This window comes from Bos taurus, chromosome 1 (assembly GCF_002263795.3).
Source record: "Bos taurus isolate L1 Dominette 01449 registration number 42190680 breed Hereford chromosome 1, ARS-UCD2.0, whole genome shotgun sequence".
Classification (NCBI taxonomy): Eukaryota; Metazoa; Chordata; class Mammalia; order Artiodactyla; family Bovidae; genus Bos; species Bos taurus.
The window spans coordinates 57,368,533-58,518,209 of record NC_037328.1 but is presented as its reverse complement, the minus strand read 5'-3'; the positions used below and the strand labels follow the sequence as shown (position 1 = coordinate 58,518,209).

Here is a 1,149,677-nt window from a genome sequence, read left to right as displayed (position 1 = left end):
GACCCTCTCCCAGGGTCACTGTTGGTGGCAACCTCAAGGATAATTAAAGCCAGATGTTGGTGGCTGTATTAAAGAGGAGATGTAATTTTTTTTGATGTTTGAATGGTTTATTTATTGCTTTCCAGGTGGTTACAGTGGTAAAGAATCCACCTACCAAGCAGGAAACCCGGATTTGATCCCTGGGTTGGGAAGATCCCCTGGAGTAGGAAATGGCAACCCACTACAGTATTCTTAAATGGGAAATCCCATGCATAGAGCAGCCTGGTGGGCTACAGTCCATGGGGTCACAAAGAGTCGGACAAGACTGAGCAACTAAGCATGCCTGTATTTACTAGGAATCAGGACGAGTCCCTGTCCATACCTAGCTCTCAACCTCAAATGCCTGTGCCTACTATGACATGGCTTCTAGCACAAGTCACTTCTCCCAAAGCCTCCACTCTACTCACCATACATACCATGCTCTAGAGTGCGAAAAAGGGAATTGCATGGCAAGGGCTTGTTCCTTCAAATCTTCGATAGAATTAATTGATAAAAAGCTATTGACTGTTGCAGATCCTAGTTCCAAAAAAGCTATAAATGACATTTCTAGAACTCTAGAACAATTGAGAAATACTGAATATGAAATGTTTATTAGAGCTAGTGTTACAAAATAATGAATGATGCAGATAAATTTATTGATATTTATTTATGGATAACACTTTTGGTTATGTTGGAAAATATCTTTATTAATAGAAAATTTGTGCTCAAGAATTTCGGAGGGAAGTGTCGTGATATCTACCACATGATTTCAAATGCTTCAAAAAAGATAGATGCCAGACAGTGGATGTGTCCCCTCAAATTCATGAATTGACACCTAATCCCCTTTCACCATGTGAAGATGCAGGGAGAAGAGGGCAGTCTGTGAGCAGGATGTGGGCTCTCATCAGACACAGAATCTGCTGTTGTCTTGAGCTTAAGCTTCCCAGACTCCACAACCCTGAGAAATAAATGTTTGTTGTTTAAGCCGCACAGTCCATGGTATTTTGTTATAGCAACTCAGATACTGAGACAATAGATAGATAGCAAAATAGCAAAATGGTAACAACATCAATGTGACAAGTATACCACTGTTCAGTGAGTCTTTTTCTGTACCTTTGGAAATAATCATAATGTAAAGTTGAGGAGGTTGACTTTTTTTTCCACAAAAAGTCAGATGTCAGGTGCTGAGTGTATTTTTAAACTAAGGCAATGGCACCCCACTTCAGTACTCTTGCCTGGAAAACCCCATGGACAGAGGAGCCTGTTAGGCTGCAATCCATGGGGTTGCTAAGTGCCGGACACGACTGAGCGACTTCAATTTCACTTTTCACTTTTCACTTTCATGCATTGGAGAAGGAAATGGCAATCCACTCCAGTGTTCTTGCCTGGAGAATCCCAGGGACGGGGGAGCCTGGTGGGCTGCCGTCAATGGGGTCGCACAGAGTCGGACACGACTGAAGTGACTTAGCATAGCATACATGCTAAGGGGCTTCCTTGGTGGCTCAGATGGTAAGGAATCTGTCTGCAATGCAGGAGACCAGGTTCAATCCCTGGAGATTGAATCTCCAGGAAGATTCCCTGGAGAAGGAAATGGCAACCCACTCCAGTTTTCTTGCCTGAAAAATCCCATGGACAGAGAAGCCTGGCAGGCTACAGTCCATGGGGTCATAAAGAGTTGGACATGACTGAGTGACTAACACTTTCACTTTTCACTTTTATACATGCTAAAGGAGAAATTACTTAATAAGATAATCAAGACAGAATAGGTCCTGATCCTTATCCTGCAAAACTGTGCATAAGCTGTGTTTTCCTTCAGTGCTGTACACAAGAACAGGCTGAAGAAAAAATGGCTGTCTATTCTTTGAACTAGAAGCCACACCAAGAATTCTTCTTTGGATTGAGAGAGTTTAATAGTGTCAGTATTTTTAATGGTACTTTAATGGTAAGCTGAATGTGATCAGTATACAAAGTATTTTTTAACTATTTAAATTTTTCTAAATTTTGAAATAATTTCACATAAAAGTTGCAAATATGTTACAATAACCTTTTCCCAAACCATTTGAGAGTCAACTATCAACTCAGAATACTTTGGTGAATATTTTATGTACAAGGACACTCTCCTAAACAGTCCCAATGTGACCAACAAAATTGAGAAATTAACATGGTATTACCACCTTCTAATTCTCACATGCCATTAAAATTCTACCGATTGTCCCAATAATGTCCTTTATGGCAAAAGAATCTAGTCCCAAATCATGTTACAATTAGTTGCCGTACCTCCTGTATGTAATATGTGCAATATTAAACCTGTCAATCTGTCCTCTGCACAGACCCCTCCTCATCCATCCCTCCCTAACACCCCTTGGCCAGCCATGGCAGTCACTGCATCCTTCACTGTCCCCACCCTGCTCTCGTCCTGAAACCCCTCACAGTGATGCCCCCACTAAATAGTTTAAACTATTTACAAAGGCTGAAAAGATGAAAATCATCTGACAAAGGAATGAAGTTGTGCTGAACGAATCACTATTTAGGTTTTAGACCCAATTTACAGTGGATGGTATTGTTTTTTAAAAAATGAAATGTATAAGAAAAAGAAGAGACGTGAATATCAAATTTCTGCAAAGGTAAAGATTAGCAAGATTTAATAAATAATATAGAAGATATCATAAAAGAAAGATTAACAGAGTCCATTAAAATGTAAAATTCCAAAGGTAAAAAAATAACATGTTTTTTAAAAGCTAAAAGCTTGGTATCTTTATGTGAATAGAAATTTATTAAACATTAAGACACACAACATGGATGAATCTCAAGAACATAATATTGAGTTAAAGAAGTGAGTCAGAAAATACAGTAAGATTCAGTTGATAACATTTCAAAACATCTAAAACCAAACAGTACACTGTAAATAAGTTAAGGACACAAATATAATAAAACTCTAAAAAGAAGCAAAAAGTGAGAAATAGTTTCCCTTTGAGAGGGGTTAGAATCAGGAAGTGCATAGGGAGCTTCAGACTGGCAGAGATATAAAAATGTTTGTTGTATAGTCATTCTGGTTACCTTACACATATATATGTGTGTGTGGGGGTGTGTATTCTATTATGTAATTGATCTTCAGTGGCCTCAGAATGCAACTTCTTGAAACGGGGCTTCGGTTCCTGGCCAGAGATTGCAGTCTGGGTGCCGTGATGAGAACACTGAATCCTAGCCACTAGACTAGTGGTCAATAACAAGGTCCTGGCTCTTCAGCCTTGCAAAAGAAGAATCCCCATAAAGAAGGAAAGTAGCAAAACAAGTCAAGTGTTAATTAGAAGGAAAAGAGTACAGTACGTGAGGATAGACACATGGGTGGGCTCGGAGAGTTGCACTCTCATGGTAGTTTGAATCACTTTTATGGGCATTTCTTCCAGGTTTCCTTTGGCCAATCTTTTTTTCTTTTTACAAATTTATTTATTTGCCTGTGCTGGGTCTTAGTTGCAGCATGCAGGATCTTTGTTGTGGTGGGATCCAAAGTGCATGGGCTCAGTAGTTGTAGCCTGTGGGCTCTCTAGTTATGGTGCATGGGCTTAGTGCCCCACAGCATGTGGGATCTTAATTCCCTGATCAGGGATTGAACCCATGTCCCCTGCATTGGAAGGTGGATTCTTAACCACTAGCCCATCAGGGAAGTCCTTGCCCAATCATTTTGATTTGCCTGGTTCAGAGTCCATATTTGGTATATATCAGTGTCCTCCCATATGTTCACATGCCTCTCTTAGCCAAGCTAGATTCTACCGAAGAGGCCTATGGGAAATTAGTATCACTTAGCATCACTCCCTTTTTGACTTCCAAGAAGTCTTTCTATGCCTGTGTGGTTGGGGAAGTCTCCTGACTTCAAGAATGAGAAATATATGGTTTCTTATCTTCTATCTGGCCAGGGCTCATCCTCCTCCCTCAATTGTCCTGTTATTTTTGTCTTGGAGAATCTACTCTGGTGGCAGGGGGGATCTACCTCCTGCCTCACAATTATTCTATCTAATCCATATTCAATAAAAGTAATTAAAAAAATAAGATCTTTCATAGGTAAAATGAACAAAGGGTATGAGTAAATGATTCCATTGGCCAGGCAGAACAAATGGCCGGCCCTGAAGTAAAAATTGTCTGGGTTCAAATTTTGGCTCCACCATGTATTAGCAACTCATCTAATCTTTTCTTATGTATGTTCTTATTGGATACACAGAGACAGTAACAGTACTATATTAACTTAGGCTGCCATAACAATATAGCCCAGACTGAGTGTTTTAAACAACAGAAATATATCTTCTCACAGTTCTGAAGGCTAAAAGTGCAAGGCCAAGGTCCCACTGAATTCAGTTTCTGATAAGGACTCTCTTCCTGGCTTTGTGGAAGTTCTCTTCAGATTGCATTAAAGCAGCCCTGACAGCCAGGAGATGGCCTGGCACTGATAGCCAGGTCACAATGTTCAGTCAGTTCAGTCGCTCAGTCGTGTCCAACTCTGCAACCCCATGGACTGCAGCACGCCAGGCCTCCCTGTCCATCACCAACTCCCAGAGTTTACCCAAACTCATGTCCATTGAGTCAGTGATGCCATCCAACCATCTCATCCTCTGTCATCCCCTTCTCCTCCTGCCCTCAATCTTTCCCAGCATCAGGGTCTTTTCCAAAGAGTCAGCTGTTTGTATCAGGTGGCCAAAGTATTGGAGTTTCACCTTCAACATCAGTCCCTCCAATGAACACCCAGGACTGATCTCCTTTAGGATGGACTGGTTGGATCTCCTTGCAGTCCAAGGGACTCTCAAGAGTCTTCTCCAACACCACAGTTCAAAAGCATCAATTCTTCGATGCTTAGCTTTCTTTATAGTCCAACTCTCACATCCATACATGACTACTGAAAAAACCAGAGCCTTGACTAGACGGACTTTTGTTGACCAAGTAATATCTCTGCTTTTTAATATGCTGTCTAGGTTGGTCATAACTTTCCTTCCAAGGAGTAAGCATCTTTTAATTTCACGGCTGCAGTCACCATCTGCAGTGATTTTGGAGCCCCAAAAAATAAAGTCAGTCACTGTTTCCACTGTTTCCCCATCTATTAGCCATGAGTGACAGGACCAGATGCCATGATCTTAGTTTTCTGAATGTTGAGCTGTAAGCCAACTTTTTCACTCTCCTCTTTTACTTTCATCAAGAGGCTCTTTAGTTCTTCTTCACTTTCTGCCATAAGGGTAGTGTCATCTGCATATCTGAGGTTATTGATATTTCTCCCAGCAATCTTGATTCTAGCTTGTGCTTCTTCTAGCCCAGTGTTTCTCATGATGTACTCTGCATATAAGTTAAATAAGCAGGGTGACAATACACAATGTTCTGTCAAACCTAAAAAATTTCATACAACACCAGGGTTAAACAAAGCCACTCTGTGACCATGGTGAATGAAAGTCACTCAGTCATGTCCAATTCTTTATGATCCCATGAACTGTATGTAGCTTGCCAGTCTCTTCTGCCCATGGAATTCTCCTGGCCAGAATATTGGAGTGGGTAGCTTTTCCTTCTCCAGAGGATCTTTCCAACCCAGGGATCAAACCCAGGTCTGCTGCACTGCGGGCAGATTCTTCACCATCTGAGCCACCAGGGAAATCCAAGAATACTGGAGTGGGTAGCCTATCCCTTCTCCAGAGGATCTTCCTGAACCAAGAATAAAATCAGGGTCTCTCGCATTGCAAGAGGATTCTTTACCAGCTGAGCTAACAGGGAAGCCCGTGGTAGAGCAAGACAAAATCAAGGCCATTCCATAGTCACGTCTGCATGCTTGGTTGTATCTGACTCTTTGTGACCCTATGGACTATAACCCACCAGGCTCCTCTGTCCATGGAATTCTCCAGGCAAGAATACTGGAGTTGGTTGTCATTTCCTTCTCCAGCAGACCTTCCCAACCCCCAGGGATTGAATCCAGGTCTCCTGCATTGCAGGCAGAGATTCTTTACCATCTGAGTAACTAGTGCCTCTTTAAAAAAATACTAAAAAGTACTCAGTTTCTCTCAGAATAAAAGAAATCACTCTGAAATATCATTTTCACCTGCTAGATTGACAAAGTACAAACATTTGATAACACATTCTGTTGACAAATCTGTTGGGCATACAGGAACTCTCATGGTGACAGTGTAAAGTAATATGACACTTCGGCGATAGCTGTAAAAAATCACAAAATGCAGATACAGCAATTCCATTTCTGGGCTTTTTCCTATGTATTTAATTGCATGCATGCAAAAAACATGCTGTTATTCACTGGAGAATTATTTGCATCATCAAAAATTGAAAATAAATGTTCTTCAGTGATGGCCTGGGTAAATAAACTATGCCCATCTACCTACTGGCATTCTAGGCTGAAAGTTTTTTTAAGAATGAGAGGAAGATTTCTATGTTATATACCTATCAACTATACTTTAATTTTAAAAAAAAAGAGTGAGAAGGAGTAACACGAACAAAAATGGCAGAGTAGGGAATTCTGAAAGTCTGACCTTTACAAAAGCAACAATTAAGCTGGCAAAAACGGTCAGGACCTACTTATTCAGAACTCTGGAATCCAACTGAAAGTTTACAATAGTCAGGGGAATGCTTAATTAAGAAAAAGCAGCTGAGTCTCAGTAAGAGAGCTTTGTGACATTTTCATTTACTCCTCAGGTACCACCCCCTGCTTCAGAATAACCCACATCCCTAGAACTGGTCCGTCCCTATTATTAGAGGAGTCGCACAGAACTTATTAAAGAAATGTGGGTTTTGTTTTGACCTGCCTTGGTGGCTCCTTGAAGGAACATCTCAAGGATTTGCCTTATTTCACCTAACTCAGAACTCTGCTAGGACTCTACCTAAACAGAGGGGAAGAGGGTAGGATTTATGGAAAACATTTGAAGGTAAATAGTGTAGTGTGTGTGTGTGTGTGTGTGCTCAGTCGTGTCTGACTTTTTGTGACCCCATGGACTGAGGCCTGTCAGTCTCTTCTGTCCATGGGATTTTCCGCACAAGAATACTGGAGAGGATTGCCATTTCCTTCTCCAGAGGGTTTTCCTGACCCAGGGATCAAACCCATGTCTCTTGCACTTCCTGCATTGGCAGGCAACTTCTTTACCACTGAGCCACCTGGGAAACTCTAAATAGAGTACTAGCCACTGCCATCTGGGACAAGAGAAAAGAGTTGAGGCAAACAATGGACAATCTGAGAAGTTTTGGAGGAAAGGCTAGGGAATAAGAGTTTTAAAACCTCTCACAAATTCCAGGGAACCTAGAAAGTCACACACACACACATTCAGAGCTTGGAGCATGCACTGCTGCTAAGTCACTTCAGTTGTGTCTGACTCTGTGTGACCCCATAGAAGGCAGCCCACCAAGCTCTGCCGTCTCTGGGATTCTCCAGGCAAGAACACTGGAGTGGGTTGCCATTTCCTTCTCCAATGCATGAAAGTGAAAAGTGAAAGTGAAGTTGCTCAGTCATGTCTGACTCTTTGCGACCCCATGGACTGCAGCCCACCAGGCTCCTCCGTCCATGGGATTTTCCAGGCAAGAGTACTGGAGTGGGTTGCCATTGCCTTCTCCTGGAGCATGCACAGAAAAGACCTAAGGCCCTAGGCTCTCACTGCAGGGCTGCACTTCTGTCTCTGCAGTGAGGGAAAGCTAAGGCATAGTTGTAAATTGCCTAGCCGAGTATTAAAGGCAGGCCCAAAACACACATGCCATCTGTCTGCAAAGACTGGGAAATTGTTTCCTTTTCTTTCTTTCTTTTTTCCCTGGAATTTAAGGAAATCTCTGTCCAACCTCTAACTGACCACTAAGCTAACAGAACAGAGATTTCATGGCCACATATGGTAAAGAATACACACTTTCAAAAATTAGTTCAACTTATGTTGTTCCTAGACAAGTCAAATTCATAGGGACAGAGAGTAGAATGGTGGTTTTAGGGAGAGAAGGCAAAATGGGGATCTTTTTTTTAATGGGTACAGTTTCAGTTTGGGAAGATGAAAAGTTCTGAAGGTGGATGGCAGAGATGTCTGCACAGCAATTTGAATGCACTTAATACCACTGAACTGTGTTATATGTATTTACTAAATAAAAAAATCAGTTCATAAAAGTCACCAAACAAACAACCAACAAGAACTAAAATAAGCAGCAACAACAATCTCTGGGGAGGGGACGATCTGATTTCCAGAGCTTCCACATTATAATAATGTACAAAATGTTCAGTTTTCAACAAAAAATTCCAGGACTTTTGTTAAGAAGAAACAAGAAAATATGGTCATATACAAGCAAAAATTAAGATAAACTAGTCTGTATGAAGCTCAAACACTGGACAGGCAAAACTTTAAATCAAACATTTTGTATATGCTCGAGGAGCTAAAGGACACCATATACAAAAATGGAAACCATGAGAACAATTTCTCACCAGAGAATATCAGTAAAGAAATCACAAAAGGAACCATGTAGGAAGTCCAGAGTTGAAAAGAACAGTAACTGAAATGAAAAATTTGCTACCAGATCCAATAACAGGAAGAAAAAAGAATCAGCAACCTTGAAGATAGTTCAATTGAGAATACACAGTTTAAGGAACAGAAAGAAAAAAAAAAATGAAGAAAAATGAACAGAAACTGAGAGACCTGTGTTGCACCATTAAATGTACCAACATGTACATAATGGAAATCCCAGAAAGAGAGAGGAAATAGAGAAAGGAATAAAAAGAACATTTGAGGAAATAATGACACAATGATAACATTCTTAAGTATTGACACAGAAAGATAAAAAAAAAAACTGTTGCTAAGTAAGAAAACCACAGTGTACAGTGCCAGAAATGTATGCTATGAATCTAATCATGAGGAAATACCTGACAAGATCAATTTGAACAACATTCTATAAAGTAACTTACTTAAAATATTCAGAAATGTCAAGCTCAGAAAAGCACAGAAAGACTGAAATATTGCCCAATCTAAAGAAGGCAAAAAACATAAATTAATTGAATGCAGAGGGTGACCTTGGACTGAGCTCTGAAGAAAAAAAAATCTTTTTTAAGTTTTTTGTTGTTATAAAGAACATCATTAGGACAACTGTAAAACTTTGAATATGGTCTGTAGATTAGATTATAGTATTGATATAACTATCAATGCTAATTTCCTGTTTTTGATAATTAGACTATGGTTAGGTAAGAAAGAATATGGTTAGGTAAGAAACAAGAATTCCAAAGAATAGCAAGGAGAGATAAGAAAGCCTTCCTCAGTGATCAGTGCAAAGAAATAGAGGAAAATAATAGAATGGGGAAGACTAGAGATCTCTTCAAGAAAATTAGAGATACCAAGGGAACATTTCATGCAAAGATGGGAACAATAAAGGACAGAAATGGTATGGACCTAACAGAAGCAGAAGATATTAAGAGGTGGCAAGAATACACAGAAGAACTGTACAAAAAAGATCTTCACAAACCAGATAATCTTGATGGTGTGATCACTGACCTAGAGCCAGACATCCTGGAATATGAAGTCAAGTGTGCCTTAGGAAACATCACTACGAACAAAGCTAGAGGAGGTGATGGAAATCCATTTGAGCTATTTCAAATCCTAAAAGATGATGCTGTGAAAGTGCTGCACTCAATATGCCAGCAAATCTGGAAAACACAGCAGTGGCCACAGGACTGGAAAAGGTCAGTTTTCATTCCAATCCCAAAGAAAGGCAATGCCAAAGAATGTTAAAACTGCCACACAATTGCATTCATCTCACGTGCTAGCAAAGTAATGCTCAAAATTCTCCAAGCCAGGCTTGAACAGTACATGAACCATGAACTTCCAGATGTTCAAGCTGGATTTAGGAAAGGCAAAGGAACCAGAGATCAAATTGCCAACATCTGCTGGATCAATAAAAAAGCACGAGAGTTCCAGAAAAACATCTATTTCTGCTTTATTGACTATGCCAAAGCCTTTGACTGTGTGGATCACAAGAAACTGTGGAAAATTCTTAAAGAGATGGGAATACCAGACCACCTGACATGCCTCTTAAGAAATTTGTATGCAGGTCAAGAAGCAACAGTTAGAACTGGACATGGAACAACAGACTGGTTCCAAATAGGGAAAGGCGTATGTCACAGCTGTATATTGTCACCTGCTAATTGAACTTATATGCAGAGTACACCATGCAAACTGCCAGGCTGGATGAAGCTCAAGCTGGAATCAAGATTGCCAGGAGAAATATCAATAACCTCAGATATGCAAATGACACCACCCTTATGGCAGAAATTGAAGAACTAAAGAGCCCTTTGATGAAAGTGAAAGAGGAGAGTGAAAAAGTCAGCTTAAAACTCAACATTCAGAAAACAAAGATCATGACATGTAGTCCTATCATTTCTAGATGGGGAAACAATGGAAACATTGAGAAACTTATTTTTTGGGTCTCCAAATTTACTGCAGATGGTGACTGCAGTTATGAAATTAAAAGACTCTTGCTCCTTGGAAGAAAAGCTATGACAAATCTAGACAGCATAGTAAAAAGCAGAGATATTACTTTGCCAGCAAAGGTCCATCTAGTAAAAGCTATGGTTTTTCCAGTAGTCATGTATGGATGTGAGAGTTGAACTATAAAGAAAGCTGAGCCCCGAAGAACTGATGCTTTTGAACTATGGTGTTGGAGAAGACTCTTGAGAGTTCCTTAGACTGCAAGGAGATCCAACCAGTCAATCCTAAAGGAAATCAGTCCTGAATATTCATTGGAAGGACTGATGCTGAAGCTGAGACTCCAATACTTTGGCCACCTGATGGGAAGAACTGACTCATTGGAAAAGACCTTGATGCTGGGAAAGATTGAGGGCAGGAGGAGAAGGGGACGACAGAGGATGAGATGGTTGGATGGCATCACCAACTCAATGGACATGAATTTGAGCAATCTCCAGGAGTTGATCAACCAGGGAAGCCTAGAGTGCTGCAGTCCATGGGGTCGCAAAGAGTCGGGCACGGCTGAGCGACTGTACTGAACTGAACTAGGTAAGAAAAGGTCTTTGTTTTAGGAAATATACTGATGAATATTTATTTAGGTTTAACTGATCTCCTGAAGAAGGAAATGGCAACCCACTTCAGTATTCTTGCCTAGGAAATCCCATGGCCTGAGGAGCCTGGCCATCTACAATCCATGGAGTCACGAAGAGTCAGACACGACTGCGTGACTAAACAGCAACAACTAGTGACTAAAGAACAGTGACTGAACAGCAACAGCTCCTGTATTTAGATTTCGATCATTTTCAAATGATTCAGGAAACAATTGTATGTAGAGAAAGAATCATGAAACAGAGAGATCATGGAAACGTTAATAATTGAAGAATCTGATCAAGGGTACGTGGGAAGCTTTTTACTATTCTTGAAGTTTTCCATATTTCAAATAATTAAAAACTATTATAACCAGTCAAAAATAAATGTGTAAAGGGAGTACATTCTGCATAGGTGTATTTTTTTTTCTGCAGTTGCATAAATGAAAACACAGGCTGGGCAGGGTTGAATTTAATTAGAGTTGATTTGAGTTGATTGTTACCAGGTGAGTATGCCAAAGCCAGAGAGGAGTAAGGGAGATGAGTGTGTATACAAGTGTATGGCAATAATGATTTTCCCTGGAATCCAACCTGGGTGAGAAGCAAAGTTTGAAGAGTGTGAAGCACATTGAAAAGTGTTGGGATTGCAAATTGATAAATCTAATTGTATTTGAAGGATTGCAGGTAACAGCTACAATTTTATAAGTTTTGTGTAAACAATAATGGGACAGAAAGAAGCTCATCCCATTTCTCATCTGGCAAAACTCATAGACATTTTGATAAGCAATCAATTTTTTAAAGAAAAAAATTGGAAGGTGATGAGTTGGATAGATAGGAACAGTCCTTGAAACAGATCGTGACAAGTTGCAGTAGAGGTAAAATTCTCTGATATGAGCACGACAGTGGGTGGCTGCCAAGAGTGGGTGGTAAGATCAAGGTGTAGAGGTCAAGGAACTAAAAAGCCAGGGAATAAACGTATAACCTTAGTGTATATTCAAATCACCAAGTGCTATGGTTTGAATGTGTCCCCCCCAAATTCATATGTTGAATCATAACCCCCCAAAGTGATGGTAATATTAAGGTGGCATCTTTAGGAAGTGCTTGGGTCTTCCTGAACACTAAAGGAACGTGTTCTTTAAAAAATTCTTTATACAATTTTGAAAATTGCTTTCACTTTATAATTATTACAAAACATTGGCTGTATTCCTGTGCATCCTTGAGCATCCAGGGTACACAGGCTCAGTAGCTGCAGAGTGTGGGCTTGCCCTGCAGCACATGGGACCTGTTTCCTGATTAGGGATTGAACCCACATCATCCCCTGCACTGGAAAGTGGATTCTTAACCACTGGACCACCAACAAAGTCCCTTCTTTTTTAAAACTAAGGATATTGTGTAGGAATACATATGGGGATGGTAAATATGCAAATAATATAAGTGGTTGATTAACAAAATTCAGAGTGATGTGTATCATTGTGGGAAGGAAGATGGCTACAACTGAGGAGAGGCACAGAGTTTCTATGGTCCTTGAATGCTGTTTCTTAATCTGAGTAATGTGTGTGCTCATTCACTAAGTCATGTCTGACTCTTTGTGACCTCATGGATGGGAGGCCTGCCAGGCTCCTCTATCCATGGAATTTTCCAGGCAAGAATACTGGAGCAAGTTGCCATTTCCTCCTCCAGAGTAATGAGTACATACATATTTATACTATTTAAAAAATTTTCCAAGTAAATATTGTATATTCTTCTGTATGCATGATACATTTCATAGTATTTTTAATAAAAATAAACAATTAAAAGCTATTCTATTTTTATTTAAATGATGCTCGTTAAATGTTGGATTGACAAAAATATTTTGACTTTGATTTGAATCATTTTTGTAAGATGCGAGTGACCTGAATGTATCTTTAGCCTAGTAGGAAAGACCTAAAAGCTAAAAAGAGGCTCAAAATAGGGAAAAGGGTAATATTTCCTTGGAGAATAGCATAAGATCCGCTGGACAGTACAACTTTAGAGACTGGCAAAATCTAAGGGTACATATGAAGAAGCAGCTTGTGTTAGAATAAAAAGAGGAGAGTAAGCTGAGAGAGCACCTATGTCATTTGCTAAAGGTATTGGGTTTCTAGATTTCATTTCATTAAACCATGAATTATTTAAATCCACTTTGAGTCAATTCCTGAAATGAGGTGACTTATATTATCTAATGGAGCACTATAATCTGTGGTGTTAAATCAGCACATCTAAATTTGACCTTTTTTGCCTTTTCATACTCTTTTGAAATATGGTGTTGGAGAAGACTCTTGAGAGTCCTTTGGACTGCAAGGAGATCAAACCAATCCTGGAGGAAATCAGTCCTGAATATTCATCGGAAGGACTGATGCTGAAGCTGAAACTCCAATACTTTGGCCACCCGATGCGAAGAACTGACTCATTGGAAAAGACCCTGATGCTGGGAAAGATCGAAGGTGGGAGGAGAAGGGGACGACAGAGAATGAGATGGTTGGATGGTATCACCGACCCAATGGATATGAGTTTGAGTAAACTCTGGGAGTTGGTGATGGACAGGGAGGCCTGTCGTGCTGCAGTCCATGGGGTTGCAAATAGTCGGACACGACTGAGCGACTGAACTGAAATTTGACCTGCCATCTCTCACACCCCTCTCCCATTCCTTTGCCCTAATGATATCTACCAATTTCACAATTTCAGCATTGCTACTTTAACTAGTAATGCTTTGCTTTCACAAAGATACAAGTAGATGTTTTCTAATAGACTACTGATAGTGTAATTAAATTCAGAGATCATTAAACATGTTGAGACAATGTTTTCCTTTATATAATACTTCTCCTGGAAATTAGACACAGGACTTCCCTTGAAGCTCAGTTGGTAAAGAATCTGCCTGCAATGCAGACCAGGATTCAGTTCTTGGGTTGGGAAGATCCCCCTGGAGAAGGAAATGGCAACCCACTCCAGTTCTTGCCTGGAGAATTCCATGGACAGAGGAGCCTGGAGGGCTACAGTCCATAGGGTCGCAAGAGTCAGACATGACTTAGCGACTAAACTACAACCACCACCAGAAATTATATTATCTATTTAATTGAATCCTCAGGCCACAGGAACACTAATTTTTAATCTCTAGTGAGATCATTAATAATTTAGCATGGAATTATTACAGTTTATGGATAAGTGTTAATTTTGCATATGAACGATACAAATTATGCTCATGGTGATTAGAACTCTAAATGTATATAAGCTGTAAAATACGTAGTAATTTTCATGTAGCTATGTTTGTTGGGGACAGAGAAGAGAATACTAGTATCAGTGAGGATCTTGCCTTGGATTACACAGAGGTGCATTTTAAAATAAGTCCATCCCCTGGGGAGCAGCATCTATATGTGTTTCAGATCCTAGAACATAAGAAGGTCATAGAAGAAAAATATGTGGACTCAAATTCTCAGTCCTCTCAAAATGAAGGCTACATGTGAAGAACTTTTAAAATATTTACTTATTTATTATTTGGCTATGTTGGGTCTTAGTTGTTGCCCATGGGATCTTCACTGCGCCATGCGGGATCTTTCACTGAGGAGCACGGATTCTCTAGTTGTGGCACACGGGCTCAGTAGTCATGGAGCATGGGCTTAGTTGTCCCGCGGTACGTGGGATCCTAGTTACCCCTCCAGGGATTGAACCCATGTCCTCTGCATTGCAAGGTGTATTCTTAACCACTGAACCAGCAGTCCATGTAGTTTTTCTTTTCCAGTGAAAATGCCTCAGCAAAAAATGCCTGACCATAGTCAACATGGCTGGAAAAAAAATGGTAGTTATTTCTACTCAGAGAGAATTTCTGTGGAAGAGGAAATTACCCAGAGAGAAGAAAGGGAAGGTGATGTGTTTGGTGCCATTCCCAAGAAGTTGAACCTGAGAAAGAGACTGCAGTACAAGTGACTTGCTGAGGGAGCACTGCTTAGGGAAAATTGTAACGGAAGCAGGAAAGGAGAGGTGAAGAAGTAGACACTCACGTGGGTGCAACTGAAGTTTATACTGATCCCACAGGGAGCTCTAGAGCAGGAATGTCATCACTGACTTGTGTCACTTTGAAGCAAGAGGATTGGCCTTTGATACCTTCATCTTAGCTTGGGACCACCAGGTGCGGGGTGGTGGAGAGCACCAGGTGTGGAGTGGTGGGGAGCACCGGGTGTGGGGTGGTGGGGAGCACTGGGTGTGGGGTGGTGGAGAGCACCGGGTGTGGAGTGGTGGGGAGCACCGGGTGTAGGGTGGTGGGGAGCACCGGCTGTGGGGTGGGGGGGAGCACCAGGTGAGGGGTGGTGGGAGCACAGACATAGAATGCTTCACCTTCTGGGCATTGCCATGTGTGGCAACGCCTATTTGTTGAGAGCAAGTTTCAGTACAAATGAGAACTGCTTATATTTCAAAGCTTAGAAAGAAATTTACATGTACATGCATTTAGTTAAACATCCTGTGAGAAATTAAGTCATCTAATATTGTGCTAACCTCAGATATGTGCTAACCTCAGATGACACCACCCTTATGGCATAAAGTGAAGAGGAACTAAAAACCCTCTTGATAAAAGTGAAAGAGGAAAGTGAAAAAGTTGGCTTAAAGTTCAACGTTCAGAAAACGAAGATCATGGCATCTGGTCCCATTACTTCATCGCAAATAGATGGGGAAACAGTGGCTGACTTTATTTTTGGGGGCTCCAAAATCACTGCAGATGGTGATTGCAACCATGAAATTAAAAGACGCTTACTCCTTGGAAGGAAAGTTATGACCAACCTAGATAGCATATTCAAAAGCAGAGACATTACTTTGCCAACAAAGGTCCGTCTAGTCAAGGCTATGGTTTTTCCAGTAGTCATGTATGGATGTGAGAGTTGGACTGTGAAGAAAGCTGAGTGCTGAAGAATTGATGCTTTTGAACTGTGGTGTTGGAGAAGACTCTTGAGAGTCCCTTGGACTGCAAGGAGATCCAACCAGTCCATTCTGAAGATCAGCCCTGGGATTTCTTTGGAAGGAATGATGCTAAAGCTGAAACTCCAGTACTTTGGCCACCTCATGTGAAGAGTTGACTCATTGGAAAGGACTCTGATGCTGGGAGGGATTGGGGGCAGGAGGAGAAGGGGACGACAGAGGATGAGATGGCTGGATGGCATCACCGACTCGATGGACGTGAGTCTGAGTGAACTCCGGGAGTTAGTGATGGACAGGGAGGCCTGGAGTGCTGCAATTCATGGGGTCACAAAGAGTTGGACATGACTGAGTGACTGAACTGAACTGAATATTGTTGTTACTGCTCAATCACTGAGTCGTGTCCAACTCTTTGCAGGCCCATGGACTGTAGCCCACCAGGCTCCTCTATCCATGGAATTTTCCAGGCAAGAATACTGGAGTGGGTTGCCATTTCCTTCTCCAGGGCATCTTCCCAACCCAGGGATCGAACTTATGTCTCTTGTGTCTGATGCATTGGCAGGCAGGTTCTTTACTGCTAGTGCCACCTGAGAAGCCAGTTATATAGCTGTAATTCAGAAATTCTTTTCCAAAAGAGCAAGCCCATCCTTTTTGTTTCTGTTGTGTTTACGGGCTAAGTTATTTTATTGAAGTGCAATTTTAAAATTTTCACTTCATAATATTTAAATGGATATTGCTTTTACTTCAATCCAAATTGCTGTAAAATCAAGGAGCGTGTTTCCCCTTCTGCCCAATATATAAACTCAATAGCCTGGGTTTCTGTTTGCAGTTTCTAGAGATTAATTTTCTCATGAACATACATTTTGAGAATATCATATAGGTGATTCTTGCTATGACATAGCCCCCCTCTTCATGGACAAACAATTGTAACTAAGTTATAATCTAATCAATGGAGGGTTCAGATAAGTTAGTCATTGAATTTGGGGTAAAATACAAGCAATGTGGCACATGCAAAATTTGCTTTGGGAAGCCGAAAGACACCTCAGATAGAAAGTAGCTGCAGAGGTACATGGTGCTATTTCTTACTTGAGTAACTCTGTAAATACCACAGATTTATTTATGTTCATCACAAAATTACTTCTTACCAGGCAGTAGTTTAACCAAAGTGATACCAAGAGATGCTGCTAGAAGAAAGAAACATATTTGAAATGGTTCTTGTCAGTTGATTCTATTAGGTAAGTCACATGATTCAAATGTCAATGTTTTATTATTCTTGATAGTCACTTGCTTAAGAGTTTTGCATTTGATAATGAATTTCTATATAGGATCAGGCCAACACTGGTCCCTTCAAAAGGATTCAGTAAGCACTGACATTTTAACAAGCGTTAAGAGAGTCTGGCTGTTCACTTATAAGCAGTGTTGCTGAAACTTCTGGTTTGAAGACTACCTTCATGATCTTGCTATATCTTCCTAATTGCCTGCATTTTTCTATACTTAATATTTTTCTTTAAAAATGACTCACTTCAAAAATTGTTTTTACTAGTTTGGCCTGCTCCCTTAACAAATCCTTGAAATCTTAGATATGAAATACATATTTGCCTCTATACATTAAAATGAATTAAAAAATAAATAAATAAAATGTATTATTATTCATCCGTCTCTCTCCAAAACCCATCTCATGGACACAGAAATAGTGCTGTGCTGTGCAATGCCCCTTCAAGGAAAGACTTGATGCCTAGCTGTCAGGACTGTAGTTAGCAGACAGCTGCCAGCTGTCAGCTCCTGCTTGGCTGTGTCTACAGGTGCCATATCACCTCAGGTCATATCCTTCCAGGGCAGCATGAACCGGACTGTAAGAGGGAGCGGGAGAGACATGGAGTACTAAGGCCTGGCTGTCTTAGTCTGATGCATGTCAACTCTGGCAATATTTGCTCCAGAATTTCCTCACTGGAGGGGCTAAGGCTATGCTAAGCCTGCTTTGTACTTTGATTTCTGCTATGCCCAATGTGGCTCTGCACCCACCCTTTCTTTATTCTAAGTAAGCAAATTGTACCTCCATCTCCATCTCAGCATCCATTTCCAAAGGACCCATACTGTGACACCATGCTTGAGAAAATACTGTCCTAAATTGTTTTTTTAGGATGATTGTTAAAAGGTCTTTATAAAGACTATGAAATAAAGCATGCAATTTAAAAATAAAATCCATGAATATGATTTTGTGTGACTGAACTATAACTTGACTTTTAATACAAGGTGTTCACGACTCAGTGCAATTTCAAGTCATCTAGTAAATGCTAGATGTACTACTTGGAAGCTATAACAGTATCAGAGTTGTTCAGATGATAGCAGAAAATCAAACTAAAAGTTATTGTAATGGATTAAAGGAAAAGGAATTTTGAATCTCAGGACAAGTACTATTTTTTCAAAAACATGAAACTAAATTATACTCTATCATTTTATTTAAAAATTAAGCCTGTGGAGAAAAAAGATTAAAATATGTCACAGGATTTTCACTCCCTTTTGAAATCTCCTGAATAAAAAGAAATGAGAAAAGAAATTGCAGTCCATTCAATAAAAACCTGAAACCACTAAATAGAATCCTGTTTGAAATCCGTGAGTTTAACAATGATTATTACTCCAATTTCATGATTTAGGAAAACTTTGTCCAAGTTCCAGACAGTTCTGAATCTAAATTAGTCAGAAACACATGAATCAGGAGAGCACTGTTTAAGGGCAATAACTATGGACATGTTAAAATATAAACGGTTCAGAAAAATCTTCAAGTAGAGATTGCAGTAGAACTGTTAATATTCAGAGGATATTTACTTAAATCTTCTGTTACCTTTCATATCTAAACATTGAATAAAAATACTTGTTGCCCCAAACTTGCCCCATGGTAAGAATCACCTGGGATGTTTGTTAAGTTAGCTCCTATCTTTCCCCCATGATTCTATAGATTATCCGCTGGATCATCGAAAAAGCCAAGTGAGTTCCAGAAAAACATTTACTTCTTCTTTATTGATTCCACCAAAGCCTTTGATTGTGTGGATCACAACAAACCATGGAAATTCTTAAGAGAGATGGGAATACCAGGCCACCTGGCCCGTCTCTTGAGAAATCTGTATGCATCAACAGTTAGAAATGGCCATGGAACAACAGACTGGTTCCAAATTGGAAAAGGAGTATGTCAAGGCTGTATATTGTCACCCTGCTTACTTAACTTATATGCAGAATACATCATATGAAATGCCAGGCTGGATGAAGCACAAGTTGGAATCAAGATGGCTGGGAGAATATCAATTATATTTGTAAATATACTCAAATATGCAGACGGGCATATTATACTGCCCATATACTTATGGGCAGAAAGCGAAAAACTAGAGAGTCTTGTGATGAAAGTGAAAGAAGACAGTGAAAAGTTGGCTTAAAGCTCAATATTCAGAAAATTAACATCGTGGCATCCGGTCCTATCACTTCATGGCAAATAGATGGGGAAGAAACGGAAACAGTGACTTTATTTTTGGGGGCTTCAAAATTACTGCAGATGGTGACTGCAGCCATGAAATTAAAAGATACTTGCTCCTTGGAAGAAAAACTATGACCAATCTAGACAGCATAGTAAAAATCAGAGACATTATATTGCTAGGTCCGTCTAGCCAAAGCTATGGTTTTCCAGTAGTCATGTGTGGATGTGAGAGTTGGACTATAAAGAAAGCTGAGCACCGAAGCACTGATGCTTTTGAAAGTTGGTGTTGGAGAAGACTCTTGAGAGTCCCTAGGACTGCAAGGAGATCCAACCAGTCAATCCTAAAGGAAATAAGTCCTGAATATTCATTAGAAGGACTGATGCTGAAACTCCAATACTTTGGCCAGCTGATGGAAAGAACTGACTCACTGGAAAAGACCCTGATGCTGGGAAAGATTAAATGCAGGAGAAGGGGACGAGAGAGGATGAGATGGTTGGATGGTATCACCGACTTGATGCACGAGTTTGAGTAAGCTCCGGGAAGCTTTATTTTCTCTGTGACACGGAGCAAATCAGCTAACCTCTCTGGACTTCTGGTTTCTCTTCTGTATTATGAGGGGGTTGGAAAATACGATCAAAACCCCCTTTCATTCAAGAAGCTGCTTTACCTTCAGAAGCACTAAACCCACATCAGCCTATTTATAAGCATAATTGGTGTGTGAACTATCTGCTTTTTAAAAAACATCTTTTTGAAGAGATTCTCTTTTAAACACTTTTTCCCGAGTATCCTGATTCTTTTACAGGGTGCTGCTTTATGTTGCAGAACAATGGCTTTTCAGTTACTGATTGAATGATCTTTTTTCCCCTGGGTTCTTAAGAGGCCTGAAGTAGTCGCTTAGAGTGCCCCACCTGAATCTCCTTGGCCATGGCTACCATTTCAGTGCCTACTAGCTGATCTCCCAATTGCTGGCACCTACATCTCTTTGCGGGCTTCCCAGGTGGCTCAGTGGTATAAAAGAATCCACCTGCCAATGCAGGAGACACAGCTGAGATGCAGGTTTGATGCCTGGATCAGGAAATGGCAACCCACTCCAGTATTCTTATCTGAAAAATTCCATGGACAGAGGAGCCTGGCAGGCTGCAGTCCATGGGGTCACATGCATATGAATCTCTTTGCAAAGGATTTTCTGTGGCCACCAGAACCTGATCTATTTATATGCATGTGTTGGTCACTGATTCTCCTTATCTTTGTGGGAACAGCCTTCAGTGGATGACTGACAGCAGCTTTCATCGTCGTTCAACTCATGCCCACTGAGTCAGTGATACCATCCAACCATCTTATCCTCTATTGTCCCCTTCTCCTCCTGCCCTAAATCTTTCCCAGCATCAGGGTCTTTTCCAATAAATTGCTGACTGCCCAATAGTGATGCTGAAAAGTACTCTAGCTTCCTTGCATCCCAGGTGGGATCAGTTCAGTTCAGTTCAGTTGCTCAGTCATGTCTGACTCTGTGACCCCATGAATTGCAGCAAACCAGGCCTCCCTGTCGGAGAAGGCATTGGCACCCCACTAAGTCCTATGGACGGAGGAGCCTGGTAGGCTGCAGTCCATGGGGTCTCTAAGAGTCGGACACGACTGAGCGACTTCACTTTCACTTTTCACTTTCATGCATTGGAGAAGGAAATGGCAACCCATTCCAGTGTTCTTGCCTGGAGAATCCCAGGGACGGGGGAGCCTGGTGGGCTGCCGTGTCAGGGTTCGCACAGAGTCAGACACGACTGAAGCGACTTAGCAGCAGCAGCAGGCCTCCCTGTCCATCACCAACTCCCAGAGTTCACCCAAACTCATGTCCATGGAGTCGGTGATGCCATCCAGCCATCTTATCCTCTGTCGTCCCCTTCTCCTCTTGCCTCCAATCCCTCCCAGCATCAGAATCTTTTCCAATGCGTCAACTCTTTGCATGAGGTGGCCAAAATATTGGAGTAAATCACTGCAGATGGTGATTGCAGCCATGAAATTAAAAGACGCTTACTCCTTGGAAGGAAAGTTACGACCAATCTAGATAGCATATTCAAAAGCAGAGACATTACTTTGCCAACAAAGGTCCGTCTAGTCAAGACTATGGTTTTTCCAGTGGTCATGTATGGATGTGAAAGTTGGACTGTGAAGAAAGTTGAGCGCCGAAGAACCGATGCTTTTGAACTGTGGTGTTGGAGAAGACTCTTGAGAGTCCCTTGGACTGCAAGGAGATCCAACCAGTCCATTCTAAGGGAGATCAGTCCTGGGTGTTCTTTGGAAGGAATGATGCTAATGAGGTGCATATTTTTCAGCTGTTCCCACAACTCCCCAGCAGGACTGTGCTCCAAAATTTGTTTGATTTGTTTGATAACACTTATTGGTCTTCTTCAATTCTGTCTTCATTCTCTATTCCCCTATTGGTACTTTCCTGGGAGCACATCCCAAATAGACTGCCTGCAATCAAAGACACATTTCAGTGTCAACTTCAAGGTAACTCAAACTAAAAGGGAGCCCTTAGAACAACTTCAGTGGAATTTTATCAGTTCCCTTCTTCATACTCTTATACTGTGGCAATACAGTAAAATGAATAATCTGAAAATACTGCATTAGTACCAAAGAAGACTAAAAATCGCCCAAACAATCTATAATCGATAAACTTTCCAGTTAATTTTTAAGGATTTCTCTGTATAAACTTGACACTCGATAGTAATGTAGAGTTGTTTATTTCACACTGCTTATTACTTTAGAAATTGTTAAAAATAGCCTTCAGTTCAGTCACTCAGTCACGTCCAACTCTTTGTAAGCCCATGTCAGGCTTCCTTCCCTGTCCATTACCAATTCCCGGAGCTTGCTCAAACTCAAGTCCATTGAGTTGGTGATGCCATTCAACCATCTCATTCTCTGTCGTCCCCTTCTCCCGACTTCAATCTTCCCCAGAATCAGGGTCTTTTCCAATGAATCAGTTCTTTAAATCAGCTGGCCAAACTACTGGATCTTCTGTTTCAGCATCAGTCCTTCCAATAAATATTCAGGATTGATTTCCTTTAGGACTGACTGGTTTGATCTCTGTGCTATCCAAGGGACTCTCAAGAGTCTTCTCCAACATCACAGTGCAAAAGCATCAACTGAAATAAAAATACTTAAGGAAGTAAAATGCCCTGTGAACATGCTACATTGGATCTTAATTAATTGGCCTTTCAAAATTATGAATTACAAAGCTTTAGTTCATTTTCCAAAAGTAGAGATGAGTACACTGATTTCCTTTCATTTATAAGTCTATTTTTAGAAACCATTCATTTTTTCAACTTAAAGTAATATTTTGAATGCTATGTGATTCCATGTACTACATTTTCCAATCACAGTGGTATATGATTATAGGACTTTATGCAGTCTGTAGTGAGGGCCCCAATTCAACTTCATGATCTTAAGAAGAAAGACAGAAATAAAAAACTTTAAAAGTTCACACTGAAAACAAGCCAAAATACAATGTGACACTTCTTTTTTAAAGCAGATCTGGCCACAGCCACAAAAAAAGAAAAAAATATTAATTTAAATCCACTTTTTATTCTTTCATAGATTTTAACAATTATACACAACTTTTAACATAAAGATAGTGAAACCTTAAGGATAAGGAGGCAATACACATGACCTCTTCGATTCACTCTTCAGGATGGAAAGTTCCAAAGGGTACAATGTGTGAGATTTAACACTGGAAAAATACATATGAAACTTGTTAACTGGCTCCACTTAGGACCAGACACAGCACAATAAATATAGAACTGAATCATTTTTTTAAAAGATTACTGTAATTTTGACACATTCTTACTAAAGAAACTGATCAGTGACCAATGTGAAATTCTACAACATACAGGTGGAGGGACACTTACAATGAGGCTCTGAGCGAAGTTTCTCTAGTAGCTTCACAGCCACACCCCAACGTTCTTAAAAAGGAGTAAGAATGTATACAGCAAATTCAGAACAACAAAAGACAAACTTGGTCAAACTTTCTTTGCCATATCATTCATTACTATCACAATCCTAGTTTGCTGGTAGATTTAAGGTAGGAACTGAAAGATTTTTATAATTCTTTTAATTTCCACTGGTCTTAGGTAGGGCCTCTAGGTAGGAGGCCACACTGGAAGCAAACCGATTAAGCAGCACCATTATGTCCACATCTCAACAAATCATTGCATAATTTTTATCTTCCAATACTCCGAAAAGTTAAAGAAGGATACTTATCCTGAATAGCAGGACATTGTAAGAAAATGCAATCTGTAAGGATTTAAACAAACAAAGCTGAATTCTCTATTGACTGCATCTTTCCTTAATAGACCAAAAGAAATACATTACTTAAAAATTTAAATAACAACATATTGAGGCGTAACATAAATAAATGCTATTACATTTCCGTTTGAGACTGTTGGACTTGTTCACATTCCCTTTCCTCTTCCCAAAGAGGAAGCAATGGCGCCAGCATGATTGGTCAGAAAGACTTCATGGGAAACTGATGTTTTTAGAGCTGTTTTGCAGTGTGCCTTATCATACAAATGCAGAAACTATTATTTTAAAACATATACTTAAAAGATAGGAAGAAATAATCTTTTTTTTTTTTTCACATAACCCAAATTCTATTATCTTGCACCTGCTGATTTTAGAATTAACTTCATTCCTATGAAAGAGAATTGGAACTGTTATGCTGCTACAGCTACAGATATTCTGGGAAATCTTTCGAGCCAGTGAATCATAAATCACATGAAAGAACAGTGTTTTCTACAATCAGGAACCTGGTTGTTCAAAAGCAAACATGCAAACATGTGACACATGTTATTATCTTGTAAAAACATAATGCCACTCTGGCCCCAAGAATCACCAAAGCCCAACTGGTCCTTAGAGGTGCAAACAGCCTTTAACCACTACAAAACATATTATCTGTGGCATTTTTCTCCCCATCACACTGCCACATGATTCTCAGAAGCTTAGCCTTCTAAGATGTTTGAGGAAAAAAAAGGTGTGATGTGAATCAAGTGCTCGTGATTGTTTTAAATGTAATTTTAAAAAGAATTGTCTAGTAATGTAGTAGAACAGTACTTGATATTGAATTTTTCCCAGTGAAATAAAATAGGCTTTAACAAGGTGATGTTAACCTAAGTTTGACCATCTGGCTCCTTTTTACCTTTTTAGAGGGCACTGATTTCATCTATTGTGCTGAGTCCCACAGATGTCTGCTTTAAAAACAGTATAGTTTTCAACAGTTTCCCATAAATGTTCTTGATTTATACTGGGGGAAGCAACACATAATCAAAACATTAATCATTCATGTTTTAAAAAAAGCAATTATTTCCTGTAAAGCAGTTACTTAGCAAAATGCTAAGCTGCAAGTAAAGTCATTTCACAAAGTACCTGTCAAAATGTATAGAAGTCTGGCCTTCCATTCCAAATCCACTGCAAAGAGAGTAACATGCAGCAGTCCTGTTTACAATTTAATAGTGATGAGGAAAGGGTAAACCTAGGACAAGGAGAGACGTCACATACACGTTTACAGTAGTGTAGCCATCGTGTATCAAATTTACTACATTCACCACTTCGGAGAAATGTTCAGGGGGGGCCCTTCAAACACTGGAACAAAGGAATGTTTGTTTTATATAAGACCTATCAAATAAATGGGGAAACAAATGATTACACACAGAGGCACTAGTCTCAAACCTGCACAGTAAAGAAGCAAAGGGTCCAAGATGAGAAATTTAGGAAAATATACACGTATGAGAGCTTGCTGAGGAAAAGGAGGAGAGAGATCACAGTTCTAATCTTCAAGGCTACGGAATGCATTCTGCATATCTTCAAGAAGTTGTGCATAGTCGGCCTTGATCTTCGCCTCACCATCTTTCACTGGATCCTGAAAAAAGACATTATAGAATTCAATTTACCTTTGGAAAATAATTTTTGTTAACACATAGTGAGTTATTTGTATTTACTGTATTTGAGCAGGAGGTTAAGTGAGATGCACTAGTAAAACACAAGGCAAGAGGCAGGATTATTATTTTTCCTTTAAGGGTAAAATGTATAAAGGAATAGTCTAACCATAAACAGAAGACAAAATTTCAGTTTTGTGTCCTGCCTGCTAACTGTGTTCAACAGCCAAAGGATTTACCCTTGACAATATGCAAAATACTAGGAAACTGAAACTATGCAGCAACGTGTATTAGATACATTCCTCTTTGTATATACATAGTTGGAATTAATTTAATCAAAACAAATTTACTATTCAGGGCCTGGCATTATCATGCTGGGACATGAAATAACCTCAAAATGCACCCTATTTAAAATCTGTATAGAAAGCAACTAAATTGAGTAAAATGTACAAAAGAGACTTTAAAGTGTTTAAGCCCTCTGACCCAATCATTCTACTTTTGAGAACATATATGAGGAAGATACACAAACCCAACTGCATTAACAAAGTTGTCCATATCAAAAACCTCCAAATGCATAAGAAAAGGAAAATATTCTTCAGCCACAAAATAGTGCTACAGAAAAATACCGAATGATACTAAAAAATAACACCTTATTTAGATACAATGTACCTGTAAACATAAAAATGATAGCACCTTTAGTTATACCACTCCCTGGTGGCAATAATAGACTACCAGAAGTCATCATTATTACATTATTGAGTATCTTTTTATCATTTTCCTATGAATGTGTAATTTTTTAAAAACAAAATTTGGATCAAATTACATGTGGAATTTCTTTGCAACCTGACTTTTTTCCCCACTCATTATACCATAACCATGTCCCTGTGTCTTTGGATGTTCCTTGAAAAAAGATGTATGATGTCAATGCCTTCATAATATTTTTGTTGTAAGGTACATGGCGCAATGTACTGCTGGCTCCGCCACTTTCGGATGACATTTAAGAAGTCTGATATGCAATCTTCTACATGTATCCATATCAAAATCTGATTATTTCCTTGGGTTATCAGTTTTGAAGTGGAAAGACAGGACTCAAACCACGTGGATATTTTAAAATCCTTGATACAGTGAGTATCTCTTTGTACAAATTTACTTTCAATCTTAACATACACATTCAAAGAATCCGTCTCAATATCTCAATAGGAGATTAGTAACTATACTTGGATATCATGATTTAGAAATAAATACAACTCGACTGATCAAGTATTTTAAAAACAATCTTACACATTTGAGTTTCCATCGATAATTTCACTTATCTATGTGGACTTCCCAAACAATGAGCCACTTAAAAGTAAAAATGATGTGTATAGTAGGATAATAAAAATAACCAGGCAGCAGAAATCATTTCAAGAAGGAGCATGGAGGTTAGACAGATAACAACAGGTACTTGAGGTAAGGTAACTGCTGCTTAGCAATGATTTTAGTTCTAAACTGCCTGGTGGTTAAGACAAAAGGGAAAACACGTCAGCATTTATTTTAGACATGACATACTATAATCTTTATCACTAGAATTCCTATTTGAACACAGCTTTGAGGTCTGCTTTGCTTTTACATAACCCGAGCATGTGTGAAAATGATAAATGCAAGTTTCACACACCAAGTTTGAGAACCAAATATTTCAAAAAATCAAAAAGAAACACTTCCTACTAAAAGAAGTTTATGGTACAAACAATATACCTTGAATTTCATGGAGGAAAGCTTATAGAGGATCTCCCCCATGTGCTCACGGATAATGGACCATGTGATTTTATTGTCACTCTGGGCAGTGGTTTCAACAGCTCTGCGGGCCATATCATAAAATGCAATCATGTTGGACAGCATCCCCACTGTCTTGTAGAATGGGCAGAACCTAGGATAAATGAAAGTCAAAATAATAAAACAGAAAATCGAAAGCAAGTTCATACTTTTTATTTCATCTGTGTAATACCAGAGCATTAGTTTCTTTATTCAGATATGCACACTACTTATATTTATGGCATGATACTTAAGGAATGAAAAAAAAAATAGTGGAAAAGATTAGTAACACTTAACCGGAGTTTTTGGAGATGTCTCCGGAATGTGGGGTGGATAGAGACATGGAGGCATATGCTTTCTTTAAGAGTGATGTTAATTTTCATTAACATCACAATAAAACAGTACTGCTACAATCTAATGACCCTCTGAGAGCGTGTTTGTGTACAGTGCAGTTAAAGCAGTAACCCAAATGGAAAATAACAAAGTTGTAAAGAGTCCCTTGTGATAGTTAGTTAAGGTTGAATAAATAATAGGAAAGCAGGGAACTGTAATTTCCTAGAGCTAATAAGCAGCCCCCTTCTCCACTAAAGTGTTCACTTGCATTTACACATACCTTTTAATAATAAAGACACACAAGAGTCAACTTGGATCACATGCATTCTAATAAAATTTCTAACACATTTAAACTTATTTGCATACACAATTTCATGTACACTCTCTTTTCATAGAATTTTCCCTTATGGACTTCTCTTTGTGTGCCTGGTTCCTAGAGTTTCTGCCTTACTGATTATATTGTCATATTTTCTGCTTGTCCTATATTCTGTTAATCTATTTGTTCCTACAGTCTTATATGGGACCAAATATGATTTGAGGGAGGAAAAGTTATAATCTATGATGAAAGGTTCAAATTATCCAAGTTTAAAAGAAATGGGAACTTTTTGGCCATGGTAGTGAAAGTGAAAGTTGCTCAGTCATGTCCAACTCTTTGTGGCACCATGGGCTGTATTGTCCATGGAATTCTCGAAGCCAGAGTATCGGAGTGGGTAGTCTTTCCCTTTTCCAGGGGATCTTCCCAACCCAGGGACCGAACCCAGGTCTCTCACATTCCAGGCGGATTATTTACCAGCTGAGCCACAAGGAAAGCCCTTGTAGTAGCAGAGATAAATAATGAAAAACAGAGAGCATTGGGTAGAAGTAATAGGGACTGGTGAGATGTCCAATAGTAGAAAGAAAAAAAACAGGACTCTTGGGAAACAGGGCACAAAAGTGTATTATTTTGGCAAAGAGTAGAAGAGGCATGGGCTATCACAACAGGTAGCGAGAAAAGCTTCTGAAAGAGGCAGTGATTCCTTGGGCTCCGTACACTAAACCATAATTTAATCTAAATTAAGCTGGTTCGATAATGAGTGAAAAAAGCTATAATCTGGAGAATGAGCCAAATCAATATAAGGGAACATACTGGATCATTAGATGTATGCTATAAAAATATAAAATAAACCTATACACTGAGTCTCAGTGTGTGTGTATGAGAAAAAAGGCAGGTGGGCGGTTTAACATACATGTAGGCAGTTCCTTCTTCAAAACTTGATAGAATATCCAAAGAAAATCAGGCCAGGTTACCTGTCATAAGGAGTATATCCATTTTGTTGAAGGAAATCATCTTTGATAAGTTTTGCTACCTCCAGAGTGATTTTATCTGTTTCTGCTAGAGAAGCCTAGAAAAGGAAAAAATATATTTTTAGAAACTAACTGCCACAATGTGGGACCAACTGTTGTAATTAATTAGTAAGCAGAAACCAAGTAATCAACACATGATCACCTATCATTAATAAATTCACCTCATAATTGCTTCCTGATTGATTTCCTTTGTTTTCGTTGCAAAAACTATTGATATAATATAAATGTAAGTGTAGTTCAGTAGGTTAAGCATGTTCACATTGCCGTGAAATGACTTCCAAAACTCTCCACCTTACAAATCTGAAACTATACCCATTAAACAACAACTCCTTTTCCTTCGTCCTCTGGACCCCTGGTAACCACCACTCTATTTTCTGTTTCTATGAATTTGACTACTTTAGATATATGTTATATCTAAGTAATTGTTGTTTTGTGACTCATTTATTAACATAATGGCCCCTCAAGGTTCATCACGTTGTAGCATGTGTTAGAATTTTCCTTCGAATATTTCATTGTATATGCAATATGTGAATGCATGCACGTGTGTTGGAAACCAGGACATCTCTGTTGCTTCTACCTTTTAGCACTTGTAAGTGCTGCTAAGATGTGTTTTTTTTTTTTTAAACACAGAAAAGAGAAATGCCTACCCAATCCTTAGCTGTTCTAGTTATCCTAACTCAGGCACCAGACGTGTGAGGGAAGAAACTTTCAGATGACTAGAGTCTCAGCCACCATATGACAGCAAAAACTATATGAGGGGACCCAAGAAAGACTGCCCAAGTAAGACCACCATCCCCAAAACCATGAGCAATAAAGCACTATTTAAGCCACTAAATGTCAAAATGGTTTGTTATTCAGTAACAGATAATCTATAAACAATAATCATCTTTCTATTTTCCACAATAGAAGCAGGCTACTGAAATATTTGCTGGATAAAGGAATAATCTACAATTTTATTAGTTTAAAAAATATTTAATAAATACTCATTTTCCCAGGCAAGAATCTGCCTATCCAAGGTTCTGTTTGTCCTTAAAAAGCTCCAGTGTGAACTTCCCTGGTGGTAGAGTGGACAGGAGTCTGCCTGCCAATGCAGGGGACACAGGTTTGATCCTTGGTCCAGGAAGGTTTGACATGCTGCAAAGCAACTAAGCCTGTGTGCCATAACTACTGAAGCCTGCACGCCTAGAGCCTGTGCTCTGCAACAAGAGAAGCCACTGCAACGGGAAGCCCTTGCACCGGAATGAAGACCCAGCGTAGCCCCAAAAAGGCTCCAGCGTAACTCACAGATCTGTTCTCCATGAGATCTTACAACTTACCTTTCCCACCAGCTGTACGATTTCTGCCAAGTCTTCTTCTTCCTGCAGAATCTCCTTAGCTTTGGTCCTCAGAGGGACGAACTCTGTGAAGTGTTTGTCGTAGTACTCATCCAAGGCACGCATGTACTTGCTGTAGCTGATCAGCCAATTGACAGAAGGGAAATGCTTACGTTGAGCTAGTTTCTTATCTAAGCCCCAGAACACCTGATTTAAGAACAAAACCAAAAACAAAACACAAAGATTTTTCTTAAGAACAACTTTTTTAAAGTATTGAAGCATATTTGTTTGTCCTAACTATGGAATTCTATACCGTTTTGGTCAAATTATTTATCTTTTAAGTATATACCAAATATAAATGAAATAGAATAAAACTTGCAAATGGAAAAATATTTCTTTTAGCTTCAATATGGATTGTTGTTGTTCAGTCACTAAGCTGTGTCTGACTCTGCAATCCCGTGGACTGCAGCACACTGGGCTTTCCTGTCCTTCACCATCTCCTGGAGTTTGCTCAAACTCATGTCCATTGAGTCAGTGATGCCATCCAACCATCTCTGTTGCCCCCTTCTCTTCCTATCCTCAATCCTTCCCAGCATCAGGGTCTTTTCCAATGAGTTGGCTCTTCTAGGAATCAAACTTTATCTGGATTTCCTTAACAGTTCGTCAAATCTGACCGCAAAAGATACTGACTCCTTTGAAGACTAGTATGGTGCAATATAAACAGATGAACCAGAAAATGCTAACTATGATAAGACATTTCACTTTAAAATTAAAACCTCTACGTGTTCTGAATAAATTCAGTTGTGGATCATTAAGGGCCAGTCCTCAGAGGTCTGACAGTCACTTTCAGTTCAGTTCACTTCAGTCGCTCAGTCGTGTCTGACTGTTTGCAACCCCATGGACTGCAGCACGCCAGGCCTGTCCGTCACCAACTCCTGGAATTTACTCAAACTCATGTCCACTGGGTCAGTAACACCATCCAACCATCTCATCCTCTGTTGTCCCCTCCTCCTCCTGCCTTCAATCTTTCCCAGCATCAGGGTCTTTTCAAATGAGTCAGTTGTTTGCATCAGCTGGCCAAAGTATTGGAGTTTCAGCTTCAGCATCAGTCCTTCCAATGAATATTCAGGACTGATTTCCTTTAGGATTGACTGGTTGGATCTCCTTGCAGTCCTAGGGATTCTCAAGAGTCTTCTCCAACACCACAGTTCAAAAGCATCAATTCTTCAGCACTAAGCTTTCTTTATAGTCCAACTCTCGCATCCATACATGACTACTGGGAAAACCATATCTTACACTAGACAGACCTTTGTTGGCAAAGTAATATCTCTGCTTTTTACTATGCTAGGTTGGTCACAGCTTTTCTTCCAAGGAGTAAGCGTCTTTTAATTTCATGGCTGCAGTCACAGTCTGCAGTGTCTCCAAACTAAAAAAAATAAAGCTTTTCACTGTTTCCCCATCTATTTGCTATAAAGTAATGGAACCAGATGCCATGATCTTAGTTTTCTGAATGTTGAGTTTTAAGCCAACTTTTTCACTCTCCTCTTTCACTTTCATCAAGAGTCTCTTTAGTTCTTCCCTTTCTGCCATAAGGGTGGTGTTATCTGCCTATCTGAGGTTACTGATATTTCTCCTGGGAATCTTGATTCCAGCTTGTGCTTCATCCAGCTCAGGGTCTCTTCATGATGTACTCTGCATATAATTTCAATAAGCAAGGTGACAATATACAGCCTTGACATACTCCTTTCCCGATTTGTAACCAGTCTGTTGGTCCATGTCCAGCTCTAACTGCTGCTTCTTGACCTGCACACAGATTTCTCAAGAGGCAGGTCAGGTGGTCCGGTATTCCCATCTCTCTCAGAATTTTCCACAGTTTGTGGTGATCCACATAGTCAAAGGCTTTGCATAGTCAATAAAGCAGAAATAGATATTTTTCTGGAACTTTCTTGCTTATTTGATGATCCAATGGATGTTGGCAATTTGATCTCTGCTTCCTCTGCCTTTTTAAAATCCAGTTTGAACATCTGGAAGTTCACAATTCACATACTTTTGAAGCCTGGCTTGGAGAATTTTGAGCATTACTTTACTAGCGTGTGAGATGAGTGCAATTGTGTGGCAGTTTGAACATTCTTTGGCACTGGGTTTCTTTGGGACTGGAATGAAAACCGACCTTTTCCAGTCCTGTGGGCACTGCTGAGTTTCCCAAATTTGCTGGCATACTGAGTGCAGCACTTTCACAGCATCATCTTTCAGGATTTGAAATAGCTCAACTGGAATTCCATCACCTCCTCTAGCTTTGTTCATGGTGATCCTTTCTAAGGCCCACTTGACTGTGAATTCTAGGATGTTTGGCTCTGGTGAGTGATCATACCATTGTGATTATCTGGTTCGTGAAGTTCTTTTTTGTACAGTTCTGTGTATTCTTGCCACCTCTTCTTAATATCTTCTGCTTCTGTTAGGCCCATACCATTTCTGTCCTTTATTGTGCCCATCTTTGCATGAAATGTTCCCTTGGTATCTCTAATTTTCTTGAAGAGACCTCTAGTCTTTTCTATTCTATTGTTTTCCTCTATTTCTTTACATTGATCACTGAGGAGGGCTTTCTTATCTCTCCTTGCTAGTCTTTGGAATTCTGCATTCAAATGGGTGTATCTTTCCTTTTCTCCTTTAATTTTCACATCTCTTCTTTTCACAGCTATTTTAAGGCCTCCTCAGACAGCCATTTTGCTTTTTTGCATTTCTTTTTCTTGGGGATGGTCTTGTCTCCTGTACAATGTCATGAACCTCCGTCCATAGTTCTTCAGGCACTCTATCAGATCTAATCTCTTGCATCTGTTTGTCACTTTCACTGTATAATTCATAAGGGATCTGATTTAGGTCATATCTTAATGGTCTAGTGCTTTTCCCTATTTTCTTCAATATAAGTCTGAATTTGGCAATAAGGAGTTCATGATCTGAGCCACAGTCAACTCCTGGTCTTGTTTTTGCTGACTGTATAGAGCTTCTCCATCTTTGGCTACAAAGACTATAATCAATCTGATTTCAGTATTGACCATCTGGTGATGTCCATGTGTGGAGTCTTCTCTTGTGTTGTTGGAAGAGGGTGTTTGCTATGACCATTGCATTCTCTTGGCAAAACTCTGTTAGCCTTTGCCCTGCCTCAATCTGTATTCCAAGGCCAAATTTGCCTGTTACTCCAGGTGTTTCTTGACTTCCTACTTTTGCATTCCAGTCCCCTATAATGAAAAGGACATCTTTTTGGGGTGTTAGTTTTAGAAGGTCTTGTAGGTCCTCGTAGAACCATTCAACTTCAGCTTCTTCAGCATTACTGGTAGGGGCATAGACTTGGATTACTGTGATACTGAATTGTTTGCCTTGGAAACAAACAGATCATTCTGTTGTTTTTGAGATTTCATCCAAGTACTGCACTTCAGACTCTTGTTGACTATGACAGCTACTCCATTTCTTCTAAGGGATTCTTGTCCACAGTTGTAGATATAATGGTCATCTGAATTAAATTCACCCATTTCAGTCCATTTTAGTTCACTGATTCCTAAATGTCGACATTCACTCTTGCCATCTCCTGTTTGACTACTCCCAATTTGCCTTGATTTACAGACCTAAGATTCCAGGTTCCTATGCAATATTGCTCTTTACAGCATTGGACTTTACTTCCATCACCAGTCACATTCACAACTGGGTGTTGTTTTTGCTTTGGCTGCGTCTCTTCATTCTTTTTGGAGTTATTTCTCCACTGATCTCCAGTGGCATATTGGGCACCTATCAACCTGGGGAGTTCATCTTTCAGTGTCCTATCCTTTTGCCTTTTCATACTGTTCATGGGGTTCTCAAGGCAAGAATACTGAAGTGACTTGCCATTCCTTTCTCCAGTGGACCACATTTTGTCAGAACACTCCACCATGACAGTCAATTTTCTGAGGCCAAAGATTCACATATATTTTAGGCATTTCTAATTTTGCTCCCCACTTCCCTGTTATTTAAAAATCAAAATTTTAGCAAATGTTAAAACCTTGAAAGTTGTAAATTTAGCCTCTTCCACTTCCTTTTACCTAATACTGACAGAAACATAGGTAAGTACTGTATTTTTCCCATATGAATAATACATGTGCTTATAAATATATCAAGGTCAAAAACAATTACAGCCCTGATTTAAATATGTCTTTCATTTAGGCTTACTTTCAATGGCTAAGTTGGCTAGCTATGCACCAGAATTCATGTCATGTTCCTGGGAAGCAGCAGCCTAGCCAGAAACTACACTTCCACTTTCCAGCTTTGGTTTCGTCTGGGTGTGGCTAACAGAATGAGCCACAAAGTTGAGCAATCAGTTCTGAACCCAAAGTTCAAAACGCAGGTGAACCTCCTCCAGTTGCCCTGTATCAGCCAAACGCAGAGCATTACCAGGCAAGTGGAGCCAAGGTGAATTGCTGGTGCTGATTTACTACTGAATGGAAAAGAGCCACCCTCTGATAGGATCACTTGCCTTGGACCAAACCACAAGGAGAAAAACTTCTGTGCGATTTTGCTATTATGCCCTTTTGGGCCCATTTGTTTCTATTCCTAGGGTTAGTCTAACTCAAAAGTTAGAGTGTAGTATTACTCTAACACTAATAAAAGTTTGCTACTTGGATGTATTACTACTTTAGACATTAAGTCTATTATAAATTCTAGGTAAAGAGCTAAAAACATATGGCATCAAAGAGTTTGAGTAGTAAGAATGTTGCTAAAAGTGACTTGACCCTTGCCTACTTTTCAATGACTAAATTGAATGCTTCACAATGATGCGGACAACCTTAGCACAGCCTAAGGGGTGGGGCAGGGCTCAGAAGTTGACTACACTAGGAAAAGACATACCTGAACAATACCAAGAGTAGCAGATGTAACTGGATCAGAAAAGTCACCACCAGGTGGAGAAACTCTAAAAACAGGAAAAAGTCATTAGAAACGCTTATGGAAAATAATTTTGTATATAAAAGCAATTTTAAAAAATACACGAATAAAATAAAAGCACTTCTTTGAAGTCAGTTTTAATGTAAATAACTTAAGAAATACAATCTTTGGAAAGAAAATCTTATATAAAAACCTTAAATAAAAACCAGTTTACTAAGTTGAAAGTTAAGAGTGACAACCGCTAAAACCTTCTAGTCTGAGAAACGAGACAGACATTTAATCATAACCTGTTTCATTTTTCTAATTAAAACAGATGAAGCAAGAAGGAAGGAAAAGGTCTGAGAACAAGGTATGGCTGTACGTGGGGACAGTGAATCTTCATATCTTTTTTATCGTGATAGGATCTTACCTTAACATGTCTATAATTTTCTAAATTGTTGCTAGGTAAGTCAAATCTATGAAACCAGCGCAAGTAGAGATGACCTAAACATGTGCATTCTAAAGAGCCCCTTGGGTGACTCCAGCACAACCTTGGTTAAGAAGCACTTCCCTCAGTGGGGCTAAACATTATCTCTTTAAAATAAAGTAACTTTTTTCTTATAATAAGTAAATAGTTTGGGTCCTTACGCTCCTACAATGCTGACACTCCCTTCCCTCTCAGGATTTCCAAGACACTTCACTCTGCCGGCTCGCTCATAGAAAGAGGCCAAACGGGCACCAAGATATGCAGGATATCCACTATCTGAAAAATGAAAAGAAAATTTTAAAAGCAAAGTTCTAGCCAACCCCCAAATCCTATCAGTCTTGCTTATACAATAAGCAATATAAAGAGTTACCTGCAGGCATTTCAGCCAAACGACCAGAGATTTCTCTAAGAGCCTCAGCCCATCGAGAGGTGGAGTCAGCCATCATACTGACATGATAGCCCATGTCACGGAAATATTCTGACAGTGTAATTCCTACATTGGGAAGAATATTACAAATTATAATTCTATAATATATAATCCTGACTTTTTTACCCTTAAGAAAACTTTAAAGCAGTAAGTTCCTAAGTTAAGACTGCTAGCTATTCAGTTTGTGGTTCTTTCGGGTACACAGCTGAATATACTGTCTAGCCTCCTCTGCATTTAGATTTGGCAAGTAACTGACCCTTATCTAATGGAATGTAGAGTCAAGTGTTTCTTCAGAAGGCAAGACACACATCATTCCATGCTACTCTTCCTTCTGGCTTACTGAGAGGGAGAGAACTCCCAGGATCTATGGAAAGTATGTGTTAAAATGAAAGAGCTCTTTTTAGCCTGGGTCCCAACCCCAAAATGATAGAATAAAAGAGAATGCCCTCATCATCTGAAATAAACATCTATTATATTCAACAATTATGTTTGGGTTTTTCATAGCCTAGTCTACCCTGATAAACATTTTTAAAAGTAGGAAAAGACTTTTCTCCCATTCTTTGTTAAGATAATTAAGTCTGAAATTAATTTACAATGCATTTTTTTCTATGTATCTCACATACATATGCACCAAAAATACCCTCAATTAATTAGCTTGTTTGGTTATTTTTCAAAAGTAGTAAATGTTATTAATGTGAGAAATAATATTATCTAGATCATTCTGCTGCATAGACTGGGTCCTCTCCTGTAAAATCACATTCAGTAACCAGTCAGAAGAAGCTGATACAGTACACAGAAAGCAGTCCTGGGTTCTAGTTCCCATACTGTCATTACTCTTAGTAAAGTAACCTCACTTCCCAGTGTGGTTTCTTCATCTGTTAAAATGCAATAACTCTTACCCCATCTAGCTGTACACATCAGATGATATGGTATCTATAAATGCCCTCTGAAAAATACAAAGTACTATACAACTGCAAGATATGAGAATTGTGTATTAGTTGCTATTGCTGCTGCTAAGTCTCTTCAGTCATGTCCGACTCTGTGCGACCCCATAGACAGCAGCCCACCAGGCTCCCCTGTCCCTGGGATTCTCCAGGCAAGAACACTGGAGTGGGTTGCCATTTCCTTCTCCAATGCATGAAAGTGAAAAGTGAAAGTGAAGGCGCTCAGTCATGTCCAACTCTTTGCGACCCCATGGACTGCAGCCCACCAGGCTCCTCCGTCCATGGGATTTTCCAGGCTAGAGTACTGGAGTGGGTTGCTACTGTCTTCTCTGATATTAGTTGCTACATCATAACAATTCCAAAATGTACTGCCTTAATTACTTTATTTTACCATTAAAGAAACAAAGGGTTATATAAATAAAATAGCTGCTGGAAAATTCAGAACTTTACTATTTATCATATTACATCTGTCAGAATAAAAAAATACTGACTTCCAAGGCTTCTAAAATATGGTTCAAGGAACAAAGTCTTTAAGTAGTATCATTATTAAGGCTTAAAAAAACACAGTAATTATCATGTATTTCAATCTGATGGTACAAGCATGCTATGCCTCTATGATGACATTCACTAATGCTTGCATATCTATATATATATTAAAAAATTTGACAAAAGAGACAGATACACAAGAGTAAACCTCAAAGAAGTCTGACAGACCACTTTCATAAACCTAAAGATATTAGTGCCTACGAATCAGACAAAATCAAAAGATAAGCAAACTAGGAAAATATCTGCTACTTACAAAAGAAGAAAGACTCATTTCAAAGAGCTTTACCAATTAGTATGATAAACTACTAACCAATACAAAAATGGACAGAAGGCAATTTTCAAATGGTTAACAGATTCGGGACAAATGCTAGCTCCCTGTAAGGAATACAGAATGAAGAGTCATCTAATAAAAACAGAGGGAACAAAATGTCAACTGTCAAATCTAGGTGTGGGGTACATAGGTACTCACTGCAGTATTCTTTTAACTTTTCTGTATAATAATTACCATAAAAAACTACTGGAAAAATGAGCATTGGTGAGTATGTGAAGAAACAGAATTTGTGTCCACTGTTATTCCTTTTGAAGAGCTATTAGAATCTAAAATCTATATTAACAGTTATATTCTCAGCAATTTTACTTCTAAGAGCTTAACCTGACAAAAATACAAAGAAACATGCACATAAAACATATGACGTAACAGTGATGTAAAAGTGTAAATAACATGCATAAGGATGTTTTATGGTGTGATGTTTGTGAGAGCAAAAAAACTATCAATGATCCAAGTGTTCACCAAAGGAATGCCAGTTAAATGGATTGTGATATATCCATACAAAGGGATACTGTGTAGTCAGTTAAAAGAAGGAGGTAGACTTCTTGCCTTAAAATAGTAGATGATTATGTCACTTTCTCCTTCTCAGAAGAGTAACCACCAAACAAGGAGAACAAGAAATACAGAAACACAAACTCCACTGTCAAAAACTAGGGGCCATGTTTAGCTTCAAAACAAAATCATGAGGAAAGCTAACTAAAAGAGATTAAAACAAAACAAACAACAATGAAAAAACAAGACACCAAGAATTCACCTAAGGCTGCACAGCCTCAGACTATGCTTCTGCAAATTAGAAAGTACATCCTGAAGAGCAAAATCAAGAGTCCTTTGTCTGGAACACAGTAAAAGGGGTACCGGGCTAGCAGCAGGGGTTCTATGGACCCAGTTTGGCCTCAAGGGGAAGTAGGGGGATGGGGAGAAATAAAATTCAGAAAGATACCCCTTTTCAGTAGGTAAAAAGTGAAATAAGCTGGGTAGAAGAGAAAGAATTCATTGTAAGTGGCCTTGTCGCTGTGGATTTTGCTGGTAGGACAGAAGTAAAATAAATTATATAATTTTATGCTATAACAAATTTCACTGATTACCAGGAAGAAGTCCTGCTACCTTGGATCACAGAAACAACCATCCCCTCCCATCTCCTGCAAAGATAAGTGATAGTAACAATAAACATCAGCATATGAACTAAACAAAAATAAAAGAATAAAAAGAAGAACACAGTACAAGAATTAATCTGCCAAGGAACAAATGAGAACTGAGATCACAATTAACTAATAAAAGAAAATCTTAATACTGCATCCTACCACAAAATAAAAATCTCAAGGAATATACAGGAAGATAAAAAGGTTGTTTCATGAGCCAGCAGAACTCAACAAAGAACTAGAACAACATAAAAGTTTCATCAGAAGCAATACAAAGGATAAACACTGATTATCCTGTGAAAAAAACAAGCAAATGGCTAAACGATAAGAATTAGAGATCAGACACGACTGAGTGACTTCACTTTCACTTTTCACTTTCATGCACTGGAGAAGGAAATGGCAACCCACTCCAGTGTTCTTGCCTGGAGAATCCCAGGGGCGGGGGAGCCTGGTGGGCTGCCATCTATGGGGTCGCACAGAGTCAGACATGACTGAAGCAACTTAGCAGCAGCAGCAGCAGAGAGGAAACAATACATATGGAAACAGATAAAGGAAATGCAATATGTTCCACTTGAAGGTAACCATAATGGAAGAGAAAAATTTCCAGAAACAATTCTCAAAATTTTTCCAAAGTGAAAGACATAGTCAGAGACTGTAAAGGTACACTATGTTTCAGGAAAAAATTAACAGAACTATCAATAGTGGGATATATTCCAATAAAATTATAACATATCAAAGTTAAAGAAGCATTCCTTTGGGTACAAGGAAAAATCACTTAAAAAAGGAAAAAAAGTAGGCCAGTGTCAGATCTCTCCTCAGCACAAGAAATGCTGACCAAAAAATGTTATATTCTGTCAAATTACTGTTAAAATTATAAGGCAGTAGAAAAAACCCAAACTTGCAAAGAAATAACAATTCAGAGAATATAGTTTCCATGAGCCTTTCTCGAAAAAACTTCCAAAAATCAAAATTTGTCCAATTGTAAAACAAATGGAAAAATTACAGTCAAGGGACCTCGCTGCCAGTGGAAACTGACTCCATTTTACTAGGTCTAAAGCTAATACAAACATTGTATCTATGGATACAGAACATAATGTGAATATTATAACTCCTGAATATGTAGAATTCAAAGTACCAAAAGCTGGGATGAAAATGGGAGCAAAGATGGAAATACATAAACATACTGATAATTAAAGTATTATAATTCAAAGCTGAAAATTCAAGTTATAGAGATACAGATACATCCAGGGACAGAGCAATGACAAAATATGAAAAAAAAAAAAAAAACCCAGAAATAGAAGATACTTCATTTTAAAGTCATTAAAAAGATTAAAGCAGTTCTATTAATTTCTTATGGAGCTTCCCAGGTAGCACAGTGGTAAAGAATCCACCTGCCAATGCAGGAAATGCAAGAGACCATGGGTTCGATCCCTGGGTCAGAAAGATCCCTGAAGTAGGATATGGCAACTCGCTCCAGCATTCTTGCCTAGAAAATTTCACGGACAGAGGAGCCTAGTGGGCTACACTCCACGGGATCACAGAGTCGGACATGACTGAGTGCACGCGCGTGCACACACACACACACACACACACATCAATGTCTTATATGGACAGAGTCTTAAGATATAATGATGAGTGCAATGTGGTGGTGGTGGTTTAATCACTAAGTCATGTCTGACTCTATGGACTGTGTAGCCTGCCAGGTTCTTCTGTCCATGGGATTTCCTGGGCAAGAATACTGGAGTGGATTGCCATTTCCTTCTCCAGGGGATCTGCCTGATCCAAGGATTGAACCTGAGTCTCCTGCTTAGCAGGCGGATTCTTTATCACTGAGCCACCCGGGAAGCCCAATATTTAAAAAAAAGAAAAAAGTTCTAGGAATATGGTTATATGTATGAAGATACTTTAGAATGAAAAGTTCTTTGGAAAAAAAATATTTTGGTGCTAGCTTTAAACTAGAGAACACATGTTACTCTCTTTCATTCCAATTCATACACTCACCAGTATAAATAGAGGCTTCTCTAGCAGCCACAGGCATATTGGATGTATTGGCTACCAATGCTGTTCTCTTCATAATTGACTCTACCTTACCATCGACTTCCATCGTGAGCTAGAGACAAACAATCTATTAGTGATTCCCCCAGTTTCGAAATAGAAATTTTTAGTTTCATTTTCACAACTTGTTTATATTTAATCCCCCTTATCATCTGTGTTCCCAAAGAAGTATTTCCCATCATTCCAACCTCTTCCCTCTATCCCACTGTGCTGTAAAGAAAACAGTCAGTATTTCCATTTCATAAAAAAAGTCCATTATTTTATGGAAATAGGAATATTATTATTACAGTAACCTAGTAGACCATTCAAAGTCTATATGACTTTCACACCAATAGATATTTTGCCTATTTTATCTTTCTCCCAATAATTGAAAATCACTAGACCACAAAAAGAAACTTTCAAGAGTTTTGACTGAAAAATTCAAATTCCCTTCCTTCGGTATACAAATTGAATCATAAATATAATTAGAAAATTCCTTAAAATATCTTTGATAAATAAGAGCATTGCTCCAGATCCAAAACAAAGCTTTATTAATTGCCAATGAAAGCTGATTAGTGGTATTTTCTCTAGACCAGTATTGGAAGCTTTATAGATACAGACCTCTGGGAAGTCCCGGAGGACTTCAGACATCTCGTTTCCTCTCTCACCACATCCTACGTAGATGATCACATCACTGTTGGAATACTTGGATAGAGACTGTGATATCACTGTCTTCCCACAGCCAAAGGCCCCAGGGATTGCAGTAGTTCCTCCCTGTACACATCTACACAAAGCAAACAAGTAAGGATTACTTTACTCGCTAATATACACCAATAAACAAAGTAGGTTAGAGACACAGGGGCTACCCTGGCGATTCAATGGCAAACAATCCCACAGACAGAGGAGCCTGGCAGGCTACGATCTCTGGGGTCACAGAGTCAGACACAACTTCAATGACTGAACAACAACAACAAAAGTGACACAGAAATACAAGTTAAAGAGAGCACTTTAAAATATTGTCATCTGTACATACACTTACAAAGACTGAGGTACTGACAGAGATATAACAACTGTTCCCCTATTTGCACCTAAAGTAGGATATGTTTTTTACAATAATTAATCATCTGTAATAGCTGGAAAGTGAAAGTATGTTCCATAAGGTACCTGGAGAAGAGGACTATGAAAATAAGATAAATAAAACAGTACTAAAGATACTCTGAATGCTTAAATAAAGCAGTTTATGAAAGGACAATATAAGAATTAAAGCTAAAAGAAAAATACAAACATTTTTGAAGGCTGTCTTCTGAGGTAAAAAATAAGACCTAAGAATTTCCTATTTTGTTATAGAGGTTAATAAGCAAGACTTTTGTTAAGGTGTTAAGGCAATGTACCTACTCAATAAGTACCTATGAAGTCCTTCCAAGGCAGTACAAACTATGCTTGGAGACGCTAAAGAGACAGCAGTGAAGAAGACAGGCATGTTCCTATATTCACAGAGCTCTCATTCCAGTAGGTAAACTGGTGACTCTGGTGGAGTCGGCTGGTGATCACAAACAATTTAGCAACCACTTTCAAACTTTCCCTAAAAAGTGGGAGTAGAGAGGGACATACTCTTAAGAGCAGAGGAGAGTGAATGTCACAAGTATGTGTGTATGTGAGCGAGTATGTGGGTCAGGTAGGAGGGTCTGGACAGAAGAAATGAGACATAATGCTAAGGGAAATTCCTTTGTAATAGTGTATTTCATCATAAAATTCACACAAACACTGAATCCTTAATAAGGATAACAGACTTTTCTCATATGAAACTGCTGCTACTGCTGCTAAGTCACTTCAGTCGTGTCCGACTCTGGGCGACCCCATAGACAGCACCCCACCAGGTTCTGCCGTCCCTGGGATTCTCCAGGCAAGAACACTGGAGTGGGTTGCCATTTCCTTCTCCAACGCATAAAAGTGAAACATGAAAGTGAAGTCGCTCAGTCATGTCCGACCCTTAGCAACCCCACGGACTGCAGCCCACCAGGCCCCTTCATCCATGGAATTCTCCAGGCAAGAGTACTGGAGTGGGGTGCCATTGCCTTCTCCACATATGAAACTAGTATGCATTAAAATGTTTTCCCACTGAAGCCTTTCAGTGACTCTGATAAACTAGAAAGGCAAGTCCATTCATCCTATGGCTTTGCATACTTCTTTCAAATCATCTTTAAGCCAGGGCGGGAAGGCAGGGCTGGGTGTGTCCCACGTTAGAAGTTCAACAATCCAATGTGAAAAGTGCTACCACAGAGCCCATTCAAGGTTTGTGGGAGTACACAGAAGGGGTACATAGTCTGACGCTGGGCTGGAGTGGGGTTTCTGACAGGAAAGTCTTTCTGACAGAAGCTAAGATCTGAAAGGAAATAGAAATCAGCCATATGTAGGGAAATAACATGCTATGCAGAAGGAACAGCATAACCAAAAGTTCAGGAGCAAGAGGGAGCCCTGCTTGAGGATTTAAAAGCCCATCGGGAAGCCTGGAGCATGGTCTGTAAGGAAGCAGTTGGACAGCAAGTGGCTGAGACAATACTAGAAGGTAAGCAGGAGCCAGGTCACAGGTGGCTTTGTATGGGGTTAAGGATTGTATGTTTGTCTTGAGAGCAGTAAAGAGCACTTCAAGCAAAACAGTGCAGGATCACATATGTGTTTTAGTTGGATCACTATCTAATATGGACAACCACTCGGAAAGAAGGCAAAACTGAATATGTGAAGTACAGTCATGGAGTAGGGATGAAAGATGCAGATAAAAAAATATTTAGGGAACAGAATAACAGCACTAGTTCATTAATAAGATGTGGGAGAGTAAAAACAATCCTTGAGAGAAGTCACAGATTTTAGAAGAGGGATTCACTGGATGTACAATTACTGAGAGAGGCAGCAAAGTTTCAAGAAAAGGAGTGGTGATTAAGATGATGATACAGGTTTAGAAATCAACATATATAGATGAACATTTAAGTCTTGAGAGTGGATGAAGTCATTCACAGAGGGTAAGATGTATAATGAGGAAAGAAAAGAGAAAAACTCTTAAGAAATAGCAAAATTAAGGCGAAGAAACCTGCAATGGAGAATAAGCAATACCTCCCTGTAGAAGAAGGTAAACGGAAAAGCAAAGGAGGTGGATGTTCAAGGAGGAAGGAGTAGAATGCAATATCCACATCAAATGTTGTAGGAATTAAGAAAATACTAACTTATTTATTGAGTTATCAATATGGGAGTGACTGACAATGTTAGTGAGAGTAGATTCACTGAGGAGTGGAACCATGGCCATAGTGGTACAGTGAATTAAAGTGGGAGAAGTGGAGACAACTTTTTTCAAGAAGTTTGGCTGTGAAGATAAGGAGAAAAGTAGTGGAAGGCAGAAAGAGAAGGGTAGAAAGCAGATCTCTTTTCATCACATGGGAGAAGAAAGGAAGGTCACCTAATGGAAGGTCTCTGAGGAGACATGAGGTGGGGTAAACACCAGAAAAAGGAAGAGGAACAAAGGATAAATGGGAACACGTGTTAACTGACAGAATTCCAAATCTGATGGCCCCTCAGTTCTTTGTGAAGGATCTGAGATGACCATTTGGTGAGAATAAAGGAGAAAGAAGAGCTGAAGATCTGAGGCAGGTGGAGAGGTTTGAAATAGTCACTGAGGAGAGCAGAAGAATGACAATTAGGGAAATGCAGAAGGATTATGCCACAGTGCTGAGATATCAACCTGCACTTATTTTTCTCAGCAGCCTGAGTGTAGATTTGGGAGAAGGAGATAGCCAGACTGATTCACAGTTGGTATTTTACCAGGTGGGTATGATAGAAGACAGAAGACAAAGAAACAAGAAAATGTAATATACTGACAAATAGTCATAGAAGTGATAGACTACTAAATTTAAACTGGATTCTAAAGGATATAGAAACAGGAGGTGCTGATTAAATAAGAAGAGTCAAAGTACTGAAGATCTTATGAGAGAGTAATAGAACAACACAGAGTAAGTTTAAAAGTAAGCAAGCTGAAGGGAGACATACAGGGGTTGGTGATCAGAAGTTAAAAGAGTTAATATCACTGCTTCAGTTTTTTCTGCAAATTAAAAGATGAAGTGATTTGTTAAAAGTAAAGGATAGTATGGTTATACCTAAAACTTAAAGAGAAAGGTTTTTAAGCAACTGAAGAAAATGGCAAAGAGCAGACTATAAAGTTAAGAAAGATTGCTGGATATAGCACAGAGAACCCAGGTGATTTTAGAAATCATCAATGTATAGTCACATCAATCTACTAATTATAGGATAACAAGAAAATTTCAGAAAGTTTTAGAAATAATGCTTTCCTTTTGCAACTGTGAAAAAATAAATTCTCTTCAATGGTCTGACTCTAAATAAGCACTGGCAAAAACATAAAACATATTTCTCTAGATAAAACCTATTTTAGGATTAGCACATAAAACCTTATCTATAAAGAAGTGAAACAGTAAGCACATATAAAAATATGAGGGCAAACTACGGGACACAGCTCAAACTCACGGAAAAAGGGCATCAAGGACTCTCTGGCCAGTCAACAGAGGATGATTAGCTGGCAACTTCTCAGTGACAGGCCGAACCTGACGTACAGGCCATACTTGGACCATGCTGAACTTCTCCTTTATACCTTCAAATTCAAGCTCCAACACGACATCCTATAGAAATACAGTGGAATTTTCAGAATACTATGAACATTTCTTCCTCTAAAGAAAAATTAATGCCAGACTTCTCCTAGGGGGGATTAGAGAGGTAGTATGTGGAAGTAGGGAGGGAGACTTACATCTTTTATTATAAATATATACCGTTCTGATTTTTTTTTAAACTAGGTACACTTATTACTATTTTAATGATTAAAAAAAAAAGTTTAGAAACTTTGGGGAAAGAAGTATTTCAAGTAATAGAGAAACAGTTAAATAAATTACATGAATATACACAGGAAAAATTCCTGAAGGATACAAAAGATATTCCTTGAACTGAGGGAGGGAAGAAATGAAAACTTTCATAATTTATTTTCCATTCTTTGTTTTTTTACTTTATTATAATCCTCTTGCACTGCTTTAATGAAAAATATTAATCTAATTAAGAATCCTAAAATATTTAATAAAGTTAAATATTTTAAATTATTTACAAAAGCAAAAAGATAATGAGTAACTTTTAACATGTGTAAATAGTGAGATGGTTTTAACTATTCACAAATGATCTCAAGGTCCAAAGACCTACAGAAATTTGTAACCTTGTTGATAAACATGAATCTGAATTGTCCACTTTAGGACTGTTCTTTAACATGTGGGTTAGTGATTCTCTAAGCTAGTGAGTAAGGACAGCTGAATGCCCAGAACCCCAATCTTAATTCTTTTGTTCTCTATTATGCCATAGAGCACAGATCTTATTCATGTGAGATGATCAGAAAATTGTTATCATCATATCTTATTGGGAAAAAGTTGTATACTACAATGACCTTCCCAATAAAGATTCTTCAAACCCACAAAGATTATCATGTATCTACTGTATTTGATATGATGTGATTATCAATAACAGCAAAGGACTAAGTTTTAAATGGTTCACTGAGAGTAAGAACTTACAATCCATTCTATGATTCATTATGTGAATAGAGACTGAAAATTAAGATCAAAGTCTTTTTTTTTTTTTAGATCAAAGTCTTTTCTATGCCTAAAGAATCAGGGGTTTGGGAACTTCCCTGGCAGTCCAGCGGTTAAGACTCCATGTTTCCACTGCAGGGAGCACAGGTTTCATCTCTGGTCAAGGAACTATGCTCCCCCATACCCCATGGTGTGACCAAAATAAAAAAAGAGAAAAGAATCGGGGGTTTAAATAATGTAGCATAAGTTAAGAAGGTAAGAAAATACTGTACTAGCTGTTTCTCTTCAAAAAGAAACAATATATTTTGCCTTTTGTATTCCTAAACTCAAGTTTTAAAGGAAAATATCTTAAATTATGAAAGTAACTTAAAACTTACATATTAAATATGAATTCTATAACTATTGAGAGTTCTACAGCTGGGTAACTGTATCAGTGGGGCCACTCATGCGAGTTAAAGTTTATATGATACTTACAGAGGTATCGTAATTTCCAGGTGGAGCGATGTAGGTGACAGTTCCTCTGTTTCGTGGAGGCAACATGATTTTGTGTTTGATGAGAGAGTTCTCATTGACAATTCCGTAAATATCTCCACCAGTGATGTGACTACCAACCTAGAGAACAAACATACTTGTTGCTTAATACTCAAAGAAATGTCAAGCCATTTAATGTTCAATAAACATCAAGGAAACGCCCCTTGCCATTATTTAACTCATTTGCCTTACTTATCAGTATAACGTATTTGTTCTATAATCCTTCTTGTGGAGCTTAAAAAAAAAAAACAAGTAAACTATGCTTCTGCGGTCCACTTTTATTTTGACGAAGAGTACAAAATAGTTCACTAAACACTCTTTTCACATTCTTTCACCAACTTTAGAAATTTTGATTACAAAGACATACCCGTAGGTTTTTGCAAGGTGTGAAATCCCATTTGACATCTCTGCTAAGAGCAGACACATTTACTCCTCTGGGAATGTAAATACTTTGAGTCTGACTGCTGATATCCGACAAAGGTCTTTGAATACCATCAAAAATGGCTCCCATAATGCCTGGACCAAGCTCAACTGAGAGGGGTTTACCAGTGCGAAGTACAGGGTCTCCAACAGACACACCAGCTGGGAACGGTGGTTGAGGAAAACTCACTATGAAATACCGGAGATAATATAAAATAAAGAAGTACCACAGCTTAACACGAAATGACATATAAGAAGCTAAACCTGAGATTTTCAAACTTATAGTCCACAGCATCGTGAGTGTTTCGGTAACTTTTTCATAGAGATCTACAACAAAAGATATATTTTATAATTCCATCTACTAAATAATCATGCTTAAACATTTTAATAAGTTTATGTGTCTAACAAGTGAGTAGCACTCTGAAACAAAAAGACACATAAATTGAAACAAAAAGACACAAAAATTGAAAGAAAAAAGAACATTTTAACTTCATTTTTAAATAATCTCAATTCTTGCAAAGGGGATTTATGTGCCTGTTGGGTAGTCTATAATTTCCAAACCTAGGAATCAGACTGAATACCCAATCCACATCATATGACACCTAGTTTTCATATGACACCTGGTTTTTAGCTTAGCAATTGCCAAAAACTCGGCTTCACAAAGATATGACATCATCGACAAGAATACAGTGCAGTCAGATAATGAAACTGTTTATTATCTCAAGCTACTAGTTCTCATGGTGTCTGAGAAGATGTTGAATATTCTTGTGTTTACCGCAAATCCTTAAAACATCCCAGGGCACCACATGAGTTTGCTGCAGCTGCCCAGAGTGCCTTGGGCACAGTTTGGGACCCACAGGCTAAAAATAGATTCAAAAGCCTCTCTATAATACATTGCTTCAACTATACTGATGAGGAATATCAGTTCCTTAAAAAGGATATTAGAATTAGAAAAAAAACTTAAACTCTTAAGACTGAGAAACAACCAAAAAAATTTTAAGACTTAACAATCATTAAGAGATTTATTAATAAGTGATGGTATATTCATATGCTGGAATTCTATGTAGCTGTAAAAAAGGACAGGTACTTTTATGAATGAAAGATCTCCAAAATATACTTTAATTTCCAATATTTGTTTATAAAAATATTTCAAGCCTATAGCAAAGTTGAAAGAATATTACAGTGATCTACCATACACACTGCATCTTATTTATCACATATCTATCCATCTTCCACAATACAAATATTTTTAAGTGAATAAAAGGTGTAGAACAGTACTTATACTATCTTCTGGGGAAAAAAAAGGAAATAAAAATACACATTTATAATGGTCCATATAAAAAACTAGAAGGATATATAGTAAGTGGAACTAACAAACTGGTTGCATGAATGCATGTCTGTTTTGAAACCTGGCCAAATACAGGATGACAAAAGTGGGGCAGGTTCTCACTAAACACACATTCTTTGTTTACTTTAAATCTTTAAACCATGTGAAAGACTAAATTCAAGATAAATCTAACAATAGAAAAAAATCCTTTTGATTAGTGATGATTTCATAGCTATGAAGACTTTTATTAAAAATTTCAGGTGATTTTGTTTAGAATTAGCACTCCAATACTGACATAGAGAGAAGAGGTCCTGTAAGCATATATTTCTGCATGGCAAAAAAGCTGTCCCAAATAAAACTTAATTAAGTAGTCAGAGAAGTAATGCATAAGAATAACAGCACTGAAATATTAACAGCAATGGAAGTTCAGGAGATAATACTGATTTCTCAAAATAAGAGCACTAATTTCTAGTACCTTTCAATAAATGTCTATCTATCAGCTTTCTTCAAAATACCAGCATTCCATGTTTCTGATATCACTAGTGGTGCTTTTACCTTGGCCAAAAATCTTTAAATTCTGACTTGTAGAAAATGGCCAGAAATTGAAGTAAAAAGGATACAAGTTTCTTCATACACCTGGATAGTAGCCATGTCGCCCTCTAATCGGATAATCTCTCCAACCAACTCGCTGTGGCCCACTCTCACCAGCTCGTACATGGCTGCGCCTGCCATGTCACAGGCGGTAACCACTGAAAGGAGCAGATGAGTGTTTTAATGACTCAAGACTCTGAACAGTTCCACAGAATTAAAATACCCAGTAAGTTTGTTAATACACTTCTCTCACATATTTATAGGAAACATAAAACACCTCCTATGGGACACACAGTCTCTCAAAAAGTACATTAAAAAAAAATTATACTTGATTTAAAACACTGTGTTTGTTTCACGTATATAACACGATTCAGATATATACATAATTTTTTCAGATTTTCTATAGATTATTATACATTGAGTATAATTCCATGTGCTGTACAGTAAATCACTGTTGCTTATCTATTTTATGTACAGTAGTTTGCATTTGTTAATCTCATACTCCTGATTTGTCCCTCCCTCCCTCTCCCCACTGATGACCATAAATTTGTTTTCTATGAGTGTCTGTTTCTACTTCATATACAGATTTATTTGTATTATTTTTTAGATTCCACATATAAGGGATATCACACAATATTTATCTTTGTCTGATTTTCTTCTAACATTCTCTAGGTTCACCCATGTTGCTGCAAAGGGCAATATTTCATTCTTTATATGGCTGAATAACATTCCTTTGTGTATATACACCACATCCTCTTAAGTTGATCATCTGCTGATGGACACTTAGGTTGCTTCTGGTTTTTGGCTGCTATAAATAGTTATGCTATGAACACTGGGGTACATGTATCTTTTTAAATTACAGTTTTCCTCTTTTCTGGATATATAGTCATGAATGGGACTGCTGAATCATATGTAGCTCTATTTTTTATTTTTAAGGAAACTTGTACTGTTTTCCATAGTAGTTACACCAATTTACATTCCCACCAACAGTGTAGGAGGGTTCTCTTTTCTCCACACCCTCTTCAGCATTTATAATTTGCAGACTTTTTCACGGCAGCCATTCTGACTGCTGTGAGAAGATACCCCACTGTGGTTTTGATTTGCATTTCTCTAATAATTAGTGATACTGAACATCTTTTCATGTACCTGTTGGCCATTTGTATGTCTTCTTTGGTAAGATGTCTATTTAGGTTTTCTGCCCATTTTTCTGATTGGATTGTTTTGGTTTTTCTATATTAAGTTACATTAGCTGTTTGTGTATTTTGTAGATTAACCCTCTGATAGTTACATCACTACAAATATTTTCTTCCATTTCTTTTTGTTTTGTTAATCAAAAAGACACATTTTTTAGCATATGCATAGATGGGATAAACAGAATAAAATTTTGTTAGGCTTTAGGCTAAGATTACTTGTTTACATGATACACATGAATACTATTTTCATTTTGAAGTTCTATATGACAAATATACATTGAACTCTTAACTAGTAGCACTGAGGCAAGTTTTCATCAGTCTAGGTTGCTATAATACAAGGAATGGTGGGTATTGGAAAAAATAATAATAAAAGACTAAAACTAACAATCATCAGCACGCTCTGTTTTCACGATTCTTCTGAGAAATATCACATAAAACAACAACTTTAGTTTCTAACTTTATACCAGTGGTTCTTGAAACTCTTCTGGGACAGATCTACCTAGAAAAACTCCATTTGCATTTGGGATCCCCAGGTGGTGCAGTGGTAAAAGTATCCGCCTGCAATGCGGAAAAAGACGCGAGAGATGCGGGTTTGATCCCTGGGTCAGGAAGAGCCCTTGGAGTAGGTTGGCAACACACTCCAGTATTTTGCCTGGAGAATCCCATGGACGGAGGAGCCTGGCAAGCTATAGTTCATGGGGTTACAAAGAGTCAGACAGAGCAGAACAACAAACAGGATATTTATAATCAGTCATGACCGCTGGGTGAAAGCCTCATTAAGAATTCCTATTTCTTATAAATCTATATTAGATTTTGCACTTATTATTTTGGATCATGTTGCCCAGCAAGCAAAAGTTACTTTTCTGGCAGGAGGGTAAGTTTGGATGTTTTCAGGTATGTATAGGAATAAGTCTATGGTGGTTTTTTTTTTTTAAACTGTATTATTATTTTATTAAGGAATCCATTTTTATTACTGTCACGAAGCCAGACAGAGTTAACAGTGACGAGTTCTGGAGGTAACAATACCCTACTCTGAACTTTCTAGTTACAACCAATGTCATCTCCCTAGAAGCTCAACTTTTCTATCTCTGCCTCTCCCTACCAGACTCCTAAGGTCTCAATTCCTGCCCTCCTATTCCTGGAAGATGCCAATGCTAACTGTGTAAGAGGTCTTTTCAGGAGAAGACGACTTTTGTCTTCCCAGAAGACAAAGCCTCTACTTTGCTCTATGAGGCAGATAGCAACCCCAAACCACAGACAGGTTGGGACCTGCGCAGGCCTCAATGGAGTAAGTCTATTTCAATATTTAGCCTTCAGATACAATTAATTAGAACTATGAATTAGGTAATATTCAAGTAGAAACTATTAGGGAATTAATATTTAACTTATATTAGAACAATGGAAATTTATTTCTTTTATCAATATTTACCTCTGTATCTATAAGAATAATTAAGAAGCATAGAAATGTGGGCTAAGTCACTCCAATTATGTCCGACTCTGTGACCCCATGGACTGTAGCCCACCAGGCCCCTCTGTCCATGGGATTCTCTAGGCAAGAATACTGGAGTGGCTTGTCATGCCCTCCTCCAGGGGATCTTCCCGACCCAGGGATCTAACCCACATCTCTGTGTCTCCTTCATCGGCAGGCACGGTCTTTACCACTAGTGCCGCCCGGGAGGCCCACACTGAGATACCACAGAGAACTAAAGTGTCGACAAATTTCAGAAAAATATTTTCACCTAAACTCTTCTGAGAGTGTTCTTTGCCTTTTCCCTAAAAGTTCCTACGTACAGTCTGTCTTCCTTAAAGGCTTTATGATCATCAAGGTGAAAAATTGTTTCTCTGAATGGTCAAGAGATTGAAAATAGTGAAATATATTATGTGCTAAAAATTCAAGCTCAAACACCAAGTTCTAAGCAGTAGAAGTTTACTAGGGAGAAATAAGCGGCCCAGTGACTGATAATCTTCACTTGTATTAACACCCCAAAGCACCATCACCTCTATTGTGATTAGAACATCAAAAAGACTACAACATGAGGTTTATAAAAAGACATGGAAAAGTGAATTTTCATGGCACTAAAGATTACAAATCAGTGAGTAGTTTTACCAACAGAAACTGAATCACATTTGCAGTGGAAATGTGGAATAACAAACTTAATACTAGGAGGAGATTTATTTATTACTTAAAATGCAATACTCCAAGCTGTGGGCAAAACAAACATAAACTGCTTTCCATTCTCATTATCATGTCATAAGACTATTTTGCTACAGGTAGCTAGTTACGTGATATCTGAATCATCACTCAGAAGGATTTATACATGCAAAGAGCCATGGTTGATATTTCCGAGAAATGTTCTAAAAGCAATGACTAAAATATAAATCACATTAATAGACATTTAGGTATCACAAAATAAAACCTATAAACTTTATAGCTTTTTAACTTCAGATTTAACAACAACAAAAAAATTTAAGACAGGTAACACTATCTATACATTTACATAGTAATTATTGAATTTAGATAATAAATGTTATAGTAACCCTTATGATGGAAGTATTGCCTCAGTCTTACAGCAGGTATGAAATCTTCTAAAGACAGAATTTACATAGGTGAAGAGAAACTTGTGTATTTCTGCCTAAAACATCTTGAAAAGATATTAACTGATATTAGGGATTTTTACTATTATGATTATTATGTATTACTCACCAGGTCCTGAGACCCCATGCACATAACCAAACGTGCTTTCTTTATCTTCATCACGTATTTTGGGGAGCTTGGAGAAATCCATCATGTTAATTTACCTATAATAAAAAAGAAATTAAGTTATAATTAGAAACTTTAAAGCAAAAGAACCAATATAGGTAGTGAACTCTGGTGTATAGTTGAGTTATTACCACTTCTTCAAAGTAAAATAGAATATAAAATTCTTAAGATTTGGTTAAAATTACCTCATTCTCGGATAGTCTACAGTTATTAAAACTGTAGTTTTATATAGTCTATAGTTATTAAAACTCAGAATTGTATCCCTACACAAGGTATTCCATAGAAAATATCCCACGGACTGTAACAAGGAAAGTGATGTCTTTCCAGTGGCTTTTCTAGCCCTGCAACATCTTGCCCTGCCATTTAGCTCTCTGACTTCCCCAACTACTCCTTACCTTTATCATGCTGCATAAACATGGAACTCTGTTATTACGCAAAACACACGCACATTCTGTCTCCGGGTCTTTGTACACACTATTCCCCTCGTCTGGAGTACTCTTCACCTGGATGTCAGCTCCTATACCTCCTGCAGGTCTTCACTCAAATATCCCACACTCTGAGAGGCCTTTTTGCCTATCTGCCCATCTATTTAAAATTGAAACATACCTCCCTCCTTCCCTACTTTATTTTTTACCATCTAACAAATTATATCTTATGTTTAAAAAAAAATGTTTAAACGTATAATCTATCTTTAAAATGTTTCTGTGATCATCCCTACCTCCCCCCACCCCTCGCCTTTAGCAGAACACAGAACAGTTTAGGAAATTTAGTTCAATTTATCTAGTTTAAGATGCACAACCTGAAAGACCCAAACAGTGTACTGAGTCCAAGTAGAAAACTAGTTACAGATCCCAGAGCACAAAGTTTCCTTGTAATTGCTGGTCTAACTTATTATAGACAATTTAATAAAGGAAATAAAATACAGGCAGAGATAAAAAGCTACATAATGTCTCCTAACAACCTTAAAGAAAAGGTCACAGATCAATAGATGATAAAGTACCAAATAATATGCATTTATTTACTAAAAGTTCAAAGATTAGCAAAGGAAAAGGAGGCTCGCAAAGGCATACCAGGTGGAGAAATAACAAGAACAAAAGAAGGGAAATAAAAATTTCAGGAGAGTTCATGGACCAGCCTGACTGCAATAAAAAACTGCACTGCAACAGTGAGAAATAAGGATTCAAAGGTGGAGATTAATTTGTGGGTCTAGAGATGAATGCCTAGTGGACTTTATCCTACAAACAACAGGGAACAACCAAAGATTGTTACGAGAAGAATGATGTTTAATCAATCTAACATTAAGAGGAGAGGGGAAGCAGGCATGGTGAGAAGTTAAAAAGCTCTGGAAATAGTATGGGTTGCGTCTATGTTTTACCAGAGCTGTCACCAGATCCTTGCTCAAAATCAACCAACCCCTCCCTTGAACAGGAACTAACATATCTTTAATCACAGGGTCTGGACACAAAGGAAGCTATAGGGAGAGAAAAACAAAAAACTGGATATCAAAAAACTGAAATCAAGATGGTGATGAATCTGATCTTCAAAAGACCCTAAATCTCTTTCTACAGTGATTTTTTTTTACTACATTGGTGTACAAAATGACACTCCTACCTGCAGCCATGAAGGGAAGTCACCGACCAAAAGCCAGAAAGGTGGTGGTGTCTGTTCCCAGGAAAACCTTGCCTTTTTCCCAGAAAACTAATGCATATACTTCCCCATGATTAGTCTTACTCCTCTCCCTATTATCTTTATTCCTTAAAAGCAAATCCTTCTTGCCATTAAGGGGACAATTTGACTACTGAACTAAGTTCCCACTTCTCCATTCTCTGGCCACTGAATAAAGATTGTGTTGCTTCCGTTCCGCTTTGGTTTCATTTTTTGGCTGCCGGAACATGAAAGGGGGGAAAAAAAAACCTTCCCCATGGAGGCAGAGGGCCTCAGGGGGCTACAGCATGAGCAGGGTACATACAACTTAATTTGGTAACAAATGGACTCAATTCATTAACTGTTTACCAAGCTCTTACCAAGGAAAAGGTACTGTGTTAAACTTAGGGAATAAAGATTGTGAATAAAAGGAGATTTCACTAGCTGTAAACAACTGTACCATAAAGCAAGACTACTTAAGTGTTCAAATGATAATACACAAGGAGCAGAGGAGAAACTGATTCAGTTGTGGGAAAAGTGTAAACCAATGGGGATGAGTTGGAGGAACCAGTAATTGGAAAGTAAGCTTCAAGGCTGAGTTGAGTCCAGAAAGAAAGAATACAGAATGAGAGGAAAATCAAACCCTGAGCCTCGGGGATTCATTCAGGCAGGGTAGACTAATGTTTTCCAGTCTTTCTGGAGCCACTGAAGGATCACTACAGAATCCTACATTTCTTGGAACATGATCTGTAATCCATTAACCAAGGTGGCTTTCCTGGTAGCTCAGCTGGTAAAGAATTCGCCTGCACTGCAGACCTGGGTTCGATCCCTGGGTTGGGAAGATCCCCTGGAGAAGGGAATGGCTATCCACTCCAGTATTCTGGCCCGGAGAATTCTATGGTCTGTATAGTCCATGGGGACGCAAAGAGTCAGACATGACTGAGTAACTTCCACTTTCAACCAAGATGGACCAAAGCAGAGACATTACTTTGCCGACAAAGGTTTGTCTAGTCAAAGTTACTGGTTTTTCTAGTAGTCATGTATGGATGTGAGAGTTGGACCATAGAGAAGGCTGAGCACCAAAGAATTGATGCTTTTGAACTGTGGTGTTGGAGAAGACTCTTGAGAGTCCCTTGGACAGCAAGGAGATCAACAGTCAATCCTAAAGGAAATCAATCCTGAATATTCATTGGAAGGACTGATGCTGAAGCTGAAACTCCAATACTTTGGCCACCTGATGCGAAGAACTGGAAGAGACCCTGATGCTGGGAAAGACTGAAGGCAGGAGGAGAAGGGGATGACAGAGGGCTAGATGGCTGGATGGTATCACCAACTCAATGGACATGAGTTTGAGCAAGCTCTGGGAGATGGTGAAGGACAGGGAAGCCTGCCGTGTTGCAGTCCATGGGGTTGCAAACAGTTAGACATGACAGAGCAAATGAACAAGAACAACAAACCAAGGTGTCAAGCAATTTGGGAGGGGAGTGTAACAGTAAAGTCATTAACAGTGGAATTCTGGTTTGATACTCTTGGTGCTTTCAGAAAGGGGATGGTGGACAGAGCTAACAGGGAAGAATTAAAGAGTGATTAAAGAAATAAGCAAGAGTAAAAACAAAGATCAAAACCACATGGCAATAAAGGAGACCTTCCAAGTGAGAAGGATATGAGCAAAGGGGCAAGATAAGTACCAATACCTTAAAGACGATAAAAGATGGTGATAGATAAGAGACTATCATCACTTTGGTCATTTATTGGCAAAGATGAAGTTAGTGCATAAGTCATTGGAAATCATGAAAAAATATTTATTATAGTCACATATGTCAGCATAAAAGAATCAAGGATTTTGGATTCTATAGGAAAGTTATATTGGAGGAAGGGAAGTTGAGGGAGGAAGTAAAGAAAAGGGGAAACTGGTTTGTTAGGATTTTCCAGCCTCCTAAAGATACAGAAGGGATTGTTGAGTAAGGAGGAATGGGACTGCAAAAGCCTAGAATTAAATTTTAAAAGACGGAAGTTTTTCTAGAAACTACTTAGATAAGAGAAAAACAAAGTTTAAAGATAAGCATTTATTTGGGAGATGGGTTAGGCAAAGGCTTTGAAGTAGTGAACAAGCAAAGGAAGTCAAATTTTAATCTACAGAACATCAAAGATTTTCAAAGTCAGAAGAGAAATTTATAACAATACAGTCTAACTTCTTCCTCAAATATGGTTATTTCCTATGATACATGGTCATCTGCCTTTTAAAGTGGAAATAGCATGAAATACTGAGTCACGCTTAGGAAAGATCCTAATTCTACCAGTGACACGCGGCAGGAGATCTTGGACAAATCAGAATCTCTTTGTATCTTCCCTTGACGTATCCCCTACCCTGGGCTTATGACTAAATTACAGTTTTGTAAAAAATGTTCCTTGTGAGATGTAAAATGCTTACAAAACTCTCATAAATAATACCTATTATTTAAAAAGGGCTTCAATTTTTAAAACACTATTCTATTTTTAAAAATCTTCTCTAAGAGAGTTGCTTTGTATCCAACCTAAATCTATTAACACTTTCTCATAACTTGTACCCTCTGGCCCTGTTTCTTCCAACTACTGTAGCCACACAGAGTATACTCCCTCTCCTAGGAAATTCTCTTTAGTGTCTTCAACTGTCCCTGAAAGGACAGCCTTTTTCAGCTCCTTCTCCCCTGAGGCTATACCCTGTTCTCAAGTATTTTACAATGTCAATGTTTCTTTTAAAACAGAACAAATAAAACTAAAAACTATATTCTAAATGTCATATGAGTAACTCTTCAAGAGTACCACTTTATCTATTCTGGTTGCTTCTTTTTATTGAGAAACAAAGACCAAGGCTTTGAGTCAGACAAATTGAGTTTGAAGTTAAAAACTGTGCCCTCAAGTAAATCAAATTCTTTCAACCTTTTGAGACTCATTTGTAAAATCTGCTGGGATTGCTGTGAAGCACCAAACAGTAAGCATAAGAGAAAATACTGATGACTACTAACTCTATTCTGTTAGTGTAAGTTAATATTGCCTAATTGAATTGTGAACTTCCAGATGTTCAAGCTCGTTTCAGAAAAGGCACAGGAACCACAGATCAAATTGCCAACATCTGCTGGATCATGGAAAAATCAAGAAACTTCCAGAAAAGCATCTATTTCTACTTACTGACTATGCCAAAGCCTTTGACTGTGTGGATCACAATAAACTGTGGAAAATTCTTCAAGAGATGGGAATACCAGACCACCTGATCTGCCTCTTGAGAAATCTGTATGCAGATCAGGAAGCAACAGTTAGAACTGGACATGGAACAACAGACTGGTTCCAAATAGGAAAAAGAGTTCGTCAAGGCTGTATATTGTCACCCTGTTTATTGAACTTCTATGCAGAGTACATCATGAGAAACGCTGGACTGGAAGAAACACAAGCTGGAATCAAGACTGCCAGGAGAAATATCAATAACCTCAGATATGCAGATGACACTACTGTTATGGCAGAAAGTGAAGAAGAACTAAAAAGCCTCTTGATGAAAGTGAAAGTGGAGAGTGAAAAAGTTGGCTTAAAGCTCAACATTCAGAAAACGAAGATCATGGCATCCGATCCTACCACTTCATGGGAAAGAGATGGGAAACAGTGGAAACAGTGTCAGACTTTATTTTTCTGGGCTCCAAAATCACTACAGATGGTGACTGCAGCCATGAAATTAAAAGACGCTTACTCCTTGGAAGGAAAGTTATGACCAACCTAGATAGCATATTCAAAAGCAGAGACATTACCTTGCCAACAAAGGTTCGTCTAGTCAAGGCTATGGTTTTTCCTGTGGTCATGTATGGATGAGAGAGTTGGACTGTGAAGAAGGCTGAGCGCCGAAGAATTGATGCTTTTGAACTGTGGTGATGGAGAAGACTCTGGAGAGTCCCTTGGACTGCAAGGAGATCCAACCAGTCCATTCTGAAGGAGATCAGCCCTGGGATTTCTTTGGAAGGAATGATGCTAAAGCTGGAACTCCAGTACTTTGGGCACCTCATGCAAAGAGTTGACTCATTGGAAAAGACTCTGATGCTGGGAGGGATTGGGGGCAAGAGGAGAAGGGGATGACAGAGGATGAGATGGCTGGATGGCATCAGTGACTCGATGGACGTGAGTCTCAGTGAACTCCGGGAGTTGGTGATGGACAGGGAGGCCTGGCGTGCTGTGATTCATGGGGTCGCAAAGAGTCGGACATGACTGAGCGACTGATCTGATCTGATCTGATATGCCAAGTGCAGATTACAGATTGAAAATACAATGGAGTAAGACACAATCTCTTCCCCAAGGAGTTTCTAGCCTGGTGGGATAAAAGCAAACATAGTTATATTAAGTTGACAAAGGTACTCTCATAGGAGCAACACAGAGAGATTTAGAAGTGTATAAAGCAGAGGATCTAACCTAAACTTGGGCAGGACAAGATGACTTAGAGGATAATAAACTGAAACTTGAAAGATGATTAAGGAGACATTAGAGCATACAGTAGAACTTTCTTACAGGTGCTTCAAATCTCCTAGGGGTCACGAAGGTGTTCTGAAATGTTTATGAGGCAATAATGGTATCTGTTCTGATTTTTAAAATATAGGTATTTACAACTTTTCCCTTTAAACAATGAGAACCTCGAAATGTATGAGCAGTCATTTGTGGAAATCAAATGAGTCTGTTCATGATTCAGCTGCCTTGTGGATTTATTACTCAGTTGGATAATTCTAGCCACCATAGGAAACTGATGATTCTCTAGTTTTCAACTTTAGTTTTAGGCATATGTTGTTTAATTTACGCCAAAGACAGCAGGCATTAAGAACACTGACATCAAACTAATAAGAAAATCAAGTCTTAGGTGATAATTCTATGTATTTTCTTAGGTACACTTTTTACCAGATCCACAAATTTGCATTCATCTGATTAATATTATATCAAATTAAGATGATCCTATTTTTAAACAAATCAGTGTTTACAACAGCCAAGATACGGAATCAACCTAAGTGCCCATTAATAGATGAATGGGTAAAGAAGGCAGCGTACGCATAAATAATTGAACATTGTTGTTTTTCAGTTGTTAAGTCCTGTCTGACTTTTGTGACCCCATGGACTGTAGCCTGCTAGGCTACTCTGTCCATGGGATTACCCTAGCAAGAATACTGGAGTGGTCTTGCCATTTCCTTTTCCAAGGGATGAACCTGCATCTCCTGCACTGGCAGGCAGATTCTCTACCACTGAGCTCCCTGGGAAGCCCTACCAGTTTCCTCAGCCATAAGAAAGAAGAAAATCTTGCCACTGAGCCTAGAGGATATTATTCTTAATGAAATAAGTCAGACTGAAAAAATACCAATACTGTCTGAGTTCTCAAATGTGTAACCTTAAAAACAAAGCAAATGAAGAAAGATTAATAAGACACATGTAGAGTCACGGATACAGACAGGTGGCTGCCTTATGCACCAGACTTCCTTCTAGACATCTGATTTAAGAGAACCCAAATATTTAAACAATGAGTAAGCTGAATAATTGGTCCCTGGATAACTGAAGTTTAAGACTCACACTTGAAGCACTACAATTTTTGGCTTGTTTTCTTGAAATGGAAAAAACAATACGAAAGTGGATTTAGAAAGCAGGGCCCATATGACAGTTCTCAGGTTAAGTCAAGCAATTAGTATAGAGTTCAGGTTTCCATACAACCGAAGTCTTAGTTTCTAAAAGGAACTTGCTCCTCCTCCTCCAACATAAACCTTAGATAGAGCCCAGCACCAGTAGTCACAGGGGAAAAGTCTAAGGTACTATTTGCTGATACTGGAAAATGTTTCCTTGCTCCAGAAGTTTCAGGCTCCAACCTCTTAACAGTTAAGCACTTGGAGAAACTTTCAAGGATTCAGTTCAGTTGCTCAGTCGTGTCCGACTCTTTGCGACCCCATGAATCGCAGCATGCCAGGCCTCCCTGTCTATCAACAACTCCCGGAGTTCACTCAAACTCACGTCCATCGAGTCGGTGATGCCATCCAGCCATCTCATCCTCTGTCATCCCCTTCTCCTCTTGCCCCCAATCCCTCCCAGCATCAGAGTCTTTTCCAATGAGTCAACTCTTGGCATGAGGTGGCCAAAGTACTGGAGTTTCAGCTTTAGCATCATTCCTTCCAAAGAAATCCCAGGGCTGATCTCCTTCAGAATGGACTGGTTGGATCTCCTTGCAGTCCAAGGGACTCTCAAGAGTCTTCTCCAACACCACAGTTCAAAAGCATCAATTCTTCGGCGCTCAGCCTTCTTCACAGTCCAACTCTCACATCCATACATGACTACTTGAAAAACCATAGCCTTGACTAGACGAACCTTTGTTGGCAAAGTAATGTCTCTGCTTTTCAATATGCTACCTAGGTTGGTCATAACTTTCCTTCCAAGGAGTAAGTGTCTTTTAATTTCATGGCTGCAATCACCATTTGCAGTGATTTTGGAGCCCCAAAAAATAAAGCCTGACACTGTTTCCACTGTTTGCCCATCTATCTGCCATGAAGAGATGGGATCAGATGCCATGATCTTAGTTTTCTGAATGTTGAGCTTTAAGCCAACTTTTTCACTCTCCTCTTTCACTCTCATCAAGAGGCTTTTTAGTTCCTCTTCATTTTCTGCCATAAGGGTGATGTCATCTGCATATCTGAGGTTATTGATACTTCTCCCGGCAATCTTGATTTCAGCTTGTGCTTCTTCCAGCCCAGTGTTTCTCATGATGTACTCTGCATATAAGTTAAATAAGCAGGGTGACAATATACAGCTTGATGTACTCCTTTTCCTGTTTGGAACTAGTCTGTTGCTCCATGTCCAGTTCTAACTGTTGCTTCCTGACCTGCATATAGGTTTTCCAAGAGGCTTAGTCCAAGGTAATAGACTCTCCTGAACATTAAAATTTGTAATTCTGCAGCTGATGTAAGGATACACATACATACAGATAGATAGAGACTATAATTCTAAAGCTTTTTCACCAAAGTACCCCAACTGCAGAAAAACAAGTAAACACTAAATAAATAAATATCCTCCCACCATTTCTCCAGAATCTTGACAGATAATAGGATATTACAGCAGTCAACTGTAATCGGGGAAATTCTTTGTATGCTCTTGTATATCCTCTTAATCCAAACAAGTTTTGCCCTCTCCTTCATGATATACATGTATGTTTTACAAGAAAAAGATAGAAGTACTTCCTTTCCACAAATAAAATAAAAATGATAAATTAGGCAGACATATTGACTTCATCACTGAATAGGGCAAAGCACATAGCAGTTTAATAAACATGGCCATATAACATACTAATTTGTATCCATTAATCACCCATCATTATTATCTATGAAAAGAGTGAAAATTAAAAACTCCACTAAAATCTGCTTCACTACTGAATGCTTATGTCTTTCTGTAAAAAAGCATGGGCTTTTAAAGACGTTTTAAGATAAAAATCTCCCAAAACAGTTCAACTTTGCCATAAGCAAACTATACTGCAAGTTAGATTATACTGTAAATTAATCTTATGCCAAATCACCATAAGATCCAAGCAATTATGATGCAATTTAATGCTACATCAAGTTTTATATGCTGTCATAACTCCTTTCTAATACAGTATGCAATTATTACTGTTGCTTTCAATTGTTTAAAAAATAAAAGTGTGATATTTACTTTAAAAACTGTTGCTTTCGTGAAAACAATGTGGTTATGTGCCTGCGCTCACAGAGAATAAACTCAATGATTATATTCTAAACAATGACTTTAGCTGTTGGACTCCTGTTTTAAGGATAAAAAGCAAATGCAATTAAAACCAATATTCTAATAGCCACAAACTGAAACAGTACCCCTCCCCCGTATTGGTGAAAGATTAAAAAAAAAAAGTCATGCTGTAGACAGGGAAAAATCCAGCTAGCACAGGCAACCATCCGACATAATGAGTCATCAGCCTCCCTCCTACACTGCAGAACACTGCAGTGGCAAATCACGACACCAGAGGCCCGTTCCCTTCCTTCTGTCTCACAAGATGCCTTACAAATTGCTGCTGGTTAATACACAACACTGAGTGACTTCATTATCCCAGAAATGGTTTTAGTACCAGTCTTGGATGATACAGGTACTGGGGGCAAGAGTGAAGTGTTATGTAAAAGATAATATCAAGGTTCCAAGGCAATATTTTATTTATATACAAAATCCTTCACTGATACTGGGGTACTTCATTAATAGTGTAACACTTAGAAAAATACATTCTACCCAACTGATTGAAGATTATTTCTTTTTGAAGATGAAGAAAAGCAAATACTTATTTTCATACACAGTCTATCTTCCTGGGACAAGGCATCAAGATCCTGTTTAATATTTTCATGCTTGCAGAACTGGTACAATTCCAGCTAATAATATTACCTTATATTTATATAGTACAAAAATTAATTTTGTGAAGCACCTTTCTATTCATTTTATTTAACCTACCTACTGAACAGTGCCATTAGAAAGGCTTATGTGGCAGGTTACTATTGCCACATTAGTTCCCCCTTTTTATCTTGTGATAGCAAAACCTTAAATATCAAGGTATTATTCCAGTATCCTTGGCAATGACTGGTTTGGAAACGAGCATGAAACAATGTTCTCACCAGTAAGAGGTAGGGCAAAGTCTACTGGGGACCTTCTGGGAATGATTTCTGATTTCTTTGTTCTTTTAAAAGACATAGGCCATGAGAAACACTTACTCCCTTGGAATATGGCAGCCCACTCTGGTCACCTGTATGGGATAGGCAGCCCTTTTCGGACCTTGAAGGAAGCAAATTTAAGCAGACAGTCCGCCTTGCTAAGAACGGCAAAACTAAAAGGCAGAGAGCATCTAGGTCCTTGTTTTCTTTCTTGGTCCACTAAATCTAACAACATAACAGAAAGGAGAGGGTTTCAAGAATAAATATTTTTATACGATATATACATTTCAATGTGCTATTTTTTAAAAAAATAGGCCAAAAGGTTAAGAATAAAGGCAAATATAAGGTCATTATGTAACTAGCTTATAAAAATTAGTGAGATGGATTACAGGAAATGTGCAGGCACAAGTGGGAATCAGAATAGAGAAGTACAGAATGATCACAGATGGCAAACTGGACTAACAGAATTGGGAACGAGTTCTTCCTACCACAGTGAAATCTTTTGAGTGCACAAACACATACATCCCTCCAATTACCAAAATACAACGAACCCTGTATAAGAAATAGAAACGGTAAAAGCTCCAGTGGACAAGTAGCTGGATGGAGAATTCAAAATGTATCCACTACATATGTTTATGGTTTGATGACAAGCTTATCCATAAACAACCTTTATAGCATTTCTAGAAATAATCACAGATTCCTTTCACTTCAAAATTTTACAAATAAAATTGGGCTGAGTGTGATATTCTGTATTAACCAGAATAACAGAATACTGTATTTAGTGTATAAGTTCTATGGTATGAATTTATAGGTTAGAATCCTATGACCAATGGTAAAACTGTCATACAAACAGATTGCCTGCCTTCAAGGAGTATATTTATCATTTTTTTTCCCCTCCCTTCCCTCCACATTGCACATCAGTAACTCAATTAAATGTTCTGAAATTAAAAACACATATAAACTACTACTTGTTATGCACATATCACACTCCAGACATTGTGCTAAAAAAGAAACACATTTCATTTAACCCTTAACAACAGTTGTAGGAGGCAGGTATTGTTTGATTAGGAAAACAGGTTTTGAGACTTCAGCAACCCACTCAAGATGAGAGCTACGGACTGGAGATTACTACCAAATAATTCAAAAGACCTTATTTTAGCCAGTAACTTTAACCTTTATTACCTTAAAAAAATAGGCTTCTCTGGTGGCTCAGTCGGTAAAGAATTTGCCTGCAATGCAGGAGACCTGGGTTCAATCCCTGGGTTGGGAAGATCCCCAGAGGAGGGCATGGCAACCCACTCCAGTATTCTTACCTGGAGAATCCCATGGACAGAGGAGCTTGGCAAGCTACAGACCATGGGGTCACACAGAGTTGGACACAACTGAATGACTAATTGGAGAAGGAAATGGCAACCCACGCCAGTATTCTTGCCTAGAGAATCCCATGGACAGAGGAGCCTGGTGGGCTGCTGTCCATGGGGTCGCACAGAGTCAGACACAACTGAAGCGACTTAGCATGCATTGGAGAAGGAAATGGCAACCCACTCCAGTATTCTTGGCTGGAGAATCCCAGGGACAGAGGCGCCTGGTGGGCTGCCATCTGTGGGGTTGCACAGAGTCGGACACGACTGAAGTGACTTAGCAGCAGCAGCAGCAGAGTGACTAATACTTTCACCTTAAAGAACAGCCTGGGATGCCTCTTTTCCATTATTAACGAACTCTATATTAGAATAGCAAAAGGGAGATGAAAAAGACATGACAGAACAGACCATTCATAAACTAAAGAGCAAGTAGAACAACCGAAAAGCAACTGTTCCTAGAATATCCATCTTCTAAAGAATAATGCATAATGCTATATTAAAGCCTAGGTTTATAACACAAACATAAATAACAGTAAAAAAAAAAAACTGCAAAGTAAATGGGCATATTTGGAAATAACAATACTAATGAAAACAGACCCAACACAATTTTGCTACAGGAAATAGTAGTAGAAAATTTCTGGTTAATCGGTTGTCATAAATTTGGAATAAAAAAGTTATCTAAACAATACCTGAGAAATTCCTCTTATTCTTATTTCTAAAATAAAACTTACTAAACAGTTAAAAGTTATAGTGAAGCTAACATTAATATCCCATAAGGCTTCTAAGTGAACTTTTAGAATATTTCTTGGTTTCAAGTTACAAAGAAAAAAACATCACTCATTTCATACCTTAACTTACCAAGAATGTAAACAGCTGAAAAGATAGCTAAATGATACAAACAGTAAAGAAAACAAGCATTTATTATGTCGTTGCTGTTGTTTAGTCATTAAATCGTGTTCGACTCTTTGGACCATAGCCCGCAGGCTCCTCTGTCCATGGGATTTCCAGGGCAAGAATGCTGGAGTGGGTTGCCATTTCCTTCTCCAGAGAATCTTCCCAACCTAGGGATCAAACTCTGGTCTCTTGCATTGGCAGGTGGGTTCTTTACCACTGAGACACCAGGGAAGCCCATTTATTATGTACTTTTCCTTTATTTCCAGAAGCAATATACTTATAGCTTAAAAAATACCTAAAGAAAATCCTCACAACTTGAATACTGTTGACCCTGATCTTATTTCCTCTCCATTTTTTTACATAACTATAATCAATACTATAATACAACTTTACATATTGTTAATAAGTATCATTTTAAACTGTGTAATATTCCATTAAATGTATACCACAGTTTAACAATCTTCTTTAAACTACAGTAGTCCACTTTTTGTTACTTGTATTTTTTACAGCTTCCCATTTTTTGCTATTTTTATTTTTTTCATTTTGCTAATATATGTTCATTCACAACTCACTGACTAGGTGAAGCCAAGGTAAGGCAACCAACTAAGGATCCATACTAATACTCTTAGGCTGCTGTCTCATAAGGGCAGTTCTTACACACACATTCTTGCCTAGAAGTAATACCATATTTCATCTAATCTAAGACACCATCAATTATAATATATTCAAGAACTACTAAAACCCTACATATTAAACTATGGCACATCAAAAACTGCAGGACAGACACTAATTTCAAAACTGTAAGATATGGGTGGGGGGAATATGTCCTAGGAATGATAATATATGGTATTAGAACTAAATTCGGAGAAGGCAATGGCACCCCACTCCAGTACTCTTGCCTGGAAAATCCCATGGATGGAGGAACCTGGTGGGCTGCAGTCCATGGAGTCTCTAAGAGTCGGACACCACTGAGCAACTTCACTTTCACTTCTCACTTTCATGCACTGGAGAAGGAAATGGCAACCCACTCCAGTGTTCTTGCCTGGAGAATCCCAGGGACGGGGAAGCCTGGTGGGCTGCCGTCTATGGGGTCGCACAGAGTCAGACACGACTGAAGCAACTTAGTAGCAGCAGCAGAACTAAATATAGCACAATAATGTTTATATATAAAGAGGTCAGACTTGCCAACCTTCATTGGAATAAAGACCTAAGAAATAGAAAAATAAGATCTCTATATGCTAGAAACAGTCTACAAGATTCTACACACTGCAAGTGAACTTTGTATAGTCTTACTGACTCAATTTATGTATAATTAAAAATTATAAAGTATATAAAGTGAAGTCGCTCAGTTGTGTCCAACTCTTTACTAAAAGTTATTACTAATATTTTCGACTACTGTAGATTTAAAGTGACAAATCATTAAAGAGCTACACTCTAAGAATAAACAGAAAATAGACAAGAAAAAAGAAAAAAAAAACGCAAAAAAGGGAAAAAGTAGACAAGACTTTATGAATTGTTAATGGCAATTAAAATGACCTACAACCATCAAAGGTCAACTTGGGTTTATTATTTTGTAAGAAATGTCGGAAGCAATTTGGCAATACGTAACAAGGCCTTTAAAAATGTTCAAACCTTTTTATTTGTAAACTGTACTTCTCGAAATATCTTTGCTATGTAGATAAGGATTTATCTATATGTGTGTGTTTGTTTATTTTTGGTGCTGCACTGCCTGGCTTATAGGATCTTAGTTTCCTGACCAGGGGCTGAAGCCAGGGCACTCAGCAGTGAGAGCGTGGCATCCTAACCAATGAACCACCAGGGAATTCCCTATGTGTTTAATACTACAAAAGTGAACGACTAGAACTACTTTTAAAATCCAATAATGATAAAAAATGAAGTATTAGTGTATTTCAAAGTCCTCCTTCCCAGAAGTATTTAATAATAATAATGAAATTTCTTGGGTTAAATGGTTTAAACTCCAAGCTCACAGTGCCAAGGGCTCTCCGTAGCAAACTCTTCTGAATGGATTCTTAACTTTTGTGGGTTCCGAGTACTGCGATGGCTCTTCAGGTTTTGGATAGATTTTCTCAGATACACTGCCTAAGAAGTGCCTTTAATTAATTTTTTTTTAATTCAAACAGTCTTGCATGACAACTATCCCTTTCAAAAGCAGTCAACCCAGAAATTTTATAACTACTTAAAAAAAAAAAAAACTATTGCTCAAAACACCTAGAAACTTCTCTTAAAAACTGCCTAAAATTATTGTGATACCAACTTTTCTGAATGTTAATGAGAAATTCCCTTGATTGCTCTGCCAAGAAAACATATCATAAGCAAGCCAAATATAAGCAATGCATGTGTTTGAGAATGACATACACAGGAGGAGTCAGCATCAGCAGTACTGCAATAAAAATGCTACTACACATGTGTTATGAAATCATGATTACATATTCAAATTGATCTGTCCTGGCATTTATTTCATGGGTGAGATGGAAGAAGATTTACAAACTATCCAAAGACTCATTAAAACTCAGTGTTTACAAGGAAGCAAGTAACTGGGCTTCCCTGGTGGCTCAGACGGTAAAGAATCTGCCTGCAATGTGGGAGACCTGGGTTTGATTCCTGGGTTGGGAAGATCCCTTGGAGGAGGGCATAGTATTAAATAGTAATACCAGGTAATCCTACTCCAGTATTCTTGCCTGGAGAATCCCATGGACAGAGGAGCCTGGCGGGCTAGAGTCGGACACAACAGACAGACTAAGCACATCACCCTAAATTGATTAACCTCCAACTTAAGAATTCATAAAATCTCTGCAATTAAAATATGACCGAAAGCATAAACTGAGGATAAAACAGGAAAAGAACCCGGCTTAATAGAGGTGAAAAAACATAGTCTGGATTTAAAGATACGATGGATGCTTTCAACAGTATGGTTTGCTAAGGAATTTACCTCCAGTTTCCCATGGTATGTGCCCCAGCCTTCAGTACTGCTCTTCTGAAGCACTTGCCACTGCTGTAATTAAAAATCTGTGAACAGAATTGTTCTTGGATCTCCCTACTGCCAGACCGGAAGTCTGAGGAAAACAGAGACCACGTCTCCTTTGTTCACTGAGTACCCCAGTTAGATAGTAAAGCACATAGAAGGCAATTACTAAATACTGTTCAGAGACAGTACTGGCAAAGGTGTGTGGGAAATAGCCACCCACATTCACTGAATGAAAAGTGATACATCTCCTTTAAAAGGCACTGCATACACATTTTGGCCTAATGCTCAATGGCCAAGGTTTTAAAAATCAGTATTTACCTGAGGCCAAAGCTGAAGCCAAATATCACCGTGACAGAACTAGAATGACTTTCTGATGTAAAAGAACAAAAATGTTTATTAAAAGTTTAAAATGTTACAGCTTTAGGTGGTTACTTTGTTTGATGCTATAAACTCTAGAACACCAAATAATTCTACAAAGAATAGATACAATTTTATCCCCACTATTTTGCCTGGCATTACTATTTAAAATTTTAGAAACAAATATGAGCTCAAAAAGGCTATACAACTACACACAGAAATGGACAACTGACTTGTGATGAAAGTGGAAAGGCAATTCAGTGGAGAAAGTATAGTTTTTTAACAAGTGGTGGTAAAACAAATCAATGTGTAAATGCAAAAACAGGATACTTCAAACCATACCTTGTGCCATAAGCAAAAATAAACTAAAAATGTATGGCAGATTGAAATGTAAAACCTTAAACTACTTCCTTTGTGACCTTGGATTAGGTAGATTTACTGGCTACAACACTGAAAGCAAAACCCATACAAGAACAAATTGGTAAATTGTATTTCATGAAAGTAACAAACGCCTGCTCTTCAAGAAAAGTTGTTAGAACTGAAAGACAAGTTACAGACTGGGAGAAAATATTTGCAAAGCATAAATCTGATAGAGGACTCATACCTAGGCCATAAAAAGAACTCCTAAAACTCAGTAAGAAAACTCACAATTAAAATGATGGGCAAAAGATCTGAAGATATACTGCACAAAGAAAATATATGAGCGGCAAATAAATACATGAAAATATGCTTAATACTAGGAAAATGCAAAGGAAATAACAACGAAATGCCATCTAGCAGGATGGCTAAAATTTTAAAAGACTGACCACAGGAAGTGTTGGTAAGGATGCAGAACTAGAACTTTCATGTACTGCTGCTAGGAATGTAAAATGTACAACCACTATGAAAAGCAATTTGGCAGTTTCTTACAGACCTAAGCATACACCTATCATATGACCTAGTCTTTCTATCCTTGGCATTTACCCATGAAAAATAAAAGCTCGTGAACAAACAAAGACTTTTACATGGAAGCTCATAGTCACTGTATTCACAATGGCCAGAAAGCAGAAACACAACCCAAATATCCATTAACAAGTGAAAGGATAAACAAATTACGGCATTTGTGTTATACACTGAATGTTGTTGTTGCTATTTAGTTGCTAAGTCGTGTCTGACTTTTTTCAGACCCCATGGACTGTAGCCCACCAGGCTCCTCAGTCCGTGGGATTTCCCAGGCAAGCCTGGATTGGGTTGCCACTCCCATCTCCAGGGTTTCTTCCTGTCCCTGACCAAATGCACGTCTCCTGTGTCTCCTGCACTGGCAGGTGGATTCTTTACCAGGTGATTCTTTCTGAATCACCTGTGAATACAGTGAACGTGCTGTGCTGTGTGCTTAGTCACTCAGTTGTGTCCAGCTCTTTGTGATCCCATGGTCTGCAGCCAGCCAGGCTCCTCTGTCCATGGGGATTCTCCAGAAAAGAATACTAGAGTGGGTTGCCATGCCTTCCTCCAGAGGATCTTCCCAACCAGGGATCAAACCCTGGTCTCCCGCATTGCAGGCAGATTCTTTACCAGTTGACCCAAGATGGAAGCCCAAGAATACTGGAGTGGGTAGCCTATCCCTTCTCCAGGGGACCTTCCTGATCCAGGAATTGAACCAGGGTCTCCTGCATTGCAGGCGGATTCTATACCAGCTTAACTACCAGGGAAGCCCAATACAGTGAATACTCAATAATTAAAAAAAAAAAATGAATCGGGCCTCCTTGGTGGCTCAGTGGTAAAGAATTCACCTGCCAATGCAGGAGACACCGGTTTGATTCCTGGTCCAGGAAGATCCTACATGCTGTGGAGCAACTAAGCCTGTGTGCCACAACTGCTGAGCCTGTGCTCTAGAGCCCAAGAGCCACAACTTCTGAAGCCTTCGCACCCAATAGCCTGTGCTGTGCAACGAGAGAAGCCACAGCAGAGAAGTCTGCCCAAAGCAACTAGAGAGAAGCCCTGGCTCTCCGCAACTAGAGAAAAGCTCATGCAGCGATGAAGACCCAGCACAGACCAAAAGAAAAAAAAAAAGAAATGAATCACTGAAGCCTATAAAACAGGCAGAACTAACCCACAGTGATAGAAAAGAGATCAGTGGTCCTTGTGGACAAGCAGCGGGGAGGTATGGAAGGGAGAGATCACCAACAGGCAGGAGGAAATTTCTTTTGAAGGTGATGAACATGTTCACTACACTGATTGTAGTGACAGTTTCATGGCTGTATACATATACCAAAATGTCAAACAGTACATTTGAAATACATGCAATTATGTCAATTATACCTCAGTAACACTTAAAAAAAAATAAAAGCACAAAGTATTGACAATATGACTCCTGTAAGGGCATAATGCTTACACAGAATACATTGTATTCACTTTTGTTTTTATTTGTTAGCTAACAGTAATTAAAGGCCATATGGCCTATACTAATAAGAGAACCTTAACCCTGGGAATATTGTAGATGGGACAGCTGGAAACAACCAAATGGGCTTTTGTCTGTTTTGAACCAACTTATGTGGCTCCTGATAAGGTTGTGTGGGTACTCACTTGTCCATTTGAGTTTAGCAAATCATGGGACTTTCCATAGTCCCTTAAGAACTCAGGAGTTTATTAGTCAGAAATGCCTCTAAAGTACTTACTCATTTATGTTTCAGATCAAAGCTTAATGACAGTATCTTTGGTGAGGATTTAGGAAAAGAATCCTATGTTGAACTATTAAGCCGTGAGGCATAGAAGGGTCTGTCTTCTAAAACTCAGGCTAAACTCTAGTATTTTGGATATCAAAGTTGCTATAATGCAATAACTCATTTGGAGAGTGAAAGTGGAGGGAGTTATCATCTGTTGTTTTATTCTACTCTGAGATAGAAATAATTTACAATAAAGTTTACAAAATCGTTTACAATAAAGAATTAATAGTCTGTTTATCTTCGCCTGTTTATAAGTGTTTCCCCCACTCTCCTTACCCAACAGTATCTTTGGGTGAGGATGAGATCATATTTAAAACACGCACAAATAACAATAGAAGGTACTATTAATCTATTCAAGCACTGTAGGTGTGCCAAGTTGGGACTTGAGCATCCTGTATCTTAAGTGTTTACTCTGGATCATACTAAAGAGTCTTGTGTCACTTAGCCTATTCCTTGGATTAATAAGACGTATTTTTCTCCTTCTTGAAACAAATGAAAGAGGACACTGAAGAGAAGCATGTTATATTCATAATAATCTGTGGATATTGTAACTCATCTTAATAAAGTCTCTCACTGCCTAAACCAAGGACTGGGACTTATAGAGTCCAGTTAGTCCATTTTTCACAAGAAAAGATACAGTTACTCTTACACTTAGCTAGTTATCACACTCTCAGTGTTCATATTAAATTGGCAATCTGATGCCCTAGGTTTTATTTGAGAGCTCTAACAAAATTGTTTTGGTACATAAAATCAGCAACTTTCACAATTATTAACAACTGTAGTATGCCTTTCTTTTAATAATTTACATTCAAACTTCAACTGATAGAATTTCAATGTATGAGACACATAAATAGCACTTTAAATTATATTTACAACACTTACCATTCTTCGAGAGTAACAAGTCACGACATTTGTCAGACCTTGTTCTCCTACTGACACTGTTATACTGATTAGATATGATGGTAACCTATGCCACTACATGATGGTAGGTCACATGTAATTCCGGGACGCTAAAAATGTTAAAGGCATTTAGCTATTCAGCTTCCCAAAGACTCAAGCTAAACGGCAGATTCTGGCCAAATACTGAAGACAAATCTGACCTTCAGAGCCTCCCTAAATGCAAGAATGATTTGGCAATACCCACCGAAATTCAAAATGTACATACTGTTTGACTTACCTCTTTAATTTTCAGGAAGTTACTTTATCTACTAACAAAATATCTATTACAGCACTATTTCTTACAGCAAAAAAAAAAAAAAGGAATGTCCATTAATATGGATAAAACAGTAAACATCACTTGTGGTAGTATGAGAGGTTGTAGTGTTAAGACAGTAATCTGGAAAAAGACTCTCTTTTTCTCCAGAGTTCTATTACTTATGAACTGTGTGACACTGATGGGCATTTAATCACTCAAGGTCTAAACTGCCTCATTTGTTAAATGAGGATTAAAACAATACCTAGTCTCCTAAGGTGGCTGTGAGCTTTGCATGACTTAATTGAAGAAAAGTGCCCAACTCAGGAGTAAATTATCAATAAATGTTACATAGGATGATGATGGTACTTTAGTACAACTGAGTACTAGAGGATTATTAAAAAGAATGAGGCATCTTTAACTGTTAACAATGTGGAAAAATCTCCAAGGTAATATTAAATGAAAAATGTAATGCCCAGAATAATATGATCAGATGCTACCTTTGTGAACAAAAAGAGTAAGGATGAAGAGGGAGAAAACGCACATATGTATGAATCTATAATTTTTACTGTATTTGTACATGTATCACCCATTCAACTTAATTAAAAATATTGATTGATTAGATGTGTGCTAAAACAACTAAGCCGGGGGTAAAATTACTATATAGATCTAATTAGATAAGCAAAGAGCATAGTAACTAAATAATAATGGCAAACATGCATATAGCTCTTATTATATACCAGTAATTCTAATCACTTTTCTTATTCATTTAATCCTCATAACGCTTAATGAAATAACTATACTCCTAATATCCTTATTGTAGAGCTAAGAAAATGCAATACAGGAAGATAAACTTCCCCAGGATTTGAGCCAGTCTGGCTTCAGTACCTACACACCTAACTTCCTTGCTAGCTGTACTGCCTCTCAATACTACTCTAAGATTACTTTCATTTATTTTTGGTTGCGTTGGGTCTTCGTTGCTGTGAGCAGGCTTTCCCTAGTTGCAGCAAGCTAGGGCTTGCTGTACACAGGCTTCTTACGGTGGTGGGTGGCTTCTCTTGTTGGGCAACACCGGCCTAGGGCGCTCGGGCTTCAGTAGTTGGGATTTGTGGCCTCCAGAGCACAGGCTCAATAGTTGTGGAGCATGGGCTTAGCTGATCCTCAGAATGTGGGAATTTTCCTGGACCACAGAGGATTGGCAGGCAGATTCTTATACACTGCACCACCAGCAAGTCCTAAAATTACTTTTTATTTATATATATCCCAACTCTTTCCAAAAAGAATTTGTACATTCCTCAAAAATGAAAAACAGAACTCCCATATGATCCAACAATTTCACCCTTGGCTTTTTTTTTTTTTGAAGAAAGTAAAAACATTGATTAGAAAAGATATATGCACCCCACTGTTCTTTGCAGTATTACTGATGATTGCCCAATTACAGAAGCAACCAAGTACCCATCAACAGATGCAAGGACAAAGATCATGTGGGATACACATACAATGGAATATTTCTCAGCGATAAAAAAGAATGAAATCTTGCTATTTGCAACAACATAGACATGGATGCTTTCAACATGTAACAAATCTCACTCTAAACCAGCTGCTGTTTTCTATTATGACTTTGAATGATATATTAATTTCAGACTCTCAAAAGGACTGAAATCAAGTACAAGATTAGTTATTAGTTAAAATTACTTTTAATTTTGCTTTACAGGCAACCTTGTTGGAAGCTTTCTTAAGGACAGTTAATCTTCTACCTAGTTTTTTTACTCACCAAAACCCAAATGTGGACTTCTCCTTATGCTGTCATATGATTACATCACATGACGGACTCCATACTTGTGCAATATGCTCTATTATCCCCAAAGAAGAAACCATTTCTGGAAGACTTAATAGTCACCCGAAAATAAAATTTGTAACCCTATCTTATAATGCCTATCACTTTCATATGCATTTTTTATGCACCTTCTTATTGGGTGCCCATGGGTTATCATATACAAAATTAAGGAGAGTTTATGGAATTATCAGTGTAATTTATACACTTTCCCCACAGATACTTAAGTAAATAAGACAAAAACAATTTCAGACAATTGACATTTCTGGCAATCCCAAACAGCGGGACTGCTGGATGGAAGAATATGTATTTTTAATATTAACAGATATTGCCTGACTGTTTACTAAAAAAAAAAAAATACTCACAAAACTCTGACAATTTACATCTCCACTAGCATTTTGAGAAAATCCTTTATCACACATCTCTGCTACCAGTAGGTTTACCGCTTAATTTTTACTAATCAGAAAAAAATTTCACTATTATAATTAATATATAATAATAATTAATATTAATAATAATATCATAATTACACTTTTTTCATAAGTTTGCAGAATGCTTCAATTTTTCTTGAAGTTCTGGTCATATGCTTTACCCATGTTTCTGTTGTGTGCACTTTTAACTCTTCAACTGTTATGCATATTTCAATTTTCTTAAATCTATCTTCTATTTTTGCCATTGAAATATTCATTTCTGTGTTCTCACATTCCTATGTTTACTTCCATGACTTTCAGATTACCTATATTGGTTTAAAAGATCATTACTACATTTAGATTGTAAATATAAAAAAAAAAATTTGGGAACTAACATTTTTAATATTTTAAATATTTAAGTTTTTAATCCATCTTGAAATTGGTTTCTGCATATGCTACAAAGTACTGGCTCAATTTAATTTCTTCCAGACAGATAAGCTGTGTCAGTTATACTTACTACTTATGCCCCTTTTCCCCCACTGGACTAAAATATCACCTTGCCATATACTAAATTCCTTTATATTCTGGGTTTACTTTTGCTTTTTAAAATTCTGCTGAACTTACAAAGGCCTAAAAGTATACCTTCACCTATAAACTTAAATAACATATTCATTATCTAGATAAGTTGAAACATTTTCACTTAAAGATATTCAAGTAACTAAGAAGAAATCATCATTTAAATGGCTCAATTCTCCATACCAAATTAAAAAATTTTTACTGCTCAAAGTAATTAACTGTAATTGGAGAAACTCAAAACATATAATAAATTTAAAATCTTTCTTAAAACTCTTAATCTATAGATAATTATTTATTTTGCTGAATTTTCATCATCTTTTTCACATATGTATATACAATCATTACTAGTTTCTGAATCATGCCCTTTCTTCATTTTTATAAATGTTTTCTAATGTAATCAGTCTTCTCTACTTTATTTTTAAATAAACACTTTAAGAATTAAATTAAGAAATAATTACAAACATAAAGTCTGGTTAGTTTTCATTGCTCAAGCACAGGTGGAGCTCTTCTGCAATATATCATGCATGGCATGTTGTTGATATAATTTTTTAAAATGTTTGTCAACAAAAGAACAATAGTTTCCACAAATAGTATTAAAATTCAAAATTGAAATTTTTTGTAGTAGCTAGTCGTAATATTAAGGGCTTGCCAAGTGGCTCAGTGGTAAAGAATCTGCCTGCTCACGCAGGGGATGCAGGAGATTGGGGTTTGATCCCTGGGTCAGGAAGATTCCCAGAAGAGGAAAGGGCAACCCACTCCAGTATTCTTGCCTGGAATATCCCATGGACACAGAAGCCTGGTGAGCTACAGTCCATGCATTCATAAAGAGTTGGACATGACTGAGCTGAGCGACTCAGCATGCACTTGCGGTCACAATACTGACACCAAGAAAACAGCAAAAAAAAATCATTAGGCTAAATCTCTAAATACTTATGAAATACTATCAATTTTTGAAAACTAACTGCAGTTGTGAAATTCATTAAATGGAGCTAACTATGAACAAATATAAAGGCAAGTTTAAAATAAATTAACCATTAGATAATTTTATTCACATAGTAACTAATTACAAACATGACTTTAATAGCTTCAGGTAACAAGATTTATTACAATGAAAATATACATCTATTTCAGCTGACTATAAATATACAAAAAAGATCTTCATGACTCAGATAATCACGATGGTGTGATCACTGACCTGGAGCCAGACATCCTGGAATGTGAAGTCAAGTGGGCCTTAGAAAGCATCACTAGGAACAAAGCTAGGGGAGGTGATGGAATACCAGTTGAGCTATTCCAAATCCTCAAAGAGGATGCTGTGAAAGTGCTGCACTCAATATGCCAGCAAATTTGGAAAACTCAGCAGTGGCCACAGGACTGGAAAAGGTCAGTTTTCATTCCAATCCCAAAGAAAGGCAATTTCAGAGAATGCTCAAACTACCACACAATTGCACTCATCTCACACGCTAATAAAGTAATGCTTAAAATTTTCCAAGCCAGGCTTCAGCAATATGTGAACCGTGAACTTCCTGATGTTCAAGCTGGTTTTAGAAAAGGCAGAGGAACCAGAGATAAAATTGCCAACATCTGCTGGATCATGGAAAAAGCAAGAAACTTCCAGAAAAACATCTATTTCTGCTTTATTGACTATGCCAAAGCCTTTGACTGTGTGGATCACAATAGACTGTGGAAAATTCTTCAAGAGATGGGAATACCAGACCACCTGACCTGTCTCTTGAGAAACCTGTATGCAGATCAGGAAGCAACAATTAGAACTGGACATGGAACAACAGACTAGTTCCAAATAGGAAAAGGAGTACGTCAAGACTGTATATTGTCACCCTGTTTATTTAACTTATATGCAGACTACATCATGAGAAACGCTGGACTGGAAGAAACACAAGCTGGAATCAAGATTGCCGGGAGAAATATCAATAACCTCAGATATGCAGATGACACCACCCTTATGGCAGAAAGTGAAGAGGAACTAAAAAGCCTCTTGAAGGTGAAAGTGGAGAGTGAAAAAGTTGGCTTAAAGCTCAACATTCAGAAAACAAAGATCATGGCATCCGGTCCCACCACTTCATGGGAAATAGATGGGGAAACAGTGGAAACAGTGTCAGACTTTATTTTTCTGGGCTCCAAAATCACTACAGATGGTGACTGCAGCCATGAAATTAAAAGACGCTTACTCCTTGGAAGGAAAGTTATGACCAACCTAGATAGCATATTCAAAAGCAGAGACATTACCTTGCCAACAAAGGTTCATCAAGTCAAGGCTATGGTTTTTCCAGTGGTCATGTATGGATATGAGAGTTGGACTGTGAAGAAGGCTGAGCGCTGAAGAATTGATGCTTTTGAACTGTGGTGTTGGAGAAGACTCTTGAGAGTCCCTTGGACTGCAAGGAGATCCAACCAGTCCATTCTGAAGGAGATCAGCCCTGGGATTTCTTTGGAAGGAATGATGCTGAAGCTGAAACTCCAGTACTTTGGCCACCTCATGCGAAGAGTCGACTCATTGGAAAAGACTCTGATGCTGGGAGGGATTGGGGGCAAGAGGAGAAGGGGACGACAGAGGATGAAATGGCTGGATGGCATCACTGACTCGATGGACGTGAGTCTGAGTGAACTCCGGGAGTTGGTGATGGACAGGGAGGCCTGGTGTGCTGTGATTCATGGGGTCGCAAAAAGTCGGACACGACTGAGCGACTGATCTGATCTGATCTGATAAATATACACACTATGTCTACGTGTTTACTATATATATGTAATATGTATATACTATATGATAAAAGAATACACTTATATAAACCAAAGTCACTTTCAGTTCATAGCAGGAAACAAAAACATAGTAGCTTTTAAAGTCTCTATGGAAAAATGTAAAATATAGTTACTCATCATAATTTATTTCACTATAATAGAAAACTTGACATTAAAGAGAATATTCAATAATCTCTTCATAAAATCTTTCCTTAGAAGAAATGAGTTATTTTTTTTAGGATTAAGGTGAAACATAAACTTATGCTAGCTACATTTCAATTACTATTTAATTTACTGATATTTTCCAATATAAAAATAGGATTAAAAAAATTTAGAATAAAGGACAGAAATTTAAAATATAAGCACAAACTCAAAAGTCCCTCCTGTACAGGTTGAGATAATTTTAATACATTTTTATAAGAATTTAGAAATAAATACCTCTTTAAACTGATTTCACATATTAATGATCACAACCTCTGGAAAATCTTTATACAGAAAATACTGTCATTGCAGTTGCCAAAATAATGGGCTTTATGTTGATATTTCTTAGCTTCTATTAATAAATCTGTTTTAGGGATTCCCTGGTGGTCCAGTGGTTAACAATTCACTTTGTAATGCAGGGACATGGGTTTGATCCCTGATCCAGGAAGATCCCACATGCTTCGAGGTAACTGTGCTTACGTGCCGCAGCTTCCGACGGTGGTATGTCTGGAGCCAGTGCTCTACAACATGAGAAACCACCACCACAAGTCTGCAACTAAAGAATAGCCCCATCTCACCACAATTAGAGAAAAACCCGCACAGCACGAAGACCCAGTGCAGCCAAAAAAAAAAAAAAAAGATAATTAAAGAAATAATAAAATGCTTTAGAATCTTTGCTAGAGGTACATTTTTCTTGCTATTAGTAATAGCCTTATTTCAAAGTTTACTCCTTTCTCCATATCCCAAACTTGTTGCCTAATTTTATAGGGTATCTAAAAGTCTCCTTTAGAAATTCAGTATGTACAAATTGTTATTGTTCAGTTGCTAAGTCGTATCCAACTCTTTGCAACCCCATGAACTGCAGCACACCAAGCTTCCCTGTCCTTCACTATCTCCCTGAGTTTGCTCAAATTCATGTCCATTGAGTCAGTGATGCCATACAAACATCTCATCCTCTGTTGCCCCCTTCTCCTCTTGCCCTCAATCTTTCCCAGCATGGGCTCCACAGGGGACGGCGACTAGATATCAGTAAAATTAATTTTTAAAATGTACAAAGTATCTACTAAGCCCTGTGCATTCATGATCTAATTTAACAGTATCTATAGCATAGATTCAGAGAAGGCGATGGCACCCCACTCCAGTACTCTAGCCTGGAGAATCCCATGGACAGAGGAGCCTGGTGGGCTGTAGTCCATGGGGTCGCTAGGAGTCAGACACGACTGAGCGACTTCACTTTCACTTCGCACTTTTATGCATTGGAGAAGGAAATGGCAACCCACTCCAGTGTTCTTGCCTGCAGAATCCCAAGGACAGCAGAGCCTGGTGTGCTGCCGTCTATGGGGTCGCACAGAGTCGGACACGACTGAAGTGACTTAGCAGCACAGCATAGATTTAAACATGAGGAAATTTAAGCTTAGATTAAGCAAACTGTCCAAGGTCACACAGCTTAAATATGTGGTAAGGCCAGAACTTGAACCCAGGTCTATACGATCAAGAAATCTATTCTTGTAAAGTTTGTACAATCTTGCTTCACATTTAAATACCACTTAGTTTTAAAAAAACTTTCACATAGATTATTTAGGGTTTCTCTAATTTGAAATCTTAATACCCTTGACAGAAAGGTCCTAAACATCAAACCCAAAGCCCCGAATCCCAACTTTTCTAAAAAGCATATAACTAAAGTGGCAGTGCTGAAGGATGATCTACTGACTTTTAGTCTAGCGCTATAGCACATGTAGCTTTCAGTGCCCCCTTTTACATTAAATACAACTCACCCCACTCTCCTTCCCTCCCATATCATCCAAACACATTACAAACATATATGCTGTGAAAATAAGTTGGTCACTATGTTAATAAAGACATATTATTATGTCTGAGGTTTATATCTATTCTACTGACCATGATTTTCATAGCTGCTATTGACAATTTATACTTGAAAGCTAGTATCTAGTGCGTTACCTTAGAAGGCATTATGATCTGCAGGAATTTTAAAACTAGTTCAATCTCCCTGTCCAGTTATCTCATACACAGTCAATAAACAATTCATTGAATGCCCATCTACTTCATCATCCAGGAGCTAAAGACCAAGAGTAGGGACACTGTCCTTGAATTCCTAGGAGTTTTATAGTTTATTAAGGTACAGCCTAACAAACAGTAATTAAAAACAATGTTCTGGAGGTGAAAATAGAAGAATGGAATATTGTGCAGTATTCTACAGAAGTGAGTGCCTAGCTCTGCCCACAGAGGAAGAAAGCATTCTTGGTGCTGGCCATAACCTATAAAGATAGTGACATATAAGCAAGACTTCAGAGTAAGCATACAAGAGCTGTTGGGGACTCAAACACAAGAACCCCTGTGTGCCATTTAATACTGAACTTCAGCACAGTTCTCTAACGAATGTTAAGATTTCTATATAGGGAATATCCTGGCAGTCCAGTAGTTAAGACTCATCCCTTTCACTGCCGAGGGCCTGGGTTTGATCCCTGATCAGGGAACTAGGAACTAAGATCCCTCAAGCCGTGAGGCACAGCCAAAAAAAAAAAGAGATTTCTACATATAATGCTCATTGACAGATAAAGTTGGTCTCAGAAATAGATTCCATGCCACACAGAGATCACTTGTTGGTGAAAACTGTACAATATCAAAACTCTTTTTCAAATTCAACTTTAATAGTAATTCAGTCACCAATTCCTGCTGCCAATCTTTCAGATTTCATTAGTGGTCTAAATGACTGCTTTAGTAAGTTTCCTAAAATCAGGGGAATTGTGAAGTAAAACTGCAAACTCATTCAATCTCTTTCACATTGACATTTTCTCCTCTAGGACTCAATGCTTTTTAGCCTGCTTTCTCTATCCCATTTTGGTCTCACCCAGACAGGACTGATTTGGACTTCAAAAATCCTTATTATTTGGTGAATTCGTTTTAATTGGTGAAATGTCACCTGGGCAATGAAGCAACACTGCTTATGTTTTTCTGTCCTCTAGAGATCAGGGAATCTCATTCTGGAGCAAATCAATAGATAAAAACTATGTATCAGTAGCAGACATCCTGAAACATAAACATCTCAACAGATTAGGTATATACCAATATAGATATATGCACAAAACACTAAAACTGTAAAGCATAATAGTGGTCTTCATTACTTAGAGAAAGCAAGAAAGATCTTAAGGTTATCTTATCTAGTAATGAGCATCAATAGTCTAGTTTCTCTATTTTTGAACTTAGCTTTAAAGTTTAACTGAGAAAATGATTTTTCAGATTAAGAAAAAGTGTAATTTAAATTTTAAAAATCAAATTTGTAATTTCTGTTAAGTCCTTTCAATTTAAAAGAAGGAAGGGACTTTCTGAGTTTGTAGTGTAAACAAGAGTTTAACCCCAAACAGAAAAACATTCTTCCATAAAGCACACTGTTTGGGGTCAAAACATTGGTTACTACATTACTACATTGGTTACTACCTGAAATGGGAGTACACTGGGTTGGGCAAAAACCTAAACAATCATTTCTGCATTTTCAGAAATCTGAAGACGTCACCTGGAGTTTTACAAACGGGAAAAGTAGGGATACAAATGCTACTTAATACTAATTTAGCATTAGTTAAGAAATTGATTGGGAGTAGCGATTAAGTAGGATTTTAGGGAGAAATGGCAAAAGGATGTCAAAGGCAAAAAATATGAAGTCAGCAATATTTAGACTTAACCTCCTAACCTTTAAGTTTACGGTCAAACGCACTGGTTTATTACCTTTCCAGCCCAATTTGTTTCTGATGAATTACTCCCTTCCAGGGAAGTCAGTTCTGCATAAGCTCGCCTGGGTCTCCTGCAGATCATGACATCGCAACACCATCTTTTAACGCCTCCTCATTCAATCTAAACTGTCGCATTAACAACACTGCCTGTTTTTGAAGCTAGTATAGCTTTACTCTTTCAAGTATCCTCTCCGTTTCTACACCATAAAATTGGAGAAGAGAAAAGTAAAAAGCCACCTTTTACCATTCCAGACCCATTCAAAAGTTGTGAACATCTCTCGCAGGGATGTCAGATAAAAACTAGAATTACTGAGAATGCACACTAGGAAGCAAGCTTTACAGTGACTGCAGTGAGAGAGTGTCTGCATCGCGACGTTCTCTCCTAAGCCTGTCTCACAGGAGCCGCCTCTGCCTCCGGGGTTTTTCCTATCTCCCGGTTCCCCACTCGGGAGCTGAAGGGGAAGACCTTACAAGGCCTCTGCCAAAGAACAGGCTTTGGGGATTGAGACCTGGAGACTACTGCAGACCCCAACTAATGTCTGAATTAACCCCACTACCCGAAGCCCCAAAGACTTGAATGGGGACCCATAATGGCCGCACTCACCCCCAGCCCCGGGAAAAGTGAACATCTCAACCCCTAAGTTGCAGGGGCGACCACAGTGGCGGGGATTGGACGAGGGGCGGGGGTCAAGATAAATGGAGAAACAAGAGCCTCGCCGGGGCAGGATGACAGCGGAAGAAAGCCTGGGACAGCAGAGGCCACAATTCACATTCTCTCTTCTTTTCCTCCTCCCTTCCCTTCTATCCCCACCAGCCGCCGGTTACCGGTCGCCGCTCACCTGCCGGGGCGCGAGGTGCAGAAACCGTACCGATCACCGACCCAGAGGCTCTGTCACTGCGGGAGGGAAGTCTTCAGCTGCAGAGGTGGGCGGGCGTAGGACGTCACGTGACCCCGAGCTCCGCCCTGTCAACCCCAGCCGGGCTGGCTGCATCTCCCGGGCTTGTATTTTAGCGGATCGTTTGAACATTAATTTCCTTGCGATTAGATTTTAGAAAGGAAAAAAAAATGTCCACAAAGATCAGGTTGTAAAGTGCAACGCCAAAACGCGTGGGTGGAACGGGTTAAAGTGCATTGCTAAGGAAGTGACGTTTATGCCGTGGCCTAGGGACCGGAAATAGCAATGGAGTTTCGTCCCCGTGGGGCCTGCCGGTAAAATCCCCAGGCTTAAAGGTTTGGGCAATCACGTGATATCGAAACTGAAAAGTGCTGGACGTAAGCCAAGTTATCTAGCCAATTGTTGACTACGTTTATTTGTCTTAAAAACACCTCATTACTTTCCACAGGCTTCTTTACATTTAGAGGAATAAGATTTATAAACTCTTTTTAGGAGACAGGTGCATTTAAAGGTCATACTGGAGACTACCAGCTGGGAAGACCAGAGTCAGGGAAGACTGAGCTTGTTAAAGTGCGTAGAGGAGAGAGGGAGGGGTGGAAAAATCCGGATTTTATCGCCAGGGCCTACCAAGCAAGCCTCACAAGTTGTCTCGTAAGGAAAGGGAGGAGAAAGATGACGCCAGAGGGTACAGCCCAGTAGAAAGATGGAGGTCCTGAAGTAGAGGGGGAAGGGTACGGGGAGGCCTGCAGTGCGGCTGCGCGAGGGGCGGCCGACGCGCCGGCGCGCAGAGGGGGCGGGGTGAAAGGTCGTAGCGCGGCGGCGGGTCTGGCTGGCGGCGGCGGCGGGCGGGCGGCGAGTTCCCCGTGTGCACGTGTGGAGAAGCTGCTGCACTAGCGCGGCGGCGGGAGGCACCTCCGCCCCCTCCGGAGACGCAGGGCCGCGCTAAACTCTCGCGGCCTCCGTCACCCGCTCAGCTTCTTGCCTTTGGCGAGGAGGCCGGCTTGTGGGGTTGAGTGGCCCGAGCTGAGGGCGCGGAGAGCTCAGGGCGGCGACTACAACGGCGTTGATATCGGCGGTAACAACGGCCTCAGCAGGCGGGGAAGATGAAAGGGTGAGGAAGGGCAGCGGGGCAGGCCCCGACCGGCGGGGGAGAAGGGCTGCGAAGGATGGATGAGACTCTGGGCGAAGACCCGACGGAGGGAGGTTTCTGGGCTTCTCTGCACACGGAGGGGGCGGAGGCTCGGCTCGGGCTGTTGGCGGGCTGAAGGGCCAGCGGAGGTAGGACCCAGGGAACCCAGGATTGGGGCCCGGAGGACGAGTGCGGGTTGATTGGAGAACAGCTGCTGAGTGGGGCGGCGGGGAAAAGCTGTCGTGAGGCTCCTGAGGCCTCCTGCTCCCCGGGAGCGAACGGCAGAGCCACCCGCGGCCGGGCACTCCAAGGGAGCGGTATGGTTGTCCTCTTCACATCCAGGTTCGACACTGAGAACTGTGGTCTTTGACACCTTTCGGGGTTATCCATACTTGGAAGCGGCGCAGAACCTTCTGGAGAGAGCAGGAATTGGAATAAAGAGCACGGATAGGAGTATTCAGAGCTAGTGACTCAACTGGATTTGGGTTGGGTCAGAGCGAGTGGAGGAGGGGAAGAGAGCGTGAGCACTGGAGACTTGGGGTGCCAAAATATTTAAGGAAGTGTTGCTGATCAATAGGTGGAGCTATTGCTCCAGCACTTTACTATTGCCCCTGGGCCGGGAGGGAGTCCTGGGTTTCTAGCAAGCTTTTTCTTAAGGTGTTTGGCACAGTTAATATTCTTTCACAGGTTACCTCTTGGACAAAATTAGGGATTATTTTGGTTCGACTATTTCCATTTGGATAAGATGTCACCTTACTGTTCAGTTACACACTGTTAAAGTATTAATTACATAATACGGTGTTTTAAAATATTGACGGGGTTAGCCCTTGCTTGCCTTTACCCTCCTTAGAGAAAGAAATGGAATCTTATCAGTGCTAAAAGCTTTCTGAGGTGGCTGAGTTTTTTCTGTTACAGCAAGTCAGTTAAAGAATTTTAACTATGTTTTGAGTTAGGGAAGGCTTTCAAACTGTTCGGCAGCCCTTTTGAAGATAGAGTAAAAGTCCATGTTGTAAGTAATCTCATACTGCCCAAGACAAGGATTTAAATACTACTTTAGTGTGTGTATGGGGCTTCCCCAATAGCTCAGCTGTTAAAGAATGCGCCTGCAATACAGGAGACACAAGAAACGCTGGTTCGATCCCTGGTTGGAGAAGGTCCCCTGAAGGAGGAAATGACAACCCACTCCAGTATGCTTGTAAAATTCCATGGACAGAGGAGCCTGGCGGATTGCAGTCAGTGGGGTTCGTAAAGAGTCCCGCGCGACTGAGAACACACGCACTTTTCTTGGTGTGTGTGTGTGTTTGAGGCTGCACGAGAGGTCCAAGAAAATTTAATACTATCTTTGTTGTTCAGTTGTTTAGTATTAAAGTTTAGAAAAAATGAAATTTTCGCAGTTCCTGTGTTATTTCGCATCAAGTTCTAAAGAGTTCCAATCAGGATACTAACTGGGGATATGGGAAGTATGTGCTGCACTTGAATCATGATCTAGAATGTTGGCTATTTTATATGTGATCCAGTATAACTTGGCAAGTTTTAACTGTTTCTTTCCTTGAGTATTAGTGCTTTCTCTTGTTTGTTTTTGTGTTCTCATTGGCACTCAATACTTACTTGCTTTTGTTAAAGTAATAAAAATGAGGCTGGAGAGTTTTTGGTATTGAGGTTGTGCATGAATTTATAAAGAAGGGCCTCCAAAAATTATTCTGGATGTTTATATCCAAACTCGTTTGGTCTAGCTCATTCTACCTAGGATGTAATGCCCTTCCTGTTACTAACTTGGCAATAGAAATGGGGTCAAACAGCAGTTAATATTCATAATCTACCGTCAGTTAATATACTCATGAGGCAGTTAAGAGTCCTTAAGTCGAGTTCCTATCACCTCTCACGATTGGAAGCTTAAAATCCTGTTTCTAATGGTAAACTTTTAACATGATTTCAGAGGAATAGACCTTTTACTTCTCAGGTGAACTAACTCCTACATAAGATGGAACTTTAGTTTTTTTCACTTGTTAGTCTTATTCTTCAGTTCAGGTCAGTTGCTCAGTCCTGTCTGACTCTTTGCGACCCCATGAATTGCAGCACACCAGGCCTCCCTGTCCATCACCAACTCCCAGAGTTCACTCAAACTCAAGGTCCATTGAGTCGGTGATGCCATCCAGCCATCTCATCCTCTCTCGTCCCCTTCTCCTCCTGTCCCCAATCCCTCCCAACATCAGAGTCCTGAACAAATGAAGACTAGATGTTATTTAAAAGATTTTTAAGGTCCTTAAGTTCAAAGATGTGTATTGCTGTGTGCAGTGTAGTCAGTGTTAATAGTTCTGCCTCTTGGGAATGAAACAGTGGTTCTGATTATGTGGTTTTTGTACGAAATTTTATTTGCTAAGTTTTTTTGGATACTGAGCTGACTGAACTGTAAGTCGGATAGAAATACCTAAAATTGAAACATGTAGAACTCCTAATTCTAAATCAATGTACTGTTTGAATACTTTACATTACCTATATTGTCTGTCATTTTGAAACTTTTAAAACTTAAGTATCCTACCTGGTTTGTTCTTCATATTCTTAGTTTATTAGTAGCAGTAGGACTTCTTATAGTATTGGCATGTATTTGCTTTTCCGCCAAACAAGATAGATTTCCAGTTGTTAATTACCGCGTGTGTTTATATGCATGGTCTAGAAATTTGAAGTGTATTACTTGAGATGTTACTTCCTTTGTACCAAGGTTGCTTGTTTTTATGAACCAGAGACTTTACTGGTTGAATTTGTGGGAGGTAAGCTGATTATTTTTATTTGTTCCTCTCTAGGGAGGATGATACTCAGGCAGGAAGGTTTTGTTCACAGCCCAGACTGAGATGGCAGTGTAATTAGTCAATACAATAGAAAGTAAAACTGAATCCATTTACCCTTAAACTGTAGCAAAGAGGTGTTAATTATAATAAAGATATCTAACTAGATGTGAATACCCGTGAACAAAGTAAAGATGATAGCAATAATAAAGTAAATAAAACAGTGTAGTTTACCAATTGAAGTGTTAAAATACAAAGATTCTGGGGACTTCCCTGGTGGTCCAGTGGATAAGACTACACATTCCCAATGCAGGCCGCCTGGGTTTGATCCCTGGTCAGAGCATTAGACGCCCCAAATCGCAGCCTTAGGTATTGGTTAAAGGGCTGTGTTGTTGTTCAGTTGCTAAACTGTGTCTGGTTCTTTGCACCCCATGGACTGTAGCCCACTAAGCTCCTCTGTCCATGGGGTTTCTCTGGAGTCGGTTGCCATTTCTTTCTCCAAGGGGATCTTCCCAACCCAGAGATCAAACTCCTGTATCTTGCGTTGGCAGGCAGATTCTTCACCACTGAGCCACCTGGAAAGCTCAGAGGTGTGTCCATACACTAAAAAAAAAAAAGAAAAAAATCATTGAACTGTAAAAAAAAAAATTGTGCTCCTTACAGAATGTGTTTTATACTGCAATAAAAAAAATGTTTAAGTTTTATTGCTGATTTTGTCAGGGAAAAAAAAAAAAAGCCAGTGAGGCAGAAGTATACATAATTCAGGAACTTTTGTAAACCTGAAATTCATACTCTTTGCTTTGTGAAGTCAATAATTTATGGGATGTTGAGTAAGATAATAAATTTTAACAAATACTTTGTAATGGTCCCTTGCTATGTCCAGACCAGTTCATATAAAATATAACCTACCTGTACCACAGTTTTAAAAAATCAATGTCCTAACAAAGATAAAGGAGATTAAAAGGAAAGTAGCTGCAATATGATATCTATTTTAAGATCCAGATGAACAGGTACAACACATCATAAATCATAAGATCATCTGTCTGTAAATATAAACTAAATTTATAAAGTATATCTACTACCAATATAGATGTGTGCATTGGTAAATAATGCTGTGTTACCATCAGTGTTATGATTTTTTCCCCCCAAGTTATGGACAGCTCCTGGTGAAGTTCTGAAAAAAACACAGAATAATCAAGAATTTGTGGATTAGAAAGGATTTTAAAGGCTACTTATATAAAGCATTATCTTTCAAAGCCAGTGCTTTTGCCTAACCAAACTAGTATCTATATTAAATTTCATTTTGCTCAATCCTCTTTTGGTCTGTAGAAATCCCTTTGACTCTTGGTTTTCTCTTCCAGGTATTAGCTATGTCTTCCAGCTTTGTGCCATCTGAGAAGATACACATTTTCAATTATTTAAATGGTGTCCTTTTTTCTTTTTTAGAAGTGCAGCCTACAGAACCATTAGAATACCAGTAGCAATCAATAGAAACGTCCTTTCCATCATAGAAATGAGAATCGTATGGATTATAGTTTAATAACTACAAAATTGTATAATTGTGCTATCATAAAACACTCCTTTCTTTTGAGCTGTTCTCTTCCGTCATCTCCTGGTCACGTTCATTCAGTGCCTGACTTATTAGCAAAATATCAGTCTTGTCCTGTCCAATACAGTAGTGACTAATTACAGTTTGCTGTAGAACAATTAAAATGTGTCTTGTGTTACTGAGGAACAGAATTAAAACGTCAGTTGTTGGACAGTTTTTGTGTTATGTTTCAAACAACTTGGATATGAGTCCAGCGTAAATTTTATGAAATGTAAGTACAGATAAAATATTTCCAAGGAAAAATTAGCATCTGAATTGAGATGTACCATTAGTGTTATGTACACTGGCTTACTATGAAAAATGATTTTTTTAATATCATTAATTTTATTTTGATTACATGTTTCAATAATTTCACCTATTTCTTTTTGCCTTGTTAATGTAGATACTAGGGAAAAATTTTTTTAACGGGGACCTGAACTCTGGACCTAAAAAATTTTAAATTATATATGTGACTTGAATTCTGTTTCTCTTGGGTGGTGCTGTGCTAGACCCTAGGGAGGGGGATGGAAACAGATAAATGTCTAAAATATGATCTTTTGCCTTTGAATCTAGAACTCAGATGGTAAATGTTTTAACTATGGGACAACAGATAGTGTGTGGCTGTTTATACCTTTGTGGTAACTGCTCCGTGTTTTAGATTAAAATGTTATAATCCAGTCATATCTTCCGAGTAAAGGAAGAGGGGTATGTATTTGCCTTGCCTGAGCTAGTGCAACCTATATTCTACCTTTTTTGGATAATTATTTTAGATTGGATAATTCACTGGAGAAGAATTCGTTGGATCAAAAAGTACTGCCATTTTTAAAGCTCTGATATTTGTTGCCACCTGACCTCCAGAAACATAGTAACAATTTATACTGCCAGCAGTGTATGAGAATGCCCTTCTTCAAGGGCTGATGAGAAAGAGGGAAACATTGCAGAAACCTCAGGGAAATGGAGGAAGAGGTTGTGGCTACCATTTCGTGGGTGGTGTAAATTACCTTTTTCTGGGATTGGTGACACAGCTGACCCTTTATAAATGATAGAAATAACAATTCCTTTTTGACAAGTTGGTTTTGAGGACACATATACCCTTAATTCTAGTTTTACTTTGCTGACTAGGTGATAAATGGCCTTTCTTCCTTTCTTATTGATTACTTGGTGAAGTTGGACAGTTCCCATTTTTCTGGCCATTTGTGTATCTTTGTGACTTAACTGTTACATAAACTTCCCAGTTTTTAATTTGGATTTAGATTGCTTTTTTGACTTCAAATTACAAAACATCAAACATAATATTCTTTAGAAAATGGGCTTGAGACATTTACGTTGGTAAATATTGTTTGTGTTGCCAATTTAGAACCCAGATCATTAGAAACATTTTTATATGCAGAGCTTGTTAAGCTCGGGTAGGCAAGGAAATGTTTTGTACTTAGAAGCATTTTAAACATTTCTTTTTTTCTCTTTCCAGAAAACTAAGATATGTTTAAAGATGTGTTTGGATTCTTTCCGCCAACCAGACTGTAGAGTTTATTATTCGTAGCATAATTTTTCTTTAAAAGGAGACTTACAATACAAAAAGCATTTGAACTAAAAGCAACCACATGTTGTAGTTCAGTGTGCCACCAATAACTGTTAGAGCTAACTAATTAGTCAGTCACTAACTAATAAGATTCTTAACTTCCGGGCCTTCATTTCTTTGTCTCTTTTGCAGTTTGTGTAATCTTTAGTTCCCCAACCAGGGATTGAACCCATTACCTAACCACTGGACTGCTAGGAAATTCTCTCATTTCTTTCTTTAAAGAGAACAGCTTGAACCTAAATAGGAAAGGCCAGAGATTCTTGTGCCAGTTCTAATCTGTTGATAGTGTCTTATCAGTATTACATATCTGTTGGTAGCTTTATGAGGTCTCACACTGTGGAGGAGGGAGTGATATCATTGATTATTAATGGCACATGTGTCATATGTTTGCCATTTCTGGTCTCTGTCAATTCTAGCTTTCTATGATACCAAGAAACAAAACTTTGGAATCATATTTGAATTATTCTCTTTTAAGCTGCTCTCATTTTTCTATTGTGTCTGCTTTTTGGAACCTGTTCTCCCATCTCTCCCCCTTGCCACTATTACCTTTTACAGTGGAGGCAGTTAAGGCAATGTGCCAGGCAATAAACCTCATCTAAAATAGTGTCCATGGTCTATTAATGTAACTATAAATACAGTATGAAACAGATACAGAGGTGAGCCAAGAAAGAAAGCAAATGGGTTCTGGGGTTTTTGAGTAGTTTTGTTTAACCAAAAAAAAAAAAAAAAGGGAGGTGGCAGAGACAAGGCTAAGCCAGTGGCCAAAGGTAGGCAATGAAGGGCTACTTTGAATTTTATTTGGTAGATTATGTGCAACTTTTTGTAAAGATTTTAAGTAGATAAGTAAAATGGTCAGATTTGTGTTTTAGGATTATTCTGACTGCATTGTGATGCTTTTGTCTCCTTAGCTGTAGACTTTTTCTCCTTATTAGGCTATTAAGATATGGGTTAAAATGATGGCCTGAACCATACTACCAAGAGAAAGGGTATAGGAACAGGTTATAAAGATACTTGGAAGGCAGAATCAACAGGGATTAAAATGGAATGTTAGAGTACATTTAAAGCTAGGTTTCTGTATTGGATGAATGATGAGTCTATGCATAGAGAACAGATTCCTATAGAGAATGATGAGTTCAGTTTTTGACGTGTTGAATTTGTGATTCCTGTTCAGTTCAGCTCAGTTGGCTCAGTCATGTCTGACTCTTTGCAACCCCATGGACTGCAGCACTCCAGGCTTTCCTGTCCATCACCAACTCCTAGAGCTTACTCAGAGTCATGTCCATTGAGTCGGTGATGCCACCCAACCATCTCATCTTCTGTCGTCCCCTTCTCCTCCTGCCTTCAATCATTCCCAGCATCAGGGTCTTTTCCAATGAGTCAGTTCTTCTTGATTCCTGTAGACATAGCTTTTATTTATTTCTGGTTGTGCTGGGTCTTTGTTGCTGTGTGAGGGCTTCTTCTAGTCGTGGCAAGCAGGGCTACTCTTCATTGCAGTGTAGGGGCTTCTCAACATGGTGCAGATAAGGCAATGGCACCCCGCTCCAGTACTCTTGCCTGGAAAATCCCCATGGACGGAGGAGCCTGATAGGCTCCAGTCCATGGGGTCGCACAGAGTCGGACACGACTGAAGCGACTTAGCAGCAGCAGCAGCAACATGGTGGCTTCTCTTGTGGGCCACAGGCTCTAGGCATGTGAACTTCAGTAGTTGGCAGCACACAGGCTCAGTAGTTCTGGCTCACGGGCTTAGTTGCTCTGCAGCATGCGAAATCTTCCTGGACCAGGGATTGAATTCATGTTCCCTGCGTTGGCAGGCAGATTCTTATACACTGTACCACTAGGGAAGTCCAAAACATCAGTATTTAGGTAGTAATAAGGGAAAAGCTCTAGTTAGGAAGGAGCTCGCCTAGTTGAACATACAGATAACCATGGAAAATTTTTTCAAGGAATAATCTTTTTCTTTTTACCGTATAACTTTGAATATATGTCCCTGTGTGTGTTTAGTGCTTCTAGTATGCAACCAATTAATTACTGAGATTTTTACACATCTAATATTTGTAGTCACACAGCTTGGAGAACTGATTCACCCACCGCTGCTGTTTTGATACCTGCTAAACCTCTAGAACAGTGACTCTCAACCAGGGGCCACTCCCATCCCACTCTGGACATCTGATAATGTCTGGAGACGTTTATAAGTCATCGCAGTAGGGGGGATGGTTATTGGCATCTAGTGGGTAGGGCTAGCAATGCTGCTAAGCATCCCACAGTGATCTGTGAAGCACCTCACAACAGGATTATTGAGCCCTAAATATCAGTAGGGCCAAAACTGAGAAACTGCTCCAAAATCTAGATGAGATGAGAGCTCATCGGTTTTACTAAGGTCTTGGAGATTCTTAGATACTCTAAAATTAAATTAGCAATTCTGTGAAGTAGTTGAGATTCTGCCCTAAGTCTTGTACAGGTTAGGTTCAAAAACAAATGGTTATAGCAGTGTGGAGGTTCTGTGCCTTGAAGAGTACAATGGTGATACAGTTCAAATGCGGTGGAAATCTCAGCAGGATGACCTCCAGAACAGTTGGTATTTAAGCTGTGCTTTCATAAATGCGGAGTGGGCTTACTTTTAGGTTCAAAGAATTTATACTTTAGAGGAATCACTCTTTCATGTAATTTACGTGAAGGCAAGAGTTTAGAACCAGATTACTGCTAGCTAAGAAAAAATTATCCTCTAAACCCCTTAAATTTTTTTATCAAAGGATCATGGACATACTTTGATCCTTGTTAGAAAACTTAAATTTTATGCAAAGCTGCTTTATCAGTACACCTTAGATAAGTGTTTTTAACCTTGAGAAGTAAAGATGACTCCTTTGAGGAAAGTCATACAGTGTAGCTAACTTTACACTATAATGACATTCATCGACATAGGCCTAATTCTGGCTTTATTGATAATTGGCTACAGGCATATCTGTCTGGGCTTCAGTTCTGTCATCTATAAAATGAAGGGGATTAGAGTCAGTGGCTTCTGAGGTCCCTTCCAGATCAAACCCTTCTTCATACTAGGTGACCAGTTAAAATGTTGTGCCAAGGTGCACTTAAATACCCATCTAAAGTATAAAGACTTTAAGCTTTCTCTGTACATCGTTTTCTCTTGTTGCTGTGTAACTTTAGCAGTCAGACTTTGTACAAAAAGACCCAGTTTTGTGTAGTCATACCTCCATCTTGTGGCCTTTCAGAATATTGCCACTAAATTTTGTTTTATAATTATGGCCATAATATTACCTTTAAAAGCTAGAAATATTTAAAGTGCTTATTATCTGATGTTGCTACTAAATGTTTTACACAGATTATTTCATTTTATCATAGCACTTGTTTTTTAAGCTAAGAGTAAAGATTTCCTACTACTGTATTCTAAGTGCACCGACCATATGAGATTTGTCTGAGTAACAGGCTCATCTTGTGGTGCTGCTCTATAAAATAGGAGGCAAGTAGCTGTGTTTTCCAGTTCTAAGGATTTGGTTCACATTTCTGTGGGTGCTTGTTGCAGTGTCAGTCTGCCCCCACCCCTTTAGATCCTTAGTCTCAAAACTTTGGTATGGAGATGTATTAAGAGTTTGTTATGGATTTGAAAAACAAAAAATGACATATCGTGTGAATACTTGAGCTGAGATAATAGTTTCTTTAATAACAGCTGTCTTCAGTTTTTTAGTTAGGGTTGCAAACTCTAGTGCCAACAGGAACCCAGGACCTGGCACCAAGCAGATAAGGTAATTGTGTTAAACAAGAAATGTAAGCTTTATGTAGAAAATCTCCTGGCTTAAAAATTAGCAGCCAACTTAATTAGGAAAAAACAAAAAACTATTGACTCAAACAGATGAGGCCACGTGGCTGATTTACCTTTTAGGCCAGGAATTTGGGCTTATCTACAGAGCAGAGGTCTTAAACTGATCCATTAAAAGTCGTTTACGTTGTTAAATTATATTGAAATTTTATCTGAAGTAAGTAGGTAATGTAGTGATTAAAAAACCCAGCTTTCAGAATTAGGCCAATTTGAGGTTGAGTCACAGTTCCTCAATACTAATTACGTCACATACACTGCTTCTCCAGATTAATCCCTAAACTCTCTTGAAGATTGTTTCTCAGGTATCTTTATGGGCTCCTGTTCTTTTGCTTCTGAAATTCAGGTGCCAGTACAGGAGACTCAGGAGATGTGGGTTCAGTCCCTGGGTTGGATAGATCCCCTGGAGGAGGAAATGGCAACTCGCTCCAGTTTTCTTGCTTGGAGAATTCCATGGACAGAGGAGCCTGGCGGGGTACAACCCATGGAGTCACAAGAAGTCAGACATGACTGAGCGACTAACACTTTCACTTTCTTTCACTTCTGGTAGTTTTTAGATTGTCTTCCCACTACAGACATTCTTGGTAATGGGATCTGTTCCCATAAATAGAAGATCTGCATTATACATCATTGATATTCCAGGAAACAGCTCTCAAAGTGATGTCTTAAAAAAGAAAATTCTTTCCTTAGGAGTTAGAATAATGTAAAAAATTCAGGTGCATTCTCTCTGCTAATTGTTTTTATCTACTTAACAACATTGCATCCAGTCACATTAGATAGCATTTGAATGGTCATATAAATATTTTTAATGATTATTCTTACCTTTAAAATACTTGACAGTATTATACAGAGGGCCAAGTGTAGTGTGTCATTATATATAAGGAACTTGAGCCTCGTTGGATCTGGTTCCTCACGGGGCAGCAGAGGGTCTTGGAACAGAGGGACCACGGTAGTTTCAATGTGGCAGGATGGGGAGGTTGTCTGGCCATGTAACCAGTTACACCAAAAACAGACTATGACAGGCTAGAGGTTGCTGAATTTAGATTAGGTCTTTACCAGAATGGAAGGTTCGCTCTTATCTACCTCTCATTTAGCTTCCCTTCTACAAAAACAGCTTGCTCCAGCTGGAAATACAGAAGTTTTAGTAGTCTGTTAAAAGTTTGAGCTTCTAGCCTCCTTTTGTTCTTTAAAATAGTAAAGAATAATTAGACATTGAGTGCTTTCTACTGAGTTTTAGTATCAGAAATAATGTCATTAGTAAGTAACTACAATACTGTTATACCTAATATAATATACCATATTATGATCTGACACCCAGTCTGTATTAGGCTTGTTCAAGTCAGATTCCATAAAGGTCCACATGTCCCAGTTGGCTGAAGTATCTCACCATCTTTTATAATCTGACAGTTCTTCCTCCTTTAAAAAAAAAAATTATTAGAATAGTTTTGGTTATGGTTTTAGATTTATATTTCTGAAGGTGATGCAGACCCATTTTCCCTGTATTCCCACTATCCCCAATTAATAACAACTTACATTAGTATGGTACATAGAAAGTGAAAAGACAAGCTATGAACTGAGAGAAAATAGTTGCAGATTATGTATGTGATAAAGGACTTATACCCAGAATATGTAAACAATCCTTATAACTCAGCAAGATAATTTTAAAATGGGATTTTTTTTTTTATGAACTAAAATAAAAACTCTAGGTTTATTCCAAGTCCTAGATCATGGGCAAAAGATTTAAATAGACATTTCACCAAAGAAGATGTACCAGTGGCTAATGACCAAATCAAAGGAAAAAAAAATTGCTTAGCATGATTAGAGAAATGCAAATCCAATGAGATTATCACTTTGTACCAGTAGAATAGCTATAAACAGAAAGGCAGTAAAAAAGCATTGATGAGGATGTGGAGAAATTGGAACCTTAATACACTACTAGAAGTAATGTAAATGGTGTGGCCACTTAGGGAAACAGTTTAACAAGGTGTTAGTTTTCCCTTACCACTGTAGCAAATGACCACAAACTTGGTGACTTAAACAGCACAGATGTATCATCTTAGTTCTTAAGATCAAAAGTCTGAAATGGGTTTCACTGTGTTAATATCAAGGTGTTGGTAGGTATAATGACTCCTGTCTACCTGGGACCTCAGCGTGTGACCTTATTTAGAAATAGGGTCTTTGCAAATGTAATTGAGATGGGGTCATACTCAATTAGGGTGGGGCCTGATGTCCTCATAAGAAGAGAGCCTACATACACACAGAAGATCATGTAAAGTAGAGGCAGACATAAAAACATCTGAGGCCACCAGAAGCTGCCAAAGGTGAGGAAAGATTCTGCTCCAGAGCCTAGAGGGCATGGCCCTACTGACACGCTGATTTTGGACTTCTGGCATCCAGAACTTTGAGAGAATACATTTCTATTGTTCTAAGCCACTGAGTTTGTGCAGTTCTAAGAAACTGATACAATAGATCTGTGTTTCTTCCAAAGGCCTAAGATAATGTTTTCTCGCCTTTTCAACTTCTGTGGACTACCTGTATGCCTTGGTTCATGGTTCATCTTCAAAGCCAGCAGCATAGCATCTTTAAATCTCTCTCGTCTCTGCTTGTCACATCTTCTCTGATTCCTAAATCTGTGTGATTACAGAGGGCCCAACCAGATAGTCCTGGTTAATTTACCTGTCTCAGGTTCTTACATCCGCAAAGTTGATTTTTCATATAAGATAACATATTAAAGGTTCCTGGGATTAGACAGCCTCTGGGTGTCATCTGCCTACCACAGGCAGTCACTTTAAAAAGTAAAACATATTTGCCATACGTACGACCTAGCAGTCCCACTTTTAGGTATCCACCAGAAAAAAGATGACATATATGTCTGCATACAGATTTGTATGCAGTATTCAGAGCAGCATTGTTTATAATAGCCATGAAGTAAATACAGTTAAAATCCCAGCAAGTGGTAAATGGATAAACAAAAATGTGATATATTCATACAATGAAATACTATTCAGCTACTGACAAACTGGAATATAGTTGAACCTCAGAAACATGCTGTGTGAAAGAAGTCTAGTTCAAAAGATCACGTTATATGAAATGTTCAGAAATGGTAAGTCTTGAGAAAGAAGGTGAATTTAGTGGCTGTCTTGGAGTAGGTAAGGGGATTTATCTCACTGTGCGTGAAAGATTTGAGGGGTATGACATGAATGCTCTAAAGCTAAATTGAGAGACTGGTTTAACAACTCTATATAAATAGTTTTTTGTTAGACTTTATTATACATTGAGTATTTAAGATACTTCACATCCTTACAGCAGGAAATTGTGTTTCCATATACCAGGCAACAAACTACTGAAAATTAACATTAAAACAAAATACCATTGGGATTCCCTGTTGGTTCAGTGACTAAGACTCTGTGCTCCTAATGCAAGGGGCCTGGGTTTGATCCCTGGTTAGGGAACTAGAGCCCGAATGCTGCAGCGAAGGTCATAGTTTCCACCCGCTACACAAGACACTGTGCGGCCAAAATGAATTTTTTTAAAAAAAAGCATTTACAGAAGCATCAAAAAAGTGAAATACTTAGGGACAAACCTGACCAAAGATGTAAAAAACCCACACACTGAAAACTACTAAACATTGCTGACAAGCGTGAAAAAAGGTCAGTAAATGGAGACATATACCCTGTGCGTGGGCAGGAAGACTCAATATTGTTAGGGTCACAACTCTATTATTAAAAATTAAAACCCTTGAATTGTACACTTAAAGTAGGTGAATTTTATACTATGTAAATCATACTTCAAGAAGGCTGTTAAAGAGAAAAACAAGAACAATGTACAGGGATTGGGTTCATACACCTAAATGTAATAAAACTTCTTGAAGAAAACAAAAATCTAAATGACCTTGGGTCAGACAAAGATTTGTTAGATATGACCCTGAAAAGTATGATCCACAGAATTTCTTCAAAATGTATACCTTCTGCTGTGTAAAAAACACTGCTAAGAAAATGAAAAAAGCCACAGCTGAGATAAATCTTCTGCAACACACATAACTTGCAAAGGACCTGTATTCATAGTAACTTAAATCTCAACATTTCAAACCCAGTTTTTTGAGTAATAGATCGCAACATCTCCTTTACCGTAGAAGATACATCAGTGGCAAAGAAGTACACGAAAAGATGTTCACCATTATTTAGGGATATGCAAATTAGAACCACAATGAAATGTCACTACCAATCTATTAGGGATAAATTTTAAAGGTTCATAGTGCCAAATGCTAATTTAAATGCAGAACTCTTGTATACTTAGCTAATAAGCCAGCACCCCTACTCCTACATATTTAGGAGAAAGAAAAACTTATATTCACACAAGAATCTGTACAGAAATTGTAGCAACTTTATAATCTCCCAAAACTAGAAACACCCAAATGCTCTTCAATAAAAGTATAAACTTGTACTCCACCTGTATAGGAATGAACTGTTGATGATAATAGTGTGGTGAATCTCAAAGGCATTATGCTGAGTGAAAGAAGCCATGCAAATGACTGTGTATTGTGATTCCGTTTATGTGATGACTCAGGCAAAACTATGGGGAACAAAACATAAATGGCTTCCTGGGAGTGGTGGTAGAGTGAAACTGCAAAAGATCATGTGGGAGACTTTTGGGGTGATAGAATCATTGTTTCTTGATGATCGAGTGGTAGTTTGGTGACTACATATTTTTCAAAGCTCAGAACCATATGCCTAAAGTTAATTTTCTATAGGGAATTGCTTGGCACCCTAGTGGTTAGAGCTTGGTGCTTTCACTCCTTTGGGCTCAGGTTCAATCTCTGGTTGGGGAACTAAGATCCTGTAAACTGTGCGATGTAACCAAAGGAAAAAAAAATAGAATTAAAAAAATTTTTATGTGAACTTTTTTTTTTTTAATCTAAGGAATTTTTTTTTTCCCTAAGCAAATTTATCCTCAAAAAGCCTGGAAAAATAAGGGAACAACTAATAGTTTATATAGATTAGGAAACTGCAAACTGATAGACTTGAATAGACTACAACAATACTTATATTAAATCTGAACAGACTGAATGCTCTCATTATCAGATTAAAGGAACAAGACTTAGGCATATGCTGTTCACAAGAAGATAAGGAACACAGAAGTTCAAAGAGTGGTAGAAAATACACTATGCAACATTGATTACAAGAAGGCAGTGTTTCTCTATTGATAAGCGAAGTAGACTGTAAGACGAGCAATATTACATCAAAAAGGTGGGCATTTGAAAATGATAAAAGGATTATTGATTCACCAACTCATAACAGTCCCAAATTAAGTGCTCTTAATAACATAACTTGAAAATAGAGCAAGAAGAAGTGAAACACTTCCAAACTGTCTTTGATGCCAGTCAAGATAAGAAAACCTATCAAAGATACTGTAAGGGTGGACAAGGCTGTGTCAGGGTAAGACTTACTGGTATATCATTTAAACTGACTTAAATGGGGGTGACAAAATAACTTTCAGCCAAGGATGGAAAGGCCACCAACTGAGGGCAAATTGCAGGTGAAGCAGATTTCCTGGGTAAGATCAGATATTTATTTTTGGATATGTTTAATTTGAAGTGTCTGCTAGAGATGCTTTTGCATATAGGAGTGAGTTCTAGGAAGAGACAGAAATTGGGTTGGCAGCATTAAATTCATAGGACTATATATGGATTGAAGTCACCAAGAAAAGGTAGGTAGAGAACACGAGGAATACGGACTCGATGTGCAAAGCCCTTATAAAATTGGTTCTGCTTCCTCTTCAACCCCAGCTTCCATGTTTATTACATAAAAGCATACTTTGTTTTACTATAGCAAACTGTGTGGGGTTTGGGGAATACATGATTTCTCTTTGTTGATGTTCTACTGTCTCCTTCAGTTTGGTCACTCAGTCATGTCTGATTCTTTGTGACCCCGGGGACTGCAGCACGCCAGGCTTCCCTGTCCATCACCAACTCCCGTAGCTTGCTTAAAGTTATGTCCATCAAGTCGGTGATACCATCCAGCCATCTCATCCTCTGTCATCCCTTTCTCCTCCGCCTTCAACCTTTCCCAGCACCAGGGTCTTTTCAAATGAGTCAGTTCTTTACGTCAGGTGGCCAAAGTATTGGAGCTTCAGCATTAGTCCTTGCAATGAATATTCAGGACTGATTTTCTTTAGATTGGATTGGTTAGATCTTGATGTCTAAGGGACTTTCAAGTGTATCTTCACGACCACGGTTCAAAAGCATCAATTCTTTGATGCCCAGCTTTCCTTATAGTCCAACTCTCACATCCGTACATGACTACTGGAAAAACCATAGCCTTGACTAGACAGACCTTTGTTGGCAAAATAAGGTCTCTGCTTTTTAATATGCCATCTAGGTTGGTCATAACTTTTCTTCTAAGGAGTAAGCGTCTTTTAATATCATGCCTGTAGTCACCATCTGCAGTGATTTTGGAGCCCAGAAAAATAAAGTCTCTTACTGTTTGCATTGTTTCCCCATCTATTTGCCATGAAGTGATGGGCCTGGATGCCATGATCTTAGTTTTTTTAATGTTGAGTTTTAAGCCAACTTTTCCGCTCTCCTCTTTCACTTTCATCAAGAGGCTGTTTAGTTCTTCTATGCTTCTGCCATAAGGGTGGTATCATCTGCATATCTGAGGTTATTGGTATTTCTCCCAGCAATCTTGATTCCAGCTTTTGCTTCATCCAGCCCAGCGTTTCTCATGATGTACTCTGCATATAAGTTAAATAAGCAGGGTGACAATATACAGCCTTGACGTACTCTTTTCCTGGTTTGGAACCAGTCTGTTCCATGTCCAGTTCTAACTATTGCTTCTTGACCTGCATACAGATTTCTCAGGAGGCAGGTCAGGACATCTGGTATTCCCATCTCTTTCAGAATTTTCCACAGTCTATTGTGATCCACACAGTCAAAGGCTTTGGCATAGTCAACAAAGCAGAAGTAGGTGTTTCTCTGGAACTCACCTGCTTTTTCTGTGATCCAGTGGGTGTTGGCAATTTAATCCCTGGTTCCTCTGCCTTTTCTAAATCCAGCTTGAACATCTGGAAGTTCATAGTTCACGTACTGTTGAAGCCTGGCTTGGAGAATTTTGAGCATTACTCTGCTAGCATGTGAGATGAGTGCAATTGTGTGGTAGTTTAAACATTCTTTGGCATTGCCTTTCTTTGGGACTGGAATGAAACTTGACCTTTTTCAGTCTTGTGGCCACTGCTGAAAGTGAAAGTGAAGTCGCTCAGTTGTGTCCAACCCTCAGCGACCCCATGGACTGCAGCCTTCAAGGCTCCTCCATCCATGGGATTTCCCAGGCAAGAGTACTGGAGTGGGGTGCCATTGCCTTCTCCAATGCATGAAATTGAAATGGAAAGTGAAGTCGCTCAGTTGTGTCCGACTCTTAGCGACCCCATGGACTGCAGCCCACTAGGCTCCTCTGTCCCTGGGATTCTCCAGGCAAGAATACTGGAGTGGGTTGCCATTTCCTTCTCCAATGCATGAAAGTGAAATGGAAAGTGAAGTCGCTCAGTCGTGTCCGACTCTTAGCGACCCCATGGACTGCAGCCTACCAGGCTCCTCCGTCCATGGTATTTTCCATGCAAGAGTACTGGAGTGGGGTGCCGTTGCGTTCTCCGTGGCCACTGCTGAGTTTCCCAAATTTGCTGATGTACTGAGTGCAGCACTTTCACAGCATCATCTTTCAGGATTTGAGATAGCTCAACTGGAATTCCATCACCTCCACTAGCTTTGCTCATAGTGATGCTTCCTAAGGCCCACTTGACTTTGCATTCCAGGATGTCTGGCTCTAGATGAGTGATCACACCATTGTGGTTCTCTAGGTCATGAAGATCTTTTCTGTATAGTTCCTCTGTGTATTCTTGCCACGTCTTCTTAATGTCTTTGCTTCTGTTAGGTCCATACCATTTATGTCGTTTATTTTTCCCATCTTTGCATGAAATGTTCCCTTGGTGTTTCTAATTTTCTTGAAGAGATCTCTAGTCTTTCCCATTCTTGTTTCCTATTCTGTTGTTTTCCGCTATTTTTTTGCATTGATTACTGAGGGAGGCTTTCTTATCTCTCCTTGCTCTTCTTTGGAACTCTGCATTCAAATGGGTATATCTTTCCTTTTCTCCTTTGCCTTTTGCTTCTCTTCTTTTCACAGCTATTTGTAAGGCCTCCTCAGACATCCATTTTGCCTTTTTGCATTTCTTTTTCTTGGGGATGCTCTTTATCCCTGCCTCCTATACAGTGTCACAAAGCTCTGTCCATAGTTCATCAGGCACTCTGTCTAACAGATCTAATCCCTTGAATCTATTTGTCACTTCCACTGTATAATCCTAAGAGATTTCAGTTAGGTCATACCTGAGTGGTCTAGCGCTTTCCCCTACTTCTTCAATTTAAGTCTGAATTTGGCAATAAGGAGTTCATGCTCTGAGCCACAGTCAGCTCCCAGTCTTGTTTTTGCTGACTGTATAGAGCTTCTCCATCTTTGGCTGCAAAGAGTGTAATCAGTCTGATTTCAGTATTGATCATCTGGTGATGCCCATGTGTAGAGTCTTCTCTTGTGTTGTTGGAAGAGCGTGTTTGCTATGACCAGCACATTCTCTTGGCAAAACTCTGTTAGCCTTTGGCCTGTTTCATTCTGTACTCCAAGGCCAAATTTGCCTGTTACTCAGGGTATTTCTTGACTCCCTTGTTTTTGCATTCCAGTCCTCTATGATGAAAAGGACATCTTTTTTGGATATTAGTTCTAGAAGGTGTTATAGGTCTTCACAGAACCGTTCAGCTTCTTCAACATTACTGGTTGGGTCACAGACTTGGATTACTGTGATGTCAAATTGTTTGCCTTGGAAATGAACAGATATTATTCTGTCTTTTTTTTTTTTTATTCTGTCGTTTTTGAGATTGCATAAGTACTGCTTTTGAGACTCTCTTGTTGACTGTGATGGCTACTCCATTTCTTCTAAGGGATTCTTGCCCATAGTAGTAGATATAGTGGTCATCTGAGTTAAATTCACCCATTCCAGTCCATTTTAGTTCACAGATTCCTAAAATGTGTATGTTCACTCTTGCCATCTTCTGTTTGACCACTTCCAGTTTGCCTTGATTCATGGACCTTACATTTCTGGTTTTGCTCTTTACAGCATCGGATTTGATTTCCATTACCATCCACAGCTGGGTGTTGTTTTTGCTTTGGCTCCATCTCTTCATTCTTTCTGGAATTATTTCTCCACTCTTCTCCAGTAGCATATTGGGCACCTACTGACCTGGGGAGTTTATGTTTCAGTATCCTATCTTTTTGCCTTTTCATACTGTTCATGGGGTTCTCAGGGCAAGATTACTGAAATGGTTTTGCCATTCCCTTCTCCAGTGGACCACTTTTTGTCAGAACTCTCCACCATGACACGTCTGTCTTGGGTGGCCCTACAGGGCATGGCTCAGAGTTTAATTGAGTTAGACAAGGCTGTGGTCCATGTCATCAGATTGGTTTTCTGTGATTGTGGTTTTCAGTCTGTCTGAGGTCTGATGGATAAAGATAAGAGGCTAGTGGAAGCTTCCTGATGGGAGAGACAGACTGAGAGGGTTACTGGGTCTTGTTCTGATGGGCAGAGCCATTCCCAGTAAATCTTCAGTCCAATTTTCTGTTGTTGGGAGGGCCTATATTCCCTCCTTGTTGTTTGACCTGAGGCCAAACTATGATGGAGGTAATGTGGATAATGGTGACCTGCTGGCACTGCCACACTCAGTGCCCCTCACCCTGCAGCAGGCCACCACCAACCCAGGCCTCCGCTGGAGACTAGCGGACACTGACTGGCAAGTCTGGGTCAGTCTCTTGTGGGATCACTGCTCATTTCTCCTGGGTCCTGGTGCACACAAGGTTCTGTTTGTGCCCTCCAAGACTGTGTTTCCCCAGTCTGGTGTTAAGTTCTAGCGGCTCTATAGTGGGGTGAATGATGACCTCCTTCAAGAGGGCTTATGCCATACCCAGGTCTGCTGCACCCAGAGCCCCTGCCCCTGCAGCAGGCCACTGCTGACCCGTACCTCCACAGAAGACACTCAAACCCTCAAAGGCAGGTCTTTCTCAGTCTCTGTGGAGTCTCCTGGTGCGCATACACAAGGTTTTGCTTAAGCCCTCCGAGTGTCTCTGGCGGGTATGGGATTTGATTGTAAATGCGATTCCCCCCCCTTCTACTGTCTTGCTGGGGCTTCTCGTTTGCCCTTGTACATGGATATATTTTGCAGTTCTTGCCCTCCCACAAAACAAACTTATGGTCATCCTCCATTACCTTTCCCAAGATCACTTCCATTCTAGTATTTTATATTTTATATACATATGCACCTGATGGGGAAAATTGACTCATTAGAAAAGACCCTGATGCTGGGAAAGATTGAAGGCAGGGGGAGAAGGGGATGACAGAGGATAAGATGGTTGGATGGTATCACCAACTCAGTGGACCTGAGTTTGAGCAAGCTCCAGGAGTTGGTGATGGACAGGGATTCCTGGCATGCTGCTGTCCATGGAGTGGCAAAGCGTCGGATGCACCTGAACAAAACTGATCTGATGTGTTTGCTATTACTATCACACTGTTTTTACATACCCGTATTTTCTACTAGATGTAAACTCCTTTGCATTCCAGGTGTTAGCACATAGATGCTGAAATATTTACTGAAATGGACCTGATTTATGTTTTAATAGATAACTTACTACATTCTTAAGAACTGTAGAAAATTTTAGATTCACAGATGGAATTCTTAAAAGCTCTATTTTTCTTCGATTGCAAAAAATTTTTAAAGCTACTAATTTTTGGATCTTATTTTTTCAGACTTTTAAAAGCTTTTTTGGTTGTTTACAGCCAAATAGTGTTCTAATTACTTGACATTTCTACATAGCTCTGTCTGTTTATGCCATTGATACTACACATTCTTTACTTAATTTATAAGTTGATACTACTATGATATATTTAGAATATCTACATCTTGGAATAATTTGGAACTAGTTGATCAGGATTACAGAAGTGTTCCATTTCAATCAGAATATCATGTTCAACAGAGTTAAATTGTATTTGAAGGTGAATTTTGCTGACAAAATTACATTTAATAGACATTTTGCGATTCTGTTTCTCCCATATGCTGACAGTCTGGTAATGATAAGAATTGATTATAAACAACACAGTCCTATTGTATAGCACATGTAACTATATCCTATCTCCTTGGATAAACATAATGGAAAAGAATATTTAAAAAAGAATGTATATGTGTGAGTCACTTTATTGTACAGCAGATATTGGTACAACATGGTAAATCAACTATACTTCAATTTAAAAAATCAAACTTGATTAATTTCTTTCTTAAACATTTGTTAGTGTGTATGTGCAGAGAGGAATATTGGAAGACTATACACCTAACTCATTTCTGTGGTGCTGGATTTAAATTAGGCAGGGAAAGATTAAGGTGTGTATTCCCTAATGATTCAGTTCAGTCGCTCAGTCGTGTCTGACTCTGCGACTCCATGAACTGTAGCACACCTGGCCTCCCTGTCCATCACCAACTCCCGGAGTCCACCCACATCCATGTCCATTGACTCAGTGATGCCATCCAACCATCTCATCCTGTCGTCCCCTTCTCCTCCTGCCCTCAATCTTTCCCAGCATCAGGGTCTTTTCCAATGAGTCCGCTCTTCGCATCAAGTGGCCACAGTATTGGAGTTTCAGCTTCAGCATCAGTCCCTCCAATGAATACCCAGGACTGATCTCCTTTAGGATGGACTGATTGGATCTCCTTGCAGTCCAGGGGACTCTCAAGAGTCTTCTCCAACACCACAGTTCAAAAGCATTAATTCTTCGGTGCTCAGCTGTCTTTATAGTCCAACTCTCACATCCATACATGACCACTGGAAAAACCAAAGCTTTGACTAGACGGACCTTTGTTGCTTTTTAATATTCTGTCTAGGTTGGTCATAACTTTCCTTCCAAGGAATTAAGTGTGTTTTAATTTCATGGCTGCAGTCACAATCTGCAGTGATTTTGGAGCCCAGAAAAATAAAGTCAGCCACTCTTTCCACTGTTTCCCCATCTATTTGCCATGAAGTGATGGGACCAGATGCCATGATCTTAGTTTTCTGAATGTTCAGCTTTAAGCCAATTTTTCACTCTCCTCTTTCACTTTCGTCAAAAGGCTCTTTAGTTCTTCACTTTCTGCCATAAGCATGGTGTTATCTGCATATATGAGGTTATTGATATTTCTCCTGGCATTCTTGATTCTAGCTCGTGCTTCCTCCAGCCCAGCGTTTGTCATGATGTACTCTGCATATAAGTTAAATTGTATTCTATATTATTCTTTTTTTAAAGGTTTATTTCTTTACTGCACTGAGTCTTTATTGCTGCATAGGGGCTTTTTCTAGTTGGACTGAACCAGGGCTTATCTAGTTGCAGTGCAGTGGCTTCTCTTGTTGGAGAGCATGGGCTTCATGGCACATGGGCTCAGAGTTGTGGCACCAGGCTTAGTTGCCCCAGGGCATGTGGAATCTTCTGGGACCAGGGATTGAACCTGTGCCCCCTGCATTGGCGGGTGGATTCTTCACCACTGGACCACTAAGGAAAGTTCTATGTTCAGTCATGACTGCCCACCCTGATGGAAACTTTTTTAGTAGTTACCTTTTATTAGTTTCAGTCTATCACACTGCACCACACCCACCTTTTTCTTCTGTATGAAATCACACAGTACCTGGTTATTATCTTTTAAAAAATTTATTTATAATCATGAAGCATGGTTCAATTCAGTTCAGTCGCTCAGTCATGTCCAGCCCTTTGCAACCGCACGGACTGCAGCACACCAGGCTTCCCTGTCTGTCACCATCTCCTGGAGCTTGCTCAAACTCATGTCCATCAAGTCAGTAATGCCATCCAACCATCTCATCCTCTGTTGTCCCCTTCTCTTGTCTTCAGTCTTTCCCAGCATCGGGGTCTTTTCTAATGAGTCAGTTCTTCCCAGCAGGTGGCCAAAGTATTGGAGCTTCAGCATCAGTCCTTCCAATGAATTTTCAGGACTGATTTCCTTTAGGATAGACTGGGTTGATCTTGCTGTCCAACGGACTCTCAAGAGTCTTCTCCAACCCCACAGTTTTAAAAGCATCAGTTCTTCGGTGCTCATCTCTCTTTATAGTCCAAGTCTCACATCCATATATGACTACTGGAAAAACTATAGCTTTGACTATATGGACCTTTGTTGGTAAAATAATGTCCCTACTTTTTAATACACTGTCTAAGTTTATCATAGTTTTTCTTCCAAGGAGTAAGTGTCTTTTAAATTCATGGCCGCAGTCACCATCTGCATGGTAATTACCTAGAAATTCTTAAACTCTAAAAACTCAAGTTCTTTAAAGTTGTTATCTAGAAGCTTGACTTCATGGATTCTGAAGTTTTCCTTCATTGTTGTCTACTATTAGAGTTCATAATGTGAATTTGCAATCACGTAAAATACAGAGACTGGCTTTTAAGAGCAATGGAGATTTTTCTTTTTGCTGTTCTGCACAGCATGCAGGATGTTAGTTCCCCAGCCAGGGATCAGACCTGTGCCCCCTGCAATGAAACTGTGGCGCCTTAACCATTGGACCACCAGGAAATTTCCCTGGAGTTGTTTTTAGTGTGTTCTAAATGTAATCAATATAACCTGTCTTATATTTAAAATAAATTACTGCACTCAGTCTGTAGTACAGTACTGCAGAGTAATATTTGGCTAAGTGAAATAAGCCAGATAAAGCCAAATACTGGATAGTATCACTTGTACGTGGACTCTTTAAAAAAGAAAAGTGTCATGCTGATACAAACTGTAGGAAAGTGATTGCCAGGTTGGTGAATGGGTACAAACTTTCAGCTATAAGGTGAATAACCTCAGAGAATCTAAAATATAGTTGATAACACTATCAGATCAGATCAGATCAGTCGCTCAGTCGTGTCCGACTCTTTGCGACCCCATGAATTGCAGCATGCCAGGCCTCCCTGTCCATCACCAACTCCCGGAGTTCACTGAGACTCAAGTCCATCGAGTCGGTGATGCCATCCAGCCATCTCATTCTCTCTCTTCCCCTTCTCCTCTTGCCCCCAATCCCTCCCAGCATCAGAGTCTTTTCCAGTGAGTCAACTCTTGGCATGAGGTACCCAAAGTACTGGAGTTTCAGCTTCAGCATCAGTCCTTCCAAAGAAATCACAGAGCTGATCTCCTTCAGAATGGACTGGTTGGATCTCCTTGCAGTCCAAGGGACTCTCCAGAGTCTTCTCCAACACCACAGTTCAAAAGCATCAATTCTTCGGCGCTCAGCCTTCTTCACAGTCCAACTCTCACATCCATACATGACCACAGGAAAAACCATAGCCTTTACTAGACGGACCTTTGTTGGCAAAGTAATGTCTCTGCTTTTGAATATGCTATCTAGGTGGGTCATAACTTTCCTTCCAAGGAGTAAGCGTCTTTCAATTTCATGGCTGCAGTCACCATCTGTAGTGATTTTGGAGCCCAGAAAAATAAAGTCTGACACTGTTTCCACTGTTTCCCCATCTATTTCCCATGAAGTGGTGGGACCGGATGCCATGATCTTCGTTTTCTGAATGTTGAGCTTTAAGCCAACTTTTTCACTCTCCACTTTCACTTTCATCAAGAGGCTTTTTAGTTCCTCTTCACTTTCTGCCATAAGGGTGGTGTCATCTGCATATCTGAGGTTATTGATATTTCTCCTGGCAGTCTTGATTCCAGCTTGTGTTTCTTCCAGTCCAGCGTTTCTCATGATGTACTCTGCATGTAAGTTAAATAAGCAGGGTGACAATATACAGCCTTGACGAACTCCTTTTCCTATTTGGAACCAGTCTGTTGTTCCATGTCCAGTTCTAATTGTTGCTTCCTGACCTGCATACAGATTTCTCAAGAGGCAGATCAGGTGGTGTGGTATTCCCATCTCTTGAAGAATTTCCCACAGTTTCTTGTGATCCACACAGTCAAAGGCTTTGGCATAGTCAATACAGCAGAAATAGATGTTTTTCTGGAACTCTCTTGCTTTTTCCATGATCCAGCGGATGTTGGCAATTTGATCTCTGGTTCCTCTGCCTTTTCTAAAACCAGCTTGCACATCAGGAAGTTCACGGTTCACATATTGCTGAAGCCTGGCTTGGAGAATTTTAAGCAACAGTAGAACTTAAATTTTCTCACCAAAATAAAAAGTTGATGTGTTAATTAACTAAATGAAAGGAATCCTTAAAAGAGTAGACTGTGTTTTTTACTGGAATGTCTGCATCTTAAAATTTTGTGTGGTTGCTAAGAAATTCAGTGTGCTTACATTTTAACACCTGCCAGATATACAAGTGTGGTCAGTCATAGTGAACAATAAAAATCGGTACCATAAAAATGAAATAATTGAGTTAGAAAGACTAATGTTCCAAATGAGCATAATGGTCTGTAATCAGGTTCTTTTTGTTATAATATTTCAGAGAATATTATTATCAAAATTATCTACAATTCTCAGCACAAACATGTTTGTATATGTTAACAAAAGTTGGGAAAAGATACACACATACATATATTCCCCCCCAGAAAATAATATATCAGTATTTTTCTGTGCTAGTAGTATAAATGTATCATGCGGTATTTAATTAACCAGTCCTCTTAACGGTGGACACTCAGATTTTTTTCTTTTCCTTTTTTTAAGTCATTATAAAAGTGCAATGGTTAACCTTTTTATTTAGTCATTTCTCCAACAGAGTTTTCAAAACCTCTTTGCATATGATGTAAATGATTAATTAAGGTGCACTGTTTGCATTTTCCTACTATTGACTAATGTCACTGTGATCTGGAACTAGCACCTAGCAGTAGACCTCCATCATTTTCTAGTTTGGTTGGTCCAGGATTGTTTTGTTTATTTTTGAATTCAATGTTTGATTTGACATTGTTTTCTGTAAATCTTTTTACCACCTACTATTAAGATTTTAGGTTTGTCTTGTCACTGTTGATCAATGTTTAGCTTGTGGTGCTGAGATTGACTTGAGCTCCTAAAAATTTCATTTGTTGACAGGTTGTGCTTCTCTGATAATTGAGTTGGCAAAAAATTCGCCTGCACTGTAGGAGACCAGACTCCAGTTCAATTCCTGTCTCAAGAAGATCCACTGGAGAAGGGATAGGCTACCCACTCCAGTATTCTTGGGCTTCCCTTGTGGCTCAGCTGGTAAAGAATCTGCCTGCCATGTGGGAGACCTGGGTTCGATCCCTGGGTTGGGAAAATCCCCTGGAGAATGGAATGGCTACACACTCCAGTATTCTGGCCTGGAGAATTCCATGGACTGTGTAGTCCATGGGGGTCTCAAAGAGTTGGACAAGATTGAGTGACTTTCACTTTCATTATAGGCAAAACAACTTTATTACTGTGAGTCCCAAAACTTTTAGTCTTTTTCCCATGAAACCAGTTGTTTTAGTTAAGTATAGTTTCTTAGCAGTGCTACTGTTTTTGATAAGTAAGGTTTTTTGTGTGTTTTGTGTTTTGGATAAGTAGTTTTCAGGCTGGGGTTTGTTTTGGTTGGTTGGTTTTGTTTTGCTTTCAAAATGTAGATTCCCGTGTTGCATTTCCAGAGATTCTGCTTCTGAACGTGTCTGTGTGTGGTGGGAGTTGGTGGGGATGGGGCAGGGGTGAGGCTCATGGTGGAAGTGGGTGGTTCCTGTAATCTGCATTTGATTACCACCCCGTCTGTGGTCCCTGTGTCAAGTGAATAGAATACCCATGATTTTTGCATGTTTTGATTATTTTCTTAGAGTAAATTCCTACAGTGGGGTTGCTTTGATGAAGGTGTTCTTTTTAGGCTTCTCAATACATAGTGCTAGATTGTCTTCCAGAGATATTGTGGGAGACACAATATCTATCTACGTGCTAACATCCCTGCCAGCAGAATATAAAAATCTTGCTACCCCTTTGCCAATTTGGTATCATAAATCTTTGTTGATCAGTCATAAGTATCTTTAAATTTCTCTGAAAATGTTGGCGTTTATGTAGATTATTATTCCGGCCTTCTTAGTAATTGTTGTGTATTGCATTTGTCTCTAAATGTATACACAATTGTATGAAAGCTAGGAGTTGTAATCTGGATGGAATGACAGGCAAAATCTACTTATAAATGGTGATGTTCATAGGTATATGAGGTTGCTATGAAAGGGTCGAATTTGTCAGTCATGTTAAAAAGACTTGGTACCCTTTTAATTTAATTTAATTTTATGTCCATCATAACCAACGAAGCTTATTATATTTTATTGAGTACATTTTGGTTTGTTCCAGTAGCCGGATCGAGCTGGGAGATGTGACACCACACAATATTAAACAGCTGAAGAGATTAAACCAGGTCATCTTTCCAGTCAGCTACAATGACAAGTTCTACAAGGATGTGTTGGAGGTTGGCGAACTAGCAAAACTTGGTAGGATATGCTTTTTCTTCTTCTTTTCATTTGTTTGTTCATGTTCTTGACACCTTGGTTTTAATTAGAGCAAAGAAAAGAGATAACTAATTTAATCTCATTGTTTTACAAGTGAGGAAGTGGGGGCAGTCCAGGTTCTGAGGCGAATCAAGATAAATACTTGAATTTTAGAAGGAAATGCTAAATATTTTTTCTTGTTTAGGCTGTGTCTGTGTTTCCAATATTTAGCTTTACTCAAAAGGGGTCTTAAATTCTTAAGAAGGTTTAGGATATTTTTGAGGCTATTGATATTTAAGAGTAGCTGATAAAATGTAATTAATTCTGATAGCAATTTAACTGCTATCTAAGGGAAGGGAAGATTCAGTAAAATATGTTACTGTGTCTGCTAAATCTTGTGTCTCTGTTTTCTGTGGCAGCCTACTTCAATGATATCGCAGTGGGTGCAGTGTGCTGTAGGGTGGATCATTCACAGAATCAGAAGCGACTTTACATCATGACACTAGGCTGTCTGGCACCATACCGAAGGCTAGGAATTGGTAACAATTACTTCTAATTTTTGTATTCTTCTTCAAAGACGCTTATTAACATAATTCAGTTGCAAGCCCTGTATAGATTTGTTACTAATACCCCTTTTCCTTTTTCTGTTTTCCTTCTTACTGGAAGGGTGTAAGATTGCTTTTCTGCTAGAAGTTTTAAACATAGTAGGTAGTGTAGAGAGAACAAAATTTTGGAAAATCAGACTGCCTGATGTTTACCTCAAATTCCTTTAGGACTCAAAAAGATGTTTAATTTAAAGATTGATTTTTATGAGATTACTTATTTGTTGTTTGTCTCATTAATAGGAACTAAAATGTTAAATCATGTCTTAAACATCTGTGAAAAAGATGGCACTTTTGACAACATCTATCTGTAAGTAAAGTCATACTTAATGATCGTATCTAAAGAATTTAATAAATTGGCAATAGAAATCTTTACTAGAAAAATTTAAATCTGGTCACTTACTGTCTTTTGGAAATACCATGGAAGTATTAACAATAGTTCTGAAGTTTGTTTTGTTTTAATAATAGATAAGGAACCTTTGATAAAACATTCTTGCTTTGCTTTATTACTTTGGGGTGGGAGTTCCTAAGTCACAGATGTAAAGCCCAGATTAAGTCTTCAGAATTTAAGAAATGAATAACATAAATATTACTTTTATCTTGTCATTTTGAGTTTTGTTCAGGGCTTTCAGTGACACGCTCTTTATTAGTAGAATTTAATAATCAAAATCAGAGGGTACTTAGCTGATTTGTACTTGAATCTTAAGAGTAAGGCGAAGATGGCAACTTTGGCTTCTTGTATTTTCATTGAAGCTTAGTTGGTTTACAGTAGTATTGTGCCAGCCTCTGCTGACAGCAAAGTGACTCAGTTACACACTTAAATTCTTTTTAATATTCTTTTCCATTATGGTTTATCATAGGATATTGGATATAGCTTCCAATATGGATTCTTTTATAATACAGATATTAAGATTATTCTCGTTTTCAACCAATTTGAAGCTATCTGTGGAGGATACATAAAAGCTGATGAAATCTTCATTTCTTTTTCCTGATACCCTTTTACATCTCAGGCATGTCCAGATCAGCAATGAGTCTGCAATTGACTTCTACAGAAAGTTTGGCTTTGAGATTATTGAGACAAAGAAGAACTACTATAAGAGGATAGAGCCCGCAGATGCTCACGTGTTGCAGAAAAACCTCAAGGTCCCTTCTGGCCAGAACGCAGATGTGCAAAAGACAGACAACTGAACAAATTACAGATGAACTTTCTTGCACTTGCTTGTCGCCAAATAAAAGAGAGGCCCATTGATTCCCCGCCCCCCCTTTCTTTTAAAACTTTCCTCCTTCCTTGTTCTTACTTTTCCTCCTTTCAAAACTTGCTTCCCTTTCCTCTAAAAGTTTTAAACTTTTAAGGACTTATTAATCATGTTTGGATTGTTTTAGTTTTCTTATTTTTGTGAGGTGGTTTGATTGTAGGAAGGAGAAGGTATAGATCGGTTTAGTTTCACAGTTAAGATATATATGGTCCCAAAAATTTGAGTGTCAATTTCCTTTTTTTTTTTAAATGTCCTGCTTTCACATTGAAGGGCAGAGCCTACAAAATATTGTATATTTCAAAGGACAAAAAGAAGCAGCAGCAATATCTTGTCCTCTAACTCTTAGACAAGTTTAGTGTGTTTGTGGTACTTTGGGTTTTTAAAGATTTTGTGGGATACTAATCCCTATACATTGCCTTCACTCCACCTTTTGTCCTTCTGAGTATTATCTCAGGAGTTGGGCCATTGTTATCCTTGTAAGAAATACTAAGCTTATTTTGTTCTGTTAAGCAGTTATTTCTTCCTTCCTTGCTGGTGGCTGAAGGTGGGTGGGACAGTTTGAATCAGTAGTATTAGACTTTGGTCTCAGTATGTGAGTTAAACTGCTTTTTGCTAATGAGTGGGCTGGTGCTTAGCAGGTTTGTTTTTCCTGCTGTTGATTGTTACTAGTGGCATTATCTTTTAGCATATGGGCTGGTGAGATTCATTTTTTTTTTTAATATCCCAGCTAGAGATATGGCCTTTAACTGACCTAAAGAGGTTTGTTGTGATCTGCTTTTTTTCCTGTTGTTTTTCTTCAGTAAACACACAGTAGTTGGTCAGACCTTAAATATGGAGTTTGTCCTTTATAGGTCAGTGCCCTTAAATAAACCTGAAGTAGGTATTGTCTCCTGGATATACAAAAAAATACCTAAACGGAAGCTTAGATGGATTTGTGGCACAATAAATGCATTTAATGTCAGCTAACGCAGACTGTTAGAAGTGTGGCCACTGAGCATTTGATTTTAGAGGAAAGAATATTTAGACAGTATTTTTGAGAATAACATAGCTGTGCTATGGCTTATCTGTTGGAGAACATCCCAGATTTGCTTACATTCTGTGCCTGTGATACTGAGTTTAAGGATTTGGGGGAGGGGGAATTGTTAAATACATTGCTTCTGTTCTTGGGAAAAGTAGAAGTCTAGAAGTGTTAATAACGTGAATGTCACTGTGACCTCCTGTACCAACAGGACTGGTTTATGCCAGATCATTTTCTGGCACTTAGGGAGTGGCTTTGACTGGTCAGTAACTTTCTGTAAGAAAATAGAAGACCTCTAAAATTTTCAGGCTTTCCTCCATAATTCCATCTCCAATATTTAAAATTTTCTACATTGCCAATACCAGTGGCCTAAGAAATGTTTTCATTAGACTTAAAACAATGCACAGAGCTTGAATTTTCTGTCATTTGACTTTAAAAAGAAGGTTGATTGATAACATTTATCCTCTTGTGTGAATTCTGGCATAAAAGTTTCATCTCTTCAAATACATTGAATGACAAAATTATTTTACACAATGTTTATGCACATCTTATAATCTTAAGTTCTTATTTGAGAATGTGAAAATGCAAGGTACAATAGACTTCAACCGTCTTAGTTGAGTGCCAAGAATAATATAGGAAAGGAAGATAGTTGATGAGTGAGTTCATAGAGTTCTAATCTTAAGATAGTAAAAATGTAGAAAGACCTTGCTGATTTCTTGGGTATCAGTTTCTTAAGCAGTCCAAATCTAAGCTTAGAAGAAAAGTTTAGCATTGAGCACCTTTACCTTCATGGATAAGCTTCAGCTTGCTCTTGCCAAGAGAAGAATGCTTGAGTTACAGAAGGCAAGATTAGTTTGAAGAATTCAGTCTTTTTGTAAACTTCAGATGTCAAAATAGATTTTGATATATAAATGAGTTTTGTGAGATGACACTGCCTCTATTTCTATAACCATTTCACCTGGACTATCTAATCAGTCCTATGAATGTATCCCTAAATGTGGTTAATGAAAACCGAATAGCTGCCTCATGACAATTAAGTACATATTATTTATGGAGGAAAAAATATTAAAATTTTGAATTGAGTGTGTAGGCTCCCTATCATTTTAGTGTTTCTTTCTCCACACTAGTCACTGACTTTAACCTAAATTGTGTTTGTAAAACGTGAATTGTCCTACATCAGACTTACATGAAATAATTCCATCCATTTATGGAGGAGGATGTAGAGGAGGTAGAAGCTAGGTACACTTTCATGTGCCTAGAAGTCAGTAAAGACTGAAATAATGTCCCATGTTGAGTTGGTTATTTTGAAATACGATAATTATCATTGAGGTAAAATAATTCTATTAACTAGAAGATCACAAGATGTACCCATCGTATTTTTGGGGGAAGATAGTTTTTTTCTGTGGGGCAAATAGGTAAAATTATATGGTAATTACGTTTAGGTTCTAAGGAAAAGAATCTGCAGAGAAATCTATGCAATATATAATTTGTCCAGATTAGTTTTCATTTGGGGAAAGAAGTTCTGAAATATCCCCAAAGCAGTTTACTTGTCAATTCGGAGTCCTCCAAAAATAGAACTAACTATTGGGAAACCGTGGAATGTGGGGTGGAAAAGAAAAGCTCCCTCAGTTTTTTGGAGGGAATAACTTTAAAAATACTTAAATAGCTAAGTTTACTTGGTGCGGTTAAGATTTAAACTTGTTGATTTTAACATTGCTGTTACATCTGAAATAAACTTATGTGATGTTCTGGTAGAAATCTGTGATGTCTGGTAAATGTCAAAGAAATGTAAATGCATTGTGTTGAATTCTGAGATCAGCAGCTATATGTAGTCATTGCCTACTGTTCCCCATACTGTTTTATGTACTTTTACGTTTCTTTAAGATCTAACTTTAATTAAAACAGGCCAAATGTAATCAAGGCCTCCTAATTCAGACCTTTTGGAACTTAATAGAAACACTATTCAGTATCTGCAGTTCAGTCCCAATGAGAGAAAACAGTAAGATCCAAAGGGCTGTCTTAATGCTGCTATATTTTGAATGCAATTGTTAAACACTAGACACTTTAGGCTGTGATTTAATTAGCAGTGTTCATCGACTAGAGATAACTTATATTCACATTTTTTTCTTTAAAAATGTGGCTTCAAACAATGAACATGCATCATCACCCACAGTTTCTGAGTCAGGAATCCAAGGGCAGCTTAGTTGAACGATTCTGGCTTAAGGTCTCATCGGGTTACAGTACTATCATCCAGGCCTGGAGAAGCTACTTTGGAGATGGCTGACTCACGTGGCTGTTGGAGGGATTCAGTTCCTTACTATGTGGGTGTCTCCACAGCACCTCCTGAATGACAGCTGGCAGCGGACTTGGCCCCAAAGCGAGTGATCCTGGAGAGTAAGCAGAAGCCATACTCTTACATGATTCTAACTTCTCTAGCTGTATAATTTGAACATTCCTGAGAAATTGAGTACTGTGATGATGAGTGGAAGTGGTGAGCCTTTAAGAACTTTTCAGATATAATAAGCCATATAGAAGAGAGTCCTGACTTGGACTTATCTACAATGCCATGCTATATATAGGAATTTAGTCCTAGTTCAAGATACAATCAAGTAACATAGCTGTATAGAGAAAGGCGTGAGTCAGATTCTTAAATGTAGGTGTAGTTACCTTGATGGGACGTGGAGAAACGTGAAGTCTGGGGCAGAAGTGCTCAACCTTTTCAGTTCTCTAAAGCAGTTTGATAAAAATCTAAAATCAGTCATTGGGAGCATAAAGTTAAAATGAATCAATCACTACCTAGAATTTAAATGTCAAAGACATACAGCCTGTTTTATATTAATTTGTGATGAAGCTTAAACCCAGCATTTGGGAAAATAGTCTATTGGGTGGGGATATTTGGTGTTAGTGAACTTTGAATTAGATATTCCTGATAAGCTGAAAACTTCCACATACCTGAACTTTATCCAAGTTTTTAATTCTTATTACTGTCTTCAAAAACTCAAGACATCCTTTTTAAAGGAATGTAAGTATAAATTAATTCTCCCCTTCCCTGGCAGCTCAGACCTTAAAGCATCTGCGTGCAAAGCAGGACACCCAGGTTTCATCCCTGGGTTGGGAAGATCCCTTGGAGAAGGAAGTGGCAACCCACTCCAGTACCTTGCCTGAAGAAATCCATGGACAGGAGCCTGGTGGCTACAGTCTATGGGGTTGCAAAGAGTTGGATACGACCGAGCAACTAGCACTTCCAATTTCAATTATAATTTAAATCACGTTACATTAAATAGCTGTAGCGTCAAGAAAATGACTAATGTTTTTGTTGCCTTGACCAAACTTCTGAGCCCATCTAGTTCATCTTTTAGAAACCATATTGGCAATATCAAAAATTCTCTGTAAAGATTTGAACAATCTTGAATCATGTTTGTCACTAGTAATCCATATACTAAAATGAAATAAAAACTATTGTACTAAAAATAGGTACTACAAGTAAAACTGCTTATGCAGGTGAAATTTGAATACACAACTTGAAATAATTAGTATTCAGAACAGTAAAATCTGGTAAGATGAGAACTTTATTATAGCAACCTAAAAGCTGCTATAAAACTTTCATGACTTTCTCCTTAACCATCTTCCATTGTGAGAAAGTTAGCTGCCTTTCATTGATGTCAGTTCAGTCGCTCGGTTGTGTCTGACTCTTTGCAACGCCATGGACTGCAGCACACCAGGCCTCCCTGTCCATCATCAAATCCCGGAGTTTACTTGGTGATGTCATCCAACCATCTCATCCTTTTTCGTCCCTTTCTCAATCTTCCCAGCATCAGGGTCTTTTCCAATGAGTCAGTTCTTCGCATCAGGTGGCCAAAGTATTGGAGTTTTGGCTTCAATATCAGTCCTTCCAATGAATATTCAGGACTGATTTCCTTTAGGATGGACTGCTTGGCTCTCCTTGCAGTCCAAGGGACTCTCAAGAGTCTTCTCTAACACCATAGTTCAAAAGCATCAGTTCTTAGGCACTCAGCTTTATGGTCCACTCTCACATCCATACGTGACTACTGGAAAAACCATAGCCTTGACTAGATGAACCTTTGTTGGCAAAGTAATGTCTCTGCTTTTTAATATGCTGTCTAGGTTGGTAATAACTTTTCTTCCAAGGAGTAAGCATCTTTTAATTTCATGGCTGCAGTCACCATCTGCAGTGATTTTAGAGCCCCAAAAGATAAAGTCTGCCACTGTTTCTCCATCTATTTGCCATGAAGTGATGGGACTGGATGCCATGATCTTAGTTTTCTGAATATTGAGCTTTAAGTCAACTTTTTCCCTCTCCTCTTTCACTTTCATCAAGAGGCTCTTTAGTTCCTCTTCGCTTTCTGCCATAAGGGTGTCATCTGCATATCTGAGGTAGCTCCTTGGACAAATTTAGAGCATGGTTCCTGGATTATTGCCAGTCCTTAAAATTATTTAAAAAAAAAAAAAAAATTCTTGTAACTTAAAAGGCTTATTACAGAGGCATGGTCAAAGAATGTACCCCCAATGTCTGAGGCCCTGACAGTACCACAGTGGAAAAGATAGGCATGGCCCTGCCCTGGTCATCTTAATAGCCCAAGTTATCTCAACAGTATTTCAATACAGAACCAACTAAGTTGAATAAAAGTGAGACACAAATATTAGGAACATACTATCAGCACTTGTCAACTAGATAATGAAATATTAACCCATTCACAGTTATCATAAAGGAGGGAGATTAGTGAAAGTTATATTTTATATAAAATATGATGGTCCTATGAAGCTTACTGTATAGGGCCTTCCCTGGTGGTCCAGTGGTTAATTCAGTGGGCATGGGTTCACTAAACACAAGTGAACCAGAAGAGATGGAAAAGACAAGGTAAACACTTAATAAAAGCAACATTGGAGTGGCTAATACCAAAGTAGATTTTGGAACAAAATATATTTCTAGGGGTAAAGAGGGATATTTATGATAAAGGAGTCTACCAAGAGAACAGAGTCTTCAATGAATATGAATCTAATAACAACTTCAGAATACATGAAGAAAAAACACACAAAACAGACAAGTTCACAACTAAAATTGGTGATTTGGGGGACTTCCCTGGTGGTCAAGTAGCTAAGACTCCAAGCTCCCACTGCAGGGGGCCTGGGTTTAATCTATCCCACATCCCACAGCTAAGACCCAGTGCAGCCAAATATTTAAAAAAAATTTTTTTTTGGTGATTTTGAACTATTGGTAAATGATATGACAGAGAATATTATAAAGAGGATCTATACTGTGCAAACTATGTCCTTTAACCTACACCAGAACATAACAAGAAATAAGTCTGGAAAACCTGCCCCGCCCCCCACCAATATTTGGAAATTAAACATTCTTCTAAATAACTTGGGTCTAAAAAAGGAATTGCAAGAAAAGTTAGAAAAAAAAAGGAAAACGAAAATATGTCAATGCTGTAGGATTAAAATGCTTAAAAGATAATTCATAGCACTAAATGTGTATATGAGTTCTTGTTTGCCATTATAGTTGATTTACAATACTTTGTTAGTTTCGGGTATGTGATAAAGTGTGTGTATATAAATATATATATTATTTTAGGTTGTTACAAGATATTGAATATAATTCCCTGTGCTATATGGTAAATCCTTGTTGTTTGTATATGAGATCTTGAATCAAAGATCTAAGCTTTTACCTTAAGAAACTAGAAAAAGAAGAGCCAACTAAAGTAAGTTGAAGGAAGGAAATAAAAAAGGGCAGAAACCCATAAAATTGAAAACAGTAGGAGAATTAAAACGAAAAGCTACTTCTTTGAAAAAATAAAATTGACAGAGCTCACCAAACTGGGTAAAAAACTGGATGCTTTATACTTAAGCTTGTGAAGAAGACAAGGATGACTCACCACTTCTGTATAGTACTGCTCTGAAAGCCCTTGCCAATCCAATGATGGTCCATTGATTAAGACTTCTGTGCTGCCAGTGGAGAGAATGTGGGTTTGATCCCTGGTTGGGAAGCTAAGATCCCACATGCCCTATGGGGCAGCCAAAATATAAAAACTGAATAAGCCTGCAATTTGGATAGAAAGAAAGAAAATTGTCATTTGTAGTTAATACAAAGTAGAAAGTGCTAATTATTAATAAAAATACTAGGACTAATAATGAGTGTAATAGGTCCACAGGATACAAATATCCATTGTATTTCCAGCTAATAAAATTAGAAATTTAAGTTCATAAATAACATTTACAATAGCATAAATATATGAGATATTTAGAGACAAGTTTAGCAAAATATATGCAAGACCTGTATACAGAAAGCTATAAAATACCCTCAGAAAAATTTAAAAGACCCAAATAAATGGAGAGAGAATACATTCATCCAAATATTAGTTACAATTTCTCTCCAAATTGAATTATAAATCCCACTCAGGATTTTAGCAAGCTTTTTCTACCCCTTAACTTGACAAGCTTAAGTCTATATGAAAATGCAAATGACCTAGAATAGTTAAATTTTTAAGAACAAAACAATTGGAGGACTTACACTACCTGACTTCAAGACTTAAAAAGCTGCAGTGATTAAAACAGTCTGGTATTGGTGTCAAGATCAACAAATAGATCAATGGAACAGAATAGAGTTCAGAAATAAGAACCACACATACGTTGATTTTGCCCAAGATTCAAAGACAACCAAGTGGAGGAAGGATGGTCTTTACAATTGGTGCTTGAAAAATTGGGATTCCTTGATGTAAAAATATAATCCATATTCTTCATACAAAAGGATTTTTTTTATCATACTTCTGAATATACAACAATTAAAGTCTGCTGTAGATCTAAATATAAAACATGAAATTGTAAAACTACTAGAAGAAAAATAGAAAAATCTGTTGAACTTGTGTTAGTCAAAGACTTCTTAGATATGACCCCATAAGCATGACTCAGACATAATTGATAGACTGGATTTTAAGAACAACTATTTGAAAAACACAGTTAAAAGAATGAAAAGACAATCCAGAACTGGGAGATTATATTGTATATCACATATCTGATAAAAGATATGTGTCCAGAATCCAGAACTCTTAAAACTCAATAAATAACAACCCAATAAAAATGGGCAAAAGATTAAAAAGCTTCACAAAAGATATACAAATGGTTAGTAAGTATATGAAAAATGCTCAATATCATTAGTTATTATGGAAATGCAAATTAAGGTCACAATGAAATACTACCTATTTTAATAATTAAAATTTTAAAAGATTTATTAAGTGTTGATATGGTACATTTCAGATCCCCAAATTGTACTAGTGAGAATATAAATTAGTATAGCTTTGGGAAATTATTTGGCAGGTTTTTTTTTTTTAAGGTACACTTAGCATCTAACTTGGCCATTCCTCTGGGTATTTACCCAGTTATTACCCAAGGAAAATGAAAGCAAATGTCCATATAAAGATTTGTCCACAACTGTTCTAGCATCTTTATTTGTAATAGTCAAAAACTGCAAACAGTCCAACTGTCCACCAACATGAATATACATGATATATCCATATAATGGAATACTACTTAGCAACAAAAGTTAATGGATTATTGATACACACAACGAGGTGGATTAATCTCCCCCTACCTATGCTGAATGAAAGAAGACACAGACAAAATTGAATATAAATAGATTCCATTTATATAAAATTCTAGAAAATGAAAAAAATGTATAGTGACAGCAGATCAGTGGTTGCCTGGAGAACAGGATGAGGGCAAGTGAATAAAGGGAAATGAAGGAGACAGGGCAGGACATACATGTTCAGTTTTGATTTTGGAGATGGTTTCACAGCTGCTTGCAAATGTCAAACTCTGTCATGTTGTACATTTCAAACGTTCAGTTTATTGAAGATCAATCATACCTCAAGAAAGCAATTTTGCTTGTTGCTTTTAAGGTACAGAATAGGTGAGAATATCTGCACAACATTTATCTGAGAACATTTATCCAGAACGTAAAAAACCTTTTACAACGCAATAATAAGACAGTGTTAGTGTTAGAGGCTCAGTCATGTCCGATTCTTTGCGACCCAATGGATGGAATTCTTCAGGCAAGAATACTGGAGTGGGTTGCCATTCCCTTCTCCAGGAGATCTTCCCCACCCAGGAATTAAAATAAACCTGCGTCTCCGGTGTCTCCTGCATTGCTGGTGGATTCTTCACTATCTGAGCCACCCACATCCTGCTTTTAAAATGGGCTAAAGAATTGAACATTTTACCAAAGATGATGTGCATATGTCCAATAAACATAGAACATATGCTCAACACCAGTAGTAATAAGAGAAGTGCAAGTTAAAATCATGAGAGACTACCTCATACTCACTATGTGGGCTAGAATGAAAAAGGCTGACTATATCAAGGGTTGGCGATGAGGAGGAGTACCTGGAATCCGCCTATATTTCTGCTGACAATGAGAAATACTACGACCGTTTTGGAAAACAATGGATGGTTCGCATATACCGTTGCCATTCATTTCTGAAAGCTTCTTAAAAGAAAATGCCAGCTTGGAGCCTCTCTCGCCGCTCGCCGCGCATCTGGAGCGGGGGTGGGGGTAGGGCGCAGCGGGAGCTCCCCAAGGGTCGGGGGCATCCTGGGATATAGGGCGCCCAGAGGTTGGAGAGAAGAGGGATGCGCGCAAGTCCCCCACCCCCCGACCCCGTTCTCGTGCCCCGCCCCGCCACCCGATTCTGGTGCCCCACCAAGCTCTGCACTCAACGGTCCCCCATAAGTAGGCACAGTCTGCGCAGTCCCCTACTGGGGGAGCAGGGAAGGGTTCAGTAAAGCAGAACTCAGAGACGCCCCCCTCCCTACGGATGTCGGCGCCCCTCTCTATAGTCATTCATCCCCAGGAACAGGAGAAAAAAGGGATGTCAGGAAATGAAACTGGGGATACAAGCAAGGGGCTTGTGAAGGATCTAAAGTATGTGGGTGAAAATCAGATTTACTTGAGCCCAGTAAACAATGGACTTGGCCTGGAGGCAAAGGGATCAGTGTCACTGGACCACCATATTTTATTATCAGTGTACGGGGCTTCCCTTGTGGCTCAGCTAGTCAAGAATCCGCCTGAAATGCGGGAGACCTGGATTTGATCCCTGAGTTGGGAAGATTCCCTGGAGAAGGGAAGGGCTACCCACTCCAGTATTCTAGCCTGGAGAATTCCATGGACTGTATAGTCCATGAGGTCCCAAAGAGTGGGACAGGACTGAGCAACTTAAAAAAAACAAAAACAAAAACACGGCACTATAAGCACATGGCAGCTAGCCTGAAATAGGAGTGGTGCCATTATTTGATGTCATCCTCTCATATGTAGAGCAATAAACCAACGTTGAATTGGCAAAGTCAACGAAAAGATCTATGATTGGGATTTGGGCTTCAGTCAGGAATGAGAATTAAATTAAAAAGCAAACATTTAGAACTTTTTGTTGTTGTGTTACTTTTTAATTTTTTTGAAGCATAGCTAATTTACAATGTTGCAGGTGTACAGCAAAGTGATTTGGGTTCTTTTCCACTATAGGTTATTACAAGATATTGAATATAGCTCCCTGTGGTATACAGTAGGTCCTTATTGTTTATTTGTAGCAGTTTGTATCTGTTAATCTCAAATTCCCAATTTATCCCTCTCCCCACATTTTATAAAACAGAAATTTCTGTTAACACTTCTACATTGTGCCAGAAAGGTATTCATGTGTATTCCAATGGTGATCCAAAGAAACTCTTAACGTCTGTTTTCTGAACAAACAAAACTATTTGTTACTTTACTTTAGACTCGATGCATTGTATTTTCTTAGAAAATCATACATACCCTAGAGATTATATTTATTACTGGAATAATTTTTAAACAGAATACATTATATTCTGATCACAATGGAAATTATTTCCTACAGCTGGACATACTAATGCTAAACAATTTCATGGAGGTGCTCTATTAGCATTACTATTAGGCTCTGAATCCTAGGGTCGTTCTTATCTGCAGCTTTGATTTGGGTGTGCTAAATGTATTCAGAGGCTAACTAGAAATTCATATGCTGAGATGCAAAAGTTAAAGAAAATTTCCAGACTGTTCACAGTGCCATAGTTTAGAAATAACACTAAAAGCCTTGTATTCGTTTCATCATAGCTTTTAAACTGCTGGTGCGGTTACTGTTTAACTTTACACCTTTTCCCAACACAAGTTCAGCTTCCTCTGTACACAGGCTCAAGTAATTCCCACCATGCCATGCCCCGTGTGCACCTTCTGGAAGTTACCTGGTCTAGTCCCCGGACGTCTAAGATCTGGGACATTTCCAAACCTGGAGGTGGAAGCGCTCCACTAGGTGGAGGACACCTGTTTCAGAAGAGGAGGGGTTATGAAATAGGAAGTGAAACCAGGAAGACGGAGTTGTGACCACGGTTCCAGGGCCCCAAATTCCCATCTTGGAATTAGCAGACCCTGGTCTCCATGCTATCACCCACGGCTCTGTACCTTCCAGATCTAGGTATCTAGGAACCCAAGCCGGAAGTTCCAAATCCATCCCCCAGTGCCACATACTCGCTTCCCCTAATTAGGAGCCCCCCAGGACCTTTCTTAACACGGTCATCTCCAGCTCGCAGGAAACCGCCTTTGGGGCAAATGAAAATGATAGATGATCGCAACCAACAAATTCGAGCAGCGTCAGGTCGGCAATGGTCTTCCAGTGAAATGGCACCCGGAGACGTCTGCATTCTTTTTTATTCTTCCTCACCTTCTATTACAGAGCTTCATCCCGCCTTCCTGCCCTCTAGGATAAGAGGATCTCTCTAATCGTTCTTGAAAGCCTTCCGTGTGCTCTTTCTTTCTAGTTTTTCCACTTTCAAACTCCTACAAAAGACGTGTAAAAGCAGAACAGAGAACAGGATACAAAGAAGTTTCTTCAAACACCTCTTTTGCTAGGTTCTCAAGGCGTCCCCTTTAAGGAACCAGGCCCACCTCTTTCCCATTCATCTACTGGCTTTCGGTCCTGCCCATCACTCTACCTTTAAGAATATTTCCTGTTCCTTCAACTCAACTTGCACACCTCCGCACCCACCCCCGGCCCTCCTCATTGGGCCGCCCGAGGCCCGTTCACTCTTTGGTTTTCCCTCCACCTTCTCCCGCCCCCTAGATAGCGCAACGGCGTATCGGGCTCTGATTGGCTATCACTGCGCCTCTCAGGGTTAGAATTGGTGAGCTCAGTGGAAGGGGCGGGACCGCGGGGCACCCAGGGTAGGCTGTTCGCTAGCCAAGCGGCGGCCGCGGGAGGGGCGGGGAGGGCCGGGGAGGGGCGGGGGGAGGGGGGCTGGGAAAGTTGAGGCCGCGCTGCCGCCGGGTCTCCGGCCTTGAGGGCTCGGGCTCGCAGTGGCGGCGGTGGCCGCTAGAAGAGGCGGCGGGGGCGGGGGGAGAGGAGGGCCTGGGCCCGCGCTCCCCCAGCCCCAGAGAAGCAGGCGGCGGCCGCGGACGGAGAGATTGGCCCGGGCGGTCGGACACCCCTGCGGAACCCGCTTGGGATCATGACCCAGGCTGGGGTCGCCGCTGCCGCCGCCGCCGCGGCCGAGACCACGCAGCCCGCGGGTGAGTGACTGAGGGAGGGGGCCGCTGACAGCCGGGGCGCGGGGCGGGGGCCGGGGCTGCGGGGGCGGCTCCGGGGGGCGGCTCCGGGCTCTGCTCCACCCACCCCTTCCCAGGTCCCGGAGGCTAGGGCTGCTCAGAGTGTGTCTTCTTCCTGGGGACCCCTGCTTGCGGAACCTGGGGGCCGCGAGCACGGAAGGCGCGCGCACCCCTCTTCTGCCCGACCTCTCGGCGCCCCGCGCCCTCTGGTGCCAGGCCCGTGGGGGGCTCGCGCTGCGCCCCGGCCCCCAGATGCGCGCGGGGCGAGAAGGGCTCCACGCTGCCCCGGGTGCATAAAGAACTGGGCATCCAGGTTCACACTGGATGGCCTTTGCCCGCCTCCTTCACCTTTTTCTGTCTCCTTCATTCCCTCTTCTTTCCTTGCCTTCTGAATTTCCTTCGGACCCAGTGGTCAGACTCATGTGACTTGCTTTTTAACTCTCACTTCTATGTAGTAGAGTTAGGCTTGCAGGTCTTTTTAGAAGCCTTTCTTTTCCGTTCTGAATTGGAGCGGTTCTCCCAAACTCACGGCCCCCTTCCCCCCACCCCACCGCCTCCCTGTTACATTGGAGTATGATCCTTCGGATTTATTAACTATAAACCTAAACATAAACCTATATGTATGATCCCAGCTATAGACTTTAAACTTCCGTTCTCATGCAATTTTTACTGCCAATAGTAGATATATTGACCTAACACCACACTAGACAATTGTGGTTAACTTAAGTTTGCATAAAAAAGGACAGTTGCTTACTTATGAACAAAGTACAGATTTCTTGAATAAACATTTCTGTGAGTAACATGGATTCTGAAGCATATTTGTACCTTTGCTTTTTCTTAAAAAAACCAAGCAAGCGAAAAAGCAAACCTGCTTTTTGAAGGATCAACAGGCTGGCACACACTCTAATCACCTTGACTTTTTACTCCTACACAGCACACATATTTAATATAGTACAGAGTAGCTATATGGGATACATTTATTGTTTCTCCTTTTTTAATGAAGTACTTTAAAAGTATTTGTTACAAAATAAGCAAAATACCTTGTAATCATTGCACTTCTGAAACCAGGAAAAGTACCTGGTCTCAGGAACAGTGTAAAGAAGAACTTACTCTCATATTTTGCTCTAATCTAAGCAGTATGAGTATTTTTATACACAGGTATTACATTCTCTATATATTTAAACGTTTTATAAAGTCCAGACAAGCCTGCAGCCCAGAACATTCCTTAGTATAAAAGCACCCCATTGTAGCGATTTAAGGGCAGCATAGGATTGAAATAATTACTTAAAATTCTTTTTTTTTTTTTTTAATGTTCCGTGTAGTATGTGGGATCCTAGTTCCCCAACCCCAACCAGGGGTCAGACTCATGCCCCTTGCATTGGATGTGTGGAGTCAACCACTGGACCGCCAGGGAAGTCCCTGGAATAATTACTTTCTAAGTTAGTTGTCTGTGGGACAACGTGGAAATAAAATTCTAAAGTTGCCGATGGTGCAGTCAGTGAAACAGTCAGGTAAGAGAAATTGATGGGCTTTTTTCAGAGTTTAGCATTGTCAACAAGAGAAAAGAAGCTCTAAGAAAACAGAACGTTTAACTCATTAGATAAGCTTCAACAGGCAGTCAGCTCGAAACTGTAGCTTATAAACAGGGACTGAATCAAACTTGGGTTTTTTTTTTTTTTTTTTTTAAGATTTATTTATTTATTTTATTTTTTAGCTGTGGTAGGTCTTCATTGCGCACAGACTTACTCTAGTTGTGGCTAGTGGGGGGCTACTCTTTGCTGGGGTGCCTGGGCTTCTCATTGTGGTGGCTTCTCTTGTTGCAGAGCGTGGGCTCTGAGGTGCGTGAACTTCCATAGCTGTGGTGCATTGGCTTAGTTCCTCCGAGGCATGTGGGGTCTTCCCAGACCAGAGATCAAACCTATGTTCCGTGCACTGGCAGGTGGATTCTTAACCCCTGGACCACCAGGGAAGCTTCCAACTTGGGTCTTAACCATATCTGTCATGCCTTACCTTTCTACCCTCTGACCCAGTGGTTCTCAGTCTGGACTGTATAGTAGAATCATTTTATGTGCTTTTACATTTTAATACCCAGGCTGCTTGTGTCAGAGATTCTCTTACTTTTGACATGGGGTGAACCTCAGCCATAGGTGTAGTCTTTAAAGGGCCCCAGGTGTTTCCACTTAGCATTAAGGGTTGAGAACTACTATGTGTCTAAAAAGTGTCCAATCTAATAAACTTGTAGGCTCTTCTAAATCAGGCCTGCACTCACTTGTCCAGCTTTCCCCCCACTGCTTCCCAACATGAGCCTCCTCGTGGTCCCACACATCAGCAGTTCAGATCCTGGCTTTTGTTAGTGATGTTGGTCTTTCTCAGCATAGGGATGCCCCCCTGAGCTCCCTCTCCAGTGACCGTAGTTCTGACTCTACTTTAATGAAGGTTTTCCTGGACAGCCCTCTCTAATTCTTTAGTGATTGGCTCCCTTTGAACTTTTCAGCCACATATTGATTAAGAGACTCCCTTTATGCTTATATCATCTGGTAGTTAAACTTCTTTTGTGTTTGTGTTTCATTATTCTTAAACTTGATGACAAGGAGTGTTTTATTGTTTGCTCTTCTACAGCAGTTTGCTTTGAGTCAGATTGATTTGCTTTGAAACCTCCCCAATGCAGCTTGCAGCCGTAGTTTCCGGTTTGATTCCATTCTGAATGTTTCTGTGTTGGTACCTTCCTCACACCTTAATTCACATCAGAATTCATGTATGTCAGTTTCTTCCATGTCTTTTCCTGACTTCTTCAGTAAGTTGATTTTTTCTCTTCTGTGGTCCCAATAACAGCTTGTACTTATTTCTCTGTTAACACCAATCACATTGCCCCTGAGTATGTGTTTATCCACCTTCTCTATGAGCCTGCTACCCCTGGAGCATCCACATTGAGGGCTCCAGAAGGTATAATTCACACTGTATTCTTGCATACCATTGCAACATGGTAGAGATAGAACCCCACCAACATAGCAACTGTGTTCTCTCATCTTTGTACTTTTGGGACCTAAAGTAGCACTAATTATTAGTAGGCATTCAAAAAATGTTTGTTAAATGAGTAAATGACTGTTGTGTTATGTATTATGTGAAGATAGCCATATGCATCTTTAGCATAGGTTGATTTGGCATTAATTGATTTCACCATTAAATATTCTTTATGTCCTATACTACTATTATGGATTTGTTAAGGATTAATGGAATTTAAGTAATTGTGGTTATGATGGATCCCTTAAACATATAATCTTCCTTCCAATATGCGTGGAGATATATACTTTGAGTCTTTGAACTCTGGAAGTTGACTCTTGTTATCCACAAAATATTTGTGTAATGCTAAAAGAAAAGCTGTTAACTGTCCAATTAGATAATTTTTCTTTTTCTCATTAAGTTTTCCATATGGGTACAATTGCACTACTTTAGAAGGCCAGATCTTTTAATTAGATCAGTAGGGGATGATAAGTTGTTCCTATTAATGTGCTAATACTGGGTTTTTAATTCAGTTCATGAAGTATTTATTGAGTGTTTACCATGTGCCCAATACTCTTAGGTATTAAAGAGAATATAAAAGTAGTAAATGGTCTGGACTCAGATCTTAAGACGTTTTTAGACTTATTGGGAGGATTGGGGAACATCGTATCAAATAAGGGACTGAACACAGTATTCATTAGCTAATTTAAAATATGTACTCAAAATTGATGTTGCAGTGATGAATACCATGGAAAATTAAGAGAAAGACCAGATATTCTTTCAATCGACATTTATCACCCCCATACTGAGTACTAATTGTTAAGGATACAAATGTGGAAGCTTTGGTTTCTACCATTTAGAAGTGTATAATCTACTGGGAATACCCAATAAAAATATAGAGTGTATTTCCTCTTAACACTTTGTGGAGTGACAGGTACAAAGGCATGGAAATGAGAGAGGGCTTTTCTTGATTAAGGAGCTGCAAGTAGATTGTTGTGGTGGAAAAGTGGTATGTTAAAGGGCATGGACTTTGAGTCAGACACGTGTGGTTTGCAAACTCTTCTTCCTGAGAGATCTGAGCCCTCACAGACCTTGTCTGTGTGATGTGGCAGTAGCGTGGTGACTTCGCTGCCAGTGTTAGTGAAAAGCGGTACCTCCAGGGTCAGTCAGTTCCCACCTGTGCTCCTTGTGACTTCCCTTTTGTCTATTAGCTGGCTGCACGAGGAGCCTCAGACAGTCTTCCCTCCAAATTAATGAAGCCATTATTGGGTCCCTTGGCAAAAACATTCTCCCTTTAGCTACTATAATTTCTTGAGCAGCAGATATCCATAGTGAAGGGGACAGGGAGAAGAAATTTGTAGTGTAACCATGAGAAAGTGAAAGTGAAGTCGCTCAATCATGTCCGACTCTTTTCGACCCCATGGACTGTAGCCCACCAGGCTCCTCCGTCCGTGGGATTCTCCAGGCAAGAATACTGGAGTGGGTTGCCATTTCATTCTCCAGGGGATCTTCCCGACCCAGGGATCGAACCCATCTCCTGCATTGCAGGCAGACGCTTTTAACCTATGAGCCACCAGGGAAGCCTGTAACCATGAGAGGTACCACTTCTACCTCTACTTCAGTTGCAGTATAAATTTCTGTTTGGTTGTGAGCAACAGAAATTGCTTTTGGCTAACTTAAGTGGAAAAGGGGGATTTATGGATAGATACTGGGTAAGCACACAGAAGTGGAAGGAAAGTCAAATAATGAAGCCTTGGGAAGACCAGAGGAAGCAGCTTCTAGGATCACATGGGCCTATGGGGCTAACTCAGCCTCAGCCAGTTGCCCTCCTTGCACTCCTGTTGGTCAGCCCCATGCCCATCCCAGGGGTGAACCCACTTTTAATAGTCATATCAGACCTCAGTAGCAAGACAGAGAAGCTCTCCAAAGGACAAGTGAGGTGGTATTGCCAGAAGGCCCCAAACAAGACATTTCCTACAGAGTTCATAGGATTTGGCCATGTGGAGGTCTTAATGTGTGAGCTTGATGTAAACAGTTTTTGGAATAAAAGCCAGATAACAGGGAGTTGAAGAGCAAATAGCAAGTGAGGAAGAAGGGACCCTGAGTATAAACTGCTTGTTCAAGGAGCCTGATGGTGAGGAGGGAGAAAAGAATAGGAATACCTAGAATCTGTGGCAAGGTCAGAAAGATAAAAAAGAATTTTAAAAACTTTTAAATGGGAAAGAATGAATGTATTTAATGTTAAAGCACTAGTAAAGAAGAAGAGATTAATAATATATGAAAGGTAAGATATATTTTTGTAACAAGATTGCTAAGAAGTGGGAGTGATAGAGTCCAGAATAAAGGTAGAAGATGAAATGTTAGCTGGAAATATTAGGGAAGGTTTTATAGAAGAAGACAGATTTCACTGGGCTTTAAAGAGTTAATCCGGTTTGGATAAGCAGAGTAAAACGGAGAGGTTATGCCAGTGGGAAAATAGTATAAACTTAGCAAAAAGTAAACTAACTGGTAAGGAGCACAGGGAAGAACCTATGTGAAGTGGGGAGGAGGGAAGAGTTGATGACGTGATCAAATGTATAACCCTGCTCCTCTGTGTGTTATACTAGGAGATGTGGATGAGCAAGCCTGGCCAGAAAAGACGGCAGTGTGAAGTAGGGTCAGGAAAGGCAGGACCCAAGAGTTTGGATTTGATGCAGTAGATATGGGGAAATGGTACTGTTGACTCTGGAGCAGGAGAGGCAGGCACATGATGGGTTGCAGTGCAACAGAGACATTGGAGTATAAAACCACTGAAGGATAGGGAAAGACTGGGAGCAAAAGACCGTTAAGTCCCAGACCTGTGTAAAACGGAGACTACTCTACGGCGGTAACAAACATTAGGAGATGAACATTGTAAACAAATTGATAGGATTCAGTGAGAAGATCTGAAGGTCATTTTGGGCTTTAAAGCAGGTTAAAATTTTGGTGGTGTTGATAAAATGGAGATTGGAAGTAGTTCTCTTAAGAGGCAAGGCCATTTTGACATGTTGCAAACAGACTCTGGTTTATTGCTTCGAAATAAATTGTTCTGAAGAGTGTTTTGCCTAACCAAAGATTTGGAATAAGAAGATCAGAATTGAAATGTTAGCTGTACTATAAAAACATAGCAGCTTTTATACAGAAAGAAATTGAAACTTTGTAGGGAAAAAGCAAATAGGAAAAAACATTCATCCTTGGAAGTCAAAATGAGAGAAAGACAGGATTCATGTTAGAGAAAGATGATGCATAATTGGAGAGAGGAAAACAGTGTGGGAGAGAGAATTTCAAGCAAAAGGAGAGGTCAACAACCTCATATCCTGCAGAGAGGAGAAGGCCTCTGGCTTGTTGAAAAATAGTCCCTGACCTCTAAGAAAGTAGTTTTGATGGGCAGGAGCAGTCAGAAGGCATACCACCATGGAGTTTAGAAGAGATTGGCCAGTGAAAGAAAGCTGAGTAGTTTCATAGAAATAGGAGGAGAGAAACAGAATGATAAATAGAAAAAGCAGTAAATGCTTGTTTAATATGAAGAAGCAAGAGAGAAATGGTTAAGGAGGGAATATAGTACTAAAGTTGAACTATTTCAAATCCTGGAAGATGATGCCGTGAAAGTGCTGCACTCAATATGCCAGCAAATTTGGAAAACTCAGCAATGGCCACAGGACTGGAAAAAGGTCAGTTTTCATTCCAATCCCAAAGAAAGGCAATGCCAAAGAATGCTCAAGCTACCACACAGTTGCACTCATCTCACACGCTAGTAAAGTAATGCTCAAAATTCTCCAAGCCAGGCTTCAACAATACATGAACTGTGAATTTCCAGATGTTCAAGCTGGTTTTAGAAAAGGCAGAGGAACCAGAGATCAAATTGGCAACATCCGCTGGATCATGGAAAAAGCAAGAGAGTTCCAGAAAAACATCTATTTCTGCTTTATTGACTATGCCAAAGCCTTTGACTGTGTGGATCACAATAGACTGTGGAAAATTCTTCAAGAGATGGGAATACCAGACCACCTGACCTGTCTCTTGAGAAACCTGTAGGCAGGTCAGGAAGCAACAGTTAGAACTGGACATGGAACAACAGATTGGTTCCAAATAGGAAAAGGAGTTCGTCAAGGTTGTATATTGTCACCCTGCTTATTGAACTTCTGTGCAGAGTACATCATGAGAAACGCTGGACTGGAAGAAGCACAAGCTGGAATCAAGATTGCCAGGAGAAATATCAGTAACCTCAGATATGCAGATGACACCACCCTTATGGCAGAAAGTGAAGAGGAACTAAAAAGCCTCTTGATGGAAGAGGAGAGTGAAAAAGTTGGCTTAAAGCTCAACATTCAGAAAACGAAGATCATGGCATCTGGTCCCATCACTTCATGGCAAATAGTTAGGGAAACAGTGGAAACAGTGTCAGACTTTATTTTTTTGGGCTCCAAAATCACTGCAGATGGTGACTGCAGCCATGAAATTAAAAGACGCTTACTCCTTGGAAGGAAAGTTATGACCAACCTAGATAGCATATTCAAAAGCAGAGACATTACTTTGCCAACAAAGGTCCGTGTAGTCAAGGCTATAGTTTTTCCAGTGGTCATATATGGATGTGAGAGTTGGACTGTGAAGAAAGCTAAGCACTGAAGAATTGATGCTTTTGAACTGTGGTGTTGGAGAAGACTCTTGAGAGTCCCTTGGACTGCAAGGAGATCCAACCGGTACATTCTAAAGGAGATCAGTCCTGGGTGTTCTTTGGAAGTACTGATGCTAAAGCTGAAACTCCAGTACTTTGGCCACCTCATGCTAAGAGTTGACTCATTAGAAAAGACTCTGATGCTGGGAGGGACTGGGGGCAGGAGGAGAAGGGGACGACAGAGGATGAGATGGCTGGATGGCATCACCGACTTGATGGATATGAGTTTGAGTGAACTCCGGGAGTTGGTGATGGACAGGGAGGCTTGGCGTGCTGCAATTCATGGGGTCGCAAAGAGTCGGACACAACTGAGCGACTGAACTGAGCTGAACTGAACTGAAGTGATACTACTAAAGAGGAAAGAAGTATAGAATCTCTCTCCACAGATGATGGAGTTAGCTTTAGGATGCTCTGGTAAGCTGAACGGACAGATGTGTAGATTGAGGTCTGTTACATAAATGTAGGATCTAGTTAATGAACTTGAACCAGATGACCTTTATCTTCCCAGTGAATTAGGGGGAAAATGGAAGAAAGGCAATTAAGGTGTCTTGATCTCTTGCTCTGTACCAGATTACTTTGCTTGATCCATTCCACGTGTTATCATGTAAACTCTTAACAGTTCTTTGAGGGATTTGTGATAATCTGCCAGTTTTAAATTGAGGGTGCTAAGACTTCAATGAATACTAATTTTTACATATTTAAATTTTTATTTCTTTGGCTTCGCTGGATCATAGTTGTGGCATGTGGTATCTTTAGTTGCAGCATACCAACTCTTAGTTGTGGCTTGTGGGATCCAGTTCCCTGACCAGGGATCGAACCGTGGCCCCCTGCATTGGGATCATGGAGTCTTACCCACTGGGCCACCAGGGAAGTCTTAAATTTTTCTCTCTCTTTTTTTTTTTTTGGCTGCACTACAAAGCACATGGGATCTTTGTTACCCCACCAGGGATCCAACCTGTGCCCCCTGCAGTGGAAGGATGAAGTCTTAACCACTGGACCAAGGAAGTCCCTTGAATACTTATTTTAAAAACCAAATAGCTAGTGAATGTCAACTTTGAGATATGATCCTTGGTCTGATATCAAAGGGTAGTCTCATTACCCTCTACCATTCATTCATTAACATGAGGTGAAAAGTACTGGGGCCTTGAGAGCATCTGTGTTACTGACTACAGTGGCTGTGTCTCAGAAGCATTTGAGGGGCTTTAAAAAGTTCCTGTACTTTATCCCTGTCACTCATTCCTTTATCAGCTTACTCCTTGATTATCCACTATATTATTCAGGGTTCTCCAGAAAAATAATAGGATGTATGTCACAAGATGAGTCTGGAGCATCATACAGTGCCAAAAAATAGGGAAGTACTACAAAGCAGGAAAGGAGGAAGGGGAAGGGCATGGAAAAAGAACACTGGAGTGCCCAATGGCCAAAGTTTGAACAGTTTGACCAACAAAATAGCTATAGCATTAAATTTTGACCCAAAGAATAAAATAAATATCCTGAGTTCATAATGATACAAGTAAATGATTGAATAAACAATTGAGAGAGAGGAGAGAAATCTCCTTCATAGAAGAATTCTGAAAAACGTGTATTTAGATATGTCTTCTCCAAGAGATGGAGATTTATTCCCCTCTCTTTGAGTTCGGACTCGACTTAGTAGTATTCACTTTCATAGAGACTATGAAGGGAAATATAGTAGCATTACTGTAACTACTTGAGTAGTGTTAACAAGAAATTTGAGGAGGACAATTGGTGGGGATGACTACTACTTTTACAACTTAAATTCTTCAGAATGATTTGAGTAGTCTAATATAAGGATGTTTTATTGTATAATGAAAAAAAAATCTGGTTAAGTAGCACCAAGAATAAGAAAAATGGGAGAAAAAGAACACATCCTTATTAGTGTTGAAAAGCTGGGAACGGTGTCATCTAAGGATCAGAAACATTGAGGACTTTATGAAAAATGAAAAGCACATAGGAGCAGTTTCATGATAAAAGCATACAGCATTGAGAAGTCTGCAAACCAGTATAGACTTGAAGGGGGAAAAGCTAGAAAAGTGAGTTTCCCAATACAATTCTGGAAAACTCCAAAGCGCAGAGACAGAAAAGTTGAGGTTGGTTGTCTTAGCCCATGTTGGTTGTTTTAACAACATACCGTAGACTGGATGACTTACGAACAACAGAAACATTTCTCACAGTGTTGGAGGCTGGGAGTCCAGATCAGGGTGCCAACGTGGTTGGATTCTGGTGAAGGCCTTTTTCCGGGTTCAGACTGCCTTCTTGCTGCAGCCTCACAAGGTGGAAGGGGCAAGCGAGTTCTCTGGGCCTTCTTTCATAAGGGCACCAGTCTCATTCTTCTAAAGGTTGCACCTCTTAATGACATCACCTTAGGGATTAGGAGGTCAACATATGAGTTGGGGTGGGGGGATGCAAATATTCAGATGATAATAGCGGTCAAAAGGTAATTACTAGATTTTGTAACTGTATTAGGACTAATTAGAATAGCTAATAACAATGTTTACTTCTGAACTAACCTACTAGAACTTATTTATATAAATTAGGTGTATCCCCATTGGGCTTGAGGGCCAGAGAGAGAATCAGGATTATATCTCAGAGAACTTCTAATTGCCACTGTGAAATGTGGTGCTCCTCGCTTCACAAGTTACCCACCTAGCTGCTCCCCTCCATCTCTGTATGACACTCTTGGCAGGCAGAACTCTCATTATCAGCATACATGTTCATGATGCAGAGAAGAGTGATATTCACACGTATTAAAGCAGTGGTTCTAAGAGGTGGATGACCATTAAAATCACCTAGGTCATTTTTTTAATTTAAAGGTGATTTCTACAGTGCATCCAGAGCTGAGAACCACTTTGCTGGGGAAACCAACTTTAGCAATCAGTTCAGTTAACTGAGACTCACTAAATATTTAAGGAAAATCAAGAGGGTGAAAGAGGGACACCAAACTGAACAAACAGAGGAATTGATTTTGGGGGAAACAAATTGAACATAATAGATAATATTTGTTGTTTTAAAACATCCTCAAAGATTTTAGGGAATATAGTTTCCATAAAATAGCAATGGGGCGCTATAAAAGAGAAATAAGAACAAGAAAGTTTTTGGAAGTTGAAAACATATTTTCTGTGATAAAAAAATTTAATAGCACATTGAACAGCAGCATGGTTGTAATAGATTGAATGAATTAATGAACTGGAAGATGAGACCTAAGGAATTCTTCTGAAATATGGTACAGAAGAACAAAGAAGAAAATTTTAAGTTGTTAGACATGAAATACATATCTAGAAGCAGAACTAACACCTTAAGCTAAAGTTCTGCACAATTTCAGTTAAGTCTTTGTCAGAGGGAAGATGGTAGACATTTGGTGGGTAAGAATTAATGTCACAACTTCTGTATTGATAGAAGAGACTATAGATACTGTTCTTTAATATGAAGAAAATATATTTAAATTCAGTACTAGTATATCTTAAGTTATCGATATGTGATTCCTCTGCTGTTGGCTTTATTCTCTAAGCTTTGCTTTTCTTTGTGTGTAAATTTCATCCTCAGACTGGCTTCCCTCTTTTGGAAGATGTCTGCAAGTGCAGTATTTGGAATCACATCCTTTTTCTTTATAGTGGAAGGAGTGAGAGTATAACTACCTGCTTCATCAAAGGAAAGTCCTGAGCTTTGCTTTGATTGGATCAGTTGGAGACCATTCGAGTCAGAAAAAAAAAGATTTGCCAAGACCTGCCAAGGCCTACTACTGAAGTGCAATGACTGGGCTGGGGAGGGGAACATACTTCAGTGAAAATTGAGGAAGTTCATGAAACGAACAGGAGAAAATGTATAACAAGTGTCCATACAGTATGTTTCTTAAAATTGTTAAGGGTATTTATGAATAGAATAGATATAAAAGGAAAGACGATATTGAGGAAAATGAAGAAAAACAAAAAATCAGCCAAGGAAAAGTAAAAAGATAGTGGAGGAGGGAAGAGAAAAAAGCAAAATATTGTAGCAATGCAATATATTCTCTCTCTCTTTTTAAAGGCTCTTGAATTATATAGAAACAAATCTTCAGATTTGTGTTATTTCAGACAAACAGGAACAAAATAATGCAGAAAAATTAAAATAATATAAACACATACACACTCCAGGCAAATGTTGAATGGAAGAAAATGCATAATAATTTGTTATCAGACAAAGTTTAATTCCACACAACGAACATTTAATTGAAAAATAATTGATAAAACTTTATATACCTAAGGAGCTAAAAATACATACTTTTCTCAAATACTCATCTAACACATAACAAAAATATGTCATGTAACAGGGCTACACAGGAAATCTCAAATTCTGAAAATTAAAAATTAGTTATTGCCAGTCATAATGCAAGGAAACAGACAGACATACAGACACACACACACACACACACACATACACACACTCTTAACAAAAGGAGAACCAAAAAAGAAGAAATATAACTCCTTGGAAAGCTTTTTACTTTAACTCAGTTTGAAGAGGGTATAAAAGTTGAAATTATAAGGAAGGAAAATTCCAGATAATAAAAACAAGCAAATTCTGGAAAAATAAATATAAATGATTCATAACATGTGAAATGATATTCAGCCTCACTAGTCCTCAAGGAGATGCAGGTTAAGCAATAATAATATTTTTTTGTTGCTTTGAATTTAAAAACTTAAAAGATGTTGATTGTAGCCTTTTTTTGGTGAGCATTGTTTTTAATAGCAAACCAAGTGAAACAAAATCCAGAAATAAAAAAGGAAGAAGGATAAAGAGTATTAATCAATGGGTAACAGCTAAATAAATGATAGCTCATCCATGCTACACAATGCTATGCAGGTATTAAAAAGAGTAAGTTAAATTAAAAAGATGTCCATAGTGTATTTCTAAATTAAAATAAAGCATATTTCAGAGTGACATAGAACATGATTAAATTTTTATAAAAAAATTATGTGCGTATGATAAGATATATATGTAAATGTACACCTGTAGAAAGAGCAAGAAAATTGATGTCAAATTGATTACCAGTTGGTAGAGGGTAGAATGAATAGGTTGTACTGGGGACTTTAATTTTCTTCCTTGGAAAAAGGGATGTGGTTAGAGGTAATTTTTTTTGTCTTTTTGTTTTTCAGTATAGCAAAGAGTCAGACCTGACTGAGCGACTAACACCTTATTTGGATAGCATTTTAAAAAATTATTTAAAATTTAACTGAAACTATATAAACTATTTAGGAATTAGTAACTTGAAAACACTACATATCAAAATTTACAGGCTATGGACAAAGTTGTACCTTGAGGAGATATTATAGTCTTCAATGCATTTATTAGAAAGATAAAAATTAGTTCATAATGCATACATGTGGCAAAAATTAAAATTGCATATGAAATATCCCATGTATCCTGTCTCCCATTTCCCTTGTGCAGTCCTTCCAGAGAAATTCTGTGCATCATTGACTAGCTGTGCATCATTTACATGTTCTTCTCTCCATCCCTAAGGATACATATATACAAGTTTATTTGTAAATACATACATACATTAATTAATTAATTTGCTAGGGCTGCCACAACAAAATACCTAGGCTGAAGGGCTTAAATAAGAAAAATTAATTTTCTTAAAGTTCCTGAGGCTCAAAGTCCAGAATCAAGGTATCAGCAGGTTTACCTTTTTCTGAAGCCTCTTCTTGGCTTGGAGGTGGTTGCTTTCCCACTGTGTCCTCACGTGGTCAACTCTATGTCTTTGTGGTCTGTGTTCTAATTTCCTTGTCTTGTGAGGACACCAGTCATCTTGGGTGAGGGTCTATCCTAACGACCCCATTTTAACTTAACTACCTCTTTCAAGGTCCTGTTTTCAAATACAGTCACATTCTGAAGTATTGGCCATTAGGACTTCAACATGTGAATTTGGGGGAGATACGATATAGCACATACAAATACATAAATTCATATATTTGACTATCAGTACATATAACTGCATTGTACAGGTGGAACTATTAGGTTGAACCACCTGAAACTGCAGTTTCTAGAGGCAGAAGGTATGAAATATGGGCAATTTCAGGTGGTTCTATATGATCCTGTGATATATTTAATCAGTTTTCTTTTGATGAGCCTTTCCTTGTCTTTTGCTACTTGAATATCCTTGAATGAATATCTGCCGGCACATACATGAATATACTTGTAGGTAAATTTCTAGGAGTTGTTGCATTAAAGAGTTATGTGTTTCTGTGAACCAGATGTGGGTCCATATTATGTCAGGAGGGAGTTGGTCTGGGCACTGAGCCACAGGCCTTCCAGACAGGACAAAGACACCTCAGCGAAAGAGATGGGAGCTGTAAGGACAGAGACAGAAGTTGGGGGGTGAGCAGAGTGCAAGAGATTGTGTGGTGAGAGGCATTATTCACAATAAAGGAACTGTACTGATGTATTCCCAGTGGATTGTTTTGTAACTAGAAATGACTAGACGATTTTTATTATGTAGTTATGACCAGTAAAGTCATGGCATCTGCCCTAATTTTTATCCAAGGAGTAGAATCACCCACCAACAGAGATTTGAACTGGGACAGGAAGGTGTTTTATACTGCTTGCATTTTATTTGTCCTTCTCATTTAGTTTAACAGTTACTAATATATGCGTAAGTATTTGCTTAGAGATGAATCACAAAGAGTCGGACACGACTGAGCAACTTGCACTCACTCACATAGGAAAAATATTTGGAATTGATATTACCAGATTGTTAAAAGTATAAGGGCATTGGTACTTTATATACATATATCTGTGCTGTTTAAAATTTTACAAAGAGCAAGAATTATTTTTTGCAACTGAATTAAAAAAAAAAACCCTGAAAGCATGAAGTTCTCTGAATTTAATTGTGATACAGTTTCTGAGCCAGAAGTTTTGTAGTTTTGTATGGGCAAGAGCAAGGAAATGGTCTAAAAAATGCCAAACTGTTTACAGTGGGTATTCCTGAAGAGTGCAGTTGTAGAGCTAAGTAACTTTTTCATTTAACTTTATATATTTCTAGACTCTTCAAAATGATTTTTAAAATAATACTGTATTGAATATTTGGAAACTGCTAAGAGAGTAGATGTTAAAAGTTCTCATCACAGGAAAAACATTTTGTGATTGTGTGTGGTGATGAATGTTAATTAGACTTGTAGTGAGCATCTTGTAATACAAATATCAAATCATTATGTTTATACCTGAAATTAATGTTATATGTCAATTATATCTCAATAATTATTTTTTTATACAAACAGGTTACAAGTGTAGCTTAAAAATAAAAAAATAAAAACTATGCTGAGCAAATTACTATACCCTTGGCTTATTTCTTTTTCTTGAAGTGTTGTTTCACTCAAGTGCACAGTGAAAGCAGGACTTCATTATTTCATATTCTTACATATGTCATAGCATCTCAAGGTGGGCATTTATGAAACCTCCATGACTGATGGCACACAGCATGATGTTGAGGAGGAAGGAGCCAACAAACATTGTTAAATTGTAATATTTCTTTTTTTTTGTAATATTTCTTTAATGGCAAAGGAAATTAGAATTTCTGATAACAGTTACACAAAGCAGAAGACAACACAGCACATTCATAAACAGCTCCTCAAGTTCCTACCGAGATGGAAAGCAGCTGCTGCAACCGCATGCATAGAAGGATTCTTTTGCACATGAAAACCACCTCTGTGCTATTTTTGTACTATTAATACAGATTTAAAGACTTAATGAGTTGAATCAGGTAGACCACGTAGGAATTTCTTAATCTAAAATGCTGGACGTGATAAATACAAATAATAGCTCATCTAGCAAAATACAGAGGGCAAAGATGCCTCAAAGCATGAATAAGATGATAGAATACATATATCCAAGATATTAAACATAAATGCTGTAACCATAGTTTTGAACGACATGGAAAAATGCCCACTTTAAGTGAAAAACAGAACAGAACATTGTCATGGCCTAACATTTTAATGGCTGTGACCCAAACCAGGACTTACGCTTAATTGTGTTGTAATTCCATGGATCATATTCAGTAGTATGAGTCATTTTGATTGGAGAGGACTATGGATTTATTATAGATCTCATATAAAGAAATAGAACATATTTTAAAACTGCATATCTATGTACCCACTTGTCCAGACATTTTAAGTAATTGTAAAATGTTTAGGAATGCATTCCATGGTAGCAGAACAGAAGCAAACACAGAGATTGAAAAGATTTTTCTCAACTCATGGACAAATAATGTTCATGCAGCGTGCCATAAAATATTTTCAATTAAGACACTTTAATTCCAGTTTGAAATTTTTGTGGTTAGAATTGGGTTTTTCTCTTCATCGTATCTAAAGACACAATTTAAATTAACTTTTACCACTAATTTGCTTCTCAGTGGGAAGAAAACACAACTTGCCACTGAACAGTTAAACTGAGTTTCTCTTAAATGCTGGTACTTGTTTGTGGTGGTTTCACATTTTTCCCATATTAGGAAAATTGGGGATGACTGGTAACTAAGTAGAATTTGAAGTCACCTGCTAAAAGAAAGCAGATGTACAAACTGCTGAAAAGGATGAATGGTAGAGAATTTCAGATTACCCAAAGAGACTTCTATTAACAGTTTCTTTTTTTTTTTAATTTTAAGATCTTGATTGAGATATAACTGACATACCATGAAGTTTACCATTTAAAATGTAATTTAGTGGTTTTTAGTATATTTATGGAGTTGTGCAACCATCACCATAGTCTAATTTTAGAACATTTTATCATCCCCCAAAGTCCGACCCCTTCTCTCCCTCCCACTCCACCATTAGCAGTCATTCTCCATCCTTTTTAGCCCCTGGCAACCACGAATATACTTTCTTTCTCTATGGATTTGCCTGTTATGGACATTTCCTATAAATGGAACATATGAAGGTCACAATATGTGACCTTTTGTGTCAGACTTCTTTCACTTAATATAATGTTTATAATATAAAGGATCACCCATGTTGTAGCATGTATCAGTACTTCATGCCCTTTTATTGTCAAATAATTTGTCATGCCCTTTTATTGACAAATATATTGTCAAATAATATTCCACTGTGTGGATATATCATGTTTTATTTATTTGTCATTTGGACATTTCTCTTGTTCCAACACTTTAGCTGTTAAGAACATTGCTGCTACAAACATGTACACATTTTTGAAAACACATGTACACATGTGTTTTCAGCTCTCTTTGATATATATATCTAGGTGGAATCGCTGGGTTATAGGCAACTCTGTGTTAACTGAGGAAGTGCCATACCGTTTTCCAAAGTGAGTACACCATTTTACATTCATACCAGCAACATATGAAATAAGTGTACACTTCTGAATGTATGCATTTTTTCCAGCTTTATTGAAGTATGATTGACAAAGCTATATGTAGTTAAGGTGTACATCAAACACCAGCCAAATAAATTCCAGCCATCAGCCAAATAAATAAGTAAATAAATATTTAAATAAATGAACTTCCCTCATAGATCAGTTGGTAAAGAATCTGCCTGCAATGCAGGAGACCTGGGTTCTCTTCCTGGGTCTGGAAGATCCCCTGGAGAAGGAAATGGCAATCCACTTCAGTATTCTTGCTTGGTAAATCCCGTGGACAGAGGATCCTGGTGGGCTACAGTCCACGGGGCCGCAAGAGTAGGACACGATTTAGCGACTAAACCACAATCACCAAGGTGTACAACATAGTGCTTTGATATTTGTATACATCGTGAAACGACTATCACAATCAAGCTAATTAACACATCTATCACCTCACATAGTTACTTTTTGTGGTGAGAACAATTAAGGTTTCTCTATTAGCAGATTTCAAATATACAGTACTTTATATTAACTACAGTCACTGTGCTGTACATTAGGTCTTCAGAACTTTTCATCTTTTAACTGCATGTTTGTACCCTTTCACCATTTTCCCCTAGCCCCTACCCCTGGTAACAAGAGTTTTACCCTCTCTTATTATGAGTTTGACCTTTTTAGTTTCCACCTAAAAGATCAGTATCAATAATCTCAGAAATATCAATAATCTCACATATGCAGATGACACCACCCTTACAGCAGAAAGCGAAGAAGAACTGAAGAGCCTCTTGATGAAAGTGAAAAAGGAGAGGGAAAATGTTAGCTTAAAGCTCAGCATTCAGAAAACAAAGATCATGGCATCCAGTCCCATCACTTCATGGCAAATAGATGGAGAAGCAGTGGAAACAGTGGCAGATTTTATATCTTTGGGCTCCAAAATTACTGCAGATCGTGACTGCAGCCATGAAATTAAAAGACGCTTACTCCTTGGAAGAAAAGTTATGACCAACCTAGACAGCATATTAAAAACAAGAGACATTACTTTGTCGACAAAGGTCCATCTAGTCAAGGCTATGGTTTTTCCAGTGGTCATGTATGGATGTGAGAGTTGGACTATAAAGAAAGCTGAGTGCCGAAGAATTGATGCTTTTGAACTGTGGTGTTGGAGAAGACTCTTGAGAGTCCCTTGGACTGCAAGGAGAGCCAGCCAGTCCATCCTAAAGGAAATCAGTCCTGAATATTCATTGGAAGGACTGATGCTGAAGCTGAAACTCCAATACTTTGGTCACCTCATGCAAAGAGCTGATTCACTTGAAAAGACCCTGATGCTGGGAAAGATTGAAGGTGGGAGGAGAAGGAGATGACAGAGGATGAGATGGTTGGATGGCGTCACTGACTCAATGGACATGAGTTTGAGGGGACTCCGGGAGTTGGTGATGGACAGGGAGGCCTGGTGTGCTGCAGTCCATGGGGTCTCAAAGAGTCAGACATAACTGAGTGACTGAACTGAGATCACTCTGTGTTTGCCTGTGTCTGGCTTATTTCATTTAGCATATTGGCCTTCAGACTGATCCATGTTGTTACAAGTATCAGGATTTCCTTTTTTTTAAGGCCAATTAACGTGTGTTTGTGGGAGGGGCTTTCCATATAGATGTGTGTGTCAGGCTTTCCTTATAGATGTGTGTGTCAGGCTTTCCTTATGTGTGTGTGTGTGTGTGTGTGTGTGTGTGTGTGTGTGTGTGTGTGTGTGTCGGGCTTACCAGGTGGCACCGTGGTAAAGAACCTACCTGCCAATGCTGCTGCTGCTGCTGCTGCTGCTAAGTCGCTTCAGTCATGTCCGACTCTGTGCGACCCCATAGACGGCAGCCCACCAGGCTCCCCCATCCCTGGGATTCTCCAGGCAAGAACACTGGAGTGGGTTGCCATTTCCTTCTCCAAAGCATGAAAGTGAAAAGTAAAAGTGAAGTCGCTCAGTCGTGCCCGACTCTTAGCGACCCCATGGACTGCAGCCTACCAGGCTCCTCCATCCGTGGGATTTTCCAGGCAAGAGTACTGGAGTGGGGTGCCATTGCCTTCTCCAACCTGCCAATGCAGGAGATGCAAATGATAAGATTTAGATCCCTGTGTTGGGAAGGTGACAAGATTTAGAACCCTGGGTTGGGAAGATTCCCTGGAATAGGTAATAGCAATCAACCCATTCCAGTATTCTTGCCTGGAAAATTCCATGGACAGAAGACCCTGGTGGGCTATAGTCTTGAGGTGTTGCAGAGAGTCAGACATGACCGAGCATGAGCATATATATATCACATATGATATATGAAATAATACATTCATATAGTACAGTATTTTCTGTACCCATTCACCTGTCAGTGGGCACATAGGTTGTTTCCGTATCTTTGCTACTGTGAATGATGTTGCAGTAAATTAGAGTATAGATATTTCTTCGAGATAGTGACTTATTTCCTTTGGATATACATTGAGAAGTGTGATTGCTGGAACATATGGTAGTTCTATTTTTAATTTTTTGAGGAACCTCTGTGCTGTTTTCCATAATGGCTGTACCAATTTATGTTTTCACCAATGGTGTCCAAGGATTCCCTTTTCTCACATGCTTGCCAAACCTTATCTTTTGACTTTTGATAACAGCCATTCTAACAGGTGTGAAGTAATACATCTTTGTGGTTTTGATTTGCATGTACCTGATGATTAATGATGTTGAGCATCTTTTCATACACTTATTGGTCATCTGTATGTCTTCTTTGGAATATATATCTTCTTCCTTGAATATAAATATATTTTTAAAAGAAACTTCAGGGGATTAAGTGGCAGTGACCTTGAAAGAGCCTTTTGAGATGCTGGTAATGTTCTATATATTGATCTAAGTGGTGGTTATATGTTTGTATCCTTATATAAAAATACATGAGGGATTTCCTGGTGGTCTAGTGCTTAGGATTCTGGGCTTTTGCTGCTGTGGCCTGGATTCAGTCCCTGGTTGGGAAACTGAGATCCTGCAAGCCACACAGCACAGTCAAAAAAAAAAAAGAGAGAGAGAAAATAAATAATAGGTGATTAGGGTGAACTTAAATTAGTGACTTATTGTATGTAAGTTATATATCAATAAAAAAGAAAAAAATCCTAACTGCGTTGTCCTTTTTTCCATTTTACTGTAGACTAGGGGACTTCATTTTACTTCATATCAGGGCTAGGCTAGTTTCTGTGGATTGCTCTTCAAGAACCACTGATCTTAAGATACAATCTGAACACATTCATTAGGTGTAAAATATTCCTTTATAGTCTGGTCCAGGTTCCCTTTCTGCCCCCCACCCCCCACAGTAGAATTCTCAGATCTCTGTGGTGAAAAAAAAAATGAGAACACTGGTTGCCTCTGTGGGAGTAGGGGAAGGGATTGGCAGGAAGGGTCATGAGAGAACTGTCTCTGATGATAATAATGCTCTGCGCCTAGATAGGGTTTGTGTCACACAGGTATATGCATTTGTCAAAACTCACTGATTGTTATACTAAAATTTGTGCATTTTACTAATATGTAAGCTTTTCTTCTTGGGGAAAAAAGTTACCTCATGGGGAAAAGAGATATGATTTGGGGACTTCCCTGGTGGCCCAGTGGTTAGAACTTCGCCTTCCAGTGCCGGGAGTGCAGGTTCAGCTCCTGATCAGTGAGGTGAGATCCCACAAGTGTCACAGTCAAAAAACCAGAATATAAACAACAGAGGCAGTGTTGTAACCAATTCAATAAAGACTTTACAAATGGTCCACATCAAAAAAAAAAAGAAAAAAGATGTGATTTTTGATGCAGGGGATCTGAAGGCCACACTTTGAGAACCACGAACTTTGACTAATTTCAGAAATAACTTTCTTACCATGAAAAATAATAATCCATAGATTACTAATGTAACATTTTGACAGTTTTCTTTAAAAATTCATGATACTTTAAGTATTTTAAAGGGTGTATTTGTATTTGGTTATATAAATATTGTATTAAAAATGCTGTTTCCTTATTAGTAGAGTAATAAGTGGACAAGGATTCATGACAATATTATATAGTTCTTTGTTCCAGTAAATGTTCTTTTTCAGTGTCAGGAATGCATTTTTAATATCAGGAGATACTGGACATGGAAGTAATTTTGCATTGAGTTAGGTTAATTGAGTTGGTTAAAATGTGCTTTGAGATGGATATTTATAGTGACATTTGGTAAGCTGGGTGATTTTGATTTGAGGCTGTATTCCTCTTTGAGTAAACTGCTGGCTTTCACCTCAGTGCAATATATTGATTGTGTCTACTTATGTGATAGGGCTCTATTGTCATTTGCTTTAAGATCCTAGATGTTTAAAAAAAAGTAACGCTTTTACTTCATGTATCTTAATTGTAACGTCAATCTGAAAAGTTTGAAAAAAGGACAACCTGAGGGGAACAACTGGAACAGTGATATTAATCACCAAATGCCAACGCATGTGGGTATGAGGCAAATCTGACCTTACTGGTTTATAGGTAAAATTATCTGGTCGACTCTCATACCACATCCCAAACAATCTCTCCTACAGTAAAGTATTGGTCAGCTCCCTGAATTTCACCAAAATAACTGCCTGTGCTTTCAAGATGTCCTGATAAGAACCACCTGGGGGCACGCATTAAATTTCAGGCTACTACCTTGGAGATCGGAATTCCTTCTTTTGAGACAGATTCAGTGCATCTGGGATGAGCTGAGAACCTATATTTTTAAACTGTTACCTTTGGATTAATAGGAATATTTAGGAAATACTGACCCATTCCAGTGTTCTTGCCTGGAGAATCCCAGGGGTGGGAACCTGGTGGGCTTCCGTCTGTGGGGTCGCACAAAATCAGACACAACTGAAGCGACTTAGCAGCAGCAGCCGTGAAAAAGAGTTTCTTTTGTACAAAAAAAAAAAAAGAGAAGAAAAGAAAAAGAAAAATCACAAAGAGACCTTTTTGGAAATATAGATTCCTGGGCCCTCCTTCAGTTCAGTTCAGTCACTCAGTTGTGTCTGACTCTTTGCAGCCCCATGAACTGCAGCACACCAGGCCTCCCTGTCCATCGCCAACTCCTGGAGTTCACTCAAACTCATGTCCATTGAGTCAGTGATGCCATCCAGCCTCTGTTGTCCTCTTCTCCTCCTGCCTTCAATCTTTCCCAGCATCAGGGTCTTTTCAAATAAGTCAGTTCTTTGCATTAGGTGGCCAAAGTATTGGAGTTTCAGCTTCAGCATCAGTCCTTCCAGTGAATATTCAGAACTGATTGCCTTTAGGATGTACTGGTTAGCTCTCCTTGCAGGTTAAAGGACTCTCAAGAGTCTTCTCCCAACACCGCAGTTCAAAAGCACCAATTCTGTGGTCCTTCTTAGCACTTCTCATTTGTCTAGGATGAAGCCCCCTCTTTTTTTGGTGGGGGGGTGAGGGTGGGGAGGGCATGCTGCAGGGTTTGTGGGATCTTAGTTCCTTGAGCAGGGATTGAACCCAGGCCCATGACGAGGAAAGTCCTACCTTCTGGACAATCAGGGAATTCTCCCCATGTTGACATTTTTTAAGAGCACATACAATGTGCAGATATGAGAGCTGTCTTCCTGATGCCTTTAGTGGAAGGTCCTTGAGTAAGTCTTCAGTCACTCTCACAAGAGAGAATGGGGAAGTAGGAGATTGAAGGAAAGATAATTTTAGAATTGAGGACAATTAGTGTAAAAGCTAGGCTGACAGCAAGTGACAGTAGCCATCATAAGAAAGGAGAGACTCACCTCCTGGAGCCTGTCCCATGGCTGCTGTGCTACCATTTTTGTGGGGGTGGAGCATGCATAACCCACTGGGAAGTGACTTTTGAAAGCAACTAGGTTCGTTAACTTTTAAGAGGTGGAGAGAATTCAGGATCACCCTGTAAGCCACGGAAAATCTGCCTGCCCACCCTAGGTTGCTAGTCCTCGTTTTATTCATGCTGCTAATGGAAACATATAAACATTCACTCATTTTTCTCTTGTGTAGTAAGAAGAAAACATAACTTATAGACCATCTTCTGGCAGAAGATGATAGATTTGGATCAGAAACGAGAGGCGTTGGAAGCCAGGAATCAAAAGTGAAGAGATTCTGCAAGCCCTTGGGTGAGAAAGGTGACAGGGATTGATTGATTTACTCACGTGTCCCGCATTATGTAATGTGAACTTGCTTTTAGGCTGATCTGGACTTTATAAATGTTAGGGAGAAAATGGAATAAATAAGCTGCCAGAAATAGATCTAGAGCACATGTTTCTCCTCAGGCTGATTCAGTCAGTACTTTTCTATCAGCACCTTGTCTGCATCTATTTCTACTTCTTTCCCAGGACTCTTCTCCCTCCTTTCTAGAGCTAAAGCCTTAACCAGAAATACATCATCAATATCCATTGTTGTTGTTGTTCAGTCACTAAGTCATGTCTGACTGTTTGTGACCCCATGGACTGCAGCAGGCCAGGCTTCCCTGTCCTTCACTGTCTCCTGGAGTTTGCTCAAACTCATGTCCATCGACTCCATGATGCTATCTGAACATCTCATCCTCTGTTGTCCCCTTCTCCTCTTGCCCTCAACCTTTCCCAGCATCAGGGCCTTTTCCAGTGAATCAGCTTTTCACATCATGTGGCCAAAATATTGGAGCTTCAGCATCAGTCCTTTCAATGAACATTCAGGGTTGATTTCTTTTAGGCTTGACTGGTTTGATCCCCTTGCTGTCCAAGAGACTCTCAAGAATCTTCTCCAGGACACAATTTGAAAGCATTAGTTATTTGACTTTCAGCCTTCTTTATGGTCCAACTCTCACATCTGTACATGACTACTGGAAAAACCATAGCTTTGACTAAACAGACTTTTCTCGGCAAAGTGATATCTCTGCTTTTAAATACACTGTCTAGGTTTGTCATAGCTTTTCTTCCAAGGAGCAAGCATCTTTTCATTTCAAGGCTGCAGTCACCATCTACAGTGATTTTGGAGCCCAAGAAAATAAAGTCTGTCACTGTTTCCACTTTTCCCCATGTATTTGCCATGCAATGATGGGACTGGATGCCATGATCTTAGTTTTCTGTATGTTGAGTTTTAAGCCAGCTTTTTCACTCTCCTCTTTTACCCCCATCAAGAGGTTCTTTAGGTCCTCTTTGCTATCTGCAATTAGAGTCATATCATCTGCATATGTGAGGTTATTGATATTTCTCCCAGCAGTCTTAATTCTAGCTTGTGATTCATTAGCCTGGCATTTTGCATGATGTACTCTGCGTAGAAGTTAAATAAGTAGGGTGAAAATATACAGCCTTGTCGTACTGTTTTCCCAGTTTGAACCGGTTGTTCCATATAAGGTTCTAACTGTTGCTTCTTGGTTCATGTATAACTTACTCAGGAGATAGGTAAAGTGGTCTGGCATTCCTATCTCTTTAAGAATTTTCTACAGTTTGTTGTGATCCACACAGTCAAGGGCTTTTGCATAGTCAATGAAGCAGAAGTAGATGTTTTTCTGGAATTCTCTTGCTTTTTCTATGATTCATCTGATGTTAGCAATTTGATCTCTGGTTCCCCTGCCTTTTCTAAATTCAGTTTGTGCATCTGGAAGCTCTTGGTTCACACACTGCTGAAGCCTAACTTGAAGTATTTTGAGCATTACCTTGCTAGCATGTGAAATGAGCGCAGTTGTACAGTAGTTTGAACATTGTTTGGCATTGCCCTTTTTTGGGATTGGAATGAAAGCTGAACCTTTTCCAGTTCTGTGGCCATTGCTGAGTTTTCCAAATTTGCTGGCATATTGAGTGCAATACTTTAACAGCATCATCTTTTAGGATTTGAAATACCTCAGCTGGAATTCTATCACCTCTGCTAGCTTCGTTCATAGTAATGCTTCCTAAGGCCCACTTGACTTCACACTCCAGGATGTCTGGCTCTAGGTGAGTGACCACATCATTGTGGTTGTCCAGGTCATTTATATCTGTGGCTAACATTGATTAAATCCTAACTACAACTAGGCACCATGCTGTTGTCCTTTCCTTATATTATTTCATCTTTTCTTTCTTGAAACAACCTAGTGATCTTGATACTGTGATTATGATCCACTTTCTAGATGAAATGTCTGAGTTTCCAAGAGGTTACACAACTTGCCCAGGACCTCACAACCAGGAAATGGCAGAACTAGATTGTAAACCCACACTGACTCCAATTTCTGCCTTCAGAGAGAAAATGGGACACTGCACCTGCAGCCTCTTGTAGTGCATCAGAACAGTAGCCCAGCTTGACAGGCCTCTTCTGAAAGATTGCCAATCCCTGGGATTTAGAGGCATTAAAGTTACTGCAAAATTCTTGAAAATCAGAAGAGAGAGGGAAATCACTTATAATATTCCTGGGCTTATATAATTGTGTTTAATATTGTAATATATTTGCTTTCAGGCTTTTTGAGTGTATTTCCATATAATATATGTATTCTTTAGTATCATAGTATTTTAAGTATTAATAGAATTTTCATACTCAAACTCAGATTTTAATGATTCTCAAGTGATAGTGTTTAAAACTTCTAGCAGTTTGAAATGAAAGAAGCCCAGCAAATGAGTAAGTGAATGGATGTTGCTTCCATATGTGGGATAGCATATATTGTGCACTTGTCACTTTTGGTTTTTCTGCATTCAGAGAGAATGGCCATTGATTTCAATTTTGTATCATGAGCAAAGAACATATTCTCCCAACTCAAGTATGTTTTACCTGTCTTTCCAGATCTTGCTCAAATCTGTACCCCTTTTAGGCTTTTCTTGATTTCCAAATCTGTAATGATCTTTCTCTTCTCCAGTGTTCTCAAGCACTTCCTGGCTATATCTCACATTTGACATTCACCATGTTCTCTACCTGCTGGTTATAATATTTTTTGTCCTATCTTCTTATACTTTTTTTCCTGTCCACAATACCTAATCCAGTGCTTTTTCATGATGTCATTTTTATTTTTTTAGCATCTTGGTATTCAAACCAAATTGCTATTAATCAGTTTCTCCCAGATACTAGAATGCCTTTAGACTGTCTGACATGTCTTTTCATGCCTTGTAGGTTCCTATCACTGTAACCATGCCAGAAATGACAGAGAATGAGACTCCTACAAAAAAGCAGCACAGGTATGAAGCCACAGTCCAAAAATAATAGAGTTTTGGCAGATAAGCAGAATTGGTCCCCACTTTTTGAAATAGGTAGTCCTTTAGGGAACTTTAATTTGGATGTCTAGAAAACCATTACTCTTCAAAAATAGCTGTGGATAAATATAAATAGATATATAGAAAGGGGTATATAGTTAAAATTTACCTGTCCTTTGAATTCTGCTAGCAGTATAAGTGGTAAAATGACTATCAGTAGTTAAAACAGTGTAATACCTAAATATACGCTAAATGTTTGTTTCTTCTGAGATTTTTACTTGCATTCAGTATTAGTCTTCGTGGTGGACGCAAAGCTCACTTAGACTGAAGTCAGTTTGAATAGACATTTTGTGACGTTACGAACCATTAATGCCATTATGCACATCAATATAACATTAGTTCTGGTTCCTTGTATAATACCTCCTTCAGAATTTCCGTCATTTTGGGCAATGTTTCTGCTTAGAATTGCATGACCAGTGGTTCCATTATTAAATATTACAATCATTGTTAGAGATTGGATAGCTATTAGAGAATGCTTATGTATTGAATAATGGTGTATATGGGAAAATTGGTGATTTTAGTAGATCACCTTTTGAGAAAAATGTAAGAATTTGGATAACCTAATTTACATAAATGCAAGAGATGTCTCAGATGCCAGTTGTTAGTGCCTGCCACACTTCCCTCCCTGGGGTCACAAGGCTCCTCTTTACTGTTTGTCTTCTTTACACAGTCACCTCTGCCCTTAGCCAGTGCCAGAGCAAACACTGGAAATCAGCTACAGTTGACCCTTGAACACAGTGGTGGTTAGGGTATAGCCAGACCTCTTATTCACAGTTCCTCCATATCCACGGTTCCATATCCTTGGATTCAACCAACTCTGGTTCCTATGGACTATAGAATTCACTATTGAAGAAAATCTCTGTATAAGTGAACAAGTCCCAGATCGTGTTGTTTAAGGGTCAACAGTACTTGGCATATCACTTTAGGAGTTGACTAGCTCCTTAATTAAATTTTTCAAATAGGTCAGTTTTCAATGACTGATTTGACTTTGGGGTAAGAGAAAATAGAGAATAGTAGTTACTTTCAGTAGTTGTGAATTCTGAATTTATACTGATGTATCTGCAGTCAGGTTTTTATACCATAATCTATTATTGAGAAAATTATCTTTAAAATGGCTTCTTATTGATATAACAAATACAAATTTTCATCAAATTATTTTTTATGGTTCTCAAAATATAAAGTAAAATGTTTTCCTATTATTTTCATGTTCTTATTATCTATATTTTTGTTTCAGAAAGAAAAACCGGGAGACACACAATGCAGGTAGAAACAATACTTGAAAATTTACTTGTTGGCATTTTTGGTATTCAAAATGAAATTATACTATAGCTGATTGTGTTTTCATGTTATGAGTACAGAATCATTATTCATTACATTCTAGGAAAGTGTTCTTTTATTGTTTGGGGTTTTGTTTTTCATTTTTTAAAATTGAAGTAAAGTTGATGTGCAATATTATATAAATTACAAGTGTATGACATAGTGACTCACAATTTTTAAAAGTTATACTCCAAGTATAGTCATTATAAAGTATTGGCTGTATTCCCTATGTTGTACCATATAGCTTATTTATTTTATATGTAATGATTTGTGCTGTATTGTTTTTAGTTGACAAAGTACTCCCTAAGTCTCATGAAGACTTATAGTCTATTTAGCTAATTTAAGGATTAGTATACCGCTGGAGCTAGTGTTTTAAGTGATTTCACCCGCTGAGGAATTCCAGGTATACTCCTTATGGAAAGAGTGAAGAGTATGTGTCTGCAGAAATTTTAGAGGAGGCTAGCTGCCTACAGGAGTTGGGAAGAAATGGCTGTAGATTTTAAAGGTACTTGAAATGTGACCAGTTTTAAATTAAGCTGTGGAATCCTCAATTATAAGAAGAAATATAGAAAAAAAAAACCTTTGCTTTTATCTTAAATATCAGAATTACAGGCCATAGCCAGGTAAACATTTATAGAAGTAATTGTGCATACATTGACAATTTGATATATTGTTTAACATTTTATTTTCCATCAGGGACTGTAGTCAGATGTAAAAATATATATTTAATTGTTTCTTTTACTCTATAAATAATATCTCCCTTTCCCTAAGGAAAGGAACCTGGGGAAACTTTATCTATGGAAAGAAGTGTTGAGCACTGACGGGACACTGCTGTTCCCCAGAACGGGAGTTCCCTGCATGTGAATTCCCTTTTGTCACTGTCGATAGAGTCTTAATGTTATTTTTGTTGTTGTTTTGTCTACACACATTAGAAAATATGTGCTTAGATAACAACAAATATTATTGTTAGAGCATTCAGAAGAATGGTGAGCTCTATTTTATTGCTCTGTGTGAGTTTTTTGTCCTATCAGCACATCTAAATTTTTTTTTTGCCTTATGAGCTAAATCTTTTTATTGGAATTAAATGTCACATGGGACAATAAGTATGTCCTGATAGTAATTTATTGAGAAAGTAAATCACTGTCATTGAGAGGGTGTTCTCACTGCTAGATTATGAGGCGAAAAATATATATTTGTGAAATAAGAACTACTTATGCTATATCTGAAAGGTCATCTTCTTAGAAGCACTGAAATCCTTCGTTAAAAGGAAGATTTTATAAAATTAACAAAATAGAAACCAATTTTTCTGTTTGCAGTATCTTACAGAAACTACTTAGATCATGTCTTGTATTTTCTTGCTCTTTCATACAGCTTTTCAAGTTGTAGCATGCACGCCTGGGACATTTCTCACAGGCTGTCAGTTGTCTAGCTCCTTAGATGGGGCACAGCACAGACACATAGAGAAAATAAGCCACTGCCTTTTCTCATCTATTTAAGTCACAACTAATAGCTATTTCTACTCCAAAAATGCCTTCTAGTCAGCCTAAAAGGTGTTTTAAGGTTCTTTAATATGCCTGGAAATGTCTAATTTGCTGTTTGCTATAAAGCAGCAGCTTTCTAGTAACATAACTAGTAGTAGGTTCTTGAAATTTAGTTATCATTAAAATCTCTAATAATTACTTGAAATATAATAATGACCTAAGAGTAGTACCGGAGAAGGCAATGGCACCCCACTCCAGTACTCTTGCCTAGAAAATCCCATGGACGGAGGAGCCTGGTGGGCTGCAGTCCATGGGATCACTAAGAGTCGGACACGGCTGAGCGACTTCACTTTCACTTTTCACTTTCATGCGTTGGAGAAGGAAATGGCGACCCACTCCAGTGTTCTTGCCTGGAGAATCCCAGGGACGGGGGAGCCTGGTGGGCTGCGTCTATGGGGTCGCACAGAGTCAGACACGACTGAAGCGACTTAGCAGCAGCAGCAAGAGTAATACAGTATTAGTAATTTGTTTTTGTAATTTGAATTTAATTATAACAGATCCCTTTATTTAAAATCCAAATAAAAGGTGATTAAAGGTGGAGAAAGCTCTTGGGGAGGTGGGGGAGAGGAAAAAAGAAAAAAAAGTATGGCTTGTATTGATTTTCATAACACTAGACTTAAGAATATGACATTCTTAGAAATCTTCTTATGGTTATTTGTATTCAGTAGACAGTTGGTTAAGACTTTCTTTGAGATTTCTTTACCTTTGGAGAATGAGGCACTTTGGCAGCAGTAGTGCAAGGTTTGATAAATGAATTTTTTCTCTATCTAGTGGAGAGGCATAGAAAGAAGAAAATCAATGCTGGGATAAACAGAATAGGAGAGCTGATCCCATGCTCTCCTGCACTGAAACAGGTAAGAAATCCTCTTATACTTTAACCAATTGCTTGTGATCAGATAATTCCCTAAGTTGTTTCTGTGTGCAGAATGATAATTTTTGTTCCCTGTCAAAAAATGTTTTTTTAGAGTTAATAATTGCCTCATTATTTTTCATTTGCTCAATTTTTTAATGTACATATCTCTAAATTCTTTCCACACCTCGCAGCAGTCTCTTACTATAATTTCTGCATGGTCAAATTGCCATGAAATTTCATTTTCCCTATTTTTCCTTTGAGACTTTACTTCTGGAACCCTCTACCCTTCTTTTTCAGTCTCAATTAGTTGGTCTCTTTGAAATCTTCTGCTTTTTGTTTTTGGCCAGGCGGCATGTGGGATCTTAGTTCCCTGACCAGGGACAGAACCCACGCCCTCTGTAGTGGAAGCACAGTCTTAGCCACTGGATCACAGAGGAAGTCCTCAACTCTTCTGTTTTTAATTTCAGCTCTCCTATTTTTAATTTCCACGTCTTTTTTCCTTATTGTCTCTTTTCCTTTTATATTTTTATGACGATGCAGTATTATCTCATCTTTGAGAATAATATATAGGGTTTTGGTTTTTAAAAATGTTTCTCCTTTGTTTTGATGTTTTGTCTTTCTTTTTGGAGACATCCCTTAAATGTTTAATGACACCTCAGCTGTTTTTTTCATATTTGAGAAGGAGGCGTTAAAAACTGATTGAACAGGCTTATCTTTTGGTGGTCCTAATGGTTTAGTGATTGATGATCTAGTGTTGCTGTAGTTGTTGTTATTGAATGGAAACATGCCAACATTTGTAGATTTTCTTCTTTTGGAATTAGCTATTAATTTTTAGTTTCTGGAGAAAGATCCTGCACCACCCTACCTAGTAGTGGGGATGGTGGGAAGAGGACTAGCTCATTGCCATTGTTCTGGGAGCTGGGGCAGGGAACGGGTGCTGGAGAATCTCATGCTTTAGGAAGCATTGTTTTACTTCCCCACCCACCATGTTTTCGCTTAGGAGCCTCATCTTATCCACTTCTGTGCCATGAAAGTATCTCTGAGGCTGAAATCCTTGGGTTCAAATTTCACAGCAAAGAAACTTGTCTCCTGTGGTTGGGGAGGAGTGGAAGTCATCCAGTTGCACAGGGTGTGTGTGGGGACTGGTTCTTATTACAAAAGAAGAACCTTTCTACCAGTCCCCTCATTTTTAACCCCGTGCCTCACCCCACCTTCCATGGTCACTGGAGCTTCCCAGTCCCAAACCATCCCAGACGTTTGTTGGGGAGGGCCAGATCAATTTGTTCACTTCTCAACACTGTTTCCCTCAGCAAGTTCTTATAATTCAGTTTCTTCTCATTCTTCCCTGCAAGGTGGTACCCAGTCTTGCCTAAACGTGTTTTTCAGTCTTCTTAAAAATATACTTTTTGTTTCCTTAACACAAAAGCAAACGTAGGGGCTGGCACTGTGTCTCCTGATTGCTTTTCTTTCCCCATATCTCAGTGTATAGTAACTGCTCAGTAAGCTTTGTTATTTGCCTAGTGAAATATTCCTCCTCTTGGCTTCTATTCCTATAAGTTTCTCTGAAAGGAAACCATAATCATTTCTTTCTTGGTGTCCTGGAGTGTGCAATGGAGGTCAGTATTGGTTTCTAGAAGTTGAATAAATTTAGACTTTCTTCACTTTTGCCTCATGTCCCCAGCCCCTGTCTGCAGTAGAGAACAGCAGGTGGGCATTATCAATTGCTTTTGTCTAAATTTTTGCTTTAAGAAAGGACATTATCTTAGTTTTAGTTTGATGTAGTCCACTTTGTTTATTTTTGCTATTGGTTCCCTTGCTTTAGGAGACAGATACAAAGAAATATTGCTACAATTTATGTCAAAGAATGTTCTGCCTGTGTTTTCTTCCAGGAGTGTTATGGTTTCCAGTCTTACATTTAAGTCTTTAATCCATTTTCAGTTTATTTTGTGTATGGCGTGAGAAAATTTCCAATTTTATTCTTTTGTGTGTAGCTGTCCAGTTTTCCCATGTACTGAAGAGATTGTCTTTTTTCCTCAAAGTATTCTTGGCTCCTTTGTCATAGATTAATTGACCATGAATGGATAGGTTTATTTCTGGGCTCTCTATTCTGTTCTTTGCTCTGTGTGTGTGTTAGGACAGTACCATGTTGTTTTGATTACTGCAGCTTTGTAATATAATTTGAAATAAAAGGAGCATGATACCTCCAACTTTGTTCTTTTTCAAGATTGTTTCCATACAAATATTGAAATTATTTGTTCTAGTTCTGTGAAAAATGCCATTGGTATTTTGATTTTGCATTGAATCTGTAGATTGCCTTGGGTAGTATGCTCATTTTAACAATATTAATCCTTTCAAACCATGAGTGCAGAAATCACTGGCCAATATCACTGATGAATGTAGATGCAAAAATTCTCAACAAAATGTGTGCAAGTCGAATTCAAAAGTACATTAAAAAATCATAAATAATGATCAAGAAGGGTTTATCCCTGTGATGCAAGAATGGTTCACTCTCTGCAGAGCAATCAATGTTTTATACCATATTAATAAAATGAAAAATAAAAATCATATGATCATCTCAATAGATGCAGGAAAAAGCTTTTGACAAAATTCAATATCCATTTATGATAAAAGCTCCCAACAAAGTGGGTATAGAGAAAACATACCTCAACATAATAAAGCCATATATGACAAGCCCACAGCTAACATACCCAGTGGTAAAAAGCTGCAAGCATTTCTTCAGGACAAGAATGCCCACTCTTGCCACTTTTACTCATCATAGTATTAGAAGTGCTAGTCACACCCCAGTATTCATTGCAACACTATTTACAATAGCCAGGACATAGAAGCAACCTAGATGCCCATCAACAGATGAATGGGTGTATATAGGTGGAATATTACTCAGCCATAAAAAAGGAATGAATTTAAGTCAGTTCTAGTGAGGTGGATGAACCTAGAGCCTGTTATACAGAGTGAAGTAAGTCAGAAAGAGAAAAACAAATATCATATATTAATGCATATAAATGGGATCTAGGAAAATGATACTGATGAACATATTTGCAGGGCAGGAATAGGGATGCAGACATCGAGAACTTGGGGACACATGGGGGAAGAGGAGGGTGGGATGAATTCAGAGAGTAGCATTGAAGCATTTCCATTACCATATGTAAAATAGTGGGAAGTTGCTTTATAACATGGGAAGCTCAACCTGGTGCTCTGTGACAACCTAGAGGGGTGGGATGGGATGGAGGGGTGTGAGGGAGGTTCAAGAAGGAGAGGACATATGTATACTTATGGCTGACTCATGTTGTATGGCAGAAACCAACACAACATTGTAAAGTAATTATCTTCCAATAGAAAAAAGTGCTAGCCACAGAAATCAGATAAGAAAAACAAAGAAAATGAATCTAAATTGGAAAGAAAGAAGTAAACTATTACTCTTTGCAGATGACATGGTATTCTTCATAGAAAATCCTAATGATGCCACCAGGAAACTACTAGAACTCATGAATGAATTTAGTAAAGTTGTATGATACATTTACAGGATACAAAATTAACATACAGAAATCTGTTGTGTTTCTATACACTAAGATCAAGCTATCTGAAAAAGAAATTAAGAAAACAGTCCCATTTACAGTTGCATCAAAAGCTATACAATACCAAGGAATAAATCTAACTAAGGAGGTAAAAACCTGTACTTGGAAAACTATAAGACACAGGTGGAAAAAATTAAAGATGACACAAATGGAAAGATATACCATGCTGAAGAATTCGAAGAATTAATATTGTTAAAATGACCATAATATCCAAAGTATGTTTTTAAAAATTAAAACATGCTTAAAAATCTTTTTATTGAAGTATAAAGTGAAAGTCGCTCAGTTGTGTCCGACTCTTTGCGACACCATGGACTATACAGTCCATGGAGTTCTCCAGGCCAGAATACTAGAGTGGGTTGCCTTCTCCAAGGGATCTTCACAACCAGGGATTGAACCCAGGTCTCCCGCATTGCAGGCGGATTCTTTACCAGCTGAGCCACAAGGGAAGACCAAGTATACTGGAGTGGGTAAGCTACCCTTTCTCCAGCGGATCTTCCCAACCCAGGAATCAAACCAGGGTTTCCTGCATTGCAGGCGGATTCTTTATCACCTGAGCTATCAGGGAAGTATTATTGAAGTATAGTTGGTTTATAATATTGTGCCAATCTCTATTGTATGGCAAAATGATTCAGTTATATGCATATATATATATATTTCTTTTTTAAAAATTCATTTGCACTATGGTTTATCCCAGGGATATCCCTGTGCTATACAGTGGGACCTTGTTTATGCGTTCTAAATATAATAGTTTGTATCTACAACCCCAGACTTCCAGTCCATCCCTTTCCCTCCCTATCTCCGCCTTGGCAACCATAAGTCTCACCTCAATGTCTGTGAGTCTCTTTCTGTTTTGTGGACAGGTTCATTTGTGCTGTGTTTTAGATTCCACATGTAAGTGATATCATATGGTATTTGTCTGTCTCTTTCTGACTTACTTCACTTAGTATGATAATCTCTAGTTGTACCCATGTAACATACTGTTTATAGTATCCTTCTATTTGAATTTTTAAGAAGATATGTGTGTGTACATATACATATATATAACATATACATATATATATATATAACATATACATATATATAACATATACATGTATTGGCGTGTAATATTTCTGGAAAGATACATAAGTAACTTGGTTGACTCTGGAAAGGGCTTTAGAGGGCTAAAGTCAAAAGGAATGTGCTTTTCATTATATATCTCTTATTTACATTTTTTGCGGTATGTATATATTATGTTTTCCATTTTAAAAATTTGAATAAAGAGTACAGGGACTTTGATGTAAAATACAACCTTTCTGTAAAAGCTTAGGAATGGAAGATACTAGGAGCATGGCACCAAAACTCAACCAAGTGCCATTGTTATCTCAACCTACTTTTTAGAGTAGTTTGTAGTTGTGGTTGACAGAGTAAAGGCTCACATTAAAATCTGAAGTTTTTGCACGGTCTTAAAGGCCCTCTCTGGCCGTCTCCTCCCACTGTTTCCCTGTATACTTGCCTTTTGTCTCATTCATCTCATTTGTCTAATTCTGTTCCTCCAACACGCCAAACTCAACCCTGCCTGGGGGCCTTAGTCCTTGCCAGTCCTGCTGCTTGAGCTTTCTTTCTCCAGATGTCCACAGGGCATGCTTTCTTACACTCCTTTCAAATTTTTGCTTAGACATCACCTCACAGAGAGCCTTCCTCAGCCTCCCTTTATGAAATATATTGTAGCAGAATGTCTAAGTCAGTTTGGATTGTTCTAAGAACATTACCATAGACCGAGTGACTTAAACAACAGAAATGTATTTCTTATAATTAAGGAGGCTGGGAGTCCCAGATCAAGATGGCAGCTGGTTTGGCTCCTGATGTGGGCTTTCTTCCTGGTTGTGTTCTCACATGGCAGAGACAGTGATCACCTCTCTCATGTTTATTCTTCTAAGGGCAGTGATCTCATCCATGAGAATAGACCCTCATGACCTAATTATCTTCCAAAGGCCCCGTCATTTCAGGGATTAGGGCCTCAACATGAATTATGGGGGGATACAAACATTCAGTCCACAGTACAGAGTAACCTCTGCCATCTCTGTGATTTCTTCTTTACCCTTCTTTACTATTACTTTTTTTTAATATCTTAGTCAATTATACCTCAATAAAGTTTAAAAAAATAAGGAATAACAACATAGTGCTTCTAATGAGTCCAAGAAATAATGCATTTGAAGTACTTAACATAGGACCAGACATATAGTAGCTACAAGTACCTAACACGAAGCACTTTTCTCTATACCCCATCGGGTTCTAAGAGTCTCTCTGTATAAAGCCTTTAACCTTACCACACCTTCAAAGTAGACACTTTGATTATCCCCATTTTACAAATGAACTGAGGTTTAGAAAGACTAAGTTACTTTCCCACGTTACAGAAATGCTAAGTGGAGGAGCTAAATATTCTAGTAAGAGAGGAACAATTGCTGCAGTTTACCCAAGGAAATACAGAATTCTGGAACAGAGAGGCCCATGAAAGAGTTCCTGGAGAAAGATGCATCTAAACTCAAACTGCAGCCTGGAGGGGGGTGACTTAATTAAGAGAGTAAAAGACGCTGCTTTATTTTTCTTCATAACACTTGTCACCACCTGATTTTATTTGTAAATATAAATATTTTTATATAATAATTCCTCATAAACAAGTAATATTCCTCAAGGTCAAGAACTTTGTCCTTTTTATTACATCCCCAGCACCTAGAACAGAGCCTCAATAAATACTTAATAAATAAAAGGTAAATAGTAGAAGTTTTTGAATACAGTGCCAGTTTTAAATTGTGAACTGCCTTATGATCCAGCAATCCCACTGCTGGGCATACACACTGAGGAAACCAGAAGGGAAGGAGACACGTGTACCCCAATGTTCATTGCAGCACTGTTTATAATAGCCAGGACATGGAAGCAACCTAGATGTCCATCAGCAGATGAATGGATAAGAAAGCCATGGTACATATACACAATGGAGTATTACTCAGCCATTAAAAAGAAAACATTTGAATCAGTTCTAATGAGGTGGATGAAACTGGAGCCTATTATACAGAGTGAAGTAAGCCAGAAGGAAAAACACCAATACAGTATAATAACGCATATATATGGAATTTAGAAAGATGGTAACAATAACCCTGTGTATGAGACAGCAAAAGAGACAGTGATGTATAGAACAGTCTTATGGACTCTATGGGAGAGGGAGAGGGTGGGAAGATTTAGGAGAATGGCATTGAAACATGTAAAATATCATGTATGAAACGAGATGCCAGTCCAGGTTCGATGCATGATACTGGATGCTTGGGGCTAGTGCACTGGGACGACCCAGAGGGATGGTATGGGGAGGGAGGAGGGAGGAGGGTTCAGGATGGGGAACGCATGTATACCTGTGGTGGATTCATTTTGATATTTGGCAAAACTGATACAATTATGTAAAGTTTAAAAATAAAATTAAAAAAAAAAAAGAATGTAAAAAAAAATAATAAATAAATTGTGCAAAGATACGTATCATACGTATCGGAAAAACCAAAGCTTTAACTTTCTTCTGGCAAGTTCTTAACCTCCAGCGAAACTTTTAAACGGTTGACTTTCTTTCACAGAGCAAGAATATGATCCTGGACCAAGCCTTTAAGTACATAACAGAATTGAAAAGGCAGAACGATGAACTCCTGCTTAACGGAGGAAACAATGAACAAGGTAAAGATTTGGGGATTCTTACTTTTCATTGTTTTTTCAGTGTTCAGGCCTTTGTGTCACAGTGCGACTTATGATACTGTATTAGGATACAGAAGGTTTTTTTGTCCCGAAACATTATTAAGACCATGTATTCAGTGGGTCTGTGAGAATAGTGTTGCAAATAAATTCAGCCTTTATTCAAGTTTATCTCTTCCCCTCTTCTTTGTAGGCATATCTCTTCCCCAGTTCTTACCTTGTAGGCACACACAATTTTTATTTTATACTCTTTTTGTACTTTCTGTTTGCTTAATTCATGAATAGTTCTGTTTCTCCTTTATTCTAAATGGATCTCCCAGCTAGGGAAAATCCCATAAGAGCATGTAAGGGGAGTCCTGCTCAGTGTAACTTAAAAACAGGTATATGCCTGTATCAACCCTCAACTATGAATTAACTCAAAGGCCAAAGCATTCAATTCATAATTGTGTGTACTGCATGCATTGTGTGACTTAGACTTCCTGGTCATTTAATAATATTAATTTTTAGAGGTGACTTTTTTAATGCTGTCAGATGAGTTCTGTTTTCCCACTTGCACTGAAGAGAAGGTTTCTTATGACAGCTGAAAAGAAATATACCCCAGGCAAATATAAAGCTCTGAGGGGTAGGGCAGTTTGAGCCATCTTTGATTTATGTCTCTGAGAATAGCAGAGAGAGAATCTCCTATGACAACTCAGTAGGTCACCTTGAAAGGAGAGAAACAAAGGCGGAATTTATTGAGGTGGAGATGATGCAAAGCAGTGATTATTGTAAGAAATGAGGAGGATACTGGAAAGCACATCTAGAAGGTCAGCGCTCCGAATTCTTGTTTACTTTTAAGTTAGATGACAGCTTACCCCACCCCCCTCAGCCAGCTGTCGTTTATGGTCCAGGTCCTGTTTTATGCTGCTGTCAGGCAATTAGATACATAATCAATGTTTGGTAACCAGTCAATGTTTGGCACCCACAAAAGGGATGATAAGGCTAGAGTGTTTCTAATGAGGGCTCCTCTGGTTTCATAGCCCAGTGTCTGAGGCCATCAAGTTACCTTAAGGAAAAGAGAAACTCAAGTGGCGTGGGATTCAAGAGGAGCTGAATAGCCAGACCAGGAGTTGGGGGGGCACCTGAGGCCCCTTAAGTCCGATTGTGTTGTCGTTTCTGTCATCATCCTTTCTGTGTGTGTGCCTCTGCTCTCCCTTCTTTTCTTGTCCCAAAAGCTTCCTCCACATGCTCACTGTCCATGACAGTCTCGCACAGTGACCACAGCAGTGGCCTTGGGGGTCAGGACCACCAGGGTGTGAGTCTTGGCTTCCTTTACTCAGCTCCAGGTCTCAGTCCCTCTACCTTAAAATGAGGATAATTGTAACATCTGTCTGGTCAACTTTAAACAAAGTATTTGTTTATTCTGAACCTGTTTTTTTACATCTAAAAGAAGTGATGACAAAGGTAGTTCCCATCTCATGTTCGTTATGAGAATTAAAAGAGATAACACAGGTAAAGCACTTAGAGTAAAGCCCAGAACATAGTAAGTGCTTGATAAATGTTATCTGTTGTTGTTACTATTTTTATTATTAGTAAATGAGACAGTGAATGCAAAGTACCAGGCATATAGTAAGTGTCCAGTAAGTGAGAACAATCATCTTTATTATTTAGTCCATGATAATTGTCCTTTAATTTCTGATGTCTGTAGCACATTGGCATCCTTCTTCTGTGTCTCCTGTTTAAATACCTGAGAAAGCAATTTGATAGTCTCAGCTCCTCCTTGTTGGAACAGAACTTTTTATTTCAGGCTACCATGTAGGGTATTGGCCTTGAGGATCAGCTGCCTTTGGCGGAGGGAGTGGTGAATACCTACCACTATGACAAGGCAGGTGGAGCTATGTAGGGTCACTGAGCATAAGTACCAACAGCCAAGCCTAACCCTTAGTAGGATCCATGAGTGAGGCTGTCTCTTTTAAAATGATTTAGGGCATCACAGACATCTTCGTGCCTCAGTAGAGAACATGGCCCTACCGAGGAGAGTGCAAGTTTCACTACTGATGCCTTCTTATCGCCCTCCCACCTTACTTCTTACATGTTCTACTTGGTCTCTGCTGTTTCAAAGCCATTTATAAAAGAGACTGTCTGGAGTTCCCTGGTTGCCTAGTGGTTAGGATTCTGAACTTCCCTGCCATGACATGGGTTCAGTCCCTAATCGGGGTACTGAGATTCCACAAGCTGGGTGGCAGGTGTGGTCGGTTGGGGGAGGGGGAAAAGACTGTTACCACCATAAGTAATGTTTGTTATTTTAACATTGAAATGCTACTATATTGATATTCAGTGTTATTTTCCTAGCATGTTTCCATGATAGCAGTATGTTTTTCCTTGCTTCACCTTTTCAGGTGCCCTATTTTGAATTCGGTAATTTTGAGATTTCTACATTATGAGTAATTTTTGACCTTTGAGTTGTTGATCTTTAAAGATATGTACCTTTAAAAGGATTGAGTAGACGTTTGAGATACCATTCTAAAAAGAAGAAAGAACTTATATTGTAAAAGAGCTGAAGATTTCAGTTGAGGTATTTAGGCTGCTAAAATTAGAATTCAGTAGCTCAGTATACAGCTCTTTCTTAAATTAATGTAAATACTGACATTTAGAGGTAATTTAAAAAGTTTTTTCTTTTTGATATTATAGCTGAAGAAATTAAAAAGCTACGTAAACAACTGGAAGAAATTCAAAAAGAAAACGGCCGATATATTGAATTACTAAAAGCAAATGACATATGTTTATATGACGACCCCACAATCCACTGGAAAGGAAATCTTAAAAATTCAAAGGTCTCTGTTGTTATTCCCAGTGACCAGGTTCAAAAAAATATCATTGTTTATTCCAATGGGAGTCAGCCTGGTGGAAACAGCCAGGGAACAGCTGTTCAGGGGATAACCTTTAATGTTGGTCATAATTTACAAAAGCAAACTGCCAATGTGGTGCCAGTGCAGAGGACTTGCAATCTTGTGACTCCTGTGTCTATTTCTGGAGTTTACCCTTCTGAAAACAAGCCATGGCATCAGACCACGGTTTCTGCATTGGCTGCCAACCAGCCTGTTCCTCTTTGTCTTCCTGCTGCTCTTTCTGCTCAAAACATTCTTGAGCTCTCCACCTCCGAAAGTGAGTCTAGTGTGCTTGGTCCCACCAGCAGCTCACTGGTCGCTGTTCCTGTTGGGCCTGAACCACCCCAGCATTGTTCATCGCACACGTGTCTAAATGATCAAAATTCTTCAGAAAATAAGAAGGGGCAAGAAAGCCCCCAAGTATTGAAGAAAACGGTCCCTTGTGCCACAAGCATCTCCTCCAGCTGCTCAGCAACTGCCACTCAAGGACAGCCTGGAAGCGAGTCCTGCCGGAGCACACAGGATCACAGAAGTGATCTTCAAACCACCCTGGTTGTTTCCGTCACCACCGCAGTCTGCTCCCAGCCTCCCAGACCTGCTGGTGATTCTTGTATGGCAAGCAGTAGCAAGGGTGCAGACTCCGCAAGTGTTACCATGGTGGTGGCCCCGTCTGTCCCTGGAGGAGGGATGATCACCATGCCTGTAAGCACCCTTTCTGCAAACCCTATGGACAGTGGTTGGACTCTTTCTTGTTCTTTGCCTTCTTCAGCTGTCAGTACTGCAGATTTGAAAAACATGAATAGCCTTACCCGAATTTCCTCAGCTGGAAACACACAGACAACGTGGACTACTTTGCAACTGGCGGGAAACACTATTCAGCCCTTAAGCCAGACACCGTCTTCTGCTGTGACCCCGGTATTAAATGAGTCTGGCACTAGCCCCACCACAGCCAACCACAGTAGATGTGTGGCTCCAGGCATCAGCTTGAATAATTCCTTTCCAGCAGAGGGGCAGCCAGTGGAGCAAGTAGTTGTAACCTTGCCTTCCTGTCCACCTTTACCTATGCAGCCACTGATCACCCAGCCACAAGTTAAGTCTCAGCCTCCAAAAAGTATCCTCCCATTGAATTCTGCCATGCAGGTGATTCAGATGGCTCAGCCAGTGGGGTCAGCTGTTAATGCAGCTCCTGCTAATCAGAATGTTATCATTCTTCAACCACCCAGCACCACCCCGTGCCCAACAGTGATGAGGGCAGAGGTTCCCAACCAAACGGTAGGTCAGCAGATAGTCATCATCCAGGCAGCTAACCAGAATACTTTGCCACTTCTCTCTGCTCCACCTCCCGGTTCTGTTCGACTCCCTGTCAATGGAGCCAGTGCTATCATAGGATCTAACAATTCAGTGCAAAATGTTTCCACCCCGCAGACTTTTGGAGGAAAGCACCTTGTCCACATATTACCACGACCTACATCTTTATCAGCGTCGAATTCCACACAAACTTTTTCTGTTACTGTATCCAGCCAACAGCAGCCTCAAACCATTTCTTTAAATGGACAGCTCTTTGCTTTGCAGCCTGTGATGTCTTCATCAGGAACTACAAATCAAACCCCTATGCAAATTATTCAGCCCACCACCAGCGAAGATCCAAATACCAATGTTGCCCTGAATACCTTTGGCGCTTTGGCCAGCCTCAATCAAAGCATATCACAGATGGCTGGGCAAAGCTGTGTACAGTTGTCTGTTAGCCAGCCAGTCCATCCTCAAACTGCTGCAAATAGTCAAATCACCCCAGCTAACTGTGTTTCATTAACAACTGTAGCACCTCCCATGACAACAGATAATTCAGCCACACTACCCAGTACTTACAACCTAGTGACTACTCCCTCAGTGAACACTGTGGCTTGTGTGCCTAACACGAAGGCAAAAAGGTTGAATAAGAAGCCGGGTGTCAAGAAACACTTAGCCACTAACAAGTCAGCCTGCTCCCTGAATGCAGTCAGAGATGTGGGCAAGTCAGATGGCCCCAGCACTGAAGGTTCCGCAGAGCCATCATGTAATGATGGACTTCTGGAAAGCCTCCCTGGTGTGTTACCATCTGCCATTGTGTCCCAGACAAATAGTGTAAGTGTTTCTGGTTCACATTCTTTGAATGTTCTGAATTCTGAATCAGTGATGCCTGAGTCTGTACCCAAATCTAAGTCAGCCGAAGAGTCTAGCCCACCCTCCCAAGAATCTGTAACAAGTGAACAATTTACAATGGCCCCAGCAAAATCCAAAGATTTTCTCCCCATTTCACAACGAGAGACATCTCAGGATACGCCACCGAGTAGTTTGGCATTGCCAGATGCTGCCAAATCCTGCACGTCAGCCAACGTGTTGATTTCCTCTGCGGATGATGCCCCCGTTTTGGTCTCTCAGGTTTCTCACTTGTCATCTACCACGAGCACTACAAGTACTGACTGTGTTTCTGAAGTGGGAGTCATTGCTGACCCTTGCAGGGTTCAGCAAGCGTCATCAGATACAGTACCAACCACAGGTCTCTTAAAGGGGCAGGGTTTAACTGCACTGCTCTCTGGTCTTGCTAAAGAAAAAGACCCTCAGAAATCATCTCTTTCAGTCCAGGTGGACCATCCTGACTTTTCTTCAGAAAATTCTAAAATAGTTGATTCAAATGTTGAGTTGCATCCCAAACAGGAGCTATTACTGATGAGCAGTGATGATAGAGACCCAGGACAGCCTCATTCGTGCATCCCTGACCAGGAGGTTATTAATGGTTCTTTGCTCACCAGTAGGCAGGCTGACTCTCCCATGTCGACCAGCTCTGGCAGTAGTCGTAGTTTCTCAGTTGCATCTATGCTTCCTGAAACAGCCAGAGAGGACGTCACCAGCAATGCAGCGACTAATACGTGTGACAGCTGCACCTTTGTGGAGCAAACTGATATAGTTGCTCTTGCAGCACGAGCTATTTTTGACCAGGAGAACCTTGAGAAGGGAAGAGCTGGTACTCAGGTACCAGCTGATATACGGGAAGTTCCTTCAAAGCCTTCTGAAGCATCCTCTTTAGAGGGAGACCAGCCTTTCAAAACACAGATATCTAAAGAGAGTGGTCCAGGACAGGCAGAAGCAACACCAAATGAATTTAATTCTCAGGATTCAATTGAAGCCACTGTGGATAGGCCCCTTGAAAAACCAAGTTGTTCTGTAGGAATGAAAACATCAAATGCCTCTTTACAGGTTTCGACTTCCCAGCCACCAAGCATCACCAGTTTAAGTGTGAATAATCTTATTCACCAGAGTACCCTCAGCCATCCTCTGGTCAGCTGCACTGGTTTATCCCAAACTTCAGAGCAAACAGCTGTTCCTACAACAGTGAATCTGACAGTTTCATCTGGTTCCTATGGCAATCAGCCTCCTGGACCATCCCTGATGACTGAATACTCCCAAGAACACCTAAATACTATGGCTGGTACTGTACCAAACACACCAATTCAAGAGCCGCTCTTAAAGCCAAGTCACGAAAGCCGTAAAGACTCTACTAAACGTGCTGTCCAGGATGACCTTTTACTGTCTTCAGCTAAACGTCAGAAGCATTGTCAGCCAGCCGCCCTCCGGCTTGAAGGTCTGTCCCTGATGAGCCGAACTCCAGACAGCATTTCCGATCAAACTCAAATGATGGTTGGTCAGATTCCTCCCAACTCTTCAAACTCAGTTGTGCCTATTAGCAACCCAGCACACGGGGACGGCCTTACTCGATTATTTCCGCCTAGTAACAACTTTGTGGTCCCCGCATTGAGGCAGACCGAGGTTCAGTGTGGTTCGCAGGCTTCCATTGCTGAACAGCAGCCAGCCCAGGCCGGCCAACATCTGCAGGCCCTGCAGCAACATGTTCCAGCTCAAGGGGTACCTCACCTGCATAGTAACCACGTCTACTTAAAGCAGCAGCAGCAAGCAGGGCAGTTGAGAGAGAGGCATCACTTGTATCAGCTGCAGCGTCACGTACCTCACGCAGAGAGTTCTGTCCACTCTCAGGCCCACAGCGTCCACCAACAGAGAACCCTGCAACAGGAAGTTCAGATGCAAAAAAAGAGGAATCTTGTTCAGGGCACTCAGGCCTCTCAGCTGTCTTTACAACCCAAGCATCATGGAACTGACCAATCCCGACCTAAGAGCGGTCAGCCGCACCCGCACCATCAGCAGATGCAGCAACAGATGCAGCAACATTTTGGAAGCTCCCAGGCAGAGAAGAGTTGTGAAAACCCTTCCACCAGCCGGAACCACCAGAACCACCTCAGTCAAGATATTCTGCACCAGCAGGAGGTGGGAAGCCGGCAGCAAGCTCCGGGGGTTTCTTCTGAACACGTATCTGGGCATAATCCAATGCAGAGGCTGTTGACATCAAGAGGCATAGAGCAGCAAATGGCATCCCAATCGAGTATTGTGACGAGACCTTCAGACATGACCTGTGCTCCACACAGGCCGGAGAGAAACAGAGTTTCAAGTTACTCTGCTGAGGCACTCATTGGAAAAACATCTTCTAATTCAGAGCAGAGAATGGGTATATCGATTCAGGGTTCCAGAGTTTCAGATCAGCTTGAAATGAGAAGCTACCTTGATGTTCCCAGAAACAAGAGTTTAGCCATTCATAATATGCAGGGTCGTGTGGACCATACTGCCTCAGATATCCGCCTTTCTGACTGTCAGACATTTAAACCAAGTGGAGCCAGTCAGCAGCCCCAGAATAATTTTGAAGTACAGTCTTCAAGAAATAATGAAATAGGTAACCCTGTATCATCTTTGAGGAGTATGCAGCCCCAAGCTTTTCGTATTAGTCAAAACCCTGGTCCACCACCAGTCGACCGCCAAAAGCGATTACCTTATCCACCAGTTCAGAGCATCCCAACAGGAAATGCTATCCCAACAAGGGACAATGAAAATACATGTCACCAAAGTTTCATGCAGAGTTTACTTGCCCCTCACCTGGGCGATCAGGTCATTGGAAGTCAGAGATCCCTCTCAGAACATCAGAGGAATACACAGTGTGGTCCCTCCTCTGCAGTTGAATATAACTGTCCCCCGAGCCATGAAAGTGTCCATATTAGAAGGGACAGTGAGAGTCAGAGTAGGGAGAGCTGTGACATGTCCCTGGGCGCAATTAACACCCGGAACAGCACCTTGAATATTCCGTTTTCAAGTTCTTCGTCTTCAGGAGATATTCAGGGTCGAAACACGAGTCCCAATGTTTCTGTACAGAAATCCAATCCCATGAGGATTACTGACAGTCATGGGACCAAGGGCCACATGAACCCTCCAGTCACAACCAACATGCATGGGGTTGCAAGGCCAGCTTTGCCGCATCCGTCTGCGTCTCACGGAAATGCTGACCAAGGGCCTCCTGTACGTCAAACCAGTTCTTCAGTTCCCCAGCGATCAAGGCATCCGTTGCCAGACAGCGGCGGTTCCAAAATTCGTCCACCTGAAAGGACTCGCTCCGGAAACCCAAGACATAGCAATGTCTTCGATCCAAGTCTTCCTCACCTTCCTCTGTCTACTGGCGGCAGTATGATTCTTGGACGCCAACAACCTGCTGCAGAAAAGAGAGGAAGTATTGTTCGTTTCATGCCAGATAGCCCACAAGTACCTAATGATAACTCAGTGCCTGACCAGCACACACTATCACAAAATTTTGGTTTTCCTTTTATCCCCGAGGGTGGCATGAACCCGCCAATAAACGCTAATGCTTCTTTCATTCCACAGGTTACTCAGCCTAGTGCCACTCGAACCCCAGCCCTCATCCCTGTGGATCCCCAAAATACTCTCCCCTCCTTCTATCCCCCATACTCTCCTGCTCATCCCACACTGTCCAATGATATTTCAATCCCCTATTTTCCTAATCAAATGTTCTCAAATCCCAGCACAGAGAAGGTAAACAGTGGAAGTTTGAATAACCGATTTGGATCAATTCTGTCTCCTCCCCGACCTGTTGGCTTTGCTCAACCGAGTTTTCCTCTTCTCCCCGACATGCCTCCAATGCACATGACCAACTCTCACTTATCCAATTTTAATATGACATCTTTGTTTCCAGAAATAGCTACAGCTCTTCCTGATGGCTCAGCGATGTCCCCTTTGCTTACGATAGCAAACTCCTCTGCCTCAGACTCTTCCAAACAGTCCTCCAACAGACCTGCCCACAACATAAGCCATATCTTAGGTCATGATTGCAGTTCAGCTGTTTAAATACCGATTGACTAAACATAAGTGTAACGAGTGAGATTACACATGTATTTGTATGTGTGTTCACACATACATGCACAGGAAGAGAGAGAGTGTGTGAGTGTATCTCCTTGTGTTTGTTTAATCAGTTGCCAGTTATCTTCTGAATGTAGGGAAGCCATGTCAGAGATGAGGCACATACTAGGTTGTCAAAAAAAATTTATCTTTCATTTTTAACTGCACGGTGTGCGCTTTAAATTGCCCAAGCAGACTGACATTTTCAGGCTTGATTTATAATCTGACATTCTCTAGATACTAATCGACTGGAAGGTGGGAGAAGTCATCCTGGTGTCATCACCTAGATTTTAAATTTGATTGTTGACAATTTGTAAAATAGATGATTGAGATAGTGGAGTTGCTCTCCAACAATACAGACATTTCAGTAGAACACAGTGGCTTGTAACCAAATGCTGGCCAAGTGTATTCTGGAACAGTCTCTTACCCATGGCAGGTGTTGAATTAATGTAGAATGAATGTCCGTGATTCAACTCAAGCAGTTAGCAAATAGGTGAGTTATTGAATCAAGCTTTATTCCCAAGGTTTGGTTTAGGTAGAAGCTTCTTCCTTAATTATAACAATTCATAAATTATCTGAATTCCATGTCTTGTTTTCCAAATTAGGGAACCGTCAGTTCAGTTTAGTTGCTCAGTTACATACGACTCTTTGCGACCCCATGAACTGCAGCACGCCAGGCCTCCCTGTCCATCACCAACTCCCGGAGTTTACTCAAGCTCACGTCCATTGAGTCAGTGATGCCATCCAACCATCTCATCCTCTTTTGTCCCCTTCTCCTCCTGCCCTCAATCTTTCCCAGCATCAGGGTCTTTTCAAATGAATCAGCTCTTTGCATCAGGTGGCCAAAGTATTGGAGTTTCAGCTTCAACATCAGTCCTTCCAATGAATATTCAGGACTGATTTCCTTCAGGATGGACTGGTTGGATCTCCTTGCAGTCCAAGGGACTCTCAAGAGTCTTCTCCAACACCACAGTTCAAAAGCGTCAATTCTTCTGCGCTCAGCTTTCTTTATAGTCCAGCTCTCACATCCATACATGACTACTGGAAGAACCATAGCCTTGACTAGATGGACCTTTGTTGAGAAAGTAATGTCTCTGCTTTTCAATATGCTGTCTAGATGGGTCATAACTTTCCTTCCAAGATGTAAGCTGCTTTTAATGCATGGCTGCAGTCACCATCTCCAGTGATTTTATCCTTTAATGTGCCAAGGTCCTGTAAAGCAAAGGTCTTCCTTAAACAAGTAGCCTTAAAAGTGGAAAGCTAAACAGCAGAGTACGTAGATGTTTTCCATTTTGTCCTTGCATTTTGCATCAGGCCATAAGGATGATAGCCAGTTGTATTGTGAGGTTTTGCATGTGTTCAGTTAAGGATTGTTTCACTCATTGAGTTTTGTTGTAGAATTCTCTCTTTGTTCTATTTGATCTTGAAATAGGTTCTTTGGTATTTGTTTAATCATTAGGGACTGATCACTTAATAGTGTGTTTGGAATCAACAGTTATTTGAGCCTTACTTTTCAAATATTTCTGAACAGAGTCTTAAGCTCTGTCAGTATTTTCACTTACTGGTATTTATATTCAAGATATGGCATTGTATATTGCATTATTACCCTTCATTGTAGACTTACAATGAGAGGATGAATTTGTTCATTGCTTTTCCTGATGGTAGATGTGAAATGGTGCTTCAAAAAATTGTCTTTTTATAAGTTCACGTGTGTGAGTGTGTGTGTACTTCGACATAGATTTTAAGGTATAAACTAGCTCTTTCAAAATAGGCCTGCGATCTGAAAATAGGAAATTGACACCTGAGACCTGCTGAAGAGTAGAACTTGATATAGAGTTGTTTTTAAAGCCCCACTGAAGTTAAGAATGAATTTTGAATTTTAAAGATATATATTCAAAATTCATGTATTGCATTTTGAAAACTTTATTAAAAGTTAAGAAAACAGTTGATGTGTACTCATATTTCAAGCCCATTGCTTGTTGTTATATTCTGCCAAAAATGGAATGGAGTGGGAGATATAAACTGTTCTGTCTGCTCTGTTAACAAAGTTAACCCACGGACCAGTGTTTTGGTTTTATTCTCATTTGGGAAAAAAAAAAAAAAGCCTCCTAATGCTTGGTTGGAGAAGGAAATGGCAACCCACTCCAGTGTTCTTGCCTGGGAAATCCCATGGACAGAGGGGCCTAGCGGGCTACAGTCCATGGGATCACAAGAGTCAGACAGGCCTGAGCGACTGAACACACACAGAAGGCTTGGTTAGAGCAGCTAACTCTAGTGAATACCTCTACTACAGCAAAAGGGTCTCAGCAAAAGGGTCATCTGTGCCTCTTTCGCTGTTCTTACCAAACTCCCCTGCTGCTGGCGGAGGCCGCCTCCTCGGCGCAAAAAATATACTGAAAGAAAATGTCTGTATTTTCTTCCTTCAGAATGGTCATGGGGAGAAATAGGAGAGCTTCATGAAAAAGTTACTTAAGAAAACAGGTAAACAGTTAAAACGTTTAATTGAGAAAAAATATGACATTTATAACTTATTTTAACTGAATTTTAAGCTTTAACATTCAAGTTTTTCCTTGTACTTGAAAGGTCTAATCTGCCAGTTTCAAGAACTGTTCTTAGAGTGTTCAGCTATTCATCCTCTCTCTCTCTTTCCTACCTTCTCTTCCTCTCTTTTCCCTCTGTGCACGCACGTGCACTCACACATACGCGCACACGCAGTGGCTGTTGAGTTCTGCAAAACTGGGGACTGTTAGGTAAAATCAGAACTAAGGTAACAGGCCAAGGAGAAGCTGAATTTGAACATTCAGTGGAAAGGCCTCAAGCCTGGTACTTGCAAGTATTTCTCTGTTGTCTCAATTGTATTTTTCTGCTCAGCTCTCTTCAGAGATAATATTTACATTCCTCAGAACTTTCATTCCAAGCGTACAACACTTTGATTCCAAATGAGTCTCTATCCCTAAGTAAGGCTTATTTGACCCTCTGAGGAAAAATGTGACCATCTGCAAATAATTTGGCCCCTGCTTCCATATAGCTTTAATTGTCTTACAGACAGATGCATACGTATGTGTTTATATACAAACTCAATTCTGAAAATGTTCAGAGCACAGTAATCTTACTTGATTTATAAGCATGATTATATGAGGTTTAAGCAGTATTAAGTATTTGATAATTAGAGCTACATGAATTGGGCAAGGAAATTTATCATTTAATATATAACAATATGGATTTTTTTTTTTGGCAAACATGGCAGAGAACATAGTTTTGGTTATAGTAAATTTAATGTTATTCGTGGCTTGCTAATATATGTCTACAGAATGTAAAATCATTTCTACAGATAAATTTGTAATCTAGAAATACACAAACATGTATGAAGCATAAGTGAATCATTGATTAAATAATTTCTCTCATAGTGTTATTGATCACCTGGAATCAATTTCAGGAAGATGTTGATTCCTCTAAACATTTAATACAGCAACTTCTGATAGGGTAAAAAATTTCATATTTCTTATCATGCAAAAATTTCTAATGTGTCAATCATGGATAAAAGATGTCATTTCTCTTTTTGGTACATAAAAGTTGTTTTGGGATATTTTATACTATTCCAGGAAGTTTGTTTTTGTTTTTATGTTAAGACCTTTGGGGTGTTCCAGCAATGGTACCCTTTTTCTAAGTAGAGAGTGTGCATTCCAGAGGGATCATGCAGTAAAGAGTGCGCATTCCAGAGTGATCATGCTTTATAAAACTTAATGTGTCAGAACTGTAGAAAGAGAAGAATGAGGAGGGAATCTTCAGGGTGAACTGCAATGAGGATTTGACTCATTTTAAAATTAGCCTTCTTAATATACAAATTATTTAAATATTTTAAAGATAATTCATTTGCCCTGCTCTTGCCTTCTAACATTAGCCATTTCATGGAGAGGCTGATATTTACACTCCAAAAAAGTGTGGAAATACATTTTAATGGGAGTGATGTTTTTAGAACTTGAGAAAAGATTATGACTCTTCTTAGCTGTATCCTTCCTTTGATGCAAAGTACCTAGGCTCTTATTTTCTTCTGTCTGCTCCATGTCAAGTGGCAGGGAACCCACTCATTCCTTAGCAGAATGATTACTCCTCTGCCTTGAAACATTTATTGGGCCCAGCGTCATTGGATCAGTGCATAATAGCGACTCATACTCCCAAATCAATGATTCCCAAAGACCTAGCTTTGGAAATCACTGTATTCTATTAAGGGGCAAAGAGAATTCCTCAAAACAAAAGTAATTCAAGATTAACTGAAAATATTTAACGTGCCATATAGTTTTGTTCCTTGTTTTGGAGAGCTTGTTTTTTTTCCCCCATGGAGGAGTAAAGAAAGGGCAAAGGTGGTACCAAAATCAGATGGCTTTGGGTTGATATCCTTAGGAACCTGGCAGTCATTGTTCTAATTCTGCTCTCTCCAAATCTGCATTTGTTGATCACCTATGGCTGTGTACTTCCAGAGGGCAGTAATAGTAAGTGATGGTTTTTGATACACTTATGCAAATTAAAGGCCAGAAATTAGTTCTTCTCTGATAACTTTTTGGCTGAATGAAACCATTTCTCCTTCCCCTGTGAGTTCAACAGGAGAGGGTCCTTTATTACTTAATCATATTCTCCCTGTATTCTACACTTCTGTGTGAGCCTAAGAGTGTTTCTACTAGAGTCTGTGGGGGTCATCAAGTTCAGATTGAGGTGTTCTGGGAAGAAGTGTTGAGGACCTTCTTAGACACAGAACTTCCAGTTGTGCCCACATGCCTCTCCCCGGAAACTGCACTTTACCTGCAACTGTGCCTCTGGTCCTAGGACCAGCCATTGGAACATACCGCTCACCCACTCCTCTGTTCCGGCAAAGGACCAGCCTGGTACACGCTGTGTAATCAAACACCTAGATGACAAATACAGCTGACGTTTCTCACTGTTGCCTTATCATTCTCTGAGCCATCTTTAATGCTGATCTTAGAAAAATTTACTAGTTAGATGCAAGACTCCTTTTAAACTCAGAGCTGGTATGTGGTGGCCATTCAATATTCTTATTTCTAGATTTGCACAAACCTTGTCAACTGTAGTCTTTTTCTGGTGCATGCATGTGTTCAGATGCTTCATAAACAGCCTACCCGGGTTGAAAATGTTGGGGATAATGTTGAAAGTGGTGTTATTTTGGATGACTACATAATCTGTCACTAGGAATTTCATGAGGCATAGGAGATAAGTCTTCATTTGTAATTTGACATTTAAAAAAATAATTCTTTTTTCCCCCTCAGTTGTTACGTACAGGTATACACCATACTATGTCATAGGAACTTAAAGTTTACTCCATGTCAATCCCCTCTTCACTTTTCTAGATCTCTATTCCCCCACCCCCTAAGTCTTAAAACCATTTTTTATCTGTGAGGTCACTGAGGCACTGGACTTGACTATATTGGTAACTTTTAGGGGGAATTGAACTGTTGATCTTCCAAAAGAAAGGGACCAGACAGTGTTGCTTAAAATGCTGCAGTTGTGTTACTGTGAAGAAAAGATTTGCTTCCACTTTCAACAGGAGATATATATATATATATATATATACACACACACACACACACACACGCATATACACATATATATTCATTTCAGTAAAAGTGGGTGGAGAAGTCTGAGCACATAGTTACCTTCACACATTATTTATAGATACACTGGGTGAGAAGCTTACTGTAGGGCAGTCACCAGAAAAAACCTAACTGTAGTGCTTTCAGTATATGTAATATTTGTATCTATTCCCATGCCAGCACTGTCTGCTGTGCACTGTGTCCTATTACTGTAAATCACCTGGTTTATAATTCTAATGGGAACTAATTTGTTTTGTAATGAATTCAGAGCAGATATGTATAATATGGCCAGGATTGTCCTACAGTTGTAAATAAGAATAGGTCCTGTTTATTTTGACATCTTTTTACAAATGCATTGTATTAGGGTGTGAATATTCTGAACCATGCTCTTGTTTAAAGTTTTGAAATTTTTATTGGTAAATGTAACATTTTAATGGTTGTAATAATTATTTGTATAGATATGAATATAGTATTTTATTTAAGAAAATAAACTTTGCATTTTTGCATTGTGAATTCTGTCTTTTCTGATCATTGCATGTACCACTTCAAACTTGGTATTAAAATGATTTGCCTTGCATGCTGAAGTTTTGTATTTGAGTAATCTTGAAATTTTGCCAAAATTTCCAAAAATGATATCATGGCACACAGCCCATGAGGATTGTATTTCTGATCAAAGAATCAGCCTCAAATCATAATTATGATCAGTGCTGTACTTTTGCAGTAAACTGTACACCTCTATACTCATGAAAAATAGGATTAGAATTTCAGGTCTGGAGAGAACTGAGAGGTGATTCAATTTAAATTCTCCTCCTTGTATGTTTATAGTGTCGGAAACAAGCACAAAATCACTTTGGGACAAGAATTAGGCCTTTCATTACAACTACCCATATCAACTTGTCACATCTCATAAGCATGAAGTTTGAGGGGAAAAAACATCACTGAGGAACTTGCACAGTATAAAACTGTGTACAGTTTAAATGCCTATAAATCAAACAATTTGTTCTTCGGGGATAGCCTACAGATGTGGTAAAAGTTATAAATTCAAGAAATGATAAACCTAAAGTTCAGGTGATGAATCCTTCCTAGGAAAGGAGGGAGGAGGAGAGTATTGAGAGTGGTACTTGTAAAGCATTGGTAGGGTTTATTGGATTGGAGAGCAGATACCCAGGTGTTCATCTCACACCTGACATGTTTGTCTTAGGAGTGAATAAAACATAGTCTAATACTAAAACAGGTAAAATAAGGACCTTCAATTCAATTCAGTCACTCAGTAGTGTCCGACTCTTTGCGACCCCATGAATTGCAGCACGCCAGGCCTCCCTGTCCATCACCAACTCCCGGAGTTCACTGAGACTCACGTCCATCGAGTCAGTGATGCCATCCAGCCATCTCATCCTCTGTCATCCCCTTCTCCTCCTGCCCCCAATCCCTCCCAGCATCAGAGTCTTTTCCAATGAGTCAACTCTTCGCATGAGGTGGCCAAAGTACTGGAGTTTCAGCTTTAGCATCATTCCTTCCAAAGAACATCTAGGGCTGATCTCCTTTAGATTGGACTGGTTGGATCTCCTTGCAGTCCAAGGGACTCTCAAGAGTCTTCTCCAACACCACAGTTCAAAAGCATCAATTCTTCGGCACTCAGCTTTCTTCACAGTCCAACTCTCACATCCATACATGACCACTGGAAAAACCATAGCCTTGACTAGACGAACCTTTGTTGGCAAAGTAATGCACACTTATTCCCACATGTCCTCTGGAAAACTAGTGCTCACAGTATTTCCTGGTTGAGCTTTTTGTGAGTTCAGGTTAAAGCTCAGTATTCTGATTATCAAGGGTTTAGCATTCTTTCTGCTGTTGCCCACTGTCACTCATTTCAGGTCATAGATTAATCACACATTTTGATTATACAAGGAGCCCTAATAAGCCATAAAGTGTATACAACCCATAATAGTGCAACCACTGGGCATAAATTCAATCTCCCTAAAATGAATGTGCAGATTATAATAGCTATATACTGTAACATTTTGTTAGCTTTCCAATCTAGTTCAATGTTTGGAGGAAGATTAGTAACAAATTTCTTTAAAAAGCTACCCAGGGAATTTTCACTTTTAGGTAAAATTTAATAGCAAGTGGCAGGTTCACAATCCCACTACACCAACTAGAACAAAGAGATAAATTAGAAAAATTATTTTTAATGTATTTTTTATTGAAATCCAGTTGAATTACAATGTTGTGTTAATTTCTGCCATGCATCAAAGTGACTCAGTTATATTGTGTGTGTGTGTGTATATATATGTATGTATATGTGTGTATACATTCTTTTCCATATTTTTCCATTATAGTTTATTACAGGATGTTGAATATACAATAGGACATTGTTGTTAGAAAAATTATCTTTTAAAAGATACTAAAACCCATCAATAGAGAGGACAAAATTCCTTTGACTAGATACATAGATCTGAACAAAACTCCAGAGAGAAAAAAAAGTCCTCCTTACTGTGAGATGAGATCTCGGGCCTCTCCTTATTCCCCTGGGGACATCGGATGAGTTTGGGTTGAAAAGGTAGTGTGAAAGTTCCCACAGTTTTATGAACTTTAAGAGAAAAATTCCTGCTCGATGAAGCAGTCTCACCATCTAGATGCTGAAAACCAGAAGAGAACTGTATCTCACTCCATCTAACTACAGCTGCATCTGAGCTCTCACTCAGCTCAACTCTGTTTAACAGAAGAAAAGTGTGATTCCTTTCTAGTGAAAAATAACACAACTTCAATCTCTGCAGTTCATTTATGTACAATATGCAGGAAATATATACAGTGTCCAATACAAAAAATATGACCAATAAGCAGAAGAAAAGGCAGATGCATGATAGAGAAAATCAGAAAACCCAAAAACTGATTTTTGGAAAAGATTAAAAAGCAAACAAAAGAGCTCCTAGAAAGACTGATCAGGAGAAAAAAAAAAAAAGAAAATATAAATTACCAATAAAATGAATGGAAAAGGGGACTTCACAAAAGAGCATACAAAAATTAAAATCATAAAACATTATTTACAACTTTATGACAACATTACTGGCATCTTAGATGAAATGGACACAATTCTTGAAAAATACAATTTGCCAAAATGAACGCAAGAAAAAAACAGAAAATCTTTGACACCTATACCTATTAGCCAAATTAAATCTGTAAGTAAAAAACCTTCCTACCATATATTATATAATTCCATTTCTATGAAATGTCCAGAATAGGCAAATCTGAAGAAACAGAAAGTGGCTTTGTGGTTGCCCAGGGTTGAGGAGTTTGGGAGAAAGTGGAAAGTGACTGCTAATGTCCATGGGGTTTTGTTGGGGGTGATGAAAATGTTCTAAAATTTTGGTGATGATTGCCCAACTCTGTGAATGCACTAAAAGCTGTTGAATCATACACTTTAAATGGGGGAATTCAATGATGTGTGAAGTACATCTTGACAGCTGTTTTTTTTTTTTTTAAAGGTATTCCCACAAAAAAACCTCAAGCCCAGCAGATTTTAGTGGGAAATTTCTCTAAATATTAAAGGAAGAAGTAACACCAATCTACCCAAATTCATGAGAAAGAGGGATTATTTCCAAACCTCTTTTAGGAAGTTAACATAACCAAATTGATACCAAGTCTGTCATAACATTATAATTATAATAAAAGGAAATTATAGCTCAATATCCCTAATAAACATAGGTGTAAAAATTCTAAACAAAATGTCAAATCGAATCTACTGATATAAGAAAAGAATAGCACATCATGACCAAATGAGGTTTATTTTTCAGGAGTGCAAAGTTGTTTTAACATTTTAAAGTCAATTTATACAGTTTGTTGTATTACTAGGATAAAAGAGATAAAATATGATAATTCAAACAGCTGATAAAATTCAGCATCCATTTATGTTGGTCAATCTCAACATCTGCTTTGACTTTTCCTTTTTCCTGTGAGAAATTAAGGAGATAATGCTAATTTCCTGCCTGCATAAGTTCAGAAGTCAGGTAGGTTGGTTATCTAATATAAATGTGTCACTTTATTTTTCAAGTAACTGCATAAACTACAGATTTGGGGATGACACAAAGATCCAGTTTTTAACTAAGTGTGTGCTGTATAGGTCTGGTCTGGGTGGTGTTTTCTTACATTGCTTTATCACAGGTTTGGAAAGAGACTGAAGCCTAATAGTAGTGGTGGAGAACTTACTGCTTCAGGGAACTTTCCTTCTGGGAACTCATTATTTAGTTCGGTTAAACCCCATTAAAAAAGTGCTGCTGACTGGCAAATGTGCAAATTCACATTATTATGTTTTGAAAGCCCAAGAGATAGCACATAGTATGGGAGAAGAAAATTGGTTAGTATGTCAGTGTTTCAAACCAAGTCATATTGCTTTTGGGGTTTTCTTTTGGTTTTTTTTGTTTGTTTGTTTTACTCCTGGACAAATTTAGAAACCTTTGTCCCCATTATTGTACCCCTAATTGAAGAATTATGATTTCCCAGTTCAATGCAGTCTAATTCCACTGCCTTACTTTGGTGAAATGACACCATTCCCATCATTAAAAAGCCACAAAATTAAAAGATGCTTGCTTCTTAGAAAAAAACCTATGACAAACCTAGACAACATATTAAAAAGCAGAGACATCACTCTGCTGACAAAGGTCCATATGGTTTTTCCAGTAGTCATGTATGGATTTGAGAGTTGGACCATAAAGAAGGCTGAGTGCTGAGGAATTGATGCTTCCAAACAATGGTGCTGGAGAAGCCTCTTGAGAGTCCCTTGGACAGCAAGGAGATCCAACCAGTCAATCCTAAAGGAAATCAACCCTGAATATTCATTGGAAGGACTGATGCTGAAGCTGAAGCTGAAACTGAAGCTCCAATATTTTGGCCACCTGATGTGAAGAGCCAACTCACTGGAAAGGACCTTGATGCTGGGAAAGATTGAAGACAGGAGGAGAGGACAACAGAGGATGAGATGGTTGGCTTTGCTGACTCAATGGACATGAGTCTGAGCAAATTCCGGGAGTTGGTGAAGGACAGGGAACCCTGGCATGCTGCAGTTCATGGGGTCGCAAAGAGTTGGACACGACTGACCGACTGAATACCACCACCACTCCCAGTCGCCAGGAGCAAAGACAGTTCAGCAGTCTTTGTTGATGGCAGTTGTAGATTCTGCCTGGTCTACTGGACCAGCATAGACCAGTTTCAGAGGCAACTTTGAAAGACTTTTTGACTCTTCACATTATTTAGAGTTTTTGAATGTGTTTTAGGAAGTTAAAAAGACCACTGTATTCTTGTGATTTCCCTTCACTCTTAATTTTGTTTCTGAACCAACAGGCTCCCAGTAGAGATGACAGCTTAGGCTGTATACTTTAGGCTATGTATACTTTAATTTAAAATGAAAATCTTTGGGTCTTCAGGGCTTTGCCAAATGTAGTCAGTGAATGTATAAGAAGAGCTTTGGTTCTTAACTGTACAAGCTTAGAAACTGAAGCGAGAGTCCAGTTTAGGGAGCCCAAATGATTCAAAGCTGCAGTTTTATCTTGGTTGGCTTTCCTAAAGCACAATGTGTTCAGTGTCACTCAGGTTTATATAACAAACATCTAAATTTCAGAAAAACTTTCTCCTTTTGTTAATATGTTCGGGGGTTATACAATTCCAGGCTGTGTTTTGCATATACAGACACAAATAAAAGCTACAATTTATCTTGCCTGTCTCTGTTCTTGTTACATAAACCACTTATTTCTATGTTTCAGTTTTATCCATCTGAGAAATGGGGATAATAGTAATAATGCAAACTTTACGGGGTTAGTGGTGGTAAGTGTTTCAGTATCAATGTATAGAATGTATATAAACCCTTGGCACAATGCCAATGACACGTTTGCTGTTTTAATAAATCAGTTCTGCCACTGGGCTTCCCTGGTGGCTCAGACGGTAAAGCGTCTGTCTGCAATGCAGGAGATCCGGGTTCTATCCCTGGGTTGGGAAGATCCCCTAGAGAAGGAAATGGCAGCCCACTCCAGTATACTTGCCTGGAAAATCCCATGGACGGCAGAGCCTGGTAGGCTACTGTCCATGGGGTCGCAAAGAGTTGGACACGACTGAGCGACTTCACTTCACTTCTGCCAACGTTAATATTGTAGAGGTTGGAGATGAAAATTGAGGGCAATAGTTTCCGATAGCAAGATCCCACTAAAAGGGCAAACCTCAGACCTCAGTCCCATGCTTGTCCTCCAGCAGGGAGGGGTTTTCGCAATTTCTAAGAATTAGGGAGATGGAGCTGTTTTTGTTTCTTCAAGGATGAATTAAAATGATCCCCACCTCAATCTTCTCTTTTTTTATGTCTCTGTCCTCTGCTGGGATTAAAACTGTGACTTCTGTTTTTCTTATGAAAAACTGAGGTTGTTGGTTCAAAGTATTTGTCTTATTTTTCTGATTTCTCCCCTTTCACTGGAGAGGACTCACTTTTCTCTTCCTCTGGGTATGACAGGCAGGTTGTGAGAGCCCAACAGTGTAACCTTCCTGCGAGTCCAAATTGACGTTTTCAAGTACTGCCCAGCTCGGCAGCCTCAGCTCAGAGGAGCCTAAGGGTCTCTTTCATTTTGCTTTCAGTCTTCCTGAAAACAAACTCACAACTGGACCACATCAAAAGTGCATCCATCCTCCTTTGGCTCAGTCCCCTTCTCTGACCATCTTTACAGAGTTCTCACTAAAACAGCATTCCCTAGGCTTTTCCCATCGTGTGTGTGCCACCAACACCACTGCCCGGTACTTCTCCAGAAGGTAAATGACTTTCTTTCCCTTCTGGTTTACTCTTAAACTTTGTTACTCAAAGAATCAGCTATCTTCCCCTCTGTGTCCCAATCAAGTCTTAATTTACCCTTTTGTTTAATGCCAGTTTCTTAGGGATGGGTCAGGCTGAAATCTCATTGGTCCCTTCCTCTTTCAGTTCAGTCGCTCAGTTGTGTCCGACTCCTCGCGACCCCATGAATTGCAGCATGCCAGGCCTCCCTGTCCATCACCAACTCCTGGAGTTCACCCAAACTCACATCCATCTAGTCAGTGATGCCATCCAGCCATCTCATCCTCTGTCGTCCCCTTCTCCTCCTGCCCCCAATCCCTCCCAGCGTCAGGGTCTTTTCCAATGAGTCAGCTCTTCGCATGAGGTGGCCAAAGTACTGGAGTTTCAGCTTCAGCATCAGTCCTTCCAATGAATACCCAGGACTGATCTCCTTTAGGATGGACTGGTTGGATCTCCTTGCAGTCCAAGGGACTCTCAAGAGTCTTCTCCAACACCACAGTTTAAAAGCATCAATTCTTCGGCACTTAGCTTTATTCACAGTCCAACTTTCACATCCATACATGACCACTGGAAAAACCATAGCCTTGACTAGAAGCTTCCCAGAAAACCCTTCTGCTTGAACCAGACCTTTGATCGAATCTCAGTTTGGTCTCTCAGGTTTACGTTTGCTTATTCTTGCCTCATCTCAGCTTTCCTTCTCCTTAATTCTTCATACACCTAGTTATTACATTGTTCTAGCACTTGAAAGTCAATTTGAAATTCTGACATAGTTGACACAATATTAGCAATAAGCTAATGTCTTCAAAGTAGTACGTTCCTGGGAGCTAGTCATAGCACCTTCTCTCTGACACTGAGCAGAGTGCCTCCAATTATTCTATTTCTCTGCTTGGTTGTGTGGTAGAATTGGCAGCCACAGATGGCGAGAACCTACACCTCCCTGCAGAGGTCCTCCTGGAAACCTATCAGGTATCTTTTTCTAGGAATTTGGTTTTGAGAGTTGTATCAGTAGTTTAGGGCCTACACGTCTGGGCATAAATATTGCTGATAAATATTTGGACTCTCTTTGGGTCTGCATTAGGCCATTCTCTTCTTGGAGCTCTTTGCCTGATTATAATGAACAAAGTATTTGTTTCATGCGTATCTCCTCTTTTGGAGCGTAGACCCATGATGGAAGAGACTGTGTTTAGTTCATTGCTGTGCTTGGTTCCTCCCAGTGCTTGGCCCAGATATTTCTTGACTTTTGACTGAAGCAGTGTTTCTGATTCTACATAAGTGAACAGAGAAGTGGTGAGAAGAAGATAAAGGGGAAATGGATGCCCTAAAAAGCAAGTGACTTGACAAGGTATCCCACACTGAGGGAGAAACAGGGTGGACCTCAGGCCTGAATTTGTTCTGTTCCTTGAAGAGGCCTGCCTAGATCCGGGTACTGAGCTTTGTGAAAGGCCCAGATAAGGAACACAAGAAAAATCATGAAACACAAATCAGCCTTTTTTTTTTTCCTGTGCTGGCAACATTAGAGCACCCTAAAGGGGAGGGCTTTTGAGTTAATTTGGATAATCTTCTCTTTAAAGGATTTAAAAGCTCTAATTCACAAAGAATGTAAAGAGTCAGAGGAAATTAGGGGCCCAGGAACCAGCCACAATGGGATTGTATGTTCTGACTTGAAAATATTGCAGTGTTTCAATTTCTTGTCTTCTGAGTCATAACTATAATGCTGGGATAAGAAATGGGACACCCAGACCATTAGCATGGCTGTAACTTGATATGACTTCAAAGCTATTGAAGTGGTTAGCTGTTTTTCATCTCCAGTGAAATGGATAAGCCTTAGATGACAGGGACTTCAAGGCAATGAAAAAGAGGTAGGAGTTAAAATTTTCAGTTCAGGGGAAATCATGAAAACTTCTAATCTACAGATATTTAGAAAGAGGGAAGAGTCCCTTACTACCGCCTTTCAGAAACTAATTGGCAAAGGCCGATCCACCACCCTAACCAAGCTTATTTGAATTCATGTGTGTTAAAGCCTAAGATTTAGCAGGTGATTAAGAGGAGAAGGGGATGACAGAGGATGAGATGGCTGGATGGCATCACTGACTCGATGGACGTGAGTCTGAGTGAACTCCGGGAGTTGGTGATGGACAGGGAGGCCTGGCGTGCTGCGATTCATGGGGTCGCAAAGAGTCGGACATGACTGAGCGACTGATCTGATCTGATCTGATCTGAACCTTATTGATGATGGTGCCTTAATATGGAGGAGACATTTGAACTTAGCCACACAAATATATCTTGTTCCCACTGAAACTGTTGGTAATTAGTCAAAGCCATTTCCCCTGCATTCCCTAATCAAGGTTGCTTTAAGACTCCCACGTCCTCCAAGCCGCACGTGGCCCAGACAATAAGAAACGTGTTTGCCTGAGACGTTTTCTGGGAACCTGGAGTCAGTGGCATCTAGCTCAGCTGAATTGGTTGAAACGAAGTGGGATCCCCGACCCTCCAACTGGGCATGCGCGGGTGTCTGCCTGTGCCCTTTGGGGTGTGCAGAGGCCCGTAGCCTAGTCACGCCTGCAGGAAAGATGTCGACACAGCTTTTCCCCATCACCTATCCATGTCTCGCCACGCTCCCTGCGCCCCAGCCCACCGTGCTTCGGCTTCTTTATTCCTCATCCCAGATATACCCCGCCTCGTGCCTTCGCGGAGGAGGAGCTGCAGTTTGTTCTGCCGGCTACTTGCATGGCTGCTATGTGGATAAACCCTGTCTTTGCTGCGAACCTCAGCGTCTCGGCGTTTTGGTTGCTGTACGTCGGGTAAAATGGACCTGGTTCCGTAACACCACCAAAGAGCGTTAAAAGCCAAAAAACAAAAAAGCGACTATAAGCTGGGCAAAATTATGGTAAACAAGGGCTTTACTTTACTTCGGGCAGACGCCGGTTCTATCTTTACTCGTAATGATCTTCGTTAGTTTCACCAGGAGACGCTCCCAGGCCTCCTCTGGGACCAGTTTTGTTACCTGCAGGCTGAACATCCCGGCTTTCTCTACGGATAAGGGTGGGGAGGGTCACGGGAAACGTCTGCACAGGGCATCCCCTGGACCGTGGTAGCAGTAACTGCTGGGGAGAGGACAAAGTCTAGGTTTTCTCTGAGATTCCCAGGGCAGAGCTGTCAGTAATGAGGTGTGACTTTGTGCACAGCCAGACTTTCCACTTGGCCCTAGCTTTGGTAGGGATTTTTCATCTGTGTTGCAGTCTTAAGGGCCGGCGACAGTGAAATGCAACTTTAAAAGGACAAGGAAGGGAGGGAGATGTTTGTTAACTCTGGACAGTTCCTCTGGAGGGGGAGAGGCCTCCCAGCCCCTTGAGGGCCTCCTGGGATTGAGGACAGATAACAGCACAGCTGGTTTCAATGAAGGGCCCGCATGGGTGAGAGATGCCATCCAAGCAGGGGAACCTGCCACCCTGCAGGATTCGAGAGGTGCATGTGAGGATCTTCTCTTTGCAGGCACTGCTCCTCCTGCTCTGCACAGCTCCATGAAGTGTCAGGTAGATGTGGCAGGTGAGGACCAGAGAGTTCCAGGACTTTGCACAAGGTCACACAGCAAGCAGGTGAACATATCTGGACTACAGTCTGACTCAAGACTTTTTCCGAGACCCAACAGGTCCTTCTATGAAGAATGTGTATCTTTGTTTTCCCCCTTTCCCCAAGTTTTAGACAGTCTCCTAGGAGGAGAAACATTTGGGTATTACTGTTCCCCTGACACATACATTTGTGACCCCACAGATCACTCTGGGGGCTGCCTGGAGCCACAGAAGAAGCAGCTGCCTCTGTCATTGCCCCAGGTGCTGACTCCATCTCAGCCATGGAAAGTCCCTTCCCCAGATAGACTCTGGTTTTCCACTGGTTACTCCTGCTGCTAAAATAAAACCAGGCTGATCCCTCTACCGCCCAGTGCTAACAGCTGGGGCCGCCTCCAGCCTTCGTCAGGGGTGTGAAGAGGCCATTTCTTATGGGCCGTTTTGCTCCTCTGGCTGCCACGTCTCTGCCCTCCAAGTGAACTGCTCTCATTACCCTGTGCCTCTGCCAAGATCCTCCTCACGGGCTGGCTGTCTCCCGTTACCCTCCTGTTGAACTCAGAGTTGCCTTCCCCTCATGTAAAGAGAGAAGTCCACGAGCACAGAATTTGCACAGGCCTGTGCTAAGCGTGGACGAGGGACCACTATGAATAACTCTGGCCACCCCCTCCACCCTGAGTTCCTATCAACCCAACCGACACAGTCAAACGCCTTTCTTGTATCTTCCTACCACTGCACAAATCAGCACAATAGAAAGAGCTAACAACAAATACATTTAGAATTGATATTTATAGGAGCAGGCTTGGTCTGGGTTTTCAGCCCTGCTGCAGAGAACAAAACTGAACCACAATATGTGAGCTTATAGCACTCGGCAGACACTGTCAGAAAACAATGCTGAAGAATACAGCAGCATAATCCATTCATTTCTACAGGGCCCCCTCTCCATTTCCATGGACATATTTCCCAGACAAGCTACCGAACAGGTTAAGTGTCCTACCATTTATTCACTCAGGCCACAGGGGTGCTTGAACAAACTTTGTTGTTCACATCCTGCCCCCACCTTTTTTGGATACGAAATCCTTTAGTGCATTAAAAATAAAAGAACTAAGTCAACTCAGCAAAGTTAAACAGGTTTGAAATTTGTTTTAGATGTTAGATTAATAGAACCATTTACTAGGTGGCCTTCATATGGCCTATGTGTTGAGTTCAGTTCAGTCACTCAGTCGTGTCCAAGTCTGCAACCCCATGGACTACAGCATGCCAGGTTCCTCTGTGCATGGGATTTTCCAGGCAAGAGAACTGGTGTGGGTTGCCATGCCCTCCTCTAAGGGATCTTCCAGACCCAGGGATTGAATCCATGTCTCTTATGTCTCCTGCAGGTGGTTCTTTGCCACTTGCACCATCTGGGAAGCTACCTGTGGCCTATAGAAGCCAACAATTTTTAAGAAATAAAGAATAACAGAAGACCAATTACAAATTTGGGAGCATTTTAGAAAAAAAGGTCACAATGCTTCATTGAAAGCATCTCTGTGTTCTTAAAATTAGGGTAAGTTTGCTATTTAAACTTCCAAAATGTGTTGTGAACATTATTTTAGAGAAAGAATAATATATTTTAAAAAGGGTGGCTGATCCATTTCCCTAATGAAAGATCGGGAAAGCAGAGGTGAGAAAGTAACTTCGGTTTCACAGGCAGACATACCTGTGTGCGTGTGTTTGCATGTACAAGTTATGATGGCATCCTAGGCCAGGTAACAGGGGAGTTTGGTCAAAATGGGACTTTCTGGGGGCAGAGCAGCCACCAGTGTGAGAGTGAGGGTGGGGGCTGTTGAACTTTTCAACACTGTCCTGGGGAGAGAATGTAAATCCAAGAGACAACTCCAAACTGGCTGAGCTCTCTGCAACTGGAGAGGAGGAGGGAGATGTGCTCATCCTGAGACTGGCCTCCGGAGAACCTAGGGGGGAAGGTTGGAGCCCTGATCTGCACGAAGCAGCAGAGGAGGGTCATGGTCGGTGGCACAGGAGCCTGAGAGCAGTGACCCTGATGAGAACACTTATGTCTTCCCCAAGGGTGATGTGGGCACAGGATGGAGCTATTTGAATTGGAGGTGCTTTTGCTTTTGCTAAATCTGTTCCAGGAACCCAAGTCTTTTGTGCGAGGCCCACTGGCCTGATGCTGATGTCACCAGTCTCCTAGTGCTGTCGGGCATTCCTCTTGTTCCTCCTGATGGTGGAAGAATTTCCCATTTCCCCGTCCATCTTGGAGCTGATCTGTGGAGAAACAGGGCCTTCGCAAGAAGGTAGAGCCTGAGTCATGGGGTCAACACACAACGGAGGGATGAAGACGCAGGGAACAGGGAAGCACCCACGCCTTGGTCCCAGAGACAGTTACCTGCCAAGGGTGTGTGACAACCTGGAGCCCAACCTGGAGTCCTCCTAATGCTGCTGGGAGCCTGAGGGAAGCGTACAGCATTCCTGCAGTGGAGGTGACCAGCTGGTGCTACAGAACGTCTATCCCAGTTGGGCAGGGCCTTGGAGCCACCCCTCTACCAGACTTCAGGGAATCACATCATCCCAGGACCTTGGAGAAGGAGGCTGGTGTTTGGGGATATCTAGAGCAGCGGATGTTACAGAGGTGCACAGCCTGGAGTTTCTGGGCAGGAAATCTGGGCTGCTGGCCTCTCTGGGCAGGGAGGCAGGTGGAGGGCAGAGTGTAGCATGGTTCTGCCATGGCTGGTGAGTCTCAGGTGAGGGTAGGAAGAGTCCCAAGGTGGTTGACTTCAATGCAGCTTGCCCACGTCTAGTTCAGAGTTGCAACAAAAGGGGATGGTGGGTGTTTCTGACTCTGGAGGGCTCATCTCTGTCCACAGCTGCAACTTCTCTTCTGCCTCCTTTTCTTGCAGGTTTGGGTCCCTCTTAGCGCCTCTCCTCCCTGTGGGAATGTGTACAGAGCTCACCCATCAGTGGGCGAGTGGAGCGTTTGGCAGTGGTGACTTTGCTGCAGTCCCTGTATTTTTCATGAAACAGCACCAAGAGCAGTGGCTCTCTCTCCCCAGCTCTCCATGCTGGAGGCTTAGAAGACAGGAATCTGGTCTCTCCGAACCAAATCTAGGTCATCATCTAGGGTTAACAAAACCTGAAACAAAACGGGCAAAAAAATGAGAGGAATGCACAGTTGCGTTAAGTCCCTGTTTTCTGACTCACAAGTGTACTTAATTGTTTTCATGTCTTCTGCAGTGCTGTGATCTTAATAGACACTTGTAATCCTGCAATTCATTTATTCAAGTATATATCAAGGGTCTATTAAGTGCTATTCTAGATGCTAGGGATACAGCTTAGGATAAAAGATAGACAAATGTCTACCCTGATGGAGCTTACATTTGAGAGAGGGCTTCAGACATGAAGCAAATGCATGAACAGAGGCTACTATGTTAGATAGCAGTATGTACTAAGGATAAAAATTAAACTGTGGAGGGAATATAGGGAGTATGGGATGGGATGAGGTAAAATTTTTTGGGGGTGGCTGGGGACATCATTACCACTTAGAAGGGGACATTCGAGTGGGGACCTAAAAGGAATAAAACTTTGTTGCAATAGAATATTGCTATAAGAATTGTTCCCCTACCCTCCATTTATAGTTCCCTCTACCATCACTCTCTCTGTGATGTAGAGGGAACTCTTAGCTCCAATTTTATTATCTCTCTCTCCCCAGAGAATGTGACGATTAAAGAAAGCCTTAAGGAAGAATGTTTATACAGACTGGTTAAACTTCCCAAACTGGCCACTAGGAGGCAGCCCCGCTCCGCTCTTCAGGTTCCTTGGCTGAGACTAAAGTAAGGGGTCAGAGTGAACCCAGGAGGCCCCTATTACTTGTTAAAAGAACTTGTGTGCAGGCACCATATACTTTTATTTTGGAAAAGTCAAAATTAAGATGGAAGTATGCTGGGAGTTGTCATCCTGGGTTGTTACAATATGCACAGCTTCAGGGAAGGTGTGTGGGCAAAAAACGAAGGGACTGCAGGAGAGATTTGGAAGAGACTGGTTAGAAAGGCAGCGAGAGGCCTGGCTGCTATCCTGAGCCACTCCAGGAATTTGGAAAATGTTTGTATTAATAAGGTATGTAGTGAGACTGGAGGAGAGGGAGGAATGTGAGTATGACACAAGAAGGAATAACCTAGTGTGGCTGAGATGGTAGCGAGTGCCACCAAAAGCGCTTCCTGGGGAAGCTGGGCATGTGAGTTCCAATCATCAGTGCAGTCCAAGCATTGTGCAACTGAAGAAAAATTATTTTATCACTGTGTCTTAAAGTATTGAAGAGTAAAAGAACAAAATGAAGATCTAACTAGAGGATACAATGTTTAAAAAAAAAGAGAGATAATCTGTACATTGAATCATAATGAAGACTTGGAAATTAAAAATAGGATGTAAGTAAGAGGGGAAGAGAAAAAAAAAGAATATAAGATGTAAAAAGAGAAACAAAGTTTTTATAAACTCACCAAGAATGAGAAAAACAGGGCAGTAGCAGAGAGGAAGTGCCAGATGTCATGGTCGTCAAAGAAATCCAGCAGGATGCACTCTCGGTTCTTCTCCCGGGACTCGGCTGGTGTTCCCTGAAAGGAGGTGAGGCAGGATGTGGGGGAGTAGTCCCACAGTTCAACTCCGTAGAGGACGGAGCATCCAGAAACCTATAGTCGCTACTAGATGCCTGGGTCACTACATTATTAGCTTCCAAGAAAACATACGTCCACACAAAAATGTGTCCACAGATGTTCATAGCAGAAGTGTTCATAAAAGCCAAAAAGTGGAAACCACCCAAATATTCATCCACTGAACATCTGCTAAAATGAGGCATGTTCATACAATGGAATGAAAAGTGAAAGTGCTACTCAGTGGTGTCTGACTATTTGCGACCCCATGGACTATATAGCTCACCAGGGTCCTCTGTCCCTGGAATTCTCCAAGCAAGAATACTGGAGTGGGTAGCCATTCCCTTCTCCAGGGGATTTTCTCGACCCAGGGATTGAACCCTGGTCTCCTACATTGCAGGCAGAATCTTTACTGTCTGAGTCATTATTCAGCAATAAAAACACATGATGTACTGATAAAATGTGATCTGTACAAGGGTGGACCTAGGAAACGTTACACAGAGAAGGCAGACTCAGACTGCGTATGATTCCATTTATGTGAAATGTCCAGGATAGGTAGATCTATAGAGACAAAAGACTAGTGGTTGCCTCAGGCCAAGGGGTTAGGGAGAAATGGGGATGGACTGCTAATGGATGTAGGATTTTTCCTGGGGTGATAAAAATGTTCTGACATGGATTGAGGTGGTTATGGTGATGGGGAGCTAAGACTTCCTCCCTGGTCTATGCCTCACATACATCACCAGTTTCCTAGGCCTCAGCTTTCCTATCTGTGAAATGGGTTTATATACACCTGCACCTGGGTATCTGTTTATGGATGATGACTATGATAAGGTGGCGACGACACACTAATCAAGCGTTCTGTACATATTAAGCATCCATTGGAACAGGATCGCAATCATAATACAACACACAGTGAAGATCACATTGGCAGTGGGGATACGGTTTCGTGTTTAAGAAGCGCCACCCCGGTAATAATGACATGGCATTTATTGAGTATTTATGTGTGGATATTTATATAAAACCAACCCCTTTTAAAAAAGCGTTCACATTAGAGAATATAAAACAGTTAAACAGCAATAAGCCCGTGAAGAGAGGGAGATAGGAAGGTCAGAAAAGCAAGATGGAGAGAGCACGTTGTCCAGGAGACAAACACTGTTCTCTTACCTCCCAGCTGCTGAGATTCTGGAAGAAAAAATACAGGGCGGCAGCCCACACTACAGCGGTGGCGACAATGCAGAAAAGCGGGATCAGGAGGATCTTCTCGGAGCTGCGAAGCTGTGGGTGAGAAGCAAATGCCGCCAGGCTGCATGCATCACCCGGTCACCTGAGGAGGGCCCGCGGCGCCCAGCCAGCAGCCACTCTTACCTTCATGATGATGTAAAAGGCCAGGTAGAGCAGCAGGTTGCAGATGAAGATGCCCAGCATGTAGGAAGCGAAGTCCCTGGGTCGGTAGATGAGTCCAAAGAGGGCGCTGAGCGCACAGAGGAATTGTTGTGTAGCCAGGAAGCTGGACTTTTGGCATTACCCACCCTTCCAGCCCCACCCCCATTTCTGGTGGGAGGGGAATTTAAAAAATCTTTTAACTTTCAATTTATTAAATCTCTTTCAGAACATTCATTTTAATGATTATAAAGTTCCTATCTGTGGATGTACCTAAACAGTACTCTCTGGCTGAAATGAGTTTTCTCTTTGTCCTTCAGTTGTTCACTATTATAAAAAACGGCAACAATGAATGCCTTTAGACATATCCTGCTTTTTTCTTTTTGCATTTAAGATGACTAGATGACTAGACATAGAATTGTCTCAATAATTGGTTTGACACATATTACCAATTTTTAGCTAGCTGTCTAAATACTGAAGTTTATTTGGTTGGGGTTTGGCCTTAATTTTGTTCCAAATTTCTACTCAGTTATAACAGAGATCTTTATTATGTGGGGCTTCCCTGGTGGCTCAGCTGGTAAAGAATGCCTGCAATGCAGGAGATAACAGAAATATTTATTATATAGCTCTTGCTTATCTTGTGATTTTGAAAGCTTGTTTTTAATACACACTCTGCACATGTATGACATATAGTTGGATTTCTGGCCTCTTCATTCTGATTCACTAATTTATAATTTTGAATCAGTGCCTCACCATGTTATTATTGTTTTATAGATTATCTAACATAGTTTGTCAGATGTGGTTTAGTCGCCAAGTTGTGTCCGACTCTTGTGACCCCATGGACTGTAGCCCGCCAGGCTCCTCTGTTCATGGGATTTTCCAGGCAAGTGTGTTGGAGTGGGTTGCCATTTCCTTCTCCAGGGGATCTTCCTGACCCAGGGATTGAACCAGGGTCTCCTGTACTGCAAGCAGATTCTTTACCAACTGAGCTACCAGGGACTTCCCAACGTAGGTTAGGCTAGCTTGCACTATCCAATATGGTAACCACATGTGGCTATTTAAATAATTGAAAGTGAATTTTCTCAGTCAGACTCCATTTCAAGTGCTCAAATAACCACAAGTGGCTAATACACTAAGCTTTATTCCAGAAAGTTCTGTTGGATAGTGTGGGGCTGTCGCTATACACTTCTGTGCTTGCTTTCTTCTGTTAATCCTTTGCAGAGACCTTTGAAAATTTTGTCTAACTAGGTAAATAAATTTCCGAATAAAACCCTATTAACTTAGTTCCAGTTTCTAAATTTGCACATTACCTTGAGAATTGATATCTTTACAATAGTTAATCTTCTCCCCCAGGGCATGGTATCTTTCTTCATTTAGCTAAGTTTTTGTCTATATCTCCTAATAAGGCAGTTAAATGTTTTGCAGAAAGATCCTACATATCTCTCAAAGTTTATTCCTAAGTATTTAAAGTGTAAAGCTGTTACTAACAGTTTTTGTTCACTTTTTAAAATATACTTTTTATTGAAGTATAGTTGATTTACAATGTTGCGCTAACTTCTGCTGTACAGCAAAGTGACTCAGTTATACACCGAGTGCATTACATACATGGATTCCACTGGATGCATCCATGTTGCTGCGGATGGTGTTATTTCATTTTTCAATGGATGAGTAGTATTCCATTGTATGTATGTACCACATCTTCTTTATCCATTTCTCTGCCAATGAACATTTAGATTGTTTCTATGTCTTGGCTATTGTGAGTAGTGCTTCTATGACTGTATAGGTGCCCATTTCTTTTTGAATTATAGTTTTCTCCAGATATATGCCCAGGGGTGGGATTACTGGATCATATGGTAATTCTATTTTCAGTTTTCTGAGGAACCTCCATACTGTTTTCCAGAGTGGCTGCACCAACTTACATTCCCACCAACAGTGTAGGAGGCTTCCCTTTTCTCCATACCCTCTTTAGCATTTGCTGTCTGTAGACTTTTTAATGATGGTCATTCTGACCAGTGTGAGGTGGTACCTCATTGTAGTTTGACTTGCATTTCTCGAACAATTAGTGATGTGGAGCATCTTTTCATGTGTCTGCTGGCCATCAGTATGTCTTCTTTGGAGAAGACTCTATTTAGGTCTTCTGCCCATTTTTCGATTGGGTTGTTTGTTTGTTTTTTATTATTGAGTTGTATAAGCTGGTTGTATATTTTGGAAATTAAGCCCTTGTTGGTCGCATTGTTCGCAAATATTTTCTCCCATTCCATTGGTTGTTTTGTTATGGTTTCCTTTGCTGTGCAAAATCTTGTAAGTCTGATTAGGCCCCATTTGTTTGTCTTTATTTTCATTTCTATTGCCTTGGGAGACTGACCTAAGAAACCATTGGTATGGTTTATATCAGAGAATGTTTTGCCTATAATCTCTTCCAAGAGTTTTATCAAGTCATATGTTGTGTTTAAGCCTTTAATATATTTTGGGTTTATTTTTTTGTATGGTGTAAGGGTGTGTACTAACTTGACTGATTTATACGTGGCTGTCCAGTTTTCCAAACACCACTTACTGAAGAGACTTTTTCCCATTGTATATTCTTGCCTCATCTGTGGAAGTTTAATTGACTATAGATATGTGAGTTTATTTCTTGGCTGTCTATTCTGTTCCATTGATTTGTATGTCTGTGTTGTGCCAATATCATGCTGTTTTAATTGCTGTAGTTTTGTAGTATTGTCTAAAGTCTTGGAGGGTTATGCCTCTTGCTTTCTTCTTTTTCTTCAGAATCATTTTGGCAATTCTGGGTCTTTTATGGTTCCATTTAATTTGAGGATTATTTGTTCTAGTTCTGTGAACAATATCATGGTAACTTGAAAGAGATTACATTAAATCTGTAGGTTGCCTTCGGTAGTATGACCACATTAACAACATAAATTCTCCCAATCCAACAGCATGGGATAGCTTTCCATTGATTGTTTAAAAAAATATCTTTTAAACTCATACCTAAATAAATATATAAAATATTTAGGAATAAACCTGACAAAACAGGTAAAACATTTATATGCTAAGAACTATAAAATATAATAAAGGAAATTAAAGGTGATTCAAAGAAATGTTTTTGTTCAATTTTTATTTCAACTGACTTTGTCCTATATGATATAGGAAATTTCCTCTTCTCACAATTTGAAATCTTCAGTATACTCTAAACTCTTGTATACTTTTCACACATATTCATCATTTATTAGCATTTTGCCACATTTGTTTTATTTTCTCATTCTCTCTCGGCGTATACATACATGTCTCCCTATATGAATATACATACACACCACTCTTGTTCTTCAAGGACTATATGGGACTGACTCAAGGTTGCTTCTGCTAAGTCGCTTCAGTCGTGTCCGACTCTGTGCGACCCCATAGACAGCAGCCCACCAGGCTCCCCCGTCCCTGGGATTCTCCAGGCAAGAACACTGGAGTGGGTTGCCATTTCCTTTTCCAATGCGTGAAAGTGAAAAGTGAAAGTGAAGGCGCTCAGTCGTGTCCGACTCTTCGCGACCCCATGGACTGCAGCCCACCAGGCTCCTCTGTCCATGGGATTTTGCAGGCAAGAGTACCAGAGTGGGGTTCCATTGCTTATGTTCAGTCATTCCATGACCTTTGTAATATCCATGGGAAACTGAGGATGGAGAGCCTTAGTGAGGAGGTACCGCCCCCTGCTGGGCAGTCACAGTACTAGTGTGTCGTTGTGCCTCATTTCCCCCAACCCTGCAGGCGCTGGTGTCCCACAGAGATCCTGCTAAGAAGAGAAAGGCCATACACCTTGTCTTGTGAGCAGACCTGGTTTGATTTTAGTTCTACAAGAGGCAGGGACAGGCCAGGTGATTCTGACCCTGTGGACAATGTCATCGGTTTTTTCATTATCGTATCTCCTACCAGCACCCTCCACCCTGTCTTACAAAGTCACCAGGACTGTAGGGTCTTCAGTAAAAGGGTGGCCAAGCAAACATCACAGGTGATCACGGCCAAGAATCACCCATCTCGACGTGTCCCTCAGTGAAGCACAGTCCTTCACAGGCATGACCTTCCCCAAGGTAACCCCTGGGGCAGCAACGTTGTGGGAAGTTTATTTTGGATGCACATGGCCCGTAAATAAGAATCAAATTCTCATGACTTGATTCTGGTTTTCCTGGGTTCCTTGATTATGGTTTTCAAGAATATACATTTTTAAGAATAATTTGGGACTTCCCTGGTGGTCTAGTGGCTGAGACTCTGTGCTCCCAATACAGGAGGTCTGGGTTTGATCCCTGGTCAGGAAACTAGATCCCACATGCTACAACTAAAGATCCCACATGTCACAACTAAGACCAACGCAGCCAAATAAATAAAAATAAATATTAAAAATTAAAAAAAAAAGAATAAGTTGCAAACACTAGATACATAAAATATAGCTAGCATAAACATACTTTTGCTGCACTGTTCTACTTTGAGGTAGGTCATTTGAGGAAACAAAGGGGCTTCCCAGGTGACTCGAGTGGTAAAGAACCTGCCTGGTAAAGACGTGAGAGACACGGATTTGATCCCTGGGTTGGGAAGATCCCCTGGAGGAGGGCATGACAGCCCACTACAGTATTCCTGCCTGGAGAATCCCATGGACAGAGGAGCCTGGCGGGCTACATAATCCATAAGTTGCAAAGAGTTGGACACGAGTGAGGCAACAGCACGCATACAGGAGGAAACGAAGCCAAGGTAATAATGAAGGAAAAGAAAAGGCAGAAGAATGATACATGCAGAGTAGGAAGACTGAGACCTGGAGGGAAAGAAAGAAACAGGAAAGAGACTTACACACACACACACACACACACACACACACACACACACCACCCCACTCCCCCTAGTAAGAAAGAGATGCCTGCTGGGTAGCATTATGGAAAGCTCTAAAAAAAGAGTTTAAAATGGTTGCATTTTTGACTGCTGGCATAGTTAATCTCTCTCTTTATAAATATGTGTGTATGTATGTATATGCATATATAGCTAATCTAATTTATCCACATAAATATAGCAAATTTGATGTTTGTCTTGTTGAACAAATGAGTTCCAGGCGTCGACATGTGGGACTCATTGCTTTAAGGTAGGCCACTGCTAGTACACAAGTGCATTTTTTGCAGGACGACAAATAGCTTTCTTTCAAGTCTCTAGAACAAGCACAGTCCCACACTCTCCTTAATTTCAGATTTCTTTGTAAAAATGACAGCCAAGGAAAGCTAAGCCACAGTGTTACAGAGAAGTTAGTAAAGAGAAAGACATGTTTTCCTAAGACTACTTACAAGGACCAGTTAACCAGGTTCCCCACGATGAGTAATACCATCCTGTCCTGGAAAGGAGGAGAGAAACCAGTGAGTGAAAGGCTGCGTGCACTACTTCTTACCATACATCAATTATGAGAAAACTGCTTTAGTGAAAACAGTTTTTCTATCGATATAGGAGAGCTGTGCCTATGAATGAACACTAATCCTCTGAAGCACTAAATGGCAAAGTCTCTGACTGCAAGCAGACATGACCTCCTCCCTGTAAATGAAGGCCTGGTAAGTAAAGCAGAAGTCTTGCTGTTTCCTTCCTCTTTTTAAAGGAGCTGGGCACCTGCGATTCTTTCCCTGGGTTGTGGTGACTAGTGGGACCTAAGGCAGCTCTTGAGACACAACTGGGATTTGTTTTATTACTCTGGCTCCAAGGAGGTCCCGAAGCTCCCAGTCTCCTGGTTTCTAGACACACATTTTGAATATGTTATTGACCGGAGACGTAGAAATACATTTTAGAGAGTGATACAATTGACATCACTGTGAGAAGCTGTTAGCACCTAAAATTGATCAAGAGCTCATAATTCATGATTGTTGTTATCATTCACACTTTGCCCCGTTTGGTTTTTGTTCCAACCTTGTGTATATTATAGGGCTGCCCTCATAGCCCAGTAGGTAAAGAATCCGCCTGCAATGCAGGAGACCCCAGTTCAATTCCTGGGTTGGGAAGATCCGCTGGAGAAGGAACAGACTATCCACTCCAGTTTTCTTGGGCTTCCTTTGTGGCTCAGCTGGTAAAGAATCTGCCAGCTATGTGGGAGACCTGGGTTTGATCCCTGGTTGGGAAGATTCCCTGGAGAAGGGAAAGGCTACCCACTCTAGTATTCTGGCCTGGAGAATTCCATGGACTGTATAGTCCATGGGGTTGCAAAGAGTCGGACATGACTGAGAGACTTTCACTTCACTATGTATATTATAAACTCAAGTGTATTACTATAAATTTTTTTAAATGATGTATCATGAACTTTTGAGTGAAGAAGAATTTTTTGGTGCAAATACTTTGCACCAAATACTTTCTCTGATTGTCTGAGCGATATATATATACTAGTGTCTGAGAAGATCATAGTACTTCAGAATATGGATCCAGATGATGTGATAATCACAAGTTCATGATACATCATTTTAAAAAATTCATAGTAATACACTTGAGTTTATAATTTTATATATTCTTTATATAAAAATCCTTCTGATTATAAACTATCAGCAGGAATTCAGTGAACACCTATGTGCCAGGCCCAAAGGGGATCACGGGTTCTGACCACAGGCCTGGGTAAAGGCTGGGGCAGTGGCTCAGAGGAGGGATGCAAGTTCTCTGGGGTCCCTGGCCAGCGAGCCAAGGCAGCTGAGACCAGCACCCTGATCCCTCTGCTCACTGTAGTAGCATGTAATGTATTGAAAACTATAAGGCAGAATATTTAACAGTGTATTTTTACCCAGAACCAATAACTATAAATTTGAAAAAAGCATTCCTACTCACTGTCAGAATCAAACAGTACACAAAAAGCAAACAAATGGAAACTCTAAAAAGTATAAGTTCCTGATGAAAGTGATTGGAATGACCGTATGACCCAGATGGCCTGGGACGGTCCAGGTGCCATCATTAATACTGCCTTCTATTCACAAATGAAATAATCATACTTCTTTGGATGATGCTTTTATAGGGACACTCTGTCTTGACCCTCCCTCCCTAGCAATCATCACTGTTTGACAGTTTTTTTTTTTTTTTTCTTTATAGATTAGCAATTTTTATGTAAAAAGGGTACCATTCCATCTTGTCTTTTAAGAGTGAGAAGAAAAGGAAGCAAGATGCCTCTTCCCTCACTAACTGGACCTCAGCCACCCTAGGCCATCTGGCCCCCTTGGTCTGGGGAGCCTTGAGTGACTGCCCGCCGCCCTGTTGTCTGGGAGAGGGCCAAGGGACACAGGGACACGCACGTACCATATACAGAGGCCGGCTGCGCTGCTGGATGCAGTCCGTGTAGAACACCACAGCGGCCCGCCGGAAAATTCCCCAATCTGCTGATGACACAATCACATGGTGAGAAGGCTTAGTCACTGGTAATACAGAACACTCCACTGTGGCCAGAGCTTTTGTGGCCAGGATGAAGATGTCCTCACCTCATAAAAGCCATGCTTTGCACCTAATAGGTCAGTAATAAATACTTGCTTTAAGAAATGCACCACCACCCCCACAGCCACCAGGGATTTCATGACAGGTGTGCCTCCTCCGTGTGACATCCCACAGAAAGGCAAGCAAGATGGACACGGGACAAGCACTCACAGATCACTCGGGCAGCTGGCCAACCCGCCTACGGTCTCCTGTGGCTGTTTCCCTCTGTTGATGGTTTACTCTAGTGCTGTTTTCTTTACAGCAGAGATGTGATGGGGCCTCTCAAAAGTCACCTTAAAACATCTGCTCTCTCTAGACCATGGGAAATCGTAGCTTGTGAAAATTCAAATTTGTATTTCTCAGTGTGGTTAAAAGTCAGTAAAAATTAAACCAGGGGATACTGGGGACTATTGAGCATGTCCAGAAAGGCTGAATGTGGATTGAAACAATAGTCAAAGGAACATAGATGGTAGAGAGAGAGGGGGGAGCTTTTTTTTATTTAATGCAATCCTTCAAAAGGATGGTATGAAACACAGTGAGTGTGCATGTCACAATTGTTATATAAACAGGACCAGAGCCCCAGGTGGGGCCGTCCTGTGAGCCATCTGCATGTAGATGTCACAGGCAAGGCTGGAGTCTGCCTGAAGTGAACATTTCAGTGAAGGTGGACCCCAGGTCTGTTGTGACTGCTGCTACTCTTCAAGGCCAACCCTGGGTTCGGCTGAAGCAGCTGGACTAGATACAGTCTGGGGGCATGGTGGTAGGGTAGGGGGATGTGCATGCACTAGCCCAGAGGAGGTGGGCTGGTTGGGGTGCATACCTGTCTCTGAGTCTCTCTCTGCACCCTCTTCCTACCAAATCCTGCCCAATTTGGAAGGCATGTTTAGAAAGCAGACTTGGCAGGTCAGCCAGGCAGGTTGTTTTGTTAAGAAAACAAGCTAGAAAACCCCGGGAAGGACAGCTGAACATTACCTGTGTCAGACACATCTGAATCAGTGGGAAGCAGAGAAATGAGAAAAACAAAAAAAGATTTGTAAGAAGGAAGCCAAACAGGTAAACTACTGATTGTTTTATTTTCCTCTAGAAATGGATGACTTTAGTTTTCTGATTACAAAAGAAATGTTTTCTCATAAAGAACACAGACTGCTGCTGCCTGTCTCACACGTTCAGAGCATGAGTCAGACTTTTCTCTCCCTGTGTCCTTTTGTGCAGACTGAACTGAACTGAACTGCAGCTTATAACCCTTCCTCTCTCTGTGGTCCTTTTGGGGAGGCAAGGGACACAACGGTGATTTGGGCAAGTAGCTCTGTCGTTTTCTGTCTGGGTTTCCCTGGTGGCTCAGATGGTAAAGAATCTGCCTGCAATGCAGGACACCCGATTTTGATCCCTGGGTCAGGAAGATCTCTGGGAGAAAGGAATGGCAGTCCACTCCAGTATTCTTGCCTGGGAAATCTAATGGACAGGGGAGCCTGGTGGGCTATAGTCCATGGGGTTGCAAAAAGTCGGACATGATTGAGTGACTAACAACACTATGCAATGCTCTGCCTCCTTGCTGCCACTGTTCCTGTGTCCACATTTATTTTCAGGTGAGGCTTGAGGGCCACAGGGAAAGGAGTCTGTGATTTGAGAAAGCAAAGGCAGTTGTCTGACCACTCTCCACTAACCCAACTTCCTGCCTCTGGACTAAATGTAGATGCAGTTGTCAAATGAAGTACCGAATTTTCCTTTTGACTCTGGTAAATCTGTAACTACTTGGGGGAAGACTCCCTAGGTACAGGAATTTAAAATCTTCAGATAAGCTATGTGAGGACTATCTTCCCTTTGCTTCTCCAGACCCACCTGCCATGTCTCTGTCCCTACCATGCCTGGGGAGGCTGACCATAGGGACCATGCAGTGGGTCCCCTTAATTCTGTTGGGTTTGGACAGTGAGAAGCCCCAGCAGGAGACTGCAGGGACAGAGAAAGGACAGTCAGCTCAGAGCACCATCTGCCTGGTGCCCGCCCTGTGAGGCTGCCTGTCAACCAAAGGACATTGATCCTTTCCTGCTGACTTGCTCTCCATGATGCCCTCCTTCCACATCTTGGTAACCACTTCCTCCATGTCTTTTTGGGCTTGTGGATAGTAAGCTTCTCTGCTCCTAACCCCAGGTTACTTTCATTCTTCTCTACCCCACTCCTATCCTATGGAGAATCCCTTTGTGAATAAATCATTTGTCTTTGGGCATGGCATCTTTTTCCTGTTGGGACCCTAACAAACTATTTTATGGTTATAACAGACTACATTAAATTCCTCCTTTTTAGAAAGGTATGGGGCAAAGGTGATATAAATATATTAAAAGCCCCTCTATCTATTAATGGTCATGACCATTACATGTATCAATATTCAGTTTTATTTTTCCGACTTGGAAAACCCAGAAAAATAGTGCTTAAATTATTTTCCTTTTGAGAGTTTAGTTTGTACAGTTTCATCCACTTCTGAGTATGGAGGATGGGACATGAACAGACAGCTGGACCAGATGTCCTACACAACTAGCTCATGACGCTTCCACTGGAGGAGTTGGAGGCACCCTGGCTATGTTAACACCAAGTGTTAATCTACTGAGCATGCCAAAAGGGAAAATTAAATTGCTAAAATGATAGATTGTTTTATTTTGTTGTCTAATCTTAAAGCTGGGCTTCTCTGGTGGCTCAGATGGTAAAGAATTCTTTACCCAGATGGTAAAGAATCTGCCTGCAATGCGGGAGACTGGGTTCGATCCCTGGGTTGGGAAGATCCCCTGGAGGAGGGCATGGCAATTCACTCCAGTATTCTTGCCTGGAGAATCCCCATGGACAGAGAAGCCTGGCAGGCTACAGTCCATGGGGTCGCAAAGAGTCAGACACGACTGAGCGACTAAGTACACAACAGTTTTAAAGCCAATTGTTATATAGAATTGCTCTTAGATGTGGGCAACAGGGGTGCCATATTTGAAAGGCCCTCATTCCTCAGTGAGTGAGGAGTCTGCAGAGCAAGGGGATTGCTCCTCCCAGGCCACATTCTGAATTCCTGGACCCAAGAATTCCCTGCCCTAATGGCCTTGAGTTTGCTCTCAGAACCTGCATAAACTTTTCCCCTGGTTTATTTTCCTGAGGGCAGTATGCACTTCTACAGGCAAGGAATGGCCAATTGGATGTTGGACAAGTGTGTCCATATGCATACCTGTGAGACCCCTTAAGATGCCGGACAGAGCCAGCAGTGGGAAGAAAAGAGTGGCAGGGGCTGGAGACCAGCTCTCCTGTACAGCTGTGTTCTGTTCTGTGTTCTAGGGTATTCTCCCATGCACCTGAGAATTTTAAATTTGAGCTTGTACCTTTTAGGTTGTAATAAAGGTGCATTTATCAGTTGTTGGTCTGCTTTCTTTCTTCCCCGTATATAACAGTGTTTTTAGTTTTCTTTATAACACAAACATTTTCATATGTATGGTGTATAGGCTTTTATTTACAGTCTTGCCTTGGCTCTGGAAATATTAGGGATGAGGCTCTATGTTTATATATGTTGGTTTTTCTTGAAATATACAAATGAATCTTTGGGTCTGACTTCCCAGACCTGAAAATGATGGGTGAAATTTAGATGCTCTAATATGACTTGTTTCCATGTATGCTGAATGACCAAGAGTAGCTCAGAAGCTGATTTCCACAGGGCACTAGGTGTTCTAACATGATCTATTCACAATGTTAGAGAACGTTAGGCAGGTATCCTGCCTCTGAGATTGGCAAGTTGATCTCTGAGAGTTCCAATCCCAGAATTTGAAAAGCATATATAAGTTTTTGATAGCCACTTAGCATGGTTAGAGAAATATTCTTTTTAAATACTACAGACTGAGAAATACTCTTTTCGGTGGAATTAGTGGTGTGACAATCATACTGTTCTGCAAACGCACTTTCAAAGCCTGGTGAATTGTAAAGCTTTTGAGACTTGGGAGTTAGAAGGATGCCTCAGCTCTGAGCTAGCTTAGTTTCTCAGTTGAAAACAGAACTAGTGATAATAAGTTGCTGAAATTTTATACAGGAGAGGAGGCTCTTAGAGAAAATATATGCTAATAAACACAATTCAGAGCACGTGTTCATGGTGACCAGTAACACTCCCATTTAGGATAAGCAGGACAATTATTTCTTGGGGGGGCATTAAATGGCATGTTTAGTATAGGGGAACAGGTGACTCACCTATCTTGAAACGACCCATGTAGTAGATCTGGGTGCTGAGGGCCAGAGAAGCCAGAATATGGATTGCAGAGAAGATGACCCAGAACCACATGTCATTCTTCCCAAACACCTGGAAGTAAAGATGGAAGTTACCATCATCTATTCTTTTCCCCAAAGAACTCACTAAAGTTGTTCCTTCTCTTGTGCATGCATACGTTGTCAAAAACCGAGCCATGTGTCTCTTTTGGATTTCCCCGTCCTCTGAGCTCTCAGGGATCTTACTACAGTCAGAGAAGGAGGAAGAATGGCTACTTGGCTGCGTGAAAAAGAAAGAAATGGAAAAGGGCAGCAGTGGGTAAGGCAGCTGAACAGCAGTCGAAGAGGCAGGCGGCCTACAGTTGGAGGCTGATGCTCTCCAAAGAACAGAAGGCAACTGACACTTGTCCACACGTGTTGGGGAAGTGGCTTCTGTTCCTTCAGGCCAGTCTCTGTCCCATTAGGGCCTATGTGTGTCTATTCCAGTTTTACCTGAGTCTGGTCCCAGCTGTATATTAACACTGTCCAGGGTCAGTTATACAGGGATCTGTTACATTATCAAAAATTCTAGCTAAATAACTAAAATGCCATGAATGGGCTAATGATGAGAGTGTGTCATGGGACAAGGATTATGGTTAATTAAACCTGTACACCTGAGGTCCAAAAAAAAAACCCAAACGTTAAAAAGCCTCCCAAGAGGGCTGCTGGCCGTGGGGAGGGACACACCACTCCGAGGACGGTGAGTGTGATGACCAGGGCAAAGGAGGCGTAGGCGGCGTAGGCGCTGGCGTTGATGTCCGGGTGGCGGGTCTGGTAGAGCTTCAGCATGCAGAGGCCAGCGATCATGTACATGAAGGAGGTGTCTGCGGAGGAGCCGAGATAGTCAGGATCCAGTAGGCGGCAGACTGATCTTCAGAGAACCCTGCCCTCCCGGCCTTGGAGTATTTGCTGCCCTCAGCCCGTGTGCTGACCTCCAGTGTACTAGCCTCCCCAGACACATTCGAGGCAAGCCCTACACACTCCACTTCTCACCCCCTCCAAGAGGGGGGCTCCTAGCTCACAGAAGAAAAGTATCAGATGATATGATGAATAACTGACTCGCAGGGGTGAATGTGTATATATGCCCCTGTGCAACAATAAAAGAACCTTTAACAGTGACAGGATAGTGTGACAATAAAGAAAGTCCCAGATGGATGCAGGAGGTCCTTCTCAGTGTCCTGAAACATAACCACATTGATTACTGCCCATGTACACAGCTTTCTAGCCTACGGACAGGAGACACCTAGAAATTACACATGGCTTAGCTGTATGAGGGTTGTGGTTGTTTAGTTGCTAAGTCACGTCCAGCTTTTTTGTGACCCCATAGACTGTAGCCTACCAGGCTCCTCTGTCTATGGATTTCCCAGGCAAGAATATTGGAGTGGTTGCCATTTCCTTCTCTAGCGGATCTTCCCCACCCAGGGATCAAACCCACGTCTCCTGCATTGCAGGCGGAATCTTTACCATCTGAGCCACCAGGGAAGCCCCAGGAGGGTTAGGGAACTGCAAATTAAAACAACAATGTAATGTCTCATGTTACTAAAAAATGTGGCAAACTGTAAGTATCTAACAATAACACAAATTAGTGATAAGGGGAAAGTGGGAACTCTCACTCAGCTAGTGGGAGTGCAAACTGATACTCTGAGGAGAAACTTGGTGCTTTTTTTGGTAAAATGGAAGATACATAAAGCAGGTGATCCCCAAATTCTAATTTTAGGTGTTCCAGGGAACCTTTCTCACATGTTCACAAAGACATATATATGAAGATATTCATTGCAAAATTGTCTGTACCTGACCTGCCTCTTGAGAAATCTGTATGCAGGTCAGGAAGCAACAGTTAGAACTGGACATGGACCAACAGACTGGTTCCAAATAGGAAAAGGAGTACGTCAAGGCTGTCTATTGTCACCCTGCTTCTTTAACTTATATGCAGAGTACATCATGAGAAACGCTGGGCTGGATGAAGCACAAGTTGGAATCAAGATTGCCAGGAGAAATATCAATAACTTCAGATATGCAGATGACACCACCCTTATGATAGAAAGTGAAGAAGAACTAAAGAGCCTCTTGATGAAATTTAAAGAGGAGAGTGAAAAAGTTGGCTTAAAGCTCAACATTCAGAAAACAAAGATCATGGCATCTGGTCCCATCACTTCATGGCAAAAAGATGGAGAAACAGTGGAAACAGTGGCTGACTTTATTTTCTTGGGCTCCAAAATCACTGCAGATGGTGACTGCAGCCATGAAATTAAAAGACGCTTGCTCTTTGGAAAAAAAGTTATGACCAACCTAGATAGCATATTCAAAAGCAGAGACATTACTTTGCCAACAAAGGTCTGTCTAGTCAAGGCTATGGTTTTTCCAGTAGTCATGTATGGATGTGAGAGTTGGACTATAAAGAAGGCTGAGCACCAAAGAATTGATGCTTTTGAACTGTGGCGTTGGAGAAGACTCTTGAGAATCTCTTGGACTGCAAGAAGATCCAACCAGTCCATACTAAAGGAAATCAATCCTGAGTGTTCATTGGAAGGACTGATGTTGAAGCTAAAATTCCTATACTTTGGCCACCTGGTGCGAAGAGCTGACTCATTTGAAAAGACCCTGATGCTGGGAAAGATTGAAGGTGGGAGGAGAAGGCCCGACAGAGGATGAGATGGTTCGATGGCATTACCAACTCAATGGGCATGAGTTTGAGTAAACTCTGGGAGTTGGTGATGGACAGGGAGGCCTGGCGTGCTGCAGTCCATGGGGTCCCAAAGAGTCAGACACAACTGGGCGACTGAACTGAACTGAAGTGAACTGAGCAAAATATTGGCAACCTTGAAGTGCTGTACAACAGAGAAATTGATAAATGTAGTATATTTTTATTACATAGTGACAGTTTTCAAAAATGAATGAACTGGATATCCTTGATTCATTACCAATAATTCTTGAAAACTTTGTTGAATGAAAAAAGGATGTAGAACACAGTGTGATAAATTAGTATTAATTTGTTATTCAAATTAAAATGAAGAACTATTCAAATGAAGAAAAATTATAAAAACGAACTAGAAGGATAATATAAAATTGATCATAGTTGTTGCTTCTGAGGAAGGAGAGAGTGGACAAGTTTGGAAAGCAGTTTGAAATAGGACCTCAACTTTACACATGTTGTATTTCTTTAACAAAGTAGATTAAGGCAAATATTTTAAAGTGTTGGCATTTTTTTCCTTCTGAGTGGTGAATGGTATTGTTCTCTATAGATTTCCTCTATTAAAAATGTCTTCTATTTTTAAAAAGTTAAAATATAACAGAGTATCTGTGGTGTTAACAGCTGGAGGCTAGAGCACAAACACAAAATAACTGTTTGCAAAATTCACATCCTCAAGTGTGGAGGATATTGTTAACTGCCTTCTTCCAGCATCAGCTATTCCTGCTCCATCCTAATAGCATGAAGATGCCAACTCAAATATCTCAGCTCCATTTCTGCTCAGAAATGCACACCTCACAGCCTGTTTGTTTAGGAAAGCTCACAGCACTTCTGGTTTCAGGGAAGCGTCTCCCTTGTCTAAAGGTAACTTCCCCTCCTTTGGCACGGGGATTGGTGTAGCAACCCTGGCCCAAACTAACCCACACACAGAAAGAATCTGAAGTGGACTCAGGGCTGTGTGAGCTATTGAGGAGTGAGGGGCTGTCATCTGGGGAGTCTGGGGAAAAGAACTCTCCTTGATTTCAAATGATGGCTTCCTGGAAGCCAGCTTGCTGCCTCCTCCAGACATCATGGTATGCAGATAGGAAGTAAAGACCCAATGTAGCTATTTTTGCCACCAGGAGGAAATACAGCCTGAGGAGAAGACTAACATGCAGTCTGGGTGCAGCCAAGGTGGGTGGTCACAGAGAAGGGGAAGCAGGGCCACCTCTGGACTTGTGCTGATAAATATACTTGTTATTTAATCCGATTTGAATTGGATTTTTTAAATTACTTTCAACCCAAAGCAAGCAAACTGCTAAATTAAGCCAAGCTACATTGAGGGAGGTTTCTAGATGCCCTGTTGGCAAATCTACCTGCCCTGCTGCCTGACACCTACCCCACTGCCTACCTGCAGACCTACCCATGAGATTGATACTCAGTGTTCAGCGCTTTCTAGTCGATAAAATGTGGTCAGGGAGGAAGAAATGATACAACGTGGGAAAATCACGCCCTGTGGCGAGGTACCCTCTGATCACTTCAGCACATGTAAATGTCATTTAATTCTTGCAAGCTCGACTTTGGCATTTTTGAGAGAGTCCCAGGATAAGACTCCTGTACCTCAGATCTGTGTAGCTGATGTAAATTGTGATTACCGAACTGGAAGTTGGAGTAATTGGGGCAGACGTGGTAACAAGCACTGAGCACCCCTTCCATCATCAGTGCAATGCCCATGGCATAGAAGAGACCGAAGTGTTTGGGAATCCCGTATTCCTGAAAAAGCAGGAAGCGTGGTCAGTGGGAAGATCCTCATTAGTGACTTTGCCGCAGAACCCGGCACCCGCGCTCTGGCCCTGTGTGGTCCCTTACACGTGATCCATCATCACACCAGATGTCCCTCCTACTTGCAGATCCTGTTTGGAACCATAACCCTTCCTAGCTCCCACCTCCCTACCTGCCCTGTACTCACCATGGCAAAGATGTCCTTGGCTTCCAGAGCTCTTCGATGGAGAATGTCCCGGTGCAAGACTATCAGCAGGAAGAGGCAGCCCAGGAGCACGTGGCCCAGGTTACTGAGAATGTTGTTGAAGGCACTAAGGAGATAGAGATAGCGAGGGAGTCAAGGCATCCGAGAGCTTCAGAGGCTGAACGAAGGCATGGAGGGGCGAGGGAAATCAGCACTGTTTTCCACCAATAACCTTTCCATGAGACTTCAGGACTGAAAATCATCAGAGAGCATCTTTGTCCTACCTCCGTATTAGGATGCTTTGCTTAGCCTGTGATAATGTGTCTACTTCCTCCCAGGGATGCCTGTTCAGCCTCCCTAACACCCAGTGATCCTCTCCTGTCCCGGTGGGCACTGGCAGAGTATGAATCCTAGGAAAGAGAGCTATTCTGCAGATGGGCAGCTGGGCCATTCAGCTAGTTGCGAGAGTGAATTCAAATACATGGACCCATGTTATACATCCATATTCAGCTCCGTAACTGTGAATTTCAGGATAAATGTCAACTGGTCACAGTCAGCAGATTTCTTTCAGAAAACTGAGTCTAGTTCATTCTGGATGAAAAAGCCAGGCTCCCAACTGCCAGGAAAATCCCTCTTTCCACTTCACCATGTGCTGGAGGATGGAGCACAACCTTAGGAGCAGCAGGTCCAGCTATGAGGCCCAAATCACTCACAGTTGAGGGAGCTTCTGCAAGTCCTTGCCTTTCTAACTAAGCCTTAATATCTTTATCTAAAAATGGGAGTAATGAGACTTCTCTTGTGATCCAGTGGTTAAGGCTCCACACTGCCAGTGCAGGGGGCATGGGTTTGATCCCGGGCCAGGGAGCTAAGATCCCAATGCTGTGCAGTGCAGCCAAGAAAATAATTTTTTTAAATGATAATAATAATTAAAAGTAATCTCCTTAAAAATAGCAATAAAACTACTAAATTTAAAAAAACAGTGGTAATAATAAGCGTATCTATCTTATGAGGTTGTTTAGTGGATTGAACGTATTTGCAGCTCATGCCCATAGACAAGGGTCATCACAGCTAGGGACCTGATATTTTCAAACACATCCCACCTTCTCCTTAGCAGATTATTCTTAGGGCTGTTTCCTGAGCTCCTCCCTGACCCACCCCCCTCATACAGGAGTGGGAGAGGAATACCTAGTCTCAAATCCTTGATTTCATTGCCCTTTACCCTTGATTAGGGCTTCCCTGGTGGCTCATATGGTAACAAATCTGCCTGCAGTGCAGAAGACACGGGTTCAATCCTGCGTGGGGAAGATCCCCTGGATAAAAAAATGGCAAGCTCACTCTAGTATTCTTGTCTGGGAAATTCCACGGACAGAGGAGCCTGGCGGGCTATAGTCCATGGGGTCCCAAAGAGTCAGACACGACTAAGCAACTATACTTACTTTTTGATTGAGGTAGTTTTCCACAATTGTTTCTAGTATTTTTTTTTAAATACACATTTCATACTACATTACACAAAAAGGCATCTCTCATTGCCTCATGGGCAACCACAGGACTGGGCTTACCTCAAGACTCCCAAGGGGTGAGCACAGAGGAAGTTGTAGAAGCAGATATCCTGGTTGCCAGTGACATTGACAACCTGTAAAAGCAAGAGCGAGAAGAGGAGACGCTGTCTGTCTCCATCCCCTGAGCCTGAAATCACAGAAAGCAGGCGACAGTGCTTGCAGTGATCAAGAGAAGAGGAGACGCTGTCTGTCTCCATCCCCTGAGCCTGAAATCACAGAAAGCAGGCGGCAGTGCTTGCAGTGATCAAGAGAAGAGGAGACACTGTCTGTCTCCATCCCCTGAGCCTGAAATCACAGAAAGCAGGCGACAGCGCTTGCAGTGATCAACTGTCAGAGATTGACAGTGTAACCAGTGCCCCTTCTCAGCAGGGCATGAGTCATTACCTCCAGCCTTTACACAGGTACAGACACATTTCATTTAAATGCTACCGTCTTGCTTTGAACTCAAATATTCTGTGTCCCTCATTAGGTGACCAGGCAGAATTCAACTGAAAACATTTCCTTTGTTCTTATTGTAAAAGGATTCTGAAAGGATGTTAACTCTGGGGCCTGCCTAGCAGGACTGTCACAGTACATCCTATTTTCTAGATGAATCTTGGGAGGGTAAAGAGCTGTCCCATCCTTTGTATTGAATTGATAACCACAGGGCAGGTGGACATAAGGAGATATGTGGTCAGTTTTCCATATTTATCACTATCATTAAGAACCCTCCTATACCACAGCTGTATCTTCCAACAGAGCCCCAAAGTATTCAGAGATTATTTAGAGTATAAATTATGGTGCTCAAACCTTATAAAGTCCTTGTCCTCATCATGTATTAAGTATGGAGTTGGTGAAATATTATTAAACTGTTGACTCTCTAATGTGGGTGTATATTGGAATCACAAAGAGTTTCATCAGTATTGATGCCTGATTCCACTCTGATCTAACTGCTGTGGGGTACAGCTTGGACACTGGTATCTTAAAAAATCTCACAGATGATTTGAACACACAACAAAGTTTGAGAGCCATTGTATTAGAAACACCTTTAGCCTGGTGCTATTCTAAATGGGCTTTTTCATGTATAATAGATCCTAGACAAGATCATTTATGTGTGGGGATTCTCAAGCTGTTTTAATTATTGTTTTTTTTTTTTTTTTAATTCTGATTGCCTTTACAAAATCTGTTTATTTATTTTTCATTGCAAAGGACCTTTGTTGCTACACAGGGGCTTTCTCTAGTTACAGCTAGTGGGGGCTACTCTCTATTTGCGGTGTGGGCTGCTCATTGGGGTGGCTTCCCTTGCTGTGGAGCATGGGCTTCAGAGCACAGGCTCAGAGGTTGTGGCACACAGGCTTAGTTATTCTGTGGCATGTGGGATCTTCCCAGACCAGGGATCAAACTCATGTCTCCTTCATTGGCAGGTGGATTCCTATCCACTGTGCCACTAGGAAAGTCCTTTGTTTGTTTATTATTTATTTTATATTTCCTTTTCTTTTAATATTTTATTAGTGAAGCTGTTCTTACTTTTACAAAAAATATTTACCCTCAATGACGGGACACCGGCTAAATTAGACATCAGGTTTCTTTGTTTTGGTCTGGAACTTTACCCATCATCCCACAATGATCAAAAGTTCAGACTGGTTAAACAATAGACATAGCTGACAGACACCAAGACTAAATGAGTGCAAGGTAATAATTTCAGACTGGTAGACAAAGTAATACAAGAGGTCTGTGATAAAACATTGGGGAACTAGATTTAAAGCTCAAAGACGACCCAATGGGGAAATCCTGTGGGAATCCGAATGAGAAATTAATTCTTGGACAGAGCTCTTTATACCTTTCTCTGTAAATTACAGCAAAGGTCTTTCTCTGCTCTGTGAAAGCTGGGATTTGGGGGTCTGAGGCCGCACTTACTGTTTGGTAGGTGATAACCAGCTGGATCACAGGCAGTGCATAAAACACAGCAATGGTAATGATGTTCCTATGCAGACAAAAGGAACCAGAAATGGTTATTTCCAAATTAACAATGGAATTTTTGCTTTTTAATTTTTTTAAAGTATCTTTCCACCCCATAACTGCCTGCTTAACTCACCAAAGTGATTAGACACTGATTACATGGTTCCTGTTTCTCCAAACTTCCTCTTATACAATCATTTGCATAACAGTGTAAATACTACTTCTGGTTTAAGGAAATTATCAATAAAGGCCTATCTCTTTAGGATATCATTAGATTAAAAATGATCAGAGAGCAGGTAATGGGTGATGGATCACACGAAGGGGATGTGGCTCTCTTAGCTACCTCTTAGTTCCAAAACACTGGTCCCACTATGCCGTGGAGTTCCACGTGACCCCCACTGGGTGGCTCTTGTTTCCCTCTAGCATCCGTGTCCAAGTAAAAGGTCATCCTTCCAGAGAAAAGAATGAGAGGAGCTGCCACAACTGTCTGTCAGGGGTTTCTGAGGGAAAAGAGGGACCCGGCCAGGCACCTCAGACTTTCTGCCTGGAAGGTGGTCCTGGAAGGACCACCACCTCTGTGTGGTCCATTTATCGCAGGTCTATTTATCATTGGCTGATGATATCATCTTCCCTCAGGGTGATTTCTAGCTACCGGGAGGTGCTCTAGGCATCTCATCCCAGAAATCACTGGCTCTCCCAAGGGTAAGTCCTGGTGAGAGAAGAGGGAATGGTTCCTATTTAACATGCCTCCTGGAAGATAGTTTTAGTATCTTCCTGGAAGAGGATTTAGTGTCTCCCTAAAAACACGGGATTCCACTACTGTTCTTATTTATACTTTGTATTTATTTCATTTAGGACTGGTTGCCTTTGATTGTGTTTTGTTTGTTTGTTTTTCCTATGCATTGTGACTTAAATCCTTTAAACACCTCTATGTGTGTCTCATTAAACACTGAAACCTGTGATTTGGTTCACTTATATGAATCACGTAAGTTCACTGTGGCTTTTACAAAGAAAATTTTAATTTTACTAAAGAGAGCCATAGTCCTTCTCATCATCTACTCACCAAAAATAAATCTTATACTTTTTGCTGACAATTCTTCGGTCCTTCCTGGACAGATCTGACAGGTAAAGGAACATCTGGGATGCCAAGTAAAAAGAGAATGCAAAACTGTACTTGGATGTCTTGCATAAAATACAAAGAAGAGCTTTACATATTTCAGTTTAATCCCTCATTAGGGATTAAAATGATTAAACAAGACTTTTCTCATAATTTTGCTTTTCCTAGGATGCCTTTAAAAATCCTAGTATTTCCCTTGGCTTTAGGGAAAGTGGCTGATGTGAGAAACCCAATGGGAATCTTGAATACTTCTTAAATTTCAAGAATTGGTTTCCCAGTTTTCAGAGATGCCCACTGTGTGATTCTTGAATTACAGAGTTGAAACCATACCATTCACCTTCATGTCGCTTACTGGGTACAACATAGTCTGATACATATGAATCAGAAAGAAATGAGCTTTTACTCCTGAAGCATTTTATGTCTGGAACCAGGGCGTTTTTCCAAGTACACCCTTCAGTGAAATCTTTTCTTGCACCTGGTTGGAACCCTTCCTCATCTTTGTCCATAATCAGCCACCTCAGACCCATGAACATTTTAGTGCTCTGTTCTCTTTACTACTGTCACTTTTTCCCTCCAGAAAGGAGTGTTAATTAACTGAGTATTGCTTTTAGTAGCTAGTTAAGCTTTATCTAAAAAGCCCCCTGTGAAATTTGACTCCCCCTGAAGAAAAAAAAAATATATATATATATATATAAAGGCAATTGAGGCATTGTTGAAGTTGTATTTGACTCCTGAACTTTCTGTCCTCTGGAGGGTGTGGCCAGGCAGAGAGAGGTACCTTGGTGCGGATGATGTTCTTATCGCTCTCAATGTCTGGCATGGTGTCAAAGTCACTTTCCTCCACGGAGCTGTCAGTGTCTGACTGGCATGGCTGTCTACCATCAGAGGAGGATATTTGCCTGCCAGGACTGGAGCTTGACTCATCTGAAACAGAGGAGACTCTTCTGCCTTCCCAAGCTGAGAAGAACCCATGGAACCCATCTCGCTCTCTCTCTGCAAAACACAGTGCTGACTCATTCTTGGACACGTTGTGTGGGTAAAAACCAACTCCTTACCCACAACACATGCTCTCTCAATTCTTCCTCAATGGACTTCTGACTCTCCTATTTTTACATTTAAATCACCTATTTCTAGGGCTGAATACAAAATATAAAGGCATCTTCTGTGTTAACTCTTTGGATGCAAAGATAATGTGCTTATATTTCATGTTTCATACTTTGAAATATGAACATAAATATATAAACATACACATGCATGTACTTATGTATAGCATCTACCACATGTATATGTAAGCACCTACATATCCGGCAGCTATACATTTCTCATGGATAAGGTATCTGTACACTGAAATCCCCCACATGCCGTATCTGTGATTATATAATGAAAACCACATTTCAGGAAGAATCCTTGTGTTCCTGTGAATGTTTCTGAGAGCAGATGGGAATTTGTGCAGCTTAATGAGCACATGAGCCAAGCCTACCTTCCACTTTTATTTCTTCTGTTCAGATGGTTAAAGAAAAAAAACAAAACCCTGTTCTTGCAGAGCCAGAAATAAGTCTCCGGCGCTGAGCCCACATGCTTCTCAAAGTTACAGAAGAACAGGGCAGGAATACAAGATTCCCAGCCCCGCTATACTGACAGCTTAAAGCACACCATTCATAGACCTGTAAGCATCATGGAAGTGTGTGGAAGCCTCAGTGCCCTCCAATGCTAGCAGGACAGAGATCAGAATTCTGTCCCCTTCAGGCCACTTAAGCAGCCTGGGGGTTGCCGTGTGAGTGACTGGTGGCAGTGAGCAGGTTCAGTTATGAAGTTAGCCCAAATGGAGGATTGCTAGGCTTCGGTCATGTTCACCTGCTGCACAGCCTCATCTTCTGAGCGCCCTTACTCCTCTGAAACCTGAGAATGAAACAATGGGTCAACTGATGTTGGGCTCCCTGACATCAGACTCTTGACGCATTTTCCACACCCTAAACTCAGTCTGGGTATGAAAAAAAACCCACAGGAGTTGACAGCAATGGTCCCAGAAAATTCTGCTTGAATGTGGCTAGCAGACTCAAGAAACAGATCAATAGAACCAGAAAAAAAGCTGGAAGGAAACTTCCAGATCACCCAGTCAATTAATCTTATATGATGACCACCTTGCCCACTTTCACAGTTATTAGTGGCTGGAGGGTCACTTGTATCCTATTCTTGGGAGAATCAGGAGACACTTCCATGAATGGACTCATTGTAAAAATACCTATTGCCCCGTAATTGCTCCCTTCAGGGGTACTGGCAGCAATGGGATTTGACACCGACATATTTCCAGAGCCTGTTAAAAAGAAAAACAAAGAGGCAAACACTTGTGTCTAGTTGCTAGAATGAAAGGACATGACTTTAAATAGTTTGATTTTCTTTTCACTCTAATATAAGGAGTCTGCAGGGCAATTTTATGGTCTGCAGGCCAAATCTAGCTCGCCACCCGTTCCTGCATGACCCTTAAACTAGAAATGGTTTAAAATTTTTTAAATGGTTGGAGGAAAATCAGAAGAGCAATACTATTTTATGACAGGTGAAATTTTAGATTTTAAGTGTACATAAAGCTCTATCAGAACACAACCACTCATTTGAGTCTGGCTATGGCTACTTTTGGCTATCAAGGCAAGGAGAAGCAGTTGTGACAGAGACTCCATGGCCTGCAGAGCCTGAAATATTTACTATTTGGCACTTTCCAGAAAAAAAAAAATGTTGCTGATTCCTGCCTAACAGTACTGCAGAATCATAAGGAGTGTGGGTCCTGGAATCACTGTGAGAAAGGTCACCCCTGAACATAAACACCAGAAATAAACTTCTGTGATTAAGGCACTGTAATTCAGAGGTTTATTTGTCACAGCCATTAGCAGTACCCTAACTGTAGGCAGGATTAGCCCTGACAGGAAAGAAATTACTGCACTCCTTGGAACAAACAATAGTGACTACAGGAGCTATGTACAGGAATATGGGTTATTTGGGGCATAACACAGAGATGGAATGGACTTCCCTGGTGGCTCAGACAGTAAAGGATCCACCTGCAATGCAGGAAACCTGGGTTCGATCCCTGGGTCAGGAAGATTCCCTTGGAGAAGGGAATGGCAACCCATTCCAGTATGCTTGCCTGGGAAATCCCATGGACAGAGGGCCCTGGCAGGCTGCCGTCCATGGGGTCACAAAGAGTTGGACACGACTGAGCGATGAACACTTTCACTTTTTTTCAGAGATATAATAGGCGTGTCTGTTGCCGAATGGCTGTTGGCAGTGAGAGAAAAATATTTCTAAGATGGTACTCCTCAAACTATTCCAGTGAGGTTTGGAAAGCCCCAGAGAAAGCTGCCTCCTAAGCTTCTCACTGGTTATTGGGAAAGATGCTCTCCCGTTGAGTTTGTCCACTTCTGAGAATTAGGAGGAGCTGAACAAAGAGAACACAGACAAGGACGCAGGCATCTAGGCAGTTTCTCTGACTCTGACTTAGTGCCACAATATTTCTGGGAGCCACCGTCATCTGTGAAGACACCTGAGAATATTTCTCTGCTGTCTTCCTAAGCTTTGTCAGGGTCTGGGATGTTGTCAGGCTGCTGGGAATTCCATCATGTGTCTTCTTCCTGAGAGGTGAGATTGCTTGGATCACACTAGGGGTGAAGAAGTCTGTGAGTTAACTAGTCAGTGTCTTGTACTCTTGCAGAAAATCTATTTTCAGTGAAGACATGTAAGATAGTCTATATCCTCATTGCAAATATATTTCCATTTCTTCTTTGAAAATATCATCGGTATTCTTTACATTAATGCTACAGTATGCAACACACGTAAAAGAACCAAAAGCCTCAGACAATTCATTTGTTTGTCACAATTAGCTCTTTTCATCCAGCTTTCAAACTTCATTCCCACTGGTGGACAGTAAAAACATTCATAGTTTGGGGAGCCAATCTGTAGGCTTCATCATGTTTTCACTCTTTGTGGGCCTATTCCTTTCCTCCATGGAGAAAAATAATTAAATCTTAAGTTCAAAACATTTAGCCAGTGATGAGGAACAAATCAATAGCCTTGGAGACTCAATTTCCTCCCTCCTTTTGGTAGCCTAGCCAAGAGCCAGCTCAGTTGGACAGCAAGGCCTCTGGCTAATGCAACATTCCTGGCAGGCAAAGCTATTCCCAGGGCTCTCACAATGGACTTTGGCATTGTTCCTAGGCTTGGAGACTCCTTGATATAGTTCTTACTATTTAGAGAGAGTAGATGTTCCTTGGCTTTTCTTGGGCTTACCCATAAATATGTAACATGGTATCAACACCATCTGTGCTTTTCATCCAACTTCAAGGCAAAGAAACAGGTTACTTTCAGACTCTTAAGAGTGAGAGATTAAATCTTTTGAGCACAGTCAGAGTATTATGGGAAGATGCCATGTACAGTTTGACCGACTCTCCTTGGCCAAGGACAGCTTTGGCTGTAGTTTGGGCAGAGCGCTTTGCTGCCGCCACTACTGAGGGTAACAAGTAGTATTACCACTATTACCACCACTGCTGGTGCTGCTCCTCAGGCTTCTATACTGTTGCTGCGCTTGCTGCTGCTATGACTTCTGTCACTACTGCTGCCTGACGTAGAGCGTCTGACACAAAGTAGTAAGCTTTTGATAAACGTTAGGCAGCAGTGGTGACACTGGTGTGTGTCAGACACTCCTTTAAGTTCTTTCCAAGAATTCATTCTTTTAATTTTTCAATAACCTTGTGACATGGGTGCTATTACTATCACCATTTTAAAGATGACAAAAAGCAGGCACAGACAGATCAAGTCATTTGTCCAGAATCACTCACATAGTGGATAGATAATGGTTCATTGCACTGATCTCAGTTAAAATTTATCTTCTTAATTGAAAAAAAAAGGAAGGGATTTTCCTTTAACATTTGAATACCTGGCAGTGAGTGTGTTGCTTTTACAGTGCTCATTTTTCAAAAGAGACAAGGAGTTGAGGCGTATTTGCATTTCCACTCATATATTCAAAAAAGGTATCTAAGCACAATATTTGATTTTTAGTTGGGATGCTGCTGCTTGCCTGTAATTCCGTATAGTCTTCTTTCTATCAAGGTCATTCTGTGTGGGGCGGGGCGGGGGGCAGGCGACTCTCACAGAAACCACCATTCTGGTCTCTTCCTTAAGTGATGTAACCTTCACATTTCCCTTAGTAGCTTTCACATTTTTCCTCTTTTCAAGCCTAAATTCCCTTCTTTTAATCATTAACTTAGGTCCTTGTTTACAGTGTAATTTAAAAAAATATTACATGTGCAAATAGTGAAAATGATACTAAAATCATAAACCGCAGGATTTCAGGTCTTTTCTGTTCCCAGGAAGCCCTCTGGTATGGAAAATAGATGCGTGCGTAGGATAATGCTTGAGTTCCACTGTGGCGGGGGGTTAAAGTGGTCTGTGGGAGGCAAAAGGTTTTTGTGTGTGTGATCAAAAGAGGCAAAAAAAAAAAAAAAAAAAAAACGAAAACTAAAATCAAAGCAAGAGTGCAAACAAAATCACTGTTTTGTTAGGCAACAACTTCACTAAAAAGAAAAAGCCAGCTGTGTAGGTTTGTTCAGACTTGGATCGTTTCTGCACTCTACTCTGCCTCACAGCTGAGCAGGACCTGGTTTCAGTATAGTCCCCAGTCCCTTGCACTCCAAAGCAACCACAACACCAACAGTTCTATCATGGACAAGAGCATCAAGATTTTCATTTGCAGTACAATTGTTTCAAATCTGTGCATTTTTATATGCACAATTAAATAGGAGATTGGCCAACACGGGATTACAATATTCTGTTAACTTTTCTAATGTCTAGAAAGGCAAAAACCAAAGCACTGCCTCCCAAACTTCAAATGTGATCGATGCTCCCAGAAGGCAAGCCATATTTCTGTTTAACTGTATGGTATATAGAAAGCAGAATTAAACACAATATACCAGCTTATAGGACAGACTGAGATGTTCTGGCTGGGAATAAGCAAACATATAAAGTTGTGAATGAGCTCATCTTAATGAGGAAACTTGTTCTGGTATGTTTTTCTTTACACGTGAGCCCTTTGCCATCTGTCTGCTTTGCTAACTTAGAATAGGATAAGCTTGCCTGCCTGCCTTTTATATTAATTGCTCCATGTGAGGGGAAAAACTTCATTTCATTTTGAGCAGGCTTGACTCTTTCAGGGATTTCACATTTATAACTGTCCTGCCCGCTTCTGTCTCTAGCCTTAGAAGGTTGGAAGCTAAGAAGGAGTCAGAAATGATTGTCAATGAGCTGCTGTGAGGTTTCATTTTTATGCCAGTTGGATCCCTATTCCAGCTGGTGTCGTGTTGTATTAACATGTCAAAAGTTGAGGAGAAAATAAGGAAGGACACCCATCTTTTCAAGGGTGTAAAAGTAAAATTCCTCTAGAAGAAACAAACAGGCAAGCAAAATCAAGGAAATTTGGAAAAATCTATCAGCAAGTCAATACTAGAGCCTGAGACCCGTTACCACAGATTCTGAGGATGGCTTGTGCTCCCCGACTCCTCTGCACTCAGCACACTGCTTGTCTTCTCCCTTCCAGACCCTGCTCTCTGCTGGGAGGCTGATTCAGTAATAGCTCCGTCCAGGGAAGGATCTGATTGGTCATTTGGTTCCTCAGTCTACAGACTTGTCAGGTTTGTCCAGCTCTCCTACTTGAGAAAGTACCCTCCTCTTAGGCTGCACACAGCATCATGATGACAGCTCATGTGTCCCAGAGGCCTGCAAGTGATGCTTCATCTGTCTCTCTTTCGAGGTGGTAACTGAATTTCTGTGCAGGCTCTTTAACAGTGATGTGAAGTGTAGGGTTTCTCCACTGACAGAGTCCCTGAGTGAGAGAATGATAGTGGCTCGGGCGTGTCTGACTCTCTGTGACCCATGTACTGCAGCCTGCCAGGCTCCTTTGTCCCTGAAGGAAATGTTTCTAGAGCACGGAGGCTTGCCTGGTGCCCCTCAGATGACCAGAGAGACCCCTGTCTTAAGTGACAATGGAGAATACGAGGTCCATCCAGTCACACCAGAGTAATCACGCCCCTTCTCGCCCGAAGCTGCTCTTTATAAACACTATTTCCACTTCATCTGGGCCCCAGGGTCTTATCTCCTTCTTATTCCCATGAAGTATGAAAGAAATTCTGCTTTTTTAGTTCAGTTGGAGCCAGTGTCAACATTTTTCAAATAAGCTTACAAACTGCAGGATAAATCAATGAAAAACAAATGCAGGGGAGCTAACAGATTTTCCAAATGCAGCCGTCCTATTGTTACGTAATTAAGAGATGCCAACCGTTTGGCGAATTGTAGGGACCTGGCTCCATTTCCTCCACCTCAGGCACACCTAAGGTGAAAGCATCAGGCCCAGTTCCTCCGATGTCTAACTCCACATTGATTGAGGCAGCCAACAGGCCAAGTCTAGTGGGATCCCCTCTTTCAGACTCTGCTCCTAGCATTTTTTTCTAGGCTCTAGCCCCCAGGGCACTTCCTGTATCTCTGAGCTCAGTTAAACTTCATGTAGCCCCTGTGGGCACACTGATCCTGGCCCTTCTGTATCCTTGCTCTCTGTATCCTTGCTCTTCTCCAGAATTTCCTCCCCTGAATCTCTCACATTAGTCTACAGGTAAAATCCCTCACTTGCTTCTGTCTCTTGCTCCAGACTGGTTTCTCAGTGATCTGCTTCCTACGATTAAGAGTCACTAACTGGTTCTTTCCTAGGATGGAGATTGTCTTCTCTGCTCTTTTTTGCAGCACCTGAGTCTTGTCTCACCAGTGGTCATGTGCCGTCTTTCCCCATAGCCTCTCTGCATGACAAAGGTTCCTTTCGTGCATGAGTGCTCAGTCGCTTCAGTTGTGTCTGACTCTTTGTGACCCTATGAACTGTAGCCCACCAGACTCCACTGTCCATGGGATTCTCCAAACAAAAATACTGGAGTGGATTGCCATGCCTTCTCCAGGGGATCTTCCTGATCCAGGGATGGAAGCCATGTCTCTTGCATCAGCAGGCAGGTTCTTTACCTCTAGTGCCACCTGGGAAGCCCACAAGGTTCCTTTCTTCCTCCTAATTTCAAAGCCCTTTGGCATGAACATCTCTATTTTCTAACTAAGCTAGGATTTTGTTCCTGTATTCTCACCTGTGCCTGGCAGCCCACATTTTTAAGTCAGTGATTCTCAGTTGGGGGTAGGAGTAGGGGGAACATTTTGCCCCCAAGAGGACACTTGACAATGTCTGGGGATATTTTCTGTTGTCACAAGGTGGGAGTGTATTCCTGAATTCTAATAGATGGAGGTGAAGAATGTGGTTAAACATCCTACAATGTACAGGGCAGCTCCCAACAACAAAGAATCATCTGAATGTAGTGTCAACAATGTTGAGTTTGAGAAACCCTGATCCTAGAGAAGGATAACCTAACCCTAATTCTATAAGCAGGCTTGACTGATCTTAGGTAAATAGATTCCTTTGCAGTGACTGGTTTAGAAATGAGTGTATGATCCACTCTAGGCCAATGAAACATGAAAGACGCTTTTAGGTGCTTCTGAAAAAGTCCTTCCCTCTGGATGTTGTCAGTGAGGACCCACCTCACCACCAGCACTGGGGGAAAAGCAGAACCAGGGGAATGGCAGGCAAAAGGACCTGAGCCACTGGATTCAGTGAATCCTGAAGCCTACCTTTTTGCTCAACTTTCAGGGAGAGGAGACACTCTTTATTGTTTAAGTATGTTTGAGATAAACTTTGTTGTTACCTGTAGCCACCGGAATCCAACTGATGCATCTTTATTTATTTATTTTTTGGATCACTCTTTCATTTCTGCTTGCCATCTGAAGGGTACCTCTAGCTCTGAGCTAATTTTCAGAGCCTTCTTGATCTTGTCAACACTAAGTAACTCATGCTGATTTAGGCTTTTTAGAAAATAGGACACATAAAAGGTACCCAACTTCCAGTTATAAAATATAAGTCCTGGGGATGTACTGTAAACATGGTGACTAGAGTTAATAATAATGTATTGCATATTTGAAAGTTGCTAAAGAATTGATCTTAAAAATTCTCACCACAAGAAAAAACTGTGTGGTGATGGATCATCTTGGGCTTCCCTGGTAGCTCAGACGGTAAAGCGTCTGCCTTCAATGCAGGAGACCTGGGTTCGATCCCTGGGTTGGGAAGATCCCCTGGAGAAGGAAATGGCAACCCACTCCAGTACTCTTGCCTGGAAAATTCCATGGATGGAGGAGCCTGGTAGGCTACAGTCCATAGGATCGCAAAGGGTAGGACACCACTGAGCAACTTCACTGGTGGTGATGGATGTTAATTAGATTTCTATTGGTGATCATTTTGAGTCTATACAAGTATAGAATCATGTTGTACACCCAAAACTTATACAGTGTTACATGATTGGTTCTTACTAGCTCTGCTTTCTGTAGAAAGACTATAGATTAGACCACTCAGGGGGGATGGGAATCAACAGAGGATTTGGAAATAACAGAAGTCAGAGAGACAGAAGTACCAGATGGGATGTTATCTTTTACTTGACATCAGTTTGAATTGAAACCAGGGGTTTTTCTTACCATCACTGGAACCAAAGCTTCCATCAGTGGATTTTCTCCGAAACCTGCAGACAAGACATACACATGTTCCTAAGACAGCAAAAACCTCAGCATTTTACGTTTGTTCCCATAGACTTTGTTGCAGATTTCTCTGCTGGGATCTCAAATGGGCCTTTGGATGTACAGAAAACTCTGACACACTGCTGGTAGAATTGTAAAATGGACCAGTCACTTTGAGAAATCATTTGGCAGTTCCTCAAAAAGGTAAACCTAGAGATGCAATATGACCCAGCAATTCCACACCTAGGCACATACATGCCATTTATTTCCACGTTCATTTATCTTCAGATCATTCACATGCCATAAAATTCATCCTTTAATGTGCAGAATTCAACCAATTTTAGTATGTTCACAAAGTTGGGCAACCATCACTATTCTCTACGTTCAGAACATTTTCATCATCACCCAAAGAAATCTCAAACAATAGCAGTCACTTCCCATTTTCTATTCCTCCCTGCCCCGGGGAACCACTAATGTACTTTCTGCTGCTATAAAATTGCCTATTCTGGATATTTCATGTATAAATGGAATTATATTGTATGTGGTCTCTTTGGCTTCTCTCACTTAGCATAATGCTGTGTGGTAGCATGAATGAATACATGAGTCTTTTTTAAATGCTTAATTTTATTGGAGTACAGTTGATCACCAACTCGATGGACCTGAGTTTGAATGAACTCCGGGAGATAGTGATGGACAGGGAGGCCTGGCGTGCTGCGATTCATGGGGTCACAAGGAGTCGGACACGACTGAGCAACTCAACTGAACTGAACTGAACTGATAGTTGATTTATAATGTTGTACTAGTTTCAGATGTACAGCAAAGTGATTCAGTTATACATATACATACATTCATTTTTTTTTAGGTTCTTTTCTCATACAGATTATCACAAAACATTGAGTAGAGCTTCCTGTGTTATACAGCAGGTCCTTGTTGATTATCTATCTTATGTATAGTAGTATGGGTGTGTCCATCCCAAGCTCCTGATTTATCCCTCCACCCCATCTTTCCCCTTTTGTAACCAGAAATTTCTTTTTGATATCTGTAAGTCTGTTTCTGTTTTGTAAATGAGTTTCATTTATACCTTTTTTAAAAATGAATTCCACATAAGAGTGATATATAATATTTTTCTTTCTCTGTCTGACTTAGTATGATAATCTCTAGGTCCCTCCATGTTACTGCAAATGGCATTATTTTGTTCATTTTTGTGGCTGAGTAATATTCCATTATATATGTGTGTGTGTGTATGCATACACACACACACACGCACACACACATATACCATATCTTCTTTTTTCATCCCTCTGTTGATGGACACTTAGGTTGCTTCCGTGTCTTGGCTATTGTAAACAGTGCTACAATGAACATCAGGGTGCACATATCCTTTTAGATTATGATTTTCTCTGGATATATGCTGAGGAGTGAGATTGCTGGATCACATGGTAGTTCTATTTTTTCTTCTTTATTTTTTAAGCTATGAAAGTATGATAACACATTTATAAGAGACACCAAATATACAGAACAAAGTTACATATAGTTCCACTATATATTAGAATTATTTCTTAAAGTAGGTCAATTAAGATTTTTAGTTGGAGTTTCAACATCAAACTCTCAAAAATTAATAGAATGTATAGACAGAAATGTAAAAGGAAAAATCCCAGAGGGATGGTATGGGGAGGGAGGTGGGAGGGGGCTCAGGATGGGGAACGCATGTACACGCGTGGCAGATTCAAGCCAATGTACAGCAAAACCAATACAATATTGTAAAGTAATTAGCCTCCAATTAAAATAAATAAATTTATACTAAAAAAAGAGAAAAATATGGAACACTTCACGAATTTGCATGCCATCCTTGCGCAGGGGCCATGCTAATCTTCTCTGTATCGTTCCAATTTTAGTATATGTGTTGCCCAAGTGAGCACTGGTAGTTCTATTTTTAGTTTTTTTAAGGAACTTGCATACTGTTCTCCATGATGACTGTATCAATTTACATTCCCACCAACAGTGTAGGAGGGTTCCCCTTTCTCCAAACTGTCTTCAGCATTTCTTGTTTGTAAACTTAAAAAAAAAATATTCATTTGACTGCTTGGAGTCTTAGTTGCAGCACTCGGGGTCTTTTGCTGCAGTGCACAGACTCTCTAGCTGTGGTGAACGGGCTCAGTAATTGTGACGTGGGGGCACAGTTGCTCTTCAGCTCAATCAGGGATCAGACACACATCCAGGGTGTTTGATGCGTGTTTGATCCCTAGTTGCATTGTAGGGTGGATTCTTAACCACTGAAGCAGCAGGGAAATCCCTATTGTTTGTAAACTTTGATGATGGCCATTCTGACTGGTGTGTGTTGATATCTGTACGTAATTTTGATTTGCATTTCTCTGATAGTGATGTTGAGCATCTTTTCATGTGCTTTCTGGCCATCTCCATGCCTTCTTTGGAGAAATGTCTATTTAGATCTTCTGCCCATTTTTTTGATTGGTTTTTTTTTTTTTTTTGGACATAGAGCTGTTTGTATATTTTGAGGATTAATCCCTTTTTGGTCACTTCATTTGCAAATACTTTCTCCCATTCTTTGGGTTGTCTTTTTGTCTTGTTTAGGAATTCCTTTGCTGTGCAGAAGCTTTTAATTAGGCCCTGTTTATTTTTGTTTTTATTTTTATTCCTGTAAGAGGTGGATCAAAAATAGACTGCTATTTATGTTAAAGGATGGTCTGCTTATGTTTTTCCTGAGTTTTATAGTGTCCAGCTTTACATTTAGGTGTTTGATCCGTTGTAGTTTGTGTGTGTGTGTGTGTGTGTGTGTGTGCACAGTATTAGAGAATGTTCTAATTTCATTCTTTTACACGTAGCTGTCCAGTTTTCCCAGCACCACTCATTGAAAATACTTAAATCTTTTTATGGCTGGATAATCATAGCTATTGTGTGGATATACCAAGTTTATTTGTTTATACTTGATGTACACTTCGATTGTTTCCACATTTTAGCTATCATGAATAGCACTGCTATGAATATTTGTGTGCAATTTTTTGTGTGTGGATATATGTGTTAAATTCTCTTGGGTCTATATCTAGGAATGGAAGTGCTTGGTATGAGGTAACTTTTTTAAGCTGTTTTCCACTGCAGCTTGATAGCAGGAACTATTTTACATTCCCACTAGCAATGTAGAAGTTTCTAATTTCTCTGACATCATTATCAACTCTTGTTATTTTTCCAGTAAAATTTTTTATTGTAGCCATCCTAGTGGATATAATGTGATATCTCATTGTATTCTGACTTGCATTTCCCTGATGGCTAATGATGTTAAACATCTTTTCATATGCTTATTGGCCATTTATATATTTTCTTTGGAGAAACATCTACTTAATTTAAAAAGGCCCTTTTAAAATTAGGATATTTTTATTTTTATCATTGGGTTGGAAGGATTCTTAATATAGTCGTGGTTACTAGACTATTATGGATATATGATTTGCAAACATTTTTTTTACAATTTTTTGTGTTGTATTTTCACCTTCTTGATAATGTTCTTTAAAATAAAAAGTTTTAATTTTGATGAAATCCAACTTACCTATTTTTTCTTTTGTTACTTTTGCTTTGGGTATCATATCTAAGACATTATTACCTAATCCAAGGTCACAAAGATTCACTCCTGTATTTTCTTCTAAGAATTTTATAAATTTGACTCTTTTATTTAGATCTTTGTTCTATTTAGAGTTTACTTTTTTATATGTTCTCAGGTAGTGCTGAAGCTGAAACTCCAATACTTTGGCCACCTGATGCGAAAAACTGACTCATTTGAAAAGACCCTGATGCTGGGTAAGATTGAAGGCAGGAGGAGAAGGGGACGAGAGGATGAGATGGTTGGATTGGCATCACTGACTCGATGGACATGAGTTTAAGCAAGCTCTGGGAGTTGGCGATGGACAGGGAGGCCTGGTGTGCTGTAGTCCAAGGGGTCGTAAACTGAGCGACTGAACTGAACCGAACTGAGGTAGAGGTACAAGTTCATTCTTTTTCATGTGGAAGCCTAAGTGTCTCAGTATTATTTGTTGAAAAGAATATTCTTGTTTCATTGAATTGTCTTGGTATATCCTTGTCAAAAATCAATTGACCGTAAGTGTAAGGGTTTATTTCTGAACTTTCAATTTAGTTTCATTGATCTATATGTCTTATGTCAGTGCCAGAGGTTTTTTATTTTTAATATTTATTTATTTGACTGCACTGGTTCTTAGTTGCGACACCTGGGATGTTTTAGTTGTGGTGTGCGGACTCTTAGTTGAGGCATGTGGGATCTAGTTCCCTGACAAGAATCAAACCCAGGCCCCCTGCATTGGGAGTTCAGAGTCTTTGTTCTTTTTGTCATGATTGTTTTTCCTATTTGGGATCCCTTGCATTTCCATATGAATTTTAGGATCAGTTTATCAATTTTTGGAAGAAAGTCAGCTGGAACTTTCATAGGAATTGTGCTGAATTTGTAGATCAGTTAGAGGAATATTGCCACATCTTTTAGTTTATATCACTGCTATAACAAATTATCACAATATTGTGGTTTACAACAATACACATTTATTATTTTCAGTTCTGGATGTCAATTCTAAAATGAATCTTATGTGGCTAACATTAAGATATCAGCAGGGCTGTATTCCTTCTGAAAACCCCAAGGAAGAATCCATTTCTTTGCCTTTTCCAATGTCTAGAGGTAGCCTGCATTCCTTGAGGCATGGCTCCTTCCCTATCTTCATATATGTTACTCTAACCTGGCCTTTCCTCATCACATCTTCTACGTTGACTCTCTTGCCTTTCTCTTATAAGGACCCTTGTGATTACATTAGAATGTATAATTACATTATACATTACACAGATAATCTAGGATAATCATAATTTTATCATATCTGTAAAATCTCTTTTGACATGTAAAGAACATAGTAACAGGTTCTAAATATTAGAACAGGGACATCTTTTGGGGGCCACTATTCTGTCTACTATACCGTTTTAACAATATTAAGTCTTCTAATTCATGAGTACAGGATGTCTTTTTACATATTTAGATTTTCTTTAATTTCTTTCAAGGATGTTTGTAGGTTTCAATGTACAAGTCTTATATTTAATTTGTTAAATTCTTTTCTAACTGTTTTATTTTCTTTGATGCTATTGTAAATAGATCATTTTCCTGATTTCATGTTTGAATTGTATATTTGCTAGTGTATAGAAATACAATTGATTTCTGTATATTGATCTTGTATCCTATAATTTTGGTAAACTCAGGGTTTCTTTTTAGAGATAATGAAAGTTAGATAGTGGTGATGGTTGTGTAACTATGAATATACTAAAACCACTGAATTTTTAAAAAGGAGTAGATTTTATAGTCTATGAATTATATCTTAATAAACTCACTAATGTGTTTGTTCTCTAGCTGAAGTTTTTTTTTTAATTATTAATTGCTTGCCTCCTTATCTGTCTTCCCTTTGTACAATGTAAGTTCTATTAGAGCAGGGATCTAGACTGTCTTCTTCATCACTGAATCCCTAACCTTTGGGACAGGGCCTGGCACCCAGGAAAGGATAAGTAAATATTTGTTGAGTCATATCATTAAGGAGAGCAGTTACAATTGGGTCTGATGAGTCTAGGTGACAAATGAGGCTCTAGTGAAGTCCCTCTAAAAAAGAGCAAGTTTAGTGATATTAACTAGCAAGCAATTATACAAACTGATAAAAGATGATTGGGTTTGTATTAATTGGCTTTACCCACATTTGCCCTAGGTTTTGGAGCTGATAAAATTCTTTATTAGAGAAGTACAGTGATTTACAAAGCTAGTGTGAGGCAGGCAGTATATAATAAATAAAAGAAAAAGAGTAAATGAGAACTATTCTAGATTGGTTGAAAAATGGCTATACTTCATCTTGTATTCAGCCCATTCAATCAAAAATGGAGTCTGTATCTTCACCTCTTGCATCTGGACTGGGCTTATCACTTGATTTGACCAAGGACACCAAGGGGGAAGTGATATTGAGCCCCTTTAAAGCCTACACCTTAAGGAAGCCCTGCATTTTGTGCAATTTCTCTTGAAGATACAATAAACCAGGGCTTGACTGCTGGAGGATGAAGGGCAAAGTACACCTGAGGCCAGTCTGGAAGAGCCTGTGCTTCTCTAACCTGCCCAGTAATTTCACATTATGACCATCCCAGCTGAGATCTCTGAAATCTAGTGCATGTGTGCATGCTAAGTCACTCAGTCATGTCCGACTCTGTTCCAGCCTATTATGGACTGTAGACCGCCAGGCTTCTCTGTCCATGGGATTCTCCAGGCAAGAATACTGGAGTGGGTTGCCATGCCCTCGCCTCCAGGGGATCTTTCCGACCCAGGGATTGATTCCATATCTCTTTGTTCCTGCACTGCAGGCAGGTTCTTTACCACTAGCGCCACCTGGGAAGCCCCTAAGCCTAGTCCAGAGTCCAAATTAGCAGAATCATCCAGTTCACCCATAGATTTATGAGCAAATATAAATATGTATTGCTGTATGCCATTGGAGTTTTTATGGTTGATTTCTATGCAGTGTTATTGTGGTAACAGATAATTAATACAGGAATCAACAGAAGGACAAGTAATCAGTATTATGCAGTTTAAATTCAATGTCTGGCACAGTGACTGAGAGGACGGAATGAGAGACATGGATGCAGTCAGTGCTTGACTCAGAGTATCATTGCAGAGGCTCCATAAATACTTGTCAAATGAACTGTAGCTTGGAGGTGGGAGAGGGATGGAGTTGAGCCAAAAAAACATTTAAAAAAGAAAAAGAAAAAACAGAAAAAAGCATAAAAACACTTTGGATTCTGAGCTCCCTGAGGACAGGAGCCAGGTCTGTAATCAATGTTTTCACCCGCATCTCATAGTATGTGCTGCAAACACTACAGGTATTGGTAACAAGGAACAGGAGGCTCAGCAAGCAAATGGTATTCTGCTCCAGGACTGGCTTCGCTTGCTTCTGTAGAAAATTTTGTGATTTCTGCTCGGTTCAATGAAGGAAGCGTTCTGTTAGCATTTTCTCTCATTCCGTTTCCCTAGTTAGATGCCAAGTAGTTCTTATGTCTCCAGATCTCTATTTTCAGTTTGCCTGTATTTGGAAAGATTCTATGTCTGTGCAGCTGACTGTATAGCACAGTAATCTGGGGCAGCCAGAGGTTTCAATAGAGCCTTAGGCCGCAACTTTTAAAAACTGTGTTCACTTCAGCAGGCTGCATAACAGCTTTAGAGAGATTGATATCCAGTTATTAACTTAATTTTTCTGTCGGTTGTAGTGTTGATTATGTCTGCTAGGTAACTAAAGAGGTAAAATCCTGTTTTCTAAAATCTAAAACATCAGTGGTAGAGACAGTTGTCCTAAGAGAGGCAGAAAAGATGAACTTCTTTTTCCATGACACTAGAACTCATCTGAATCAAAGTTGGCAGCTTTTTGGACCCTTTTTCAACTGAATCCATGCTGGGGTGCCAGGCTTTGGATCTGGTCTCCTTAATCAGGACTACCCTTCCTCACATGCCCTGCCCACTCCAGTCCCATCTTGACCAGCTTGCTTTAAGAGCTAAGACTCTGGAGCCAGACTCAGTTCAGTTCAGTCGCTCAGTCATGTCCAACTCTTTGTGACCCCATGAATCCCAGTTCGACAGGCCTCCCTGTCCATCACCAACTCCTGGAGTCTGCCCAAACCCATGTCCATCGAGTCAGTGATGCCGTCCAACCATCTCATCCTCTGTCGTCCTCTTCTCCTCTTGCCCTCAATCTTTCCCAGCATCAGGGTCTTTTCCAATGAGTCAGCTCTTCACATCAAGTGGCCAAAGTATTGGAGTTTCAGCTTCAGCATCAGTCCTTCCAATGAACACCCAAGACTGATCTCCTTTAAGATGGACTGGTTGGATCTCCTTGCAGTCCAAGGGACTCTCAAGAGTCTTCTCCAGCACCACAGTTCAAAAGCATCAATTCTTCGGCGCTCAGCTTTCTTCACAGTCCAACTCTCACATCCATACATGACCACCAGAAAAACCGTAGCCTTGATTAGACAGACCTTTGTTGACAAAGTAATGTCTCTGCTTTTTAATATGCTATCTAGGTTGGTCATAACTTTCCTTCCAAGGAACAAGCATCTTTTAATTTCATGGCTACAATCACCATCTGCTGTGATTTTGGAGCCCAAGAAAATAAAAGTCAGCCACTGTTTCCACTGTTACCCCATCTATTTCCCATGAAGTGATGGGACCAGATGCCATGATCTTTGTTTTCTGAATGCTGAGCTTTAAGCTAACTTTTCACTCTCTTCTTTCACTTTCATCAAGAGGCTCTTTAGTTCCTCTTCACTTTCTGCCATAAGGGTGGTGTCATCTGCATATCTGAGGTTATTGATATTTCTCCCGGCAATCTTGATTCCAGCTTGTGCTTCTTCCAGCCCAGCATTTCTCATGATGTACTCTGCATATAAGTTAAATAAGCAGGTGACAATATACAGCCTTGACATAGTCCTTTTCCTATTTGGAACCAGTCTGTTGTTCCATGTCCAGTTCTAACTGTTGCTTCCTGACCTGCATACAGGTTTCTCAAGAGGCAGGTCAGGTGGTCTGGTAGTCCCATCTCTTTCAGAATTTTCCACAGTTTATTGTGATCCACACAGTCAAAGGCTTTGGCATAGTCAATAAAGCAGAAACAGATGTTTTTCTGTAACTCTCTTGCTTTTTTAATGATCTAGCCAGACTGCCTGGGTTCAAATCCCATCTCCTTCATTTAGTGGCTGTGAATTCTTGGTCAAATTACTTAACTTCTCAATACCTCAGTTTTCTTAACTGTCAAATAATAATAATAATACTAGTACTTACTGTTGTTGAGATTTAGATGAGATAATCTACTTAGAAGGCCCAGTGCAGTGCCTGGCATAGAGCAAGTATTTGTTCTATGTTAGTGGTTATGATCTAATCAATTAGTTGAGCTGATAACCAGTTAATATATATATATACTTTCCAGGTGTATTTGCCTGTAGACTGCTGTTTTTATTTTTAACATTTTTTATTTGAAAATATTTTTAGAGAAGCCATAAGAATGGACTATAGAATCCCCACATATTGTTACCTAGATTCACTTATTGTTAGCGTATTACTCCCTTTGCTTTACCATTCTTTGTCTCTGGGTACATGTGTGTGTTTTCATATATGTGTGTTAGTCACTCAGCCGTGTCCAACTCTTTGCGAGCCAATGGACTGTAGCCCGCCAGGCTCCTCTGTCCATGGGATTTTCCAGGCCAGAATACTGGAATGGGTTGCCATTTCCTTCTCCAGTTTTCATTTATATGTATATATAAATTTTGGCGGAACAATTTGAAAGTAAATTGCATATGTCATCAATTTTTATGCCTAAATACTTCCAAAGAATAAAGATAATCTCTTATATAATCACAGTGTAATTGTCAAATTCAATACACTTAACACTGATATGATATTCTTATCTTGTCTGTATTACAGTTGTGTCAATTGATCCAATAATGTCCTTTACAGCGTATTTTTCGTCTAGTAAAAGATCCGGTCTGAGATCGGGTATTGTCTTTAGTCATCACGTATCTTCAGTCTCAGTCAATCTGGAACATTTCCGTAGCTAATTTTTGTCTTTTGTGACACATTTTAATAGAATGTTCAACATTTTGAGTTTGTCTAGTTTTTTCCTCATGATTATAGTAAAAATGGGCATTTCTGGCTGGAATACTACACAAGTGAGGTTGTGTCCTTTTCAGAGTACCACACCTGGAAGTGTCCATCTTCCTGTTGGTCATATTAATATTCATCACCCTGTCAATCATCCAATTTCTCCTCTGTATGGTTAGTACTTATCCCTTACAACTTCCAAGCTTTTTGTGGGGAATCACTTTAAGGCCATGCAAATATCTTGATCCTCATCAGATTTTCCTCCTAGCTTTAGTATTCATTGATGATTCTTAACCTGATCTATGCAAAATACTGATTTTCCAATTCTGGGACTCTGTCCTTATTTACCAGTCAGTGTTTGGTGTTCTGCCCTAGGCAAGGGTCTTCCCTCCTATGTCAATATTTGCTAATGGCTCCTTTCCCTAATGTGGAAATGTTTTAGTAATTTTGTTGAATTCATTGAATGTATATATGCAAGTATTTAGGTCCTTCCTTCCCTCCCTCCTCTCCTCCCTCTCTTTTTTTCCTTCCTCTCTCCCTTGTTGATAAGGATTCATGAATTTCTGTTTTTCTCAATGGTTTGTAATTCACTATTCTCCTTAATAATTTTGGTGCTCAAATTGGCCCAGATATGGTCAATGGTTTTTGAAGTCAGTTTCTCAGTTGCACAGCTTCATAAAGGTCAAAGAGGGATTCATTTCAGAGGTAGGCCTGTATCACTGAGAAGTTGTATTGCTGTGGTAGCTGTGAGGTGTTTCTACAAATGAGGCTAATCTTTCCCAATAATCTGAAAACTCTACGTTGGCTTTGTTTACTTTAGATGCTCAAGAGGAGAGAGAACATTTGTTTATTGTACCTCCTGCCATTCCTTTGCAGTTGTTTCACAGAGACCAGGACACACTATGGAATTCTCAAGTTCAGGCTTGTTCAGAAATACAAGGAAAGACTGCAACTCTTTTTCACTGGGGGCGCCAAACTCTTGGGAAGGGAAATTTCCTTGGTCAAATTACAGCATGATTATCTCCTTTTTTCCGGTCAGGGAATATTTTGACTGTAAAATTGATGCTGTAACAGTAAAAAAGCACCTGGAATATAGTGTCACAGCATATGTATTACTCTTGGCACTTATTATACCACAAGATTTATTTTAGGCATTAATTCTACTTTTTGATGGAATGTTCAAAGCTGTTTCTAAATCTCCATGTTAGGTAAAACTGATTTCCTACATTCCATAAGATCTACACTGAGCACTTTCTGTTCTAAAAAATACCCAAGCTGCCTTTCTGTTGAAGTTTCACTAACTATGAAAATAGCTATCACTACCAACACTTACTCTGTGTAGGACATTGATATAAACACTGCAGTTATACTGATCTGTGAGGCAAATTATTGTCTCATTTTACAGATGAGGAAAGTGAAGTACAGAAACATTAAGTAACTTGCCCAAGATCACACAGTGGCTAAGGTAGAACTGAATCCAGTCAGTATGACTCTAAAGTCTAATGTGCTAACTGCTAAGCAGAGACAGGTGAAGGGGGTTGACATTTCTTTAAGCTCTTGACATACCTGATAAAATGAATGAATGCAACAAACAGGCATCCCAAGTAGAAGGAGAAGAAGATGAGGAAACTGAGAAGAATGGCTTTCACATAAACGGATCCTGAGGGAAGAGAAATCGCTCTGGTCAGGATGTCCTCAGGAGAAAAGAGGACCGTGTTTGGGACAGGACAGCTTAACAGGCCCATCTGCATCATACTAAGCCACTTCAGTCGTGTCTGACTCTGTGCGACCCCATAGACAGCAGCCCACCAGGCTCCGCCATCCCTGGGAGTCTCCAGGCAAGGATACTGGAGTGGGGTGCCATTGCCTTCTCTGCATCTGCATCATACCCATTCTTAAATTCTAAGATAATCCCGTTCAAAGCAGGGAAGCTATTGGAGGTCACCTAGTCATTGTCCATAAACGTCTGCCTTTCACAGTGATGACTTCCTCAGGGAAGCTGGGAGGGACTTCCTATACACAAAATCATAACTGACTTCCCTTTCTTTCTGTAAGGAATTTAACAAAATGCTTTGATTCTCTCTTCTATCTCTAAGATAAACGTTAGTTTTCTTATGATGTTTCTCTGAAAGGATGACATTAGCACTGAATGACATGATCTCCTTCCTGACAGGAATCTCTCCACTGAATGCTGGTACAAGGAGAAGAGGGCAGCAGAGCATGAGGTGGTTAGATAGCATCACTGACTCAATGGACATTAATCTGAGCAAACTCTAGGAGATGGTGAAGGACAGGGAAGCCTGGTGTGCTTCTGTCCATGGGGTCGCAAAGAGCTGGACACAACTTAGTGACTCAAAATAACAACCAAAACTGACCTTTACTGGAAGGAACAATGGTGACTTGAAGGTTCTTTGCACGTTGTAGATTCCAAGTCTGGTTTTCCTTTTCTGGTAAAAAAAAGAACAAAGCACAATGGGTCAGATACTATGTTCCTGGCCTCTCATCTGAACAGTTGTTTAAAAACTATCCAGGATGAATTCTTGTTGCTAAATTTTCTTTTAGCAAGAGCTATATGAAAACCAAACCACCAAACCTTCAAACCATCTAATACTCTTTGGTTAAAACTTTCCATTTGACCTTGGTTTGGGTGCACTTTGGTAGCACTAAGTGACTTAATTGAGAATGTAGCCTCATTTCTTAAATGAAGAAGTCTTGACCTTTCTGCTCATATCACATATGACTCAATATATCATGGAAATCTGAGGAAAACAGCTGCAAAAATAGAGAGCTCCTTCATCTTTTGGTTTGCATTTTTCTAGCCAGTGAGAATTTGTTTTTCTTATATAGCCATTAAAGGATTTGTAGTTTACAAAAACATTGGATGTTGGCAAAACTCTAGAGCTATGTAACTAAGAGATTAAAGAATATATGAGAAGGCCCAAGCGGGAGGGGATATATGTATACTTTTGGCTGATTCACATTGTTGTTTAGCAGAAACTAACACAACATTGTAAAGCAAATATATTCCAATAAAAATTAAAACAGTGCTTAAAAAAAGAATACATGAGAAGATTCACCTGAATACCAAGAGAACACTGTTACACTCAACAGTAAACCCTCTCCACGTTGGTCACATATGGCCCATCAGCTGTTGAGGGGTCCATGTTTTCCATCAACAGCCTTTTCTGTTGCCATGGTAATTAGTGGGTAGTTGCCCACAACCACTGTATTGTGCCTAAGAGCTTACACATTGGGTAAGTTGTCAATTGGGATAAGTTGCCCTACGTTGCTTACTTACTATCTTGAAAGATACAATTTTGGCAGTGGGAATTGAGAATTCTGACTTTTCCTGGGGAAATGATGACTACTGATAAATATAGGTGGCTCCATTACTGCTAGCTACCAAAATGATCTTAGAAAATGGACCTCAATTTGCTGTATTAAAATCATTATTTCATGTGTGTGTGCGCGTGCATGCACGTGTGTGTGTGTGTGTGTTAGTCACTCAGTCATGTCTGACTCTTTGCAACTCCATGGGCTATAGCCCACCAAGCTCCTCTATCTGTGGATTTCTCCAGACAAGAATATTGGAGTGGGTAGTCATTCCCTTCTCCAGGGAATCTTCCTGACTCAGGGATTGACCTGGGTCTCCTGCATTGCAGGGGAATTCTTTACCATCTGATCCACCAAGGAAGCCCCATTACTTCATAGTAGTAAATATTTGTTGAGTAAAGAGCCAACCTACCTCATATAGTCTGAGGAAGTACAAGACTTTGAAAAGATTCAAGGTGGTAAATGGCATTTTGAAGTATCAATAATGTCTTGAGATCTATTATTTTCTTCCCTTTATTTTTTTCTCAAGTACATCTCAGACTGCCTTGTCAAGCCACTGCTGATAACCCTGACTTACTTGGAACTAGAGATGGTTGAAAGGGATCAGAAGGGGCCAAAATGAACTTTTTGGTTCGTTTCCATTCCATTCCATTACGTTTTTCTTCATAGCCAATTATTCCTCACTGTTGCTTACCCTGGATGAAGAAAGATCCTCCACAGGCATAATCTTCAGGCTTTATCACAAACACCACAAAGAACTGCTCACCTGGAAAATCCTTCTTCTGCGTAAGACATAAAGATAGTGAGAAGAAGGGAGAAAATTCATGGTGGTGGGGGCAAAAAAGAAGGAAAGAGAAAAAAAGTAAAGTTCATCCCTCTCCCTAACTCCTTAGGAAGGACTCACACATTCCCATGATCTACTCCAGGTTATCCATAATAAAATAATTGTTATATCCAAGGAATTATGTAGATACACTCTTCTGATTTCAGTCTGTCTTGTGCCACTTGACTGCTTAGAATTGTATAAAATATATGTCAACAGCCTATGTTTAATAATTAATACTTACATATTAAATTCTTGAATAAACTTTATTTTTAGAGCTGTTGTAGCTTTTTATAGTGTTTTTATCTTAAAATTCATTGATAAATGACTTTCTGAAAAGTCATTCAGTCAGCAGACAAATAAATAATTTAGGTTAGGGAAGCAAATACTCAAGTTAGGAGACCTGAGTTATAGTCCTGGCTTTGACTTTCTCTGAGTGAGCTTCTCTGTGTCCCAGTTTGTTAACCATGAATGAAGCATGGTTGACAAGATAATCTTTAAGATCTAGTATATTTATACAATCTTGACTTTATATTATTCCCAAATTTCTGATGTTTAACCTACCCAGAAAATGGCCCAAGACTGAATCAGGAGTCCAGAGAGATGTACTAATTTGTTGCCAAATACATTCAGAGTAAGAAAATACTGATAAACTTCGTTCTTCATTAATTTACTGTCCAGATGGTGTAAAAATCTGAAATTATGCTTATTTTTTGTCCTTTTAAATTTGGGACTATATAATGCTGAGGTGCTAAGGAAAAAAAATACTAAAACAAGAACAGATATTTGAGGTATCAAATCTGAGACATTAAAAATTAAAGCCTAATAGAAATTTTTAGTTCTGATACTTAAATTATAATTAACCCCTTCTCATTCATGGCCTGCTATTCAATAAACAGTATCTCCTTACCTGAGAACACATCAAGTTGCAGGTACCTCAAGTAAATACCACTCTAAAGGCAGGAACAGAATCTCTTTGAAAATATGCTGACATGATGTGTATATATTTTTGCCATAAAATTATCACTGAAACAAAAATTTAATTATAATACCAAAAGGGCAAACTTCTACACAAATGTGGTTCATATACCTTTGAACTTTACCCATTCTGTCCAGAATTGAAGTCCTCTTTTGGTTACTGTCATTAGTACAAATTATCAAAATATGTGTCTTTTAAATTGAAATATACTATTTTCAGGTGTCTCAGTGGTAAAGAATCTGCCTGCCAATGCAGGAGACGCAGGAGATTCAGGTTTGATCCCTGGATTGGAAAGATCCCCTGGAGGAGGAAATGGCAACCCACTCTAGTATTCTTGCCTGGAGAATTCCATGGACAGAGGAGCCTGGTGGGCTGCAGTCCATAGGGTAGCAAAGAGTAAGCAACTGAGCATGCATGCAAACATAGCTGATTTGCAATATTGTTTCAGTAGAATATATTTAGTTGTTTTAAATTGATCAGATAAACTTTACGCTAAATTGGCACCCGCCCCCCGCATTGAGTAGACTGGCATCTTTCACCCTTACCTCTGTAAGCAGACACCTCTCCTGCTGCATCACAGGTTCCCAGGATTCCCCAAGGGGAACAGGGCACCTGGTAGAGCAGCATTATCCACCAGGTATAGCAATCTTTATTTTGAAATCAATCAGAAAAGCAAGAGATTCAGTGTACACAGTGAGCGGTAATCCTTGACGTTTCTCGAAATTCAGTGGGTGACCAAACTGGTCCAGTAGGAAACCTGACTATAAACTGTGCATTGTCACTGATGATGCCCACAGAAGTGATGTCTCACCTGTAGTGTGATGGCAGCTTTCTTAGTCATGGACTGGTAGACACCATTAAATTCCACATTGTGGTCAAGGTCATATACTGGGCACTGTCATGTGCATGGGGGATAAAAAGGAAGACATCACTAATGTCACATATACATACCACCCATACCACCTGGATCACAAAGGAGGGGGTCCTTACTGAGCCATAAACCATGAAGAGTTTCATCCCAGAGCAGTCAGGAAATAATTTTCCTAAAATTTGGTGCCTTGTCCTCTGAAGTCAAGGTCACTTAATATTAATATTAAAGAGAACATAAAAGATCTGTCTTAAAGTATATCACACCTTTCCAATATTTTACTAATACTTTATGAGACAGAAAGGGCCTAATGACACAACAAAAAATTCAAAACATAGAACAAGCAGTAGGTTCCTATTTTTCTTGTGCAGTTCACAACTTCGTCTTCCTTATTCTCTGTCACGATCCTCCTTCCCGCCCTCCCTTCCTTTGTTTATCTTGGTGAAGAGTCAACTTCTATCTCCCCAGATCAACGTCTATAAGCACACACTGTGCACTTGTGTGCATAAGATATAGCTTTTACTATTTAGCAGTCTTGTCAGCAGTACAAAGTAAGAGGATGAAATGGTGCTCACGCTCTCTCTCATTTATCCTAAGACAATATAAAACTCCATATTGGAAGGTTGACAAGTTATGAAACTCACCATGATATTCTGGACTGAGACAACAGAGCATGGATAAGCCAATGTAGACACGACTTTAATGATAACTGAGTCTACGTCTTCAGGAAATTTGTATAGGAAATACTGAGAATAAAAAAAAAGGATTTGTTAATGTTAAGAAATGTTTATAGTCACAAACTATTTTCTCATGAATAAGGTGGTTTCCTCTAATATGAGGCACAAAGTTCAGATGTAAATCTCAGTAAGCCTCCAGTAATTCAGCCAGCCATTCATCTCTTGCATATTGAGCAGATGCTCTGTGCAGGGCTCAGATACTAGGAATACAGCCATGAGCAGGACAAAGGAGCCATTTCATACAACATTGCTGTATTATTTTTTTATGATATTTATTTCTCAACTAAACTTTGCTACACTTCATTCCAATTTCAACTTAAGAAGGTCCCCCCACCCTTTGAATCAGAGATATGTGAAATGTAACAGGAAACAAAGTTTACCTCTATGTGGTCATTTTGAAATATGAAGCTCTTTCTTGAAAGGCAGACAAGCTTGTTCTTCAAGAATCTTAACCACCTTGCCATAGGTAAGAATTAGCACTACATCCACCTTTCCCCTAGACTTTTTTTTTTTTTTGGCCAAAGAATCTATTTCTTGGCTGGAACTCAGTGAGATGACATTTAGATTCAAAGACTAAGCCCTACATTTAGGCTCCTGAAATATGTTCACAATTTTGGGCAGGCTAAGATATCTTTAAAAGTATTTCTCAAATATCAGAATAAGGAAGCATTTATAATAGAGGTTATACTATTTACCTACTTAGATTATCAATTCACCAGAAAAATTTATTAACTCTAAATTTTAAGCATGTTGCTAATAATGAAGAAAGGGAACTTCTTCCAAGTAATTATAAATATAGTAACTGGTCGAGAAGCTTGACATGAAATACATGATTAAGACTTTGAGGAAAAACAGAGAAAGATGCCACAAAAAAAGAAAACTACAGGCCAATATTACTGATGAAAATAGATGCAATAATCTTTAATAAAATTCTAGCAAACAGAATCCAATAACATATTAAAAAGATCATACATCATGACCAAGTGGGCTTTATCCCAGGGATGCAAGGATTCTTCAATATCTGCAAATCAATCAATGTAATACACCACATTAACAAATTGAAAGATAAAAACCATATGATTATCTCAATAGATGCAGAGAAAGCCTTTGACAAAATTCAACATCCATTTATAATAAAAACCCTCCAGAAAGCAGGAATATAAGGAACATACCTCAATATAATAAAAGCTATATATGACAAACCCACAGCAAACATTGTCCTCAATGGTGAAAAATTGAAAGCATTTCCCCTAAAGTCAGGAACAAGACAAGGGTGCTCACTCTCACCACTACTGGAAGTTTTGGCAACAGCAATCAGAGCAGAAAAAGAAATAAAAGGAATCCAGATTGGAAAAGAAGTAAAACTCTCACTGTTTGCAGATGACATGATTCTCTACATAGAAAACCCTAAAGACTCTCCCAGAAAATTACTAGAACTAATCAATGAATATAGTAAAGTTGCAGGATTTAAAATTAACACACAGAAATCCCTTGCGTTCCTATACACTAACAATGAGAAAACAGAAAGAGAAATTAAGGAAACAATTCCATTCACCATTGCAATGAAAAGAATAAGATACTTAGGAATATATCTACCTAAAGAAACAAAAGACCTATATATAGAAAACTATAAAACACTGATGAAAGAAATCAGAGGACACAAATAGATAGAGGAATATACCATGTTCATGGATTGGAAGAATCAATATAATGAAAATGAGTATACTACCCAAAGCAATCTATAGATTCAATGCAATCCCTATCAAGCTACCAACGGTATTTTTCACAGAACTAGAACAAATAATTTCACAATTTGTATGGAAATACAAAAAACCTTGAATAGCCAAAGCAATCTTGAGAAAGAAGAATGGAACTGGAGGAATCAACCTGCCTGACTTCAGGCTATATTACAAAGCAACAGTCATCAAGACAGTATGGACTGGCACAAAGACAGAAATATAGATCAATGGAATAAAACAGAAAGCCCAGAGATAAATCCATGCACCTATGGACATCTTATCTTTGACAAAGGAGGCAAGAATATACAATGGAGAAAAGACAATCTCTTTAACAAGTGGTGCTGGGAAAACTGATCAACCACTTGTAAAAGAATGAAACTAGAACACTTTCTAACACCATACACAAAAATAAACTCAAAATGCATTAAAGATCTAAATGTAAGACCAGAAACTATAAAACTCCTATAGGAGAACATAGGCAAAACACTCTTTGGCATAAATAACAGCAGGATCCTCTATGACCCACCTCCCAAAGTAATGGAAATAAAAGCAAAAATAAACAAATGGGACCTAATTAAACTTAAAAGCTTTTGCACAACGAAGGAAACTATAAGCAAGGTGAAAAGACAGCCTTCAGAATGGGAGAAAATAATAGCAAACGAAGCAACTGACAAAGAATTAATCTCAAAAATATACAAGCAACTCCTACAGCTCAATTCCAGAAAAATAAATGACCCAATCAAAAAATGGGCCAAAGAACTAAACGACATTTCTTCAGAGAAGACATACAGATGGCTAACAAACACATGAAAAATGCTCAACATTACTCATTATCAGAGAAATGCAAATCAAAACCATGATGAGGTACCATCTCACGCCGGTCAGAATGGAAGCCATCCAAAAGTCTACAAGTAATAAATGCCAGAGAGGATGTGGAGAAAAGGGAACCCTCTTACATTTTTGGTGGGAATGCAAACTAGTACAGCCACTATGGAGAACAGTGTGGAGATTCCTTTAAAAACTGGAAATAGAACTGCCATACGACCCAGCAATCCCACTGCTGGGCATACACACCAAGGAAACCAGAATTGAAAGAGACACGTGTACCCCAATGTTCACCGCAGCACTGTTTATAATAGCCAGGACATGGAAGCAACCTAGATGTCCATCAGCAGATGAATGGATAAGAAAGCTGTGGTACATATACACAATGGAGTATTACTCAGGCATTAAAAATAATACATTTGAGTCAATTCTAATGAGGTGGATGAAACTGGAGCCTATTATACAGAGTGAAGTAAGTTAGAAAGAAAAACACCAGTACAGTATACTAACTCATATATATGGAATTTAGAAAGATGGTAACGATAACGTTATATGCGAGACAGCAAAAGAAACACAGATGTATAGAACAGTCTTTTGGACTCTGTGGGAGAAGGCGAGGGTGGGATGATTTGGGAGAATAGCATTGAAACATGTATATTATCATATGTGAAATAGATCGCCAGTCCAGGTTCGATGCATGAGACAGGGTGCTCAGGGCTGGTGCACTGGGATGACCCAGAGGGATGGGATGGGGAGGGAGGTGGTAGGGGAGTTCAGGATGGGGAACACATGTACACCCATGGCTCATTCATGTCAGTGTATGGCAAAAACCACTACAATATTGTAAAGTAAGTAGCCTCCATTAAAAGAAAAAAAGACTTTGAGGAAACCAAACAAAAAAGCCCCCATATCCAGCCATTAGTAAATATATCACTTTGAAGGAGTGGCAAACCCATTAAAACTTCATTTTGCATTCCCTCATCCTCTTTACTAATCTTATCCTGAGAACCAGAGCAATGAAAATAGAACTTTTCAACAATCCAAAACCTTCCAAGTGGGGAAAAATTATCTTAAGATTAAAGAGTGTCGTTAATGCTACTGTCTGGAAGTCTGTTCATTCCTTGTAGCAGATGGCAATGCTCTCAAGAACCCACTTCATTTTGCGCTTTTATTTTGGAGCTTGATTCAAATACATAGAATACAGGGCTCTTCGAAAGGTGAATACTCTGGAATTCCCAACATGTGCTCTTGGTTCTTAGGGAAACCATACTTTATTACCTCAAAAGCATTATTATGGCTACTATTAGCAGTAATGAAAATGAATGTCATATATATTCCTATATATTCTAGGAGTTAGTTTTGTGCAAGCTGTAGACCTCTGCTGAAGTCTTATCTATATGCCAAAGTATTACCAATCTTCTTTTTTTGTAAATTGCTTTAAATTTTATTTATTTAATTACTTGGCTGTGCTGGGTCTTTGTTGCTACATGCGGGCTTTCTCTGGTTGTGGCGAGTGGAGGCTACTCTCTAGCTGCAGCGTGTGGGCTTCTCACTGTGGTGACTTCTGTTGTGGAGCACGGGCTCTGGGGCATGAGGGCTTCAGCAGTTATGGCGCAGGAGGTTAGTTGCCCCGAGGCATGTGGAATCTTCCCGGACCAGGGATCAAACCCGTGTTCCCTGCATTGGCAGGCAGATTCTTAACCACTGGAAGAACCACCAGCGAAGTCCCACCAGTTTTCTTTATCTCTAAATTACCATAAATCCCAAGTAAATAAACCCTTTGCCTTGATAATGTACTTTTTCCAGAAAGAAGCAAATGACAAGGATCTAAAGCAATGCCTGGAATTGAGGCTAAAAATCACCTTCTTACGTCCTGATTACCTAACCAGTTTCTGTAACCTGCTTCTATCTATAGGAACAGAGGCAGGCAGTGATGATACAGATTGTCTGAGTCTAAATTCACCCAATAGTTTGGGTGAATTTAAAGGTACAGAAATTTTTTCCTACAGTTGAAGAAGATATAAAATATAGGCCAAAATGGGAACAGTTATGAGTAAAATAAGACCTTATAGGTGTCAAAGGATTTCTGTTTTGTTTCATGAGTTTTTCTAGGTATATTTTACTCTAGTTTGTAATTTATATACAAATTGTTTGGACTTTAGTGTTTAATAATTTTTTTTAATGGAAAGAAGCTGCAATATATAATCATCACTGGTTTTCAGTCTACAAAGTACATCACGACATTCAGGACTCTGGACTGGACTATTCGACTGTACTCTTTCTGCAGTTGAGGTGCAAGTTTTTCCCTTCCTATCTAGATACCTCCCACTGCACCTTGCAATTAGTGCTTTCAAACATTTTGTGAATCAAGTGACCGATACTTTGAGGTCAGTGGACTGTGGGTCTGTAGCCTCTTCTGTCACTGGGTGGCAGCATACATGCACGTGGAGACTGACTGATGGGGTGTGTGACTCTTAAAGGTGTGCGGGGGTCAGCTTTGGCAGGTTTGGGGAGCTGACTGTGCACATGGATTTCCAACTCTGTGCTCAGTGATGTCATGATGGCAGTCTGAAATCAGCCGGGGTGGAGGTATTTACACTGCAGAAATGGGCAAACTACGAAACAGGGCTTCTCTCTGAGAACTGGTTCACCAGCTCACAAGTGATTGTAATAGATTTACAACAGCATCTATACAATATGTTAATCTAGTATATCCAAGGCCACTTTTGACCAAAGTTGTATTGCAGCCTACTGAAAATTTACAAGAAACATCCGGACATTAAGTAAATCTGCTTTAAACTTGGCTATTGCATGAACCTTACTCTTTCAGAATCTATGAAAGGAAAAAGGAAAGTAGCTAGCAGTATCACTAGACAAGCAGCCTGAATCAGTCAAAGTTCTAATCTGTTTATTTGGTTTACAATGATGGCCTAGTGGAGAGCATAACCCAAGTATCTAAATCTTCTGATAATTTTTGTCAGCATACCTGTTCTTTCTTAATGATGGGAGAAATGAATTTTATCCATAACACTGTAGATATTAAAATCTCTCATTTTTGTTATATTTTCCAGATCAGTTGTTTACTTTTGTATCTGTTTAGTGGTGGCCTTCCACTCTCTGTCTCCCCATCCCCATCCTAATTATAAGGTCCATGCAGGCAGAAGTGGCACCTCTCTCCATCCTTCTATCCCTGGCACCTAATACAGCTTAACACTGTACCTGGTGTGCCTAGTTGGCCCACAATTTGATGAATGAAGGTTAAGCAAAGTAATATCTGTAAACATGTCATGCCTCCCATTTCATACCAGTTCCAGTGATAAGGTTAATAATGTGTCTAAAATCTCAGTTATAAGAACCACATTCCAAAAATACAAATATAGCTCAAATTGTAAAAGATTAAGGGCAACACCACATGCTAACTCAACTTGTTACCATGGTTTATTTGGGTAAGAATCATGATAACTTTGAAGCCTTCACTTACCTGAGGTTGAGAGGGGCTGGCAGTGAAGTGAAAGGCAACATTTGTCCTGAGAAATACAAGGAAAAGGGGGAAAAGTGAAAGAAAAGCAAAAGTTATTTCTTAAAAAAAATCTCAAACTAGATGCAAGAAAAGCCCTTCCCTTTGACAAAGCAGTTCTGTCTGGGCCCATAAAAGTGACAAAGTACACTGCATGGGAACTTGGTGGTTTCAGCTATCAAGAATGATCAAGGTGGGGAAGGGATCAATTTTATGTCTTTATTAAAAAAAACCCATAAAGTTATACCTATACAAGTAAGTACTTTGACTTTTATAGACACATTTGTCTTCAGATTCTCTTAAGATTTTACACTCAACTATAGGTTTTAGGTGTCAGAAGTGGGCTGAAAGAGAGAGGAAAAGAAGGCTTGAGGTTCTTTTGCATAATTCAGATAGAACTTAAAAATAATTTTGATGTATCTATGGCAACAGTTAGAACTGGACATGGAACAACAGACTGGTTCCAAATAGGAAAAGGAGTACGTCAAGGCTGTATATTGTCACCCTGCTTATTTAACTTATATGCAGAGTACATCATGAGAAACGCTGGACTGGAAGAAACACAAGCTGGAATCAAGATTGCTGGGAGAAATATCAATAACCTCAGATATGCAGATGACACCACCCTTATGGCAGAAAGTGAAGAGGAACTAAAAAGTCTATTGATGAAAGTGAAAGTGGAGAGTGCAAAAGTTGGCTTAAAGCTCAACATTCAGAAAATAAAGATCATGGCTTATGGTCCCATCACTTCATGGGAAATAGATGGGGAAACGGTGGAAACAGTGTCAGACTTTATTTTTCTGGGCTCCAAAATCACTGCAGATGGTGACTGCAGCCATGAAATTAAAAGATGCTTACTCCCTGGAAGGAAAGTTATGACCAACCTAGACAGCATATTCAAAAGCAGAGACATTACTTTGCCAACAAAGGTTCGTCTAGTCAAGGCTATGGTTTTTCCTGTGGTCATGTATGGATGTGAGAGTTGGACTGTGAAGAAGGCTGAGCACCGAAGAGTTGATGCTTTTGAACTGTGGTGTTGGAGAAGACTCTTCAGAGTCCCTTGGACTGCAAGGAGATCCAACCAGTCCATTCTGAAGGAGATCAGCCCTGGGATTTCTTTGGAAGGAATGATGCTAAAGCTGAAACTCCAGTACTTTGGCTACCTCATGCGAAGAGTTGACTCATTGGAAAAGATTCTGATGCTGGGAGGGATTGGGGGCAGGAGGAGAAGGGGATGACAGAGGATGAGATGGCTGGGTGGCATCACTGACTTGATGGACGTGAGTCTCAGTGAACTCCGGGAGTTGGTGATGGACAGGGAGGCCTGGCGTGCTGCGATTCATGGGGTCACAAAGAGTCAGACACGACTGAGCGACTGATCTTATCTAATCTGATGGCAAAAATATCACTTTTTAAAAAACATGATGAATAGATAATCACCAGGGGAGGGTCTCTAGGGAGAGGAGTATGCTCTTCCTGCCCCAAACACCCCACAGTTGTCTACATTTCCCTCCAAGATGGGTCTTCTTTGGGTTAGGCATTGCCTTCTAAGACCCTTCTTAAAATGCACATACCACCAAAAGAATATAATGAAGCTATTTTCTTTTCAATTATCAATTTTCTAGAAATTATTTTATTAGATATTTGCATCTTCTGTGAAAGACAGCAGTGATCCAGCTCTGAGGAGAGTGTGAGGAGGATGTGGGAAATATACATTTGTAGCATAGAGTGCTATTGGAAAGGACACGTGTGAACAGTTCAAGAGACTGGAAAATGCAAAAACAGAGTAGGTCTTCTCTGTAGTCACGCAAGGGCTGTTTGGGGCTTTTGTTCTTTCTGGTTCTTGTCTCATCTTTAATTGTGAGGATCACTCACACATACTCACTGTACTCTCAATGCCTGCATCAGGAGAATGGCATGATCCCAGCCCTTCAGTGTGACCTGCACTTCTGGAAACCTGAACTTCTGGGGCCCCTCCACAGCTTCATCCCCTGGCGCTCTCTAAAGAGTCTTGTTTTATCCACTCCTAATTTTTCCTTTTATAAAAATTAAACCGTTAAACATTTTTACTAAGGATTCCTTTAGAAAGGGCATGTCAGGACATCTGAAGCATGAAGTTTGTAATTGGAGGCGTTGTTTAGAAGTCACAGATTTTGAGCACTGTTTCTAAAGGTAATGACAAACAATTTAGGTCATTAGCAGACTAGACTTAGAATTTAGCAATAGATACAATTTATATATATATCCACTCTCAATAGAAATCATCACCAGAGTCAAGGGTTGGTTCTGCTGAAGCATGGTTAATAACACATGACCTTACGTCACGTAAAGAAACTGAAGTTGGTGTCAAATCCAGCTCTGTGTGTGCTCTGAGACTCCACAGCCAGAGTCAGAAACCACATGCTGTGCATGGCTCTCTGCAGCATGCATGGGGAATGTCATCTGCAGTTACCAGGGCAACACGGGCCCTCAGTTCTGTCTGTTACCAGGTCAGGGGAACGAAAAGGATGGTGGTTTTCTTGGCTGGCAACAGACAGGTTAAGATTTCCAGAAGCGAACAGTTTTCTTTGGCCAGAAATTTGTTTTTAAATTCTCCCCTGTCATTTGCATTCCAGTTAAGACATTGAATTGTGTGGACATGGATAGGGATTTTCTGTGTTTTTTTTTTCCCCCTTGTTCTTTCTGTTTTCTTTACTAGTACAAAACATATAAACTTTGAAAACATATTATTTTCCTTAAGACTATCCCATGTAATCTCCTCTTTCTCCTGGAGTCAACAGTGTGTGCAAAATAAACATGGTGCCTGTTGCAGATGAAAGGTTCTGCTTCCTTCCCCATCGGCCTCCAGCAGAGGTGGAGAAGGCTTATTTTAGCAGGGGTCATTAAACAACAGAACAAGTCTAATTGAGACACATGTACACCTTCAGTTTTAGAGAAGGAAGTGTATAATTTTTGACTTATTTGTTTGAAAAAATTAAACACAGGAAACAAATGTTTACCTAATAAATAAGAAAACCTAAAAACTAACTTTGTTTCCTCACTGGCTAGCTTGAGGAAGAGTGAAAGAGAAAAAGAGCAGAGGAGTCAAGAGAGATGGGAGAAGAGGGGAGAGGGGTCCATGGAGAAGGGAGAGAGAGAGAGAGAGCAGGAGGTAATGAAACAGGACAAGGAAAGGGAGATGGGGAGAAAGGATCAGTGGAAAGACAAAGCCAAAAGCTAAGTCATTTTTTAAGGTGAGTACAGAGAAGACTGTGAGATTCATATTCATCTTATTATATGACAGCAAGCCCCTAGCACAGAGCAGAGTGGGGATTCAAAACCCTCCCTTTGTTTGTCGAAGGAAATTACACTGGTTATTCACCTGGACTATGGACTTCAGAGTATCGTTTCCTGTTATCTCCTTCCTGCCATCTGTCATGAACTGACTTTGTTTACCACAAATCTCCCCACAGCCCTCCACCATCTGTAGCCCTCCACCTCATGGCTCTGGTCAGAGGATAAACTCCACGCATGTGCTAAATTCTGTCCTTTCTTCTCTTCTCTGGGACTTTGCTTCTACAAAAATCCAACTGTCCTATAAACTTTATTTGCCTTGCTTCTCCTTGGTTTATAAACATACTGTAGTCTCAACCATTTTCAACATAAATAACAAACAAATGCCCCCAACAAAGTTGTGCCCTTTCCCCTGGATTTCCCTCCTTCGACGTCATTCTGTATCGTCCCTCTCCTTCACAGACCAGCCTCATCACAGGGTGCTGTGCTCCCATCCCTCATTCACCCTTTCCTCTCCCCACTGCTGTCAGGGTTCTTTCCCTACCATCTCCCTGAGGTTGCCAGTCACCTCCTCTTGGCTAAATCCAGTGACTTAATCCCTAATGTTCTTTCCCTCTTTGTGACATTTGACACTGACTACCACACCTTCTGCCTTAGAACTTTGCCTCCCATGGGCTCTGTGACATCTGCTTTCCTGGGTTTTCTCTCATGCATCTGCCCATGCGGACTCAGCATCTTCTGAGAGTTCCTGTTTCTCAGAGCATCCCTTACATGAGGATCTGACCCACAGTCCTGTTTTTGATCTCATTTTCCTTAACCATATATATCTTCATTCATATATGTATAACCATATGTTATAATTGCCATAAAAATCTCATATATATGTATGTATGTATGTGTCTGCACACACACACACACACACACACACACACACACACATACACACAGTTGCTGCAACAATGCCAGAGAATCACAAGTCTCCACATTCAGCCCAGGGCTACTTCTAGAGCTCCACTCACTGAAGAGTGTTTCTCTGCTGGCTTCTGTACTTCACTGTCCCTCAAGGCATCTCAAACTCCATATATGATCAGAATGGAATGTAATCCTCTTTCCTTGACCCTTATCTGCCACGTCTGTCCATAAGCCTCATCTGACTTCTGATATCATTGTTGGAGTGATCTTGGATTCCCCTCCACAACTACCGCTCACTCTGTCTTACTGATTCTATTAGTATGAAGCACTGTCTTTGCTCAAGTAACATCCAATAAGAAAACAAACAAATAAACATGAAAAGCAATGTAAATCATTATGTACTCTACCCCAAATATCAAAGGGCGATTACATAGGATGACGCATAATAAAATGGTCTAAAAGCCTCTTCACTCATCCATTTCCTCAAAAATCTATTGCTATTTACAGCATAGTAGCTGTGCTAGCACACTGAAAACTCCCTCTCAAAACAGACTCAAGAGCCCACTTAGAAGGCTACAGGAGGGTTGAAGGATTCAAGTACTCATACAAGACTGTATTTTTTAAATTTAAATTTATTTTTTAATTGAAGGATAATTGCTTTGCAGAGTTTTGTTGTTTTTCGTCAAACATCAGCATGAATCAGTCGTAGGTATACATATGTCCCCTCCTTGTCTGATCATGCCACATGTAGTTTTTGGATTTGTAAATTGTCCCCATGTGTGTTATTTGACTCTTTTTCTCCATTACAACTTTGTTGCCGCCATAATATATTCAGGTCCTGATAACTTTTTTATTCCTCTCTATTCAGGTAAGTTTTCATTTGCCTATGTGCCTCTACCCCTGCCTCTCCAATTCGTCTTCCACATGGCTACTAAAATCATCTCAAAGATCAGATTCATTAGTGGCTTCCATAACCTGCAAGGTGAAGTCTAAACTCCTTGGTACAGAATAAAGATCTCAAAGAGCAAGGATGGGGTACTGCCTGCTTCTCCCCTTGTCTCCTGTAATTCTGCCTTGGGCACCACATGGCCCAGCCTTCCACGTGAAGCTTCTCTTTGGTGGGCGCTGTGTCGCTCAGCCCTCTCTCCTGAGCATTGTGCTGGTGTGCATTCGACACTCCGCTAGGTACTGCACTTCAAGTTCAGCATGAACTTATCATCTCTTCCTTCCCTCCTCAAAATTCTCATTTTCTCTTAGAGGCACTGCCATCTACAAGTTATATGGTCATCCTTGACTCTCCCATTTCCCTCACCCCAAATATTCAATCAAGCTTTGTCAACTTCACCTCCAAATTCTTCCAATCATCTCCATATTATTTATCTTGATCACAGCATCAGTCCTTTTAATTTCTCTGCCTCCAGTCTTGCCCCCTTCAAATCCATTCTCCACACACCTATGACAATTTAGACAACTGTCTAAATTTCTTAACGGCCCTTCCAAGCTCCTCCCACCCCAGGGTCAGGTGTCTGCCTGTTCCTGCAGCCTTCTGCTCTTCCCTGTCTGCAGCATCACACTCTGGCACACTGAACACCAGAGCAATGGTGTCTGGGAAAAGGAGTGAGGGAAAAATTGGTGTGTGTGTGTGTGTGTGTGCACGTGTGTGTGTGGAGACAGGTGCAGGAGAGTTAAGACAGCGAGGAGTAATGTTTTAAAGCATAATTTTATTTTTTAAGCTGGATTTAAATAAAGAAATGCTTCTTGGAATTGAGAAACATTTTTAGGTCAACAAAAATTCAGAAGGCAGTTTTAAAACAGAAAGTAGAAATAGCATGTTATAGTGGGAAGAACTCAGAACTGCAAGTCAGAGTCAAATCTAGTCTTGATGTTGCCCTTTCTCAGCTGTGTGAGTGTGTACAAATCACTTAACCTCTCTGGGCATCAGTTTGCTCATCTGTAAAAAATGAAATGAGTGAGTTCAATGCCCAAATGTCCTTCTATTCTTAAAATTTATAATTCGAGAAAAAAAATCCCAGGATATGTTTCATGTACCTTCTAGTCTGACACAGAAAAACATACAAGAGAAACTTCAATGTAAGGAAAGTTGAGTTAATTCTTCAGTGTTTCTCTCAATACCTAGAGTCCAGATGTCCCCAGACCTCAGCTCTTGCCTGATCCATCATTCTCTGGATTTCTGGGTTTCCAGCAATGCAGGATCCCTGGTTCTATCCCTGGGTCGGGAAGATCCCTTGGAGAAGGAAATGGCTAACCACTCCTGTATTCTTGTCTGGAGAATTCCATAGGCAGAGGAGCCTGGCAGGCTACCATCCATGGGGTTGCAAAGAGTTAGACACAACTGAATGACCTGGGACAATCCAGGGCCAGGGAGGAAGGGACACATAAATCTCAGTTCCATCTCTTCTCTGGCTTATTTTAGTCTCAGAGAAACTCTTGTAACTATGTACATTTTGAAACAGTCTTGAATGTTTGGTTGCTGAAGTCAAGTCACATTGTGAGAGGCAGAAACAAAAAACAATGTGAGAATAGATTCGCAGTTTCACTACATGTGAATCATTCATTAACACTCGCAGACTTGTGACCTTATGACTTCAGTTTCACAGAATCCAGTTCTCCAAAGCATCTAATTAGCCTTAGAGATACCAGCCCTAGGATTCAAGTACACTGCTACCAAGTGACAGTGACAGGTTAGACACACAGAGGCCAGTTAGTAGATGCAGGGCTTCTCTGAAGCTCAAAATGCCCTCTGTTCAAGCAATGTGTGCCACGTCCTTCAGATTATGAGCACGCATTCCCATACTGTTTAATATCACAAATAAATTTAAATATTAAAACAAGCACAAGAACCACATTTAGAAATTGCTTAAAGGTAGTTGTTCTCTAACTCTGGCTGCACGTTAGAATCACATGGAGAGTCTATTAAAAATATATACACTATAATGATCAAACTTCCCTCTTAGATACTGATATAATTGATATTTTTCTGCCTTTTTTGGGGGGTAGGTAGGTGGTTCTTTGCTCTTGAAATCATCACATCACTTTTTTTACTCTGCAGTTAATGGAGGGACTTGTAAAATGCTCTAACTACTTCTCCATCCTTCTGAACATTCATTAATCCATCTGTCCATCTATGTCCAGGTATATATACACCGTCACAGGGTACAGAGAAGACCAAGATAAATACCTGAGAAAATTGAAAGAGAGTTTTATAATAGAGCAGAACATTCTGATCAGAAAAATAAGCTGCAAAAATAAGTTTCTCTATAGCTAATAATGCGTTTTGCATTAAGGAATATCTCGTATAATATGATATACTATATCAACTTTCTTTTATTTAGTATCAGCATGATATTTCTTTTACTATCTTTTATTTACATTCATACATTCTTTTTTAAAGATTGTACTCTTGTAAGCAACATATAAATGGACTCACATATGCCAAGTAAGACTAATGGGATTTAGAAAACCCATCACATATGATATGTTGTTCATTTTCACTGGGTAAATATAAACATTAGTTCTCCTTCTGAGATTCTTCTGACTCTGTCCCAAAGTTCCAGTGAGAGGTCAGAGTTGTGATTGTTTTCTCAAGTAGTTTCTGGCCCTGAGGTCTCCTCATTTTTGCCTCAGAAAACCTATTCACTCCACTGAAATGGAGTCTGAACCTAAGCAGTGCTCAGACTTGTAGGCTCTAAGATCCTCAACCAGAAGAAGCCAGAGCCACAGAAGGATGGGTGATACCGGAGATGGCAACCAAAATCTTGCCAGTGTTTTCTTATTGATTTATAGAGGTTCTTTATGCATTCTGTATATGAGTCCTTTCTTACGTATGTTGGAAACATATGCTCCAGTCTATGGCTTGTCTTTCTGTTCTCTTAATGATACCTTTTGATGAGTACAAATGAAAATTTTAATATAAGCAGTTTGATGATATATTTTTAAAAGTTTCCTTAGAACACTGAAAAGGGAGGAAATGGTTTGAACCCTTGAGAACCCTTGAGCTTAGAGTAGGATGGGACAGGAAACTCCCTGAAGTTTTTGACCTTATTAAGGAATAACCTTAGCTTTTCTGTTTACCTTTTCACACAGATTTATGCAATATTTTACATGAGTAACCTCTGAGAGGGAACAGATGCTTTGGAGACAATGCCCTCCACTTTACTCCATGTCTAAGGTAAACAATTTGAGATGATGTATCCTGACTGATTTGGTTTCAAAAGACAGTAGTGCAAGGAGAAGGAGGAAGCAGTCATTAAGTTTTTTACACACAGGACAAAGCCACATAAAATATTATTTTCAGCCTGTATACATTCCTAACCAGAAAGAGAAAACTGGAATAGTAATAAGGACGAGAAAACCAGCTTAAGATCTTCCTTAAAACAAAACTAAAACTGCCTTCAGGAAGGTAGCACTGGTGAGGAACACAGAAGTACCCACCCTAGTGCTTGGACATCACTCTAGCTGGGATGGCAGACAGGAGGGGGTCTGCACAGACCCCCAGGAACGGATACGCCTGTCGGGTCCACCACTCTCCCCTCTGCCCCCCTGTTGCACAGATTAAGGCCCTGCTGCCCAGATGTGAGCAGGGGAGTTCCGAAGGTGCACAGACAATACGCCAAGTGGCTGACTTCCTTCTGGAGTGCTGATCTGGGAGGGAGGAAGCAGGGCCAAGCACGCACAGCACAGGAAGAGCAGACAGGCGAACACAGAAAGGCCACAAGGAGTCCTGCTTACTGCAGCTGGAAGTGCTTGAGCTTGGTAACCAGCAGTTTGTACTGGGCACCCAGGGGCGCCATGGATGCGACATCTACAAATATCAGTTGCTCCAGAGGTCCTGTTTCATTGGTTGCTTCGGAGGGGCAAAGGGTACGGCTCACTTCCTGGTAGTTGTAGCTCCTCTGGTATCTGCAGCAGCCAGGGGAGGGAAAACCAGAGAGAAGGAAAAGGACACTCAATGAACAAGCAGGGAAACAAACATTTCCTTTCAGTTCTCTCTGAATTTCTTTCCAGGTCCTTATATTTAAAACTTCATACTGGACCCACCGACAGTGATTTTTACAGCTAAAGTACTTGGCACAGAATTGTGTGACATTATAGCACAGATATGGGGACTGCTGAGGGCCGACCAGTTCACTTAGACTGTGTCTGCATCACATCACCCTCCTAATTCAATCAGAAAATTAATCAGATTTTGGAAGGGAAACTGTTCTGATAAAACAACCTGATTCCATTTTGCCACTCTTTAAGCCTTTGCTAAACAAATATAAAGAAAGCCCCAGAATCCGAGTCAAGGCATCAGAGTCAGTGTTTCAGTCCTCACATTCTTAGCCTCCAAGATGATCTCACACTGTGCTCTGTGCCCATGTCTGCATGCTTTCTGGTTTGTCCCTGCTAGTGCTCTAGTGTCCTATAGTGTCCCCTGCGAAAATAGAAACTCCATGAGGAAGAGACTTCATTGTTGTTTTCCACCACTGTATCCCCAGCATCGATCATTTAGTAATGCTCAATAAATATTATGGGATAAAGAAAGCACACTCGGTGAACACTGTGAAGAATGGGAGCTGTTACTCACTTAAGGTGACTGCAAGGCCTAGCCGTGTCCTCCATGGATGACCCACTAACCAACCAAGACATTCTTCAGGTGCTACAATTCTAGGTTCTTATCAGAGATTATCAAAGAGGAAAGAAGCTGGACAGAGCTGAACCGGTCAGGGCAGGTAGCATGTCACCTGTTTGCACTCAGCATGCATACTATGTCAACGAGTCGAACATCTGATTTCTCTAGGGAAAAGAGCAGTTGAAGTCTAGGATGTTGAAGGAAAACAAATGTAATGACACTGTCAAGGCAAGATCCACTTACAGTCCTTGGAAGAGCAGAGGAACTTGCCAGGACAGCACCTCTTTCTGCTGGCGAACCACGACCAGGACCGGGTAGTCGAGGTTTTCGGAGGAGCTGTTCACGTACACCCGCACGGCAGTCACCTACGAGCAGGGCAGAGACACAGCAAACACAGATCACACGTGCACAGACATGTACATCATAGCTGCCACCAGAAGCTCTGAAAAACTGCAGTTCCTACGTTTGCTTCTGACCATAACCCACTCCAGTATTCTTGTCTGGAGAATCCCATGGACAGAGGGGTCTGGCGGGCTACAGTCCATGGGGTCACAGACAGTTGGACATGACTGAGCGACTAACACTTTCACTTTTCACTTTCATAGATACTCCAAATATCCCAGCTGTCTTCTCATTGATATTGTAACCACAGTCAGTTTCAATACTGCTGCACAATCCCCAGGGGAGATTAGAAAACAAACTGATGCCTGGGTCCAACCCTCAAAATTTTGATTTAAGGCATTTTGGGTGAAGCCAAATTATGGAGGTGTCGAATGGCAGGCTGAGGAGTTTGAATTGGGCAGTCAACACAAGATTAGGAGAATAAGCCCAGAACAGAAAAAGAAAGATGTCAGTGTGCTTCTCTTCTTATCTGAATATAAATGGTAAATATACAAATATCTTTAAAAAGAAAAAAAGACCTACAAGTGCCTCAACTGCTTACAAACTTTAACTTTGGCTTGTAAAATCATTCTGTGCTTTCAACCAAATGTTATTATGTTTTGTTAAAGCCTAGCAGTGGCCACAGGACTGGAAAAGGTCGGTTTTCATTCCAATCCCAAAGAAAGGCAATGCCAAAGAATGCTCAAACTACCGCACAATTGCACTCATCTCACACGCTAGTAAAGTAATGCTCAAAATTCTTCAAGCCAGGCTTCAGCAATACATGAACCGTGAACTTCCAGATGTTCAAGCTGGTTTTAGAAAAGGCAGAGGAACCAGAGATCAAATTGCCAACATCCGCTGGATCATCGAAAAAGCAAGAGTTCCAGAAAAACATCTATTTCTGCTTGATTGACTATGCCAAAGCCTTTGACTGTGTGGATCACAATAAACTGTGGAAAATTCTGACAGAGATGGGAATACCAGACCACCTGACCTTCCTCTTGAGAAACCTATATGCAGGTCAGGAAGCAACAGTTAGAACTGGACATGGAACAACAGACTGGTTCCAAATAGGACAAGGAGTACGTCAAGGCTGTATACTGTCACCCTGCTTATTTAATTTATATGCAGAGTACATCATGAGAAACGCTGGGCTGGAAGAAACACAAGCTGGAATCAAGATTGCTGGGAGAAATATCAATAACCTCAGATATGCAGATGACACCACCCTTATGGCAGAAAGTGAAGAGGAACTAAAAAGCGTCTTGATGAAAGCAAAAGAGGAGAGTGAAAAAGTTGGCTTAAAGCTCAAATTCAGAAAACGAAGATCATGGCATCTGTTCCCATCACTTCATGGGAAATAGATGGGGAAACAGTGGAAACAGTGTCAGACTTTATTTTCTTGGGCTCCCAAATCACTGCAGATGGTGACTGCAGCCATGAAATTAAAAGACGCTTACTCCTTGGAAGGAAAGTTATGACCAACCTAGATAGCATATTCAAAAGCAGAGACATTACTTTGCCAACAAAGGTCCATCTAGTCAAGGCTGTGGTTTTTCCAGTAGTCATGTATGGATGTGAGAGTTGGACTGTGAAGAAAGCTGAGCGCCAAAGAATTGATGCTTTTGAACTGTGGTGCTGGAGAAGACTCTTGAGAGTCCCTTGGACTGCAAGGAGATCCAACCAGTCCCTTCTAAAGGAGATCAGTCCTGGGATTTCTTTGGAAGGAATGATGCTAAAGCTGAAACTCCAGTACTTTGGCCACCTGATGTGAAGAACTGACTCATTGGAAAAGACTGATGCTGGGAGGGATTGGGGGCAGGAGGAGAAGGGGACGACAGAGGATGAGATGGCTGGATGGCATCACCGACTTGGTGGACATAAGTTTGAGTGAACTCTGGGAGTTGGTGACAGACAGGGAGGCCTGGCGTGCTGCGATTCATGGGGTCGCAAAGAGTCGGACACGACTGAGCAACTGAACTGAACTGAACTGAGCAGATGGCCTGATGTTCCCCTAGCCACATATATGATACGGGCTGAAGAGTCTTCTCTTTGCCCTTATCCAAGGTTCAATCAATCCCTAAATGCTTTTTTAAACTAGCTGCTCCTTTGTTCCCTAGTGGTTCAGACAGTAAAGAATCTGCCTGCAATGGGGAAGACCTGAGTTCAATCCCTGGATGGGGAAGATTCCCTGGAGAAGGAAGTGGCAACCCACTCTAGTATTCTTGCCTGGGAAATCCCATGGACAGAGGAGCCTGGAGGGCTATATAGTCCATGGGATCGCAAAGAGTCAGACTAACACAAACAGAAGGATAGTTTTAAAAAACTATCATCGTTGTTTAAAAGATAGGACATTGTATGATGCCCCTGGATCTAGATGGTTCTAATGTTTTCACTTTTTATAATATTTATACTATAGACAGTAGAAAAAAGGCAAAGTAAGAAAAAGTTGATCTTTCATATGAGATGTTTTCTCCCTAATGTATTTAAGCCTTGAAAGTGAAAGTGAATTCTCTCAGTCGTGTCCGACTCTTTGCTACCCCATGGACTGTAGCCTACCAGGCTCCTCCGTGCATGGAATTCTCCAGGCAAGAGTACTGAAGTGGGTTGCCATTTCCTTCTCCCGGGGAACTTTCTGACCCAGGGATTGAACCCAGCTCTCCCGCATTGCAGGCACATGCTTTACCATCTGAGTCAGCAGTGAAGTCCATTTAAGCCTTAGTGTTCTCTTGAAAAGTAGGGGAAAGAAATGAAACAAGGAAGCCTTGCAGTGAAACCCTGAAGATCTATGACCTGTTCAAAATGGAAATTGAGAGCCAACAGGATATCATGGGTATCATAGATTATTACTATTTGGGTCTCATATATCATCCTTGATGAAGCCAGTTTTGCTTTTTAATGTTAACAACAGTCCAAGATTAATTTATTAATTAGATAAGAAAGCTTGCTCACAAAGGGAGTGTTTTCTTGTGCCCACATGCTACATGTTTCCATGGAAATTATGCTGCAGCTGATCACTGCCAACACCATGTCTCTAATGCAGACTTCTTTCCTAAGCTCTGGATGTTCCACAGGCACAGAGACAAACTGTCTGAGTGGAACCTGTCACTTCCTTCACTCCTAACTTTAATATCTTCTGAATTTCCTTGCTTTTTTTTGGAGGAGTGAGGGGGTTGCTGCATTGCAGCATGTGGAACTTCCCTGACCAGAAATCAAGCTCATGCCCCCTGCAGTGGATGTGCTGAGTCTTAAATACTGGACCATCAGGGAAATTCTGAATTTCCTTGCTTGTTAAATGAACCACACAGCCATTCTGAGCCTGAGTCATCCCTGATTCCTACTTCTGTAGCATTCTCCATCAGTAGGTCATCAAGTTCTACCACTTCTACCAACTTCATAGTGTCCATACCCAGATCCTCCCCTCTCCCATCCATGACACCCGCCTGGTCCAGTCCTTGACCCTCACTGATGGTGCCTTATCTAGCCTTCTTATCCCCAGGGCTATACCCCCTCAGATGCCAATTTCAGCTTGGCATTATCCTTGCTTACCAGGCCTTTAGTGGATCTGAGAATTTTCAGATTTACTTCCAAAAGAATGAGAACAGTATTTTTATGACAAGATAGAACCGAATAATGAATACTCATGTACTTATCACCCAGCTTTTGTTGTTACTGTTCAGTCACTGAGTTGTGTCTGACTCTTATCCAGCTTTAATAATTATTTTTAAAAGTATACCATTTAATTTTGTTTACACCTTTTCATTCCAATCCCAAAGAAAGGCAATGCCAAAGAATGTTCAGACTACCCCACAATTGCACTCATCTCACACGCTAGCAAAGTAATGCTCAAAATTCTCCAAGCCAGGCTTCAGCAATACTTGAACTGTGAACTTTCAGATGTTCAAGCTGTTTTTAGAAAACACTGTGTGGATCACAACAAACTGTGGAAAATTCTTAAAGATATGGGAATTTCAGACCACCTGACCTGTCTCCTGAGAAGTCTATATGCAGGTCAAGAAGCAACAGTTAGACCTGGACATGGAACAACTGACTGGTTCCAAATCTGGAAAGGAGTACGTCAAGGCTGTACATTGTCACCCTGCTTATTTAACTTATATGCAGAGTACATCATGAGAAATGCTGGGCTGGATGAAGCACAAGCTGGAATCAAGATTGCCAGGAGAAATATCAATAACCTCAGATATGCAGATGACACCACCCTTATGGCAGAAAATGAAGAAGAACTAAAGAGCCTCTTGATGAAAGTCAAAGAGGAGAGTGAAAAAATTGGCTTAAAACTCAATATTCAGAAAACTAAGATCATGGCATCTGGTCCCATCACTTCATGGCAAATAAATGGAGAAACAGTGGAAACAGTGAAATTTTATTTTTTGCGGCTCCAAATCTGCAGCCATGAAATTAAAAGACACTTGCTCCTTGGAAGAAAAGTTATGACCAACCTAGACAGCATATTAAAAAGCAGAGACATTACTTTGCCAACAAAGGTATGTCCGGTCAAAGCTATGGTTTTTCCAGTAGTCATGTATGAATGTGAGAGTTGGACTATAAAGAAAGCTGAATGCCAAAGAACTGATGCTTTTGAACTGTGGTGTTGGAGAAGACTCTTGAGAGTCCCTTGGACTACAAGGAGATCCAACCAGTCAATCCTAAAGGAAATCAGTCCTGAATATTCATTGGAAGGATTGATGCTGAAGCTGAAACTCCAATACTTTGGCCACCTGATATGAAGAACTGACTCACTTGAAAAGACCCTGATGCTGGTAAAGATTGAAGGCAGGAGGAGAAGGGGATCACAGAGGATGAGATGGTTGGATGGCATCACCAACTCAATGGACATGAGTTTGAGTAAGCTCCGGGAGTTGGTAATGGACAGAGAAGTTTGGTGTGCTGCAGTCCATGGGGTCACAAAGAGTGGGACATGACTGAATGACTGAACTGAACTCCATTTCCCATACACATCTTTTTTTTGATTATTTTAAATACCAAAGATGATACCATTTCATCTGTAAATATTTCAATCCATATGTCTAAGAGATAAGGCCTCCTCTTTTTAATATAACATATTACCATTATCATACTTAATAAAATTAATGATAATTTCAAAAATTATCCAATACCAACACAGGGATTCCCTAATAGCTCAGTTGGTAAAGAATCTGCCTGCAAAGCAGGAGACCCTGGTTCAATTCCTGGGTCTCGAAGATCCACTGGAGAAGGGACAGGGTACCCACTCCAGTATTCTTGGGCTTTCCTTGTGGCTCAGCTGGTAAAGAATCCGCCTGCAATGCAAGAGACCTGGGTTCAGTACCTGGGTTGGGAAAATCCCCTGGAGAAGGGAAAGGCTACCTACTCCAGTATTGAGGCCTGGAGAATTTCATGGACTGTAAAGTCCATGGGGTCACAAAGAGTTGGACATGATTAAGTGACTTCAGAAGAGCACAGTGTTTGAATTTCTTCATTTATTTAAAAATTGTCTTTTTCAGTATTAAAAAAATTTTGAGTACAAACAAGATCCATATATTTCATTTGGTTGATAAGTATTTTGAATCTCTTTTAATCTAAAGGCAACACTCCCCACCGCAACACTCTTTTGGCATTTATTTGTTGAAGAAAGCTGCTCACCAAGCAGTACAAACCTGATACACTCATACTCTGGATTTTGTTGGTTGCACCTTTTGGTGTCGTTAAACAGGTTCTTTTATCCCTTGTATTTTTTATAGGCTGGCAGTTAGGCTTGATTAGATTCATGTAACTTCATCTCTCAGTCTTCAACCTTGGAGTTTGAATTAGAGTCCAGAAAGTTTTCACCACTCCAGGTTGCTGAAGCCTGTGTTTTCTTCTAGTACTTTATGATATCATATTATTAATACTTAAATCTCTATCCTTTTGTGATTAACACTAGTATATGATATGAGGAATGATTTTAATTTTGTCTTTTTTTTTTTTCAATATGGCTCTCCAGTTATCCCAACACTACCTATTAACAAGTTCATCTTTTCTGCACTGATTTGAATCACTCAGGACTTTTCTTAATCACTGTCTTGTTCTCTAGTTTATTTGCCTGGTAGTCCCTCACATGCCTAATTCCTTGCTGTTTCTCAAAAGGGCTATGTCTCCGATATCTGCCCTTTTAATTTCTTTTTTTTTTAATTTAGTTGTTTTAATTGGAGGCTAATTACTTTACAATGGCCTTTTAATTTCATTCTTATCCCTAATGTCCTCTTTGGGCAAGTCTTCCTTGATATTTCTCTATCCCATCCAATAAACAGATGTCCCTCTCTTGGAGGGGGCTGTGTTGCCTTTGATTACCTCAATACAGCATGTTAATACCACTGTAAAATAATAGAAAAAAATGTGGCCTTTGCCCCCAGTTCCTGAAACAGATTTCCAAAAACCCTTGTAATTTCCTAAGTGATAAAGTCCTGGGTGTTCATTGGAAGGACTGATACTAAAGCTGAAACTACAATACTTTGGCCACCTCATGCGAAGAGCTGACTCATTGGAAAAGACCCTGATGCTGGGAGGGATTGAGGGCAGGAGGAGAAGGGGACGACAGAGGATGAGATGGCTGGATGGCATCACTGACTCGATGGACATGAGTTTGAGTGAACTCCGGGAGTTGGTGATGGACAGGGAGGCCTGGCGTGCTGTGCTTCATGGGGTCGCAAAGAGTCGGACACGACTTGAGCGACTGAACTGAACTGAACTGAAGAGCACTAGTAGCATCTTTTGTTCTAATATTTGGTCTTGTTTCTGGCTCCTGACAGAGCTCCTAAATCCCTTGGAATTTCCTAGGTGATAAGCGTTTCTTTCGTTCTAATGAAGAGATTCTAGGTGGGCTTCTGGATAACTTCAGAATGGGAGCTGGTTACCCAAAAGACCTAGCCATGATTAGAAGCTCGGAACTTTCAGCTCTGCCTCCATCATCCAGGAAGTGGAGGGGAATGGAGATTGAGTTAATAATTGGTCATTCCTATGGATGAAGCCTCCATAAAAATTCCTACGATACAGGTGTGGAGAATTTCCAGGTTGGTGAATGCATCCAATACCAGGAAGGTGGAGAACTCCAACTCCATGGGAACAGAAGCTTCTGTGCTCAGGACACTTCTGGACTTTATCCTATGCACCTCTTCCATATTGCTCATCTTAAATTAAAAGTGAAAGTGTTAATTGCTCAGTCATGTCTGACTCTTTGCGACCCTGTGGGCTGTAGCCTGCCAGGCTCCTCTGCCCTTGGGATTCTCCAGGCAAGAGTTCTGGAGTGGGTTGCCATTTCCTACTCCAGGGGATCCTTTTTATAATAAACAAGTAATCTAGTAAATTAACTGTATTTCTTCTGTGAGCTGCTTAGCAAATTAATCAAACCTGGTGGGGGAGGGGTGTCACAGCAACCTCTGATTAACAGCTGGTTGGTCAGCGCACGGGTAACAATCTAGACTTGTGATCGGCATCTGAAGTGGGAGGTGGGTGGTCTCGTGGGACTGAGCCCTTAACCTATGGGATCTGATGCAGACCTTAGGTAGATCCTGTCGGAACTGAAATGAATCATAGGACACACAGCTGCTTGATGTGTGTAAGATCCACACATCTGATGTTGGAAATATTGGGTGAATAGAAGAAAACAGAAGTTAGCTTTTCCTATAGACAACCCCAAATCATTTGTTTTTTAATGTAGTCAAATTGACTCCTTTCTTGGCCATTTCTCCCATAACTTTTTAAAATTGAGACATAGATCAGATCAGATCAGATCAGATCAGTCGCTCAGTCGTGTCTGACTCTTTGTGACCCCATGAATCACAGCACGCCAGGCCTCCCTGTCCATCACCAACTCCCGGAGTTCACTGAGACTCAGGTCCATCGAGTCAGTGATGCCATCCAGCCATCTCATCCTCTGTCGTCCCCTTCTCCTCCTGCCTCCAATTCCTCTCAGCATCAGAATCTTTTTCAATGAGTCAACTCTTCGCATCAGGTGGCCAAAGGACTGGAGTTTCAGCTTTAGCATCAGTCCTTGCAAAGAAATCCCAGGGCTGATCTCCTTCAGCATGGACTGGTTGGATCTCCTTGCAGTGCAAGGGACTCTCAAGAGTCTTCCCCAACACCACAGTTCCAAAGCATCAATTCTTCGACGCTCAGCCTTCTTCACAGTCCAACTCTCACATCCATACGTGACCATAGATAACACCACACAAATCACTCTTAAAAGTATAAAATTCAGTAGTTTTAGTGTATTCACAGAGCTCTGCAACTATCACCACTACCTAACTCCAGAATACTTTATTGCCCCAATAAAGAAGCCCCGTGCCCATTAGTAGTCACTCCTCATTCCCTCCTTCCCACAATGCCTCGTAACCAATAATTTAATTTCTGTCTCTGGGGATTTGCCTATTTCACGTAGGTGATTTCCTTTTCCATATATTATGAAATAATATGTATGCTTTCTTGTGTGTGGCTCATTTCAGTTAGCATAATGTTTTCAAGGTTCTTCCATGTTGCAGTATGTGTCTACGTGTCAATATTTCATTTCTGTCTATTGCTCAGTAATATTCCAATGGCACGAATAAAGCACATTTGTTTATTCTTCAGTTGATGGAAATTTTGGTTGTTTCTACTTTGGGGCTATGAACATCTGTAAAGAAGTTCTTGTGTAAACAAGTGTTTTCAGTTCTTTTGAGTGCATCCCTAAGAGTATAATTTCTGGGTGACATGGAAACCCTTAAAACATTTTACTTTTTTTTGTTTTTAATTTTTGACTGTACTGGGTCTTCATTGCTGCATGCGGGCTTTCTCTAGTTGCAGCGAGCCAGGGATACTCTGGCTGTGGTGCGTGGGCTTCTCACTGCAATGGCTTCTCTTGTTGTGGATCCCCGGCTCTAGGGCATGCAGGCTTCAGTAGTTGTCGCACTCAGGCTTAGTTGCCCCATAGCATACGGGATCCTCCAGGACTAGGAATCAAACCCATGTCCCCTGCATTGGCAAGAGGATTCTTAACCACTGGACCATCATGGAAGTCCTCCTATGTTTAACTTTTTGAGGAACTGCCAAACTGTCTTCCAAAGAGGTGCATCATTATACATTCTAGCAATTTACATAATCAGCAATGTAAAAGTTTCAACTTTCTCCACACCGTTGTCAACACTAACTACCGTCTGTCTTCTAGATAATACTTAATCTTAAAGGGTATGAAGTGGTATCTCACTGTGGATGTGGACCTCCCAATACTCAGTTGATTTAGCTTGCCTGCCTGACTCTTCTGGGAAGCTGAAAACATCATCTTTGGCATCTCTGGTGCTGGCACAATGAGTTAGCTTAGAAGCAGGCTCATTTTTCAGGTTCAAAAACCAACACCAGCATTACCCACAGCACATATGCTTAGAGCACACTTTTGCCTGGCTTAAATCTATAGAAGTCAGAACCAAGGTAAAAGCCTAAGGAAAGCTGTGAACAAGCCAGCTTTATCTTTAGCTTGTCTGCTTCCCTTTTCACTACCTAGGCTGCAGACTCCTCCTCCCTTCTTATGTACTTAATGCCAGAAGGATTTCCCTCCTTTGTTTTTCTCCAAACGTCACTCTAAGGCAGTAGTTCCCAAATTTTAGTGTGCTTTTTAGCATTCAAATCTCTCAAACCCAACACTCAACATTTCTGATTCAGCAGATCAGGAATAGAACTTTAAAATAATGTGTTTTAACAGAATGCAGGGAGATTCTGATGCACATGAATTGGAGCCCACACTTTGGGAAGTACTGTTCCAATGGAACCATCTAGTGGATGGCCCCATTTGTCAACACCTTGCCAGTTGCCCTTGTGGGCTTCCCTGATGGCTTGGTTGGTAAAGAATCCGCCCGCAATGAGGGAGACTTAGGTTCAATCCCTGGGTTGGGAAGACCCACTGGAGAAGGGAAAAGCTACCCATTCCAGTATTCTGGCCTGGAGAATTCCATGGATTGTATAGTCCATGGGGTTGCAAAGAGTTAGGCACAACTGAGTGGCTTTCACTATCACACTTTCACAAGGTGCACAATCATGAGATCACCAGTGTCACTAGCATGTCTGGAAGCTAGTGTGTCTGGTGGGGCCAGCTGGAAAGAGGTCTGCTTGAAGAGGAGCAGAGCAGATGAATTACTGCCATGGTTACTCTAATCCACTCTTTATCTCCACACTCTTTCATTCCTAGTCTGGCTCTCATAATCCACTTACCTTTTTATTTTTGAATAATGATCTTACTAATTATGATTTAAAAACCTCAGAAGAGACACAGATACAAAGAACAGACTTTTGGACTCGGTGGGAGAAGGCAAGGGTGGGACAATTTGAGAGAATAGCATTGAAACATGTATATTACCATATGTGAAATAGATTGCCAGTCCAAGTTTGATGCATGAAACAGGGCACTCAAAGTCAGTACACTGGGACAAGCCAGAGGGATGGGATGGGGAGGGAGGTGGGAGGGGTTTTGGGGATGGGGGACACATGTACACCTGTGGCTGATTCATGTCAATGTATGGCAAAAACCACCACAATATTGTAAAGTAATTAGCCTCCAATTAAAATAAATAAAATAAATAAATTTTGTTAATAAAGTAAAAAAAATTAAATTTTTAAAAAAGCCACTGTGTTGGCTTCCCCAATAGCTTAGTTGGTAAAGAATCTGCCTGCAATGTAGGAGACCCTCGTTCGATCCCTAGGTTGGGAAGATTCTCTGGAGAAGGGATAGACTACCCACTCCAGTACTCTGGCCGAGAGAATTCCCTGGACTGTGTAGTCCATGGGGTTGCAAAGAGTCAAACATGACTGAGTGACTTTCACTTTCACCTGTTTAGGCTTCGCTGGTGGCTCAGACGGTAAAGCGTCTGCCCGCAATGTGGGAGACCTGGGTTTGATTCCTGGGTTGGGAAGATACCCTGGAGAAGAAAATGGCAACCCACTCCAGTATTCTTGCCTGGAAAATTCCATGGACGGAGGAGCCTGGTAGGCTACAGTCCATGGGGTTGCAAAGAGTCAGACACGACTGAGCCACTTCGCTTATATTCAGTAGACACACAACACTGTAATTATCCTTCAATTAAAAATTAAAAAAAAAAAACCAAACCTCAGAGATACTGGCATAATAAATTGCAAAAAAATATATTAGAGTAAGAGGTAGAAAACACTGGGAAGTTTTTCAAGATGAGCAGATAATGTACCCCTCCCGCAGGAAAGGATTAAAAGTCCTGTTCAGATGTTGCTTTTCCAGAGGCCAATATTCAATTGAGAAAGTTAGATTATCTTTGCAGCAATGAAGCAAGCCATGTAAAGGCAAAACTAAATGAAGGTTTGAATTCATAACAGACTCTGATACCTTGTAAAAGACCACTCTTAAGACCCAAGATTTCCCCTTCTGTTGCTGCTTCCTGTTGTCATGACAACAAAAGCACTTTTATATATATAACTTGTTAACTATGTTTACTACAAGTAGGGAATTGCATTATAACTATGAGGGAAGAAGTATTGAAGTATTCCCATCTCTAATATATAGATCACAATTATGAAAGGTCTTAAAGTTTAGAGAGTCCCTTTTTAATCCTTTAGAACATGTCAGTAGGGAAAAGTTCAAAATTGCAAATAATGCAGCTCTGTTGCAGAAAGAGGGTAAAAGTGAGTTTAATTCAAGATCTAGTTTGGTTTTGCTAAAATAATGAGACTTTATTGGAACATGAGATTAAAAATTAGAAATTCAGTTCAGTTCAGTTCAGTTGCTCATGTCTGACTCTGCAACCCCATGAACCGTAGCACACCAGGTCTCCTTGTCCATCACCAACTCCTGGAGTCCACCCAAACCCATGTCCATTGAGTTGTGATGCCATCCAACCATCTCATCCTCTGCCATCCCGTTCTCCTCCTGCCCCCAATCTTTTCCAGCATCAAGGTCTTTTCAAATGAGTCATCAGGTGTCCAAAGTATTGGAGTTTCAGCTTCAACATCAGTCCTTCCAATGAACACCCAGGACTGATCACCTTTAGGATGGACTGGTTGGGTCTCCTTGCAGTCCACATGAGATAAAAATCAGAAATTACTGGTTTCCATTATTAGGGCTTCCCAGGTGGCACAGTGGTAAAGAATCCGCTTGCCAATGCAGCAGATGCAGGTTTGATCCCTGGATTGGGAAGATCCTCAGGAGGAGGAAATGGCAATCCGCTCCAGTATTCTTGCCTGGGAAATCCCATGGACGGAGGAACCTGGTGGACTACAGTTCATGGGGTTGCAAAGAATCGGACACTACCGAGCACACACACAATTATTAGGCATACCATTGTTTTATGATGTGATCTTGAAAAACTGATTCTACATGTAAAGTAGCTACAATAATATTCATTAATGGTTCCTCTTCCTCATGTTACAAACATCACAGAACAAATTTTTTACAAACAAATAGAAATGATTTGGTAACTGTTTTAATAACTTATGTTCATTGGGTGTATACTGTCCTTCTATCCCTACTTTATTCCTTCCTCCCTCTCTCCCTGCCTTCTCTGTTTCCATCCTTTCTTCCTACCTGCCCATGCTCCCTCCATCATTCATCAAACATTCACTAAATCAGGAGCTATGGGAGGTACTAAGGATATACTACAGGCAACCCTGTCCTTGTGTAGCTCATGATCTAGTCACAGAGACAGATGGTGTTATTATCAAAACCATAATGTGATGGTGTTATAGTAGCAACATGAGCGGTGCTGTGAGCACCCAGAGGACAAAGTGGCTACCCATGTGGAGGAGTTAGAGTGAAAAACACAGAAGCTAGTCAGTCACTTACCAAGTTATAGTGAAGTGGAGACTGTTCACATAGGTCCTGCTGTTGCCTGGCTGGTGCACATAACCTGGACTGATAGTGTTAGAGAAACTTACATCTGGGAAGGTACTCAGAAAGATCATCTAGTCCAAAGGTTCCATTTACAGAAGAGGAGCCAGAGACTATTTTTTTGGGCTCCAAAATCACTGCAGATGGTGACTGCAGCCATGAAATTAAAAGACACTTGGTCCTTGGAAGAAAAGTTATGACCAGCCTAGACAGCATATTAGAAAGCAGAGACATTACTTTGCCAACAAAGGTCTGTCTAGTCAAAGCTAAGATTTTTCCTGTAGTCATGTATGGATGTGAGAGTTGGACTATAAAGAAAGTTGAGCGCTGAAGAATTGATTCTTTTGAACTGTAGTGTTGGAGAAGACTCTTGAGAGTCCCTTGGACTGCAAGGAGATCCAACTAGTCCATCCTAAAGGAAATCATGCCTGAATACTCATTGGAAGGACTGATGCTGAAGGTGAAACTCCAATACTTTGCGAATAACTGACTCATTTGAAAAAACCCTGATGCTAGGAAAGATTGAAGGCAGGAGGAGAAGGGGACAACAGAGGTTGTATGGCATCACCAACTCCACGGATATGGGTTTGGGTGGACTCCGGCAGTTGGTGATGAACAGGGAGGCCTGGCGTGCTGCGTTTCACAGGGTCACAAAGAGTTGGACATGACTGAGCAACTGAACTGAACAGACAAAGCATCAGTATCTTGAATATATAAAGAAACCTGAAAACTCATAGAAAAACACAGTAACCCAGTGAAAAAAAATGGGTAAAGAATATAAACATCAACTGAAGAGAAGAATGACCAAAGAACATGTGGAAAGATGGGAATACTTTATACTCATCAGATAGGTAAAGACAAAGGTATGACAATACCACATTTCCAAGAATGGAGAAAAATAGGAACTCTTGTATATTGCTTATGAAAATGTTAGGTACAACCATATCAGAGAGCAAATTGGCAATATGTACTAAAGCTGACGATGGTTTCACATTACATTCCAGCATTTCCACTCCTAAATTTGTACACAAGGAAAACTCTTACATACGCACAAGGAGTCATCAACAAGAATGAAATGAACGAACTAGAATATGGATGAGTATGAAACACTAAAGGAGATAAATTAAGAGAAAGTTGCTGAAGGATACATACTGCATGAACCTATTTACAAAAACTTTGTAAATAAGCAAAACAGTATCTATCTAACTTGTCTGTCTATATTTCTGTCTGTCTTTAATAAAAATATTTATACATGGAAATAATAAACACCAAATTTAAGACCATTGTCTTAAAAAACTTGGAAAAATCTGAGACTTTACTCCATTTGCCACAGTTTCATCAATATGGATAGAAGACCCAGACTCCTGAGTCTTAGAGGAGTTAGAGGCAAGGACTTTATTAGTCTGGTCACAAGATGGGCAGAAAGCCTGCCTGACCTTTGTCCCATCTCTGTCTTCTGAGGTGTTCACTATATAAATGTCCTTGAAAGAATGGTATAGAAAACTTTCAGTCCTTGCTTTCTTGTAAGATGTGCATAGATCAAGAGACCTGTGAAAAATTACATCCCTATAATGGTTACTTTGAGGGATGAAGGAAGAGGATGGGCAGGGGTAAGTAGGGAATTCTGATCATCTTCTTGCTTCCTGAAGTTGTGGGTACATAAGTGTTTGTTATATTATTTTCTACTCTTGTTTATTGTATGAAGTATGTCAACACCATCATCATCATCAAGGAGCCTGGTGCACTAGCATTTGCATTTGCCTACTTCTGAGCAACAACTGTCACTTTTACATTTTATACAGGTTCTCTATTTTCGCTTTGGCTGCACGACTTGCAGAATCTTAGTTCCTCAACCAGGGATTGAACCCCAGCCCTGGCAGTGAAAGTGTTAGGTCCTAACCACTGCTGCTGCTGCGGCTAAGTCGCTTCAGTCGTGTCCGACTGTGTGACCCCAGAGACGGCAGCCCGCCAGGCTTCCCTGTCCCTGGGATTCTCCTAACCACTGGACCACCAGTATTCTCTGTATATTAAATTCTGTATACAGGTTCTTTGTTATTCAGGGATGTGGCAAACAGTCTCCAAACCTTACTCTCATTGCTCTCCTGACTCATTTTGCTATAGTCTGATCTTACTAGTGATTGACCTGCTTATATTAACTTCACTGATTACAGCCTCCCTCTCTCCCTCTCTCTCTCTCTTGACTGGCTGGAGAACCTTACATTATCTTTGGTCTGATTAACATGGCTCATTTCTGCATTGCTCTTCCCTGGAAAAGAAAAATGAAGATGAAGCCAGGACGGCACTGGACAGTAATGTGCCAGCCTAGAATTCTGTGTTATTATGTCTATGAATTTTCTAGGGCTGCCATAAGAAAGTATCACAAACTGGTTCTTAAAACAACAAAAATGTATTCTCTCACAGTTCCAGAGTGTAGATCTGAAATCAAGATGTCAGCCAGGCCATGCTCCCTCTGAGAGTCTGGTAGAATCCTTTCCTTTCTTGCCGCTTCCTGATTCTGGTGGTGATGGTCAACCCTTGAGGTTCCTCAGCTTGCAGCTGCATCAGTGCAGTCCCTGTCGCTGTCATCATGGTGTTCTGTCGGTGTGTGTGTTTCACATTCTGGCCTCCTCTCTGTGCACGTCTGGATCCAAAATCTCTCTCTTTTTATAAAGATTTCAGTCAAATTGAATTAGGACCCATCTTAATGACCTCATCTTAATCTAACTACATCTGCAAAGACCCTTCTTCCCAGTAAGATTACATTCACAGGTCCTGGGGGTTAGTCATTCAACATTATTTGGGGAGGAGGGCATAAATCAATCTGTAACATTAGATTTGTAGACTTTTTAAGTAGTGAAATCTCCAGGACTCCACACCTTTTCCTGACTAGCAGCTGATCTCCAACCTGTATCCCATGCCAAGAGCCTTCATGCTGAATGAAGACACGCTGCTGACAGAGTCCATTATGTGACTACTGAGTGAAAAGAGCTGCCCTGGAGAAAAGTGACCTTGCAATTCTGAATCCTTTTCTTATTAGAAGCTAGAAAATCCTAGTAAATGAAGCATTTCATCCATGAGTTTCATAACTCCTGCAGGGAACTGAGTTGCTTTAATCATACTTTTTTTTTTTTAAGATAAGCATTAAAGTGATTCCTATAATTATTGATGTGATTGTTTAAAATTCACTTTACCTGATGCAGCCTTAGAAAACCATCTTCTGTAAACCTCTGCTATCAGAAAGACACGTAGACCTGGATTTTATTTCTGGTATTACATCTACTATCTGAGGGACTTTGGACAAATCACTTAAATTCTCAGTTTCCTCAACTGTAGAATGGGAACAGTCATACCCAAACTATCCATCTCCCTAGACTATGGGAGATGGATGACCATGTTTTGTGACCTGCCGAGTATCAGGCAGAGTAGAAGCAGAGCTGCCCTACCCGGCTCTGGGTTGGGACGGTAGTTTCCCACTCTTGCACGTTCACCAGTTAATCAGCTGTTGACTGACAGTTTTCCATGTATGGAGATACACAAGCCCAACTACCCCGGCAGAGGAGAAGGCTGTGTAGTCCACCTCACATAGGATATTAATTTCCTTTCACAGTTTGGCTTCCAGCTTTCCTGGAGGAGCTCGTTCATCTCATCGAAAACAGCAGTTTACCCCTTGGAAACTATTTATTCCCTATTTTAGAGTCTCAGCATTTTGTATTCAGAGCACTTTCCTAAGAATCATGCTTTACAGACCTTGTCTCACCCATGTCATTATGCCGGCAATCATTTGGACAGAAATACATTTATATACTCTTTCCTCATTTGGCTTATGATTTAAACTTTATTTTAAACATTTAAATTCCAGTAAAAACATGAGAAAACAATGACGATAGGTATAATAATTGGCAGGCTAGAAATATAGAACAATACACAGTCTAGATTGTAGCTGCTTTAGGATGGACTTTGTTCATTCAGTAAATATTTGACTCCCCACCCTGTGCCAGGCATTGTTCCAGGCACAGAGGTACATTACTAAGCAGTGAGGACATAGCCTTTGCCCTCACTGAGATCACATGTTTGCACACGGAATCCCAATTCAACAAGCAAGTGTATTAACATTCAAGTCGCTGTGGAAGTGCATGGCACAGACTTTCTGGGAAATATCTTCCTAAAGGATGAATAGAAATTAACCAGAAAAATGCAGACAAAGCAAGAGAAATGTCCAAACAAAGGGAACACCACAGCACACACAAGGAAGAAAAGATAGGAAGGAGGGAAAGAGAAAGAGAGAAAGAGAAGGCAAGATGCAAGTCTGAAGGATTAGGGGAAAATTGGGTTTGCTGAAGTGTGAGGTCCTGAAAGGCCATGATGGTCCTGAAGAGTCTTAAAGTCACAATAGGGAAGTGGGAGCTTTACTCTAAGGACAATAGGAAGCCTTTGGGAGGTTTTAAGTGCCACCCCTTTGCAACGACCATCCCCGGATGCCCAGTGCTGCCTCTGTTGCTGCTGAACAGCTGCCTCCCTGCATCACTGGCTCCATATCAAAGTCTGAGGAAAGCAGGTCTGATAGGCATCACTGAGGCCACACGCCCAGGTCTGAGCCTGGTAGGTGTGGGAAAGGTGTGTTTGAGAAAGCAGATGCCTGCTGTTCTGCTTCCCTAGTGGAAAGAGCTCTATCTCCAGCAAGGACTCATGAAATGAGGACTTTCCCCCAAATATACAGGAATGGGGTTCAGATATTGGGTGGCCAAAATATGACCAAATTCCACTACGCTTGGAATCCCTTTCACATGCAGCACTGAGACTATTCCACATAACAATGTTCCATAGAACACATTTTGGGAAATTCTGTGATTTTTTTTTTTTTTTCCCACAAGAACTGGTGTCAAGTCTGGTATGTCCTGAAGACTCTTAATTCACCTTAATCTTGTCATTCAATATCATAAAACTTATGAACTGTATGAACTGTACTACCCAAGTTAGCACTCAATTACATCATATTTTCATATTTCATATTTGCTTATTGTTCCATGTATTTGTTTTATCTCTCTTTAAGGACTTTATCTGTGATGTATTTGGAATCAAGCATGTATTTGACACTTAGTTCCCTGGTGGCTCAGATGGTAAAGAATCTGCCTGCAATGCAAGAGATTCAGGTTCAGTCCCTGGGTCAGGAAGATCCCCGAGAGAAGGGAATGGCAACCCACTCCAGTATTCTTGCCTGGAGAATCACATGGAAAGAGGAGCCTGGCAGACTACAGTCCATGGGGTCTTAAAGAATCAGACACAACTGAGCGACTAACAACGCTAATACATACACCACAGTTATTGTTTTCATATGACTGCAGGTAGTCCAGCTAAGGTTGTGCTGCTACTAAGTCACTTCAGTCGTGTCCGACTCTGTGTGACCCCATAGACGGCAGCCCACCAGGCTCCCCCGTCCCTGGGATTCTCCAGGCAAGAACACTGGAGTGGGTTGCCATTTCCTTCTCCAATGCATGAATGTGAAAAGTGAAAGTGAAGTCGCTCAGTCGTGTCTGACTGTTAGCGACCCCATGGACCGCAGCCTACCAGGCTCCTCCTTCCATGGGATTTTCCAGGCAAGAGTACTGGAGTGGGGTGCCATTGCCTTCTCCGACAGCTAAGGTTGTAGCTCTTCACAAATCTTAAAAACACCCCAGGATGTCAGGGAAATGGCTGTTATTGATTCTTCAGCATTATTTCTACAGATATTCCTTTCTCTCCATTTGTTTTCTTCCTGTGAGACCCCTATTATGTTGATGTCATACTTGGGTCTTCCCTCCCAATTTCTGAATTTTTCTCTTTATTTTTTTCTCTTTAATTTTGATATCTCTTTAGGTAGATCCTCAGCTTTATTCTCCAGTTCTCTAATCCATCATTCACTCTAATGTTCAACCCACTGCTGAGGTCTTTGTGTAAACAACATTATTTTTTAAACCTGGGATGTCCAGTTGCTTCATCATTATAACTATAACCTGTTTCATTTGAAAAGTGCCCTCCTATTCATATCTCTTCCAGGATATTCACTTTGCTTATTATGATGCCTTATTCCTCATGTTCATTAATTCTGCTGCATCTGATAAGGGTTGATGTTTCTCATGTTAGTTCCCTCTGCAAATCTGTTGTTATTTTCTCCCATAAGCTCTGATTTTCTGAGGTATCATCCACCTAAGGTAGCAGTGAGAACCTCAGAAAAGAGAAGCTAAATGCAAAGGGAGTGAAGTGTGCCAGGGGACACTGGAAGGGTAGAGAGCCTAAGGTGACCACACCCATTATCACCCCTCCAGGTTCTTTGTTTCTCCCACCAATTTTACTTCTACCCCTCTCCCCCACCACTTCCCCACCATTCCTGCTCCCATCCTGACTTGCTGGCCTCTACCCTGAGAAGGCAGCAGTGGGGAAGCAGGGGCTGCTCAGAGTCAGCAGGTCAATAGGCATGGTGGTTACCCTGCTCCCCTCCAGCCTCCACAGACATCATCCCACAGGCCAGCATCCCCAGGTGGGTGCTGCTTGCTTCCTCCCTCCTGATGATGACAAGGCTGGAGAGGTGGCAGTCCACTGGGGCCAAACCATGGGAGGCAAGAAAGCACTATGCAAAAACTCTCCCCCATCCTGTTCCCTACCCATGGCCTCGTAAACTGTCGGCAGCCATTTGCCTCTCACGCCAAGAGCTGGCCATCTTCTGTCTCTCCAGGGCCTCTCACAGCCTTTGCATTAGCTCCTCCGTCCCACTTCCCTCCCTCAGGTTGAGGCATCTCCAGCCTGGGCTCCTGGGACAGAATCAGGGGTTTCTGTTGATTCACCAACCTCTCAGGCATCCGAGTATGCTCATCCTTATGTGTGATTCCTCTTTCCTCTTTATCTTTCCTTTGTCTCCCTATTCCCTACTTCTACTCCTTCTCCTATGAGGGGGTTAAAGAGGGAAAAATGATTATTTTTCTGATTTGAGGCAGAACACAAGAAGCTACTCCCTGGCTTTTATTTATGTGCTGAGTGATTGCACTGCAGGCATGCTTCTTCTAGAGCTGTTCTGGGGCCTAATTAATTAATGCTCTAAAGATGGAAAAGCACTATGAAACTGTGATAATTGTGAGACTTATGATCTGACACTTATCAGCTGTTTATTTCTGTAGTGGTATTCATTGCCAGACTGGTGCCATTTATAATTTTAAATACGTATGGTCAGGACATAAGTGTAACCTAAAGTAAACTGCTTCCTAAACAAGACAAAGCCAATCATCTGCAAACATCTTCCTCTTCAAAATCTTCAAAGAAAATTTCCCGAGACAAGCAGAAGACATCTCAGGGAAGACCATATTTAAGAGACAAAACTATTTCTAATTGTGGAGTGAACACTGTGGCAGAGATGATATATATATGACTTGAGTTCTACTCTGATGTTCAGATGAAACACTTCTCATTAAATGGGCAAAGACAGAAGCCCTTGCTAGCCTAGATCTCCTCCCTTCAGTCCCGATCACTTATGTCTGGGTCCATGTAGCTGTCTTCCAACAAACATCCTCACTAGAGACACCCCATGAGAACTTTAGTGGGGTTGATAGTGGCCCTAGTGATAAAGAATCCACCTGCCAATGCAGAGACAAAAGAGACATGGGTTTGGTCCCTGGGTCAGGAAGATCCTCTGGAGGAGGGCATGGCAATGCACTCCAGTATTCTTGCCTGGAGAATCCCATGGACAGAGGAGCCTGGTTGGCTACAATCCACGGGGTTGCAAAGAGGTGGACACGACTGAGAGACTTAGCACACACAGGGACAGAGGAGCCTGGCAGACTATAGTCCATGTGGTCACAAAAGAATAGGACATGACTTGGCAACTAAACAACAGCAACAGCAACCAAATGCCTTGCCTGTTTTAGAGGAACTTCCTCCCCTGTATCGCACTTGTGTGTTTGGTGGGAGGAAAGATTGCCTGTAGATGCCACAGAGGCCAGATACAGGACCCACGCTCAGATGGTTGGATGGTCTCACCCAGTACTTTCAATGGTGATTAAATGATACAAGATGAAGGGAGAGTTTAGCATTCACTGTCAGTAGTGACATCAGTAGGGACCGTGACAGCAGGGCCTAGGGGTGACCATGTCTAATGGCTGGGAAGGTGGTGGTGCCTAGGTGAGCATCCTGGCCACAACATTCCTGCTTCATGACTGTTGTTATTTCTACAGTGTATTCTCTCTTGGTCACTCTAGTGGGAGCTTAGGAACTCAGGCTGGGTGCACCCAATATCCGTCTAATAAATTCTTTTTCTGCTTATGTTGGTTAGTTGATTTCTGTTGATGTAGCCAAAAACCTTGCCTGACCCCACACCCTCTTTCCTTCTCTGTCTGCTTGACTCATACCCTGCAGCTAACTTGAACTTTACTATCCACGGATCACCCTAAACCACCTCTTCACACCCAGACTTCCCTCTGTTTGCCTCTCTCATTATCCCCCACATTTGTCCCTTTAATACCCAGATAAACACAGTCCTTCTCCTAGAAATCTTTAATTTCTTCACTCTGGTGAAGACAATATGGGGAGAGTTTGGGGACAAATACAGGATTCCTTTTTTGTAAGTATTAGAGAGGATCAAATAAAATGGTGAGCATTTACATGCTAATTTGGGAGGGAGCATAATATATACCACTGGTTAGGTAAATTAAAATAGTTGTGAGTCACTTCATCCACAAAAGGGCAGTTAGATCTAAAGGGACAGAGTAGTCAGTTATTCCTGTTTCCTATAGTTTATCTTCATAGCTTATTTCCGGACTCACTGGGGATCTGGAAATACCAGTTCTTGGGATTAACACTGCCTTAGGGTAACAGGTTAACTGCTTGGGTCTCCAAATTGCACTCTGTCTGTGCAAAGAAGGAACCCAGCATAAATGATGAGAAAGCACTAAAGAGATGAACATTGGTCCGCAGGGTGTCACGGTAGGATCATGGTTGGTGGGCGGATGTGGCTCTGTGAAACACTGAAGGAAATCTGTCAAATTCACAGCTGTACTTAGCGTCAACTCTGCTTGCCCGACTTACATAGGCAAAGAGATGTTTAGACAATCCTTAGAAGAAAAACAGAAATGAGAATCCTCTTGTTTCAATTTTCAGTAATTGTAAGGGAGTCAGACATCAAACTCTTAAACTGTATGATCAAACGACCTGACTGTGGAAGTATGACTATAGTTCTTAAAAACTGTGTATTGTTGTTGATAACCACAAAAGATGTGCTTTTGTGGGAGGCTTTAATAGCAATATCCCAAGGAAATGTCCTTAGGAACCCAAGTTATGTTCCTGGCTTTGCTTCAAACTAGTTACATAATTTGGACAAGTAATTTATTTTACCAGCTCAGTTTTCTCTCCTGTTAAGAGGAAGAGATTGGATAATTTATAAGGTCCTTTCAGCTCTTAAGTTTAAACTACAATTTTCACTTTCTTATGGTTTTGGGGGATATTTTATATTTCTTTTTGGAAAGGATAGAAAAAAGTCTCAAATGCAATCCCAATGATGCATTTCTGCAGCTAAGCAAACTTGACAAAGAAAATCTTGTTAGCATGAATAAAGGCAAAAACAGGACATGAAGTCAAGACAAATATACACTGAATGCCCAAATGATATATGTTCTTCATCCTCTACCACTGGTATTAATAAAATTCTATAGCAAAACCTTAAAAATTGAGAGACAGCTCTCCAGTGAATGAGAGGACCCATTATGGCTCTGAATCAGGAAAGAAGCAACAAGCGTATCTTCTGAAATGAAGGAGAAAGAATATTTTGCCAGTAGCAAAGCTTCAAAAAGCCAGAGGAGAGCAAGAACCTTGTTGGGCTGATAGTGTTCACAGAAGACTGGAAACACAAAAGGGATGGGAAAAAGCAGAGAGACATAAGATACATAAAGCAAAGGAGCAACAAGAGGCTGGAGGTGGTGGTAACAGAGAGGAAGGTTGGGAACAATAGTGAGGGCAATGAATCCTAAAAAACGAGTTGCTTCAAGCTCTTTGGTCCAAGATAGGCCATAAATATACACGTAAGACTGAAATCCTAGGGCAGTCTTTTCAACAATGGTGCTAGAACAATTGGATATCATATGCAAAACAAAAACCAAACAAAAATTCTAGACAGAGACCTTATACCTTTCACAAACACTTACTCCCGATGAATCACAAACCTAAATGTGAAATTCTCAACTATAAAACTTCCAGAAGATAAGATAGGAGAAAATCTAGGTGGATCTTAGATTTTATGACAACTTTTTAGATACAACACCAAAGGCATGATCCATGGGGAAAAATATTGATAAATGGTAATTTATTAAAGAATGATTGCTCTGTAAAAAATACTATTAAGAGAATAAGAAGATAAGCTCACAGACGAGGGGAAAATATTTGCAAGACTTGTGTCTGATAAAAGACTGCTGTCCAGAATCTACAAAGAACACTTAAAATTCAACAACAAGGAAACAAACAACCCAGTTTAAAAATGAACAAAAGATCTGAGAAGACGCCTCACCAAAGAATATATGCAGATGGAAAATAAGCATATGAAAAGATACTCAACTGCGTATGCCATTTGGAAGTTGCAAGTTAAAACAATAAGATATCATCCTACACCTATCAGAATGGCTGAAATCCAAAGCACTGACAACAGAAGATGCAGATAACGGTGTGGAACACAAACTCTCATTCATTCCTGCTGCTGCTGCTAAGTCGCTTCAGTCGTGTCCAACTCTGTGCGACCCCATAGACGGCAGCCCACCAGGATCCCCCCATCCCTGGGATTCTCTAGGCAAGAACACTGGAGTGGGTTGCCATTTCATTCCTGGTGGGAGTGCAAAGTGGTACAGCCACTTGGGAAGACAAGTTTGAGAGGTTTCTTTATAAAACTAAACATACTCTTACCATATGATCTAGAAATTAAGCTCTTGGGTAGTTACTCAAATGAGTTGAAAACTTGTGTCCATACAAAATCTGCACCCAAATGTTTACAGCAGCTTAACTCATAATTGCCAAAAATCGGAAGCAACCATGATGTCTTTAACAAATGAATGGATAAACAAACTACGGTACATCCAAACAATAGAATATTTAGTACTAAAAAGAAATAAGCTATCAGGTCATGAAAAGATATGCAGGATCCTTGAAAGCATATTGCTAAGTGAAAGAGGCAAGTCTGAAAAGGCTACATGCTGTATGATGTTAATTATGTGACGTTCTGGAAAAAGTGAAACTAAAAAGAGAGTAAAGAAAATCAGTGGTTGCTGGGGTCTGAGAGAAAGGAAGAAAGGAAGAGTAGATAGAGTACACAGGATTTTTGTGGGAGTGAAATTATTCTGTACAATCTACTGTAATGATGGATCTATGACATGATACATTTCTCAGCACCCACAGAACTGTATAACACCAAAAGTAAACCTAATGTAACCTATGGACTTTAATAAATAATTAAGGTCAATACAATATCAATATTACATTAATATCGGCTCATCATTAGTGTGCCATGCTAATGCAAGATATTAATAATAAGGGAAGCTGTGTGTGAGTAGAGAGAGAATATATGGGAACTCTCTGCATTTTCTGCTTAATTTTTCTATAAACCTAAAACTGCTTTGAAAAATAAAGATTAGTTAAAAATATATACATATAGGAGAACAGTGAGGAAGCTAACAAAGTTGAAAATCTTTTGCATCCCAGATTAGGCAGAAGGAGAGGTTAATTTTTATCTACACTCTTTACAGTATCAAGTTTAAGTTCCCAGGAGGCCAAAGGATGTTTTTACTCAGGACAACATGTTACTTGATGATGTTAGATTAATTTTGTCACCATTTTTGGAAAATAAGTATTTTATTCAAATACTTTAAAGTTTAACCAAAACATAGGTGATCTTAATTTTTAAATAGCCAATATTTCCATAATTATATACTGACCCCCCAACCATCCTTGGGATCAACTGTAGAAGGCTGGGTCCAAAATAAAGTTTCTTCAAAGTATGGGTTGACAGCTAACCCCTCAAGAGCTTTTCAGTGGTTCATGCGTGCAAAGTAGCTTCAGTCGTGTCTGACTCTGCGATTCCATGGACTATAACCCTCCAGGCTACTCTGTCCATGGGATTCTCCAGGAAAGAATACTGGAGTGGGTTGCCATGCCCTTCTCCAGAGAATCTTTCCAACCCAGGGACTGAACTCATGTCTCTTGTGGCTCCTGCATCATAGGCAGATTCTTTACCCCTGAGCCACCAGGGATAGAGAGAAAATGTCCCAGGCCTTGGGAACTGTGACCGGGAAGTGGATTTCTACCAGTTTCTTATCAGGAAAGAAAACTTATATGCAGCTTTCTCTGCACACATTTTCTCAGTATGACACCTTCAAGCCAGCCTCACTCTTCTTGTTCAACCAACTGAAAATTCCCTGTCAAATCTTGCAATAAAATTAATATCTGCATATAACTTCTTGCCAGTAGTAAAATCAATTTCTTTGGCTATTACTGTCACTTCAAATAAACTGAGGGGGTAAGGGGAATAAAAATTTGAACTAATTAGTACAGAAAATTAATTTTAATTGAGGCTATTATTAATAAAATTTACTATATAATTTCAATTTGCTACATAAGACTCAGCTTTGCTTTTTAGGAATGAAGTACTATCTTGTAACATGTAAATCAACTGCTTCTCCTATACAATTTTTACATACATTCTTAGAAACATTATATATAAAAGCCAAAGGATCTTAGGCTGAGGACTTAATGGAATATGATGCTCTTATTGCTTATCTTAGGTTTTGAGCAAAATATAAGTCCTTCAATTTTCTTTTGGTTTATATTACCAACTATGTACCAGAAAACCTCAAAGTTTCCATTTTCAAAATATTCAAAAGAAAAAAATCAACGTTTATAAATTTATTTTTATTTTAAGCAAAATAGAAAGGACTGTGAATGTATTATCTGGTAGCCCATGGTATATCTGATATTTTTCTTAACAAATAAACAGAAAGGGTGATGAGGCCCAATAGCTCATTAGATGTGCCTTTAAACCATTAATGGACCAACTTGATGTGTTGAGATGGAACTTCAGTCAGCTTCAGTGTTACACAATGCAGGAGGAGCTGGCTAACACACTCTGGGTTGCTGCATGGCAACGAGTAATAGTATCAACAAGGTGTGATTACTTCTGTTTGAAATGAAGAAAGAAATGCAACAAAGAGGTTTCATGGTATCTTCAGGTCAAGCTGACAGGAATGACCTAGGGGATATATCAAGTAACACATGGAAACCAAGTCAGGAAAGACAGAAAGGCAGAAAATCTTGACGAACTGTGTAAGAACCTAAAATACTCCCTCAGAAGACACCATCACAGCTGTAAAAATCTACCCCAAACCAAATAACAACTGAAAAACCAAACCCAAACCTAGAGGAAGCCTATCGATGTGGCACTCGGAAAGGAAAAAAAAGGAATTGATTGGAAAACAGGTTCAGCACATGCAGCAGAGGCAGAAGGAAAAAACAAAACTAAACCACTTCCAGCAGTGAGGAGCCCTATGGGAAACCCCTCAGAGCATACAAAAAAGAGAAGTTTTTTTGCTCTCCAGAAAGCAGGAATAGAAGGAACATACCTCAACATAATAAAAGCTATATATGACAAACCCACAGCAAACATTATCCTCAATGGTGAAAAATTGAAAGCATTTCCTCTAAAGTCAGGAACAAGACAAGGGTGCCCACTTTCACCATTACTATTCAACATAGTTTTGGAAGTTTTGGCCACAGCAATCAGAGCAGAAAAAGAAATAAAAGGAATCCAAATTGGAAAAGAAGAAGTAAAACTCTCACTATTTGCAGATGACATGATCCTCTACATAGAAAACCCTAAAGACTCCACCAGAAAATTACTAGAAATAATTAATGACTATAGTAAAGTTGCAGGATATAAAATCAACACACAGAAATCCCTTGCATTCCTATACACTAATAATGAGAAAACAGAAAGAGAAATTAAGGAAACAATTCCATTCACCATTGCAACGGAAAGAATAAAATACTTAGGAATATATCTACCTAAAGAAACTAAAGACCTATATATAGAAAACTATAAAACACTGGTGACAGAAATCAAAGAAGACACTAATAGATGGAGAAATATACCATGTTCATGGATTGGAAGAATCAATATAGTGAAAATGAGTATACTACCCAAAGCAATTTATAGATTCAATGCAATCCCTATCAAGCTACCAACTGTATTCTTCACAGAACTAGAACAAATAATTTCACAATTTGTATGGAAATACAAAAAACCTCGAATAGCCAAAGCGATCTTGAGAAAGAAGAATGGAACTGGAGGAATCAACCTACCTGATTTCAGGCTCTACTACAAAGCCACAGTTATCAAGACAGTATGGTACTGGCACAAAGACAGAAATATAGATCAATGGAATAAAATAGAAAGTCCAGAGATAAATCCACACACATATGGACACCTTATCTTTGACAAAGGAGGCAAGAACATGCAATGGATTAAGGACAATCTAACAAGTGGTGCTGGGAAATCTGGTCAACCACTTGTAAAAGAATGAAACTAGACCACTTTCTAACACCATACACAAAAATAAACTCAAAATGGATTAAAGATCTAAACATAAGACCAGAAACTATAAAACTCCTAGAGGAGAACATAGGCAAAACACTCTCTGACATACATCACAGCAGGATCCTCTATGACCCACCTCCCAGAATATTGGAAATAAAAACAAAAATAAACAAATGGGACCTAATTAACCTTAAAAGCTTCTGCACATCAAAGGAAACTATTAGCAAGGTGAAAAGACAGCCTTCAGAATGGGAGAAAATAATAGCAAATGAAGCAACTGACAAACAACTAATCTCAAAAATATACAAGCAACTCCTACAGCTCAACTCCAGAAAAATAAATGACCCAATCAAAAAATGGGCCAAAGAACTAAATAGACATTTCTCCAAAGAAGACATACAGATGGCTAACAAACACATGAAAAGATGCTCAACATCACTCATTATCAGAGAAATGCAAATCAAAACCACAATGAGGTACCATTTCACACCAGTCAGAATGGCTGCGATCCAAAAGTCTACAAGTAATAAATGCTGGAGAGGGTGTGGAGAAAAGGGAACCCTCTTACACTGTTGGTGGGAATGCAAACTAGTACAGCCACTATGGAGAACAGTGTGGAGATTCCTTAAAAAACTGGAAATAGAACTGCCTTATGATCCAGCAATCCCACTGCTGGGCATACACACTGAGGAAACCAGAAGGGAAAGAGATACGTGTACCCAATGTTCATCGCAGCACTGTTTATAATAGCTAGGACATGGAAGCAACCTAGATGTCCATCAGCAGATGAATGGATAAGAAAGCTGTGGTACATATACACAATGGAGTATTACTCAGCCATTAAAAAGAATACATTTGAATCAGTTCTAATGAGGTGGATGAAACTGGAGCCTATTATACAGAGTGAAGTAAGCCAGAAAGAAAAATACCAATACAGTATACTAACGCATATATATGGAATTTAGAAAGATGATAACAATAACCCTGTGTACGAGGCAGCAAAAGAGACACTGATGTATAGAACAGTCTTATGGACTCTGTGGGAGAGGGAGAGGGTGGGAAGATTTAGGAGAATGGCATTGAAACATGTAAAATATCATGTATGAAACGAGATGCCAGTCCAGGTTCGATGCACGATACTGGATGCTTGGGGCTAGTGCACTGGGACAACCCAGGGGGATGGTATGGGGAGGGAGGAGGGAGGAGGGTTCAGGATGGGGAACACATGTATACCTGTGGCGGATTCATTTTGATATTTGGCAAAACTAATATAATTTTGTAAAGTTTAAAAATAAAATTGTAGTTGGAAAAAAGAGAAGTTTTTTGGAAACAGTAATTTAAAGTTTCCATTTACTTGCTTTTACATGACAAAGAGAAATGATCTTTTTGGCAAGAAATTTCTAGTCTATAGTTAAAAAAAATCTGCAATCTCATACATGGTAAAAAAAAAAAAGTCAGAAAACAGAACCTTAGTTCTTGAATAAGGATCAGAACTGCAATCTTCTCTTATCAGTGGGAAAAATAAAGTTCAGGGAGGCAAGAGAATTTGCTGAAGGATCACATGTAGTTAAAGGGATAAAAACACATAAGGGTAGAACACACAAGGATAAAACACTGCCTCAGTCAGTGCTTCCCTTGCCTTGAGTAAAAGTAAAATATTATTTTTTACTTTTATTACAAAATGTTTATTGTATTTATTGTGAAATGTTTGGAAAGTACAGAGAAGAACATTAAAATTCTCCGTAACCTCACCACCCAAAGATAGTAGATAAACAACAAGGGCCCACTATATAGTACAGGGTACTACACTCAATATTTCATAATAACCTATGCTGGAAAAGAATCTGAAAAAGAACATACAGATCTATGTAAAACTGAATCACTTTGCTGTATACTTGAAACTAATACAATGTTGAAAAATTAATCATTCTTCAATTTAAAAATTCAGAGAGACAAAAAAAATATTCTGGCTCAGAAATGAAAAAATAAATGACATAAATCAATATTATCTTACTGTTCCTAATGAATTAATGAAACTAGACAATCATGATCATGTGGCTGTCATCACAAGAAGAGACTAGACATTATGTGTTGCCTGGTGGGAATATATACTGCTACCACCTCTGATGGCAGTCTTGCCAAAGAAGAAATAGAACATATTCTTCCATATCTGAACAGCCCTTCCCCTTTCTTTGTGCGTATCCAAGTTCTACTTATCTATTTTGACCTTTTCAAGCCTCATTTCCTCTGACAAAATTATCTGTAGGATGTATGACTTCTCTAAAGTCTTGTAGTCCTGGGACCAGTGCTGTCCAATAAAAATATGAGTCACATTTTGCTTTCAAATTTTCTAGAAGCTACAGTAAGAACATAAAAAGAAAGAGGTGAAGTTAATTTTACTGATGTATTTTATTTAACCGAATATATAAAAACCACATTAACAAATTGAAAAATAAAAACCATATGATTATCTCAATAGATGCAGAGAAAGCCTTTGACAAAATTCAACATCCATTTATGATAAAAACTCTCCAGAAAGCAGGAATAGAAGGAACATACCTCAACATAATAAAAGCTATATATGACAAACCCACTGCAAACATTATCCTCAATGGTGAAAAATTGAAAGCATTTCCTCTAAAGTCAGGAACAAGACAAGGGTGCCCACTTTCACCATTACTATTCAACATAGTTTTGGAAGTTTTGGCCACAGCAATCAGAGCAGAAAAAGAAATCAAAGGAATCCAAATTGGAAAAGAAGAAGTAAAACTCTCACTATTTGCAGATGACATGATCCTCTACATAGAAAACCCTAAAGAGTCCACCAGAAAATTACTAGAAATAATCAATGACTACAGTAAAGTTGCAGGATATAAAATCAACACACAGAAATCCCTTGCATTCCTATACACTAATAATGAGAAAACAGAAAGAGAAATTAAGGAAACAATTCCATTCACCATTGCAACGGAAAGAATAAAATACTTAGGAATATATCTACCTAAAGAAACTAAAGACCTATATATAGAAAACTATAAAACACTGGTGAAAGAAATCAAAGAGGACACTAATAGATGGAGAAATATACCATGTTCATGGATTGGAAGAATCAATATAGTGAAAATGAGTATACTACCCAAAGCAATTTATAGATTCAACGCAATCCCTATCAAGCTACCAACAGTATTCTTCACAGAGCTAGAACAAATAATTTCACAATTTGTATGGAAATACAAAAAACCTCGAATAGCCAAAGCGATCTTGAGAAAGAAGAATGGAACTGGAGGAATCAACCTACCTGACTTCAGGCTCTACTACAAAGCCACAGTTATCAAGACAGTATGGTACTGGCACAAAGACAGAAATATTGATCAATGGAATAAAATAGAAAGCCCAGAGATAAATCCACGCACATATGGACACCTTATCTTCGACAAAGGAGGCAAGAATATACAATGGATTAAAGACAATCTCTTTAACAAGTGGTGCTGGGAAATCTGGTCAACCACTTGTAAAAGAATGAAACTGGACCACTTTCTAACACCATACACAAAAATAAACTCAAAATGGATTAAAGATCTAAACGTAAGACCAGAAACTATAAAACTCCTAGAGGAGAACATAGGCAAAACACTCTCCGACATACATCACAGCAGAATCCTCTATGACCCACCTCCCAGAATATTGGAAATAAAAACAAAAATAAACAAATGGGACCTAATTAACCTTAAAAGCTTCTGCACATCAAAGGAAACTATTAGCAAGGTGAAAAGACAGCCTTCAGAATGGGAGAAAATAATAGCAAATGAAGCAACCGACAAACAACTAATCTCAAAAATATACAAGCAACTCCTACAGCTCAACTCCAGAAAAATAAACGACCCAATCAAAAAATGGGCCAAAGAACTAAATAGACATTTCTCCAAAAAAGACATACAGATGGCTAACAAACACATGAAAAGATGCTCAACATCACTCATTATCAGAGAAATGCAAATCAAAACCACTATGAGGTACCATTTCACACCAGTCAGAATGGCTGCGATCCAAAAGTCTACAAATAATAAATGCTGGAGAGGGTGTGGAGAAAAGGGAACCCTCTTACACTGTTGGTGGGAATGCAAACTAGTACAGCCACTATGGAGAACAGTGTGGAGATTCCTTAAAAAACTGGAAATAGAACTGCCTTATGATCCAGCAACCCCACTGCTGGGCATACACACTGAGGAAACCAGAAGGGAAAGAGACACGTGTACCCCAATGTTCATCGCAGCACTGTTTATAATAGCCAAGACATGGAAGCAACCTAGATGTCCATCAGCAGATGAATGGATAAGAAAGCAGTGGTACATATACACAATGGAGTATTACTCAGCCATTAAAAAGAATACATTTGAATCAGTTCTAACGAGGTGGATGAAACTGGAGCCTATTATACAGAGTGAAGTAAGCCAGAAGGAAAAACATAAATACAGTATTCTAACGCATATATATGGAATTTAGAAAGATGGTAACAATAACCCTGTGTACGAGACAGCAAAAGAGACACTGATGTATAGAACAGTCTTATGGACTCTGTGGGAGAGGGAGAGGGTGGGAAGATTTGGGAGAATGACATTGTAACATGTAAAATATCATGTAAGAAACTAGTTGCCAGTCCAGGTTCGATCCACGATACTGGATGCTTGGGGCTAGTGCACTGGGACGACCCAGAGGGATGGTATGGGGAGGGAGGAGGGAGGAGGGTTCAGGATGGGGAACACATGTATACCTGTGGTGGAGTCATTTTGATATTTGTCAAAACTAATACAATTATGTAAAGTTTAAAAATAAAATAAAATTAAAAAAAAAATAAAATAAAATAAAATATTAATGACACATTTTATGTTGTTTATTTCACACTGTCTTCAAAATCTGGTGTGTGTTCTACATAGCACATCTCATTTTATGACTAGTCACATTTCAAATGCTTGATAGTCACGTGTGGATAGTGGCTAACATATTGGACAGCACACACAGAATCCATTATGCAGTTTAGCAAACGACTATCAGGTCAAGGCAGGCAGAACATGGGTCCTCCATAAAATCAGACTCCTAACTGGAGTAATGTCAGCCTCTTAAACACCCTTATAACATGTCAATACTTTTTTTTTTTTTTTTTCAGAGCCACACAGGAAAAAAGTGAGAGAGAACTCTATAGACTGAATGCTTATGTACCCTCTCTCCTCAAATTCATCAGTTCAGTTTAGTTCAGTCGCTCAGTTGTGTCTGACTCTTTGCGACCCCATGAATGGCAGAAAGCCAGGCCTCCCTGTCCATCACCATCTCCCGAAGTTCACTCAGACTCACGTCCATCAAGTCAGTGATGCCATCCAGCTATCTCATCCTCTGTCGTCCCCTTCTCCTCCTGCCCCCAATCCCTCCCAGCATCAGTCTTTTCCAATGAGTCAATTCTTCACATGAGGTGGCCAAAGTACTGGAGTTTCAGCTTTAGCATCATTTCCTCCAAAGAAATCCCAGGGCTGATCTCCTTCAGAATGGACTGGTTGGATCTCCTTGCAGTCCAAGGGACTCTCAAGAGTCTTCTCCAATACCGCAGTTCAAAAGCATCAATTCTTCGGCGCTCAGCCTTCTTCACAGTCCAACTCTCACATCCATACATGACCACAGGAAAAACCATAGCCTTGACTAGACAGACTTTTGTTGGCAAAGTAATGTCTCTGCTTTTCAATATGCTATCTAGGTTGGTCATAACTTTCCTTCCAAGGAGTAAGCGTCTTTTAATTTCATGGCTGCAGTCACCATCTGCAGTGATTTTGGAGCCCAGAAAAATAAAGTCTGACACTGTTTCCACTGTTTCCCCATCTATTTCCCATGAAGTGATGGAACCATAAGCCATGATCTTTGTTTTCTGAATGTTGAGCTTTAAGCCAACTTTTTCACTCTCCACTTTCACTCTCATCAAGAGGCTTTTTAGTTCCTCTTCACTTTCTGCCATAAGGGTGGTGTCATCTGCATATCTGAGGTTATTTATATTTCTCCCGGCAATCTTAATTCCAGCTTGTGCTTCTTCCAGCCCAGCGTTTCTCATGATGTACTCTACATAGAAGTTAAATAAGCAGGGTGACAATATACAGCCTGGATGTACTCCTTTTCCTATTTGGAACCAGTCTGTTGTTCCATGTCCAGTTCTAACTGTTGCTCCCTGACTTGCATATAGGTTTCTCAAGAGGCAGGTCAGGTGGTCTGATATTCCCATCTCTTGAAGAATTTTCCACAGTTTATTGTGATCCACACAGTCAAAGGCTTTGGCATAGTCAATAAAGCAGAAATAGATCATTTTCTGGAACTCTCTTGCTTTTTCTATGATCCAGCGGATGTTGGCAATTTGGTCTCTGGTTCCTCTGCCTTTTCTAAAACCAGCTTGAACATCTGGAAGTTCACAGTTCACATATTGCTGAAGCCTGGCTTGGAGAATTTTGAGCATTACTTTACTAGCGTGTGAGATGAGTGCAATTGTGTGGTAGTTTGAGCATTCTTTGGCATTGCCTTTCTGTGGGATTGGAATGAAAACTGACCTTTTCCAGTCCTGTGGCCACTGCTGAGTTTTCCAAATTTGCTGGCATATTGAGTGCACCACTTTCACAGCATCATCTTTCAGGATTTGAAATAGCTCAACTGGAATTCCATCACCTCCACTAGCTTTGTTCATAGTGATGCTTTCTAAGGCCCATTTGACTTCACATTCCAGGATGTCTGGCTCTAGGTCAGTGATCACACCATCATGATTATCTGGGTCCTGAAGATCTTTTTTGTACAGTTCTTCTGTGTATTCTTGCCACCTCTTCTTAATATCTTCTGCTTCTGTTAGGTCCATACCATTTCTGTCCTTTATCGAGCCCATCTTTGCATGAAATGCTCTCTTGGTATCTCTAATTTTCTTGAAGAGATCTGTAGTCTTTCCATTCTATTGTTTTCCTCTATTTCTTTGCACTGATCGCTGAGGAAGGCTTTCTTATCTCTTCTTGCTATTCTTTGGAACTCTGCATTCAGATGTTTATATTTTTCCTTTTCGCCTTTGCTTTTCGCTTCTCTTATTTTCACAGCTATTTGTAAGGCCTCCCCAGACAGCCATTTTGCTTTTTTGTATTTATTTTCCATGGGGATGGTCTTGATCCCTGTCTCCTGTACAATGTCACGAACCTCATTTCATAGTTCATCAGGCACTCTATCTATCAGATCTAGGCCCTTAAATCTATTTCTCACTTCCACTGTATAATCATAAGGGATTTGATTTAGGTCATACCTGAATGGTCTAGTGGTTTTACCTACTTTCTTCAATTTAAGTCTGAATTTGGCAATAAGGAGTTCATGGTCTGAGCCACAGTCAGCTCCTGGTCTTGTTTTTGCTGACTGTATAGAGCTTCTCCATCTTTGGCTGCAAAGAATATAATCAATCTGATTTTGGTGTTGACCATCTGGTGATGTCCATGTTTAGAGTCTTCTCTTGTGTTGTTGGAAGAGGGTGTTTGCTATGACCAGTGCATTTTCTTGGCAAAACTCTATTAGTCTTTGCCCTGCTTCATTCCGTATTCCAAGGCCAAATTTGCCTGTTACTCAAGGTGTTTCTTGACTTCCTACTTTTGCATTCCAGTCCCCTATAATGAAAAGGACATCTTTTTTTGGGTGTCAGTTCTAAAAGGTCTTGTAGGTCTTCATAGAACTGTTCAACTTCAGCTTCTTCAGTTTCATCAGTTGAAGCCTAATCCCCAGGGTGAGAGAATTTGGAGGCAGGGCCTTTGGAAGGTAATTAGACCACGAGGTTAGCGTCCTTATGATGGGATTAGTGTCCTTATAAGAAAAGACAGGAGAGGGACTTTCCTGGTGGTCCAGTGGCTAAGATTCTATGCTCCCAAGGCATGGGGCCTGGGTTCAATCCCTGCTCAGGGAACTAGGTCCTCCATACTATTCCTAGAGATCCTGAGTGCTACATCTAAAACCCAGCAGAGCCAAATAAATAAATATTTTGGGGCTGGTGCACTGGGACGACCCAGAGGGAGGGTATGGGGAGGGAGGAGGGAGGAGGGTTCAGGATGGGGAACACAAGTATACCTGTGGCGGATTCATTTCGATATTTGGCAAAACTAATACAATATTGTAAAGTTTAAAAATAAAATAAAATTTAAAAAAAAATTAAAAAAGAGTAAGAGAGAAGAGACAGGAGAAAGCTTGTTTCTCTCTCTGCTCTCTGGGCTACGTGAGGACACATCTGTAAGTGCTGTTTACAAGCCCGGAAGCCAGCTCTCACCACATGCAAGTCTGCTAACACTTTGATCTTGGACTTCGCAGCCTTCAGAACTGTGAGAAATCAGTGTTTGTTTTCTAAGGCACAGTCTGTGGTACTCTAACAGTCCGTGCTGACTGAGACAGTAACCAGCCACCCCGATACTGTGCTAACGAGATGAATCTCTCTTTACATACAAACACCAGTCCAGTTCAGCAAGGAGGTGTGGGAGGACAGCAGAGCAGGCTTCTCTGCTGCAGGATATATAGAACACAGAGGGAGACAGACAAGATGGGGGGAGCTGAGGCATAAAGATTTTAAAGGCTTCTTTGTAAGTAGTAATATACATAGCTAAAAGTTAGTCCTGCGATGTCCTGATATATATTTCATTGTTCGTAAGAACTGGATAGGCTTTTTGGATCAGGATCTGAAAAGCTGCTATAACTGGTTCTAGATACTGCTAGATATTAATAAAGCCAAGCTTTGTTCCTTAGGCATAGAAACGTTTATGTCATTAAAAAATAAATGCCTCAGTTTAATAAACAAAGTATGTCCAGAGAAGCATTCCAAATTCAAAAATCTATAGCATGCGATGATTTCTGTTATTGAAACATAAGACCTCTTGTTGGGTGATGCTCAGACTTTTATTTAAGGGCTTCTTATCACCATCTGGCTCAAATAGAAATATCTTATTGTTGTCACCACCTGTCTCTACAAGAGATTCTCATGTCCTAATAAACCTTTTAAGCTCTATGTCCCAGTCAAACATATCCCTGGCAACTTTCTCAACAAGGTGATTTCCTTCTGGCTTGGCCCCACCCAGCCTCAGGTTATAGAACACCCTGACTGACGCAATGAAATCCTCGCCCCTTAAAGCGAGTCTCCAGACACTGCCCCTCCAGGGAACTGAAATGAACAATGATCTTGCCTAATCTGTACTTTAAATAGTTATTTTCATTATCCATTTTTTAAACCAGTCACTCCAGTTTTTCAGTGGTTTTTCTTTTAATGGCAACTGAATATTTACATTTCTTTGCCTGGAAGGCATGTAGGACTTTTCCTGGTGCTCGCTCAGCTGACTAGCTAGACACACTTGGCTGAATAGTTCTGGGAGACAGAGTTTGGTACGGGAGATGCAGTGGCTGACAGGAAAGATTAGCAACAAAGTCTCCCATGGCAGTTTCCTCTCTCCACCAAGGTCTAAACTTAGAATAGCCTTTCTCTTCCAAGATATAGGAAAAGTAATGGCAAACCTATCAGTGCCTTGACGAGATAAAGAAGATAAAATGAAACAAAAAATAGCCTTTTAATTTCTAAATCAATTTTTTTTTTCTTTTAGATGACACTTATCCACATTGCTTTAATTTCTTCTTCCTTTACTTACAGCGTTATAATCAGTATTTTCAGATATGTATTTATAAGAAATATCCAGTGTAATTTTAATAATGATTAGTCTTTTCTAAGTAAAAATCTTTGTGTCCACCAGCACAAATATAAACACTGTTCTATGTATTTCTTTCAATATTTTTCCTTTTTCCAATTAGAATATACCTACATCTAAACCAAACTCTTAGTTGTACTGAAGAGGAGTAGATGGGAAATGGCCTGTGCAGGAGAGACAGCCCTGACCAAGCCTTTGCTTGGGCTAAAGGAAAAAGGTCACGGCCAAGCTTCTGTTCTTGGGTTCATAGATCTTTATTTAACAGAGTTCTTCAGTGAGTGTGGAGTTGGTCATGAGGCAAAACTGCTTGATGTGAGACAGTAACAAAAATTTAGAGACTGAGGTCAGCATAGGGGGAGAGGGGTGGCCAAGAAAATGTAACAAGCCAGGGCCTGGAAAATAGTGCTACTATCTTGACATTTCTTCTGGTGGGGGAAGAGCTGGTCAATTGTTATGACAGCATTGCTTAGATTTCAGATTTTTAAAAAGGGTATATTTAAAATTTTATTTATTTAATTTTGACTGCACTAGGTCTTGGTTGCCGTGCGTAGGCTTTCTCTAGTTGAGGTGAGCAGGGGTTTCTTACTGTGGTATCTTCTCTTGTTGCAGAGAATGGGCTCCAGAGCTTGGTGTAGTAGTTATGGCATATGGGCTTCAGTGCCCCTTGGCATGTGGAGTCTTCCCAGACCAGGGATCAACCCATGTCCCCTGCATTGGCAGTCGCATTCTTAACCACTGGACCACCAGGGAATTCCTAGATTTAATCTATTACCTATTGATTCAATCTATCGCCTCAGTTCAATTCAGTTGCTCAGTTGTGCCTGATTCTTTCCGACCCCATGGACTGCAGCACACCAGGCCTCCGTGTCCATCACCAACTCCCAGAGTTTACTCAAACTCATGTCCATTGAGTCAGTGATGCCATCCAACCATCTCATCCTCTGTTATCCCCTTCTTCTCCCACCTTCAATCTTTCCCAGCATCAGAGTCTTTTCCAATGAGTCAGTTCTTCACATCAGGTGGCCAAAGTACTGGAGTTTCAGCTTCAGCATCAGTCCTTCCAATGAATATTCAGGACTGATTTCCTTTAGATCAGTTGGATCTAAAGGAACTGGTTGGATCTCCTTGTAGTCCAAGGGACTCTCAAGAGTCTTCTCCAGCACCACAGTTCAAAAGCATCAATTCTTTGGCGTACAGCTTTCTTTATAGTCCAATTCTCACATCCATACATGACTACTGGAAAAACCATAGCCTTGACTAGATGGACCTTTGTTGGCAAAGTAATGTCTCTGCTTTTTAATATGCTGTCTAGGTTGGTTGTAACTTTTCTTCCAAGGAGCAAGCGTCTTTTAATTTCATGGCTGCAGTCACCATCTACAGTGATTTTTGGAGCCCAAAAAATAAAGTCTGCCACCTACTTTCTGATTTAATCTATCACCTACTCTGCTATTCAGTTCCCTCATGCTATTCCAAACCTTCAGTAAAATTCTGCTATATTCAATGGATTCTGTTCATGGTATTAGAAGGAGGGGGTGCTGGTTTCCAAAATAGGGCAAAAGGGACCAAAGAAGAGAGGAAGCCACCCAGAGAAACAGAATAATGGTTTGAATGGCTAGATCAGAAAAATGCCATCTCTGGAGAAAGCATCTGGAATACTGGACTGGAGAGAGAGAAGGGCAATTTTCCAAAGTAAGTGGATTGAGGGCTCTACTGTCTTATTTGCACATTAAAGAGAAGTTTCAGAAGGCTGTAAGATTTGAGGACATCTGGTTCATATTATTCCATATTGGCATTAAAATAATTAAAATACTTGAGTCCCATGGTTCCCCACTGTATTTCCCAGACTAGTGAAATTTAAGGACTGTCAGCTTTTTATTGCATCATGCAAAGATATTTTTAAAACTAATTATCACCATTGTTTCACAGAATAAAGGGCATTTTAGCATACATAAAAGCAAAATAGGAAGAGCATAACCTCAGAACAATTTTTTAAAATTTTGTTTTTATTTGAAATGATCTCACAGTCAACCTACTAAAAAGCATATATTTTATTTAGTTGTAGCTTAAAGATTCCTTAAGTTTTTTTTTTACCTATTTATTCATTTTTTCAAAAACATTAGTAAACTGTTAGGTGCCAAGCACTGTGCTAGGTACTAGGGTGGAGAGAATGTAGCAATAGAGATACAGAAATGTATCAATATCTCATGGTTTTCTGGGAGAGTAAAGTAAGTGACCCTAACTGCAAACAGTGTGACTTGTGCTGTGGTAGAGGAACTCACTGAATACTATGGGCAAAAAGGTCGAAACAACAGCTAAAAAAAAAAGTCACTCTATCTCTAAGCGGAAGTGTAAGAACTATTAAAGCTTGATGTTAGATCTTACTCTGCATCAGTCATTTGAGTTTCCTTGCCAATGATTTAGAGGGAAACTGACAGTACACGCCAGAGACCATGGGATTATTTAGACTTTTATTTTTACTGAGCCAGTAACAGAGCTGGGAACATACTTCAGTGCAATGTCAGCTGATCAATACAGCACACCCAACCAGAAGAACTGGGTTAGGAGGAATGTAAGGAGTAAAAACTGCCACCTCCCCCTCTTGTCTACAGTGGAATGGCTCTGCACACAACCACTCTGCTCACTTTAGGATGTACAACCTGAAGGTCAGTGGGGGACAGGACAGGGTAAGAATATGGTGACATAGTCCACGGTGAAGACTAAGCTTAGGATCTGGTGCCAGACTGGAGATGGAGCACTTGCTCGGTACACACACTGGGGAAATGTCTGGGAGTGGTGATGGGCCCAGTGGTCCCTCTGGCTCAATACTACTCCAAGCTACCAGGTTTCTGAGTTTCTATCCTAAGTGAGAGTTAGGAAGGCACATCTTGGTATCTCAGTTTGGTTCTGAATTTCCTGAGGGAGTCGGGAATGCTGGCACAGCAAGGGATACATACACATTCATACAAATGTATACATACATACACACATTGATTCACAAACGTTTATGTGAAGAAGAACCGGAGGCAGGTACACTGGGGAGTTTTTCCGCTGTGCCTCAAAGGGTACTGTGTTAGAGGGGGGAAGCTAACTATGCATTTTCTCACATTGTGCAACCAGAGTATATGTGTCAAAGGGACAGATGCTGAAACAGTCTTTTCCTTTCCTTGTCTCACCTCAACTTTGGTCAGAAATAGGTCTAGAACTTGCACTCAATTATCCATCCTTATATAAACTCAAAACCTCCAGAGATCGGCTGAGGGCTTCAGCTCTGTATCTCTGGCCGGGTCTTCTGGCTTCTCTGAAGTACATGCGTGTGACGACGATACAGAATCGCAGGCAGTGGCTCTTGCACACACACAGAGGTTCTGCAGCTCTCGTCCATTCTCACACATTCCCATTTTAGATTCTGAGCAGCTCTCCCTCCCCAGGTGCTATGGAATAGAAGGGTCTGACAGAATCAACCAAAAGAGATGAGGTTCCTTCCCCACGGGAGCTTGGGAACAGAGGTGTGGTCATTTTTCTTCTCAGCTTTAAAAATTGTGACTTCCTAGAGAAGGGCCGGACAGGGGACCGAGACCCGCAGACGGTGCGGGGAACCGGCGCCCCTGCAAAGCCCAGTAATGCCCGCGACCAGGCCGGGGAGGCGCGAAGGGAGGCGGAGTTGTCCCCAGGCCGGTGGCAGAGGATGCGGCAGCTCGGGCAGTGACTGCTTTGAAGGAGAAAGGGAACGAGGGTTTCATGGTCCCCGAGGTCTCCCGAGGTCGACTCCTCGGAGACCCAGAGCAGCGGCGGGGCTCTGAGGTCGGGCAAGTTCCTGGGAGCGCGGGGAGCGAGTGTCTTACCTGGCCGGGCTGGCTGGTGTAGTTGAAGGAGTAGATGTTCTCGGTGGGGAGGCTCACCACCCCGCTGTAGATGCGATCGAACTGTGCGCCCCTGGCGGGGTTGCGGGGGTCGCGGCGCAGCGCTGGGGGTGGCGCAGGGCGCCCGGGTGCTACCAACGGCAGAAGCCAGGGCAGCGCGCAGAGCAGCGCCAGCCGCGTGCAACCGCGCATGGTGGGCACAGCGGCCCGGCCGCGGCCAAGCCCAGCGGCCCGGGGGGAGGGGGCGAACGCAGAGCCGGTCCTCCCAAAGCCCCCGGCGGCCCCCGCGCTGTTTTCAGCGCCGCGCTGGCGATGCCTCGCAAGCCCCGCCGACGAGTGCTGGCAACGCGCTGGCAAAAGGCTGATCAAATATTGATGCAGCCTCCTGGGGTCTCCACGGAAGGTCACAAGGCGGAGGTAGTGGGTGCGCAGCAAAGGGGAGCGACCGGGGGCTCCTGCCGCCTTCTAAGTCTGTTTGCTTCCCCCTTTCTCATTTCTGAGAATCTCTCACTTAGCCAACCAGAATTTCAACCGATCTCTTCCCCCTCAACCTCAAAAAGGAAAAAACAGCATTGGAGACATTAAAAGGAAATACCCACTAGTCTTGAAGAATCAAGACCAGCCATTGAGCAGGAAATTCAGTCCGTTTTAAATAAATATGCACCTTCCTGCAAGCGAAGGAACAGAAAGCCTGTCTCCAAAGAGGGTGCACGAGTTCGCATTTCCAGTCTGCTACCTGCAGAGAACTCCGGCTCCTCTGAGAGATGGTTATTAACTCTCAAGTCTCCCTTCTCGAACAGAATTCTCACTTCTCCCTTCCCAGTCACCTGCTTTATTTCCTTATCACCTCCTCCTAATCTCAAGGAGCCTCACGTCATCACTTTTTCTTTCCCTTGCCATACGTGAACATATGTAAATATGTACAGTCATAACAAAATAAATATGTTAAAAAACAACAACAACAACAATCTTAACGCTGCCTGAAGTCGAGTCCCGGAAGTTGTCAAGAAGACCCAGAACAACTGGGTTTGTGCAGAGGGCACACATTCTGCTCCAACTTAGGGTCTCCTTTGTCCCTGCAGTGACTCTCAGATCAGCAGAATCCCCAGGACTCTGTATTGTTTTTCAAGAGAGAAACCACAACCCCAAATCAAAAGGAAATACCCTTCAGGCAAAAATTAGGAGATTCAATTTAAACAATTGAAGAGGCAGGTCAAGAGTGGGTTGAAACCATCAGGATATTGTAAACTAATTATCCTCCAGTTAAAAATAAAGTAAAATTTAAAAAAAGAGTGGAGTGAGGTGAGGATCTCCAGCAAATCCTTTTAGAGCACCAGATAATCCCAGTTCAGGAGGACGCTGTTTCATTTCAGCTTCAAGTTATTTGTAAACTGGAGAAGAATATAATTGAGATCAACCAGAGGGGACATTAAAAAAAAAAAAAGCCACAAAGAAGAAAAAAGATCATATTCAAAGAGTTAAGATTGCAGATTAAAATCCCAGCAGTTACCATTCAATGGAAAGGGTTTCTCTCTCTTTTTTTAAACCTCATTGAATTTCTACAATTTATTAAAACATCAAAAAATGAGTGTAATACATTTGATATACAGTTGTGTGATGAGAAAACAATGCAGATGGAAGATTGATTTAGATGACTTCCTATTAAGACTTTAAAAACATTTTTTACTTTAAAAAATGTTTTTGAAAATATATGGGCACGAGGACAAAAGTGCTAATTCAAAGAAGAGTCTGGGGGATAAAGTTTAACATAGAACTGAGGTTCTTTTTTTTTTTTTTAGAAACATAATTTCAAGCAGAATTTGAGAGATGTGAAACTGCTGTATTTAAAATGTCTGTGTCTGTTTTTATAACTTTAAAAAGTTTCATAAACTTGGTGTTTGTAATTCCCTTTGAGATTAACTGGCCTGGTCAGTTTAAGCACTTTCTAGAGGTGTAGGATCATGGATATTTTACCCTGCTTATTTAACTTATATGCAGGGTACATCATGAGAAACGCTGGGCTGGGTGAAGCACAGGCTAGAATCAAGATTGCTGGGAGAAATATCAATAACCTCAGCTCAGGGATGGGGATCCTGGTGGGCTGCTGTCTATGGGGTCACACAGAGTCAGACACGGCTGAAGCAACTTAGCAGCAGCAGCAGCGTGCAAATGACACCACCTTATGGCTGAAAGAGAAGAAGAACTAAAGAGCCTCTTGATGAAAGTGAAAGAGGAGAATGAAAAAGTTGGCTTAAAACTCAATATTCAGAAAACAAAGATCATGGCATCTGGTCCCATCACTTCATGGGAAATAGATGGGGAAACAGTGGAAACAGTGTCAGACTTTGTTTTTTGGGGCTCCAAAGCCACTGCAGATGGTGACTGCAGTCATGAAATTAAAAGACACTTGCTCCTTGGAAGAAAATTTATGACCAACCTAGACAGCATATTAAAAAGCAGAGACATTACTTTGCCAACAACAATCTGTCTGGTCAAAGCTATGGTTTTTCCAGTAGTCATGTATGGATGTGAGAGTTGAACTATAAAAAAGCTGAGCGCCAAAGAATTGATGCTTTCGAACTGTGATGTTGGAGAAGACTCTTGAGAGTCCCTTGGACTACAAGGAGATCCAATCAGTCCATTCTAAAGGAAATCAGGCCTGAATATTCATTGGAAGGACTGATGCTGAAGCTGAAACCCCAATACTTTGGCCACCTGATGCAAAGAACTGACTCATTGGAAAAGACTCTGATGCTGGGAAAGATTGAAGGTGGGAGAAGAAGGGGATGACAGAGGATGAGATGGTTGGATGGCATCACCGACTCAATGGACATGAGTTTGAGTAAACTCTGGGAGTTAGTGATGGACAGGGAGGCCTGTCGTGCTGCCGTCGATGGGGTCGTAAAGAGTCGGACATGACTGAGTGACTGAACTGAACTGAGGATCATGGAGAATTGATGCTTTTGAACTGTGATGTTGAACTCAAACACTAAGAAAGATGGGGAATTGGCCCGTTTATAAGGTGGCCTCTTCTTTAGAGGGCTGTGAGCTGTGCTTAGGTGTTCAGTTGTGTCCAACTCTTTGTGACCCCGTGGACAATAACCTGCCAGGCTCCGCTGTCCATGGAATTCTCCAGGCAAAAATATTGGAGCGGGTTGCCATTTCTTCTCCCGGGGATCTTCCCAACCCAGGGATCAAACTCAGGTCTCCCGCATTGCGGGAGGATTCTTTACTGTCTGAGCCACCAGGGAAGCCCTCTTTAGAGGGCAAGTGTCTCATTACTAGAAAGATATTTCACATTTTAAATTGAAATGTGCTTCTCTTCACTGGTGTGAGGTCTGCTGTCTGGAGCCATAGGAATAAACCTAATCCTTCTTCCACATGACAGCCTTGTAGATATTTGAAGGGAAATATGACTCTTCAAGGCTTTATCCTAATTTTAAGTAATGAATTTAGAAGCAATTTGAACAGACCCTTTATCATACAGAGCCCAAAAGGTCTATTTTAAAGCCTTTATAGATGATATCTTTACCAGACAACTTCAGTGTTATACTGCAAATCAGCCTATGCTATCAGTTCAGTTCAGTTCAGTTCAGTCGCTCAGTCGCGTCCAACTCTTTGCGACCCCATGAATCGCAGCACGCCAGGCCTTCCTGTCCATCACCAACTCCCGGAGTTCACTCAAACTCACGTCCATCAAGTCGGTGATGCCATCCAGCTATCTTATCCTCTGTTGTCCCCTTTTCCTCCTGCCCCCAATCTCTCCCAGCATCAGAGTCTTTTCCAATGAGTCAACTCTTCGCATGACGTGGCCAAAGTATTGGAGTTTCAGCGTTAGCATCAGTCCTTCCAAAGAACACCCAGGACTGATATCCTTTAGAATGGACTGGTTGGATCTCCTTGCAGTCCAAGGGACTCTCAAGAGTCTATGACTGACTCCTAATTCAAGCCCCAATCCAATGAATGACCTTAGGTAATTAACCTCCCCAGTATCACAAGATTGCTCTAAGGATAAAAGGGAGGAAGAATATATTTGAAATTATGTTCAAAAATATAAAATGTTATACAACCAAATATTGCTATATGACAGTTAAAGTTCAATAGCTTAAAAATGAAGCATGGTAAATCAGCCAGATTTTAAAAATATCTACAATGCCGAGGTTTCACTGTGAGAGACTGAACATACAGACAATGGCCAGACCATATATGAAGAGACCTCTGACCCACAGCCTCTGCAACAGCCAGTCCAGGAAACCAAACCACAAACTCTGTACCAAATGGCCCAAAACAGTCAGGACTTGGTCAGTGACTGCCAACTTCTCCAAATTTAGCCCTGCTTCCAACTCAGGATCAATAAGAGGAAGCCAAATATGTTCCACAAACTGTAAAATGCACCTGACCCTAGCTTCTCCATGCCATCAAGATCCAATCAGAGCGTTGCTGAAGATGTCCTTTTTTCTGTATAAAGCTTTCCCACTTTCCTGTCTGCCTTTGAGTCTCCGCCAAACACAGGTGGTGGTTCACTATAGCAAGCTCTGAATAAACAACCTCTGTTTGTTTTCTTTGGGTGGTCTTTATTTCCACAGTTTTCCTTAAAGTTCCATTGGGATGTCTGCACCGCCTGTCACCACCAACTCCAGATTTCATGGAATGCTGCCCCTTGGGGCCAGTTATATTTGTTGACCTGGTGATTCAGCACTGGGTCTGAACTCTGCTCTTTGCTTTGAGTTCTTTGGCTATTGAGTTTCAGTTTGATACCTTAGTTTTGTTATTGGTTTCCATTTATTTGACATCTTTGGTGGACTCAGGCCATTCTTTTATTTTTTAATCCTTTTTTTATGCTCTCTTTTCTACTTCTGTTTTGTGTTGTGATAACTAGAAGTGCTGTTTGTCATAGAAGAGAATACAAGCATAGACCTTTTAAGCCTTTTGTTTAAGCTAGTCTCACAGACCAGTATGGTTCTCCCTGGACTGGCATCGGATTGGCATTCTTTTGGACTAAAGTCGCTTAGCCTAAACAAGACTATCCTTGTAGGGTTTTTATTATTGTTTTCTTTTTCTTTTTCTAATTCTGAGAGTTTGACTTTGATCCATAGAGAGCTTTCTTTCTGACTCTGCTGCACTTGCCTTGAGGTGTAGGTTGTTGGGTCTACATTTGGAAGCAGCTACCACCACAGTGGGGCTTCCCAGGTATCACTAGTGGTAGAGAACCTGCCTGCCAATGCAGGTAGACATAAGAGACACGTGTTTGATCCCTGGGTCGGGAAGATCCCCTGGAGGAGGGCAAGGCAACCCACTCCACTATTCTTGTCTGGAGAATCCTAGGGACACAGGAGCCTGACAGGCTACAGTCCATGGGGTCGCAAAGAGTCAAACACGACTAAGTGACTGAACACGCATGCACACCATCACACAGGGGCTCAAAGTGCACCAGCATCACTTTCAACTGACTGTTTCTAGGTCTTAAGGGGTCAGCTAAGTCTAATTCCTCTCTTTCTTCTAGAAAGACTCCTACTTTTTATGTGTCATATGTCTGCTCGTTATAGTTCTAATTCTTTTTTAAAAAATTACTCAATTAATTAAAAAATTTTTTGGACATGTGGCATGTGAGATCTTAGTTCCCCCACCAGGTTTCAAATCTGTGCCCTGTGCAGTGGAAGTGCAGAGTCTTACTTCCTGGACTTCCACAGAAGTCCCTACAGTTCTAATTCTTGCACCTGTGTTTCAAATGGCATAACTGCATGAAGGATGACCTGGGCCTTCAATGGCCACTGTGTGGATCACTGGGTTTAAATGAAATCTTTCATTAGAGAGGCACCTTAAAAAAGAAAATAAACTTCTCAGACTTAATGGAAAGCATTTTTTTTTAAACAGGTTTGCAGAAGCCTTGAAATAAAACTGTTAAAAACTGCTTCCCTAAAAGATTGTTTGGACAAAGCTAATTAACAAATTTGACAAGCAACCATGTAGACTCATTTCCATAGCAAGTCCTCCCCCTCCTTGTCTTCCAGTTGCCTTCCTATAGCCAGTTTCCCCATCTCCTCTTATCTTTCTACTCTCTTCTCTTCTGCACATGTGGCATGTGAGATCTCAGCTCCCCATCTTGTCCAGACCTCCTACCTTTTGTCAACAACTCTTCTAAAATCCCCAAATGCTAGTTACTTCTAAGAGTTCATCCTTCCCATAAGCTAGGTATACAGACAACAGTAAAATTTAACCTTGTACAGAGGGGGAATTAGCAACTATAGTGAAAAGTTTCCCTGAACCTAAGCAATACCAGCAAATATTCACGAAAGAATTTGGAATTCTTTGGGTGCATATGACCCAGGGTTACCTGACCTATATCAACTTGCACTCATGTTGATCAGAACCTTATGATGCTAAATTCTGGATTGCAAAACTGATTGGACTGATGTGGAGAGGGACCTACAGAATCCCTCTTTCCATGATAAACCTCAGGGTCAAAAAAAAGCCCATCAATTCACATCAAACTCTCCTAAAATCCATGCCTTAAACATTTCCAATAAAGGTTGATTGGACCATAGACCATAATTCAATCATCAACAAACAAAAGGATGAAACTAGAAAATATCTTCCCACAACACTATCTTCCTCCATCAAGTCCTGCCATCTTTGTTCAGTCTCTTCTTTGGAGTAAGCATAGCACACAAATGATAGGTATTTCAGACAACCCACAGATTCTTCGTTAACTACAACCCTTGAGTCTTTGACTGAAAAACATTCCTGCCTGCTCTGTGATACCACCCCTATATATTTACTATAGAGAGATATAGTTTGCAAGTGGAAGTGTAATATTAATGCCCACAAGAGGGACTATTTCTGGTTTCAGAGGCTTGCCTATTCATAATCAAGTTGTGTCTGCTCTGTATAAACCTTCCCTTCTCCACTATATTTCATGTGTACTCCAGATGAAGATCTTGACACTACCGGACTCCCTATGGGCTAAAATTTTCATGGAAATTGGGAATTGGCATAAGAAAAACAATTTCAATGAAATCTATTAAAGTCCAGATAGATCCTACCAAACTCTTTATCCAAACTTCCCCAAAAGAATCTGCCTACAATGCAGGAGCCGGGTTTGATCCCTGGGTCAGGAAGATCTCCTGGAGAAGGAAATGGCAATCCACTCCTGTATTCTCGCCTGGAGAATCCCATGGACAGAGGAGTCTGGTGGGCTACAGTCCATGGGGTCACAAAAAGTCAAACGCAACTAAGTGACTAACACACACACACAGAGCAAAGGAAAGCCTCAAATCTGTGGTTGAAGGCCTTATATCCAAAGGCCTTTTCATAACCTGCACTAACCCTTGTAACATTTCTGTCCTGCCAGTTAAGAAACCAAATGGACAAAGATATTGATTTGTTCAAGACTCAGGGATATCAATACAATTGTTATCCTTTCTTCCCCATTCAGTTCAGTTCAGTTCAGTCACTCAGTCCTGTCTGACTTTTTGCGACCCCATGGACTACAGCACACCAGGCCTCCCTGTCCATCACCAACTCCTGGCGCTTACTCAAACTCATGTCCAGCAAGTCTCTGATGCCATCCAACCATCTCATCCTCTGTTGTCCCCTTCTCCTCCTGCCTTCAATCTTTCCCAGCATCAGGGTCTTTTCAAATGAGTCAGTTCTTTGCATCAGGTAGCCAAAGTATTGGAGTTTCAGCTACAATATCAGTCCTTCCAATGAATATTCAGGCCTGATTTCCTTTAGGATTGACTGGTTGGATCTCCTTGCAGTCCAAGGGACTTACCTAACTTATATACTATGCTATCATCAGTTCTTCCCCACATTACCTGCTTCACTGCAGCAGACTGTTGCTCTGCCTTTCTCAGTATGTATTTTCTATACCAGGACAGTCAATATCTTTTTGCCTTCAACTGACTGGACAAGACTCAAATATGGGCAGCTAGGCTCCAGGGGTTCACTGATAACCCCTCTTTTTTTTTTTTTTTTTTTTTGGTTTGTAATCAGGAAGTAAAAGATTCAAATTGCCCTTGTGATTCAGTTCTGATAATAATATGTAGATGATCTTCTATTTTGTTCAGAGAAGCCTGTAAAAGGAATTTCATTTATTTGTTCTCAGCCTTAGTGGAATGGGCACATAAAGTTTCGAAAAAGATAAATTGCATTTTGCCAAAACATAGTCCGTTATTTAAGGCATGACCTAGTTAAGGAGGGAAAAACATTCTCTTGTGGTGGGATGAAGACTATCCCAAACCTGTCCTAGATTTGTCATAAAACTTCAATTGAGATGACATCTAAATATTTCAGCAAGTTTTCCTGAGATTGTGACATCTCTTTATGAAATGGCTGAGTCTTCAGTAAAAGCCACTGTCTTTCAGAAGCCCAAGGATTAAACAAGCCTTCTAGAATCTGAAGAAAGCTCTTCAATAGTCTGTTTCCCTGCTGCTGCTGCTGCTAAGTTGCTTCAGTCATGTCCGACTCTGTGCAACCCCATAGAAGGCAGCCCACCAGGCTCTCCCATCCCTGGGATTCTCCAGGCAAGAACACTGGAGTGGGTTGCCATTTCCTTCTCCAATGCATGAAAGTGAAAAGTGAAAGTGAAGTCGCTCAAGTCGTGTCTGACTCTTCACAACCCCAGGGACTGCAGCCCACTAGGCTCCTCCATCCATGGGATTTTCCAGGCAAGAGTACTGGAGTGGGTTGCCATCGCCTTCACCAGTCTGTTTCCCTAGACAGCCTGAAAAACAATAACAACAACAAACACTTTTGTCTATTTGTACATGAGTGTTCTAGACAAAACCCGGTGTTTTAAATGAACATCATGAGAACCATCAGACACCCACCGCTTACTCTCACTCCAGTTGCAAGGCTGATGCCCCTTGTCCTAGTGCAATGCTGCCACTGCAGAACTTGTTGATGCTCCTGCTGAATTCATTTGAGGCTCCATGCTTGACCTTACAGATCTACATGGCGTACAGACTTGACTAAGAATATACAATACTGATAAGTCAGTCACTTAACTTCTTATGAATTTCTGTTGCCTTCTCCCTCTCACATTACTTCTCCGTCTCTCATTAACTGTGCAACACCCTGAATTTTGCCACTCTTCTGCCCTGACCAGAAGAAGTGGAAACTCCAAATTGGCTTGCTTCAATTAGGGCCTTTCTGTACCTTGTTAAACTTTATTAGAGAGGATTCTCCCATTGAGAATCCTGATATAATATTTGTTGATGGGTCATACTTCAAAATAGAAACTGGAGATGATCACACTATCACTAATTTCAATCTATCAGCATAGTCCTCTACCTGAGAGAAAGCTAATCCAGATGACAGAATTTATAAACACTTATTATTAGAGATTGTCAACTAGCTGAGGACCAGAGAATAAACACATATACAGATAGCATGTATGCTTCTGGAGTGGTACATGATGTTTCAGAAACAAAAAGGATTTCTCACTTCTGCTAGAATCCCCATCAAAAGTGGACAACTAGTTAAAGAATTTTTAGATGTACTTCAATTTCCCAGTGAGATGGCTATTATAAGTTTGAAGCCCATGGTGTCAGAGATAAAAAGAGCAAATGGAAGTTAAAGGAGATGCTCTAGTAGATTGTTTTGCCAAACCAGCAGGCTTAACAAAGGTTATGATATTAACTAAACCCCCAGACCACCTGACCTTCCTCTTGAGAAATTTGTATGCAGGTCAGGAAGCAACAGTTAGAACTGGACATGGAAAAACAGACTGGTTCCAAATAGGAAAAGGAGTACGTCAAGGCTGTATATTGTCACTCTGCTTATTTAACTTATATGCAGAGTACATCATGAGAAACGCTGGGCTGGAAGAAGCACAAGCTGGAATCAAGATTGCCAGGAGAAATATCAATAACCTCAGATATGCAGATGACACCACCCTTATGGAAGAAAGTGAAGAGGAACTAAAAAGCCTCTTGATAAGAGTGAAAGAGGAGAGTGAAAAAGTTGGCTTAAAACTCAACATTCAGAAAACAAAGATCATGGCATCTGGTCCCATCACTTCATGGGAAATAGATGGGGAAACAGTGTCAGATTTTATTTTTTGGGCTCCAAAATCACTGCAGATGGTGACTGCAGCCATGAAATTAAAAGACGCTTACTCCTTGGAAGAAAAGTTATGACCAACCTAGATAGCATATTGAAAAGCAGAGACATTACTTTGCCAACAAAGGTCCGTCTAGTCAAGACTATGGTTTTTCCTGTGGTCATGTATGGGTGTGAGAGTTGGACTGTGAAGAAAGCTGAGTGCCGAAGAATTGATGCTTTTGAACTGTGGTGTTGGAGAAGACTCTTGAGAGTCCCTTGGACTGCAAGGAGATCCAACCAGTCCATTCTAAAGGAGATCAGCCCTGGGATTTCTTTGGAAGGAATGATGCTAAAGCTGAAATTCCAGTACTTTGGGCACCTCATGCGAAGAGTTGACTCATTGGAAAAGACTCTGATGCAGGGAGGGATTGGGGGCAGGAGGAGAAGGGGACGACAGAGGATGAGATGGCTGGATGGCATCACTGACTCGATGGACGTGAGTCTGGGTGAACTCTGGGAGTTGGTGATGGACAGGGAGGCCTGGCGTGCTGCGATTCATGGGGTTGCAACGAGTAGGACATGACTGAGTGACTGAACTGAACTGAACTGAAACCCCCAAAGATAAATCTCTGGACTGAATCAAAGAAGCCATGACCAAATATCCACATCAAAAACCCTGCCTATAATTTGGAAAAGGAAGAATGGAAGAAGTGTGATGCACCCTTCACTTAGATAACTGTTGGGACTCTCAAGATGGCCATTTGACTTCAAATATATATTAGCTGAATTTCTCCTTGACACTACTCATTCTGTTATGGTGAGGACAAAATACTTACTATTTTAAACCAACATTGGTGGGAAAACTTTAAAAACACAGCTGAGATTATTTTGGGGACATGTGCAACTTGTGAACAATATAATCCTGGAAAAACTGTAAAGGTGAAGCATGGCCAGGAACCCTATGAACACCTTCAGATGGATTTTATCCAGCTCCCGCTCTCCATGGGATTTATTTATTTTTAGGATGGGTTACAGCATTTCCTTGCTAAAAATCTTTGCTGAACATTCTTTGTAGTTCTAAAATGCTGCTTGATTTTGTGTTTCAAACTTGGGGAATACCAACTTTTATGTCAACTGACCAAGGCACACAATTTCATGAACCACTATGAAAGAACTTAATACGGTATCACACTTTCTTAAAAACTATACTATCCTTACCACCCACAGACTTCTGGGAAAGATCAAAAGGACCAATGAAATCCTTAAATTAAAGTTAGGAAAACTCTCAGAAATCCTTGAGCTCTCTTGGCCAAAGTTACTCCCACTAGCCCTTTTGTTCATATGTCTTAGACACACATTGGTTATATCCCTATGAACTATTAATAGGAAGGCACATACTTTTAGAAATTTCACCCCTGATATTAGATTCTTTTCTGCTGCATGCAGATGTGGCAAAATACTGCAAGGAAGTCACGTGCTCTACCCAGTCTTATGGTGAACTTGATAAGGTAGCTTCCCTTGACACTTCATAGATTGACTTTTTATGATCATCAACTAAGAAATTTCATCTATTGGAGGAGACACTGGAAAAAACCTCTCCTGAACCTCAATGGATGGGACCTTATTAGGTACTGTTAACAACTGTTGAAAAAACTTTCTAGGTCCAAGATGGAGTCACTCCTGCCAAGGGTGCCACATTAGTAAACCAAAACTTAGATAACTTTTTCATCTCTGTAAATGCTCCAGTTTACCAGAAATGTATATCTAGTCAGTCAATCCCTAAGTGCAAGCCAGCTCTTGGCCTTCTCACCCAAACATGGTCAACTGCATGGCCCCAGCTAACCATATTTTCTATTTTTCTGTTTTCTATAGCCAATAAAATCTTCCTTCCTTCTACTCCATTTTGTAGTTCTTCACAAGGAGACTGTCTACTTCATGAAGTGTTATGTATAGTTTGTTTGCATCACCTAAGTTGTCTTCTGTAATCATTTTTAAACAAAAAATATATTAGTGAAACTTCAGTAAGTCGATTTTTGACTTAACTTTTCACAGCTAAAGAAACAACTCAGAGTTCATGTAACTGGATGGCTACTCCAATAGGGAAGTTCAAGCTAAGGATTGTTACAAATCCTCTAGAAGCAACTGACCTTTGGAAATAGACATTTGACCCAAGACCTTTGGGATAAGCACATGGCCTTGGGAAAATGAACAAATACCAACCAAGACATTACACCAGGACCCTTGTCTAATTCTTGTTTTGTTTTTTACCTGTTTACTGATAATTATTTTCATTCTCTGTTACTATATAGATCACTGATGCTGTCTACCCATAGTGCTCCCTTCTTTCCTCCCCCCTTTATTATAATTGTTCAATTGGAACATATTCATATTCAGTAACACTCTACTTAGATTGTCCCAAATAGGACCCTCTGTCCTCAACCTTAATGACTGTTGGATACATCATTCATCATTAGACCTTCATGATGAAAATCTATAGGCTACTCTAGTCTCATCAAATGAGATCATAGAGAATTATAGCCAATGACTATTCCACTTGCACCTACATGGACAAATTACCTTACACCATTAACCTATGTCTCTGCTAGTTTCCCTTCTCCCAAAGAAATAACCAATTATTAAAATTTATTTATCAGTCCCCAGATAATTCTAAATTTGAATTCAACAGCCTTTGTAGGGTGATGGGCCAAATACTTGCCACTTGGAAGAGACTAGTAGAGATCTAAATATGTAAATTCTTGGTTTTGACTTTATGTTGTGATAAAGTCTTTTTTTTTTGGATTTCTGTGTGCCCCTTTAGGCTGCTACTTACTTTGCAGGCATAACACATGGTCTCGTTTGCCTCAGACCAAGACTTTATGCACTTTAATAATTGTATTCTAAGACTTGTTTATGGACCAAGACTTTAATTCTATAAACCACCAACAATGGAAATTCTGACATAGATACAAGCTACAAAAGGAGACCACCCTTGATTGTTCAGGTATTGTACCTGACTCATTGGAGAATTTGCTGACTCATTGTTTATCCTAACACTCAGAGTAGTCCTCTCAATGGAGAGAATTATACAAGTAGAAAAGACTATAAGGTGAATTTATCATTAACTTTGACAGAATTAACTAATATTTTGACATAAACTCTATAAGATATATAAATCACTCTCAACTCATTGACATGAGCAGTGGTGGACAAATCACATTTGCTCTAGATCTCGTTTGCTGTTCATGGTGGTATCTGTGACTGAATATTCAAACAGACAATGACCGGATGATATATAACAATAGAACTTGACCCACAATCTCTGTAGCAGTCAGTCCAGGAAGCCAAACCATAACCTCTGCAACAATCTGCCTAGAATTGTCATGATTTGGTCATGTCTGCCAGTTTCCTTATTTTTGCTCCTCACTACCAAGCAGAGATCTTTATGATTTACAGCCCAGGTTAGGTATTTCTGAGCTTCCCAGGTGGTGCAGTGGTAAAAGAATCTGCTTGCCAATGCAGGAAATGCAGAAGATGCAGTTTTGATTGCTGGGTCGGGAAGATCCCCTGGAGTAGGAAATGGCAACCCACACCAGTATTCTTGCCTGGAAAATTCCATGGACAGAGGAGCCTGGTGGGCTACAGTCCATGGACTCACAGAGTTGGACACAACTGAACACACAGTGCTCTTAGGCATTTCTACAGTTCAAAAATCAGAACATACAAAAAGTGATTCTTCTCAAGGTAGTACTGAAGAAGAATCTTCCCCATATTAAAAAAAAAAGTCATAAAGAATAGAAGCAGGTGTGGAAACAAAGACTATTTACATGAGAATAAACAGATGGCTCAGACGATTAAGCGTCTGCCTACAATGCGGGAGACCCAGCTTTGATCCCTGGGTCAGGAAGATCCCTTGGAGAAGGAAATGGCACCCCACTCCAGTATTCTTGCCTGGAAAATCCCATGGACGGAGGAGCTTGGTTGGCTACTGTCCATGGGGTCGCAAAGAGTCAGACACGACTGAGCAACTTCACTATCACTAAACAGACTATTAATTCAGCATATGGTATAGAAAGTATCATTTGCATTTGGCAGAGTCTCAAAGACAACAGGGAGTGAAAATGTTGATAGTGAAATACCGGGAAGACTTCAGAAATACTCTGATTATAATCTGGGATGCAGAAACTGGAGGTGGGCTAAGCAGAAGTGGGGCTTGTTATGGCTTGGGGAGTTTTCTGCCTCATATTTGGACCATCCAGAGAAAGCCAGATAAATAGCTTTCTTGAGTTATAATCGACACACAACAAACTTCACATATTTAAAGCATACATATCACCTATTTTATAGACAAAATATTTAGACTATTTACATTTAATGTAATAATGTATATCTATTAACTTGTTATTTTCTATCTCTTGTCTGTTATTTCTTTTTTTGCACTTTTCTGCCTACTTTTAGATTAATCAACTATTTTTATTATCTTTTATATCTTTTTATAGATACCATCTCTGTTAGCTATAATTCTTACTATTTTAGTGATAGCTTTAGCGTTTATAGCATACATCTTTAACTAATCACAGTCTACCTTCAAGTAATTTTATAACACATTGGGAATAGTATTAAGTGTCTTACAATAACATACTTCCTCTGACTTTTGTGTTATTGTTGCCATGCATTTTACTTATATATATATATTATAAACCTTACATTTTTATTTTACTTGTTTAAGTAGTCAATTATATATATTTTAAAAATATCATTTGTATATTTTTGGCTGCACTGAGTCTTCCTTGCTGCATGCGGGCTTTCTCAAGTAGTGGACTTCTCATTGTAGTGGCTTCTTTTGTGAAACAGAGACTCCAGGGCGGCAGGCTTCAGTAACTGCCGCATGCAGGCTCAGTACTTGTGGCACACAGGCTTGGTTGCTCAGAGGCCTGTGGGATCTTCCTGGACCAGAGATCAAACTCGAGTCCCCTGAATTGGCAAGCAGATTCTTAAGCGCTGGGAAGTCCAAAGTAGTCAATTATTTTTTAAAGCGATTTAAACAGTAAGAAAAATAATCTATATATTTACTCCTGTAGCTGTTTCCAGTGTAGATTTTCCATTTTCATTGTATAAATCCAGATTTGCATCTGGTATCATTTTCCTTCTGGGGAAGTATCTTTTCTTCCCTCACTTAAAAAATATATTTTTGACAGATATAGAATTCTAGGTTGACAGCTTTTTTAATACATTATAAGAATGTATTAATGTATTGTTTTCTTGCTTGCAATATTTCTAATGAGAAATATGTTGTTATCTTTATTTTTGTTTCTCTGTAATGTCTTCTCTCTGACTGCTTTTAAGATTTTTTTCTTTATCACTGGATTTGATTATTATGTACCTTGATGCAACGTTCTTTGTGTTTCAGATTTTGTTGAGTTTGGAAAGCAGGTTCATGGATAAAGATGCTGAGAGGTGGATTAAATTAGTGATGGGAACTTATGGACATTTTCTTCATATAGCTTCAGTGTTGTCAATGAAGTAGAGAGCAAAGTCACTGGCTGAGACTCAGGACAGAAGAGATGTTGGAGCATAAGAGGAAGTATAAAGTTGTCACTAGGAGGGTAGGAGAATTAATGGAGCAGAGAACTATAATATGGTCTTCAGTCATCTTTAAAGGGCCATTTAAAATTTGTGATCATGAATTTAAAGTCAGTATGGCTGAGTGTTTTTCACCTTCCAGTTTCACCTGCAAGGATATAGGCACTTAGTAAATACAGTGTTGAGTTAGCCAGGATTGTGGTTTTGCCAAGTTTACAGTAACTCAGAGAGGGGCAGGGAGTTGAAGATGTATGCGGGGGGATGATTATATTGATTGACCATTGAATATAACTACATCAAACTTCCTCAACCAGAGCAGAAGCTATTAGAAGGCAGTTCTCTGCATCGAGAAGGTGTTGAACATGTACTTGGTGACCCATGTACAGGTGTGTCTTTTCAGTTGAAAACCAAGAGCTAAAGGAGGTTGCATTATTGGAGCAAATTTACTCTGTTAACCAATGAAATGCTTTGTAAAGATCTTGATATGGGCCAAACAGCTTTTGCTTGTCTTCAGTTCAGTTCAGTTCAGTTGCTCAGTCATGTCCGACTCTTTGCGACCCCATGAATCGCAGCACGCCAGGTCTCCCTGTCCATCACCATCTCCCGGAGTTCACTCAAACTCACGTCCATCGAGTCGGTGATGCCATCCAGCCATCTCATCCTCTGTTGTCCCCTTTTCCTTCTGCCCCAAATCTTTCCCAGCATCAGAGTCTTTTCCAATGAGTCAACTCTTCACATGAGGTGGCCAAAGTACTGGAGTTTCAGCTTTAGCATCATTCCTTCCAAAGAAATCCCAGGGCTGATCTCCTTTAGGATGGACTGGTTGGATCTCCTTGCAGTCCAAGGGACTCTCAAGAGTCTTCTCCAACACCACAGTTCAAAAGCATCAATTCTTCGGCGCTCAGCTTTCTTCACAGTCCAACTCTCACATCCATACATGACCACGGGAAAAACCATAGCCTTGACTAGACAGACCTTTGTTGGCAAAATAATGTCTCTGCTTTTCAATATGCTATCTAGGTTGGTCATAACTTTCCTTCCAAGGAGTAAGTGTCTTTTAATTTCATGGCTGCAGTCACCATCTGCAGTGATTTTGGAGCCCAGAAAAATAAAGTCTGACACTGTTTCCACTGTTTCCCCATCTATTTCCCATGAAGTGATGAGACCAGATGCCATGATCTTTGTTTTCTGAATGTTGAGCTTTAAGCCAACTTTTTCACTCTCCTCTTTCACTCATCAAGAGGCTTTTTAGTTCCTCTTCACTTTCTGCCATAAGGGTGGTGTCATCTGCATATCTGAGGTTATTGATATTTCTCCCGGCAATCTTGATTCCAGCTTGTGCTTCTTCCAGCCCAGCGTTTCTCATGATGTACTCTGCATATAAGTTAAATAAGCAGAGTGACAATATACAGCCTTGACGTACTCCTTTTCCTATTTGGAACCAGTCTGTTGTTCCATGTCCAGTTCTAACTGTTGCTTCCTGACCTGCATATAGATTTCTCAAGAGGCAGGCAAAATGATAGGGAAAATTGAAAAGGCAAAATGATAGGATACTGAAAGAGAAACTCCCCAGGTCAGTAGGTGCCCAATATGCCACTGGAGATCTGTGGAGAAATAACTCCAGAAAGAATGAAGGGATGGAGCCAAAGCAAAAACAATACCCAGTTGTGGATGTGACTGGCGATAGAAGCAAGGTCCAATACTGTAAAGAGCAGTATTGCATAGGAACCTGGAATGTTAGGTCCATGAATCAAGGCAAATTGAAAGTGGTCAAACAGGAGATGGCAAGACTGAACGTCGACATTCTAGGAATCATCGAACTAAAATGGACTGGAATGGGTGAATTAAACTCAGTTGACCATTATATCTACTACTGCGGGCAGGAATCCCTCAGAAGAAATGGAGTAGCCGTCATGGTCAACAAGAGTCCGAAATGCAGTCCTTGGACGCAATCTCAAAAACGACAGAATGATCTCTGTTCGTTTCCAAGGCAAACCATTCAATATTACAGTAATCCAAGTCTATGCCCCAATCAGTAACGCTGAAGAAACTCAAGTTGGACGGTTCTATGAAGACCTACAAGACCTTTTAGAGCTAACACCCAAAAAAGATGTCCTTTGCTTGTCTTGGCTTCCCCCAATTAGGACAGCCTGACTTACATCAAGCTCTCACTACTCTCTGAACACCAGACATACTGGATTTCTTTCACTCCCTTGCACTTGCCACACACCTTTGCATATGTGGCTCCCCCCTGCAGGAATGCTTTACCCTTCCTTGGTAACTTATTCATCCTTGCTTTTCAGTCCTTCTAGTAATTCAAATAATCCTGTAAATTTAGTATCTAGTTAGTATGCCTAATGTTTAGCGCTTGTCACAGTTTTAATTTTATTTTTGTATTGTTGATAGCTGTTTCCTATTATACAGTAAGCTTCCTGAGGATAGAGACCCTGCCCTAATAGTCTCTGGCACACTGGTAGGTATTAAAAAACTTTTTGAATAAACACAAGTGAAAGCAAGTAAATATGATCTGTGAAGCCTGGTGTGGAGAGCTACATCTTTCTTTTCCAGAATTCACAAGAACCTGACTAATGCTATTACACGCCCATCCTCCAAAGCTTTGCCAGGAACTCTGCTCTGGGCACACCAGCCAACGCAGGACACAGAAAATCCTTTTAATCCCCTCAGTTAAGTTCAGTTGCTCAGTCGTGTTCGACTTTTTGAGATCCCCTAGTAATCTCCTGGGCTTCCCTTATAGCTCAGTCAGTAAAGAATCTGCCTGCAATGCAGGAGACCTGGGTTCAATTCCTAGGTCGGGAAGATCCCCTGGAGAAGGAAATGGCAACCCACTCCAGCATTATTGCCTGGAGAATCCCATGGACAGAGGAGCCTGGCTGGCTACAGTCCATGGGGGTCGCAAGAGTCGGACACGACTTAGCGACTTTACTACTACTAGTAAATCCTTGTGCCTCCCTGGTGGCTCAGAGGTTAAAGCGTCTGCCTGCAATGCGAGAGACCTGGGTTCGATCCCTGGGTTGGGAAAATCCCCTGGAGAAAATGCCAACCCACTCCAGTATTCTTTCCTGGAGAATCCCATGGACGGAGGAGCCAGGTGGGCTACAGTCCACGGGGTCGCAAAGAGTCGGACACGACTGAGCGACTTCACTTTCAGTAATCCCCTGCTGCTGCTGCTGCTGCTGCTAAGTCGCTTCGCTTCAGTCGTGTCCGACTCTGTGTGACCCCATAGACGGCAGCCCATCAGGCTCCACCGTCCCTGGGATTCTCCAGGCAAGAACGCTGGAGTGGGTTGCCATTTCCTTCTCCAATGCATGGAAGTGAAAAGTCAAAGTGAAGTCGCTCAGTCGTGTCCGACTCTTAGCCAGCCCATGGACTGCAGCCTACCAGTCTCCTCCGTCCATGGTCTTTTCCAGGCAAGTGTACTGGAGTGGGGTGCCATTGGCTTCTCCGAGCAATCCTCTAGTACAAGCCAAACTGAGAGGCGTCTGCGCACTGGCCTTGCCGGATATACGCAAGAGAATTGGGGTGGGGCTCCGGTAACCTAGGCAACATCCCGGAAGCCGCGAGCTGAGTTAACTTGTGGCGGGCCTGACGGTTCTGGAGCTTGAAAGTTTTTAGTGGTGGTGGAGGCAGCTATCGGGAAACGACAAGGCAGGTTGCAACGATGGGGCGGAGGCGTGCAGCCGCGGCCCCACGGAGTCTTAGGAACCCGGGCTACAGGGCGGGGCGAGTGGTGGTGGCGTCTTCCTGTTTCCTGGGGTTTCAGGCGTCTGGGTTGAGGATCCTTACTACAAAATGCACCTGCGACTCCATGTGTTTTGCGAGTGCGTGTGCCTGTTAGGATGCTGTCTGGGTGTGTTCGTGTCTAGCGCGCTACGTGTAGGAGCATCGTGAGTGTGCGCGTGCGCTTCGCTTTCGGTCACTTCTGCATAGAGCTAGAAATTGATGTGCCGTAATGTATTTTTCAAGGAATTTCCGATCACGCAGGAGAAAGATCAACTACCCAGAGTACTTGGGGACACGGCGGATCGTTTAAGTCGAAAGGGTTTCTCAGGAGGGTCCCCCTGAATGTGTTCTGAAGAGTGAGTGAGAGTTAACCCCGTGGAAAGGGAGTGCAAGTGGGACAGGTGTTCCAAGCTGAACATAAGGAGAGGCTGGGACTGTATGCGAAGACGAGAGCTTTGTTTTAGGATGTGTGGGAGATGTGAGAGGAGAAAAGACTGCAAGGAAAAGTCAGCCAGGCCACCCGGAGCGAGGAAAGGGCCTGAGTGCCAAGCTGAGTTGGATTCCTCTCTGCAGGGGAGAGCTGTTAAAATCTTTTGAGGCAGGAAGTGAAGTGTGGAGAGCTAAACTCTATCTGTATATCTGGGTAGGAATGATTGGAGGGATAGTGTTCGAAAAGAGGTCTTGTTTCCCTTTGATCAGTTTTCCACTAGCCAGAGTGGGTTGGCTAAATCCCATCATAATTGACCCTGCCTAAAACCTTTCAGTGTTTCTTGTACGTCTTTAGGATAGTGTTCAAATTGCTGTGGTGCTCAGGGCCATGTTCTGGCCTCTGCCTTTCTCTTTGTCCTCTTTCTAACCCTCTCAAATATTTGTTAGTCAAGTAGAACCTCTGGAACCCTTTGTAAATGCACTCCCCCGCCCCCAACCTGGAGCATTCTTTCCCCCATTTCTAACTTTTATTCATAGTTCTGCTCTCAGCTTAAACATTTTTAGGGGAGTTGGAGGAGGTGGCCTTTTCTCACTATTTACAGTAAGTTAGGTATTTCTTTGATACTGAATATCCTTCCAACATTAGCCTTTTATTGCAACTGCTCATTTAATTGTGGTCTGACACGCTAAGTTCTGTGAGGGTCCACAATTATTCTACTTCCTCTGTCTCTGTTGCCTGGCTCTTGGCAGGTGCTTTCAAAATACTTGTTGGAATAATAGATGGATGATGAAGTGGGTGAGAGAATGTGTGAAAGGAAAATCCGTTAGAAATAATGAGAACCTGTAAAATGCATTCATGGTAGAGATGAAGAAGAGGGGACATGAGAGAGATACTGGAGGGAAAGAATGAATAGATTCTGGTATATGATTGGCTTTGAGACAAGAAGGTGATGCTAAGGTTTTAAACTGGAGCAACTAGTAGGATGGTAATTCTGTAGTTCAGCATTATTCAGCAACATTTACTGACCAAGCCAGTTATATATCAAGAACTAGAGATTGGTAGGGAGCTGTATATTGGCCATACTGTATTTGAGATATTTGGGAGATGTGCGCAGAAGCCAGGTTAGAAACAAGCATTAGGGGTTTGAGGAAAGGTGTAACTCTGATTTGACACTCATTTTCACAGTGCATTTGTGTGCCCAGTGCACTGATAGGTTGGTGAGATCGCTGAGGGAAGATATGAACTCCACTTTGGTGATCTAGAAAGTATGCTCTATGACAACTGACACCATATTAAACTCATTTATTATTGTGTCTCCAGTGTCCAGCCAGAGCCTGGCATGTACAGACTCTCAAAAACAATTCTTGGACATAGAGAGAGGGTGTCTGATGGAAGGAAGAGAAGACTGGCATAGAACTGAGTGAAGATCCTTGATTACATAGAATGTGAGGAGGTCCTACAGAGCCTGTGAAGAAAAAGAGAAAAGAACAGGAGAGAAAGCAGGAGGAAGTGTGTCATGGAAGCTAAAAGAGGGGCAAGGTTCCAGGAGTGGGTGTCTGTAGAGATGGAAAGGGCCAGCGAAATAGGAAACCAATAGGCTAGAGAAATAGGGACCAATAATTTTAGCAACTAGGAAGCTATTAGTTTTTAGATTTTCTCCAAAGAAATGCAACCCAGATTTTCTATGCTAATTTTAATTAATTTCTATGTTAATTTTATTATTTGACTTGTTAGCCCTGTAAACCATTAGTCTATCTCTGTAGTTTCACATTTCAGCATGTGAACTACAGCTCCCTTATGATACCTGGTACCTGTAAGTGGCACAGAATCCCTTTCTTAGACCACAAAGTCTGATCCTTGGTCAATTATCGGTGATGTTCAAGAGAACACTTTTCAGCACATAAGTAGTTCCTGTGTTGTAAAAGTTTGAAGTGAACTGGAGCTTAGTAAATCCAAGTGCTGAAACAGGCTTCTCCTTCATGAAGTTGGTTGGTGAAGGGAAAGTCAGAGGTGGGACAGCAGCTTCGTTATACTGTGGTGAACTTAACCATTCACAGGCTGGATTTTAGAGTTGGCCAGTGCTTTCATTTTCTGTTGTTCGTTTTTCAGTTGCTCAGTCATATCTGATTCTTTACGACCCCATGGACTGCAGCATGCTAGGCTTCCCTGTCCTTCACTATCTCCCAGAGTTTGCTCAAACTCATGTCCATTGAATCGATGATGCCTTCCAACCATCTCATCCTCTGTTACCCACCTTCTCCTCCTGCCCTCAATCTTTCCCAGCATCAAGGTCTTTTCCAGTGAGTTGGCTCTTCACATCAGGTGGCTAAAATATTGGAGCTTCAGCATAGTCCTTCCAGTGAATATTCAGGGTTGATTTTCTTTCAGATTGACTGGTTTGATCTCTTTGCTCAAGAGTCTTTTCCAGCACCACAGTTTGAAAGCATCAATTCTTCAGTGCTCAGCTTTCTTTATGGTCCAACTGTTATATCCATACACGTTTATGTACATTTTCTGTGCTGTATAGCAAATTATCACAAGCTTAGTGGTTTAAAACAGCACACATATATTATCTCACAGTATCCATAGCTTAGCTGGGTACTGTGATTAAAGTGTTGGAGTCTGCATTCACATTTGGAGGCTCAACTTGGGAAAAATCTGCTCTAGGCTCATTTCCTTAGGTTGGCAGATTCATTTCTCTGGGGCTGTGTGAGTTCTCAGCTTCTGACCAACTTTCTGCTGGAGGCTGCCCACAGCTCTCGGAGTTCCTTGACACATGCCTTTTTCATTGAGTGTCACAGCATGGCAGTTTGCTTCTTCAGGGCCAGCAAGAGAGATTTCTTCTGTTCTATTTTCCTAGGAGAGACACTTTTATAACATAATATAATCACAGGATGACATGTCCACATTTGCCTTATTTTGTTGGATAAAACAAGTCACAGGGGGAAAAGCAAAACAGACTGAAATAGCTAGTCACAGGTCTTGCCCAAACTCATGGGGAAGGGATTGTAGAATGGACAATTCGTTGGGGCTTCCCAGGTGGTGCAGCGGTAAAGAATCTGCCCCCTAATTCAGGAACACAGGAGACGCGGGTTCAATCCCTGGGTCAGGAGGAGGAAACGGCAACCCACTTCAGTTTTCTTGCCTGGAAAATTCCATGGACAGAGGAGCCTGGCAGGCCACAGTCCACGGGGTTGCAAAGAGTTGGATATGACTAGCGACCAAGCATGCACACAACTCATTGGGAGTCATCTTAGAATGACCACAGCCTGCTTTGCTAGGCTAAATTGAAGTGGAAAAAAAAGGCAATAGTATATACTGTCTTAGTCCATTCAGACTGCTCTAACAAAATGTTGGCGACTGAGTAGCTTATAAATAACAGGAATTTATTTTGCATAGTTCTGGAGTCTGGGAAGTCCAAGATCAAGGTGTGAGAATGGTCATATTCTGGTGAGGGTCCTCTTCGTGATTCATAGCAAGCCCCTTCTTGCTGTATCCTCACAAGGTGTAAGGGACTAAGGATTTCTTTGGAGAACTTTTTTTTAGTTGCATAGACATTTATTAAGATACTTATTTGTTTATTTGCAGTAGGAATATTCTAGACTTTGGGACTATGCTCAAAGGTGATCCAAATATGTAATTCTGTGTATAACAAAACATATTTGAAATTTTCAAAGATAAACATGGAAATACAAGAGTAACTTATAGAAGTCTCTTTTCTAAGAGCACTAATCCCAGTCTTGAGGGCTCTGCCTCCCAAAGGCCCTACTTCCCAAAGGCCCCACCTCTTTACACCTTTAGGGGCTAGGATTCAACATATGAATCCTGGGGAAACACATCCAGACCATAGCATATACTACCTTCATTTGCCACTGTTGTTGTTTGTTACCTGAATATGGTTTCTTTGGATGTAACATTTTCTTATGCTAAAATTGTTTAACTGTTTGCTTTTATACAACTAACACTCAGGCATTTAATCTATTACTTATATTAATTTCTATATTTCTTTGCCTAAGAAAAGCTCTTATATTTAAATATGTTGTATCCAATGGTGACCATCAGAAGTCACCATTAGTGTACAATAGCTATGATAAAAAATACTCAATTTTTGATATTATATCGACAGCCTCACCATCTAAAGAAACAAGTATATGGACCCTTTGATTGCTCATAAACCTTTGTATACTTCAGATTCAGGGATGGTTTTTCAGAATTGATTCTGGTGGAATTTCAGTCTCTGAATAAATATAGTATTTTAAATAATATAACTTGAAATAAATTATTTTAAGAGTAACATAGGTTCATTGTAGAAAGCTTAGAAAATACGGAGCCAACCAGAGATAACTCAATTTTAGTAATGTTTTCTAAAAGGTACATCATTATAACTAGATCTGGTTGGGAAGATCCCCTGGAGAAGGAAATGGCAGCCCACTCCAGTATTCTTGCCTGGAAAATCCCATGGACCTCGGAGCTTGGTAGGTTACCGTCCATGGGGTCCCAAAGAGTCGGACACGACTGAGCGACTTCACTTTCACTTTTGAGTGTCAGCTCCCAGTTCTGTCCATTATTATGTGTGCCTTTGAGTAATATCTCAAAAGCCCTGCTTTTCTCGTTGGGGAAAGGGGGTTAATCATTGTTGCTGACATCATCATCATTAATCCTTAAATAGAACTCAGTATGTTCTAGGCAGGGGTTCTAAGCACCTTATGCATTTACTGCTACCGCTGCTGCTAAGTCGCTTCAGTCGTGTCCGACTCTTTGCGACCCCATAGACGGCAGCCCACCAGGCTCCCCCGTCCATGGGATTCTCCAGGCAAGAACACTGGAGTGGGTTGCCATTGCCGTCTCCAATGCATGAAAGTGAAAAGTGAAAGTGAAGTCGCTCAGTCACGTCCGACTCTTAGCGACCCCGTGGACTACAGCTTACCAGGCTCCTTCGCCCATGGGATTTTTCAGGCAAGAGTACTGGAGTGGGGTGCCATTGCCTTCTCCTATGCATTTACAGCTAGTGGCAAAGCTGGGATGTGAACCCACACAGTCTGGTTTTATACTATACTCTTAGCTACTGAGCTCTAGTGTATCTTAGGGCACTACTCTCATTGGGTTGTGGGATTAAATGTGAATTGTTTAGCACAGTTTAGTCACTCAGTTGTGTCTGACTCAGCTTCCCTGTCTATCACCAACTCCTGGAGCTTACTCAAACTCCTGTCCATTGAGTTGGTGATATCATCCAAGCATCTCATCCTCTGTTGTCTCCTTCTTCTCCTGCCTTCAATCTTTCCCAGCATCAGGGTCTTTTCCAATGAGTCAGTTCTTTGCATCAGGTGGCCAAAGTATTGGAGTTTCAGCTTCAGCATCAGCCCTAATGAATATTCAGGACTGATTTCCTTTAGGATTGACTGGTTTGATCTCCTTGCAGTCAAGTAAGTGCTTTATTAATAATGTATGTATATTAACATCATTGAGAATATGCTGTATGTGTTTCTGTATTCTAGTTTTCACACTGAACTTTCTATGTATTTCCCTACATTCTTCATAATATAATTTTAATGAGTACATAGTTCATCATATAGATTACTGACGTTTTGTGATTCCTCTTTGTTTTTGCTGAGTAAATTGAAGATCTCCGTGGCTAAAGAGTAAAATACATTAGAAACCATTTTTGAACAACTATTAGATGTTTTCCATATATTTTATAACAGCTTTATTGAGATATGTCACATACCATAAAATTTAGCCCTTTAAAATCTACAGCTTAAGTTTTTTTTAGTACATTGATAGGAGTTTTGAAACCTTCACAACTAATTCCAGGACATTTTCATCCCTACCAAAAGAAACCCCATATCCATTAGCAGTCACTCTATTTCCTTTCCCACCAGACCCTCCCAACCACCAGTCTATCATATGTCTCTATGGACTTGCTTATCCTGAACATTTCATGTAAATGGAATCATATAATATGTGACCTTTCGTCATATATTGGTTTCTTTCTCTTGCATAGCCAAGTTGTAGCATGTATCAGTAGTTCATGCCTTATTATTGCTAATTGATATTAAATAGTATGGATACACAATATTTTATTTATCCCTTCTTCAGTTAGTGGATATTTGGGATGTTTCCACTTTTTGTCTATTAATAATGTTGTTATATATACATACAAGTTTTTGTGTGGACATAAGTTTTCAGTTCTTTTGGGTATGTAGCTAGGAGTTAAATTGCTGAGTCATGTGATAACTGTCTTTTAACATTTTTTAGGAATTGCCAAACTATGATCCACAGTGGCTACATTTTACATTTTACATTCCCACTAGCGATATATGGGAATTGCAGTTTCTGCATATTCTTGTCAAAACTTGTTATTTACATCTTTTGATTGTAACTATCTTGGTGGTGTGAGGTAGTAAGTATCTCATGGTTTTGATTTGTATTTAATGACTGGTGATCTTAAACATCTTTGGGCATGTTTATTGGCCATCTGTAGTATGTTCTTTGGAGAATATCTAGTCAAATCCCTTAGCCATTTTAAAATTGGATTTTTTGTTGTTGAGTTTTGAGTTCTTTATGTATTCTGGATTAGTCGCTATAATTGTGTCCGACTCTTTGCAACCTCAGGAACTGAAACCAGTCAGGCTCCTCTGTCTGTGGGATTTCCTGGGCAAGAATATTGGAGTGGGTTGCCATTCCCTTCTCCAGGGGATCTTCCCAGTCCACAAGTTACTCATTATATGTATGATTTGCAAATGTTTTCTCCCATTCTTTTGGTTGTCTTTTCACTTTCTTGATTGTGTCCTTTGGAGCACAAAAGTTTTTGGTTTTGGTGGAGTCCAGTTTATTTTTTCTTTGGTTGCTTGTGTTTTTAGTGTCATTTCTGAGAAGCCATTGCTTCATCCAAGGTTTATGAAGATTTATGCTTATGTTAGGGCTTCCCTGGTGGCTCAGATGGTAAAGTGTCTACCCACAATGCGGGAGACTCGGGTTCGATCCCTGGGTTGGGAAGATCCTCTGGAGAAGGAAATGGCAACCCACTCCAGTACTCTTGCCTGGAGAATCCCATGGGCAGAGGAGCCTGGTAGGCTACAGTCTGTGGGGTCGCAAAGAGTCAGACACGACTGAGTGACTTTACTTTCACTTTCACTTTTCATGCTTATGTTATTTTTCTAGAAATTTTATACTTTTTGCTCTTACACTTAAGTCTGTGATTCATTTTAAGTTAGTTTTTATGCTTGTTGTGAGGTAGGCAGTCTTACTTCATTCTTTTTCATATAAATATCCAGTTGTCCTAGTACTATTAATTAAAAAGACTGTTCTTTTCCCATTGAATTGATTCTTGGCACTCTTGTTGAATATAAACTGACCATAGAGTATAGTTTTGTTTGGGTCTCTTGGTTCTGTTCCATTCCATACCTTTTAAAATGACATTTATGGCTCTGACATTTACTGTGTGACCTTCATAGTCAATTAACTCTTTGTCTCTTAGTTTTCTCATCTGTAAAATGAGAAAATACTTAATGGGATTAGTGTTAGGATTAAAGGCGATGATACATGTAAACACTTTAGAATACCCCCTAGCTTACAGAAAGGAGTCAGCAGCTAATTCCATCATTGTTGCCACCACCACTGTCAGCATCATCACCATGATCACTATCACTGTGATAACACTTGATGTTTTTCTCTAACTTGTATGTGATTCATCTCCTTTGCTGGATTGTACACTCTGAAAATAGATATCGTGTTTAAAGAGTGAATTGACGGGATATATGTATATATGTAGCTAATGCACTTCTTTGTGCAGCTTTGTAAAGCAACTGTACCCCATTTTTTTTTAAAAAGTGAATGTGGTTGCTAACAGTATGGGCCAACTCTGGAGAAATACTTGCATTTAGTCATCTTTATCACAGTAGACTAAATGATTTTTTAAAAAAGAGGTCTTTAAGAAAAATATTCGAGTCTGTGTTTTAGGATTATTTGGAGTAAGGGGGTCAGCTGAAAAGTTTTGTAATTTTTCAGGTGTGTAAAGAAGTTCTGGGATAGGAGTCATGTATATGTGTTGCTTTTTAAAATCGTGTGTGTGTTCTCCAATCCTAGTGTTCAGGCAGTGTGAGTCTTTTTCTAATTTTGTATAATGTTTAGTCTAGTGCCCTTAGCATTGCTATTTTAAGAGTGGCAAGCAACTGTTGGCAATTTTCAGATTCTAGCTTAGTATCAATAATGACACCCATTTAGTATTATGTGAAAAATGTACTAGAGATGGTATCATAACTCACTCATTCTCTAAAATTTAGCCACCTTTATTTTAAGGTAAATACACATGTGTCTAGTAGTGATTTTGAGTGTTAGATGCTTCAAAACGAACCCCAGCTATCTCTTGCTCTCTTTCTCCTACATTCATATTGTTCACGTGGAACCGACATTTCGTTTATTCGTTGAGAATTTGTGTAATGGGTGACAAAGCTTATGACTGTTGTTCTAAATCTCTGCTTTAGATCGTAACAGCTACATTCCTGGAGTTCTTTGTTAGTCACATATATTTAGTTTGTTATCATAGTCATCATATGATAACGTAACATATATGACTTTTATCATAGTTATCAGTGTCACCATTCTAATAACTGTGAAGGGAATGAGCCAAGTCTTTTGGTAGCCTGTTCCTTTCATTATGCTTAAATATGTCTTCTGATATTTTAAAATTTATTTTCCTAGATATAATTTTCCCTCTCTGGTGATGATTAATTATTAGTTTTTCATGTATTTAAAAAAATTGATATGATTATTACTCCTAGATGTCCTTTGTCCGAGTGAACCGTTATGGTCCCCGTGGAGGAGGAAGGAAAACACTGAAAGTAAAGAAGAAGACATCTGTGAAGCAAGAATGGGATGTAAGTCTAGGAAGAATAATATGCGGTTTTCCCTGGTGGCTCAGTTGGTAAAGAGTCTGCCTGCAGTGCGGGAGACGTGGGTTCTATCCCTGGGTTGGGAAGATCCCCTGGAGAAGGAAATGGCAATCCACTCCAGTATTCTTGCCTGGAGAATTCCATGGACAGAGGAGTCTGGTGGGCTGCAGTCCATGGGGTCACAAGAGTCAGACACAACTGAATGACTCACACACATAACATTACATGGAAGGAACAGACATGATGACATCACCCTAGGCCCTCAGGATGGTTCTCTGAATGGGGTTAGCATGCAATACAGTGGACTGTGTTTCTGGGCACGTGATAGCCTAGGTCTTAGAGGGAAGAGCAAATGCCTTTGGGGAGTTTTTAAAGAATACATATGTTGAGGCTATAACTTCCACCTCCTTTGAAGAACTGAAATCTTAAAGGAGTGGGGAGTGTGTTTTTTAAAAAGTCCCCCTGCCTCCACTTTGAGAAATCACTGCTTTAAGGCAACTCTTAGCTAACTTGTATCACTGTTTTAAGGCAACTCTAGTTAGCCTGAAGTGTGAAATTTTTTGGAACATATTTTAGATTTGCCCATAGCAACCTGTGATACCATAATCATAGGATTGATATTTTTGACTGAAAAAAGTGGGTAGTCCTTGCTCTATTATCAAATTGTTTTTTGTTCACTTCCAGAGACTGGTCAGTTTCAGTACAAAGGTTCTCATAAGATACAAGACAAGCCTCAGGTACCTGAGGCATGATCCCTGACTCCTATCCTGAGTACCATGTGGTTTTATCAAGGGGATTTTCTCTTTTGGAGCCTGGTTCTTTGATTTAGACATGAGACTTTAGGTGCCTTTACTTTCTGTTGTGGAGAGTGACTGGTCAGGGACTAGTATGCATCTTAGGGATTCTTTTGGAATTAGAATATTCTGGGTTGTAGCCAATCACTCTAGCCACATCTGCTGGGAAAACTGACAGCCTTAGCAAGTGGGAGAGATGGATTTCTCTTTGTTTAGATTGCTTTGTTGTCATCTGGTTGTAAAATAGTAGAAGGATGTGACTCTAAGGTAATGAAACTGATTTAAAAGAAAAAAATAGCATAGATAATGTAAAGCTGTCCCCTTCAGAGTGGTTACTTTGGGAAGTTCCAATCTGATATGCTGCTGTTGCTCAAAGTATAATTAAAAGCCATCATTTGAAATTACATTCAGAACCTTCCTCATTTACTTTGTATTATCTCTAGTGCTGAAAGAAACTTTGTTTTTTGAAGGTAGACTAAACTTGAAAGTAGTTATGGGTCTTTCGGTGTGAATGGTAAATGAGAGAGGAGAGATGAACTGAATAAAACTGTTGTGATGAAAATATTGAGACGTTTTCTGAAATAGCTTGTAAATTTGATTTAAAGGCAATTTCAGAAGAAAATACTGTTGATCCTTGAACAACATGGGGTTAAGGGCACTGACCCTGCGCACAGTTGGAAATCCACATCTAATGTTACAGTTGGCTGTCCAGATCTGTGGTTCTACATCCATGGATGCAACCAAATGCGGATCTTGTAGCACTTTAGTATGTATTTATTGAAAAAAAAATCCACGTTTATAAGTGGACCTGTATAGTTGAAACTCACATTGTTCACATATATATAATGGAATATTATTCAGCCATAAAAAAGGAATGAGTTTGAGTCATTTCTAGTGAGGTGGATGAACCTAGAGCCTGTTACATAGAGTGAAGTAAGAAAGAGAAAAACAAATACTGTATATTAACACATATATATAAAATCTAGAAAAATGGTACTGATGAACCCACTTGTAGGGCAGCAGTAGAGATGCAGACAGAGAATGGACTTGTGGACACAGTGGGGGAAGGAGAGGGTGGGACAAACTGAGAGAGGAGCATTGAAATATACGCATTACCACATGTAAAATAGACCGCCAGTGGGAAGTTGCTGTATGACAAAAGGAGCTCAGCCTGGTGCTCTGTGACAACCTAGAGAGGTAGGAGTGGGTGGGAGGTAGGTGGGAGGTTCAAGAGGAAGGGGACATATGTATTCCTGTGGCTGATTTATTTTGATAAATGGCAAAAACCAACAAAACATTGTAAAGCGATTATCTTCCAATTAAAAATAAAAAAAAAACCCTACACTGTTCAAGAGTCAACTGTAGTTTTAAGCAATAGTAGTATTAATGAAATTATATTTTCTCCCATAAAAATAATTCTAAGCATACCACTCAGTTCAGTTCAGTTCAGTTCAGTCGCTCAGTCATGTCCAATTCTTTGCGACCCCATGAATCGCAGCATGCCAGGCCTCCCTGTCTATCACCAACTCCCGGAGTTAACTCAAACTCATGTCAATCGAGTTGGTGATGCCATTCAACCATCTCATCTTCTGTCGTCCCCTTTTCCTCCTGCCCCCAATCCCTCCCAGCATCAGAGTCTTTTCCAATGAGTCAACTCTTCACATGAGGTGGCCAAAGTATTGGAGTTTCAGCTTTAGCATCAGTCCTTCCAATGAACACCCAGGACTGATCTCCTTTAGGATGGACTGGTTGGACTTCTTGCAGTCCAAGGGACTCTCAAGAGTCTTCTCCAACACCATAGTTCAAAAGCATCAATTCTTCGGTGCTCAGCTTTCTTCACAGTCAACTCTCACATCCATACATGACCACGGGAAAAACCATAGCCTTGACTAGATGGACCTTTGTTGGCAAAGTAATGTCTCTGCTTTTGAATATGCTATCTAGGTTGGTCATAACTTTCCTTCCAAGGAGTAAGCGCTTGAGTAAGCGTTTTTTAATTTCATGGCTGCAGTCACCATCTGCAGTGATTTTGGAGCCCAGAAAAACTGTGTCCACTGTTTCCCCATTTATTTGCCATGAAGTAATGGGACTGGATGCCATGATCTTCATTTTCTGAATGATGAGCTTTAAGCCAACTTTTTCACTCTCCTCTTTCACTTTCATCAAGAGGCTTTCACTATATACCTGAATTTTTATTACAGTTATTAAAAATAATTCTCATGATCTTATCATTGTACCTTGTATTTTGCTAAATCAATATAAAAGGATAATGGCTTTAGTATATAAAAGACTTGAGCTAAATATTACCTGTGGCCCAAAAGTAAGGTCTTAGAGTATATCAGAAGTTTTTCACTAGACCCAGTTCTCTATATTTCTCTTGGAATTAAAACTCTACGTTGCTTTGTTTCCTGCCTTACCAAACACAATGACTGAAGTCATTTTGGAAAGGGCCAGATTGTGGGGCTGCTACTTGGAGCTGTGCAGGCCGTGCACTGCACAATGCCAAGGGGCACTGTTTGCATGGCCTAGGATATTGATGGAGCCTCCTGGAATTGTGCAGTGTGGAAGCCCTGCCATGTTGTTTTGTTGCCTTTTTACCTGAATGACTGCTTTCATATTTTATGAAGTTATGTTGTTCATTTGCTAAATTGTGTCTGACTCTTTGCCACCCCATGGACTGCAGCATGCCAGGCCTCTCTGTCCTTTCATAACTTATGAAGTTACACAGTACCCTCAAAATTCATCTCTTGTTATGATAGGATCTATGCTGAAAGTGTTGGCATGTACACAAATTGAACCTCTCTTGAACACACTTTATCTTTTAGGAATCTTTAGTGTTGCCTCGTTCAATGGAATATAGTTTGAAAACTATAACTTTAGTTAAACTAACCCATTTTGAATTACATTCTGCCCTGTTTTATTTTTCGTTTTAATATGATGTGTGCCTGCTTGTTGAATTTAGTGCTTAATTTCTATGAAACACTTAATAGTCTGTTATTTTCTTTAAGACAACTAAAAGTAATCCAAGTTAATCTCTAAGTTGAGAATTTAATTCTCAAAGACTCTTTGGTCTCAGGACTTTGAATCTGTTTTCAGCCATTAAAATCCAGCATGTAGTACTATTTTGTAAGAAACCTTTTGCTTTTTAAGGAAAGTTCATCTTTTTTTTTTTTTTTTGCAGAACACTGTGACTGATCTGACAGTTCATCGGGCAACTCCTGAAGATCTGGTAAGTTTACTATGGAAAGTTAAGTCATTTGTTCAGTGTCTTACTTGATACTTGGTTTTTAACCCACAGAATAGAAAGCATCTTACAAGTTGTTCAGTTATTTTTAATCTTACTTATGTCTATATAAAATCAAAAAGTGTATGTCCTTGGCTTCCTTATTTTATGAATAATAATTATCATGTATTAGAATTTCATTAGATAGGTTCAGTTTACACTTTATATCTCTCTAAGTCCAATATTGTCCTGTCCACATTTATCATCTTTTCCTATCTGTAGATACACAAACATTATTCACCATTACTTCCACATGCAAACATACATAATAATTTATTCCTTGAATGTGCCATGTATATCTCCACATTTGAGCCCCAGGTCATGCTATTCTATTTATTTGGTATGGTTTCCCTACTTTCTTCTCCTTCTGTTCAAATCTTACTTTGCTTCTTTATCTTAGTTCAGGTTTTACTTTAAAAAAGTTTCTACTATAGATTTGTTATTTTTTAAACAGCTTTATTCAGATGTAATTCACATAACATAAAATCTGCTCTTTTAAAGTGTATGATTCATTGCTTTTTAGCATATTCACAGAGTGATGCAACCATCATCACTTTCTAATGTTGTAGTATTTTCATCACTCCCTCCCCAAAGTAACCCTTCACCCATTAATAGTCACTTTCTGAGCCATGCACCTCCAATCCCTGGCAACAATTAATATGTTTTGTCTATGGATTTGCCTATTCTGGGTATTTCATATGCATGCAGTATAGTATGTTTCCCTTTGTATCTGGCTTCTTTCTTTTAGCGTGATATTTTCAAGTTTCATCTATATTATAGCATGTATCAGTACTGTGTTCCTTCTTATTGCAAAATACTATTTCATTTATGGACATACCAGGTTTTATTTATCATCAGTTGTTGGACATTTGGGTTTTTTCATTTTTTTTTTTGACTGTTATAAATAATGCTGCTATGAATATGCATGTACTAGTTTTTGTGTGAACATGTACTTGTAGTCTCTTGAGTGTATACCTGAAAGTAGAATTCTGAGTCATATAATATTTCTATATTTAACTTTCTGAGGAAGTGCCAAACTATTTTCCAGAGTGGCTGTCCTGTTTACATTCTCATTAGCATGTATGGAGGTTCCATTTGTTCCACATCCCTTGCTGATATTTGTCATTATCGTCTTTGTGGTTTTAGTTCACCTAGAGGGTATACAGTGGAATCTCATTGTGGTTTCAGTTTGCATTTCCCTAATGACTGATGATGTTGAGTATCCTTTATATATACTTATTGACCATTTGTAGTATCTTCTGTGGAGAAATGCCTGTTCAAATCCCTTAGCTATTTAAAAATTGCCAGAGGAAATATGTGACAACTATGACTGGGCTTAGTGAAGAGAGGGACATAAAATATAAAATAAAAGTAAAATTGGATTATTTGTGTTTTTATTGAGTAATAGTTCTTTATATATTCTTGATATTTCTTATCAGATATATGATTTGCAAATGTTTTCTTCCATTCTGTTGGTTGTGTTTTTACTTTCTTGATGGTATCCTTTGAAACATAAAAGTTGTAAATTTTATGAAGTCCAGTTTATCTATTTTTTTAGTCACTTGTATGTTTAGGGTCATATCTAAGAAATCGTTGTCTAGCCATGGTTCACAGATATTTACTTCTGTGCTTTTGTTGAGGAGTTTTTAAGTTTTAGCTCTTATATTTCATCCATTTTGAGTTAATTTTTGTATAAGGTGTGAGGTAGGAGTCCAGCTTCATTCTTTTGCAAATGGATATCCAGTTGTCTAAGCACCTTTTATTACAAAGACTATTCTTTTCACACTGAATTGCCTTGGCACCCTTGTTGAAAGTCAGTTGTCTATAAATATGAGGGTTTATTTTGGATTCAAATTTATATTCCATAGATCTCTGTGTATCCTTATGCTAGTGCCGTACTCTCTTTGAATTTTGTAGCAAGTTTGAAGTCTTACTCTTTGAAGCTGCCCAACAGTTACTTTTACCTCTGAAGCGTTGTACTTACTAGCTACATAAGACATTGAGTATATGCCATCTAATGCATGGCATTTATGTCCAATCTTTCTGGGCATATTATTAATGTTTTTGATGGATAAAGGCCATATCTTATATGTCTTTGTGGGCCTAGGAATCTTAATCATAGTAGGTACTCATTAAATGTTTGTTGAGGATAATAATGATGCCCAACTGACTTAAAATTCTGTATTATGAAAAATTTCAAACTCATGTGAAAGTAGAGACAAAAATAAAAAGAACTACCATATACTGTTCACCTAGATATAATAGTTTTGAAAATTTTGCCATAGTTGTTTCATTTATCATACCCTTTACTTCTTCACTGAAGCGTTTTAAAGCAAAGCCCAGAGGACATGTTATTTTGTCTACTAGCTTGTTTTATTATTTTATTTTTTGGCCACACCCTGTGGCTTGAGGGATCTAAGTTCCCGACCAGGGACTGAACCTGGGCCACAACAGTGAAAGCCTGGAATCTGACCCACCAGGCCACCAGGGATTCTCTGGGTCTACTAGTTTTAGATACTTCTTTTTTAAAAAATCATTTTTGAAAATTTAGGAGTTGGTGAAAATTTTTATTGTGAATATAAGTTCTTTGCTCCTGAAACATTCTTTCATATATTTTTCTTCTATATAGATCCGTCGTCATGAAATACACAAATCAAAGAATCGAGCATTGGTCCACTGGGAGCTCCAAGAAAAAGCTTTGAAGAGGAGATGGAAGAAGCAGAAACCGGAAATTTCTAATCTTGAGAAGAGGAGATTGTCTATCATGAAGGAGGTAATGATAAACTCATTATCCATAGAATTAGAAAGCGAAGAAGAGGAAAGTAGGTGTCTCTCTTTCCCCTCATATCTATTGACGTTGGAGAGACTTTAATCATTATCATGTCCTTATACAGTGGTCTCCCTGGAGAAGGGAATGGCAACCCACTCCAGTATTCTTGCCTGGAAAATCCCATGGACAAAGGATCCTGGCAGGTTATAGTCCATGGGGTCACAAAGAGTTGGGCGTGATTTAATAACTGAGCATGCACACAGGCACACAATGATGTATAGGTGGTCTGTGGATAAAGGAGCAGAGTGAGGATTACAGTCTAATTTTATAGTTTAAATTCCTGCTCTATAGCTTACTAGCTGTATATTTGAAAGAATGTTTCAGGAACAAAGAACTTATAGTCACAGTCAAAATTTTCTTACTAGCTCACATGGTCACTAGCCGTGTGACCTTAAATTACTGACTTCTCAGCCTGAATTTCCTTATTTTAAACTGGAATAACACTACTTGCCTGATTGTATTATTATGAGATTTCAGTGATAAAATACTAATAAAGTGATTAGTATGGTCCTTGGCACATAATTAGTGCTATATATATATATTTAGGCTGCTCTAATTGTTTTTCTCGGTTCAACAGCCATGCTGTTAAATTATTTTGCGAAAAAAAAATGTGTGCTTGTCAGTTGCTTTTATTTGGTTTAATCTTTTGCCAGATGTAGGGTGTTTGAATAAGTAATCAGAGTGTGTAGGAATAAGCAATATGAAAAATAAGAAGAAACTACAGAAGAAAAATCTTTTTATTTGGGCTGAAATCATTGTAAAAGAAATGCCCTTTTTCTTCTTGTTCAGTGTTGGAGCTTATGACACTTGTCTGTCTGGGTGACCTACTGTAGCTTCAAGTCACATTCTATCTTTTGAGGAATTTGTTAGGCTTCCTAGTGAAATATGAACGTCTTGACTTTCTATAACATGAGAAGAATTATATCTCCTAAATAAATGTTTGCACAAGCTTGTAAAAAGAACAATGGATTGAGAGAGAATGATTCTTTAGAGGTATGTATCTTTTGGTGATCTTAGATAAGTCACATGCTTTTAAATATTATGTGGTAATTCTCCATGAAAGAGCTAAGAACACAGATCTGGCCAGGGGAAAGGGTGACTTTGAGTCACCCGAAAGTCACTTTGAGGTGACTCTGGGCTTTCGTTTCCCCTCCCTAGTGGTCCCTGCTCACGTCCCGAATCTCTTATACCTGGTAGTCGTGGTAGAATTAGGGGTGGAGGAGGAGTGGTCAGAGAGGGTGAGTGAAGTTTCTTTGCCTTCTCTCTGTAATGCTGCTTCCTCATATTCTCATGTAATGTTTCTCAACCCTGATTCTAATTTCCATTAAAAAAAAATTCCCATTCAAAAAACAGTATCTGGATCCAGAAACACTTACACTGGGATAGTCTGGTTCAGTGGATCTGGGATGTGGCCCTTCTTAGGTATTTTGTAGACTTTTGCTATGTAATTTTTAATATTTCTCTAGGGCTGAGAACCTCTGCTATTAGTGGGATTTAGACATTTCCATTTAACAACATATTTTGGAGGTTTTGCTGTGTTAGTATCTAGAAATCTACCTTTTCTTTTTGTTGGCAAGGTTGTATATGGATGTACCACAATGTATCTATCTAGTGCTTTATTGGTGGACATTTGGGATGTGTGTTAGAGTATGGTACAGCATCTGGGGAAAAAAGGCCCCGGGATATAGCGGTTTAAACAAAATAGAAATCTGTTCCTCTCATATGGAACAACTCAGAGGTACATGGTAGTTGGTAGTGAGCTCTCCAGTCCTTTATTACAGGGCATTCATGTCTGACTGCAGAGCGGTTGCTCCTGCTTCCTTGAGCTGTTTCCCAGGCAGCAGGAAGAGGGTAAGCTAGTACATGCTGCTCCTTTTATGGATCACCCAGAAGCTCTGGCTTCTCTCCATTTTCCAAAACTTCATCAAGTGACCATTCTCACCTATGAGGGTGGTTGGGAAATTAGCTGTGTACCTGGCTAACTTGGGAGTTTCCCTGTTAAGGAGAAAATGGAAAGAAAGGATATTGATGGATAAGTCTGTCACCCACAGATTATTTCCTGCCTTGTCATGGAAATAATGTAGTGAATATCCTTGAGTATGTTTTTGAGTACATGTGTAAATATATTTGGGGCTTCCCAGGTGGCTCTAGTGGGAAAGAACTCACCTGCCAATACAGGAGACATAAGAGATGTGGGTTTGATCCCTGGATCAGGAAGATCCCCTGGAGGAGGGCCTGGCAACCCACTCCAGTATTCTTGCCTGGAGAATCCCATGGACAGAGGAGCCTCGTAGGCTACTATGAGACCATAGGCTCTCATAGAGTTGGACATGACTGAAGCGACTTAGCCTTGCATGCATGCATAAATAGATTTGTAGGATAAATTCTTGAAAGTGGAATTGCTGAGTCAAAGGATACATACATCTGTTATTTCAATGTTGTTGTATTATGTCTAATAAGGGATGTCAGGGGATCAACTGAAGAGGCCTCCTAGGGCATATCCACCTGGGCGTTATCACGATGTGTTAGAGCTACCAGCACCCATCCCCAAGAAGCTGGGCTCCTAGATCAACCTAAATTAAGAGAAAAGCTCTTTGACCAGCGTAATCTTAGATTTCATTTGCTGTATGATACACCCATGCTGTGGGAATCAAGCAAGCAAGGGTCCAAACCCAAATCAGAGACAGCAAGGCTTTGATAAGGATTTTAATCATCCCAACAATATAGTAACTAACTTATAGTCTCCTTAAATTTTCCCAGTGCTGTCTGGTTTTTATTATCAGAGAACAAAACTGTTAGCATGAGAAGTTTCACATACTGTTTTTTAAGGGACTTTTATCTTTTGAAAATCCAAGATACGTTCTATTAATACCACTCATAAGTTTGGCTTTGTGCTCTGAAAACCCATCTGGAAAAGTAATATATACAGATGGGCCTGCAGAGATTGATTTTCATATCATAAGGGTGAGTTTTATCATAGAGAAGTGGTAAAGAAATCCAGAAAGAGGAAGAGAAAACCATTGCACTGACCTCTGGTCACTGAAGCCATCTGCCACCAGGAGCCTGTGCAGGGACCAGCAGGGAGAGGGCTTCAGGACCGTGGATTTACTGGAGACCTCACTATAATTAACATCAGGTCTTAAAACAACTTTTTAAATTGAAATATAGTTGATTTCTAATGCTGTGTTGGTGTCACGTGTACAGCAAAGTGATTGTTATGCGTGTATATGAACATTGGGGTGCATGTATCTTTTGGAATTAAGAGTTTTCATCTACTCTGGATATATGCCCAGGAGTGGGATTGCTGAATGATATGGTAGCTCTGTTTATAGTTTTTTAAGATTTTAGTCCCCAACCTTTTGGCACCAGGGACTGGTTTCATGGAAGACCATTTTTCCACAGACCAGGGGTGGGGGGACGGTTTCGAGATTATTCAAGAACATTATATTTATTGTGCACTTTATTTCTGTTATTATTGCATCGGCCCCACCTCAGATCACCAGGCATTAGATCCCAGAGGCTGGGGACCCCTGTTTTAAGGAACCTCCATACTGCTCTCCATAGTGGCTGCACCAGTTTACATTCCCACCAACAGTGGAGGAGGGTTCCCTTTTTTCCAGACCCTCTCCAGCATTTATTATTTGTAGACTTTTTGATGGTAGCTATTCTGACTGGTGTGAGGTGGTCCCTTGTAGTTTTATTTGCATTTCTCTAATAATTAGCAATGTTGAGCATATCAGGTCTTGATATGGTAAAGTTACTCCTCAACAATCTGCTTCTGACAATTTATATTTCTTTAATTTGATAGGAGGTCAGTGCCTTTTAAAAAAGTTAAAACAGTAAATTTTTAAAACGGCCATTAAGAAATATACCTTGTAAAATTTTTCTAGTGTAAGTGGTAGATTATAATGCTCCATGCATTTTCTTTCTTAAACTCTTATTGCATGTACTGCAAGATGGCTAACCAGGGATGGAAATTTAAGTTGTAACCATGTTCTCTAATATCCCGAGAGTTGTAGACAGATTTGCAGTGTGTTGCCAACCTTATGACACCGTGTGTGTTGGGGAAGTGGTTGTACTTCATTTACATATAAGGAAACTAAGTTTAAAGAGGTTGGATTTTGCTTGATATCTCTTGATAGGGCCTAGGATGCCAGTCTTCTGACTCCAAATGTGCTCTTTGCCTTATGCCATTCCAAAGCTTACTCTTTGTGGGAGGACAGATTCAGGACTTTATTCTTACCACCTTGAGCCAGCCAACCTGCTTGACTTTAGCAGGGGAAGTAGGGGAAAAAGAATGTGATTTGTTATTCTTCTTCATGTCAGAAAACAATAACCAAGGTCATATTATATACTTGTTTTCATGGTCCAGAGAAATTCTGGTAAGAGCATTTTTTCCCGAGATGTTTTCATTTGAATCAGTGTTGGGAACTGGTCAGTTTCCAATTTTGAAACTCGTTTCAACCCAAGCATGCCATCTGGTGCTGGTGGGTAGAGTTCACTTCTTTTACTCTATTCTGCATCCTTGCTTGTCAGTAGGAAAGTTCCTGAGTTGAAAGTACATGATCAGAGACCCTGCTGTAATGGTATTTTTTGAGTTCTCACTTTTCCAGGATAAAAACTGGAGGAGAATGGATACATGTATATGTGTGACTGAGTCCCTTTGCTGTCTACCTGAAACAACATTGTTAATCGGTTATACTCCAGTACAAAATAAAAAAAAATAAAAATGGTGTGTCTCAAAAAAAAAAAAAAAAAGCAAACCAGCTTGTTTACAAATGCAGAAGCATTGCTTTTTTGTTTGTTGCCCCCAAACTCACATCTTACACTGTGTTTTTTAAGTTGTGGGTCATGACCCATTAGTGGATTATGAAATCACTTTAGTGGTCGAAGCACCAAAGATTCACACATCTGAGTTTATGCCTCAAAGATTCATATGTTTACTGAGTTTTTCAACTGTGGATCACAACTTGTTTATGGATTATAAAATGGAGTTAGTGGGTTGCAACCATCATTTGAAAAATAGAAAATAAAAAGAAAGTATAAGAGTGGTTCTCAAAGAGTAAGGTTAAGCAAAACTTTTATTTTGGTGTATATTTACATTTACCTTTACATTTGTGTGTGGACTGGGTCATACTTTAATAATGTATTTCTTTGGGTTGAAGCCAAGCATTTAAAATCCACTCATTTTCTTCTCCAATTATTGTAGTGGCTCAGTGGTAAAGAATCTGCCTGCCAACGCAGGAGACGTGGGTTCGATCCCTGGGTGGGGAAGATCCTCTGGAATAGGATGTGGCAACTCACTCTAATGTTCTTGTCTGGGAAATCCCATGGACAGAGGAGCCTTGTGGGCTGCAGTCCATGGGTTCGCAGTCCGACAGGGCTGAGCGATTTCACTTAGTGACTAAACAACAACAAATTGTTGTAATAGCCCCATCTACTGGTACTTAACAATATTGCCACTGAGGATTTTAGATTATTTTTATACTCCTGAACAGGCTTTTCCTTTGTGATTTGTTGCGTATATATGTGTATATATATATTTTTCCTGAATAATAATGTTTATCATTAACACGTCTAGATTCTTTCTGATCAATACCAGCTGCAGGATGTATTGGAAAAATCTGATCATTTGATGGCTACAGCGAAAGGTCTGTTTGTTGATTTTCCTCGCAGGCGCACAGGTAAAGTATTCACATCAAACAAAAGTTTCTTTATCTTATTAACCACAGCTCACACCTGGCTATTTGAAAGAATTTAAAATCTTCCTTTAGGTATCATGTTATAGTAAACGTGAGTTGCTATTATTAAAGATTTTCATATGATGATTCACTTATGGCAGTGTAGAGTGCATGTGAAGTCAATTTAAATGAAACAAAATCATCATGGCTCATTTCCCTTCTGCAGGATTTCCGAATGTAACAATGGCTCCAGAGTCCTCTCAGAGTCCCACTGTGGTCAGTAAGGACCCTGTCACCCAGGCCATCCGTAGCGAATCTGTTATAGAGCCTCAGGTAATGTGCTTTGCTCACAGCCATAACGCTCATGCTAAAATTAAGTTGATGTAGATCGGTATTGTGGTAAACATTTCAAAAGCTTTAATACCGAAATACCGAGATGTGGTTGCTAGAAATATTCTTACTCAAGCATGTTGCCCTTTCGGTGAGTAATGCTCATACTAAACAAGATAGGACTGGAGAATAGTAGCTAACCTGTGCTGAATGATTACTTTGGAAGTAGTTACTATTATTATCCCCATTTAGCAGACGAAAAACAGACTCAGAAAAATTAAGTGACTTGTCCAAGCTTACACAGCTAGTTAGCATGAGAGACGGCACTCAAATCTAGGCTGTCTGGTGCCATAATATGATAGTCCATGGGGCCACAAAGAGTTGGACATGACTGAATGACTTAGCACGTATATATGCATGGGCTTCTCAGGTGGCTCAGAGGTAAAGAATCTGCCTGCCAGTGCAGGAGTCACGGGTTCAATCCTGGATTAGAAAGATCCCCTGAAGGAGGAAATGGCAACCCACTGCAGTATTCTTGCCTGGAAAGTCTCATGGATAGAGGAGCCTGTCGGTCTACAGTCCCATGAAGAGTTGGATATGACTGAGTGACTGAGCACGCACACACAGGACTCAGGACCTGTTTAATGCAATTTCCCAAGTTATTTATATCTTCTATGAAAAAAAAGAGAATCATCAGTTAGATGGATGATCCTAGGGAATTACAAAGTCCAGAATCATATAAGTGTACTGTTTGCTGCTTATAAAGGCAATTAAGTAGAACGTTGTACATATTTTTAATAGCTAAAGCCTATTAGCCATATCCCTAGCCAAAAGCCAGGAATATGTATGTATGTTTTGGCAGTTATTACAAAGTTAGCTTTCAGATGATCATGTGATGAGGGTGGGGAAGTAGCAAGAGTCAGAGTTAGAGAGAAAGGAAGGAGCTGGGTCATGAAGGGCCAATGAACCAGAGAGCGAGAGTAGAGCCGCTAAAGGATTTTAAGAAGAGCAGTGTTGCGGTGAAATTGATGGTAGTGTGGAAAATGGATTGGGGAGGGAGGGGCAAGACTGGTGAGAGGGTCTTGTTAAAAGACTCAGATTGGAATCTTGGTGAGAAGTGGTGACGACTGTTCCAAAGCAGTGGCAGTAGGGAAGGAGGTAAAGGGGAAGAGGGATAGATTTGAAAGCTTAAAAAGGGGTAGAATTGACAAGATTGGGTGACTGATTGGATGTGGTGGGTAAAGAAGAAGGATAATTTCCAGTCTGCTGGCTTGAGAATCTGAGTAGATGGTTATGCTGTTCATGGTCTTGATAATATGGTGGGAACAAGGTTTCTGGAAGAATGATAAGGGAGGCTTGCTGCTGCTGCTGCTAAGTTGCTTCAGTTGTATCCGACTCTATGCGACCCCATAGATGCCCACCAGGCTCCCCGTCCCCAGATTCTCCAGGCAAGAACACTGGAGTGGGTCACCATTTCCTTCTCCAATGCATGAAAGTGAAAAGTGAAAGTGAAGTCGCTCAGTTGTGTCCGACTCTTAGCAACCCCATGGACTGCAGCCTACCAGGCTCCTCCGTCCATGGGATTTTCCAGGCAAGAGTACTGGAGTGGGTTGCCATTCCCTTCTCCTAGGGGAGGCTTAGGAAAATGATAAATTTTAGACATGATGGGTATTTATGTGTAGGATGTTCTCCTCTAGATATCTTTTAGGCAGTTGGACATGAATGTTGAGGGCTCAAGAGACATCTGGGTGAAGATAGAGGTTTGGAAATTAACAACATTTGGCTTGTAATTGCACCTTGGAATTAGATGTAAACATCAAAAATGCGTCAAGTGAGAGGAGAATGACATTAAATAGAGGGGAAGGATAGAAAAAGAACCAATGAAAGAGATGGGGAAGGAATGGCTAAAAGAAGAAGAAAAACCAAGAAAATAATGGTATCACGGAAGTGAAAAAGAAAACTTTATAAATAAGATTTTGAAGGAAAGAAATGAGTTGCCATCGATATCTAATGAGTGAGAAGTAATGGAAGGCAAAGACAGAAATATCCATTTGATTTGAGAACAAGTGTGTTGATGTTTACCATGTAGAGAACAGTTTACACAGAGTGGCAGGGCAGAAGCAAAGTTGAAGGGTACAAATGGTGACTGAGAAGTGGGGGCAGATCTTTCAAAAAGTTTATGGCACAAAAAGGGAAGATAAATGGTAGGTCAAGGTCAGTACAGGGTCAGGATAAAATGGGAGAGACTTACATTTAAAGGTGGGTGAATTGAAGCTAGTAAGGAGAGGTTGAAAATGGAGAGAGAAGGGCAGTTGATGGACCAGAGGAGGTAAGAGGGTTTGGTTTCTAGACCACGTGTGGAGGGATTTGCCTTAGAAGGAAGGACCTCTCTTCTCTTAGGACAAAAAGAAATAAAAGATAAGGGTGTATGTAACCGGTCTGTGTTGTTTATTTAATTGTAAAAAGGCTCTTAACGAAGTAGATGATGATGAACAAGAAGGAACTGTTAACAGCCAGTCAGAAGAAAGTGAGAATGAGTTGGATAACTCTCTAAGCTCTCAGTCAAATGCAAATGCAGGAACGTAAGTATATATGGCGTAAATATCTACAGTGCTTCCTTTTTCCCCAAGGCCATCTCTCCCCTCCCCAGCTTTATTGAGGTATAATTGATAGATAATGTTGTATAAGTTTAAGGTGTGCAGCTTGTTGATTTGGTATACTTAAATACTGCAAAATGGCTACCATCATAGCTTTAAGTGATGGGTGGTTAATACCTCCATCACATCATATAATTACCATTTCTTCTTTGTGGTGAAAACATTTGAGATCTTCTCACTTAGTACCAGTCTGTAAGTCTGTTTTGTAAATAAGTTCATTTGTATCTTTTTTTTTTTTAGATTCCACATATAAGTGATACCATATGATGTTTGTTTTTCTCTGTCTGACTTACTTCACTTAGTCTGGATCTCTAGGTCCTTCTGTGTTGCTGCAGATAGCATTATTTTGTTCATATTTATGGCTGAGTAGTATTCTGTTGTGTATATATACCACATCTTTATCCATTTATCTATTGATGGACACTTATGGATTGCTTCCATGTCTTGGCTATTGTAAATAGTGCTGCAGTAAACATTGGGGTGCATGTATCTTTTTGAAGTATGATTTTCTTTGGATATCTGCCCAAGACTGAGATTGCTGGATCATCTGGTAGCTCTGTTTCTAGTTTTTCAAGGAATCACCATACTGTTCTCCGTAGTGGCTGTACACCCTCTCTAGCATTTATTGTAGACTTCTTGATGATGGTCATTCTCACTGGCCTGAGGTGATATCTCATTGTAGGTTGATTTGCATTTCTGTAATAATTAGCAGTGTTGAGCGTCTTTTCATCTGCTTTTTTCCATCTGTATACCTTCTTTGGAGAAGTCTCTATTTAGATCTTCTGCCGATTTTTTTGATTGGGTTGTTTGTTGCTTTGATATGTATCTGAGTGAGCTGTTTGTATATTTTGGAGAGTCACTTTATTTGCAGATATTTTCTCCCATTCTTTGGATAGTCTTTTCTTTTGTTTATGGCTTCCTTGCTGTGCAAAAGCTTTTGTGTTTAATTAGATTCTATTTGTTTATTTTTGTTTTGATTACTGTAGCTTTGTAATATTGTGTGAAGTCTGGGAGCCTTGTTCCTCCTGGTGTGTTCTTTTTCCTCAGGATTGCTTTGGCAATTCTGGGTCTTTTACGGTTTCGTATACATTTTAGTATTATTTGTTCTAGTTCTGTGAAAAATGTCACGGGTAGTTTGATAGGGATCACATTAAATCTATAGATTGCTTTAGGTATTATGGCAATTTTAACAATATTAATTCTTCCAATCCAAGAGCATGGGATATCTTTCCATTTCATGTGAGGTTGACTTCTCTACAGAGGTTGCAAATTCTAATGTCTACCAGCTGATCAGTCACAGTTCTTAGTGGGCTCTGCAGGCCCAGATCCTCCAACTTTTTAAAGGAAACCAGAGAATATAAAAACCTAATTTTTAAATTTTGGAAACTTTGAATGTAAAAAAATAAAAAAGAAAACCAAATTATGTGTGAAACAGTGTTGGAGCCAAACAAAGCACATTTTCTGCCTAGAGGCATCCCTCTGGTTGCAGTTTTCAACCTCTGCCGCTGGGACTTTTGAGAGCTGCAGTTCAAGGCACCACTAGGGGTGCCTTGTTGATCAGTTCCTGAGGACTTGATGCAGAAGCTCCAGAAGAGAAAAGTTGCAGGGCGCTTCTGAGATGCTTCACCGTCATTGTATATGTCTCGTCACGGCAAATGGCATATGCTCTTACTCAGTAATTTGCCTTATTTGACACTCTCATTATTTGGATATTTCCATGGTTTCTAAGAATATGAGAATTTGCAATCTTTTGTAAAACACTTTTTTTCTCTCTTTGTAGTCAACCAGAGTCATTTCTTCTTTGTGATCATTAAAACCTGGCCTTTGGTAAAACCCATATCAGCTTTCTGGATTAGCCTTCAGTATTTCTGTCAGGGATTGTGGAATCTTCAGGAAGACAGAGGCACTAAGACCAAGCAGAATTTTAAATGAGGTCTATGCGTGTTGCATTTGTTCAGCAGTATGAAGAGAGGACTCCTTTATTAAAAGTCCACTTAATTATTTCCCATCTTTCACTATTAACCATGGAAAAGTAAAGTGTGGGTGGGTTTTCATTTGGGAGGAGGTTTGCTCTGGGTCTGTGCAGCTTCAGAATTTAAATCTCTGCTGATTTGTTTAATCAAATGTGTACCTATAATAAATTCTTTAAACACTGCCCTCAACTCAAAACTGTCTCGACTACAGAGCTGTCTTATACTGATACAGAGCAGGTATAAAAGCACCTGTACTGGTGTCATCCAAAGGAAAAATACATAAGGAACTTTTTACTTTTCAGGAGGAAAGGCTAAGAAGCAGATGTCTCTGTGTGAAAAAGGGCTTTGTGAAGCTTCAACAGATCAGGACAGAGGCCCCCTGGGAGGGTAGGAGGAAACATGAAGGGGGCCCCTGCAGAATTCTTAGGTTAGCTGCCAGAACTCCAGAGGCCAGCTCTCACATAAACGCAGTGGGACTGTAAAAGTTACAGGCTCAGCAGCTTTATGATTTTCCACAGGGTCATGGGAGCTGTGTTACCTTTTTGTTTGGTTTCCTTAAAAGATGAATGGAGGCTTTCCGAAACTTGGGGTAGTCCTCAAAATCTTGAGGTAGAACCTATGGTGGTGAAAGGTTCATAGCCCAAGGAAAGAAAGTGAGAAAAAATGCAAATGTAAGTGCTGAGAAGAGACCAGGTGGCCAGGGCATAGCTGATCCATTCAATGATCTCAGAAAGGAAATTGATTCCAGAAATGTACATGAACAAGCCACTTTGTGGAATCTTGTAGATGATTTCTCCAGGCTTCCTGAGCTGGGGGCATTATAGTCACTATGAATGTTGATTCCCATTATCAAAATAGATAAGAAGACACCAGGGCTAAACTGTATGTCTGTGTACCACTCAGCAGGGTATTCAGCACAGTAAACGAGATAGTAGCCTTGGAGGAGTCCATTTCCCATGCAGAAGACAAAGCCTCTGAAAAGGAATACATATGGAAAAGGCCTCCCTGTAGTGAGCAGTGAGTAAGCAAATGCCCTACTGGTCTTGGAGGATCTCCTGCGGGGTGGGGGGTGGCTGTGGCTCTCTGTGAGGATAAGGGCACTGGTGGCAGAGGTACTAGGGAGTTCTCATTGATGTGAGCTGTCCTAGAGGCCACCGTTTTGATGCCAAGCTGATTTCGGTGTGTTATATTGATATTCTGCTACCTTTCTGAACCTTGGTCGAGTTAGTTTTAGCATTGGTTTTCTAGGGTTTTCCAGGTATCCTATCATGTCATCAGGCTTCCCTGGTGGCTCAGAGGTTAAAGCGTCTGCCTGGAATGCGGGAGACCCGGGTTCGATCCCAGGGTTGGGAAGATCCCCTGGAGAAGGAAATGGCAACCCACTCCAGTACTCCTGCCTGGAGAATCCCATGGACGGAGGAGCCTGATAGGCTACAGTCCATGGGGTCGCAAAGAGTCGGACAGGACTGAGCGACTTCACTTTCACTTATCATGTATCTGCAAGTAGATGTAGTTTTGTTTTCTGAGTCTTATATCACTAGCTTGTTTCTTTTGTATACTGCAGTAGCTAAGGGACAGTGGTAAATGATGGTGGAAATAGTGGGCATCTGGGCATCCTTGTTTTGCTCCTGATCTGTGAAAATGATACTTTTGTTTCCTCTTTGGTAAAGTGCTGGCTTCAGTACTCAGGTCTTTTTTTAAAACAAAAACAATGCTAGGGAAACATCTTTGAAATCCTGTTTTCTTGAATGTTTTTATCAGAAATGAGTGTTGAATTTTCTCAAAGACTAACATTTGTAGATAATCATATGTGTTTCCTAGTTAAATCTATTAGTATGGTTCTTTATATTATAAATGCCTTTTTGAAATATTCTTGAATTCCTGAAATAAATTCCACTTGGCATGTTTTTATTATTGTGGTATTGGATATTGTTTGTTAATATTTTATTTAATAGTATTCTTACATTAATATTCATAAATGATATTATCTATAATTTTAAAATACATTGTATCAGATTGAGGTGACAGTGTTATACTTGATTTTATAAGACACGTCTGTTGGAAAGTTTTCCAATTTTTTAAGTTCTGGAACAATTTATGTAGCATTGGGACTATCTGTACTTTGAGTGTTTGGTGGAATTCCCCTGTGAAAGTATTTGAGCCTGGTACTTTTTTTGTGGGGAAGTACCATAATAACTTTTGTTTCTTCTATGAAGATTGGATTATCTAAGCCTTCTATATCTGTTGATGTCAATTTTGATAAATTACATTTTCTCATAAAATTATCCATTTCATCTAGATTTATGAATGTATGTCCATTGAGGTGTGCAAATAATCTCTATACTTCTGGAAAATGTCTTTTGTTTTCTTAAGTAGAGCTATAATTTTTCTGATTTCTTCCTTATCAATTTTTGCTTTTATCTTTATTATAATCTTCTTTGTGCTTTTTTAAATAAGCTTTTTGAGTTGAGAATGTAATGCATTTATTTTCATTATTTTATTTTAATTGATAAGCATATTTAAGGTTCAGAATTTTTCCATGATCACTGCCTTAAATGTGTACTACACAACCGAATATGTGGTGTTTTATTATTTTAGAAATTAATTTGTTTATATTTGCTCTTTTACCTAAGAATTATTTAATAGTTTTTATTGTTTTTTTTTTTTTTTTCATTTTTAAGCTTCCAGATAGAAGAGTCTCTTGGTTTTCTTCTACAGTTGTTTTTATTTCTATTGCAGCCTGAGTGTGGTTTGTAATATTTCTACTTATGGAATTTAATGATGTTTTCTTTGTGACTGGAATCAATGATCAAATTTTTGTGAATGTCCATGTGTGTGTTTGAAAAGAAGGTATATTCTCTATTAATAAAGTATAAAGTTCTTTATGTATATCCATAAGATCTACCTTATTGATTATATTGTATATGTCTTCTATATCCTTACTTATTTTTGCCATTATCTTGTATTGAGAGTGGTGTTTTAAAGTCTCTCACTATTACTGTTTGTTTCTTTGCATTTGATGTTTAAATATATGTAATTCTGTTTGAAGTTAAATATCTCCATCCTTATAAATATGGTTATTTTTTGACACATGGATATCCATCTATATTATATCTTCATTGTGAATTATGGCTTTTAGCATTATAAATTGGCTAACAAGTCAAGTTAGTGTCCCTTGGTTTCAGTTGTACTTTGATAACGGGAACAAAACCTCTGCTTTTTTTCTTGTTTCTAATCTCCTGGATCATCTTTGCTTATTCTTTTAGTTTTTCTGAATTATTGTGTTCTAAATGTGTCTTTGTATTTAGCATAGAATTGGATCTTGCCTTGTTAGCCGATTTGAAAATCATTTTTTTTTAATTGGTGAAGTAGGCTTATAACATGTGTTGATATGATTGATATATTTGGTGTCAACTTTGTTATTACTTTATGATACTGAGTGTATTATACTTTATTTATAATTTTCCTTCTTCCTGTGAGATGACTTCTCTGTTCTTTTAAAAAGTTTCACTGGCATTTAGGAAGCTTGTAGTTTTGACTCTTGCTCGTTTCTTTATATCAGCTTTCTGTGGAGCCTTTAGTCCCGTGTTTTCTTATGTAAGCTGCACTGTCAGGTTTGCGATGGTGCTTTGACTTTCACCTGCCACCTGTGCAGCAGGTGGGTTATGCAGCATTCCCATTTCTTCCCTGCTTTTCTCTCCATCCTCATCCCCAGTTTTGAGCTGCATTTTTTCCCTTTAACGGAGCATAAAACATTTACATATTGTTTTTCCTCTTATATCTCTATTTTTGTTTTTGTTCTTGAGCTGTAATTAAATATATCAAATGCTCATCATCAGTCCCTTTATGATGTGTCCCTAGTTACCTCTTGGCTGATTCTCTCAGACAAAGCTTATGCCACAGGACTTGTGAATTCAATTTTCCTTGAGTTTTTGAAAGTTTAGAAGTTTTTATGGCTTTGATACTTGAAGGACATTTTGGCTGGATATAAAATCTATGGTTCCTATTTTGTTTCCTTAACATTCTTAAAAATGCTACTCCATTCTTGGTTTGCTTGGAATGGTTTTTTTGGGAAGTCTGATGCTAGGATAATTTTCTTGCCCTTGTAAATAATTTGGCATTTTTATCTAGTGACTTGATTTCTTTTATCTTTAAAATTTAAATTTTGCTAAACTATATTTTAGATTACATTTCCAGGTCAGTTTTTCCTTTTCCAACACAGTTGGCCCTTTCCTATATTTATATATGGGCCTTTCCTATATGTAGGGAATATGTATATATTCAGTTATTTTCTTTCTTTTTTGGCCTTAAAAGTTTTCTTTGATTATAGTTGTAGTTTTAAGTATTAGTTCTAAATCACTGTTTCATTTTTCTTTTTCAGAAACTCGCCTTATATACACAGAAGGTTTTTCCTGGTTTCCCTCTTTAGGCACTTTCTCTTTGACCTATTGTAGTCGTCTTAATCTTAATTTTATTCTTTTTGTTGTTTTTCTGTAATTCTTTAATGTTGCTTATTAAATCTTTGTTTAACAATTCTCCAATGGACACATTGTAATTTAACCTTTATTTCTGACATAGTTTTTCTTTGATTTCTTTCCTCAGTTTAATCAGTTCTTTTATTTCTTCCTGTTCTTTGTCCATTTCTGGTTTAGTTTTAGAATTTCTGATTAAAGAAATACTTTTTAAAGTATATTTAATTCTACTTAAAGTATTGTATTATGGTTTTCTTCTGCTTTATTCTACATGTTGGGGGCAGGAATTTCATTAGCTGAAATATTTCAGTTTCAGTTTTCTGGTTTGATGTACTGCCTTTGTTATACTGAACATTTTGTGGAGAGGATTGGGAGTTTGGGATGATTGTTCTCTCAGTTACAGTGATGCACAACTTCTTTAAAGCCTTTTTTTTTTTTTTTTTAAGGAAAAAAAAAAAGTATTGGTAGATTAAAGGTGGCTTCTCCAATATCGTGGCTCTGTTTTGTTTTGCAGGTCTTTTGCATCTTTTTCCCTTCAACACTCAGCCTCCAAAGTGCATCTTTTCCTTTTGTGTTAACTCTCTTCTCCTTAAGAAGTGATGCCTTCCCAAGACTGCCACCTTGGGTTCTGCACACTTCCTGGTCGGGTTATGATTGCCCAGTGTTGTGTTGTTTTTTTTTAAGCATTTGCATACTTAGAATGGACTTTTTCTTTCTACAGGTAGTTTTTGCCACCGTTAGGCTCTCAGCTCTCCTTTTCTCTTTGCGGTCATTTTGAGCTGCCCCCATTCTTTGCAAAGGTTTCCTGCAGGAGCTCAAGAAATAACTTTGTTGGAATTTGATACTTATTTTTATACTTATATTTGAAGTTAGTAGTATTCTCTCTCTTCCAGTAATATAGAAGGTTTGGGTTGTGTGCTGTTGTATTTGCTTTTCTGTTTCACTGTACAGTGTTTGGAGGATATGTAGAGTCATTTAAGTTTAGCTGGTCACCATTTTCTTCAGAATACCTGGAAATATGTATCATCTTTTAAGTACTTTTCTTTCAGAACCTAAATGTAACTAATCTTGTACAGAATAACTTTTATTCTTTACACTTGAAGTAAATAATTTTTTTCATTGAGTAGGTTAAGATTAGTTTTATCTGATTAGTTGTTTGAAAAGGCAGTTTCTAATTTATGAATACCTTATATCTCAAAATGTTACTTATTGACTGCTGAGCATGGGGTATTAATAGAAGATGAATTAGACTTGGAATCTGGGGACTAGGCCTTTGGTTACTTACTATTTAGATCATCTCTGGTCTTTATTTCCTCAGTTGTAAAATATGAGGAGGGTAGAAAATAAGACTTCTAAGGTGCCTTCTGGTCTGAAAATTTCTGTGAATTCTGTGAGTTCTTGTGAGCACAGAATTGATTTCTCATATGATAATATTATACATTATCAGTACATCTGTAACCCAGTCCTCAGAAATCTCTACTGAGTCATTGGTGTTTTTTGGGGTCAGCACATTCCAAGTGAGGAAGCAGTGGTTGTAAGCCTCTTACTTAACCCTCACCACTACCTTCCTTCCTCTGTAGACCTTTGTATTACAGGCTAGGGGGAGGAAGAGGTGATGTTGGAGGCATTCATCATGTGAAAAAAGGGAGAAAGAATTGAGAAGAAGAAATCCCAAGTGGCAGAAACCAAATGACAAGGAAAATTGCTCTTTCCAGTAGGCTTGGGTAGCTTCTTTTGGATGGGATGTAAATTAGAGATGCTAATATTCCTAAGTTGTCTCTGAAATAAAGTCATTAAAATACTGTTATAATTGATGCTGCCATAAAAGAGAATTGGTGCACTTGTCCTTCTCTCCAGAGCCTGCTTTCCTAACAGTGACTCCTAATTTGAGCGTCTTTTGCAATCTGAAGAGTAAGGATTTCTCAAATCAAGTCCTGGTTTCTTTTTGCGTAAGAGTTCTTCTCTCAATTTCTCTCTTTCCTCTTGTGTTTCAGCAAGAAGAAAAGCAGGCTGCATATTCATTGTGTGCGTGTGCACGTGTGGTCTCTTCAGTCTTGACTCTCTGTGACCCTGTGACCTAGCCTGCCAGACTCTCTGTCAATGGGGATTCTCCAGGCAGGAATACTGGAGTGGGTTTCCAAGCCCTCCTCCAGGGGATCTTCCCGACCCAGGGATCGAACCTGATCTCTTATGTCTCCCGTGTTGGCAGGCAGGTTCACCACTATCTCCACCTGCACGTTCAGTACTTTTCCTTGTAAACCTTGACAGATAAATATCCAGTTTCATTGCTTACAAATTCTGCTTCCCCACACAACTCAGCTTTTCTACTGCTTTATAGTAAGGATTGCCCTTTTCCCAGTTTCCAATAACATGTTCCTCGTTTTCTTCAGAATCCTCACCAGAAGCTCCTTTAATATTCATATTTCTACCAGCATTCTATTTATGATGATATGTTATTTTCTCAGATGATACAGGCTTCCTCTACCGTGCTTCTCACTTCCTCTTGAGTCTTAAATGGAAGAATCTTTAACATTCATATTTCTACCAATAATCTTTTTAAGGCAATCAGGTTTTTTCTGTTGTTGTTCAGAACTTCAGTTGCTGAGTCATGTCCAACTCTTTGCAACCCCATGGACTGTAGCACGCCAGGCTCCTCTGTCCTCCACTATCTCCCAGAGTTTGCTCAGGTTCGTGAGTCAGTGATACGATCCATGGAAAGGAGGCTTTTTCTATCGTTCACCTAAAAATTATTCTAGCCTTTATTCATTATCCAGTTCCAAAGCTACTTTCATATTTTTAGGTATTTGTTACATCAGCACCCCATATCTAGATACCAGAATCTGTATTAATTTTCTGGGGCTGTGGTAACAAATTTCTACAAACTTGGTGGCTTCAAACAGCAGATATTTATTCTCTCACAGTTCTAGGGGCCAGAAATCCTAAATCAGTTTCACTAGACTAAAGTGACGATGTTGGTATTGCCACGTTCCCTCTGGGTGCTCTAAGCGAGAATCCATTCCTTACCTCTTTCAGCTTCTGGTGGCTGAAGGTGTTCTTTGCTTGTGTCCATGTCACTCCAGTCTCTGCCTCCACCTTCATGTCACCTTCTCTGCTTGTGTGCATCAAAATCTCCCTCTGCTTCCCTCTTAAAAGATGCATATGATTGCATTCAGGGCCCACTTGGAGAATCCAGAATCATCTTGCCATCTCAGGATCCTTAGCTTTATCACACCTTCTTAGTGTGATAAGGTAACAAAGCAAAGTCCCTTAGCAAAGTCCCTTCTTAGTCAGATAAGGTAACATTCACAAGTTCCAGGGATTAAGTTATGCGTGTCTTTTTAGAGGGCCGTTCTTAAGCCTACCATAGATAGTATTGGATTATTATTTTGTTGTTGCTGTTTGATACAACCTGATTCTTAAAAGTATAAACATTAGGAGACAGTAATGGAATTCAAACTGGTTTGGATTTTCCCAAGTTGTACAGAAATCTCATTATGATACTTTTCTTAGGATTTGTCCTGAAAGTTGTATTTAGACCTAACTTATACTATGCGATGCAGGAGACCCAGGTTCAATCCCTGGGTTGGGAAGATCCCCTGGAGAAGGAAATGGCAACCCACTCCAGTGTTCTTGCCTGGAGAATCCCATGGACAGAGGAGCCTAGCGGGCTACAGTCCATGGGGTCCAAGAGTTGGACAGGACTTAGTGACTAAACCACCACCACCTATACTGTGTCGCAGTAGGAGTCTTCTTGATGCTTTGATGACTAGCCATAATGTGCTTGGACCACATTACAGGCCTTTTGTTAATTAAACTTTGTAGCAGCTAGTGTTCAATGTGCTGTCCACAGGTTGCTTGAAAGCAGCTCCACTAGGTTGAGGTTTTTGGAGTCACTTCCTCTGTTGTTTTAAATAAGACTTCCTCTGTTGTTTTCTCATAACAGTTTCATTGATTTATAGTTCATATACCATACAATCTACCCATTAAAGTATAATATTAACAGAATTTGAGATTTTTTTTAGTATATTCATTGAATTGTGTGACCCATAGTCAGTTTCAGAACATTTTCATTACCCTCAAAAGAAGCCCCACACTCTTTAATAATCAGATCCCATTTTCTCCCAAACCTTTCAGCCCAATCTAATCTATTAAATGAATATGTGTGTGTGTGTGTTTTTTAAATCTCTGTAGATTTGCCTATTCTGGACATTTTTTATGTAGAATCATGCAAAATGTGATCTTTTGTGTCTGGTGTCTGTCACATGTTTTCAAGATTCATCCATATTTGTAGTGTGTTAGCACTTTATTTTTTTTTTTTTACCACTGAATAATGTTCTTTTGTGTGAACAGAACACATTTTACTTATTCATTCATCAGCTGGTAGACATTTGGGTTGTTTCTACTTTTAGCACCTGCCCCTTTTAAATATTAGCCCAATTGGGAAATAGGCAAACGAATCAGACAACTAGAGATTGAAAAATCGGCTTTATCACTGATAAAGATGATTACAGCAAAAGGCGGCCCTTTCTCACTCCCTGTACTGCAGCTCTTCTCATTCCTTCTTCCCGCCTCCCTGACACACACGGGCAGAATCTGCTCCCGTCACTTTACTTCAGTGATGAGCAGAGACTGTGCTTGGAGAACCAGCTCCTTCATCAAAACCATGTGCTTTCTCTAGAGAAAGAGAGGGGAGAATGGAGCCCATAGCACAAAACTTCAGAAAGGGCAGATCACTCTTGTTTTGGGAGCCATCCTAGCTAGGAAACCGGAAGGGAGATGAACAGTACCTTCTAACACCAAGATTGGCATTTTAGTTCTTACCTTGTAAATTAAAGCAAAACATATTTCTCTTTGATTACGAATTATTAAATGTTTCTTCACATCAAACATGTAAACAGTTGAACAAGTTAAATGATAGTACTTACTAATTCTAACATAACTTGTTGTCCTGTAATTTATAGGTTTCTCCACCAAATAAAGGAAGAAAATTCTGAGTTAATTAATAAACTATGGACTGATATTCAGCAGAAAGTAGCAACACAGTCACAAATGACAGCCTCTTCAGGAACTCCATCATCTGCTTCTCCATCAGGAGAACAAAAAGGTTTGGTTCCCCCACTCTATTATTTCTCCCAGAGTAGTAGCTTACTTTCTTTCTTAAACCCGGTAATTTTTTTAAGGAATGTTACTTGGTTTTTACTGTCTTAGCCTGATTGGTAAATACTGATTGACCTGTTGATTGAAATGCTTAGAAATATTTTTATTGTTCACTTGAGATTCTTTTGGAATTGTAGCTGCTTTGAATGCTACCAATGCTGTTAAGAGAATCCATACAAGGCTTCAACCTGAAGAATCTACTGAGACTCTAGACTCAAGCTATGTTGTGGGACAGGTGCTAAACTCAAGGAAGCAAAAACAGCTGCTAAATAAAGGTTCAGTCTCTTAATTGACAAAATGGGTTATTATGACTCAGGGAACTCAAACGGGGGCTCTGTATCAACCTACAGAGGGGTGGGATGGGGAGGTTATACACATTTAAAATAAATAAATAAAATAAATTCTCTGTTTTGGAAGCATAAAAAAACAAAACAAAACAACTATGTAACTTGATATAGCTATCTTAGCTTCTTAGTACATGTCTCTCAAACTCATCCAGTCAGATGCTGCAGAGTAAGAGGTTGTTGAATGGTAGCCATTTACTGCCTCCTTTTATTCCATGTAACTCTAGAAGGATGGTTCTCACTCATTTATTATAGATAGTATAAATCTGGTTTAAACAGTATAGATTCTTTATGAGAAAATGATGATACCTTCTGTAAAAAATACCTTTTATAAATTGTGAGCAACAGTCAGACATTTTTGTAGTTTAATTTTTCCTGGTCTTAATGTAGAATGACTTCTGTCATTATCAGTGAAAAGAAAACCAGATTCACGTGCTCCTTCCAAACAGAAAAGTAGCATGTTATCAGCCAGCACAGCCTCCACAGACTTACCAAGTAGCAGTAACCCCAGCCTGGATGTCCTCAAACACATGATACATGAAGTGGAACATGAAATAGAAGAGTACGAGCGGTGGACAGGTCGCGAGGTCCAGGGACTCCAGAACAGCCAGGGTCTCACCGGCTTCACCCTGTCCCTCGTGAGCTCACTCTGTCGCCTGGTTCGGTACCTTAAAGAGGTAAGGTTGTTAGTCTACGCTTCTACTAGACTGATGGCAGAATTGGGTAGGTTTTTCCCCTCTGCACTTAAATTATTGCATTCTCCAAATAAAATATTTTCAATTTGAGTAGCTTTGTTTAAAATGCCTCAGCTTTGGATTATCTGTTGGCAAGGTTTTGCCTCTTAATTTTCCTCTACACCCTGATAAAGATATGCCAGATAAGTGGTGTTGATTTTAGTTTGGTAATAGGTAATAATTAAGTGATAATTAGGTCAGTCTGCTATAAATAAAATTATATCTTGCACTAATAGTTAATATTACTGTTTGGCAGTTATAGATTAAACTACTAATCATGTCCTCATTCTACTGCTTTTCTCTGCTTGCTAGACCCACTTCAGTTCAGTTTGGTGAGTGGTATACTTGTGATCTGTAGACACAGATCAGGAAAATTCTTTTCTGATTCCTCCAGCTCCATTTTTCTTTCTCAAGATTGCTTTGGCTAGGGACTTTCTTCATGGTCCAGTGGTTTAGAATCTGCCTGGCAATGCAGGGGACGTGAATTAGATCCCTGGTTGGGAAACTAAGTTCCCACATGTCGCAGAGCAACTGAGCCTGTGTGCTGCAGCTACTGAGACTGTGCACTCTGGAGCCTGTATGCCACAGCTGGAGAGGGCACTGCAATGCAAGATCCCTGTGTTGCAATGAAGACCCTGCATGCTGCAACTAAGACCCGATGCAGCCAAATATGTTTTAAAAGAGATTGCTTTGGCTATTTGGGGACTTTTGTGTTTCTATACAGATTTTAAGATTTTTTTTGTCTTAGATTTACAAAAGAATGACATTGGTAACTTGATAGAAACTACGTTAAATCTGTAGATTACTTTGGGTAGTATAGTCATTTTGACAATACTGATTCTTCCAATCCAAGAACATGGTATATCTTTCTGTTTGTGTCATTTTCAATTTCTTTTATCAGTGACTTATGGTTTATATAGGTCTTTTGTCTCCTTAGGTAGGTTTATTCCTAGGTGTTTTCCTCTTTTTGATGTGATAGTAAATGGAATAGTTTCCTTAATTTCTTTTTTTTTATAGTAAGTGTACAGAAATGTATTAATTTTATATAACACAACTTTACAAAATGTATTGATGAGCTCTAGTAGTTTTCTACTAGCATCTTTAGGATTTTCTATGTATAGTAGTAATATTAGTCACTCAGTTGTGTCTAACTCTTTGTGACTCCATGGACTGTAGCCTGTCAGGCTCCTCTGTCCATGGAATTCTCCAGGCAAGAATACTGGAGTGGGTTGCCATTCCTTTCTCCAAGCATCTTTAGGATTTTCTGTGTATAATATCACATAATCTGCAAATCTCACAGTTTTACTTCCTTTTATCCAATTTGGATTTTGTTTATTTCTTTTTCTTCTCTAATAACCATGGCTAGGACTTCCAAAACTATGTTGCATAAAAGTGACGAGAGTGGACATCTTTGTCTTGTTCCTGATCTTAGAGGAAATTCTTTCAGCTTTTCACTGTTGAGTATGATGTTAGCTGTGGGTTTGCATATATGGCCTTTAATATGTTGAGGTAGGATTCCCTCTGTGCTTTCTTTCTGAAGAGTTTTTATCATAAATGGATGTTGGATTTTGACAAAAGCTCTTTCTGCATCTATTGAGATGATCATGGTTTTTATTTTTCAGTTTGTTAACATGGTATCTCATGAGGATTGATTTGCAGATATTGAAAAATCCTTGCATCCCTGGGATAAATCCCACTTGCTAATGGCGTGTGATTATTTTAACATATTGTTGGATTCAGTTTGCTAGTATTTTGTGGAATATTTTTGTGTCTGTGTTCATCAGTGATATTGGCCTGTAATTTTCTTTTTTGTTGGATCTTTGTCTGGTTTTGGTATCAGGGTGATGGTGGCCTCATAGAATGAGTTTGGGAGTGTTCCTTCCTCAGCAGATTTTGAAATAATTTCAGAAATATAGGTGTTAACGCTTCTCTAATGTTTGATAGAATTCACCTGTGAAGCCATCAGGTCCTGGGCTTTTGTTTGTTGTAAGTTTTTAATTCAGATGTTGTATACTAAATACAACTAAGTGTCCCAGAGGTCTCTTAAACTGTCACTTCTTTTCATTCTTTTTTCATTATTCTCTTCCATGGCAGTTCTTTCCACCATTCTTCCAGCTCACTTATCTGTTCTGCCTCATTTATTCTGCAATAATTTCTTCTAGTATATTTTTTGTCTCAGTTATTATATTGTTCATCTCTGTTTATTCTTTATATCTTCTAACTCTCTGTTAAATATTTCATGTATCTTCTCAGTCATGCCTCCATTCTGTTTCTGAGATCTTAGATCATCTTTACTAACATTACTCTGAATTCTTTTTCAGGTAGATTGCCTAGCTCCATTTCACTTAGCTGTTCTTCTGGGGCTTTATCTTATTCCTTTGTCTGGAACATAATCCTGTGCTGTTTCATTTTGTTTAACTTTCCGTGTTTGTGTTCCCATGGGGTTCTTGTTTATAGTTTCTCTTCTGGTGTCTACCTCCTAGTGGATGAGGCTTTTCTCAGAGGTTTGTGCAGGTTTCTTGGTGGGAGGGACTGGTGCCTGCCACTGGTGGGTGGAGCCGAGTCTTGTACCTCTGGTGGGCCAGGCTGTGTCAAAGTGTGTGTTTAGAGATGGCTGTAGACTCAGGAAGACTTTAGGCAGCCTGTTTGCTGGTGGGTGGGGCCGTGTTCCTGCCGCATTGGTTGTTTGGCCTGAGACATCCCACCACTGGCGCCTTTGGACTGTTGGGTGAAGCTAGGTCTTGGCATCAAAGTGGGGGCATCCAGGACAGCTCACGCCAGTGAATACCCAGTACCTCCACAACCAACGTCCTTGTTTCTACGGTGAGCCACAGCCACCATCTGCCTCCCTGAGAGACCCTCCAAGACCAGCAAGTAGGTCTGGCACAGGCTCCTATGAAGTCACTGCCTTTTCCCCTGGGTCCTGGTATGCATACTTAGCCTGTGCCTTCCAAAAGTGAAATTTCTGTTTTTCCCAGTTCTGTGCAGTTCCAGTGATCAAGCTCCACTGGCTTTCAAAGCCAAATACTCTGGGGGCTCCTCCTCCTGATGCCAGACTGGGGAGCCTGATGTCAGATTCTGAACTCTCCTGTGGGAGAACTTCTGTGATATAGTTATTTTCCAGTTTGTGGGCTGCCCACCCAGAGTTGATGGATTTTATTGTATCATGAATGCACCCCTCCTACAATCCTGTTGTGGCTGCTGCTTTGTCTTTGGAAGTAGAATATCTTTTTTGTCTGTAGATGGTTATTCAGCATTTAGTTGTGATTTTGGTGTTTTCATGATAGGAGGTGAGCTCAGGTCCTTCTACTTTACCATCTTGTGGAGATCTATCTAAATTTGCTTTTTACAGGTTTGTTTTACTGTCAGACTTGTGACAGTCTTAACATTCTTACATCTATAGGTTAGGAATCTCTAGGAGTGTATTTTTGGCTCTCTGAACATATTACAGGCTTAGAAGCATGTACATTTTAGTTAATCACTTGTTTTATGAAGCTTAATCATTTAAACCTGTTTTTTATTTTTAATTATGTTTTAAGAAACTTAATTTTTGAACTGGTGATGCATTTACCATGGTATGCAATTCAAAGATAACAAAAGACTGTATGGAGAAAAATCTAATTCCGACCCCTGACTTTCACTTAACATGTTTACTTCCTGTAGCCAACTGTCATTATCAGTCTGTCCTAGAGACAGACTGATATTCAAGCGGTTTGTATATGTACTTTCTTCCATTGTCTTCTACAAAAATTGTAGTTGTTTGATTCTACACATCATTCTGTTCATTGTTTTATATTAAAAGAAAGGAAGACGATAAAGCAGCACATTTTAATGAAATATAAACCTTTTAATAAAAATATTTAATTCTTATTACTGTCACAAAAAAGTATTCTCTTCTTTGATAGCTTTGACTAGAAACTTTTAATTTGCAACATGTGATGCTATGGAGGGGAGTTTATTTGATTTTTTTTTTTTTTCGGTAGAGTGAGCTCCAACTGCGTAAAGAAGTAGAGACAAGGCAGCGACTAGAAGAAGCATTAGGTGATCATCGAGAGCTCATTGATGCGCTGACAGCTGAAGTTCTTTTCCTTAGAGAAGAAAATACTGCTACCCAGGTATTTAGATGAGATCCCAAACTTTTCTGTGTTTAGTAGTATAAAACATCTGTACAGATGTATGAGATTCTCTTTTAGTTGCCTTTGATTTAGTTGTGCTGGTGTGATAATTTATCACTTTTTTAGTATCCTCAACAGTAACTTTTCAAGAACATTTATTATATTGGAGGTACTATAGGAGAAACTTGAATTATAAATAGTGTAGAATAAATATCCTGTCTTTAAGAAACTTATATTTACTGGGGAATACAGAATCTACGTTTAAATAATAACGACTCATATTATAGTGGTTTATCCAATATGTGAAATGAGTGTTGTGACAGCTGCTTTTCATTTTTAAATAACAGAGGATACCCTGTGAGGAACCCTCCTACAATATATGCCATTTAAAGTTGTTTATAGTATCTTCAGTATCTTTATTCATCTTTTTGTCAAGCAGTGTTTATAATAATTACTGATACTTTTATTTATCAGCCACAAGAGACTAGGAAATCAGTAGTAGACAAGTTGTGTTTGTGTCAATGAACATTAGATATATGACATGCAATTTTTATTGATATATAGTTCACATACAGTTTCTTTAAAATTGAAGTACAGTTGTTTTACAGTGTTGTGTTAGCTTCTACTGTACAGCAAGAATCAGCTATATGTGTGCATATATCCCCTCCCTCTTGAGTCTCCTTCCCACCCCCACCGTCCCACACCTCTAGGTCATCACAGAGCACCGAGCTGAGCTCCCTGTGCTATGCAGCGCTTCCCACTAGCTATCTGTTTTATGCATGGTAGTGTATTTGCTACTCTCTCAATTCATCCCACCCTCTCCTTCCCCTCCTGTGTCCACAGTCCATTCTCTACGTCTGTGTCTCTATTCCTGCCCTGCAAATATATTTTTCAGTTCAATTTTTCTAGATTCCCTATATATGCATTAATATATGATATTTGTTTTTCTTTTTCTGACTTACTTCACTCTATATGACAGACTCTAGATATAGTTCACATACCATTTAACACACCCTTTTGTAGTGTACAATTTGGTGTTTTTTTCTGTGCCGGTACCATTATCTAACTCCAGAGTATTTTCATCATCCCAGAGAGAAATTCCACACACATTATCATTCACTGTACTCCCTTCAGCCCCTGGAAACCACACATCTGCTGTATGTCTTTATAGATTTGCCTAATCTGAATATTTTATCTAAGTGGAATCATGCAGTATGTGGTCTTTGGTGTCTGGCTTCATTCACAGCACATCATGTTTTCCGGGTTCATCCGTGTTGTCCTGTGTGTCAGTACTGCATTATTCCTCTTTATTGCTCAATAATATCCTAGTATGGGCTCTACCACACTTTGATTATCCATTCATTAGCTGAAGGACATTTGAGTTGTTTCCACCTTTTGGGTATGATGAATGAATAATGCTGCTGTGGATGTTCATGTACAAGTATTTGTGTGAACGTACATGCATGCTAAGTCTCTTCAGTCGTGTCCAACTCTTTACAACCATATGGACTGTAGCCTACCCAGGCTCCTCTGCCTATGGGATTTTCCAGGCGAGAATAGTGAAGTGGGTTGCCATGCCTTCCTCCAGGGGATCTTCCCAACCCAGGGATCAAACCCATGTCTCTTACATCGCCTGTATTGGCAGGTGGGTTCTTAACCACTAGTGACACCTCAGTTCAGTTCAGTTCAGTCGCTGAGTCGTGTCCGACTCTTTGTGACCCCATGAATTGCAGCACGCCAAGCCTCCCTGTCCATCACCAACTCCTGGAGCTCACCCAAACTCACACCTAGGAAGCCCCACTTGTGTGAGCATATGTTTTCAATTCTCTTAGGAAGATAGGCACTTTTAAAGTGTACTAATATGTCCAGCAAATCTTTATTGAGCACTTACTGTGTATCTGGCACTGTTCTAGGTGCAGGAAATAGAGTAGTGAATGACAAAAAAAATCTAGGTCCTCAAGGAACTTACATTCTAAATTAACTTTGCCCCCTAAAAAGTGAAGTATATTGTTAGTTAGATGCTTATTATGTATTATAAAGAAAAAGAAAGCTAGTAAGAGGGATGGGAAGTGTCTGGGATGGGAGGGTATAAATGGGACAGGACATGTCTGTCTGAGGAGATGAGAGAGCGAGCCTGCCAATAGCTAAGCGAAGAGCACTCACTGCAGAGGAGCAGCAAGGGCTTAGGTCCTGAGGTGGGAGCATGGCTGTTGAGCTCAAAAGCCACCAAGGAGGCCAGGGTGGCAGGAGTGGGATGTGGGAGAGGGAGCACAGGAGGAGACGGAAGCAGGGAAGTCAGATCACAGGGGCCCTGCAGGCTGGGTGAGGGCTTGGACTTTTGTTCTGAATGAAATAGAAAACCACAAAAGGGATTTGGGCAGAAATGTGATCTAACTCAGTTTTAAGAGAATCAGTCTGGGAGGCTGTTTTGAAATTAGATCAGAGATCACCACCCTGTCTCTGTTTATGGTGACCTTAGTGTCTCAGGATGGAGAAGGAAATGGCAACCCACTCCAGTACCTTTGCCGGGAAAATCCCATGGACAGAGGAGCCCGGTAGGCTACAGTCCATGGGGTCGCAAAGAGTCGGATATGACTGAGCGACTTCACTTTTCCCTTTAGTGTCTCAGGACACCCCTAGGCCAGAGAAATACCCAGCAGCTCCATATATTAAGTAGTTAGTGTCAAACAACTCAGTAAGTATTTGTGCATCAACAACTTAGATGCTGTGTGAAAAAAATAATACATGAAAACTGATAGAAAAAGTCTTTTTTTATTCATGATTAATAACCACAGTTATTTAGTAATGGAATATGTATACCTATTGGGCATTGTACAGCTTCTCATAGCCTGGAATCATATTGAACACCATCACTCATATTTCCTGTTCCATAATTATTTTTATGCAGTGTTGCTTTTTTAGCACAGCAGCTACTGAAAACTCAGCCTTAGGAAGATATGGTATCATCAAAAGGAGTGTATCTTGATCTAATGTTGAATCTGTGAACACTTCGAGCTAGTAGGTCACTAGTACCTGACAGATGTTGAGCATCAACAGTTCCCTTGAGAATTTAGAAATGTCCTGTGGTGCCCCCGTGAGTCCGTACTGGTGCTCCAGGGTGCAGGTTGGGATCAGTGAAGGACCTGACTGTAGGTGGTCAAACACAGAAGCAGAACATTACAGACAGGAGTCCAGAATAATTTGGGTGAGACATGGCAGCTTGGTTGAGGTTGTAAGTGGGATAGGTTGTGAAAAGTAACCAAATTCTGATGAAGTCAACCCCAAGGATTTGCTGATGGACAGGATATGGAGTGAAGGAGAAGATGTGAAAGAAGAGGCAGAGTTTTGGCCTGAGCAGTTAGAAGAATGGAGTTGTTATGGATGAGGCGGGAATGTTTAGGAGGAGTTTGGTTTTTTGTATTTTAAGTTTGAGAAGCCTATGTGAGTTCCTCATGGAGATGTTGAGTGAGCTATTGGATATGTGATGTGGGTTTTGGGAAAAATTTGGACAGATATAAAAATGTTTATTATATATCATTCAACAGTCCTACTAATAATACTTCTGACTTCTGACCACACCTGGCGTTTAGCAAATGTCTGTTCATGTTGGAGCTGTGTATGTCTCTTTGTATATGTACAGTTGATCCTTAAACTGCACCAGTTGGAACTGTGCTGGTTCACTTATATGTGAAGCTTTTTCAATATGTATGTACTACAGTACTACAGTCTGTGGCTGTAGTTGAATCTATGGATGCAGAACCTTGAATATGGAGGGCCAGTGGTAGTTATACATGAATTTTCCCTGTACAGAGTGTTGATGCCCCTGGAACCCTGTCTAGTTCAAGTGTCAACTGTAATATAATACACATATACATATATATAATCTCTTAACACTATTTTATATATATTACCATACATTTTTATAATGCTTATGTTTATCAGTTTAAATACCTGAATAATATTCTGTTGAGTTTCCTCCTTGGTCTTTTGAGTAGCTTAAGAGTCAGTAGGTATCATCATCAGTCAATAGGTATAAACTCTATTATAAAAGAGATTTTATAAATTGAAAGCCCTATGAAAAGGTTCGTTCTTACTGTTGTAGCAGTGTATTTATTAATTAATAATATTCCATGGTGTATTTAACCATTCTTCTATCAAGAAATTAAAAAAAATGTTTATAATTATATATTTTCATGAATGCATGATTTTAGTATATGAATAAAAGTCTGAAATTCCCAGAGTATTTAAAACAATGATGTAGATATACACACCTAGGTGATTTGCTGTCTGATAAGCCAATGATATTATTTTGTTCATTTTTCTCTAGGCGAGACTTCAGCAGTACATGATCACAACAGATGAGCAGCTTATATCACTCACACATGCCATTAAGAACTGTCCTGTGATAAGTAACAAAGAAAGTCAGGCCTTAGAAAGGGGAGCCACAAGTCAGAGACATATAGATAATCCAGGTGAGAAGAATCCTACTATTCCAGATGAGCATTAAAATACTTTCAGAGAAAACAAAACTGTAAATCTGTATCTAGCTATTGTCTGTTCATGGATAGATAGTATTATCACCATTACATTTGCCATATTTATTCCAGCTAATATTTATTGGATACTTGCTCTATCCCAGGTTCTTTTACAGTGTTTTACATGTATTATCTCATTTAATTCTCATAATATAGCTCTCATTTAATTTTCAAAAGAATTCTTCACTCAGTCTTATGAGATAGTGTCATTGTTATCCCCATTTTTTAGATGAGAAAACTAAGGCTTGGAGAGAGGGTTGGTAACTTAATAAAGTCACACAAATAGAAAGTAACACAACTAGCTTCCTAGACATGTGGGAATTTAGTGCCAGCACCTTTAATTAGGGTACCCCCGGTTTGGGAGGGGAAGAGATGGTCTTGAGAAGAAAAAAATACTGAATTTCAGAAATTCATGACCTTAGTTCATTCATGGTGATGCTTTCAAAGCCTTTCTTCACCTTGTGTGCCACCGTCATATGTCGTGGGCCGAATAGGACACTGAGCATTTTTTGTTTTTTATTTTGATGTATGTCTCTGTTTAGAAAGAGTTTTATGTATTTAGGAGTGTTTTCTTAGAAGTGGCTGACTCTAAAATTTAACTTGCATGAGGTAAACTCAATGGCGAGGGCAGATCTTCAAGGGCAGTGCTTTTCTCCAAAATAGCCACTTCCTCCCAGTGCTGGCATCACAGGAGCTTGGCCCCTGAGTGGCTGCTCAGTGAGGGTATGGACTAGAAAGTGAGGACTCCAGAGGCCACGTGATTTTGCCCTCTGTGGAAATGCACCTAAGTCTAAATGCCTGAAGTGTGCTCATAACTCCTTTGAGTACTAATAGCCTCTCATCTTCAGAGGACCCAGCCGTAAATGCTAGTGTCTCCATGCCATTGATGTTCAGAGGAGAAGATGTGGTTGAGTTCCCACAGGAAGATTTGCCTGTCAAACTGTCTCAGGTGCCAAACCCTCCAGAAAGTGGGGACCTGGCCAGCAGTCTTCCAGGACATATATTTGAGCCAGCAGTGTTGTTAACACCGCCCAGGCAGAAGAGCAACTCGGAATTCTCTCCTTTGCAGGACGGTAAGCAGGCTTCTTCTAAAGTTATATGGCAGTTGTTTTTCTTTGCTTCATATATGTCATACAATATGTTCATTGTTCCCTCATAAACAGAATTTGAAAAGATACTGATGACCATATATAACCTTTTAGCTGAAGGAGAGTTTTTCAGAGTGGTTTATATCATGTGCATTATACCTATGGTGAAATGTGACAGTGAATTTCATTATGTATCTGTTCCATCAGGCATTGTAAATGTCAGTTAAACTCAGATCAAAGGACCAAGTCCTCAGCAATGAAATGCAGAGTAAGGGGGTATCCCATTTGTCTGGATGGTCCAGGGGTATTGTTGTTCAGTCGCTCAGTCGCATCTGACTCTTTGCGACCCTATGGACTGCAGCATGCCAGGCTTCCCTGTCCTTCCCCATCTCCCAGAGCTTGCTCAAACTCATGTCCATTGAGTCAGTGATGTCATCTCGTCCTCTGTTGTCCCCTTTTCCTGCTTTCAGTCTTCCCAGCATCAGGGCCTTTTCTAATGCGTTGGCTCTTTGCATCAGGTGGCCAAAGTATTGGAGTTTGAGCATCATTCCTTCCAATGAATAGTCAGGATTGATTTTGTTTAGAACTGACTGATTTCCTTTAGGACTGACTGATTTCCTTGCTCTCCAGGGAACTCTCAAGAGTCTTCTCCTGCACCTCAGTTTGAAAGCCTCAGTTCTTCAGTGCTTAGTCTCCTTTATGGTCCAGCTCTCACATTCGTACATGATACTGGAAAAACCATAGCTTTGACTATGGGCCTTTGTTGGCCAAGTGATGTCTCTGCTTTTTAATATGCTGTCTAGGTTGGTCATAGCTTTTCTTCCAAGGAGCCAGTGTCTTTTAATTTCATGGCTGCAGTCACTGTTTGCAGTGATTTTGGAGCCCAAGCAAATAAAGCTTTTACCTGACTCTAAATGTTAAGTTCTTCATGTCATGATACTGGTTTCTTCTCTTACTATTCTTTCTGTTTAAATAATCTCACTTGTTCTTGTGGCTTCCAATACCTTCTATATGCCAGTGACCTCCAGTTTTAGATCTTTGCCTAGATGATCTCTTGAGTATCTGAACTATGTTTCATCTCCTTGGATGGATATATAGGTACCTTAAGCTTAGCATGTTCAAAACAATTCTTGATAATCCTCCTTCCCCTAAATCTGTTCTCCTGATGGGCTCCATCTCACCAAACAGCATCACATTTTCCCTGCATTTTCACTCACTTCTTGCTTTCAGTGCATCACTTGCAGTTTGGTTGCCAAGACATTTCTCGGATGTGTCTACTTCTCTCCTTCTTCATAGCCAACATACCTTAGTCAAAGCTACCATCATCTTTCTTCTTGACTATTATGGTTGCTTGCTGGTCTCCCTACTTCTCCTCCTGGACCTTCTAATTTCTATAGCATTTAGTAAATGTAAATTATGTAAATTGAGTTGTGGACAAACCTTCTCCAGATTTCATTGCTCTTGGATTAAATTATAAAATTTCTAACATGGCTTAAAAAGCTCTGTGAGAAATGGCCCCTGCATGCTTCTCTAGTCTTATATACTGTATTCCCCGATGCTCCGTTGTTGGTATGCCACAGCCAGACTGGCCTCCTTTCTTTCCTCTTTCCTATTTTGGGGCCTTCACATATGTTGTTATCTCTGATTGTAATGTTCTTTGCTCCACTCTCTGCCACATATGTAATCATTTAAGTGTCACTTCTTGGGACTTCCCTGGGGTCCAGTGGTTACGACTCTGTGCTCCTAATGCAGGGGCTGCAGGTTTGACCCCTGATTGGGGTACTAAGATCCACATGTAGAGTAGCCAAAAAAACCTCCCAAAACACAAAGCAAAAAGGTAAATAAAAACTTTACTTCTTCAGAGATACTTCCTCATCCATCTTTAGTTTACATTATGTGTCTATACTCCCCCCAGGATTCCCAGATATGAGTTAATGTATGTGTTAAAATGTGAACTAGGTAGATGGTTTTTCACAAGGTTGTTGATAAAGCTCCAAGGATTATAAAAGACTCTGTACTTGATTATTAGGAGTAGTATTGCTGGTATATTCCCTGTTAAAATAATTGAGACATTCAGAAACCAAATCCTTCCTTTGAAATGCTTCTCAAATGCTAACTTCTAAGTGGGGGGGAGCTCATAAGATGACCATAGTGCCAACTGTGGCTCAACAGTACATGTTTATTGTGTTCTAACCATATCTGCAGTATTGAGGAGGACTGTTCAAACTCGTCCTGCTCCACGAATTCCTCCGACCGTGGAAATAATTGAAAAGGAACAAAATTGGGAAAAGAAGACCTTACCTGTTGGCGCAGACATTCAGAACTCAAGTGACGAGAGTCACCTCTTCACTCAGAGGTGGAGGGCCTCTCACATGGGAGAAGACTCGCAGAGCAAAACCCAGGCTCCTTTTGTTAGCCTCTCACAGCCTCTCTGCAGTTCCCAGTCAAGCATGCAGCAATCAAGAAACCCCACACTCTCAGAAGAACCCCTGGTGCTGGGAGACGGGCAGCAGCTTAGAACAAATGAGACGTTAATACAGAGAAAGGACATCATGGCACGAATTGCGGAGTTGACCCTGCAGAATTCAGCCATCAGGGCACATCTGAATAATATTATTGGTCCAGGGGGAGAACAAGGGGACGGACTTCGGGAGTTTAACAGACAGGAGACAAGTCATGCCAGCGACACGATGGCTGTGAGTACCAATTAAGGATTAACTCCAGATGTATGGGAATTTAAGTTTATTACTGGAGCATCTAGAAATGACCCTGGATATCTTTGAGGCTGGTGCTAGAGGGCTTATGCTTTGTCATGTCCTCATCACAGAATAAGTAGAGGTTATTTATCAGTTTATGTCCCACACACATTAGAAGAGGACATAAAATTTAAATGGGGAAATGAACGAGGAAAATAGGACAAAAGTAAAATGGGTAGAAAAGCTAAAATTAAAGCTAGGAATGAAATTTTTAATATACAATGTAGAATAAATATGTTTTGAACGTTTGCCACACAACTGCATTTTAATTGAAATCATTTTTACTCTCAAAGGGGCTCATAAAAGACAGTTGCATGTAGTTGGCCCTCAACTCATGAGTAGTTAATTTCTTAGGACACAATGCATTCTCCTATGGAAATGATGTTTTAAAGATTTATTGAAGTCAGACTTTTATGTATATGAATTATCTGGGGATCTTGCTAACATGCAGTCTCTGATTGAGTGGGTCTGAGGTAGAACCTGTGCATTCCTAATAAGTTTCAAATGATATTGGTCTGAGGATTACGTTTTGAGGAGCAAAAGTCTACACACTGAACACATTTGAGTCAGTTCTAATGAGATGGATGAACCTAAAACCTATTGTACAGAGTGAAATGAGTCAGAAAGAGAAAGATGAATATCATATTCTAACACATATATACAGAATCTAGAAAAATGGTTCTGAAGAATTTATTTATAGGGCACAGTGGAGAAACAGACATAGAGAATAGACTTATGGACATGGGGAGAGGGGAGGAGAGGGTGAGATGTATGGAAAGAGTAACATGGAAACTTACACTACCATATGTAAAATAGATAGCCACCAGGAATCTGCTGTATGGCTCAGGAAACTCAAACAGGGGCTCTGTATCAACCTAGAGGGGTTGGGTGGGGAGGGAGATGGGAGCGAGTTTCAAAAGGGAAAGGATATATGTATACCTATGGCTGATTCTTGTTGAGGCTTGACAGAAAACAGCAAAAGTCTGTAAAGCAATTATCCTTCAATAAAAAGTAAGTTAATTTTTTTAAAAAAGACCAAAAAAAAAAAAAAGTCTACATACTGTTGTGCTGAAATTTTGTAAGTTAAGTACACTGTGGGCTGACCTGGCAGTGTAAACCTTCATTGCCTTGCTTATGGGGAGAAAAGGGACTCTAAGTTCCAATTGTGAAACATGCCTTTATGCTGATCCCAGTGATGGGAGAGACTTCTTTTTACCTTGCCACGAAGCCAGGGTGGCACCTCTGAGTGTTCCGATGGGGACGAGGCCGTAGAAAGGAGCTGGCCAGCTTCATGGATTAAGGGATCCATAGTGATGGCTTCCATAAGGGTTTTAGCAGCAGTGGATTGAGGATTCCTATGAAGAAGGTTGGGAGAGAGTGGAGGTGAGGGCCATCTCTGTCAGCTCTGGCTCAGGAGGAATGTGAGTATCGAGTCACAGAAACAGCCATCATAAGGGACTGGCAGAAGAAGCCAAGAAGGAGATCAGGAGTGGGCTGCGGTCATCGATACACACTGTCTCAGTTCTAGTCAATGGAAACATTTCTGTTTTTGCAGAGTTTTGAAGATTATTTGAAGCAGGCAACTCTTGGTTTTAAAAAGACCACAGAATTAAAAATTGAGCTTACCCCCTTTTCCCACTGGGATAACAATCAGGCAAGAGAGGAGAATGTAGTTTTATTGTGTTCACTACTCTTTTTGATATAATCAGAATTACTGAGTGATTTTTAATTCATACTATTTTACTGTCTCTTTTTTAACTAATGAGTGTAAACTGCAAATTAGTGACTCCTATTAGGAGCTGTTTTTCCCTCAAAGGGACATATTTAATGAAATGAAATACTTAAGAGTAACATATACATTTCTTTCAGGAATTTTCACATCAAACTTTCGTGATATTTCTTGAGTGGCTTCTTCTTACTCTTACCTCCCATACTCTTTTACAGTCACCAACCTTCTGAAATCAGGTATCTCAGGCCAAAAGCAGCCTGGGAGGGCTGATGTGTGGTCAGAAGGAGTGATTTGATTCCTAGAAATCTTTGCCAAATAGCTCACGGTGCATGAAGATTATGATTATAGAATCATCTGTTTCAACTACAACAGAACCTCTTGTGTATATTATGATTCAAACCCCAGACCTGTCTTTAAATAGGGATTACTTAGAAGCCAATCACTGGGAGAAGTATCTTGCTTATGTGGTCTTTGTGCAGCTCAGCAAACACTAAGAAATGCAGGAAAGCTTTGCTTTGTCCCACAGTCACTCTACATGGACAGAGGGACTAGAAGGCTTATGTGGTACTGATATTAGAAGGATAAGTATCCCTCCACTTTAGCCTTTATTTTTAAATTAAGAGATCTGTAAATTCTGTTACTGTTTGCCTATTATTCAAGTTTGCATGTAGCAAGGACTGCTGCTGCTGCTGCTGCTAAGTTGCTTCAGTCATGTCCGACTCTGTGCGACCCCATAGACGGCAGCCCACCAGGCTCCTCCACCCGTGGGATTTTCCAGGCAAGAGTACTGGAGTGGGTCGCCATTGCCTTCTCCGAGCAAGGACTATGAATACTAATTTGCTGGCTCTTAGAGGAAAAGTTTATTTTTACAAAAAGTAAGAATTGTTTGGATTATTTTTAACATGGAGTCTGTGTCTTTTTTTTGTTTTTTAAGACTTTTCCAGCAGTGCAACCTCTGACACCAAGTAGCATGGAGGAACGGATTGCAGAACTGAATCGACAGAGTATGGAGGCTCGTGGAAAACTCTTGCAGTTAATAGAGCAGCAGAAGCTTCTTGGCTTGAATCCTTCCTCTCCACCAGTATCACCTGTGCAGTCGCCTCTCAGAGCATGGGCTGGTTAGTCACAGATTCATAATTTAAAAGCTTAGATGCATGGAAACTTTCACTTTCTTGTCTATGAGTGTATGTTTAGCTAAAAGAAGTCTCAAGCCCATGTATTTCAGGGGCTTCAATTGTATATAGAAAGAAACAGAACTCAGTGACAGAAATGGGACCAGAAGGCCAGTCTCCACTCTAGCTTCTGGAAAGCTATCCATGGTGCCTGCAGTCCATCTTTGGTGTCTGAGTTCCTAAGTTGCCCTCCATGTAAATGGGATCAGTTACAGTACATGATTAATTTATGGCATATGCTGCAGCTAATTATAAACATGACGATCAAAATGATCATTTAGAATTTCATGAACAACAAATTACAAGTTATTATTCTGTGAAAGCCTTTAAAACATTTTCATTTGTAAGTTAAACTTTGTATTCATTGTTACATTTAGGAGATGTGGAATGCTAGAGGGAATTCTAAACAATAGAAATATAACTGAAAAATTAGTTGTCATAGTGATCACATTCTAAAAGATACTGATGAAACAAAGTAGACCTCAAGTTGCTCTTTAGCCAAAAATTGAATTATTAAGACCCTTAAGGGGTAGAGCTGCATAAAGATTCCAGAGAGACTAATTGGGCCTGGTATACAGAGAAGGTTCTAAGTGTCAGGAAAAGACAAAGCTCTGTATCAGTAAGTGTTGTGCTCCCTGAGGTGTTCAGGCAATGCTGTTTTAAAGATTCCTACGTCCTGTGGCTGGTTGACGGAAAGGGCAATGGCACCCCACTCCAGTACTCTTGCCTGGAAAATCCCATGGACGGAGGAGCCTGGTAGGCTGCAGTCCACGGGGTCGCTAAGAGTCGGACACAACTGAGCGACTTCACTTTCACTTTTCACTTTCACTTTTCACTTTCATGCATTGGAATAGGAAATGGCACCCCACTCCAGTGTTCTTGCCTGGAGAATCCCAGGGACGGGGGAGCCTGGTGGGCTGCTGTTTATGGGGTTGTACAGAGTCGGACACGACTGAAGCGACTTAGCGGCAGCAGCAGCAGTGGCTGGTTGAAGTAGGTTGCCTTTAAAGGACCTACCAATAAGACTTTTACTCTCAGAGTTATTTCCTTTTTGACACTTAACAGACCCAGAAAACAGAGTGATTTGGAAAGTACTAGAAAGTGGTGGATAGTGCATTTCCTTAAGGCCCTTCCTCTTTGTTTATTCTGGGCTCCTTTCACCTTACAGCCTTGTCTACTGTTCTTCACAGTCAGAAAGTCTAGAGGCAACTTCTGACTAGAATACATAAGTGAAATCGCTCAATGTCTATGAATACCAACTATGTGCCACTGTGTTCTGGGCACTGGGGATACTGCATCGAACAGGACAAGTTCCCGCCCGGCTTGACTACACCAGGGTTCCAGTTGGGGAGCAGACAATACAAATAAATAAATATATGAGACACTGTCAGTTAATGCCAAGTATAGTGAAGAAAAATAAAGCAGATCACTCTTAAGAATAATCTTGTGATAAAATGAGACATCTATTTCAGTAGTTCTTTGAGGGTAATACTTTCCTTTTTGTTGGCTCATTTAGTTTTTGACACCGCTCAGAGCAGACAAAGCTGATACAACTCTTTGATAAATAAGTAAATCGAGACACAAAGAGGTTGAGTGATTTGTCTGAAGTTCTAAAGCAAATTGGTAGATTTGCAGCCTTGTTCTTTCCATTCCAGTGCTTGTTTGTCTAAGGTATTCTTAAGTGAAATTCTTGGTTTCACAGGAACCTCTGTGGACTATAATGATAAAGATAAAAATAAATCATTTGCCATGAAGAACCTCTTTTGTTTTCTAGGGTAACCAAGGAAAATGTTGTAAAATTGAAAGAGTGTCATTACTCTTAAATCCCAGAAAGCACTAGTTTTAAGCAGTGATTCACAGGAGCATTGGCTGAGCCTTTCATGAGTAGATATTTAGTAAATATTTGTTGACTGATTATCTACTGAAATATTGAAAATGTACATAATTATAGTTGCCATTGGCCATATGAACTCTTCAGCCAACTTTCCCCTCCAAATTTAATGTCTTCAGTAATGGCAGTAATGTAATAGATTTAGAAGATGTAGTTTTACTGCATAACTCCAGAAATTTTCTTTTTCCTTTTTTTTGGAAAGCTTTAGATAAGCAGCTCTAACCAGGATCTCTTGTTCTTTAGGATAGGTCTTAATTTCTGTTTTTCACTTGAGGATCTGACATGATACCACTTGTCTGAAGATTTTGTCTCTCTAAGAACTGGCATGCTCCTGAATTGACACTAGTAACTACAATTTTTTGTCTCACAGTTTGTTTTTAAAAAACACCTTGAAGTGTATTTGTGGGCCATTATAATAAAAATATAGACAGAACCCTCAAATTTATAATGTAAAATTTGCAGTAAGACAGAAATCAAGTTAAATTTTAATTTTCATTGTAATGAAAGGTAATGTAACTAATGTTTATTTTTATATTATAGAAGGAGGAAAGAGGACAATTGAGGTGTCTATTCCTGGAGCAGAAGCCCCAGAAAGCTCAAAATGCAGTACTGACTCTCCTACTAGTGGGCTAAATTCAAGAAGGTAGGGTTAAAATCAAAAGCATGGTTTGTGTTTCATGCTTTTTTTGAAAATAATATAATCTGACTTAGATTCAGATAGATTTACTCATGTAGAGAAAATCAAGTGATTGGGGAGGAGAATTTGGAGGGCAGGGAAAAGGAGTGAGGAAAAATCCTTCATTAAGTAGAAAAACATTGGGTTGGTTATTGAAACAAAAATGGGATAATGGCACATATGTGGAGCACTTTATGGGTTACAAAATCTGGAGGTAATATGTGACAGTGTGGATAAATTGAGCAGTAGTATTTTGTTCTTTACAGTAAGTGAAACCAAAGCTCATACAGCTAATTGGGTGGTTTGCTTAAATGGGACATGTGGCTGGTAAATGAGGATGTGCCTGGCTCTCTGTATCCACTCTACATGCTACCACTATACTGCTCCAAGTCTCATTACTCTTCCATGACTTCGGCCTTGTCCCCCACCCCTCCACATCTGTACTTCCTCTTTTAATGTTAAAAACTTATCTGTATGGTAGTGTAATGGTCTTTATACATTTCATTCAGTCTTTCTGTAAACCTAAAAATACTCCAAAAAGGAAAATCTACTAATTAAAACAAGGCTTAGGTTGGTAAAAATGTGTTACAAATAATTTACCTCATTTGGATTTAAGTCAGCCATTCCATTTCAAGCTCTTGGCAATATTGAGAATTGTGTCTTGTATCATTTTTAAAGGTTAATAATGATAGATTACTCTCTCACTTTTTCTTTTTTTCTCTTACATAGATCTTCAGGGGCTGCTAGTAATTCTTGTTCTCCTTTAAATGCCACCTCAGGAAGTGGGCGCTTGACACCTCTTAATCCAAGAGCAAAGGTATATGATAAAGTGTAATTGTGAAATGTGCGTAGAGGTTCGGAGGGCAAAGTGTGTAGAGTGGAAGGTGGTTGATTTGGCAATGGTCGTGCTTAATTATTATTCCTGTTATCTTAAAGATAATATACAATGCTCAGAAGAAAAGAAACACTAATTCACCTTCATTAGAAAAAGCAAGCATGCACTTCTTTTGTTTTCTAGGGTAACTGAGGAATAGAATGCAATTCAATGATTGCAACAAAGATGGACGTTATTGTTTCCTGCAGAGCATTCTAAATAGTGTGGCAAGACACACAGGGGTGTCTTGGGTGGGCTGTGGGTTTATGAGGTTCTGGTTTCCAAGGTCCTTGCTGTGGCTTTGTAGGCCTTGGGATAGCTGGAGCCCTGGCACTGGTCACTCTCCTTGTCACTCTGCCCCAGTGTGCCACAGAGAGGTTTCATGCCACATTTAGAGAGTTCCAGCACAAACGGTTAATAAATGTCTTACATATTTGTATGTATTCTGATTTATTACAGGAATATATAGAAACTAAACTTTTCTTACAATGTATCCCGATTTTTTGCAAAAGGAATGTTTCTGTGCTGGTAATACAGCAAAATATATTAATAACTCTCCTTTGTTTGGTCATAGCAAATTGTGAGGATAACTTTAACATCATAAACATTACGTTTGCAAATGTGAGCTAACAACTGTTTGATGGGGGACAATCATCTTTGCTCTTCTTATTACTAGCTTCAGGAATTAGACCAAATAGTGAGTGCTTCAGTAAGTGTTGAGTATTTATAGTCCAAATTAATTGATAGGCTAAGATAGCCCAATTGCCTAGCACTGGAAGATTTGTCTGTTCTTTGCTGTTTCTTACATCCTAAAAAGAGCTTTAATGTAAACTATTTTATATAATCTGCCCTTAATTTCTGGAATTTAGTAACATTTAATTTACCAAGATCAAATAACTTTTTGTTATTTTAAAAAGTTGTATGTATGACTTGCATAAAATACTGGATTGATCCTTTTTTAAAAAATAGGCCTCCCAAACCAATAAGGAGATCTGTTGACCAGGGAATATTTGGGAATGTCTCTGTTACAGGATAAAAATTGACAGTATTGATAATTTTTAGTACCATTCAGCGGTATAGGGTAACTTTGGTTCTTTTACTTGGTATGAGTAATTATAAATCTTGAGTGGTCTTGTGCTCCTGATTACTTTCTAAAGCCTTTTTGCATCTTTGTTCAACAGATTGAGAAACAAAATGAAGAAGGCTGGTTTGCTCTTTCTACCCACGTGTCATAAGTGAGGTCGAGTTGTAGAGTTTGTTTTCAGTAATATGTTCTTGAACTTCCCCCTTTCCATGCTCCTGCTTTCAAGTTTCTGTGTTTTTCTTTCAGATAAAACTTAACAAAGATCTTGTGAATTAGCACTAACAGAACCAAGAAATAAAGCAATTACTTTAATTTCTGCCTTTTCAAATAGATTTCCGACAAATAGCCTTGTAAATAAAATTTGACTAGAGGAAAATTAAAATTGTGTATTCTAATAAATTCAAGGGTTTTTTCAGTATTATATTTTTATCTTTATCATCTTTATTCAGAATTTTTTGGTCTAGTATATCTTAATTGTTGTTTATTTTTTTCTGAAGAACTAAGTTGGTTTTCATGTAACTTACAATAAAAAGCCTCTGTGTGACTAAATTCTGGCTTTCAGAAAAATTTAACACCCCCTTTTAGGGGAAGTTGCTGTGTCTATCACTTTTTCTATCAAGTAAATGTATGGTTTTCAAAAGTAAGCATGGGAGTATTTGTTTATATTTGCTTAAGCAGGTAAGAGTGGTTTATATATTATAAAGTTCTTCAGTTCAGTTCAGTTCACTCAGTTGTGCCTGACTCAATCCCATGGACTGTACCATACCAGGCTTCCCTGTCCACCACCAACTCGTGCAGAGCTTGCTTAAACTCATGTCCATCAAGTCAGTAATGCCGTCTCATCCTCTGTGGTCCCCTTCTCCTCCTGCCCTCAATCTTTCCTAGCATTGCAGTCTTTTCCAAAGAGTCAGCTCTTCACATCAGGTGGCCAAAGTACTGGAGCTTCAGCTTCAGCATCAGTCCTTCCAATGAACATTTTAGGATTGACTGGTTTGATCTCCTTGCAATACAAGGGACCCTCAAGAGTCTTCTCTTCACTATAAAATTCTTACATAGTCTTCAAATGTGAAAATGTCACATTAGTTATGGTAATGTATGTTAAATAAATAACAATTGAGCTTGAATATCTCAGTACAGGAACATTGATTTACGGCTTATTTAATGTTTGGGACAGAATTGAGTACAAAACGTTGCTAGCACATTTCCCCAGCCTATAATCTACTATACCTTCAGGGTAAATTTTTCTTAAGGTACCTGTTTGGGCTCACATATTGGTTGCTATTTTAAACTTGGGTTTTGGCATGGTCTCTGCTCCTTGGCTCTATGATAGGAATTCTCAGCCTAAGTGAGGTGCGACTGGGAAGGGGAAACACATTGAAACTACTTGGGGGAACTTTCTCAGACAGCACAGGTATCACTGATTAGATTTATGTGAAGTCATCTGTGTGCATTTGCATTACTGCAGATTCTTCCATCTGTATTGCACTTTTTAAAACTTGGTATTTAATAAATACTTTCCCTGTCTGGCATATCAAACCATTTTGGTGTTATTCCTTGTATTATTGAAATGTCAGGTTATCTGCTTGGTTTGTGAATGCATTATTTTGACATAGATTGGGTTGAACTTTTTGGCCAACTCAATATTTTCTTTCATATTCTCCAACTTGTTGACTCTTTATTTTTTTCCTCTATATTCCTTTCAACCTCTAAGATGCCTTTGCATGACATTTTTAAAAGCTACTTAGGGTGATTTCATATGCAGTCAGAGTTGAGAAACAATGCAAAGAACTTTTACCGGTAGCTCACTGGGAACCTGTGGGACTGGCATGTAAGTCTTCATCCTGTTAATGTTTGTTTTTGCTGATAAAATACACAAGTAGATTGAAAAAGCTCCAGTAATAATAGATGCAGAGTAAGGAGGCTTTCTTTCGTAGGCCTTCTGAAGTAATGCTTCTCAACTTCAGATGCCATTAGAGTCATCTGAGGACCTTCTAAAGTTCCCAATTCCCAGTCCTCACTCTAGACCAATTAAGTTGGAATCTCTGGGGGGTTGGGGAAAATCCTCCTGAGATGATTCCAGTGAATAGCCAAGTTTGGGAAACATCATTATAAAGATATTTATTACCCCAAATCATAAATTAGTGCATATTTGGTTTTAATTAACAGTTAAACTGCCTTTTTTAGCTCCTGTTTATCAACTTTCAGAACCAACAGCATCAGTGGGTCTTGAAACATGAACCCCAGCCATCAGCATCAGCATCACCTGGTGTACTTACTAGAAATGAAAATTTGGGGGCCCTACCCCAGACCTAAAAAAAAAAAAAAAGAAGAAGAAACTCTGATGTCTTTTTAAATAAGCCTTTCATGTGGCTTGGTTCATGGTCAAACTTGGGAACCATAAATCTATATATAGCATTGCAGACCGGTGAACTCTGCAGTGTTTGACTGTGATGTACTACTTGTATTTACTTTTAACAGTCCAAACTCAGATTACTTGTGTTTCTTGGGTTTGGATGCAAGTTTTTTGCTAACATGTCTTCTCCAATATGCCCCAGAAAGCCAGTGATCACTTGCTATATTTTAATAAAGTTTGCAGTTCTCCAGATTACAGCTTGGGAGGAAAACTATATGTGGATAGCTAAATCCACAGTTGTGATATAATCATTCCTATGCTGCTGCTGCTGCTGCTAAGTCGCTTCAGTCGTGTCCAACTCTGTGCGACTCCATAGACTGCAGCCCACCAGGCTCCCCCATCCCTGGGATTCTCCAGGCAAGAATACTGGAGTGGGGTGCCATTTCCTCCTCCAGTGCGTGAAAGTGAAGTCGATTAGCAAAACCATTTGGATTAGCAGAATTTAATAATAATTTACTGTTTGCTAAGCAATAGGCACTGTTTTAGCCACATGATTTCATGACACCGTAAGAACTGGACATGACTAAGTGACTGAGCAACAACACCACTATTAATATTATCCTTATTTTGCAGATGAGGAAATGTGGCTCAAGGAGGTAAGCCCTCTATCAAGGTCACATAACTTGGGAATGGTGGCACTTGATGGGAACCTAGGCAGTCTTTTTTCAAAACCTATGCTATGCTGCCCTCTTTTTTTTTTTTTTTTCCATTCCAGTTTTTATTTATTTATTTATTTTTTAAATTTTATTTTATTTTTGCTGCCCTCTTACAGTGTGTATGGTATGGAAGCACCATAATGATAAGAGCTGTTCTCTATTGATCCATTCCTGTGGCTGGTGCTGTGCTAAGCTACAGTAGCCCCTTACCACATTTAGCTCTCACAGTTAACCTATGAATTGAGTATATTTAAATACCATCCCACTCTTCTTTATAGATGAGGAAATTGAGCTCTAGAGGTGGAATAAGTTACCCAATGTTAGAATGCTTATAAGAAGTAAAGCCCAGGACTTGAAGCTCTTTTTTAAAACAATTATTTGACTTCTACTAACTTAAGAAATAACTAATATAGCATGGTGGCTAAGGGTGCAAGTGTTGGCGTCAGAAAACTTGTATTCATGTGCTAACTCTGTTGCTTGGGCTGTGTCCTTTGGTCAAGTTAATTTCTCCCATAGAGGTATTACCTTTCTTATAGGGTTGTGAGGATTATGTGAGATAAATGGATGTAAATATGCTAAGAACAGGACCTGATTCACAAGCATTCCATAATGACTGCCAGTTTGGGGATGTTTAATGCACTAGTCCCTCTGTATTTCTAGATTTTTAAAGACATTCTATAGTGCATTTATATTTTTCTCAATATTTGGATCCAGTGTTTTAAATTTAAATATGTTTTAAGGTGGAAATAAAACATGTTGAGCATATTATTTGAAAATAACTACATGCTGTTTAAAAATAAGTTTGTTATTTAGTCACTAAGTTGTGTTCCGACTCTCTGCGACCCCATGGACTGTAGCCTGCCAGGCTTCTCTGTCTGTGGGATTTTCCAGGCAAGAATACTAGAGTGGGTTGCCATTTCCTTCTCCAGGTGGTCTTCTTGACCCAGGAATCACACCCAGGTCTCCTGCCTTAGCAGGCAGATTCTTTACCACTAGCACCATTGGGAAGTCCAATATTACCAATAAATGCATAATACACAGTTTTTGGAAAATCATTGTGTAACATGAAAGAAACCAATAGAATATTATATAGCTATTTTTCTTATTAACATGAGAAATAATTTATATACAATAAAATACATCCATACATATGTTTAAAGACAACAATTCATTGACTTTGGCAGTTGTGTATACACACAGCACTGTCAGCACAATTAAAACCATTTCCTGCATCTCCAGAAGAGTCTTCTGTCTCTCTGCAGTGCATCTCTCCTTTTGCTCCAGCTTTAGGCAACCACTGATCTGCTTTTGATCATCATAGATCTGTTTGCATTTTATATAAATGGAATCACACACACTGTAACATTTTGTACCTGGCTTCTTTCACTCATCCTAATTGAGATTCATCCATTTTGTGTGTGTCAGTTTCTTCCTTTTTACTTCTGAGTAGTATTCCATTGTATATATATTTACCCATTCACCTGTCAATAGCCATTTTGGTGGTTTCCAATTCTTTTGCTGTTGTGAATATGGCTGCTATGAACATTCATATATAAGGCTTTGTATGAACAAATTTTTTATTCTCTTGGGAAAATGCCTTAGAGATGGAATGTCTTGGTAAATATTTACCTTTTAAAGAAACTACCAATTGGTGTGTCTGAAGTGGTTGTGTTACCTTTCATTTCAGCAGCAATATATGGGAGTTCCATTTGCTCCACATCCTCCCACATTTGGTACTGGTGATTTTTAAACTTTTATCCATCCCAGTGTGAAATGTGTGCATTGTGGTATGCAACTCTCTAGAGCCTACTCCTATGCATCTTTCCATGTGCTTATTGATTGTTCATATATCTGAAGTGAAGTATTCGAAGTCCTTTGCCATTTAAAAATTTAGGTGGGTTTTTTTCTTATTGAATTATGAGTTGTTTTTTTAAAATTCTGGATGCAAAGTTCTTTGTCACATATTGCAAGGTTGTAGCCATTTAAAAACAATGTTTTGTAACCAGTAACATTAGTTAGGTACTTAAAAATAATAATGATCTCTGGCTGTGCCTCAGAGCAGTTGGGAGAGCAAACTGCTAAACTGAGAAATCTGTCAAGCCACGTCTATATTTTGTGCACTTAGAGTCCTGCTACCAAAGAGCCCACAACATAAAATATTACTCCTAAAGACCAACAGAGATAATATAGTATAAAATAAATAAAACAAAAATGTCTCTGTGACATATATCTCTGCTGATGATAGTCTGTGATCAGGGAAGCTTTGAGCCATTTTGTATTATTGGGCATATCTTTCAAAGTGTTCAAGTTACCAATAAAGCATTCTTAGGATAATAATCATAAGCTAGACATACATATTAATCTGGGCTGATAAACTAGTAGGATGCTGGGCTTTCTGTTTGGCTTTGATCCTGAGTCCTGGGCCACGAAATGGGCGGGGCTAGAGGGCGAATGAGATTGAGCTGACTGACAGTCACCTCGGGCAGCGCATGCGCCGGCAGTCCCCTCCCGTCTGGAAGGTGTGTTGGCGTTGCTGTGGTAACCGCTGTAAACGGAGAACTGGGACTGGTGCTGTGACTGCGAAAGAAAGCCGAGAGCCCGTGGAGTACCTTAGGTAAGCCTGGCAGTTCCCACAACCTCCCCTTCAAATCTGTTAGTGAGTCAGGGCGCAGTGAGCTCTATTTGGACTTCTCTTAAACTGAACTAGTGTTTTCCGGACTTCGTTGAAACATATTCCTTATCCTGTCTGTGGATCAGTTTGCTAAACATTTGAAGTGACAGCATTCGCAGGAATGGGGTTCCACACTGTAGATACAAAGTGGACACGGTTCCTGCCTGCAAAAGCTCATAATCTAACTAGGGAGGAAGACAGGACAGCTGGAGTCTGAGTTAGACCCGGCTGAGCCAAAAGCCAGAGGGGTGGGGTGGTTGGTGGGAAAGTGCCTGGGTTCTCAGTCAACAAGACACCCCATCCCACACTAAGCGGTGTGACACATGGCAGGTTGACCTTCTACACTTTAGTTTCCTCATCTAGGCAGGGAAGGTGGTGGTGCTTACTTCATGGGGTTCCTGTTACAATTAAATAGGATAATACAGGTCAAGTATGTAGCACATGCAAGATACAGTAGGATATAGTAACATGCAAGTCGGCAGCATGTCCAGGCAACCGCTGAGTTGTCCCAGTTGGCTACTGACTAAAACTTTCTGGAAGGAGGAGGGGCTGAGGAGCGTTCAGGGAGGGGGAAGGTGACAGGAGATGAGCTGCAGACTTTACAGTGAAGGCCTTTGTGCCACACCAAGGAATCTGAGTTCTTATTCTGCGGCAATGAGGAACCACAAAGTTTTAAACAAGAAGAGTGGCACACTAAAAGCTGAGTTTTAGACATATAAGAGGCAGTGTAGAAACGGACCAGAGAAAGAGAATGGGGCTGTGGTAATGGCAGAGGTGAGACAGGATGGGGACCAGAACTAGGATGGTGACAGTAGGACTAGAAGGCAGAGAATGGATACAAAAGGCAGAACTGGACACTGGGCAACAGCACTTGGAACTCAATTGCATGAGCTGGGTGAGAGGAAAGGATTCAAAGAGTAACTGCTCTGCTTTCTCATCTGTAAAATGTACCTAACTCATGGAGTTTTGAGAAATACGTGAAACAGTAAACAGTATGTGTAAGATCCTCAGAACTGTGCTTGACACATGGTAAACATTAAAAAACAAAACAACAACAAAAAAACCCACAAGCTATTATTCTATCCACAGTTGTATTTCACACTATAAAGTAAAAACTGAGTGTCTGTTTTTATGCAGGAATCTATGACTCTCAACGTGAGCAGCTCTGGCACACAGTTCGTGAGAGTGGGGACTGACTCTGGAAATCTAGGAAATGAATCTGAGTAATGTCACCTTGGGGAGCTCTCTGTCTGGCTTCTAGCCAACTTCCTTCTAGCAACACATACTCTGCATCACTGTGTACTGTAATTTTCTTTTTTCTTTATACTTCTTCAGGGTTGACTCAAAACTTCACAGTCTACCTAGTGAGTTGGTTAACAGGATTAGCCATAGGCTGGAACAGTGAGTGTGAGTCTAATGAAAATAGATGTAAGATAGTTCTACAAATAGACTCCCAAACCTAGCTAGTTTAGTTGTATAAGATAGGACATGGTTCAGTTCAGTTCAGTCACTCAGTCGTGTCCGACTCTTTGCGACCCCATGAATCACAGCATGCCAGGCCTCCCTGTCCATCACCAACTCCCAGAGTTCACCCAAACTCATGTCCATTGAGTCAGTGATGCCATCCAGCCATCTCATCCTCTGTCGTCCCCTTCTCCTCCTGCCCCCAAACCCTCCCAGCATCAGAGTCTTTTCCAATGAGTCAACTCTTCACATGAGGTGGCCAAAGTACTGGAGTTTCAGCTTTAGCATCAGTCCTTCCAATGAACACCCAGGACTGATCTCCTTTAGAATGGACTGGTTGGATCTCCTTGCAGTCCAAGAGACTCTTGAGAGTCTTCTCCAACACCACAGTTCAAAAACATCAATTCTTTGGTGCTCAGCTTTCTTCACAGTCCAACTTTCACATCCATACATGACCACTGGAAAAACCATAGCCTTGACTAGACAGACCTTTGTTGGCAAAGTAATGTTTCTGCTTTTGAATATGCTATCTAGGTTGGTCATAACTTTCCTTCCAAGGAGTAAGCGTCTTTTAATTTCATGGCTGCAATCACCATCTGCAGTGATTTTGGAGCCCCCCAAAATTAGGAACACACAAATAAGGTTTAGTGATTCTAGCTGGCCACAAATGGATTATGAAAACTCGGTATATAATGAGCCTGCACATGCCACCCTTGCAGATAACGTAATATTAGGCTACCTTGAAAAAACACAATGTCCCTAACCAGTAAAGTGATGGTTCATATCTTCTGGAAAGCGTCCAGATCCTTCAAAGTACATATAAAATTGGGAGGGGTATATGATGCACTGGGAATTAATTTCTTGATCTGTCCAGATGTTGAAAAAAGTTGAAAACATGTTAGTGAGGAATAGTTGAAAGAATTGAGATGCTTTAGCTGGGAAAAGAGGATCTGGGGAGGAAAGTAAACCAGCTACAATTATTTGAATGGCTATAGTAAACAGAAAAACTTGTCCTATGTGTTCCCAGAAGAATAAGGGCCAAATAGATCCAAGCTGCAGAAAGGGAGATTTTGTATAATATAAAATGAGCTTACTAAGAAATAGGACTCATTAACAGAATGTGTTCACTCTCTTGATATGTTTAAATTGAAGCTGGTGTCTCTTGGTGTGTTCTTTCATTTGTTCCTTTATTCAGAAAGTGATACATTCATCCTGATTTTATATAGTGAGTATCAGGCACTCTTCTTTGAAAACTTTACTGTATTAACTCACTGAGCTCTCAGAACAACCTTGTGAAGTAGGTATTGCACTTTATAGATGAGAGGGCACAGAGAGGTTAAATACTGACTCAGCACCCTACAACTAGTAACAGGAAGAGCCGAGACTACTTTTCTAGCGGTGCTGGGCTTGAGCTGTAGATGTGTGACTTGGGTGAGAGGTTGGACCAGATTAAAACTCTTTCAACTGTCAAGATTGTATAGTCATATTTATTGAGCCCTCGCTGTATTAAAGAGAATGTATAGTAATCATAGTAAAATTCCCATTTTCCAGTACCTAACAAGGAGTTTGCTCTAAACCACTGATCTTTACCCCTGGTTTCTATTCTCTGTCTGCCCAAAATAATTATAGAGGGAGTGAGACCGTAAGAATGGTATATTGTGAAACATTTCCCAAGTGATTGTAAAGTGCAGCCAGAGTTGAGAACTGTGGGTATAAAAGATCTCATTTGATATTTACAGTGATTCTGCCAGACAAGCTTATCATCTCTATTTTACATATAAAAGGACTAACAGGTTAAGGGATGTTAGGAGCTTGGCCTGTGGCCAAGCTAACCTTTTTTTCTTGGCCAAACAAGTCTCTCTGTCATCAAAGCCTCACCAGGTTACAACTTCCCAATTCCTTCATTCTAAAAGAATTAAAATGAACAAAAAAATCAAGAGGGGGCGTCATTATTATGTCAGTGCAAGAAAACAGATGGATTAAAGTATGTTCAGAAGATGAAGGTAGGTGGTAGTCATCCTACCCTCTCATGCACTGATCATGTAGTGTAGATCATAGCTGCTTTGGGGGTATAGTCTTCCTTTGGAGATCAGAATGGTATAATAATGCAGTAGTTCAGTTAATTTTCATAGTAGCCTTATAAGAAGTTTTCTCTACATTCCCATTTTACAGCTGAGGAATTGATGTAAAGTTTTATTAGCTAGTTATGTGGCAAAACTGGGATTGAAACCTGAATCTAACCACAAATCTGATCCAGATAGGACTTCTACTCCGCCTGCCAGCCATGCCATAGAAGGATGCTGAGGAAACAGGCAATGTTTAGTGCAGGAAAAGGAAGACTTAGAAGAAAGATATAGTAGGTGTTCTCATCTACAAGAGCTGCAATAGAGAGAGAGGACAGAGAAAATGTCTCATGTCATTCCCCTCCTTAAAGACCTTCAATGGCATTCAATTTCCATAGAAATAAGTTCTAAACTCCGTAGCAAAACTTAGAGACAATTATATAACCTGCTGCCTGCCTCCTCTTCAATGTCCATTTTACTCTCCTGATCTAGCCAGTAGCCTGCTTTCAGCCCTTCATAGACGGAAGCATCTCTCTGAAGCTCCCTCACTTCCCACTTCATGCCTGGCCAACCTCTTCTAATGTCCCATCTCAAATGCCCCTTTGCTAACTCCAGACATGGTTTCATCTTCTTGCTATATGTGCCCACAGCACCCTAATTTTTGTAAAACTCATTACATTTTAATTGCTTGTTTAATACTTGTCTTTCTAAACAAGCTCCACTAAGTTAAGGGTTGTATCTTTGTAGTTCAGTACTGTAATTTATTGCCTAACATAAGACTTGATACAGAGAATATGTCCTCAACAAATATTTAAGTATTGAAATTGATTAGCAACACCAGGGGAGTTTGATGATGGGAAGAGGAAGCAGAGGGGATGAACCCGAGGCAGGATGGCAGAGGGTTAATTTTAATGGTGGAGCATTTAGGGAATGATGATGGGCTTGGGTGGTGTCTCACTGTGGACCTCTGGAAAACCACAGCTTGTCTGGTGACAAGTTTGCTGGAGGAAGGGAGTGTCTGACTCTCTTTCGCCACATCGCAGAGGTCTCTGATGGTAGTTGTGGCCTCCCGCTGGTAAAGTCATTTCTGATACTGTGTAAATATACGATTGTCACCACATATGGTGTTTGGTGCTTGTGGAATTTGTTGAGAGGAAAAAAATTCTGATTTCTGTTTTATAGCTCTCTCCCTTTCTCTGTCTCAATTTTATGCTTACAGGGAAAATGAAGGAACCAGATGATCAGGATACTGATGAGGGGAAATCAGATAGGTCAAACAGTGACAGAAGGCAGTCTCATTCCTCTAGATCTCCATCAAGAAGTAAGTAAAGATTTTAGTATAAATTTAGGGTCTTTATTATTAAATTTAGGTAAAATAATTTTTAAAGAGTGTACGTCTAAGTTTATATGACAGAAAAGTTTACTTGTTGAATTCCCTTACTAAACTCTTAAGTTCTTTAGGGGGCAGATTCTGTGTTTTAATAATTTTATCTCTAGCTCCTAAAGAACAGAGAAGCTACTATCATCTCTATACTGATAGTGACCCATTTTCGCATCTGGTCTGGCTCCTTCCTGTCGGGTCTACAAGGTCTTTAATGGGCCCCTCTGATACAGTGTCGTGGAAAGAGAATTGGACTTCAGTTTTGAGTCCTGGGTCTACTATTTAGAGATGCTTGATCTTAGATAAATTATTTCAGCTTTCTGCGCCTCAGTTTTCCTACCCACAAAATGACCATTGTGAGCTGTCTGAGAATTAAATTGGATACCATACATGGAAGAATATCACATGTAGATATAAGGGAAAGTGAAGACTTTGTAATAGGATTTTTAAAAGACTGCCAGTTCTTTCTGACTGGGCATCATGGTGTGAGGTAGCTTAGTGGAATCTTGACTTTTTTTAGTTTCTAGTCCTAAATCTAGCTTCAGAAATACAATTTTTACTATTCACCTGGAGGAGATCAGGTCCTGGGGAAATCAATTTACTTATAAATTGTACATTAAATTCTTTCAGTTTATCTGAGGCATTATCTGGCCAACCCATGATTTCTCCATATTATGTTTTATTTTAGGTGTTTATCTTCTCTTTTAATTTCATGGCTGCAGTCACCATCTGCAGTGATTTTGGAGCCCAGAAAAATAAAGTCTGACACTGTTTCCCCATCTATTTCCCATGAAGTGGTGGGACCGGATGCCATGATCTTCGTTTTCTGAATGTTGAGCTTTAAGCCAACTTTTTCACTCTCCACTTTCACTTTCACCAAGAGGCTTTTGAGTTCCTCTTCACTTTCTGCCATAAGGGTGGTGTCATCTGCATATCTGAGGTTATTGATATTTCTCCCAGCAATCTTGATTCCAGCTTGTGTTTCTTCCAGTCCAGCGTTTCTCATGATGTACTCTGCGTGTAAGTTAAATAAACAGGGTGACAATATTCAGCCTTGATGAACTCCTTTTCCTATTTGGAACCAGTCTGTTGTTCTATGTCCAGTTCTAACTGTTGCTTCTTGACCAGCATACAAATTTCTCAAGAGGCAGATCAGGTGGTCTGGTAGAGACATTACTTTGCCAACAAAGGTTCGTCTAGTCAAGGCTATGGTTTTTCCTTTGGTCATGTATGGATGTGAGAGTTGGACTGTGAAGAAGGCTGAGCACCGAAGAATTGATGCTTTTGAACTGTGGTGTTGGAGAAGACTCTTGAGAGTCCCTTGGACTGCAAGGAGATCCAACCAGTCCATTTTGAGGGAGATCAGCCCTGGGATTTCTTTGGAAGGAATGATGCTAAAGCTGAAACTCCAGTACTTTGGCCACCTCATGTGAAGAGTTGACTCATTGGAAAAGACTCTGATGCTGGGAGGGTTTGGGGGCAGGAGGAGGTGACTACAGAGGATGAGATGGCTGGATGGCATCATTGACTCGATGGACGTGAGTCTGAGTGAACTCTGGGAGTTGGTGATGGACAGGGAGGCCTGGCGTGCTGCGATTCATGGGGTCGCAAAGAGTCGGACACGACTGAGCGACTGATCTGATCTCTGATCTTCTCTTACTTGGACTTTTATAACAAGGATCTCTACTCAAGTCATCCTGTCCATACTTCCACTAGAATTATCCTGCCCAAATATCACTCTCCTCAAAAAACTTCAGTTTGCATCTCTTTTGTTTACACTTTTCTCTGCTTCCTGCACAGAGGATTGTCTACTTGATAGCTTCCAGTCCTTTGCAGCATTTTCCTGGATGGATGGATTTAATGATAATGACCCTTTGTCCAGCACTGCCTGTTAGTTTTTTCTTTCCAAGCTGCACTTTTGCTATCAGTGTCACAGCCCTTCAACTAGGCTCAGAATATTCATTTTTAGAAAAATGATTCACTCCCCTTCACCTGTATTCACTCCCACTTCTATTTTCCTAGCTGGCAGCCTTAATTCATTTCATGGCAGCTTGGGTGTCAAGCTTTTAATATTGTAATCTAGAGGCAGGGAAATAATAATTGATTGTGATAGTCACATGGAAGAGCTAAGATAGCTGTTCAGTGGTATTATTGGAGAATAGTTAGCCAAGGGTCCCTCTTGCGGCAATTCAAGAAATGGGGCCACATTTAGGTGTCCAGGATTATTTTCTTTCCATCCAAATGCATGAATCCTACAGAACCCTATCCTGTTGTCTTGTTGATTGGCTTGGCCCAGCTTTCTCACCCCATTCATATTAGTCTTGGGCCTTGTTTCTCATCTTTTACCTTCATCTCAGCTAGATCTTGGCTCAGACAGTAAAGAATCTGCTTGAGGGTTTGATCCCTAGGTTGGGAAGACCCCCTGGAGAAGGGAATGGCTACCCACTCCAGTATTCTTGCCTGGAGAATCTCATACACAGAGGAGCCTAGCGAGCTACAGTCCATGGGGTCGCAAAGAGTCAGACACGACTGAGGACTAACACTTTCACTTTCACAGCTAGATCTGCTAGGCGGTTCCACTTATGTCTAGCACACTTACCATTTCTGCCTTGTTATTCTGAAACTTTACCTGGCCCATTCACCTGCTCGACATGGTATATTTGAACAACACTCATGTTTGGACTTGGTCTGAATGTTAACTTAGACCTGTTAGTAGGTCTGTTTTACTCCCATTCCAATTCTCTTTTTCTTCTAGCTTGTTCTAAAGAGAATAATCTGACTTATTCCTGGGATATCATTCGAGATAAATAGTCACACCCAGAGAAGTTTATTCTTGTCTGTGCTTAGTCACTCAGTCAGCTTTATTGATCTTTGACATAAAAGTAAAGTGAAAGTTGCTCAGTCACGTCTGACTCTTTGCAATCCCATGGACTGGACTGGGTAGCTGTTCCCTTCTTCAGGGGATCTTCCCAACCCAGGGATTGAACCCAGGTCTCCCACATTACAGGCAGATTCTTTACCAGCTGAGCCACTAGGGAAGCCCTTAAAAGGTCCCATATAAATAATAGGTTGGTCAAATCAAATTAAATTGAAAAAATGACAGCAGCATACCAGCCAATCTTTTTTTCTTTACCTTTTACTTTCTTATAAGTCTGTTTTGATAGGAAATAGACTGGTAATGAAGTGAAAATGGAGATTAACTCACAGGAAAAGCTTGAAACAATTTTTGTAAAGCTACAAGAGTGACCAAATAAAATGATTTTTGTAAGAATTTTAGAGTTTAAAATTCATTCAATTTAGAGTACAAACGAATTGGACATATTAGCTTCTTTGAAAATAAGAAAGTGTTTAATTCAAATTTAGAAATTATTAAAACAATTTATTTTTAATAGCTTCTATGAAAGAGGATCACAAGTCTATTGACAATACCACAGGTGAAGCATTTACTGAAGGGGAAGAATCATACATAGAGGATGATGAATCGTATATGGGACGTTTGGAAGGAAGTTCAAGTTCATTTCAAGATGATTATGCAGAAAGCCTTGGAGGTAATTATTATTAGTTTTGTATCAGTGATTGTCCCTGTTTTAACTTAACAGTTGTAAATCCATAAAAGAAATGTTTGCAAGGTATGTGGGGAGTGATAAAAGGAAGAATATAAAACATGTTCTGATAGGGTGGTTTAGCAGCTCTGGGGCTGTACATTTCATTTCTGAGAAGCACACACTCATACTGGATTTTTCTGGGCAGTGGGATGGTATAAGGAGGGATCAACCCTACATCAGTGAGAATAACTCTTCCTTGGAACTGATCATGTGCTGTCTTTTGAGACTACTGTAGCCAGGTGCTCCCTTGTGGTGCATCCTGTGTTCAGGCCAGAAGTAGTAGTTACTGCTAGAGTATTATGGGCTAGATGCATTTTTCTTGTCTTCATGAAATATGATATTAGGATTGATCAGACACTCTTCTTAGTTAAAATATTTTTCACTTTTTAGAATCTCGGTATATGGAAACTCCTGCCCCAGATGCAGAGGAGGCAGAGGAGGAAGTTAAGAAGAAAATATCAGAAAGCTTCTTCTACGATTACATGGAGCTTGTCTCAATGCCTTTTGTGACTCCAGATTCAAACATACCGCTGGATCTTCTTACACTTGTGTATCCACTCCAATCTTGTATAATTTTGGATTTCAGCTTTTTAGGTCAGGGCTTGGCAAACTATAGCCATGGTCTTAATTTAGACTAAGCTTTTGTTAGAAGCCAAATAACCATAAAAAGAAATAATGCTTTTCTGGCTGTCATTTCAGGAGATCTGATGTGAAGGAAACCAGGAGGACTTTTATTCCCATTTATCACTACCAGCTTTGCCCCCTTTTTCAGTGCCTGTCAAGTGAAAATCATTGATCTCCCTTCTTAAAATACTAACATGGCCATTGTCAGGCCTTAGTACTTTCACATTATTTATCAGATAAGTTATAGAGAAGATAACCCTGAGGAGGAAGCAGGGAACAAAAGTACAGGTTTTAATAGGAGAATAAGAGTCTATAGAGAAATGTAAAAGTAGGATAATTAACAAGGAGATTTGGGGTTTGCTATCACTTTATGATGTAGGTTTGTAAGGCACTGGTTTGAAGACAGTTTCCATTAAGGCCTTTGTTCAGCAGTTTAGTATGCTTACCTTCCAAAGAGCAGTGTTTATGACCACATGGCCTGAACACTGAGGTTTAGGCCCTTTATAAAAGGGGTGCTTACAGAGGTAGGGCAGTGTTCTTCCTGACTCAGTATTGCTTTTTATTTAAAAATCGAACAGATTGTTATTTTAGCTTCTAACTCTGTTTCTCTAATCCTAGGTATAACTAAAACTAATTCACCCTGAAACTTGTAAACCTGGAGTTTTCTCTCGAGGGCCTTTTTAAAAAAAAATTGTAGCCCTTGGACAAGTTATCAATGAAAGTTATGCTGTTGGCTTCCTAGCCTATTTTTTCAAATGAGGTGGTTTATTAGTCATCCAGAAGCTTCTACTGACATGCGCATGCTCAGAAAGCTTCCTGGACCTACTGGCGTTATTTCCGTGAGGACGGGGCTTTGGGCATACGTCCTCTGAAAAACTTCTCAGGTGATTTTCATTGTGCTGCCTTCTCCTGGATGTCAACACTAGGGACTTGCTGCTTCAGAATACAAGGATCTCTGTTTTAGAGAGAGACGCTGAGTTTATAAATCAGGGAGCCAGAGAGATCTTGACTTTTGAATCAGTGCATGAATCCTTTCTACTCATGCTGGATGAGTGAATGTATAAGCTTTGGGCTTGTCTTGATCACTTTCAAAACCAGGGTAGTCACAAAGCAGCTGATCCCATTTTTGAATAGCTTCCATTATTAGAGAGCTCTTCCAGATCTTGAATCAAAATCTGCCTTTATGGATGTCCTGCGTTAGACTATGTCCTACTCTCTGGAGATTGAACAAATAATCTCTGTTTCCTTGTGAGAAGCTCCAAGAACTCAGCTGTCATGTGTTCCCCAGGTACTTTTAAAATTCTTTGTATATATCAGATTTAACATTTGTGTCTTCTAAATCAATCAATAAATGTGTGCTATATAAAATATCACCTAAACCACAGCATAATTTGTAAAAGACACTAAACAGAACTTAAGATAGTGTTTAAACACCATTTTAAAGTGGAGGTCCTAGGCGGCTATGGACAGACAGTGAAGTCCCTAAGCCTTTGGTAAGAAGTTAAAAGATGCCAGAAGAAAGGATGAAGTAAAACACAAGGGAGTTGGAGATGTATCAGAACACATTTTTACATTTTCAGAGCTCTGCTTATGGACTGTCTTGTCTTCTGGGTTTAAAAGGGGGAGTTCAGATTCTAGTTATGCATTCATTCATTTATTCATTTAGCCTAATAGGTTCAAGACTCTGGGGGGCATTCCAGGAAACATAAATGAGAAGCAGTCTCTGCCCTCAAGCAGGTTGTGATTGATTTAGAAAGAGTGTCTGGGAAGATACAGTCTTACCCATTCTGCATTTGAAAGGGCTCTCAATCCATGCAGCTGCAAGGCAAAGTTTCCCCCTTGAAATCATAGATGATAATATTAGATTAATGAGCATGTCTCTGATTCTCTACTAACATCCAAATTAGTGAGGTGATTGTACCTCATTTCTCCCTTTATAGTTACAGATGTACCTCTAGCCCTCTAGAATGTTATACTGGTATCTGGGAAAAGGGAAAAGAGAGGAAGAAGAAGGAAAGGTGAGAGCAGTGATTAAGGAGAGGGAAAAGGAGGGTAGGCAGAACTTCCTGCCCCATACCAGGCTCTGTCAAGGCTGTATATTGTCGCCCTGCTTATTTAACTTATATGCAGAGTAAGTACAAGCGTGCTAAGTTGCTTCAGTCATGTCTGACTCTTTGTGACTCTATGGACTGTAGCCCGCCAGGCTCCTCTGTCCATTGGATTCTCCAGGCAAGAATACTGGAGTGGATTACTGTGTCCTCCTCCAGGGGATCTTCCTGACCGAGGGATAGAACCAGTATCTCTTGTGTCTCCTGCATTGGCAGGCGGGTTCTTTACCACTAGCACCACCTGGAAAGCCCTATATGCAGAGTGAAAGTGAAAGTCACTCAGCCATGTCTGAGTGTCTATACAGTCCATGGAATTCTCCAGGTCAGAATACTGGAATGGGTAGCCTTTCCCTACTCTAGGGGATCTTCCCAACCCAGGGATCGAACCCAGGTCTCCCATACTGCAGGTGGATTCTTTACCAGCTGAGCCACAAGGGAAGCCCATGTGCAGAGTACATCACGTGAAATGCTGGGCTGGATGAAGCACAAGCTGGAATCAAGATTGCTGGGAGAAATGTCAACAATCACAGATGTACAGATGATACCATTCTAATGGCAAAAAGAGAAGAGGAACTAAGGAAGAGGAACTCTTTTCATGAGGGTGAAAAGAGAAGAGTGAAAAAGCTAGCTTAAAGCTCAACATTCAGAAAGCTAAATCATGGCATCCATTCCCATCACTTCATGGCAAATAGATGGGGAAAAACTGGATACAGTGACAGACTTTATTTTCTTGGGCTCCAAAATCACCACAGAAGGTGACTGCGGCTGTGAAATTAAAAGACACTCCATGGAAGAAAAGCTATGACAAACCTAGATAGCGTATTAAAAAGCAGAAACGTCGCTTTTCCAACAAAAGTCCATATAGTCAGAGCTATGGTTTTTCCAGTAGTCATGTATGGATGTGAGAGTTGGACTGTAAAGAAAGCTGAGCACTGAAGAATTGATGCTTTTGAACTGTGGTGCTGGAGAAGGCTCTTGAGAGTTCCTTGGGCTGCAAGAAGATGAAACTAGTCAATCCTGAAGGAAATCAGTCCTGAATATTCATTAGAAGGACTGATGCTGAAGTTGAAGCTCCAATACTTGGGCCACCTTATGTGAAGAAGTGACTCATTGGAAAAGACCCTGATGCTGGGAAAGATTGAAGGCAGGAGGAGAAGAGGATGCCAGAGGATGAGATGATTGGATGGCATCACTGACTCAATGGACATGAGTTTGGGCAAACTCTGGGAGATGGTGAAGGACTGGCAAGCCTGGCATGCTGCAGTCCGTGGGGTCAAAAAGAGTTGGATACGACTGAGTGACTGAACAATAACAAAAACCAGGCTCTGTTAGATTCTAGTCTTTATTTGTGAGGCAGCCCCAGGTATTCTCCATAAGGCAAGAATAGTTTCATCTAGATCTTAGATTGCATATTCATTTGCATTTCTACATAAGATTCCATTTTAGGCATTTGTGTCTTTAAATTTATAAAATTCCTTTTTATTGTACAAATGCCCCTGAAATGTTTTCTCTCTCTTTTTCAATTTAACTATTAGGCAATGAGATATCTATAGTTACTTGTTGTTATAATTTATACTTCATAATTCAAATCGCACTAGTTAAAATTTGATCATTTTTTAACATCCTACAGATCCTCTTGTTAAAATCTCTGTATAATTTTTTTTGAAAGTATTTACTAAAAAATATGAGGAATCATCTAAAATCAGATTACAAAGAAAACCATGGGCTCAAAAAATAGATACTTGTCCTGTGAACCTTCAACTTCTATGGTCAGCAATGAATTCTTGGAAAATAAGAATCTATTTAAGTTACACTATGTAATATATTTCTTTGCAAATGATAATTTTTTAATAGATTGACTTCATTTAATTATTATAGTCATATTTTGGATTATATTAATTTGAGCTTGAGTATAATAACAATGTACATTTGAAAATAGTTTACAGCTCAATTTTTTAAACCTATTTTGAATTAATGAAGTTATACTCTATAGCATAAATGCACACACATTCATCTATATACCTGCGTATACTGGTTAGTGATACAGAAAGGAAATGTTAGCAGGAGAGAGGAAAATGAAATTATTTAGGGAGCACCTTTGTCCTTGGTGGTGGTTTAGTCACTAAGTCGTGTCCGACTGTTGTGACACCGTGGACTGTAGCCTGCCAGGCTCCTCTGTCCATAGGATTCTCTAGGCAAGAGTACTGGAGTGGGTTGCCATTTACTTCTCCAGGGGATCTTCCTGATCCAGGAATTGAACCTGGGACTCATGCATTGCAGGCAGATTCTTTACTGACTGAGCTATGAGGGAAACCTATAGTACTCAAATTGAAAGTTCAACTTTATTTTTTATTGAAAACAAAATTAAATAAAATTAATGCTCTTTCAGGGTTTTCCTAGGAAAATTAAATTAACTTAGAGTATGAGAATTTTCACTTAATTAAAAAATAAGGTTACATTAGTAATACATTAAAAAACTGTTTCGCATAAAATTTAGCTACTAAGGGTATGGGTTTAAAAAATATATTTATTTCCTTGCTTACCCACCCCCCACCCCCCATGGTTACTTTGTTTCACTTCTTTTCCTTAGCAACTTACCCACAGACATTCCTTTGGTTATGACTGCAGAAAGCGGGCCAACCTACAACTTCTGGAAAGCAATACCGTGATGTACATAGCTGGGAACCAGTTGATTTTTCTGAATTTGAAAACCAAAGAACAGACCTACTTGCGAAGTAGCAGTGGAATAGGAATTGGTGTCATTGGGGTATGCCTTTGGTAATTTAGGAAAAAAAATCCAATTGTGTGTTCGTTTGGAGTCTTATGGGATTGCATGAGGTGCACAGCAATCTTTATTCTAAGGCATTTTCAATTCGTGATTACAACCACTATGTTCACTGACATTAGCTCCAGGCAATATTACACTACTTATATTGATATTAATAATATCGTCATCTCATTTTGCAGATAAGGAAATGCGGTTAATAGAGGTTGAGTGACTTTCCTACCAAGATGAATAACATGAGTGGTAATTCATGTAATAATTAGAGCTAAATGCCAGATAAAATGCAAGTATAGAGTTGAACATTAGGAGATGAAGTATAATTGTCTATTCAGTAATTTCAAGTAGTCGACAAAAAGATGTGTGATTTCAAGTCTGTCTTTTCCTTCCTCCCAGGTGTCTGTCTCCATTAGTCATTTTCTCTCTTGTATCTTCACCCTCTACCTCCTTGGGCATCTTCAGCATGAAAGCATACTATTAAATCAACTTGTTCTCATTTTAAAAGGCCCCTCTCTGGGACTTCACTGGGGGTCCACTGGTTACCCTCGTTGGGGAATTAAGATCCTGAAAGCCTCAAGCCCTGATTTAAAAAAAAAAAAAAAAAACCCTTTTAACCATGTATTCTCTTTACCTACTGACTTTTTAAAATATATAATTTTAAAAATGTATTTTTGGCTATGCCGAGTCTTCATTGCTGCACGGGCTTTTCTGTAGTTGCAGAGAGCAGGGGCGACTCTCGAGTGTGTTGAGTGGGCTTCACAGTGTGGTGGCTTCTCTTGCTGCAGAGCACAGGCTCTAGGGCACCTGGGCTTCAGTAGTTGTGGTTCCCTGGCTCTAGAGCACAGGCTCAAGAGTTGTGTGTGACATGTGGGTTTAGGTGCTCTGTGGCATGTGGGATCTTCCCGGATCAGGGGTTGAACTCGTTTCTTCTGCATGGGCAGGCAGATTTTTTACCACTGAGCCACCAGAGAAGCCCCACCCCCCTGATTTTTGATCTTTCCCTCAAAGCTGCTGAACTTCTGCTGTCTTCTTCCTGTCACCTCACTAAGGTGGCCAATGACCCTATTAGTGGCCACATCAAAAAAATACCTTTCTAACTATCTTACCTGACCTCTGAATAGCAATGGCTTTTCTCTTTGTTGTTTCTCTACTCTGTGCTCCTTAAAATAGGCATCCCAGATCTGTTCTCACCAGTAACAGGCAGCCTGAGTGGTCCTCTCAGCGTCACTGGTATCAGGAGAAGGGCATCTGTTGAGATTAATCTGTGAGAGACCTCACAGGGAAAGAGAAAGGAGGAGAAATGGACAGGATGTGGGGCTCATACAAGCAGCAGTTCCCTATGAGATGCTCAAGAGGGTTTCTAGAGGGATCGTGATCCGAACATCTAATCTTTCCCTTGCGCTTCCTACTGGTTGTGAGCAGACCAGACAGAACAAGTGCAGAGCCTGCTGTGAAGAAATGGATGTAAAATTACTGAAAGTGTGAAAGATACAATATCTCTAAGTCAGATGCAAAGGAAATACAGTAAATATTCCCTGGATAAACTATTTGTGTCAATGAACAGAAATAAGAGGAATGAACATACGATTCCATCCAATGTATATGGCTATCATTTGAAATACTGAGATATGTATTGCTGGTTAGGTGAAATTTAAAAAATTGTGACACAGCTTACTCTGAGCCATGAATTTTCTATTCAAGAAGCTAGGTTGATTTATATGCAAGGTAAACAGTCTGACTTAGTTGTTTTCAAAGAGCAGCCCCCAGATTCAGCAGCACCAGCATCACCTGGGCAACTGATAGAAGTGTAAATACACAATCTCAGATCTCAGCCGCAATTTACTGACTCAGACACTCCAGTGCTAAAGCTTGCAGTCTGCGCTTTAATAAGTCCTTCTTGTGATACTGATGCCTGCTAAAGATTGAGACCCACCGTTCTAGCTCTTCAGATGGCAATTTAAAAAATTGTAGAGTTAAACACGACTCTATTAATGAAAGTAAAACTTAAGTGCGTACCCTTCTAGTTCTCAGTTTAAATTATATCCACTGTCAAGTATTTAGTAGATGTCCAGCTTTGAGTTTTCTGTTGGAGTAGATCCTAATAAACCAATTATAAAGTAACAGGTTCTGAATACTTGTAACAATTTATATGAAAATCTCCCTTTTAATACTTGAGTGACCTTTTGTTTTTTATAGGTTCACCCCAATAAAACTTATTTCACAGTAGCAGAAAAAGGAGTTTTCCCAAAGATAATCATTTATGAATATCCTTCAATGAGGCCCTATAGAATTCTTCAAGGTGAGTCTTAGAATCTTTAAATATCTCATGTTTAAGGTGAACAGAATTCTCAAGATGACCTCACATTACTGTAGCAGTCAGGGTCTGCCAGAGAAACAGAACCGGTCTGCGAGAGAAGAGAGATTTATTTGAAGGAATTGGCTTATATAATTGGGGGCTGGCAGATCTGAAGTTTGTAGGGCACACTCACAGCGTGGAAATTCTTGGGCAGGAATTGATTCTATGTCTTCAGGCAGAAGTTCTTCCTTGGGGAAACCCCAGTTCTGCTTCTACATGCTTTCAGCTGATGGGATGAGGCCCACTCGGGTTATTAAGGATGATCCCCTTTTTGGTTCTTAGGATTTTCATCTCTTTGCTGACATTACTCTTCTGCTCTTCATGTTGGCTACTTTATCCATTAGAGCTCTTAGCATATTAATTATAGTTGTTTTAAATTCTCAATCTGATAATTCCAGGATCTATGCCATGTCTGGTTGTGATGAATGCTTTATCTCTTCAAGTTGTCTTTTTTTTTTTTTGCTTTTTGGTATATGCCTTGACATTTTTTCTGAATAGCGAGACACGATGTGTTGGGTAAAAAGAACTGTGGTAAACAGGCGTTTGGTAACCTGATGGTAGGTTGCGGGGGAAGGAAAGAATTCTTTAGTCCTATGATTAGGTCTCTTTTTTTTGGTGAGCCTATGCCTCTGAACTCTGAACTTCACAAACATTTCTCAGCATTTTCTCCCAGCTTAGGTGGGAGAGGATGGCTAGAGTGGGCTGGGTTGGATATTTCCTTCTGCAGGGCAGTTAGGCTGCTGATAAACCCCAGCTGTTCAGGCTCTGGTTAATTAGTTAATGAGTTTCCCCTGAGGGCAGACCTTATTAAGACCAGAGGACTCTGGGGTATTTCAAAATGGCTCCTTTCTCCCTCCCTCTGTTGGAAGCCTCTGGAGATTTTTAGTTTAGGAATCTAGTCAAGCTCCTGGAGATAAATCTCACAACATTGTTGGGACCACCTTGTGACTGGTTCCCCTGGAGTTTTTAATTCCCAGACTTGTCCACAATGAGCTTCCTGCAATCAGAGTTCAGGTTTTATTGCCAGGCAGTGGTTCCTCAAGCTGTTTTGGCTGTTTCTGCTTGGAAGTCTCTGCTGTGGTGACTTGAGTATCTCTTATATTTTCCTGTCGGTTTCTCCGTTCTCACGTTCTCAGGGGCAGGGCTTTGCCCCCGTTTCTTCCCTCTCTTACAGATTCAAGAAGAACTGTTGATTTTTTCATCTTTTCAGCTTTTTACTTGTTGTTAGGATGGAATGGTAACTTCTTAGCTCCTCACATGCATAACCAGAAACCGAGAGTCATCATTTTTATTTTGTGAAAAATTCAGTGGCAGATTTTAAATTGACTTCTCTCTGCTGTCTAACATGTTTTTGTTAGACATGCTCTCTAACATGTCTTCCCTGCTTCATAAAATAGAACATATTCTCAATGCATCTTTCTCAGGCAAAATGTGATTAAGACTTCTTCACGCTTACCCTTTCCCTCCATATCATGTAATACATTCTCCAGCCAGAGGTGATGAATGGTTTTGAAATTGTTTCTTTATGGGATTCTTGACATTATTCCACTAATGCACGTCACGACGGGTGTTCTCTCTTGCCTTTTTATTTTGGAAATAATACAGTTTTGAAAATGAAATGTTGTCTCTGTTATTAGACTCCCATTCATCTCCTCATCCTTTCAGATGGAACTGATCTGGCCTATGCGTACGTGGACTTTAACTTCGATGGTACCCTGCTGGCTTCTGTCGGTGGCAGCCCTGATCACACCCTGACCATCTGGAACTGGAAAGAAGAGAAGCCTCTACTGAGGACAAAAGCTTTCTCCCAGGAAGTTTTTAAGGTTACTTTCAATCCTGAAGATGACGAGCAGCTCACTACCTCGGGATCAGGCCACATCAAGTAGGTTGCGCACATGATACAGATGCTGGTCGTTTATCGTTAGGATCTTTTCTAAGAGGTTTGATCAGCTGGAGACAACTTTTGCTGATGTTAACATTAGGATACTTTTTAAATGTGTTATGTTGAAAACTAACTATACTGCAACTTTTCTAGTTGGTTATGGAGATTTTATTACTGAAAACAGCATAGATAAAAGAAGGGCTTTGAATTTAGCCTGCTGCCTTCTTATAGGCTTCACTTCCTGAGAGAGTTTGTGTAATGTCTTACTAACATTGGTGTGCTGTGTCCAAGTTCATACTGTGCTTTCAGATCCACTGTTCAGTGTGTTGAAGTGATTCTGTATGATGGACAAGTCATTTTGATGTCTCTGAACTCGGTCTTCACTTGTGAAATGAGAGTTATAACAGAGAGTTATATTCTTGACACCTGACTCTTAATACTAAATGGTAGCAGAGCCTATTCCTGGTCTCTGATATCTGGGTATTTTCACTGTATCACACACTGTTCTTTGTTCAGGATGGAATGATTTTTTGCCTTTTATTTAACAACCTTCTGGCACTACTCTCAAGCTGCCCATAACTTGCTTCCAGTGTCTCTTTATGAGAAATAATCTATCCTAAATTCTTTTTATTCCAACTTAAAACTGGTCTTTTTAAAATATAGAATAATTGAACAGGTTTTTGAATCTTGAGAAGTCTCAGCTAGCTCTCTGCTAACTATAGGTTGAAAATTTTTAACTTTCCTATTGCTTACTAAAGTGTATATTTTCTATGTACTATATCTTTGGAGACAGAGAGACTTTAAAGGATTTCATGTGTGATGTGTTATAAAAAGAAATGCAGAGGAAATGGAAATATATGGTCAAGGACCTACCACAGCCTCTGAGAAGGATGTTGATTGTTGAGGCTCTTGGCTTCATATTATTAACTTGTTAATACTGTCCATTATCTATTTTACATCCAGTTGGTAGGTCAGATTCTTTTTTCAACATAACTTTCTTCATTCTGACTATTCACTTGTTTAGGTTATAAACAAGAAGATATTAGTAACTTAATATTTATTGATTTTGTATACTAGACACTCTTCTAAGAGTTTTTTTCCAACAATTTCATAAGGTTGGTGCAAATAATATTCTCATTTTACACATAAGAGAATGAAGATACAATGTGATAAAGAAAATTACTCAAAGTTACACAGCAAGTAAATTAGAATTTTTGGAAAATATTTACATCTTCTAAAGCGGTACTATGTAGTAGAACTTTCTTCCAGGGTGGGAGTGTCCTGTGCTGGTCAGTCTAGAGACACTGGCCACATGCAGCTACTGAATTCTTGAAACTGGTTGGTCTGAATAAAACACTAATTTTTAAATTTTATTTAATATTAACTACTTTAAATCTAAATAAAAATAGTCAAACGTATGGCTATTGCATAGGACAACACAACTCTGAAATGTAAGATTGACAAAGGCAGGAAATTTTTTCTTTCTGGACTATTTTGCTTGATGCCGAATTCATGTTGCCTAGAGCTTTGCCTGACAGGTGGTTGATGCTTAAAACAAATGAACTGAATGAATAGATAAATGAACTAATATGTGGCTTTTAAATATGTAAATGGTTGACATTAAAGTTAAAGTAAGATTTCTTTTAAGTACATTTAATCTCTCATTGTTTGCAGGTTCTGGGAAATGGCTCTAACATTCACTGGCCTCAAACTTCAGGGTTCACTGGGTCGATTTGGCAAAACAGCCACTACTGATATAGAAGGTTACATGGAGCTCCCGGATGGGAAGGTGAGTACAGCTGTTACTCTACAATAATGAAATTAATGAAATGAAGTGATGTACATGCATGAAAGCATGCTATACAGTCTAAAAAGCATTGCCAATATTGTCAATAACAGATACTATAATTGTAAATATAATGAGCATTTAATTTTGCCTTTTCAGATTATCAGTTTTAATTCTGTGAAACTAGTCCACATGTACATATCATTTTGTCTTTACAAATATTATATGTACATAGGAAGTATGCCGGCATTTTCATGTATTAATGTAGTGACATACTTGTCACTTTTAATTTTAATTATGTCATGGAGTTGCAATGTCTATAGTGTTTCTCTCCCGCCTGTCTTCTTTGCCATGATGCTTCAAGAGGATTTACTGGGTCAAAGGTTTACTGGGTCTTACAGCTTTTGTTTTTATTACCAGATTATTGCAGGGTGTCAGACATGACTGAGTGACTATCACTCACTCACTAACTATTTCTCAGGAAGATTGAGACACTTTATAGTGATATCTGCAACACTGCAATTTTTTTAAAAAAAAAGCTTTTAATTTTGTTTTAGTTAGTCGATTAACATGTTGTGATAGTTTCAGGTGAACAGTGAAGGAACTCAGCCATACATATACATGTATCCACTCTCCCCCAAACTACCCTTCTATCTAGGCTGCCATGTAACATTGAGCAGAATTCCATGTGCTATACAGAATTCCAACAAAGTAGGCTGTTGTTGGTTATCCATTTTAAAAATATCAGTGCAACGTTGCAATTTTAACCTATTATTTTAGTCGTTTCTTCTTATAAAACTTATAGACATGTTGCCTGTAGGATAAATTTTCCATTAATATTGTATTTGGCTTTCTAGTGGGTTGAGTTGTGGGCTTCCCAGATGGTTCTAGTGGTAAAGAATCCACCTGCTAATGCAGGAGACATAAGAGACGTGGGTTATATAGTATTTGTGATCATCTCAAGTATAAGAAAGCGCCAATATACAAATACTACTCTGAGAAACCAAATGGTCTAGTCATTGCCTAGTGGAAAATTATCAACTTGAAATAATGATGTATGGGAGGAAATAAAAAGCCTTGGATGCTGGCTAAATCATTAGTTATATATCTAAACCTATAAGATGATGATAAATCATTCTAGCTTCAAATTCTGCTAAGAATTAGGCTAAGATAAAGACCATTAAAAACTTGGTTTGAGATATATCTTGAAAAGGCTCAGTAGAGTTTGTGTAGATGTAGGGGAGAAAAGAAGTCATTTTAAATGAGAGCCACAAAAGGAAATAGTTAAAGTTAAGAGTAAATATTGGAAAAGGAAATGGAAACCCACTCCAGTATTCATGCCTGGAAAGTCCCATGGACCGAGGAGCTTGGTGGGCTATAGTCCATGGGGTCAAAAAGAGTAGGACACGACTGAGTGACTTCACTATTACATATTTACCGGATTAATTTGGAGCACTCATCTTGGAAAGGAGTGGGAAGTTAGATTGAAAAGTGTGGTGGGCTCCTAAGGTACAAGGACTTGGTCAGGCAGAACTATTAAGCAATGGAAGAGCAGAGATACAAGTGGAAAAAGTTATTTATAAGCTTGACCACAAAATGCCAAGCAAGTTAGGAAAATGGAGTCATGGAGATGAGCTCAGAGGAAGATACTGCTTTTATCCAAGAAGAGATGATGAGAGTCTGGACTCTCCTCAGGACAAATGGAAAAGGAAAGCTAGACATGAGTGACATTTCAGAAAGGAGTGAGTTGATAGACTTCAGTGACTTTGGGTGGCTTTAGTTACTGGACAGAAAAAAAGCAAGTCTAAAGAAAAACAAGTGGGCTGAGGCTCGACAGATAGAATAGATAATAGGCAGGCTGGAGAAATAAAAAAAGACTGAGTAAGGTCGTAAGTGACTCTCAGTGAGAGGGCCATGGGGCTGCCAAGTCCTCGAGCAGGCAGGAAAGAATTAGATCAGAGTTCCCCAAAGGACATTTCATGCAGTATTCTTTTACACAGAAGCTCTCTGATAATAAGACTTTCCTGGTCAAATTCCTTTGTACCTAAAACTTTCTTACAGTGATTCCCAGTGAACACTTCTGTATTAAAGCTTCCAAGCGGTTCTAGAGAAAAGAAACTGGTTGACTTTGTTTATCCTAGCATATGTCTACTGAGGCAGCGTTAGTTGAGTGCCTGGTTAAGAACCCTGACTCCTGGGTAATTTGGGGCAAGGTAATTAATATGCTTCCGTTTTTATTTTTTATTTTTTTTTACTTTGTAAGATGGGGGATAACAATAGGACTTCTACTGGCCCTGTGGTTTCTTTGTGCCAATGAGAAAAACTGTGCCCAACCTGTACAACTGCACATGGTATCCTCAGTAAATGTACCTAGTTCATATGGTTTTTAGGATTAAAGAATAACATGTGTTAAGTGCTCAAGCAGTGCTTGGCATGGAGTCAATATTCAATTAGTATTACTTACTATGTAATAGTAGTTCAGTTATCTTAAGAGTTGGTGTTTGGTGCTACATATTTTGGGATGTGCTGGATTAAATGCATTAATGTGAGGTGGTTCCAGATCATTGTCCTTGTTTGAAATTGGTTATTGTTCTGCTATAATTTGCAGTAATGGCCTCACAATTTATCAAACATCTTATATAACAGTTGATTATTATCACTCTCATCTATCAAGAACTTTAAACATATCTCTAAATTTTGACCCAGCAGTTCCACTCCTGGGTTGTGTCCTTAAGAGATATACAAAGAAATCTGCAGATGTGTTTGAAAATTTAACCACCAACATACTGCCTGACATCATTATGTAAAACTACAAATTGTGATAAGTGGTTGTTTCTGGGGTAGTGAATTTTCATTGCTGTGTTTTCGTGTTTTAAAAATAGAAAAATTTATTTTCATAACCAGGAAAAATCTTTAAACATTTCTCATTAGCTATTTGAGGCAAATATATATGTTTTTCTGTCTCAAGTACATTCTTTCCTTTCCTCACACCTGCCAGGTGCTCTCAGGGTCAGAATGGGGCAACATGCTGCTTTGGGAAGGAGGCCACATCAAAGTGGAGTTGAGTCGAGCTGCAGGCAAGCCTTGTCACCAGGGTCCCATTAACCAGATAATGCTGGACGAGGGCGAAGTCATTACCATTGGGTCAGATGGATGTGTTAGGGTAAGTTTTCTCTAAACTTGAACAGTGGCACCTGCATCAAAGTCTTGTAGATGACCCTATGGGTTTTATCAAATTTTTATTTCTCACAAAGGTCACTTGAAGAAGGGCCAACTCATTTTAAGTAATGCTTCTCTTGTGGTAGATTTATAGTTGCTAATTCATGTCTGACTCTTTGTCACCCTCTTGGACTGTAGCATGCCAGGCTCCTCTGTCCTCCACTATTGCCTGGAGTTTGCTCAAACTCATGTCCATCGAGAAGGTGATGCTGTCTAACCATCTCATCCTCGCCACCCTCTTCTCCTTTGGCCTTCAATCTTTTTCCAGTATCAGGGTGTTTTCCAATGAGTTGGCTCTTCGTGTCAGGTAGCCAAAGTATTATAGCTTCAGCATCAGTCCTTCCAGTGAAGATTCAGGGTTGATTTTCTTTAGGACTGACTGGTTTGATCTCCTTGCAATCCAAGGGACTCTCAAGAGTCTTCTCCAGCACCACAGTTCGAAAGCATCAATTCTTTGGTGCTCAGCCTTCTTTATGATCCAACTGTCTATGTAACTTCTAGTCAACATTCATTAATATCTTGCCACTGAAATTTTCTGAGGGGACCTTTTGTTATTTTGATTCTGTTGTTGAAATAGTCGCTTCGGAAAATGAATTAGCACAATGTTAACAGCAGACTCCAATGTCCTTCCAAAATGCCTATTATAAATGGGTCACTTTCTAGGGACAACAAGGCCAAACATTTATTTATTTATTTATACTGACTTTACCAGTTAGGAATACACAGGTGAGCTGATGGGGTTTGCCAATGGATGCTCCCCTTCCGCCACCCCCTATACTAATGAACGTGCTTGTCCTCACCCGTGGACACCGTCCTGCCCACAGGACTAATCAGGGACACTGCTCCTGCATCTCGGTCTTTCTGGCTGTTGTCACACCTCTTCTCCCATCCCCAGGTGTAGTTACCCTGCTGTTGCTGGCCAGCCTGCAGGCTTCTGGTTTACTTTGCGGTCCCCTCAGTATGCGTTTCTTCTTGGGCCTTTCATAAGAAAATATTCTTAAGGTAGTATTCTCGGGACATTCTTTAGGAAGTGGTATTATCAGGAGTAAGACCATTTTTTTTTTCCAACTATCTGGTTACTCTGACACTTACTGAGCTTACTTATGGCTCAGACAATATATTACAGCCATGTCTTCCACAGTTTGTCCTCTTACCGTTGCCTCTTTGAACCCTGTTAAGTTTAATTTTGTTCTGTTATGCTCATTTCTCTGATAATCTTTTATGTCCTTTATTATGTTACACAATACATTCACTATCCTCCAAAGCATATGTCACCCCCAAATACATCAAGATACCAAGTGGAGGAAAACTTCGAGAGAAGTTGGATACTTCACAGAGGATTCCTTCATGGCCATCACTAATTTCTAAGCTTACTTCCCCTTTGCAAAGCTCACTCTCATCTCGTCAGTCTTTTATATTGTAAATCTCTACCTCTCTCCCTTTAGGAAAAACCCACTCCAACTCCCAGGAGTTAGTCTGACCCTAGGATCTGGGACTCTCCTCCACGAGGGTACTCAATGGAACAACACCAGTCCTTCCCAAGTCTGAGTTGCTGAGTCTAGGATGATGTAGCAGGATGTGTCTGTAGAACCATCCAGCCTGGGCTTTGGCATTTCCCAGAGGAAGTCCCTCCGAGTCTCTCTACCACATTAAAAACTGCTCCCTCCTTCTTCCCCAGTGTTCTCTTGGTCGTCTATCCTAAGAACAACAGTTGTTACCTGAATAATATAGTCTAAATCCATGGTAAGGAAGAGAAACATTATCTCATGAAGACATTACCTACATCTTTTTTTTTTTCCCCCTGCTTAATGAAGATTGTTCTTGAATCATCAGCAAAAAGATCTATGTCTCCTTTCTAGGGTCCCACGGGTCTAATATAATACAAGGCTTGTCATAATGTTTCAGTGAATGACCGAACCATTTATTCCTTACAGCCATGTTATATGCAGAAAGACCTAATAGAAACTTTGAAATAAAGTTTACTTTGGGCAAACTAGAATTCTTATTCAGAATGGACTTTTTCTCTCTAATCTCCATAAATAAGAGGAAATTATGATAATTCACTATTTCTCAGAGTAAAATCTCAGAGGTTAGGTTTTGTCTGGTGTTTTAATTATATCTACTCATCATTAATTTTCATGAAATAAGAAATGACTTGAAAAAATAGGGGTCTTTCCTGGCATAGAAAATATATCCATTCTGACTTAGAAAATACATATTCAGAAACTGCTAATTCATTAAGGTATTTTCTTATTTTTTAAGATATGGGATTTTGAGACTATAGACACTGCTGATGTTATAGATGAGACTGGATTACTAGAGATTGAGCCCATTAATGAACTTCAAGTAGATAAAAATGTCAAACTCTTCTCTATGATAAAAATGAATGAAGTTGGAAATAACTTTTGGTTGGCTCAGGTAAGATACACCGTTTTCTCTTTGCTCTTTAAAGTTATCTGGACATAAAATTAACATAGTATTATAGTTTACTGTCACTGTAAATCCACAGAACTATCAAGACTGCTATTGCTAGTATAATGAAGAGTTCCCTGAATTCTGATATTTAGAAGTGAAGTGAAGTGAAAGTCACTCAGTTGTGTCCAACTCTTTGCAACCCCATGGGCTATACAGTCCATGGAATCCTCCAGGCCAGAATACTGGAGGGGATAGCCTTTCCCTTCTCCAGGGGATCTTCCCAACCAAGGTGTTAAACCCAGGTCTTCCGCATTGCAGGTGGATTCTTTACCAGCTGACCCATAAGCGAAACCCAACAATACTGGAGTGGGTAGCCTATCCCTTCTCCAGTGGATCTTCCCAAGCCAGGAATCGAACTGGGTTTTCCTGCACTGCAGGTGGATTCTTTACCAACTGAGCTATCAGGGAAGCCTAATATTTAATTGACCTATATTTTATACACAGAAAACCAATTAGCATTTTTACTATGTTAAACTGACTACAAGGTTTATGAGATTGCTTTATTATGTGGTTGCTATTATTAAATTTCGATCACACTTTAAAATATATGTAAGTATTGGTATTGTTGGTCCTTGAAATCATAAAAAGAAAATCCTTTAATTTGATAAAATTTCAAAATGGTGAACAATATATTATTGAGTATTTAATTTTTTAGGATTCCAATGGAGCCATATGGAAGCTTGACCTTAGCTTTTCAAACATTGTAAGTTGCCTGTTTTTATCATTTGTTTCAAACTCTCATAGTAAAATAGTCATTATTCTTCTTTAAAAGATACTTATCTTTCTCCATATTTGTTGTTCCCATCAAAAACTTGCTCAACATATCCAAAGAATTTATATTGTGTCTTTCTCTCGTTATGATTTTACATAAAAATATGAAAAAGATTCTATCTCATTAAAAAATTTACAGGAAAAGTGGCAATGACCATGGCTAACGTTTTATGGTGCTTTATAGTTTTCATAAACATTTGACATTTTACCGTATATTATCTCAAATAATCTTCTCAACTGCTCAGTTTTGTAGAGAGGCAGTTGCCATCATCTCATTTTACTGATGAAGAAATAGAAACCGGCATTTGAAGTTACTTGTACCAAATCACACAGCTATCAAGTGTAAAGCCAGTATTCTCTTTCTCCTAATTCTGAACTTCAGCGTTCTTGCTGTCTTATAATGCCTTTTCTTATTTCTATTCAGATGAAGTCATTCATGATACAGAGTTCTATTTGCATTTCTTTAAACTTGGCTTTAATTCTATGTTAACCTGACTTTGGACTCTAATAGAATCTCTCTGTTATCAGACCCAAGATCCAGAATGCCTGTTCTCCTTCCATTCTGGAGCCATTGAAGCTTTGGCTGTCTCTCCTGTCACTTATCTCATGGCCACTACCGGCTTGGACTGTAAGTAAGAACTCATATCCGGCCTTTTGTGTTTTATTTTCAGTACATTTTAAAATGTGTTTGATTAAGGCATTTGAGAATTTTTCCAAAAGGGAAGCCTCCTGATACTAATGAGGTAAGTTTTTGCAGAGGGGAAGGGCCCAGAATATAGCAGCCTTGGTTATTGTGAGATATAAAAGATACATCAATAAATTACTCATGAAAATACCATTCATCTTGGTATTCTCCACAGTAGTGCTTTTCCTTCTCTTTCCATGTCCTTCCTTTCTTCTTGACTTACAGTAAATCTATGTGGACTGTGAAAGGGGAAACTGACTCACTAGTCAATCAGTAGTTGTTTTCTTCAGTACAGTTGTCTCATTATCTGTGGTGGTGGTGGGGTTGGTTCCAGGATTCCACTGATACCAAAATCCATAGATGTTCAAGTCCCTTTTATAAAATGGCATAGCATGTATTCATGTTTATAAATTACCTGATTGAGGGTATACATGTAAAATTTTAACTAATGTAAAGAAAGACTACGTCAGTTGATTTTTCTATGACATTTCTTGTTATAGTGCTTAGATATAAATGAACCATGGTAATTAGAGCTGTTACATATACATATATACTACATATATAACTTGTTTCTTTAAAATTGTCTTTCTATAGGCTCTATTAGATTCTATGACTTTGCTGGCAAAATTCCTTTGCTTCAGATGAAATTCAAGCAAGGAGGTACTGCCCTTGCTTGGGTACCACGGCTGGTAAGCTTATTATAATGAATTTTACTAAAAATCTATTTGTAAATATGATATATCAGTGCTATTTCTTAGAAATATAGATATTTTCTGAATCTGGATTTTAGAGCAGAATAAAAATTCGAACTTAGTTTGTCCGTTCAGAATATGATAGAAATCATATCATGACTTTGTTATTGTGTTTTTAATGAAAAGTCTATTCTTATGCCACTTAAAGTTTAGAAATAGTTTTGTGTTAAAAAGTAATTACCTGATAGAACTTTGTGTATCTATCTTCTGTTTAACTCTGGTTCATTCTATGTACTTCTAGAATGTCTACAATGTGCTGGGCCTATTTCTAGATTCTGGGAATATAGCAGTGAACAAAAAGACAAAAATACTTGCCAGCATGAACCTTTACCCCGATAGGAGAATGTTACACCCCCATGGGAGATGGTGGGAAGGACAGACAATGAACAAAATAAGTAAATTTATGTGATATGTTAAATAATGGGAAAAAATTAGAGCTTTGTTCTAGTTGTCTGTGGCTGTGTAGTAAACCACTCCAAATGTAGTGGCATAAAAAAAGCAATCATTTTTTTGCTTACTCCGCTTTGGGAATTCAGACAGGTGACACCAGGGATGGTTTATCTCTTCTTCACAGTATCCTGGCTTCAGTTGGGGAGATTTGAATGGCTGGGGCTGGGAGTCATCTAAAGGCTTCTTTGTCCCAAGTCTGGCACCTGGGTGGAAGGCTGGGTTAAGCTGTGATGCTAATAGGAGTGCTTACCTGAAGCTCATGCCACACAGAGAGGTCATTATCACAGCATGGTGGCCTCAGGGCAGTCAAACTTCTTCATGGTAGCTCAGGGCTCCAAGATCTTATGTTCCGACAAAGAAGGCAGAAGCTGCTATCATTTCATGACCTGGCCTTAGGAGTCACATATGATCACATGTACTATACTCAGTTAGGGGGTGAAACAGCCATAAGCACCACACAGATTCACAGAGAGAGGAAGTTCAACTATCTTTCTACGGGAGGTATGTCGATGAATTTGCAGCCATGTTTTTATAAAACATCATGGGAATATTTGGGGAATGGTTAATCCTTTGAGTTGAAATCAAATAGAAAATGTTCCAGGCCCAAAGTAGATGTAGAGGTGGCTGGAATGGAGGGGACTTTCATGATGGGATCAAGATCAGAAGGAGAACTCAGGGCAGGAAATAGAAGCAGAACAATGATGAGGCTAGATTAAGTAGGAACCATGGAGCATTGTGGAAAAAGGAAGAGAGTTCCAGAAAAACATCTATTTCTGCTTTATTGACTATGCCAAAGCCTTTGACTGTGTGGACCACAATAAACTATGGAAAATTCTTCAAGAGATGGGAATACCAGATCACCTGACCTGCCTCTTGAGAAATCTGTATGCAGGTCAGGAAGCAACAGTTAGAACTGGACATCGAACAACAGACTGGTTCCAAATAGGAAAAGGAGTACATCAAGGCTGTATATTGTCACCCTGCTTATTTAACTTATATGCAGAGTACATCACGAGAAACGCTGGGGTGGAAGAAGTACAAGCTGGAATCAAGACTGCCAGGAGAAATATCAATAACCTCAGATATGCAGATGACACCACCCTTATGGCAGAAAGTGAAGAGGAACTAAAAAGCCTCTTGATGAAAGTGAAAGTGGAGAGTGAAAAAGTTGGCTTAAAGCTCAACATTCAGAAAATGAAGATCATGGCATCTGGTTCCATCACTTCATGGGAAATAGATGGGGAAACAGTGGAAACAGTGTCAGACTTTATTTTTCTGGGCTCCAAAATCACTGCAGATGGTGATTGCAGCCATGAAATTAAAAGACACTTACTCCTTGGAAGGAAAGTTATGACCAACCTAGACAGCATATTCAAAAGCAGAGATACTACTTTGCTAACAAAGGTCCATCTAGTCAAGGCTATGGTTTTTCCGGTGGTCATGTATGGATGTGAAAGTTGGACTGTGAAGAAAGCTTAGTGCCGAAGAACTGAAGCTTTTGAACTGTGGTGTTGGAGAAGACTCTTGAGAGTCCCTTGGACTGCAAGGAGATCCAACCAGTCCATTCTAAAGGAGATCAGTCCTGGGTGTTCATTGGAAGGACTGATGCTAAAGCTGAAACTCCACCTCATGCGAAGAGTTGACTCATTGGAAAAGACTGATGCAGGGAGGGATTGGGGGCAGGAGGAGAAGGGGACGACAGAGGATGAGATGGCTGGATGGCATCACTGACTCGATGGACATGAGTTTGAGTGAACTCCGAGAGTTGGTGATGGACAGGGAGGCCTGGCGTGCTGCAATTCATGGGGTCGCAAAGAGTCGGACACGACTGAGTGACTGAACTGAACTGATGGAGTATTTAGATTACCAAACCTGGATCATTCTTTATCTAATCTATTTACACTCTTATCTGAAGTCTTTAAAATACAGCTTACCAAATTGAATCATTTTTTTCAGAGGTTTGTGGAATGTTCATAGAGCATTTAATTTTTAGCCTTAAATCCAAGTAATGATTTATAGATATTATGCTAGAATTTCCCCTTCTCCATACCCTCTTACCTTTCTGGAAAGCTGCATATCATTCTTCACAATTTAAGTATTAAGTGAAGTCACTCAGTCATGTCCAACTATTTGTGACCCCATGGACTTTAGCCTACCGGGCTCCTCCATCCATGGGATTTTCCAGGCAAGAATACTGGAATGGGTTGCCATTTCCTTCTCCAGGGGAACTTCCCAACCCAGGGATTGAACCCGGGTCTCCCGCATTGTAGGCAGACGCTTTACCGTCTGAGCCACAAGGGAAGCCCAAGTCAAATATCATCACCTCTTCCCAGCCGTCCACGAACCCATCTTGAAGGGTACTCCTTCCTTCATGATCTAGGACTGTGTTTAAGGACTGTGTATATACCTCTTTTGTAGCACTTAATCACAGAGTACTAAGATGACTTGCTTCATTGTCTGTCTTTCTCACCAGGCTGTGTTCTTCATGGCAATACCATATCTTATTCTTCTTTGTGTTAATACTTCCAGTGCCTGTACACTTACTGGTACATATAGGCACTTAGTAGATTTGAATAAGCAACATTCATTCGGAATTGAATGTAGTTCTTATTCCCAAGACTTTCATAATTGCATGGCCTAAGGGATGATCACTCCATTCTAAAGAATACCAGGGCTCTTGCCCTTCTCCTAAATGCCTTCCAAGACAGCAGATTTAGTACATACAGACACTGCTAGATTTATATCTCCAGCCAAGACTTTTCTTCTAAGCTGCAGACTATTTGTCGTCTTCATTTTGAGATCTCCAGGGGACCTCAAACTCAACATGTCCAAGATTAAGTTCATGGTCTTCTACTGGTTCCCAGTCCCCCTCCCCCCCACTTCAAAATAATAAATGCAACAACAGCCCACACACTCACATACCTGGCTCTCTTCCAGGATCTCCTGTCTCAGTAAATATGTCATTCTTGACACCTCCCTCTGCCTCATTCCCCATATCTAGTCACCACCAAATACGACCATTATACCCATCTCTAAAATGTGTCCAGGTCTCTCAGCTCCACTACACCACCTCAGACCACATGACATTAATCAGTCTCCAGGAGTAAAACAGCCATCATTTTAAAAGTCTCCCTACACAAAAATAAACTCAAAATTAATTAAAGATCTAAATGTAAGACCAGAAACTCCTAGAGGAAAACATAGGCAAACACTCTCTGACATAAATCACAGCAGGATCCTCTATGACCCACCTCCCAGAGTAATGGAAATAAAAGCAAAAATAAACAAATGGAACCTAATTAAACTTAAAAGCTTTTGCACAACGAAGGAAACTATAAGCAGGGTGAAAAGACAGCTTTTAGAATGGAAGAAAATAATAGCAAATGAAGCAACTGACAAAGAATTAATCTCCAAAATATACAAGCAGCTCAATACCAGAAAAATAAATGATCCAATCAAAAAATGGACCAGAGAACTAAATAGACAGTTCTCCAAAGAAGACATACAGATGGCTAACAAACACATGAAAAGATGTTCAACATCACTCATTATCAGAGAAATGCAAATCAAAACCACAGTGAGGCTCTATCTCACACTGGTCAGAATGGCTGCTATCAAAAAGTCTACAAACAATAAATGCTGGAGAGGGTGTGGAGAAAAGGGAACCCTCTTACACTATTAGTGGGAATACAAACTAGTACAGCCACTATGGAGAACAGTGTGGAAATTCCTTAAACTGGAAATAGAACTGCCATATGACCCAGCAATCCCACTGCTGGACATACACACCAAGGAAACCAGAATTGAAAGAGACACGTGTACCCCAATGTCCATTACAGCACTGTTTACAATAGCCAGGGCATGGAAGCAACCTAGATGTCCATCGGCAGACGAATGGGTAAGAAAGCTGTGGTACATTTACACAATAGAATATTACTCAGCCATTAAAAAGAATACATTTGAATCAGTTTTAATGAGGTGGATGAAACTGGAGCCTATTATACAGAGTGAAGTAAGTCAGAAAGAAAAACACCAAATACAGTGTATTAAATACAGCATATATATGGAATTTAGAAAGATGGTAACGACAACCCTATGTGCAAGACAGCAAGAGACACAGATATAAAGAACAGAATTTTGGATTCTGTGGGAGAAGGTGAGGGTGGGATGATTTGAGAAAATAGCACTAAAACATGTATATTATCACATGTGAAATAGATCACCAGTCCAAGTTCGATGCATGAGACAGGGCACTCAAAGCTGGTGCACCGGGACAACCCTGATAGATGGAGGTAGGAGGGGGGTTCAGGATGGGGGATACATGTATACCCTTGGCTGATTCATGTCAATGTATGGCAAAAATTGCCAAAATATTGTAATTAGCTTCCAATTAAAATAAAATTAATTAAAAAAATAGTCTTCCTAAAGTTTCCCATGCATCCTGTCTCGGCCACCTCAGATCCATTCCCTGCATTATACCTAGGATGACTTTCCTGAAATAGTAGATATGATCATGTCACCTCCCCACTCTACATCCCCAAACTAAAAACTGTTTGACTCCTTAGCTCTCTGGGATGAAAGCTGTCCTTAATGTGACATATAAGCCATTTTGTGACCTAATGCTTGTGGAAGCACTGTTCCCTCACTCAGTCTGTTCTAGTCAAACTGACTCTTTCCTCTTACATTATTTCCTGCCACATGACCTGTGCACAAGCAATATCCTCTCCCAGAGGTATTTTTATGCTTCATTAACTCCTGGGCATCCCTCTGTTCTCAGCTTCACTGTATCTTCCTTAAGGAAGCTCGGAGTCTAGGTCAGCTTTCTTTGCTATACATTCTCACAGACTGTTTCTTTCCTTTAACACTTATTTAAGTTTATAATTCCACATTCCTTTGTGTGGTTGATTAATGAAGCTCCAATACTGTGGCCACCTGATGTGAAGAGCTGACTCATTGGAAAAGACCCTGACGCTGGGGAAGATTGAAGGCAAAAGGAGAAGGGGATGGCAGAGGATGAAATGGTTAGATAATATCACCAATTCAATGGACATGGATTTGAGCAAACTTCAGGAGATAGTGGAGGACAGAGGAGCCTGGTGTGCTACAATCCATGGGGTCACAAAGAGTAGGACATGACTTAGTGACTGAACAACAACAATATGTTCTCCCACTCAACCATTAATTTGTGAAAATGGGTTGAGACTGTCTATGCTTACTCTTGGGTTGCTGCTGACGGGTCTCTGGCACATAGTAGATAGATTGTCCTTGTTTACCTGTCTCATGGTCGGCAGTGATAATGGACTGTCCTGGAGGAGATGGAGTTTACCATAGAGAAGTATAAGGAATTATCAATGGGCCCTTATTTTCATTCATTATTTAGTTAAATTACTGAAGTCTAAATAAAATACAGAAAATTCTCCAGGCAAGAGTACTGAAGTGGGTTGCCATTTCCTTCTCCAGGGGATCTGCCTGACCCAGGGATCAAACCCTGGTCTCCTGCATTGCAGGCAGATTCTTTACCAACTGAGCTACTAGGGAAGCCTAATTATTTAGTTAAATTACTTAAGTCTAAATAAAATACAGAAATATCTGTAATTTGCTCAGTCATGTCTGACTCTTTGTGATCCTATGGACTATAGCTCGCCAGGCTCCTCTGTTCATGGCATTTTCCAGGCAAGAAACTGGAGTGGTTGCCATTTCCTTCTCCAGGGGATCTTCCTGACCCAGGGATTGAACCAGGGTCTCCTTCATTGCAGGCAGATTCTTTACCATCTGAACTACCAGGAAAGCCCATAATGCAGTGTAGCTCTCTTAATTAACTAATTTTGGAAACCTTGCATTTCTTTTTTGTCCAAGATAAGCTATGGTGGAGCACAGATTACTGCAGGATTTGAAGATGGCGTTGTTCGAATTCTTGAACTTTATGATCCAAAAGGGCTCACGGTTTTTGTGGGACGGAAGAAAGTTTCGGAGGCAGATATTCGTTTGAAACAGGTTTTCAAACCTCATACTGCTGCTATCACTGCTTTAGCTTATGATCGTGATGGAGAAGTTCTGGCCACAGGGGTAAGGAGTAGATTTCCTTTTGTTTCCTATTGAATTTTTGTGGTTAACCTTGCCTTATTAGTCATCCTACTTAATGATGCCTTCTTTCCTTATATTTCTTTCCAAGAACGTATATCTATTTCTGGTTTTCTTTGTATTCACATTCTTTCAGTATAGTCTGTGCCTCACTATAAAATATTAAAAATATTCTTACAAATTGAGTTGTAATGCTTATTTTAAATGAATAGAAATTCTCAACTGGGAATAATGCAGCATGTTTTATGTATGGTCAGTGTTTTAAATGAAGAGAATAACCATGTAAATTCATTATGCATAAATAGGTGAGCATATGCATTGTGGAATTTTTTGTGAATTAATTTATACATAGGTATGGTGATCATTTTATTTTATTTTTTTTTCTTTTCTTTTTTTCATTTTATTTTTAAAAACACAAGAAAACATGTGACAGGTTTGTCAAACATTCTCACAGGGAAAATGAAGCAAATATTTGAAATAAGAATGTTCCCAGAATAATCTAGGATATATGATCATTATAGATATAAGTATGCAGTGGGTATAATATAGCTGTTAAATATTTCTTTGTACTCTCTGGAATAGATTTCCATAATAATATATATTTGGATATCTCTCTTTTTCTTAGAGTAAAGATAAAACTGTCTTCTTTTTCGAAGTGGAAAGGGACTATAAGCCTATTGGTTATATTACTACTCCTGGACCTGTTTGCCAGCTAACATGGTCTTCAAGCTCTCATGTAAGTAGTTATTGTCTTCATGTTTAAATCTCAATTACTACATAGTGAAGTGATCTGGTAGAAAATAGTGGGTAGAATTACTAGCTCCGCTCTTGGGTCCTGCAGCAAGGGGCCAAGGAAGCTATTCAGCTTGACTAGTGAAACATCACTCGGGAGCTCCAAGCCACCACCCTCCATACTCCCACTACCTCCTCTCTCTTCTGTAATCTAATCAGTCTGTTATATCAGACTTTGCTTCAACAACAGAGACTTTATCATGAAACACAACACGTCAGAATGTGTTGACTTGGATCTGGCAGTCCTTCTGACATTAAGTTCATTTCTAAGGTCTGAATGTATTTGTCCTCATCTTTATCGCTTTCCTGCTCCTCTCTCTGAATTTCACCTCCATTTTCTTTTCTAACTTCCATTGCCTGTTTCCTAATGACAATGGTGATTCAGTATTAATTACTAATCTTATTAAATGCCTCTAATGTCCCTAATTTTGAGCATAGGATAATTCAATCACCTGAATATTGATTGTCTAAGCCAGGTACTGTACTAGGGTCCTAGCATAATAATAATACCAATGAACTATATAGAAGTGCTATCAGAATTTTGGGGATAACATCTGTAACCTATTTTAAATAGTTATATTGTTCTGTGATAGAATTATTTAAGGTTTCACAAGGGAGTGGGTGACTAAAATATCAGTATCAGTGGTTTAGATAGTATGTACTATGAATATGGGGCTTTTCTGGTGGCTTAACAGTAAAGAATCTGCCTTCAATTCAGGAGCCCCAGGGAGACACAGGTTCAATTCCTCGGTCAGAAAGAGCCCCTGGAGAAGGGCATGGCAACCCACTCCAGTGTTCTTGCTTGGAGAATCCCATGGATAGAGGAGCCTGGCAGGCTACAGACCATGGGGTTGCAGAGTCGGACACGACTGGAGCGACTTAACAGGCACGTATGCACTATGAATATAGAGCAGGGGAATATCAAGAAAGGGGGAAGTTAACATGTTATGTTACATTATTCTATATTAATCTTAAGGAATTGGCAGAATGTGAGTCAGAGAGGAGGTGAGTGCAAGTGGTGTAGGTGAAGAGAATGAGAGCTGCAGAAGATGCTCTGTTAAAGCATGAGCCGTTATATCACAACATATTTGTGCATCCGTCAGTCATTTCTCTCGACATCAAAGTTACAAAAAAAAGCAGCCCAACATTTTTCAGGAGTCAGGAACGATGGGTGGGAAAGGAGTGGGTTTGACTCTATAAAGGGACAGCTTGAAGGAGATCTTTTTGGTGGTGGAGTAGTTTGTATTTTGCTTGCTATGGATGATTACTTGAATCTGCACATGTGATAAAATGACATGGAACTATACACACTGCTGCTGCTGCTGCTAAGTCACTTCAGTCATGTCCAATTCTGTGTGACCCCATGGACTGCAGCCTACCAGGCTCCTCCACCCATGGGATTTTCCAGGCAAGAGTACTGGAGTGGGGTGCCATTGCCTTCTCCATAAGACTCTTAAGTTACTCCTATATCTGGCTTAAATGTCATGATTCTTTCTATCAATAAAGTGTAGTTAACACTCTTCCAATGACTTGAGCTCCTTTCTCTTTTTTTCATACATTTCTGGCAAAAACCCATCCCTGACTGTCCCCAGTTGATCTATATTTGCCTACAGTGATTATCAAGGGCAGTTAGAGATAGTCATGCAACAGGAAAGATTAGCTTCTTCATGATTTAGTGACTCAAATGGCCTCAACACAATTCATAGTAGGGCTTAGTGATTCTATGATGTTGTTCTTATCAACTCTCTTTCACCCACAATCATCATTTAAAAACTCCTCCTCTCCTCAAAGCTTCAAGCCTCCAACTTGCTCACTCACTCTCATTCTCAGCATCACTTACTTCACAGAACAAGTAGGAGACCTCTGCCAGGAACTCGTTTACCTTCCCACTACCAAATGTAAAATCCTATTACTTCTGCAGGTACCTGTTTCTCCCCCCTCTATTTTTTTTCTTACAGTAGAGGAGCTATGTGTCTTCCTGCTTGAGGCCAATTCTCCCTTGTGACCTTGGGAATCTGCTCCCACTGTTTTCAACATTTCACACTGTTTTCTCTTTTCTGTCATATAAAATTAACCCCACCTGTTTAATGAATTACTTCCATTAATATTGAAATATATTCAAGCCCTCTTACTTATTGAGAAAAAATGCCTAGTCCTCATGTTCTCGTCTAGCCACTGCCCCATCGTTCTCCTTCCATTTTTCTCCTGGGGGTTGGTTATTCCCATGAACTGCATTTCCTTACATCCTACTTCTTCCTTCACATGCTCTCACAAGTTTGTTGTCTCATAATCCCACCAGGTTAACACTTCCAGAGATACCAGTGTATCCATTTAACAATTTTAGTTCTTATCTTTCTTGCTCTCTTAGCCTCAGTTGACCTTGTTGATCTTCATTTCCTCTTTGAAATACCATCTCCCTTTGACTTTTTGGGACATTATGCTCTCCTAGTTTCTTCTCCCATGTCTTGTCATTCTCAGCCTTCTTTGTTCAGGCATTAAGTGTTGCTTCCCGAGGCTCTGTCCCAATCTGTCTTCTCACTTCTGTTCTCTTGACCTTAGTGATACCACCAAGGCCATGGCTTTCTTAAAAGCCCGTATGTGCCACAGGATATTTGCACATGGTGTATTCTTTACATAGCATATTCCCTCAAGCCCTCCCCCAAGTCATTATGGAAATAATCTACTCATCCTTCACATCGAGACTTAGGTACCACCTTCTCAGGAAACCTTTTACAACCTCCTTGTGGTACCTCTATAACACTAGTTGCAGTTTTTTTTTTTTTTTTTTTGCAGTTCTAATTTACATTTGTTTATATGATTTGTTAAATGACAAGCTTTCCCATTGGAGGTAAGCTCCATAATGGCAGAGACAGTTCCTATTTTTATTATAATTTTACCTCTAGCACTTTATAAAATTCTGAGTACATAGTAGGTACGTAATAAAGAAGTATAGAATAAAATAACTGAATGAATAAACATTTTGAATAATGCACCTATGGAGTATCAAGATGGGAATTTCCCACATGTGGTTTAAATACATGATTTGGAAACTCAGAAGAGAGGTCTGGACTAGAGAGATGAATTCAGAGTCTAATTGCTTGTGAGTGGTAATGAAGCCATGATGGCTACAAGATTTCTCAGGGAATGTTTATGGAGAGGCAGAAAAAGAGGGGAGAGAACAAGAATCTTGGGACATTCACATTAAATGCATTCAAGCAGAGAATGATTCATCAAAGGAGGCAGAGGTTGTATATGCTGTCCACATACTGCAGATTTTCCTTGGAAGTCCTAATTTTAATATTCTGCCCTTTCAGCTGACATATTTTACAACCCAATTTTTGGCTCAGAAAAGAGGTCATCTATAAAACAAATATAAATCTTATTTTAACACTTGGTTTATTAATTAATAATGATATAACTGTATTAATGTGTATAGTGGTTGATAAGATTGACTTAGTTCCTCACTGTGGTTATTGCTGGTAATAGTATCTTTTTTAAATGGCTAGTATACATAGCAATTATAGTTTTTATAATTTTAAAATTATAGTTTAAAATATTTTTGAACTATGTTTCTAAAAGCTTGCCTAAATGTAAATGATATGTTTAATCTTTTTTTTTAGCCTGAAAGTACTTTACTGATTATTTGTGAGAATGGCTATGTTCTTGAAGCTCCGTTTCCAGCTATAAAGGAGGAAGAGGAGGACCATGATGTAGTTTCCTATGAAATCAAAGACATGTGTTTAAAATATTTCCATTTCACAAGTGTCAAATCTAAGATTCTGGTATGAAATATCCTTGAAGCATTGTCTTCTAATTATTTTCTTTCTTATGATATAAAACAGCCTGTGTTAAGTGCTAGGAAAATATGAAGAAGAAGATACAAACTTTTACTTTAAGGAGCTTATCTTGTAGAAAGCAGCTAACTGTATTAGAAGGAGGTAATGAATAGATACTAAAATCACAGTGCAAAGAAAAGAATTTTAGGGGCATGCAGAGGAAAGAATATATGGTTGTGATGGCAAGATGAGAGGAGATCAAGGATGACTTCATTGAGCAGACATTTAGTATTTAATGAAAGGGAAGGATTTTGAGAGGTTAAAAATGGGAAAGCAATAAAAGCTGGGAGAACATCCTGAGGGAAGGCAGAATTGCAAGAGTTTTGTTGTTTTCAAGAAATGAAGACTGGGCCACGAAACAAAGGGATGCAATTTGTGGAGGAGTTTGACAGGAGTCTGTGACCACCACAGAGGACCGTTTAAATTTTAGCCAAGATGTTTTATTTCTCAGGCCACTGGAATAAATTGTGACAGGTTTTTTTTAAATTTAATTTTTAATTGCAGGATAATTACAATATTGTGATGGTTTCTCCCATACATCAGCTATAGGTATACATATGCCCCTCCCTCTAGTACCTCCCTCCCACCTCTCTCCCCACCCCACCTCTCTAGGTTGTCACAGAGCATGGGCACTGGCTATCTATTTTACATAAAGGACCGACCAAGGATACCAAGGGAACATTTCACACAAAGATGGGCTCTATAAAGGACAGAAATGGTATGGACCTGACAAGCAGAAGATATTAAGAAGAGGTGGCAAGAATATACAGAAGAACTGTACAAAAAAATCTTCATGACCAAGATAATCACGACGGTGTGATCACTCACCTAGAGCCAGACATCCTGGGATGTGAAGTCAAGTGGGCCTTAGAAAGCATCACTATGAACAAAGCTAGAGAAGGTAATGGAATTCCAGTTGAGCTATTTCAAATCCTAAAAGATGATGCTATCAAAGAGCTGCACTCAATATGTCAGCAAATTTGGAAAAGTCAGCAGTGGCCACAGACTGGAAAAGGTCAGTTTTCATTCCAATCACAAAGAAAGGCAATGTCAAATAATGCTCAAACTACTGCACAATTGCACTCATCTCACACACTGGTAAAGTAATGCTCAAAATTCTCCGAGCCAGGCTTCAGCAATACTTGAACCGTGAACTTCCAGATGTTCAAGCTGGTTTTAGAAAAGTCAGAGGAGCCAGAGATCAAATTGCCAATATCCGCTGGATCACTGAAAAAGCAAGAGAGTTCCAGAAAAACATCTGTTTCTGCTTTATTGACTATGCCAAAGTCTTTAACTGTGTATCACAATAAACTGTGGAAAATTCTGAGAGATGGGAATACCAGACCACCTGACCTGCCACTTGAGAAATCTGTATGCAGGTCAGGAAGCAACAGTTAGAACTGGATGTGGAACAATAGACTGGTTCCAAATAGGAAAAGGAGTACGTCAAGGCTGTATGCTGTCACCCTGCTTATTTAACTTATATGCAGAGAACATCATGAGAAACGCTGGGCTGGAGGAAGCACAAGCTGGAATCAAGATTGCTGGGAGAAATATCAATAACCTCAGATATGCAGATGACACCACCCTTATGGCAGAAAGTGAAGAAGAACTAAAGAGCCTCTTGGTGAAAGTGAAAGAGGAGAATGAAAAAGTTGGCTTAAAGCTCAACATTCAGAAAACTAAGATCATGGCATCTGGTCCCATCACTTCATGGCAAATAGATGGGAAACAGTGGAAACAGTGTCAGACTTTATTTTTCTGGGCTCCAAAATCACTGCAGATAGTGACTTGCAGCCATGAAATTAAAAGATGCTTACTCCTTGGAAGGAAAGTTATGACCAACCTAGATGGCATATTAAAAAGCAGAGACATTACTTTGCCAACAAAGGTCAATCTAATCAAGGGTATGGTTTTTCCAGTGGTCATGTATGGATGTGAGAGTTGGACTATGAGGAAAGCGGAACGCAGAGGAATTGATGCTTTTGAACTGTGGTGTTGGAGAAGACTCTTGAGAGTCCCTTGGACTGCAAGGAGATCCAACCAGTCCATCCTAAAGGAGATCAGTCCTGGGTGTTCATTGGAAGGTCTGATGTTGAAGCTGAAACTCTAATACTTTGGCCACCGATGTGAAGAGCTGACTCATTTGAAAAGACCCTGATGCTGGGAAAGATTGAGGGCAGGAGAAGAAGGGGACAACAGAGGATGAGATGGTTGGATGGCATCACCGACTCAATGGACATGAGTTTGGGTAGGCTCTGGGAGCTAGTGTTGGACAGGGAGGCATGCTGCAGCTCATGGTGTTGCAAAGACTCAGACACGACTGAGCGACTGAACTGAACTGAAAGGACAGACTTTTGAACACAGTGGGGAAAGGAGAGGGTGGGATGATTCGAGAGAGTAGCATTTAAACATATATATTCTCAGTTTTTGAGGAGAGGATTGATATGATGGGTCATATAAATTTGGAAGTTAATTCTACAGGATAAACAATAAAAAGGTGAAAGATGGGAGGTCAGGATGCTAGTGTTAGGGGGCTTTTGCAATAGCCAGTTGATAGAGGCTAAGGATATAAATCACTTTACCACCAAAGATAAGTCACCTTCTTTCATGGACTATTTCAATCCACAGAATTCATGGGTTGACAATGATAAGCTCTGAGAAAAATTTTACCTAGCTTCTCTATTAGGAAAAAAAGGCAAAATAATTTCCATAAAACCAGGATCAAATTCATATTGATGTATGAGGAAATCAAACCGATATTGTAAACCAATTATCAATCAATCAAAATAAATATTATAAAGAAAACAAAAAACCAGGATCAGTGGGAGTTATGAAGAAAGTCATTCCAATGATTTAAAAAATTTAATGGTAAAGATATATTCCCAAATTGATAATAATTAAAAAGAAATTTTATCTTTAAATTATGAAAGTATGATAACACATTTACAGGAGACTTGGAAAATACAGAACAAGGTCACATATAGTTCCACCATATATTACAATTATTTTTTTAAATAGATAAGAATTTTAGTTGGAGTATCAATATCAAACTCTCAAAAAGTAATAGAATGAATATATAGATAAGTAGAAGGATACAGTAGACCTGGAAAGCACTGTGAACCAATTCAACATAATTAAGATTTATATAATTTTCACACAGTAGTAGGATACAAATTCTGTTCAAGTTCCCATAGACAATAAACTAGCAGACTCTGGAGCATATCCAGGGACATAAAACAAGGTACAAAAATTTCATGGTCTAAAGGTATTGAAATCATACAAAGTCTGTTCTCTTACCAAATTGATAGTAATTTTTAAATGACATTATTTGTTGCATTAGAGCTATGAATTTTCCTAGGGCTCTATCTTCTATTTTCTAATTGTGTGAATGAATGAATTACAATTTTTTTCTTAAGTCCCTTCATCTCTTTTGCTAAAGAGATTAATAGAAATTGAAAGGAGAAAGAAACAAAAGGAGCTGAAGGAGAAGGAAAAGCAAGAAAGAAGGAAAAGACTAGAAACAGAGATGGGTGAAGATGCGGAATGGGAACTCCAGGAAGAAGACGAGGAGGAGGAGGAGGAAGAGGAGCCCTTACCCGAAATCTTTGTTCCTTCAACCCCCTGTCACATCCTCTGTGGATTTTACTCTGAGCCAGGAAAGTTCTGGATTTCTTTGGTGAGTAATAATGTAATAAATTTTTATCTCAGTCCTAATCCAATGTATGTATTATTTTCTATCACATTCTTAATTCCTTACTCTGTGCTAAGACTTCAGTTGTTTTCTACTATTGAAGGCTTGGATTTTGATAAATGAATGTGTTAATTTTTACATCATCTTTTATATGCCTGTCTACTATATCTTTTATCTATGATAATCACACATGTTTCAGAAGGTCAAAGGGAAGAAGAATCAAAGATAGAAGGGCAAAGGGCTAAGAGGTTTTCCAAGTGAGTCTGTCATTTTAAAATTTTGAGTATGATGGCAGCACAATCCACTGGACTTGCTTACCTTTCATTACCTACAACTATGCTATGTAGCCACATGGAAATCTGGGTAAATGGCTGTTTTTATTAATAGATGATCACAGTGCCACAATCAAAGAAATTGGGACTTGGCTAATAAGGAAGCACAGAAAAATGGGAGACAGGTACCTGGGAATGTTACCATAGTGTGACAATTACATCTCCTAAATACATATTTTCTACTCTAATAAAATATTTTATTGATCTATTGCAAAGCAAGATTTCCTTCACTATATAAAAAATTTGTGTATAGTACCATAGCTTTCTTATCCATTCATCTGCTGATGGACATCTAGGTTGCTTCCATGTCCCGGCTATTATAAACAGTGCTGCGATGAACATTGGGGTACACGTGTCTCTTTCCCTTCTGATTTCCTCAGTGTGTATGCCCAGCAGTGGGATTGCTGGATCATAAGGCAGTTCTATTTCCAGTTTTTTAAGGAATCTCCACACTGTTCTCCATAGTGGCTGTACTAGTTTGCATTCCCACCAACAGTGTAAGAGGGTTCCCTTTTCTCCACACCCTCTCCAGCATTTACTATTTGTAGACTTTTGGATCGCAGCCATTCTGACTGGTGTGAAATGGTACCTCATAGTGGTTTTGATTTGCATTTCTCTGATAATGAGTGATGTTGAGCATCTTTTCATGTGTTTGTTAGCCATCTGTATGTCTTCTTTGGAGAAATGTCTATTTAGTTCTTTGGCCCATTTTTTGATTGGGTCGTTTATTTTTCTGGAGTTGAGCTGTAGGAGTTGCTTGTATATTTTTGAGATTAGTTGTTTGTCAGTTGCTTCATTTGCTATTATTTTCTCCCATTCTGAAGGCTGTCTTTTCACCTTGCTAATAGTTTCCTTTGATGTGCAGAAGCTTTTAAGGTTAATTAGGTCCCATTTGTTTATTTTTGATTTTATTTCCAATATTCTGGGAGGTGGGTCATTTGAATCAGTTCTAATGAGGTGGATGAAACTGGAGCCTATTATACAGAGTGAAGTAAGCCAGAAGGAAAAACATAAATACAGTATACTAACGCATATATATGGAATTTAGAAAGATGGTAACAATAACCCGGTGTACGAGACAGCAAAAGAGACACTGATGTATAGAACAGTCTTATGGACTCTGTGGGAGAGGGAGAGGGTGGGAAGATTTGGGAGAATGACATTGAAACATGTAAAATATCATGTAAGATACGAGTTGCCAGTCCAGGTTCGATGCACGATACTGGATGCTTGGGGCTAGTGCACTGGGACGACCCAGAGGGATGGTATGGGGAGGGAGGAGGGAGGAGGATTCAGGATGGGGAACACATGTATACCTGTGGCAGATTCATTTTGATATTTGGCAAAACTAATACAATTATGTAAAGTTTAAAAATAAAATAAAATTAAAAAAAAATTTGTCTCAAATTCACATAAAAATATATGTGAAAGGGGGCGGTCCTAATATGGTGGAGGAATAGGATGGGGAGACCACTTTCTCCCCCACAAATTCATTGAAAGAACATTTGAACGCTGAGAAAATTCCACAAAACAACTTCTGAGTGCTGGCAGAGGACATCAGGCACCCAGAAAGGCAGCCCATTATCTTCGAAAGGAGGTAGGACAAAATATAAAAAAATAAAAAGAGAGACAAAAGAGGTAGGGACGATCTATCCCAGGAAGGAAGTATTAAAAAAGAGAGAAGTTTCCAAACACCAGGAAACACTGTCACCGGTGGGTCTGTGGTGAGCCTTGGAATCTCAGAGGGCAACATAACCAGGAGGAAAAATAAATAAATAAACCCCACAGATTACATACCTAACGGCAACTCCCAGTGGAGAAGCAGCCCAGACGCTCGCATCCGCCACTAGCAAGCGGGGGCTGGACAGGGAGGCGCGGGCTGCATTGCTTAGGGTAAGGACCCGGCCTGAATGCCCTGAGGGCAATCTTAGGGAACTAACTTGAGGTAGCAACCCAGACTGTGGGATAGCTATCCCACGAAAAAGCCCTAACCTAGAAGAAATAAAAAAGAGTCAATATATAATGAAAATGCAATAAATGAGATAAAAAAACACTTGGGAGGGAACCAACAGTAGAATAATGGAGGCAGAAGATAGGATAAGTGAGGTAGAAGATAGAATGGTAGAAATAAATGAAGTAGAGAGGAAAAAGGGAAAAAGAATTAAATGAGGACAACCTCAGAGATCTCTAGGACAATGTTAAATGCCCAACATTAGAATCATAGGAGTCCCAGAAGAAGACAAGAAGAAAGACCATGAGAAAATACTTGAGGAGATAATACTTGAAAACTTCCCTAAAATGGGGAAGGAAATAGTCATCCAAGTCCAAAAAACCCAGAGAGTCCCAAACAGGATAAACCCAAGGTGAAACACCCCAAGACACATATTAATCAAATTAACAAAGATCAAATACAAAGAACAAATACTAAAATTGGTAAGGGAAAAACAACAATAACACACAAGGGGATTCCCATAAGGATAAGAGCTGATCTTTCAGTAGAAATTCTTCAGGCCAGAAGGGAATGGTAGGACATACTTAAAGTGATGAAAGAGAAAAACCTACAGCCCAGATTACTGTACCCAGCAAGGATCTCATTCAAATATGAAGGAGAAATCAAAAGCTTTACAGACAAGCAAAAGCTGAGAGAATTCAGCACCACCAAACCAGCTCTCCAACAAATGCTAAAGGATCTTCTCTAGACAGGAAACACAGAAAGGGTATATAAACTCGAGCCCAAAACAACAAAGTAAATGGCAATGGAATCATACTTATCAATAATTACCTCAAATGTAAATGAGTTTAATTCCCCAACCAAAAGACAAAGACTGGCTGAATGGATACAAAAATAAGACCCCTATGTATGTTGTCTACAAGAGACACACCTCGAAAGGAGGGACACATACAGACTGAAAGTGAAGGGCTGGAAAAAGATATTCCATGCAAATAGAGACCAGAAGACAGCAGGAGTAGCAATACTCATGTCAGATAAAATAGGCTTTAAAATAAAGGCTGTGAAAAGAGACAAAGGACACTACATAATGATCAAAGGATCAATCCAAGAAGAAGATATAACAATTATAAATATATATGCACCCAACATAGAAGCATTGCAATATGTAAGGCAAATGCTAACAAGTATGAAAGGGAAAATTAACAATAACACAATAATAGTGGGAGACTTTAATACCCCACTCACACCTATGGATAGATCAACTAAACAGAAAATTAACAAGGAAACACAAACTTTAAATGATATAATAGTTAGACCTAATTGATATCTATAGGACATTTCACCCCAAAACAATGAATTGCACCTTTTTCTCAAGTGCACATGGAACCTTCTCCAGGATAGATCACATCCTGGGCCATAAATCTAGCCTTGGTAAATTCAAATAAATTAAAATCATTCCAAGCATCTTTTCTGACCACAATACAGTAAGATTAGATGTCAATTACAGGAGAAAAACTATTAAAACTTGTATTCCTGCTTTCTGGAGGGTTTTTTTTTATCATAAATGGATGTTGAATTTTGTCAAAGGCTTTCTCTGCAACTATTGACATAATCATATGGTTTTTATCTTTCAATTTGTTAATGTGTATTACATTGATTGATTTGCAGATATTGAAGAATCCTTGCATCCCTGGGATAAAGCCCACTTGGTCATGATGTATGATCTTTTTAATATGTTCAGCCAACATATGGAGGCTGAACAACATGCTGCTGAATAACCAGCAAATCACAGAAGAAATAAAAAAAGAAAATATGCATAGAAATGAATGAAAATGAAAACACAACAACCCAAAACCTATGGGACACTGTAAAAGCAGCGGTAAGGGGAAGGTTCATAGCAATACAGGCTTACCTCAAAAAAACAAGAAAAAAATCAAATAAATAATCTAACTTTACACCTAAAGCAACTAGAAAAGGAAGAAATGAAGAACCCCAGGGTTAGTAGAAGGAAAGAAATCTTAAAAATAAGGGCAGAAATAAATGCAAAAGAAACAAAAGAGACCAGAGCAAATATCAACAAAGCCAAAAGCTGATTCTTTGAGAAGATAAATAAAATTGACAAACCATTAGCCAGACTCATCAAGAAACAAAGGAAGAAGAATCAAATCAACAAAATTAGAAATGAAAATGGAGAGATTACAACAGACAACACAGAAATACAAAGGCTCTTAAGAGACTACTATCAGCAACTATATGCCAATAAAATGGACAACTTGGAAGAAATGAACAAATTCTTAGAAAAGTACAACTTTCCAAAACTAAACCATGAAGAAATAGAAAATCTTAACAGACCATTACAAGCACATAAATTGAAACTATAATCAGAAATCTTCCAGCAAACAAAAGCCCAGGACCAGACAGCTTCACAGCTGATTCTACCAAAAATTTAGAGAACAGCTAACACCTATCCTACTCAAACTCTTCCAGAATTGCAGAGGAAGGTAAACTTCCAAACTCATTCTATGAGGCCACTATCACCCTAATACCAAAAACTGACAAAGATGTCACAAAAAAAAACTACAGGCCAATATCACTGATGAACATAGATGCAAAAATCCTTAACAAAATTCTAGCAAACAGAATCCAACAACATATTAAAAAGATCGTACATCATGACCAAGTAGGCTTTATCCCAGGGATGCAAGGATTCTTCAGTATCTGCAAATCAATCAATGTAATACACCACATTAACAAATTGAAAGATAAAAACCATATGATTATGTCAATAGATGCAGAGAAAGCCTTTGACAAAATTCAACATCCATTTGTGATAAAAACCTTCCAGAAAGCAGGAATACAAGGAACATACCTCAACATAATATCAGTTCTAATGAGATGGATGAAACTGGAACCTATTATACAGAGTGAAGTAAGCCAGAAAGAAAAACACCAATACAGTATACTAACGCATATATATGGAATTTAGAAAGATGGTAACAATAACCCTGTGTACGTGACAGCAAAAGAGACACCGATGTATAGATCAGTCTTATTGACTCTGTGGGAGAGGGAGAGGGTGGGGAGATTTGGGAGAATAGCATTGAAACATGTATAATATCATGTATGAAACGAGTCGCCAGTCCAGGTTCGATGCACGGTACTGGATGCTTGGGGCTGGTGCACTGGGACGACCCAGAGGGAGGGTAGGGGAGGGAGGAGGGAGGAGGGTTCAGGATGGGGAATGCGGGTATACCTGTGGCAGATTCATTTCGATATTTGGCAAAACTAATACAATATTGTAAAAGTTTAAAAATAAAATAAAATTTAAAAAAAATAAGTAAAAGCTATATATGACAAACCCACAGCAAACATTATCCTCAAGGGTGAAAAATTGAAAGCATTTCCCCTAAAGTCAGGAACAAGACAAGGGTGCCCACTCTCACCACTACTATTCAACATAGTTTTGGAAGTTTTGGCCACTGCAATCAGAGCAGAAAAAGAAATGAATCCAAATTGGAAAAGAAGAAGTAAAACTCTCACTGTTTGCAGATGACATGATCCTCTACATAGAAAACCCTAAAGACTCCACCAGGAAATTTCTAGAGCTAATCAATGAATACAGTAAAGTTGCAGGATATAAAATTAACACACAGAAATCCCTTGCATTCCTATATACTAACAATGAGAAAACAAAAAGAGAAATTAAGGAAACAATTCCATTCACCATTGCAACATAAAGAATAACATACTTAGGAATATATTTACCTAAAGAAACAAAAGACCTACATATAGAAAACCAGGAAACACTGGTAAAGAAATCAAAGAGAACACAAAATAGATGGAGAAATATACCATGTTCATGGATTGGAAGAATCAATATAATGAAAATGAGTATACTACCCAAAGCAATCTATAGATTCAGTGCAATCCTTATCAAGCTACCAATGGTATTTTTCACAGAACTAGAACAAATAATTTCACAATTTGTATGGAAATACAAAAAACCTCAGATAGCCAAAGCAATCTTGAGAAAGAAGAATGGAACTGGAGGAATTAACCTGCCTGACTTCAGGCTCTATTACAAAGCCACAGTCATCAAGACAGGATGGTACTGGCACAAAGACAGAAATATAGATCATTGGAACAAAATAGAAAGCCCAGAGATATATCCACGCACCTATGGACACCTTATGTTCAACAAAGGAGGCAAGAATATACAATGGAGAAAAGACAGTCTCTTTAACAAGTGGTGCTGGGAAAACTGATCAACCACTTGTAAAAGAATGAAACTAGAACACTTTCTAACACCATACACAAAAATAAACTCAAAATGGATTAAAGATCTAAATGTAAGACCAGAAACTATAAAACTCCTAGAGGAGAACATAGGCAAAACACTCTCCAATGTAAATCACAGAGTATTGGAAATAAAAGCAAAAAAACAAAAAACAAATGGGACCTAATTAAACTTAAAAGCTTCTGCACAACAAAGGAAATGATAAGCAAGGTGAAAAGACAGCCTTCAGAATGGGAAAAAATAATAGCAAATGAAGCAACTGACAAAGAATTAATCTCAAAAATATACAAGCAACTCCTGCAGCTCAATTCCAGAAAAATAAATGACCCAATCAAAAAATAGGCCAAAGAACTAAACAGTTCTCCATAGAAGACATACAGATGGATAACAAACACATGAAACAATGCTTAACATCACTTATTATCAGAGAAATGCAAATCAAAACCACAATGAGGTACCATTTCACACCAGTCAGAATGGTTGCTATCCAAAAGTCTACAAGCAGTAAATGCCAGAGAGGATGTGGAGAAAAGGGAACCCTCTTACACTGTTGGTGGGAATGCAAACTAGTACAGCCACTATGGAAAACAGTGTGGAGATTCCTTAAAAAACTGAAAATAGAACTGCCATATGACCCAGCAATCTCACTGCAGGGCATACACACCAAGGAAATCAGAATTAAAAGAGACACGTGTACCCCAATGTTCATCACAGCACTGTTTATAATAGCCAGGACATGGAAGCAACCTAGATGTCCATCAGCAGATGAATGGATAAGAAAGCTGTGGTACATATACACAATGGAATATTACTCAGCCATTAAAAAGAATAAATTTGAATCAGTTCTAATGAGGTGGATGAAACTGGAGCCTATTATACAGAGTGAAGTAAGCCAGAAAGAAAAATACCAAGACAGTATATTAATGCATATCTATGGAATTTAGTCCAACCAGTCCATTCTGAAGAAGATCAGCCCTGGGATTTCTTTGGAAGGAATGATGCTAAAGCTGAAACTCCAGTACTTTGGCCACCTCATGCAAAGAGTTGACTCATTGGAAAAGACTCTGATGGTGGGAGGGATTGGGGGCAAGAAGAGAAGGGGACGACAGAGGATGAGATGGCTGGATGGCATCACTGACTCGATGGACGTGAGTCTGAGTGAACTCCAGGAGTTGGTGATGGACAGGGAGGCCTGGCGTGCTGCGATTCATGGGGTTGCAAAGAGTCAGACACGATTGAGCGACTGATCTGATCTGATCTGATGGAATTTAGAAAGATGGTAATGATGACCCTATATGTGAGACAGCAAAAGAGACACAGATGTGAAGAACAGACTTTTGGACTCTGTGGGAGAAGGTGAGGGTGGGATGCTTTGGGAGAATGGCATTGAAACATGTATATTATCATATGTGAAACGAATCGCCAGTCCAGGTTCGATGCATGAGACAGGGTGCTCAGGGCTGGTGCACTGGGATAACCCAGAGGGATGGGATGGGAAGGGAGATGGGAGGGGGGTTCAGGATGGGGAACACATGTATACCCGTGGTGGATTCATGTCAATGTATGGCAAAATCACTACAATATTGTAAAGTAATTAGCTTCCAAATAAAATAAATAAATTTATATTAAAAAAAAAGAAATATATGTGAAAGATTACCACTAGGTCGTAAGTGGTCTCAGATCCTTGGCCAGGCCAGAGGACTGCCTAGCTAAGGACTGTTGTTGTAAGGAATGATAAGAGTTCATGCTACTCCTCATCAACATTTCTTAGAAATATATCTTTAATAGCAATTTTTAAGGAGGCAAGCAGCAAGAAGGATGGAAAGTAGTGATGAAGGCACCTTAGGATTCCATGTATTAGCGCCTTGACCCTTTGTTTTCTGTGCTTTATAAAACAATTATTGATGGGTTCTGTTGTGTGGGGTTCAAGGGGTAAAGAGATAAATAGGACATGGTCCAGCCCTCTGGAAACTTCCTCATATCATGAGGGAGAGAGGTACAGAAACAACTGTAATAGAATAGAGTTCTAGTGTCTTAAAACATGCAAAAGTTACTAATTATCTAACAAACATATTTAATGCTTATTAGCTTTAGGGTTGCCAGATATTACATGGGACATGCTTATACTAAAGATAAACTTGCTGATTATCTGAAATTCAAATTTACCCGTGCACCCTGGATTTAAAGTTTTTTTTCCCTAGTTTTACTGAGATATAATTAACATGCAGCACTGTATAATTTAAGGTACATAGCATAGTGATTTGACTTGCATGTATCATAAAATGACTACCATAATAAGTTCATTTTATGTTCATTCAGTTTTTTATTTGCAAAATCTGGAAACCTGATTATTCTATACCAAGCACTATTCTAAGTGACCACCTTATAAAATAAGTGCTCTTAATAATTTGCATTTTACATAAGAAAAAACCATGGCAGGGAGAGGTTAGGTAACTTATTTGCAGTCATATAATTAGAGGTGGAACAGGATCTGGACTCAGGCAGTCGGGGTCTAAGCTCTTAACCATTAAACTACACCAGCAAACAAGGTTAAGGTATAGTTCAGAGACAGTGACACTAACCCTGTTTGACTCACTTGCCAGCTCTGTGCCTGTACCACACAGATGCTGTAGAAAACCAGCCTTGTTTTGAAGCCATGACCACAGTTCTCATATCTCACAGTGTTCACACTGTAGGCTGGTTCCACTTTCCCACTTTCCAAATGATCACTAATTCTTCTCCTGTCAGTCATTTTCACCTTCCCTCAATTTCTAGTCATAACCTTACCTCACGTTTTCTTTTCTTTTTGTTTCTGTTTTGTTGTTTCTGGTTGTGCTGTGTGGCTTTCGGGATTTTAGATCCCGTATCAGGAATTTAACCCAGGCCCTGGTGGTGGAAGCACTGAGTCCTAACCACTGGACTGCCAGGGAATTCCCATCTCACATTTCACTGAGAAAATAAAAACAATCAGATGGCATTTCCTTATCTTGTCTTAGATCTCATGTTCTATGGGGATCCATACAAGTTTGTCTGCTACTGTTAACAATTGGTGAATCGTCTGTTACAACTTCCCAAGGACACTATTCCAAATGGCCTCTTGATCCCATCCCCTCTCACTTTCTCAAAGGTTTTACTTCTGAAATAAATGAGCTGGTCTCCTGTATCTTCAATCTCTCTCTGTTTACTCACTTCTTATCATCAGCATATAAACATGCTCCTAGTACTTACCAACTTAAATTTTTTTCTTTAACATCCTTTCTTCTCATCCATTGCTCCTTTATAGGAAAACTTCTTGAAAGAGTTGTGTGTAATCATTGGCTTAATTTCTTCATCTCCTGTTTGGTCTTTAACCCATTCCACTTGGGTTTTTATCTTCACAATTTCACATCATCAAAGATTTCCATACTGTAAAGCCCAGTGGCCACTTCTCTGTCCATTTGGCCTCTCAGAAGCATGTGATAGAGTTGACCTACCATCTTTCTTAAAGCATTTTTTTGGGGGGCCTGGCTTCTATGACACCACTTTCTGTTGGCCAGGCCACTCCTTTTTAGCTTCTCTTGCTGGCTTCTTATTTGTTGAACTAGCTTTTAACTTTGAAGAACTTGAGGATGTTCAAGTTCTTGGGCAGCCTCCTTCTTGCTAGATGATTTCATCTAGTCCCATGGCTTTAAATATCAATTATATGTCAGCAAATCTCATGTTTATCTCTAGTCTTGACCTCTCCTCTCATATTCAGCCTTGAACATCCAACTTGACATCTCTACTTGGCACCTCAAAATGAACATGTTCAAAATAGAACTTTAAAAATCACACTTTCCCTGTACAAACTTGCTCCATCTCCATCTCAGTAAATGGAACAACCATCCACCCAGTTTCTAAGCCAAAACTCAGAGCTGTTGATGATTCTTCTTTTTCCTTTACATTTCATATTCTTATTTTGAAGTATATCTTTTGTAAGCAGCACAAAGTTAGGCTTTTTCTTTTTAATCCTGTAGTAAAATCTTTATTTTAATAGAATGCTGTATCCATTTACATTTAATGTAGTGACTAATATATTTTAGATTAAAGCTACTGTCCTATTATTTCTGTTTATCACATCAATTTCAGTTATATGTTCCCCTTTTCACCTTCTATCAGATAATTAGGTAGTTTCCCACCCCACCCCCCCAATTTTCCTCCTCTATTGTACTTTTTTTTTTGTTTTTACTATTTTTAGTGGTGACTCTAAAGATCATAATATATACCCTTATTTTAATATGCATGCTCAGTTACTTCAGTCCTGTCTGACTCTTTGTGGTCCTGTGTACCATAGCTATGAAATCAAAAGATGCTTGCTCCTTGGAAGAAAAGCTATGAGAACCTTAGACAGCATATTAAAAAAGCAGAGACATTAATTTGCTAACAAAGGTCCATCTAGTCAAAGCTATGGTTTTTCCATTAGTCATGTATGAATATGAGAGTTGGACTAGAAAGAAAGCTGAGCACTGAAGAATTGATGCTTTTGAACTGTGGTGTTATAGAAGACTCTTGAGAGTCCCTTAGGCTGCAAGGAGATGAAACTTGTCTATCCTGAAGGAAATCAGTCCTGAATATTCATTGGAAGGACTGATGTTGAAGCTGAAACTCCAATACTTTGGCCACCAGATGCAAAGAACTGACTCATTGGAAAAGACCCTGATGCTGGGAAAGATTGGAGGTGGGAGGAGAAGGGGACGACAAAGAATGAGATGATTGGATGGCATCACTGACTCGATGGACATGAGTTTGAGCAAGCTCTGGGAGTTGGTGAAAGACAAGGAAGCCTGACATGCTACAGTCCATGGGTTGCAGAGTCAGACATGACTGAGTGACTGAACTGAACTGTACCAAAGCCCTCCAGGTTCCTTTGTTCATGGGACTCTTCAGGCAATAATACCAGAGTGGGTTGCTATTCCCTTCTCCAGGGCATCTTTCCAAACCAGGGATTGAACCTCTGTCTCTTATGTCTCCTGCCTTGGCAGGTGGGTTCTTTACCACTAGCACCACCTTTGAAACCCATAATTTCACATAAATTTATTCTTTTACTAGCTCTAGAGAAAAAAAGATCTTTTATGTTTAATGTTGTGTATCCTCCCCCACACCTCATTGTCAAATTATTTATATACACACACACATATATATATGTATATATGAGTTTGGGGGTTTTTTTTGCCTTATTGTGCCTATTTTGCCTTTAAATGTTTTTTATTTCTTCTGTATATTTTCTTTTCAAAACTATATTTTTATCATCTTTTGTCTTCCATTCTACCATCTACATCTTTTTATTGTTCTTTATTTGTAATCTTATGCATCTTTCTTTCTCATTGCTTTGAAGATTTTGTGTTAAAATGTGTAAATTCTTTATTTTTTTATTGATGTATAGTCTTACAATATTGTGCCAATCTCTGGCTATACAACAAAATGACTTGGTTATATACATATAGATATTCCTTTAAGAAAATTCTTTTGCTCTTATGGTTTATCACAGGATATTGAATATAGTTCCTTGGGCTATAAAGTAGGGCCATGTTTGTTTATCCATCTGTAACAGTTTACATCTGCTAATCCTACACTCTCAGCCCTTCCCACCTCAGTCCCCTTGGCAACCGCAAGTATGTTCTCTATGTCTATGAGTGTTTCTGTTTTGTAGATAGGTTCATTTGTTTCATATTTTAGACTCCACATATTAGTGATATAGTATGGTATTTATTTTTCTCTTTTTGAGTTAACTTCACTTAGTATCATAAGCCCTAGTTGCATCCATGTTGCTGCAGATGGCATTATTTCATTTTTTTTTTATGGCTGAGTAGCATTCTATTGCACATGTGTACTTCATCTTCTTTATCCATCCATCTGTTAACGGACATTTAGGTTGTTTCCATGTTTTGGCTAATGAATAGTGCTGCTATGAGCATAAGGTTGCATGTATCTTTTTGAATTATAGTTTTGTCTGGACATACATATGCCCAAGAGTGGGAATGTTGAATCATACAGCAGTTCTATTTTTAGTCTTCATTGTAAATTTGAATTTTATTTCTCTAATTAGTGATATTAAGCATCTTTTCATGTGCCTGCTGGCCATCTATATGTCTTCTTTGCAGAAATGTCTATTAACGTCTTCTGCCCATTTTTTGATTGGGTTGTTTGTTTTTCTGTGTGAAGTTGTATGAGCTGTTTGTATATTTTGGAGAATAAGCCCCTGTCTTGTCACATTGTTTGCAAATATTTTCTCCTATTCCATAGACTGACTTTTTGTTGTTGTTGCTTTTATATGGTTTCCTTTGCTGTGCAAAAGCTTGTGAGTCTGATTAGGTTCCATTTGTTTTCATTATTATTATTTTTTTTTTACTTCTATTGTGTTGGGAGACTGACCTAAGAAAACATTGGTATCATTTATGTCACAGAATGTTTTGCCTATGTGCTCTTCTAGGAGTTTTATGAAATTCATGTTAAAAGGTATAAATTCTTCATATATCTTGCTTGTGGGTCACTGGCATTTCTTGCACTTTAACACATTTTTATTCAGTTTTAGAAAAGTTTCAGACATTTAAATATGGATTGTTTCTAGTCCATATTTTTGGTCTTGTGGAATTCCAATTTTATGTATATTAATCCTTATTATTACGCCTCATACAGATCTTACACTCCTTTTTAAAAATTTTTACATCTTTATTTTCTCTCTACTGCCTTATTCTATTTTTTTTCTGATCCTGTTTCACTTTCATAACTCTAGCTTTGGCTGTGTCTAATTGTTTTTAAACCAATCTATTGAATTCTAATTTCTGTCATTTTATTTTTCAGTTCTAGAATTTTCATTTTTCCCATTATCTACTTTTTCATAGATCCTAGTTGACTTCTAAATTTTTCTGCCTTCTAAAGTCCTTAAATATATTAATCATAGTTATTTTGGAGTCCATTTTGGAAACACCTCTATCAATATTTCTTATAATTTTGTTTCTTGGCTCTGTTTTTTTCTCTTGATTTTCAGTCAAGACTTTGTTAATACACTTAGTTGCTTTTTTGCTTTCTTTTTAGTTGAATGCTAGACTTTATGAAAAACTGTAGCATCAACTTGAGTCTCTGTATATTGCTATTATCTCCTGGAAATTGATTTTCAGTTCTGGAAAGCAACTAGAAATCCTAGGTCAGTTTCATCCAGTCAGTGATTGAGATGACTTGAAATTAGGCTTTACTTTCTGCAAGGGCCAGTCTCTTTCTAGTTTCTTCATACATGTGGGATACAGTGCTTTGGGATTGCAACAGAAAGCCCAGTGGAAGGTGTGTTTACAATGGCTCCTTCTTTTTGGAGGACCCTGGGAATTCTTTGCCTTTTTCTAAGCCCATGAGACTACAGATTGCTCTGCTCAGCTTCTTAATTTCTCAGCTTCCATTTTCAAGATTAGCAATTGCTTTAGGGAGAAAAAAAATGTCCTAGACTGGAAATCTCTAAAAACCATGATCTACAAAACTCTATTGTTAAATACTACTTATACTGAATAATCCTTGAAATAAAATGGAATTCAGTATGTAGACAGAAGTGATATCTCTCTTGTGTTTTAAGTGGAAACAAATCATTGTAAGGTATTTTATTTTTATAATTGTATGGCTGAATATAAATGAATAATAGACATGCTTTATAAAACTTATCTATAATCATAGAAATTATATAAAATATATGTTTTAAGACATCTGTTGTATGTGTTAAAATTTGAAATTATCAAAAACTCCTCATGTGGTCACATGTGTCTTATCTTCAGGTACTATATTCTATGTGGTTTCACTCTTTTCTAGGGTGGCTATGATTCTGGTTTTCTGTATCACTGTGAATTCCCCTCAGATGACAAAAGCAGTGATAACACAGTAAGGAAAGATGAACCTTTTGATTTCCGTCTTCTTGAGGATACAGAGGATAATCCCATCACAACTATCACTTTCAGGTGACCAGAATTTCAGGATTCTTAAAAAAAAAAAACTGTATCCCATTATTGTCTGTTTTTTCCATCATGAGTATTACCATTTCTAAAGATCTGTCCAAATGGAGGAATACTCAATGTTTAGTTAAATCAAATGACTAAAGTAGAGTCAAAGCTAATCCTGAAACTACTTCAACCTTTTTAACAAACGTCCTGTCAGAATATATTACACAATTGAATTGTATCAATTTTCTTTTTGTTACTTAGGAGGATGCTACTGTGTAGTCAGATAGCAAAAGTTCCAGGTTACAATGATTCTGGAGAAATCACAAATTGAATAACTGAGAATTAAGCATATATGCTGATCATTCTTTTAAACCAAAATATAATAGCTCCAGATTTTAAATTGTCTTTTTCTCCTTCTACCCTTTTGTATTAATTTACTAGAGCTGCCATAGTTTTTTAGGGCTTCAGCATCTGAATTTTGTGGGGACACAATTTACTCCATAACATCTTTGTTGTTAAAACTTTAGCCATTTGTTGATTAATTTAAAATTAAACATTTTCAGATTAATATGAAAAACAATGTACTTTGCTTGTGTTTCATAGTATTAACCAAGAAATGATGTTTTGTGGAATGCAAAATGGAGCGATTCGAGTATATATCCTAAGTAAGAATGATTTTTCATTGACCAGCATGGAGGACTACTGGCATTTCAATATGCATGACAATAATTATGGACGTGTTAATGCCATCTCTACTAGCTTTGATGACCGGTTCTTGGTGACTGCTGGAGCAGATAGTAATATCTTTGTTTTCAACATTTTTTCTGAGTTTGAGTTAAAGAAAGTTGTGAAAGCCAAAGTGCCATCTCCCAGGGTATGTAACTGACTAATAACAGTAACAGCAACTTTGTTTTAATGTTTTGGTGTTAAAATGTTCACATTCACTTAAAGATGAATTTGGATATAAATACCTTACAGTCTAATCTTCCTACCAGTATTATAATTTGGCCTTTCTGGTGTCTCTATGATCAAATAATATGATCAAAGATATTGAATTCACTTTATTACTTTAGTTATTTGATATATTATTTAAAGATATAGAAGTCCCTCAAGTAAAAAGACTATTAATTCTTCTGTCTCCATCACTTTGCAAAGTTTTGTTTTCAGGATGCAGTTTTTTTTCAGATATATTTTGCTTTCTATTTATTCATTCACTCATTGAAGAGGCATATGTGGGATGTATACCATAATTTGTACCTTTGAAAGGGGTTGTAAAAATATTATCATCTTTACTATTAGGATGTGACAGTATTATCAAAGAGTCAAATTATTGTATTCTTAAAAAGAATGCATTACTGACTTTGTAAAGAAGATTGAAGGTTTGGATCCCCAAATTATATACCTTTACCCTATCACAAGACCTAAATTTTCTGTTATCAAAGTGATTCCTTTGGCTAAAATCACTAATAACTGTTAGAATTGCTTGTAAAGAATGAGTTGTATTCGACCAAAGTTAAAACTCCTGTGAACACATCAGCTTCCTGTTTAACAGGTAGCCCACTTCAAAAGAACATGCAGAGAAAGTAGGGAAGATTTGAGCAGGTAAATTTTCATTTCTATTAACTGCAGCAATATTTGGAGAGTGAACTGTTGTCAAAAGAGATCCAGCTCAGGAAGAGAAAATTTCCAGAAGACAAAATAGATGAACAAGATGAAAATCTTTATCTTTCTACTTAGTACCAACTCTCCATGGAAACCCATACTGAATAGAAAAAATCCATTCCACATTTTTATAATGGTCTCCTTTTATTTATGACTGCAATTAATGTTTAAGTCTCTGAAGCAGCCTTTAAGAAGGCAAAATCAGAAAGAATTGAATATGCAAAGTAAAAATATTAAGCTCTGCACCAGTCTGAGTTTCTTAACCTATTTTAGAATCACTGGGGAGCTCTTAAAAGTATAGATGCCTGAGCCCATCCAAGAGGAATTAGGTCAGAATCTCAGAAAGTGAGTCCCAGGCATTAGTACAGATCTTCTTCAACCTATGATGCATTGGGGTTGTGTCCTGATAAGCCCATCATAAATTGAAAATATCTTAGGTTGAAAATGCATTTAATACATCTAAGCTACTTAATATCACAGCTTAGCCTAGCCTAACTTAAGCGTGCTTAGAACACTTACATTGGTGTACGGTTGGGCAAAATCATCTACCATGAAGCCTATTTTATAATAAAGTGTTGACTATATCATATAATTTGTTGAATGCTGTACTGAAGTGAATATAATGGTTTTGTGGGTACAGCCAGTGGTGAGGGTACCAGTTGTTTACCCTTGTGGTTGGGTGGCTGCAGCAGCCGCCAGCATTGTGAAGGAGGATCTACTGCATGTTCTTTGCCAGGAAAAGGTCAAAATTCCAAACTTGAAGTATGCTTTCTACAAAATGCATATTGCTTTTGCACCATCATTAAGTCAAATAAATAGTCATTAAGTTGACCATCTTAAATGGTCACTAAGTTGACCATCATAAGTCAGAGACCATCTGTATTTTTTAAAACTTGCCTCTTCCCCAGCCCCAACAGTTCTAGAGTGCAGTCAGGATTAAGAACAATTAGCAGGTGTTTGGAACTCTTTGGAAGCACATCTGTTTAACTTATTTGCTGTAAACAGGAGATGGTTGGCTGTTATTAGTATCATCTTGCAAATTGCAACTGATATTGGAGAAGCAAGGGGCTTAGCTCCGAGAAATAAAAAAACAAAGTTCAGTCAAGTTCTGTCCTAAATGATTAATAGTAACTAAAATGTATTAGCCATCCCTTGTCTCTGACATTAGTCGTGACCTTATGACTTCACTTTATGAAAGTTATAGATCGTCTTACATAAATGTACGTTTATATTTTATGTGTATCAAGACGAGCACTTAAAAACCAACTTGATCAAAAGAGAATCATTATTTCTTTACAACAAATGACAGCAAAATAAAGACCCTATGTGGTATGAAAGAGAATAGAAAATAAGTTCAATTTTACTTAAGAACAGGTTAGCTAGAAAACTAGGACTTTTTGTTTCATTCATTGGGTCATAAATCCTTTTCAGCAACCTAAGACATTTTTCAGCACAGAACCTGTATTTTTAAAACAAAGTACTTTCAAGTGATTTACTTCATAGTACTTCTTAATTTAAGCTTCCTTTCTAAAGGAGAGTCATACTTCTGATTTCATATCCTTCTCAAGGAGATGGATTATATTATTCTGTGTATTTCCCACTGAATGTTTTTGATAAGGTCAAGTGAAACACTTAAAATTTTTAAAATATATGTATTTGAAGTTTTTCATTGTATACGCATGAGGTATTTTGAAGGAACTCAAAACATGTATGAAAGGAATATGCTTTTTTAAAAAGAAGTATTTGAAAATAAATGACCTTGAGGATTTCTTTTGCTGTATTTTTGTTAGTAACACATGAATATCAATAATTCCTATTTGGAAGGGGAATGTGATGATATTAACATTTTGCATACTTGGGATTGGGTTTCTTTTTCTACTTACCCCTTTAACTGAAGTAAAAACAAATATAAGTTTTTTCCCTAGTTTATTTTTTTGTGAAAGTACTTTCCAGGCCTCCACCTGTTAGAAGAGAAAACCCCTCGATTTACTACTTACTAAGTCTTTTAAGGGAAATATGTGATTTAAAGGGGCTAACCTTTCATTCCTTTTCCTACAGTTTGGAATAGAAACAGAGCCAATTCCAGAAGATATTGAAGATCCTAAAGCCTACAGGTATGAGAATTTTTGATCAATACATACTAGGTCTGGGCTTTTGCAAACTACATCAACATTTTAACAAAGTTGACCAAGCTGAATGAATTTCCAAATTATTAAGTACTAGTTTTCTTTTTGCTATTTCTATATTAAAGGTATGTTATCTTTTAAAATTTCTATTTTCAGTATTGAGAATGCCAGAAGAAAAAGAGAACATGACAAGTTAATGAAAGAAGTAGAAGAAATCAAGGCTGGAAAGAGAGAACGGATCAAAGCTTTAAGGAATCAATTACAGAAACTACTACAGATGAATGAAGAATTACCCAAACATATGCAGTTTAAACGGACAGTAAGCCTCAAATAAATTTGATTTTAATTTTAACATATGTTGTTTCTGAATTGAGACTGCTATTTGACCAAGCAGAACACTTAAACCCGTCTTTAAATTTCCCTTGCCTGGCCGGTCAGTGTTTTAACAACTAAACTACTGTAGAACTTGTCACACAAGTTGGTTTGGATGTAGATGAGTCTCTTTGTACAAAGTTTACTTCTGGATTTAGCTACTTCATATGCTTTTGGTAATAAGATAAATATAAATTTGAATCTGGTTATCAATCATTATCATACCTAACCAAGTTATCCAACCAAGTGTTGGATAGGCACATACTATGTAATTTGATTCTCTGTGATTTCTTTTGTATAATTCACCAGCTCTATTGGAAAGATAAAAACTGGTTCATCTACAAAGTTGCTAAAAAATATTTGCAGCTATGGGGACAGTCACCAAATTAAGCTGATTTTTTATTAAATATTTCTCTTGTGCCTTATTGACAACCCCTTCTGAGCCACCAGGGAAGCCCAAAAAAGCTTCTCGGTGTGACCCAAATAGGATAACCACTTCTACCTGCTAGTAATATTTTCCCCCATTTTTGTTATCTTAAATGGAATTACTATCAAGAACCTAGTCAAATAAAAGCTCAGAATTTATTTTCTTGACTATACCCATGGATTACCCAGTCCTATAATTCTAGAAGCACTTAGCCAATTTCATTAAAAAAAAAAAAAAAAATTGGTGAAATCACATTGATAAACTCATATTGGCAAAAAGACCAACTTAATGGTTAAAAGATGTTTGTTATGGTACTAATAAAAGGATTGACACTTGCAGAATATGGGTGACTTAGTCCAAAATAAAGAACAACTGGGGCAAGTTCTGTGGCTGAGCATTTTACATACATCGTTACTAGAAGCACCAACACATCTGGAAAAAATAATTACTTGTAATTTAGTGTGAATGAGGGCCCTGTTATTTTTCCAGGAGTGAAGTAAAGAAACACGAGGTCCCTAAGTATCCTCATGGGGGAAATGGCCCCTTTGGTGAAGAATATTCAAGCCTGACTCGGTTTTATCAGCAAGTCGCCAAACACATTATGGCCTTTCCTAGGTGGGGTCACATGGGAGGGGAGGTTCAGCTGATGAACATGTGCCATGAACTTCTGCCCTGTGCACAGCTAGTTGTGTAATAGTAGCTGCTTCGGGGTAGAGGGAGTTCTTTTTTTTTTTTTTTAAATTTGGTACACTCTGCAAATGTTCTGTTAACATTCATTGTTTTTGATTGTGGGACTAATCTTTCAAGATGTAACTCTGTTTTCATCATTGTTAATTATTTCTGAGAACTTTTCTCCATATTTTGTGACAGTAAAATCAAAGTCTGCGGTTTCTAGAATCAGAGAGTTTATGATATGTAGGAGAGAGTTATGTGGCATGGAATGGAGGACAAACCTTAAATGTCTATATTTATGTATGAAATAGGATTGCTAAAGTCCATTGGTAACAGTACCCATTTTGGTGAACAAGTCTACTTATCTTCAGGATTTTGATCTAGATTCCAAAATTCGTGCTGAGATTGGCAGGAAAACAGCTAATAAAATTCAACGAGTGGAAAAGGAATTGGCTTGGGAAAAGGAGAAACACCAGCTTGGTCTAAAGAAGCTACAGAATAGGTAGGATCCATATTTCCTTCAAGTCAAGATGTTTATGAACAGATATTTGAATAAAGTAGTTTCCAGTGGTTTTATGGAAGTGGTCAAATAGTTGGTCTCCTATAGTACCTACTAATGCCTAAAACTCTGGTAATTCTCTCGTCACTGCTGCTATCTCCCTGAGCTCATTCCTTTCTCGTTTAAATATGCAAAATTTTTACAAACCAAATTATGTCATATGTATTTGTTTTTGGTTTTTGACAAATTATTTATCTTATATTTAATTAACACAGTATGTATGTGTGCATGCTCAGTCGAGCGTAACTCTTTGCAACCCCATGGACTGTAGTCCGCTGGCCCAGGCAAGTATACTGGAAGGGGTTGCCATTCCCTTCTGTAGGGGATCTTCCCAACCCAGGGATCAAACTCACGTCTCCTGCATTGAAGACAGATTCTTTACCACTAAATCACCCAGGAAGCATCAAAAATAAAATAGAGGCAGAGGACTTGTAATGAAAGATGACAACTTCCTATCTGATTCCTCTCATGCATTAATGTGACTTCCCAGAGGAGACTGCTTTTTCTTTCTGCCTTTTTAAGATATAATTTACATACATAAATGCTTAAATCTCAATACATTTTTGTAGATACATAAACACAAATATCCACCACCTAGAGTAAGAACATTTGTAGCACTCCAGAAAGTTCCCTTGTGTCTTCCTCCCAGTATTTACTCTCCAGAGACAAATGTTTATCACCATAGATTAGTTGTGTCTGTGAACTTTCATATATATGTAAAGCTTCAGTATGAACTCTCTTGTATCTGGCTTTTTTATGCAGTATCATGCCTAAGATTATCCATATTGATGCAGGTAGCAGTTTTCATTACTTTGAAATATTCTATTCAATGGTTATACTACAATTTATTCATCTGTTTAACTGCTGATGGATATTTGAGTTGTTTCTATTTTGGGCTACAGTGAATAATACTGTTATGAACATTCTTGTGTATATGCCTTTTGGTTGACATAAGCAGTTTTTTTTTCCTCTAGATTTATCTATTTGTGGCTGTGCTGGATCTTACTGTGTGCAGGCTTTCTCCAGCTCCAATGAGCAGGCTTCCGTGGTGGCTCAGTGGTAAAGAATCTGCCTGCCACTGCAGGGGACACAGGTTCAATTGCTGATCCGGGAAGATCCCACATGCTGCGGGACAACTAAGCCCTGTGCCACTATTGCTGAATCAGCACTCTAGGGGCTGAGACCTGCAAGTATTGTGCTTACATGCCGCAGCTACTGAGGCCTCCATGCCTAGACCCATGCTTAGCACTTATTTCAGTTTGCTTGTTGATATAACACTCCAAACCTTCTGTCTTTATATGGAATTCTCTCTGTCTCTTCAGATATATTTCCTCTGTGCTCGTCCAAATTTCCTCTTTTTATAAGGATACCAGTCATGTTGGATGAGGATCCACCCTAATGATCTCATTTTAACTTGATTACCTCTGTCAAGACTTTATTTTCAGATAAGGTCATATTCTGAGCCACCTGGGATGGTTAGGACTTCAACATATTCTTTTTAGGTGACACAATTCAACCTGTAACACTCATGCTTGCCATCACTGGGCAGTGTCAGATCTTTGCATTTCAGTTATTCTGTAGTAGTGTGTCAGTGCGATTTAAATTGACATTTCCTGGATGAGTGACAATTTTCACTCCCATTTCAAATACTTATTGGTTACTTGTATATTCTCTTTCATTAGATGTTTGTTCAAGTCTTTTGCTCATTTAAAACTTGGGTTGTGGTAGTCATATTCTGGATGAGACTTTTGTCGTATATGTGACACATGTATATAGTGACATATCTGTGCATGCATGTGTACATGCATGCATGTAAGATATCTTGCTCTACGCTGTAGCTTGTCTTTCATCCTTATTATAGTGTCTTTTTGAACAGAAGTTTTTAATTTTGACAAAGTTCAGTTTACTGGTGTTTTTCTTTTCACTTTATCAACAGTTTCACCAACTTAAAAAAAAAAGTTTATTTGGCTGTGCCGCATCTTAGTTGCAGCATGTGGGATCTAGTTCTCTGGCCAGGGATCAAATCTGAGCCCTCTGCATTGGGAGTGTGAAGTCTTAGCCACTGGGCCACCAGGAAAGTCCCTATATTTTCACTAACTTTTTATGGTTAGTGCTTTTACGGTGATTAAGGATTCTTGGCCTTTTTCCAGTTTGTGAAATAATCCTCCATTTTCTTCTAGAAGCTCTACTGTTTTGCCGTTTTCTGTCTTGGATAATTTTTGTGGGTGCTGTAAGAGAAATCAAGTGTCTTTTGTCTCTGTATTGATATCCAGTTGACCTACTATCGTTTGCTGATAGGTACATTCTTTCCTCACTAGATTGTAGTGATGCTTTTTTCAAAAGTCAGGTAACCATTATGTTGAATCTATAAATCAACTTAGATGCAACCGAGATTTTAAAGGAATGATTACATAAATTAATTACATCCTAAAGTTAAAAGATGAGGAAATGTGAACTGCTGCCAAAAAATAGCAACAATGAAATTGATGAAGAACTTTTAAAAGATAAATCTCTGTAGGCTATAAGAGGAAGGTGAACCAGAAAGTAGTATGAATTCCTGAGCTTAATGTTTTTGTAGAGAAAATAGGGTAATATATGATATACATTTATCATCTCCCCATCTATTATCTATCATAACTATATGAAATATGTATTATTTTGTATATGTACTATATGAGATAATAGGAAAATGAATTGCACTTCCTCAGAGTTTAATATGATCCACTTACCATAAACTGCAGTCTGTTTGAAAATTTTGACTCTTCTACATACTAGCAAAACCATGGTATGTTGTTAATAATGAGATGTTTAGTATTTTCATGAGAAAATTCTACTTTAAGAGCTATTCAACTTCCACTACATCCTTCTTGGTATATACATGGTTGAATTTTGGACTCAACATGATATAATGGTATTGTTTATCAGTATGTACATTGTGATCTTATTTTATTGTGTAATAATTGTGTAGCATGATTGAAATGGTGACCATTACAAGTACTTATTTTCCCCCAGATTTCGTGATTCATTGGAAAGCGATATTATTGTAGTTCATGCCATTCAGAGTGATCACAAGATATCCTCCTATAGGCTTGTGAAACCCTCTAAGTACTCCAAAACCAAACGGGCAAGTCAATCAGAGAGAAGACCAAGCAAATTTGAGAGGTTTGAAAAAGAAGGAACTGGAAGAAAGGATAGCCAGAGAGATACAGGTAACATAAATGACAAGAAGGCTTTTGAGTCCATATTTATCAAAATTTCAAAATTGAATTCTTTTTGTGAGCAGAACCTTTTGATTCCCAGTCATGTGACTAAGGGTGGATAAGAGCACCAAATACTACTGATTTCTTGTTTCCCTTGTCCAACTGTTCTTAAATCTAGGATTTTCCCAGATGCTAGTTTTCCTAGGAAGTGTATGTTCCCAGACTCCTGGGCCGCACCCCAGATTGTAGGGCTAGAACACAACTCACTCTTTTCTAAGGACATAAACAGAATGAAGAGCTGAGAATACAGGTGTGAAAATAAATCTCTAATCCCTGCCTCCTGTGACTGCCCACAGGGTGACTGGGGTGAGAAGAAGCAAGACAGGAATTCTGGGAACAGATGTGGAGAGCCTAATCAAGGGTAAAGGGCACTGCAGCCTGGCCAGATGTAGGCTAGAGCCCATGATTCAGTACTGACATTATTACTGTTTCACACTCTTCATTGAGAAACATTTAATGGCTTCTTTCTGCTTCTAGGATAACTTCTGAAACCCTTATCACATATTTAATCCTTCTGCAACATATCTCTATTTTATCCCCAATAGTGTCTTCTCATACTGCTTGATTGGCACATTTAGCTTATTGTCCTGCTTGCTGCTTCCTAATTATGTCTGAAACGTCCACATGCAGGTTCCTAATGAAGTGACCAATTCACTCCTCTCCTCTCTGAATTCTACCATTTTGGGGGGATCCAGATCAAATTATACTTTTATTTTTTATTGATGTATAGTTGATTTACAGTGTGTGTTAGTTTCAGGTGTACAGCAAAGTGATTGTTCACACACACACACACACACACACACGCATATGTTCGTTAATCAGATTCTTTTCCCTTGTAGGTTATTACAAAGGTTGAGAATAGTACCTGTGCTATGCAGTGGGTCTTTGTTGGTTATTTATTTTATATATACGAAATACACTTTAATTATCAAATCTTTCTGTGGCCACCCAGGGCATATTTAACTTATTTTTCCACAGTACCATATATTTGAAATATGAAATAAAATGGTAACCATGCATATTATTTAACATTTTTCATGTATATCTAAAGTGTTATCTCTATGTAGCTTGAACAAAAATTGAGTAATTCCTCTAGTAGGTACTTATAACTGATAAAACCAATAGTATTATTTTAATTAATTGTTACTGAAGTATAATTGACCTAGAGAACTGTGTTAGTTCCAGGTTACAATATAGTGATTCCATATTTCTATACAGCACAAAATGATCACCATGGTAGGTCTAGTTATTATCTGTTACCATACAAAGTTATTACTACATTATTGACTGTTTCCTGTGGTGTCCATTTCATCCCCCTGGCTCATTTATTTTGTAAGTGGAAGTTTGCACCTCTTAATCTCCCTCACCTATTTCATCCTTCGACCCCTTCCTCTCTGGCAACCAGCTATTTGTTTTCTGTATTATGAGTCTATTTCTGTTTTGTTATGTTTATTCATTTGTTTTGATTTTTTAGGCTCCACATATAAGAGAAATCATACAGTATTTGTTTTTCTTGTCTTATTTCAGTCAGCGCAACACTCTCTAGGTCATCCATGTTGTCACAAATGAAAATATTTTATTCTTTTTTTATGACTGAGTAATGTTCTATTGTGTGTGTATACCTCATATTCTTTATCCATTCACCTATCAATGAACACTTAGTTTGCTTCTATATCTTGGCTGTTGTAAATCATACTGCAATGAACATAAGGGTGCGTATATCTTTTTGTGTTAGTGGAACTTTTTCCCTTGGAAAAATACCCAAAAGTGGAATCCTGGATCATCATATGGTAGTTCTGTTTTTAATTCTTGAGGAATCTCCTGCACCAACTTAGATTCCTACCAACAGTACACAAGTGTTCCTTTTTCTCTGTCTCCTCACCAACACTTGTTATTTGTCATCATTTTGATAATAGCCATTCTGGCAGGTATAAGGTGATATCTCATTGTGGTTTTGATTTGCATTTCCCTCATGACTGGGCTTCCCTGGTGACTTAGACGATAAAGAATCTGCCTGCAATGCAGGAGACCCGGGTTCAGTCCCTGGGTTGAGAAGATCCTCTGGAGGAGGAAATGAAATAATACTCCAGTATTATTGCCTGGAAAATCCCATGGACAGAGAAGCCTGACAGGCTACAGTCCATGGGATCGCAAAGAGTCGGACAAAGCTGAATGACTAACACCCTCCCTGATGACTAGTAATGTTGAACATCTTTTCATGTGTCTGTGATAAAGCCATTAATTTTAAGTTCTAGATTTGTGCGTTTCTGACCAGTTTTTAAATTGGCTGCAGACCACTACAGTTGATATATATCACCTCAAATTACACATCAAATATGACTCACTTGCTGTTTTCTTCCTCCATCATCATGTTACAGAACTCTTTCCCAGCTTCCCAGTATCTACCACTAGTCTGTTATTCATGATCATGTTCTTTACTTCTTTAATATATGTCTTATGTCACCAGTTTTTTAAAAAATAAATTTCTAAGGAGTAAAAATTGTGATTTATATCTCTTTATTTTGGTGTTCTAAAGTACTTATTGCTAAGTCATTTCAGTCGTGTCCGACTCTGTGCGACCCCATAGACAGCAACCCACCAGGCTCCCCCGTCCCTGGGATTCTCAGGCAAGAACACTGGAGTGGGTTGCCATTTCCTTCTCCAATGCATGAAAGTGAAAAGTGAAAGGGAAGTCGCTCAGTTGTGTCCAACCCTCAGCGACCCCATGGACTGCAGCCTTCCAGGCTCCTCCATCCATGGGATTTTCCAGGCAAGAGTACTGGAGTGGGGTGCCATTGCCTTCTCCGAAAGTACTTATGGTGGGGTTTAATTCATAGTGATTGCTTAATATACACCATAACTATGGATTCGGTATATTCTTGGATTTTTAAAATGTGGCAGATTGAAAACAATATTTGAGTTTTGCTTGATATTCCATAAAGATTGAAAACAATTGTTGGCTCTCTGTATAGGTGGAAGTATTAGTGTGCCAGAAGAATCAGTCATAGAGAAAGGGAAGAAATTTCGGCCTAAAACCCTAAGTGAAATTATGGTGGAAAATCAAATTGAGAAAACAAGGAAACTTATATTAAAAGCTGAAAGGGCCCAAATGAAGATTCAGCAACGAAAAAAAGAATGGGAGGAACTGTAAGTTTTTTTTTAATCTGAAATTGCACCACAGACTCAGAATTATGCTTTTGCTTTACGATTGAATTTGATTCTATACCTAGAATAAAGTAGAAAAGTTAGAGTTTATTTTTATGTTTATGGCTGTGTTTTCGGTTTTTCTGATAGGTACAAAAGTAAACCTGATGATGACTATGAAGATCCCAAAGATGTTCAGGCCATCAAAGAGGCCCAGTTATTTATGGGAGACTTTAATTTGAAGACAGCTGCAGACTATAAGATACCTGAACACATGAGAATAAATGCTGCCAAGAAGGAGGAGGAACTGGGATACCTAGACTCTATGGTACTTACCCGTAGTTTTTATGACAATGAGACATTCCTTTTTTTAAAAAAAAATTCTGCTAAGACCACCCATTTTGTTATCTGATCCATAAAGATATATAATCTTGGAAAAGGCCTGCATCATTTTCCTAGAGTAATGCCCATTTTTACACATGAGGAAATTGAGTCCTTAAAGATAAGAGATTTATCCATGATTATTAACATCACAGAACCAGTGTTCAAATTAGTTTTTTGGTTCAATACCAGTTTCATGGGTGAAAGCAATATATTTTATGGACTTTGAACCTCTGAAATTCAAACACATCCTTATTGGATATTGTTTTTGGCTGCTGTGGACTACCAGAAACTTAGGAAAAGAGGCTACTGTGGTTAGCCTTTGTTTGAAGGACTTGCAGACTTTGTAGATGACTCAATACTAAACAATTAATATATTCCATTTTGATTCTCTCTGCATTCTTTCAAACTGCTTCTAGTCATCCTGATCTCTCATATCTGTTTTTGTACTAAAGTTTCCTCTCCCTGTCATAGTAATTACTTACTTTGAATTGACAAGTGACTTTTCACATTCAGAGGCTCAAAAGGCATCTGAGCTAATATTTTGAGGAGACTTTTGAATATGGTCACCTAGTATGACTCTGCACATTGCGCATTTCAAGGCATCACATTGGAAAGAGTGCCAAGTCATAACACAGATATGATACATTTGAATATTTTATAATTTTCTGAAAAATGGAAGTAAAGTATCTTGAGGAAGGAGTGTCTCTTTCAATTTCACCGAAGATGCTGTACTTACCAGCATCAAATATTCAATAGCCACAGGTAAATTTTCATAGCTCATAACTATATTTTTCTGATCAAATGGACATTTTTAACATTTTATTAGTGACTGTTTGGATTGTTTTTCTAGCTGTTTGTCTAAGGAAATTCCTGTTTCCACTATCGTGTGTCATCCTTTCTTATAGAGAAATGTTTTTTCAACCACAATTTGCCAGTCAGCCAACCTGAAATGTCATGGTCCAGCTAGAGGTGATGGACAGGTGTGATGGACAGGTGTGATGTCCTGAACTGAACTGCACTATACTGAAATCTATTTTATTAAAGTAATAGCATTAAATAATGTAGAATACACTAGTGCACAGGTCAGAAGATCAGAGTTCTCTTCCACTTAATCTCTGCCATTTAGTAGTTCTATAAACTTGGCTAGTCATGTAAAGCTCCCAAAGCCTCAGTTGTGTTGTCTATTAAAAACAAATAGTATTTCTACCAATGAACAACAATAAGACAAGACATGTCTAGTCTTCTTTAGAGAGTTAATGAGCAGTCATTCTTTTTTAAAAAAATTAATTTATTTTTTATTGAAATATGATTGCTTTGTAAGTCATTCTTATCATGGTTAAATTCAAAGTCATTGAAAAGTATCAAGCATTTTATTTATTAAAAAAATTTTTTGGTGGCACCAGACATGTGCCATGCCATGCCATGCCATAGACATGGCATATTGGATCTTAATTCTCCGACCAGGAATCTAACCCACATCCCCTGCCTTGGAAGCGTGGAGTCTTAACCACTGGACCACCAGGGAAGTCCCTCCTCAAACATGTTAGAAATGGTATATTATACATCCCCCTCCCTGTGGCTAGTATTTAGTTTGTGAGATATTTGGAAAACTAGAAAAAGAAGCTTGGTATGTAAATAGGGCTCCTCAAAGACATCGGCCTTACAGGCATCAGGCTGGTTTGGGTTTGTTCTTCTCAGCTTAATTTCAATCCTCCAGGTACTTCAGATGTGGCCCCAACTCACCCAAGGGCTGGATTTTGACTTTAAATCTTAATGCTTTAAAGGTTTATTCTTAAGTATGTAAAACATGTCCTCTATTTTATTGCAATAGCTTGTAAATACATTGTAAGTTTTATAAGACTACTTGAAGAAGTGCCTTTTGATGTTTAATTTTTGTTAACCTGAATATTTATGCAAAGTTACTCTTAATAGCTTTGGGGCCATCTGATTGCCTAACTGCACACAGGAGTAGGGCTGCATGTGATTATAGGCTCTGGTAAACACATTTAAGAAAGACAGACTGGGGAGGGGACTGGCGGCGAGGAAGCACATGTGGCACCAGGGAGCGGAAGCAGGGGTGTAGCCTGGCTTAGATAAATGGAGAAGGAACCAAGGAAGAATCCAGGAATGTCTTGGTGTGGCGTGATACTGAAATTCAGAATCATGACCTTGCCTGCACAAGGAGTTACAGACATTACGTGGCCAAAATACAGAATCAAAACAGGTTAAATTGTAGTTTGATACAAGGTGGATACCCCTGAGTCTAAGCCCATGGGACCTGAGTTAGGATGTTACTCGTGTGTTCCTAACCAAAGGATGACCTTCCCCCTCCTGGGATCTGGCTGAGTACAGGGCTCAAGAAGGACTTCTGTGAGTAGTGGGACGAGGACAGGGGAACTCAGCCTGATAAGCCAGTTGGGGGACACCAGAGGTCATATCCAGACTGTCTCCCCCTTATGGAGAGATGAAATAGGGAAAAGCCTAACCATCAGAGAAAATAACCTGGTAGTGAATAGGAATGATCAGAAAGATTTTTTTCTCAAATTTTTCTAGGCATACCAGTCAAGGGACAAAAATCAAGTCATGTTTCAGACTGCCCTTTGTGGCTGAGTTGTCATTTCACTTCCCTCCTGTTCCTTTTCTCAGGCCTATTCAAAGAAAATGCACATGAACAAGAGCATCGTCTCTCTTCGAGACCTTAAGGTGGCTGTCATCGAGGAAATACAGTGTCTGGTCCAAGAACTGAAGAACATTCAGTCGACTCTTCCCGTATTCAAGCACCTGCCCATTCCCCAGGTCCCTCAGATATACCCAGAAGAAGTTCCAGAAAAGAGATTTCAGTATGATGATGAAACCCTCCTAGCTTTTAAGCAACAGCAGGTGAAAAGTCAGGATGAAAAGGCCCACCAGGTGGGACAGACAGCATTGGCAGGCTCAGCTGGAGGCTTCCTCAGACTCTCTTCTGGAAAGGAGCGGGATTTAACGACACGTGATTCGTTGTCTAGAGCATCAAAAGCATCAGCATTCAGTCTGGACCTTCCAAAGTTCACAGAATTTGAAAAAGCAGATCCAACTGACGTGGAGCTGGAGATTATGAAGAGGGAGGAGATCAAACACGTGTACATGCAACAGTATTTGATCAACCGGGTAAGAAATGCGACTGCTTATTTAAAGCTGAAAGACGGAAGAGCTAGATCTAGATTCTTACTTATTTTTAACTTCTCTACATTAACCTCTTCCTAAACTCTGACCAGTCAACTCACTGATAGTTTGGCTTCCCTCCCCATCCCTGGACTTGTGAAAATCATTCTGTTCTGCCCAGAACTTTGGAGCTTATCAACTTTTTGAAAAGCTAGGAATCAAGGGCAAATCCATGTTAATTGGTATCTAAAGTCACGCTAAGGAAGTGATGGAGCAGCTTTCAGATGATGGCTGGAGCATGATTTAAAACCTTCCAGTGAAAGTGAGGCACCATCTGCCTTTCACCCCTGGTCTTTCTCTAATGTATGGTTTGCCCTGTTAGTGGGAGTGTTTAGAATCATGGAATAGCAAATATTTTTATTTCTAGGAAAATCAGGACCAGGTTGGGGCCAGTTGCGTGCAGGAGGTGCTCTGAATAGGGGAGGAAAAAGTCCTTTCTGGGATGGAAAGCTCCCTCCTGCCAGCTGTACAGAGTCGCCTTGCTCAGTGTGTCTTTCTGGCTACACTCTGAAGGCACCCCTGTTACCCTGCCCCCAGCCTTACTCATCACCATTATGTCTACTTCTTCCAGTCCTGTTTTCTCAGTCTTCCTGTTTCTCCCCACTCACTTCCCTCCTTCTGAGTTTCATCTGTGCATTTTTCTTTGCTATTTCCTTCTGCCTGCAATGACTTCTTTTCAAAGTTGCCATCTTTTAAAACTCAGCTCACTTCCAGACTCGCTCCATAATCTTCTGCCTTCACTACATACTCTCGTTTCTTCTAAACTCCATTTGCACTTAAATCAGCACCTCATGCTTTATACTTATTTTTCCTGCTGTTTTGTATTGTTAGTTTTGTCTTATAACTTAGATTATACAATTTTTAATTGAGGTATAGTTGATATACAATGTTATATGTTGCTGCTGCTGCTGCTGCTGCTGCTAAGTCGCTTCAGTCATGTCCGACTCTGTGCGACCCCATAGATGGCAGCCCACCAGGCTCCCCAGTCCCTGGGATTCTCCAGGCAAGAACACTGGAATGGGTTGCCATTTCCTTCTCCAATGCAGGAAAGTGAAAAGTGAAAGTGAAGTCACTCAGTCGTGTCCGACTCTCAGCGACCCCATGGACTGCAGCCTACCAGGCTCCTCCATCCATGGGATTTTCCAGGCAACAGTACTGGAATGGGGTGCCATTGCCTTCTCCGATGTTATATGTTACAGATGTATAATAAAGTGATTCACAGTTTTTAAAATTATACTCCATTTGTAGTTACTATAAAATATGGTGCACAATAATCACTGTAGCTTGTTTTATACCTAATAGTTTATACCTATTAATGTACCCTTATATTGCCCCTCTCTTCTTTCTTCTCCCAGCTTGTAACCGCTACATTGTTGTCTATATTTGTTTCCTTTTTGTTATGTTCACTAGTTTGCTTATTTTTTTTTTAGATTCCACATATTACTGCTAACATACAATATTTATCTTTCTCTGACTGACTTATTTCACTAATCATAATATTCCCCGGGTCCATCCATGTCATTGCAAATGGAAAAATTTCATTCTTTTATATGGCTGAGTAGTATTCCATTTCACATATGTATGCATCACATTTGATTTTTCTATTCATCTGTTTATGGACACTTAGGTTGCTTCCCAAGTGTTGCTTCCTTAGGTTGTATTTTGAGAGACCTCCCTCTCCACATTCTTGATAATATTTGTTATTTGTGTATGTATGTGTGTGTGTTTGATGATAGCCATTCTATGAGATGTGAGGTGATTATCTCACTGTGGTTTTGATTTGCATTTTCCTAGTGATTAGCAATATTGAGCATTTTTTCATGTGCCTATTGGCCACCTGCATTTCTTCTTTGGAAAAATGTCTATTCAGGTCTTCTGCCTATTTTTAAATCATTTTTTTGATGTTGAATTGTATGAGTTGTTTATACATGTTGGATATTAACCCCTTATCAGTCACATCATTTGCCAGGATTTTCTCCCATTCAATAGGTTGTATTTTCTTTCTTTTTTTTTTTTTTTGGTGATTTCCTTTGCTATCTTAAAGCTTTTAAGCTTAATTATATTTGTCTATTTTTGTTTTTGTTTGCTGTAAGAGACAGAGCCAAAAAAAATATATTGCTGTGATTTAATTTATGTCAAACAGTGTTCTACTTATGTTTTCCTCCAAGAATTTTATGGTTTCCAGTCTTACGTTTAGGTCTTTAATCCATTTTGAGTTTATTTTTGTGTATGGTGTTATAGAACTGTCCCATTTTCCCAGTATCACTTATTGAAGGGACTTCTCTCCATTGTATGTTCTTGTCTCCTTTGTCACTGATTAATTGACCGTATGTGCCTGAGTTTATTTCTGCGCTCTCTGTTCCCTTTCATTGATTGATGTGTCTGTATTTGTGCCAGTATCATACTGTTTGATCATTACAACTTTGTAGTATGACCTTGAAGTCAGGGAGTATGATTCCTCCAGCTCTGTTTTCTTTCTCAAGATTGTTTTGGCTATTTGGGGTCTTTTGTATTTCCATACAAATTAAAAAAAAAATTGTTCTGTTTCCGTGAAAATTGCCATTGGTATTTTGATAGGGATTGCATTGAATCTATAGGTTGCTTTGGATAGTATAGTATTTTAACAATGCTGATTCTTTCTATCCAAGAGCATAGTATATTTTTCCATCTGTTCCTGTGGTCTTCAGTTTCTTTCATCAGTTTCTTAGAGTTTTCTGAGTATAGGTCTTTTACCTCCCTAGGTAGATTTATTTCTAGGTATTTTGTTCATTTTGAGGTGATGGTAAATGAGATTGTTTCCTTAATTTCTCTTTCTGATAATTAATTTTTAGTATATAGAAATGCAAAAGATTTCTATATATTAACTTTATATCCTGCAACTTTACTAAATTCATTGATGAGCTCTAGTAGTTGTCTGGTGGTGTCTTTAGGATTTTCTGTGTGTATGTCATCTGCAAACAGTAATAGTTTTGCTTCTTCTTTTTCAATTTGGATTCTTTTTATTTCTTGTATGACTGCTGTGGTTAGGATTTCCAATATTCTGTGGGATAAAAGTTGCAATAATGTGTATCCTTGTCTTGTTCCTGATCTTAGAGGAAATGCTTTCAGTTTTTCACCTTTTGAGTATGATATTAGCTATGGATTTGTCATATTATGACTTTTATTATGTTGAGCTATGTTCTCTCTCTGCCCCCTTTCTAAAAAGTTTTTATCATAAATAGATGTTAAATTTTGTCAAAAGTTTTTCTGCAGCGAGATAATCATGTGGCTTTTATTTTTCAGTTTGTTAATGTGGTGCAACACACTGATTTGTGTCTATTGAATTATCCTTGCATCCTTGGAATAAATCTCACTGATCATAATGTATGATTATTTAAGGTACTGTTGGGATCAGTTTGCTAATATTTTGTTAAGGACTTTTGCATCTATGTTCATCAGTGATATTGGGCTGTAATGCTCTTTTTTGCGTGATATATTTGTCTGGTTTTAGTATCAGGATAATACTGGCCTTATAGAATGAGTTTGGAAGTGTTCCTTCGTCTGCAATTTTTGGGGATAGTTTTAGGATGGTTGTTAACTCTTCTTTAAATGTTTGGTAGAATTCCCCTGTGAAGCTATCCAGTCTGATTTAACTTCATTACTGGTAATTGGTCTGTTCATTGCTGTGGTCTCAGTTGTACTGCTTTTTCATTTCTGATTTTATTGACTTAGGCCACCTCCCATTTTTTTCTTGATGAATTTGGATTAAGGTTTGTCAGTTTTATCTTTTCAAAGACCAGCCTTAGTTTTATTGATTTTTTTTTCCTCTAGTCTCTATTTCGTTAGATCATACAGTTCTTGAGGGAAGGGCCACATATACTTCTGATTCCTCTGAAGCGTCTAGGACAATTCTAGACATATAGTAGGTATTATGTAAAAAGTTTTGATTGATTTAACTAGTTATTAATTTAACAAATATTTATTGGCCATTCTATGTGTAGAAACAGTGTAAGCTAGGTAGTAGGGATGCAACAATTCCCAAGCCAGATATGTACTCTATCTTCATAAAGCTTACAGGTATGAAGTATAATGAGAATAAAACAAGCATAACCCTTACAACCTTGGACACCTATGTGGTATAGTTGCAGAATGGTGTTGCACTAAAGACAATATAGTCCTGTCTCCAAAGAAGCTTAAAAATAATTCAGATTCATTAAGCCAGCATTAAAGCGGAACCCACTTAGTCTACGGTCAATCATTAAAAGTTTAATTTTTCTTTTCCTTGGTTTGTTTTTTGTTTCTGTTTTTTAGCTCTCTGAAATGCTTTAGCAGTTTCACTGCCCCAGACCCACAGATGTCTTCCTGTTTCTCAGCCTTAGGTTGAACCCACACTCACTATAGGCGTTACATAGTCAAGGCTTCCTATGTACAGCCTAATGACAAACATGGAATGGTGTGTATTCTTCCTGTTGTACTAGTTTCTTTAAGAGAATCTGCCCCTTGGGGCTGTCTTTTGCTTTCTTAATCTTCTTTGGGATGGGACAAGGGAGAAGCTGTGTCAAAATCAAAGTAAAACTGAGGATTTAAGATCATTTGAAATGGCAGTGGGATAAAGTCTAGACCAGGCCCTGAGTTACTTGAGTTCTTATCTGTAACAAATTAGTTTTGGTCTCAAGGAAATCATTTTTAGTCTTAATTTCTTCATCTATAAATAAACTAAGAAAAGAAGATTGAATAAATTTCTTATGGTTCCGCAATTATGTTTATCTATTTAAAAATATTTGCTGTTCCATAAGTTTGAAATTTTTGAAAATAAGGTGAGGGAAGTAAAAAATTTTTAGTGCTTACTGTGTGAAGGACAGTGTAGAGATACTGTGGGGACGGAGTGGAGACAAATACTAACAGTATCCATGAAGAGCTCGTAGTCTCCAATTTAAACAAAGATTTAATCAAGATTTGTTATAAAACTCTGATTTAAAGTAGGAAGGACATTCTTGATCAATGGGTTAATCAATGATGAAGAAATAGCTAGAAGGACTGCAACTTCTTCAAGACTTCCTACCACTTAATAAATTTAATTTATATTCATTTAATACCATTGATGAATTTATGTGACTACATACATACACATGTGCCTACTCACCCACCTTTATAATTTTCCATCCAAAATAAGGGCAGAATAAACAAATGCTTTTACCCAAACAAATCCGTATTGTTGGGTAGTTTTAAAGATGCACTTATCTGTTTTAAGCTTCTAACATACCCTCATATCTTTTTGCACCTCAGATCAAAGAACTGATTGTCACCTTTGATGCAGAACTCCGTCTCCTGAGACATCAGAAACTGAAGTTAGATACTCAGATGAAATTATCTGACCTGCACCATGTCACATTATTTCAAGAAATGCTTCTCCTAAAGAACTTTGAAAAACAGGAGAACATACTTCAAGAGCGTGTTAATTCATTAGACAAAGAGGAACAGGACATGCAAGTATGAACGGTCGAAAGATTGCTAACTGGCTACAGCCTTAGTTATGGAGGGGACTCGATTCTTCTTTTCTTCTTCTTAATTTCCCCCCTTGTTCTAGTCTACATCTCTTTCTTGTCTTCTCTTCATCCTCCTCCTTCCTGTTATTCCTGTTTGCTCTCTATTTTTGGTAACCTTGCTCAGGGAACAGTGAATCATAATTTTTAATGAATTTGATCTGATATCTTATAAAGTAGGAGAATTAATTTTTCAAAAGTGACCCTTATGTTTTGTTTACCCTGGCTTTAAAATTATTTTTGTTGTTAGTAGCTATCATGTGAAGTTGAGTTTTGATTATATATTATCATTATGAATGAACATACGTGGAAAAGGAGTTGGTAAATTTCTTAAATACAATAGCTACTTTCAGAGTAATACATAATTGACTAGCACAGGAAATTTTCTTTATTATATATATTAATATGTAAATTTAAGGAGATTAATTATACCTTCTCTCTTTGTCATGAAGGAAGAAGGAGTCTATTACATAATGCATGCACAATAGTGATGTCAGTTTGTAGATATATCTGCTTCACTAAGAGCAAATTTGCCTTTTTGTTTTCAGTATCTTGTGTTGATATGAAAGAGAGTCTTTTTTGAGAGCACATACAGAAAAATATTAGCTGACATTCACATATAAGTAAAAATTTTAAATTAATTTAGTTTTTTGAGGAAGTTAAACATCAAAAAAATCTATCTTATCTGATTCTGACCTTAATTGATTTTTACAAAAGAATTCTAAATTTTAACCAAATGAATGACTCTGCAAACATCAGAAATGTAAACTTCTATTAAGAAGATTTAAAAATGTTTGTAGGCTGTAACCTTGCACTGTAATGTACATTATTCTCTGATCCTGGTTTATCAGGAAATATTTTATTTATCATTTGTTCATATTCTTTTCCATTTAGTGGAAAATAAATGAAACTCTTAAAGAGATGGAAGAGAAAAAGAATGAAGTAGCCAAGCTCCAAGACCAAGAAAAAGCACTCTATTCTGGTTTCCAAACAGCGCTTGGAGAAAACAATAAATTTGCTAATTTCCTTATGAAGGTACTAAAGAAGAGGATTAAGCGGGTGAAGAAAAAAGAGGTCGAAGGAGATGTCGGTTTGTATTTCTTTCCTATATATGATTCTATTTTTTCTCATTAGCATGAAATAGAGAAATAACTAAGGGACATATTACACACTTTTTCTTTTTTTTTTCCCTACAACATAGACAGTGTAGAGGCATGTGGGGTTACAGAGGAGAGGAGAGAAACCTTTAGGTCTCTGACCATCAGAAGTGTGTGTGCATATGCCATGAGATAGCACAGGGTAGTTTCACTTAACAAGCACTTCTTTCCATGTTTACTTGACACCTGTGTATCTTTGATAAAATTTCTCGTCCTGTCTTTTGCTCACGTTTGAATACAGTTGCTTGCTTTTGTACTGTTGAGTTTTGAGAACTCTACATATTATATCCACTAGTCCTTTGTCAAATATGTGGTTTGCAAATATTTTCTTCTAGTCTGTAGCTTGGTTTTTCATTCTCTGAATAGGATCATGTGCAGGGCAATAGTTTTGAATTTTGTCAATGCTCAATTTGTCATTTTTTCCTCTCTTGGATTTTGTTTTGTTGTCAAGTCTAAGAATCCTTTGCCTAGCCCTGGGTCCCAAAGATTTTCTTTTATTTTTTTTTCTAAAGGTTTTATAGGTTTACATTGAAATCAATGATCCATTTGGAGTTAAGTTTTCTGTAAGGTAGGAGACTTAGGTCAAGGTTTTTGTTTTCTCCTAGGAATGTCCAATTTTTCTAGCACCATTTGTTGAAAAGGCTGTCTCTCTTCTGTTGGATTGCCTTTATCTTTGTCAAAAATCATTTGAGCCTATCTATGTGGACCTATTTCTGTTGTTTTTTTTTTCTTTTTAATTCTGTTCTGTTGATCTGTGTGTTTATCTCTTCACCAATACTAAGGTCTTGAGTATGGTAGGTATTGAGTTCTAAAATCAGGTAGACTAATTCCTCCCACTTTTAAAAATTACATTAGCTATTCTGGTACCTTTATATTTCCATGTTTAATTTTTTTTATATATCTACAAAAGATATCATTGGAATTCTGACAGCAATTGTGTTAAACCTCTATCAGTTTGGGGGGAATTAGTGTCTTTCCTATATTGAGTCTTCCAATGCATGAACAGGATATGTATTTATTTAAAGCTTTGATTTGTCATCAACACTGTGTAGTTTTCAACATACAATTCATGTTCATGTTTTACCTCTAAAGTACTTCTTTTTTATTTTTTTATTTTTTGAGTAATTTGTTTTTAATCTTGGTGTCCACATATCCATACTAGTATATAGAAATATGGTTGCTTTGGGGATATTTATCTTGTATCTTGTAACCTGACTTATTCTAGGAGTTTTTGATTGATTCCTTGGGAATTTCTAGCTCTAAAGGGCAATTTCATTTTTAGTCTGTATGCCAGTTACCATTTCTTGGCTTATTGCCCTGGTTAGAATTTTCAGTACTATCTTAAAATAGAGTGTTAAGAACAGACATCCTTGCCTTAGTCCAATCTTAGGGGGAAAGCATTCAATCTTTCACTATTAAGTATGCTGCCTATACCATTAAAAAACATCTGTAGGTGTTTCTTGGATACTTTTTACCAAGTTCAGGAAGTTCTCTTCTGTTTTGTTTTTCATGAATGAGTTTGAATTTTATCAGATGCTTTACTGTATTGATGATTATGTGACCTTTTTTTTCTCTTTAGCCTGTTAAGATGGTGGATTATATTGGCTGATTACTAATTACAAAACTAGGCTAGCATTCTGAAATCTTGGCTTCCTGGGTAGCTCAAATGGCAAAGAATCTGCCTGCAATGCAGGAGACCTGGGTTCGATCCCTGGGTTGGGAAGATCCCCTGGAGAAGGGCATGGTAACCCACTCAGTATTCTTCCCTGGAGAATTTCGTGGACAGAGGAGCCTGACGGGCTACAGTCCATGGAGTCACAAAGAGTCAGACACGTCTGAGTGACTAACACTTTCACTTTCTGGTATAATGTAAAATTCTTTTTATGTATTGTTGAATTCTATTTGCTAATATTAAGAAATTTTATGGGAGGAGAACAAGATGGCAGAGGAGTAGGTGGACGTGGAGTACATCTCTCTCCATGGATACATCAGGAATACACCTTCAGACACAGAAGTGCATGCAAAACACCAGCTGAGAGTAGACAGGAGTACTCGACCAGAGGAAAAGAATATATAGAACCAGACAAAACTCTGTAGGACAAAGGAACTGGGGGGAAAAACAGGAGTGTTAGTAGGACTGGACCTGTCTTCAGTGGGTGGGGGAACTGAAGCAGGAGTCTGATCCCCACATTGGGGCAACTGTCTGAGTCAGAGGAGAAACATTTAAGGCTGAGAGTGAAACAGCTGATCTATGGCAGCCTAAATAGAATGAGACTCAGATAGACCTTGCTACAGCCATACGTATCTTGGACAGGAATGCTGGTCCCCTGGAAGGCACAGGGGCTGGGAGCTGGAGTTTGGGGCGTGTGGAGTGATCCCAGGACGAGGGCTGCTATTGACTGTGGAGAGATGGATCCAGGGGAGGTGAGGGAGGAGATTGTGCTGGGAAATGCCTGTGGAGGAAAGCCAGGCAGCCACCTAAGCAAGGCGATACTGCTTAGTCATGTGTAGGGGGTGGAGACATGACTATAGCCTCTCTCTCCCCACAGGCCAACATCAGCAGCTGAACAATAGACAGGCTGGCCCATCAAATGCCTGAGACACTGAACTACAGAGTAGGACCCCACCCAGGGTGCCTCTTTAAGTGCCTGACGTGCCAATCTACAGAGTAGGACCCCAGCAAGGGGGGGCCCTCTATGTGCCTGATGCTCCGAACAACAGAGAAGGACCCCAGGCAAAGGAGCCCTCTAAGTGCCTGAATGGGCAGAGCTAAGGAGAAAGACTGGCCAAAGAGGCCTTCTGATCACTAGCTACAAGAGGCTCAAAAAAAGGCGCTGATAGGACCATAACTCCTGTGGCAGAGGCAGTCCATGTCCCTGCACACTTGGCACTGCCAGGGTCCCCGCAAGCCAAGCAGCTGCACCACCTGCACACTCAACTCTCACGGGGGCAGAGCTGCCACAGGCAAAAAAAAGTCTTGCATCTATGCCTACAGGGTCACTTCAGTAGTGTCTGACTCTTTGCAACCCTGTAGACTGTGGCCTGCCAGGCTTCTCTGTCAGGGAGGGGTTCTCCAGGCAAGAATACTGGAGAGTATTGACCAATACTGGTTGCCATACCCTACCAGAGCACTATATTTCCTGCTGCCCTGGCCGTCAACTCCCCTGAGTACCTGGTGCTGCCAGAACCCCTGCAACCCAAGCAGCTGCACCACCTCCACACCTGGCCCTCACAGAGGCAAACCTAAGTCCTCTAGGGCAGCCTCAGGAGCAAACCCCAGTGGACGAGCCACATGCAGAAGTGGAGATAAAACCACAGTTGAAACCAAGGGGCAGTGTGGCTAAGGAAGAAGGCCCAAAATCTTCCCACCAACTGTACAAGTTGCAGGTTAAATCCACATGATCAACTAGGCAGACTCTGTGTTGATGGAATATATAAAAAGTCATTGAGAGCTCCCACAAAAGAAAATGCACAAGTTCTGGTAGCTGAGGACATTGGAGGCAAGAACACATAGCAGTAGGACCAGATTAGACTCAGAGCTGCCCCCACAGCAGGTCCAGAGATCAGCACAGTGTTGGAGGGCATCCTAGGGAGGTAAGGTGGACTGTGACTCCCAGCAAGGGAAAGGACTCTGAGAGCAGTGATTCAAGAAAAACACTTATTATTCTTATGTTTTGACTTTCTCTGTAGATTCTTTTGGATTTTTTCCCCTTTATTCTCTCCCCCTATTGTAGTTGTTGATTTTATTGGCACTATGAAATCTAATTAAGCTTTTGAGCTTGTTTTTTTCCTCAGTCACATTTGTTAGTGCTGTTATAAACCTCTGCCTCTACATTGGGCTTTTGCAGTTATGTGGAGTTTTCCTTTTTTCTCTCTTTTTTAATTTTAATTTTTTTAAGCCTATTATATTTTTTTCTACATTTATTCCTTTGTTTGCCTTTCCTACTGTTCTTTTCCCCTTGCAGTTAATCTTTAATGTATATAAATCTTCTTCGTGTACCTCTATTTAACTTTGCATATCTATTCTTTCTTTCTTTTCTTTCTTTCCTTTCCTCTCAACATTTTGTCAGTTTTATTTTCATTGCTTTATTCCCCACTTAGCACCTTGCTTTAGTTTTGTTTTCCAGTTTTTGCTTTAGTTAGTTTTGTCCTGGTAGATATAATTTTTGGTTTCCTTTGTTTGCCAGGTCAGTCTATTGTACTTTATTTTTGTTGGACTGTTCTGATTTTGCTTATGGGTGTATATGTATGTGTGTATATTCAGTCACACTTTTATTGTTGCTATAAACCTCTGCCTTTACATTGAGCTTTTGCAGTTCTGTGGAGTTTTCCTTTTTTTCCCCTTTTTTCTTCCTTCTTCCATGTTCTTTCTTTTCTCTTTTATAATTTAAAAATTTTTTAAAAACCTATTATATTTTTTTCTACATTTATTCCTTTGTTTGCCTTTCCTATGGTTCTTTTCCCCTTGAAGTTTAATCTTTAATGTATACAAATCTTCTTTGTCTACCTCTGTTTAACTTTGCATATCTATTCTTTCTTTCTTTTCTTTCTTTCCTTTCCTCTCAACATATTTGTTAGTTTTGTTTTCAATACTTTATTCCCTACTTGGCACCTTGCTTTAGTTTTGTTTTCCAGTTTGTGCTTTAGTTAGTTTTGTTCTTAACTGGTAAATATAAATTTTGATTTACTTTGTTCACCCGACCAATCTACTGCACTTTATTTTTGTTGGACTGTTTTCACTTTGCTCATGGGTGTATATGTATATGTGTATATTCCATTATTTTAATTATTATTGCCTGATTTTGTAACTGCCATTTGTCTGGGGTTCATCTTTGGTTTCTCATTTTTGTAATTTGTTTTACTCTCACTTAATGCCACAACAAACCACTTGTGGAAACTTTGTTCCTGACCAGAGATCAAGCCCTGAGTCTTTGGAGTGGGAGCACTGACTCCAAACAACCAGACCACCAGAGAACTAACCCTAAGGAGTATCAAATAGTGAGAACTCACAAAGGAAACCACTTGAATACAAGAGCGGCCATCACCCAATCATCAGTAGCACCCTGTGTAGGACACCTCATCTAAACAACAAACAAAATAAAAATACAAACCAAATCATCAGCAGACAGGATTACCACCTCACTCAGCCTTGCCTATCAGAGGAAAAACAAACAACCAAACAAAAAATCAGCACAAATCTCACCCTGTACGAAGCTCAAACAAATCACTGGACCAACCTTAGGAGGGCAGAAACCAAAAAGAAGAAAGAATTCAACCTTTAAACCTGGCAAAAGGAGACCTCAAACACAATAAGTTAAAAAAAAAATAACAAAAAGGCATAGAAATACTATACAAATGAAGGAACAAGATAGAAACACTGAAGTCCAAATAAATGAAGAGGAAATAGGCAAACTACCTGAAAAAGAATTCAGAATAATGATAGTAAAGATGATCAAAAACCTTGAAAACAAAATGGAGAAAATGCAAGAATCAATTAACAAAAATCTGGAAGAATTAAAGAATAAACATACAGAGACAAAGGACACAATGACTGAAATTAAAAATACTCTAGAAGGAATCTATAGCAGAATATCTGAAGCAAAAGAATGAATCAGTGAGCTGGAAGATAAAATGGTGGAAATAACTTCTGAAGAGCAGAATAAAGTAAAAAGAATGAACTGAGGATAGTTTCCAGACCTCTGGGACAATATCAAATGCACCAACATTTGAAGTATAGGGGTCCCAGAAGAAGAAGAAAAAAAGAAAGGGTATGAAATTTTTGAAAAGATTATAATTGAAAATTTCCCCAACATGGAAAAGGAAATAGTCAATCAAGTCCAGGAGGCACAAAGAGTACCTTACAGGATAAACCCAAGGAGAAACACACCAAGACACATACTAATCAAACTAACAAAGACTAAGCACAAAGAATATTAAAAGCAGCAAGGGAGAAGCAACAAGTAACATATAAGGGAAATCCCATACAGTTAACTGCTGATCTTTAAGCAGAAACTCAGGCCAGAAGGGAATGTCAAGATATATTTAAAGTACTGAAAGGGAAAAAACCGCAACCAAGATTACTGTACTTGACAAGGATCTCATTCAAAATTGATAGAGAAATAAAAAGCTTTTCAGACAAGCAAAAGTTAAGAGAATTCAGTATCACCAAACCAGCTTTACAACAAATGTTAAAGGGATTTCTATAGTCAAGAAATACAAGAGAAGAAAATAGATCTACAAAATCAACCCCAAACATTTAAGAAAATAGCAATAGGAACATATATATCAATAATTACTTAAAATGTAAATGGATTAAATGCTCCAGCCAAAAGACACAGACTGGCTGAATGGATACAAAAATAAGACCCATATAAATGCTGTCTACAAGAAACCCACTTCAAACCTCAAGACACATAGAGACTGAAAGTGAGAGGATGGAAAAATATATTCCATGCAAATGGAAAGCAAAAGAAAGCTGGAGTAGCAATCCTTATATTGACAAAATAGGCCTTAAAGAAGATTACAAGAGATAAGAAAGGACACTCCATAATGATCAAGGATCAATTCAAGAGGAAGACATAACAGTTGTAAATATCTATACACCCAACATAGGTGCACCTCAATAGTTAAGACAAACACTAACAGACATAAAAGGAGAAATTGACAGTTACACAATAATAGTAGGAGACTTTAACACCTCACTCACACCAATGGACAGATCATCAAAATAGAAAATTAATAAGGAAACACAGGTCTTAAATGATGCATTAGCTAAGATGGATCTCATTGATATCTTCAGGACATTCCATCCAAATGCAGAAGAATACCCCTTCTTCTCAAGTGCACATGGAACATTCTCCAGGACAGATCACATCTTGGGTAAGAAATAAAACCTCAGTAAAATTTAAGAAAATTGAAATCATATCAAGCATTTTCTCTGACCACAATGCTATGATTTGTAAGATTTCAATTACAAGAAAAAAACCGTAAGAAACACAAACACATGGATGTTAAACAACACATTTCTAAATAACCAACATGTTACTAAAGAAATCAAAAGGGAAAGGAAAAAAGTTCTGGAAACAAATGACAATGATAACATGACAGCTCAAAACCTATGGAATGCAGCAAAAGCAGTTCTAAGAGGGAAGTTTATAGCAATACAGTCCTACCTCAAGAAACAAGAAAAACATAAAATAGACATCCTAACTTTACACCTAAAACAACTGGAAATAGAAGAAGAACAACAACAACAAACCAAAAATTAGTAGAAGGAAAGAAATCATAAAGATCTGAGCAGAAATAAGTGAAAAGCAAATGAAAGAAACAATTGTAAAGATTAATAAAACTAAAAGCTGGTTTTTTGAGAAGATCAACAAAATTGACAAGCCTTTAGTCCGGTTCATCAAGAAAAAAAAAGAGAAGAATCAAATCAACAAAATTAGGAATGAAAAAGGAGAGGTTACAACAGACAATGCAGAAATACAAAGGATTATGAGAAACAATTATGAACAACTATATGGCAATAAAATCGAAGAAATGGACAAATTCTTAGAAAAGTTCAGTCTTCCAAGACTGAACCAGGAAGAAATAGAAATTATGAACAACCCAATTGCAAGCATTGAAATTGAAGCTGTGATCAAAAATCTCCCCCCAAACAAAAGCCCAGGACCAGATTACTTCACAGGGAAATTCTGTCAAACATTTAGAGAAGAGCTAATGCTTATCCTTCTAAAACTCTTTCAAAAAATTGCAGAGGAAGGAAGACTTCCAAACTCATTCTATGAGGCCGCTTTCACCCTGATACCAAAACCAGACAAAGACAACACAAAAAGAGAAAACTACAGGCCAATATCACTGATGAACATAGATGAAAAAATCCTCAACAAAATTTTAGCAAACATAATTCAGTAGCACATCAAGAAGCTCATACACCATGATCAAGTTGGGTTTATTCCAGGAATGCAAGGATTCTTCAATATTTGAAAATCAATATGATACCGCATATTAACAAATTGAAAGATAGAAACCATATGATAATCTCAACAGATGCAGAGAAAACCTTTGACAAAATTCAGCACCCACTTGTGATTAAAACTCTTCAAAAAATGGTCATAGAAGGAATCTACCTCAACATGGTAAAGGCCATATATGATAAGCCTACAGCAAACATTATTCTCAGTGGTGAAAAACTGAAAGCGTTCCCCCTAAGGTCAGGAACAAGACAAGGGTGTCCACTCTCACCACTATTATTCAACATAGTTCTGGAAATTCTAGCTACAGCAGTCAGAGAAGAAAAAGAAATAAAAGGAACCCAGATAGGAAAAGAAGTAAAGCTCACACTGGTTGTAGATGACATGATACTATACATAGAAAACCCTAAAGATAGTATCAGAAAATTACTATAGCTAATAAGTGAATTTAGCAAAGTTACAGGATACAAAATCAATACACAGAAATCACTTGCATTTCTATATACTAACAATGAAAAATCTGAAAGAGAGTTTAAGGAATCAATCCCATTCACCATTGCAACAAAAATAATTAAATATCTAGGAATAAACTTACCTAAGGAGACAGAAGAACTGTACACAGAAAATTATGACACTAATGAAAGAAATCAAAGATGACATAAACAGATGGAGAGATATTCCATGTTCCTGGGTAGAAAGAATCAATATTTTGAACATGACTATACTACCAAATGCAATCTACAAATTCAGTGTGATCCCTATCAAATCAGCAATGGCATTTTTCACAGAACTGGAACAAAAAATTTCACAGTTCATGCAGAAAAACAAAAGACCCTGAATAGCCAAAGCAGTCTTGAGAAAGAAGAATGGAGCTGGAGGAATCAACCTTCCTGACTTCAGATTATACTGCAAAGCTACAGTCATCAAGATAGTATGGTACTGGCAGAAAAACAGAAATATAGACCAATGGAACAAGATAGAAAGTCCAGAAATAAACCCATGCATACCTTATTTTTGACAAAGGAGGCAAGAATATACAATGGGGCAAAGACAGCCTCTTCAATAGTGCTAGGAAAACTGGACAGCTACATGTAAAACAATGAAATTGGAACACTTCCTAACACCATATACAAAGATAAACTCAAAATGGATTAAAGACCTAAGTGTAAGACCAGAAACTATAAAACTCTTAGAGGAAAGCATAGGCGGAACACATGATGACATAAATCAAAGCAAGATTCTCTATGACCCACCTCCTAGAGTAATGGGAATAAAAACAAAAGTAAGCAAGTGGGACCTGATTAAACTTAAAGGCTTTTGCACAGCAAAGGAAACTATAATCAAGGTGAAAAGACAACCCTCAGAATGGGAGAAAGTAATAGTAAATGAAACAATTGACAAAGGATTAATTTCCAAAAATACAAGCAGCTCATACAACTCAATGCCAGAAAAGCAAACAACCCAATCAAAAAGTGGAGAAAAGACCTAAACAGACATTTCTCCAAAGAAGACATACAGATCACTAACAAACACATGAAAAGATGCTCAACATTGCTCATTATTAGAGAAATGCAAATCAAAACTACAATGAAATACCACCTCACATCAGTCAGAATGGCCATCATCAAAAAGTCTACAAATGTAAATGCTGGAGAGGTTGTAGAGAAAAGGGACCACTCTTGCACTGTTGGGAATGTAAATTGATACAGCCACTATGGAAGACAGTATGGAGATTCCTTAAAAACTAGGAATAAAACCATCATATGACCCAGCAACCCCACTCCTAGGCGTATGATCTGAGGAAACCAAAATTGAAAAAGGTGCATGTATCCCAGTGCTCATTGCAGCACTATTTACAATAGCTAGAACGTGGAAGCAACTTAGGTGTCCATCGACAGATGAGTGGATAAAGAAGTCATGGTACATTTACACAATGGAATATTACTCAGCCATAAAAAAGAACACATTTGAGTCCATTCTGATGAGGTGGATGAATCTAGAACCTATTATACAGAGTGAAGTGAGTCAGAAAGATATGTATTCTGATGCACATATATGGAATCTAGAAAAATGGTATTGAAGAATTTATTTACAGGGCAACAATGGAGAAACAGACAGAGAATAGACTTATGGACATAGAGAGAGGGGAGGAGACGATGAGATGTATGGAGAGAGTAACATGGAAACTTACATTACCATATGTAAAATAGATAACCAACAGGAATTTGCTGTATGGCTCAGGAAACTCAAACAGGGGCTCTGTATCAATCTAGAGGGATGGGATCGGGAGGGAGATAGGAGGGAGGTTCAAAAGGGAGGGGATATATGTATACCTATGGCTGATTCATGTGGAGGTTTGGTAGAAAACAACAAAATTCTATAAAGCAATTATCCTTCAATAAAATAGAAATTAAAAAATTTTTATGTCTATATTCATGAGGATCACTGTACTGTCTTTATACTATATTTAGTTTTGAGTATCAGGAGAATACTAGCTTCAAAATATGACTTGGGAAGTCTTCTCCCCTTTTTTGGTGAAGGAAATGGCAACACACTCCAGTATTCTTAACTGGATAATTCCATGGGCAGAGGAGCCTGGCAGGCTATAGTCCATCAGGTCACAAAGGGTTGGGTGTGACTTAGCAAGTAAGCAACTCCCCTTTCTGATTTTTCTGGAAGATACTGTATAGAATTTATGGTAATTATTTAAATGTATAGTAGAGTTCTCCAGTGAAACTATTTGAGCCAATATATTTCTTCAAGGTAGTTTTACAATTAGAATTTCAGTGTTCTTAATAGTTACAGAACTATTCACATTATCTCCTTTATATTGGGTGGGTTGTGGTAATTTGTATTTTTTGTGGAATTGGTCTGTTTCATTTAAGTTGCCAAATTTATGTGCATAGAGATGCTCATTGTATTTCCTTGCTATCCTTTTAATGTCTGCAGGGTCTTTAGTAATACTGTCTGTTGCATTCTCGATATTGGTACCTTGTTTCTTAAATTCCTTTTTTTTTTTTTTGTAGTTTTACTAGAGGTTTGTCAGTTCAACTGATTTTTTTGAGAACAAGTCAGCTCTTTGCATAAGTGATTTTCTCTGTTTTCTGCTGTCAATTTTATTGCTTTCTGTTGTTATCTTTACTATTACCTTCCTTCAGCTTGCTTTGGGTTTATTTTGTACTCCTGTTCTTAAGGTTTTCAGGTGTGAGCTTAAATCACTGACTTGAGAATTTATTCTCTTTTCTAATTTAGCACTATAAATTTCTCTCTCAGCACTGCTCTAGTTGTATTCTACAAAACTTGAAGTTAATTTTCATTTACATTCAGGACAGTGTAGTTTTAAAATTTACATTGTGACTTCTGGATTCCGTGGATTATATAGAAGTGTGTTGTTTAGATCCAAGTGCTTTGAGATTTTCCTGTTATCTTTCTGTTATTGATTTCTAGTTTGATTCAGTTGTGGTCAGAGAACACATTCTGTGTGATTTCAATTCTTTTTTAGTTGCTGAGATTTGTTTTATGGTCTGACATATCTATCTTGCTGTATGTTCTGTGAGCACTTGCGAAGAATGTATTATATGTTGTATTGTTTTGTGTGACATGTTCTATTACTGTCAGTTAGATCCTGTTGATGGTATTGCTCAAGTCTTCTATATCCTTGTTGATTTTCTGTATGGTTGTTGCATCAAATGTTGAATTAAGGTGTGGAGGTCTCCAAATGCATTCATGGATTTATCTATTTCTCCTCTCATTTTTATCAGTTTTTACTTCCCATATTTCTCTTGTTTTATGCATACACTGTTAAGATTTCTATGTTTTCTTGATAAATTGGCATATTTATCATTATTTAATGTCTTTCTCTGTCTTGGGTAATTTTCCTTGCTCTGAAGTCCATTTTATCCTGTATTATTATAGTCATTTCTGCTTTGCTTTTATTAATAATTGTATGATATATCTTTTCCCTCCTTTTAATTTCAGCTTGACTATATAGTTGCATTAGAAGTGAATTTCTGGTAGCATATGGCTGAATAATGTTTTTCATCCACTCTGTCTTTTAATTGGTGTATTGAACCACTTATATTTGATCTATTAAGTCTGCCATTTTATATCTGTTTTGTCTTTTTTCTTTTTCCTACCTTCCTGTGGGTTAGTGAACATTTTTTAGAATTCCATTTTATTTTCTCTTGCACTTTTTACACTAGTCATGTATGGATGTGAGAATTGGACTATAAATAAAGCTGAGTGCTGAAAAATTGATGCTTTTGAACTGTGGTGTTAGAGAAGACTCTTGAGAGTCCCTTGGACTGCAAGGAGATACAACCAGTCCATCCTAAAGGAAATCCTGAATATTTATTGGAAGGACTGATGTTGAAGCTGAAACTCCAATACTTTGGCCACTTGATGCGAAGAACTGATTCTTTTGAAAAGACCCTGATGCTGGGAGGGATTGGGGGCAGAAGGAGAAGGGGACAACAGAGGATGAGATGGTTGGATGGCATCACCGACTCAATGGAGATGAGTTTGAGTGAACTCCGGGAGTTGGTGATAGACAGGGAGGCCTGGCGTGCTGTGATTCATGGGGTCGCAAAGAGTCGGACACGACTGAGCAACTGAACTGAACTGAGCACTTTTTAATATATCTCTTTGTATAACATTTTTAGTCGTTGCTGTCTATATTCTATGTATATGTGTGTGTGTGTGTGTGTGTGTGTGTGTGTGTATATATATTCATTGTTTATCCCAGTCCAGCAGTGGCATCATTTTACCAATTTAAGTCAAGTATAGAATCTTTACCTGCCTTTATATCCCAGTTTCTTCCTCATTTATCATATGATTGTCTTAAATATTTCCTCTGCATACATCTGGAACCATATCAGACAATGTTATAATTTTTGCTTCAATTATCAAACATTATTTAAGCACTTTGAGGAAAGCCTATTCATATAGGCTTTATTCATATTTTTATTCAAAATTTCCTTTTTTAAAAAAGAAAAAAATTCCCTCTGCTTAAAGAGTTTCCTTTATCCATTCTTTTAGGGAGGGTATACTGGTGGCAATTAAAAATTTTTTTCCCATAATCTAATCAATAACCTCAGATATGCAGATGACACCACCCTTATGGCAGAAAGTGAAGAGGAACTAAAAAGCCTCTTGATAAGAGTGAAAGAGGAGAGTGAAAAAGTTGGCTTAAAATTCAACATTCAGAAAACAAAGATCATAGCATCTGGTCCCATCACTTCATGAGAAATAGATGGGGAAACAGTGTCAGACTTTATTTTTTGGGGCTCCAAAATCACTGCAGATGGTGACTGCAGCCATGAAATTAAAAGACGCTTACTCCTCGGAAGGAAAGTTATGACCAACCTAGATAGCATATTCAAAAGCAGAGACATTACTTTGCCAACAAAGGTCCGTCTAGTCAAGGCTATGGTTTTTCCAGTGGTCACGTATGGATGTGAGAGTTGGACTGTGAAGAAAGCTGAGTGCCGAAGAATTGAGGATTTTGAACTGTGGTGTTGGAGAAGACTCTTGAGAGTCCCTTGGACTGCAAGGAGATCCAACCAGTCCATTCTGAAGGAGATCAGCCCTAGGATTTCTTTGGAAGGAATGATGCTAAAGCTGAAAGTCCAGTACTTTGGCCACCTCATGTGAAGAGTTGACTCATTGGAAAAGACTCTGATGCTGGGAGGGATTGGGGGCAGGAGGAGAAGGGGATGACAGAGGATGAGATGGCTGGATGGCATCACTGACTCGATGGACATGAGTCTGAGTGAACTCCGGGAGTTGGTGATGGACAGGGAGGCCTGGCGTGCTGCGATTCATGGGGTCGCAAAGAGTCGGACACGACTGAGCAACTGAACTGAAGTATGCCTTGATTTCCCCTCTTTTTCTGAAAGACGTTTTCATTGGATGCAGTATTCTAGGTTGATATTTCTTTCAACATTCGAAAAATACTGTGCCACTTCCTTCTGGTCACTGTGGTTTCTGGTGAGAAACCCTCTGATATTTAAATTGCTTATCCTCTGTAGGTGAAGAATCACTTTTCTTTCTTTGCCTTCAGTATTTTTTCTCTTTAGTTTTCAGAAGTTTGACTGTTATGTGATTTAGTGTCGATTTTGGAATTATCCTCTTTGGAATACATTCAAGTTCTTTAATCTGTAGGTTTATGTACTTGCCCAATTTGAGAAGTTTTCAGCCATTATTTCTTCAAGTCTTTTTAAAGACCTCCTCTTTCCTGACTCCTTCATGGCACTCTGATGCCATGACTGTGAGACTTTCATTATGATCCCATTGGCCCCTGAGGCTCTGGGGTTTGGGTTTTGTTTGTTTCAGTTGGTTTTCTTTTTATGGTTCAGATTGACTAATTCCTATTTTTCTATCTTCAAGTTCATGGATTCATTTTTCTGTCCCTTCTATTCTACTGTTGACCCCATCCCTTAGTTTTCATTATTGTATTTTTCAGTTCTAAAGTTTCCATTTACTTTTTCCTTATATAAATAAATAAAAAGCCTCAGACTATTTTATATCTTTGCTTCAAGTGTGTTCATAATTGCTCACTGAAGCATTTTTATCCTGCATGTTTAAAATACTTCATCAGATAATTCTGTTTCTGTCATCTTGGTGTTAACATGTATTGATTGTCTTTTTTCATTCAGTTAGAGATCTTTCTGGTTCTTGGTATGACTTTCAGCTAAAACCTGGAAACTTTCCTATTATGTATTAGACTCTGTATCCTACTTAAATCTTCTGGTTTACTTGGCTTTCTCTAACACTGTTTTGCCAGAGGAAGGAATGGGTGCCTCCTCCTTATTGCCAGGTGGAGGTACTCATGTTTTACTGTCATGGAAGGAAGGGAGATTTCCTTGTTACTTCTGTGTGCAGATGGGAGGGCTAGCTCCTCACAGAGTCTCTACTGACAACATGGTGGGAAGGCCTTGGCACCTCTGGGCAATGGTAGAAGTCCTGACTCCCCACCAGGCCTCTTCTGACACCGCCTCTGCAGGGAGGGTGAAGAGAACCTTATTGCTGCCCTCTGAGAATGAAGGTCCAGACTGTGATCGCCACAGACATCTTGGTGGTTGGTGGGTAAGGGGACTGGTTACCCTCAGAAAGAATAAATATCTTGACTCTTTACTTGACGTTTTCTGACACCATCCAAGTTGGAATGGTGGGGTGCCTCATTACAGCTTGGCAAGGGTATATTCTGTGAGCACTTGCAAATAATGTACATGGTACTGTTTTATGTGAAATGTTTTGGCTTGTCTAGGCTCCATTAGGCCTTTGCCAATGTGGGTGTGAGTGGGACCATGGTATTTTTGTGCGGTGTTTCTTCAAGTTTTCTGTGTTGCTAATCTGCCTCTTTTTGGTCATTTGGCTGGAGAGAGCAGGTTCTGATTGGGTCTTCCTGTGTCCCTACCTGTTGGTGTTTCAGGTTAGACTGACTCCGTCTTCTTCACCTCAGAGATATATATGGCAAAAAGAAAATCCAAGCAAATCACCACAGTGTTGTTCCTCAGGATTCCAAGTGCATAGTAGATCTGCCTTCTCCTTTCCACTTCTCAGAGTTTTCTTGTGTTCGTTTTATATTTAATGTCCAGGGGTTTTAGCTGTATTTAGTGGGAAGAATAGGGGAAGTAGATCTACTTCATCTTCCTGAAAGCCGACATCTATGTAAGAATTTTAAAGCCTAATTATAAACATTGATTTATTTCATAAGGTGGTACAGATCACTAATTTTAGGAGACATCTTAATTTAAGAAGTTTTCTAGTGAGTATGAGGTCCAGTTATCTTTATATTTTTTGATGTTCCATAAAATAGAAACCATTAATTGTTCATACATGGACTCAAAGTGTTTTGAAAGAAAATGGAGTAGAATTGAGTGGAAGAGGCATACAATCCTTATCTAAAATTTTTGGGAACAGATATATTTTAGTATTCAAAAAATTTATATTTTATAAAACATATTAAACATATGATATGATGTTGTTAAAGAAATAATCATTCATGACACTTGTTAATGAACAATAAGGCAGACTTTATTCAGGGGACCACTATCATGGGATTTTATAGTAAGAGAGATCAGCTCAACTCTGAATACAAGGCAAATGGAGGCTTATAGCCAAGGAGTAAGATTGGGGTTAGTTGATGGAAAATTACTGAGAGGTAGGGTAAGTCTTTGCTAAACTGACATAACAGGATTTTTGTTGAAGGCAGGCCAGAGTGATAAGATATTAAGGCTAAGGGAAAAGGAATTTAACCAGATATTAAGAGTAGTGAATTTTACCAAATTGACTCAACAGGACTCTTGCTAAAACTCGACTAAATGGGCCAAGGACAGAGCGTGGGCCAAGGACCAGACAGAGGACTCAGAGGAGCCTGACTCAAGTTTGGTTAAAGGAGAGCCTGTGTCAACTAACAACCCCAACAGGGTTTGGTGCAGAATCTCTAAATCAAACATTTAATATTAATACTTCCACAGTAAGACATGAATATTCACACTAAGTAGGTTAAGTAAAGATTATAACTAGTATTACTTAGTTCAGAGAAGTTGTGAAAATCCTCTCTGTTTTCAGAGCACTATGCTGTATAACCAAGGGTGCATTAGGTAGATCACAGCACAAGCAGCTCGGTCTCACCCCGCTCTCACTCAATGCACCGAAATTAATTGCATAACCTTCTGCAGGCACTTGAGTTTGCGGTCCCTGTGTCCTTAACTATTTTAAATTCTTCTAAAAATATTGAGTAATTTCCTTATTTACCCCTTGTTTTCCTAGTAACTAATTCATTGAAAATGATTTATTTTTAAAATCTGGGATTTATCTTAACACAGGAACTTCTCTACTTATTAACAGTATTTTTCTCTCTCCTTAGATGAAGAGGAGGAAAGTGAAGAATCAAGTGAAGAAGAATCCAGCTTGGAGAGTGATGAGGATGAGTCTGGATCTGAAGATGAGGTTTTTGATGATTCTATCTGCCCGACAAGTAAGTTGGATAAAACCGTGCATTCTTTGTGACGTTTGACTATGGATGATAATACCAAAAAGGCCCTCTTTTTTGGTTTCTCAATTGTTTCATAATATTTAAGGAAAGGATGGTATAATAAGCATGAAGTATAGTCTAATACTTTTGGGGACTCTCTAGATAATTTACTTCCTATTTCTTGAGGCTGCTATTTATGAGTACCAAATTAAATAATCTGCAGACAATCTATAGTTGATTCAGTCATAAATTATGCAGTTTCATTTTACTGAGAAACAGAAAATTTATATATGTGTATGTACATGTGTGTATTTAAAACTACATATGTGTATTTTTATAAAACTCTCCCTTTTTGCCAAACCATTAAATTTTCATATTTCAAACCTGTTTTTTAAGGGCAATTTTTATGTCTCCTGGAGATTCTTGGCAATTTATATTCACTGTTTTCACTGGTGAAACCAGTCTGAAATATTCTTACAGTCTTAAGATTCTTATGTGAGTGAAAGTCAGTCAGTCATGTCTGACTCTGCAACCCCATGGACTATACAGTCCATGGAGTTCTCCAGGCCTGAATACTGGAGTCGGTAGCCTTTCCCTTCTCCAGGGGATCTTCCCAGCCCAGGGATCGAACCCAGGTCTCCTGCATTGCAGGTGGATTCTTTACCAGCTGAGCCACAAAGGAAGCCCAAGAATACTGGAGTGGGTAGCCTGTCCTCTCTCTGGGGATCTTCCCGACCCAGGAATTGAACTGGAATCTCCTGCATTGCAGGCAGAACATCAGTACTAACATCACAGCCACTATCATGATTATTATTCTTTTTCTTAAATATTAGCTACGCTGGGTCTCAGTTGCAGCACTGGGGTCTTTGATCTTCGTTCCAGCATGCAGAATCTAGTTCCCTGACCAGGGATTGAACCCAAGTCCCCTGAATTGAGAGTTCAGAGTCTTAGCCACTGGACTGGCAGGAAAGTCTCTATCATGATTATTAATACCATTATAATTTCTACCTGGAGCCCTAAGTGTAGTGAAACCTTATTGGAGCAGGTGGACATTAATTCTGAAGCCCCAAAGTCCACACTTATTACTATATTCTCTAACAAATGGAGCTGCTTTTTCATTTTGACTGTCTTTTCAGATTGTGATATGGGTCTCTTTGAACTGGCCCTTCAACTTCGAGAGAAAAGGCTGGACATTGAAGAGGCTTTAGTTGAAGAAAAAAAAATGATCGATAACCTCAAAAAAGAACACGATACACTGTCCAAAAAAGTACGTTATTCTGCCTTTTTCAGGTCTGTTTATCGTCTCCCAACATGCTACACCTCCTTCTAGCTATAATACTGCTATTTCATAGCAATGGCATGAGTTAAGGCTTATTGTTAGAAGAGAGACATATCCCATGTTGCATCCATTTACAGACGTCTTTGAGGGCCGTTGCCCCTTTGATGATTGGAACTTTTTCTAAATCATTGGCCCTGAAACTTTTTTGATTATATACTTCTGGAAATTAAAAAAAAAATTGTGGAGCACATATTCCCACAGTAAATGTATATTCATTTAGGTATTATACCCATAAACTATTGTACTAATTATATTTCATGTGTTATGAAACATTTCGGAGAAGGCAATGGCATCCCACTCCAGTACTCTTGCCTGGAAAATCCCATGGATGAAGGAGCCTGGTAGGCTGCAGTCCATGGGGTCGCTAAGAGTTGGACACGACTGAGCGACTTCGCTTTCACTTTTCACTTTCATGCATTGGAGAAGGAAATGGCAACCCACTCCAGTGTTCTTGCCTGGAGAATCCCAGGGACGGGGGAGCCTGCTGGGCTGCCATCTATGGAGTCGCACAGAGTTGGCCACGACTGAAGTGACTTAGCATAGCATAGCATAGCATGAAACATTTGCAAAAACAGAGAATAAAAAGAATAAGATAAAAATTTTAAAAAAAAGGAAACTATTTTCTTTCTGGACCCCAGTAGAACACTTTGACATTCTGAGGTGTATGCATTCCTTTGGGAGTCCACTAAGCTAAACTTCCGGTACAGCTGTATAGATTTTTTCTGCCATATCTACTCTGTTTCCCTCTTAGGTACTCTTTCCTAGAGCAGCATCACTTGATTCATATTCAGAAATGTTTTTGGTAGGCTGCTTCTCCACTTGCAAAAGGGAAATGGCTTGGAAAGCTTTCAAGTATTTTAGGAGATGAGGCATGTACTTTAAAAATACTGTAGTTAGTAATTTCATTACCATAAAGGGCTTTCTTCGCTAATTTATCGAGGTCCTTATGACCAAATGAGATTTGAACCATCGTTACAGAGATACTAGAGGCTGAGAGATGATTTTCCTGCAGAAAATAAAAGGGAGATGGGAACACGTCCTCTGCGTTTTCATTCACAAAATCTCTACAACTCTGGGGTCATAGGAACAAGTGAAAAAGTGGTGTGGCTCATGACTTAGCAGAAAGAGAATAATACACACTTCTGGGGAGCAGTCTGGGATTATCTGTTTAATCCAGCCCAACAAGGCAGATCCAGCTCATATTTTTTGTTCCTCCCCAGTGGTTTCATTTATCACCTTAGGTATATATTCACCGAATCCTGTTAACATCTCGCACTTGGGGCTTTCTACAGGTAAAAATTGTGGCAACTAATCTGAACGCAGCAGAGGAGGCCCTGGAGGCTTATCAACGTGAGAAGCAGCAGCGGCTGAATGAACTGCTGGTTGTGATCCCGTTGAAGCTCCACCAGGTGATGGGGCTGGAGGTTGCCCCACCCTCTCTGAGCAGAAGAGCCATCACCCTCAGACTTTTCCAGAGAAAGATTCATGGGACACTGGTGGGGAGAAGGGCAGTCCTTGTCTGAGACATCTACTTGCAGAATGACACCCCAGTGGTTCTTACCTCTTCTGAGATTATTATAAAAGCATAATATCAAAACATGTATATTTCCTGGTGGTCATTATGACTTTGAAAGTTGAATCACTTCAAATCTGAAGCAATGAGGAGCCTATGACTTAAAAGAATGGCTTGGAGGTTGAAATCTTCTTGTCTCTTGGACACATGTCACTTTTCACACCTTCTTTAAATAGACATGGACTAATGGGGCAAGAATGATCTTCCCTATTATTTACTTGTTAATGAGGGAGGTTAAGATAAAAGGAAAATACTTTTTCCCCTTTTCTTTGTTCATCTCTATATCCCACTTGAATTACAACTTACATTAAAATGCAGAGATCGTATCAGCAAAAGCCCCTTGTGATATATTTTGTCAGGTAAAGAAAGAAAGCTGTATTTGAGAAGAAAAACCGAGGAGGATCAGCCTTACATATATCTTGTTTAACCTGACCCAAACTGGATTCACTGTCTGTAGCAGTTTGCCAAATATTCCAGCCCTGAAATGTCTGTTCCATCCTTAGGCAGTAGATATCCAGCGTGGTCATTTTGGAAAGATTTGCTGTCCCAGAGGGATGTAATGTGACTTCTTTTTGAAAGCAGCTTCCTGCTTTTACCTTCCTCAGTGGTGAGAGTTAGGAGACCAAAGGTCATGACCTAACAAGGGACAGGAAAAGAAGCACATCCCTTTCTATGACTTTACAATTAGTTTGGTTTTTGTCTATTTGATACCAGTTTTGTCATGCTTTTGTAGATAGAGTATGTGCTATTTGGAGAAATACCGAGTGATCTTTCTGGAGCTTTGGTCTTTTCCAACCGCTCCTTGGGACGACTGCAAGAACGAATTGTCCAGCTCCATGAGGAAAATTCCAAGCAGCAAAAACTTAACAAAGAATGCCGGGAGAGGCGTAAGCAGCTTATCCGAGAAAAGAGAGAGATGGCCAAAACGATACAGAGTGAGTAGTAAGCCCATGGCTTACCTAGTAATATTTATTGATTACAGAGGGAATGTCAAGTGGTCATCTCCAGCTCTGAAAACAGTAGGTTGTCACAGATCCAAACCGCTGAACAGAAATAACACCTTCCCCTCTTTCTACTTACTGTCTCTCCTGATGCTATCAAAAAGTTACTCTATTTTAAAAAGGATAAATCTTTTGTCATAGAAACAATTTCTCACGATTTTTAAAGGTTTTATGTTTAATAAAATGTAGAAAAATATTAAAAAATACCCACTACCAAACTTAAGAAATAAAGCACTGAAGATATAATTGATGGCCTTTCTCTTTCTAGTATCATTCTGCTCTCTGCTTCCCCAGGATCAACCATGAGGCAGGTACATACACATATAGATGTATTCACACACACTATATGAAGTGTCTTTGCATGTTTTGGGTGTAATTTGCAACTCACTTTATTAACCCATTTTTTGAGAGTAATCTGTAATGCTACAGATAATTAGCCATTTTAACTGCTACTACAGTATGCCATTGGACTATAAGAGTTTTTCTTTGGCCTCCTGTTGATGGATATTTAGGGTACTTGTAATTTTTCATGATTACAGACCGTGTTTCAGTGAACCTTCTTGCACATGTATCCCTGTGCATGTGTGGGAGGAGGTGTGTCCCCAGGAGTGGGGACTGTGGGTGACACGGGCTGTGTGTGTGCATTTTCTGCTCGCCCGGGTATTGTCAAGTTGTCCTCCAAACTGGTTGCACCGTCTTCTCTTCCTACTGTTTCCCTCGTCACCCGGGAGGGTGAGAATTGCCTAGGTTCCATAGTCTCATCAACACTTAGTAATGTCAGACTTTCACATATCTGTCAACCTGGTATATGTTAAAATTGTATTTCACTGTGCTTTTTGTTTCCCTAGCTCCTTGAGATTGAATGTCTTCACATACACTTATTTGCCATTTATTTGTGTTCTCATATGAAACTTGCCTGCTATACACCTTGCCCGTTTTTTTACTTCTGTTTTTTATTTTTCTTATTGATTGTAGGGAGTTTTTTTTCTTTTTCCCTCTATATTCTGTCTTTATCTATTACATGTATTTTGAATCTTTTCTAGTATGTATCTTGCCTTTTTATTAGGTGTATCTTTTTGGGATACAGACATTTAAAATTTTAATATAATTAATTTATCAACCTGTTTATAGTTTGCGCATTGTGTGTACAGCACAATGTATGTGTATGACTTAAATCCTTTCCTATTTTGAGGTCATATTTTTCTATTGTTTCCTCTGTTAGTAGTGTTCCTTACTTTTATGTTCTTAGTTCACCTGGAATTGAGGTATATAGTATAAGATGTCGGAGAAGGCAATAGCACCCACTCCAGTACTCTTGCCTGGAAAATCCCGTGGACGGAGGAGCCTGGTGGGCTGCAGTCCATGCGGTCGCTAAGAGTTGGACACAACTGAGCGACTTCACTTTGACTTTTCACTTTCATGCATTGGAGAAGGAAATGGCAACCCACTCCAGTGTTCTTGCCTGGAGAATCCCAGGGATGGGGGAGCCTGGTGGGCTGCCGTCTATGGGGTCGCACAGAGTCAGACACGACTGAAGTGACTTAGCAGCAGCAGTATAAGATGTATGGAGTAAAGACATGGAACATATATAAGTGATGAAGTATTCCAACTTTAATAACAATAAAATTACGAGTGGTATAATAGCATCTACCTTAATGCCCCAGAACTGTACACTTATTTTTTTGGCCACATCACATGGCATGTGGACTCTTAGTTCCCCGACCAGGGTTTGAACCGTGCACTGGGAGCATGGAATCATAAGTACTAGACAGCAAGGGAAGCCCCAGAAGTGTACACTTTTAAAAGACTAAAATGGTACATTTTGTTATGTGAATTTTGCCACAGTTAAATATTTTTTTAAAAGAAAATTTGGAAAGGAAAAAGGGAGGAATATAGTTGTCAGTCAGTCCAAGTTGCTTGAATTTGTAGAGGTCAGTCTTCAGGGAGATGGTGGTTCTGCTCTCATGGGTGGCTGGATTATAAAATTTTAAAATACGTGTAAGGACTCTGTATTTGAATAATATTTGAGACACAGAGTTTTCTCAGGTGTAAACCTCGCAGCCCCAATGTTTCTTTCGTACTTCACATTCCTTTGGCTTCTGTAGCTTGTGAATGTTGTTTATATTTGGAAATACTATTTGTCAAACCAAGGGAACAAACTAGCATGAAAATGAGAGAAACTTGTTTCCATTTGAGTAACCTCTCAGTTTGGGAAAATGTGTGAAGATGAAATGAAGTATTCATATTTTTGGAATGTTGGTTGAAATTTAAAAAAAAAAAAAAAAAGGTTCTGTGTAGTAGAAGTTTTATTCAGTGGTTTTCAGTTCTTCTGCCACCCCTGGTTTGTTTTCTGAAAGCAAGTTGTGGGTCTGGTTAAAGACTGATCTTCTAATTCTGAAGGTGAAACTAGGAGTGGGTTCCTTTCCTATAACTCAGAGAACAAAGGCTTAACAGTGATGAGAAACACCACAGTCGCTCACTGGTGCCTTCCTCCATCCCAGACCCAATGGGGAAGAGGAGGAGAGTTTAGAACATGAGGTGGGAAGGCAAGTTCTCTCCTTTTCAAGAAGAGCACAGCTTGCAGCCACAGGGAGGGAGATGGGGAGCAGGGGGTGTTCCGGAAGGCTTTCTGTCCCCAGGGAATACTAGCTGTGGGAAGGGCAAAGACCAGAGTCCATGTCCTAGTACACGAGGCTGCCTTGGGAGAGGGCACCCTGATATATGGGCTAGCTGGGGGAGTCAAGGTTCTTACTGAGGGGGCCAAGCAGGCAGCCACAGGCTAGATACACTAGAGCAAATAATCCAGTCACTATTTCATTTGCATCACTAATTATCATGGCCACCACATGATGCAAGTACATGGGGGTGCCACTCACATAGAAATGAATAACCCTTCCTGGATTGTGCAAATGGCAGTCATGCCAATTATGCCATTATCATTCAGTCGTGGTAACGATTATATCTGAATACACATTCCTGCCCAGTTACTGAATTGCATCATCTTGTTATCTGTTAGGGCCTTCAGAATTCACTTAGGGGATTCTGGTCAAAGAAAATTTTGTTACAAGGTTATACTTTCTTAAAATCCCACAAATCGAATTTTATCCAGGTTTTCCAGCATTCCCATGTTGAGGAAAGACAATAAAACAAAAGGAAAACGTTGCATGTTAGATGGAGAGAACTGTTAAGAAGAAAAAATTAAAAAGAATGGGAAAGAGTGCTGAGGCCTGTAGGAGGCCAAGGAGGAGTTCTCTGTAAATGTGATATACTTGCTAAGACGTCGTTCTCCCTAATGGTTAGAGGACAAGTCACACTTGGTTGCTGCTGTTGCTAAGTTGCTTCAGTCGTGTCCGACTCTGTGCAACCCTATAGACGGCAGCCCACCAGGCTCCCCCGTCCCTGGGATTCTCCAGGCAAGAACACTGGAGTGGGTTGCCATTTCCTTCTCCAATGCATGATAGTGAAAAGTGAAAGGGAAGTTGCTCAGTCATGTTCGAACCTCAGCGACCGCATGGACTGCAGCCCACCAGGCTCCTCCATCCATGGGATTTTCCAGGCAAGAGTACTGGAGTGGGGTGCCATCACCTTCTCTGGTCACACTTGGTTACACCTTCAGAAATGAGTGTACGGGAAATGAGTCTATCACAGTCTCACAGCTTGTTTTCAGAAAATGGGCTGTGTGGGACCAGCCACGTGGCTATATTGGGAAGAGAATTCCAGGGAAGGTAATTCCAGAGGATTCCTTATGAGAATACCCAAGTGAGCCTGGAATGTTTGAGAAGTAAGAGGTGTCTGGAGTAAATGAGAGAGGTGTGAGAGCTAACAGGGGCAGGGCAGGTAGGACCCTGTGAGCCACTGCCAGGAGTTTAGTGTTTTTACTCGGAGGTGGAAACTGCTGTTCAGTACCTATTTTAGTCTTAGCACAAGATGTTACAGAGATCAGTAGTAGAAAATTAAACCCAAAGGCTTTATAACCCGTTGGAGCCCATGAACAGTCTGAGCAGGGGCAGACCGGAGCGTGTAAACCACCTGAGAAAGGTGAGTCTGTTTCACCCGGGAACTTGAAGCTGATGAAAAGCCAGTGCAGGAATGTGCATCCTAAGTGAGGCAAGCAGTAGGTGCAGTGTCGCGGAGGAAAACCCAACTGGTAACATAAGGTCTCTTACCATCATCTTGCAAAAGCTGTTCCTTAGAATGGTGTTGTTCGTTTAATAACAGTGGGGGCTTCTGAACAGCCTGACAGTGGTTGTCTTCTTTTAGAAATGGAAGAAACAGTCAGTCAACTAATGATTAGCAAGTTTGGCCGCGTGATCAATCTAGAAGCCCTTCAGACACTTTCTGTGAATACAACGCTTGAAGAACTAAAGATCAAAAAGCTTCGAAAGGAGCTATCGAATGTAAAGGAAATGAAAATGTGGGAGGTAAGGATGAGAGGGCAGGTGACCCCCTGGGCAGAGGTGAGAACTCCTAGTGAGCAGTCAGGGGGTCCCTGCAGAGCATCTCTACATCCGTACAGCTAGAGCATCTCACAGGCCCCTGTGAGCCCCACTGAGTTCCCCCATGGTCTTAAGTCTGTCTCTGCTTCCTCATCATTCACTTAATTGGAGGTACTGGTCTATCTTGGGATGAAAGCACCAGCACTGGGGTGCAGGATTCATGTAAATATGAGGGCAGCATGGCATGAAGGAGAGATTCCACTCTGAGGTCCGCATTAATGTGTAAATGCTCTAAGTGTTAGACGTGAACTGCTGTACTCTATGCCTTCTAAGTCACTTCAGTCGTGTCCATCTGTTTGTGACCCCATGGACTGTAGCCCACCAGGCTTCTCTGTCCATGGGATTCTCCAGGCAAGAATACTGGACTGGGTTGCCAAGCCCTCCTACAGGGGAATCTTCCCAACCCAGGGATCAAACTCTCTTATGTCTCCTGCATTGGCAGGTGGGTTCTTTACCACTAGTAGCACCTGGTAATGCTCTGAGGATCCTCCTATAATTCTATATAGGTTTTGCATGTCGTTTCCATTCGAGAAATTAGAAAAGCATCTTGAAGTAATAGATTTTATAACAAGGTATATACCATTTAGCTGGTAGGGTCTTAAATGTTAAATGCCTACACTGTTCCTGGAGCCATGAGATGAGGCAGGATTCCAGTGACAGCCTGATTCAAAGAGAGGGGCTTTTACAAAGATTTTATAAGCTCACCAATCACACGGCTTCTCTAGTTTTCTGACTTAACAGCAGATAGGGAAGGAGGAGAGGTTCCCAGTGTATCTTTTCTTATCTAAGATTTGTCACTGTACTGTGGAGAAACAAATTACTCCAGCGCTGGTGTCAGTGGGACTGGTTCCTATGAGGGTAGTGCTGGAGATAATATGTGCAATCTAAAATAATTTGTTGGAGCAATAGGGTAACAAAGGAAAGCCACTGGCAGACTTATGGCCATTGAAGCTGGTCACCTTGAGGATTCTGGGCCAACACTGGGGGGAAACGTGGTATAGGAAAGTTTCTGGTTAAACAATCATTCTCCCTTTTAATTAATGAACACCAGCACTCAGTCAGCATACTAATATCCTTCCTCAGAAGTGGAGTGATACGTATCTCCACCTTATTTTTGCCTACTTTCATTCTTTTTTTTCTCTAATCAAACCACACCCGATGCACCTGCTTCTGATTATATTACTGGCTTACTATATATCCCCATGTGCATAGGGCTTCCCTGGTGGCTCAGATGGTAAAGAATCTGCCTGCAATGTGGGAGGACCTGGGTTGGGAAAATTCTCCTGGAAAAGGGAATGGCTACCCACTCCAGTATTCTTGCCTGGAGAAATCCCATGGACAGAGGAGCCTGGTAGGCTACAGTCCATGGGGTCGCAACGAGTTGGACGCGACTGAGCAACTTAGCAGTAGCAGTCACTGTATGTGACAGGGGGTGAGTACAATAAGCATGCTCTTGGCTCTCGTAGAATTTAAAGTCTAGTTTGTCAAGAAAAACTTCTGGGCTTCCCTGGTGGCTCAGACAGTAAAGAATCTGCCTGCAACGCAGTAGACCCAGGTTTGATCCCCTGGAGAAGGGAATGGCAGCCCACTCCGGTATTCTTGTCTGGAGGTTTCCATGGACGGAGGAGCCTGGTGGGCTACAGTCCATCGTGTTGCAAAGAGCGGACACCACTGAGTTACTAAGACTTTCACGTTCATGTGCATATCACTGCATTTGCCTGATGGTTTTGATCAAATCTGGACATTTGTTTTTGTTTCCTCTCTCATTCACCAAATCCATTTTACATCTTCCTGCCCTGGTAGGAAAAGATTGCTCAGGTTCGATGGGAATTGATGATGAAGACAAAAGAACACACCAAAAAACTTCATCAGATGAATGATTTGTGTATTGAAAAGCAGCAGCTTGATTCGAGACTGAATACTCTACAGAACCAGCAGGTATGTTCCTTTTCTTTAGACCCTTGGTCAGAATTAGGGATGTTCTGTAAAGGGAGCTATTCATAAGAACACTAAGTGCTGGCTTTTAAATGAACCTTGATCTTGAATGGGTTTTGGCCCACCTGGGTCTTTGAGGACACTGAGTTGATGCTGTTTACATTATTGACTATGCCAAAGCCTTTGACTGTGTGGATCACAAGAAACTGTGGAAAATTCTGAAAGAGATGGGAATACCAGACCACCTGACCTGCCTCTTGAGAAACCTATATGCAAGTCAGGAAGCAACAGTTAGAACTGGACATGGAACAACAGACTGGTTCCAAGTAGGGAAAGGAGTATGTCAAGGCTATATATTGTCACCCTGCTTATTTAACTTATATGCAGAGTACATCATGAGAAACGCTGGGCTGGAAGAAGCACAAGCTGGAATCAAGATTGCCAGGAGAAATAGCAATAATCTCAGATATGCAGATGACACCACCCTACGGCAGAAAGTGAAGAGGAACTCAAAAGCCTCTTGATGAAAGTGAAAGAGGAGAGTAAAAAAGTTGGCTTAAAGCTCAACATTCAGAAAACTAAGATCATGGCATCCGGTCCCATCACTTCATGGGAAATAGATGGGGAAACAGTGGAAACAGTGTCAGACTTTATTTTTGGGGGCTCCAAAATCACTGCAGATGGTGATTGAAGCCATGAAATTAAAAGACACTTACTCCTTGGAAGGAAAGTTATGACCAACCTAGATAGCATATTCAAAAGCAGAGATATTACTTTGCCAACAAAGGTCCGTCTGGTCAAGGCTATGGTTTTTCCAGTAGTCAGGTATGGATGTGAGAGTTGGACTGTGAAGAAGGCTGAGCGCCGAAGAATTGATGCTTTTGAACTGTGGTATTGGAGAAGACTCTTGAGAGTCCCTTGGACTGCAAGGAGATCCAACCAGTCCATTCTAAAGGAGATCAGTCCTGGGTGTTTTTTGGAAGGAATGATGCTAAAGCTGAAAGTCCAGTACTTTGGCCACCTCATGCAAAGAGTTGACTCATATGAAAAGACCCTGATGCTGGGAGGGATTGGGGGCAGGAGGAAAAGGGGATGATAGAGGATGAGACGGCTGGATGGCATCACTGACTCGATGGATGTGAGTCTGAGTGAACTCTGGGAGTTGGTGATGGACAGGGAGGCCTGGCGTGCTGCGATTCATGGGGTCGCAAAGAATCAGATACAACTAAGCGACTGAACTGAACTGAACATTACAATGAGCCTGAGGGACCAGCTTCACTGTATGCCTATTGGGTGCTATGAATTCAAACAGAAAGTACTGATTAAGGGATTTGCCTTGACCCTAGAGAGGTAAGGTGATTTAAGTATAAATAACGATGTCAGCATGCTCCCTGAATCTGGTGTCAAACATCCATTTTCAATATCGGGTATTTCCTTTGACCTAAAGTCTAAACCACGTTACGTATTAAAACACTTGTTACTTTTTATGGCTTTCAACTTGCTCTGATAGGTTTTTTGAGGCTAACATAGTAATACTTAATACATAGTATGTGGTGGGTAATACTTATTTAATAATTAAGTTTCTATTTAAGCCTTGCCTTCTAGGAACCAAACACAGGTATGACATATTCTAAACTATATGCTATAATATTTTAATAGTTTCTGCAAAAATACTGTTTTCTCTTGGTTCTTACTTTTTAAGCTCCCAGGAAATGGTCTAAACCAGGGGTTTTCAAAGTGTTTCTGTGAAGAATGGCATGTGCATCCCCTGGGGAGCTTGTTAGGAATGCAGATTCTGGTTCCCCAGTCAGACATACAGAATCAGAAGCTCTTGGGAGTGGGCCCAGAATCTAGAACAAGCCTTCCAGGGGACTCTGCTGCATGCTAGAATTGAAGAATCACTGGTCTGAGCAGAAGTCCAAAAGAAAAAATGAATAAAAGGCTTTGGGAGGTTTACAACTAGAATTAGAGAAGATGACTAGAATCTGAATGTCAAAGACTCTTTATCCACTAGACAATTTTTGAGCTGAGAGTCGAGGCAGTGTTCAGGAAGGATGATGCCTAGACAGAACCTTCAGAGTTGGCCGTGAAATACACATCTGTTGACCTGGCAGATACCTTGGCAAGGAAAGAGTTTGGACCCAGGAGATCAGGGAAAGAAAATTATTATCTGGGTCTCTTTATATAGTATCTCTTCATAGCTTTACAGGTATGGTCTCATTCCATTGGTGAGGTCATTGAATCTTCAAAATATCGATTTTCAAAGCTCAGAGTGGTCAAGTAACCTGCTAATTAATATGTGGAGAAGTTTGTTTTTCAACTGAGGTCTGTCTGTTTCCCAAGCTGACTCCACTGCTATTATTCTTATAACACTCTAGGCATGAAGTGGGGTGTAGATGGCAAGGCCAAAGACATTTCAAAGTAAGAGAAGCCAGAATTTGTTTGGATATGGTAAGGAGAATGAGGGAAAAGCTATGGTGACTTCAGAGTGACCATCTAGACTGACTAGGCATGGAGGGGAGAGGGGCATGCATTTAGCTATAAGTAACAAGAGAGTAGCTCAAACAAATAGGGGCACTTTGCCTCACTTAAGTCTGCAGGAGATGAATTAGGGGTTTTGGTTTATGGGCCAGTATCTCTGTGATTCTCTCAGTGACTGGTAGAAATTCCCTTCAGAGTCACAGAGGCTGCCTTGGCTCTGTCGTTGATGCCCAAATGCCAGCCTCTTGTCCCTTTCATTGAGAAAGCAAGCAAATGTTTTCTGCTACCTCTACTGAGCCCCTCCCAGCTGGAAGAGGAACTGGGTAAGGTTAGTATTTAGCTTAAGGCAATGGCACCCCACTCCAGTACTCTTGCCTGGAAAATCCCATGGATGGAGGAGCCTGGTAGGCTGCAGTCCATGGGGTCGCTGAGGGTCGGACACGACTGAGCGACTTCACTTTCCCTTTTCACTTTCATGCATTGGAGAAGGAAATGGCAACCCACTCCAGTGTTCTTGCCTGGAGAATCCCAGGGATGGGGGAGCCTGGTGGGCTGCCGTCTATGGGGTCGCACAGAGTCGGACACGACTGAAGCGACTTAGCAGCAGCAGCCTCTGCAGTGAAGGTGGGCAAGGGGGAAGATACTAGGTGTTATGTCCCTTCCTTTAATGTGCATTCAGATTTAGTGAGAATGTACTTAAGAGCTATATAGGAAAAGGAGGTATCTTACCTTAGAATTCCAGCCATGAGCCCTGTAGGGTATGAGTGACTGATGGCCAGTTAATCAGTTACCCTCTAAAGGGGATTTTTGCATGTAAGAGTTGCTTATTAGCACAAAGGGACACATTTCCAATGGGGGGATTTCAGTGGAAGAAGTGAAAGTGAAAGAAAGTGAAAGCGAAAGTGAAGTTGCTCAGTCGTGTCTGACTCTTTACGGCCCCATGGACACCAGGCTCCTCCGTCCATGGGATTTTCTAGGCAAGAGTACTGGAGTGGGTTGCCATTTCCTTCTCCAGGGAATCTTCCTGACCCAGGGATCGAACCCAGAGCGGTGGCTATTTTAGACTGACTGCAAGGCAGGCACACCTAATAGAGCAATGAAGACAGAGAAGTTTCCATATTCCAAATGATGTTTACAGCAGGGAGGTGTTTTCTCTCAACAGGGCAACGCCTTCCAGGGCCCTCGGAAAGCAGATACTGAGGCAAGAGCAAGGGTCACTGAACTGATCCAAGTCCAAGCCGAAAGGATTCAGGCCTTAAAGGAAGAGATTGCTCTTTTGCGTAAGAAAGGTGGTCTCCTCCTGCCCCCGATTCATCACCCACAAGAGAATGAATGAAGTCCCAGGGCCTTTAAGTTTGCTTTCTCCTCAAATCCATCCATGATTTGACACACAATTCAACAGAAGTTCTGTTGTCTGCGACAATCCTACTGTTTTAAAGTGAACGTATCTGAAAGTCTAAAACCAGATCCAGTCATGTAGTTTTAATGATTTCTCCCCAATTGGTTATCTCAGAACTGACTAATGCTCAACAGCTACTTATATTGAACTGAGCCATTTTAGATGTGCCTGGAAACAACTGGATCAAATATAAAGTCTCAGGAGGCGGTGTCTCAAACCCTCAGAAAGAATCAGTAGTATATCCTGTTTTGTAAAATTTGTTTTTTGGTTATCTGAATGTTTAGCCATTGGCAAGAAAATCTATTATTCAGCAAACCATGAGAAAAACCTCCTTTTCTTGAAAAATAAACTTTGTTATCAGGTATTCTCTGAGAGGACACAAGAGAAAAAAAAAAAAAAAACCATTTTGCCAACAAACAATATCAGGGAAAAAGAAATACAACTTAGAATTCTGACATTGTTAACTTTCTAAGTCAGTTACTTGAGGGCTCGGGATTCAGGAAATGGATACAAAGAACAGAGCAGTGGCCTTCAGCTGGCATAAAGCAAGAAATAATCAGCTTCCTGAATCACCCAGAGTTTTAGCAAACTCCTCAGCTCTGGGTAGAGCAGAGAAGTGTGTTTTGCAAAATGGTTAAGAAGGAGGCTCTTCTCTGAAGGTGTCTAACTCTACCAGCATTTCCTATAGTTTCTCACATCCTGTGCCTTTCTTTTTCTGGTTCTACTTGAGTCATTTGCTGGCTTTAATACAGATAAGGAAGTAATGAAATAGATTTCAGCACTGAGAGATCATCTCTAATAATAACTTTTGATTGTAAACGTTTTGGGAGTATCCGTTTGGTTTGGGGGTAAGTGGTCATTGGAATTCATCTAAGAATGATTTCACCAACAGTTGGACTCCTGTTAGTAATAGGTCTAGTAACAGGTCCACTTTAATGACAGCCTCTCTGGAGCCTGTCCCAGAATAGAGATTGGTTATTGAAAAGGAAAGGTAAAGAAGACAATATTGCACCAATGTAGAAAGTGACTCAGCAAAGTCAAGTCTTCCTAACCTGTGGCTAGCCTGCTGATCTGCCTGCCAAAATTATAAACAGGACTTGGGTTCTTTGTTGGAATGTATATGTTAGAGGTGGCCACCTGGCCTGCTGTGTCTGAGATCCTTTCATCTCCCTATTTAAGAAGTCCAAATAGCTTACCATTTGTGCCTGTCAGCACAGAGCTCTGACGCAGTAGCCTCTCCACTGGACAGCACCCTTTACCACCTTCTCTGTTCTTCACTCTAAACTATGTGTGCCCTCCAAGCATTTAAGAAAAATATGTTAGTCTTAGCTCTGAGTGTTTTAATTTTTATGTAGGAATAAATAAGTAAAACAATATCCCACCCAATTTCTAAGGGTCAGGAATCTGGGAGCCACTTAGCTGGGCCTTTCCAACCTGCATCTCCCATGAGGTTGCATTGGGGCTGTGTCCATCTGAAGCTTGGCTGGGGCTGGAAGGGATACCACCAGACCTACTCACTCAACTGGCTGGCCAGCCACCACCCTGAGCAGCTGCCTGCATACAGGGAGTGGTCCTGGAGGGGACACTGTCCCTTGCTATGGTGAGAGCCAGGGTAAGTTCCATTATTTTCCTGGGCCTCATTATCAGATAAATGAGAGATTAAGACAAGCTCTGAGGCTTCCTCTCATTCTGAAATCCTAATTCAGAATGAATGAATTCAGTCTATAGAAGGGCCATGTCAAGGATTCATGTGTATATCAACTTAGGAGTAAAACCAATCAAGATTATTATGTTTTGTCCAATTGAACCAGACAAAAATCACTAAAGTTTACAAATATTAAGCTTTCATACAGTATGTTTGGAATTTGACAATACAATTAACTCATTCCTCGAATTAGACAAGAAATAGAGGTAGCTTTAGTTTAATTTCATTGATCCCAGGCTCAGTCCTGCATCTATACTTAGTATGAGCATCTGAGTCTTTGGCAGGTTTACTATCACACAGGAGAGCACCAGGGTGCGGCCTTGACTAGGGACAGATGGAAAGCTGTCCCAGTTTCCTGAGCAAACTCTTCTCTGCCTCTTGCTGTGCCCTTAGAGAGGGCAGCCACCTCTGAGAGAGGCCAAAAATCAGTCTGAGTTATTTGTGGGTCAGTTGTTATCATTAAATATCAACATGGAAAGAAAAAGAAACTGTAGAGTCCAGCCCCTCTGTCAGAACTTCATAGGAAACCGAGTTAGTCGTTTTGCCAAGATAGCCTATTCTGTTGGGCAGCTTAGGTCTCCTAGCCAAGAGCTGAACTCTGCACCCTCACTAGCTCCCACACACCTAAGTCTTACTCTTCCTTTTGATTGTTGACTGAGTCAGACTTTTAAAAGACACTATGGTAATTAACCTGAATCTAAAGAAATGCAAAACGCAATGCAATATAAATTGTTTTTTCTAGGCTAAAATTTAAAGGCCTGGTACCCTAACCTTTTCCTGCAATTGGCTAAATATGCACATTTATCTTGTTTAACCTGCCTTAGAAGTGCCTTTTCTTTCCCAGGACTTTTTTGGGGAGCTAAAAGCATTCAGTGTTGTTATTTAGAACTACTTTCCGCACAGCACTGGAACATACCACTTCCATCCATAGCATTCACCAAAACTTACTTTGACAACCAGTAAGCATAAAAAAACAAAACAAAACAAAACAACACGAAGATTTAAAAAAGCCAGTGGGCTAGGTGAGTTACAGCCCAGATCTGAGAGGTGAGACTTGTCCCCCTCCTCCTCTAGGCCCTCCATGCCAGATTTTATCGGAAGTCACAATTCTGCCTGAAATCTGAATCTTCCCTGCTTCTTCAATCTTGTGTGAAGTCTTCTCTTCCCTGTTCTGTTTCTCCTTTCCTATAATTTCCATATTCCTTACAGTCCTTCATTTCATTTCTTAAAATATTTTAAAAATACTGCTTTTCTAAAAACCATGTTCCAATTTAGCTGCTGGATGGAGAAAGGCTGCAAGAACCTATTTTTGCCAGCAGAGGGTGCACTTGTCCAGAACCATCAAAGTCACTCCTGGGGCCTTCCTAGGACTTTGACTAGAGTGTGAAGCTAGAGTCTGCCATTGATGACTCTTAACAGGATTAAGTGTCTCAAGTGGCATTTCATCTGTAACTCAATTCTACTGAAATCTAGAAGATACATTTCCCTCCTGAAAACAGTTAAAAGTGTGTTAGGGCTCTCAGCAAAAAGCTTTGGCCTCCATTTTATCACTTGTACATACAAAGGTTGATCTTGTGGTTGGAGGGCAGTGAGTAAACGTTCATTTTAAACAACTAGTGAGTCAAGTCCTCCGGCTACGTTGGTGTGTCTTTGGGAAAAGGGAAGTGAATTTTACCAGGCAGCGTACATTCAGGTGTAGCACAGCACTTCACTAAATAGCATTTTAGAGAAAATACTTAATCAGCACACACCTGCATAGAAAAGATGAGTCTCATTCCTTCGAGCTGCCCAAAGCTTTACCTCAAGTCCAGTCAGAGAACGGTGAACCTGCTTCTCCTCGCCCAATGTACCCCGTCTCCCTCTTGGACAGACAGTTACCACGCATCTGCATTGATGAAAACACAACTGACATTCAACATTTAAAAGGACAAAACCAGAAACATTTGCCGCCTTTTCCAGATCTCTCCTTGATGAATCTGAAAACGTTGCAAGTGGATGTTTCTTCAAATGCTCAGACTGAATCCTAACATCTGAGGAGAATGCTGACTCATACATGACTAAGCTGAAGGTTATAGGGAAGACTAAACATTTATTTAGACGTTACAGTGTTTATTTTTACAGAGATATGTTGTCACAGATTATTGCTTCTGGAAGGTTTGTTAATGCTCACAGTACTATACACATCTCGGTCTATCTCACGGGCATCTCAGGAAAACGTTGCCAGCAGCACCAGATCCAGCTGCCGTCACGGGTGGCTCCAGCTCTGAGGCCATGGCGCTGGCTTTGTCTCTCTCACGGTCACTGTGGATGGTATGCCTAGGAGTCCTCCTTCCACAGGCTTTTCTGTGGGTCTGCTGCACCCCTGCCCCCGGGCAGTGGCACAGGGTCCAAGGGAAATGTTGCCTCCTCAGACTGTGTTGCTCTTTGCCTGTTGATGCCTGTTCCGTTGTGGCTTGTTTTCCATCTCAGACCTCAGTGGGGAGGACTTGCTGTGTCTCTCCAGAATTATAAAAACATATACATTTATTTACAAGTGCATAAATATATAAATATGGCTATTATAGAAAAATAAATACCAATTTCTTCTCTTTAAAAAAAAATAATATATAGTCTTTGTGGGATATCAGCTTCTGCCTAAATTGTAGGAGGTGGTGTTTCAAAAGACACGTGCACTGGTGGGCTCGGGGAGAGCCGCACCCCGAGTTCCTGCCCTGCATAGGACCCCGAGGGGTGCTGGGGACACCAGTCTCCTCTCCCCACGGGGCAGGAGTCGGGACTGTCCACCTCTTCAACCGGCACGAGGCCCAGGCAGCAGGGGGGTCCTGAGGGGAGAGAGAAGTGGGCAACGTTAGGGTCCAGACTGACCAGGAACAGCGCTCAGTCTCTGGAACAGAAGTTGGCTACAGTGGCCTTAAAGGAGACACAGAGACCCACAGCTATCGATACACAAGAACAGCTGCACTCCCTCTATGGACAGTCACAGACCTGGCATGGTCCACTTCTTACCCACGTCCCACCTGCCCTTTTCAGTGGTGGAAGCGGAGACCCTCCTGCATTTACCCTGTAACTGGGGGGAGATGAGGGGGGCTGAGCCCAGGAACTGTGCAAGAGAGTCCTATTCTCTCCAGGTATGGGCTGCCGGCCCCGCCTCCCCATGCTTTCTGGCCATGAGTGTCCCACTCACAACTGTGCCTGTATTGGAATTTTATCCTGGAGGGAAAGTCTGGTGGAAGCACAGGGTTCTATGATGTGAGAACTTGGCTTCTTAATGGTGGGTGCAACCTCATTCCTTAATAAAGACGTAGGACCCAGCAAAGCAAGGTGTTTCAGAGTGATGAGAAAGTGCCCCTTGGTTTGATGAGAGGGGCAGCAGGAATTTGCAAATTGCCTTGAAATGCTGAGACCAAAAAGTTTCTTTCTCTGAAATGGAGAAGTACCCTTTCTCAGGCTCTGAGCACACAGCTTGGACCTAACGGACACCCTCCTGCAGATCTGCTGGGCCTTCAGCAGGGAAGGAGGGGCCAGCTCCCCTTCACACCCCATCCTGGATATACAAGCTGTGGATGGTCTTCACCAAGCATCACCCTCAAGCACCACTGTTCTCTCCCTGCCTCATGTCACTCCTGGGACATGGATGTCTATCTTATTCCATCCTGCCCTTGGCGCTGACCTGGGTGAAAAACAGGGTCCCACACGGCTTCTAGCCCAGGACTCTGGGGTACACTCCTCGTGCCTGGCTGACCCGTGGCTTCAGGCTGCTCCTGGAGGTGGTGGCAATCCCGGTGCGGAGGGAGCAGCTGGTGAGCTGAGTCATCGGGCAGCGTATATAGGAAAGTGCCCTCGTCCGGGTTAGACCTGGGTGCTCTGCATGCACAGAAGCAGACGGGGGAGGGGTGAGGGAGGCGAAGAGTGGGCCCGGATCCCACATCCCTGGCTGCTCCCCTGTCTGTGGGCACCAAAGCTAGGTAGAGCTCAGACAGGGCAGGGGCTGCTCCCTTCAGGACATCAAGAGTGCCACATCTTCACTTGCATGGGCGAGTCTAGTCTATTTCCATTTGATTCCATGTGTGTGCTGAGTATGTGAAAGGATGTGGAGTCAGGTGTCCAGGGGCCTGTGGATATAGCCAGCTGTGTGGCGCTGCTCTGGACTGACAAGCAAGGGGAGAATTTCTGAGCAGAAAAGGCATCATAATTGCAAACACAACAACTCCCTCTCTGGCTCAGTCCAGTGGAGCAAGCTGTCACAAGGGGATCCCTGAGAGGCGCGATAGGGCTCCCCTCTCAGTGACTGATGCTGGGTTTGGGGAGCCAGGGAGAAAGCAAGCTCTGAGGCTCAGGAGTGGGAGGCCGGGGTACCTGGGAATCTGTGGACTGTGGGGGTTGTATCCATTGCCAAGAAAGGTCTGCCTCAGCACGCTGTTCACATCCTCCTGCTGCTCAAAGAGTGACGAGAAGGTCACATCAGAGTCCAGGTAACTTTCCCATTTCTTTGTTCAGCAGCCCAGGATTGAGAGCCTGGGAGGGAAGAAGTCCCAGGAGGCGGCCCGACCACCCCTCTGTGGCACCCCATACCTGTGCGCCCACGCTGCTCCCAGAGCCACGTTACCTGCTGAAGCTCCCCTGGACAGTGCTGCTGTGGTTTCACGCCTGGGTAGCCCATGGCAGCTACAGGGCAGGCCCTGTTCATGCGTACCCCGTTGGCACAGGCCCGGCCGTTGGTGCCACTGAGGTAGGGCTGCCCACTGGCCCGGTGGCCTGGGAGCCCTCCCAGTGGTACCATAGTGTACTGGCAGGAGGAGGACAGAAGGGCACTTCGAGGAAATCCCAGGTCTGTTGTATGCTCTGAAAGAACACAAGACAGAGCTATGTTTAGGTCAAGGAGGCCTGGGGCAGCTGGTAAAAAAGTCCCATGTGAATCTCAGAAAACTGAGGATTTAACGTCAAATAAGGTAGGCAGGGAATTGACACTGCCCCAGGTGAGAGAATATTCTCCCAGAAAATTCTTCCTATCACCCCCTTCCTCACAGCTAGACTTTATTTTTTGCAGTAGGAGAGGAGACGTAGGACCAGGGTCCGGGAGAACACAGTGGTAAGTGAACAGAAGGAGCGCAATATTTAAATGAAGCCAGGTGACCAGATGTGTTGCCATCTGAAGCAGAACTCAGTGGATAACTCAGATTAACCGAGGGTTAGGGGGACAGCTCAAGGCAGCCGCAGACCTGAGGAGGCAGGCAGAGGCAGGGTCAACGTGTGGTCAATCGGCAGCTTCACAGAGTAAAAGGAGACAGACCTAGGTAAGCGCTGAGTCCCCGGGAATGCCGTGAGGACAGAGCAACTCCCACTTCCTCCTCTCCCCCTTCAAGACCTGTGAGCATCCCATGACTCTCCCATCCCTCTGGAGGACCCACCAGGAACCTGAGCTCCCATCAGCACAAAGCAGGGCACCTGGGATCCAGCTCCCTGGGACCCAGGCAGAGGCCTCCTTGGGGGCTGCAAGGCCCCACCTCCTCTCTCCCTGCCCTGGGTTCCTTCCCCTCGGTGCTGAGGAGGGTCACTCACTCACTTTGCTTAGACCAGGCCCTCCACAAGCAGAAGGGGATGAAGGCAACGATGATGAGGACGACAGAGCCCAGGACGACCCCAACGATCAGGTAGGGCAGGTCGCTGGAGCGGGCCACCATGGCCCCCGTGCCCACTGGCCGCTCCATGGTTTCAGGGGGTGGTGGCTGAGGTGGGGCCAGAGTTGGGGGTGGAAGTCGACCGGGCTGACCAGAAGACTTCCGAGCTGTAATGGGGACAAAACTCACGTCAGCCTCTATTTCTTTGACGTTTCTTTCATGACAAATAGGACAACAATACCCCGACTCCACAGGTGTGAGAAATGGGGTCAAACTCATAAGGCAGTGCCTCTGGTAGAGGAGTGTGGTGTCCAAGCTCAGCACGAAACAGACATCTAATGTGAAACTGGGTGTGGCTGAAGAAACTCGACCCTTACATTTCAAAATATATCCTGAGATATTTATGGACCAAGAGTGAGGGTCAGGCTGGGTCTTTGGGGCAGAAGTGGTATAGGAACTTTTTAAAAGAATAGTTGGGGATCTTTGGGAAGAAATATTTTAAAATGCATTGAAACCAAAAAGAACTGAAAATGGAAGAACTTCCGTGTGAAGCTGCTATTCCTGGGCACCCTGGAGATGCAAAGCCCTGGGTCTGAGCTGGGACATGGGTTTGGGCTCATGGACCGACAGTGCTTGGGAAACACCAATCCCAAGTCCGTGAGGTGGCACCTCCTCATCCTTCTGGTCTCATCAGGGTGTGTCTGACGCCGTCAACTCCTTTCCCCAGCTGTCTTTCCCCTGAGTTTCTGATACAACAGTCCTCTGGGTTTCCCACAACCTCTCTGAATGCTGCTGCTGCTTGTATCTCTCTCTCCTTGCCCTTTGCTTCCTGTCTCTGCTTCAGGCACCGACAAGTCCTCCTGGTCCCGCTCAGTCTACACTGTCTCTCCTTCTTCACTCTATTCTGTTCCCACGATTTCAGCCTATATCCTGACGAATGCCAAATACCCTCACGCAGGGCCCTGCCTGGGCATGAGACCTGCTCCCTCACAGGACACCTGCATTCCAGTGTCTCAGAAGAGCCAGACTTGGTGCGTCTCCAAGTGGTTCACACCTCGCTCCTTCCACCTGGGATGGGGTTCTCTGCTGGTCTCTCCATCTCGATAAATGGCACCTCCACCTGAGTGCCACCTCAGCTCAAAACCTCAAGTTTACCCTGAACTCCTTTTGCTCTCTCTCAGCCTCAACGCACCACGTCCCTGGTCCTCCCTATACGTCCTCAGAGAAGAAACTCACACCCACCCTCCTTCTCTTCACCTTTGCTTCATGGCCCCAGTTGTTGCCCCTCAGTTCTGCACAGTCACCTTCCTGACAAATGCAACGATGACCCTTCTCCACCTCACAGCCCACGGGGTCCTTGATGATCCCACTGCCTCCCAGTGTCCCTGGCCTCTTCTCTGAGCGCTGCCCCCTCTCGCTTCCAGTGCCACACACTCCTACCAGATGGAGGTACGTGCAGGCTTGTCCTGTCCCCCAGGCAGCTCCCTCCACCCGGCTGAAGGCTCAGTTCTTCCAGAAGACCCTTGCAAAGCCCATGTAAAGGCTCTGTCCTCTGCCCTGGGCACTTTGTGTCACCTGACAGGGGACTGCTGGCTGTGTGTGCACCCCTCACTTCTCTGCACGAGACAGACAAGGGCAGGAAGGGCACACGGGAGAGCGAGCGAGCTGACGTCACAGGAAAACCAACTGTTTCCTTGTCTCCATCCTCCAGATCTATCTTCTCCAGACTGTTTTCTTACAATCTACCTTTCAGTGTTTGCAAAATGGAAATATCTATCCACTTGACTAACTGCAAAAATGTAACGTGTTTCAGTGCAGGGAGAGAGTCTGGCCTTGTAGTTAGATGAACCTGGCCCACAGCGTGCTCCATCACTAACTGGCTGTGTGACCTTGGTCAAGGTATAACATGTCCTGATGCTCGGTTTCTCTCATGGGATTGTAGTTAAACTAAGTAAACCAACCAGTGTTAAGTACCAGATGTTATCATAGGAATAAAGTGTTTATAGAAAGCTCTCAAGACCGGGTTCTAGTCCATGAGATCACGTATGAGTTAAATCCCAAGTTCCATGAAACTGTCATGATGGCATCCCCATTGGTACTTGATAAGAGGCGCAGGCCAATGAACAGATGGGTAAAAGTGGCAAAGCTGGGGGATACTTGGAAGATAAGGAGTCATTCCAGAGAAAAGAAACCCAGCACACACAGCAGTAGCTTTGCCCAACCTGCTGGGAAGAGCAAGAAGAGAGTGGCGAACCGGAAGAGACTCACCTTTGGTCTCACAGATCATCACGTTGCTGAACTCACTCTCCCCTCCTTCGTTGAAGCACTGCATCTTAATGTCATAGGAGGTCTCTGGCTGGAGGTGGCTGATGGAATGCCAGTATCGATCCCCTGGGGGAGAGACCGAGAGAGTCAGTGGTGATTGTGCACGTGTTTGCTCGCTCCCCGCTGGAGGAGGCGTTCTGAGGCCCATGCACGGTCCTGTTGTGCCATCACCCTGGGAAGGAAGCATGAGGGCCTATGAACCCAATGACCCCAAGTACATCATGAAAGAGCCAACACCATGGGGCATGCTAGCCCATGGCTAGCTTCTGGCTCCCCTGACAACCGGGGCAACTACCTCACACGGGAAAAACCTCAAGGGTTTCTCACCTTCCACCATATCCTTCTTGTAGTCACTGTCGTTGTCACTGTCTGTGGGTCGGTAATAGATATAAAAGCCGTGGATTGGGGTGTTGTTGTTACTTGCTGGGATATACTGCAGGGAATAAAGAAGAAACAAGTTGACAATGGAGCACAGAAATCATCATGTGAGCAGAACCACTGGTGGATGGAAATATTACCCAGCCTAGAATTCACTGGGGACCCAGACAGACATTTCTGATGATCTCCAGGCTCTCTGGACAATGACATAGAGGTTACTCGTTATTTTACGTAGCCTAGGAGTCCCCAGCTTTTAGAGAAACAAACTGCCATTTCTTCAGAGTCCCCTCTGAAGCTTCCTGGGTATTGTGAGGGTGAGCCTCTCAGGCCCAATTCCCAGGAACACCTAAGGGGAGGTAGCTTAGGATGAGCCAAGGGAGAAAGGTGACTCCTTCCCGCCCACACTGCCGTCCACTTCTGTCCAGCACACAGCTTGGTCCTGTCACTCCACTGCCGGCTGCACCAGACCACTCACCATCCACTTGAGCATGATGGTGGTCTCGTTGACGGCATCAGTGAAGGTGATATAAGGGCCTGCCACTGGCCTCTCGTACACTCGGCTGCTGTAGCCTGACACCACGTAGGGCCGGGAGGGGGCGCTGGGCTCGCTCTCCCCGAGCATGTTCAGAGCCCGGACTCGGAACTTGTAGGAGGTGCCTGGGGAGAGACACTCCCTGAACTGGGGGCCGGGAGACACCACCTGCCTCCTGCTCAGCCCATGCAGGCTGAAGACCTAGAGGGGTCTTCTGGGCAGTCTTTCCCCAAAAGCAAGCCCTAAAGGACTCCAGAACTCCCACCCTCATCAGAAAAGAGCCAGGAGGTGGTTTGGGACTATTTATGGAAAGAGGGAGGCAGAGGGGGCTGAGGTAACATGACCAAGAATGGCCACGAGAGCCTGGTGGTGGGTGGGGGAAAAACAGAGAGAAGACCCTCCAAAACTTCCCTTCTCCTCCAGGGAGCTGGCGGCCGCCAGGGGACAGAGGGCAGTTGGCCAGGGCCCTACCTTTCTCTAGGCCTGTGATCTCCACCGAGAGCCGGGAGGGAGGGATGGCACTGGTGGCTAGAATCCAGTCCCCCACTTTCTTCAGCTTCTTGTACTCCACACGGAAGGACTGGATGGGGAAGCCACCATTCCCACGGGGAATCCAGGTCACATACACTGAAGTCTCAGAGGCCATGGAGATAGTGGGCCTGTCTGGAGCTTCTGGAGCTGGAGGAGACCATCCACGTGGCAGGAAGGAAGCGGGAGGGAGGAAGTGATGAGAGGGTGGTGGTAATGTGACTAGACTTGGCCTGTTCCTGACGGGAGCCAGCCCCACCCCACAGCCCTCTACCCTGGTGGGAAGGGAGCCAGCCCCACTCCACAGCCCTGCACCCCTGCTGGCCGCATCAGATCCCTGGGCTCCCTGGGTCACTGTCTAGGGAGGAGCTCTTGAAAAGTTCCAATCCATTATCTCTTCCTGTGGTCAACCGCGGAGAGGCCAGGAGTAGGTCACAAGGACTCCCAGGCCCCACTCACTGCAGCAGTGAGCCTTCTGAGGCAGTGGCCCTGGGTCCCATCCTGATACTCGCCGCCCCACCCGCAGGGCTGCTGGGGGCTTACGGGACAGGCGGCCATGGTCCGGCTGGCTGCTGCTCTGGGGGCCAGCTCCAGGGTCATCTCTCTGGATCTGCTGTTCCTTGCTGGCCACAATTTCAGGTTTGGGCCGTCGTCCTGGGTAGAAATGGGTTGAGATCAGCACAAGAGAGAATGTGCGTTAGGGCTCTCCTTCCATAGTCTTTTCTGCCTGAAAAGACTGTCAGACCAGGGTGTCTGACAAGACCATGCAGATAACAGAGGGCATTAGAAGCGTGGTCTGATTTTTAGCTCCATCTGATGGGCATGGAATTGCATGTGGTCCCCAAGTGTGAAGGGGGCAAAGGAATGCCAGAGGCCAGCTAGTACCTCTCCTGACGGGAGGTGGGACCACAGCCTCGACAGGGCACACAGACCACAGGGAGGCAGAAGCCAGAAGGAAGATAAAGTTCAAGGTGAACAGCTGGAGCAAGGTGAACAGGGCTTCCATCTGACCTTGTAGGACTGCTCAGGCCCACGGAGACCCTAAGCCAGGGAATACTGGACCCTTACCAGTTCGGAAGGTGACCATGGCCGTCTGGCCTTCGCCTGCACAGTTGTAGGCCGCCATCTCCACCTCATACAAGCTCCCAGGGTCTAGTCTGGTGAGGGTCAGGCGGTGTTGGCTGGCTGGAATGCCAGAGATGGTCCAGTCATCAGAGGAGTTGGTGACCTGCTAGAGAAGGTGGCTGGTATAAGGACCAGCCTCTTGCATGGAACTACAAGTGGCCATGGTTTACAAGGAAAGCAGAGTTGAGCCCAAGAGGGCAGAAGAAAGGGAGGGAGACAGGCAGATTGGCGGGGAAATTGGCCCTACCGAAGGCAGACTGGTCCTGCAAGCCCAGGACATTGTCCTTGCTGGGCCAGGAAAGCCAGGCTCCTGAATCCCTCATCTAACGACCTCATGAAAGAAAACTCAGTGGGGAGGGGCAAAATGCCCAACTGACACTACTCAGAGTTTCTCCAAAGGCCTCTCCCTCTTTCTAAAAACATCCCCATTTAACTTCTTTCTCCTTGATCTGCTGAAACCAAACAGTACCCTCATATTCTAATGAGATGACAGTGAGAATGATAAAAATAGCACCAGTGGAAATGGCCACATTTGCTGAGTGCTTGGATGTGCTGGGGCTTCCCTGGTGGCTCAGATGGTAAAGAATCTGCCTGCAATGTGGGAAACCTGTGTTCAGTCCTTGGATTGGGATGATCCCCTGGAGAAGGGAATGGCAACCCACTCTGGTATTCTTGCCTGGAGAATCCCCGTGGACAGAGGAGCCTGGTGGGCTACGATCCAAGGGGCTGCAAAGAGTCAGAAATGACTGAGTGACTAACACTAACTTCTATGTGCTACAAGACATAGTTACATGCACCAAAAAGCACTTCCATGACAGCAGTCCAAGAGATGGGTGTTAATACCATTCCCACCTCACAAGTAGGGAGGCTAAGGCTTAGAGGGACAAGTGACTTGCCTAAGACCACATCACTAGTGAGTGCAGAAATACTGGCTTGACTCCAGAAAACAAGCTCATAAACATCACCTACCCTAGAAAGAAAGTCTGGGAGCTAGAAAGTCCTGGGTTCAAATCCGAGCTGTGTCTCTTACCACACACAGATTACCAGCTGGGTGAAACCCTGAGCAATTTCCCTAATCTTCCCGACCCCTAAGCTTTTCATTCCTAAAATGAAGCAAGTTAAATCTCTCAGCCTATTCTGAAGATTAAACCTGATGACTCACTGAAGCTGGCACACAGTAGGTTCTCAACAAGTACCTGTCCTCCCCTTCCTCCCTCAGTGAGGACTTCAACCCTCTTTTTTTCCTACTCCTGCCCTCAGGCCTAGATCAGAACTTAAATACCATGGATGAACCATAACCATCACAGATTACTCTTGAATGGCTTCAATTTCCTAGCTCTGTAAAGAAAAAAAATCAAGGAGCTCCAGACTTCCGGATAGGCGTTGCCAAGAGGCTGTTTCCCCCTCCCCCACCCCACCTTTGAGGACACAGCCTTCCCGCCAACTGTGCACATCTCCAAGAGCCTGCTGGGGCCTGAAGCTTTGGTCTGCTGAAGGAATTACACAGCTGGTAGGAAAAGCTCTTACCCCCAAGCAGAATATTCCAAAGTAGAACAAAACCTACTATTCAAAGGCCAGGGATGGTCTGGGCTCATTCATGTCAGGCTTCCAGGATTTGTTCCAAGGGGAGAAGTTTTTACAAACTGAAAATCCCCAATGGTGCTGGAAACCCAAACACAGTAGCCCAGGGTCTGCAGATGCACCAGGAAATGAAAACTGGCTTCATGCATGTGAAAAAGTGAAAATGAGATGAATGACTCCCAGGCTCCAGCAAGAGAGGGGGGCTGAAAAAATACAACCCAAAGGCTGATTTTTGCTTTCAAAGTCCTTTCCTGTGTGATGATCTTTATGACAAGTTAGTCCCTCAAGAATGAAACTGCTTTCAAAACATAACTGTGCCTTGGCAAAGTCCACCTAACAGTTCCAAGTGCCCCACAGGCCAGATCCCCACAGCAGCCAGGCCCAGCGGGGCCCTGTCCTCCCACTTCCCCTGCGCCCCTTCTCCCTCGGCCTCCCAGTGCTGGCCTCACTTCACTGGGCTCAGAAATGAAAATAAGAAATGGAATGGCAATTAGTCACTGTCACGCACACTGAGAGGGTGAATGCAGCCTCAGCCTGGTGTTTCCGGATCACCTCGTGTGGCCTCTGCCAGCCTGCCTCTTGGGGAGGCGGTTTTACGGCCACCTATTGGCCCGAAAAATATTATTCTTGCTGTCATGCTGGTTCTTGTCTCCTGGGGACCATGAGCATTTGGCCTGCCCTGATCTTTGTCTCAAACTCTGCGATAGAGGTGTCCAGTTACATAGGGAAATAAGGATTAGGACCATAACCTGGGCTCAACAATACTGCTTTTTGTTAAAAACTCACCCACCCCCTCTGCTAGCTGCCTATGAGGAGGCCAGCAGGCCAAGGGTTAATGAGAAACTGCCTCCTCTCACCCCCACCTAGGAGGTGGCTTGACCACAGGTGTCTCTGTGGAGGGGTCTGACCAGAGGTCTCCGAGAAAGCATGGAAAGGGTGAGAAGAGAGCGCTGGGGCTGCCGGGGCCCAGAGCAGGAGCCCAGCTTCTGCAGAGCCTGCACTGTTCCCTGGGCAAAGCTGGTTTCCTTTGGTTTTGGAGAGGGAGGAAAGTTGATAAATGTTTTCAGTTCCACAGTCATATATCTTCCATATTTTCTACCAAGTGCAACTAGCACTTTTATAAGCAACAAATACATGCATAATAAAATCTAGCATTTATGATACATTAAAAAGTGAAAGTGAAGTCGCTCAGTCCTCTCCGACCCTTTGCGACGCCATGGACTGTAGCCTACCAGGCTCCTCAGTCCACGGAATTTTCCAGGCAAGAGTACTGAAGTGGGTTGCCATTTCGTTCTCCAGGGGATCTTCGCAACGAGGGATCGAACCCTGGTCTCCCGCGTTGCAGGCAGACGCTTTACTGTCTGAGCCACCAGGGAAGCCCTGCTTATCAAATAAGATTTTTAAAAACCCTTTAAGAACAATAGTTTTCTACTGTCTAATGGCCTTGGGCCTCCCTGGTGGTTCATATGGTAAAGAATCCACCTTCAATGCAGGAAACCCGGGTTTGATCCCTGGGTCAGGAAGATCCCTTGGAGAAGGAAATGGCAACCTGCTCCAGTATTCTTGCCTGGGGAAATCCTCAGACAGAGGAGGCTACCGTCCATGGGGTTGCAAAGAATCAGACATGACTGAGGGACTAATACTGTCACACTTTTCAATGGCCTTAGGAAGAAAACAGCATGCGCCTGGGATAAACAGAAATGTTTCCAGGATATTTTCTTAAAGGAAACGTCCTTCTCCCCTGGGAGCAGCAGGTGAGCGTGTAAGCCCTGAACGAGGGTGGCAGCCTGGGGGCCCCGTCCTGTCTCAGAGGGCACAGTGTTTAAGAGGACAGGCGGGCCCAGTTCTGTCCCTGATCCAATCAGACCCAGAGATTCCCTCCTTGACAGTCCCCAAAACATCTACCTGGACAGACTTCCTTCTGTCAACGAGAAATAGCTGAGGTCTGAACAACAAGATGTGTTTTTTAGCTCAAATCCTTGCTTGCCAAACCTGAGCTGTAAGGAGTCCTGAGAACTGAGGCAGCATTTTGTAGCCCTCAGAGAAAACACTTGTCCATAAATATTTGTTTTCCTGGCTCTAAAGCTAGCTTGCCATGCCAGAGTTCCTGCAGGTATGTACCCAGCAGAGCTTACTTAGATTAAACAACGAAACATCAACAACAAATGGCAGAGGAGGCGGGGGGATGGTCAACAGGAAGTCTATGAACTCTCCTTGGGACTGGAAGCTGTTTGGTGGGCCTCAGACCTAGAGGCACACCCATGGCTTTTTCTTGAGCCTCTTAGGGCCCCAACACCCAACTCACAGCCAGCTTCCTGGGAGGTGGTAGGAAAGTACACTGGAGAGCACAAAGGTTGGGATCAGCCTTGGAGATCACCTGAAAGCTTCAGGAGTCCAGTGGGAGATGGGCAGGGTGCAGATACCCCAGCCAGCCTCACAGTGAGGTGGCCGCAATACCCGACGTCATACCTTGCGGTGTTTCACCACGTAGTAGAGGACCGGTGCCCGGCTGCTGCCCTCATGCCGAGGCCGCCACACCAGCTCGTACGAGTCAGTCTTGGACGTGCGGGGCGAGCTGAGGATGATGGGCGCCTCGGCGGGGGCCACTGGCCCCTGATCCCCGGGGCACTGTGGGGAGGCTGGCTGCTCTGATGCCTGGGGCCTCAATAGCCCTGGGTGGCCCTTGGGCATCTGGTCGGGGCCGCCAGGTCTGGAGGGCGGCACTGGAGGTGTGACAGTGGCTGACTGAGCATCCCACCATGGTCTCAGGGTGGTGCCTGGAAGACGAGCAGGAGGGAGAAGTTAAGGAGAAGCAGTTAGTCCCCTGGCCACTCGCTCAGCTGTCCCCCCACAGAGTAAACAGGCAGAGAAATCAGAGGGAAGAGCTGCTTGGGCAAGAAGAGCCCTGGGCTGGGCACCTGAAGGGACATCAGTCCCCTCAATACTCTGCCGGGCTCTGTGGGGACAGAGGGCTGTGCCCCTGCCTGCCAGGGTGGAAAGGCAGCCTGAGGGCCCCTCCCAGGCTTCCTGCCACCAGCCTGTTTTCCTGCATTCACGTGTGTCTTAGCTGAACTCTCTCAATTTGCTCTCAAGGTGCTAGGAGCCCTTTCTCATATCTGTGAGTGCGTATGTTGGGGGTAGTATGGGGACATGTCCCCCCTTACTGGGGGATCTGTACCATAGCACAGTGTGGGCCTCTTCCGGCTCCACTGCGGGGACCTGGAGATGTGAGCTGTGAATGTAAATGTGTCTTGAGACTCTCAGAGGCAGGAGGGGCCTCACTCCCTTCAGGAAGGGTCCACGGACTGTGCCAACGCTAGTTTCTGTGGAGCCCTATGCCAAGATCACATGTGAAGCCCTGTACCAAGTTCACAAGATAAAAATCTCTGGAACTGACGAAGCTCCATAGCAACTGTTGCCGTGGGCCTCTGGATCTAAACCCGCCAGTTCCCTGACCTCATATTAGGTAAAATACCCACCCTACTATCCATCCTATAGCATCCTAACCAATCACCTAATGCCACCATTGCAGTAGGAATTTTCTCTGTCTTGAGGCTATAAAAGTTGACTACTAGCCTGTGAAAGGCTTTGGCTGTCCCTTGAGCCGGCCCACTGTTCTAACAGCATCTCCCACTCTAGTAAACTTTAGTCTCTTCTATTTCTGCCTCATGTCCAGAAATTCTTTTCCAACCTGCACACGGATCATGACAGTTTTTATTACCTGACCTCCTGCACTAAAGGAGGTTGGCTCCTGATAATGCTGACTCAGCGTTATTCCTGGTTGTATTTTTCTCCAGTTGATTCTTCAGTAAGTTTTATTTCCTTCCCAGGAAAGTTCTTGAGGGCAGGGTCTTTATTACATTTCTCTGCATCCCCCACATTGCCTAGACCAGTGCTGAGCAAACAGCAGCTCAATCTATACAGACCAGACCATACTAGCCTGTTACTTACATGGAGATGCTTGGTCTTTGCTGAGCAATTATTAAAATTATGATCTATGCATATGTCAACTGAAATGAATCAAGCTAAGAAATACAGACATGCTTTGCTTTGTGTTAGAACAGTGGTTGTCAAACTGGGTTCTACAGAACTCTAGGAACTCAAAAGATTCTGAAAACTAAAAGTTTTTTTTTTTTAAATACAGTATTTAAATGGGTGATTTGCACTGCTGAAAAGCTGCACTTCTGACTTATTAGTAAGTTAATGTAAATTTGAACTTAACTGTGTTAGTTGCTCAGTCATGTCCAACTCTGTGACAATGACTGAGCAAACTAACATTATTAGTTGTGAGTTCAAATTTATATTAACTTACTAACAAGTCAGAAGTGCACATTTTCAGTAGTACAAATGAACCATTTATATATTATATTTAAAGCCATTTTTATTTATTGTACACAGGGGTTTTAAGTTGGATTTCTTGAAGTTCTGTAAATGTTCAGCTGGTGTCCCAGTGCCTTGGATTGCACTCACCTGGCCTGGCGGTCTTTAGCTGGACCACAGCGTGGGCGCTCCCAACCTCATTCTCGGCCATGCACTGGTAGACGCCTTCATCCTCGGGCCCCATGCTGACCACCCGCAGGGCGCGATGGGACAGTCGGAGGCGCTGGCTGGAGGTGAGGGGCACAGCATTCCTCAGCCACAGCACTGAGGGCGGGGGGTTCCCACGCACCTCACAGGTGAGCTTGGCGCTCTGGCCCCAAGGAATGACCAGCTGGGACAGCTCCATGGTGACCTCGGGGGGTTCTGCCAAGAAACCAGAGCAGAGGTAAGGAAGGCAGAGTCCTTCAACCCAGGCCCAGACAGGCTGGGGAGAGGACTGCTGTGGGGAAAGCCTCGCTCCTTCCCTATGACACTTGTAGAGGAGAGGAAAGGCCCCACATCTCCTCCATCAGAGTCATAGCTGGGAAGGACTGTCAGCCCCTACATCCTGGTCCCTGGGAGCCAAGGCCTCTTACGCTTTCAGTTCTTCCCCACTCACTCACTTGGCATGTGATCTCTCAAAAGGCACGTAACCCTGTCTGAACCTTGCTTATGAGCTTCTAGCGAGGCTATGCAGATAAGAGATGGCCAAGGAAAAGGAGGTCTGTAGGAGGCACTCACCGAACACCTGGACGTTGTAGAGGATGACTGCGGCCCCGGGCTCCCCAACCCCATTGTCGGCCATGCAGCGGTAGGTCCCCGAGTCCTCCTCATTGGTGGTGTCAATGAGGAGGTTGCTCAACAGGAAGCGTGTCTTGTTGTAGCTGGCAACACTGGAGCCATCCTTGGCCCAGGTAACCCTTGGGGGTGGGATCCCGCTGGCCACACACTCCAGGATGAGACTCTGGCCTTTGGTGACAACGATGGTCTGGGCCTCTGGTGGGTAGATGATGCGGGCAGCCTCGGCAGTGGAGCCTGGAAGAGCAAAGAGAGAAAGGACCGTGTGTGGGACCAGGATAGGGTACAGAGGATCCCCTCCACCCTGCTTCAGGTAGCCCAACCCCAGGATGCAGCCTGGAGGGTTGGAATTGGAATCAAACAACCTGGTGGGGAGCATCCTGCTGGGCTGAGTGGGATAGATCTTTAAAGCTATGGTTTGTGTGTGTGCTAAGTTGCTTCAGTTGTGTCTGACTCTTTGCAACCCTATGGACTACAGCCCACCAGGCTCCTCATTCCATGGGATTCTCCAGGCAAGAATACTGGAGTGGTTTATCATGCTCTCCTCCAGAGGATCTTCCTGACCCAGGGATGAAACCTGCGTCTCTTATGTCTCCTACACTGGCAGACAGGTTCTTTACCAGTAGTGCCACCAGGGAAACACTTTCTGGTTTAAAGATACACATTTCTCATATCCAAAAGCTGGTCAAGTATTTCATCAGGCGCTCAGCTGAGGAGGCAGAGAGCTTTATCTAATATGAGGTAGCAACTGCATAGAACTGATGGAGAGGAGTGCTGCTCTCCTACACGGGACCTTCCTCAGAACCCCACAAAAAGCACACTCTGTGTGATATTTCTTTATGCACCAACCAAAGGCAGCTTCAGTGTTTGTTAAGATCTGAAACTTACACAGTTGGGAGTCTGTCTTGAAGAAAAACACAGTATTACAGATACAAAATTAGGTGAGCAAGGACCCATTGAAGTTTTGCTTCATTAGCTTCATGGTAAATCTGCCACTGGTGCCAATTCTAAACTCTAACTCCACATAAGATGTCACTCTACTGAACACACGGGAACCTGGAAAAGTGCCTGCCGCACAGGACTCGCTCAGCCAAGGCAGCCATCGTTCTCACAGAAATGGAGAGTGACATGGGCCTCCAGGGACTGTCCCCAGAGAGAGATGCTGGGCGCTTCTGTAGTGCACACAGAGGAATGCAAAGCACTCCTGGTGGTCTCACACAGGCACAAACGCTCCTGTCATTTGTCCTGCCCCAGAACACACAGTCCAACCCGTCCCCCTCCCCTGAAAGTACCAACTTTCAGGGGAGGAAAGCTCTCAAAAGGCAGGAGTCAGACAACGTCCCTCACGTGGCGCTGACACGACCAGTGAGCGTGGCCACTCCCGGACCCTTGACAAGCCCGAGGGCCACATGCAGAGAGAGGCTGGCTGAAGGAGAGACCTCCCACCGCCGCTGAATCCCCGAGTCCCGGATGTCCCACCAGCCGCTCCCGCCCCCATCCGCGAGACCCGCCTCTTACGGCGCACGCGCAGCCTGTCGCTGGAGCCTGAGGTCTTCACTTCCTGCGTCACCGGGTTGTAGGCGGCGCACTTGTACATCCCCTCGTCCTCCTGGCTGGCGTTCACTATCTGGAGGTTCCCCGACGGCATGATCAGGTAGTTATCTGAGGAGAGGACAGGGCAGAGGGGCAGGGCGTGAGTGTGGGCCCAGAAGAGTGCAGCCTGCAGCTCCCGCAAAGGTTCGGGGCAGGTAGGGCAGAAGCCAGGAGCTGACCCGAGTCCCAAGTCCAAACTGAAACCGCTACTCTCCCCATGAAACCTCACACCAAGTGGTACAGACGTGGCAGGAGTGCCACCACACAACCAGCTAACAAACTGGCCGGCTGACACCCCACCACCACCCTGAGTTTGTACATAGGCCTGTGGAGGAGCATTTCTTATTTTCAAGGGTGCTCAAGAAGCACAGAAAGCAAGCAGGATTTGGGATCTGCCAAACACTGTGTGATCTTGGGCAGGTTAATTAACCTCTCAGATCATGTTTCTTCACTTGTAAGATGGCATGATATATGCTGCCTCAGAGACTTTTGTTAGGACCGAGAGGCCATGCTGCATAACACAGGAGATGAGCTGATCATTCCTCCAAGCCACCAGGAAGGAGGGAATTGCCTTCAGAATTTCCCATCAGTCTTTATCACGGTCACAACTCTGAGCCATCTCACTGCTGAACTTCTACAGCTAAGGAGGAATATTTTAATCCCCAACCCTAGCCCTCTCCATGAATACCATGGAAGTCCTTCCCTTGGCATTACTGGCCTGCTAGGCTCTGTCTGCTTTTGCATTGAGGTGTCACGGGGTGGGGTCCCAGGGCTGAGTTCAGCTTCTATCCGCAGGGGACAGATTCATAGTATCTGCACACCTGGCAACTAGGATAGTGTTTGACTTCCTGACAGGCAAAGCACTGGTCATCAGCTCTGAGCTTTCTGGTGGCCTGCCCTTGGCCATCTGGATGTCCCTGCAATCTGGCTCGTTGAGTCTGGTGCCTGCCTGTCACTGGGCTGCCCCAGGTGTGAGCTGCTTAAGCAAATGCCAAATAGGATGGAAAAAGCCCTTGATTCTTGTGGGATGGGCAGGCCTCCTCCAGGGGCCACTGCCAGGGACAGTAGACATTCATACTCTAATCTCTTGGTTATTTCTGAGTGGCAGGATTAGACTTTTGATCTTTTAAAAAATACTTTTTGTATTTTCTAAAGTAAACATATAACCATAAAGTTTCATAACCAGAAAGTTAACAAAAATATTTAAAAATCTCTAGGGCATTTTAAAAGGTATACATTTTGAGGTGTAGGGTCCAGCCACAGGGTCTATTTGGCCTTAAGTGCAGGTCATCTGTGGGAGGAAGTGCCCTGTGGGCACTCTGCGGATGAACACTCAATCTCCCCTGGACCAGCTGTCATGCCCACCGTGGCCTGAGCAGGAAGCTGTGATGGCTGCAACACCAGGAAGACGGGGAGAGGGAAAACCTCAGATTCCACTAGAGAGACTGCTGTACTGTGCAGGGAAGAGCCCCGCCTCCCACCAGGGAGCCCTCAGCTCTAGGAACATCTGGCTCATCGGGCAGCCTTCCAGTGCGTGCCTGGTGGCAGGAAGATGGCACGGGGAGGGACTGGAACTCCGAGCTGAGAGCTCTGATTCAGTGGCAACAGCTCAGCAACATCTGGCAGGGCCTCAAAGGATGAGGAGATTCTGAGGCCCTTCAGTATCCTGTAGAGCTGCATCTTAGGATAGCAGATGGCTGAGCAGCATGGGGAAGGTGCTGTGGGGCATTGACAGGGTTTGGGAGGCACTGTAGAGGCACCAACTTCCTTCCTGGCCCCAACCTCCAGGTTCCTGCTTGTTTACTCACCCCGGGAGGCCTCCAGCCACTCCTGTTTGACACTGTACCGGACCTGGGCTTTAGGGTGGCTCTCGGGAAGGTGGCAGGCGATGACCGCTGTGTTCCCCTCATCAACTTCAATCACATGCTGCACATCTAACTTGAAGTCCTGGAGATCTGTGGAGAGAAGAAAAGGGGCTGGTTGGGCCTAGATGGAAGACAGAGATGACCAGTGCGCTGTTTCAGGCTGGGCTTGTGCCTCAGTGTCTTTAGTCACAATTGACAGCTGCAAGAACCTCACACGCTGAGGGGTCCTCTGGGGGTGCTCTGAGTCCTTCCTCCAGCCGTTTGTGGTCTAGAGTTTACAGGAGGGAATGTGTGGCTCGCATCACTTCATGTGAGTACAACTGGGTGTATATAAGCTGCCGGTGGGTGAGTGTAGAGAATTCCATCAAATGGTGCCTGTGACACAGACCAGCCTCTTCTCTTATATTGACCTAAGGCAGCAAGGGGCCTAGGCCCATTGGCCCCACTGAACCTGGCTAGAAATGGGTCATGGTCAAGGCACAAATGTCCTGGCACAGCTCATGGAGACTGAAAGGAACAATGACAGAGAATGCTTATGTCTTTTTTCCAGTTAAGTCAAGAATAGCCTTCTAATCCGATATCCACATCAAAAAGTGAAAGGCCTGAGATTCTGCTTGATAGCCAACCATAGTTACAACCAGAAGGCTGATTCCTGCTATGCACAGCTATGCGGTCCTCCCCCAGTATCCTTGGGGATTGGTTCCAGGTGCCCCAGTGGCTACTAAAATGGAGATACTCAAGTCCCTTATATAAAATCGTGTTGTACCGTGCTTATAGTCTACACCTATAGGAAAGCCTGCGTAACCTCGGGTTTCCCATCCGCAGAAACAAAGAGCCAACAGTAAGTCGTATCATGGCTAATTCAGTCTTTGGGCTGGGGATGGAGATTGTGGGTACCCAAAGGGTTTTCTAAGGCAGAGAGGAATGTCTCCAGTGGGGTTTAATGGCAGTGGAATGCGGGGGAACCGAGGTCCTGACACCAGGCTGCAGTCTCTTCTAACTTGCCGTGGTGGCAGGAAGATGGGATTTAAACTGGATTGGATGGAGATCCATCTGGAACAAAAGCAGGATATTTCCCAAACAATCCAACAGCCCACACAACAAAACTCTCTTTGTTTGAAGCCAAATCACTGATGTCCCTGAACAAAACGGGCTATTTGTGCAACAAAACCACATGCCAAATTCGGTTTTCAGGACTGTAGCTGAATTTAATTTAAGAGAGGAAATAAAACTAATAGAGAATAAGATAAGAGAGAGGAAAATATTTACCCAGACACTCTCCCCACAAAGGTGCTTAGAAAGCCCTGGAGGCACCCTCTCTGAGTGCTGACCACACCACATTCTACTCAGCTCCTGAGAACTGATACCATCACAGTGTAACTGCAGTTCACAGCAAGACTCCACCTGCCTGTGTGGTTCGTTCCCAGACAAGGCAACAGCAGCAGTTGGGAGTCAGGTTTCTCACAGAAGACATGAGGTAATTACCAAAAACAAACTACTGTCACCAAGGAGAGCCCTGTGATCATGGCACTCAGTGAGGTCAGGAGGTTTCCCACTTAACGCAACTTTCTAGAAGCTCTTAGTCAAGTCGAGCCAGAGCAGCACAGGAAAAAGCCCTTTTATTTCTATGAAAGGATCATTGTCCCTTTGATTCCAATATTTAACTGTGAACTTTTTAGGGTCAGGGACCAAGTGTTGTTATCTTGTCCTCTGGCCTAAGTAGATGCTCAGTGAATGCTAGATGACCAAATGAATGACTATCTTGGAGCTGGGCCCCTCCAGTCAGGTACAAGATGCCCATGCATGTTATTTGTGAACTCAGATTTTGTAGTTGAGCTGGGTTGACATTATGAGCTCAAGGGCTTAGCACAACAAATTTTCCATCAACTCTTTATCCAAGTGTGGCCAATCTTTATCTAAGTGTGGATATTTTGAAAACAATATTTCTTGAGTGTTTACTTCCAGGGTCACAGGAAAGAGGTAAAACAGGTCTAATAAATGTGAAATAAGGAATACATGTTGTTAGGATAAATGGCAGCATAGAAGACCTTGAGCTCACCTCCTCCCACGAAAATACCAAAATCACACCTAACCACTGAACAACCATCAGTAAAAAAGTCTGGAACCTAACAAAAAAGATACTCTACATTCAAACACAAAGAAATCACTACAAGATGGTAGGAGGGGCACACTTGAGATATAATCGAATCCCATATCCCCAGGGTGGGTGACCCACAAACTGGAGAATTATTATGTCAAAGAAATTCTCCTATAGGAGTGACAGTAGAGTGCTAAGGTCATGGCAGGCACCCCAGCTTGGGAGGTCTGGTATGACGAGCAGGAGCCCCCAGAGCATTTGGCCTTGAAGGCCCGTGGGGCTTGATCGCAGGAGTACCATAGGACTGGGGGAAATCGAGATCCATTCTTGGAGGATGCATACAAGGTCTCATGCATACCAGGACCCAGGGCAAAAGTAGTGACTTCACAGGACCCTGGCCCAAATCTACCTGCTGGTCTTAGAGGGTTTTCCGGGGATGCAGGGGCTGGCTATGGCTCTCTCTTAGGACATAAAAGCTGGTGGCGAACATATCCAGGAGTACTCACCTGAAGGCTGACATCTTGTTGGGATATTAAAACTGGGCCCTGACCCCACCCAACACTTGTAGGCTCCAGTGCTGGGGTACCTCACACCAAACAACTAACAGGCAGGCCTAAAGACTTCCTGAGAGGCTTCCCTGGTGGTCCAATGGTTAAGAATCCACCTTGCAATGCAAGGGACGCGGGTTAGATCCCTGGTTGGGGAATTAAGATCCCACATGCCTCAGAGCAACTACTGAGCCTGTGCCGCACAGAGTCTGTGCACTGCGTGGTCCCATATGACTCAACGAAGATCCTAGGCACTGCAACTAAGACCTGATGCAGCCAAATAAATAAATGTTTGAAAATAAAGACTTCCTGAGCACACACCACCTTTAAATATGGTCCTGACCCCCAGAGGGCCAAGACCCAATTCCACCCACCAGTAGACAGGCACCAGCCCCTCCCACCAGGAAGCCTGCAGAAGCCTCTAGCCCAAAGTCACACACTGGGAGGGCAGACACCAGAAAGCAAGAAAAATAAAATCACACAGCCTGTGGAACTGAGTCTGCAAACACAGGTCAGAACCTCCCCTGGGACCTGCTGGTCCCTGGCCATAGGGAGTGTACATAGGTCCCTTACAAGAGGGAGTGTAAGGCTGAGATACACAGGAATCCCCTATAGAGGGCCACTTCTCCAAGGTTGAGAGACATAACTAACCTTCCACATACATACAAATACAGATACAAAATGCCACGACAGGAATATGTTCCAGAGAAGGAACAAGACAAAACCCAAGAACACATGAGTGACGTGGAGACAGGCAATCTACCAAGAAAGAGTTCAGAGCAATGACTCTAAAGATGATCCAAGAACTTGAGGAAAGAATGGATGAGAAGTTACAAGATGCTTTTTAACAAAGAATAAGAAAGTATAAAGCACAACCAGAGTTGAATACGATAACTGAAATGAAAATAACACTAGAAGAAATACATGCTATTCACCAAGTAGTGTGGTAAAAATGACAGAATGCATAGTTCATCTCTATAGACCCATTTCACTTTCCAGGCTGAACACAGGCGGTTCCTGTGGGTCAAGGTGAGATCTCTCGTGGATCCCTTCCTTTGGGTGGGTGTGGAGCCTTCTGGGTTTTTAAGGAATCATCTCATGATTATTTAATTTTATGTTGGTGATGGTAGTTTACTGTCTTAAGTCATGTCTGACTCATGCGACCCCATGGACTGTAGCCTGCTAGGCTCCTCTGTCTATGGGATTCTCCATGGACAGAATATTGGAGTGGGTTGCCATTTCCTTCTCCAGGGGATCTTCCCGACCCAGGAATTGAACTCGGGTCCCCTGCACTGCAGGCAGATTCTTTACCAACTGAGCTATGAGGGAAGCTGTGTTGATGATATCCAATCCTAACTAAATTGCAAATTCCTAGTGGGCAAACTATCAATTTTGGACTCCGTGCCCCAGCCCCAAGCCCCACTGCACAGTCTTCAGGAGGCACCACGTTCACTGAGTCCTTATTGAATGAACAGTTTGGAAGACGGTGCCCAAGGCCAGCTTTGTCGGCATGCAACCTGTGCAGCTGTGCCTGGCCCCTCACTTGGAAGAGGCCAACGCTTGGTTTAATGCTCTATCACTGCCTTGAAATTTTAAATAACATTTGACCAAGGGACCTCATATTTTCACATTGCACTGGGCCCCCCAAAATCCATAGCTCAGTCCTGGCTGAACCTCTCAGCCAAGTGAGCGGATGCATTTTCTGTCAGCGAGGAGGATGGTGGACTGTGGGAAAGGGTGGACAGCCTGTGCTCAGGGAGTTCTAGCTGGATGTTACTACCTGCTTTTCATAAGCAAAGTACCTCAGCAATGCAAAAGCCTTAATCCTCCTCAGCACAGGTACCTGCCAAGTCAGGAGACTCCCCACAGAGAGAGCTGTGAGCATGTGAGCCCAGGGGCATCTGGAAAATTCCTCAGTCACAGAGAAGCATGTCTCTTGCACGCTCTAATAAATCTAAAACTACTCCACCAAGAGTTTTTGAGTTTTTGTTTCACCCTCTTCCTTTACTTCATTCCAAGAAAATCTGCCTCAAGCAAGAATATACTTAAGCCTAACAAAGCATTTTGCAAGAAAGATGTGAGTAACTGAAAGGAGTCTGGCATCAGAATGCCATTTCCAGCTTAGCCCCGGGCTCCTGCCCCCTGTAACTGAGAACTTATCTGTGCACAGAGCACACTCTCCTCCATGTACACACCTCACTGACTCAAGACTGGAAAATGCTACACACCCCAGGCCCCTCTGGGGGCCTTCTGCGCACTCCAAGGATTCACTGCTGGGTTGGAGACAGTGGGCTGTGCACTGAGGGAGGCACAAGCTGGGCACTGGTAAGCCGGGCAGCCCTTCTGTTCTGATGCCAACATGTGCACAACAGCCCAGGCAGGCAGGACCCAGGACACCCCAGCTGGGTTTCTAGCTCCCCACAAGGGCCGACTGGCAGGCAAGCCTACTGGCTTCAAAACAAGCAAGCAGCAGCTGGGTCCCGGGCCCTGTCCTCCCCCCACCCCACACCCTGAGCTTAAGCTTTAGCTGTTGCTTCACTAGACAAATGCTCCCAATTTGGCTGGTGGAGCAAAAGTTGAGTTTCACTAAGGGATCAAAGGCAGAGTAATGAAGTGATGAGCGATCTGAAACTCAGAGCACCCCCTTTTCTAGTATTTTTTGGGCAGGAAGGAGGCCAGGGAGGGGCAGAGGCTTCATGATCAATAACAGCTTAATCAGCCACCAGATGAGAGGCAGATGCAGAGAGATCTAGTTGGCTGCATATGAAGGAAACCAGCCTGTTCCCAGGCCCCTTTGTCTGCAAAGCCAGTTTCCTGGCGAGTCCCTGCGCTGCTCAGAGCACTTCCCTGGGAATAAGGGGCAGGCCCTTCAGTTACAAATGGGGTTAGCAGGCCTCCAGTCTCCTTGCAGAATGATGGATCAGGTTTCATGGGGGAAATGGTTTGACAGGACACCTGCCCTTGCCTGTTGGCTGGTGTGTTTGAGAAATCCATTAGAGGAATGTTTTTGCAGCTTTAATCCTCTTACCTTCCCTCAGACCCTTCTTTTGCATCCTCTCTGTGTATTCTTCCAGCTATTTTATTAACTTGTCTGCACTAATCAAATGCCGTGAGGCCCACTCTTGTCCCTCAGCTCTCAACAGGTCAGAAGCCCTGGTCTTTGGGGCCATCTCTTGAGTTTACAGACCTTCTTTATTAGTCCCAGAACTTTGTGCTTTCTGAGAAAGTCGAATATCTTAGGCTCCATATAGAGCCCTGCCCAGTTCCCTGCCTTCTAAGCACTCAATTTCTTAACGGAACATTTTATCTTCTGATAAGTCACTTCTATAGGAGCTTCGGATACACAGGTGACAGGGATCTGTTTGGATACAATCATGGAATGTGCTCTGACTTTTCTCTTCACATTCCCAGGATACATCAGGCTCCTACCTTCTTGCCCGTGGGGAAAAAAGAAGGAAAATAAAAACTTTTAGAGGCATGTGAGTGTGGCTGTCACCATCAGGCTCATTCGTGAAACTACAAATTGACAAGTTTTATCTTGAGCCCCTTTTGACTTACTTTCTCTTTCTCTCCACCTTCTAGCCTTGATCTTTCCTTTATGAATAAAAGGTTCAGTAGATCTATGAATTATATCACAATATTTAGTGTTTGTTTTTACATTCTCATAATACAGAATTGTTAGATCTTCATTGTAGGCTCATCTTTCAGTTCTTATATACTCTCCATGCCCCATTACATGGTGCCTTGTGCCTCCACAAAATGCCCCCATGTAATCAATAAACCTAACCTTTACTTTCAAGGAGTTTCCTCATTTGATCCTCTTCTCCCTGAGTCCTCCCTTGAAAGTGAAAGTCATTCAGTCGTGTCTGACTCTTTGTGACCCCATGGGCTACACAGTCCATGGAATTCTCCAGGCCAGAATACTAGAATACTGGAGTGGGTAGCTGTTCCTTTCTCCAGGTGATTTATCTGACCCAGGAATCAAACCAGGGTCTCCTGCGTTACAGGCGAATTCTTTACCAGCAGAGCTATCAGGGAAGCATCCTCCCTTAGGGTGCAAATTAAAAGTGCAATTCTGCTTAAGAAAGAAGTCAGGTAAGACAGTGCCTTCAGATAGAGGCTGCCTAGAGTTACCAACATCCCCATCTCCATCAGTTCAGCTGAATGATTACAAACATTCTGGCTTTTAATCCATCCAGGTATTTCTTGTGTCTGGTCAGTCTTGCCCTTCCTTCCTGCCTGTTCTCAGGGCTCACAGGACAAGCCTGCACTCATCTGTTGAAGCTTGGATGCGATCCACCGATTGCAGGGGCACCACATCAGGCTCACTGGGCAGTGCTGCCAGCGCGGCTGGGCAGCCTCGTGGCCATCAGCAAGTTTGGGCTGACTGATCGTTCCATCTCCCAGCTCTCCTGCTCCCAGGGCTCAACTTGTCCCTGTAATGGCTTCCTGCGTCTACAGGCAGTGTTACAAAGTGTAGAAAGATTTCACCTAATGGAGTAGCCCAGTGACACACTGACCCTGTGGCCTGGCCCTGCACCTTTTGAAAGGTGGCAAAGGTACAAGGTGAGTAAAATTAAGAGTGCACGGCCCACTGCTCTACGGATGGACTTGGAGGTGGTCTGAGCCTGGGAAGGGTCCCACACCTGCCTCCCTGGGTGGGCTCTTTGCCCTGAACTACTTCACGGATGGGGAGAGAATCACAGCATAACTCTTGGTCTCCAAGTCACCTGAGGAGCCATGGCTTGGCACAACCCCCAGATCAAGCCTCTGAAAGAAAATTCTCTACAAGTGGAAAGCCATGGTGATGGACTGCAGAAGTGGAGTGGAGGCTGGAGCCTGATGGTGCTGCCTTTAGACATGGAACTGCCTGTTCTTGATGAGTGAATAGGGTTGACTGCGGGATGGGCAGGCCTCTGAGGCACGCATTCTGGGGAGTGACTAAGCCTATCACCAGTCCGTACCCCTGGCACATAGACCACTGAAGTCAGACCCAATGGGAGCCCACAAAGCTGAGCAAAATCAGCATATTCTGTAGTTGGCATCTGGCACAATGCCATCCCTCCAGACTATTCATATTCACTATTCATTCACTCAGCCAGGCTGAATTTGTAGAAGATACCAAGAAGATAAAGACATAGTTCCTAACCATGGGGGGCTTTAATTGAAAAGACAAAGCAACACGTAGGCTGGCTATAACAGTTCACAAGAGTAGTGTCCCTAAGCGTAGTCCCTGCCACCTTCACCAGTGTGCCAGCCTAGATTAGGTTACCTCGATCTCCAGGCAATTTAGAAGGGGGGCTGGTGGAGTGAGCACTTCTCCTTTTGCAGGCTGGAACAGTGGACAAATACATTTGCTCTCTTTAGGATTTTTTTTTCTGCCTGTTCAATTGCATGAATAATTTTGGCTCCAAAGCGCTCTCCTGACAGCCATGGAAACACGACATGAAATTTCGCAAACACACTTTCTGATGAAAGTAAAGCATGCTCTCTTTTACTTAAATAAAAACAGTTCCTATGAGGGTAAAAAAAAAAAAAAAAAAAACACCTTTGCAGATGCCAAGCACAGTAGTTGTTAAATCGTGTGTTTCTTTCTTTTGAATTAAGGTGGGGTGTGCACCCAGATTTGAGTAGCAGGAAAAAGCTCTGGGTGGAGAAGAGATGAAAGAGCCACAGGGAAGAGGGCAGAAGATCAAAGTCAAGAGTGGAGGTGGGCACGACAGGAGACAGGGCATAAAAAGAGGAGTGTGAGAGGAAGGAGAAGGAAAATAGAAAGAACCTAGTTTGCAGTGTCATTCAATGATTTGCAGTAAACTGGCCTAATGCTTCAGGAATTTCTTGGCTTGAACCAATTAAAAATATTTTTTTAAAAAAGACACACGAGTACGAGAAATGCTATTAATCCTTGAAAATAAGTCAAGGATGGGAGTCGTTTCTCCACTGAGTCTGGCAACCAGATGAAGAGACAACGTCTGTAGACCATCCCGTTTATCTGACTCCAGAGCTGCTGTGAGGTAGGGCTGGCTAGCAGAACTAGGGAGTTTCTTTTGGATTACATGAAGGAATAAAATGGTTTGAAAAAATACACTGGGGAGAGAGAGAAGAAGGAAAAAAAGATTTACTTGCCAGCAACCCACATCACACATATTTCTCTGATCAACCAAATATAAACTAGAAACTTAGCAATGGGAAAATTAATGTGAACCCCGGTGGTCTGGACTCATCAGAGCCAGAACTGGTTCCTGGCACAGTGTTTGGCTGGCTGGCGGCCTGTACAGGAAGAAAGAGGAGAGAAGACCGAAGCCAAGGCGTTCAGAGGAACAATGGACGTGAGCCCTTCAGTGTGTCCCTGAAAAACCAGAATTCCAGGTGGAAGGGGTAGGGGCGGTGTCTTAAGGCCAGTGGAGTCCACAGTGGTTCCCACTGCCCCCACCCTCCACTCACACACGGGAACTGTGTAGTCCTAAAAGCAGTGGTGACTACCCGTGCCATCTGCCCACCCTCTCTGACAGATCCTATGAGGCGCCTGGTAGGACTGCAGCCACAGTCACTGGCGTCTGCCTTCAAAGGTTGCAGAATTTCCACCAATACCTTAATTTCTTTTATGCTTTATGCTTCTGACATCCATCAATTTTTCTAAACCCTTCCTAAATCTATTTGTATCTTCAGCTTGTTTACATCCCAAGTGTTGCTTCATCCTTTCTTATTTACTTCCTCAAAACTTCTACTATACCACAGTCGGGTGAAGAAATCTTTGTCTGCCTTCTGCATGCTCTTTTTGATCTTCTAGACTTCAACATATCTTATCTGGGAGCCTGCCTCTCCCTAGACATTCACTGAAGGCCAAGCGTGTGCCGCGGTGTGGTGATCACAGAGGTGAAGGGCAAAGAGACGGTGGCTGGAGAGGCCTAGAGAAGTGAACACAGGATGGCAGGGAGCTCGGAAGAGGGGACCCCACTCCAGACCTGGGGAGTCAAGGAGGGGTCAACAAAAGATTCCTAGAGGAGAAGACAGTTGAAGGTTGATCACCAAGAAGGAAGGAATTAACCCAAAGTGAAGTTGCTCAGTTGTGTCTGACTCTTTGTGACCCCATGGACTGTAGCCTACCAGGCTCCTCCATCCGTGAGATTTTCCAGGCAAGAGTACTGGAGTGGGTTGCCATTTCCTTCTCCAGGAGATCTTCCCGACACAGGGATTGAACCCAGGTCTCCTGCATTGTAGGCAGACGCTTTACTGTCTGAGCCACCAGGGCTTCCCTTGTGGCTCAGCTGGTAAAGAATCTGCCTGCAATGAGGAAGACCTGGGTTGGGAAGATCCCCTGGAGAAGGGAAAAGCTACCCACTCCAGTATTCTGGCCTGGAGAATTCCATGGACCATATAGTCCATGGGGTCACAAAGAGTCAGACACAACTGAGCAACTTGCACTTATTAACCTAAGGGAGGTGGGAATTCTATGGGAATGGGAATGAAAAGGAAGTTGTTACAGGCAGACAGAGCACCCAGGGAAAGTGAGAGATGAGCCAAGGAAATGGCAGATTTGCTGCGTCTAGAGGAGGAGGCAGGGCTGAGAGGTGTGCTGAAGTGTCACCCTGTAGCCTGAGTCTTACTCTATGATTCCTTCAAATGTTTTTAAGTAGAAAAGGAGCACCATCACTAAAAATTAAGCACAATTTTCCTACAGAAAAAAAAAAAACATGCTGTTTCTACCTCAGTAAGTTTTCCCCCCTTTTGCTTAACCGTTTTTTTCTTCACTGTTAAGTGACAGTGTTTTATTTAAGCATTTTGTCCCATTTGCAAGACAGACTCACTGTTCTATAGCTCCTGGGACTAATACTAGATTCCAAAAAATGGTTGAAAGTCTACAAACAAGATCAGAGTGGAAATCCCTAAACTCTTAGACACATACACACAAAAAAGGGGAGCAAAGGAACTCATTTTCTCTCTTGATTCGTTTTCATTTTAAAGGAACCATCATACATCATGTTCTTTAGAGTTCCAGGGATTTCAAGCAAACTAATCAACACTTCTCTCATCTTCCTGGGCAAAAGGCTTCTCCAAGTCTGTTCTGGCTCATTGAATCTATAGTTGTACCTGCTTAACTCACTGTGTGGTCCTTCCCTTTTCTCTTAGCTTAGAAAATGGACCTAGGATTTTATTAAAGCCTGCGGCTGAGTGTGCCAAGGATAGGTTGAGGAGACGAATGGGGAATTCTAAGCACGTCCTTGGTAGAAGACGCACCATGGAATTTTTGAGTCTTTCTGTGTCTGTGTGTGTGGTAAATATTGACTGTTGCTAAATAGAGAACTAGAACCCTGGCTGTGTGGGGCAGAAAGTTGCTGCCATGCTGCCCTGAGCTCACACCACACATTTGCCTGAGCGCTTGTCCCAGACCAATGGGACTCGTATTGCCCATGCCCTTTGAAGATGAATACCAGGGGAGACTCCTGTGAGGTGTGAATTTCTGCCTGTACTAGTAGAAAGCAGAAAAGAGTTACTGTGACTCTGACCTAAAGCTGTAAGGTATTCCTAAATAGGTCATCTCCTATTTAGGTACTCAAGTTGCTTAGTACCTTTGGCATTTAAGCTATCTTTCAATGGGTCACAAAGAGTTGGACGTGACTGAAGCGACTTAGCAGTCAGTATCTTTCATTCTTGTCCAACTGGCAAAGTAAAGCACACAGCATGTATGGGCATAAAACAGCTGCATTTCAAGCTCAAGTTAGTTCTCCTTTTCCAACTACACCCCCATGTGGAGCTGTCTAGAGCTCCCCCAGCAAAGGAGGCAGACTCACGCTCAGTCTGGCGGGTAGCTTCAGACTCAGCTTTCAGCTGCAGACCCCTTCCTCTCCTAGGGAAATACAGCCACCAGGTGACTGTTACCCCATCCTGATTTCAGAATCTGACCGCACTCACTGTGAAATATCTGCACCGTCCCAGAAACAGCACTGGGCTTAGGTCTAAGCACACAATGTAGAGAGCTGAACTTAGTTGAAGGCCTGAGAAAGATGAGAGGACTCAAAACACTGGAGATAAAGGTTGTCCCACACACATTCTTCAAGGCTCAACCTTGAGTCTTCCTCAATTCCCTGAAATGGAAATGAAAGACTCTTCCCCTGAATTCCCATTAAAATCTGTTTATGTCCCTCAGGCAACTCATGGCTCTGACTGACTTGTTTTGTGGCTAACAGGAACTGCAGTCCATCTTCTCCATCAGACTGAGAGATCCTCAATAGCCCAGAGCAGGTCTTACTGCGCTGTTGTAAATTCTCAACACTCCCTACTTCTCAGGACACCAACCTGCAAAACATCAAGCTATTGAACTCAGGGCTAGAGAATGTTTGGTTTCCTGGTTCCCTAGTGGATTGCATGAATCTCCAGCCTGCTGGCTCGCCCAGTGATTTTGGACTTTCCAGCCTCCATAATCATGTGGGCCAATCCTTTGAAATAAATCTTTTTCTTTATTTTTTCCTTTCTCTATTTCTCTCTCTCCCCATACATGTGAGTGTGTGTATAATTATATATATGTTCTCCATAAAATTACATGTATGCTTAGTCACTCAGTCATGTCTGACTCTTTGTGACCTCATGGACTGTAGCCTGCCAGGTTCCTCTGTCCATGGGGATTCTCCAGGCAAGAATACTGGAGTGGGTTGCCATTCCCTTCTTCAGCATATCTTCCCAACCTGGGGATGGAACCCAGGTCTCCTACATTGCAGGCAGATTCTTTACCGTCTGAGCCATGAGGGAAGCCTTAAAATTACATGTGTGTGTCTATATGTGTGTGTGTGTGTATGGTGATTGATTCTGCTTCTCTAGAGAACCCTGACTAAAAACAAGGATAAAGGAAGCTAGAAATGTTTTAAGAAAATTTCAACAACTGGCCTTAGTGGCCTGTTCTAATTCAGGGTCACAGCATAGAAGACCTTGAGGAAGTGTTTGATGGGACTCAGAGTTTAGGGAGCTGAGAAAGAAGAGACATGGCTTCTGTGTGTGGAACTTAACCACACCAAGGGCCAGGGTTGGCCCAGCCTGCCCATGCTGCCTGGTTGCAATTACATGCATCAGTGAACCAACAAAGGCATAAACAGACACCTCTTTGGGCCACAGAGACAAAATACACGCAGGACACTGTGGGCTGCTCTCAAAGTGGCAGGGAGGTGGGAATCTGGGCTGGAGAACATGTGTGGAGAGAGAGCTACGAAATTCACAGGAAACGGGTTTGTCCTCTGCCCCTGATAAGCCAGTCCTCTCTCTTGGCTCTGGCTGAGATGGAAGCTTTGGCCCCCTGGACTGTGTCATCCTAAGGGCTGCTCCCAGAACGGAGCTGGCCAGCACCGAGCTCGGGCCCTAGAGCCCCCTCCAAGAGGATGCTCCACAAATATGTGTTGACCATATGGGTGAGTGAATAAAGCCGGCTTCAAAATAGTACTATCATATATTCTCTCATTTGAGTCTCTAAAAAACAAAACCATGAGACAGATGATGTAATCAGTACTGAGCTCATTTCACAGTTGTGACCATCCGAGAGATGAAGGGATTTGTCCAAAGCTACATGAACTCTTCAGTGGCAGAGTTAAAACTTAAAAGATCCTGGGTTTAAGTTTCATGTTTTTTCCATTACACCAGTTTGGCTCTTCATTTCACTCCTGGGTTAAATTATGGTAACAAAGGGCCCCTGTCTCCTTCTGACCTTTCCTCAAAGGCACAGAGTCATGGAGACAGCTGCCGAAGGGGAACTCCTACCTCTTCTGTCCGCTGCCTTGCCTCTGATCTCTGATACCAAAGAAAGATCACTCTCTGACTGGCCCTAGGGCTTAAAGACCTTACGGAGGGGTTATGGATCTGCTCACAACTAAACTAGCACCACCTTAAGACTTCACATTAGCCAGTGTCAAGTCATAGAGACAATTATGTATCTTCCCAGATAGAGAATATCCCCTCAGTTACTGCCTATTTCCAAGTACCAGTAGGATCTGGGGATGATAGGATAGCTGGAAGAATTAATTTAAAAGATAGGGAAGAAGATAAAAAGTGAAAGTAGGAGTTTATCTGAATGGTAGATAACTGGACATGGTAAGGGACAGGAAACAGCCTTCCCATGGCATGCGGCTCTGAACTGGTCATGTTTACTTGCTATGCTGTGTGGAGAATGACGCTAAGGCCGTCTGGGGGCCAGAACAAGGAATGAGGTGTCCGTGGGTGACGTCTGCTTTTGGTTCAGGTGCGTAGAGTGGGACCCTCAGAGCCATGTGGAATGGTTGCCCTCTGGGTATCAAGCTTATGAAAAGACAGGCAAGAAGAAGAAAGGAGATCAAAGTAAAAACATTTCAAAAGAATTAGACAAGATGGTCTGAAGTGAAGCATTAGCAACAAGAGAGATTCACCACAAGGAAAGCTTAAGTGAAACAGGAAAAAATACTTCTCCATAGAGGAGAACAGGAAGGACAGCAGGTCTCCATGTGGGCAGGACCACTCAGAGGAGAGGGTGGGCGTGCACCACCGAGGCTTCATGTGTTCCATTTTACCTGATGCCACCAGGCAGGGGTGGAGTTCAAGTACACCCCCTGGCATCAGAGTGAAAGTGGTCTGGACCAGGAAAGCTCTGTTGGCAGCCTCCTCCACATCCCTGGATCCTCAAGCCAGGTTCTAGCCCCCATCATAGGAAGCCCCCAATGATCTCTGGGAGTTCACTAAGACACAGGAGGCAGCGTCCTGCCAGGGAGGTCAAACAGCACGTGCTCTGTCTGAGGATAACTATTTGAATGCACACAGGAGAGGACGGCGGAGAGGAGCAGAAGGAAGCCTGAAAACACCAACTGCGGGTGTGCATGCGTGCGTGTGTGCGCGCCAGCACGCTGCTGCCCAGCCTCACCTCTGAATGCAGACCGTGCCTCCTGTAATCCCTTCTCCGGCTCAGCCTCCCTCGCACACCAGCCAACTGGCAAAACACAGCCCCCATTCTGCTCAGGAATGTGCTTTCGGAAACTTAATCTAGCTGCTGAGTCTGGGCCAAATCCCCCGTGGCATTAACCCAAAGACAGCACCCCTTTCTCCCACCTTCCCGCCACCCCGTCACTGCCTCCTCCAAGTCTGGGAGGCTGTAGTTCCAGTCCACCAACTCCCTCTGTCCCAGGATACAGACCCTGCGGGCCTGCTCTCCATTTCCAGCACTTCTCCATCCATCTTCTGGTCAGGCCCAAACATTTCCCTTCTGATTCATGTCTAAGTGACACACCAATAGCTCTTGGCTTTCAAACAAGACTCGCCTCGGCTTCTGCACAAGCCCCCTCTTCTCTCCCTGTGCCTCCTTGGGTTGCAACCAAACCCTTCCCTTTGTCCTCACTGCCAACTGCAGATCCCTTCAAGCACCAGAGAAAGAGGGGCCAGGAATTTTTTAAAAATAAAGGCTATAAATTGTTTCTCCTCACACAGATTCACCTTGAAGTAGAAGAAGTGCTCCAAAATAAATCTTCTCTTCTCCAGCTCTCCCTTCCTCCAAACAGTGAAAGGTGTAGCCTAGCTCCTGAGTGGGCCAAGTTACAGAGTCTCCTGGATCTTCACAGACAAGGGCTGACTATCTGCAGGGTACCAAACCTCCTAGAGGAGCAGTGGCTCCCTTCAAAGACACAAACATTGCTAAAAAGCACCTCTTACTTGTAAAGATGAACAACTGGCAGGGACTTACTTGCTCAGCACTAGGAGAAGGGTGCAGTACCTTAGAGTGGAGTCACTCTGGGATGTCCCAGGGCCATGCACAACTGTGCTTCTGCTCTGGTGGGTGACAGAAGACAGATGAACTAGGAGCCTGCTGGCGAGGTGGTTACACAGAATGTACATGCAAAAAACACATCAAAGTGTTCACTTGAGATTAGTGCACTTTGTGTACTTTACTGGATGCACTTTATACTCAACAAAAAATGTAAATATGATCATACGGCCAATGGAAAATGCTTGTCCTACAATGTCAAAGGGGAGACACTAAAGATAGTAACTATCTTCAGTGCTGTAAAAATACGGGTACAGATGCAGGCTAGAAGGGTATGTTTTAAAATGACGATGGTGGCTCTGCGAGGATGGTGAGGAGACATTTTCTGTATATTCTAAACTTTCTATGTGTCATTTTAATTATCATTAAAAAATTATACAAGAGAAGTATGATGGTAAGAAGCATAGCTCTGACCTCAGCCCCTCTTGCTATGACAAGATGATCCCTCCCCACCTTCTCACCTGAATGAAGCATCCTCCCCTAACCCACCAGCACAGCTGGGGGCCCAGGGCCTGCCTCCCTCACTGATCCCTGACTGTAACCTGAACTCTAAGCCTGCTGTCTAGAGGTGTGGCGCTGAGGGTCAGTGAGTTCTGCTGCAGCCACTAAGGAAAAGTGGCTCCCACGGTGTGAGGGCTCTAAGATGCAGCTCCCCCTTGGCCTTGCCCCCAGGAGGGTAGCTGGGGACCCCCTGCCTTCCTCCCCGCGTCCTCAGAGCAGAGGGCAGGGCTGCTAGACTGTTTCCCAAGAAAACAGGCACTCTGTGGCAGCCTCTGTCTTATTATCTGTTCTCCCACAGACTGAAGGCCAGAGGCATCTGGAAACCAGGGCAATGAAGGGCCTTTTCCCCCGCTGCTTTTCTACTTTCCCAGCTCTCACCACTCTCCTCCCAGGACTCACGCCTCACACTTCAGGGAGCCCAGCTGACTTTCAGGAGCATTTTATAAGTTTCCTGCCTCTGATATGACCCATAACATAAGGACCCCAACCTCCCAGAACTACAACATCAACAAGGGAGACGACGATGGTGATATGAAGGCAGGGTGTCTGGGACAAGGGGCACTGCTGAGGGGACAGAGACCTCGAAGAGTAAGTCCAAACACCATCAAACTCTCAACAAGGTTCCCCGTTCCCTACACTTCAGCCAGCAGAGAAAGTGAAAGTGTTAGTCATTCAGTCGTTTCTGACTCTTTGTGACCCCATGGATTGTAGCCCCCAGGCTCCTCTGTCCATGGGATTCTCCAGGCAATAATACTGGAGTAGGTTGCCATTTCCTTCTCCAGAGGATCTTCCTGGCCCAGGGATCTAACCAGGGTCTCCAGCATTCAGGCAGACTCTTTACCGACTGGGCCAGCAGGTAAGGGGAAGTAATTCTTAATACTGTTGGCCCTTCAACAGCAAGGGTTTGAACTGCATGGGTCCACTTGGCCATGGGTCTCTTCCCATAATAAATACTACAGTACCACATGACCAGAGGTTGGTTGGACCTCAGATGCAGAGGACCCCTATGAGTTATATGCAGAGTCTCAGCTGTCTAGAGGGTCAGCAACCCTAACCCTGCATTGTTCAAGGGCTAAATGTTTCCTGGCCATGGACTCAGCATATAAGAACAGGTGCCAGGGCTGCTCTGTAGCTTCGGGAGTTCTAATCGGCCAAGTTTCATTTCCCATGGCAAATCAGGTACTGTGTGCACTAAGCTTGGGCACAACAGTATATCCAAGTCGTAACTACTGTAAGAGTGGTAAGCAGACTTCTCCTGGCATCCTCTCTGGACGAACTGTCTCCTCATCTCTTCCTCTCTCCCTCTTTATCACATAGTTGCCTTTCCATCATGTTCTAGTTTCTATTCCAGGCATTTGGAATAGGCCTGCCCCTCAGAGACGCAGGAGGCCAAGAGGAAATGCGCAGTATCTGTTCAGACCATGCGTAGCCCTGTACACGCTCTGCCTGCAACTGCTGTGAGGATGGAGTGGGCAGGGGAGGGCGGTGGGGTGCAGGCAGCAAAGAGCTGGCACCACCCCATCTAAGACCACAGAGTGACCAAGTAGAAAGGCATGGCATGGCCCAGCTCTGGGGCCCACAGAAACAGGTCAACCATGTCAAGCTCCTTCGGGAAAGACACTCACTCCTGGTATGGCCCCTAGCCAGAGAGCACAAAGGTCCCCCAGACACTGGAGATAACTGGGCGGCCACCACTGTCTGATCAGAAAGGTCAGCTGGTAAGGCCCCTTTTAGGATAGGGCTAACAGGGTGGGTGTTGATTGGGATGGGGAACAGAGAAAGAGTAGGAGGTGGGCGGAGGAGAGTGACTCACTGGCTAGTGTCACGGTGGCTGGCACGCTGGCCACGGCCCCTGCAGGCATCCGGGCCACACACTGGTACCGGCCCACGGTGTGGTTGTTGAGGGCAGTGACAACGAGGGTCCCGCGGGTGATGAGGATGCCCAGGCTGTCGTCCGAGCCGTTCAGCTCCCTCCCGTTCAGGCGCCAGGTGGTGTTCATCCAGGGGGGCTCCACCACGCAGCCCAGGATCACGGTTCCTCCAAGCTTCTGGACAGTGGAAGAAGGCTGGACAGTGACCTGAGGAACCTCATCTGGAGGAAGAACAGGGATGCAGTGATGAACTGACACCCCCCCGCCCCAAGAAATCGAGAGCACAACGTGCTCAGAAGCACAGCTCCCAGGCAGCCTTTCAGAGCTGAGCCATCCAGAGAGGGGTTGACCCTTCTCTGAAGAAACTCTGCTGACCTTAGGTCCAGTCCCCAACCTGGCCTGGTTCCCAGAAGGTAGACTGGAGTGGCAGTATGGTGGGATGACAAGAGCTCAAGCTTTGAACTTGAATAAGACCTGCATCTGGATCCCACTGCCACCGCTTCTGAGCCAGGTGACTTTAGCCTTTTGGAGTCTCAGTTCCTCATCTGTAAAATGGGACTAATAATATTGCTCACAGCATTGCTGGGAAGCTTACACACAATGCATATAAACTGCCTGCTGTAACCCCATATAGTAAGTGCTCAATAAAGGCAGTTCAGTTATTACTCTTATTCTTCCCTAGCATATGTTTGAAATGATTAAAACAGCAAAGTAACAACCAATATGATGTAATTGAGCTCATTTCTCATATTATTGAACATGTCCCCGAAGGTCAGTGGGAAGAAATCCAGGAGGAAGAAGGCCTTTTTAGAGGGTCCTTGTCAAATGATTCTCTCTGACACTAGGGGCAAAGTGCTCCTCCCAGGGGGCCTCAGAGAAATCAAGGAAAACACTCACTCAGGTCCGCGAAGCAGCCCGCCGCAGCCAAGAGGAGGCAGGCGAGTGTGACCTCGGGCTGCTTTCCTCTCTGCATCGCCATCATCCCACGAGGCATGCTGCGTCACAAAGGGTCCAAAGCCAATGTCCCAGAAGCCACCAGAGTCACTCAAAGAGGTACTACAATCCCCTGCCACGCTCTGCTGTGAGAGAGAGAGAGAGAAAGGGCCGTGGTGAGAATGCCTGGGACACTCCCATGGCGGTGACATCCAAAGAGGGGACCTGGCTGGACTGCTGGAAGACCAAGGAACACAACATTCCATTTCTTATCTAAAATAAGCTGCTTTTAAGTTGCTCCTCTGAGCTGGAAGGTGATGTCATGATAAGAATGGCAGAGCCTTGCCCAGGGTATCCATAGCCACAAGGACAGGAGAGCCCAGCAGATGGAGAGGCTGAGACCTGCAGCCATGTCCCAGGCTGGGGACAGTGAATGTTGAGCAATGATGCTGGAAAGGAGGCAGATGTTTTCACCATGTTTTTGAGGAGCCCAGGTGTCCAAAGCCACGTGGCATGCCATGCCACTAATACGGACCACGGTGCGTAGCGCTGTCACAGGTATAATGAATGAAACCTGCATCCCTCATTTAGGTGATATTACTAACACCCCCAGGTGGTGCAGTGGTAAAGAATCCACCTGCCGATGCCTTCCCTGATCTGGGAAGATCCCCTGGAGAAGGACATGACAACCCATTCCAATATTCTTGCCTGGAAAATCCCAAGGACAGAAGAAAACTGGTGGCTACAGTCCATGGGACTACAGAGAGTTAGCATGACTGAGCGACTGATACGACTACTATGACCAATAAGTAACATCCCTAAAGTCTCCAAGCCTCATGAAAGATGTATTTCAACTCATACCAGCTCATCACCAACATCTCTGTTAACATTCTTTGATTCCTGGAACCAACCAACCCTCCTCAGCTTGTCTGTAACCTCTGTACCCCCAGACACAAACACAGACCAAAAAAAAAAAAAATCACATATCATCCAAAGCCCCTGTTCTTCTCTCTGCCCCTGGTGCTGAAATTCTAGTGTTCTCCATCTCTACAAAGTCTGTACTCCTGACACTGTGTTGCATCTCCACCCAGAACATGTCTCTGGGATCCAGATTGCACTGCTCCTCCAGCCACTGGATGACAGATCTCAGCTATCAGCCACTCTCTTCTTGCCTGCTGAGAATTTTAATTCCTTCTCCTCTTCCACAATATTACTTTTCATGCCTCATTTAGGCTACGGTGTTTAAAGGATTCATCAAAATCACAGAGAGGCAAATGTGTGCACACTTCTGTCACAGCCTAAACCACGGTCTTGTGTCTGTGCTTTTCACTGCTCTATAAAGAGCATGAGACCAACGTGGCAGGTGTGCCAACCTCCTATCAGGCAGGGAGACTTCAGAGTTTCAGGTCCCCGGAGGCAGCGTCACAATGACCTAGGCAGTGGATGCATCTTCCTGAAGCACGCACACGTGGCAGTTTTCATAATTATTTCCAGGAGGGTGACTTAGATTTAAAGTGCTAACTCTTTTGGACCAGTTATCTAACCAGCAACTCTTTCCAAAACTTACAGTCAACCATGAAAACTCAGAGAGGGGTTAAGCTGCCCAACTGAGAGCTGTGTCAGCTCTGCAGTCTCTCGAGTTCTGGCTACCTGCATGGGCTGGTGTCAGAGCTCGTCTTGGGCCTCTCAACCCCATGGCTCCTCACACATGGGCTGAAGGGTGGGCTTGAGGCTCTTGCTCTGTGCTAGGAAGTACTTAAGATCTGCCTAACCTTTCCCTTCTCCACGTTCCTCTGGCTCTTCAGCTTGTCACCTGGCTGCTGAGTGAACAGGGCTACATAGCTCTGCCCAACAAGCACCCCTCCAAACCAGATCTTGAACCCAGCTCTACACTGGGGTTTGCAATGTTTCCTAGGCAAGAGGCCTTTCTCCTTGAGTTTTAATCCTTCCCTTTGCCTCGTATCCTTGACATCAGAGGACCGCCCAAGTCTCCTCCACTGTTCTGGAAAAGGACAGGAACATTTTCTAAAAGAGGTTTGAAAGAAAATGTTAAACTTTTCCTGACAAGTATTTTTCTTCTAGGTGTAGATAGAGTTTCTGCTCTTTTTCAGACAATCCAATAGATCCATGCTATTAGAACAGTGAAACGAAGGAAAGCTGCTAAGGATGCGAGCATGACTGGGGAAGGCATGCCTGTTACCACTACAGGTACCTGGCTAAGCTCTTTTCATGAGGTATGCTTTTAATCTTCAGAATCACTCTATAAGATGGGGACCATTATCCCCATTTTATAGGCAAGGAAATTGAGTTCCAGAGGGTAAGTAACTAGCCCAAGGTCGTATAACTGTAGGCCTGGAATGAAACCAGGTTGGGCTCATTCCAAAGTTCTGTGCTTTTAACCACAATAGTAGCCTTTTCATGTTTTTTTCCTACCAGCTTTCTGCACCCAGTGGGTGCTTAATGAACTGACTCTGAACAGGATGAGGCAGAGCAATGAGGAATTTTAACAGTGTAAAATTTTAATTTTCAGATTTCTGAATCCCTGTTTAAGGAAAAGTTCATTAATACAGTTACACACAAAAACCAAAAAGCAAGCCTTTGGTGTCCGGATACTAGTTTTAATCACCCAGATCCTAGTTTTAATTTTCTACTTTCCCTTAATGAAATAACATATTTATCTAGAATATGGCATGAGTGACCAGTTACAGGATTTTAGGGAACTTGCTTGCTCATGACCTGCTCTTTCCATGCTCCACTAAAGAAAGGAGGAATGGAAGGAAGAAGGTAGCAGGGAGGCAGAATGAAGACAAAGTAATAAAGGGCAGGAAGAAGACAAGCCGACAGAGGAGGAGAGGACGGCTGTTTCTTACCCTAGTGCGTGGTGGCCACGGAGGTGTTTGGGTTGTAAAGTTGACAGAGGTTTTACTGAGGAAATTCAGCCTAGACCCCCTCCTGCTTAACGAGGACCAGCCAAACAATTCCTGTTACTTCTGCACCCTGCCTGATTTATAAGGTTCAAAATGGAAACAGACCCCAATACTGGTGCCAGCCACACCATCCTGCTTTTAAAAGCAACGAGGAGGAAAGAATGTAGCTGGGGAGGGAGGAGATTGAGGAAGCAGGTGTCCAAAGAGGGAGAAAGGAGTTAACTCATGAATCCCCATGACAGGGTTGTAAACAGGTACCCCTCAATGAGCCCAAAGAGGACCCGTGGGGTCTCCTTCGTGTCAGAGAAACTCTGACAACAGTATGGAGGTGGAGGGGTCCCCCAGCCTATGATGTGTCTTATTCAGCAGCTGGGGAAACCGAGCTACTTCCTGGACCAAGTGACCTAGACGGCTTGGTTTAGAAAAATAGTTGCAAAAATATAGATTTCTGAGAACTTTTTTTTTAATGATAAAAAAAGGCAAGTGGGGCTTATCTGGAGTACCTAATTGCAGTGCAACTTTGTCCCACTGTGAAATGAACAAGGTAGAGTTTCAAAGTTGGGTGAAGGCAACAGTAAGGCCTGTTATTTTTCTTGGCAACGCAAAGTCTGTGTAGATCCTTTTTATTTTCTCTGCGTATTTTCAGGAAAAGAGAGCAAGGAAAAAAAATCAGAAGAGCGAAGGGAAAACGAATTCTTGACATGACTTCCTCACTGAGGCCTAGGTACTTTCCATTTTTAAGGGTTATTTGAACACGAAAAATAAAAGCAAGTGCATCCAAGAAGCTGAACTGCTGACATACATGTTCCCACTGAAATAATCTCCAAGCAGACGTTTCTGAAACTTTCCAAAAACAACAGCAGCAGAATACACGTCTAAGGTTGAGACCAAGCACGAGAAATTACAGCCTTGGAGTATTTATTTTGTGAGAGAAAATTACAAACAACCGAGAGTCGATCATCAGCTGGAGGAGGCCAGCTCCACCTTCTCCCAAGAGGGCCGGCGGAAGTGAGAGTGAGCCAGGGGCACCCAAGGCCACATGTCACCCCCGGTCAGCCATGCACTGTAGCTCTCGCAGAGAGAAGCCTCCAACATCTAAAATGCCAAACACCCGCTGTGGGTGTCCCATGACCAGCAAAAGGAGGAGCTGCACAGGAGAGCAGCAGACAGCACAGAGCGTCCTTCTTTGGAAGGCAGCTGTGCTCACCACTCCACCGCCCATGCCACATGAGAGTCTTTCTTAAAAACACCCTTTCAGGGGCAAGAATGAGATCTGACAATGTTCTTATTCCATTGGCTGATGGGGGCTGGTTAGATGAAAAAAGAAGTATTCTTGACCCCAAGTTACATTTTTTCCGTATGTTCACAACTCTGTGGAGTTAAGACAGGCCTTTCCCAAGGCAGAGAGTTTTGCCCTGAGAAGGTGATGCTGAGTGCCTGGAGGGTGTGGGCTGGCAGCCCTTGGGCTCAAGAAGGAGGGTGGTCCTGGTGCACAGAGGCGGGCACAGAGGAGTGACATGGGGGAAATCCTGGGCAGAACTGAGCTCTCAGACAGCTGAATGCGTGACTGTAGGCAGATCCAGGAACAGCATTTAAGAAAGGGCATTTTTTTTTTTCAACATAAAAAGCTTTTACCCACAGATGTAACTAAAGGGAAATATTTTAAATTAGGAGGGACCTGAGGAAATGATAGGACTTCCCAGGTGACGCTAGTGGTAAAGAACCTGCCTGCCAATGCAGGAGACATAAGTGGTTCAATCCCTAGGTTGGGAAGATCCCCTGGAGAAGGACACGGCAACCCACTCCAGTATTCTTGCCTGGAGAATCCCATGGACAGAGGAGCCTGGTGGGCTACAGTCCTTAGGACTGCAAAGAGTTAGACATGACTGAAGCAACTTAGCACACATGCATGCACAAGGAAAAGATAATACCTCAGGAGAACACCTAACAGGTATCTGGTGTTCTAAATGAGGAAAGCCAGGTGCAGAGAAGCTGATGGCCAGTCTTCCAACTAGGAATAGGGATCCAGGATTGCAAGTCAGGTCTCCCGACGCCCAGTCCAACGCTCTTACTATACTGACAGTTGCCTCTCAAAGACTTTCTGGGTCACATTAACCAACTGCTTTAAACTGCTTTTAGAACCAAATTTAGAATGTTTTTGAATTTACTTCCTTATGCATAAAAATGTTACCTGGATCATTAGCTACAAGAATAACTTTCTGTGTCGTCATTTTCATTCTTTTACCATTTAGATTCCAATCTAGAACAATCTCTTATTGTTCTTCACAAGAATGCCTTCAATAGAATTTTCTGCAATGATGAAAATGTTCTATATTTGTACTGTCCAAACTGCTAGGTAGCCACTGGCACTTGTGGCAATTAAGTACTTAAAGTGTGGCTACTGTTTGCTGTGATAAGTCACTTTAGTCACATCTGACTCTTTGCGACCCCATGGACTGTAGTCTGCCAGGCTCCTCTGTCCTTGGGGTTCTCCAGGCAAGAATACTGGAGTGGGTTGCCATGCCCTCCTCCAGGGAATCTTCCCCACCCAGGGATCAAAACTCGTGTCTTAAATCTCCTGCATTGGTAGATGAGTTCTTTACCTGCCAATGTAAGACTAAAGAAATTAATTTTTAATTTTACATTAACCAATAGGGCTAGTGTACATTAGGCAATACAGTTCAAAACTAGTATCTGGAACATCTACCCAGACCACTCTGAGATCACACAGGGAAGAACAACAGTGGTTAGATGGTCCTAAGCATGAGTCATGCTCTAGCCAGCTTCTGATATGTTTCTAGCTTATTCCTTATCCAAAGTTTGTGCATGTGTTTTCTATTTAAAAAAACTATGTGTACTACAATATTATTATAACTACTGAGAAGAAAAAAATATCACCGTGACCTATCCTACAGACCACCATCTATAGGATATGAATTTGAGCCAATTCCAGGAGACAGTGGAGACCAGAGGAGGAGTCTGGCAGGCCACAGTCCATGAGGTCACGGTCAGACATGACTTAGCGACAGAAAACAACAAATGCAAGGTACTGTACTAGAAGATGGATTCTGTCCTGAGAAGCTTGAAATAAAGCTTGGAACGTGGGTCAATCAGTGCAAATATCCTTTAACTCCTCATTTCGCAGCCTGCTCTGCAGTTGGCTTAGGGCCACGTGACCATGGGACACGTGTCAGCCATTGATGTGTAAGTGAGCATGTTCTGTGTTACTTCTAGGCCAAGACAGTCAAGAGCTAAAGAATAGGGGGACTGCTTCTCCCTCCTTCCATTGCCAATGGACCACATCCCATGTTTCAGAAACCATAGCTACGAGATGGAAGAAGACTGCACAGTCTGCGACAGAATAATTCATTGTTGCATAGAACCACTGAAGTTTTGAGATTACTCTCATCTAACAATTTCAGCATTATTTACTCCAAAACCTTAATGGGTCACCAATTTAGTCACAAATGGGAAGTGGCAAATGAGATCAGAGGGAGGAAAGCATTTTCAATTCTAGGCCTTCAGGAAAAGCTTTTCTGGATACTGGGTTTGAAACTGGGCTTTCTGAGATATGCATATAAAGAGCTGGAGGGCATGTGGAGGGTGACACTAACCTGGTGGGAAGAGTCTGTCTGGAGGCCGGTGCATCAAGTCGACACTTCTCTTCAACAGTGGTCTCCTAACCTTTCTGATTTTGCTCCCTCATGAGAAAAATGTTCTGGGCAAATATCCTTAATACACACATATTTATTTACAAATAAAATGCACATACTGCCAAACTAAAATTTAAGAGTAGGTAAAAGTGAAACCATATTTTAATGACATGTTAATCATGACTGTCTTATAATATCATTAAGCTAGTACCTTAAGGCAGAAAGCCTATTTAGGATTAGATTTATCATTAATGATATGGATGTAATCTCTTTCAAAGGGACTGCATGAAAGTTAATTTGTTGAGTTCTCATCAGATGTGATTCCAGTATTACTGTTTTTACCTCCTAATGTGACTTGAGAAGGGTCAGCTCTGCTGTTTTCATCCTGTTTACAAGTGCCTGGATTATCAGCATACTCTTCAACCTAGTTTCTTTGCAGCAATCTCTTCAAGCCACTTGAAGAGATTGTGAGGGTTAATTTAGTTAAAACTAAATAATATAATCTGTAAATCCACTTAACAGAGAACAGGAGAGCTGGGGAGTGAATGATTAATGGACTGAGGTCCCTGTTGTCACGCCTTCCAAGCAATGAGGATCTCTGCCCAATGTATAGACTAAAAGCATGATCATCAATCCTGATACTAAATATCAGAAAAATGGAATGTCTTTCCTATTCCTTCTGTGGACAGAAATAAACCTTTAAAAGAATCTCTACTATTTTCTTCCAGTGCCCTAATGGAATATCTTGCATCTCCCCTTTGGAGTTTGCACCCCACTATGGGGACCATTCTAAAGGAATGAGAAGGGGCAAGGAAGAAATTGAGATTGGGTCATGCCACAGAAGACTAGGAAGAAGAGATGGAAATTAACATCATAGGCAGAAGGCAACTATGATGGTTCTGAGAAGAGGAGTATATAATCAGATGCATTTTGAGGAGATTAGCTAATCCCAATTCACATCGAACCCAAAATTTTAAACAAGCTGCTAACCAACATGGACAGTGCTTCTTTCTTCTCTGGGAGGTAGATTCCTTTCCCATCCAGCCAAGGGGAAAGGAAGAGTCTGGACACAGTATCTGGGAGGAATCCCCCCTCAGAGAGAAGCTACTTTTGCCTTCAAGTAAAGAGCTCTGGTCTCTTGATTTGCCCACTAGACAATTTAATCCTCTCCCACCTCCACTGTATGAGGAAAAAGTTACTAAGGGATCTCATTTCTTTATCACATATATCTTTTCCTGAAATGGTCTCATTTCCTCAAAGAGTTGTGTTTTTTTTTTTTTTAATCTACTTTTAAAGACAGAAAGACGGAGGGAAAAAACTCTACAAACCTTATTGCCAAAGTAGAAAAAAGAGAGAAAAGGAAAACCACTTCCTTTCTTCCACACTCGCTTCTCACTCCCCCCACCCCTATTCCATATAAATTCAATTTGACAACCCTGCTAATTGGATAAACGCAGCTCCTACACTCCTAGAAGGCCATTCGCTTTTCTTTTTTTTTGTTTTTGGAGGGCTCAAAACAGGGTGATTGTGCTGTTCTTTAACACGAATTCCATCTGCTTTATTTCTCTCTCTCCATTCAGGGCTCCTCTTGAATATTTATGAGGCCTTTCCTCCTCGCCTATCCCTTCCACCCCACCTCTACAGCCTTCCACAACGCCCCCCTCCTCCACTCTGCACCTCCAGCCTCCTCTCCCTTCTCTCAGAGCTGGACAAAAACCTTCCAAATGGCTCCCCCTCCTTGCTTTAGATAAACACAGGCAGTGTCAAGTGTGAGGAGTAGGGGGAGGTGTGGAGGGGGTTCAACTGCCAGTCAAGCCCCCGGCCTTCAATGAGGCCCAGGGGCCTCCCCTAATCTGCTGCATGCTTGCCATATGGGGGCTGTGTTGCCCGGGGAAACACTAACAGGCAGAACGGAGCTTAATAGAGTCCATATTCATTGTAATGCAGTGAGATAGCTCAAGGCACCACTGCCTCTTCGGTCTAGTTTCATTCTTTCTTTCTGTTTTTTCTCCCTTTTTCCTTCTTTCTTTCTTCTTTTTAAAAGGACTGGGTCCCCAGAGAGCTCTAATCTAGAGAGGTCTGAGCTGGCAGAAAGGCAGGAGGGAGGAAGTGAGGTGATGCTGAGATGGGGCCTGGGCTTGGCAGCAAGAGGTAAGGAGTGGGAGCTCCCCGGAGAGCAGAGCAGCATCTGTGCAGGGCCTGGGCACGTGCTGTTGCAGGTGTGTGCAGTCCGTGCCCATGTGGAGAGACAGCGTGGTGGGTGGGCATGGCCCACTGGGGCCTCGGACCACAGACTCTTTCCTGCTTATTCAGCTTTCTATGCCTAGGTACCCACCCCTACCTACCTATCCCCCAGCACCCATCCCAGTCAGTTTAAGGGCATTCAAGTCAACAACACCTACCTCCCTGAGCTATCAAGCCTGTAGTCAATCCCTAGCTCTCCACAGTTGCCTTGAAAAAGTCACAAATTTTGCAATAGGATGAAACAACTTTACAAATAAATCGCTGTAGGGGTTTGTAAAGGAGGACACACCAGCCTGCCAAGCTGGGGTCCACTTTCTCCCCTGGCTGGTCTGGTGCTGCCTGTGGTCTGCCACAGCCAAACTAAGGGCATATGGGGCCTCCAAGTCAATGGAGTGGGTTGTCTAGCAGATGAAGCCGTGTCGTGAGTATATCGGCCAGAAGTGAGACTTCGGGCTCCCCGAGAACAGAGGTGATCTTTCCTCAGGGCTGAGAAGAGAAGGAGGGGAGAGATGGTAAGGAGAGAACAGAGTACATTTCAGCTTCTCAGAAAAAATGAAACTGGTGCCCAAGCTCTGATAGAATTCCTAAAGAATAAAGAATCAGTTTTGTAAGCTGTGAAACATAGGCTTTTGTTCTGTGACCATGAAAAATCACAAATTTAGAATCAAGATAGAAAATAAAACCAAAGAAAGACTATAAAAACTTTTACAATCTCTCCTACAGTTAAAATTTTAATCCCATGGTCTGGCACACAGGAAGAGCTCAGCGAATGGTGGTTGAAGGAATGAACCATGTACATGCTCCTAGAGTTGTACTAGCCCCAACCAAGAACTTGAAACTCCTAACCCAACTGACAACTACAAGCAGGGTCTGTGGGGGTAACAATGGCTTTAAAAAAAAAAAAAAAGCAAAATGCTGCTGCACCCTTGCTAGGATTGCCCCTGCCAGAGTGATGCTAGCACCTACTGTACGGCCCTTTCGTCACCTGCCTCGCCCAAAGTCCAGCAGGCTAGGCCAGATAAAACTGTTCAAACCAAGGCAGGTGCCAGTGCTTGCTGTGGTTTGTTTTTGTCCTCCAAGCTTGCTCTGTTCTACTCCCCACTAAAATGCCATCAAAAATCTGTGGTTTCTTAAGCTCAACCCCCAGGGCAGGTCGGGGGGGTGGCGGTGGTGGTTGGGGGGAGGTGAAATTGGGCAAGACTGTAGGAGAGTATATAAAAGTTCTCATCATGTTTCTTTGCTTTTGATTCCAAGGCCCTGTATCCCAGCAACCCTCCAGGAAATAGTACAGTGGATATTTCCAGAGCCAGGTACATTTTCAATTCCTAGTTCTAAAACCTAAATAGCATTTGGTTTTCTGAAATGCTACCCAGAGGTCAGTCTCAGCATCGTATCCATCTAATCCATCAATTAGGGACCTATGAAGGTCTGAAGACCATGAACCAGAGTAGGTGAACACACACACAACTGCACACGGCTGACCTGGACCCTGGGCACTTGCGATCCCTGCAGAGGAACCTTCCCCTCCAACTTCTGTTCCTATTGGAACGGAAGACTCCTGTACAGAGTCCTATTCCTGGTTTTTCTGACTCCATACATTGCATGTTACAGACAAGTGTGTGGGAACACCTGGGGTCACCACAAAGAAGCAAGTGGGAACAGCTGGGGTTCCGGTACAGATCAGTGCTGGAGTGCTTGGGGAGCACAGCAGAGCGGCCACGCTCTCCCCAGCCCTCCCAGCAGTGAGCACTTTGGTCAGTAATCTCACCACGACGTGTGTGATGTGGCGAGACCAGAATGGCAGCTCTTCAGGAAAGCAGGGACAGCTTCTCTGGTCCAGACCAATACTTTTCATTTCCCTGCTCAGAGGAACCCCCTGCTTCTTCTCCAAACACAGACTCAAACCCATCTACTCTTCCCCTGTCTTACGTAAAACAATGTAACGATTCACCATCCACTTAACTACCTGACCTGGGACATAGCCTTATCTCCAAGCTCCCCCAACCACTCCCCGATCCCCTACCCCAGTATCTGATTAGTCCTGTGGACTCTTAACTCTGGTCGGAGCAACCAGAGAAACACCAGGCAAGCCACATACAGTGTTTAAAATTTTCTAGTGGCCACACTGAAAAATCAAGTAGAAATCATTTTATAATGTCTTTTTTAACACAATATATCCAGAATATTATCAACACATAATCAATATAAAATTATTAAGTGTTTATATTTTGTCTTATACCAAGTCTCCTAAATCTAGTTTATGTCTTCTATGTACTACACATACCAGCGCAGACTAGCCACCACTCAGGCACTCAGTAGGCACATGTGTTAATGGCTACTGTGCATCAGACAGTGCGTGTTGAGGGCCCTCAAACTGGCTCCCTGATTTTCCTCTGCCCAACTAACAAGCCTCCACATTGTCACCTACCTTCCTTCTAGAACATCAAGCTCAACCAAACAGATGTCATCTTTACATCTTCTAAAGATGACCCGTGAACAACTACCATTCACTGAGCAATGCCTCCTATAGGCCACAATCAATAATTGGCCTGGTTTGATATAATTCTCACAATGGCCCTGTACAGTAGGTGTACAACCAACTTATTTTATAAATGAGGAAATTAAAGCTCAGAGTGATTTAATATTTTGTCCAAGATCACACAGATGGCAAACCAGAGAGTTAAGATTTGAACGAGGTCTGGCTGACTCTTAAAAACTCTTTTCGCTCTACCATACTGATTTAAATAAGTTAAGGTGGAATAACCGATGGACTACTGTGCAGCCATTAAAAGTGATAATTAGATCAAGTAGCAACATGAAAAATGTTTAAAAGATATTAAGGAAAAAAACAGATCTCATTTTGTTAAAAGCATTCAAGCACTTGGGGGAGGGGCCTGGAAGTGAATATGAAACAAAAGCTGATTTCAAAGTTGATTTGAAAATGTGAAGGAATTAGGACTGATTTTTTTTCTCCTTTTGAGTTCAGTTAAAAACAAACAAGCAAATGAGCTAATAAGACTCACATCTTAGCTTCCCAACCTTGAAATATGACTAAATAAGGTTCAAACTCCTTCACACAACCTTGCAGGCTCTTTATAACTGGGCTGCAGTCAACCTTCCCCTTGTCTTCCTCCCACAAGTCCTAAACCCTGGGCAAGCTGCTTTTTCACACTTTCCTTCTCCCAGAAACATCTTCTCCCTTCATGATCCTTCAAAACTGACCTCCATGTCACTGTATAATGCCTCCAGTGACTATTTCTCATCCCAGCTTCCACAGCAGTTTGCACACCTCCTGCAACATTTCCATGATGATATGTGGATTTGTCTGTCTGTGATGTGTCTCTTTTCCCAGAATATAAACTTCCCGAAGGCAAGGATGTGTCCAATTCATCTCAGTAACCCGAGCACCTAGAAAAGCCTTGGCACATTAGGGGCTCAGTCAATGTCTGCTGAACCAAAGGGTTTATTCAGATTAGAAATTTGGGATTGAGAAAAAACATTAATCTGACCCATGCACCTATAGAAGGAATGTACAGAGACACGTTTATCAGTGGTGGAACCAAGGGGTTTTTCTACGGGGAAACGACTTTAACGGTGGCCTTTATTTTTCAAACCCAAATGGCCCTTGGATGAGTAGGCAGCCCTTGTGGAAGACCAAGTGCCCCAGCACATGCTCTTGAGGTTTCACTCAAGAGCTTTCTTTATTTTGGGAGAACGAACACCCAACTAAGCCTCAAACTTCAGGCTTCTGCAGCCCCTGAACTGCAAGGAATCTCATCTAGGATGATACTGTGATTGGGTTTCATCTAGTCAGTGTCAACATGGCCTGAGCTTGAGGCCAGTGTGGAGGGAGGCAAGCAGAGAGGGAAGGGAGAAGGAGAAAGAAAGCTGTTAAGTGAGAAAGAGGACAAGTTGAGGCCTGAACAGAAAGCATGGGGAGGGTAGGAGAGATGAGAGCAGAGCTGTGGGTAAGGCCACTGGATATGCTGAGCACACACTCCGTGCCCAGCCCAGTGCTAGGGTGCACACACATGATCACTGTCACAGCCCAGGGAGTGCTACTGTTCCATTTAGAGATGGGGAGAGAGGTTATGAAAACCCCTCTCGATGCTTTACTGCAAAAGGACATTAGGGCTCATCTGAAATTTGTATCATAGACAGAGCTTCTCTACTCAGTGACAACACTGAAACTCTGTAGGATCAGGTACTGGAGAACCTCAGGTTTGGCTGGGAGCTCTGCCACTTCCACCCTTGATAGGGGAGGTGCCTCTGGGTAAATTGCTTAGTATTTTCCACTGAAAGCCACTCACTGCAGGTCTAATTTCCAACAGTGGCATTGCCACCTGGTGGGCTTTGAGATGAATGTCCTTTAAGACTTAAGGACACGTTGCATTTGAACTCCAGACACACGTGCCATGTTCTCTGTGCTCATTGCTCCTCGTAAGCTGTACACAGTGAAGCAACGGCGTGATGTTGCTGCCCTACAACACATGCATCAGAAGTTCAAGAAATATTCTTTGTTGGAAAAAAGCAGTAACACACACATTCTATAGTGCTTCACAGAACCTCACAACAGCCTGATGAGATAGGCGATCCTCAGACGGTACTATAATTCCCAAGTTTGTGGCAAGACAATTCTAGCCTCTCCATCTCCACCCAACACTAGTCAACATTTATATCACTTAAGCTAATAACCTCTCCTGCCATCCCCCTGTTTATGCCCTCTCTCTGCACTTTCTTGATGATGATAATGATGATAATGATGATAATTTCTCTGTGGTGTCTCTACTTGTTCGCAGAGAAAAGGGAAAGATCCCTGTCAGACAGCAGGTCATTTGGGACAAGACTTTATGGAGAAGTGTTTATAGAAAGGAAAACACACCCTCAGCCCCTCTGTGACCCTCCCCTCACTCCCAGCCCCAGAATGGAGCCCACCTCCAACCTCATCAGTTAGCGCACAAAGCCACAACAACCCACCTGCTCTTTTGGCACCTACCTGTTTCTAATCACAGCTTATGGCCCAGGCTATAGCCAAACAAGTAAACAATAAAGTAAAATGGTTAACAGTGACTGGAGCGGAAACAGGAGCATCCGCCTCCAAGGCTTTTGATGTCCATGGCTAATGCAAGATCCAATGTAAAAGGAGTTAATTAGAGCTCCGGGAGACGCACCAACAGTACATAAACCAGTCCCAGACCCGAACAGCACTTAAGGCAGATCTTAACAGCTTAAGTCCTATCTCTTAGGACAAAGGACTTTGGACAAGTGAGCCATGTGTGAACACAAACCTTGCTATCATAAGCCGGCTGGAGAGAAGAAGGCCAGAACACGGATTCTGCTGAAAGGTGCCCACTGAGACAATGGAGCCCTGGGAAGAACAGGATATGTTATCCCAGGAAATAACACCTGAGAGCAAGTCTGCAACATACACATAACCACAGAAAAGGCATTTTTCACAAATGATCCAGAAAATAACAGGATTTGGCTCCAAAGAAGAGTAAGACAGACAAGGCTGCTCTGCCTAGTGTTCATGCTGAATGGAGCAGATAAAACAGCTGGCAATGCCAAAGTCACTCCTGACAAGAGGTACAAATCCCAGGGTGGGCTTAGAGCAGGATTCAGGTCAATTCAGCAAAACCACACTAAGCACCCACTAGGTGCCACGCACTGTATGGAAGATGGAGGGGATGGAGAGAAAACCAGGCAGTTTTCCACCCTTAAAGAACTTGGCACCTAGTCAGCGTTCACTTTGACAACATCTTTCTACTTTACTCAATGCAGCAGGGCCTCGAGAAAAGATCAAAGACAGACTGGGTTTTATAAAGTGCAGGCAAAGAACCAGAACTACTAGCAAAGGCATCAGTCACGACAAAAAAATGTGGCACACACTCGAGCACATGCACACACACACATGTGTACACTCAGGCCCAGCACAGCACAGAAGGTCAGTCCTCCAACTTAGTCCTTTTCACAAGTGCTAAAAGAATCCCCCTTTTCATCATCCATGCTCATTCCTAGCATAGTCCTGGGAGATTTGTCCTGGGAGGAGGAGGGAAGAGAGTGTGAGGAAAAGCAGGCACCCAAGGAAACTGGCATCCCTTCGCCAGGCACGTCCCCAGCATCCACTCTATGTCAGGCAGCAGTTGGGCCAGAAGCTCTTGTCACACTGCATGTATCAGTGTTAATTGTTTACTGGCTACTGGACCAAAGGCTTCAGGGATCAGGAATGTCGGTGATCTTATTACAGGGTGATCTTCAGTGTCTAACACTAGGTATTCAGCAAAGACCTGCTGAGTGAATGAACAACAGCTGGAGACACAAAAGTGAAAGGGTATGAAAGAGAGGAGAGAAAAGTGTAGTCACATAGTCAAGAGGGAACTTTTTCTTAGGACTTCGACTTACTCTGTTAGGCAGCATAATTACCACCAATTCCAACTAAGCGGCCACGTGCAGTCGATTTCTATGCCCCTTTCTCATGATTAGCAACCAAGGCCCCACACCCGTACCTTCCTCAAGACTCAAAACTGGTCTCGGGTTCTGTGACCCAGAGTGATGAGACTCAGGCTGCCACTTCTTGACCTGTGTGCTTCTGTGGCTGATTCAAGCCAAGTGCTGGGCAAAACCAGCCCCAACGCCAACACACGGACACACACTCACACATCAACCCCTAACACACAGACACACGTGCCCCCCCCTTAACAAGCTCATGCATACCGGCAGGAAATCTGAAGCATTCAACTGAAAAGCTGAGCCACGGGGCAAAATGGCTGAACTGCTAAGTCAGGGCCTGACGGGATCAGAAGCTGCCTCTTTTCAGTTGGCCTCTGACCCAACTGCCCTGTGAAACTGGCAGTGTCTCTCCTAGACTCTCCTGCAAGCAGGAAATCCTGACCCCGACATTCAGGAGGAGGCATTTTGACACGGGACAATAAAATCTCTCACACAAGAATGCTGAAGCAAAAACATCACATTAGCGAATTATCTAGAGTAACAATTGATACGAAGCAGCTTTTCAATAAATGACAGCAACTCATTCAATCTGAGTAACTTCCTTTAGGGTTACTTGAGGAAGGCCTTCCATTAGTCTGATCCCTGTTGCAGACTTGCTTCTGGTATTTCAACTAAAGAGGTTTAACAACAGGTCAATACCTCAGGGGCCAGACCCTGCCTCCCAGGCTTCGCATGCACCCTGCTCTGGGCTTGTACACTCAGTGCCTCTAGGACAGGCAACACACACACACACACGCGCGCGCGCATGTGCACATGCGCTAACACAGCAAAAAACTCCAGCTCTCCAGCTGGTAAGTACGCTTTAGCATCATGACAGTTTACTTTTCTCCTATCTGACCTCAAACAAACAGACTTTCTTCACCTCTCTGACCCCCAAATATACACATTCATTCCCTCACCCACCCCCAATCTTCCTCACTTAGAAAGCTCTTTTAAACCACCTAAAACTTCAAATAAATACCAATCTGGAAACCTGAAGCATGCTCCAGTCCAACCGTCTGTCCTTGTCTTCTGCTGGAAGCGTGGGACCCCAACTCCTGTCAGCTCTCCCCAGCGTTGAAGCCCAGTGGTCTGGGAGCAGGCTGACACACGCAGAGAAAGCAAACAGATGGCATCATGCCAGCTGGGTCAGGCACCACTATTTATAGCCTAACAAAGTGTGGGGGGAGAGGGATGGGCGACGTGTTGAAGGGGTGGGGAGAGTCTGAGCCGCTCCTCCCGGGCTCACAGCTGTGGAGGATCCCTGCTGCCGCCCCACAGGCCCAGGTGCGCACCATCCTGTGTGACTAATACCAGGCCTGTGCTGGAGCCTCCCAGGGCAGAGTCTACACATTACCAGAGCTTCAGCATCTGTCACACGCTTGGCACCTAGTAGGAGCACACGTTTTGGTAATTAAACGAGCGAATGAGCTTTTTTCTTCCTGCCTTCCCCATGAGGCTGCAGTTGGAGGAGCAGGAGGAGGTGGAGGGAAGGCTGGTAAGGAATGCCTAAAATAGCGCTTCTAAAAACCTATCATTGGTTAGAATGGGCTAACAAAAAGAATTCAGGGAAACCCTGTTAAGAAAATCAACTTAGGTTACTTTAGTGCAGGCCTTGTCAGAGCCTTTAATATGCTATTACACATTGTGAGTCATCAAGAGGGGGACCGAGGCTGAACTCACTTAACCACAGGCCTGGACTGACTTGACCACAGGCCTGGACTGACTTGACCACATTACTCTTTTTTCTCAGAGTACCATTAGTGAGGAGAATTTCATCAAATACACTTTGGGAAATGTTGGCCTAAGAGGTTCCTGGAGAATATCCCAAAAGCAATTTGTAAAACAGCATCCCATGTTGGTAATTTTTAAAAATCACATGTGAATATGTGGTGCACAGCTATTTGGGTTGTCACAGGATAAGGTCAGGAGACACTTAAATGTTAACATCAGTTGTTTCTGAGGAGTAGGAGATTTGCACTTTTTATGTTAAACACTTCAGAAACATTCAAAGTGGGTACATAGTTATCACTTTTGTAATTAAAAAGATAAATTAAAAATAAAACTGTCCCCAAATATCACATCATCACTGAAAATTTATCCTCCCCCAGGCCTGGGACCTCATTTCCTAACAACTCCTTGGGCTATAAAATATTGCTTTTTGCTCCATGATCACAACTACAGAGTTTCCTACATTCATTTCTAAAGTCAATTCCTCTGGCTTGTAAAGAACCTCTCCCCAAATTCCAGGATTCTGTTGCTTCCACACAAGATGGACAAGTATTTTGGAAAAAATGAAAACACATTTAATATTCTTTTGACAACCTGCACAAACCTGAAATTTACTTTGTTTAGTAAGTTATATAAAATATCCATCAAGCACTTAGTTTGCTGAAATTACGATGCTGGGCATATTAACATTTAAAGATCGCCTTTCTTTTTTCCTGCTAAATCACTAATTTCCTAATTTAACTGATTTGTAAACGTAATTAAAAGTCATCCTGATTTAGTGAATGTAACACACCAGGTTCTATCGCAATATGCTGCTGCTAAGTCACTTCAGTTGTGTCCAACTCTGTGCGACCCCATAGACGGCAGCCCACCAGGCTCCCCCGTCCCTGGGATTCTCCAGGCAAGAACACTGGAGTGGGTTGCCATTTCCTTCTCCAATCGCAATATGAGATTACAGCAAATATTCAGAATCGGAAGAAATATTCAATCTTAGCATAAAAGAGTATACGACAATTTGTTGAGTTACTATGTGTGAGACAATGTGCACATATTATCTTGTCTAACCTCTACCTCTGTGAAGTGGAAGTATTAGCCACTCAGTCATGTCTGATTCTTGGTGACCCCATGAACTATAGTCTGCCAGGCTCCTCTGTCCATGGAATTCTCCAGGCAAGAATACTGGAGTGGGTTGCTACTTCCTTCTCCAGGAGATCTTCACGACCCAGGGATAGAACCCGTGTCTCCTGCATTGGCAGATTCTTTACCGTATGAGCCACCAGGGGGATCTACCTCTGTGAAGGAGGTAGTATTGTCATCCCCATTCTACAGATGCAGCAACTGAGGCTTAGAGAACTTACACATCTTGCTCAAGGAAAGGTTGAGCCAAGCCAAGGTTATCTACTTCCTCTGCCTGCTGGTCTTGGAGTCCTTGATAGACTCAAGCAGGCAAACCAAAAAAGGAAATTGAGGAAGGCTGAAAAAAACAAACCCAAAATCAGTCTGGATTGGAGTCATGCACTAGCCACCATGTTTCAGGAGGGATTGGTTCAACAGGTCCCACAATGCACTCTGCAGTCAGTTTCTGAAGATGCACTGTCCCCCACCCCATCTGAGTCAGTCCTGAGGTCTGAGCACCTCAATCCCATCCAAAAGTTGGCAGCAGCCCACTGAGTCTGGATCCAAGTAATATGCACCAGCATGTGGCAAGAGACAATAAAATTCTTCCGTTTCTTAATCTGGCCTCTCTCATCTTCCTTCTGTTCTTACACAATAACCATAAGACTGGAGGTTCCCAACGCTGGCTGTGTAGAACAATCATACAGGGACACTAAATCACATCAATGCCTGAGCGGCACCTCAGGCAAATTCAGTAAGAACCTGTGGAGGTGGGGCCCAGGCGTCAGCATTTTCAGACCTCTCTCCTGGAAACTGTAATGTGCAGCCAGGGTTGGGAACCGTTGGGAGTCTCTGCCATGGATGTGCGGGTCACTGGGGCAATGAAGGGCTTCCAGAAATGCCCTGGCTGCACTGGACGCCATGGTTGAAATTGTGGAATCGTGTGCTTTGTATAAAGATGTTCCCTGATGTATTATTTTTAGAGAAATTTTTGCCATTTTTAAAGCTAAAAATTTTTTTTATTCTACAAATTAAATATCTTAATATATTTTAATGAATAAAACATTTTCTCACTGTTTCTCTCAGATCTCTCCAGATATTTTCTGGACTTTAAGATTCCTAGTTTTCTCCTCTTCCCACAGAAATAAAAACCCAAAAGGAGACCACCATTGCAAAGAGCATCTGCTTTGGGGGCCAAGACAACTTCCATGGTAGCAGATACTCCAACAGGTCCCTGGGCCATAGTCATCTCTGGTGGGGCCACCCCCACTTTGAGGGGCAGGGAGGTTAGCAAGGAGACTAGCAGTTTTCCAAGCATATGCACGTGTTAGCATTTGCACATGAAAACCTGAAATGCCATTCCCTTAACAAACTCAGAACAGTCTCAGGGGCTCACAGACCACCAGGAAGTGGAACAGGTGTGGGCCATCTAGGGGACCCACACCCACTTGACACCAGATCGCACCAGAGGGCCTTGGCTCCCCAGGAACTGGCTTTCTGACATCCCAAAGGGCTAACAACTTAGCCTTCCCCAAGGAATGGATTTTCAGTTTGGCCCCTGCGGGGAAGGAGACAGCTCCCCACCCCCACCTTAGAGATGTGGGTCCCACCCCACCCCTCCCCATCTGCGGTCCTCCCACTCCAGGAATGAAGCTGCTGCTGCCCGGCATATACCCAGACTGGTTTCATCTCCTTCCAAATCCATTTTGTGTCTTAACTTCTGCCAAGAATAAAAATTGAAACACTCACATACACATCATGTGTGTATGGGAGGGGAGGACAGAGCTGGAAGTTTAAACTGAAAAAGACCAGGCGGGGAAGGGGAGGGGTAGGTCACTGATGAAAGCCAGGGCTTGAGACCTCCCTGGGGTCTGTGTGGGCCTGGAACACCCTTGCCTGAGTCCCCTGTTGGTAAACCCCCAGGGTCACGCCTCTAGTGGCTCCAATACCCGTTTCACACCACCCCACCCCTGCCTAGGGGGGCCACAGAGCAGCTGAGTTGCGCAGCACTCCACAGGCCAGAAGCAAACTCTGGTCCTCAAACTTGCACGGGCCGGCTTCTTGCCAACTCCCCAATGAATAAAACAGTGCTTCTGAACCCTGGTGGTGCAGGCGGCTTGCAGACTGCTTGTGGCCACCCAGAAAAACGGGGCTGGAGCTGGAGTCACCATGCTTAGACTCCTATCCCCTGACACTCTGGCCTGCAGACGCCTGAACCTGGGGGCCAGGCAGAGCTCCAATCCAGCTCTCTCCTTTGTCTCTTGCTGCTGACTTCTTCCTTCTGGGCAAAACCAGGAGCCCCTGCACTATAGAACAATCACACCTGATCCTTCACCCATTCATGATCCCCCAGGGTTCAGATAACAGCCCCTGACTCAACTTGGTGGCTCAAATGGTAAAGAATCTGCCTGCAAGGCAGGAAACCCAGGTTCAATCCCTGGGTGGGGAAGATCCCCTGGAGAAGGGAATGCAACCCACTCCAGTATTCTTGCCTGGACAATCCAGGCAGAGGAGCTTGGAGGGCTACAGTCCATGGAGGTCACAGTCAGACACGACTAACACTTTCACTCACTTTATGCTAAGTCACTTCAGTCGTGTCCGACGTTGTGCGACCCCATAGATGGCAGCCCACCAGGTTCCCCTGTCCCTGGGATTTACTCAACTCTAAACCCCATCATACTGTTCATACTGTTCATGGGGTTCTCAAGGCACACCGGGTCGTCGGCCCACCTCTGCGATCTCTGCTGCGGCGGAAGAGGTGGTCGGGGAAGTAGGTACCCTTGGCTGACCTCCTGAGGTCAGGGGCAGTAACGAGAGGAGTTACCCCGCGTCTGAGGTCAGGGGGGGCGGCCAAGAGGGGATACCCAGTGTCTGAGGTCAGGGGTGGCGACGAGAAGAGTTACCCCACGTCCAAGGTCAGGGGCGGCGACGAGAGGAGTTACCCCTCGTCGGAGGTCAGGGGCGGTGGCTGGGAGGAGATACCCCACGCCCCAACGCCGGAGGCCAAGGGCTGCTGCCAGGAGGAGCAACCCCTCGCCCGAGGCCGGGGCGGTGGCCGGGAGGACCAACCCCACATCCAAGGAGGAGCTATCCCACGTTGAAGGTCAGGAAGGGCAGCAGTGAGGAGATACCCCTCGTCCAAGGTAAGGAGCAATGGCTGCGCTCTGCTGGAACAGCTGTGAAGAGATACCCCACACCCAAGGTAAGAGAAACCCAAGTAAGACGGTAGGTGTTGCAAGAGGGCATCAGAGGGCAAACACAATGAAACCATACTCACAGAAAACTAGTCAATCTAATCACACTAGGACCACAGCCTTGTCTAACTCAATGAAACTAAGCCATGCCTGTGGGGCAACCCAAGATGGGCGGGTCATGGTGGAGAGATCTGACAGAATGTGGTCCACTGGAGAAGGGAATGGCAAACCACTTCAGTATTCTTGCCTTGAGAACCCCATAAACAGTATGAAAAGGCAAAATGATAGGATACTGAAAGAGAAACTCCCCAGGTCAGTAGGTGACCAATATGCTACTGGAGATCAGTGGAGAAATAACTCCAGAAAGAATGAAGGGATGGAGCCAAAGCAAAAAGAATACCCAGCTGTGGATGTGACTGGTGATAGAAGCAAGGTCCAATGCTGTAAAGAGCAATATTGCATAGGAACCTGGAATGTCAGGTCCATGAATCAAGGCAAATTGGAAGTGGTCAAACAAGAGATGGCAAGAGTGAATGTCGACATTCTAGGAATCAGCGAACTGAAATGGACTGGAATGGGTGAATTTAACTCAGATGACCATTATATCTACTTCTGCGGGCAGGAATCCCTCAGAAGAAATGGAGTGGCCATCATAGTCAACAAAAGAGTCCAAAATGCAGTACTTGGATGCAGTCTCAAAAACGACAGAATGATCTCTGTTCGTTTCCAAGGCAAACCATTCAGTATCACAGTAATCCAAGTCTATGCCCCAACCAGTAACGCTGAAGAAGCTGAAGTTGAACGGTTCTATGAAGACCTACAAGACCTTTTAGAACTAACACCCAAAAAAGATGTCCTTTTTATTATAGGGGACTGGAAAGCAAAAGTAGGAAGTCAAGAAACACCTTGAGTAACAGGCAAATTTGGCCTTGGAATACGGAATGAAGCAGGGCAAAGACTAATAGAGTTTTGCCAAGAAAATGCACTGGTCATAACAAACACTCTCTTCCAACAACACAAGAGAAGACTCTATACATGGACATCACCAGATGGTCAACACCAAAATCAGATTGATTATATTCTTTGCAGCCAAAGATGGAGAAGCTCTATACAGTCAGCAAAAACAAGACCAGGAGCTGACTGTGGCTCAGATCATGAACTCCTTATTGCCAAATTCAGACTTAAATTGAAGAAAGTAGGGAAAACCACTAGACCATTCAGGTATGACCTAAATCAAATCCCTTATGATTATACAGTGGAAGTGAGAAATAGATTTAAGGGTCTAGATCTGATAGATAGAGTGCCTGATGAACTATGGAATGAGGTTCGTGACATTGTACAGGAGACAGGGATCAAGACCATCCTCATGGAAAAGAAATGCAAAAAAGCAAAATGGCTGTCTGGGGAGGCCTTACAAATAGCTGTGAAAAGAAGAGAAGCAAAGAGCAAAGGAGAAAAGGAAAGATATAAACATCTGAATGCAGAGTTCCAAAGAATAGCAAGAAGAGATAAGAAAGCCTTCTTCAGCGATCAATGCAAAGAAATAGAGGAAAACAACAGAATGGGAAAGACTAGGGATCTCTTCAAGAAAATCAGAGATACCAAAGGAACATTTCATGCAAAGATGGGCTCGATAAAGGACAGAAATGGTATGGACCTAACAGAAGCAGAAGATATTAAGAAGAGATGGCAAGAATACACAGAAGAACTGTACAAAAAAAAATCTTCACGACCCAGATAATCATGATGGTGTGATCACTGACCTAGAGCCAGACATCCTAGAATGTGAAGTCAAGTGGGCCTTAGAAAGCATCACTGCGAACAAAGCTAGTGGAGGTGATGGAATTCCAGTTGAGCTATTCCAAATCCTGAAAGATGATGCCCTGAAAGTACTGCACTCAATATGCCAGCAAATTTGGAAAACTCAGCAATGGCCACAGGACTGGAAAAGGTCAGTTTTCATTCCAATCCCAAAGAAAGGCAATGCCAAAGAATGCTCAAATATTTGCACAATTGCACTCATCTCACACGCTAGTAAAGTAATGCTCAAAATTCTCCAAGCCAGGCTTCAGCAATATGTGAACCGGGAACTTCCTGATGTTCAAGCTGGTTTTAGAAAAGGCAGAGGAACCAGAGATCAAATTGCCAACATCCGCTGGATCATGGAAAAAGCAAGAGAGTTCCAGAAAAGCATCTATTTCTGCTTTATTGACTATGCCAAAGCCTTTGACTGTGTGGATCACAATCAACTGTGGAAAATTCTTCAAGAGATGGGAATACCAGACCACCTGACCTGCCTCTTGAGAAACCTATATGCAGGTCAGGAAGCAACAGTTAGAACTGGACGTGGAACAACAGACTGGTTCCAAATAGGAAAAGGAGTTCGTCAAGGCTGTATATTGTCACCCTGCTTATTTAACTTATATGCAGAGTACATCATGAGAAACGCTCGACTGGAAGAAACACAAGCTGGAATCAAGATTGCCAGGAGAAATATCAATAACCTCAGATATGCAGATGACACCACCCTTATGGCAGAAAGTGAAAAGGAACTAAAAAGCCTCTTGATGAAAGTGAAAGAGGAGAGTGAAAAAGTTGGCTTAAAGCTCAACATTCAGAAAACGAAGATCATGGCATCCAGTCCCATCACTTCATGGGAAACAGATGGGGAAACAGTGGAAACAGTGGCAGACTTTATTTTTCTGGGCTCCAAAATAGCTGCAGATGGTGATTGCAGCCATGAAATTAAAAGACGCTTACTCCTTGGAAGGAAAGTTATGACCAACCTAGATAGCATATTCAAAAGCAGAGACATTACTTTGCCAACTAAGGTTCGTCTAGTCAAGGCTATGGTTTTTCCTGTGGTCATGTATGGATGTGAGAGTTGGACTGTGAAGAAGGCTGAGCGCTGAAGAATTGATGCTTTTGAACTGTGGTGTTGGAGAAGACTCTTGAGAGTCCCTTGGACTGCAAGGAGATCCAACCAGTCCATTCTGAAGGAGATCAGCCCTGGGATTTCTTTGGAAGGAATGATGCTAAAGCTGAAACTCCAGTACTTTGGCCACCTCATGCGAAGAGTTGACTCATTGGAAAAGACTCTGATGCTGGGAGGGATTGGGGGCAAGAGGAGAAGGGGACGACAGAGGATGAGATGGCTGGATGGCATCACTGACTCCACGGACATGAGTCTGAGTGAATTCCAGGAGTTGGTGATGGACAGGGAGGCCTGGCATGCTGCGATTCATGGGGTCGCAAAGAGTCAGACAGGACTGATCGACTGATCTGATCTGAAACCCCATCAACTGCCCTCTTTCCTCCCCAAATGGTGAACTAAGTACTCACATCACTTACAATGTCCGGATGGAACCCATCCTGACTTATACAACCCCTTCCTTACACAAGGCAACATGTATTGAGTGCTTATCAGTCAACATGTGTTGAGTGCGCATTCAGTGTTAAGCTCTGTGGATCCAAAGATAAAGTCCAAGCTTTCTCTAAGAACTCAGCATCTGGTAAAGGAGACACACAAACATCTCAGAGCAGCATGGAGCAACTGAGACTCAAACCCGAGTGCCCTGGACTGATGTTCTTTCCTTTACATGCCCTTATTAGGAGGGCATGGGGAGACTGGATCACACACTGCTTTTGGAAAGGGGACCCTTGTGGTTGCCCTATCTGCCCACAGGGCAGAATAATGAGAACAAAGATTAAAAAAAAAAAACAAAAAAAAACCTCTTCTGTTTGTCTTGAAAATTGTTGAATCTGGATGATGGGTACATGGGGTTCATGATTGTCTTCTTTCTGCTCTTGTGTATTGAGTTTTTAAATAATACTAAAACTTGCTTTTTCTATAGGATGACTAGATCAAGATTGTCCCAAACCTTCTCAGTTCTTCACCAACTTCCAGGACACCCTTCCCCTGCTGTCCCACTTATCACCTCAATTAAGCCAAACAGCACTGTCAGGCAGGTTTCCACGAGCATCCAAGTTCTAGTAATGGAGGGCAGTATACCCCTCTTCAGTCTTCAAAGGCTCCCCAGTGTTGGGCCAAAGAGGCAGTCCCACCCCTTTCTTGGGAAAGAATTATAAACCAGCAGCTTATCTCCAAAGCCAAAGTAGTAATAATCATGATGGCAATAATGGTGACATCTAGCACCCCTTCTGACTCAAGAGCTCTTCCAATGAGAGAAGGTAGATAATGCGGTTCAATGACCTCTTGCTTGGATTTGGGAAATATTCAGAGTCTGGGTTTTAAGCATCTTAAGGGCCCCAGGCATGGTGCTCAATAATCTGTTGGCTGATCAATTGAAAGGCCATTCTTAAATGGTTAAGAACATGTCTTTGGGGCCGTGTGGAAGATGCCTGGAGGCACAAATAGCGCTGCTCTCAACGAGGTTTACTGCTGGGTCTTTGGAGAAGCAGCTCAGTGCAAAACCTCAGTGACTGAAGGGAGGCCGGATAAAGAGGGCATCATGAGTTTCAGAGGGTGGGAGACAGGTCAGAACCCCCCGCCCAGGGAAGGGTCTCACACCTCATTTTGACTGAGTTTCAAAGAAACAAAGCCTCACTCTCGTTACCCCGTCTGGACCATGGGCGTCAGTGCCAGCACTTTGATTAGCCTCCTTGTGTGGGGAAAATGAGTTCTGTCTGCCTATCATGGTGGGTCCAGCTGGTCCTCTTACCTCCTGACTTTGAAAGCTGTAGAACTCAGCAGTTCAAGAGCCACCCTATTCCGCGGCCATGGAGACTTTGTTGAGAGAGGGGAGGATGGTAGTGATAAGTAAAATTGGGACCCTGCCCTAGTTCCCACAGGCTTTTTTCTGGAGAGAAACTGCAATAGAGGACTCAGACCACCCTGGAGACTTCATTCCACCAGCATTCACTGGAGCCTCACGTGGCGAGGCCCACACCACACCTTCTGGCATAACCTACTCTAACAGGGACCATACCATGGGGAGGTCCTGGCATAGCCCCCACAGTACAGAATGCCATTCCTTGTGCTAAAGAGTGTGTTTTAAAATATCACAAGGTATTTATAAACTCAGTGCTTTTGAGATTTTTTTTTTCACCAAAAAATCAGGGGGGAAAAAAGCCCCCCGCACCCCCCCAAATGCTTTGTCAGATCATGTATTTATCTTTCGGTTTAGCAGATAAGGCCCCTCCCTGGCTGCACCTACAGAAGCTGGTCTGGGATACAGCATCAGGGCTCTCGCTGTACCTCCCGGGGGGACAGCATGTGAGGGGGTGACTCAGGAGTGAAGGCTGGATTTGGTAGGAAACAGGTCTCACCCTGGAGAAGGCGATGGCGCCCCACTCCAATACTCTTGCCTGGAAAATCCCATGGATGGAAGAGCATGGAAGGCTGCAGTCCATGGGGTCGCGAAGAGTCGGAAACGACTGAGCGACTTCACTTTCCCTTTTCACTTTCATGCATTGGAGAAGGAAATGGCAACCCACTCCAGTGTTCTTGCCTGGAGAATCCCAGGGACGGGGGAGCCTGGTGGGCTTCCGTCTATTGGGTCGCACAGAGTCAGACACAACTGAAGCGACTTAGCAGCAGTAGCAGCAGGTCTCACCCTCACGTGTTTACCAGTTTCCTGTCCTCAGCCTCCACAGGCAAACTGAGACAAGGGCCAAGCCTCCCATGTGTCAATGGTCAATAATCAGTTACAGCCTTCCAGACGCTGGAGGGAGACCCAGGAAGACAAGAGGGGGCAGGGCGCACCACCCTGATTCCCAAATTAACAACAAAAGCAAGAATAGTTTGTAGAGAATTCATCTCTGAAGAGTTTCAGGAGCACTAAACTCATTGGAAAAGACTCTGATGCTGGGAGGGATTAGGGGCAGGAGGAGAAGGGGACAACAGAGGATGAGATGGCTGGATGGCATCACCGACTCGATGGACATGAGTGTGAGTGAACTCCGGGAGTTGGTGATGGACAGGGAGGCCTGGCGTGCTGCGATTCATGGGGTCGCAAAGAGTCGGACACGACTGAGTGACTGAACTGAACTGAAACGCTCCACTACACTAGTGTTCACCGTCTTGGTAACAAACCTGGACAAGTACTATTAGTCTCCACTTCCACGGGGTACAAGTAGGAATAACACTGAATGGCAGGCTGCAGATGGGAGGGTGGGCTCAGCAAAGAGCAAGCCAGAGGAGGAAGTGGGAAGAATTGAGGTCATGGGCGTGGAGTTTCTACAGTGTGAGAGCTGACTTTCCGAGGCCATGTCTTCTTTTTCCTGTGTACTGAATTCTGAGGCACCTGCCTGGTGTCCTTTGAAGTGAGAAGGTACCAGCTGGCTGTGGCTCTGTGTGTACTCCACACCGGGAGCAATGAAAGCTGGGGTCTGAGTTTCAGTCCCTGCTCCCCAGGGTTGGCTCCCTCTCCATTTACCCCTGCCTGGTTAGTAGTTTTCAGCCTGGTTCAACCAGATGGCCCAGGGGCCCCATTCATACGCACTGCCCTTTCCTCTGTGGTCCTGAGGCGGAGCAGGGTTGGAAGAGCCCCTTTCTCTGCTCCTGTTATAAAATCCATCATTACCCCCATCCCCAGAGAGCCTTGCTATCAAGTGACTGGTGAGGACACTGAAAACTGGGGTTCCTGCCACCACACTCCCAAGAAATCCTCATTTGCTTTTGAGGGTGACTGCAGAACGAAGCACCTCTTGGCAGGGAAAATGCTTTCGCTCAGTTTGTGCTGGATCATTCTTCCTCCTGAACGACCAAAAACCAGCCCCGGTGCTGGATCCCCCTCAGGACTCGGCAGACACGCTGGGGCTGGGGCAGCGCCCTCAGAGGCCGAGGGAGCTGTGGGGCTGCCCGATGAGGTGTGAAGGAGTGCGGCCTGCCCTGCTTGCCCTGGAGGGTCACTTCCCCGCGGCTCGTCCGAAGCTCCAGTGCAAGTAAAACAAACTCCTGAGAAGGAAGTCAAACAGCCTGATGCAGGCTCCTCCTGTCTCTCTACTTAAGAGTGGGACGGAAGGTCTGCTCAGCTGATATTTCCAGATGTGGAACCAAAACACAGGCAGCAACTGACAGCTTCCCAGCCTGGGCTGAACTCCAGTAGCACCAGCGCCAGGCTGTTCCGTGGGCAACGACAGAGCGGCAGCACTGTAGACCCCTGGGTTCTGCACAGGTGGTCTCAGCACCGGCTGTGAGCCCACCCTTCATCAGCACCTTGTACCCCAGATGGATGGGGTGGGGGCGGCATGTTCAGAGAAGGCCATGCTTAAAAATGACTGAAGGAGATGGCTAAGTGAAAGAAGCCAGTCTGGACTACATGTCCTTGTGATGCCAACTACATGACATTCTGGAAATGAGCTACGAAGACTGTAGAAAGCGCAGTGGTTACCAGCAATTGGGAGAGAAAAGGAAGGAAGGCCAAAGAGGTGGAGCACAGGGGATTTTTAGGCAGGAAAAACTATTATTCTGTCTGACACCGTAATAATGGTGGACATGTGTCATTATGCATTTGTCAAAACCATACATTGTATACCAAAAAATGAGTCTCAATGTAAACTATGGACTTTAATAATGATGTGTCAACACTGACTCATCAATTGTAACAAATGCATTACACCAATGTAAGATGTTAGTAATAGGAGCAATTGGCGGGAGTTGAGGGTATGTGGCAACTCCCTGTAATTTTCACTTAATTTTTTATTATTAACCTAAACCGCTTTTTATTTTTTTTAAGGCTATTAATTTCTTCTTAAGTTAAAAAAATCTGGAGGGGAAGCCCTGGACCATTCCCAGCTCCCTGAGATGCTGTAGATGTTGGGTCTAGGGATCTCAGTAGTGTAATTTCTCAAGCACATTTATTGTCAGCATGAGACCTCTTGGGATACTAGTCCCTATTTTTACTCTTCCTTAATTTCTAAATCTAGAACCAAGTCAGAAATGACTAAGATGAAGTCAGATCTACCCCCTCATGGGCAGACATCCAAACCTGCTCTTCCTTGTACTTGCAGGCTGTCAACTCTGCCACTGCAGAGACCATGCCTGCTTCCTCTGTGCCTAGCAGAGGGCCTGACTCCCACCAGGCCCCCACGTGTGGGGAACCGAACTACTCTCAAATTCATCCTGTGCTCCTCACGTCACAGATGCAACAGGCTAGGGTTAGGGTATGTGAGGGCGTGATGGTGTGTGGAGTTTTCTCTGAATACAACAACGGAGAGTGCTGAGCAGAGAAGTGACCTCGCCTGGCTCCTCTTTTGCAAGCTGACACTGACTTTTCTATGAAGGATAGACTATGGGCAGGGAGGTCAGGGGTGAGTGAGGCAGGGAGAACACTTAGGAAGATATCCCAACAGACAAGGTAAGCAAATGTTGATGGAAGACAAGGATGGTGTGAAGTTGCAGGATTCTAAATACATCTGAGAAGCAAAGCCAAGATCATTTGCCAACTTATAGTGGAGTATGAGAGAAAGAACAGAGTCAAAGGGGACGTTCAAGTTTGGGGCCTAACCAGTAGAATGCAATGTGCTGAATCAGGGAAGAGGCAAAGGAGAGGCTGGGTGGAAGCTGTTTCCTCAGTGACCAGGTCTGAGGACTGGTATAGACGGTACACCTGGGCTGGGGCCTTGCCCCATTGTGGACTCCTCACTTTCACCATCTTCTCATTCCCTCATCACTATATAGCCTTGAGCCAGTGGGGTTCTATGGGGTTCCATGGGGTTCAGTGCATCATCTACCTACTCATCTTCCCAGCTGCCCAATCCAGCAAGAACACTTCTTCCAATCTGTTTTTCTTTCCTTTCTTATTAACAGCCACCTTCTGTGACCGTTCACAGTGCATTTTGTGTGCTGTATATGCAGTATCTTGCTGCCTTTTTGCAATCACTTTAAGAACCTAGGTTTTCAGAGTTTAGGTGACTAGCCCAGCAACTGGCAAAGTCAGGTACAAACCTGAGCCTGTCTGGTCCCAAAGCTCATCCTTAAACAGGATGCCACTCAGTCTCCAACCTGGAAGTGGCCCCAGAAACACTGCTGCCTCCTGCAAATATCATCTTTCTTCTGCACCTCTGTCTAATACGATTCACTCCAAGCCTCTGTTCTCTCAGGTGGGGTCCCCCTGACACTCCTCAGACTCCTCTGTTCCTTCCTCTCTCAGGATCTTCTTGACATGAAATCTTTTCTTCTCTCAACTCCTGCTAGATCCTGAGACCTTCACTGTCTTTTCCCACAAGAGAGGGAAAAGCAGCTTGTCTGGCAACAGGACCTAACTGCCTTCAGTTCAGGCCCCCACTCTTAGAAAACAAATACACTTATATGTGGAATCTATTTTAAAAAAAAGGTACAAATGAACTTATTTACAAAACAGAAGTAGAGTCACAGACACAGAAAACACATTTATGGTTACCAGGGGATAAGGGGGAAAGGGGGAAATTGGGAGACTGGGATTGATACATGTACACTAGATACAAAGCGGGCTTCCCTGGTGGCTCAGATGGTAAGGAATCCGCCTGCAGTAGAGGAGTTCCAGGATCTATCTCTGGGTCAGAAAGAGTCCCTGGAGAAGGGAATGACTACCCACTGCAATATTCTTGCCTGGAGAATCCCATGGACATAGAAGCATGGTGCGCTACAGTCCACAGGGTCGCAAAGAGTTGGATGCAACTGAGCGACTAAGCATATATATAAAAGATACTTAATAAGAACCTACTATATAGCACAGGGAACTCTTACTCAATACTTTGTAATGGCCAACATGGGAAAAGAATTAATTCACTTTGCTAAGTCACTTCAGTCGTGTCCGACTCTGTGTGACCCCATAGACGGCAGCCCACCAGGCTCCCCCGTCCCAGGGATTCTCTAGGCAAGAACACTGGAGTGGGTTGCCATTTCCTTCTCCAATGGATGAAAGTGAAAAGTGAAAGTGAAGTCGCTCAGTCGTGTCCGACTCTCAGCGACCCCATGGATTGCAGCCTACCAGGCTCCTCCGCCATGGGATTTTCCAGGCAAGAGTACTGGAGTGGGGTGCCATTAACTAATACAATACTGCAAATCAACTTTGAAAATTGTGTTGAAAGTGTTAGTTGCTCAGTCATGTCCAATTCTTTGTGAACCCAGGGGCTTTGTGACTCCATGATCACCAGCCAGTCCATGGAATTCTCCAGGAAAGAATACTGGAGTCGGTTGCCATTCCCTTCTCCAGGGGATGTTCCTGATCCAGGGATCAAACTCAGGTCTCCTGCATTGCAGGCTGATTCTTTACCGTCTAAGCCACCAGGGAAGTCCACTATGCTAAATCAACTATACTCCAATAAAAAATAAAAGAAAACAAAACAAAACAAACATAGCCACAGAAGCAGACACAGCCCTTGGCCCAGACTCTGACCTCTGCCTGTGCCCTCAAGTGTCTTTTCTCTTAACTCATCTTGGGTGAGCATAGATGCCAGAGGCTTTTAGGTGAGTAGAACCTTCTGCATCAAAAGCGTTCCTTTGTGCATTTCTCTGCATCCTTATAGAGCCCCGAGAAGGCACCTTGTAAGGATGAGGTAATAAAGGCTCAGAGTTCCCACGATTTCCTCTTGGTTATCCAACTAGTTGGTCACATAATTATATCTTAAACCCAGGTGTCCTGAACCCCATCCCCGCACCTCCCCATACACACACACACACATAAAGCCAGAACATCCTGGCTTCAGATTTTCCACATTTGTTACAGAAAAACAAGGAACCGAGGGCAACTGCAGGCTCATCACAGGCAAATCTCCCAGCTCTCTGAAGCCAGTAGGGAGAGTCAGTTTCACTCTGCAGGTAACAGCCTGTAGAATTCTTTCTGCTGACTGCTCTGTGAGTATTTGCCTGGCAGGTACCATCTCCTGTCAGTTACCTGTCTGTTAAAGTTGCTACTTCCTTCCCCAGGGTATTTTTCTGCACAAGCTGCCACTTCTGACCACGAAAAGTATCTGCTGGGCAAAACTCCTTTCCCCCTTCACCCCACCGAGGCCCAGAGGGCCTACTTGATCAGACTTGCAGAGATCCGAGGAGCCCGTGGATTCAGCTGGCACCTGCAGTGGAAGCAGAGACTCAGACAGCCAGTTCAGATAATGTCCCAGAGGGAGAAAAGCCGGGAGACACATTCCAAGAAGAGACCCAAGAGAGCAGCAGCTTTCAGCACTGCCTGAGGAGCTGGACATCAGCTGGGTCTCAGGACCCGGCTCCCCTCATGCCTTGACTGCTGCGAAGCCAGTTGGGACCTTCCATTTGTGGCCCCAGTTTTCAATTCCTGTCTCTTAAGGCAAGTCTCACAAAGGCCGCCACCTGCCCCTTGCACTTTGTTAGCTACAAAAGAAACAGTTTTCCCAAGCTAAGAGAGCTCTGCTTAGAGAGAGTGATTGTCTGGATACTTTTTTTTTTTTCCTTCTCAAACCTTGAGTTTTGGAGTTAGCAGCCCAGCCGTGCAATCTTGGCTCTGCCAGTTACCAGCTGTGAGACTGCAACAGGTCTCTACAGTCATTTAGGCTTCAGCTCCCTTATCTGCCGAGTAGGATCATGCTGCCCATCTTCACAGGACTGCTGGGGGTTGCGGGACAGTGCTCACAGGACTCAGCACAGCACCCTGGTGCGCAGCAGGTCTCACTAAATGGCAGGTCTTGTTCTCCACATCACCAGAAGGAGGATGGAGGCAGGCAAGGCTGCCTCTTTGGCTCTGGGATCTGCCAGTCTCAGCCTGCCCTTGGGGTCCATAGATGATTCCCCGAATGGGGAATGTTTCTTCTCTCTTGCCCTGAAGGAAGGGCGCCTGCTGCTCACGTATGCTCGCCCTCTTAAGGGAGCATCTCCACAAGTACGCAACGCTTTGTTTGTAAAATCAGGGGAACAAAGATGAACTCCATCACAATACTGCCTTCAGCAACCTGTTCCGTTCTTTTCATCCACACTCAAGACCTCTGTGGTGTCTCAGTGACAGGGAATTGGCTGCCAACCTTCTTGTTCCCCGTTGGGTAGGAGAGCTGAGCTCCCCACCCCTACTCTCTTCCATTGTTGAAGACCACCCAGTGAAACATGCTGGCAAGTTGCCACCGTCCAGGCAGGCGAAAGCCAGGCCTGATTACCCAGCCCGCGCCTCTGGAACAGAAGCCTACAGAACACAAGGCACCTGACTGTGGGGCTTTCACCTGGCGCTGATGCGGTCGTCACGACGATGAGACCACCAACGCCGTCCAGGAAGAGCTGCAGGTGACTGCTTGGCAGGCCTGTGCAATGGAAGAGCCATTAGACTCTACCTCTTGGCTGTAACACAGCGGATTTTTATGTAACTTGTTCACTACAAAACATCTATTCATAATGACAGAAGTAAACAGTCATGAATTTCCATCACTCAATGGTCTCACTTGCAAAAGCAGGTACTGTGTTGACTGACTACATGACGAAATCCTCCTCACGTGAGCACAGGTGTGTAAAACAGTACACACTCCCGTCACACTTCTGTGGGATGATAGTCATCAGACTGAAAAGTGGGGGAGATGCTTTGTGAAGTAATTAAGAGCAACTTCTGCTTTCACAGAAAAGTAATAAACTCAGAACCCCCAAATTTTCCTCTCCAATTAACTGTGACCCACACCTAATAAACCTGCTGGGATTGTAATGTTAGGTAAGTTCAGGCTAGTAAACCCACTTGGCTGGGACTATTCTGGAAAAATATTGGCAGGCCAGGAAAAGTGAGGGAGTTGTCCCTTTAAGAGTCCAATTTCAGCCAGGCCTGGGCAAGGGAACCTCCAAGGTCGGCTGGTTCCACACACCCTCCTCCTCTTACCTGGAGCTCCCATCCTGTCTAAGCTACCTCTTAGCAGTCAAGGAGGGTCCTGGGCAAATGGAGAGCCCAGGAACTTATCTGTGTCCCTAAAATAAACATCTCCTCACTTCCTACTCTGGGAATGACTTTGGAACTAAGCAAAGCTACCCTAGACAGTAGAACAAAGGGCAAACAAAACTGAAAAGTGAAAAGATGAATTCAGGCACATGTTTCTGCTAAAATCTGCACATTCACAGCTAAAATCTGATGGGATGAGAAAGAAAAGACAATCATGTGTTTCTCCTTTGCCCCCTGAAAGCTATCAGTCACTGCTTTTAGAACATGGTCAAAGACTCACATTTCTGAGATTCTGTATTCAATGCAGAGATTCCAGTTTTTAACTTTACTAAAATTAAAAAAAAAAAAAACAACTCCGAACTTGAAATATCCTGTCTTGAGAATTCTTCAAAAAAAAAAAAAGAATTCTTCAGCCTATTATCCTCTGAGGAAAAGTACATTTGCAGGAAGGATGTTTCAGTCCTGCCAGCCCCACCTTGACTTCTAGGACAGCCTGAGATACTAGCTCTCCCCACTCGAGAAGCCTTGCTTCACGATCCAGCCCAAGAACTTTCACACTGGAGTCTGCATTGCTGTGCCTGCATGTCCCTTCCCTGCAGTCATGGAATTCTGGAAGGTGCGGGCTCTGGTATTAGTCCGGGCATTCAATAAAAAACGTGTTGAAAGGATGAAGGCTACAACCGACACACGAGTCATCACCCTCATCTTGTCCACTGCTGTGTCCAAACTCAGTTTGGAGGCGCAGAAGCGTTTCTTTGCCGTATTTTCTGCTGCTCAGCTCCTTTTAGATGATTTTTTAAAAAATTCAACCCATATTATGTACTTTCCTGTTATTAACCAGGAGAAGTAGTTGAGACTTTTCTCAACATTTTCTCTGGCAAGCAAGGTAAGTTGATTGTGAATCACTGGCTCTCATCTTTCTCCTGTGATTTCAAAACTCTTACTGCCCAATAACTCTGTCCCAAACATCAAAGACCTTCTTTGAAGATAAGGCCAAATTCTCCATTAGGAAAAGACAAACTATTTCCTAACTTAATTTTAGAAGATGGAATAAAGATGGAAGATGGAACGACATGGAATCCCTCTAGGTTTTGTGAGCTAAACACTGCCCGGTACACCAGACCAGAAGGCATTTGCTGTAATACCATTGGTAGATGCATGAACACAGGGCTTTCCTCATCCACACCCAAGCAGGACTTTTCCACAGCAGTGTGACTCCAAATCCATAGTAAATGGTTTACATCCAACAGGTTGAACAGAATTTGGCTCAGGAAAGGAGAGTCCACTTGGTCACCCGAGGGAAAAGAAGCTCTGACTACAAGAGTATCTGAGCTGAACCAACCTGTTTTGTCAAGATTCCACTGAAAACTGGACCCTTCCAATACTGAAAGATGAGAAACAGTTTATCCTCACGTGGCAACACAAACTATGAAAATATGACTGACCCAAGCAGCCAGACATATTAGACTGTGGGCAGAAAAGCTCACCTGCTTCTTCTATTTCATCGCTGATAGCCTCGGACAGTGTGAATGTTGACAAGCCTTCATGGGTCATGGGTTTCAGGAAGTTTGTTCTGCGCCTGAGGAAAAAGAAAGTGTCTCAAACAAAATAAACAAACACTTTGAAAGTATTTGCTTTTTATAAGGTGCATTGCTATAAACCAGACTAATTCCTTATTAATCCATTTTACAAATAAGAACACAGAGAAAAGGCAGTTTTTTCTAAATCATAGGCTTCCTTACATCTCCAGGTACCTGGCCCTTTGCTAGAAATGGAATAAACAATGGATGAAGAACAAGGATTACATTGAAAGCAGTCATTGATCTTACAAAACCATTACCGTTTTCACCAATATTTACCAAATATCTGTTAAGAACACACTATGAGCAGCCCTCATACAAAGTAAGGTGGGCTAACGGGGAAGGGGTTGGGGGTGGAAGGGCAGCAGGTGAGGAATGACCCCCACACACAGCAAAATCAAGGGTCATCTCACAGATGGGTCAGGCTGGAGTAGAAGGGTTCTATCAAGGTAATCATCATGAGACACAGCCACATGTGACAGGGCTAAGAAATTTAGATTGTAAACTTAGAGTGATGATTTGTTTATGGGACTGATGAAGGATGGGTGGTGGCGGGTGGTGGCAGGGGGTGGGCATGCAGGGGCATTGGGTAGACAGTGGGGAGTCCAGCCATATGTCAGCACAACTGTCCAGGGCATGCAGAAGCATGGTGGTAGCAGGAAAGGAAAAGACGGTGGGATGGAAGGATAAAGGGAAGGGCAGGAGAGACGGGCAAGCTTAGGGAGGAGCTGACAGTAGTGATGGAGACACAGGAATCGATCGGTTCGGTGGATGGAGTCAGCGTGAATAGAGTCCACAGCACAGCCAGGGCTCCCATCCAAGTTTCCTAATCCTCAGGGCAGTGCCACTTGAGATGGATCCTTTAAGCCTTACTTCCTGATTCCACCTCCCCTTCTCTACCCATTTCCAACCCTGAGGGCTCCAAGGAGGCTAGAGCCCAATTTATGAAGGCTTTTTGTAAACATGGATTTCTAGATTAAAAACAAACACCATCTTCCATCGCACCCTCCAGCCCCAAACATTTGATTCAGCCTCATAAATGAAAATATTACATGTAAAGGCTCCATGTGGGAGCACTTTCAGCATTTAGCTTGTTCCCAGCAATAGCAAAGGGGACATACCTGTTCTCTACGAGCCTTTGGTCAAAAGTATAGAGACACTTCAGGCCTGTCTGACTACAGAGTCTACACTTTTATTGCAGCTATGTGAAAAGTCTGTATGCACATGGATGAACAGAAACAGTTGTGTTATAGTACAGGCATATGAGTAATTTTAAAACACATTTTATTATTAGTAGATGCTTGTACAATAAATAAAAATGGGGGGGTAGTATTTTGGAGAACCATCCTTTGACTAAGAAAGCCTATTCAGGGACAAACAAGCTCCCAGTCTGGGTGGGGTCTGATATACTAGAAACGCCTGCTAAATGGCTTGCTGAATCAAAGCATGGAGATGACAAGAAGTTCCATATGTTAAAGTAAATACATTTTAAAAACTGTAATGAATCACTTGCATTTCTCTCCCTCCCCAATTCCCATTCCTACGCCCACCTTATTTTCCTAGATAGCAAGGAGGCTTGGAATTTGGAGGAAAGAAAGCAAACTCCCAATGTACAATATCTCCTGGTGCCAGGTTAATACTTTCTTACTCAGAGGTCAGAAAATACTGGAAGCAATTATCTGGTACACTTGGATCCTCTTCAGCTTCTTCCCACTTGGTTAAAAGATACAGAAGAAAAAACTCTTATTTCTTAACCATCCTGGGGACTTTGTCAAAAGCTGAACTCAGATCCCCAGGGTCCCATGGAAGACTATGACCACCAGGTTCACGTCTTACCATCCCAGCTTATACCCTGGGGATCCCTGGCAAAGTCCACTGAATTATTCCACGAGTAAAATCTCTTACTCCTTCTTAGGGTATGGAAACCACAGGTAAGCTGCTGAAGAGAACTAGAAGCCCAAACATTTGAAAGAGCATTTCAAAGAAAGGAAAATTTCTGGACCCATTTGGAGGAGGGTAAAGAATATAAATTACCCTCTTAACACAAGTTGACCAACCAATCAACAGCTAAGCAGGGTGCTCTCTGTTCCCCCCTTTCCCATCCCAGCTGTGGTCAAGGAACCAACTATCCTGGCTTCTATCAACTTCCTCTCCCCAGTAAAGCCAACGCTGTGGCTTGGGCGATTTCTCCTGAGAAAATGTGTCTTGTAATGTTACTCTTCTGAGATCTCTTAACAGAGGATGAACAAGACAGTGTCTCAACCCTCAGCTTTTATAGGTGTAGACGGCTTCCAGCTTTTTAAAGAGCCAAGCTCTGAGCAATAAGTGTGGGCAGGAAATGTCAGCAAAGCAGCAACTCCTACTTCTTTCATTTTCCATACACTCACTCAAACACTCATGCCGCAGGAAAACCGTAACTCCAGTGCTGTTCCCCCACCTCCCCCCATCTCCGTCCCAGGGACCCCAAGGTGCTTCAGGATTACCATGGAAACCTTCTGGGTTTCAATTATGAAACCATTAAAAAGTACCAATTATAAGACCTCAGAAACGTTCCTGGGAAACCTGTTACACACCTCAAAATGGTCAAACTCTTGCCTCAGATTCACTTTGAGTTCAGAAAACAGGTCACAGATGTTTGGGAGCCTGAGCCCCCACCTTAGTCCAAGGAGACTGTTTCATGCTGCCCTTGAGAAAATGAAGACTGATTTATTGGCTATATCCAAAGGGATGACAAACCATGACAGGGCAAGGCTGCCTGCAGGCCCAATTGTGGAATAAATCAGAAATGTGTGTGCATTCAAGAATTTTGAAAATTTCATTCATTCACCGGCCAATGTTCGCCAAGTTCTGGGTAACAAAGATCTAGGTGATGAATGTGAGCTGGGTACAGGGCACCTGGAGGTGGCACAAGGGCCTGAAACCAAAACATACTTTTCACTCAGTTCATTCAAAGAGGTAACTCCGGGTCAAAAACTTATTGGAACCCATCTGAGCTTGCTGAGAAGGGATGGGGGAGCGGCAGAATACCCCACCACACCCAGAAAGTGCCTGTTTAGGATTGCTGGTGTGTGGTTTGGGTATTCTTAGCTCTACTGCCACATCTCTGGAGGCACACAACCTTCCAAGCAACCCTGCCACTGTAACCCCATCCCCAAAACAAAACCAAGCAAACAAATCCCCAGGGCTCCTTAATCTCCTCCAGTTCTCTCCCCACCCCCCAACCCCCAATTCTCCTACCATCTGGAAGAGCAAACGAACACTGGCATCCTGAAAGTTAAGCAGAGCCTTCAAAAATCCAGGAGAAAATTCTTCTTGGGTTTCCTGCCCTTCCCCACAGCCCCTTCCCACTTGTTCCAAGGCATCATTTCCCCACCTCTCACAGTTACACAAACAAACCCCCGCAAGAGCACAACCCCAGGAGGACGTTGTACTAGAAAACACACATACACACACACACACATTTGACCGCACGCTGCTCCAAGCCCACAGACACCTCTGAACACCCCCACTTCAGCCTCACCCCTTCCACCTTTCCAGCGGGGTATGTTTTCCTGGCGCTGTTTTACTCCCAGTCCGTTCAGTCTATCTAAAAAAAAAAAAATTTTTTTTTAAACGCCAAGACGGTAAACTCCGACCCCACTAAGAGGCCAAAGGGGCGTGCGATAGTTTTGTGTATTTGCAGGCTTCATGTGGGCTTCTCCCCACGGCCCTGCTGCGCTCTGAGCCTGGAACTGGTGTCAACCTTCGGGGGAAGTTTGGGAGGCTGTCCCGGCCCTTCTCCCACAAGGGAAGCTTCCGGGAATGATCAGCCAGACCGTGCCCGCAGGGAACGAGACGCAGCGCTCCCGGGCCCGGAGACGGCAGCCCGGCACCCCGCAGCCAGCCTGGGCCGCAGCCCCCCGCCGGAGCCCGCGGGCAGAGCGCTCGGACCGCTCCCGCCGCCGGCGCGTCCCCATCAGCCACCCGCCGGCGCTTCCTCGGCATCGCTCGGCCTGCGGCCGCCAACCCGCCCCCTCCCCTCCCCAAACCAACAAACACAACTTTTTATGAAAAGAAAACAAACTTCAGCGACGTGACTCACCTCTGGTGCAGCCGGCTCCTAGGAAGGGCGAGCCGGGGCCCGGGGGCCAGCGCCGTGGGCGCGGAGAGAGCCACACAGCCCGGGGCCGCAAGGACACACAACCCGCTCAGTGACACCCAGGGACACACAAAACAGGAGGACAGCCGCAGTGGGAGCAACAAAGGAGCCTCGGACGGAGAAGTTGCCGGCCGGAGACGGGGGGGCGCGTGCGGGCGCGTGTGGCTGCGGCGGGCGTGAGTGTGAGTGTGTGCGCGCGTGTGTGAGTGTACGCTCGCGGCAGCTGACACGGGCGGGCCGGAGCTCAGGGTCCCCGCGGCAGGGAGCTGCGGCCGCGGCGGTGGCAGCAGGAGGACAAGGCAGGGAACGCCGCGCCCTGCGCACCCCGTCCCTCCATATGGAAGAAGCTTTTTTGGATGACTGAACTCGCAAACAATTCCTTCTTTTGCTTCTCCTGCCTAGGAGCCTCCCATTACCGCGCGCGGGGGAGGGGGAGCAGAGGAGGCGGGGAGGAGGGGAGGAGCAAAGTGGAGCCAAGAAAGTCTTGGAAAGGAAGCTCAAAGAAAAAAAGTCTCCCCAAACTCACTTTTTCTCCTAATACTCATTTTCTTTCTGTTGCGCCTGAATCCCGTGCTTTCCCCCAACTTCTCTTTCTTTCCCATGCCAAAAGCAAAGTCTTCTAACTTTCTCCCACACCCACGGCTCCGCTGAACCCCCACTTTCTCTTTAGCTTCACCTCAGACCCTAGCTCGCCTACACTATCCTCTCCCCTCGCCTGTCTCTTCTCCCCAGGTCTTTTTATGATACCCATCCCCGCCCTTCTTAATGGTCTCCTTCATTCTGCAAACAAACGATTGCATAAATCATTAAAAGTAGACTTTGTTATTAAATGCTCCCCTACCCTCTACCCCTAAATGGGGCAGCAGCTGTCAAGAAAATTATAAGGAAACCGAAGCCCCAGTGCTACCTCCCTTGACCTACCCGGTGGGTCGGGGGAGAGAGAGTTTGCTGCGTCCTCGGTTTACAGCGCCCTGCCCTGCCCTCCATTCATCATCCCAGGGTGGAAGCTTGAGGAAAAGGATGAGAGAGCTGAGGTCAGGGAGGGGGAGCGGCTGCAGAGGAGTTGGTTACCTCCTTGTGTGCGTGTGTTAAGCCCTCCCTTTAGTGTTGGGCAGATAACACTCAGAGTATCAGCTCTCAAACTTGAGCTACATCAGAACCCCCTGTAGGCTTATTGAAACCTTGCTGAGCCCTGCAGTATTTCTGAGGTGGCAGGGTCTGGGGTGGGCCCAAGAATTTGCACTTCTATTAAGTTCTCAGGTGATGCTGATGCTGTGGGTCCTGGGCCACATTTTAAAAACGACTTTTGCAGGGTATTGAGGAGTAAAATATGCTTTGAGTTGGGGCAAATGGGGTCTTCTTAATCTGTAAGGGATGGAACAGAGATCGTGAAGGGTCATCCAGTTCATACCCTTACACTGCAGTTAGAGGAAACCGAAACCCAGAGGGGTTAAGGCAGACATTTGTTCAAAGTGAACCTGGAGTTTGTGCCAAGGTGGGAAGAAAGCTGTTCTGAAAGTTGGTCAGGCAGGCCTCGAGTGGGGCAAATGAAAGTGCTGCAGCCTGTGTGGCAGGAGCACTGCCCCCCCCCCCCCCCCCCCGCCAGGCAGGGGTCACCGTGTGACTCTGAGACAGTCACCCGACCTTTCTGACTTTGGTTTTGTCCTCTTTAGTTTCTCATCTGCAAAAATTCACTTTACATTGAATATATGATTTTAATTGAACCTGAATCAAAAAGGGTTTAAAAGGGTAACATAAATATCTTTTAATCAATACATTGTACTATCTTTTTTTCTCATGCTTTTGGAAATTCAGGCATGAGCCAGTTTCTTTATTGATGTATCTGGTATGTTCAGCCCCATGTGCCTGGATTCTTGGGTCTGTCCCCAGGGGAAAGTGGATAAGGGGGATGATCCATTTTCAACAAGGTGAAAAAGACTATGAACTCCTTCTTTGAACTATGTACCTGTATTCTTCCCTCTCCTTTCTTCTCCAGTTCCCCACCCTCCCCACCTAATCACCATTCTCCCCCTAATATTCTCCAAGACATATTTTTGTCTCCACTCAATAACCATACTAGCTTCTACCTTATCCTCTTCTGCTGCTGCTGCTGCTGTTAAGTCGCTTTAGTCGTGTCCGATTCTGTGCGACCCCATAGACGGTAGCCCACTAGGCTCCCCAGTCCCTGGGATTCTCCAGGCAAGAACACTGGAGTGGGTTGTCATTTCCTTCTCCAAGGCATGAAAGTGAAAAGTGAAAGGGAAGTCGCTCAGTCGTGCCCGACTCTTAGCGACCCCATGGACTGCAGCCTACCAGGCTCCTCCGTCCATGGGATTTTCCAGGCAAGAGTACTGGAGTGGGGTGCCATTGCCTTCTACATTATCCTCTTCTAGGGTTCAGGATTACAAAGCTTGGGGGCCATCCTGGGCCATTCTCCAAGGAAATGGGCCAGCCAGCCTTCCACTGCAGTGAAAGCACTCTGTCTCCCCAGAGCCTCAAGCAGAGTACTGAGTTGTCTGCTTTTCAAAGATGACTCCAAGTACAACTCCTACTGACAAGTGAGATACCAACGCATGGAACTCTTACACTGATTCTTCCATATTTCTTCATATACTATTCAAAATGTCTCTTACCCCTTCCCATTGTCTTCTTCTGAAGACTTTCTCCTAGGACTCTTGATTCTCTCCATTCTGGCCTTTGGGTATCCCCTGAACTCTGAGTCAACCACTCAGAGCACAACAGAAAATAAAGAAGCTTGAAGTCCTTACCAAAATTATTTAACCAAGAGAAAGACCCATGGCCTGTACTTCTCTCCATCCCAGACAGCTCATGCAGCTGCTCCTCTTTCCCATAGAGTTCAGACAGAATGCAGATCACACCCTAACTGAGTAGGCTTAATTCTGCAGGGGCACTAAGCACACTGTTGGCACCTCACATGTGTTTATTATTTTTATGGCTCTTTGTATTAACATAATTGTGTTTATTATTATTATTCCCGTAAGAAACTCTCTCTCTCCCTTTGCCTGGAGCAAGTTCCTTGCCTAATTCTCCCCTCCCCACTCTATCAGTTTCCTTATCCCTGCCCTCCCTACTCCACTCTAACCCCCTTCCCACCCCCTACCCCCAACCATCTCAAGACAGAGTGTGGGCTTGCGATCAGGTGCTCTCTGCTACTCTTGATTTTGTTCGTGGTGATTTCCCTCTGGCATTTTACTCCTTGGGGGATTCCTGGGCCTTAATCAAGGAGGAAGAATTAAGTGAGGAAGTGATCATCATTTTGGGGGTGGGCAGGCAGAGGCTGTAGGTCACCATTTAAGATCACTATATAAGTCACCATATCACTAAGTGTGCAGAGTGAGCTGGAAGGAATCACAGTGAGTGACATTAAGAGAGGATGCTCCCTCCTTAGTGTATTGCAGGCTCTCCATTTGTATCATGAACGGAAAGAGCGCCTAGGTGGTGAAGGATATCTGGGAAGGATTGTGCTGAGAAAATTACTAACATGCAGGCAAAGAGAAGGATTTGATCATTTATCCTCTGTTTTAATATAAATCTGCTTTCCTGATTATAAAATGTGTTCACTGAAGAAAATTTAGAAAATACAGAACAGCACAAAGAAGGGAGAAAGTACCTTAATTCCACTACCCACAGGTAATACTGTAACAGGGTGTTTTTTCTACTCATTATTCTCTTGTTTTTGTCTTTCATCATACAAATCCATACTTCAATTTCGCTGAGTACATGATTCTAACTGATTATAACTGGAAGATGTTTAAAAGGGCAGTATAAATGGATACACAGTATAAGGGAATATTTCATGCAAGGATGGTCACAATAAAGGACAGAAACAGTAAGGATGTAAGAGAAGCAGAAGCAATTAAGAAGAGGTGGCAAGAATACACAGAAGAACGATACAAAAAAAAGTCTTAATGACATGATAACCACAATGGTGTGGTCACTCACCTAGAGGCAGACATCCTGGAGTGTGAAGTCAAGTGGGCCTTAGGAAGCATTACTATGAACAAAAAGCTAGTGGAGGTGATGTAATTCCAGCTGAGCTATTTAAAATCCTAAAATATGATGCAGTTAAAGTGTTGTACTCAATATGCCAGCAAATTTGGAAAACTCAGCAGTGGTCACAGGACTGGAAAACGTGTTTTTATTCCAATCCCCAAGAATGTTCAAATTACCAAACAAGTAGACACATTTTGCATGTTAGCAAGGTAATGCTCAAAATCCTTCAAGTTAGGCTTCAGCAGTACGTGAACCAAGAACTTCCAGATGTACAAGCTGGGTTTAGAAAAGGCAGAGGAACCAGAGATTAAATTGTCAACATTTATTGGATCATAGAGAAAGCAAAGGAATTCCAGAAAAACATCTACTTCTGCTTCATTGACTATGCTAAAGCCTTTGACTTCGTGAATCACAGCAAGCTGTGGAAAATTCTTAAAGAGATGGGAATACCAGACCACCTTACCTGTCTCCTGAGAAGCCTGTATGCAGGTCAAGAAGCAACAGTTAGAACCTTACACGGAACAACTGACTGGTTCAAAATTGGGGAAGGAGTACAATAAGGTTGTATATTGTCACCCTGTTTATTTAACTTCTATGCCAAGTACATCATGCGAAATGCCAGGCTGGATGAACCACAAGCTGGAACCAAGATTTCCAGGAGAAATATCAATAACCTCAGATATGCAGATGATACCATTCTAATGGCAGAAAGTGAAGAGGAACTAAAGAGCCTCTTGATGAGGGTAAAAGAAGAGAATGAAAAAGCTGGCTTAAAATTCAACATTCAAAAAACAAAGATCATGGCATCCAGTGCCATCACTTCATGGCAAATAGAATAGGAAAAATTGGAAGCCGTGATAGATTTTATTTTCTTGGGCTCCAAAATCACTACAGACAGTGACTGCAGCCATGAAATTTAAAGACGCTTGTTCCTTGGAAGAAGAGCTATGACAAACCTAGACAGCGTATTAAAAAGCAAAGACATCACTTTGCTGACAAAGGTCCATATAGTAAAATCTATGGTTTTTCCAGTAGTCATGTATGAATGTGAGAGTTGAACCATAAAGAAGACTGAGCACCAATGAATTGATGCTTTTGAATTGTGGTGCTAGAGAAGACTCCTGAGAGTCCCTTGGACAGCAAGGAGATCAGACTAGTCAATCCTAAAGGAAATCAACCCTGAATATTCATTGGAAGGACTGATGCTGAAGCTCTAATATTTTAGCCACCTGATACAAAGAGTCAACTCATTGGAAAAGACCCTGATGCTGGGAAAGGCAAAAGGAGAAGAGGATGGCAGAGGATGAGATGGTTAGATAGCATCACTGACTCAATGGACATAAATGTGAGCAAACTCTGGGAGACAGGGAAGGACAGGGAAGCCTGGCATGCTACAGTCCACAGGCTTGCAAAGAGTTGGACATGACCGAATGACTAAACAACAACAATAAATTTATACCTTTATTTAGTATATTGTGTTCTTTTCTTATGCTTTGGTAATTTAGGGGTCAGTTTCTTCACTATACATTTGGTACTTTCATATTTTGTAAAACCATGTTTACTATATACACAAGTTGTGATCCTCCTTTTCAAACTTAACATTCAAATGTGATTATTTTTCCCAAGTCATTAAATCATCTCCAAAGTTCAACTTAAATATCTGTGTGCCATTCAAAGAGAGGTTACTTATTCAACCATCCTCCTAATGTCATATTTTTAGGTTATTTCTATTTTTATTATGATCATGCACCACAGCTGAATAAACATCTTATTATAAATCTTCATTAATAATTCTGATTATTAAAGGTGAATTTCTATGAGTAGAAATTTTGGACCGACAGAACATTTTAAAGGCTTTTGGTTGGTATTGCAAAACACTCCTCTCTTGACTCCAATATATATTTTCATCTCTCAGATTTCCACAACAATGAGATCATCAAATACGAGGCTCCAAGTGGAGAGTTGATTGAATTATCCAGTTTGGATGACTGTACAGACTAGATAAAGAAAACAATTGCCAAATATTCAGTACAGTGGAGACAGTGCTCAAGTGGGAAGAGTAAAACAATAATTTCTTACTATGTGAGCTCAATTATATTTATGATCTTATTTAATCTTACCAATAACTCTCAAAGAAATAAGCTAACATTTACTGAGCACTTACCTCTCACAGCCTCTGTTCTGGATTCTGTGTGTACATATGATCCTGAATCCCCACAGCAACCCTTTCCTGCAGGTTTGATTATCTCTATTTTACAGATATGGAAGAAACTCAAATAACTTGCCTAAGATCCCTACCAACTGAGTACTAGTACTAATTCCAAAACTTGGGATTTTTGAAGTGCAACATATGGTTTCCCTGCAACTGTTTCATGAATTAATTACAGACTTCTTAGTGGAGTAAGAAAGGTGTATCAAGAAAATGATTGAATTTTGTCAAGTCGTTAAGGAATCTTTTGTGGGCTACCAAATGACTGTTTTTTTTTTTTTTTTTAAGGACACCCAAATGCATTCAAAGAGCTAAGGTGACTTACCAACTGCAATTAATAGAAGAGTCCAAGGACTGAATACCTTAAGAGAATCCAGTTCTGATGTATGAGTTAACATATCTAGATTAAAGGCTAGATATTATAATTCACAATACTGACAGTAATTAGAAAATTGGCTTTTGTATACATTCCTATTCCCAAAGCTAATGTTTGTATAAAGACTTTTATCTTGATTAGAGGTACTAGAAATAAAATATTTGTGCATCTTACTTCCTAATTTCAAATTCTAGCTGTTGAATATATGAAGTTTTATTTATTCAGGCAATTTCTCAAAACATTTTCAAAATATGTATAAAACTTAATTCATTAATCTATTATAGGAAAATTAGGGAATTCCCTGGGTCCAGTGGTTAGGACTCTGTGCTTCCACTGCAGAGGAACTAAGATCCCACAAGCCACATGGCACAGCCAAAAAGAAAAAAAAAAGGCAAATTAGCCCTCATTTGCTCTTTAGTAGGCCATTAATAGTTATCTGAGTTGGCCTACCTCTCCATGCTGGTTATCACAGGGGCTGCCAGAGGAGGAATGTGCCCAGTTGCTCCAATATATTTGATGACTGAATGAAGAATGATGAATAAAAGTAAAAGATTGACCTCTGCAACAATTAGTAAACAACTCAAGACAGCATATAATTAAACCCTAAATTGCATGGTTGAGGCAGAATTACAGGTGAGCCTGGTACAATGCCATTTATTCCCTATTCAAGTTGAGCTGGCTGGGACTGACTCGTCTCATCCAGCACTGCCAACTCAGGTGTTCCTACTGGCCATGTGTTCTTTAAGGAATCATTTTTCAGATGTCCTTGAGGCTGCCTGCAGACCAGGGTACTATAAGGGGAGGATGACATAAAAAAGCAAGATTGTGGGATCAGTCTGGATTTGGATCCAGTCTTCAGCTGAGTCTGGATACTCTAAATCCCGCTTTCTTCATCTGTGAAAATTCAAAATAACATATATGAAGTCTCTTAGTATATGACTCTTTGTGGGTCATCTGGTACAAGAATACTAGTTGTTTACAGCTAGCACGTCTTCTGATTGGTCAGTTCTAATGACTTGACCATTGTCTTACATATTTATTTAATGTAATCCTTGGTGGGTGCTCTATAAGTGGTGATTATTTTGATAAAATTTTGAGTCAGAGGTAAAACTTCTGCTGCTGCTGCTGCTAAGTCGATTCAGTAGTGTCCAACTTTTAGCGACCCCATGGACTGCAGCCCACCAGGCTCCTCTGTCCATGGGATTTTCCAGGCAAGAGTACTGGAGTGGGTTGCCATTGCCTTCTCCAAGAGGTAAAGCTAGGGCAGAGAAATGGAGTAATCCAGGGCCATTTCTATGATCCATGCTGCATGCTTGATTTTGCACACTCCTTAAATCTCAAACAAATGGAATCTGTCTATTGACCCAGAGTTTTAAGAGACTACATTTTTCCAAGATGTAAGATCCTCTGATAGAAGCACAGTCCCCAGTTAGTCCCACGTGAAACCCCTCTCTTAGTCAACTCTGTCTGTCCCTTCTTCCCCATCCCCTTCACATGTTAGGCTGAGAAATTTGGATCCTGGAGCTGCCCAGACTCCAGCTGTTTGATATTGTGAGGCTGATGGCAGCAGAGGGCAGGGGGCAACAGGCTCCAGATGAAAGCAAAAATTCAAACAGAACGAGACCTCAGAGATTTGATACCAAACTCAGTGGGTAACAGCCTCTGTTAAATTTGTTCAGTCGGCCATTTAAGAGGGAAGGAGTTTCTCACACATCCTGGAAGGGGTATTTAGTGATGAGATGCTTCCAAAGAAGGGAATCAGTATTTCAGGGACTAAGCAGAGCGGAATCAAATGTCAAAGCTGCCAGAGCAAGCTTAGAGACAGGTAGTGTGCTGGCTTGTTTTGCTCCCGGTATATTATTTTCTTGCTCTTTCATGAGTTACTAGGGAGTTACTAGGAGTTTTGGTCACAGCAACAGAACACCCAGCTGTGCCCCACCTTAACTCCACCCTACCCTGCTTCTTTGGGTTTTGGGGAGTAGCCCTCAGGGCAGAGGCCATGACAAAGAAAGGGGAGTTGACAGGAAGACAGAGCTATTGCGCTGGTGGTGCTCTCCAACTCAGATTCAGAACCCAGTTTCATCTTCTTTGCCCTCTATTTGTTGGATTCTTCAACTGGAAAATGGAATCATTTGAGACTTGGTGGGCCATTTGAGAAGCATCTTGCCTGTGATAAGAAAGGACTAGGAAAATGAATTACACAACCCACTGATTTCCTCATTCTTTAAAAAAAAAAAAAAACAGAAATCTTTTTCTTATTTATCCAGGGGAGGTGAAGATGGGATCAGTCATGTTGCCTTATTTAAAGCTTTTTAGCATCTCCAAGCTCCCTTGGTACAAGGGGGACAAGTGCTCCCTGCTCTGGTCCAGCCCACCTTTCCAGCCTGGCTCCCCAGTGGCCCATCTGCCTGTATCTTGTGCTCCAGCATCTCTTTGCCCTTCCTCAGAGTACCACACTTTCTCATGCTTCCCAGCCTGCCCAATTTCTGTCTTCTTTGCCTTAAACCTGTTCTTCTCTTCTATACTCACCCTCTTCCTCTTTAAGATTTCCCTCTAACATAACATCAGTTCAGTTCAGTCGCTCAGTTGTGTCTGACTCTTTGTGACCCCATGGACTGCAGCACGCCAGGCCTCCCTGTCCATCACTAACTCCGGAGTTTACTCAAACTCATGTCCATTGAGTCGGTGATGCCATCCAACCATCTCATCCTCTGTAGTCCCCTTCTCTTCCTGCCTTCAATCTTTCCCAGCATCAGGGTCTTTTCAAATGAGTCAGTTCTTTGCATCAGGTGGCCAAAGTATCGGAGTTTCAGCTTCAGCATCAGTCCTTCCAATGAATATTCAGGACTGATTTCTAATATCACTTCCTCTAGAAAACTTGCTTGAACCTCTCCTCTCCAATTCCAGTTGTCCTGCATGGATCCCTCTTCTTACCTTTATTACAGCATCTATCATGAGCACTTCTCCGCTTGACTGGAATATCTTCAAGCACAAAGGCAATCCCTGTTTCATCTTTGTACTCCCAGAGCTTAGCTTGATACTTGGCACAAAGTGAATGCCCAATATAGAAATACTTGAATGAAGAATTAATAAAATTAAGTATCTCCGTCATAGAAGCTGAAGCCTAATGGATCTATGTAATCTAGAATGTTGAAAGGATTCTAATAACTGGTACTTCACCTGAGGAGAAATCATAGTTATAAAACCAAAATCCAGGCTCTTAACTAAAGCACATAAAGACTGATTTGTCTTAAATATAAAATTGGATGGCTGTTGTATAGTATTTTGCATTTAGATGTTAATGGTACATTTGAAATGATAGCACATGACTGACTTAGTTGCATGTTTTTTTTCTTTTTCTTTTGAGATAGTCACGTGTGTTGTAAGAAATACCAGAGAGATTTCCCCCTAACTACAACATACTATCTAGGAGAAGGCAATGGCACCCAACTCCAGTACTCTTGCCTGGAAAATCCCATGGGCGGAGGAGCCTGGTAGGCTGCAGTCCATGGGGTCTCGAAGAGTTGGACAGGACTGAGCGACTTCACTTTCACTTTTCACTTTCATGCACTGGAGAAGGAAATGGCAACCCACTCCAGTGTTCTTGCCTGGAGAATCCCAGGGACAGGGGAGCCTGGTGGGCTGCCGTCTATGGGGTCGCACAGAGTCGGACACGACTGACGTGACTTAGCAGCACAGCATACTATCTAGCCTAAATGGAGTACAATATCTTAAATCAAAGATATGTTAACAATACCTTAACATTTGATTCTGATACATCAGTCATTTACTTTCTTCAGATTTTGCCCATTTTACTTGCACTCATTTGTGAGTAGCTGTTTGTTTTAAAAATGATTTGTAGGTTATTTCGTGTATGCAGCCCAGCCCCTAAAAGTCTGGCCACAGTCAGTAAGACTCAGGACCTTGCCCAGCTGGTCCCAAAAAGAAAGGGCTTGCATCTTTTCCAGAAAGTCTGTAGCAACAGGATTCATTCCTGACTCAGTCTCTGTTTACACCCTCTATAACCCTTCTTTGGGCTTCCCTGGTGGGTCAGAGGTTAAAGCGTCTGCCTGCAATGTGGGAGACCTGGGTTCAATCCCTGGGTCGGGAAGATCCCCTGGAGAAGGAAATGGTAACCCACTCCGGTATTCTTGCCTGAAAAATCCCACAGACAGAGGAGCCTGGTGGGCTACAGTCCATGGGGTTGAAAAGAGTTGGACACGACTGAGCTACTTCACTTTCACTTTCACTTAACCCTTCTTTGAATGTTGTGTTCCTCCTCTGACAGGTCAAGCAAGAACCCAGTTTCTGGAGGATGCTTAATGAGTTGGAATAATCCCACCATCCACATTTTCTGCCATTGGTCAACACACCCACAGGTAGGCTGTATTATTTGCAGAATTCAGTGGAAAATAAAAATGCAGGGAGGGTCCCAGTCAAGAATCAGGGTGTCAATTTCCCTTTCCCATACCCAGAGCAGAAAGGTGAACCCCCAAGGAGTCACAACCTCTATACAAGATACACTAGGGGATGGATTAGAGGCCCGAATCCAGTTGTCTGTTGAGAGTGCTATAGATCTACCAACCCAGGGTGGGGACAGCCACTGCCTTGCCCTTCTCTGAAATGCAGTGGGTACATGCTGTACTCCCACCTTCCCCATACTTGTGCTCTGGCCCCCACCAGGGGCAGAGGGCAACTGAGGAGCACTTATGTGGTGGGGAAGTCTGGCGGAAGCTAGGGTACTAGGGTTCAAAGGACTGAACAGCTGAGAACCTATCCCAGGAAGGCAGAGGGAGGCAGGACCCATGTGAGCTAAGACGCCAAGCCTCCTGTGTATGTTCCACTGTCCAGTCTAACTTCATTTACAAAATACTAAGTCAAAGACAGACTTTCAAGATGATGGCCACAGAGATTAAAACCAAGCAGGAGGCCCTTCTGAGTACCAGACTCTGTAACCACACTGGCCACATTCCCATGAAGCTGCCTGAACACACCAAACTCAAACCTTCCTGAAACTGTAACTTTCTACTCTCCCTTGAGACTGGAATCATCTCCTTTAATCTACAATGGGGTCTAAGAATAATGGCATGGAGCAGTGAAACTTTCTTATATTTGATTCTTCTCAGTAAAATGAGTAATGTTAGCAAAGAAAAAATCTGCTTCTTTCTCTCGCTCTTTTTTTTATATCTGTCGGATGCAAACCAATAACAAAAAAAGAAAAATTAGTCTTAAAACTGCCTTGGTGAGTAACCCCATGATCTATTTAACTGTTAGAAAAACTTGGGGATCATCTTTGGTGCCTTTTTTTCCCTTCACTCTTTTCATTCAATAGTCACCAACTTCTGTAGAGCCACCTCCAAAGTCTCCCCAGAATTTATTACCTGCATTCAGTCCCTTCTGCAAGTGCCCTAATCCAGACTTGCCTTATTTCTCATATTGAAGCAACCTCTTGATTAATCTCCCTACTTCCCATCTGCCTCCATTTGTCACATTCCTGATAGAGACATCTTTAGAAATAGCAAATTCAATCATGCCATATCCATTCCTCTTCCTGACCTCACCACTTTTAGGATGAAATCAAACTCCTTAGCAAAGCACACAGCACCTTTCACACAGTCCCTAGCAAGTATCTCTTAAATATGCTCTCCTACCATTTCCCGCTCCTGACCCTATTCCCTCCCTCACTATACAGAACTTCTTTAGAACACTCCAGATCATTCCTTTCTCTAGGTCTTTGGGTATGTGGTGCCCTGGCTTGGAACATCTTTTCTGTCATCTGCACCAGACTCCTACCTGTCCTGCAAAATCGAGCTCAGTTATTAGCTCCCCTGGCCCTCTGTGCCCATCTCGCCTTCCTGGCATGTGAGCGGTGCCTGTTAACCAAGGACCAATATCACTTGCTATTTACTCTTATCATAACGTCTACTGCACTGCTTTAATAATTACTTCAAACTGTCATGTTTCTCAACACAGGGGATGCCATTCACATTATGGTGTATTTTTAATTTTCCTTACCTGATGTGAAACTCTGCTAGTCAGGTCCGGGCCTTAATTATCTTTGAACAACTTCTGGAATATGGAAGGCAATGGGCAAAAGGAAGGAAGGAAAAGAAAAAGGAAGCCTTGCAACTGCCATTCTGTAATATTTCTTTCTGTCTCAACTCTGGTCCCCCATGACCTCCCTCCATCAGTTTGATATCTTAAGAGCCAATATAGATCGACAGCAGAGCCAAACTGATTGTGCAGACCTGGGTTCCTTAGGTGATGGGAAATCATGATTTGACCAAATCTGAAGCAGGGGCTGCATGCAGACTCAGTTTCGTTCCTCAACTTGGGGCCTTCTGATGTGGAACACAGAGATGCTGAAACTTTTCTCCCTCAGGAATGACTGGTTCATAAAGTTATAAAACACTTTGAAAAACAAATGGAAATGCCTAAATATATACAGCCAGAAAACATTTCTGTTTTATGAACATAAAAAAAAAAACTTAAAAATGAATAACATGCAGTTGTCAAAACTCACAGAATTATACTTCATAAAAAAGGAAAAACAAACTACTGCATAACTCAAATGGTAAAGAATCTGCCTGTAATGCCAGAGACCCAGGTTCAATCCCTGGGTCAGGAAGATCCCCCTGGAGAAGGGCATGGCAACCCACCCCAGTATTCTTGCCTGGAGAATTCCAGGGACAGAGAAGCCTGGCAGGCTACAGTCCGTGGGGTTGCAAAGAGTTGGACATGACTGAGTTACTAACACACACACACTCATACTTCATAAAGAAAATTTACTATATAGAAATTTTAAAAAATGAACCAGGATGAAGGAGGAACCCCAAATGGAATATAAACTGTAACAACTGAACCTAACTATATTACAAATGAATAACAGAATCATAATATAGGGCTGGGGAAGAAAAGAATTAAGTACTTTGGAAATCAGTATTTTGGCTGGTTACTATAAAGCTAATGGCAAAAAGAACTGTATACAAATACTGTATTCTAGTTAGTAAATCTACTACTTGTGTATATATGAGGGTTGAACATATACTTAAATACACTGTAGATAATCAAAGTCAGGCTTTTCACTGTCAGAGTAATAAGTTACAAATAAGGAAAGAAGGAAGGCTAGAATGAAATCTGTGGTTTTAGATGAGAGTCAGAGGTATCAGTGTGTCATGGCTGTGTGTGTGTGTGTTTAGAGAGAGAAATGCAGAAGTATAGGTGTATTTAAGTACCTAGTATGCTCCTAGTATTCTTATGTAGATTTCCTAGCTCTATCTGCTGAGAGGCCTAGAAGCAGTGACATCCCAATAGCAGCCAACATACCCACCACAGAAGTCCTGGTTTTTACATCCTATTCTCCAGTCTGAGGAATTAGGGATTCTTAAAAAAAGTGTTTGATTCCAGGGCTGCTGCTGCTGCTGCTCCTAAGTTACTTCAGTCGTGTCCAACTCTGTGCGACCCCATAGAAGGAAGCCCACCAGGCTCTCCCGTCCCTGGGATTCTCCAGGCAAGAACACTGGAGTGGGTTGCCATTTCCTTCTCCAATGCATGAAAGTGAAAAGTGAAAGTGAAGTCGCTCAGTCGTGTCCGACTCTTAGCGACCCCATGGACTGCAGCCTTCCAGGGTCCTCCATCCATGGGATTTTCCAGGCAAGAGTACTGGAGTGGGGTGCCAGTGCCTTCTCCGGATTCCAGGGCTGGGGTGAGATAAATATAAGTTGAGGCAGGAGCATCTAATGCTGCTAGAGAAACAAAGAAGTACTCAAAAAAGGACAATGGCACCCCACTCCAGTATTCTTGCCTGGAAAATCCCATGGACGGAGGACCCTGGTGGGCCACAGTCCATGGGGTTGCTAAGAGTCGGACACGACTGAAGCGACTTAGCAGCAGCAGCAGCAGAGTTTGAAAGGGCAAAGTAGCCAACATGCAACCAAAGCTGGAATAATTTTATCCACAAAACAAATATGGATTGTATTAGATTATAACTCATAGAACAAAATAAATATCCATGAAGCCAGGTTGATATAAATAAATAGCTGAATGAATGAATGAGGTAGAAGGGAGAGCTTTTCCTTAGAGAAGAATTCCAAATAATAAATGTAGAAATAGTTAGGGAAATAGAAAATATTTATTAGAACACCACAGCAATAATTTTTCAGGCAAGACTGAGTGATGGATGGTAAAATTAGCAGACAAAATTTGAAGAAAAACAAAGTATTTGCATAGTCTCAAACTATCGCTCCTAATATTAGTCACAATGATTAAAACCTACCTTTACTGTGAAGAAACCCAGGAGATACCACCAAGTGATTAATGCCACCCCAGCATGGTATACTGAGGAGGACATATCACATCTGTGGCATTCTTGTCCCCAGATGGAAAACATCAGACAAATAAAAGTTGAGGGACAGTTGATAAAATAACTGACCAGTTCTCCTCAAAATCATCAGGGTCAAGAAAAGACTAAGAAATTGCTGCAGATTAAGAAGACCAAGGATAAGTAAAAACTGCATTCAATGTGGGATCCTGCACTGACTCCAGAGCAGAAAAAGGACATTAGAGGAAACACTGATGAAATCGAAAACAGTCCATGGTTTAGTTAATAGTACTGTAATGATGTTTCTTAGTTTTGATTACTGAACTTGGTTGCTAAGGATGATAGCAATAGAGAAATCGAGTAGAGGACATAAAGGAACTCACTGTACTGTTTTTGCAACTTTTATAAAGTTACTTGAATAAAAAGTTGAAAAAATAAAGGGGGTCCATGCAGGTAAAAAGGAAGAGGTGGATGAAAGAGAAAAGTAGGTACAGCATGTCTGAAGTTCTCTGGCAGTAAATGCACTGTAGGAATGGAAGTAAGTTCAGAATGGCTCAATAGAGCGGGGAGGTGGGGATTTTCTTCTTTTACATGATAATGGAAAAATCACAGTTTCTCATTTTAAGTCACTCATTTAAAAACTGGAGGACCATTCAAGTGGCCATGGGCTAGTCCTGGCCTTCACAAATGTTCAGGCCTACTCTGGAGCTACAGACAGCACCTCCAGGACTTGCTCTAGATGTTTCAAAAGAGTACGTGAGTGCTTAGCCAGGGGCCAGATTGGGGCTCACCTGGAGAGCCTGGGGACTTGTATCTCACAGACCGCTCAGACATATTAAGTAGGGAAGTCAAATCTTAGGGTTACTTAAGACAGCATGGAAAGAACACAAGGGGACTAAGGCTTTTGGTCCAAATGTTAAAGGACATCTATTATCACAGTGAAGCTGTCCATGCCACTAGGACTGCATGGGTCGTCATGGGGCCACATCTTCCCCTAAGCTGAGCTCAAGTGGGTCTTGCCACATTTGTCTCTGGGAGGATGACCAACTCCCTTTTCTGCCTGTCATATAATTTCTTAGATGTGTCATGACATCTTAACAGATTTGGGAGGCATTCTCCCCATAAGCTGACCTGGGATATCTCTTGTCTACTAGAGTTAACTTTATAGTTTCATTCTCATGAAGTGAAAGTGTTGGTTGTCCAGTCGTGTCTGACTCCTTGCGACCCTAGGGAACCTGCCAGGCTCCTCTGTCCATGGGATTTTCCAGGCAAGAATACTGGAGTGGGTCGCCATTCCCTTCTCCAGGGGATCCTCCAGACCCATGGATTGAACCTGGGTCTTCTACTTTGCAGGCACATCCTCTACCATCTGAGCCACCAGGAAAGCCCTAGTTCAACCATCAACTTAGACATGGTTTCCATGACACACTTCTTTCTCTCTCAAAAATATTTGAAACGAACAAAATATTGAGGCAGCTGGCTCTGAAGCTGAGCTACAGCAGTGTCAAGGTGTGAGGGGGTAACTGACATGTCTGCATTCTCACTATTCGCTGGGGTTCCTGCAGCAACTGTGAAGTCATGGATCTTGGGATTAGAAGACCTGAGATTGGCTTCTGTTGCCACAATTTCCAATTGTATGGGTTTAAACAAATCACTAAGCCTTATGTTTCATTTTCTTATCTGTAAAATGAGAACAATGATAATACCTATCTCACAAGATTAAGAATCAATAGAGATATTATATGTGAAAATACTGTTCAAAGAATAATGTGGTTTAGTTCCTAAGTCATGTCCGACTCTTGTGACCCCATGAACTGTAGCCCTCCAGACTCCTCTGTCTGTGGGATTTTTCAGGCAAGAACACTGGAGTGGGTTGCCATTTCTTTCTCCGAGGGATCTTCCCAACTCAGGGATTGAATGTGGGTCTCCTCATTGCAGGCAGATTCTTTATCAACTGAAAACGCTTAACAAATGTCAATTTTAATTTCACTGTTCCAACACAGAAAAACATATGGCATTTAAAAAATGTTAAATAAAACCCCATAGGCACAAATAGAAGCCAATAATTTCAGTAAAGCCATCCCTTTTGTTTTTAAACCTAAAACATAATTTTCTACACTCAGCCATGTAGTCAGATGTGAGACGCGGGATTCTTTTCTATGGCATCCTTAGCAGTGAGAGCCCAGCCTGGTCGCCAGGACCATAAAAACAGAAGGCTGTTGATCATTAGCCTGCGTAAAACACAGCACTTGGGCATCTCACTTGGAACTCGCTTTTTAACTTGTTTCAAGAGGTGGCGCTTAGAACTGAAAAGAGCATTGTATGTCTGAATGAGTGCACCAAAACACCAGGCCAGACTGGGGTGTGGGCACCCACTTATGTGTGCAACTGCCTTTTTACCTAATTAATCCTCTCCTTGCAAGCCTGAACGTGGCCTGTGAACTTCACATTCCACTGGTAACTGGAACTCTGGGTCCTACAAAACCTGAAGGCTTTAATGGAACGTTATTTGTTCAGGGTCCTTGAAGCAATGATATCTAATGGAGCAGAAGCAAAGAGAAAATGGCCTGAGTGTTAGTGAGAACAGTTGATTTCCATCACGGATCTGGCCCTGTCACTGCCCTGCTTAGAAGCCTTGGATGGCTCCCCTCCTGGACAGAGTCCAAACTCTTCTCAACCAACCCAGACACATCTCTCCACACACTCAGGCCACACCCACTGCCCCTACCTCCCACACATCCCAGGGCCTGCACTTCTCCAAGTGTGGTTTGCAAGGCTACCTGTAAGAAAATAAACCAGCTGTGTTTGCACAAAATGCAGGTATCACTGCTGGCCCTCAGGGCTACTGAATCCACGTTTCTGAGTGTAGAGACATCAGAATTTTGCACATCAAAAGTAGCTCCTCTAGCCATTCTCAGAAACTCAAAAGTTTGGGGGCCGCCCATCTGGCCACACTCAGCAAGCTCTCTGTTCCTTGAAGTCGGCATGCATATTATTTCTCAGTTCCTCTGCCTCATTCTTCTTTTCCTCTCCACAAACTTACTAAGGGAAGCGCCTTTTCTTGAGTTCCTTCTGTAAGCCAAATGCAGTCCATACATTGAGGCTTCGAGGCTCAGTACAGATTCCTGGATTCTCTGCTGCCTTTCCTCATTCCCTCTCAAACAAAACTGAACACTTACTAAGCTTCATGTCCCCAGTGCAGAGAGAGACTAGAAATGGATTTAATTTAGTCTCTGTCCTCAAGACGCTCAACCAGAGTGACAGAGATCTCCTGTGTCTGTGCCTCTAGTCTCTCAGTTGAGAGAGACTCTCAGAACCAGGGCACTGGAAAAGATGGGGTGTCAGCCAGCCGGGGCCGGGGTGGCGGGTGGCTCTATGGGCAGTAAGATGAGCAGGCACCTTTGTACCCAGAATTCATCACATGCCAAGCCAGCAGTCCTTTTCTTTTTAAAGTATCTTTCACTGAGGGAATGACAAAGTGCTCTACTAGCAGGTTTGATTTGGGTACAGGTTTTAACAGAGGGTAAAACTGAGGCTCTGGGGTATTGAATCTCCTTCTGTAGGTTTTTGAGTAAGACACGGCAGAACTGAGTCCATGAGAACTTCTCTGAGCGTATGCTGGCACGGGGCCCACACGTCAACGGCCCTTTCCTAATGTGCTCCGAGTGAGAGAGTGAATCGGTGAACAATCCATCTGCTTTATAATTTTCTAAAAAAAATAAACCACCTCTGACAGAACTAGCCTGGAGCTGGAGTCTCTGCTCCAATACTGAATTTCCCTCACATTCTGAGACTTTGGGCCTACTCCTCTTCCTCTGTATTTTTCGTCCCTTGTTCTCTTTTCAGATTTTTAGCTTTAATTTGTCCAAACTGTCTTTTCCCCTTAATTTTGCAAATTAGTTTCTTTTTCTTCCTAGGTTTTTTACTTGGTACTTCTAAGTTTCTTTTTCTTCTCTCACCTTATACCCCTCCTTTTCCCACCCCCTTCCCCCCTCCCTCCCCGCTGTCCCCTCCCTCCCTGTGGCCCACATCCTGAGTCTGAATGCAGGCAGGATTAATCCAGCAGAGAACACGATGTCTGAGAGCCATGACAGATGCACTAAAGCGTGCAGCGGTGATAAAAGGCAGCTCTGATGGGCTCTGTCAGGAATCCCTCAGAAACACTGAGGGGAAACATTTGCTAACCCCTTTCCTGGCTCCAGGCCCCCGGGCCCCACAGCAGGATCATACCTAGAAAAGCCAAGGGAGAAAAGTAGAGAAACTAGAAAGTCTCCTTCCCCTCCTGTCACCCCACACAAGAGATTTTTCCCCACAGCCCCAATTCTCTGACTCTTCACCTGAAAAGCCCCCTAGGTTAAAACTGTGAGTGGCCACAACCTTTGATTTAAGTCCTGGGTTGTTGAAGGAATGCTGTAAGGCATCTTAGAAGAGAAGCCTGCATAACCTACTGCTGGCTTATAAAGAGCAAGATGAGTGGTAGGAAAAAAGGTCCCTATAAAGGGTCTGATCCAACATCCAGGGTTTGTGTACAAATGCACACGTATGTGTGTATGAACGTATAAACACACTAGTGCATTCTGCTTCTACTTCCCCTCCAAGTACACTCAATTAGAAAGGATTTGCCCAGCTCAGAGAGTGTGTGGGTGTGTGGGACAAGAAATAGAACATGATTCATTACCTACTGAATTGGTTTACTAAACAATACAAACTTTTACCCAGATTGACTTAATTAACCAAACAAATAATGATTGATACACTCTGTGTAGAAGAAATAGAAAGATCAAAATACTTCCCAGTACTTATTTATGTTTCCAATTTTGTTTTGTCCCCTTGGACTTACTTGATTCCCTAGACCCACTGCCATCCTAAACGCTTCTACATTCATCACTACTAGTCTGTTGGGACACTGAGCACCTTCCTTTCACAGGGCTGCAGCCTGGTTATTTAAACACTGTCCCACTGGTACTGTCTGTCTCTGGTTCTCCCTTCCTCCCCTTGATTTCTGACCCCTCCAGCTCCAATATCCAGATAGGCAGGGGCCTAGCCAGGCTAATGGTTGACTGTTGGGGTCTTCTGAGGCAATAAAAACTGGGTTTCTATAAAACTCGGTTCAAATGCTCACCACTTCTGGAGAGCCTGAATTTTAGTCCTTTCCCATTATTACTTTAGGAAAAAAATAGATTTACCTGGTTGGTACTAAGGTGATAAGTTGCAGGGCTTTAAAGTTTCACTAGGGAAAAGCAAGGTAGTTTCATGGTTCATAGCCTTCTCCTGGAGAAGGGACTTGCATAACTCAACGAAGCTATGAGCCATGCCATGCAGGGCCACCTAGATGGGATGGATGGGTCATAGAGAACAGTTTTGACAAAACTCAGTCTACTGGAGGAGGAAATGGCAAACTGCTCCAGTAATCTTGCCTAGAGAACCCCATGGACAGTATGAAAAGGCAAAAACGACATCTCCTGATACTTCAGCCACCAGATACAAAGAGCTGACTTGTTGGAAGAAACCCTGATGCTGGGAAAGATTGAAAACACGAAGAGAAAGGGCTGGCAGAGCATGAGATGGTTAGATATTATCACTGACTCAATGGACATGAATTTGAGCAAACTTCAAGAAATAGTGGGGGACAGAGAAGCCTGGTGTGCCGTAGTCCATAGGGTCGCAAAGAGTGAGATACGATTTAGCCACTGAACAACAACAACAAAATATCCAATCATTCACCAAATAATATTCAAATACTATCACATGCCAAGCTCTACACACAGTGGCAGAGGTCTGCATGGCAACCTTAGAAAGGGCTACTTCTTTGAAACACAGAAAAGCAAATTTAGTTGTTTTGTTTAAACAAATAGTCTCTGAATTCTTATTATGTGCCAGCCATTCTGCTTGGTCATGGAGACATGGAGAAACAGGCCTCTGTCCTTGGAAGCTCATACAGGCCTTTAGTGACATAATCTGAGAGAAGCTCAGCCTAGTGGGCTGGGTGATCTCAGAATTGGAGGACTGGGGGAGTCGGGGAGAGGCAGGAAGGGGGAGTAAACAAATCAATTAAGTCTTCCAGAAGGAGGTAGCACATTAGCTGTGGTGTGAATAAAGGAAAAAAAGGATAAGACTTTGAGCTAGGAAGCAGGGACATTCTCAGAGGAAGAAGAGATCTGATAAATGACAGAGATAAAATTGCTCAAAGGACAAATTATTGACAAACAAAGTTAGGGATTTTTTTTAATAGTCATTACGGAGCATTAAGGGTTTTTAGCAGGAAATTGACATGCTTTGAGTTATGGCTTTTGGAAGAAGGTAGAGATACAAGCTAGAGTACTAGAGGATTAATCAGGTAATTGTAATAATATGGTGAGATAAAGTGAGAGTCAAAACTGGATAGTGGGAGAGGGAACTGAGAGAACAGGTGAGATGGTCAACAGGCACATGAAAAGATGCTCAACATTGCTAATTATCAGACAAATTCAAGTTAAAACTACAATGAGGTATCACCTCACACCATCAGAATCGCCATCATTAAAAAGTGTACAAACAATAAATGCTGGAGTGGGTGTGGAGATTGAACCCTAGTTATTAGCCTATCATCTGAGAGAGGGACTTCTGCAGCACCTTCCAGCACAGGAGAAATGTTACCTCTGACTAACCAGGAGGGAGCCAATTTTGCAAATTCTGGAAGTTTAAGGAAGTGATGCTTTCAGAATCAGGGGCTCCTGTCCTATTGATTCCACACTGATTCAGGGTCCTAGTATTTTCCAACGAGGCCCCTGATTTTAACATAGCAGTCCTGCTTTGCTGAGCACTGAAATATCTCTGTAGCTCTGCAGCTTTATCTATGAGACCTATCTTTTGCACATTCTACTCTTGGCTGCATCTTTGTAAGCTATGAAAGAAGCCTTTGGGCTCACACATTCAGTCTTAGCTGTTTACTAATGGCCTGGTTTCTTATTAGCCCTCTGCAGGGAGTCAATACAACTTACCAGTAATCAGACTCCACTCTGTGAATACTGATTCCCTCATGGTTTTTCAAAGTCTTGACTCATTGGACCTGCCAGCATTGCCCTCCATGGAGACATTTTTCTCTCTTGTGAAACCCTCACCACCACTGTGTGACCATCTGTGCCACACATATCACTGATGATGGTGTCCTGTTGACCCACTGATGGTTGAAAGAGTCAGCCTCAGAACCCTACTTGTTGCCCCCATCCTCAGACCACTCCTGGCACTGTGTTGGTTTAGGTCCATTTCCTTGTTATACAGATAATGACACTGAGGCTTAGGGTTAAGTCTTAGGTTAAGGATTTTGCTAAAGACCATGCAGCATAGGATTTGAACCTAGGTCTCGGTCTGTGCTCTTTCCATAGGTAAATAGGGAAGAGGTAACTGATGGCTGAAGGGCACATGGGGGTGAGCCATCTCCTGATCCTTGCCCCATAAGCCAGCCTAAACAATGCCTGGGCCCAATAGAGTTCCCAAGGAGCTGAAGCGGACTGCGTTAGTCATTGTTTAGCTATATCATACTTATTTAGCCTTTTAAAAATTTTCTGAGAAATCATTTCTTTCTATTTCCTTAATCACTCTTGAATATCTTATAATAAAATACACAGAGGAAGATACTTGTGGCTGAGAGCGGAGGCCTGTCTAGGGCAGGGTTGGAGGCAGGATAAGGTCTGAAGCCTGTTTTGTGCAGAGGTGGATGAAGCATGTACTACTAGCTCTGTGCAGACACCCTGCCCAGGGACCAGCCCTCAGGGCAGCCAGGGACTCCCTCTGTTTATCCCGACAGCCTGAAAAAGACTCTTTGCTGACTGGCGTAATCTTTCTTGATAAACATATTAATTTTCTGTCTCAGCTCAGTGGAGACGATCCCTGGATCAGTGATACAAGTTCTAATAATATTTTTCTTTTCTATGGTGACTTCTGAGTTGGCTTAGATGGTAGAGGAGAAAGTCAGAGGTGACCAGTGTTCATAAAACAGCAGTCTTTGCTCTCGAAATGAATGAGATCACAATGTGCTCTTCTGCTGCTCCTGATGGACACAACTGAAGCGACTTAGCAGCAGCAGCAGCTGCCCCTGATGGGCAGGTGACGACTGCCAAGTGGACCAGGCTGATACAAAGGGAGAGTGAGGAGCAGAGGAACAAGAGTCTCTGGTCAGTGAGTGTCCTGGGCAGGCTGTTGGGTGCTTGACCAAGAATATCCCTGTTTAGCTCAGTTTACTACTGACCACTGGTGACTCCAGCACCTCTGAGTCAGGAGTATTATACATAATAGTATCCACCTCACTGGAAGTAAATAATAAAAAGCAGATTAAGTACTTAGCAAGTGCCTGACAAGCACGCATTGCATATTAGCTATTATTACAAAGAAACCTATTAAGTGCACCTATTTTATTCTCAGAGAATGGATTTATATTGGCAGGACTTTTGAAGCAGAAGAGTTTTGAATCCATATGCAGTTAGATCCATCAACCTTTTCCTTTCTTGTTTCTCCTCCCCTATAGGTATATTCCTATATATTCTTAGAGTTCTTCTATAGTTTACTTTTTAAAAAAATATTTACACCTTAATCCATCAGGAATGTACGTGGTATGAAGTAAGGAGATAATCTAATCTTTTTCCAAATAAACAATTTCCCCAAAGCCATGTATTGATTTGACATAATTTTCCTCTTGTGTTGATTCTTTCATGTATTTGGGTTTATATATTATGAAGCAACTTCTATACTAACATTTCTCAATAATGTTAATTGTGTCCTACACTAAGAATTTCTATTTAATTAGCTTACATTTAAAATCCTGCTCAAATTACTACTGCCTTTTGAATGGACTTCATATACTGCTGGAATTTAAAATTGTAAAAGAGTAACATAGACCAACTTTCTAGAGAGAGCAATTTGGTTTAAAAATGTTTATTCACCAAAGTTGTCCCACTCCTGGTAATTTTCCTGACAAAAGTAAATTCAGACATTTATGTATTTGTATATAAAGTTGTGCTCTCATTTGTAGAAGCAAAAAGTTGGAAACTATTTTTTGAAAGGTATAGTGATGCAAATTATATTACAATTATAGAATGGATTATTACAAGTCATTAAAACCGTATTTTTGAAAAAAGTAATACATAGGAAATGCATTTTAGATGAAAAATTTTATATGTACTATTATCTCATTGTGTTTTTTAAAAATTAGCTGTAGTCACAATGGTCTTCTTTCATTTCCTTGAACAAACTTTTTCGGTCTCAGAGACTTTGCATATTCTGGTTCCTCTCCCTGGAAAAATTTTCTACCTGGTCTTTATAAGACTAGCTTTTTTCATTCTTTGTTGTTATTTTAGTTACTAAGTTGTGTCCAATCCTTTTAGGACCCCATGGACTGTAGCCTGCCTAGCTCATCTGTCCATGAGATTTGCCAGGCAAGAATACTGGGAGTGGGTTGCCATTTCCTTCTCCAGGGGATTTTCCCTACCCAGGGATCAAACCCATGTCTCCTGCATTGATTGGCAGGCAGATGCTTTACTACTGAGCCACCAGGGAAGATGGTGGCTCTTTAGGCTCTTTCAGTCTTCAGGTCTTTGCTTAAATGTATCATTTTAGAGCTTTCCCTAACTACTCTGTTAAAGGAGATCTATCTCCCCTCACCCATTAGTCTTCATGTTTAAGTATGTATTGGGCTTCCCTGGTGGCTCAGATGTAAAGCGTCTGCCTACAATGCAGGAGACCTGGGTTCAATACCTGGGTCGGGAAGATTCCCTGGAGAAGGAAATGGCAACCCACTCCACTATTCTTGCCTGGAAAATCCCATGGACTGAGGATTCTGGTAGGCTACAGTCCATGGTGTCCCAAAGAGTTGGACATGACTGAGTGACTTCACTTTCACATTAAGTATGTAATTATCTATTCCACATGGGCGAATTCTGCCTACCCATTTGGAAGGTTACTTCCAGATATCTAAGACCACATTTTTTTCTATTTTCTTTCAGAGCACTCATTCCTGCGATCTCATTGTATTGAATATGCACTGAATACTGCCCAACCCACTTTGCCATTCCCTAAAATTTTAAATCACCTGATACATCCTTTAAATTGTCAGTACATAAAAACATCAAAAAAGCATGGACCCTTATTTTACATCACTCACAAAAATTACCTGGAAATGGCTTAGGGACTTAAAAGTAAGACTGGAAACCATGAACTCCTAGAAGAGAGCATAGGGAAAAGCTTAGCAATGAATTTTTTTTTTTTTTTGGATATGACACCAAAAGCACAAACAACAGAAGCAAAAATAAACATGTGGAACTACATCAACCTAAAATGCTTCTGCACAGGAAATAAAACTATCAATAGAATGAAAAGGCAATCTATAGAATGGGGGAAAATATTTGTGAATTATATGTCTGATGAGGGGTTAATATCCAAAATACATAGGGAATGCATGCAACACAATAGCAACAACAATAATATTAATAACCTGATTTAAAAATGGGCAAAAGACCTGAACATTTTTCCAAAAATGATATACAAATGGCCAACAGGTACATGAAAATGTACTCAACATCACTAATACCAGGAAAATACAAATCAAAACCATGATGAGCTATACCTGCTAGAATGGCTGTTATCAAAAAGAGTTAACAAATGCTGGAGAAAAGGGAACACCTGTGCACTGTTGGTGGGAATGTAAATTGGCGCAGCCATTACGGAAAACAGTATGGAGGTTCCTCAAAAAACTAAAAATGGGGCTACCGTATGATGCAGGAAATCCACTTCTGAGTATATACCCAAAGGAAATGAAATTACTGATATTATCTTAAAGATATATCTGCACCCCAATGTTCATAGCAGCATTATTTATAATAGCCAAGACATGGAAATAACCCAAGCATCCAATGATAGAAAATGAATAAAGAAAGCGTGAGCTATATATATATTTCAGCCATAAAAAAGAAGGAAGTCCTGCCATTTGAGACAACATAGATGAATCTTGAGGCATTACGCTAAAATAAGTCAGAAAAATACATATACTGTGTGATCTCATTTATATGTACAAATCTTAAAAAACTAAACTCAGACAAACAGTAGTTTGGTGGTTATGGTGCATGGCGGGGGGAACAGTATGATGGTCAAAGGGTACAAACTTGCGGTTATAAAGTGAATAAGTTCTGGGGATCTAATGTATACAGCAGCATGGTAACTGTGGTTAACTATACTATATTGTGTATTTGAAAGTTGCTAAGAAAGCAGATCTTAAAAGTTCTTGCCACACACAAAAAGTATAACTATGTGTGTTGATAAATGTGTTACCTAACCTTATTGTGGTAATCATGTCACAATATATATAAATATCAAACTGTTACATTGTACACCTTAAACTTACCCATTGCTATATGTCAGTTGCATCTCAGTGAAGTTGGGAAAAAAATAAGCATCTCATTCTTTTACCAGGACAACCTGTGCAGAGGAGTAAGTTGCTGATGATCAAACTTAAGGCTGTTTTAACACATGAAACAGTGATGAAATCCTAGAGGGTGTATTTCAACAGCCATGGTCCCCTCTACCACTTGCATTCCTTTAAGTTCATGTGAGAAAGAGGATGAGAGTCTGGTGAGAGTGCAGTCAGTCTGGGAGAGTCAAATGCAGTTTTTTCTTCTAGGTAGATGGGGCCCTGGATAATTGGACCCAGGTGCCTGGAAGAGAGGCCACAAAGCTTTCAAGGTATAATCAAGCCTACTTAAGATTATAAACAGCACGTGTCCTTTGCTTGTCAGAGCGCTCTCAGCCTCACCTCTGACAGGACTCTCCAGTTCTTTCCCTTCAAACAAAAGTCCTCGCCTCCTCCTGCTGTTTCCACAACCCAGTTCCCATGACTTTTGTTCTTCCCACTGCTGAAGGGATTCTGCTTCAATCCCTTTTCCCAATCCCAGAATCAATCAGATGCATCTCCAGTGTCAAGGATTCCTGGCAGGAGCCCCAAATGGGCAAGAGTGGAGTCCAGGTCCTCTGCACAGATGGAGTTGGCCCTTGGCGGCCCTGCACAACACAAGATCACGGCAGGGCCACGATCTTGGCTAACTCCACAGTGGCTGTCAAGCTCGCAGTACAATGCCTGGCATACTGGAGTTCAAAAAACCACACCAAGGACTCATCACAGCTGACACCTGACGCTCACAGGTTAAGAACATGCAATTTTGATGAATCTGCCCAAACTTCAGCACCCATGAAATTCAAGTCTTTCATTTTCTGGAAGCTCAAATTTGAATTTCCTCTTTGTGAGGCTAATCCGTGGGAAATAGTCATTGAGCTGAGTCCACTGTTCAATTTCAAAGCAACTTGGTGTATTTGGACAGGGATATAAACTCTCCTCAGGGGACAGAAGGAACTCCTAACATTCTCACTTATACCCTGCTGTAATTTCTGGAGGAAATTATATGCTATGCAGTGGTCCCCAAACTTTTGACCCCAGGGACCGGTTTCGTGGAAGACAACTTTTCCACAGATCAGGCGGAGGGGGATGGTTTTGGGATGATTCAAGTACATTCTATTTATTGTGCTCTGTCCATGGAATTCTCCAGGCAAGAGTACTAGAGTGGGTAGCCATTCCCTTCTCCAGCGGATCTTCCCGACGCAGGGATCAAACCTGGATCTCCTGCACTGCAGACAGATTCTTTACCATGTGAGCATCAGGAAAGCCCTGACTAACTTTTATTTCCATTATTATTACATCAGCTCCACCTCAGATCATCAAGTGTTAGATCCCGGAAGTTGGGGATCCCTGCTATAGAGGTAGGTAAAAACGTGGAGCTCCACAAGGAGATCCTCTTGATTTTCATGGATCTGTTATGGGCCTTGGGGCTTCCCTAGTGGCTCAGATGGTAAAGAATCTGCTCACAATGTGGGATATCCAGGTTCGATCCCTGGGTCAGGAATATCCTCTGGAGGAGGAAATGACAACCCACTCCAGTATTCTTGCCTAGGAAATTTCACGGACAGAGGAGCCTGGCGGCCTGCAATCCATGGGGTCTCAAAGAATCGGACATGACTGAGTGACTATCACACACACATTACAGACCTTATTTTCTAACTCTTCCCCTAGCTTCTGAAACAGATAAACTCCATGTCCTCTTGCAGTCAAGATTCATTTAGTGTTTTCAGGCTGTCAGAAGGTCAGTAAGAGGAACTTAGAAGAGGGTCCCCATTATGTACCTTAGCCACAGAGGTGGTCAAACCTGTGACATGTCCTGAAACTGTCCACAGGGTCACTCTCCTTCCCCCAAAGAGAAGAAAGCTCCTATTGCAGGCTGCTCATGGGTCAGCTGTTGGCAGTCAGGGCGGGCCTCCAGATACCCTGCACCTCCCCCCAATCATGCCCACGTGGGGGTGGTTAACACAGGGCCTCCTCCCCTGTGGAGAATTAATTGGAAATGTTACACTTCAAGAGGAAAAACAAGAGTAATGGAAAAGGCATCTGTGTGTGACCAAAGCCTTAACTGAAAACAGGTTTTCTCTGCTCCCAGGCTAGGAACCCAGGAGGAGCCTGGGAGCCCAGCAGGCAGCAAGCACAGTGTGCATTTGGGGATGGAGTGACCCTGCCGTGATCTGTGCATGAGGAGGGAAGGTGTGTGTGTGGAGGGGGCTGGGAGGTTCAGGGGAGCAGGGGGAGAGGAGGAAAGTGGGGATGAAGAATGAGGAATGAGAGCTGTGGTGGGTGGTTTCTACTTTCTTCTGGGGTTGGGGTAGGGTAATGGAGGTAGGATGAACTAAGGTTATATCCGGTGGCTTCTTTGGAAACTGGGGCTTTTGAGTAATGACTAAAGTAATTTGACAAATACATGCTTAGTACCACTTAAGTTGTTTCTCCTCCCTTCTAAACTTATTCCCACCCAGATAAGCCCACCCCTTCCAAGGCTCCCAACCCCAGCTTCCCTTGGCTGCCCTTCTACCAGCCCCTGTTACACTGACCTTGTTTTTATAGACAGCCATTTTTTTCTCAAACCAAACTTAGGGGGACTGTAAGTCCAAATATTAGAAACAGAGTTTCCTGGCTTGGTATGTCTCTGGGTGCAGTCTATTGTTTTCAGATATGTCAATTAATTTCATAAACTTTTACTGAGCCCACTCTGGGTCAGAAATGATGCCATGCACGGGAAATAAAGGCACAGCCACTTTTCTCTAGAGTAGTGAGAACCATGGAGAAGGAAATGGAAACCCACTCCAATATTCTTGTCTGGAGAATCCCATGGACAGAGGAGCCTGGTGGGCTATAGTCCATGGGATTGCAAAGAGTTGGACACGACTGAGCAACTAACACACACAGTGAGAAACAAATAAATTAGCAATTGAGATGCAAGGGGAAGAATCATAGAGAGATGAAAACTTCCTGGAGATGACATCTGGACTGACTCTTGAATGGCGCGTGGGAGTTGCAGGCACTAAAGAGGAAAGGGGAACTCAGAAAAGACAGCTTAGTTCACATCCCAGGACTGCTTCTTCGAAATTGGGGGGGCCCAAGTTGGGCCAACTATGTAATGTCTCTAGTAACAACAACCCCACTGGGGGGTTATGAAGATAATTAAAAAACAAAGTGCTCTATGTAGGCCAGCCTTCTGGATTCTCAGTCCCAGAGGCCTTCATCTGCCTCTTCTTTCCTTCAGGACACTCCTGAGCAGCCATAAACTGCTAGGGCTTAGCTGCTAACCTCTACGATCTCAAACCATGAAAAGTCTTTGTGTCTCTCACTCTCCCACCTCTCTCCCACCTGTGCCGATGCTGGACTGCCTCTGGATCCCATCTGTGAACTTTAGTCCCTTGATATTCCCCATCTCAGTTCATCTGATACATGACCTTCCCGAAGTAAGAGGCCATGGTCAGCAAATAAGTGGCCTCTCTGGCCTCATCCACGCCCTTACCTCAACGCTTCTGCTTGCATATGCCCAACCTTGCTCAGCGGCACTGTCTTCTTTAGATTCCTGCTCCTGTCACTTATGCAACCTACAGAAAGCCTGGGCTTCCCCAGTGGCTTATCAGGTAAAGAAGCCACCTGCAATGAATGACACACAGAGATGCAAGTTCGATCCCTGGGTCAGGAAGATCCCCTGAAGAAGGAAATGGCAACCTGCTCCAGTATTCTTGCCTGGAAAATTCCATGTACAGAGGAGCCTGGCAGGCTACAGTCTAAATGGTCACAAAAGTCAGACAGGACTGAGTGACTAAGTACACAAACACACAGAAAGCCCAGACTGCTTAGTTCCATTACACAGGATGCTTTCCAATCTCTCAGGAGCCCTTTCTACTTCTAAATTATCTTTCTAATTTGCTCCTATTGAAATAAGTCAATGTATGCAAAGGGCCTAAAGAACTGAAGAGCCTCCTGATGTCAGTGAAAGAGGAGAGTGCAAAAGTTGCCTTAAAGCTCAACATTCAGAAAATTAAGATAATGGCATCCAGTCCCATTACTTCACGGCAAATAGACAGGTAAACAGTGGAAACAGTGACAGACTTTATTTTGGGGGCTCCAAAATCACTGCAGATGGTGATTGCAGCCATGAAATTAAAAGACACTTACTCCTTGGAAGGAAAGTTATGACCAACCTAGACAGCATATTAAAAAGCAGAGACATTACTTTGCCAACAAAGGTCCGTCTAGTCAAGGCTATGGTTTTTCCAGTAGTCATGTACGGATGTGAGAGTTGGACTGTGAAGAAAGCTGAACGCTGAAGAATTGATGCTTTTGAACTGTGATGTTGGAGAAGACTCTTGATTGCAAGGAGAGCCAACCAGTCCATCCTAAAGGAAATCAGTCCTGAATATTCATTGGAAGGACTGATGTTGAAACTGAAACTCCAATACTTTGGCTACCTGATGTGAAGAACTGACTCATTTGAAAAGACCTTGATGCTGGGAAAGATTGAAGGCTGGAGGAGAAGGGGATGACAGAGGATGAGATGGTTGGATGGTATCACCAACTCGATGGACATGAGTTTGAGTAAGCTCTGGGAGTTGGTGAAAGACAGGGAAGCCTGGCGTGCTGCAGTCCATGGGGTCCCAAAGAGTCAGACATGACTGAGCGACTGAACTGAATTGATACAAAGGGCCTAGCATGTGGCCTGAAACAGTAGAAGTCCAACATGTTCACATCCCTCTCCTCTTCCCCTGATTCCTTGTCACATGAAAATGCTTAATCAAAACCTTTTCCATTCCTCTCACATCTCACATTTCTTTAGGCCTAAGCTTTTACATTTTGCACAATCTTGTTCTAGTTCCTCATTCTCAGCTTACATATAATGATTAAGAGAACAGAGCTTGGTCTGGTCTGGTCATGTCTTTAAGCCTCCATTTTCTCTTCTGTAAGATGGAAATTACAATAGATATTATAAAAAGTACCCTTGCTATAGGTCTATTCAGGGGATTAACTGAAGAAGAGTGGCTCTTACACATATGCACAAGGAGACATATGAAAATTGTTTATAGCTCATTGCTCAGAATAGCAAAATGGAAAACAACTCACATGCTTAATGATGAGAGATAAGTAGTGTATTTTCACCCAATGGAATATAAACAATAGTGAAAACTAGTGTTATTTAGTGTCACGTAACACATATAAATCTTAGTGACATAATGTTGAGTGACCAAAGTAAATTCCAACAGACATTAAAGTATAACCTGTTTAGAAAGTTCAAAAACAAGCAAAATAAGTCGAACTTATTTTTAAGATAAGAATATATATGTAATTAAACAGAAAACAGAGCAAGGACTCCTAGACACAGAAGTCAGGATCATGGTTTCCTCTGAGGTGGAGGGGTGGGATATGGATGAACACCTGGGTGGGTGTGGATTACTGGTAATGGTTGGTTCTTAAGTTGGGTTATAGGTTCATCATGTTCATCATATTATTAAAGATTAAATAAAATAAGATAGGGTCATGCATGGATCAATGAGAAGAAAACCTAGTTCTAACCAGTCTCTTAAATTCCCTTCCTGTTTTCTGTCTGCTTACTAGCATCTTCATTTGATTATTTCATTAGCTCTTGAAACTCAAAATATGGAAAACTGACTTTATATTGCCTTCAATTTGCTTAGGCTCCTTAATTCCAAATTTTTATAAATAAACTTCATCTGCTGCAGGGCAGCTTGTCCTATACCCAGATTTCTAAAAGACTCTCTGTTTCCCCTTAATTCAGCTATTTGACAAGTCTTACTTTCATGCCCAGAAAAAAATGCATCTAGAAAGAGGCAGAGCCAGAATTCTGCATCTGTTATACTATTTGTTGGTACAGCCTACACTTTTACTCACTCTGTGATACTGGCTCAGTGTGACCCTGAGGCAGTGACCTCTGGCATTGAGGCCTGAGGATGCATCTGCCCTTCCCATCAGGGAAGCTGAAGCACCGGTCCACTCTTCTTGTTGCTCGTACCTTCTGTTGAGCACTGGCCTCTCCAAATCCAGGCTGCTGAGTACCCAGACCCACCCCCTGAAGTCCTGCCCAGTGTCTGGCTTTGACAAAATTTGCCAGGCCTGTTGGACAGCTCTTAAGGCCACCCGGTAGGGAAGAGGGCTACACTGGGCTCAGTGTTGGTGGGAATAAACAGCTCTTGTGAGCAGCTGGGATCAAGGTGGACTCTGCCAGATGGAATCCCTGGCTTTTTCTTTTCTTGGGCCCTGCTGAGCAGCAATCTCCAAGGGCAACCATAGAGTACAGCCTCAATGAGTTTGTACAGCAGCAATGGGGAGGACAGGCTGGGGCCAGGAGATATGACGGAGGTTTCAAGCACAGCCTCGACAGCCACTTCTCTGCCTGCAGAAGTGATTATTCCTAATAAGGACACAGCAGTTCCTGTTTATAGTTGTTCCAAACATCCCTCACGCCACAACCCCTTTACAAAATATATGCCAAGGCCCAGCAAACTTTTCTATTTAAAGACTCAGACACAGAGAACAGACTTGTGGGCATGGAGGTAGGGATGTAAAGGGTAGAATGAACTGAGAGAGTAACATTGAAACATACGCATTACCATATGTAAAATTAGATAGCTGGTGGAAACTTGCTGTGTGACGCAGGGAACTCAAATCCAATGCTCTGTGACAACCTAGGGGGTGGGATGGGGTGGGAGGGAGGTTCAAAAGGGAGAGGACATACGTATACCTATGGCTGATTCATGTTAATATGTGGCAGAAACCAACACAATATTGTAAAGCAATATCCCCCAATTAAAAAGAAATAAATTTTAAAAGTAAATAAAGAAGAACAACAACAAATATAAAGGCTCCTCTGACTTTACAACTGGTTAGGTCTGCAACCTTGCTGGATTCTGGTCTCTGCTCCCTTACAGAAGAGACTTGCTTTCTGTGTCTCAGCACAAATGCTCTGCCCTCTTTTCCCTCTTTTGTGTCTATCCTCAGGGTTCCCCTTGTGAGTTGAAGCTCATGAACAATGAACACCTACAGACAGGACCCTTTGGTGAGATCATTAACATTTCTTCACATGTCTGGGCACCAGACACAGGAATTCTTCAAAATGCAAAGTAGACAATTCGTAAGAGATTGCCTATAAAGGGAATTTATATAATTTAGATCCTAGAGTTTCAGGTTCTGTGAGAGGAGAGGTTTCTTGACCGACTCTGCTGTTCATTAGGAGGTAGGTCAGCATGGGAGATGAAGGGTCTCAGGACACAGAAAGAGAAACCTGTAAGAAAAGTTTCCTTTCTTTAGGTAGTTTGGGGAATGCTGGTTTTTTTTTTTGTTTTGTTTTGTTTTGTTTTTGTTTTTTTCTGAAACATTCAACAAACATTTATTAAGGAACTACAGTATAAAATCATGCTGTTCTAGGACTGCTATTTCCTTGAGATTTAAAAGAACTGGACTCTTGACTACTAATTTCTTTTCCTTCTTTCCTCTTCTCTTCACCCCCTCTCTACCTCCTTCATCGAAGGGACCTAGCTCTCTCTCAGGACTCTGTCACAGTACCCTCTGTGAGAGGAGCTGGGCTCTGGCATTAGCTGGGGCTTGTGATGTCAACTTTGCAGATAATTCACTCTGGGACCTTGGGCAAAGGATGAAATCCTTAATCTACAGGGTAGAGATCAAAAAGTTACCTCACAAGGTGGTGATAAGAATTAAATGAGATCATATACACCAGACACTTAAAATAGTTCACATTTTATGATCAACAAATGATGGTTATTGTTATTTTTTGTTAATGCCATTCTCTAATCTAACTGGGACTCATCACAGAACCTCATCTATCTGGAAGTCAACCGAAAAATACAAAACACATCAAAAGAAAAATATTTCTGAGCAACTAAAATTAGTGTCTATGGGTTGAAACACATTTTATTTGCAGAATGAGATTCTTATTTTGAGTCTATTTAATATTGCATGTGGAATCCTATTAAGCTCACAGCAGGTGAGGACTGTCAAACTAAACAGGGAAGTAGGCAGAGAGCATCAGAGTGTGAGAGCGGAACTCTGATGGTCAGAAACTAGAACTACAGACTAAGACGTAAGAATTACAACCATGCACTACTCAGGGGCATTCAGAATAGGTCAATTTATTGAACACCCAACAGACAACAGATACTCTATTGGGTGTATTGGGCATATTGTTCAATTTAATCCTCACAGCAATCCTCTGTAGCATCTATTTTTATTGCTATGTTACAAAGGTAATGTGGAGGTTCCTAGAGTTTAAGACATTTGTCACAAAGCTAGGAAGGGGGTATACCTCAGAGCCTGCCTACATTAAAAAAAATTTTTTTATTGAAGGATAATTGCTTTACAGAATTTTGTTATTTTCTGTCAAACCTCAACATGAATCACCCATAGGTATACATATATCCCCTCTCTTTTGAACCTCCCTCCCATCTCCCTCCCCATCCCACCCCTCTAGGCTGATAGAGAGCCCCTGTTTGAGTTTCCTGAGCCATACAGCAAATTCCTGTTGGCTCTCTATTTTACATATGGTAATGTAAATTTTCACGTTACTCTTTCCATACATCTCATTCTTTCCTCCCCTCTCCCCATGTCCATAAGTCTATTCTGTCTGTTTCTCCATTGTTGCCCTGTAAATAAATTCTTCAGTACCATTTTTATAGATTCCATGTATGTGTGTTAGAATACGATATTTATCTTTCTCTTTCTGACTCACTTCACTCTGTACAGTAGATTCTAGGTTCATCCACCTCATCAGAACTGACTCAAATATGTTCCTTGTTATGGCTGAGTAACATTCCATTGTGTATATGTACCACAACTTCTTTATCCATTCATCTGTTGATAGACATCTAGGTTGCTTTCATGTTCTAGCTATTGTAAATAGTGCTGCAATGAGCAATGCGATACATGTGCCTTTTTCAATTTTGATTTCCTCAGGGTATATGCCTAGGAGTGGGATTGCTGGGTCATATGATAGTTTCATTCCTAGTTTTTTAAGGAATCTCCATACCATCTTCCATAGTGGCTATATCAATTTATGTTCCCACCAAAAGCGCAAGAGTGGTCCCTTTTATCCACTCCCTCTCCAGCATTTACCATTTGTAGACTTTTTGATGATGGCCATTCTGACTGATGTGAGGTGATATCTCATTGTAGTTTTGATTTGCATTTCTCTAATGATGAGCGATGTTGAGCATCTTTTTCACATGTTTGTTAGTGGTCTGTATATCTCCTTTGGAGAAATGTCTGTTTAGGTCTTTTTCCCACTTTTTGATTGGGTTGTTTGTTTTTCTGGTTTTGAGTTGTATGAGCTGCCTGTATATTTTGGAAATTAATCCTTTGTCAATTGTTTCATTTGCTATTATTTTCTCCCATTCTGAGTGTTGTCTTTTCACCTTGATTATAGTTTCCTTTGCTGTGCAAAAGCTTTTAAGTTTAGTCAGGTCACACTTGTTTACTTTTGTTTTTATTTCCATTACTCTAGAAGGCGGGTCATGGAGGATCTTGCTTTGATTTACGTCATCGAGTGTTTTGCGTATGTTTTCCTCTAAGAGTTTTATAGTTTCTGGTCTTATATTTAGGTCTTTAATCCATTTTATCTTTGTGTATGGTGTTAGGAAGTGTTCTAATTTCATTCTTTTATATGTGCTGTCCAGTTCTCCCAGTACCATTTATTGAAGAGGCTGTTTTTGCCCCATTGTATATTCTTGCCTCCTTTGTCAAAAATAAGGTACCCATAGGTGCATGGGTTTATTTCTGGGCTTTCTATCTTGTTCCATTGATCTATATTTCTGTTTTTGTGCCAGTATTCCCCCATGCTGTCTTGATGACTGTAGCTTTATAGTATAATCTGAAGTCAGGAAGGATGATTCCTCCAGCTCCATTCTTCTTTCTCAGGACTGCTTTGGCTATTCAGGGTCTTTTGTGTTTCCATATGAATTGTGAAGTTTATTGTTTCAGTTCTATGAAAAATGCCATTGGTAATTTGATAGGGATCACACTGAATGTGTAGATTGCATTTGGTAGTACAGTCATTTTCACAATATTGATTCTTCCTACCCAGGAACATGGAATATCTCTCCATCTGTTTATGTTGTCTTTGATTTCTTTCATTAGTGTCTTAAAATTTTCTGTGTACAGTTCTTTTGTCTCCTTAGGTAAGTTTATTCTTAGATATTCAATTCTTTTTGTTGCAAAGGTGAATAGGATTGATTCCTTAATTTCTCTTTCAGATTTTTCATTGTTAGTATATAGAAATGCAAGCGATTTTTGTGTATTGATTTTGTATCCTGCAACTTTGCTAAATTCACTGATTAGCTCTAGTAATTTTCTGATATTTAGGGTTTTCTATGTACAATATCGGACAAGGCAATGGCACCCCACTCCAGTACTCTTGCCTGGAAAATCCCATGGACGGAGGAGCCTGATGGGCTGCAGTCCATGGGGTCCCGAAGAGTTGGACAAGACTGAGTGACTTCACTTTCACTTTTCACTTTCATGCATTGGAGAAGGAAATGGTAACCCACTCCAGTGTTCTTGCCTAGAGAATCCCAGGGATGGGGGAGCCTGGTGGGCTGCCGTCTATGGGGTCGCACAGAGTCGGACACGACTGATGCAACTTAGCAGCAACAGCAGCATGTACAGTATCATGTCATCTGCAAATGGTGAGAGTTTTACTTCTTTTCCTATCTGGATTTCTTTTATTTTTTTTTCTTCTCTGATTACTGTAGCTAGGACTTTCAGAACTATGTTGAATAACAGTGGTGGGAGTGGACACCCTTGTCTTGTTCCTGATCTTAGGGGGAATGCTTTCAGTTTTTCACCATTAAAAATAATGTTTGCCATAGGTGTATCATATATGGCCTTTACTCTGTTGAGGTAGGTTCCTTCTATGCCTATTTTTTGAAGAGTTTTAATCATAAATGGGTGCTGAATTTTGTCAAAGGGTTTTTCTGCATCTATTGAGATTATCATATGATTTTTATCTTTCAATTTGTTAATATGGTGTATCATATTGATTTGTGAATATTGAAGAATCCTTGCATTCCTGGAATAAACCCAACTTGATTATGGTATATGAGCTTTTCGATGTTTGCTAAACTTTTGGTGAGGATTTTTGCATCTATGTTCATCAGTGATATTGGCCTGTAGTTTTCTTGGCCAGAGGAGCATAGCTTGCTGTGCTGCTCTTGTGAGTGTGAACTACAATTCTCAGGATGAGATTACTGAATGCTGAATTGGAAGGAGATACATACAATCAAGTCCTCCAAGCTGACACAAGCAGGCTCCAGCATACCACTGGGGGAGACTCATTCTTACATGCAACACCAGAGATCAAGCCCTGAGCCTTTGGAGTGGGAGCACTGACTCCATGACCCTAGAGTACCAGAGAATTACCCCTAGGGAGTTTCAAATAGTGAGAATGCACACAAAGGAAACCACCTGAATACAAGACCCGGCATCACCCAACCACCAGGAGCACCCTGTGCAGGACACCTCATCTAAACAACAAAAATACAAGCCAAATCATCAGCAGACAGGATTACCACCTCACTCAGCCTTGCCCATCAGAGGAAAAACAACCAACCAACCAAACAAAAACTCAGCACAAATCTCACCCTACATGAAGCTTTCACAAACCACTGGACCAATCTTAGGAGGGAAGAAACCAAAAGGAAGAAAGAAATCGACCTTGAAGCCTGGCAAAAGGAGACTTCAAACACACTAAGTTCAAAAAAATAACGAAAAGGCATAGAAATGCTGTACAAATGAAGGAACAAACTAGAAACACAGGAGTCCAAATAAATGAAGAGGAAATAGGCAAACTACCTGAAAAAAGAATTCAGAATAATGATAGTAAAGATGATCAAAAACCTTGAAAACAAAATGGAGAATATGCAAGAATTAATTAACAAAGACCTAGAAGAATTAAAGAATAAACATACAGAGACAAAAGACACAATTACTGAAATTAAAAATACTCTAGAAGGAATCAATAGCAGTATATCTGAAGCAGAAGAACGAATCAGTGAGCTGGAAGATAAAATGGTGGAAATAACTTCTGAAGAGCAGAATAAAGTAAAAAGAATGAAAAGAACTGAGGATAGTCTCAGAGACCTCTGGGACAATATCAAACACACCAACATTTGAAGTGTAGGGGTCCCAGAGGAAGAAGAAAAAAGAAAGGTTATGAGAAAATTTTTGAAGAGATTATAGTTGAAAATTTCCCCAACATGGAAAAGGAAATAATCAAGTCCAAGAGGCACAAAGAGTCCCATACAGGATAAACCCAAGGAGAAACGCACCAAGACACATACTAATCAAACTAACAAAGACTAAACACAAAGAAAGAATATTAAAAGCAGCAAGGGAGAAGCAACAAGTAACATACAGGGGAAACCCCATACACTTAACATGTGATCTTTCAGCAGAAACTCTGCAGGCCAGAAGGGGATGGCAAAATATATTTAAAGTCCTAAAGAGAAAAATCTACAACCAAGATTTCTGTACCCAGCAAGGATCTCATTCAAAATTGATGAAGAAATAAAAAGCTTTTCAGACAAGCAAAAGTTAAGACAATTCAGTACTACCAAACCAGCTTTACAATAAATGTTAAAGGGATTTTGACTTATATAGTCAAGAAATACAAGAGAAGAAAAAAGATATAAAAAATAAACCCCAAACATTTAAGAAAATGGCAACAGGAACATATACATCAATAATTACTTTAAATGTAAATGGATTAAATGCTCCAGCCAAAAGACACAGACTGGCTGAATGGATACAAAAACAAGACTCACATATATACTGTCTAAAAGAAACCCACTTCAGACCTCAAGACACATATAGACTGAAAGTGAGAGGATGGAAAAATATATTCCATGCAAATGGGAAGCAAAAGAAAGCTGGGGTAGCAATCCTCATATCAGACAGATAGACCTTAAAATAAAGATTCCAAGAGATAAGGAAGGATACTCCATAAAGATCAAGGGATCAATCCAAGAGGAAGACATAACAATTGTAAATATCTATGCACCCAACATAGGAGCACCTCAATACATAAGACAAACACTAACAGACATAAAAGGAGAAACTGACAGTAACACAATAAGAGTAGGAGACTTTAACACCCCACTCACACCAATGGACACATCATCAAAACAGAAAATTAATAAGGAAGCACAAGTCTTAAATGATACATTATCTGAGATGTATCTCATTGATATCTTCAGGACATTCCATCCAAATGCAGAAGAATACACCTTCTTCTCAAGTGCACATGGAACATTCTCCAGGACAGACCATATCTTGGGTCACAAATCAAACCTCAGTAAATTTAAGAAAATTGAAATCGTATCAAGCATCTTCTCCGACCACAATGCTAGGAGACTAGATATCAATTACAAGAAAAAAACAGTAAGAAACACAAACACATGGAGATTAAACAACATGTTTCTAAATAACCAACAGGTTACTGAAGAAATCAAAAGGGAAATGAAAAAAGTTCTAGAAACAAATGACAATGAAAACACGACAACTCAAAACCTATGGGATGCAGCAAAAGCAGTTCTAAGAGGGACGTTTATAGCAATACAATCCTACCTCAAGAAACAAGAAAAACATCGAATAGACAACATAACTTTACACCTAAAATAACTGGAAAAAGAAGAACAAGAAAACCCCAAAATTAGTAGAAGGAAAGAAATCATAAAGATCTGAACAGAAATAAATCAAAAAGAAATGAAAGAAACAATAGTAATGATTAATAAAACTAAAAGCTGGTTCTTTGAGAAGATAAACAAAATTGATAAGCCTTTAGTCAGACTCATCAAGAAAAAAAAAGAGAAGAATCAAATCAACAAAATTAGAAATGAAAAAGGAGAGGTTAAAACAAACAATGCAGAAATACAAAGGATTATAAGAGATTATTATGAACAACTATATGGCAATAAAATGGATAACCTGGAAGAAATGGACAGATACTTAGAAAAGTTCAATCTTCCAGGACTGAACCAGGAAGAAATAGAAATTATGAACAACCCAATTGCAAGCACTGAAATTGAAGATGTGACAAAAAAAAAAAAGAACTCCCAAAAAACAAAAGCCCAGGACCAGATGGCTTCTCAGGAGAATTCTATCAAACATTTAGAGAAGAGCTAATGCCTATCCTTCTAAAACTCTTTCAAAAATTGCAGCGAAACAAACACTTCCAAACTCATTCTATGAGGCCACCATCACCCTGATACCTGCCTACATTTAAAGTCCACATTTCTGATACTCCACACTTGCCCCCATACAGCTCTTTAGATCTCTAAAGATCCCATGTCTGTCTGTCTGTCCTCCCTCCCTCCCTCTCTCCCTCCCTTCTTTCCTTATTTTCTTCCTTCTATTCATCCGCTTGATAACTGATACAGAGTCCCTGATGTCAGGGTACTAAAGAAAACTTACTTTGAATGATTTTAGACTCACAAGAAGCTGCAAAATTATTTCCTATGCGTACTCTTCCGCTAGCTTACCCCCGTGTATTTTATTAGTTCATAATCAGAGGGAAAAAACTAATGCCAGTACAATGCCATTAAGTGCACTATAGACCTTATTTGGATTTCACTAATTTTTGCAGCATTCACTTCTCAATGAACTTATAGTCTAATATTTCTCTTATTATAGCAGTTTATAATTGGCATTCCTCAAATAAAATTAAGTTCATATTTAAGAAGTTAAGGAAAAGTATATGCCTTTGGAAAAGATTTCATTCAAAATCACTGAAATAAAATTTTTCACTGAAAAGGGTAAACTCTTTGCTCTCTGGAATATTTACTTTTTCAAAACAATACATTTTCCAAAGCATTCTAGATAGCCAGAGGTGACACTCTATGATTTCTCTTTATGGGATGAAACCGGCCAAGTCTTTAGTGATATAGAAATCCCTAAAGAATTTAGCTCATGTTCAAGGTGTCCACATTTAACTATACAGAGGTTTTCCCACCCTGGTTCTTTTCAGTTTCTAAAATGCATCAGGATGCCACATTACACAGTGTGGGTGGGATATTTTTAAGTCTAGCTATCTCCTCAATTCCTTCCATGTGTGCCATGGACTTTAAGTGCTGGAGTCAGGCATTTCTGAACACAATTTTCCATAAGTAGATTCACCACTCCCCATTGAAGCACACACATCTGATCTAGTTTATGAGGGTGTGAGATGAGTCTTTTCTCTCACTTTAAGAACATTTAAAATGATCAAAAGTGAGATAGAGTGCTAGTTCTGACCTAGACAAGTTGGGGCCACGAGAGTTCACTGTTTCTGCTGGCCTCCCACCAGGCAAGAGTGCAGCCCCTTAAACAGGGCTTTCAGGCTCTATTACTTCCTGCTTATCTCATTTTTCTGCATTCACTTTTTTCTTTCTAGGCATCCACTTTTTTCTCCCCAAATGAATAAAGGTCTCCTGTAGAGCCCTTTTACAGAGACGTCCAACCAGATTAAGCAGGTAGGTTCCAAGCTGGTTGTGGCATCTTCCTTCCCAGCTGCTTTTTTTCCCCTCTATAATCTCTGTTTTTGCTAATATATCACCATCCTCCAAGACACTGAGACTTGAAACTTCAAGAATACTCTCAATGCTGCCATGTCCTTTGCCCCTCACATCTGCTTGGGGCTGTCAATTCCATCTCTTGCTCATGTCTCCTTCTGTCCCGTTGTTTCCATTCACACTCTCTTGAATCCTGGGTGGGCAGGAAGGAAACTGGCTGCTTGCCTTTGCCAAACTGTGAACTCGCTGAGGGTGGGATCTGCATCTTAGCCATCTCTGTGGCTCTGAGACAGCTGTGCCATGCTTGACAGATGGCAGGCCTCTGTGCTATCTACTGAGTGGTTAACTCAGCAGCTGAATATCAATTTTGGAGGACTCATCCTCCAGGCAGAGCTCTGCTCATTCCAGGCTGGGCTCCAAGGTCCCAAAGGAAAAAGCACAATGGGGAGGCAGGCCAGGTAGCTTGGGGAACACAGGTCTCCCTGTGCCTCTCACCACTTGCTTAGGCCACTCCTATCTGCCCAAGGGCCATCTTCCTCTCTCCTCTTACCCCAAACTTCCCTGTCCCCGCAGGTGAGCCTATTATCTGAGAGTTGGAGGTTATGGATTCAGATTTCCTGTTACCTGTTCTCAGCAACATGCAGTCCCTTCTCATTCAACTATTGAGTTTGTTCTGCCATTTACAATCTCTTACTTTCTCTGTTCTTGCTCATTGTGTTTACATGGGACATTCATATACAAACGTTCTGTGTATGTGTGTGCATGTGCATATATCAGCACCACTTTGAAACGTACCCATCCCAGTCATTTCACCATTTCAGCTGTAATCGAACCAGAACTCAGAGACCAAAGTGGTGGCTCTGAGTTTACAGGGCCCGTTTGAGGCAGAGCCTTAGCAGACAACAGGATGTCATACATCCCCTGCCTCATGGCCTGCCCTGAGATCGAACTGATCATTGAAAACCCATCCCACAGAACTATATCTTTGAGCTGCATTCTGGTGGGTTTTCTTAGCCAGGTACTTCCAAACTTCAAAAGCTGTCTCTAATACCCTAGATTTGTGTTTTATCTGCTTCAGAAGATAATCAAGATCAAGTCAGGCATTTTGCAGGATTACACATGGAACATGCATCTGGAATATTGGCTGTGAAATATGTGCTGGAGTCTCCAGACAGATTAAGCTTTGTCCCCATTGGATACTGAAGGGTCACAGAGTCTGCCAAGCCTAGGACTTCCAGCTACACTTTGATTCACTGGAGAGACAGGGATGTGAGCCTGGATTGTGCTGGCTCCGAACCCCTTAAGCCCTTCAAAACGAGGATTGTGAAGAGGCCCTCAAATCTTTTTTGTGTTGAAGGCACTGTGTTTTTGGAAAAATACAACTTCCTACTTTTTATGCTGAATGCAAGGTTTTTAAATCCCCAAATAATGTTCATTAAGACATCAAACAGATCTCGCATAACAATATTTTGATGATTTAAGGGTAAGTAAATCGAAAGCATACGCATTAAATGTCCCTTACAATACACACATGTTTTAAGATTATGAGGGGAAAGTGCTTGACAAAAGGCAAACTGGGTTTCCCCAATCCCTGAACGTTTGAACAATAGGACATCAGATGAATTTCAAATGAAACCAGGTTCTCCTCTCTATAGGAGAACATAGTAAGCCAGTTTTGTGTGTTTCCAAGGTAAATGATCAGCCTGATTCTGGAAAAGAGCAGCAGCCCTCACCCCGGCAAGCATGCCCTGCACTGTGAGCCACGGTTTTCAGTGGAGAAAAGGGAGTGAGGTAATGGCCACAGGCGCACCAGTTAACCCTCCAGAGTGGCCTGATTTACAACTGCTTTGGAAGCCTCACGATATTACATCTCTTGATTTTGTACACACAAATGTCTCAGCCTTCCCACCCACAGATGTGTTAGGTAGTATTAAAGACTTTCCACTGGGGCATGTGAAACCTTGGTTTTAGTCCAAGCCAAAATTCAGCCAATCCATGGGCTTTATAATTGAGGTCTAAATAGAACTTGGCATCATCCTAGGGGCTCTCAATCAATCAACTGCCATTAAATGCCTCCTAGAGCAAGGCAGTGCTAAGGTGGTGGGGGGATGGAGAAGGAAGGGCATTAAAAAAAGTTAAGAAACTTAGAAGACCAAGTCCCACTTTTAAGTAGCAAATGATCTAGTTAAAAGGCTGGGACACATGGGAAATTAACAAATGTCACCAGGCCGGCCTAAAAAAGCTCTCTGAAAGAGGAGATACTTGTGATGGGCCTTGAGGATTGAGCTGGTTCATTCACTGTGAAATGTTTATTTACCACCTACTGTAAGCAACACCCTGGGCTAGTACTGGGGATACAGAAGTAAATCAGACAGGCCTGGTCCTTGCCTTTGGACAGCTTGCACTTGACTTGGAAAGATAGGCATCAAGTAGTAATTGTGATATGCAGATGACACCACCCTTATGGCAGAAAGTGAAGAGGAACTAAAAAGCCTCTTGATGAAAGTGAAAGAGGAGAGTGAAAAAGTTGGCTTAAAGCTCAACATTCAGAAAACAAAGATCATGGCATCTGGTCCCATCACTTCATGGCAAATAGATGGGGAAACAGTGGAAACAGTGTCAGACTTTATTTTGGGGGGCTCCAAAATCACTGCAGATGGTGATTGCAGCCATGAAATTAAAAGACACTTACTCCTTGAAAGGAAAGTTATGACCAACCTAGACAGCATATTGAAAAGCAGAGACATTACTTTGCCAACAAAGGTCCATCTAGTCAAGGCTATGGTTTTTCCAGTAGTCATGTATGGATATGAGAGTTGGACTGTGAAGAAAGCTGAGCGCCAAAGAATTGATGCTTTTGAACTGTGGTATTGGAGAAGACTCTTGAGAGTCCCTTGGACTGCAAGGAGATCCAACCAGTCCATCCTAAAGGAGACCAGTCCTGGGTGTTCTTTGGAAGGACTGATGCTAAAGCTGAAACTCCAGTACTTTGGCCACCTCATGCGAAGAGTTGACTCATTGGAAAAGACTCTGATGCTGGGAGGGATTGGGGGCAGGAGGAAAAGGAGACGACAGAGGATGAGATGGCTGGATGGCATCACCTACTTGATAGACGTGAGTTTGAGTGAACTCTGGGAGTTGGTGATGGACAAGGAGGCCTGGCGTGCTGCAATTCATGGGGCTGCAAAGAGTTGGACACAACTGAGTGACTGAACTGAACTAAACAAGGAAAAGGACAGGTACTGGGAGAAGCCTTTAGCAGGGGTATTTGACCAACATTATACATCAGCTTGTTATACAGGCAGAATCTCAGGCCCTTCCCCAGTCCTAGTGAATTGCAATCTGCATTTTTAACTCAATGCCAGGTGATTCTTAACAGACTGGATTTCTAGAAGCAGGACTATGGTAACAGTATGCAGCAAGAGTGTATAGGACTCTTGGATCACATGAGTGTTCAAATATCTGGATTGAACAGAACATACACCTCTTTTCCTGGATGACAGTTCTACCCCTGAATCAAATGTGGAGGAGTATATATCTCTCATGTAGATATTGAAGGACACCCAAGGTCAGTTAATAGACCACTCATCTTTGACTCTCATGGGGGCCCTCTTTGTCTATTTGTGTCTTATTTTCAGTTATACGTCTACTGGGTCAGGATCCTTTCATGTTCCAAAATAGGAGATCTGTTCTGTTTGGCACCAGTATTTCTCTCCTGTTTCCCTCCCTCCACTCTCTGTGCTGGCTAATGCTTTCCAGATGAGGTGCGAGCAGCTGCTAATTGTACCCGGATCAGTTTTGATTTGTGTTTCAGTCAGCAAGGCACCTCACTAATGGGTCTGAAACTTGGCAGCAGGCCTGGGACCAGTGTCAAAGGAAACAGATCCAAAAGGCACACGGAGAAAGGCAAGGAGACAGGGAGTGGATAGAAAAGGTTTGGAGGATGAAAGGAGGGGGAGGGAATCAAAGGGACAGGAGAGAACTAGAGAGCTTCTTGGGGGAAAAGAAGAGCAACAGATTGAGGAAAGCAGGGGATATGGAGAAGGGGGAGGGGGCAAACCCAGGAAAAGAGGGTGGGAGAGGCACAGAGGAAAGGAGCAACGGCATCTATACCTCTGAGAGGAGGCAAGATAATCGGACTGTGTTTTGTGATATGATCCTGGCGATGCCTGGGGTTGCTCACCCACCTTGCTGTACATGTAACGGCAACTCTGTACACAGTGGGTATCAGATAGGGTGACCCCCTCATTTTTGCAGGCAGTAATCTGATGCTTCTCTGTTCTCTCTGGCCCCCAGCTTTCCAAGGGCTTGACAGGGAGCACTGAACTCTGACAGCAGCCAGTGAGGGAAGGCTCAAGTTCCAAGCCTGAGAGAGTTGGGGGCCAGACACACCTTGGCTTTATGAGCTGAGGCCCGGGGAAGGGCCTCTCCTGGCTTGAGCTCCTGGAGCCTGATTTCCTGGAATCGAGTTGGAAAGGGGCCTTGTTAGGGGAAGCTAAGGACCAAGGCCTAAGGCCTTTCTGAATTGTGCACATTCATTGTATGTATTAAAGAAAGAAAGAAGAAAAAAAAAAAACACCTGTGTAAGAGGAGGAAATACACTTGGCAATATGAATTCCAAATTGTTTGAGTTGGGGGAGGACCCACATACACTTGCAGATTTGTGCAGAGAAGAGAGATTAAAAGAAAAATAAGGAGACAGAGCATCAAGAGGCACAAGAACAAGGAACAGAGGAAGATTGCCAGTGGGATAAGCTGAACCTTGCTTAGGGCACCAGAATATGGAGCCATACCCACCTCTGCCCCCAGCAAGAAACAAACAAGCCTGCATTTTGGAGAATAAAATTAATACTTCAAAAAAAAAGCGTTTTTGTTCAAACAAAGACTTGTACAAAAAAGTTCATAGCAGCACTATTTACAATCTCTGAAAGATGAAAACCACCCAAATACCCATCAACTGATGAGCACACGGATAAACAGAATATGTATATTCATAGAGTGAAATATTATCCAGCCATAAAAAAGAAATGAGGTCCTGATGCATGCTACAACAGTGATGAACTTTGCAAATAATATGCAAAGCTAAGGAAAATCATATTATATGATTTCATCTATAGGAAATATCTAGAAATGGCAAATCCATAGTGACAAAATGCAGTTTAGTTGCTGTTGTAGCCTTGGGGGAATGGAGAATGGGGAATGCCTGCTTAATGAGCATGGAGTTTCCATTTGGTGTGATAAAAAAGTTCTGGAACTAGACAGTGGTGATGGTTGTAAAACTTTGTGAATGTACTTAGTGACACTGAATTATTTTAAATAATAAACAATGAATTATTATTTTAAAATGGCACATTTTATGCTGTGTGTATTTTACAAATAAAAAAATGCAAAAACAAAAGCACTGAAAGAACTTTATTGTGAAAATCTGAAAGAAAAAAAAAAAGCAATTTGTTTTCCCGTAAACTTGTTCTATGGTTAGGTACTCCTTTTATTTAAACTCATGTTTGGAAGGGTGTTATTAAAACTGCTGTAACATGGCCCTAAAAGGGAAAGAGAGAATAGGAAGTTCTAATGAAGGAAGGAAAAGGGTGATGGAGTTCAGTTCAGTTCAGTCACTCAGTCGTGTCTGACTCTTTGTGACTCTGTGGCAAATTTGGAAAACTCAGTAGTGGCCACAGGACTGGAAAAGGTCAGTTTTTATTCCAATCCCAAAGAAAGGCAATGCCAAAGAATGCTCAAACTACCGCACAAATGCACTCATCTCACACTCTAGTAAAGTAATGCTCAAAATTCTGCAAGCCAGGCTTCAGCAGTACATGAACCGTGAACTTCCAGATGTTCAAGCTGGTTTTAGAAAAGGCAGAGAAACCAGAGATCAAATTGCCAACATCCGCTGGATCATCGAAAAAGCAAGAGAGTTCCAGAAAAACATCTATTTCTGCTTTATTGACTATGCTAAATCCTTTGACTGTGTGGACCACAATAAACTGTGGAAAATTCTGAAAGGGATGGGACTATCAGACCACCTGACCTGCCTCTTGAGAAACCTGTATGCAGGTGAGGAAGCAACAGTTAGAACTGGACATGGAACAACAGACTGGTTCCAAATAGGAAAATGAGTATGTCAAGGCTGTATATTGTCACCCTGCTTATTTAACTTCTATGCAGAGCACATCATGAGAAATGCTGGGCTGGAAGAAGCACAAGCTGGAATCAAGATTGCCAGGAGAAATATCAATAACCTCAGACATGCAGATGACACCACCCTTATGGCAGAAAGTGAAGAGGAACTAAAAAGCCTCTTGATGAAAGTGAAAGAGGAGAGTGAAAAAGTTGGCTTAAAGCTCAACATTCAGAAAACGAAGATCATGGCATCTGGTCCCATCACTTCATGGCAATGAGATGGGGAAACAGTGGAAACAGTGTCAGACTTTATTTTTGGGGGCTCCAAAATCACTGCAGATGGTGATTGCAGCCATGAAATTAAAAGACACTTACTCCTTGGAAGAAAAGTTATGACCAACCTAGATAGCATATTGAAAAGCAGAGACATTACTTTGCCAACAAAGGTCCATCTAGTCAAGGCTATGGTTTTTCCAGTGGTTATGTATGGATGTGAGAGTTGGACTGTGATGAAAGCTGAGCGCCGAAGAATTGATGCTTTTGAACTGTGGTGTTGGAGAAGACTCTTCAGAGTCCCTTGGACTGCAAGGAGATCCAACCAGTCCATCCTAAAGGAGATCTGTCCTGGGTGTTCATTGGAAGGACTGATGCTGAAACTGAAACTCCAATACTTTGGCCACATCATGCAAAGAGTTGACTCATTGGAAAAGACTCTGATGCTGGGAGGGACTGGGGGCAGGAGGAGAAGAGGACGACAGAGGATGAGATGGCTGGATGGCATCACTGACTCGATGGACATGAGTTTGAGTGAACTCCAGGAGTTAGTGATGGACAGGGAGGCCTGGCGTGCTGCGATTCATGGGGTCACAAAGAGTCAGACACAACTGAGCGACTCAACTGACTGACTGACTGGACTGCAGAACACCAGGCTTCCCTGTCCATCACCAACTCCCAGAGCCGACTCAAACTCATGTCCATCGTGTCAGTGATGCCATCCAACCATCTCAACCCCTGTCATCCCCTTCTACTCCCAAGTTCAATATTTCCCAGCATCAGGGTCTTTTCCAATGAGTCAACTCTTTGCATGAGGTGGCCAAAGTATTGGAGCTTCAGCTTCAGCTTCAGCATCAGTCCTTCCAATGAATATTCAGGACTGATTTCATTTAGGATGGACTGGTTGGATCTCCTTGTAGTCCAAGGGACTCTCAAGAGTCTTCTCCAACATCATGGTTCAAAAGCATCAATTCTTTAGTGCTTAGCTTTCTTTATAGTCCTGGATCTTAAAAAGCAGAGACATTTGTGATGGAATTAGGAGAAGAAAAATCAAAGAAAGCCAGTTACCTATAGGGTAGAAAATAAAAGAGCAGGGATGGCTACCAAAGAGCAGTGGCTGGGATGAAGTGGGGAGAAATAACTTTAAGATGTTTCATTTGGAGAAAAAGAAACCTCAGATATAAAAAGAGAGAAACAGAACAAAGCAAACATTTGGATGGTGCCAGACAGCATGGAAAAGCAACTTAGATGAACTAAAAGAGACTCTGAGTCAAAACAAAACAACAGGGAAACAACAGAAAATGTCAGTTCTTTATTTCATCCCCCTTTCATTTCCCATGTGATGAGCTCTTAGGGCTATGAAGTGCCATAAATATGGGGGCTAGGAGCTGAGGGTGCATGTTATGTGCAGATAGATCCCTCCTCTCTGTACGGTAGACTTTCTTAACTAAGGCCATTATCCAACAATGTCTGGTCTCCCCACCCTGTGGTCCCCATCTGGGGACATGAGTAACCAGAGACTGGACAAGCCCCACTCAGGCATGCAGAAAGGAGAGCTGTGCCCTGAGCAGGCAGTCAGGCAGGATCACTTCCGAAATCTCTGCCATTTCTGTGATCTTGCATGTGAATGGTTCTAAACCATGTGCAGACACCTAACAAAAGGGGGTTGGTCAGTGGGTCAGGGGATCAGTCCATGCATGTTTACCACACACAAGTGTTCTATTTAAAAGAGGATTTGTTGGAGGGACTTACAAGGCTCTCCCTTGTAAGAGAGCTATTAGATGGAAAGTATTGAGGCTGAGACAATGACTTTCTGACACTGTATCCAGGTAGATGCAATGTAAGGATTTTTAAAAAATATTTGAAAACACACACAAAAAAGATGAAAATAAAAATCATCCGTAATGCATCACTTTGGTATTTATAGCTATGCATAATTACCTATACTTAGAACAGACACACAATGATACTGAGCATATTGTTTCACATAAATATCTTTCTAGGTCGTTAGTCTTCAACAATATTATCACGATGAGTGTGTGTGTATGCATGCACATGTCCAAGTGTGTTCAAAAACTTTATGATAAAAATGAAATAGGGAGATGGGAACAAGAACATGTTTCTAAGCCGACGGAAGCTTATTTTGCAAAGAAAGCACAGAAGTGGGACCCTATTTTGCAAAACCCATCACTGTTTGGGAACAATCCTGAGGAGGATGACAAGCACGTTACAACAGACACTCTACCTTCAGCCTCAGTATGAAGGAGGAGGAGTGTCTTCACTGTCTTCACTGGAATGAAGACAGTATGGATCTACAGCCATGTAGAGTGGACATGCTGCATGAGCAAGAAATAGACCACTGGGTTGTAAGCCAAACGCACACACACACACACACACAAACCAAAACGTACAAATGACAAGATCACCACCATTTTCTAAGACTTCAAAAGGAAGTTGTTGTTGTTCCTTTGTTAAGTCATGTCCAACTCTTTGCAACCCCATGGACTGCAATCTGCCAGGCTTCCCTGTCAAGGAAGGACACCTGTGAAAGAAATCAACTTCTGGAATCTGAGTTCCTTCCTTGTGCATATCTGCTAATGCATTTGAATCTAATAAGGAGTGAGGGGTTTTCCAGGCTGAGTCTATAAACTTTCTAGACAAAGCCCATTCTTTAACTGTATGGGGACTTTAGGGGGATATCTCACTTCCTATGCAAGGAAGAAGCTTACAAAGGCCTGCCTGGTCCTTTGTCCCAGAAAGAAGATGTTCACAGCAGGTGTTCTCCTAGGCTCTGTTAAGCAGAGGCCTGGTCTATGGAGGGGGTAAGAGGATGAATATAGGGAATGGGAAGCAGACACTGTTTTCTGAACACTGGAGTGCTGCTGCTGCTAAGGCGCTTCAGTCGTGTCCGACTCTGTGCGACCCCATAGACAGCAGCCCACCAGGCTCTGCCGTCCCTGGGATTCTCCAGGCAAGAACACTGGAGTGGGTTGCCATTTTCTTCTCCATTGCATGAAAGTGAAAAGTGAAAGTGGTTGCTCAGTCGCAACCCACCGACTTGTAGCAACCCCATGGAATGCAGCCCACCAGGCTCCTCCATCCATGGGATTTTCTAGGCAAGAGTACTGGAGTGGCTTGCCATTGCCTTCTCCGGAACACTGGAGTACGAGCCACTTATTAGTATAAGATGCAACTCAAGTCAGAAGTCAAGGTAACCCCCACCTACGAGGCTGCAGCTGACATCATCCAGATGAGGAAGCTTTGCTCCAGTGGCCTGAGATTTGCAGGCTTTGTCTTTCTTTCCATGTCAGGCCTCTCTGCAGCCCAGAATTACACAACTGGAGGTTGAGGTACACACCCGTTTTTCCTGTAATTGAGGCTTTAGGGGGCAAAACCTTTCACAGGCTGGGAGGTGAGTACAGCACTGGAGAATCACACGTATATGTCAGTGCAGCGTCTTTGAGGCTGTGCAGTAAACTGATGAGTATGTGATCCTCCAATGGCCTCTCAATGCACTCAGAATATTAGGTTGGTACAAAAGTAATTATGGTTACAGACCCTGCATTTTAAACCATTCTGACTTGTTTCAAACACATTTTTATTAATCAAAATAGAAATCATTACAATAAACACATTTTTGCCAATGAGAAATAGGTTTGTCTTTTCCTGTGGTGTAAAAATCCGTGCCTTGAGATTCAGTGAACCCTTGGAAAGCGTTTTCTGCATCCTGCTGGTTGTGGAAGCATTTTCCTTGCAAAAAGTTGTTGAGATGCTTGAGGAAGTGATAGTTGGTTGGTGAGTGGTCAGGTGGATATGGCAGATGAGGCAAAACTTCATAGCCCAATTGGTTCAACTTTTGAAGCATTGGTTGTGCAATGAGTGGTCGGGAGTTGTCGTGGAGAAGAATTGGGCCCTTTCTGTTGACCAATGCCAGCTGCAGGCATTGCAGTTTTTGGTGCATCTCATCAATTTGCTGAGCATACTTCTCAGATGTAATGGATTCATCAGGATTCAGAAAGCTGTAGTGGATCAGGCCAGCAGCAGACCACCATGACCCTTTTCTGGTGCAAGTTTAGCTTTGGGAAGTGCTTTGAAGCTTCTTCTCGGTCCAAATACTGAGCTGACTGTCCACGGTTGTCATATGCAATCAACTTTTTGTTGCATGTCACCATCTGATTGAGAAAGGGTTTGTTGTTGTGTGAAATAAGAGAAGACAACACTTTTAAGTGATAATTTTTTTGATTTGTGGTCAGCTCATGAGGCACCCACTTATTAAGCTGTTTCAACTTTTCAACTTGTTCCAAATGCTGAATGACCATAGAATGGTTGATGTTGAGTTCTTCGGCAACCTCTGGTGTAGTTGTAAGAGAATTAGCTTCATTTATTGCTCTTAACTGGTTGTTGTCAACTTCTGATGGCCAGCCACTATGCTAATCATCTTCAAGGCTCTCATCTCCTTTGCAAAACTTCTTGAACCATCACTTCACTGTATGTTCATTGGCAGTTCTGGGGCCAAATGGGTTGTTGATGTTGCAAGATGTCTCCACTGCTTTATGAGCCATGCTGACTTGAATAAGAAAATCACTTGAATTTGCTTTTTGTCTAATATCATTTCCATAGTCTAAAATTATATAAAATCATCATCAAATAATAGTTCATTAGCAAAAGACATAAACAAGAAATGCACATTAAAATGTATAACACAATCACATTTATTTAAGAATGTATTCCAATATCAAATGACAAAGTTCAACAATGCAAAACTACAATTACTTATGCACCAATCTGTTGTTCATTTGCTAAGTTATGTCTAACTCTTTGTGATCCCATGGACTGCAGCACACCAGGCTTCCCTGTACTTCACTATCTCCCAGAGTTTGCTCAGATTCATGTCCATTGAGTCAGTGATGCTATCCAACCATTTCATCCTCTGCCACCCTCTTCTTCTTTTGCCTTCAATCTTTCCCAGTATCAGGGTTTTTTCCAATGAGTTGGCTGTTCACATCAGGTGGCCAAAATATTGGAGCTTCAGCTTCAGCATCAATCCTTCCAATGAATATTCAGGGTTCATTTCTTTTAGGATGGAATGGCTGGATCTCCTTGCTGTCCAAGGGACTCTCAAGAGACTTCTCCAACACCACATTCAAAGGCATCAATTCTTTGGCACTCAGCCTTCTATATGGTCCAACTCTCACATCCATACACTATTACTGGAAAAACAATAGCTTTGACTATACAGACCTTTATCAGCAAAGTGATGTCTTTGCTTTTTAATATGCTGTCTAGGTTTGTCACAGCGTTCCTTCCAAGGAACAAGCATCTTTTAATTCCATGGCTGCAGTCACCACCTGATTTTGGAGCCCGAGAAAATAAAATCTGCTACTCCTTCCACTTTTCCCCCCTCTATTTGCCATGAAGTGATGGGACCAGATGCCATCACCTTAGTTTTTTGAATGTTGTGAGTTTTAAGCCAGCTTTTTCACTCTCTTCTTTCACCCTCATCAAGAGGCTCTTTAGTTCCTCTTCACTTTCTGACGTTAGAGTGGTATCCTCTGCATATCTGAGGTTACTGATATTTCTCCCGGCTACCTTGAGTCCAGCTTGTGATTCATCCAGCCCAGTATTTCTCATGATGTACTCTGCATAGAAGTTAAATAAACTGGGTGACAACACACAGCCTTGTTGTACTCTTTCCCCATTTTGAACAAGACCATTGTTCCATGTAAGTTTCTAACTATTGCTTCTTGACCCGCATACAGGTTTCTCAGGAGACAGGTAAGGTGGTCTGGTATTTCCATCTCTTTAATAACTTTCCACATTTGACTGATCCACACAGTTAAACGTTTTCATGTAGTCAATGAAGCAGAAGCAGATGTTTTTATGGAATCCCTTGCTTTCTCTACAATCCAATGAACATTGACAATTTGGTCTCTGGTTTCTCTGCCTTTTCTAAACCCAGTTTATACATCTGGAAGTTCTTGGTTCATGTACTGCTGAACCCTAGCTTGAAGGATTTTGAGCATTACCTTACTAGCATTAAAATAAATACAATTGTATGGTAGTTTTTACATTCTTTGGCATTGTCATTCTTTGGGATTGGAATGAAAACCGACCTTTTCTAGTCCTGTGGCCACTGCTGAGTTTTCCAAATGTGCTGTGCTGACATATTGAGTGCAGCACTTTCACAGCATCATCTTTTAGGATTTGAAATAGCTCAGCTGGAATTCCATCACCTCCACTAGCCTTGTTTGTAGTAAGGCTTCCTAAGACCCATTTGACTTCAGAGTCCAGGATGTCTGGCTCCAGATGAGTGACCACACCACTGTGGTTTTCTGGGTTATTAAGACCTTTCTTGTATAGTTCTTCTATTAGGTTGAACCAACCTAATACATTCCTGAATCCTTGTCGTGGCCTACACCATGACATTCCTTCCAATCTCTGTGACTTTATCCCCTATAATGCACCCTCACTCGTTTCCAGCCTAAGGGGCTTCCCTGCGGCCCCAGCACACTCCCGCCTGCCTCCGGGCTTACTGTGCCCTTCGCCTTGGATGCTGTTTCCCCTGTTTGCATGGCTCCCTTCTCACTTCATTCCAGCTCTGCTCAAACGTCACATCATTACTCCTGAAGCATTCTATGTCCATCCAACATAGAACAGCATCCTCCCTGCATCACTTGTCTATTAACAGTAGGGAAATGTGCTAATAGAACCAGGGAAGGGGACAGACAGGTGGGTGATGGAGTAAGGGTAAATATAAATACATCATTATAGAAATATATAGTATACAGAAAAATATCTTGTTTATTACCTGTCACTCCCACTACAATATAGGTACCAGGAGAGCAGGGGCTTTGCTTTGTTCACTGCTATATCCCTGGTACCTTAAACAGTATTATGCACACACGGTTCAATGAACTCATTCATTGAATGAATAAATAATGGCTACTCTACCCCTTCATGCTGGCTGACTGATTACTTTTCAGTCCCTAACTTGGAGCCATTTCTCTCATGACTCTTAATCTCTTCTTTTTACATGTAAGTCTCAAGTCACTGCCATAGTTTCAGATAGAAAATGTCTTCAAACCGCCCGAATCCCAACTCAGGGGACAATGGAAGGATCTGCCTGTAGAATTTCTCTGGATGTAGCTGCCTTCCTGTTGGACACAACCCCTTCCTCATCAATCCTGAGTCCCCTGACTCCAGTGAATCCCCTCTTCTTTCTACACCATCAGAAATAGGTGGGGACTAGCAATGTCTCATATGTTTGATAACTAATGCCCCAAATGTTAAATGACCTCATCCAGCTGCTGACTATGTAAGGCAGCCATAGAACAGCATCTCCAGGCCTCAATCATCTTGGCTTTCACACAGAGCTGTTACCACGACTGTAACAAACCTCCCCTAGCCTTTAGCCCCCACTTCTAACTCTACCCCAAGATTCTATGTCTGTGATGCAGTCTACGAGAATGACCTAAGGAAACCTGACCTCCCGGCACCCACATCTCCTAATTCTGATCTCTGTGGCTGCCCATCACTCTGTCCTGCTGGACCCCAAGCAGCCCCACTATTTACCTCCCCAGAGCCCAAGTCCTGGGAGCACCTGACGACTGAGGCTAATATCCTCAGAGTGACCCACTGTGTATGACTCAATGGCAGCAGAGCTTTTGACCACTCCTGTCAGTGAAGAACTTTGTGTAAGCAGGATATTACCTTAAAATGTCCCCAAACTGAGAAAAATCAAAGGACAAATCCTTAAAGCCTGAATGGTGCTTCTTGGAAGTAAGTCAAGGTGCCCTGGAGCCAAGTTTGGGTTCATAAGTGGCCAGCTTTACTGCTCTTCTGAGGTTGTAAATACACCAGGAAGGGGGCTATTGCTTCTACAACCTCAGATGCTGCCACCTTGGCAATTGATAGAGGTATTCCAATCCTGCAAGAGGGCAACTTTTTCTGCTTAGGTTCCTGTCTGGGATTCTGGCCTCATCTGAAGGAGGGAGCTAGGTTCCATGAGATTGGGAGGCTATGACTGGGGCAGATGGAAGAGGCAGGATGGCTCCAGCTTGTTATAGGCACCTCATTACACATGTCAGAGCCTGGCTCTGTCTTAAGCCCTGCCCAACCAAAGAGTGTTGGCTGAATGATTTCCCCCCACATCCCCACTTCCACTGAAATGCAGTGTGTTGGGGGATCTTCTTTTTTTTTAAGCTATAATGAGTTTTTCTATGACTGCCATGCCAGAATCTTTATCTTTGAGGAAAAGCAGTAACAACAAAATTATGTAGACAGGAAGTACCCAGATGTCCAATAGGAGATATGACACTATTATATGCAGTGGTGAAGAAATTAAAATGTTTATGCACACATGTCATCAAATCACCTTAGAATCCTCCTTTCACTTTCACATACACCTAGCCTGTGGAGCTTTGGTCATATTCATTCGCCTACAGCAGACAAATGGATAGAGTGGATGTCAGAATAAGCCCTCTTACCTAGCAACATAACCAGGAATGGAGAGGATCTGAACCCAGATTCTTACCACCTGTATACCCTGTCCCCCACCTGCTTTTTATTCCTGATCACTCTAAGTTGTACCAGTCATTTAAGAAATAACTTCTTGGCTGATGTTCATTATAATGTATGATCAAGAAGAAACTTCTCTTCTATCAGAAGGGCTTTCTAAGCATGATGGAAAACTAGAAATGATACAAAACTAGAAAAAAACCCTGGTGGTACAGTGGAAAAGAATTTGCCTACCAATGCAGGGTTTGATCCCTGCTCTGGGAAGATTCCACATGCCACAGAGCAGCTACTGAGTCCCCATGCCACAGCTACTGAAGCCTGCATGCCCAAGAGCCCACATACCACAACTACTGAGCCCTTGTGCTGTAACCACTGAAGCTTGTGAGCCTAGAGCCTGCACTCTGCAAGAAGAGAAGCCACCGCATGAGAAGCCCATGCAACAAAGAGTAGTTCCTGCTTGCTGCAACTAGAGAAAGCCCATGAGCACCAATGAAGACCCAGCAAACCAAAAAGAATGTTCTCTCATCATGAAATGATGCATATATAATACTACTTGTGTGAGTGCATGCTAAGTTGTTCTAGTCATGTTCGACCCTTTGCAATCCTGTGGATTGTAGCCTGCCATGCTACGGTCTACTCTGTCCATGGGATTCTCCAGGCAAGAATAGTGGAGTGGGTCACCATGCCATCCTCTGGGGGATCTTCCTGACCCAGGGGTCAAACCTGAATCTCTTACATCTCCTGCATTGGCAGGCGAGTTCTTTACCACTAGTGCCACCTGGGAGGCCCCAAGGTATGTAGTATATGTCATCTTTTTGTGGGAAAAAATGAAGTGGGAGAATAGGTGTACATATTTACCTATTTACAAAATAGCTATGTAAAGATACACACAAAGCTGGTAATGTTGGTTGTCCTGAGCAGGGGAGCTAAGTAGCAGATGTGAGGGAGATGTTTTACACATATACTTTAAAATTCCTAAATTTTCAACCATGTGAATGTATTACCTCTTCAAAAATTTTAAAGCAATTATTTTTGTTTTTGCAAAATATCAATTAATTTAATCATCAACTTATATAAAATTAAAATCTTGAATAAAAATCTCTTTAATAAAAGTTGCAAGTAATATTAAAAAAAAAACATGATTCTTAACTCACAGTTGGATAAGGGAGAGAACAGTGGAGAGGGTGAGAAAGCAGGAGATAAAGATGCCATCAGGAGACTAAGGGGAGATGATGGGGAATGAGGCAGGAGATGACAAGGAAAGAGGAATGCATGGACAGAGTCACAAATTAGGGAAAGAGGCAAGGACAGGGGCAGCCGCTCCTGTAGTAGGTGCTGCCCTGGGTGAAAATGCTGCTACTGTACTTTGCCATCCATTTCTGGATGTGTTTCAGACCAAACTGTCCTTTGTTACTACTGCTCTTTGAGACTGAGTTTATTTTTCCATGGCCTTCTTGGGGTTTCTCTTGTATATAAGGAATTGACAAAGGTTTGAGAAATTTACTTAGGAAACATGGAGGTCCTCTGACCCCACCAGAGAAAATAAACAAGTGTAAAGTGGTACTTAAGGGAGGATAAAATAACTGTGACTTCATGATTTGACAGGCAGTATCAATAATATGAATTGTGGCTATTCAGTGAGTTTATTGGATTTACCTGTATATGTGTACACAGGTATATATGTATTATAAGGGGTGAGAATAACTTATAATGCTACACAATTTATTCCAGTACATTTTGCTCCCTTATTAATAATGATGACTGTTCCCATAACACTTTAAACAAACCTCTACTCTAGAAGGTATCCACTACACTAGAATGGTTTACTTAAGTATTTTCTCTCGTGCACTAGTCTGTAAATTTTCTGAGGGCAGTGGGTTTTATCTTTCTTATTCTCATATTCCCAAACCTAGAACATCATAGGTGATCACTGCTGAATTTAATTCAATTCAAATTGCTAGCAGTTATCGGTTATGCTTGGTTTCAGGCAATGAAGACCCAACAAACGGTGGCTTAAATAAGATGTGACTCACAGGCAGCAGGCCAGCGTTAGTGCAATGTCTGCTGGGACTCATCAAACACCTGGCTGCTTCGCTATTTCTGCTCACCAGCCCGGTATTCTGCAGTTCTTTTCTTGGGGAAAGAGGCTGCTCCCGGTGTCCACACTCACAGCTAAAGGACAGGAGGTCAACAAGGTGCAATTGCTTAACGGCCGACCCCAGCGAGGTCTGCTCACATCTTGTTGGCCAGAAGTGGATCACGTTGCCCGTCCTGACTGCAATGGAATCTGGGAAGCTGAATGGTTTAACTGACGGCACAGCTGCAGCTTACAGTAAAATCAAGGTTCTCTTGGTGTGGAAGAAGGGGATAATAAACAGGAGTGTTGGTCACAAAAGTGTAAAGGCCAAAAATACAAACATATTTCCAACTCTGATACCTCCCTCTCATCAGCAATGTTTCTCCTTGTCTACAGATTCCCAGTGGTAATGGTCCACGCTCTTGCAAATCCCAGCCAGTTCAATTTGACTATACAATGTCAGAGGCCCTGCATTACCTCCCTCCTATCTACTCACTTTCCCAGGAGTGATGTTCCTGGCATCTTTTAAGACTCTAAAATAACATAAGTACTTGGGGGTGGGGTGGGGCAGAACATTCCCTGGACTCCATGGGCTGTCTTCAGGGTTGAGGGCTGGATATTCCCGAGGAGCAGAATTGGATGCAAATTCCTTCTCACTCTGCTGCTCTTCCAGCCCCCTTCTGCCAGCCCCCCTCCCCCCGACACAGCAGTCCTCTGAGGATTGTATCATGGGATTGTCTCCATCAGTGCATTTCTTACAAACATCTGGTGGTACAGCCTTGCCTGTTCCAATGCTCTGAGTCTCAGACCACAGGCGTTCTCCTGAATAGTCAAGTGATCTTTCCCCTGAGTCTGAGGAGGAAATTCGTGCTGGTCTCCTGAGCTGCTTTCTGAGCAGTGGAAAGTTGTTTATTCCACATAATTAATGGACAGAGAAACTGAGCCTAATTTATTTTACTCATAGGAATGCAAGTCTGTTCTTTCAAGAGAAGAATGTGTGTCTTTGCCTCACCCAAATTGACTCACAATTTCCAAAAGGCATAGATACACTTGGGTCAAAGGTGAGGGGAAGGAGCAATTTTCAACCTAAAAGGGAAATTAAACATATTTTTAAAAGAAATCATGTTTCTGTTTTGGTCTTACCATTTTAAGCTCTTTGTGTGATCATCTAAAATTGTTATTGAAAGGCGTTTAATGAGGATTATGGCTATGTGTTACAAATTAGATTACTGTGGCCTTTCAGAATTTTCTAGCTAGCTCTTTTAGGAACTCAACATCCTTTAACTTATCTTGATCATTGGATTTTACTCACACATCTGAAGCTAAATAGGGAATAGTACATTTCAAATGCCTGCCTGCTGTATACAGAGCAGTGCGCTGAGGACTGTGGTAAATTACAAAGGCTGTGGCTCTGAGACCCTGTCAAACTGCATTTGCAAAACTCTTTGCAGATGAGTTTTATAAATTCTTAAGAGAAAATCAGCAAAATTCATGTCCTTCTCAGCAAAGGTCATTGATTCCACACTGGTAGTAGTCATGTTTGTGTAGTAGAAAAGGGGATAGTGGAATGGGAAAAGCATGGGCTTCACACCCAGGCACATGTCTGGATTCCAGCTCTGCTGCTGTATTAGAAAAGTTACCCCTAACAAGGAACCTCTCTTTGCTTGATTCTTCATCATAATCCTGCCTTGCAGGATTGTTGTTATAGAATGCACAGTTCTTGTCTCATGGCAAGGTATTTAGTAAATGACGGTCATCATTCACATATAAAGCTTCACCCAGTGTTTAGCTTCCTCTGAAACCTGCTAAACTCAGAACGAGGTGGGAATTGGCCTTAGTGCTACCTTCCATGACATGAATTCTATTATCACTGTCTTGGTATGGCATCTCTTCTCTCTCACTTCTAGTTACTATGCCTGCAATAGTTTTTCCCAGCCAGACATTGACTTCTCTGGGAAACTTCCCTTGAGCACCAGGACTGGGTTAGTTGCCTGAGTGCTCCCACAGTCCCCTGGGATCACCTCCATGGCAGCTCATAACTGAGCATTCTAATTGTCTGCCTGCTCTGGGGGCTGCATTTTGCTTTCTTTTGACAGGGTGAAAGTCACGATGGCTGCTCTCCTCTTTTAATCAGCTTTATCGAGGTATAGTTAAAAACCCATAAAATCCGTTCACTTTGTCTATAATTTAATGGGTTCTCAGTAATTTTACAGAGTTGTGCAGTTATCACCACAATCAAGTATTAGAACAACTTATTGCTATTGTTCAGTTGCTCAGTCATGTCTGACTCTTCACAACCCCATGGACTGTAGCACGCCAGGCTTCCCTGTCCTTCACTATCTCCTAAAGCTTGCTCAAACTCATGTCCATTGAGTCTATGATGCCATCCAACCATCTCATCCTCTGTTGCCCCCTTCTCCTCCTTCCCTCAATCTTTCTCAGCATCAGGGTCTTTTCTGATGAGTCAGTTCTTCACATCAGGTGGTGAAAGTATTGAAACTTCAGCTTCAGCATCAGTCCTTCCAATGGATATTCAGTGTTGATTTCTTTTAGGATTGATTGGTTTGATCTCCTTGCTGTCCAAGGGACTCTCAAAAGTCTCCAGCGACACAGTTGGAGAAGGCAATGGCACCCCACTCCAGTACTCTTGCCTGGAGAATCCCATGGATGGAGGAGCCCGGTGGGCTGCAGTCCATGGGGTCGCTAAGAGTCGGAGACGACTGAGCTACTTCATTTTCTCTTTTCACTTTCATGCATTGGAGAAGGAGATTGCAACCCACTCTAGTGTTCTTGCCTGGAGAATCCCAGGGACGGGGGAGCCTGGTGGGCCGCCGTCTATGGGGTCACACAGAGCCGGACATGACTGAAGTGACTTAGCAGCAGCAGCAGCAGCAACACAGTTCAAAAGCATCAATTCTTTAGCCCTCAGCCTTCTTTATGGTCCAACTCACACATCTGTACATGACTGCTGGAAAAACAATAGTTTTGACTAGACGGATCTTTGTCAGCAAAGTGATGTCTCTGCTTTTTAATACGCTGTCTAGATTTGTCATAGCTTTTCTTCCAAGAAGCAAGCATCTTTTAATTTCAAGGCTGAAGTCACCATCTGCAGTGATTTTGGAGCCCAAGAAATAAAGCCTGTCACTGTTTCCATTGTTTCCCCATCTATTTGCCATGAGATGATGGGACCAGATACTATGACCTTAGTTTTTTGAATGCTGACTTTTAAGCGGGCTTTTTCACTCTCCACTTTGACCTTCAACAAGAGGCTCTTTAGTTCCTCTTCGCTTTCTGCCATTTTGGTGATGTTATCTGCCTAATGGAGGTTATTGACATTTTCCCTGGCAATTCCAGCTTGAGCTTCATCCAGCCTAGGATTTCGCATGATGTACTCTGCGAATACATCATTACGTCAATACATTATCTGCATGATGTACTCGCATGATATAAGTTAAATAAGCATGGTGACAAAATACAGCCTTGACATACGCCTTTCCCAAATTTGAACCAGCCAATTGTTCCATGAGGGGTTCTAACTGTTGTTTCTTGACCTGCATTTAGGTTTCTCAGGAGGCAGGTAAGGTGGTCTGGTATTCCCATTTATTTAAGAATTTTCCATTTTGTTGTGATCCACATAGTCAAAGGCTTTAGTGTAGTCAAGAAGCAGAAGTAGATTTTTTTGGAATTCCCTTGCTTTTTCTATGATCCTGTGGATGTTGGCAATTTGACCTCTGGTTCCTCTGCCTTTTCTAAATCCAGCTTGTACATCTGGGAAGTTCTCAGTTCACAAACTGTTGAAACCCAGGTTGAAGGATTTTGAGCATGACCTTCTTAGCACGTGAAATGAGTGCAATTGTGTGGTAGTTTGAACATTCTTTGGCACTGCCCTTCTTTGGTATTGGAATGAAAACTGATCTTTTCCAATCCTGTGGCCACTGCTGAGTTTTCCAGATTTGCTGGCATATTGAGCACAGCACTTTCACAGCATCATCTTTTAGGATTTGAAATAGCTCAGCTGTAATTCCATCACCTCCATCAGTTTTGTTCTTAGTAATGCTTCCTACGACCCACTTGACTTCAGATTCCAAGATGTCTGGCTCCAGGTGAGTGATCACACCACCATGGTTATCCGGGTCATTAAGATCTTTTTTGTATAGTTCTTTTGTGTGTTCTTGCCCCTCTTCTTAATATCTTCTGCTTCTGTTAGGTCTATACCATTTTTGTCCTTTGTTGTGCCCATCTTTGCATGAAATGTTCCCTTGGTATCTCTAATTTCTTGAGGAGATCTCTAGTCTTTCCCATTCTATTGTTTTCTTCTATTTCTTTGCATTGTTCACTGAAGAAGGCTTTCTTATCTCTCCTTGCTATTCTTTGGAACTCTGCATTTAGATGCTTACATCTTTCCTTATCTCCTTTGCCTTTCGCTTCTCTTCTTTTTTTGGCTATTTGTAAAGCCTCCTCAGACAACCATTTTGCCTTTTTGTATTTCTTTTTCTTGGGCATGGTCTTGATCACTGCCTCCTATATGATGTCATGAACCTCCTTCCATAGTTCTTCAGGCACTCTGTCTATCAGATCTAATTCCTTGAATCTATTTGTCACTTTCACTGTATAATCGTAAGGCATTTGATTTAGTTCATACCTGAATGGCTTACTTTCTTCAGTTTAAGTTTGAATTTGGCAATAAGGAGTTCATGATCTGAGCCACAGTCAGCTCCTGGTCTTGTTTTTGCTGACTGTATAGAGCTTCTCCATCTTTGGCTGCAAAGAATATGATCAGTCTGATTTCGGTGTTGACCATCTGGTGATGTCCCTGTGTAGAGTCTTGTCTTGTGATGTTGGAAGAGGGTGTTTGCTATGACCAGTGTGTTCTCTTGGCAAAACTCTGTTAGCCTTTTCCCTACTTCATTTTGTACTCCAAGGCCAAATTTGCCTGTTACTCCAGGTATTTTTTGACTTCCTACTTTTGCATTTCAGTCCCCTATGATGAAAAGGACATCTTTTTGGGGTGTTAGTTCTATAAGGTCTTGTAGGTCTTCACAGAATCATTCAATTTCAGCTTCTTTGTCATTAGTGGTTGGGGCATAGACTTGGATTATTGTGATACTGAATGGTTTACCTTGGAAACAAACTGAGATCATTTTGTCACTTTTGAGATTGCACCCAAGTACTGAATTTCAGACTCCTTTGTTGACTATGAGGGCTACTCCATTTGTTCTAAGGGATTCTTGCCCATAGTAGTAGATATAATGGTCATCTGGGTTAAATTCACCCATTTCAGTCCATTTTAGTTCGCTGATTCCTAAAATGTTGATGTTCACTCTTGCTATCTACTGTTTGACCACTTCCAATTTGCCTTGATTCATGGACCTAACATTCCATGTTCCTATGCAATATTGTTCTTATAGGATTAGACTTTACTTTCACCACCAGACTCATCCACAACTGGGCGTCATTTCTGCTGTGGCTCAGCCTCTTTATTCCTTCTGGAGCTATTTCTCTACTATTAGAACAACTTTACCACCCTCAAAGAGATCCCTTATGCCCACTTGCTGTCACCCCATTCCTTAGCCCCAGGTAACCAGTAATCTACTTTCCATCTTGATAGATTTACCTTTTCTGGGCATTTCATATAAATGGAATCATATACTATGTAACTTTTTGTATCTCAACTTCACTCACCAAGAAGTTTTTGAGTTTTGTACACATTGTAGCCTGTGTCTGTAGTTTGTCCCTTTCTCTTGATACATAGTATTCTGTTGCATGCACACACAGGACTCTGTTCTTTGGACTAGTATCCTGCGGCTACTTCAGTGTCTGCTTATTACAGCACAAGCTGAGAAAATGTTTGTTGCTTGAATTAGGTTCACAATATGATATTATTAAAGTCTTAGTGCACACACAAATGAGGGGAGCAGACAAAACACACAAATGTTTTTGCTGTGCTTTGGCGATATCAAGGCAGTTACTAGAGGGACTCCTCGGTGGCTTCTTACCTTGCCGCTTCACCTTGAGTAAATTTTTAAAATTCTGAAGTGAGAAACACTGCTTCTTCCACTCTCTTTGACCTTGCCAAAGGTCATTCTCATTCTCCATGCCAAAACTAAATGCTCATATTTGTCCCAATACATACTGGGTATCTCATAAATATTTATTCCCTTATTCAATACACTCACCTGCTGTGTACATTATTTTAGGTGCTTGGGATACTTCAGCGAACAAAATAGACAAAAATCTCTACTTTCTTCCTGATGAATGTTTCCCCAACATCAATAATGCGTAAGGATCTGGCCCACAAAAACTTTAACATGTTTTTCAAAAATCATTATACATGATGTCAAAAAACATAAATACATTATTCACATAGGAGGAGATATGGAAGATTATTCAACACATAGAAAACAGATCAACCTCAGTAACAGTGAAAGAAATTAAAATATAAACAATTTCATAGAAGTTATAATTGTAGAAATGTGCAATTTAAATTATCAAAAAGAAATTTTAATTATTATATGCAATGTGGATAGGGATATAGACAACCAAAATGCACAGAAACTGCTGATACCATTATAAATGAGTTGGTCTTTGGAAATAGATCACATCACTGATTTAGAAATTAAATTTTTTTCAAGAATGTCCAAAGGAAATAAATTAGGGGAAAAGTTATACCAATGCTATTAATAAAAGGAAAACACCAACATATTCCAAATGTCCCACCATTTGTGAATAAGTAAGATATCTAAGATTCCATAGGATAGAGTGCTCTTATTTACTAAAAACAATAAGAAAATCATACACTCTGTGATATATAGAATGTGTACACAAAATAACAGATAAAACAAAGAATGAAAAATATCATGTAAGAACTGGTTATAGCTAAATAAAACATGTATCAGAAAGGAGCATAAAGCGATACACATATTTGTATTTTAGAATTTTCTCTTGATATATACAACAGATTTTTAAAACTCAGTAGCCATTCTTCCCTGCCCTACCCCTCCAGCCCCACCTTATACGACAAAGCGTAATTTCCTTGCAAAATATAGTCTTCATTTCTACCTCTTTTTCTAGTTCTTTTCATAAGTAAATCAAAAGGACATTATTCTTCTCCTTAGGTGCTGCTCCCAGGCCTACTACACTAGCACAGATTCCCATGAGCTATAGAACAGCAAAGTAGAAAGGACCTAGAGACAGAACAATCCACTTTTATACTTTACAGAGGCAGGAATTGCCATCCATAGAGGGGAGGATCTTGCCTAAGATCTCCCAGATATTCAGTGGCCAGGATAAGTCTCAATCTTCTTCACCACCTAACACAGTCCCTGGTACATAGTAGGAAACCAAGATAATATGCTGAATGACAGACTGACTTTTATAACAGATAATTGATATTCCGGAATTCACCAAAATGCCCACATCCTGGGGTTCTTGGCTCTGGATACCCAGCTGAGAGTCAACATCTGAGTATGAAAGATTTGAACTCATCGAGCAGAACCAAAAACCAAACCAAAACAACAAAACCAAAAACCAACAAAAAACAAGAAAAGGAAACCTAAGCAGTGTTCTTCCTTGGTAGAAGGCTGCTATTCTACTAAAATACTTGGAATAGTCTTAATTTTAATGGGTGTGCCTGCTGTCCTGCAGATCTGGGTCCTGGACCGGTTTAAGGCTATGGGTTTATTTTGGTTCATTTAGGCGGCCTGCTGTGGCATCTTTCTGTTATGGTTGACAACTGTGTCTGGTTGAGTCAACCCTTGGATTCTTATTTGGATTAGAGCATAAGGCTCATTATCTTATTTTTAGAGGAAGCAGAGCTGGTATAGAAGGTCTATGGAGAACCCTGGGGGATACACTGACATCTCTCACTGCAGAACTGGGGCAATATGAGTAAAAAAAAAAAAAAAAAAACTGAGATAGAAAAAGGCATCTGGCTTCTTGTGTTTGTTTTGGAAGCAGCACAGACTAGAAGGGGGGAGGGGGCAGATTTCCATTCTAATGTGTGGTGTGATCCTGGGCAAGTCACTCTGATCTCTGTTTATCCAAGGGTAAATGGCAAACCCGACTAAGAGGTTCAGAGGCAGTAACAAATTTGAAACAAAATTTTTTAATATAAAGTACTATACAAACTAGTGGTGGTAATGATGGTCATTGGGACTGAATTCATCACGGGCAATAATTTTAAAAAGAAGTAGTTGGTGTGATGCCATTTCTTTTGAAATGACAGTGAGTAGAAGAGAGTGGGGCTTCCCTGGTGGCTCAGTGGTAATCTGCCTGCAATGCAGAAGACGGATTAGATCCCTGGGTTAAGAAGAGTCTCTGAGGAGGGCACAGCAACCCACTCCTGTATTCTTGCCTGGAGAATTACATGGACAGAGGAGCCTGGTGGGCTTCAGTCCATGGGGTCGCAAAGAGTCAGACACAACCGAAGCGACTAACCAGCAGCAGGAGAGAGTGACCAGAGGAGGCCATGTTTATTAATAGGAAGGGAAATGACGTGATGACAGGTTTTATATAACAAGGAGAAAGAAAAATCTTTGGCTGGTTTCCTCTTATCCTTTCATCTACTTTCCATCTACCTCTAAACACTAACTAGTCATGAACTTTGGCCAAAGTTTTAGTCTCCCTGTTTCATTATCCTTTCCCTAATAGCACAGTGTTCATCATAGGATCTTCAAATAGCTGTGCTGAATAGAAAGGACAACAGACAGATTTGAGGGCCTGGGTGTGGATAGGAGTACCTCCACACATTAGCTGCGTAACCTGGACAGGTTTTTTTCTACCCCTTCATCCCAGGTGTCCTCATCTGTAGCCAAGGGAAGAACAACCTGTTTAACTGGCCATGTGCTCTTTACAAGCTGCAAAGTGCATTACAAATGCCTTTTGTAGTGATTACTTAGTCTCTTTTGGCCTCAGTTTCTGCATCTGTCAAATAGGATCAATATGGGTCTCAGAATGTGAAGTTGGGACCCTTATCCATGTTGGTGGTGGTGGTTTGGTTGCTAAGTCATATCCGACTCTTTGCAACCCCATGGACTACAAAGCCTGCCAGGCTCCTCTGTCCATGAGATTCTTCATGCAAGAACACTGGAGTGGGTTGCCATTTCCTTCTCCAGGGGATCTTCCCCACCCAGGAATCGAACCTGGATCTCCTGCATTGCAGGCAGATTCTTTACCAACTGAGCTATGACGAAAGCCCTCTGCATATAACAGTGTCACATTACTGCTCACCCAAGATGAAATCTATAGGCTCCAGGTTTTCCACCACAGACTGGAATATTTATTTCCAATGTGACATTCTTTCTTGTGCTCAGCTGCTCAGACGTGTCAGACTCTTTGTGACCCCATGGACTGTATCCTGCCAGTCTCCTCTGTCCATGGAATTTTCCAGGAAAGAATACTGGAGTGGGTTGCAAATTCCTACTCCAGGGGATCTTCCTGACCCAGGGATTGAACCCATTCTCCCGCATCTCCAGCATTAGCAGGCAGATTCTTTTATCACTGTACCAACTGGGAAGACTGGCATTCTTTCTATCCCATTGTTAAATTTCACCTTTAGAGAACTGGCAATTTCCTTGGTAAGCTAAGGCTCTCCCACAGTTTACCTGACCACCCCTGTCTTACCAGAGCTTCCCATTTTAGGAAGCTGAAAACTTCATATGACACAAGAAGCTCTTAAAGCCAAGGGGCTTTAGGTAGGCCACTGACTCTAGACAGTCTGGCCATGATGATTAGAGGGAGATTTGGGACGAGATAAAAAAGCCAAGTGGATGGTGACAACTGGAAGACACTAAGAAGGTGCTTGTGGACCTGTGCCACTAACAGCCCTGGGGAGGCCGAGCAAGAGGAGGGGCTGTGTTCCTGGGGCCTGCTGGCTCCTGTCTCCCCTCCCAAATGGATAGCCCCTTCCATTCAATCCACATGCGTCTGTCCTCTGCCTCTTGAGTGTGTCTGAAACTGGAAAACATCTGCACTAGTTTCATCTGGGTGTGATTTATAAGGACTCCCTGCAGTCCCCTCTCCCTTCTCCTCTTCACCTCTGGGGCTTGGGGGTTTGGGGTTTGTTTTTTTTTTTTTTACACAGGCTCGTGTTTCTTGAGACTGGATCACCTTGATTTATTATGCCCTAGACTCATTAACAAAAGACTCCAGGACAGGTCATTTATTTTGTGAGTGGCGATTTCCTGTCCTACCCCAGTCCTGCTTGGCAGGGGCCTAGGGGAGCACGGACTTATATGAGCTGCACTGTCACCATGGGAGAACAGGCTCGAACACAAGAGGATCAGAGGGCAGAAAGCGTCTCTTAAGAGTCTTTCTTCTCACTTTAATGGCTTCCTTCACAGTCCCTTTCGACAGTTCTTTCTCCTTTTCCTCCTCCAGCAAATGGGTCAAAGTTTAGTAAATAGATTGTGGGGTTGCCTTCTGAAAGGAATAAACACTGACCTTTATTTTATATTTGACTTGTTTAACATTTATATACAAAAATATTACATATATGTGTGTATATATATACATATATATGGGCTTTCCTGGTTGCTGTTGTTCAGTTGCTAAGTCATGGCCAACTCTTTGCAACCCTATGGATTGTAGCCCTTCAGGCTCCTCTGTCCATGGGATTTCTTAGACAGGAATACTGGGGTGGGATGTCATTTCCTTCTCCAGGGAATCTGCCAAACCCAGGGATCAAATCTGTGTCTCTGGCATTGGCAGGTGGATTCTTTACTGCAGAGACACCAAGGAATACATATATATGGGCTTCCTTGGGAGCTCAGTGGTGAGGGATCCACCTGCAATGCCAGAGACCTGGGTCTGATCCCTGGGTCGGGAAAATGCCCTGGAGAAGGAAACGGCAACCCACTCCAGTATTTTTGCCTGGGGAAATCCCATGGACAGAGAAGCCTGGCCGTTACGGTCCATGTGGTCACAAAGAGGCAGACACATCTTAGCAACAAAACAACAACAAATACATATTACTCTATATATAGGATACTGGTGGGCACCCAAGCTAAGCATGAATTAACTTAATTAAATTTATGTTCACTATGGTCAATGTTTTTGTAGGGTGGGCCCTTATTAAAAATTATACATTCATGTTTGGGCACTAAAAAACAGAGTTGTTAATAATTTGGAGATAGACCATCAGGCAAAAATACAATTATTCAAGATTTTCAGATAGGACTTCAGGAGGAAGATGAATGAAACTGGCATTATTTAGCCTGAAGATCAGAGGCTGAAGAATGATTTATTAACTGTTTCCAGGTCTCTAGAAGGTAGTTATATATAGGAATGATGGTGACCAGCTGTTTTTCTGACTGCACTAAGGATAGAATGGAGGAAGTGGAATTAAAGTATAGCAAAGTGACAGAGTAATACTCATGAAAGTGAGTGGCCATGGCTAAAGTCTGTTAAGAAAGATGTGATACTTCTGTAAGATAGTAAGTCCCATCTTATAGAGTAAGGAATGAAGGTTTAGAGAAGTTAAGCAGTTTGCCCAAGGTCACACAGTAGAGGACATGATAGAATCAGGTCTAGCTGACTCCAGTGTATGAGAAGGTTGACTTATAGAACAAAGACATTAGCCAAAACAAACAAACAATCTTACCTAGTTCCCTCCTAGATTGATTTGTGTTGAGAGTTTGAATCCAGGATCAGAAACAGTTTGATCCTGAAGGCTGCATTCTTAACCTCATGGCTTAGAATTAGGTGTTCAGATTCCCCTACTTCCTCCCACCCACCCATGGAGGAACTTTTGCTCTGAGGTCACTGACTTGACATTGCTTCTTGCTGCCTAGGTTATAAGAAGTACTGACAACTGAAAATAGTGCTCTGTTGTTGTTCAGTCAATCTGTCCTGTCCGACTCTTTGTGACCCCATGGACTGAAGCACGCTAGGCTTTCCTGTCCTTCACCATCTCCCGGAGCTTGCTCAAACTCACATCCATTTAGTCAGTGATGCCATTCAACCATCTCGTCCCCTTCTCCTCCTGCCTTTAATCTTTCCCAGCATCAGGGTCTTTTCCGATGAGTCAGGTGGCCAAAGTATTGGAGTTTCAGCTTTAGCATCAGTCTTTCCGATGGATATTCAGGGTTCATTTCCTTTAGGATTGAATGGTTTGATCTCATTGTAGTCTAAGGGACTCTCAAGAGTCTTCTCCAACACCACAGTCTGAAAGCATCAATTCTGTGTGCTCACATCCATACATGACTACTGGAAAAACCATAGTTTCGACTATATGACCTTTGTCAGCAAAATAATGTCTCTGCTTTTTAATACACTGTCTAGATTTATCAAAGCTTTTCTTCCAAGGAACAAAAGTCTTTTAATTTCATGGCTGCAGTCACCGTCTGCAGTGATTTTGGAGCCCAAGAAAATAAAGTCTTCACTTTCTCTTGTTTTCCCATCTATTTGCCATGAAGTGATGGAACAGGATGCGTTGATTTTAGTTTTTTGAATGTTGAGTTTTAAGCCAACTTTTTCACTCTCCTCTTCCACCTTCATCAAGAGGTTCTTTCGTTCCTCTTCGCTTTCTGCCATAAAGGTGGAGTCATCTGCCTATCTGAGGTTATTGATATTTCTCCTGGCAATCTTGATTCCAGCTTCTGATTCATCTAGCACAGCATTCTCATGATGTACTCTGCATATAAGTTAAATAAACAGTAACAATATATAGCCTTGTTGTACTGCTTTCCCAATTTGGAACCAGTCTGTTTTTCCATGTCCAGTTTGAACTGTTGCTTCTTAAACCTGCACACAGGTTTCTCAGGAGACAGGAAAGGTCGTCTGGTATTCCCATCTCTTTAAAAATTTCCACAGTTTTTTCTGATCCACACAGTCAAAGGCTTTCACCTAGTCAATGAAGCAGAAATAGGTGTTTTTATGGAATTCTCTTGGTTTTTATATGATCCAACTGATGCTGGCAATTTGATCTCTGCTTCCTCTGCCTTTTCTAAATCCAGCTTGTATATCTTGATGCTCTCAGTTCACAAACTGTTGAAGCCTAGGTTGGAGGATTTTGCGCATTACTTTGCTAGTGTGTGAAATGAGTGCAATTGTGGAGCAGTTTGAACATTCTTTGGCATTTTCCTTCTTTGGTATTGGAATGAAAACTGACCTTTTCCAGTCCTGTGGCCGCTGCTGAGTTTTCCAAATTTTCTGACATATTGAATGCAGCACTTTAATAGCAACATCTTTTAGAATTTGAAATAGCTCAGCTGCAATTCCATCACTCCCACGAGTTTTGATCGTGATGCTTCCTAAGGCCCATTTGACTTCACAGTGCAGGATGTCAGGCTCTAGGTGAGTATAACACCATCTAGGTGAGATAACACTATCATGGTTATCCAGGTCATTAAGATCTTTTTTGTTTAGTTCTTCTGTGTATTCCCGCCACCTCTTCCTACTATCTTCTGCTTCTGTTAGGTCCATACCATTTCTGTCCTTTATTGTGCCCATCTTTGCATGAAATGTTCCCTTGGTATTTTGAATTTTCTTGAAGAGATTTCTTGTCTTTCCTATTCTATTGCTTTCCTCTATTCTTTTGCACTGATCACTGAGGAAGGCTTTCTTATCTCTCCTTGCTATTCTTTGGAACTCTGCATTCAGATGGGTATATCTTTCCTTTTCTCCTTTGCCTTTCACTTCTCTTTTTTACTCAGCTATTTGTAAAGTCTCCTCAGACAATCATTTTGCCCTTTTGTATTTCTTTTTCTTGGAGATGGTTTTGTTTACTGCCTCATGTACAATGTCATGAACCTCCATCCATAGTTCTTGAGGCACTCTATCAAATCTAATCCCTTGAATCTATTTGTCACTTTCACTGTATAATTGTAAGGAATTTGATTTAGTTCATACCTGAATGGCCTAGTGGTTTTCCCTACTTTCTTCAATTTCTGCAATAAGGAGTTCATGATCTGAGCCACTTTGGCCACCTCATGTGAAGAGTTGACTCACTGGAAAAGACTCTGATGCTGGGAGGCATTGGGGGCAGGAGGAGAAGGGGACGACAGAGGATGAGATGGCTGGATGGCATCACTGACTTGATGGACGTGAGTCTGAGTGAACTCCAGGAGTTGGTGATGGACAGGGAGGCCTGGCGTGCTGCGATTCATGGGGTCACAAAGAGTTGGACATGACTGAGCGACTGAACTGAACTGAACTGATCTGAGCCACAGTCAGCTCCCTGTCTTTTTTTTTGCTGACTGTATAGAGCTTCTCCACCTTTGGCTGCAAAGAATATAATCATTGTTCTAGTTGAAGCCTTTTACAATTACCCTTTCTCTGTCTTTATCTTGGAGAGAAAACATTTATCAAACATTTTACACTCCCCAACTCAGATCTTGGGTATTTAGAAGTTAATTCTTCTTTAATTGCTCAGTTAATTACTTGGAAGGTGTAGGAGTAGGTAGAAAAGGAGGGTGGGTTTTTCCACAGTCAATCCTATTGGAAGGGGCAAGAAGAGAACTGGTGTGTGCTAAGTGCAGACCTGAGCTAAATGTTTTCCCATTAGTTACTTCATTTTCATCTTCCTAGCAGTTCTTTGAGGTAGGTGTTATCAGCACAATTTTACAAATGAGGGAGGTTAGGTAACTTGCCTGAGGTCAGGTTGCCTGTGTACTAAGAGCCTGGGATCTGAACCCAGAATATCCCCCTCCAGAGCTGTGCCCCAAACACCATACTCCATTCAATGCAAAGCCCGAGACAGAGGACTCGAGAGGCTCAGCCAGCAATAGGTGAGAGCACAGACATGGGGTGACCCTTGACCTCAGGTTGAGCTCAACTTTTCTGCTCTCCTGGGTGGATTTCAAACTTTCGTGTGTGGAGCAGCAAACTGGACAAACAAGAAGCCATTATTTCTGGGTTCTGCTCTGCCAGGGGCCTGGGGCATGACAAGATGGTTAATGCAAAATTTGGCATGCTTTCCCTTCTTAATTTCAGCCTCCTCCCAGGAGGGAATCCAGAGGCAGGGAGGGGAATGTGAGAAAGAGAAGGGAAAAATAATAAGAGATAAGTGAGAAAGGAGAATATTTATAGGGCTTGGAACATCTAATGGAAACCAGCTGCCTGATTGGGGGTGGGGATGGAGGGTCTCTGGTTTTGCCGGCAAGGGATCATGAAGCCTTCTCTTGTGCATACCTGTTGCACCTTCTCTTGTGTGTGGTGTGGGGGATGTCTGGGCAGAAAGGGGGAGAGAGAGAGAGAGAGGAGGGTGCCAGGAGGCCTGGATGAAGGCTGCACACTCAGAACAATGGACACAAGAGAGCCGATATCCCCTCCTGGCCTCACTTCCCCCACCTCCTGCCTTCATTTTAAGCTGGAGCTGATTCAAACCTGCTGCTCTTGGAAAGAGGCCATCAGTACAGGCTCCAACAGAAAGATGATCTGCAAGGGGATGTGAGTGTGAGAGAGCGGAGCAATCAGAAAGAATGAGACAAGGGAATGGAAAAGGTGAATAAACAGGGGACGATGGAGGAGGGAGCGAGATTGAAAGATTAAAATGTTGGCGCAAGTGGGGAGCTTACAGAGAAGGGAGTAACTGAAAGACTCAAGTTGGAGCAAATCCAGAGCTGATCCTTCTGGGCCCTGTTCTTTCTCACAGATCCAGAGGCTTGCAATAAAGATGTGTCTGTTTGAGATTTTCCAGGTCTCTTTCCCATAAATCTGTATTTTCTTCTTAATTAAAATCTTCTGGACCAAAGGTATCATCCAAGAATTGTGTAAAGAACACAAAGATAGGAAGAGGAATCATCAATGGGAAAAGTATGGTAAGTAAAGGGCAGAGTCTGGGGCACACATTTAGAAAGATGGCAGTGAACAATAAGGCACTTTCCAGAGGCCAACTGGTCCTGAAACCAAAGCGTCAAGTATCGGACCCTAGTTTTATTTCTGGCTCTTACTTAGGTTCTTGGGAGAGGATATACCCATGAACCACGGAGTTGAGTGTCATGTGTTTTTAACTGACATCAGTTTAACAATATGTGTTAGGAAAAGAAAAGACAGAAAAAAAAAAGAAAGAAGGAAAGGAAAGAGGTTCATTTAAATAGCGAGGATGATTTGACTATCTTTCAACTCAGTGAGTACCTGAAATTAGAGATGTGAATCCACCCTTGTCTTGGTCCTTTTTGATCTTGGTTCCTAGATGTATCTCATAACATGATCTGATTGGGTTTAAAGAATTTATTTTACAAAACATGATCCTTTAAACAAAAGTCTACTACTTTAACTCTTACCCAGCTGAAGGAAAACACCCACAAAATTATGCTGCACTTGTTGAAGGATGGTATAACAATGGAAAGTGGTATAAAGATGTTGTAACAACTTGTTGAAAGATGGTATAACAGGAAATTTGAGGGATTTTTCAAAAGTTACTTTAATTAGACCTTTTTTTCCACCTAAAAGTGCTGCCTTTAGACGTCATTGTCCATTGGGGTTGGTGAGTGTGTGAAAGTGTTGAGAGTATTTGGACCTGTGGTTGACTAATGGACTGCTTTCTCCTGACTATCCCTCAGTCCACAGGTATATAATAAATTGAGAAAACTCCATAGGCCTCTGAACTCAGGCAGAGCAATAAGAGGGGGCCAGTGGAGACTCACTCCTTTCAACTGTGTCTTTCCCTCTTTTGGGGTACACTCGACTCCTGCCCCTCAGTCTGAAACAAGTGGCTGCCTTGCTCTCCTATGGCACCATGCTATACGTTACAGTGAGTCCTGTACACTGTCAGTATCTCACAAAAACAAACCTCTAGTTCCCTTGCTATTTCAAAGTGGTCTTCCCTTGTGCTTGTCTAGTTGATTCACTTCATTAACTCAGTAACAAGTCTTCTGTGCCAGAAGGATTAGAAAGAAAGCCAGTTCAAAGACCAGGCTAGCAAGAATGGCAACTTTCCTTTAGGAAAGAATCATTATTATTGCTTTAAGGATTTCAGGGGGAAAAAAGGCAGACCTTGAAATAAAAGGCAGGGATATTGTCCCATTTGGGAAGAAATTCCTGATCAAATTGTCAGATAGGTTCTGTCACAGACAACCTCCTCAGGCTGGCAGATTACAGCTCTGTGGCAGCCTCACCTTGCTCATGGAAGCCTCTGTCTTCTAGAAATGGTGTCCTTTATCATCCACAGTTTACACACTCTGTTTGGAAAACTTCTATCCCATTAACTCAACCAGTAATCCCAAGACACTGGACAGAGAAGGGCTTCTGAGAACACTTAAGTCTCCCTACTTTGACGTCCAGGTCAGACTGCTACTGAGTCTTTATTCTTCAAGACTCACTAGGAACATGATTCTCAACCTTTCAATGTAATGCTAGAGAAGTTACCTAGGCAGTCTATAATTCTGTGTGCTGGGCTCCACTGGTTTGGTACTTTTTGATCTATTTTGTTCCATATTTCCAGGTCATGCTTTAGCTTACATAATCTTTTAGATTTTTACTTATTTCTCTATAGACCCACTGTCTTTTTTTTTTTTTTTTTAATGAGCCATCTCTATTTGTGTCTTGATGAACTATAAAACATATCCCACCGTTCCTTCCGTCCTATGACCAGTCCTCACTTCTCTAAACTTTCTATTATTGTCTTCTCATTTATATGTTTTACACAAAATGCTAAATGTAGGCTAATCACTATGATTATGCAAGTCAGTGAATGTTAGTAGGAAAACATTATATAAACTCCTATTTTACAATGGCAAGTGCATTATGTGGGGCATTCACCCTTGAACCTCTAATTCTTACCATACAAGTTGGTCTAAATGGAAATACTAATTTATTTAAACAGTATAGCATACCCAGATATCAATTTAAATAAAAGGTTCTCAATACTCTAGAACTGGAAAATATGAGTCCCACACATTATATAAAACATATAGAACCATGGTGTTTTATGACCTACATGTAGATCTTAGGAAAGTTGACTGTCTTTAAGGCCATTTAGTACCTCTACTGTGACAACTCAATCAATGAGAAACTCCAGAGGTACACTGATCTGGGTGTGAGGTGACTTTTTTTTATGGACACATTACCACTTCTACTGGGTGAATTGCCAATGATAGAAACAAGGAAAATGTGACCAGTGGCAGATTTGGGGCAAGAGAGGAGTATAATTTTGGTTCAGTGATTGAATGAGCTATAAATTTACTTAACCATACTTCTAGCCAGTCAACTTTTTTCCATTTGATTTGAAAATTTCATGGAGGCTTTGTCAGATTCTTTGCAGATAAACCTTTTCTATGCATTCCCTAATCTACTGGCCTACCACAGGTAGGGCCTACCATCCCCTAATCTACCATAGCATGTTCACTCTTGTCTAGGGACTCCCAAACACTCATGGTTGGGGTTGGAATGGCACATGGAAGCTGAAGGTTGTGAGAAGTGTTGCACCAAGCATTGAGTTCCCTCAGTAGATCCTTCCAGTCTGACTCTTCCACACATTGGCTCCTAACATACTCTTTTATACTCTCTTCTCCCTGTGTAGTCTCTCCAACCTGAAATTCTCTCACTTCTCTTTGTATGACTAAGTTCTTCTCATTCCTCAAGACTCAAATTCATTTCCTCTTCCTCTGTGCTTTCCTTGACTAAGTAGCTCACCATAATTTCCCCTCCAATAGCTCATAGCACTTATTCTGTGCTCCTTCTTAGGTTTCTGTACTATTCAGTACTCTTTGCTAGGTTTCTGGGGGTTCAGGAGTTAGCCAGTGTGAATGGGTTCTATAACTTCCTGACAGAGAAGTTGTGGAGTCATCATACTGGATGTGGAAGAGAGAAATTATGGAGCTAGGAGACTCACATCAGAATGGATAACTGAAGATATTTAGCACAGTTAGCATCCTTTTTTTCCTTCTCCTTTCTTTCTCCCAGAGGAAGAATGAACAGACCAAAGCTTGAAACCAAGAAGACCTAGATAAGGAAGACTAGGCGGAGCTATAGTAAGGTGTTTGTGGTTTATAAACAAGCCCTGACATCCTAATTTGAGTGTTGGCAAACAATATTATGGAACAACAATATTATGGTTCCAAATTGGGAAAGGAGTACGTCAAGGCTGTATATTGTCACCCTGCTTATTTGCAGAGTACATCATGCGAAATGCAGGGCTGGATAAAGCACAAGCTGGAATCAAGACTGCTGGGAGAAATATCAATAACCTCAGATATGCAGATGACACCATCCTATCAGTGGAAAGTGAAGAACTAAAGAGACTCTTGATGAAAGTGGAAGAGGAGAGCGAAAAAGTTGGCTTAAAACTCAACATTCAGAAAACTAAGATCATGGCATTGGGTCCCATCACTTCATGACAAATAGATGGGGAAACAATGGAAATGGTGACAGACTTTATTTTATTTGGGCTCCAAAATCACTGCAGATGGTGACTACAGCCATGAAATTAAAAGACACTTGCTCCTTGGAAAAAAGCTATGACCAACCTAGACAGTATATTAAAAAGCAAAGACATTACTTTGTCCACAAAGGTCTATCTACTCAAGTCTATGGTTTTTCCAGTAGTCATGTATGGATGTGAGAGTTGGACTATAAAGAAAGCTGAGCGCTGAAGAATTGATGCTTTGGAACTGTGGTGTTGGAGAAGACTCTTGAGATTCCCTCAGACTGCAAGGAGATCCAGTCTGTCCTAAAGGAAATCAGTCCTGAATATTCATTGGAAGGATTGATGCTGAAGCTGAAACTCCAATACTTTGGCTACCTGATGTGAAGAACCTATTTATTTGAAAAGACCCTGATGTTGGGAAACATTGAAGGCAGGAGTAGAGGACAACAGAGGATGAGATGGTTGGATGGCATCACTGATGCCATGGACATGAGTTTGTGTAGGCTTCAGGAGTTGGTGATGGACAGAGAAGCCTGGTATGCTACAATCCATGAGGCCACAAAGAGTTGAACATGACTGAGCGACTGAACTGAAACAGTATTATCAGCCCAGAAAGTTCTCAGAGATACACCAAGGTCCCAGGCTAAACTGCAAAGTAGGCAAAACTCTTCCCCACCTCTTCTCCCATCCCTGCAGTTCCCCAACACCCTGGACACTCCCAGCCTTCATACTACCCTTTTGGGACCTTTAACCCTTTGTCACTAACTGAGTCTGATCATCATAAGGAACCTACATAAGGTAAAGTTAGTTTATCATAAGGTAAAGTTAGCCTTTCTTACTACTCACCAGGTACTGATCTCTTAAGATATGCAGATGATACCACTCTAATGGCAGAAAGCAAAGAGGAACTAAAGAGCCTCTTGATGAAAGTGAAAGAGGAGAGAGGAAAAGCTGGCTTAAAACTGAAGATCATGGCATCTGGTCTCATCATTTCATGGCAAATAGAAGAGTAAAAAGTAGAAACAGTGACAGATTTTATTGGGCTCCAAAATCACTGCGGATGATGACTGCAGCCACTAAATTAAAAGATGTTTTCTCTTTGGAAGGAAAGCTATGAAAAACCAAGACAGTCTATCAAGAAGCAGAGACATTACTTTGCTGACAAAAGTCCATGTAGTCAAAGCTATGGTTTTTCCAGTTGTCATGTATGGATGTGAGAGTTGGAACAAAAGAAGGCTGAGCACCAAATAATTGATGCTTTTGAATTGTGGTGCTGAAGAAGACTCTTGAGAGTCCCTTGAACAGCAAGGAGATCAAACCAGCCAATCCTAAAGGAAATAAACCCTGAATATACATTGAAAGGACTGATGCTGAAGCTCCAATACTTTGGCCACCTGATGCGAAGAGCCAACTCATTGCAAAAGACCTTGATGCTGGGAAAGATTGAAGGCCAAAGGATAAGAGGGTGGTAGAGGATGAGACGGTCTGATAGTATAACCGTTTCAATGGAGATGAGTTTGAGAAAACTCCAGGAGATAGTGAAGGACTGGGAAGCCTTGTGTGCTGCAGTCCTGGGGGTTGTAAGGAGTCGGACAAACTTAGTGACTGAACAACAACAAAGACTTTGGAAGGGATCTTCACTGTCTCATCTAACACCCAGCGCAGGGTGACCTTTCACAATGTCTCAACTGGCAGCAGCCAGCTTTAGATAACGGAGAAGGCAATGGCAACCCACTCCAGTACTCTTGCCTGGAAAATCCCATGGATGGAGGGGCCTGGTGGGCTGCAGTCCATGGGGTCGCTAGGAGTTGGACACGACTGAGCGACTTCACTTTCACTTTTCACTTTCCTGCATTGGAGAAGGAAATGGCAACCCACTCCAGTGTTCTTGCCTGGAGAATCCCAGGGACGGGGGAGCCTGGTGGGCTGCCATTTATGGGGTTGCACACAGTCGGACATGACTGAAGCGACTTAGCAACAGCAGCAGCAGCTTTAGATAAAATACTTCCTCTGAGGGGAAGTTTAGTTCTTTCCAAGGCAGCCTGTTCCATTGTCCAACAGCTGTACTTGTTGGAAAGCTCTTTTTTATGTAAAGCAGAAGTTCAGTTCCAGTTGTACATCTTAAGGGATGTGAAATACTTCTCTCTAAGACCACACTTCAAATTACTGAATGACAGCTGAGGTTCTCACTCTGCCTCTCCTTCTCTCTCTCCCCACTTCACACATACACACAAGCACACACATAACCTTCCCTTAACGTTCCTCATCTGATATGGCTTCAGACTTTACTACTTTGCTACCTTTGATTCCCTTCCCTTTTCTGGACATTGAACTTTGTTAACATCTTTTTAAAAGTTTGGCCCTCAAGGTTGGCTATGTTTCATTTCTAGAAATGTGCTGCTGTTGAGACTGTACCCTCCCTTGATGTTGATTTGATTGAAGTAAAGTGTTTCTTATTTACATTGTAACTAGTATGTGTTAGGCTGATGCATTAACAAGGAACCTGTCCTGAAGGAATTCTTTTTTATCTATCAGGTAACAGTAGCTCACACTGAGACTGTTAGCTATTTAAAACCCCAAAGGTTCTTTCATGCAAAAACCTTTATCACACAAAATTCCCCATCCTATTTTATACAAGTATAACTCACATTCACCTGTGGCTTTTGTTTCCCTTTTGTTATTAGGCAGATATTTTTTCCTTTTCAATTATATGCTTCTCTAGAGTCTGGTAGGAGAAGGCAATGGCACCCCACTCCAGTACTCTTGCCTGGAAAATCCCATGGTGGAGGAGCCTGGTAGGCTGCAGTCCATGGGGTCGCTATAAGTCGGACACGACTGAGCGACTTCACTTTCACTTTGCACTTTCATGCATTGGAGAAGGAAATGGCAACCTACTCCAGTGTTCCTGCCTGGAGAATCCCAGGGACGGGGGAGCCTGGTGGGCTGCCATCTATGGGGCTGCACAGAGTCGGACATGACTGAAGTGACTTAGCAGCAGCAGCAGCAGGGTCTGGTAAGAGCATACTGATGGTCCTACCTTCTTTCATTCACTTGATGGGTTTATTAGTTAGGGTCGGCTGAACTACTATCACAAATACACCCCATATGTATGAGGGTTCAAGCACAACAGAAGCTTGTCCCTCATATAACTGTTCAAGGCAGGTGTTTCTCCCTGGGCAGAGCTCTTTTCTATGAGGTGGTTAGGGAACCCAGGCTTCTTAGACCCCTGTGACCCTGTCAACCTTTAGGGCCACATTCTCCAGCCCACAGAAAATGTGTGGAAGGACAGAGAATTTTTATCAGTCAGGCCTATAAAGAATATACAACAGTTCCACATACTTCATTGGGAAGAATTTAGTTACATGGCTCTACTTTACTTAACCACAAGGAAGACTGGGAAACCTAGTCTAGCCAGGTGCCTGGTGGTAGGGGGAGAGGGAGGAGAGACCTTGTAGACTGATGCAATAACATGATTCTATTTCTACTTTTTACCACTGTTGTTTGCAGCCTTAGTTTAATTTCTGTAACTTTTATATAACTTCTCAGGTATGTTGTTGGATGGTCAGAGTGGTAAAAGATGGTTGGGTGTGTGGTTCAGGGCAAGGACTTAGAGCCAAGTGATCAGGGAGACCCAGAAGGTAGCATCCTGATGACTGATAAATTCAGAGGACTGGAGGAGACTGAGTATAGGAGGCCAGAGGTGACTGGGAGGGTAAAGTCAAGGACCCTGGGTGGGAGTCGATCACAATAGTGAAAGAGGCAGAAGACTGAGACAGGGAGAGACAAGAAGGTGCTTCATTTGGGGTTTGGCAAGGACTTTTTAATACCACAGTCATGGTCAAGATACTATACTCCTAATACTATATGTCTCCCAGGAAGTTTATAAATTGTGATGATAATACTGGTAACACAGTTAACAGCTGCACAGTTCCCTTACTTAAATGCTGCGTCTCCAGCTTGCCTCCAGCCAAGGAAGTGCTGTCTGTCCTACTTAGAACTGATCTCATAAATCACCTCCTGTGTCCATCTGGAGACAAGGCCTTCCACTTATTTCTTTATCCACATTAGGGCAAGATTCAACTCCCAGCAGTAGGCTGTTGGCCTCCTTGGCTCATGAGATTTTTATTTAATTTTTTTTTTCACTTTATTTTCTATTTTTGGCCACACCATGCTGCATGTGGGATCTTAATTCCTTGATCAGGGATCAAACCTGTACCCGTTGCCTGGAGTCTTAATCACTGGATTTCCAAGGGAAGTCCATAAAGTTTGTAAAAACAAAAGAAAGATGATATTTTACAGTCTCCTGGTTTAATTGGGAGGAACATGTGAGATAAATCACATAAAATTGCTTCAAAAACTGAGATGGACTACACAAACGGAATGGCCAATCACTGTGATGACCACCAAAGATGGTCAGTCCCTTGCTCCTTGGAGCACAGCCTCTCAGGGATGGGTTCTTGAGCTGATATGTGTGCAGAAGGCCCTGACTTTTGGATCCTTAGCTTGCAGACTGTGCAAAGAGGCCAAGTTTGACAGCCACAGTGACTCACTTCAGGCACATTTATCTGATTTGGCTGTTAGCTAGTTAGTTTACACTGGTATAGTTTGCATACAGAGCTGGGAGTCAGGTTCTTCAGATCTCTAATCCCTGCTCAGCTTCCAACTTGCTCTGTGGTCTTGTATGTGTGTGTGCGCAGTCATGTCTGACTCTTTGTGACCCTATGGACTATAGCTATCCAGGCTCCTCTGTCCATGGAATTTTGGGGGCAAGCATACTGGGGTGGATTGCCATTTCCTACTTCAGGGGATCTTCTTTACCACCGTGCCACCTGGGAAGCCCCCTGTGGCCTTGGCTAACCTGCTTAACATCTCTGTGACAGCTGGATTTTAACCATCAGCTCAAAGTCATGCTGATTTGCCTAAGAGGTGTTCTGTCAGGATGAGCTGATTATTACCTCTACATCAATTTTAAAATACTGAGGTAAGGACTTGCAGTTTCCTGTTCAGCATGGAAGAAGCTGACAAGTCACCACTCAGTCCTAACAACAAGTAAAAAGCTTAACAAACTGAAAAATCAACAGTTCTTGTTAGATCCACCAGAGAAGTAAGATCACAGGGCAAACTGTGCTCCCTGAGAGCAAACTGAGAGGCAAACAAACAGATACAGAGACTCACAAATTACTGGACAGAAACCCACAAGCAGCAGCCTCTGCGGATCCAGGACAAGATGAACTGCTAGAGGCTCAGGTTGAATGCTGAGAGACAAAAACTCCAGGAGATCCCAGACATGGCGGTGGGGGCAGGGAGGGAAGTAACCCTCATATTTTCGTCTTTTGTGGCTTTGAACTCCAGCAGTTCTATCAGGTGCTTAGACTGAAGAGCAGAGAATAATATCCTGGACTTCAGCATTTTGTCTTCTTCACAAGGCATGCCCTCAGTAGACACTGTTTTTTGGCCAGGGCCTAACCTGCTGGGATTCAGTTCGGTTAAGTTCAGTCACTCAGTCGTGTCCAACTCTCTGCAACCTGATGAACCACAGCATGCCAGGCCTCCCTGTCCATCACCAACTCCTGGAGTCCACCAAAACCCATGTCCATTGACTCGGTGATGCCATCCAACCATTAATCCTCTGTCGTCCCCTTCTCCTCATGCCCTTAATCTTTTCCAGCATCAGGGTCTTTTCAAATGAGTCAGCTCTTCACATCACGTAGCCAAAGTATTGGAGTTTCAGCTTCAACATCAGTCCTTCCAAAGAACACCCAGGACTGATCTCCTTTAGGATGGACTGGTTGGATCTCCCTGCAGTCCAAGTTCTCCAACACCACAGTTCAAAAGCATCAATTCTTCGGCACTCAGCTTTCTTCACAGTCCAACTCTCACATCCATACATGACCACTGGAAAAACCATAGCCTTGGCTAGACAGACCTTTGTTGGCAAAGTAATGTCTCTGCTTTTGAATATGCTGTCTAAGTTGGTCATAACTTTTCTTCCAAGGAGTAAGCATCTTTTAATTTCATGGCTGCAATCACCATCTGCAGTGATTTTGGAGCCCCCAAAAATCAAGTCTGACACTGTTTCCACTGTTTCCCCATCTATTTGCCATCAAGTAATGGGACCGGATGCCATGATCTTAGTTTTCTGAATGTTGAGCTTTAAGCCAACTTTTTCACTCTCCTCTTTCACTTTCATCAAGAGGCTCTTTAGTTCTTCTTTGCTTTCTGCCATAAGGGTGGTGTCATCTGCATATCTGAGGTTATTGATATTTCTCCTGGAAATCTTGATTCCAGCTTGTGCTTCCTCCAGCCCAGTGTGTCTCATGATGTAGTCTCCATATAAGTTAAAAAAGCAGGGTGACAATATACAGCCTTGACATACTCCTTTTCCTATTTGGAACCAGTCTGTTGTTCCCTGTCTAGTTCTAACTGTTGCTTCCTCACCTGCATACAGGTCTTTCAAGAGGCAGGTCAGGTGATCTGGTATTCCCATCTCTTTCAGAATTTTCCACAGTTTATTGTGATCCACACAGTCAAAGGCTTTGGCATAGTCAATAAAGCAGAAATAGATGTTTTCCTGGAACTCTTTTGCTTTTTTGATGATCCAGAGGATGTTGGCAATTTGATCTCTGGTTCCTCTGCCTTTTCTAAAACCAGCTTGAACATCTGGAAGTTCATGGTTCACGTACTGCTGAAGCCTGGCTTGCAGAATTTTGAGCATTATTTTACTAGCATGTGAGATGAGTGCAATTGTGCGGTAGTTTGTGCATTCTTTGGCATTGCCTTTCTTTGGGATTGGAATGAAAACTGACCTTTTCCAGTCCTGTGGCCACTGCTGAGTTTTCCAAATTTTCTGACATATTGAGTGCAGCACTGCTGGAGTTATTGGAGCCTAACCCACACAGAATAAAGGAAACATCCAACTAAAGTCCCCTTGGGCTTCCTCATGAAGGAAGGGCCCCCTCTAGCCATCCCATTCCACCAAAGGGAGATAAAAGACTAAGCACCAGTGAATTTCACAGTCTGGGGCACAGGCTTACCAAAAGACTGAGACCTAAACATAGGAACATAGAATGCTTCCTTTCCCCACACACCTTACTAAAGGTCTATTTGTCGATTTCTTTTACCCAGTACATCATATCATATCTACCTTTTGACAAAAAATTACAAGACATATTAAAAGGCAAAGACACAGTCTGAGGAGACACAACAATTACCAGAACAAGACTCAGATATTGGCAGGAGTGTTGAAATTATCAAACCATGAATGCAAAACTATGGTTAATATGCTAAAGGTTCTAATGGCTCAAGTAGACAACATGCAATAATAATGTAATCAGAGATGGAAATTCTAAGAAAGAGTCAAAAAGAAATGCTGGAGATAGGAAAAAAAGAAAAGCTGTAAAAGAAATGAAAAAAATGTCTTTGATAGGCTCATCAGTAGACTGGACATGACTAACGAAAAAACCTTTGAGTTTGGGGGTATGTCAATAGAAACTTCCAAAACTGAAAGCAAAGAGGAGAAAAGACTGAAAAAACACAGAACAGAAAATCCATAAATGATCAACTACAGAAGGTATACCATATACTTAATAGGCACACCTAGGAAGCTAAGAGAACATTAAGCAGATTAAGCAACAATATATTACACCTAGACACATCATATTCAAACTGCAGGAAAAAAGAAAAAAGATAAAGAAGCTGGAGAAAAAAACACCTTATGTCTACAGAAGTAAAAATAAAATTACACCTGACTTCTCAGAAACTGTGCAACCAAGAGAGTGGGATGAAATATTTTAAGTATTGAGAGAAAAAAGTCACTAAACAGAATTCTGTGCTCTATGAGATTATCCTTCAAAACTGAAAGAGAAATAAAGACTTTATCAAACAAACAAAAATCAGAGAAATTTGTTGCCAATAGACCTGCCTTGTAAGAAATGTTAAAAGAAATTCTTCAAGGAGAAGAAAAATAATACAAAAACTTGGATCTACATAAAGAAAGAACATTGGAGAATGAATAATGAAGGTAAAATAAAAACTTTTATTTTTCTTATTCTTAACTGATGCAACAGGTAACAGTTTGTTCAAAATACTAGCTCCAAATATTTGATTATGAATGTTTATGTATATATATGTATGCTTATATATAAATGAAATGAATGGTATAAACAAGCAGAAGAATAGAAATAAAATAAAAATCAGAGCAGAAATCAATGAAATTGAGTATAGGAGATCAACAGAGAAAAATCAATAAAACCAAAACCTAGTTCTTTGAAAAGATCAATAAAATCATTAAGCCTCAGGCCAGGTTAACTAAGAAAAAAGAGTATAAACAATTGCTATTAATAATAATGAAAGTGAAAGAGGAAACATCACTTCATGGACATTAAAAGGATAATGAAGAAATGCTATAAACAACTCTAAGCTTGTAAGTTTGATCTATAGATTCAATGCAATCTCAGTCACAATCCCAGAAAGTTATTTTGTGGATATTGACAAACTGATTCTAAACTTTGTATAGAGAGGCAAAAGACCCAAATAGTCAACATGATATTGGAGGAGAACACATTTGAAGAACTGACACTACCCAACTTCAAGACTTACTATAAAGCTACATTAATCAAGACACTGTGGTATTGGGGAAAGAACAGGTACATAGATCAAATGAAACAGAAAAGGGAGTCTAGAAATAGATTCCCAGAAATACAGTCAACTGATCTTTGACAAAACAAATGGTTCTGGAACAACTGGGCATCCATATGCAAAGAAATGAACGTAGACGCTGACACCTTTCACAATGTTAACTCAAAATGGATTACAGACTTAAATGTTAGATGTAAAACTCTAAAACTTCTAGAAGATTATAATAGAGGAGAAAATCTAGATAACCTTTGGTATGGTGATTTTTTTTACATTCAAGACCAAAGACAAATCCATGAAAGAAATAACTAATTAGCCAAACTTCATTCAAATTAAAAGCTTCTGCTCTAAGAGAGAAAATGTGAAGAGAATGTGAGAATAAGGCACAGGCTGGGAAAAAATATTTGGTGGACATTTGAAAAAGGACTGTAATCCAAAATATACACAGAACTCTTAACTTTTAACAATAAGAAAACAAATGATCACATTAAAAAATGGACCAAGGTTTCCCTGTTGGCTCAGAGGTGAAGACTCCGTCTGCTAGTGCAGGAGACAGAGGCTTGATCCTTGGTCTGGGAAGACCTGACATGCCATGGAACAATTACGGCTGTGCACCACAGCTATTGAGCCTATGCTCTAGAGCTCAGGAAATGTAACTACTGAAGCCTGTGCACCCTAGAGCCTATACTCTGCAACAAGAGAAGGCTCTGCAAGGAGAAGCCCGTGCACCACAACTACAGAGTAGCCCCTGCTTGCCGCAACTAGAGAAAAGCCCTAGCACTGCAACAAAGACCCAGCATGATCAAAAATAAATAAATTTTAAAAAATGGATCAAAGACCTCAAAGACACTCCACCAAAGAAGATATACAGATGGCAAATAAGCATATGAACAGATGTTCCACATATGTTATCACAGATTTGCAAACTAAAATAACGATGAGATTCACCTATTCAGTTCAGTTCAGTTCAGTTGCTCAGTTGTGTCCGACACTTTTCGACCCCATGAACTGTAGCATGCTGGTCCTCCCTGATTGCCAGCTCTCAGAGTTTACTCAAACTCATGTCCGTTGAGTTGCTGATGCCATTCGACCATCTCATCCTCTGTCATCCCCTTCTTCTCCCACCTTCAATCTTTCCCAGCATCAGGGTCTTTTCAAATAAGTCAGTTCTTCACATCAGGTGGCCAAAGTACTGGAGTTTCAGTTTCAGCATCAGTCCTTCCAATGAACACCCAGGACTGATCTGCTTTAGGATGGACTGGTGGGATCTCCTTGCAGTTCAAGGGACTCTCAAGAGTCTTCTCCATCACCACAGTTCAAAAACATCAATTCTTCAGTGCTCAGCTTTCTTTATAGCCCAGCTCTCACATTCATACATGACTGGAAAAACCATAGCTTTGACTAGATGGACTCTGTTGGCAAAGTAATGTCTCTGCTTTTTAATATGCTGTCTAGAACTACCAAAATCTGAAGCACTGACATCAAATGCTGGTGAGGATGTGGACCAACACAAACTCTCATACACTGCTGGTGGGAATGCAAAATGATACAGTTCACTTAGATGATCATTTGGCTGTTTTGGTAGGTGCCCAATAGCTACTGGAGATCAGTGGAGAAATAACTCCAGGAAGAATGAAGGAATGGAGCCAAAGCAAAAACAACATCCAGTTGTGAATGGGAATGGTGATGGAAGCAGGGTTCGATGCTGTAAGGAGCAATATTGCCTAGGAATCTGGAATGTTAGGTCCATGAATCAAGGCAAATTGGAAGTGGTCAAACAGGAGATGACAAGAGTGAACATCAACATTCTAGGAATCAGTGAACTAAGATGGACTGGAATGGGTGAATTTAACTCAGATGACCATTATATCTACTACTGTGAGCAGGAATCCCTTAGAAGTAATGGAGTAGCCATCATAGTCAACAAAAGAGTCCAAAATGCAGTACTTGGATGCAGTCTCAAAAACAACAGAATGATCTCTGTTCGTTTCCAAGACAAACCATTCAATATCACCGTAATCCAAGTCTATGCTCCACCAGTAATGCTGAAGAAGCTGAAGTTGAACAGTTCTATGAAGACCTACAAGACCTTCTAGAACTAACACCCCAAAAAGATGTCCTTTTCATTAGAGGGGACTGGAAAGCAAAAGTAGGAAGTCATGAAACACCTGGAGTAACAGGCAAATCTGGCCTTGGAGTACAGAATGAAGCAGGGCAAAGGCTAATAGAGTTCTGCCAAGAGAATGCACTGGTCATAGCAAACACCCTCTTCCAACAATACAAGAGAAGACTCTACACATGGACATCACCAGATGGTTGACACCGAAATCAGATTGATTATCTTCTTTGCAGCCAAAGATGGAGAAGCTCTATACAGTCAGAATAAACAAGACTGGGAGCTGATTGTGGCTCAGATCATGAACTCCTTATTGCCAAATTCAGACTGAAATTGAAGAAAGTGGAGAAAACCACTAGACTATTCAGGTATGACCTAAATCAAATCCCTTATGACTATACAGTGGAAGTGAGAAATAGATTTAAGGGACTAGGTCTGGTAGACAGAGTGCCTGATGAACTATGCATGGAGGTTCATAACATTGTACAGGAGACAGGAATCAAGACCATCCCAAATAAAAAGATATGCAAAAAAGAAAAATGGCTGCCTGAGGAGGCCTTACAAATAGCTGTGAAAAGAAGAGAAGTGAAAAGCAAAGGAGAAAAGGAAAGATATAGCCATTTGAATGCAGAGTTCCAAAGAATAGCAAGGAGAGATAAGAAAGCCTTCCTTAGCAATCAATGCAAGGAAATAGAGGAAAATAATAGAATGGGAAAGACTAGAGATCTCTTCAAGAAAATTAGAGATACCAAGGGAACATTTCATGCAAAGATGGGCACAATAAAGGACAGAAATGGTCTGGACCTAACAGAAGCAGAAGATATTAAGAAGAGGTGGCAAGAATACACAGAAGAACTGTACAAAAGAGATCTTCACGACCCAGATAATCATGATGGTGTCATCACTCACTTAGAACCAGACATCCTGGAATGTGAAGTCAGTGGGCCTTAGGAAGCATCACTATGAACAAAGCTAGTGGAGGTGATGGAATTCCAGTTGAGCTATTTCAAATCCTGAAAGATGAAGCTGTGAAAGTGCTGCACTCAATATGCCAGCAAATTTGGAAAACTCAGCAGTGGCCACAGGACTGGAAAAGGTCAGTTTTCATTCCAATCCCAAAGAAAGGCAATGCCAAAGAATGCTCAAATATTTGCACAATTGCACTCATCTCACACGCTAGTAAAGTAATGCTCAAAATTCTGCAAGCCAGGCTTCAGCAATACGTGAACCGTGAACTTCCAGATGTTCAAGCTGGTTTTAGAAAAGGCAGAGGAACCAGAGATCAAATTGCCAACATCCGCTGGATCATCAAAAAAGCAAGAAAGTTCCAGAAAAACATCTATTTCTGCTTTATTGACTATGCCAAAGCCTTACTGTGTGGATCACAATAAACTGTGGAAAAGTCTGAAAGAGATGGGAATACCAGACCACCTGACCTGCCTCCTGAGAAACCTGTATGCAGGTGAGGAAGCAACAGTTAGAACTAGACTTGGAACAACAGACTGGTTCCAAATAGGAAAAGGAGTTCGTCAAGGCTGTATATTGTCACCCTGCTTATTTAACTTCTATGCAGAGTACATCATGACAAACGCTGGGCTGGAGGAAGCACAAGCTGGAATCAAGATTGCCGGGAGAAATATCAATAACCTCAGATATGCAGATGACACCACCCTTATGGCTGAAAGCGAAGAAGAACTAAAAAGCCTCTTGATGAAAGTGAAAGAGGAGAGTGAAAAAGTTGGCTTAAAGCTCAACATTCAGAAAATGAAGATCATGGCATCCAGTCCCATCACTGCATGGGAAACAGATGGGAAAACAGTGGAAACAGTGTCAGACTTTATTTTTGGGGGCTCCAAAATCACTGCAGATGGTGATTGCAGCCATGAAATTAAAAGACGCTTACTCCTTGGAAGGAAAGTTATGACCAACCTAGATAGCATATTCAAAAGCAGAGACATTACTTTGCCAACAAAGGTCTGTCTAGTCAAGGCTATGGTTTTTCCAGTAGTCATGTATGGATGTGAGAGTTGGACTATAAAGAAAGCTGAGTGCCGAAGAATTGATGCTTTTGAACTGTGGTATTGCTAAAGACTCTTCAGAGTCCCTTGGACTGCAAGAAGATCCAACCAGTCCATCCTAAAGGAGATCAGTCCTGGGTGTTCATTGGAGGGACTGATGTTCAGGCTGAAACTCCAATACTTTGGCCACCTGATGCGAAGAGCTGACCCTGATGCTGGGAAAGATTGAGGGCAGGAGGAGAAGGGGATGAAAGAGGATGAGATGGCTGGATGGCATCACTGACTCAATGAACATGGGTTGGGTGAACTCCAGGAGTTGGTGATGGACACGGAGGCCTAGCGTGGTGCAGTTCATGGGGTCGCAAAGAGTCAGACATGATTGAGTGACTGAAATGAACTTGGCCGTTCCTTACAAAATTAAATGTACTCATACCATTGTTCTCCTTGGTATTTCTGCAAAGGATTTGAACACTTACATCCACACAAAACCTGCACACAGATATTTATAGTAGCTCTATCCATAATTACAAAAACTTGGTAACAACCAAGCTATTCTTCGTTAGGTGAATGGATAAGTAAACTGTAATAACCTAGATAATGGAATTTATTTAGCACTATAAAGGAGCTGTCATGGCATGTAAAGATATCAAGGAAACTTAAAGGAATATTTCTAAGTGAAGGAAACAGGTTTAAAAAGGACTGCACACTGTGTGACTCCAACTACATGACCTGTCAGAAGAGGTAAAATTATGGAGACACAGAATGGTAGGTAAGTGGTTGCCAGGGGATAAAGGAAAAGAAGGATGATTGGACAAACCCAGAGAATTATCAGGGCAGAGAAACTATTTTGTACACTAGTCAAAACCCACAGAATGTACAACATCAAGAATGGACTCTAACATTAACTATGAACTTTAGGTGATATTGTATCATTGTAGGCTTATCAACTGTACCACTGGGGTGCAGGATGGATGGTGAGCTTGGGAAAGATTGTACTGTGTGAAGAAAAGGGGTATATGGGAAGTCTGTTTTTGCCACTCAATCTTGTTGTGAACCTAAAATTGCTGTAATAAAAAATAATTTATTTTAAAAATACTGATATAAGCGCTTATATAGAATCAAGTAAAAGTTTTTTTGCTTATTTTTCCTTTGAGTTATATTTTATTCTTTACAGTGGTCAAGTTTATAACCAGTGTGGTAAAGTTTTTGTTTTCCTCTTCGGAGATATATTTAGATAAGATGTGTGTTACATATATTTACATAGGCGAATTCTCATCTCCAGTTCACTCATTATCTCTCTTTCAATAGAGGCCATTACTGCCAGAGTTTAGAAACTACCCAAATTCCTGATACTAAGTATGGACTAGATGTCTGTATTTTCAGTTTGAAAGTATTGCTACTGTTCATAGTCTTCAAATTGTATATCTGGTATTCTCTATGGCAACTGGGCTTGGGAGGGAAGAAGTGGAAGGATGAAGGGAAGGAATGGAGGGAGAATATATAAAGCCATTCTGGATCCTTTTGCTTTCTCTAAGTCCGGCAACAAGAGCATCTCTGGAGTGTAACACCAAGTCATCCTTAACTTCAGAGCCCACCCAGTCTGCTGCTTCTGCCTTCCGCTGCTGCTAAGTCGCTGTAGTCGTGTCCGACTCTGTGCGACCCCATAGACGGCAGCCCACCCAGGCTCCCCAGTACCTGGGATTCTCCAGGCAAGAACACTGGAGTGGGTTGCCATTTCCTTCTCCAATGCATGAAAGTGAAAAGTGAAAGGGAAGTCGCTCAGTCGTGTCTGACTCTTCGTGACCCAGTGGACTGCAGCCTACCAGGCTCCTCCATCCATGGGATTTGCCAGGCAAGAGTACTGGAGTGGGGTGCCATTACCTTCTCCGGCTTCTGCCTTCTAGCTTTGCTTAACAAATTGCAGTTAAATGTTGATAACCAAAGTAAAAACACAAAACAAAAACTTGTTGGTTGACAGAAAGAGCATGGACAGCTAAATTACAAATTAATGCTCAAGATGAGAACAATCTAGATCTTATCTCAATTAGGGCCCTTAGGTGACCTCATTTTCTTAATGGCCCTTTACAATTAGGCAAGAGAGTTACCCTTACTGGAGGAAGTAGAAGTTGCTTCATTTTTACGAATGGCCAGGCAAGTCCCAGTATCTCTGTGTCCGGTTACAGACAGGAAGTATAGGTTTACTTTCCTTTTTCTGGAGAGACCCTTATTGGTTTCAGTTCTTTGATTCATGTAAGTCTCACAATCTGGAGAAGAAAAGGAGGTGTTACACAGTTGGCTGGCTTTTAGCTTGCTCACTTGAGATTTTTGGAGGATGCCAATGTTAGAACAGGTATAAGCTACTCTGGTTTTTCTTAGGGTTGTAAGGATTTGGAACATTTTAGGGAGTCACCTATAGGTCCTGTTAACACTTACAATGTCTGGTCCTCAGCAATTTGCCATGAATTTTTACTTATAAAGGCATATGAAAGATTTTTTAAATTAATATAAAATTCTAATAATGAGCAATCAACTGATATTTACAAAGAAGTTGTATTAATTTGTCAAGGCTGCTATAACAAAGTACCACAAACTGAGTGGCCCAGTCAACAGAAATGTATTGTCTTATAATTCTGGCATCTGGAACTCTGAGGTAAGTTGGCAGGGCCATGATCTCTCTGAAGGGTCTAGAGAAGGGTCTATTCCAGGCTTTATGCCTAGTTTTTGGTAGTTCCTTGACCTGTGGCAGCATAACTTCATTCTTGACATGGCATTACCCCTATATATCTGTGTCCACATTTTTCCCTTTCATAAGGACACGAATCATACTGGATTAGGGGCCTACCTTCCAGTACGATTTCATCTTAACTAATTGCATTTGCAATGACTCAGTTTCCAAATAAGATCACATTTGGAGGAACTGGATGTTAGAAACTCAACATACACATTTTGGGGAATATAGTTCAACACAAAACAGAAGTTAAAGATGAGGAAAAGATTTTCAAATTGGATCACAAAGCAAAATTCACCTATATACTATATAGAGACCTACCTAAAATGAAGGAATCAGAATGGCTGAGAATAAAAGGGTGGACAGAGTAATACTGGCAAATGCAATGGGTCATAACCTCAACATTAAAAAAAGAAAAGCTTAAGGAAGTCAAGGAATGATACTTTATAATGTTTTAACAATATAATTTTCAAAAAGTTAGAACACTAGCTAGCAGGGAATCAACAATGATAAAGCAAAATTCATGGAAGACAGAATGAAAAATAAATAGTTCAGTAGCAGGAAATTTTAGTTCTGTCCCCCATAACAGATTAAACAGAAACAAAAGAGAGTAATAACTAATTACATAATTAGTGAGGTAGATCTGATTGATATATATCAAACTATATACTAGACATAGACAGTATGCTGCTTCTATATGAGTTGTGTGGCAGTTACAATTGGCCATATTTTAAGCCAAAGAAAAACATTAATAAATTCCAAAATTTAAAATAGTGCAGAAAACATTCTTTGTTCACAAACTTATAAACCTAGAATCTTAATAATGAATCAAGATAGCAAAACAAGCAAAAGACCCTAAGGCCTGAAAAATAAAGGAAAAAAAACTCTTTTAAAAAATAACTCTTGAGTCAAAGAGGAAATCAATATTAAAATTACAGAATAGTCAGAAAATAATGAGAAGTTTTAAATCTACAATAAAATCTATTTTAAGAATAGACATGGGATAGATAGATGCTATCAAACCATATAAAAAGAAAAGCAAGGGAATGTAAAACAAAGAAGTCAGGATAATGCCTATCTCTGATTGAGCTGGGGGAGGAGGCAGAGAGGGGATAGGAAGAACCATACAGGCTATTTTTAATGTTATCATTTTTATAATTATGGACCCACCATCGAAAATAGTCTTGAGAATGGTGGTTTATAGTTATAAAAATGATAACATTTTAAAAGCTAGCAGAATAAACAATGAAGTAAATAAAAGAAGGCTATGCATTGACCAATGATGAGAGTGTACTATAAAGACAATGATTAATTCACTTATGTGCTAAAAACATTTAGAAATAACTGCACAACAGAACCTATAGTGTGCGATTAAGGCACTGCTCAGAGAAAAATTAATAGGCTTGTGAGTATGCTAAGTATATGCTAAGTTGCTTCAGTTGTGGCCAACTTTTTGTGACCCTATGGACTATAGCCCACCAAGCTCCTCTGTCTATGCGGATTCTCCAGGCAAGAACATTGGCGTGGGTTTCCATGCCCTCCTCCAGGGGATCTTCCTGACCCAGGGATTGAACCCACGTCTCTTATGTCTCTTGCATTGGCAGGCAGGTTCTTTACCACTAGCACCACCTGGGAAGCCCATGAAAGTGAAAGTGAAAGTGAAAGTGAAGTCGCTCAGTCATGTCCGACTCTTTGCGACCCCATGGGCTGTAGCCTACCAGGCTCCTCCCTCCATGGGATTCTCCAGGCAAGAGTACTAGAGTGGGTTGCCATTTCCTTCTCCAGGGGATCTTCCTGACCCAGGGATCAAACCCTGGTCTCCTGCATTCCAGGCAGACGCTTTAACCCCTGAGCCACCAGGGAAGCCCTGGGAAGCCCATAGCCTTACATATATCAAATAATAAAAAGGCTAAAAATGAAAAAAGTAACATCAAAGAACTGAATGATACTAGGGATAATAATAAAACTAATGAAAGTTGGAAGTAGAAGTTAATCGAAATAAAAGCAGAAATGTCTTAACCCAAAACAAACAAAAAAAGAGTAGAATACATTACATCTAAGAGCTAGTCTCTTGTAGGAAAAAAATAATGTACTTAAGGCAAAACACAAATACATACAATAAGAAAATAAAAAATTATAAAGGAGGACAATAACTGCATATCAAAACAAGGGAAATTAAAAGAAACATAGAGACTACCTTTCTCAAAATTATGCAAATAAATATGAGATACTATTAAATACATACTTTTATAAAAATAAAAATTATTTAAGATGTCTCTAGAAAACAATAGGATATGTACACAAACAAATTACCATTAAAAAAATAGCAAACATTTTAAAGAAGTAATATCCTCCAAACAACTGGAAAACAAGAAAGCATCAGGACCAATTGAATTCACAGGAAATTCTACTACATCATTAAGGAATGGATTATTCTAATGGTCTTAAATTTTTTTTCTGGGAAATAGAAAAAGAAGAAAATCTCTAATATCATCAATACCTGTAAGAAAACTAATGAACAGAAACTTCAGTTAAATAGGGTTGGGAGACCAGAAGGGGGAGCTCTCATGCCCTTTGACCATAGCAGAGCCCAACAGGAAGAAGAAAAACTCCTTTTATTTCCTGACAAGGACTCAGCCAATGAAAAGCCATGGACTGGATTTACTACAACCCTCCCAGCTTCCTTTTTCTCTGTGTTAGCAGGCTCTTTCCCTTCCTGTGTAGGAACTGGCACATGGCCCACCATGGTTGCAGACACAAAGTTGCAATTCTCTGCTGATCCTGAATAAATATCTCCCCCTGCCTTTTTTTTTTTTTTTTTTTGCTGAAGAAATAACTGGCAGTCTATTTGTTTTAGGTCAATATTTTGTTGGCCTGTACAGGGACCAGAGTAGACCCCTGACAGCTTGGGAGCTGGTGAGTGAACAGGTATGATCAGTATCCACGATTGAGCCCATTGGGTTCACTGCTTTTCTCACTGACCCTGGAGTTTAAAGGTATGTCTTTCTTCTGGATCCAAACTTATGCCCCCCTTTGCTTTTGAAGCTCTCCAGGTTTCATTCAAGATCTGTTGGGGCTTTGTTCTTTCTCAGTTTGGAGAAAGAAATGGCAATCCACTCCAGTACTATTGCCTGGAGAATCCCATGGACAGAGGAACCTGGTAGGCTATACAGTCCATGGGGTCGCAAAGAGTCGGACACGACTGAGTGACTTCATTTCATTTCATTTCTTTCTCAGTAAGGCCTTGTTCTTTCTGTATACAAGTACTTGTTTGGTATTTCAGTCTGATTTTGAGGTCAGATTTTTGCAACTGAAACTAGTTGAGAAGCCTTTGGCCCATTCCTTTGGAAAAGGGATCTAGAAACTAAACTCTTTTACTTTCTTATATTTTCTGGACTAAAGCTGAATTGCAAGCCATAGTCCAAGATTTTACCAAGATAACTTAAGATCCTTACAGATTTGCTGAGCAATTTCGATATAGTGATTCAAAATTATCAACCTGGTTTCTCTGACTTACATCAGCTAATTCATATGCTTGTTGGTGAAGGCCAGGCCCAGCATTGGGTGAAAACTGCTAAATAGGAAAATACTGAAAGTTTTCTAGAAATTATAACCAGGAGACCAGCCCACTAACTTAGTGTATATCAGGCTTAGACAATTGCTAGGTGACTTCATCAAGCAATTCCTAGGGCTTTTCCAAAGCCTGTTGATTGGAACAAAATTCAGGATTGCACACAACAGTCTGAACCTGTTCATTAGTATGACAGTTGATTTCAGATTATTTTTAAGGAAAATTCTAGTCTTCCCTTGAGATGTTGATTCTATCCAAGTAGCTTTTAACTTTATGTTTGCTAATGGGCTGAACTGAGACCTTTCCTTTCTAGTAAAAAGGACCAGAATGAAATGGGATACTATATCCATTCCAGATTTAGTTAATCTGGCAAACAGCTTCTCACACACTAGATGAGTCACCTAAGAAAGACCACAAAAACTCTTAATCTTCAACTCCAACAAATGAAGATTCCTAAATGAAACCAAAGCCGTCTATTTTCTGCTAGTACTGTAAAGAGCTCGGACATTGGAGAAGACATTGTTACAAACGTAAGTGCTTCAGACACTTTCAGCCCTCTAATAGCCTCTCCAATGTCCTTCCGGTCAATGATAGGGCTCCAGGAGCTATGGGGATTCTTTCCAATTCTCTCTTTTTATTGGCTTGAAGAAACACTTCTCCAGATTGAGGATGAATCTCTTCCAGTCCTGACTGACACTGGAACCATACTCTTTGTGCTCAACACCACTGCTATAAAGTAGGCCCTACTATCTCAAAGTACTAAAATAATTTAACCTTGTTCATATGTCATTTTGCATATAGAAGCATATGTCTGAAGGATAAATTCCTAGAAGCAGAATTTCTGGATTGAAGGATATGTGCATTTGTAAGTTTAATAAATATTGTAAGACTGCCCTTTTTAGGATTTATAACCCCCGAGATATGAGAAGGCCTGTCTTTCTGAATTTTCATCACACAGCCATCTTCATTCCTGGTTTTCACAATTCTTCTATTCTTACTTTTATTTCTATATGAACTTTAGAATAAATTTTGTCCCAAAAAACATCATGTAGGAATTTTTATTAGAATTGCATTAAACATATAGGCTGACCTAGAGAGAGTAGACATCTTTATATGGTTGAGTCTCTTTACAGATAATTTTCATTTGATAAAGGATTCATTTTCATCCTTAGAAGCAACTGGATATTTTCTTCATAAAAAGCTCACGTTTCTTAAGTTCATCTCTTGGTGTTTTAATTTATTTTTATTGCTGCTATTTTCAATAGGATCTTTCCTTCTATCTCTTCTGAGTGGTTACTGTTATATAGCTTTGATTTTTGTACCCAGTGTTTATCTCACCACCTCAGTGAATTTTTACATTATTTGTAATAGAGTCACTTAAGTTTGGGGTGTATATAACCATATTGTACACTATCCCAGATGACTCAGTGGTGAACAATCTGCCTGCCAATGCAGGAAACACTAGAGACATGGGTTTAACCACTGGGTCAGGAAGATCCCGTGGAGTAGGAAATGGCAACCCACTCCAGTATTCTTGCCTGGAAAGTTCCATAGACAGAGGAAACTCGTGACTCAATAATGATCATTTTATCTCTTTTCCATAGTGTATGTCTCTCTTATGGACTGAATGTGTCCTCTAAAACATCATATGTTGAAGGCCTAGCCCTCGTGGCTATATTTGGACATGGGGCTTCTAAGGAAATAATTCAGATTAAGTGAAGTCATAAGGGTTGAGAAAGCCCAGATCCAATAGGATTAGTGTATTATCAGAAGAGACACCAGAGAGTTTGCTCTCTTTCTCCCAATACCATACGAGGGTACAATATAAAATCAGGCATCTGCAAGCCAGGAAGAGACCTCACCAGAAACTGGCCCTTCTGTACCTTAATCTTGGACTTCTAGCCTCCAGAACTGTGAGAAAATTGATTTGTTGTTTAAGCCACCCAGTCTATGGTACATTGTTATGGCAGCCCTAGCAAACTAATGCAAACTCTATTTTCTTTTTTAAGTTTATTGACCAGAACCAGTACAAGTTAAGTAACAGTGATAATTTGGATATCTTTCTCTTATTTCAGATTTGAGGGAGAATGTTTGCCCATTAGTGTTCTTTTGGGCTGAAAAGAATATAATCATATTAAGCAAGGAAATTTGTTTCTATTTTTATTGCATTTTCCCCCATATTTGTGGTATTTATTGGAAATTTGACAAACAACACTGACTTGTCAAGTACCTGATCAGTAAAATGGGTTCTTTGATCATTATAAAGGAGTCTGCCAGGTAGGATGCATCCCCATGTCACAGGGTTCAGTTTCTGGCTAGAAAATCCTATGGATCAATGGTGGCTCCATGTTCTGGGATAGGTGTACCAGGGGCACTCCCTTCCTTTCATATACGAGGGCATTCCTAATAATTGGGATGCCAAAGGGCAGATGGGTTCATCAAACTCTCTTTCAAGGTCTTAAAAGCTATGTAGTCCACTTCTTTTTATAAAATTGGGTTGGGTTTTTATTATTTAGTAAAAACATACAGAGGTTTGGCTGCAGGAGGAAATGGCAACTCACTCCAATATTCTTGCCTGGAAAATCCTGTGGACAGAGGAACCTGGTGTGCTACAGTCCATGGGGTCGCAAAGAATCAGACATGACTGAGCGACTGAGCACGCACACACACACACACACACACACACACACAGGCTGACTATGAAAAAAGAAATCTGGAATCCAATTTCAGCAACTAGCCTGAGAAACCTTGCAGTTGGTACTTAGTTTGGGGTTTGGGGAAACTTAGGAAACCACGAAGTCTAACTGGATCTAGGTGTAGCCTTTGCTCCAGTTTCAGATGCCCTAAATATCAGACCTGGATTTGGGAAAACTGCCATTTTTCTTTGGCAATCTTATGTCCCTTTAGGGCTAAAAGCTTTAGCAGGTGTATGCTGTCTTCCTGTGAGGAGGCTTGAGGAGAGCAAAGAAGCAAATCACCCACATATTGCAACAAAGTAGAACATCTAGGGAACTTTATACTATCCGGACCAGCCTTCAGAGTTTGTGAGAAATAGGAAGGACTCTCAATACAACAGTGAAGAACTGCTGTCCAAGTGGATTGTTTTTCTTCCCAAGTGAAGGCAAAAAGGAATTGGCTAGCTTTATCAACTGGAATACTAAAGAATGCACTGCATAAATTAATTACAGAAAAGAATTTGCTTCCATTGAGGGTTAAGAACAACAAGGCGTTGAGGGATAACGTTTGTTTCTTGAAGGTCTTGGACAACCTACACTCCAGTTTTTGTTTTTTCACTGGTAAAATAGTAGTATTACAGGGACTAGTACAAGGGATAACGAGGCCTTGAGCTTTGTGATCCTCTATTATAGGTTTTATGCCTTGAAGTGCTTCTTTACTTGTAGGATATTGGTTAGTTCTGGGAAGTGGTTTTGAGGAATCTATTTGAATTGTGATGGGGAGTGCCCTGTGAATTTTACCAGTTTCAGCTAGAGATTTTGCCCATAATATCAGTTGGCGATAGCTGATTCAAAGGGAACAAATGGGCAGTGTTCTAGAATCAGCGCCAATACTGAGAGACAGAGCATATAAAAGATGTAAAAGATGTCAAAGAAGGTAAAAGTCTCACAGTCATGTCCAACTCTGCAACCACATGTACTGTAGCCTGCCAGGCTCCTCTGTCCATGGAATTCTCCAGGCCAGAATACTGGAGTGGGTTGCTATGCCCTTCTCCAGGGGATCTTTACAACCTAGGGATCAAACCCAGGTGTCCCACATTGCAGGCAGATTCTTTACCATCTGAACCTGGTTACTTTGATGACCACTGTCAAATTCTAGAATTATTTCCCCCTTGGGAAGAAAAAAATTACAGCATGACACTTCTCTAAGAAGCCTTAGCCTAATATGGTTAGGAAAACAGGAAATAAGGACAAAAGGGTATGCAGCCCCTAAACAAACCTTTCAGAAACAGGAACCTCTTGAGATTCATTAGAGATCCCCAGCAGAATTGTTTCTGGATTGATAGGGAATGATTGCCAAGATATTCAGGTAAGTAAAAATAATAAAATGGAAGAAGTAGGGTGCTTTTGTATAAAGTATGCTATGATTTGTGTAGAAATAAGAAAAATAAAGAATGTATAAACACACATATATACATACATATGTACACACATAAGTATATAGGTTTAACTGCTTATAAATGCATATAATGTCTCTGGCAATATTTATCAGAAAATAATAGCATTAGGTGCTCCAAAAGAGAACTGTGTGACTAGGAGAAGGGGTATGAAAGAACATTTTTACCTTTTTGTATCATTGGATTTTTTTTCAGGGGAACATTTTCCAGTTTTATTTTCGTCAGCAATATTCTCCCATAATTGCTATAGAAACACCAAATCCCCTTTCATCCTTTTGAATTATAAAAGGATGTATTACTGGAATCTTGAATCACATGATATATTTAAAAATTTTAAGTTAAACGAAAAAATAATTTATTTCTGATGTTTAGAAATATGAAATTGAAATGAGCCTTACCAAGAAATACAGCATAGTTTTTATTTTTCTAAATAGGTATTTCAAATTTCCTTTCCGTCCTAAGAGAGAGATTGTTCAAACAAACAAACAAACAAACAAAAACGTAAAGGGAGTGAGGAACCACAGAACAGATAGATTGTGGAGATGAAACCAGGAGTTAGGAACCTCTCCACAGGGAAAGAGAACCAGAGAAAGCTGGCACAGCAGGAAGACATACAGACAGTTGGTAAGTTTTAGGGTAAGAATAGTCAGGTGAAACATTCTTGCAACACTTTGCTGTCCAGTGGAAACACAGTATACTCTCTTGTTCCACTGGCCTTTGAAATTCTATGGTGTATGAATAAAAAGTTCATTTTTCCGTTGAAAACTACAGGTTTTCTCCTGTGTGAAAGGAATTAACAAAGGTCAGAGAAATTCGCTTAGGAACTTAGAGTCCCTTTGACATTCAAAATCAGTCTGATTGCTTCATCTTTGCTCTTTGAGAGTTTGGGTTAGCTTATTTACTAATGTCAGGAGGTTATATTTGAAAGCAGTGTTTTATTTCACCTTTCAAGCTTCCCTGAACCACAAATAAATATAGTTTATGATACTAAACATGATTTTGCTATTATTTCTAACTTTTCCATTAATACATCAAACTTAGAGGAGACACTCAGAAAAGAGAGTGCAGCAGCAGCTCAGGGAGGAAAAGTTTATAGTATAGTATTTATACCATACTATACTATAAAGGTTTATAGCTATAGTATTCTGGCTTGAACAATTCCAACTCATGGTACGCTAGTGTAAGGCAGGGGGAAGTGAAACTGGGGCCCAGTCAACCTCTGAAGATTCCATCTCTGGTTTATGAAGTAATAGAAGTTTAATCTTTCCGGAGACCCGATTACCTCTATTGCCACCTGCTGGTAAACTTAAGCCTCTTTTAAGCCACTTAGTGGCTTTCCCATGCCTAACAAGCACTTTTGGGAATATGGAGATAGATTTGCAGCTGAAGAACTTTTGCTGCTTCAGAGTGGAGAGGCTGGTCACACCAAGTCAAGCGCTTGTGTATGGAGGACAGAAATGACAGAGACTGCACCCATGTAAGGAGTTAGCTTCTTCTGGCAGTAGCTCCTGCCCTGACAGTTCTTTAAGTCTGTCAACTCTCTTGCTGCTGCTGCTGCTGATAAGTCGCTTCAGTCGTGTCCGACTCTGTGCGACCCCATAGACGGCAGCCCACCAGGCTCCCCAGTACCTGGGATTCTCCAGGCAAGAACACTGGAGTCGGTTGCCATTTCCTTCTCCAATGCATGAAAGTGAAAAGTGAAAGTGAAGTCGCTCAGTTGTGTCCGACTCTTAGCGACCCCATGGACTGCAGCCCACCAGGCTCCTCCATCCATGGGAGTTTCCAGGCAAGAGTACTGGAGCGGGGTGCCATTGCCTTCTCCGTCAACTCTCTTAAGTTCATGTAAAAAACAGTACCTCCTGCACCCCTAAAGAGACCAGTTTTAGAAGGCATTCAATGGTTTTAAGCTGTAATTAAAAATTTTTTTTATTCCAGCACCTATGAAGGCACTGCCTCACTTTGTCCTGGGGATGAAGCCAACACTGACAGAGAATCTTTCATTCTATATGCAGACCTTCTTGTGCTCCTCCCATTCACATACTTCACCCTTCCACTCCTTCAAAACCTGCATTTCATACTCAGTACCTACATGCTTAGACACAGGGCACTCATACATACACAGCATGGTTAACGTAAGCATCAATAAACAGCTTGCACATTTTCTGATGTTTGTGGTAGCGTAAAACCCTCACTTTATCTGGAATCTTAATACATAGAAGAAAACATATGACATATTTTTCTATGGTACCACCTGATGACACTAACTGATCATAATGTTTGTTGCCTCTAAATTACTGTAAAATTCTGAAGTGACTTTTGTTTGTTGTTGTTTAGTTGTTAAGTCATGTCCGACTCTTCAGCCCCATGGACTGGGGCTTGCCAGGCTTCCCTGTCCTTCACTATCTCCTGGAGTTTTCTCAGGTTCGTGTCCATTGAGTTAGTGATGGTGTCTAACCATCTCATCCTCTGCCACACTCTTCTCCTTTTGCCTTCCATCTTTCCCAGAAGGACATTTGGCTTGTTTCAAGTTTTTGGTGATGATGACTACAGTGGCTATAAACATGCATATACACATTTTTATGTGAAAATAAGTTTTCATTTCACTTGGGTGAATATCCAGGAATGGAATTCCTGGATCATATGGTTTATGCATATTTAACTTAAAAAAAAAAAAAACCTGGCAAACTTTTTGCATTCTTACCTGCAATGCCTAGAGTCCAAGTTGCTCTGCATTCTTGTCAGCACGTGACATTGTCAGGGTTTTCTTCTTATAGTCATTATAATCAGTGGTAACTTATCTGGTTTTAATCAGCATTTCCTTAATGGTTAGTGCTGTTGACAACTTTTTATGTGCTCCCTTGTCATCCAGATATCCTCTTGGTGAAGTGCCTGTTCAATGATCTTATCCATTTTTTTTTTCCCATTAGGTTATTTGTTTTCTGTTGTGCTTTAAGAGTTCTAATATATTCTGGATATTTTGAGGAAGTCGTTCTTGAATCATTAAACAAAGTAAACATTTAGGGTCTTTTAGTGTAAGGCTATTTTATTCTATTCACTTCTTGATTATTAACATATGCCATGCAGTCAGGTCTATAAACTAAACTTTTCCATTACCTGAAACTGAGTATCTTGAATGATGAGATATTCCCTCAGGAGGCCCAGAGGGAAATCTGGTGAGCTGCCCATATGGAACTTGAGAAAGGGCCACTGACTGTGGTGAATTCAGCAAAGTCCAGGGTTTAGTCTTAAGCTTTAAAGATTCAGCCAGTGTCCCAAGAGCAGATCCCACTGAGGACACTTATTCCTGCTCACAAAGGTCTAAAGAAACCAACATGCAAGGCCAGAGTGGCAGGCAGCTCACCAAGGTAGCCTTCCTCTCCTGTAGACTTACGTTATAGCCGTAAGCTTCCTTGGCGACCTTGGAGTTGTAGTAAGGAAAATTTAGCTGTATCAATGTTTATGATGACCTTTCCAGTGGCCCATGGTGAAAAAATAAGCATAGTTTAATGTTCTTAATTGATTCAATTTAAAGAACTGTCTTTTATTCTGAGGCTATGTTTTCCACAACTTTGCCACATTCTGTATGACCTTATTTCCTTAACACACAGTGATGGCTTGCTAGCTTAGCAGACACTCAGAAAGTGAATAGCTGTCTTCTGCTCTAACATCAGCCTTATCTCCTGAATTTCTGAAACCTTGGGAGGTAACTCCCAACCTGACCCCTAGCTTCCAATTTCATTTCAATACACTTTCCTGTGTGATTACTTTCCAGATAAACCAGTCTGCTTACAATTCTCAGGATATGAGACCATTTTCTTTGCCTGTCCATACTTGCTGTTCAGTTCCCCCTCTGCCTCTCTTTCTTGATGTCTTCTGAGCTAGCAGTGAAGATTAGCTTCTTTGGATTTCTACAGCACCTACCTTCGATAGCATTCCTGCATTATCTTTCACTGTGGGTGATTTGTATGCTTTAGTGCATGATCAGATAGTACCCCCATCAAATGGTAAGCTTCTGAAAGGGGAAGAATAATTTCCATCTTTTAGAAATAATAGCATGTCTCACAGCAAATCACACTGCTTCTCACAGACAGTGCTCAATAAAGTTTTGTCGAATGAAGAATGAAATGAATATATGAAAAACTGTATATTCTCTATATTTAAGTTCTTGCAACAGACTTCCTCTTTTCACCCATGGTTATTTAAGTATTTTGATACTTGAGTGCCCCTCATATATTAATACACACCTCCTATATAAATATACAGATCAAGGGCTCCCTTAGGCTCTCTTCTCAGATGTGTGAGTCTGTGAGTGTAGCCTGCACATCCAGCATGCCCAGGCAGATGGAAAAACAAGCAGGCACTCCCAACTAGGGAAGTCATTTGCAGCTCCTCCCATTACTACTGGCTGAATCTCCTTATTTAAAACAAACAGAGAGCTGGAAGCAACAATTCAAGTGGTGACTATTAGCAAGTTCATTTATCAAAACACAGACCTAGTCTTTAAACATAAAGCAACAAACCCTGAAAGTCCACTCCTGACCTTTAGCATCTTTGCAGCCAGAGCCTCCCCTAGCATCTCCCTTTAGGACCCCTAGGGGTCATGTCAATGACCATGTGGGTCAATACCACATGGAGGCTATTTTCAGATTTTACTTGGCTGAGAGCACTTTCATTAATCTCAAAAAGACTTTTCTCTCTTTTCTTCCTATCCTACAGGGCAATGACTCCCTTCAAAGGTAGTCCAGTTACCATTCTCCACTCAGTCTGTGTCTAGTTAAGGAAGTTTCTGAGGGATGCAGAAAAAGTAGTCCTGAAGTTCAGATTACAGTTCAGATCTCATCCCTCTCAGGGATGAGAGGGCTACAGTAGAGCCAGCAAAAATGCCTAAAGGAGGAAATTGGAATATGCCCCAGGCCACATTAGGGAGATGTGGTTCATTTCCAGTTTCTGATGTCTACTGAGTGGTCCTGTAACCTGGGCTGCTCAAGTGTGGGCCTATCCAAGCTGAAGGAAGGAAGTATAGTTAAACCCTTTTAATCTGTGATGCTTGTGAGTCATCACCGTGGTCATATCGTGGGCACCAAGCCTCACTGTGCTGCAGATAGAAAAGGGATGGAAAACGGAAGAGGCTTTATGGTAACCACAGGCCATAGCCTGGCAGTGTTTTTGTTTTGGTTTTTTAAATAAATAATATCTACCAGCTTGTTGTCCTTTACCTCTTTCTCTTAAAAAGTAGAGTGCATTAAAATACTGGTTGCATAAATATTCTGATGTTTTGATTATTTAATGCCTACTTTATAGGTTTTGATACAAGGAGATACTTTAGTCAAAACTATTTTGTGTGGTGCCAGGCATAGAGACATAGCCAATAGATGGCAGGTATATGCAGAGAAACGCTGGGCTGGAAGAAACACAAGCTGGAATCAGGATTGCCGGGAGAAATATCAATAACCTCAGATATGCAGATGACACCACCCTTATGGCAGAAAGTGAAGAGGAACTCAAAAGCCTCTTGATGAAAGTGGAAGTGGAGAGTGAAAAAGTTGGCTTAAAGCTCAACATTCAGAAAACGAAAATAATGGCATCTAGTCCCATCACTTCATGGGAAATAGATGGGGAAACAGTGGAAACAGTGTCAGACTTTATTTTTCTGGGCTCCAAAATCACTACAGATGGTGACTGCAGCCATGAAATGAAAAGATGCTTACTCCTTGGAAGGAAAGTTATGACCAACCTAGACAGCATATTGAAAAGCAAAGACATTACTTTGCCAACAAAGGTTCGTCTAGTCAAGGCTATGGTTTTTCCTGTGGTCATGTATGGATGTGAGAGTTGGACTATGAAGAAGGCTGAGTGCCGAAGAATTGATGCTTTTGAACTGTGGTGTTGGAGAAGACTCTTGAGAGTCCCTTGGACTGCAAGCAGATCCAACCAGTCCATTCTGAAGGAGATCAGCCCTGGGATTTCTTTGGAAGGAATGATGCTAAAGCTGAAACTCCAGTACTTTGGCTACCTGATGTGAAGGGTTGACTCATTGGAAAAGACTCTGATGCTGGGAGGGATTGGGGGCAAGAGGAGAAGGGGACGACACAGGATGAGATGGCTGGATGGCATCACTGACTCGATGGACGTGAGTCTGAGTGAACTCCGGGAGTTGGTGATGGACAGGGAGGCCTGGCGTGCTGCAATTCATGGGGTCGCAAAGAGTTGGACACGACTGAGTGACTGATCTGATCTGATCTGATAATGATCAATTCCTGAATTCTTATAACTGAAGATCTTATTGTATTAACTAGAAATGACTACTGAATTCATTCTTGATCTCTTAAAAAACAGCATTGCAAACTGTTGTAGTATGATCTCAACTACATAATGAAAAAGAAAGAGAAAAAAGACCTGAAGAAACTATACTGAAAGACTTAACAGTGATTGACTCCGAGTGATAGAGTTATGGATAATCTTTCCTGCTTCTTTGCACTTTGCACTACTTTTAGACTTTCTGTGTTGACCATTTATTACTCTGATGATGTGGGAACATACTATTTTTTAAAATGAGATTACATTTTTCAGTTACTAAAGATAATTTTCAACCTAATTTATCTCTCAGAAACTTTGCTATTTTCCACTTGCGTGACCTTGGGTAAGTTACTTAACCCTTTAAATCTTAGTCTCTTCCCTGTAAAATAAGGAAAGTAAGTATGTACTTTCTTCACAGGTCCGTGTGAAGATTAAATGAAAAAACAAGGAAATACCTAGCACAGAGCCTGATACATGCAGGTACTCAATAATAAGTAATCTAAAACTCTGAAGTAACTCCTCCCCTTTCTTAGAGTATAATTATCTTTATGAGCCAGTTTGGACCAGGACTGAAAACAGAGTGACTCCATTCACTTATTCCCACTGTCAGAGTCTGCCCCCTGCACAATTTCTTGCTTTCTTCAACTATGCCTGATAATTGCTGGACCCAAATTTCAGAAGATTAATGCAGTCCTAAGGGCAATTATTTGAGTGTAAGTAATAAAATGATGTGGTTAAACACAGGCACATGTGCTTTGGATTTGGAAAGACCAGATTTTAAATTTTCCTAATTACTAACTGTGTGATCTCGGGCAAGGGACTTACGTTTTTGGAGACTTGATTTCCTCATAGTTAGTAATTCTAACATTCATTGAGCCCCTAGTACATGTCAAGCACTGGGCTCAGCATTTTACACACATTTTCTCATCTAATTAACACAGCATATTGGAGACATGTAATTATTATTCCCATTTTATAGATAAGCAATCAGTAAAGTAAGTTGCCTGAGGACACTCAGCTAGTTTTTGGTAGAGTTTGGATATTAATCCAGGCAGTCTAACTCCAGAGGCTGTGCTCTTACCCCATTCATAAAATGGGGATCCAAATCTGAGCTGATGTGTTTATCACAATGATTCAGTTCAGTTCAGTTCAGTTCAGTCACTCAATTGTGTCCAACTCTTTGTGACCCCATGAATTGCAGCACGCCAGGCCTCCCTGTCCATCACCAACTCCCGGAGTTCACTGAGACTCACATCCATCAAGTCGGTGATGCCATCCAGCCATCTCATCCTCTGTCGTCCCCTTCTCCTCCTGCCCCCAATTCCTCCCAGCATCAGAGTCTTTTCCAATGAGTCAACTCTTCGCATGAGGTGGCCAAAGTACTGGAGTTTCAGCTTTAGCATCATTCCTTAAAGCTCAACATTCAGAAAACGAAGATCATGGCATCACAATGATTAATGGAATGATATTTGGAGGTACCTATGCATAACTGGCTCTCAATAAATATATAAGATTAGAGTAGACACACTAATTTGAGGAGAAGTTTAGGAGTGCTATATACATGAAATTCCCAAGGACTATATGCTTGGAAATGCGTACCTGCTATATCATACCACTGGCCTCTCCAAGTGCGTTATTTGTTGTTATTTGTGCATATCTCTTTCCCACTGTTTTTCTTGACACTTGGTAGAGCATCTCAAGGAAAAGCCAAAAATTTTAAAATATCCTTCAGATTTGCCACCTGATTTATTTTAGACATTGTACTGATATTTGCTTATTAGTCCATTCCTAACACTAACAATATTGGTTATCACTTATTGAGGACCTGCCAGTTATAGCACTGGGCTAAGGGATTTGCATGATTTCTCTCAGTGTCTCCCAATAATAAACTTATAAGTTTAGCTTTATTAGTCCCATTTTTTCAGATGAGGAAACTGAGACACAGAAGAGTCAAGAAACTTGCCCGAGTTCACATGGACAATAAATGGTGAAAGCAGGATGTAAATCCAATCCAATTTGTCTGATTTTAAAATCTCTCCATTGGATTTTACCCTCGCCTCCTCCCTCATTACCCTAGCCTCCGCCCTCTTTTTTTTTTTTTCTTTTTTTATATCCCTTTGGAGAACCATTGCACTTCCCAACTTCCTTCTTATCTCCATTTTGTGTGTGTGTGCATGCTTTTGTGGAGACATGGCTAGAGAGTGGTATGAAAGATCACCCTGGGATAAGACTATTCCAAGGATCTATTGGGAACTGTGCCTTTTCTACTTTCCTTTTAGGCTGAGGAGGCAAAATTTACGATGATGAGGTTGAAATTGCCCAGTGACCTAGTATCTTAGGGTTTGGATCAGCACCATTACACGATTGTGGTAGTCAATAGTTCAGTTCAGTTCAGTTCAGTTCAGTCGCTCAGTCGTGTCTGACTCTTTGCGACCCCATGAATCACAGCACGCCAGGCCTCCCTGTCCATCACCAACTCCCGGAGTTCACTCAGACTCACGTCCATCGAGTCAGTGATGCCATCCAGCCATCTCATCCTCTGTCGTCCCTTTCTCCTCCTGCCCCCAATTCCTCCCAGCATTAGAGTCTTTTCCAATGAGTCAACTCTTCGCATGAGGTGGCCAAAGTATTGGAGTTTCAGCTTTAGCATCATTCCTTCCAAAGAAATCCCAGGGCTGATCTCCTTTAGAATGGACTGGTTGGATCTCCTTGCAGTCCAAGGGACTCGCAAGAGTCTTCTCCAACATCACAATTCAAAGCATCAATTCTTTAGCGCTCAGCCTTCTTCACAGTCCAACTCTCACATCCATACATGAATACTGGAAAAACCATAGCCTTGACTAGATGGACCTTTGTTGGCAAAGTCATGTCTCTGCTTTTGAATATGCTATCTAGGTTGGTCATAACTTTCCTTCCAAGGAGTAAGCGTCTTTTAATTTCATGGCTGCAGTCACCATCTGCAGTGATTTTGGAGTCCAAAAAATAAAGTCTGACACTGTTTCCACTGTTTCCCCATCTATTTCCCATGAAGTGATGGGACCGGATGCCATGATCTTCGTTTTCTGAATGTTGAGCTTTAAGCCAACTTTTTCACTCACCTCTTTCACTTGCATCAAGAGGCTTTTTAGTTCCTCTTCACTTTCTGCCATAAGGGTGGTGTCATCTACATATCTGAGGTTATTGATATTTCTCCCAGCAATCTTGATTCCAGCTTGTGCTTCTTCCAGTCCAGCGTTTCTCATGATGTACTCTGCATAGAAGTTAAATAAGCAGGGTGACAATATACAGCCTTGACATACTCATTTTCCTATTTGGAACCAGTCTGTTGTTTCATGTCCAGTTCTAACTGTTGCTTCCTCACCTGCATACAGGTTTCTCAAGAGGCAGGTCAGGTGGTCTGGTATTCCCATGTCTTTCAGAATTTTCCACAGTTTATTGTGATCCACAGAGTCAAAGGCCTTGGCATAGTCAATAAAGCAGAAATAGATGCTTTTCTGGAACTCTCTTGCTTTTTCTATGATCCAGCAGATGTTGGCAATTTGGTCTCTGGTTCCTCTGCCTTTTCTAAAACCAGCTTGAATATCAGGAAGTTCCCATTCACATATTGCTGAAGCCTGGCTTGGAGAATTTTGAGCATTACTTTACTAGTGTGTGAGATGAGTGCAATTGTGCGGTAGTTTGAGCATTCTTTGGCATTGCCTTTCTTTGGGATTGGAATTAAAACTGACCTTTTCCAGTCCTGTGGCCACTCACTGCTGAGTTTTCCAAATTTGCTGGCATATTGAGTGCAGCACTTTCACAATTTGAAATAGCTCAACTGGAATTCCATCACTTCCACTAGCTTTGTTCATAGTGATGCTTTCTAAGGCCCACTTGACTTCACATTCCAGGTTGTCTGGCCAAATATTTTGTTTTTCTCTATTCTGGCATGAAGTTAAGATTAAACTTCTTGGATTCCTTATGATTGAATGGGAATATTGTGACTAATTATATTGCCTTTGAATTTTGTACAGAAGTGACATGTGACACTTCCAGGCTGGAGCCTGGAGCCTGTTTTAAGACTTTCCCGAGTAGTCTTTTTCCTTCGGCACAATCACCAGCAACATTCAAGATGGTAGCTGCTCCATCAGCTTGGGTCGCTAAATGATACAAAAAGCAAAGATCCCTGCTAACTTGTAATGGATATGTGGCTTGAGTGAAAACTTTGTTGTTTTAAGCCACTAAGATTTTGGAGTTGTTTGCTACTTACAGCATAAACGAATCTATCCTGACCCGAGTCTACCCTGACTAATACAACCAGGCTGCAAACTACAGATGATACAAAGCAGTGCCTGGACTTTAGTTTAATAGCTGCCAACAGACTCTCCCCATGACTATCACCAGTGTGGGGAGAGAGAGGAAGCCTGAGGGAGAGGAATAGAAAGAAAGTTCGGGGAGGGGGACAGAGAGAAAGAAAGGTGAGGAAGAGAGTGCGAGAGTGTGAGAGCACAGAACTTTCAGGAAACTATGCCTTTTACTTTGAAGAAACATCATCAAGGAACCACAAGGACTGAGATTGTCTGTATTCACAGTGCTCACTAAGATGACTGACGGTAAATACTTGCCAAGTTCATAATATCTTGGATTACCATTTTATGAACAATAGAATCTGTAGGGATGCCTGTTTTTGGAACATTTCACTTGGTTTTAGAATTTACTTTAGCTGAAATTAATACAGCACTCCTTGTTGGCTTTCTAAATGAGGCTAGTTTACTTCCTAGCTTTTTTTCACTCACTAGTCCAAAGTATCTAGCCCTGGGGCTCTCATGATACCAGGACAGGTACATTTAAAAAAAAAATTTACCACATCCTTGTGCTTTAAAAAGGAGTGTCAAAACTCATTCACATTCAAATGAGTTTTCCCTCTAACCTCTTTAAAATAAGTAAATATATCAACTCAAACTTGAGCTTACTCTGAAGATCTTTGTTCCTTTCATGGAGGGGGCACAGCTCTATGTGTGGGAGTGGGTGGGGATGACTCATTCTGGAAAGCAGCTCCGCAGCCCTCAGTCAGGAGAACAGCCAGACTGCACAGGAGGAAAGAGTGGGAGGGCAGGAGAGGGAGGAAGAAGTCGAGCAGGGCTCACAGTGCAGAAAAACAGCCTGTGCTTACAGGAAGGACTGCAAGGTTACATGCCTCTCCAGGCAATTCCTAATGTTCCTTCTCCTTCTTGCCAGTCATTATCCCATAACTTATTCCAGAACCACTTGCCAGGAAGCCAGTGTTTCTGTCTTCACTAGAGTGTAAGTTCCTGGAGTGTATGCACCCTGTCTTGTTCATCTTTTATTCATCTTACACCCACACTTTGTACTGTGCACGTTGGAGATTACGAGTAGATGTTTGCTAAGTGAGACTTGAGGAGCTGGGACCATCCTGAAAGCTACAACCAATAAACTGACCCAGAGAGAGGAGAATTAAACTTCTGCCCTCTGCCCTGCTGTAGGGTCCAGGATGCTAACTTTTTAGTTCACACATATTCATTTGCAGCTGCTTTTTCATCTCTTATGTGATTCTACTGCTGTTCCAAAAGTTGCTGTTAAGGGACTCAGCCAACCCTCCTTCCAATTCTTCATGTGCAGTGTGGGAAGAATGTCTAGAGCCAGCTTCACTGAAGAGGTCAAGGTGAACGCCTAAGTCAGAGGAGGGATGGTAGATGGAATAGACCCATTCAGCATCCATCTCTGTGCCCCAGGAGCTGTCACTTGGGAGAGTTTGTTCCTACCAACGGATCCCAGGTTAGAAGACATGGGAGGGCCTAGAGACCACAAAAGGTATCTTCTAGGACCGTAGAAATACAGTTTGCTATAAGAGTTAGACTACTAAAATCCATACACAATGGATGTGATTGTGATACCTGTGGAAGTAAGCCAGGATATCATCCCTAAATACGTGAGACAAAATGCCTGGGATACTTAAGATACCAATCAAGTGAACTATGAGGAAATTCAGGGAAGCAGATAGTAGGACAGTACTCAGAACCCAACCAACTGAAAGCACACTCTTTGAAGAACACCTCTGAATGGAATGCATCTCTCTGGGGAGTAGGACGGGGAGGGAAAATAATTAGCTTTAGGTGTTAAGGAAAAGGAAGCTTGCATAGGTACTGGACAGTGGTTCTCCTGGCCCCTGACCTTGTGAGAGTGCCTAAAGCTTCTTCAAGGAGACACGCTTTTGAAACTGAACTCACATGCCTCATTCCTAAGGAGTGTGCTGATCAAGCCAAAGGGAATGACCAGTAATCTTTATCAGTTGTATTTATTAACAAATAACTAACAAACTGGCATCGTGTTTGTGCGTGTGTGTGTATATCTGGATGCACACAGGGTTTGTGTCTTGGCGGTGTGGAATGCTACTCTAATGATGCCAGGAGAATCAGGACTCACAACCTGAAAGGCTGGTGGTGAGTCTCTGGGGCCAAGGCCATCTGTGGACCTTCTTTGCCTCCCTGTGTGTCACACGCTGAGCTGCCCATTTTCAGGTGCAACAGAAGAGCCTCTTCAAAGACAGTGGCCATCCCTTTGCTTCCTGGCATGACTGTACTTTTATCCAATGTTCTCAAATGTTTTTGACTGTGACAAAAAGCCCCTTGGCTCACTTACTCCATCATCTACCATATGAAGACCCATGCTCCCCACAAAAGATATATTTTAACCCTTTCAAGGCTTACAAGCAGATCTTTCTTGTCTGCTGTGAGCTTTAGACACCCCTTGAGGATCACTGTCCCAAACACTAGGCACCTTCTACTGGAGTGTTATGGCAGGAAGGCAGTCTCTTTTTCTTGGCAGTCTGTTCAACTCTGCCAACATATACACTGTGCTTACCATGTGCCAGTTGTGTGCAAAACACCTCCAATCCCTTCTAATGATAGATGCCCCCAAAGCAGGAAGTAACTTTACAACTGCAACAGCTTCCTTTGTTTTGCTCACAAGCCTTGTCAAGAGTCTTGACTCCCTCTGTGATAGCAGAGAAGAGAAGTCTGAAGGGGCCATACTTAACCAGTGAGCAGACCCTTCACAGGGACTGCATGGAGCTCCTCGGCCCCCAAAGTCCCCTGTTCTTGGGATACGCCTGCAATTGTCCAATTATTATGAAGTCATACCTGGACTGGAAAGTACTGAAGGGGGGAAATGGATGTGCTCCCAAGTAGGAGATGCTACTCAGGGGAAACACCAAAGGGTAGGGCAGAGATCAAGACATCTCGATGGAATGACAAGGCTCATGAAATTCATAGGTAAAAACAAACCACTAGTGGGGAGACAAGCACAGGAAAGGAAAACAGATGATTAGAAACATCTCCCATGTTTTTTCCTACAATCAGTTGTGGCCACAGATATCATATTTTTAAAAAAGAAACCATGTCAGTCACCTACTGGTCCTAATAATGATTTTTAACCTCACATCCTTTACCTATTCCTTGTGGAAAAATAACTGAACACAATAAGCTACATTCTTCACTTGCAGAATTCTTTTCACTTTTCTACTAGACTTTTCAGCCAAAAATATTTGCCCTAAAGCTATTTAGCAAATATCTTAATTGAAGACCCCACAAAAGACTGTTCCAGCCCCCTTTTAAAGACAATGCCCATAAGTTGAAATGCTACTAATATACACTCATGTATGCAAACTTGCCTTCAGAAAGATGCAATTTATGATAGCATAAGGCAGCAGAAGGTCAAATTAAAAAAATGAGTATAAAATAAAACAAAAACAAGTAATCATTTAATTGTGTGAGTCATCCTAATGATATAATCTCCCAGATATTTTAGCAGCTGACAAAGACATGTGGCATTTAGATTAGCATGGAGAAGGGTAGTGTCATGTCCCTACTTCCAAGAAAGTTACTGGTTGTGTGGCATCCTAATTGTCCATCCTCCTCCTGGCACTTGCCTATGGAAGGGTGGTGGCAATCTGCTCCTTCTCCCCACCATCCATTCAGGGTCAAGGATCCTGCCTGTGGAGGAAGCTGGCCCAGGTGATCGCAGCAGTACACTGCAGGCATAATAAGCAGACATAAGAAATGCAACCTCAGTTTTCCCACTTATAAAATGGGACTATGCATATTCCTAACTTACTTCACTAGGAGGATGCTGGAATGTTTTTAAATGCCTAGCTAAGGGTTCTATGGAAAGGCATGACACAAAGTATTACAACTGCCATAATGTGTAAAGAAATGTAAATTACTTCAGGACCCTAAAAGTTTTCATACAGAAGTCCATGCATGAGTTTTATTTTGAGCGTCATCAAAGTGCTCCTCATTTATTCAGTGTAAAAAGGATCTCAATTTTATAAAATTAAGCTATACATGCTCCTAGAGCCTGGTCTAAAAGGTAATGTTAAAATGAGGTTCTGATATCAGTTACCACCTTATTCTTCAGGTGCATTATCTTTGCCTCTTTGTCTTCCCCCTTCCTTCTGGAAATCTGTAATCCCACAGTGTGTGTGTGTGTGTGTGTGTGTGTGCACGCACGTGCACTGGGGGAGCTGGTGGGCTCATGTCTCAGGGAGCACACAGAAGCTGTGCCTGGATTGCAAAATAAGGCTGTGATTTCCTTTGTTGCTACTGCTGGAGCCTCCTTGGCTGATTAAGTCAGAGGCTTCTCCCAGGTTTTGTTGGTCCATGAATGGAGCCTCTTCAGTGCTCACTGGAGTGCAATACCATTGATACTTCTTCTGCCTGCCTCCCTTCCTCTCCCAGCCCACTGAGCTGATGGATTAATCCTGCTGCTTACTTGGAAGGCTCACAGGCAGAAATGCAAGCTGAGGTAGAAGACAAGGACTAAGGTTGGAAGGAACCATGGAGACCGTCTTTCTAGAGTCTAAACTTGTCGTTTTGCTTAATTGGGCTTGATTGAGGCCCAGAGCAGAGCAATTAGAGGCCTGGCCCAAGTTCCATAGCAGCAGGTTAGGGAGAGCCTTAACCTCCAAGGCTTCCCAGGCTTCTTACCAAAGGCACTTCTCAGAAGGAAGCTTGCAAGAGCTCTGGTGCTCTTGCTATAGAACAATACACTGGGTCTAGACACAGAACAGTAATACCCTATCTACACACATTCTCACAGCCAAGTGAGGGATCTGGTGACCAAAATCACGGATCTTTGTTGGGAGTGATGAAGTGTGGGTCTAGCTGCTACTGCTAAGTCACTTCAGTCGTGTCCGGCTCTGTGTGACCTGATAGATGGCAGCCCACCAGGCTCCCCTGTCCCTGGGATTCTCCAGGCAAGAACACTGGAGTGGGTTGCCATTTCCTTCTCCAATGCATGAAAGTGAAAAGTTAAAGTGAAGTCGCTTAGTCGTGTCCAACTCTTAGCGACCCCATGGACTGCAGCCTACCAGGCTCCTCCATCCTTGGGATTTTCCAGGCAAGAGTACTGGAGTGGGGTGCCATTGCCTAATAAGAGTTAGAAAGCTGCCTTTTGTTAGCTACTGATTTGTCTGTAATTTCTGTTTTCCTGTCATATCCCTCAGTCTCACATGCATGCCCCAAACCCTTGAGTCTACGGGTTATCTATCCCCAGAGTCCTTGTCAGAGACTGGTTTCTGACAATTTTCCTCTTTAAAGATAAAACTTTATAGCATTTATTGCTTCCTGACATATTATATGTTTATTTGTTTGTCTCCTGTCACTAAAATATAAGCATTCTTAGGGCAAGGACTTTATTTTGTTCACAAATATATCCACCTCTAGCACCTGTAATGCTGTCTACATCACAGTAAACACTCAAAAATATTTTTTGTGGAATGAATGAATAAAGGAATAAATGAAAACTACCTTCCTTTGCACAACACTAGAAGAGAAAGCAAAGTGTACCCTTGGCTAGTATGGGAGTGAACAGCCTTGCACCTTCTTTCTTCTTGGTTCTCAGTCCCTCTCCAAACCCCCTTTCCCACACCATGCCCCCAGAACTCCCATCACTGTCCCCTGCTTTGTTCCCTTCTCAAAATAATCTGGTTCTTTTCCTTCACAACAGATTACAAACAAATGATAGCCATTTAAAAGTAAAACCTTCCAGGGGATGTTTTAGAAAAACTCTAAACCTTAAGTTGAATGGATGAGTCCCTAATGATGGAATCACAGGTATTGGCCAACAGAGGGGAGATGGGCTAAGAGGTAGCAGGCCTTCATAGAGCCTGGTATAATCCAGCATTTTCACAGCCTTGGGATGCTACTGACCATGAAAATAGAATTGCTGAGAAACTTTGGAATTGATCTTCGAACGGTGGTCAGAGACTAGCCAAATCTTATCTGCAAATAGAGAGTGTCAGGATTTGAGAAAAACTGGTCATCTGTATGGTGGTATTCCCAGGGAAAATGAGCAAAACATTTAAAAATGCAATTTGGCAATATATAGTGAGAGCCAACAAATAATTAAACCATTGAATCCAGACATTTTACTTCTGTGAATTCATTCTAAAAAAAGCAAGAATAAGAGAAAAGCTTTATGTGCAAAGAGTACATTGCCACGTTGTTTCTAGCAGTTAAAATTTGGGAAGAACCCTAAAGGGCAAATAGCAAAGAGGAAAAACACAATGTACACTACACAACAAGAGGTCGGAGTTGCACTGCACTGGATCTTTTTTCTAGGTGTGAGAACTTGGGTAAATTATTTAATATCTCCAAGCTTCAGTTTCCTTGTCTGTAAAATCCTTTCTCTATAATAACAGTGCCTAATTCACGGAGCTGCAAGGATTTAATGAGATCATTGCAGATAAAGTACTTAGCATAGTGCCATAGTTTTCACTTAGCACAAGTGCATAGTTATTACTTTATTATTATTATTTCAATAGGTGACATTATATCTTTGTGGAATGAATTAGTGAACCAGAACACCTAAATCTCCCAACATTACAGATAAATGAATATTACAGAAATCATACCGAAGCCTGAGGCCTCATTATGAGTACACATCTTCTTATCGGTATGGGTTTGGGCTTTGTTGATTCCAAACAGACAGGACTTGAGGGTATCTTGCTCAGAGGTTGCCTCACATTTTCACCCCGATTAACCAAAAATAACTTGGCTTTGAAGAACAGGGCAGATAATCTTTTTCAACTGTTTTGTCTGGGTACATTCTCTGGAGGGAGGAGAATTGTGGGTGGAATGGAGAAAGAAAGAGGTGAAAGGGGTCTAATTAAGGAGACAGCTTCTTCTCTGGCTTTCCAGCTGTTTCTGAACTTGTTTTTAACCATGGAACCCCTCACAAAGTTTTTACCCGCTCCCCTTCCCACCTCGTCTTGATCCCCAGCTCAGTTCTCAAATCTGATGTTACTACTGGTCTGTGCAGATCTGGAATCCCTCAAAGAGCAGGGGATGCCTGACTGGGGAAACTCTGAGAGTCATCATTAATAAGTGCTCTGGAATTGGACCTTGCAAAATAATAATAACAAATGTATTGGCTCAATCTACACAGCCTTATCCTTTTTCCCACCCCTGGGGCCCTGGCTCCTTTATTTACCTACCGCAGATTAGACTCTAAATCTGGGATTTTTCTCTTTTTAACTGTTCATGGGATAGTAATTTGATCTTCTTGGCTTCTTGTCTATTTATTGTTGGAGAAGTGTGTGTGTGTGTGTGTACTCACGCACACGCACGTGTGTACGTATGATTATATTTATAGTAAAGGTTCTAGGGCTGCCCCCTGGTGCTTGTGAATTTATGTCCATGGACAAGTTGGGGTACGCATTTCTTGGGTATAGCTTATAAATATTAAACATTAAATATCTGTTGACATTTGTATATCTGAGTATTTGGACATATTTGTATCAACTTTTATGTTAGCCAAAAAGAACTGCCTGCCAAGAAAAGTACGTTTCCTACTTAAGGAGTTCTAGAATGATATAACACCCCAAATGAATGAAAGAGGAAGTGGTGCTATACAAGGATTGCAATTACACACCATACACTGTCTAGATTATTTAAGAAAGCAGGCAGGACCACATTATGGTTTTCATGGGCCTTTTGTGTGCCCCTTTCTCCACTAAAAGTATTAAAAATGATCATTTATAACTTCTTTGAATATAATAAATTATATTTATTTTTCTCTTCTGATTTTATGACAAATTAAAACATTTCTGCAGGTCCTTAGAAGGATTGTGGATTCCCTGTGCCTGCCGTGCCTAGTGGGTATCAGCTTGGATCTGGGACCTGGCTGAGAGAAAGGACTGTGGTGAAGGGGGCCAAAGTCCTTCCCACAAAAGCTGCACCACTTAGCCTTCCACTTCCAGCATCTGAGAGCTTAGGGCTTTCTCATGTAAAATTGTTGCTATCAGTAGTAAGGAAGTGCACTGTGGTGGTTTGTGCCATCCGTCAGACTTAGAGGTGAATTCCAGCTCTACCACTTGTGAGCTCTGTGACCTTGGGCAGTCATTTCATGTCTCTGAGCCTCAGTTTCCTCATCTATAGGATGTGGAGAATAATGCATCCCTCATGGTGTTGTGAGAATTTAAGGAGATGACGGATGTAAAATGCCTTAACCCAGTGTCTGGCACTTTGGGGAGACATGCACTCCACGAACAACTGTTACCATTTGCATTTCTGTTTGGGGGCTTCTGTGCACTATGACTTTAGTCACCTGGCTCCAAGGGCAATGAAATCATAGGGTAGACATGCATCCAGATGAGTAAGAGTCAGGTGTTCCTAGTAGACAAACCCGCTTGATGCTGAAAGACATATTGACTGGTTCTTTATGGATCCGACAGGCACGTCCCTGTGCGAAGTGTCTCAACATTTCCTGCTGAACCTATGCCCATCCCTTAGCTCCAATGTGCCATAGTCTGGTTATTGGTAGCTCAAGGCACCTATGTTAGAGGCTCCAGTCTTCCCAGAACCCACCTAGCCACCAGCAAGTTTTCATTCTTCAGACTCTTCTTTCTTTTGTCCTTTCCACTCTCAAATTAAGGTTTTCCACATGGTTCACTGCCCTCTCCAAATCTAAGTTTCTTGTTTTTTCATGCACTTCATTGTTCTAGTTCATCCCTGCCTCCCTCCACATATCCTAAAATTAACAGTTATCTTTAAAAAAAAAAATTATCCTATGCTGCACATAGTCTTCCAAGCAATACTACAACATAATGATGATAATCTTCATTTTTACAGATGAGGAAACTGAAGCTCAGAACAGTTAAATGACTTCACCAAAATCAGCCTAAAAGGATTTGAATCTCTATCTTTCTGATGCTGAAGGGTTACTATGCTTTTCCCACTAGTTAGCTCCATAATTCTTTATCTACAATTTCGACATCTGAAAAGGAGTTCTAAAAATCACAAAATGTTTTGTCTCCAAACTCTTTCTGTCAAAGCCCTGACATGAACCAATGATACTGGTTATAATGTTCACATCTCAGTTAGTGAGTTCAATGAACTCCAGACTTCCCTGGTCACTGCGTTTTCCACTATAACGTTCTATTACTTAATGTTAAAAAAAAAAAAAAAAAGCAATAAGCCCCAGACTTGAGTACTCCCCTTACCTAGTAGAAAAACTCAAATGGCGAGGTTTTTTTTTGGAGAAACCCTTACCAGCTCGAGTGGCGCAGGGCCCCACGTGTCCTAGCAGTGACCCTGTAGAGTAAGAGGACACAAGCACATTGGAACTCTGAACTCTAATCCTGCAGCTAAGCCAGAACAATATTCCGTGTAGGTTTATACTGAATTTCCCATCCAGGTCCCAGCAGAGCTGATCCAAACTGGCTTAGCAGCTCTTCCCAAAAAGCAGAACTTGGGCCACAGCAAAGGAAAATAAATCTCCCAACTTGGCCATTGAAGGGAGGAGACTGAATCCTGCTGCTGACAAAGAGGCTCAGTGGGACAAGAGCAAAACAGCCAGTCAGTGTCCTTTGTTTAGGAAAACAAGCTGTTTGAATTACACATGAGCATCTAGTTAAATATCCCTTGGTAAGATTCCTACCCTGCCCTTTACAACCCCGGGATAGACAGACGTGTACTGGGTATTCACAATGAAACGATACAGACTCAGGAGACAGAAGAGATACCAGCTCAGAGGACGAGAGACGAGGACCCGAGACATCTCACCCTGGAGCTTCCCTCTGTGGCAAGTGGTTCACTTCATCTCTTTCATCCTGAAAACGGTGAGCTGAAACTCAGTCCAAACTAAAGCCTCTCCAGGTCTCTGGGATTTGGAAACCTGACAAGAAGGTGACATGGGGAGGGGCTGAGAGGTTTAAATGTGGAGACTGCTGGCGGAAAGCAACTGCCCATCTATGAGGCTCAAGAAGGCCTGGTCTTCCTGAGGGAGCTGTCAGAAGTGAATCCTAGTGAGGCTGGTCTACATGCACATGCTCTGACGGTCCTCGCAGGCAGTGTCTGGAAGCCAGGAGAGTCTGCAGAACCTCATTGGGCACAGAGAAAAATAAGTGGGGAGTGACCAGTCAGCCATAAAAGCTCTCCAAGTGACCCCCAACTTCATGTCAGTTCTCCATCCTCATTCAGTAAATGCCTGAGGAGGGACCTTTGGCTTCTCCTAGTTTGGGTGATATCATGTCCATATTTGGACTCTGCCTTAGAAATAATGTGACCCACCCCTCACTAGAACAGGGGAAATAATACTGTTCAGACTGGAACAAAGTCTAATCTAACATACTCTTGGACTTTGCAAAAGTACACTGTGTACCTTGTCTTTTATTTCTGGGAATTGTCTTAGCCGAGGGTGCAGGGAGATTGGGAGAGGAGATTCATGTGAGGATTATAACATTGCGTGTGGGTGCTGGGTTATTCCGTACATGCTTTCAATACTTAGTGAAAAAAAGGTACAAAGAACAGTTTGTTATTTCCAACATCTTGAAGCCCACAGACACACCTGGATGCCACTGGAGGCAATTGCTAGTGATAGACAAAAGGGTATTCACAGTTGGAGAACTGTAGATTTGGAAAGAGCCCTGGACATCATTAAACACTACTCCTCTAGATAAGGGATGAGAACACTGATGTCCAAAGACAGTGATGGGCATTCTTAAATGACTGAAGAAATGCGGATCAAAAAACCACATGATTTTTCCATGTGGCCACAGAGGCATCTTGGTATAGTCTAGCCAGTCTGGTACCCCTAGCTACATTTACTTCTTCTTGGTCAAGGGAGGAGGCTCCACTCATGCTAAGCTTCCTTTTCTCAAATGTAAGATGAGAAAGCTAGATAAGGTCAAGTTTTGGCAGGGATGTGGGCTCAGAGGACCCTTGTTTGCTGCTGATGAAATATGGATAGTGTAGCCATTCTGGAAAGCAATCGGGCTCTACTTGGTCAAATAAATATTTACAAACCTAATGACCCAACAATTTTATCCCCAGACATACTATCCCAATGACGTGGTTACAACATGTCATGGGGGATAGGCTTGTTTTGGTGCTCTCTCTGGTGTCAGGGGTCTGGAGAGAGACAGTACAGTGGAGGCCCACCCTGGAGTACCGGGCAGCAAAAAGAAGCAACAAAAGAGATGAGCACATGGCAACGTGCATGACCTTAAACTGGTACTCCAAGGGGACAAAGAAAGAAGTAGGCTGCGATACATAAATGATCATACTAAATGAAGCAAGCCAGACCAAGAATCATGAAGCAGGGAAGGCCTCACAGAGTATCTGGTCAGAAACTCCAATCTGGGGTGCTTGAACAGGTGGAGGATAAAGACAAAAGTTGTGGCTCTGAAAGCTTTTTTTCAATAACTTTTAAAATAACATTTAACTTTCAACAAACTCCCTAACTGATGACGATGTCAGTTTTTAGCACTGAGAACTCACAAGGATTTGAGGCTCAGGTTGGCTAATGACATCACTGACAAAATATAGGAATGGGGGCCTTGGTAGTGACAACTAAGGGACCCAAGATCGAGATCAAACCCCACTTTGGAGGCTTGGTAACCGAGATTCTCAGTGAGTTGTGACAAGTTATAGAGAATGATTGGGTGGACTTTTCAGAAACTCTTAGAGCCTTTCAGTTCACATAAAACCTCTGAATGAATGACGATGTCGACGTTTGTTTACTTCAAGATTAGGTTTGAGTAAGTAGCATTTCCCTTTCCCCTATTTTTATTTCGTTCATGGTTGGATGCTGGAGAAGGAACTTGAAACAGAAGACAGTACTTGGCCCAAACCTTAGAGTGGGATGCAGACATGTATGGACTCATTCCGTCTTTAATTTATAGGGATGGAGCAGACAGCAGCCCCAAACCTGAAATCCTGTTTGTCTAAGCAGTCTGCTACTGATGTATTAAATGGTACTTAAGATTTAGGAGTTCCCTTTGCCAGTACTAAACAAGCCACTGAAATAAGCTCCACACAAAGTCCTTTGAGAACTGTGCTGTGTATAAGTTAACCACACTATTTCACAAAACTGAAGTGTCCATAGCAAACAGTAACTTCCAATACCAGGAAGACATCTCTGATAGAGGTACTCTGCGTGGGGAGGTTGAAAAACAGGAGAATCTGTGGTTAGACTTTGCTCTACTCCAGCTCATCTGGAAAATCATTTCCGCTCACTTGAATGCCCCTGACTGTCAGCAAAGTTCAGGTGTTTCATAAAAGCACCTAAAGGCTAACATACCTTAAGATGGGGTAACACTGCCATTGATTTCCAAGAATTTCTTAGTGGCTGAATCTCGGTGGTTGGGACAATATGAAGAGGTTTGCTAAGACAGTGAATCTTTGTGTTCCAGCACAAAACACAGTTCACACAGTTCCTAGAGAAATGTTCCAAAGGAGGCTGTGCCCCTCCTACAATCACCTTATTCCTCTGAGATCTGACCGTCCTTGGCTCACTTAGATTTCATGCGAACAAGTTTTCCAAGGAAAACTTGAAACAGACTTTTTAAAGTAATCATTCTGTCTTTATGTTCTGAGAAGGAGCAAAGGGATGGGAAGAGGACCCGGTGTGAAGAGCAAATTGGAAGACAAGCTTGTGACTGTTTTTTCTCTAAGGCTGACATTTATGTTTTTATATTTATTTTATTGAGATACTATTCACATACCACAACACTCACCATTTTAAAGTGTACAATTCAGCAATTTTAGTACTTTCACAAGGCTGTACAACCACCAGTGCTATCTAATTCTGGAACATTTTAGCACCCTCACTCCCAAGGAAGAAACCCTGTCGCCTTCAGCAGTCACACAAGTCTGCCTCAACATGACTCATTCATTCATTCATTCAACAACACTGTGAAGCACTCAGCAAGTTCTAGGCACAGGATAATTTAATCCTACACTTTGCAGCAGAGGCACTCACAGCACAAAATGCCAAACGTTATCTTGGAGAGCCCGGTTTCTTTCAGAATGACAGTAAAGTCTGCAGGTATGAGGCTGTGCAGCTAGAGGTCAGGGAGGGCTGTGAAGGAGGAATTGTGACTGACAGAAGTTATGCAGAGGGGTTACATATTCTGCAGGAAGATTTGCTCTGCTGCTTGTGTTCCTTTTAAACACCCATAGGCTCATGGCTTTTAGGAGTCCCTTGGACTGCAAGGAGATCCAACCAGTCCATCCTAAAGGAAATCAGTCCTGAATATTCATTGGAAGGACTGATGCTAAAGCTGAAACTCCAATACTTTGGCCACCTGATGTGAAGAACTGACTCATTTGAAAAGACCCTGATGCTGGGAAAGATTGAAGGCAGGAGGAGAAGGGGACGACAGAGGATGAGATGGTTAGATGGCATCACGGACTCAATGGACATGAGCTTGGTTAAACTCTGGGAGTTGGTGATGGGCAGGGAGGCCTGGTGTTCTGCAGTCCACGGGGTGGCAAAGAGTTGGACAGGACTGAGTGACTGAGCTGAACCTCCCCAGAGGACACAGTGGCTGGGAAACCAAACCCTGCACGTTTCCATACTCATCTGCCTCTTGTCCACATTTCCTGCTTAGTCTGCGTCCAGCTGAAAAACTTCTTTCCATCTTTGACGATTTCCATTTTATTTTCTCTCACTTAGTTTTCTCTCATTTCTTTTTCCAATTGTTTCTGCCTATAAATCTGCTTTGCTATCATCATCTTTTCTTTTTCTTCTCACTTCTCTTCTTCTTTACTGGTCTTTCCCCTCATACCTAAGGTATCCAGCAGGCTTGGCTAGGAGAATTGCCATAGAAGGGAATGTTTAGAGGTAAGAAAGAAATTATGTCTCATTATACACATTCACCTTTAGAAAAAGTGTGACCTTGTTGGCCTCTCCTCTCCTGCAATGCCATTATTTACACTATCAGTATAAAATAATATACATTAAGCTCTTACTGTGAACCAGACCCTATACTAAACTCTGCAGGATTTATCTTATTTAATTCTCACAATAATCCAATAAGCTTGGTGCTGTTATGAGCTCTGCTTTACAGATTGGAAACCTCAGCCTTGGAGTGGTTAAATCACTTGTTTAATATCATTGGCTAGTAAATAGTGAAAAGTCACCCAAAGTCAGCGCTGTTTGACTGCAGAGCCAAGCTGTGACTTTATAATGCCTTATTTACTTTCTGGGTTTCTTTCTCTCCTCCAGCCCACCTCCCACTTAGACTAGCTCCCTCTCTTCTTGAAGTGAACTTGCTTTAGAATTGGCCTCTTGCCAGCTTTAGTGAGCTAGGGGATCCTTGGCGTGGGCTCAGCTCTGAGCTCCATGGAGCATTGTAACTGCTGGTACTAGGGCAATAAAACCTTAACGGTCTCCAGAAAAGACGGCTGTAAATTCTTCTGAAGCCCCACTTTGGGTGTAAAGGTTCACGCCTTTCTTCCCCCTCCTTCTCTTTTCCCTTCACCCCACCCCCGTGAATTCCCCCAGGTTTCATGAAAGGGGCCATGCATGAAAATAAGGCACAGAAATCCCAGAAGCCTCCAGCTGCAGCCAGGGTTGTGTTTTGTCTAAGGAACATTCTTTAAAAAAAATCCCAAACTTTCAGAATCGATGTTGTTCAGCATCACAGACATATAGCTTATGCTTTGGGGAGCAATATAGAGAAAGAAAAGAAGCAGCAGAAGAAAATAGCCAAGGAGAACAACAGAAGGGAAACAAAGAATAATCCTAAGCATGTAAGGATGCCCAGAAGAAAACTTTGAAAACATCCAAGGGATTCTCTTGATTATTTTAATATTGTTACCTGGACTCTGACACTCCAGCTGTGGTTTTTCTGAAAAATTCATTTGGCTGTTTGGAACTGACTTGGGAAATAAATATCAGCAAAGGGCTGAGAGGGAATAAAAACTCATTTTTTTCTTTCAGAGAGCAAGAGAACAGATTCCAGGAGCACCTAGGGGCTGATGCATGAAAAATAACACAGGGCCCCCCTTTTTGAGTCTTCTTTATATCTCAGTCTAATAACTGACTAGCTCACATTTAGAGAAAGTGTGAAGGTGGGACAGTGACCTGGGAAAGTGGCCACAGGACAGATATTTTGGGAAGCATGTGACCTAAGTCCCAGCCCCCACACCAACCAAGCTGCCCTAACTTCTTTTCCCCGAGGAGCGGGAGCTGAAGGGCTGCGCTCAGAAGGGATGTGGTGCCAAGTCAAGGATGGATGAAAGCAAGGGGCCCTGGTGAACACAATGCAAGGGTTTTATGTGTCATGTGTGATAAAACACAAGATGCATCTGGCTAAATCCTGCCCCTCTCCTAGTTTCTAAACCCCTGTGCCTTTCACAGGAAATTAAATCTGTGTTTGTCAGATTCCTTTACCCTTACCTCATTGAAGGGAGGGTAGGTTGGAGTTGGCTTACGTACCAGAAACTGCTAGGATTTGTTTCTTTAATGAACTTGTAGTGTTTTTTCTGATCAAGATTGAAGTCCAGTGGCAGGGCCAGCAGCAGCCAGGCCAGTCCTTCAATGGTCAGTTCCACAAGGCCATGACCACCACTGAGTGTGTGTACACGGTGTGTGCACGCGTGCATGTATGTATGTGTGTGTGAAGGTGACGGGTTGGGAGTGGATAATTTGCATTCTGCCTGTTTGCTGAACTCCAAATCTCAAATTTAAGTCAAATGTTTAATAAAAAACTTTGGGAGTTGCTTTGTTTTCTTTTCTTCGGATGTCATTTTGGAAGGAATGTGCACATTTTTTCTGTTTTCTTCTGTTTTTCTTCAAAGGCTCCTGGAGGGCAGGAATTGTGTCTTATGATTTCTTTCTCTCAGAGTCTAGCAGAGTCCCTGGGACCTAATAGGTGTTCAGTTATTGTTTGTGGAACTGAAATCTTTAACAGGGCATTTTAACTACCCCTTTTGGCTCCTACTTGTGCCTGCCTTCTTTAGCCTCTTGTAGATCGGAATATGTGGTTTCTCTCTGAAACACCTGGACTGCTCTCTCTTTTCTCTTTTTTTGGATACCTTTAAAAAACTACCTTTATACAGATGGCTTCCAAATTCCTTTGTTTCCACCCCTCCAGGCTGCCTTTCCCCCATCTCCCCTTCTGGCTCTTGGGAATCCGATTGTAAGAGAAGGAAAGCACTGAAGAGAAGATACTCCCCTGGCATCTCAAAGCAGCATGGCTGAGATCGCCCCTCCAGGCCCCTGTTCCTGGCAGAGCTGCCCTCTCTGCATACGTCTAGAGTAAGAGCCTCAGACTTCCCTGCTGCTCTAACCTGGCAGCAGAGTGGGTCAATGCAGTCTGCTGAAGTCCGAGGGTACAGTGGGGTTGGAGGCACTGCTGAGTCTTAGAATCTAGGGAGGGGCTGGGAGCATGGAGGTGGGAAGGCCATCTAAGGTTGTGAGATCTGGGCCAGCACTCTGTAAGCCACGCTGTTGTATGAGTAGTTACGCTTCCTGGTGAGATCTCATCCTTTGGTTGGACTCTCTCTACATTGCCTTTCCTTCCAATGCCAAACACCATTGCGTGAGCCCTCTTTATCTGTTTCCTATACAGACAGTCGAGTCCAACCTCTTTCTTTACCACAAACTGCTTGACCCTAAGAGCCTTCTGATTGCTTGTCAAGGATCCAGCCCTTTACTCACCCATGGGTCTCCACCTTTAGTGTGGTTCAGAATCTATCAGGGCTTGTTAACATACAGGGTGCTGAGTCCCATCCTCAGAGCTTCTGCTCAGGAGTTCTGGGATGGGGCTGGACACTTCACATTTCTAACAAGTTCTCAGAGATGCTGATACTACTGGCGGGACCAAGTCAGACCAACAGGCCCTGTGGTCCACTCTTCAGAAACCTCTCATCCCTGCTTTCTCTCAGTCAATATATGTGTTGCCGTTTACTGGGCCTGCTTTCTGCTTAGCTCTTTAGATCCTTAATCTCATTTAATCCTCACAACAACTGTATGAGGTAGCTCCCACTAATGTTCCCACTTTAAATAGAAAGAAACTGAGGCACACAGCTTATATGTCTTATCTAAGGTAAGTGGTGCAGTTGTTTCAAAGCTGGGCAGTTTTGACTCGAAGCTTGTGTATTTATTCACCCTGCCATACTGCCTTAATGGTATGAGGATTTTTTTTCTTCACATGGATGTCTTCATTTTCTACCTTAAAACATGGAGCTTTGCAAACAAGGTGCCCTTTCATTCTTAACCCACCCCCTCCCCCAATTTCTCATTGCTGCTGGCTAAGTACAGCAGGAAAAAACACACATTTAATCTCCATTAAGGCCTTCAGACTTTTGGGAGAGGAAGTCTAGTCTGACTTGGGAATGAAGCCTGAAGTACTGTGATTTTTAAAGAATGGTAGTTTTATTGCCTCCAATATATGGCTATGCAAATGAATGTCTAACTGGAACATTTCTCCAATAATTTCTTTTAGCCTTTTATAATAAATAAATATGGCTTATTTGCATACAAAAAAAAGACTGAGGACTGTATTAAAGATCTAGGGCTGATTATTTGAGTGCTGGTTAAAAAAATAAGTAGGGTTTCCCTGGTGGCTCAGATGGTAAAGAATCTGCCTGTGATGTAGGAGACTTGGGTTTGATCCCTGACTCTGGAAGATCTCCTGGAAAAGAGAATGGCTACCCACTCTAGTAGTCTTGCCTGCAGAATTCCATGGACAGAGGAACTTGCATCTGGTTTTTCAGAAGCTCAATGTGGATTAAAAATCCATGTTTGGGAACATGCAATCTTTAAGATGGGGCTTCCCAAGTGGCTCAGTGGTAAAGAATCTGCCTGCCAATTCAGGAGATGCAGGTTCAACCCCTGGGTTGGAAAGATCCCCTGGAGAAGGAAATGGCAACGCACTCCAGTATTCTTGCCTGGGAAATCCCATGGGCAAAGGAGCCAAAGTAAGCAGGCTACAGTCTAAGGGGTTGCAAAAGAGTTGGACATGACTTAGTGTCTAAACAACAACCTTAAGATCATTTCATCAAATGGACTGCTTTCCTTTGCATGTAGATTCAGGTCTGGATCTCTCAGGAGAGCTCTCTGGCAAAATCCACAAACATAGAACTGTTCAGTTCAGTTCAGTTCAGTCGCTCAATCGTCTCCAACTCTTTGCAACCCCATGAATCGCAGCATGCCAGGCCTCCCTGTCCATCACCATCTCCAGGAGTTTACTCAAACTCACGTCCATCGAGTCAGTGATGCCATCCAGCCATCTCATCCTCTGTCGTCCCCTTATCCTCCTGCCCCCAATCCCTCCCAGCATCAGAGTCTTTTCCAATGAGTCAACTCTTCACATGAGGTGGCCAAAGTACTGGAGTTTCAGCTTTAGCATCATTCCTTCCAAAGAACACCCAGGGCTAATCTCCTTTAGAATGGACTGGTTGGATCTCCTTGCAGTCCAAGGGACTCTCAAGAGTCTTCTCCAACACCACAGTTCAAAGCACCAATTCTTCAGTGCTCAGCTTTCTTCACAGTCCAACTCTCACATCCATACATAACCACTGGAAAAACCATAGCCTTGACTAGATGGACCTTTGTTGGCAAAGTAATGTCTCTGCTTTTCAATATGCTATCTAGGTTGGTCATAACTTTTCTTCCAAGGAGTAAGCGTCTTTTAATTTCATGGCTGCAATCACCATCTGCAGTGATTTTGGAGCCCCCAAAAATCAAGTCTGACACTGTTTCCACTGTTTCCCCATCTCTTTGCCATGAAGTGATGGGACCAGATGCCATGATCTTAGTTTTCTGAATGTTGAGCTTTAAGCCAACTTTTTCACTCTCCTCTTTCACTTGCATCAAGAGGCTTTTGAGTTCCTCTTCACTTTCTGCCATAAGGGTGGTGTCATCTGCATATCTGAGGTTATTGATATTTCTCCCGGCAATCTTGATTCCAGCTTGTGCTTCTTCCAGCCCAGCATTTCTCATGATGTACTCTGCATAGAAGTTAAATAAGCAGGGTGACAATATACAGCCTTGATGTGCTCCTTTTCCTATTTGGAACCAGTCTGTTGTTCCATGTCCAGTTCTAACTGTTGCTTCCTGATCTGCATACAGATATCTCAAGAGGCAGGTCAAGTGGTCTGATATTCCCATCTCTTTCAGAATTTTCCACAGTTTATTGTGATCCACACAGTCAAAGGCTTTGGCATAGTCAATAAAGCAGAAATAGATGTTTTTCTGGAACTCTCTTGCTTTTTCTATGATCCAGCAGATGTTGGCAATTTGATCTCTGGTTCCTCTGCCTTTTCTACATCCAGCTTGAACATCTGGAAGTTCACGGTTCATATATTGCTGAAGCCTGGCTTGGAGAATTTTGAGCATTACTTTACATGAAGGCAAAATGTGATGTCTACCAACTGAGAGGAGGCCAGGATTTGCTTTTAAATAAAAACAGGCCAAACATTGATATCTTGGTGCTTTGCCCCAGTAAGTGGTCCCCATATTTACTGAGAGTTTGTATAAATTATATAATTTTCCAGAGATTCACTGTGTCTGGAGAGGATGAGGGAATCTGCAACATATATAACCTCAAGTTTTATTTTGTTATTTTTTCCTTGCCATTTTATTTCCTGCCCATACAATTCTAATGCACATGCTTTGAGAACCATGCTGGGTAGTGGGGAGAGCCTGGAGCCTGGGGGTGGAGGTGGCTCTCAGATACTTCAGTGGCTCCATTCTTATCTGTACATTGGACTCGCTTGCAACTTTATTGAAAGTAAAACAAAAACAAAAAACATGCCCTACTCAAGATCTGATTAAAGCAGAATCTTTAAGATTGGACCTGAACATCACCAATAAAGTGAAAGTATTAGTCACTCAGTCATGCCCAACTCTGTAACCCCATGGACTGTAGATGACAAATGAACAAAACACACAAAACAGAAAACTCCTTGGGTGAGTCTAACATGGGGGCCACTGGTGAAAACCCTGAAAATAATCTGGTTTGGAGCAACACACTCAGGGGGTATAGTTAGCTGAGAAGTAGAGAGCAGGGTATGTTGAGTATATGAGTGGATCGGTGTGTGTCTTTTCCACATTAGAATCAACTCCTGTGATGGAAGACCCTAACTCGGGAACTTAGGAAACAGGTGCTGTCCTGCTAGGCCACCGCGGTCCTTCCTACACCAGATTCATTCATTCTTTCCCCCATCCAGGGCTGTCCCGGGCGATCAGCCTCAGGTGCTTTGGACAGGGCCCTGCCCTCACTTGCACTTTGCCCTCTCTCCTGAGCTGCTCTCTGGCTGCTGGAATCTGACAGCCGCACAAACCTCTGCGACTGGGCAGTTTCTGAATGATATTTCTTCAGCTTCAGGCCAGGGGCTCTGGCTTTTCTGTTTATTTTCTTTTTTCTTTCTTATTTAAGAAGCTCAAGAGAACTTACAAGCAGACCCTTGAAAGCTAAGCTTTTCTAATCACATAAAGGTGTCTCTGCAGGGCCTGGGCTGAAGAGGGTTTGTTTGGGGTCTTTCATCTTTCTGTGTATCCCCTCCCCTCTTCAAACAATCTTTCTGGGCTCTTACCCACCCAGCTCTTTGCTGGACGCCCACCCCCATCATCTCCACGTTTGGGGCCCAGAGGGTAAAGGAGCAGGGAGGGGTGGCTGAGGGCCTGAGGGGGAAGGGAGGAAGCCGGCAGCCCCCATGCTGGGCCCAAGGAGACTCTGTGAGAAAGCCCTTCTCCATCTGCAGCCCAGCCCGGTGGGAGTCAATTAATTCTGAATAACCTAAACCGACAGAGGTATTTGCATTCACAACCTGACTGATGACCGTATAAAATTGATTTATGAATTAAAGTGCTTCCCCTCCCTTTATCCTGATTCAGGCTATAATTGATTATACGTGCTGCAGCGAAATTAAATAAAAGAAAATTAAAAAGAATAGAAAAAGGAAAGTGAAAAAAAGAGAGGCCCTTGCTTGGCGGTCCAGCATTCTCAGGGCTCCCCAGGATTAGCCATTCTATTCATCACTTATCATTTTTTATTTAAAAAGTTACTTTCCCCTTTGTCTCCACCCTACTGGCTCCCACCCCCACCTCTGCTACTGTGGCCATCTCTTCTCTGGCCTCTGCCCAGTTGCTGATCCTTTGGGGTGAGCGAGCCAGTTATCTTCATGTTCCCTGGACAGGGAGAGAAATTAGGCGGGCCAGGGCTTCTCCCAGGTAGCAGAGCACCCACACAAATTTGAGGAGTAAGCCAAGGTGTCTTCCATCTCTGCCTCTTTCTTCTGTGTATCTCTCATTTTATCCGTTTTCTGACTGCTGCTCATCCCACGTGCAGGCGATCAAAATTTCCTTGCAGGAAATTCTCTCATAAATATATTCTCAGTAAGGAAGCCATTAATGGTAAGTTTTTTAAAGGCTCATTCCTCTCAGCAGAAATTTACTGACGAATAAAATATTTAGATAAGGGATATACCTCTAATTCTTAAACTTCAAGCTCCTACCTCAGGAACAACTGTTCTCTTGGTGGGGAAAGAGTCTGGAGTAGGTGAGTAGGGCAGTTGAATTCCAATCACCTACACAGCATGAGAACAGGCTTTAGAAACAGCTGGACCAAAACTGAAAATTACTAGTCACGTGTCCTTGTGCGAGTCACTGAACTTTTCTTGCTTTCATTGACTCCTATTTAAGATAGAGATACCTCCCTAAAGAGAGGTAATGCATGTAAATCTGCTTGAAGTACGTCTCAGCAAACATGAAAGACACTGTGCAAACGTTACAGAACCACTTCTTTGCTTATTCTCTTTATGAAACAAGGCAGTGCTGACTCAAGAGTTTTCTGATAGGATAATCAATGGTTTTCTCCCAATTCAAACCCAGTGTTGCCATTTGAATGACAGAGAACTGTTTCTCATTGCCAAACCAGATCTTGAGAGCAGACTGCCTTCTTTATGTCCATATCCACAGAGATCCTGGCACACAAAATACATCATAATTAAACCATCTCACTCAACTCACCCTCCCTGCTTCTTCATCTTTTGTCTTCCTCCTTCTTCCTCAGGACTGCCAAGATTCCATGCCCAGTTTTTGCCACTGTTGCAAAAACCCCCTTCCTCCTGCCCTCCACTCACTGCCTTTGATGCATGTGATGCTAGTGGTAAAGAACCTTCCTGCCAAAGCAGGAGATGTAAGAGATGCAGGCTCAATCCCTGGATCTGGAAGATTCCCTGGAGGAGGGCATGGCAACCCACTCCAGTGTTCTTGCCTGGAGAATCTCAAGGACACAGGAGCTTCGTGGGGTATGGTCGGTGGGGTCACAAAGAGTCAGACATGCCTGAAGGGACTTAGTATACACGTACCCATGCCTCTCCTCTGGTGCTAAGGTGTACTTTTATGGGTACTCTCATGTTAAGTGCCATCAGGCACATTTCACAGAAAGTTAGAGAGAGGCTGTTTGGGCCTGGCTGGAAGAAGTCCACTCTGTTGATACCAGCATGGAACCATCTCTGAATGACAGCAGAATAAGAACTCCAAAGGCAGTGGCCTCTGAAGAATCATGCCAATAAAACTGAAAATGGACACCCTTCAGGGAATGTTCGAGAGGTGGGTTACGTGACGAGAAAGTTTCCAGGAGATGTTCAGGAAGCTCTAAGTGAGGAGCTAACCTAGAGAGGAAGCTGCTTAAGGGGTTTGGAGCCTCCTTTCACCCCATCTCAGGAGAGCCTTGGTGCCTCTGCCTTGAGATGGGGCCAGGTGTCTTGAAGCTTCACGTATCTACTCTACTCCTGGCTGATCTGAGCAGTCCCTTTTTGAAAATGCTTAAGCTGTTTTCAGCCCTTTACTTCTTGGAATGATTGGGGAGACTAGAGAGCCTAGAAGCAGGTTGTGAGTGATCCTGTGAGTGCTGAGGGCGCTGTGGTGAGCACCAGGGCACCAGGAGGTGGGTGGGAAGGAAGTGGCTCAGAGAGGAGCCTGAGAAGATAGACCACCTCTACAACTTTGCTGTGGAAGCCCCCACTCTCATGGGAAAAAACCCCAAATGCATTTTAAGTGTATGTAGAAGTCAAGAGGACAACATAGGAACACAGGGGAGGAACCAGTGGAAGAACTCTAAAGTGGATGGTTCTGACTGGATCTGAACCCCCTAAAACTGAGTTCCCCTGCCGAGTTTGTAATGAACCTCTCTATCTAAAACTTTATTCCTTTTCTTGTCTCACCCCTGTTACTCTCAGGAATATCTGTGAGTATCAAAGAAAAGAGAAGATTAAAATCAAGCAGGACCTTATGGTGTTCTCTCAGGTACAAAAGCCCTTCTGTATGCCCATTTCTTGTTGGCAAAAAAAAAAAAGAAGAATTTATTTAGTCTCCTAGGCCTTCCCTGAGTTCCAAAGAGCAGACTGAAGCAGTTAACTAGTTAGTAAAGTGAGGGGATGCAGAAACAAAGGAAAAGCTGTCAAACAAGAAAAGTAATGACAGCTTAAAAAATAGTCCTAGTTCCTCCTCCAGGAACATCGATAACAATTTGACACATGTCTTTGAGTTGTTCTGCAGAAACTAAGACCCCCAAGCCAGGTGGAGGATGGAGACCACATGCTGACCACAAGAACATAGACCCCAAGCTGGTTGGCACCAAAAGGTCAGTGGTTAAGACTCCTGAAACATCATCCTATTACCTCACCACCAACCAAGAAGATCATAGTCATGCCCCCTGAAACCTTTACTCCAAATATTGTCTTTAAAAACCCTTCTCTGAAAGACATTGGGGAATTCCGGTTTTTGAGCATGAGCTGCCTGTTCTCCTTGCTTGGTGCAGTAAATGCTGTGCTTTCCTTCATGACCACTGGTGTAGATCAGTTTTGCTATGTAGAGTCAGTGAGCAGACCCAGGTTTGGTTTGGTAACATAAGAATCTCCTTTTTAAGCAAAACAAAGGACTCCCCTGGTGGCCTAGTGGCTAAGACTCTGTGCTCCCAATGCAGGGGGCCCGGTTTTGATCCCTGGTCAGGGAACTAGATCCCACATGTCACAACTAAAAAGAAAAAAAGATCCCATACGCTGCAACTTAAGATCCTGCATGCCGCAATGAAGACCTGGCACACCCAAATAAATAAATAAATAGGACTGGATGATTATTTTTCTGAGGCTGAAGCAGGTTTTAAAAACACACAGGTGGGCAAGTGTTAAGGATGGGTTGTAATTGCAGCATCTAGCTAGTTGGGAATTGGGTTCAGAAGATGAAAGTGGTCTGTCTGTGGCATGTGGCTGGAAACGGCATCTCCAAGTGACTTCTCAGACAGAAATCCAAGTTCCAAGGGTCAGAGGCTGAGGTGGCAGGCTGAGGTGGCATAGGTTCCTTTGGGTCAGATGAGACTGTTTCTCCTCCACAATGGTGATACCTTAGAGCTCATCTTGCCTTGGGCTGGAATTAGCCATCTGGCTATTTGAACATAATTATGACCTTGACCTCTGCCACACTGAGCTTGGAGGACCAAGAGCAGTTGTGAGCAGTCAGTTCCCAGAGGCTAGGAGCCAGCCAGTCAATGAGCCAGATAGGGGAATGTGGGGATATAGAATTCTGAGAGACTTGCTTTTGAAGTTTTTGATGTTTAGTTGCTAAGCCATGTCTGACTCTTTGAAAACCTATAGACTGTAGCCTGCCAGGCTCCTCTCTCCAGGCAAGAATAGTGGTGTGGGTTGCCATTTCCTTATCGAGGGGTCTTCCTGACACAGAGATCAAACCCATGTCTCCTACATTGCATGTGATCTCTGGCATTGCAGGTGGATTCTTTACCAATGAGCCACCAGGGAAGATCTGAAGTTGTTGCTTACAACAGCTTTGATGATGTTGCTTCAGATACTGCTTTGAAGATGTTGCTTTAGCATCTTTTAAACAACCAAGATGTCCTTCAATTGGTGACTGTGGTACATCCAGACAGAGGAATGTTATTTGGTGATAAAAAGCCAAGGCAAGAAAAGACATAAAGGAACCTTAAATGAATATTGTTCATTGAAAGAAGTCAATCTGAAGATACTATATCCTGTACAATTCCAACCATATTATATTCTGGAAAAGGCGAAACTATGGAGAGTAAAAACATCAGTGATATAGGGGTTAGACAAGAGGGAAGGAGGGAGGGATGAATAGGGGGAGCACAGGGGATTTCTCAGACAGTGAAACTATTATGTTTGATACTGTAATAGTGGATGCTTTTCATTATACATTAGTCAAAGCTCATAGGATGTACGAAGTCCTAATATATAATACACTATATGTACACGTGTGCTCAGTTGTATCTGACTCTTTGTGACCCCATGGACCCTAGCCCACCAGGCTCCTCTGTCCATGGGATTTCCCAGGCAAGAATACTGGAGTGGGTTGCCATTTCCTCCTCCAGGGGATCTTCCCAACCCAGGGATCAAACCTGCATCTCTTGCACTGGCTGGTGGATTCTTTACAATGAGTCACCTGGGAATCCCCAATATGTATTATGGACCTTAGTTAAAAAATAAGTATAAATATTGGCTCATAGGCTGCAAGAAATGTACCTCACCAATACTAGATGTTAATGATAGGAGAAACTGTGGGGGAAGGAGGTAAGGGAATGGGGAAGAAGAGAGAGTATATGTGAACTCACTGTACTTTTCATTCAGTGTTTCTGTAGACCTAAAACTGTTCAAAAAATAAAGCCAATTAGAGGAAGAGAGAGAGAGAGAGATTCTTCTGTCAATACTGAGTTTTAGTGCTTGTTAGAAAGATCCTACGTGAATGCCAATTTATTTTATCAATCTTAATGACAGGCAGAAATGACTTCTGAAGACATAAAACCATTTTCCTAATATAGAGAAAAAGATATAGTCAGAGATAGTAACACTATCTCTGAGTGGTTGTCATTACCACTGTGCTGGTGGCAAGCTCAGAACAATCCTCATGGTGTGATTCCGCTCTCACAAGCAGAGTCTGATCCTCCTTAAACAACGATTTCCTTGGAGCTTTCAAAGATAAAGAGAATGAAGGGTCAAAACTCATACTTATGGTAAAGAGGGCAATCTGCAGAGAATGGACAAAGAGTTGTTGAAACCACAAAAATGAGATCCTGGAATCAGTTTTGTCATAATAGCCCAGTCAAACATTCCTGGCAAGTCACTCAACCACATCAATGCTTTTCTTTGAACATCTTCGTCTCTGGTGTCTCATGGGTTGGCTTTCCATTCTCAGTGCAGATGTTTCTCCTGGACTCTCCTCTACAAATGTTACAGAAAATGTCTCCTCTTTTGTTTAGAGAAAATCCAATCTTACTTCTGGTCTCTAACTTCAACATCTTCCAATACCCTCCCTGCACAGTCCTCCTCTGGTCCCACCACCACAGAGGCACCCAAGCTGGACTCCAGCTCTGTCTGCTACTGTCTGGGCTCCTGTCCTCAACTAAGATTATCTTTCTATTTGCCAGAATCTAAGAGTCGGACACGACTGAAGTGACTTAGCAGCAGCAGCAGCATAGTCCAGACCAATGTTTTTGCTCTTCTCACTATGATACTCCGTCTACACGGCCCAGTTTCCCAATCAATTCAGGGCTCAGCAACCATACTTCAGGGAAATTATTTATATATAGCACACTCCCTAATTCAGCTCAACAAACTGTCTGACCTATAAAATCAGGCTCTGCAGAATCTGCGACGAAAAAGAATAGTCATTTTCCTTGGAACTTGATTCTGAAGCTAAGATGTGTCCCAGTTAAATAGAGAACAATCTCAAGCCAAGTTAATAAACAAAAGCTTGGTGATGAGTTGCTGTCTATAAATGTAAATGCCAAAAAAATTCAAAGAAAGGAATAGATATCTTTGAGAAAGGCTTGTCAGTGAAGATTTTTGGAAGAAACTAGTGTGTAAAATCTAATAGAAAGCTTGTTTGATTTAGTATACTCAATTTCTTTGGGTCAGCAAAGAGATTAAAAACAATCATGGTTTGAGTTTTCAGGAGAAGATATGATAAAATAATAAAACTAACCCAGAAAACACACAAGAAAAAAGTAAAATAACAGCAAAAAATTTCATCAAGCATATATTTTTTCAATTGAGTTACTTAGGATTCTTTTCCCACTTTATCTGATCATGAAGTTCAAACTAGGTGATTTCAGAACACCTCTTATATTATCCTTTCCTTCTCCTTTATTTTGCTTTAATTTCTACTGGTGTTGGAATAGGAAATTAACAAGATAAAAACAAAAACATAAGGGCCAAATGTAAAGTTGCCAAACATAATTGTGGGAGTCTTAAATAAGTTTTAAATAGTACAGAGTTCAGGGCTGACTTGGAGAAGAAGCTAGGGAAGGAAAAATGAAGAAGAACCATATTGACTATGTTTTAAAAGATAAGTCACTTTCAACTCTGCAAATGATCAGGCCATCAGAAAATCTGATACCTCTGGGCCCAAAAGTCTGTTCTTTACATCTGTGTCTCCTTTGGTGCCCTGCATGTAGGATTAGGGGTGGGATGATTTGAGAGAATAGCATTGAAACCTGTACGTTACCATATGTAAAACAGATGACCCGTGCAAGTTCCATGCATGAAGCAGAGTACCCAAAACCAGTGCTCTGGGACAACCCAGAGGGACAGGGTGGGGAGGGCGGTGGGGAGTGGTTCAGGATGGGGGCGACACATGTATATTTGTGGCCAATTCATGTTGGAGAAGGCAATGGCACCCCACTCCAGTACTCTTGCCTGGAAAATCCCATGGATGGAGGAGCCTGGTAGGCTTTTTGCTTATTTACTTCCATGAAACTGAAGTGTGGGGATACACAGTCTCTTTGCTGCCTAAATGACATCTCTTCTCTAGTCCTTCTAGCTTTCAGCATCTGAGTCCCTAGATAGTGTTTCCAAGGACAACCCTCTGGTTCTGTTTCCTGTGGTGATCTTAGAGAGGAAGGCCCTTCACATCATTTCAACCCCTAGTCTTTTTTTAAAAAAAGACACATTTCAGTTCTCCAAAATGAGTTTTCCTCAAAGCACAGGTCTTTGCTTATCTGGATTCCTAGAGATACTCCCCAGGAGTTCAGGGGAAAATCTTCTATAAAATGATGCTGGAAAACAGAGCAGCAACCTGGAGAGAAAGAGTCTGTACTACTGCATGGAAGAAACTCATCTCTGCAGAAGGTCATGAAAGATTTGAGGTGAAGTACAATTTTAGAGAAAAGCCCTATGCTGAGAAAAATGTGCTGAAAACTTATCAAAAAGCCAAAATCAATTTGAAAACTTTTTTGTGTGTGAAAAGCTGAATGCTTATGCAAATATTAATTGTGAAATGAAAAACAAATACAGACAGGCAAGGCCAATAATACAAGAAAAGCAAAGCAAAATCAAAGTTGTAAGTCTGTAGGTACCTGATAAGGGGCTTCCCAGGTGGTGCAGTGGTAAAGAATGTGCCTGCCAATGCAGGAGAGACTCAAGAGACACAGTTTCTATCCCTGGGTCGGGGAGAGCCCCTAAAGTAGGAAATGGCAACCCACCCCAATATTCTTGCCTGGAAAGTTTCGTGGACAGTGAAGCCTGATGGGCTACAATTCATGGGGTCACAAAGAGTTGGACATGACTGAGTGACCGCACACACACAGGTACCTGATAAATAATTCTGGCTTTGAAAAACAAGTTGGAATTCTTAAAAAAGTTATTTCAGTGTTTCCAACTTCATGTGCTATTCATAGCAGAGGTAGTTGCTTTTATTTTGACTATTTTTACTATTAAAAACTAGATTCTAGAAAGGTAAAAATCCTTGGGAGATAATTTACTGCAGGTCTGTGGTGAATCATTCTTGAAGATGTGATAATGGTGTATTTTTTCCCCCAATTTTCTATTTGGGCTAAACAGTTTTAGCACAGAAACATTATCATTAATAGAAGGAAAAAATAAATGTCTCCTCTTAAAAAAACAAACAAACATGAGACCGTGCACATAAATAAGATCTGTTGTAAAAATAAAAATTTGATTTCAAACTCTGAGGATGAAGTTGTAAAAAGTTGGCCACTTTTGATTCTGAAATGGGTCTTTGTAGCTGTTTTCTGAATCCCTGGAATAAAGAGGGTTGATTTGCGATGGAATCTCCAGAGCCTGCAGTCATACATTACAATATGTTGTAAATCCAGAGGGTACAATATAGATTTCACAGGGGGCCCTGAGGTTAATTGAAATTCCATCTGTTTCTTCTCTGTGGCAAACTTAGTATCCTGGGATATTAGCTCAGGATAAGATAGGGGATTTATAACTTTTTTATTTTTAGGCTAAAGTAGAAGTTTGTCTAAACCTGCTCCTCCCTATGTTCTACCTCCTACCTTCACATTAAAAGAAGTTTACAAGACAGCCTTTATTTTCCCCACAGCTGCCCCCGAGGGAGCCCCCCCTTTTTTCCAGTGCATGCCGGGCAATGCCATGTATTCTTAGACTCCCAATGGCCCCCATTACTGTCAATTAGTTACGGAATGCTACAGGGATTCATGCCTGACAGCCCGGGCAAAGGCAGGAGAAATGGGCTCAGTAGGGAGCGAGGGGCCTGATTCTTTTTTGTGCACAAGAAATACCTTTCTCAGCAAGGCTTTTAATGGCCTTCCCTTCTTTCTTTCCTTCTGCCCAAGCACTGCGCCCCCCACGATCCCAACGCACATCATGTACACATAGGATCCTATGTTCACACCCAACGTGTTTGTGTGACTGTTGCAAAGGACTGTGAGAACTCTCAGAGCGGAAGGCCCTGACATTTTCTTACAATCTATGAAAATTACTTGAGCTTTAAAATTCTGACTTATATCTTTGCTATAATCTGATTCCTAACTTCCTTTCTTCAGAAGGTTTCTTGTTACTAAAAGCCTCTTTTGCCTCTTTCTGATTAGTATCTTTTCCTCCCTCTGAAGAAGAAATGTACTCTCTGGTCTCAGAACTTGGGTGGGAGCCCGCTGCACCATGATGGCCGTGGCTGGCATCTCCTACCACGTCCATGTCTTTTTGACTTCCGTCTCTACTTCTTGCCTTCCTCTCCTCTACTTTCCCTCATTTCCCCCTTTGCCCTCATATCTGTGCCTGTATCATTCCACTTACGCTGGAGGCTTGAGGCTAGGAGTTTTGTTTCACTCATTTTTGTTCTCTCTTTCATTTTGTACCCACACCAAATATCTACAGTGGAAAGACACAGAGACTTTGTTTCATTCACCAAAACACCTGCACTCCATAGGATAGCATCTGGCACAAGCAGGAGCTCTTAATATTTGTTGAAAATTAATGTACTAGTTAAAAATCATTTGCAAGTCATTGATGGCTCTCAGGGTTAAGGAGAACCCAGCGTCACACCAAAATGGTTTGCCTATTCCTGGTTTGCTGTTTCTACTCTTTTATATGAATGCTAATCTTTTTTTTTTTTTTTTTCTCTTTACTATTCAAAATAAAGATACACTTAGGAAAAGCCTAACAGGAAAGCAACAGATCCCAATAGGAAATAAATACATTTCTTCAGTTAGGTTTGAGAAAGATGACAGAGTAAAGAAGGTAGCAGATGATATACCAGAGCAATGGTCCCCAAACTTTTTGGCACCAGGAACTGGTTTCATGGAAGACAGCTTTTCCATGGACCAGAGTGGCAGGGGGGAATAGTTTCAGGATGATTCAAGCCCATTCAAGCATGGGCTCCACCTCAGATCATCAGGCATTAGATCCTGGAGGTTGGGGATACTTCTACTAGAGAAAAAAGCTCCTGGGGACAGTTCATTTCTGGATTACACAGATGTTCAGGTTCTTCCTCTCCTCCTGCACCCTGGCCTCATTCAGGGTGTTGAGAGGCACCCAAAGGGTAGCAGCAGGAACTCACTACCAGCCTGTCTAAACCAGACATCTGTAGAAAGGCAGAGAGGAAGGTCCAGGAGGAGAATAAAGTAACAGAAATGAGTGAGGGCTGGAGGGTGGACTGTAAATCTTGGAGGGATCCCCTGAGCCCAAGAGGAAGGGTGTAGGCACGTCTTTTCAGGTCTCTTTGTCATTATTCATCACTCTGGTCTGCAAGATGAGGTATCCTGTATTGTCAATTCATCAGTACCCACATATTTGCTTTAAGATTCCTGTAGAAACAACCATCCCATTCACGCCATTTGAGATGAATTTTCAAGGCTGTCTGATTATCAAACCTGCTTTATCTTAGTCTTTTCAAACTTGCATGTGAATGTGAATGAATTGGAAATCTTGGGAAGATGCCACTTCTGAGGGGTATCCTGAGAGTCTACATTTCTCACAAGCTCTCAGGTGAAGGCTTTGTTCCTGGTATACTGACATGTTGATTCAGTTGCAAGACATTAATTACTTCATCAACTTTGCAAGAAATGAAGAGAGCTTTGTGAAGATGGACTGACTCTAACTTGAATTAAAGAAGTGAAGTCTCATTAACAAAGAGTTTGATTCCTCACATAAGGAAAAGAGATGTATTTATATCTATGATTCTCATATCTTTCCTTTTTGGTAAATGAGTGTAGGTGGTGCTAGGAAACAGTAAATTAACTCATGATCTAGATATACTAAAGTCATTTGTCTGGTATAAATTTCCATATTTTTTAAAACATATTTGAGCCAGATTATATTACAAAATTTCTTTCTCTCTCTCTCTTTCTTTTAAACAGTGGACTTATTTTAGCTTAAAGAAAGAAATTAGCCATTGAATGAAAAAAAAATGAGTTTACTTGAAAGAGAACATGACTAGCTATCTACCTTGTTTCTTTTCTACCTGCTAAAGAAAAGGCAAAAAGAAAGGATGGGGTAAGGTACATGTAGTTCCATTGGTAGCCAATCAATAAGATTTTGTTTGCTAAGAAGTACAACAAAATCTCCCCACCAGTATATAGTTACTCCTATCAAAGATGTTTGCTCTCATAAACACATAGACTTGGAACTTAATTTACAGAGGCAACTTATGTTTATAAATCCACAGAAACTCAGAAGAGAATAGTTAGTATTTCCTAAGTCTGAGTGTCATATCAGTTGGGGATCCAGATCCAAATGGAGCAGACAATGTAGTTAGAAAGACAATTTAAAAATTAAGCAGAAGCTTTTAAGTTTAATTAGGTCCCATTTGTTTATTTTTGCTTTTATTTCCAATATTCTGGGAGGTGGGTCATAGAGGATCCTGCTGTGATGTATGTCAGAGAGTGTTTTGCCTATGTTCTCCTCTAGGAGTTTTATAGTTTCTGGTCTTACGTTGAGATCTTTAATCCATTTTGAGTTTATTTTTGTGTATGGTGTTAGAAAGTGTTCTAGTTTCATTCTTTTACAAGTGGTTGACCAGTTTTCCCAGCACCACTTGTTAAAGAGATTGTCTTTAATCCATTGTATATTCTTGCCTCCTTTGTCAAAGATAAGGTGTCCATATGTTCGTGGCTTTATCTCTGGGCTTTCTATTTTGTTCCATTGATCAATATTTCTGTCTTTGTGCCAGTACCATACTGTCTTGATAACTGTGGCTTTGTTATAGAGCCTGAAGTCAGGTAGGTTGATTCCTCCAGTTCCATTCTTCTTTCTCAAGATAGCTTTGGCTATTCGAGGTTTTTTGTATTTCCATACAAATTGTGAAATTATTTGTTCTAGCTCTGTGAAGAATACCGTTGGTAGCTTGATAGGGATTGCATTGAAGCTATAAATTGCTTTGGGTAGTATACTCATTTTCACTGTATTGATTCTTCCGATCCATGAACATGGTATATTTCTCCATCTATTAGTGTCCTCTTTGATTTCTTTCACCAGTGTTTTATAGTTTTCTATATATAGGTCTTTAGTTTCTTTAGGTAGATATATTCCTAAGTATTTTATTCTTTCCGTTGCAATGGTGAATGGAATTGTTTCCTTAATTTCTCTTTCTGTTTTCTCATTATTAGTGTATAAGGAAACTATTAGCAAGGTGAAAAGACAGCCTTCAGAATGGGAGAAAATAGTAGCAAATGAAGCAACTGACAAACAACTAATCTCAAAAATATACAAGCAACTCCTACAGCTCAACTCCAGAAAAATAAATGACCCAATCAAAAAATGGGCCAAAGAACTAAATAGACATTTCTCCAAAGAAGACATACAGATGGCTAACAAACACATGAAAAGATGCTCAACATCACTCATTATCAGAGAAATGCAAATCAAAACCACTATGAGGTACCATTTCACGCCAGTCAGAATGGCTGCGATCCAAAAGTCTACAAGCAGTGCGTTGGGTCTTCGGGTAAAGATGGCAGAGCGTGGTTACAGCTTTTCGCTGACTACATTCAGCCCGTCTGGTAAACTTGTCCAGATAGAATATGCTTTGGCTGCTGTAGCTGGAGGAGCTCCTTCAGTGGGAATTAAAGCTGCAAATGGCGTGGTCTTGGCAACTGAGAAGAAACAGAAATCCATTCTGTATGATGAACGAAGTGTCCACAAAGTGGAACCAATCACCAAGCACATAGGTTTGGTGTACAGTGGCATGGGCCCAGATTACAGGGTACTTGTGCACAGAGCTCGAAAACTAGCTCAACAGTACTATCTAGTTTACCAAGAACCCATTCCCACAGCTCAGCTGGTCCAGAGAGTAGCTTCTGTGATGCAGGAATACACCCAGTCATGTGGTGTTCGCCCATTTGGAGTTTCTTTACTTATTTGTGGTTGGAATGAGGGACGGCCATATTTATTTCAGTCAGATCCATCTGGAGCTTACTTTGCCTGGAAAGCCACAGCAATGGGAAAGAACTATGTGAATGGGAAAACTTTCCTTGAGAAAAGATATAATGAAGATCTGGAACTTGAAGATGCCATTCATACAGCCATATTAACCCTAAAGGAAAGCTTTGAAGGGCAGATGACAGAAGATAATATAGAAGTTGGAATCTGCAACGAAGCCGGATTTAGGAGGCTTACCCCAACTGAAGTTAAGGATTATTTGGCTGCCATTGCATAATAATGCAAATAATGAAGTGACTGAAAATCCAGAATTTCAGATAACTTCTCTACTTAAACATGTTTAAAGTATGTTTTGTTTTGCAGACTTTTTGCATACTTATTTCTACATGGTTTGATGGACTGATGTTTTTAAAATGAGACTTATAAATCATAATAAACTCTTAAATTAAAAAAAAAAGTCTACAAGCAATAAATGCTGGAGAGGGTGTGGAGAAAAGGGAACTCTCTTACACTGTTGGTGGGAATGCAAACTAGTACAGCCACTATGGAGAACAGTGTGGAGATTCCTTAAAAAACTGGAAATAGAACTGCATTATGACCCAGCAATCCCACTGCTGGGCATACACACTGAAGAAACCAGAAGGGAAAGAGACACGTGCACCCCAATGTTCATCGCAGCACTGTTTATAATAGCCAGAACATGGAAGCAACCTAGATGCCCATCAGCAGATGAATGGATAAGAAAGCTGTGGTACATATACACAATTACTCAGAGGATTACTCAGCCATTAAAAAGAATACATTTGAATCAGTTCTAATGAGATGGATGAAACTGGAACCTATTATACAGAGTGAAGTAAGCCAGAAAGAAAAACACCAATACAGTATACTAACGCATATATATGGAATTTAGAAAGATGGTAACAATAACCCTGTGTACGAGACAGCAAAAGAGACACTGATGTATAGAACAGTCTTATGGACTCTGTGGGAGAGGGAGAGGGTGGGGAGATTTGGGAGAATGGCATTGAAACATGTATAATATCAGGTATGAAATGAGTCGCCAGTCCAGGTTCAATGCACGATACTGGATGCTTGGGGCTGGTGCACTGGGATGACCCAGTGGGAGGGTATGGGGAGGGAGGAGGGAGGAGGGTTCAGGATGGGGAACACAGGTATACCTGTGGCGGATTCATTTTGATATTTGGCAAAACTAATACAATATTGTAAAGTTTAAAAATAAAATAAAATTAAAAAAAATAAAATAAAAATTAAGCAAAATTTTAAGTCTAAAATGTAATTTTACATAATTTCATAAGCTTCCAGGAATTTATGAGATTTAAAGGGACTTTAAGGAAAGAATAGATGAATTTAGATTTAGATGGTCGAAGAAGGTATTCTGAAAACAAAGATTTGAATTGAAATCTGAAGGAAGGCTAGGCCAGCAGAGATGGAAGTAGAGGGATGACTGCCTCAGAAAGGACAAAACAATTGTGTGGATACAAGAGAATATAAAGTGTTTGAGAGCTTATGAGCAGAACAGCTTGCTGGAGTGATGTATTTGTTTAAGGGAAACATGATAAAGAGAGAAACAGTGGGAACATAGCATTGGGATTGGATTAAGAAAGGTCTTGCATGGACAAAGGTTGGACTTGATTCTATAAATTAAATGTAACTGCTGGATGTATTGAGTAGAAAAATAAATTTTAACAGATTAAAAATATTTTTATTAAAAGTATCTTAATAGATTCATTTCCACAGTCAAAGTGTCAGAGTTAAGGGCCAGAATTAGGATGGTGGTGAAGGAAACTGAATAGATAGGACTGAGGGTTGATCTAAAGGAGTCATAGGTCTTAGTGACTGATGGGATAGTAGAGTTCGTGGAAAGGCGGTGACTTTGAGGCTTGAAGTTAGTAGAATAGGAAAATGAACAGTTTAGGGGGGGAAATAAAATCAACTCGAGATATCCTAAGTTTTAAGTAATAGTAAGATGAACAAGTAGAAAAATGTAATAGGCAACTGGAAATGTGACAGTGTGACCCTCCTGAGATGTGACCCTACTGAGATGTAGTCATAAACAGAGGCTTGTAAGTGAAAGATATCGCCAAGGGAAAATATGCAGAATCTGAGAATCTTAGGAAACATCTGTATGTGTGTCCTGGATGGAGAAACAGCAGTAGTAGAAGAAACAGAGGCACACAGAGGATTAAAGAAGTGACGGGAAGAGGGTATGGCCAGAATATCAAATGCAGCAGAGGACCGAGCACGGGGACGATGAGATCAGGAAAGACTCTTCAGAGTTCTTGTTGCTCTTTCCAGTTTGGTAAATCCAGTCCAGTTGCTATTTCACTCACACAGAGTGAAAGGGAGGAAACGAGATGACAAAAGATTAAGGAGTGACCAAATCATAACAAAGATAGAATTTATCCTTCAGATTAAAGGAAAAACAGGATGGAAACTGAAGGGGAATGTAAGGTCAAGTGCTTTTATTGCCTTTTATTATAGTGGTGATTAAATTTACTTGTTTATTGATTAAGAAGAATGGAAAAAAAGGAATGAAAAGTTGATGGTATCTAAAAACCACAGAGGGACAGGAATTTGAGGAGGCAAAGGCTTGAAGGAGAAAGGACCATTGGTAAAGGAGTGAGTACTATAAATATTGAAAAAATCCTTCTGAAAAAAAACAATGCCAAACAACTCTGTTTCCACATATCTGGAAGAACAAGGGCACAGAGATGGCATATTCAGTTTCCTCAGGGCCCCACCACTTCAATAAAGTAGCATGTGGGATTGCTTTCAAGCTCTGGGTCTGATAAAGTGGATGGATGGCAAAGGTTTGGACGGACCATTGTATTAGGTAATTAGCAATAGATGAACAAGAAGCATTGCTAAACAACAGCTGAGATGAGCATGAATATACCAAGTGAGCACAGATACACACCTAAAGACAGTGGACTTGACTCAGGTGTGTGGAACTAACACAACAGGTTGGGGAAAGTGAAGTGGGCACCAGAGTGCGAGGAGCTGACAGCAGTCCTGAAGGAACTGGCTGAGTCCACACGGAGTTAAAACACCTCAGTTGGAAGGATCAGACACTAGATCTTGCCAACAAGAGGAAGATGATTCAGAATGGTCAACTGGGCGAACACATCCACTCTGAGCATTCCAGCTTAAAAGGTACTTGTTGGGAATCCAACAAACTGGCTCAGCAGCATATGCGCCATACTAGGCTTGCGCATGCTGGGGGTGCAGAAGGCTGAGACAGCGCTTTGGTGTAGTTAGAGGGAGAGGACAAGCACATCGGAGCCCTGTGAGTGAGTGCATCCACACTGCATTAGGACTTCAAACACTGTGAAGAGCTGGTTGGAGGATAGCTGGTTAAGAAGCAGCCAGATGGCATGATGGGAGTTGCCCCCTCTCCTACCTTTTTCACATTCTCCCCAGTATGCATAGCCAAGTCACACAGTTGTACCTTCAAGACAATGAAAATGGAGCTAAGGAAAGGGTAACTGTGATTTCCTCATCATGTATGGCAGACCTGAAAGCTACATTCATTTCCTTGCTCAGACAGATGTAAAAGCAGTATTCATCTTCCTTCTATGCCTGGCATAGGATACTTGACCCAGGAGAGCAACCTGTGTTAAGAGGAAGAAATGAGATTTGTGAGAGGTGAGAAATCTGAAGGTCTTTAAGAAAATTATTTACTTTCCCCTCTCTGCCCCGCTGTTCAGTTCAGTTCAGTTTAGTCGCTCAGTTGTGTCTGACTCTTTGCGACCCCATGAATCGTAGCACACCAGGCCTCCCTGTCCATCACCATCTCCCAGAGTTCACTCAAACTCACGTCCATCGAGTCAGTGATGCCATCCAGCCATCTCATCCTCTGTTGTCCCCTTCTCCTCCTGCCCCCAATTCCTCCCAGCATCAGAGTCTTTTCCAATGAGTCAACTCTTCACATGAGGTGGCCAAAGTACTGGAGTTTCAGCTTTAGCATCATTCCTTCCAGAGAACACCCAGGGCTGATCTCCTTTAGAATGGACTGGTTGGATCTCCTTGCAGTCCAAGGGACTCTCAAGAGTCTTCTCCAACACCACAGTTCAAAAGCATCAATTCTTTGGCGCTCAGCTTTCTTCACAGTTCAACTCTTGCATCCATACATGACCACAGGAAAAACCATAGCAGTACAGAGATATAATTGACTTATAGCATAAGTCTAAAATATATAACATTATGCTGCAAAATGATTACCACCATAAGATTAGTTAACATCTATCACTCCATGTCTGAGGAGGCCTTACAAATAACTTACAAAAAAGAAGAGAAGCGAAAGGCAAAGGAGAAAAGGAAAGATAAACCCATCTGAATGCAGAGTTTATGCAGAGTTCTGAAGAACTGCAAGGAGAGATAAGAAAGCCTTCCTCAGTGATCAGTGCAAAGAAATAGAGGAAAACAATAGAATGGGAAAGACTAGAGATCTCTTCAAGAAAACTGGAGATACCAAGGAAACATTTCATGCAAAGATGGGCACAATAAAGGACAGAAATGGTGTGGACCTAATGGAAGCAGAAGATATTAAGAAGAGGTGGCAAGAATACACAGAAGAACTGTACAAAAAAGATCTTCATGACCCAGATAACCACAATGGCATGATCACTCACCTAGAGCCAGACATCCTGGAATGTGAAGTCAAGTGGGCCTTAAGAAGCATCACTACGAACAAAGCTAGTGGAGATGATGGAATATCAGTTGAGCTATTTCAAATCCTAAAAGATGACACTGTGAAAAGTGCTGCACTCAATATGCCAGCAAATTTGGAAAACTCAGCAGTGGCCACAGGAGTGTAAAAGATCACTTTTCATTCCAATCCCAAAGAAAGACAATGCCAAAGAATGTTCAAACTATGGCACAATTGCACTCATCTCACACGCTAGTGAAGTAATGATCAAAATTCTCCAAGTCAGACTTCAACAGTACATGAACTGTGAAATTCCAGATGTTCAAGCTGGATGTAGAAAAGGCAGACAAACTAGAGATCAAATTGCCAACATCCATTGGATCATTGAAAAAGCACGAGAGTTCCAGAAAAAACATCTATTTCTGCTTTATTGACTATGTCAAAGCCTTTGACTGTGTGGATCACAACAAACTATGGAAAATTCTTAAAGAGATGGGAATACCAGACCACCTGACCTGCCTCCTGAGAAATCTGTATGCAGGTCAAGAAAGAACAGCTAGAACTGGACATGGAACAACACACTGGATCCAAATGGGAAATGGAGTATGTCAAGGCTATATGTTGTCACCCTGCTTATTTAACTTATATGCAGAGTACATCATGCAAAATGCCAGGCTGGATGAGGCACAAGTTGGAATCAAGATTTCCAGGAGAAATATCAATAACCTCAGATATGCAGATGACACCACCCTTATGGCAGAAAGTGAAGAAGAACTAAAGAGCCTCTTGATGAAAGTGAAAGAAGAGAGTGAAAAAGCTGGCTTAAAACTCAACATTCAAAAAACGAAGATCATATCATCTGGTCCTATCACTTCATGGCAAATAATGCCATGGATGGAAAAATAGATGGAAATAATAGATGGAAAAATAATGGAAATAGTGAGAGACTTTATCTTTGGGGGCTCCAAAATCATTGCAGATGGTGACTGCAGCCATGAAATTAAAAGACGCTTGCTCCTTGGAATAAAAGTTATGACCAACCTAGCCAGCATATTAAAAAGCAGAGACATTACTTTGCCAACAAAAGTCCATCTATTCAAAGCTATGGTTTTCCCAGTAGTCATGTATGGATGTGAGAGTTGGAGTATAAAGAAAGCTGAGCACCGAAGAATTGGTGCTTTTGACCTGTGGTGTTGGAGAAGACTCTTGAGAGTCCCTTGGACAGCAGGGAGATACAACCATTCAATCCTAAAGGAAATGAACCCTGAATATTGATTGGAAGGACTGATGATGAAGCTGAAACTCCAATACCTTGGCCACCTCATGGGAAGAACTGACTCATTGGAAAAGTCCCTGATGCTGGGAAAGTTGAAGGCGGGAGGATAAGGGGATGACAGAGGATGAGATGGTTGGATCACCGACTCAATGGACATGAGTTTAAGCTCTTGGAGTTGGTGATGGACAAGGAAGCCTGGCATGCTGCAGTCCATGGGGTTGCATAGAGTTGGACACGACTGACCGACTGAACTGAACTGATCACTCCATGTAGTCATAATTTTTTCCCTCATGATGAGAACTTCTAAGATCTATTCTCCCAGCATCTTTCAAATATGCAATACAGTATTGTTATGGACAATCATCATAGAGCCCTGGAAGAGAATGCATTACCCAGGAGCCACTTCACAGATAAGTGTATGACCAGCCCTTAGGAGCATTCCTCTCAGCCATGCAGATATCTGCTCCCAGTGCTCCCTTGCTCCCATCCCACTCTTGGAGTCTCCTCCCACTTTAGAGCATGCTGTCCAGACCATACAAGCCTGGGAAGGCATTCTGGCTTTGTGACTCACCAGCTGTGTGACCCTGGACAAGTAACTTAAGACAACCGAGTCTCATTTCCCTTCTAATTCTTGGAGGAACTGTGTGGCACTGAGCAATTGTTTGATTTAATTGTCATTTTCAATTACTCCTTTCCGCTTATCTTCATTGTCTGGTAATGAAAATGATCATTTCCTCCTTCCCATTTCTTTCATTCAGCCACACTGCTTGGTAGCAGAGAGCCCTCCCCTAGTCAGATGAACCTGAGTCAAGAAATCGACCATCTGCCCAGCACTGGACTAGTACCTAGTGACCATCATTCGACTAATGCCTCTCTGATCCAACACACACACACAGAAACTCACAAGCCCTGAGCCCCTTTCAAAGCTACCGAGTCAGAATCTTGTGAGGCCTGGAGCCTATATTTTTAAAACTTCCATCCCTGATTAAGAATGTTGCACCTATTCACTCCCATACCCGATGAGAAGCCACAACAATATTCTTTGAAAACTGGACAAGTTGTTTTCTATCAGATTAGCTTCATAAGCTCCAGTTACCTCAGTGATAGCCATAGCACAAATTGATAGGGATCCATCTAACTGGGGATTACCATTTCACAGAAGTCCACCATCAAAAACAATGTTGTTGTTTGTTGTCTGTTGTTTTCTTTACACTAAACCAGTCCAGAGTTTAGGCTTGGGTTTGCTCCCATCTTTTTTTTTTTGCTTGTTTTGGTTAAATGTAACCATGGCTCCATCATGGAGCTCTGCTTTACTTGTATGACTCATGTCTTCCTAAGGAGTCAAGGACCAAGGACTCCATGGAAGGAGAGGAAGGGTGCCTGACAGAGGAAAGAAAGATTAGCGGCTGAGTGTGGGGATGCCAGGAGACGATGAGCAGTGCAGTGGCAGGAATAACTATGGACTGAATGTCCCACATGTTAGTTCTGGCCGGGGGACAAGAAAAGCAGCAAATCTGCAGCTAAGGGAATAGCTTTTCAGATATTTCTAGTGTTTTGCTCTGTGTCCTACACTTTTAGGGGTGTGTGTGTGTGCGTGTGTGTGTGTGAAATGAGGGGTGGGGGGGCCGTACACTCAGAGTTGAAAATAAAAAAAAGTGCTCTCTATTGACTCCTGAATGGCTGAGATAAAGAGAACCACATGGGACTCATTGTCAGAAATGAGAGCTCAGAAGCTGGCCTCCTTTTTCCCATTATTGTGCTATTTTCCTCCTTCTCCCTACCCCTCCCACCTCAAAATGTTCCCCCCAGCCCCCACTCAACTCTCAACCACCCCAACAACCCAAAGACTCTCTTTTCAAGCTCCCACTGCCGAGGCCCCCTCAACGGAGCCCAAGACCTCCATTCAGAGTCACTGGTTTGGGTAAAATCCCTTATTCACCCTCTGGCCACCTCCCTGCCCCATCAGCTGAGTCTCAGCTCAGACCTCACAAAACAAAACAAAACCAGCCCGTAGAATTGATGGTTGCTGCTGGAGGACCCTCCTCCACTCCTTCCCCGGGGGCTCCTGCCCTGGCAGCTTCTATTCTCCACAGTTCCCTCCCTCCCTGCCCCCAGCTCCTGCTGGATTTTTGTAGTTAACAAGTGCACACTGTTATTATTGTGCCCCCTATCATATTTATTCCTTTTCAGAGCTGATCTGCACTTTTGTCAGAGACAACTGAGGCATCTTTTGACATCTTAGCCTTTCTGTCTGCTGGGGAGTGATGACAGTGGTGGCAGCAGGGGCAATCCAGTCTTCTAAGGCGAGCAAGCAAGGCAGAAATGAGGAAGAAGAGAACAAAACCCCCAAACAAGGGCGACTGGAGAGGAAAGAGAAAAACATTGTAACTTGTTAGTGACCCAATGCAAAAGAGGTAAGGGGAGGAGGACGCTAATGAGCTGGCTGACACTCGTATTTAAAAGTGCTTTATTTCCCAGCAAGGCTGCGAGATGGCTAACTCTGTTAAAACACTCAGCTAAACTTTCATTTTCATAAGTTCCCTAAAACTGAGGGAAATGAGAGAGAGAAACATAGAGAAAAAGAGTAAAATCCAGAGAGATTCAGAAACAAATATCAACAAATAAAGGAAGGGGAAAAGAGAGAAAAGAAATAAAATTTTTGGTGTTTTTAATCTAACACTCAGCTGAAAAGTATCTAACAGATCTAGCAAAAGCCTCTTGTGCTTTTTTAAAATGTAAAGCTTAGGAAATGTCACCAGAATCCCCAAACTGCAGTGATTAGTAAACTTCCCAGATTCCTTCATATCCTTTTCCATTGACAACATTGTGGTCACGGGAGAGAAGTAATGTCTGAAAGCACTGCTCCAATTAATGACACAGAGAGTGCTGAAATATCAATGGAGAGGAACTTAAAGAAAACACAGCTAATTAATTTTCACTTGACCTCCCAGAGAGTGGTGTTTTTATTCTACTTGTACATATGAGGAGAGGAAGTTGAACAGCACTGTGATTTGCACAAAGCCCAAGGTAAAGCCAGGGATCAAGAACATCTGACTGCTGGGACCACAGCCAGCAGCTCGCAAAACTCACTATCGTATTTCTAGGAAAGAATGCATTTATACTCATGAGGAAATCCAAACGACAACATCCCAATGTGCTCATTTAGGAGAAGAGTGTGTCCAGAGAACATTAAAGGAAGAGATTAGCCTGTGGAATTAGTCATCTCCAACTTGGTTTTCTTTCCTTATAAGACAAAAAAAGGAATCTCATGAAAACGCTACATGGAGGGAGATGTCTCAAGTCTTCTCTAATAATGTTCTTTCACTTTTCTAAATAATGTGCTGTATTCTTAAAAACCCTATCCCATTAAATTGCTCAGAGCATTTTGTAAACATTAATCAAACCTCAGGACAGTAGTAGGTGGCCTCTATTATTACCCTCAGCTCTCAGATGGAGAAATTGGTTTGGAGAAATTAAATCACTAGTACAAGTTTACTCAGAAACTTCTAGTTACTCAGAAATTCCAGGGTAGACTAAGGTCTAAAATTCATCATTCCTAAACTGAAATCTACCCATCTTTCTGTAAGACCATGTCATCCAACATGTCCTTCAACAAAATTTCCATTTGTTTTATTCTTATTTTCATGCTCAAGTTTTCCCCTTGTCTCCTTGTGCAAACTTAAAAAGCTGCCCATTACAGCTTTTATCATCTTTCCTGTGGTATCAAATCTAATGTTCTCACATGTCTTACTTCCAAATAAACCCTGAAATCTTGACTTTCTTCTCTCATCATTCAACTTCTGCTCATACTAGGCTTGACACACATGTATTCAAAGGCAAAAGCAGGATACCCCGTCCCAATTTCCCTTTCTTGGGAGAATAGTTATCCCAACTAATATTGCTGTTGCTGTTGTTAAGTCACTTCAGTCATGTCCGACTCTGTGCAACCCCATAGACGGCAGCCCACCAGGCTTCCCCGTCCCTGGGATTCTCCAGGCAAGAACACTGGAGTGGGTTGCCATTTCCTTCTCCAATGCATGAAAGTGAAAAGTGAAAGTGAAGTCGCTCGGTCATGTCTGAGCCTTAGCGACCCCATGGACTGCAGCCTACCAGGCTCCTCCGTCCCTGGGATTCTCCAGGCAAGAACGCTGGAGTGGGTTGCCATTTCCTTCTCCAATGCAGGAAAGTGAAAAGTGAAAGTGAAGTTGCTCAGTCGTGTCTGACTCTTAGCAACCCCATGGACTGCAGCCTACCGGGCTCCTCTGTCCATGGGATTTTCCAGGCAAGAGTACTGGAGTGGGTTGCCATTTCCTTCTCCACAACTAATATTAGCAGAAAGGAAATACTGCTGCATATTTGGATAATACTTCGTAGTTTATAAAAAGCTTCATACAGGCAATCAGTTGAATTTTACTATAGTCCTAACTAAGAGTTCTGGAGATAAAGAAACTGAGTCAGGCTTAAAGAGGTCATGTGTCCAAAGTCACACAGCTAGGAAGTTGTGTGTGTGTGTTTGCAGAGGTGGTAGGGAGTGACAAGAACCCAGGACTTCTAGGACTCAGGCACAGAACGTTTCATTCTGGTGTTAGAAAATGAATGTGCTGTTTACAGAAGAAATTCACATTAGCAATATAGTCTTTGAAAATAATTTACCCTCAAAGAAAATTTGTAGGTTTTATAAAAGTATTTCTCAGGTCTTACCTGGGAACCTAGAACTACTACCAGAAAATCAGAAAGACTGCAACAAATGTAAGGTAAACTGAATCACTTTGGATGCAGAGACTTTAGATTTGAATGATATTGAAATGCTCTGCCTCATTATAGGCAACATTTATTTTACAGGTAACCTGTACAAACTTTGAGGTAAGAACTATCACCTATTTTTAAGAAGAATGTGTGAGTTCTCTAGATGTTGGGTGAAGTGTTCTAAAACAATTCGTTTAAGGTGGTCAATAGTATTGTCCAAATAAACTATGTCTTCACTAATTTTTTGTCTTGTTCTAGAAACTGCTGAGAAAGGAAGTAGAAATTCGTTCTAAAAAATGAATTAAACATCCAACTGTGACTGTGGCTTTGTCTATTTGTGCTTTTCATTCCATCCACTTTTGCTTTGTGTATTTTCACTTCTTATTTTATGCCTTCCTGTATGATAAACTCCTTTTATCATTATGAAATGTCTCTCTTTATCTCTGAAACTATTTTGTCTTGAAGTCTATTTTATTTGATATCAATAGCCATTCCATCCCTCTTATGCTTACTCCTTGTGGGGTTCATTTTTTCTACCCAGTTAGTTTCAACCTATATCGTCCACTCAGAATCAATACAACTAAAATTCATGTCTATGTAAGAGCTTTTTGTGAATTTCATTAATTTAAATAAGATACTGCAAGTAGGATCATCTTTGCATGAATCAATAAGAGGAAATTTCTGAACCTAAAAAGTTAAAATTAGGTGTAAATGGCCAGTTAATGGAAGTGGCCATCTCCCTAGGCACATGTTGGAAACTAATTTCTGAACTGTCCATTTCTTTTCCTATCTTTTTGCATTAAGACTCCCTCCGAGTCTTCTCACACTTTCGATTGCCATCTTTATCTCTTTTTCTCTAGATATTAAACACTAGAGTCCATGATCTTGTCACCTTTGTACAGGATTATTAAAGTTTCCTTCCCCTGGACATCCCTGCCTCTCATCTCTCCAACCAAAAGAGGCTACCAGGAAATTTCACTGGGACCTTTCTCCTGGGACTCTATCCTCAGTTTTGCTTTGTTCCTTTTGTTTCTTTTTTAACATCTCGATTTGGTAATATTGCTAATACACTTCTTGAAATGGCTCACATTATTCATGCTCCTTTTTCTCCCTTCACATCCTTCTATAAACCTCACTTCTTTTTCTTGGTCTCCCAAACTTTTTCTCCATTACAGCCACATCAACTCAACTAGATGTCTGTTTATTCAGTGTTCTGTTTATGTCTAAATCAGACAGTCAACGCCTTGAGGCTGGGGTTTCATTCTCAGAGTTCTGTGCTTTGCGAAATGCCATCTGCACTTACCACACTCTATAAATAATAAATAATCAGGCAAAAGAATCAGTAAACTGGTGCCAGATTACTGATTAGCATAAGCTCTCAACACATCGAAAGAATCGCTGCTGCTGCTGATACAAAACCTTTTTCTCCAAGAAAAACAGAACAATGAAAAAGAATCTTGGAAAAGACATTTGATCACAATTCCATTTGGACGAGGTAGAGGACAAACTGATTGTGGAGGAAAAAGCTCCCAGGATTCCTTCCTACCCTCTGTCTCATAAAGAAACTTCCATGTGGACTGAGAGCTCTTTCCAGATCTTAGTACTCCTCTGTACCCAGCCCCTGGCACACTGCCTGACATGAAGTAGCCACAGAATAGACATAGCCTTCAATTGTTGACCTGAATGTAAAGAATTAGGAGGACATTTAGTTCATTTCCGTGCCTACATATAGAATTATTCTTTGAGACAGAATCTTACCCTTGACTAATTTGTGGACATATCCAATTGCTACAGGAACTAGACTACTACATTAAACCATATTTAATGTCGTAATTTGATGTTCAGAACATACAGAAGTACATGCAACAGGCTCTGGTTAAGAATATATATATATATATTAATATATAGCAAATGAAAATAAATACATCTATAATTTCAAAATAGTTCAATGAAAATATTTGATACTTAAAGAGATATATCCTCAGCGGCATCGAAAACTCAGATTATAGAAGACTTGAACTGAGGGCCCTAGTGTGGGGGGCTGAAATTTCAGTTTATTGTCATTATATATCCTAGTTATATACTTAAGCATATATCTTTCTATCTTATTTTAGAAATACATGTACTATACCTTCTCATATGAGGTATGGAGTTGGGGTTCTCCAGCTACAAATGTGTAGTATTCAGGTACTCTGGGCACTGATCTCTACCACACTCACATCCAACAAGATTGAGAATGAACACACACCCATTCACTCAGCACACATTTCCTGAGCTCCTATAAACCAGTTGCTTCATGAGAGAGATGCAGTGCCAGCCCTTTAGTAGGACTACAGCAAGACCCTCAAATCCTGCATAAACTGGAAGGTTCTTATGTTGTAGCTTTATTTTGGGATGGAAGGTGAAGTTGAGGCTGATAAAGACATGACATTGATGGTCTAGATATCTTGCCTGTATCTTCTCAATTCCAAATATATAAGACATCCCTCTCATCTGGGACAGACCTGCCACCAACTATGCTAACAGAAAAAGACCTTGAGGGCAGAGATAAGGCAGAAGCAAGAGAGTGCACAGGGAAAATAGAGAGATGTGGGGGAGAGGAGGTAGAGACAAAGTGAAGTACGCTCACAAAGGTAGGGGGTGGTCCAGCGTGGACCTTGTGGATGCTGTGGCGCCCAGTGATTGTAGAGACCTGTGTTCCCTTTCTAGGCCTAAGTGGGGTCTTGAATAACCAGGCAATGATTTGCTAGCCTGGAATGATTTGGGTGGAAAAATAATGACTAATTAGGACAGTTTGAAGTCCCTGGAGAGCTGGGGTATAGGCCTCTTCTTAGGAAGGGACATCTAGGAAAATAATTTACAATATACATTTTTGACTGTGTAAAGAGGATTTGCTCAAGAGGGCTCAGAGCCTCTTCATTTAAGGGGCTCTGGATTTGTGAACTTGATCAAGTCTAAAAACTGAAAGAGGGGCTGCAAGTCTCTGTTGTGGTGATTCAAGCCAGAGTTCTGTTGAACAAACCTAGAGTTTTTCTGCTTTTACAAATCAAATAGTCTTAGTAGACTGTCCATCTATTCAGTATTTAGTTCTAGGGACACCACGATCAACTAACCAATGCCTTTGACCTCTGAGGCCCAAACGCTTCTATTTATTGTTTCAGTTCTGTTGCCCATTACAGTAACTATATCCACCTGTCTTTGGTGATTGCCACTTAGCTCCTGCCATTCCTGGATCCTATCACCCCACTGAATTCAGGCAGAACAGTTAGATGGCAATACAGAGCAGATAAAGGATGCTGCTAAGCTAAGTTGCTGCTAAGTAACTTCAGTCGTGTCCCACTCTGTGCGACCCCATAGACGGCAGCCCACCAGGCTCCCCTGTCCCTGGGATTCTCCAGGCAAGAACACTGGAGTGGGTTGCCATTTCCTTCTCCAATGCATGAAAGTGAAAAGTGAAAGTGAAGTTGCTCAGTCGTGTCCGACTCTTCGAGACCCCATGGACTGCAGCCTACCAGGCTCCTCCATTCATGAGATTTTCCAGGCAAAAGTACTGGAGTGGGGTGCCATTGCCTTTTATGATAAAGGATGCTAGTGTCCCCTTAATGAATATATTTGTTACAATCTTGGTAAAAGTAGTGTCCTCTGAACTCTCTCGGGGGACATATTTGGAAGGCACAGGTCTTACAGAATAAATCCATTCTAGAATTCAAATCTCATTAAACCTTTGGATACCATTCTCTTTGGCAGCTTAACTTTTGATTTCAGACTCCCTGGCATCCTTAGAAATTATTGGAAACTCCAAAGAGTTTTTGTTTATTTGGGTTTTATCAACTGTCCTGTATCATATTAGAAATTAAAACTGAGTTTAAAAATATTCTTTTGATGCTACACCAAAACTTGATAAATGTTCATTACAGTATGAAAAAAATTTCATCAATGAAACATTTTTTACTTGGTTAAAATCCACTCGTCTATCTTGAACTTTCAATGGATCTTTTATGATATTGTAATGTCATTTGCAAAATACTGGTTCACTGAATTTGAAGGCTTCTAAATGTTGACACACTTTACACTATTAAAAATTATATTTGTTAATATCAGAAACTGAAAACTGTTGAGCATAGGGTGGCAGATACAAATTTCCATAACTCTGACTTTCAATGGAATTTTCAAATTTTTACTGTTAGCAAATTCTACCAGCTGTTTTCATTGAAGTGACATGAAAATGTTAAGAAAATGTTGATAATTTGTCTGTCAGTCATGCTATCAAGTAAAGTATGGTATCCTATGAGAAAAAAACTGGCTAGTTCAGCTTATAACTCAGTCATACAAGGGCTCTTCCTCAGGCAACTGTAATGCTTTATATGTACTTCTCACATCATCAAACAGAATATTAAAAAGATGTGCATTCGAGGGTTGAAATTTAATATTTTTACTACTTCATCAAGGATATTCTTAAGTGCAACTGATATTTTCCTTTTAATTGTGAGTGTGTGGCAGTGAAGACTTTACAATGACTAGTATAATTGAGTGGTCCTGCCTGGTTCTTGCTTACATGCTAGCAGCTTTACCCCATTGTTGCTTTTTCACCATTAGTGGAACTATCAACATATTTAAAAAATGACAAATAACATCATGGTATTACTACAAAAAAAGTTCTGATCTTATGGACCTTGTGACAAGGTGATGGGGACTTCCAAAGTTCAGGGGACTATATTTTAAAAACCTCTGCTCTATAGTGTATCAAAGAAGTCCTGGCATTTTATTGGGGATAGGCCAACTTTGCCTCCAGAATTCAATCAACAACCCACGTTAGAGCTCTTCCCAGATGCTCTTGGCTGCTTGAGCTAGTACTTTGAATCCAGAATCTCTATTTAGTGACACTCATCACAATGAGTTAGGTCGTGTTCAACATTCTAATCCTTCCACTCTGATCCATCATCCCTAGGATTCAGTCCCTTACATTTCCTCAGGGTTTTGTCAGTAAAAATGGGCAAAATTTTGCAACTCTTTTTGTGTATGTTGCATCCTCTCATGTCACCAGCTCTGTATATTATCCACGGGCCTGCCGGCACTTGAGTCTGGTTCTAAGTCTAGAAGTAGTGAGAATACCTGAGCAGAGGTCTGAAAGGTCAGTAGTCTTCTTCAAGGCAACTGCCTCAGGATTTTCCATTTCAGGTCCCTCAGGTGGGGGAGACTAATCTCCTTAGAAATGAGAGGAAGGAATGCTCCTTCCTACAAAAAAGACTCAGTAGAATTTAGCAGTTTAAGGTCAGGATTTGCCCATCTGTCCACATTAAAATGTGAGTTGGCAATTTAAAGCCCCAAACTCACCCTTTTCTCTGTTTCAAGTTCTCTGCCATGCAAAGAAGCATCTAACTAGCTTCATTACACTTCTTATTTTTACTAAAATGTTCTATGACACAGCTGCTTTGTCACAAAGAAGACTTGACTTCTACTGGCAATTGACTATACGTCTTCAGGTGGTAGGTGATAACATAAGTACTGCCTTAGCATGTCATGGGCTACCAGCGTTTCCTTTACTACTGGAAATAGAATAATCCATGCCTTTAGATCTAATCAGATCAAGGAAACAATTCCCAAAACCCCAAAGCCAATTCAGAGAACACATCCTTAAAGCTGTTTCTCTGAAACCACTTCCAGTATTAATAATTTCTGTGTTAGTCGGAGTTTGTTCTGAGCAGTAGAACCATGAATGACAGAGAGTAAGGGACTTATGACAGGGATAAGGCCTTGCACAGTCATGGGGGCTGGTCCATTTAAGGCTACACTTCTGTATCTGACATTAGGCCTGGGGTTACTTGGGGCAATAGTCAGGAAAGAAAATTCGACATATACTGGGGAGAGTTGATGGTGGTGCCAGTGATGAAAAATCCATCTGACAATGCAAGAGATATGGGTTTGATCCCTGGGTTGGGAAGATCCACCTGGAAAATTCCATGGACAGAGGAGCTTGGTGGGCTACAATCCATAGTGTTGCAAAGAGTCAGACATGACTGAGCGACTGAACACACACACAAGTGCTTACTATTATAGGCCCTCTGCTCTTCTGGGCCCCACAGTGATGTTCTTTGTCCAGCTGGTCACCACTAGGCTTTCAGGCATTCATGACTAACATCGATGAGTAGCATAATGCTTACTTAGGTCCCTTTGGGCCCCTCTGGGGACTGTAACCATCGCTGGCAGTCTTGCCTCATCTGTGATTCCTCTGGAGTTGAGCTAAAACCTCTATTTGGCCTTGGTCCAGGCGGTCCTCTGTGCTATAATCCCACCCCAAGTTGGCATATCCTCTTTGCCAAGTTTTCCAAACAGATTCTTAGCCACATTTGAGTTCTACATGCTATGGGTAATAAATAGAAGGTGGCTTCAGTTCAGTTCAGTCGCTCAGTTGTGTCCGACTCTTTGCGACCCCATGAATCGCAGCACGCTAGGCCTCCCTGTCCATCACCAACTCTCGCAGTTCACCCAAACTCACGTCCATCGAGTCGGTGATGCCATCCAGCCATCTCATCCTCTGTCATCCCCTTCTTCTCCTGCCCCCAATCCCTCCCAGCATCAGTCTTTTCCAATGAGTCAACTCTTCGCATGAGGTGGCCAAAGTACTGGAGTTTCAGCTTTAGCATCATTCCTTCCAAAGGTGGCTTAGAAAAGCTAAATTTATATGCTTTCTCTGCTCAGTTAGGCTTACCTGGTGGCTCAGAAGGTAAAGAATCTGCCTGCAATTCAGGAGACCCAGGTTTGATCCCTTGGTTAGGAAGATTCCCTGGTGGAAGGAAACGGCTACCCACTCCAGTATTCTTACCTGGATAATTCCATAGACAGAGGAGCCTGGAGGGCTACAGTCCATGGGGTTGCAGAGTCAGACACAACTGAGCAACTAACACTTTCACTTTTTCATTTTCTGCTGAACTACACTATATCCCTTGGTTTGCATTAAAGTAACACACCCCATGCTGATCAAGAGTAGCATAAGAAGTCATCTTCTTCCAGAGCCCCAAGTGAGGAGCCAGAATAAAGATTTCTCTCCCTAGAATTCACTCAACTTATTGGTGTTTCTGAAGTACCCCTGCCGTTTCAGCTCATGGTCTGTGTACAGATGTGCATGAAAGAGTGAGTGAGAGTGACAGAGAAAATGAGTTCTCTGGAGCCAGGAGTATATTGGATCTGTGAGGAAAAAAGGGGCTCTGGTTTATAGTGTTTGCTGCTATGGTGTAAATACTCCCATCATGACTGATCTCAAGCTATCAGTGATTTAACAACCTGCTTAGAAAATATCTGAATTTAAAAAGTGACCTTGCTAGCCAATATAAATTGAGACCAGCATCCAGCTACCAGCTACCTGGAGCCTTGCTTTATCTACCTTTGTTTTCTTCTCTTTTATCTATTTGTTTCTTCTTACAATTTCTCAGCTGTGAAGAGTGGGTTTTCTTTTCTTTTCAATATATTACATTCTCCTTCTATTATGGAAGGGTAAGCCTCTTGGCTAGGAGAACTGTACAATTTATCATCCAAACAAGGACTTTTCTGAGAAAGAAAAAGTCACTCTTATTTTTCATCAGACAAGAATAAAGCAGGACTATTCCCAGAAAACTCTTGATCTAGTCTTCATACTCAGAAAATTGTGTTATCTATAAAATATGGGAGATACACTGCTGTTGCTGTTGTTGCTAAGTCACTTCAGTCATGTCTGACTCTGTGTGACCCCACAGATGGCAGCCCACCAGGCTCCCCTGTCCCTGGGATTCTCCAGGCAAGAACACTGGAGTGGTTGCCATTTCCTTCTCCAATGCATGAAAGTGAAAAGTGCAAGTGAAGTCGCTCGGTCGTGTCTGACTCTTAGCGACCCCATGGACTGCAGCCCACCAGGCTCCTCTGTCCATGGGATTTTCCAGGCAAGAGTACTGGAGTGGGGTACCATTGCCTTCTCTGGGGAGATACACTATCATCTGAGCTTTTAATGCTCCCAGAGAAATTTAGGAAATCTTCCTCATCCAAACCTGGTTTTTAAGCCTGCTGTCTTATTAAATAGGCTTCCAACATGGAGGTCTACAAGGAAGTGGCCACCTGTTTAATATTTTCATATCTTTTTCTGTCAATATATATAAATCCCCTTATAGGCCACTGAAAGGACAGTCCCGTCTTTCGATCAGACTGGGAAACCAATTCAGGTTCTGCGACCAGATAGTTTGTAATCTTGAACAAGTCTCTTAATTTCTTGGAGTTTTAGTTTCACAACGCATGATTTTGGGGATAGGTAGAACTGGAGTTTAAGGGTGTTACCAGACCTCCCTGGTTCATCTGAGACTATTCTGATTTTAAAACTAAAATTCTGCATCATAGGAACCCTCTCAGTCCTGAGTAAATTGGAATAGTTGGTTACCATACAACTCAGCAGAACTGTTATGAAGTTCACATATCATGTAATAGTGCATCTGATTTACATGGGTTGCTGTCCTCGGAGTGGTGTAAATGAGTGGTCAGTTTCGCTTTGCTCCATATCTCTGCAATTCTGCTTTATGATCAACTATCCACTGGTGATGAGTTAGTCTTTTAAGTCATTTCATTAAGATGATTATTAGGCATAAAGTAAAAATTTTGAAGATTGATCTGATCTAATTCATTTTCCCTTAGACAAGCCCCCTAAATGACCTTTTGAAGTAAACCTCTGTAATCTTCTTACTATGGAAAGTCCTTGCCAAAGGCGGACTGATTGTCCTATTACTTCTGTTGGAATGATCAATGTAGTCAGAGAGGCAGAGGATCAATCAAGCTATACATTCCATCTACAGCTCTGGGGACCAGCATAGAATTGTTCTCTCGCAAAGGCTGTATTTATACTAGCGTAATAAGAACTTCTCTTCTTAAAATACAATGTGAGTTTAATGTTGATGACAAGTGTTGGGCAGCAAGTACAGAACCAAATTTCCTATGTCTTGAGAAGTTTCAGCTGGTGTATCTACAGCACCAGTTTTCCTAACAGGTAGTAAATAGCTTTAGAGGGGCCTGTTTGGTCTCAGGGACTCATTCCAGCTGACGTTTCTACCTCAACGGCCCAGTTATGCTGGGCAGAATAAATGACACTTGGCAGAGGCAATGCTCAGGATGACATCAACCTTTTCCACCTGGAAAGAACTGAAATCACCAGCTCATTTTTGATAGTTTCCTAGGGAGTAGGTTGGGATTTAAGAAATTGTAATTTGGAACTCAATTTAGCAAAAAAGATGCCTTTTTCCCAATTACACCAGATGGTACATACACAGCACCTTCGTTACCAGCTCTTTAATCATACATCCCTTTTCTAAGTTGGCAGGCCTATGTGGTTGGAATCAATAAACCTAATTCTTCTTGAAACATTACATAGTCAATGTGCTGTCTGGGAGAGAAAGATTAATGAGTCTCGGTTCTTCCTTTAATTCTACTCAGCTTCTCCCTAAGTTACACTGGAGGTGACAGTGAGAAAAGCAAGGATTTAGGAATCATCACAGAACCTAGCACATAATGGGGTAGTGGACAAGACGTGGTTCCACCCCTGGCTGTGTCATGCTCTGTGCAACCTTTGTGTTGTTTTACCTTTTGGGCTCTATTTCCCTGACTCTAACTGAGGGGTTGGATTGAGTAATCTTCAAGGTCCTCTCCATCTCTAGAAATCAATGAATTGTATGCTTTAGCACATTTTCTACTATCTCCTTTGCTTTGTTTGTGTTCCTCTCTGCCTTTCCCTAAAAACCGAGTAGGTTGATGGGACAGCTCTGGTTAAGGATGAGCTGGGGATAGTGACTAAGACTGCTACTACTGCTAAGTCACTTCAGTCGTGTCCGACTCTGTGCGACCCCATAGACAGCAACCCACCAGGCTCCCCTATCCCTGGGATTCTCCAGGCAAGAACACTGGAGTGGGGTGCCACTGACTAAGACTAGCTAGGAAAAAACACAGATGTTTATTTCCTCCCCTTTACTCAAGTCCTACTTTCAACAGAAACCTCCCCAAGACACCAGATGGCTTTGCCTTCTTCTGGAAGCTGGCTCTATAGGAGCCAACTCATTCTTTCTCATGTCATTTCTCATATTCCTTCTAACTCTAAGTTGATCATCTCCAACTTGGGGAGTGTCTCTGTATGGGCACTGGCACTGCTGTGTTGACAAACTGGCTCTTTCAAAATAAAGTCCTAATTTGTAGCATTTGTCTATTTTCATGGTAGAAATATTACTTTTGTGGCCAATTTCAAGTTAAAAATGATGTAACAACCTGCTTGAGAACTTCCTGAATTTTTAACAACCTGTTCTCATGAGGCAACATGAGCTTATTCCAACACACCACTGGCCCAACAGAGATTGTAAGTAAGAATCTTTTATTTCTTTTATCAATCCATGTCACTACATTGCAGTGTGCAGAGCAGGAACACAAGTGAGCCCTTGATTGACCGAGCCTCATCATGACTTGATAATCTTCTATCCCCAAATTCACATGTTGAAACCTAATCCCAATATGACAGTATTTGGAGGTGGAATCTTTGAGAGGGAACGAGGTCATAAGGGTGGAGTCCTCATGATTGGGCCTAGTGCTCTTACAGAAGAGACCCCAGAAAGCTCTCTCATCCCTTTCTGTCATGTAAGGACACAGTGAGAAGGTAACCAGCCATCTATGAACCAGGAAGGGGCCTGTTCAAGTCTGCTGTGCTTGATTGTGCTACTTTGATTTTTAATGCACACATACATACCCATGAAAATATAATCAACTTTAACCTTCCATGTTAGCATTTTAGAAAGCAGAAGATACTCCTAAAGCTAAACTTTAAGCAGCATGAATTCCATCTCAAACGGGAGTTTTCCTGTGGCCTGTGGCCCATGTCCCATGGCCCATGGCCCATGCCCATCTGTGATTTACTCAAGGATTCCTTCTCAAAATACTATTCATGGTGATCTCTGGGAATTGACCATTAGGTCAGAGGAAGATTTTAGAGACCGATCTATTATTAGCAAGTCAGATATGAACTTCACAAAGCTTTAATAAATTAAAGAACCTCCTCTGTTGGGCTCTTTCTCTTTTTAGTTGTCTTGCTTACCTTTCCCCTTTGTTGTGTAAGCTTGCTTTGCAGGGCCATGCCAGTGGTGGCTCTGGGACAAAATGTTCCTTTTCTAGGCAGAGATGTTTCATCTGGAGCCAGATGTGACTTTCCTTTCAACCATAATGTAAGCATGAAAGTATGAAAATTAAAAGCACAAATAAAGTTTTATAGCTTTCTCTAGCAGCATCAAAAGCCAGGAAGGGCAATATCAGAATGTAATCATTCATTCTCCTTTCCTATTAACTTGATTTCAATTTCTCGTCCAGAATAAACATTTGACACATTTCTTCATTAGTGTGGAGCTGGAGAAAGTGCAATAACTTTGGCTCAGATGGGTTAATATTGCTTTACCCTGACAATTCTGGCTTGGGGAGTTTGGTGTTGGGTTTATGATTCCTACTAGGCTATATTACAAAGATTAAATAAAGAAGGCGATGAGGTTGCTGAGTGGTGGTTCAAAGTGGGATCACCCGAGAGCAGACATCACAGGTCAAGGCTGGGGTGTGCTGGCAGAGATGTGTTCAAGACAAAATCGTGGCATCCACTGGCTATACTCACTCACAATGGCTTCCACCACCTCACCCACCAGAGACCCAGTGGCTCCTGGGAGAACTGCTGGGACAGACAGAAGGGTTGGAGAAGCCTAGACTCTAATCATGAGGAATGCATACAAGTTAGCTTACTGACAGGGTGAAGAGAGCCTTAAACTGGTGGCTGCCACCTTGCTGAAATCCCCAGTCCAAACAGGGTGAATACCCTGGCCCTGCTCACTCCACACCACAGCCTGGTGGGAGATTAAGACCCACTGGGCCATGGGAAAAGACCTGGACTGGCTACACCAAGACAGCTAGCCTGGAGGGTGTGGGGTGTGATCCAGGTAATATGGTGGCAGCCATTGCCAGCACATGCTTGAATGGTGCCACAAGAGACTTGGTATTTCCTCTCCCAGCCAAGTGAGAGGGCTCCAGCCCCAGGCACTCTACATCACAGTTTAGCACTGCATCTAGGGCAGAGAGGTCCTGGGAGAAGACTGCTACAGAGGCAGCCCAGATCTCAGGTGGCAGTACAGCCACCTCAATTCCTGTTCTGACTCCCCAGTTCCAGTCCAGTGATTTCTCTGGCCCTACCCACTCCTCATGACAGACTTGAATTAGATCTAGGACAAGCACAACAGGGAAAGGGTTGTGACCTTGGGCTACATCTGAGCAGAACTGCAGACACCTACACAGGTGATGCATAAGTCCTCTGTGAGCACATTGGCCTCACTTCCTTGAGCAACCTCCCCCACCAAGGGGCAAAGCATACATTCGAGGGGGTCAGAGCCTGATAGAGCTTGCCCCTCAAGGTTTCTACTCCAACAACTGGGGAGCATATATCCTGCAGCAGGGCAGCAATTGCCATGGAGCAGAGAGAGAGAGAGGAAGTCCTGCCTCACACCCTGCACAGGCTTCAGGTGCCCCAACACCAACCAAATCCCCTATCAAGGGGGATAATGATAATGGCCAGCATTAAGTGATGATGGCCAGCACACCCCAAGGAAATAACACAAGACTGGTGTCTGTGTCAAAATCAGACCTCACACCAAAGACACTGGATAGACACAGTCTATACAGGGACGCTCCCATATAAAAACACTCCTCCTAAACCACAATGGATAGTTGTTTCTCCCAAATTCATAGAGATATAAATAGAGAAAGTTAAATAAAATGAAAAGGCAGAGGAACTAGTGCCAATTAAAAGAGCAAGAGAAATCCCCTGAAAGAACTAATCATGAAACAGAGCTCACCTCTCTACCAAATCCTGAGTTTATAAAGGTGGTAATAAAAATATCAACTGAATTGAGAAAAATTATCAATATAAATGCAGATACCTGTAACAAGGAACAAGAAACTATAAAGATGAACCAATCAAAAATATGTAATTCAATTTCTAAGGCAGAAAGCAATAAATAGCCAACTAAATGACACAAAAATAAATAAGTGATCTGGAAGATAGAACAATGGAGATCTCCAATCAGAACAGTAGACAGAAAGACAACTGAAAAAGAAAAATGAAAGAAACATATGAGATCTATAGGATAATATAAAGTGTGACAACCTATGCATAATAAGAATACCAGAAGGAGAAGAGAGAGAGAGAAATATATCTAAAATGTATTTGAAGAAATTATGGCTGAAAACTTCCCAAACCTGAAGAAGAAAAGAAGGAAAGAGAATTCAGATACAAGAAGTACAGAAGGTCCGAAACCAGATAAACTCAAACAGGCCCACACCAGGACATACTATGATTAAAATGACAAAAGTTAAGGGAAGGATTCTCAAGGAAGCAAGAGAAAAACAATTATTTACAAGGGAATCCCCACAAGGCTATCAGCCAATTTAACTTTGCAAACCAGAAGGGAGTGGTATGACATATATTCAAAGTCCTGAAAAGGAAAAACCTGCAACCTAGGATACTCTACTCAGCAAGATTATCATTTACAATAGAAGGAGCAATTTAATAAAAAATTTCTCAGGTAAGCAAAAACTAAAATGATCTTTCCAACCGTCTCTGCTATATTTCTACTGGGGTGGTTCACTGACACTCAAGTGCTGCACTCATTGTCCTTTCCTCCAAATCTTTATATTGTGGTGAGTAATGCTGTCATTATCCCAGCATGCAGAAGTAGGACCTAAATATTATTTATTCCCACTAGTCTCTCTCCCTTGTCTCATTTCCAGTTAGGTACCAAATCCTGTATACCATTATTTTGAAACCATTCCTGACATCTTTGTTATTATGAAAGTAATAATAACTTTATTTTATATAACTTTACCTTACCCTTGTACTACTGTGGTTGCCTGATAATGCACTTCCATTCTTTCCTGACCCAGGCGAATTCATCTTTCTAAAGCTTCCCCACAATGGGTCACAATCTCCTTCCTTTCTTTAATACTTAACTTTGTCTCAGGATATGAACTGAGTATTTTTTAAACACAAAATCTACCCTTATATTAAAAGGTCTTCTCTAAACAGAAAAGAAGCACAAATGTATGAGAAAGGTAAAATCAAAATAGGAAAGGCAAACATATAGTAAAGATTGAAGGTCTCTTAAATAAGCACGTATATAGATGAAAATGATTTTAAAATGGTAAAACTGATCATAACTACAATTAACAGTAAAATGATAACATAAAGTTTTAAAATAGGACATCAAAATCACAAAATACGAGAGAAGCAATTATAAAACTGTAGATATTTTACAATGTGTTTGAACTTGAATGACTATCAGTTTAAAGCAAGTAGATATAGTTATGGATTAACATCTACAAACTCCATGGCAACTACAAATCAAAAACATACCATAGATTTACAAAAACCAAAAACAAGGGAACTCAGCATACTACAAAAGAAAATCATCATCAAACTACAAAAGGAAAAACAAAGAGAATAAGAAAAGAACACAAAAAAACTACAAAAATAACTGGAAAACAAGGATTAAAATGGGAATAAATACATACCTATCAATAACTACTCTAAATGTCAACAAATAAATGCTCTGATCAAAAGAAAAAGAGTGACTGATTAGATAAAAAACAAGAACCTGCAATTTGTTGCCTACAAAAGAGTCACTTCAAGGTGAAAGACACATACAGATTGAAAGTTAGGAGATAGAAAACAATACTTTATGCAAATGGAAATGACAAGAAGGCAGGAATAGCAATACTTGTATCAGACAAAACAGACTTTAAAGCAAAGGCCATAAAGAAAGACAAAGAAGGGCATTATATAATGATAAAGGGATCAATATAAGAAGAGGATATTATACTTATTAACATATATGCACTCAATATAGGAAAACAAAATATCATAAGACTATACTATGAACAGTTATATATCAATGATTTGGACAATCGAAACAAAATGGGCAAGTATCTAGAACAGTCTGCAAAGACTAAGTCAAGTGAAATAGACAATTTGAACAGACTTAACAATAGAAGTGGAATGGAATCTGTAATAATAATAATAATAAAACCACAGCAAGCAAAAGCCCAGGACTGGATGGCTTTACTGGGGAATCCTACCAAGCACACAAAAAACTTATATTTATCATTTTCAAACTACTCCAAATAATCGAAGAGGTGAGAACACTCCCAAATTCATTCTATGAGGCAACCATGGGCTTCCCTGTGGCTCAGCTGGTAAAGAATCCACCAGCAATGCCGGAGACCTGGGTTCGATCCCTGGGTTGGGAAGATCCCCTGGAGAAGGGAAAGGCTACCCACTTTAGTATTCTTGCCTGGAGAATTCCATGGACTGTATAGTCCATGGGGTCGCAAAGAGTCAGACATGATTGAGCGACTTTCACAATTCACAATCATCCTGATACCAAAATCGGACAAAGACACTACTAAAAGAGAAAAAAATAAAATTACAGGCCAATATCTTTGATGAATATAGATTCAAAATCCTTAACAAAATAATAGCAATTCAAACCCAATAACACATAAAAAGAATCATACACTACGATCAAGCTAGATTTATCCTGGGTCACAAAGTTGGTTCAACAGATGCAAATCAATCACTGTGATACACCACCGTAACACAAGGAAAGATAAAAACAAGACTATCACCTTAATAGCTGCAGAAAAAGCTTCTGCAAAACTCAATATCCATTCATGATAAAAAACTTTCATCAAGGTGTCTACAGAGGGAACATATCTCAACAAAATAAAGGCAATTTATGACAAACCCACACACAACAAAATGGTGAAACGCTGAAAGTCTTCCTGTAACAGGAGGGAAAGGGGCAGGGCACAACTTTCGAAAAATGACATAGCCCAAGGACAACATAAACTGATTAGAATCCAATGGGACCAAGATGGCAGAGAAGACTCAACCTTGATCCTGAATCAGCAAGTGAAATGACACACTCAGAGGTGCCATGACAGTTCCAAGGCTCTGTTAAAAGACCAAGGAGCGGGTGGTGGCCCAAATCCAGGAAATCTCCACCCCTTCCCCAAAATACTTGGAATAGTCCTACCGCTCACTAGCACATGAAATTACCCAGCCTATAAAAACTAAGTATCCCACATTTCACAGCCACCGCATTCACCCTCTGTGATGGTCCATACTCTGTGGAGTGTGCTTCTCTCTGTATCTGAATAAGTCCACTTCTTACCTATCATTTTGTCTCTCACTGAATTCTTTCTGCAATGAGATATCAAGAACCTGAGCTTCATTAGGTCCTAAAACCAGGTGCTGTGGGTTTTGGCTGGGTTTGAGTTCCAGCCACTTGGGTTTGAGTCCCAAGCAGGGTTTTGGCTGGGTTCGAGTCCCAGGCACGTGGGTTCAAGTCCCAATCTGTGGTAAACGGTTTCATTCCCACTAAAGTCAAGAACAAGGCAAGGATTGTCACTCTCACTTCTTCCGTTCAACACTGAACTGGAATTCCTAGCCATAGCAATCAGTCAAGAAACAAAAGGTATCCAAATTGGAACGAAAGAGATAAACCCGTCACTATCTGCAGATGACATGACAGTCTATATCAAGAACCCTAAAGTCCTCACATAAAACTGTTGGAACTAAGAAATGAATTCAGCGAGTGAGCAGGAAAGAAGGTTAATGTTCAGAAATTGGTTGGCTTTCTATACACTAACAATGAAATATTGGAAAGAGAAATTAAGAAATAATCCCATTTAAAATTTCATTGGAAAAACACCTAAGAATATATTTAACTAAGGAGATGAAAGGCATTTATGCTGAAAACTATAAAACACCAATAAAGAAAATTGAAGATGACTCAAGGAAATGCAAAGATATCCCATGCTGTTGGATTGAGAGAATTAATACTGTTAAAATGGCCATATTACTGAAAGCAATCAACAAATTTAGTGCAATCCCTATCAAAATACCCATGACACTGTTATAGAACTAGAACAAATAGTCTTAAAAATTATATGGAACCACAAAAGACCTAGAATTGCCAAAGTAATCCTGAGAAAAAAGCCAAAGCTGGGGATAACACTTCCAGACTTCAGACTATATAACAAAGCTACAGTAATCAAAATAGCACAAAATAGACACATAAGCATCAGCACAAAAATAGACACATATTTCAGTGGGACAGATTAGAGAGCCCAGAAATAAACACATGTACCTATGGTCAATCTATTTCAAAGGTGGTAAGAATATACAATGGAGAAAAGACAGTCTCTTAAGAAGTGGTGTTGGGAAAGTTGGACATCTACATGTAAATCAATGAAATTAGAACATTCCCTTACATCATACAAAAATAAACTCAAAATGGTTTGAGTTTCTTTGACACAAATCATAACAATATTTTCTTAGATCAATCTCCTAATGCAAAAGGAAGTAAAGCAAAAATAAACAAATGGGGTCTGACCAAGATTAAAAGCTTTTGCACAGCAAATGAAACCATCAACAAAATGAAAAGACAATGTACAGAATGGAAGAAAATTTTTGCAAATGATGTGATGGACAAGGGGTAAATATTCAAAATATATAAATGTGTATACAAATCAACATCAAAGAATGAACAACCCAATACAAAAACTGGGCAGAGGACCTAAACAGACATTTTTCCAGGAAAGCAGATGGCTAGCAGGCACACGAAAAGACAACACCACTAATAAATTAGCATTAGAGAAAGGCACATCAAAACTACAGTGAGGTATCACCTCACACTAGTCAAAATGGCTACCATCAAAAAGTCTACAAACAATAAATGCTGGAGAGGGTGTGCAAAAAAGGGCCCCTGCAGACACTGTTACTGGAAATGTAAATCGGTGAAACTGCTATGAAAAACAGTATGGAGGCTCCTTAAGGCAACAGAAATAGTACTACCATATAACTCAGGAAGTCTACCCCTGGGTATATACCCAGAAAAGAGCAAGACATCTCATTCAAAAAGAGACATGCACCCCAGCGTTCACTGTTTACAATAGCCAAGACATGGAGCTCTTTTATAACATAATCAAGTTTCCTTGGTGACCTGCATGGGCTGCACTTCTACCCCTTCATGCTGGGGGAATGCGCATGACCTTCAAAACGTTTCAAATGCTTCTCAGCACCAGCTGTGCCCTGAGCAGAGCCACGTGCCCTGGTGGGTCTGAGGCAAATACATGTTTTCTGGGCTGAAAATCAGAACTGTCTTCCTCAGTGCAACTTCTAAATACGTGGGCATAGAAGAGATGAACATAAACCCTTACACATGCTTGGTCACTTCCGTCTCAGCCCAAGGGTGGCTCCGCTGGGTCTGCTATTGGGCCTTAATGTGCTACCAGTTTAAGAGAAACAGCACATCTACACCCTGGGCGCTGGATGGAGACTGGCCGTGTCAGGACGCTTCCTCTTCTTGGGGTCAGCTTTGGTAGGAGTTTGGGCCTTGTCCTTGAATGTGGCCTCCCCCTAACTGCCCTGGCCATGACCCAGCTTGACCCTGCCTGAGTCAGCCCCCTCTGCATAAGAAAGGAGATTGCAGCCAGTGAGAGGGGTGTGGGGTAAGAGACTCAGCTAAAGGTTTCTTTACCACAGTGTAGACACTGTGGTTTTGTAGGAATCACGTCCAGGTTTGTGTGCGTTTGGTTTTATGAAAAACCCAGGGCCATTTGCCCAGGAGTGAAATGAGTTGACCCAACTCAGCCACAAATGATATTTTGGCTAAAGATAAGCTCCTGTAGGGAAGAGGGAAACCTTCCTTCTTTAACTTTAAAGGCTCTCGAAGGTTTATGTGGTCAAAGAGGAAGAACACTGGACACCTGGGTTCTGCTGCTCCTCTGCCACCATTGAGCTGTGTGACTGAAAGCCGGCCAGTTCGCCTCTCTGTGCTCCAGTTTTTTCACTTCTGAAATGAGTGGTGGGGGGAATGGATGACCTGTCAAAGCCCTTTCAGCTCAAACATTCTATGATTTTACACAGGGCTGTCTACGTAATTTGCAGGGCTCAGTGCAAAATGAAAATGCAAGGCTTCTTGCAAGGCAAGAATTTCAAGACAGCAAGAGCAGAACATAAAGACAAGCATAGGATCCTTCTAAGCACCGGCCCGTGTGCCTGACCAGATGGTGTGCTCAGGAAGCCGGCCTTGAGTCTATGGATGACCCTACACTACCCTTTTCTGATGGAGCATCTGCTTAATACAGTGGGAAGAATATGGGCTTTGAAGCTGGAAAGACTTGGTCTTTACCAGAAACTAACACAACGCTATAAATCAACTATCCTTCAGTAAAAACAAAAAGAAAGGCTTAGTCTTTAGTCTTGGCTCTATGCACTAGTGTGTGACCTTGGGTTCCTCATCTAGTTGCTCCTTGCCTCAGTTTCCTTGTATGTAAAACAGACAAATCACACCTACCCAGAAGGAAGGTTGTAAGCATGTGTTGGGATTCAGTAAACAGCATCACCAGTGTTGCAAGGTACTGTTATTCACATTAAACTGAATTCCATCTGAAGGAGGGTTTCATGGAGCTGTTGCTTTCTAAGGCAAGGTTATGTGCTGCTAGAGAGACTGTCAGATTCAAAACAGACTTTCTTTTGGCCAAAAAAAGTCACGAGTGTTTTTTTTTTTTTTTTTTTTTTTTACAGTAACTGCATCTGCAGTGCTGTGCTCCCTGGACCACACACTCTACGATTTAGGAAGTCATTCCATTCCCAACTGTAAATTATCTCCTGGGCCTGTTACTTTTTTCACTCAGCTCTCCATCCTCCCACTCGTTCCCCCTACTATTCAGGACTGCATATGGCTTTTGAGAAAACCACTTGAGTTCCACATTTGTTTCACGGCTATTCTTGTTCTCATTTGCTGTTACTTCACATGTATCCACACGTGCAGTTTTCCTCTAATCTCTCTCCTGAGGCCTCTCTCTGCTCTAGTTAATATACTGGAAGCCCAAGTCAGCCTCCGCCAGGGGAGGATATCATTCATTCACATAACCAGCCCCTCATTCATTCACTCACTCATTTTTTGAGCACTGATTGTGCTGGCCATGTTGCCAGGCACTAGGGATACAGAGATGAATAATGACCTTTGAGAAGCTTAAGAACTGATGGGGAAGAGAAATGAATGAAACTTGAAATACAACAAGGTAAATAGTTTCATAAAGGTTGCAGGTCTGGGGGTAGGGGGAGTATGACTCCCATGAGTTCAGTTTCCACCTGGGTGAGCCACAGAAGGAAACATTTGAGCTAGGTTTGAAAGGTAAGGAGTTTTCCAGGAAAAGATACAACCATCTGAAAGGAATCCTCAGAACTCACTGCTGCTTTGCCACCCCTTCCCTTGTCTCTAGTCATCTCCCTGACACAGGTGCCTCAGGATTGTCCCCAGGTAAGCCCAGCTTCATAGACTGGGCATGCCTGGGTGCACGGTCTCACCCCTTGCTCTGATGGATGAGAAAGTATGGAGGTATGAAGGAGGTATGGAGGATAAGAAAGTATGAAGCCCCTCCACCCTCCTGTTTGCCCGAGTCATGCAATTCCTCACTCCTCCCCACTATCTCTCAGAGGAAGAGGTCTCTTCTCCTCCCTCCTCCGAGACTCTAATAGCATCCCACCTCCTCCAAGATTTTATTACGTTTTCGCTCTCATAACTTCAAAATCTCAAACTCTCAAGCTCCTTCCCTTTGTCAACAAACAGATTCCAGTCTCACACAACCTAAAAACAAACACAACCTTTCTGAACCTTGCTATGCCCTCAAGCTATTGTGGTAAACTGCCTTCCTCTTACTGATACACTTGTTGAGGAAATCGGTTTCTTTTATCTCAGTCATTACATTCTCACTGCTCTTTCACTCCTCAGTTCAGTTCAGTCCAGTCACTCAGTCATGTCCGACTCTTTGCGACCCCATGATCACAGCACACCAGGGCTCCCTGTCCATTACCAACTCCCAGAGTTCACCCAGACTCACGTCCATCCAGTCAGTGATGACATCCAGCCATCTCATCCTCTGTCATCCCCTTCTCCTCCTGCCCCCGGTCCCTCCCAACATTAGAGTCTTTTCCAATGAGTCAACTCTTCGCATGAGGTGGCCAAAGTACTGGAGTTTCAGTTTTAGCATCATTCCTTCCAAAGAAATCCCAGGGCTGATCTCCTTCAGAATGGACTGGTTGGATCTCCTTGCAGTCCAAGGGACTCGCAAGAGTCTTCTCCAACACCACAGTTCAAAAGCATCAAGTCTTCGGTGCTCAGCCTTCTTCACAGTCCAACTCTCACATCCATACATGACCACAGGAAAAACCATAGCCTTGACTAGATGGACCTTTGTTGGCAAAGTAATGTCTCTGCTTTTGAATATGCTATCTAGGTTGGTCATAACTTTCCTTCCAAGGAGTAAGCGTCTTTTTAATTTCATGGCTGCAGTCACCATCTGCAGTGATTTTGGAGCCCAAAAAAATAAAGTCTGACACTGTTTCCACTGTTTCCCCATCTATTTCCCTTTCACTCTGCACCTCCTACTAATCTGGCTTTCAGCCCCTCTATCCCACTGAGTCTCATCTCTCAAGAGGCAACAGACCACCAGATCAATGAATCCACTGACCTATCTCCAGTCCTCATTCTCACCTACTCACGCAGCACTGAAACCCTAATGTGATTTATTCCAGGGCATTGTGCTCCCTGCCTCCTTCCTTCCCCCTTTCCCCCAACACCCCCTCTTCTCTTGTCACAGACCCCTACTCTTAGTCATCCATGTTGCCTCTTGGCCTCAGCTATAAGACTGACTCCCAAACCCTGCCACTGGGTTCCCCTGCTTCTCTAAGCCTCAAGCTCATCTTTCTAACTGTCTCTGCTATATTTCTACTAGGATGGCTCACTGACACTCAACTGCTGCACTCATTGTCCTTTCTCTGAATCTTTATATTTTGGTGAGTGTTGCTGTCATCATCCCAGCACCCAAAACCAGGATCTGAATATTATTTACTCCCATTTTTCTCTCTCCCTTGTCTCATTTCCAGTTAGGTATCAAATCCTATACACCATCATTCTGAAATCACTCCTGACATCTTTGTTATTATCAAAGTAATTGCTTTACCTTACCCTTGTACTACTGTGGTTGCCTGGTAATATACCTCCATTCTTTCCTGACCCAGGTGAATTAATCTTTCTAAACCTTCCCCATGATGGGTTGCAATCCCCTTCCTTTCTTTAAACACTTATATTTGTCTCAGGATATCAACCAGTATTTTAAAATAACTTCTGATTTTTCTATTCAATTACACAAATTCTTGATTAGTGCCTGGTATGTACAAGTCCCTTGATGAGCAGCTGCAGAAAGAAGAAGATAGAGTCTTTGCCTTCAAGAAGCAGAATCCAGCTTTAAGAGAAGACCGTTGGGAATGAGACAGAGAATGAGAAGAACTAGAAAGGAAGAGAAAAAGGCAATAATGAAATGAGAAATTACCATGAATGTTTGAAAAATGGTGAGTAATCCAGATTTGCTGAAGCACAGAAGTCTAGTGAGGTCCAGTCTAATTTAATCTACTTGATAAGCATGAAAATCCATGTATTCCTTTAGGAAATATAGAGTAAATGGTATAACTTAGGACTTCAGCTTGTTTGAGTGCTGTGTGTATTTGGTGGGGCACGCACATGCTGTGCTGGGTAATGTAGACATATGGACCTTGCTCTTAAGAAACTCACTCTCTTGACAGGAGGGGATGATTGCAACTCCACGTGGTAGACATCATTAGTACTAGTAGTGAAATTGTGTGCAGTGCCTCTGGCAGCCAGGGAAGGGAAGGGAAATTATGCTGGCATGAATTGTAAGGAAAATTATCAGAAAGGTAGCATTTGATTACAGCTTTCAAAAATGAGTTTGTCAGTGGAAAGGGGGAAAGTAGGATGTTTCAGGTAAAGGTAACAGGAAGAAAGGTGTGTGTGTGTGTGGTGGGGAGGGTATGTGAAAATGTGTTCATAGGAAGGCAGGTTCTCAGTGGGAGTGGGGGAAGTTAGCCCCAGGTAGGATGATTAATGGAGATGATTTTATCCCCCAGGGGACCTCTGGCAATGTCTCCAGATTTTCTGGCTGTCAGGAGGGTAACAGCAGCGTGGGAATTGGGGACTTCTAGGAAGGAAATTATGACAACCTAGATGGCATATTAAAAAGCAGAGACATTACTTTGCCAACAAAGGTCCATCTAGTCAAGGCTATGGTTTTTCCAGTGGTCATGTATGGATGTGAGAGTTGGACTGTGAAGAAAGCTGAACACCGAAGAATTGATGCTTCTGAACTGTGGTGTTGGAAAAGACTCTTGAGAGTCCCTTGGACTGCAAGGAGATCCAACCAGTCCATCCTAAAGGAGATCAGTCCTGGGTGTTCTTTGGAAGTACTGATGTTGAAGCTGAAACTCCAATACTTTGGCCACCTCATGCGAAGAGTTGACTCATTGGAAAAGACTCCGATGCTGGGAGGGATTGGGGGCAGGAGGAGAAGGGGACGACAGAGGATGAGATGGCTGGATGGCATCACCGACTCAATGGACATGAGTTTGGGTGAACTCTGGGAGTTGGTGATGGACAGGGAGGCCTCATGTGCTGCAATTCATGGGGTCGCAAAGAGTTGGACACGACTGAGCGACTGAACTGAACTGAACTGAACTGAGTGGGTAGAAGCTGGACATGTTGCTACATATCTTACAATACAATAAGAACGGCACAGACAGTTCTTTACAACAAAGAATTACCCCATTCAAAATGCTGATAGTGCTGAGGCTCGGAAACTCTGGGGTATAGAGTATGACAGTCCTAGAAAGAAGGAGCAGGAAATGAGATTGGAAAGATAGATCAGCATTCATTTGTGAAAGGTCTTAAACGCCATATGATATAAGGGAGATTTCTAGGAAGGTAAGAGTTTTATTTTTATTCATTTGGTTGGTCTCCTTTTAGTCAATGGTACTCATTTATAGTACTGTTCAATAAGAAGCAATAATGCTTACAAGTGACAAAGGAACATTTTCTTTATAAAATTCCGTAACTAAACTTTGAGATTATCTGAACAAAGATTTTCTTATGGAAAAGAGTTCATTGCTATGCCTCCCGTTCCTGATTACCAGCTAAATTCCTCTGCCCCCAGCCATGCCTTCACCTCCCATCCCTACGTCCATCCAAAGTGCCCAAAGTTATCCCGAGTCTTCTGGCTGAACTGACCCATGATGCACAAGGGCTGAGCTTGGATAAAGGTGGACTAGGTGCCTCTGAGACTGTAACCAGGAACTGATCACTTTAGCTTACAGTTAGGTACGAGTTTTCCCAAAAGCCTGGCTCTGGTCCAGGACTAATATATGGTGTTTGTGAATAGAAATCTTCTAAGCCATACTCAAGTTGGAAAAACTGAGTTTGTATTATCATTACTTAATTCAGTACCTTTCCTCCCACAATCTTGCATTATGAATTCCTCTCCCACTCAGAGCTGGGTTTTATTACCACTTCATGATCAGGAGGTAGATGGTTGGGCTGGAAATCACTCAGGAAACACAGAACTTCCTAAGCCTAGTTTCAACCTAAACAAAGGTTCAGTTCAGTTTAGTTGTTCAGTCCTGTCTGACTCTCTGCAACCCCATGGACTGCAGCATGTCAGGCCTTCCTGTCTATCACCAACTCCCAGAATTTACTCAAACTCATGTCCATTGAGTCGGTGATGCAATCCAACCGTCTTATCCTCTGTTGTCCCCTTCTCCTCCCACCTTCGATCTTTCCTAGCATTAGGGTCTTTTCAAAAGAGTCAGTTCTTCACATCAGGTGGCCAAAGTGTTGCAGTTTCAGCTTCAGTATCAGTCCTTCCAAAGAATATTCAGGACTGATTTCCTTTAGGGAGGACTGGTAGGATCTCCTTGCAGTCAAAGAGATTCTCAAGAGTTTTCTCCAACATCACAGTTCAAAAGCATCAATTCTTTGGTGCTCAGTTTATAGTTGACCTCTAACATCCATACATGACTACTGGAAAAACCATAGCTTTGAATAGACGGACATTTGTTGGCAAAGTAACGTCTCTGCTTTTTAATATGCCGTCTAGGTTGGTCATAACTTTTCTTCCAAGGAGCAAATGTCTTTTAATTTCATGGCTGCAGTCACCATCTGCAGTGATTTTGAAGTCCCCCAAAATAAAGTCTGCCACTGTTTCCTCTGTTTCCCCATCTATTTGCCATAAAGTGATGGGACCAGATGCCATGATCTTCGTTTTCTGAATGTTGGGTTTTAAGACAACTTTTTCACTCTCCTCTTTCATTTTCATTGAGAGGCTTTTCAGTTCTTTGATTTCTGCCATAGGGGTGGTGTCATCTGCATATCTGAGGTTATTGATATTTCTCCCAGCAATCTTGATTCCAGCTCGTGCTTCCAGCTCAGCGTTTCTCATGATGTACTCTGCATATAAGTTAAATAAGCAGGGTGACAATATACAGCCTTGATGCACTCCTTTCCCAATATGGAACCAGTCTGTTGTTCCATGTCCAGTTCTAACTGTTGCTTCCTGACCTGCATCAGATTTCTCAGGAGGCAGGTCAGGTGGTCTGGTATTCCCATCTCTTTCAGAATTTTCCACATTTTGTTGTGATCCACATAGTCAAAGGTGTTGGCATAGTCAATAAAACAGAAGTAGATGCTTTTCTGGAACTCTCTTGCTTTTTTGATGATCCAGTGGATGTTGGCAATTTGATTTCTGGTTCCTCTGCCTTTTCTAAGTCCATCTTGAATGTCTGGAAGTTCACAGTTCATGTACTGTTGAAGTCTGGCTTGAAGAATTTTGAGCACTACTTTGCTAGTGTGTGAGATGAATGCAATTGTGTGGTAGTTTGAGCATTCTTTGGCATTGCCTTTCTTTGGGATTGGAATAAAAACTGACCTTTTCCAGTCCTGTGGCCACTGCTGAGTTTTCCAGATTTGCTGGCATATTGAGTGCAGCACTTTTCACAGTGTCATCTTTTAGGATTTGAAATAGCTCAACTGGAATTCCATCACCTTCACTAACTTTGTTCGTAATGATGCTTCCTAAGGCCCACTTGACTTCACATTCCAGGATATCTGGCTTTAGGTGGGTGATCACACCATGTGGTTATATGGGTCATGAAGATCTTTTTTTAATAGTTCTTCTGTGTATTCTTGACACCTCTTCTTAATATCTTCTACTTCTATTAGGTCCATAGCATTTCTGTCCTTTATTATGCACATCTTTGCATGAAATGTTCCCTTGGTATCTCTAATTTTCTTGAAGAGATCTCTAGTTTTCCCCATTCTATTGTTTTCCTCTATTTCTTTGCATTGATTGATCACTGAGGAAGGTTTCTTATCTCTCCTTGCTATTTTTTGGAACTCTGCATTCAAATGGGTATACCTTTCCTTTTTTCCTTGCCTTTCACTTCTCTTCTTTTTTCAGTTATTTTTAAGGCCTCCTCAGACAACCATTTTGCCTTTTTACATTTCTTTTTTTGGGGGGATGGTCTTGATCCCTGCCTCCTGTACAATGTCATGAACCTCCAGCCATAGTTCTTAAGGCACTCTGTCTGTCAGATCTAATCCCTTGAATCTATTTCTCACTTCCACTGTATAATTGTAAGGGATTTGATTTAGGTTATACCTGAATGGTCTAGTGGTTTTCCCCACTTTCTTCAGTTTAAGTCTGAATTTGGCAATAAGGAGTTCATGATCTGAGCCACAGTCATGTCCTAGTCTTGTTTTTGCTAACTGTATAGAGCTTCTCCATCTTTGGCTGCAAAGAATATAATCAATCTGATTTCAGTATTGACCATCTGGTGATGTCCATGTGTAGAGTCTTCTCTTGTGTTGTTGGAAGAGGGTATTTGCTATGACCAGTGTGTTCTCTTGGCAAAACTCTATTAGCCTTTTGCCTGCTTCATTCTGTACTCCAAGACCAAATTTGCCTGTTACTCCAGGGGTTTCTTTACTTCCTACTTTGGCATTCCAGTCCCCTATAATGAAAAGGACATCTTTTTTGGGTGTTAGTTCTAGAAGGTCTTGTAGGTCTTCCTAGACTGTTGAACTTTAGCTTCTGTACTGGTCAGGGCATAGACTTGGATTACTGTGATACTGAATGTTATTTGCCCAAAAATTTTTTCCCAAAGTACAGGGATGAAAAATGTTATAGGGCAGACCTTTCATTCAGCTCAAAGAACATAGGTTACCAAAGACTCTATACTAGTGGTGTTCAAAACTTTGAGTTTGAAGGACATTTCCAAATACTAGAATTTTCGATGGCACACCTAAAGGAATTAAATGGAACCCATTGTTGTCACCATACAATGTCACCATTGTTGACAGTGGCATTCATACACTGAAGTTAAAAAGATATTATTAATACAACCTGTGTTACCTGAGAGGAAGGTCACAATTGTAAGGTCAGACAATTCTTCTACTATTTCGCTCAGGAAGTATATGTTGCAGATTAGGATTGCCAGATCAAAATACAGAACACCCAATTAATTTTGAATTTTACTTAGTGAACTGTTTTTTTTTTTAGGATAAGTCTTTGTCCTATGATTAATTTATTAATCTGAAATTCAAATTTAATTGTACATCCTCTTTTTATTTGCTAAATTTGGCAACACTACCCCAGAGAGAGTGTGAGATGGGAATCTTCATTTATTCAATCAGTCTCTGTTTACATGGGCTTCTCTGGGTTGAGCAGCTTGCCTCTCTGGTTATGACTGTTGTTAAAGATGCATACAACATGGTCCCTTGACACTACACAACTTTGTCAGCTAGTGTTCAACTGAAGAAATCATAATTTGCTTTCATGCTGGAAGGGGAGAAAGATTTTCTGAAATGGACTCACTAAGAGATATTGGTCTCTGATGTGGTAACTTTCTTAAGTATTCACTTGACAAATACTGAGAATCTTAGGCACTTAAGACAGAATGAAGAACTGAAGAGCTGCTTCTTAGAACAAGGAACTTCACATTCCTGTCTTGCGATGCCTACATGCTCATGGGGAGAGATTTTCAATGCTGATTTTAATATCCTTAATTTTTATCCTAGAGTTGCCCTGAGTTAGATGTGACTCCATTTATTGACTTTACCACTCTTGAGTACATGTGTGCTTAGTCGCTTCAGTCATTTCTGACTTTTTGCAACCCTATGGACTGTAGCCCACCAGGCTCCTCGGTCCATGGGATTTTCCAGGCAAGGATACTAGAGTGGGTTTCCATGCCTTTCGCCAAGAGATCTTCCCGACCCAGGGATTGAACCCATGACTCTTACGTCTCCTGCATTGGTAGGAGAGTTCTTTACCACTAGCACCATCTGGGAAGATCACACTTGAGTACCTTGTCAGTGTTTCAGTATATCTGCTTACTGCTTGATCATGTTTTCTTACACATTCCTGAGGCAAAATTCTTGCTATGCCAGAATCTCTCAAAGTAGATTTTATGAGAACAGGCAGTAATAAATACTGGTATAAAAGAGAGAAAGCTTTTAGGAGCATGATCCTCCTGAGAACTTTTTGTTTCTTGGCAAGTGTGCATGTGTGTTTTTCTGAATGTATCTGGATGCACAGATGATGTGTCTCTTGGAAATTTCGGGCATAGAGAGACTATCTCCTTTCTAAGTCAATCCTAATTTTAAAGAACATTTTTTGACCAGTTTAGTCGCAAAAGCAAACACTTGAAAGATTTCAGTAACAATTTTTTGAGCAGGAAAGATGGCCCCTGCTTGCAGCTTGGTTCAGTGGCAGACACTGAAATGTGGCTTGGCTCTGTCCCTTGGCTTAGTACTAGGGTGTTATGTTCCACTAGAGGCTCTGGTACCTTCTCAGAAATGCGCCAAATCAGGCACAGACTTGCTGGCAGCCACAGCAGAGGGATTTTACTGATCCATGCCCAGCTCTCAGGAGGTAACTGGCAAGAAAGAAGAAAGCAAAACAAGCAACCAAATCCCTATACACCTTATAAATTTGACTTGGAAATTTTGCCTCAAGGCTAATTCCACTCTCTTTTTATATCTGTTTGTTGGGAGCTCATTTCTCATTTTTTCTCTAAACTCTTCCTTTTGACTTGGAAATTTTGCCTCAAGGCTGTCAAAGAGTAGGAATAATAATTTCATTTTCTCCAAGACCAGTTATTGGGCACTGAGTCTTTAATGTAGAAAAAAACATATCTGATTATCAACTTTTAAAAAAAGTCTTGCCATTCCCGGGGTCAAGTGACTCAGCTCCTTGAAAATGAACTTGGTTTATGCCACTCCTGACCAAAGCTAAGCCTTCAGGTCACATGATTTGCTTCCAAGTTAGGGGTAAAGCCTTGAAATCATGTGTATCTACTTTGCTGTAAGACATTCCTTTGATTATTTGAATCTCCTCTGCCAGGAATAAGTCAATTTGTCTCCATTCTGTCTGAAGTTGTAAAGCTGGGATTCCACTGGCGAGTTGGAACGTAGATTAAGTTCTGCTTGGTTTCTTAATGAAGCCAGGAACTCTCAGAGGGTAATCTGGTCACAGCTTCTTGCTGCCCTCTGGTGGAGAGATGAGATATTGAAGAAGCCACTACTGAGAAATTTGATTTCTCAGCAAAAGCTGTCAAGGTGTATATGCAAATGCCGATGGGAAGATAATTACACTTAAAGCTGTTAAGTAATACTCTATTGTGAAGCTAAATGTTATAATAAAAGTATATACTGAATGGAGTTTAAAAGGTTGCTCTATAAGAGTCTGATTTCTCAATAATGGGAGCTTTAATTCCACTATCTTTTTATTTCTGCTTCTTGGGGACTCATTTCCCTTTTTTTCCCTCTAAACTCTTCCTTTTCATCAACCATCATTTTATGTATCTTTACATGATAATTATAAGATTGTTGTAAGGGGTTATTTTTACACATTTCCCAAAAGTGAAAATCAGTATTTGATCAGGAAAAGTATAATCCTTATATCCTCCAGACTTTAAACTGGGATTTATACCTATACATTCAGATCAAAATCCAAACCAAAACTCACTTCAGGAATTCAAATGAAACATGTTAGTCTTATATCTTCCGAAAGTTCTAAGTACAAGTGAGAGGCAATCTCCTTAAGACTTTTGCATGAAGTACTTTTTAAAAATATGCTTTCTTTTTACAGACCTAAAAATGCCAACATTTTCAAAAAGTATGATCAGGTGGAAGCATGCTTTTTAAATTAAAACCTGTGATAGGATGCCTTTTATAATCAAGGAAAATTTTTGGAGACTATAGTATGGCTCATTAACACAATATGAATATGTATGCATGGCCTTTCAAATGTGTTCCAGTGACTTCTAGAGCTATCATGTTTCTTGAATTGAGAAATTCTTAATGCCAGGCTAGTACTTGGTTCTTATTGAAAGGCTTTTTATTCATTACTTAATTCATTCAGTATTTATTCTACAATATTTACTGAGAATCCATGTGCCAGCAGGAGGGAAGATATACAATCCCTGCGTGAAGTTGCTTACAGAACTCATGACAAACGTCTCAAGAACAAAGGAGACGGCGGTCATAGTCAGTACCATAAGAGCGGGAGGTAGAGAGAAAGTAAGATGGAAGTTCAGAAATGGAAGAGGTAAGTTCCAGCTTTGGGGGGAGGAGAAACAAGGGGCCTCTGAACTAGAAATTAAAGGGCGAATAGAATTTGTACATAAAATTACTCTAGATGACAGAAATTTATTCTAAAGGAAGAATTTTTCTCAGGGAAATAAATTATACAAAGCTAATACGTGCCATTCAGGTGACTTTTACAACGTAAGAATTATTAACAGTTCAGATACTGTCAATTCTTGATCAACCTCTGTCTATGGTGTATGAGAAAATTCTGTTCTCTTCCTCAGAATACTATTCTCTCTTCTAACCAAAAACAGTAAAACAAGAGAGGAGGAATAACTGTTTTGTTTCCTTCCCTCTGTCCCTACCTTTTCCTTAATTCATCAAAGCTATTCATTTGATAAATACTGTGCACTTGTTCTTATGCCTACTTCTGCCAAGTCCTGGAAGGCAGCAGTTAACAAGCACACATGATCCTTTTTATGAAAAAGCTTTTACTAGATGGAGACAACAATGAAGGGATTCACCCTGGGTGAGAAGAGGATCACCTTATCCATTGTAACTGGGGGAATGGAAGATAGGATGGTTGGAGGGAAAAGGGAAATTGTAGGTTTGACATTATTAAGTTGCTGCTGCTGCTAAGTCGTTTCAGTCGTGTCCGACTCTGTGCGACCCCAGAGACAGCAGCCCATCAGGCTCCCCCGTCCCTGGGATTCTCCAGGCAAGAACACTGGAGTGGGTTGCCATTTCCTTCTCCAATGCATGAAAGTGAAAAGTGAAAGTGAAGTCGCTCAGTTGTGTCTGACTCTTAGTGACCCCATGGACTGCAGCCTACCAGGCTCCTCCATCCACGGGATTTTCCAGGCAAGAGTACTGTAGTGGGGTGCCATTGCCTTCTCCGTTCTTCCCTATAATTACAGAAAATTCAGATAAGAGAACTAATAAAGGGTTGGACATTGGCCAGACAAATGTGATGGAAGTGTAACAGGGAGAGGGGATTGATAACACTGGTGTGCAAGGGACTGGGAGTATCTAAGCTATATATAAAGAAGGGTGGAGGTGGAAGGGTACTGATGAGAAGAGAGTAAGAGATTAAGGACTGGTGATCCAGTGTGGCTTAAGATCAGATTTGTAAGGAGTGACTTGAATGAGAAGGTTGAAAAGATAAGACATTATCATCAGAAAGAAATGTCTGAATTTGTGACATCAGATATGGAATAATTCTGGATGGCAGCAAGATTTGGGATATGACTTGAGAGTATGTGGCTGAAGTGAAGCGGATGTGAAGGTTACTGGAGATGAGGACAATGAAGGAACTGGGATGAAGATGACCTGGATGGAGAACTAAAGTATTCAAGATCACTCGTCAATGAAAGGGAAAGTGAATGGTGAAAGCACCTCCTCCCCACCCTAGAAGTCTGTAGCATTTCCCCCATCATCCTAATCTGACATCACATCTCCCTCAGAATCCTGGCTCTCATGTGATCGTGCCGTATGGCCACCCTGGCCGATGCCCGGAGCCCTGCTTTTCCTCCACTTTTTTGCTCCCATCACACCAGGGGCTCCACTGCTGACAGATTCCAGCTTCCACTTCCCACCTGGTGCAGCAAATGTTTCTAGGGACAGGGAAGGGTACAAGCTCCAACTCTGGCTGCCAGAGCTTGTTGCGGGTGAGGGTAACCCAAGCTGCGGGAAGGTGTGTTCCTGCTCTTTTGACCTTAATGGTGGAATGCACTTTTCTGTAACAATCCTGGAATCCAGAATTGTCCTCTAGAGAACCAATGGCTGGGACATCATGACTGGTTGGAGGAAACTGGCTTTGGTGGGCTGGTCCTAATCATCTGCTTTACCTTCACTTTATGGGAGAATACATTCAGTTTCCAAGGATGGACTTAGGAATGACTTTTCTAAATTAGGAATTATCTGTGTTGAAATTGTATTCTGGTCCCTAAATACTTCAGAAAACAGAGTGGCAAATATAATGCTATCTATCAATGAACATTTTTTTCTTTACATTTCTATGAGCTTCTAGGAGTTGAGAGAGCTTGATTGTCAGTCATGATGCTAAAAGAGTGCGTTGAGTTTATAATTTAGATACTTTAACATTTAAACATATTATCATGTTATGGAAAAGATTTGTGTTCACTGAACATAATTCTGAAAATAAAAAGAGTAGAAAACTGTACTTTCACCAACCAGAAATAAAAATTATTAATATCTTGGCATCATTTTCACTCCAGATATACATTTCCCTTTGCCCCTTCCCTGACTTGGAGTCATATTGTATACACAGTTTTATCATCTCTTTCATTCATTTAACGTGAGCATTTCCCTGGGTCATTGCCTATCCCTAAAAAGTGATTGTGGCAGATTCTCCTAGCTGTTCATCAAAATTTATTTCCTTCTCCTTGGGCATGCAGCTAGGCTACATTTCCAGGCTTCTTTGCAGTTAGGTGTAGTTGGTGATGCCATCCACCCAAGGGGACAACAGAAGATGAGATGGCTGGATGGCAACACCGACTCAATGGACATGAGTTTGAGCAAGCTCCAGGAGTTAGTAAGAACAGTGAATTCAGCCTGGCGTGCTGCAGTCCATGGGGCCCCTAAGAGACAGACATGACTGAGCAACTGAACTGAATTGAAAAGAATAGGAATGAATGTAATGTGTGCTATTCCTGGGCCAATGCTTTTAAAAGGCGAGTGTGTCTCCTTTATGTTATCTCTTCTTTCAGCTAGATGCAGAAGATGGTAAGGCCTGAGGGGAATTCAAAGTCAAAGGATGGAGGGAGACTACAATTTTGAATAATCATGTGTTGAATACAATAAGGGTGAGAATAAACATCTATTGCATTTGGACTATTATATATTTGCGAGTCTTTTTGTTACAACAATTTTGCCTACTCCATTTCTCGCTGTATGGCTGTACCTTAATTTCTTAAGAGAAATGTTTATTAAAATGTACTAGGTTCTTGAAAATGAACCCAGTGACTGAATTGGGTCTCTCTGGGTCCACACCTCTTTGAAATATGCCTTTACTGCTTTTTCTAACAAAAGCTGGTGTCTGTTTCCGCATTCCTTGAATTTATGCTGCCCTTCTGACTTGTTTTGACCAATAAAGTGTGGTGCGAGTGGCATCTGGGAACTTCTGAGTTCAGACTCTAAGAGGTCTGACAGCATCTGCTTTTGCTCCTCATGGATCCAGCTGCATGTAAAGAAGTTCAGGTTATCCTTTAGAGAGAGTCTATACAGGGAGACGGGTCCTAGAGGATGAGATGCCTTGTGGATAGAGAAACCACATGGAGAAGAAACAAGGACCCAGAAATATTGTGAGCCCTGCTAATACCATGAGAAAAGGGAGACCCAACCATCCCAGCTCACCTCAGCCATTTGAGCCATGCCAATGGGAGTGTCAGACTTGTGAGGCCTTTGGGGTCCTCCAAAGCTAGTAAAGCCCCCAGCCAACACTATGTGGATGAGAGACAAGACATCCCTTCAGATCTGTAAGCAATAAAGTGACTGAGTCATGAATATGTTGACTGCTAACCATCAATAGATAACTGATACATGATGATTATATCTTTCTAGAGTTTTGTCACTGTAAATGACTCTCAGGAACATCTTTGTACCAGCTTCCTTGTTTATCAAGAGATTCTATGGTGTTGAACTTGTTTAAGTCTGGAAACTGAGTAAGGAGTCATGTCTCCTCTCCATTTGGGTGCTCAAATTAGGTTTCTGGCCACTGCAACATAAATGAAGTACTATATTTTTTTGACTTTTTATTTTGTATTGGGGTGTAGCTGATTAACTGGAGAAGGAAATGGCAACCCATTCCACTGTTCTTGCCTGGAGAATCCCAGGGATGGGGGAGCCTGGTGGGCTGCCATCTATGGGATCGCATAGAGTTGGACACGACTGAAGCAACTTAGCAGCAGCAGCATTGCTGATTAACAATGTCATGACAGTTTCAGGTGAACAGCAAAGAGACTCAGCATTACATATACATATATCCGTTCTCCCTCAAACTCTCTCCCATCCAGGCTGTCACATAACACTGAGCAGAGTTCCCTGTGCTATACAGTAAGTTCTTGTTGGTTATCTGTTTTAAATATAGCAGGGTGTATATGTCTATCCCAAACTCCGAACTATCCCTTCCCCCATTCTTCTCCCCCACAACCACAAGTCCATTCTCTAAGTCTGTGAGTCTGTTTCTCTTTCGAAAGTTAATTCATTTGTATCATTTCTTTTTAGATTCCATATGTAAGGGATGTCATACGATATTTCTCCTTCTCTGAAGTAATATTTTAATAGGCTGCGGTCTGTTAAATTCCTATAGATACCATGATCAGTTAGCTACTACTAAAGATTCCTGCTGGTCAAAACAATTTGGTTAACATTTTGTCTCTATTGCCCATTATAGTAAATGCCCTCACCTTGCCTCTTATAGTTAATTGTTGCCACTTGGCCTTTGTCATTCTGGGATCCCATCACCTTCACTGAAATCAGGGAGCCAGTTTCAACGGTGGTATCTTTTACCATCACCAGAGCCTACAGAAGACAGTCATCACAGAACTTTGTGAGGACATTGAGAGCCTGTCATTAACGCCTTTCTCAGTGCCTCAGTGGAGGGAGTGACCTCTCAGAGGACGTAGTTGAGGGTGGGTATGCAAGTTGATGATTATATATCTGCTCCACCATTCCAATCTCTCTGAGTCTTTGGATTCCTTCTTCTACATTGTGCCAGGAAAAATCTAGCACAATTTTATCTTCATGGAGCATAGGCTATAGTTGAGTTCAAGTTTCTGGCAACCAAAAAAATCATTAGACACACTTCTAACTGTAAGAGCTTTAGTAACTGATATAATGACTCATATCAATACATGTGGTTTAATCCAGTCTAGAGTTACCATGGGAAACTCTCTGATTCTCTGTGACTTGAGCTGAGAGTTAATGATCTGAGGCTGGCATTTCTTATAGAAGCATCTTTGCTACCATAACAGTCATCTGGTCCCCTTAGGGCCACAGAAGGCATTTCATCACAATCAACCATAGGTATTAAGCATGATGTCAGAACATATCATAGATACTCAAACCCTATTTCCTCTTGGTAAAGAGACCACTACCTTGTTCAAAGCTAAGGGCATGCTCAAATCAACCTCAGAATCCCATTTTGAGGGGCTGTTTCCTAGGACTACTTCTTGTTCCAAGAATCCTGCTAATAAAACAGAATCATACTATTCACCAGAGAGAATATAATGAATTGGTTAAATATTTAAGAACTGTAAAGCACACGTGTAACACTGAAGTAACACAGAGATAATTGCTGAAAACAGTTAAAACCCCTGGAGCTGGAGTAAAAAGAGGATTAGGATTACCAGTTTGGGGTTACCAGAATTTAAACTTTTGGAGGAAGGGATCTGCAGAATTGGGACCCAGATCTTTGACAAGAGAGCATCAAACAGGTGCTGCTAGTACCACTGAAATATCAGTTCTGCAAGTGTGTAAAAATGAGTCAGGGACTAGAAGCAACGGCCATTATTGGGGATGAAGAGCTGCTGCTGGGCGACATTGTCAGGAATAAGAAGACAGGAAGGAACAAGTCCCTTCTCTCTTCTTCCTGCCTTCCCATCTCCCTCTAGTGGTCAATTATCATTATAACTACCAGCTGGTAAAGATCACGTGGTCTTGCAGAATCCCAGCCCCAGCATCCCACAGCAATGCATGGGATTGGAGCTGAGAAACCATAGCTGGATGGGCCAAAAAGTATGTGTCTGAATATACTGGCATATGCACACACACACACACACATGTGCACACATATCCTAAGAGTTTGATACACTCTATTTAGCATTAAAAATAATTCTTTCTCATTACAATAGCAACACAAATTTATTTCCTTTAACTAGAAAATACAAATAAGCTCATAGATGAAAAAAAAAGTCCATCTTACTGCTGAGAAGATAATCATTGTTAATACCTTGATTTAGATCCTTCCAGACCTCTTTCTCAATGTGGATATGTATTTTTTCATGAAATCACTTGTATATAGTTTTCTAAACTGCTTTAAAATATTTTAATGTATCATAAAAAATTGCTCACATTGATACATATTTTATTTACAACAGTAGAATCCAAACTGTTCCTAGGAAGTGTCTTATGAGGTACTTCTAGGAGTCTGCACAGGAGGACTTTATGGGAGGGTGCTGAGTTCTCCCTTGCACCCTAAACCACTGCAATTCTTCTTTTATTGTTTTATACATTTGATTTCTATGTCAAGATTTTTGTGAGGAAAAATTCCCACTGCCAAAATAGTAGAAAACCACTGACTCGTGTGAATATATCACTTTTCATTTCCATGATTATAACAAAAAAGGATAACTTATCTAAATTTTTTTTCTGAAGTCCTAGAGGGACACAGAATTGATGCTTTTGAACTGTGGTGTTGGAGAAGACTCTTGAGAGTCCCTTGGACTGCAAGGAGATCCAACCAGTCCATTCTGAAGGACATCAGCCCTGGGATTTCTTTGAGGGAATGATGCTAAAGCTGAAACTCCAGTACTTTGGCCACCTCATGTAAAGAGTTGACTCATTGGAAAAGACTCTGATGCTGGGAGGGATTGGGGGCAGGAGGAGAAGGGGACGACTGAGGATGAGATGGCTGGATGGCATCACTGATTCGATGGACGTGAGTCTGAGTGAACTCCGGGAGTTGGTGATGGACAGGGAGGCCTGGCGTGCTGCGATTCATGGGGTTGCAAAGAGTTGGACACGACTGAGCGACTGAACAGAACTGAACTGAGAGGGACACAATGGGACACAATGCATTTTACTCTTATCTGTTTGGCAATATCTTGAAATTATTTTAACCTGTATTTCTTGAATTGCTAATGAGATGAACAAGTTTCTATCTATTTCAATGTAGTTTTTGTCTGTGGCAGTCTTTCTTTGCAAACTCAAAATTTTAAAAGCATGGCCCCATATACTTACTTTCTCCCTAATATACAGAGCTCATGCCTCTCCCTAATATACAGAGCCCATCCCCCATTTAAAGGAAGCTCCACTTTTATTTTTTATTTTTTTGTGGGTTTGGGTCCAACACTTGCTGAATCCAATTTACCAGAGACACTTTTATTACTTTTTTTGAAAATTTTAAAATATAAATTTATTTATTTTAATTGGAGGCTTATTACTTTACAATATTGTATTGGTTTTGCCATACATCAACATGAATCTGCCACGGGTGTACACGTGTTCCCCATCCTGAACCCCCCCTCCCACCTCTCTCCCCATACCATCCCTCTGGGTCATCCCAGTGCACCAGCCCCGAGCATCTTGTATCATGCATCGAACCTGGACTGGCAATTCGTTTCACATATGATATTATACATGTTTCAATGCCATTCTCCCAAATCATCCCACTCTCGCCCTCTCCCACAGAGTCCAAAAGACTTCCATACATCTGTGTCTCTTTTGCTGTCTCGCATACAAGGTTATCATTACCATCTTTCTAAATTCCATATATATGCGTTAGTATACTGTATTGGTGTTTTTCTTTCTGGCTTACTTCACTCTGTATAATAGGCTCCAGTTTCATCCACCTCATTAGAACTGATTCAAATGTAATTCTTTTTAATGGCTGAGTAATACTCCATTGTGTATACGTACCACAGCTTTCTTATCCATTCGTCTGCTCACGGACATCTAGGTTGCTAAGGAAGCTCCAATTTTAAATATCCACTGCTCATCCAGAATCCATCTCCCTGCCCTCCACTCTTGGTAATGATCGCAAATTCTTCTTCACTGACACCATAGGAGCTCTCTTTCTGGGGCTCCCTCATCTTTCTGTTGCATGCTAAGTTGCTTCAGTCATGTCTGACTCTTTGTGACCCTATGGACTATAGCCATTCAAGCTCTTCTGTCCATGGGGATTCTCCAGGCTAGAATACTGGAGTGGATTGCCATGCCCTCCTCCAGGGGAATCTTCCTGCCAAAACTCAAAAATACCATGTCTAAAGCTATCTTTATCTTCCTGGCTCAGAGAATCAAGATTTTGATCTTTAAGACAACCCCTCTACCTGAGCACTTGAGCCCACCCTTGCTTGTCTCCTCTGGGACCTAGTGTGGTGTCTGGCAAACAGCTGATGCTCAAAAACTGCTGAATGAGTACTTAATGGATCTTCCTTCAGCAGTTCTCTCCCCTTCATCCCTTTAGTAGGTCCAGCTTCTCTCACTCGTTTGGCCTCATTTCCCTTAGCCAATTCAGGTGATGAAGTCATTTCCTGTCTGTGATGGTCAGTTTTATGTGTTAACTTGGCTAGGCTACAGTACCCAGTTATTCAATCACGCTAGATTAGGTGCTGCTATGAAAGTATTCTGTTTATATGATTATCAGCTGCAATCAGTTGACTTTTTGTAAAGGAGATTATCCTGGGTAATCTGGATAAACCTGATCCCATCAGTTTAAAAGGCCTTGAGAACAGAACTGTTTCCCTGAGGACAAAAAAGAGAAGAAATTCCATCTGTAGACAAGCTTCAGCTCCTGCCTGAGTTTCTAGTCCGCCCTTAGTTATGGCCTGCCCTATGGATTTTAGGGACTTTCCTGGCTTAGATGGTAAAAGCATCTGCCTACAATGGGGGAGACCCGGGTTTGATCCCTGGGTTGGGAAGATCCCCTGGAGAAGGAAATGGCAACACACTCTAGTACTCTTGCCTGGAAAATCCCATGGACTGAGAAGTCTGGTAGGCTACAGTCCGTGGGGTCACAAAGAGTTGGACACGACTGAGTGACTTCACTTTCACATGGATTTTAGATTTGACTATCCAATCCCTACAGCCAATTTCTTTCCTATTGCTTTTTTTTTTTTTGACTGGTGGGACCCTGTCTGATATACTATCCTTAAAATTAGAACAAAACAATACACTGCTTATGTATTCTTACCTTGAGAACCCCATGAACAGTATGAAAAGGCAAGAAGATATGACACTGAAAGATGAACTCCCCAGTCAGTAGGTGCCCAATATGCTACTGGAGATCAGTGGAGAAATAACTCAAGAAAGAATGAAGAGACAGACCCAAAGCAAAAACAATGCCCAGTTGTTGATGTGACTGGTGATGGAAGTAAAGTCTGATGCTGTAAAGAACAATATTGTATAGTAACCTGGAATGTTAGGTCCATGAATCAAGGTAAATTGGAAGTGGTCAAACAGGAGATGGCAAGAGTGAACATCGATTTTAGGAATCAGTGAACTAAGATGGACTGGAATGGGCAAATTTAACTCAGATGACCATTATATCTAGCACTGTGGGCAAGAATCCCTTAGAAGAAAAGGAATAGCCCTTACAGTCAACAAAAGAGTCTGAAATACAGTTCTTGGGTGCAATCTCAAAAATAGCAAAACAATCTTGGCTCCTTTCCAAGGCAAACCATTCACTATCACAGTAATCCAAGCCTATGCCTCAACCAGTAATGCTGAAGAAGCTAAAGTTGAAAAGTTCTAGGAAAACATACAAGACCTTCTAGAACTATCACCCCAAAAAGATGTCCTTTTCATCAAAGCGGACTGGAATGCAAAAGTAGGAAGTCAAGAGATACCTGGACTAACAGGCAAATTTGGCCCTAGGAGTTAAAAGTGAAGTAGGGAAAAGGCTAACAGAGTTTTGCACCGGTTAACGCACTGGTTGTAGTAAACACCCTCTTCCAACAACACAAGAGAAGACTCTACACAGATGGTCAATACTGAAATCAGACTGATTATATTCTTTGCAGCCAAAGATGGAGAAGCTCTATACAGTCAGCAAAAATAAGACCGGGAGATGACTGTGGCTCAGATCATGAACTCCTTATTGCCAAATTCAGGCTTAAATTAAAGAAAGTGGGGAAAACCACTAGACCATTCAGGTATGACCTAAATCAAATCCCTTACGATTGTACAGTGGAAGTGACAAGTAGATTCAAGGGATTAGATCTGATAGACAGAGTGCCTGAAGAACTATGGGTGGAGGTTCATGACTTTGTACAGCAGGCAGGGATCAAGGTCATCCCCAAGAAAATAAAATGCAAAAAGGCAAAATGGTTGTCTGAGGAGGCCTTACAAATAACTGAAAAAAGAAGAGAAGTGAAAGGCAAAGGAGAAAAGGAAAGATATGCAGAGTTTGAATTTGAATGCAGAGTTCCAAAGAATAGCAAGGAGAGATAAGAAAGCCTTCCTCAGTGATCAATGCAAAGAAATAGAGGAAAACAATAGAATGGGAAAGACTAGAGATCTCTTCAAGAAAATTAGAGATACCAAGGAAATATTTCACACAAAGATGGGCACAATAAAGGACAGAAATGGTATGGACCTAATAGAAGCAGAAGATATTAAGAAGAGGTGGCAAGAATACACAGAACTATCCAAAAAGTTCTTCATGACCCAGATAACCATGATGGTATGACAACCTACCTAGAGCCAGACATCCTGGAATGTGAAGTCAAGTGGGCCTTAGGAAGCATCACTATGAACAAGGCGAATGGAGGTGATGGAATTCCAGTTGAGCCATTTCAAATCCTAAAAGATGATGCTGTCAAAGTGCTGCACTTAATATGCCAGCAAATATGGAAAACTCAGCAGTGGCCACAGGACTGGGAAAGGTCAGTTTTCATTCCAATACCCAAGAAAGGCAATGCCAAAGAATGTTCAAACTACCACACAATTGCATTCATCTCACACACTAGCAAAGTAATGCTCAAAATTCTTCAAGCCAGGCTTGAACAGTACGTGAACCGTGAACTTCCAGATGTTCAAGCTGGATTTAGAAAAGGCAGAGGAACCAGAAATCAAATTGCCAACATCCATTGGATCATCAAAAAAACAAGAGAGTTCCAGAAAGGCATCTGTTTTTTTCCAGAAAAGCATACTTCTGTTTTATTGACTACGCCAAAGACTTTGTGTGGATCACAATAAACTGTGGAAAATTCTGAAAGAGATGGGAATACCATACCACCTGACCTGCCTCCTGAGAAATCTGTATGCAGGTCAAGAAGGAACAGTTAGAACTGGACATGGAAGAACAGACTGGTTCCAAATTGGGAACGCAGTATGTCAAGGCTGTATATTTTCACCCTGCTTATTTAACTTATATGCAGAGTACATCAAGAGAAAGGCTGGGCTGGATGAAGCACAAGCTGGAATCAAGATTGCCAGGAAAAATATCAGTAACCTCAGATACACAGATGACACCACCCTTATGGCAGAAAGCGAAGAAGAACTAAAGAGCCTCTTGATGAAAGTGAAAAAGTTGGTTTAAAACTCAACATTCAAAAACTAAGATTACAGCATCCAGTCCTATCACTTCATGGCAAATAGATGGGGAAACAATGGAAACAGTGAGAGACTTTATTTTTTGGGGGGGCTCCAAAATCACTTCGGACAGTGACTGCAGCCATGAGATTAAAAGATGCTTACTCCTTGGAGGAAAAGCTGTGACCAACCGAGACAGCATATTAAAAAGCAGAGACGTTACTTTGTCAACAAAGGTCTATCTAGTCAAAGCTATGGTTTTTCCAATAGTCATGTATGGATGTAAGAGTTGGAGTATAAAGAAAGCTGAGCACTAAAGAATTGATGCTTTTGACCTGTGGTGTTGGAGAAGACTCTTGAGAGTACCTTGGACTGCAAGGAGATCCAGCTATTCAATCCTAAAGGAAATGAACCCTGAATAAAGGAAGTGAACCCTGAATATTCACTGAAAGGACTGTTGCTGAAGCTGAAGCTCCAATACTTTGGGCACCTGACGCGAAGAACTGACTCATTTGAAAAGACTGAAGGTGGGAGAAGGGGATGACAGAGGATGAGATGGTTCGATGGCATCACCAACTCAATGGACATGAGTGTGAGCAAGCTTCAGGAGTTAGTGAAGGACAGGGAAGCCTGGCATGCTGCAGTCCATGGGGTCACAAAGCGTCAGACATAACTGAGCGACTGAACTGAACTGAGTACACTGCTTGATCCTGCATCTCTCTCTTTAATTGCATAGACGGTCTTCCCTTCTAAGCTTCTAAAAACATTATCCTATATTCATCATCTCTACTCCATCCCTTATAAATTACCCTTTGAGCTACAGTCCCATTTATTTAACTGGTGAATTGGACATACCCTGTGGGCAGCCCAATGGGCAATCTCAAACTCAGTACATCACAAGTTATCTCATGATTCCTGCCACCTACCTAAAATGGTTCTTTTGGGTGCCACATCTCATACTGAAGCAGTTTGGAAGTCATACTAGATGTTTAAATACCTAAATACTAGATATCTAAATAAGTCATCTGTCCATCTTCAGTCCCAGTGTTTGAATTCAGGCCTTAATCATGTCTTGCTTCAGCTTTTGTAATAGATCACATTATTATGTCCCTTCCTCTAGTCTCATTTTCAAATCCGTTTTCCCAAGTGCGGCTATTCTGATGCAAAGTGACCAAAATTGCCAAGCCTAAGATTTAGTGGCTCCTTTGCACTTTCCACAAGGGATCCCTAATGCAGACGACCTTCACAAGGACCTTTTAAAAAGCATAAATTAGAATCTTACTCAGACCTAATGAATAAAGACTACCCAGGTTATTACAATCAGCCAGGTTTGGGAATCACCTGCCTCCAGGGTAGATGCAAATTCTGTCTGTGATCTGACACCCCTACTCCCAGCTTCATCCCTCAGAATGCATCATGTTCTAGCAATACTGATTCAGCGAGGACTAATGGTTCTTCCAACCCATGTTGTTACCATCTCTCTATCAAGAATGTCTTCTTATCTGCTTGGGAAAGTTCTACCTGTCCTTCAAAACTCTACTCAAGCATCATCTAGTGTCTTAGTAAATATCAACAAACTAGTAAAATTGTTTATGCTAAGTATGCACAGTTCTCTGTATATAAATTTTCACCTCAATAAAGCTGTTAAGAACTTACTGAGGTCCTACTAAACACCACACTCTGACCTAAGGATTGTGATAAGCTACAATGGAAGAACTACCTTCAGTAAGCTCACATGTCATTGGAGGGGACGTACAAATATACAATATAATACAGTGAGGTAAATTCCGTGAGTCTATAATAGCTAAATAATGCCCCAAACAAGATACCTGCATCCTAAGCCCCCAGATCCATGAATACATTTGTTTATATTGCAAAATATTGTGTAGATATTAAGTTAAAGATTATGAGATGAAGAGAATATCCTGGGTTATTTTGGTGGGCTCAATGTGATCACTAGAGTCCTTTTAAGATGGAGGCAGGTGGAAGGGTGAAAGGAGATTGGGAGATGCTATGCTACCAACTTTGAAAATGGAGGATGGAGACATGAGTCAAGGAATGCATGTGGCCTCTAGAAGGTGAAAAAAGAAAATGAGTTCTCCAGTAGAGACTCCAGAAGGATCCAGCCCCGCCAACTTTAGTCCAGTGAGATCCATTTTGGACTTCTGGTCTCCAGAAATGTAGTTGTGTTGTTTAAATTGATCATATTTGTAGTCATTTGTTACAGCAGCAATAGGAGGCTAATACAGAGGCCAACACACGGCATATGTACATAAAGGAGTCCATAGAGTCTCTACATCAAGTTATGGAGTGAGAATGGGATGTTCAGAAGAATTACCCAGAGGTAACGACATAAGATCTGAGAGAGATTGTGTTTCAAGGAAATGACACAGAGCAGTAAGTACAGAGAGCATGCAAAGGATTTCAATTTGGCAAGGCTATTTAAACAGTAAAAATAATATTGATTTTTCTAAGAGTAAATACTGTTTGCATGCCAGGCACTCTTCTAAAGCACTTTTTAACTGTGAGCACTTTACAAGTTTGTATTTATCTTCATTTTTTCTCTAGGAATACTAAGATTTGGAGGAGTTAGTTTAACTATCCTGAGATCATAGAGCTAGCAAAGGGCAGATCTAAAATCAGAAACTTGTTGGTCTGTCTTCACAACCCATTAGCTGCCTCTCTAATGTGGTGGGCTCCTTAAGTAAGGTGGCAACAGGGTGAAGTGAAGTGAAAGTCACTCAGTACTGTCCAACTCTTTGTGACCCCAAGGTCTATATAATCCATGGAATTTTCCAGGCCAGAATACTGGAGTAGGTAGCCTTTCCCTTCTCCAGGGGATCTTCCCAACCCAGGGATCGAACCCAGGTCTCCTGCATTGCAGGTGGATTCTTTACCAGCTGAGCCACAAGGGAAGCCCAAGAATATTGGAGTGGGTAACCTATCCTTTCTCCAGCAGATTTTCCCAACCTAGGGATTGAACTGGGGTCTCCTGCATTGCAGGTGGAAACTTTACCAACTGAGCTTTCAGGCAACAGCATAGCTGAAGTAAATCAAGTGTTAGAAAGATACTGAGGTGAGGATCAGCAGAGCTTGGAATATCTTGTTTTGGACATTGACAGAAGATTGGGTTGATGGAGAGTCAAGCAGCCTCCAATTTTCTGTGATTGTGGTTTTGTTACTGAAATGCAAATTCATGTGCCTAATGAACAGTGAGGCCAAACAAAACCAAAACGTTGGAGTTTGGAGTAGAGAAAGGTTTAGTTTTATTGCAGGGCCATGCAAGGAGATGGTGGTTCATGCCATAAAATCCCAAACCCCCCAAAAGCTTTCAGCAAAACCGTTTTGTAGAAAAGGAGAGGGAGGGGCATGGTTGGTTTCAAACTTCTTGGTGTCAGATCTTTTATTCTGGAGGTCAGTCACGGTCAGGTAAGGAGTCTCCTGTAAACCTCCACCAAATAAACGTTACTCTCCGTTATGACAATAAAGGGCAAAGTCTCAAGACTCAACCTTCACCCTCTGAGGTCCAGACCTTGGCTAAGAGGAGGGGGTTCCTGTGCCTGCTGGTTACCCTACCCAGGAGCGTTTGTCCAGCACCCAGTCTGGGTCCTCCCACCAGTGCTGAAGAGGTAGCTCTCCCTCAGGGCCAGGTCCCCAGATCCTGAACAGCAGTCATCACTGAGGAAGCCAGGAGCCCAGGATACAACTGGCCCTCAGACTTCTCAGGCCACCCAAACATCAGTTAGGGGGCCTAAATCCTGCAGAATTAGCCCATGCAGATGGCTGCTGCTATTATATCTCAGAGAGGAAGACAGGGCAGAGGTTCACCACCACCCTGAGGCCTGGGCCCTGCCACTGGGTGTAGTGAAGGCTCTGGAGCCTGGGGGACACAACCCCCAGACTGTTCCCTGCTTGCCCCTCCCCCAGTTCATCCACTGGCCCAAAGCAGGGTGAGCTGGACCAGCCCCATGGAAGAACAGGATCCGCCTCTTACCTCACTTTCTACCTGAGGACCACACTCCACTGACCCTTGGCTAAATCCCCTCACTAAGGGTCACTCATTGACGGTTATTTGTTGGTGGAGCTCACTGCAACACCAACCAAAGGCCTAGCAAGATCACTAATGGTCACTCATTGATAAGTTATTTGTGGCAGGGGCCCACTATGGCACTAACCAATGACTGAGCAGGACCATTGCAGAGTGTAATGGCACACAGCAACCCCATGTGCTAAGGGCTCCACTCTATTATAGTTTTGCTGCTGCTTCCTTGACTAAGGTCAGTTCAAAGGTGGCTCTAGTGGTAAACAATCTGCCTACTCAGGCAGGAGACCCAAGAGATGTGGGTTCCATCACTGGGTTGGGAAGATCCCCTGGAGAAGGAAATGGCAACCCACTCCAGTATTCTTACCTGGAAAATTCCATGGAGAGCGGCCTGGCTGGTTACAGTCCATGGGGACACAAAGAGAGGGACACGACTGAGGGGCTAAATACACACACACACACACACACACACACACACACACCCCATCCTTGACTAACTCTTAAGTTCTCTGTGTTGCAAACGTACATTTTGCATAAGGCTCTTTATTCCATTACTTCCTTTTCTCCTAATGGCTGAAGTAGAGATGGGGGTGGATGCAACTCAACTACAGGTCTTACTTTTCACGTCTGTAGAAGGCCCTGAAGTATTTCCCAAACTGATTGCGCCTCAGAGTCCCATGGGGAAGCATAAACACAAGGATAAAGCCTCAACCCATTCGGGGATTCTGTTTGTGTAGTACTGGGATAGGGCGCCCCCAAATCTCCCAGGTGATTCTGATACACTACCACGTGGATGTGAGAGTTGGACTGTGAAGAAAAATGAGCGCTGAAGAAGTGATGCTTTTGAACTGTGGTGTTGGAGAAGACTCTTGAGAGTCCCTTGGACTGCAAGGAGATCCAACCAGTCCATCCTAAAGGAGATCAGTCCTGGGTGTTCATTGGAGGAACTGATGCTGAAGCTGAAACTCCAATATTTTGGCCACCTCATGCGAAGAGTTGACTCATTGGAAAAAAACCCCTGATGCTGGGAGGGACTGGGGTCAGGAGTAGGGAACGGCAGAGGATGAGATGGCTGGATGACATCACTGACTCGATGGACGAGTTTGAGTGAACTCTGGGAGTTGGTGGACAGGGAGGCCTGGCGTGCTGCAATTCATGGGGTCGCAAAGAGTCGGAGACGACTGAGAGACTGAACTGAACTGAACCACGTGTTTCAGGTTCACCATACTTAGTCCAGGGTTCCATGAAAGACTCCGCCCAGGGCCCCAGTCCCGCCCCCGCCCCACCCTTTGCCCTCTACCTCCCCGTGACGTCGACTCATCTCCCCTCCTACGGTCCCTCCACTTGGTCTGGCCTAGCTCCGCCCCTTCCACTCCCTCTCCTGCCTCCTAAGATGGCTACGCTGTTGCCGGGCCCGGAACCGTGGAACCGGGTGAGGATCCCTAAGGCAGGGAGCCGCAGCGCAGTGACCGTACAGAACCCGGACACGGCGCTAGGTGAGTGAGGGTGAGTGAGGCGCCGCGCTAGGGGCGCAGGCTTTTCCGGAGGAGGCGTGGAGCCGGCGCACGTGCGCGCGGGGCGGGACTTCCGGAGCCCGCGGGACACTGGGAAGGGCCGAAGGGTGAGGGGCTGGGGAATTTGCGAATGAGGCTCATGGGGGCACCTGGCTTTACAGTTCTTCGCTGGATCCCCTGTGTCTATCGCAGGGCCTGGCAGGGGCACCGAAGGCTCGCGACTCAGCACCGCACCGAAATGGGGGAGAGGGGCGGACACAACTGGTGTCAGGGAAAAGTGCTGCCTGGGAACCCTGCGTTTCACTCAGCCACCAAGAGGCGTGGTTAGCCCTCTGTCTCTGCCGCGCTCTGCCCCTGAAGGGCTGCGGGTCGTCAAACACTCTGCAGTTAAGCCGCAATTTTCCTGAGTCCCCCGTTCCTTATCTGTAAAATGGAGTTAGTTTTCCCTACCTATCACCAGGTTTTTGGGAGGATCTAAATGATTTCATTTAGGAGAGCGTGCTCTATCAATGTTTGAATGGCATTGCGATTATTAGGTAGGTGGCGCTAGTGGGAAAGAACCCACCTTTCTTTAGGTGGAAGTATGAGGCACAGGTTTGATCCCTGGGTCGGGAAGATCCCCTGGAGGAGGGCATAGCAACCCACTCCAGTATTCTTGCTTGGAAAATCCCATGGACAGAGGAGCCTGGCAGGCCGCGGTCCATAGGGTCGCACGACTGAACTGACTTAGCACGCACACAGGTCAGTAAGAACTGGGTTGAGGGATTGAATCCTCGCTTTTCCCTCTGCTGGAGCTGGGGTGAGCAGTGGGAATGTCTAACGTTTCTGGGCCTCGCTTATTTTCAATTGGGAATAACAATAGTACTTTATTCATAGAGCAGTTCTGAAAGAGTATTATAGAGTAACAGTATAAAGTATTATTAATATAAAGTAAAATGAGTATTTGGAACAGTGCCTGATACAGTAAATAATGATCAGTTCAGTCCAGTCCAGTCGTTCAGTTGTGTCCGACTCTTTGCGACCCCATGGAATGCAGTAAGCCAGGCTTCCCTGCCCATCACCAATTTCCGGAGCTTACTCAAACTCATATCCATTGAGTCGGTGATGCCATCCAACCATCTCATCTTCTGTCCTCCCCTTCTCCTCCTGCCTTCAATCATTCTCAGTATAGGGTGTTTTCAAATGAGTCAGTTCTTCGCATCAGATGACCAAAGTATTGGAGTTTCAGCTTCAGCATCAGTCCTTCCAATCAATATTCAGGATTGATTTCCTTTAGGATGGACTGGTTGGATCTCCTTGCAGATGATAGCTGTTATTAAGTATTTATAACATCACATTCCCCTTTCCAACCATCCATCCTGCCCCATTTACAGATTAACGTTACCCCTTCCTCTGTTCAGAAATACTTTTAACAGGATTCCTGTTAGGCATGGAAATTCACCAAGTCTCTCCCCACCCCCAGGGCAGCTCATTTCTGGCCTCAAATAGTTGGGATAGTAAGAAAGTTCTCTGTGTTGTGTAAAGTTTGCCTTTGTGTTACTGCCACTTAGGATGCTACTGCTACCCTTAAGAGGCATAGAGAACGCTATTAACTCTTACATTCACAGCTTTTCAGACTAGGAGGCTGTTATCTTGTTTTGCTAAATAAGCACCCTGTGTTTAGTCAGATATAATTTCCAGTTGTTAGAGTGATTTCTCTTTTCTAAATATATTCTTAAAGTGGTATTAGAGAAGTATACAAAAGTGTCCCACCTTCAACATACTTAAAGTGGTTCAGTTCAGTCACTCAGTTGTGTTCGACTCTTTGCGACCCCATGAACTGCAGCATGCCAGGCCTCCCTGCCCATCACAAACTCCTGGAGTTTACCCAAACTCATGTCCATGGAATCGGTGATGCCATCTAAACATCTCATCCTCTGTCGTCCCCTTCTCCTCCTGCCTTCAATCTTTCCCAACATCAGGGTCTTTTCAAATGAGTCAGCTCTTCACATCAGGTGGCCAAAATATTGGAGTTTCAGCTTCAACACCAGTCCTTCCAATGAACACCCAGGACTCATCTCCTTCAGAATGGACTGGTTGGATCTCCTTGCAGTCCAAGGTACTCTCAAGAGTCTTCTTCAACACCACAGTTCAAAAGCATCAATTCTTCAGCGCTTAGCTTTCTTTATAGTCCAACTCTCACATCCATACATGACTCCTGGAAAAACCATAGCCTTGACTAGACAGACCTTTGTTGACAAAGTAATGTCTCTGCTTTTTATTATGCTGTCTAAGTTGGTCATAACTTTCCTTCCAAGGAGTAGGTGCCTTTTAATTTCATGGCTGCAATCACCATCTCTGGTGATTTTGGAGCCCAGAAAAATAAACTCAGCCACTGTGTCCACTGTTTCCCCATCTATTTGCCATGAAGTGATGGGACCGGATGCCATGATCTTCATTTTCTGAATGTTGAGCTTTAAGCCAACTTTTTCACTCTCCTCTTTCACTTTCATCAAGAGGCTCTTTAGTTCTTCTTCACTTTCTGCCATAAGGGTGGTGTCATCTGAATATCTGAGGTTATTGATATTTCTCCTGGAAATCTTGATTCCAGCTTGTTCTTCCTCCAGCCCAGTGTTTCTCATGATGTACTCTGCATAAAAGTTAAATAAGTAGGGTGACAGTATACAGCCTTGACGTACTCCTTTTCCTATTTGGAACCAATGTGTTGTTCCATGTCCAGTTCTAACTGTTGCTTCCTGACCTGCATATAGGTTTCTCAAGAGGCAGGTCAGGTGGTCTGGTATTCCCATCTCTTGAAGAATTTTCCACAGTTTATTGTGATCCACACAGTCAAAGGGTTTGGCATAGTCAAGAAAGCAGAAATAGATGTTTTTCTAGAACTCTCTTGCTTTTTCAGTGATCCAGTGAATGTTGGCATTTGATCTCTGGTTTCTCTGTCTTTTCTAAAACCAGCTTGAACATCTGGAAGTTCACGGTTCACGTATTGCTGAAGCCTGGCTTGGAGAATTTTGAGCATTACTTTACTAGCGTGTGAGATGAGTGCAACTGTGTGGTAGTTTGAGCATTCTTTGGCATTGCCTTTCTTTGGGATTGGAATGAAAACTGACCTTTTCCAGTCCTGTGGCCACTGCTGAGTTTTCCAAATTTGCTGGCATATTGAGTGCAAGACTTTCACAGCATCATCTTGTAGGATTTGAACTAGCTCAACTGGAATTCCATCACCTCCACTAGCTTTGTTTGTAGTGATACTTCCTAAGGCCCTCTTGACTTCACATTCCCAGATGTCTGGCTCTAGGTCAGTGATCACACCATCGTGATTATCTGGGTCATGAAGATCTTTTTTGTACAGTTTTTCTGTGTATTCTTGCTACCTTTTCTTAATATCTTCTGCTCCTGTTAGGTCCATACCATTTCTGTCCTTTATTGAGCTCATCTTTGCATGAAATGTTCCCTTGGTATCTCGAATTTTCTTGAAGAGATCTCTAGTCTTTCCTGTTTATTGTTTTCCTCTATTTCTTTGCCCTGATCACTGAGGAAGGTTTCTTATCTCTCCTTGCTATTCTTTGGAACTCTGCATTCAAATAGGTATATCTTTCCTTTTCTCCTTTACTTTTAGCTTTTCTTTTCACAGCTGTTTGTAAGGCCTCCTCAGACAGCCATTTTGCTTTTTTGCATTTCTTTTCCATGGGGATGGTCTTGATCCTTGTCTCCTGTAGAATGTCACGAACCTCCGTCAATAGTTCATCAGGCACTCTATAGTCCCTTATAAATTTCTCACTTCCACTGTATAATCATAAGGGATTTGATTTAAGTCATACCTGAATGGTCTAGTGGTTTTCCCCACTTTCTTAAAGTGTTTGGTGTACCCTAAATGACTCTGCAAAGTATTCATATGAAAGATTCTTAAAATCACAATAAAATGTGATATGATATACATTCTAGTTTAATAGATGTTTTCTTAATGATTTCATGGACTTGATATCATCTGTCACCATTTTCCTTCCTTCCTATGTCATTTCTTACATACTTAGAAATGTTTAATTATGTTCTCACAGGTGAAGCTGATTGTGGTGTATTGATTTCTTTAAAACAGATAAGGAAAGTTGCTTCTTTCAGTGTATTTTTTGTATAATATACTTAATGTAGAAATGCATGTTAAGTCTTATTACTAAATATCTCTGCATTAGACCTTTGCATTGCAGCTATAATTAAAGAATGCTGTCGCATTACATTGTCACTGAAGAGCCGAACCTTAGATGCAGAGACAGATGTATTATGTGCAATCCTTTACAGCAATCACAACAGAATGGGCCGCCATAAGCCCCATTTGGCCCTCAGACAGGTAAGGAAAGAGCCCTGTATTTACGAGAAAACATTTTTACTTGGTGAAGATGGAGATCACACTGCCACTTAACTTTTGTTATTTAAGGAAATTGAAGTAAATTACTTGTGATTTACTTGGGCTTTCCTGATAGCTCAGTTCGTAAAGAATCCACCTACTATGAAGGAGACCTTGGTTTGATTTCTGGGTTGGGAATATCTGCTGGAGAAGGGATAGGTTACCCACTCCAGTATTCTTGGACTTCCCCTGTGGCTCAGCTAGTAAAGTATCTGCCTGCAATGCGGGAGACCTGGGTTCGATCCCTGGGTTGGGAAGAAACCCTGGAGAAAAGAAAGGCTACCCACTCCAGTATTCTCACCTGGAGAATTCCGTGGACTGTCCATGGGGTCCCAAAGAATTGGACACAACTGAGTGACTTTCACTTCACTTTCACTTGTGATTTTTAAGTGTTAAGCCCACAATCACATATGAGCTTTCATTTTTTTTCCCCTGAAAGCATTTCAAAAAACAGTCTGTATTAGAAAAGAACTAAGTTTGATTCTTTCCCAGTCTTGTTTCTAGTAGGTAGATAATTATGAAAAATTTTCATTATATACAATCTATAACAAATTACCACGCCTTTGTTTACTTTAAAGATGGAGTGATTTGATCAAAACAAAGTGTTGGATCAAGAAACAATTTTCCTGAGCATAATCAAAATCCCCAAATCATAAAAAGAACAAAGTTGCAATTTATTTATTGTGGTGGTAAATAATCTAATTGGGAATATATTAAATGAGTATATAACAAGTTGTGTAAAGTGTTTTGTGTATCTTTTGAAGTTTAAGACAAAATTGGGTTCTTCTAGCTCAGGGATTACATACACAGAATAGAGCCTTCCAAGTTAAGTTCCATATATGCTCATTTATTTGCTCATTCATTTTATTAATTCTCCAAGTATTTTTGAAACTTTCTATGTGCCAGGCACTGTGCTTTGTGCTAGGTGTATGGCATAATCTCCAACCTTAAACAGATTCATTTTCTTTGGTAAGTTTTCCACTCACATTACTTAAAGCAAAAAAGATGATTTCTTTACCAAAGAAAGATTTGCGATTATGGTTTTTCCTAAGTTTTCTTCTCTGGAGCAGGTTTTATCTCCTTCTGAGTCTTTAACTCCAAAACCAAACTTGTTATCTCAGATTGAATATACGTATTTCTCCTCCGGGCTTCCAGGTTGTCAATAAGTATAGTCAGAAAAATTTGGTGTTCTGTTTTCTCTGCTCTCCCATCAGGTTAACTGATCAATTAACACCTTCTCTGCATCTAGTTCCTTTTAGTTCTGGCTAAACTAAATTTTGAAACCTTGTCAATTTTTTGTTGTGTTGTAATTCTGACTGATCTTTCCTCCTTCAGTCTTTCCTCTACTGTGGCATGTTCACGTGTACCAAATCCTGGTTAATCATCCTAAAACACAGCTTAATTTTTAATGGTTCTCCACTGTCCCCTGAATAAAGAGCAGACCTCTTAGCTTAACTTAGCAGATCCTTCCTGATCTGGCCTCTTCAGTTTTCTTAGCTCAGGCTTCTCTGTGGTCTTCATCATCATATATATTGTATTACAAGCAGCCTGAACTCTTTGTGAGTCTTCCTACTCACCACATTGGTTCCCTCCTCTGAGCCTTTGCTTACCTGGTTCTGTATGTTTATAATGCCCAAGCCCTCCATCACTTGATCCTCATGTCTGCAGCACTTACGGACAGTAAAATTTAGTACTTAACAATTTACTGTCTTGTTTTAATAGTTTCACTATTAGAAATCATGTTACTTCAGAAAAGTTTAGTAATACAATCTTGAGAATAATCTTACATTTACTTTGGTCCTCTTTATAGCACCAAGCACACACTGGCATATAGTAAGAAAGAAAGAAAGAAAGAGAGAGAGTGAAGTTGCTCAGTTGTGTGCAACTCTTTGCGACCCCATGGACTATAGCCCGCCAGGCTCCTCCATCTATGGGATTCTCCAGGCAAGAGTACTGGAGTGGGTTGCCATTTCCTTCTCCAGGGGATCTTCCCGACCCAGGGATCGAACCTGGGTCTCCTGCATTGTAGGCAGTCGTTTTACCATCTGAGCCACCAGGGAAATCCAGTCACTGGTCATAACCTGATCTGAGAAATTTATTTGGCTGCATAAATTTCAAATTTTTAGCCAGAAGCAACTGCTTTGGGCTACCGGTTTCTTTACCCTAAAATATGGCATTCTGTGTATTTCTATACTTTGTATTCAGTGTATTACTATACTTTGAAATTTTGAATTTGTTTTCATGTTCACATCAGTGGCTTTGCCTCTGTTACACATAAACGTGAATTTGAGCTGGTCTTCCCCTTTCAGGTTGAACAGTGTTTAAAACGTTTGAAAAACATGAATTTGGAAGGTTCAATTCAAGATCTCTCAGAGTCATTTTCTTCTAAGTAAGTAGTCTAGTTGCTTTGTAATGGGCTTTGTGGTGGGCTGGAAACCCGGTGTCTTACTGTAACCTCGCTTTAGACTTCCTTCATTATTGTTTGAATATAACCAATTATACCTTAGCTGTACAAATTTTATTTTAATAAAGGGCCCCTTGTATCTGTGGTAACCTCCCTCTGTTGTCTTGTGGGAAGGAACAGTGTGACACTGAAACCTGGGTGATGATAAACTATTTTGAAACATAAGTGTCAATTAACTTCAGTGAGTCATTATTAAACATAACTACCTCAATTGAGCTTAAAGCAATTCTGTACTTATTATATAAGTGTTTTATATTTAAGAATGAAAGTAACATACTTTTCTATTTTTGTCAAGTGAAAATCAGCCTATAAATACCAAAGCATGTGTCATCCCCAGCCAACCAGTGGTAGAACTGGTGTTGATGAAGATTCTGGGGGCCTGCAAGTTGCTGCTTCGCCTGTTGGACTGTTGCTGCAAGACATTTCTGTATCCTTGAATCATCTAAAAAACGTTTTTCTGAACTTCAGTTGTTTGGATGTATTTAATGGGCTTCTCAGGTGGCTCAGTGGTAAGGAATCCACTTGCTAATGAAGGAGCCACAGGAGATGCAGGTTTGATCCCTAGGTCAGGAAGACCCCCTGGAGGAGGAAGTGGCAACCCACTCCAGTATTCTTGCCTGGGAAATCCCATGGACAAAGGAGCCTGTTGGGTTACAGTCCACGGGGTTGCAGAGTCAGACATGACTAAGCATGCATGCAGGGATGAATTTAATAGTATTTCTGTTTGAAAGCTAGGGAGTATGTAGTTTTTCATATTTTCAAAGTAGGAGTTATAATATATGCAAATTCTTAAAATTTTGCTCTTTGGTCTTCTCTTCCTGAGAAGTGCCTGAAATAGCCATTGCCAGGGATTTCTACCTCTATTTAATATGTATTATCCTAAAGGCATTGACAGTTAGAAATTATTAATCTTAAAAGCTAATCCTTAGAAACCAAGTTTATTAATGAAGTCTCTAGCAGAGTGTATATTACTTTTTTTTAAAGCTTCAATGACTTAAGTAGAACATGTTTTAAGGCTTTAACTCCTTCAAGAAAACTCTGCATTCTGTGTTTTTTTTCCCCATAAATGTAACACAACAAAACATAAATTCCTTTGATTCTGTTTCCCAACTTTAACTTGATTCTTCAGCTTGACTGTGAAACATCTAGGTTTGCAAGAATTCATTATTTTAAACCTTGTGATGGTTGGGCTCGTGAGCAGGTTATGGTATGTATGTATGTACCTTTGAAATCCTTCATTTCTTTCTCATTTCTCTAACTCAGACTAGGTTTCTTATTAGTAGTCTTCATATTTGCTTTTCCATGGGATGTTGAAAGTGCAGAAATTCTGTTTTTTCATTTGATCAGAGTTTATTTGGGATGGATTGGGAAGCTAAGTGTTGATAGTTATGTCAAAAGACTAGGCTTTGAATCTGAATCCATGAGATCACTTCCACATTAAACTAAACAAATGAATTCCTAGGATTAGCAGCTGGAATTAAAAAAAAAAAAAAGGTTCCTCTAATCATTCAGCTGAACCATTTAAAATGAAGGTGTTCCTGGGCAGTCTGTATCATTCATTTGTTTCTGCCACTAGATTTCTAATACTTAACGGCAATGACCTTCCTTATGTTTTCTAAATTCCTTTCTTCCACATGAACCACCACTGCTTTTTGAGCCATAGCTATTGACGTAAAGAACACTGGTAATACTAGTTGCAAACCAAAGAGAATTTCCCTTGCATCTCACAATATATATTATGGAGCTTATCTGATGGATAATCAGATTCAAAATCTGCCCATTTGTGATTAGCTATAATTTGAATGGAAACAAAAAAAGAAAAAATTCTTTCTAATCCTTAATTTTCTATCTTAATCTGGATATCTCAAGTACTATTTTCAGTCATCCTGTTTTTTATTCTGCTTGTTTTTAGAGCTAACAATGTTAGAACTACTTATCATATGTTAGTATGGTTATCATGTTAGTAATGTTAGAATTACTAATCAATGTCAAACTGTATTATTCTTCCCTACAATGAAAATAGCTTTGATTTTTTAATTTTAATAATACATGCTTATTTGAAGAAACTTTTAAAAATAGAAAAAATTCAAAGAACCTGAAATTTGCCTAAAATCTTATCCTCTAGATAAAACCACAGTTAAGATTTTGGTGCACATCCTTTGAAATATCTCTCCATGTAGTACTGTATTTGGTTTTATATAACATTTTGTACTTGGATTTTTCTATATAAGCTGGACTAAATCTAGCTCTTTGCAAGTATCCACTGTAGCATTTTTTTTTTTTTTAATCTATAGTGGCAGACTGATAAGTGTTATTTTCAGCTTTGAATCTGTTATTACATAATCTGCAAATTACAATTACTGGCTAATTCATGAGCTCCTACTTCTTTCCCTAGGGTTCTGTATAAAGATGTTTTAAAAAGGCTGGTTTCCTTATATGAACCATTGTTTGGATTACTTCAAGAGGTCTCCAGGATTCAACCATTGCCTTACTTCAAAGGTTTTACCTTTCCTTCTGATATTGTTGAATTTTTAGGAGAGCCCTATTTTGAAGTCTTTAAGAAAAAAATGCCTACAGCTTTTGTAGCTAAAGGAGTAACTAAACTGCTAAATAAACTATTTTTAACAAAAGAGCAATCACAGAGGTCAGGTGAAGAAACTTTACTTAGAATTTCTGAAAAAGCTAAACAAATGAAGATCAATATACAGAATAACATGGATCTTGGACAACCAGTAAAGAGTAAGAAAATCTTAAAAGGTAATTTGCTTTGATATGGCTCATACTGTTAAACTCTCTTAATTTTAACTCACATTATCTTTAGAGAAGTATGGTATTAATAATGTGTTTTATAAGCTTGAGCATGTTAAGTTATTTCTTTCTGTTGTAGCTTCATAGTTCTTTGCTTGCTTAACTCCCTTTGTTGTCATGTACTTAAGAATTTGTTGATTTGAAAATAGTATGCCTAATTTTTTTATCTGTGATCTATCTCCACAGAAAAGTCATCAGAATTTGATGTGAGAGCTTTCTGCAAACAGCTGAAACAAAAAGCTATTCAGGTTTGTCTGGCTTATTTTAATATAGCTTATGATTTTTGCTAAGTGTAGATGCCACTTACCAAGGACAGAGGCTGAATCTTCTGGTTTTGTCCTTGGCTCTAGGCATAGTGCCATCTTAGTTCTCAGTCTGCTTCTGAATGAGTAGAGGCATTTCCAAGGGATCTGAGTGCATCTAGTTAATTCAGTTAATAGAATGCCTTCAGAAACATTTTACTAAGGGTTTTGCTAGAATTTTAAAATGATCCTAGGATCCACCATAGGAGTGGATTATACTGCAGCTTAAGAATATGGGCTTCGAAGTCAGACAGATGGTTTGCGTCCTGGTTTGTAGTAATTTGTGACCTTATGTAAGTTTCTTGACCTGTCCATACCTCCATTTTCTACAAACAGTATGCACTTCGTAGGGCTGTGCCAGTTTTAGTACATATGAAGTATTGGGCACAGAGTCTCAAGTGTGGTAAGCACTTACTTGATGTTAGATGTTAGGTACTTCCATCGTCACTACCATCATCTTTTATCATGAGGCTTCTATTTCTTTCTATCAGCGTTAGAGCTGTCAGTGTTGACCTCTCCTCAGCCAGTGTCTGTAAACTCTGTGTGTTCTGATCTGACACGGATAAGAAGTTCTTTTACTCTCTATCTTTTCAAAGTTGTTTTCTTCATGGGCTATTTCTCCCATTCTATTCAAAAATTCTTTTCTAACAAGTCAGTACTTTGTTGAAGGTTTACAAGGATTCCAGCTTGCATTTATATTTTGTCCAGTTTACAAGTTCTGGAAGAAGATGTCATCATCACCATAATACTTATACTGCATTTACTCTTTGCCAGGCATTGTTCAGAACTCTTTATATGTGTAAATTCTTATAATCCTTGCAAAAGTCCTGTGAGGTAGGTGCTGTTCTTCCCATGTTTCAGATGAGAAAATTAAGGCAAAGAAAGGACAAGAAATTTGTCCAGGCCAGATAGCAAATATGGGGCAGAACTGGGATTTGAACCAGGCAGTTTGGTTTCAGTCTTTGTCATTTAATATTATTTGTTGTTGTTCAGTCGCTAAGTTGTGTCCGACTCTCTGCAACTCCATGGGCTGCAGCACACCAGGCCTCCCCGTCCTAAACTATCTCCTGGAGTTTATCATTACACCAGTCTCCAAATAGTTTTATCAGCTCTCTCAATAACTGTAGCTCTGTGGCTCCTGAAACTTTCTGCAGTCCATCAATTGTTCCTATGTGAGCTGGTTCCAGCATCCCTCTTATTTATGACCAATCACTATTTTATTTTTAGCATTTAGCACCAATATGCTTAGGGTGTTTTTAGGTCAAACTTTTATGGATCACCAACACAAAGATTGATAGGTCTCTACCTTCTACTACTATTACTTGTTCTTCTCGAGAATGAGAAATTTGCAAGAAACTAAGTTTTGAACAGAAGATGGAAGCAGACCTAGTAGGTGGCATATTTCAGTAAACAGTAGTAGTTGATAAAATGCAAACTTGACTTCATACAGAAAAATGAAGTTGAAGAGACAGAGGTGCCACATCAAAAGATGGTTGAATTGGAATTGGAAATATTGCTCAGTTAAGCATTTTTAACATACATTCAGCAGTCATCTGCATTTCCACATTTATCAATAACATTTATGACCCTTCCTTGAGGAGGTGATGAAAAACAAGCTGTGGTAGTCCAGCATTAGAGGAAAAGGGCTTTTCAGTGATTTTGTCTCCCACCAGTTAGACTTTGATCCATACTTAATTATGTGGAGTTTTATTCTTATGTGTAGGTTAAATGGGCTTCCCTGGTGGCCCAGTGGTTGAGAATCCACCTGCCAGTGCAGGAGAGGCAGGATGGATCCGTGGTTGGGGAAGATCCATGGAGAAGGAAATGGCCATTCCGGTCTTCTTGCCTGGGAAATCCCATGGACAGAGGAGCCCAGCGGGCTGTAGTCCATGGGGTCACAAACAGTCAGACATGACAGAGAGACTAAACAACAGCAACACAGGTTAAATAAATATGTATGTAAATATTTATATTGTTACTTGTGTACAACTGAATTTAGCTATAGATGGGATCAGTTGTAGCACAGAGGGGGAAAAATTGTATTAGTATCAGTGAATAAAAATTTTTTTAAGCAAAAGGAAAGGAATTCCCTGGCAGTCTAGTTATTAGGACTCTGTATTTCCACTGCAAGGGGGCACCATTCTGATCCCCAATGCCAGGTGGCACAGTCAAAAAAATTTAAAAAGACAAATAGAAAGCATAGGGAACTGGAAAAAACTTTTTCCTTCTTTTAAAAAGATGTATTTTCAAATGTTGATAGTGTGTGAGTCAACTTCTCTCTCTCGTTATATGTCTGTCACAGATCCAATAATTTTTCTCATCATTCCATATTTCAGGAGAAGAGCTTTGAGTTTAAATATTCTCCATCCAAACTAAAGGCAACCAAACATTCTTCTCAGAAAGCAATAGGAACTCCCTGTGTAAAAAGTCTTGTGCAAAGATTCCGAGAGGCTGAGACTTTCACACAACTTTCTGAAGAAATCCAAATGGCAATTCTGTGGTGTAGAAGCAAAAAACTGAAGGCTCAGACTGCCTTTCTGGGTAACAAACTTCTTAAAAGTAACCGGCTTAAACATGTGGAAGCTCAAGGCTCTAGGTAGGTATAGTATAAAAATTATATTCCTTTACTTCTTCTGTTATCTTTCAAGGCAAAAGTATATATATTCAGCCTTTTTAATGTCCAGTACCCTGGGGACTAAAATTGGGGTATATACTCAAAGTGCAGTTTTGTTAGCTACTTTTATTGGGCAGAGCTAAATATATATATCATTGGGAGGAAGTAAATTTGGTCAATTGGATTTACTCTTCACCATTCCATCCTTTTATTCAAAAAGTATCAGGTGTGTCTGTGGTATGCTAACCTGCAGATACAACTATGTGTAAGACAGATTTAATCTTCATGGAGTTCTGCCTCTGGTAGGAGAGATGGCCTGTCTGCCCGCAGCTTCAGTGGGATGAGGGTGTGAGAGCAGAAGATGCTTCCTCCTACAAGGCCACACATCAGAGTCAGCGTCAAGTAATTTCCATGCACAGGAGCTAGACTCTCCATGTACCGCTTCATCCTTTTGTGGTGCTTACATTCACAGCACTGCTTAAGGATGGTTATCTTTGTGAGCCAATATTGCTTGAAACAATACATGAAGTTAGATATTTTAGGGCTTTATGTTTTTACTGAACAAATAATAGATGCCTGTGGTAACAATTTGAGACACAAAGGGCCATAAAGGTCCTCATTCCCCCTTGACGGGCGATCACTGACCACTTTTTGCGTATCCTTCAAGAAACACTCTGTGCATCCACCATAATTTCTTACTATATTTATGGACATGTATTTATTCAGGGCTTTATAATGGTTTCCATGGATGTCACTTGGTCACACCTTCTTAAATTTTAAAAATTTATGGAAAGACAATACCTGTTTTAGTAAAAAATATGATATATACTGAAGGTTTTATAGCAAGTTTTGACTGAAAGCTGTGGGAGAAGTTAAGAATTTTTACATTACACTCTAGAGTGGAAGCTCAGCCTAAAATGGAGCTGTTCTGTTCAAGATTCTGTTTAAACTCAGGGGTAGATGAGGCAGAGATGCTAGTTAAAAGTTAATCCAGAGGGTAACAAACTGGTGGTTATTTGATTAAGCCATTATTCTGCACCCCACAAAAATGCAGTGCTCTTTCATTCTGCCCTGTTTTGATGTTTTAGTAACACATTATATTTGTACCACATTTTAAGTGTATTTAATGTCCACAATAACTGTGACACAGGTGGTGGTATTCACATTTTATAGATGAGTTAATAAGAGGATTTTACTTAGGGAATTAGAGCTGGAGATCTTGAACTCAGTGCAGATCCTCTGATTCTTCTGTTTTTTCATCTATTTCCATTTCAGTTGGGAAGTCCACCTACCCTCTCCTCACTTAAAAATTACCACTTACAGTAAGACAAAATTGGTTTGGAAACAGAGATCATGGATTACTGCGTTAAAATGGGATTCCTCAAAGTTCCATGTTGGTTTAAAAAGGAAGAGGGTACAGGGGGAGGTACAGACTCATGCTAATCGTTTGCATTCTGACCATCACAGTGAGGCAGTTAGCAGGGCACCAGTGCGCCTTGTGGCAGGGTATCCTACTCAGAAGCAAAGTACCTAACAACCAGCCATTTGAGTTTGGAATCCCCAGATTTGAAGATAATATGAATGCTGTCGTTTTGCCTATGCCGGCATCCCTGTCTTCTCATTTTACATAAACTCCCTCTTCACTTTGATTCCTTTTTCCTTGTTCATTTTCTGTTATTATATTGAATATGAAGTTGTTACTCCAGAAATGGGGTGATGCATCCTAGTAACTTTTCTATTTGTAATTCATTTTTTCCCCAGTTCCAATCCTATTACATTGTGAATAGGTTAGCAATTATCAGGAAGTAGCTCTGGCACTGAAATATGGCAGTATCTCACCATTCAGCTGCCTTGCTAGTTGTAGGAACTACTTTACTGTGGAAGTGTAGCGGGGACACATTTGCCCAGAGTCTAAATCAGAGGGAAGCTGTGCTCTGAAAACGCAGACTGGATATGAAGCTCCTATTTCCATGTTTTTCCTTATGATTCTGGAAATTGTACGGAGGCATAGGACATATATTTTAGTTGGAAATTGGTAAAAAGGAGACAAAATTTTTGAGAATGTTTTTATGCATCTTAACAATCTAATTTCTTCTGTCCTTTAAAGTTTGCCAAAGAAGCTACAGTGCATAAAAACATCTATTTGCAACTGCCTTCTTCACGGCTTAGGTATGAAAACTTCAAAGCATCATCTGAGACAAAGAAGATCACAGAATAAATTTTCACTGAAAGGAAGGAAACAGAGAAAGTTGCAGTCGACTCTTTTAAAGGAAATCCAGCAGCCCCCTCAAGGGACTCAGAGTGCTACGGATGTCATTAAAGGGAGACTCTCAGATTCTACTGTTCGTAGGACTGATCTGTACCCTAACAATAAGCAAGTGAATAGGAGAGTTTCAAATCCTGTCATACAAACTAAGGAGACACAAACTCATGAAAAGCTTACAGAAAGCAATGAAAATAAGACGGATTCTTGGACAGTGATGCAAGGAAATAAACATAATACATCAGGAAGCACTAAGGAGACAGATGACATTGATGATATTTTTGCTTTAATGGGAGTTTAGAGGCTCATATGTGAAACTTTTAACCAGTTGCTCCAGTGTTCTGCTGCTTTAAGTAGAACAGCTGAGATGTGGAAAGATCTGAAGTACCACTTGGACTCAGAGGAGCTGCTTTAGTACAGCACTGTACAGCAGTTCATTTTAGTTCAATAAACGCTTACCATAGCTTTGTGTCATTTAATCGACAAATATTTGACTATTAGTCAAGTTTTTACTTAAGACCTGAGTAAATTAAGTTTGTAAAACTTACATTGTGCCTTAGGTAAATGGGATGCAGGGGTGGGAATCACCTAGAAGGTCACTTTGACCTTAATGGCTCCACTGTAGCTAAGTGCTCTTCTGAACACCAAGGTTCGTAGCTTTTAACAGCTGTACTGCCTGTCTTCTGTATGTTAGAACTGATCATCAGTTTTGCCACTAAGTGTATTAGCAGGCAATGGTTACAACCATTATTTCATTTGTTAACCTTATCTCATAGGAGGGCATATTAAAATGCTTTTGGAATTATCCAAAAGTTTGTAGGGGACCTTGTTTATTAGGGTGCTAATTGATTGATTCCAAATATAAATTTTTTTCCAGAAAGGATATAGAGTGACTGACGGGTATACACAAAGTAGAACTAGTTGAGAAAGTTAAAAAACTAAGGAAACACAAAACCAATCAACCTAGAGAGGCTAAAAATAGATTTATAATTGGTGCTGATGCTATCACCTGGTATTTGTATGTTGCTCATACAATTGCTCTGAGAAGGTAAATCCTACATATTTTCAAATAATGATGCGAAGTTTGAGGTTTCGTTCAAATATTCTAGCTTTCTTGAATTAGGTTAATAAGCTATTTTTCAAGCAGGTTGTAGGCTTAAATTTTATGTTTATATATAGTAATTTATACAATGCCCTAATATATCCTGCATCTTCCTCAGTCATCCTACCATTTTTAAAGTTTCCTTTTTGTTCTTTATCTGGCCTTTTTCTTTCCTCATCTGTTTTCTGTATATTTTCCACTTACTTACTATACCATTGGTTCTCAAACTGTAGGGATGTCTTGAGAATCACTTGGTGGGGTTGTTTAAAATGCCGATTTTGAGTCCCTTCCAGAGATTGATAATCATGGCTAGGGGACAGGATCGGAAATCTGCATTTTAATACGGGGCTCAGGTGATTTTGATGCAAGTAGCTCAAAATGCAGTTAGATAAACACTGGTTTAGCTCCCTTTCCTGAAGCCTTGCTAAGTCAATCTCTAGTCACTTTTTATTAGTTTATATTTCTCCTGGTTTCCTACCAAGTGGTACAGCTACTTGGTACTTTAAAACATGGACAATACCGAGGAAGTCTCCTTCGTGACAAGTCTAGAAGTAGCCATTAGCTTCTAAGATTCAAGATCCAATCCTGCTTCTGCTTTTATGTGCATGTGACACTAATCATGTGTAAATAGCAGGCTTCTCTGGGCTCAGTTCTCCATCTGAAGTGGTATTACTGTCCAATAATCATAAACCTGTACAGCTGGAAGAGACTTTGGAGATCACCCTTTATTGTATACAACAGAGTGGTTCAGTGAATTGTCTAAGGAGGTGAAACTGGATTAGACTAAAAGCCTAGCATTTTTTTCCTATTTAATTAATGTTCCTTTGGAGTATGTTTATCTCCTTTTCCCATCTGCCCCTTAAAATTCTGGGAAAAACAGTAAAGAGCTTCATGTGTCCCTAAGTTGGTAAAAATAAGGAACGTGGTATTCTATTTTTTTTTCCAAACAAATTCACATGTTTTAAGTTTTAAATTTACAAAACCATAACTTACCCAGTAAATTAGAAAATAATCGTTAGCATCATCATAGTAAATACCAATTTAATCCCTTCTGGTGGCATTAACACACGCTGGTCATTTGTCAGAGCAGTGTGGTAGACCTCTCATGTGTCACTTCAAATCTTGGCCTCTTACTGCAGCCACTACTATCATAACCAGTCTCAAGCAGGACTGGACGACCTCACCTTGCCTTCATGCCTCTGACAAGCTATAGGACTGCTTGGCATTTGGGTATACACAACTTGCTAATCCCCCTTCAAAGACAATTCAGAGGCACATTTCATAAGGTTCCACAGATCCCTCAAGATCAAGCCCTAGAGCTATGTTGTTTCCAAGTCAATGAATCCTTGATTGGCTTTCCTTCCATCTGTTTCATTTCCCCTTCATTCCTGTTCCCTGGAATCACATCCCCAATAAACTACTGGACACAAGCTTTTGTCTTGGACCCTCCTTTTAGGAGAACAAAAGCCAAGGCTAAGACAAACTGTACAGTAACACTGGCAGGCAGAAAGATGCCTTTTAAGATAATTTTGTTGTTACTATCAATATATATTTCACTTGGTGAATGCCCATATTAAAAGTTTTTTTTAAATCACTGCTGGTTAGAATAAACCAGTAGTATTAACTATAAAACTGAAAACATATTCAGAACTGAATTTTCTAAAAGTCGAAGTTGTTTTATAGCATTAATTTTTTATCCAATGCTATTGCTATAACATTTTAATATACAGCCTCACTCTGAAAAGCTAAACCACTTGTATGACTAGGTCAGTAACACCTTCATAAAAATATTTTCCACTAACATTAGTCCAAAGTAAGGCTTTATCTTTCCATTCTGAATCCTAATGGGAAGACTCCATTTATAAACTATCCCATCAACTGTTTTTTCTTGCCCTGTGCAAATCAACTTTCATACCTAAAACTTTCTTCTTTGGTCTTAACCTAGATAAAATGTTACTTCCTCCATGACAGGATGTATTCTGTGATAAATCTACCCATGAGTTTTGCTATATACTTGAATTGGTTTTGCTTTACAAATATATAGAATAAATAGATGTTCTTTTCATATTTTAATCTTCATAGCTTCTGAGGTAGAGTTACAAAAGAAGTTCAGAAACATCCAACGTATAATAAGTACCAGAACTGGAACTTGAATTCTGGTCTTCTGATTCTGAACCCTGTGAAAGTGACTGACCTCAGTCTGAAATAAGTGGTATTTCCATTATGGACTGATTGAAATTTTATCAAGAATAATTTTTGTTATATTCAAATGATGTCTCCAAAAAAATGATAAGTTATAGCCATACATATAAAGACCCTGATGCTGGGAAAGATTGAAGGTAAAAGGAGAAGAGGGTGGCAGAGGATGAGATGGTTAGATAGCATCACTGACTCAATGGACATAAATTTGAACAAACTCTGGAAGATAGTGAAGGACAGGGAAGCCTGGTGTGCAACAGTCCATGGGGTGGCAGTCAAGACACAACTTGGTGACTGAACAACAACATAAGAATTTACCTTCAACCCATCTATCAGTGCTTAACAAAAAAAGTAGCCCCTTTTTACCTAGTGCATTGTAATATTTAAAAAAATAGAGTAATAGATATTCCTTTAAAAGACAAAAACCCAATAATATGGCAAACCGTCACCTACACACAGTAGGGGCTACCCTGATGGCTCAGACAATAAAGAATGTGCCTGCAATGCAGGAGACGCAACTTCAATCCCTTGTCAGGAGGATCCCCTGGAGAAGGGAATGGCTACCCACTCTAGTATCCTCGCCTGGAGAATGCTGTGGACAGAGGAGCCTGGCAGGCTACATACAGTCCATAGGGTTACAAAGAGTCAGACACGACTGAGTAACTAACACTCTATCATCTACACGGTAGGAAATAGATTTTCATTTTATGGACTTCTATATGGTCTTGTTTGTCAGTTTGTTAAAAACTGCTGGTATCTCTTCTAATGAACAGCATAACTCAATCATGTATAAACCTTTCTGCCCCTATAGGCACAAATTCATTCTTCCTTTGGACATATGCAGGTTTTAAAGCTGAAGTGATCCTTCTGCAAGTTACAGATACACAACATTTAAAACAATGTTGAAATTCTGTCTTTAACTGCAGTTGGCACAAACAATTTTGAATCTTCAACTAAATTAGAAGCCAGTAGTCTTAAGATTTCCTGTTATATCTGCTATAAAGCATCTCAGCAGATGGATTCCAGAATAGGTCATAGCACTGTGAGGGGAAAAAAAAAAAGATCATTTTCTTCCTTACTTCAGAGGTAGTAACAGATCTGAATTCACCTAACTTAAAATCTATTTACAAACTCCTGTGAGTTCTGGGTGTGAAACAGGATGTCTTAATTTGTCATACCTTTCCTCTCTTCCTCAGCACCTCTTGTAATATTTTAAATCTGGTGATCACATCATCTGATCTCTTTCCTTCATGATTCTAAAAACTTCGTATCTGCTATTTTGCTTTTTATTTTCCAGACCAAGTTATTATTATTGTGGTATAACTGACATACAACATTAGTTTCAGAGATACAATGATTCAATATTTGTACATATTGCAAAATGATCACCACAATAAGTCTAGTTACACCTGCCACCATTTATAGTAAACAATTTTTTTTTTCTTGTGTTGAGGACTTTTACAAAATACTCTCTTAGCGACTTTCAAATATGCAATACAGCATTACTAACTGTGGTAACTATATTGTATATTATACCATCCCCATGGTTTATTTTATAACTGGGAGTTAGTACCTTTTGACCTTCACCCATTTTTCTTACCCCCAAGCTCTACCTCTGGCAACTACGAATCTTTTCTCACCTGAGCTTATTTTTTAATATTCCACATGTAAGTGAAATCACACATTACTTGCCTTTCTCTGACTTATGTCACTTAGCATAATGCTCTCAAGGTCCATTCATGTCTTCTCAAATGGCAAGATCTCCTCCTTTTTGGTGGCTGAATAGTATTCCATTTGTGTATACATGATGACCCTTGAAAACTGTGGATTCAATCTGTGTCTATCCACTTACATGTGGATGTTTTACAATGGTAAATACCACAGTGGTACATCCAGTTGGTTGAATCCAGGGATTTGGAGGAAATACGGCTATGGCAGGTCAACTATAAGTTATACTTGGATTTTTGACTGGGCTAAGGGTCAGAACCCTTAACCCCTCACATTGTTCAAGGGTCAACTGTACAGTACCACATCTTCTCTGTCCATTCATCCACTGAGGGACACTTGTTTTCAAATTCTGACTATTGAAAATAATGCTGTAATGAGCATGGGGGTACACATATCTTTTCAAATTAATGTTTTCATTTTCTTCACATGTATATCCAGGAGTGTAATTCATGGATCATATGGTAGTTCTATTTTTAGTTTTTTGAGCAATCAATACTGTTTTCTTTATGGACGGCACCAATTTACATTCCTACCAACAGTACACAAGGATTCCCTTTTCTCTATATTCATGCCGAAACTTATGTCTTATCTTTTTGATAACAGCATTCTAACAGGTGTGAGGTGATACCTCACTGGTTTTGATTTGGATTTCCATGATGATTAGTGATGTTGAGGATGATTTCATGCACCTGTTAGCTATCTGTATGTCTTTGGAAAAATGTCTATTCAGATCCTGTGTCTATTTTTTAATCTATTTTTTTTTTTTTTTTTTTTTACCATTGAGTTGTATGAGTTCTTTATATATTTTGGATATTAACCCCTATCAGAAATATGACTTGCAAATATCTTCTTCCTTTGATTAGGCTGACTTTTCATTTTGTTGATAATTTTCTTTGCTGTGCAGAAACTTTTAGTTTAATATAGTCCCACTTACTTTTGGAGTCAGATCCAAAAACTCACCACTTAAGAGTGATGTCAAGGAGCTTACAGCGTAATTTCTTCTAGGAATTTTATGGTTTCATGTCTTACATTCAAGTACTTTTCCATTTTGAGTTAATTTTCATGTATGGTGTAAGATAGTAGCCTAGTTTCATTCTTTTGCATGTGTTTGTCCAGTTTTTCCAGCACCATTTATTGAAGAGACTGTCCTTTCCCCATTGTATATTCTTGACTTTGAAAATTAACCACTCATATATGCATGGGTTTATTTCTGAGCTCTCTATTCTGTTCCACTGACCTATATATCTGTTTTTATGCCAATACCATACTGTTTCATTACTACAGCTTTTGTGACACAGTTTGAAATCAGGAAGTGTGATACCACCAGCTTTGTTCTTTCTTAAGATGGCTTTGGCTATCCAGGGTCACCTGTGGTTCCACATAGATTTTCAGACTATTCTGTTTCTGTGAAAAATGCCATTGGAATATCTTCTATTTTGCTTTTTATTTCCCAGACTAAAATTCTGATCTCTTTAATTTGTTCTTTTTGTGACAAAGATTAAATGACCATAATAATACAGACTTTTCATGATTAAAAAAAAATCACTGTCACCATTATTGTGTCTATTATTGATCTGTCTTACTGTATCTATCCATATCCATATCCGTTCATCCATTTGTCAGCATGGAAGTGAAAACATGGTTTCTTGGGATACACAGACTTTTATGAAGACACTATGACTTTTATGGATGCAGGTATGGTGTATATGCGGAGAAGGCAACGGCACCCCACTCTAGTACTCTTGCCTGGAAAATCCCATGGATGGAGGAGCCTGGTAGGCTGCAGTCCATGGGGTTGCTTTGACTTCACTTTCACTTTTCACTTTCATGCACTGCAGAAGGAAATGGCAACCCACTCCAGTGTTCTTTCCTGGAGAATCCCAGGGACGGGGGAGCCTGGTGGGCTGCTGTCTATGGGGTCGCACAGAGTTGGACACGACTGAAGTGACTTAGCAGCATGGTGTATATGGGGGCTTCCCTGGTGGCTCAGAGGTTAAAGCATCTGCCTCCAATGTGGGAGACCCAGGTTTGATCCCTGGGTCGGGGAGATCCCCTGGAGAAGGAAATGGTAACCAACTCCAGTATTCTTGCCTGGAGAATCCCATGGACGGAGAAGCCTGGTGGGCTACAGTCCACGGGGTCGCAAAGAGTCAGACACGACTGGGCAGCCTTTACTTACATGGTGTATATGTGTATATAAACAGGTAAAATATTCTCTGCTGTGTTGCTAATTCTCTTTGATAAAGCTGCCTCCATACTGATTCTCAATTATAACTGAAGTTACACATGTATGGTTTAAAGAAGAGATACAAGTTGGATAGTCTACACACTAACTATGGCACCATGAACTCATTTGCAACATTTTTGTCAATTCATGATTTTCTCTGTCCTAAGAATCAGTTCTCATTTGCATGAAAACCACAGAAGCAATTATATTGTGCCTACTTATATATTTCTTCCATACCAGTTATAAAAACAGATTGATCCCCGCATCAAACTTTAGGGGCCTTTCATCAGTTTTATTTCTCTAACTCAGTTGGGGTAGAGTTCAGACATGATGGTGAGCACTTAAAACTGTTGCCACCAGGCTTAAAGGCCAAACCTTGCTGGACTACATGTCTACCTACACTTCCACCTTTCTCCTACCAAGATCATACAGGAAGAGGAGGAAATAAAACCTGTCTTATTTTATAATAAGTATTCTATAACTAGGTCGAATTCCCTTTTGGAGGATGTACTGGGGCTTGGTCAAGGAAATAAAAGCAAGGAGTATAAATAACTCTACTATCTGAATTGGGTTTTGAGAACTATAGTCTGACAACTTCCTGTATGTGGTCAGTGTGGTATCCTGAACGTTGAAGTTCTTGAAAGCTAGCACCTCCTGTGTGTGTCTCAATTCGTAAGACCTTGAGAACTGCGTGGCTTCTGCAGTACCTTAGTCACTTACTCAGTATGGTGGCACAGTATTCAAAGGTCATGCAGCAGAAAATGTCAGCCTATCTAAAGAAGCGAACACCTCTAAAAAGTACTGAGAATCTATTAGTCCAGCTTGTTGGCCTGACCTTGCCATTGACTGACTTTTGGGAAGGAAAGAAACTAATTTTATTATGTGGTTAATATGTGTACATCAGTCACAATATATTTTATTTAATCCTTCTAACCACATTTTTCCTCAAAAAATGAAATAAGTTGCTTTAAAAGCTATTGCCAAGAAGTAGAGGAACCATGCAAAACCATGGCTGTCTGACCCTTGAGGTCCATGCTCTTCCTATATCAGCAAATGCTTCTCTGAAACTCCCTTCACTTCTCTGACCTGTAATGTATCTATGAAACAGAGATGCTTACTTTGTGGATCAATTAAGTGTTTAGAATGATCTAGTGACATAACCTGGAGAAGGAAATGGCAACCCACTCCAGTGTTCTTGCCTGGAGAGTCCCAGGGATGGCGGAGCCTGGTGGGCTGCTGTCTATGGGGTCGCACAGAGTCGGACACGACTGAAGTGAATTAGCAGCAGCAGCAGCAGTGATATAACCTCCCCCAAGACCATCTGTTTTCAGATGGCTCTAGTTCTTAATGTCAAGCCACAATAGAACTTGACTGAACTGAGAGTATACAGCTTAAAGCAGTATGAGACTACTGTTTGATCACTCCCTTGTTTTGAACACTATAATTCTAACACTGTAGCTCAAGACAACCTTGTCAGTTTTTCCCCAGCCTATATTATTTATATTATTATTTATATTTATTTATATTATTTATATTATTATTTATATTATTAAACTCAGCCTAAATGGCAACCCACTCTAATATTCTTGCCTGGAGAATCCTATGGACAGAGGAGCCTGGTGGGCTACAGTCCACGGGGTCGCAAAGAGTCGGTCACGACTGAGCGACCTTACTTACTTACTTACTTACAGTCAACTAAAACTTTTTTTATTCCCAATAAATGCAGCTGTTAGGCCATAATTTGCCCATCTTGTGTTTATTTTACCTTTTTAGCTGAAGTCTCACTTCCTTCTTACTAAACATTTAAAAGAAAGCAATTATTTTTCTGAGACAATGCTCAGGGCTCTAAGAAGAAACAGGATTTCATTCCTGCCCATAGGAGTTTCCACTGTATCTATCAGACACAGACAAATGAACAGGATAAATACTTAAATGTAAGTCAAGGGGGAAAAGCATTTTGTAGAAATGAATAAAGACAGACTTCGACTGCATATTCATACAGACAATTGTGATCTGGATCGATAGGAACTAGAATGACTGCTTAGAGGAGAGTTTCATGTAATTTCTTATAGGAACTATTATAGTGCTTTCCACAAAGAAGTCAGAGTCAGAAAATCACACAGGAATGGCACTGTATTTCTGCTATAATACAGGTTACATACTGTATCCAAAGTGTACACTGAAAGTAAAAACTCATGTTTCATTGCTAAACCACATCTAACAAAAATTGCTGGCTCAGGAAATAACCATCCTGTCTGCTGCTGCTGCTGCTGCTAAGTCGCTTCAGTTGCGTCTGACTCTGTGTGACCCCATAGACGGCAGCCCACCAGGCTCCCCCGTCCCGGGGATTCTCCAGGCAAGAACACTGGAGTGGGTTGCCATTTCCTTCTCCAATGCATGAAAGTGAAAAGTTGCTACCAATGCTTAATTCTAGCTTATATGAAGCATTTCTTTCTTACATATGGTCCTTTAAAAACAAAATTCTTATCCTTTACAGCTTGATGTGGTCTAGGGTTGAAATAGGCTGAAGTAGAAAAATCATGAAGACACTACAGGGAAGATTCATCAAGAATCTGCAGACAGAAGAAAGAATAGAAGGGAGGAAAAAAAGTCTTGATAAAATAAAAGCCAATAAATTATGGCTAAGTGCAGAGTCTTCCAAACTCCTCTAATCTTAAAAGGATACCTCAATTTCAGAAACACTGATTTAATGCTAAAGGTTGTTAGCACATAAAGTTATATGTCAGCATATAAAGACAATTCAACTCTTACCTTACAGGGAACAACTGAGGAAAACATCCTTGTGTTTTAGTGTCAACAAATTTCTGGATCTGAAGCACTTGTTTTAAAAGATGTCCCTTGGAAGGTTTGTCAATTTTTGTTAATACCATCTGTAGGAAAACAAATATTTAAGCATTAGAAATAAAGTACAGTGGACCTTGAGCAACATGGGGTTAAACTGCAAAGGTGCACTTATATGCAGATATTTTCAACAGTAAATACCACAATATTACATGATCTGTGGTTGATTAAATCCATGGATATGGAGCTGCCAATATGGAGGAACCATCAATACAGAAGAACCTTGAATAGGAAAGGCTGGCTGAAAGTTAAACTTGGATTTGCGACTGAAAGGAGGGTTGGCGCCCCTAATTCCCATACTGTTCAAGGGTCAACTGTTATTTCTTAATATACAGTTTTATACATTTTAGTTACAAAATTTCAATAACAACTAGGTGACCTATGCAAGTTTCTTAATTTCTCTGTACTTGTTTCCTCATCTATAAAATAAAAGCAATACTTTCTAAAGGAGCTGCTGTAAAGATTAAATAAATTAATGTATGCAATATAGAAAGCATACGCTATGTGTTTGCTGTTTAACCACACAGGGCCATATATCTTGGATTCAAGACCAGTGAAAAGAACCCTGGGGCCATATTTGCCATTGCTATACACCAAATGTTTCATGTGATCACTATTTATTTTGTGGTCTAAGACACAGAAGTATTATTAGGTTGATACACATAAAACTGCTGATTTATAATCATTTTTGAAATACTGAATTGTTCTACCTTGTACGTTAAATTTAAGGAAAAAATTAGAAATCAGGCTATTTGTAGGTTGTAGCCACTGTAGTTATATTCCAACTTAAATAAAGTTATACTCCAAGTAACCCTAGAATTTACTAGGGTTAACAGCAAATATAATACTTTAAATAATTTACTTACTCAAAGACAATTATATACTAGAAAAAGGTCAAGGCATGATGATTACAAAATTAATTAAAAAGTAAAAACCTTGATGTATTTTTCAGAAGTTTTCCTGGGAAATTTCTATAAAATTAAATTTCTTGACTAATCATTTATGCTAGTTATAAAAATATATACATGATTAAAATAAAATATAATGATTATAAATCAACTGTACAGCATAAAAAATATTAATGGCAGAAGGAGTGAGAAGCAGAAAGTACAAGTCTTTCTTCATAAAGAGAAATATGCTGATACCTAATTCCTCTATCACAACTTCTTTTACAAAGAAAAAGGCTAATATTTTCTTAAAGTTAAAACTGAGGAAAAAATATGATTTCACAAAATGATATCCATGATATCAAATTAGGAGTAAATTATCAAATTATCAATAAAACTGGTTGGGGAAATTTTGGGCTTTTTTTTTTTTACTATGTAGACTATGTGTATCAACCTTTGGTTCCTCATAACTATAAATTACCTCTAATATTTCAAAGGGCATTTGCAAACCCCAAGAATTCCATAACTCCACAAATACAAACAGCTTTTTGACTGGTAACATGGTTTGATTTGCATTAAACTGCAAAACCACTACATTTTAGTGGTTTTCTGACATTTTTTGAAACCAAATTATAAGTTCCCCTCTGAGGAACTTGAAGATTGCCATTTAATCTGAAAAACATACAAAACAGAATTGGTAGGATACCAACCTACCAATCTGTATTCTATTCTAGGGTAAACAACAGAAAGAACTGGTAAGATATTCTCATAAGAAATTTTCTTTTCCTTAAGAATATAAACATCCTACCTTTGTGTGATGGAGCCTACTAAACTTTTGTGATGTTCTTAAATTCCAAATTAGCAAATTTTTCAGTTGTAGTTTCATTTATATTCTGATAAGTACTATCTGTCAAGCTGCTGTTAAAGAGCTACTAAGGAGTTTTAGCAAATATTTATAGTTATTTAAAAAAGAAAAAACAAACAAAAAAAACAAAACAAGGAAAAGCATTTATAATCACTACATGAATAGAAAACTTTGACTATAATTTTGAGAATTTAAAAGCTAGGAGAAGGAAAGGGAATAAAAGTACCACAGAACTTATTTAAATATTAATGGCTAATAATTGAAAAGACAGTTTAAAAGGTACTCCTTTATCTTTTGAGGAAGAGAGACCTACTCATTTATTAAAAAGACAGACACACAGGGAACTCATATTTCTGAGTGCAACCATGAGTCAAAAGAAATACTTACCACATAAGGTAATGCAAATTCTTCACACATTTCTATGGCAATATTGTCTGCTTTTTGAATTCCAACAACACTATCCACTAATAAAAATGTTCTCATCAAACTGTAGGAATGCAGAAATGAAGATTAACAGCAAAGAAAAATATACTTATTCATTTCCCCCACCCCAACCTTCACTACACTAAGAAATTGTCTTTTGAAAAATTATCAGATCAAAATTTAAAAATTTCTTTAGGCAAAAGGAATTCTCAATTTACCATGAAGTCCATCCTAGTTCCAATAGGTCTCAGTGTTGGTTACGTTCAATAGCTGGACTCATTAATATTATTTCAATAGCATATACTGAACATATGACTTTCTGCCTAGAACTGGATACAAAGATGAATGAGCCCCTTCTTCTAAGAGACTGAATTCTAGCAGGAGAATGAAACAGGGACCCAGTTAACTATAAGTTACCATAAAAGTGTCTAAGTCTTCAAATATTACTTTAAGACTAGTAGATAACAAAACCAAACACATTACATTTTGTATTTTCTTATGTAAGTATTTTATCTTAGCTTCTATGTAAAGATACAACAAGCAAATTACTTATAAACATTTTTTAATACTTCAAAAGTTTAACATTAATTTTTCCATATATTCAGCAATGCTTGAAACATAGACCTGCTACCTGGCTACCTATGGAGACAAATAAAAGTAGTATTTATCGAGGCTGTGATGTCAGAAGTATTTTAAGAATAACCAGAATTTACTGAAGTTTATTTAAATCTGGTAAACACCACATTAACCAACAAGTTTCATTTTTAAAAACAGCCAACTAAGAGTTTGGTATAAAAAATTAATAAAGTCTGCTGCTGTACTACTTATAGTCTCAATATAGGAAAACAATTGAATTTAAGTTTAACCTAATTTACAGGAAAAAACACTAAGCAGACAGTGTATACCTTCCTCTGAAATAGTTCAGAATATTATGAGAATAAAGTACACTTTCTAGAAAAGTTATTTGATAAAACGGAAGGGTTCATCATGTGTAGAATGTTCTATTCATGAAAACATGTTTAGGGGTTAAATATAACAATTATAAGATAAAAAAAGCTTCTTACTTCTTTCGTTCTTTTAGGTAGGTTTCTACCATGTCAACGAAATCTTCAGGTGCTCTATAGCCATAACCTGGCATGTCCACCAATGTAAAGTATTTTCCAACTTTGTAAAAATTAAGTTTCTTTGTATGGCCCTGATGAAGTAAATGTAAAAATAAGTTTCTTAAAACATGTCTTTTATATATTTCATGACTCAAAATATTTTCTGTTCAATCAATAATTACTTATTAAAAGCATAAAAGTATTCTGTACATAACCCTATGCAGATGACGATACAGGAAAAAGAAACAGAAGAGAAGCGGCTGGATATAAACTTAGATGATTCTACTTCCTCCTTCCAATTCATTTTTTTTTAAGAGAATCTATATGATTTAAGAACTTCAAATTCCATATTAGAAATACACAGGCAAAATTTTCAAGTTTTCCTATTTCATTAGGTCTCTCTCAGTGAAATCATTAGTTCTCTCTCAGTGAAAAAGTTATACTGGTCTAAATAGTATGGCTGCATTAGTCAATATTCTCTGATGAATAATATATTTCCACTTTAAAGAATTATCTCCACTTTATATGAATTATGGCACAAACAGGATAAATTAAATGCTTACTGTCATACAGGTTTTCATAAAAACTAGATGCAAAGTTTGATACTGTAGCTAGACTATTACTTGCCTAAAATCAATTTGCATGTTTTATTAGATGGGTTTGGTGCTTTCATTAAGCCATTTTTTAAAAAAGCATGTACAACTGTAAAGTACCTGTGCAACTACAATTAATGTAAAGATGATCAAAATAGTTTATTCATGTGGTTTGCTGTCCATGGACATTTATTAATTAGAAAAGGAAAAATTATGACAAACAATTTTAAAAGTCAATTGTTCAGAACTCAGGAAGGTTTTATAAATGATGCTTAGGTTCCCAAGGCAGCTTGTGTGTCTATCTATAGGAAAATAACCTTAGAATTACAGATTAGAAATGTCAAGAATATAGTTCTTCCATTGTCTTCTCACAGCAGAAAGGAAACACCCCTACCTAGAAGTGAGAGTTGAACTACGACAGACATTTGATGAGGCAGGGCACAAGGGAGTAAGGATAGGAGGGTTAACAAGTGACTACAATCATCAGCGGTAGTATCAGGGAATCAACTATGTGAAGAGACTGGGAGCAAGAAAAGATTAGTGAAGCCTCAGGGAAGGGCTCTAATGTAAGGAAATTCAGGCAGTGAGCCCTGGGTTGCTAGGAACATTTTGCCAAGGATAGATAATAAGGTGAGGGGAACTGGGGTGAGGAGAAGGTTCCTTAAATAGTGGTAGAGTCTGTATTATGGAAAAGGAAGCAGAGGAAATGAGAAAATGACAAAAATCTACCACAGCAGACGGACAGGGATATTAGGCACATAAATTTGGCCCTGGGTAAACTGGGAAGTGCCTGATTCGTGTATATATATGAGTTGGCTAGGTATAAAAGATTATAGGAGGAAAAAAAATACACTTGAAAGCTGTTTCCTTTAAAAATCAATATAAAACTAGATGAGCATTCTCATAGAAGCAAATATAGAATGACAATGAAATAACTCTTGAGAAAAGACTGGACCAAGGATAATTTCTTCAAGATACTGGCCAGGTTACTAAAATAACTTCCGTTTTCTTCAGAGAAATATGCAGGCATTAATGAAATGTCTTACATTAGCACTTGTTTGAAAGAAATCACTTTTCTAGGAACTTAGCAATTATGGTTTCTAACCTCCGCCCCTCCCCCCCATATTTATTATTCATCTTAGTCAATTCAGAGGTAGTTCAGATATGTTTTAAATTTTGACATACCGGTTTTTTGGAGACTCTAACTTCAACCTCTGGGGCAAGTGAAAACAAAGCCTTTATTAGAGAGGATTTTCCAACATTGCTTCTGCCTATAAAACACACCTTATACAAGCAAAAACAAGATAATTGAGTACTAGTTTATACGTGTGTGTGTATGTATATATATATATATATATATATATATATATATATGTAATCATATACTGTACTGGGTTGGCCAAAAAGTTTATTTGGGTTTTACTGTACCAGCTTACAGAAAAACACAAATGAACTTTTTGGCCAACCCACTATTAACTGTAAAAACCTGTAAATACTATTCAGTCTTGACTAACCATAAAAAAGTAGCTTATGGTTAGTCAACCTTCAAATTCTAATATACAGCTGTTATATATTAAATGATTTCAATGTGGCAGGTGCTGTTTTAAAAGCTCTTGTTATTTTCTTATTTACTCTTTACAATATCCCTATGAGACAGATAATATTATAAATTATCTGTCTCATAAACTGTAAAAGTTTTCTCACTTTACAGGTGAGAAAACCTGAGGCAAAGAGAGGCTCAATACCTGGCCCAAAATTATACAGCTAGAAAGTGAAGAAGCTGGAAACTGAACTCTAGACATCTATATCTGTACCTGTGCTTTTAATTACACATGCCACTCAAGAACATCTGCAACATTTATTAAGAATTCCATATTTTCAAAGCTTTTTGAAGTTAACAATTACATGCGTTTCAACAAAACTGGCTCTAAAGTCATTTCTCCACAAACTCTCAAAGTACACCATTAAAACATTATAATTATTTCTTTCTCTTGACCTTTCTTGTTCCATTTAAGCTTTTCTCCTTTAGTGTGAGTGTAGAAAGCAACAAAATATTTCTGAGACTAACCCACTCCAGTGTTCTTGCCTGGAGAATCCCAGGGATGGGGAAGCCTGGTGGGCTGTCGTCTATAGGGTCACACAGAGTCGGACATGACTGAAGTGACTTAGCAATAGCAACCATTAATACACATGGCTTGGCTTTTTAAAAGTATTGAAGAAGGTACAACCAATCAGTGCTTCTAAATGAGGGCGGTAGCGCCCCCTGGGGGTGTTTTCGAAATGTGTAAGGGCGTTTTTTATTAACATGAGGGCATTTTTGGTTATTAATATAACTGGGTGGCATTTAGTGAGCAGGAGCCAGCAATGTTATTTATTTTGCAAAACTGTGGTCAGTCCTTCAAAATAAACTGATTTGGATGCTGTATAAATTTCAAATGTCCTACCGGATTAAATCGGATAATATAGATTAAAAAAACTAAATTAAAAAGAAATTACACAAAAGTCCAGTAATTTAAAAATGGAAAAGCAATGCTGTCACAAAATCATTAAGTGATTTATGTACTCTTAAATTATTGTAGAGTTCGAGTGGAAAAGTTCCAGAGCAATGGTGCCGTTATCACAAATAACGGAGATCCGGCGTGCTGCGATTCATGGGGTCGCAAAGAATCGGACACGACTGAGCGACTGAACTGAGCCTTCTTTTGACAGACAGAACAAAATATTAAACTATAGGACATGCATAAAATGCACACTCACTGAATTCCACTGAAGCTGTTTTAGAAAATCTTACAGATTATTGCCATCTATATATGATTTTTTTTTTGCACATGATAGGAAATTCAGATTGAGTGAAAATTATGTACTGATAAGGATCACTTCATTTGTAAAACTACTCTACTTTTTGTATTCTTCACTTTTTCCAGTTTGTCTTGGCATGTTTTCCCTACTTCAATTAAAAACAAAAATGATAAATGTTTTAATCGCCTTCTAAAGTCTTTCATATTCACTACCAAAATAATTGGGCTTCCCTTGTGGCTCAGCTTGTAAAGAATCTGCCTGCAATGCTGGAGACCTGGGTTCAATCCCTGGGTTGGGAAGATCCCCTGACGAAGGGAACGGCTACCCACTCCAGTATGCTGGCCTGGAGTATTCCATGGTCTGTATAGTCCATGGTGTCGCAAAGAGTCGGACACGACTGAGTGACTTTCACTCACTTACTCACCAAAAAAATTAAACCCATATCTGCTTATGTTACAATAATGATACCGCGTCCATACAAAGCTAGTAAATCTCTCTGGTTTGCTGATAATGCAGGCAGGCATGCTAAATTGCGTCAGTCGTGTCCGACTCTGTGTGACCCTGTGGGCTTCAGCCTGTCAAGCTTCTGTGTCCAGTCCAGGCATGAATACTGGAGTGGGCTGCCATGCCCTCCTAGGGGATCTTCCCGACCCACGGATCGAACCTGTGTCTTTTATGTCTACCTGCATTGGCAGGAGGGTTCTTTACCATTTGCATCTCTAGTTGATAATAGGTTATAGCAAAATCACAGCCCAAGCCCTCAGTACCCGCAGGCGGCTGGGGCGCTCACCTCGGGGCGGTGAAGGTCCGGGGCGTGGTCGAGACGCACCGCCGAGGTGAGGTACTCGATGCGGTTTCGGGCGGAGGCCGTGAAGAAACTCTCCGCCCGCGCGATGTCCTCCAGGCTCGGGTGGAAGATATTCAGGTGAAGGTCTGGCCTCGAGCCCGGGACGAAATGCTCATGGAGTTCTTCCAGCGGGAAGACCAGCTTCGTCAGCTGCTTGCTCGGCAGCCGTAGAACCTCCGTGAAGGCCTGGAACGCGCTGAAAGCTCGTCTTCCACTCCCCAGTTCTGGTCCCATCGCAAACAGCCTGCCCACGCTCTGCCGCAGCCGGTGCGCTGCCATTTTCCTCTTTTAGAAGTCACACCTTGGGACCTCATTCCCAGAGTCTGAAATGCGCGTGCGTGACCCGGCTCCCGCTAAGCCTGCTGGGAATTGTAGTTTCCAATGGCCTCTTTGGTTCCCGCAGAGATTCCTTGTGTATCAAGAGCTGGAGACAGGTGTTGACCGCAGCGGGGGAAAAAGTGGCTGGGTGCTTTTCACATTCTGGCCCTGACACCTGTGCCTTTGACTTGTATGTCGCTTTGGGGAGGCTGTTTAACTTTTTCAGAGCTGAAAAAACATATCGGCTGTGTAAGCCCTGAGGCCCAAGTGAAGAAGAAAACGTGCGAAGCCCTGATGGATTTCAGGGCGGTTTACTCTTCACACTTTCTGGTTGTTGGAAAAACACTTGAGCAGAAATGAAAAGGGCGGGTGAGAAATGTTCAAAAAGCACCTGGTTTTCAGGGTGCAGACAGTTCGTACTTCATTCCACCTTCTCTAGAGCTGCAGGAAATGTCATTAAAATTTAGAGATTTCTTACAGAGTAAAAAAAAAAACCAAAACAAAAAAAAAACAGTTTACACAGGTGTTCAAGAGTTGTTTCATTGAAGTTACGTAGTGCAACCCACTCCAGTGTTCTTGCCTGGAGAATCCCAGGGACAGGGGAGCCTGGTGGGCTGCCGTCTATGGGGTCGCACAGAGTCGGACAAGACTGAAGCGACTTAGCAGCAGTAGCAGCAGTGACATCTTATTTCAGAAGTTTCTTAAAGTCGTTCAAACTCTTCAGTGCTGGAATGGGAGATAGAGCGACCGTGATAAAATGACTATCTGAAAGATATTTCTACCTAAAAGACGATGGGTCTTCTAAAACCTTAGCAGCAAACAGCATAGCAAGGTTAGCTCATGATCTCTTGAGCGATTCCTCAGGTTGTTCATTGACTATTCAGGGCAGTTCTTGAGTTAATGTCACACAAAAATTAGTGAACAAGATCAACAACTTTGACTTTGTTGTTTCAGGCAACAAAGTAGCCTGAAATTACTGGCCGGCTAATTTTTCTGTTGATTTTTGCTTTAGGCTTTAAGGCTTTCCTCCATCTCCTAGACGCACGCCTCCATAAGAAAATACTTTTTGTAAACATCCAGACGTTTTGGATATATAAGTTACCATGTTTGTAATTTAACTCAAAATACTGTTCTAAAGCCTTAAAAATTTTTAAACAATGTATTTGAAAGTCTTTCTGTATCAATACATACTTAACATAAATGATTGTTTTTAATGGAGGCATATTATTCAATTTATTTCCTTATGTCTTATTGATCACTAATTAGGTTTTGGTTGTTACAACAGTGCTACAATGAGCCCTCATAAAGAGATATTTTTTCACACTTGTGGAAGTAGGACACATCCCTAGAAGAGGACTTGATTGGTGCATAAGTTGTGTGCATTTCTATTTTTCATATTTCTGTGGAAAAATTATCTTTTAAAGAAATTGCAATGGAAGTGAAGTAAAGTCGCTCAGTTGTGTCCAACTCTTTGCGACCCCGTGGACTGTAGCCTACCAGGCTCCTCTGTCCATGGGATTTTCCAGACAAGAGTACTGGAGTGGGATGCCATTTCCTTCTCTGGACTAATTCCTAATAACAAAATATTATAGCATCAAAGTAGGCATTATAAAAGCAGTCTATTATAATGTTGTGTAATCATGCCATACATTCTTGAACAAATTAAAAAAACATTTTTTAAGTTCATATATTCCTGATTATTAAAGAGAATAAATATACTTTGTAAAAATCATGTTTTGTATTAGATTATTCACTTTAAGATGATTTATAATAACTGTTTAGTTATTGAGAACATTGACCTTTTATCTGTCATGTTTTTAAAATATTTTCCCCAACTTTTTAACTTTTGACTTTTTAATAGGATTTTGATTGTAGATTTTTAATTTGTAAGTGGCCAAACTGAATAGTCTCTTAAACATTCTAAGCTTTGTGTTATGTTTAGAAAAATTTTCTAGGGTTATAAACAAATTAACCTGTCTTTTATTCTAGTGGTTTAAGTTTTTTCACAGTTAAATGTTTCATACAATTGGAGTTTGTTTTAATAAAAACAGTCTGCTAGGAATTCAGCTCTATTTTTTTCCAAATGGTTAGCCAGTTGTCTCAACAATACTGATTAAATAGTCCATCTTTTTTTCACTGAATATGTATGTTGGTACATTTGCAGACAACTCTGAACTTTGAGGGCTTCCCTGGTGGCTCAGTGGTAAAGAATCCACCTGCAATGCTGGAGAACTGAGTTCAATCCCTGGGTTAGGAAGATCCCTTGGAGAAGGGAATGACTTTTCATTACAGTCTTCTTGCATAGAGAACTCCCTGGACAGAGGAGCCTGGTGGGTTACCGTCGACGGGGTCACAAAGAGTTGTGCATGACTGAGCAACTAACACTTTCAACACTGAACCTTGAAAGTGCTTTCATATGTGTCATTTCATTTTTAACCTTGGGATCCCAGGTGTGGAAATAAGCCCAAGTGTGAAAGACTTTTGCTAATTCTTATAAGGGTTTGAGAGGTATTCTAGGAAGTCTGCATGGGGCATTCATTGCCATGAGGCCTGCTAGTCAGAGGGAGAAAGCTAGAAACAGGAGGAATTGGCATAAGGAAAATAATTCCATTGCGGAGCTGCAATGGAAATCTTAGGGTACACAAGGAATTGTTAGGGGAAACACTGACTGAAACCACCGCCTGACCAGGCGCCAGAGTAACTATTTGCATGAGTTATTTTATGATAGGAGAGCCTGATAAGGAACATGGAACTAACAAGAATTCATCAACTGGAAGAATTCCGGTAAAGTCAAAAGTCAGTAGGAGACACCAGCCCATATGTCCTATCCTCCCAGGAGCCTTCTCAGTGAAATCTGTCTTGGCTGGGTGATGCATGGGCCACCAGGAAGAACCCTGAGTCAGAATGATTGGCCAGAGACAATCTAGAAACTAATCTCATCACCATAAAACCTGAGATTGTGAGCCACGTGACAGAACAGTCCTCCTAGCTCACTTGCCCTTCTGCTTTCCACTGGGTGCACCTTCCCAATAAAATCTCTCCCAATAAAATCTCTTGCTTTGTCAGCACATGTGTCCTCCGACAATTCATTTCCGAGTATTTGACAAGAGCCCACCCTTAGGCCCTGAAAGGGGTCCTCCTTTCTGCAACAGAATTCTCAAAGTCCAGGAATGTCAGACCAAATCAATGTTGATGGGGATCCAGTCTGGCAGATGGATGTTGCAACAGTATTCCCTGTTTTCTGGCAACATTCTGTCTCTGATTGTGGGCAGTACCTTGCCAGGTGGTCTGTCTGGCTGAAGTAGTACCCTGGCTAACAGTTTTGAATTGTGAGTCAGAATCAAACTTCCTGGCTAGGCAGGGTGTCATATGATTCAGAAGAGGATTTAAGTCCTTGTGGGGAAAAGGAGAGTGGACTAAGAAACCAAGCAGCTACTTAGTCAGCAGATTGCAGAGACATAACTAGGATGTGAGAAAGGGCTTGAATTGACCTAGAGGCATCCCAGAGAACTGTGGAAAACCCACCCTTGATCTAGTTCCACAGCACAGAGGTCAAGACATACTCACTAAACTGTGGTAGCCCAGCGAAAGAGAAGTCAAAGTGTTAGTTCCTTAGTCATGTCTGACTCTGCAATCCCATGGACTGTAGCCCACCAGGTTCCTCTGTCCATGGAGTTCTCCAGGCAAGAATACTGGGGTAGGGAGTGATTCCCTTCTCCAGGGGATCTTCCTGACCCAGGGATTGAACCCAGGTCTCCTGCCTTGGGTGTGGATTCTTTACCATCTGAGCCACCAGACAAGCCCATGGTAGCCCAGGGAAGTTGATAAATGAGGCCTGTATTCATGGTCTGTACTGTTCTATACTCTTTCCTGTGTAATACTGTAGTGTAAATTATTTGACACTGAGAGTGATAAGGCACCCCTGCTCAATTCCATCATTTGTTCATTCATCAAATATTCATGCTAAGCACTGTACTAAGTGCTGGAGATATAAGACAGAGTAAATGAAACAGAAAAGTTTCTGTTCTCATATGCTATAATCTTGAGATAGTAAGATAAGTAAATACAGGGTATTATTGTTGTTGTTTAGTGGCTAAATCATGTCTAGCTCTTTTGCAACCCATGGACTGTCCCACCAAGCTCCTCTGTCCATGAGATTTCCCAGACAAGAATACTGGAGTGGGTTGCCATTTCCTTTTCCAGGGGGATCTTCCCAACCAGGGATCAAACCCTTGTCTTCTTCATTGCAGGTGGATTCTTTAAGCCACCAGAGAAGCCCAGAGGGTATATTAGATAGTGATAAATGCTTAGGAAAAAGCTAAAGCTGGGTAGGGAGGTTAGATGTGTATGTGTGTAGAGGCATAAGAATATTGCCATTTTAGTGTGATCTTCACTGAGAAGGTGATATTTGAACACCGATGTTAAGGAAGTAAGGAAATAACCACGTGATTTCTTGGGGGAAGTATTCCAAGTGAAAGTGTGAAAGCTCAGAGGCAGGAGTGTGTATGACTTTTTTACAACAGTGAGGGGGCCAATGTGGCCAGGATGTAGTGAAAAGATGATGCTGGCAGTGACTCCAGCTATTACTTTCAAACTTTGGCTTTGATACAGAGAGTTAAAGTGAATGTATGTATAAGAAACTTTAGCTGGTTGGCATCCCTTGTGTAGAGAGGAAACACCCCATTCTAATGGGGTTATCACTAACAACTCCACACTTCTGATCACAGGAGGTGGGATTTGGCCGTAGATACACCGTGTGTGTTATGACAATATTGATTATTTGAGTAATGTGCAGGCAATCCCAACTAAGCCGGTCATTATGTTAAAGTTGGACAGGCAGCTGGCTCTGCCATTGAGCCTCGTGTTATAATGCTGGAATTGAGGCCAACACTCATGATGGCTGCTCTCCACTGCTATGTGAAAGATGCCTACAGTGCTTTAAGAGGAAATGAAGCTGACACAGAAAGAAAAACAGTACTGTGAGATGGAGATGGAGTCGGCATGATTCCTGATTACCTATGTTGAATATCATGTTCTCTGTCCCTCTGCTCTCCAATCACACAAGTCAATATGTTCCTCTCCTTGTTTTTACTGAAACTGATTTGACTTGGATGTGATGGCAGCCATGAGTCCTGTTTAACAGAGTATTTTAAGATGATATGTGGTTCCTTGTGTAAATCCAGAGCCATCAGACTACCATGCATGAGAGTTTGGGTGCTCTATGTAAATTTCAATCTATTCTAGAGGAGTCATGATGAAGCTTTAGGCTTAGAGTGCCTGTGCCTGCCTACAGGTTAAGTCAGTTCAGTCGCTTAGTCATGTCCGACTCTGCAACCCCAAGAAATGCAGCACACCAGGCTTCCCTGTCCATCACCAACTCCCAGAGGTGACCGTGCAGGGGAAGCAGGCCAAACTATTACCCTACCTTGAAGTAACAGCTGAACTTTAGGAGTCTTAAGAATCTCCCTTCCACTCATGGTATTTCCTCATCCAGTGGTTACTTATGATCTTTGGTAAACGTCAGTAATCTGGTTATGTTGTGAAAATTAACAGAGTTCAGGATGTGTTTATGGTCATCCTGAAAAAAAAGTACCTTCTGTTTGACAGTTTAGGAGGTAGTTCACCACAAAGTTAACAAGATTTTACTGTTTAATATGACTTGGGAAGGTAGTACATACTTAACACACACTCCTTAGAATCGGCCTTTATTACTAAAACCAATCTGACTGAAATGCTATCATGTTTATCTAATAAGAATGGAAAGAACATAGGCAGAACAGTGGGAGGGTCTTACCATTAGGATAGGATCGTCTCAATTGTTCCTTCAGGATGTCTCTCTATAATGAATGGCCATTGGATCCAGAGTGATCTCAATTTATGTCCAGGTCCTGTAAGTGTTAAGTTTAGGGAATCCATCCAAGATATGAAGAAGGCAAACACTGTAGGCAGAATCTGTGACATCAGAGAATTAGTAAGCATAGAATATATACATAGGTTAACTCTTATTCTAGGCTAGAAATGGTTTGAAAGCTCTAGCAGAAGCAAGGGCAGTGATTCTAGAAAAACTTCTAAACATACACAGACAGAATGGATTAGGTTGCAGTGTCCAATTTACACAAGACCTTTCCCCACCATACTTCTCCCCTTGTTTTAAACAATAGTAATTAACATTTATTGTTTGACTGTCATGCCAGGAATTGATCTAGGTGCCAGGAATCAAATAGAAAAACATGCTTACAATCTAATTTGGATCTCAAACTCTTGTATTAGGAAGATGTTAATTTATGATGTTATACTCTCATTATATGAATGAGAGTAACATGGAAGAACTTTCCACATGTAACTTAAGTTGGTTGAATTATAATAACTACTGTCTGAGTGAATGCTATAAGTTAAAAATGCATTTAATTATTTAAACAATATTTATGTGTAACAGCTGATTAAAAAATTATGTTGACAAAAATTTATGGCACACATATGTAACATGATGTATGATTTGCCCACCTAATTCCCTAAAGGAAAGGAAAGGAAAGTGAAGTTGCTCAGTCATGTCCGACTCTTTGCAACCCCATGGACTGTAGCCTACCAGGCTCCTTCATCCGTGGAATTTTCCAGGCAAGAGTACTGGAGTGGGCTTTCCTTCTCCAAGGGATCTTCCTGACCCAGGGATCGAATCCAGGTCTCCTGCATTGCAGTCAGATGCTTTACCATCTGAGTCACCAGGGAATCCCTCAAAGCATAACCTAATTCCCTAATTATGTTATAAATTGTTATTCTTGAAATTTATTATTTGACCATCATTCAAGAAACGTACTTCCTATAGTCCTTTTCTTTGGGAGCTCATCGAATCATTTCGTTTCAGTTTGTATTCCATTAATATATCTCTAGAGAATGCCTCTAACAGAGATATATATTTTTTTCCTTCAGAGAAGCTTTTTGAGCTTTTTTTTTTTTTTTTTTAAGGTTTTGCCTATTATACTCACAGATCTCTCTAGAGAGATTTGTAGATTAAATATCTACACAGACCATGATCATGTGTAGGAGGTGAGTTCTTAGAATGATTTGGGTTTGGAGGAGGAGGAGTATAGAGCTTCACTTCCTTCAAGGTTGTTTTTTTCAATAAAAACGGTTACTTTAGGTAGTCAGTTGTTCTCACTTGTAACTTCGTGTTTGATCTCTCTGCCATACTAGTGTTTTTAAAAGATATTAGAACTCTACTCAACTTGTGTTTTTATATTATTCAGTTTTTGTTGTTGGAAAAAAGCATTTTGCTGTTCTCACAGATTATTGACTATATTTTAAACCTTATTACCTATTAGGCAAGATCATTTTGATGGGCAAGTTTACATTGTAGTATGCCTCTAATTTATATCTTCATTGTCTTACTGGAAGTAAATGGTGTGTTCTCTGGCATCCTGAGTAGATTAGAAGACTTTCAAGAGGCAGAGACGTTGAGAGAGATTCAGATAGTTTAATTCACTCTCAGGTAGATTGTGTCAGGGGTTCCCAAGACCATTCCCCAAATTTGATGATTCCCTAGATAGGCTCATGGGACTCAACATATGGGTGTACTCGTGGCTATGATTTATCCCAGTGAAAGAATATGAAGCAAAATTGGCAAAGAGAAAGACACTCAAGGTGAAATCTGGAGGAAACCAGTCATAAATTTCTACAAGTCCTCTCCCAGGGGAGTTGCACAGGAAGCAATTAATTCTGCCAGCAGTGAGCCATAAAACACGTGTCAGCTGTCCACCAGGAACATTCGCCTGAGCCTAGGACTCCAGTGTTTTATGCTGGGCCGGTCATACTGGCACATAGTGCTCATGCGACTGTGGTCACTGAAATTCCAGACTCACAGAAGAAAAGCAGATCTTCAGCATAAACCATATTGTTCTTACAGTCAGTTTAGGTATAGTGAGCTCTTGTTATCATTCAGGGAAATTTTCTGAATCAATTTCTCAGATGGCAACCATATAATAAAGCCTTTTTAAGGACAGCAGTCATAATCTCCTATTTTAACTCTTTTCTGCACATAAATTAAAAGGTAAGAAAGTTGTTTTTAAGTGAGGATTTTCTTATTTGCACTTATGAGATTGTATGCTTGTAGAAAAGCTATACTCCAGGTTCTGCTCTAAGTACAAATTATTTTTCTGGAGATTTTTGAGAAAGGTGGGATAAACGTGCTCTAGTTAATTTAGTGAAACATAGCAAAACTAGAACTCTTTATACTGAAGGAGGTTATAATCAACATTGCTGTGCCATCTACTTGTCATAAAGTATGGGGACCCTAAGACCAGTGCAGTGAACATTAGTAATTGAATTAGTGATTGAACAGCAGAGCCTAGGGTGACGGAATGAATCCTGGGCTATTTAGCTGCAGTTGAGTGCAATTAGGTTCTGGACTAGTCCCTCTAACCTCCTTACTCTCCTTCATAAGCTGAACAACAAGTTGAAAAAAAAAAAGTTTTGTGATTACTTTTATTTATTTATTTTTTTTTCACACCACTGGCACAATTAATATACTATAGGAAATAGTTATACAGAAATATATACGTTGTCAATGCTCTTTGGAAAACTACATAGTACAATACATATGGTCTTTTTTTTTTTTTTTTCTCCCAAATCTTCCCACCCTCTCCCTCTCCCACAGAGTCCATAAGCCTGTTCTATACATCAGTGTCTCTTTTGCTGTCTCGTATACAGGGTTATCATTACCATCTTTCTAAATTCCATATATATGCGTTAGTATACTGTATTGGTGTTTTTCCTTCTGGCTTACTTCACTCTGTATAATAGGCTCAAGTTTCATCCACCTCATTAGAACTGATTCAAATGTATTTTTTTTAATGGCTGAGTAATACTCCATTGTGTATATGTACCACTGCTTTCTTATCCATTCATCTGCTGATGGACATCTAGGTTGCTTCCATGTCCTGGCTATTATAAACAGTGCTGCGATGAACATTGGGGTACACGTGTCTCTTTCCCTTCTGGTTTCCTCAGTGTGTATGCCCAGCAGTGGGATTGCTGGATCATAAGGCAGTTCTATTTCCAGTTTTTTAAGGAATCTCCACACTGTTCTCCATAGTGGCTGTACTAGTTTGCATTCCCACCAACAGTGTAAGAGGGTTCCCTTTTCTCCACACCCTCTCCAGCATTTATTGCTTGTAGACTTTTGGATCGCAGCCATTCTGACTGGTGTGAAATGGTATCTCATAGTGGTTTTGATTTGCATTTCTCTGATAATGAGTGATGTTGAGCATCTTTTCATGTGTTTGTTAGCCATCTGTATGTCTTCTTTGGAGAAATGTCTATTTAGATCTTTGGCCCATTTTTTGATTGGGTCATTTATTTTTCTGGAGTTGAGCTGTAGGAGTTGCTTGTATATTTTTGAGATTAGTTGTTTGTCAGTTGCTTCATTTGCTATTATTTTCTCCCATTCTGAAGGCTATCTTTTCACCTTGCTAATAGTTTCCTTTGATGTGCAGAAGCTTTTAAGGTTAATTAGGTCCCATTTGTTTATTTTTGCTTTTATTTCCAATATTCTGGGAGGTGGGTCATAGAGGATCCTGCTGTGATGTATGTCAGAGAGTGTTTTGCCTATGCTCTCCTCTAGGAGTTTTATAGTTTCTGGTCTTACGTTGAGATCTTTAATCCATTTTGAGTTTATTTTTGTGTATGGTGTTAGAAAGTGTTCTAGTTTCATTCTTTTACAAGTGGTTGACCAGTTTTCCCAGCACCACTTGTTAAAGAGATTGTCTTTAATCCATTGTATACTCTTGCCTCCTTTGTCAAAGATAAGGTGTCCATATGTGCGTGGATTTATCTCTGGGCTTTCTATTTTGTTCCATTGATCTATATTTCTGTCTTTGTGCCAGTACCATACTGTCTTGATAACTGTGGCTTTGTAGTAGAGCCTGAAGTCAGGTAGGTTGATTCCTCCAGTTCCATTTTTCTTTCTCAAGATAGCTTTGGCTATTCGAGGTTTTTTGTATTTCCATACAAATTGTGAAATTATTTGTTCTAGCTCTGTGAAGAATACTGTTGGTAGCTTGATAGGGATTGCATTGAATCTATAAATTGCTTTGGGTAGTATACTCATTTTCACTATATTGATTCTTCCAATCCATGAACATGGTATATTTCTCCATCTATTAGTGTCCTCTTTGATTTCTTTCACCAGTGTTTTATAGTTTTCTATATATAGGTCTTTAGTTTCTTTAGGTAGATATATTCCTAAGTATTTTATTCTTTTCGTTGCAATGGTGAATGGAATTGTTTCCTTAATTTCTCTTTCTGTTTTCTCATTATTAGTGTATAGGAATGCAAGGGATTTCTGTGTGTTGATTTTATATCCTGCAACTTTACTATAATCATTGACTAGTTCTAGTAATTTTCTGGTGGAGTCTTTAGGGTTTTCTATGTAGAGGATCATGTCATCTGCAAATAGTGAGAGTTTTACTTCTTCTTTTCCAATTTGGATTCCTTTTATTTCTTTTTCTGCTCTGATTGCTGTGGCCAAGACTTCCAAAACTATATTGAATAGTAATGGTGAAAGTGGGCACCCTTGTCTTGTTCCTGACTTTGGAGGAAATGCTTTCAATTTTTCACCATTGAGGATAATGTTTGCTGTGGGTTTGTCATATATAGCTTTTATTATGTTGAGGTATGTTCCTTCTATTCCTGCTTTCTGGAGAGTTTTTATCATAAATGGGTGTTGAATTTTGTCAAAGGCTTTCTCTGCATCTATTGAGATAATCATATGGTTTTTGTTTTTCAATTTGTTAATGTGGTGTATTACATTGATTGATTTGCGGATATTGAAGAATCCTTGCATCCCTGGGATAAAGCCCACTTGGTCATGGTGTATGATCTTTTTAATGTGTTGTTGGATTCTGATTGCTAGAATTTTGTTTAGGATTTTTGCATCTATATTCATCAGTGATATTGGCCTGTAGTTTTCTTTTTTTGTGGGATCTTTGTCAGGTTTTGGTATTAGGGTGATGGTGGCCTCATAGAATGAGTTTGGAAGTTTACCTTCCTCTGCAATTTTCTGGAAGAGTTTGAGCAGGATAGGTGTTAGCTGTTCTCTAAATTTTTGGTAGAATTCAGCTGTGAAGCCGTCTGGACCTGGGCTTTTGTTTGCTGGAAGATTTTTGATTACAGTTTCAATTTCCGTGCTTGTGATGGGTCTGTTAAGGTTTTCTATTTCTTCCTGGTCGAGTTTTGGAAAGTTGTACTTTTCTAAGAATTTGTCCATTTCTTCCTCGTTGTCCATTTTATTGGCATATAATTGTTGATAATAGTCTCTTATGATCCTTTGTATTTCTGTGTTGTCTGTTGTGATCTCTCCATTTTCATTTCTAATTTTATTGATTTGATTTTTCTCCCTTTGTTTCTTGATGAGTCTGGCTAATGGTTTATCAATTTTATTTATCCTTTCAAAGAACCAGCTTTTGGCTTTGTTGATTTTTGCTATGGTCTCTTTTGTTTCTTTTGCATTTATTTCTGCTCTAATTTTTAAGATTTCTTTCCTTCTACTAACCCTGGGGTTCTTCATTTCTTCCTTTTCTAGTTGCTTTAGGTGTAGAGTTAGGTTATTTATTTGACTTTTTTCTTGTTTCTTGAGGTGTGCCTGTATTGCTATGAACTTTCCCCTTAGGACTGCTTTTACTGTGTCCCACAGGTTTTGGGTTGTTGTGTTTTCATTTTCATTCGTTTCTATGCAAATTTTGATTTCTTTTTTGATTTCTTCTGTGATTTGTTGGTTATTCAGCAGGGTGTTGTTCATCCTCCATATGTTGGAATTTTTAATAGTTTTTCTCCTGTAATTGAGATCTAATCTTACTGCATTGTGGTCAGAAAAGATGCTTGGAATGATTTCTATTTTTTTGAATTTACCAAGGCTAGCTTTATGGCCCAGGATGTGATCTATCCTGGAGAAGGTTCCATGTGTGCTTGAGAAAAAGGTGTAATTCATTGTTTTGGGGTGAAATGTCCTATAGATATCAATTAGGTCTAACTGGTCTATTGTATCGTTTAAAGTTTGTGTTTCCTTGTTAATTTTCTGTTTAGTTGATGTATCCATAGGTGTGAGTGGGGTATTACAGTCTCCCACTATTATTGTGTTATTGTTAATTTCTCCTTTCATACTTGTTAGCATTTGTCTTACATACTGCGGTGCTCCCGTGTTGGGTGCATATATATTTATAATTGTTATATCTTCTTCTTGGATTGATCCTTTGATCATTATGTAGTGACCTTCTTTGTCTCTTTTCACAGCCTTTGTTTTAAAGTCTATTTTATCTGATATGAGTATTGCTACTCCTGCTTTCTTTGTGATTACTTTTAGAAGGATGCTTGGGGTAAAGGTATGAGGCAGTTACCTGATAGGCAGATCTCATGAATGGAGGGCATAGAAGGAATGGCTGAGCCTAGAATGTAATGCAAGATGGTTTTATACTGTGGGGTACCCCTTTACTGCCCAAACTACTACAAGCTAGGGCCTAGTTCACTCTTCTCCCCCTGTATCTGTTATTTGCCAATGTAACTAACTGATTTTACCATGATAATATGAGCTTACAAACTTGCATTACAAACCCACAAGCCAAAAAAAAAAAAAAAAAAGATAAAAGTAAAAACGAAATTATCTTCAGGTAATCAGTGAACATATCTGGTGGACAAAGAATTTAAAATAAAACCAGTGAATATTCACAGAGAGATAAGGGAGAACATGAAAAACATGAAACAGGAAGCTTCAAAGAAGAACCAATTGGAGATACTGGATGTTGTTGCTGTTTAGTTACCAAGTTGTGTCTGACTCTTTGCGACCCCATGGACTGCAGCATGCAGGGCCTCCCTGTCCTTCACGGATCACTCCTCACCCTTCATGCATCACTGCCTTGTCGTGACGAAGGGGCTTACATAACTCAATTGGAGCTATGAGCCATGCTGTGTAGGGCCACCCAAGACGGACGGGTCATAGTGGTGAGCTCTGACAAAACATGGTCCACTGGAGGAAGGAATGGCAAACCACTCCAATATTCTTGTCGTGAGAACCCCATTAACTGTATAAAAAGGCAAAAAGAGATACTGGATAGGAATTTATTATTTTCAAGTAAAGATCTCAATGGATAGACTTGGTAATGAGTACCAGAATGAATAGAAACCTCCCTGCCCCCGCCCAAAATGGTGAACTGGATAATCAAGTTAAAGAAGAGTCTAGGAAAGCACTGGAAAAACACAATAAAATGAAACATAAAAAAATTAAGAGCTAAAGTGGGATAGAAGAGGAAATGCTGGTCTCAATATTATTGGAGTGACTGTAAAATAAATGGAGGAAAGTTAGTATTTAAAAAAATAACCATTGAAAAACTTCCAGAATGAAAGATGTAAAACCTCTGTTTGAAAGGGCTCAAATAACAGAATAGATGAAAGAAATGTTATACTTAGTCATATTAAGTTTATATTTTAGAGCACTAAGTGCAAAAAACAAATGTTAGAAATTTCCGGAGGATAAATGCAGATCAACTACCAAGTCATAAGAGAGGGACTAAATTTTCTGAGTAGCAGCATTTTTAAGAAAATAATAAAGTAGCATTCTTAAAGCATTGGAGAAAATTAACATCAAGCTCAGTATGTTTTATTGTTGACTAAATAAGCAATGACCCACAAGAGCATATTTTAACTACTCAAAGCTAAAACTAGTCTAGATCACTTCGTCTTGAAGTGCAGCTACAAGAAGAGTTTGTTATCCACTGGATGAGACAAAAAGCATGTGTAGGAATGTAAATGAATACATGGCTTCTTTTTTTATTTGAATAAAATCTTGTTAGACAAAAAAAAAAAAAAAAAAAAGGAAGCTGTGCTAAACTGTATGCTTAGTAATGCAGATGATTTACACTCTGGCACAAAGTTCCTTTTTAAAAATATCAAAACTGATATCAAACAGTTTGCTGACTAGTGCTGGTTCAGGGACCATATTTTGAGTAGCCTGTTTGCAGGTGATGTTATGGGGTGGGTGTGGGGTGGAAGTGCACAAGACCATTGGAAAATGAACAGAAGCTTGGATATTTGTCTTAGCTTTGTGGTGGAGAGAAGTTTTAGATATTGATAAACTTTAAAACTTTATAGAAAAAATAAGCATAGATATGAATCTTGTTAAGTTGGGTTATCTACTATAAAAATAAAAATAGGATGTAGATTTTTCAAAATAGAATAAGAAAATTGAATTCTAATGGAAGTATTAGAAAAAGATAAATAAATTTTAAAGGCATAATAAACAGTAACTGGAAATAAGATGGCTGAAATAAGATCTAATATCACAGCAATATAATAAATGTAAATAGTTTAAACTAGCTCATAAAGGATGCTCTATTGGTACACAACAAAAAACAAATTCAATAAAAATACAAGGCTCAAATTCATTAGATAATTCTGTATGTTGTCTTTGAGACAAAGTTTAAAATAAAATATGTAGCATTTTAACTTCTTTTAAACTATTGGAAGCAGCAGATGGGGTGGGGCCAAGCCAGGAGGCAGCTAAGGTGATTAATATCTTGAATATGAGGAACTTAGGTATATCAACAAAGAATATAGTTAACTCAAGTAGAAAGAGAAAAGGTTAGGCAAAGCATATAAACCATCAGTTTCCAGTTCAGTCATTCAGTCGTGTCTGACTCTTTGCTACCCCATAGACTGCAACACGCCAGGCCTCCCTGTCCATCACCAACTCCCGGAGTTTACCGAAACTCATGTCCATCAATTCAGTGATGCTGTCCAACCATCTCACCCTCTGTCGTCCCCTTCTCCTCCCACCTTCAGTCTTTCACAGCATCGGGGTCTTTTCAAATGAGTCAGTTCTTTGCATGAGGTGGCCAATGTATTGGAGTTTCAGCTTCAGCATCAGTCCTTCCAATGAACATCCAGGACTGCTCTCCTTTAGGATGGACTGGTTGGACCTCCTTGCAGTCCAAGGGACTCTCAAGACTCTTCTCCAACACCACAGCTCTAAAGCATCAATTCTTTGGTGCTCAGCTTTCTTTATAGTCCAACTCTCACATCCATACATGACTACTGGAAAAACCATAGCTTTGACTAGACGGACCTTACTGAGGGGGAAAACTGAGCTGTATGGAAACAAGAAAAGGGTTTATGACATAATTACACAATGGCTTATGAGTTACATAAGTTTTCTGACTCTTACAAACATATATAGACTGGCAAGAGAAGATTCAGACTTACATAATAGTAATTGAATTTGACCATCTCTGATATTTTACCAACATTTGCCCTTATACAAATCATAGGTTTAGAGTTAAACTTTTTAAAACTTATTATTTATTTATTTTTTGTTGCACTGGTTCTTTGCTGCTGAGCACAGGTTTGCTCCAGCTTCCGCTAGCCGGGGTTACTCTTCATTGCGGTGCACGGGCTTCTACTGCAGTGGCTTCTCTTGTTGCAGAGCACAGACTCTAGGTGCACAGACTTCAGTAGTTTCAGCATGAAGACTCTAGAGCACAGGCTCAGTTGCTGAGGTGTGCGGGCTTAGTTACTCCATAGCATGTAGGATCTTCCCAGACCAGGGATGGAACCTGTGTCCCCTGCATTGGCAGGTGGACTCTTATGCCCTGTACCACCACAGGGAAGTCCAAAAAGCTTTTGTTTGTTTGTTTGTTTTGAAGTTCTACTTGTTAAGGTAGGAGGATAAAACATACTTTATTTAACAATTTGTTACCTTAATTTATAACTTCGAAATATTTAGACATGTGCTATGTGGACCTGCATCTGTACTGTCATGGGAGCCCCCCAGATATTAGGAGTGGACCTGATAAAGGAGGAAGAATATCTGTTATGGAAGATTATACAAGCATCAGTTCAGTTCAGTCGCTCAGTCGTGTCCGACTCTTTGCGACCCCATGAATCGCAGCACACCAGGCCTCCCTGTCCATCACCAACTCCTGGAGTTCACCCAGACTCACGTCCATTGAGTCAGTGATGCCATCCAGCCATTTCATCCTCTGTCATCCTCTTCTCCTGCCCCCAATTCCTCCCAGCATCAGTGGTGGTTAAATGGTATATTAATTTTCTACTGTTGCTGTAACACAATACCACACACTGTGTGGCTTAAGACAATTTTTGTCTTACAAATTTATTGCCTTACAATTCTCAAAGTCAGAAATCTGAAATGGCTTTAACTGGGTGGGCTGAAATCAAGGTGTCAGCAAGGCTGTGTTCTTTCTAGAAGGTCCAGAGGAGAATCTGCCTCTTTGTCTTGCCCAGTTTCTATAGGCAACCTACAATCCTTGGCTTTTATCTCCTTTCTGCATCTTCAAAGCCAGCAGAGTAACATCTTTCATCTCTCTGACACTGACTTGCTTCCCTCCTTTCTCTTATAAGGGTACTTGTGATTATATTGAACCCAAATAGATAATCCAAAATAATTTCCTCATTTTAAACTCATTAACTTAATCACTTTAGCCATGTTCTTTTTGCCATAAGAAACTTATTCACATGTCCTAAGGATTAGGACGGACCTGTTGGTGTGGGGGGCGGGGGTGTGTGTGCATTTCTCTGTCTATAACAAATGAAGAGTGGGAACGGGAAGACAGGCAGAAATTGAAGCACTTGAAGGAATAGTTTCGCTTTTTACTTTATATAATTTTATACTACTGTTTAAGTTGCTTTAGTAAAGAAGATATTACTTTTATGGGCTTCCCTGATAGCTCAGTTGGTAAAGAATACACCTGCAATGCAAGAGACCCCTGGTTCAATTCCTCAGTTGGGAAGATCCTCTGGATAAGGGACAGGCTACCCACTCCAGTATTCTGGCCTGGAGAATTCCATGGACTGAGAAGCCCATGGGGTCACAAAGACCGAGTGACTTTCACTTCACTTATTACTTTTATAAGGATAACCATTAAAAATACATTTTGCTCCCTCTTCCATTTTTTGTTTCTTTTTATAGAAAGTATATTTTATATTATGTGTCTCTTTGACCTGTAGAAGCATTATTTCAAAAGACCTCTTAAAATCATTGTGTTTAATCCCATTTAATAGAGATACAAACTGGTATACATAAAGCATAACTGAGTTACCTAAATATTTGTACTTGAATAAAGGGACAATCTTTTGGAAGAATAATAACAATGGAGTAAGAGACTATATATGATTTTTAAAAAGGTGTCTTTCAACATATCACTTCCCTCAAATGAGTTCCAATCTGTGTATTGAGTCTTATTCTCAATAACACTGATATCCCAGGGGTCAAAGAGTTGATATTTGCTTCCAAATGCATCCAAGTTAAAATTTAAGTAAACTGTTGTTGTCGTTTAGTCACCAGATTACCCAATGACATTTTTCTGGAAAAGCTTAACTTTTCTAGCAGTAATAATACGTACATGCTAAGTCACTTCAGTCGTGTCTGACTCTGTGCCCCTCTAAGGACTGCAACCCGCCAGGCTCCTCTGTCCATGGGATTCCCCAGGCAAGAATACTGGAGTGGGTTGCTATGCCCTCCTCCAGGGGATCTTCCCCACCCAGGGATTGAACCTGTGTCTCTTCTGTGTCCTGTATTGGCAGGTGGGTTCTTTACCACCAGCTCCACCTGGGAAGCCCAGCAGTATTAATAGCTTCTCTTTTTTTCCTGATCTTCTCAAGTCATCAAAACAAATTTCCTCAGTCATAAAATGTGTTATTGAAAGACAAGATTAATTTGGACAAAGGTAAAAGCAGCCTACCCTTCACATCTCTGCCCACCTCCCTTCTCTCAAGAGTATCAATATCCTCCAAGATGTTCTAATGGTCAGGGTTTCCTCCCTCTGAATGGAGGTGTCTTAGGATAGATATTGTGATGATCATTTACTTCAGAAGACGGAAGCATGGCTGCTATGTTCCCACTGCCGTTGGTTCTGAGGTTCTTGTTTTGAAAAATCAGGGTTTAGCTCATTCCTGATTCATTCAAGATTGGTGCATCACCAGCAGGAATTCAGTCATAATTGGCTTAGGACAAATTTGTTAGAATCAGGGCACCATTTCTTATAGGTTTGATTGGCTTATCATATTAAGCTAAGTAAAATATAGAAACATTAAACCAAAAAGATCTTATCTACTTCCTTTTTTCAATACAGAGTATTCAACATCTAAACAGTCTCATAATCTTTTTTCCACCCTAAAGGTGAGATGATCATAAAATCTTTAGAAAATTCCCCTAGACATACTTTCAAATCATATTAAACTACTTCAAAATTGTTGGCAGCTTATTAAATAAGATGAATTAAAGCATACAAGAAAGAAATGTCACTAGTAGGAAAATAATCACAGAAACATAATTTAGACAGATGTTAATATAGCATCGGAGAAGGCAATGGTATCCCACTCCAGTACTCTTGCCTGGAAAATCCTATGGGTGGAGGAGCCTGGCAGGCTGCAGTCCGTGGGGTAGCTAAGAGTCGGACACGACTGAGTGACTTCACTTTCACTTTTCACTTTCACGCATTGGAGGAGGAAATGGCAACCCACTTCAGTGTTCTTGCCTGGAGAATCCCAGGGACGGAGAAGCCTGGTGGGCTGCCGTCTATGGGGTCGCACAGAGTCGGACACGACTGAAGTGACTTTGCAGTAATATAGCATAAATCCTTTCAAGGAAAAATAATGTAGGACTTATGACTTAAAATTCTTAAATTTGATGTATGGAATATCTGAGCTTTTATGTTTCATTAATATATTTCTACAAGTGACCAAAATAAACAAAAATTTTAATAGAGCAGATTGCAGAAAGTTGTGATAAAATGGAGCAGTTTCCACATGCAAGGGTTCTTCAGCTTCAGGTATCTATTTATATTTTTCCTGCTGCCCACATGTTAAAGCAAAAAAACCCCCACATTTTTGAATCAAGAACTTTAGGCTCTCTCTCTCTTTTTCTGATACAATGCAGTGGAGATTGGTGGAATGGCCAAGATAGAAAATATTTTAAAGGAGGAACCAAAAAGACGTGCTAATGGATTGTGAGCGATAAGGAAAAATTAATAATCAAAGGATGGGACTTCTGTATCAGGTAATGGCAGACAGAAATTTAGACTGACCTTCCCACTGAAGACAAGCAGAAAAGCCAGAAGTAATAACATCTGTTGGAAGGCATCAGAGAACTCACAAGGTGATGAAGAATTACCTGGTCAAGATCCCAAAAAGAAAGAAATACAGATTATTGAGGCTAGCACTCCTGACTACTTTTCCCTTGGTGATATTTGTTGGTCTTGAAGAGCTGGCTGAAAAATTAAGTAGAATTGTGATGGTTTCTTGGGGAAGGAGAGGTAGGGAGACAGAAAAAAATAAAACCATTCCTCACATAGGTTGCAACCCAGCTTTCAGGCACCTGGTGGACTAGAGAATCTGTCCTTAACATTGGGTTAAGATGATGCCAGATTACTAATGTTTAGATTCCTTGGGAGAAGTAAATGAGAATCTACTCTAGAGAAAGGTAAAATTGTACAGGGTCTCAAATTATTTCTACAGTTTGGAAAACAAAACTCAATGCTTGACACATGAGTAAACTCAGCATCACAGAAAGAGACAATAGAAGCAATAGATAATAGAGATATACTCTTAGCCACCATGGGGCTTCCCAGGTGGCTCAGTGATTAAAGAATCTGCCTGCAATGAAGGAAATGCAAGAGATGAGGGTTAGAGGGTCCATCCCTGGGTTGGGAAGATCTGGAGTAGGAAATGGCAACCCACTCTTGTATTCTTGCCTGGAGAAGAACATGGACAGAGGAGCCTGGCAGGTTACAGTCCATAGAGTCACAAAGAGTGGACGTGACTGAGCACACACTGGCATTCTCAAATACTTTATCCTTTTTACGCTCAAAGAGACAAAAGACAAAATCAAAAGTTTGGTGGAAAACTAGAAATTTTAAAAAATGACAGCAGATTTGAAGAAAAAGAATCCAATAGACATTTCAGAACATGAAGAAAAATGCAGCAACCAAAAACTAAGCAGCAGAACTGAAGTCTGAACCCAGAAAATTCAATTTTAGGGACAAGAATCTTAGCAACTACTCTCAAAATTAGGAAAAAAAGTTGTTAACATTCTTAAACTTCCAAATTTAACAAGAGTTTAACTAACATAAACTACTTTCTGATTAATCATTGAAAACATACCATCTTATAAAAGATAGGCAATATGGTCAAATATGTGGTTTCAGAATACACATTTTAAGCCACTGATATAATAAACTATGATCAACAGAACATTTGTTATTTCCTTAGAAATGTTTCACTGAAAATTGAATGAAATTGTAGACAGTAACTGGCTTCTATGATTGATACACTTTTCATAGTTTATATGGTTCAGCTTCCCTGGTGGCTCAGACGGTAAAGCATCTGCCTGCAATGCGGGAGACCTGGGTTCAATCCCTGGGTCAAGAAGATCCCCTGGAGAAAGAAATGGCAACCCACTTCAGTACTCTTGCCTGGAAAATTCCATGGACTGAGGAGCCTGGTAGGCTACAGTCCATGGGGTCTCAAAGAGTTGGACACGACTGAGTGACTTCACTTTCACTTTACCAGAAAGTTGCACTGAAGTGATTTATTAATTTAATACTGTCTAGAACATTTAAGGAGAAGGCAACGGCAACTCACTCCAGTACTCTTGCCTGGAAAATCCTATGGATGGAGCCTGGTAGGCTGCGGTCCATGGGGTTGCTAAATCGGGCACGACTGAGCGATTTCACTTTCACTTTCATGCATTGGAGAAGGAAATGGCACCCACTCCAGTGTTCTTGCCTGGAGAATCCCAGGGACGGGGGAGCCTGCTGGGCTGCCGTCTATGGGGTCGCACAGAGTCGGACATGACTGAAGCGACTTAGCAGCAGCAGCAGCAGCAGAACATTTAAGGTGACCCCATTTGGCTCAGTCTAAAGATTTTATTTTTAAAAGTTCCTGATTCTTCTCAGAACTTGTAGACCCTTTGACCTATTTCACTATATTGTTTATTCAACAAATTAATAGGGACAAATAATAACATTTGTAATATCTTCCAATAAATAATAATTTCAAAGGCCCACTTTAAGCAACAACTGACCAAATCTTTAATTTGTCTTCATTTTTCTTTTCTGGGGCTTCCCTGATGGCTCAGATGGTAAAGAGTCTGCCTGCAACGTGGGAAACCTGGGTTTGATCCCTTGGTTGGGAAGATCCCCTGGAGAAGGGGATGGCTACCCACTCCAGTATTTGTGCCTGGAGAATTCTATGGACAGAGGAGTCTGGTGGGCTACAGTCCATGGGATCACAAAGAGTTGGATGAAACTGAGCGACTAACACTTTCACTTTTCCTTTTCTAGGAGTCAACTTAAAATTCTCCTGCCTAGAATTTCAAATAGCTCTGCACCAGAAACATTGTGTTCCCCGCTGAAGGTCCACTCTCTTCAGTTTTTGGTCCTTTGGCCCTGCCAGAGACCACATCCATGGGGTCCATTATTTTTTGACTCTCTCTCAGGCCCCACAAATGTGGAGGCCAACAGATCTGTGGGAGCCAGAGAATTAGATGAGGAAATTTGTCTCCTTAATCTCTGTCTTCCTGGTCCTGACCAGCTGCCACCTCCAACCAAAGGTCCAGCTTCAGGCATCAGGGGCTCTCAGATCTGACCAGTAAAATACACGTGTGTAAGAGACTGAGTATGCCAACCCGGTGGTGTTTCTGCAGCAAAACTTTTGACTGTTTCCAGGGATCAAATCTTGACCTGACAATGAATTTTAGTTTTCAAAAATGCCCCAGTCTGGTGATTAGGGTAAATGGCAAAGCTGTAAGAGGTAGCTATAAAATAAAGAGACTAATTCTCTTTTAGGATCCCTAACTTTGAAGTCAGTGCTTCTGAAAGAGTTCCAAATGTGTTGTGAGTAGGGGAAAGAGGGTTAGAATGCATGCCTTAGATCAAAGGGGGCAAATTTGAGTAATGGTAATAATTTGACAGAACAGAACCTTGTTAAAATAGAGTTAATTGTTGAATATGAAAAAACGTTCCTATTCCTTTTTGACTAGGGCACTTTGGAGATCAGATAATACTTGTCTTTTTTCAAATACTTTGCCTGGATGTTGGGTTTATTTATATATTCACTTTTGGGGGCTTTTCTCTAGTTTTGGCAAGTGGAGGCTATCTCTAGTTTTGGTGCATGGGCTTCTCACTGTAGTGGCTTCTCTCATTGCAGAGCATGGTTTCTAGGATGCACAGGCTTCAGTAGGTGCTGCTCATGCGCTCAGTAGTTGCGGTTCCCAAGCTCTAGAGCACAAGCTCACTAGTTTTTTTACACGGGCTTAGTTACTCCATGGCATGTGGGATCTTCCCCGATCAGGGATCAAACCCATATCTCCTGCATTTGTAGGCGGATTCTTTACCACTAAGCCACCAGAGAAGCCCCTGGATATTGGTTTTTAGACAAAGTATGACTCAACTTTTCATTCTTTTCTGTTCATTTCTGTATTCTTCTGGACTTCCCCTTCTCAGTTGTCACTCATAGATGAAAATAATATAACTTCCTCTAAAGGTTTTTTGCTTCTCTGAGAACTGTCAGGTATACAGAAGTTGCCAAAATCATCACCAAAGATTCATCAAAGGGTGCATGAGGGGAGTTAGGAGATGCAAACACTGGCCAAGGGGCTGGTCAGGAGTTTGAAAGGATAGGAAAATGGGTTGAGCTGTCCCTTCCCTTTCTAATGCCACAGGAAAGGGATATTTCTCTGGCCAGCACTTATCCCCTTGCCCCATGTCCAATTTCTCTTTGGGAAATGGAGTAACATGTTAGCATGTTAATATACTTCGTAATCAAAATCTGAAAGTGTAACTGTTCCTGAATTTGCTAGTAAGTTTATAAAAACATTAGTTTAAGTTTTACCACCAGGGGGCAGCAGAGAGTGGTCTTACTGCAAATAGTGATTAGAGACAGCAGTTTCTCTCCTCCGTCTCTCTCCCTCCCCTCCTCTCTTGCTCCATAAGTCCATCTTTCTCTCCCTCTCTCCAAAACAGACAAACTGTGAAGTTGTAAGAGTGCCCAAATGGAAGAAAGAGTGAGTGAACAGATGAACAGATTTAGAAAGTGTGACAAGTATGGGAGATGTATTAGAGTTAAGACAGGGTCAAAAAATAGGTAGTAAAGTAATTTGCTGCATAATTAAAAGACAGATTTGGAATGAGATTTCTTGGGCTTGAATCCTATTTCCATCACTTGTTAGCTGTGTGATTGGATATTTAGCCTCTCTGGCTCGAGTTTCCCCAGCTGTAAAATGGGGATAATAATGATTTTACTTCATAGGGTTGTTGAGATGGTTAAATGAGGCCATATTATAAAATGCTTAGAACAGGACCATGACTATTTACTATGGACATGACCAGTGAAGTCTAGCATCGATATTTTAACAAAATATAAGAATATAAGATATGGTTATTAATTTCTCTGTTCTAGTTTTACTTGTTTATTTGATATCGCATACAATTTATTTTCAATTATTTCTAAATTTTTTTTGTGCAATTTATGAACTTATTTTGAAAAATAATAATTAACTCTTATCTATGTTTTGTCTAACTTTTAAAGGAGAATTATGGAGGTATAGCATCAACTTTATGGTGGAAGTTTTCAAGGTAAATATTAATGACATAGTCAAATGTAAAAAGTAGAAATACATGTTTTGTTAGGCTCTTTTAAGTTACTCATCAGTAATGATTTAGTGATTATGCATGGAAGAAGATCCAGGACTTCAGATAGGTCTTCAGAGCAGGATCAGGGAAGATTGCAGAGAAGTGAATTAGAGAATAGGGAAATAGGATGTGGCTAGGAGAACAGCCATTTTATGCAATCATACGTTGAATTACAGTGCCTCTGTCATAACCATGAGGGCGGGGAGGAAATAAAATAAGGAGTAGAGTGTTGTAGAGTTTGAATTATTTTAAATTCTTCACATTGGGCATTGTTCTTTATACTCCATGAAATAGTTATATTAGCACCTGGGTAGTGGTAGTACAGGGTAAACTGGGGGACTTGGGACTAAGTGTTTAGTAGCACATTTGAGTTTGTGTGTACACGTGTATATACACATGCAAAGGGAAGGGCCCACATATCTAAGCCAGAATGTTCACAGAGAGTAAAAATGACAAGGCAAGTAAGTATTGGCCCATTTCTGCAAGGATGCACATCCAGAAACTTCAGCTAAGGAAGGAAGGGCAGGCAGGGACTTCAATTCTAGGCAGTCAAGACTCAAATCCAAGAGGCAAAAGAGCAGGCAATGGAGAACAGGTGTCAGAAATAAAAGGCTATTAGAATCTGTGCAGTAAATATTCAAGATCCATGCAAAGCCATTATATAATGGAGAGGGATATTAAGGGCAAGATGACAACATCTTAACTGGTTTTAGTTGTGGGCTAAGCATGACTCTGACATTGGAGACAAAGAGATATACACCTTCCTAGAAGAAGTTTACTTCAAAAGCATTTATAGGTGGATAAATCATTTTTTAAATAAATCAACAGTACAAATTTGGGGACATTATGTCTTAAAGCAGCTCTAACTTGCCAAAGCTTACTAGGCCTTTTGTTTTGGCCACTGTAACATTAACCAGCATGACATTGTTCTGTTTGTCTCTTGTGTGCACCGATTCATAGTTAGTATTAAAGAGGAGTTGGAAGACTGCTGGAGTAAAAGGTTTGAGTTTCTGGCTTGAGGGGTATGTTTTTCTTGATCTTTCCATCTTTTGCTTTGCTTTTTGGGACCCCAGGGGCACACCTAATGAGAATCTGTGTCCTTTATATTTTTCAGGGACGTGCATTTACTAGACAAGCACAGATTTCTCTTATTCTATTGATTTTCATGGCATATCTTTAGTGCATGGTTGTGCTAACAAGCTCTTAGTCTATTATTTTGCATAAGAGGTCAAAGTGGGAGCTGAGGGGTTAGGTGAATAGGATTTTGGGATGGAAGGGATATAAGAGTGGGGAGAGAGGGTCTCATCCCTCCAAATCTATTCTGAGAATTTTATGAGATTCTTTATTCTGAGAATTCTATGGCTTTTCACACCCCTCACTTGACTCTTAAAACGCTGATTGTACATTGTGGTCAGATCTGAGATGAGTGCGTCTTTAAAGTTGTTGCCTGAAATTTCAAACCAGAGGAGTTAAAGTGGAAAGAATGGAGGGCTGGCAAACATGAAATATGAGTTTTACTCCCCACTGTGTCACCAAGTCAGTTTGGGACCTCAGGCAGATCATGTAACCCTTTTGTGCCTGGTTTTGGCTGTGTCATCGAAAAGGCATTAAAATGAATGATCATCAAGAATTTTTGCTGACCTGAGAAAATGCTCATGTCAATATAATATTAAATGGGAAAGGAAGGTAATAGACTCGATTAAGAAACTTGTCTAGTATCATCCAGCCGAGATTCAATCCAATGCCTCTTCTAGTAGTCCAAGTTTGCAAACACCTGATTTCACTGCCTTAATCAAACTGACTCACTGGAAGAAAAGCTTGAGAGGGGGCAGAGAGGAAGTATACATATATATATATATATATATATATATATATATATATATATATATATATTACTGTTTGGCAAGAGGCAAGATGGAACTGCTAGCTTCAAAAAAATTGCATGTTGTTTAATTTTTTCCTGTTTGCAATGGTTTCTTCCCCTTCCTGGAGAGTTTTGCCTTGCAGTAGGGAACTCTTAGCACAGAGAAGAGTTTTTTCCTCCTAAACGTAATCTAAATACATATGATTAGTAACATTAAGACAGTTTTCATTTTTATTTTTTTGGCAAATCTAAATTTCAAATGTGTGGCAACTAAAGATGAGTTTTTATTTGTAGTTTGATTCATATGACACATTCTAGCTCTTCAAACATGAAAGTGAATGGAAATAAATACCAAATTGTGATAGACAGAATAATGCTCCCCTACAAGATATCCCTCACAGCTTAGTTGCTAAAGAATCTGCCTACAATGCAGGAGACCTGGGTTCGATTCCTGAGTTGGGAAGATCCCCTGGAGAAGGAAATGGCAATCCACTCCAGTATTCTGGCCTGGAAAACCCCATGCACAGAGAAGCCTGGCGGGCTACAGTCCATGGGGTCGCAAGAGTTGGACATGACTTAGCGACTTAACCACCACGACCATACTATACTACTACCACAAGATATCCATGTCCTAACCTCTGAAACTTGTAGATGTGTAGCCTTACACAGGAAATGGGACTTTGCAGATGTGGTTAAGGATTTTGAGATGGGGAGGTGATCGTGGATCACAAAGGTCTCTATAAAAGGGAGGCTGGAGAGTTACAATCAGAGAAGATGTAGCAAAGAACACTGGTGGGAATTATGCAGCCACGAGACTCAGAGTCTAAGTGGCCCCTAGGCAAAGAACAGATTCTCTCAGGTGTCTAGAAAGAATGCAGCCTTGCCAATACCTAGATTATCTGTATGGGATCTATTTTGAACTTCAGACCTCTAGAACTGTAAGGTGATTAATTTGTGTTGTTTTAAGCCACTCAGTTTGTGGTAACTTATTACAGTAGTAATAGGAAAGTAACACATTTATGATGCTTCTAGAGTTGTGTGCGACTCCCAAAATCACACAAGAATTTTCAAGCAAAAATCTTTTATTTCAAGCTTGGTTACTAAGACTGTACACCTCTTCAACCTGGAGATAACTTTTAAAATTACGATGACTGGGAAATTTACAGGGATGGGCCAAATATAGATAAATATCTTGTTTTACCTTTTAAACCAAGTTTGTCTTGGACACGTTCAGTGCCTTACTATAGGGTTTATCTGTGTATAGCAGAAGTGAGAGAAGGACCAATGAGCTGAAAGATAACTCAATCAATCCGCTTCCTCTGTCTTTGCTTCAGTGCTTCATACAGGAAATCTATTGCTGTGTCAAGTTCCAGAGAAGTTTCTTCTGTTCCAAGTTACTAATCTGGCTGAAACACATAGAGGTGAAGGAAGGGGCTAGGAGGAAAGAAGTGCTGAGCTGCTAATGGGCTAAGAAGATCCAGCACGGAAGAGTCAATCAGACAGAGCCTCACCATGTCCACAGCTCCTTTTACACCTGTGTGGACGAACAGTGCTGAGTGAAGGGCAGAAAATAAGGAAACAGAAATGCCCTGCACTTGGATAACTTCTGATCTTCAGCTACGACTAATTTTGACTCTCTTCTTTGTTGCAGGTGAGTTTGAATTTTCTTTGGGAGGGTGACAGGAGAATGACAGGTGAGAAACGTGGTCACAGCTTTTCCTGCGCTCTTTGCCTTTCTTATGGGGGCAGAGCACAGCAAATACAATCAGAGTTATGGGGGAGGGGAGAGTTTCCTCCTGGATTAACTTTACTTTATTTTTCTTACTTTCCCCTTTGTCTCGCTTATTTTATTTTTCATCCTACTACACTATACGTATATCTTTACTTTACCCCACTGCCTACTTCCTCATCCCCCCAACATGTTTTTAGGGCAAGGCAGAATAAATTACTTTCTAGTAGCAATCCAAGTCATCTGATGAAAGTGGAATTCTTTTCGTCTCTTCTTAAACCACTTAAATAATAATCCCAATCTATTTATGTCTGTATTGTTAACAGTATAAATTAGGAAAGTTTATTGCTGTCTTGTCACTTTCGATGAGCAGGCACTTTTAAAAATATAACACATTCACAAGTTTGGTGTTGTGTCTGTGATGTAGGTCTGCATTTATTTTAATATGTGTGGGCTGTCAGAAACTCTTTCTGGATTAGAAGACACACTCTTCAACATCTAGGTTCCTGCAAGAGTTGTGGAGAAATTGGGGCTGTTGTGGGGGTGTCCTGGTTTCACTACTGAGGGTTGGTAGGAGTTGATGTAGGAGGGAGTTTTCAGGTTTCACTTTTAGTTGATGGGAGCAGTTGCAAGGAAACATTTGGTTTAAAATTTTATAGTTTAGTAATTCAAAGAGAAAAATTTATTTTTTTCTCATATAAAGGATTTTAAAATACTGCCCGTCTTCCAGGAAAACATCTACTTTTCCTCATGTAGGTGAGCACATGTAAAGTAACTGTGCTGTATCACTGAGCTTTTCTGGGGAGTGCTTTCACATAATTTTTCTCCTTTGATCAGCACAGCAACCCATCGAAGTAGACATAGAAGACATTTTTCCACCTTACAAAGAAACTGAGGTATAGAGAGTTGAAATTTGTCCCAGTTTATACTACTAGTATATGACAGTCATACCTAGTACTAATATACATTTGTAAGCAACACTAAACATCTGAATAGGCAGTTTTCCTCAATACTTAGTCTTTATGCTTCTCACTAACAAGCACCATTAAGTCAATAGGTAGTTATAAACTGAATGGAGTATTTACTCATTTAAAAAAAATCGAATCAGCTGAATCTTTTAGTAGTTGAGATCTTGTTGTAGAAAGTTTTTATAGAAACCTGTACAGTACCCAATTTGGCAGGGAATGTCAGCTAGACAATGAGTTATTTATGTTAAGCTGCAATGTGACTTTGGGGTAAAAGAAAAAAAAATCATGATTAAAACATAATCGATAATTTTGAATTTGATAGTTTAAAGGTTTGGATTTTAAAACTATTTCTAACCACAGCTAGGATATACTACCAATGTCAAATCCCTGAGATTTGTGCTTCTATAATTATAGTGTTATCAGAATATTTAAGAGAAAGATATGGAAAAGCAAATTATATTTTGTGCAGTGATTTGACATGATAAATTCACCATGAAATAATTCAGAATAATGATATGTAAAGCCCTTGGGGCATGAGTTTATATCTTTATTACTAATACTGCTTTGTTATTAATACTGCCAAACAGAAATAACTCACTTTATTAGACAAAACAAACTCACAAAGAAGAGAGCTAATGACTTCTCTGAACATGCCATTAAAGAACACATGTATACCTGTGGCGGATTCATTTTGATATTTGGCAAAACTAATACAATTATGTAAAGTTTAAAAATAAAATAAAATTAAAAAATAAATAAATAAATAAATAAATGCCAAAAAAAGAGGAAAGTAAATTTAATATTTTCCTCAATCCAATATGTCTAAAGTACTACCATTTAAACATTAAATCAATATAAATTAAAAAAAATTATTTACTTTTTTGTTTACTTATTTGCTTTTAAATTCAAGTAATGTGGTAGTTGATGGATAAGATTTATTAAGAAAGTGTCTGAGAGGGAAAAATAAAAACAATGCTAATCATCCATTGCAGAGAAAAGCTCTCTAGCCTTGTATCTAGTATCCTTCCCTCAAACTCCCTTTACCGCACGCCACGTCTTTCTTTTTATTTTATACTATTGTCTTCTAGATTTTTTTCTTGTGTTCAGATTATATGTTGATGTCCGCATCAAAATGACTCTTTTCTTTTATAAAAGTCGCTAATATTTAGATTATGAGTTACTGAAAAGAAATCCTCCTTTTTTTTTTTCTTCTTTGGGCTAATTTTAACCATTTATCATTATCTTCCAGTAGGGGGCAGGCATTCACAAGAGGAGATAAAAATCAAGGGAGGGTTGAATGGCAGCTTTGGCAGGTTTGCAAAAGATGGAAAAAGAGATTAAAAGCAATGTGGAAAGAAGGTGTTTGTCCTCATTGATTTCAGTCTTCCTTTTCTAATTTGCAATAGCTATGAATGTACACATTTTAGTAATTTTTAGGTGTGGTATCCTTTAAACATCCATGCTTAAGCAATTAATAAATGGTCAATACCGAAATCAGATTGGTTGTATTCTTTGCAGCCAAAGATGGAAAAGCTCTGTACAGTTAGCAAAAACAAGACCTGGAGCTGACTATGGCTCAGAATATCAACTCCTTGTTGCAAAATTCAGGCTTAAATTGAAGACAGTAGGGAAAAACACTAGGTCATTCAGGTATGACCTAAATCAAATCCCTTGTGATTACACAGTGGAGGTGATGAATAGATTCAATGGATTATGTCTGGTGGACAGTGCCTGAAGAACTATGGACAGAGGTTCATAACATTGTGCAGTAGTCAGTGACTGAAATCATTCTAAAGAAAAAAGAAATGCAAAAAAGGCAAAGTGGTTGTCTGAGGAGGCTTTACAAACAGCTGAAAAAAGAAGAGAAATGAAAAGCAAGGGAGAAAGGAAAGATATACCCAACTGAATGCAGAGTTCCAGAGAATATCAAGGAGAGATAAGAAGACCTTCTTATGTTCACTTCTTATGTGAACAATGCAAAGAAATAGAGGAAAACAATATAATGGGAAAGACTAAAGATCTCTTCAAGAAAATTGGAGACATCAAGGGATCATTTCATACAATGATGGGCACAATGAAGGACAGAAACAGTAAGGACCTAACAGAAGCAGAAGAGATTAAAAAGAGGTGGCAAGAATACACACAAAAAAGAACTGCACAAAAAAGGTCTTAATGACCCAGATAACCATGATGGTGTGGTCACTCACCTAGACCCAGACATCCTGAGTGTGAAGAAGTCAAGTGGCCTTAGGAAGCATTACTATGAACAAAGATAGTGGCGCTGATGGAATTCCAGTTGAGCTATTTCAAATCCTAAAAGATGATGCTGTTAAAGTGCTGCTCTCAATATGTCAGCAAATTTGGAAAACTCAGCAGTGGCCACAGGAAAAGGTCAGTTTTCATTTCAATCCCAAAGAAAGGCAGTGCCAAAGAATGTTCAAACTACCATACAGTTGAGCTCATTTTGCATGTTAATAAGGTTATGCTTAAAATCCTGCAAGCTAGGCTTTGGTAGTACGTGACCTGAGAACTTCGAATGTACAAGTTGGGTTTAGAAAAGGCGGAGGAAACAAAGATCAAATTGCCAATATTTGTTGGACCATAGAGAAAGCAAGGGAATTCGAGAAAAACATCTGCTTCATTGACTATGCTAAAGCTTTTGGCTGTGTGGATCACAACAAACTGGAAAATTCTTAAAGAGATGGGAATTTCAGACCACCTTACCTGCCTCCTGAGAAACCTGGATACTTTGGCCACCTGATGCAAAGAGCTGACTCATTAGAAAAGACCCTGAGGCTGTGAAAAATTGAAGGCAGAAGGAGAGGCTGATAGAGGGTGAGATGGTTGGCATCATCGATTCAATGGACATGAGTTTGAGCAAACTCCAGGATACAGGGAAGGAGGGGAAGCCTGGCATGCTGCAGTCCACGGGGTTGCAAAGAGTTGGACATGACTGAGCGACTGAACAACATCAACAAATCCTTTTGGCATCTGCAGATTTTGGTGTCTGCAGAATCTCTTATTTTGCCCCTCATACTGATAATTTGTGTCTTCTCTTTGTCAATCTGGTTAGAGGTTATTGATTGCATATATAATGTGTGTGTGTGTGTGTGTGTGTGTGTGTGTGTGGAGAGAGAGAGAGAGAGAATAGGGCCTAAAAATTATTTGCCACCTACATTCGAGAGATCAAGCTAAAATGAAACACATGGAGAACATTTTAAATCAGTCAATCTTGAAATGGTGTTGGAGTTATTGAAGGCTTTCTGGAGGAGAAGGGTCTTGAATGATAGGTTTGGATAGATGGGGAAAGAAAGATAGGAATTGGGAGGAGCAGGTGTGCAGCATGATTAAAGGCAGATGATTCAGGGAGAGAAAGCACTGTAGCTTGATGTAACAGAGATTGTTATATGATCTCAGGAAATAAGGCTGCATTTCAGGCATCCTTAATCAGTAAACAAAGGAACTTGGAAACTGTAACTTTTGGGGGAAATAATAAAATAAAATTTTGGAAAAAAAATGTGGCAGCAGTATCTCATTGAGTGGGAGTGGTACTTGGTAAAGCTTTATTTTGAAACAGGGGCAAGGGTTCTTACCCTTGAGTTTCCATTTTAGGAAGGTCCATGGTATCACTGAGAGTCATTGGTGGCTAAGAAGGGAAGTTTCTTTGCAGAGGAAGATGTTAAATTCAATCTAGAGATGGCAAACACACAGGATGAAAATCTCTATTGGTACTTGGAAGTATAGCACAATCCAGGTTTCGTGAATTATTCATGGTGGAGGATCCCACAAAAAGAGTACACATTGAGATAAAAATGGCAGAATAAGCTCTAGAGATTTTTGGATTTGGGTCCTAGGAATGATAATTATTTCTTCTTCTTTATAACAGAAAATAAGATCTGAGAAGATGTGGGAAAAGAGACACTGTAGTATAGATGGAATGCTTCACTTTAAAAAAGAGGACAGAAGCTCTTCTGAAATTGCAGACTAAGATGAGAAGTTGTATGTAGAGATGCTAATAGGTTGAGGATAGAAATAAGGAAATGGGAACAAATCAGAGAATTCCACAGTAGGTAAATTCCTTTCCAACAAAGTCACGAGTATTTCAGTTAATGGTGCTAGTTAATAAAATAACTTGGTTGTCATTTGGCTTTCTGCTGTATCTGAAAAATCAATCTGTACAGTGATTAAGAATGTAGTAACCATGGATATACTTTTGCTTCTTCCCCTTGTTGTCATCAATACAGATTTGAAAATTCCTAAATAGGATTAGGGAGCAGATCTGTGGCTACAAAATGACTTGGGACTGTGTGATGCTAATTGCTCCTAAGAATCAAACCATTACTTTTTTAAATAGTTATAAACTTTAAAAGTTGAGTTTTGAGCAGAGAAAGTTTATTAGTGAGGACTCTTGGAAGCAGCAGCTGGAAAATAGGGCAACGCAGCAGAGGGGAAAAGGCCAGCAATCCCAATCATGACACCCTCATCTGACTGCATGTGAATTTCTGGAGTTAGAGTGGCTCCAGAGAGGCTCTGCATTGAATCAGAATGTCTTATGGGCCTCATTCTCCAAATCAGTCAACAGATATGGACTGCTCTGGGTAAAGTCTGACTTTGCTTGGGATAACTGAGATGATTTCTGAAGGTGTGAGAACTGAAGGCCGTCTGCTGGCAGTGCTCCTAACAGCAGGAGCAAAAAGTCATTCCTAAAATAGGATTCTGGGTACACGTACTATCTCCACCATAGCTGCTGTTTCAAATATTCTTCCTCCCTTCCTGAATTTCTGAGTTTCTGTGTGATGCTATTTCCCTTCAACCTAAGTAACTTCTACTATCCTCACTAATAGTGTAGTCCTGCTGGCGAGGAATTCTCTTGGTTTCCTTTTATCTGAATATGCTTCATTCTTGCATATTTATTCTTGCATATTCTTGCTGGATACAGAATTCTGGTTGACTTTTTTTTCTTTCGTCACTTTAAAAATGTTGCTTTACCATTTCTGATGAAAAGTTGGCAGACACTCAAAACACTGTTCCTCTTACTCTAATGTGTCATGTTTTTTCCTGGCCACTTTCAAGATTTTTTCTGTTAGTTCTCACCGCTTATAATGTGTCTACGTATGGTTACTTTTATATTTATCCTGCTTGAGGATTACTGAAATTGTTGAATCTGTAAATTTATGCTTCTTGGTAAATTTAGGGAAATTTTTAATCACTATTTTCTCCAAATATTTATCTACCAGCTTTCTAAGTTAGACATTCTGCTACTTCATTGAAGGCCTTTGTGGCTAACATAGGTTTGTTTGTTTTTTTTTTCTTCCAGTTATTTTTTTTTTCTCTCTGCTCTTCAGATTGGATAACTTCTATTGATATATTTTTAAGTTTGCTAACACTTTCTTCTCTCATTTCTATTCTTCTGTTAAGGTCATCTTATATTTTTCTATTTTATAGTTTCCATTTATTTTGTAACTTGTTTCTTTCCTTTCTGTTGAGGTTTTTCTGTTTCTTCATTCATTGTGAGCCTATTTTCTTTCATATCACTGAGAATAGTTTAATCTCTACTTTATGGTACTTGTCTGATAATTGCAATATGTGGGTCAATTTGAGGTTGATCTCCCTTTAATGTTTTTTTTTTTTTCCCCTCCTAAAAATGGGTCACAATTTCCTGGTTCTCTGTACAGTGAGTAAATTTATTTATATTGTGACTATTACATCTTAGAGGACTATATTCTATTACTTTGTTGATTTTTTTTTTTTTTTTTCAGAAAACATTGAACTTGGTGGACCTCAAACTAAAAACTCTCTTTTGGACAATATTTTAAATCACAGTGCTTTTACCTTTAGTTGGTTGGCGTAAGTGTGCCCTGCCATGTGGGGCTTGGGATTAGCCAGAGATGTGCATACAGTTTATATAAGGAATTTGAACTCTCTCTTTCTGCCTCTCTCAATTTCAAGAGCCCAAGGTTGCCCCGAAATCTATCTTTTTGTTCTTCAGAAAAACTGTGGATTTTTTTTCCTCTTAGAGTTTTAGCTGTCCAGTATCCTGCCAGCTGCAGTATTTCCTGGGACTAGAAGTGATAAATATGGGAACCTTTCCTTCTTTCAAGATTGATACCCCTCAAGAATCTCACTTTTTCTACTTTCCCGTGGCTTCAGATAGCTTTTATATTTTGTCAGAATTTGCGGTTGTTATTGTGTTGAAGCTTACAGGGCCATAAGCCAACTGGAACTTTCTTCGTCTGTCTTTTTAATATCATTGTGATTTTTTAAATATCATTGTGTTTTTATGAACTGATATTGATTTGGTTGGCTGTATTGTCTTAGATGTTGAAATTGAATGTTCAGTTCAGTTCAGTTCAGTCTCTCAGTTGCGTCTGGCTCTTTGTGACCCCATGGACTGCAGCACGCCAGGCTTCCCTGTCTATCACCAGCTCTCAGAATTTAATCAGACCCATGTCCATCAAGTCGGTGATGCCGTCCAACCATCTCATCCTCTGTCGTCCCCTTCTTCTCCTGCCGTCAATCCCTCCCAGCATCAGGGCCTTTTCCAGTGAGGCAGCTCTTTGCATCAGGTGGCCTTTTTGCTTTCTAAATTTCCTCCATGCATTGACTATTTTGTTACCTTTCATTTTTCTAAAAAAAATCTCACTCCCCTTCCCCCCATTTTCTAGATTCTTATGAATCTCTGTATTCAATTTAAAGATCTATAATGAGATATAATTTAAATCACTAGGTATGTCATCTTTAAGAACTTACTTGCCCTCCCGACCTTAAACCGTAATTTCCTTATTTGTGGAATAAAAGAAATGCCTGACAGTATTAAGAAGTATTGAACTTTCAAACAGGAAGGACTTTAGAAACCTTCAAATTAAATTCTTTCATTTTATACATGAGCAAATAAAGCCCAGAAATGTTTAAGGAATTACTAAAGACATTACTCAGCTTTTTAGTGCATGAGCTGAGCTTGGAACTCCTCCATAGCAACAAAAAATAGAGGGGAAAACAGATGTGGCAAGTATATGTGGGAAAATCCATGATTTTTTGGTGTGATATACTTGAAATAACAGCAAGCATTTGAGTGGTGAGAAACAGTGGCATAAGGACTGAGATTCTTGTTTAGGAAAAATAAGTCAAGGTTCACAACACGGACTAGCTTTTTCTGTCAATCAGTAGGTAAGGAGGTGTTTGCCGTGTGTCAGACACAATGTTCTGTTGCAGAAACATAGATCTTGCTCTCACAGAGCTTAGAATCTGTTAGGAAAGGTAGACATTAAATTAATCATCACAAATAATTTCATAAAATAAAATGAGTTAAGAGAAATATAGGGTGACATGGCAATGTGTAATTGGTAAGCCTGATCTGTTCTGAAGATCAGGGAAAACTGCTCTTTGGAAGCGAGGTTTAAAATGAAGAAGAGCATAAAACAGCCAGGCAAGGAAAGTTGAGGGGATGAATATTCCAGAAAGTCAAACAGCCTATATGAAGGCCGAGGGAGCTAAACTGTGACTGAAGTGATAAAACAAGGAGAAATCAACTGTACTGAGGCCCAATTCAAGTTCTGGAGGTGGGGGATGATGGTGAAAGAGGAACAGGTGAGACCTGGGGAAATACCTTTACAAAGGTGCCTGAGGATACAGGCAGGCTTGTGGAGAAGGAGACAGATAGGGAGAAGCATACGGTGGTGATAGAGGTGCAGGAAGGAAGGGGTTTTAGTTGTTGTTCCCTTGCTCAGTTGTGTCTGACTCTTCGTGGCCCCACCCCATGGACTGCAGCGCACCAGACTTCCGTGTCCTCCACCATCTCCCAGAGTTTGCTCAAACTCATGTACATTGAGTTGGTGATGCCATCCAACCATCTCGTCTTCTGTCGTCCCCCCTTCTCCTCCTGCCTTCAATCTTTTCCAGCATCAGGGTCTTTTCTAATGAGTTAGCTCTTCATATCAGGTGGCCAAAGTATTGGAGCTTCAGCATTAGTCCTTCCAATGAATATTCAGGACTGATTTCCTTTATGACTGACTGGTTTGATCTCTTTGCTATCCAAGGGAGTCTCAAAAGTCTTCTCCAACACCACAGTTCAAAAGCATCAATTCTTTGGTGCTAAGTCTTCTTTATGGTCCAACTCTCACATCCATACATGACTACGGGAGAAACCATAGCTTTGACTATACAGACCTTTGTTGGCAAAGTAATGTCTCTGCTTTTTAATATGCTGTCTAGATTTGTCATAGCTTTTTTCCCAAAGAGCAAACAGCTTTTAATTTCATGGCTGCAGAAGAGGAAAGTGGTTAATACTGCTACTGCTGCTAAGTCACTTCAGTCACGTCCGACTCTGTGTGACCCCATAGACGGCAGCCCACCAGGCTCCCCCGTCCCTGGGATTCTCCAGGCAAGAACACTGGAGTGGGTTGCCATTTCCTTCTCCAATGCATGAAAGTCAAAAGTGAAAGTGAAGTCACTCAGTCGTGCCCGACTCTTAGGGACCCCATGGACCACAGCCTACCAGACTCCTCCGTCCATGGGATTTTCCAGGCAAGAGTACTGGAGTGGGGTGCCATTGCCTTCTCTGAAAATGGTTAATAGCATCAAAATATGCCAAGCAGTCCAGGAGCATAAGCACTGAAGAAAGGCCTAAAGGTTGACTGCAAAGGGCCTGATGACGTTCAAAATTGTGGCCTGAATGGAAGGACGTAGGAGCCACAAAATTGCTAACCTTGAGAAGGGCATGAGTGGATAGGAAATGGAGGCTGAGGGCTCATACCACTAATTCTAGAAGTTTGGTAGCAAAGAAAAGAGACAGGATCACAGCTAAAAGGAGAAAGCAGAATCTGATTTTTTTTTTTTTTTCCTGTCAACAGAGGGGAGCCTAAGTGTGTTCAAAGGGTGTTCTCACATAAAGTTTTAAGTTGCTTAGTGATTTTTCTTTGTCCTTGCCATTTTGTTAATTTACTATGGAATACTATGCCATCTTTCCCTATGGTTTATGAATCTGCCTGCAATGCAGGGAATGCAGTTTCAATCCCTGGGTTGGGAAGATCTCCTGCAGGAGGAAATGGCAACCCACTCCAGTATTCTTGTCTGGAAAATCCCATGGACAGAGGAGCTTGGTAGGCTATAGTCCATGGGGTCGAAAAGAGTGGAACACGACTGAGCACACATGAGCATCTATTACATAATTTGAGAATGTCTGGTTTTATGATTTATTTTTGTGATATTGACACTTTTGGAAAAAAAAATGTTCATGTAGTAAGTAGTGAGTGGTAGGTTCAAAATAATTAAGTCTAGTTGTTTTCATTCTCCAAAAAAAAAAAAATCATTGTATCTGCCCTTTACTGACTCTCTCTTAGACGTTACTCAGAGGTTGTTCTGAGCCAATAATTTGAAGTTAGTTTCCAGATAGAGTCACCCACAGGGCCTAAAATATTAAAGATGCAGTGATGCTATCTGAAGCCTAAATGCAAATTTCAGGGCATCTGGACTTTCACAAATTTTTGTAGGTAATTCTGATGGGAGCCAAGATTAAGAACACCATTTCAGGTCTTTCTTCATCACCTAAACTATCCCCATTGTCCCAGCTCTACAGGCTGCTCACCTTCAGATTTACCCTTCATCCAATGTGGAATTTAACTTCCGCAAATGTTAAGGTTTCTGAGAGCCAGCACCTTGCCTTATTCATTCTACTATTCCTAAAGCTCTGCACAGCTACCTGACACTGAGTAGGTATACTCACAAAGTGTTTGTCCACCTGCGTGTTTGTGTCTGCTCAGTTTCTCAGTCAGGTCCAACTCTGTTATGCCATGGACTGTAGCCCACCAGGCTCCTCTGTCCATGGGATTTCCCAGGCAAGAATACTGGAGTGGGTTACCATTCCCTCCACCAGGGGATCTTCCTGACCCAGGGATCAAACCTGTGTCTCTTGGGTCTCCTGCATTGGCAGGTGGAGTCTTTACCACTGCACCACTCAGGAGGCCCAGGTATACTCAGAAAATGTTTGTCAGCCTAAACTTCCTCAAAATGTCTCTGGTATCTGTAACCACTCTTGCCCTTTATGCTTCGCTCTGAAGAACCAAGTGTCAGCCTCTTCAAAAGCAAACCTTCATTTTGCATTTGTCTCATCCCCTCCCACAACCTCTAGGATCCTGCCTGCCAGTTAGCCTCCTCCACTCTTGTAACTGCTAGCGCTGCCTCTGTCTACAAATACGCTGTACAACTCAAATACCCACTAGAAAAGTCCTTCTAGTTTCAGACATTGCCCCATCTCTCTCTTTCAGATTTGACATGAAAAGATAAAGTTACTGTCTCATTCTCTGATACTTTCAGGGTAAAAATTCTTGAAAGAGCAAGTCTACAGTTGTTGACAGTTGCTTCTGCTTGGGTCCTTGCCATTGTTCTCTATTGCCTCTGTACTGACACTACTACTCTCTTACAGCTCTTAATGGTCTCTGAATTTTGTTAGCAAATCATAATGTCTCTTACTCCTTACTTTAAAATTTTTCATATATGACTTGGCCTTGATTACTTGTGTCTTGAAAACTTCTCTTTCCCTGGTTTCAAGACCCCACATTTACCTTCTACTTTTCTTCATTGTTTCTGCTAACTTTACTTCCTTCATTAGATCCCTAATTTTAAATGTTTCAAGACTCTCAATTTGGCCTTGTCTTTAATTTCCACATCAAAGACAGTGATGTGGCAGTCCATGGGCTGGATCTGGCTTAGAGACACTTTTGACTGGCTCATGTAATATTTTTGAAATTTTGAATTAGCTGCCAATATTTTTAAATTGGGAGAATTTACCCAAACTCCCTGAGATGGTATCTAGGATTGCTATGAGGATTGAGTTAAATTATATATATAAAGCACTTAATACTATGTCTGAATATGAAAAACATTCAAAAAATTATATCATAATTATCATTTTACAGTTTCCAAAGCTCTTTTATAGATATTACTTCATAACTTATTTAATTGGCCCCTAAAGACCAACTTTTTGTTTTTTTCTAAGAATTATAAACTATATAAGCATTAATATCCTAGAATATAAGGTGTTTTTTGGAGATATTGTGGGTTTGGTTCCAGACCACCACAATAAAGTAGATATCACAATAAACTGGGACACACAAATTTTTGGTTTCCCAGTGCATGTAAAAGTTTTGTCTAAAGAAAAAAATTATGTCTACACTATACTGTGACTTCCCTGCTGGCTTATCAGTAAAGAATCTACTGGTAATGCAGGAGACATAAGCATTGTGGGTTTGATCCCTGGGTCAGAAAGATCTCCTGAAGAAGGGAATGGCACCCTACTCCAACATTCTTGCCTGGGAAATCCCATGGACAGAGGAGCCTGGCAGGCTACAGTCCATAGAGGTCACAGAAGAGTCGGACACAGCCGAGAGGCTAAATAACAACACTACACTGTAGTGTATAAGTGTGCAATAGCATTATGTATAAATAACAATGTATACACCTTAATTAAAAAATACTTTACTACTAAAAATTGTTAACCATCATCTCACAACACAGGGTTTCCATAAACCTGCAATTTGTAAAAAACATAGTAAAGTGAAGCGCAGTAAAATGTGGTATGCCCATATCTTTGTATATCTGATATGTGTATATATTCACTATCTATTCACCAAAAACACTGACCCTTGTGATCACTGATACACATTTGTACAACATCTACCTTGAGTAGGGAACAAATTTGTTTTCATTACCTAGTTTTGGACTGTGTGATGGTAATTGCCTGAAAAAAAGTTAGCCCAACAATATGACTTTTATTAATACGGTGTCCTACTAAAATGATGCAGACTTTGTGACTATTGTCACATACACAAAAATTAGTCCCAGCAATATGGTTTTTATTAGCACGTTTCCTATCCATATTTTTTCCCAAGTGGCTAGTTAGTTCCCTCAGTATCATTTACCAATGATATAATCATTCTTCCCCTTAGGAATTTGAATGCCTATTCCTATCAGATATTAAATTCCCATAAATGTAGATAGAGCAACTGTTTAGAGAGTAATCTGTGCAATATTACAGAGGTAATAAGTGGAAATTTATTTATTTTAACATTAGCCAAAAGGCTAGTTGATTTTGTTACTCTAATTGTGGTGTTTTTTTCTAGTTTTGTCTCTGCTAAAACTTTGGGTTTCTACTCAATGTTTTGTTTACTGAACAGTTGTTGTGTGCTACTAAGTTAATGTATTTTAAAATGTAAATAACGTTCATAAATTAAAGTATAAGAACACAGAATAGATGTATTGTGTTACCAGGATCAGCTTTTGACATTGTTATTCCATCTTCCCAATTGTTATTCGATCTTCCCAAGCCAGAGATGGAACCCAGGTCTCCCACATTGCAGGCAGATTCTTTACCAGCTGAGCCACAAAAGAAGCCCAAATCTCTTATTTTACATTTCAGTTTCTTTCCTTTTTGGAAGCAAGGATCATGATAATTGAAATATTAAGCCATGAGACACATAAAGGAGATAGTTTTCATTTTAAAAGACATTTCATTTTTTTTTAAATTTTAAATTTTATTTTATTTTTAAACTTTACAAAATTGTATTAGTTTTGCCAAATATCAAAATGAATCCGCCACAGGTATACATGTGTTCCTGGCAAGCATTTGTTTTTCTTTTCTGTTCTCCTTCCATAGGAAAATACACTTGTCTCAGGAAAAAGATCTGAAATCATTATGGAAGATTAGATTAATAGCAAAAGCTGAAACTTTTTTTTTTTTTTTAGCTCCAGTCTTTCTTCAGATCTTATTCCCTCCAGATACACATTCTCTGCATATAAAAGTACTTCTATTTGGACTGCTCTGTTTCTCATTCTCTTTCTTATTATCAGCATCTTGTTCATTGGGTCTTGTATCAATTACCTCTTGCTGCATAATAAACTACCCTCAGACAAATATTTATTCTCTCACAGTGACCCAAGAGTGAGTGAGAGAGAAACCATGAGGGTAGAAGCCATAGTCTTTTTATAACTTAATCTTGGCACTGACATTCTATCATTTCTGCTGTATCGCATTTGTTAGAAGTGAGTGAAGTGAGTGAAGTCTCTCAGTCGTGTCTGACTCTTTGCGACCCAGTGGACTGTAGCCCACCAGGCTCCTCTGTCCATGGGATTTTCCAGGCAAGCGTATTGGAGTGGGTTGCCATTTCCTTCTCCAGAGGATCTTCCCAACCCAGGGATCGAACCCAGGTCTCCTGCATTGTAAGCAAGACGCTTTACCGTCTGAGCCACCAGGGAAGTCCTATCCAGCCCACGTGCAAGAGGAGGGGATTTATAAAGACACAATTACCAAGAAAGTAGGGACCATCTTAGAGACTGCCTATCACCTCAGTACTACTGTAAGTTACTCAAAGTACATTTTATATACTTTTCACTTATTGCTATTACAGTTTCATATACTTGTGTGATTATTTGGTTACTGTGTATTATTCCTATTGGATTGAAAGCTCCATGATACAGGCATTTATTAAGGCTTAGCTATTGTAACTGCATAAATAAGTATTATTAATGCAGCTTCCAGCTTCCCTCCACCAGTCCAAAAGCTCTAATACATGTGATAGGTGGTCACTCAGACACCATCTCAGTGAAAACTACTAGTGAAAGACTGATCATCATCTTAGGAGGCAGAAAAAAAAAGCTCATTTCCTTTACGTGCAATATTTCTCATAAAATTACTGCATTACTTTTCAGGTAGCTTTAGTAGAGAAAAAAATCACACGAGTCTGTTATTCCAACTGTTGTTTTGTTTAGTCTCTCCATTACTGTTTGCTATTTAGAAAATAACAAAATGCGGGGGGAAATTGGCTATGCTTTCAATTATTCCTTCAGGGTGGTAGTACTTTTAAATTATATATCAGAAATAAAATGGTACATTATTGTAAAACTTCTCCCAAAGTTACAAAGTTTATGGATTTTCTGGCTGACTATCATGGATTTCCACTAGTTCCCAATGTGAAAATTATTGCATTAGAGAAAGAAATATAATTAGACTACTTGGCTAACAATTCATCTTATTTTCAGAACTTCTAAAAAAAAGGAGACAATTCAAGGTCTCTTCTTGTTTGAATCCATTCATAACTCTAAAAACTGTTGGGAAATAATACTTGTATGTCTAACCTATATCCACAACATGCAGTTTTATAAAACACAGTACAAACATACTAACTAAAATGTTAAGGTTGATATTTTAAGTTTTCTGAAGCCAGAGAGTTATGATAAAGCTTTCTGTACTGTATTGACTTTACCATACTGGTGATTAGAAAAAGTTACGTGCTCAGTATAGCTAAATAAGGTTGTTCTAGCAGTGTGATTTTGATTTCCGGGTCTTTGTGTGATTAAGATCTCAGTCTCAGAGTTGCATTTATTTAAAATGAAGCTTGAATCTTTAGGAGAAATGTAGTTTCCTTTTTACTGGCTTTTAAACCTCAGTTTGTAGTGCTCTTCAGATGCCTTTCACTAGTTATTCCTTACTTATTAAGAATGACAGTCTGCATTTTGCAGAGGGGAGAACTAGAGTATATAAATTTAATTATTTTAAGTAATTTGGGAAAGAAGCAGAGTGAAGTAAAACTCAAATCTCTCATATTTTCCCACCATTGCTTTATTCAAAATGATCCAGTTCTGTATTTGTTATGACAATTTGCAGTTTTGAAGTCAGAAGCTTGAAACACCAAATGAAAAATGCAATAATTCTATTATTTGATCCTCCTTGTGTAAAATATCAGAATATTCGCACAGATTTAAGTGTATTGAAATATATTGAATATATTTTAATGTATTCTATGTTCCTCTTTTTAAAAAGTATTTTGATAGTAAGTTCATTAAATGTTAAATAACGAAAAGATGACAAATAAAGATGTAAATACCACAAAAAACCATAAAAATGACTTTTAATTAGGTCAATACTAGCATAGAAGTCTCAAGTTCTGGAGAGAAATATTAAAAGAAATGTAAAAATAAAGTTCTTCTACATTATTCTCTTTTATAGCTATATGGTCATTTTATTAGAGCATAGCCAAATATTTTAGGCTATAGTTTTGCTTCAATTTTAGGATTCTTTCAGCTTAAATTCATTTGTTCGGGCTCCTTACTGCTTGTTTGTATTCTCCCCAAACCTTGCAAATGAATGAAACAGCAGAAAATCTTTACTTTTTGTTTACCATCTGCATATATTAGAAATAATAATTTAAGCCACTATATTGATTAATTATGGCATAATATATGTTCTACTTTGGTTAATAAACAGTTACTAAATCAGGGATTTTACTAGGAATTGTGAAATATTAGAAATGCCTATTTCTAACTTTTTTAGTCAGTACAGCCCAGCAAAGCACAGGATTTTGTATAGATAAAATCTGTTAAATCACACAAGAAAACCATGTGCTGTTTCTGAGAGCCTTTTTCACTCACTGGAGGAAGGCTTTGGAGTATGTGTTTGCATAGTCATGCCTATACAATGTCTCCTGTGTGGGCGGTGTATAGTTGCTCAGGCATATGACAATGATGATTTGGGAAAGGAAACTCAAAGCGAGTGCTCAAAGTGACTAAGAGGTTTCACTAGTAGTCAAATCACAAAACAATCTTACTTCTACTGATGATTTTGACTTAGATGGAAAAGGTTTTTTTAAACATTATTTCCAGTGCCAAGGGGTTTTCATTTGTATTTTCTTTCATGTTTATTTGTGTAGATGCATGTTCTAATATTATGTGTGTTAAAACCTGATGTTTCTGACATTGTTTTTAATTAAACTGAGGGATAATTTATATGTAATTAACCGGGTACATTTAAAAGTTACAATTTGATGAGGTTTGACAGTCGTATAGTTCTGTAATTACTATCACAAACAAGATAAAAAACATATCCATCGTTCCCCAAATATTCCTTCATGTATGCTAGTAGTCCTTCCTTGTTTTTACACCCATCATCTGTGGGCAACCAATGATCTGCCATTTGTCAGCATAGATTAGTTAGCATTTTATATTAGTTTACTCTTTTTGTGGTGTCTGATATGTGCTCTTTTGTGTCTACTTTATTTCACTCAAAGGAATGATTTTTGAGATTCATCAATTCGTGTGTGTTCCTTTTTACTGCTGAACAGTATTCCATTATACAGATAACTTAGCTATCTGCCGATTGGCATTTGGGTTGTTTCTAGCTTTTGGTTATTGTGAATAAAACTTCTGTGAACATTCATGCACAAGTCTTTGTGTGGACATATATTTTTATTTCTCTTGGGTAAATACTTAGGATTGAAATGGTAAGGTTTTATGTGGGCATGTGTTTGACTTTTGGAAAAAACTACTATAAATTTTCTAGTGCAGTTATACTTTTTTATATTCCCACTAATAATGTGTGAAAGTTTTAGTTGTTTTACATTTTTGCCAATATATATTATCAGTCTTTTTAACTTTAGCCATAGTAATAGGTGCATAATCATTATCTCACTGATTTAAATCTGCATTTCCTCTATGATTACTAATATTAAACATCTTTTTTGTGTATTTATTGGTAATCTGAATCTTTTTTTTTTTGGTAAAGTGTCTGTTCAAGTCACTTGCCTGTTTTTTTTAATTGATTTTTAAAATTATTGGATTATAAACGTTCTTCACATACTATTGTTTTTTGAGCTGTGCTGTGGCTTGTAGGATATTAGTTCCCTGACCAGAAATTGAATCTGAACTTCTCTAGTCAAAGTGCTGAGTTCTAACCATTGGACAAGCAGGGAACTCCTGAAGAACCAGCTTTTAATTTTGTTAATTTTTGTATTACTTGTTTTCTGTTTTGTTGAGTTTTGCTCTTCCTTTTATTATTTTCATCTTTCTATTTTGTTTTTAACTTCTTTAGGTAATTCCTGCTTTGTTATTAGTATTTAAAGCTATCAATTTTTCTGTAAGCATTGCTTTAGTGTAGCTGCATATCACAGAATTTGATACTATATACACTTTTATCTGTCCTACTTTTTTTATGTAACAATATGTCCTGGAGATCACTCCATAATAGTTTATAGAGATATTCCTCATTCTTTTTAAGGGTTTCATTGTACTTCATTTTGTGGATGTTCTATAATTTAGAAAACTAGTTCCCTATGATTTGGATTATTTCTAGAAGTCTTGCTATTACAGTGTAGCAATGACCTGTCTTCTGTATATATATTAATATATTTTAACTGTTGCCTATATAGCTTTGGGATAGTTTTTGGGAAGTGATATGGCTGGGTCAAAAGGAAAATGCTTATGTAACTGCTATTGTCAAATTTTCCATTACTGAAGTGGTAACATTTTACATTCCAACCAGCAGTATATTGGCATACTTATTTCTCTACAGTTTTGCAGAGTATATTCTCCAGTTTTTTTAGTTTTGATGATCTTATAAGTGAGAAATAGCATTTCTGAGTAGTTTTTATTTTGTATTTCTTTTACCATAAATGATGTTGAGCTTTTTTCTAAATGACTAGGAGACATGTATACTTCTTTTTCTGTGAACTGTACGTAACTATAGGGTTGTGTTGACCTTAATTTTTAAGCCAGCTTAAGCCAGCTGCATGCCAGGAAACTGTGCAAACCACTCTTTTAAGCACTGAGGATGAAGAATGAAAAACCTAGATGAAAATCCCTGCCCCCCTGGAGCTTACAATCTAGTGAGGGAGTGGTGGGTTTGGCCCATGAATTTTGGCAAATGTCTCAAATCTTCTTCCTTAGCTTGGCTTTTCCTATTCAGATTCAGAATTCAAAATGCTTGTGCCCATGTGTCTTTATAATAATCCTGATTCTATGGACTTGCTGTTGATGTGCTCTTTCAGACCTTTGTCTCTCATTGTTTCTACAGAAACATGGCTGGGACTTGCTTCTCCAACTCTCTTAATTGGGTTAAGTTTGGGTTTCCCAGGTGAGGCTAGTGGTAAAGAACCGTCCTGCCAATACAGGAGACTTGAGAGATACAGGTTCGATCCCTGGGTTGAGAGGACCCCCCTGGAGGAAGGCATGACAATCCACTCCAGTATTCTCGCCTGGAGAATTCCCATGGACAGAGGAGCCTTGCAGGCTACAGTCCATGGCGTCACAAAGATTCAGACATGACTGAGGTGACTTAGCATGCCACGGATAGGTAGTGTATTTATCCTAGTGTATTTCTTAGGAACCAACTCTTCGTTTCTGCCCACTGTCGCAAGAACTATTCACACAAGAAAAATTTGACAATTGGAGCAGCTTATAAACTGGGGTGAAAGTGTAAGTTGCTCAGTTGTATCTGACTCTTTGCGACCCCATGGACTGTAGCCCACCAGGCTTCTCTGTCCATGGGATTCTCCAGGCAAGCATACTGGAGTGGATAGCCATTCCCTTCTCCAGGCGATCTTCCCAACCTAGGGATCGAACCCAGGTCTCCCACATTGCAGGTGGATTCTTTACCATCTGAGCCACCAGCTAAGCCCAAGCTGGGTTACTATGGCCAAATTGCTTCATCAAGGTGAGTCTAAATTTTTTCATCTGTAAAATGAGGATGATATCACCTGTCGACATGGAGAGACTGAAATAAATAACATGCAAATTAGCAAAAATCTATTCCTAAGTGTTCAAAAATTATTTTAAAACAATGTTTTATTAAAGTAAATAGTAGCTAAAAGGGAGTGGGTCGTGTATAAAAGGAAGAAGAAAACTGCACACAAAGAATGGCATTTAGAAGAAGGCATGAAGCCATTTGGAGGTTTCAAAGAACTACACATGGTTGGGTATTGCCATTATATGAGAAAAACTGGATATATGATTAGAACTGAGGCTGGATACTGGCAGGCTCCAACTGTGGCAGGCTCTAATTGTGGAAGGCATAAAACTCAAAGTATTCACAAGGAAATAATACACTTCTAGTGCATCTACAGTATCTGAACAACAAAGAGAAACATTTTAGGATAAAATTCAATGCACAGTGGGTTTTTTGGAGAAATTTTGAATACACTGAAAGTGACATTGCTCAGTCGTGTCCAGCTCTTTGTGACCCCATGGACTGTAGCCTACCAGGAGTCAATGTCCCAGAAGCTCAGCTTCCTTGTTGGCAAAATGGGAATAATGCTATCAAGTGCATTTATATCTATCTATCTATCTATCTATATATGTAAACACTTAGCCTTGTGCCTGGCACATATTTCTATTCCAGGTAATTTGCTCATCTTTGATCACTGGTCAATAACAAAGCCATCATATTTAAACTCTAAAGGCTACAGTCCATGGGTTGCAAAGAGTCAGACACGACTGAGCGAATTCACTTTCAGTGTATTCAAAATTTCTCCAAAAAACCCACTGTGCATTGAATTTTATCCTAAAATGTTTCTCTTTGTTTTTCAGATACTGTAGATGCACTAGAAATGTATTATTTCCTTGTGAATACTTTGAGTTTTATGCCTTCCACAATTAGAGCCTGCCACAGTTGGAGCCTGCCAGTATCCAGCCTCAGTTCTAATCATATATCCAGTTTTTCTCATATAATGGCAATACCCAACCATGTGTAGTTCTTTGAAACCTCCAAATGGCTTCATGCCTTCTTCTAAATGCCATTCTTTGTGTGCAGTTTTCTTCTTCCTTTTATTTTCCTAGAAAACTCCTCATCTAAGATTGAGCTCAAATATCGTTTATTGTAGGAAGTCTTTCCTAATCCTTTACCCCTGCTGTTTTAGAGTTAAAAACATCTTCTTTTAAACTTCTGGACATTATGTATATATCTACCTCACACTAAAACTTTATGTTATCATTGTTTATACAGTTAGTTTCTTCCCTGGACCTCAGGCTCATAGAGAGAAAAGGGTATTGTTCATTATGATGTTTCTGTGCTTAGCGAGTACTTTGCCAGGAGTTGCTACTCAAAAAATGCTTACTAACATTTTTCATTTGGAGCTTGCCTTGTAAAATTTGAACTTAATAGACACTTGTCTATGTGATGTGATTTCAACAGTGTTTAGGATACTCCTTTGTTGCTCTGGCTCAGCTGGTAAAGAATCCTCCTGCAATGTGGGAGACCTTGGTTTGGACCCTGGGTTGGGAAGATCCTCTGAGAAGGGAAAGGCTACCCATTCCAGTATTCTGGCCTGAAGAATTCCATGGACTGTATAGTCCATGGGGTTGCAAAGAGTTGGACACGACTGAGCGACTTTCATTTGTTGTTCTATATGAGCATCCAGTCAACACATCAGTGCTAAACTTCTCCTTCCTCACTGGTGCCTGAAATGTCTGTAACATAGTAAAACACCTTTTCACAACTGGAGATAGACTAAGTGCATTGAAGTCTAGAAGAAGAAATGCTTTGACTTGAATATAAGACCGGAGGGTGGTGAGTGGTACTGTGGGCCTAAAATGGGGGTATGCCAAATAGGAAGGAAGATCAAGTGAAAAGTTCATACCAGGATAAATTTTTTTGAGATGTTTGCTTTCCTGTCATAATTCATGTTTTTATTGGCAACTGCAATCCCCAAATGGCCCAAGGAATGTGAAAAAAAATGTGATTTTCTCCGGGAGTGAGAAATGCTAATGTGTATTTCTCTCTTTACCCCATGTGTCTTTTCAGAATGCTTAAGTGCAGGAATGGAAGGAACTAAAACATCAAACAACTCAATGCAGCAGCTGGACAATGGTAATCACAGTTCAGGTAATGCTCATCTTTTAATAATAATTCTAATAGAAGAGTGCTTGATGTTTTTACAGTTTTTACACTTTGAGATCTTGAATTGTCTTAAGTTATTTATAGATTATTTTAGCTAAAATTGTCAAAATGAAATACTGCTTATGTTTTAAAATGGTAAATTTTTCATTCTGAAATTATTTTCTGTGCTTATTTAGTACTTATTTCAAGACTGTCATCATGAAGTAAATCAAGGGCACAGCACCAATTTTTTTCATTCTATTTTTAAATCATAGTTTTACTAGGTTTACTCTAGAGAACTTAAAAATATTGGCCTTCGCAGATGTTACTAATTTACTTTCTGTGTGCCCTTGCCCAGCTCTATTGTCTCCCAAATTTTTGTTTCTCATTATAGTTAACTTTTTCTTTGTATTTTAAAATATTATTTTTGTAATATATTTTACATTGAGCACTTCATGGAAAAATAATTCTAGTGATTTCAAAATGCATTCTTGGACTCAATAAATATCCTTTTTAATTACACTTACTTATTTACTATTTAGAAAAATTAGATTTCAGGTCAACTGCAGACTCAAATAAGTAAAATAACTATATAAATTATTAATCTGAGGGGTGGGAAGGCACTCATAGTGCTTGAGTTTAGTGAGTTAAATGGTGCCTCCACCTCAAGATCTGTCCACCACGAACCTACAAATATGGGTACATTTGGACAAAGGGTCTTTGAAAATGTATTTAAGCTAAAGCTTTCAGATGAGATCATCCTGGATTAGTGTGGGCCCTATGTCCAATGACATAGAAAAGAAAAGTAGAAGACACAAGGGAAAATCCAATGTAAAGATGGAGTCAGAGGTTGAAATGATACATCTACAAACTAAGGAACACATAGGATTTCTGGTAGCCACCCAAACCTGGAAGAAACAAAAAAAGGATTCTTTACTAGAGACTTTGGAAGGAATATGGTTGTGCTAACACTTTGATATATTTCTGACTTCCAGAAATGTGAGAGAATAAATATCTATTGTTTTAAGGGATTGAGTTTGTGGATACATATCAAGACAGTTCTAGGAAATTAATATAATGAATAACTAATTTACTTTTCTACTGTAAATATGTCTTTAAAAACAGTCCACATGTGATTCAGTCTATATACAGATCTTCCATCACTTATGATGGCATTATGCCTCAATAAACTCATCCTAAGTTGAAAATATCATAAGTCAAAATACCTACTTAACAGGAGGAAAAGAGGGCAACAAAGGATGAGATAGTTGGATGGCATCACCAACTCCATGGACATGAATTTGAGCAAACTCCTGGAGATAGTGAAGGACAAGGAAGCCTGGCATGCTGCAACCCATGGGACTGCAAAGAATTGAACACTACTTAGCGACTGAACAATAATAATAACCTAACATCAAAACTTAGCTGAGCCTTCTTTAAACAGTTGGGCAAAATCATCTAACACAAAGCCTATCTCATACTAACATGTTGTATAACTCATGTAATTTATTGAACACTGTACCTTTTGAAAGTGAAAAAGATGGTTGTATGGGTACAGAATAGTTGTATCGGTTATTTACCCTTGTGATTGTGTAGCTGACTAGGAACTGTGGCTTACTGTGCTGCCCAGCATCACAAGAGAATACCATAATGCATTATTGTTATCCTAGAAAGCAATCAAAATCCAAAATTCAAAATACAGTTTCTACTTGAATGCATATGGCCTTTGCACCACTGTACAGTAAAAAAAAGAAGTCGTAAATCACACTATCCCAAGTTGCGGACTGTCTGTATATGTACATACTGAAAGAGTTAGACTTCTTATGTTAATGGGAAACTATAATCTTTCTAAATTTAAAAGAAAATTTGGGTTCATATGAAGAAATTGAAGACAGAAATCATAGAACCATTAATCAGAAGCTTTAAATGATTATTGTACTACTTTGGTATATACAAAGCTTCAAGAAGGACTAAATAAGAGATGCTTTCTTTTATCATTGAAGACATGATACTTGATGTGAAATTGAAATTCTATAGGAATAGATGGAGATAATAAAGCTGAATGACTCATTATAGCAATTAACTAAGTTTAAAAGATGTATTCAGTATTATAAAAATGATCATAAGACTACTTCTGAAAACAAGCATAATATTTTTCTTTTCTGAAAAATATAATTTTAGCACACTTAAGAGTACACTACAACTTGTGGGTTTTATCTCTGGTATGAGAAATTGCAGGGAAAATTGACTTTCTTCCCAAGGTATTTTTCTTTAGACAGTGAATGTTGCTTAGTTGTAGGAGAATTTTGTGTCTGGTTTAAGAGGCAGAATTCTCCATGGGCCTCCAGTTCAGTTCAGTTCAGCCACTCAGTCATATCCGACTCTTTGTGACCCCATGAATTGCAGCATGCCAGGCCTCCCTGTCTATCACCAACTCCCGGAGTTCACTCAAACTCATGTCTATCGAGTCGGTGATGCCAACCAGCCATCTCATCCTCTGTTGTCCCCTTTTCCTCCTGCCCCCAATCCCTCCCAGCATCAGAGTCTTTTCCAATGAGTCAACTCTTCGCATGAGGTGGCCAAAGTACTGGAGTTTCGGCTTTAGCATCATTCCTTCCAAAGAACACCCAGAGCTGATCTCCTTTAGAATGGACTGGTTGGATCTCCTTGCAGTCCAAGGGATTCTCAAGAGTCTTCTCCAACACCACAGTTCAAAAACATCAATTCTTCAGTGCTCAGCTTTCTTTACAGTCCAACTCTCACATCCGTACATGACCACTGGGAAAACCATAGCCTTGACTAGATGAACCTTTGTTGGCAAAGTAATGTCTCTGCTTTTAAATATGCTGTCTAGGTGGTCATAACTTTCCTTTCAAGGAGTAAGCGTCTTTTAATTTCATGGCTGCAATCATCATCTGCAGTGATTTTGGAGCCCAGAAAAATAAAGTCAGCCACTATTTCCACTGTTTCCCCATCTATTTCCCATGAAGTGATGGGACCAGATGCCATGATCTTAATTTTCTGAATGTTGAGCTTAAGCCAACTTTTTCACTCTCCTCTTTCACTTTCATCAAGAGGCTCTTTAGTTCCTCTTCACTTTCTGCCGTAAGGGTGGTGTCATCTGCATATCTGAAGTTATTGCTATTTCTCCCAGCAATCTTGATTCCAGCTTGTGCTTTCTCCAGCCCAGTGTTTCTCATGATGTACTCTGCTATAAGTTAAATAAGTAGGGTGACAATATACAGCCTTGATGTACTCCTTTTCCTCTTTGGAACCAGTCTGTTGTTCCATGTCCAGTTCTAAATGTTGCTTCCTGACCTGCATATAGGTTTCTCAAGAGGCAAGTCAGGTGGTCTGGTATTCCCATCTCTTTCAGAATTTTCCACAGTTTATTGTGATCCACACAGTCAAAGGCTTTGGCATAGTCAATAAAGCAGAAATAGATGTTTTTCTGGAACTCTCTTGCTTTCTTGATGATCCAGAGGATGTTGGCAATTTGATCTTTGGTTCCTCTGCCTTTTCTAAAACCAGCTTGAACATCTGGAAGTTCACAGTTCACATATTGCTGAAGCCTGTCTTGGAGAATTTTGAGCATTACTTTACTAGCGTGTGAGATGAGTGCAATTGTGTGGTAGTTTGAGCATTCTTTGGCATTGCCTTTCTTTGGGATTGGAATGAAAACTGACCTTTTCCAGTCCTGTGGCCACTGCTGGGTTTTCCAAACTTGCTGGCATATTGAGTGCAGCACTTTCATAGCATCATCTTTCAGGATTTGAAATAGCTCCACTGGAATTCCATCACCTCCACTAGCTTTGTTCGTAGTGATGCTTTCTAAGGCCCACTTGACTTCACATTCCAGGATGTCTGGCTCTAGGTGAGTGATCACACCATTGTGATTATCTTGGTCATAAAGATCTTTTTTGTACAGTTCTGTGTATTCTTGCCACGTCTTCTTAATATCTTCTGCTTCTATTAGGTCCATACCATTTCTGTCCTTTATTGAGCCCATCTTTGCCTGAAATGTTCCCTTGGTATCTCTAATTTTCTTGAAGAGATCTCTAGTCTTTCCCATTCTGTTGTTTTCTTCTATTTCTTTGCATTGATCGCTGAGGAAGGCTTTCTTATCTCTCCTTGCTATTTTTTGGAACTCTGCATTCAGATGCTTATATCTTTCCTTTTCTCCTTTGCATTTCGCTTCTCTTTTTTTTCACAGCTATTTGTAAGGCCTCCCCAGGCAGCCATTTCGTTTTTTGCATTTCTTTTCCATGGGTATGGTCTTGCTCCCCGTCTCCTGTATAATGTCATGAACCTCCGTCCGTAGTTCATCAGGCACTCTGTCTATCAGATCTAGTCCCTTAAATCCATTTCTCATTTCCACTGTATAACATGAGGGATTTGATTTAGGTCATACCTGAATGGTCTAGTGGTTTTCCCTACTTTCTTCAATTTAAGTCTGAATTTGGCAATAAGGAGTTCATGATCTGAGCCACAGTCAATCCCTGTCTTGTTTTTGCTGACTGTATAGAGCTCCTCCATCTTTGGCTGCAAAGAATATAATAAATCTGATTTCAGTGTTGACCATCTGGTGATGTCCATGTGTAGAGTCTTCTCTTGTGTTGTTGGAAGAGGGTGTTTGCTATGACCAGTGTGTTCTCTTGGCAAAACTCTGTTAGCCTTTGCCCTGCTTCATTCCGTATTCCCAAGGCAAATTTGCCTGTTACTCCAGGTGTTTCTTGACTTCCTACTTTTGCATTCTGGTCCTGTATAATGAAAAGGACATCTTTTTTAGGTGTTAGTTCTAAAAGGTCTTGTAGGTCTTCATAGAACCGTTCAACTTGAGCTTCTTCAGCATTACTGGTTGGGGCATAGACTTGGATTACTGTGATATTGGATGGTTTGCCTTGGAAATGAACAGAGATCATTCTGTCATGTTTGAGACTGCATCCAAGTACTGCATTTCGGACTCTTTTGTTGACCATGATGGCTACTCCATTTCTTCTAAGGGATTCCTGCCCACAGTAGTAGATATAATGGTCATCTGAGTTAAATTCACCCATTCCAGTCCATTTTAGTTCACTGATTCCTAGAATGTTGACATTCACTCTTGCCATCTCCTGTTTGACTTCTTCCAATTTGCCTTGATTCATGGACCTAACATTCCAATTTCCTATGCAATATTGCTCTTTACAGCATCAGACCTTGCTTCTATCACCAGTCACATCCACAACTGGGAATTGTTTCTGCTTTGGCTCCGTCCCTTCATTCTTTTTGGAGTTATTTCTCCACTGATCTCCGGTAGCATATGGGTACTTACTGACCTGGGGAGTTCCTCTTTCAGTATCCTATCATTTTGCCTTTTCATACGGTTCATGGGGTTCTCAAGGCAAGAATACTGAATTGGTTTGCCATTCCCTTCTCCAGTGGACCACATTCTGTCAGACCTCTCCACCATGACCCGCCCGTCTTGGTGGCCCCATAGGACATGGCTTAGTTTCATTGAGTTAGACAAAGCTGTGGTCCATGTGATTAGATTGACAGTTTTTGTGATTATGGTTTCAGTGTGTCTTCCCTCTGATGCCCTCTCACAATACCTACCGTCTTACTTGGGTTTCTCTTACCTTGGACATGGGGTATCTCTTCACGGCTGCTCCAGCACTCACTGGAATACCTTTATTAAGCATAAAGTCTCTTCTACACTCTAGTCCACTGAGAACACTGAAACTCAAAATGCTTGAAGACCTTATTCAATTATGAAGACACCACTTAATGTAAGACCAAGCTCCTCCAATAGAATCCCCTGGTACTCACACTGATTTCGTTATGTCTCATAAAAACTAATGTGACAATATTCCCAGACAAGATGACTACCATGAGAATTCACTGATATGGCAATAGCTTAGTTCAGAGCATGAAGATCATTTTGCTCTGTTACTAAAAGTAACAATTTCTATGGGGCAGTGAAGTGAAATGAAGTGAAGTGAAAATGAAGTGAAATCCAAAGATAAGAAGAAAAGTCTTTAAATATCTCCTGGAAGACATCAATCAAGGTTAGGTTCTTTGAAGTTTCCATTGATAACAAACAACCTATATCTTTAAAATAAGGAGCATTGTACTTCCTTGGCAGTCTAGTGGTTAAGACTCCTCACTTCCACTGCAAGGGATGTGGGTTTGACCTGTGGTGGGGGAATAAGATTCTGATTGCCATGCACTGAGGAAAAAAAAAAAAAATTAGGGCGAATGATTGGTGACAGCCAGACATGTGAAGAACTAATGCTGAAGACGAATTCTGTTTAACAAGAACCAGAGAATATTATGGTTGTGACACTTTCTTCCAGAAACAGCAGGTCTCAGGGCTGCAAAGGCCAAAGTGCTCACAAGAGAAAGCCTTCATAGGCTTCAGTAGCCTTTGTCTATTATGGTAGCCATCTCGTGACCACCAGACAGCTCCCTTTTAGCTGGGAATGGGCAGGGTTCATTGTAGTTTTCTTACTTATCAGAATCCTATTGGGTGTCCTCAATATTGCCACTCTTCACTCAAAGTAAGGAAAGAAAGAATGCAAGGAAGAAAGGAAAGATTTGCAACATGGTAAAAACAGATTGACTCAGCTGGTAGAGAATTTGTCCTGCAATGCAGGAGACCCAGGTTCAATCCCTGGGTTGGGAAGAGCCCCTGGAGAAGGAAATGACAACCTACTCCAGTGTTTTTGCCTGGGAAATCCTAGGACAGATGACCCTGGCAGGCTATAGTATGGGGTCACAAAGAGTCATACACGACTTAGTGACTAAACCACCAACACAGAAATAGAATAAGAAATTTATTTAATTTGAAGGAGAACTTGGGGTTGTCACTGGAGATTTAGTTTATCTTTAAAAGGCAAAGTAAGCAGAATAAAATAGAATATTCAGTGGATGTTTATTGTTTGTATTTATAAATATTGTCACTGTAAGAAATTACAAAAAACAAAATACTGTACTTTAAGTCAAGAGTTAGCAAACTATAGCCCATGGGCAAAATCCAGCTGGCTGTATATATTTGCAGATAAAATTGTATTGGACAAAGCCATGGACATTTGTTCCCTTATTATATGTGCCTGCTTTCTTGCTGCAACAGCAGTGTTGAATACTTGCAACAGAGACCATAGGGAATGCAAAGCTCCAGATGTTTCCTTTTTCAGTTCTTTGGCAAAGCTACACTGTGTGTGATGATAGGGCTTCAGAATCTAGACCACCTAAGACATAACTTGATTTCAGTAATCCCTCTGAGGTCAACTTTGATTTCTTATCTGTTTCTGGAATAGATACTTAATCCCAGTATGAGCTAAATTCAATAGTTAGAATCTCATTCTTTGCCTTCTTTCCAATCCAGTCTAATGATACTTAGCTACCTAGAAAAGCCGAATTATTTTAGAAGCCTATTCACTGCTGGCTTCTAAGACCTTTAATTTAATTTCTCTGTTTATTATGTGGTAGAATTGAGTGGAAAATTAGAATGGGGAGCATAAAGAATATTTTTAAAAGCAGGAGAGCACATTGAATGGTGGTCTTAAAAACTCAGAGGAAGGTGTTTTTCAGGTTTTTAAGTCATAAGAAGCATTCTGAAAGTCATTGTTGCTCTTTAAAAAGATAGTAATACAAACATATTTTTCAGAAAGCAAATTTGAAGTAGATTGGGACTATCTTCAGAAACTCTATAGAACTCAAGAGAAGAAATGCATGTACATCTTAAGAACTAAGGAATTGGGAACTTGAGTTAGGTTAAGTCTGCCATCTCTCTCTGCTTCTGCTTCATTCTTCCCAAGGTTTATTAGTCAGGGTTCTTCAGAGAGACAGAACAGGATGTATGTGTGTGTTGGACATCCGAGAGAGAGGGAGAACGAGAGAAAGAGGAAGAGATTGATTTACTTTATGGAATTGGTCCAAAATCTGCAGGATCTTTGGAGACCCAGGGAAGAGATGCAGATCAAGTCTGAATGCAATGTGCTGGCAGAATTCCCTTTCCCATGAGGTCAGTCTTTTCTGTTAAACCCTTCAACTGATTGGATGAGGCCCACTCACATTATGGAGGGTAATTTACTTTACTCAAATTCTACCAATTAAAAAATATCTTTGTAGAAACATCTAGAATAATGTTTGACCAAACATTTGGGTACCATGGACTAGCTAGGCTGACAATAAAATTAACCATCATAGCAGGAAATTGGGGAAGAAAGAGGGATGAACTATTCTTCTCACTGTTGGTTCTTGAGAAAGTACTTGATTTGTCCAGCTGTTTGAGATGCCCGCTACTGGTCTAAACAATTTTAATCAAGTAGTGGCATCTGTAAAAAAAGACCACATAATCAGCCCAGCTCATGAGAGGTGTTCATGATGGACCAATACATTATGGCTAGGTAAGGATAGAGGCAGTGTTACCTTGTACAAAATCGTTTTAAGTATAAAATGAGATATTGTGTAAATGGGAAATCATTGATTAATAGCTTACAATGTAATTTCCAAATGTTAACATGTTTTTCCATATAATGATGTAACAGCTTCTAATTTCTGTATTTCAAGGATTTTTGTGTAATTTTAGTTATGGTTCATTGATTTTCTATCATGTTGTACACAAGCTCTTGTGGAGAAAAGAATGGTTTTTACTCTAAGTTTCTAAAATTGATTTCATCTATTTCTCTCTGAATATTTTCTAGTTTCAACAACTTCATCTACGGAAAGAAAGCAGAGCACTGTAACACTTTATGCAGAAGGTAGTATGCCTGTATTTTTTTGTTTCTTTACTTTGAGGCCAGTACTGAAGCATAGAATGCTGAGCTTCCTTAGAAACATAGTGGTCTAGACTCTGTTCTAGTCTTGTACCCAGTTAAAGAATATGGTGATCTGAATGCTGTAAGGTAAGTGACTTGAATGACTCCGCCAATCCTCCCCTAAAGCAATTCGATTCCACTGAAAGATTATGGAGTTTTCTCTGTCACGCACTGTGCAGTCCATGGAATTCTCCAGGCCAGAATACTGGAGTGCATAGCCTTTCCCTTCTCCCAGCCCAGGGATATTCCCAACCCAGGGATCGAACCCAGGTCTCCCGCATAGCAAACAGATTCTTTACCAGCTGAGCCACAAGGAAAGCCCGAGAATACTGGAGTGGGTACCCTATCCCTCCTCCAGGGGATCTTCCCTACCCAGAAATTGAACCAGGGTCTTCTGCACTGCAGGCAGATTTTTTACCAACTGAGCTATCAGGGAAGCCCTAGGGAAAGGTTGTGAGAAAAGAAAGGAAATGCCTCAAAGCCAATAAGAATTTGTGTGCAAAAGGCTGAATGAGACTGGAAGAGATTTATAGAAAAAGGATGCAGAGAAGATGGGATGTGGCTGCTGGTTTGGGGGCAAAGAAGAGACTCTATTGTTTTCTCAGGAAGTAGGAAGTGCAATTACCCTAGCTTATCTTATATGGAGAATATATTTGTTAAGTGCCAAACCCACTGAGTGTTGTGGAGGTACTGGCCATTGGTAAATTATCATTTGCTGCTGCTGCTAAGTTGCTTCAGTCGTGTCCAACTCTGTGCAACCCCATAGACGGCAGCCCACCAGGCTCCGCTGTCCCTGGGACTCTCCAGGCAAGAACACTGGAGTGGGTTGCCATTTCCTTCTCCAATGCATGAAAGTGAAAAGTGAAAGTGAAGTCACTGAGTCGTGTCCAACTCTCGGCGACCCCATGGACTGCAGCCTACCAGGCTCCTCCGTCCATGGGATTTTCCAGGCAAAAGTACTGGAGTGGGGTGCCATTGCCTTCTCCAAAATTATCATTTACTAATGATAATTTATCATTTTATCATTTTAATCCTGATAATTTATGAAAAAGTATGAAAAAGGAAAGGTATGGAAAAGGAAAGAAGAGGATGAAGAAAGGGGGGAAAATACCAATAACATTAGAACTATCGATATAGGTGAAGGGTGATTGACTTGAAGGTCACAAAATGGAGGAAAGTGAAAGAACACAGAATATCTGCTGTGCTTGGAATCCTCACTGATGGAGTTATTTCTTGATACTGTGCCCCTGTTCAAATGTGTGCTTATTTGATTACCAAATACTTGCCTTTAAAAAACAGATCTTGAGGATATATATTAGCAAAAACATCAAACCTTATACTGTTTACCAAGGTAAAGTTCGGACATACGAGAACACAAAAGAGCATTCACAGCTTGCTATCTCACTGGTCTCTTATTTTTCTGGTTTTATTTTAAGCATCATTCCTTTATGCACATATATGCTTCCCACATCCAACCTCTAGCAGATTTCTAACAAGCCATGTTCTTGCTTGTCTCCAAGCCTTTGCCAAGCTGGAGGTTCTCACTATGAGCTGATGTCACTTGGAGTGATGGAAACAGCATGGGTTTAACTGCCCTTTTGGCTGGCTGGCTAAGTCGCTTTAGTCGTGTCCGACTCTGTGTGACCCCATAGACGGCAGCCCACCAGGCTCCCTTGTCCCTGGGATTCTCCAGGCAAGAACACTGGAGTGGGTTGCCATTTCCTTCTCCAATGCGTGAAAGTAAAAAGTGAAAGTGAAGTCACTCAGTCGTGTCCGACTCTTAGCGACCCCATGGACTACAGCCTACCAGGCTCCTCTGTCCGTGGGATTCTCCAGGCAAGAACACTGGAGTGGGTTGCCATTTCCTTCTCCAATGCATGAAAGTGAAAAGTCAAAGTGAAGTCGCTCAGTCGTGTCCAACTCTTAGCGACTCCATGGACTGCAGCCTACCAGGCTCCTCTGTCCATGGCATTTTCCAGGCAAGTGTACTGGAGTGGGGTGCCATTACCTTCTCAGATCTACTTTAAAATCCTCCTCCTTCCTTTATCTAGTAATATGATATTTATTTGGCCATGAAATGAAAAGGCTTGAGTACATCACGGAGGAGGCAGATGACATCAAAAGAGGAGAGAGGAAATACTAAATGCAAAGCTTAGAAACATAAGGTTAAGCTTCATTCACATAAAATTTTTGTCACACCACAGCTGGTTTTGTTCATGTCAAACTGATGAAATCACTGACACTCACCTTTGTTACAGGTGACTTGTAACAGATACACGTCTCAGCAAACCCCTTTCAGTCAGGGACATGTCAGTTTATGGGAAAGCATGAGCTTCTACATTGGGAAATGCTTGCCAGTCTTAATTTTTATTTTAAAATATGGATAAATAGGTCAATGCTATGTTTAATCCTGACAATGATATTAAATGTATGAAAACAAGGTCTGTGAACAAGGTTCACAGCAAACTATCAGCGAGTATTTATGTGAATGAATAGAACGGAAGGAGAACTCATTGAAAGACTATATATTATACTATCACACATTTGCAATGAAATACTTTTATAGAAAATTTATAGAGGAAAATAATCCTTGTTTTTCATTTGATTTGTATTTATATACTATACTACTTTTTTTTTCCCCTAGAAAAATACTTCTAAGCATCTCTTACAGCTTGGCATTGTCATTTTTCATTTATGTGAGATGGTCCAACTAATGAGATTACAGATTATTTTAAAATCTGTTGATTTAACTGATTTTATGATTCTCTGAATAAAAATTAAATAAAAAATTCCAATTTCTTCAGCGTTAATGTCATAGCTATTTTTAATGGAAGTACCATATCTTTCCAGACTTATGTTTGTCTGAAGTGCCACCCTTAAGAGTACGTGTTTAGTTCTGATGTTACTGATTTTTCACTTTCATCAAAACTTGGGAGGAGAAAACCACATTATTAATAATTCCATTTTACCCCTTTAGAGCATGAGTTGTATGGTAAATCTCATAGTCTCTTTGTCCAAAAGATTAGATTTAGAACACTGTCTTTGTCCTTTAATTCAGATTCTCTTTTCTCATCAGTTTGTTTCATAGATATCAAATCTTCTGATTTAATTTCATAACACTTAAAAAATCATCATACATATAATACATGTTATTTTCCTAATGATACAGGAAGAAGTTGGTTAATCATTGGATGGATTTAATATTATACTTTATATATATATTTCATGAATGTTATTTCTTATGTAAGTCTAGTATTTCTGGGAAAAGGCCACCTGCAAAGTAAATTTTAAGTACAATTTCATGTAATATGTTGTGAATAAATTTTGACACATCAAGTATTATAAAGCTTTTCTCTTATTATTCTCTGTTTGTGTGTTTATGTATGTGTTTCCAGTTAAAACTTCACTATCAGTACTAGTGGATACAAAAGCTGTGCTCACTTGCCCTCCTGTGCTGTGGCCAAGTGTGTTGGTAGTAACATGGGAAATAGTCCTCAGAGACAAGCCGCCCTGCTTCGGAGCCTACAGACGTGATACAAATCAGACCACGAGAGGAAACTGTACCGACAAGAGAATAACCTGGGCCTCCAGACCTGACGAGAATCCTGCCCTTCAGGTTGATCCAGTGGCCATCACTCATGATGGGAATTACACATGTCAAATAGTAACAAGTGATGGGAATTTCCATCATGAGTATCACCTCCAAGTATTAGGTAAGGAACGTCATATATTGAGGTGTTTCAGATAACCAGATTTTGGGCTGAAACAAATCTCTGTCTAAATTCCATGTCCCATGTGTTAAGACTGCAGCATTTCCCCTACATTTCTGCAGTGCCCCCAGAGGTGACCCTGATCCAAACTGAGAAGGGAACTGCAGTGTGCAAGGCAGCTGCAGGGAAGCCGGCTGCACAGATCTCCTGGACCCCAGAGGGGGATTGTGACACTGAGCAAGGACCTTACTGGGGTGACGGCACAGTGACCGTCCAGAGCACATGCCGCTGGGGGAGCCGCCATGTGCTGAACGTGTCCTGCTCTGTCTCCCACTTGGCTGGCAACAAGAGTCTGTCCATACAACTGAGTCAAGGTTAGTAATTTTTCTAGTCTTATTTTTGATTTTTCCATTCTTTCAGAGGAGTTACCTTAAGAAAGAAAAAGGAGTTTACAAAGAAATTTCATTCAAGGATGTCCTTTCCACCCTCCACTTTATCTCCGTCTCCTCCTCAAAGTAAAGGATTATCCAGAAGAATAATACAAAAATTTGTTGTAAAAAGCCATATTATAGAATGAAGTTTATTCTACTTTTTTTTTTCAGTTGTGTAGAGCAGTTTTCAGGATTTCAGTTGCCCTACGAGGGACTGAACCTGGGCCATGACAGTGAAAGCCAGAATCCTAACCACTAGGCTACCAGGGAACTCCCAATTTATTCTTCCTTTAATGTTCTCTTCTGTACTAATAAATTGACTTGTATAGTGTACTTTTACACAAATACTTAAATGGTTTTAATAGAAGGATAAAGGGTAATTTTAAACAACTAATTATAATTTTATTAGAAGAATAAGGTTGCTCATAAATTACCTTCATGAATTTTCAGTCTGGTAGAGTTTTCTCCTCACGGTTTTCCCAATGAAGTTTCTTTAATGTCTTATAATAACATCTATGATTCAGTTCATTACAGTTTAGTTTCTCTGCTCTCTGCACCCATTCTACTCTAATTTCTTGTTATAAAAATATTGTTCTAATCAGCCTAACTCATATAGTTTAAAATCTGTGTTGTCTATCATGTGTAGACAAGTATATCATGTAAAATGTTAGTCCTCTCTGATTCTCCATCCCCCCTGCTCCATTATAAACAACTCTCCAGAGACAAGTACTTTCAGATCTTAAAGTGTTTCTTCTAGTATTTGACTCAGTTTTTATTAACAACATGGTTATGTTGCTATTTCTTAATATAGCTAATTTAAACCTAGTGTACATGTGTGCGTGCTAAGTCATTTCAGTTGTGTTGACTCTGTGCAACCCTATGGACTATTAGCCCCTCAGCTCCTCTGTCCACGGGATTCTTCAGGCAAGAATGCTGGAGTGGGTTGCCATGGCATGTTCTCCTCCAGGGAATCTTCCCAACCCAGAGATCGAACCCGTGTCTCTTATGTCTCCTACACTGGCAGGCAGTTTCTTTACATCTGAGCTACCAGGGGAGGTCTTTTCTCTGAGGCTATTCAGACTCTGTAGAAAACCTCTCCAATCTCTTACCTTGGAGAAATAATCCTGACTATCTGAGAGTGTTCTGAGAGAAGGGAGGAGAGGGGTGTGTGTAAGTGTGTGTGTGTGTGTGACTATTCAGAACTCAAACTTTCCTTTAAAGACACTTCATCTCCACCCTACATTATATCTGAATCTTTGACTCTGGAATTTCTCCAGTTCATCTTCTTTGGGCCAAACTTCCCATTTTCTGCTGGTTGGGGAAGTGTGGTGACCTGGTTGAGTGGGGTGGGAGGAGAGTTGGCAGCCTATCTGTTCTTCATACAGAACTTTAAGGAAGCTTCCAACTTTTAGCTCCACACTTCACTCCTGACATTCCCCTTTCTCCATATCTTTTCCTCCCTATTCTAGAGCCTTCTTGGATTCACTAAGGTTTATACTTATTTCACGCTGAATTATTGGCCATTCTTCCATTCATCTTTCATGTTAAAACAAGTTGAAATCTTTCATCTGCTCTTATCTTCATCCATAATCTCTTTGTCTTTGCAAGTCTATACTTAAAAAAAAATTCTGCACTCGGGGCTGGTGCACTGGGATGACTCTGATGGATGGGATGGGGAGGGAGGTGGGAGGGGGTTTCAGGATGGGGGACAGAGGTACACCCATGGCTGATTCATGTCAATGTATGGCAAAAACCACTACAATATTGTAAAGTAATTAGCCTGCAATTAAAATAAATTAATTAATTAAAAAAATTATCTACTGATATTTTAGTGTTAAGAAAGGAGAAGAGGAAAGTGTTGGGTTTAAAGCATGATTTTCTAAAGTCCATTCTTATAGTTTGTGTATATATATATATATATATATATATATATATATATATATATATAGTTTGGCAGTGTTTACTGAGAAGAGTAATGCTCCCGGTTATGTATGAAGTCCGACCACTCCGTATTACAATATGACATCATATTTATAGAATCTCAGAATTGGAGCGAGTCTCTAGTCCAGTCCCACCCAATGCAGGTATGTCTCCCACACAGGGTGGACCTTTACCTCTGCTAGTACACTTCCAACAAAAGACAGCTCATTAGTTTGAAAGAGAGGGCTTCAAAACACTATTGTAGTTTTTAACTGTAAAACAAAAATTTTCTTCTTTAAATAAAAATCCAGTGTTTAAAAACAAAGTATTGAAAGAAGGTGGATTGCAGCCTCCACTTACCTCTCTCTCTGTCCCAGCCACATTCACGCAACTTCAGGAGCACAGTCTTAAAACCTCTCAGAGTCGGCCAGGTCCTTTGCTGACTTCTCCTCTTGTCAGATTGAGCTTATATTTCTACCAGCAGTTAGTGAATAGTTTAAAGTTGCTGACATGCATTCAGTTCAGTTTCAATGCCTTGGAATAGAGGTGACTTCAGAATTAGGGTTATTTTTCCAAATACTTTTCTTACAATTCCCTGTTCATTTCTGAATATTGGAGAAGACCAATATTCTGTTACTGTAACAGAGAGATCTAAATTTCACATCTCTCCTATAGGAATTCACTAAATGAATCCTTAAGGCAACAAAATCCTGATCCAAGATAATGTCTGCTAAAAACTCAAGTGTCTGAAATGATAAAGCAATTTTATTATAACAATTATTTGAACTATTAATGGGGCAAAAGTTTTAAAAATTAAATCACAGAAATAAATTTCATGTACTATAAGACATTCTTGTAGATGTAAATATATATACGTATAATTTTAAAGTAGACTTTTATTTTTTAAATAGAATGATAGCAATATTGAATAGGAAGTACAGAGAGTTCCAATAAAACCCTTGTCCCTACACATGCATGGTCTTTCTATCTATCTATTGATCATCCCCCACACTGCAGCGGTACATTTGTTATCATCAATGACCCTATCTTAATGTACTATTACCACTCAAAGTCCATAGTTTACATTAAGATTCACTCTAGGTACATGTTCTATGAATTTTGAGAAATGCATAAATGACATACATTCACCATTGTTGTATGGTATAGAGTAGTTTCATTGCCATAAAATCCTCTATGCTCCACCTATTCATGCCTCCATCCATCCTAACCTTTAACAATCCCTGATTGTCTTACTCCATAGTTTTGCCTTTTCCAGAATGTCATGGTTGGAATCATGCAGCATTTAGCCTTTTCAGACTGGCTCTTTTCATTTAGTAATATGCTTTTAATAGTCCTACATGATTTCATGGCTTCATAGCTCATTGCTTTTTACTGCTGAATAATGTTAAATTATTTTATTATGCCAGGGAAGCCTAGCATGCTGCTGTCCATGGGGTCACAAAGCCCATACATGGCTGAGTGACTGAACTGAACTGAGTGTTAAATTATATATTCTTGTGTCTATATTTACAGGTGCTGAAATACCAGCACACTTAAAAAATTTATATATCACTGCCCCTATTTTTATTATCTTGATCGTCGTGGGATCCATTTGGCTTTTGAAAATCAGTGGCTGCAGGTACTGACTGATGCCTTCTCTTCTCCAGCTTTATTGGGTTAAAAAGAAGTCAGAAATATGGAATTAACTAGGTAAAATTAAGATTTTAACATCAATTCTCCCATAATCAAGAAGTATACCCTGAAAATAAAATATATGGTCTACTCTGAATGACATGGGGGATTTTTCTAGGTTATTTAGATATGCAAGCATAGTGAATTAGGCTGTCTGGGGCAGGATCTTGGGAAAGACAGTGCCTGCTATTTTGTATTAGGGAAAAGAATTACAATAATTAATTTCATATACCAAAGATGAGGTGTTGCATATATTCCATTACACAAGGTTCTTTGCATAATTTTACTTATCTTTCCAAAATTCAGAATTATCTTATTTGGATGTGTTAACTGCAAGCAGCATTCTTTACTCATATCTGATAGTTCATTTCTGACTTATTATAGTTTCTATCAAAATGAACCATAATTGTCAACAGCATACTCTTTTGTTTTCTCATTTTCAATCTGAATAATCATGGTTTGATATTTATTCTAGCTTATTTTTATTTTTGCAGAAAATGTAAATTGAAAAAAACAGAGCATACTCCAGTTGTTCAGGAGGTAAGATTAAAAAGAATATTTGCAAACTTTTAAGCCATGTAGTCTGAAAATCTAGTCAGTTAGTTCAGTTTAGTCACTCAGTTGTGTCCGACTCTCTGTGACCCCATGAACCGCAGCACGCCAGGCCTCCCTGTCCATCACCAACTCCCAGAGTCCACCCAAACATATGTCCATTGAGTCAGTGATGCCATCCAACCATCTCACCCTCTGTCGTCCCCTTCTCCTCCTGCCCTCCATCTTTCCCAGCATCTAGTCATATAATTTGTAATTTGCATCAATATTAGTATTTTAATTAAAAAGAAAAAAATTCTAATTCTACAATACTGTCAGATGTACTTATTTTGTTAATTATCCACCAAGCACTATTTAAACACACCCCAAATCCATATTTTTAAGAACTGCATCCTACAAAAGACATCATGTTAGCCTCGTTTGGACTGTAATCTTTGGAGAAATTGAGTTAGTATTTCTTCCTCCTTTAAACCATCTCTAATTCTTGATTTCCTTTTTTCAATACCATCATCATTTCTGTCTTACCTAAAGTGAAAATGAAAGTCACTTAGTCGTGTCCCACTCTTTGAGACCCCATGGACTATACAGCCCATGAACTTCTCCAGGCCAGAATACTGGAGTGGGTAGCCTTTCCCTTCTCCAGGGGATCTTTCCAACCCAGGGATCAAACTCAGGTCTCCCTCATTGCAGGCGATTCTTTACCTGCTAAGCCGCAAGGGAGGCCCAAGAATACTAGACTGGGTAGCCTATCCCCTCTTTAGCGGATCTTCCTGACCCAGGAATCGAACCAGGGTCTCCTGCATTGCAGGTGGATTGTTTACCAACTGAGCTATCAGGGAAGCCCTTTTTACCTAAGTTTAATACCTATCCAGCTCTAGAACCTACTATAACAAGTAGTTTATTAAATCTTTGACACTCTCTTCTGAAATACTCCTCACGTCACTTCACTCTTCTACATTCCTACTTTCAGGCAACTGTTATCATCTGACACTGAGACATAAATAATCAAAAATTTTTTGATAGTATATTAGAAAAGTCTTGCTTTTATGTTCATGCAGACTCAGAGACCACTATTGGTAGACACTAAAGTTGTGAGCACTTGTTAGAAAAGCACAGGTCGTTAGGATTTCTGTTGTTTTTTTTTAATTGAATTTAACGTTGGGTTATATCTTAGGATGAAATGGAGCCCTATGCCAGCTACACAGAGAAGAACAATCCACTTTATGATATTACAAACAGGGTGAAGACGTCTCAGGTGTTACAAAGTGAAGTTGATGGTATGAATCTCCATACTATTTATGTTCCTAGAGTGTAGCACCAGGACAAATGAATCAAGATGCAGTTACAGATACTGTTCTTATTTTCTTAGAGTTCTGGAATGAAAAGCCTATTTTGAAACTAGCTTTTCAAAGATTCTTAGAAGACAGAGACATTATAGAGGATTTGCATTTATATCTTTATACAGTTGAACTTTTAGAATTTTAGCTGTTACTGGCTAGTTCTTTAAACTGATATTATTACAAAGAAAGTACACGCTCCTGATAAATATTAAAATTGTTCAGTACGGTAGATGATGAAAATTGAGTTACCTCAAATAACTTCACAGAAAGAATAATTACGAAAAGTTTTATGTAATATTTGAGGAAATTTCTATGTGCACATGTCATACCTGTAGGTGCGTTGTATATGTATACACTTATATGTCCACTTACATATTCATACACGTATATCCTTGTCAAGACAGAAATAGAAACATAGCATAATTTGTTCTGTACTTATAGAAAGTTAATAATATAGTATATCTTAAAGATCTTTTGTATCAACACAAGCAGAGCTACCTCATTCTTCTTAATGGTTACATATAATTCCATTGTATGTAATGGAATTGAATTTAATTAACCCTGTGGTGGACATTTCGATTGTTTTGTTTTGCTATTATAAACAATACTACATAGAATATTTCTTGTGGATTTATCTCTTTGAATGTGTTTGAACATATTTGTAAGATAATTTCCTTGAGTGAAATTGCGAGGTTAAAAGTTTTGAGCATCGTTATTATTGACTGATATGTCAATATTATTGACTGCTATGTCAAATTGTATCAATTTATATTCTCTCCAATCCTGTTTGAAGGTGCCTTTTCTATTATTTCAATATCTGTTAATTGTCAACCTTCTGTTAGCAAATATAGGATTATAATAAGAATTTCACTATTTAATAAAACTGAATTTATATTTTCCTTCCGTGTGTGCATGTGTGCATATGTGTGTGAGAGAGAGAGAGGAAGAACACACATGAGGACATTAGCTTCTTCTGAACTTATTAAATCTCTAGAGCAGTATTGCTATCTAATACCTAATAATGTGATCAATTGGAGAAGTGTGTTTTTATGGTATACATTTTATTGTGATACATTTATCAAATAACAAATGTTGATTGACTATATAATCAGTTAAATATGCATTCTTGAGGACTTGGGATATTTACTAAGTATGATCTTATATGCTAAAGGAATAACCATGGGATGACATGACCCTTTCCTCTATTTTTCTAAGGAATAAAATATTGGGAATATATTAATAATTTTTAATATATGAAAAATATATTTCATTATGAAAAATAAATCTGTTTACTTCATAGCAGGAAAAACGATACTGAAAATTAAATTTTTTCAGTTTTTGAAATTTAATTTTCAGTATCATTTTTCCTGCTATGAAGTAAACAGATTTATTTTTCATAATGAAATATATTTTTCATATATTAAAAATTATTAATATATTCCCAATATTTTATTCCTTAGAAAAATAGAGGAAAAACTGGAAATAGAGCTGCCTTATGACCCAGCAATCCCACTTCTGGGCATACACACTGAGGAAACCAGAATTGAAAGAGACATGTGTACCCCAATGTTCATCGCAGCACTGTTTATAATAGCCAGGACATGGAAGTAACCTAGATGTCCATCAGCAGTTGAATGGATAAGAAAGCTGTGGTACATATACATAATGGAGTATTACTCAGCCATTAAAAAGAATACATTTGAATCAGTTCTAATGAGGTGGATGAAACTGGAGCCTATTATACAGAGTGAAGTAAGCCAGAAAGAAAAACACCAATACAGTATACTAATGCATATATATGGAATTTAGAAAGATGGTAACAATAAACTTGTATATGAGACAGCAAAAGAGACACTGATGTATAGAACAGTCTTTTGGACTCTGTGGGAGAGGGAGAGGATGGGATGATTTGGGAGAATGGCATTGAAACATGTATAATATCATGTGTGAAACAGGTCGCCAGTCCAGGTTCCATGCACGATGCTGGATGCTTGGGGCTGGTGCGCTGGGACGACCCGGGGGTATGGTGTGGGGAGCGGGGGGGAGGAGGGCTCGGGATGGGGAGCACATGTGTGCCTGTGGCAGATTCATTTTGGTGTGTGGCAGAACCAACACAATATTGTAAAGTTAAAAAGAATAAAATAAACATGATTTAGTTAGAAAGCTACTATGTCATGTCATGCCACAAGCATTATTGAACTATGTAAGAAGGTTTTACATATTCATTTTCTCTGCGTTATAGTTAAAAATCTATGTGTTTTTTCGTAATCTGAGGAAGTAGCTGGCATAGGGCCTGGACTCAGTAAGAAAGTCATTGGCTTTCTTACTTCTTTTATAGAATTACGAACTTTGCTTAAAACATGACTCTCATACCTTAAAAAAGGTTTGTTTTTTTTTTTTCAAAAAAATTTTTTTTCTGTGGAACCATATTATATAAAACAGAGATAAGTATAAAGCCTTTTAGCCAAAGGAGTAGCCAGAGGTCCTGAACTTGTGACTTCTCAGTTCCTCAACCCTGCAGTGACCCCTGTGGGACCTTCCCCTTCTATGGGACATAGTTTGGAAACTAACAGTTATGTGTTAATCCTTCTCACTAAACACCTGTAGAATAAAAATTTGCTGGTACAGTACCATACCATACTGTCTTGATAACTGTGGCTTTGTAGTAGAGCCTGAAGTCAGGTAGGTTGATTCCTCCAGTTCCATTCTTCTTTCTCAAGATAGCTTTGGCTATTCGAGGTTTTTTGTATTTCCATACAAATTGTGAAATTATTTGTTCTAGCTCTGTGAAGGATACCGTTGGTAGCTTGATAGGGATTGCATTGAATCTATAAATGCCCAGAGATAAATCCACGCACATATGGACACCTTATCTTTGACAAAGGAGGCAAGAATATACAATGGATTAAAGACAATCTCTTTAACAAGTGGTGCTGGGAAATCTGGTCAACCACTTGTAAAAGAATGAAACTAGAACACTTTCTAACACCATACATAAAAATAAACTCAAAATGGATTAAAGATCTCAACGTAAGACCAGAAACTATAAAACTCCTAGAGGAGAACATAGGCAAAACACTCTCTGACATACATCACAGCAGGATCCTCTATGACCCACCTCCCAGAATACTGGAAATAAAAGAAAAAATAAACAAATGGGACCTAATTAACCTTAAAAGCTTCTGCACATCAAAGGAAACTATTAGCAAGGTGAAAAGGCAGCCTTCAGAATGGGAGAAAATAATAGCAAATGAAGCAACTGACAAACAACTAATCTCAAAAATATACAAGCAACTCCTACAGCTCAACTCCAGAAAAATAAATGACCCAATCAAAAAATGGGCCAAAGAACTAAATAGACATTTCTCCAAAGAAGACATACAGATGGCTAACAAACACGTGAAAAGATGCTCAACATCACTCATTATCAGAGAAATGCAAATCAAAACCACTATGAGGTACCATTTCACGCCAGTCAGAATGGCTGCGATCCAAAAGTCTACAAGCAATAAATGCTGGAGAGGGTGTGGAGAAAAGGGAACCCTCTTACACTGTTGGTGGGAATGCAAACTAGTACAGCCACTATGGAGAACAGTGTGGAGATTCCTTAAAAAACTGGAAATAGAACTGCCTTATGATCCAGCAATCCCACTGCTGGGCATACACACTGAGGAAACCAGAATGGAAAGAGACACGTGTACCCCAATGTTCATCGCAGCACTGTTTATAATAGCCAGGACATGGAAGCAACCTAGATGTCCATCAGCAGATGAATGGATAAGAAAGCAGTGGTACATATACACAGTGGAGTATTACTCAGCCATTAAAAAGAATACATTTGAATCAGTTCTAATGAGGTGGATGAAACTGGAGCCTATTATACAGAGTGAAGTAAGCCAGAAAGAAAAACACCAATACAGTATACTAACGCATATATATGGAATTTAGAAAGATGGTAACAATAACCCTGTGTACGAGACAGCAAAAGAGACACTGATGTATAGAACAGTCTTATGGACTCTGTGGGAGAGGGAGAGGGTGGGAAGATTTGGGAGAATGGCATTGAAACATGTATGATACCATGTATGAAATGAGTCGCCAGTCCAGGTTCGATGCACAATACTGGATGCTTGGGGCTGGTGCACTGGGAGGACCCAGAGGGATGGTATGGGGAGGGAGGAGGGAGGAGGATTCAGGATGGGGAACACATGTATACCTGTGGCAGATTCATTTCAATATTTGGCAAAACTAATACCATTTTGTAAAGTTTAAAAATAAAATAAAATAAAATAAATTTGCTGGTACATTGAAAAAAAATTAAATTTTTTAACATGGTAGAAATTAAAACAAAATCCATTCATGCTTTAATTGTGCCATTAGAAACATTTGACAGCTATTTTGTTTTACTAATATGTTTGTCTCCCTGAAGATATTTTGGTTACTCTAAACTTTATCCTTAAAATGATTGTTAATTTATTTTGGATATAAAACTACTATAGTGGCTCTTGACGTGATATTTTAACCAAACCATTTTGATGAGGTCAAGAAAACAGTCCATTAAGTTTCTGCATATAAATATTACCAAGAAGTGTGCACAATAGACATTATAACCTTGTCTTGACATTTTCTTAATTCTTCATCCATCCCTTTATTGGGATGAGGTTCACTCTTAGGTTCAATATCTGTTTAAATATTTTACATTTTAACTTGATAATGTCAAAACAATCATGTCAAATAACATCATAGTGAAGGTGTCAAGATAATTTATAATGTCAAATTACACTTTTTAGGAAATAAATGTATTAAACTCTTCTACTACAGGGGTGTTAAACATAGTTGAAAATCAGAATTATGTGGGGAAATACAAAATAATAAAGATTCCCCAATTCCTCTCTAGATCTGCTGAACCAGAAAATCTAGTGATTGGACTTAGCGTGTCATGTTTTCCAAGAAGCAGAAGGTAATATGGAGTTCAGTTCAGTCGCTCAGTCGTGTCCGACTCTTTGCGACCCCATGAATTGCAGCACGCCAGGCCTCCCTGTCCATCACCATTTCCCGGAGTTCACTCAAACTCACGTCCATCGAGTCGGTGATGCCATCCAGCCATCTCATCCTCTGTCGTCCCCTTTTCCTCCTGCCCCCAATCCCTCCCAGCATCAGAGTCTTTTCCAATGAATCAACTCTTCGCATGAGGTGGCCAAAGTACTGGAGTTTCAGCTTTAGCATCATTCCTTCCAAAGAACACCCAGAGCTGATCTCCTTTAGAATGGACTGGTTGGATATCCTTGCAGTCCAAGGGACTCTCAAGAGTCTTCTCCAACACTACAGTTCAAAAGCATCAATCCTTTGGCACTCAGCCTTCTTCACAGTCCAACTCTCACATCCATACATGAATACTGGAAAAACCATAGCCTTGACTAGACGGACATTTGTTGGCAAAGTAATGTCTCTGCTTTTAAGATGCTGTCTAAGTTGGTCATAACTTTTATTCCAACAAGTAAGCATCTTTTAATTTCATGGCTGCAGCCACTATCTGCAGTGATTTTGGGGCCCCTAAAAATAAAGTCTGCCACTGTTTCCACTGTTTCTCCATCTCTTTGCCATGAAGTGATGGGACCAGTCAAGCAGGAGATGGCAAGAGTGAACGTTGACAGTCTAGGATTCAGCAAACTAAAATGGACTGGAATGGGTGAATTTAACTCAGATGACCATATTATCTACTACTATGGGCAAGAATTCATTAGAAGAAATGGAGTAGCCATCATAGTCAAAAAAAGAGTCCAAAATTCTGTACTTGGATGCAATCTCAAAAACGACAGAATGATCTCTGTTCATTTTCAAGGCAAATGATTCAATATCATGGTAATCCAAGTCTATGCCCCGACCAGTAATGCTGAAGAAGCTGAACAGTTCTATGAAGACATACAACACCTTTTAGAACTAACACCCAAAAAAGATGTCCTTTTCATTATACAGGACTGGAATGCAAAGTAGGAAGTCAAGAAACACCTGGAGTAACAGGCAAATTTGGCCTTGGAGTACAGAATGAAGCAGGGCAAAGGCTAATAGAGTTTTGCCAAGAGAAAGCACTGGTCATACCCAACATCCTCTTCCAACATAAGAGAAGACTACACGTGGACATCACCAGATGGCCAACACCTAAATCAGATTGATTATATTCTTTGCAGCCAAAGATGGAGAAGCTCTATACAGTCAGCTAAAATAAGACCGGGATTAACTGTGGCTCAGATCATGAATTCCTTATTGCCAAATTCAGACTTAAGTTGAAGAAAGTGGGGAAAACCAGTAGACCATTCAGGTATGACCTAAATCAAATCCCTTATGATCATACAGTGGAAGTGAGAAATAGATTTAAGGGGCTAGATCTGATAGACAGAGTGCCTGATGAACTATGGACGGAAGTTCGTGACACTGTACAGGAGACAGGGAGCAACAATCCCCAAGAAAAGCAAAAAGCCAAATGGCTGTCTGAGGAAGCCTTACAAATAGCTGTGGAAAAAAAGAGAAGTGAAAAGCAAAGGAGAAAAGGGAAGATATACCCATTTGAATGCAGAGTTCCAAAGAATAGCAAGGAGAGATAAGAAAGCCTTCCTCAACGATCAGTGCAAAGAAATAGAGGAAAACAATAGAATGGGAAAGACTAGAGATCTCTTCAAGGAAATTAGAGATACCAAGGGAACATTTCATGCAAAGAAGGGCTCAATAAAGGACAGAAATGGCATGGACCTAACAGAAGCAGAAGATATTAAGAAGAGGTGGCAAGAATACACAGAAGAACTGTACAAAAAAGATCTTCACGACCCAGATAATCATGATGGGACTGGATGCCATGATCTTCGTTTTCTGAATGTTGAGCTTAGGCCAACTTTTTCACTCTCCTCTTTCACTTTCATCAAGAGGCTCTTTAGTTCTTGTTCACTTTCTGCCATAAATGTGGTGTCATCTGCATATCTGAGGTTATTGATATTTCTCCCTGCAATCTTGATTCCAGCTTGTGCTTTCTCCAGCCCAGGGTTTCTCATGATGTACTCTGCATAGAAGTTAAATAAGCAGGGTGACAATATACAGCTTTGACGTACTCCTTTTCCTATTTGGAACCAGTCTGTTGTTCCATGTGCAGTTCTAACTGTTGCTTCCTGACCTGCATACAGATTTCTCAAGAGGCAGGTTGGGTGGTGTGGTATTCTCTTCTCTTTCAGAATTTTCCACAGTTTATTGTGATCCACACAGTCAAAGGCTTTGGCATAGTCAATAAAGCAGAAATAGATGTTTTTCTGGAACTCTTCTTGCTTTTTCGATGATCCAGCAGAAGCTGGAAATTTGATCTCTGGTTCCTCTGCCTTTTTTAAAGCCAGCTTGAACATCTGGAAGTTCACAGTTCACATATTATTGAAGCCTGGCTTGGAGAATTTTGAGCATTACTTTGCTAGCGTGTGAGATGAGTGCAATTGTGTGGTAGTTTGAGCATTCTTTGGCATTGCCTTTCTTTGGGATTGGAATGAAAACTGACCTTTTCCAGTCCTGTGGCCACTGCTGAGTTTTCCAAATTTGCTGGCATATTGAGTGCAGCACTTTCACAGCATCATCTTTCAGGATTTGAAAGAGCTCAACTGGAATTCCATCACCTCCACTAGCTTTGTTCATAGTGATGCTTCCTAAGGCCCACTTGACTTCACATTCCAGGATGTCTGGCTCTAGGTGAGTGATCACACCATCGTGATTGTCTGGGTCATGAAGATCTTTTTTTGTACAGTTCTTCTGTGTATTCTTGCCACCTCTTCTTAATATCTTCTGCTTTTTGTTAGGTCCATGCCATTTCTGTCCTTTATTGAGCCCTTCTTTGCATGAAATGTTCCCTTGGTATCTCTAATTTCCTTGAAGAGATCTCTAGTCTTTCCCATTCTATTGTTTTCCTCTATTTCTTTGCACTGATCGCTGAGGAAGGCTTTCTTATCTCTTCTTGCTATTCTTTGGAACTCTGCATTCAAATGGGTATATCTTTCCTTTTCTCCTTTGCTTTTTACTTCTCCTCTTTTCACAGCTATTTGTAAGGCTTCCTCAGACAGCCATTTGATTTTTGCTTTTCTTTTTCTTGGGGATGGTCTTGCTCCCTGTCTCCTGTACAGTGTCATGAACCTCTATCCATAGTTCATCAGGCACTCTGTCTATCAGATCTAGCCCCTTAAATCTGTTTCTCACTTCCACTGTATGATCATAAGGGATTTGATTTAGGTCATACCTGAATGGTCTAGTGGTTTTCCCCACTTTCTTCAACTTAAGTCTGAATTTGGCAACAAGGAGTTCATAATCTGAGCCACAGTTAACCCCGGTCTTGTTTTAGCTGACTGTATAGAGCTTCTCCATCTTTGGCTGCAAAGAATATAATCAATCTAATTTAGGTGTTGGCCATCTGGTGATGTCCACGTGTAGTCTTCTCTTATGTTGGAAGAGGGTGTTGGTTATCACTCTTGTGTTCTCTTGGCAAAACTCTATTAGCCTTTGCCCTGCTTCATTCAGAAAACTAAGATCATGGCATCCGGTCCCATCACTTCATGGCAAATAGATGGGGAAACGGTGGCTGACTTTATTTTTTTGAGCTCCAAAATCACTGCAGATGGTGATTGCAGCCATGAAATTAAAAGATGCTTACTCCTTGGAAAGAAAGTTATGACCAAGCTCAGTTCAGTTCAGTCGCTCAATCATGTTCAACTCTTTGCAACCCCATGAATCACAGCACGCCAGGCCTGCCTGTCCATCACCATCTCCCGGAGTTCACTCAAACTCACGTCCATCGAGTCGGTGATGCCATCCAGCCATCTCATCCTCTGTCGTCCCCTTCTCCTCCTGCCCCCAATCCCTACCAGCTTCAGAGTCTTTTCCAATGAGTCAATTCTTTGCATGAGGTGGCCAAAGTACTGGAGTTTCAGTGCTAGAATCATTCCTTCCAAAGAACACCCAGAGCTGATCTCCTTTAGAATGGACTGGTTGGATCTCCTTGCAGTCCAAGGGACTTTAGACAGCATATTAAAAATCAGAGACATTACTTTGTCAACAAAGGTCTGTGTAGTCAAGGCTATGGTTTTTCCAGTAGTCATATATGGATGTGAGAGTTGGACTATAAAGAAAGCTGAGTGCCGAAGAATTGATGCTTTGAACTGTGGTTTTGGAGAAGATTCTTGAGAGTCCCTTGGACTGCAAGGAGAGCCAATCAGTCCATCCTAAAGAAGATCAGTCTTGGGTGTTCATTCGAAGGACTGATTATGAAGCTGAAACTCCAGTACTGTGGCCATCTGATGTGAAGAGCTGACTTGTTTGAAAAGACCCTGATGGCTGGGAAAGATTGAGGGCAGGAGGAGAAGGGGATGACAAAGGATGTGATGGCTGGATGGCATCACCAACTCAATGGACATGCATTTGGGTAGACTCCTGCGCTTGGTGATGGACAGGGAGGCCTGGCGTGCTGCATTTCATGTGGTTCAAAGCGTCTGACACGACTGAGTGAATGAACTGAACTGAACTGCTTCATTCTGTACTCCAAGGCCAAATTTGCCTGTTCCTCCAGGTATTTCTTCCTGCTTTTGCATTCTAGTCCACTATACTGAAAAGGATATCTTTTTTGGGTATTAATTCTATAAGGTCTTGTAGGTCTTCCTAGAACCGTTCAACTTCAGTGTCTTCAGCATTACTTGGGGCATAGACTTGGATTACTGTGATATTGAACGGTTTGCCTTGAAAATGAACAGAGATCATTCTGTCATTTTTGAGACTGCACCCAAGTACTACATTTTGGACTCTTGTTGACGATGATGGCTACTCTGTTTCTTCTAAGGGATTCTTGGCCACACTAGTAGATATAATGTTCATCTGAGTTAAATTCACCTATTTCAGTCCATTTTAGTTTGCTCATTCCTAAAATGTTTACGTTCACTCTTGCTATCTCCTGTTTGACCACTTCCGATTTGCCTTGATTCATGGACCTAACATTCCAGGTTCCTATGCAATATTGCTGTTTACAGCATTGGACCTTGCTTCCGTAAAAATGAAAAGGCAACTTATAAAATGGAAGAAAATATTTGCAAACCATATTTATAAGATGTCAATATATGAAATATAAATAAAGAATTCATCCAACCCAACAGCAAAAACAAAGCAAAGCCAACTACTTCAATTTAAAAGTGGACATAGGACTTGAGTAGACATATTTCCAAAGACATAAAACTGACCAGATAGAATTTTTTTCAAGGAGACTTTATTCTCTACAAATCTTTGAGAGAACAGGTGTTCTTGTCTTATACAGCTTCCTATAGATGATAGAAACTTGCCCTTCAACTTTGCTTTTTGACTTGCTTCTCAGTACCCATCTAATCAACTAAGTAATCCATTTATTTTCTCAACTCTCTCTCATTTGCTCTCCGTTTTCTACCTAGTCTCCCAGGGACACATGTACACTTCTATTACTCCAGCATCCTGTCTCTCACCTCTTAAAACTGCTCCTTCTCTTCTCCTTTGCTCCCATTACAGATTTTCTTTCCTTTCCAAGATATTGCTTTAATTAATTTGTTCAACTCTATTCACTGCTTTATACTCAGTTTCACACTGGGAGTAACCCTTAATAATCTGAAGATAGAATTCAATTGTTTAAAGGAAACTCTTTATAAACCCTTGCTAGAAATACATGTATCAGAAACACAGAAGTTCGGCATAATATATGGCTTACTTTTTTAAAGTAGTTTTCTGGAGAGGGCAGGGCAGAGGAAAGTAGCTGGTACTTTAAGGAAATGTTAGAGACCATAGGGAAATGTATTCACTCTTTCAAGACAACTAACGAATGAATCATTGTCTCTCAGTTGGGTCATTGGAGGGACAGCCTCTTCAGGTCATGAAATTTGCATGACAAATGTTGATTGCAAATGTGGGTTAATAACTGTATAGCAAGGAAGATTCCAGGTAGCAGAAAAGCACATGCAGACAATGTTAATTCTGGAGTTCCAGCAGTGATGAGGTGTTCATCACAGCTGGGTAGGAATCACTGAGGAATGCAGCGAAACTGGCCATGCCAGCATTTACACATGGAACACTTCATGGCAACCAGGTGTCATGGGGCATAGACCCACACACTTCCCATAGTGCATGTCAAGCTCACAGTTCTCTCCACAGAGGGAGGATAGGTACAAAAGGACCCCAGAATGCAGGTTCCCCCATTCAGGCAGCAGGTTCTGTTTAGCCCCTTACTGTTCTGGATTCCCATGGATGATATAAACTGGGAAGGCCAATGATGAACCATTATCTCTGAAGGGCTGGTCTCCCTGTACTGGATGGGTAAGTTTACAGTGGCTCAATCCAGCAACTAATCCCAGTTCAAATGCTTTGGAAAAGGCCACGATCAAAATCACACTGGAAGAGATGTGCTCCATCTTCCTTTGGTCCATGGCCCACAGATCAGTGCTAATAAATGTTTTGACTATAATCTTCAGGGAGATTCTCCTTCCTCAGCCATACTTGACTTTCAATTTTTTTTAATTGAAACTTTTAGTGAGATAATTATAGATTCACATCCAGGTGAAAGAAATAACACAGAGATCTCGTGCACCATTCCCGGTTTGCCCTAATGATAACATTATGCTAAATAATAGTATAATATCACAACCAGAGGACTTCCCAGGTGGCGCAGTGGTAAAGCATCCATCTGCCAATGCAGGAGACATGAGAGACGCAGATTTGAGCCCTGGGTCTGGAAGATCCCTTGGAGTAGGAAATGGCGACCCACTCCAGTATTCTTGCCTGGAAAATTCCAAAGATAGAGAAGCCTGGTGGACTGTAGTCCATGAAGTTGCGAAGAATTGGACATGACTGAGCACACACTCACAACCAGAATAGTGACAGTAATAAATTTAATTCACCAATTAAAAAATCCAAACTTTTATCTTTAGATGTATTGAGGAATGATCTATCTGGTGACAAGAATCTGAACCCAATGCTTTTTTTCTACAAGAAATTTTCATTAATTGTTTCTTTGGATAATCAAACAAACCCAAAGGAAAGAATTACTGTCTGTTTAAGTAGATGTAAGGACAATTTATCAGAGAAGGCAATGGCACCCACTCCAGTACTCTTGCCTGGAGAATCCCAGGGACGGGGGAGCCTGGTGAGCTGCCGTCTATGGGGTCGCATAGAGTCGGACATTACTGAAGTGACTTAGCAGCAGCAGAAGTAGCAAGGAGAATTTATAAGCAGAAACTTATGCCCCTCAGTCTTCACTGACCCCTTTCACATAGAAAACCCATGTTAACACTGCAGTGAATCTGTAGATTGCTTCTCCCACCCCACCACCCTCTATTTTGTGGCAGAAGGCACCGTATTCTAAAATGTTTTAACCAGAAACAAACAGAATAAAGAAGGAAAAAGAAATATAGCAGAAATTATGAAGGAGAAGAGGGTAACATCATCTGCAGGGTGTGAACGTGCGAGGGTGAGTGTGCAGGCAGGTCGGGCAGAGGCAATGAGGACCTGGCCTGGCTACAAAATATCTGAGCTTGTGGAGTGGGCAGAGGTGTCCCTGTCAGGGATGGCACAGCACTAAGGCCATGTTCAGAAAAGAGCAGTGGGGCAGCTGTGGCTGGAGCCAGGTTGGAAGTGCCTGAGAAACGTCAGGTGCAGCATTATCATGGCACCTGGTCCCCTCCCTATCTGTGGAAGTGCGGGGCTTGTGCATAGGATATGCTGGATGGATCAGAGTAAAATTGCACCAGCTGGGCTTTAATTCCGGATTGCAGACTGGTCCCTAACCCCAGCCCAAGTTTGGCAGGGGGTCATATGAGTGGAGAATTATTAGTATTATGGTCTTTATGAGCGTTTTAAATACTCTGTGTTTTTTGTATTAAAGTGTATACTTCTAGAATGAGAGATCATGTTTGGCTTCTGTCACAAACCACGCAACAAATTACCAAACACACACACACACACACACATGACACAATGCAAGGGAAGGAAAACTATCCACGAAAAGATCATCGTGTCTATCCTGGTTGTACAGCTCTGTCATTGATCAAATTAGGATAAGTTACTTCTCTACTTCCCCATTTATAAAAATGAATATACTGATGCATGTTTCATAAGAATCATTTAAACAGTATCTGGGATATAACTCCATTGATTACAATTAGATCTGAATAGTGGGTCAAATGCATATGTTTCTCTGGAGAGAAATAAATGTATATAAGCACAAATCAGGAAGTTCAGTCATTATCACCTAACTCACCAAAGAGGAAATGCTTCCTCTTAAGTTTCTCGTGAGCTGCAAACACAGTGGAGTTAAGAGAGCAGGGGATTTCTCATTAGTGCTTATGTGGGAGATCAGGAGAAGAAAAAGACTACAGCTAGGTATATGGAAGGAAAAGAGAGAGGTAAGGATAGGAAGAAGAAGAAGGGAACTCCCTTCAGAAAATGTCTTCAGCTTTTGGGATACTTTTCACAATTTTTCTCCCTTTCACAGCTGGTGAGTCTGTTGGGAGTGGTGGTGGGGAAGGGCAAAAGGTACTGGAGTGAAATAGAGGAAACCATGTTGAGAAAGATACTTTAGATTGTTTTCCACCAAAATTTTTATGTCTTTTAAAACTCTCAATTTCATTCTTCTCTTTCTAGTTTCCTTGGGTAACAATTTTAGAACAGTCCTTGCATGGGGATCTAACGCTCTGCATTTCTAATGAGCTACCAAGTGATGTTGATATTGCTGATATGTAGATCAACACTGAGTAGCAAGGTTTTAAAGAAGTCTTGTTTTTCGAAAAAAGACACTTGTGATAATTCTAAGACTGCATCTTTATGCCATTTGCAACAAACAAACAAACAAACCAAAAAACCAACCCTAAAATAAAGCAAAAACCAAAAAGGAGTCTAAGAAAGAACTCACACATAAATGTTAAATTCCTTATAAGTGGGTACAAGCTATTTAAGCCACGTTAGGGGATCTTTTTAAGAACTCCAGACGCCGTGTGATGTAGAAAAGGTATGCTTGCTCCCTGTACTTCCCCTTCCTGACTGTGGAAGCTTTGAGTTTGAGTCTCTGCTCTGCCCTTTAGAGGTAGATTTCTCATCTCTACACAAGGAGTAGCCATTTCTCTCTGTAGAGAGTTCGTGAGTATATTAGTGCCTCTCACATAGTATAGAAGTGGCTCTCAAGCAGAGGATGCTCAGTTAAGATTAGGTTTCTTGTCTCTTTCCTATTTTATCTTCTGAAGAATCTATTTATAAATAACTACCAGTTTTGCACTCAAGATAATTTTAATTTCTTATCTTTTTATTCATTCTTAGTGCATTATGACAATGCATTTTAATCATTAGGCTGTGTTACTGTACATAATTAAAGTTAATAACACTTCTCTTATTTTAAAAAGTGTTTTACAAGTGTTTTTGAACTAACCTAGAGTGATCTTCTTTCTAGGTATTTTGGATTATTAGGGAAGTTTTGACATAAGAATACTGGGCTTCAGGTCAAAATATCTGAATTTGAGATGTAAACGTGGTCACTTACCAAGACTACCAAGATGCTTGAAATTGTGTTTTGTCTTTTATCTGTCTCTGCATAATTCATGGTACCTATCACAATACTTCAAATATACTAATGATATTTATTGAGCACTTATTACATGCAAGATGCTTTTCTAAGTACTCTACATGTATTAGTTCTTTTAATCATAATAATCCTAAAAGGAATATTACTTCTATTTAAGGGAAATTAAATTGAGACACAGAGGAGCTAAGTGATATATTTCACTATATCTAAGCTGCAATATTTTTTCACATTTTAGCATCTCCACAATGGGATGTGTATCAGTCAGAGTCCCAGCAGTAAATAACCAGCACACTTTGAGTAACTTAGGGAGAGTTTTACAAAAGCATGCATACTTTAAAAAGATGTGGTTTCCATAACCGGTAAGAGATAAGGAAGGACCTGGTGTCTTGCAACTGCTGGAAGGCATTACACTCCTTGACCTGAAGTTACAAGATGAAGGAATCTGAAGAAAGCAGTGTTTTTGAGAGCTGCCTATAGGACGATGGCTATGGGAGTGGTATATATGCAAACTCTAACACCCCCACAGGAAAAATGTAGTACTCCGACCTCACTCTCCTTCCACCTCTGATCTACATTTGCTGTCAATGCCTCCAAGAAGTCGGCCTCTTAGGACCTAGAGAATGGCAGAAAACATTGGAGAATTGATCTGGAGGGGCAAATGGAGCATATTCCAGCACAAGATGCATCCTACAATAGAAATCATGTCATGAGTAATTGGCAGAGCATTTTGTCTCCTACTGTTGCATAATCAATATGTTATAAATTAGTATCATTCTTTTATTTGATAAAGCACAGAAACTTGTTCAATGTTACACATTAGAAGGCAGTTGTGGCAGAATTTGCACCCAGATAATCTAACTCAAGAGCCCATGGCCTTAACCAGCATGCACTATAAGTAGATCCTTATTAAACAGTCACAGATAAAACTGTATTGATTTTTTGATTTTTTTTTTTTTTTCTGTTCTGATTTACAGCATCTCCAGAAGTAACACTACTTTAGAGGAAGAATAAAACTTCAGTGTGCAAAGGTTGTAGGGAAGCCAGCTTGCACAGATTTTCTAAGCCCCAGAAGATTGCATCACTGAGCATGAATCTAGGATTAACAGGGCAGTGACTGTCCAGAACACATGCCACTGGGCAGGCAACATTGTATATTATGTGACCTGCTTTATTTTACATTTGAACAGGAGCAAGAGTCTAACCATAGGTGAGCAGGCTTGCAGTAACTGATCTAATTATCTTAACTTCTTCCCAAACAAGTGTCATCACCTATTGACATACTTGGTTATCACCTCAGGAAATTCTAATTGACTTACATTGAATTTTTTCATTCTGTCTTATTTCCTCTTTCAAGTTTTCCTTTGCCTTCTGTCTTATTATTGGCCTGAGGTAGATTTTCTCAGATAAATTTCACTCTATTTTTTTTTATCTCTTTATTGGTTCGTAGTCCATTCTGACAGTGCATTTTAAGTATTAGGTTGTTGTGTCACCACTTAATTTTCTTTTTGATTATGTCTAATCAGGTTTTTAACCTACCCACTGAGATATGATTCCAATAATTGTATTTTTCTTTTTAAAAAGTTTAGTTCTTTCATTTTATTTCCTTTTTCCTCTTTTCTTTTTTAACCATGTTAATCACATGTTATTTTCCATAGTGGAAAACCATAGTGGTTTTCACACTGTCTCATTATTTCTAGTTATCGTGTTGCCAATTCTGGTGGTTGCTGTAATAGAAAAACAGAATTATAGAAGAGGTAGTGACCATTAAATGGTAAATGGGAGTGAGAAGAATTTAGAGAGTACTTTGTACAGGGGATAAAATTTGAATGAGGTCTGAAGGATAGACTGAACTTTTAAAAGTTAATTAGGCTGACAAAGTAAAAGAGGGCATTTTATTTTATTTATCAATAACAGCAATAGTTGATTTACAGTGTGCTAGTTAGTATCTGCTGCTCATCAAAGTGATCCAGTTATATATACACATATATCCACTTTTTTATAGATTTTGTTACCATAAAGGCTATTACAGAGTACTGAATAGAGTTCCCTGTGCTATACAGTAGGTTCTTATTAGTTATCTATTTTATATATCGTAGTCCGTATATGTCAATTCCAATCTCCCAATTTATCCCTCCACTTGCCCTTCCCCCCTTGCATTCAGTCGCTCACTCATGTCTGACTCTTTGTGATCCTATGGATTGTAGCCTGCTAGGCCCCTCTGTTCGTGGGATTTCCCAGGCAAGAATACTGGAGTGGGTTGCCACTTCTTATTCTAGGGATCTTCCCAACCCAGGGATCGAACCTGTATCTCTTGTGTCTCCTGCATTGGCAGGAGGATTCTTTACCACTGAGCCACCAGGGAAGCCCCATCCCTTCACCCACGGTAACTGTAAGTTTGTTTTCTATATATGTTACTGTATTTCTGTCTTGTAAATAGGTTCATTTGTACCGTTTTTTAGATTCCACATATAAGTGAGATCATATGATATTTGTCTTTCTCTATCTGACTACTCAGTATGACAATCTCTGGGTCCATTCATGGCACTGCATATGACATTATTTTTATCTTTTTTTATGGCTCAGTGATTGGACTGCAAGGAGATCCAACCAGTCCATTCGAAAAGAGATCAGTCCTGGGTGTTCTTTGGAAGGACTGATGCTGAAGCTCCAATATCTTGGCCACCTCATGCCAAGAGTTGACTCATTGGAAAAGACTCTGATGCTGGGAGGGATTGCGGGCAGAAGAAAAAGGGGACAACAGAGGATGAGATGGCTGGATGGCATCACTGACTCCATGGGCGTGCGTCTGAGTGAACTCCGGGAGTTGGTGATGGACAGGGAGGCCTGGCGTGCTGCAATTCGTGGGGTCGAAAAGAGTCGGACATGACTGAGCGACAACTGAACTGAACTTATATTCCATTGTATATATGTACCACATCTTCTTTATCCATTCCTCCATTTATGGGCTTCAATGTCCTGGCTATGGTAAGTAGTCCTGCAATGAACATTTTTGAACTTTGGTTTTCTCTGAATATATGCCCAGGAATGGAACTGCAGGATCATATCATAGCTTTATTTTTACTTTTTAAAAGAACCTCCATACTCTTCTCCATAGTGGCTGTGCCAATTTACATTCTCACCAACAGTGTAGGAGAGTTCCCTTTTCTCCACATCCTCTCCAGCATTTACTGTTGGTAGATTTTGTGGTGATGGCCATTCTGACTGGTGTGAGGTGCTACCTCATTATAGTTTTGACTTACTTTTCTCTGATAACTAGTGATGCTGTGCATCTTTTCATATGTCTCTTGGCCATCTGTCTTCTTTGGAGAAATGTCTATTTAGATCTTCTGCCCACTTTTTAATTGGACTGTTTGGGTGTTTTGATATTGAGCTGCATGAGCTGTTTGTATATTTTGGATATTAATCCCTTGTTAGTCACTTCATTTGCAAATATTTTCTCCCACTCTGAGGGTTGTCTTTTCATTCTGTTCATGGTTTCCTTTGTTGTGCAGAAGCTTTTAAACTTAATTAGGTCCCACTTGTTTATTTTTGTTATTCTAGGAGGTGGATCAAAAGAGATATTGCTTGTGATTTATGTCACAGAGTGTTTTGCTTTTGCAAAGACTGTTTTGCCTATGCAAAGAAAGAAGTGGAGATGATTTGTTTGGAATTAATATGTTTTACAGATGAGTTGGAAACACAGATTCAAAGGAAATTAGAATGGGATTCAGATTTTGAAGTCTTCTTCTTATAAGCAATGAATCAAATTTTTCTAGACAAAGATGTTGAGTTGGATAGAGAAGCAACCACAAGATAGAATCTGGGAAACACCATATTTTCAGGAATGGTCCAAAGAACAGAATCTAATAAAAGACACAGAGTGGAGTCCATGGGGAAGGAAAATCAGTGGAAACCAATGAAAGAGTTTGAGGGAGGAAGGGGCAAAAATGTCAAATTCCTTCAAGATGTCAGGTAGAATAAAAATTTTAAATGTGCTTTGAATTAATCACTGGGTCATTGATGACTGTCATAAAAGTAATGGGGAAGGCTATAAAAAGTGCTCTCCGGGCAGTTTTTGATTATATATATATATTTTAAAAAAACCTTATTGTGAATCATATCAGGAAATATCCCCAAATATCTTACTGAGGCTCTTTTTCTATAATATCATAATATTAAGTAGCACATTGGTCAAGGAGTTTTTTTTTTTTTATCAGAATGCTGACATTTGATGTCTTATTTGCAGAACCCTTTCCAAAGAACTCTCATGGAACATTCGGGTAAAATTTCACTAGAAAATTCTTATATTTCTTAGAGAAAAGCAAAATACCTGATTTTTTCCAGATTCCTTTGCTACTTTGAGCAAAAAAGAATTATTAACATCAATAATACACTATAGATTAACCTGACTTGTCAATAAGGAATGTACTTTAAAGATATTACTTGTAATTAAAGTTCTTGAGCCTCCAGCTTACTCCACCCCTTGGACTCAGCCTTAAGGTTCTCTTTCCTTCTGGGCATTCTGACTATTGTGGGATCCATTGCTTTCTGGAAGTTTACTGGATGCAACTTATCTGTTAGTTAATCAAAATGGACTTTACATTCAAAGTTTATTTATTCAAATAGGAAATTCATAGGCAGCAAAATTTATGGTCCTTCTATGCTACCTCGGTAGTCCTTGTATTCAATACTAATGGCACTGGTAAAAACAACTACTAAAACAAACTAGTAGCAACAGCAGCAACCAACAACAAACAGCAATAATTGTCACTATTTGAATGTTTACTACTCCGCCAGGCACTGTACCATATGCCGCACATATCACTTAAACTATTACTTTTCTTATTAACAAGGACAGAAATATATATTGGAAGCAACTGATCATTTATGTGAAAAGCTTTTATGTCTTTTATGCATGCATGTTTGGATATGTCAAGGTATAGCAGTGAATTAACACATAAAAAAAAGGAATATATTTTATTCCTTTTAATAAAAAATATAACACAACACATAATAAAAAAAAAAGATTTTTCTTTAAAAGTGTAAATAGCTTTTTATCACAATTGCTTTGCCAACTAGAATTGGTAAAAGAGGAACAACAAGTACTAAATCAAATTACAAGGACTTCCCTGGTGGTCCAGGAGTTAAGAATCCACCTGCCAACGGATGGCACATGAGTTTGATCCCTGGTCTGGGAAGATTCAACATGCTGCAGGGCAACTAGACCCCTGCAACACAGCTACTGAGCCCCAGCTCTAGAACTTGGCAGCTGCAGCTACTGAAGCTCGAGCACCCTAGAGCTCATGCTCCACGATAAGCAAAGCCACCACAGTGTGAAGCCCGAGCACCACAACTAGCATACCCACCACTTGCTGCAACTAGAAAAAGCCCACGTGCGCAGCAGTGAAGACCCAGAGCAGCCAAAAAATACAAATAAACAAATCAGATTATTTTTTTCTTTTTCCTACATTTCCTGCCTCCCTAATGTTTTTGACACACACATAGATAAAAGAACGTTTTGATATTTGGCAAAACTAATACAATTATGTAAAGTTTAAAAATAAAATAAAATTTTTTTTAAAAATGTAAAAAAAAAAGGAAAAAGAAAAAAAAAGAAGAACAGTCTTTGAGCTTTCAAGCTTGTTTTAGCTTAGCTCTAATTGAAATGTGGTCCTAGGAGCCCTTGCAGGAGGTCCTCAAGGTAGGTTCTATTTTCATAATAATACTAATATGTTTGCTTTTTGCACTTACATTCTCTTGCATTCATTTTCGAGATGCTACATGGCATATGTTGATATTGTTGCCTTGATGGCTTATGGAGTAAGTACTTATGTATTATTAGTGTGTGTGTTTCTAAATTTTCCTATGGCAAATTCTTTGGGATCCTCAACAATTTTTAAGGGTAGAAAGACACATTGAAACTAAAAAGCCCAAGAATTACTGTTTTAGATGAAAGAAAATATGAATTAGGACCACTTATTATTGAATTAGTCTTAATTTGGGGGAATAAAACTTTAGAAAATTATATAAAATTATAAGATATTATCAAATGTGAAAAAGTAATGAAAATTCATGAGCTGTATCATTTGGCTTACCTAAATTGACTATAAATTACTGAATTAACTATAAATTCCTAGCTGCGGGTCTCTTTCATTTTCTAGAGTTATAACAAGGTTCTGGTGGTTAAGACTCAGACTCTTAAGCTGCAGAGCTTCCTCTCTTTCTTTGTTTTTGTCTTGTTTTGTCAATAAATATATATATTTTGCCCATCTTCTTTAAAATTAACACAAGCCTAACTTTGGTTTTTGTTGACTACTAACAAACACACCCTCTAGCCTTGATAACCAACCTTTTGGACAAACACCATGTGGTTAGCCCAAACAGTCAGTCTGTGGTATTTTGTTACTGATGCCATAGCAGACTAGTACTCTATGGGACTTGGTCTAAAATGCCTTAAATATGAGTTATTTTTGATGTAAATGCTTTCAATTATTAGCCTAAATAAATATTTGTTGAAGTATTCTACTTATCCCACTTATTATTCTTACCTTCCCAAATCAAATTGTTTACTATATCTTTTTCTCTTTCAAGTATCCTGTTTTTCAAGATACCTTTCTAAGTCAATTCTGCCAAATATGGTATAAGTCAGCATTAACATATACTGTGGAAATATTTATCAGAGGTTCCTAGGACATACAATTTTCTCTTTAGTTATTTTAAAAATAATATATTTTATTTTATTTTGGTGAAATGTCCTTCTTATAGGACATTCAGGCAATACAGAAAATGTAACTGCTTCAAATTCCACCACTCAAAACAACCACTCTTAACATTAGCTGAACAGTTTTCTATGAATATGTGTAAAAAGAAGGAAAGACAAATTATTGTATGAAAATTATTTCATATGAGCATGTTACCTTAAATAAAAATTATTACATTTATTGTTACTTTATTTTAAGCTGGCAAAAGGGGCAGATGTAATTACTGAATGTGAGATAGAAATGTCCCTACCATATACAAATGTGAATGTGAACTATGATATTTGAGTGATAATGCTGCATCATTGTTTGTTCATCAATCACAACAAATGTACCACTCTGGTAGGGATGATGAGGGCGGCTACATACACGTGGAAGTAGGGGACAAACAGAAACCGTTTGAGCTGTAAAGTCGCTTTCAGTCGTGTCCGACTCTGTGCGACCCCATAGACAGCAGCCCACCAGGCTCCTCTGTCCCTGGGATTCTCCAGGCAAGAACACTGGAGTGGGTTGCCATTTCCTTCTCCAATGCATGAAAGTGAAAAGTGAAAGTGAAGGCGCTCAGTCGTGTCCAACTCTTCGTGACCCCATGGACTGCAGCCCACCAGGCTCCTCTGTCCATGAGATTTTCCCAGGCAAGGATACTGGATTGGGTTGCCATTTCCTTCTTCAATATATATTTTTACATGTTGAAGATTAAAACACTTGTGTTCTTTATAAATAATTCTCTCATGTTTAAACTATATATTTAAATGGATTTATTGTTCATCACAAATCATGATTTAAAATTTTTATTTATTTATTTATTTTTGTTATTGGGATATATATGGCAGAAAGAGAAGAACTAAAGAGCCTCTTGATAAAAGTGAAAGAGGAGAGTGAAAAAGTTGGCTTAAAGCTCAACATTCAGAAAATTAAGATAGTGGCATCCGATCCCATCACTTCATGGCAAATAGATGGGGAAACAATAGAAACAGTGAGAGACTTTATTTTCTTGGGCTCCAAAATCACTGCAGATGGTGACTGCAGCCATGAAATTAAAAGATGGCTGCTCCTTGGAAGAAAAATTATGACCAACCTAGACAGCATATTAAAAAGCAGAGACATTACTTTGCCAACAAGGGTTTGTCTAATCAAAGCTATGTTTTTTCCAGTGGTCATGTACAGATGTGAGAGTTCAACTATAAAGAAAACTGAGTGCTGAAGAATTTTTAACTGTGGTGTTGGATAAGACTCTTGAGAGTCCCTTGGATTGCAAGGAGATCCAATCAGTCAATCCTAAAGGAAATCAGTTCTGAATATTCATTGGAAAGACTGATGCTGAGGCTGAAACTCCAATACTTTGGCCACCTGATGCAAAGAATGGACTCATTTGAAAGACCCTGATGCTGGGAAAGATTGAAGGCAGGAGAAGGGGATGACAGAGGATGAGATGGTTGGATGGCATCACCAATTCGATGGACATGAGTTTAAGTAAGCACTGGGAGTTGGTGATGGACAGGGAAACCTGGCATGCTGCAGTCCATGGGGTTGCAAAGAGTTGGACCCAACTGAAAGACTGAACTGAACTGAACTATCTAGTGCTTTTGTTGTATGTTTTACAACTGAAGAAGTATGAGAGGAAAGATTAAAAAAATGAGTGCTTGTATCTGTTTTTAAATTCTCTCCTGTCCTCTTTGGTTTTGATCTACAGGTAAGATGAGATAAAACCTATTGTAACTCATTCTAATCCAGAGTGTGTCTGTCTCTCTGTTATGCCACTCATTGAATGTGTAGTTGGATCTATTATCTTACAGTGTAACCATGGAGTTATTAGCACCACTAGTTTTCATTCCAAGAAAAAAAAAGATGAAAAAAAACCCTCCCAGAAGCAAAATAAAATAAGACAGAGTAATAAAGTCTTACTCATAGTCATAACCACTTAGAGACTTCTGATAAAGTAAAATATTGCTAAAATGTTAGAACAGATACAGAAACTGTAGCATTTTCGACATAATCAACCACACTGCCTGTGGTTCAGATGTGAAATAAGCAAAAAACAGTTTCTTCTGAGCCCTGATATTTATGACGGCCACAATTGACCACACCATGAAAACCTAATGCTTGGTTTGTGTGTATATGGTATATTTGCATTCACGTTTAATACTATTGACACAATGTTTGTATCAGTGGTGGAAATGTTTGTGATAAGAATCAACCTGAACAGGAAATTCATGTGAGTAACTATTTCAGTGCTAAATAGGCACTTTAGAAAGACAGTGGAGAAGGCAATGGCACCCCACTCCAGTACTCTTGCCTGGAAAATCCCATGGGCGGAGGAGCCTGGTAGGCTGCAGTCCATGGGGTTGCTAAGAGTTGGACATGGCTGAATGACTTCACTTTGACTTTTCATTTTCATGCATTGGAGAAGGAAATGGCAACCCCCTCCAGTGTTCTTGCCTGGAGAATCCCATGGACGGGGGAGCCTGGTGGGCTGCCGTCTATGGGGTTGCACAGAGTCGGACACGACGGAAGCGACTTAGCAGCAGCAGCAGCAGCAGAAAGGCAGTAGAAGAGAAAGATGAGAAAGACTGCCCAGAGAATTGGGGGGAGAAGTGCAATGAGGTAAGCTGGCTATGGAGGGTGATGGAAAAACTGGAGCCCAAGGTATGTCCAAGCAGAAGCAGCTTAAGCCATGCTGATGAAAGGCTGTAAGGTCTCCACAAGTGACCTTGAAAGTGAACAGATTTTTGCACATAGCTTACCACCAATGTAAACAAAAAGGTCTGACTTCTGAGAATAAAGTCAGTATGTGGGATATAACATATTTAGTTGCTAAATCATGTCCAACTCTTTTGTGACCTCATGGACAATAGCCCGCCAAGCTCCTCTGTCCATGGATTTCCCAGGCAAGAACACTGGAGTGGGTTGCCATTTTCTTCCCCAAAGGATCTTTCCAACCCAGGGATTTAACCCATGTCTCCTGCATTGCAAGCAGATTCTTTACTGCTGAGCTACCAGGGAAGCCATGATACATTAATAACATATACAGGATGTAATTATTATAAGAAAGTGTTAGTCACTAAGTCGTGTCTGACTCTTTGTGATCCCATGGACTGTAGCTCTCCAGGCTCCTCTGTCCATGGGATTTTCCCAGGCAAGAGTACTGGAGTGGGGTGCCATTGCCTTCTCCGCACTAGTCACTAATGAAATACAAATCAAAACCAAATGAGATATCACTTAACACCCACTAGGATCCTACTACTACTACTGCTGAAATGAAAAACAGGTGTAGGCAAGATTATAGAGGAACTGGAACTCATATATTACTAGTAGAAATGTACAATTGTGAAGTTGCTGTTAACAGCAAATTGGTGAGTCTTCAATAAGTTACACACAGAGAGGGAGACAGAGACAGTAGAAAAGGAGGATGCTGAGCTCAGCTTCCCCACGAACAAATCAGAAATACAATTATATGTGGAACAATTATTACTGAAAACAACATGGAAACTGTCAGAAAGGCTCTTCTATAACCAGCACTGTAAAGAAAGATCCACAACCAGTACTATAAAGAAAGATCCACATGAAGTTAGTTAGAAAGAGAGGAGACGCCATCAGGTCAGAACCCAAACCTTAGCAGGAAAACAAAAGAGAAGGGGGATGTCTTGGGCTCAGGGATCCTCCCTGGAAGGAGCAAGGACTTTAAGGTGCCCCAGCACAAGGGTCCAACACCGGTAAGACGAGTCTTTTTAGCTGTTTTGAAAACCAGTGGGACTTACTAGAGAGATGAAGGAAACCAAGATAACACTCTTTTTTAAAAAAATTATTTAACTGGAGGATAATTACTTTACAGTATTGTGATGGTTCCCACCATCATTCATGTGTGATTGTCCATAGATCAGCATGAATCAGCCTTAGGTATACATGTGTCCCCTTCATCCCCAAACCCCTCCAACTCCCCTCCCTCCCATACCACCCATACAAGTTGTTACAGAGCACTGGCTTTGGGTGCTCTGCCTCATACATCAAACTCTCACTGGTTATCTGTTTTACATATGGTAATTTATATGTTTCAATGCTATTCTCTCAAATCATCCTACCCTCTCCTTCTCCCACTGAGTCCAAAATTCTGTTCTTTATGTCTGTGTCTCCTTTGCTGCCCTGCATGTAGGATCATCAGTACCATCTTTCTAAACTCCATACATATGCATTAATATGTGGTATTTGTCTTTCTCTTTCTGACTTATTTCACTCTGTATAATAGGCTCTAGGTTCATCTACCTCATAATTGACTCAAATGTGTTCCTTTTTATAGCTGAGTAATATTACATTGTGTGTATGTATTATAACACTCTTGAAGAGCATTGCACATGCTTGCTTACTCCTAGGAACAACATACAAGAAACAGATAGAAAACTGCCTGGGGCTCTGGCCAGTTTGCCAGAGAAGCCCTTGTGTACACCCAGCCACACTGGGTGCCAGCTTTATCCCCTCTTGCTCTGGCACTGCTCTCCATTGTGAAGGCTGTCCTTACCAAGAAAAGTGTGTACACTTAGAGGAAACAGAACCAGCTCAGACCCAACCCTGCTTCAGACAAGGGTGGAGGCAACCTTTACCAGCACACAAGTTCCTGCCCACATTTACGGGGAGCTAAACTAGTTCCCTGGATGACATCACCAACTCGATGGATATGAGTTTGAGTGAACTCCGGGAGTTGGTGATGGACAGGGAGGCCTGGTATGCTGCAATTCATGGGGTCACAAAGTAGGACACGACTGAGCAACTGAACTGAACTGAACTGAAGTGAACTGAAACTAGTTCCATGGTAGACACTAATATTTTCAGCAGGAGCAAAATCAGCTCAGTAGTGTGGCTCTAAACCCTCTGACCTGACTCAAGTCTCTAACCAAGGAATGCACAATGGGGAAAACGTGACCCAGCACAGACATGAAGTCACTAGTCCCCGGGTCCCTTCCACTATCCCAACCAAGGCAGAGAGTGCCCTCACACACTTGGGGAGAAACCCAACTCGTCAGAGCTTCTGTTCTGAACCCTTGGGCCTTGCCCCTGGTTTGCACCCTATCTGCCCACTCAGATAGGGTGGTGACTTCCATTAGGCACAGGAGAAGCTCACATCTGGCTCTGTCTCTACTCCTCCACCTCCAGCCTTACATCCCACCAAAGTGATGGTTGCCAGGACACCTTGGGGATATATGTGATCCATGCTCACTTCAGTTCCAGCTATCTCACAAAAACCACCAGGCACACACAGGCGGCATTGGGTGGTAATGCTCCCACCCAAGAACATCCCTTTAAGATAAGGTAGGTAACTGTTTCACCTAATTTCATAGAGACAGAGAAAGTTAAACAAAATAAGAAGACAGAGGACTATGTTTCAAAGTAAAGGACATGGAAAAAAGCCCTGAAAAAACCTAGTGAAACAGAGATAAATAATTTACCAGATAAAAGCACTGAAGCACTAGTAATAAAAATGACAACTGAACTTGGGAAAAGAATAGATGAATACAGTGAGAATTTTAACAAAGAACTAGAAAATGTAAAAAAGAACCAGTCACAGCTGAAGAATGCAATAACTGAAATAAAAATTACACTAAAAAGAATTAAGAGCAGATTAGATGATAGAGAAGAATGCACAAGCAATGTGGAAGACAGAAAAATGAAAATCACCCAATCAGAGCACCAAATAGAAAAACAAATTAAAAAATAAATTTCAAGAGAGCTCTGAGACAAAATCAATCATACTAACATTTGCATTATGGGGTTCCCAGAAGGAGAAGAGAGGAAAGTGTTGCAAATATATTTGGTGAAATTATGGCTGAAAGCTTCTTGAAATTGAAGAAATTCCCAAACAAAATGAACCCAAAGGGATTCGCATCAATTATGACCACTTTGATCAGTGTGAGCTGGTAACTCACTGTAGTTTTGATTTGCATTTCTCAAATAATTAGTTATGTTGAGTATCTTTTCATGTGCTTTTTGGCTATCTGTGAGTCTTTGGAGAAATGTTTATTTAGGCCTTTTACCCATTTTTTAAAATTGGGTTATTTGTGTTTTTTTGTTATTGAGTTGTATGAGCTGTTTGCATATTTTGGAAGTTAAGTCCTTATGAGTTGCATCATTTGCAAATATTTTCTCCCAATCTGTAGGTTGTCTTTTCACTTTGTTTATGGTTTCCTTTGCTGTGCAAAAGATTACAAGTTTGATTAGATCCCATTTGTTTATTTTTGTTTTTATTTCTATTGTATTGAAAACTGACCTAAGAAAACATTGGTATGATTTAAAACATATCATATTAAAACGGCAAAGTTAAAGATAAAGACAGAATTTTAAAGGCAGCAAGGGACATACAAAGAGTCACAAATAAAGGAGCCCCTATAAGGATCATCGAAAAAGCAAGAGAATTCCAGAAAAACATCTATTTCTGCTTTATTGACTATGCCAAAGCCTTTGACTATGTGGATCACAATAAACTGTGGAAAATTCTGAAAGAGATGGGAATCCCAGACCACCTGACCTGCCTCTTGAGAAACCTATATGCAGGTCAGGAAGCAACAGTTAGAACTGGACATGGAACAACAGACTGGTTCCAAATAGGAAAAGGAGTACGTCAAGGCAGTATATTGTCACCCTGCTTATTTAACTTATATGCAGAATACATCATGAGAAGCGCTTGGCTGGAAGAAGCACAAGCTGGAATCCAGATTGCCGGGAGAAATACCAATAACCTCAGATATGCAGATGACACCACCCTTATGGCAGAAAGTGAAGAGGAACTAAAGAGCCTCTTGATGAAAGTGAAAGTGGAGAGTGAAAAAGTTGGCTTAAAGCTCAACATTCAGAAAACAAAGATCATGGCATCTGGTCCCATCACTTCATGGGAAATAGATGGAGAAACAGTGGAAACAGTGTCAGACTTTATTTTGGGGGGCTCCAAAATCACTGCAGATGGTGACTGCAGCCATGAAATTAAAAGACGCTTACTCCTTGGAAGGAAAGCTATGACCAACCTAGATAGCATACTCAAAAGCAGAGACATTACTTTGCCAACAAAGGTCTATCTAGTCAAGGCTATGTTTCTTTCAATGGTCATGTATGGATGTGAGAGTTGGACTGTGAAGAAAGCTGAGCGCCAAAGAATTGATGCTTTTGAACTGTGGTGTTGGAGAAGACTCTTGAGAGTCCCTTGGACTGCAGGAAATCCAACCAGTCCATTCTGAAGGAGATCAGCCCTGGGATTTCTTTGGAAGGAATGATGCTGAAGCTGAAACTCCAGTACTTTGGCCACCTGATGTGAAGAGCTGACTCATTGGAAAAGACTCTGATGCTGGGAGGGATTGAGGGCAGGAGGAGAAGGGGATGACAGAGGATGAGATGGCTGGAAGGCATCACTGACTCGATGGACGTGAGTCTGGGTGAACTCCGGGAGTTGGTGATGGACAGGGAGGCCTGGCGTGCTGCGATTCATGGGGGTCGCAAAGAGTTGGACACGACTGAGTGACTGAACTGAACTGAACTGAACTGATAAGGCTATCAGCTTATTTTTCTGTAGAAACTTTGCAAGCCAACGGGAGGGACATGATATATTTATAGTGCTGAAAGGGGAAAATCTACAACCTTGGACACTCTACCCAACAGAGTTATCATTCAGAATTAAAGGGGAAATAAAGAGCTTCTCAGAAGCAAAACCTAAAAGAGTTCATCTAAATGGATCTTACAAGAAATGTTAAAGAGTCTTCTTTAAGCAGAAAAGAAAAGGCTACAGCAAGAACTAAGAATTTATAGAAAAGGAAAATTCTCACTAGTAAAGGCAAATATATAAAGAAGGTTAGGTATCAACCATTTAAATAAGCAAGGTTAACAGACAAAAATTGGAAAATTAAATATAATTATAATAAATAGGTGACAGACAAAAGATGTAAAATATGATATCAAAAACACAAAACAATGAAATTTTGTCATTTGAAGTAATGAAGCAACAGGGATGGACCTGAAGGGTATTATGCTGAGTGAAATAAGTCAGACAGAGAAAGTAAAACACTGTATAATGTCACTTAAATGTGGAATCTAAAAAAATATAAGAAACTAGTGAATATAACAAAAAAGAAACTGACTCACAGATTTATAGAGCAAACTACTGGTTACCAGTGCAGTGAGCAAAAGAGGAGGGAAAAATAGGGGTAGGGAATTTAGAGATACAACTATCATGCAAAATGAGCTATGAGAATATATTGTACAACACAGGGAATATAGCCATTGTTTTGTGGTAACTATCAATGGAGGATAGCCTTTGGAAGTTGTGAATCACTATATTGTACATTTGTTACTTATATAATATTGTACATCAACTATATTTCAATGAAAAAAAACACAGACTGAAAGTTAGGGAGTGAAAAAAGCTGTTTCATGCATTGGAAATGACTAGAAAACAAAGGTAATAACACTCATCTCAACAAAGTAAACCTTAAGGCAAATTCTATAACTTTTTGTCAATGGCATTGTATAATGATAAAAGGTTCAATACAAGAAGAAGATATAACATTTGTTAACATACATGCACCTAATATAAGAACATCTGAATATATAAAGCAAATATTAACAGACGTAAAGGGAGAAATGGACAATAATACAATAACAGTAGGGGATTTTAAACCACAATTACATCAATAGGTATCTTCTACACAGAAAATCAATAAGGAAACAATGATCTTTAATGACACATTAGATTAGTGGGATTTAACAGATATCTATAGGACATTTCATCCAAACCAACAGAATACACTTTCTTTTCATGTGCACATGGAACTTTCTCCAAGACAGATCATAAACTAGGCCACAGAACAAGTCTCAATATGTTTAAGAGGACAGAAATTATATCAAGCGTTTTTTCCAACCATAGCAGTATGAAAGTAGAAATCAATTACAGCAAGAAAATGGGGGGAAAACACAAACATATGGAGGCTAAACCACATGCTATTAAAAAACCAATAAAGAAATCAAAGAGGAAATCAGAAAAAAAACCTTGAGACAAATGAAAATAAAAACACAGCTTTCCACAATCTATGGGCTATAGCAAAAGCATTTCTAAGAGGCATGTTCATAGTGATATAGGCTTATCTCAAGAAACAGAAAAAAATCTCATGTGAACAACCTACCTTACCTAATTCCTTTAAAGGAATTAGAATAGGATGAGTAAACAAAGACCAAAGTCAGCAGAAGGAAGGAATAATAATAAAAATCAGAGAGGAAATAAACAAAATAGAGAACTTAAGAAAAAGGAAAAAAAGAAAGCAACAGAAATGGTCAGTGAAACCAATTTTAAAAAGATAAACAAAATTGATAAACCTTTGACCAGGTTCATAAAGAAAAAAAAGAGGATTAAAATAAACAAAATAAGAAATAAAAGAGGAGAAATTACAACTGATATCACAGAGAGATGCAAAAAACAATGAGAGAATACTGCAAACATTTATATGCTAAAAAACTGGACAAACTAGAAGAAATGAATAAATTCCTAGAAACAGACAATATTCCAACACTGAATCAGGAAGAAAAGGATAATCTTAACAGGCAGTTCGCTAGTAATGAAATTGAATCAGTAATCAAAAAGCTCCCAGGAAACAAAAGTGCAGAACCAAATAGTTTCACAGGGAAATTCAACCAAACATAAAAAGAAAAGTTAATATCTATCCTTCTCAAACTATTCCAAAAATTGAAGAGGAGGGAACACACCCAAATTCATTCTAAGAGGCCACCATTACCCTGAGACCAAAAGTAGACAAAGACATTACAAAAAAAGGAAAATTACAGGCCATTGTCTCTAATGAATATAGATACCAAAATCTTCAACAAAATATTAGCAAACTGAATTCAACAGTACATAAAAAAGTCATACATCATGAACATGTGGGTTTTGTTCTAGGAATGTAAAGACGGTTCATTATCTGCAAATCAATGTGATAACCATATTAACAAAATGAGTGATAAAAAGCACATGAGCATCTCAATAGATGCAGAGAAAACATGTAATAAAATTCAAAGTTTATTCATGATATAAATTATCATCAAAGTCAGTACATAGGGAACATAGCTCAATATAATAAAGGTCATTTATGACAAACCCTTAGCTAGCATCATGCTCAATGTTGAAAATCTAAAAGCTTTTTCTCTAAAATCAGGAATAAGACAAGGATGTCAACTCTCACTTTTTCTATTTAACATAGTACTGTAAGTCATAAACCACAGTAATCACCCAAGAAAAAAGATATAAAACATCCAAACTGAAGGGAAAAAGCAAAACTGTCAATACATGCATATGACATGAATATATCAACCCTAAAGTCTCTACCCCAAAACTATTAGAATCAATAATTGAATTCAGTATAGTTGCAGGATACAAGATTAATATATAGAAATTGGTTGCTTGCCAACACTAATAATGAACTATAAGAAAGAGAAAGTTTAAAAGAAATTATGTTTAAAATCACAACAGGTGGATAATTTGAACACCACCCAGCCAGGACATGTGGCCAGAGCACTTCTGGCTTTCCCAGCCTCTGCCCCCAGAGTAGAAAGCTGAGAAGGAGCCGTGGGCCTACGACTCTGTGTGTGTGCCACGGGCCAGGGCTGCCAAAGCCACAAGCCCGAAACACCAAGGAGGCACACCTGGAGTCTGGCTCCCGCTGCTCACTGGCCGGCCCAGTCCTTAGGTACTTCCTCCCGTCAGCTTGCTCGCAGGAGACATGGGGTCCTGAAGGAGATCTGAACTCTTCAGAAGAGCACATACCTGCTGTTAAGAAAGAACCTCTTCTGCCTCCTGGCAAGAGAAACGTGTTAAATTCACTCATGGTATGGACTTCAATTGGCAAGCCCAAGCCCTGTTGACCCTACCAGAGATGGCAGAAGCATTTCTAGTTCACCTCTTTGAGGATGTTTATTTCTTCTCCTGACATGCCGACCACCTCATGCTCTTCCCAGAGGATGTGCAACTGGCCAGGGGGGATCCAAAGCATTTAGGAAATGCTCTGCTGAGCTCCTGACACTGGCCCATGTCTCCAGTTGATACCAGAGACTCTGCCCATAGCTGGGACCAGAACCACGCAGTACAAGCTGCTGCCTGCCTGGACTTGTCTCAGAGCAGACTGTGTATACTGCTTTCTAGTAAGGTTTTTTTTTTTTTTTTTTTTTAAAAGAAGAAGACTTCGTGGCTTTCCTCTGTAACAGAGGTAAAATATGAGAGAATCAACAATTTCTAAAAGTCCTGAGAATAATTTTCAGATGAAGAGACTCCAAGGTTGACTTCACTTTGAAGATTATTCATGTGACTGATGATTTGGAAGACATCAGATTTTCTACGTTATGAAAGAAAAGGGTATTTACTGAATATTTTAAATCTTTCTGTACCATTTAATTTTTTTTTTTTTTTTTACCATATGTGTATTTACTTTTATTTAAAACATAAGGGAAAAAGTAAGAGAAGACCACTTCAATCAGTTGCATGGAAGAGCCTGGTGTGTCCAGGATACAAATCTCTATCCTTCAGACTGACCATGTCATTAGTGGCAGAAGCAAGTTCCTATGTGAACTATGCCTATCAACAGTTTTTATAGCTTTTCAAAAACTCAATTGGGATGAAAATAGAAAATTGCTAAGGTTTGATGTTCTGCCTCCTTCTGGAAAATTCCTGTCAAAATCATTCAGAAATTCTAGCTTGAAGAATGTATTTTATTCTTATTTGCAAATCATAGAAGATGTACTATAATTTATACTTCAGAATTTTTCATTCCAGGATTTTTAAAGAACCTTTTCAATGTTTTCACAGGTATATTTACAATTTCTTATAGAGATATAATAAAAATAATTTTTTAATGAGAAAAATTTAAAGCAAAGTTACTGTTATACAGAGATTATACTGTGTAATTTGTGTGTTAGTGTTAAGTTCTTCATTTGGACACTGCCAACATCCATAGGGCTTTTTTTAAAATTTAATTTATTTATTTTGATTGGAGGCTAATTACTTTACAATATTGTAGGACGGAGGAGCCCAGTAGGCTGCAGTCCATGGGGTCGCTCAGAGTCGGACAGGACTGAGCTACTTCACTTTCACTTTTCACCTTCATGCATTGGAGAAGGAAATGGCAACCCACTCCAGTGTTCTTGCCTGGAGAATCCCAGGGACAGGGGAGCCTGGTGGGCTGCTGTCTATGGGGTCACACAGAGTCGGACATGACTGAAGCGACTTAGCAGTAGCAGCAGCAGCAGTGGTTTTTTCAAACATTGACATGAATCAGCCAAGGGCACACATGTGTTCCCCATCCAGAACCCCCCTCCCACCTCCCTTCCTATCCCATCCCCCAGGGTCATCCCAGTGCACCAGCCCTGAGCACCCTGTCTCATGCATTAAACCTGGACCGGTGATCTGCTTCACACATGGTAATAACACGTTTCAACACTACCCTCTCAAATCATTCCCTCGCCTTCTCCCACAGAGTCCAAAAGACTGTTCTTTACATCTGTCTCTCTTTTGCTGTCTCGCATATAGGGTCATCATTACCATCTTTCTAAATTCCATGAATGAATGAAGTTGCTCAGTCATGTCCGACTCTTTGTGACCCCATGGACTGTGGCCCACCAGCCTCCTCCATCCATGGGATTTTCTAGGCAAGAATACTGGAGTGGGTTACCATTTCCTTCTCCAGGGGATCTTCCCGACCCGGGGATCGAACCCAGGTCTCCTGCATTTCGGGCAGATGCTTTACTGTCTCAGCTACCAGGGAATTCCATATATATGCATAGGTATACTGTATTGGTGTTTTTCTTTCTGACTTACTTCACTCTGTATAATAGGCTCCAGTTTTATCCACCTCATTGGAACTGATTCAAATGTATTCTTTTTAATGGCTGAGTAATACTCCATTGTGTAAATGTACCACAGCTTTCTTATCCATTTGTTTGCTGATGGACATCTAGGTTGCTTCCATGTCCTAGCTATTGTAGACAGTGCTGCAATGGACATTAGGGTACATGTGTCTCTTTCAATTCTGGTTTCCTCAGTGTGTATGCCCAGCAATGGGATTGCTGGGTCGTATGGCAGTTCTATTTCCAATTTTTAAAGGAGTCTCCATACTGTTCTCCATAGTGGAACAGCCATAGTTTAGACAAGAGAACTGAGGGATGTATTTTGCCTCCAATGGAATACAGTATGAACAGATAAAAACCTTGTCATTCTCGTGTAACTGAAAGTAGTTTAAGAGATATCCAGAGAATGGTAAGTGACACCCAAAGTCTTTTAAATATTGTGTGAAAATGATTAGTGAGGGCGGATACTAATAATGATGTTTTGGTGAACTGAATTCAGAGATAAACTAAGAGGAAGGATCAAGTTCCATTGTTTGATAAATTTTAACCCTTTGGGAAAACATTTTCCTGTTCAACGTCAATTCATTTTTATGTAAACATAGGAATAAAGTTTATCTATCTATGAATATAAAAAAAATCACATCAAAAAGAATAAAATACCTAGGAATAAACTTAATCAAGGAAGTGAAAGGCCTTTGAAAACTACACAACACTGATGGAGGAAATTCAGGATGATACAAAGAAATGAAAAGATATCCCTTGTTCATGAACTTTAAGAATTAATATAGTTAAAATGTCCATACTACTCAAAGCAATCTGCAGATTTAAGGCAATTCTTACCAAAACACCAATGACATTTTTCACAGAACCAAAACAAAGAATCTTAAAATCTTTCAGTTCAGTTCAGTCGCTCAGTCGTGTCTGACTCTTTGCGACCCCATGAATCGCAGCATGCCAGGCCTCTCTGTCCATCACCATCTCCCGGAGTTCACTCAAACTCACATCCATCGAGTTGGTGATGCCATCCAGCCATCTCATCCTCTGTCGTCCCCTTTTCCTCCTGCCCCCAATCTGTCCCAGCATCAGAGTCTTTTCCAATGAGTCAACTCTTCACATGAGGTGGCCAAAGTACTGGAGTTCCAGCTTTAGCATCATTCCTTCCAAAGAAATCCCAGGGCTGATCTCCTTCAGAATGGACTGGTTGGATCTCCTTGCAGTCCAAGGGATTCTCAAGAGTCTTCTCCAACACCACAGTTCAAAAGCATCAATTCTTCAGCACTCAGCTTTCTTCACAGTCCAACTCTCAGATCTATACATGACCACTGGAAAAACCATAGCCTTGACTAGACGGACCTTTGTTGGCAAAGTAATGTCTCTGCTTTTCAATATGCTATCTGCTAAGTCACTTCAGTCGTGTCCAACTCTGTGAGACCCCATAGACGGCAGCCCATCAGGCTCCACCGTCCCTGGGATTCTCCAGGCAAGAACGCTGGAGGGGTTGCCATTTCCTTCTCCAATGCATAGAAGTGAAAGTGAAGTCACTCAGTCGTGTCTGACTCTTCGCTACCCCGTGGACTGCAGCCTACCAGGCTCCTCCATCCATGGGATTTTCCAGGCAAGAGTACTGGAGTGGGTTGCCATTGTCTTCTCCAAATATGCTATCTAGGTTGGTCATAACCTTTCTTCCAAGGAGTAAGCGTCTTTTAATTTCATGGGTGATCTTTTTTTTTTTTTTTTAAATTTTATTTTATTTTTAAACTTTACGTAATTGTATTAGTTTTGCCAAACATCAAAATGAATCCATCACAGGTATACATGTGCTCCCCCTCCTGAACCCTCCTCCCTCCTCCCTCCCCATACCATCCCTCCAGGTCGTCCCAGTGCACCAGCCCCAAGCATCCAGTATCGTGCATTGAACCTGGACTGGCATCTCGTTTCATACGTGATATTTTACATGTTTCCATGGGTGATCTTTATGGGACCACAAAAGACTCAGAATTCCCAAAGCAATCCTAAGGAAAAAGAACAAAGCTGGAAATATCATGTTTTCTGATTTCAGGCTATACTACAAAACTACAATAATCATACTGGCACAAAAACAGATACATAGATCAATGGAACAGAACAGAGAGCTCACAAATATACCCAAGAATTTATGATCAATTAATCTGTGACAAAGGAGGAAAGAATACACAACAGGGAAAATACAGTTCCTTCAATAAGTGGTGCTGATAAAATGGGACAGCTACATGTAAAAGAGTAAAATTAGAACTTTCTCTCATATCATTTACAAAAATAAACTGAAAATGGATTAAATATCTAAAGGTAAGACTAAACCATAAACTTCCTAGAAGAAAACATAGACAGAATACTCTTTGACATAAGTCTTATATATTTTCAGATATGTCTTCTCAGATAAGGGAAACAAAAGTAAGAATAAACAAATGGGACCTAATTAAATTTAAAGCCTTTTGCACAGAAAAGTGAATCATTGACAAAATGAAAAGAACCTACCAAATGGAAGAAAGTATTTGCAAATGATATATTTGATAACGGGTTAAATAAATATATAAACAGCTCACATAACTCAATATCAAAAAACCAGATAACAATTAAAAAATGGGCAGAAGACATGAATAGACATTTTTGCAAAGAAGACATTCAGGTAGCCAATAGGCACATGAAAAGATTCCCATCCTCTCTAATCATCAAGGAAATGCAAATCAAAGCCACAATGAGATATTACCTCACACCTGTCTGAATGGCTATCATCAAAAGACAATTAATAACAAATGTTTGAAAGGATGTGGAGAAAAGGGAACCCTTATACACTGTTGGTGGGAATGGAAATTGGTTCAGTTGATATGGAAAACAGTACTGAGATTCCTCAAAAATCTAAAAATAGAACTATCATGTGATCCAGCAATTCCTCCTGGTACATATTTGAATAAAACATAAAAACTAATTTGAAAAAGACATATGCACCACAATGTTTTTAGCAGCAGTATTTTCAATAGCCAATATATGGAAGCAACCGAAGTGTCCATTAACAGATGAATGGTAAAGAAGTGGTACATACATAGCATTACTCAGCCATAAAAAAAGAATGGCATTTGATTTGCTACAACATGGATGGACCTAGAGGATATTTTGCTCAGTGAATATGTCAGATGGAGAAAAACAAATACAGTATAATTTTTGCTGTTAGCCTGTCCCTAACCCTGCGTGGCCCTGTTTGGCAGACTTCTCTCATCTGGAGTTTTAAGTAACAAAGAATTCTGCCTCTTATCTGTGTGAGTGTTGTGTTCTGTTGTCAAAAAAATCTTTCAATCTTATAAAATACTTGACACTGTCAGAAGGATAAAGTGGTCATGACTCTGACTTGTATAGATTCTTGGGGGTCTGTTCTTGCTTACTGATTCACTCAAAACCATGAGAAGAATAGTTTGGGAAATCAGTGTGCTTTACTTTAATCTTGTTGCTTGCTGTTGTGTCTGCTGGTGGTTTCCTTGTCTCTCCTTACTCCAGTTTCCAAGCTGTTGGAATATTAAATATGAGCAATTCTAATTGGCTAAATGCCATAGTTAGATACTAGCCCAAGTGGGAGCCACCTTAGGGCAATAGAAGTGATTAGCCACTTGTGGCACCAAATTCATGTGTTGAAACCTGTTCCTTTAAAGTGATTGTATTTGGAGGTGGGGGCCTGGGAAGTGATTAGGTCATAAGGATGGAGCCTTCATGGACAGGATTGTGCCTTTATAAAAGAGGTCCCAGTGAACTAGCTTATCCCCTTCACCATGTGAGAACACAATGAAAAGACTGTCTATGAGCCAGAAAGCTGGTCCTCACCAGACACCAAATCTATCAGTGCATCCATTTTGGACTTCTCAGCCTTCAGAATTGTGAAAAAAATTTTTTTCTGTTATTTAAAAGTCACCCAGTCCATGGTATTTTTTTTTTTTTTTACATAGCAGCCTGAACAGACTAAGAGAGTGGGCATAAACATTCGGATACAATAAGTAATACATTAAAATTAAATTAAACTTTCCTGGTGGTCCAATGGTTAAGAATCAGCCTTCCAACACAGGGGACATGGGTTTGATCCCTGGTCAGGGAACTATAATCCCACATGCCATGGTGCAACTAAGCCTGCCTGCCACGACTAGAGAAAGTCCATGTGCCACAACTACTGGCCCATGTGCTCTGGAGCCTGTGCAGCACAGCAAGAAGCCCCCAAGAGAAGCCCATGTGCCACAATTACAGAAAAGCCCGCATGCTGCAACAATGACCTAACTCAGCCAAAGTTTTTTAAAAATTAAATCAGAGACAACACATTCCTCATTTACCAATTTTGCTTAATCTCCCTGATGCTTCTACTTACAAATGAACTCACATTAAATGGCACCCCAACAAAAGGCTCTAATGTCTAAGTTAAAATCAATAGGTACTTTGTTAGTGCTCTCAAAGAGTGCTACTCATTGTGCAGGTTTTAGGATTTTCTGTCATAACTCTAAAGTCTCTGGACTATGTATGATGGCCCATAAACTTCTTTTTTAAGTATTTATTTATTTGACTGGTTTGTTTGTTTATTTATTTGACCAGGTCTTAGTTGGCAGGTGGGATCTATGATCTTTGTTACAGCATATGGAATCTTTTATTTATTTATTTTATTTTTTAACTTTACAATATTGTATTGGTTTTGCCATATATCAAAATGAATCCGCCACAGGTATACACGTGTTCCCCATCCTGAACCCTCCACCCTCCTCCCTCCCCATACCATCCCTCTGGGTTGTCCCAGTGCACCAGCCCCAAGCATCTTTTTTTTTATTTTAGTTACAGCATGTGGTATCTCTTTAGTTGCAGCATATGGAATCTTTCAGTTACTATATGAAAACTCTTAGTTTCAGCATGGGGGATCTAGTTCCCTGATCAGGGATGGAATCTGTACCTCCTGCATTGGGAGCATGGGGTCTTATCCACTAAACCACCAGGGAAGTCCTGCCATGAACTTCTGATGCAAAAAAACTGCCCCTCACTGTTTGCTTAGCCCACAATCCCGATATACTCCTTGTGCTCTGTAAAGACATGGTTCCCTACACTCCCTATACTCTCATGTCTAAAGGGAAATCTATCTGTGTCATTCTAAAAATTAATGGAGAGTATTGCTTTCTCCAGGAGGCCTCATATAGGTTCATCCCTAGGACCCCTAGGGAGGGAAATCATTCACTCCCTGGTGCCTTCTCCTACTTCCCATCTCTAGTTTGCCACTACAGCCTCCCACCCTGCATCTCTGATAATGATCACAACAACTACTTATTTCACTTGGATACAAATATCACTAACGATTACATATACCTTTCTGAACTACAAGCTCAAACCCTCCAACAATGGACTTGCCACCTTGAATCAATGAATATACTGAGATAATATTGTCATAAAAATATAACATGCTTTTAACATACTTTACAACTCAACATTACTTTGTCAACAAAGGTCTGTCTAGTCAAAGCTATGGTTTTTCCAGTAGTTACATATGGATGTGAGAGTTGAACTATAAAGAAAGCTGAGCGCCGAAGAACTGATGCTTTTGAACTGTGGTGTTGGAGAAGACTCTTGAGGGTCCCTTGGACTGCAAGGAGATCCAACCAGTCCATCCTGAAGGAAATCAGTCCTGAATATTCATTGGAAGGACTGACGCTGAAGCTGAAACTCCAATACTTTGGCCACCTAATGCAAAGAACTGACACCTTGGAAAAGACCCTGATGCTGGGAAAGATTGAAGGCGGGAGGAGAAGGGGATGACAGAGGATGAGATGGTTGGATGGCATCGACTCAATGGACATGAATCTGAGTAAACTCCGGGAGATGGTGATGGACAGGGAGGCCTGGCGTGCTGCTTGCCGTCCATGGGGTCTCAAAGAGTCGTACACGACTGAACGACTGAACTGAATTGAAGATATTGTTATAGGTTCTTAGAATTTTAGATTTGTTTTCTTGCCTAACACTACATAATGGAGAACTTGGTTACGGACCAACCTACAAGAACTTCTTATACTTCACTTATTTTCATAATAAAATATTTTTAAGCTGTTTAGGAAACTTAGGCACTACTCTTTAGAAGTCTCCTTTACTATTGTTTCCTTTACTGTTTGGGCCACTCAAATACTACCTACAATCAAGCTCAAAACTGATGTGAAGATCAGTGGGTCAGTTTTAATATAGTTTTTAGTTTTTTAAAAATACTGATTAGGGGCTTCCCTGTAGCTCAGTGGAAAAGAATTTACCTGTCAATGCCAGAGACATGGGTTAAATCCCTGATCTGGGAAGATCCCACATACCGCGGAGCAACTAAGCCTGGGCACTCACAACTACTGAGTCTGTGGTCTGAAGCTGGAAGCTGCAACTGCTGAGCCCACGTGCTGCAGCAACTGAAGCCCATGCTCCCTGGAGCCCATGCTTGCTGCAACTAGAGGAAAGTTCATGCAATGATGAAGACCCAGCACAGCCAAAGATAATAAATAAATAAATAAAAACAACAACAAAAAAAACCCTACCTAAACCAAATTTTCATGCCCTGACTAGAGGGTGATGGTGACAGAATTCAGAGTAGTGTTCCTTTCTGAAGAAGGATATTGACAAAGACGGAGCATGAAGGAAACTTCTTAAATAATGGAAATGGCCTTATCTTGCTTTTGGTGTATACACATATAAAAATTCATCATTCTGTAAACTTAAGCTTTGTGCATTTTACCTATGTAATTTATACTTCCAAAAATGCTAACTTAAAAAAAAAAATTGCTGTGTAATTTATCTCATCACCTCAGTACCGTGGGAAAACCAATGAATAGTAAGCCTTGTTTTTTTTGCCTTATCACTTAGCAAAACTCACAGACATTTCCTGTCAGTTGTTAACCAGCCAACTAAAATGGCTAGGAAAAATGATGCATCATACTGTTGAATTGAGAGTAAACAAAAGTGATCGAAAGATAGAGATCTGGACGGATTTAAGTGGATTTGTATCAAAGTAAACACCGACTACCCCAAAAGCAGAAGTTTGGGGGGACTTCAGCTGAGATGTTACTGATCTCCTTCATTATCACGATGTCTGGTAAGTCTGATTCTATGACATTTTTAGCAAAAATTAAAGCTATCTTTCAATAGTGATGAGGATGCTCTTGATCCATTTATAAGATGTTTTATGGTTTGCTCTAGTAGCAATGATAGATTTGTGCATTATCTAGCAAACCTGCTGATTTTACTTTATTCCAATGTTGCACAGACTAGTGAAGTCCAGAGTAATACTGGGGACCCTCGAATGGAATAAAACTAAACTTCTATATTTAGACAAATGTAGTATTTTTTCTCCATTTTTTTTGGTTTGTAGTTTTATTGAGTCAATTGAATTCTTAATTTTCGGATGTTAATATTTACTGGTGTGTAGCTTTTCCTGCTTTGATATTTCTAGCCCCAAGGCTAAAAAGGAAACCTTAAATTTCTATTTGGGGTTTTGCAGTTTTTAAATAGAGGTAAGAAAATTGTGGGTACAATTTTCAGAAAACGAGGCTCAGGGAATATAAGAACATATAAATGATAAATAATTAATCTTTATTTAACTTTCAACTTCCAACCAGAATTCTTTGTACAAACGGAATCTTACTCATAAGTGTAAACACGCAGAATAAACGAGTGAAGTGATGCTGATTAGAGCATACTTGGGTAGCCAGAAATAAACCTTTGAATCCTATTTTTTCTTGCAATGATCCCAATGATAGTTCACAATATTCTGAGAAACACTGGCTTCCACGCTTCTGTATTATATCTAGTCAAGGGAGAAAATAACCTGTTCTTTGAAGAAAGAAAGAAAGCAATCTAGGGCCAGGGAAAGCGGAAAGAAATTGGGAGTGGGGAGGAACATTTTGGATGAAGTCAAAAGTCAGTAGCAGATTCTGACTCATGTAAAGGGCTAGAGAAATATTTAGGTGCGGCAGGAAATAAATGGCCAAAAACAAGGCAACTGTGCTGCTATTCTAAGTTGTTTCAGTCGTGTCCAACTCAGCGACCCGGTGAACTATAGCCTGCCAGGCTTCTCTGTCCAAGGGATTCTCCAAGCAAAAATAATGGAGTGGGTTGCCATGCCCTCCTCCAGGGGATCTTGCTGATCCAGGGATCGAACCCGAGTCTCTTATGTTCTCTGCATTGCAAGCAGATTCTTTACCTCTGAGTCACCAGGAGGAGAGTTTAATTAAAACCTGTTGATGTAATTGACTCTATTACCCGTCCAAAGGAAGAAAATCATAAGGTTGCCTTATGTATTTGATAACATTAAACATTCACTAATTATAAAAAAGTGTTCGTGTTTTAGGATTTATTTTTTTAAGGGTAGTTTTATGTTAACAGCAATTAAGAGGAAGGTACAGAGATTTCCCAAATACCGCCTAACTCTTCACTTGCATACCCTCTCTCCCAATATCAACATGCCTCACCAGAGCATTATGTTAATTTCAACTGATGAATTTAGATCGACGCATATCTATCATCTGAAAGTCCATAGTCTACATAAAGTTCACTGTTGGGGTTGTACTTTCCATGGATTTGATCAAGTGTATAATGTCATATACTTATCATTATAGTATCATACAAAGATTCAGTGACCTAAAAATCTGTGTTTTGCCTCTTTCTCTCTCTCTTCCCCTCTGAATCCTGCTAATCACTGATTTTTTTAATGTCTCCATAGTTTTACCTTTAAATAAAACCATGTAGTTGAAATTGTACAGTATGTAGCCATTTCATATTGGCTTATTTCACTTTAATATTATTTAGGATTCCTCAGTATCTTTTCTTGGCTTGAGAGCTCATTTCTTTTCAGCACTGGATAATATTCCATTGTCTGGATGTACCAATTCATTTAGCCATTCACCTACTGAAAAGCACCTTGATTGCCTCAACATGTTGGCATTTATGAATTAAGTTGCTATAAACATTTGTGTGCAGGTTTTTGTGTGGACATGTGCTGTTCAGCTCCATTGGGTAAATACCAAGGAGTACTATTGCTGGATTGTATGATAAAAGTATGTTTAGTTTTCTGAGAAACCACCAAACTGTCTTCTAAAGTTGCTGTACCATTTTGCATTCTTGTCAGCAGTCAATGAGGGTCCATGTTGTTTCACATCCTGGCCAACATTCAGAATTACTAATATTCTCAACTTTGGCCATTCCTTGTATTAATGTTGTCATTCATTTCACTTATATATAAACAACCAATAATTCAATTGTATAACTGAAAACAGTGTGGCTATTATTATTTTGAACCCTGTTAGCTATTAGATCAATTAAAAGTAAATAAAAGAAGTTTTTATTTTACCTTCACTTAGTTATTCTCCAATAGAGGTCTGAGTCGGAGAAGGCAATGACACCCCACTCCAGTACTCTTGCCTGGAGTATCCCATGGATGGAGGAGCCTGGTAGGCTGCAGTCCATGGGGTCTCTAAGAGTCAGATATGACTGAGCGACTTCACTTTCACTTTTCACTTTCATGCATTGGAGAAGGCACTGGCACCCCACTCCAGTCCTCTTGCCTGGAAAACCCCATGGACGGAGGAGCCTGGTAGGCTGCAGTCCATGGGGTCTCTAAGAGTCAGATATGACTGAGCGACTTCACTTTCACTTTCATGCATTGGAGAAGGAAATGGCAACCCACTCCAGTGTTCTTGCCTGGAGAATCCCAGGGACGGGGGGAGCCTGGTGAGCTGCCGTCTATGGGGTCGCACAGAGTCGGACACGACTGAAGCGACTTAGCAACAGCAGCAGCAACAGGTCTGAGTCTCTGACTTGTATTATTTCCTCTCTCTGAAGAACTTTTAATATTTCTCATATGGCAGGGCTACTGGCAATAACTTTCTCCAATTTTTATTTATATGAGAAAGTCTTTATTTCTTCTTTAATTTTGAAGGATAATTTCACAAGGTACAGAATTCTAGGTGGGAGGGGTATTTCTCTATCAATATTTAAAATATGTTCACTCCACTCTCTTTTGTTTGCACAGTTTCTGAGGAGAATACAGATGTAATTCTTATCTTTGTAAGTAAGATGCTTTGTTTCTCTGGCTCTCCTCAGGATGCTTTTCTTCATTTTTTATTTCGTTTGAATATGATTTGCCTGAATCTGGTTGATATGCCCCCTAGTAGTTGTTTGTTTGACATTTATCCTGCCTGGTGTTCTCCAAGTCTCCCTGAACTTTGGTTTGGTTTTGACATTAATTTGGGGGAAATTTCCAGTCATTATTGTTTCAAATATTTCTTCTTATCTCTTTTCTTTTTCTTTCCTTCTGTGTTTCCATTAATGCATTGCAACTTTTGTATTTGTCCCACAGTCCTTAGACACTCTATTTTTAAAAATCTTTTTTCTCTTTGCTATTCAATTTTTGAAAGTTCTACTGATATGTCCTCTAAATCATAGATTCTTTCCACAGCATTAATTATTAATAAACTATTCATAAGCTCATTAAGGGTGTTTTTCATTTCTGTTCCAGTTTTTTTGATCCCTAGTACTCTTGCCTGGAAAATCCCATGGACAGAGGAGCCTGGTAGGCTGCAGTTCTGGGATCGAAAAGAGTCGGACATGACTGAGCGACTTCACTTTCACTTTTCACTTTCACGCATTGGAGAAGGAAATGGCAACCCACTCCAGTGTTCTTGCCTGGAGAATCCCAGGACGGGGGAGCCTGGTGGGCTGCCGTCTATGGGGTTGCACAGAGTCGGCCACGACTGAAGTGACTTAGCAGCAGCAGCAGCAGTGGTATTGCTTTATGGTCCTTTCTTAGAGTTTCTATCTCTCTGTTTACGTTGCTCATTTGCTCTTGTATGTTGTCTGCTTATCCATTAAAGCCCTTAGCATATTAATCATGTTGTAGTTGTTCAGCCCTGTCTGACTCTTTGCCACCCCATGGACTGCAGCACATCAGACTTCTCTGTTCTTCACCATCTTCTGGAATTTGCTCAGACTCATGTCCATTGAGTTGGTGATGTCATCCAACCATCTTGTCCTCTGTCATCCCCTTCTCCTCCTGCCTTCAATCTTTCCCGGAATCAGGATCTTTTCTAATGAATTGGCTCTTCACATCAGGTGGCCAAAGTATTGGAGCTTCTGTATCAGTCCTTCCAATGAATATTCAGGGTTGATTTCTTTTAGCATTGACTGGTTGGATCTCCTTGCAGCCCAAGGGACTCTCAAGAGTCTTCTCCAGCACCACAGTTTGAAGGCATCAGTTCTTTGGTGCACAGCCTTTTTTATTGTCCAGCTCTCACATCTATACATGACTATTGGAAAAGTCATAGCTTTGACTATAGGGACCTTTGTTGACAAAGTAATGTTTCTGCTGTTTAATGCTGCTGTCTAGGTTTGTCATAGCTTTTCTTCCTAGGAGTAAGTGTCTTTTAATTTCATGTCTGCAATCACTGTCCACAGTGATTTTGGAGCCCAAGAAAATAAAGTCTGTCATTGTTTCCATTGTTTCCTCTTCTATTTGCCATGACGTGATGGGACCAGATGCCATGATCTTAGTTTTGTGAATGTTGATTTTTTAAAGCCAGCTTTTTCACTCTCTTCTTTCACCTTCATCAGGATGCTCTTTAATTCCTCTTCACTTTCGTTAGGGTGGTGTCATCTGCATATCTGAGGTTATTGATATTTCTCCCTGAAATCTTGATTACAACTTGTGCTTTATCCAGCCCAGCATTTCCCATGATGCACTCTGCATGAGTTAAATGAGCAGGGTGACAATATACAGCCTTGACGTGCTCCTTTCCCAATTTTGAACCAGTCTGTTGTTCCATGTCTGGTTCTAACTGTTGCTTCTTGACCTGCATACAGGTTTCTCAGGAGGCAGGTAAGGTGGTCTGGTATTTCCATCTCTTTAAGAATTTTCCAGTTTGTTGTGATCCACACAGTCAAAGGCTTTAGTATAGTCAATAAAGTAGATGTTTTTCTGGAATTCCCTTGCTTTTTCTAATAATTGTTTGAATTCCAAGTCTGATAATTCCAATATATCTGCCATGTCTGGTTCTGATAATTGCTCTGTCTCTTCAAACTGTGTTGAAGAGTATGTCTTGTAACTTTTTCTTGATACCCAGATGTGATGTACTGGTAAAGAGAACTGCTGTAACTAGACCTTCAGTAATGTGGTGATAAAATGGAGTAGGAGGAAACATTTTAGAGTCCTACAATTAGGTGTCTGTCTTTTAGAGAGCCAATGCCTCTGAACTGTGAACTTTACAAATGCTTCTCAGTTTTTGTTCCCACAACTCAGATTGACCAGGATGAATGAAGTAGGATATTTCCTTTCTCAAATAAGTTAGGCTCTGATTAAACCCCAGCAGGGGAGGCTCTGGTTAAATGGTTTCTCTTGAAATCAAATTGGTAAATTGGTATAGCCACTGTCCCAAACAGTATGGGGTTTCCTTGACAAACAAAAAACACAGCTGCCATATGGTCTAGCAATCCCACTCTTGGGCATATATCCAGAGAAAAACATAGTTCAAAATGATACATGCACTCCAGTGTTAATTGCAGCACTGTTTACAACAGCCAAGATATTGAAGAAACCTAAATGTCCATCAACAGATGAATGGATAAAGAAGATGTGGTATGGGGTCTTCCCTGGCAGTCTAGTGGTTAAGATTCAGTGCTTCCACTTCAGGGGGCAAGGATTCAATTCTTGGTTGGGAACCAAGATCCTGCATGTTGTGTAGCAAGACAAAAAAGAAAAAAAGAAAAATTGGTACATATATACAATGGAATATTACCCAGCAATGAAAAAGAATGAAATAATGCTATTTGCTACAATGTGGATGGACCTGGAGATTATCATACTAAATGAAGTAAATCACACAAAGAAAGACAAATGTCAAATACTATAGCTTATATGCAGAATATAAAAAATGATACAAATGAACTTATTTAATAAACAGAAACAGACTCACAGACTTAGAGGATGAATTTATGGTTACCACAGGTGGGAAGGGTGGAGGATGGGGTAGATTGGGAGTTTGGGATTGATATGTACACATTGCCAAATTTAAAATAAAATGCCTTTCCAAGAAAAAAAAAGAAAATTGTCTGCAAGGTTATGAATCCATGTTGTAATTCAGCCACTCACAGTATAAAGTTTGATTTTTCAGAATCTTAGTCCTGCTGCTATTGAAGATAAGACTTTTTTATTTTCAGAGCAGATATAGGAACTTTCTGGTCAGAGCTTGAGCTAGTAATCTGAAACCCTGGACTAGAGATCTCTTCAAGAAAATTAGAGATACCAAGGGAACATTTTATGCAAAGATGGGGGTCAATAAAGGACAGAAATGATAGGGACTTAACAGAAGCAGAAGATATTAAGAAGAGGTGGCAAGAATACACAGAAGAACGGTACAAAAAAAAATCTTCATGACCCAGATAATCATGATGGTGTGATCACTCACCCAGAGCCAGGCATCCTGGAATATGAAGTCAGGTGGGCCTTAGGAAGCATCACTATGAACAAAGCTAGTGGAGGTGACGGAATTCTAGTTGAGCTATTTCAAATCCTGAAAGATGATGTTGTGAAAGTGCTGCACTCAATATGCCAGCAAATTTGGAAAACTCAGCAGTGGCCATAGGACTGGAAAAGGTCCGTTTTCATTCCAATCCCAAAGAAAGGCAATGCCAAAGAATGCTCAAACTACCGCACAATTGCACTCATCTCACACACTAGTAAAGTAATGCTCAAAATTCTCCAAGCCAGGCTTCAGCAATACATGAACCATCAACATCCAGATGTTCAAGCTGGTTTTAGAAAAGGCGGAGGAACCAGAGATCAAATTGCCAACATCCGCCTGATCATCGAAAAAGCAAGAGAGTTCCAGAAAAATATCTATTTCTGCTTTATTGACTATGCCAAAGCCTTTGACTGTGTGGATCACAATAAACAGTGGAAAATTCTTAAAGAGATGGGAATACCAGAACACCTGACCTGCCTCTTGAGAAATCTGTATGCAGGTCATGAAGCAACAGTTAGAACTGGACATGAAACAACAGACTCATTCCAAATAAGAAAGGAGTACATCAAGGTTGTATATCGTCATCCTGCTTATTTAACTTCTATGCAGAGTACATCATGACAAATGCTGGGCTGGAGGAAGCACAAGCTGGAATCAAGATTGCCAGGAGAAATATCAATAACCTCAGATATGCAGATGACACCACCTTTATGGCAGAAAGTGAAGAACTAAAGAGCCTCTTGATGAAAGTGAAAGAGGAGAGTGAAAAGTTGGCTTAAAGCTTAACATTCAAAAAACTAAGATCATGGCATCTGGTCCCATCACTTCATGGAAAATAGATGGGAAACAGTGGAAACAGTGGCTGACTTTATTTTTTTGGGCTCCAAAATCACTGCAGATGGTGACTGCAGCCATGAAATTAAAAGACGCATACTTCTTGGAAGGAAAGTTATGATTAACCTAGACAGCATATTAAAAAGCAGAGACATTACTTTGCCAACAAAGGTCTATCTAGTCAAGGCTATGGTTTTTCCAGTGGTCATGTATGAATGTGAGAGTTGGAGTATAAAGAAATCTGAGCACCGAGGAATTGATGCTTTTGAACTGTGGTGTTGGAGAAGACTCTTGAGAGTCCCTTGGACTGCAAGGAGAGCCAAACAGTCCATGCTAAAAGAGACCAGTCCTGGGTGTTCATTGGAAGGACTGATGTTGAAGCTGAAACTCCAGTACTTTGGCCACCTGATGTGAAGAGCTGACTTGTTTGAAAAGACCCCGATGCTGGGAAAGATTGAGGGCAGGAGGAGGAAGGGACGACAGAGGATGTGATGGTTGGATGGCATCACCAACTCAATGGACATGAGTTTGGGTGAGCTCGGGGAGCTGGTGATGGACAGGGAGGCCTGGCATGCTGTGGTTCATGGGGTTGCAAAGAGACAGACACGACTGAGTGACTGAAATGAACTGAACTGAACTGAACTAATCTCATACTTTTCCCCTTTACTTTCCAGGGCAGTGAGGAGAAACCAGCCAATCTTGCTAGGCTAAAATGTTCTAAAGTATAAATACATGGTCTCTCAGAACATTTTAAAAGAATTTAATGAGAAGTATCCAATGGTGATACTTCGCATATCTCTATGACTAAAGGTTGTGGATTATTAGTACCCTCTTCATCACTAGAAATACAATTATTACAGTCTTTAAATGTAACCAGATTAGAGAGCCAGTTTCAGATATCTGATGTGAACAATGTAAAGACCAATGTTTCTAAACTTAAAAGAAAATTTAGTTTCATCTGAAAAATTAAAGAAAGAAGTCTCAGGACCTTTGATCATTTGTTGTAATACTTCAGTGCATGCAAAGTTTCAACCAAGACTCTAAGAAGCATGCTTTTTTCTCTCAGGGAAGACATGATACTTGATATAAAATTGACATTCTGTACAAACTTGCTGCCAATGGAGGTAATGAAACAGAATAACTCATATTAGCAATTAAGTTTTAAAATGAATTCACTATTATAAAAATAATCACAGGAATATTTGTGAAAGCAAGGACAATTTCTTTTCTCTTCTAAAAACAACCATTTTAGTACACTTGAGGGGTATGTTCTAAGTTGCAGGTTTTATCTCTGGCATGAGAAGTTGCAGAGATAATTTACTGATTTACCTTCTCAGTGTATTCTTTGGAAGGTGGTATTTTGTTTACCTGTAGGAGAATTTTGTGTCTGGTTTAAAAGGCAGGACTCTCCACTGGCCTCCATTCCCTAAAATACCTTTATTAACCATAAAGTGTCTTCCATTCTCCAGCCAGTAAGAGATCACTGAAACTCAATATACTTGAAGACTTACTTAAGTCAATTTTGAAGACACCACTAATGCATGACAAAGCTATTACAACAGAATCCTCTAGTATTAAGGCACTGATTTAGTTATATCTGATAAAAACTAATGTGCCAAATTGTCAATACTCTCAAACAAAATGGCTAAAATGAGAATCTACTGAAATGGCAACAACTTCACTGATAGCTCAGTTGATAATGAATCTGCTTGCAATGCAGGAGACCCCAGTTCGATTCCTGGGTTGGGAAGATCCCCTGGAGAAGGGAAAGGCTATCCACTGCAGTGTTCTGACCTGAAGAATTCCATGGACTGTATATTCCATGGGGTTGCAAAGAGTCAGACACGACTGAGCGACTTTCACTCTCACTTAACAGTTCATGCATGAAAATCATGTTTTATCACTAAAATTAATACTTTCTATGGGGCATTTGAAATAGAATCCATAGGATAGAAGAAAAGCCTTTGAGTATCCTTTGAAAGGCATTAATCAAGGCTGGGTTCTCTGAATTTTCCATGGACAACAACCTATATCTTTAAAATAGGGAGCGCAATGGGTGACAGAATACGTGAAGAATTGACACTGAAGAAGAATTCTATTTTGCAAGGACCACAGGATACCATATTCGTGAAACACTTTCTTCCAGAAGCATTGGGTCTCAAGGTGCACAGACCAAAATACCTATACGAGAAAGCCTTCATAAGCTCCAGTAACGCTACGCTATCATGGCTACTGTCTTCTGACCAGCAGACAGCTCCCTTTTAGCTGGGAATGGGCAGGCTCACTGTAGTTTTATTATTCATTGGAATCCTGTCAGATGCCCTCAATACTTGTCACACTTAGGGTAAGAAAAGAGGGAAGGAAGGAAAAGAAGGAGGGATGGAGAAAGAGAAGAAGAAAGGAAAGGAGGGAAGAAAGGAAGGAAAGAAGGAAGGAAATTGTGACATAAGTCAAAAACAAAATAGGAAGTTAATTTGAGGGAGAACTTGAGGTTGTCACTGGAGATTTAGTTTACTTTTAAAAGGCAAAGAAAGCAGAAGAAAATAGAACATGCAGTAGATGTTCATTGCATATTTTTAGTTGTGATAAATGCAAGAAATGGCATTAGGGCAAGTGACATACTATACTTTAAATCGAGGCAGCAAATTGTGGCCCATGGACAAAATCTAGTCATATTTTTACAAATAAATTTTTTTTGGACAAAGCCATGCACATTTGTTCCCTTATATGTGGCTTCTTTCTTGTTGCAACAGCGGAGTTGAATACTTGCAACAGTGACCATATGGAACACAAAGGCTCAAAAGTTCACTCATTAGCCCTTTGGAAAAGCTACAGAGTAATCCCTCTGAGGTCAGCTCTCACCTCTTATCTGTTTCTGGAATAGATATTTGAGCCTAATATGAACTAAATTTAATAGTTAGAATCTCATCCTTTGTCTTACTTCCAGCCCAAACCAGTAATATTTAGCTGTCTAGAAAAGTAAAATTATTTCAGAGACTTGTTTACTGTTTATTTTTAAGAACTTTATTGAATCTATTTTTCTTATGTCAACATGTTTTTAAAAATTATTTTTATTCAAGTATAGTTGATACATAATATTATTTAAGTTACATGTGTGCAAAAGTTATTCAGAACTTTTAAATGCCTTGCTCAATATATTGGCTATATTCCCTATTTTACAATGTATCCTTGTAGCTTATTCTATAGATAATACTTTGCACCTCGTAATCCCCTACTCCTATATTGCCCCTCCCCATGTTCCCTCTACCCACTAGTAACCAGTAGTTTCTTCTCTGTATCTGTGACAGGCTCTTTGTTTATTTTTTTAATGTGGTGAAAATGGATATAAAATTAGAATGGGAAGTAAAATGTGTATTTTTATAAGCTTAGGATTCACAAATGCTTATTTTCTATAATTTTATTTATTTATTAGCTGTGCTGGGTCTTCACTGCTTGCTGACTTTTCTCTAGTCGCTGAGAGCAGGGGCTGCTTTCTAGGAGGGTGAGCTTCTCGTTGTGGTGGCTTCTTTTGTTGCTGAGCACAGGCTCCAGGCACACAGGCTTCAGCAGTTGTAGGCTGCTGTAGGCTCAGGAGTGTTGTGGTTCCTGGGCTCCAGAGCACAGGCTCAATAGTTGTGGAGCATGGGCTTAGTTGCTCCGCAGCCTGTGGGGCCAGCGATTGAACCCATGGCCCCTGCATTGGCAGGTGGATTCTTTGCCAGTGAGCCACCAGGGAAGCCCCCAAATGCTTATTGAATTGTGGTCATATATAAGAAGTATTTTTAAAATCATTGTTGTTCAGAAAAATACTATAAAAATATTTAAAATACTAAATACTAAAAATACTATAAAACAGAGTGTTTTCAAAAACCAAATTTGAACTAGATTAAGACCATTTTGACTGTCAGAAACTGCAAAATTCAAGAGAAGGAATGCATATAGGTCTCAAAAACGATGAAACTGAGAATTTGGACAAAGTAAAGACTATTAACTCTCTCTCTCTCTCCGTACCTCCCTCTGTACCTCTCTCTACTGGATGTATGTCCAACACACATACACACATCCTGTTCTGTTTCTCTTAGGAACCCTGACCAATAGACCTATTTTAGGAAGAATGAAGCAAAAGCAAGGTAGGGATGTGGAGGGGAGATTAATTTACTTTAAGAAATTCATTCACATGATTGCAGAGACTTGGTAAGTTCAAAATATGCAGAGTAGGCCATAAGGCTGGAAACCCCGGGTAAGAGTTGCACTTGGAGTCTGAAGGCAGACTGCTGGCAGAGCTCCCTTGCCTACAAGGTCAGTCTTTTTCTCTTAAGCCTTCAAGTGGTTGGATGAGGCCCACCCACACTTTGGAGGGTAACTTGCTTTATTCAGAGTCTACTGACTTTTAAGGGATTCTCTGGTGGCTCAGATGGTGAAGAGTCTGCCTGCACTGTGAGAGACCCAGGTTTGATCCCTGGGTCAGGAAGATCCCCTGGAGAAGGAAATGGCAACCCACTCCAGTATTCTTGCCTGGAAAATCCCATGAACGGAGGAGTCTGGCAGGCTACAGTCCATGGGGTCGCAAAGATTCATACACCACTGAATGACTTCACTTTCTTTCACTGACTTAAATGTTAATTTCATCTAAAAATACTTTCACAGAAATATCTAGAATAGCGTTTGACCAAATATTGGGATAACATGGCTAGCCAAGCTGACACATAAAATTAACCATCGCAGTAGGAAAAGTAAGGAAGGAAGGGGATGAACTACTCTTCTTAATTCTGGTTTCAAAATTCTTTGAGAAAATACTCTGGTTTGTCCTGTTGTGTGCAGTGCCCACCACTGGGCCAAATAATTTTAAGCAGGGGGTGGTATCCGGTAAAAGGATTATAATCAGTCCGGCTCACATGAAGTGCCCACGATGAACCAGTACATTACGGCTTGGGAGGAGGTGGGGTTACTTTGTACAAAATAGTTGTCAGGTACAAAACAAGGTGTCTCATAAATGGGAAAATCATTAATTAGTACCTTATAAAGGTACTTTTCATACGTCAGCATGTTTTTCCAAGGAAAAACCTTGAATTTCTGTCTTTTAAGGATTTTTATGTGATTTTAACTATAGTTAATTGATTTTCTATCATATTGTATATAAGCTCTTATGGAGAAATAATGGTTTTCACTCCATTTATGTATCTAAAATTGATTTCATCTGCTTTTCTCTGCGTATTTTCTAGCTTCAACAATTACTTCCTCTGTGGACAGAAAGCAGAGCACTGTAACACTTTATGCAGAAGGTAGTATGCTTTTTTATCTTTTTGAGGCCACTACTGAAGCATGAAACGTTGAGCTTACTTAGAAACAGAGTCAATGGTCTGGACTGAGTGCCAGCCTTGTGCCCAGTTGAAGAATATGGTGATCTGAACCCTGTGGGATAAGGAACCTGAATGACCCCACATGTCCTCCCCTAAAGCAGTTCAATTTCACTGGAAGATTATGGAATGTTCTCTATCAGGCACTGTGCTGGGCTTTGTGGGGAATATAAGATTAACAAGACTATCAAAGAGCCCCAAGGGAGCCCAGTTTTGTGGGGGAACCCAGCCATCAGGAGCTCAGCTATCAGACAGACAGAGGAGGTAAGCGCTCATAGCAAGTGTATCAAGGGAGAAAGGGCATGGTTAAGCACCAAGGCTTAGGAAAGGGTTCACAGAGCATATAGCAGTAAACTGGGTCTTAAAGAAAGGGTTTTTAAACAGAAAAAAAAGCAGTATACTGACCACCTTAGAGAGTAAAAACAATGTGAGAAATGACATAGAAATAGAATTGTACTTGGTGTTTTTTCTGGAGTGTGGAGGAAATGTAGTCAAATGTAAAGTGAGTCAATGTGAAAAAGAGGGCTTTCAAAGCCAATATTAAGACATTTAAATTTGTCCTTTTTAGGCCATGAGAGATGTTTGGAGGGTTTCAGAGTTGAGGGAGTGACATCTGTGTTGTAGAATGATATACTGGCTGCAGTGTAAGGTATGAACTGAAGGGAGAAGAGTGTTGAGACAGAGATAGAAGTTAGGAGGCTTTGCAGCAATCTAGGTACACGGTGACAGGGACTTAACTTAGGGTGTGGTAGTGAGAATAGAAAGGGAATGCCCCAAAGCCAACTGGAATTTGTCTGTGTGCATATTTATAGCCAAGGGATGCAGAAAAGATGAGATATGACTGCTGGTTTGGAAACAAAGATGAGACTCTATCCTCTATCTTCTCTGTGAAGTAGAAGGTAAAAATCCCTGTAGCTGATCACAGGCGTGTACAAAGAATGCATTTGTAGATAGGAGCCAAATCCACTGTGTGTGGGGTTGGCTCTGGCCATTGTGTAAATGATCACAACAGGTATGAAAATGAAAGAAGAGAATGAAATAATAGCAACACCATAAGAACTATCATTATACGTGAAGGGTGATTGAAGTTCAGAGAATGGAAGATGAAAGGGCATAAAATATCTGCCATGCTTGGAATCTTCACTGTTGGAGCTATTTTTTTTTGGATATTGTGCCCCTGTTCAAGCGTGCTTAATTGACTGGCAAGTACATTCCCTTAAAAAACAGTCAGAACTTGTGGATAAATACTAGCAAAAACATTAAACTTATACTGTTTACAAGGTAAAGTTCAAACTCCTGAGAACACAAAGGAACATTCACACCTTGCTATCTCATCAGTCTCTTTATCTTTCTGGTGTTATCTTCATCATCTTTCCCTTGTGTACAGATCTGTTTACCCACACCCACTCTAGTTGTTTTCCACAAAGGTTTAATACTTTATATATTTCATGTGATTTCTTATGTAATTAGAAAGTTCTTGCTTGTATCTACATCTTTGACAAGAGGTTCCCTCTGGAAGGGAATACTTTTTGGAGTAATGGGAAGAATATGATTTAACCGCCTTCACTCTGCTTTTAGAATCTTCCATCTTCCTTCCTTAGTTATGTGATCTTTATTTGGCTATAAAATGCAAGGACTTGAGTACATCTCTGAAGAGGCAGGTGACACCAGAAGATGAGAAAGGAGATATTAAATGCAGAATTTAGTACAGACAAGTTTCATCCATATAAACTTCTTGTCCATTATAGCTGATTCTATTTATGAATAAATAACTGACATGCACTTCTGTTAGAGGTGAGTTGTAACAGACACACCTAATTAGCATATCTCACCAAACCCCTACCAAGCACAGAACATTATGTGAATTTATGGGAAAGAGTGACCTTTTAAATTGGAAAATATCTGTAGGTTTGCAGAGCTGAATTTTTACTTTAAAAGATGTACAAAAGGAATCAATTTCTTTATTTAATTCTCATAATTACATTTAATGTCTGGAAATAAAATCTGCAAGCAAAGTTCACAGTTGAATGGGTCTGGTAGTATAACTGAATAGGAAAAAAGGAAGGAAGGAAAGAAGGAAGAACAAGAGGGAAGGAGTGAGGGAAGGAGGAAGTAAGGAAGATCTGTTGGTTTTACTGACTTTGGGATTCTCCAAATAAAAATAAACTTAAAAAGTTTCCAGCTTGTTTAAAAAATTCCCAGCTTGCTTAACCTAAATGCCACTCTATTTAATGCTTGTCTGAAGTGATACTCTTAGGAACAGGCATTTAGTTCTGAGGTTACTGATTCATTCTCTCATCAAAACTTAGGAAGAGACTAAACATCACTTATTATTCCCTTTTCTATCCTGTGGAGTATGAATTACAAGATAAATCTGCTAGTTACTTTATGACCAAAAGATTAGATTTAGAACACTGTCTTATAGATTCTATTTTCTCATCTGTTTGTTTTATAGACATCAAATCTCCTGAACTAATGTTATAACACTTGAAAAATTTTGTTGCATATATAATTCATGTTGCTATCTTAATGATTCATAATACAGGATGAAGTTGGTTAATCTTTGGATAAGTTTAATACTTTATATATTCTCCGGGCAAGAATACTGTAGCGAGTTACAATTTCCTTCTCCAGGGTTATATATATTTCATGTAATTTCTTGTGTAAGTCTAATATTTCTGGAATATTACCACCAGCAAAGTTCAAGTACAACTTCATGTAATATACTGTGGATTAATTTTAACACATGAAGTTCTATGAAGAGCTTTTCTTTTATTATTTTCATGTTTGTGCCTGTGTGGGTGTCCAGTTAAAACTTCACTATCAGTACTAGTGGATACAAAAGCTGTGCTCACTTGCCCTCCTGTGCTGTGGCCAAGTGTGTTGGTAGTAACATGGGAAATAGTCCTCAGAGACAAGCCACCCTGCTTCGGAGCCTACAGACGTGATACAAATCAGACCACGAGAGGAAACTGTACCGACAAGAGAATAACCTGGGCCTCCAGACCTGACGAGAATCCTGCCCTTCAGGTTGATCCAGTGGCCATCACTCATGATGGGAATTACACGTGCCAAATAATAACAAGTGATGGGAATTTCTATCATGAGTATCACCTCCAAGTGTTAGGTAAGGAACATCATATATTTTGGTATTTCCAATTACAAGATTTGGGACTGAAACAAATCTATGAATTCTATGTCCCAGGTTTTAAGACTGAAGCATTTCCCCTACATTTCTGCAGTGCCCCCTGAAGTGACCCTTGTTCAAACTGAGAAGGGAACTGCAGTGTGCAAGGCAGCTGCAGGGAAGCCGGCTGCACAGATCTCCTGGACCCCAGAGGGGGATTGTGTCACTGAGCAAGACCCTTACTGGGGTGACGGCACAGTGACCGTCCAGAGTACATGCCGCTGGGGGGGCCGCCATGTGCTGAACGTGTCCTGCTCTGTCTCCCACTTGGCTGGCAACAAGAGTCTGTCCATAGAGCTGGATAAAGGTAAGTGCCTGTTCCTATAGTGAACTTGATGCTCTATAGAAGATTGTGAATAACCAAGCAGAGGGTAAGAAAACTTATGCTTCTAATTCAGAGATAGTCTCTAAAACTTAACTGAGTAATGCATTAGTATACTAGAGAAATTGTATTCCTTTATTAGATAGAAGGAATTATTTCAATAACTCCTTACTAATATATTCTCCTAATATCTTTTATTCTGGCACTGTAAAAGTACTTTGAGATTAATTATTGGTTGTTCCTGTTTAGCCACTCAGTTGTGTCCGATTCTTTGCAACCCCATGGATTGCAGAACTCCAGGCTTCCCTGTCCTTCACCATCTCCCTGAGTTTACGCAAACTCATGTCCATTGAGTCAGTGATGCCATCCAACCATCTCATCCTCGGTCGTCCCTTCTCCTCTTGCCCTCAATCTTTCCCAGCATCAGGGTCTTTTCCAATGAGTTGGCTCTTTGCATCAGGTGATCAAAATATTGGAGCTTCAGATTCAGCATCAGTCCTTCCAATGAAGATTCAGGGTTGATTTGCTTTAGGATTGACTGGTTTGATCTCCTTGCTGTTCAAGGGACTCTCAAGAGTCTTCTCCAGCACCACAGTTTCGCTCAGCTTTCTTTATAGTCCAACTCTCACATCCATACATGACTACTGGAAAAACCATAGCTTTTATTATATGGAACTTTGTGGGCAAAGTGATGTCTCAGTTTTTTTATACGCTGTCTAGGTTCATTGTTACTTTTCTTCCAAGGAGGCAAGCATCTTTTAATTTCATGGTTGCAGTCACCATCTGCGGTGATTTTGGAACCCAAGAAAATAAACTTTGTCACTGTTTCCATTTTTTCCCCATCTATTTGCCATGAAGTGATGGGACCTGAAGCCATGATCTTCATTTTTTGAGTGTTGAGTTTTAAGCCAGCTTTTTCACTCTCCTCTTTCACCTTCATCAAGAAGCTCTTTAGTTCCTCTTTGCTTTCTGCCATTAGTGTGTTGTCATCTGCATATCTGAGGTTATTGCTATTTGTCCCAGCAATCTTGATTCCAACTTGAGCTTCATCCAGCCCAGCATTTCGCATGATGTACTCTGCATAGAAATTAAATAAGCAGGGTGACAAAATATAGCCTTGACATACTCCTTTTGCAATTTTGAACCAGTTCATTGTTTCATATCTGATTCTAACTGTTGCTTTTTGACCTGCTACAAGTTTCTCAGGAGGCAGATAAGGTGGTCTGGTATTCACATCTCTTTAAGAATTTTTCGGTTTGTTGTGATCCACACAGTCAAAGGCTTTAGTGTAGTCAGTGAAGCAGAAGTAGATGTTTTTTTGAAATTCTCTTGCTTTTTCTATGATCCAACTGGTATTGGAAATTTAATCTCTGGTTCAGCCACCTTTTTTAAATGTAGCTGGAAGATCTGGAAGTTCTCAGTTCACCTATTGTTGAAGCCTATCTTGAAGGGTTTTGAGCATTACCTTGCTAGCATGTGAAATGAGTGCAACTCTATGGTAGTTTGAATATTCTTTGACACTGCCTTTCTTTGGGACTGGAATGAAAACTGAAATTTTCCAGTCCTGTGGCCACTGGTGAGGTCTCCAAATTTCCTGGAATATTGAGTGCAGCACTTTAACAGAATCATCTTTTAGGATTTGAAATAGCTCACCTGGAATTCCATCACCTCCACTAGCTTTGTTCATAGTGATGCTTCCTAAGGCCCACTTGACTTCACATTCCAGGATGTCTGGCTCTAGGTGAGTGATCACACCATTGTGGTTATCTGGGTCATGAAGATCTTTTTGTATAGCTCTTCTGTGTGTTCTTGCCACCTCTTCTTAATCTCTTCTGCTTCTGTTAGGTCCATACCTTTTATTGGTTCAAAATATCTATAGTCAAGAACAATAACTTCTTTGCTGATATTTCATTTTTTATAGTATTCACCCCTTTATTGCTACTCTGAGTAACAGAGCTTTCCTTCTCCCTTGCTGTCTGAAGCCAATTCATTGAACAAACATTTTTTCAATGTTATTATGTATTTAAAGCTGATGATACAGAGATGAAAAGTCAAAATCCATGCTTTCTTATTGTTCCAGGGAACATAATATGTTGATTAGGAGCAATGTCTTTGGTAACACATGGCTCTCATTTACCAAATGTGTAACTTTGAACAGCATTTAAGTTCTCTGTCTCAAGATTTTGTTTTTAACTGATATATAACATTATATTAGCTTCAGATGTACAGCATAATATTTAATGCTTGTTTTTGTGAAATGATCATCTAAATAGATCTAGTTAGTGTCTCATGGTTTCTTCATCTGTTAAATAGGATAAAAGTACCCACCTCACAGAGTTATTATGTCCATCAAATAAAATAATATATGTATTTAACATGGTGCCTAGCACAAAATCAGTACTCAATAAATATTAGCTGCTATACTTATTATATGAAAAATTATTAGCTATTATATTAATTATATCAATACATTAGATATTGTACTCTATAACATTATTAAAAATAATATATATTAATTATTCACCATAACATCTCTCATATTGATCTGTGTTTCTGCAACAGCTTTATATGGCATACAATTCACCCATTTAAAGTGCATTATTCAATGGTCTTTGAAGATAGTTGTACAACCATCACTACAATCAATTTTAGAACATATTTATCACTTCAAAACGAAACCCTTTACCTTTTAGTTATCACTCCTTAATTCCAACATTCCTCTAGTTTTAGGCAATCACTTAATCTACTTTCTGTCACAATAGATTTTCCTATTTTGGACATTTCATATAAATGGAGCTATATAATATGTGGCCTTTGTGACTGGTTCCTTTTACTTAGTATATTTTTTCAAGAATTACCCATGCTGGGATTTCCCTGGTGGTAAAGTGGTTAAGAATCCACCTGCTAATGCAGGGGACACCGGTTGGACCCCTGGTCCAGGAACTAAGATCCCACATGCCTCAGGGCAACTAAGCCTGTATATTGCAACTACTGAGCCCATGCATTGTAACTACTGAAGCCTTCACACCCTAGAGACTCTGCCTCGCAAGAAGAGAAACCAATTCAAAGAGAAGCCTGTGCACCACAACTAGAGTGCCCCCACCTGCAGCAACTAGAGAAAGCCTCCATGCGGCAGCAACAACGACAAACAGAATCACCCATGTTGTAGCATGTATCGGTACATTCACTTCCTCTTTATATATATTTATATTATTTATTTTAAATTAGGTTTTTGAAATGACACAAATATATACTTTTCTCATCGTAGAACAAATTAAATACAGATAAGAAAACAGCCTGCATTTACCCTTCTGGATTTTAATATATAAATAGTCCATTATTCAGTGTAGAAAACTCAGGAAATACAGACAAGAAACAAGCAAACACAGTCCCAGCCCAAAATAACCATAGTTAACATTTTGGTGCATATCCTTTCACAAGTATATTTATACATACACACACACACACACACACACATATATATGTCCACATATAGATAAATATGGGCTTCCCTGGTAGCTCAGACAGTAAAGAATCTGCCTGCAGTGCGGGAGACCTAGGTTCAATCCCTGGGTTGGGAAGATCCCCTGGAGGAGGACATGGCAACCCACTCCAGTATTCTTGCCTGGAGAATTCCATGGACAGAGGAGGCTGGCAGGCTACAGTCATGGGGTCGCAAAAGAGTTGGATATGATTTGGTGACCAAACAACAGCAACAAATACATCTATATATTTATACATTTCCCTCCAACCCCAGCAATTAACTTTGTGTGGGGACAGAGATTATAGGTTCTAATGGACAATACTACTCCATGAGTTGATCTGCTGGACTAATTCCTACTAGCTCAGGTATTAATACAGCTTTTAATTAATTGTTTTATAATTAATGTTATATAATGTTTTTTATAATGTTTTATAATGTTTTATAATGTTCCATTGATATTTACAGCTTCTCCTCATTCTAGTAGTGAAATAAAATATATAGATAATATTTATATGAGTATACCCACTTCTAATCTTTATTTTCCGGTATCCATCTCCTAGTGATGGACAGAGAAGCCTGGAGCACTGCAGTTCATGGGGTTGCAAAGAGTTCGACACAACTTAGCGACTGAATGGCACCAGCAACAATCCATCTCCCACCAACTCTAGGCTCTTATTTTATACTTATTGATTCCAGACTGAATCATTTATTTCCAGGCTCACCTGACCTTCTCTTCTGTAGACCAAACATAACCTGTACTCTATTTTCCTCTTCCATGTCCTCAGAAGCTTGGCTTCATTAATCATCCTTGCTCTCCTTTGTTCAGTCTTTTCTGTTTCACAAATCCTTTCCCTAAGCCTGATTATATAAACATGCCTGTTTTCCTTTCATACTTAAAACAAGATGCTATGAATTCCTCAAGCTGTTAGGTCTTGCCTTTTACTCATATCCAGTATTTGAAAAAGAGGATTCTAACAAGGTATTGATTTCTGAAATATACAAACAGCTCATACAGCTCAATATCAAAAGAACAAACAACCCAATTGAAAAGTGAGCAGAAGACCTAAATAGACATTTCTCCAAAGGAGACATACAGATGACCAATAGGCACATGAAAAGACACTCAACATTGCTAATTATTAGAGAAATGCAAATTAAAACTACAATGAGGTATTACCTCACACCAGTCAGAATGGCCATTATCAAAAAATCTGCAAATAATAAACACTGGAGAGGGTATGGAGAAAAGGGAACCCTCCTACACTGCTGGTAGAAATGTAACTTGGTACAGCCACTACGAACAGTGTGGAGATTCATTAAATATCACAATCCCACTCCTAGACATATGTCTGGAAACAATGGAAACTCTATCTTTGAAAAGATACATGTACCCCAATATTCATAGCACTATTTACAATAGCCAAGACATGGAAGCAATTTAACTACATATATACAATGGAGTATCATTCAGCCACAAAAAAGAATGAAATAATGCTATCTGCAGCAACATGGATGGACTTAAGAGATTGTCACACTAAGTGAAGTAAGTTGGACAGAGAAAGACAAATATCATATGGTATCACTTATGTGTACAATCTTTAAAAAATGAAATGATATAAATGAACTTATTTACAAATAGGAGTAGACTCATAGACATAGAAAACAAATTTATGGTTCAGTCAGTTCAGTTGCTTAGTCATATCTGACTCTTTACAACCCCATGAACTGCAGCACGCCAGGCCTCCCTGTCCATCACCAACTCCCCGAGTTCACCCAAACTCATGTCCATTCAGTCTGTGATGCCACCCAACCATCTCATCCTCTGTCGTCCCCTTCTCCTCCTGCCTTCAATCTTTCCCAGCATCAGGGTCTTTTCCAATGAGTCAGCTCTTCACATCAGGTGGCCAAAGTATTGGAGTTTCAGCTTCAACATCAATCCCTCCAATGAACACCCAGGACTGATCTCCTTTAGGATGGACTGGTTGGATCTCCTTGCAGTCCAAGGGACTCTCAAGAGTCTTCTCCAACACCACAGTTCGAAAGCATCAATTCTTTGGCACTCAGCTTTCTTTATAGTCCAACTCTCACATCCATACATGACTACTGGAAAAACCATAGCCTTGACTAGATGGACCTTTGTCGGCAAAGTAATGTCTCTGCTTTTTAATATGCTGTCTAGGTTGGTCATAACTTTCCTTCCAAGGAGTAAGCATCTTTTAATTTCATGGCTGCAATCACCATCTGCAGTGATTTTGGAGCCCAAAAAAACAAAGTCAGCCACTGTTTCCTCATCTATTTTCCATAAAGTGATGGGACCAGATACCATGATTTTCGTTTTCTGAATGTTGAGCTTTAAGCCAACTTTTTCACTCTCCTCTTTCACTTTCATCAAGAAGCTCTTTAGTTCTTCTTCGCTTTCTGCCATAAGGGTGGTGTCATCTGCATATCTGAGGTTATTGATATTTCTCCCAGCAATCTTGATTCCAGTTTGTGCTTCCTCCAGCCCAGTGTTTTTCATGATGTACTCTGCATATAAGTTAAATAAGCAGGGTGACAATAGACAGCCTTGACGTACTCCTTTTCTTATTTGGGACCAGTCTGTTGTTCCATGTCCAGTTCTAACTGTTGCTTCCTGACCTGCATACAGGTTTCTCAAGAGGCAGATCAGGTGGTCTGGTAATTAAGTTAATTTATGGTTACCAAATGGGAAAGCATGGGGGAGGGATAAGTTAGGAGTTTGCGATTAAGAGATACAGACTGCTGCTGCTGCTGCTAAGTCGCTTCAGTCGTGTCTGACTCTGTGCAACCCCATAGACAGCAGCCCACCGGGCTCCCCCGTCCCTGGGATTCTCCAGGCAAGAACACTGGAGTGGGTTGCCATTTCCTTCTCCAATGCATGAAAGTGAAAAGTCAAAGTGAAGTCGCTCAGTCGTGTCCGACTCATAGCGACCCCATGGACTGTATAGCCTACCAGGCTCCTCTGTCCATGGGATTTTCCAGGCAAGAGTACTGGAGTGGGGTGCCATTGCCTTCTCCGGAGATACAGACTATTTATTAAATAGGTAAACAAGAAGGAACTACTGTCTAAATAGGAACCATATTCAGTATCTTGTAATAACATATACTGGAAAAGAGTCTCAAGAAGTATATACATAAATCTGAATCACTTTGCTGTATACCTGAAACTAAAATGACATTGTAAACCAACTACATTTCAATTTAAAAAAAAAAGAAAAGGAAGATTTTATATTCACTGTCTTTTCTATGCCACCTCACATCTGCTCCTTAAATCACATGCATCTCTTTGCACATAAAATGTTCTAACAGAAGGTACTAGAATTCTCTCAGATGCCAAATAAAATATAAAAATTTCATTCCTTGTTATTAATTAGCTTCTTTATGATATTTGATGTGGTCTCTCCTCCCTTTTCATCTGTTTTCCTTCCATATTCACTTTGTTCTCTTATTAACTTACAGCCAATTTATTAGTCTTCTTTAATAGATACATTTTCAACTACTCATTCCAAGAAGGAAGGTATTTCAATGCGTTCCATCACTGATTCTCTTCTCTTTTCATTTTTACATCTTTTCTTTGAGGGATCTCATCGAGACCCATGACTTCAGCCACATCTAATTCTTGACTCTTAAATCTATATTTTGAGCCCAGATTTCTCTCCTTGGCTCATTGTTGTTTTAGTCACTAAGTTGTGTCTGATTCTTTTGCAGCTCCATGGACTGTAGCCCCCCAGGCTCCTCTATCCATGAGATTTCCCGGGCAAGAATACTTGAGTGGGTTGTCATTTGTCATTTCCTTCTCCAGGGGATCTTCCTGACTGAGGGATCGAGCTCGGGACTCCTGTATTGCAGGTGGATTCTTTACCGTTGAGCTACCAGGGAAGCCCCTCTCCCTAGCTACCCATGATCAAAATCAATTTCTAATTGACCAGCTTCACCCAAATGCATCAGGGGCACCTCAGTGTGCATATATTCTCAACCATAATTCCTTTACTCTAGTTCAGATGGTGAAGAATCTGCCTGCAATGTGGGAGACCCAGGTTCAATCCCTGGTTTGAGAAGATCCCTTGGAGACAGGAATGGCACCACTCACTGCAGTATTCTTGCCTGGAGAATTCCATGGACAGAGGAGCCTGGTACAGTCCATGGTGTCACAAAGAGTCAGACAGGACTGAGGGACTAACACCCCTTCTGAAGCTCCACACCTATATTTTATGTCTTGATAAATGATTTAAGCCAGAAAATTAAAGACATCATCCTACAATAGCACTCTTTCTTATTTCTCAGAATGAAAGTCAGTTCCTATCTTTCACTGATTCTGCTTTAAATTCTTTCTTAAATCCAGACGTTTTTCTTTCTTCTGACTGCACTAATTGAGCACATGATCATCTCCTTCCAGGATTATTTCATTGCCTTTGTAACAGGTCTTCTGGCCCTAACTTACCTTCCTCTGTTCTCCTACACTGTGGCCAGTGACTTCCAAGATGAAAAACAGGCTTCTCCCCTACTTAAATGTGCCCAGGGCCTTCTCTTTGCCGCTTGGAAAGTTAAGCCCCTTCGGCCTGCTGCTCTGCTTGCCTCGTATCTTGCTAGTCTCCAGCGTGTACCCTAAGCATGTGGGCCTCTTTGGGCTCCTCAAAAGTGTTATCCTCTTTCAGGCCTCTCCTCTTTACAAGCAACTTCTACCGCTTCACAGTGTACTTCTTTCCCTAACTCTCTTCTATTCCGTTCAATCAATTCCTATTGCAGTTTTAAGACAATTTGATATAATTCTGTGATAACTTCTTTCACCCTGCAGTTTGGTTAGCTGTTCCTTCTCTGTGCTCACATAATGCCTCATGCCTGCCTCTGAGTACTTCCATAGTCTTCTAATTAACTGCCCATTTCTCTGATTCCCAGTACAGTGTAAGCTCCTTGAGAATGTTGTTGTTGTTGCTAAATCATGTCCAACTCCTTGTGACCCCATGGACTGCAGCACGACAGGCTTCCTTGTCCTTCACTGTCTCCCAGAGTTTGCTCAACTCTTGTCCACCAAGTCAGTGATGCTGTTTAACTATCTCGCATCTGCAACCCCCTTCTCTTTTTTGTCTTCAACCTTTCCCAGCATCAAGGTCTTTTCCAATGACTTGGCTCTTCACATCTGGTGGCCAAAATATTGGAGCTTTAGCTTCAGCATCAGTCCTTCCGATGAATATTCAGGATTGATTTCCTTGAGGATTGACTGGTATCAAACCAGGGACTTTCAAGCGTCTCCTCCATCACCACAGTTCAAAAACATCAATTCTTGGGCATGCAGCCTTCTTTATGGTCCAACTCACACATTCATACATGGCAACTGAAAAAACCATAGCTTTGATTATATGGACTTCTGTCAGCAAAATGGTATCTCTGCTTTTTAATACACTATGTTTGCCATAGCCTATCTTCCATGAAGCAAGCATCTTTTAATTTCATGGCTGCAGTCACTGTCTGCAGTGATTTTGGAGCCTAAGAAAATAAAGTCTGTCACTGTTTCCATTGTTTCCCCATCTATTTCCATAAAGTGATGGGACCAGATGCCATGATCTTAGTTTTTAGAATGTTGAGTTTTAGGCCAACTTTTTCACTCTCCTCTTTCACACTAATCAAGAGGCTCTTTAGCTCCCCTTGAGAATGGGAACCATACTATTCAGTTCTACATCCTCAGAGTTTGACACAGTGTGTGGCAGTTACAAATAATTGCAGACTTAAATGCAGATCATCACTGACTTCTCTATAAATTACACTCTATGCTCCAGGTATGATTGAAGTTAACTCATCTTCAAATCTTTGCTCATATTGTTTCTTTCCCTTGAAAAGTCTTTTTCTTCAGCTTTTAGCCTATTTAATTCTTTTATCAGCAAGGCTCAGTTCAGATTCCACTATGACCTCCCTGATTGAGCTGACTAAGCTTCTTTATTCCTTAGATGATTTACTATCTATAATACTCACTTAGCACTGCTTTTTTCTCTTATAGGTTATCTTTTCATTGTCTAGATCTGACTCTCCAATTGATTTGTGAGCTTTTTGAGGGTTGTGATGTGTCTTCTTCCATGACAGTGCCTGATAATCAAAACACCTTCTAAATTACAATTTGAATTCTGCTAGTGTATCATTCTTTCAGGACAGAATTTAGCAATGGTATCTTTGTTTTTGTACATGGTATGTTTTTAATAAACATTTTCTGAATGAATAAATGCATAGTAAGCATTGTTAATCGAGAAGGCAGTGGCACCCCACTCCAGTACTCTTGCCTGGAAAATCCCATGGACGGAGGAGCCTGGTGGGCTGCAGTCCATGGGGTTGCTAAGAGTCGGACATGACTGAGCTTAAAACTTCCCAATTCTATAAGCAGAAAGCAAAATGGTCAACCACTTGTAAAAGAATGAAACTAGAACACTTTCTAACACTATACACAAAAATAAACTCAAAATGGATTAAAGATCTAAATGTAAGACCAGAAACTATAAAACTCTTAGAGGAGAACATAGGCAAAACACTCTCCGATATACATCACAGCAGGATCCTCTATGACCCACCTCCCAGAATATTGGAAATAAAAGCAAAAATAAACAAATGGGACCTAATTAAACTTAAAAGCTTCTGCACATCAAAGGAAACTATTAGCAAGGTGAAAAGGCAGCCTTCAGAATGGGAGAAAATAATAGCAAATGAAGCAACTGACAAACAACTAATCTCAAAAATATACAAGCAACTCCTACAGCTCAACTCCAGAAAAATAAATGACCCAATCAAAAAATGGGCCAAAGAACTAAATAGACATTTCTCCAAAGAAGACATACAGATGGCTAACAAACACATGAAAAGATGCTCAACATCACTCATTATCAGAGAAATGCAAATCAAAACCACTATGAGGTACCATTTCACACCAGTCAGAATGGCTGCAATCCAAAAGTCTACAAGCAATAAATGCTGGAGAGGGTGTGGAGAAAAGGGAACCCTCTTACACTGTTGGTGGGAATGCAAACTAGTATAGTCACTATGGAGAACAGTGTGGAGATTCCTTAAAAAACTGGAAATAAACTGCCTTATGATCCAGCAATCCCACTGCTGGGCATACACACTGAGGAAACCAGAAGGGAAAGACACACGTGTACCCCAATGTTCATCGCAGCACTGTTTGTAATAGCCAGGACATGGAAGCAACCTAGATGCCCATCAGCAGATGAATGGATAAGAAAGCTATGGTACATATACACAATGGAGTATTACTCAGCCATTAGAAAGAATACATCTGAATCAGTTCTAATGAGATGGATGAAACTGGAACCTATTATACAGAGTGAAATAAGCCAGAAAGAAAAACACGAATACAGTATACTAACGCATATATATGGAATTTGGAAAGATGGTAACAATAACCCTGTGTACGAGACAGCAAAAGAGACACTGATGTATAGATCAGTCTTATGGACTCTGTGGGAGAGGGTGGGGAGATTTGGGAGAATAGCATTGAAACATGTATAATATCATGTATGAAACGAGTCGCCAGTCCAGGTTCGATGCACGATACTGGATGCTTGGGGCTGGTGCACTGGGATGACCCAGAGGGAGGGTATGGGGAGGGAGGAAGGAGGAGGGTTCAGGATGGGGAACACAGGTATACCTGTGGCAGATTCATTTCGATATTTGGCAAAACTAATACAATATTGTAAAGTTTAAAAATAAAATAAAATTAAAAAAAAAAAGAAAGTAAAATGTACTTTCTGACTTCCTATGTAAATGTTAATCTTTGAGCATTATTCTTAAATATTTTGAGCACTAGCCTGCTAGGAGATAGTCTGCTAAATTAGACCTTGAGCAGATTATTTAACAGGATGACATAACCTTTTAAATGAAAACTTAGATTAGTACTTAGACTTCACACACTCTTTTGGCTGCCATTTTTTGTAGGAGAAAAGACTTCAGAATGATGGCCCCAACTATTCTCATTTTATCTTTTCAACAGTTCTTGGGGGCATTTCACAGATGAATAAATTAAAGCAGAAAGACATAAAATACCCTACTAATGGCGTTACAGCAACTCAGTGACAAAACCACTTCACTGTGGGGAAAGTACTATCAAAGAGTACTCAAAATATTTAAGAATAATGCCCAAAGACTAACATTTACATAGGATGTCAGAAAGTACATTTACTTTTTCCTTATAAAATTGGGAAATTTTAACGATGCTTACTGTGTATTTATTCATTCAGAAAATATTTATTAAAAAGATAACATGCACAAAAGCAAAGATACCCTTGCTAAATTCAGTCCTGGAAGAATGATATACTCAGTTCAGTTCAGTCGCTCAGTCGTGTCTGACTCTTTGCGACCCCATGAATCGCAGCACGCCAGGCCTCCCCGTCCATCACCATTTCCCGGAGTTCACTCAGACTCACGTCCATCGAGTCAGTGATGCCATCCAGCCATCTCATCCTCTGTCGTCCCCTTCTCCTCCTGCCCCCAATCCCTCCCAGCATCAGAGTCTTTTCCAATGAGTCAACTCTTCCCATGAGGTGGCCAAAGTACTGGAGTTTCAGCTTTAGTATCATTCCTTCCAAAGAAATCCCAGGGCTGATCTCCTTCAGAATGGACTGGTTGGATCTCCTTGCAGTCCAAGGGACTCTCAAGAGTCTTCTCCAACACCACAGTTCAAAAGCATCAATTCTTTGGTGCTCAGCCTTCTTTACAGTCCAACTCTCACATCCATACATGACCACAGGAAAAACCACACTAGCAGAATTCAAATTGTACTTTAGAAGGTGTTTTGATTATGATGATCTGTACACTTTCAAGAATATTTTAAAAGGCTCTTTTAAACTATAGACTCTGATTTGTTCATTAGAAGAATTTTTGAAATGGCTCTTCACCTCTGCCTGTGTTATCTATGTTTAAAGGTGTCAGAACCCTGGGATTTCCAGGATCAGACTTACTGATCATTCTCTGCGTGAAATTCTCTCTTTTGTCGGTTATCCTGGTCTTTGTGGGATTCATCCACTTCCAGAGAACAAACGATTGCAGGTAGGAAATTAAAAGTGAAAATTGTAGATCCATTAGAAAGAAAACATTATGAGAAGACTTTGAGTTTACAATGTCCCGGGAAAAGCCTGACCCATTTTTTTTTTGGGGGGGGGGGCACATTGTTTGTATCTTGGCTCTTTCTTTGATATAAAAGCCTTGTTAACAGTTGAGAGCCCAGGCAGAAGTGCCTGCAGCACTAGCACAAGACAATGAAAAACTACTACTTCTTTGTGGTTTTTTCCTGAGAGAGACTTGCCTAGTCCATGCTTTGAGAATTCTGTGGGGGAAATGAAGTTTAACTGGCGCTCCTTCAGTGTTTGCTTCCCAGTTTCTATACTTCTGAAGGCTTATATTCATTTCTGCTTAATTATATACTTTATGTTTTTTCCTAGATCAAGAAAATAAAAAAAAATCTGGATGTCAATTTAGACTTGAGTTATCACAGAAAAGCAGCCAGCTGAGATCAACCTTCGTTTCAACATCTAGCTCAACTGCTCTTGTTACTACTGGAAATCTTTGTGTTTAGAATCTGTGTGATAGGTGTCAGGCTGGTTTCAAATTCTTAGTCTCTATATATATATACACATGCAAAAGCTTGTCACTTGCCATTACAATTGCCTAGGATGAGTCATCTATTTTCCCCTTTGCCCTAGGGAGTTCTTATTTGCCAATTAGAAACAACCCTGCTTCTCAGCCTAAAGAGAAAGATGGCTCAGTAAAAGGCAAAGAACAATGCTGTGCAGTTTTTCTATGCACGTTGGATTATTGGGTGGTGCTTTCATCCTGTCTATTAATAGTTGTTTCCTCTACCCACTTGAGACGCTAATCAACATTGCAATAGCAGGACCCACTCCAAACACTGCCCTCAAGTCACCCCATAGCTAACTTTACATTGTTGCTTGCTTGCTAGTAATTACTGAGACATTTGTATTGAATGTTTGACCTGATCATTAAATAAATGTCCAGAAGTTGTTTTTAGTAGTACCTGTATTTTTGAAGAAACTATTAGTTGATTCCACATAAGAAACTGCTAGCCATTGGAGAGAGTGCTAAATGTCGCCTCACCTTTTAGAGCTGCAGTGTCTGGATTTCTTGTCTGCATTACAAAATGTGTTAATTGTGATAAGAGGAAGAGTACTTGGTGGAACTGTAACAACTTCTAGGGCCACTGTAAACTGGAACCTTATCATCATTGATATTTATGGTAATATGTATTAAAAAGTATCCTTTTATATAAAGGAAAAATTTATTGTGTAAAGTGGCAGGTGATTTGGGCTATTACTTTTATTTTAAGCAAAACTCTAAGGGAGAAAATGAATGCATACTACCTGGAGAATACTAAAATAAGTAGAATAGTCTAGTGGTTGAAACGAACAACTCCAAAATCTCAGTGTATTCATGCACAAAAGTTTATTTTGCTCACTTCACATACCAATGCAAGCTAGTGGGGCTAGGGCAGGTGGTAGGAGGAATTTTGCTGGAAGCTAGAATTTTATGGCACTGCCTTTCTCAGAGTATTTTCTGTTCAGCAAGTGAATAGGAAAAATATGGAGAGATACAGAGACAGAGGACAGAGAGAGACAGAGATAGATGCAGGATTTTAGTGGAAATCGCTTTTGCTCACACTCCATTGACTAGTGCTTGTCACATCGCCACACTAACTGCTATGGAGCTAAAGAACGTATTGTAGCTGTCTTGGAATAAATAAAATCAGGTTTTGGGTATATATACCCAATCTCTGCCTACAGTAAATAATAAGACAAATGTGAAGTTTAATACCCTGTTAGTAACCAAACATGAGTCAAGAAATACATTAGTAAACAATGTCATGTATAACTTATATTAGTTCTTTTCTCTCTCTTTTTAAATCATAATTCCCTCACTTTTAAGATAGGGCATAAAATGGAAGAAAGTCTAATACTACAATTCAATTACAGCCTCAAAAATACTGTTGCACATATTGCTAGCTGCCTGGTGCAGTGTTCATTTCCCCTTTCATCTCATAGTAGATGATTGTATTCATGATTCCAAATTTTCTCCTCTCCCTCTATCCATGTAATTTGTCAATAACCTTAGACTTCTTTCCATAAAAAGTCTTTATGGAAAATTCTTTCCATAAAGAATTTTATTTGCATTAGCCAATAAAATGAGGCAGAAGTGGCAGTGTACCAGTTCTGAGCCTAGATCTAAGAGGTCCTGAAAATTTCTATTGCTACTCCATTTGAACATGACTGAGCTAGTCTTCTGGAGGATGAGAAAGATGTAGAAAGCTGAGACACCCCAGGATCATCCCCCACTTTCTGTCAAGGCCAGCCTACACAATTCAATAGCTGTTAGTCATCTCCCCCAGAAGTGTGAAGAAGCTGAGTCAAGGTCAGAAGAGCTGCCCACCTGACCTTCAGTTGATCTCAGACATTTGAGCAATTGTCACAGAAGTTTTTGTGGTTGTTTGATACACAGCATTGTTATGTTAGGTTTCTGACACATGCCTAGTAATAAAACTCCACTTTTCTTTAGTGTGGAGACATACTTAGCTAAAAGACATTTCTCAGTTTCTCTTGCAACTCAGTATGACCACCCACAAAAGTTTTCACAAGTGTAAACACACATATTGTGTGATATTTTTGGAATCGTTCTTTAATTAAAGAGAAAGAAGAAGCCCTTTTTTGCTTTTTATTCTTACCTCTTAGATTGCAACTCTGGTGTGATGACTGGAAGTCCACCAGCCAAAGTGGGTCTTAGGAACTTTGAGGATGGAACCTAACTTAATGAGGGTGAAAACGAAAGACAGAAGGATCCCGGCGCCTCATGACCATGAAGTAGCCATAGACTACCTACCTCTACATTTTTGTGTGAGAGAGAATAAACTATTTTGTTCATGGCACTGTTGTTTTCAGTTTTACTCCATGTGCAGTTGAACTTAATCTGATTGATATAAATATCTAGCTTATCGACCATAAGATTGGCTCTCGGTCTTGCAACATAGATAATGCTCTATTCATGTGCATTTTCATGGCCTATTTTTGTTTTCCTGGATTATGAAGCAAGTTGTATTCTATTCATGTGCATTGTCATGGTCTATTTTCATTCTTCCCTTAGAGGTAATCAATCAGACGTAACTTCAGAATATAGTAATCATAAGCAAGAAAGCCATCTCTATGATAGTTGCAAAAAAATCGCTAATTGTGTAAACTCAAGGAACGCTGTGGGCTTATGATAGGAAAGGGTGTGGGAAGCCGGGGGTGGGCAAAGATGACCCAATAGTCAGCCAATCCCTAGACGTGTGAGGACATGTCTGCATTATAAGATTGGGAAGATAAAGACACTGTTGTGGGCTCTTAGAGAGGATGTGAGCAGAAAAACAGGAACTGAACTCTATGGGATTTTATTATGTTCTTTTTCCACAGAAGAGACTCCATCGCTGCCTGAAGAGGTTTATCCAAGTTCATGTTTGTCTATTCCACCCTCACTGCCCTGATTTTCTGGGAAAAGTAGAAAGCTAAACTATTTCCTCTCAACATCCTACCCACATATAAAGATTAAAAAAAAAAACAACAGCTTTATTTTGTTTTCTGAACATACATATACATATACACGCACACAAATTAACTGTGGTCCTAAATTGAGGGAAATTGGAGGCAATTTTTATCAAAACACAATTGAGAGCCACTAGATGGTGCTTCAACTTAATTTTTTTTTTTTTTTTAACATTTCTAAGCAAGCTAATATCTTACCTCAGACAGTAATCTTGAATTTTTTTCTTTAACTTTTCTACAAAACTGTCCCTCCCTACAACCAATTCTTGCATCTTCTTGGGTAGTTCTGAAACAACTATAAAAGAAAAGGAAAATGGTTTAAATTAAACTTAAGGAGAAAACTTTTTTCATACTTCAATTGTATTACCCCTATCATTTCATTTTAGTTGAAACATTTTGTTTCTCAAATGTTAGTGTTAATGGCAGCAGATGGTCAGAGGTACAAATAAGATTAGCTGGCCTTTTCCACTTCTTGGGTCCAAGCCCTTTTCTCCTCCCCCATCATCTTTAAGAGGCATACATGATTTCTAAAGCTGGAAGGAAGCTACAGAAAAAGCCGGCCAACTTCCTCATTTTACAAAAGAGGAAACTAAGACTCTCAGAGTAAGAGACCATTGGGTGTTACTCAGAAGCCAGCTGGAATGTGGACTTGCTTTGCTTGCTGATGAGAGCACTCACAAAGTGGACTTTGTAGTTTGTTTTGTTTGGATTGGGAGTTAGGGTTCAAGAGAGAATTTATGGTGGTGGTGGTTTAGTCACAAAGTCGTGTCTGACCCCATGGTCTGTAGCCCACCAGGCTCCTCTATCCATGGGATTTTCCAGGCAAGAATACTAGAGTGGGTTGCCATTTCCCTCTCCAGAGAATTTATGGGAGTCCTTAAAAGGATCACAAGACGAAAAAGGAAAACAACACATGAACTATTCATGAGATTAATTGCTATCTTCAAAGAAAGAGTGAAGATTACTGTTGTTAAAGATTGAGTTTCACCACGTGCCAAGGACCTCACATGCCAGGTACATCACATCTAAACTGAGAAACCAGTGTAATGTAGAGATTTTAAAAATTGCCCTTTTAAGTCTTACTTTAGTCTTTTTTACAATCTGGATGCAAAAAAAAAAAAAAGAGACATGAGAGGAAAATTTCCCTGTTTAGGGAAATACACTAACAGTTCAGACAGGGAAAGTAAGGCTCAGGCTGTAGATTGCATTGGAATTACAAAAACAAAGGGAACTAAAATGATCAGCATAATTTGAAAATGTTTTTTCTGGGATCCAGAAATAGGAATTTATGAATCTCATGAGGAATCAAGTAAGAGAAGAAATAGAATAGGCCTTAGCTACAAAAGGGGCTTCCCTAGTGGCTCGATGGTAAAGAATCTGCTTGCCATGCAGGAGACCCAGGTTCAATACTTGGGTTGGAAAGAGCCCCAGGAGGAGAGAATAGCAACCCACTCCAGTATCCTTGAATGGAGAATTCTATGGACAGAGGAGCCTGGCAGTCTACAATCCCTGGGGTCACAAAGAGTCAGACACGATTGAGCAACTAATACTTTATTTACAAAAAGAGAATTGGCTGGTCATAAATTCTCTCTTAAGGGTTAGCTAAAGAATTTTAGAATTAAAGATGCCTCTCTGTTAATATTTACTTAAAATCTATTATACACAATAGACTTCATGATTATTGGTGCTTTAGAAATGAAGCAAGAGGGAACTCAGCCCACATTCTGGGGGAAACAGAACAAAGAGGGCAGCAGCTGGCAGGCCTTGTGATAAGACCAAGGATGACCACAAATTAGGTGGGAGAGAGAAGACAAGAAGCCACAGAGGAAGGCAAGCACTGATTAGGCATTTTCAAAATGCTGGGGAGGGTATTGTACTTCCCCAAACTACACTGGCTACAGCTTGAGTTATTTTATTTGGACATTAAAGGAAAAGATTTTTCCAGAAGACTGGAACTCTTAGGCACTACTGGGAACTGCAAAGATGATTAGAAGTTCACAGTCTACCAATAGTTATTACTTGAACTCTGAACACTTAAGATATATTATGTCCTAATAATAAGGAGAAGAACTCTATAATCTTTGAAGGTTCTGGCTAGATGTAGAGTGTGACATTCTCCTTCCTTCTTCCCAGTGGCTTATAGCTTGTAATTTTCTTAATGAGAAGAAAGAAATAGGGAATCAACTAGAAATATTCAGAAATCCTTAGATTTGTAGAGAGTGTTTTCTTCTTAGGAAACTGCAGACTCTCTCTATTACTAAACAGCCACAAAAGGCCAGAAAGACAACTCAGCAGTTGTGCTCAGTGAGAGTCCCACAGATGTCCCACGGTGTGTGCCCAGTGAGAGTCCCACCATGTGTGCCCAGTGAGAGTCCCACAGATGTCCCACAGTGTGTGCCCAGTGAGAGTCCCACAGATGTCCCACGGTGTGTGCCCAGTGAGAGTCCCACCATGTGTGCCCAGTGAGAGTCCCACAGATGTCCCACAGTGTGTGCCCAGTGAGAGTCCCACAGATGTCCCACGGTGTGTGCCCAGTGAGAGTCCCACCATGTGTGCCCAGTGAGAGTCCCACCATGTGTGCCCAGTGAGAGTCCAACAGATGTCCCACAGTGTGTGCCCAGTGAGAGTCCCACAGATGTCCCACAGCGTGTGTCCAGGGAGAGTCTCACAGATGTCCCACGGCATGTGCCCAGGGAGAATCCTACTGTGTGTGCCCAGTGGGAGTCCCACAGATGTCCCACGGTGTGTGCCCAGGGAGAGTCCCTCACATGTCCCACAGTGCTCAGATGGGAAGCAGCACCCTCTGCTGTTCTCTCTTGGATATGTGTTCACCTGTCTTCCTGAGCAGATCACTGAGCATTTTCTTGTCAATGCTAGCCTATGTGTTTACACCGAGAGCACTATTTCTATCCATTGCCAGCTTCCCACACATCCCCAGACAGCGTTTATATCTGAAATGGTATCAAAGGGCAGAGGGCCCCCAATTTACATAGTGGAGGGCAGAATGGAATCTATGCCAGTAGAGGACAGTGTATCTCTCTGAATTCCTAGAGGTTGGCATGGTGCCTGGCATTTCTGTAGATTGGATGGCTGGATGAACAGGTGATAGAAAAAAACAGTCAGTTCTAGAAGCAGGGTGTAAAGGGCTAAGGTATCAAGGAGTTATTTAAATTGATTACACCCAAGGCTGCCTGTGTGCACTCATTTGCCATATTCTGAGTAAATTTGTTCCTCATTCATCAAATATTCATTAATTACTTGGTATGTGTCAGCCATAACACTAAATTCTAAAAATAAGTAAGTAAAATGTGAATCAAATATTAAGTAAAATAAGATCCTTGAAGATTTGACAGTAAAGAAGACAGACATAGCGGATCATTAAAATCCAGATTTATGTATTAATAGAGGTATATACACAGTGCTACAGCAATCAAAGGAAGGAATACTCAATTCTGACTGAAGATGTGGCTTGTAGTTAAGGAAAATCATCAGACACATTAGGAGGCTCTCAGCTGCTGCATGAAACAGAAACTAGGGCTCTGACAGTTAATAAGGCCACTTACTATCTTATATGACCTAAATCAAATCCCTTATGACTCTAAAGTGGAAGTGAGAAATAGATTTAAGGGACTAGATCTGATAGAGTGCCTGATGAACTATGGACTGAGATTCGTGACATTGTACAGGAGACAGGGAGCAAGATCATCCCCAAGAAAAAGAAATGCAAAAAAGCAAAATGGCTGTCTGAGGAGGCCTTACAAATAGCTGTGAAAAGAACAGAGGGGAAAGGCAAAGGAGAAAAGGAAAGATATATCCATTTGAATACACAGTTCCAAAGAAAAGCAATGAGAGATAAGAAAGCCTTCCTCAGCGATCAATGCAAAGAAATAGCGGAAAACAATAGAATGGGAAAGACTAGAGATCTCTTTAAGAATATTAAAGATACTAAGGGAACATTTCATGCAAATGGGCTCAATAAAGGGCCGAAATGGTATGGACCTAACAGAAGCAGAAGATATTAAGAAGAAGTGGCAGAAATACACAGAAGAAGTATACAAAAAAAGGTCTTCATGACCCAGATAATCATGAAGGTGTGATTGCTCACACTCACCTAGAGCCGGGCATCCTGGAATGTGAAGTCAAGTGGGCCTTAGGAAGCGTTACTACAAACAAAGCTAGTGGAGGTGATGGGATTCCAGTTGAGCTATTTCAAATCCTGAAAGATGATGCTGTGAAAGTGCTGCACTCAATATGCCAGCATATTTGGAAAACTCAGCAGTGGCCACAGGACTGGAAAAGATCAGTTTTTATCCAATCCCAAAGAAAGGCAATGCCAAAGAATGCTCAGACTACCACACAATTGCACTCATCTCACACACTAGTAAAGTAATGCTCAAAATTCTCCAAGCCAGGCTTCAGCAATACATGAACCGTGAACTTCCAGATGTTCAAGCTGGATTTAGAAAAGGCAGAGGAACCAGAGATCAAATTGCCAACATCCATTGGATCATTGAAAAAGCAGGAGAGTTCCAGAAAAACATTTACTTGTGCTTTATTGACTATGCCAAAAGCTCTGTGTGGATCACAATAAACTGTGGAAATTCTTCAAGAGATGGGAATACCAGAACACCTGACCTGCCTCTTGAGAAACGTGTATGAAGGTTAGGAAGCAGCAGTTAGAACTGGACATGGAACAACAGACTGGTTCCAAAGAGGAAAAGGAGTACGTCAAGGCTGTATATTGTCACCCTGCTTATTTAACTTATATGCAGAGTACATCATGAGAGACGCTGGGCTGGAGTAACACAAGCTGGAATCAAGATTGCTGGGAGAAATATCAATAACCTCAGATATGCAGATGACACCACCCTTATGGCAGAAAGTGAGGAACTAAAGAGCCTCTTGATGAAAGTGAAAGAGGAGAGTGAAAAAGTTGGCTTAAAGCTCAACATTCAGAAAACTAAGATCATGGCATCTGGTCCCATAACTTCATGGGAAATAGATGGGGAAACAGTGGAAACAGTGTCAGACTTTATTTTTCTGGGCTCAAAAATCACTGCGGATGATGATTGCAGCCATGAAATTAAAAGACTTCTTGCTCCTTGGAAGGAAAGTTATGACCAATGTAGACAGCATATTAAAAAGCAGAGACATTGCTTTGACAACAAAGGTCTGTGTAGTTAAGGTATGGTTTTTCCAGTAGTCATGTATGGATGTGAGAGTTGGACTATACAGAAATCTGAGCACCAAAAAATTGATGCTTTTGAACTGTGGTGTTGGAGAAGACTCTTGAGAGTCCCTTGGACTGCAAGGAGATCCAACCAGTCCATCTTAAAGGAGATCAGTCCTGGGTGTTCATTGGAGAGACTAATGTTGAAGTTGAAACTCCAATACTTTGGCCACCTGATGCAGAAAGTTGACTCATTGGAAAAAACCCTGATGCTGGGAAAGACTGAGGGCAGGAGGAAAAGGGGATGACAGAGGATGAGATGGTTGGATGGCATCACCGACATGGGTTTGGGTGGACTCCAGGAGTTGATGATGGATAGGGAGGCCTGGCCTGCTGCAGTTCATGGGGTCGCAAAGAGTCAGACACAACTGAGCGACTGAACTGAACTATCTTATATAAGAAGACATCCAGAAGTAGGGCCAACCTCAAGTCTGGTTATTTCAATGGCTCTTCAAAGCCTTGAAGAACTTGGATTTTATCTTTGTCTCTGCTCTGTTATCATATGCGTCTGCTTCATCCTCAGGCTGGAAGTGAGACAATGGCAACCATCTAAAGGCCACAAGCAGACATAGCATGTCCAGAGGAAGAGGGCCAAGCATTTCTTCCTCAAACCCCATCTTATTTGCAAGGACCTAGAGCCCTCATAAACTTCATCTCTTGTCTGATTGGTCAAAGCTAGAGATCCAATCTCTGGCAAAGGGGCCAGAGATCATGTTTACATTGATGAAGTCTTCCATGGAACTGGGCTAAAGTCAGTGCCTTTCTCTAGGCACTCATTCTAGTACACAAAATTGGGACTTTGTTAAAAAAGCAGAACTTAAGAATGCATGTGAAGCCTTGATGAGGGAGATGATAGCAATCAAAATGAGTTCTAAAAGATGCATAGGAATGCTACAAGTGGACAAGGCAGGGAAGAGAGGACGCCGCCGATAAAAAGACAGGGAGCTGTGACAGGGTGTGTCTCTTTCAGGGCAATGGAAATTGTCTGTATCATCTCCTCATACAAGTCCCACATTTCTTGAAGTCATCTCGGGACAGAAGATTGCTATTCTATTGAGAATGCCAGGAGAGTTTTGCAGATCCAGCATTTCTTGATGAATTTATAATGTTTTCTGAACAGAATGTCCAAATCTTCTGACTGATTCACCCAACACTGATTTTAAGATCAAACAAGGAGCCAAGAACTTTGGTTATACACAGTGAAGCACCAAAGAGAGGCACGGGGCCTCAGGTTGGAGCAGCAGTGGGTTGGCTGGTTGATGTTACTCATCTAACAGGGTGGGACTTGGTGTCTGAGCTGGGTAAAGCTGGCAGAGTTGAGGTACTTCTCCTTATTCTGGTGCCCCCTCGTGAAATATGAAAATAATTCTTGCTCTTAATACAGTTGAAGAGAAGGTTTTGAGGCCAATCCTTCTATACTTACAAATGTCCTTGTAAGGAAAGGTGCTATAGAAACAAAAGGTCTTGTTATTCATTCTATTGGCTTTTGAAAGGCCCTTATGCACACGTTGGTATGTAGAAAAAAGTGAATGAAGTATCCTTCCCTGAAACGTTTCTTCTGTCTAAGACACAGAGACCCTACACAGGTACACTCCACTTCCTGTCATGTCCATTCTATTCTACACCTCCCACACATGGAGGAGAGAGCTCCTCAGAGGTATGGTAATCGCCAGAGAGGAAAGAAATGATCGCCTCTCCACAAGCAGAAGGCGGCTAGGGGACTAACCAAAAGAAATCGCAAATTTAACGAGAAAGAGCAAAATACATAGACTCGAAATCAGAGAAAAAATTAAACAAGACTCACTAAAGAAAATGTTAAGATTATTAAGGGAGAAGAAAGGAATCGTCTTCCAAATTGCTATTATGATGTGCTTGTTGTTCGGAATGGGATCCTCCTGGGAAAACAGTTGTGTACGATTATGAGATTAATCATTTACCTTCCTTAAGATAATGAAAATGCACATCTTTTCAGTTTCTCCCCTGTGTTATCTTTATGAAAATAGAGACCTATTGAGCAGGGTGGTTTGTGGCTAACAGAAGAGTTTTGCTTTGTTTCTTAAGGGCATCTTATCTACTGTGCAGCTTCCTGGGGTTCAGTGGGGGCCACGGAACCTGGAGAGGAAGCAGGTCTCCTCCTCTGTGGGTGCTGTGTGCACATGTCATGCTACTAGAAAGATGAACTTTATATGTTGCTGCTGACCCTTGGAAAGGACAAGAGTGTCTCTGTAGACTCGAGTGATGTGCTGTGGGAGATAGGAGATGGACCAAGCTGTGTATTTGTGTCTGAACACAAGAACTTACAGCTTGCTTATAGTTCATGCACTCCCACTGAAGGCTTTGACCCAAGGACACCATCTGCTATATAACACCTTAAAAAAAAAATAAAAACAACAACAGCAACAACAACAAAAAACCTCACCCACAGACTTTCTCATTTTCCATGCAATGGAAAATCACAACACAACACATTTACAAGATATTGAAAACCAAGGAACGGCCCAAGATGTTAGCTCCAAGAAACTACAGTAACTGTCTTGGGACTAGAAAGAATGATTAAACAACTAGCATTCCAGCAAGAAGCATCTGTCTTTTGTCATTCTCCCCAAAGGAACATAAAAAGTGCAGAGGAAGGCAGCCATTTCAGCAGGGGCAAAGGAGGTCAGCTGTTTGCAACATTTTCCACCATTCCCTTAGAACTAAAACCCAAATCCCATTACTTTCCAACTGCCTATCAAAGGCGAGTGTTTGCTGATGCAGCTCAAGGAGACCTAATCACTCCTCGAAGCAGTTCCCCGTGGCAGCCCCTGCATCCTGGAGGATGACTAAATGGCAGAGCCCAGAGAGGAGCTGGATGTGAAATCTCACCCCTATGCCAAATTCGTCTTGGGTGTTTAAATTTTTTTTTTACTTTTTTTTTTTTTTTTTTTTAAGATTTCTATCCAAAACATGCTTTCATTGGCAGCTTCTCCAGAGGACTGTGAGGTCATAATGCACAAACGGTCCAACTCTTACCTCCGCAGGATGGTTAAAGAGACATAAGACTTGCAAATTGTAGCTGTTGTCAGGCAAGGGCTCTGGCCAGTGGAAACCAGAAGACACACTGGCAAGGCTCACATATATGCCAAAGGATCATGGAATGATCCATCTGCAAGCTGTCATCAAGCCAGAGGGCAAGGCTATCTATGTTCATCCAATCACTCCAAATCTTCACTTCTCAGGGTCACCAGTCTTCTTTTAGTTAATGGCTACTTTTAAAGGGAACTAGGAAGTGTAGAACCTATTCCTATATTTCTTATTTATGGGTAAAAGATTAAGATAGTTCCACCCTACCTTTTCAATCCAGTCCTCCACTATGTTTATGTCTTTTATTCCTACCTATATATCCACTATCCAGCTTCCCCAGAAATTCCTCCCCAGCCCTTTCTGCTACCTTTTCTGCCTGGCTTTTGCTGTTTCTCCTTCATTGCCATTCCTGCCTTTCAAAAGGCTACTCACTCTCCAATGCCACTGCCTCTGTGAAAGCTTTCCTGGTGCCTTGTTCGGAGCTAGGCATTGCTCCTCTGAAGTGCTTCTTTTTATATGACTTGGCAGATTTGTGCACATGTATTTCCAACACTAATCTGTGAGACCCATGATGGCCTGTCTCTTTTTTTTATATCTACTAAATTGCCTAGCACAGTATCTTACACATACTGCTGCTGCTGCTGCTAAGTCGCTTCAGTCGTGTCCAACTCTGTGCGATCCCATAGACGGCAGCCTACAGGCTCCTCTGTCCCTGGGATTCTCCAGGCAAGAATACTGGAGTGGGTTGCCATTTCCTTCTCCATACATATACTGAATACTCAAGAAATGTATGCTGAATTTAAATTTACAAACTCAAAATCAAAAAGGCTGATGGAGGTATGATTATTATAAGGACATACAGAGACATTTGACTATATAAATAAAAGCAGCTTTATATGACAAAGATAAGAACAAATAATGGGAGAAAATATATGCTACATATATAAGGTAAAATACTATTACCCTGAACACATCAGCTCCAAAAAATCAAAGGGAAAAGACCAAAGATCCTGTAGATACATGGACACTGGATACAAAAAGCCATTCTACAAGACAGGAAATTTAAATGTCTAGTAAACATATGAAATGATATTCAACCTAAGTAAGAATCAGGGAAGTGCCAATTACTAAAAAATCAAGGTATCATTTTTTTCACATATCAGATTGTCAAAATTAGCAATTTTGATAGACTTAACTAAGAGAGTTACAGTGAATAAGCAGTTTGTGATGGGAGTATAAATATATGGTTATTTCAGAGAGCAGTTTGCAAGTATGACCAAGTAATTCTAGTTTTCAGTATCTATTCAAAGACCATTGTACATGTGCACAAGGAGGTAAATATTACAACATGCTTTGTGGTAGTAAACATGGGTAACAAACCTCACTATCTTCTTTGCATGCATGCTTAGTCACTCAGTTGTCCAACTCCTTGTGAACCCACGGGTTTTAGCCCTCCAGGCTCCTCTGTCCATGGGATTCTCCAGGTAAGAATACTGGAGTGGGTTGCTATTCCCTTCTCCAGGGGATCTTCCCAAGTCAGGGATCTAGCCTGGGTCTCTTGAATTGCAGGCAGGTACTTTACCACCTCAGCCACCAGGGACACCCTGGGGGATGCAATATCATGAAGCAGCTGAAAAGAATGAAGTGGCCTCTGCAGAGAAGTCCTCTGTGTCTAAAAAGCCACCCCTGTCTCTATCCTTTCGTCCCATTTTCTTTTTAATTCCCATCATTTCATGTTATATTTCTCATGCACATGTACATTTAACTGTTATCTTTCTCTCTAACAAGTAAGACTAACAAGAATGAGACTTTGCTTGTTTTTCCATGCAATACACCAGCCCCTGGTACACAACAAAGGCTCAATAAATGACCATTGAATGAATAATGTAGAGCTATATAGAGAAACATGGAAATATCTTTAAGGCATACTGAATAAGAAAAAGCAAGTTATGGAATAATACATATAGGATGATATAACTTTCAGACAGTAAGTACAAAATGATTTTGTTTTCTGCCCCCCCCCTTTTTTTGTAATATCCTTCTAATAATTTCAGTCTGTCCTCATCCCTTCCTATATCAAGCTTGACCATCCCAGGCTCATTACCCTAGCAGAAAGAAATCTTTTGGCAGAAGGTAGAAATGTCACATACATATTTCTTCCTAAGGCTGGTTTGCAAAAGTGTAAATTCTCGTAAGGGAATAGAGAGAATTCTGTCTTCTCCCACCTTACTCCACAGCTTAAAAGAACAAAACAACAACAAAACTCCACCTTGAACTGAGAAGAAGGGCTAATGAGACAAGTGATGACAGTATAGATTCCTTTGGTGAGAAAATATCGCTCCCAGGCAGAGCCCAGGAGATGAAAGGCCCGAGGGAGTTCAGGCAGCAGAGACCTTGGAAGTCATCGCAGAAATTCTCTTGCTTTATAGGCAATGCAGGTAGACTGTCTTGCTATACCATCTTGATGTGGCAAAGGCAGTCTCAGTTCTAAAGATCTAGGTGAATGGGAACAGGGGTTTTCTCCACCAATGCCTACAGGACAGATGACTTAAAGGACCAGATGCTTTTCTAACTAACACCAAATTTAGATGCAGCCATGGCAGAAGAGAGGACCGAAGGAACTGATGGACTTTAGTAATTTTTTTCATGCTATTAAAATGAGTATGAATGAAGCTGTGTCTACATATTCCAATAGACACATAGAAAAAGGTCTGGAAGATTATAGGAATGCACAGAGGATTGTGAGTAGCAGTGAAGGAAGGCTTTAATTTATCTATAACATTTGGATTTTGTACCCACAATGTATTTATGTACTCTTTATAGTTAAAAGTTCAGTTGCTCAGTTGTGTCCCACTCTTTGCGACCTCATGGACTGCAGCACGCCAGCCTCCCTGTCCATTACCAACTCCCGGAGTTTACTCAAACTCATGTCCATTGAGTCATCCAACTAGCCCATCCTCTGTTGTCCCCTTCTCCTCCCACCTTCAATCTTTCCCAGCATCAAGGTCTTTTCAAATGAGTCAGTTCTTCACATCAGGTGGCCAAAGTACTGGAGTTTCAGCTTTAGCATCAGTCCTTCCAGTGAATATTCAGGACTGACTTCCTTTAGGATGGACTTGTTGGATATCCTTGTAGTCCAAGGGACTCTCAAGAGCCTTCTTCAACACCGTAGTTCAAAAGCATCAGTTCTTCAGCACTCAGCTTTCTTTATAGTCCAACTCTCACATCCATACATGACTACTGGGAAAACCATAGCCTTGACTAGACAGACCTTTGTTGACAAAGTAATGTCTCTGCTTTTTAATATGCTGTCTAGGTTGGTCATAATTTTTCTTCCAAGGAGTAAGCGTCTTTTAATTTCCTTGCTATAGTCACCATCTGCAGTGATTTTGGAGCCCCCCCAAAATAAAGTCTGCCACTGTTTCCACTGTTTCCCCATCTATTTGCCATGAAGTGATGGGACCAGATGCCATGATCTTAGTTTTCTGAATGTTGAGCTTTAAACCAACTTTTTCACTCTCCTCTTTCACTTTCATCAAGAGGCTCTTTAGTTCCTCTTCACTTTCTGCCATAAGGGTGGTGTCATCTGCATATCTGAGGTTATTGATATTTCTTCCGGCAATCTTGATTCCAGCTTGTGCTTCATCCAGCCTGGCATTTCACATGATGTACTCTGCATACAAGTTAAATAAGCAGGGTGACAATATACAGCCTTGACGTACTCCTTTCCCTATTTGAAACCAGTCTGTTGTTCCATGTCCAATTCTAACTGTTGCAGTTAAAAGTAAGAATTCCCAAAAGATTTAAAAAATAAAAGGTAAGATAATCTGGTATACTTTCTTGCCAAAATGTAGGGCAAGATTTGGAGGACTTGCTAAGGCCATGTAGAGAGGCTGAACTTGGAGCTGACAGGTTACTATGGGTAAGTCCAAAAAGGCTGAGGCAAAACAAGGATAATTTAACATACAGGAAGCTGTGATTCTGCATTTTTATTCATTCTTCATATAGGTGATTTCTCTAACCCCCTTACTTATCTGTTTCCCAGCCTAAAAATACCAGAATATGAGAATTTGAAACTCAAGTGTTAATCAAAGACATATGAGGAAAAAGATGAAACAAACAATCCAAGTTCTGTCATGGATATGCCTTTTTAATTATTTGGGAAGCAATATTAAGAGCTAATATTTATGACTGTTTCATACTTTCACAGCTGGTTTCAATGCCAAGTACTTTAAGTTGTGTGCAAATAAAATGTCATTTTCTGAGTCCTTGCTTTAACTTGTAGGGCTTTAAAATTAATTTTATTCTTCAGTTCTTGATGCCTCTCTTTTTTGAAGTACATCAAAGGGTTGAAATAATTTTTAGTTAGTTTATAAACCTATAGAACTCCCTGTGTTTGCAAGTTCATAAACCTATAGGGCTCCCTGTGCTATATAACACAAATTAACACAAATAATTTGAAAAATTATTTCAAACCTTTCACATATGGCAGAAACCAACATAACATTGTAAACAAATTTTCCTCTAGTTAAAAAAAAGAATAAAAAAAGAAAAGAAAAACCTACAGGAACTTCCCAGGTGGTCTCGTGGTTAAGAATCCATCTTGCTATGCAGGGGACCCAGGTGGATACCTGGTCGGGAACTAAGAGTCCACATGCTGTGAAGGAACTAAGCCTGCAGAGTGCTGCAACTACAGAGCCCACACACCACAACTAGAGGGTCTGCGCTGCAACAAAAAAATCCCGCACGATGCAACGAAGATATCATGTGTCGCAACCAAGACCCCACACAGGCAAAGAAGTAAATAAATATTTTAAAAAACTCAACAACAAAACCCTATAATTATAAAACTACTGAACAAAAAATGTTTCATTTATAAATCACCAGTATTCGAGGATTCCAAACTCCTGGCTCACTGATGCATACCTGCAATGGTTTATTTTAACTAAACTATGTCCTTTAACATTTTTCATTCTATATCATGACTCAGCTTCTCCCTGACAGTTAAGTTGTGTCTTTGAAGATAGATTCAACTGATCAGAATGAGGTCATCTTTTCTTCTCAGGCAATTCCTACTGGCAATTTTGTGGTATCCCATGCTCTTTTGATTTCCATTGTTACCTACCATGAAGTAGAACCCATACTGTAGATGATGCTCAAAACACAAAAGAAGTTTATTAAGGAAATTAGGTGGTTCATGGAATCTCTGTGGCTAGACCAAACCAGTCTAATGAGGAAGAGCATTGCTGTCAGAGCTGCCGGTCCTCAGTGGATGGTGTAACTTACAATACCACCGTTACTGCCATGGGTATTGGACACTTCCTCTACCTCTCATTGTCTTCCTGTTTGCATCACTAGACCTTAATTCAAGTTCCTAGATGAACAGGTGCACCTGATGAATCATGTCTAGCGCACTTGTTCAACAGCTGCCAGAGTAACTGACAAAGTAGGTATCTTGCATTTTCTGAGTAAAGAAAATTCTCTGATTCTCATCAAGACCCAGAAGGTGGAGAATTAATCAATATAGGAGAGCAGTTCAAAGGCCAGGGAGTTTCAGAAACCTAATAAACTGTATCACAGGGATTAAAATGGAGACTTTTTTTGCATTTACTGATCCTAAGCAGTTTATAAACCCTGTCTGTCTGAATACTGGGTTTTAAATGCTTACCTGATATTCATTTTCTATTGCTGCATAATAAATTACTCCACAAACTTAGCAGTTTAAAACAAAAAACATCTATTATTTCAATTTCTGTAGCTCAGGAATTCAGGGTTAGCTTAATTGGGTGGTTCTGGCTTGAAATTACTCATGAGCTTGCAGTCAAGATAAGAGCTGGGGCTGCTACCATTTGAAGACTTGACTGGGCCTGAGGATCCCCCTCCAAGAGGTCTCACTAACATGCTGACAGTTGATTCCTGAGGTTGACAGGAGGTCATTGCCCACCCTCACCATATAGGTCTCTCTATAGGGCTATTTGAGAGTCCTCATTACATGAAATATAATGATGAGGGACAGGGAAGCCTGGTGTGCTGCAGTCCATGGGGTCACAAAGAGTCGGTCGCCACTTGGCAACTGAACAACAACATTATATGAAAGCTGTGAATAATCCAAGAGAAAAAAGTACAAGCTGCAATGTCTTCTATGACATTTCTACATGATATTCTACTGTTTACACAGGTCAATACTATTCAGCGTAGGAAAGGATGACATTGCAGATGAACACCAGGAGAAGATCATTGTGACAGGCAATCATGCTAAGCAGAATAGAAATCTGAGAGTTATCTGGTTAATTTCATAATCAAAGTGAAAAGTGAAATAGTTTCACTATACAAATGACTCTGAAATATGTAGATACAAATTTGGAATGAGATTAACATATTTATGTGATCTGAAGCCCAGAAACTTTGCTGAATCTACTAATTTAGGATGATTAAATCCAGAAAATGAAATTGTCTCGCAAAATAGATTCAAGAAATTTTTTTCACTTGAACCCAGTTGGGAATTTCTTCATCAAGAGATTCTTCCTGTTACTCTTCCAAAGCTGTCAAAATAAGATGAGAATTTATAAAGTAAGGAGATTTGTTTTTCTGGTGCCGTGTTTGGCTAGAATTCTACCTGATTGCAAAATTTTTAATTTATTATAAAATATTAGATTTTTTTTACCTAGTATTGTGAATAGTCATGAAGTTTTGGGCATGGATAGTAAAAGATAAAGACTGTCATTTTTATGCTAGCACACGTCTTAGCCTTTTTCATGTTTGCCTCTCCTGAGCCTAACTCACTCTCTTTTTATCCTACTGCTCTCAAAAGAGCATTTGAGGGCTCCCTTTTCTCCACACCCTCTCCAGCATTTATTGCTTGTAGACTTTTGGATCGCAGCCATTCTGACTGGTGTGAAATGGTACCTCATAGTGGTTTTGATTTGCATTTCTCTGATAATGAGTGATGTTGAGCATCTTTCATGTGTTTGTTAGCCATCTGTATGTCTTCTTTGGAGAAATGTCTATTTAGTTCTTTGGCCCATTTTTTGATTGGGTCATTTATTTTTCTGGAGTTGAGCTGTAGGAGTTGCTTGTATATTTTTGAGATTAGTTGTTTGTCAGTTGCTTCATTTGCTATTATTTTCTCCTATTCTTAAGGCTGCCTTTTCACCTTGCTAATAGTTTCCTTTGATGTGCAGAAGCTTTTAAGTTTAATTATGTCCCATTTGTTTATTTTTGCTTTTATTTCCAATATTCTGGGAGGTGGGTCATAGAGGATCCTGCTGTGATGTATGTCAGAGAGTGTTTTGCCTATGTTCTCCTCTAGGAGTTTTATAGTTTCTGGTCTTACATTTAGATCTTTAATCCATTTTGAGTTTATTTTTGTGTATGGTGTTAGAAAGTGTTCTAGTTTCATTCTTTTACAAGTGGTTGACCAGATTTCCTACAGCCACTATGGAGAACAGTGTGGAGATTCCTTAAAAAACTGGAAATAAACTGCCTTATGATCCAGCAATCCCACTGCTGGGCATACACACTGAGGAAACCAGAAGGGAAAGAGACACGTGTACCCCAATGTTCATCGCAGCACTGTTTATAATAGCCAGGACATGGAAGCAACCTAGATGTCCATCAGCAGATGAATGGATAAGAAAGCTATGGTACATATACACAATGGAGTATTACTCAGCCATTAAAAAGAATACATTTGAATCAGTTCTAATGAGGTGGATGAAACTGGAGCCTATTATACAGAATGAAGTAAGCCAGAAAGAAAAACATGAATATAGTATACTAACACATATATATGGAATTTAGAAAGATGGTAACAATAACCCTGTGTACAAGACAGCAAAAGAGACACTGATGTATAGAACAGTCTTATGGACTCTGTGAAAGAGGGAGAGGGTGGGAAGATTTGGGATAATGGCATTGAAACATGTATAATATCATGTATGAAACGAGTTGCCAGTCCAGGTTCGATGCACGATACTGGATGCTTGGGGCTGGTGCACTGGGACGACCCAGAGGGATGGTATGGGGAGGGAGGAGGGAGGAGTGTTCAGGATGGGGAACACATGTATACCTGTGGCAGACTCATTTTGATATTTGGCAAAACTAATACAATTTGTAAAGTTTAAAAATAAAATAAAATTAAAAAAAAAAGAGCATTTGAGAACTGGGGAGAATTTTAACAAGTTTTTTCCCCTCTTTGACCCCAAGTGAAATTATTTGTATATATGTCTGATAGTTTAAATAAGTACCAGTGAGTTTAACATGGTAAAAAAAGGGGGGCTTAGGTAGAAAGAATGGGTTACCATCTTGATGAGATGAATGGATTTGTAATCTAATCATTGAAGGGCTGGGGAATTTACTGACCTCAAGCTTATGTCAATAATTTCTGCACTGCAAATGGGCTACAAACTAGAGATGTCCCTCAGCTGGAAGAAAGCCACAGTAGAACGTCCTGTGAAGTTTGATGGTGGTCACAGAATACAAGGACAGTTCCTTCAACATAAGAAGGGGCATTTGGCTGGCATCTGTATCATCTATGTGCCAGAACCAGCTCTTAGCAGCTTGTGAGATTGATTCTTAAGTGTTCAGGATGTTTGTGCACTGTTATTAAATGACTGATAGCTTGAAGTAGGCTATGATGGGAACACTTCACCATGCTGCATGCCAATCAAGGCTCTGCCTCTGCCCTTGCCAAGAACCAGCTTTCATGGGCTGATGTTCTTGCCCCCAAATTCATATGTGGAGTTAAAGCCCTAACCCCCTGTGCCTCAGAATTTGACTGTATTTGGAAAGAGGGCCTTTAAGAAGGCAATTAAGTTAAAATGAGGTCATGATGATGGACTCTAACCTGACTGATGTCCTTAAAGGAAATGAGAACAGGACACACAAAGAGACAGCAAAGGTATGCATGCACAGAGTAAGACCATGTGCACGTGAGGACACAGTGGGAAGATGGACATCTACAAGACAAGGAGAGAGGCCTCAGAATAAACCAAACCTGTTGATACCTTGATCTTGGACTTCTAGCCTCCAGAACTGTGAAAAAATAAACTTTTGTTTCTTAAGCCACTCAGTCTGTGGGATTTCATTTTGGCAGCCCTAGCAAACTAATTTACCTGTTTACCAGGACCTGTAGGAGGTTCACAGTGGAGATTTTTACTGCTGAAAAAGTAGTAAAGTTTACAACAATGAGTGAAGGTACTAGTGGAAAAATCTGAGCTTCACTTGGATAAATTGGTTGGACCAAATGAAGGCAGTATCCCAGGTCAGAGAGAACTGGTCCAGAGTGATATTCATGGGCTTGAGCCATGGAAACTTATTTAAAAAGTAAGAAAGGTGACTGTAGACCAGACCAGAATGGAATGATCTACAGCCTAGAGGAGAAATTTTAGGTTAAATTAGGAAAAGGAGCTGATATTTATAGAAGCACCTGATTTACATACCTCCATCATTTGATCGATCTGCCAAAGCAGGTAATTTTCATCGACTTTATAACCTGGCTAGGGAAGATCCCCTGGAGGAGGAAATGACAAATCACTCCAGTACTCTTGCCTAGGAAGTCCCATGGACAGAGGAGCCTGGAAGGGTACATACAGTCTATGAGGTCACAAAGAGTAGAACACAACTGAGCAACCAAACACACACTATTTCATTGTCTATTTTATAATCGAGAACACTGAAATTCAAATTATTAACTGGTAGGGTCCAGAGTTCTAATTCAGGGTTTTCCTACAACACGGTTTCTTCCTCAATCCTCTTCTAGAAATTTGGGAAGGGTAAGAGGAAGAGTATAATTGTTCTAAGAGCAGAAATCTCCAGAAGGAGCAGGAAAGTACCTGCCAAGTTAGTGAAGAAAGATACCTGTACTAAGTTAAAGGGAGGAATATCTGAGCATATGGAACTTTCCTCACCAAAAGAAAAAGATAGACTCAGCTGAGAAATGACTTTTGTGTCCATGTTCCTGCTCTAGAGTCAAGAAAGTATGTGCATGAATAGGAGGATTACACAACTATAGGGTACAAAGGAGTGTTTTATATAAAGTAGACCTGAGTCATCCATACAGTTGACAGGTCAATGGCTCTTATTTAAGGGCCTGAAGGTAATTGGTAAAGATTCTTCTTGGCTTAAGAGTAGCTAAAAAGAAAAAACAAAGAGTAGCTTAAAAGGGAAAGTGTACTCCCCTTCAACTTGATTTCACTTCCCTTACCTTTTTTGAACATCTAGTTCTTTAAACTAGTATTCTCTGTGTATGGAGAAAAGGCATTTATGATTGAGACATTTGCTTTCCAACAAGATTATATACTCCAGGAGAATAGGAACTTGGTCTTCTTCATTGGTATGTTTCTTGACAGCATGACATATTGGATGAACAAATATTACTTTACAAATAAATGTGTTGAGCAGACATCTAAAGTCTCTGCTAAAAATAAAACTGGCTTAGGTTATGTAGTTCTACCTCTGTGGTCTCATTGTACAAACATATGTTTTAGATCTTAGACTATTCAAGACATGTGTTCTGACCTATTATTTAAAACAAACTGAAATGGAAAATGCAACCAAAAAGCTTAAAGAATTTGCCTAGGACTGCATACAGGCTGGAAGATAACCAAGTTGGGGACCCAGGAACAATCAGGAATTATTCATTCAGGTTTTTTGGCTCATGACTCTGTAGGACTCCTTTTTCCTTGCTTCCTTTATCTGCAACTTATCTGCAACTTACCCTGCAGATCTGTACTGGTGTCTGTTTAAGGACAACTTTTTATACCTGTTTTCCAAGAGTAGTTACAATAGTTTTGAAGTTTGAGACATAGGTAATGTATTCTTGTCCTTTACACAGGCAAAGGAAAGTATGATTGGATGAAATAAGAGGGCTGTTGAAACACAGTTTATATTGTTTCCTAGCTCAGAATACCAAAAACAAAGGTGTGAAGTATCCCAATAAAAGAAAGACCTTAAATCAGTTTCTGTTTCAGAGAAGTCCTCAAGATAGTTATGACTGCTCATCCCAAATATATTTGCCCAAGCTATGACAAACCTAGACAACATATTAAATAGCAGACACATCACTTTGCCAGCAAAGATTTGCACAGTCAAAACTATGGTTTTTCTACTAGTCATGTACAGATGTGAGAGCTGGATCATAAAGAAGACTGAGCATCAAAGAATTGATGCTTTTGAATTGTGGTGCTGGAGAAGACTCTTGAGAATCCCTTGGACTGCAAGGAGATCAAATCAATCAATCCTAAAGGAAATAAATCCTGAATATTCACTTGAAGGACTGATACTGAAGCTGAAGCTCCAATACTTTGGCCAATTGATGTGAAAAGCCAATTCACTGGAAAAGACCCTGATGTTGGGAAAGATTGAGGGCAGGAGGAGAAGGGGATGGCAGAGGATGAGGTGGTTGGACGGTATCACCGATTCAATGGACATGAGTTTGAGTAAACTTGGGGAGACAGTGGAGGACAGGGAAGCCTGGCTAATGCAGTCCATGGGTAACAAAAAGTCAGACATGACTTAGCGACTAAACAACAATGACAATCCTTATTATATATGCAACACCAGTCATGAAATGCTTGAAATACCCTATAGACAGACAGTTGATGAACAGAATGTATCATTTGTCTGACTCTTTGAGACCCCATGGAATGTAGCCCACCAGCCCACCAGGCTCCTCTGTCCATGGGGATTCTCCAGCCAAGAATTCTGGAGTGGTTGCCATGCCCTCCTTCAGGGAATCTTCCCAACCCAGGGATGGAACCCAGGTCTCTCAAACTGCAGGTAGCTTCTTTACCATCTGAGTCACCAGGGAAGCCCTCATTTTAACCAAGGATATTTCTATTCCCTTTGTCTTTTCACAGAGTGAATACAAAGATATATCAATAAAATACTGGCAAGCTTTAATTTTCAAGTGTCCTGTGTCAACTTTAACAATGTTATTTCCCCTTATTTCAATGTTATTTCCCATTATTAACTCTTATGAGTTAAGAGAATGAGTTCTGAATTCTTTCCTCCTCCAGGTAACTAATAGGGATAAAACATTAGAAATTTTTTAATGAAATGCTGCCATTATGGAAACTTACATTGAGTAGTGGAGAGAATCCCAACTCGAGCCTGAATGCCTGTGTTCTTGTATCCGGTCACAGGTATTTCAATTTTTCATACCTTACTTTGTTCATCTGTGAAATGAGGTGCTTAAATTGGATCATTCTTGCCTAAATTAATTTCCCTCAAATAGGCTAGGCTTCTATGGGATCTGCGTATAACTGCAGAGCCTCAGAAGGAAATGTACTGAATCCAAAGATCTGGGTTTTAGATCTGGCTTTACACATTTTGTGGTTTTATTTCCTCATCTCTAAGAAATGCAGAGTAGCAGATGTCATTTGGTCACAGGTATCATAGGCAATTAGATATTTCCTTGTGTGATAAATTCACAAAAATATCTATATAACTGGAAGATGAGCTCCTACTCCAAAATATTGAAACACTGAAAAACTAAACATGTGGCATTGATGTTGGAAAATGAAAAAAAGGTTGAAAGAACAGAATAAGTAGAGTTTATGAATATACCAGAAGGTAACTTATTAAAGATAAAATCATTATTACATTCCTGGAAAGATGCTCAATATTACTACTAAGCAAAGAAATACAAATAAAGACAGCAATGAGATACCATTTTCCTATCATTAAACAAGAAGTTAGTTGGGTTTAAGCTCTTTTCAAGTAAGAATGTATTAACATATTATTTAGACATTAAAGTTTTTTTTCCAGTGGAAGAAAATAAATTACATATTTTCTATTCAATTAAATGAAAATCTAACTCAAGTTATTCTTCTCCAGGCAATATTATGTAAACTTCATGCATACACAATGTTCTAGAATACCACCCAGTTCACTGGGTCTAAACTGTTACAGAAGTCAGGCTTTCATGAGCCTTATCCTTTACCCAATAATGTAGCCAATTGGCTATAAAATTTGATTTGGAGAGTGTTCAGGAACTATTACTCAGGCTCTTAGTAAAGGTAGTTCTGGTATTTAAATTATTATGGAATTATTCCACCTTATTGAACTTGAAAAGCACAAGGTCAGGAAGGTGGTGGCATTTCTCCAGAGATGGAGGATTATCCTAACTATGGCTGTTACTAGTGCTCTGTGTGGAGGAACTAGCATTCTGTTTGCCTTTGCATATAAAGTATCCCCTCAGACAGAATTCCAGAATCAAGCTACAATTCTTCCACTGGATCCTTTTGCAGGTCATCCATTCCATTAGAAGGTAGTAATTTGAGAAAACAAAACATACCCTTAACAGTATTTGTTACTTTTAGAAACAGAAGGAATACATAATCTGAAGATTGAGGAAACCCAAATTTTGCTTCTCTCCAAATCCTAGGATGTGGAGAGAGAGGATATTATTATGCCCCAACTTATACATTCAGTAAATAGAACTTAGAAAAGTTAAGGAATCTGTACAAAGCCACAGAGCGAGTAGTAAGTACAATTTAGTTATGTTTCTTGACTCAAAGTCTAATACTTTTTTTCCACTCCATTATCATACCTATCATCTTGAAACTAGGATCTGAAATTTGAAGAAAACATGTCCAAGTTGATCTACTGAGTCAACTAATACTTCACCTAACATTTATTTAATGCCTGTTATGTATCTGTCTCTGTTCCAAATGCTTTCATAGTATTCACTCAAATCTTATCAGAACTCCTTGGGAGGCATATTATTATCCCTGTTTTACAAATGAAGAAAGAGAGACCTAGAAATTAAACAGTGTACTCATACCACATCGTCAGGAAGTGGTAGAGTAAAGATTCAAACCTCCAATCTCTGGCTCAAGTAAGTACTTTTCCCATTAACATGAGGGTTCTAGTACTTCTAAGGAAGAGCTGTTGTCAGCAGACGATGTAATTCTTGAACAAAGTCTACCCTTAAATAGACACAGGCCCTTTGGTCTTGTTAACTACCTTGTTGTGGACACTTGTTAAGCAAATCAGTGTGGGTTAGAATGTTTTTATATATGACTGGGACACATCTGGTCATATTAGCAAAATAAGCTATTTCTAAATAATGTCATGTGTGAGCCAACAAAAGATCCATTCTTTCACTCCTTCTCAGGGGGCCTCCCAGCCTCCTCTGTTGGAATGAGTGTTAGGGCTCCCCTTGCAGTGACCCAGCATAATTTATTTTAATAACGTCTGAGCACTCTGAGGTAATGGTCTCATGACCTCAACTAGTACTTTTAAAAATGAAAGAAACATGAATAAGTAGAACATTTTTATTTCTTTTTTAAAAAGTTCAGAAATAATTGGAAAGTGGGCTATCCAAACAATGAATTAAGCATGTTACCATGGGTCTCAGGAAAGTGATTTGAATGAAAATCTTTAGTTACAAAGCAAATTTGAAAATGTCAGACAGCTGGGAAAAAAGTAAGATCAAGAAAAGAATCAGAACGGATTTTCCTAGGCTGGTGATTTACATAAACCATGGCAACTTATTTATGAGTGTTTTTTGCATGCTAGGCACTATTTTGTAAGTGGTAACTAATTCCATCCTTATAAAAATCCAGTGAGAAGATTTGTCTTATTAGGTCGATTTTACAAATGAAATTAAGGCTAGAAAGTGGTAAGGCTAGAAATGAAACCCAAATCTCTCTGTCTTTGGAAGTCAGCACTCCTTCTTCACCAGCTCCCAGGACTGAGGGTGAGGGAAGAGTCGTGGAATCCACACTAGTGAACTTCTGAATGTTGTTGAAGAGGGCCCAGGTTGCAAATTTAGGACAGCTCCACATTTTTCCAGAACAGAATCTTGTGAGTTGTCTTTAGTGTTTAATCTGAGATATGAGTTCTCAGGTCAAAAGAAAGCAATGTACTCCAATGCTGAACAGACCTTTGCTCACTTGGAGGGGATGTGTTGATCTCAGGAAAAACAGGGAAATTTTTTAAAATCATGAGATGTTTCAAAAAACCAGAAGATGTAAACAGTGAAAGAGAAACACCTCAGTCATCTCTTGACTTAAGAAAGAAAACTTGACAAACCCAGTTAATGCTCTCTGTGTGTCCTATTTAGATTATACCTCCTTCCTTCCCCTCACTCTCTTGAATTTGGAGAGTATTGCTCTCATGAAATTCTCAGTTGTTTTGGCATATATTTGTATTCTTATAAAATATATTATTTAATTTTGCATATTTAAATTTTATATAAATGGACTCATATTTACGTATTCCTCTGAAATTTCTGTGTTTTGCTTCTCCTTATGTTCACAATATTCACCCATGTTAATGCCAAGTGGAAAAACTAATCACGATTTCACAATTTTGGGTGCTACCATTTTTACTTTTCATGAACATTCAAATAAGCATTTTGTGAAGACTACTGTGATTTAAAGCCATCAATGTCACTAATAAAAACGTTTCTGTAGATACTTTCATTTTAGACACATTTGAACCTCCGTGTGATTTTTATTTAGGACAGAATAATCTATGTGATTAGCTCAGAAGAAGTTTTTACATGTGATCTAGTTTTATGTGGCTTTTTTGTTTTCTTTACTGTTTTCCCATGGCCCCAAGAGATGAAAAAAAGAGGTGTTTTCTGCAAAGCAATTAAATTTTAGTATCTTTTCCCCCTAGCAAATTACACAGCTGAAAGCTGGAAAAAAACACACTGGGCTTAAAGGAAAGTTCCCTTCAGAGCAAGGATCAAAGTTACAATTGTCCTCTAACTTGGAGGGATGGCTCAGTTCAGTTCAATTCAGTTCAGTCACTCAGTCATGTCCGACTCATTGCAACCCCATGGACTGCAGCATGCCACGCTTCCCTGTTTATCACCAACTTCCGGGGCTTACTCAGACTCATGTCCATCGAGTCGATGATGCCATCCAACCATCTCATCCTCTGTTGTTGCCTTCTCCTCCTGCCTTCAATCTTTCCCAGCATCAGGGTCTTTTCTAATGAGTCAGTTCTTCGCACAAGGTGGTCAAAGTATTAGAATTTCAGCTTCAGCATCAGTCCTTCCAATGAATATTCAGGACTTTAGGATTGACTGATTGGATCTCCTTGCAGTCTAAGCGACTCTCAAGAGTCTTCTCCAACACCACAGTTCAAAAGCAACAATTCTTCAGCCCTCAGCTTTCTCTATAGTCCAACTCTCACATCCATACATGACTACTGCAAAAACCATAGCTTTGACTAGACGGACCTTTGTTGGCAAAGTAATGTCTCTGCTTTTTAATATGCTGTCTAGGTTGGTCACAGCTTTTCTTCCAAGGAGCAAGTGTCACAGCTTCCAAGGATCACAACTTTGTTCTTGGTCATCAGGTGCCAACTCCCTCCTCTCCCATGTGGATAATTTATCCTTTGCCTAGTGTCAAGTTGGGAGGCAATATGTGTAGTGGCAGGGTTTGGGTCAGAAGGACTTGAGCTGAGGTCAGAAAGCTCCATCACTTTCCACAAGGTTCTTTAAAGCAAATTATTTAAAATCTCTGAAACCCAGTTTTTGTTTCTGAATGATGAAAAATGCTGCCTGTATCCTGAGACTTCCTTAGTGATTAAATGAAATCATGCCTGTATGGTACTTGTGCATAGTAAGCATTCAATTAGCAGTGGTTATTATTACCTGGGGCTTCCCTGGTAGTTCAGCTGGTAAAGAATCTGCCTGCGATGCAGGAGATCCCGGTTCCATTCCTGGGTTGGGAAGATCTCCTGGAGAAGAGATAGGCTACCCATTCCAGCATTCTTGGGCTTATATGGTGGCTCAGACAGAGAAGGCAATGGCACCCCACTCCAGTACTCTTGCCTGGAAAATCCCATGGACAGAGGAGCCTGCTGGGCTGCAGTCCATGGCGTCACTAAGAGTCGGAAACGACTGAGCGACTTCACTTCCACTTTTCACTTTCATGCATTGGAGAAGGAAATGGCAACCCACTCCAGTGTTCTTGCCTGGAGAATCCCACGGATGATGGAGCCGGTGGGCTGCCCTTTCTGGGGTCGCACAGAGTCGGACACAACTGAAGCGATTTAGCAGCAGCAGCAGCAGCTGGTGGCTCAGATGGTAAAGAATTCACCTAAAATGTGGGACACCTGCGTTCAATCCCTGGGTTAGAAAGATCCCCTGGAGGAGGGCATGACAACCCACTCCAGTATTCTTGCCTGGACAATCCCCATGGACAGAGGAGCCTGGTGGGCTACAGTCCATGGGGCTGCAAAGAGTAGGACTCGACTAAGCACACAGCACAGCACTATTACTTAGTCCTAATAAAACCTTCAATCAACTCAAAAAGATGCTATAAAGAAGCTACAACTTCTCAAAAGAAAATATACCTTTTACTTCCGTCTTTAGAGGCATCGTTCAGGACTAAGAATTTTTCTGAAAAATGTACACTTTGATGAAAGGAATTAAAAATTAGCTCCTCCCTTTCAGCTTCCCAAATGGAACTGTTAATCTTATTATACAACACGGGTACACAAGAACAGGGTTTATGAGACTGGGCCTTGAAGCCCAATAGAAGCTGAAAATAAGCTGCTCATATTGAGATGATAGAGCGCTAAACCATGTTGCCCCTGGCAGAACACTTTGTTTGGCCACAATGTTTTCAAAGCTACAGAACACGCTAGTAGTTCTTTTGTATACAATGTGCTTTTTCTTTGGCTTTTCTCAGCTCTATATTAAGCTTATTTGTTTACCCTGTGGACACCTCTAACACACACACATACACAAACACACCCAGTACACACACTAATGCTTAGATTAAGCTAACAGCTCATAAACAGAAAGCAATTCTTTGTAAAATAGTTAGGAGGCTTGTTTAGATTTCTCATGCCAACTGTGATATACTGGTGTCTTCCAGAGACAAATAATTTGCTAAGAATTTAATAAAGACCTGTCTGCTTGTCCTAATAGTGATGTAGCCTCTATTAATGTTAGGAAGTTTCAGGCTTCTTCAAGTATCTATCTTAAAATAACAAATAAACAACATGTTTTTGTGAAATACATATCCAAAAAGGCCACAAATGGATCAAGTCATTCAGAAATCATAGCTTATAATTCTGAATTATATAATTTACTACCTGTAGGACCTGAAACAAGTTACTTAATTTCTATGAGCCTCAGTTTACCTCATCTGTAAAGTGAGGTTACTAAAAGAAACAAGTCAGAGACTAAGGGCTTAGGTTTTTGGTTGCTCGATCTAAGTGAACAAAAAAACGGAGAATCCTATGGAAATATAACCTGTACTTTGCTAGAAAACCTCTCTTGTTTAGATATGAAAATCTACATCATTTTAGACTTTTAAGTTTGCCATTCTCAGGATAACAGGGGGTTTTGGCAGAACCCCTCTGAAGCCACATGTCAGAGTCTAAGTCTTATGGGTACCAAGGACAGTGATCAGGTATCTGTTCTGAACATCATCTCCCTGGTCACCTGGACCTTAAAGAGGCAACAACAGCAGCTCCTTGACCTCATTTTCCCTACACCATGCTGCCTGTAAACAAGTGGCAAGAAGGAAGTGTGAGGTCTGCTCAGTGCCAGGGGTCCTGTTGCTTCCTCCTAACACAGAAAGCTATTTTTGCTGTTTTCAAAGGCAGCTGCTCTTGGCAGGACTCAGGTAGGGCAGGGCAAGCCTTTGGCTAGCTAACCAAAATTATTGCTGACATTCTCCTGGAGGCAGGGGCTGGAGCAGGAAGAAGTCTTCCTGAATGCTTACCGCTCAGACACGATTCAGGACTGTGTCCTTCCAGGCATGTCTCCCTTTTCAAGGTGTGACTCCAGTAATAACATCCCTAAACTCAGGATTTTCTCAAGTGCATTGTTCTTTGAATTTGAGCAGAGCCTTTCTGAAGAGGGACCTTTCCCAGACCTGAGGAGTGCTAGAGGACACATTTCTAAAAGCACCATTCATCTGAGTGAAAATGTTACTACTTCTGTAGTATCTTGTTGAATACATGTTTGAGTGCTCTGTTGAAATACTGAAATATTAATCTGTGTTTTTCTTTTCAGTTTGTTTTTCTGTAACTGCCCTAGGAGGGTAGTTTTGCCCTCTGAGTCTCTCCCTTGCCTCAGGGAAGGACTGTGCTGTGGGTGCAGGAAGCAAATCTGACTGTGAACATCTCTCTTTCTGTCTTTTATGTCCACAAGAGGTGATCTCCTTGAAAGGATTAGTCATCCCTCAGGAGATTGGCTACAGGACCCCCACCGAGATACTTAAATCTGTGGATGCTCAAGTCCCTTATATAAAATAGGGTAGAATTTTGCATATAACCTATGCACATTCTCTCAAAGTTTTGTAAAACCATCTCTAGATTACTTATCATACCTAGCAAAATATAACTATTTGTAAGTACAATGTAAATGCTATGTAAATAGTTGCTGGTGCAGCAAATTCAAGTTTTGCTTTTTAGAATTTTATGGATTTGTTTTTTACAACAAATTTCCATCTGCAGCTGAATCCTCAGCTACGGAACATGAAGATACAGAGGACTGACCGTATACCAGGGAGATGCGAGAGAAGTGAGTGTCCTTGGAGAAGGGAGACTCCTTAAGAGTGGAGGGAATGAAACTCTTCATGGGGAACCCTGCACCATGAAAGAGATCCAGGTGGGAGGCAGGACTCAGGAAAGCTGCAGCTAAGGAGGCTGGACACTGACACAGGGCTTCTGCCTTAGTTACATTTTCTCCACCTTCATATAGAAGAGGAAAGGAGCCACCAGACTTCAGAGAGCAATGCAATCTGCACTATGTATATCAGGAGATAGGATGGACTAAAGGCTGATGAATCTTCCTCTTTCACACACATCAGGCTCCTAGATTATAGATGGAGCCTAAGAAGAAGAAGACTTTTTCCCACCAATCTCAGTAATGAATGAAGCTCAATTTTTCTACAATTGCAAGAGGAAGGAAGCTCAAACTTGGATTTAGTTTGAAGAAAGTAAAGAAATGGTACACTTTTCTCACACTCAAGATTGCGGGATAAAGTTCACAGAGGTTATAAATGCAAATGACCTGAGGGCTAAATACATAAAATACATTCACTTATCACCAGTGATTAACAATTTAGGGAAGATTTTTTCATCAGGTTAGGATCATATTAGAGCTTATTCTCAAAAGTAGGACAGGTGAGACGATAATTTTGAAAGTGTTGAAAAGAGATAACAAGAGACAAAACTCACTGCCAGCAGGTGGTAAGAGAATTGGGCCATTTTTATGGGACTCTGGTACATGATCCTTTTTGTATATCTACAGTCCAACTTTCCCCTCAAGATTCTTCTCCTTCAAAACTAAATAACAGTTAGCATCAGGAGAAGGAAATACTGATCATGCTTAGGAATTCCTGAGTGTACCTGTCCTCTCTCTCAATTTTTAGGGTACGGTGTGTATATAAGACTTCCTTTATTTTTTTTTAATTGCTGTATATGACTCCATTTTTTAAAAATTTTATTTTATTTTTAAACTTTACAATATTGTATTAGTTTTGCCAAATATCAAAATGAATCCGCCACAGGTATACATGTGTTCCCCATCCTGAACCCTCCTCCCTCCTCCCTCCCCATACCATCCCTCTGGGTCGTCCCAGTGCACCAGCCCCAAGCATCCAGTATTGTGCATCGAACCTGGACTGGTGACTCATTTCATACATGATATTATACATGTTTCAATGCCATTATCCCAAATCTTCCCACCCTCTCCCTCTCCCACAGAGTCCATAAGACTGTTCTATACATCAGTGTCTCTTTTGCTGTCTTGTACACAGGGTTATTGTTACCATCTTTCTAAATTCCATATATATGCGTTAGTATACTGTATTGGTGTTTTTCTTTCTGGCTTACTTCACTCTGTATAATAGGCTCCAGTTTCATCCACCTCATTAGAACTGATTCAAATGTATTCTTTTTAATGGCTGAGTAATACTCCACTGTGTATATGTACCACTGCTTTCTTATCCATTCATCTGCTGATGGACGTCTAGGTTGCTTCCATGTCCTGGCTATTATAAACAGTGCTGCGATGAACATTGGGGTACACGTGTCTCTTTCCCTTCTGGTTTCCTCAGTGTGTATGCCCAGCAGTGGGATTGCTGGATCATAAGGCAGTTCTATTTCCAGTTTTTTAAGGAATCTCCACACTGTTCTCCATAGTGGCTGTACTAGTTTGCATTCCCACCAACAGTGTAAGAGGGTTCCCTTTTCTCCACACCCTCTCCAGCATTTATTGCTTGTAGACTTTTGGATCGCAGCCATTCTGACTGGCGTGAAATGGTACCTCATTGTGGTTTTGATTTGCATTTCTCTGATAATGAGTGATGTTGAGCATCTTTTCATGTGTTTGTTAGCCATCTGTATGTCTTCTTTGGAGAAATGTCTATTTAGATCTTTGGCCCATTTTTTGATTGGGTCATTTATTTTTCTGGAGTTGAGCTGTAGGAGTTGCTTGTATATTTTTGAGATTAGTTGTTTGTCAGTTGCTTCATTTGCTATTATTTTCTCCCATTCTGAAGGCTGCCTTTTCACCTTGCTAATAGTTTCCTTTGATGTGCAGAAGCTTTTAAGTTTAATTATGTCCCATTTGTTTATTTTTGCTTTTATTTCCAATATTCTGGGAGGTGGGTCATAGAGGATCCTGCTGTGATGTATGTCAGAGAGTGTTTTGCCTATGTTCTCCTCTAGGAGTTTTATAGTTTCTGGTCTTACATTTAGATCTTTAATCCATTTTGAGTTTATTTTTATGTATGGTGTTAGAAAGTGTTCTAGTTTCATTCTTTTACAAGTGGTTGACCAGTTTTCCCAGCACCACTTGTTAAAGAGATTGTCTTTAATCCATTGTATATTCTTGCCTCCTTTGTCAAAGTTAAGGTGTCCATATGTGCGCGGATTTATCTCTGGGCTTTCTATTTTGTTCCATTGATCTATATTTCTGTCTTTGTGCCAGTACCATACTGTCTTGATAACTGTGGCTTTGTAATAGAGCCTGAAGTCAGGCAGGTTGATTCCTCCAGTTCCATTCTTCTTTCTCAAGATCGCTTTGGCTATTCGAGGTTTTTTGTATTTCCATACAAATTGTGAAATTATTTGTTCTAGCTCTGTGAAGAATACCATTGGTAGCTTGATAGGGATTGCATTGAATCTATAAATTGCTTTGGGTAGTATACTCATTTTCACTATATTGATTCTTCCAATCCATGAACATGGTATATTTCTCCATCTATTAGTGTCCTCTGATTTCTTTCACCAGTGTTTTATAGTTTTCTATATACAGGTCTTTAGTTTCTTTAGGTAGATATATTCCTAAGTATTTTATTCTTTCCGTTGCAATGGTGAATGGAATTGTTTCCTTAATTCTCTTTCTGTTTTCTCATTATTAGTGTATAGGAATGCAAGGGATTTCTGTGTGTTGATTTTATATCCTGCAACTTTACTATAATCATTGATTAGTTCTAGTAATTTTCTGGTGGAGTCTTTAGGGTTTTCTATGTAGAGGATCATGTCATCTGCAAATAGTGAGAGTTTTACTTCTTCTTTTCCAATTTGGATTCCTTTTATTTCTTTTTCTGCTCTGATTGCTGTGGCCAAAACTTCCAAAACTATGTTGAATAGTAATGGTGAAAGTGGGCACCCTTGTCTTGTTCCTGACTTTAGAGGAAATGCTTTCAATTTTTCACCATTGAGTGTAATGTTTGCTTTGGGCTTGTCATATATAGCTTTTATTATGTTGAGGTATGTTCCTTCTATTCCTGCTTTCTGGAGAGTTTTTATCATAAATGGGTGTTGAATTTTGTCAAAGGCTTTCTCTGCATCTATTGAGATAATCATATGGCTTTTATTTTTCAATTTGTTAATATGGTGTATTACATTGATTGATTTGCGGATATTGAAGAATCCTTGCATCCCTGGGATAAAGCCCACTTGGTCATGGTGTATGATCTTTTTAATGTGTTGTTGGATTCTGATTGCTAGAATTTTGTTAAGGATTTTTGCATCTATGTTCATCAGTGATATTGGCCTGTAGTTTTCTTTTTTTGTGGCATCTTTGTCAGGTTTTGGTATTAGGGTGATGATGGCCTCATAGAATGAGTTTGGAAGTTTACCTTCCTCTGCAATTTTCTGGAAGAGTTTGAGCAGGATAGGTGTTAGCTCTTCTCTAAATTTTTGGTAGAATTCAGCTGTGAAGCCGTCTGGACCTGGGCTTTTGTTTGCTGGAAGATTTTTGATTACAGTTTCAATTTCCGTGCTTGTGATGGGCCTGTTAAGATTTTCTATTTCTTCCTAGTCCAGTTGTGAAAAGTTGTACTTTTCTAAGAATTTGTCCATTTCTTCCAAGTTGTCCATTTTATTGGCATATTGTTGATAGTAGTCTCTTATGATCCTTTGTATTTCTGTGTTGTCCGTTGTGATCTCTCCATTTTCATTTCTAATTTTATTGATTTGATTTTTCTCCCTTTGTTTCTTGATGAGTCTGGCTAATGGTTTGTCAATTTTATTTATCCTTTCAAAGAACCAGCTTTTGGCTTTGTTGATTTTTGCTACGGTCTCTTTTGTTTCTTTTGCATTTATTTCTGCCCTAATTTTTAAGATTTCTTTCCTTCTATTAACCCTGGGGTTCTTCATTTCTTCCTTTTCTAGTTGCTTTAGGTGTAGAGTTAGGTTATTTATTTGACTTTTTTCTTGTTTCTTGATGTATGCCTGTATTGCTATGAACTTTCCCCTTAGGACTGCTTTTAAAGTGTCCCACAGGTTTTGGGTTGTTGTGTTTTCATTTTCATTCATTTCTATGCAAATTTTGATTTCTTTTTTTATTTCATCTGTGATTTGTTGGTTATTCAGCAGTGTGTTGTTCATCCTCCATATGTTGGAATTTTTAATAGTTTTTCTCCTGTAATTGAGATCTAATCTTACTGCATTGTAGTCAGCAAAAGCTGAGAGAATTCAGCACCACCAAACCAGCTCTCCAACAAATACTAAAGGATATTCTCTCGACAGGAAACACAAAAACGGTGTATAAATTTCTGACCACAAGACTTCCTTTAAAATAACTCTACCGTGAGGCAAAAAACGAAATTATTTTTTCAGTTTTCTTTTTTTCTTTTCAAAAACATATGTTCTGTCACTGCTACATCTTTACCAGTATGTAGGTAACCTAGATATCTGCTGGTCCTTATATGCAGTCTTTTTCATCTCCTTGCTAAACTCAATATTACCATATTTCTCTAAATCACTTGAAATAAGAGAATGATTGAGCAATGTAATATTTACCAAAATTCTGATAAAAATGACAGGGGATAAAATTTTCCTTACACATTCAATAGCATACTCCTTCAAAATATCGTTGAATATCTCTGTTCCCCAAAGTTCTCATTTTGGCTATTCAGCAAACAGGGTGTTCCCCTTTTCACTTTTTCCAAACATGGTCCAGTTGCCTCTGTTTTGCTGAGTTATTCAGTTCTTTTCCTAAACTTGTAATCTCTACTCAGCTAGGTGCTTGACAAAGCAAAAAGGTCTGCTATGAATAGTCTCTCTCCCCCTTAGAAGGAAGTTTAGCAACTGTTTATTATTATTTGAACATGAGCAGAACGTCTCACTCTGCCCTACTCTCATCTTGTTTCTTCTGTGTAGTTGGTCAAGTGTATTTTCCTAAATACATGGAGCAATCTTCCTTAGAAGAGTTCTACTAAATATAATTTTCTCTGCCTGTTTATATAACACTGCTTATCAAGGCCTCTAGCTGTTTGCAAATTCTAGGAATACCAAGGTGTTAGAAAGTTCAAGGTCAAGTATCTCATAAAAGATACTCCTTTCCTGAGGGTGCCAGAAACTTCTGATTTTCTGAGATTCTGGAGCAGTCTGAATAGTGGGAAATAGAGGTAACTTTGAAATAACTGTTTGGCTACTATTGCTGCATAATAAATTATTTCCAAACTTAGTGGCTTAAAACAGCCATGTAATTTTGCTCATTATTTTTTGGATCAGGAGTTTGAGAGGAGCTTGGCTGGATGGTTCTGGTGTGGGGTCACTCTAGCGGATGAAATCAGGTTCACTGGGGTTGCTGTCATCTGAAGGCTAGACTGGGCTGGATGATCAAGATAAGATAGTCACAGGTTTGGCACTTGGTAATGGCACCCCACTCCAGTACTCTTGCCTGGAAAATCCCATGGACGGAGGAGCCTGGTGGGCTGCAGTCCATGGGGTTGCTAAGTGTCGGACACGACTGAGCGACTTCACTTTCATTTTTCTCTTTCATGCATTGGAGAAGGAAATGGCAACCCACTCCAGTATTCTTGCCTGGAGAATCCCAGGGATGGCGGAGCCTGGTGGGCTGCCATCTATGGGGTCGCACAGAGTTGGACACGACTGAAGCGACTTAGCATAGCATAGCATAGCATTGACTGTTCGCTGAGAATGCCACTTGGGCTGTTGAATGCAGCACCTTCCTGTGGCCTTTCCATGTGGTTTGGCTTCCTCAGACAGTGTGGTGACCTCATGGTAACTGAATTTTTAACTTGGTAGTCCCAGGATCCAAGTGGAAGTGTTCTAGTGAACAAGACAAACACTACATTGCCTTTGTAATCCAGTCTTGAAAATTATACAGCACCACTTCTTCCATACTTTACTCATAGAAGCAGCCATAAGCCCTGCCCAGATTCAAATAAAAAGGAATTGGACCGTCCCTTCGATGGGGGAGTGGCGATATCACATAGTAGAAGAGTAGGAAGGACAGGAGATGTTTTTGCAGCTATTTTGGAAAATATCATCTCCCCAGTTATGTGGTGGTTACCGCCAGAGGCCTAATCACACTGCTTTTATAGCCATAATGTGAGTGAACAAAAATGCAACATGGAATTGGGTTATTAATGTCCTTTCAGAAGAGTAAATTCCACAACCCTCTTCGCTTCCCATCATCTCCTAAATCACTCATCATTGCACTGTCAGAAATGCACCTGAGGAGATGTGGCTTGAATTCCTGTCTGTCAGTAGAAAGTGTGCAGACTTCTGAGATACACAAAAGATTTTCTCCTTGACATTTCAGTTCATAATTTCACTTGGAAATGGGAATTATATTGTCTTGGCTAAGGTAGTTGATTGGATCTAACTGTATGTGGACATACTAATCTGGCCTACCTAGGACCAAGAATTAGATCTCTTGTCTATAGAAATCTATATAGTATAAATGTCCAACTCTATCTGTAATGTTTTTATCAAACTACCTTGTTACTAAGCCTACAAAATACCATATATTCAGATTAGGCTGAACCAATTGTTTATCAAAAGAATGGTTTAGACTTGATTCTACAAAGCTTTCTATTGGGTTTGTCCCATGCTGTGACGGGTATGCACTGCTCTTCATGGTTTATCCACCAAGAAACTCTTCAGGCATCATGGATTATCAAGTAGAGTCCAAGAGTAGGATACAGAAAGTGGTAAAGTGTGCGTGTGTGTTTTGAATATGTAACACCTTTTACTCACTGGAGAAATTTTAGAGTTTCTTCTATTACATCCAGGTTTTCGAGTTATGGGGGTTAATACTGTTTAGTATTTGAACATTATTTTTTTCCAAATGAACATTTAATTCCAAATCACACTGAGCAGTCTGTTTATATTTCTGCATAAGTGAAGAGTTCAACTTTACTTAATGGGATCTTTGAGCTCAGCATAGTGGGAAAAACAGGATACTGGCAGAACTATGTGGCAATCTTGCAAAATAAACTCTTGATAAGGCTGTAATCCTTTTGTTGGCTTAACCATGATTAGATTTGAGACTCTGGAAAAGTCCACAAAGACTTCTATGTAACATGGATAATAAATTTACTACTCACGTATTCCTAAGTGTACTAAAGGTGGAGATGTTAGGCCCTTTGCTAAATGCATGATCTTAGAAAACCTTTAAAGTTGAATTAGCTATACCTCTAATTCTGAAAATTTTTAATTATTCCTATTATTCCTATTCCTATTCCTCTGAGTGTCAGATGCATGTGGTTGGCACAAAATAAGGGAAGAGATAGTATAACTTCCAGGTCAACCTGAATTATAGGGCAGAAGATGTACTCTCGTGTTTAAGTATAGTTTGACTGAAAATCATGTCCAGGAAGCAAGGAGCAGATCAAGAAGGGTTCTTCCTTGGCCGCATAATTCTACCTGTTGGTTGGAAGGAGATGGAAAGAGTCTTTGTAGTTTTGACTTAAATCTGTGAGGTTTTGTATTGTTGGCAAGTGTAGCTTATGGGTCTGCTAGGGTGGACTTCTGTCTTCAAGCTCCAGTCATCATTTTAAAAAGTGGATTTGCAGAACTGCAGAAGGCCTCACATGGTTATGTTCACTGGAACCCTAACTAATTCTGCCCACGGAATCCTCTGATCTGTAGGCAGGGAAATATCTGGATCTCAGGTCTGGTGTTCTACAGCAGGAGGATTGTAGTCTTGTCTACAAGACTGTGGGAGTTTAAATCTGATGTGCCTTATCGAACTCAACTAAATCAGGAGTACTGTTGGGGCTGGGGTCCAGACATCAGTAGTTTTTAAAGCTCTCAAGGGATTCCTATATGCAGTTCAAGTTGGGAACCACTGATCTCAAGTTCAACATCAATGTTTGTGAACCAACACTGTCAAAGAACCTATAGCATATGTCAGTCTGTTGGAGGCACTAATAAGGTTTGGGGAAATGTATCAATATTATAGGTAGGAGTTTTGGAATTTAGAATAGGACTGATCTTCTTCATTGTAGATTCAACATTGCTGGACTCAGCTGAACTTAAAATTCCATTAACAGTTGTTAGTTCACAGACATTAGAAAATAACAACAAAAGAAATCTAAGGCTCCCTAGAGCTGAGTGTGGCCACTCTCTCCCTCATTTCTTTTGTGTCTTCTACTTCCTTTGACTTACCACCCCAGCCCCAGACTACTGTCTGGCTATGTTCTTACTTTTAACTAAGAAAAATAAACTTGTGGGCTATGCCGCCTAAATTCTTGCCCCTCTGATAAGGCAGTTAGCAGTAATGTTCACAAAAATGTGGAAAATGGATCTGTTCCAATAACTGATCAGGGACCATTACACTTGTGGACTGCAAAGGCTCCCAGTGATGGGCCCACTGAGTGAGGCTGGTAAATTTCCTTGTGTTTCCTTTTGTAAGCTGGGTGAGGGGATATGAGAAAAGAGAGCAAGGATTCTGTAGGAAGTGATAGGCACAGTTTTGTTGCTACTTATCTCGTAACTCAAAGATAAAGAACTTGGGAAACAAGGGCCTTTAGAGCTGAAACTTCTTGAGCATTCTCTCCGACTAGTTCCACAAGGATGAGCCTGATCAGCTTGCTAATAAGCAAAGTGTGTGTGCCGTCTTCAAGTGCCTTTGCATTGGGTCCTGGAACACTGGCAGCTTCCTTCAAGGTTACTAAAAGAAGCTGAATTCAGGGTTTTTCTTATTCCTTTGCTACTGTGACATTCTCTAGTCTATCTGATGAACTACGGGATCATGAAATAAATAGACAGCAACCAAGAAGTGCAAGTTCCAATCCAGGCTCTGTCACTGAATGGTCAGGTAACTTTGAACAGGTTACACAGCTTTTCCAAGTCCCAATCTCCAACACCTATATATAGGATTTCAAATTCTATCTGTCTCATAGGATGAATGTGAAGGTTAAAGCAGAGCATAAAAGTAAAATTAGTATTGTTAGAATATTTCAAAGATCTCACTTCAATTTAATACAGAAATTACTTTTTTTGCTTTTAGAAGGAAATTTTATCTTGATTATTGACATCAGTTCCTGGTAGTGTCGACTAAACTCAGATCTTTCTTGAGAAGTGTAAGGTGTTCAAATTCACAATTGCTTCTGAAAATTATAGTACACTTTTTCTTTATGAGCACTAGTAAAACTACAGGGCTTTTTCCTTAAGGAATGTTGAGATTTATAAAGTAAAACATAATCCAAATAATGAATTTAGATTTTTTTTTTTCCATCTTGCTTTAGTTCTTAGAATTGTGGAGCATTAGTACTAAATGATGGAGAAGGAAATGGCAACCCACTCCAGTGTTCTTGCCTGGAGAATCCCAGGGATGGCGGAGCCTGGTGGGCTGCCTGGTGGGCTGCCGCCTATGGGGTTGCACAGAGTCAGACACGACTGAAGCGACTTAACAGCAGCAGCAGCAGCAGTACTAAATGAAACCTTAAAGAGCATCTTTTCAGGTGTAGCTGCTTTCCTGATATTTCAAGCATTCAAAAGTAGAGAATTCCATAAAGATACTATATCTCTTGCTACCACCAGACCTATCTGTGTCTTTGTCTATCTTTGTGTGTGTGTGTCTCTCTCATCTTTCAGAGAAGGCAATAGCACCCCACTCCAGTACTCTTGCCTGGAAAATCCCATGGACAGAGGAGTCTGGTAGGCCGAAGTCCATGAGGTCGCGAATAGTCGGACATGACTGAGCGACTTCACTTTCACTTTTCACTTTCATGCACTGGAGAAGGAAATGGCAACCCGCTCCAGTGTTCTTGCCTGAGAATCCTAGGGACGGGGGAGCCTGGTGGGCTGCCATCCATTGGGTCGCACAGATTCAGACACGACTGAAGCGACTTAGCAGCAGTAGCAGCAGTAGCAGCCTCTCATCTTCAATGGTTCTATTCTCCCTAGATAAAAAAGATATTCTGTCTTCCTTCTCCTCACCACCCAAACCCTTCTTGCATCCAGCATACATGGATGTCTCAGTCCTGGACTGTATGCTGATGCCTGTTAGCTCAGGTATTGCTGACAATAGAGGTGGAGGGTCTGAATTCTAGTCAGTGAAAAAAGCGAAAGTGGGGCTCCATTTCATTTTGGTCTACTTCTCACCAGTGTGCTCATTTATTTTCTTGCTAATTTGCCTTAGAAGCAAGCAAGCACTCCTTGCCAGGATAAACATTCATTTTGGTGGGTGACATCACAATATAATTACATAGAATGAAAAGACATTCTTTTTGATATCAAGACTTTAGCTTGCCTCTTGTGAAAACATTGCCTTAATGACTTTAAGAACGTGATCTGCTAGCTGTAGGCTCTCTTTACCATTCTGAAAAGTCAGAAGCAGCTCTATGAGGACAGAGAACAGGGCTTTTCCTGCCTTGTTGACTGCCATAGCCCTCACATATAGAACGGGGCTAAACACAAGGTATAAGTCAATATATATTGGTTGACGTAATGAAGTTATTTTCTAAAACTTCCATCCTATCAAAGAACTTTTAAATTTATTCTGCAATATGTATGCATGTGCATTCACTTTCACATAAACACACAGTTTGGATCTTTTTTGCAGGGTTTATTTCCAGAGATTCTTAGAGCCAGGCTGCTTTTGGTTCCAAAAGACCCCTGGTTGGATGCAGCGCAGTACATCATTTGCTTTATGGCTAAAGGTAAGCTTATCCAAGGAAGCAACTGGGAAGGTAAATCTCAAGAAGATATGTAGTCAATTTAAGTATGCTATCTCTCTTAAGGGGCTTGGTAGAGAGGGTGATTCAGGGTATAGACTCATTGGGATAGAGTGACTTGGAGATCAAATAAGAAAGAATATTTCAAGTATAGTGTGGGAGAGTCATTTTGGAGTAACCCTCAGATCCTAGGTACGTAGGGACCATGGATTTTATAGGGTAATTGTGACCTCAGTATGGACAGAGAGACAGAAAAGACAATTACCTGGTGTAGCCATCATATATATTAAAAATGAAGGTGGACTTCACTAAAATATCCAGTCCATAAGGCAAAGAAGCTTTAATTATTGCTTCATGTTTGGATCAATTCAGAAAGTGACTTGTCAAGAAAATTAAAATCCAACTAATGTGCTGTATCAGTTAGGAAAGCCCAGGCCATGCTAGGTAGTCCAATATTAATAATTTAATACAGGGAGCTGGTTACAAAGGGGCTAGAAAACTTTTGAAGTTAGATAAGCTATCACGGGGCTTCCCAGGTGGTACCAGTGGTAAAGAGCCTGCTGGCCAAGGCAGGAGACACATAAGAGACACAGGTTTGATCCCTGGGTCAGAAGGATTCCCCTGGAGCTGGGGACAGCAACCCACTCCAGAATTCTTGCCTGGAGAATCCGGTGGACAGAGGAGCCTGGTGGGCTACAGTCCATGAGGTTGCAAAGAGTTGGACATGACAGAAGTGACTTAGGACGCATGCACAAGTTATCTCAAGGAGTAGCAACTCAAAGATTAGTGATGGCAGGAAGGTACTACCACTCATAGGGCTGCAGGGACAAAAGACAGAGATGATGCTTACTGGAGCACAGGAGTAATTGCCTCCTGGAGCTGGATTTGCAAGATGGCTTCTTGGTGGAAGATGGGACCATGGAAAAGGAATTGTCAGCAGGAATTGAGATGTGGAGGAGACATAGCCAGTGCTGGAGATACTGCTTAAACCAGAGGAAAAGGAGGAGAAATTTTCTGGCTTCTCCTTTCCTCTCATTCTCTAATCTCTTGCTAATGCTGCCAATAGACTATACCTAGCTGGACATCAGATGGCAAGAAAGTTTAGAAATATCATTTGCAGAGAACAATGTGAAATAAATCTAGGAATAAACAGGTAAATGACCAGTAGAATGGACTTGAAAAAGAGGACAATTCCTACTCAATAAAAGATCCTGGGATAGACCCTTGTTAGTGTTCATTAGGTGTTTATGAAGTAAAGACTGATGAACCTGAATTTCTCTTGATTGTCTCTCAGACACCCAAGGTAGCCTTGTGCAGATCCATTTCCTATGTTCAAGACAGGAAAAAGAGGCATGTCATGGATGTCTCAGTCCTGGACTGTATGCTGATGCCTGACAGTCCATGACAACAATTTATGTGTATATCAGAAAAACTAATATTTATTTTTAAGAATATGCCTAGTTAACTTACTGTTAAGTTCCTGCTGGTTTGTATGGAAAGGCTGAGAAACTGGGAAAAGGATGGTCATACTTGTCTTAGACCAAATTAATGGTTGCCCATCCAAAGCTGTGCATAATGTCATTATAAACAAAATAGAGTTTCAGATGGCAATTAAGAGTGGGGGATGGAAAGCAGATAGGTGGGCTAATGGTATCTTCCAGGGTAAGGAGACATCTGGGCACCCACTCATGCTGACTTACTTCTGGCTTCAAAGCTTCAAAGCAGCTCATAACCTTATGACTCACTGAATTTCAATCCTTGGTCCATCTCTGTTAGATATTACCATTTGCTCATAACTTTATTTGAATCACTAAACTAATACTTGCCCTTAACAAGCTGACCTTCCCTGCTTGGAATGCTTCTGGTTCTGTTTACATGGTCCTTAATATGCTACTGGAGATCAGTGGAGAAATAACTCCAGAAAGAATGAAGGGATGGAGCTAAAGCAAAAACAATACCCAGTTGCGGATATGACTGGTGATAGAAGCAAGGTCCGATGCTGTAAAGAGCAATATTGCATAGGAACCTGGAATGTTAGGTCCATGAATCAAGGCAAAATGGAAGTGGTCAAACAGGAGATGGCAAGAGTGAACATCGACATTCTAGGAATCAGCAAACTAAAATGGACTGGAATGGGTGACTTTAACTCAGATGACCATTATATCTATTACTGCAGGCAGGAATCCCTTAGAAGAAATGGAGTAGCCATCATGGTCAACAAAAGAGTCCAAAATGTAGTACTTGGATGCAATCTCAAATATGACAGAATGATCTCTGTTCGTTTCCAAGGCAAACCATTCAATATCACAGTAATCCAAGTCTATGCCCCAACCAGTAACGCTGAAGAAGCTGAACGGTTCTATGAAGACCTACAAGACCTTTTAGAACTAACACCCAAAAAAGATGTCCTTTTCATTATAGAGGACTGGAATGCAAAAGTAGGAAGTCAAGAAACACCTGGAGTAACAGGCAAATTTGGCCTTGGAATATGGAATGAAGCAGGGCAAAGGCTAAATAGAGTTTTGCCAAGAGAATGCAGTGGTCATAGCTAATACCCTCTTCCAATAACACAAGAGGAGACTCTACACATGGACATCACCAGATGGTCAACACCAAAATCAGATAGATTATATTCTTTGCAGCCAAAGATGGAGAAGCTCTATACAGTCAGCAAAAACAAGACCGGGAGCTGACTGTGGCTTAGATCATGAACTCCTTATTGCCAAATTCAGACTTAAATTGAAGAAAGTAGGGAAAACCAGTAGACCATTCAGGTATGACCTAAATCAAATCCCTTATGATTATACAGTGGAAGTGAGAAATAGATTTAAGGGACTATATCTGATAGAGAGAGTGCCTGATGAACTATGGATGGAGATTTGTGACATTGTACAGGAGATAGCGATCAAGACCATCCCCATGGAAAAGAAATGCAGAAAAGCAAAATGGCTGTCTGGGAAGGCTTTACAAATAGCTGTGAAAAGAAGAGAAGCGAAAAGCAAAGGAGATAAGGAAAGATATAAGCATCTGAATGGAGAGTTCCAAAGAATAGCAAGAAGAGTTAAGAAAGCCTTCTTCAGTGATCAATGCAAAGAAATAGAGGAAAACAACAGAATGGGAAGGACTAGAGATCTCTTCAAGGAAATTAGAGATACCAAGGGAACATTTTATGCAAGATGGGCTTGATAAAGGACAGAAACGGTATGGACCTAACAGAAGCAGAAGATATTAAGAAGAAGTAGCGAGAATACACAGAAAAAGATCTTCACGACCAAGATAATCGCAATGGTGTGATCACTGACCTAGAGCCAGACATCCTGGAATGTGAAGTCAGGTGGGCCTTAGAAAGCATCACTATGAACAAAGCTAGTGGAGGTGATGGTATTCCAGTTGAGCTATTTCAAATCCTGAAAGATGATGCTATGAAAGTGCTGCACTCAATATGCCAGCAAATTTGGAAAACTCAGCAGTGGCCACAGGACTGGCAAAGGTCCGTTTTCATTCCAATCCCAAAGAAAGGCAATGCCAAAGAATGCTCAAACTACCGCACAATTGCACTCATCTCACACACTAGTAAAGTAATGCTCCAAGCCAGGCTTCAGCAACGCGTGAACCGTGAACTTCCAGATGTTCAAGGTGGTTTTAGAAAAGGCAGAGGAACCAGAGATCAAATTGCCAACATCCGCTGGATCATAGAAAAAGCAAGAGAGTTCCAGAAAAACATCTATTTCTGCTTTATTGACTATGCCAAAGCCTTTGACTGTGTGGATCACAAGAAACTGTGGGAAATTCTGAAAGAGATGGGAATATCAGACCTCCTGACCTGCCTCTTGAGAAACCTGTATGCACATGAGGAAGCAACAGTTAGAACTGGATATGAAACAACAGACTGGTTCCAAATAGGAAAAGGAGTACGTCAAGCCTGTATATTGTCACCCTGCTTATTTAACTTATATGCAGAATACATCATGAGAAACCCTGGGCTGGAAGAAGCACAAGCTGGAATCAAGATTGCCAGGAGAAATATCAATAACCTCAGATATGCAGATGACACCACCCTGATAGCAGAAAGTGAAGAGGAACTAAAAAGCCTCTTTATGAAAGTGAAAGAGGAGAGTGAAAAAGTTGGCTTAAAGCTCAACATTCAGAAAATGAAGATCATGGCATCTGGTCCCATCACTTCATGGGAAATAGATGGGGAAACAGTGGAAACAGTGTCAGACTATTTTTCTGGGCTCCAAAATCACTGCAGATGGTGATTGCAGCCATGAAATTAAAAGACGCTTACTCCTTGGAAGGAAAGTTATAACCTAGATAGCATATTCAAAAGCAGAGACATTACTTTGCCAACAAAGGTCCGTCTAATCAAGGCTATGGTTTTTCCAGTGGTCATGTATGGATGTGAGAGTTGGACTGTGAAGAAAGCTGAGTGCAGAAGAATCGATGCTTTTAAACTGTGGTATTGGAGAAGACTCTTGAGAGTCTCTTGAACTGCAAGGAGACCCAACCAGTCCATTCTAAAGGAGATCAGTCCTGGTTGTTCTTTGGAAGGACTGATGCTAAAGCTGAAACTCCAGTACTTCAGCTACCTCATGCGAATAGTTGACTCATTGGAAAAGACTCTGATGCTGGGAGGGATTGGGGGCAGGAAGAGAAGGGGACGACAGAGGATGAGATGGCTGGATGGCATCACTGACTCGATGGACATGAGTTTGAGTGAACTCTGGGAGTTGGTGATGGACAGGGAGGCCTGGAGTGCTGCAATTCATGGGGTTGCAAAGAGTTGGACACGACTGAGCGACTGAACTGAACTAAACTACCCCTTATAGAACTTAACATGCTGGTGAGGACAGAACAACAATAAAAAGTAAATATTTCTTAGAAGGAGGTCAGTGCCATGGGAAAAAACAAAATAGAGCAAAGTGAAGAAGTTCCAGGGCAGGGTATTTGCAATTTTAAGTAGGATGTCCAGAGTAGGACTCTTCTATGCTATGGCCTCATCTGACTTTAATTTGCATGGTTATATTTCTTCTTGAAAAAGTCAGACTTGTCTTTTTCATAGTTAGGGACCTCACACTTCCCCTGGATCTAGATAGGAGCCAAGCAAGTTTTTTTTTTTTTAATTCAGAATCCCTCTATCTTTCAAAGTGTGATAGTTCTGTGTTTTTTGAAGTTAGACTTTATGTTATTTTGTTCTAGACTGTTGAAGAGGCCATGTAAAACAGGCAAATCATCCAGGATGTTTAAAAATAAATCTGCCTTCACCAGCAGTTATAGAGTTTTATTAGTTTCTATCAACATATTCTTTATCTACACAATTCTAAATTAAATAGTTTTAAATTAAAAGTAGATATGCTACCATGAAATAGAGATAAGATACACCTTAATAATTCCCAACCACTGATTTCATACTAATTTTATGTTTAACCACATAAATCCTCTGATGAAAAAGCTTTATTTTGTGGGACTTCCATGGTGGTCCAGTGGTTAAAAATACACCCGCCAATGTAGGGGACACGAGTTCGATCCCTGGTCTGGGAGGATTCTACATGCCGCTGGGCAACTAAGCCTATAAGCTACAAGTACTGAGTCCATGACTACATGCCACAACTACAGAAGCCTGTGTGGCCTGGAGTCCATGCTCTGCACCAAGAGAGACCACCACAATAAGAAGCCTGCAACCACAACTAGAGAGCAGTCCCAGTTGCAGCAACTGGAGAAAGCCTGTGCACAGCTATGAAGACCCAGCATAGCCCAAAATAAAAATTGACTAGTTAATTAATTAAAAACAAATAAAAGGTGATGATGGTAACTATTGCCCTGGATATGCTTTCACAACTTCTTTAAAAATTTTTTTTTATTTTCTGAGTATAATTTTTTCCCAAGAAGGTCATGCTATGTGAAGATGATTACTCAGTTTCGAGAGTAAGAGTTGCTGACTTTCTGTGTGGATATCCACTCCTTGTCTGTTTATTCCACCTCCTTTCATCGACTCTAACTGGGCTAGCTCTCATCTTTCATCCTATTCCTATCTTTCTCAGTTGTCATAACAATTTTGGAACTAGGTCCCTAGACCCACCCTGCCTGCCCTAACCTGGATTAGTAACCAGTTGCCCCTGCTGAATTCTAAGCCCAGACTTGTAGGTAATCCATCGTTCTCTGGAAAGACTAAGAACAATCTTCACATAAATCCAAAGCCATGGTGTTACCTCAGTGCACTATGACCTCTATTTACTGAACACCATCTCATTCTAATTATACTTTCTCTTTCCTAGGACTTTCTGTAAGGAATATTCGTTCTATAACCCTAGTAGTATATGAGGAATACTTGTATAATTTGAGGTAATCTGAAATGTATATTTTGAGATAAAAACCAAAGTAATTTGAGTAGTGCTGGATAATTTTTTATAATTGGACTTCTCTCTGAGTCTTCAATCATCTATGTGTTGATAGAAAAAGCCATTGCTATTTCAGTAGGTCATAGAGAAGACAGCTGAGGAATTTATTGGCAAGATCTGGGTGTTGCTTTATACAGTATGTAATTGTGAAATGGAGGTGAGTCATTGTCAGATTATTGCTACAAGACTGCAATACTTGCAAAGAATTTTTACATAAGATTTCAAATGGGATTGAAAAAAGGACTTTTGAAGAGAGAGACATACATAAATCAACAGAATGTCCACATGTGGTGCCATGTGGGGGAATCTTGGTATATCATGAATTCCTCTTAGAATGTACTGAATTTATGGAATGTGGAACATTTTTGATAGGGCCTGTGTTCATTCTCCGGAGAAGGCAATGGCACCCCACTCCAGTACTCTTGCCTGGAACATCCCATGGATGGAGGAGCCTGGTAGGCTGCAGTCCATGGGGTCCCCGAGTCGGGCACGACTGAGCGACTTCACTTTCACTTTTCACTTTCATGCATTGGAGAAGGAAATGGCAGCCCACTCCAGTGTTCTTGCCTGGAGAATCCCAGGGACGGCAGAGCCTGGTGGGTTGCCGTCTCTGGGGTCGCACAGAGTCAGACAGGACTGAAGCGACTTAGCAGCAGCAGCAGCAGCAGTGTTCATTCTCAATATTACCACCACCAGTTGACCGAGACCAGAGTTTGCTCCAATATTTACATTGATACATAATGCTATCAATGCAATAATCTATCATTTGGAATTATAGCAGAGAAAAGCTATAAGCCAGTCACTAACAAGGCTGAACACTTGAAAAACAGATTTATTGACAGAACTAGTATGTGTCAAATAGTTGCTAGGTGCTGGCATTATAGAGATGAATAAGCACAGTCTCTATTTTTGAGAAATTTACAGAGCAAGTCAAGAACTGCAAACATATGGCATATGATCCACTACTCCTTCACATAGCACTCAGGGCAGACATAATACTTTTTTCCTTCCATGCTTAGTGATATACTCTTCCATACAACCCTCTAGGAAGTCATCATCAAACAACCAGGGCTAGCACACAAGATTATAACAGTACTTACTGTATTATTACTGTGCTGCGCTCAGTTATGTTCTTCTCTTTGCAACCCTATGGACTACAGCTCTCCAGGCTCCTCCATCCATGGGGATTCTCCAGGAAAGAATACTGGAGTGGGTAGCCTATCCCTTCTCCAGGAGAACTTCCCAACCCAGTAATCAAACCAGGGTCTCCTGCATTGCAGGCGGATTCTTTACCAACTAAGCTACCTGGGAAGCCTGTATTACTACTAATAGTGGCCAATGATGATGCGGGCTGACACTGTAGCCAGAGTGCTATGCCATTTCTATAGATTAACTTGTGTAATTTCCACAACAGTTCCATTAAGCAGTCATTATTATTATTCCCATTTTACAAATAAGAAGACTGAGGCTTAAAGAAAAATGGAGGTTTAACTTGCCACATTCACATGGCTGGTAAATATAAAAGCCAGGATTTGAACCCAGACAGTCTGAATCAAATTTTTTATACTATTTAACACTTCCCCTTATTCTCCCTCTCTAATTAAGTTTTGACTGTTTTAATGTTAAATTTCTCTTAAATTTTTCTCTTCTTGAAATTAGTTACCTTTGTTATAATTTGTGCTTTAGATTTCTTTTTCAAATCTGTAAGTCTTTCAAATATTCTTTTCATTCATGCATACAAGTATTATCAAACAAATACTAAGTTCCGACTCCTAGACTAGACATTGGGAAATGGCAGTGAGTGGGAAAGAAGTTTCCTACCTCACAGACCTGATATTCTACCTTTCTGAATAGGTGTCTGCTGCCTGCTAAGTCGCTTCAGTTGTGTCCGACTCTTTGCGAGCCTATGGACTGTAGCCCACCAGTCTCCTCTGTCCTTGGGATTCTCTAGGCAAGAATACTGGAGTGGGTTGCCATGTCCTCCTTCAGGGGATCTTCCTGGCCCAGGAATTGAACCCTCCTCTCCTGCATCTCCTACACTGCAGGCAGATTCTTTACCACTGAGCCACCAGGGAAGACCCTCTGAATGGGTATCCTGGTCTTTAACTCTAGAACTCTGTCCTGGGGACTTTATTTTAGGAGAATATCTGGCCAGAGGATGCTTTGTGTGAAGTGGGATTCAGTTCTGTCCCTACCACTGCTTCTATATCATTATGCTGGGACCATGTCCCACGACCTAAAAGAGATGGGGCTTTGATTATCATGCTGTGACTTCAGGCTGGTAGGATCAGATTGTTATTCAGGATTTAGCAAAGGCTCAGCAGTAAAAACGGAGAAGGCAATGGCAACCCACTCCAGTACTCTTGCCTGGAAAATCCCATGGATGGAGGAACCTGGTAGGCTGCAGTCCATGGGGTCGCTAGGAGTTGGACAACTGAGCAACTTCACTTTCACTTTTCACTTTCATACATTGGAGAAGGAAATGGCAACCCACTCCAGTGTTCTTGCCTGGAGAATCCCAGGGACAGGGAGCCTGGTGGCCTGCTGTCTATGGGGTCGCACAGAGTCGGACACGACTGAAGCAACTTAGCAGCAGCAGCAGCAGTAAAGAATCCACCTTAATAAAGTAGCTGCAGGAGATGTGGGTTCAGTCCCTGGGTTGGGAAGATCCCCTGGAGAAGGAAATAGCAACCCACTCCAGTATTCTTGCCTAGAGAATCCTATGAACAGAGGAGTCTGGTGAGCTACAGTCCTTGGGGTTGCAAACAGTCAGACACAACTCAAGCAACTTAGCACATGGGTTTTGGAACTTCAGGACAAGGTCATCACTGGGCGGATATACTTACAGGTTCTTGTGAAAGTAGATTAAGTTCACAAATATTATCATAGACACACGCTCATTTTATGATCCATGGAGTTACCATGAGCCTCAATGAAGCAGAAAGGGAGTTTCCTAGTAGGCAGGCAGATAAAGAGTGGGGCACTGAATAAAATGGATTCAACCATGTGACAATGGGTTCTGAGCAGGCAACTCAGTTCTCTTAAGGAAGGAATTATGCTTGTTTGTTTTTTTCTGGAGAGCAAGGTAAAAGTTTAGTTACCTTCTGTGGTTTAGCTCTCTGAGAGTAAGTAGTAAGTGTACTATAGAATTTAGAAAAGATCAACTAAAAGCATTATGTACAATGAATGAGGAGGAAATGGCAACCCACTCCAGCATTCTTGCCTGGAAAATCCCATGGACAGAGGAGCCTGGCAGGCTATAGCCCACAGGGTTGCAGAGAGCCAGACATGACTGAGCATGCATGCACACAGATACAATGAATACATATATAACTTTATGTGTTCCTAGATTCATATTTATGAAAATATGAGGTACTAAATGTGGAATATGAGCAGGCTTTTCATCAACTTGAAATCTCTAATTTGATTCTAATTTTATTTCTCAGTAAATGTGCCTTACTTTTATACTGATTTCTGGGAAGATCAAGACAAGATCAGGTAATGTAAAGGACTGGTGTGTGCTCCTTGTGAGGAAGGTGTCCTGGGGTAATTGCTGTTTCTTTTATTCAGCACGGTGAATTTGGCCCCTGGATTTGCAGGCAAAGGGTAGAACGTTAGAGGGTGTAGAATGACTTGTATAAGTGATTTGTTGGCACCATTCAAAGTTAACACTCTTGTCAGTTTGGTTCTCTTTTTATTAACTCTTCTTCAAAACAATTTCTTCTAATTTAATCCTGGGAATATCAAGGGAAGAAGAAGACCATCAGAAAGCCAGATCATATGTGTAGTTAGGGTTCATTATAAACCATATTGCTCACCACCACCAAGCTATCCAAAGACAAGGTTGACTCAGGGCATGGAGCAGCACCTTGTGAACTGAAAGTCCAAGGCTCCAGGGAGAGGAAGCAAGGTCTAGTATTATGGATTGTTTTCTCAGTTGAGTTCAGTCACTCAGTCATGTCTGACTGTGCAACCCCATGGACTACAGCATGCCAGGCTTCCCTGTTCATTACCAACTCCTGGAGCTTGCTCAAACTCATGTCCATTGAGTTGATGTCATCCAACCATCTCATCCTCTGTCGTCCCCTTCTCCTGCATTCAATCTTGAGGTATGTTAGAGAGATCAAGTTTCTTTGGAAATGAAAGTTCCCTGTAGCACGTATAGCACTTCCAAGATAATAATGAAACAGTGATGATCAGCCATGATGTGGTGGTGCTATGGCAGGCACAATCCAAAGCAAAGTGGAAGCTAGGCTATGATCCTGGGCCCTACACTTAGGGACTTGATTTGCTGAGGGGCCATGTAGAGCCTGGTGGTTTGGATAATATGGCATGGGGTTGGTTAGAGGAAGAGCTAAATGCACCTGTGTCAGTGCAGTAGATGTGAAGAGGATCAGGCTACCTGCAATGTACTTTTTACCTCTGTGTACCTACCACTCCCTGGGAGGTCAACATTCTAGGGCTCATCTTTGGTTAATGGGCTTTGGGCATGAATCAAGAATAGATGTTTGGAAGTGATCGAGATGGTGCAGTACAAAGACCCTGAGCTCACCTTCTCCCATGGGCACACCAAATTTACAACTATTTTCAGAGCGACTATTGATGAAAAAGACCTGAAGACTAGTAGAAAAGACATTCTATAAATAAATACATAAAGAAGGAACCACAATGAGACAAGTAGGAAGGTGGAGATGTGGTACAGTCAAGACCTTCTGGGTGACCCACAAATAGGGGGATAATTACAATTGCAGAGGTTCTCTCCAAAGAGCAAAGGGTCTGGGCTCCACATGGACTTCCGAGTCTGAGTGTCCTGCACAGAAGGATGAGCCCCCAGAACATTTGGCTTTGAAGGCCAGTGGGGCTTACTTTAAAGACAGCCAGAAAAATACAGGAAGTAGACATTCCAATCTTAAAGGACACACAAAAATTTTGCATGCTCTGAGATCCAGGGCAGACTGCAATTTGCAAGGAGCCTGAGTAAGACCTACCTCTGATCTTGGAGCGCCTTCCAAAGAGGAAGCAAGAGGCAACGGGACCTCACCATGGGAATATAAGCACTGGTGGCAGCCAAATTTGGCAGTTCATTCTACCATGAGGAAGCTAACACTGGCAAGTGCCAGTTTGGAATCCTTCTTCTAGCTTATTAGCTTGGGACATGGTCCTGCTCACCAACCTGTGGCACCAATACTGGGATGCCTCAGGCCAAGAGCTACCTGGGTGGGGATACAACCTCACTCACCAATAATAGGCTGGCTTCCTTAGGACCTCCTGAAACCCCAGCTACCCTAGGATCTGGCACCCACAACCAGAGGGCCCAGGACTTGTCTTTGCCAACATTAACTCTGCAAAAAACCAGACACTGCAGCCAGAGAGTCTAGAACCCAGTTCTGCCCACTAGTGGGCTAACAACAGCCTGGGACCCTCTGGGCCTGAGCCCTGCCTACTAGTAGCTCAACACCAGCTTTCAGACATCCCAGGTCACGTAGCCAACTATGTCAGGAACTAGTCTCATCCAACAGGAGGCTGACGTTTATCTGGGACCCCTGCTCTTATAACCAGCCACCCCAAGATCTGGTCCCGCCCACCAGTGGGCTCACACTAGCCCCAGGACACTCTGTGCTCTGATCTTACCCACCAGCCAGCTGACACCAGCCTCAGAATCCCCTGGACTTCAGCTCAAACTCTTCTTCCCAAATGGTACACACAAGCTCCAAGACACCTTGGGCCCCTCGGTCAGCTGCCCTGGAATCTGGCACCATTCATTAGTAGGCTGACACCAGCTTTGGGACACCCCAGAACCCATAGCCAGCCATCAAGAACTGGGCTGGGCTAACCCACCAACATGGTGACATAAGATCTGGGATCCCTGGCCCCCTACCAGCCACCAGCAGGTCAGCACTAGCCCCAGGACCCACCAGGGATCCACAGTCAGCCACATCTTGAACAAGCTCCACTCACCAATGTCTGGCAGCCTCTATAAGGCAAGGCTTGGCAGTCAACAAGAACAAGAGCCAGACACACCTACCAGACTGCCCACAGTAGTCAGTCTGCCACAACAGAAGGACCCCCATAACCCAGCTTGGGAGCACCCCTAGAGCATATAGTTCTGGTGACCATAGGGGAGTGTGCTGCTGAGACACATGGTAGGCCTTCTACATAAGGCCACTTATCCGAGATTGGAAAATGTAGCCAACCTACCCAATACACACAAATAAAAATAACAAATTAGATAAAATGAGGTGACAGAAGAATATGTTCCAAATGAAGAAATAAGATAAACCTATAGAAGAAGAAGAAGTAAATGAGGTGGAGATTAGTAAAGTAAATGGTGAAGTAAATGGGAAGTCTGGTAGGTGTGTCTGGCTCCTGTTCCTGCCAGGCCCTACCGTGTATGGAGGTCCCAAATCTGTACCAGTATTTGCACTAGTAATGAAATTAAATAGTTATTAAGAAAATAACTGCACCTATCCTTCTCAAATTAGTCCACAAAATTACAGAGGAAAGAATGTTTCTGAACTCATTCTACAGGGCTAACATTATGCTAACACCAAAACCAGACAAAGATATCACAAAAAAAGAAAATTGAAGCCTAATATCCTTATTAGGCTTCATATAGATGAAAAAATCCTCAAAAATATTTTTTAAACTGAATTTAGCAATACATTAAAAAGATCATGCACCATTATCAAGTGGGATTTATCCTGGGGATGCAAGGATAATTCAATATCCACAAATCATTTTGTGATACACTACATTAACAAACGGAAGAATAAAAACCATATGATTATCCCAACAGGTGCAGAAAAAGCTTTTAACAAAATTCAATATCTGCTTATAACAAAAACCCTTAACAAACTGGGTTAAGGGAACATACCTCCACATAATAAATGCCATATATGACAAGTCCAAAGATAAGATTATACTTAATGGTGAAAAATTTAAAGTATTCCCTTAAGATTAGAAACAAGATAAGGATGCCTACTCTTGCCAATTTTATTCAGCAAAGCATTAGAAGTTCTAGCTATAGAAATCAGATAAGAAAAAACATTAAAAGGAATACAAATTGGAAAGGAAAAAGATAACATAATACTTTACATAGAAAGCCCTAAAGATGCCCCCACAAAACTCCTAGAATTTATCAATAAATTCAGTGAAGTTTCAGGATCAAAATCAATATATAGAAATCTGTTGTGTTTCTATATTAACAAGAAACTATCAGAAAGAGAAATAAAGAAAACAATCTCATTTACAACTGCATCATAAGGAATAAAATACCTAAGAATAAATCTAACTAAAGAGGAAAAAGACATATACTTGGAAAACTGCATATTACTGATGAAAGAAATTGAAGATGGCACAAATAGATCAAATATATATTATCTTCATAAATGGAGAATTAATATTGTTAAAATTACCATACAACTATGGCTAATAAAGTTTTGCCAAGAGAACACACTGGTCATAGTAAATACCCTCTTCCAACAACACAATAGAAGACTCTACACATGGACATCACCAGATGACCAACACCAAAATCAGACTGATTATATTCTTTGCAGCCAAAGATGGAGAAGCTCTATACAGTCAGCAAAAACAAGTCTGGGAGCTGACCGTGGCCCAGATCATGAACTCCTTATTGCCAAACTTAGACTTAAACTGAAGAAAGTAGGGAAAACCAGTAGACCATTCAGGTATGTCCTAAATCATATACAGTGGAAGTGAGAAATAGACTAGGGACTAGATCTGATAGACAGCATGCCTGATGAACTATGGACAGAGGTTCGTGACGTTGTACAAGAGACAGGGATCAAGATAACCCCCAAGAAAAAGAAATGCAAAAAAGCAAGATGGCTGTCTGAGGAGGTCTTACAAATAGCTGTGAAAAGAAGAGAAGTGAAAAGCAAAGGAGAAAAGGGAAGATATACCTATTTGAATGCAGAATTCCAAAGAATAGCAAGGAGAGATAAGAAAGACTTCCTCAGTGATCAGTGCAAAGAAATAGATGAAAACAACAGAATGGGAAAGACTAGAGATCTCTTCAAGGAAATTAGAGATACCAAGGGAACATTTGAGGCAAAGATGGGCTCAATAAAGGACAGAAATGGTATGGACCTAACTGAAGCAGAAGATATTAAGAAGAGGTGGCAGGAATACACAGAAGAACTGTATAAAAAAGATCTTCACGACCAAGATAATCACAATGGTGTGATCACTCCCACTCACCTAGAGCCAGACATCCTGGAATGCGAAGTCAAGTGGGCCTTAGGAAGCATCACTAGGAGCAAAGTTAGTGGAGGTGATGGAATTCCAGTTGAGCTATTTCAAATCCTAAAAGATGATGCTGTGAAAGTGCTGCACTCAATATGCCAGCAAATTTGGAAAACTCAGCAGTGGCCACAGGACTGGAAAAGGTCAGCTTTCTTTCCAATCCCAAAGAAAGACAATGCTAAAGAATGCTCAAACTACTGCACAATTGCACTCATCTCACATGCTAGCAAAGTAACGCTCAAAATTCTCCAAGCCAGGCTTCAGCAATATATGAATTGTGAAATTCCAGATGTTCAAGCTAGTTTTAAAAAAGGCAGAGGAACCAGAGATCAAATTGCCATCATCCGCTGGATCATCAAAAAAGCAAGAGAGTTCCAGAAAGACATCTATTTCTGCTTTATTGACTATGCCAAAGCCTTTGACTGTGTGGATCACAATAAACTGTGGAAAATTCTGAAAGAGATGGGAATATCAGACCACCTGACCTGCCTCTTGAGAAATCTGTATGCAGGTCAGGAAGCAACAGTTAGAACTGGACATGGAACAACAGACTGGTCCCAAATAGGAAAAGGAGTATGTCAGGGCTGTATACTGTCATTCTGTTTATTTAACTTATATGCAGAGTATATCATGAGAAACCCTGGGCTAGATGAAGTACAAGCTGGAATCAAGATTGCCGGAAGAAATATCAATAACCTCAGATATGCAGATGACACCACCCTTCTGGCAGAAAGTGAAGAACTAAAGAGTCTCTTGATGAAAGTCAAAGAGGAGAGTGAAAAAGTTGGCTTAAAGCTCAATGGTTCAGAAAACTAAGATCATGGAATCTGGTCCCATCACTTCATGACAAATAGATGGGGAAACAATGGAAACAGTGACAACCTTCATTTTCTTGGGCTCCAAAATCACTGCAGATGGTGACTGCAGCCATGAAATTAAAAGATGCTGACTCCTTGGAAGGAAAGTTATGGCCAACCTAGATGGCATATTCAAAAGCAGAGACATTACTTTGCCAACAAAGGTCTGTCTAGTCAAAGCTATGGTTTTTCCAGTGGTCATGTATGGATTTGAGAGTTGGACTATAAAGAAAGTTGAGCACTGAATAATTGATACTTTTGAACTGTGGTGTTGGAGAAGACTCTTGAGAGTTCCTTGGACTGCAAGAAGATTCAACCAGCCCATCCTAAAGGAGATCAGTCCTGAGTGTTCACTGGAAGGACTGATGTTGAAGCTGAAATTCCAATACTTTGGCCGCCTGATGCGAAGATCTGACTCATTTGGAAAGACTCTGATGCTGGGAAAGATTGAAGGCGGGAGGAGAAGGGGATGTCAGAGGATGAAATGGTTGGATGGCATCACTGACGCGATGGACATGAGTTTGAGTAGGATCCAGGAGCTGGTGATGGACAGGGAGACCTGGCATGCTGCAGTCCATGGGGTCACAAAATCAGACACGACTGAGCAACTGAACTGAATTGACCATACAACCCAAAGCAATCCCAGATCCAATGCAATCTCTATCAAAATACTGAAGGCATTTTCACAGAAGTAGAACAAATAATTCTAAAATTTTTGTGGAAACATCGGAAGTCCGAATAGCCACAACAGTCTTGAGAAATGAGAACAAAGCTGAGGGTACCACATTCCCTTATTTCAAATTATTCCGTGATACTAGAGTAGTCAAAACAGTATGGTATTGGCACAGAAGCAGACACACAAGTCAATGAAACAGAATAGACTGTCCAGAAATGAACCTACACTTGTATGAGCAATTAATCTATGACAAAAGGGGCAAAAATATACAATGGAAAAGAGACAGACTTTTTAATAAATGACGTTGGAAATCTTGGACAGCTTCATGCATAAGACTCAAACTAAACTACTTTCTCACACCATAGACACATATTAATTCAAACTGATTAAAGACTCAAAGGAACTGGAAATCATAAAATTTCCAGAAGAGGACTTCCCTGGAGGTTCAGTGGTTAAGACCTTTTGCTTCCACTATGGGGGGCGCCAGTTTGATCCCCGGTTGGGGAACTAAGATATTGCACACCGCAGGGCACAGCCAAAAAAAAAAAACCCCACAAAACTTCTGGAAGAAAACATAGGCAGTATGCTCTTTGGCATCAACCTTAGTAAAAAAAAAAAAAAATTGATATGTCTCCTCGGGCAAGGGAATTAAAAGCAAAAATAAACATATACATCAAACTAAAAAGTTTTGCACAGGAGAATAAGCTATCAACAAAAAGAAAAGTCTGACTACTAAATATGTGACGATATTTGCAAACAACATAGCCGGGAAGGGGTTAATATCCAAAATATACAAAGAATTCATACAACGCAACATCACAAAAAACAAGCAACCCAATTAAAAAATGGGCAGAGGATATGAGAAGACATTTCTCTAAAGATGATACACAGATGGCTAATAGGAACGTGAAAAGATCCATATCACATCACAGATCATCAGGGAAATGCAAGGCAAAACCACAATGAGATACTGCCTCGCACCTATCAAAATGTCTATCATCAAAAAGACAACAAATAGCATGTTGCCAAGGATGTGGAAAAAAGGGAACACTTGTGGAAAAAAGGGAACACTTGTGCACTGTTGGTGGGAATGTAAATTGATATAGCCAATAGGAAAAACAGTATGGAAATTCCTAAAATAATTAAAAATAGAGCTACCATAAGAGTCTGCAATTGTAACCTGAGTATTTATCTGAAGAAAACAAAAATAGTAATTCAGAAAGATATATGCACCCCTATGTTCACTGCAGCATTATTAACAATAGCCAAAACACAGAAGCAACCTAAGTGCCCATCAATAGATGAATGGATAAGATGTGTGTGTGTATACATATATATATATATATATATATATATACACACACATACAGATGTGTGTGGTATATATACACATATGGTATATATATACTGCATATATATTTATGTGGGGTGTATATATATATATATTTATATATACATACACACATATGGAGAAGGCAATGGCACCCCACTCCAGTACTCTTGCCTGGAAAATCCCATGGGCGGAGGAGCCTGGTAGGCTGCAGTCCATAAGGTCACTAAGAGTCGAACACGACTGAGCGACTTCACTTTCACTTTTCACTTTCATTCATTGGAGAAGGAAATAGCAACCCACTCCAGTATTCTTGCTTGGAGAATCCCAGGGATGGGGGAGCCTGGTGGGCTGCCATCTATGGGGTCGCACAGAGTCGGACACGACTAAAGCGACTTAGCAGCAGCAGCAGCACACACACACATATATATACATATACAATGGAATACTACTTATCCAATAATAAAGAACACAGTCTTTCCATTTGCAACAACATGGATGCACCTAGAAGATATTATGTTTGGTGAAATAAATCAAACGGAAAAAGACAAATGCTGTATTTTGTCACTTATATGTGGAATCTAAAAAAAAAAAAAAAAAAGATAAACTTAACAAAACAGAGATGGTCATAGATACAGAGAGCAAACAGGAGGCTGCCAGAGGGGAGAGGCGAGAGGAAGAGAGAAATAGGTGAGGGAGATTAAGAGATATAAACTTCAGTTGCAAAAATAAATGAGTCATGAGTATGAAGCGTACAGCGTGAGGAATATAGTCAATAATCATATGGTACATTTGTATGGTGATAGGTGCAACTAGACATAGTTAAGAACTGATTTAGTGTCATAGGTCAATGATACTCCATTAAAAAACAAGGAAACTTACAGAAAAAGATATCAGATTAGTGGTTATTGAAGGTGGAGGTTGTTGGGGAACTGAATGATGGCAGTCAAAGGTACACTTTCAATTATAAGATAAATAAGTACTAGGGATGCATGTGATGTATAATGTGATAAATATGAACAGTATGAAAGGGCAAAATGATAGGATACTGAAAGATGAACTCCCCAGGTCAGTAGGTGCCCAATATACTACTGGAGATCAGTGGAGAAATAACTCCAGAAAGAATGAAGGGATGGAGCCAAAGCAAAAACGATACCCAGCTGTGGATGTGACTGGTGATAGAAGCAAGGTCCGATGCTGTAAAGAGCAATATTGCATAGGAACCTGGAAGGTCAGGTCCATGAATCAAGGCAAATTGGAAGTGGTCAAACAGGAGATGGCAAGAGTGAATGTCGACATTCTAGGAATCAGTGAACTAAAATGAACCGGAATGGGTGAATTTAACTCAGATGACCATTATATCTACTACTGTGGGCAGAAATCCCTCAGAAGAAATGGAGTAGCCATCATGGTCACAAAAGAGTCCAAATTGCAGTACTTGGATGCAATCTCAAAAACGACAGAATGATCTTTGTTCGTTTCCAAGGCAAACCATTCAATATCACAGTAATCCAAGTCTGCCCCAACAAGTAACGCTGAAAAAGCTGAAGTTGAACGGTTCTATGAAGACCTACAAGACCTTTTAGAACTAACACCCAAAAAAGATGTCCTTTTCATTATAGGGGACTGGAATGTAAAAGTAGCAAGTCAAGAAACACCTGGAGTAACAGGCAAATTTGGCCTTGGAATACAGAATGAAGCAGGGCAAAGACTAATAGAGTTTGGCCAAGAGAATGCACTGGTCATAGCAAACACCCTCTTCCAACAACACAAGAGAAGACTCCATACATGGACATCACCAGATGGTCAACACCGAAATCAGATTGATTATATTATTTGCAGCCAAAGATGGAGAAGCTCTATACAGTCAACAAAAACAACACCAGGAGCTGACTGTGGCTCAGATCATGAACTCCTTATTGCCAAATTCAGACTTAAATTTAAGAAAGTAGGGAAAACCACTAGACCATTCAGGTATGACCTAAATCAAATCCCTTATGATTATACAGTGGAAGTGAGAATTAGATGTAAGGGCCTCGATCTGATAGATAGAGTGCCTGATGAACTACGGAATGAGGTTCGTGACATCGTACAGGAGACAGGGATCAAGACCATCCCCTTGGAAAAGAAATACAAAAAAGCAAAATGGCTGTCTGGGGAGGCCTTACAAATAGCTGTGAAAAGAAGAGAAGCAAAAAGCAAAGGAGAAAAGGAAAGATATAAGCATCTGAATGCAGAGTTCCAAAGAATAGCAAGGAGAGATAAGAAAGCCTTCCTCAGCGATCAATGCAAAGAAATTGAAGAAAATAACAGAATGGGAAAGACTAGAGATCTCTTCAAGAAAATAGAGATACCAAGGGAACGTTTCATACAAAGATGGGCTCGATAAAGGACAGAAATCGTATGGACCTAACAGAAGCAGAAGATATCAAGAAGAGATGGCAAGAATACACACAAGAACTGTACCAAAAAGATCTTCATGACCAAGATAATAACGATGGTGTAATCACTGACCTAGAGCCAGACATCCTGGAATGTGAAGTCAAGTGGGCCTTAGAAAGCATCACTATGAACAAAGCTAGTGGAGGTGATGGAATTCCAGTTGAGCTATTTCAAATGCTGAGAGATGATGCTGTGAAAGTGCTGCACTCAATATGCCAGCAAATTTGGAAAACTCAGCAGTGGCCACAGGACTGGAAAATGTCCTTTTTCATTCCAATCCCAAAGAAAGGCGATGCCAAAGACTGCTCTAACTCTGCACAATTGCACTCATCTCACATGCTAGTAGAGTAATGCTCAAAATTCTCCAAGCCAGGCTTCAGCAATATGTGAACCGTGAACTTCCTGATGTTCAAGCTGGTTTTAGAAAAGGCAGAGGATTTATCTATGGGCTTTCTATTTTGTTCCATTGATCTATATGTCTGTCTTTGTGCCAGTACCATACTGTCTTGATAACTGTGGCTTTGTAATAGAGCCTGAAGTCAGGCAGGTTGATTCCTCCAGTTCCATTCTTCTTTCTCAAGATCGCTTTGGCTATTCGAGGTTTTTTGTATTTCCATACAAATTGTGAAATTATTTGTTCTAGCTCTGTGAAGAATACCGTTGGTAGCTTGATAGGGATTGCATTGAATCTATAAATTGCTTTGGGTAGTATACTCATTTTCACTATATTGATTCTTCCAATCCATGAACATGGTATATTTCTCCATCTATTAGTGTCCTCTTTGATTTCTTTCACCAGTGTTTTATAGTTTTCTATATATAGGTCTTTGGTTTCTTTAGGTAGATATATTCCTAAGTATTTTATTTTTTCCATTGCAATGGTGAATGGAATTGTTTCCTTAATTTCTCTTTCAGTTTTCTCATTATTAGTGTATAGGAATGCAAGGGATTTCTGTGTGTTGATTTTATATCCTGCAACTTTACTATAATCATTGATTAGTTCTAGTAATTTTCTGGTAGAGTCTTTAGGGTTTTCTATGTAAAGGATCATGTCATCTGCAAATAGTGAGAGTTTTACTTCTTCTTTTCCAATTTGGATTCCTTTTATTTCTTTTTCTGCTCTGATTGCTGTGGCCAAAACTTCCAAAACTATGTTGAATAGTAATGGTGAAAGTGGGCACATTTGTCTTGTTCCTGACTTTAGAGGAAATGCTTTCAATTTTTCACCATTGCTGTGGGTTTGTCATATATAGCTTTTATTATGTTACCTCAACATATTATGTTACCTCAACATATGTATGTTCCTTCTATTCCTGCTTTCTGGAGAGTTCTTATCATAAATGGATGTTGAATTTTGTCAAAGGCTTTCTCTGCATCTATTGAGATAATCATATGGTTTTTGTTTTTCAATTTTTTTTTTGAATTTTATTTTATTTTTAAACTTTACATAATTGTATTAGTTTTGCCAAATATCAAAATGAATCCACCACAGGTATACATGTGTTCCCCATCCTGAACCCTCCTCCCTCCTCCCTCCCCATACCATCCCTCTGGGTCGTTCCAGTGCACTAGCCCCAAGCATCCAGTATCGTGCATCGAACCTGGACTGGCAACTGTTTTTCAATTTGTTAATGTGGTGTATAACATTGATTGATTTGTGGATATTGAAGAATCCTTGCATCCCTGGGATAAAGCCCACTTGGTCATGGTGTATGATCTTTTTAATGTGTTGTTGGATTCTGCTTGCTAGAATTTTGTTAAGGATTTTTGCATCTATGTTCATCAGTGATATTGGCCTGTAGTTTTCTTTTTTTGTGGCATCTTTGTCAGGTTTTGGTATTAGGGTGATGGTGGCCTCATAGAATGAGTTTGGAAGTTTACCTTCCTCTGCAATTTTCTGGAAGAGTTTGAGCAGGATAGGTGTTAGCTCTTCTCTAAATTTTTGGTAGAAACACCATTTCACGCCAGTCAGAATGGCTGCAATCCATAAGTCTACAAGCAATAAATGCTGGAGAGGGTGTGGAGAGAAGGGAACCCTCTTACACTGTTGGTGGGAATGCAAACTAGTACAGCCACTATGGAGAACAGTGTGGAGATTCCTTAAAAAACTGGAAATAGAACTGCCTTATGATCCAGCAATCCCACTGCTGGGCATACACACTGAGGAAACCAGAAGGGAAAGAGACACGTGTACCCCAATGTTCATCGCAGCATTGTTTATAATAGCCAGGACATGGAAGCAACCTAGATGCCCATCAGCAGATGAATGGATAAGAAAGCAGTGGTACATATACACAATGGAGTATTACTCAGCCATTAAAAAGAATACATTTGAATCAGTTCTAATGAGATGGATGAAACTGGAACCTATTATACAGAGTGAAGTAAGCCAGAAAGAAAAACACCAATACAGTGTAGTAACGCATATATATGGAATTTAGAAAGATGGAAACAATAACCCTGTGTACGAGATAGCGAAAGAGACACCGATGTATAGATCAGTCTTATGGACTCTGTGGGAGAGGGAGAGGGTGGGGAGATTTGGGATAATGGCATTGAAACATGTATAATATCATGTATGAAATGAGTCGCCAGTCCAGGTTCGATGCACGGTACTGGAGGCTTGGGGCTGGTGCACTGGGACGACCCAGAAGGAGGGGAGGGGAGGGAGAAGGGTGGAGGGTTCAGGATGGGGAATGCGGGTATACCTGTGGCAGATTCATTTCAATATTTGGCAAAACTAATACAATATTGTAAAGTTTAAAAATAAAATAAAATTAAAAAAAAAAAAAAAGGCAGAGGAACCAGAGATCAAAATGCCAACATCTGCTGGATCATGGAAAAAGCAAGAGAGTTCCAGAAAGACATCTATTTCTGCTTTATTGACTATGCCAAAGCCTTTGACCGTGTGGATCACAAGAAACTGTGGGAAATTCTGAAAGAGATGGGAATACCAGACCACCTGACCTGCCTCTTGAGAAACTTGTATGCAGGTCAGGAAGCAACAGTTAGAACTGGACAGGGAACAACAGACTGGTTCCAAATAGGAAAAGGAGTACATCAAGGCTGTATATTGTCACCCTGCTTATTTAACTTATATGCAGAGTACATCATGAGAAACGCTGGACTGGAAGAAACACAAGCTGGAATCAAGATTGCCAGGAGAAATATCAATAACCTCAGATACGCAGATGACACCACTCTTATGGCAGAAAGTGAAGAGGAACTCAAAAGCCTCTTGATGAAAGTGAAAGAGGAGAGTGAAAAAGTTGGCTTAAAGCTCAACATTCAGACAACAAAGATCATGGCATCTGGTCCCATCACTTCATGGGAAATGGATGGGGAAACAGTGGAAACAGTGACAGCCTTCATTTTCTTGGGCTCCAAAATCACTGCAGATGGTGATTGCAGCCATGAAATTAAAAGACACTTACTCCTTGGAAGGAAAGTTATGACCAACCTAGATAGCATATTCAAAAGCAGAGACATTACTTTGCCAACAAGGTCTGTCTAGTCAAGCCTATGGTTTTTCCTGTGGTCATGTATGGATGTGAGAGTTGGACTGTGAAGAAGGCTGAGAGCCGAAGAATTGATGCTTTTGAACTGTGGTGTTGGAGAAGACTCCTGAGAGTCCCTTGGACTGCAAGGAGATCCAACCAGTCCATTCTGAAGGAGATCAGCCCTGGGATTTCTTTGGAAGGAATGATGCTAAAGCTGAAACTCCAGTACTTTGGCCACCTCATGTGAAGAGTTGACTCATTGGAAAAGACTCTGATGCTGGGAGGGATTGGGGGCAGGAGGAGAAGGGGATGACAGAGGATGAGACGACTGGATGGCATCACTGACTCGATGGACTTGAGTCTGAGTGAACTCCAGGAGTTGGTGATGGACAGGGAGGCCTGGCGTGCTGCGATTCATGGGGTCGCAAAGAGTCGGACACGACTGAGCGACTGAACTGAACTGAACTGAGGGATGCATGTGATGTATAATGTGATAAATATAATTAAAACTGCTGTATGTTATATATGAAAGGGAGTAAACCCTAAATTCTTATCACAAGAAAAATACTTTTTTTTCTGTTTGTTTAATTTTATCTATATGAGATGACTGACATTCGCTGCTTTCCAGATGGCACAGTGGTGAAGAATCCACCTGCCAATGCAGGAGACAGACACAAGAAGCACAGCGTTGTTTCCTGAGTTGGGAACATTCCCTGGAATAGGAATGGCAATCCACTCTAGTTTCCCATGGACAGAGGAACCTGGCAAGCTACATCCCATGGGGTCACAAAGAGTTGGACATTACTGGTGACTGAGCATGCAGGCATGCAAACTAATTGTGGTAATCATTTCATGAGGCATGTAAGTCAAATCATTATGCTGTACACCTTAAATTTATACAGTGCTGTATAATAATTATATCTCAGTGAAACTGGAAGAAAAAAATTAAAGAACAGATGCTCTATGTACTTACCACAGCCCCACGTAATGGAAGCATCCACAGTTGGTAACCACAGGGGAATACAAAGGTGAGGTTTCCACCTGCAACTGTGGAGAACAGGGTTAGAATAAGCATGGTTGAGTTTGAAGAACATAAGTAATTGCTATTGTACCTCTGAACCTAGGAAATGCCATTGATCTTTTAAGGCTGTTTCCTTCTGTGGTACTTGTTCATGGCTGCTGCCAAGTACAAGTTCTTTTAAAAAAGAAAGAAAGAAAGCTCTATTGAGCCTCTTCCACAAATCACAAATCAAGACACTGAGCTAGGTTCTACCACCCATGTTCTTTCCTAACAACTTCATGAAACTGGCACTGTTTTATTTTGCAAACAGGAGAGTGTATTTCATAGAAGTCAAGCAGATTGTCTAACTTCATACAGCTAGTAAGTGGGTGGCCTGGATGTGAACTCTAGCCTTCTGATACTGACTCGGTGTATATTTGTGTGCTCAAAATCACTCAGTCGTGTCCAACTCTTTGTGACCCTTTAGACTGTTGCCTGCCAGGCTCCTCTGTCCATGGGATTTTTCAGGCAAGAATATTGGATCGGTTGCCGTTTCCTACTCCAGGAGATCTTCCTGACCCAGGAAATGAACCCACATCTCCTGTGTCTCCTGAATTGCAGGGGGATTCTTTACCCAATGAACCACTGTGGCAACCCCAGTGTATATTTAGGTGTTAGTAAAAAGTGAAGCAATCTTAGTGTGAAAAGTAGGTTTATTTTATTAGGAAACATATGACAAGAGTATCTTTTTCAAGATTGTAGATATCATATCTTCTGGAAGCCCCTGGTTAAACTGCCCTGGGATAAGATTGAGAAGAGGGGCAGAATATAAAAGTATTTCCACCCACATTTAAAGGGCACATATAGGAGAACAATCTTGGCCTCTGGGAAGGAGGTCAAAGTTCACATCCAGGCCACCCACTTACTAGCTCTATGAAGTAGAAGGAGGATCAGGAGGTTATAACTATGGGATTGGGCATATATATGAGTTACTCAGAAATGAGGTCAGTATGTGAATCCATATATATGCAGAAATATAATATGCAGAAAAGCAGGTTTTCTCCTAGGAGAAGTTCAGCAAGGACAAGTTAGACCCTCTGTACAGGACAGATTTCAAGCAGGTGGGGCTCAGTATAGGAAAACACAGAGCTGGGTTCAGTTAGAGCTAAATCTCTTAATTTATAAATAAAGTGATGATGTGGATTTGTTTGTCAGAACGGTCCCAGTTTATAAGTGTTGGGTCTTCAATTTGGACAATAAATGTGTATGATCTTTCTGCTTGTAAGGCCCATGATAATCTGGCTCCTCCTTACTTTTTTTTTTTTAGCAGCTATTATTTATTGAGTAATTACTGTATGTCAGGTTACTTTTTCTTTACAAAAAAGTAACCTGACACATCATCTTTAATTTTTATAGCTACCCTGTAAGACAGGTTTTATTAGTTCCGTTTTATAGATGTGGAAAATGAGGCCTAGAGAGAAGTGATTTGCCTAAGAGATGCAGCCAGCAGGTAAACCTGTTTTACTCACTAAACCAGCAAATTTCCAAAGCCTGTGCTCTGCTGTCCGCACTGAACTGGATTCTGCCTACTGTCTCCTCCTTTGCTGGAGGAGGCAAGACACAATCTGTCTTCCTTCTTCCACATGTTCATTTTTAATGGATTTGAGAAAGTTGCCATGTCACCTTTTTTGGGGGGTGGGGGGATAATTTCTTTACAGTCTTGTGGTGGTCTCTGCTGCTAAGTCTCGTCAGTCGTGTCCGAATCTGTGCGACCCCATAGACGGCAGCCCCCCAGGCTTCCCTGTCCCTGGGATTCTCCAAGCAAAAACACTGGAGTGGGTTGCCATTTCCTTCTCCAATGCATGAAAGTGAAAAGTGAAAGTGAAGTCACTCAGTCGTGTCCGACTCTAGCGACCCCATGGACTACAGCCTACCAGGCTCCTCCGTCCTTGGGATTTTCCAGGCAAAAGTACTGGAGTGGGGTGCCATTGCCTTCTCTGAAGTATGATGGTATTCTTGGTTAAATGGCACCCCGCTCCAGTACTCTTGCCTGGAAAATCCCATGGACGGAGGAACCTGGTAGGCTGTAGTCCATGGGGTCGCTAGAGTTGGACACGACTGAGCCATGGAAGCTGGATCCACAGGGTCTGGTTCCAGAGGGAAGAGACAAAGACACTCATCAATAACAATTTGGCACCAAACTGGGGAGACAAAATATAAGATGCCTTCCCTCCCCTAGATGCCATGGGGTCTGGCTTCAACCCCATTTTCCCGATGTAGGAGTGGGATGAGGATGGCATATGCTCTAAGGGAGAAATCATGGATGAGGGGAAACTGGCACAGAACCTCCTTCTCTGGCATCTGGACACAGTTCTCAAGCCTCAGCCTCTTTCGGTGCTTTTGGTTTTCGTCATCCCAACCTCCCAACCATCCCAACCTTTTCCTCCTATACCCAAACCCTACCCCCAACATCAGCTTTCAAACTGGCAGTTATTAAATATAGGGTTTATTATCTTTATGATGATGTGTGCGCAAGGATGAATTTAAATGACACCCTTCCATGGGCCTCAGAATCTCCTCTGGAGCTGTACTCACAGTCCCTAAGAGAGGAGCCTGGACACATATCTACCAAATCTATCAAACATTGATCATACTTTGTTACCAAACCTCTAAGTCCCTCCATGACTCCCACCTTAGATGCTTACACTTTGGGCACAAGCAGGTATTGGGCTGTAGGCAACAGAGCCCAGGTAACGTGTTGATAGAGCATAGTCATCAAGAGAAAATATGGATTTAATTTAAAGACTGAATGGAGTAGTGACATTTCTGGTATTATCCAGGCTATAGAGATATGTCTGACAGTAGGAGAATTTTCTGGACAAGGGACCTTCCCACTCCATTAGGTTGCATCGGCAACCTGCAGCCTCCCAAAACTCCAGGGCCCTGGGTCATTGCAGGCCTGCCTTTCCCCCAGGGTTCCCCACCTTTTGTCCTGTGCTGACGTCCGTCCATCAGCACAGTGGCTCCCACGGGCAGGACTCTTACTTGGGGTTAGGGAGTGAGTGCTGCATGTTCTCCTAGGGCGTGTGAGTCAGAATCCCCTGGTGAGGCACTTTGAACTGCACCCCTCCAGGATGATTCTGATATCCAGCCACCTCCAAGGCTTGCGCCTACTGTTTGATAAGTGCCACAGAGTTTAGGGCTCTGGAGAGCAGAACAGGAGAGACTTCTAAATTAGCCACACGTCTTAGAGCTGTTTCTCCACCCAACTTGGACAGAAGTCTCCCAGACAGATTATGTCAGTGCAGCTAGAGAGGAGACTTGTTAAAATCTGTGCTCTCACTGGCTGAGAAAATTTTTCCCGGAACCCTCAGGGACTGATGGTGGGACTGTAGACTGGCCCAGTCATTTTGGAGAGCAATTTGGCAGTACTTGGTGAAATTAAGAGTGCCTACGCCCTGTGACCCAGCCCCAAGAAACTCAGGCACAGGTTCATTAAGGGATGCATATGAGGGTGTTCTATGCACCACTGGGTGTGGAAATTGATGATGGTGATGGTTAATGCTTGGTGGATGTTTACTGGGCTCTGTCCTTTGCATGTTCTCAGTACTCTACATAAATAGACACTCTTACTATTTCTGTTCTATTTTTTTTTTCATTTTTCTTTTTATTTATTTATTTTATTTTTTAACTTTACAATATTGTATTGGTTTTGCCATATATCAAAATGAATCCACCACAGGTATACATGTGTTCCCCATCCTGAACCCTCCTCCCTCCTCCCTCCCCGTACCATCCCTCTGGGTCGTCCCAGTGCACCAGCCCCAAGCATCCAGTATTGTGCATCGAACCTGGACTGGCGACTCATTTCATATATGATATTATACATGTTTCAGTGCCATTCTCCCAAATCATCCCACCCTGTCCCTCTCCCACAGAGTCCAAAAGACTGTTCTATACATCAGTGTCTCTTTTGCTGTCTCGTATACAGGGTTATTGTTACCATCTTTCTAAATTCCATATATTTCTGTTTTAGAAATGAGAACACAGGTATGGGGTGGTGGAGTAAATGGTCGAAGTTCACACAGTTGGTAAGTCGAAATGATGCCAGGTAGTCTGGCTCCCACATGTGCACTCCTAAGCATTAGGTTGCATGGTCTATCTCTGTATCCATCATTGGGAAATGACTAGATGAATAGGGATACTGTTCATCAAGCACATGGGCAAGTCCTAAAAGCATAGAACTGAGTAAAAAAAGAAGAAAAAGAACGAACTCCATAGTTCACTGTCATGTATCATATATATTTATATACTTTCATACACACTTAAAATGTGTACAAAGATGATATAGCATCATGAAATTTCAAAGGTATTAATATACATCCAAGTACATATTAGGATGTGAGGTGGGGGCAAATAGAAGTCAGATATGAAAAGGAAATGTATTAAATAAATAAAACAAAGCCTAACAAATTGAGAGAAGGCCTTGCCCAGAATGGTGATGACTGGGAGCCATGAACTGAGGAGGGGTGTCACTCTGCTCTCTTCTTCTGAGGCGAATATTTCTCCCCTATAATTCCCTTTATGAAAGTAGATGCAAAGCTGCATCCCACTCACTCCTGGGAGAATCAGAGCAGGCAAGCTCATCCTCATTCTCTTCCTTGGGGTACCCCCTACCCTGACCCCCTTAACCCCTTGGGAGCAGCAGAGTCCTAAAACGTATGTGTATGCTGCCCCGTGTTTAATTCCACCTTAAGAAGTAAGTTTAATTCCTCCTTTCTTAGAGATGAAAATAGAGGCAACTCAGAGAGGTAGTGACCTGCACTTGCTCTTATGTGCTCGTGTTCATGTTCAGTGAAACTGGCACCTTACCCAGCTCATAGTGTAGAGCTTCCACCCTGTGGTTTACAACTTACCCCTGGACATTGTCCTGGAAACCACCAGTTCCCTCTGTAGAAACAGCCGTTATTTCTAAGAATCAAAGGAATTTCCGTGTTGTTTGATGAAGACCTTAAAGTAAGGACTATACATTCAGGGATGACAATACAATTATTTTAATCAAAAATTTTCAGGGTTTCATTGGAATAGGGCATTATTGCAAACCCTTTGAGAAAATTATTTATTTGTATTTCACATATCTCTGGCAATGGCTGATTCTAACAGTTGGCATTGTTAGGACCCGCTCATGCCTCCATGGAAGGCTTGTCTACAAATGAGCATCTCTCAGTCTGTTATTGCTGGAGCATGCCAAAACGTGAATTCCAGCATTTCTAAATGAGTTAAATACAGGCATTGCTCACATTACCATGTATCATGGTTTCCTATACAGATGGAAAATGAATTCATAGTTAATGTTGTAATCAGAACGACTTCAAAGAATGATTCAACAGGCAAATGCACAATGACTCTAAAATGTAGTTACCTCATTCATTCTGTTTTCAGAGTCAGGTTAGCATAAGAATTCTTTCAACCCCCTGATGGTTTTATTTTCACAACACTTATTTGTAGGTTGCCCCCACTGTCTATCTGACACTGGTAGAAGATATAGCTCTGATCAGAAGACAAACTGGCAATGAAACTGACTGGACAAAGTTCTGTAGGGATACACATACAGGACTGTGCAGCTCAAACTGTGGTTTCTGCTTAGAGTGGGGCTCTTTGTAAAAGTCAGCATTCAAAGAACTAAGATCATGGCATCTAGTCCTATCACTTCATGGCAAATAGACAGGGGAAAAGCAAAAACAGTGGCAGACTATTTTCTTGGGTTCCCAAATCACTGGAGACAGTGACTACAGCCCTCCTAGAAATTAAAAGATGCTTGCTCCTTGGAAGGAAAGTTATGAGAAACCTAGACAGCGTATTAAAGAGCAGACATCACTTTGCTGACAAAGGTTTGTATAGTCAAAGCTATGGTTTTTCTAGTAATCACATATGGACATGAGAGTTGAACCATAAAGAAGGCTGAGCGCTGAAGAATTGATGATTTCAAACTCTGATGTTGGAGAAGACTCTTGAGAGTTCTTTGAATAGAAAGGAGATCAAACCAGGTCACCCTTAAGGAAATCAACCCTGAATATTCATTGGAAGGACTGATGCTGAAGCTCCAATACTTTGGCCACTTGATGCAAAGAGCTGATTCACTGGAAAAGATCTTGTTGTTGTGAAAAATTGAAGGCATGAGCAGAAGGTGATGACAGAAGATGAGATGGTTGGATGGTATCATTGACTCAATGGACATGAGTTTGAGCAAACTCTGGGAGATAGTGAAGAACAGGGAAGCCTGGCATGCTGCAGTCCATGGGGCTGCAAAGAGTTGGACACAACTGAGCGAATGAACAACAATTTCATAAATTATGTGAAAAGGCTGTATCAGGATCCTTAGCAAAGAGTGGGGAGGTTTGGAGAGGCAGAGGTGGGGAGGCAAGAAGGCTGAGTAGCAGTCTTCAAGTTGTGAAGTCAGGAAGGAGGAGGAGGGTGAAGTGGGTACGGAAGTGCAGAGGGTGAAGAATAAACCTGAGGAGGGTGTGCCTGAAGGGGAGTGGATGGATAGCGTAGAAGGTGGGGATGATCAGGCTTGGCCTTAGATTGTGAGACTGAACTGCAGAGTGGCTAAAAGTGGGTCTCACACTGATGTCTATTGACTGTGGATCTGAAAGCCTGCACCCAGAGCATTCTGGCAGAGGTCATTTTGGATGCGTGTTCCCAGTTCTCGCTAACATCCAGACACAGAAAGGGGTCTGCTATGGGGCAGAGCACATTTCCATGGAAGCAGCTCTTGCAATGCTCAGATTCTGGCAGTTCACTGAAAGACGTCCGAATGCTCAGAACACACCTCTCCCTGAGCCTACTTACAAGGCTCTCTGAGGTGACTTGGGGAGCCAGGCTGGGGGAAGAGTGGACATTCCTTTAAAATGATCGTCTATGATATAAAATGGCTACAGCACAAAGACAGGTACAAAGTCCCATCTCTGGATGCCTGCAATCTAGTCTAGATCAGGAGACACGGATGCACGCGGGATGCTCCTGACAAAACCAACCCCATGTTTGTCTGACATTTTCCACTTTTAGATAATTTTATACAATGACTTCATCTAATCTCTCGAAGGAATTCTTGTAAAGTCAGGAAGGCAGATACAGTGGGGTCTATTTTATAGTTGTACAAGCTGACATCTAGAGAGGCCAAATACTTGCCGAAATTAGTTTATGTAAATGACGATAGGCCCAAGACTGGAATTCAAGTCTCCATATTTCTAGATTAGTGTTATTCTACTGGACCTTGTTGCCTCCATAACAAGGGTCACTAACATTTAAATCAAGGCCTCCTGATAACTCTTTCAGTGTCAAGCATTTGCTGGAAGTTAGGGAATAAATGGAGACTACTGTCCTCAGGATATAGTCTAGTGGACAAGATAGGAATATTAAAACCCTTTTACTGAAATATACGTACAGGAAATGCAGAAATGGCCAAGTGTTCAGCTCAGTGAACTATCACAATGTGAACACACCCTTGAAATCACCACCTAGATTAAGAGGCACTCCAGCAGCCAGCCCTCTTGGTGCCCCTGGGACTGAAGTGCTTACAATTAAATATGTCACAAGGTAGATCAACATTAAGGCAAATAGTTGCGGAAATTAAACTTCCAGATGGTAATAAAAGAAGCAAAGGTCACTGAAGGAGGTTTCCCAGCTGAGGTGCACTGAACAGCCACCTCAGTGCAGGTAAATTACAGGAAAGCATCCTAGGTAGGAGATCAGAGAAGCAATGGCAGGAGAGATTTTCAAAGAAAGGGAAGAAGTCTTCCCATAGGAAGAGGAAGGGTGCTGGGGAGGGTTTGAGCAGCCCATGCAGCTGACAAGACCCAGCGAGCCGCTGCAGCCGCCTACCCCCACTGATAACGTACCAGTACTGTCTCCACAGCTGCATGCTTTTCAGTTCCCCTCTCCCCAAAACTCTTAACCTTATTCTTACACTCTGTGAGGTTTCCATGTTGGCAAGAAAGGTGAGAAAATGTCAAGCATACCCAGATGAGGAGACTTAGAAGAGATGCTTGTGGCTTTAGCTCAGCTGCCTGGACTACAGCCTTTCTAAGGTACCGTCTAAGATCAATCATGGGGTGAAGGAGCCACACAAGCACACTTCTTGCACAATTTAGAGAGAATTGTGCAGTGGATGTGTTTTGACTGCACTCTTCTTTAGGAGAGACCATTGACAGTGTTTGTAGAACAAGTGATATAGGTGATTAAGAACACTAAACTTTGGTTTTCTCAATAAACTTTCTTATTTTCTCAAATATAATTGCTTATTATCTAACTTAAAAAGGGGCGATTTGTCTATCTATGAAGTTATTCCTTTAAATATTTCAAAGTGGGACACTAAAATAGGATGCTATGTTAAAGAATAGTTGGGTTGATCACCCCTTCATTAACTGTTTACACCAGTCCAGGAAAGAATCAGAAGTCTCAGGGTGTTCTTGATCTTCTTCATGAGGACATTCATCTGGACTGCTATTTTCCAAGAAGACTCCTTCAGACAAACAGTAGAGTCTTCGGCAGTTATGTCAGGGGCAGCAATTGGGGAGTTTTCAGGTATTTAGGAGAGTGATGTTAGGGATAGAAAAATCGTGTATATGGGTGTGGTGCTTGTGTGAGTTTGGCGAATGGCAAAGGACCACCCTATTTCTGGTACCTGCCCAAGCATCCACCTTTCTCCATCACAACCCTACTCTTCCAAATCGGCTTCTTTCAAGCCTCTAGTTGTCAGTCCACTCTCAAGCCAGGTTCCTATCTCAATGGTTTTGTTTTCTTTTTAATGCTTCCTTGGTGGTTTAGCAGTAAAGAATCTGCCTGCAGTGCAGGAGACGCAAGAGATGTGGGTTCAATCCCTGGGTTGGAATGGTCCCCTGGAGTTGGAAATGCCACTTTAAAAAAAAAAACAAAACTATTTCCGATTGTGATCAGGGAGAAAATGCTTGCCTTACAAAGACACACAGACACACACATTTGAAAAAGCCCCTTTGAAAATCTACCTGTATCATCTATTGTATACTTTGATGTTTTCCTTTATTCTATTCTTTCACTTAAAAAATGCTGAATTCCACCCACCAAACTAATTTTCACAATCTATGGCTTTTCGTAAAGAATCACTCCATCTCAGTTCAGGAAAGTTATTAATAAAAAAGGTAGATTTTTGTTTTGCTTTGCTTTGGTTTTTGATAAGCATTAAGGTTTCACCACTGCTTTAAATTTTAAAATTTTACCCCTGAGGTTCATAAGGCTCTCTCAGCAGCCTGGATAAAAGAGAAAGCTTCTATGTAGACCCTCAGTTTTCTCTCACCTATGAGAGAAAAGACTCTTGGGTCCTGCCCTGCACACTGTGTGAGAGAGACTCGCAAGAGCAGTGGGAATTCTTCCCAAGTACACAGGAGTCAGTTAAGAGGGTGCAATGGACATGCGATGCAATAGCTCTTCCAATACTGTAATTCTAATTGCTTTAGCATGTGGACAAAATACCACAGGGCAGCTTACTATTTGTAATAAAAACGTGCTATGATAAAGCGGATCCAAGAAAGTTTGGGAAGAGGGCTACAAAAACAGAGAAGTTGGGTTTGACCTCAAAACTCATTTTCACAATGTTATTTTTAACTAGTCTCAGTTCTGGACTACCTTCTCATTGCTATCATCTTCACATGTACATTGAGCAGTCATGTCTTCCTGCTACTTGAATCTAAAGGTCATCCAAGAAGACATTTGCCTAGACTAACACTTGCCCTCTGAGAAAAACTCACCAATATGAACACAGCAGAGGAAAAGGAAGCACATGTGCCTTAACCAAAATGGTACATGATAATTTGTTCAAATGAAACCACCACCTTCTGCTCCTCCCTACATCTCTTTCAAGTACTTCTCGCTTGCACTTATAGCTTGATCTTTTAAAAAGTTTTATTCTGTGTGGGCTAGTTTGGCCCTCAAGGTACAATAAGGAGAAACATGTTGATAGCCTGTTCCAATTTTCTGCAGGATAATTTTTGACAAAGGAAATCATTCTTTGTGGCCCAAGACTTATTGATTTTCCCTTAGACACAAGAGACTGAAAGCAAAGGTCCCAGACAGGTCTAAGGAACACATAGTCTGTGGGCCGAATAATCAAATCTGAGGGCATGAAAGCATCTGAAAAGTGTTGCAAGAAAACTAAGCATTTGAAAAGATATATGGTTAAGTGTTACTAAGTAAATAAAGCTGCAGTGCCACATGCATAAGAATGCTCCTCCTGTGGCTTTAAGTATAATGATGGTGTCGGGAACATACCCTAGATGGGAAAAGTAGTCAGAGTCTGGGTAAGTCTCCCATATTCTCATGACTTTTCTTGGGGATAAACCATCCTAAGTAGAGAAATCTTCAGGTGACAGTTTGGAAGCCGTTTGCATACATGAGAGAAGGGCAAAAAAAGAATTGTAAGGGAGTCTGTGAAGGGCATAAATAGACTTACTTTGGGGGGAAACAATGCATTGCTGTAGAGAGAGTGATAACTATAAGGCAAATTCCCATCTGGTGTAATGCTGCCCTGGATTTCCCACAACCATTCTAAGGATATAAACATCTAGTGAATTTGTGTTCTTAAACCAAATGCGACCAACCAATTAAGCATGTATGAGAACCAGAAAAACTCTGGTCGTGACAACAGCAGGGAGAATCAACCAGGAGGCCACCTTCCTCTTATGTCTGGAAATGCAATTTTAAGTTGGAATCTGAATCAAGATCTTGTTTGTGGGTGCATTCATCCTGATACCTCTCTCTGAAACACGTAGCCTTGGCTGACTGCTTTGGCAAGCTGAGGCTTGAATTAGGCCAGACATTAACTTAACTCAAATGATTCTCTCATTCATGTTCATTCACTCATATTTTCTCCCTCTCCCCATCTCTTCCGAGCCCCCCACGCCCACCCCTGCCTCTCTTTCTCTCGTTGCAAAGCTTAAACCAAGAAGTCCCAGGCTCTCATCTCAGCTGTGGCCATGCCAGCAGAATCGTGGCAGAACACACTGCTTTCTTAAGTCCTGCTTTTAAGATTTATTCTTCCAGAATTATAGGCTAAACCTTTACTAATGTTTCTTGCAAAATTGAGGAGCATGCATCCATAAAGGTACAAATTATTATTTCTTCTCTTCTGTTCACACAAACACTCTCTTTCAGAAGTTGCTACATTAAGAAAACATCGAACAGCATCTGCTTATATCAGTAAAACTGCACAGTCTTCCTGAACTGAGGGTTCAAAATAACAGGAAGAAAAATACACCAAATGTTATACCTGAGGTAACAGAATGAAATATGGAATGGAATTAAAAGCATTTAGCACTTTTTTATTTTTAAAACAATTTTTTTGGTGACCTTACAAATTCTGGTGGTTTAGGGTCTTGGCTTAGTGCATTAATCCTGAAATCCCTATTGATAGAAAATGTTACTGAAATGGGGAGACTTCTTGATTAGGAGAGAATGGATAGCCATATGGGAACTGGTCCTTGTTTTTAGGGGCTTGTTAGGCTTCATGAGAAGGAATATTGGAAATAACAATTATTCTATAGAGCTCATTGATTGAGCCCCATCTTTGGATTCTCCAAAATTCTTCAAACATAATGCCTTTTGGGAATTATTTAGAATGTTGATTACTTGATAGAGTGAATGGTTTTTCTGAGCTCCACATTCCTATAAGAGTGTCTGGCCACAGCATTCAGAGTTGAAATTGGCCAAAGTTCTGATAACTACCACGCAAAATCCTTTCAAAGGGTCAAGTTTGACAAGTCTTAACTCTGCTCATTTCCTGTAATGTGACCTCTCTGTGACATTACTGTGAGTCCACACCAAAGTCAAAGGAAATGATGGCATTTCCTTTAACTGTGAGTGGGACTTTAGGCGACTTTTTGTTGTTAAAACTATTCATATATGCTAACTACATTTCCAAAAGGATGATGGTATAATGTCTGCTACTGCACTTGCACCTCACTAGTGACCTGGGTCAGTTGCTTGTATACCTGTTAGTAGATTCCAGTTAGGTGGGCAGTGAGAGGTTACTTAAAAGAACAAGTTTTTTCAGTTGGTAACTTAAAAACAAGTTATCAACTCCTAACTTCTTTTCACTTAGTAGAAACTCCATAAGCATTTTCTTACTTAAATTAATTTAAACTCTGGTATTCTACTCAGCTCCAGCCTATAGCAAGATCAAGATGATTCACATTCAAAGGCATAGGACATAGGGGATCTGTAGTGGGGTGAAAGCTGCCCACACTCCACCAAAAAAGATAGGTATATGTCTTTATCCCTATAACCTGTGACTATGATTTTATTTAGAAAAGGAGTCTTTGCAGATGTTATTATTTTAAGGGTTTTAAATATTAGATATATAAATATATATTTAAATATAGATTTTATCCTGAATTATCTGGGTGGGCTCCAAATTCAGTAACAAGTGTCCTGTGAAAAACACAGAGGACAGACATGCACAGTGGAGAAGGTGATGTGAAGGCAGGGGCAGAGACTGGAGGGATATATCTGCAAGTCAAGAACACTGATAATTGCTGGTGGCCACCAGAACCTAGTAGAGAGACCTGGACCTGATTCCCCCTCAGAGCTTCCAGAAGAAATCAGTGCTGCTAACACTTGGATTTCATACTTTCCCCTCCAGGACTGTGAGAGAAAGAACATCTGTTGCTTTCAGCCAGTAAGTTTATGATAATTATTTATAGAAGCCACAGGAATCAAACACATGATCTCCAGAAAGTCCAGAGAAAGAAGAGTATTTATTTCTCAAAGGTTGAACATCCCTGCTGTTCTCATCTTACAGTATGAATTAGGAGGCAAGCCAACATGGACTGGCCATAGAGTCTCACCTCCCATGCCATACTATACTGCAAAGTTCACCCAGCAAGGACTTCCTACTTCTGAGTTTTGGTCTGGCTTCACCTTGGGCAAGTTACTCTTTCTGTCTAGACTTCAGTTACCTTGTTACAAAATGGAGGTGCTCTTGTTGCACCCGTGGACCTCACAGGTGTGTATTAAGCAGGGTGGAGGGGCATGAGTTAGTAGAATGGGTATTTGTGAGAAGGAATAACTTGAGTGGCACAATGTGAAGCCTGGCTAGTAAAGCACTGAACAGCAGACGACATCTAGGTTTAGTAATAGTCTCCTACCAGTAGATTTGTGGCTCCTATGTAATTTTGAAGAGGGGGCTTTTGCTCACTTATTTTCCACACAGACCCAGACCAAAGCTTATATATCATTACATTTATAACAGTCTTCAGCTGACAACACAGCTGTGTCAGCTAGAGTGCTTGCAGCTGAGTCAATATAAATTGTAACCAAGAATACTGTAAGCCAGAAAAATGGTCCACTCTAAAAAGAACATTAGTCCCAAGGGAGGCCACCTGGGGCCCTGAGTTTTCACATGGAAGGTTAGAGCTTTCTCTTGGGCCCTATGAATTGAGCCATCCTTGCTGTTCCACAGCCAGCCTGTGCCCAGCCAGCTGCAGTGTGAAGTGAAAGGGATGCTACAGAGCCTCCCCTTACTCATCCTAAAGGGTGGGGCACAGGAGCACCCAGGACAGGCACAGGAGCCTGCCCTTGAGGACCCACAAGAGGTGATCCTGAGTCCCCATGAGAACCCTGTTCCAGTCCTTGCCTGGGTGCCAAGGAGTTGAAATTGGATTGAACGACATTTCCTTGATCACCCAGTTTATGGACAGTCTGGGAACAGAATTTAGATTTCTGAAGGATATGCTCCACAGAGCATTTGTGGAAAATGAGTCTGTGATGCAGGCAAAAGCTATCCCACAAAGCTGCTCCCAGTCCAGGATCTAATGTCTGTTATGGTTAGAATCTTGGCTTTGTCTTTATTCATTGAAGGACATTACTTTTCTCAGCTTCGGTTTCTCATTTGTAAAATAATTCCATCTAACACATGGCATTGTTGTAAATATTAAATCCTTATATAACTGTGCCTTGACTTCTAATATATGGAACAATTCTCAGAGTTTTCTGAAATGGTGACCTGGGTTATATTCCTCAATTTGACTGGAATTAAAACGTCCATTTCTTGCTTAGATCAACTGATTTTTTGTCAACCCATATTGTTGCTACACACTACAATACACATATTATTTTCAGGTACACATGGTACATCACTCAGAGAAATTTGAGAAGACCTGAATAGAGATGTAGGCTTCCTCAGTGGATCAAATGGCAAAGAACCTACCATCAATGCAGGAGACCGGAGTTCGATCCCTGGGTTGGGAGGAGCTTGGTAGGCTGCAGTCCATGGGGTCACTAGGAGTCGCACACGACTGAGCGACTTCACTTTGACTTTTCACTTTCATGCGTTGGAGAAGGAAATGGCAACCCACTCCAGTGTCTTGCCTGGAGAATCTCAGGATCGGGGGAGCCTAGTGGGCTGCCGTCTATGGGGTCGCATAGAGTCAGACACAACTGAAGTGACTTAGCAGCAGCAGCAAGAACTAGGAAGAGGAGGAAATCTAAATTTGTAGAAAGTGTTACCAATGGTGAAGGTATGAATTTAAATTCTACCTTGTTTACTATGCTTTTCCTGGTAATCTCCCATAATTACCTCCCTACTCCCAATATCTTTTTTTCTTTAGCTGAAGATGGCATTTACAGCGTTGGCTTCGACCATTTTGGAGAGTTACTCAGTTTTCCTGGGTCTCTTCCACATATATAAGTATATACACTATTAAACTTTTGTTTTTCTCCTGTTAATGCCTTATGTTAATTTCTCTTCCTTACTGGTCCCTCACAGAGGCACAGCTCCTGACCAAATGCCTTTTCCCGCCCTGTTCTACCTGGTTACATGGAGGTCATTCTTACAGCTTTGGTTGTACAGGAATTCTTGTGCCAGTTTCCAGTTAGTTTTTCATGAGAATTATTCAACATGATGTGCTTGTTGGGGGATGAGCTCCATGTACTCCTATTCTGCTATCTTAAGCCCCTTTTTGAGTTAAGTTTTATTCAGGCATCTTACTGAGGACTATAACCTGGAAGACAGCCTCTCAGAGGGCTCAGAGAAATAGCTCTTAAGAGGTAAGGGAGAAGCCAAGATATATAGGAGTTTGGGGCTGGCTGGAACAAAAAAATGTAGTTGAATATAAAAAGATTACTGTTTACCACAAGAACAAACATCTCAAATTAATGATTTTCTTTTTTACATACAGAAAGACTCAAGAGTCTGGTGAAATTATTCCTTAACTATGGATCTTAACTATCTAGGGCCAGTATCTAAAGCATAGCATGCTTTCTGTTTTTCTCCATCCTAAATTCTCCTCAGGGTGTACTGTCAGTGGCAGCTGCAGTGTTTAATGATTTGAAGAACTGGGATGGTAGACAATATTCTTCGTTTACTGTAATGGCAGGCAACAGTCCTTGTCCACAGTTGCTAGAGCACTTTGCTAGGGGATTATGGTACTGCTGTTGACTAACAAGATGACCTCCTTTCTAAGGCCAATTTACATTCCCACAAACAGTACCTAAGAGTTTCCTTTTCTCCATATCCTTACCAACACTTGTCATTTGTTGTCTTTTTACAAAAGCCATTCTAATAGGTATGAGGTAGTATCTCATCTTAGTTTCGATTTGCATTTCCTTGATGCTTAGTGATGTTGAGCATCTTTTCATATGTCTCCTGGCCATCTGTATGTCTTCTTTAGAAAAATGTCTGTTCAGATTCTTTGCCCACTAAAGAATTTTAACACTGTTTATTAATGTATTAAAAAATAACAGTTGCAAACCCATTACATGTTTAAGTGAATGACACATTTTAATTAAGAACAAATATTCCCTAAGGAAAAAAAAGTAATGGTAAAATGGCATTCTTTTATATCTTTGAAAATCTCTGATTTCATAGAAGACAGGTGGATTCTCACATCTGCTTCAGCATTCAAACTATTGTGAAATGATATTTCAGTTAAAGCTTATGAAGAAAATATGGTTCCTTAGGGCTATGTAGTTGGAAATAGTCAACCTCATGAGACCCCTGAAATATAATCTTAGGAACTTCCAGGACTCCTCAGTCCTCTCTTTGAAATTCCCTATTCTAATGTTATGACTTCCACATTATCATTTTGGACTTCTCATGCTGACCAACCAGCAAAAAAAGAGTTCTATAATGGCAGGGGTAACTGGTCCTGATTACCATCTGGAGATAGGAGATATGATAGTTAATATTTAATTCTAGAAGAGAGGAAAATAATCTAGAACTCAGGAAATCCAATGGATCACTTTTTATTGATTTCATATATGGTGATAACCTTAAATAGGCAATTTAAGCAGTGTCAGTCTAACAAAAGCGTGGTTAGACTCAGATCCCTCAGTGATGACGTATAGGCTACCACATCAAGCAACCAAGACAAGCCAAATTGCTTAACAAGTAGTAGAGAATGGAGATGATGATTATTAACTACAACTTTGGGACCAACTGTACCAGTGGAGCCTGTATCTTGCCCTATCAACCTAGTGTTGTCTTTTTTAAATCTTTAAGTTCTAATGAATCACCTTCTTGAGGAATCAGTGATGGGACTGAGTCAATTTAACACAGGACCCAGGGGAATCTAAGTGGTGCAAAGGGTAGACTACAGCAGACACTGTTGGAACCCAACCCATGTACCCTCAGTATGCATCAGTTTGTTGTGTACTGATTGATTTCTCCTTCAAGCCCCTGAGTCTCAAGTCACTGAGATCCATACAAGTGGAACACTGGAAGTGTTTGGAGGAGATAATGCCCTGGAGCATCCCTCAAACAATGGTGGAGTCAATGAATAAATACCCCAGCTCCTTATGCCTTGGTTGAGAAAACTCTGAGGTCCCTCGTGGGATAAGCCTCAGCTGACACAGTATAAATTGCTTATTATCAAACCCTATATTGCTTTTCTCCTTTCCCTGTTTCACTTCCCTATTGCCCTACCTGTGATTCATTTGATATGACCTCAAATAAACAGAATCCAACTTAAAGACAACTTCCTATCCACTGAAATGTATCTGAAACTTTTCTGACCTGGGTATTATTACATCAGTAATTCTAAGTAATTGTTACATACATTCTAGTGAAAGAGTTCACAATTTGCTACTCCTTCTATATAATGGTTTGAAGTTACAGCAGCTCTAAAGTTAATAAATTAAAGAAATGTGATGTGGAAACGGAAAGCAGTGGGTGGCTAAATGGGTGACTAAATGGGTGGAGAAGGTATTCTGGAACAGGAGGGACTTTCTTATTCTGTTGTGGGTAGGAGTGACCTTGACATGTGGATGGGTTACTTCTTGAAATACTTCTCCTTTTTATTTTTAGTCATCTTTAAGTGCTAATGTGTTAGCATCCTGCGTGTGTTTAGCAATTTTTAGAGTTTATTTAAAAAATAAAATTGTTTTCACTGACAGTCCACATTTGGTCTCAGAGATATGTTTTTATTTGTTTCTTCTTATGACATTCTCTTCTTATACAGAAATGTATATTTGAACTTCAACTAGAATTCTTTAAGGGCAAGAATAAAATAAATGTTCTGTAGTATTGTACCTATTCTTCTGGGTAAAAGTGTATGTTTGGATTGGCTTAAGGAAAAAATAAATAAATGGAAAATGGTTTGTTGAATAGTAGTTAAAAGATAGATTTGAAAGTTCAAAATAACCACTAAATATGCATTTCTGTGGAGGAGGAAATTGCAACCCACTCCAGTATTCTTGCCTGGAGAATCCTATGGACTGAGGAGCCTGGCAGATTACAGCCCATGGAGTCACAAAGAGTCAGACATGATTGAGCAACTGAGCATGCATGCATACATGCATGCATTTTTGAGGAATTGCATTTATATGATGTTTGTTTCATGATGGTATAATTGATAGCCACTGCTAATTTGGGGGAAAGTTAAAGATATTTCTAGAATAGTGTTTTCCATTTTCATTTTGATCACAGCCACTTGGGAAATTGGTTAAATACAGATTCCTGGATGCCACACAAGACTTACCATATCATAATCCCTTTGCAGAAGGGTCAGGAATCTCCTCTTTATATAGTCATCCTTGTTGATTCTATTGTGGAGGGTTCTTGGGTCAGACTTGAGACACACATCCAGAGATGGATATGAGTTCTGAACAGAACTCAAGGCTGAAGTTTATCATAAACTAAAGAAGGAACTCCAGTGGGCAGAGTTTACAGTGATGCCATCCATGTGAGGCTAATAGGGAAGAAGTTAGAAACCTGAGCTGGATCACATGAAGCTGGATCAGCTCAGATATTAGGACAAGAAACAGGATAAGGTCTGCAAACCCAGGCACCAGCTAGCTATGGCATCATTATGTACTTTAAAAGTCAAACTTTATTTATTGGTGTATTCTTGTTTCATTTCCCTATTTTCCTCCCAGGGCATATAAAAAAAGTCTTCTTTAAAGTTTGAGATTGACAGTGTTGACATCTCACCTTAATAGGGAATTTACATATCTCTAGGTCAAACTGGAGAAGGAAATGGCAACCCACTCCAGTGTTCTTGCCTGAAGAACCCCAGGGATGGGGCAGCCTGGTGGGCTGCCATCTATGGGGTCGCACAGAGTCAGACAAGACTAAAGTGACTTAGCAGCAGGTCAGAGTGGTGGTAGCTACACTGTCTTACCTCAGAGAACTCCATGCAGAAGGTGAGATCCTTGGAAAAGTATCAATTAGTTATCCATCTTTTTTTACACTAAATTGTTTTTCTTTCTGGCTAATCATTGAAAGTTCTGGGTTTTATTTTAATAAAGAAGTAAGCTTCCTCATCAGCTTCCTGAATTCTTCTAATAAGGTTTAAATGCCAGTTTTCAGCTCCAAATGCTAGATGACTCCAAGTAAATTGATTTAAATAATAAGGAAATTAATAAATCCATAGGTAAGATGTGTTTCTGGAATGGCTGATTTAGTGGTTCAACATGTCTTCAAACATGAAAATATTTTCCATCTCTCTCTGGGTCAAAGCAATTTGCATCAACCTAAGATTGGTTTGTCTTATATTTATAGAATGGCGTCATTAGGAATCAGAGTGATGTGTTTCGTTATACATGTTCAGCAGGAGAGAGTAACAGCATCTCTTCCAATCATGAACTAAATGTCCTTTCCATGTTAACTAGTAAGAACTCATCCCTGACTGGAGATAAGGTCAGTTTTCCCTAAGTAACATGGATTGAAAAGAGGAGTAATTGATACTTAATAATTATTTGGAATCTTTTTGGAGAAGATGGGAGAGGGAATGGATACTAGAGAGGCATTCAGTGATCCAGTCTACTTATATTGTAGAGCTTTCCACTTAAAAGTTAATGTCTCAGCTTAGGAAGTAACTTTGTACAATTCATCCCTCCCAGGTAAAGTTAAAATTGCTTCCCATGACTCATAGAAGGATCCAGGGAGCCCCTTGGGCTTAGGGTGTCCTGGGATAGATAGAGCAGCAAGATAGTCCATATATTGTCACTTCAAATAACAAAGAAAAATTTAGTGGCAAGAATGGTTGTTGTTTCTACTGAGAAGTCAATTTAGTGAGTTTTTGGTACAAATGGAGAAAAATTCCCTCCATTTGGTCCTAGATAAAGCTTTTGGGATGATTCTCATTTATGTGAACACTGGGTAGAAGATGGAGAGGACTATGATTCTTCTCATAGTTAGTACTTTTTCCCGATTATTCATCCTCTATTTCCAGGTCAGTGCCCCTTTTCTCCACCCCTTCCAGCTCATCCTTTTCCCAGACAATTCTCCCCATCCAATGACTCCCTTTTTCTCCTGCCTCTACCTCCTAATTTTAGTACTCTCCAGAGCTCCATCCCTAGACCCTCTATCAAGCCCAAAGGACCTATACTATTTACTTTTGTTTCATGCAATCAATCTTTAATAGCTATGAAATTCAGAGCCCAAATTACTAGCAACTAAACACTAGTTTCTCTCTCCAGGGTAGGAAGGCTTAGTCATTAGACTCTTCCTGGGGGGAAGGAAAAATGTTTGCTTTCCTTCTTAGGGGTGGAAAGTGATGGGAACAGATGAAGGGCAAAGTTCCCTCCATCCTAGAATGGGTTGAATCACTCGTCCCAATGCAGAGAAGCAAAGACAAACAGGAAACAGGTACTGACATTTCCATATTAAAACATGGAATAATTTCCCTTTTAAACATTCACATCCTGCTACCTTTGTATTGGGTTTCTCTGGTGGTTCAGATAGTAAAAAATATGCCTGCAATATGGGAGACCTGGGTTCAATCCCGGAGTTGAGAAGATCCTCTGGAGGTGAACATGGCAACCTACTCCAATATTTTTGCCTGGACAATCTCCATGGACAGAGGAGCCTGGCGGGCTACAGTCCATGGGGTTGACAAGAGTCAGACACAACTGAGTGACTAAGCACAACACCTTTGTATTACTGTATGTTGTGTCTCGTATCTCTAGAGTAATTCCTTACAATTAAGGGAGAAAATTATGACATCCTGAGAGCTTCATGAGTCTTGGCGTCCGAATGCCCTCTGCCTGATGGTATCAGAGTGGGCTACTGGAATTAAAACCAGTGTCAGTGATCCCATTATAAACTTCTATTTTGTATTAAACTATCAGGACCTTGGTCACCAAATTTCCTGGGAAGACTCAGTGTAGGAGCACAGCTAATGGTGGAATTTTATCACACTGAGCAGTTTAGATATTTTAATAGTGTGGAAATGCAAGATGAATATGAAAAAGCAGCTGTGTTTTATTAGAAAAATCCATAGATAGTACCACATACAAGTCAGAGGATTATGAGAATTAAGAAAGAACATTTTGCCACCTGTTGAGCAGACACCTGAATCTTTAAGGGCTGAAATATTTACTTGGTGTGTACTGGCCAAAGAGTTAAGGTTTCCTGTTTCCTTGTCTTTTATTAAGAGGAGAAAAAGAGTAAATTCTCTCCCTCCCACATTCAACCAGTTAATTTTAGGCCACAGAGTTTATTAGTATTCAGTTATTTGTCTAGGCTTGAATAGATAAAAATAAACAAGCTGTTTCAGATTTCTATAAGCACAAGCTTATTTTCCCCTCAGGCGCAAGTATAACTGTCTCTGTTTGCTACCAGTGATCAGCATGTAAGATGGCCATTTTCATGAATGTATTTTGTTTTGTGAAAGGCTACATTCTTCTGGGCTCTGCCTAACAGCATCTTTATGTGTCTGTTTCTCTTTCTACTAAACTTTTACCTCCAAGCCACAAAATACCAAAGCAGGTAAAATATCTTTTCTATCTGTTAAGAATATTCTCCTCCACTAAAAAATGGAAAATTCTCATGTCATCCCCAGTGTTGCCACACGATAGAGCCTCAGGTAGCTATTTAAATTTAAATTCATTAAAACATGAAAAGATAAATTATTCAGTTCCTCATTTGTACTAACCATATTTCAAAGGCTCAGTAGCTGCTTGTGGCTAGTGATTACCATACTGAACAGCACTGAACATTTTCATCTTTTCAGAAAGTACTATTGGATAGAGGCTCAGCTCAGTAAAGATGCAAATAGAAAGCTATGTCCAATTCCAGTTGGCTATAATTTATTTTTAAGCTAGTTTAAGGATTTAATTGGGTATAACTAGAAATATTTTGTTTTTGTTCTCTAAATAGCTCAGATTTTTTCAATCTGTGAAAAACAAGCTCTTGGATAGACAACTAGAGAGTAATGATGCAAAAGTTAGACAGTCCTAGGTAGGTCTAGCTCAGATGTCTTTACTTACCAGCTATACAGCCTCCCTTAATCATGTTGCCTGCTCTGCCAGTTTCATCATCAATAGGCAAGGGTTGTGTTGTATTTATTTTTGTACCCACAGCACTTAGAACAATAGGTATTCATCAAGCTAAACAGTGAGATAATGTACATGGAGGATCCTCTCTGTAGCTTTAACCTGTTCTTTAATCTATCAACATATAACTAGATGGAGGATTTTATTCATTAAATTTTGAAGAAAGATGCCTCGGTGATATGAAACTTGGGGAGAAGAAAAGATGTCTAAAGAGGATTTTTAGAAAGCTTTAAGAAAATTGCAACAAAGGATCGAGTAAATTCTTGAAAGCTTTCTGAGTCAGAGTGATGTAATTTAAATGTTTTGGTTGCACCTGGTTTCAAAGTAAGACTAACCAGGCCTCATTTTATATGGGTTGCAATCATATGAGAGAATAAATATAGATCATGTAAATGAGTTTCTTTTACATCATCTTCTTCTCTTATTCTTTGTTCCACAACCCTTACTTCCTCAAGGTCTGTATTGGAGCCATAGTTTTAGGTGAGCTTAGAGAAAGTACAATAACCCCCTACTCAATGGACATGGGTTTGGGTGGACTCCTTGAGTTGGTGATGAACTGGGAGGCCTGGCGTGCTGCGGTTCATGGGGTTGCAAAGAGTCAGACACGACTGAGCGACTGAACTGAACTGAACTGTAGAATCCAGCTTTCCTTATATAGACCACATATATAGGTCCATCTATTCAAACCTATGGTTTTTCCAGTAGTCATGTATGGATGTGAGAGTTGGACTATAAAGAAAGCTGAGCACCGAAGAACTGAAGATTTTGAACTGTGGTGTTGGAGAAGACTCTTGAGAGTCCCTTGGACTGCAAGAAGATCCAACCAGTCCATCCTAAAGGAAATCAGTCCTGAATATTCATTGGAAGGACTGATGATGAAGCTGAAACTCCAGTACTTTGGCCACCTTATGTGAAGAACTGACTCATTGAAAAGACCCAGATGCTGAGAAAGATTGAAGGTGGGAGGAGAAGGGGATGACAGAGGATGAGATGGTTGGGTGGCATGAGTTTGTGTAAGCTCCATGAGTTGGTGATAGACAGGGAAGCCTGGCATGCTGCAATCCATGGGGTCACAAAGAGCTGGACATGACTGAGTGACTGAACTGACTGAAGACCACAGAGTAAAGTGGAGCAGACCACTGATCAATCAATATACACAACAAAACATAACAAAATCACAACTAACTACTGAACAACCATCCATAAGGAAGACTCAGTTCAATTCAGTCACTCAGTCGTGTCCAACTCTTTGCAACCCCATGAATCACAGCACGCCAGGCCTCCCTGTCCATCACCAACTCCCGGAGTTCACTCAGACTCATGTCCATCGAATCAGTGATGCCATCCAGCCATCTCATCCTCTGTCGTCCCCTTCTCCTCCTGCCCTCAATCCCTCCCAGCATCAGAGTCTTTTCCAATTAGTCAACTCTTCGCATCAGGTGGCCAAAGTACTGGAGCTTCAGCTTTAGCATCATTCCTTCCAAAGAAATCCCAGGGCTGATCTCCTTCAGAATGGACTGGTTGGATCTCCTTGCAGTCCAAGGGACTCTCAAGAGTCTTTTCCAACACCACAGTTCAAAAGCATCAATTCTTGGGCTCTCAGCCTTCTTCACAGTCCAACTCTCACATCCATACATGACCACGGGAAAAACCATAGCCTTGACTAGACGAACCTTTGTTGGCAAAGTAATGTCTCTGCTTTTGAATATGCTATCTAGGTTGGTCATAACTTTCCTTCCAAGGAGTAAGCATCTGTTAATTTCATGGCTGCAATCATCATCTGCAGTGATTTTGGAGCCCCCCAAAATAAAGTCTGACACTGTTTCCACTGTTTCCCCATCTATTTCCCATGAAGTGGTGGGACCGGATGCCATGATCTTCATTTTCTGAATGTTGAGCTTTAAGCCAACTTTTTCACTCTCCACTTTCACTTTCATCAAGAGGCTTTTTAGTTCCTCTTCACTTTCTGCCATAAGGGTGGTGTCATCTGCATATCTGGGGTTATTGATATTTCTCCCGGCAATCTTGATTCCAGCTTGTGCTTCTTCCAGTCCAGTGTTTCTCATGATGTACGCTGCTTATTTATAAGTTAAATAAACAGGGTGACAATATACAGCTTTGACGTACTCCTTTTCCTATTTGGAACCAGTCTGTTGTTCCATGTCCAGCTCTAACTGTTACTTCCTGACCTGCATACAAATTTCTCAAGAGGCAGATCAGGTGGTCTGGTATTCCCATCTCTTTCAGAATTTATTGTGATCCACACAGTCAAAGGCTTTGGCATAGTCAATAAAGCAGAAATAGATGTTTTTCTGGAACTCTCTTGCTTTTTCCATGATCCAGCGGATGTTGGCAATTTGATCTCTGGTTCCTCTGCCTTTTCTAAAACCAGCTTGAACATCTGGAAGTTCACGGTTCACATATTGCTGAAGCCTGGCTTGGAGAATTTTGATCATTACTTTACTAGCGTGTGAGATGAGTGCAATTGTGCGGTAGTTTGAGCATTCTTTGGCATTGCCTTTCTTTGGGATTGGAATGAAAACTGACCCAGTCCTGTGGCCACTGCTGAATTTTCCAAATTTTCTTGCATACTGAGTCCAGCACTTTTACAGCATCGTCTTTTAGGATTTAAAAGAGCTCAACTGGAATCCATCACCTCCACTAGCTTTGTTCATAGTGATGCTTTCTAAGGCCCACTTGACTTCACATTCCAGGATGTCTGGCTCTAGGTGAGTGATCACACCATTGTGATTATCTGGGTCGTGAAGATCTTTTTCGTACAGTTCTTCTGTGTATTCTTGCCATCTCTTCTTAATATCTTCTGCTTCTGTTCGGTCCATACCATTTCTGTCCTTTATTGAGCCCATCTTTGCATGAAATGTTCCCTTGGTATCTCTAATTTTCTTGAAGAGATCTCTAGTCTTTCCCATTCTGTTGTTTTCCTCTATTTTTTTGCATTGACTGCTGAGGAAGGCTTTCTTATCTCTCCTTGCTATTCTTTGGAACTCTGCATTCAGATGCTTATATCTTTCCTTTTCTCCTTTGCTTTTTGCTTCTCTTCTTTTCACAGCTATTTGTAAGGCCTCCCCAGACAGCCATTTTGCTAAGACTGGAATCTACCAAAAAAAAAAAAATTCTACATCCAAAGACATAAAGAAGAAACCAGGGGTGCACTTGCAAAATAAACTCCATATCACCCAGATGGACAATCAACAAAATGGAGGATAATTATATTGCAGAATTTCTCCCACAGGAGTGAGAGCTCTGAGCCCCATGCAGGCTCCCCAGTCTGAGGGTATGGTATTGGGAGGAGGAGCCCCCAGAGCATTTGATCTTGAAGGCCAGTGGGGCTTGATCACAGGAGTGCCACGGGACTAGGGGACACAGAGATCCACTCTTGAGGATGTACACAAGGTCTTAGGTACACCACAGACAAAGGCAAAAGCAGTGACTTTATAGGAATCTTGGAGGGTCTCCTGGGGTGGCAAGTTGGGGGAGGTGAATGAAGGGGAGGTGGGCAGCTGTGGAAAAAAGGAAGAGGGCTCAAATCAATAAAGTCAGAAATTAAAAAAGAGAAGTTACAACTGACACCACAGAAATATAAAGGACCATGAGAGACTACTACAGGCAAATATATGCCAATAAAATGGACAACCTGGAAGAAATGGACAAATTCTTAGAAAGGTACAATCTCCCAAAATTTGAGACAGGAAGAAATAGAAAATATGAACAGATTGATCACAAGTACTGAAATTGAATCTGTGATTTTAAAACCCCCAAAAAACAAAAATCCAGGACTAGTGGCTTCACAGGCGGATTCTATCAAACATTTAGAGAAGAGTTTACACCCATTTTTCTGAAACTATTCCAAAAAAATTGAAGAGGAAGAATATGTCTGAACTCATTCTATGAGGCCACCATCACCCCAATATCAAAACCAGAAAAAGATACAACACAGAAAGGAAAATTATAGGCCAATATTATATCCAAGGGTCAGACTTTTGTTAAGCAACTTCTAAATTAGTGGGGAAACAAACAAACCAAGCAGCCAGATGTATGTGCAAGAGAATCCAGCTGAAGGAACACAGAAGTCAGGCTGTGTTGGCAATTTGGAGGAAGGCCAGATTACTCTGGAAAGACTTTCTGGAAAGAAGGACTGAATGTTCAAAACAGATTAGCACCCTGACAGACTGAGAATGAGTTTGAAGATCTCTGTGGCCAGAGACTATAAGGATTATATTATCCCTTGCTTTTCTCTGTAAAGCAAGAGCCCAGATGCGCTGAGTTCCAGGGGTGAGCTGGCCAGGCACATGGCCCAGCCTCAACTCTATTTTTACTTCACAGAAAGAGGTAAGTCTGCTCTCCACATTTCCTCAGCACAGGAGAACCTCGTTCAGGGCATTGCTGTTCATCATAGGCTACCTTATTTTCACATATATTCATTTTCATTAGGTCATATGTGGTGAGCCGGTAGTCATTTGCATGTTTTACAGGAGTTCCAACTGTATCTCAAATCCCACAGGATGTAATTGAAATGGTAAAAATGATCCAACTGCTTCTTTTCAAAGTGCAGCTTCTGTATCTTATCTTCTTCTATGAATTTAATGGGAGTGATACCCATGTAAGGAGGTCTTCTCTTTTCATTTAATAGTACTTTTATTATTGCAGATATTCTTAAATTACTCTTTAAAGAAGGTGAAAAACATACTCTCCAAAAGTTAATTTGGTGAACCTCCAATTCTGTAAATTCAATTTAAATAATAAGTTAATGTCATTCCAAATCCCTTTCCTGTAACTTTGTTTTTTCATTTCAGAATAGTGACTACAGATCTGAGGTCCATCAAGCTGAATGAAGCTCTTTTGCAGATACTTTGCTAATTTCTGTGCTAGAACTTTGTACTCCCTTTGGCTTTTTAAAATTCATGAGAGTCTAGGTCCTTTGGCCTAACGGTGGCCATGGTCACATAAGAGACTAGTCAGTCTCAAATTCTGGACACTGCTTCACCCTCCTTTCTCAAAACACATACAAAGACAGCTTGTCGTGGAAGACTGTGTGATTCAGGCAAAGGACACTGAAGGGACAGGGGCTCCAGAGGCCTGAGTTCTAGTTGCTAGCAATCGGTATGAGTGCTTAGCATCCTCCCTATGTTTTCCTCAACTGCAAAACAATGGAGCTGGACCAGGCAACTGCAATGGCTCTGCTGGTTCTGACACTTCTGAAACTCACAAAGTGTGAAGAATGCTGAGGCAACGACAGTAGGCAGGGCAGGACAGCAGCAGGCTGTAGGCCTCCCAACTGATACTTCTCATCTGGTTTAGAAAGCAGCCAAAAAGCAAAAGATTTCACAAGAAAGTATTTGCTCAGAAGTGTTCTTTTAAAGAAGGCTTTTTAAAAAAAAATGTCCTAAGTGTTTCTCACATAAGAAATTTATTCTTTCCCATATCTCTAGGTTCTCTATGTTGCTGTTGGTAAAGTATTTGATGGATTGTATGAGATTATGACTGTTACAATATTATTTTCAGATACTCTTGCATTTGAAAATCTTTAAGCATTCTTAAATATAATTTTTAAATGTTAATTTTATATCTTTATGTGTGTGTATTTGTGTACATATGAGAATATCCATGTCTTGGAAGTTATAGTATATATCAACAGGAAAATGAAACAATTAAAAAAAAAACCTGATTTCAAAAATTACTCCATTATGTAAATTAGGTTCATTGGCATATTCTTTATTCTCTTCCCCAAGGTTCCATATTGTGTCATATTGCTCCTCATCTTGACATACACTCTGCTCCATGAACGTATGCATGTGAGTTTAGAGCAGTGGCTCCTAGCCTATTTTCACAGCCTCTGGTCCTGAAAGAATGTCTATAAAACCTTTATGTCTTTATACCAAAGACATAAGTTTTATGCCTATAAAACCAAAATATCTTTATACCATAACCTTTCATTCATTCAGTTAATCCAAAGAATATTTTATATACCTGACACTTTGTTAGGGAGTGAAGATATAGTAATAAATAAAAGAGAAGTGTACATTAAATGAATAGGAGATGATTGTTTTATTACAATTATAATAATGCTACATAGAAGAAGTTGAGGTGCCCCAGAGCAGAGAATGGGGAACCTAACTTGTGGGTGAATATGTGGGAGGAATGTAAGAGAAGAACTCCCAAAAGAAATATGTCCTTAGACTTAAAGGAAGATGAGCAATTGTCTAGCTGAGGATGAAGTGGGATGGATGTGAGAGTGGGGAGGAGGATGAATTTCACAAAGTCATACAAACAGCAAAGTTAGCACTAAGGCTTTAGTTTCTAATCCCCCTCAGCAACTCTGCCAAAAAAAAAATCTCAAAACACACTACAGTTTTTCAAACACAGAACAGTCTTAATTCACATACACAAAAGATTCCCCAAGTTAATAATAATTTCCTCTAGGGATTGTAATTATGGATGACATTAATCTTCTTTGTATATTTCTATATTTTCCATACTCTTTATAATGATCATATATTATTCTTTAAACTTTCAAAATAATGACTTTTATTTTTAAAGAAAAAATATCAATGGGATGGCAATGTGTACATTGTTAAGACCTCTTACATGTAAATTGGTTAGTACAATGTCTGGGACAGCCTATCCTCTCAAATATTTGTTTCCTTTCTTCTTATTTATCTTCTAATCCCCTGTACTGGGCATAGTTGGAGCATATTGCTCAACAAATATTTGTTGAATGAATCCATAAGTAAAACCTCTAGGCAGAATTATGGGCATTGATTATAGGACTGTTGATCTATAAGGAGGCAAAAACTACATAGTTCAGGGCCAAGTAGCTCTTACCCTGGCAATGACATGGAATTGAGAAATACCTTCTGAGATCAAACTTTTGATCTTGCTGTAATTAATCTGGGACCCTAAGCCACTAATGTAACTACACACAGACAACTCTGATATCTGAATACGTTTTGAAGTTAAGTTATAGGAAGAATATGGTCTTTCATGAAAAACCTTCTGATCATAATGCTCGTATTACAAACTGAAATCTAACAGTATAAACTCTGGTTAGTTTGGCAATATAATACAATTATCATATTTTTAGTAATGGCTGTGAAAAGCCATTAGAAAGTCATAATTTCGGGGGTTCATACCCATTATCATACAAGATGAGTCAGTTTTGGTAAAATGTATCTTCTTAGGTTTAGAGACTATGATCCAAAGGAGGGAAGCATAAAAGTCAATAAGAAACCCAAAGATTTCACCTCCCTGTGATCCCAATCTCATCCTAGGCTTTCATCAAAAGTATATAAATTTTTTATATGATGGTAATAAATAATTTGTAGCATAATTTGCAACATGAGTTGCTTCACTCTAGTGGAGGAAACCTCAGTTTGCTTCTTCCCTTCTGGGCTTCTGTCCCTTGGCCTAGGAGAATGAAAATAAATCTGACATGATCTTTAAGGATTTCTTCTCTGTTCCACCTGAGTGGACTTCCTCTCATGTTACTAAATGCCCAACAGACACAATGCTTCCACAAAAGACATTCCATAAAAAAAAAAAAAAAGATATTCCATCAAGCAATTTATCACTTTTTCCCAGTGTCCATTTTCTGGCTGTCCATATGGAAATGAACATTTTATCATGATCCTGTGACCCACACATCTCTCACTCTCACCCCATGTTACCTCTTCCAGGGAGGTAATCAAAAGCAAATGATTTAAAAATTGTAACACTCCCAATGACAGAACTAGCAACATCTGGAGTCTCTATTGAGTCCACATGAAGTTTAAACGTCTTCTGGTTGAAATAAGAATAATCCAAAAAGACAACTAATATTATAATTTAAAATATCTTCTCCTTAAAACTTAATATTAAGGGTAGCAGAAAATGCATGAACAGTATAGACTTGGTTTTGAAATTCCCACATACTGAAAACAGGCTCAATTTTCTTAGACCTAGAATATGTCTAATTTTACCTGCTTTTTGATTCTGTATGTGGGCATAGAAAACTGAGTGCTACGAAAGACTGTGGAAAATCTTACTTCTGCAAAGAATCCCAGTAGAGTAAAGGCTTGACTTAATGGCTAGTTCAAGAGTCAGTAATATGGAAATTTGGGATCGAGTAACAGAAGTTACAACAGCCATTAACATTTCTGGGACTAAATTTTGCTTACATATGAGGTGGAAAAAAAAACAGTCCCCAGCCCCTCCGAGTCTTAATGAAATATTATATGGCTTCAAATCAAGGATGTATTTGCCAAATTTCTTTACTAACATCAGAGTTGATGTTCAGACATATGATTTTAGAGTTTGTGTCTGAAATGTTGACGTTGTCTCTCTCTAAATGGCTATTGCAAAAGTGTTATTTTATTTAACTTATAACCCATGGCTAGAAGGTGATACTGATCTTGCAAATTGCTCTGAGATTATTCTAGATGAAAGTCACGCGGCAATAATGAACTCCTGCATTATCTGTCTCTATGTCACAAGTCATTTTGTACAGCTTTGCTCTAAGATGTACAAACCCACATGATTTGAAGAAAAAAGATCATTTGGAGCAGAGGAAAAATGAAATCAATTGTAACTACTATCTCAGATGTTAAAGAAATGTTCTCCTAGGTTTCTTAGAATATTTTGTGTCTTCCTACCCACCTGCTCCATTCTCTCCAGGACCCAAAAAATGTCTACAGTGAGATTAAAACCTTCCAATGTGTATATTAAAGTTTCTTCAGTTAAAGAGAGAGAGAGGAATGTATGATGGAGGACAAATGGAATGACAGTGCAATAGTTGCTAATTCAAACGCTACTAACTGGCAGCACATAAGGGGCATCTGTTACCAGGCAGACAAGAGAATTTGGATAGGAAGCTTAGAACAAATGGCTGTGAAAAGATTCTTTCAACCTTTTGGCACTTTCTTGAATGAATTACATACCTCCACCTTCTGTATGAATTCAACAAGGCTAAAACTAAACTCCTCATCTTAACAGCTGACCTAAGAGGAATATGAACCCACTCTGAATTGTGGATGAGCCCTTGGGACTCTGCCTTTTCAGAGTCTTCATTTGCCCAACCTCCCCATGCAGTACCAACCACTGTAGCCAAGGCAAATTTCCTGGGGCCTTTGATGTCTTGCCCGGAACCTAACCTGACATGTTACAACATGTTCTTTCAAATATTTTTTGCTGAAGAGATCTCATTTTACTTCCCCAAAAGTGCACTTCTTCTGATTCATCAGATCAGTATTTCCAACTACCTGACTCTTGTAAGGTCCAAAGATTATCAAGAGCTTTGTAATTTCTTCATTGGTTTCTTGTGTTTTCCTGTTTTTGAATTCCAGTAAAGCTGACCCCTGGATGGTCATGAAATCAACCAAACAACTAAAACCACAGTACTCAACAGGAAATTTTGCACTTCTCTTAAAGCAAGTAGCAAGCATAACTGGGTGGAACAAAGGAAGGTTATGGGTGACTCACTATAGGTTGGACTTTCAAAGGTAAATGTAATCATTGATTTTGGGCCATCACTTTTTAGAGATTTTCAGGAGAGATAATTATGCTTCTAAATGCCTATAAACTTGCCTTTTATTTTTTTCTAACTTACAGAATTCTTGCCAGTCCGGTCACTTTGGTTAAGCCTGCTTCTACTGCCAGGTGTTCATACTGCCCATTATTAGAAAGACAGTGGTTTTCAGCCTGTGCCCTAGGGGTCTAAGAAGGTGTTTCCGAGGCTATCGTGAGGCCCAAGGGAGGCTAAGTAAGTCAAGAACCAAACCACATTGTTTCTGTCACCAGGATATTTATTGTTTGCTTTAAAAATGGAGCTCTAGGTAAAACTTAGTTTGGAAAATGAGTTCTTTAATTAAAATGAGTTTGAAGATTGCAAAGCTGAGTATCCAAAATCCAAGTATCTTTGGACACAGTCCCAGAAATAGTAAGTGACATAGTAATAGGGAACAGAATTGGTGGGATTATGTTCCTCTTGGTTAAGTTCTATTAGCATTAAAAAGGATTCAGTACAGAAGAAAAAATTAGTGTTTGTTCATTTAGTCATTCATCCCACTAATATTTATTGAAAATTTGATTAGTGCCAGGCCCTGGAAAAACTCCTACTTTTGTGAGATACCATAGTTTTACCTGTAGTTCTAATGAAGAGATCTTTGACAAGGACAAATAATACAATTTTTAAAGTGATTACCACTTTATCTCTCTCTCTCTTTTTTTTTTTTTTTTGTGGAGCCTTCAACTTGCAAGGCAAGTATTACTATCTGTTTGCTTCAGATAAGGAAAGTAAACCTCAGAGAGATAAAGCAATTTCTTCAACATCACTAACTCAGTAAACAATCTTTCTACCCTCTCCTGGCCCTCTTCAACTTGTCATCTCTGAGAGGGCACATTATCTCTGAACTCAGTAAAATCACGTATAAAATGTAGGTAATATTTTCTTTCCCATCCTATATGATTGTAAAAATTAAAATGAGAAATTTTCAAAGTTAACAGAAACAAAAATTATACTGATATTCAGTGATGGATTATTTTTATTGGACATTGTACTTGATGTTGCACTCTAGGCATTACTAATTGGAAGGTCAGAATTAATCATCACATAATTATGGATTAAGAGCATTGCTTGGGCGATTGGAAAACTGCAAGTGAGGGTAGTGTCCCTCAAACTTCCTGAAGTAAAAAAAATAGTTTTTTAAAATTCTCACTGCTAATGGATGAATGCTCAAAGTATAAACCCCTCTCTTTTTATGAATAGCTTCAGGGAAATTAAAATTATTGTGACAAGTTGCTGAAAAAATTTCTAAATGCTCTTCTCAATCACTGTATAATCTTGTCATGAACTGAAAGAAAAAGTCAGCAATGGACTCCTTACTGCCCTGGTTGTTTATTTCTCTAAACAATTAGCTCAGACTGCTAAGGGATGGCCTCCTTGCCTATGGGCAGTAACAGCTATTACAACCCTGTTAAAGGAGGCTGAAAGTTAACATTTGGTCAGGCAGTCACTATATGGACTCCATACTCCAAGGCTCAGTTCTAAGGGAACAGATGCCTGTCCCCTGGAAGGTCAATTGAAGTTCAACCTGTGTTTTTAGACAACACAGTGGCTACCATAAAATTTGTCACATGTTAGATCCTATCACCCTGCTACCCACAGAAATGGAGGTTATGGATGGAGCATGATTGTAAAGAAACCACAGGCATGATCTATTCCAGTTGCCCCAACCTGAGAAATGAGACTTTTCCACCCACTGATGCATAATGGTTCACAGGTGGGAGCAGTTTTATGAAAGAGGGAAAAGGATTAGTGGGATATGCAGTGACTTCCCAAACCCAAGTCATGGAGGCACAAAGCCTACCTCCTAGGGACTTTTGCACAAAGGCTGAGCTGATAGCCCACACCTCAATCTTAGAACTCAGGTCCTACCTAAGAGGCCAGATCCAACCAATTACTTTCCAGTCTACATAAAGGAATGATTAGACAAAGCCCAGAAACAGGGCTTCGAAAGAGATCTAGGAGACCCTGAATGGCTAGTTAATGAATGTTAGCAATATTTCTTTACCCAAACTGCAGCTTGTCAAGCCATCAGGGAAGCTTATCAAGGAACGCACTAAAGGAAGGAAGTGAAGTCAGTCAAGTCAAGTCGCTCAGTCATGTCCGACTCTTTGTGACCCCATGGACTGTAGCCTACCAGGCTCCTCCCATGGGATTTTCCAGGCAAGAATACTGGAGAGGGTTGCCATTTCCTTCTCCAGAGAATCTTCCCCACCCGGGGATCGAACCTGGGTCTTTGTTCAGTTGAGGTCCTGGTAACTCCTGACATGAAGTGTAATCAATCGGAGAGTTGAGACATGTTCCATTTGTACAATGAACAGCCCTAACATCAGACACATCGTAGGCCTCCACATAAGATCCATCTGACTAGAGGGACATATCCTGGGAAGGACTGGCAGATTGATTGGGCAACTTCAGGTATCTTCTGGTTCTAGTGGGTACATTTTCAGGGTGAGTAGAAGTGTTCCCCACTAGAACTGAAATGGCAGCCAAAGTGGCTAAATTATTACTGAAAGAGATAATATCCACGTTTGGGCTCCCAAGATCCCTACAAACTGATAATGCTTCAATATTCATGTCTCAAGTGACAAAAGGGATACCAAGTACCCTGGGCATAAAATGGACCTTGCACTCAGCCTGGAGACCTCAGTCGTTGGGGAAAGTAGAGAGATCCAATCAGACCTTAAAATGAACCTTAACCAAACTATGCCAGGAGACACAAGAAAATTAGATTAAGTTACGCTCAATTGCCCTGCTCCATATGTGGTTAGCCCCAAAGAATAAAGTATATCTGAACTTATGTGGTGGACTCATTCTCCAAGCCTGATAGAAAGGACACTTTAACCCTCTTGAAATGGAATAATTCAATATGCCCTCCAGATAGAGGAAAACATGAGACTTTCATAGAATATGGTAACCAGGTGCTGACTGCACCCACCAATTTGGCCCACCATCCTTTCTGGCCAGGAGACTGGATAAAGCTAAAAAAAACCTGGAAAATAGGCAGCCCACAAGATCAGCTTACTCTTGATGGTGGTGGAATGGACACCACCTGGTGATCCTAATCACCCCCTCTGCCGTGAGGTTGCAGGGGATCACTCTGAGGGCACATCATACTCGAGTGAAGGAGGGCCCCCGAACCCAACCTTCAGAGAGACAACCTGAAGCAATGTTTTGATGACTTGTTTAAACCTCCCTCTGACTTGAAGCTTCGCTTCCAAAAAGCAAAAAAGTATGACCAGGGATACTTAGGACAGATAGAACTTCACTGATTTTTGGATCTGTCACACTCAACCTGAAACAGTAAAGGACTACTAATTACAGGAATCATTGCACTCCTAAGGGTGCTAGTGACCTTGGCTATACGAAGCATATATCACACTGTCACCATAAAAAAGGTAACAGCAACTGTGGCAACGGTGACCAGTGACACCAGGCTCCACGTTAAACTCTTCAGTCTAATTTGACTAAACAAATTTGGAATAGGGAAAAACAAACCCTCCATAGCATCACTTGCTTTTTGTCTTTCCTGGGCCCCTTAACGACCAGTATTTTCCCTGCTAATATGTAAGCCATGCATAACTATGAAACTCCAAACGGTGGTGCTCAGGGACATGAACAGTTGAGCTCTGGCCTGGTGATAATCAAACTTATCTAAAGGCTGGGAGAAGTTCTGCTCCTCTCCCCACAGTTATGCCAACCATAGCACCAAATCAGCAGGAACTAGTTATGGGATATGGACCTTTGCCGCTCAGTACCCCTCAAGAATGAGGAGCAGGACAAAAGACAGAGGAGAGATTTGTAACTAATAAAGCCCCTTAACAATCCTGAGGACTAAAAATAGATAATAAAATAAGTTCTAATCTTTTTTCTTTACTCAGTGCTTCCTATAGTTTCACTTTCCTACAGGGTGCCACGTGCAGAAGCCTTGCCGCTAGCGCTGCAGGCCAGCTGCTGCTGCTGCTAAGTCTCTGCAGTCTTTTTTGACTCTGTGTGACCCCATAGACAGCAGCCCACCAGGATCCACCGTCCCTGGGATTCTCCAGGCAGGAACACTGGAGTGGGTTGCCATTTCCTCCTCCAATGCATGAAAGTGAAAAGTGAAAGTGAAGTCGCTCAGTTGTGTCTGAGCCTTAGCGACCCCATGGACTGCAGCCTACCAGGCTCCTCCGTCCCTGGGATTCTCCAGGCAAGAACGCTCGAGTGGGTTGCCATTTCCTTTTCCAATGCAGGAAAGTGAAAAGTGAAAGTGAAGTTGCTCAGTTGTGTCTGACTCTTAGCGACCCCATGGACTGCAGTCCACCAGGCTCCTCTGTCCATGGGATTTTCCAGGCAAGAGTACTGGAGTGGGGTGCAATTGCCTTCTCCACTTCAGGCCAGAGTTCCTCGCAAAATAGCTGTGTCCAACACTGAGATTCAAGATGCAACAGTGATGGTGTCCAGAGACGCTGTGCCCCCCACGTGCGATCTGGAGCATGAATGGCACAGCCCTGCAAGAGCTCAGCCCCATTCTAGCTAACACTGTCCAGTGTCCTGATAAAGTAGCCACCCCATAGCTTTTGAGAGGGAACAGCAAGTGCTCTAGAGTGAGGGCTCTGCTGCTAAGTCACTTCAGTCGTGTCTGACTCTGTGCGACCCCATAGATGGCAGCCCACCAGGCTCCCCCATTCCTGGGATTCTCCAGGCAAGAACACTGGAGTGGGTTGCCATTTCCTTCTCCAATGCATGAAAGTGAAAAGTGAAAGTGAAGTCGATCAGTCGTATCTGACTCTTAGCGACCCCATGGACTGCAGGCTACCCGGCTCCTCTGTCCATGGGATTTTCCAGGGTGAGGGCTCACACCTCACCATTTTCCCTGATCTAAGAGAGAAACTGTCCTTTACTTCTGGATCAAACTTGGTCTCATTCTATTGGCGTGAGTGACACGAGGGAGGAAGACACGTGTTGGGGACCAGCTCAGGCGGTAACAGTTATAGTCAGCAGGGTTAGGAGATGTATCTTTGGAGCTTTCTGGACTGAATGACCTGAATGGTCAAAACAACAGTTCTTTGTGAGCTGAAGGCTTGATGCAGTCTCTTAGGACCCATCCTTTTAGAGGTAAATGTAGATTATTAGAGGCCACATCCTGCCTTTCAGAGAGATGTATCAGCTTCTACTAGAAAAGAGCTCCTTTCTTACTGCACATAAGTGGGGAGAAAGAATAATTAGCGCCATCATTGACTTGTTCTTTATTTCTTCCCACTGCAGCATATATTAGAATGGTTTTATTGCCATAGAAATTTTCTGACTGCCCTTCTTCAATATTACCTAAGACATAGTTCACAGATAGGCCAAATAAGGAGTAGAAACTAGATTAGAATCATAGGCTAGCTTCTTACACAGACACACACAAGTCAGGCTGAGGTTCCACCAGCGTGGATACCACCACCCGTTCTGTTGTTTGTATTGCTGTCTCTCTTGATTGGCTGGTACCTGTGCCATTCCAGTTTTGAATACCAACTCCAGTGCACAGTTACCCTCTGAGAGCTAAACTAGTGAAATGTAACACATAAGTGGATGCAACGAGCCATCTTCAGAATTAACCCCAAAACATTCCTATAAATGTGGGCCTGAGAAAGTATAAAAACACTCAAATTCAAGGTGTAATAAAAGACAGCAGGTCTGGAATGTGACTTAAGAAAGCCCACACCTAGAGAACTATCCTTATAAATTATGTCTCAATGATAATGAAACAGCTTTTGTCCAGGGACCTAACAGTCTGGCTATGGCCACCTTCCTCTGAAGGTCATATGAGAAATAGACATCAAGTACAAGACCAGAACACATACATTTGCTTCTGTGAACATGTATCCCAAATTCCAACGGGGTGGCCTGTGGCTCAGGACAAGGATGCAGAGGCCTCTGTCTGCTACATTTGCTAAAGTTCTGTTTTGTCCATTTTCTTCTGGGCTTAGATTAATGCCTCTGATTTCTCAAGTGTACCACACTGATGCCAAGGAAAGGCAGTACAAGAGCTTGTCAAGTGAAAGGGAGGGCTGGTGTGTATCACCTTAGGGCTGTGGGAGACTGATCTATTTAAACTCCCCACCAAACACGCTCTCAGGGCAGGGTGGGCGTCGGAAAGGAGCTGCTCCTGGTCATCCACTGCAGCAGGTATGCAGAGGCAAGAAGACTCCCAAGAAAGAAGATACGGGGCAAAAGAGACAACAGCCGTAATAGAGTGGCTCAATCAAAGTCCTTCTTGACATGTCCAGTTGCTTGAGCACTGCGTGTGGGGCAGTGGTGAAAAAGGGGAATGAAACCAGAGGCCTGGAGCTTATCTTACAAGCTAATTACATTTTAACCCTGACTAAAAAAAGGAACCTGGTATTAGAAAACTGGTGGCTCACAAAACCAAAAACAAAAGAGTAAGGATCACCAGTATTCTGTCTGCACGATCCAGGAAAGAGAGGGATATTAACTTTAGTGAACAGAGCTGGGCACTTGAAAAGAAGTTAGGTCCAGAATCCTTTATGAAGAATTCCAAAATTTAAGAAATCTCTGAAAATGGAAGCTGTTTTACAATTCTTTTAGTGACAAAAGGTGACATGAATTGATATAAGGCAATTTATAGCCTTCATTTATGTCAATGTGAATATTTTGTGATATAGATACATTCATATGTTTGATCACAAGTTGCTTCTCAACCCCTAGCTAGGGGGTGTTTTCACAGACAGTAAATGAATTGTTTACTTCTCCAAAATCTTAAAAATTATGAAATCTGAAATACATCTGGCAGCAATCAGCTAAAGGATTAAGTGTTGTGATGCTTGATATGTGTGGGCTTCAGTCCCAGCTCAACCACTCATGCATCATGTGACTTTGAATAAATGACTCACTGACTCCACACTTTGGTTTCTTTAGTAAGATAATGATATTGCAAGCTCAGATATTAAATGAAGTTATGCACAGTGTTAAGCACAAGGCCTGGCAAATGGTAAACATTTAATAATGTTAGTGTTTATTGATCTGAAAGACTGCGTATCTCCCCTCTGATTCATGGTCATCAAGGAGTTACCAATGCCTATCAGCTACCAGGCCCTCTGTTAGCAGGAAGGTGGAAGCTTGGTTAAAGAGCAACAGCGTTTGAGTCACTGATGATGTATTATAAATCAATAATTTGGCTCTCAAATTCCAATCTCAATCTCTTGAATATCTAAAAAAAAAATTAGATTAAATGAAAATCAGAGATAGACTCACTTCTGAGGTACACTTTTTTATCCTCTTGATTTGGAGCAGATTTAACACACACAAGAGCACTTTGAAGCTGGGTAAATTGAGGCCAAGAAACTGAGAAAATAAATTTTTGTTTTGATGTGAACATTATAATTGTATGAGAGGTTTGGCTACTGGTTTTAGTTTGTTATTGTTCAGTAGCCCAGTCGTGTCTGACTCTTTGCAACCCCATGGACTGTAAGACGCCAGGCTCCCCGTCCCTCACCATCTCCCGAAGTTTGACCAATTTCATGTCCATTGTATTGGTGATGCCATCCAGCCATCTCATCCTCTGACAACCTCTTCTCCTGCCCTCAATCTTTCCCAGCATCAGGGACTTTTCCAATGAGTTGGATGTTCACATCAGGTGACCAATACTGGAGCTTCAGCTTCAGCATCAATCCTTTCAGTGAGTATTCAGGGTTGATTTCCCTTAAAACTGACTGGTTTTAGTTCACAATGTGACAAAAATCCAGTAATCTGAAATAGAATAACCTAAAATGTTTCACATGGAATACTAGCCCTGTGAGAATTTCTGTGAATAAAAGACTTCAAGCAAATTATTTTAATTAAACCATTTTTTTCACAGAACATTTATTAATGCTTGCAGAATTAGTGTTAGAATGAGCACACATTGGAAAATATTATTCTAAAGAATATCAGCTTCTGGTATATTTTCTGGATAGATAGTTTTCAGCAATTGGGTGAATTTAAGGATGTTAAACTTTAATTCTTAAAAGATAAAATCATCACTCTTATACAGATTAAAAAAAATGAACACCTGCCAAAGATGTAATATAATAAGAAATTAGCAAGATGTTAAAACTGATTCAAAGAAAACTCTGAAGAACAGACACATATTTAGGTAATCAGCAATGCAAAGCTTAATTTACTAAGTGACATAGAACTACTTAATATCCAGCAGTAAAATACAGTTTGGAATTAACTTTTTTACAGAGAATAAATAAATTACAAGTCTATTACATATAATTCATTTGTATTGCTATAGAGACAAGATTATTTGCATTGCTCTCAGTTTCTCCAGTTTACAGAGCTGTGAAATAACCTTGTTAAAAAACAAGAATATTTGTATAAAATCAGGTAATTCCAGAGTGTACAATACATAGATAACAATGAGCATTCCATTGAAAGCATACTGTGGGAGGCAAAATTATGCCCCCTGCCCTAGATGCTCATGTCCTAATTACCTTTGAATATGTTATGTGGAAAGGGGGAATTAAGATTGCAGAGGAAATTAAGTTTGCTAATCAGGTGACTTTATGTAAGAAAAGTGTCCTGGGTTATGGGTGCAGTACAACCCACCTTTAAAGTGGAAAAGGGATGCAGAGGAGATGGTCACAGTCAGAGGTTTGAAGATACTATGCTGCTGGCTTTGTATAGGAAGAGGCTACAAGTCAAGAAATGTTGGTGGTCTCTAAAAGCTGGAAAAGGCAGATTATCCTCTGGATCCCCCAGAGGGTGCTAACACCTTAATTTTGAGCCAATAAGACTCATTTCTGAAATCTGACCTCCAGAAGTACCAGATGATAAGTTTGTGTTTTCACCCACTAGGTTTTGGTAATTTTTTACAATAGGAGGAGAAAACAAGTAGAAACACCCAGTAGTCTCTGCTCATTTAAAAACCTTTCATAAATTCTCCTAATAAAGGGAAATTTTGGACTTCATAATAAATGAACTTTTAAAACTCCATAAATGCTTCCTTCAGTGTATACAAGTGCATGATAATATAGACAAAGATATTTTAAATCTATTATCAACTAGGAAAACAACAAATTCAGTAAAAAGAAGTAATTCAAAATATTTGGATTAGATTATTTAAAATCAGGACATTTCTTTAAACTAACAGAGATCAGGTTTTATTGCTTTTGTTTGAAACCAGAGCCTGCTCCTCCTCCATCCCCTGCCCTCGGGGAGACCCTGCCAAGCTTCAGGAGAAGCCTTTAAAACGAAAAACAGAGAGGAGGAGGAGGAGGAGGAGGAGGAGGAGGTGGTGGTGGTGGAGGTGATGAGTGTGTGTGTGTGTGTGTGTGTGTGTGTGTGTGTGTGTGTGTGTTTTGGGTGGGGGAGGGGTGGTTACTGGATAGGTATCTCTGCAAAGAACAGTAGATAGAGAATACTAAAATTGCAAGCCATGTGAAACAGGGCAGCTAGGCTCAAAGGGAGGAAAGATTCTCCAATTTGCCACCCCAATTTCCCTCCAAGTCAGCAGTTTGTGAGGCTTTGTAATTTACTTGTGACTCTAAAAGCCTTTGGTATTAGTTGGTAGTGTTTATTTGTTTATCAGCTCTCCAAGGCCACCTGGCCAACCACTGAGACAGAGAAACACCTGAGGATGCTCACTGACTTCTACCTGGGGAAAGAGGCAGAAACAGTGACCTGGAATCAGCTAAAGACACAGATTTTCTTGGAAAGAAGATGGCTATCACTGATCAATCTGATTTCAGTATTGACCATCTGGTGATGTCCATGTGTAGAGTCTTCTCTTGTGTTGTTGGAAGAGGGTGTTTGCTATGACCAGTGCATTCTCTTGGCAAAACTCTATTAGCCTTTGCCCTGCTTCATTCTGTACTCCTAGGCCAAATTTGCCAGTTACTCCAGGTGTTTCTTGACTTCCTCCTTTTCATTCCAGTCCCCTATAATGAAAAAGACATCTTTTGGGGGTGTTAGTTCTAGAAGGTCTTGTAGGTCTTCATAGAACCATTTAACTTCAGCTTCTTCAGCATTACTGGTTGGGGCATAGACTTGGATTACTGTGATATTGAATGGTTTTCTTTGGAAACAAACAGAGATCATTCTGTCATTTTTGAGATTATATCCAAGTACTGTATTTTGGACTCTTTTGTTGACTATGATGGCTACTCCATTTCTTCCAAGGGATTCTTGACCACAGTAGTAGATATAATGGTCATCTGAGTTAATTTCACCCATTCTAGTCCATTTTAGTTCACTGATTCCTAAAATATTGACATTCACTCTTGCCATCTCCTATTTGACCACTTCAATTTGCCTTGATTCATGGCCCTAACATTCCAAGTTACTTATTCCTTGGAAGAAAAGTTATGACCAACCTAGATAGCATATTAAAAAGCAGAGACATTTCTTTGCCAACAAAGGTCTGTCTAGTCAAAGGTATGGTTTTTCCAGTAATCATGTATGGATGTGAGAGTTCGGCTATAAAGAAAGCTAAGCACTAAAGAATTGATGCTTTTGAACTGTGGTGTTGGAGAAGACTCCTGAGAGTCCCTTGGACTGCAAGGACGTCCAACCAGTCCATCCTAAAGGAAATCAGTCCTAAATATTCATTGGAAGGACTGATGCTGAAGTTGAAACTCCAGTATTTTGGCCACCATATGTGAAGAACTGACTCATTTGAAAAGACCCAGATGCTGGAAAAGATTGAAGATGGGAGGAGAAGGGGATGACAGAGGATGAGATGGTTGAATGGAATCACCAACTCAATGCATATGAGTTTGAGTAAACTCCGGGAGTTGGTGATGGACAGGGAGGCCTGGTGTGCTGCAGTCCATGGGGTTGCAAAGAGTCGGACACGACTGAATGACTGAACTGAACTGATCACAGATCAGCCGGTTTTCACCTGCTAGTCAGTGTCAGGTGCTGGTTCCAGGACCAGATTATGTGAGACTGAGAACCTGAAGAGAGTTCAGAATAGATATGAGGAGGTGAGACACTCCCCTTTGTTCTCTCCCAGACAGTTGACTCCAAACTGGCTTGGAGAAGAAGAAAAAGAAGCATTTGTGTAAACTGGACTGGTGGTGGTGGTGGTGGAGGTGGTGAGTGTGTGTGTGTGTGTGTGTGTATGTTTTGGGTGGGGGAGGGTTGGTTACTGGATAGGTATCTCTGCAAAGAGATACTTATCTGGTCAAATTTTGAATTTGACCAGATAAGAGTAAGTATTTTAAAGTGACAAAATTAATTTTCTGCCACCATCACAAATAGGGATTTGGAATAATAAGGTTCATGTAAAGTTATGACTCAAACTGTGATTTTAAATCCTGAGTTCTGTGTACAGTTGTAATTGGGAAACATCATACCCATTTGTTCAGGATGAAGAAAGTAATTCAAGGCAGAAGTCAGGAGGAAAAAATTGCCCCAAGCAATAGAATGGAATTGAAGCCAATATCAAGTAGTTAATATGGAGAGAAAGTGACTCAGGAAGGGGTGATTGAATCTTCTGAAAAAGTAGCAGCAACTGACTCTCATCTCAAACTCACCAACTATTTGGCTGTTTTGCTGATCTCTTTGGGAATGAATAATACAGGAGCCAAAAAATCTGGAATGTGTTGCTTTGAAGTCCAGGTTGCAAATTGAAGCATTTGGAAGAGAAAAAGGCACTGGGGAAGTGAACCATTGGCCACAGAAATGGTTTTAGTGTTTTAGGCCATGTCTTTTCATGCCAGGACATCTGAGCCTTGGCAAGGGATGAAGTGCAGCCCATGAGAATAGGAAAACTGTGTTTGACAGAAGAATTCATAACCTGTTTCAAAACAGTTTAACCTGAAATATGAATGAGAATGACCAAAAAAAAAAAGTATAGATAAAGTTCTACAATATTGGTGATTAATTGGTAGGACATTGGAAAAACCATAACAAATTATCCAGGTATTAGAATAAAAAGAAAACATCAGGGAAGAGAATCAATAAGCAGATTTATGGCCCTGCCTTACCGTGTATCCCAGTCCATAAATAATGGCTATGAATTAATAGAATATTTAATACAAGGTGGTAATGTGATTTCATGAACGTCATTTGATGACATACAGGGATGGGACTTATGATTGCAATGTGTGCTATGGAGTGTGATAACTAAGACTGCTCCATCTGGTGCAGCCATGCTGGAAAGTGAAGTGACAGCGCTTGGATTTGTTATTTTTTTTTTTTAATTTTAGAACCCAGCTATTTGGATTTTGGGTATAATACTCAGAGAGTCTCACACAGGCCCATAAAGATTTATTGCACCTGTTTTGGTAGTGGGAGGGAATTGGAAGCAATCAAGGTGTCCATTGGAGGAAAGGAGATAATCAAAATATGGTGGATGAATACCACAGAGTATCATACAGCCATTAGAAACAACGGACTGGACATAGATATAACAACCTGTATAGAGCTAAAAAAAATGGTACTGAGTGAAAAAAAAGAAACACAAAATCAATATATAATACAATATAACACAATATATCAATATAACACAATTATCAATCATGTACTCAAATAATACATGAGGATGAAAAAATTATACACATTTCAAGAGTACATTTACCAACATATACACACAAATCCATTAAACGTGGGAGAACAATTGATTTGGTGAGGAGGTTGGTGTCTAGTGACCAAAAAAAAAAAAAAAAACTTGGATGACTAATATGATAACATGAAATGAACTAATGGGTTCAAATTATAGAGAAGAAGGAGACAGAAAGAGAGAGAGAGAGCTTTGATAGAAGGGAAGTAATAGCATCTCTTTAGAGCATGAGGGACTGAATAACACTTGCAGAGAAATCCTCATCTTTGTGACCAAATCCTGTCTGATATTTTATCAATACCCGGAATAAAATATGTAAAGGGAAGGGAAGAATGTAAAGGGAAGAAAGCTCATCAACTTTCTATGAGACAAATCTGGGATAAGCTGTCACTCTTTTTGGATAATGAAAATCAGGAATAACATCTTGGAACTAGCCAGAGAAATAGTAGCATCCCTAAGTAACTTAGGGCCACTATCTTCCTCTGATGGGGTGATATATAAGATACTTTCATCAGTGAGAAAGAATCTGGGGTCACAACACCGGCCTTCTGGAGAAAACAGCATTGTATTTTAAGAGCTATGGATCATTATTGACTCAATGTTTGCTTACTGTTACGGTAGCTGCTCAGGAAGTTTCCTCCATGGGACCTGAAGATGCCCTGACACCCATAATTTTTTCTTCTTATAGGGAATTTAAAAAATAATTTTATTTATTTATTTATTTTGGCTGGGCTAGGTCTTTGCTGAGGTGCATGGGCTTCTCTCTGTGATGGCTTCTCTTGTTGGGGAGAACAGACTCTAGGGCACAAGGGCCTCAGTGCATGGGCTTAGTTGCATGTGGGTTCTCCCCGGACCAGGGTTCAAACCTGTGTCCCCTACAATGGCGGGCAGATTCTCAACTACAGGACCACTAGGGAAATCCCAAAACATAAGGAATTAACATGATACTATTATTAGCTATTTTCCTAAAGCAACGTTATTAATGAGCAGCAGGTACTGAATTCTTATTGTGGCATGCTATCGTAAATTGTTTGCATCTATTTACTTCTTTTCTTAATTTTAATTTAAAAAATGTATTGAAATATAGATGATTTTTAGGTACACAGCAAAGTGATTCAGATATAGATACATATATATACTTATATACATATATATTCTTTTTTCACATTCTCTTCCATTATAGGTTATTACAAGATATTGAGTATAGTTCTCTGTGCTATACAGTAGGTCCTTTTGGGTATCTATTTTACATATAGTAGTGTGTATAGTTTCATCCCAAACTCCTAATTTCTTTTAATCCTCATAATAACCTTGCTGCTGCTGCTGCTAAGTCGATTCAGTCGTGTCTGACTCTGTGAGACCCCATAGACTGGCAGCCCACCAGGCTCTGCCGTCCCTGGGATTCTCCAGGCAAGAACACTGGAGTGGGTTGCCATTGCCTTCTCCATTGTGTGAAAGTGAAAAGTGAAAGTGAAGTTGCTCAGTCGCATCCGACTTGTAGCGACCCCATGGACTGCAGCCTACCAGGCTCCTCCATCCATGGGATTTTCCAGGCAAGAGTACTGGAGTGGCGTGCCATTGCCTTCTCCACATAATAACCTTACGAGGTAGGTATTACAATTATCACATCTTTATAGATGACGAATCTGACTTAAATAAGTTAATATATTTGTCCAAGATCACACAGTAATAGGTGATAGAACCAAAATTTATATACAAGCTATCTAACTCCAAAATCTGTTCTTTGAACCATTGCACTGTAGGTGTCTGAGAGATGACTGTATACTGCCCTAAGAACAGAACATGCAATATTGGTGAGTTCCCTACTAAAAGGTCTTCTTGATTTATAAACTCTGCCTTCTTAGTTTTTGTATCTCTGAAGAGGAATAAGAAACCTGCTCATGGTATTCCAAATTAGACAGAAGAGTAGTGATCGGATGGCATCTTGCTACACAAGGCCCATCCTCTTCTGCCATCTGCCTCGGGTCACTGAGGAAGCCAGGTCAGGGCAGGGGCCCAGAACCTTTGGAGAAATGAAGAAGCTTGCTTTCAGGCAGAGGGCAGAAAGCCTTGTGAGTAATCACCAGGGATGGCTTGGCACTGCATTTGATGGGTAATAAAAGTCTTGTAAAAATCTTATGGTTTTCCTCTCTTAGTACCCTAAATTTCCATTTCATCATAATCCAAAGTATGATCTTACCCAGAGAGGGGAGACATTCTTAATTTTGCCTTAAAACACTGCTTCTTCAGATCTCAGCTATACCACATTTCTCCACTCAGACTGGAAATTTCAATCCTTCAGTATCTTTTTCTATGCCCATTTTCTCTTCCCTCTCCTCCTCTCCCCTCCCCTCCCCCTCCTTTTCTCTCTTGTGTTTTGTTCAGTTATATACTTGTCTAACATCTTCACTGTATTTCAAGTTTGTTGAGGGAAAGTATTCTGTTTTTCTCATCTTTTCCATCCCTCACTTGCCAATCTAACAGAGTGTTTTGCCTATAGCATTTCATGACAAATGCTTGGTGAATTAATGTATGCATGCATGTATGTATTAGTTGCAGTTACTAACTTGTTTCTTACTAAAGACACTTAGTCCTTAGTCTTACCTCGGTTATAATCTGGTGTTATTTTAAAGCTCTGTCTGACCTTATTTTCACTCCCTAGAAATGGTAACTAAAGAGGACTGTTGTGTAAGACTGAAAATGAGTCTTTCTTTCACTGTGACTTAGCCACTGCTCAAAATATCTAACTTTCCCATTTCCTTCTTTTTGCCCATCCTTTCTCTCTCTCTATTTTTAAGTTTGCCATACTCTTCAAATGGGCTTCTCTGGTGTCACTAATGGTAAAGAACACGCCTGCCAATGCAGGACACTTAAGAGACATGCATTTGACCCCTGGGTTGGAAAGATCCCCTGGAGGAGGGCATGGCAACCCACTCCAGTATTCTTGCTTGGAGAATCCCATGGACAGAGGAGCCTGGCGGGCTACAGTCCATAGGATCGCAAAGAGTCAGAAATGACACTGTAGTGTCAGAGCATGCATGCACACTCATGCTCTTCAAATAGTTTTTTCTCAAAGAAATAAAAACTTATAAATGAATAAAATATAATCATTAACTTCAGTAAGACACAGGCTATCAAAAACTTTAATAAGATACAGATCTTTATATGAATGTATTGGATACATTACTTTTCTTCAGCCCAGTGACTTAGGCTGGATTTGATTGATTTTTATAGCCAGAGATGTCATATGGTCATCTTTTACTTAGAGCAGGCATTGGGTCTAGGGGAGCTAAGTGTGGTTGGGGAGCTGGCCTTGGCTTCTGAGTTTGGTTTGGTGCCAGTTGGTAGAAACTTGAGAGATTCTAGTTCTTTTCAATATGATTACATAGTAAGGAGAAAAATGTCCACACTGGGCAGCTGAGAAATAATTTCCCTCAAACCATATAATAAAAAAACTCAAGAAGCATTTTGACTTCATTAGGCTATTGTAAAGCAAGGAAAATTAAGGGATATTTAAAGGTTTTTCATGCACCAATAGGAGCCAACCGCAATTTAGATGATCCTTACAAAAAGTATGCATTATTTTCTCTATGGAGTAGGTATGAATTAACCTGCTTCATAATACAAAAATCCTAGTGCTTCTGGTGGGATTCTAAATAACGTCATTTGTTAATCAGTTTTGCAGCATGTCTTTACACTGAGCCAAGATATTGTTTGAAGCTGTCAGTAGTAAATGAATAACAGCCTTCTCCCACCACCTCTCCCTGTTTCTAGAGCTCCAACATTTGTGACATTTATCCAAAGATTCTCTCCTTCTCCATCTTCCAAAAGTACATTTCTGTCTTCCTTGCACTCCTGGCATATATATTGCAGTTACTCATCTTTCTGGAATATAATTAGGACCGGACAGTGTCATGGAACATTTCCATCACCCCAGCCTCATTCTTGCCTTGCATGTGCTTAACTTTTTCACGGGTCATTGCAAAATGCTGATTGCTTTCTGGTGTTACCTAATGAAAATATCAATCTAGAAAATATGTCATCTAGCATTTTATTGAATTATCTCTTTATTCTCGGAGACCTATATAGGGTGTTGAGTTTTGCCATGAAAAAAAAAGTGTGATAAAGGTGTGCTTTTGTCTCTAATAATGTCTAGAATGCTTAGTGAATCTCTGCAAATTTGTCTTAAGTTTTTGGTGTGCTTTCTAGGATCTATATTCTTCAGGAAGATTCCACATTGCTCACCTGGTCTTCTAAAATCTCATCTTCTTCCTGGGCACATTTTCCAGCCCTCTTTCTCAGTTAGGTATAGTCACATGTTAAGTTCTAGCCAACAGAATTTGAGTGAAAGGAATATGGCCACTTTCGTATTCTCTAGAAACTCTGGAATGATCCTTTAAGCCAGAGTTGTCAACTGGTGGGTGATTTCGCCTCCCCACTCCACCCCAGGAACTTTGGGTAAGGGTGGAGATATTTCGGCTGTCACAACTGGACCATGCTACTGGCATCTAGAGGGTAGAGGCCAGGGATATTACTACTAAACGTCTTATAATGCACAGGACAGCAAGCAAAGAATGATCCAGCCCACGATGTTAATAATGCTGAGGTTAGAAAACCCTGCTTTAAGCTCTTATATTGTTTTCTGCTTAGATGCAGACTCTACAAGGGGATTCAGAAAGCAGAAAAGTTGACCAAATCACCACATAGCAGGAGACTGGGGCTCTGAATCTCTGCACAATGATCTTCACCAAATATACAGTTGGTCTGTGACTTGAGAAAGGAATAAAATTTTGATCGTGTTATGTCATTGAGATTTGAGGGTTGTCTGTAAAACCATTAAAAAATACTTCGACTATCTTAGCTCACATCTTGGGCAATTATTTAATCTCCCCACATTTTCCTCTCCACATTTGAGACCTTGCTGACTTCCCAGTTTGCTGTTGAGAATACTGTGGAAGACAGTGGTGAGTGCCTCAAGGACCACTAGCAGTGTGTGCAGATTTCCAAATGTAGATGTAGGCTGTAAACAGACTTCTTCAGAGAGAAACCCAATACTTTCCATCCAACTAGGGACATTCAGGCTAGACAGTCAGGGCTCAACTGTGGTTCCATAAAAAGTGGGTTCAGTGAATAGAGGTTTGCCCTTGAGATGAGAAAGTGAATTGACAAAGTTAAATCTCTATATCAGGCTTTTGGTCCAACATTTCTATTGTCCTTATGCTTCCCTTACCATCCTGAGCCTTAGCACCCATCCCATGAGGCAATGTGAGTGTGTCAGCTGCACCCAGTCATTGTATTGCTGGTTTGTTTTTTTTTTTCCTGCCTTGAAGACTAAGTTCTCTGTGACAGCAGCTTTTATCCCAGTCTCAACCTTTTCTTCCTTGGCAACTCTTCTCAAGGATCCTGAAGTCAAAATCAGTACTTACCTAAGGAAATGTAGTAGGGGCAGAAAGCTTGATTTGTATCAAGGGAAACCATTCCAACTCCTGATACTGGGCCAGTTAAACCATTATTGTGTCTCTAAATCCCCTAAGAAATCTAAGAAAACTATAGGCTCCATCCCTAGAGACTGGAGCCCACTGATCTTATGTGCAGCCAGAGCTGACATAGACCCTTGCTTATAGATACAGACAGCCTAGAATCACTCAACATTTGAAAAAACCAGGGGCTTGTGAAACATCTGAAACAGGTGAACCAGGGACTTGGTAATGGTCCAGTGGGTAGGACTCCATGCTTCCACTGCAGGGGGCATGGGTGTGATCCCTGGTCAGGGAACTAAGATCTTGTATGCCCTGCAACAGAGTCAAAAAAAAAACAAAAAACCAGCAACAACAAAAAACATGTGAATCAAATACTGATGAAATATATAATTTTAGGGTAAGATATCTTTAAAAATATATATTGGGAAGGTATAGTTAAGGAGTTGAAGATGGACACATACACACTGCTATATTTAAAATGGATAACCAACAGGGACCTACTGTAGAGCATAGGGAGCTCTGCTCAATGTTATGTGGCAGCCTGGATGGGAGGGGAGTTTGGGGGAGAATGGATACATGTATATGTATAGCTCAGTCACTCTGCTGTGTGCCTGAAACTACCACGACATTGGTAATCAGCTATACTCCAATACAAATAAAAAGTTTAAAATAAAATTAAATTAAAATAAATTAAAAAAATATATGTATATATTCAGTATCATTTAAGAGTTTTGAGTGCCATCACATCTGTAAAATAAGCAAGGCTACTATGAAGAAGAGAAAAACATTTGCATATAGCATCAAGGACTCTTAAATTTTGTCTTCCCCTGGGTAAACACCCCTGCTTCCTCTACCCCAGGATTTTCAATGTTATCACTTACATTTTAGGTCAAATAATTCTGGGTATTGTAAAAGTATCTCTGGCCTCTACTCACTCAGTGCCAATAGGATGGCCCTCTCCCAGCTGACAACTGAAAGTCTCTGCTAAGTCGCTTCAGTCATGTCAGACTGTGTGCGACCCCATAGACAGCAGCCCACCAGGCTCCCCCGTCCCTGGGATTCTCCAGGCAAGAACACTGGAGAGGGTTGCCATTTCCTTCTGCAATGCAGGAAAGTGAAAAGTGAAAGTGAAGTCACTCAGTCGTGTCCAACTCCTAGAGACCCCATGGACTGCAGCCTTCCAGGCTCCTCTGTCCATGGGATTTTCCAGGCAAGAGTACTGGAGTGGGGTGCCATTGCCTTCTCCAAAAGTCTCAAGACATCATTAAATATTCTCTGGGGGGAAAAATTGCCACCCAGTGGTCAACAACCACTGCTCTATTTCAAGAGAAGGACCCTGGCATTTAAGAGAGAATATCAAAGAGAAGGCCAGTTGTTCATTTCACTGGGAAACCTTGCTTTGCATGAGCTAGCCATCCAAAATCTTTGAGAGGCTGGTTTTGTTTGAAGTAGTGCTCTCAGTTTATGTAGTTTTAACACAGACATAAATATTCTTTCTAATAGTGATAGCAAACATGAACATTTAGTCAGGAAGTGGCAGGAAAGAGAAGGTGTAAATAATGCTTACTTAACAAGTTGAAGAAAGAATAGTTACAGGATTAGAGAGCCACAAAACAGAAGCAGGAAAAAACCACTCATACAGTAAAAAAAAAAAAAAAAAAGTTGGACAATGGGGTGTGAAAAAAGCCAAGGGTCTTTTTCCTCTGGTGTCATTGCTGGCTTTTAATGCCGTTGTCTTAACGAGACCTCCATAAGTCAGAGAACTCACAGTGAGTAAGGAATCAGCAGCAAAGAAACCCTTTGAAGCATGTTGAATTGCTGCCACCAAAGAGTAAACTGCTTGCCTACTGTGGGCAGGAGCCCACAAAGCCTCAGAGGCATGTGTGTGCAAAGCAAAGGCTGACTTTCTGTGGGTTTGAAAGCTGCCTGGAACAAATTCTTTCATCCTTTTGTACTAGGCCACTTGCCAACACCAACAAGCAATTTTAGTTCTTAAGAAAAATACACCTATTTCAGGTTGGCTTTTTAATCTTTAACCATCATCTGCAAGGCTGAAAAACATACTTCCACAGGATATTTTCTCCTCCTCCTCCTCCAAGCTGAAGGCTTTGAAACCCAAGGCTAGTAACATCCCTCTTGATGGAAAAATCCCTGGTAAGAAGAGTTCAGGACAGAGTGCATCAAAAAGGTTGACTAGAGTGAAGGAAATTTTAGACCAAGACTAGCAGGTAATACGAAGAAGGCAATGGCACCCCACTCCAGTACTCTTGCCTGGAAAATCCCATGGACAGAGGAGCCTGGTGCACTGCAGTCCATGGGGTCGCTAGGAGTCAGACATGACTGAGCGACTTTACTTTCCCTTTTCACTTTCATGCATTGGAGAAGGAAATGGCAACCCACTCCAGTGTTCTTGCCTGGAGAATCCCAGGGACGGGGGAGCCTGGTGGGCTGCCGTCTATGGGGTCACACAGAGTCGGACACGACTGAAGCAACTTAGCAGCAGCAGCAGGTAATAAGTTGACCATCCACGCACTACCTGCCTCTGCATGTCTGGGTGTAGACTATTTGCTTTATTTACCTGAAACACAAACTTAATCTGTTTCATTTGTAATACATTTTCACAGAAACAAGGAGAAAACACTGAATTTTATTGGTATTCATGATGCAGATGGCACCTCCAAGTCCAAACATGTAAGGAAATAGAACATCTCAGGCACCCTTCTGTTTTCCCATCGTACCAGTAAATGCAGAGACCCTGGAGGGAGAAGGTGAAGGAAATCAGGGGAAAAGAGGTTAGAAGGCAATAAATACATAAGCATAAATGTCTGCTTATTGAGCATGATCTTTTGTATCATACCTGGGTTGAGTCATAAGACAGTTGCTGCCAAAATTTGAGAGAAGTCTTTGTGTTAGCTATGGTGAGCTCAACTTGGGAGAATTACTAGCATATCCAGTCCTCAGAGAAAGAAGCACATAGAATTCACATATCCTGGACTTGGCCCCCACCTCAGTCTCAAGCAAATCCTGGTTCCTAGCTGCAACCTTCTCAGACATTGGCTACTCCTGGCTTCTATTTTTCAACTGGGACCTTGCTTTAAACATTAGTCTCAACTAGCCCTATTACCACATCCAACATCACCTATGTAATACTTGTTCGTCTCTCTGTAGAATACTTGTTCCTTTTGTGATGGAAGAGGCAGGGGTCAAATGTAGATGAAGCGGGGAAAAACTCATAACTTTATCATTCAACAAATATTTATTATCTACACTGTGCCAGGAGCTAGGCCTTCATGAGCAGTCATCTGCTGACTTTAAGAAACTTACACTTATATGCACTTGAGTTCCACTTGTTACACACGCAGGTAACATCTACAGAGCCCTCACTCCAGACCAGGCACTGTACAAAAAACTTCATCCTATGAAAAACCTACTGCAGCCAAATAAGGAGTAAATTTGTCAGCTCTGTTTTGTAAGTTGAAACTCAAGTAGAGGTTGAGAAACTGCTCACAGAGCCAGTAAATGGTGAAGCCAAGACTTTACCTAAGCTCTAACCAATGCCCCAATGTTTATAATTTCTGTGCTGCATTCTGCTACTTTTGCATCACAGGTCCTTGCACATTGCCACACTTACAAGTTCGCAGGACTGGACTGTTTGTTCAGGGAAGTGCTGCAGGGTTAGCTTTGTGAGTGAAGAGAAGGTGGTGACATAGGTGATGATAATATGATGAATTACACATGGCCTGAAATTCTGCTTTGGGGTTTTCTGTGGGAGGTGACTAATTACTCTTTTATTTTTCAGTTCTTTTTCAAAGAGTGGATAACTCTGGAGCATGGATGGAGCTTCACATTCAGGCCTGAACATCTTAATAAAAATTGGTTTTATCACTCTTTTCTTCTCTCTGGAAGTTATGAACCTCCTAAGAGAAGGGGATTTTGATGAGTGTTGAGAATACTTTGAGGGCCAGCGAGTCTCCATTGCCATTTGAACCCTAGGGCTGGTTCTAGGACTGTTACACGGGTGTTTTACTTGAAATTAACTACTCTTGTGGGACCTTAAATTTGGCAAGGTATTTATCTCAGATCATAGCATATCCTCTGGCCATTACTCAGCATTTCTGGGAAACTCTCCGCCCATCTGAGTTTGCAATAATCTCCTTGTTTGCCTGAATTGCAGGTCAAAACAACATCATCCATCCTGGTCCAATTTGTTTTTCTTAGCATGGTGGAATCAGTCCCCACCGATTTAACATCATGATTATAGTCATCCAAGCTATACCAGGGACTATGATAGGGAACCTATTTTCTCCCCATGTTGGGAATTCTCTACTGTCAAGGGAAAGGCTCATCCCAGTAAAGTAAAGATCTGGGCAACTGGTTTCAAAGACACAGCCATTTTATTGCCCAGGTCTGCAAAAATAAGCATGGTCTCTTCTGGGACAGTGCCCTTGTAATTCAGCTATTGTCTAAACTCCAAAGCCCTTGGAGTTTTGTTTGGTTTGTGGCTCAGCACCAACACAGTTGCTGTCCATCCCCAGGCAGACACAACTCTGTCTGGTTAGCAGGACAAAGCCCATTTTCAATGGGAAAGTTTCATTGTTTGAGCTTCATAACAGAAGGAAAATGTTCATTTCAGACCTATAAATTGCTTTCTGTCCTGAGCAGATCCAAGCATATATCCAAGCATAGATAAAGAGAGGCACCTTGGTGAGAAAAACCATTTGTTTCGAGACTAAGAAGCATCTGCTTTTTTTCATCCATAAAGAAGCAGGTGGCAGAAAGAAGCAGATGAAGTTAAGATGCTAAAAGGATTAAGAATTATCCAAGGAAATAAACTGTAAGTCTGATAATCTTTCAAATAAACTATTCAAGACATTTTATATCTTACCAAGGACTTTTCTGTTTTGAAGGTTAGTATAATAATAGCTGATATTTACATAGAGTTTACTCTGTGCCAGACACTGATCTAAGTGCTTTTTTAAAAACATGTATTAAGTCCTTCAGTTTTCACAATAGCTCTATAAAGTGGGTACTATTTTTTTTTTTTTTTTGTATTAAACAACAAACATTTACTGCCCACAGCTCTGTAGGCTGGGCAGTACAAAGTACAAAGTCAAGGTGCTGGCAGACTTGGTCTCTGGTACATAGTACATGGGCCTCCCAGGTGGCACTAGTGGTAAAGAACCTGCCTGCCAATGGAGGAGACGTGGATTCAGTCCCTGAGTTGAGAACATCCCCTGGAGGGATGCATCGCAACCCCTCCAGTATTCTTGCCTGGAGAATCCCCATGAACAGGGGTGCCTGACAGGTTATGGTCCATGAGGTTGCAAAGAGTCAGACACAACTGAGCGACTAAGCACAGCACAGCACAGTGCATAGTACATGGCCTCCCAGGCGGCACTAGTGGTAAAGAATCCACCTGCCAATTCAGGAGATGTAAGAGATGCAGAATCAGTCTCTGAGTTGGAAAGATTCCCTGGAGGAAGACATGGCAACCCACTCTAGTATTCTTGCCTGGAACATCCCACAGACAGAGGAGCCTGGCAGGCTATGGTCCTTTGGATTGCAAAGAATCAGACACGACTAAAGTGACTTAGTATGCATGCACACAGTACATGTTACATCATCTTCTCACTGTGTCTTCACATGCAAGATCTAGGGAGCTTTCTTGGGTCTTTTTAATAGGGCACTAATCCCATTCATAAGCATTCCACCCTCATGACCTAATCACTTATCAAAGCCCCCTCCTCCTAACACTATCATTGGGGAGTTAAGATCTCAACATAGGAATTTTAGGGGGACATAAACATTCTGTCTATAGCAGTCACTGAAAAGGAAGACAAATTGGTAAGGAACAGGTGCTTCTCTGGGACTCACAGCTGACCCAATGCCAGTATTCCACCAGGTTGGATATGCCCAGAAATTTTCAACAGAGCCTTGGTGTTCATCAGAACCCTGGGGCTACCTGTGCCTTCTGAGCCATCCAAGCCCCAGAGGTTGAAGCAGAGTGATACAATCATAGATTAAATTGGGGCAGTGATGAAGAGTTTGCTGGGCCCGAAGCTCAGTGTGTTTGAGGAAAGAAACATGGCCTCTCCTGGTTTCCCCTTCCAGTCATTCAGGAAAGAATGGCTATAGCTAATGAGAACTACTGCTTACTGAACACTGTGCCAATCAAGTATAATATGTGCTTTACACACATCAGTTTTTTGTTTGTTTGGCCATGCCATGTGTCTTGCAGGGTTTATTTCCATTTTTTAAATGAGATAATTAAGACACAGAGAGGATCAGTAACTTGCTCAAGCTTTCATAGTGAGCAAGAGCAGGGTAAAGAGTTAAATTCAGGCAGTCTAGCTCCAGAGGCTAAAGATACTCCAAATGCTTTTGAAACAGGAGGGAAGGGGACAGGGCACACAACCTCTAAAAGAATAAGAGTTTTTGAGGATACAACATAAACTGGCTAGAACCAACTAGGTCCAAGATGGTGGAAGATTCACCTTCCAGTAGAACTTGAGCCTCATTATATGCTCATTGTAATAAATTAGCATCTAAATGACACACCCACCAGCACCGTGACAGTTCTGATGCTGATCATCAAAGGTCAAAAAGTAGGCAGTGACTCAGTTCTTGGAAATTTATCCTCCCCCCCACTTTGTTGAAATAGTTGAAATAATCCTTCCACTCATTAACCTATAAAGTTACTTGGCTCATAAAAAACAATCACTCCAAATTTCAGGGCCTCTTGCCTTCTGAGATGCCTTCTGTGGAATGTGTTTCTCCCTTGGCTTCTCTCACTTTCCAAGATGACCCCTACGCCTTAAGGCCGCTCTAGCCTTTTGAGAGGAATCTCATTCTGTCTATGGAATGTGTATTTCTCTAAATAAATCCACTTCTTAACCTATTTGTCTCTCACTGAATTCTTTCTGCACTGAGATGCAAAGAACCCAAGCCTCAGTAAGTCTGGCCACAAGGTGAGTGATTCTGTTAATAATTAAAAGACGATGATTCAAGTTCCAATCTGAGGAACAGCTTTCACTTTCACCAGAAAAAAAAAGAGAGAGTGTAAAAGCAGGTAAAGTAGCATCAGTAATGTCTTTCCTTTAATCTAGGTGGCCATGCTTCATATTTGAGTGACAAGAACTAAGCCAGAGTGTCCCAACCTGCACTGATACTCTGCGGCTCTGGAATCCAGTTCTCCCTCCCTTTATCCTTTCTCTCTCACCTGGCAGGCTGCTCCATGTACCAGTTGGTATCCATGGGTTAATTATGTTTGAAATGGTGCTAAGGAATGCAGCATATGTCCACTAGTAAGAAAAGTCATCATAGAGGAGAGCCCTCAGTCGGGGTTTCTGAGTGGATCAAATCAAATCACTTTCCTTTCAGATCTGTTACAGGAACCCACACATGGACTCTAGTTAGACAGTATGTCATTTTCCAGAACTCAGCACGTGATTGCCAAATTTCTATTCAAAGGTGACATTTTATAAAATACCAGATGTTCTTTGGTGTCTGGCCAAAGTTAAGTATAAAAACAGCCATGGATCCATAAAAATAGAACAATAATCTCCCCAGGAAAGTTTTCTGTCTCTGAGATCACTAATAACTAAGTTGACCAAATCAAGAGGATGATTAGTATTGCAAAGTGAAGATAATAAGCTGTAATGGAAATAGATGCTAGCTAGCTGAGCTCATCCAGGTTACAAAATAAATCTTGATCGTTTGTTTCATGTCGTGTTTCACGTTGTGACTGTTTTTCCTACTGACTACTTTAATAGTCTCTGTTTTATATTTATTACTTAATATTTTACATCATATGTTCATGGTAATTGCTTCCAGTTCTGGGATCTCCATGTCTGACAGCTTGGACAAACATTAGGACCACCTGGGCAATCATCTTGTTTTGTGAATAAAAAAGCTGAGACTCAATCAGGTTAAGAGACTTCTTAAGGTCTTCCCTGTAGCTCAAAGAGTAAAGAATCTGCCTGCAATGCAGGAGACCGGGGTTCAACCCCTGGGTCAGGAAGATCCTCTGGAGAAGAGAATGGCAACCCACTCCAGTATTCTTTCCTGGAGAATCCCATGGACAGAGGAGCCTGGCAGGCTACAGTCCATGGGATCGCACAGAGTCAGACATGACAGACCAACTAACACTACCACTAAGACTGTGTAGTGAGTGAGATGGTGAGAGATAATGCCTCACTGCTCTCATGATGGCTAGAGCTTAGTTTCCTCCAATCAAAATTGGTGATGGAGCAGAGACAGGAGAGCAGGAACATTGGCTTTCTCCCTTCTCCCTTTCTCTCTTGCTCGTATGCTGTTACAAACACCACAAGCCATATGATGACTTTGGAAGCAGAAGGGTGGGTAGTGTATGGATCTACTCATTGTAGAATGATTGCCTCCAGATGCTGTCTGCCTCCTCGTGGTTTTCAGTCCTTAACTTGAGGGCATTTTTTTTTCACCCAACGCTTTTAGCCATTGTGATACCTGCACTATGTCCTCCTCAAGGACAGAAGATAGTGGAGGGCTTACAATGATAAAAACTTCACCTTCTTGGTCACAGGCAAGAAAGTTTTTATTTTCTCTTCTTCATTTTTGTTAAGAACAGCTTTTTATTTTACTCAGAAGCATTAAGGGGTTGAAATGGCATCTACAATTTCTTACCTTATGTCATTATCTTGTCCTATGTAGGACATAGTCACAATGTGTATGCGTATATTTATTTATTCATATTTATATCTGTTTCCCAGTCTGGGATATGATTTTCTGAATCTAGAAAAGAAGTGGGGTGACTTTTATTTTTATGTCTCAGAGTTTGAACTAGAGTTAAACGATTGAATTAAATGCTAACTGCAAAGGTTGACTTTAAAATATACAACAGTCTATATGTCAATATAAAGATTTGTGTTTCCTTGAAATCCTATTCTTTTAACAAATCCTTCTTATGCATAGCTTGTAACTAGACATTAATTCCCCTAACTTGATATTTAATATGAAGTTAAACTTCTAATCAAACATTTATGTTCTTGGTTCATTGAGTCAGAGAAATACTATGGGTCAAACATATTCACAACTAAAGCAAAACCCTCTCTTGGTGGCAGCGGCTAAAGGAACACAACAAAAGAAAAATAGCAATCTTTTTACTTGGGGCAAATAGCACAAGATCCTTTCTAGCTGGGCTTAATTTTCCTGTTTCTAACTGGTGAAAACAAAGCCTCTAAGGGTTTCTTTGATATGACCATAATCACACAGCAGGATGTCAGTGGAAGAACCTACCGGTGATTCTAGGTGCCAATGTGTTCTATTTACCTAATTCACTTCCCTTCCATCTGCAGAGCTCAATTTGATCTCAACTGTACTGGCTTAGACCTTTCCTCAGATAAATAAGCCCATCATGGACTCTGATACATACTTGCCTCAGAGTAGTTGAGTACACTATTCTATGAACTCCATATCTAAGAGCTTCAGAGAAGAAGGATAAAACACTGAAACATCCTAATGGGTTGTCAGAAGCCAGGAAACACCACAGCCCTATTATTGGGGAGTTGGGGGAGTTCACTGAGACTTTTGAGGGAAAGGAAAATTTTATTGTTCTAATTTCAGCACAGTAAGTGGGGGGAGGGGTGCATGTAGCTGGATTCTAGATAAGGAAATGAAACTTGTAACAAAAAAAACCCACCATTAGAAATCCAACCACATCTATTCTAATGTTCATTTGAATTTTGTAAAACAGCTCTTATAAAGTAACCTAATAAATTTAACCTTACATTCATTTCCACTTATCAGTGTTCCTAGAATTGGAATACTCTTTAGCTTTGTCAACCAGAGATATAAGGGCATTCCTAACTTTAGGCAAACCACTTCAGTATTTTTGCCTTGAGAAACCCTTAAACGGCATGAAAAGGAAAAAAGATAGGACACTGAAAGATGAATTTTCGGTAGGTGTCCAATATGCTACTGGAGATCAGTGGAGAAATAACTCCAGAAAGAATGAAGAGACAAGGCCAAAGCAAAAACAACACCCAGTTGTGGATGTGACTGGTGATAGAAGCAAAGTCTGATGCTGTAAAGAGCAATATTGTATAGGAACCTGGAATGTTAGGTCCATGAATCAAGGCAAATTGGAAGTGGTCAAACAGGAGATGGCAAGAATGAACATTGACATTTTAGGAATCAGTGAACTAAAATGGACTAGAATAGGTGAATTTAATCCAGATGACCATTATATCTACTACTGTGGTAAAGAATCCCTTAGAAGAAATGGAGTAACCACCATAGTCAATAAAAGAGTCCAAAATGCAGTACTTGGATGCAATCTCAAAAATGACAGAATGATCTCTGTTCGTTTCCAAGGCAAACCATTCAATATCACAGTGATCCAAGTCTACGTCCCGACCAGTAATGCTGAAGAAGCTGAAGTTAAATGGTTCTATGAAGACCTACAAAACCTTCTAGAACTAACACCCCCAAAACATGTCTTTTTCATTATAGGGGACTGGAATGCAAAAGTAGGAAGTCAAGAAACACCTGAGGTAACAGGCAAATTTGGCCTTGGAATACAGAATGAAGCAGGGCAAAGGCTAATAGAGTTTTGCCAAGAGAATGCACTGGTCATAGCAAACACCCTCTTTCAACAACACAAGAGAAGACCCTACACATGGACATCACCAGATGGTCAACAACAAAATCAGATTGATTATATTCTTTGCAGCCAAAGATGGAGAAGCTCTATAGATTCAGCAAAAACAAGATCAGGAGCCAATTGTGGCTCAGATCATGAACTCCTTATTACTAAATTCAGACTTAAATTGAAGAAGTAGGGAAAACCACTAGACCATTCAGGTATGACCTAAATCAAATCCCTTATGATTATACAGTGGAAGTGAGAAATAGATTCAAGGGATTAGATCTGACAGAGTGCCTGATGAACTATGGACAGAGGTTCATGACATTGTACAGGAGACAGGGATCAAGACCATCCCCAAGAAAAAGAAATGCAAACAGGCAAAATGGCTGTCTGAGGAGGCCTTACAAATAGCTGTGAAAAGAAGAGAAGCAAAAAGCAAAGGAGAAAAGGAAAGATATACCTATTTGAATGCAGAGTTCCAAAGAATAGAAGGGAGAGATAAGAAAGCCTTCCTCAGTGGTCATTGCAAAGAAATAGAGAAAAACAAAAGAATGGGAAAGACTAGAGATCTCTTCAAGAAAATTAGAGATACCAGTGGAATATTTCATGCAAAGATGGGCTCAATAAAGGACAGAAATGGTATGGACTTAACAGAAGCAGAAGAGGTGCAAGAATACACAGAAGAACTATACGAAAAAGATCTTCATGACCCAGATAATCATGGTGTTATGATCACTCACCTAGAGCCAGACATCCTGGAATGCAAAGTCAGGTTGGCCTTAGGAAGCACCACTATAAACAAAGCTAGTGGAGGTGATGGAATTCCAGTTGAACTATTTCAAATCCTAAAAGATGATGCTGCAAAAGTGCTGCACTCAATATTCAAGCAAATTTAGAAAACTCAGCAGTGGCCACAGGACTGGAAAAGGTCAGTTTTCATTCCAGTCCCAAAGAAAGGCAATGCCAAAGAATGCTCAAACTATTGCACTATTGCACAATTGCACACATCTCACACACTAGCAAAGTACTGCTCAAAATTCTCCAAGCCAGGCTTCAGCAATACATGAACGCTGAACTTCCAGATGTTCAAGCTGGGTTTAGAAAAGGCAGAAGAACCAGAGATCAAACTGCCAACATCTGCTGGATCATTGAAAAAGCAAGAGAGTTCCAGAAAAACATTTATTTCTGTTTCATTGACTATGCCAAAGGTTTTGACTGTGTGGATCACTACTAACTGTGAAAAATTGTTAAAGAGATGGAAATACCAGACCACCTGACCTGCCTTTTGAGAAACCTGTATGCAGGTCAGGAGGCAACAGTTAGAACTGGACATGGAACAACAGACTTGTTCCAAATCGGGAAGGAGTTCGTCAAGGCTGTATATTGTCACCCTGCTTATTTAACTTATATGCAGAGTACATCATGAGAAACGCTGGGCTGAATGAAGCACAAGCTGGAATCAAGATTGCTGGGAGAAATACCAATAACCTCAGTTACACAGATGACATCACCCTTATGGCAGAAAGTGAAGAAGAACTAAAGAGCCTCTTGATAAAAATGAAAGAGGAGAGTGAAAAAGTTGGCTTAAAACTCAACATTCAGAAAACGAAGATTGTGGCATCTGGTCCCATCACTTCATGGGAAATAGATGGGGAAACAGTGGAAACTGACAGACTTTATTTTTGGGGGGCTTCAAAATCACTGCAGGTGGTGATTCCAGCCTTGAAATTAAAAGACACTTACTCCTTGGAAGGAAAGTTATGACCAATCTAGGTAGCATATTAAAAAGCAGAGACATTACTTTGCCAACAAAGGTCCATCTAGTCAAGGCTATGGTTTTTCCAATAGTCATGTATGAATGTGAGAGTTGGACTATAAAGAAAGCTGAGCGCTGAAGAATTGATGCTTTTGAACTCTGGTGTTGGAGAAGACTCTTGAGAGTCCCTTGGACTGCAAGGAGATCCAACCAGTCCATCCTAAAGGAAATCAGTCCTGAATATTCATTGGAAGGACTGATGTTGAAGCTGAAACTCCAATACTTTGGACACCTGATACGAAGAACTGACTCACTTGAAAAGACCCAGTTGCTGAGAAAGATTGAAGGTGGGAGGAGAAGGGGATGACAGAGCATGAGATGGTTGGATGGCATCACTGACTCAATGGACATGAGTTTGAGTAAACTCTGGGTGTTGGTGATGGACAGGGAGGCCTGGCGTGCTGCAGTCCATGGGGTTGCAAAGAGTCGGACATGACTGAGCAACTGAATTGAACTGAACTATCTTTATCCCAATCAAATGATTGGTGAACTGAGTCAGGAAGAAGCCCAGTTAGGAAAGTTGAGCCAAGGCCTCATTGGCTGCATGGTGCCTGCAGAATCCAACTTAGCATCTAAAGAAACTCTAAATAGGCCAAGAGAAAAGTTTGACAAAGGCGAGAGGGTGATCTCAGCAGCCTTCACTTAAACCTGCCTTGGAGGCTGTATTTTAAATGACTGCATTTTAAACGACTGCAATCATACGAAATATACTCTCTGACCACAATGAAATAAAATTAGAACCCAATATCAGGAAATTTGGGGAATTCATAAATATGTGAAAATAAAACAACATACTCCTAAATAACTAATGGGTCAAAAACTATCAAAACTAACTCAAGAAGAAACAGAAAATTTGAAAAGATCTATAGCAGGAGATTGAGTCAATAATTTTAAAACTCTTAACAAAGAAAAACTCTGGACCAAATGATTTCAGTGGTGAATTCTACTAAATATTAAAAGAGAAATTAAAACCAATCTTTCTCAAACTCTTGCAAAAAAAGAAAAAAAACAGAAGAGGAGGAAATTGCTCTCAACTCATTCTATGAGACCAGCATGACTCGGATACCAAAACCAGACAAAGACGATAAAAAAGAAAACTATAGAATAACATCCCTCATGAATATAAACACAAAAAATCTAAACAAAAATTTAGCTATATGATCCAAAAATATGTAAAAGGGATAATATAATATGAGAAAGTTGTGTTTATCCCATGAGTGTAGTGTTGACTTAATATTCAAAAATCAATCAATATAATTAACTGTATTAACAAGCTACAAAATAAAAACAAACCATGCTGTAATAATTGGATATCTTTATGCAAAAAAAAAGAAGTCTGATCTGTCTCATAACATATGAAAAATTAACTCAATATGGATCATAGACCTAACTGTAAAATCAAAGCTATAAAACTGTATAAAACATAAAATAAAACTTTGGTTAGGCAAAATTTTCTTCTGTCCAACACCAAAACCACTATCTATAAAGAAAACAAATTAATTGGGGTTAATGAAAAATTTTAAATTTCTACTCTTTTAAAAACACTATTAAGAAACTTTCCTGGTGGTACAGTGGTTAAGAATCTGAGCTTCCACTGCAGGAGTGGGCATGAGTTTAATCCCTAGTCAGGGAACTAGATCCTACATGCCATGGGGCATGGCCAAAGGAAGAAAAAAAAATTATTTTTCATTAAATATAAAAGAAAATGAAAAGCACCGTTAAGAGAATGAAAAGTCAAGCTGCAGACTTGAGATATTTGCAAAGCATGTATCTGAAAAAATCACTGTATCCAGAATATATAAATAATTTTTAAAAATCAATAATATGAAAGCCAATTATCCAATTTTTAAAAATGGGCAAAGTACTTGAGCAGACATTTCCCTTCATCAAAAATGATAGATAATGAGTATGTAAATGATAAGGCACTCAGCATTGTTAGTCATTAAGGAAATGCAAATAAAGTCACAATGAGCTAACACTATACATCTATTAGAAGGACTAAAACGAAAAAGACTGACAATATATAACATGGATGAGAAACTGCTGATGGGAATATAAAACTGACAAAACTACTTTGGAAAGCAGTTTAGCAGCTTCTTAAAAAGTAAAAATGTATTTATGATCTAGCTGTTTCTCCTCTTAGGTATTTACATAAAAGAAACAAAAACCATAAGGTTCACACCAAAAGGTTCATGCATGTACTCATAGCAACTATTTTGTAGTAGAAACCTAGAAACAACCCAATTTTCTAGCCACAGATGAATAGGTAAATTAAGGTGTATCTATACAACAGAACACCACTTAGCAATAAAGAGGAATGAACTACTAATACATACTGCAACGTGGAAGGATATTAAAATAATCCTTCTAAGTGAAAGAAAACACCCAAAGAGCACACATGATTCTATTTATATAAAATTCTGAAAGTGCAAAAAAAAAAATATCTGTGGTGACAGCAACAAAAGCAATTATTCATTGGTAACAGGGAGTAGAGGAGAGCATGGAGGCTTGGAAGGAGACTAATTAAGGACCACAGGGAAACTTTTTGGGATGAATGTTTATGTCCGCTTTCTTGATTTTGATGATGGTTTCATCGGTGTATATAACCTCATACATTATACATATATATATTCAAAATTTATCAGATTGCCTACTTTATATGTGTGCAGATTATCATGTCAATTATACCTCAAAATCAAAAATTTTTAAATAACAATTATGACTAGTTTGAAACTTCAAAGAAATTTCAGTGATCAAAAAAATAAAAGTTTGGTATTGTGGCTAAACTACCTTTTTCTTTCCAGTAGTAAGTAATAATAAACAGGTCTACTTTAGTGAAGGCTTACCATGAACAAGGCCTAATTTTAAGCACTTTACATGTGTCAGCTTGTTTAATACTCCCAATATCCCTATGAGATTGGTAATCTGAATATAACGTTTTATAGTTGGAGAAACTGATGCATAGATAGACTCCAACAAGGACTTGCTGCTGAAACTAGCCAAGCCAGGATCTCAGTCCAGACTGGACTTCTCCACTATGTTCACGCTTGACCACCTCTCAGAAAAAAGTCTCAAATATTTGGGAACTGAGCTTGCTGCTGTTGCAGCAAACTCTTCGCAGCCTCATGGACTGGAGCCTACCAGGCTCCTCTGTCCATGGGATTTTCCAGGCAAGAGTACTGGAGTGGGGTGTCATTGTCTTCTCCGGGAACTGAGCTTACTGGCTTGAAATAGAAATATTAGGATTAGGAGAGAGACCTCCAGGGAGCCAAGGAGAAGGATGGAATGAGGTGCAGGAAGCATCCAGATCTGTCTGCACAGCTGTCCTGCAAGGGTCCACCTGGCTCATATTAGTGCCTGTGTCAAATACCTTAGCCTAGAATTTGACTCTTCCCCTGGGTTGTGCACGTTGACTGTTTCTGCCCCAGGCCAGCCCTGATGCTCAAGGCACTTCACCAGTTCTCACAAGAATTCTATCACACTAAGAATAGCCAGAATTTTGTTTTTAGTTTTCATGAAGATCTGGGAATTCGTGGGAAAGGGGCTCACCCTCCAGTGCACAGCATTTACTCAATTCCTCCACCTCAGGCAGCACGAACTTCTCTAAATCCCTCTCCCCTTCCCCAGCCAGTCTCCTGTCACACTTCATGTTCGTCCTATAGGACTTGGTCCCAGTCTTGTTAAAAATTTCCTTCTCTACTTAAAACCTGTGCATGGTGTGTGCTAAGTTGCTTCAATCATGTCATATTATGGACCATAGCCCACTAGACTCCTCTGTCCATGGGATTCTCCAGGCAAGAATACGGAGTGAATTGCCATGCCCTCCTCCAGGGACCTAACTCGTGTCTCTTATGTCTCCTGCATTGGCAGGTGGGTTCTTTACCACTATTGCCACCTAGGAAGCCCACTTAAAATCTAGACCATGACTTTCAGCCTCCTCACAAGCCTATCAAAGCCCATCATTTCTACCTTAGGAACTCTCACATCAGCTGCTGAGAAGATAAAGTCTCCAAGCTCGTGGCAGACTTCCTAAGGTGAATCTATGTGTAGGTTTTGTGACCATATCAAAAAGAAATGCATGGAGAACAGACAAGGACTTTCCTTCTAAATAGAACCTCAGCTCTTAGACCCCTCAGGAATCCCACGGAGATCTTCTCAGACCAATACCGGTTATACCCTAGTGGCTAATGGGCTCATCTGCATTAGTTTGTATGATTCTGTCTGGAGGAGATAAAAAGGCTCCTACTGTGAATAATATGGAGGTTTCTTAAAAACTCAAATAGACCTACTGTATGACCCAGCAATTTGACTCCCGGAAATATACACAGAGAAAATCATAATTACAAAAGATACATGCACCCCAATGTCCATTGCAGCACTGTTTACAATAACCAGGATATGGAAGCAACCTAAATATCCATCAACAGAGGAATGGATAAAGAAGATGTGGAACATATATACCATAGAATATTACTCAGACCAAAACAAACACAAAATCGTGCCATTTGCAGAGATATGGATGGACCTAGAAACTGTCATACAGAATGAAGTCAGAAAGAGAAGAACAAATATTGTATATTATATATATATGTGTGGAATCTAGGAAAACGGTACAGATGAACCTATCTGCAAAGCAGAAATAAAGACACAGACATGGAGAACAAACATATGGATACCAAAGGGGGAGGGCTGAACTGGGAGATTCGATTCACATATGTACACTGCTACTATGTATAAAATAGATAATTAATGAGAACCTACTATATAGCACAGGGAACTCCATGCTCTGTGGTGACAATGAGGGGATATATGTATATGTAAGTTGATTTGCCATGCTGTACAGCAGAAACTAACCCAACATTGTAAAGCAACTAAACTCCAATTAAAAAAGTAGAAATACAAATCTTTGCATGCTTCTCTCCCCACAAGCTTTGTACAGCTACCTCATGTAGGCTGGCAAAACATAGTTACCAATGTGAAGGCAGCACTGGCAGAGGGGGGAGTTTGTAACTCAGGATCTTGAGTCTCCACAGGTGGGAAAAAAAGAACTGAGATGATCTCAAACACCAGTCTGGGTTGCCTCAGCCACTCCCTCTCTGAGATTGCATGTAGAAGGGCAAGGGGTAGACCAGGAGGAAGAGAAAGCACCGGGGCCTCTCTCAGGCAGTCCATCCAGGGTGACGTGGGGGAGCAGAATAAACACTGTAAGGGAAGTGAAATCCCCCAGGGGACAGTTTCGCTATGCCTCTTCTTTGCTAGGTCGCCCCCTCACTTCAGCGATGACTAAGCTGATTCACTTGTGGCACATCCCTTTTCAAGTAAAGAGCAGGTACAGGCCACAGAGCCCCTCCTGCAAGAGCAGAGATGTGTGTACAGGGCAGAGAGGTCAGCAGTTATGTCCTAAGATCAGCTGTCACAATGTACAGAAAGGTCTAAACTGGTTGTCAACTTTTTTAAAAAAAATAGATTTTACATAAAAAATCAGATTTCATGATTATCAGGTGATCCAGTAACCTCAGCCATATTTATTTTAACAGTTTCTTAGCAGGCACTATTGTTTGCAGTCTGTTTTATACCCGTCAGCCAGGCAGATCCTTTTGCAATGTAAATCAAAATATGTTACTCCATTGACTGAAATCTTCCCATGGTGTCCCGCCTCACTCACAGTAAAAACCAGAGTCCCAGAAGTCCTCTGCAAGACCTTCGATGGTGGGGCACCCCCTTACCTCCTGTTTCTCCTCCTCCTCCTCTTTCCACAGATTACACAGATTCAAACCCTGGCTCTATTTTCTGTGTGTCTTTGGGTGAATAACTTAACCGTTCTTTGTCTCACTTCCTTATCTGTAACATGAAGCTAATAATCCTATCTTGCTCATAGTGTTGCTATGAAGACAAAACATTTAATATTTAAAAAGCATAATCTTGTTATTCCCTTGCTTCACCCATGCTGGCTTCAGTGTGCGCGTGCTCAGTTACACAGTCGCGTCCAGCTCTTTGCGACCCCATGGACTGCAGCCTGCCAGGCTCCTCTGTCCATGGGATTTTCTAGGCAAGAATACTGGAGTGGTTTGCCATTTCCTACTCCAAACTCTTCCTGATCCAGGGATCAAACTTGTGTCTCTTGCATTGGCAGGTGGGTGTTTTACCACTGTACCGCCTGGAAGACCCGTAGTAGCTTCGGTGCTTTTCCTCAGGTAAGCCAGGTTTGTGCCTGACTGAATGCCTTTGCAAATATTCTCTGTGTGGCCCTGGCTTCCACAGCTACCCGACAAAGTCCCCCATCCCCACCCCCTGATGTCTCCTGCAAGCTTTGCTTCCCAGTATTTGGGATGAATCAAAAATTAAAAATTCAAAGCAAAAGTGGACCAAAAAAAGAAAAAAAAAAAAAAACTGTCAGAAAGAAATGAAATGAGTATTGATTGAATTCAGGAAAGAAATGGAAGAAAAAGACAAAATTATCTCAAAATGAAGAGAGTTAGGAGGTGGCTAAAGGTTAAGATACTTTTTAAAAAATTAAGAAAGAACATTGAAGAAAAACTAGAAAATAAGACCATTAAACTGTGTGATCATTTCTTTTCCTAGAAAATCATGAGGAAAAATCATGAGTACACCTCAAGTTATAAATTGGATATGAATCAACACAGTCTATCTTCAGGTTTATCAAATTATTGTTCTAGATATTTCTGTCTGAGCATCGCAGACCAGCTGTCACCATCTCTGACTATCAGAAAATTTGTGGCCAGTACCCCCACTCTGCTTCTTCCCTTGGTCCAGGCTGAGCTGTCTTGTCTGGCCCTGTAGCCCCCCAGGAAGCAGAAAGCCCTCAAAATGCCTCAATGGCATATTGATTAATTTAAATTTTATTTGAAAAGAAGTCAGTGGGGGAAAAATGATATTTAAAAACCCCATTCTGACCCTACCTGGTAAAGAATTCACCTGCCAGTGCAGGAGATACAAGAGACACGGGTTCGATCCCTCAGCTGGGAAGATCCCCTGGAGAAGGAAACAGCAACCCACTCCGGTGTTCTCGCCTGGAGAATCTCATGGAGAGAGGAGCCTTGAGGCCTACAGTCCTTGGGGTCGGACACAAGTGAGCACGCATGCATGGTCATACTATTTGTTTCCAAACAGGAATTTTTGGCTCCAACTGTGTGAGCACTTTTATTTCAACTTTGCAAATATACATATATATATATATATTTAATTTCATTGGAGGATAGTTGATTTACAATGGGTGTTAGTCTCAAGTGTACAGACTTTTCTTTCTAGGACTCAGTTACTGGAGAATTTGCCTTTAGAAATAAAGAACTGGTGAACCTAGAGTTAAAACTGAACACAGACCCAGGGACTCAGACCTTAGGATTTCCTGTGGTTAATCACTAAAGTAAAAAAATAATAATAAAATTGAAATTTCATTTAGTTTTTATGAGAAAATCAGAATTGTTAACATACTCAGAATTATACACGCACACAGACATATACACACATACATTCATTTAGAATTAAGGAAGAAAAATAACATTTATGTATTTTACTGTGTCTTTGGTAAAGTGGTAGACAATTCAACATGTAATCTAGAACTGTTTCAACTTCTAGAAGAATTGCTTCTCATCCACCTGGTTCTCTAGAGAATCATCCCTACAGGTTGCAGCTACAATGAATGTCAAATCCTCTGTCCAAATCCTACTTTCCCCCATGTCCAACAACACATCCAAGTAGAGTCCTAGGGAAAATAAAATAAAATACATGTATAAGCAGTATAGGCTGGCCCAGGTCTCCTGCATTGCAGGCAGATTCTTTACCATCTAAGCCACTAGGGAAGCCCTAGTTAGACGACTGCTAACTTCAAAAATCATTATCTGCATTTATTATAATACACACTCACTGTGTTGTTGTTTAGTCACTAAGTTTTGTCCAACTCTTTTTCAATGCCATGAACTGTAGCCCACCAGGCTCTTTGACCCATGGGATTTCCCAGACAAGAATACTGGAGTGGGTTGCCATTTCCTTCTCCAGAGAATCTTCCCTACCCAGGGACTGAACCTACATCTCCATTCTTTACCACTGAGTCATCAGGGAAGACTCACACTCACTGGGTATATCTTGTCAAAACTGAAGGATGAACTTCCTCTGGGTCAGTCACCTCGGGTTATACCCGCTTTGAGTGGGAGGAGGCATTAAGTAGCTATTACAGTGGGAAATTCCAGTGGAAATGGGGGACTACAGAAGTTTACAAATAGGCAGTAAGGACAAAGTAGGTCAGAACTCTACAAAGACCAGAACCAGGCAACTGAAGTGGAACGACATTAAACTTGATGGCCAAGAAATGACAGTTAACATCTAAGTGTATGACAGTTATAAATCCTGAGTGGTCCTAAAGACTACAGTAAGGAAGGGAAATGGTGCTCATCACATGCAGGCAGAGACAGCAAGATGATGGACAGGGCTCTAGAGGCACTTGCAAGGACCTTCCCTTCCCTTATTGTTCTTGAAGGATGTTTACCACTCTGAACCTGGGAACTCTGCAGAACTGACCTGGAGCTCTGCAGTTATGTGTGCAGATATAGGGGCCCATCAAAGAAAAGATTACTTTCCTACCATCAGAAAAGGAACGTTTGTTTCTATTTAATTAAGGCAATCATTTAGAAAACTCTGTTTAGAAGGTACATTTTAATTTTTTTACAGTTGGCGTTTCAATGTCCCAAATTCCCTTTGCAGATGTTTCTTTCAAGGATCCCTGAATATAAAAGGTCCATAAATTTGAGGTGAGACCATGAAGACATCAGTAAGAAGACATGAGATGATATCCTTTCAACAGTCACTTTGAAGAATTTCAGTTCATATAAACATTTTGCACTGCAAGAATAACCATGAAAATAGAAATTTCTACAAAAGATTCTCTGTAATGTCAGTTTTGGATTGCCTTTGAGAGTAGGCTCCATCCAGGAATGATTAGATGTTGCTAATCTGCCATGTTTCTAAAAGTTTTCTTAAATCCGTATCACGATGATAAGAACATGCTGTGGAAGCCAACCAGGCTCATGGGACTGGTGTCAGAGAATAAAGCTTTGCCTTTACAGTCTTTTGATCAAATATACTTTGTGAAAACTAACTGCTTACCAGCAGTTTAGTAATTAAGGTCTGCACAAAAGCAGAGCAGAACACATTTAGTTTCTGTGACTAAAGACACATACTAAATATTTTTTAATTAATTAATTTATTTTAATTGGAAGCTAATTACTTTACAATATTGTAGTGGTTTTTGCCATACATTGACATGAATCAGCCATGGGTGTACATATGTTCCCCATCCTGAACCCCCTTCCCACCTCCCTCCCCATCCCATCCCTCTGGATCATCCCAGTGCACCAGCCCTGAGCACCCTGTCTCATACATTGAATCTGGACTGATGATCTATTTCTCATATGATAATATACATGTTTCAATGCTATTCTCTCAAATCATCCCATCCTCGCCTTCTCCCACAGAGTCCAAAAGACTGTTCTTTACATCTGTGTCTCTTTTGCTGTCTCGCATATAGGGTCATTGTTATCATCTTTCTAAATTCCATATATATGCGTTAGTATACTGTATTGGTGTTTTTCTTTCTGACTTACTTCACTCTGTATAATAGGCTCTAGTTTCATCCACCTCATTAGAACTGATTCAAATGCATTCTTTTTAATGGCTGAGTAATATTCCATTGTGTATATGTACCACAGCTTTCTTATCCATTTGTCTGCTGATGGACATCTAGATTGCTTCCATGTCCTGGCTATTGTAAACAGTGCTGCAATGAGGGATACACGTGTCTCTTTCAATTCTGGTTTACTCGGGACACATACTAAATATTAAAGATGCAAATTAGATAGTAAAGGTAGATTAACACAGATTTGTAAAATATAAATAAACTCAATTCTGTCTTAGAAATAATGCTGAAATAGTTTACCTTTCAAAGCAAGTAGTTTTAGATTTGGCTTCTCAAATGTATGTTGAGAAGTTAAAGAGAAATATGTAGATCTTATGACAAAAAGAAAACAAACACATTAAATCATTGTCATCATCATCATTATCATCAGACATTACTTAATTCCATTTCTGCATGCTTGTGTTAATCAAACACAAAATTTTGAGCCCAACGACTTAACCACAGTATTAAAACGCTATGAAAGAAGACTGAAAAAAATACAAATTTCAAGCTTCCTCTTTTGACTTTAAGTATGAAAAATGTTGTTTAATCAGAAGAAAATCTTTCACCAAATTTTAAACAGAGAGAAAGCAGGATAGTTGGACAATTCAATGATAAATTCAATCTTTTATTTGAATAGATATGAAAATAAACTGTGCTTAGAAATAAAAGCAATACTGTCTTTCTTCATAAAATAAAGGAGATAATAATACTTACCTCATCAAGAATTGACCTAAACAAAGTCCTGGCATGAAGCGATTGCTCATTATATGTTCATTTCCTTTCTTCAGTGACAACTATCAAAATGTAACTCTGCATATTCCTCTAGATCACTTAGGAGAAAATAAATTGTGATAGGAATTTAATTATATTTCATTTTTAGTTCAAAAGCAGGAAACTACAGAGGCAGATAAATCTGTAAAAAATTGTTTCCTCCCTTTCAAGGATGCACTGTCATGTACCCTCAATGATACTGCTGAATTTTGCAATAGTGACTAATATACTATCCAGTATTTTGTAACTGTTGGTAATTAACAGAGCTAAATGTTTAAGAGTTAAAGTAATTCTTGAAATTTATTTTGTAAAAATAGAATTATAAAACAATTAAAGGGGAAAAAATGACAACAACAGAAGAAAGACAACTTAAAGTTGCTGATGGTGTGATGATAAACGCATAATATCTATAATCATTCGATCTGGGTTTCAATTCTAGCTAACACATAAACTCTGTGTGCCTTGGAGACTTAATTTCCTTGCCTGTGAGATACAGATGATGCCTGCTCTGAGAGTAAAATAGTTCATACAGAATATTTAGCCCACTGCTTGTCTCATAATCACTCATTCATTCATTCAGCTATGTTCAATGAGCTTTTACACTATATCCAGCAATGTGTCAGGCATTGGAAATACAACAGTGAAAAACAGTCATGATTCAGCTCTCATGGAGCTTAAAAATATGGCAGAAGAGGCAGACATTAAGAAGGTCATAAATAGTTTGATAAATAGGTAAAAGTTAATTCTGACTAAAAATTAATTCTCTTTCCCTTCTCATTTATAGTAAAGGGAACACGTGCTTTCTACTTTCACTTATAAGAATTCAATGAATTAAGTGAATCAACTTTGTAAAGTGAATCAACTTTGTAAAGTGAATCAATTAAGTAAACTTTAAAGCTTTCTACAAATCTCTATTGCTATATTTGTAATGAAAAATGATCAAGTATGTAGTAATTGCAAGGCCCTAGGGAAAGTAGAAAGAATAGCTGGATGCATGTTCTTCCTGCTCCTATGGAGGGAGGTAGCACAACTGGGCACTGTGAGCCAGTTGTCCAGACATACAGTACTCAAGGAGCTTTGAGAGAGGGAAGGGTGAGTCACTGGATATTTGGAAGAGGCAGAAGTGGACTCAGCTGGGAAGACTCTGTGCAGCAGGTGCATTTGGACTTGATAGGCGCCACATGGTCTTGAGGAGATCAGCCAGAAGAATAAACAAAGTATAGAAGGAGATCATCAAGGGGCAACAAAGAAACTGTATGTAGTGCATTTTGACTAGGTTGAAGGCGCTACAGGGAACAGTATGGAAGTGTCTTAAAAAACTAAAAATGGACCTACCATATGATTCAACAATCCCAGTCCTGGGCATATAACTAGAGAAAACCATAATTCAAAAAGATAATGCACCCAGTATTCATTGCAGCACTATTTACAATAACCAGGACAGGGAAGCAACCTAAATGTCCATCAACAGAGGAATGAATAAAGAAGATGTGGAACATATGTGCAGTAGAACATTACTCAGCCAAAAAAGAATAAAATTGTGCCATTTGCAGAGATATGGATGGACCTAGAGACTGTCAGGGAGAAGGCAATGGCAACCCACTCCAGTACTCTTGCCTGGAAAATCCCATGGGTAGAGGAGCCTGGTAGGCTGCAGTCCATGGGGTTGCGAAGAGTCGGACACGACTGAGCGACTTCACTTTCACTTTTCACTTTCCTGCATTGGAGAAGGAAATGGCAACCCACTCCAGTGTTCTTGCCTGGAGAATCCCAGGGATGGGGAAACCTGGTGGGCTGCCGTCTATGGGGTCGCACAGAGTCGGACACGACTGAAGCGACTTAGCAGCAGCAGCAGCAGAGACTGTCATACAGAATGAAGTAGGTCAGAAAGGGAAAAACAAATATTGTATATTCATGCATATATGCAGAATCCATAAAAATGGTATAGGTGATCTTATCTGCCAAACAAAAATAGAGACAGACATGGAGAACAAACATATGGATAAGGATACTAAGGGGAGAAGAGGGGATGGGATGAATTGGGAGATTTGGATTGACATATATACACTACTATGTATAAAATAGATAACTAGTAAGAATCTACTGTATAGCACAGGGAACTCTACTCAATGCTCTGTGGTGACCTAAATGGGAAAGAAATCCCAAAAGAAAGGAGATAAATGTAAACATATAGCTGATTCACTTTGTTGTACAAGAAAAATTAACACAATATTGTAAATTAACTATACTCCAATAAAAAATAATTTTAAAAAATTATATATAAAAAACGAAGGTGCTAATGGCAGTACTTGGCAAGAAGAAATTGGACAAAAAGTTTGAGATCAGATCCTGCTGCTGCTGCTGCTAAGTCAGTTCAGTCGTGTCTGACTCTTTGAGACCCCATAGACGATAGCCCACCAGGCTCCCCCATCCCTGGGATTCTCCAGGCAAGAACACTGGAGTGGGTTGCCATTTCCTTCTCCAATGCAGGAAAGTGAAAAGTGAAAGTGAAGTCTCTCAGTTATGTCGGACCCTTAGCGACCCCATGGACTGCAGCCCACCAGGCTCCTCCGTCCATGGGATTTTCCAGGCAAGAGTCCTGGAGTGGGTTGCCATTTCCTTCTCCGAGATCAGGTCCTAGCAGACTCTAAATGCAGGGTGAAAGAGTGTGACTTGTATTGTTGACAGCTGCAAGCTATTAACAGAGTTTGAGTAAGACTGTAAAATGACTGGAGCTGTGAGTTGGAAGAGTAATCATCCTACAACAGTACGTCAAATGTATACGAATGAAGCACTCTTTGTAATAACATCTCTCATTTGACTTAGCACAGGCCACATTACCTAAAATCTGTACCATAGACATAGGGGAGAGAAACATCATCAGTGTATCAAATGGATCTTTACCACGGCTGCTAGGATTTTACTTAAGGCTCTGGGGAAACAGCTTTTGAGGTCTTCTCTGTTGGTCCTCTTGAAAGCCAGAGTCCTGAAGCTAGCACAGTTGGAGTGGTCTGGGGAACTTGAAGTATTTTTGAATTGGGTTGGCCAATGGCCAATAAATTCGTTCAGGTTTCCCATAAGATGTAATGGAAAAACCCGAATGAACTTTTGGGCCAACCCAATATTTGCTGGTGCTGAAGCATAAAGAAAATAAGCTTCCTTTTCTGACTACTCTGGAACTCATAAGGTAGATCCAAAGCACATATGTGTTTGGTGAAAATAAAGCACTCTGTAATTACATCTCTCATTTGCCTTGCACAGGTCACATTATCTAAAATCTGTACCATAGACAAAGGGAAGAGAGACACCAAGAGGTAAAAACAATTGCTCTGAAAACAAAACTGCTATGACCCACCATTCCAAAAAATACAAGTCCTCTGCCTGCTTCACCCACACATTGTCCAATAATGGCTGATCAGAGCAGTTTAATGAAATATTCCTACTCCTGGAACTCCCATGGGCTACATGCACAGAACAAGCTGACCCTGACTTCCTCCCTCCCCACACTCCAACCTCTCAGAGGCAAAACAGCTGTGGGAGACAATGATGACTGGTCAACCAATCAACAGGCAGCTGACAGCCGACAGGCTCCATTTGTCACTCTGCAGAGGTGGTGGAGGAAGCCAAGTTGCCCTGCCCAGTGTTCAGAAACTTTCGACTGAAAGAGAATAACAGATGTTCATTTAAAAGAACCAACTACGAACCCCAAACATAATTTTATTACACAAATTCATTGCCAGTGAATATTTGGAGAATAAGAACACTTTTGCCAGCCCTCACAGGGTGTCTGGAAGACAGACACAGAGAAGGGTCTACATGTTTCTAATCTATGTCTCGTTTCCATGATGAACTCCACAGAGTGTGAGACACTGTCTTGGTATGTCCCACAGAGGAGCTTTCAGGGATTGCTCTGGGTTTATTTAGAGCCAGGGGAAACAGGGGACTGGGTTTCCTATTCCTAAAACAAGGAGAACTAAGTAGGAGCAAGATAGGTGGCTGAAGACTTTATCCTATTACTTCATGTAAAAGTCATCATGTTAAATCAACACATTTGGAATGAATTTACCTACATAGAGGGAAATGACACTAAGCCACACAGATAAGCCTTTTAAAAATTTAAAGTCCAATATTTAAAATTCTCTTCATCCAATTAAGCAACCAGCAACTAGGGTTGGGCCCTCAGTGAAGAATGGATTGTGTAATACTGTAAAGGGAGGCAGCCAGAGGTTAAGTTCTTTCTTGCAGTGATGAGCAAATAAGTGAAAAACTGCCATCGAGGAGAATGCTACCTTAGGGTCCTTCTTCCAAAATTGCACTGTGCTGCCTTGGCCCAAAAGCCAATGTATTTATGGTCATCATGTGAGATCATGAGTTCTGTAAAGAGAAAGGAAGGTGCCAGAAAGGTCAAGAAATGCTGTTTGGATTGATCTTTGGGCTCTTGTCTACATTTGAGGCTCTGTCTTATCTGAATCTTCCTCCAAAGTCTTCCTAGCTCAATTAGGAGAAGATCTAAACATCCACCTCTGTGCCAGGATTTCTGACCTTCCTAACTCTCTCCAGGGCATTATTCTGTGACTAGGGAGGAACCAAATTGGCTTCCAGTAAACTAGAAATTTTGACTGGCCAAAACAGTCTATCTTAATAATTTACTGTTAAGATGGAACTCTGGGGTAGAGATATATTTACTTTAAGAACCCTAGGTAATACCCACAGAAGAATTTAATCTAAACTAGAACTGGAAAATATAAAGAAAATCTCACACACATGCCCTCAAGGAAGACAAAACATAAGGACTAAGAGTCTAATTACAATAAACCCCTGATTTACAGAGAACTGATGGTGTTAGAATTCTCTGATATGATGGGGGTTGGTCAGAGGTTGTCTCATAACAACCTTAAGAAGTTTTGTCAAAAGCACAAATGAGAGATGAGTCAGGTCATGTCGGATCTCACAAAGTGGGTTGAATTGAGCTTTGTGTGGCTAGACTGATTTTGTCTGCTCAGAAAGTTTTCAAGGCTGATCTTCATTTGTTTTTCATTTTAGAATTTATTTATATGTATTTATTTTTGGTTGTGCTGGGTCTTCGTTGCTATGCTAGGGCTTTCTCTCGCTGTGGTGAGCTACTCTTCATTGCAGTACACAGGCTTCTCATTGCTGAGGCTTCTCTAGTGGAGCACAGGCTCTAGACTTGAGAGCTTCAGTAATTGCAGCTTAGGGTTCAGTAATTGTGGCTCATAGGCCCTAGAGCTTGCAGGCTTCAGTAGTCATAGTGCATGGGCTTATTTGCTCTGTGGCATGTGGAACCTTCCTGCACCAGACATCAAACGGGTGCCTCTGCATTGGCACATGGATTCTTATCCACTGTAATACCAGGGAAGTCCTCTCACTTGTTTTTTATTTTAACTGACTCTAACTGAACTCTCACCTCAACATCCGCTGCCTATAACACAGCCTCACTTGACTCACCTGTAGCTTGTTGCAATTTGCATATCCCAATTGCAATTACTTTGCTATTTCCAAGCAAACTCATTTTTTGAGTTTGACTCAGTTTACCTCTTTATTTAGGTCAACATACATGTGAGGATTGTGGGAGCAGAAATTAACTCTAGAAGGCACTCAGACTGATACTGGACCCCAAAACACTAGAGGTAGGTCAAGAGGCCAAGACAGGGTCAAGGAGCAGAGTTCAGAGGCAGAGGTGGGACAGACCTTCAGTTCAGTTCAGTCACTCAGTCGTGTCTGACTCTTTTTGAACCCATAGATTGCATCACACCAGGCTTCCCTGTCCTTCACCAACTCCTGGAGCTTGCTCAGACTCATGTCCATTGAGTCGGTGATGCCATCCAACCATCTCATCCTCTGTCGTCCCCTTCTCCTCCTGCCTTCAATCTTTTCCAGCATCAGGGTCTTTTCAAATGAATCAGTTCTTCGCATCAGGTGGCCAAAGAACTGGAGTTTCAGCTTCAGCATCAGTCCTTCCAAAGAATATTCAGGACTGATTTCCTTTAAGATTGACTGGTTAGATCTCCTTGCAGTCCAAGGGACTCTCAAGAGTCTTCTCCAACACCACAGTTCAAAATCTTCAATTCTTTGGTGTTCAGCTTTCTTTATAGTCCAACTCTCACATCCATACATGAGTACTGGAAAAACCATAGCTTTGACTAGACAGACTTTTATTGGCAAAGTAATGTCTCTGCTTTTTAATATGCTGTCCAGGTTGGTCATAACTTTTATTCCAAGGAGCAAGCATCTTTTAATTTCATGGCTGCAGTCACCATCTGCAGTGATATTGGAGCCCCCCAAAATAAAGTCTCTCACTATTTCCATTGTTTCCCCATGTATTTGCCATGAAGTGATGGGACCAGATGCTATGATCTTAGTTTTCTGAATGTTGAGTTTTAAGCCAACTGTTTCACTCTCCTCTTTCACTTTCATCAAGAGGCTCTTTAGTTCTTCTTCACTTTCTGCCATTAGAATGGTGTCATCTAATGTATCTGAGATTATTGATATTTCTCCTAGCAATCTTGATTCCAGCTTGTGATTCATCCTGCCTGGCATTTCGCATGATGTATTCTGCATATAAGTTAAATAAGCAGGGTGACAATATACAGCCTTGACGTACTCCTTTCCTGATTTGGAACCAGTCTGTTGTTCCATATCCAGTTCTAACTGTTGCTTCCTGACCTGCATACAGATTTCTCAGGAGGTAGGTCAAGTAGTCTGGTATTCCCATCTCTTTAAGAATTTTCCACAGTTTGTTGTGATCCTCACAGTCAAAGGCTTTGGCACAGTCAATAAAGTAGAAATAGATGTTTTTCTGGAACTCTCTTGCTTTTTCAATGATCCAATGGATGTTGGCAATTTGATCTCTGGTTCCTCTGCCTTTTCTAAAACCAGCTTGAACATCTGGAAGTTCATGGTTCATGTACTGTTGAAGCCTGGCTTGGAGAATTTTGAGCATTACTTTGCTAGCGTGTGAGATGAGTGCAATTGTGCAGTAGTTTGAGCATTCTTTGGCACTGCCTTTCTTTGGGATTGGAATGAAAGCTGACCTTTTTCAGTCCTGTGGCCACTGCTGAGTTTTCCAAATTTGTTGGCATATTGAGTGCAGTACTTTCACATATCTGAGTGTAGATATGCTGAATCACCTAAAAATATGACCCATAGTCATGCATAATTGCATTAAATGACTGACATCTGAGGGGATGCTTCAGGCCTTGAATAAACTATTTTCAGTGTAAATAATTAATGGAATTATCTTCAGTTTCCCAGGTGGCACTAGTGATAAAGAATCCATTGGCCAATGCAGGAAACATAAGAGACCTGAGTTTGATCCCTGGGTCAGGAAGATTCCCCTGGAGGAGGGCATAGTAACCCACTCCTATATTCTTGCCTGAAGAATCCCATGGACAGAGGATCCTGGCAGGTTACAGTCCATAGGGTTGCAAAGAGTTGGACATGACTGAAGCAACTTAGGATGCATGCATGCATCTTCAATTTCCAAAGAATTTTCAGACAGAACAGGCTTAGACTTTTTCTTTGAGGTTGACATACATTTGCTACTTTTTCTGTGGATTTGTTTAAATAATTTCTTAAAAATTATTAGTACAATGCATCTTGTTTTACATGTTTGTTTTCAGATCATTTGGAGGGGCTCTTTGTGAGAGTACAGAAGGTTTGTGTTACTCAAGAAAAATTTAATCCTGAGAAAAAGCCATTAAAGTCAATCTATCACAACAGGTACTGTCATAGCAAATAATTTAAAGTTTGTTTGCAACCTTATCTTGAAATCTGATAGGAAAATAAGAAGTCTGTTTTAAACTTAACAAATTGAGTTATAATTGCAAATGCACACTAAATTCTTTTGTTTTCTTTTCTTCTTTTTTTTTTTTTTTTGCCACACCACACAGTTTGTGGGATCTCAGTTCCCCCAGTAGAAGCCCAGAATCCTAACCACTGTGCCACCAGGGAACTCCCTACACTCACCTGTTGATTTGGGGGAGAGTAAGATTTTCCCACAAGACTATGTAACATGACCTAGTATTCATCACTTCACAGTTGGACTTTTACAGCATGGCTCCTATGAGGATCACATTTTTAAGCTTATTCAATGGCTTAAGTGATATTCTCAAAGACTTACTGTAATCTGTAAACTTTCACTTGAGATTCCAATCATATTTTCATTCTAGTTGACTTTCTCCTGTCATTTCTATTTGTTAATATCTCTGCATGTAATTTCAGCAATTGTTCACCATTTATAGATAGAAAAGTTGTTAATTGATGGCAAAGTTGTTACATGGATAAAAAATGTTTGGAAATTAACTTTGTAAGTGGACAATCCGCTAATAAATATTTCTCTGTTATGATGACGCTTGCTTCTCTAATTTGTGCCTTTAGATGAAAACTCTGATAATCTAGTTCATGTAAATTTTTTTTTCATAAAGAATCCAGAGAAATTCATCAATTCATATATAGTAATCATAGTAACCATAGACTCCTACAGTCTTTAAGGCTAAACTTTCACCTGAGTTAGCAACTCACCTAATGCTTAAATTCTCTGCTAAGGAATCCCTATTTTAACATCTTCTCCATCAGGGAGTTTCCTGCTTCCCCATGCATCTTTCTTCATCTTTGAACAGCTCTGATATTTATAACATATTTTTCTTAGCAAGCTGAAATGTTATCTAGTATTTGAGCACATGTAAGTACAGCTGTCAGGATGCTGGAAAAACACAGTGGGGAAAAGGGAGGAACAAAGATCAATTGGGTTATTTTTCCATTGAGGTTAATCGAGTTTCTTTGGTTTTTTTTAATTTTATTTTATTTTTAAACTTTACATAATTGTATTAGTTTTGCCAAATATCAAAATGAATCTGCCACAGGTATACATGTGTTCCCCATCCTGAAGCATCAGTCAGATTGTCACTATGAATATCGGTGAAACAGGTAATTTCAAATATCTCACTAAGTACTGGTGTCCTTTCAATAAACTGGTGAATATTGTTCATCTACACATAATAAAATGTTTATTTTACAAGTAAAATACTTCTTAAGGGACTTCTCTGGTGGTCCAGTGGCTTTGATTCCTTGCTCCCAATGCAAGGGGCCTAGGTTCAATTCCTGGTCGGGTGGGGAACTAGATCCCATATGCTGCAACTGAGAGTTTGCTTGCCACAGCTAGAGATACCGTGCACCGCAACTAAGACCCAGAGCAGCCAAATAAATAAATAAATATTATTTTGATGGCTAAGTCAAGGATTTCTTTTGGCAAATGTCACATTGCACTTGAAAATATGTGTGTTGTTTTCAAATATCTTTCAATATTGATTTCTAACATAATTTCACAGGGATAAGAGAAGAGACTGTACGATTTCAATACCTTTAGACCACGAAATCTGTGCACATTGTTTTATGTCCTTGGATGTGTTCCAGTGTCTCCTAGTTTATAGTCTGTGGGAACTAGAATAGAATTTTTATCCTATTGTTGTGTGAAAATTGTATAAATCTTAATTATGTTGAATTGGTTCACAGTTCAGGTCTTTTCAGTTCAGCTTTTCAGGTCTACCATATCCTTCTATTTCTCAATATATTCATTCTGTTAATTTTTGAAAGTTTGATATCAAAATTCCTACTAAAATTTTTAATTTACTTAAAAAATAATTATAATATATAGTGTGGAGCTATATGTAACCTTGTTTATTTTTCGAGTCTCCTGTAAATGTGTTATCAAACTTTCATAGTTTAAAAAAATAAAAAATTTTAAAAATAAGTAAACATTTAAAAAACTTCTTAAAGATAATTCTGGATTTAAAATATTGCTTGATGCTATATTTCTGTTTATAATCACATACAGAAATCTTGAAAATTTAGACATACTAGCTCACCATGAATAGTGCATGTACATTACAATGTTCTTCTATCTTGATAGATCTTAAATTAAAAATAAAGTCACAATCTTTCTTTTAAAAATAACATAAATTATTTTATTTATAAAAATAAAATTAAAACCACAATCTTCTTTTTTTGCCTTTTTCCTTTTTCTAAGTTTCAAATATAACTGGGTTAATTTAGGTCTACTGTGGTGAAAATAAATTCTTTTCATCTTATTCCAAGTTTACACTCAGGCAAATTTTCTAATAGCCAAGTTGTTAAGACCCATAATTAATGAAATCAGTGCTCTTCAATTTCCAAATTATACAAATGAGCTGCTTTTAATTGGAAACAGAGGCTCTGGGCTCTGCTTTTCCTTCAAATATGGTGGTGTTCTTTTTTCTATGTACTCTGTGAGATGTATCTCTAGGGGGTTTGATAGTTCAGTGAATTCTGTGCTGCTAATACTCAAACTATCAAGTAGTTTTTTCTTGAAGAATGTGGCTTTGAGTCCACACATTTTTCTTGTTCCTCAAGGCATCTTCTACACCATATTCATCTGTTGATTAAAGTTCAAAATCTTTGCAGGAGGCAAGCTCAGGGTGCTGATCCCCACTTGGGTATAACATTGTAGGCATATCGTCTCATTCCTCCTTTCAACTTAATCCAGCTTCACAGCATCACCAGGTTTCCATCGTTACTGCTAGCATCAATGTCAACTTTCCCATCTCACTTCTAGGCCAGGGGAACTTTGAGCTTTCCTTCTCTGAAGTTCTCTGCTTACTATTGAGGAATTTGCAGCAGGAATGAAGCATCAATGTTCAAAGACAATGAGAGTGACAATCATTTGGAGGATGGATTGGAAAGGATGAGTCTGGTGACCAGAAAACCAGTTGGAAGACTATTACAGCCTTAGAAATGAGAGCCAACAGAAGACATAAAGTGTAAACACTGCTCTGGCTTCTGATTTCATGACAGATTGGCACAAAATACATAATAAGCGAATCTCCATCCAATGCATAGTCATTCTTCTTTATGTTTGATGCTTAGCACCTCTGTCTGGCCCTTTAGCTCCTGCCCATGTTGTTTCACTTGCCTTTTGCCATAGGCTGGAAGATTGAGTTTATGACTGCTCTGGTGTGAACACCATTTCTCCCACCATTGAGCCGGTATTAGCCATATTTCATACATTAAAAATAGCCATTCTCAATAGAGACAGATTCATAGAGACAGAAAGTAGAATTGTGGTTACCTGGGACTGAGAAAAAGGAGGAACAAGCAGTTATTGTTTAATAAGTACAGAAATTCAATTTGGGAAGTTTAGCAGGTGGACAATGGTGATGGTTGCATAACAACATGAATGCAGTTAATGCTGTCAAACTCTACACTTAAAATCACTGAAATGCCAAGAGTTGTGTGTATTTTACCACAATAAATAAAAAAGACTTAGAACTTTTGAAGCAAATCAACCAATAATCTTCCCCTACTTCAGGATGTTTTATTGGTGTGAGCTGACAAAGTTCCTGTCATTTACAGCAGTTAGCAGTAAACTTGCTATTATTTGAACCATGAAGCACTCTAATAAAATCATCTTTAGAAAAACTTGAAGCCTATTATTTTTATTAAAAAAAATATTCACATTTTTGTAGATGAAGAAACTACAAAATAGTTCAGAGAGGGTGACACCTTACCCATGTCACACAGCTAGTGAACAGTGAAATGAGGACTCCAGTCTTAGGTTTGTTTGGCTGCAAATTTTGTGCTCTTTTCTCAAAGGCAAAACAAATCTTATCCAATGAATGAGTGAAATCTCCAAACATGGAAACAGTTCTCTAATCAGGATTTTTTTCAATCTAAGCTGCTCCTCTCATTTTGATGCAGTTACTCACTAACATTTATTTGTGCTGACTGAATTTTCCCAATAGTTAATGCCAAGGCTTCTGCCAAAATCCACCATCACAAATTATTTGTAAAGGGGACCACATATTTTTATTTCCCATACTTAACTTTTAAGTAAAAATATTATTTAAAACTTTGGAATGTTACCTGTTAACATATTCAGAAGGAATTCTACTTTGAGCTTTTTAACTTGCTTTGAAGACCACTTTATATTTGAACTTCATTCTGGAATTTTTGTAACAGATTTTGGTTAGAAGCATTTAAGTTAGAACAATACCATTTTTAAACAGAGATTTTTGAAATGTGATTTTAAGTCACAAATGAATGTGACTTAAAAAAAACTAGAGTTCAAATTAATATCATTGACTTCAATGTAGTCATCTTGGGAGACTGTAGATAATGATGTACCAATTATTCATTCATTGAAACACATAATAAGACCTTATTCTATGCCAGACATTCAGAGAATTTTTAAAATTCCTTTTTCATATTTCCTGCAAAGCCAGTTAGTGAATTGTGCCAGAAACTTGTTACTTCATGGTCTTTTATTATTTTGACCCCAACCAGAATTATAAATTTGATCATCCACCTCATTCAACAGACTTAGCTCCTAGAGAATATGACTAAAACTCAACTCCAGCATCAAAGGTTGAAGAATTGATGATCGACATTGAAGGCATGCCTGATTCTTTGACATACAGCATAAAACCACTTGATGAAACTAGCCCCTGACCATGTCTGATCACCCCATCTTAAATGGTACCTTTCTTCATTCACTATTGCTTTTCCCTTCATTGCTTTTCTTTAGAGTGCTTATCTCTCACTAACAGAATGTAAGTTCTATGAGAGGAGAGACTTCTGTCTGTTGCTGTATTCCTAATACTGAAATAAAGCCCAATACATAAAAGGTGCTCTATAAGTGATTTTTGAATAAATGAATGAATAAGAGATTTATATTGTTACATAAAATGTTATGCCTCAATGTCACAATTTCACAACTCAATACAAGTATAAGCTTTAATTTTAATGGTTTACAATGCTACATCTTTTATTTCTAATATTATTATTTAATCAAGATAAAGAAATGCTCTGGTTCATTAACAGTGGATTTTTTTTTTCTTTTCTTTCCTTCTTTAAAGTGTTAGGTTGTACTTGGGTTGTGTTCTGGTATCTTGTCATTGCTTCTTATAACTGCATTTGATTGGTATAGATTTATAATACTTTTCCCCTTAACTATATGCAGGGTGTTAGGAATGATGCAAAATAAATATAAGGCTATTCTATGTTCTCAGAAGATTAAAGATCTGCTTGGAAGGACAAGAATCCATATTTTAAGGACGGAAAGTTCAGAAAAGTGATGCTCTACTGAATATCTTCTTAGAGAAAGGAAAGAGATTCCTATTGGAGTTTCTGGCGAAACTCTGTGGAAGAGATAGTTACAGGGCCTGCACGTTGCAGAATGAACTGAATATAATTTTCATTTTCGCCAAGAACTTTATTGAGGAATGTATTCATTAACCAAATGAACCTTTTGGCCAACCCAATAAAAAATGGCCTCCTTCTCTTCATCACCTTTCACTTCCTTCCTTCTTAAAAGTCTCTTTCAAGCACACATCTAGGTTTGCATATTTATTCATATATTCTTATCTGATTTCTATTATTGGCACAGAAGCTCCATGAAATCAGGGAGTGTTTGTTGCTGTATCCCCAGTGACTAGAACAATGCCTGGCATTGAATAAATGTTGAATGAATGAATTGCCATCCTCATGGTCAACCCCTTCTCATGTGAGTGAGGTGATGTCCTGAGTGATGACTGAAACCTGAAGTGCCAGGTCAGTACGGAGAAATGAGTGAGAGACAGGGCAATCCTAGCAGGGCAGATGCCAGAGACAGAGCCAAGATGGGAACTGGGGCAATGAGAATTAAAGACCTGTCAGGCAATCCAGCACAGCCTTCCAGACAGAGTATCTTGGACTCTTGTAGACTCTAGTGGAGTTTAGAATTGATGGAATAAACCAGGCAAGTTTTCTGGGTGCCACATAGTGGCTGCCACGGGAAGCCTCTTTCACAATAGAGCCTGCCCCGTGAATCAAAGAGGCAAAGTCTTCAATAGGAACGAAGCCATAGTCATGCACTGAATTTTTACATGAAGAGAAAGTTGGCAGTACTGCTGCAGACAGTATAATTGACTAATACTTGTTTATCTTCTCCAATGGGCTGTGGGCTCCTTAGGAGAAAAGACTGCCTGGTACTCTCTCATTCTTGGTATGAAGTCTGCACTCTTGACAAACATTTGAGAGAAAGGTTGAAAGAAGGGAGAAAGACATTGGATCACTGCTCTTTACTGGGCTATACCTAAAGGCATGGAGAGCAACATATTCAGAATTGTCCTCTTGAAACCTGATTGAAATAAACTTTTGTATGCATGAACTAGCCAATAGTTAACCTTGAACTCAGTATAGTTCACCCCCTCCCAATTCACAACTAAACCTTCAAGCATCAAGTTGAGTGGTTAAAGATATAAAATGTAAGCATTAAAGATTTCAAAAGAGCCATTAAGTCATTCACAAAGTTCCTTAATCTCTACTGTGAGGGGGGAAAAAAACCCCTTCAATTTACTCTAATTAAGACTTCAACATTTTCTTAATTAAACAACTTCCCATCCAGAAAATAAAAGTCTTCAAGCCCCCCCCCCCCCAAATCTCTGAAAGTAATCAGAACTAAGTGAATTTTTTAAAAAATTAAAACTATTCTTCCCAATAGTTTTGGCCACCATTTATTTTTTAAGGAAGTATATGTATACCTAACTTCAGATTAAACCTGTGAGCTTGTTGACATTTCAGAGATGATTTCAGAGTGTTTCTTTGTGGGGATTACCCTTTCTCAGAATTTCTCTGGGCTGAGTTCATGGTCATTGTGGGCTTTCCCCTCGAGTTTGCCATTTTTTTTCTTTAGTTTGTCCTACACAAACCAAAGAATGCTACAAAGAATGTCTTACAAATACTAAAAAATGTGAATCCTGAGAAGGGTTCATTTTCATTCATGAAGACATAAATGTGGCTGAAGACTGAACATTAGTTACAGTTACAAATGGAAAGGAAAAGCACACAACATTATCCTCAGTGTGAATATTGTTTTGTGTCTCTGTCATGAAAATGTGAAAAAATGGCTCTGTTATTCTTCCTGCTGAGGGTATAGGTTATCAAAGAGTGGGAGAGGTGGTTTCCCTTCAAGACCACACTGAAGAGTTTACAAGTTTTTTTCTTCTTTAATTTTTTTCTGGTTTCCTCTTAAGCAAATGGTTTTTTCAGGCAATGGAATAATGCAATGAATCTAGTCGGTAAGGTCCATCAGGTGTTACTCTGTGTAGGGAACCAACTAGGCTAGAAATCAAAGTTTCTCTCGGGTGCCTGGGAAAGGATATCTTGCTGAGTCTTGGTCTGAGGTCACTGAAGCCTTGGTTCCCATCAGGTAGTGCATCCTCTTCTGGAAGCCTCCTTCCACTTACTCACATTTTCATCAAATAATCACCCCCATCCCAGAAGTTCTAAAGCAAATCTGTTTTGCTTATTCTTTCCTTCCCTCCTTCCAAATCACTGTGCTACCAGTGTCAGGCAGGGTCTTGTCAGTGAATTAGCATTTCTAAAATCTAGTTTTGAATTTTTTTTCTTTTTACCTTTCTCTGACTCAACATCAATCCCCCCACTTCTCTCTTTTCTTTCCCTTTTTTTATCTGCCATTAGTGTTTCTTTTTTAGGTTACAGAAAAAAATGGACAGATCTAGATAGGAGATGCTCTTAAATCATGGACTAGAAATTGATTTATTACAAATCCTGTATTATTAAGGGCTTTTCCTGAAAGGAGTACAGGCTAACTTGCTTCCTAACAGCTCTTATCAGACCTGTGCTCCCAGAACTTGCCTTACAGGCTTTTCTGAAGTCTTAGAAAAGGCTTTAGGTTTTGAGGCTGAAAAATCCTGAACAGGCAGGAGAAGCTGCACATTGCCAGTGTGTCTGTGGGGTGGCTGTGGGCTATGGGGCGTTGGGGAGTCCCTGGAGCGTACTTCTCTCGCATATGTGTTTAGCGCGCCATCTAGTGGCAGAAGCTCATAGACGCGAAGGGAAGAGAAGAAAGCCTGAGTCCTGAAGACACAGCTCAGGGTTGGGCTGGCTTCCCCTTAAGGTTAAGTACAGGTCAAATAAACCTAAAGTGGTTTTGTTTCAACTCTACACATTGCATAGGTGACGAATGTTGTGCACACCGTTGGGAGGCTTCTAGAAGCTATGGGATATTAAAGAAAAAGGATAAAATATGTTAAGGACCTGAATTCTGAAAGAGGAATACCAGACCACCTGAACTGTCTGTTGAGAAGCCTGTATGCAGGTCAGGAAGCAACAGTTAGAACTGGACATGGAACAACAGACTGGTTCCAAATAGGAAAAGGAGTACGTCAAGGCTGTATATTGTCACCCTGCTTATTTAACTTATATGCAGAGTACATCATGAGAAACACTGGGCTGGATGAAGCACAAGCTGGAATCAAGATTGCCAGGAGAAATATCAATAACCTCAGATATGCAGATGACACCACCCTTATGGCAGAAAGTGAAGAGGAACTCAAAAGCCTCTTGATGAAAGTGAAAGTAGAGAGTGAAAAAGTTGGCTTAAAGCTCAATATTCAGAAAACGAAGATCATGGCATCTGGTCCCATCACTTCATGGCAAATAGATGGGAAACAGTAGAAACAATGGCTGACTGTATTTTTCTGAGCTCCAAAATCACTGCAGATGGTGATTGCAGCCACGAAATTAAAAGATGCGTACTCCTTGGAAGGAAAGTTATGACCAACCTAGACAGCATATTCGGAGAAGGCAATGGTACCCCACTCCAGTACTCTTGCCTGGAAAATCCCATGGACAGAGGAGTCTGGTAGGCTGCAGTCCATGGGGTCGCTAAGAGTCGGACACAACTGAACGACTTCACTTTCACGTTTCACTTTCATGCATTGGAGAAGGAAATGGCAACTCACTCCAGTGATATTGCTTGGAGAATCCCAGGGACGGCGGAGCCTGGTGGACTGCCATCTATGGGGTCGCACAGAGTCGGACATGACTGAAGTGACAGCAGCAGCAACAGACAGCATATTAAAAAGCAGAGACATTACTTTGCCAACAAAGGTCTGTCTAGTCAAGGCTATGGTTTTTCTAGTGGTCATGTGTGGATGTGAGAGTTGGACTATAAAGAAAGCTGAGGGCTGAAGAATTGATGTTTTTGAACTGTGGTGTTGGAGAAGACTCTTGAGAGTCCCTTGGACTGCAAGGAGATCCAACCAGTCCATCCTAAAGGAGATCAGTCCTGGGTGTTCACTGGAAGGACTGATGTTAAAGCTGAAACTCCAATACTTTGGCCACCTGATGCGAAGAGCTGACTCATTTGAAAAGACCCTGATGCTAGGAGGGATTGAGGGCAGGAGGAGAAGGGGACAACAGAGGATGAGATGGTTGGATGGCATCATCGACTTGATGGACATGGGTTTGGGTAGACTCCGGGAGTTGGTGATGGACAGGGGGCCTGGCTTGCTGCAGTTCATGGGGTCACAAAGAGTCGGATACGACTGAGTGACTGAACTGAACTGAATGTTAAGGACCTATTAAGAAAGGCAAAAAGTACTGCTACACAATTATTTTAGAAAGTAGGACTCTAAAACTATAAGCTCTCTGGTTGAACAAATTAATGAGACTTTTCTATGAATCTGGGAAACAAAAACAAATTGAAGGAAAAGAAGAAAGAGAAGGTGTGAGAAGAAAATGAAAGGGGGAAGAGGCAGGATAACCCAATGCTTTGTAGACAGTTCTACATCTGGGTTCAAATTTCAGGGCCACTTCTTAGCATTTGTGTGACAGTGAGCAATTGCCTAAATTCATTCAGTCTCAGGTTGCCCATCTGCAAATGGGAGATGAGCCCACCTGTCTCTTGGGGATGCTGTGAGGGTTAAATAAAAGCATATATGAAAGTGCCAAGCCCAGAGCCTCATGTGAAAATGCTCAATAAATGGTAGTTATTATTAGCAGAGAGAAGACAAAAGGAAGAGAAAGGAAGGAAGACAGGAGGCTCAGCAAGGGATTGTGTAGAACACATTATGATGTGAGAAAGGAAGTCACATCTAGGACTGTGCAATTCACCACTAGGCATTTGATCAACTTAACAGGTGAATCCCATGAAAGGAAATCTCTGTCTTCAGGGGACAGAAGGTCTCTGCCTGAAGCCCACGTTTGTTCTGGACTTACAGAAGGCCAGAACAGAAAGGCTCCACAGAAGGCCCTTCCTCCTTGGCACCCCCCAGGTCTTCATGCTGTGGACTTACAACCTGACACTCAACCCTCCACAGATCTTCAATTCAGTGCCGGGAGCTCATGTGAAGGAAAAGTAAATGACCAGTCAGAGATGGTGCTGATGAAAAGGAACACCCAGGACCAGGTTTTATCTAGAGAGGGTAGACATTAACATGATCTAGCTTACAGGAGGCCTCCTGAAAACACTGATTCGCCACTGTCTGGGGCAGTTAATACTGACTGAATGCACTTGGAGAGGCTGGAAGAAATATCTGTATAACCCGAGGCACCTTCCTTCCCTGCTAAAAGCTGATTCCTCATGGCAGATCTGTGAGGTGGATCCACAGAGCTGCTTCAGTATCTCCAATATAGCTATTTCTAAGGATTGTTTAAAGCCCTCTGGATACTGGAAGCCTCTGGAGTGCAAGATATTGCAACACACACACACACACACACACACACACGTACATACACTCGTGCCCTCTGAGGAAGCTCTTAGCCTACCACAGCCAGAGCTCAGAATTGGAGGTCGTAGTGGCCTTTCCCTGTGTAATGGCTGACCACAATCTCAGGGGAACAGCAGCCATTGCTTGCATTTCTAACCTTTTACCAGCTTCCTTTCATGCCAAGGAGAAACTAGGAATAAGAATACAGTAATATGATCCCCAATTAGCATAAAATAAAAACAACCCAGCCATGTTTTCCATCGGCATTTCCAACCTCAAATGAAACACATGAAGCAGGGAGAAAGAGATAAAAATATATTCATAAACCTATAAATATATATCTACTGTCTGTATATGTACAGCCGAGCACTCTGACCCCAATGACTATCTGTCTCTGGAAAACCAAGCAGTCAGATGTAGAAATCTGAGAATTTTCCCTTTCCCAAGCACAATGTGTGTACAGACAGGAAGGGACAGTGTCCTGATGACTCAGTAGGGAAGGGGTTAAGTTCTCAGCCATCCTGTTCCAAAGTGATTTATGATGATGTTCAGTGTTTCAACACCCCCACCCAAAGAACAGCCCCTTCTCTCCCTCCCAGTCCAGGCTCACCGCTCACCATGCTGAAATGGGAAGGAGGCGGTGTTTTGCTGATCTGTTAAATTCTTAGTGAAGTTTCCTTGATTTCCAGTGGCTGCTGTTGTTTGAGTTTGGTTTGGATCAAAACTGAGGTTGTCCTGGCATTTCTGGGACTGAATCCAGGCAAGAGGAAGAAGAAAAAGGAGAAGGAAGAGAGGAGAGAAAAGGTGGGAAGAAATAAAGGGAGGAGAGAAGCGTAAGGAAAAGAAAAAAGTCCTTTTCAACATCACATTCCTGTGTTTTCCCTCGGCCTGGAAAACATATTAATCCCAGTGCTTCTACGCTCGGAAACAAAGAGACTAAGCCAGACTGTGGGGGAAAGGGTGATAAGAAGGATCCTGGAACTCGAAAAGGAGAAAGAGCGAGATTTAGAAATAGCTGGGACTCCACTTTAAGGGGCGTCCAGCGCTGTCGGCCGGCCGGGAGGGATTGGCATTCGCAGACACACAGCCCGAGCAGAAGCTGCAGACAAATGGAGATGCAAAGACTTAAAAGGACAGCTCCTTTCACCTCATTCTACTTGTCAAGAAGGTAAAAAAGCACAGCCAGAAAGAAAAGAAGAAAGTTCAGCCCTCAGGACCGGACAGGCGGTGGTCTGTGTGCGGCTCTAGGAGCTGGGGCTGCAGCACACCCCTTTGTATCGGCCAGCCTTGCAAAGGAGAAAGAGAATTGGGAGGAAAAGTATTTCATCTAGGAACTGTCCTGGGAGCACACTTCAGATTGCTGTTTAAAACCTCTGCATTCCATCTCCATGAGCCACTATGTAAGTGTGTGATCCTGCCTGTCTTTACTGTGTTTGTTTCTTTGTCATTTATTTGAAGAAATGAAATAGGAATGTTGTCATAATTAATATGCTCAGTGTGCATTTTCTCTGGAGCATCAGACAGTTGAAACAGTGCAAGCATGCTGAATGGGGAACTGATTTGAGTTTCCTGCTTAATGTAAACTGTCTCTGCTAAGCACTGACAAATTACAGGGACTTAAAAGCAACAGGATCTCATCCGATTTTCCATTCTCTGACCTCCCTCCTTCTTCTTCTCCAACTACCCCTTCCCCCTCTCCTTGGCAAAGATAGATAAAGAGATAATGCCCAGCTCTGTTTGCAATTAAATGATTCTTTTTTTTTTCTCTCTCTGCCCTCCCCTTTCTGTGTTTTGACCCTGCTGTCTCCCCAAAGAGGACTGCACAATGACATGGAGAATGGGACCCAGTTTTACTATGCTGCTGGCATTGTGGCTGGTGTGTGGATCAGAACCCCATGGGCAGACCATGAATAGAGGGAGCCGCGGAGGGCAGAAAGTGCCTCTGGTTTCCGCCGTCAACAGAAGGCCAGCTCGGTTACTGAGGCACACGGGGAGGTCTCAGGGAATTGAGAGAACCACTCTGGAAAAACCAAACCTTCAGCCTCTCCAAAGAAGGAGGAGCATACCGGTATTGAGAGTAGCTCATGCCACCGCACCGCCAGCCTCGCTGGGCATCCATGGGGCCCCAGTAAGAACTCAGCAGAGCCCAGGAGCTCGGAGCTCTCCCCGTGAGATGGTCCGAGATGAGGGGTCCTCAGCTCGGTCAAAAATGTTGCGCTTCCCGTCTGGGTCCAGCTCTCCCAACATCCTTGCCAGCTTTGCAGGGAAAAACAGGGTATGGGTCATCTCGGCCCCACACGCCTCGGAAGGCTACTACCGGCTCATGATGAGCCTGCTGAAGGACGACGTGTATTGTGAGCTGGCTGAGAGGCACATCCAGCAGATCGTGCTGTTCCACCAGGCAGGCGAGGAAGGAGGCAAGGTGCGAAGGATCACCAGTGAGGGCCGTGTCCTGGAGCAGCCCTTGGACCCCAGCCTCATCCCAAAGCTGATGAGCTTCTTGAAGCTGGAGAAGGGCAAGTTCGGCATGGTGCTGTTGAAGAAGACCCTGCAGGTGGAGGAACGCTACCCTTACCCGGTCAGGTTGGAGGCCATGTATGAGATCATCGACCAGGGCCCCATCCGCAGGATAGAGAAGATCAGGCAGAAGGGTTTTGTGCAAAAATGTAAGGCCTCTGGAGTCGAGGGCCAGGTGGTAGAGGAGGGGAACAATGGTGGAGAGGCAGGAAGGCCAGGCCTGGGCAGTGAGAAGAGGAAAGAGGAGCAGAGGAGAGCCCAAGTGCCACCCACCAGAGAGAGTCGGGTGAAGGTGATGAGAAAACCGGCCACCACTGTGGGGGCCCCTCCCCCACCTCCTCCAACCCCACGGGCCACCACGCTGCCTCCAGCTCCGGTCACAACAGTGACGCGGGCCACGTCTCGGGTGGTGACGGCAGCTGCAAGACCCACAACCACCACGGCCTTTCCGACCACCCAGAGGCCTTGGACCCCCCGAGTGCACCTTTCTTCAGCCCCCCACAGGCCCCCCGCAACAGCCGAGGTGACCACTGCCAAGGGGCCGGTGGCCTCCGAGAATCTCTACCCTCCGCCCAGGAAGGAGCAGCCCAGGGAGAGGCCGCTGACCACTAGGAGGCCCAGCAAGGCCACCAGCTTCGAGGTCTTCACAGCTGCCCCTTCCATCGCCATCTCTGAGCCCAGCACCAGGGCCGGCGCGGGCCGTTTCCGGGACAACCGCACAGACAGGCGGGAGCATGGCCCCCGGGACCCCAACGTGGTGCCAAGTTCTCACAAGCCAGCAAAGGGGAAACCTCCCAAAAAGAAAGCCCAGGACAAAATTCTTAGCAATGAGTATGAGGATAAGTATGACCTCAGCCGGCCGACCACCTCTCAGCTGGAGGAAGAGTTGCAGCGGGGAAATATGCCCCCCAAAAAAGCGAAGGAGTCTAAAAAGCACGAAAAACTTGAGAAACCCGAGAAGGAGAAGAAAAAAAAGGTGAAGAGTGAGAAAGCAGACAAGTTACTCAAGAGTGAAAAGCAAGTGAAGAAGGACAAGGCTGAGAAAAAGAGTAGGCAGGAGAAAGAGAAGAACAAGAAGAAAAAAGTGGGGAGGACAGAGCAGGATGGCCACCTGAAACCCGCAAAACCCTTCACTCAGAATCCCAGGAAGCTGGTGACCGACCTACTGGGGCCCTTTGAAGGCAAACGAAGGCTGCTTGTAAGTAATCTCCTTGGTATTGTTCTGTAGGCTGTGGCAGTGTTAGGACTTGGAGTGTTATTTTTCTAAAATCACATTATTGGATAGCAGGCTATGGCTAAACAGGTAATCTGTCAGGAAGATCAGGAGGTTTGTCAAAGAAGGACAGCCAGGCCAGTAGCTCCTTTTGACTTAGATATTCTATGACTTAGATATTCTATTCTCTATCCACACAGACCCATGGCCCTAAGCAGTCGGTGACTGGGGGATCTTAGCCCCAGTCATCAGCCCAGGGAAGCACTCAGCTTCTTCTGTGCTCAACTTCTTCCAAACCCACCAGACCCATCCCCCTCTTACGACTCTCTTCCACAGGACAGTTCTAGATATACCTCCCTTCTGCCAAGTTCAAAGAAGAATAAAATAATTAATAAAATGGAATGCATTGATGGCAGTCACAATTTAGGAAAAGGATTTCTTTCTGCATGAGCTTAAAAACTAGAAGCATGTGTATGGGAAAATAGCAGGTCTATATCAACAGTTAGATCTATATCAACAATTGGGAGACTCAAAGGGGAAAGTGTGGCAGCCTGGTTGGGGAGTGGGTATGACTGGTAGTGGGGAAGGGTCCTTGTTTGTCTGGCCCCACAAATATATTTTTAAAACCAGCTAGCTAAAATTTTTCTCCTAAAGCCTGCCTCCCCCACAACTGCCCGACTACCAGTAAGAAGCAAAACGAACGAAGTGTGGAAGCTGGGTTAATTGCTCCATTTTCTGATCCCTTAGAGGCATATCTGAATTTGGAGTCAAGATGTCATGTCAGTTTCTCCTGGGCCTCTAGAATGTGTGCGTGTGTGTGTGTGTGTGTGTGTGAAAAAAGACACGTGAGGTCCTATTTATACTTTGCCTGTGATTCTGAGTGCCCTGGGTACTGAGCAAGTCCCAGGTCCATCTCAGTAACTCTTTTGGCCGTTCCTTGCCACCATCCAAAGAATGACACCAGAATCTAGTCAGACACCAGAGGGCTTTGGGCAAGAATAAGCATCATCTTAAATGTATGGGAAATTTTTACCATCGATGGGAATGATTCATCTTTTCTCAGTGTCTCCTTGCCCTTATTTTAGTGCCCTTCTAAGATTTTGCCCCTAGCTTCTTAATGCTGCATTTTAATCTAGGCTGACTAGGAGGAAAAGGGCATGATGTAGTTAATTCAGAGAAATAGATCTGTAAGTTAATGCTGGGTAACCTGAGTCAGGAATAGTTCTCTCAGCTAGCTGGCTGGGAGGGAACTGCCTCATGCCAGTGAGGACAGCATCTATCCTGCTGCAGACACAAGGTGACTCCATGCCCTGCATTCCCACAGCCAAAAGAGATAGATGCTCATCTCTCAAGGCATCTCTTAGAGAGTCTTTTCATTTTTCTAACTAAATTTGGATTAATGATCTGAGCAAAGTGACTCTGGTGCCCATTTATCTTTTAGGGGTTTCAAAAAGTTCAATGTGCTCACTTTGAAATGTTATTCAGAGCAGAATCCCTTGTGATAGTTATCATGGATGGGGCTTGTCCCCAAATTCTCTTAGCTGTTCCATCTAGTATATCTTTGTAATAGAACAAAACCTAAATTTTGATTGATTCTACAGATTCATGTGTGTATGTATGTCTTGTTATATATATTTTGTATGTTGGTACTCGTTTCTAACCAGAACCTTAAAGTAACTATATAAACTTAGGTTAGCAGAGGATAGGCTGACTATTAGAGTAGTTTAACAACTATTTGGTTATTGCCAGAGTACACAGGTTTGAATGGGAATGTTCCAGCCAAAAGCAGAAGAATCACTGATTTTAGAGTAGAATTCTACCTGGTACAGAACTGTTGGAGGCAGACTGCTCTCTTTGGGGTATGAGAAATCATCAGTAGCATTTTCTGTTGGTCTCTTTCTGAGTACCTGGAACTTTGTCCGGCATGGTCAGGTTTTAACCAGGGGGGAAATAATCATGGGTAAAATGTCCGGATTGTAATTGTGCACCCATCTGGCAAATACTTCCACTGCCTCTAGCTCATGAGTCAGAAGAAAGGGGTTTTCATACTATATCCCTGATATTAGTCATGCCTTTCATTTCTTTCCACTCCCTTAGTCAGGGATTTGAAAGCCCGGCTGGGTCTTTTCTGCTTTTAACAGTATCCCTGATCATAAATTTCTAGCGAATGAAAACTCAGACAACAGCTTTTGCTGATGTCATGTGAGGCAAAACAGAAACCAGCTGGGCTTGCTCATGGCAGTGTTGCTCTTTGGGGTTGGAGCAAGATCCAGGATTGTTATTAGAAAGAACATACCAACAGGAGGCATTTTAGCTTTGCGTTTCAGTCACATGTGTGCCTGGCTGACGATCGTATCAGAACTGTGTTCTCTGAAGAGCTAATAATGTCGAAAATAAAAATGGATTAGAAAAGACATTATAAAATAAATGCAACGGAAAGTCAAAAGATGGAGAGGAATCTTTAACCAGACAGAGAGGAGACCAGTGTCTCTGGGAGAAAGATTTTGTTGGTGCCGCTTATCTCTTTTCCATTCATTTTTCCTGTCAAACATGGCTGATGTTATTCAGGAAGTTTCAGTGATTTAATTAATATTCATTAAAGCATAGCAGCCTCCAAGCTATTAAAGTACAGATGACAACATAGCCCCCCCCCCACAACTGGCCTCAACCTAACCCAGTTTGCTCAAACTGAAGTGAGATTTGCATTCCAAGAAATTGTGCAGGCCTTTTAGCTTATCTTTCCAGATTTTCAGTAACCTGGTGCTCAGTGACAATAACCTAGTCCTTTGCATTTATTTATATCCTTCTTTAATACTTAACTACTTAGAGAAACACTGGCAGTGATGGTACAGGTTATAGTTGGATGAATAGCATCCTAGTGGTCTTCAGAGGAGTTACAGGTAGAGCTAGGTCAGAGGTCACACCTCCAAACCTTCTGTCTCTCAGCCTGTCAACCAACAGGGGCACATCCTGCAAGGTGCTTTGCGGAGACTGTGGGTTAATTTTCACAACAATCCCATGAGGAAGGACTAATTAACTCCATTTACAGAAGCTTAGACAGATTGAGAAATTTCCCAAGGTGTATAGCCAATACATGACAAAGCCAGAATTAAAACTGAGATATGTTTGATTTTAAACTCAAGGTCAATCACTTCCCCGTTCTGCCTTCCCAGGGATGTGAGCTTACTGTGGGCTTGTGCCATAAAGGGAACCAGAAACTGAGAAATGAACCTGTTAGTAATACAAATGTTTTAAAATTCCTTTTCAATCTTGAATTACTCAGAAAAACAGTAAGATATACCAATTGTCAACATTTTGTGCTGGGCAACAATGTAGAGTTTCTGCCTTTAATACCCAGCTAGTTCTTTGTACCTCAACTCACTGGCTTTCCACCTAGTCAAGTGGAGAACAATAGATTGAATCCCAGTTAATCTAATCCCTCAGACTGATTGATGCTGGTCTGGGGATGACAAAATTGAGAATATGGATGAGTCTTTTATCATGGAAACATTGGAATACGTGGAGTATAGCTGAAAAGTCATCATGCTGTGCTCTGCGCCCATTGACCTGTTTGTCAATGAACAAGACGCCTCATCACGCTGAAATACACAGATCCAAGTTCAAGTATTCTTTGGAGATTGGATCTCCCGTAATTCAAGTATGTTAGTACTTTTAACCTTACTACAGAAATTTGGATATTGGGACAATAATCTACTTACTTGGTTTAATTTTAGAAAAGAATATAAACCTCCTATTTACTGAGGCAGACTACCAGCTGGAATGCCTTTTCTCAGAATCCTGTAAAAGTCTAATGTTTTGAGCTTAACACAATACTTGGAGTAAGCTGACTTAAAATATCCTCCCTCCAGCATCTTCCCACTCCCATTTGCACCCTTTACTTATGCAAACTAGCTTCCTTATAGTCTGAGGCTCCTTGTGCCGACATGCCAGTTGGAAAGTTGGAACAGAAACATAAAAAAGAACAACACAATTCTAGCTTCATGATACATGCCCTGATTTATCACCACCAGACTAGAAAGAGGCCAAGTGCCAGACAATAATGTTTACTGGGAAGTTCTGTGCTCAGTCTCTTCAGTCTTCTAAAATGCTCTTTTTAAAAAGAGGAGACTGGAAATGGTTACCATTTTAAACACTGTTTGAAGTACTGCCACGCTAGAAAATGAATGGGACATAGATGTCAATACACAGGGAAAGAGTCACTGAAATATGTTCGGATGATCAGCCTCCTTCACTTTGCAGCACTTTGTGTGCTGCAAACTCAAGGAGCAGATTGAATGTAGAGGAGAGTGTCTTTACCAATGGTGTGTGGGCTGCATCGAGCAGGGAATCACACCTCTAGCAGGAGTGATGGATGTAACCTGAGGAGCACTATGCTTCTACTACCTACTGGGCAGTAGTGGGGCTGGGGCTTCAGTGCCTTGATGAATTGGTACTGTAGTTATGGAGATGTGACATAAGCGTAAAACAAAATGGTAAATCAAGGAAATACATAAATTCCAGGTAAGCCATGCAGATAATAAGAACAGTAATTAAAAGGAGAAAGTGATCATTGTGGAATAGATGAGACTTTAAGGAGGATGCTGCATTTGAAGAATGACTCCGATTCTGATAAGGTGGAAGGGAGGGGAGGCGATTCTGGGTGAGAAGGGTGGCATGGATGAAGGTAAAGGAAGGAATGTGAGTGAATTATTCAGAGGCAGCACACATCCATGATGCTTTGGTGTACACTGCCTGTATATATTTATATAATATATATACTAATATGTACGCTTGATTCTCACTATTTTATGAGTTCATAGGGAAGTTGTTCCAAAGGTTAGAAAACCAAGGTTTAGAAGGTTAAAAGGCTTTGTTGAGGCTACAGAGTAGCCAGGGGTTGAACTAGGACAAAAATGCAGGTCTTCGGATTTTGACTACAGTCACCCTTTCTCTGTGCCCTTCAGGTTCCTCTCATTTCATAATTTAGCCCAGTCCAGCTACAGGGTGAAGAGGTCACATAAGGGAGGAATAGGAGGAAAGTTTAGCAAGAGAGAGCCTGAGGCCAGGTTGTGGAGGGCTAGAATCTAGGAAGTGAGTCATGCTAAATGAATGTCACCTCCCAGGTGGGTTAAGGCTTCCCTGGGCAAAGGGCTTGAGGTGAAAGTAAACTTCAGAGCCCTCTACTTATTTAAGTGCAGTTCCCACTGGGTATCCCCAGCCTAAGGCTACTATGTTCAGAGATACATGGGAGAAGCTGCCTGGCAGGATAAGGTTCGGTATGATTGTATATTCTCTGAAATTCTGTTATGCACAAGGGGAAGAAAGAGACCAGAAGGGGCTTTGAGAACTCTTAAAATCCTGTTATAACATGATCTGTCTGTGGACTGTAAGGGTCCATGAACGGAATGGAGTCTATGCATGGATCTGAAGTTTCAGAGCCAGGTAGTTATCAATCATCTAGCATATATTCTAAATATGAGCCTATCCTTCCTTGGGGGCTTCCCTGGTGGCTCAGACAGTGAAGAATCTGCCTGCAGTGCAGGAGACTGGGTTCAACCCCTGGGTTGGTAAGATCCCCTGGAGAAGGGCATGGCCGCCCACTCCAGTATTCTTGTCTGGAGAATTCCATGAAAAGAGGAGCCTGGTGGACTACAGCCATGGGGTCTCAAAGAGTCTGGCAGAACTGAGCAACTAACATTTTTACTTTCTTTCATCCTTCCTTTAGGTCAGGGAGTCCAAAATCATTATCAGGACATGTTACTTTCATTTTTTTTTTTTTTTTTACTATTTTGTGTTCTCACTTAAATAGTCATTTTATGTATTTCAAAATAGTGTATCTATGAGCAAAGAAAAGCCAAAAATAAAAGACTAAAATACACCAACTGAAAACAAAACACCTGGATGTGGACTACCATCAAAACTAAAGAAATATTTTCAAATGCCATGTAGCTAATTAAAAAACTAACAAAGCAAAAATACCATCACTGTATCTTTCTATAGCCTCCTTAAATCTTTTTTAAGGCTAAGTGTGAATCAATGAATAAATTAAGGGAAAATTTTATTATTTTTCCTCTTGGGGAATTATATTTCTAAACCAAGCATTTCCTACCCACCCTGTCCATATGAAAAAGTACATAAACACAAAATCAAAAATAGATGAAATCATGTCTTCTTAAAATAAATAACAATCTGAGAAAACATAAACAAATGCTTCATCGTGGAAAAATCTTTGTTGATGTTCTACTCAAAAGCTATTGAACTCATTTTGATTTCCATGAGGGATAGTATTTTTGACAAGTACAGAGAATTCTTCGAAGGGAACGCCTGCAGGCCACAATAAATACATTTTGGACAGAGCAAAATAAACAGCAAAATGAGCTGGGACCAGATTTATTACTATCTTGATAAAGTATTTGATAAAGAGTTTAACATGGTGAGACTTCCCTTCTGCAAAATGCCAAGCTAATAGCCACAAACTTCAGGAATATTTTGTAAGGTTAGACGGAACTAACTTTTTTTAAGCACTTTTTTTCAAAGTAGAACAGTGTTTGATAAATTGATCAAATGAAAGGAAGTGTATAGATGGGGGAACTCTCTGGTGGTCCAATTCAATCCCTGGTCTAGAGGTTGGCCTCTGAGCTAATGAGAAGCCTGCATAGGGTGACTAAACCGTGTTTTTTGCAGACATCAGCCGATTAAGCTGTTTAGGGTTAAAGAGATAAAAAAAAAAAAATCTAGTCATCATCAGAATAAAATTTCATGTCCTTCCACCTCAGGGCAAACAGCACATGCCCACACATTCGTCAGACGTGCTACACAATCCTGGTTTCTGCTCAGGAAGAAGCTAGTAAAATTGGAGAAGACTCAGGAAAAGGCAACAAAAATAATCACCATAGTAGAAAGGCTTCTATATCTGGCTAGATTACAGCGATGAGGCATTCTTAAGGAGAGAGTTCAAGAGGAACCTTGAAAAATAAGAGTATCCTCATTTTATCCAAAATAGTGAAGTCTGTGTTTTCCCAGATAGCTGGTGACTAAAGCATCTCTTTTTATTGCTCTGTCTTCTTTTTCCTCAGGGGAAGTGAAGGGGTCAAATTGAGTGAGAGAGAGACACAGGGGCTAGGTGAAAAATGCCAGGTTTGAATTGGAAAGAAGACTGAACAGAAAGAGAAAAATTCATCCTCTTGGAGGGTTTTAGCATCACAGACATCCACCACGAGCTGCAGGCCCAGTGACAGTGATTATGTTCTGAGACAGAACTGGGCCAAAGGGCCATTCTAAAAATTCTCTGAATTTTACCTAATGAAAATTCTAAGCCGTGGAGTGTTTCATAGTGCCCAAGACCTGGCTATGAAACTCAGCCCTGTAAGATGTGAAATAATAGTGGTAGCCACCGAATTCACGAGTGTCTGAGCAGCCAATTAAGGCAATGAAGATCAAAATAAAGGGAGAGAGATAGCATTTATTGGACAATTATTGCATGCCAAGTGTCATATAATGCCTACAACAAACAGCCTTGTGAAAGAAGTATTCCTGTGCAGAGTTCATAAATGAGAAAACCAAGATACATGGAGACTGATAATGAAGGCAAATGATAGTGGAAGTGAGTAGAAACTCTAAACTGTCTGGAATCATTTTTTTAAAAAGGCCTTTCCAAATGGTCTCTTTTGGCTTTAATTATGCTAACTATCCAACAAAATGATCCAGTTTAGGTGTCAGTCTAGTTTAGGAATGGCAACCTACTCCAGTATTCTCGCCTGGAGAATTCCCTGGACACGGGAGCTTGGTGGGCTACAGTCTGTAGGGTCACAAAGAGTTGTACATGACTGAGCGACTAACACACACATCCTGTCAGTCACCACCAGCCCTGTAGTCTAGATCATCCCTTTGATTTTTCCCTCAGTGTGAAACTATCACTGTGAGTTAATTGTTTTGCTTGCTTTTGCCCTCCTCCAGCTGATCACTGCTCCCAAGGCTGAAAACAGCATGTATGTGCAGCAGCGAGATGAGTATCTGGAAAGTTTCTGCAAGATGGCCACCAGGAAAGTCTCCGTGATCACCATCTTTGGCCCTGTCAGCAACAGCACCATGAAAATCGACCACTTCCAGCTAGGTTCTCTGAAACAACTTAATGATTATATTACTGATTTTCTCTTAGCTAAGGTGGGGCATGCTTTACGGGAGAGGTCGGTGGGGAATCAAAAGGAAAATTTGGGTTTCCAGAGGGCTATTTTCTTGTGGTAACAAAGTTCAGTCTGCCTAACTACTTATATAACTGTCCTGGATGGTTCTGGCTTAAGTTTTGGACACTAAAATGAAAAATATGCAAACTGTCTACAGTTTGAAAGTCAGTAAGATGGAGGACAAGGAGAGAAGTAATTCAGTGGGGCAGGGTGGGGGAGGTATTCTGATATAGAATAGCCAGAGAGGTATTCTGACACTTTCTTCTGTATCCTGAGTCTTCTTGCCTATGAGCAGCACCATCTGATCCTCCTTTAGCCTCTATGCTGTAGGTAACTCCCTCATAAATAGGGTCCCACACACCCTTCGGAGTCCTTGACTCTGGCCAGGCTTGGGGAGAGTGAGCGGGGGCTGAGAGAAGCTGTGAAACTAAATGGAAAGTCACTGGAAATACGGACTGAACGGCGCCCACATCCTTTTGGAAAGCATAAGAATTTGGCTGAATGTAGAGGTTTCACAGTTTTTCATATTAATGATGATGTGAGGCATACAACTCAGTGTTGGGCAGCTAAGGTCTAACTCGCCGCGGTTCTTGTGGGAACATGGCAAATTTACTGTGAGTAGTTATGCCTCATGGTCAGAAGCCCCAGATCTGATCCACCCAGTTTCTTTTATAACTATTACATCTCTAGAGCTTTATTTTAAAACAAAAATCTTTCTTTCTTACATAATTTCTCTACTTTTGTTTACTGTTGTTTCAACTATAATGAAAATCCTTTTTGTGTCATTTGCATATCCTGCATATTTTTCATAAAATATATTTTGTCTGAAAGCACATAAAACATACTTTTTCCCATTAGTTAGCAATTTGTGAGGGAGTGGGGGGCCTTACCATGGCATGTGGGAATCTTACTTCACCTACCAGGGATCAAACCCTTGCCCTCTCCTGTGGAAGTACAGGATCTTAACCATTATATCACCAGGGAAGTCCCTCCATTAATTAACATTTAACTTCATTAAATATAACATGTTACTTCATGGATTTTTCTGTCACATACTCTTAGTGCTATGAACATGTATCGTTGTAATTAAGTCATGATAATGTCAGTTGATTTTTAACATAGTCTAGCTTTCTAAATCATATATATTTTTTTACTTTTGTAAAGACACTTAGTGTGAGATCTATCCTCAACTAATTTTTAAGTATGCAATACAGTATTATTTACTATAGATACAGTGTTGGCCAGCAGGTCTCCCTAATTTATTTGGGTATGAAGTTTCAGCTGTGCATTCTCTATTTTTATTAGCTCATTTTTCCCTGAGATAGTTCAAAAGGAAAATAAATAGCATCCTTTCCAATGTCTTAGGAGCCCCTGGTGGCTCAGATGGTAAAGAGTCTGCCTGCAATGCAGGAGACCTGGGTTCTACCCCTGGGTCAGGAAGATTCCCCTTACAATGCATATGTTTTTCAAGGAGAACAAAAAGAGAGAGTGTTCTTACCAACAACAACCAATAACCATACAGGCAAAAGACACAAAAGAGGTTCTAGAGTCAAAGAGGTTCAAATCCACAGTCACAATGTATTTGCATGTAACCTTGAGCTAGTTAATGGTAACCCACTCCAATATTCTTGCCTCGAAAATCCCTTGGACAGAGGAGCCTGGCAGGCTGCAGTCCATGGGGTCGCAAAGATTCAGACACGACTGAGCTTTATCATCTTTATCATCATCTTGAGCAAGTTACTTCCTAAGTCTCAGCTTAGAACATGGTTATATGCATTTCATAGGTGATGATGAGGATTTAATGCTGTTACTGTGGTCAATGAGCTGTCAGAGGGCCTAGAGCACTATAATTGAAAAATACTTGTAATTGCTTTCTGCTCATTAACAAGGAATCCTCACAGCTGCTCCTCAGGGTCAGGCTGCATTAATCCTGTCGGTGACAAAACTGAAGGCCTAGAGACTAATACTGCAAAGCCACATATTTGGTGCTTAACTGGGAGTCAACCTTTGGCTTCCAGTATTGTCAAATGGTAGCAGGAGCCAGTGAGCTTGATTATAATCCAGATGTCTTGAGAGGAAGTAGGCATACAATCCATTACAGAGACTTGCTGGCTGGTGATGAAAGGCTTCCTCCACCAGGTGTTCCTGGTGGCAAATGTGTCACCCATCAACTCACACAAAGAATTCTCGATCCTTATTTCAGAGAAGTTTGGAAAAATCATTATGTCTTCCACCTCGACCTGTGCATGGTCCTAACTGCTACAAACATCTGGTGCTGCCTTGGCAACATGTTAGCATGAATCCTGCTGTCTTTTAGACATCTGGATTGAGTATGAACTGTAGAGGATGAAGATTTTCTTTTCTGCCTTATTGGAAGTCAGGTATTGTGATTTGGGTGTTTGCCACTCATTGAATGGCAGCTTGGACATGATTTGGGGGGCCTTTGATTTTGTTCCTCATCTAATTCCTGGAAGGCCTGTCTCTCCTTGTGTCATGTCCCAGGTTACCCTTATGGGAAAGGCTGTAATGCATTCAGCCAAGACTGGGAGTCAGCCATGAGAAAATAGAAGTTGGCATGCGCCGTGGTCTCAGTAAACCAATCTCCAGCCTTGACCGATTTTCAGTTGGAAATCTATCAGATGGCCTTACTTTCCTTAAAAATAAATCAAGCACTCTCTACTCTTCCAGACTTTTACGGGGCCTTAAAAACAAAGGCCCACATCCAGCTACAGTGTAGGCTGTACTCACCAGCTGGTCCATCTTGCTAAATGTATTTGAATTATACGTGATGGACCTACAAACACCAGGAAGAGTTAAGATTTCAGTCATTAGCCTAATGAAAGTTATTCATTCTTAAGCAAATTCCAATGCAGAAGAAGCCTATCCAGTTTTGGCAGTCCAGAGTATATTAAATGTGAGGGTTTAGAATGACCTAACATACACACACACACACACACACACACAAATTAAAAATAAAGAAAAAAAATTTTTTAAGATAAAATATAGAGTGACCTAACACATAAAGGCATTCTTAATTGTCAGACATATTTAAAATATCAATTTGAAATAGGAATATTGGTGTCTATGCTAAGAGGATGGATTATAGAGGAAGTTTGTCAGGTGGGAAGGAGTTGCTGGCTAAAGGCATTTTATTACAGAATGAAAAGAGAAGAGGGAGGAAAACATAGCGGGCATGTATATATGTATAGATGCTTCCCTGGTGGCTCAGACGGTAAAGCGTCTGCCTGCAATGTGGGAGACCCGGGTTTGATTCCTGGGTCGGAAGATCCCCGGAGAAGGAAATGGCAATCCACTCCAGCGCTCTTGCCTGGGAAGTCCCATGGACGGAGGAGCCTGATAGGCTACAGTCCATGGGGTCGCAAAGAGTCGGAGAGGACTGAGCGACTTCACTTTCACTTTCTTTCATATATGTATATTTATATGCTTAGCAAAATATATAGGTGAAAAATATTTTTGACGCTGGTATTGATCACTAAACTTTAAGAGCTAAAACATAGGACATTTTTGCGGGGGGAAAGGCAATTTTTTGATAGCTTCTTCTAAAGGAAGGAAAAAAGGAAGGAGGAAGAGTTGGTGGAAGTGGAATGTGGCAACAAGGAGAGGCAGTACTGATTCCTTATTCATATGAGTAGGGAATTTCTAGGTGAGTCTCTGGAGTAACTTTTATACCTGAGTCTGATAGAATCCATTTCAGCCTATAATACTCTGTCTTTGATCCTGTTGAGAGTTGTCCTTTATGGACAACCTCACAACCATCTGGATCCATAACAAGGCAGAAATACTGCTTCCCCACAGAAGCATCTGAAAAATTGACCCTTTGTCCCAATTCCTCCCTTCTTCAGTGGTGACAATGCCTAGCAGCTGCCTTCTCTAGACCCTGCCATTCTGTGCTAGGAGACAAGGCTGGGTGAGTGATCAGACTTCCAAACAATGCCTTTGGTGTCCTCTCTGTTTGTTCAGGTTTTGATTATCACTCTGTCCCCTAACTTGTGTCATCACCCATTGCACTGCCTCTAACATCAAGCTTATCGCTGTCAAGATCAACCCCTGACAAGCAAGGGGTTAAAAGTGCCTGATAAGTCAAGTGTATAAAACAAGCGCTTGAAGAATGTGGTGAAGGGACAAGCTTATCCAGTTGCAGTTATCACAGTATTGTATGTATCACAGAGTTTTGAAAAGGGAGCGGATTTAAAGGAAGAGCCTTGAAACTGAGTAGATTTTTTTTGATAGATGATGACTCTATCAAAAGTACTTTTTGTTTTTATTCAGTTTTTTAAACAAATGATACATTTTTTGGATTCCAAAGTCAAACACTATATAAAAAGGCATTAACAGACAAGTCTTACACCCATTCTTGACCCTTATTATTCTCTGCTCGCACAGTAATATTTATGATTCCTTGTTAATCTGTTTAATGGCCTCTTTATGCAAACACAAATAAATATAGATACCTATAATTCCCCTTCTCTTTTTTAAACAGAAAAGTGTTTTATTACCTTGAGTAGGAAAAAAAAATTTTTTTTGTTGTTGAAATATAGCTGATTTACAATGTTGTATTAGTTCCAGGTGTATAGCGAAGTGATTCATGTATATATAATTATAAACTCTTTTTCAGATTCTTTTCTGTTACAAATTATTACAGAACATTGAATTCAGTTCCCTGTGCTACCCAGTAGTTCCTTATTCTTTTTCCCTTCTTTTTTTTTTCCTTGTGTTGTTTTTTTTTTTTTAATTTAATTTTATTTTTAAACTTTACATAATTGTATTAGTTTTGCCAAATATCAAAATGAATCCGCCACAGGCATACATGTGTTCCCCATCCTGAACCCAATCAGTTCAGTTCAGTTGCTCAGTCGTGTCCAACTCTTTGTGACCCCACAGAAGCATCTGAAAAATTGACCCTTTGCCTCAAAGGGTCTGTAGCATGCCAGGCTTCCCTGTCCATTACCAGTTCCCAGAACTTGCTCAGACTCATGTCCATAGAGTTGGTGAGGGCATCCAACCATGTCATCCTCTGTCGTTTCCTTCTCCTCCTGCCTTCAATCTTGCCCAGAATCGGGGTCTTTTCTTATGAGTCAATTCTTCACATCAGGTGACCAAAGTATTAGAGCTTCAACTTTAGCATCAATTCTTTCAATGAATATTCAGTACTGATTTCCTTTAGGATTGACTAGTTTGATCTCCTTGGAGTCCAAGGGACTCTCAAGAATCTTCTCTAACATCACAGTTCAAAAGCATCAATTCCTCGGCACTCAGCTTTCTTTATGGTCCATCCATACATGACTACTGGAAAAACCATAGCTTTGACTAGACGGACCTTTGTTGGAAAAGTAATGTCTCTGCTTTTTAATATGCTGTCTAGGTTTGTCATAGCTTTTCTTCCAAGGAGCAAGCGCTTTTAATTTCATGGCTGCATTCACCATCTGCAGTGATTTTGGAGCCCAAGAAAATAAGGTCTGTCACTGTTTCCATTATTTCCCCATCTATTTGCCATGAAGTGATGGGACCAGATGCCATGATCTTAATTTTTTTGAATGTTGAGTTTTAAGCCAACTTTTTTACTCTCCTCTTTCACTTTCATCAAGGGGCTCTTTAGTTCCTCTTTGCTTTCTGCCATAAGGGTAGTGTCATCTACATATCTGAGGTTATTGATATTTCTCTGGGCAATCTTGATTCCAGCTTGTGATTCATCCAGCCTGGCATTTTGCATGATGTACTTTGCATATAAGTTAAATAAACAGGTGACAATATACAGCCTTAACATACTCCTCTCCCAATTTGGAACCAATCTGTTGTTCCATGTCCGGTTCTAACTGTTGATTCTTGACCTGCATACAGATTTCTCAGGAGACAGGTAAGGTGGTCTGGGATTCCCATCTCTTGAAGAATTTTCCACAATTTGTTATGATCCACACAATCAAAGACTTTAGCATAGTCAGTGAAGCAGAGTAGATGTTTTCCTGGAATTCTCTTGGTTTTTCTATGATCCAGCTGATATTGGTAATTTGATCTCTGGTACAAATATTATATATCTGTTTTGTATTTTTTTTTTCACCTAAGTGTATTTCCCGGAGATCTTTTCTTATGAGTACACAGAGATCTTTCTCATTCTTTATTAAGTCATACTGAGATTCTACCATAGTTTATTTAACCACTCCCCTTGTTGAGTAACATTCTGATTGCTCTCAGTATATTGTTATTATAAACAATTTCAGACTTAACCTTGTACACATATCACTCTATGTATGTGGGTATTTCTTTACAATAGATTCTGAGAAGTAAGATTGTTGGGTCAAATGGAAAGTGTATCTAGCTTTGGTAGATATCACCAAATTTCTCTCCATGTAAGTTGTATGATATTGCAAAACCACCAGAAATGTGTAAGAATGTCCATATCTCCAAACATCTTCAACAGAATGTATGATTAGACTTGTGAATGTTTTTAGCCAATGCTGTATGTGAAAAATGGTATCTTAGTGTGGTATAGAATTGGGTTGCATTTCTCTTTTTATAAATGTGATCGAAGATTTTTTTCATATGTTTCAGGCAACTTTATATTTTGTTTTTAGTGTCCTTTGCTTATTTCTCCATTGGGTTGTTGGTCTTTTTAATCTCAATTTATAGGTATTCCTTATAAGATACTGACCCAGTTTGGGGGTGGAGTTCAGGAGTTTGTTTTAAAAGTGTTTCTCAAGTGATTCTGATTTGCAGTTAAATTTGGTCTAGAGCAGAAAGTTGAGTGGCAGAGAGAAGGGAAGAGAGGTCTAGAAATGTAGATTGGCACCCAATTTTAGATAATTTCAAATACCAGGAGAGAGAATTCAAACTTAATTTGGTAAATTAAGTGAAGTCACTAAAGATTTCTACACATATTTTTCAAATAAATTTCAAATAACTTCTTAGGTTTAGTAGTCAGTCTGTAGGACAGAAAAGCCCCTGACAGGACACATTCTTCATGGATAAGACAAATTGTTCGTTCTAGGGACCAAATGCAAGCTTCAGCTTTGAGATGAGAAATGGCCAGGCTAGTGCCACATACTCATTCAATTCAGTCACTCACTCATCCCACAACTGGGTGCTAGGCAGGGAAACAACTCACTCATAGAGTAAAACAGAAGGGAACAAGCAGATTGACAACAAAGTTAGTTAAATTTATCCATTATCAACTAAAAACAATTCAGCCTCTGCTGGAGTCTTTACTTCCAGATTTATCCAAAATGCAACCAAGAGATTTTTGGTCTATATTGACTTCTTGAATAGGATAATTATATTTTAAGTGCCTTATAAGTATGTTTTATTTACATTGTGCATTACTTCAGGACAGGGTTTATTAAGGTCTGGTGGTGCAGCAAAGTCAGAATGTCAAAGGAAAATGGAATATATTACTCATTCATTACCCAAAGAGGAAACTGCACCACACCTCACAAGGTCATGGGAGGAACACCAAGTTTTGGTCAGGAAGCAGAAGCCAGAGTGAAGAGAGAGCCTAGACCATGGTTATTATTGGGGTTTCCATGGGAAACACAAGGTGTTCACCCAGCTGGTTAGGCTTGGGGCTGTAGGGTATTACCTAATTGTCCAGTTCCTGGCCCTGAGACAACTGATTGGTGCTCCTCGGGCCATGAGCCAGATAGATCTGGGTCCAAGGATTGTAATTTTACATGCACTCCAGGTGCTCATGATGAAGGTATACAGTGAATCCTACTTTGAAAAACTGCCAGAGCAGATTTGGAGCTCCTGAAGCAAACAGAGAGCTGAAGTTGTCCCAGGACACTGGAGGAATGGCCTGAATTTAGGGATGAGAAGGAGGAGGAGGAGAAACCATGGGTATCACAGAGAGGCAGCAGTCACAGCTGGAGGCTTTAGATACAATGCCTGGCATACAGTTCGTATTTAATAAGTTGCCTTTGAAGCTGAATTTTTCTGCAGTGTCATTGCTGTCTATAGTCAGACATGGAAAAACAAATACATGAAGAAACTTACTACTACCTGAATTTAACCACTGACTTTTTGGAGTTGGAGTTCTTAAAGGGTGAGAAACTAGGCAAGTGCTTCATTTATAGGGCCAGTCCTCATCAGCACACAGCAGAGCTCACCCTCCCTGCTGTCCCTCCTCAAAAATCTTAGGTCCAGGGGCAGATTCTGTGAAATGACCAAATCCCACAAAATGGGCTTGGATCTATGAATCATTTTAGCTGGATTGGGACCATGTGGACAATTTATAGGATGTATTCTAAGGAAATGGCAACCCACTCCAGTGTACTTGCCTGGAGAATCCCAGGGACAGGGGAGCCTGGTGGGCTGCCGTCTATGGGGTCGCACAGAGTCGGACACGACTGAAGTGACTTAGCATTCTAAGGAATGTTTGCTTTTAAACCCTGTCACCCTTGACGAAGACTAGAGAGCTTTGGCAGAATCTGGATAAATTTAATAAGAAGTTTCAAATGAATAAAAGCAAAAATGAATGTATGTTGAGGATTAAAAATAGCAGTTCCTAGGTTCAAGATAAAATCTGATTTGTACAGTGTTAAAATCAGAACATTAGTTGTTAAAGATGCTTACAAATCAATTTTTTAATGATTTCCTTCATCATCATGCTGCTGCTACTGCTAAGTCGCTTCAGTCGCGTCCGACTCTGTGCGACCCCATAGACAGCAGCCCACCAGACTCCCCCGTCCCTGGGATTCCCCAGGCAAGAACACTGGAGTGGGTTGCCATTTCCTTCTCCAATGCATGAAAGTGAAAAGTGAAAGTGAAGTCGCTAAGTCATGTCTGACTCTTATCGACCCCATGGACTGCAGCCCACCAGGCTCCTCCATCCATGGGATTTTCCAGGCAAGAGTACTGGAGTGGGGTGCCATTGCCTTCTCCGATATTAATATTATTAATCACAAAATAAAATATGCTCCTTGTTAAAATTTAAATAATATAGGCTCACATAAAGTAAACAAATTTTCTACCTCACCTCTTCTCACTCCCCAGAGACAACTATTATTATTAGCTCTATGTACTTCTCGACTTTTTCCTATGTATATTCCCATATGGATGTATTTTCTTTTGCTTTATTTCCTTTTAACCAAGAATACCATCATACTTCGGAGAAGGTAATGGCACCCCACTCCAGTACTCTTGCCTGGAAAATCCCATGGATGGAGGAGCCTGATAGGCTGCAGCCCACGGGGTCACTAAGTCGGGCACGACTGAGCGATTTCACTTTCACTTTCATGCATTGGAGAAGGAAATGGCAATCCACTCCAGTGTCCTTGCCTGGAGAATCCCAGGGACGGGGGAGCCTGGTGGGCTGCCGTCTATGGGGTCGCACAGAGTTGGACACAACTGAAGCGACCTAGCAGCAGCAACAACAACATCATACTTCATATTTTATTCTTCAAGTTGCTATTTTTACACAATAGATAAACTAAACAAAAATCAACAGCATGAAGAACCTAACAATTCTTTTAAATTAACATATTTTATTAATGATAGTATTCTTTCCCCTCTCATTATGATCTACTTGGGAGAATCAAGCTTCTTACTTATATACTTTGAACAATCTTAATCAAGTAAACCAAAGTAATACCTAAATTATAATTGCCCCCTTTATATCAGTAAAAGCAGAATAGTCTGTGATACTTAGCTACATAAGCTTTGTAGCTACAAAATTGTGTTTTTTTCTACTGTAGTACTATTCATTGGGTAACAGTGTTGATAATAACCAATAAATTTCCTTCTGTAATAGATTTATTATTACATATTTGCTAACTTTAACATTTGTAAATTTTTTTTAAATACAGGGGATTATTCTACCAATAAAAAATTTAATAAGGTTGAGGGAAGCACTGTGACCTGTATGGGAGGAAAGAAGTAAATAAGCCCTTCTATTACTTCCAAGTGTTTTCCAGGCATGGTATTAATAGTTTGTCATGTTCATACTTCCCATTAACCCAGTGGCACCTGCAGGACCCACTCTGAATTATAGTAGTTCTCAGGCTTGATGTTTGAAATATATATATATATATATATATAATATTAAGAACTTCTATAAATTGGGTAACATTTTACTTAACCTTGTATTCACTTACAAAATTTATCTTATGAATAGATTGATTTTTTGGAGTCAAATGACCAGATTTGAACATAGGCTTTTTATTTTTCTCTATGGCAATGACTGGAGAATTCCATGGTCAGAGGAACCTGGCTGGCCACAGTCCATGGGGTTGCATAGAGTCGGACACGACCGAGTGACTAACACACACACACATAGCAATGACGCAGTTCACTGTGTCCCTAAAAAATGCTCTAATAAAAGGAAGGAACACACCAATTTTAGAGTTAAATAAATAACTAAAACTAAAATAAAATTTTAAGTGAAATAAAGCTTAAGCAAAGAATCTGGGTCTGTTCCCCTGGTAAGTCACAGTAATGACTCATCCCCAGATTGAGTTGGCAGTCTTCTTCCAGGAATGACTCAGTAGCTTCATTCGAACATTGCTCCTTCTGATTCACTATAACCAGGGTGGGCAGAGATGGGGTTTGATCATCTTTGGAAGAGTGACTTTCAAAATGAGCTTATTTATTTATTTGTTTCTATATTTGTTCACTTTGGAAACATTGGTTCAAACAAAGTACTATTTGAATGTGTGCAACTAATGAAAGCAGTTCTGATTAACTCGGGATGGAGGCTCAGATCCTCCACCCTTTGGTTCCCACTGATTTCTGGTCACATCCATATTTATTCACATTTCATTTGCCTTAAGACAATGAGAAACCTATGCGAGTCGTGGATGATGAGGACTTGGTAGACCAGCATCTCATCAGCGAGCTGAGGAAGGAGTATGGAATGACCTACAATGATTTCTTTATGGTGCTCACGGACGTGGACCTCAGAGTCAAGGTATGGGTTCCTGTTTGGGATAGTGCAGTGCCATTCTTTAAGAGAGAAACTCATTTTGGGGGATCAGTGAGTCTATTACACATATGACTGAGCACAAATTATTTCATAAATGGGAAATTTTGGAAATGGTCCAAATAGTTACCACTGTCCTCCAGAATTTGTGGTCTATGGAAAATATTGGATTGGATGACCCCCTGTAGCTCAGTTACTTGACTCAGACTAAATTCTTCTGTAACATTAAAGTCATGCATTCACCAGACACTTGTTGAATAGCTATGATGTGTCAGACCCTGGTGATAAAAAATGAAGAGCATTTAGCTTCTGTTTTAAGAAAACTCAGATTTAATATAGGCATACTCTGGAAGAACCTGGAAATTTATCTCCTGATTCAGCATGGGCAAGACGGTAGGGCTTTACACCCAATATCTTCCTATGATAGGGACAAAAGTTCTGAACCATGAAAAATTATGCCATGTAGTCATAATAATAATAACAATAATAACTAACTTTATTGAGTTCTTTCATTATGCCAAGCACTCACCTCAGATGTTTACAATTCTTATCTCAAACCTCTAAGAGAAATAACAAGTATTATCTTTGTTTCAAAGAGGCCAGGAATCTAGAGTCGTTAAGTAACTTGCCTAACTTCACCCAGTTAATGTTAGACTTCATATGCACACAGATTGGTTCCAGAGCCCATGCTTACATGAAAATCCTTAGGAAAAAGGCTGCCTGGGCTATTAGAATACCTGGTTCAGCCTGAAGCATTTTTCTGGATCTGGAGACAGATCCCTTCAATAATTCATTCTGCTTTTGTGTTTTGCCACCTCTAATGTGAAAGGTTGGACTAGATGATCCCTAAGGTGTCTGCCAGCTTACACATTTCATGATTTACTAAAGTCCCATTGAGGGCACAGCTCCAAGCCATGTCCAGACTTCTCTCTCTAGCTTACGCTGATTACGCTCAGCCAGCTCTCAAATCCATTTCAGGTTGCTGTTCTAAGTCCAGACAGCTTTGAGGCAGGAAACTGAATTTCATTATCCTTAACTTAGATTTCCAAAATTTTTTTCTGAGGATACATTAGCAAACATGACCTAATTTTAAGTAATGCTCACTCAATAAAATAGTCCCTGGGAATCACAAAGAGTTTATATAGATTGTTTATTCATTTATTTATTTGCTTTTTTGGTTGTGCCACAAGGCATGTGTAATCTTCCCCCAACAAGGATCAAACCCATAGCCCCTGCATTGGCAGCATGGAGTCTTAACTAACCCTGGGCCACTAGGGGCGTCCCATGTAGATTCCTGATGACCACAGAGCAGGCATCCTTCTGGTGGAAAATTACCTTTATTGCTGAGGTCAGATACTCTTACATGTTCTTGCTTTTGATTTTTTGTGTTAGGTACAGAGTTTCTGACTTTCCAATCGTGTAATGAACAGGAACCAGGTTAGTTCCAGAGATAGGGAAGTAAATCTAGGATATGTGTGGTGAAGAAGGCATGGACCCTTTCCAATAAAAAGAGTTAAGAAGAAATCCTCATGGAAGGTAAAGGAAGTTGTTTCATGGATTCAGAACCTCAAAACATCAGCAGAGGTACTATTGCAGGAGAGAGTTTATAAACGAATGAGCCCTCCAGGCTCTGTTTTCCCCAGAGCTCCCATGAATTCTCCCAGGCTCTCCACCCTTTGGACAGAGGGAAGAAACACCTTTAATGCATTATATACTTCTTACTTTTCCTTCAACAGCAATATTATGAGGTGCCTATAGCAATGAAGTCTGTGTTCGATTTGATCGATACTTTCCAGTCCCGAATCAAAGACATGGAAAAGCAGAAGAAGGATGGCATCATTTGCAAGGAAGACAAGAAGCAGTCACTGGAAAACTTCCTATCCAGGTACATCTTTGGAGACACTGAGGAAGAAGGCAGGAGAGCGTTCTGAGTGAGCTAATGAAACCCCAGAGAAACACAAAGCAGACGTGTCTGTTCAGGGTGACCTTCCCTATGAGAAGGGCAAGTGTCTGTGCTTCACAGCACTCTGCCCGGTAGGCTTATTCTTGTCCTGTTGGAAGTGGCTCTGGCTGCAAGGCTGGCTGGGATCAGATCCAAGCTTGAGTGTCGATTTGGTGGCTTTGGATAAGTCTTTTCTTTCTCTTCTGCTTTTTTTTTTGGCACACTGATACATACTTCTGATTTTCTGTGAGGGTTAATTCATTCAGTTAATTTGGGGGGCTTTGTATATTGTATTTATATTTATTGGGGCCTTTCTAGTTCCAAATGGGATTTGGAACACTGCTTGATTTTCTGCTTCCTTCCAACTCTGCAGAGAACAAAAGTTCCACTAAGACCTTAAAAGGAGAAATTCTCTTGACCCAGATGCCTGATCCCTTGGGGAGTGTGGTTTGTTGAAAACCCTTGTAGGGAAACTCCGGTACATACACAAAAAAGTGTTTTTAAAAAAATCACTCTACTTTTTCCCTTCTTCATCCCTTCTCTCATGATGGATGAAAATTCTACAGATATTTGGGACTTTAAGGGGTGCAGGGATGCAGAAATTTCACCTACAGCAGCAAAAATTCTATGATTAGGAAATAGATAATCTGAATTCCTCTAGATTCGGGAAGCTTGGGTCTCTTAGGAAATAACATCATGATGCGTTTTAAAGAGCACAGGACTCACCATTCATCCAAGTTTTCAGTTTATAATTTTCTAGATATGTTGTCTGGAGAAGGCAATGGCACCCCACTCCAGTGCTCTTGCCTGGAAAATCCCATGGACGGAGGAGCCTGGAAGGCTGCAGTCCATGGGGTCGCTGGGGGTTGGACACAACTGAGTGACTTCACTTTCACTTTTCACTTTCATGCATTGGAGAAGGAAATGGCAACCCACTCCAGTGTTCTTGCCTGGAGATTCCCAGGGATGGGGGAGCCTGGTGGGCTGCCGTCTATGGGGTCGCACAGAGTCGGACACGACTGAAGTGATTTAGCAGCAGCAGCAGCAGATATGTTGTCCCTATGCTTCCAATTAACCTGCCTTAAAAATCTCTCACCCATGAGAATAACAAGAGCAAGTAGCCCTACCTCCACTCCAGTGTTGCCGTAATCACCTTTTGTGCCAAGCACTTCATCTTCCTTCCTGTTGTTTCACAACAATCCCATGATCTAAATAGTGTAACTATTCTCACACTAATGGAGACCACTGAGGCTAATGGAGATCAAATAACTTTCATCACTGAGTTAGTGTTAATAATGCTGAAAGCTCGACCTCTTTGCACCGGTGCCGAATCAAATCTTGGAGACAGAGTTTTGGGTGTCAAAACAGTCATTTTACATTTACCATATTTCTTTCAATTGCTTGAAATAAGCACAATCTTTCTGAGTATTTAAATGATCCATAAATTTAATAAGTTAATGTTGTAAATACAGTGAAGTTTTCTCAAATGTTCCAGTAACTGTATATGCTTAGTAAGATTTCAACCTAAAACCATACAACTAAACCACTAAACCACGTACTCAATCACACTTCCTAGTTTGGAGTTTCAAGGCTATCATTTCAAGCCAGATACTCTTAAGTTTCACAAGAACATAAATTCATAAAGAAAATCAGGATCCTTCTTAGAAAAATATATTATTACTATAATTTTGATTCTTTCCAAACTTCCTCTTCTTAATTCTAAATCTTCCAGGACTGAAAGATGTATACCCATTGAACCAACCCATTAAACTCAGATAGCCTGATCTGTAAAGCAGACAGTTATCATCTAGCTCATTGGTATTATTTAAAAATCAGGATTTAGGCCAGCCACGAGACCTGCAGTTCCAGACATTATGATGAATTATTCGTGCCATTTCCGGGCAAAGGTTCTTTTTATAATCACAATGTCACGGGTTTCAAAACTTCAAAGGAAAAGCTGGCATTATCTCACTTTTGTTCACTCACAAAGCTTGCAGTGCTCGTTCAAGTTGATCACTGATTTGCATTTGCATTTTTTTTTATTCTTAAGAAATTATACGTATTTTGCATCTAAAGTCTTTTGAACTAGATGAGGTCCTACAACACACAAGCAAATGTATTTTCCTTCCAGTGTAAAAGGCTACAAGTTCTGATAGTCACTGCTGTTTCAGGAATATACATTTCTTATGGATATTCAGAATGGCCTATGATTATAATTTAGATGTCCTATGGCTATCTATGACTTATGGTCACAACTCATGGAATCATTGTGCTGATAATTATCATTGATCTTAAAAATTAAAGTGGGATAGTATATTACTTAAAGGCATGATTAAGACAACCCTGAAGTTGATTCTTGGTTTTCCACTTATCAGCTGTGTGACCTTGGACTTACTGCTTAATCTCTTTGGGATTTAGTTTTTTCATTTGCAAAATGGAGATAATAAGTTTATCTATTCTTAAGATCATTATGAAAGGTAAATTCAATATTAAAGGTAATAATAGCCTAGAACTTAGCACAAAGCAAGTAATTAATAAACATTGGTTATTAGTAGTATTCAGTTCAGTTCAGGTCAGTTCAGTTCAGTCACTCAGTCGTGTCTGACTCTTTGTGATCCCATGAACCGCAGCACACCAGGCCTTCCTGTTCATCACCAACTCCTGGAGTCTACCCAAACCCATGTCCATCGAGTCAGTGATGCCATCCAGCCATCTCATCCTCTGTCATCCCCTTCTCCTCCTGCTCCCAGTCCCTCCCAGCATCAGGGTCTTTTCCAATTAGTCAACTCTTTGCATGAGGTGGCCAAAGTATTGGAGTTTCAACTTCAACATCAGTCCTTCCAATGAATACCCAGGACTGATCTCCTTTAGGATGGACTGGTTGGATCTCCTTGCAGTCCAAGGGACTCTCTCAAGAGTCTTCTCCAATACCACAGTTCAAAAGCATCGATTCTTTGGTGCTCAGCTTTCTTCACAGTCCAACTGTCACATCCATACATGACCACTGGACAAACCATAGCCTTGACTAGACGAACCTTTGTTGGCAAAGTAATATCTCTGCTTTTCAATATGCTATCTAGGTTGGTCATAACTTTCCTTCCAAGGAGTAAGCATCTTTTAATTTCATGGCTGTAATCACCATCTGCAGTGATTTTGGAGCCCCAAAAAGTAAAGTCTAACACTGTTTCCACTGTTTCCCCATCTATTTCCCATGAAGTGATGGGACTGGATGCCATGATCTTAGTTTTATGAATGTTGAGTTTTAAGCCAACTTTTTCACTCTCCTCTTTCACCTTCATCAAGAGGCTTTTGACTTCCTCTTCACTTTCTGCCATAAGGGTGGTGTCATCTGCATGTCTGAGGTTATTGATATTTCTCCTGGTAATCTTGATTCCAGCTTGTGCTTCTTCCAGCCCAGCATTTCTCATGATGTACTCTACATATAAGTTAAATAAGCAGGGTGACAATGTACAGCCTTGATGTACTCCTTTTCCTATTTGGAACCAGTCTGTTGTTCCATGTCCAGTTCTAACTGTTGCTTCCTGACCTGCATACAGATTCCTCAAGAGGCAGGTCAGGTGGTCTGGTATTCCCATCTATTTCAGAATTTTCCACAGTTTATTGTGATCCACACAGTCAAAGGCTTTGGTATAGTCAATAAAGCAGAAATAGATGTTTTTCTGGAACTCTCTTGCTTTTCCATGATCCAGCGGATGTTGGCAATTTGATCTCTGGTTCCTCTGCCTTTTCTAAAACCAGCTTGAACATCTGGAAGTTCACAGTTCACGTATTGCTGAAGCCTGGCTTGGAGAATTTTGATCATTACTTTGCTAGCGTGTGAGATGAGTGCAATTGTGCGGTAGTTTGAGCATTCTTTGGCATTGCCTTTCTTTTGGATTGGAATGAAAACTGACATTTTCCAGTCCTGTGGCCACTGCTGAGTTTTCCAAATTTGCTGGCATATTGAGTGCAGCACTTTCACAGCATCATCTTTCAGGATTTGAAATAGCTCAACTGGAATTCCATCACTTCCACTAGCTTTGTTCATAGTGATGCTTTCTAAGGCCCACTTGACTTCACATTCCAGGATGTCTGGCTCTAGGTGAGTGATCACACCATCGTGATTATCTGGGTTGTGAAGATCTTTTTTGTACAGTTCTTCTGTGTATTCTTGCCATCTCTTCTTAATATCTTCTGCTTCTGTTAGGTCCAGACCAATTCTGTCCTTTATCGAGCCCATCTTTGCATGAAATGTTCCCTTGGTATCTCTAATTTTCTTGAAGAGATCTCTGGTCTTTCCCATCCTGTTGTTTTCCTTTATTTCTTTGCATTGATCGCTGAGGAAGGCTTTCTTATCTCTTCTTGCTATTCTTTGGAACTCTGCATTCAGATGCTTATATCTTTCCTTTTCTCCTTTGCTTTTCGCTTCTGTTCTTTTCTCAACTATTTGTAAGGCCTCCTCAGACAGCCATTTTGTTTTTTTGCATTTCTTTTCCTTGGGGATGGTCTTGATCGCTATCTCCTGTACAATGTCACGAATCTCCATCCATAGTTCATCAGGCACTCTATCAGATCTAGTCCCTTAAATCTAAAGAGGAGACTTAATAAACACATTTCAGAACTGAAACCCAAGCAAAGAGAACCGAATTTTTTTCTTTCTTTTCTATATAAAGCTCTATAAATAAACTAGTATCCAAATGGGAATTTTCCTTCAAATTTGCTGAGTTGGTGGGTCTACACAGCCTGGTTTCAGCTGACCAGACTCTGAAGCCAGTCTGGTCTTTAGTGACACTCATCTGGTTCAGGCTATAATTATCTTTCTCTAAGACAGAAGCCCCAAAGAGTGGGCACATGCACACTAATTTGGGAATGCCAGCTAAGAAAAGCAAATACATACATAGCTTGTAGCTTTTATTTACTGACACTAAAGTGACAAAAAAAACATTTGTCAAAGTAAGTATCTGGGCCACATTCACATCTCTTCTTACTTCCACAGAAGTAGTTCTATTAACAGTTGTTCCTTTAGGGCTGGGAGCTGAGGCCTTGGATCTTAAAATGAAGGTCTGTGGGATAAAGAATCACCACTTAGGGGAAACGACCCTCTCTCCGTTGTGTCTGCCACAAGCCTCAGATCCCAGCCTTCTGTAACCCGACAGCATTCAGTGGTGCACACAGGTAAACAAGCCAAAATAGACCTCACCCAAAATAGCTCCCTCCAGGATACCTGCAGCTCTGTATGGGGGCCAGAAAAGCTGGCCTGGTGTGGGTGCTGGCTGGGAAGGGGTGGGGGTGGGGGAAGCTCGTCTGGCAGGCCTCCTAAGGAACCAGGGAAAGCACAGGAGACCATCTTCTGTGATGCAACAACAGTCCTGTTCCCTTTCCCAGGAAAGCTCGGACAGTCTCAGACTCTCCTCTCCCCTCCTTTGTGCCAGATACATTCATCTTCTATCCTCAGTGGAGATTTAAGTTTTTCTTTCCCTTTGAAGAAAAACAAGCGGAGGAAGCTAACGTAATGTCACAGCAAGCAACTCTTGGCGAGTCTTGCTAAGGCGTCCATTCAGAGGTTGTATTTCATCAGACTATCATTTTCTCTCATTCACCCAAACCACTATTCCCCCAAGAGGCCATTTTCTTTGGGATTGAAAACTCTCCTGTTCACTGAGAGGCTAGAAGGGGCACCAGGAGAGAAGCCATGAATATAATCAACTGGCTTCTGGCTCCTTGAGTGCACTGACACCCTGCAGTCAGCAACACTGAAGGCAGAAAGCAAAAGCCCTTTCTCCAGTGAAGGTGGACTTGGAGACAACTGCACTCAGCCTCTCTCTGGATGCACACCCTCTCTCCTTCATATCCCCTGAGGGACCCTGACAGTGCCCGCAAGCATTAGCTCCTCTGAGAGGGGTAGACCAGGGAAAGCACTGGACCAGGAGTTAGAGAAATCTGAATTTTGGTACCACCTCTTAGATTTACTGGTTAGGCAAGTCACTTCACTTCTCTAAACCTTGTTTTTTATCTGCAAAATGGGGAAAGCAAGCTATGCCCTCGATGAACTCCACTGAGGAATGGACGGTTTTTATTTTTAAATTATTATTTATTTACTTATTTATTTTTGGCTGTGCTGGGTCTTCATTGCTGCACAGACTACTCTTTAGCTGTGGTGCATGGGCTTCTCATGGCAGTGGCTCCTGTTGTTGGGGAGCATGGGCTCTAGGGCATGTGGACTCAGGAGTTTTGGTTCCCAGGCTCTAGAGCACAGGCTCAGCAGTTGTGGTGCATGGGCTCAGTTTCTTGGAGGACGTGGGATCTTCCTGGATCAGGGATAGAACCCATGCCTCCTGTATTGGCAGGCCAATTCTTTACCACTGAGCCACCAGAGAAGCCCTCCAGTGAGGAATGCGTGTTGTGCACGTGAAAGCGAGCTACGAAATGATATACAAACCTGAGGATTAAATCGATTATCATATGGCATCATGATAGATAATGTCCAAGACCTGTTAATGGACAATGGACATTATCCATCTGTCAGACAAAGTTCTAAATCTAAAGCCTGCAGACTAAGACACTGTCACTATCTACACCAACACATGGATAACTTACATTGATGGATTTCCGAGTTTAATTCTTTTTTTTTAAAAAATATTTACTCATTTGCCTGCCTGGGTCTTAGTTGCAGTACTCTGAATGTATAGTTACGGCATGTGAACTCTTAGCTGTGGCATGTGGGATCTAGTTCCCTGACCAGGGATCAAACCCAGGCCCCTGCATTGCGGGTGTGGAGTCTTAGCCATAGGACCACCAGGGAAGTCCCTAGAGTTTAATTCTTATAACACCTCTTTGAGGCAATACTCTTTTTGATTCTAAAGCTAAGGAAAAACTATGACTTAGATGAATAGAGTGACATGCTCAAGGAACCCAAAAAATGTAGCAGTGAGAAAATATAGATCAAGTTTCTTGGCTACAAGACAAAAGCTCTTTCCACTGCCCAATTATGTTGGAACTATAAGAACAGGAAGAAGTTCACTATACATTCTAAAATCCTATGACTGTAGGTTTAGCTCCATTCTACTTCTTAGGGGTACTCTATAAGTGATGGTTCTTACTGTGATGATAGGGTACATCTTAGAACTAGCATTTGTCTCTGGAAGAACCACTGGCTACTGAGGAAGGTACATAGAGCTTTATTTTTCCAGGAACCTTGCTTGACCCTTTGAGACACTTTTCTATTTTCCTTCTTACTGTCACTGCCATCTACTTAAAATTCAGTTCTTTTTTTTTTCTGTACTATTTCCTGTCCATATTCACCACCACCACCACCACCCCTGCCAAACCAGAGGGAATTCGACCAGAACTTCAGTTTTCTTCAGTTATTTTCTAATTCCTTTATTTCTGTTGCTATAATCTGACAAACAATTTCAGCTATTTTTCATTGTATCTGAGAATTTCTTCTCTCCCTAAGTGACCTCATCAGGCATGGTGACCAGACTCATGCCTGACACATCACGCAAATGCTACAACAGGCAGACCATGAAGTTATAAAGGAAAAAGTGCACGAAATGTGGTAATACAGTTTAATGTTAGGCTTTGAGGAGCTATGAAATATTTCTAAGGTTACTGTTTTTTATTTGAGGCACAGGAAAAAAGTGACAGTCGCGTTACTCTGCTTTTTCACACTGGCCTCTATTGTTTGAAGCGGTAATTGTGGTCTTCTACTTCTTTTCCAGGTTCCGTTGGAGGAGGCGGTTGCTGGTGATCTCGGCCCCTAATGATGAAGACTGGGCCTATTCACAGCAGCTCTCTGCCCTCAGTGGCCAGGCATGCAATTTTGGTGAGTGGGAAGCCTCGTCATCACTGCTTTCCCATACCACCCTCTTCCTGGTCTAAAATGGAACACAGAAGCTTAGGTCATCCAAATATTCCCCAGCCCAGACTGTAGATTCCCAGACACTTACTCAGTTATATTGAGGATAAAGTTGCTTTCAGACTGGAATCTTAGTCAACTGGGGTCTGTTTTTCTTTTTTCTTTTTTCAATATTCTGCCCTCTCAGGTTTTTTATTGAAATGTTTGAAAATACCTGCTGCTTTACTTACAGTGATCTGTATTATGTGTCTTCTTATTTGCTTTTAAAAAATTTGTCTCAAGATCATAAAACTCAGATATCATCAATTACTTAGGTAATAATTAGGTACCAACACTGAGTACTTTTCCATAGATTTAAGTATTTTTTGTAAGACAGGAATGGCTTTGAGAATTAATTAATGAATTGAACCTCACTGTACTATATTACCAGTCCCTTTGAAAGGATTTTGATCTCTAACTAAGTACTAGGAAGACAGCAAGATTTGTTAAACAGTGCCTTATGCTTTAAGACAAGTAGGTCAAAAAGAAATGCTGTTTATTATTACTATCATTATTTGCAGTGAATTGCTCAGTGTTTTGAAAACTAATGTATGCTTTCTATACCAAACATTATTATTCTAGTGGTCAGAAAGGGCAAATACTATTCTGAATAAGTACATATAGAAAGGAAATGCACAATATATAGAACATTATTAATAAGTTCAATGTTGAATCAGAGAGATAATGGTAATTTCAAAAGTTGGAATCACTACAAAAATTTTATTTAAGATACACCTCTGCAGAGGAAGAATTTTTGAGAGTCAGTAGAGAGGTGGAAAGTAGCTAGTGGCCCCATATTTAAAACTTCATAATTGGAACATAGATGAATCCACATTATTTTGATATTTCTATTAGGAAGAAGAATCATTTATTAGCTATAAAACTGTGTTTAATTTATAAAAGGGAGGGGTGGTTGTATAAGTTTTGTAAAACATTAACAGAGACTGGGTCCTTGCTATGACCAGGTACCTACAAATAATAAATACATTTCAGTTTTAAGATGTAAAATAATAACAAAAAAAGGCAGAAAACAAGCTTATAACAGTAAGGATAATTAGAAAATTTGTAAATGTTTATTTATACTCTTATTATCAAGATTAATGCTTTAAAAATTTATATCAACATATGTAAGGAAGATTTGATTGTGCCAGTATTTTTAGGCATACTTTAAATTATTAATAGCCACCAACAGTGGTGGGTAAGACAGAAGTTCTTAGAGCAGTTAATGACCCTCCATGATATGAATATATAAATAAGATCATGGCTTGCTAATTTTCTAAAGACATCTTTGCAGCAGCTATTAGGTGATGTTTCATTTTGAATCACTACACAAAGAGTCTAAGTCAAACTCTTGTAGTAGATAGGAAATGTGAACAAGTCATGTTTTAAAGGGATAATTAAATTCATGATCTTCCCTTTTGAAAACATGACTTAACATGCAGAACAGAAATGCTTCACTTCTCTGAGAGAAGAGTAAAGCCCATAAAATTTTTTTGGAATAGCATTTTGCCTGAATTTCAGCTCTTCTTTAGAAGAGCCCTCCACAGTGGCTTTTAGTTTTCTCTCCTGGACAATCAAAACTGTCAGCAATCATATTTATTATTAATAGTTCCAAGTTACTACTGTGACTAGGCTCGGATTTTGTCTAAAACCATGAACTCTAAATAGGATGACTCTACAGCCCCCTTGCCTTCCTATGTTCTTTCTCCTGAATCTTTTCATAAGGGCTTCATCTTCAAAAGAATTCCAGCAAGCTATCACGGCGTGACCTTCTTTCCTTTCCTGAAACTTGAGCTGAGGGTGGGCAGGAAGCAAGCTGTGCTTCCCTCAGTGCCACCCCTTTGAGTCTTCTAAAAAAGGGATAAAAACCCGCCCACTGAGCAGACAAACTTTCGTTTGAGGAAGCCAGAACAATTTCTTCAACAATCACATTGGCTCGCTCTGTAGTCTTTTCTTTGAGAGAAAATTAAATTATCCATGTAAGCTGTTATAACATCAGCCGTGATTTTTTTCCAGAACCAGCTTAGATCATCTCAGATATTTTAAAGTTCCAATGACTTCACTTTTGTTTTGTCATTTAATAGAGTGAGAATCACAGTTTAAGAGCAAATCCTTTTCCAATCTGCAAAAACAAAACTAAACCACATTTGACCCTGTTATTAATCCTAAAATCTGCAATTAGTCTCTTTTCAAGATTTTATAAATGTTTAAATGCATTTTTTATGGAAAAAAATTTTAATGACTTATTTTACCTAATCAGGTTATGTTTTATACTCTTTTAAAACTTGAGATTTTAATTGTCAGATATCCAGTCTTTGGAAGCAAAAGACTTACTACATATTCTATGGCTTTCTTTTTTCTCTCAGGTCTGCGCCACATAACGGTTCTGAAGCTTTTAGGTGTTGGAGAGGAAGTAGGGGGCGTTTTAGAGCTGTTCCCGATTAATGGTAAAATTTTGTTACTTTAAAGAGTATCAACTACTGATAAGTTCAGTTAAGTTATATTAATTCATATGTAAGCAGTGGATGTACCCTCAGTTGAAGAAAGGTCACTAAATGCTCCCTCCTGGTGTGTGCCCCATGCCTGTGTGTGTGTGTATGGGTGTGAGAATGTATGTATACACAGAATGTGTGTATAAGAATGGGAAGGGGAGCATAAGCACTCATATTGTTTTTATTAAAAAACCATTCACAAGTGACAGCAAAGATATTCATTTCTTAATAGAGATATGTAATTCTTTTGTGTCTGCATAGGGCTTTATTGGCTTACAAAGCATTTTCACCTATGTTATCTCATTTAATTCTTGTGGTAGTTTTATAAGGCACGAGAAATGAAATATTTCCTGCCATGTCAGTGAACAAGGGATGTCAGAGTTGATCTTGATGTGGCAGTTGATCTTGCAAGGATTAAATAAAGGAACTGGTTTTATATTTTATAACATTTCTGTAAAGAGACATTTGCCTGAAAATGTGACCCATGTTGTAGAATAGCAGGAACATTTCATTGCTAGTAGAAAGACCAGCAAAGTTCTTAAATTGGATTTTTAAGCTGTAGAGAATAGATCCTTGGGTCCTTTCTCTGTTCTCACAGTGATTTCTTCTTACTTGATGCTTTCCTCAGTGTTGCCTCTTTAATCCACTAACAACTTTTCTAATCCTATTCTAGGGAGCTCTGTTGTGGAGCGAGAAGACGTACCAGCTCATTTGGTGAAAGACATACGCAACTATTTCCAAGTGAGCCCAGAGTACTTCTCCATGCTTCTAGTTGGAAAAGATGGGAATGTGAAATCCTGGTATCCTTCCCCAATGTGGTCCATGGTGATTGTGTACGATTTAATTGATTCGATGCAACTCCGGAGACAGGAAATGGCCATTCAGCAGTCACTGGGGATGCGCTGTCCAGAAGATGAGTATGCAGGCTATGGTTACCATAGTTACCATCAAGGATACCAGGATGGTTACCAGGATGACTACCGTCATCATGAGAGTTACCACCATGGATATCCTTACTGAACAGAAATATGTAACCTTAGCCCCAGCCAGTTTCCCCTGCAACTGTTAAAGTCACATGTGGCCAGCTACATAAAGGAGAGTTCTTCCACACTGCCTGCACTCCCTGCCTTTTTCTTTCAGTGTTCTTCCAAGATTAAATAAATAGCAACATTTTGCCTACTCGTGAGTTGTCAAGAGACCTTAAATCATAAAGATGTTCAAAAGAATTGCTTCTCTAACTGGAGAATAAGTATTTATACCTCTGTTTTACTTTTTAAAAAGTATTAATTGGTAAGTGAAAACTAGGATTGTTAAAGATCATAGCACAGATGTTTTCAAATAAACATCTGAGCAGATGGAACAGACAGAGCAGATAGCGTCTTAACCCTTTTTGAAATGTCAGTCTAAAAATGATTAAGATGGCTCTGCTTTATACTGTGAGTTTCTTTCCTGAAGCTTGATACCAGAGGAGTCCAGTGATACTGACTTCCAAAGCCAGGGCAAGTACCAAACTCCACTTTGTTACCATAGCTACTTCCTACCCTGTTTCTCTTATCTTTAGTGTCCGGGGAAAGGAAACCCTCAATCACCTCCAGAACTGGCTGTGCAGCTAAAGGTGACATTTTCAGAGTTCTATCAGGTACCATGGAATTCCCAACATGGGAAACCTTGACTCTTCACACTTGACTTCCTGGGCACGCTTGCTAATGGGCCCATTACACACTGGCACCTTGTAAAATAAAATTACAAAGGAGATTATTTCCAGGCATTCTTTTTTTCTTCAAAGGAAAGTGTTCCTAAATTACAGTGGATAAAATTATAACTGGAGTGCAAAATATAATCCTTGTCTTTGAAATAGAGCATTTTCACATATGCGATATAAACTAAATATTCTCCCTTCTTCCCTCCCTCTTTCCCCTCCTTCCTTCTATACTATTTTACTTTTTACCAGCAAACAATGACCAAGTAATATCTACAAGCTTGCCCGAAGGCAGGCAGTCAGAGTCCCTGGATTTTAGCATCCTGACAGTGCCAGCCTCTGTCAGTAATGGGGATGCTTATTTTTTTTGTCACTGTTATTAAAATTGATTTTCCAAATAATCTTGATTATTGGTTATTGATTTAGTGAGTCCAGATATTAATAACTGCATTCAAGTCACATGTGAATACCACTAGCATTTAACTTATTTGTGCCTATTTGCACAACTCTGTCTTTTACTTCATCTGAACTTTCTTATAATTACAGTAAAAGTGGAATCTCTACCTCAAATGAACTTGAGGGATTATTTCTTTTGCCCCTTATTCTCCATAAAGACCATTCATTCTTACCTGTTTTACAGGTAACTGAAGTTCAGAAAGTACAAGTGACTTCAGAGCATACTTTTCTTATTGTATAAATTATGCTTCCAGTTCACCCCTCCTCCCATGGTGGGCATCTTTCCTCCTCTTTGCTAGAACAGTCTGTACCAGCTGCTTGAGGAGGGCAGGTGCAAGAACCAGGCTGATGTGCATTGTCCTTAAATTGTTGGCAAGGTGAACCACAGTTTAAAATTGCCAATAAAAATGTATTTCTTTATTATTGCCTCTGAAATTACATAGGGGCAATATCTAAGTAAGGGGCCCAAATTGTCTCAATTTCAGGAAATACAATAATGGAGTTTCATCTCCCAAGGAAACTAGATAAGAATAATAAACATTTTCTTTTTTTCTATTCCTTCTGTTCTTTTTTTTTAATTTATTTTTTAAATTTACAATATTGTATTGGTTTTGCCATATATCAACATGAATCCGCCACAGGTATATACGTGTTCTCCATCCTGAACCCTCCTCCCTCCTCCCTCCCTGTACCATCCCTCTGGGTCGTCCCAGTGCACCAGCCCCAAGCATCCAGTATCGTGCATCGAACCTGGATTGGCGACTCATTTCATATATGATATTATACATGTTTCAATGCCATTCTCCCAAATCATCCCACCCTCTCCCTCTCCCACAGAGTCCAAAAGACTGTTCTATACGTCAGTGTCTCTTTTGCTGTCTCGTACACAGGGTTATTGTTACCATCTTTCTAAATTCCATATATATACGTTAGTATACTGTATTGGTGTTTTTCTTTCTGGCTTACTTCACTCTGTATAATAGGCTCCAGTTTCATCCACCTCATTATAACTGATTCAAATGTATTCTTTTTAATGGCTGAGTAATACTCCATTGTGTATATGTACCACAGCTTTCTTATCCATTCATCTGCTGATGGACATCTAGGTTGCTTATAGAATACTTTTATTAAGGTTCTAGCTCCTATACCTGAAGAAAGAGAACACTTTTTCATAACATGAGGTTACTTTTTCAAGCATTCTTCTGGTTTCACTGGTACTGAGATGGTTTTTAGCAGTCCATTGGAATGGTTCTTCACTCTGATGAGTGGGTGAAAAAGTCGTGGGTAATCATTTAGGGGACTGTAGAATAAAGAAGCCACAGCTCAGCAAAGAGACACATTCGAGGAAGATGCTATTAGTAAATGTCCTTAAATCCTAGAGTCTGGGAAAATACAGAGTAAATCTTAGCAAATGGGAGAGCTGAAGAATAAGGTAACCTGAATCTCTGTTTTCTAGGGCTAGAGATCTGGTAGTTGGAAGTCTGGGTATTTTTTTTTTTTTTTTAATAAAAACATTTCCTTCCCCAAACAGCAACAACAACAACAAAAAAGGTAAAATACAAATAAATTCTAATTTTGGAGAAAGATTATGGAATTACGGTATTTTGAAAGAAAAGCACCCACTGACTTAGGGAAATTTGAAAGACTAAAAAGAACACTGCCTCATCCAAGTTGCCATAATTCCCTTCCATGAAATTCCAAGAACTGTTTTTCATCAGAGAAGTCCCAGGGCTCTAAAAGTGAAATGAAAGGGTTAGTTGCTTAGTCGTGTCTGACTTTTTGCGATCCCATGGACTGCAGACTGCCAGGCTCCTCTGTGCATGGAATTCTTCAGGCAAGAATACTGGAGTGGGTAGCCATGCCCTTCTGAAGGGGATCTTCCCAATCCAGGGAGTAAACCCAGGTCTCCCACATTGCAGGCAGATTCTTTACTGTCTTAGTCACAAGGGAAGCCCAGGACTCTAAGGTGAATGTTAATTCAGCAGAGAGATTCTTCCCCTGCCACAGAGAGTGGTGGCCCAGACATAGCAGTCAGTGGAGCCCGCTGGTCTCATCCTCTACATTATAGTTGATAATGAAGCACGCATCTTCTCAACTCCTAAAACCTTGAGCATAAAAATAGCTCAGGGCCAGGGTGATTGATGGCCTTGGCTGACCCTGATGGATAATCTCAGTACTTAGCAGTATGTGGAGATTCCAGAAAAAGAGAAGCCTCTTGAAAAGAACCTCTGTCCATATCTGTGCCATCACTAATTCCCCTTTGCCTACTGAGGAATCCTTTCTGCTCTGTGGCTGCTCTGTGGTTTGGGGTGTGCAGATAGAGGGTGTAGTCAGTGCATACTCTTAACTTCCAACTCAGGTGAAATGCTAACTCCTCTCTTCAGTCCTCTCAGAGTTGGTGCAAAGCTCCGAGTACAAGATTTTCCTTAGTTTTGTACATGTTACTAGCTACTAAGAATTCAAGAATCAAAGTTAAAGGTGGTGTTTCTTCTGGTCTCAGTCTGAGGATAGTGATGCTATCAGCTAGCAATGCCCGGGGCACTCACCTGGGCCTGCATATTTGAGGTTGCCCCCACAGACATTTTCCAGTAGGAGCCAATGTTGTGGACTGGCCTTTGTGGTTTGTATCATGATCACAAAACGCACCTCAGCAACAACTATGTTGATGAAAAGCTAATCAATAGTTGATCTAAGAAAGAAATAGAAGTTTCTCTTTGAGCCAACCTGAGGATTATAAGCTGGGAGATGGTCTTTCAGAAAGCTCTGAGGTCTGTTCCACCCACCAGAGATCAAAGTAGGCTAACATGAGTTCTTGAGACAGATAATTATGTGTCATTTGACAGTTTACAGATCAACACGTACAGAGCGAGTAGCAGGTCATGGGTCATAGTAGCCCCTGATGGGGTTAAGAAGGAAGGTTATCTTCTAGGGAGGCCTGATTAATCCAGACACACACACAGTACACCCTACAGAGGGTGGGGTCGGGGAGGAAGCCCAAATAGGAAAAGAAAGATTTTATGTTTAAATTTTTCTCATCTTGCCATAAAATATGAACTTTATTTCATCAAACATCAGGAAACTTTGTAAGGAAAAAAAAAAAGGTTTATTACTCAGAGGTCCTGGAGGATATATACACAGCAAGGCTGGAGGGAGAGCAAAGACCTGGGGTTCTGCCTGTATTGGGGTTGAGGTGAAGTTTGTGGGTTACTCTTTATTGGTGAATTTAAAACATAAGAGTGGGGGTCAGTTATGTAGGTGACCCAGGGGTCTCCAATAGGGGAGCTTCATGGGGTTGCTGGATCTTTAGGTAGCTGTGTAGCTGGCAACATGCTTATTCGAGATGGATTCTTTGAAAATGGATGCCTTGACAATCAAAAATTTAATGTTAAGCAGTTACATTACAATCAAAAAAGCTGTCAGGCACTTACACTAAAAGTGACGAGAGGCAAAGGGCCAGTTGTAACCTAATTCGATAGGTGCTTCAAAAAGGCCACTGGACTTGGGACAGCTACTGGTCTTTGCCCTGACCTGTTACTTTCCCTAGGACTTAGTTTCCCATCTCCAAGTAAGATAGGCTTTTAGGTAATAGAATGCAAAGTTCAGAGATTTCCTATCATCCAATCAATGTTAAATTCTCAGAGAACCCAGACTTCATAATTTTGTTACGGGAATGGGGAAGGTATTAAGCAACTTCACTGCATTCTTCCCAGCACAGCCCACTGCTGCGGCCAAGATCCAAAGGTGTCATCACCTCTAACACACTGGCATCCTCATCATTGCCTTCAGGCCTGAGCAAGGAATTCAGGCTGGCAAGGTCTGTGAGCTTCCTGAACTTTTAAAGAGTCCCTTCAACAGGCATATGCTTGTTCTTCAATACAAATTTCCTAATTTGGGAACCACCTGAAGCTTGGAAAACTAGGCAGCCCTTGGGTAGACTCTAGAGTTCTTAACTATGCTTCCTTCTAGAAAGCAAAAGAATGGTCCTCCATCCTCAATCCATGGGTTAATACATATGCCAAGGAGGCTGCTTGTAAAGGGGTGGCATGATTTTAAACATCCAAAACTGACCTTGGGCAAAATTTTCTCTGGCTTTTCTCCTCCACCATAAGCATTCCTTTCCTCTCTCCTGGCCTTTTCCTCCTTCCCCCTTCTCTCATGAACCATTCTGGCTTTCATGAATAGATGGCCACAACTGATTAGGTGTAACTGACAGGCTAGAAGTCCCACCCTTTCCAAGGACATCTACAACACAGGGGAAGTTCCTTGAAGATAGGCAGTAGGGAGAAGGCAATGGCACCCCACTCCAGTACTCTTGCCTGGAAAATCCCATGGATGGAGGAGCCTGGTAGGCTGCAGTCCATGGGGTCGCTAAGAGTCAGACACGACTGAGCAACTTCACTTTCACTTTTCACTTTCATGCGTTGGAGAAGAAATGGCAACCCACTCCAGTGTTCTTGCCTGGAGAATCCCAGGGACGGGGGAGCCTGGTGGGCTGCCGTCTATGGGGTCGCAAAGAGTCGGACACGACTGAAGCGACGCAGGCAGTAGGGGACAGCTTGCCAAGCCATTTCTGAAAGACTGCTAATCTCTGCAAGCAAGCCTCACTTTTCTTCCTAAAAATGTTGGAGAGAGAGTAAATTCATCCTGCAGATTTCACCGTTATTCTGTTTGCTTTCTTTAGTCCTCTTTTCTAGCTTTGACTTGCTTCTTCTTGTGAGCACTCTTCAGAGAGCCATTTTAGAACAAGGTAGGCAGTGTGCTCAGTCACTCAGTTGTGTCAAACTCTTTGTGACCCCATGGACTGTAGCCCTCAAAGCTCTCTGTCCATAGAATTTTTCAGGCAAGAATACTGGAGTAGGTTGCCATTTCCTACTCCAGTGGATCTTTCAGATTCAGGGATCAAACTTGTGTCTCTTTCATCTCCTGTACTAGCAGGTAGATTCTTTACCACTAGCACCACCTGGGTAGGCAGAGGCAGGAATATACCCATATTTGACAAGATTTGATCAAAAATAGCTGAAAGCCTTGATGTATAAAAAGAACCATCTAGTCATTCCAGTTCTTAATCCAAGATACTATTTTCAGGTTATGCTCAAGTTACATGATGAATCTAACATTTATTATATTTATGGTACTTTCTATGTATTCTGCTAGAAACCAGGAATACAGAACTGAAGGACATCTCTCAGTACAGATTAGTAGAGAATATCTATGTACACTGTCAAAACAGTATATAGAAATATAGAATCAATGATGGGGGGAGAGGTGTGAGGAAAGGACCAGGGAGAGAAAAGTGATGACAGTTCTTCAGTTCTTCAACCTTTTGGCAGCTAGAATTATTCCATTGCTCTTCCTGTCAGGTTCCACATGATTTGAACAAGTACCTCATATTGACTTCATTGTCACCATGGGCAATGGCTTTTGGATACTCACAGTGCAGGCACTTATACTCCTGGGAACTTCTTACGTCTCCCAGATTTAAGAAGTTGTCTGGATGTCCATGGAAAGATGGTGGTGCTAATATTAATTCATTCATAAACACTACCCCCTCCCTGAAATAAACCAAAACGAAAAATAAGTATGAATTTATATTAGAAGAAAACTTCTTCAAGATTGGAACTAGGGAATAGCTTTGATCTCAAAGCATGAAATTGGAGTGATGTGTGCCTACTTACCGGAGAAGGCAATGGCAACCCACTCCAGCACTCTTGCCTGGAAAATCCCATGGATGGAGGAGCCTGGTGGGCTGCAGTCCATGGGGTCGCGAAGAGTCGGACACGACTGAGTGACCTCACTTTTACTTTTCACTTTCATGCATTGGAGAAGGAAATGGCAACCCACTCCAGTGTTCTTGCCTGGAGAATCCCAGGGACGGAGGAGCCTGGTGGGCTGCTGTCTATGGGGTCGCACAGAGTCGGACACGACTGAAGAGACTTAGCAGCAGCAGCAGCAGCAGCAGTGCCTACTTAACATCCCCACCTGAGGGAAACTGAACACTAGGAAACGCAAGAAATAACTTGTGGTCTATGGCCCAGGCAAGAATCTGCTGTGGCTGAGAGGCCAAAGATAAGTGACATGCTATATCCTGCCTTTCCCTTCCCCTAACTTCCTAATTGGAAAAAGGAGGTTTGGAGATAAGGGTATAGATATGGAAGATGGAGTTAGTTTACAGTTAGACTAGAAAAGCTCTCTTTATCTCTGGGGACATTATGGTGTCTGTTTTTTTTTACTCTTGGCCAAGTTAAGGGCAGTGAGATTTACGATGTTAAGTTTGAATCTACCCTGGGGATCCCCAGGGTTAATTTCTTTAATGATGGGTTTCCAACTGGCCTAATAGATTATGCAAACCTGATTGCATAGCTAGAGAGGCATAAAAATCCTGGGAAATTCTACTTTGAGCTCTCCCAAAGTCAGGATCCCTCCCATAAATCATGGTAGTTCCAGCTGGAGACACTGCAGTCTTGGTACAATAAGGACCCTGGGAGTTTAGGCATGGGTTCTCTCTTGAATCTCAATGTCTACACTCTCCTTTCTGCACTCTTTTTGCTGCACCTGTATCTTTGCCTTACACAAAAGTCTTATGTAAGTGTGCTCTCTGGAGTCTGGTGAGTCCTTTCAAATACATGAACATGGGAAATCTTTAGCAGGGCAATGACACTCAAATGTTAAGTTTGGAAACAAATATTATGACCATCCCTGTATGCTCAGTCATGTCCAACTCTTTGCAACTCATAGACTGTAGCCCACTAGGTTCTCTATCCATGGGATTTTCCAGGCAAGAATACTGGAGTGGGTTGCCATTTCCTTCTCCAAGGGATCTTCTTTAAGACTTCTCCAGAATCTTAAAGACTTTGCATTTATCATATATATCTTCCCAATCCAGGGATTGAACCCACGTCTCCTGAATTGACAGGCAGATTTTTTTTTTACCACTAAGCCAGCTGGGAAGACTATATACATACAGAAATACATACATATATAATATAGCAGGGAAACAACTTCTCAGCAACACTAAATGATAAAAAAAAGAGATTTCTAATGAAAAAAAGGTGCCAAGAATGATTTTTCAGATAAGCCATCATTTATACTAGTTATAGAAAGTAATAAAAATGCAAAATCTCTTTGAGTAGTACTATGACTAGAAAAAAATTCCACTTAGTAAGTAGTTATTAGACACTAAAAAATAAAGAAATAAAAAACCTCAGGAAGTGTATCAAAGACAGTCTCAGAAGAGAAAAATCTATTTTAAGACAGCTCCCAGCTTTTGGGATGAATTGGCATTTAAAAGCCATGAATGAGCAAGTTACGTCATGAACAAATAAA

General features: G+C 40.6%; 12 protein-coding genes, 1 long non-coding RNA gene, 1 other non-coding gene and 2 pseudogenes across 53 annotated transcripts; 10 read left to right on the top strand and 6 right to left on the bottom strand.

The window, feature by feature from the left end:
- Positions 1-22,165: 22,165 nt before the first annotated feature.
- On the bottom strand, positions 22,166-83,616 carry ATP6V1A (ATPase H+ transporting V1 subunit A). Of its 4 annotated transcripts, none has more exons than XM_059887661.1 (16): positions 83,324-83,616; positions 82,715-82,916; positions 53,331-53,425; positions 49,463-49,591; positions 47,463-47,677; positions 47,039-47,176; positions 45,468-45,619; positions 41,562-41,724; positions 40,908-41,016; positions 35,893-36,015; positions 35,684-35,798; positions 35,021-35,084; positions 30,152-30,355; positions 28,779-28,873; positions 27,102-27,273; positions 22,166-25,351 (listed from the first exon to the last, which is right to left on the bottom strand). In XM_059887661.1, the coding sequence occupies exons 3-16, from the start codon at positions 53,413-53,415 to the stop codon at positions 25,259-25,261; spliced, it is 1,857 nt and encodes a 618-aa protein (XP_059743644.1). In that variant the 5' UTR covers positions 53,416-53,425; positions 82,715-82,916; positions 83,324-83,616; the 3' UTR covers positions 22,166-25,258.
- A 792-nt stretch (positions 83,617-84,408) lies between these two features.
- Positions 84,409-116,767, top strand: NAA50 (N-alpha-acetyltransferase 50, NatE catalytic subunit). 2 transcript variants are annotated; one of them, XM_005201310.5, is made up of 5 exons: positions 84,409-84,726; positions 111,845-111,978; positions 112,395-112,514; positions 112,821-112,887; positions 113,588-116,767. In XM_005201310.5, exons 1-5 carry the CDS (start codon positions 84,719-84,721, stop codon positions 113,763-113,765), a joined length of 507 nt encoding a protein of 168 aa, XP_005201367.1. In that variant the 5' UTR covers positions 84,409-84,718; the 3' UTR covers positions 113,766-116,767.
- A 9,399-nt stretch (positions 116,768-126,166) lies between these two features.
- On the top strand, positions 126,167-178,978 carry USF3 (upstream transcription factor family member 3). 3 transcript variants are annotated; one of them, XM_005201359.5, is made up of 7 exons: positions 126,167-126,435; positions 149,502-149,617; positions 152,556-152,620; positions 153,930-153,958; positions 156,325-156,407; positions 163,599-163,695; positions 166,381-178,978. In XM_005201359.5, exons 3-7 carry the CDS (start codon positions 152,574-152,576, stop codon positions 172,809-172,811), a joined length of 6,687 nt encoding a protein of 2,228 aa, XP_005201416.1. In that variant the 5' UTR covers positions 126,167-126,435; positions 149,502-149,617; positions 152,556-152,573; the 3' UTR covers positions 172,812-178,978. The 3 variants fall into 3 exon arrangements, with proteins under 3 accessions (XP_005201416.1, XP_010799442.1, XP_002684823.1); XM_010801140.4 differs by having other exon boundaries at positions 149,502-149,626; XM_002684777.6 differs by lacking the exon at positions 149,502-149,617.
- Positions 178,979-188,149: 9,171 nt separating this feature from the next.
- SIDT1 (SID1 transmembrane family member 1) lies at positions 188,150-299,978 on the bottom strand. Of its 10 annotated transcripts, XR_003029370.2 has the most exons (26): positions 299,122-299,974; positions 257,974-258,095; positions 256,848-257,018; positions 247,878-247,923; positions 241,740-241,841; positions 241,039-241,122; positions 239,120-239,207; positions 237,468-237,539; positions 236,659-236,752; positions 225,387-225,430; positions 218,044-218,115; positions 216,580-216,725; positions 215,748-215,821; positions 214,643-214,709; positions 212,747-212,820; positions 211,191-211,314; positions 210,877-210,994; positions 207,241-207,377; positions 206,500-206,608; positions 202,126-202,205; positions 200,157-200,203; positions 194,839-194,944; positions 194,638-194,748; positions 193,324-193,437; positions 191,220-191,963; positions 188,150-191,098 (listed from the first exon to the last, which is right to left on the bottom strand). XR_003029370.2 is itself a non-coding variant. In XM_015471024.3 (25 exons), the coding sequence occupies exons 1-25, from the start codon at positions 299,329-299,331 to the stop codon at positions 191,901-191,903; spliced, it is 2,475 nt and encodes an 824-aa protein (XP_015326510.2). In that variant the 5' UTR covers positions 299,332-299,974; the 3' UTR covers positions 188,150-191,900. The 10 variants fall into 10 exon arrangements, 9 of the variants coding, with proteins under 9 accessions (XP_015326510.2, XP_059731540.1, XP_059731483.1 ...); XM_015471024.3 differs by having other exon boundaries at positions 188,150-191,963; XM_059875557.1 differs by lacking the exon at positions 299,122-299,974 and adding an exon at positions 273,387-273,481 and having other exon boundaries at positions 188,150-191,963.
- On the bottom strand, positions 227,238-227,344 carry LOC112448360 (U6 spliceosomal RNA). Its single transcript, XR_003036736.1, has one exon. It is a non-coding gene; the product is annotated as a U6 spliceosomal RNA (small nuclear RNA).
- Positions 299,979-318,328: 18,350 nt separating the features above from the next.
- On the top strand, positions 318,329-376,421 carry SPICE1 (spindle and centriole associated protein 1). 5 transcript variants are annotated; one of them, NM_001038117.2, is given in 18 exon segments: positions 318,356-318,432; positions 327,718-327,813; positions 331,804-331,851; positions 334,535-334,678; positions 340,317-340,419; positions 340,643-340,749; positions 343,213-343,328; positions 354,810-354,952; positions 355,143-355,280; positions 355,761-356,026; positions 360,067-360,198; positions 364,526-364,670; positions 365,582-365,806; positions 368,027-368,517; positions 371,241-371,424; positions 373,910-374,012; positions 374,775-374,862; positions 376,101-376,385. In NM_001038117.2, coding segments are annotated over 17 exon segments (2,583 nt in total). In that variant the 5' UTR covers positions 318,356-318,432; the 3' UTR covers positions 376,155-376,385.
- A 158-nt stretch (positions 376,422-376,579) lies between these two features.
- On the top strand, positions 376,580-496,017 carry CFAP44 (cilia and flagella associated protein 44). 3 transcript variants are annotated; one of them, XM_059887897.1, is made up of 36 exons: positions 376,580-381,686; positions 382,881-383,042; positions 386,490-386,591; positions 390,086-390,199; positions 390,647-390,806; positions 395,593-395,755; positions 397,967-398,069; positions 399,792-400,008; positions 401,683-401,797; positions 404,793-404,957; positions 407,276-407,431; positions 408,144-408,191; positions 408,788-408,887; positions 409,539-409,633; positions 416,003-416,212; positions 416,853-416,963; positions 420,640-420,801; positions 424,298-424,534; positions 438,939-439,084; positions 439,670-439,940; positions 442,787-442,842; positions 443,011-443,173; positions 444,697-444,827; positions 447,897-448,093; positions 451,117-451,291; positions 451,439-451,616; positions 454,319-454,819; positions 460,139-460,342; positions 461,290-461,485; positions 478,398-478,508; positions 479,642-479,772; positions 481,137-481,253; positions 482,151-482,352; positions 486,679-486,839; positions 488,718-488,852; positions 492,493-496,017. In XM_059887897.1, exons 2-36 carry the CDS (start codon positions 382,970-382,972, stop codon positions 492,664-492,666), a joined length of 5,580 nt encoding a protein of 1,859 aa, XP_059743880.1. In that variant the 5' UTR covers positions 376,580-381,686; positions 382,881-382,969; the 3' UTR covers positions 492,667-496,017. The 3 variants fall into 3 exon arrangements, with proteins under 3 accessions (XP_059743880.1, XP_059743878.1, XP_002684821.2); XM_059887895.1 differs by having other exon boundaries at positions 390,044-390,199; XM_002684775.6 differs by lacking the exon at positions 382,881-383,042 and having other exon boundaries at positions 390,044-390,199.
- BOC (BOC cell adhesion associated, oncogene regulated) lies at positions 494,998-533,914 on the bottom strand. 3 transcript variants are annotated; one of them, NM_001206219.1, is made up of 18 exons: positions 533,818-533,914; positions 532,863-533,141; positions 515,080-515,226; positions 513,197-513,340; positions 511,622-511,915; positions 510,992-511,264; positions 508,991-509,298; positions 504,884-505,043; positions 504,359-504,469; positions 503,759-503,965; positions 503,231-503,412; positions 502,705-502,810; positions 502,321-502,443; positions 499,998-500,219; positions 499,041-499,276; positions 498,791-498,867; positions 498,105-498,298; positions 494,998-497,256 (listed from the first exon to the last, which is right to left on the bottom strand). In NM_001206219.1, the coding sequence occupies exons 1-18, from the start codon at positions 533,912-533,914 to the stop codon at positions 497,069-497,071; spliced, it is 3,348 nt and encodes a 1,115-aa protein (NP_001193148.1). In that variant the 3' UTR covers positions 494,998-497,068. The 3 variants fall into 3 exon arrangements, with proteins under 3 accessions (NP_001193148.1, XP_015326555.1, XP_015326563.1); XM_015471069.3 differs by having other exon boundaries at positions 496,504-497,256; positions 504,884-505,046; XM_015471077.2 differs by having other exon boundaries at positions 496,504-497,256; positions 504,884-505,046; positions 532,863-533,097; positions 533,818-533,899.
- Positions 533,909-810,225, bottom strand: GTPBP8 (GTP binding protein 8 (putative)). Of its 9 annotated transcripts, XM_059884669.1 has the most exons (8): positions 809,844-810,197; positions 807,440-807,538; positions 805,623-805,753; positions 804,523-804,622; positions 802,294-802,412; positions 569,519-569,610; positions 567,337-567,414; positions 533,909-533,996 (listed from the first exon to the last, which is right to left on the bottom strand). In XM_059884669.1, the coding sequence occupies exons 1-8, from the start codon at positions 810,177-810,179 to the stop codon at positions 533,977-533,979; spliced, it is 975 nt and encodes a 324-aa protein (XP_059740652.1). In that variant the 5' UTR covers positions 810,180-810,197; the 3' UTR covers positions 533,909-533,976. The 9 variants fall into 9 exon arrangements, 8 of the variants coding, with proteins under 8 accessions (XP_059740652.1, XP_059740656.1, XP_015326618.1 ...); XM_059884673.1 differs by lacking the exon at positions 567,337-567,414 and having other exon boundaries at positions 533,913-533,996; XR_009493797.1 differs by lacking the exons at positions 533,909-533,996; positions 567,337-567,414; positions 569,519-569,610 and adding exons at positions 781,039-781,125; positions 782,116-782,246.
- On the top strand, positions 718,727-719,773 carry LOC781156 (proteasome alpha 2 subunit-like pseudogene; annotated as a pseudogene).
- On the top strand, positions 777,295-792,752 carry NEPRO (nucleolus and neural progenitor protein). Of its 4 annotated transcripts, none has more exons than XM_015471313.3 (9): positions 777,295-777,397; positions 781,618-781,757; positions 784,124-784,203; positions 784,574-784,705; positions 785,408-785,485; positions 786,674-787,035; positions 787,273-787,334; positions 789,725-789,984; positions 792,110-792,752. In XM_015471313.3, the coding sequence occupies exons 1-9, from the start codon at positions 777,295-777,297 to the stop codon at positions 792,564-792,566; spliced, it is 1,674 nt and encodes a 557-aa protein (XP_015326799.2). In that variant the 3' UTR covers positions 792,567-792,752. The 4 variants fall into 4 exon arrangements, with proteins under 4 accessions (XP_015326799.2, XP_015326801.2, XP_002684818.5 ...); XM_015471315.3 differs by having other exon boundaries at positions 781,603-781,757; positions 786,674-786,777; XM_002684772.7 differs by having other exon boundaries at positions 781,603-781,757.
- A 26,876-nt stretch (positions 810,226-837,101) lies between the features above and the next one.
- LOC516008 (CD200 receptor 1-like) lies at positions 837,102-900,621 on the top strand. Of its 3 annotated transcripts, none has more exons than XM_024987554.2 (9): positions 837,102-837,420; positions 859,027-859,107; positions 867,789-867,845; positions 871,298-871,615; positions 871,735-871,986; positions 875,497-875,602; positions 876,150-876,195; positions 877,382-877,484; positions 900,053-900,621. In XM_024987554.2, exons 1-9 carry the CDS (start codon positions 837,354-837,356, stop codon positions 900,100-900,102), a joined length of 1,080 nt encoding a protein of 359 aa, XP_024843322.1. In that variant the 5' UTR covers positions 837,102-837,353; the 3' UTR covers positions 900,103-900,621. The 3 variants fall into 3 exon arrangements, with proteins under 3 accessions (XP_024843322.1, XP_024843452.1, NP_001092844.1); XM_024987684.2 differs by lacking the exon at positions 900,053-900,621 and adding an exon at positions 879,008-879,579; NM_001099374.2 differs by lacking the exon at positions 900,053-900,621 and having other exon boundaries at positions 837,161-837,420; positions 877,382-878,446.
- On the bottom strand, positions 888,421-889,180 carry LOC104970849 (putative teratocarcinoma-derived growth factor 3; annotated as a pseudogene).
- Positions 900,622-918,641: 18,020 nt separating the features above from the next.
- On the top strand, positions 918,642-948,504 carry CD200R1L (CD200 receptor 1 like). 4 transcript variants are annotated; one of them, XM_024994380.2, is made up of 6 exons: positions 918,642-918,864; positions 931,339-931,398; positions 934,379-934,600; positions 934,716-934,967; positions 947,403-947,526; positions 947,919-948,504. In XM_024994380.2, the coding sequence occupies exons 1-6, from the start codon at positions 918,831-918,833 to the stop codon at positions 947,929-947,931; spliced, it is 705 nt and encodes a 234-aa protein (XP_024850148.1). In that variant the 5' UTR covers positions 918,642-918,830; the 3' UTR covers positions 947,932-948,504. The 4 variants fall into 4 exon arrangements, with proteins under 4 accessions (XP_024850148.1, XP_024850138.1, XP_024850152.1 ...); XM_024994370.2 differs by having other exon boundaries at positions 934,283-934,600; XM_024994384.2 differs by lacking the exon at positions 931,339-931,398 and having other exon boundaries at positions 918,643-918,864.
- Positions 948,505-1,040,042: 91,538 nt separating this feature from the next.
- Positions 1,040,043-1,088,902, top strand: LOC132345593 (uncharacterized). The gene is made up of 3 exons (XR_009495045.1): positions 1,040,043-1,040,357; positions 1,082,152-1,082,212; positions 1,084,737-1,088,902. It is a non-coding gene; the product is annotated as an uncharacterized lncRNA (long non-coding RNA).
- A 16,813-nt stretch (positions 1,088,903-1,105,715) lies between these two features.
- CCDC80 (coiled-coil domain containing 80) lies at positions 1,105,716-1,141,309 on the top strand. Its single transcript, NM_001098982.2, has 8 exons — positions 1,105,716-1,106,428; positions 1,106,843-1,108,743; positions 1,116,715-1,116,871; positions 1,127,720-1,127,856; positions 1,129,605-1,129,753; positions 1,137,532-1,137,635; positions 1,140,074-1,140,154; positions 1,140,873-1,141,309. The coding sequence occupies exons 2-8, from the start codon at positions 1,106,854-1,106,856 to the stop codon at positions 1,141,217-1,141,219; spliced, it is 2,865 nt and encodes a 954-aa protein (NP_001092452.1). The 5' UTR covers positions 1,105,716-1,106,428; positions 1,106,843-1,106,853; the 3' UTR covers positions 1,141,220-1,141,309.
- The last annotated feature ends 8,368 nt before the right edge of the window (positions 1,141,310-1,149,677 follow it).

Bases quoted from the DNA above. Each gene is read 5' to 3' on its own strand.
- GTPBP8 (XM_059884669.1), bottom strand. From the start codon at position 810,179: ATGGCAGCGCACCGGCTGCGGCAGAGCGTGGGCAGGCTGTTTGCGATG. The intron at 802,413-804,522 runs GTAAGTATTTCT...GTTTTCCTACAG, and splicing joins AATTTGCATTACCTTATGTG to ATGGTATTAACAAAAATTGA. The intron at 533,997-567,336 runs GTGAAAGCCCCA...CTCTCACAGCAG, and splicing joins GACGACCGCATCAGCGCCAG to AGCGTGGCAGGGGATTGTAG.
- SIDT1 (XM_015471024.3), bottom strand. From the start codon at position 299,331: ATGCGCGGTTGCACGCGGCTGGCGCTGCTCTGCGCGCTGCCCTGGCTT. The intron at 258,096-299,121 runs GTAAGACACTCG...CCCTGCTCGTAG, and splicing joins ACACCAGCCAGCCCGGCCAG to GTGACTGCCGTGCGGGTGTA. The intron at 202,206-206,499 runs GTGAGTCACCTG...TTGTGTCATCAG, and splicing joins CATGGGTCGTTTCAAGATAG to CAGATTGGGGAATTTTCCGG.
- LOC516008 (XM_024987554.2), top strand. From the start codon at position 837,354: ATGCCCTGCACTTGGATAACTTCTGATCTTCAGCTACGACTAATTTTG. The intron at 875,603-876,149 runs GTACTGACTGAT...TTATTTTTGCAG, and splicing joins TTGAAAATCAGTGGCTGCAG to AAAATGTAAATTGAAAAAAA. The intron at 876,196-877,381 runs GTAAGATTAAAA...GTTATATCTTAG, and splicing joins ATACTCCAGTTGTTCAGGAG to GATGAAATGGAGCCCTATGC.
- ATP6V1A (XM_059887661.1), bottom strand. From the start codon at position 53,415: ATGATGGATTTCTCCAAGCTCCCCAAAATACGTGATGAAGATAAAGAA. The intron at 47,177-47,462 runs GTATGTCTTTGT...TTTGTTCTCTAG, and splicing joins CACCTTGCAAAAACCTACGG to GTTGGTAGTCACATCACTGG. The intron at 35,799-35,892 runs GTAACTCTTTAT...TTCATTTTTCAG, and splicing joins TTTGGCTGAAATGCCTGCAG to ATAGTGGATATCCTGCATAT.
- NAA50 (XM_005201310.5), top strand. The intron at 111,979-112,394 runs GTAGGATATGCT...TTTCTGTGGCAG, and splicing joins TGGCGAACTAGCAAAACTTG to CCTACTTCAATGATATCGCA. The intron at 112,515-112,820 runs GTAACAATTACT...TCTCATTAATAG, and splicing joins ATACCGAAGGCTAGGAATTG to GAACTAAAATGTTAAATCAT.
- CFAP44 (XM_059887895.1), top strand. From the start codon at position 382,970: ATGTCACCTTGGGGAGCTCTCTGTCTGGCTTCTAGCCAACTTCCTTCT. The intron at 460,343-461,289 runs GTATGAACGGTC...TTTTCCATTTAG, and splicing joins AAGAGGAACAGGACATGCAA to TGGAAAATAAATGAAACTCT. The intron at 486,840-488,717 runs GTAAGGATGAGA...CTGCCCTGGTAG, and splicing joins AGGAAATGAAAATGTGGGAG to GAAAAGATTGCTCAGGTTCG.
- BOC (XM_015471069.3), bottom strand. From the start codon at position 533,914: ATGCCTCGTGGGATGATGGCGATGCAGAGAGGAAAGCAGCCCGAGGTC. The intron at 515,227-532,862 runs GTGAGTCACTCT...TTCTCTCCACAG, and splicing joins AGCCACCGTGACACTAGCCA to ATCTCCAGGACTTCAAGTTA. The intron at 497,257-498,104 runs GTCAGCGCCAAG...CTCTCCCCTCAG, and splicing joins GGACCCTGTTTTTCACCCAG to GACCCCCCTGCTGCCTGGGC.
- USF3 (XM_002684777.6), top strand. From the start codon at position 152,574: ATGCCAGAAATGACAGAGAATGAGACTCCTACAAAAAAGCAGCACAG. The intron at 153,959-156,324 runs GTAGAAACAATA...TTCTCTATCTAG, and splicing joins CCGGGAGACACACAATGCAG to TGGAGAGGCATAGAAAGAAG. The intron at 163,696-166,380 runs GTAAAGATTTGG...TTGATATTATAG, and splicing joins CGGAGGAAACAATGAACAAG to CTGAAGAAATTAAAAAGCTA.
- NEPRO (XM_002684772.7), top strand. From the start codon at position 777,295: ATGGCTACGCTGTTGCCGGGCCCGGAACCGTGGAACCGGGTGAGGATC. The intron at 777,398-781,602 runs GTGAGTGAGGGT...TCTCTGCATTAG, and splicing joins GAACCCGGACACGGCGCTAG to ACCTTTGCATTGCAGCTATA. The intron at 787,335-789,724 runs GTTTGTCTGGCT...TCCATATTTCAG, and splicing joins TGAAACAAAAAGCTATTCAG to GAGAAGAGCTTTGAGTTTAA.
- SPICE1 (XM_059882731.1), top strand. From the start codon at position 327,718: ATGTCCTTTGTCCGAGTGAACCGTTATGGTCCCCGTGGAGGAGGAAGG. The intron at 340,420-340,642 runs GTAAAGTATTCA...TCCCTTCTGCAG, and splicing joins TTTTCCTCGCAGGCGCACAG to GATTTCCGAATGTAACAATG. The intron at 340,750-343,212 runs GTAATGTGCTTT...AATTGTAAAAAG, and splicing joins AATCTGTTATAGAGCCTCAG to GCTCTTAACGAAGTAGATGA.
- CD200R1L (XM_024994370.2), top strand. From the start codon at position 918,831: ATGTTACTGATCTCCTTCATTATCACGATGTCTG. The intron at 918,865-931,338 runs GTAAGTCTGATT...CGTATTTTCTAG, and splicing joins CTTCATTATCACGATGTCTG to CTTCAACAATTACTTCCTCT. The intron at 931,399-934,282 runs GTAGTATGCTTT...GTGGGTGTCCAG, and splicing joins TGTAACACTTTATGCAGAAG to TTAAAACTTCACTATCAGTA.
- CCDC80 (NM_001098982.2), top strand. From the start codon at position 1,106,854: ATGACATGGAGAATGGGACCCAGTTTTACTATGCTGCTGGCATTGTGG. The intron at 1,116,872-1,127,719 runs GTTCTCTGAAAC...ATTTGCCTTAAG, and splicing joins AATCGACCACTTCCAGCTAG to ACAATGAGAAACCTATGCGA. The intron at 1,127,857-1,129,604 runs GTATGGGTTCCT...TTCCTTCAACAG, and splicing joins ACGTGGACCTCAGAGTCAAG to CAATATTATGAGGTGCCTAT.